Genomic DNA, 1137984 nt, shown 5'->3' with positions numbered 1-1137984 from the left:
AAACCACCTTGTAGACGCATCAGGAATGCCACCATTTTTAAGGCTCCAGTTACCTCCCAGCCATACTAAGAGAACCGGTTGGACCTTGCCAATATGGCCATGGGGCTGGAGCAAAAAGAATTAGAGTATGTTAGTGGCAGTACATAACACTCAACGGACATATTGTATAAATTTTAGCGTCAATAAGAGGCTATGCGAATATACCTGTCATTCTTTCCGCTAGAGCTAAGATGTGCGATTCCGATCGATTATGCAGCATTTTATTTTACTGTATTTTTTATTTTTAAAGTTATGTCTATACTCAACCCTTAATGAATAAGGTTTTCATATATTGTGATAGTCATTTTACAAAAATGTCTTAAATATAAATCATAAAGCATCATTTGACATAAAAGCCAAGAGCATTGCAGGAGAGAGAAAATGACATTCATCCTTTTCTCACTCCGTTTTTATACAATCTGTAGAGCAGAAAATCGCTTTAACAATGCGTAAATTACTACAGAGAAGTTTAGAAAAATATGCATGTACAACGATTATTGATTTCATAAAATGTTGTATAAAATGATTAAGTATATATTGTAGGTGTCGAGTAACTAAAACAAGCTTTACATTTAGATCGTGCTCGGGTAACTTGTAATATGTGACTAATGGCTGTCCGTATTTGATCAACCTATTACACTTATGCTGTGCTTACAAAATAAAAACCAGTCTTCCTTGCAAAATTCCCAGAAAGGAATATTTCCTCCGCATTGTAAAACAATAGCCTAGAATATAATTGAAAGAATTCAGCATTAAAGTTAATGGTAATATCTTGTCGTTCAAAAGAAAGGAAATTACAACTCATTCTACAATTATATTATGGCAACCACCTTAGTAATGGCCAGAACCTGCATGTGATTATTGCGTGGTGATGTCAGTGGGTGTTATATTTATATCCGTTAATTTATAAATATCTTCCCTCTCAAATCTCTTTCATATTACCTTCTCAACAACGGATGTCAACACAATAGCTATTCATATTTGTGCAAGCTGGAACAGGTGTTAACCAAATAACTCCTTTCCTAATTACCCAACCGGTGTCAACCAAATAAATCCCTTCATGATTATACAAACAGGAACAGGTGTCAACTCAATAGCTCCATATCTAATTATCTAACTGGTATTAGCACATAACTCCATTACCCTAAGGTATCAGCACATTAACTCCATTACCCTAAGGTGTCAACATAATAACTCCATTACCCGAAGGTGTCAACACAATAACTCCATTACCCTAAGGTGTCAACACAATAATGGCGTAAACACAATAACTTTATTCATAATTGTGCAAGCTGGGACAGGTGTTAACCCAATAACTCCTTTCCTAATTACCCAACTGGTGTCAACCAAATAAATCCCTTCATGATTATACAAACAGGAACAGGTGTCAACTCAATAGCTCCATATCTAATTATCAAACTGGTATCAGCACATTAACTCCATTACCCTAAGGTATCAGCACATTAACTCCATTACCCTAAGGTGTCAACACATTACTTACATTACCCTAAGGTGTCAACACAATAACTCCATTACCCTAAGGTATCAGCACATTAACTCCATTACCCTAAGGTGTCAACACATTACTTCCATTACCCTAAGGTGTCAACACAATAACTCCATTACCCTAAGGTGTCAACGCAATAACTCCATTACCCTAAGGTGTCAACACAATAACTCCATTACCCTAAGGTGTCAACACAATAATGGCGTCAACACAATAACTCTTATTCATAATTGTGCAAGCTGGAACAGGTGTTAACCCAGTAACTCCTTTCTTAATTACCCAACCGGTGTCAACCAAATAAATCCCTTCATGATTATACAAACAGGAACAGGTGTCAACTCAATAGCTCCATATCTAATTATCTTACTGGTATCAGCACATTCATCAGCACGTTAACTCCATTACCCTAAGGTATCAGCACATTAACTCCATTATCCTAAGGTGTCAACACATTACTTCCATTACCCTAAGATGTCAACACAGTCACTCCATTACCCTAAGGTGTCAAAACAATAACTCCATTCCTAATTATATGGAAATCAAAACAATATAGCCTCAAGAAAAAGATAAGACTTTACGTCAAGTCAGTACTGTTTTGCTTGGAGAGTAGTGAAGACAGGCATGAGCAAAGGAAAATCATTTCACAATAGTTATTTCCGTAAAATCTGGAAACGAGATCTCCAGTATGAAAAGACGGGATGTAACAACACTGCCATATAGATCAGAATGAGCAGGTTCAGATAGCTCAGACACGTAATGAAGATGCCCCAAGAATGCTTACTTGAGGCAGCCGTCAGATTGACGTTAATATGAACGTCCAAAGATAATCTGGCGAAGGACAGTGATGACCGAGCTGGAGGAGATAGGACTTTCCTGGGGCGAGACACACGTCAATGCTCAAGACCGACCTAGATAGCGAAAGATAGTTGCAGCCTTATGTCTTAGATGGGATGAAAAGGACTAATTTCTCTTCAGGTGTCACCACAATAACTTCCAACAGGTACCAACACGATAACTTCCTTCTGAATTACCCAACATATGTCAACTAAATAACTCCTTCATGATTATACAAACTGGAACATGTGTCAACATAATAATGCCATTTCTAATTACCCAACAAGTTTCAGCACAATCACTCCATTACATTATGTGTCAACACAATAACTCCATTCCAAATTACCCAATACGTGTCACCAAAATAACTTCCAACAGGTGTCAACACAATAACTCCATTCCGAATTATACAAATATGAACAGGTGTCAAGAGCATACACCAATTTGTGATTACCCAACAGTTGTCGACAGAAAAACTCTTCCTAATAAATCAACAGGTGTCAATACGATCATTTTTTTTCATAACTGTGTAACGCAATTTTTGTTTCTGGGTAGTGTCATTTCGTAATTGGTTATAACTAAAAAGTATAGAAACTGGCTATTATTCCCCACAAACTTTGCTTTTGTAACCAGGGCAGTGATATTCTGAAATTTACCTATTTCCAATGAGAAGACGGACGAATTTGTGTATTTTCGTTCACATAAAGTCAGAAAAAAAACCATGAATCAAAATTAACGTATATTTATACTAAAGTAATACACAAACGACCACAAAAGATTTAGTAGTTTTCCAAGATTACGGTTATGCTGTGAATCACTTTCACGAATCAGCCCCAAAATGTAGTCTCCCATCATGTTCTCGTTATGCTGTCCTTGGTAGCGGCATTCAAAGTCAAGTATATCCGTGTGGAATCGCTCGCCTTGCTCCTCCGAGTACGCTCCCATGCTCACCTTGAATTTATCGAGATGAGCATCAGGGATATGGACTTTGAGGGACATCCTGAAGCCCATTGTGCCGTAGTTCTTCACCAGAGTCTCAACCAGCTCCACATAGTTTTCGGCCTTGTGATTGCCCAGGAAGCCTCGAAACACTGCGACAAAGCCGTTACAAGCCGCTTTCTCCTTACTAATGAGCTTCTTGGGGAATTCATTGCACTCCAGGATCTTCTTTATCTGTGGTCCGACGAAGACACTGGCTTTGACCTTTGCCTCAGACAGCTTAGGGAAGAAGTATTGAAGGTACTTGAAGGCTGCCGACTCCTTATCTAGAGCTCTGACAAATTGTTTTATAAGGCCCAGCTTGATATGCAGTAGTGGCATCAGCACCTTCCGGGGTCCACCAGTGGCTCCGACTTGAAGCTGTTCCTCCCCACAGAGAACTCGTTCCGCAGTGTCCAGTCCCGCCTGTGGTAGTGGCCTTGGTGTCCCTGCTGTCCCAAAGGCAGGGAAACTTGATAAAACCGCCTTGGAGACCCATCAGGAATGCCACCATTTTAAAGTTTCCGATGACCTCCCAGCCGTACTCATCATACTTCAAGGCATCTAGCAAGGTCTTGATGCTGTTGTAATCCTCTTTGAGGTGCACCGAGTGAGCCAGGGGAAGAGACAGGTACTTGTTCCCATTATGGAGCAACACGGCTTTGAGGCTCCTGGATGAGCTGTCAGTGAAGAGGCGCCAATCATTCTGGTTACAGGCGAACCCATGTAAGAGATTCTCGCAACATTTTTCATATATGATATATTCTTTCAATAACATTGAATGCAGATATGTATCAACTTAGGGAGCTGGAACTTAAGTGAACTGGTGGGCTTAAGGCCCCTGTATTTATACTACTATGTATATTACTGGAAAGTTCTAGAAGTTGTTCCAAGTTTAGGGGCCATCCATTTAGTACGTACGCAGAAATCTGGCAAGGCTTGACCCCTTCCCCTCCAGGTACAAATGCGTGCTTTTTTTTACACCCCCCCACCTGTGTACGTACGTTTAACGTACCCCCCCCCCCCAAATTCTATAGAACGGCCTATATTGAATCCACGCAGAAACGATCAAGGATTAATAATATTAACGTGTTTGATAAAATAGATAGTCCACTGACGTTGAATGTCTGGCTGCATCAAAGAATAAGCTACGTATACGTAACTTTAAAACGTTTGTCTAGCGTCCGCTAAAACTCAAACGCTGACTGAACCCAGTCGAACAAGTTACGTATTAGACAAATTATTATCGAGGTTTCACACACACACACCCGTTTCCTATGCGTACGTACATTATCAGTAGACCACCCTCTACGCAAGCGCATGCATTTGGGTTAACCATGCGTACGTACTAAATGGATGGCCCCTTACTCAGCACTGAATCTATCTGCAATGTTCTGGAAAATAGGCAAATATCAAAATATCACTTTCCTGGTCACAAAAGCAAGGTTTGAGGGGAATAATAGTTACTTTCTATACTTTTGAGGCATAAGCAATTAGGGACTAACATTTTCTCACCAGTCAACCGAAACCCCTCTATTCTGACAATAGAAGAGAAAAAAATCCGTCCCAACTTCAGTTCTACACAAAAATGCCCCACCAAACCGAAAGCCATTTCAGATCTCGAGAATGTATTTTAGCTGCTAAATTCCATAAAACTTTGAGATCTTTGGTACAGAAATAATGTTTGGTCATGCGCAAAATAGTATATTTGACATGCACACCGACACAGATTTTGCCGACAAGAAGCTTTTCTTGTATTTGCATCTCAGCTTTTCATGTAAATTGTCACTTAATAGATGCTTACAGATAAACCAGTAAGATTATAATCATCTTATTATCCCATCGTAATTGATATTATTTTGTATAATTTATAAGGAACATACTATATTTTTAAGAACCAGGCAGGCAGAAATGGAAAACTATATATTTCATTACAGAGAATGGATTTTCTTGTTGGTTACTACACTGTTTTCCACGAATTTAAGAACAATGTTTACTACATCATTGACAACAATGGACCGAGGTCTGTTTTAATTATTAATTAGGTTCCCGAGTGGTCTAAAGCGATCACCGTTACGGATCACTGCAATTTCACCTCTGTCTGCTTGGGTTCGAGCCTTGGGCTCGGCCAGTGTAGGTATGTGAGAAAGCTTGCCAGTAGATTCTCGTGGGTTGGTGGTTCTTTACCTGGATTTCCATGCAATGCTCTGTTTAGAACAGGCACTGGGTTCCATTCTGATAGTAAATGTATCGCATATGTATAGGGATGAAGAGTTCTAAAATATAATTGGTTCATTCGACATCGAGGCTACCGTGCTGGTCTTAGTCCACCATATTCAAAGCAATACCAAAAATAATTCCAAATGTTTCTTGTACAGTTTCATTGTAACTCTATACTTGCTCCTTTTTTTTATAATTTTTTTTTGTTCTTTTTTTTCTCATTTGATAAATCTCAGTTTCTTACAGTTTGATATGAAAATAAACGGAGATTCTAAAATTTAAGTTGTAATCAATTTGAATAAAATCCTTGTAGAAAACAAAATCGTACAATTTCTTGTGTAGCCATTTAAGTTCGAAGATTATCGTGCCCGTATCTTTTAAGTCAGGAGATCGATAGATTAAATATTTTCTTGGGTGTGTGTGTGAAGGGGCTGAGATTTGTTCGTTGCGAATCAATTTAAAACTGCAATTGCGTTTCGAGAGAAGTCGGACAACCGAAGAATTATTTTGTATATATAAACAAGAAACCATGCGGAACGAGTTTTAATTTTACATAATTCGAAAACTTCCCAAATTATCCTGGGTTTGAAAATTGCCAAAGCTTACAAATTCGACGGATTTTCCTCTCGGTACTTCGGTGACATGCTCGATTGTGCCGACATACTTTGTGAATCGAACGTTTTGGAAGCGATTTAAGTATGGCAGACTTAGCAGGTCTGTTAGCAATGATTGACGAATGTAACGAAAATTATCTCACCGACGTTGTTATTAATGTTCATTTTCTGACGTCAGCTTGCTAAAAATGACCATATTAATATCCCATCGCGAATTTTATCGTACCTGTAATTCAATAAATCTTCAGGTCAGCGTCAATAAAGGTACCTAAAGGTGCATATTTCGTTTTAAATACTTCGTGTCAAAAGAATTAGGCAGTTTTAGCTGCTCTTAATGACGGTGACCTGAAAATTTACTGGCATACAGATAGGATAAAATTCGCTGTGGTGTGCAGAAGGAACCATAGCAACATTTTCATTTTCCTACAACACAGAATAAATGCTATTTAAACCAACATTTTATTCACAAAGAGAATTTTTATTATTCAAATCCAATGCGAGAGTTTTTAAACAGCTACATCATTTATTGGCACCTATTGTATCTTTAATACATACTATTATAGCTATAAAGGACAGACTTGATGTTGACTGAACGTATGGATGGAAGGTCGTACAGACAGACATGGCGAATCAAGTTTAATCAGATTGTCAATAATGGCAATATTATACACTTTTATTTTGCTTTATGGTATTGAACTATAGGACGAGTGTAGATTTTAACGCCAAAATATTGGACCTACTATCCTGTTCACTTAATTTGCAAAAAAAAACAAACACTGAAACCACTTTACAATTAAATATGTCGATGTACATTTATCACGCTCCTGCATGGTCAATCCATTTTAACCGAACTTATAAAGCATCAACATTACTTGTTTAGGGTGTTTAGGGTCAAAACGGACCTCTACGAAAAATGCCCATGGACAAAATGGACTAACGCTAAAGGTCCATTTCTGTATGCATCACTATTTACTACTAACATATATACTAATAAAATAAATAATATATAAATATCAAATCCTTAGATTTTAATGTGAAGTATCTATGAATACTGAACAAGAAACCAAACACTGAAACTGACTGAAACCATTATAGCCGGACTTGATGGATACGAGGGTTATTAAGCAGAAATAAATAATCTTGAAAGTCAAAGACGAAGACGCAATAACTCACCCCTACCACCCAACATTCATTTTTGAGTGATGGGTTGTAAGGCTAAACATACAGGATATTTTAAAACAAGAAAATTCGTGTCAAGAAGGCTAATTTAGCAAAATGCGAGAAGAAAGAACTAGAACAAGCAGAAGTTGAATAATGAAACCATGAAATTTTTAACCACGGAAATATGGAATGAAGAACGGACTAATGCAAAGACAATGCAGATATATACGAATTCCGATAGTTCAGTACAAACCACTTTTCAAAAGTAAGGAAAACATATGTCTACAATATTTCATTGATACTGATGGTATGGTAGTCAAGACAATGGATCTGAGTAGTGAATGGGGTCACTTTAGCGACAATGGGAATTAGCATTACAGAGACCCCTGGGTCACTTTAGCGACAATGGAAATTTAACATGGAGAAAAATCGTGGGTCACTTTAGCGACAAGGGAAATTAACATGGGAATAAATCGTGGGTCTGTCTAGCGACAAGGGAAATTAACATGGGAATAAATCGTGGGTCTGTCTAGCGACAAGGGAAATTAACATGGAGAAAAACCCTGGGTCACTCTAGCAACAAGGGAAATTGAATATGGGATTTTTTTTGAAAAAAAAAATAAAATTTAAATTTAAATTTAAATTTAAATTTAGGCAATTGAAAAGTCATTCTCTTTTCGAGAAATATGGCTGGCCCTGAAAAGGGCCTTTGGCTTTCTTCTGCTTCTTCTATTTCCTCCATTTCCTCATCCATCCCCTAATCTTTCCCCAAATTTTTTTGTTCTTCCTTTTTTCTTTTTCAGGTAACCAGTCTGGGTGACCCATAGCCCTGAACATCTCTTGTATCTTGATCCAATTGTTGTTGAGTTTGTCAAAGGCCTCTTTTTTCTTTAAGTTTTCTTTCTCCTTTCGTTCTTTATTCCACTTGTCTTTGATCTTTTTCACTTCTTCCTCCATTACTTTTCTCATAAGTTGTTCCGATTTCTTAAGCTGGTCTAGGCCTTTTTTGACAAAGGACCACACTGTCCATTCCATTACGTCTTCCAAAAAGCACCTGACTTCTATCACATTATCCATGGCTTCCTTTAAGTGACCAATCTTTACATACTCTGGATCTGTAAAGCCTCTTAGTCTTTTTACTTCTTCTTCTATCATCTCTTTCACCAGATCCATAGCTAATTTTAGGTTGGTCACTTGTCTTCTGACAAAATCTCGGGTAAGTTCATGCTTCCATTCTCGTTCAATCCTTTCCACTGCATAAGCTCCATCCACCATCCAATACCAAATGTCTTTCAACTGGTTAAACAATTCTGTTACAGCTACCATCTTCCTTGTCTTTATTCCGTAGAATGGTTCCAACGATGAACGTGGTGGGTTCTTATAGTGAAAGCGCGGACGTGATGGAAAACATCCCCTAAAAACATAAAATTGATCATACCTAGATCATGACCAAACATCGCGCGGACGTGAAGGAAAACATCCCCCTACTTTCTCATTTCATATAATAAAACCCAAACTATACTCTCCACATACGCTAAGAAACCAATAATCTACTATTCACACAAACATACCTGAGCTCTTACAAACACTAACACACAAACACATACCCTCACATTTTTTAAAAAAGAGTTAGTGTTTATATTCACACTACTCTACCTACACACATTGGCAAATTGATGGTTATTTCTTTTCTAGAGTATTGGGTAGCCCTGAAAAGGGCTGTTGGTTTTTTTTGAACTCCAGATGCACCTATCTAATGGTTGCACCTTCCTGGCCTGGCGCCACACACGCATCTTCTTCCCCAGTCTCCTTTCACCTTTCTTCTGGGGAGCGCAGAGGGAGGATGATTCGCTTCAGCACCCCAATCCTCTGTCTCGGGAATATTGTACGACATCCTCTCTCCTATTTTCTTTTCCTCCTCTTCCCTCTGTCTTCTCTCCTCCTCTTCGTTCTTCATTCTTTCCTCTTCTACTATAGCCTCCGCGGCCAGTTCATTTAACAGGCGTCTGACATATTCCAGATGTATCTGGAGTTCAAGAAGTTTGCTTATTCTGCTATTCATTCTTGTGTTGATCAATCAACAAGGGTAGCTAGACTGCCCAGCGAGTTTCAATTTATAGTGAAAGCGCGGACGTGATGGAAAACATCCCCCTAAAAACATAAAATTGATCTTACCTAGATCATGACCCAAAACAACAACGCGCGGACCTAAAAGAAACACTCACTCACTTTTTATGCTGCCCATCACTATTTTAAAATTTTTTATTAACCACTTCAATAGACTATCCACATACGCAAATCAATCCAATCTAACCCCAAATATACACCTCAAACACCAAAAAAACATTATTTTAATCTACTATCCACACCAACTTACGTAAGCACTTACAAACACAAACACACAAACACATACCCTCACATTTTTTAAAAAAGAGTTAGTGTTTATATTCACACTACTCTACCTACACACATTGGCAAATTGATGGTTATTTCTTTTCTAGAGTATTGGGTAGCCCTGAAAAGGGCTGTTTTTTGTTTGCTATGGCAATCTTTTTTAGTTTCTAAGAATGCGATGTCCTCTGAGGATAGACTTTCTGGCGATAGGTCTGCTTCTTCGGAAAGAGAAGAAGAACTCTTTGGTGTCGATACGACAATCGACAAAGCATCTGTCAGGTTCAGGTTGCTGCTGCTGTTGTTGTTGTTGTTGTTGCTGCTGCTGCTGTTGCTGCTGTCTCTGAAGTCTGTACTTCTCTGTCCATTCTTCTTTCTCCCTGCTCACTTCTTCTCTGAAGAGCTCTTCTATCAGGTCTTCAGTGACTTTTAACATTCTCACATTCTCTATTTCTTCTGGCTTCGGTATCAGACTGTGTCTGACCCTATGCAAATTCACGTAGGCTTCGTTGAGCTTAGCTAGTTTGGAGTACATCTTCGTAGGAGGATGAGTCGACAATGGATGGTTAGACTGGAAACAACCCCGATTCTTAAAGTCAAAGCGCGGACGTGAAGGAAAACATCCCCACGGTTTTCGAGTCGCAACGTTCAATGAGTGTCATGAGAGGGATAGTAAGAAATGAAAGAGCATCAATCCAACATTCTTATAGCTAAACAAAAGACAAAGGCATTTTTTTTCAAAACACAACATTTTTTTATTCAAAAATCACTTAACACTAAACAACAACTCTAACATTTTTAACAATAATCCAACAATATAACATCAAACAATTTTTTTCAAATCACCAACATATTTTTCTCAGTTGACAGTCTACTTTAAACAGGGCTGACAACGTTGTGAATGCAATTGTGATTTCCACTGTTGGAAATCATTAGGCCATTGATGGACACAGCGTTTCCTAGCTTGAGACAAAAGATAAGCATAATGGTCACAAAACCATCGATCTACTTTCACATCATTTCTCGAAGAAGAACGAGGATCAAAATGAGTCACTAAATGTTCTAATGAATAGCCCAGGCTGCGATGATGCAGAAAATACACACAGTACTGTCCACACACCAAGGAATCTGTGCCTTGTAATTTCACATTATTGAATCGGGTGGTTTGAGCATTTCTTCTCATAAAGTCAATGATATCGTCTTCCAAAGGGGGCAATCCATACGAATCGAAATATTCCACACATCCTTCTTGAGGAAAGTAGACGGCTACCCAGTGGGTTCCTGGGAGATGACTGTCGTCCGTGTTGATCACGTAAGCTTGATGGTCTTTAGGTTTGCGATGAGGGAGTTCATCTTTAGCACAGACGACAGGATTCCAAGAAGCCGTATACGAACTGTGGTTCAAAAGGTAATAAAGTTCCCAGGTATCCATTGATTTGTGTGTTTTTTTTCTTCTTCACAGGTAATAATAAGTCGTCAATTCGATTCTGACTTTTTGCTTGAAAATGTTTGACAAATAACCGTTTCTTCGTTTCGTCTCCTCACTCTGATTCAGGAGAGCTTCGATACGATGGATCTCTTGAGTGGTTAATGGTGGACAAGAATGTTCACGCAAGTCTTTATACCACTGGTGCAACACGTCTTTGTCCGAGATGAGACTCCAAGCCTCGTCCAGATACTCGTCCAATTTTTCTTCTTGACTCAGCATCAGGCATTTATCGTGTTGAATTTGACTGGGATGAGCGTTTTGACATCCATAACAATTTTTCTTGATCAATTCCGTCATTTTTTCCACCAAGTGTTTGGCAAAACAGGAGACTAAATGAGCTTCTTGTTCTGGCCATCTTGACTTCATCATGAACACTTCTTCTTTTTCCACGGTCTCCTCACATTTCATGTCCAAAGTTTCTCCACTAGGTAAAGAGGGATAACAGTCTTCCATGGCTTCTAGTAATCTAGAATAACTTCTCTCAAACTGTTGATTTCTATGGTATTATCGAATTCTGCATACAGGATGACGTTCACCGTTTCATCAGGGTCTCGGTCTTTAAACTGAATTTCCACACGAATCTGGCCGGATTTTATAGGGTGGAAATGTCCCTCGTCGCTGCCTTGGTCTGGAGTGAAATCAAAAGCCCACAAAGCGTAGCCTCCTGCATAATCCTCGTACGTAATACCGTGACTGGTATTGGTTCCTAACTGTCCGGTGGCTTCGTACAAAGACAAGTACGATCTCAAGTAATTCTTATTGGTAAAGTCAGGTTCGAAAGGTCGGGTACACAAGGTCTTGCCATCGCGACTGACTTCAATTTTGGACACGCCAAAGTGTTGAAAGTAGAAAGGATTTTTTTCGGCAGCTCCGTTGAAGGCTGTATTCTCGACGATACCAACGATCAAACGTTTGGGTAACTGTCCTTGGAACAGATGATCTTCGATCATGGATCGCTGTCCCTTGGGAATGGTGAAGGTTTTCACTTCCACGCGTCGTATGGGATACTTGGCGGTCGTTCTGCTCAACGTCTGACTGATGTCGTTTCCCACTTTAGGTAACACTTCCACACGGCGTACGTAGAGTCTGGCTTCTTGGATTTTGGTTTTGTAACCGTCACTATCAGCCAATAAATGGAAAGCGGTACTGCTACGATTCAGTCTCAGGCGGACATCCACCCCGTTCAGCAAATACTTTTCTTGCAACCACATGTCCAAATGCAAACGATCCATCAGTTCTAAACTTGTGTCGACTCCCGTGATTCTCTTTCTTCGTTCTACAAATCCATCATTGTTGTCTTTCTTTTCATCAGTTTCCAATATTTCAAACTTGGTAGGTTCGTCAGCTTCCCATACCACACAGGCATTGAGATGAGTGTTCTTGGCATCTATTCCGTACGTCAAGAGATTTTCCAGGTAGGCACGATAAGGGTAAGTATCCATGCTGCTACTGACCAGTTTGTTATTCAAGTACAAGTCCACTCCACTGAACAAGGAATGCATGAAATTGTTGACGGGAGCTACTGCTTTATCGTCTATAGGACCTCCAGTCTTATCTAGAATTTTGACTTTCAGGTACAAGTAACTGCTATTCAGATCGATGTAATCTTCGGGCTGTCCTTTGATTTCAAACTCGATGGGAGCGGAATCGGTCAGTGAGGAGACGGGGTGAAATTCCACCCATTGGGATTCTTGCATCGTCATCATGGTGGGGGGCATGGCAAACAGGTCCAGTTCCGTCTTGGAACAAGCGCAAGATTCTCGGTGCATCATTGTTTTGTCTCTTTTCTCAATAATCGAAAACGTCTAAGTCTCGAACGGTTCTTCTTTTCTTGGCCTTTCTCGCTTGAAGTCTGGTGAAAGGGTGTTTTCTTCGTCGTCTCTTTCTGCCTTGTCCTTGCTGAATGCCTGACTCGGTAGTGTGCAGGGCATTTATAGGTGTTTCTCGGCGACCCAAAATGTCTTTGCCCGTTTGCAGCAAGACATTTTTGCCTGCCCTCATGAAGGCTTCTTTAGGGTTTTGTTTGTCGATGATGACATTTTGGAGAAATTCTTTGCCTTGCGTCAGTGCCGCATCTTTCAAGGCGTGCAATCCGCGTGTCACCATCGGTTTCAACACCGGGGCCACCGAACGAAAGGCCGATTTTAACATATCTCCTAAACCGTGTCCTCGTTGTCGTGAAACCCCTCGGTACACTGGATACATGACTTAAGAGTCGTGAGAGAACCGTTTTCTAAAATGGAGTTTCACCGTGACTTTCCCTTTGGTGAATGGAATATTTTGTCCCAAATCTCCTTTTATAGTAATGTTGACCATGTCCAAATACGACTTGCTGACAGGCAAATAGTGAGGACGGACAAATTCGCGGTGGACGTGGTAAGTGTTTCCACCTTCCTCGTCAGCGTTCGTGGCAGAATCCACTTTGAAAGGAATGACACGTAGTAACGGTACGGAGGTGTGTCCCACCACGTTGTATTCCACCACATCGGAATACACGAACATCAAATTCAGTACCGGGGTACGAAATAACTTGCTAAACGACTCGTTGTCGTAAACGATGGGTAATTCGTTTTTCTTGAGCATGACCATTCTCATGTTCATGTCTCCGCCCAACATGTCATACAATTCAGGACAAAATAAAATGGACATGATTTTACTTCGTTCAAATTTCATCGAGAAGCGACGAGCTGCTTTGTGGTACTCCATGGTGACACTTTTGTTGACATGCTCCAAAGCTTTCAGAAACACGCCATTAAACCTGGTGGCTATGGTGCTGACCAAATGTTGACCACTAAAATAATAGCCTGGGGGAATGAACAAGTGATAGGTGGTGTACTTTTGATTTTGTGTACGGGTTTTCTTGTCATATTTGACATTGCTATCCATCCACTGTTGCATTTGCTCGTCATGAACTTCCACATCAAAAAAATTTTGATTGGGAAGGACATTGAGGACTTGGGTCGGGTGAATGATTTCTACTAAAGCCACTTCCCAATGGGCTTCGTGATCTAAGGGGATGGCCTGAGGTAATTTGGCCGTGTAACAGCACAACGTGTTGTGGGGAAACACCTCCATGGAACTGTCACTGGGTAAGGTTAAGTAAAATTGGTTTTGGTGACTCATAATTCCAGAGTTCTGTGGCTCTCCGAGGGGTTACTGGACGTCAGAGGTGTGTCTCCTTCTAAAATGGGGTTCTGATTGTGGTTGGAATGGTGACTGACACTGGCACTGGACACAAGGTTCCCGTTGGAAGAGAATTTCAGGGAGGGATTGGGAAGCAGGTAACCGATGCAACTGCTCAATAAAATGGTCCACAATTGTTTGTCTCCTTGTTGCAAACTCAAACTGGCAATGGCTGCACCGATGACACAATACACCACGAAGATTTGGCAGAAAAAGACGATTTGCGTTTTAGGCACACGTTCTCCACACCACACCCACAAGGGTTGTTTTTGTAAATCTTGCACAGAAGAACTGGGTGAAGAAGGAGTGGTCGACGTAGCTGCGTCTGCTGTGTGAAAGGGCATGATGGTCACTTCTTTTTATAGTCGATGACTTGCGAAGCGTCGATCCAAGAATCGAAACTGGGCGGATATCCGTTCCAACGTACTTGGACTTCTTTGACACATCGTTTGCCCACTTTACGGGTTCTGCGTTCGAGAATGCTTTCGATGTCGTACACGTCGTCTTCTTTTTTGGTGACACGTTGTAACTCGGGCAAATAAAACGTTCCTTTGAGTACTTCTCCGTTCATGTCTTCCAATTTATAGACGGCAGGATGACGGCCAAGCACTCGTCCAGTGACGCGAAACAATTCGGTCGTCCAGTTAGGTAAGTAACCTTTGTCGAAAGTGCGTTTGGTTTTGCCAATGCGCACCCAATCTCCTACGGTCAACTCTCCACTTTTCTTGGGGACAGCCCTCGTCGGGGACGTACCAAACAGGCGCTCAAACACCAACACTTCGTTGTCGGGAGTCACGTCTTGCGGGGCACGTCCGATGCTTCGATGGTAAGATTGGTTGTACGCTTGCACCAGGTGCGGTAAGATGTCGATGTACTTCAGAGTGTGGTGATGCGTAAAATATTTCCACATGCGTTCTTTCAAAGTGCGTTGAAAACGTTCCACGATGCTGGCTTTGGTTTCGGGATTCTCGGTGGTAAAAAAATGAATGTCACGTTTCTTTAATTCTTTTTGGAAAGCTTGGTTCAGAAATTCGGTGCCTTTGTCCGTTTGCTATCGAAGAGGGTGACGACCGCTTTGTTTCAACACCCGTTGCAGGGCTCGCACTAACTCGCTGCTCGATTTGGAAGTCAAGGGCACGACCCAGGCAAATTTGGAAAAGACGTCGATGACACAAAACAAATATTTGTAGCCACGATTGTAGCTGGCCAAATGAGAGACATCGGCTAAATCGGCTTGCCATTGATGATCGATGCCTTTCACTCGGGTGCGACTTCTAGCAAACTTGCGTCGAACGGGTTTGTGTAAAGTGTAGGTAGCTTGTTCTTGTAACCATCGTTGCACTTGAGGTAAACGGAGACTTTTCAGTCGCGTTTTGGCAGCACGATACAATTTTTGAACTCCTGCGTAACCTGCAGGATGCGAGGGATCGTAGTAAATGCTGGCTAAGAGTTTTTCCATTTTTTGTGTTGGTTGGTGTGTTAATAAGGCACCCACTCTTGGAGGATGCTACTCTTTTTCTCTTGGGGTATTTTCTTGGATTGCAATGCTTGGCGTGTGCGACCGGCAATAGGTGTTAAAGAGGAGGATGTCTGAGCAGGGGATATCGGTTCTTGTTTCACTTCTGTCTTCACTTTCTTTTTCTCTTGTGATGAAGAAGGGGTGGCCATCATCTTTTTAATCCATCCAATTCTGGAGGTAGGTGGTGTTGTTAACTTGCTTACTTTTTCTGGTGGAGTTTGAAACCCTTCTTCCTCTTCTTCTTCTTCTCCTTTTTCTGTCTTGGTCACTGGTAGTGGTGGTACTGGTACTGGTACTGGTACTGGTGATGGTGCTGGACTTTTCATCAAGGTCTTAAAATCTTTCAGAGTGGGTAGAGCTCTTTCGTCTAAAGCTTTCTGGTGAAAGAGTTGCAGTCGTTGCAAGAGTTGACCGTACTTTTGCGATTTTCCTGTTTCGGACAAATCTTGGCGATCCATCAAGGACTGAAATTCGTGTTGTAACCGGGACATCTCGCTCAAATTGGGATTGGGAGGTAAATGCGGGGTGCGTTGTTCTTGCCACCGATGGTATTCCATCCATCGTTTGTAAGGCACTAAAGCTAGTTTTCGTCCTTCCATGGGGTTGTCAGGGGTCGATTCTGAGATCTTGGGACTTCCGAAGGCCTTTTTATCTTGCTCCCACCAGTCCTCCCAACATGGTTCCCAAGACTCCTTTCAGTATGGGGCCTAACAAGAGAGGCAAAATATCTCCACGTTGCACTAACATCTTCTTTTTTTTGACGAATGGGAATTTTCTTTTGAACCATTTGGCGAAGAACGTGACGATGTTTGCCTAAGCATTGTTTCTGGTGTTTAAACAAAGGGATCGTGCCTTTCAAAACGTTCAAACAACATTCGCACACGGTATCGATGACCTCTTTGGAGGCCGTTTGAATGAGTTTTTTTCGTAGGGGTGGAGAAGCTTTGGACAGGACAGATAACATGTCCTCATGTTTGGCTAAACGTGGTGGCAGTCCTTTCCTTTTCTTTCCTTGGGGTTTTCTGGAGGGTGACATCTTTGAGTCTTCAGGAGCACCAAAAAAAACACTGATACCCTACTTGGTCAGAGGCCTTTTTTATACTGGAACGCGTCGCCACTGATTGTCTTTACGTCGTATCAGTTTGAGGACAGGCATGACACGTCGTGCAGGGGTACGTAACGGACTAAATCGAGCCAGTTCTTGCTTGGACAAATCCAGTAAACTTTGTAACATGCCCGATCTTTCTTGGACTTTGATTTTGGGAGAAGGTACTTTGTGAGCAGCAGCCACTGCCACTAAATTGGAGGGTCCTGCCACTGGGGAAGTTCTTTTGGGGGTCATCAACGGAGAAGTTCTTGGTGTGATCAACGTCTCCAAGTACTCTTCAGTTCTTGGTGTCATCAACGGAGAAGTGGATGAACGTGAGGATGCCGGAGACGCAGTCACTGCCGTGGCAGATCGTGGTTTGCGAGTGTAAGGTTGCGTCCTGGCCGAAGTGCCTCTCTTGCGACTAGTTTTCTTCTGTGGGCTTTTCTTTTTCTGGGGACTTTTTCTCTGTTTCTTTTTCTGGGGGCTTCTTTTCTTTTTCCGGGGTGGTGGTGTCTGATCAGAGGAGGGTCCCGCCACTGGAGAAGTTCTTCCTGGGGACTTGGTCTTTTCTTCTTGGGGCTTCGTTGGACTTTTTTCTTGGGTATAACTTTGGGGGCATTAGGATCCCATCTTAAGAGAGAGCGAATGATGACCCCTCCTAGAGTACCGCTCCCTCCAGGTTTCAAAATGATTTGTTTTTTGGTTTGAGTGTCGATGCGGGGATCGGCCAGTTGGACCAAAGCGACTTTGTTTCGATCGAAAAAGCGTTTGGTTTGATGAAGAATCTGAATGATTCCTTGGAGTATTTGACGTGCCGTCACCGTGAACCATCGTAAGACTTCTTTGAGACTAGCTTCTAAGACACGAGCTCGTGTTTGTGGATTTTTTTCTCGACTGATGCCATACAAGGCACGAATCAAATTGACGGGAAGATGCGACTGAAGGGACGTCATGTTGACGTTGTGTGAGATAGACGAAAAAGGGTCTGAGGTTTTTATAGATTTTTTTTATGTGGAGTGAAATGAAGTCGAGGACGGAGACGTGTACAGGACAGGCCCTCCGTCTTGGCACCAGTGGTGAAACAAGTGGGTACGAAATCGCAAATCCTCGGGAGTCGTAGGTTTCAAATCGACGAGTAAATAGGCGTGTGGAGTTTGAGTGGCATCGTCGTACGCCTGAGTCAGCCAAGGCGTTCCTAACTGTTTGGCTAAGACTTGCAGTTGCGATTTATCTCGAGGGCTATTAAACAAGACCACGTAATGCGCATTGAGACTGATGGTGCGATGGGCTTTACTTTGTTGAAACAAATTTTGGGTGATGTAAACGACACTGGCATTACGGTGATGCCCTTTGCGCGTGAACCACAGTTTAATTTCTTCTTCGTCTTCTCCTAACATGTCGTCGAAAATGACCAAATGGGTTTGACGGGAGTCAGAGACGATGCTGTCGTCTTCTTTAGGAATGCCTTCCACAAACACGATGGAATCGCCTTGACTTTCTCGCAAGAGGCTGTACGCCGATTGCCACTCTTTGTAACACCACACGATCCGCTGAGGTGGCCGATCGATCAAATGATGTTTATGTTCGATCAAACGTTTGACGAATTCGGTTTTGCCTGAACCGCTAGGTCCAGCAATGAGCATGTTAAAGGGATGGCGAAGATACAAAGCCTCCCAACTGGCACGATCTAAGTGTTCGTCGATGACTTTGACAGTAAAGGAAGAGGGAGCAGAGACAGCAGAGGTAGCCATAGTGTGAGAAATGTCACTTGTGACACGAAAACAAACAAGACAAGAGTTTATATACTTTTTCAGAACACGTTTATTGAATGTTTTTTCAAACATGAATACGAAAGACAAAAATACATAAAAGCCAAAGGCTTAAGTACAAGGATAAAAGGCACATGATAACCATTAACGTGGAATAAAAACAAGTGTCTGTACAACATGTTTTGGGTAATGTTCTAACCAGTTCTATAGTAGGGGGTAAGGTCACACAAGTGTCCTCCTGAAAGGGTCTTTCAGGCCTGTCCACGACAGTCCTGTCCTGGGTGACGGGTTCTTCTGGCACCGTTACTAACACGGGTTGAAAAGTAACTTTTTTCCTTGAACAACTCTCGTGCATACTGGGCCACTTCTTGGGTCCAAGCCTCAAAACCCCATTCTTTCCAGGCACGGACATCTGTCCAGTGGGGATGTAAGTCACAAGCTACACACACATCGTCATACACGTCTTGGGTAGCTAAAAGTTGACGAATCTTTTTTTCCTGTTGAGGTCGAGAAGTATCCAGATGAAAACGCAAGGCTTTGAGCAAAAGGAGCTTTTCGTGACCATTTAAGGCCATTGAGGTGGTAAGTACTGATCGTAAAGAGTCCACAAAGAATTGGCTGGTAAACGAAATCCCAGAAAACAAGTCACTAAGACACACACCACTTGTCGACCCAAATTGAATGGATACAGTTCTTGCAATAATCGATGGTAATGATCCACGGTTTGAATATGGTCATTGAGTTCCTTCCACGGAATCTGTTCAATGACATGTGACATAAGTCGTGGCATGGCAGCCTCTTTTTATATTCTCTTTTTTTCGGATGCAATACACGTACTTTCTAGCCAGAGATCTTCGTTCTCCAGTAGGGAATTTAAATGTTACATACTGTAACCGAAACGTCAGAGTTCGTTTAGAAGTTTCGTCTTCCGCTAAGCAGATTCCACGTAACAAATGTTGGTAATCCTTTAACTCGTCTTCCTCAATACGTTGCAGTAAGTGAATGTCGAAGTAACCAAAATTATGAACATGTACATCATTGGCGACCTCAAAGTTTTGAACAATGTCTGACCACTGAAACAATTTCTGACGAATCAGTTTTCTTATACCATTCAGGTACCAGTGGTTAAAGATCTGGTGACGTAACGGATGCAATTGTTCTTTACGTTTGACTTGTATTTTCACCAGCTCTCGGTAAATCCTTTCTCTCAACTCCTCAGGCAAGCCCAAAATGTTCTCTTGTAAAGTATCCATAAGTATATACACTGTTTTTGGAATCGTTGGGTGGTGGCCAATAGCCTCGTTTAACTTTGTGCCTAATGTAATATCCACTCATAATCAGTCTTCTTGTACTTTGGAAGAGAGCATAATTTAAAAACGGTTGAATCACTTTGCGTTTGCGTTTCACTTGTATTTTGATCAGTTCTCGGTAAATGCGTTCTCTCAACTCCACAGGTAAGGCACGAATGTTCTCTAGCAAAGTATCCATGAATAGGTCATACTAAATCCTCTTTGGTCTGACACAAGACATGTACTGTTTGCACAGACATAGTTTTAATTCATTGTCGAATCTAAATCGTTTAGTTACTAATTTACACGTTACAATTCGTTCAGAAGTTTCCTCTTTCACCAAGTTGACATTGCGTACAAGATGTTGGTAATTCGTTAACTCTTCCTCTGGAATTCGATGCAGTACGTTTACAATGTAGTAGATAGAATCGTCCATACCGAACCATTCCTTTTTAAAACCAGGGGGTCGTTGATCAATGTCTGCCCAATGGAACACTTTCAACTCAATCAGTCCTTGTATAGCCTGAAGGTACCAGTGGTTCAAACACCGGTGACGTAACGGATGCAATTGTTCTTTACGTTTCACTTGTATTTTGACCAGTTCTCGGTAAATGCGTTCTCTCAACTCCACAGGCAAAGCACGAATGTTCTCTTGTAAAGTATCCATGAACAGATTATGGTAAGAAGTTACTTCAATGTCTTGGTCCCACTAAGGGTAAGTAATGACAATTCGGTGACCATCGAGCATGTTCTACGTAGGCCGAATCTTGCGGTTCCCAGTGGTGAAGTGACACACCGCAACTAAAGCACTTGACTTTATCTCCTTCGCCCAAGTAGAAAAATCCGGCTCTGGCTAATTCTTCGGGGGTCGGTCCTCCCAGATACTTAGGCCATTTTCCTTTGAACGATTGAAGACGATTTTCAAAGTCGCAGTATTCCGACAAACGCACAGGAAACGAATATTCGTCTTTCACAGGTTCGTTTCGATGAGGGTTGAGTGACATGGGCAGGAGTTTGCTCAGGGCTGGATGACATCCGTAGGGAGGTAGACGTGAAGGTGAACATTCCCCTTTGAAACGAAACCCAGTAAAATGTCCAAGAGGACGAGCGGCATCACTTTCGCATCCCTCAGGTTTAACACGCACAGCATCCCTTTCCATGATAGGGGTAGTGACACTAAAGTTCCCATGATGCTTTACGGCATCGCTCAGGTCACAACGTACAGCATCGTACCCATCGCAAGGTTCACAATCGCATTCCACTTCCGAAGCCTCACACTTGAATTGTGCCTTTCTAAACAACTTGTTCTGTGTTTCTCTGAAAGTATTCATTTTGTTCGCTCGGTCTTGGTAGTCCCAATGAACTATCGATCTTGCCTAGAGTTCCTTTTTATATACAGACCAATACCGACGTGTCCATACGGCAACGTAAAGTGATTGGGAAGTCTCACTCGCTTCTGGTACACGATTTGATAGACTTTTTCCAAGGGCCGACTGACGATGTTGTGAGTGGGTAAACGTACAATCTTGTTCGGTTGATAGGTGGTCACTTTAAAGTTTCCATCCTCTCCCGATTGCAAGGCTTCTTTCAATACCCCAAAGTTCACCACCCGACTGGTACGATAATTCAGAGTCAGTCCTTTCACTTTGCACGTCGTGTGCACTTCTCCTTGTTTGTCACGGTATTCGTAGCCGTAATTTTTGGGACCGCCACTGACGAAACTTAGAATCTTGTCGTCGGGATGCTCGTCTGTCCGGGCTCCTAAACGGTCTCCTTCGATGTCAGGGTAATGTTGAATCGGGTGATGGATGTAAATGCAACTGTCCGTGTCAAAGTACAGGACGCGTTCCCCTAACAGTTCTAAAGCTTCGTACAATTTTAAGCGAGCATGGGCTGTCACGTAAGCCGCAATGATGACATTTCCAAAAGGGTCGTCTTGTACAAAGTCCAGATCTTCTTCGTAATTGACCAAGATCAAATCCTCTCGAACGACGTCCACGTGTTTCATGTATTTGGTTTTGTCGTGAATCATCTGGAAGTAGCGGGAAGGTTCTGTCAAATATTCCGTCTTGGGTAAACACGGTCGTTGTGCCATTTTACCCCACAAGCAATTTAACATCACTTTGGCAAACGATCGCCTGCCTTCGTTTTTCTCGATGTGGTCTAAAGTGATGCCTTCTTGTTCATAGTATTTCTCTTTGAATTGTATTTGGTCTTCGGGAGTGTGACACCAGGAAGGATAGCCGCTGGCTTCTTGTTTCAGTTTCAAAAAGGCATCCACGTAGTCGGCGAAAATGCCTTTCTGAGTAGGGTCACCCTTGTGGTACTGTTCTGTCTTGGGGAAAGTGGCAAATTTTGTACACTTCTAACAGTTGGTATCCCATGTCCAGAGCTTTGAACAATTCTACGCTGACCCAGGTTCCCGTCAAGGCACGTTCTTCCTGGCTGTGATGGCCAGGCTGGTCTTGATTGTACGTTTCGGCACAAGTACGACACAAGGGAAACATCAGTTTGCCTTGACAATGGTGAGATAAGACGGGATGGTATAGGTTCGTGGGAGGCAAAGCTTTGCACTTGATCAAGACTTCGTATTGTCGAATGTTTTTCAGGTCGATGTGTTCCGTCAGCAATTGCGGGTGCCCTACAGGAAAGCGACAATATTTGCACACGTAGGGATACAGCGAACACACGTCCAAGTATTTGATTTCTTCTCCTTTCTCTTCGTCGGCTTGGTACAGCAAACAGGTGGCATTGGTCCTTCCTCCGCACAAACTATCCCTTGGGTTCAGCGGGTCCATGAACTGGTAACTTTCCACGAGGCGTTTAAACTCGGGATCGGTTTTCATACGGTGATCGTACTCGTGTTCCCACATTTCCACCACTTGGTATCCTTCCTGTTCCAACTTTAGGCGCCGCTGACAAGTGTCCTGGTACAAGTCTTCCATGGTTCGTTGTAAAAACTGATTTTTAGTGCTACAATCAGGGTAACAGACGGGACATCCGTGAAATAAGCAACCGTTAAACTCGTACACGATCTTGGGGTTTTCTAAGTCTCAGCCATCGACCGAATACGTTCCGATGGTCTTTTCGCCTCCTCCGTTGCGGGCATGCTGAATCCATTTGTCTTCCTTATCGCACAAGTAATGTAACCAGCGTAGGGCTTTGACCGAGTATTGACGTTTGACAAAGTTGGTCGTTTGAGGACTGATGACAGCTACGGTGTTTTCAGGCATGAATCGTTGTCGATACACTAAGGAACACGCTTTGGCAATGGTGCAAGCTTCTTTCAAAGGATCGACCCCTCCGTGTTCCATGAACAGTTCTCGAAATTTTCCACAGCAACGCCGTAAAATGTCCACGTCGGAACGACAATACTTTAACATTTCTTCCTGAAAGTCGAAAGGGTCTGAGGCGTGAGCCTGGTACCAAGCGTAGAAATCTTCTCGTTGTTCGGTACGCATGTTGTCGGGGTCGTAATAGTGAGCCTCAGGCAAATGGGGTAGAACGGCGTGTTGATTGGCTTCCGTATTGAAAAAGTGTGGAAAGTACCCTTTAGCCATTTCTGTCATTCCAAACGTTTTAGGCATTCGACTCAAAGGCATGGCCAAGTAACTCATCGAATCTTTAAACTGCACTTGTCCCACTTGCATGAAAATAATTTTGGCTCCGTTCAAAGTGACTTTAGGACGCTCGGTGCCTTGTTCCGTATAGGATCTGAGAAGATACTGTCCATCGTATCCGGAGAAATTGTGAGCCATCACTGTGGCATGACGATGACAATCTCCGTAACGTTCGATGTCCTCTTGGCTCCACGTCTTGTCGATGGGGTCTAAGGCCCATTGGGCAAAATCGGCTAACGTGTTTGGTCCCCGAAAGATTTTTTCACGCCCTCCGGGAATCTTGCTGCAGTGAGGGCAATGACTGAAGATAGGTTCTTGAATGCACTTCTCGCACACTCGATGAGCCACGCAGAAATTAGGGATGTGAATGCCAGTCTCTTGCATGCATTCGAAATCAAAAAAGATGAAATTGCCTTTCTTCTTGTGACCGTCCTCTTTCTCTGGTGGAGGTTGGTATTTTTGCACGTAGCATTGGTGTTCCAAGTCCACGATGTGGTGACAAATGTGACATTTTTTCTTTCCTGAACATACGTGTGCCTTGGTACTATTGGCACGTAGGCCTTGTCCACACGTAGGGCACAATCTCAGCAGTTGACAAGCACATTTCTGCTGTGAACCTTGCGTCTTCAGATGTTGTTGGTAACAGGTAGGGCTGACAAACGTGCGCAGACAAGTTGAACAAGGCACTGGTTCTTCGCTCAGACAAGGTGGAGAGGCCAAACATCCTGGGCATTTCCATCCACAATACTTGTGTTGCTCTCGATTGTTACAACCATAATCACATTTCTCACAATAATAAACATATCCCAGGAATCCGGTGATAGTGGTAATGGTATCGAAATGGTCATCGTGATAATAAACATGAATGTATTTTCCGTCCTTAAAATCTTGACCTCGAAACAACAGAGGTCCACGCATTTCTTGAGGGTGCACTTTCAAGGTGTATCGTGGAGCTAGGACATCTTGCAATTTTTGCATTTCAGGAATGCTACAGGGTGTGTCTTTGGACAGGCCAGCTTGTTTCAACAGGAGTTCTGCTTCGTTTCGTTGTTTGGCTCGATCGGATCGTTGAATAGTTTTCCAGGTTCTTTTCCATTATACCGTGTCGTTCTTGTTGGCATAGGTTCGTCCCACCACGATGGCACGGGCTAAGCACATCTGGTCTTGAGGGTTGTTAATTTGGACGAGACTATTTTTGGTGCTGCGAAGGTCGTTCACCAATAAGACCTTTTTGCGTCCTGTCCCTTGAGGAAGAGAGACGTGAGCCATTTTCAGTGTGGCTTTACCATCGGTGATGTCAAACTGGTCATTGGATTGTTGTACGTGTTGTGTCTTGTCCATGACTTTGGAAGGGGTCAGTTCTGCGGGTCTGCTAAACTCGATCCAAACAGGGGATTTCAAGCTGTCGTGATCTATGGATAGTGTCAAGCGATCGTCTTCTTTGGGTTGACATTGTCGCTTGAGTGAGGTGAGCAAAGAATCCCACATCTCGGTGATGAACCCTTCTGCTTTCTCCAATGGTACGTCGGACTTGAAATCTTTAAACTTCACCGTGTAGGTGTAAGCCGTGGTTCTAAATTTTCTAGAGGAGCGCTTTTCCGTTTCTCGAATGGAATAGTACTTTTCAGGGTTGACTAAGAGTGGTGAACTTGGTTTAGAGGTTTCAAATTCTGGTTCACTCATGTCCTCTTTAAAATCACTGGCATGAATTTGTGCCAAGATTTCAGCCCTGGTACGAGGCGATAGATCACGTTTCTGCCTCTTACTTTCTTCTTCTTCTTTCTTCTCGAATGAATAGGATCGTTTCATCTTGAGTGAAAAACGTCAAATGACTCAAGTTTAAACACCATAGACTAATTTATAGTCATGGCAGACCAGCGTATATAAAAGGGTGTGTGTCTTGTCCTTTCACTATTCATTTCACTCTCAAGCCGAGCACAACGATGGAAGAGACTAACCAAATCGAACGTTTCGTCAGAGCTTTGCGAGGGGTCATTAGAAAATTCTCTTCAGACCAGCCGACGGACTACTCTCCTTCCTTTCGAGATAAAAGTCAAGATACTTGCTATATCTGTCAGAAGAAAGGGCATTGGTCTTCAGAGTGTCCAGACCGTCAAAAAAGAACAAAAACAGGGACTAAAAAAGACAAAAGTCAAGAAACCTGTTATTATTGTAAAGAAAAAGGACATTGGTCTCCAGATTGCCCAAAAAAGAAACAAGAGGAGTCAGAAGAAAAGAGGAATTCTTCAGAAGAAGAGAGGGATTCTTCGGAAGAAGAGAGGGATTTTTCAGAGGAAGAAATGCAGACAGGTAAAGAAAAAGAAACAGGAGAAGAAAAGAAGAAGGGAAGAAAGTGAGGAGGAAGAAGAGGAAAAGAGTGTAACGGTGAAGAAATTCAATAAACAGAGAGACTAAACAAGGAGAAAGAAGAAATCAATGAACTTTTAATTAAAGTGTTAGTTGTGAATTGTGAATTGTGAATTGGATTGTAACAATGGAGAAAAGAATAAATTAATGATACAAGGTAAGTGTCTTTGAGTTTTGATTTTAAAATAAGAAGCTACACTCAAGCACTCATACACAGACACGTACTATAAGGGTAAAATGGGTGGGGTTTCTTGAGTTATTGGCAAATTGAAAGGCTATCTCTTTTCGAGAAATGTGGCTGGCCCTGAAAAGGGCCTTTTTTCTTTATGGTGTAGGGGTGAGTTTAAGCAATCAACTTTAACTGCCTTAAGCCTTTGCCACGGCCAAGGCCTACTTCTGGACTGCGTAATGTTGATGATGATGATTGGGTTGAAATCACTAAGGGTGGTACGGTAGGCTTAGTCACAGGGTTGACGTGTTTAGCTCGGGAAGGTCGTATTCTCTTCGGTCGTAATAAAGAAGTCTGATACATTTGTTTCAGACTTCTTAACTCCGCTAAAATGTCCAACAGTACCGTGACCGTTTGATTTTCACCCTCTTGTTTCTTTGCTGCTACTTCTTCTTGCTGTTGTTGCTGTTGTTTTTTTTCTTACCTCTTCTTCTTGCTGCTGTTGCTGTAGGAGAAAAGCTTGTTCCGCTTCCTTTTGTCGTTGTATAAATTTCTCCAATTCTTCTTTCTGTCTCTGTCTAAAATTCTCCACTTGCGGTAATGAAGAAGGTAACGAAGGTTCCGGAACAAATTCTTGCGAGGAGAGAAAATCCACAAAATCCCAATTCACCTCTTCTGAAAGTAAGTCCGGGTTCCCTTGGGCAGTCTCCCCTGCTGGTTCACCCCAATGGATCGTTTTCTGAGTTTCCGTCATGTTGAATCACTGTCGCATAGATTGACTGCACACAAGCGCTAACGAATCTATATAGACCACGTGACGTCACAGACTGTTCTCTTCGGATTGGATGCGGGCTGACTGAATTTTGTAACGCGTGTTCGGATTGGTGAATGAACTCAATCCGTTTCAATCCTACCTCTACCTATAAATAAGCGCAGTTCACTGCATTGATTCACCTGTTCTCGTCGCTTCAAGATGTGGACCACAGTTGAGTCATCCACCCTTGTGTCTTCCATGATGTTTAGGACGGACATGCTCATGTATGTCCGATCCAAGTGGACCGTTGTCCACAGGACAAACACCAGTCTGTGGATACGTAGGATCTACGTAGAAAGACAAGAATGCCTCAAAAGAGTGATGATTTACGGGCCAACAGTGAGACGCAGCCTTAGGACAAGAAGAAGACCAATGCGGTGCCCTTTATGTTAATGAATACATTAACATAAACCCAAAGGCCCTTTTCAGGGCCAGCCATATTTCTCGGAAAGAGAATGACTTTTCAATTGCCTAAATTTAAATTTAAATTTAAATTTTATTTATTTTTAAAAAAAATCCCATATTCAATTTCCATTGTTGCTAGAGTGACCCAGGGTTTTTCTCCATGTTAATTTCCCTTGTCGCTAGACAGACCCACGATTTATTCCCATGTTAATTTCCCTTGTCGCTAGACAGACCCACGATTTATTCCCATGTTAATTCCCCTTGTCGCTAAAGTGACCCACGATTTTTCTCCATGTTAAATTTCCATTATCGCTAAAGTGACCCAGGGGTCTCTGTAATGCTAATTGCCATTGTCGCTAAAGTGACCCCATTCACTACTGATCTGGTAAGCGCTGATAAAATCTGAAACAGAACGACATCGACGTGAAGGACACCGGGAATTTTCAATATTTTCAATATAAAAAAAAAATGTTAAAGAACCGTCAACAGAAGATGACAAAGAGATTTATATTATTTTTTAAAAACTTGGTGGTTACGAGCAGAAAAAGAGGATGGAATCCTCATACAAACGATACAAACATAGTTTATCAATTGTGATCCATAGCTTATAAGTAGTTAATAGGGATACTTTAGCGACAATGGGAATTAGCATTACAAACCCGCCTTGGGAACATATAGCGACAAGGGAAATTTAACATGGAGAAAAATCGTGGGAACATATAGCGACAAGGGAAATTAACATGGGAATAAATCGTGGGACTGTTTAGCGACAAGGGTAATTGAACGTGGGATTTTTTTTTTTTAAAAAAATTTTTTAAATTTAAATTTAAATTTAGGCAATTGAAAAGTCATTCTCTTTCCGAGAAATATGGCTGGCCCTGAAAAGGGCCTTTGGGTTTATGTTAATATATCCATTAACATAAAGGGCACCGCATTGGACTTCTTCTTGTCCTTAGGCTGCGTCTCACTGTTGGCCCGTAAATCAGGACTCTTTTGAGGCATCCTTGCCTCTCCACGTAAATCCTACGTATCCACAGGCTGGTGTCCGTCCTGTGGACAACGGTCCACTTGGATCGGACATACATGGGTATGTCCGTCCGGAACATCATGGAAGACACAAGCGTAGAAGATTGCACATCGGTCCACATCTTGAAGCGACGAGAACAGGTGAATCAATGCAGTGAACTGCGCTTATTTATAGGTAGAGGAAGGATTGAAACGGATTGAGTTCATTCACCAATCCGAACACGCGTTACAAAATTCAGTCAGCCCGCATCCAATCCGAAGAGAGCAATCTGTGACCTCACGTGGTCTATATAGATTCGCTAGCGCTTGTGTGCAGTCAATCTATGCGACAGTGATTCAACATGACGGAAACTCAGAAAACGATCCATTGGGGTGCACCAGCAGGGGACTCTGCCCAAGGGAACCCGGACTTACTTTCAGAAGAGGTGAATTGGGATTTTGTGGATTTTCTCTCCTCGCAAGAATTTGTTCCGGAACCTTCGTTACCTTCTTCATTACCGCAAGTGGAGAATTTTAGACAGAGACAGAAAGAAGAATTGGAGAAATTTATACAACGACAAAAGGAAGCGGAACAAGCTTTTCTCCTACAGCAACAGCAGCAAGAAGAAGAGGTAAGAAAAAAACAACAGCAACAACAGCAAGAAGAAGTAGCAGCAAAGAAACAAGAGGGTGAAAATCAAACGGTCACGGTACTGTTGGACATTTTAGCGGAGTTAAGAAGTCTGAAACAAATGTATCAGACTTCTTTATTACGACCGAAGAGAATACGACCTTCCCGAGCTAAACACGTCAACCCTGTGACTAAGCCTACCGTACCACCCTTAGTGATTTCAACCCAATCATCATCATCAACATTACGCAGTCCAGAAGTAGGCCTTGGCCGTGGCAAAGGCTTAAGGCAGTTAAAGTTGATTGCTTAAACTCACCCCTACACCATAAAGAAAAAAGGCCCTTTTCAGGGCCAGCCACATTTCTCGAAAAGAGATAGCCTTTCAATTTGCCAATAACTCAAGAAACCCCACCCATTTTACCCTTATAGTACGTGTCTGTGTATGAGTGCGTGAGTGTAGCTTCTTATTTTAAAATCAAAACTCAAAGACACTTACCTTATATCATTAATTTATTCTTTTATCCATTGTTACAATCCAATTCACAATTCACAATACATAACTTTAAAAAAAGTTAATTGACTTCTTCTTTCTCCTTGTTTAGTCTCTCTGTTTTTTGAATTTCTTCACCGTCACACTCTTTTCCTCTTCTTCCTCCTCACTTTCTTCCCTTCTTCTTTTCTTCTCCTGTTTCTTTTTCTTCACCTGTCTGCTTTCTTCCTCTGAAAAATCCCTCTCTTCTTCCGAAGAATCCCTCTCTTCTTCTGAAGAATTCCTCTTTTCTTCTGACTCCTCTTGTTTCTTTTTTGGGCAATCTGGAGACCAATGTCCTTTTTCTTTACAATAATAACAGGTATCTTGACTTTTATCTTTTTTAGTCCCTGTTTTTGTTCTTTTTTGACGGTCTGGACACTCTGAAGACCAATGCCCTTTCTTCTGACAGATATAGCAAGTATCTTGACTTTTATCTCGAAAGGAAGGAGAGTAGTCCGTCGGCTGGTCTGAAGAGAATTTTCTAATGACCCCTCGCAAAGCTCTGACGAAACGTTCGATTTGGTTAGTCTCTTCCATCGTTGTGCTCGGCTTGAGAGTGAAATGAACAGTGAAAGGACAAGACACACACCCTTTTATATACGCTGGTCTGTCATGACTATAAATTAGTCTATGGTGTTTAAACTTGAGTCATTTGACGTTTTACACTCAAGATGAAACGATCCTATTCATTCGAGAAGAAAGAAGAAGAAGAAAGTAAGAGGCAGAAACGTGATCTATCGCCTCGTACCAGGGCTGAAATCTTGGCACAAATTCATGCCAGTGATTTTAAAGAGGACATGAGTGAACCAGAATTTGAACCCTCTAAACCAAGTTCACCACCCTTAGTCAACCCTGAAAAATACTATTCCATTCGAGAGACGGAAAAGCGCTCCTCTAGAAAATTTAGAACCACGGCTTACACCTACACGGTGAAGTTTAAAGATTTCAAGGCTGAAGTGCCGTTAGAGAAAGCAGAAGTGTTTATCACCGAGATGTGGGATTCTTTGCTCACCTCACTCAAGCGACAATGTCAACCCAAAGAAGACGATCGCTTGAAACTTTCCATACAACACGACGGTTTGAAATCCCGTTTGGATCGTGTTTAGCACCCCTGCAGAATTGACCGCTTCCAAAGTCATGGACAAGATTCAACACGTACAACAATCTAATGATCAGTTTGACATCACCGATGGTAAAGCCACACTGGACATGACCCACGTCTCTCCTCCTCAAGGGACTGGACGCAAAAAGATGTTATTGGTGGACGACCTTCGCAGCACCAAAAAGAGTCTCGTCCGAATTAACAACACTCATGACCAGATGTGTTTAGCCCGTGCCATCGTGGTGGGACGAACCTATGCCAACAAGAACGACACGGTAGAATGGAAAAGAACCTGGAAAACTATTCAACGATCCGATCGAGCCAAACAACGAAATGAAGCAGAACTCCTGTTACAACAAGCCGGACTGTCCAAAGACACACCCTGTGGCATTCCTGAAATGCAAAAATTGCAAGATGCCCTAGCTCCACGATACACCTTGAAAGTGCACCCTCAATAAGTGCGCGGACCTCTGTTGTTTCGAGGCCAAGATTTTAAGGACGGAAAATACATTCATGTTTATTATCACGATGACCATTTCGATACCATTACCACTATCACCGGATTCCTGGGATACGGTTATTATTGTGAGAAATGTGATTATGGTTATAACAATCGAGAGCAACACAAGTATTGTGGAATGAAATGCCCAGGATGTTTGGCCTCTCCACCCTGTCTGAGCGAAGAACCAGTGCCTTGTTCAACTTGTCTGCGCACGTTTGTCAGCCCTACCTGTTACCAACAACATTTGAAAAGACAAGGTTCACAGCAGAAATGTGCTTGTCAACTGCTGAGATTGTGCCTACCTGTGGACAAGGCATATGTACCAATACTGCCAAGGCACACGTATGTCGAGGAAAGAAAAAATGTCACATTTGTCACCACATCGTGGACTTGGAACACCAATGCTACGTGCAAAAATACCAACCTCCACCAGAGAAAGAGGACGGTCACAAGAAGAAAGGCAATTTCATCTTTTTTGATTTCGAATGCATGCAAGAGACTGGCATTCACATCCCTAATTTCTGCGTGGCTCATCGAGTGTGCGAGAAGTGCATTCAAGAACCTATCTTCAGTCATTCCCCTCATTGCAGCAAGATTCCTGGAGGGCGTGAAAAAATCTTTCGGGGACCGAACACGTTAGCCGATTTTGCCCAATGGGTCTTAGATCCCATCGACAAGACGTGGAGCCAAGAGGACATCGAACGTTACGGAGATTGTCATCGTCATGCCACAGTGATGGCTCACAATTTCTCCGGATACGATGGACAGTTTCTTCTCAGATACTTTACGGAACAAGGCACCGAGCGTCCTAAAGTCACTTTGAACGGAGCCAAAATTATTTTCATGCAAGTGGGACAAGTGCAGTTTAAAGATTCGATGAGTTACTTGGCCATGCCTTTGAGCCGAATGCCTAAAACGTTTGGAATGACAGAAATGGCTAAAGGTTATTTTCCTCACTTTTTGAATACGGAAGCCAATCAACATGCCGTTCTACCCCATTTACCTGAGGCTCACTATTACGACCCCGACAACATGCGTACCGAACAACGAGAAGATTTCTACGCTTGGTACCAGGCTCACGCCTCCGACCCTTTCGACTTTCAGGAAGAAATGTTAAAGTATTGTCGTTCCGACGTGGACATTTTACGGCGTTGCTGTGGAAAATTTCGAGAACTGTTCATGGAACACGGAGGGGTCGATCCTTTGAAAGAAGCTTGCACCATTGCCAAAGCGTGTTCCTTAGTGTATCGACAACGATTCATGCCTGAAAACACCGTGGCTGTCATCAGCCCTCAAACGACCAACTTTGTCAAACGTCAATACTCGGTCAAAGCCCTACGTTGGTTACATTACTTGTGCGACAAGGAAGACAAATGGATTCAGCATGCCCGCAACGGAGGGGGTGAAAAGACCATCGGAACGTATTCGGTACATGGCTGGGACTTAGAAAACCCCAAGATCGTGTACGAGTTTAACGGTTGCTTATTTCACGGATGTCCCGTCTGTTACCCTGATCGTAGCACTAAAAATCAGAAGACTTGTACCAGGACACTTGTCAGCGGCGCCTAAAGTTGGAACAGGAAGGATACCAAGTGGTGGAAATGTGGGAACACGAGTACGATCACCGTATGAAAACCGATCCCGAGTTTAAACGCCTCGTGGAAAGTTACAAGCTGATGGACCCGCTGAACCCGAGAGATAGTTTGTACGGAGGAAGGACCAATGCCACCTGTTTGCTGTACCAAGCCGACGAAGAGAAAGGAGAAGAAATCAAATACTTGGACGTGTGTTCGCTGTATCCCTACGTGTGCAAATATTGTCGCTTTCCTGTAGGGCACCCGCAATTGTTCACGGAACACATCGACCTGAAAAACATTCGACAATACGAAGGCTTGATCAAGTGTAAAGTTTTGCCTCCCACGAACCTATACCATCCCGTCTTACCTCACCATTGTCAAGGCAAACTGATGTTTCCCTTGTGCCGTACTTGTGCCGAAACGTGCAACCAAGATCAGCCTGGCCATCACAGCCAGGAAGAACGTGCCTTGACGGGAACCTGGGTCAGCGTAGAATTGTTCAAAGCTCTGGACATGGGATACCAACTGTTAGAAGTGTACGAAATTTGTCACTTTCCCAAGACACAACGATACCACAAGGGTGACCCTACTCAGAAAGGCATTTTCGCCGACTACGTGGATGCCTTTTTGAAACTGAAACAAGAAGCCAGCGGCTATCCTTCCTGGTGTCACACTCCCGAAGACCAAATACAATTCAAAGAGAAATACTATGAACAAGAAGGCATCACTTTAGACCACATCGAGAAAAACGAAGGCAGGCGATCGTTTGCCAAAGTGATGTTAAATTGCTTGTGGGGTAAAATGGCACAACGACCGTGTTTACCCAAGACGGAATATTTGACAGAACCTTCCCGCTACTTCCAGATGATTCACGACAAAACCAAATACATGAAACACGTGGACGTCGTTCGAGAGGATTTGATCTTGGTCAATTACGAAGAAGATCTGGACTTTGTACAAGACGACCTTTTTGGAAATGTCATCATTGCGGCTTACGTGACAGCCCATGCTCGCTTAAAATTGTACGAAGCTTTAGAACTGTTAGGGGAACGCGTCCTGTACTTTGACACGGACAGTTGCATTTACATCCATCACCCGATTCAACATCACCCTGACATCGAAGGAGACCGTTTAGGAGCCTGGACAGACGAGCATCCCGACGACAAGATTCTAAGTTTCGTCAGTGGCGGTCCCAAAAATTACGGCTACGAATACCGGGACGAACAAGGAGAAGTGCACACGACGTGCAAAGTGAAAGGACTGACTCTGAATCATCGTACCAGTCGGGTGGTGAACTTTGGGGTATTGAAAGAAGCCTTGCAATCGGGAGAGGATGGAAACTTTAAAGTGACCACCTATCAACCGAACAAGATTGTACGTTTACCCACTCACCACGTCGTCAGTCGGCCCTTGGAAAAAGTCTATCAAATCGTGTACCAGAAGCGAGTGCGACTTCCCAATCATTTCACCTTACCGTATGGACACGTCGGTATTGGTCTGTATATAAAAAGGAACTCTAGGCAAGATCGATAGTTCATTGGGACTACCAAGACCGAGCGAACAAGATGAATACTTTCAGAGAAACACAGAACAAGTTGTTTAGAAAGGCACAATTCAAGTGTGAGGCTTCGGAAGTGGAATGCGATTGTGAACCTTGCGATGGGTACGATGCTGTACGTTGTGACCTGAGCGATGCCGTAAAGCATCATGGGAACTTTAGTGTCACTACCCCTATCATGGAAAGGGATGCTGTGCGTGTCAAACCTGAGGGATGCGAAAGTGATGCCGCTCGTCCTCTTGGACATTTTACTGGGTTTCGTTTCAAAGGGGAATGTTCACCTTCACGTCTACCTCCCTACGGATGTCATCCAGCCCTGAGCAAACTCCTGCCCATGTCACTCAACCCTCATCGAAACGAACCTGTGAAAGACGAATATTCGTTTCCTGTGCGTTTGTCGGAATACTGCGACTTTGAAAATCGTCTTCAATCGTTCAAAGGAAAATGGCCTAAGTATCTGGGAGGACCGACCCCCGAAGAATTAGCCAGAGCCGGATTTTTCTACTTGGGCGAAGGAGATAAAGTCAAGTGCTTTAGTTGCGGTGTGTCACTTCACCACTGGGAACCGCAAGATTCGGCCTACGTAGAACATGCTCGATGGTCACCGAATTGTCATTACTTACCCTTAGTGGGACCAAGACATTGAAGTAACTTCTTACCATAATCTGTTCATGGATACTTTACAAGAGAATATTCGTGCTTTGCCTGTGGAGTTGAGAGAACGCATTTACCGAGAACTGGTCAAAATACAAGTGAAACGTAAAGAACAATTGCATCCGTTACGTCACCGGTGTTTGAACCACTGGTACCTTCAGGCTATACAAGGACTGATTGAGTTGAAAGTGTTCCATTGGACAGATATTGATCAACGACCCCCTGGTTTTAAAAAGGAATGGTTCGGTATGGACGATTCTATCTACTACATTGTAAACGTACTGCATCGAATTCCAGAGGAAGAGTTAACGAATTACCAACATCTTGTACGCAATGTCAACTTGGTGAAAGAGGAAACTTCTGAACGAATTGTAACGTGTAAATTAGTAACTAAACGATTTAGATTCGACAATGAATTAAAACTATGTCTGTGCAAACAGTACATGTCTTGTGTCAGACCAAAGAGGATTTAGTATGACCTATTCATGGATACTTTGCTAGAGAACATTCGTACCTTACCTGTGGAGTTGAGAGAACGCATTTACCGAGAACTGATCAAAATACAAGTGAAACGCAAACGCAAAGTGATTCAACCGTTTTTAAATTATGCTCTCTTCCAAAGTACAAGAAGACTGATTATGAGTGGATATTACATTAGGCACAAAGTTAAACGAAGCTATTGGCCACCACCCAACGATTCCAAAAACAGTGTATATACTTATGGATACTTTACAAGAGAACATTTTGGGCTTGCCTGAGTAGTTGAGAGAAAGGATTTACCGAGAGCTGGTGAAAATACAAGTCAAACGTAAAGAACAATTGCATCCGTTACGTCACCAGATCTTTAACCACTGGTACCTGAATGGTATAAGAGGACTGATTCGTCAGAAATTGTTTCAGTGGTCACACCTTGTTGAACACTTTCAGTTTGGGGATGATGATGATGATGGACTAGACGTTCGTAATTTTGGTTACTTCGAGATTCACTTACTGCAACGTATTGAGGAAGACGAGTTAAAGGATTACCAACATTTGTTACATGGAATCTGCTTAGAAAAAGACGAAACATCTAGACAAACTCTGACGTTTCAGTTACAGTATGTAACATTTAAATTCCAAACTGGAGAACAAACATGTTTGGTTTGAAATTACCTTTATTGCTTCCGAAACAAAGACACTGTAAAATCAAGTTGCCATGCCACGGATTATGTCACATATTATTGAACAGATTCCGTGGAAGGAACTCAATGACCATATTCAAACCGTGGATCATTACCATCTATTATTACAAGAACTGTATCCATTCAATTTGGGACGACAAGTGGTGTGTGTCTTAGTGACTTGTTTTCTGGGATTTCGTTTACCAGCCAATTCTTTGTGGACTCTTTACGATCAGTACTTACCACCTCAATGGCCTTAAATGGTCACGAAAAACTCCTTTTGCTCAAAGCCTTGCGTTTTCATCTGGATACTTCTCGACCTCAACAGGAAAAAAAGATTCGTCAACTTTTAGCTACCCAAGACGTGTATGACGATGTGTGTGTAGCTTGTGACTTACATCCCCACTGGACAGATGTCCGTGCCTGGAAAGAATGGGGTTTTGAGGCTTGGACCCAAGAAGTGGCCCAGTATGCACGAGAGTTGTTCAAGGAAAAAAGTTACTTTTCAACCCGTGTTAGTAACGGTGCCAGAAGAACCCGTCACCCAGGACAGGACTGTCGTGGACAGGCCTGAAAGACCCTTTCAGGAGGACACTTGTGTGACCTTACCCCCTACTATAGAACTGGTTAGAACATTACCCAAAACATGTTGTACAGACACTTGTTTTTATTCCACGTTAATGGTTATCATGTGCCTTTTATCCTTGTACTTAAGCCTTTGGCTTTTATGTATTTTTGTCTTTCGTATTCATGTTTGAAAAAACATTCAATAAACGTGTTCTGAAAAAGTATATAAACTCTTGTCTTGTTTGTTTTCGTGTCACAAGTGACATTTCTCACACTATGGCTACCTCTGCTGTCTCTGCTCCCTCTTCCTTTACTGTCAAAGTCATCGACGAACACTTAGATCGTGCCAGTTGGGAGGCTTTGTATCTTCGCCATCCCTTTAACATGCTCATTGCTGGACCTAGCGGTTCAGGCAAAACCGAATTCGTCAAACGTTTGATCGAACATAAACATCATTTGATCGATCGGCCACCTCAGCGGATCGTGTGGTGTTACAAAGAGTGGCAATCGGCGTACAGCCTCTTGCGAGAAAGTCAAGGCGATTCCATCGTGTTTGTGGAAGGCATTCCTAAAGAAGACGACAGCGTCGTCTCTGACTCCCGTCAAACCCATTTGGTCATTTTCGACGACATGTTAGGAGAAGACGAAGAAGAAATTAAACTGTGGTTCACGCGCAAAGGGCATCACCGTAATGCCAGTGTCGTTTACATCACCCAAAATTTGTTTCAACAAAGTAAAGCCCATCGCACCATCAGTCTCAATGCGCATTACGTGGTCTTGTTTAAAAACCCTCGAGATAAATCGCAAGTGCAAGTCTTAGCCAAACAGTTAGGAACGCCTTGGCTGACTCAGGCGTACGACGATGCCACTCAAACGCCACACGCCTATTTACTCGTCGATTTGAAACCTACGACTCCCGAGGATTTGCGATTTCGTACCCACTTGTTTCACCACTGGTGCCAAGACGGAGGGCCTGTCCTGTACACGTCTCCGTCCTCGACTTCATTTCACTCTACATAAAAAATCTATAAAAACCTCAGACCTTTTTCATCTGTCTCACACAGTGTGAACATGACATCCCTTCAGTCGCATCTTCCCGTCAAATTGATTCGTGCCTTGTATGGCATCAGTCGAGAAAAAAATCCACAAACACGAGCCCGTGTCTTAGAAGCTAGTCTCAAAGAAGTCTTACGATGGTTCACGGTGACGGCACATCAAATACTCCAAGGAATCATTCAGATTCTTCATCAAACCAAACGCTTTTTCGATCGAAACAAAGTCGCTTTGGTCCAACTGGCCGATCCCCGCATCGACACTCAAACCAAAAAACAAATCATTTTGAAACCTGGAGGGAGCGGTACTCTAGGAGGGGTCATCATTCGCTCTCTCTTAAGATGGGATCCTAATGCCCCCCAAAGTTATACCCAAGACAAAAGTCCAACGAAGCCCCAAGAAGAAAAAGACCAAGTCCCCAAGAAGAACTTCTCCAGTGGCGGGACCCTCCTCTGATCAGACACCACCATCCCGGAAAAAGAAAAGAAGCCCCCAGAAAAAGAAACAGAGAAAAAGTCCCCAGAAAAAGAAAAGTCCACAGAAGAAAACTAGTCGCAAGAGAGGCACTTCGGCCAGGACGCAACCTTACACTCGCAAACCACGACCTGCCACGGCGGTGACTGCGTCTCCGGCAGCCTCACGTTCATCCACTTCTCCGTTAATGACACCCAGAACTGAAGAGTACTTGGAGACGTTGATCACACCAAGAACTTCTCCGTTGATGACCCCCAAAAGAACTTCCCCAGTGGCAGGACCCTCCAATTTAGTGGCAGTGGCTGCTGCTCACAAAGTACCTTCTCCCAAAATCAAAGTCCAAGAAAGATCGGGCATGTTACAAAGTTTACTGGATTTGTCCAAGCAAGAACTGGCTCGATTTAGTCCGTTACGTACCCCTGCACGACGTGTCATGCCTGTCCTCAAACTGATACGACGTAAAGACAATCAGTGGCGACGCGTTCCAGTATAAAAAAGGCCTCTGACCAAGTAGGGTATCAGTGTTTTTTTTGGTGCTCCTGAAGACTCAAAGATGTCACCCTCCAGAAAACCCCAAGGAAAGAAAAGGAAAGGACTGCCACCACGTTTAGCCAAACATGGGGACATGTTATCTGTCCTGTCCAAAGCTTCTCCACCCCTACGAAAAAAACTCATTCAAACGGCCTCCAAAGAGGTCATCGATACCGTGTGCGAATGTTGTTTGAACGTTTTGAAAGGCACGATCCCTTTGTCCAAACACCAGAAACAATGCTTAGGCAAACATCGTCACGTTCTTTGCCAAATGGTTCAAAAGAAAATTCCCATTCGTCAAAAAAAGAAGATGTTAGTGCAACGTGGAGGTATTTTGCCTCTCTTGTTAGGCCCCGTACTGAAAGGAGTCTTGGGAACCATGTTGGGAGGACTGGTGGGAGCAAGATAAAAAGGCCTTCGGAAGTCCCAAGATCTCAGAATCGACCCCTGACAACCCCATGGAAGGACGAAAACTAGCTTTAGTGCCTTACAAACGATGGATGGAATACCATCGGTGGCAAGAACAACGCACCCCGCATTTACCTCCCAATCCCAATTTGAGCGAAATGTCCCAGTTACAACACGAATTGCAGTCCTTGATGGATCGCCAAGATTTGTCCGAAACAGAAAAATCGCAAAAGTACGGTCAACTCTTGCAACGACTGCAACTCTTTCGCCAGAAAGCTTTAGACGAAAGAGCTCTACCCACTCTGAAAGATTTTAAGACCTTGATGAAAAGCCCAGCACCATCATCATAACCACCACCACTGCTACCATCCCCTGGGGTCACCAGAGATGCTACCCAACGAAGGCCTGAGGAAGAAGAGATGCGGGAAGTGTTTCAAACACCGTCAGGAGCTCCCATTTGGAGTAAGATTGCAGCATCCTTGTTGACCCCGTCCCCCACACCCCAACGAGAAGAAATGAAAGCTTGGGTTAAAAAGATGATGTCCACTCCTCCTTCGACAGAAGTGAAAAAGAAAGAAGGGAAACCAGAAGTGAAAAAAGAAAAGAAAACCAAAGCCATTCCATTGCCACCTCCACCACCACCACCACTACCTTCGACTTCTACTCCCATAGCCCATCGGACACGTAAATCCGTTTCCAAACCACCCTTTCGACCCACCCAAAGTAGCATCACCGAAGAGTGGGTGACTTATTAACACACCAACCAACACAAAAAATAAAAAATGGAAAAAGTCTTAGCCAGCATTTACTACGATCCTTCGCATCCTGCAGGTTACGCAGGAGTTCAAAAATTGTATCGTGCTGCCAAAACGCGACTGAAAAGTCTCCGTTTACCTCAAGTGCAACGATGGTTACAAGAACAAGCTACCTACACTTTACACAAACCCGTTCGACGCAAGTTTGCTAGAAGTCGCACCCGAGTTGAAGGCATCGATCATCAATGGCAAGCCGATTTAGCCGATGTCTCTCATTTGGCCAGTTACAATCGTGGCTACAAATATTTGTTTTGTGTCATCGACGTCTTTTCCAAATTTGCCTGGGTCGTGCCCTTGACTTCCAAATCCAGCAACGAGTTAGTGCGAGCCCTGCAACGGGTGTTGAAACAAAGCGGTCGTCACCCTCTTCGATGGCAAACGGACAAAGGCACCGAATTTCTGAACCAAGCTTTCCAAAAAGAATTAAAGAAACGTGACATTCATTTTTTTACCACCGAGAATCCCGAAACCAAAGCCAGCATCGTGGAACGTTTTCAACGCACTTTGAAAGAACGCATGTGGAAATATTTTACGCATCACCACACTCTGAAGTACATCGACATCTTACCGCACCTGGTGCAAGCGTACAACCAATCTTACCATCGAAGCATCGGACGTGCCCCGCAAGACGTGACTCCCGACAACGAAGTGTTGGTGTTTGAGCGCCTGTTTGGTACGTCCCCGACGAGGGCTGTCCCCAAGAAAAGTGGAGAGTTGACCGTAGGAGATTGGGTGCGCATTGGCAAAACCAAACGCACTTTCGACAAAGGTTACTTACCTAACTGGACGACCGAATTGTTTCGCGTCACTGGACGAGTGCTTGGCCGTCATCCTGCCGTCTATAAATTGGAAGACATGAACGGAGAAGTACTCAAAGGAACGTTTTATTTGCCCGAGTTACAACGTGTCACCAAAAAAGAAGACGACGTGTACGACATCGAAAGCATTCTCGAACGCAGAACCCGTAAAGTGGGCAAACGACGTGTCAAAGAATTCAAAGTACGTTGGAAAGAATATCCACCCAGTTTTGATTCTTGGATCGACGCTTCGCAAGTCATCGACTATAAAAAGAAGTGACCATCATGCCCTTTCACACAGCAGACGCAGCTACGTCGACCACTCCTTCTTCACCCAGTTCTTCTGTGCAAGATTTACAAAAACAACCCTTGTGGGTGTGGTGTGGAGAACGTGTGCCTAAAACGCAAATCGTCTTTTTCTGCCAAATCTTCGTGGTGTATTGTGTCATCGGTGCAGCCATTGCCAGTTTGAGTTTGCAACAAGGAGACAAACAATTGTGGACCATTTTATTGAGCAGTTGCATCGGTTACCTGCTTCCCAATCCCTCCCTGAAATTCTCTTCCAACGGGAACCTTGTGTCCAGTGCCAGTGTCAGTCACCATTCCACCCACAATCAGAACCCCATTTTAGACGGAGACACGCCTCTGACGTCCAGTAACCCCTCGGAGAGCCACAGAACTCTGGAATTATGAGTCACCAAAACCAATTTTACTTAACCTTACCCAGTGACAGTTCCATGGAGGTGTTTCCCCACAACACGTTGTGCTGTTACACGGCCAAATTACCTCAGGCCATCCCCTTAGATCACGAAGCCCATTGGGAAGTGGCTTTAGTAGAAATCATTCACCCGACCCAAGTCCTCAATGTCCTTCCCAATCAAAATATTTTTGATGTGGAAGTTCATGACGAGCAAATGCAACAGTGGATGGATAGCAATGTCAAATATGACAAGAAAACCCGTACACAAAATCAAAAGTACACCACCTATCACTTGTTCATTCCCCCAGGCTATTATTTTAGTGGTCAACATTTGGTCAGCACCATAGCCACCAGGTTTAATGGCGTGTTTCTGAAAGCTTTGGAGCATGTCAACAAAAGTGTCACCATGGAGTACCACAAAGCAGCTCGTCGCTTCTCGATGAAATTTGAACGAAGTAAAATCATGTCCATTTTATTTTGTCCTGAATTGTATGACATGTTGGGCGGAGACATGAACATGAGAATGGTCATGCTCAAGAAAAACGAATTACCCATCGTTTACGACAACGAGTCGTTTAGCAAGTTATTTCGTACCCCGGTAGAACTGAACCAAGGACTGAATTTGATGTTCGTGTATTCCGATGTGGTGGAGTACAACGTGGTGGGACACACCTCCGTACCGTTACTACGTGTCATTCCTTTCAAAGTGGATTCTGCCACGAACGCTGACGAGGAAGGTGGAAACACTTACCACGTCCACCGCGAATTTGTACATCCTCACTATTTGCCTGTCAGCAAGTCGTATTTGGACACGGTCAACATTACTATAAAAGGAGATTTGGGACAAAATATTCCATTAACCAAAGGGAAAGTCACGGTGAAACTCCATTTTCGAAAACGGTTTTCTCACGACTCTTAAGTCATGTATCCAGTGTACCGAGGGGTTGCTCGACAGCGAGGACACGGTTTAGGAGATATGTTAAAATCGGCCTTTCGTTCGGTGGCCCCGGTGTTGAAACCGATGGTGACACGCGGATTGCACGCCTTGAAAGATGCGGCACTGACGCAAGGCAAAGAATTTCTCCAAAATGTCATCATCGACAAACAAAACCCTAAAGAAGCCTTCATGAGGGCTGGCAAAAATGTCTTGCTGCAAACGGGCAAAGGCATTTTGGGTCGCCAAGAAACACCTATAAATGCCCTGCACGCTACCGAGTCAGGCATTCAGCAAGGACAAGGCAGAAAGAGACGACGAAGAAAAAATCCCTTTCACCAGACTTCAAGCGAGAAAGGCCAAGAAAAGAAGAACCGTTCGAGACTTAGACGTTTTCGATTATTGAGACACAGAGAAAAATGATGCACCGAGAATCTTGCGTTTGTTCCAAGACGGAACTGGACCTGTTTGCCATGCCCCCCACCATGATGACGATGCAAGAATCCCAATGGGTGGAATTTCACCCCGTCTCCTCACTGACCGATTCCGCTCCCATCGAGTTTGAAATCAAAGGACAGCCCGAAGATTACATCGATCTGAATAGCAGTTACTTGTACCTGAAAGTCAAAATTCTAGATAAGACTGGAGGTCCTATAGACGATGAAGCAGTAGCTCCCGTCAACAATTTCATGCATTCCTTGTTCAGTGGAGTGGACTTGTACTTGAATAACAAACTGGTCAGTAGCAGCATGGATACTTACCCTTATCGTGCCTACCTGGAAAATCTCTTGACGTACGGAATAGATGCCAAGAACACTCATCTCAATGCCTGTGTGGTATGGGAAGCTGACGAACCTACCAAGTTTGAAATATTGGAAACTGATGAAAAGAAAGACAACAATGATGGATTTGTAGAACGAAGAAAGAGAATCACGGGAGTCGACACAAGTTTAGAACTGATGGATCGTTTGCATTTGGACATGTGGTTGCAAGAAAAGTATTTGCTGAACGGGGTGGATGTCCGCCTGAGACTGAATCGTAGCAGTACCGCTTTCCATTTATTGGCTGATAGTGACGGTTACAAAACCAAAATCCAAGAAGCCAGACTCTACGTACGCCGTGTGGAAGTGTTACCTAAAGTGGGAAACGACATCAGTCAGACGTTGAGCAGAACGACCGCCAAGTATCCCATACGACGCGTGGAAGTGAAAACCTTCACCATTCCCAAGGGACAGCGATCCATGATCGAAGATCATCTGTTCCAAGGACAGTTACCCAAACGTTTGATCGTTGGTATCGTCGAGAATACAGCCTTCAACGGAGCTGCCGAAAAAAATCCTTTCTACTTTCAACACTTTGGCGTGTCCAAAATTGAAGTCAGTCGCGATGGCAAGACCTTGTGTACCCGACCTTTCGAACCTGACTTTACCAATAAGAATTACTTGAGATCGTACTTGTCTTTGTACGAAGCCACCGGACAGTTAGGAACCAATACCAGTCACGGTATTACGTACGAGGATTATGCAGGAGGCTACGCTTTGTGGGCTTTTGATTTCACTCCAGACCAAGGCAGCGACGAGGGACATTTCCACCCTATAAAATCCGGCCAGATTCGTGTGGAAATTCAGTTTAAAGACCGAGACCCTGATGAAACGGTGAACGTCATCCTGTATGCAGAATTCGATAATACCATAGAAATCAACAGTTTGAGAGAAGTTATTCTAGATTACTAGAAGCCATGGAAGACTGTTATCCCTCTTTACCTAGTGGAGAAACTTTGGACATGAAATGTGAGGAGACCGTGGAAAAAGAAGAAGTGTTCATGATGAAGTCAAGATGGCCAGAACAAGAAGCTCATTTAGTCTCCTGTTTTGCCAAACACTTGGTGGAAAAAATGACGGAATTGATCAAGAAAAATTGTTATGGATGTCAAAACGTTCATCCCAGTCAAATTCAACACGATAAATGCCTGATGCTGAGTCAAGAAGAAAAATTGGACGAGTATCTGGACGAGGCTTGGAGTCTCATCTCGGACAAAGACGTGTTGCACCAGTGGTATAAAGACTTGCGTGAACATTCTTGTCCACCTTTAACCACTCAAGAGATCCATCGTATCGAAGCTCTCCTGAATCAGAGTGAGGAGACGAAACGAAGAAACGGTTATTTGTCAAACATTTTCAAGCAAAAAGTCAGAATCGAATTGACGACTTATTATTACCTGTGAAGAAGAAAAAAAAAACACACAAATCAATGGATACCTGGGAACTTTATTACCTTTTGAACCACAGTTCGTATACGGCTTCTTGGAATCCTGTCGTCTGTGCTAAAGATGAACTCCCTCATCGCAAACCTAAAGACCATCAAGCTTACGTGATCAACACGGACGACAGTCATCTCCCAGGAACCCACTGGGTAGCCGTCTACTTTCCTCAAGAAGGATGTGTGGAATATTTCGATTCGTATGGATTGCCCCCTTTGGAAGACGATATCATTGACTTTATGAGAAGAAATGCTCAAACCACCCGATTCAATAATGTGAAATTACAAGGCACAGATTCCTTGGTGTGTGGACAGTACTGTGTGTATTTTCTGCATCATCGCAGCCTGGGCTATTCATTAGAACATTTAGTGACTCATTTTGATCCTCGTTCTTCTTCGAGAAATGATGTGAAAGTAGATCGATGGTTCTGTGACCATTATGCTTATCTTTTGTCTTAAGCTAGGAAACGTAGTGTCCATCAATGGCCTAATGATTTCCAACAGTGGAAATCACAATTTCATTCACAACGTTGTCAGCCCTGTTTAAAGTAGATTGAGAAAGAAATATTTGCCATTAGAAAAAATGTTTGATGTTATAATGTTGGATTATTGTTAAAAATGTTAGAGTTGTTGTTTAGTGTTAAGTGATTATTGAATAAAAAATGTGTTTTGAAAAAAATGCCTTTGTGGTTTGTTTAGCTATAAGAATGTTGGATTGATGCTCTTTCATTTCTTACTATCCCTCTCATGACACTCACTGAACGTTGCGGCTCGAAAACCGTGTGGGGGATGTTTTCCTTCACGTCCGCGCTTTGACTTTAAGAACCGGGGTTATTTCCAGTCTAACCATCCATTGTCAACTCATCCTCCTACGAAGATGTGCTCCAAACTAGCTAAGCTCAACGAAGCCTACGTGAATTTGCATAGGGTCAGACACAGTCTGATACCGAAGCCAGAAGAGATAGAGAATGTGAGAATGCTAAAAGTCACTGAAGACCTGATAGAAGAGCTTTTCAGAGAAGAAGTGAACAGGGAAAAAGAAGAATGGACAGAGAAGTACAGACTTCAAAGACAGCAGCAGCAACAACAACAACAACAACAACAACAACAGCAGCAACAGCAACCTGAACCTGACAGAGGTTTTGTCGATTGTCGTATCGACACCAAAGAGTTCTTCTTCTCTTTCCGAAGAAGCAGACCTATCGCCAGAAAGTCTATCCTCAGAGGACATCGCATTCTTAGAAACTAAAAAAAGATTGCCATAGCAAACAAAAAACAAAAAAAAACAGCCCTTTTCAGGGCTACCCAATACTCTAGAAAAGAAATAACTATCCATTTGCCAATGTGTGTAGGTAGAGTAGTGTGAATATAAACACTGACTCTTTTTTAAAAAATGTGAGGGTATGTGTTTGTGTGTTTGTGTTTGTAAGTGCTCAAGTACGTTGGTGTGGATAGTAGATTAAAATGATGTCTTTTTTAGTGTTTGAGGTGTAGATTTGGGGTTAGATTGGATTGCTTTGAGTATGTGGATAGTCTATTGAAGTGGTTAATAACAAAAATTTTTACAATAGTAATGGGTAGCATAAAAAAGTGAGTGAGTGAGTGTTTCTTTTAGGTCCGCGCGTTGTTGTTTTTGGTCATGATCTAGGTAAGATCAATTTTATGTTTTTTAGGGGGATGTTTTCCTTCACGTCCGCGCTATCACTATAAATTGAAACTCGCTGGGCAGTCTAGCTACCCTTGTTGATTGATCAACACCAAAAATGAACACGAGACTGGCGAGACTGTTGGAACTTCATGTGCACCTGGAATATGCCAGGCGCCTGTTGAATGAACTGGCCGCGGAAGCCATTGTGGAAGACGGAAGGATGAGAGAGGAGGAGGAAAGAAGAAACAAAGAAGAGGAGGAGAGAAAATACAAAGAAGAGGAGGAGGAGAGAAGAAACAAAGAAGAGGAGGAGGAAAAGGAGAGAAGAAGAAGAAATTTCAGAATCCCAGAGAGCGAAAATTGGGATTCTGAAGCCACATATCCTGCCTCTGCTCTCTCCCCCCAAAAGGTAAAATGTAACTGGGGGACAAGATGTGTATGTGGCGCCAGGCCTGGAAGGTGCCACCATTAACCAGGTGTCCATAAAGTTCCAAAAAAAACCCAGCCCTTTTCAGGGCTACACAATACTCTAGAAAAGAAATAACGATCCATTTGCCAATGTGTGTAGGTAGAGTAGTGTGAATATAAACACTAACTCTTTATTGATAGTGAGAGTGCATGTGTTTGTGTGTTTGTGTTTGTGTTTGTAACAGTTCACGTACGTTGTGTGAATAGTAGATTATGGGTTGCTTTATTGTTTATTAGCGTATGTGGAGAGTATAGTTAGGGTTTTATTATATGAAATGAGAAAAGTAGGGGATGTTTTCCTTCACGTCCGCGCGTTCTTAGGTCATGATCTAGGTAAGATCAATTTTATGTTTTTTAGGGGGATGTTTTCCATCACATCCGCGCTTTCACTATAAGAACCCACAGTATGCGTCGTTCAAACTATTCTACAAAGAAGATGGCTTCGAACCAACTTGACAAGATGCAAAAATTACAAGACGTTTTAGACAATTTAGGAATGATGGAGCAGATGTTAGTAAGACTCAATGAAGACCACTATTCCTATAGTCCCCATCGTGTAAAGATGGAAATTAATAACTTGAGAAAAGTAAAGGACATAATAAGTGGTGTCATGAAAGAGATAAAGGAGGAGAAGAAAGATGAAGAGGAAAGGATAAGAATAAGACAATGGAATGAAAAAATTGAAAAAGAAGAAGAAAATGAGAAGAGGAAGAAAGAAGAGAAGAAAGAAGAGGAGGAAGAGAAGAAAGAAGAGGAGGAGGAAAAAAAAGAAGAGAAAGAGTGTAGGAGAGAAAATAAGAAGTTGGTTGAGAAAAAGAAGAAATTAGAAGCAGAAGAAGAAGAAGAAAAACCAAAGGCCCTTTTCAGGGCCAGCCATATTTCTCGAAAAGAGAATGACTTTTCAATTGCCTAAATTTAAATTTAAATTTAAATTTTTTTTTTTTAAAAAAAATCCCATGTTCAATTTCCCTTGTCGCTAAACAGTCCCACGATTTTTCTCCATATTCAATTCCCTTGTTGCTCAACAGTCCCACGATTTATTCCCATGTTAATTTCCCTTGTCGCTATATGTTCCCACGATTTTTCTCCATGTTAAATTTCCCTTGTCGCTATATGTTCCCAAGGGGGGTCTGTAATGCTAATTCCCATTGTCGCTAAAGTATCCCTATTAACTACTCTTATATGGTCTTTTGCAGTTAGATAATGAATAAGAAGTCATAAAGTAAGTTACGCGTACCAAATATTTCATACAATCTCTCTCTCTCTCTCTCTCTCTCTCTCTCTCCGGCGAGCACACACACACACACACACACACACACACACACACAAAAGAATCAGCTGTATTATTTAATCAAATTAAAGAGAACATTTTCAAATGGAGAAAATGTGTTAAGTTCTCGTTGATTATTAGAGTCTGATTTCCTGTTATTAGAATTAAAAAACGGTTGAGTACTATTTTTAAACAAAGAATGACACTGGAGATACTGGTTTCAAACCGATATCTGATAGGTGAAATTTACCGATAATTGCCTAGGGTAGTGTAGTCGGGAGTGTCTCGGCAATAGCTACAAAAACTGCTTACCGCTCAAGTGGCCTAGTGGTTAGAGCGTCCGCCTCGGATGCGGTCGGTCGTGGGTTCGATCCCTAGCCGAGTCATACCAAAGACTTACAATAATGTTAGGACTTGTCGGCCTGGTGTCAGGATAATGTGACCGGGTGGGACATCATACTACATGTCTGCGGCATGATGCTCCAGTGCTAGACATCACTATAAACTGCCACACTGCAGACATCGTAGCGTTATGACTGAAAAATTGTTAAAGCTACGTTAAAAACCTAAATCACACTCACACACAAAAACTGCTAAGGATTCTTATGACACATCAACCTCTGTTAAGACTGGATGCATAGAAAATAGCTGTGATTGCAGAGACTTGCGTTCCTGTCTTAACTGTGATTATCAAAATTTCATGATGTATTAAATATTTCTGAGACAGAACACAGGTAAAAGAAAATGTGAAAGGTAAAATGTGAACGCTGATTCATTCCTGATACCGGTACTGCAATCTGTAGAATCGGCACGGGTCTGCTGCTTGCTGCCAGTAGTTTACTTGAGTCTTGGTGTTAATCCTCACTGACCAGTGCATCATTTCCTGCTGCTTAATGATTTAGCCATAAATGTATATATATAAAAAAATATCAGTTACCAAGAAGTGAATACATACAGGTATTGCAGAAAAGTTCTCATTAATGCGAGAAAGAAAACAGGATAAGGAAGAGTTGGAAAAAGGTAGGGCAAATGACTGACTACCGATTGCTAATACTGCTTTGAAAACAATCTTAGCATAAACTGCATGTTACATTTTTTAAAAAAGAAAAGAAAAGTGATTAGAGGCTTATTTAAAAACAAGGACGCAACTTTTTGAAATTGTTAAAGTATTATTATTATTATTATTATTATTATTACATAATATTTTAAAGCGGTCCTTTATAATTAGGGCCTTTTCCGTCATGGTCCTTTCTGACCCGTCATCGGCCTTTCTGGACCGGGCCTATGCAACCACGTCCTTTTCCGTATCGGTCCGCTCCGACGTGACACCAATTTGAATCGTTTTCCGAACGTATTAGATGTTTGCATCGGTGGATTACGTTAATGTTCTGTGCGTTCCGTTCCGAGACCTTTTTTTAAATCCAGTAATATACGTTTTTATTGATTAGGGCACGCTCGGGTCTCTATCGACGATCACCGATGCAAATCTTGCTTTGTCTGTTTGTCATTGTTTTAAATAGGAGAGATACCCTTCATGTCTCAGCTCCAAGATTCGTATGTTATTCTGCTTAAAGCGGCATGGCCTCTTTGTTTTATTTAAAATTTCAGTGTACCGCGAAGAAGCTGGTGGGTTTAGTCATACAATGTAAGACATAGCATTAGCACATGTTGTTTTTGTTTTTGTGCTATGTCTTACTACCCAAATAACGGCCTTGTATAGCCTGTTCCGAGCTCCAGAATCAAAAGACCAGCACTCCAGACCCATATTTGATGCAAGTTTCCTAATATCGACAGCGCTCAGGGCCAGTGTGGGTACGTGAGAAAGTTTGCCAGTAGCTTCTTGTGGTCGGTAGTTCTTTCCAGACTTTTCCTGGGTTCTTCCATCATTTATACTGGCTGCCATGTATAGCCTATCTTGTGCTGAAAAATGGCGTTAAACACTACAACAACAATAGCACTGAGGATACTGGAGATTCACCAATTTTAGTGAACAACAAATGGGAATATTTGCTACAACTTAAACCTGTAGCCACCTAGTGTACAAATCCATCTTACAGGTCATGAGCACTGCATCATTTAAGTAAAAGACAAAAACAACAACATTTACATATTTAACAGTAAAAATGCAAAAACAATTTTAAGTTCTTCTACACAGATCCATTTATCACGCATTTGCTGATGGCAATAACAGTTTAGATATTAAAATTCCACACATCAAACAGCAGTCCATTGGTGATAACTGCAGACTTTATGCCATAGCCAATATGACAGAATTTTGTTATAATGGATATGTTGGCGATGTAAATTTACATTTTGCTATGAGATCTCACCTTCTCAGGTGTATTGTAAGAAATGTGAGTAACTCATTTGTTGAAATTGTTTTTGAAATTATTAAAATGAAAAAAAAATATGCTGTCTGATTGAATTTTCATAAGTTTCATATGCAGTAAATAAGCATATCCAGGAACAGTCCAAAAATATCATATGAAAAAATACAGAATTTCAGCCCAGTATATATTTCAATGAATCAAAACAATGGCATCTAAACTAACCACTAAACATGTACTATTTATACTTTCTTGTGTTTATAAACATAAAGTGAACTTGTATAATATCGTGATCCGGGACATTAGTACTAAATTTGTTTTGTTTGGGTTACACATTTTAGCCCCCAGAAAATACATTATTCCAGGTAAAATGTAGTATTTATAGTCTGAGATTCCACTGACCCTTTCTACCCCATTTTTTGATATTTGGATATTTAAGTTGCACCCAAACATGAATATCTAAATGTAAAAAACGAGGTGGGAAGGGTCAGAGGAAATCCCAGTGCTAGACATAACTATAAACTGCCACACTGCAGACACTGTAGCGATATGACTGAAAAATTGTTAAAGCTGCATTAAAAATCCAAATCACACTCACATGAATAACATAGATGCAATAGAAAACAATGTGTATAACATTGATGCAATAGAAAACAACTGGAATAACATGTATGGAATAGAAAATAACAGTAATAATATGTTTGCAATAGAAAACAACATGAATAACATGTATGCAATAGAAAACAATGTGTATAACATGGACACAATAGAAAACAACTTGAATAATAAGGATGCAGTAGAAAATGTGTATAACATGGATATAATAGAAATTGGTCTGCATAATATGGACACAATAGAAAACTACATGTATCTCTGGCAATAGTAATTCATATGCTTGTGAAATTGTTCAAATCAAAAGTTCATCCAGACAAGGCATATTTTAAAAAAATGCACAAAATTAGAAGATAGTAACAGAAAGGAATGAAAAAAGACATCTGTAATAATTTTTGAAGAATATACACAAGAAAGGATTGAAAAAGGACATTAGTAATAATTTTGAAGAATAGTAACAGAAAGGAATGAAAAGGACATCTATAATAATTTGGAAGAACATAATCAGTGCACTTGCTTTTTCCATGATTTTTAATAGTTGCACGTCACCAAGTTCAGCATTATTTCCTAAGCAGGCTTGAAAGTCTGTTATGATGCAAATAATTTATTATTTTGATTGACCAACAGTGCTAAAATAGTTCATTTCTACATATTTCAAAAAAGAAAATCAGTACATGTATTTGGTTCCAGGTAATAGTTATTCTTACCTGTATGCAGGTTGGTTCTTGTAGTGGTTAGCAAAGCAGTATTTTGGCATAATCCTCAAAACATGAGTCCTCAACCCAAAAGAGGAGAAATGAAAATTAAAATTCTGAAAATGTTGGCTAGGGTTATTATATTTGAACTTCCAAAAAGAGAACACTCCAGAGAGTGGGTGTATCTGTATAATACAAGTTTCCTAGCTCATGTTGCATGGTGTTTTCCCCTTGTCACAGCATAGACTGGTTTTAGAAAGGGGCTTAGGGGTGTAATTTATTCTCACATTGGCTTTGTTCCAAAATGCATCAATTTGGGACAAGGAAACATTGTTCCAATTCTGTTCTTAATGTCTTGCAGTGCAAACAACCCATGCTTTTAAATATTGGTTTTAATACCACACTTAGACATGATGTTTTTCAGTTGTATTTTGGAGAAAAAAGTGCATGTAGTTTTCCCTTATATGTATATTTGCATCAAAAACCTTTTAAAATGCAAGAGCCCCAAAAATCATATCACTGCTACAGGATTCAGTATAAATATTTATAATTTGTTTGATTAAGAATGAGCAGGGCAAAATACCAGAGATTTGTAGACCTTTAAAAAACCTGGATGTACAGAGATTTAAGGAATGAAAAGGAGGACTTGTCTGGGAAAAAGAGGACATATTGCATCCCTAGTGTTGGCACATTGAACACCCATAATACTCTCATGGGTCCAATACATTTTAAGTTTCTAGCTTTAATGCTGTAGAAATTCATTGACATTACATGTGTGCATGTACATGTACATACTGTATCACAATGTACCTTAACTTGGAAGACATTCATTAACATTACAGGCATAAATGTACATAATGTATCACAATACATGTATACATATAATTTGGAAGAATTATGGCATCGAGAAGTTTTGAAAATGATCATAGACTCTACTCTTAAAACAGCTCGGATTTCTCGCATGATTTGCGTATTTTATTCTACTTGAAGCAATATAGTGTACTTTTTATCATGTCTGTCTGTTATCCCAGTTGGATTTAATCAAATTTTATTTAAATTTCAGATCAATGACCATTCCTTAAACAGGGTATAGAGACTGTACAATGGCAGATGCACCAGTACCAGAAAGGGATTTTGATTCTGGTATGTTAGATCTATACACATATTCAGGGGCATCATGATCACTCTTGATGGTCAAGGCTAGAGCTTAATAACTTAATTTTACATAACATTTTCCCCATTTTATAACTATTATGCTGTTTTATATTACAGGATGAAACTTTGTGTTTCGTGTACATTATCACTAGAGTGTTTGCCATGTACTGCATCAGGGCATGTACATCATCACTAGAGGGTGTGTCATGTACTACATTGAATGCATTTACATTATCATAACTAAGATGTGTCATGTACTACATTGAATGTAATTTGCATTATCACTAGAGGATGTGTCTTGTACTACATTGGGGCATGTACATCATCACTACAGTGTACGCCGTATACTACATTGGTGTCAGGATAATGTGACTGGGTGGGACATCATGCTACATGTCTGTGGCATGATGCCCCAGTGCTAGACATCACTATAAACTGCCACACTGCAGACATTGTAGCGATATGACTGAAAAATGGTTAAAGCTATGTTAAAAATCCAAATCTAATACACAGACTAGAGTGTGGCATGTACATCATTACTAGAGTGTGTCATGTACATCATTACTAGAGTGTGTCATGTACATCATTACTAGAGTGTGTCATGGGGATCCAATCAATATGGTCAGAGGCCATAAGTTTCATTTATATTTGCCTTAATGCATATAACTTAACAGCTGTTTAAGGTAAATAGATGAAGCTCGGTATACTTTTATATTGCGACAAGATGACATGCTTCATTGCATGTTTGAGGTCTTGTCCTTGAAGTCAAGATCCCAGCCAATATATCAAGGTTTCTTTTGTCCTGCTTTATCATAAAAGCTGTTTGAGGTACAGGGATGAACCTTAGTACACTTAATGCTTCTTCGTTTTCTTATGTCTATCCAGTAACTGTACAGATCTTGTCTCAAAAAAGGTCTGTTAGATTTCATGTTCATAAACTGTTATGACCTAACTGTTTTAGGCAGGGATCAAAAATTCACTGAATTTGACTTTTTGTCTTCTTCCTTCTCCTTTTTTTAAATCTTTTCGCCTTCTTCCAGTTCAAGATGTGGCAGCCCAATAGTAGTAATCACCTCTTTGTCTGTTAACAGTCTGTTCAACTGTCTATTCAATGTTGTAATGAACAAAGCTCTTCATTATAATTGGATTTCATTTGATCTGTGAATTGCTTGTTAGATGTGGATTTGCCTTTTAAAGGTTTCATACCTGTAGGTCTGATTTGATGGAGTTATTACCTTCTTTCCTTTAAATTTTTATTCCCCATTACAGCAGTAACTTGTAACCAACTTAATTCAGGAACCATTGATTATATTCTGGTGCATTTGTGTGAGTGTGTGATTAGGATTTTTAATGTAGCTTTAACAATTTTTTTTCAGTCATATTGCAATGATATTGGCAGTGTGGCAGTTTGTAGTGATGTCTAGCACTGGGGCATCATGTTGCAGCTCTGTCTTGTCAACTCCAATGCCCCCGAGTGGCCGAGTGGTTTAAAGCATCTCTTTGTTATGGATCACTGCCATCTCACCTCAGTCTGCGTGGGTTCGAGTCTCAGATTCGGCTAATGTGGGTATGTGAGAAAGCTTGCCAGTAGCTTCTCATGGGTCGGTGGTTCTTTCCGAGGTTTTCTCCCTTTTCTTCCTCCATCATTAATACTGGCCACCATGTATAGCCTATTGTGTGCTGAAAAATGGCATTAAACTCTACAGCAACAATTTATCAACTCCACCTGACGTGAGCTATTCATAATTTGTAAAAATAAACAACTGTAATTCCTAAATTTCAAAGTAATCACAAATAATTGTAACCAGACATTTTTGGATTGCAAGTAACTGTAAAGTTGATTGTAAATTACTTCAGAATTAAATGGTAAATAGGTAATCTCGAGGGTTGTTGGCATTATATATGCAAATTGTATTACTTCAGTTTTAGTTGGCCTGAATTGTCTTGTTATTTTTCAGGATGTATTGTTGTTCTACAGGATATTGTATGTCATGAGGAACAGAAGCTACAGTCCAAATATTTACGCATAAAAAATAAATTGAAACTTCATTTACAGTTAAATAATACAATATCACATTTGCTTTGTTTGGAAGATATCCAAGATATAGTGTGATATCCGAGATATAGTCTGATAGCCAAAAATATAGCCTGATATCCAAGATACAGCCTTCTATATTAAGATTTAATTATACAGAAGTAAAAATAAGTGATATTCAGTGTCACTCAATAACTCTTGCTGTTACCGGTACATATCACATGACCATCAGTTCTGAGAATGAATAAAATAGCAAGCAGTTCATTTGGTTTAAGTATTGTTATGCTTTGTTTGTTTGTTAGTTTTATTTTATTTTATTTTTTACATGCTATTATAATGTAACATTGTATGTTGGACTTGACCTTATCCAAAATTGAATTCATTTTTGCTTGACTCAATCTGACTTTTTTCTTCAGTTTTCTTTGGTTTTCTTTGTAAACAACTAATACATAGCTAAATTATTCTCTGTATGTACGTGTTTAAAATCAGTATTATTAATAATAGAAGTAAATATGTTTATTTGGTTCAGAGTTTTGGAATTTCCTAAGTGAGTTATACATAATCCAGATTATTATTTTGTAAACGTGATCATTCTAGAAGGTTATGTTCCATTAGGTAATGTTTTTTATTTAGAAAATGCCAAATTGTGACCTGAGGTCAAGTAGAGAACTATATATTTTGTAACCATGACTATTTTATCATTCATGCTTTAACATCTAGCACTTTCAAGTTGTAATATTTTGTGTCCAATTGGGAAAAAAAAATCTTCAAATTATTGAAATTAAGTGATTATTTTCTCTGGAAATACAAAACTGCTCTGATAAAATTCTTGGATAGAGACATTCACTGGAATTTATTGTGTGTTAAAACCTAGAATTATATTTCTGTGATTCAACAAAAGACTGTTGTCACATCAACACACTAGGAGCTATAACAGACACAGCATCACCATCAATTTTTGGATTTATACTGGACTTTTACTGTGTTTTATTCAGGACTTTAAATTATTAGGACTTGTGTCTGTAATTCTTGGATTATTTTTGGATTTAATTTGCAATACCATAAGTCCTTTTTTCTCATTTTCATTTTTTGTTCTTGGGAAACATTATTTTTTAAATTTTACAAAGCTTGTTGTCTTTCACGCTTTTCTATTATTTTAAGAGTATAGACTTGTAACAGTTTGCTTAATTGGGAGTATTTGTATGTTTTTCTTCAGGTTAACAAAATGTCAGTTACCTTTTGGTTTCGATATAGATTTTACTCGGTCACTCTTGCAGAGCATAGTGCACAGAAAAATATGTAAGTTTATCAAATTATTAAAATTATGGTCAGAAGTAATCAAAAAGTAATTGATTGCATAAAAAAATATTCAGTTTTGTAATTTTGTTAACATTTTCAGAAATTAATTATAATTTAATGGATCACATTTGAAAATAATTTACAACAGGTCAAGATATTACTTTTGCAGAGTTTTGGCCCTTGAAAATAACTTTATACTTTTACTATTGATGCTACACGTAACTGGCAACATATTCTGATGCAGTTTGGTATAAACATTTTCTTGTCGACCCAGATGTACCTTTATGGGTTTTACCTTGTTAGTTCCATTTTTTATAGAGTTACGATCATTGATGCTTAATGTCTTCACTTTGGATGCTGCTTGTAACCAGCATAGTGCGAGAACCTTTAGCAGTTTCTAATGCCATTTGGTATTGTTGTAGTTGTTGTTGTAGGGTTTAACGCCATTTTTCAGCACAAAATAGGCTGTACATGGTGGCCAGTATAAATGGTTGAGGAAGAACTGGGGAAAACCCTGGAAAGAACCACTGATCCACGAGAAGCTGTTGGCAAGCTTTCTCACATGCCCACATTGGCTGAATCCGAGACTCGAACCCACGCAGCCAGAGCCATTTGGTATGAATATTATATCTCGACTTACGTGTGCCATTTTTTTTGGCATTCAGCATTGCTTAACAGCCATTTAATATGTTTTGATGGAATTTGGTTATTGCCCTTGGCTCTCAAATTCATATTTTTACATAGCTGGTACTCTGTAGTTTAGTATTTAGCATAGGGTTAGAATTTTAAAGAAAAAGAATTTGTCCAGGTTTCCTCACTTGTTGTACTGTCTATTTAGAAAAGTCCTTGTATATCTTAGGTATTGTACACAGAACCTTTAATTCACTTTATTTTTGTGTGTGATGGGTGTAATATGGGTTATAGAGTATACAGCTTGGCCTTACTCCAGATGTACATTTTCAAAAAAGTGCTATTTCCACATGGTCATTTTCATTTTGTGAGCAGTTTGTTTAGATCATGTACTATTTTGAAAAGTACAATATCCAGATACATGTCAGCCACATTACATCAAAGTAGCACAGAGGTATGACAACATTCTCTCCACTGTGCATGTTTTAAATGCAAACAACTTCACCTTAGATGCGTCACTCTCTCAAAAGTACATAATAACTGGTGAGCCCATAATGCTTGTTGTCACCATAGCTCAAGAATTATTTAACAAATTCCATTGCAATTAGATGTGAACATTTTTCTTAGACCTAGGTCTGCCTTTTTATTAATAAAAATACTCCTCAGTTTTGTCTGCATCATTATGGACAGAGTTATGTCCCTTGTTAGTGTCATATCTGTACAGAGGATGTTGTTTGTGTTGATGAGATGTTGGATGTTTCAGATTCCACATCATCAGTTTCGAAGAATCATTGCCACTGAATGTCCTTTTAACTTTGGTTTCCCAGCACATTATTTACATCAGGAGCGGCCATTTACATTGAATTGCCAATAAATCGACAGTGTTAGGGACCCCTTGGTGACAAACAGGTTAGAAATTATAATTTAAAGAATGAAATGGTGGTATAATATATTGATAATGGTAAATAAATATGTGCACATTGTGGTGTGTGTGTGTATATATATATATATATATATATATATATATGAAAGCAGTAAATAAATAAGTGCACATCATTGCATTATGTATATTAACAGTAGATAAATAAGTACTGTGTATGATGGGAGCTCTCTAGTGAGGAGGTTGATTCTCTCAAACCAATATGTAACATTGAATACAGCACAGGTAAGGTCCAATTTTTTTTCAGATGGATTCATCCACCATGGTTAAGTGGCAATTAAACACTTGGCACATCATAATGATGTGCTAGTCAGGTCTTAGCAACAACAATTTACCTGACATACTGCAAGCTTTGATTGAGACATCTGTGCACACAATTGGATACATTTTATGAGTTTTAACCAGAAATATTATTGTATGCTTACGTATCAGTAGATTTTGTGTTAAAGAGAGTCAGTGATTTGTTTAGATCAATAGGAAGTCTTGTGTTTTATTTGTATTGTTGATGTTTTCTTCTTTTTAGTTGCCCCGAAGGACAAAGGCAAGGTTAAAGCCAGTATTGAAGTGGCCTTGAAGTCTTTTAAGCCAGATCACAATGCTAAAGCTTTCTTCACAACAGATAAGTAAGTTGGATGTAGCTTTCATCAACCTCATCTTCAGGCGTTATCACCGATTTTATGACAATCATAAATAAACATGATGTAAACTCACTCATGAAAATATTGTTATATCTACTCCCAATTAAGAATCAAGTAAGTTGGTAAAACCTCGTGTTATAGTGGATAACACGAGGTTTACCAACTTACTTGATTTTAAATTGGTTCTGAAAGAAAATGGTGTCGGTGATAAATCCAGAATGGTGGCCACAACAGCCATCTGAAATAATCTTTTTGTCACTGCTCTTTATGAATGGATGGTCACATTGACATGGGGTTTTCACCCAAATACTTCTAATGTCTGTTACTTGGTCCTAAACGAAAATGGTGCCAATCTATAATCTAATCTTGCCACCACTGTAGCTAATGGATTCCTGGAAATCCTTTTCAGTAGATCATCAGTCCCTTCAAGCAACTCTTATTAAATATTTTCTCAAAATTGTCCGACCATAGCATAGAGGATCCTGACATAAGGTCTTTCAAATTTGTATTACTAATGCTGTTGCTTTCAGATATGGTCAATGTTTCTTTTAAATTCTCCAAAACTGCACAACAAGATTTTGATCAGATTGGACAGAAAACATTCAGGCATGAAGACCTTTCAAGTCTGTATAATATGTATCTACTATTAAATTAAATATGGGCACCATTAACAGAAATAGATAAGTATATTTGCAACTTCTGTTTGAAAACCTCTTGTACAATTTCATTTAGACTTGGCACAGAGGATCCTGACATTAAGTACAGCATAAAGACCATTCAAGTCTCCACAAATAGTTTGATTCAGTATCAAATATGGCCACTGTTACTAAAAAGAGGAAAACCTTTAACTCATTTGGCCCCAGAGTTTTTTGTTGTTTTTGCCTGAAATGTGCGTAGGAAAGACATTTGGCGGACTATTTCTGAATACATCATAATACATCGGCATTCAACAGATTTTCCATGAGACTAATGCCTAGTTGTATTAGAAACATCATTTTCCATTTTGGTTATTTTGCTTGTGCATGAGCAAAAGTTGGACTTCCTTTTTTTTTTTTTTTTTTTTGCTTAATGGATCTATCATTTTTGTATGGAGACCGCAATTTATTCCAAATGCCCACCTTATCCTAGTTTTTGCAAAAAATCACCTGGCTGTGTGCAGTTAAGACTGGTATGCCTTAGATCTGAGGCCAAAAGGTTTAAATCATGACACAAAATCACATTCTGACCTCGAGCAAATTTTGGGTTAAAAAAAACCGGGTCCAAAAAATGAGGTTTTCCCTCTGTATTTTGTAGTGCAACTAGAACTTCCAGATTATTTGGTATCATTTTAGAGCTATATCTGTCTGCTTTTTTCAATACCACCACGTTGGTGTATCTTAAATGACCTTGATGCTGCAGAGCTCAGAAGTAGGGTACAGCCTCATCACGCCTACAGACGGGATCTGGGCCGAATCGGTTAAACAACTCCCACCAAACCTCTAATAGAATTTGACCAAACTTGACAGAAGCCAATGTAGCATCAAGACCTTTCAAATTTATGTGACAGATGCCTTCACCATCAAAAATGGTTGCTGTTACTGAAGGTAGAGTATCATTGACACAGCTTTATGTAACAAAAAACGTTGCACAGAAATTGACCAATTTTGACACAATGCATTCTGGTATAAATACCTTTCACTAAATGATGTACAAAAAATATGTGAATCAAGATACATAAACAACAGAAACCTTATCACATTTGTTTCATAACGTATCAGATAAACAGCACTGGAGAAAGGTCATCACTTTTCTTATGAAATGAACACCCTGAATTATTTCTGAATGGTATTATTTTATAATTACAGAGTATTCAAAATTGAGGCAACTGTTGATACTAAGGTTTACTCAAAGCTTGTTCCAGCATTGAAAGAAGAAGATATTGAAATGCCCCCCAAGATTGAGGTAAGAAATGAAATATCAAATTCTACAATCACTTCATAGATTATACCTGTTCTTCCTTTGAGGCTAAATCCTGATCATTTTGAACAAAAGGTAAATATCATTTGAAAGGCTAAGATTATAAGAAGGGAAAATGTAATTCTGATAGTATGTTTGGAGTAGGAATTTTATTACCCTGAATAACAAGTTCTATAATGCCTAAAAAGTGTTATATACTATAGACATGCCTCTTGTCAGAAAATTGAGGTCATAACAGGGGAAAATATAAATCAATGATCTGTTATTTGGGAATAAGCTTTAAACCAATAAAGATATTTAATGAAACTTTAGCCTTTTATGTATCTTGAGTTGTATCTGGAGAATACTCCATCCCTCAAGGGCAAAATTACAACAAGGAATAATCATGGTGAGTGGCCTGTATCCTTGTCAAGGCTTCACTTTTTGACCAATACTGACATGATGAAACTTTACCAAGGTCCACACCTTATCATGCAATAGTAAATTGTCTGGCTCAGAGGTGAAGGTAATTAGTAAGGGAATGGTCATGAGATAGGCATATCATGTAATGTTTGTAGAACTCTTGTTCTATTATCATTTGGCAAGGGTTATGGCCCCTTGCTAGCCATAAATTATACAACAGGATTAACTTAAGCCCTCCTACCCATAAACATAGTGTGGAGTATGAGGGTGTCAGACCACTTACCCAAAGGCCAGTAGGGTTTAGTAGAATTAATGGACTGTTTTGGGCCTCTCTTGACAAAGTCGGGGTGCACCCAGAAGTAATCATGGCTGCCTGTCCAGTTGTCTGCTCATATTTTAGTTTTCACATTAAAGGTTTAATAGGGATTATCAGACTTATGTAAAATTTCAGATCAACGATTTAAAAGGGATTATCAGACCAGTTAAGTTTAACATCAGTAATTTAACAGACTGAAAACTGGATCCAACAAAAATCGGAAATGAGAGAGAGAGGTAAATATCAACCTATTGCTCGAGACACCTGCCATTCATGCATAACAATGTGTTAATTGCAAAATAACCAAGATTGCATTATATCCAGGTTAACTGGATGGACTGTCTCCTCTTCCTTATCTATATCAATTATCTACTGTTAGATAATGAATCCACAAATACAGATTTGTTTGCAGATGATGCAACCTTGTATACATCTATTTCTGATACTGAAGTTATCCAAATGAGATTAAGCTCAGACCTTATTAGAGTCCAAAACTGGGCACAACAAAATAGGATGGTAATTAATGAAGGTAAAACAAAATGTATGATTTTGGGGACATCACAAAAGCTGCACAAATCAGGGAACCCAGAACTATCTCTTGTTGTTGTTGTTGTTGTGGGGTTTAATGCCATTTTTCAGTACATGATAGGCTATGCATGGTGGCCAGTATTAATGGTGGAGGAAGAACCCGGGAAAACCCCGGGAAGAACCACCGACCCACGAAAAGCTACTGGCAAGCTTTCTCACATACCCACATTGGCCGAATCCTAGAGTCGAACCCACGCAGACAGAGGTGAAATGGCAGTAATCCGTAATGGAGAGCACTTTAGACTACTCGGGGCCCCGAACTATCCCTTGCAATAAATAATCATCCATTAGAAAATGTTAAACATGATAAGCTTGTAGGTGTGACCGTAGATAATAATTTATTATGGAATGACCATATTGATAAGCTTTGTAAAACACTGTCATCCAGAATTGCCCTACTCAGCAGAATCAAGAAATATTTACCTATGGAAATTGTAAATCTTAGCTACATGTCATATTCTTCCAACAATGGATTATTGCTCAAATGTATGGGGAAACTGCAAAATCTGAGCTTGACAGGTATTATGAAATTCAGAAACGAGCAGCATGCGTAATTTTAGATGCATCTATTGATCATCCCTTAAAAGCATTATTTACAGAACTCAAATGGTTCACAATGTATGACATGATAGATTTTCACAAGGCAGTTCTTTTATATAAATGTCTACATGGAACTGCACCAGAGTATCTTCAGGACTTATTCAGGCCATTTTCAACACAATACCAGTTGAGATCCTTATCACATGGAAACATTTTTCCACCAAAACCTTGAACAGAACAATTAAAAAGAGCTTCCAATACTCTGGTACAGTTATGTGGAACAAGCTTCCACTACATGTAAAATCTGCTGAAAATATCAGAGTATTTAAGAAGAGATATCATGAGCATGTATGTGTTTCTAATAGATAATGGAATTTAGTAATATAATACTAAACATGTTAAAGTAAACAGTAATTATTGCTATCTTCATATAATGTGCATTGTTATACTCTCCTTAGAGGGCCTCAAGGGAGAATAGTCCTTGACTAATGAGTCACCCTCTATAAATAAAGCATTATTATTATTATTGTTATTATTATTATTATTATTAACTTTACGATAGTATCTAGTTAATTAAAACCATTATTTGAAAATCGTTCACTGTGAGTGCAAATGAAAAGTCCCCAGGTTAGTGACAACATCTTAGACATTTTTTGAAGTTATGCCACAGAATATCGCCAAGATTTTGGACATTTTACAAATTTATGTCCATAATATATACAAGCTGTTGCTGATTTTCCAAGACATTTGATTCTGAGCTGTAATTGTTTGTTAGGGTACAACCAGTCAAGTATGATTTTTAGCGATGACATCCATTATACTGCCAATCAAGTTTGATCCTTATCGATGACATCCATTACTAACATGTCTGATTATATTTTGTATTCAGTAAATATTGGGAATATTACATTTATTTACCTTCACTGTTACGATAAGCTGAATATATTTTGTGACATTCAGTGCATGATATTGGTCACATTAGGCATTTAAAATAACAAACTATTGAATGGATATGAACGGTATAGTATCATTAATGCAACTAAAATTGTTCCCATGAAAAGTCACTTATAACTTGCAGTTATATCAGTCTGGTTTGACTTTAAATTTCAGATGATCTCTCTGGCTAAATGCCTTTATGACAGAACTTTACTCCAAATTTTGTTAAGAAATAATTTTACAAATAAAAAAGATCCATTTGTGCAGTTTTAGTAAAATTTTCCAATCTGGAGTAACATTATTTACTCAAAATGTTGAGTACATTTTTGTGATGCAGGGGTCAGATTAATATAAATGAGCTGTTGTTTTTTCATCCAATTTTATATGGCTTTGTGCATTATTTTATGATGTCTGTTCATCTACTACCAATTCCATTATTGCACAATTGCTTGAGTTGTCCACCATCAACAGTTGCAGACTTTGTGAAAGACTTGCACTTGGGGTAAGGAAGAAAAGAAACCCATCAATTTCGAGTTAAAAACACTCAAAGGTCAGCATCACTGTGACCAAAGGAAGAAAAATGGTTTCAGCACAATAACTTGAATTTTTTATCATTAGTGGTTACAAAACTTTGTAGATGGCTTACAGTTGTGGTAAAGAAGAACCCTATTGGTTTCAGGGTCAAAAGGTCAGTTGTTTCTAAAAGAACAAATTATTTTTTCTATGGAATAACATTAGTTCAATGTAACATACTGTGACCAAACTTTGTGGGTGGCTTACACTTGGCATAAAGAGTAATCCTACCATTTTGGGTATTGAAAGGTAAATGTTACAGTCACTGTGCTTGAAAGATTAAAAGTGGTTTAGCACAAAAAATTCAGTATCTGCATTAATGGACTACTGAATGTAAGGTAGGCATATAATGTGCCATTTATTGTTCTCTTGTAAGTGACTATATATATATATATATGTATATATATAATTATTTTAAATTTGAACTTTAGAAATATTGAAGATTTATATATTTGTTATGAATAAATGTCAAATGTTGAAAGTTTGATGTGTTTTATTTCTTTGCAGAAGTCTAAAGGTCATTTCACAGTGAAACTCAAGAAGAAACGGGATTTCAGTATTCAGAAAACTTTCTTTGCAACCTAAATAGCAGTATATTTTTTAGAAACTTCTCAGTTCGAATACCATTCTTGTCTTTCCTGCAAAGCCTAGATAAGACATAGGGTTGGACACAAGGATTACTTTTGACACAGTATCCTCTGTAATTGTTGTTTCCATAGGTGATTTTATCCTGTGCCTGCTGATTTCTCTTGAATATTGCTAGCAAAAGTAGGTCAAAGTAACATATTTGTTCAGTGATTTTGCTATGCTTTGGCAGTTAACTTCAGCCCCCCCCCCACAGTATTATCTTACAGTAATCAAATTTGAGGAATAATTAGTAATAGTCATACCCTCTAAATTGGATCACATTTACCTACTTTTTTTTAGCACAGTCAAATATTCTAGGGTTTTGAATCATGCAGGTGAAACAAAATTATGTGAAATTGTTTTGATATTCATTCAGGGATTGTTTTAAAAAGTTCATCCTTTACGTGGGGTTTTCTTTTGATGTCATGATTTCATTATATTTGCTATATTCATTTTTATTATTCTCAATATTATATTCATTATATTTCAGTGAAGTTGAATTTATTTCCTTTGCATTCAGTGAAGTTGAATTTATTTCCTTGCATTATAAGAATGTCCATGCGTGACTAAAATTCCCAATTTTTTTTCTCAGATTGGGATTAGAGATTATCTTACATGTGATGTTTTGGGAAAAATTGGGATTTTGTCTTAGATTGGGTTAATTAATTTCTGATCTAAAATTTTATTCTTTAATGCTTTATGTTCAGTGAGAAAAATTCTTTGTTGCCACCAAGCAGAAGGAAGCATATGAAACAAATCTTCGATTAAGGAAGAAGGTTTGAAACTTTTATTGAAACTTAATACTAGAAGTCACAGAGTAGTGAGTAGTGACTATATTTGCTTGTACGAGATATGCAAATGGCTGATGGTCGGTCTCCAATATAAACTTTAGCCGATACAAATATCGCTCGAACCATGATATACCGAACATGATTCCAAGGCATTCCCTCTCTGATACTTAGGAAGAAGTATCACCTTGCGTAGGTGCATAATACAAATTTTTTGGACAAAACTAGTGGATGGACAACAGCGTCGGATGTCTGTCTATCTTTCAAAGTTTGGAAGGCATGCTTACATGCATCCGTCCAAATAACCTTGTTCGGGACCCATTTCCTGGTAAGATCAGACAACAGTCCTGCAATCACACTGAAATTGGCCACATTACTCCTGTAGTAACTGGCCAATCCCAGGAATGACCTCACCTTGGTCTTTGTTGTGGTGCACACAGTGTTTTGCAGCTGCTCTGCCATAGACTTCTCTGGTGACAGTGTGCCCAGTGTCTGTCCTAAATAGTCAAAGATCTGTATCCGATATGGCACTTTGATGGATGAGCTGTCAATCCAGTTTGATGTAACCGTTCTAAAACATCTGCTAGTAGAGTTATGTGTTCAGTCCATGGCTCTGTGGCTAGCAGGAGATCGTCCATAAAGTTGTAAACATGTACCATGCAAGGGTTCTAATAACTTTCTCATCATCCTCGTTCAGGACTCCAAAAGGCTTAACCAACCATTGGCATGTTCCATTGGGGTAGCAAATGCAAGTTTGGACCTATCCTCTTCTCTTACAGGGATTGGCCAATAGCCCTTGGAAAAATCCATCTTTAAAAAATATTTCGTCCTTGACACTGACGCGAAAATATGTTCTGAGTCAGGCATCATTTCGACCTGAAATTCCATCACCTGATTCAGTTTCCTGTAGTCAACACAAAAGCGATGGGTGCCATCTTTCTTATGTACTAGGACAACTGGGTAACTGTGCGGGGAGCCAGCAAATTTGATTACTCCCAGAGCAATCATTTCCTCAATTTCTTCTCATACCACTTGTTGCTTCCCATAGGGCAAAGGGTTGTAGTATCTTGCCTGACGAGACTTCACTTGCTTAAGATTCTCCTTTCCTAACATTCAAACTTCTTCCAGTTTATTACATAAGTCAGTGACGTACTTATAGGTAGTACTTACCTCTTCAACAGCATGGTTGTCATTCCACCACTGCCTCACAGGAGAGACAAAACTGCTTAACATCACCCTGGACCCCTGGCCAGTAGAATCATTTGACAGTCATGCATCTTGGCAATCCCCATGTGCCCTCCCATGAGACTTTCATGCACAAGCTTCGATTCTTCACCTCGTGCATGACGACTTGCTTGAAGTGCTCGTGTCCCTTCCTGGCATGGCGGTACAAAATCCCCTTCTTGCACATAAACCTCATCTCGTCATTTGGAGTTCTCTTCTCCATTCCTTCTGCAGTGTGTTTATGCAGCTGCACCAGAGTTGCATCATCTTGCTGCAGTTTCTTCAACTCAGCTGGAAGCACATTATCAACTGACAAAACTTCTATCGATGTTGACTTCGCCTGATGACTCTTGGATCTGGTGTCCACAGTACTCACCGCTACAGGTTGCTGGTTTAGGTTAGGATTTACGTCATGTAACAATCCACACAGGCATGCTGCTTCGATTTTTCCTTTCACATGGCAAATCTAGGTCATTGAAACTGGTAATGAGTCGCACATGCTGTTGGCATACGGGACCTTATTACCTCCCCTGTATAGTCCTATGGCTTCATGTATTTCAGGTCAACAAATACAGGATAACTACACCCAGTGTCGTACAAGTTAGTGACATCTTTCTCATTGACGATGGTTTACAAATCGCCTTGGTCCCCCGTTTCTCCCTGGCAACAGCATTCAGCTGGGTCGGCCTTCCCTTGGGACAGTCCCTGCAAAATGCCCTGGGTGCTTGCAGTTGTAGCACATCAGCGTCTCCTGCTGTCCTGCAAAGCCCTTTTCCAGGGTTGCTGCCCATCGGGTCAGTGATTGGAATACTTAACCTGCAGATCCACTTCCGACCTTCCTGTCCCTAAAGATGGTTACGTATGACTGGCTATCCCTCAACCGCGGGGTCTGTCCATACCCCAGAGGCTCCAGTCTTGGAGTGTGCCTGTTTGTATCATTCTGCCATGCTGACAATCTCTTTGAGCATCTTATATTCTCTCTCCACTAGGAAAACTGTCAACTCTCACGTGTATGTACTCGGATCATGTTCCATGAGTATCGCTTCATGTAAACTTTCCTACGGCCAGTCAACCTGTGCCTTTTTCATTCATTTCTCAAATAACCCACTTAAGTGTGCAACTGAAAGTGTGTCTCCATTGGCTTTTTTGCTGAGTCGAAAAAAGTTTCTAGTATGTTTGCCAGTAATGGCAAAGAACGGCTTTCTTCAAGGTGTTGTAATTGTCCAGTTGGTCTACTGCTAAGTTTTGATAAACCTCTCTAGCTGTAACTTGCAGAAAGGCCGAAATGTTGATTGCCCAACGTTGTTCAGGAATCTTATGTACGCACGCCAGTTTCTCAAATTGAATGAGGAACTCACCAATCGATTCTTCTCTTTCCTTAAATTGCGGTATGTTTATCTTAACAATATGGTGGTCAGCAATCTGATGTCCATTCCCTCCAGGGTTTGAACTGGTGTCATCTCTATCTGTTGTTCTAGCCCCTACTCATAATCTTTCCATCTTGAGAGCATGAGCTCTCTCTCTCTCCTTGGCTGCTCATCATTCTGCTTCCATCTCTTTTGAGGCTGCTTCTATCCTGGCCAGCTTTTTCTGGGTTTCTCTTTCAGCTACTTTGTCTGCCCTCCATTCTTTTATTCTTCATTGAAAGCTGCGAGGCAGTCCCCCTTGTAACCTAAGTCTTCCATGCCAATGGCATGATACTTCTTTATCATCTGTCTTTCTGTCACCATCATAAAGTGATACCTTGCCTCAGCTTTCTACAGAGTTAACAGATGCCATAAATTCTTATCAACAAAATACTTACCCGTTTCCAATGACTGACTTGTCTCAAGTAAGATATCTGGCCTGATAATTTGTTTCACTACTACTGTAAGTAAATGAAAGCTAACAAGCATGCAAATGGGAAAATACAAAATACACAGAATGAAAACTCTCTTTTAAAATTTCAGTAATATTTCCTAATGATAATTCTTTGCTTGTAAAGAAGATATTTATGCCTATTTCAAATCCTGGACGATGCTGCCACTCTTGTCACCAATCCCCTTCGGAATTATTACTAACACCAGAGAAGGATGGACAATTAAAAGATTAAATAGCTCCGAGCCCAGTCAGCAAGGCTGACAGTCGTAGGTGTATAAAATATAAAAATAATAAAGTGAAAGGTATGACAGTTTGATAAACTATATCACAGTATTCAACAATTACAGGACAGTTTTCAATGCAGTTTATTTCAATCAATACAAAGATCTATTCAAATTGCCAGTTATTTCATCATGCAAAATTAAAGTTGAGAATCTTCCTTCCCATGTCCCTCCTATGTTACTCATCTGCAACTTCCGCCTTATATCCCGATTCGGTACTTCCAGTATCATTGTTTCCATTCTCTGGCTTGGCGCCTTCACACGCCTGCCTATTATCCTGGCTGTGCACCTTTGTACAATTGACTATTCTCCCAGCCCTGCGCCTTCACACAACTGTCTATTCTTCATGCTCTCCACATCTTCCTCTCTCTCTCTAATCTTTGGGTGGCACCCAATCCCACCCGGAAAGCTTCCTCAGAAGCCTTTGTTCCAAATCTCATCCGAATTTCCTAGAACTCGTTTTTCCCACTCCTTTTTTAATGAGTGCAGAATTTGCTCTCTGAGTACCATAATATTTCTTTAGTCATGTCAACACCTGTACTGATTCTTCCAAAATTAATGTAACAGAGTAATGTCTGGCTATGTGAGAAACCTGCTCAGAATTTGACTATCTTAGATCTGATTGGATACTAGTGGTCTCTTTGAAAATTGCCATTGGGTAGTAGTGCTGACATGCTATAATGTTGGGGTTTCCGGTCTCTAAGCCTAAGTCAACCATTGACATCACTGGCTGATTGCAAAACAAACAGAGTTTCTCACCACCGTGGCAAGGTTCTCTTTGAATTGACCACGAACTTGACTGTGACACAATGGTTAAGTTATGGACAGGTAGTTTCTTTGTTTCATAATCAGTCTAAAGTCGTAATATTATATAACATGTATTGACATTACCCAGAGTATGAATTCTGTCAGAGGACATTTGTAAACATGAAGCAGGAATTGTTAGCAAAGTTTCTCACACAGTGTGACATTAAGGAAAGTCATATGTTTGATTGATAAAGATTCTTTTTCGATTGATACTCCATATTTTGCATGCTAAATTTGACAGTTTTCAGTAATGTGTCTCTCACTATTAAAAATGTTTTTCACATGTTTTGAAGGATTAAGCACATTTTATTTAAAGGGGATGCATCTTAGTGAGTACTACACCTGTGTTGCAAAATTAGGTCATAATGGCCCATATTTTGTGCTTAATCTTGTATTGAATTTCTTGAGCAATGTTCAGGCTGGAACCAAGAAACTTGATGATACACATTTCTAATAGTATCACACCCATTCAATGCAAGAAGATCACTGTGACCTGTTGATTTTTGTCAAGTTTTTCTGTGTGATTCATGTCCATATAAGTGTGTTGACATGAAATACAGTACCTTGAATGGTAAAATTTGCTGACTGGATGCAGTAAGTACTACATACTTGTTGCAGAAATAGGTATCTGTGAACAATATTTTATGCTTAAGTGAATTGTTCGAAATTTGGTGATTAATGTTCATTTTTTGTGATTTTTGTTAACTAATAAAAACTAAGAATTGGATGCATATCAGTTAGCACTGCACCCATTCAACCAACGGAAGATCACTATTTGATGATCTACATAGATCAATTTTTAAAAATTCTCCTTGTGGGATTTTGCATGATCTCTACTCACAAACTCAACACATTGAAGTCCATTTGGACTAGTGCAATTGAAAGTGGGAATAAATAACATTATTAATTGCTACAGTTTTCATATTAATGGCTTTGCATTGTGTATTGTGGTAAGTTACTCCCATATTTCTGATCCATTTTTAATCAGACTTGGAATATTTATTTTATTCTCAAGATCTCGGAACATTTTGATATTGAGCAAGTGCCATGCATACTAATGAGGTGAACTTGCATTTGATTGGTCAAGCTTATTGCCAATCTGGAAGCCATATATTTAAAATCAGATATTGATTAAGCTTTGAATGTGGGTTTATCTGTTGATGATCTCACATGAGTTTGACTATGCACATGATCCACTTATATAAATAGGGTAATCTAACATGTTTGGCTGAACTTGCGAGCACTAGAGTCAGAATTTATGATTCAGTTTTGATTTAACTTGGAAGTTGGTTCAAGTCATCATGATCATAGGTAATAACAATTATGAGCCATATTCATCCATATTAGATAGTTGAACTTGCATCTGAGGTTGTCAGCAATTTTGCAGCTCTGTCATATACTTTTATCAGATGTGGTGAAATTTTTTGTCACAAAGATGTTTTATTATGGGCAAGATCCATGCATATTAATGAAGTGATCTTGGCTTATCATTGGCTGAGATTCTTACCACCAGAGAGACTATTTCTGACCTGATTTTATTGTGAACGAGACCTAAGATTATGAGTGAAATGCATGCATATTAAAGATGTGACCTTGTTGAGAGTTTTTTTTACACATTCACAGTAATACTACACAAGGTCAAGGTCACAAGTGATAAAGTAAGTGTCGCCTGTTTTCATGTACAGAGATGACACTTTTTAAACCTGGGAGATATTTTGATGAATCTGTAACCAGGTCCACACTGTATCATGCAAGAGTCAGGTCCCTGACTAATGTCAGGGTCATCAACAGTGTTAAGATAACAAGGCTGGCATATGTCATTTGTGGTACTCTTGTTCATAAAAACAACCATGCATTTAATCTGGTTGGTACTCTTGCTTATAAAAACAACCATGCATTTAATCTGGTTGGTACTCTTGTTTATAAAAACAACCATGCATTTAATCTGGTTGGTACTCTTGTTGGTGAAAACAACTCTGCATTTAATCTGATTGCTACTCAGTTGGTAAAAACAACTCCGTATTTAGAATTATAAAATGTCATGGACTATGCAGTTATCACTGGCTCAGTGTGCTGAGACATGAAACAGCAATGCAATCATACCAGTGTGCTTTTTGTTGATGCATGACTGTGCTACGTGTAGGAAAGTTTGTATGTAACTACATGAGTGGTGCTAAGATTATCACATACTTATTTAATGCTTCTGTATTTATTTTATGAAATGATATTATGATGTGATATACATATGTATGATTTATCAGGAATAGGTTGTGTTAAGAAATCTACAAAGTCTGGTAATCTTCTAGTATCATGAGATAGTCATTACTCTGCCAGTCACAAAATTGGCAGTTGTAGATAATTCATTGCATTTGTTTTCTTCCTAGTTTTTTTCTTTTGGCTAACCTGGCTATAAGGTCTAGAGTGTTCATGATGTCCATCATGCATCATTTCTTGAGGATTGCTATTTTCAGCTTCTCACAAACCAGAAGACAAATTTTGACCCAATTTTAAAAAAAAAGCCTTTCAGATTTGTATAAATTATACCAATTTGTTATCAAAATGTGGCTGCCATTAGTTCAGAAAGAAAAACCTTTAAAAAACTTATCAAAAACAACTTGACAGAATATGACCGAATTTCTAAGAAAGAATCCAGGTGTAAAAGCCTTTCAAATTTGGTACAGTATAGCCTATCTGACGTCAAATGTGCATGAAAGTACTAAGCACAGAAATGTGCCTGCCAGTACGAAACACAGAAATGTGCCTGCTGGTACTAAACACAGAAATGTGCCTGTAGGTACTAAACACAGAAATGTGCCTGCCAGTACTAAACATAGAAATGTCTCTGCCGGTACTAAACACAAAAAGCATTTAAATCACTTGACAAAGCATGGGTTAATTAGACCAAATTGTGCAGAAAGCATCCTGTTACGAAATCCTTTAAAGTTTGTACCAATGATTCTGATCACCATCAAATCTGACAACTGTTACTAAAAATTATGAAGGTTTGAAGTGATTTCTGTAAAGCTGCTATTTAAAACAGAATATGTACAAGAAAAACCAAACTGATGTTAATCTTGCATCAAATATGGCCCCTGCTGCTTTTCAGAATTTGGTCAGGTTTAACAGAAAGCATCCTGACTGGAGGGCTGTTAATTTTGTACTAATTGTGATGGTCTACCTTCAAATATGCCTGCCATTACTGTAACCATAAATCTCTTCATAAAAAGAATATTCATCAGAATCTGACCAAATTTGATAGAATATATCCTATGTGGTGGGCTGTCAGATTAGATAATAGATGCTTTTGTGACATCAACTACGGCCACTGTTACTAAAAATAGAAAAACACTGCATAACAGAATTTGAAAGTATTATGGCACGAAGGCATTCAGGTTAAAAGAAATGATGCCCATCTGCCATAAAATAGGGTACATTAAAATAGGGCGCATTACTAAAAATGTAAAACCATTTAAATAGTTTTAGCTCAAAAACCACTCAACCGAATTTGATCAACTTTAACAGAAAACATCCTGGCATGAAGGGCACAGAATTAATCAGTCCTGAGCTGCTATCAATCTGGCCACCATTGCTCAAAACAGAAAGCTGTTTAAATGATCTGCCATCAGACTTGACCAGCTACAAAATATTAAAAAAAAAAAATCTTTAAACAGCTTTTGAATAACCACTCGCCAGAATTTGATCAAATTTGACATCATGTTGGCACATAGAGCCCTTCAGAATTATACAGATGATGTAAATCCATCATCAGATTTTTTTACCATTACTAAAGAAAAAACAACCTTAAATGACTTGTCATCCAAAACCAATTAAAAGAATTCAACCAAATTTGACAGAACATGTCTTAGGATGAGGACATTCATGTATGTACAAATGATGTCAGTTTTCATTCAAATATGGACACCTTTGTTTGAAAATGCACAGAACAGAATTGTGACAATTTTGACAGCACATAGTGTCTCATCAAGAGTTTTAAAACTTTTAGAAATTAAATCCGTTTGCCAGTTAATATGGCCATGTTACTAAATTTGGAACACAAAAACAGAAATTGACCATCTTAGACAGTAAGCATTGTGCCACATTGGCCTTGCATTACTGGACAGCTGATGCTGATCAAATATGGATAAAATCAAAGACAAAATGACAAAGATTAAAATGTTTGTGTTATAATGTATGCTGTCAACAATAATGAAGAACAAAATTGCTTCAGATCTAGATTTCTTGGCCAGCTGCTCATATATTTTATTAGTAGGCAGAGTTCAGCCAGATGAGTGATCTCAGGCTCACTTTGGTCTCGTGTTTTTATTTATATCTGTATACGGTGCTTAACTTTCACTTGTGTCCTTTTCATTGATTAGTTTATTGTTTGGGAGGGAGCAGACAGGAGAAAAATGGAAAAGAACTAGCCATACACTTGTGGGAAGTTTGTTTTGATGTAAAGCTAGTCATATACATTCAGTGTTGTTCTATTTGAATTTGGGATTGTTCAGAGGAGACTGTGAATGGGATCTGGGCCTCTCTGTCTCTCCCCATATATATATATATATATATATATATATATATATATATATATATATATATATATATATATATATATATATATATATGTGCCATCAGGTTGTATGTCTATGTAGATTTGTATATTCATGTTTAATATTGCAGAAATAAATTTTTGGGGTCTTTCATAGTACTTTATATTGTTGCCGCCACTACTACATACACTACTAGTCTAAAAGGGCATTTTCATTTTTTTGTGTATTTATGTATTTCTTATTATATATGTAAAGTCAGAATGTTTACATTTTTGTGCACTTTTATAGATTGCCTTAAAGTAATAAACAGTCTAATGATGTATTAGTAAAGTCTAAAAATATCTTCCTGGTTTTCAGCAGATTCTCACCTATACATCATGTGACATTTTCTTATCTCTCCTATGTGTATTTCTATCCAGTCAACTTTGTTTCATTAGTCTGTCCCACCATCCATCCATCTGTCTGTATGTCTGTAGTTTTATCTATCTGTGTTTATTTAAATGAATTTATAAAATCTGCAGTGGGCTTTATAGAGAGACAAGGAATTCTCAGTCAGTTGGTTATATTATTCATCTCCCCATGAAGCTCTGCATAGTGGAAAGGTGAATAACATAACCCTGCAACTGGGATTTCTTTGTTTTGGTACAAACACCAATGTAGATCATTTTTCTCATGCAACTTTATAGTTAAAAGATTCAACACATTCAGTATTAACCAGATACCATTATTGTATCACTTTTTATACTGGTCATCAGGTCTTGTACTATTTTATGATGTTCGAAATAATTTTCACAGTAGATTCTAGCTATATATGCTGCTTTTAGAAAAGTAAGGAGAAAAGAGTAAACCCCCCCCCAACTTTTTAATTGTTACATGCTATCAGTATTGTATGATGAGCAAGATGCTATTGTTTGTAAACACCATGCATTAATACAAAAATGTTAATGAGGGCAGTGTGGTGACTAATCAACCCTAATTCCATTCGTTCGAGGAATGAGAAAATGGAAACGTAAAACATTTTATATTATTACTATATTATCACATTTGATCAGTGGACATTATGATAATAATTGAATAATTATTATATTTTGCAAGGATAACTTTATCTTTCATTGTTCTAATTGTTTTTTGTTATTTAATTGTCCTTGTAACAGGTTGACCATTGGGTTGGGAAACCTTCCCAAAATTATCTTACAATCTAACATAATCTAGGGACAATAAATGTAGTTAAAGATATAAACACACACACACACACACACATACACACACACACAGAATGCAAGCACAAATGCTCACATTCATTTAAGGGTTGAATTTGTTTTTAATTCAGTGAAGTTATGAACCAAAAATCCCAGTGTACAAAATTTATGATCTATGAAATGGATTGTACAGACATTTGTACAGCTTTTTATTTGGTTCATACTTACTTGAATTTTAAAAAATAAACCATCAATCTTTATAATTAAATTCAATAGCATAAATAGTTAAATAAACTCATAGTATTGATAACATTCTTTCATTGAATCATATTTTGAATTTCATTCAATAAGGCATAATAATACAGAACAGTTTGCATATATCATGTCACACTGTTACCATCATGTGTTCACATCAAGTTATGTAAGCATATGCGTTGTTTATTTATTTATTGAAAGTGTATTTTACTTGTAGTATTAGCAAAGATATCATTTATTTGGTTTGTCATTAAAATCTTACTTAAGAAGTCTGAGTGATCCTAGATTATAAATGTAGTCCTCATTGAGTAGATATAGAAAAGCAGTGCAGGAGGATGTGGCTTTACAAAAATTGGGTTCAAACAAATTTCAAAAGGGCTTAGCCAATCAGATTGCAGGAAATCGTAATGAAGAAAGAATAATTTAATTACATAGTACACAATTTCTTTTGATGCACAACTTAGACAAATACAAATATACAGTGTCTTCGTGACATAAACTTTGTGATATTATTTTTAGTCTTTTCTTCTTCTTTACCATTAAATCTGACCTAGTTAAATATTTTTTTTTGGTTAGCTTTTAGCTTATGTTACATACATATACACCATAACATGATACTGTTAAACATGCATTTGAAAAATGACATCATTCTTAGTTACTTCTATAATAATGGTTCCTACTGTACATGAATGCATCTTTTCATATTTGAATGCAAAATATTTCTTCCAGATTACAATGGTCTTCATGAAAAATTTCCAGCTCATCTAATCTAGGCATATCTTCTTTCATTTTACATAGATAGATGTAATATTTGGCTAGAAAAAAAAAATTTTGTTTCGTATATTCTATCTCTACTTGTATCTCCCAATATAAAAGTTTTTGCACTTGTCACAATATCTGTGTTCTGAATATAGTGGAACACATCATCCCACAGCCAGATTTTGACATTACCTTCCAAAAACAAATGCAATATTGATTCTGTGACATTGTTGCAAAAAGTACCTTTATCAATAGTGGACAATTTTATTTTATACAAAAATGTATTCATTGGTAAAATTCTATGAGCAACACGAAATTGAAACCATTATTTTGTTGTTAAGGTCATGCCAAAAGCATTTTTTGTTCTTTAGATAATGCCTTTGCATTTTCATCTCCTAATAAGAAGAGGCACTTAATCTTGCATATTTTATATTCAAATAAATTGACCAATTTTCTGTTGGATAGAAGAACTCTTCAGATCCATATTATTTTAAAAGATATCCTAAATTTATCAATATCTATCATCGCCAAGCCACCTTTAGAAATTTTTTAATTATAACCTCTCTTTTAACTTTGTCCACTTTTTACATCCTTATAAAGGTAAATAATAACTTATTTAATTATCTTATATAATTTTGTGGAGATGAATAAATGATTAAGTATTAGAATAATAAAGGTTTTCAAAGCTGTTATTTTACCCTTTGGTGTTAAAGCCAGCTTTTCCCAATGTTTTAAACAAGTTTTGATCATTTCTATTATTTTCAAAATTCATTTTTAACATTTTATTCGAATCCACTGGAAACTTCATGCCCAATGATGTAAATTCATACATCCACTGTGATTTTAACCTTTGGTGAAATGTTTTTGCACTACTTGCTTCCTATCCAAAACCATTCTTGTTTTGGCAATGTTAAATTTCAGTCCTGACATCCTTGCAAAGCAGTCTAATACTTCAATAAGTAATTTCACACAAATCAAAAGAGCTGCAAGCTGTTACGCTAACTGTTGTGGCTCCGAGTGATCTAAAGCGCTCTCCGTTATGGATCATTGCCATCTCACCTCTGTCTGCATGGGTTCGAGTCTCGGATTCAGCCAATATGGGTATGTGAGAAGCTTGCCAGTAGCTTCTCGTGGGTCGGTGGTTCTTTCCGGGGTTTTCCCAGGTTCTTCCTCCACCATTAATACTGGCCGCCATGTATAGCAGCATATCGTGTGCTGAAAAATGGTGTTAAACCCTATAACAACAACAATAACTATTCTGTTTCCTTTATCTTGATACCTTTTATATAATTTTTCTTTCTTTATTAGTATAGACAATATTTCAGCACAAAATCAATTAATAATATGCCAGGAATTTGTAAATGTTCTGTAATGTAAATAATATCAATTACGATGCTTGTATTTTTTACCAGTGCATTCTTTCATTAGATGTTATTTCATTCAGTACTGATATAATTCTTTTGGCAATACATCCTAATGCTAATTTGTTTATAACATTAAACAGAAACTGGACCCCAGTTTTTCAGGTAATAATTTCATCAGTTCTGATTTGGATAAGTTCTATTGATACAATACAGATATACAGCTGTAAAGAAGTGTGTAATGACTGTGAGGAGATTTCTGATTCATGATTTTCATGGAAATTTATATTTTCTGTCCTGGAAATATGGCAGTTGTTGCGATTACTAGTACAGTCATATGCTATATGGAAATCTTGTTTAATAGCAAGTAGACTGATGAATGAACCACTCAGATTGGTAAGTGCGGGAGTTTTCATTTGCAGTTGTATTGTTTGATTCAACTGGGGCAGATTGGGGGTGTTTGACAACGTTTTAGGCAATCAGGTTTGAAATAACACATTGCTGGTTGTTGCAGGCTTTGTGGTAGCTTTTGATAGAGTTTGGATTTTTGTAGCCAGTTATGTGTATATCCAATGTGTCTGGAAGAGTTTTTTTCTTTTGGTTTCTAGCATACGTTTTCTCACATTTGAGTTTATGTGGTATGCTTAGAAGTCAGCTTGTCAAGTTTGTTTTCAAAGCTTTATTGTTCTCATTAAGGTACTCAACCGTTTTGCCCCTACTGGTGTTCATTTGGCATCCACAGGGGTTACATAGACAAGGTAGTATGCATGGTCAGGTCACAAAAGTCATGGGGACGTTTGTTCTTATAACATTTGTACATCCAGGACACCTATCATGAATTGTGGGGTTAGTGTACAAGCTTGGTTTTTCATTCCTTGTGTTTGTACGTCCTCCCCTATCCTTTTCTTCGTCTGTCTCTCGTTAAACTTTAAATATTCTAATTATAGTTCATTATATTGATTTAAAGAGATACCACCCTACTTGATGTTTCTGCGTTCTTCACTGCTCCCCCCCCCCCCGAAAGTGCAAAATAGTTTGAAGCCATAAAGTACTTAATAAAGTTGATGGTGTTTTAGGGTCCAACAGCGAGGATTCCAACACATTATTCAAGTGACAAGTACTGATGGCTCTAGCAGTTTTTTGGTTATATGATATGCTTTCATTTATGAGTTCTATCAAATAGCTTGACTCTGTGTGTGTGTGTGTGTGTGTGTGTGTGTGTGTGTGTGTCAAAATGGTTTGTTATCAAAATTGGACTGACCTTGAGATGCTTTATGATTAAGTTCTTGTTGTTTGTTATGTATCTATTGTTGTTATTTGATTTTAAAACAACTCCCGTCGTCAGGCACAGGAGAAGACAAGAAGGGTTTCTCTTGAAAAGTAGTTCATCTGGTCTGAGACAACCAGACTGAGATAAGAAAAGTAAGGTTAGCAAATTAGCAAAATTTCTGTCACATAGGTGAAAAAAATTGATAACCATCCAACAACAACCATCCATTCGTCTATCTATCTGTCTGTGTTTGTCTGTCAGCATCGCACACTCGTTCAGTATTTTGAAAGTCTGTAGCTTTCAGAGTTAGTATTTTTCCAATAAGTCAAAGCGCATGGTAGCTGCTTTCAAAATTATCATTCATTAATCTCAAAGCACGCTCTTGTATTTTTTTTTTTTTACAAGTTAGCGGTGTTCATATAACTGCAGAAATGCCAGGATAAGGGACAGAAATTGAAATTGGAGAGCAGAAATGAATATAAGATAATGCTGGTATTTGTGATTAAAATAATCCACTTTGCCTGGTATTACACGTGACATTACATTCTGCTGAATCCTGAGATCTTATCAACACGTTAGGCCTTGGACACGTTTTGGTTTCATTTGTACTCGCTGACCAACACCGCACTTCATATCTTAATCCACATTCCAGATTCGCGGGTGGGTAGGTGGGAATCGTGAAGGTTTTGATGGTAGAATGGGATTTCCTTAGCAAATTGATAGTTACTTAACTTGCTGTATCCCTGTTATGGCTCATTTGCAAGAGAAAATCTTTTTCTGTGTTGCAAGTGATGATATTTATAAGACGTGTAATCGAAGCAATGATGTCTTCTAATTGGATCTAATTAACTATGGTGTCTGAGTTTCGAGCGACTGGGGTATGCGGCTACAAGCGAGCTCAAGCACTTTAGTCAGTCAAAAAAAAAAAAAATACGTCCCTGGTTAAGCTTAAAACTGGCTATTATCAGATATTTATTTATTCCTTAATCCTGAACAAATCCCAATTGCGTGGAATTATCCGATCCAATATGCGCGTATAACTTAAAGATCTGTTTCAGATTGCAAGAAGCCTGCCCTTGTCCTTGGCATACCAAAAAAAAAAAAAAAAAATGTCGGCCTCTTTATGTATATAGATGACGTGTAATTGAGATAAGTTAACATTATCGTCGTGATAGGTATATCTAGCGTCATTCACATAAATAAACCAATGACGCCGTCTTCAATGTTTTTAAATATCAGAGTGCACATATGCGCGATGCACCCAGTTAATTCTGAAAGGGTGTAATCAGGTGCAGTTATGTAAAACAAGATTTAAAAAAATCAAACATAGTCAATCATTTTCCATTATACAAAATAAACGAAGAAAGTTAATATCTGATGGCCAGTAACAATATCTGTGTGGGATGCTGATTGAAATAATGCGCACAATTTGGTGGCCTAGGTGGCTAATGCGTCTGCCACGGATCACTGCCATCTCACTTCTGTCTGCGGCGGTTCGAGTCTAAGATTCAGCCAATGTGGGCATGTGAGAAAGCTTGCCAGTAGCTTCTCGTGGGTCGGTGGTTCTTTCCGGGGTTTTCCGGGTTCTTCCTCCACCATTGATACTGGCCGCCATGTATAGCCTATCGTGCTGAAAAATGGCGTTAAACCCCACAACAACAACAACAACAAAAAAAGCGTCTGCCATGGATGTCAGAAGTCGCGGGTTCGAACCCCGGCCGAGTCATACCAAAGGCATGTAAAAATGGTACTAGCAGCTGCCTCGCTTGGAGCTTAGCATTAAGAGGTTAGTGTTAGAACTAGTCGGCCTGGTGTCGGGACAATGTGACTGAGTGGGACATGATACCACGTGTCTGCCCCATGATGCTCCAGTGCTAGACATCACTATAAACTGTCACGCTGCAGATATCGTAGCGATATCACTCATATTGCTAAAGCTACGTTAAAAACACACAATTTAGCAGTCATACATACACTACACACATACGCGCGCACAGTTACAAGTAGCATTCTAAAGAGTAGGGTTATCTATTCAATTGACTCGTCGTCACCATACAGTTGGGATACAGAATTTCAGCGGCAACCATTAGCAGCATTTGAACGTGTCTCTATGGAGTTAGTACGTATAATCGTGATGAAGAGTGCACCGAAATCATGAGAACTTATCCAATTCCAACATCACTGCTGCTTGAGTGCTTAGACCCAGTATTGCCTTCACTGACTGATGTTATTAATACCTCTCTCTCATCCGGGAAATTCCCATCATTTTTCAAAACTACTATTGTAAAGCCTGTGCTGAAGAAACCAACACTCGACCATAACGATTTAAAAAACTACCGCCCAGTTTCTAATCTCCCATTGATATAAAAAATCTTAGAAAAGGTTGTTCTATCCCAGCTTGTATCTCATCTAAATTCAAACAGTCTTTTTAGCAATGTACAATCTGCATATCGCCCTTGCCACAATACTAAAACTACTCTTCTAAAAGTAGTTAATGACATTCTCTCTGCTTTGGATAGCGGAAAGATTACAGTCCTCACCCTCCTTGATTTGTCTGCAGCATTTGACACAATATACCAATATATATTACTTCACCGTCTCCAGCATGTATTTGGAATTCATGATACAGCGTTACTGTGGGTTCAAGTCCTACTTGGTCAACAGGCATCACATTTTGTCTGCAAATGGAATACACTCCAGCTCAGTTAATCTATGTGTTGGTGTTCCATAGGGGTCTGTTCTTGGATCTGTTCTCTTCATTCTATGTACTCAGGAGCTCTCAAGTGTCATAGATCATCATCCAGTGTCTCACCAATTGTACGCTGACGACACTCAAATATACAAATCTAGCCACCCAACTGAAGTTGATGCTACCATCCAAGGTGTAGAGAGGTGCATTTCTGATGTGAAATCATGGATGACATGTAACTAGCTGCAGATGAATGGTGATAAAACTGAGGCCATTCTGATCACAACATAAAGACTTTCTCATTCACATCCTTTACCTCAAACAATAAATATCAGCAACACCAACATTAAATTCACTCAATCAGTACGAAGCCTAGGTGTTACTCTGGACAGTACTCTCACATTGGACCAACATGTCATGAACATATGCAAGGCTGCATATCTTGAGCTGAGACGCATCAGCTCCATTCGCAAATATCTTTCAGTTGATGCCATAAAACCGTTTTGTGTTTATTAGTACTTTCAAGAATGGACTATTGAAACTCAGTTCTGTCTGGTTCATCTCAATATCTACTCCAGAAACTTCAGAAAGTTAAAAACAGCGGCTCGGATCATACTTAGAGTACCACGATCAGAGCACACCTTCCCGCCGCTCTGTACCCTACACTGGCTACCCAATCAATCCAGAATCAAACACAAAATTTGTTCTCTGTGCTACATTTCACTGTCGGACTCCAGTCTAACATACCTATCCGACCTCACCCATGTGTACACACCAGCAAGATACTTACGATCCTTTTCTGACACTCGTATACTCATTATTCTCACTATATAAACGAAGTCGTATGGACAACGTTCTTTTGCATACCAGGGCCGCAACGTGGAATGATTTGCCCACTGAACTTAGACAGAAAGACAGTGATCTCATTCAAGAGTGCCCTTAAAACTCGCTTATTTCAATTGCAAGAACAAACTTAAAGACCTAATAATGTTTCCTACCTTAAATATTTTCAGCATGCTTTTGATGTTTTCTAATTTCATGGTGTTTGTTTTTTTGTAATCATATGATTATATATGTTGTTTATGTTATAGGTGTTGTCTATTGTTGTAAAGCGTGTAGAACTTCGAAAGATTAGGCGCTATAGAAAGTCCTCATTATTATTATTATTATTATTATTATTATATAGTGCGTATCTCGGCTGCTGACTTTGGTTGTAATAGTCATCGGCGCAAAAATCTGTTAAGCACAAAATTCGAACTCGAGCTACAACACGAAGTATATAACTCTAAAGATAAAGTATTGTCGGAAACGTCCCTGTTGTTTGGAGCCCATTTTTATAGGGGTGGAGGTGGGCCAGTGCCCGTTCCCCCTTTTTTTTAATTAGCGCTAGCTATTTATCAAAGAATATTATGTCAGAGACAGTTTGCATATCACGCGAATATCCTCGCATAATATATGTTGCTTAAAGATGCCTTCATGCTAGATTCCTTCACATCTTAAACTACTGTTTTATATTTGGATGCACATCACTCTTCGTTCATTGGATAAAACGTATTAAATCCACGTTAAATGCAATTAGCATTTCGTCTCGCTAAGTGTGATATCGTATTATTCTGTAATATTTTTTGGAAATTGTAGCATATTAGTTATACCAAGTTTGTTTTACTTGATGGGAGGGAGGCATGGCACTTGAGTGAGCTTGTCTATCCTTCCATCACACCTTTTTAACTTGTATTTCCGGAATCTCCCTTGAAATAAAGATTTTATGAAGCTTGGTATGCCTTTTAAAATCAGTTTTGGACAATCAGTTGTTTGGAAAAGAAACAAGCCCGTATAATAATCATTTTAAGAGTTATTCGTATTAGTAGACTGAAATAATTTTTTTGCCACACCTACCCCTGCGGGGGTCCAAAACTCGGGGAGCCTTAAAGTGTTGTTATTCGGCCTTGGCAACCCACAAGATGCTCATGAAAACTACTTGCACACAAATAAAAGATGTTTCTGATCAGCTCCAGTGAGAAATGAATGTTTTGCTCCAAGACACCCCCACCCCACCCCTCCATGGGGTCTTCAAGACTGTAGGGGAACCCTAGAAGTGTTGACGTACACCAGCCAGCCCCCTACAGACTAGCCCAACTCAATATTTTCTCAACCTATCGTTATTTGACCGACTTCTGTCCGCCCCCCCCCCCCCCATGTACAGACTTGTTCACTGGAGCATTTACACGAGCTTCTGGGAGCGATTCGAGGAAACAGCTTTTGCTGGTAGGAGGCACTCTGAAGCCAGCTCAGTCGCGTCGTCATAACTGGAAAGGAATATGAGAAAAGAACGCGTGGGAGATATTCGGCTGCCAGAACCTGGGAAACTATCATGACAACTGCCTCAAGACCAACGTTTTTCTGCTAGAGGGCGTGTTTCAGGCATTTCGTAACATATCGAACAAGGTCTGTGACCTTAAACTGGGTCATTTCTACAGTTATCCTAGAATAAGTTGGAGCGCCTCCCTGAACAAAACTGACGCAGAGTTTAGCAACATATCTTTGTAAGTGGGTCAACCAGCGCGTACTTGAATTGCTACTTTCTCGAAGTAGACCTCGAGTACCCCAAGGAGATTCATGACGCGCACAACGAATACCCATCATCGGCTCCAGAGACACTGTGCGGCCTAGAGAGCTGGCTGAGTGACTATCAACATTATTTAATGAATGAACTGATGGGTAAGTTCACTGGAAGCACTAAGATATTCATCAGCCTGCGAACAAAATAGCAACTTGTGGTCCTTTACCGAAACCTCCATCTCTACACCAGACTCGGGATGCGTGTATTCATGGTCCACATGACATTGGGGTTTGGCCAAAACTTGTCGATAGCTGAGGGATAACTCGTTTTTGGGAAAACCTGAAAAGCGGGATTTCAGTGGTCCTGGTTAGGCCAGAAGTCGAGTGAAACAAAAAGCCTCGCCTGATCGACCACGATGCGTCTTTGATATGGAAAATCTTAAGTAACAGCCTCTTGGTGGTTCTTTTAGCGAAAGCCAACCTTAAGTTCAACCGTCCGATTTATACGGGGATTTCGATCTTAGTTCTGAGCAAGCACCTGATGTATGACGTTTATTACAATCATATTAAAGCGTAATACTGTGGTAGGGCGAGCGCCCTATACACGGATATTAACAGTCTGCTGATGAACGTTGAAACAGGATATCTATACCAGGTCATTTGTGAATAAGTCTACCTATACGACACGGGCGACTACATAAAGTGCGCCCGTTGTTTAGCACAGCCAACCAGAATATCGTCTGCAAGGTCAGGGATGAGTGCGAAGTGGTCGCGATCTTGACGTTTGTGGGCCTCCATCCGAAGATGTAAGACACTAGCGTAGACAAATTTGACCACCCTAAGGTCAAAGGAGTCTCCAATGCGGTCTAGAAAAAGATATTAAATACGACCTGTACCTTGAATTTCTTGCCAAGTAGAGGTAGTTTCATCACCAGATGATAGTCCGACGCAGCGACCACCACAAAAGGTGAATGTACCACGTCAGCGAAACGAGCCTCTTGCCGCTGAACACGGAGAATTGGATCTCGCCGCACGGAGTCCACACGTGGGCATACGGCCACTATTGCACCGCTAGCAGTACATCTAGACGGAGAAGTGCCTCAGCGAGCTCTTCGCTCTTGGATAAATTGCACTTATACGAAAGCTTAAATGATATACTCCAGAAGGTCGCAGATCGTAGGCAACGTCGCGCGTTCGCAGCGGGAGCATACAGCACCGGTATTTATATAGACACTCAAGGGCGCTATTGGAAATTTATTGAGAAGCTTGGGGTTTTGCAGCCACTCTTAAGGACACCTGTTAGCAATGTCGCCAAGATTTTTCACCTTAGCAGTGGTGTGGGCAAAGGCAATTTCCCGCAGAACACTAGTCACTTAGAGTTACATCGCTAGCTAGCTGGCTATATAAAACCTACAGAATGTGTTGCAATTAATATTGTGCCTAATTCAAGGATGAGTTTGAGCGGTCTATTTTTCTCAGATACCAACCAGCTGAAGCCATCCTTTTTCTCACAAATTACGAGCCTATGCTCTTAAAATAAGTAACAGAAAAGAGCGAAAGACAACAAACTTCGTAAAATGTAAGAAATATAATTTATTTCCCTAGAATACAAAATGAAAATGAGAAGAAAAATCTTACGGTACTGCGAATTAAATCCCCAAATAATCCAAGAATTACTGACGCAAGTCCTAATAATTTAAAACCCTGAATAAAACTCAGTACAAGTCCCGAAGAAATCGAAGCCTGAAGGCGACGATGTGTCTGTTATAGCTTATAGAAGTTTGAACTCAGTATAAATTCCAGTGAATGTCTTTATCCAAGCATTTTATCAGAGCACTTTTGTATTTCCAGAGAAAATAATCACTTGAATTCAGTAATTTGAAGAAAATAAAATTCAGCCCAACTGGTCATAACATAATACAATTTAAAGTGCTAGATGTTAAAGCACGAATAACCAAGTCCCCACAATCAGAAGATTATATAGTTCTCTACTTGACCTCAGGTCACAGTTAGCATTTTCTAAAAGAAACCTATTACCTAATCGAAAATAACCTTCTAGAATGATCCTGATGTTTACAAAACAATAACCTGGATTATATATAATTCGCTTAGGAAACTCCAAAATTTTGACCCAAATAAGCATATTTACCTCTTCAATTAATAATGATCCTGGTATTAAGCCCATTTACAGAGAGAATACTTTAGCTATGTATTAATTGATTACAATGAATAAAATAAAAATGTCAACTTGGGTAAGCAGAAATGGACTCAATTTTGGACAAGGTCAAGTCTAACATATAATGTTACATTACCATAGCATGTCATACAAAATCAAAATATAACTAACTTACAAACAATTAAATTAAATATACATAGCACCCATGCCAAAGAAGATTAGTACATCATTTGTTTTTATCCAGACAGTATACTAATGATTGGCCTGGGATTTCAAGCCTAAAAGCCAGGATGTACACAAAAAGAGACCACAGAGTCGTTAGTACAGCATTGTCCACCTTCCAGCACTCCAGGCAGCATCGTGGAATTTGAGAACATACGTTGTTCTTTTCTCAGGCTAACCGGCGTTACAGACGTTGTATACATTTCTGCCCGCGTAGACATAGCATGGATGGCATCAATAGACTTTTTGAAACCTGTGAGCTGTGTTACCTCACTGTTGAGGGCCAAAACAACGGCAGGCTGTCTCCGAACCCATCATGTGTTCTGTTTGCAGTGTCGCTCCCAGAGCACAACATCTCGTTGTCGTATTTGTCCCCAAACAGTCGCTCGGCCAGATACGATTGAACATCTCAACGATGCACGATGCACGCTGGCCTTTAGTCTCACATGCACCCCCTGGTTGGTCAAGATCTGTGACACGGTACCCAAAATCTCCCGGCCGGTGTCATCCTACAGTAGTTTGGGCCACCGTAGCGGCTTCTGCTTGTTAATACATGCCTTCGCGTCGGCGACTCTTAAAACATCCTTTATGTTCAGTTGGGCGGACACATAGGTGTGTTAAGAGTCTTACAAAATAGTTCCGAACATTTTTACTTTTTGTTGTCATGACTTGCTAAGGTCAATCTAATGTAAGTCTTTATTTCAATTTGAACTAAATACAATTCGTCATAAAAGTGTCTTAGCATGTGTTTTTGAACAATGTGAAATTGCCTATGCTCATTGGAGCACATCCGTTGTCAATCATTTGACCGATAATATGTCTGTTCATTTTTTTGGTCATAATGTTGTTGAGTGAGTGAAAATATAAAATTGATAACTGGTTAGCTGACAGATAATAGTCTTGATTAGCCAGTTTGTGTTCACTGACCCAAAATGACTGATCTTAGCTATAACAGGGGACTTCTGAAGTCGTTAGGGCTACATTTGTGTATGACTCTCTTTTACGTCTAACGATTGACTATCTATTGCCGTATGACCAGCCTGCTCTTATCAAGTTTTGTGCCCATTTCAAGACTTAAGATATGTCACTAGTTTTTGACCCCGTGTCAATAGTTACTTCGAATCAATAAAGTTTCACGACTCCATCAAAATAATTATTATAATAGTTTTAATCATAGGACATACAAAAGAAATACATGGATATTTGCACCAGCTGCCATGCCGGCATCTAGAACAATTAGAAGGTACAAACGTTATCTTTTTGTATTAAAGATATGATTGCCATTGATTTGAAAATTTGTCGCTTCATCTGTATAAGAAATTATATACATGTTACAGCAGTGAAATTATATACATGTTACAGCAGTGCAAGCCAGTTCCAGTCTTTCGAATTCTATTGATATTCTAAGACTCTAAGACAAATGATAATGGATTTAAATCTGCTACTTCTTATACACTTCAAACGCTGCCAGTGTACACATATACCTCCTAATCAAAGTAGCCACCAGAACTTATACACTTCAAACGCTGAGAGTGTACACATATACCTCCTAATCAAAGTAGCCACCAGAACTTATACACTTCAAACGCTGCCAGTGTACACATAAACCTCCTAATCAAAGTAGCCACCAGAACTTATACACTTCAAACGCTGCCAGTGTACACATAAACCTCCTAATCAAAGTAGCCACCAGAACTTATACACTTCAAACGCTGAGAGTGTACACATATACCTCCTAATCAAAGTAGCCACCAGAACTTATACACTTCAAACGCTGCCAGTGTACACATAAACCTCCTAATCAAAGTAGCCACCAGAACTTATACACTTCAAACGCTGCCAGTGTACACATAAACCTCCTAATCAAAGTAGCCACCAGAACTTATACACTTCAAACGCTGCCAGTGTACACATATACCTCCTAATCAAAGTAGCCACCAGAACTTATACACTTCAAACGCTGCCAGTGTACACATATACCTCCTAATCAAAGTAGCCACCAGAACTTATACACTTCAAACGCTGCCAGTGTACACATATACCTCCTAATCAAAGTAGCCACCAGAACTTATACACTTCAAACGCTGCCAGTGTACACATATACCTCCTAATCCAAGTAGCCACCAGAACTTATACACTTCAAACGCTGCCAGTGTACACATATACCTCCTAATCCAAGTAGCCACCAGAACTTATACACTTCAAACGCTGCCAGTGTACACATATACCTCCTAATCCAAGTAGCCACCAGAACTTATACACTTCAAACGCTGAGAGTGTACACATATACCTCCTAATCAAAGTAGCCACCAGAACTTATACACTTCAAACGCTGAGAGTGTACACATATACCTCCTAATCAAAGTAGCCACCAGAACTTATACACTTCAAACGCTGAGAGTGTACACATATACCTCCTAATCAAAGTAGCCACCAGAACTTATACACTTCAAACGCTGAGAGTGTACACATATACCTCCTAATCCAAGTAGCCACCAGAACTTATACACTTCAAACGCTGCCAGTGTACACATATACCTCCTAATCCAAGTAGCCACCAGAACTTATACACTTCAAACGCTGCCAGTGTACACATATACCTCCTAATCCAAGTAGCCACCAGAACTTATACACTTCAAACGCTGAGAGTGTACACATATACCTCCTAATCAAAGTAGCCACCAGAACTTATACACTTCAAACGCTGAGAGTGTACACATATACCTCCTAATCAAAGTAGCCACCAGAACTTATACACTTCAAACGCTGAGAGTGTACACATATACCTCCTAATCAAAGTAGCCACCAGAACTTATACACTTCAAACGCTGCCAGTGTACACATATACCTCCTAATCAAAGTAGCCACCAGAACTTATACACTTCAAACGCTGCCAGTGTACACATATACCTCCTAATCAAAGTAGCCACCAGAACTTATACACTTCAAACGCTGCCAGTGTACACATATACCTCCTAACCAAAGTAGCCACCAGAACTTATACACTTCAAACGCTGCCAGTGTACACATATACCTCCTAATCAAAGTAGCCACCAGAACTTATACACTTCAAACGCTGAGAGTGTACACATATACCTCCTAATCAAAGTAGCCACCAGAACTTATACACTTCAAACGCTGCCAGTGTACACATATACCTCCTAATCAAAGTAGCCACCAGAACTTATACACTTCAAACGCTGAGAGTGTACACATATACCTCCTAATCAAAGTAGCCACCAGAACTTATACACTTCAAACGCTGCCAGTGTACACATATACCTCCTAATCAAAGTAGCCACCAGAACTTATACACTTCAAACGCTGCCAGTGTACACATATACCTCCTAATCAAAGTAGCCACCAGAACTTATACACTTCAAACGCTGCCAGTGTACACATATACCTCCTAATCAAAGTAGCCACCAGAACTTATACACTTCAAACGCTGAGAGTGTACACATATACCTCCTAATCAAAGTAGCCACCAGAACTTATACACTTCAAACGCTGAGAGTGTACACATATACCTCCTAATCAAAGTAGCCACCAGAACTTATACACTTCAAACGCTGAGAGTGTACACATATACCTCCTAATCCAAGTAGCCACCAGAACTTATACACTTCAAACGCTGAGAGTGTACACATATACCTCCTAATCCAAGTAGCCACCAGAACTTATACACTTCAAACGCTGAGAGTGTACACATATACCTCCTAATCAAAGTAGCCACCAGAACTTATACACTTCAAACGCTGCCAGTGTACACATATACCTCCTAATCAAAGTAGCCACCAGAACTTATACACTTCAAACGCTGAGAGTGTACACATATACCTCCTAATCAAAGTAGCCACCAGAACTTATACACTTCAAACGCTGAGAGTGTACACATAAACCTCCTAATCAAAGTAGCCACCAGAACTTATACACTTCAAACGCTGCCAGTGTACACATATACCTCCTAATCAAAGTAGCCACCAGAACTTATACACTTCAAACGCTGAGAGTGTACACATGTACCTCCTAATCAAAGTAGCCACCAGAACTTATACACTTCAAACGCTGCCAGTGTACACATATACCTCCTAATCAAAGTAGCCACCAGAACTTATACACTTCAAACGCTGCCAGTGTACACATATACCTCCTGATCAAAGTAGCCACCAGAAAGTCTAAGAACCTCATTATCCGTGACTTTGGTTTTACACTCAAATGCGAATCATTATATTCCTCGTCACAAGATGAAATATCACCTGTCCGTTTGCACAGTACTGGATAATTACATTATAATTATTAATTGTTAAACAGAATATCTCAGTAAAACGTCTCACTAATAATGTCATAAAGTACATTTTGAGCGATAATTGCGTGACTACTGTGAAAGATTTAAATCTTTTTCTACTGTGCACTTTTACGACTCACTAATGAATTTTTATGTGGATTCACCGTATTAAATTTCGTTATATCAATGTGTCTCTGTTTGCTCTATATCCTTACTATCTCGTGTCTAAAAAAAGCAAACCATGATATACACCAGTCATTACCTACCACACACTGGAGTCACTACAAACAACATTGGATGTGCACCTTCTGGATTTGTACTGATTGCCCCACTCACGCAAGATAGCTTTGGTCACAGCAATGTTCCAAGTCCTAAACTCGCTTTGGTAAATGAAGTGCACAAACGAGACAAAAATTCAGAGATTAGAGGCCTTGGTCGGAAGCTGGATAAAGCTATTTCCGTATACTCGTTATCATGGTCGCCATATACTTCAATATACTCGTTGTCATGGTTGCCATTTACTTCAATCACTTTTTGCGTAGATTCGTTTAGCTGAAGTAGCATTTACTTTAAGTATAAGTTCGCACGAAACGGAACGAATCCTAAAATATGGTATAAACTGGAATAATGTTGAACACTATGAGAACTTCAAATGTTAAATATTTTGTATCAAAATTTAAGACATTAACTCGTGCAAAACGACTAATGTTTCTCCCACCATTTCTCCTAACACAAATAATGTTATGATTTTTACATACTTAGAGTACATTCAACCAAATATTTTGAGGATCTCTCTGTGGTTCATGTTATTCACACGGAAGAGAAATTGCTACATTTTCAAGTATCAGAATGATAATGTATTTCTCGAGTCAATTTAAAAAAAATTGTGTGGCATCAATATTCCGTTTTCCACTTTCTTAAACAATTAGAGACAGAAACTAGGCAACAAAGGAGGTAAAGTTTGAGTAGAAGATTAAAACGATACATTTAAAATAGTTAAAAATAATCTTATGTTACGTGTTTAGGGTCAAATAAACAGTAACACAAGAAAGAGTGAAAACAACAAGCTTTGAAAAATTTAACAAATAATTTATTTTCCTGGAAAAATACTGTAAAAATGAAGAAAATAAACAAGAACTTACGGATTCAAGAATCAAATCCCAAAATAATCCAAGAATAATCTATGAATACAGTTTTAGAAGTCCTAATAATAAAATGTTCTAATGAATTCAAGTTCTAGTCCCGATGAAGAATCCAAGATGCAAGGTGATGACGTATGTTTCATCCTGTATTGTGTTGTAGTCTACAGTTCCTTGCAGAAACACAAAAATTAATCCGGTGTTTAAAATTGTTTAAGAAATGTCTTTGTTCACGAATTCTGTATGAGCACAAAAATATTTCCAGAGAAATGAATTTATCTTTTAGAATCAAAATAATCAGAAGAAAAATTAACATATAACTCGAAAACTGGTTAAAACAGGAAGGGAACGACTTGACATCAAGCGTTTTTAAGCCCAGGCTGACCAAATTCTCTCTAAGCATCACTTATTAAAACTAACTAATGCGCAATTTCGGAAATAGAGGATCACGTGATCATGTTTACATATTATAAAAATCACTTAGCCCCAGTATGACCTTGATAAAAACCAATCATTTTACTCCGAGAAAAAAACTTGTTTACTTCACTAAAACTATTTACAAGCCTAGGGTCACGTATTCAATACAGCCTCGATCTCACTCTTATTACTCCCACAATAAAAATAAATAAAAAAGAACTTGTTGACGTGACTGTTACTAAATTTGAATTGAAGTCGGGAACTAGGTCAGCCTTAAGTGTTTACAGAAATGAACAGTCAACGTCAAACTATTTTCTGGAAAAAGTACGAGTTTCTAGTAAACAGAACTACATTATTTTGACATATAATGAAATTAAAAAATAGAAAGATTTTAAAACATATAAACAATTAAATCAGATATAAATTAAATCAAATATACATAACAATAATTAAAGGCGAGAAAATTTTTTCTATCTCTGTAGCTATGAACGTGAGACGAATTAAAAAAGTCTAGTGATGTTTCAATGTCGTCACTGCGTAGGCGTCTGACGGCTCTCATTTTTTCAATGAAATTGAGTCATCCATTTCAGTATGTATTTTCCGAGGACGTAATGCCTTCAAATAATGAATCTTCAGGCATACTTCCTGAATTTAGTAGGCATGTTTCCATGTATCGCCCTAAAATACAGATTCTTCAATGATATTTACTATCTTTAGTACCTATATACTCGTCGGTGGAAGGATATAGAAGGCCATGGACACTGTTCTTGGAAAGAAAAAGGTCAGGGACTCTGTACGTGGAAGGATATAGAAGGTCAGGGACACTGGCCGTGGAAGGATGTGGAATATCAGAGACACTGCTATTGGAAGGAGGTAGAAGGACGAATAGTTTCTATAGCACAAAGAAGCTGATTAAATATGGACACCAAATTGTACACTTCCGGAAATCTAAATTTCTTATCATGTAGTCTACATTTGCATTAGTTTGAAACTTAAACTTCGAGCTGCCAGCTTATTATTATTATTATTATCCAGTCTTCAAACACCAATGTTAGAGAAGCCATGCAAAGTGGAAAAATAAATAGCTGAAAGCTAGTTGTATGAGCCTATTTCGGATCATCATACGGATAACATTACGCCCGTAGACTGACATGCGGGAGCAACTTGGGGGTAATAAAAAAAATCTTATGCTAATCTGACCAATTGGTTTCACATGGGAATGGGTCTGCGAGGTCAGAAGTGTTGATGGGGTCAAAAGTTCTTATAGGGTCAAAAGTATAAACGGAAATGGTAATGTTAATATAACAAACAAACACATACACACAACATAGACAAAAACAGATGGCAATCACTGAGAAGTATCTCTCATTTCTAGAGATGTGGGTAACCATGAAAGGGCCATTTGTGTTTTTCTGCTTCTTTTTTCTAGGCCCTCATTTTTTCCATTAAGATCTCTTGGAGACTATCTTTACTTCTGTCTCGTCAATAGGGATCCAAATCTGGAGGGATCAATTGTTTAAATTTGTCCTGTACCTTCATCCAGTTGGTACTGAGGCGTTGACAATCCCTTTCTTACTTTGGACTTTTCTTCTCTTTCCTCCTTCCAGGTGGCTTTTATCTTCTCTGCTTCCTCCGCTATCACTTCTTTGACAAGGCCCTTGGCTGTTCGAAAAGCAGTTACTTCCGGCAAATACGGAGTTGGGTGTACCATTGAGCCTCTACTTGATCTAGCAACTTGGCTAGCCAAGGTTCACTGTCCGTGGAAGGATGTGGAATGTCAGAGACATTGCTGTTGGAAGGAGGTAGAAGGACAAATAGTGTATTTTGCTCAAAGAAGACGATTAAATATGGACAACAAATTGTTAACTTCCGGAAATCTAAATCTCTTGTCATGTAGTCAACATTTTTAAACTTAACCTTCCAGCTGTACATTATTATTACTATGATGATGATGATGATGATGATGATGTCTTGAAACAGCACTGTCAGAGAGGCCATGTAGAGTGGAAAAATAAATAGCTGATAGCTAGTTGTTTGAGCCACTTGGGGATCACCATAGGGATAACATTACACCCGTATATTGACATGCGGGAGAAACTTTGGGGCCATATGAGAAATCTTATGTTAATTTGACCCATAGGTTTCACATGGGAATGGGTCTACGGGATCAAAAGTGATTATGGGATCAAAAGTTCTTATAGGGACAAACGTATGAACAGAAATGGTAATGTTAATATTACAAACAGACAAACACATACACACAACAGCAATCAGTGAGTAGTAATTCTCGTTTCTAGAGATGTGGGTCTCCCTGAAAATGGCCATTTGTATTTTTCTACTTATTTTTCCTTGACCACCATTTTTTTCTTTAAGACTTCTTGGAGACTCTCTTTACTTATGTTTCGTCAATATGGATCCAATCTGAATGGCCCAGTTGTTTAAATTTTTCATGTACCTTCATCCAGTTGACAATGAGGCATTGAAGATCCCTTTCTTTCTTCGGACTTTTCTTCTTTTTCCTCATTCCAGGTAGCTTTTATCTTCTCTGCTTCCTCCGCTATCACTTCTTTGACAAGGCTCTTGGCTGTCTGAAGAGCAGATACTTCCGGCAAACACGGCGTAGGGTGAACCATTGAGCCTCTACTTTGTTTCAGCAACTTCGCTAGCCAAGGTTACGATACGATAACCCATATCCACACCTTGGCGTATAGAGCAGATATATCTGTGTTTCGGGTCTGTGAATTTGATTGGATGCGGCATGCCACTGCATGCAATCAAAATTACGTTGTTCATATTTGAACACTGTTCCCATATGATCGAGACAAAGAGAGCACATAACTTGAATGGACTGATAAATAATTTTCCACTGCTGATCCGTCTTTGCACAACTACTTTTCACTCAATACATCTGTAATGGCTTCCATAGTCACATACATAGTCATACTTTCGATATCAAACTTCCAAAGTATCCTTTTTAGGTCAATTACCTCTACCATATTTGACCGATGTACAATGCACCACACGGTTGGTTAGTTGGCATTAAATACTAAGGAAGGCAACTCATGAAATCCATTAGCGGTCGCTTGAACAAAGCACCTATCCGCCAAGTGTAGATAGGGTTATCATATCGGAACCTTGGCTAGCGAAGATGTTCTAGTAGTACGCTTCAACCCTACCATTAAATCCACTGCTTCCTGCAACTTTCCTCCTTTACAGTATTCTTGAACCGTTGTCATTCTTCTTGGTCGGCGACAAAATGGTACAACTGGCGAACGCCTGAAGCACTGACGTGATGGAAAACAATCCCTTACACAAAATACAAGTCACGCAACATGGTATACCAAAGATCGTAAAGAAATAGCGTATTTCCATTTTTTAAATGGTTTTTAAAACCATTACTGACCAGCATAGCGTTGTAAAAAGTAAGATATGCTCATTTATTTCCACTGGTGTATGCATATGACTAGTTGCCATTAACGAAACGGGGGTGGAGGTGGGTGTTTGTTTTCTTTTGTGGGAGTGGGTGGGGTGGTTTCAAAGGATACTCATTAAAATACAAGGATATTGCAACATCTGGACACTACATATAAACCTGGAGAATACTAAAATAGTAGTTTGTCGAAAAGTTATATCTTTGGGAGGATATCAAAGTTAGCGTTTTGTGATATCCTGATAAAGATGGCATCTTATCATTAGCATCTTGCTTGTGTATTTTCTTCTAAAACCTCGATGCATAAGTGTCAAAAATGTTAGCAGCACAATCAGTTATTATTGTTATTTGTGTTGGTGTTGTTGTCTTTATTATGACTATTCATATTATTTTCCTGTTACAATATTAAAGTTTACCTTTTTCACATACTCAATAAAATCTAGACTTCAATAAGAACACAAAAAATTCAAATTTAATCAGCAAGTTATGTCAAAATGAATTATTTTATTTTACTTACTAAAAGAAATGGTCAGATAATTATTCTGCCTGCTCTCCCGCATTCTACATATACGCAATGATAGGAACGACTCTAAGGAAATGTCTCTAAAAAAAACCCGCAATATTTATATAAACAAAATCTCCTGCATGTGAGCATATAATTTATAATTTAATATTCAAATAAATTGACTTAATTTATTAGAAGTATACTCAGGGAACACAATTTGTTTCACCTCTCTAATAACTCGAAGAAGTTAGCATCTTGTTAGATTTATTCATCCCACTCAAGAAATGGAATCAGATGAAATGCACAAGACGGCCAAAAAATATAAATAACATGGATGTTTATATGTTGAAAACACTGGACCATTGAATTTTTCACGCTAGTCATTTAACCCAGGTGAAGTAGTGCCAACCACCATCATATAATACAGTATGGATGTACAGGGTGTTAAGCACACCAGCAACACACAGACTATGAAGAGCTTGAGTAAAAGTCAAGCAGTAGCACTAGCAAAGGTAAATGATTACTAAAATCTTTTGAAAAATTTAGAAGTCTTTATGTCCACAGAATTTTGTTGTGGTACTTCACGCTTTGTTTTAGTTTTATATATAATTAAACATTTAAATACTTGATACTACAACATTAGACTCCTTAAGAGGAAATAGGATCTGAATTTTTTTGGCAGACATTTCGACTTATTTTTCACCTCATCAGCATGGTTTCATTCGTATCTGTTTGACAAGCATAATTTAAAATATTTTTTGTACCTGAAGACTGCACGTGAAATTGAAATATTGTACCAATAAAGTTCCACTGGGAGCTTCATGCCTTTGATATTTTTTTTAGCAAAATGTCAACTCTTACCAAAGTTATACAAATCGTAATATCTATACATTCATTATTATAATGTCATTTGGTGTTTGAAGGATAGTCCATGTATAGGGTTGACATAGAAACATTCGTGAGGTCTGGTCTAATAATAGCTGTTCTTGCCTCGCCTTCCGTCTATCTATTTGGTTGAAGTCACGGACAAGTACAAATTTGTGGTAACCTCTTGGCATCATCGGTTGACTTTTGATAAGAAAACGACATCTGGTAAACATGAATTCGAGCCTTATATAATCCCCGATGATCGGCACTGCTGGCACCCTTGTGACAGTTCTTTGTGGAAAACAGGTAAGACAATCAGATTCTGCAACTTCGCCGAAAATGGACAATTTTTAAAGAAACACCACGGGTCTTTGTTTTCTCTAGATTCAGTACAATATTTTTACCATTCAGTTTTCAAGTCTTTCTCGTATACAACGTACAATAACATCTTTTCAGAAAACTTTGACCAGAATAGTATGATTTTCCAAACTTTACGAAAGAATTATCCTTTTTGAATTCTTTGGTAATGCAACCACTAATTATTTTTTCGTAACGTTCATCTACGATTTCTGAACCTTTACTGTTTAGACCTTTTTGTAACAGAAAATTAAAATTTTGTGCTGACTATTTTCGGATCGAAGTAGACTGTTACCGAATATATATTTGTCCTTCATTAAGCATCTCGCTCCCCTTTAAGGTGATGACTAGCACATGAAAGCAGCCGTGAGGGTACTATTCTCTTCAATGTATACAAGTGTAAATATCTGGACGAAATTCCTTGAATGAATGTGCCTTTTATTTTGAATCATTTACTTTTGTCGAAGAACTGAAGGAAAATTAGTTAATTACCCAAAGTAACACAGGACAAGAGAAATAGTAGTTGATGAAGAAATTAGTTTTAACTTTTCACACTTTTACGTACGAAATTCTTTATAACATAAATTCATGGATCAAGTCTACATCGTTATTTACCTTTTGATTCTAGGTCTGGTACATGAATGCATTTTCCATGAAATGAGAGTTCTTCTGTCTTCGTGATCTTTCATAAATAATAATGGCCTAAACTTGGTGAACTCTTGCAGAATATTTTAGGGATAAGCGAATTCCGAAAATGATACAGTATGATAGCAGTAAAAACTGAAAGGATGCATTCAGCGAATACTTTATTTCTTCTGTGATAAAAGTTTGACGTTAAAGATTTATTCACAACGTCACATATCAATTTACTTCAGAAAACATATATTTTATTTATGTTTTCACGGGATATAGCTGTCTCACTACATATATTACATACTTCCGGCAGAGTGACAGGTGAAAGTACATTCAGTGAATTAAAATTTAGGCAAACAGCATCTAAGGTTTCTACTTGTCTTCATTTCTTAAAATTTACCTTTGAGGTCCAGGAAATGAAATTGAACAAGCGGAGCTGGCAGTTTTCTTTGTATAAGTGCACATCTGAAGTAAGGCCAAGCTGTATTCTCTATAGCCCCAAATACACCAGTCAACCATACTGAACTTCACACGTCATACAAAATACGTTAAAAGTTTTTTCGAGATACTAGATATGTTTACATAAAAATGTTCCATCGTATGTGGAGTTCTACTAAAAATAAGCAACCTAGTTGTGATTATATTAGCAAGATGGCCCATAACAGACCAGCTTTTATTACCTGTTAAGGTACAAAGGGATACATTTGAACTTTGCTTGAGAATGCTGATTACTTCTCAAAAAGTTTTGGTCGTGTACAAATCAGGATAGAAGATGACCTTTGCAATTTACGGACACATTGTCCAATCACGTGATCTGTTTAGAATGATGATATAACTTAATTAAAGGACTTCATTTATTTTTCCCCATCTGCGACATATTATAAATTAAAACTGATTTTATACAAATGTTAAAAGATTGATCGGGACTAACTCATTTATTTCATCTTAATAATGTAAAGTCACAAAACATTGTATTTTTGTGGATCCAACACAAAACATGGTATTGATTTGGGTCCAACACCAAAGATTGTACTGGTGTGGGTCCAACACAATATATGGTATTGATTTGGGTCCAACACAAAACATGGTATTGGTTTGGGTCCAACACGAAACATGGTATTGTTTTGGGTCCAACACAAAACATGATATTGATTTAGGTCCAACACCATACATGGTATTGATTTGGGTCTAACACAAAACATGGTACTGGTTGGGTCCAACACAAAACATGGTATTGATTTGGGTCTAGCACAAAACATGGTATTGGTTTGGGTCCAACATAATACATGGTATAACTTATGGTCCAACACAAAACATGGTATTGATTTGTGTCTAACACAAAACATGGTATTAATTTGGGTCTAACACAAAACACGGTATTAGTTTGGGTCCAAAAAAGCAGATATTAGTTTGGGTCCAACACATTACATGGTATAGCTTATGGTCCAACACAAAACATGGTAATGGTTTGGTTCCAACACAAGACATGGTATTGATTTGGGTCCAACACAAAACATGGTATTGGTTCGGGTCCAGCACAAAGCACGGTATTGGTTTGGGTCCAACACAATACATGGCATCGCTTATGGTCAAACACAAAATTTAGTGTTGTTATGGTGAACGGTGTTACGTATCTTTACAACATCATCCATGCTATAAATACAAGTATTTACGTTAGGAGTATTGAACATATGACACAAACATGCGATCGTAAAGAATAAATATTTTTTGCTGATACCAGCCATTTATGGTAACAACTGTGCGGCCGTTGAAAATATTTTTGTGGCCTGATAGTGTAGAAAGACCTTCGTTTCTTTCACCTATAAACGCATGAAAGCAATACATTCGTGTTTTTAAGAGGTTTTGAAAAGTAATGTTCACTAACTCTAAAATTATGGCTCACAGACTAGCTTTTTTAGCAGTATAGACTAATGTTACCACATTTTTGTAATGGAAAGACTCGCGCAGGTTTAATGCTTTTAATCAATAAAATATATTTATCTCTTTTTCTTAATATATTATTACGACTCTATAATATGAATAAATTCCAGCCCAAATGAAATACTGGATACAACAATAATACAACTGATTCTGCTCAGATCTTATAGCACGAATGAATAATTTGTAGATAAACAAGGATATATAATCTTCTACTTGATCTCAGGTCACAATTAGCATTTTCTGGAAGGTTTAATATGTTTTCAAAATAAAGTCTTCGTTAGAAGGTTTATTACTAAAATTATAATATAAAATATGGTAAACAACAGATAGACTCTGTATTTCACGGGGAATTTCCATTGTTCTAGCTCAGATTGAGATAGACATATTGTTTACAAAACCAGAATGAATGATTCAGGTCAGGTAGAAAATGAACTTGAATTTGGAGAAGGGCAAGTTCAAAATTCAATTATCCATAGCATTTACTGAATAAAAATAACAAACAAAACAATGCAAATTAAATATACATAATATATTCTACAGTTTCTCTAGTACCAACATGAAGCTCCTGGTTGTGTTCACCGTCTGCATGCTCCTGAGCTGCTCCAACGCAGGTTTCTTCGACAGTTTGAAACAATCCTTTGTATCTTTGGGACAGCAGCTGTCCGCCGCTTTCCAACCTGTTCTCGAGTCGGGTAAAACTCTAGGAACCCAACTGCTCGCTCATGCCGCTAACACTAGCGCAACATTAGCAGGACAAGCTCTCTCAGGTAGGGGGCGATAGGAAATTTTATATTTAGGGCAAAACCCCATTAATTAGAGCCTTAAGTTTCTGTTTTAATTGTTTGTCCAAGTCAACTGCATTCACCAGAATAACAATTCGAGAGAACTGAATGAGGAATATTCATTAACTCTTATGAAAATATGGCCAAATAATCCGTCCCATATTCTTATTGACCATGTTGTGATCAGATTAAAGTTCATTTAAGCAACAATAATACAAAATGGGCTCCTGTCTTAATCTATTGTTTTAAAGACAGTATGGTTTTAGTGCATTCCTGTTATTAACAACTCGATCATTGATGTATACCATATTATTAAACCTTAAACTTGCAGTTTCTGCTACGAGAATTGATGTTTCATCTTGTGAATGGTTCGTATGATCAGTATGACGTATTTACACAACGCAACAACACTAAATGTATGAGGTGTTTTCAAGGTTATTAATACTGTTTTCTTTTAATCGGCAAAGAAAATTTTAGAAAAAGAAAAAAGTTGTGGATGAAATATAGCCATAAATACACGAAACTATTTGGAAATTTATGACAAAAATCCATAGGGCCGTCTGAATTTTAAAATATTTATGAACATAGTGAACAATTCCTAAAATCATGGAATATATGTAACATTATTCTATCTACAATGCTGCCGCAAAGACAATATGCTACTTGTAAGTGATTTTAGTTTCATGACAGGTAAATACTATTCTTCAATAGCATCAGAGAAAGATTAAGGTCTTGTTTGTTTTGTTTGTTTTTCTAAAGCATGGGTCAATGTTTTGCTTTGGCTTTGTCGTCATGTTGTTATTAGTTACGGAATTTTCCACCAAATTAAATGTGCTAATATTGGAACAAGGGAACCAATAATTTATTTTTAAAATCGGGCATGAAAGTACATAAAGAAGAACTAATTAAACTGATACGAAAATGCACCAATACAAAAAATGAAAACAAAACATTAAACAAACAAACGTCAATTTGGATAAAAACAAGAAAACGTGAAATGAGGCGAAACAACTTTTAAACATTGGCAAATAAAGAGGTTGAAATTTTTGAAGGAGCTAAAACATACAAATACAATTAGAGCATTTCCAGCCGAATATTTTCTCACAATTTACTTGAATGATCTCACCTAGAGGTCGGCAGAGAGAGAGAGAGAGAGAGAGAGAGTGGTGGTGGTGGTGGACAACGTTTGAAAGTTATGTTAGAAGTTTTTAAGAAGTTCGGTGAAAATGACTGATATGAAGTTATGCGTAGACTTTTAGTGCCATACTCTAGTAACTGAATTTATTATAATCGTCCGAATGTTTCTCGACTCACTACTGTAAATATTGTAAAAATACGATTACTTTATTTCAGCGCTGGCACAGACTCTCCTAGCTACAACTCAGGGACAACCAGCCACAAACCCAGCCCCAGGCACCGTCACCAAGAGAGACATACTGTGAGTGCACTGAGAGAGAGAGAGAGAGAGAGAGAGAGATGCTATTTTGACATGATTTTGACAGTGCCAACCACGACATTCTTAGAGAATGCTCTCAAGTTTTGGCAATCTCTCTCTCTCTCTCTCTCTCTCTCTCTCTCTCTCTCTATATATATATATATATATATATATATATATATATATATATATATATATATCGAAATTGCAAGATAAGAAGGCAACCCAAATAAATATTTCATGCCAAACCTGTAATTCGCTTGAAGTGGGGTGGGGGCAAGTAGTAGTAGGAAGGAGGATACCTCAGAAAGTCCCGACGAAAGATGTTTCTCGGTATAAACTGTTAAAACTGTTAACGTTACACATCAGATCTCCAGGCGTATACTTATAAATGGTACACTTTCAGTTTAATTCGTTTTGTTTTGCATAAAAAGCATAAAAAGTTACTGCATTTGTATGGGAAAATATGAACACGGTTTTTACGGAGTAATACTTCGCTCCCAAGGTCGTGCAGTATTACTTGGAAGAACTTGCCCATATTTTCCCATACAAATGCAGTAAACCTTTTATGATATACTCATTTTGTTTTTCTTCCTACGGCTTAATAGGAAAAAGAACACACTACAAGAAACAAAGTAATTGAATTTATGCTGTATTCTAAGTAAATGCATGATGCGTAGACTTACTAATACAGTGTAGTAACCTGTAATTTTTGCTGCTATTTCGTATAAACTTGTATGAATAAACTTAACCCGTCATATACTAGATTTTTTAACTTGGTATATGTACATTTACTCTCTGGCATAGACAAACCGTCACGACATAGTTGCTCACTCGCGACAGAGAAAACCATCAAGGCATAGCTACAGAATTACGCAAACAACCCATTAAAGCATAGCTGTAAATTCAAGGAAGCAAAATAAAACCTACCCAGCTCCTTCTTGTAGTCGTTCAGATCTTTAGTCCTGGAGGCAGGTATTGGGGCTTAAATAAAAATAATAACAATTTAAAAAAAACACAATAATAACATTAAAGCATGAGTGCTTGTGACACCATCGAGGGTTGACATGTTAAATTTTGTGAAGTTATTAACCAATATTTGATTATTTTCTCAATTTTAGGGAGCTTCTCCAGAATCTTCACCTCGCCAAGAACCAACTTGACCACGCTTTGTCTGACAAGTTTGGAAACCTCAACAATTTGTTTCATGCCGGAGTTGATAGCCTCCGTGGCGTTCTGGAACACGCTGCCCAACAAGCAAGTACCTTGGACCTTAACCCAGCGGAAGTGGTTCATCAGATAGAAAGTATCGTGGGTGAGTTGGAATGTTGAGAAGATAATGACTTTATTATAACTTTATACGAACAATAACTTTATTTCGTTTGCCTGTGTAATGATTTATGACAACTTACAGTAAAAAAATATTGAAAACATGAGTGACAGGGTAGTCCTAAATGGGTGGCAGAAATCCATATTATTTAACACCCCCTGAAGAAAATAAACATTTTATTTTTCAAACAGCTAGATAATAAAGAAGTGAATTCCTTCAATATTTGACGGAAATGGGCTTGATTTGTAATAATTTTGTAATTTTTTTTAAATATAGCAATTGCGGTTTTAAGCAAGGATCTCAATTAAATCACGTTGTTGACAGGTCATTTTTGTATTCATTTAATTTCTACCGTCTGTTTACACTGCCACATAGAAATAATGGATGTCGACCAATCATAATAATGATAACAATGGAACGGTTATTGCAATTAGCTGTGTCGCATTATTTAAAAGGAAACTTAATAAGTTTTATATATGTAATGTATGAGAGAAAGAGAGAGACTCGGTCAAATAGTTAAGTTATGGCCAAATTAAGTTTATAAATAAAGTTCTGTTGAAGATATACACTTGCGACGAGTGAGCCTGTTTGGATTTGAAGTGAAACATGATTTGGATGAGGTGAGGAGGAAATTAAATGGAGTAAAGCTATCACTGTTGTTGCAGCTACCCACAATGGTTTGGTGGATAACAGATATGTTGATGTTTTTTTATTTACAGCTACCCACAATGGTCTGGTTGATCATTTGTATGGTGATGTCGTTAAGACAATTGTGGAGCACCTGGAAAAATTCGCTCTTAAGCATGGCGGAAACAAACGAAGCGTCTCGGATGTTCTGAATAGCTTGGGATCGGCTCTAACACAATTCTTCCAACCACACCTTGATTCCCTGAAGCAGGTATCTATCTGTAAAGTAGTATAAGACGACCATATCATGTCATGGTACAAGAGAGAGAGAGAGAGAGAGAGAGAGAGAGAGAGAGAGAGAGAGAGAGAGAGAATAATTGCAGGCATCTTGGTTTGTTTGTTTGCCTTGGAAAATAGTATAGGTTCTATTACAGACGTTTTCTAAAGTAAAAATGTAAATAATAAAATAATATTAGATAAATAAATAAAGATCTCTAGAAACAAACTAATGATTGTACAATTTTGAGGGACAAATTTTCATGTCCTTAAAAAAAGAAGTAGGGGATATCTACGGGGTTTTGAGCAGATATAACAAAATATTTCATAAGTGATTGTCTTGTAACAGATGAAGCCATGAGTGACAATGCATAATTTCTCAACTTCACGAGTGAAATATTTCCTTATATCTACTTCCCCATAATATAGATTTATATTTGCATTATATATTTGTAAATGCAAAAACCACTGATTTATTTGGAATTTTTCTCCATTCTGTGCCAATGCGATTAAGGGTTACATTATTCCACTAATGAAAAGAAGTTCAGAGATTTCACAGTATTTTTAGTTCTTTTTACAAACTTAATGTCTACATATAATGCTTCAAATTATATATTTTGTCAAATTAGTGACTATTTTCATAAGAAAAATGAAGAGATTGTTTTTTTGCGATAACACATTAATTTACGCGGGTTGATACAGTGAACATTGTTGGGGTGGACTACTCTAGATACATTTCTATGCGGTCGTATCTGATGGATATCACAGCTGAACACCTTTAATCAAATTATTTTAATAATTCTGAGTTTTCTGAAAAGAATTTTGGTTCTTTATTTTGATCATGTCTGCATTCAAACGTGAACTGTTTGGCCTTGCAAGCTTGAAGTCTAGGTTCGTGACAGACTCTGCACCCAAATTTCAATTATCCTTTAATTTCCGACTGCAGCAAACTCTCATTGATCCCTGATATATCCATCCTTTTCAAATATAATTAAAACTTTGATGAGAGTTAGAACTTCTGCTTAAGCAACTCGATTGATACATTTAATCAACATTTTTTCGCTAAAATTTTTTACCGGTGTTCGTAACGTTTAACAGGTTTAGGATATATATATAATTTGCACCGAATATCGAATAGCAATAAGCCACTTAAGTTCAATCACGGATCGTTTGACACGATACATTTGAAAAACGTATTATACGTAGTGAATACATTAAATCTGTGTTTTGTTGTTTGATGTTCCTTATATTGGCATATTTGCAGACATTTATGTCCGTAAAATATCGGTATACATGCAGACACTTACCGATATTTCTCGCGTCTCTTGAGTTTGAATAGCATACACAAACGCTTATATATATATATATATATATATATATATATATATATATATATATATATATATATCCTAATGGGAAAAGTAAGTAGCTACAAAAGTGATATTGTGTCACAGTGGATATATCATTTTCCCAACAAAAATATTTCAATATCCTATTATTGAATATATAACAAGTATAAGTATTTCTATATTTAGTTCTATAAATCAGACCCCCAAATCTATGTTGATACTAATGGACTATTTGTGGGTCTTATATAATCTATTCACAAAATAGAGGAATAGATTGCATACAAATATGTCCGTAACATACGGGTATACATTTAGACACATACCGATATTTCTCGCGTCTTTTGAGCTATCGTCGGTTGAAGGGTCATTTTGGCAATATGTACAAAGTATTTCTCGACCAAAGTCATTATATGACGACTTCTGTATCCACGTGGAATAACACAACCCCATGTCCTGTGGCCATTTTGAATTTCGCGCTAGATATTGATTTTACCAAATACCTGTAAGTGTCTAAACTTTACGCGGCAGAGTTCCGGAAAGATTTACATGCAGCAAAATTGCACATTTAATAAATAGGTGACATCAGATCAACAAAATCAACCATCAGTATCAACACATTTTCTTAAGCATATCTGTTGTCAGGTCTCTTCTAATTTTCATGTGCTATAATTGATAATATTGGAATTTGTTTTGCAAAAGTTACTTTGATGTAGACAATGATCGTATAATTTATTTATTTATAATTTATTCTTCCCAACGATTCTCAATAGTAAAGTTATCCTAAGTACAATCACTATAGTCGAAACAAGGGAATTATAAAAGATTAATTCCAAGGACAAGCAATCTAATATATATTTCACAATCTTCAAAGTATATTCATTCTCTCAAGCCTTTTCAGACTTGGTATGTACATGCCAAGCAGCATGACAAGACAATAAATACGTAAATGTTTATATTGTGATAATTCTATATCATCTTAGATATCCATCTCTAGTATAGGATGTCATTTGAACAATCCATCTGTAGTATAGGATGGTCATTTGAACTCTCCATCTGTAGGATAGGATGGTCATTTGAACTATCTATCTCTAGTATAGGATGGCCATTTGAACTATCCATTTGTAGTATAGGATGGTCATTTGAACTATCCATCTGCAGTATAGGATGGTCATTTGAACCATCCATCTGTAGTATAGGATGGTCATTTGAACTCTCCATCTGTAGTATAGGATGGTCATTTGAACTGTCCATCTGTAGTATAGGATGGTCATTTGAACTATCTATCTGTAGTATAGGATGGTCATTTGAACTATCCATCTGTAGTATAGGATGGTCATTTGAACTCTCTATCCGTAGTATAGGATGGTCATTTGAACTATCCATCCATAGTATAGATGGTCATTTGAACTATCCATCTGTAGTATAGGATGGTCATTTGAACTATCCATCTGTAGTATAGGATGGTCATTTGAACTATCCATCTGTAGTATAGGATGGTCATTTGAACTCTCCATCTGTAGTATAGGATGGTCATTTGAACTCTCCATCTGTAGTATAGGATGGTCATTTGAACTCTCCATCTGTAGTATAGGATGGTCATTTGAACTCTCCATCTGTAGTATAGGATGGTCATTTGAACTATCCATCTGTAGGATAGAATGTCATTTGAACTCCCTATCCGTAGTATAGGATGGTCATTTGAACTATCCATCCATAGTATAGATGGTCATTTGAACTATCCATCTGTAGTATAGGATGGTCATTTGAACTATCCATCTGTAGTATAGGATGGTCATTTGAACTATCCATCTGTAGTATAGGATGGTCATTTGAACTATCCATCTGTAGGATAGGATGTCATTTGAACTCCCTATCCGTAGTATAGGATGGTCATTTGAACTATCCATCCATAGTATAGATGGTCATTTGAACTATCCATCTGTAGTATAGGATGGTCATTTGAACTATCCATCTGTAGTATAGGATGGTCATTTGAACTATCCATCTGTAGTATATGATGGTCATTTGAACTCTCCATCTGTAGTATAGGATGGTCATTTGAACTATCCATCTGTAGTATAGGATGGTCATTTGAACTATCCATCTGTAGTATAGGATGGTCATTTGAACTATCCATCTGTAGTATATGACGGTCATTTGAACTATCCATCTGTAGTATAGGATGGTCATTTGAACTCTCCATCTGTAGTATATGATGGTCATTTGAACTCTCCATCTGTAGTATAGGATGGTCATTTGAACTCTCCATCTGTAGTATAGGATGGTCATTTAACTATCCATCTGTAGGATAAGATGTCATTTGAACTATCCATCTGTAGTATAGGATGGTCATTTAAACTATCTATCTGTAGGATAGGATGGTCATTTGAACTCTCCATCTGTAGTATAGGATGGTCATTTGAACTCTCCATCTGTAGTATAGGATGGTCATTTGAACTATCCATCTGTAGTATATGATGGTCATTTGAACTCTCCATCTGTAGTATAGGATTGTCATTTGAACTATCCATCTGCAGTATAGGATGGTCATTTGAACTATCCATCTGTAGTATAAGATGGTCATTTGAACTATCCATCTGTAGTATAGGATGGTATTTGAACTATCCATCTGTAGTATAGGATGGTCATTTGAACTATCCATCTGTAGTATAGGATGGTCATTTGAACTATCCATCTGTAGTATATGACGGTCATTTGAACTATCCATCTGTAGTATAGGATGGTCATTTGAACTCTCCATCTGTAGTATATGATGGTCATTTGAACTCTCCATCTGTAGTATAGGATGGTCATTTGAACTCTCCATCTGTAGTATAGGATGGTCATTTAACTATCCATCTGTAGGATAAGATGTCATTTGAACTATCCATCTGTAGTATAGGATGGTCATTTAAACTATCTATCTGTAGGATAGGATGGTCATTTGAACTCTCCATCTGTAGTATAGGATGGTCATTTGAACTCTCCATCTGTAGTATAGGATGGTCATTTGAACTATCCATCTGTAGTATATGATGGTCATTTGAACTCTCCATCTGTAGTATAGGATTGTCATTTGAACTATCCATCTGCAGTATAGGATGGTCATTTGAACTATCCATCTGTAGTATAGGATGGTATTTGAACTATCCATCTGTAGTATAGGATGGTCATTTGAACTATCCATCTGTAGTGTAGGATGGTCATTTGAACTATCCATCTGTAGTATAGGATGGTATTTGAACTATCCATCTGTAGTATAGGATGGTCATTTGAACTATCCATCTGTAGTGTAGGATGGTCATTTGAACTATCCATTTGTAGTATAGGATGGTCATTTAAACTACTTTTTCGTTTTTTAAGTTTTTACTCTATTTTATCTGGATTAGAGGTCACTAGTCATTGGCTGGACAAGTAAAGTAATGTATGAATATCAAAATATTGGATTTTGAACGATAATATATAGTGTAGTATCGTTAGCGAATAGACTACGTGATGATTGTGTATCTAAGTGATGATTGCATATAATTTGCAGTATCAGGTATATGTACCATACACAGTAATATCGCATTATTAATGTCTAGTAACTGAGTTGTTGAGTCACGGGGTGTTAAATCGGATTGATTTGACACAATCGAATTATTTTGAACATCAAAATTCTGCACATATTTTATAGACACACTTTTGAAACAACTTAAAAAAATAAAGAAGTTATATTGGACGATAATTGGGGAAATATTTCTTTTACATTTTTTGGATACTATGCCTACATATGGAAGTTTCCAAGAATTTGGAAATCTTGAGATGTTAAGAGAAATATTAAACATGCGACTCAGTGAATACTTAATTGAACTCGAAATTCCTTTAAGTAGCGTGGGATGCAATAGGTTTAGGATTATTGAAACTGATTATGACGAAAACAAAAATCTAGCAATAATTCAACACATAAAAGAAAACAATATCAAAATTAACATTATTTGTTACCTCCTATTCCATACTCCCCAAAAGTATGAACTAACATAGCAGGAAATGTAGAGCACACCCTCAGCATCAGGATCCCCCAGCCCACACATCCTGTATGTATTCCGTATATCCTTCACTTGTTCCCTTATTATATTTGATATATCTCCTGGACAATACTTTTCTAATTAATGGAACGACATTAACTATTCATTGGCAGACGTTCTCAGGCCTTGGAAGTGCCGTTTCTTCTACCGTCAACCAGTTTCAAGAACCTGGCAACGATCTAGTCTCCCATGCTCACGCTTTGGTTGATGCCCTCCGTACGTCTCTCTCTGTCTTGTTTGTCTTTCTTTCTCTCATATACACACACTTTACAAAGGTCCTGCATTTGCAGAATTTTAAATTTACTTCTGATATTGTCGTCGTCTTTGATTTTTATTGTTGTTGTCAATAGCATTAGCAGTAGTAGTACTATTGCTAACCACTGTCACCATTGCAGTGGTAGGGACCTATAAATTACGAGATTATTTAGTCATTTTCTTAAGAAATAAACCAAGTACGGTAAACTTCTTGCCCATAAATCTCGGTTATCCGATTTAATGGGTGAGAGGAATTTCCTGGTCCGAAGTAGAATATCAAAACTTTTGTGCAAGGAGTGACTTACACTTGGATGATGTATGGAAATTTCTGAATATCTGGATCTATTCTCTACTGTATTTGGATACAAGGATAGCCAGTACTGTCACTTATAGCATCTAACATTATTTTCGTTTTCTTGTGCCCGATCTTATTATATACGGCATTTTCCCTTGTATACAGTACAGATCTGATCAAGACATACAGAAATCCCCATATGTCACTGACATTAAAACCTAAAGGCATTTATATGAACGGTGGGAGAACATTTTTTTTACGGCTCGGATGCCAGACGAAGGCAAAATCTCTTAATCTCTAACGAATCAAACCTTTGGTATGACTGTGGGTCTTTTGGGAAACATTCCCCAATTTTTTAAATGCCCATTTATGTTTACAAAATGTGTAATTTAAAAATACAACATACCTTTCCTGCATACAAATTTGACCCCACACTTTAGTATCGGATATTCTTGCCACTCATTTAACGGCATAACCGGATTGTATGTGTGGGAAGATTACTAGGCGTGTAAGTTGTGAAACTATTACAATATTTATTCTTCCTTGTGTACACCGTCTGTGTACTTCGATCATTGTTATGGACTATATAATTGCATTGCCATTGATATCAATTTGGCTTATAACAAAAAAGACCAGCGTTGAATAGGTTCAATCAGATTTTGTAAATTTAACCCAAATATATGACTCTTGCAGAAATAAGTATTCTTTAATATATAGCTCGTTGTGTGGTCTCTTTGCTCCATAACATCCCATTTTCAGTTGTATCGACATAACGTTGTACATTGCATAAGAGATACGTGGTGTTTATTAAGTGAGAAAATATGCTTATTTGAGAACTCGTAACAAACGTTCTTTGCGGCATGATAGATAATATAAGTCAGTAATAAACATATAATGTAAGAAGTAGGAAATTTAAACTTTCTTTTCTCCTATCCTTTTTACAGAGCAGACATTTGTGAACGCGCTTCCCCATGTTCTTGGAGCCCTTAATGCTGGTGGCCAAATATTGAGCGCGGCAGCTAGCAATCTGGCCAATACCCTAGGCCAGAAACCGGCCGGAAGTCAATAGGAAGCAGTCACAATACGAACTCAGTATTCTGTATAAAAATGTGATACAAAGATAACAAATAAACAGAACTTTCAAGTTATTACTTTAATAGAATCTGTGTGTTGATCTTACACCCCACCCGCTCTCGTATGTGATTCAGTTTTGCAAGGCCTCTTCATCACTACTAAGTGGTCAATGACAGTAACAGTCTTGCCCTGGAAATAATTTACAAATTATTGCTCCCAAAACTATTTATCTTTCTCTTCTTGCCCTATTACAAAATTTAAGTGCAGACTGTATATTGTATTTTTGGATTTCCCTAACATCACCACTCCTACCCACCCCCCACCAAAATTAATTAATCAGACTGAATCTAATCTTTTAGCATATAAATATTATACATTTATCATATTTACGTATTCAAGATCATAAAAAAGACAAAGTATATAGATATACATTAATCGCACAGTGTGATATAAGATCAGGAAAATCCTTTTAGATTGGCATTCTAGGCAGCAATAATTGGATGTGGGTTTTCCTACTAGCATTAAAAGTTAGTAAAATAAGTTTAGTTAGATTTACTTTAGAATTAGAACAGAACATAATGCCTCTTCCTGATGAACAAGCTTTTAATTCATCTAACAACACGATAGGTCAGAAACAGCTCAGCATTATATGTAACATTATTAAACTTGTACAAATCATGAATGTCGATACCTCATGGATAATGGCATAATTATAAATCATGGTTTTCATTATCGTACAATAGAATAATTATAACAGAAGTTTTATACCATGAAAATACGTCTGGCAACTTTCACACGTCTGTTTTCACTGTTCAGAAAGAAATAGCTATTAATTAGAGGACATCAAGATTACGACTCAGAGGAAGATAATATGATACAATTCAAGGGCTGTAAATAAGCATCCATTGTAAAATGAGACGTCGCTGTTGGGGGTATCTTTATATATCCGATTGAAATAGTAACGATAATGATGATATAGTTGATAACAAAATCAATTCAATGAAATCATTCAATTTTCTTCAAACTGGGCTCAACTCTACTATCAGTAATGATTTAGTAAAGAAAGATATTCCATACGCTGTTAAACAACGGAATGAAAAGAAATTTTCCATGTAAGATAAGAAGACAAACTGAGCAATAACTACGAATAGAATAAGGATTATCATAACAATAGTCCCACTGTCAGCTGTCCCACTGTCAGCTGTGTTAATGCGACCTGACACTCGGGCATTCACATGGCACATGGTCATTCAGATACTTAAAAAACAAAACAATATGTTTTATGACATGAACAAATGATATTTTATATTGATACTAATGATTGTATATTGATACTAATGATTGCATAAGTTGCCTTTGCTTTTTAAAACAAAATATGCCATGAATTTGCCTACGGGGATGTTCTTTCGTAGAAAGGCACCACCTTTTGAAGTAACGAGATTCGTTAATTTTTTTTATTCTGTTATGCATTGTGAACTTTTCTCAATCCTCTTTGATGCATTGTCTACACCTCTGAACAAAGACACAAAAGCACAATGTCAAATTATGTAAAATAATGTGTTCATCAAGGAAAGAAAAAAATGTGCTGTTGTTTTCACGGCCAGAAAGGCCCAGTAAATCTGCTGGTGTGTTGTGACTATCTCAAAGGCGTAATTACTCAAGGTTTTAAGCCCCTTATTATTAAGTTAATGAGCAAATGATCTTTTACTCCTTACTGAACACTGCCGCCACTTGTTCCTCCTTCTTTCTAGCACACCTTTTCTATACACTCCAACAACTGTGGCTTAACGGCTATTGTTATACTCCTTCCTTAAAATGTGTTATTAGTTTTCCTAATTGTAATTTTACCCTAAATTGTGAATGTATTCCATCAACAGTTTCTATAAATTATCTCCACATTCAAGCTGTGATTACTTCCGTCTGCATTCAGCACATGTTTGGCAACTCAAAACACTTTGATTTCTAAAGTTCCAAAGAAGAAATATTGAATAAAATGCTTGATAAATAATGACTCACCTTGAACATAACTAAACTTTTTGGACAATTTTAAGATCTTAGTATTCCCTTCTCTCTCTCTCTCTCTCTCTCTCTCTCTCTCTCTCTCTCTCTCTCTCTAACCAACACTCTTAAAGTATAAAGGGTAACTCAATAGCATAGGGCTAACAAAATACAAAATATAAATATTTTAAGTATTAGGAGGGAAACAGGGGACCTTCATGTGGATAAAGTACGATGCATAGACGTCGCAGGGCTATGTCACAAGTTGCTTCGCGAAGTGGACAGGCCTGCGAAAGAGTATCAGAAAAACCCACATGAAGTAAATAATACAATACAACAAAAAACAGGGGGACTAATAAGTTACCCTCTGTTAACCAACTAACAAGTCTATAAACCATGTTGAAACTTCTTTTAGATTATAAATTAAATAATAGAGGGTTGGCCTAATTAGAATTGGGAGAAACACAAATAAATAAAGTGAGGACCCCGACTCGAATACAGCCTGCCTCATTTTGGAAATAGACTTTAATGAGAGAAACGCCACACCATAGCCACTCACATAAAACATTAGGTTTTATTTTCATTTCAACTTGTAGTACACCGTTTATCTCGCCGAAATTCTAAATTGCAAATAATTTTAAAAAATATCAAAATTTATACAAGGACAAACAAATGAGTTTGAAAAGTCCATATAAAAATATATATTAAGACAACTGGGAAAAATTTGACAAATAGTTTTGCTGTCCCTACATACAGAATATATAGCATACACACACCATACCATTGATACACATAGCATACACGGGGCATAGGAGATCCTTGGCAAAGATCACTAAAAATCAAGGATAGGAAATCAGAGAATGGGGATGAGACACATTTTTTCAGACTACTTCCCTTTAAAAAACACTAGGACTGAATAAATACCCCGTCAAAATTTAGTTATAAAGTAAAATTTTGATCAAAATTCTTTTTTAAACATTTAAACAAGCACACACATCTTGGGGATACAAGAATACATGAAAACACTTAATTTGTTTTGGTTTAGTAAGGGGGGCATCTGTCTGGTGCACCCCACCCACCCCAAAAAAGAGATAAATAATGAGTACCGGTTGCAATGAGTACTGGTTGCAATGAGTACCGGTTGCATTGTTTTAGATGTGTGCCTTTAACGACACTTGTCGTAATAGTTCACAAATCAAATATTGGACACGGGATGAACCAATCCATATTAAGATTTTAAGATCATCTTAACTTATCTTCAATCTTTTTTAAATGTGGCCATTTGCAGTAGAAAATTAAACATGGTCGTTATTGACTGATGTTCGTGTTGATGCATGTAAACGTTTAGGTCATAATGGTCGTAAATCTCTCTCTGTGGAATTTTTGTATATGCTTTTCATTTTTCTCATTCTATTATTCTCTTTGAGGTATTTCATGTTTTCATATCTCAATTTTCGTACGTGGTTAAACTCACCGATTTATAAGTCTTGCAATCCATCTCTTTTAGTTAGGAAATTAGCTTCTAAATAATTTTTTATAACTTATAGTATGCATGTCAGTTATCTTGCAATAAACCTTTTCGAAACTTGAAATCATGTTGGAGACGATGTGTACACGCGGCACATACATAATGGACTAACTTTCAAAATTTCATTGGAAAGAGATTGAAAGTGAGTAAACTCGAATGACAAGGAAAACAAGGTCAAAAAAGAAAGGAATTTGAACAGGTTACTTTATAATAAAAAAGAGGCATGCAGGATCAAATTCCTCTGACAACATGGGAAACATCTGAAGGAATTCAGAAAAGCTAAAGCTGAATGGTTAGAGAATAAACACGATAAAACTGAATCGCTGAAGTCGGTGCAAGGAATTACATTTGGGACATCTCATTTTTTTTTAAATCAAAAAGTAAATATTTTCTGCTCTTGAAGCTGATGAAACTACAAAAACTGAAAAACAAGCTTTTAGAGAGCCAGAAAACCACCGCCACTAGAGAATAATAGCATGTGTAGAAAATGGACCTGACGAAGGTCAACAAGGCAAAACTTGCTTTTCATTCAACCCAATATCAGCAAATCTTTAAATTTTTGTCCAGATAATACATACAATAGCTATACATGAACATAAATACCAAATGAAAGACAAACGTGGTATTAACTACATGTACCAGCAAGTACCTAATTATTGTTTCACAATCATCAATTACATGCTGTTTGATAAGTTCTTCAAGAGGTCAATAAGTCCAGAAGAAAGCATGTTTATTGATGAATTTGCAAACCTAGTTAATCCATTATCACCTAGTTACAACTTACCCATGAGTTTTTACCTGTCAAAATTTAAAGACTGCAGTGACAGACATAAAACATATTTATATTGCTATGAAAGCTTGAATTTGTGGCTGGCAAACAACATATTTTATTCGCAGATAAATGTCGACTGAACAAAAATTGTACAAACGTAATTTATCATCCAACATTAAATTATGCATCAGTGTTGCCTACAACACATATTTTGTGAGGATGATGGTTTACCATCCTCAAACATGGATGCTGTAGAAGTTGTAAAGCTAATTAGTCCAGTTTCTGTCAGCAATTTCACAACCAATTCCTCGTGACAAACGTGTTTCTACTTGACACAGTTGTTACTTAATAAATTAATTGTAAAGGAAAACATATATCATTAGGAAATAGTGTAACATCTACAAAGCAGAATGATTTCCCATGGACCAAAGAATAACATTTCTGTTTCGAACACCAAACAAATAGAAACTGAGACCATTTCACAGTGCAATAAAACGGTGCTATAAATATTGTACAACATAAAAGCATAAGCTGTCTTTTTTCTTGATATAAATAAGTTAAAAGATACCGCTATAGCTGTATTTAGTAGTTATTCTCCACTCTGGCATCTGTTTTTAGGGGAAAGAAAAACTTACAGTGACATAAAGATAATGTTGTGGACTGCAAAAAATATAAAAGAAACTTAAAATAATTTGCTAAAATGGGCCAAGTTCTATAGAAGTGATATAAACTATTACAAAATAACAGAAAGAGATCAAAATTTGTACGAGTTAGCATAGTTACAACATCAGGTGGCATGGGTAAAACAGTAGTTCGACCGGTTGTTGCTACCGGTATAGTGGTTCCTCGACGTTTAGTGACTTTGGCACAATGCTTGCAAGATTTGTTGCAAAAGCTTTCAAGGGGAAATTCATATAAAACAAAGTTTTAAAACATAACCCCAGTCATTGGTAATATGGAATCTATCTATGGCATGTTAAGTAAGGCAATTGTTTACAACTGAATCAGATACGAGGTGTTTATTTTGATCATCAAAGAACGCAGTTGATGTAAAGACGTTAGAAATGCAAATAGGATAAAATAAACAATGCAGGAATTTATAAAATTGGGAAGAGATAAAATTAAAGTGATAAATATTTTAGAGAGGTTTAAAACGAAAGGGAAATATATAATTTGTATTAAAAAAGGATAAAAATTGAACAGAAAGTTGTTAACTTTTAGCTTTTTAAATGTTTCCGTTTCAAATGGATGCATTACAATAGACATGTTCCTTGAGAAAGAAATTTATCTCAACAAACTATTCGATAATAAAAATTGTAAATACTCCATTTCATTGCAAAAGAAAATATATTTTGTTGTTAAATAATATTTTCCGTTGAACTCCAAAATACTATTGTGTACGTCATAAACAATAAAAATGAGACAATAACCATTTTAATTTTTACAACCTCGAAATGTATATAGAGAATGATTATAATGGTAACAACAACGAAAGTATTGGGTTTGAATGTATGCAGCACAACACAACAATTCGAATCACTGAAACAATAATTACACATCAATACCAAATTGATAGAATGCTGGAATTAACAAGCCAGGGAGATTGACATGCATCTAATGGATCTGATATTGTTTTGGGATTTTTTAAGCCCTGAAATTTATTAAATCATAATATTTATGTTATTTATATTATAAATGAAAGTTGAAATATTCTACTTTCTTGAGTTTTTGCCGACTTTAAATATTTTTAGAGCGCCTATGTATTATACAGTATTACTGGTCATGACAGGCGCTTGCGAAGGGGTAATATAAACATAATTAATATTAGCATACATAAGAAGATATAGACGTTTGGAATATTGATGACATGCATGTAATATATGTGCGTCATGCCAGAGAAATATGTCTAAGACGACCCAGTGAAGGAGTACCTGTGTACTTTGATACAAAACGATACAAAAAGATACACACTTGGTCAAACAATTAAAACTGTCTTAACACTCAGTTATAACTGAATCATACATTTACGTGATCGCGTTAAAATATATAATGCTACTAATAGTGTTTTGGACAAAAACATTTTGATTCTCAAATGCACAAGTCATTGAGAAAATAATAATTTGAAAGATATAACTTTAAGGAGAGAATATGTCGACTATATACTACCTTTCCAACAGAGTGGTAATAAAATAGGTAACACGTATATCAGATCTAATAAACCTTATCAATAAAAACGAAGCAAACAAAACTTTAAAATATTCTAGACGTGTATGCAATTATTCAACACACTGGTTATTACTAAACAAGACTTCTAAACAGCACTATAAACAACTGGTGATATACCTAATATTCAACAATATTTAAATCCAGTTGAATAAAAGACAAAATGAGATATAGTTGCTTTGATGTGTGATATGAGAGCAACTACATAAATCTGTTGACGACTATGACACGAATTATTCACCAAAAAGTATCGAAATGTACATAGCACTTACATATAAAAAATCTCATCCCCCGAAAGTGCGGTCAAGTTTTGAAAGCGACCTAAAAGTTATCTAGTACAGATTTGAGTAGTTCGATGAAAACAATACGCCATAAAGACTGAATTTTATAATATGTTTAAATAAACAAGGACTTATAGGTAAAATAATGTGCTCATATCAGTGTGATACAGCATAATATTGAAGATAAAAACAAGAGTATTCCTCAAATAAAAAAGATTTCAATGACTTGGAACACAATTTTTAACCGACAAGCATGCATTCAAGCTGAAATAAATATCATTTAATAGTACAGTTGATACTGTTAAAATCGAAGCAATTGGAAACACAGAGCTATTAAAAAATGTACAAAGTAACTTGAACAAAACTTCCTGTAAATGCTAGATGGTTATGTACTGAACCTCCAGTAATTATTCCTGCCACTGCCATTTTTCTTTTTATGAATAACGGTTTGTAAAAATACTCCAAGTGTGAGGGAAAAAAAAACGTTTTGAGGGGTAACGTCATTATTAAAATCATTACGCAACACTCTTTGTTTGTCCTTAGAAAAACCTCTTCCAGTATAGAATATTCCATTTCTTATGGCACTAGTTAACAATTGAAAATACCATCTGGAAACTCCTGACTTTTAAAGTATTGCGAAAATTTTAATCAATATCCTGAAATTCTATCTTCCTATTACCGATTCAACACCTTTATGCTCATTTCCGTGTTCAGTCTGGGAGACGCAATAGAGAGGTTGATTGTTTTGCTCTAACATCGTTAACACTTCTGTCCCGCAATAGTCTTTGACGTATTCGTTGTATCATCTAGACTTTCTGAAATTAATTAATTGAATTGGTCAAAGTTGTTTTAAATGTACTTCCATATTTAACGACAAAAATATTTAAAACAGATGACACCGTTTCATGAGTTCTCGATTCACGCACTCATTGTGAAGTACTTCGTGTGTTTACTTTAGATACACGCCTCCATTGTGAAGTAGTATAATAATCGTTCTCGATTCATGCCCTCATTGTGAAGAACTAAAGTGCTTCCTTTAGATACACGTCCCCATTATGAAGTAGCGTAATAATTTCTCTAGGCTCACTCCCCCAGTGTAAAGTAGTATAATAATATAATAATTGCTTTAGATGCATGGCCCCCTTCTGCAGCAGTAAAAAGAGAAAATAGACAAGACAACAAAGTAACCTATCTCATGAATGGAACCGTAATGCATTAAATAAATACATTATTTGTTTTGATATAGGTGCGCGTTTGTGCGTGTTTCAAAATAAAGGTCGACATGGGCGCATGCACATAGGGGTTAAGAGAAGTCCTTCCCCACCAACGGATTTCCATCTAAATATGTCTTTGTCTACATTCGTAAAACTTAATAGCTTACCATTACATGTCCCTACCTCCCTGTAGGTCGTCCTTTTGAAGAAATACGCTAATATTTTATAAAACTAATGACAAATCAAGAAAGGCAATATCAAATTTTAACTATGCACTTTTGCCCATATAGGAATTATAATTTTTGCTTGTAAAAAACGAACCAAACAAACATACATGCAGAACACACTTCAAATCAACCGGTTTGCGTTTATTTGTGTTTGTTTTTGAAGCTCAAAAGTCATGACACATTACCGCTTACCAATGTAATGATTTTACATCAACACAATTGTATAGGCAATATTAAAATAAAAAAAATGAAAACTTTCAAACACAATAATGTGGCCTACTAATCCCTACAAAAAATGACAACACTAAAATAAGACATCAGCATTTACAAGCGCATCTTCTGAGCGCAACCGCAGCAAAATTGTGAAAGCGGTGTTGAGAAAACAAAATAATAACAACATTACACTTGTGTACATCGTAAATAATGGCAAAATCTACCTTTACATAACTTCAAGAGTTTTCCGAGAGTTGAAATATTTCAAGAGTTTAACATAAAATATACACTGTCATTATCAAGAGATAAGTCAAATTTGTTTACATGTTTGAATAGGATACAAGTTTGCGCATATATTGTTGTGTTAAAAAGTAGCAAACAAGAAGAAGAAAGTGTAAATTTGTTGGATTCTAACATTAATAATGATTTAATGCAATATTAAGAAAGGATGCAGATTGACGGATCACATGTGATATTGATGAAGAAGCAATACGTTTGAACGCAGGAGTGGCCAAATGTTATATAAAATTTCAAATCATTAATACAACTTTAAAAGATTGAAGAAATGGAAATTGTTGAAAGACATGTACCTGTTTAGACGGTCGTCCTCTAGGTTTGTTGATAAAACCTAAATCAACTAAATGTGCTTAAGTCATCTTTCATCTTTACCACGTTTCTGACAATCAAATTCCCAAGACAAAGATCAATCAATCGAAGTAACAGATAAAATTAAACGTAAGACAAAAAGAACATAGACTTGAAAATTGAAAGAAATCTTAACCGAACAATCATCTTTCGCGTTGCATGATGAAGCAAGAAAGAAACATGCCATACAATAGTATATTTAATAGTGAAGCAGATGGCCAGTGGAAGGCAGAGATGTCTGACACGCAAGCGTATGAAACATTAAATAATAGATATAAATACGTTTTGATAGTCCTTTACAATTTCTTAAAATACGCTTGAGATGAGACATTTAAAATTAGACATCAATTTTTAAAGAGCAAAAGTCGCAAAAATACAGTTCGAAGAAGGAATAGAATTCTACGCAAAAGACCTTAAGAAATGTCTGGAAAATGAAAACACATTTCTCAGCTTCATCAAACGAAATGAAATCTGTTGTGAACATATTTTTTTATATACAGAATTCTGATCATGAAAGACATTTACTCCAAATAAAAACAGGAAAATATGCTGACGTTCTTCTAAAGCTAATAGATGGCTACAAGAACAACAATAATTGTAGATTAATAGGCATGTCGCCAGTAGAAATAAGCAAAGGAAAAATAAATCAGAGTTTGAAACCGAACTTCGATATTCACAACACTTCGACATAGAAAACACTTTCGGAAAGTGTTAACATTACCGAGGAAATATTTAACACAATTTTAGGTGATCCTTTACAAACTGAGAGACTTGAATGGGGAGGATGAAGAGGACATATATTACTTACAAGAGTTATCTCTATACGACGCAGAAAAAGGCATATACAAAGTTTTGACCAAAATAATACAAACTTATAAGTGTTGACTAGTAAACTAGATACGCTTTGATGAATAGATTAGTAGTTCGAAACCAGCTGGAAATATTGTCATTGAAATAAGTGGCAAGTCTGGGAGCGGTAAGTATCAGTAAGTATTGAAATGGTATTCAAAGAAAAATGTAATTATGGACTGAAATCAGCACTGTGTCTTATCAAAGTAATAAATGAAATTATAGAAAAATTAAAAAAAAGGGAAATCATCGAAACATATGATGTCGCTTCCAAATACATGTACATATTGGTTGATATATCAACTTCAAAGATTACAAGGTGATCTATGAAACTTTCAGCAGAAACAACAAAGCAGGAAAAGGAAAAAAGAACAATGCATTCATGCTATTAGAATCATGGAGATATTTAACGTTCTTTCTGATTTTAATTAAAATAAATATAGCAAGTTTATCACAATGTTCACAATTTTCCTGGATAAGCCATCACTATATAGAAGGTTAATGCGTATATAAAATATTCATTCGGAAAGAAATATTTTAAAAAAATTCCTTAAAATGGGAACAAAGTTGAAACCTGAGTGAAGAATTCAAATCCCTTACACTACGCCTTTTATAGTGTATATTTGGAAGATATAAAGTTTGCAGAACTTTTAGTTGTCATCTTCGTGTGATTTAAATAAAACTACACAAATAATGGTACAGTCGATATTTGAGTAAAAGTCGTGTTGGAGACAACTAGTAAAGAGTATGCAATCATGCAGAATGCACGTGTGCGATGCATAAATCAAACTGCAGAAATAAATGGCACAGTCGATATCGGAGATAAAATCATGTTGGAGATGACTTGTAACCAGTATGCGATCACGCAGAATGCATGATACAAATGTTACAGATACAACAGAGAAAATATTATATAAAAATATTTTGAAAAAAACAAATATAAAATACCATATATTACAAGTGTGTCAAATAAAAGAAATAAAAATTATATTAAGGATGAAGAAATGAAACGATGTGAGAGAGATGGGGAGAGAGGGAGTCTAAAGAATTGCATGCAAATGTGGGAAGAGTACGATAAAGATAGAAAATATGTGTTGAGAAGAAAAAAAAATTCAGTTCACATTAATTTTTTAACTATACTAATAGACATTCTGATTTAAAGTAAATAATAAATTATCATTGCCCTGATTTCAGTTTAATTGTCTGTTTAATCCAAACATTGCATAAATGTTTAAGGAGATGAAGAATTGCTACTAAAACTGCATTTAACATACACAAATTATTCTATATATTTGATAATTACACTTTAAAATTTGACAGTGATGTCTTATTGTACAGACACATACCACACAGTATTTTGGTAAAATCAACTCAGCCGGACAGTGTGGATAGTAACCGCTGTTTGTAAGATTTAGCTTTTTGATTTGAGATTTCAGTCTTACAGATCTAGATAAGTCTGAATCTACTTGCGACGTTTATTTCCAGATGTGAAAACTGCTGTCTAAATGTGAAATAACTTTATTTGCCGGAACAAGCTTTCAAATGTAACCTTGACATTGACTTGACCAATTTAATTTGATTTGCAAAATGCTTTACTTTATCCTCTAAATGACCGGTGATGCACAATGGGCATGAAAGGGTCAGTATTTTACCTTGACAGTACTTACTGGGTTCCAATGCAGCTTAATTTTTTGGGGGGTGGTAGTGGGGGAAACTACGACTTGGTGAACATGGTTACCACTCAAACGAATACATTAAAGTCACTATTCAACAATGCATATCAGATTCAAGAGACCATTTGACTATGCTGTATGTGGTGATGTATCCTTTTAAGTTAGTGGTATACTTGCGAACATGGGTAGTATTTTGTGGATACAACACTAACTAAAAATCCCACTGGTATGTTTAAACTTGGATCAAACTCCATCATCATACTGATGAATTCAAACTTCATCATCATACTAATGTATTCAAACTCCATCATCAGACTAATGTATTCAAACTCCATCATCATACTAATGTATTCAAACTTCATCATCATACTAATGTATTCAAACTCCATCATCGTACAGATGTATTCAAACTCCATCATCATAATGATGTATTCAAAGTCCAGCATCATACTAATGTATTCAAACTCCATCATCGTACTGATGTATTCAAACTCCATCATCGTAATGATGTATTCAAACTCCATCATCGTACTGATGTATTCAAACTCCATCATCGGACTGATTTATACAAACTCCATTATCGTACTGATGTATTCAAACTCCATCATCGTACTGATGTATTCAAAGTCCATCATCATACTGATATATTCAAACTCCATCATCGTACTGATGTATTCAAACTCCATTATCGTACTGATGTATTCAAACTCCATTATCGTACAGATGCATTCAAACTCCATCATTGTACTGATGTATTCAAAGTCCATCATCATACTGATGTATTCAAACTCCATCATTGTACTGACGTATTCAAAGTACATCATTATACTAATGTATTCAAACTCCATTATCGTACTGATGTATTCAAACTCCATGATTGTACTGACGTATTCAAAGTCCATCATCATACTAATGTATTCAAACTCCATTATCGTACTGATGTATTCAAACTCCATCATCAGACTGATGTTTACAAACTCAAACATCGTTCTGATGTATTCAACCTCCATCATCAGACTGATGTATACAAACTCCATCATCGTCCTGATGTATTCACATTCCATCATCGCACTGATGTATACAAACTAAGTAACCGTACTGATGTATTCAAACTCCATCATCGTACTGATGTATTCAAACTCAGTCATCGTACTGATGTATTCAAACTCCATCATCGTACTGAAGTATACAAACTCCATTATCGTACTGATGTATTCAAACTCCATTATCGTAATGATGTATTAAAACTCCTTCATCGTACTGATGTATACAAACTCCATCATCGTAATAATGTATGCAAACCCCATCATCGTACTGATGTATTCAAACTCCATCATCAGACTGATTTATACAAACTCCATTAGCGTACTGATGTATTCAAACTCCATCATCATACTGATGTATTCAAAGTCCATCATCATATTGATGTATTCAAACTCCATCATCGTACTGATGTATTCAAACTCCATTATAGTACTGATGTATTCAAACTCCATTATCGTACAGATGTATTCAAACTCCATCATTGTACTGATGTATTCAAAGTCCATCATCATACTGATGTATTCAAACTCCATCATTGTACTGACGTATTCAAAGTACATCATTATGCTAATGTATTCAAACTCCATTATCGTACTGAAGTATTCAAACTCCATGATTGTACTGACGTATTCAAAGTCCATCATCATACTAATGTATTCAAACTCCATTATCGTACTGATGTATTCAAACTCCATCATCAGACTGATGTTTACAAACTCCATCATCGTTCTGATGTATTCAACCTCCATCATAAGACTGATGTATACAAACTCCATCATCGTCCTGATGTATTCACATTCCATCATCGCACTGATGTATACAAACTCAGTAACCGTACTGATGTATTCAAACTCCATCATCGTACTGATGTATTCAAACTCAGTCATCGTACTGATGTATTCAGACTCCATCATCGTACTGATGTATACAAACTCTATTATCGTACTGATGTATTCAAACTCCATTTTCGTAATGATGTATTAAAACTCCTTCATCGTACTGATGTATTCAAACTCCATCATCGTAATGATGTATTCAAACCCCATCATCGTACTGATGTATTCAAACTCCATCTTCGTTCTGATGTATACAAACTTCATTATCGTACTGATGTATTCAAACTCCATCATCGTACTGATGTATACAAACTCCATTATCGTACTGATGTATTCAAACTCCATCATCGTACTGATGTATTCAAAGTCCATCATCAGACTGATTTATACAAACTCCATCATCGTTCTCATGTATTCAACCTCCATCATCAGACTGATGTATACAAACTCCATCATCGTACTGATGTATACAAACTCCATTATCGTTTTGATGTATTCAAACTCCATTATCGCAATGATGTATTCAAACTCCATCATCATACTGTTGTATTCAAACTGCATCATTGGACTGATTTATACAAACTCCATCATCGTTCTGATGTATTCAAACTCCATCATCCTACTGATGTATTCAACCTACATTATCGTTTTGATGTATTCAAACTCCATTATCGTAATGATGTATTCAAACTCCATCATCATACTGTTGCATTCAAACTCCATTATCGTACTGATGTATTCAAACTCCATCATCGTACTGATGTATACAAACTCCATCATCGTTCTGATGTATTCAACCTCCATCATCAGACTGATCTATTCAAACTCCATTATCATACTGATGTATTCAAACTACATCATCGTACTGATGTATACAAACTCCATTATCGTATTGATGTATTTAAACTCCATCATCGTACTGATGTATTCAAACTCCATCATCTTACTGATGCATTCAAACTCCATCATCGTACTGATGAATACAAACTGCATCATCGTACTGATGTATTCAAACTCCGTCATTGTACTGATGTATTCAAACTCCATCTTCGTTCTGATGTATTCAAACTCCATCGTCGTACTGATGTATACAAACTCCATCAACGTACTGATGTATTCAAACTCCATCATCGTACTGATGTATACAAACTCCATCATCGTACTGATGTATTCAAACTCCATCATCGTACTGATGTATTCAAACTCCATTATTGTTTTGATGTATTCAAACTCCATTATCGTACAGATGTATACAAATTCCATCATCGCACTGATGTATTCAAACTCCATTATCGTTTTAATGTATTCAAACTACATTATTGTACTGATGTATTCAAACTCCATTATCGTACTGATGTATTCAAACTCCATTATTGTTTTGATGTATTCAAACTCCATTATCGTACAGATGTATACAAATTCCATCATCGCACTGATGTATTCAAACTCCATTATCGTTTTGATGTATTCAAACTACATTATTGTACTGATGTATTCAAACTCCATTATCGTACTGATGTATTCGAACTCCACCATCGTACTGATGTATACAAACTCCATCATCGTACTGATGTATTCAAACTACATCATCGTACTGATGTAGTCAGACTCCATCTTCGTACTGATGCATTCAAACTCCATTATTGTACTGATGTATTCAAACTCCATCATCGTACTGATTTATTCAAACTCCACCATCGTACTGATGTATACAAACTCCATCATCGTACTGATGTATTCAAACTACTTCCTCGTACTGATGTATTCAAACTCCATCATCGTACTGATGTATTCAAACTACATGATCGTACTGATGTATACAAACTCCATCATCGTACTGATGTATTCAAACTACATCATCATACTGATGTATTCAAACTCCATCATCGTACTGATGTATTAAGACCATACTGATGTATTAAGACCATACTGATGTATTAAGACCATTCCAAATATTGAAAGATAATCTGGGGCAGTAGGACAAAAAAATAGGGCTTTAAGGTTCCGGCGACAATGGTAAATTTTGTCAAATTTGTTGATAGGAGGGAATATGTCAATTTAGAAATATAAACAAAGAAGATAGATTTCAACTTAAACAACTATTCAAAATTCAACAACGAATCTTATGTGTTACATTTAGGGTATTTGGCCTCAGTTACTAACACTTGAAAAAAAAATTATGAAGTTTTACTTGTATATTAAGAAACGGCTTTTGATTACCTTTAAAACAAATAACACAATAGTCATTGTTCGCTTTAACAGGTTTTATGATTTATCATCTCTGTTATAGTAAGAATTGAACAGCTCGATAGTAGGGCCAGTGAATAACATTTTCTTTACCATTGTGCTGTCCTTAGACGGGTTTATTGATTTTGTTACACAAGTGCTGTCCTTAGACGGGTTTATTGATTTTGTTACACAAGAGTGCTATAAATTTGAAAGCTTTTGTGCCAGCTTTATTTTTTTCCCTATACTACGATTGGGTTGGTGTTAAAATATTATATCATGTTTCTATCTGCCAAAAACGATTGAAAAGATTAAAGAGAACACGGGAAATTTAGAGATAGCCTTGACCTTAGCATCTATAGGTTTAACCCGTCCATGTCCCACAATATGTCCTAGAAAAGATACACTAGCACGGCAGAACTCACTTTTAGATAAATTAATTGTCAAACATGCATCTGTGAGTCTGTCAAAAAATTTCCGAATTGTTGCTAAATGTTCTTTCCAAGTGTCGTTGTAGATGATGACATCATCAATATATGCATCACAATTGTCTAGACCAGAGGTAATCATATTCATGAGTCATTGAAATGGACTTATCGACCATTTCATCTCAAACGGCATTACTTTATATTGGTGAAGTCCATCTGGAGTCACGAATCCCGAAATTTCCTTTGCTCTTTCCGTTAGTGGAATCTGCCAAAATCCCTTCAGAAGGTCAAATTTGGTGACATATTTGGCATTTCCAATCTTATCAATGCAGTCATCGATTCTTGGTAATGGGATTGAATCTGTTTTTGCCACACTATTCACCTTCCTATAATCAGTACACATACGGAAAGTTTTATCTGGTTTTGGAACAAGTATGCATCGTCAACTGCTGTCACTTTTATTGGGCTCTATAAAATCATTATCCAGCAAATATTGAATTTCCTTTTTCAAGTAGTCATGTTTGAGAGGTTTCATCCTGTACGGGTGTTGCTTGACAGTTTTAGAATTTACAATTTCAACGTCACGTAAAATTATGTTTGTCCTTGTAGGAACATCTAGAAATAAGTGCTCATATTCAAATAATAACTGTTTTAGTTCATTTCTTTCTTGCTTTTCCAAGTGTGAAAGTTTCATAATTTCTGAATTCCGAAGATTTGTCACTCCAATGTCAGTAGAATCTGATGATATTCCTTCACCTAATTCTTCAATGAGTGGGACAGGTACAACTAAATTAATTGCAAGTTTAACTTGGCTATCTCTTTCAGTATACCCTTTTAGCATGTTAATGTGACATAATTGATTTTGTTTACGCTTCCCAGGAGTATTTATGATGTAATTTAAATCATTTATTTTCATGTCAACTGTGTAGGGGCCATAATTCTTGTCCCGAATAGGATTTCGTGGTATTGGCAAGAGAGCCCGGACTCTATCACGAGACTGAAAACTCCTTTCCTTCGAGTTTTTATCACATCTTAACTTCATTTTGGATTGAGCGAGTACATGCATATTTGCTCTTGCGACCACACAAACCTTCGACAACTTGTATTTAAAACTAGAAACATAATCAAGAAAATTAATTTCAGAATCTTCATTAGAAAGAAGTTTTTATTTCAATAACTTCAATGGTCCACGCACAGTGTGTCCAAAAACCAGTTTAAAGGAACTGAAACCCAAAGATTCTTGAGCTGATTCTCTAACATCAAACAATAGTAAATGAATGTTTTCATCCCAATCTTTACCCGTATCAAAACACTATGATCAAATCATATTTTTTAAAGTCTCATGGAATCGTCCTAATGCACATAGACTCTCAGGGTGATAGGCATAAGATTTAAATAGTTGAATGCCTAATTTGTACATAAATTGCTGGAAAATTCCAGACATGAATTTGAGCCTTGATCAGAGTGATGGACTTGGGAAGGCCAAATTGAGTAAAAAAAAACTTTATCAAAGCTTTTACTATTGTTTTAGATTTTATATTCCTCAAGGGAATTGCCTCCGGAAACCTTGTTGACGCACACATAATGGTCAACAGGTTTTGGTTACCTTACTTGGCCTTAGTTAAGGGAGCAACGCAGTCTACCATAATTATACTGAATGGTTCATCAAAGGCAGGAATAGGTTGCAGATGAGCCTTGCGAATTTTACGATTTGGTTTTTCTGCAATTTGACAGGTATGACAAGAGATACAGTATTTACCAACATCACTCTTGACTTTTGGCCAATAGAAGTGAGTTAAGATCTTGTGATAAGTTGTTTGATCCCTAAATGACCAGCCAATCGAGTTTCATGGGCCAAACTAAGTATTTCATGTCCGTAAGGTTTTGGAACTACAATTTGATAGTTCACTGACCATTCGTCATCAGCAGGTACCTCGGGATGTCTCCATTTTCTCATAAGAATTCCATTTTTAATGAAATAACAGACAGGAACTTCAGTAGCTTGTTTCACTAATGGCCTTCGGAAACAAACAGGAGAGCTCAGGATCTTTTTCCTGTTCGACGACAAGTAATCGTTGTTTATTACCCTGATTAGAATAAAGAGAATGAGTCGTTAAAAGAGGATCACTGTGATCAATACCTTCTGATTGATCCAAACAAGAAGTGAAAGTGACCTCATCAAAAGCCTGACCAATACATATGTTAGCTAAAGGAATACTTTCCTTATCAACGACATTCTCAAGAGCTTTCTTTGCCATAGCTCTGGTAACTGCACAAGCTGTAAATACATCAGATAATTCTTTTTCAATTGGATCGACTTTCTGATCCAAGCAAGGCTTGTCAGTTACAAGTGGATTAACCACAACCTTATCTCCAACTAGGTCGTTGCCTAGTAATAAATGAATGCCCTCAACGGGTAAAATATAGACCATTCCGACTGTCACGGGTCCTGAAACTAAGTCTAATGACAAATTTGCACAATGGAGAGGAACATTAACAAAGCCGCACTCTACTCCCTGAATAACGACACTTTCATAAGAAGAAGACTTTTCAGAAAAGACAAAATAACAGATAATAAAAGACTCCGAGAAGCTTCTGTGTCCCTTAAAATTTTAATTGGGATAGGATTGGCCGAATCACACAAGAGTAATATAACACTCTTCGATATGAATGGTTCATAATTCTCCATAATCAAATTAGACTAGGGTTTGTTAGACTCAACAAATGTATTGCTTTCAATACATGACCGTGACCTTGACTTCTTAGAAAAAAGAGCATTTGGAATAGGTCTGTCTTGATTCTGATGCCTATTTTTCAATTTGTAGCAATCAGAAATTACGTGTCCTTTTTTCTTGCAATAGGTAACGTAGGAAGAAACAAGGATCTTGAATCAAGCTTCTCCGACGTTTGATTTTTAGAAGTTGTGCCAGTTTGAGTTTTAGAAGGGCTTGTATTAGGTTGAAATACTTTTCTGCAAAAAGACTGTTCTGTAGAGGTCTTATTTACAAAAGAAATTTTATGAGTTAAAGAATACTCATCAGCAGCACGAGCAGCATTTTCCAAGGTTTCAGTCTGATGCTCATCAAGATAAGACTTAATGTCACTATTTTTGAACTCTTCAAGTAACATAAGTTGTTTATGATTTTCATAATCTTGTTCAACTTTCTTCGCTAAGCACCATCTATCAATCAACTTCTCTTTTTCCCTAGCAAATTCGACATGAGTTTGTCCAGCTTCTTTTCTATAATTTCTGAATTTTTCCGATAAGCGTCAGGGACTAACTCATAACACCTTAAGATGCATTCTTTGACCGTAAAATAGTCACCACTTTGTTGAACTGACAGTGAACGGTACATATCACTAGCTTTACGAGTGAGTACACATTGTAATAATTGAGTCCAATGCTCCACTGGCTATTTTAAATTGCAGCAACGTTTTCAAAAGAAGGAAAATATTTGTCTACTTCTTTTTCTCTGAAAGGCGGCACTAATCTAATATTCTTTGCAAGATCAAAGTTTAAGTTTGGATTTGAAGTTTGAATGTGCTTTTCACTTGCCAGTTCCATTTCTTTCATTCCACATTGATATTCCCTCTCTTCCCTCTCTCTTTTCATTTGTATTTCTTTCTCTCTTTCTTAATTATCTAACTGCTTTTGTTTTTCTTGCATTTGTCTTTCTTTTTCTTCTGCTTGTAATTGCTTTTGTTCTTTTTCTTTCTCCAATTTCATTTTTTTTCTCTTTCTCCAATTTCATTTGTTCTTTCTATTTGTTCTTTTTCTTTTTCCAATTGCAACTGTATTTGCATTTGTTCTTCTTCTTTATCTTTCTGAAGTTCTAGCTTCCTCAACTCCAATTCCATCTTGTATTTTAATTCTAATTCCTTCATTTTTGTGTCAGAGTCTGATACAGTCTTACTGACTGAAACCAAAGCACTTATATCCAAAGCATTCTTTTCTACCAAATACTGAACCAAACTATTTCTTATTTCCTGTTTCGTTAAGGAAGCCTTTACTTCAGAAAGATCGTATTTTCTGGCAAGTTGAATCGAATCATCTTTTTTGAAAAGATCTAATTGTTCCTGGGTAGGATTTGAAAGAAAGATTTCCAGTTCTGATGCCAATTTAGAAAAACTTGTCGATCTCACTAAAGATTTCAAAAACTTGGGAATTCAAATCTCAAAAAACAATATCTTCCGAAATATTTTAGCCGGAATATAAAAATCTCGGACGAGCTACACATTTCTATGTTACGTGTTTAGGCTCGAATAAACAGGAACACAGAAAGAGTGAAAACAACCAGCTTTTTAAAATTTAACAAATAATTTATTTTCCTGGAGCAATTCTGTAAAAATGAAAAAAGATAATAACTTACGGTTTCAAGAAATAGTCTAAGAATAATCCAGGAACTAAATTGCAAAAGTCATAGTAATAAATGTTCTGATAATTTCAAGTTTGAATCCTGATGGAAAATCCAAGATGGATGATGATGACGTATGTTGTAGTCAGTACTGTGTTTATCTACAGTTCCTTGTATAAATACAAATAATTGCACTCCAGTGTTGGAAATCCAAATTAAACTTCTATGCAATGTCTTTACAAAATGAGTGTGTTTGGTTGTGTAAATGGATAGATGGATAGATATTTAGATAGGTAGAGACATGCAAAATTATAAAGACGAGAACACAAACAAGCAATGCCATATGGAATCTACATGTTAAAGAAGGAAAGGTTATACAAAATAGAAAATAAGACTATAATAATAAGAATACGATTAAGGGATAATCCTATATGAAATATGCACAACGTTGTAAAAGGAGGTAGGATCAAGTATACACTATTCTGATAAAGAAATACATAACTTAAAACGATACCAGCTGTTCGAATTTCATAATTATCCACACGGAGTACAAACATAATCACCACCATTACCAAAATCATGAAAAAGATCATCTTTATTTTCAAACTGTAACACAATTTCACACTGACGTTTAGACCTATATATCAAATTTTCCATACTGCTATTATTATAATAAATGTTTGTCCAATATTTAAATACTTTTATATAATACATAGATTTCTAACCTAGGTTAAGAGACAATGTTAAAATCAGTGGATATCTAATAAGTTCTCGTTTTTATGTTTAGGTCAGTTTAAAAAATATTGGATTATTTCTTTGTTTTAATCTTACCTTGAAATAATGACACGATGTCTTTGTTGTTCAGTAGTCTTATATGATTCTTACTATTGAATTCCATTTTAAGAATTGACAATAATATAGTATTTACCTTACTTGCTGACTGAGGGCTTAATTTATCTTCGGAAATTTTAATTCTTTTTACTCATGCGGTAATAATTTAGTACCATGTCCAGAAGGGAAATATATGGCTACATACAATGAATTACAATTTATCGTTAAGCCCAAATGTATTTTTACAGACAGTTAATTCAATAATTCTGATGGACGCATATATTGCTACTAATTGTCCATGCTCGTACTCTCTTTTGTCATTACGATTGACATATTTTCCATTACCAATTGTTTGTCATCAGGTATTACCTTTGATTTCTATCTTAGCTTATTTTAGTATTGTTCTGTCTATTTAGATGCGGAAAGGAAGCCACAATTATTGTGCAAGTTGCAAACAACATTTGACAAGAAAACGTGATAAAGATATAAATAGCTGAGTTAGTTTTAGAATTAAAGTGTTGTAAGAAATAGTTGAACATAATCACACACAAGCATACATACGCAAGAAATGGAGAGCTGCGTAGTTTGTAAGACCACGCCAACATGCTCTACAATGTTATACTTACGAAATGTGGTAAGAACACCAGCACTACTATATTATTGATGTTGGTAGTAGTAGAAGCAGTAGCCGTAATAGTAGGAAAAGTAGTTAAGTTCGTTCTTGAAATAATATTATTATTACCACTCTAACTAATACTACAACTACTGATATTGTTGGTTTTTTTGCATGAATATCACAATGAATAGGCAATTATGTCGTGGTGTTAAGACTCTGAGCGGCTGGCGTTTCAAAGGATGCTCCCGACTTCCTCCACGACAGATTTGGACATAAGACAGTCGCGACAATGTGGTGGACATTTTACCAGTAGCAGAGAACACGCACCTAACTGCTGATGAAATATACGATATCCACCACCTTGCATACAGTGATCTTCTGGATGAGATATGAAAAGACATATGAATTTTTATTTCAGCTACATTTAATAGATCTTAACGTTATACACAAAGTTTTAATACATGTGCATCGTTTTCACATCAGGTAACCATGGACATATTACTTTTCCATATAGCCAGAAGATGTTAGCTTTCATAACTGGACAACGAACCAATATACAGAAGTGACACTTTACTTTAACACGACACAGATAATCGAAAAGAAGAGTAGAAAGAAGAGTAGGTTTATTCTTTTACGAATTTTGAGAATTTTATTAATTAGTAATGTAAATTTCCGTCACAGATTTATGTTAATTCGTTCAATAAATTCGATTAAAATGGTATGGAGTAGAGAGATTAATAAGATTACATTACAACCGGCTACCTAGTGTTCTGGAGAAACATATGTTTTATATGACCCATAATAGCATAGTATCCAAAACATATCCAATGCTCCATTGAAATATCCTTTATTCACGAAATCGAATCTATCTCTTTATATACAGGTCCATACAGGAATCGACGTTGCATCTCAGACTAAATCATGTGCGTTAACAGACTTTCAGGTCGTTCTTACTGGTTCAAAGATGTCTCTCCCAAAACTCTTACAGGCTGATGGATATTCATAAGTTAGTAACGATATTGGTTATAGCCATTGTGTCATCATCAATGCTGGTCATTGTAGTAGTAGTGGTGGTGGAAGCCGTGATACCACGTGATTTTTTAAAATATCTTTCTTGTAGTGTAAAAAGGGCACACGTAGCATGTTGGCAGTACTCTGCCCGCACTAAAAACTTGCAATGGCCACCTACCATAATACGACGTGGTGATTATTTCGAGAGAGGATACCATCGGCATGTATATAGCATCCAGAGATCATCTCGAAGGTCAAGGTGTCATCGGAGCTTAATTTAATTGCCACAAAACCATTGTAATTTCATTATACACAATCACTGACTATCCTGCCTCTTTCGATGAGCATTGTTTCTAAAAGGAAAAATCACGAAAAGTCGTTAGCAATCTACGATATACACTTCATTAAATGATACCGTTCGACTTTACGTTATTTGTTTTATTTATTTATTTATTTCTAACACACATATTCTTTCATATGTTTGATAGGTGAAGAGGGTAGCGAGACATCATAAGTATACTTCAGCAGCTACGATCGTTGACGAAGTATAGAAAGGAATTAGTTCCAAATTATAGCCACTATCTACCTGAGCCAGCGGCGTGAAATCGAGCTCCAAATAGGACCCGCCAGAAAATGCGTCCGCATGATTTCATGCGACAGGCCTTTCAATGTATATTGTTTCCTCTTTTTATTTTCTTTGGCTAGATGAATCACAGTTTCCAGATTTTTTCGAAAGGACCTTCATGTTGGAAGTAAACGTCACGTATTATTGGCCACTGATACACAAGTTAAAGTTTTGGGAAGAGTTTGCCTGTTAATGAAAGCTGCCGCTGATGCAAATGTACCCGTAATTCGAGTTACATCCCATTTCAATAGCAGGAGGCGTCAATCGGTATTTTTAACTTGTCTGTAAAGGCAGGGGAAATTTTGGTTTATCGTTTAAAAATGTAGCCATATAGTATTCTTTTGATCTCTTATTCATCACAGGCTTCTCACATAAGCCAGTTTTCTTTTATTCTCGACAAGTTGAGACAATGGGTAATCCAGATATGTGAACAGCTGTTTCCAAGCATAGTTTATACAAGCTGACTGACCAAAGAATCAGTACTCTGTTGTACAGTCATATGTAATCTCTTGATCAATGGTGAAATTAATGTTTTGTGCAAAAACAAATTAATATTAGTCATTAAAGTATATTATGATTTAATTTATAGGATGGATTAAAGTGTGCAGGATCTTGTGCTGCATATAAAAAAAAATTGAATAACTTTGATTAGAGCAAGGGGGGGGGGCAGCAGCTGTGTAACGGGATTTTCAAAGCTGTGTGTCCAAGGACAAGCATAAGTTTTCAAAATGTTTCTACTCCTGCATAAGAAAAGTATTGGTCCAATTTCAGTAAACCCATACAGTAAATGCATATTTGTAGCTGATATTGAGGAAAACACGTTTGATTGATAAAGATCCTCTTTTGATTGGTACTCCAGATTATGTATTCTAAATTTGCCAATTTTCAGTAATGTGTCTCTCACTGTTAAACATGCTTTTCAGAATATTTGGAGGATTAAGCACATTTTATTTAAAGCTGATGCATCTTAGTAAGTACCACACCTGTGTTGCATAATTAGGTCACCGTGGCCCATATTTTATGCCTAATCATGTATTAGAACTTAATTTCTCGAGCATCATTCAGTCTGATGATGTGCATTTCGAATAGCATCACAACCTTACAACAAAAGACGATCACTGTGACCTATTAAATTTTGTTAAGATTTTGTGCTTAATTTAAGTACACGTAAGTGTGTTGACATGCTATATACAGTACATTGAATAGTAAAATTTGCTGAGTGGATGCAGTAAGTAGCACACACTTATTGCATAAATAAGTGCTTAAGTGCATTGGTTGAAAATTGGTGATTAATGTTAATTTATTGTGAAGTGATTTTGTTAAATCATAAAAACTCAGAACTGGATGCATTTTTGTTAAGCACTGCACCCATTCAGCGAATGGATGATCACTATTTGATGATTTACTAACATTGGTTAAGTAAGTGTGATTCTCTGTGTGGGATTTAGCATGATTCCTACAACTTAACAGATTAATGTCTATTTGGACCAGTGCAATCGAAAGTTGGAATAAATAACACTATTAATTGGTACAATTTTCATATTAATGACTTTGTTATTGTATATTTTGGTAATTTACTCCCAGCTTACCGATCAAATTTTAAAAATAACTTGGAATATTTTTATGCTATTATCAAGATCTTGAACATTTTGATAATGATCAAGTTCCATGCCTACTAATGAGGTGAACCCACATCTGATTGGTCAAGCTTATTATCAACCTGGAAGCCACATATTTAAAATCAGATTTTCATTAAGCTTTGAATATAGGCTTATCTGTTGAACATCTTACATTAGTTTGACTATATACATAGTCCACATAGTATAAATAAGATGATCAAATACGATTGGCTGAACGTGCCACCACTCTTGAGTCTGAATTTAGGATCCAGTTTTGATCCAACTTTGGAAGTTGGATTACGTCATTGTGATCGTGGGTAATAACAATTATGAGCAATATGCATGCATATTAGGTAGTAAATCTTGCAGGGGGCCCCGAGTGGCCGAGTGGTCTAAAGAGCTCTCCGTTACGGATCACTGCCATCTCACCTCTGTCTGCGTGGGTTCGAGTCTCGGATTCGGCTAATGTGGGTACGTGAGAAAGCTTGCCAGTAGCTTCTCGTGGATCGGTGGTTCTTTCTGGGGATTTCCCGGGTTCTTCCTCCACCATTAATACTGGCCGCCATGTATAGCCTATCGTGTGCTGAAAAATGGCGTTAAACCCTACAACAACAACAACAAATCTTGCATCTGAGATTGTCAGCAATTTAGCAGCTCTGTTTCATATACTTTTATCAGATGTGGTGAACCAACTTTTGTCACGAAGATATTTTTTATTACGGGCAATATCCATGCATTTTAATGAAGTGATCTTGGATTATTATTGGCTGAGCTTCTTACTGCCAGAGAGACTATGTCTGACCTGATTTTAATCAAACTTTGTAGTAATTTTAATATCATCCAGTTGTTGGGTAAATTTTATTGTCAGCGAGATCTTGGAGTATGCGTGAAATGCATGCATATTAAAGATGTGACCTTGCATCTAACTGGCTGAGTTTTTCAAGACTATATTTCTGATCAGATTTTGATCGAGGTCCAGACCTTATTGTGCAACAGGTACCTAATTTGGAGAAGTTCTATGGTGGCCAATGATACAATACAAATACACGGCTCTAATGAAGTGCGTAATGACTGTGAGGAGATTTCTGATTCAAGATTTTCGTGGAAATTTATATTTTCAGTCCTGGAAATATGGCAAATGTTGCTATTATTGCTGCAATATACGCTATATGCAAATCTTGTGAAATTGTGTGAACACTGGTGAATGAACCACTCTAACTGGCAAGTGCAGGAGTTCCCATTTGCAATTGCATTATGTTGGATTCAACTGGGGCAGATTGGGGGTGTTTGACAAAATTTTAGGAAATCAGCTTTGATATAACACATTGCTGGTTGTTGCAGGCTTTGCGGTAGCTCTTGATAGAGTTTGGAATTTTTGTACATAGTTACGTGTATAACCTGTATCTGCAAGAGTTGTTTTATGTTGGTTTCTAGCGTAAATATTTTCTTACCCTTGAATTTATGTGGTATGCTTAAAAGTCAGTTTGGGCAAGTTTGTTTTTGTAGCCTCTTTGTTTTATTAAGGTACTCACCTTTCTTGCCCCAAATGGTGTTCTTACGAGTCCATTGCTCATTTGTCACAGGTGTATCCAAAGGTGTTAGATAGACATGGTATGTATGGGCAGGTCGCAAAAATCACGGGGACGTTTCTTGTGACATTTGTATATCCAAGACACCTATCATGAAATGTGGGGTTAGTGTACATTCTTGGTTTTTCATTTCTTGTGTTTGTACGTCTTCCCTTACCATTGTCTTCGTCTGTCTCTCGTTAAACCTGAAATATTCTAAATTTAATTCACAATCTTGCATTAAAGAGATACCACCCCACTCGATGTTTCTGTGTTCTTCACCTCTCCCGCTAACCCAAGTGCATAATATTTTAAGCCATAAAGTGCTTAATAAAGTTGATGGTGTGTTAAGGTCCAACAGCGAGGATTCCAACAGTATATTCATATGATCAGTACTGATGGTTTTAGCAGTTTTGAGTTATATGATGTGCTTTTATTTATTAACTCTACCAAACATATCGACTACTTTGTATGGTTTAAAACAACTTAGTCAGGCACATGAGAAGACAACAAGGATTTGTTTTGAAAAGTAGTTCAACTGGGTTGAGAGAAGAAGACTGAGATAATAAAAATAAGGTTAGCAAATCAGCAAGAATTCTCTGTCACATAGGTGAGAAAATTTCACATACTATCCGGTAACAACCATCTATCTATCTATCTATCTATCTATCTATCTCATCGCATCCCACACATGTTCAGTATTTAGAAAGCCTTTGAGCCTTAACCCGAAGTCTGGACCCCATTAGAATTAGCATTTTTGCCAAAACAAAAGCTTATGGTAGCCTTTTTCTAAAACACCATACATAAATCTCAAAGCAATCACTTGTATTTTTGTCACGTTTAGTAGTGTTCATGTCATTGAGGAAATGCCAGGCTAAGGGACATAAAATAAAACTGGAGAGGATAATTGTATATAAGGTAATGCTGTTATTTCTATTACAATTATCCACTTTGCCTGGCATTACAAGTGACATTACATTATGCTGAATCACGAGGTCTTATCAACACATTAGGCCTTGGACACATTTTGATTTCATTTGTACTCGATGACCAACACTGCACTTCATATTTTAATCCACATTCCAGACTGGCGAGTGTATAGCTGGGCATCATGAAGGTTTTGATGGTAGAATGAAATTCTCTTAGCAAATCGATATGTCTTTAACTTGCTTGTTCCCTGTTACAGATCATTTGCAAGAGAAATTCTTTCCTAATGTGTTACAGGTGATGATATTTTTAAGATTTACCACTTTTGATGAAAGAAATGATATCTTCGAATTGGATCAAATTAATAATAGTTCCTGAGTTTCAAGCGACTGTGGTATACAAGTACACGCGACTTCAAGCACTTGAAGGTATACGATGGCTAACTTTCTTCAGTCCTAACAAAATTCCCTGATTAAGCTTAAAACTTGTTTTTATCACATAGTTTTTTATTCCTTAAGAATGAACAAATCCTAATAAGCGTGAATCACTAGAAGATCTGTTTCAGACTGTAAGAAGCGTGCCCGGGCTCTTGGTATAACAAAAAAAAAAAAAAAAAAAAAAAAATAGAAAAAAAGATGACGTGTAAATAGAGATAAGTTTACATTCTGCTCGTGATAGCTATAGCAAGTTCCTTCACATGAATAAACCAATGCAACCACCTTACACGTTATTTTAAATACCAAAAGAGCACGCTTGCGCATTGCACACGGTGTTAAGCGCTGTGAATTTTCCTTAGGTGCATAATTCTAGTTATATGTATGCATCCAATAAATATTGAAAACGTGTAGCCATGTTCATTTATGCAACAACGGGATGTAAAAAGCAAAATCTTGCCAATCATTAGCATACCGCAAAATAAATGAGGAAAGTTAATATCTGACAGCCATTAACATTGTATGTGCGGGATGCTGAGTGAAAAAATACATAAAATTTGGTGGCCTAGGTGGTTAGAGAGTCCGCCTCAGATGTCGGAGGTCGCACGTTCGAACCTTGGCTGAGCCATACCAAAGACTGCTTCCCTTGGCGCTCAGCATTAAGAGGTTAGTGTTAGAAATGGTCTATCTGGTGTCAGGATAATGTGACCAGGTGGGACACTATGCCACATGTCAGCGGCAGAATGCCCCAGTGCTAAGCTATAGACATCACTATAAATTGCCACACTGAAACATCGTAGCGATATGACTCTTACTGTTAAAGCTACGTTAAAAATCACACACACACACACACACACACACACATTTTGATCTCTTGTAAGCAACGTTCTAAAGAGCAGTGTTATCCTTTAATTGACAAAGAAAAATTTATTCCGAGTTCCTACAGACTTTTCCCACGCATGTTAGAAAAAGCAGTTGAACATTAATTTGGCTGACCAACCCTATCAGTCAAAAATAAACGCACAATGGATGGAAAGGGTCAGCGACATTCGGACTAGGCTAACCTTACTTGAGTTCTCATAGGGTATGGCCTGACTGGAAACTGAAATAAAAAATCGAATCGATATATATATATATATATATATATATATATATATATATATATATATATATATATGCTGTGTACTTTTGGGAGGAAGGGGGAAAATGTAGGAGTGATAAGGGATAATGTGCTTGCTACAAGTACCTACAAGTACACTGTACAAAGACCAAACTCAAAATTAGATTTTTGTTATAAAGAGAGTCTCAACATTTATTTAAAATTTAATTTTTATACCATCTGATTTAGTTGATTAGAATCATTGGTTACACGTGAACTGCAGTTTTGTGCTGCCTGTACAGTTGTTATGTACGTGTTTCACTTTCTTGACGTTCTTTTGTAGGTCGTATACAAATTCGCTTAAAAGGTCCAAATATGTGCCGGTACAGGAGGGAAGAGTTTCAGGATGAAGACAAAACCTGAGGGTTCAGAAGTCTTTTCAGAGTGTTCTGGTAAACAGTTGACCTTAAAGATTCTGTATGTTCAATAACGCGATTAATAATTAAGTGAAAGTATTTTTTAAAATGTACAGAATCGACACGAGATTTCAATACAGTCAACGATAAAAAATCGTGCCGTAAAACAAGCTGGAACCGACGTGATCTCTTATTTTGTATTTCTGAATTGGTAATCAAGCACATATATTGAGTATCTAGGCTACTGACTTGGGTTGTAATGGTCATCTGCGCAAAAATCTTTGAAGCGCAAAATTCGAACTCGAGCTACAACACGAAGTATATAACTCTCAAAATGTTTGTCATCAGTTGCTATTATTTCGCTTGCCTAATTACAGTTATATGCAATCTGAGTAACCGATGGTTACAAGCAGGAACTGATCCTATACTTTAATATATTGTTCAAAATGTTTCAGAAATAAGTTACGCAAACTTAACAGTAAAACAGTGAAGTTGGTTTTTCTTGTTTTATCCGATAGGCATTGTTTTCGTTGACCAAAAGTGTTTCAAAGTTCTTCTTGTTTCATTTGCGTTTTCTTTAAATACATGAAAGCAATATTATAGTGGTGGATTCAGAAATGTCGTTCGGGTGGGATTGGCGCAAACAAAAAGGTGAGGGATATGGTGGAAGGAATCATCCGCGGAAGCCCAGGGTACGAAATCCCTACAAGCTCCTAAATTTCAGACGTGTTCGGTGCATACTTGTAACCATATAGCTATAAAGAAAAAGTATTGTTGGAAATGTCCCAGTTGTTTCTCACCCATGTTTACACAGATGGAGGTGGGCGAGTGCCCGTATCCTTCTCTTTACTAGCCCTAGCTATTTACCAAACAACTTGATGCCTGTATCAGTTTGCGGATCACGCGAATATCTTCACAGTAAATATTTAAGTTGCTTAAATACGCCTTCATGCTAGATTCCTTTGCATCTAAAACTATTTATTTTCATTTGGATGCACATCGCCCTTCGTTCAATGGATAAAACGTATTAAATGCAATTAACATTCCATCTCGTTAGGTGAGATAACGTATTTTAATGTAAGATCTTTGGGAACATGCAGTACACTAGTTATTATTTAGTTTTGTTTTACTTGACAGGAGGGAGGCGTGGTACTTGAATCAGCTTGTCCATCCTTCTATCATACCTTTATTTAACTTATATTTCTGGAACCCCCTTAGAGATATTGATTTAATGAAGCTTGGTATGTTTTTTCGTCATTTTTGGATTTTTGGATTCTTCTGTGAAAAGAAATAAGACTGTCTAATGAGCATTTTAGGAGTCATTTGTATTAGTAAATTCAAAGGACTTTTTGCCCCACCCACCCCTGAGGGGGCCTAAAACTCAGGGAACCTTAAAGTGTTGTTTTGGGGGCATTGACCGCTCACCAGGGGCTCATGAAAACTTTTTGCACATAAATAAAATGTGGTTGGGTTAGCTCCAATGAATAATTATGGTTTTGCTCCAATACCTCACCCGAAGGTAGTCAAGACTGTCAGGAAACCCTTGAAGTGTTGACTTGCACTAGCCAGCCCCTTAAAGACTAGCCTAACTCACTATTTTCCTAACCGATAGCTACTCTACCGTCTCCCCCACCCCCACCCCCAGAAGTACATGACTTTTTCACTGGATCAGTTGCATGAGCTTCTGGGCGCGATTCGAGGAAACACAGCTTTCGCTGGTACAGGCACTCTGAAGCCATCCCAGTCGTGGCGCCATAACCGGAAAGGACTATGAGAAGAGAGTGTGTGAAAGACATTCGGTTTCCATAACCTGGGAAACTGTCATGACCACTACCTCAGGACTGATTTGTTTCTGCTAGCAGACGTGTTTGAGGCATTTCGTAACATATTGAACAAGATCTGTGGCCTTAACCCGGGTAATTACTACATTTATCCTGGAATGAGCTAAACTAAACTGATGCAGCATTTATCAACCGGTCGTTGTACATGGGTCAACCCGCGCATATTTTAAGGGTTACTTTCTCGAAGTACACCTCGAGTGCCCCAAGGAGCTTCATGACGCGCACAACGAACACCAATTCTCCCTAGAGGGACTGTGCGTCCTAGAGAGCTGGCTAATGGACTATCAATACTCCTTAATGAATGAACTGATGGGTAAGTTCACTGCAAGCACTACGATCTTCCTCAGCCTGCAAATAAAAGAGCATGACGCCTTCTTTTAACGAAATCACTATCTCTACACTAGACTCGTGATGAGTGTCATCAAAATCCATTGCGCATTGGGGTTTGGCCAAAGCGAGTAGATTGCTGGGGAACAACCTAATAAAGCGGATCTTACCGTTCTTGGTTTGGCTACAAGTCGAGTGAAACGAGAAGAGTCGCCTGGCTGCTGACCATGTCTTTTAGATTTCGAAAATGTTAAGTAACAACCTCATGGCGGTTCATTTAGCGAAGGCTAACCTTAAGCTCAACCGTCCAATTTATACGGAGATGTCGATCTTAGACCTGAGCAAGCACCTGATGTATGCCTTTTATTGCAATCAGGTACAAACGCACTACTGCGGTAAGACGAGCGCCCTGTATACTGAGCACTGAAACCGCAGATCTATACCGTGAAATGAGCAAAGAAGCCTAGCTATACGACACGGACCACTACCATAAAGTGCGGCCGTTGTTTATCACAGACAACCAAAATATCGTCTGCAAGGTCAAGGATTAGTACCAATTGAACGCGTTCGTGGCGTTTGTTGGCCTTCATCCGAAGATGTAAGACATGAGGGTAGACAAGTTTGACCAGGTCAAAGGGATATCCAGTGCGGTCTTGAATAACGACATGAAATGCGACATGTACCTAGAATTTCTTGCCAAGCAGAAGGAGTCCCATAACTGACGTTAGTCTTACGCAGTGACCACCACAATAATTCCAGAAGGTCGAGAAGATCATGCAACGCCGCGTGTTTGTTGGGGAAGCATTTGGCACCAGTATGTGTACAGGCTGCCAAGAACGCTGTTGGAAATTGATTGAGAAGCTCGGAGTTTTTTCGTCACTCTTAAAGACACATGCTACCAATGTAGCGAAGGTTCCTCAGCGTCATTTTCACCTTATCAGTGGTGAGGGCAAACTCAACGTTTCGCACCACGCTATGCACTTAGAGGTACATCTCTAGATAGCTGGCTTTATCAAGCTTCCAGAAAGTTGTGTTATTAATATGGCGCATGATTCAAGGATGAGGTTGAGCGGTCTATTTTCCTCAAGTAACTACCAGCTGCAGACATCCTTTTTCATCTATGCCAAAAAGGAGGGATGCTGCAATTTGTTTTGGACTGAGCCAATAACGCCCTTAGGTGGTAGATGATGTAGAGGAATACCTGATGTCACAATCTGTAGTCCCACCCGAACGAAGCTTGTGCACATAGAAAGTATACAGATGGCTGTAAACCTAAAGTCAGGATGTACACCAATAGAGACCACAGAGTCGGTAGTGCGGCATTGCCGACCTTTAGGCACTCCAGGCGCATATAGGTATCCATCATGGAATTTGAGAATATTCGTTGTTCGTTCAAGGTAACCGGCCGTGTTACAAACGCTGCAGAATATCTGCTTGCGCAAAGTAGTAGGGATGGCATCAATATACGTTTTTAAAAATGTGAGCTGTGTTACCTCACCGTTTATGGCCAAAACAACGGCAGGAGGTCGCCGAACCGGCCAAGTGTCCTGCATTGCAGTGTTGCTCCCAGAGCGCAACATCTCGTGGACGTGCCTGGGAGACCCCAGGCAGTCGCTCATCTAGATATGATTGAACCTCTCAACAATGCACGTTTTACTCTGATCTTTAGTCTATCATGCACACCCTGGCTGGTGAAGAGCTGATACACCGTGTCCAAAAATTCCCTGCATGTGTCAAACTAAAGTAGTTCGGGCCACCGTAGCCGCTCCCTCTTCTTAATACATGCCTTCGCGTCGGAGATTCTGAAAACCTCCTTTGTGTTCATATTTAATCATCTTTTTTGTGCTATAGAAACTATTCGCCCTTCTACCTCCTTCCAATAGCTGAAGTGTGAGTTTTGCTAAATAGTTCTAAACATTTGGCCCCTTTCCTTTTTAATGTCATGAGTTGCAAAGGGTCAGTCTAATATATGTCTTGATTAAAATTTTAACTAAATACAATTCGTCTTAAAAGTGAGTAAACATGTGTTTTTTGCAAAATGTGAAATTGTCTATGCTCAGTGGAGCACATCTGTTGCCAATCCATTGATCGATAATATGTCGGATAATACTCTTAGGTCATAATGTTGTAAAGTGAAAACAATAAAACTGATAACTGGTTAGCTGACAGATAGTAGTATTTATTGGTCAATCTCCATCAAAATAATTATTATTTTTTTTAATCATAGGAATACAAAAGAAATACTTGGATATTTACACCAGCTCTGCCATGATTGCATCTAGAACATTGGAAGGTACACATGTTTTCTGTTTGTATTAAATATATGATTGGCAATGCTTTGGAAATTTGTCGTTACAAGTGTAAAATAAATTAAATACAATGATACAAGTTACGGCAGAACAAGCCATTTCGGATTCTACTGATATTCTTTGACTCTAAGACAAATGATAGTGGATTTAAATCTGCTAGTACTTGTACACTTCAAACGCTGTCAGTGTACACCTATACCTCCTAATCAAAGAAGCCACCAGAAAGTCCAAGAACCTCATTACCGGTGACTTTGGTGATACACTTACATAGGAATCATTATTCCTCGTCACAAGAGGAAATATCACCTGTCCGTTTGCACAGTAATGGATAATTACATTATACTAATTTATTGTTAAACCAAATATTTCAAAAAACATCCCACTAATAATGTCATAAGGTGACTACTGTCGAAGATTCACAATATTTCTTCTACTTACATTTTTACGACTCAGTAATGTGTTTAAATGTTGATTCACCGTATTAAATTTCGTTATATCATTTTGTCTTTGTTTGCTCTAAATCCTAATTATCCCGTGTCTAATAAGAGCAAATCACGATATACACCAGTCATTACCTATCACACACTGGAGTCACTACCAACGAGACTAGTAGTACACCTTCTGGGTTTGTACGGTTTGCCCCATTCAAGCAGGATAGCTTTAGACAATACCAATGTTCCAAGTCCTAAACTCGCTTTGATAAATCGAGTGCACAAACGAGACGAAAATTCAAAGATCTGAGGCCTTGGTGGGAAGCTGGATAAAGCTATTTCGGTATACTCGTTGTCATGGTTGTCATTGACTTAAATCAATTTTTGCGGAAATTCGTCTAGCTGAAGCAGCAGTTGTTTCCAGTATAAGTTTGCATGAAACGGAACGAAACCTAAATATGGCATAAAATGAAATAAGTTACACATTATAAGAATTTCAAATGTAAGATATTTTGAATCAAAATTTAAGACAGTAATTCGTGCAAAACCACTAATGTCTCTCCCACCATTTCCACGTTTTCTGATTGAGTCCTGCTCCGTGCGCCTGCCACAAATAACTTTATGATTTTTACATACATAGAGTACAATCAACCAAATATTTTGAGGACCTCTCTGTGGTTCATGTTATTTACACGGATAAGAAATTGCTACATCTTCAAGTATCAGAATGAGAATGTATTTTACGAGTCAATTTTGAAAAAGTTGTATGACTTCAATGTTCCGCTTTCCACTTTCATAGACACTTAGAAACAGAAACTAAACAACAAAGGAGGGAAGTTTTAGGAAAAAAAATTAAAGCGACACATTTAAAGAAATTGGTAAAATTAATTAAAGGCGAAATAATCTTGATATATCTGTAGCTATTAATGGAAGAGGAGTTGAATAAAGTCTAGTAATGATGCAATGTAGTCACTGTGCAGGCGTCTGTAAATCTCTCATTTTTATTTTTGGAATTAAATTGAGTCATCCATTTCAAGACGTATTTGTCCGAGGACGTATTGCCCTCAAATAATGAATCTTCCGGTATACTTCCTGAATTTAATATGCATCCTTCGATGTATCGCCCTAAAATACTGATTCATCAATGATATTTACTATATTTAGGAGCTATATACGCATTAGGGACACTGTCCGTAGTAGGATATAGAAGGTCAGTTACACTGTAGTGGAAGGATATGGAATGTCAGAGACACTGCTATATGAAGGTTGGTAGAAGGACGAATAGTTTCTGTAGCAAAATGAAGATGATAAAATATAGGCAAAACAATTTTCACATCCGGAAATCTAACTTTTTTAGTATGTAGTCTACTATTTGCATTAGTTATTATTATTATTATTATTATTATGATTATCCAGTCTTGATAAAAACACTGTTAGAGAGCCCACATAGATTGGAAAAATAAATAGCTCAGAGCTAGTTGTATGAGCCAGTTGGGTATTACCATATGAATAACATTACGCCGGGAGCGACTTGGAGGTCATATGAGAAATCCTGTTAAATTGACCCATAGGTTTCACGTGGGAATGGGTCCATGGAGTCAGAGGTGTTTATGCGTTGAAAAGTGTTTATGGGGTCAAAAGTTCTTATAGAGTCAAAAGTGTAAACGGGAATGGTAATGCTAATATTACAAACAACCAACAAAAAAACAAAAACAAACACATATACACAACATAGACAAACACACAAGACGCGAACGAGTCTAAGGTAATGTCTCTAAAACAAACGCGATATGTATTCAAACAAAATCTTCCCCTGCAGGGGCGCATATAATTTATATTTTAACATTTAAATAAATTTATGGAATTTATTATAACTATATTGAGCGGACACAATTTGTTCCAATTCCTTAATTACTCGAAGAAGTTATCATCTTGGTAAACTTATTCATCCTTCACAAGAAATTGAACTATATAAACTTGAAATGCACAAAACACTTGACCACTGAATCTTCACGCTAGTCACTTAACCCAGATGACTTAGTGCTAACGTCCATCACACAATGCACTATGTATATACAGGGTGCTATGGCACACCAGCAAAACACAGACTATGAAGAGCGTAGGTAAAAGTCAAGCAGGAACACTAGTAAAGGTAAATAATTACTAAAATCTTTAAAAAGATTTCGATGTCTTTATGTCCACATACAGTTTTGTGATACTTCAGACTTTATTTTAATTGCATATATAATTAAACATTTAAATGCTTGATACAACAACATTAGACTCCTTAAGGGGAAATAGGGTCTGAAATTATTATTGCAGACATTTCGACTTATTTTTCACATCTACAGCATGGTTTTACACATATATGTTTGTGAAGCATAATTTAAAATATTTTTGTACATGAAGACTGCATGTGAAATATTGTACCAGGAAAGTTCCACTGGAAGCTTCATGCCATTGATATTTTTCAGCAAAATGTCCACTCTTATCAACGTTATACAAATCGTAATAGCTATACATTCATTATTACAATGCAATTTGGTGTTTAAACGATAGTCTATGTATAGGGCTGATATAGAAACATTCATGAGGTCTTGTTTAATAATAACAAATCTTGCCCCGCCTTCCGTCTATCTATTTGGATGAAGTCACGGACAAGTACAAATCTGTGGTGACCTCTTGGAATCATCGGTTGAAATTGATGAGAAAAGGACGGCTGGTCACAACGAAGGCGAGTCATATATAACCACCGATGATCGGCACTACTGGCACCAGTTATTTTGTGGAAAATAGGTAAGACAGTCTGAGTTTGCAACCTCGCCGAAAATGTAAACTTCTTAAAGAAATACCACAGGGTATTTATTCTTTCTAACTTCTGTACAATGTTTACCACTCGATGCTCAAGTCTTTCTCGTAAACTACGTTACAATAACATTTTTTCAGAAAAATATGACCAGAAAAGTAAGATTTTCCAAACTTAACAAAAGAATTATCCTTTTTAATTCTTTGGTAATATAAGCGCTAATTATATTTCATCAAGTTAATTTACGATTTCTGAACCTTATATATAAAGATAGATATATAGATAGATAGATAGAGAGATAGATAGATAGAACAAAAAATTCACATTGCCAGTAAAAAGAACAAGAAAACTTTGGCCAGGTTTAAATAACTGAATAAGTCCTTTCTTTTTTTCAGTCGTTCAAATCAACAAACATTGCCATTCTTCTTGGTTTTATTCAGCAATGGCTATCATGGCTGAAATAATTTCAAACGTTTAGCCACTCAAAGCAACTAGAAATTCGGTGGTCTTTTAATAATGGCCTGAAAGCAGATAAAACAGTGTTGCTTGATTAAGTCTGTCCTTTGGAATGATAAATACTGGTGTTAATTTCAACTTTTGTCGGCTGTTTTAAAGGTGTAGACCACTCGTACTCAAACTGTAGACCGTGGAATACTATCCTGACCGCCAAGCCATTTTTTCTGAAGACTGACGGCCGCAAAAAACATACTTGTGCAAATGTTTTGGACAATTCAACCGATCACAAGAAGCTAACAAGTTAGTGACATAACTGAAATTTATTTTCATTCTCTCACATTGTTTTATTTTGTTATCCTCCTAAATATAATGCACATAAATACTCTTGCACAGAGAGAGAGAGAGAGAGAGAGAGAGAGAGAGTTAATTGGGCACTGAACTTTACCTATATTTACTTTTGTATTTTTAAGCTAAATTTCTAACGTTTTGATTAACTGAATAAACTTATATATGCTTGGATTCTGTCAGTAATAAAACGGATATAATGCGCCCAAGGTAATATGGCACACATCGTTTCCCCAGAATAGAATAGTGAAAGTACAATCCAATGAGTGGTTGAAGTTATAAGACAGTAAGACGAAAGAACATAGGTAACAATCTTGGAACTGTGTGCTGTTGGGTCTATTCCTATATATCAATGATGAATTTCCACTCATTAATCATTAATGAGGTATTAAAATAACGAAAAATGTAACAATAATCCCCGTTTTTTAAATGAATTTAACATGGTACACAATTTAATCTCAATCCATTCTTTTTTCGTGTTCCCCTCTCCTCTCATGCACAAGAGACATGTGCAGAAATCTGGAATGAGAGAGAAAAAGATATTGGGCTGGATAAAAAAAACGTGAAACTGAAATTGCACCAAGTAACCTACAATATCTTTCTTCATAACGGTATGTTTACACTTCCCTTGGAACCTTTATAAAGTGTTTATATAATCAATGATACAAAGTTGCAATTGCTGGTCGACACAGAAAAGTAAATGTTGGTTACTGGGCACACATATATAATGTATTTAGGCTTTGTTGATGTTGTTGTTGTGTCTTAAACCTATTATACGGTTCTAAAAGCGATTATTATTAATTAAATATGAATATATACAATGACCTCTCTCTCGCTCTCACTCTCTCTGTTGACCATCGTATCAAGATAAGGGCGAAAATCCATGAAAAGACGAGAATAGAGGATTTTCGCTTATGTAATACAACAACGTCTCTGGACCTATGAAGAATGAGGGTAAATGTTAAGTCAAACCGACCAAAGGAAGAGAGAGAGAGAGAGAGAGAGAGAGAGAGAGAGAGAGAGAGAGAGAGAAATTTATGGTCGGCAGTAATGTTAATTAAAGAAGAATAATGACTGAGATAAACTTTAAATATATTAAAATATTTTAATTACCTCTTGTTGGTTTCGCCATTTTGCTTAGATTATATTCCAAACTAATTTCCTCGCGCCTGTACGTCAATGCATTGATGAGCATTCAGTATTCATGAATCAATGTGTCTGTAGACCTAATGCTCTACTTTCTTCATTTATACCATCTTTCATGTATAAATCATAAGTGTAACTTATTGATTTAATCAATTTGAATAAAAGTAGAAACTCAAAAATGAAAACAATCAACTTATCAATATGAAAAGGTGATTGTGAATAGGTATAAAAAGACAGAACTACATTCTGCAGCGGACACACTCAGTCGTGATGTGCATTCATTCACCCAGTCAATACACAATTGCCTCTCGTCAATCTAACTCCGTTCAAATGGCAAATATGTGTATTTGTATGTGATATAAAGTCTCGTTTCCTTATATATATATATATATATATATATATATATATATATATATATATATATATATATATATATATATATATATATATGCGATTGAAGAAAGCAAATTTTGTTGTCTGTGGAATTGACTCAACAACTTTTGAAGGTGAACGACCCAGTCTAGGATGAGGGTCATTTATTCTTCTGCTTCTTACTATCTTCGTCGACACCAATATCATCATGACCGTCTATTATATCATTAAAGGGCAATGCATTGACTTGGATCGACTTTTCTCTTGTCGCTTACTATCGCCGTGTACCTTGCAGATTCCCATGAAATTAAAAGCTCACAATAACAATATCATCATCGTCATTTCATCATCATTTCGGAAATCATACAAATAACAATTAAAGAAACCTTAAAGTTAACTTTAATACATACAATCTGTTTATAAGTAGATCGTTATAACATGGAAAAAAAAGATTCACTATTTTTTCTTCTTATAATCCTCCTTTCTTCGGCCTGATATAAACGCGAACGCCAGTGCAACTGCTTTGTTTCATGCTCGTCAGTAGTTAAGGGGGACGATTCAGCGACAATGGGAATTAGCATTACAGACCCCCCCCCCCCCGGGACTGTTTAGCGACTATGTAAATTTAACATGGAGAAAAATCGTGGGACTGTTTAGCGACAAGGGAAATTAACATGGGAAATAGATTTTGGGACTGTTGAGCGACAAGGGGAATTGAACATGGGAATATGGGACTGTATAGCGTCAAGGGAATTTAAACAGGGTGCGACTGTATAGCGTCAAGGGAAATTTAACATGGGAATTTTGTTTAAAAAAATAAAAAAAATAAAAAAAGGGTAGGCAATTGAAAGTCAATCTCTTTTCGAGACCTATGAGTGGCCCTGAAAAGGGCCTTTGGGTTTATGTTAATGTATCCATTAACATAAAGGGCAGCGCATTGGTCTTCTTCTTGTCCTTAGGCTGCGTCTCACTGTAGGACCGTAAATCAGGACTCTTTTGAGGCATCCTTGTCTTTCTACGTAGATCCTACGTATCCACAGACTGGTGTCTGTCCTGTGGATAACTGTCCACTTGGATCGGACATACATGGGTATGTCCGTCCGGAACATCATTGAAGACACAAGCGTAGAAGATTGCACATCGGTCCACATCTTGAGGCGCCGAGAACAGGTGAATCAATGCAGTGAACTGCGCTTATTTATAGGTAGAGGTAGGATTGAAACGGATTGAGTTTGTTGACCAATCCAAACACGCGTTACAAAATTCAGTCAGCCCGCATCCAATCCGAAGAGAGCAGTCTGTGACGTCACGTGGTCTATATAGATTTGCTAGCGCCTGTGTGCAGTCAATCTATGCGACAGTGATTCAACATGACGGAAACTCAGAAAACGATCCATTGGGGTGCACCAGCAGTGGAGACCGCCCAAGGGAACCCGGACTTACTTTCAGTAGAGGTAAATTGGGATTTTGTGGATTTTCTTACCTCGCAAGAATTTGTTCCGGAACCTTCGTCACCTTCATTACCGCAAGTGGAGAATTTTAGACAGAGACAGAAAGAAGAATTGGAGAAATTTATACGAGGACAAAAGGAAGCGGAACAAGCTTTTCTCCCACAGCAACAGCAGCAAGAAGAAGAGGTAAGAACAAAACAACAAGAAGAAGTAGCAGCAAAGAAACAAGAGGGTGAAAATCAAACGGTCACGGTACTGTTGGACATTTTAGCGGAGTTAAGAAGTCTGAAACAAATGTATCAGACTTCTTTATTACGACCGAAGAGAATACGACCTTCCGGAGCTAAACACGTCAACCCTGTGACTAAGCCTGCCGTACCACCCTTATTGATTTCAACCAAATCATCATCATCAACAGTATGCAGTTCAGAAGTAGGCCTTGGCCGTGGCAAAGGCTTAAGGCAGTTAAAGTTGATTGCTTAAACTCACCCCTACACCAAAAAAAGGCCCTTTTCAGGGCCACCCACGTCTCTCGAAAAGAGATCGACTTTCAATTGCCAATAACTCAAAAAAAGAAAAAGAACCATTTTACCCCTATAGTACGTGTCTGTGTATGAGTGCGTGAGTGTACGTTCTTATTTTAAAATCAAAACCCAAAGACACTTACCTTATATAATTAATTTATTCTTTTATCAATAGTTACAATCCAATTCACAATTCACAACATAGCACTTCAAAAAGTTCATACACTTCTTCTGTCTCATTGTTTAGTCTCTCTGTTTTTTTATATTTCTTCACCGTCACATTCTTTTCCTCCTCTTCCTCTTCACTTTCTTCCCTTCTTCTTTTCTTCTCCTGTTTCTTTTTCTTTACCTGGCTGCTTTCTTCCTCTGAAGAATCCCTCTCTTCTGAAGAAGAATCCCTCTTTTCTTCTGACTCCTCTTGTTTCTTTTTTGGGCAATCTGGAGACCAATGTCCTTTTTCTTGACAATAATAACAGGTATCTTGACTTTTGTCTTTTCTAGCCCCTTTTTTTCTTTTTTGACGGTCTGGACACTCTGAAGACCAATGCCTTTTCTTCTGACAGATATAGCAAGTATCTTCACTTTTATCTCGAAAGGAAGGAGAGTAGTCCGTGGGCTGGTCTGAAGAGAATTTTCTAATGGCCCCTCGCAAAGCTTTGATGAAACGTTCGATTTGGCTAGTCTCTTCCATCGTTGTGCTCGGTTAGAGAGTGAAATGAATAGTGAAAGGACAAGACACACACCCTTTTATATACGCTGGTCTGCCATGACTATAAATTAGCCCATGGTGTTTAAACTTTAGTCATTTGACGTTTTTTCACTCAAGATGAAACGATCCTATTCATTCGAGAAGAAAGAAGAAGAAAGTAAGAGGCAGAAACGTGATCTATCGCCTCGTACCAGAGCTGAAGTCTTGGCACAAATTCATGCCAGTGATTTTGAAGAGGACATGAGTGAACCAGAATTCGAACCCTCTAAACAAAGTTCACCACCCTTAGTCAACCCTGAAAAGTACTATTCCATTCGAGAGACGGAAAAGCGCTCCTCTAGAAAATTTAGAACCACGGCTTACAAATACACAGTGAAGTTTAAAGATTTCAAGGCTGAAGTACCGTTAGAGAAAGCAGAAGGGTTCATCACTGGGGTGTGGGATTCTTTGCTCACCGCACTCAAGCGACAATGTCAACCCAAAGAAGACGATCGCTTGAGACTTTCCATACAACACGACGGTTTGAAATCCCCTGTTTGGATCGAGTTTAGTAGACCCGCAGAACTAATTGCTTCCAAAGTCATGGACAAGATTCAACACGTGCAACAATCTAATGACCAGTTTGACATCACCGATGGAAAAGCCACACTGTCCATGACCCATGTCTCTCCTCCTCAAGGGACCAGACAATGCAATAAGGTGTTACTGGTGAACTACCTTCGCAGCACCAAAAAGAGTCTCGTCCAAATTCACAATTCTCAAGACCAGATGTGTTTAGCCCGAGCCATCGTGGTGGGACGAACCTATGCCAACAACAACGACACGGTAGAATGGAAAAGAGCCTGGAAAACTATTCAACGATCGGACCGAGCCAAACAACGAAACGAAGCAGAACTCCTGTTGTAACAAGCTGACCTATCCAAAGACACACCCTGCGGCATTCCTGAAATGCAAAAATTGCAAGATGTCCTAGCTCCACGCTACACCTTGAAAGTGCACCCTCAAGAAGTGCGCGGACCTCTGTTGTTTCGAGGCCAAGACTTTAAGGACGGAAAATACATTCATGTCTATTATCACGATGAACATTTCGATACCATTACCAGTATCACTGCATTCCTGGGATACGGTTATTACTGTGAGAAATGTGACCATGGTTATAATAATCGAGAGCAACACAAACATCGCGGATCGAAATGCTCAGGATGTTTGGCCTCTCCACCCTGTCTGAGCGAAGGACAAGAAATAGTACATTGTCCTGCTTGTCTGCGCACGTTTGTCAGCCCTGCCTGTTACCAACAACATCTGAAGACGCAAGGTTCACAGCAGAAATGTGCTTGTCAACTCCTGAGATTGTGCCCTACCTGTGGACAAGGCCTACGTGCCAATAATGTCAAGGCACACGTATGTCAAGGAAAGAAAAAATGTCACATTTGTCATCACATCGTGGACTTGGAACACCAGTGCTACGTGCAAAAATACCAACCCCCACCAGAGAAAGAGGACGGTCACAAGAAGAAAGGCAATTTCATCTTTTTTGATTTCGAATGCATGCAAGAGACCGGCATTCACATTCCTAATTTCTGCGTGGCTCATCGAGCGTGCGAGAAGTGCATTCAGGAACCTATCTTCAGTCATTGCCCTCACTGCAGCAAGATTCTCGGAGGGCGTGAAAAAATCTTTCGAGGACCGAATACGTTAGCCGATTTTGCACAATGGGTCCTAGACCCCATCGACAAGACGTGGAGCCAAGAGGACATCGAACGTTACGGAGATTGTCATCGTCATGCCACGGTGATGGCTCACAATTTCTCCGGATACGATGGACAGTTTCTTCTCAGATACTATACGGAACAAGGCACCGAGCGTCCTAAAGTGACTTTGAACGGAGCCAAAATCATTTTCATGCAAGTGGGACAAGTACAGTTTAAAGATTCGATGAGTTACTTGGCCATGCCTTTGAGCCGAATGCCTAAAACGTTTGGAATGACAGAAATGGCTAAAGGGTACTTTCCTCACTTTTTGAATACGGAAGCCAATCAACACGCCGTTCTACCCCATTTACCTGAGGCTCACTATTACGACCCCGACAACATGGGTACCGAACAACGAGAAGCTTTCTACGCTTGGTACCAGGCTCACGCCTCCGACCCTTTCGACTTTCAGGAAGAAATGTTAAAGTATTGTCGTTCCGACGTGGGCATTTTACGTCGTTGCTGTGGAAAATTTCGAGAACTGTTCATGGAACACGGAGGGGTCGATCCTTTGAAAGAAGCTTGCACCATTGCCAAAGCGTGTTCCTTAGTGTACCGGCAACGATTCATGCCTGAAAACACCGTAGCTGTCATCAGTCCTCAAACGACCAACTATGTCAAACGTCAATACTCGGTCAAAGCCCTACGCTGGTTACATTACTTGTGCGACAAGGAAGACAAGTGGATTCAGCATGCCCGCAATGGAGGGGGCGAAAAGACCATCGGAACGTATTCGGTCGATGGCTGGGACTTAGAAAACCCCAAGATCGTGTACGAGTTTAACGGTTGCTTATTTCACGGATGTCCCGTCTGTTACCCTGACCGCGACATTAAAAATCAGTTTTTACAACGAACCATGGAAGACTTGTACCAGGCCACTGGTCAACGACGCTTGAAGTTAGAACAGGAAGGATAAGAGTGGTGGAAATGTGGGAACACGAGTACGATCACCGTTTGAAAACCGATCCTGAGTTTAAACGCCTCGTGGAAAGTTACCAGTTCATGGACCCCCTGAACCCGAGGGATAGTTTGTACGGAGGAAGGATCAATGCCACCTGTTTGCTGTACCAAGCCGACGAAGAGAAAGGAGAAGAAATCAAATACATGGACATGTGTTCGCTGTATCCCTACGTGTGCAAATATTGTCGCTTTCCTACAGGGCACCCACAATTGCTGACGGAACACATCGACCTGAAAAACATTCGACAATACGAAGGCTTGATCACGTGCAAAGTCTTGCCTCCCACTGACTTGTACCATCCCGTCTTACCTCACCATTGTCAAGGCAAACTGATGTTTCCTTTGTGCCGTACTTGTGCCGAAACGTGCAACCAAGATCAGCCTTGTCAGCACACCCAGGAAGAACGGGCTTTGACGGGAACCTGGGTCAGCGTAGAATTGTTCAAAGCTCTGGACATGGGATACCAACTGTTAGAAGTGTACGAAATTTGTCACTTTCCCAAGACACAACAATACCACAAGGGTGACTCCAGTCAGAAAGGCATTTTCGCCGACTACGTGGATGCTTTTCTGAAACTGAAGCAAGAAGCCAGCGGCTATCCGTCCTGGTGTCACACTCCCGAAGACCAAATAACATTCAAAGAGAAATACTATGAACAAGAAGGCATCTCTTTAGACCACATCGATAAAAACGAAGGCAGGCGATCGTTTGCCAAAGTGATGTTAAATTGCTTGTGGGGTAAAATGGCACAACGACCGTGTTTACCCAAGACGGAATATTTGACAGAACCTTCCAGCTACTTCCAGATGATTCACGACAAAACCAAATACATGAAACACGTGGACGTCGTTCGTGAGGATTTGATCTTGGTCAATTACGAAGAAGATCTGGACTTTGTACAAGACGACCCTTTTGGAAATGTCATCATTGCGGCTTACGTGACAGCCCATGCTCGCTTAAAATTGTACGAAGCTTTAGAACTGTTAGGGGAACGCGTCCTGTACTTTGACACGGACAGTTGCATTTACATCCATCACCCGAGTCAACAGCACCCTGACATCGAAGGAGACCGTTTAGGAGCCTGGAGAGACGAGCATTCTGACGACAAGATTCTAAGTTTCGTCAGTGGCGGTCCAAAAAATTACGGCTACGAATACCGGGACAAACAAGGAGAAGTGCACACGAAGTGCAAAGTGAAAGGACTGACTCTGAATTATCGTACCAGTCGAGTGGTCAACTTTGGGGTATTGAAAGAAGCCTTGCAATCTGGAGAGGATGAACTCTTTAAAGTGACCACCTATCAACCGAACAAGATTGTACGTTTACCCACTCACCACATCGTCAGTCGACCCTTGGAAAAAGTCTATCAAATCGTGTACCAGAAGCGAGTGCGACTGCCCAACCACTTTACTTTGCCGTATGGACATGTTGGTATAAAACATTGGTTGTAAGCGGATAGCCACCCACCAGAAGGATGACTTCGCCGCAGCAAGAATCGAGTGAGAAACCCGATGAGAACTCCAAGTTCAAAGCCTACCATTTTCCGGTTTTCTTGCCTGACTATTGTGATTGTGCCCGTCGATTGGACACGTTTCAAGCATGGCCTACGGATAGGAAAGGATTACCTTCTTCGCATATTTAGGTAGAACAGGATTTGTCTACTTGGGACCTGAGTCAGGATTGGGATACGAAGTACAGTGTTTCGCTTGCGGACTGAAGTTACGAATGGATCTATGTATCTACAAAGATTCAGCTATTCTGGAACATACTCGATGGTCTCCGCACTGTTCTTACCTTTCTATGGCCTTTCCACCCATGACACTACGGTACAATGATGACGGCACCTTAGAGACGCTACCTTCCAAAACTAAACATAAAAAACATAAAAAAGGAACGATGTACAAGCTTGAGACTGCATTGCGACTAGTATAAAAAGGGACTATGGTCAAGATCGATAGTTCATTGTGACTACAAAGACCAAGCGAACAAGATGAATACTTAAAGAGAAACACAAAACAAGTTTAGAAAGGCACAATTCAAGTGTGGGGCTTCTGAAGTGGAATGCGTTTGTGAGCCTTGCGATGGGTACGATGCTGTACGTTGTGACCTTAGCGATGCCGTAAAGCATCATGGGAACTTTGTTCTCACTACCCCTATCATGGAAAGTGATGCTGTGCGTGTCAAACCTGAGGGATGCGAAAGTGATGCCGCTCGTCCTCTTGGACATTTTACTGGGTTTCGTTTTAAAGGTGAATGTTCACGTTTACGTCTACCCCCTACGGATGTCATCCAGCTCTGAGCAAACTCCTGTCCATGTCACCCAACCCTCATCGAAACGAACCTGTGAAAGACGAATATTCGTTTCCTGTGCGTTTGTCGGAATACTGCGACTTTGAAAATCGTCTTCAATCGTTCAAAGGAAAATGGCCTAAGTATCTGGGAGGACCGACCCCCGAAGAATTAGCCAGAGCCGGATTTTTCTACTTGGGCGAAGGAGATAAATTCAAGTGCTTCAGTTGCGGTGTGTCACTTCACCACTGGGAACCGCAAGATTCGGCCTACGTAGAACATGCTCGATGGTCACCGAATTGTCATTACTTACCGTTAGTGGGACCGAGACATTGAAGTAACGTACCATAATCTGTTCATGGATAGTTTACACGAGAACATTCGTGCTTTGCCTGTGGAGTTGAGAGAACGCATTTACCGAGAGCTGGTCAAAATACAAGTCAAACGTAAAGAACAAATGCATCCGTTACGTCACCAGATGTTTAATCACTGGTACCTGAATGCTATAAAAGGACTGATTCAGTTGAAAGTGTTCCATTGGACAGACATTGATCAACAACCCCCTGGTTTTAAAAATGATTGGTTTGTTATTGACGATTCTATCTACTACAATGTAAACGTACTCCATCGAATTCCAGAGGAAGAGTTAACGAATTACCGACATCTTTTACACAATGTCAACTTAGTGAAAGAGGAAACTTCTGAACGAATTGTAATATGTAAATTAGTGACTAAACGATTTAAATTTGGCACTGAAGTAAAACATGTCTGTGCAAACGGTACATTTCTTCTGTCAGACAAAAGAGGATTTAGCATGACCTTTTTTTTTGGATACTTTACAAGAGAACATTCGTGCTTTGCCTATGGAGTTGAGAGAACGCATTTACCGAGAGTGGTCAAAATACAAGTCAAACGTAAAGAACAGTTGCATCCGTTACGTCACCAGATCTTTAACCACTGGTACCTGAATGGTATAAGAGAACTGATTCGTCAGAAATTGTTTTAGTGGTCAGACCTTGTTCATTACTTCCAAGACCCCGATGATCCACGTGTTGATTATTTTGGTTACTTCGAGATTCACCTACAGCAATACATTGAGGAAGACAAAGTAAAGGATTACCGACATATTTTACGTGGAATCTACTTAGCGGAAGAGGAAACTTCTAAACGATCTCTGTCGTTTCGGTTACAGTATGCAACATTTAAATTCCCCACTGGAAAACGAAGATCTCTGGCTAGAAAGTAGGTGTATTCTTTTCGAAACAAAGAGACTATAAAAACAGGCTGCCATGCCATGACTTTTATCACATGTAATCCAACAGATTATGTGCAAGGAACTCAATGACCATATTCAAACCGTGGATCATTACCATCGATTATTACAAGAACTGTATCCATTCAATTTCGGTCGACAAGTGGTGTGTGTCTTAGTGACTTGTTTTCTGGGATTTCGTTTACTAGCCGATTCCTTGTGGATTCTTTACGAACAGTATTTACCACCCCATTCAACATGAAAGTGGTGCCTTTAAATGTTCACGAGACTCCTTTTGCTCAAAGCCTTACGTTTTCATTTGGATACTTCTCGACCTCTACGGGAAAAAAAGATTCGTCAACTTTTAGCTACCCAAGACATGTATGACGATGTGTGTGTAGCTTGTGACTTACACCCTCATTGGACAGATGTCCGTGCCTGGAATAAATGGGATTTTGAGGCTTGCACCCAAGAAGTGGCCCAGTATGCTCGAGAGTTGTGATCCTTCCTTTCAACGTCCAAAGAAAAAAGTTACTTTTCAACCTGTGTTAGTGACGGTGCCAGAAGAACCCGTCACCCAGGACAGGACTGTCGTGGACATGCCTGAAATACCCTTTCGGGAGGACACTTGTGTGACCTTACCCCCTATAGAACTGGTCAGAACTTTACCCAAAACATGTTGTACAGACACTTGTTTTTATTCCACGTTGATGGTTATCATGTGCCTTTTATCGTTGTACTTAAGCCTTTGGCTTTTATGTACTTTTGTCTTTCGTATTCATGTTTAAAATATTCAATAAACGTGCTCTGAAAAAAAGTATATAAACTCTCGTCTTGTTTGTCTTCGTGTCACAAGTGACATTCCTGACACTATGGCTACTTCTGCTGTCTCTGCTCCCTCTTCCTCCACTGTCAAAGTCATCGACGAACACTTAGATCGTGCCACTTGGGAGGCTTTGTATCTTCGCCATCCCTTTAACATGCTCATTGCTGGACCTAGCGGTTCAGGCAAAACCGAATTCGTCAAACGTTTGATCGAACATAAACATCATTTGATTGATCGGCCACCTCAGCGGATCGTGTGGTGTTACAAAGAGTGGCAATCGGCGTACAGCCTCTTACGAGAAAGTCAAGGCGATTCCATCGTGTTTGTGGAAGGTATTCCTAAAGAAGACGACGGCATCGTCTCTGACTCCCGTCAAACCCATTTGGTCATTTTCGACGACATGTTTGGAGAAGACGAAGAAGAAATTAAACTGTGGTTCACGCGCAAAGGGCATCACCGTAATGCCAGTGTCGTTTACATCACCCAAAATTTGTTTCAACAAAGTAAAGCCCATCGCACCATCAGTCTCAATGCGCATTACGTGGTCTTGTTTAAAAGCCCTCGAGATAAATCGCAAGTGCAAGTCTTAGTCAAACAGTTAGGAACGCCTTGGCTGACTCAGGTGTACGACGATGCCACTCAAACGCCACACGCCTATTTACTCGTCGATTTGAAACCTACGACCCCCGATGATTTGCGATTTCGTACCCACTTGTTTCACCACTGGTGCCAACGCGGAGGGCCTGTCCTGTACACGTCTCCGTCCTCGACTTAATTTCACTCCACAAAAAAAATCTATAAAAACCTCAGACACTTTTCGTCTGTCTCACACACATTTTGAACATGACGTCTCTTCAGTCGCATCTTCCCGTCAAATTGATTCGTGCCTTGTATGGCATCAGTCGAGAAAAAAATCCACAAATACGAGCTCGTGTCTTAGAAGCTAGTCTCAAAGAAGTCTTACGATGGGTCACGGTGACGGCACGTCAATTACTCCAAGGAATCATTCAGATTCCTCATCAAACCAAACGCTTTTTTGATCGAAACAAAGTCGCTTTGACCCAACTGGCCGATCCAAACCAAAAAACAAATCATTTTGAAACCTGGAGGGAGCGGTACTCTAGGAGGGGTCATCATTCGCTCTCTCTTAAGATGGGATCCTAATGCCCCCAAACTTCTCCCCAAGTAAAAAGTCAAACGAAGCTCCAAGAAGAAGAAAAAGACCAGGTCCCCAAGGAGAACTTCTCCAGTGGTGGGACCCTCCTCTTACCAGACACCACCCCGGAAAAAGAAAAGAAGCCCCCAGAAAAAGAAACAGAGAAAAAGTCCCAAGAAAAAGAAAAGCCCACAGAAGAAAACTAGTCGCAAGAGAGGCACTTCGGCCAGGACGCAACCTTACACTCGCAAACCACGACCTGCCACGGCGGTGACCGCATCTCCGGCAGCCTCACGTTCACCCACTTCTCCGTTGATGACACCAAGAACTGAAGAGTACTTGGAGACGTTGATCACACCAAGAACTTCTCCGTTGATGACCCCAAGAACTTCCCCAATGGCAGGACCCTCCAATTTAGTGACAGTGACTGCTGCTCACAAAGTACCTTCTCCCAAAATCAAAGTTCAAGAAAGATCGGGCATGTTACAAAGTTTACTGGATTTGTCCAAGCAAGCACTGGGTCGATTTAGTCCGTTGCGTACCCCTGCAGGACGTGTCATGCCTGTCCTGAAGGTGATACGCCGTAAAGACAACAAGTCGCGACGCGTTCCAGTATAAAAATGGCCTGTGACCAAGTCGGGGTATCAGTGTTTTTGGTGCTGAAGACTCAAAGATGTCACCCTCCGGAAAACATCCCTCTTCTAAACAACCCCAAGGAAAGAAAAGAAAAGGTCTGTCTCCTCGTTTAGTCAAACATGGGGACATGTTATCTGTCCTGTCCAAAGCTTCTCCACCCCTACAAAAAAAACTCATTCAATCAGCCTCCAAAGAGGTCATCGATACCGTCTGCGAATGCTGTTTGAACGTCTTGAAAGGCACGATTCCTGTGACCAAACACCAGAATCAATGCTTAGGCAAACATCGTCACGTTCTTCCCCAAATGGTTCAAAAGAAAATTCCCCTTCGTCAAAAGAAGAAGATGTTGGTCCAACGTGGAGGAATTTTACCCCTCTTGTTAGGCCCCTTACTGAAAGGAGTCTTGGGAACCATGTTGGGAGGACTGGTGGGAGCAAGAGAAAAAGGCCCTCTGAAGTCCCAAGATCTCAGAATCGACCCTTGACAACCCCATGGAAGGACGAAAACTAGCTTTAGTGCCTTACAAACGATGGATGGAATACCATCGTTGGCAAGAACAACGCACCCCGCATTTACCTCCCAATCCCCATTTGAGCGAGATGTCCCAGTTACAACACGAATTGCGGTCCTTGATGGATCGCCAAGATTTGTCCGAAACAGAAAAATCGCAAAAGTACGGTCAACTCTTGCAACTACTGCAACTCTTTCACCAGAAAGCTTTAGACGAAACAGCTCTACCCACTCTGAAAGATTTTAAGACCTTGATGAAAAGTCCAGCACCATCACCAGTACCAGTACCAGTACCAGTGACCAAGACAGAAAAAGGAGAAGAAGAAGAAGAAGGGTTTCAAACTCCACCAGAAAAAGTACGCAAGTTAACAACACCACCTACCTCCAAAATTGGATGGATGAAAAAGATGATGGCCACCCCTTCTTCATCACAAGAGAAAAAGAAAGTGAAGACAGAAGTGAAGACAGAAGTGAAACAGGAACCGATATCCCCTGTTCACACATCCTCCTCTTCGACACCTATTGCCGGTCGCACACGCAAAGCATTGCAATCCAAGAAAATACCGCAAGAGAAAAAGAGTAGCATCCTCCAAGAGTGGGTATCTTATTAACACACCAACCAAGAATGGAAAAAGTGTTACCCACCATTTACTACGATCCCTCCCATTCTGCAGGTTACGATGGAGTTCAAAAATTGTATCGTGCTGCCAAAATGCACTGAAAAGTCTCCGTTTACCTCAAGTGCAACGATGGTTACAAGAACAAGCTACCTACACTTTACACAAACCCATTCGACGCAAGTTTGCCAGAAGTCGCACCCGAGTGGAAGGCATCGATCATCAATGGCAAGCCGATTTAGCCGATGTCTCTCATTTGGCCAGCTACAATCGCGGATACAAATATTTGTTTTGTGTCATCGACGTCTTTTCCAAATTTGCCTGGGTCGTACCCTTGACTTCCAAATCGAGCAGCGAGTTAGAGCGAGCCCTGCAACGGGTGTTGAAACAAAGCGGTCGTCACCCTCTTCGATGGACAAAGGTGCCGAATTTCTGAACCAAGCTTTCCAAAAAGAATTAAAGAAACGTGACATTCATTTTTTTACCACCGAGAATCCCGAAACCAAAGCCAGCATCGTGGAACGTTTTCAACGCACTTTGAAGGAACGCATGTGGAAATATTTTACGCATCACCACACTCTGAAGTACATCGACATCTTACCGCACCTGGTGCAAGCGTACAACCAATCTTACCATCGAAGCATCGGACGTGCCCCGCAAGACGTGACTCCCGACAACGAAGTGCTGGTGTTTGAGCGCCTGTTTGGTACGTCCCCGACAAGGGCTGTCCCCAAGAAAAGTGGAGAGTTGACCGTAGGAGATTGGGTGCGCATTGGCAAAACCAAACGCACTTTCGACTAAGTTTACTTACCTAACTGGACTACCGAATTGTTTCGTGTCACTGGACGAGTGCATGGCCGTCATTCTGCCGTCTATAAATTAGAAGACATGAACGGAGAAGTGCTCAAAGGAACGTTTTATTTGCCCGAGTTACAACGTGTCACCAAAAAAGAAGACGACGTGTACGACATTGAAAGCATTCTCGAACGCAGAACCCGTAAAGTGGGCAAACGACGTGTCAAAGAAGTGAAAGTACGTTGGAAAGGATATCCACCCACTTTTGATTCTTGGATCGACGCTTCGCAAGTCATCGACTATAAAAAGAAGTGACCATCATGCCCTTTCACACAGACGCAGCTACGTCGACCACTCCTTCACCTAGTTCTTCTCTGCAAGAATTACAAAAACAACCTTTTTGGGTGTGGTGTGGAGAACGTGTGCCTAAAACGCAAATCGTCTTTTTCTGCCAAATCTTCGTGGTGTATTGTGTCATCGGGGCAGCCATTGCCAATTTGAGTTTGCAACAAGGAGACAAACAACTGTGGACCATTTTATTGAGCAGCTGCATCGGTTACCTGCTTCCCAATCCCTCCCTGAAATTCTCCTCGAACGGGAACAACGGGAACCTTGTGTCCAGTGCCAGTGCCAGTCACCACTCCAATAACAACAACAACAACCCCATTTTAGACGGAGACACGCCTCTGACGTCCAGTAACCCCTCGGACAGCCACAGAACTCTGGAATTATGAGTCACCAAAACTAATTTTACTTAACCTTACCCAGTGACAGTTCCATGGAGGTGTTTCCCAACAACACGTTGTGCTGTTACACGGCCAAATTACCGCAGGCCATCCCATTAGATCACGAAGCCCATTGGGAAGTGGCTTTAGTAGAAATCATTCACCCAACCCAAGTCCTCAATGTCCTTCCCAATCAAAATTTTTTTGATGTGGAAGTTCATGACGAGCAAATGCAACAGTACTTGGATACCCATGTCAAATATAATAAGAAAACCCCTGGCACAAAATCTCAAAAGTCGACCATCTATCACTTGTTCATTCCCCCAGGATATTATTTTAGTGGTCAACATTTGGTCAGTACCATAGCCTCCAGGTTTAATGTCGTGTTTCTGAAAGCTTTGGAAAGTGTCAAAAAAAGTGTCACCATGGAATACCACAAAGCAGCTCGTCGCTTCTTCATGAAATTTGACGGGGGTAAAATCATGTCTTTCTTATTTTGTCCTGAATTGTTTGACATGTTGGGCGGAGACATGAACATGAGAATGACCATGATCAAGAAAAACGAATTACCAATCATTTACGACAACGAGTCTTTTACCAAGTTATTTCGTGCCCCGGTAGAACTGAACCAAGGACTGAATTTGATGTTTGTGTACTCCGATGTGGTGGAGTACAACGTGGTGGGACACACCTCTGTACCGTTACTGCGTGTCATTCCTTTCAAAGTGGATTCTGCCACGAACGCTGACGAGGAAGGTGGAAACACTTACCACGTTCACCGCGAATTTGTACATCCTCACTATTTGCCTGTCAGTAAGTCTTATTTGGACACGGTCAACTTTGCTATAAAAGGAGATCTGGGACAAAATATTTCATTCACCAAAGGAAACGTCACGGTCCATTTTCGAAAACGGTTCTCTCACGACTCATAAGTCATGTATCCAGTGTACCGAGAATCTTGCGCTTGTTTCAAGTCGAAACTGGATCTGTTTGCCATGCCCCCCCCCCCCACCATGATGACCATGCAAGAATTCCAGTGGGTGGATTTTCGACCCGTCTCCTCTTTGACAGCCTCAGCTCCCATCGAGTTTCAAATCAAAGGACAGCCCGAAGATTACATCGATCTGAATAGCAGTTACTTGTACCTGAAAGTCAAAGTTGTCGATGAGGACAATTCGTCCCTGGATGGTGATGAGGTAATAGCTCCCGTCAACAATTTGATGCGTTCCTTGTTCAGTGGAGTGGACTTGTACACTAGTCAGTAGCAGCATGGATACTTACCCTTATCGAGCGTACCTGGAAAATCTCTTGACGTACTGAATAGACGCCAAGAAACACTCATCTCAATGCCTGTGTGGTATGGGAAGCTGACGATGCAGGCCAGTTTGAAGAATTCGAAATTAATACAACCAAAGAACACAATGCGGGATTTGTAGAACGAAAAGACAGAATCAAAAGTGGAGATAGTTTAGAACTGATGGATCGTTTGCATTTGGACATGTGGTTACAAGAAAAGTATTTGCTGAACGGAGTGAATCTCCGCCTGAGACTGAATCATAGTAGTGACGCTTTCCATTTGATAGGTACTAGTGCTTGCAAAACTGTCATCGAGGAAGCCAGGCTCTACGTACGACGCGTGGAAGTGTTACCTAAAGTGGGTAACGACATCAGTCAGACGTTGAGCAGAACGACCGCCAAGTATCCCATACGACGCGTGGAGGTGAAAACCTTCACCATTCCTACGGGGCTGCGATCCATGATCGAAGATCATCTGTTCCAAGGACAGTTACCCAAACGTTTGATCATTGGTATCGTCGAGAATGCAGCCTTCAACGGAGCTTTGGCTAAAACTCCTTTCCACTTTAAACACTTTGACGTGTCTGTGACGTTCTGTCGTATTGGGGTGGGGTTCTCCCAATATAATTTAATTAAATTAAATTGAAAGTTCCACCCTGGCTCGTTAGGTTAGAAAGTTAAATTAGTGATGATGTAGATTTACAGCTCTGAGCCCCCAGTCAGCAATGCCGACGGTTAAATTATAGAGAACATGAAGATGAAATTCAATCAATAACAATTTAATAAATGTGATAATTTAAAAAAAACGATAACTTCCAATCACTCGTCTTTCCCTCGACCAAGTGACAGCCTAATTCATCCCGTGATTTACAGTGTGAGTTCGATTTTCCCCCTGTCCTTGCATCTACTCATCTATTCCCGCTGATTCTTCCTTCTTTCCGTTCCTCTAACTCCTCCTTTGTCTCTGTTTCCCTCTCTACTATCTCCTCCTCCAACTTGGCTCCCAGACTTCAACTTCTCCTGACTTCTCTCCTTTCTTCTCCTTTCCTCCGTCTCTACTATCTCCTCCTCCAATTCGCTCCTAGACTTCAACTTGTCCTGAGTTCTCTCCTTTCTTCTCTTTTCCTCCGTCTCTCTATCTGAGACTACGGGACCAAACTGAAACTGGTCTGTCCCTCAAAGCTTCCTGTGAAAAACCACAAGGCGTTAACAAATGTTTTATCGAACCTCACCTCACACTATAACGACAATTAACCATCAGATAGCTGTCACTGTTTCGGCCACGCATGCATACACATCCAAATTCCCACACACTTCTTGCAGGGTAAACAATGGCGTAATAACACAGTATCAACGAATTGTTATACAGACATCAATACATTGCGTCACGTCAGTATATACACATATATATTTAATCTCATCGTACTACAATCTGACAAAATCAGACGCATGTCTGTACATTACAAATATTCAACAATGGCAAAATCTATAATCATATGAACATATGTGTTAGTCTACTATAAAATACCCACATAGTAAATTACAATATTAACTCTTACGACGGCTGGCAAGCTATATAATTCTTTACAAATATCAACTCATTTCTTCAAAATATGCAAACATATTAACAAAACAAAGTAATTCTTCGTACTACGATTCTAGTAATAATAAAGTATACATACGACCTACAATTAAAATGCAGTCGCATTCCACAAAGACCGAACAAATATCTACTGACCTTTTGAAGCTTTCTGTACTTAGAATTTCCCGCTCTAAGATTTTCCCGCCAATAACGAATGGCTATTCTGAGTTACGCTAACCTCTTCTCTCGGTAATTTCTGTCAGCGAACTAACTTTTGCCGGAAAACGCAGGGATATCATTCTACCCAAATCAAGGTCTCCCCCCCCCCCATCTCGATTCTGATTGGGTGGCGCTGTGCCCCTGTCTAATCGTCTTAGCGGCCAGTTCAACCTGTCTGTCTGTTTGCAGGGGAAAGAAGCTAGGACACTCCCACTTCTTCAGGCAATTTCTTTTGATCTTGGAAACATTTCGACACCTAGGTGATAATTGGCTGTCTGTGACTTTGCAACTCCGATGTCCGGTTCTTCTATTCTAGCCACAACAGTCTTACGTAACGGATTAGTGCTAGCCTTCGGCAATGTTCGACATCAAACAATGACCCGTCAGAATTACGTTGATTATACATGTTTCAAACTGGGCTACTCTGGGTCGGGGTAAACATGACAGTGTCCAAGATCGAAGTCAGTCGCGATGGCAAGACCTTGTGTACCCGACCTTTCGAACCTAACTTTGACAAGAAGAATTACTTGAGATCGTACTTGTCCCTGTAGGAAGCCACCGGTCAGTTAGGAACCAACACCAGTCACGGCATTACGTACGAAGATTACGCAGGAGGCTATACTTTGTGGGCTTTCGATTTCACTCCAGACCAAGGCAGCGACGAGGGACATTTCCACCCTATAAAATCCGGCCAGATTCGTGTGGAAATTCAGTTTACTACAAATCTAACAGAGACGGTGAACGTCCTCCTGTATGCCGAATTCGATAATACCATAGAAATCAACAGTTTAAGAGAAGTCATTCTAGATTATTAGAAGCTATGGAAGACTGTTATCCCTCTTTACCTTGTGAAGAAACTTTGGACATGAAATGTGAGGAGACCATGGAAGAAGAAGAAGAAGAAGAATCCCAAGACGAAGAAGTGATTATGATGAAGTCAAGATGGCCAGAACAAGAAGCCCATTTAGTCTCCTGTTTTGCTACATTCCTGACAGATGTAATGAAAGAATTGATCAAGGAAGAGTGCTATGGATGTCACAACGATCATCCCAGTCAAATTCAACACGACAAATGTCTGATGTTGAGCCAAGAAGAAAAATTGGACGAATATTTGGACAAAGCTTGGGGTGTCATCGAGATAGAATTCGTGTTGAACGAGTAGTATAAAGGCTTGGATAAACATTCTTCTCCTCCATTAACGTCTCTGGAGCGCCGTCGCATCGAATCTCTCTTTGACCAGAATAAGAAGTCGGAGCCAAACGCCTTTTACTTGTTAGACATTTTCAAGCAAAACGTCAGGATCGAATTGATGACTTATCATTACCTGTGAAGAAAAAAACCACACAAATCAATGGATACCTGGGAACTTTATTATCTTTTGAACCACAGTTCGTACACGGCTTCTTGGAATCCTGTCGTATGTGCTAAAAATGAACTCCCTCATCGCAAACCTCAAGACCATCTAGCTTATGTCATCAATACGGACGACAGTCATCTCCCAGGAACCCACTGGGTAGCCGTCTACTTTCCTCAAGAAGGATGTGTGGAATATTTCGATTCGTATGGATTGCCTCCTTTGGAAGACGATATCATTGACTTTATGAGAAGAAATGCTCAGACCACCCGATTCAATAATGTGAAATTACAAGGCACAGATTCCTTGGTGTGTGGACAATATTGTGTGTATTTTCTGCATCATCCAGCCTGGGCTATTCCTTAGAACATTTAGTGACTCATTTTGATCCTCGTTCTTCTTCTAGAAACGATGTGAAAGTAGATCGATGGTTTTGTGACCATTATGCTTATCCTTTGTCTCAAGCTAGGAAACGTAGTGTCCATCAATGGCCTAATGACTTCCAACAGTGGAAATCACAATTTCATTCACAACGTTGTCAGCCCTGTTTAAAGTAGAGTGTTAACTGAAAAAATGTTTGAGATTTGAAAAAAAGTTTGATGTTATATTGTTGGATTATTGTTAAAAAATGTTATAGTTGTTTGTTAGTGTTAAGTGATTTTGAATAAAAAAATGTCGTGTTTTGAAAAAAAATGCCTTTGTCTTTTGTTTGGCTATAAGAATGTTGATTCATGCTCTTTGACTTCTTACTATCCCTCTCATGACACTCATTGAACGTTCCGGCTCGAAAACCGTAGAGGGATGTTTTTCTTCACGTCCGCGCTTTGACTTTAAGAACCGGGGAAGTTTCCAGTCTAACCATCCATTGTTGACTCATCCTCCTACGAAGATGTGCTCCAAACTAGCTAAGCTAAACGAAGCCTACGTGAATTTGCATAGGGTCAGACACAGTCTGATACCGAAGCCAGAAGAGATAGAGAATGTGAGAATGTTAAAAGTCACTGAAGACCTGATAGAAGAGCTCTTCAGAGAAGAAGTGAACAGGGAGAAAGAAGAATGGACAGAGAAGTACAGACTTCAGAGACAGCAGCAACAACAACAACAACAGCAGCAGCAGCAGCAGCAGCAGCAACCTGAAGCTGACAGAGGCTTTGTCGATTGTCGTATCGACACCAAAGAGTTCTTCTTCTCTTTCCGAAGAAGCAGACCTATCGTCAGAAAGTCTATCCTCAGAGGACGTCGCATTCTTAGAAACTAAAAGATTGCCGTAGCAAACAAAAAAAAACACAGCCCTTTTCAGGGCTACCCCAAACTCTAGAAAAGAAATAACAATCGATTTGCCAATGTGTGTAGGTAGAGTAGTGTGAATATAAACACTAACTCTGTTTTTTTATAGTGTGAGTGTATGTGTTTGTGTATAGGGTTGTGTGTTTGTAAGTGCTCACGTACGTTGGTGTGGATAGTAGATTAAGATGATGTTTTTTTGCTGTTTGACGTGTGGAGAGAGTAGATTTGGGGTTTGATTGGATTGCTTTGCGTATGTGGATAGTATATTGAAGTGATTAATGAAATTTTTTAAATTAGTAATGGGTAGTATAAAAAAGTGAGTGAGTGTTTCTTTTAGGTCCGCGCGTTGTTTGGTCCTGATCTAGGTAAGATCAATTTTGTTTTAAGGGATGTTTTCCTTCACGTCCGCGCTTTCACTATAAATTGAAACTCGCTGGGCAGTCTAGCTACCTTGTTCATTCGTTAATAAGACAATGAATACCAGAATTGTAAAGCTTCTAGAACTCCAGATGCACCTGGAATATGCCAGGCGCCTGTTAAATGAACTGGCCGCGGAGGTCATTGTCGAAGAGGGAAGGATGAAAGAGGAGGAGGAAAGTAGAAAAAAAAAAGAGGAGGAAAAGGAGAAAGGAATTTTCAGAATCCTAGAAACAGAAAATTGGGATTTTGAAGCCACTTATCCCGCCTCTGCACTCCCAAGAAAAAAGGTAAAAGGAGACTGGGAAAGAAGATGTGTGTGTGGTGCCAGGCCTGGAAAGTGCCATCATTAACCAGGTGTCACTGGAGTTAAAAAAAACAAACAGCCCTTTTAAGGGCTACCCAATACTCTAGAAAAGAAATAACAATCCATTTGCCAATGTGTGTATGTAGAGTAGTGTGAATATAAACACCGACTCTTTTTTTTTAATTGCGAGTATATGTATTAGTGTTTGTAAGTGATCAAGTAGGTTTGTGTGAATGGTAGATTATGGGGTTGTGTAAGCGCTCACGTACGTTTGTGTGGATAGGAGATTATGGATTTAGTTTTAATGATTTGCGTGTGTAAATAGTAGATTTGGGGTTGGTTTATTGCTGGTTCACGTATGTGGATAGTAGATCATATGAAATGAGAAAAAATAGGGATGTTTTCCTTCACATCCGCGCGTTGTTTGGTTATAATCTTGGTAAGATCAATTTTGTTTTAGGGGGATGTTTTCCATCACGTCCGCGCTTTCACTATAAGAACCCACAGTATTCGTCGTTCAAACCATTCTACAAAGAATAAAAAAGAAGATGGCTTCAAACCAACTTGATAAAATGAAAACATTGCAAGACGTCCTGGACAATTTGGGTATGATGGAGCAAATGTTGGTTAACATAAACGAGGATCACTATTCTTATAGTCCCCATCGTGTGAAGATGGAGATAAACAATTTAAGAAAAGTAAAGGAAATGATCAGTGCTCTGATGAAAGAAATAAAAGAGGAGTAGGAGGATGAAGAGGAAAGGATAAGGATGAGAGTATGGAACGAGAAAATTGAAAAGGAAGAAGAAAATGAGAAGAGGAGGAAAGAAGAGGAGGAGAAGCAGAAAGAAGAGAAAAAGAAGGAAGAAAAGAAAGAAAAGAAGAGAAAGAGTGTAGGACAGAAAATAAGAAGCTGGTGGAGAAATAGAAGAAATTAAAAAAAGAAGACGAAACCCAAAGGCCCTTGTCAGGGCCACTCATAGGTCTCGAAAAGAGATTGACTTTCAATTGCCTACCCTTTTTTTATTTTTTAAAAAAAAAATCCCATGTTAAATTTCCCTTGACGCTATACAGTCCCACCCTGTTTAAATTCCCTTGACGCTATACAGTCCCATATTCCCATGTTCAATTCCCCTTGTCGCTCAACAGTCTCAAAATCTATTTCCCACGTTAATTTCCTTTGTCGCTAAACAGTCCCACGATTTTTCTCCATGTTAAATTTACATAGTCGCTAAACAGTCCCGGGGGGGGGGTCTGTAATGCTAATTCCCATTGTCGCTGAATCTTAACTACTAATGAGTCTTCTTCAATCTTCATGATCTTTCATAAAGAGTAATGGTCTAAACATGGTGAACTCTTGCAGAATATTTTAGGGATAAGCAAATTCCGAAAATGGTCCAGTGTGATAGCAGCTGTTAATCAAAACTGAAAGGATACATTCAGGGAAAACGTTTTTCTTTTGAGATAAAAGTTTGACATTAAAGACTGATTAACAGCGTCACATATCAACTACGTGTTTACGTAAGAAAACAGATTTCTGTCTGGTATCTGTGATGTTTCGTTTCCGTTTTCGCGGGTTATAGGTGACGCTCTAAAGATATCACATACTTCTGACAGAGTGACCTGTGTAATACGAAGATGTTTGCTTCTGCAACATGCACAGGGGAGAGAATGCTGGCATATATCTATATATCTATGCTACTTTCAATGTACAATGCCTGAAATTTCTTTACATATTGTACATGTGGAAATTGAGCAGGATCTATACACACAGTTGACCAAAATTGATCATGCCATGTATTCGCAACTAGTCCAAAGTAAATTAAATTTAGGAATTGTTAAATTACGGACAACGAATTTTGTCAGAGTAGGCAAATACCTGTTACTGAAAGTACAATGAGTGAATTAAAATTTATATAAAAACATCTGAGATATCTACTCGTTTATATCTCTTAAATTTTACCTTTGAGGCGCAGGAAGTAAAAATGAAAAAGCGGATCAAGCAATTTTTTATGGGTGCACATCGGAAGCAAGGCCAAGCTGTAAACTCTATTACCCAAATTACACCTGTCAATCATACACCAAAATGACAAAAATTAAACGTTCTTTTAACAATATTTAAGATATACTAGGTCTTTTCTGAATGGCCGCAATACAGTTAGCGAAAATTCAGGGAAATTCGTTCCCTTAAAAAATAAAAATAATAAACCCTATACAAAAAAATACGAAACCCTGTTTATCTTGAAGAGTATATGTAAGAAATATTTATTTGAAAGTCAACTCCTCTTAAAATTTCCATAAATGTTTTTGAAAATGTCACCTAGTGCCAAGAATATTATTGACAACCCTATTATTATTTTACAAGGCTATTACGGAACAAGGCAGTGGTCTGAAATATTGCAGAGAAAACAAAATGTAGAACTGTAAATATTTTAAATTTTTAAAATGGAAAAGTTTTGAAATGTAAAGATCAATGTTTGATTCTGATCGAAATTCTCAGACCCCAAATATAAGTTTCTCAAACAAGATTTAGTTTGAATGCAAGGAAAGTAAATTTACTAAAAGAATTAAAAATGGAATACTGAACTTTACGAACACGGAACTTCACACGCCATATAAAATATATTATAAAGTTTCGTAAGGTATTATATACGTTTACATAAAAATGTTCCTTCGCATGTGGGGTTCTACTAAAGATAAGCCACCTAGTTTTGGATATATTAACATGTTGACCGATAACAGATCAGATTTTAGAACGTGTTAAGGTAAAAAAAAATACATTTGAACTAACTTGGCTTGAAAATGCTTATTACTTCTCAGAAGGCTTTGGTTGTATATAAATCTGGATAGAAGATGGGCCTTTACAACTTTCACATTGTCAAATCACGTGACCTGTTTAGAATGACAATATAACTTTATTAAAAGTCTTAATATATCTTTCGGCATCCGTAATTTACTATAAATTAGAACTGGTGTCATACAATGTTAAAAGCACGATCGGGTCTAATTCATCTATTTCATCTTTATAATATAAAGTTACAAAACATGGTAATGGTTTGGTTCCAACACAAAATATGGTAATGGTTTGGTTCCAACACAAAACATGCTAATGGTTTGATTCCAGCACAAAACATGGTATTGGTTTGGGTCCAATACAAAACAGTGTTGATCTGAGTCCAACACAAAATATGGTATTGGTTTGGGTCCAACACAAAACATGGTATTTGTTTGGGTCCAGCACAATGCATGATATTGGTTTAGATCCAGCACAATGCATGGTATTGGTTTAGATCCAACACAATGCATGGTATTAGTTTGGGTCCAACATAATGCATGTTATTGATTTGGGTCCAACACAATGCATGGTATTGATTTGGGTCCAACACAATCCATGGTATTGGTTTAGATCCAGCACAATGCATGGTATTGGTTTAGATCCAACATAATGCATGTTATTGGTTTGGGTCCAACACAATGCATGGTATTGATTTGGGTCCAACACAATGCATGGTATTGGTTTGGGTCCAACACAGTGCATGGTATTCGTTTAGGCCCAGCACAAAGCATGGTATAGCTTATGGTCCAACACAAAATTTAGTACTAGTTAGGGTGAACGATGTTGCATATCTTTACAATACCATCCATACTATGGATACAAGTGTTTTTAATACGTTATGCCATGCTCGTAAAGTTTGGAGTATTGAATATCCTGACACAAACATGAGATCATAAAGAATAAATATTTTCTACTGATACTAAAAGTTTATGGTAACAACTATGCGGCCATTGAACATTTTTGGCGCCTGACAGAGCAGAACGACCTTCGTTTCTTTCACCAAAAAAAAAACGCGTGAAGGCAATACGCTCATGTTTCTAAGAGGTTCTGAAAAGTAACATTTGCTGATTCTAAAATTAAGGCTTATACACTAGCTTCTTGGCAATATAGACTAATGTTGCCACGTTTTTGTGATAGAAAGACTCGTGCATTTATTATTTTAATCAATGAAATATGTTTATCTCTTTTTCGTTTCCTTAATATAGTATTATGACTCGATTGTTGAAAGAGCGAAAACCAACAAGTTTTGTAAATTATGTATTTCCTTTGAATACAAGGTGAAAAATTTAAAAATAAGCATTTTGCCAATTGAATTCCAAATAATCCTAGAATTTCTAACATATGTCCTGATGATTAAAGTTTTGAATAAGCATTGGTAGTAGTCCAAAATAAATCCAATGTTGGATGTGCTGATGTGCCTGTGATAGCATGTTTCGTAGTAATGTGACAACGGTCTTTTGTTGATTCACAATATTGCAATCAAAGAATATATCCTTATTTGAATTTAACCATAAATCCAAGTCTTTATTTCCAAGAATGTTACTTTTGAGCACTTTGTATTTCTAGGAAGAATAACTTTAATTAAATAATTTGAATACATAAATTCCAGCCCAAATGAAATACTTGATACAACAATAATACAATTGATTCTCCTCGGATCCTACAGCAATAATGACTAGAAAAAAAATGGTTATATAATCCTCTACTTGACCTCAGATCACAAATAGCATTTTCAAAAAAAACAAACTATTTAACTAATGAAAAATGTCATTCTGGAAGGTTTAATATGCTTTGAAGATAAAATCTTAGTTATAATTAGAAGGTCTGTTACTAAGAGTATCATTGAAAATATGGTAAACAACAGATAGACCCGGCATTTCATGGGGAATTTCCAATGTTCTAGCTCAGATTGAGATAAACATGTTGTTTACAAAACCAAAATCAATGATTCAGGTCAGGTAAAAATGAATTTGATTTTAGGCAATGTCAACTCCAAAATACAATTATTCCTAACATGTACTGTATGAAAATAACAAAACAATGCAAATTAAATATACATAACAATATATTCTATAGTTACGCTAGTACCAACATGAAACTCCTGGTTTTATTTACGCCGTCATACTCCTGAGCAGCTCCAACGCAGGCTTCTTCGACACTTTGAAGGAATCCTTTGCAGCTTTTGGACTACAGCTGTCATGCGCTTTAAAACCTGTCATCGAGTCGGGTAAAATTATACGAACACAACTGCTCGATCATGCCGCTCAGACTGGTTCAACATTAGCAGGACATGCTCTCTCAGATATGGGGCGACAGCAAATTTTATACTTAGAGCACAGCCCCAATAATTAGAGCCATAATTTTCCGTTTTAATGATGTGTCCGAGTCAACTGCATATTTAGAGCCCTGTCATTATTTTCTGATGGTCTCGTCCGGATTATACGAGATTCCTGCATTTACCAGAAAAACAATTCAAGAGAATTGAATGAGGGATATTCCTTAACTCATTTTATGAAAATATGGCCAAATAATCAGACCCATATTTTTATTGATAATGTTGTGATCAGAAGAAACTTTATTTAATCAATAATACAAAATGGGATCCAGTCTTAATCTTCTTTTAATGGACATTATGAATTTAGGGCGTTCATGTTATTAATTACTCGATCATTGATGTAAATCATATTATTAAACCTTAAACTTGAGTTTCTCCTTGGGTCGCATGATCAGCAAGGCGTTTTCACACAATGCCAAATGTATGAGGTGTTCTTTTAATCGACAAAGAAATTTTAGAAAAATATCTGCCGATGAAATATAGCCGTAAATGTACAGAAATAGTTTGACATTTATGACAAAAAATCAGTAGGGCTGACTGAATTTGAAAATATTTATGATGATTAAAGTTCACTTCCAAGAAATACACCATATATATATATATATATATATATATATATATATATATATATATATATATATATATATATATATATATATATATATATATATATATATATATATATATATATATACATATATAATCTTATTCAATCTACAATGCTGCCGTAAAGACAATACGTTTGTTGCATGGGATTTTAGTTTCATGGCAGGTAAATAATTTTATTCTTCAATAGCATCAGAGAAAGATTAAGATCTTGTTGTTTTATTTGTTTATTTGCTTTTCTAAAGCAAGGGTCAATGTTTTGCTTTGGCTTCGTCGTCATGTTATTATTTACGAATTTTCCACTAAATCAAATGTGCCGATATTGGAAAAAGGGAGCTAGCCATCTATTTTTTAAATCAGACATGAAAGTACATGAAGAGCAAATTAAACTGATATAAATATGCAACAAACAAAGTTAAAGCAAATAAATAAAACAAATTAACGTGAATTTGTGTAATAACAAGAAGAGAAATGAGGCGAAACAATTTTTAAACATATCGGCAAGTGCAGAGGTTGAAATTTTTGACGGAGCTAATACAATAAAAATGCAATTAGAGCATTTTCAGCCGAATGTTTTCCTACAATTTACTTGAATGATCTTCACATAAAGGTTGGCACAGAGAGAGAGAGAGAGAGAGAGAGAGAAAGAGGTGTGAACAACGTTTGAAAGTTATGCTAGAAGATGTTTTTAATAAGTTCAGTGAAAATGTCTGAGATGAAGCTATGTGTAGACTTTTAGTGCCATAGTCTTGTAACTGAATTTCTAATCATCTGAATGTTTTTCGACCACTACTGCAAATATTTATAAAAATTCGATTCCTCTATTTCAGCGCTGGCACAGACTCTCTTAGCTTCAACTCAGGGACAACTAGCCACAAACCCAGCTCCAGCCCCTGCTACTGTGGCCATGAGAGACATATTTTGAGTACACTGAGAGAGAGAGAGAGAGAGAGAGAGAGAGAGATATGCTATTTTGACATGATTTTGACAGTGCCACCCAAGACGTTTTTAGAAAATGCTCTTAATATTTGGCAATATATATATATATATATATATATATATATATATATATATATATATATATATATATATATATATATATATTAGGGTCGAAATTGCTAAATAAGAAGGCAACACACCTAAATATTTGATGCCAAAGCTATTATTTGCTTGAAGTGCGGTGGAGGCATGGGGTTGCGGGAAGGAAGATAACTAAGACAGTCCTAACGAATGATGTTTTTCAGCATAAACTGTTAACGTTACATATCAGATCTTCATGCATTTTATTACAAATGGTACATTTTCAGTGTAATTCGTTTTGTGTTGCTATACCGTATTGACCTAATTCTTTGTATGGTCTTAATAGTATCAAAACTGTCAATGTAATTCGTTTTGTTTTGCATAAAAGGCATACAATGGTTAATGCATTTGTATAGAAAAATATGAACTCGTTTTTACGGAGTAATACAGGTCTATATTTCCTCATATAAATGCAGCAACCATTTTATGATACACTCATTTTGTTTTCTCCCTACGACTTAATAATAAAAAGAACAGACTACAAGAAACAAAGTAATTTAATTTATGCTGTTTTCCAAATAAATGCACAACCATAGACTTACCAATACAATTTAGTAACTTAGACCGTAGACGTACCAATAAAATATAGTAATTTTTGCTGCTATTTCGTGCAAACTTGTATGAATAAACTTAACCCGTCATATGTTAGTTTTTAAGCGGGTATATATACTTTAACTCCCTGGGAGAAATAAACTTTCAAGGTAAATCTACCCAATTACGTCAAGAAGTAGCTACTCAATTACGTCAGACAAGACGTCAAGACATAGTTACTCAGTTACGTCGGACAAAATAAAACTTCAATACTTAGCTACAAAGGTACGTCAAAAAACAATTCAAGGCAGAGTTGCCCAACTATATCAGACAAATATTTGAGATGTAGTTACCCACTTCCGTCAGACAAATCTACTTATTCTTTCTACGTGCCTTTGTCTTTATGGAAGTGTGAATTCAAGGCAGCAAAATAAAGCCTACCGACTCCTTCTAATAGTTCAAACCTTTAGTTTTGGAGGCTGGGATTAGGGGTTAAATAAAAAATAATACAAATTTAGAAACATTGAAGCATGACTGCCTGTGATGTCATCGATGTTCGACAGGTTCAACTTTGTAAAACATCCCTTCCATATCTAACGGAAATGGGCTTGATTTTGCAATGAATTTGTATTCTTTTTTAAATACAGCAGTTGCTTTTTTTGGCAAAGATCTCAGTTGACTCTGGTTGTTGTTTGCCATTTTGCTATTAAATGAATTTCTACCATCTGCTTACATTGAACTTATTAAATAAGGATTTTTAAATAATGGGTGTCAACCAATCATAAAAATAATAATATCAATGGAACTTTTAGAACAAATAGCTGAGTCTCATTTAAAGGAAATTTAACAAGCTTAATATTTGCACTGTATGATCAGAGAGAGAGAGAGAGAGAGAATAACTCGGTTGATTGGTTAACTTATGAGCAAATTAAGTTCATAAATTAAGTTCTTTTGAAGATAAACACTTATGACGACCCAGCCCATGAATGGGATGAGTTGAGGAGGAGACTAATTTGATTAAAAGCTAACATCGTTATTACAGCTACCCACAATGGCTTGGTGGACCATAAATATTGTTGTTGTTACAGCTACCCACAATGGTTTAGTGGATCATATGTATTGTTGTTGTTACAGCTACCCACAATAGTTTAGTGGATCATATGTATTGTTGTTGTTACAGCTACCCACAATGGTTTGGTGGATCTTATATATTGCTGTTGTTATAGCTACCTACAATGGTTCGGTTCATAATGTATTTTACTATTGTTACATCTACCTACAATGGTTTGGTGGATCATATATATTGTTGTTGTTATAGCTACCCACAGTGGTTTGGTGGATCTTATGCATGGTGATGTCGTTAAAACTATTCTGGAGCACCTGGAAAAATTCGCTACTCAGCAGGGCGGAAGCAAACGAAGCGTCTCAGATATTCTGTCTAGCTTGTTATCCGCTTTAGCATAATTCTTCAAACCACACGTTGATTCTCTGAAACAGGTATCTATCTGTAAAGTAGTATAAGACGACCACATCATCATGTCATGGTACGAGAGAGAGAGAGAGAGAATAATAGCAAGCATTTTGGCTTGTTTGTTTCCCTTGGAAAATACTATAGGTTCTATTACAGTTTTCTAAAGTGAACATGAAAATAATATTAAAAGTAAAATAAAGATCTAAAGAAACAAATTAATAATTGTACAATTTTGAGGGACATATATTCATGTCTCTAATAAAAGAAGTAGAGAATAGGTACATGTTTTGAGTAGATATAATGAATTATCACATAGTCGATGCACTTTTTTCTATAGTGTGTGCAGTTTCATATTTTTGATATTATAACATGTGAGCATATCACTTTATGTGATTCTGATTGGTCCAAATAAGCCCATAAAATTATTGTGAGTATTCTCTTTGCTGATTGGCTGCGATGGTTTAAAACTTTTTAACTCCGCCTTCTGAAATGTTTTGATGTCAATGAACAATTTTCCGCCATATTCTTTTATTCGATTCACAAAAGGAATTGGGCGGGGGGGGGGTGGTGGAAATAGTGTCGTCTATCTGAACATGGCCAATTTACCATCGAAGGGGCTTGTTATGTTATGTATAACATATAACATGAAAATGGCTGAAACCCCAAGAGAGGCACAATAACAAGTAAAACTAAGAGTATTGCTCAGTTCATAGCGAATATGTAAGTTGGGGTTGGAGGGGGGCGGTAAACCTGAAGCATGGAATCCACCCTACATACAAGCGTGGTTCAAATGTTAACTTATAGAAGTAAATAAACTCACCTCTGTTCACAGAAGAGCGTGGACATAACCGGCCTCCAAACTGACATACGTTTATCCAGCATCCCTTCATATTTACGCGGTAAATATGTAATGCAATCTCTACTCAAAATGAAATTTATTGCATAATCTGTGGTCTGCTGTTCCAAGTCAAATAATGCAAATATCCGGTCACAAATACATTACAGTAAATATGGGAATTTCAACATCCAGGAAACCTTCTTTCAAACGAATGTTGCAACAATGTAATGTTTAGTTGAGAAAGTGTCATGTTAGGTTAAGTAAACATGGACTGTATACTGCATTCTAACCGGTAATGCACTAAACAATATGACATCACGAGCATTGGTCAGTTTGTTGAAAAATGATTTTGTTTGTGTAAAATGTTTGTTCATTCGGAAGGACGCTTGTTCTTCGATTTATAGTTTGTAAGAAAAGTATAATCTGCTTTTAAACGTTAAAACTAGTTCAACTTTGTTTCGAAGTATTTTTTACGCACAACAAATGAAAGGTGCAACATCTGTCAGAATGAACGAAATTAATCGTTCTTCTTTCTATCTAAATAATTTGAACTGAAATAAAACTATGTGGAAAGAATCTCTAATGGGTAATGATTTAATATTAAATGTATGAAACTCGTTGAACAATGTCCAGCTTTTGCTCGCCAAGGCTCGTAAAAGCTGGACATTATTCAACTTGTTTCATAAATTCAATATTAAATCATTGCCCGTTTGAAATCCTCTTTATATTTCATGAGTGTTGGGGAAACATTGTATTGTAACAGGTGAAACCACGAGTGACAATACAGAGTGTATCAACTTCACGAGTAAAATATATCCTTATATCTACTCTACTCCCCCATAATGTAGATTTTCTTTTTATTATATTTTTAAAATGCAAAACCGTCGATTTCCATGGATTATTTTTCTCCATTCTGTGCCAATGCGATTAACGGTTACATTATTACATTTATGAAAAGAAGCTCAGAAATTTGTAATGATTTTTATGACTTTTTACCAACTTAATGTCTACATTTTAATGCTTTAAATTGTTTATTTTGTCAAATTAGTGACTATTTTCATAATAAAATAATGAGATGTTTGTTTTTGATGATCTCTTAATTGCGAATTGCAATAAACGCTCATTAATGCCAGATTTCTTCATTGTTTTCAAACATGATTATAATTTTGATAAGAGTTAAAATTTCTGCTTAAACTAGTCGATTTAAGCAACAGTTTTTCGCTAAATCTTGTACCGTGTGTCGTAAAGTTTAACAGGTATACGATATCTGTATGGATGGTACCGAATATCGAATATAAATATATACAGGTCACGTAAGTTCAGTCACTGATCGTTTTGCACGATACATTTGGAGAACTCAGTGTAAGAAGTGAATATTTGAATTCTGTCTTTTGTTGTTTGCAGTTCGTTTTATTGTCATTTTTTGATGGCACATCATTGATTATACAAACGTACAGCACGCTCTTTACATTTTAATTTCCGTTCATCCTTATAGAGAAAAGGAAGTAGTAGAAAAAGAAGAAAAATGAAATACGAGTTTGATTAATATGCATACAGGCAGATATATTTTCTAAATTGGGAAAAAAGTAGTTACAAAGATGACATCGCCACTTTGACGATATAACTTTTCCCCACTGAGACATTTCAATATCTCATTGTAGGATGTATAATAAATATAAGTATTTCTGTATTTAGTCCGGTAAATCAGATTCCCCAAATATATGTTAATACTCATGGATTTTTTGCGGGTTTGATAGAACCTATTCATAAAATAGAGGAATAATTTGCAGATAAACCTGTCCGCAACATATCGGTGTACACTTTGGACACTTACCAATATTCCTCGCATTTCTTGTGCTATCGTCGGTTGAAGGGTCCTTTTGACGATATGTACAAAACATCTCCAATCCAAAGCCTATGTTTGGCAACTTGAAATCCACAAGGAATAAAACTACCCTATGCTCTGTTGTCATTTTGAAATTTGCGCTAGATATGGCTTTAAATACCAGTGTCTAAACAGGAAAGATTTGCATGCATCTAATAAATAGGTGGGATCAGATCAACAAATTAACTATCATTATCAACACAGATTTGGGTGTCTGATTTTTCGGACTATTCTGAATTGTACAATTGTATAATTGTTTCTCAGAAGTTAGGAAATGTTGAATTACAGCATATGCTCATGCACGCATTTGTATTTTGATTTTCAAGTTTAGTAGTGTTCATGCCACTGCAGAAATGCTAGGATAAGGGACAGAACTTGAACTTGGAGAGGATAAATGAAATTAGATAATGCTGGTATTTCTGATTAAAATAATCCACTTTGCCTGGTATTACATGTGACATTACATTCTGTTGAATCCTGAGGTCTTATCAACACATTAGGCCTTGGACACGTTTTGGTTTCATTTGTACTTGCTGACCAACACTGTACTTCATATCTTAATCCACATTCCAGATTCGCGGGTGGGTAGGTGGGAATCGTGAAGGTTTTGATGGTCGGATGAGATACCCTTAACATATTGATAGTTCCTTAACTTTCCCTATCCCTGTTATGGCTCATTTGCAAGAGAAAATCTTTTCTAATGTGTTACAAGTGATGATATTTTTAAGATTTAGCACTTGTAATCAAAGAAACAACATCTTCTAATTGGGTCAAATTAACAACAGTGCATGAGTTTCGAACGACCGTGGTATACGACTACAACCGAGCTCAAGCACTTTAGCTTAAAACTGGTTTTTATCAGATATTTTTTAAATTCCTTCAGCCTGAACAAATCCCAGTTGTATGGAATTGTCCGATCCAATATGCGTGTATAACGTGAAGATTTGTTTCAGACTGCAAGAAGTGTGCCCGTGTCCTTGGCATACCAACAAAAATATCAGCTTCTTTATATATGTAGAAGACGTGTAACCTGAGATAAGTTCACATTATCGTCATGATAGGTATATCAAGCGTCCTTCACATAAATAAACCAATGACGCCATCTTTCACGTTTTTAAATATGACAGTGCACATATGCGCAATGCACCCATTAAATTTTTAAAGCGTGTAATCATGTGCAATTATGCAAAACAGGACTTAAAAAATCAAACCTTGTCAATTATTTTGCATTATAAAAAATAAATGAGGAAACTTAATATCTGACGGCCTCGGATGTCAGAGGTCGCGGGTTCGAACCCCGACCGTGTCATAGCAAACAGATATAAAAATGGTACTAGCAGCTACCTCGCTTGGCGCTTAGCATTAAGATGTTAATGTTAGAACTGGTCGGCCTGGTGTCATGACAATCTTACTGGCTGGAACATGATACCACGTGATTGCTTCATGATGCCACAGTGCTAGTTATCACTACAAACGGACTCACTGCAGATATAGTAGCAATATCATTCATATTGTTAAGGCTACGTTAAAAATACACACACACACACACACACACACACACACTTTGATCTCTTGTAAGTAGTGTTCTAAAGAGCAGGGTTATACATTAATTGACAAAGATACATTTATTCCGAGTTTAAACCGATTTTTCCCACGCATGTTAGAAGCAGCAGTGGAACATTAATTTGTCTGACCAACCCTATAATTACAGTCTAAAATAAATGTACAATGGATGGGAAGGGTCATTCGGACTAGGCTAAATTTACCTTACTTCTCATAAGGTATGGCCTTAATTGAAACTGAAATATAAAAAAAAAATTGTGCGCAAAAGTATTGTGCATCGAATCGACATGTATATTTGCTACCACGCGTACTTTTGAGGGGCAATGTAGAGGGGATAAGGGATAAAGTGTTAATGTCAAGTACACTGTTCAAAGACCAAAATCAAAATTAGATTTTTTTGTACAAAGTAAGTCTCAAGGTTTATTTAAAATTTAATTTTTGTGCCATCTGATTTGAATTGAATAGAATCATTGTTTACACGCGAACGTGTCCTTGTTTACATGTTTCACTTCCTTGAGGTTTTTTTTTTGTAGGTCATATACAAATTCGCTCAAAAAGTCCAAATGTGTGTCTGTACACGAGGGAAGAGTTTCAGCATGCAGACGAAACCTAAGACTTCAAAAGACTTCTCAGATTGTTCTGACAAACAGTTGAAGAGTTTGTATATTCAATAGTCTAATGCGATTAATAATTAAGTTTAAGTACCTTTTCAAAAATGTACAGAATCGACAAGCGATTTCAGTTTCAATACAGTCAACATTACAAAATCGCACCGTAAAACAAGCTGTAACCAACCTGATCTCTTATTTTATATATTTCAAATGATAAGTACATTGCGTATCTCGGCTACTGACTTGGCTTGTAATGGTCATCTGCACAAAATCTTTTAAGCAGAAAATTCGAATTGGAGCTACAACACGAAATATATAACTCTCCGAATTTTTGTCATCAGTTGCTATTATTTCGCTTGCCTAATTAGTTATGTGCACTATGAATACCACACTGGTTAAAAGTAGGAATGTATACTATACTTTAATATTTTTTTGAAAATGTATCAGAAATAGGTTACACAAACTTAACATTAAGTTAAGTGGGTTTTACAATGACTTTTCTTCGTTTATTCGATAAGTATTGTTTTCGTTGACCAAAAGTGTTTGAAATTTTTTTCTGTTGAATACATAAAATTACTATTACAGTGGTGGGTTCAAAAATATCATTGGGGTGGGATTGGCGCAAACAAAACGGCGAGGGGTAGGGTGGATGGAACCATCCCAGGAAGGCCATGGTGCAAAATTCCTACAAGTTGATACATTTCAGACTTATTTGGTGTGTACTTGTAACCATAGAGCTATAAAGAAAACGAATCGTGAGAGAATGTGGAGGTGGGAGAATGTCCGTCCCCTTATTTTATCAGTCCTAGCTATTTACCAAACAGTTTTATGCCAGTGACAGTGTGCGTATCACGCAAATATCATCACATACTATATTTAAGTTGCTTAAATATGCCTTCATGCTAGATTTCTTCACATCGTAAACTATCTTTTTTCATATTTGGATGCACATCGCTCTTCGTTCATTGGATAAAACGTTTTAAATCAATGTTAAATGAAATTAACACTTCATCTCGTTACGTGTGATCTCTTTTTATACTGCAACACCTTTGGGAAATTGCAATGCGTTAGTTATACAAAGTTTGTTCTACTTGACGGGAGGGAGGCATGGTACTTGAGTTAGCTTGTCCGTTCTTCTATCACACCTTTATTTAACTTATATTTCCGTACCTCTTTGAAATATCGATTTCATGAAGCTTGGTATGCCTTATTAAATCATTTTTTGGGCAATCAGTTTTGTGAAAAAGAAACAAGTCTGTCTAATGAACATTTTAAGAGGTGTTCCAATGAGAAATTAATGTTTTGCTCCAAGCCCTCACCCAAGGGTCGTCAAGACTTCTAGGGGAACCTTGAAGTGTTGACTTGCACCAGCCAACTCCCTATAGACTAGCCCGACTCACTATTTTCCCAAACTATCGTCTCCGCCCCCCTCCCCCCGTACATGACTTTTTCACAGGAGCATTTGCATGAGCTTCTGGGAGCGAAACAGCTTTCACTAGTAGGAGGCACTCTGAAGCTAGCTCAGTCGCGCCGTCATAACTGGAAAGGACTATGAGAAAAGAACGTGTGGAAGACAATTGGCTACCAAAACCTGGGAAACTGTCATAACCACTACCTCAAGACCGACGTGTTTCTGCTAGAGGGCGTGTTTGAGGCATTTCTTAACATCGAACAAGGTCTGTGGCCTTAAACCAGGTCATTACTATAGTTATCCTGGAATGAGCTGGAATGCCTCCCTGAACAAAACTGAAGCAGAGTTTATCAGCATGTCACTGTAGGTGGGTCAACTTTAGTGTACTTGAAGGGCTAATTTCTCGAAGAAGACATCGAGTACCCCATGGAGATTCATGACGCGCACAACGAATACCCGTCGGCCCCAGAGGCACTGTGCGTCTAGAGAGCTGGCTGAGTGACTATCAATTTTCTTTAACGAATTAACTGATGGGTAAATTCACTGGAAGCACTTAGATATTCCTCATCCTGAGAAAAAAAAGAAGAACTCGTGATCCTTTACCGAAACCTCCATCTCTACACCAAACTCTGGATGCATGTATTCAAAGTCCACTGGACATTTGGGTTTGACCAAAGCGAGTAGATAGCTGAGGAATAACTCGTTTTCGGGTAAACCTGAGAAAGCGGATTTCAGGTGTCCTGGTTAGGGCAAGAAGTCGAGTGAAACAAGAAGCGTCGCCTGATCGCCCACGGTGCGTCTTAGATGTGGAAAATCTTAAGTAACGACCTCATGGTGATTCATTTCGCGAAGGCCAACCCTAAGCTCAACCGTCCGATTCATACGGGGATGTCGATCTTAGACATGAGCAGGCACCTGATGTATGACCTTTATTACGATCAGGTTAAATCGCATTACTGCCTGTACATGGATATTAGCAGTTTGCTGCTGTGCATTCAATACCGGGACATAGTTGAAGAAGTCTACCTATACGACACGGGCGACTACCATAAAGAGCGGCATTGTTTAGCACAACCAACCAAAATATCGTCTGTAATGTCAAGGATTAGTGCGAAGTGGTCGCGATCGCTTAGTCTGTCAGCCTCCATCCCAAGATGTAAGACATGAGAGTAGATACGTTTGACCACCGGTAGGTCAAAGGAGTCTCCAATGCGGTCTTGAAAAACGACATGAAATGCGACCTGTACATAGAATTTCTGGCCAAGCAGAAGGAGTCCCATCATCAGATGGTAGTCCTACTAAGCGACCACTTCAAAAGGTGAGTTTACTACATCAACAAAACGAGCCTCTCTTCGCTGGACACAAAAAATCGGATCGCGTCGCACGGAGTCCACACGTGGGCATACGGCCACTATTGAACCACTAGCATCACCACTAGACGGAGGAATGCCTCAACGAGCTCTTCGCTCTTGGATATAATTGCACTTTTGCGAAAGCTTAAATGATATACTCCAGAAGGTCGCGAAGATCGTAGGCAACGTCGCGTGTTCCTTGCGGAAGCATATGGCACCGGTATCTATAGAGGCGGTCAAGAACGCTGTTGGAAATTTATTGAGAAGCTTGTGGTTTTGCCGTCACTCTTAAAGACACCTGTTAGCAATGTCGTCAAGGTTTCCCAGCGTCTCTTTCACCTTATGGGGGGGGGGGGGGGAGAGCAAAGGCAACGTCCCGCAACACACTATGCACTTAGAGTTACATCGCTAGCTGGCTAGCTATATCAAGCCTGCAGAAAGATTTTTTATTAATATGGCACCTGATTCAGATATGAGGTTGAGCGGTCTATTTTCCTCAAGTACAAACCAGCTTCAGCCATCCTTTTCCGTCCATGTCAAAGAGGAGGGTTACCTCAATTGTATTGGTCTGAGCCAAGAATACCCTTAGGCGGTAGATGATATAGATGAGTACCTTATGTCACAATCTGTAGTTCCACCCGAAAAAAATTTCGGCACATGGACTCGCTCCCAGAAAGCATAAACATGATTGGCCTGGGATTTCAAACGTGAAAGCCATGATGTATACCAATAGAGACCATATAGTCTGTAGTACGGCATTGTCCACCTTCTAGCACTCCAGGCGCATATAGGTATGTGTCATGAAATTTGAGAACATACCTTGTTCTTTCAGGGTAACCGGCCGCGTTACCGACGCTGAAGACATTTCTGCCCGTGTAGACGTAGCATGGATGGCATCAACATATTTTTTAAAACCTGTGAACTGTGTTACCCCATCTTTTAGGGCCAAAACAAGGACAGGCGGTCTCCTAACCCACCCAGTGTTCTGCTTTGTATTGTATCTCCCAGAACGCAGCATCTCGTGGACGTATGTTTCCTCAAACAGTCGCTCAGCTAGATTCAATTGACCCTCTCAGCAATGCACGATGGACGCTGGCCTTCATTCTCACATGCGCGTCCTGGTTGGTCAAGACCTGTGACACGGTACTCATATATTTTAGGCCTGTGTTAAACTGCCGTAGTTTAGGCCACTGTAGCAGTTCCCGCTTGTTAATACGTGTCTTCTCGTCGGCGACTCTGAAAATATCCTTTGTGTTCAGCTGGGCTGATACATAGGTGTTTTAAGAGTCTTACAAAATAGTTCCAAACATTTCGTTGTCATGACTTGCTAAGGTCAATCTAATATATGTTTTGATTGTAATTTTAACTAAATATAATTCATCATAAAAGTGTGTTAACGTACGTATGTTTTAACAAAATGTAAAATTGCTTATGCTCATTGGAGCACATCCTTAGTCAACCCGTTGATCGATAATATGTCGGATGATATTTTTGGTCATAATGTTGTTGAGTGAAAAAATAAGATTGTAACTGGTTAGCTGATAGATAGTAGTATTGACTGACCAATCTAAATTCACTGACCCAAAATGACATGGATCTTGGCTTTAACAGGAGACTTCTGAAGTCGGTAGTGCTACATTTATGTATGACAATCTTTGATCTCTTATGATTGTGTATCCATTCCCGTATGGCCAGCCTGCCCTTATCAAGTTTTTTGCCCATTTCAAGGCTTAAGACATGTCACTAAATTTTAATACGTGTATATACTAATGGTTACTGTGAATCAATGTTTCACGACTCCATCAGAATAATTATTATAATTTTTTTAAATCATAGGACATACAAAAGAAATACTTGAATGTTTGCACCCACACTGCCATGCCGGTGTCTAGAATATTGGAAGGTAACGTTTTCTGTGTGTATTAAAGACATGCTTGCCAATGATTTGAAAATTTGCACAAGTACTGCCATGCCGGCATCTGGAACATTGGAAGGTACAAACGTTTTCTGCGTGTATTAAATACACGACAGGCAAAGATTTGAACATTTGTCGTTACAAGTGTAATTTTTTTTTATATACAATGATACAACTTATGGCAGAGCAAAACATTTCCAGGCGTTCGAATTCTACTGATATTTTTTGACTCTAAGACAAATGATAGTGGATTTAAATCTGCTAGTACTTGTACACTTCAAACGCTGCCAGTGTACACCTATACCTCCTAATCAAAGTAGCCACCAGAACTTGTACACTTCAAACACTGCCAGTGTACACCTACTCCCTAATCAAAGTAGCCACCAGAACTTGTACACTTCAAACACTGCCAGTGTACACCTATACCTCCTAATCAAAGTAGCCACCAGAACGTGTACACTTCAAACACTGTCAGTGTACACCTACTCCCTAATCAAAGTAGCCACCAGAACTTGTACACTTCAAACACTGTCAGTGTACACCTACTCCCTAATCAAAGTAGCCACCAGAACTTGTACACTTCAAACACTGCCAGTGTACACCTATACCTCCTAATCAAAGTAGCCACCAGAACTTGTACACTTCAAACGCTGCCAGTGTACACCTATACCTCCTAATCAAAGTAGCCACCAGAACTTGTACACTTCAAACACTGTCAGTGTACACCTATACCTCCTAATCAAAGTAGCCACCAGAACTTGTACACTTCAAACACTGTCAGTGTACACCTATACCTCCTAATCAAAGTAGCCACCAGAACTTGTACACTTCAAACACTGTCAGTGTACACCTATACCTCCTAATCAAAGAAGCCACCAGAACTTGTACACTTCAAACACTGTCAGTGTACACCTATACCTCCTAATCAAAGTAGCCACCAGAACTTGTACACTTCAAACACTGCCAGTGTACACCTATACCTCCTAATCAAAGTAGCCACCAGAACTTGTACACTTCAAACACTGCCAGTGTACACCTATACCTCCTAATCAAAGTAGCCACCAGAACTTGTACACTTCAAACACTGCCAGTGTACACCTACTCCCTAATCAAAGTAGCCACCAGAAAGTGTAAGAACATCATTACCAGTGACTTTGGTTATACACTTACATACGAATCATTATTCCTCGTCACAAGCTGAAATATCACATGTCCGTTTGGACAGTAATGGATAATTACATTATATCTATTAGTTGTTAAACCGAATATTCAGAAAAACATCTCGCTATTAATGTCATAAGGTAAATTTTCAGCGAAAATTGCGTGACTAATGTGAACTAATTAAATCTTTTTCTACTGTGCACTTTTACGACTCACTAATGAATTTTTATGTGGATTAACCGTATTAAATTTCGTTATATTAATGTGTCTCTGTTTGCTCTATATCCTTACTATCCCGTGTCTAAAAAGGCAAACCATGATATACACCAGTCATTACCTACCACACACTGGAGCAATTACCAACAAGACTAGTGGTACACATTCTGGATTTGTACTGATTGCCCCACCCAAGCAGGAGAGTTTTGGTCACAGCAATGTTTCAAGTCCTAAACTCACTTTGATAAATCAAGCGCACAAACGAGACAAACATTCAAAGATTAGAGGCCTTGGTCAGAAAGCTGCATAAAGCTATTTCAATTTATTCGTTGTCATGGCTGCAATTTACTTCAATCGCTTTTTGCAGAGATTCGTCTGGCTGAAGCAGCATTTGCTTTAAGTATAATTTCGCACAAAACGGAACGAAACCTAAAATATGTCATAAACTGAAATAATGTTGCACACTATGAGAACTTCAAATGTTAAATATTTTGTATCAAAATTTAAGACATTAACTCGTGCGAAACGAAAAGTATGTCTTCCAATATTTCAACGTTTTTTGATTGAGTCCTGCTCCATGAGCCTACCACAAATAATTTTATGATTTTTACATTCTTAGAGCACATCCAGCCAAATATTTTGAGGACCTCTCTGTGATCCATGCTATTTACACAAAAGAGAAATGGCTACATCTTCAAGTATCAGAATGATAATGTATTTCACGAGTCAATGTTAAAATATTTTTATGGAATCAATGTTTCGTTTCCCACTTTCTTGGAAAGTTGGAGACAGAAACGAGACAACAAAGGAGGGAAAGTTTGAGAAGAAGATTAAAGTGATACTTTTACATAAATAGTTAATAATAATTAAAGACGAAGCAGTCTTTATATCTCTGTTGCTATTAATGTGAAACAAATTAAAAAGTCAAGTGATAATACAATGTCATCACTGCGCAGGCGTATGCACATCTCTCATTTTTGGAATTAAATTGAGTCATCCATTTCAAGACGTATTTTCCGAGGATACATTTCCCTCAAATAATGAATCTTCAGGTATACTTCCTGAATTTATTAGGCATGTTTCCATGTATCGCCCTAAAATACTGATTCATCAATGATATTTACTGTATTTGTTACCTATATATGCGTCAGGGACTCTGTCTGTGGAAGGATATAGAAGGTCTGGAACATCTGGACATTAAATATAAACCTGGAGAATACTAAAATCGTAGTTTGTCGAAAAGTGGTATCTTTGGGAGGATATTAAAGTTGACGTTTTGGTGATATCCTGATAAAGATGTCATCTTATTATTATTAGTATCTTGCTTGTGTATTTTCTTCTAAAAACTCGATGCATACGTATCATCTTTATTGTTATTATTATTATTATTATTGGTGGTGGTGGTGGTGTTGGCTTGTTGTCTTTATTATGATTATGATTATTAATATTATTTTCCTTAGTGTTACAATATTAAAGTTTACCTTTTTGACATACTCAATAAAATCTTGACTTCAATAAGAACATAAAAATCTAATTCAATCAATACTGTAATAAGTTATGTTAAAATGAATTATTTTTTTTTACTTACTAAAAGAAATGGTGAACAAAATGCTCAGAGAATTATTCTGCCTGCTCTCCCGCATTCTACATAAACGCAAAGATAGGAACGAGTCTAAGGTAATGTCCCTATAAAAAAACCGCGATATTTATTCAAACAAAATATTCCCTTGCATGTGCGCATTTAATATATAATTTAGTATTTAAATAAATTGACGGAACTTATTAGAACTACACTAAGGTTACACAATTTGTTCCAACTCTTTAATAACTCGAAGAAGTTAGCATCCTGTTAGACTTTTTTATCCTACACCAGAAATCGAATTAGATGAAATGCACAAGACAACCAAGCGACATATATATAAATACATGGATGTTTATATCTTGAAAACACTTGACCACTGAATCTTCACGATAGTCACTTAACCCAGATGACGTATTGCTAGCGTCCATCACACAGTGCACTATGTATGTACAGGGTGCTATGGCACACCAGCAAAACACTGACTATGAAGAGCTTGAGTAAAATCAGGCAGTAGTACTAGTAAAGGTAAATAATTACTATAATCTTTCTAAAGATTTAGAAGTCTTTATGTCTACATATAGTTTTGTGATACTTCACGCTTTTATTTTAATTGTATATATAATTAAACATTTAAATGCTTGATACAACAACATTAGACTCCTTAAGGGGAAATAGGGTCTGAAATTATTATTGCAGACATTACGACTTATTTTTCACCTCATCAGCATGGTTTCATTCATATCTGTTTGACAAGCAGAGTTTAAATATTTTTTTTGTACCTGAAGATTGCACGTGAAATATTGTACAAATAAAGTTCCACTGGGAGCTTCATGCCTTTGATATTTTTTCAGCAAAATGTCAACTCTTATCAAAGTTATACAAATGGTAATAGCTACACATTCATTATTATAATTTGGTGTTTGAAGGATAGTCCCTATATAGGGTTGACAGAGAAACATTCGTGAGGTCTTGTCTAATAATAGCAACTCTTGCCTCGCCTTCCGTCTATCTATTTGGTGGAAGTCACGGACAAGTACAAATCTGTGGTGACCTCTTGGCATCATCGGTTGACGTTTGATGAGAGATCGACATCTGGTAAACACGAAGACGAACTTTATATAATCTCCGATGATCGGCACTACTGGCACTATTGTGACTGTTCGCTTGTGGAAAACAGGTAAGACAATCTGATTCTCCAACTTCACCGAAAATGGACAATTTTTAAAGAAATATCACGGGGTCTTTGTTTCTCTAGCTCCTGTACAATATTATTACCACTCAGTATTCAAGTCTTTCCCGTAGGCTACGTTACAATATCATTTCAGAAAACTTTGACCAGAAAAGTATGATTTTCCGAACTTCACGAAAGACTTATCTTTTTTTTATTCTTTGGTGATATAACCACTAATTACTTTTCGTAACGTTCATCTACGATTTCTGAAACTTTACTGTTTAGAATTTTTATTTTGTTACAGAAAATTAAAATTTTGTGCTGACTATTTTTGGATCAAAGGAGACTACTGCCGAATATAGATTTGTCTTTCATTTAGCTTACGCTTGCCGCCCGTCTCTTTCCCCTTTAAGGTGATCGCTAACACGTGAAAACAACAGTGAGAGAACTATCATCTTCCATGTATACAAGTGTAAATATCTAGACGAAATTCCTTGAATGAATGCGCATTTTATTTTGAATCATTTACTTCTGTCGAGTAACTGAAGGAAAATTAGATAATTATCCAAGGTAACACAGGACAAGGGAAATAGCGTTTGATGCAGAAATAAAACTTTGCTTGAGAATGCTGATACTTCTCAGAAGGTTTGGTTGAGTATAAATGAGGATAGAAGATGGCCTTTACAACTTAACGTACACATTGTCAAATCTCCCGATGTGTTTAGAATGATGATATAACTTGATTAAAGGACTTAATATATTTTTTGCTGTCTGTAATATATTCTAAATTAAAATTGATTTTATACAAGTATTTTATAATTTATGCCATGTCTGTAAAGTTAGGAGTATTGAACATGTTTGCACCAACATGCGATCATAAAGAATAAATAGTTTCTGCTGCTACCAAATGTGCATGGCAACAACTGCTCAGCCATTGAATATTTTTGTCGCCTGAGAGAGCAGAAAGATCTTTCTTTCTTTCATCTAAAAACTCATGAAAGCAATATAATCGTGTTTCTAAGAGGTTTTGAAAAGTAAAATTCGCTAATTCTAAAGTTGTGGCTTACACACTATCTTTTCGGCCATATAGACTAATGCTACCACGTTTTTATAATGGAAAGACTAGCGCAGTTTTAATGTTTTTAATCAATGACATATGTTTATCTCTTTTTCTTTTCCTTACTCAACTATTACGATATATGGTGGAAAGAGCGAAAACCAACAAGTTTTGTAGATAATTTATTTCTATAGAACATAAAGTGAAAAATGTAAAAAGAACTTACAGTATTGTGAATTAAATTCCAAATAATCCTAGAATTTCTAACACAAGCCTTAATGATTCAAGTTCTAAATAAGCTTTAGTGGTATTCCAAAATAAATCCAACGCTGGAAGTGTTGATGTGCATGTGATAGCTTGTGTCGTAGTGATGCGCCTAAAGTCTTTCGTTGAACCTCAATACTACAATTAAAGAATATATTCTTATTTGAATTTCACTATAAATCCAAGATTTTTTTTCTAAGATTGTTATTTTTTTTTAGCCCTTTGTCTTTCGGAGAGAAGATTAGTTTTAATTAAAAAAAAATAGAATAAATAAATTCCAACCCAAATGAAATGCTGGATGAAACAATAATACAAGTGATTTTGCTCATATCGTACAGCACGAAGGAATAATTTGTAGATAAACAAGCGTATATAATCCTCTACTTGACCTTAGGTCATAATTGCTATTAAAAAACTATTTACCTAATGGAAATATGTTTCCAAAATAAAATCTTAGTTATAATTGGAAGGTCTATTGCTAAAATTGTAATATAAAAGATGGTAAACAACAGGTAGACCCCTCATGTTATGGGGAGTTTCCAATGTTCTAGCTCAGATTCAGATAGACATGTTGTTTACAAAACCAAAATCAATGATTCAGGTCAGGTAGAAAATGAACTTCATATTGGAGAAGGGCCATTTACAAACACAATTATCCATAGCATTTACTAAATAAAAATAACTTACAAAACAATGCAAATTAAATATACATAACAGTATATTCCACAGTTTCTCTGCTACCGACATGAAGCTCCTGGTTGTGTTCACCGTCTGCATATTCCTGAGCAGCTCCAACGCAGGCTTCCTCGACTCTCTCAAGCAATCCTTTGCATCTTTCGGACAGACGCTAGTCTCCGCTTTCCAACCTGTTCTCGAGTCCGGTAAAACTCTAGGAACACAACTGCTCGCTCATGCCGCTCAGACTGGCTCAACATTAGCAGGACAAGCTCTCTCAGGTAGGGGGATAGAAAATTTTATATTTAGGGCACAGCCCGTATAATTAGAACCTTACTTTTCCGTTTTAATGGTTTGTCCGAGTCAACCACACATTTAGAGCAATGTAATTATTTCTCGAACAGATTTTCCGATATTCCAGCATTTACCAGAAAAACAATTCCTGAGAATTGAATGAAAGATATTCCTTTACTCCTTTTATATACATATGGCTAAATAATCAGACCAATATTCGTATTGATCAAGTTGTGATAAGAAGGAATTTCATTTAAGCAACAATAAAATAACAATGCATGATGGTCTCCAACCTTAATCTATTTTTGTTAAAGGTCTATATGGATGTAGCGCGTTCCTGTTATTAATTTCTCGATCACTGATGTAAACTTGCTGTTTATCTACGAGAATTGATGTTTCATCTTGTGAATGTGTCGCATAATCAGTAAGGCGTATTCACACAACGCTAAATGTATTAGGTGTTTTCAATGTTATTATTAATGTTCTTTTTTAGTTGACTAAGAAAAATTTACAAAAGAAAAGAGTTGCGGATGAAATATAGCCGAAAATGCAAGAAAATATTTTGAAATTTATGACAAAAAATCCATAAGGCCGACTAAATTTTGAAAATATTTATGAACATTAGTGAACGTTACCAAGAAACACTCCATTTATATCATATCTTATTCCATCTACAATGCTGCCGTAAAGACAATACGCTACTTGTAAGTGATTTTAGTTTCATGGCAGGTAAAATCTATTGTTCAATGACATCAGAGAAAGATTAAGGTCCTGTTGCTTTGTTTGTTTGTTTTTCTAAAGCAAAAGTAAATGTTTTGCTTTGGCTTTGTCGTCATGTTGTTATATATTTCCGAATTTCCCCCCAAATTAAACTGATATAAATATGCAACACAAAAAACATTAAAGCAAAATATTAAACAAACAAACGTCAATTTGGATCATAAGAAGAAAACGTGAAATGAGGCGAAACAAGTTTTAAACATATTGGCAAGCAAAGAAGTTGAAATGTTTTGAAAGAGCATTTACAGCCGAATATTTCTCACAATTTACTTGCATGATCTTCACACAGAGGTTGGCAAAGAGAGAGAGAGAGAGAGATGTGGACAACGTTTGAAAGTTATGTTAGAAGATATTTTAATACGTTTAATACGTTCAGTAAAAATGACTGATATGAAACTATGTGGAGTCTTTTAATGCCATACTCCAGTAATTGAATTTATAATCGTCCGAATGTCGAATCACTACTGTAAATATTTATAAAAATACGATTCCTTTATTTCAGCGCTGGCACAGAGTCTCCTAGCTACAACTCAGGGACAACCAGCCACAAACCCAGCCCCAGGCACCGTCACCAAGAGAGACATACTGTGAGTGCACTGAGAGAGAGAGAGAGAGAGAGAGAGATGCTATTTTGACATGATTTTGACAGTGCCAACCACGACATTCTTAGAGAATGCTCTCAAGTTTTGGCAATCTCTCTCTCTCTCTCTCTCTCTCGAAATTGCAAAATAAGAAGGCAACACAAATAAATATTTCATGCCAAACCTGTAATTCGCTTGAAGTGGGGTGGGGGCAATTAGTAGTTGGAAGGAGGATACCTCAGAAAGTCCCGACGAAAGATGTTTCTCGGTATAAACTGTTAAAACTGTTAACGTTACATATCAGGTCTCCAGGCGTATAATTATAAATGGTACACTTTCAGTTTAATTCGTTTTGTTTTGCATAAAAAGCATAAAAAGTTACTGCATTTGTATGGGAAAATATGAACTCGTTTTTACGGAGTAATACTTCGCTCCCAAGGTCGTGCAGTATTACTTGGAAAAACTTGTCCATATTTTCCCATACAAATGCAGTAAACCTTTTATGATATACTCATTTTGTTTTTCTTCCTCCGGCTTAATAGGAACAAGAACACACTACAAGAAACAAAGTAATTGAATTTATGCTGTATTCCAAGTAAATGCACGATGCGTAGATTTTTACTAATACAATTTAGTAACCTGTAATTTTTGCTGCTATTTTGTATAAACTTGTATGAATAAACTTAACCCGTCATATACTAGATTTTTTAACTTGGTAGATGTACATTTACTCTCTGGCATAGACAAACCGTCACGACATAGTTACTCACTCGCGACAGAGAAAACCATCAAGGCATAGCTGTAAATTCAAGGAAGCAAAATAAAACCTACCCAGCTCCTTCCTGTAGTCGTTCAGATCTTTAGTCCTGGAGACAGGTATTGGGGCTTAAATAAAAATAATAACAATTTTAAAAAAAACAAACACAATAATAACATTAAAGCATGAGTGCTTGTGACACCATCGAGGGTTGACATGTTAAATTTTGTAAAGTTATTAACCAATATTTAATTATTTTCTCAATTTTAGGGAGCTTCTCCAGAATCTTCACCTCGCCAAGAACCAACTTGACCACGCTTTGTCTGACAAGTTTGGAAACCTCAACAATTTGTTTCATGCCGGAGTTGATAGCCTCCGTGGTGTTCTGGAACACGCTGCCCAACAAGCAAGTACCTTGGATCTTAACCCAGCGGAAGTGGTTCACCAAATAGAAAGTATCGTGGGTGAGTTGGAATGTTGAGAAGATAATGACTTTATTATAACTTTATACGAACAATAACTTTATTCATTTGCCTGTGTAACGATTTATGACAGCTCACAGTAAAAAATATTGAAAACATGAGTGACAGGGTAGTCCTAAATGGGTGGCAGAAATCCATATTATTTAACACCCCCTGAAGAAAATAAACATTTTATTTTTCAAACAGCTAGATAATAAAGAAGTGAATTCCTTCCATATTTGACGGAAATGGGCTTGATTTGTAATAATTTTGTATTCTTTCTTTTTCTAAATATAGCAATTGCGGTTTTAATCAAAGATCTCAGTTAAATCATGTTGTTGATAGATCATTTTTGTATTCATTTACTTTCTACCATCTGTTTACACTTCCACATAAAAATAATGGGTGTCGATCAGTCATAATAATGATAACAATGGAACGGTTATTGCAATTAGATGAGTCGCATTTAAAAGGAAACTTAATAAGCTTTATATATGCACTGTATGTGAGAGAGAGAGACAGAGACAGAGACAGAGAAAGACAGAGAGAGACAGAGACAGAGAGAGACAGACAGAGACAGAGAGACAGAGACATAGACAGAGAGAGACAGAGAGAGAGAGGAGAGAGACAGAGACAGAGAGAGAGATACAGAGAGAGAGACAGAGACAGAGAGACAGAGACAGAGAGAGAGAGACAGACAGACAGAGAGAGAGACAGAGAGAGACTGAGACAGAGAGAGACAGAGAGAGAGACAGAGAGAGAGCCACAGAGAGACAGAGAGAGACAGACAGACAGACAGACAGAGACAGAGACGGAGAGAGAGAGAGAGAGAGACTCAGTCAAATGGTTAAGTTATGGCCAAATTAAGTTTATAAATAAAGTTCTATTGAAGATATACACTTGTGACGAGTGAGCTTGTTTGGCTTTGAAGTGAAACATGATTTGGATGAGGTGAGAAGGAAATTAATTGGAGTAAAGCTATCACTGTTGTTGCAGCTACCCACAATGGTTTGGTGGATGACATATATGTTGTTTGTTTTTGGTTTTTTTTGGGTTTTTTTTGCAGCTACCCACAATGGTCTGGTGGATCATATGTATGGTGATGTCGTTAAGACAATTGTGGAGCACCTGGAAAAATTCGCTCTTAAGCATGGCGGAAACAAACGAAGCGTCTCGGATGTTCTGAATAGCTTGGGGTCGGCTCTAACACAATTCTTTCAACCACACCTTGATTCCCTGAAGCAGGTATCTATCTGTAAAGTAGTATAAGACGACCACATCATGTCATGGTACAAGAGAGAGAGAGAGAGAGAGAGAGAGAGAGATATTTGGTTTGTTTGTTTCCCTTGGAAAATATTATAGGTTCTATTACAGAAATTTTCTAAAGTTAAAATGTAAATAATAAAATAATATTAAATAAATAAATAAAGATCTCTAGAAACAAACTAATAATTGTACAATTTTCAGGGACATGTTTTCATGTCCATAAAAAAGTAGAGGATATCTACGAAGTTTTGAGTAGATATAACGAAATATTTCATGAGTGATGGGGGAATGTTGTATTGTAACAGGTGAAGCCATGAATGATAATACAGAATTTCTCAACTTCACGAGTGAAATATTTCCTTATATCTACTCCACCATAATGTTGAATTTCTTTGCATTATAAATTCTAAAAGAAGTCAGAGATTCGACAGCATTTTTAGGACTTTTTACAAATTTTACATCTATATATAATGCTTCAAATTGTATATTTTGTCAATTTAATGACTATTTTCATAAGAAAAATGAACAAATTTTTGTTTTTGATAACACATTAATTTACATGGGTTGATACAGTGAACATTGTTGGGGTGGACTACTCTAGGTACATCTCGAAGCGGTCGTATCTGATGGATATCACAGCGGAACACCTTTAAACAAAATATTTTAATGATTGTGAGTTTTCCGAAAAGAAATTTGGTTCTTTATTTTGTTCATGCATTCAAACGTGAATTGTGTGGCCTTCGCAAGCTTGAAGTCTGGGTCCGTAACAGAATCTGCACCCAAATTTCAAATATCTCTTAATTTCCGACTGCAGTAAACGCTCATCCATCGTTTTCAAACATGATTAAAATTTTGATGAGAGTTAAAACTTCTGCTTAAGCAACTCGATTACTACATCTAAAGAACAGTTTTCGCTAAAAGCTTGTACCGGTTGTCGTAACGTTTAACAGGTTTAGGATATATGTATAGTTGGCACCGAATATCGAATAGAAGCAATTAGCCACTTAAGTTCAATCACGGATCATTTTGCACGATACATTTGAAAAACGTATTATACATAGTGAATACCTGAAATCTGCGTTTAATTGTTTGGAGTTCCTTTTATTGTCATGTTTGCAGACAATTATGTCCGTAAAATATCGGTATACATTTAGACCCTTACTGATATTTCTCGCGTCTCTTGAGTTTGAATAGCATACACAAAGGCATATATATATATATATATATATATATATATATATATATATATATATATATATATATATATATATATATATATATATATATATATATATATATATATAATGGGAAAAGAAAGTAGCTACAAAAATGATATCGCCAATGTGGATATATAATGTATCCCTACATATTCATTTCAATGTCCTATTATGGAATATATAATAGGTATGAGTATTTCTATATTTAGTCCGATAAATCAGACCCCCAAATCTGTGTTGATATTAATGGACTAATTGTGGGTCTCAAATAACCTAAATAGAGGAATAGTTTGCAGACAAATATGTCCGTAACATATGGTTGTGCATTTAGACACTCACCGATATTTCTCACGTCTTTTGAGCTATCGTCGGTTGAAGGGTCCTTTTGGCGATATGTACAAAGTATTTCTCCAACAAAATCTATGTTTGACGACATCTGAATCCGCGTGGAATAAACATATCCCTATGTCCTGTGGCCAATTTTGAATTTCGCGCTAGATATTGATTTTACCAAATGCCTGTAAGTGTCTAAACTTTACGCGGCAGTGTCCCGGAAAGATTTACATGCAGCAAAATTGCACATTTAATAAATAGGTGACATCAGATCAAAAAATCAACCATCAGTATCAATACATTTTCTTAAGCATATCTGTGGTCAGGTCTCTTCTATATTTCATGTGCTAAAATTGATAATATTGGAATTTGTTTTACAAAAGTTACTTTGATATAGACAATGATCCTATAATTTATTTATTTATAATTTATTCTTTCCAACGATTCTCAATAGTAAAGTTATCCTAAGTTCAATCACTTTAGTCGAAACATGGGAATTATAAAAGATTCATTTCGAGGACAATCAATCTAATATATATTTCACAATCTTCTAAGTATATTTATTCTATCAAGCCTTTTCAAACTTGGTATGTACATGCCTGGCTTAAGCATAACCATACAATAATTACGTAAATGTTTATATTGTGATAATTCTTTTTCATCTTAGATATCCATCTGTAGTATAGGAAGGCCATTTGAACTATTCATCTGTAGTATAGGATGGCCATTTGAACTACCCATCTGTAGTATAGGATGGTCATTTGAACTACTTTTTCGCTTTATAAGTCTTGACTCTATTTTATCTGTATTAAAAGTCGCTAGTCATTGGCTGGACCAGGCAAGTAATGTATGAATATCCAAATATTCGTGAAGTTTCATTTGGATTTTGAACGATAATATGCAGTCTAGTATCGTTAGCGAATAAACTACGTGATGAGTGTGTATCTAAGTGATGATTGCATATAATTTACAGTATCAGTTACATATACCATACATAGTACATTATTAATATCTAGTAACTGAGTTGTCGAGTCACGGGGTATTAAATCTGATTTAATTGACACAATCCAATTATTTTGAACATTAAAATTCTGCACATATTTTATACACACTCTTTTGAAACAACTTAAAAAAGATAGAAGTTATATTGGGCGATGTTTGGGGAATATTTGTTTTACAACATTTTTTTGGTATACTATGACTACATATGGAAGTTTAAAAGAATCTGAAAATCTTGAGATGTTAAGAGAAATATTAAATATGCGATTCTGTGAATACTTAATTGAACCTGAAATTCTGTTAAGTCGCGTGGGATGCAATAAGTCTAGGATTATTTAAGCCGATTATGACGAAAACAAAAAGCTAGCTAAAATTCTACACATACAAGAAAACATTATCAAAATTAATTGTTACCTCTTACTCCCTACCCCCACAAACGTATGAACTAACAGAGCCGGAAATGTAGAGCACACCTTCAGGTTCAGGGTCCCCACAGCCCACACATCCTTTATGTATTCCGTATATCCTCCGCTTGTTTCCTTATTATATTTGATATATCTCCTGGACATTACTTTTCTAATTACTGAAACGATATTAACTATTCACTGGCAGACGTTCTCAGGCCTTGGAGGGGCCGTTACTTCTACCGTCAACCAGTTTCAAGAACCTGGTAACGATCTAGTCTCCCATGCTCACGCTTTGGTTGATGCCCTCCGTAAGTCTCTCTCTCTCTCTGTCTGTTTGTCTTTCTTTCTCTCATATACACACACTTTACAAAGGTCCTGCATTTGCAGAATTACAAATTTACTTCTGATATTGTCGTCGTCTTTGTTATTATTGTTGTTGTCAGTAACATTAACTGTAATATTAGTATTGCTAGCCACTGTCACCATTGTAGTGGTAGGGACCTATATTTTATGAGATTATTTAGTCATTTTTCTTAAGAAATAAACCATGTATGGTAATCTTCTCGCACATAAATCACGGTTATCCGATGTAATGAGCAAGAGGAATTTCCTGGTACGAAGTGCAAGATCAAAATTTTTGTGAAAGGAATGACTTACACTTGGATGATATATGGAGATTATTGAATATCTGGATCTATTCTCTACTGTATCTGGATACAAGGATAGTCAGTACTGTCGCTCATAGCATCTAACATTATCTTCGTTTTCTTCTGTGTCCGATCTTATCTACGGCGTGTTTCCTTGTGTACAGTACAGATCTCAAGACATACAGAAATCCTCGTATGTCACTTACATTTAAACCTAAAGGCATTTATATGAACTGTCGGAGAACATTTATTTACGGCTCGGATGCCAGACGAAGGCAAAATCTCTTAATCTCTAACGAATCAAACCTTTGGTATGACTGTGGGTCTTTCGGGAAACATTCCCCAATTTTTTAAAATGCTCCTTTATGTTTACAAAATACGTAATTTAAAAACACAACATACCTTTCCTGCATACAAATTTGATCCCACACTTCAGTATCGGATATTCTTGCCACCCATTTAACGGCATAACCGGATCTTATGTGCGGGAAGATTACCAGGCGTGTAAGTTGTGAAACTATCACAATATTTCTTCTTCCTTGTGTACACTGTCTGTGTACTTCGATCATTATTATGGACTATATAATTGCATTGCCATTGATATCAATTTGGCTTATAACAAAAAAGACCAGCGTTGAATAGGTTCAATCACATTTTGTAAATTTAACCCAAATATATGATTCTTGCAGAAATAAGTATTCTTTAATGGATAGCTCGCTGTGTGGTCTCTTTGCTCCATAATATCCCATTTTTAGTTGTATCGACATAACGTTGTGCATTGTATAAGAGATACGTGGTGTTTATTAAGTGAGAAAATATGCTTATTTGAAAACTCTTAACAAACGTTCTTTGCGGCATGATAGATAACAGAAGTCAATAATAAACATATAATGTCAGAAGTAGGAGATTTATACTTTCTTTTCTCCTATCCTTTTTACAGAGCAGACATTTGTGAACGCACTTCCCCATGTTCTTGGAGCCCTTAATGCTGGTGGCCAATTGTTGAGCGCGGCAGCTAGCAATCTGGCCAATAGCCTAGGCCAGAAACCAGCCGGAAGTCAATAAGAAGCAGTCACAATACGAACTCAATATTCTGTATAAAAATGTGATAGATAGAAAGATAACGAATAAATAGAACTTTAAGGTTATTACTTTAATAGAATATGTGTGTTAATCTTACACCCTACCCGCTCTCGTCTGTGATTCAGTTTTGCAAGGCATGTTCATCACTACTAAGTGGTCAAAGACAGTAACAGTACTGTCCTGGAAATAATTTACAAATTATTGCTCCTAAAACTATTTCTCTTTCTCTTCTTGCCCTGTGACCAGATTTAAGTGCAGACTGTATCTTACTCCTCCTAAGTGCAGGCTGTATCTTACTCCTCCTACCCACCCTCACCAAAAATTAATTTATCAGACTGAATATAATTTTTTAGCATATAAATATTATACATTTATCATATTTACGTATTCAAGATCATAAATAAGACAAAGTATATAGATATATATTGATCGCACAGTGTGATATGAGATCAGGAAAATCCTTTCAGAGAGACATTCTAGGCGGCAACAATCGGATGTGGGTTTTCCTACTATCATTAAGAGTTAGTAAATTCAGTTTAGAAAAGTTAGATTTACTTTAAAATTAGAACAGAACGTAATGCCTCTTACTGATGAAAAAGCTTTTAATTCAGCTAACAATACGATAGGTCTGAAACAGCTTAGCATGGTCTGTAACAATATGAAACTTGTACAAATCATGAATGCAGATACCTCAAGCATAATAACATAATTATAAATGATGGTTTTCATTACCGTAAAATAGGATAATTATAACAGAAGTTATTATACCATGAAAAAACGTCTGGCAACTTTCGCACGTCTGTTTTCACTGTTCAGAAAGAAAGAGCTATTAATAGGAGGACATCAAGATTACGACTCAGAGGAAGATAATATGATACAATTTAAGGGCTGTAAATAAGCATCCATTGTAAAATGAGACGTCGCTGTTGGGGGTATCTTTATATATCTGATTGAAATACTAACGATAATGATGGTATAGTTGATAACAAAATCAATTTAATGAATTCATTCAATTTCTTCAAACTGGGTTCAACTTTACTATCAATAATGATTTAGTAAAGAAAGATATTACATACGCTGTTAAACAACGGAATGAAAAGAAATTTTCCATGTAAGACAAGAAGACAAACTGAGAAAAACTACGAATAGAATAAGGATTGTCATAACGATAGTCCCACTGTCAGCTGTGCTAATGCGACCCGATACTCGGGCATTTACATGGCACAGGGTCATTTAGATATTTATAACACAAAACAATATTTTTCATGACATGAAGAAAAGATATTTTATATCGATACTAATGATTGCATAAGTTGCCTTTGCTTTTTAAACCAAAATATGCCATGAATTTGTCTACGACGATGATCTTTCGTAGAAAGGCACCACCTTTGAAGTAACGAGATTCGTTAATTTGTTTTATTCTGCTATCCACTGTGAACTTTCCTCAATCCTGATGCAGCGTCTACACCTCTGATCAAAGACACAAAAAAAACACAATGCAAAATTATGTAAATTAGTGTGTTCATCAAGGAAAGAAAAAAATGTCCTGTTGTTTTCACTGCCAACACTGCCGAAACTTGTTCCTCCTTCCTTCTAGCACACCTTTTCTATACACTCCAACAACTGTGGCTTAACGGCTATTGTTATACTCTTTCCTTAAAATGTGTTATTATCTTTTGCTAATTGTAATTGTTTCCCTAAACTGTGAATGTATTCCATCAACATTTTCTATAAATTATCTCCACATTCAAGTTGTGATTACTTCCGTCTGCATTTAGCACATGTTTGGCAACTCAAAACACTTCGATTTCCAAAGAAAATAATGAATTTAAAAATATTGAAGAAAAAAAAGCTTGATAAATAATGACTTTCCTTGAACATAACTAAACTTCTTGACAATTTTAAGAATCTTAGTATTCTCTTTTTTCTCTCTCGCTCTCTAACCAACACTCTTAAAATATAAAGGGTAACTCAATAGCATATGAATAATAAAATACAAAACATAAATATTTTAAGTATTAGGAGGGTAACAGGGGACCTTCATGTGGATAAAATACGATGCATAGAAGTTGCAGGGCTATGTCACACTTCGCGAAGTGGACAGGCCTGCAAAAGAGAATCAGAAAAATCCACATGAAGTAAATAATACAATACAACAAAAACAGGGGGACTAATAAGTTACCCTCTGTTTACCAACTAACAAGTCTCTAAACCATTTTGGAACTTCTTTTAGATTATAATTAAATAATAGAGAGGAGGCCTAACTCGAATCGGGAGAAACACAAATAAATAAAGTGCGGACCCCGACTCGAATACAGCCTGCCTCATTTTGGAAATAGACTTTAATGCGAGAAACGTCACACCATAGCCACTCACATAAAACACTAGGTTTTATTTTAATTTCAGCATGTAGTACACCGTTCATCTCTCCGAAATTCCAAATTGCAAATAATTTAAAAAAATAAAAAAGATTTATACAAGGACAAACAAATGAGTTTGAAAAGTCCATATAAAAATATATATTACGACAATTGGGAAAAATTTGACAAATAGTTTTGCTGTCCCTACATACAGAATATATAGCACACACACACTATAGCATCAATACACATAGCATACACGGGGCATAGGAGATCCTTGGCAAAGATCACTAAAAATCAAGGATAGGAAATCTGAGAATGGGGATGAGACCCATGTTTTAGACTATAACCCTTTAGAAAACACTAGGACTCAATAAATACCCCGTCACAATTTAGTTATAAACTAACAGTGTGATCAAAATTCATTTTTATACATTTAAACAAGCACAGACATCTTGGGGATACAATAATACATGAAAACACTTAATTTGTTTTGGTTTAGTAAGGGGACATCTGTCTGGTGCAACCCTCCCCCCCCAAAAAAAAAAAAGATAAATAATGAGTACCTGTTGCATTGTTTTAGATGTGTGCCTTTAACGACACTTGTCGTAATAATTCATAAATCAAATATTGGACACGTGATGAACCAATCAATATTAAGATTTTAAGGTCATCTTAACTTACCTTAAATCTTTTTTAAATGTGGCCATTTGCAGCAGAAAATTAAACATGGTCGTTGTTGATTGATGTTCGTGTTTATGCATGTAAACGTTTAGGTCATAATGGTCGTAAATCTCTCTCTGGAAATTTTGTATATGCTTTTCATTTTTCTCATTCTATTATACTCTTTGAGGTATTTCATGTTTTCATATCTCAACTTTCGTACGTGGTTAAACTCACCGATTTATAAGTCTTGTATCCATCTTTTTTAGTTAGGAAATTGGATTCTAAATAATTTTGTATAACTTAGAGTACGCATGTCAGTTATCTTGCAATAAACCTTTTCGAAACTTGAAATCATGTTGGAGACGATGTGTACACGCGGCACATACATAATGGGCTAACTTTCAAAATTTCATTGGAAAGAGATTAAAAGTGAGTAAACTCGAATGACAAGGAAAACACGGTAAAAAAGAAAGGAATTTGAACAGGTTACTTTATAATAAAAGAGAGGCACGCTTGATCAAATTCCTCTGAGAACATGGAAAACATTTGAAGGAATTCAGAAAAGATAAAGCTGAATGGTTAGAGAATAAACACGATAAAACTCGTTGAAGTCGGTGCAATGAATTACATTTGGGACATCTCATTTTTTTAAAATAAAAAAGTAAATATTTTCTGCTCTTGAAGCTGATGAAATTACAAAAACTGTGAAAAACAAGCTTTCAGAGAACCAGAAAACCATCGCCACTAGAGAATAATAGCATGTGTAGAAAATGGACCTGACGAAGGTCAACAAGGCAAAACTTGCTTTTCATTCAACCCAATATCAGCAAATCTTTAAACGTTTGCCCAAATAATAAATACAACAGCTATACATGAATATAAATACCAAATGAAAGACAAACATAGTATTAACTCCATGTACCAGAAAGCACATAAATATTGTTCTACAATTATCAATTTCATGCTTTTTAATAAGTTCTTTAAGAGGTCAATAAGTCCAGAAGAAAGCATGTTTATTGATGAATTTGCAAACCTAGTTAATCCATTATCACCTAGTCACAACTTACCCATGAATTTTTACCAGTCAAAATTCATAAGACTGCAGCGACAGACATAAAAAATATTTATATTGCTATGAAAGCTTGAATTTGTGGCTGGCAAACAACAGGTTTTATCCGCAGATAAATGTCGACTGAACAAAAAATGTACAAACATAATTTACCATCTAATATTAAATTATGCATCAGTGTTGCCTACAACACATATTTTGTGAGGATGATATTGAGGTTTACCATCCTCAAACATGGATGCTGTAGAAGTTGTAAACCTAATTAGTCCAGTTTCTGTCAGCAATTTTACAACCAATTCCTTGTGACAAACGTGTTTCTACTTGACACAGTTGTTACTTAATAAATGAATCGTAAAGGAAAATCTATATCATTAGGACATAGTGTAACATCTACAAAGCAAAATGATTTCCCATGGACCAAAGGATAACATTTCTGTTTCGAACAGCAAACAAATAGAAATTGAGACCAATTCACAGTGCAATAAAACGGTGCTATAAATATTGTTCAACATAAAAGCATAAACTGTCTTTTTTCTTGATATAAATAAGTTAAAAGATATCGAATTCTCGTCCTTTATATCTGTATTTAGTAGTTATTCTCCACTCTGGCATCTGTTTTTAGGGAGAAAGAAAAAACTTACAATGACATAAAGATAATGTTGTAGACTGCAAAAAATATAAACGAAACTTAAAATAATTTGCTTAAATGGACCAAGCTCTATAGAAGTGATATAAACTATTGCAAAATAACACAAAGAGCTCAAAATTTGTACGAGTTAGCATAGTTACAACCTCAGGTGGCATGGGCAAAACAGTAGCTCGACCGTTTGTTGCTACCGGTATAGTGGTTCCTCGAAGTTTAGTGACTTTGGCACAATGCTTGTAAGATTTGTTGCAAAAACTTTCAAGGAGAAATTCATATAAAACAAAGCATTAAAACATGATTGAAGAGTAACCTCAGTCATCATTAATATGGACTCTTTCTATGACATATTAAGTAAGGCAATTGTTTACAACTGAATCAGATACGAGGCATTTATTTTGATCATTAAAGAAGGCTGCTGATGCAAAGACATTATAAATGCAAATAGGATACAATAAACAATGCAGAAATTTATAAAATTGGGAAGAGATAATATTAAAGTGAGAGAGATTTTGGAGACGTTTAAAACGAAAGGGAAATATGTAATTTGTACTATAAAATAGGATATAAATTGAACCGAAACATTTCAACTTTTAGCTTTTTAAATGTTTCCGTTTCAAATGGATGCATTACAATAGACATGTTCCTTGAGAAAGAAACTTATCTCAACAAACTATTCGATAACAAAAATTGTAAATACTCCATTTCATTGCAAAAGAAAATATATTTTGTTGTTAAATAATATTTTCCGATGAACCTCAAAATACTATTTTGTACGTCATAAACAATAAAAATTAGACAATAACCATTTTAATTTTTACAACCTCGAAATGTATATGAGAAAGTTATATAGAGAATGATTATAATGGTAACAACAACGAAAGTATTGGGTTTGAATATATGCAGCACAACACAACGGTTCGAATCACTGAAACAATAATTACGCATCAATACCAAATTGATAGAATGCTAGAATTAATGAGCCAGGGAGATTGACATGCATCTAATGGATCTGATATTGTTTTGGGATTTTTTAAGCCCTGAAATTTATTAAATCATACTGACAAAATAAAAAACAATGCGTGTTATTTATATTATAAATGAAGGTTGAAATATTCTACTTTCTTGAGTCTTTGCCTGCTTTAAATATTATTAGAACGCCTATGTATTATACTGGTCATGACAAGCGCTTGCAAAGGGGTAATATTAACCTAATTAATATTTGCATACATAAGAAGATATAGAAGTTTGGATTATTGATGACATGCTTGTAATATAGTTGCGTCATGCCAGATAAATAATAACATGATTATAGAAATATCTCAAAGACAAACCGGCGAACGTGTTCCTGTGTACTCTGATACAAAACAAAACAAAACGATACACATTTGGTCAAAACAATTAAAACTATCTTAACGCTCAGTTATAACCGAATCATACATTTACGTGATCGCGTTAACATATATAATGCTACTAATAGTCTTCTGGACAAAAACGTTCTGATTCTCAAATGCACAAGTCATTGAGAGAATAATAATTTGAAAGATATAACTTTAAGGAGAGAATGTATAGATTATATACTACCTTTCCAACAGAGTGGTAATAAAATAGGTAACACGTATATCAGATCTAAAAAACCTTATCAATAAAAACGAAGCAAACAAAACTTTAAAATATTGAAGACGTGTATGCAACTATTCAACACAATGGCTATTACTATACAAGACTTCTAAACAGCACTATAAACAGCTGGTGATATACCTAATGTTCAACAATATTTAAATCCAGTTGAATAGAAGACAAATTGAGATATAGTTGCTTTGATGTGTAATATGAGAGGAACTACACAAATCTTTTGACGACTATAACACGAATTATTTACCAAAAAGTATCAAAATGTACATAACACGTACATATAAAAAAAACATCCCCAAAAGTGCGGTCAAGTTTTGAAAGCGACCTACAAGTTATCTATTACAGATTTGAGTAGTTCGATGAAAACAATAAGTCATAAAGACTGAATTTTATAACATGTTTAAATAAACAAGGACAGATAGGTAAAAATAGTGTGCTCATATCAGTGTGATACAGCATAATATTGAAGATAAAAACAAGAGTATTCCTCAAATAAAAAAGATTTCAATGACTTGAAACTCAAATTTTAACCGACAAGCATTCATTCAAACTGAAATAAATAAAAATGTTTTCTCATTTAATAGTAAAGTTGATACTGTTAAAATCGAAGTAATTGGAAACACAGAGATATTCAAAAATGTACAAAGTAACTTGAACAAAAACTTCCTGTAAATGCTAGATGGTTATGTACTGAACCTCCAGTAATTATTCCTGCCGCTGCCAATTTTATTTTTATGAATAACGGTTTGTAAAAATACTCCAAGTGTGAAAAAAACCCAGCGTTTTGAGGGGTAACGTCGTTATTAAAAACAATACGCAACACTCTTTGTTTTTCCTTAGAAAAACCTCTTCCAGTATAGAATATTTAATTACTTATGGCACTAGTTGACAATTGAAAGTACCAACTGGAAACTCCTGACTTTTGACGTATTGCGAAAAGTTTAAGCAATAACCTGAAATTCTATCTTCCAGTTACCGATTCAACACCTTTATGCTCATTTCCGTGTTCAGTCTGGGAGACGCAATAGAGAGATTGATTGTTTTGCTCTAACATTGTTAACACTTCTGTCCCGCAGTAGTCTTTGACGTATCCGTTGTATCATCTAGACTTTCTGAAATTAAATAATTGAATGGGTCAAAGTTGCCTCAAGTGTACTTCCATATTTAACGACAAAGATATTTAAAACAGATGACACCGTTTCATGTCATGTATTTCTTTTTGGTTCATTTTCTAAACTAATTTGTCGATTGGAATAAATTTGGCAATCAATAATGTCACTATATAAATTATAACATCTGACAATAATTTTTAAATTTTGTCAGCTCTAGCACTGACGAACATTTCTTGTCTTCTAGATTTCTTTAATATTCAACTTTTAAATTTATTTGTAGCTTTCATAGTTTTGTACGTTCCATTACAAGAATTATGTTGAACTCTGTATGCACTATTCCGTATCTCTGAACATGTAATCAGTGATATTTTGTGCCTCAATAAATCGCATTTCCTTTTCCACTTGTGTTTGATTCATTCATCAGGGACAAAACCATCGCCGTTTACATAGTCAAAAAACTTGGCAGAAGATGATATAGCTGAGTTTGATCCTTGAAGTGAAACTTCTTTATATGGTGATTCGTGATAAGATGATGTATACAATGAAACTGAAAACATTAATGCTGTAAATATTGTTAGTGGTTTTGTAAAGAGAAGCATCGGATGTTTAGATGATGTAACATCTAGACTTTCACTTCAACTTTTCGCTTTGTACCAGGGGAACAAAAAGGAATGCCTTGGCTCGACTTATCACGAAAAACTGTAAGAAAAAAACTTATAATAATTTTTTTTAAAAACATAATCTCAGATGGTAACACGGCAAAAATCAAACAAAGGCGACATCAAAACCATACTCACAAATGTCATCATAGCATGCTAGACTAGGAGGGAGTTGATGGCTACAATAGCCTGGGAAAAATGAAAGGATTATATAAATACGATGTAAATTATCAGTCCAAAGTAGAATCTTTTAAATCTGATTGTTGTAATGGATTATGGCCTCTGCAATTCCCTTTTTTGCTATCACAAGTTGCTCATCAGTCTTTGGAATATCATTCTTTGCTATCTCTGTATTGATGGTTGGGTTAATCCAAATTTTGTGTGAATTAATTGTTGTGTTACCATGGACACAGTTCAGTTTTACAGCCTTCCACTTGTACCTGTGTACTTAATAGGCAGACTATTGCAAGGCCTATATAAAGACATTAATTTAATTTTTTAATAACATAATGTCTCAGACCGTTGCTGTTTTGTTCAAAGAAGTATACCCAATGTCCACCTTTTTGTATCATCCATGTCTGCCATATATCTGTTCTTAATTATCGTTTATCAAATTTGAAACTGGAGTTATTCAAATGTTTACTTGTTTGGATGACAAAAGCAGAGATTTTGAATAGTAAATTTGTATCTCACTATTTGCATCTGATACGTCAACTTCTTTGAAGGTGAGTTAACATAACTTTATTAAATTAAATTGAATTGCAGGACATGGGTAAGGTTCTGTGCTAAAATGTTGTTTAATCATAAGTCCCTTTGTGATTCCTATATTTCCTACAGTTTCTCTTTACAACTCTCATGAGTTGCAATCAGTTGTTTTAAATCGAAATTTGTCCTTTATAAATTCTCTTTTTGTTTTTGATGAATCCTTGTTGATTGATCATGTGAACTTTAATAGATCTGTACACTGTAGCTTAAATTTAGCGGAATACAAATGTGTATATTTACCTAAATTAGGCATATAATCTATTTCTTATTCACACTACATTGTTTTCACTATAACGCTATCAATGTTCGTACTGTTTATTTCATTTTAGCATTCGTAGACGTAATCTATAACTCTGTAGATGGAACAAATTAATCCTTAGATGAGCTACATAATTTCATTCTTAACAATGTCGAGCACAGTCCATTGTTGTAGATGTGTCTGTACATTTGTACATAAGATATCTATGATCGTTGTTATGTTTAAAATACTTTTATTTTATATCTGTATTTTAATTCAGATGCTTGGACCATGTAGTCTGAAGTAAAGAATTCTTACGTTATCTTACCTTATCTTATATTATCTTATCTTATCTTATCTTATCATCTTATCTTATCTTTATGCAAGATGTGTTTATCCATTTTAAATCAACTAACTATCTGCTTTGTTCTCTTGATTCTCATTCTTGCTTTGAACACACTTTTATCTAGTTCAAACTTGTAAACGAATAGGTATTAATCTAGATACCAAATTTGTTGCTTTCATGTAAACTTGTAAAATATTGCCATAACCTCTCTGAAAACGTTTGAATTCAACAGAATGTAGCCTTTTGATATTCTATATGAATCGTACAAAATCAAAGTATTTGTATTTGTTTCCTTAATTGTCTTCATATCTCACAGGTCTAATAACTTTTGTAAAGTCTGACTGGTCCAGGAATTGTTACAGTAATTGAAAGATTGAGAAAACTGGAATTCGAAGTAATTGAAATTTCTCACTGCTAACACCGCACTATTCCAAAGATTGGTATGGCCCGGTTCTCTTAATGTCATACAGTGTAATATGTACATTTAACAAAAGCATTATGTGATAGAGAAATCTGGAAACGTGATCCTTGCCAGACTAAATACACGTAACGGGAGATAAGGGCACTATCTGGAGTCTACAAGACCGAAGCTGTCTGAAATTGACAAACTCATACAATCCCCTGGTCTTCCGGAATCTAGGACAAGGTATAAATTTTATTTATTTATTTATTTATATTGTAATCTGTCTATGATATACTCATTCCCCTTTATGGAAATGCATGCACATGTACATGGTTCGAATCAAAGATATATTGAAAATATGCCATTTTATGAGAAAGTCAGTCACAACATAAATGTAGCTAACGAAATTGAATGAATTGAAAAGCTGAAAGATATATGTATGCGACGAATGATCTAATATATTAAAAAACTGATAGGATTGTATTGAATAATAACAAAAAGTGCTATGAAAAACGCGCATGGATACATAAATTGTCATAAAAAATTTCTGTTTCCAATTTTCCCTGCATTTTTCCTTGTGACAATTGCTCTAAATGATACATGTATTTGTTTTTTGTTTTTTGAAAAATTGCCAAAGGACTACTTTTACTAGAATGACTAATAAGCACGTGTCCAATATATCTAATTATACCATTCTATCATGGAAATATAGATACAAGTTTAATTTATAAAACGCACATCCATTTCAATTATCGTGCTTATATGTTTCAGCCTATGTAGGTTATGTTTTAATTTTTCAATTTGAAATAGCCTCTGATGCATCAATTTGCATAGATGGAAAGATGAAAATACGACAGATGGATTACTCTTTATGAGTGCAATTTAATCAACTGGAAATTACAAAATTGGTTTTTCTTTCTTCTTTTCACAGTTCCAGATCTTTCCACTGCAACATGAGACTTCTTTTACCCGTTCTATGTTTATTTCTGTTAACAAAGTGTTATGCTGATGTCTTTGATGACACAAGAAAGTCGGTGGAGACCCTTTTACTGCATTATGTGCAGATCCTAAAGGACCATCTAAATCAGGGGGTGAAACAAGGGTCACAGATACTACACCGATTCGGCTTGGGAACAGCACTGAATGTGGAGAAATGTATGTAAAACTTTCTACAATATTTTGTAAATGTGAGTCATACATTAGTACCTTCCACATGTGTTATCCTGCAATATTGAAAGAAACAATGAAGTAGCACTGTGATAGTAGCACTATCATCATCATCATCATCATCATCATCATCAACAACAACAACAACAACAACAACAACATCAATAATAATAATAATAATAATAATAATAAACAAATTTTCCAAATTCCAACGCTTTTTGTTACATGATGAAAAAATATCTAGAGCTCTACTAGTATGCATGGTTTATATGCCAATCTAACGTACGAATTATTTTTGCTAACACTAAAGCAAATGGGAACGAATTAAGAACTTGATCCCTAACGACGTCAAGGTCTATGTCAATGAATTAATGGACTGATCCATCATGACATAAAGGTATATGTCAATGAATTAATGGACTGATCCATCATGACATAAAGGTCTATGTCAGTGAATTGTATTCCTGATCACTCATATTATTAGTGTCTATAGGAATAAAGGTCCACGATGGGAATGAATTGATGGACTAATCCATCATGATATTAAGGTCGATGGAAATGAATAAATGGCCTGACACCTCTTGACATTAAGGTATAGTGGAATGAGTTAATCGCCACGTCCATCATGACATTATGGTCTATTGAAATGAATAAATGGCTTATCCATCATGACATTAAGGTCTATGGGAATGGATTAATGGCCTGATCCATCATGACATTAAGGTCTATGGGAATGAATAAATGGCCTGATCCATCATGATATTAAGGTCTATGGGAATGGATTAATGGCCTGATCCATCATGACATTAAGGTCTATGGGAATGGATTAATAGCTTTATCCCTCACGATATAAGATTAAACTGTTGCTGTTAATCAGACATGAGTTTTGAGTGGGTATCATAATGAGGGCACCTATGCCGGGGGTCGGGGAGGTAGAGGAAGGGGAAGGGAAAGGAAAGGAAGAGAAGGGAAAGGAAGTTAAAAAAATATAATGTACTTTTCAATTTGACCATTGGTTTCCAGATCCGAATATGAAAATTTGGAGGACAAAGAACCAGTTTGATCTCGAATTGTATTTTATTTATTACAGTTTTCCTCCAGAATGGCCCAAGCCGCAAAAGTACCAGGTAAAACTGTCATATCATATCTTTTTCTGTAATATGAAGCTCCAAAGATGATAATTGTTTAAGCGTTCTAGTTATAATGTAGTATAATAATAATTAATGTAGATAGCCCCACACACCCATGCCGTTTTACACTTTAAAGTAGCATAATGAAAATCTTAACTAGTATTATCCTAATTGCTCTAGATGCATACCTTTTTTGTGAAGTAGTATACTAAGTGTTCTCGATTCACGCCTCATTGTGAAGTACTATAGTGCTTACTTTAGATACACGCCCCCATTGTGAAGTAGTAAAATAATTTTATTCGATTCACGCCCTCTTTGTGAAGTACTATAGTGCTTACTTTAGATACACGCCCCCATTGTGAAGTAGAAAAAAATTATATTCTATTCACGCCGTCATTGTGAAGTACTAAAGTGCTTACTTTAGATACACGCCCCCCCCCCCCAATGAAGTAGCGTAATAATTTCTTAGGGCTCACTCCCCAAGTGTAAAGTAGTATAATAATATAATAATTGCTCTAGATGCACGCCCCCTTCTACAGCAGTAAAAAGAGAAAATAGACAAGACAACAAAGTAACCTATCTCATGAATGGAACCGTAATGTATTAAATAAATACATTATTTGTTTAAATATAGGTGCGTGTTTGTGCGTGTTTCAAAATGAAGGTCGACATGGGGGCCCGCACATAGGGATTAAGGGAGGCCCTTTCCCACCAACGGATTTCCCAGCTAAATATGTCTTTGTCTACATTCTTAAAACTTAATAGCTTACCATTGCATGTCCCCACCCACTGTAGGTCGCTGTTTTGAAGATTACGCTATTGTTTTATCAAACTAATGATAAATCAAGAAATTTAATATCAAATTGTAACTGTGCACTTTTGCCCATATCGGAATTATAATTTTTGGTTGTAAAAAACGAACCAAACAAACATACATGCAGATGACATGTATGTAAATTTATTTGGTTTATACGTTGAATAAACTAGGTTTCCACGTCGAATACACTTCAAATCAACCGGTTTGCGTTTATCTGTGGTTTTTTTTTTTTTTTTTATCTCAGAAGTCGTGACACATTATCGCTTACCATTATAATGATTTTACATCAACACAATTGTATAGGCAATGCTAAAATAAAAAATGAAAACTTTCAAACACGATAATGTGGCCTACTAATCCCTACAAATAATGACAACACTAAAATAAGACATCAGCATTTACAAGCGCATCTTCTGAGCGCAACCGCAGCAAAAATGTGAAAGCGGTGGTGAGAAAACAAAATAATAACAACATTACATTTGTGTACATCGTAAATAATGACAAAATCTACCTTTTCATAACTTCAAGAGTTTTCCGAGAGTTTAAATATTTCAGGAGTTTAACATAAAATATACACTGTCATTATCTAGAGATAAGCCAAATTTGTTTACATGTTTGAATAGGATACAAGTTTGCGCACATATTGTTCTGTTAAAAAGTAGCAAACGAGAAGATGAAAGTGCAAATTTGTTAGATTCTAACATTAATAATGATTTAATGCAATATTAAGACAGGATGCAGATTGACGGATCACATGTAATATTGATAAAGAAGCAATACGTTTGAACGCAGGATGGTTAAAACAAGGAAGCAAAAGATTGGTATAAGTTAAATTTTGGTATACGTAAATATACAGATTTGTATCGACTAAATTTACACTACAACCTGTGCAACACTAATAAATGTTATTTGGTCAATTTACAGTGATCCAACATAAGCAGAGATAGTATTTATGGGCAACACAGACTTAAAATATCACAAATTGATCCAGTCATTGAAGCAACAGAATCAACCATAGGAGTGGCTAAATGTTATATAAATTTCAAATCATTAATACAACTTTAAAAGATTGAAAAAATGGAAATTGTTGAAAGACATGTACCTGTTTAGACGGTCGTCCTCTAGGTTTGTTGATAAAACCTAAATCAACTAAATGTGATTAAGTCATCTTTACCAGGATTCTGACAATCAAATTCCCAAGACAAAGATCAATCAATCGAAGTAACAGATAAAATTAAACGTAAGACAAAAAGAACATAGACTTGAAAATTGAAAGAAATCTTAACCGAACAATCATCTTTCGCGTTGCATGATGAAGCAAGAGAGAAAAATGCCATACAAGAGTATATTTTATAGTGAAGTAGATGACCAGTGGAAGGCAGAAATGTCTGACACGCAAGCGTATGAAAGATTAAATAATAGATATAAATAAGTCTTGATAGTGCTGCTTTACAATTTCTTAAAATACGCTTGAGATGAGACATTTAAAATTAGATCTCAATTTTTAAAGAGCAAAAGTCGTAAAAATACAGTCGAAGAAGAAACAGAATTCTACACAAAAAAACTTAAGAAATGTCTGGAAAATGAAAACACATTTCTCAGCTTCATCAAACGAAATGAAATCTGTTGTGAACATATTTTTTATATACAGAACTCTGATCATGAAAGACGTTAACTCCAAATAAAAACAGAAAAATATGTTGAAGTTCTTCTAAAGCTAATAGATAGCTACAAGAACAAAAGTAATACTATATTAATAGGCATGTCGCCAGTTGAAACAAGCAAAGGACAAATAGATCAGAGTTTGCTTACTTGACAACTGATTCATTTAAAAAAGATAGATGAAACCGAACTTCGATATTCAAAACACTTCGACATAGAAAACACTTTCGGAAAGTGTTAACATTACCGAGGAAATATTAAACACAATTTTAGGTGATCCTTTACAAACTGAGAGACTTGAATGGGGAGGATGAAGAGGACATATATTACTTACAAGAGTTATCTCTATACAACGCACAAAATGGCATATACAAAGTTTTGACCAAAATAATACAAACTCGAAAGTATAGACTAGTAAATTAGATACGCTTTGATGAATATTGCCATTGAAATAAGTGGCAAGTCTGGAAGCGGTAAGTATCAGTAAGTATTGAAAAGGTCATCAGAGAAAAATGTAACAATGGGACTGAAATCAGCACTGTGTCCTATCAAAGTAATAAATGAAGTTATAGAAAAATTAAAAAAGGGAAATCATCGAAACATATGAAGTTGCTTCCAAATTCATGTACATATTGGTTGATATATCAATTTCAAAGATTACAAGGTACTCTGTGAAACTTTCAGCAACAACAACAAAGCAGAAAAAATAAACAAAAAACAATGCATTCATGCCATTAGAATCAAGGAGACATTTAAAGTTCTTTCTGATTTTAATTAAAATTAATATAGCAAGTTCATCACAATGTTTACAATTTTCCTGGATAAACCTACACTATATAGAAAGTCAATGCGTATATACAACATTCATTCGGAAAGAAATATTACAAAAAATCGCTTAAAATGGGAACAAAGTTGAAACCTGAGTGAGGAAGTCAAATCCATTACACTACTCCTTTTATAGTGTATATTTTGAAGATATGATGTTTGCAGAACTTTCATTTGTCATCTGCGTGTGATTTTAATAAAACTACACAAATAATGGTACAGTCGATATTCGAGAATAAGTCATGTTGGAGACAACTAGTAAAGAGTATGCAATCATGCAGAATGCACGTGTGCGATGCATAAATCAAACTGCACAAATAAATAGCACAGTCGATATCGGAGATAAAATCATGTTGGAGATGACTTGTAACCAGTATGCGATCACGCAGAATGCATGATACAAATGTTACAGATACAACAGAGAAAATATTATATAAAAATATTTTGAAAAAAAACAAATATAAAATACCATATATTACAAGTGTGTCAAATAAAAGAAATAAAAATTATGTTAAGGATGAAGAAATGAAACGATGTGAGAGAGATGGGGAGAGAGGGAGTCTAAAGAACTGCATGCAAATGTGGGAAGAGCACGATATAGAAAATATGTGTTTAGATAAACACATTCAGTGCACATTAATTTTGTAACTCTGATAATAGACTTTCTGATTTAAAGTAAATAATAAATTATCCTTGCCCTGATTTCAGTTTAATTGTCTGGCTAATCCAAACATTGCATAAATGTTTAAGGAGATGAAGAATTGCTACTAAATCTGCATTTAACATACACAAATTATTCTATATATTTGATAATTACACTTTAAAATTTGACAGTGATGTCTCATTGTACAGACAAATACCACACAGTATTTTGGTAAAATCAACTCAGCTTGACAGTGTGGATAGTGACCGTTGTTTGCAAAATTTAGCTTTTTGATTTGAGATTTCAGTCTTACAGATTTTGATGTCTGAGTATACTTTTGACGTTTATTTCCAGCTGCGCAAACTGCTGTCTAAATGTGAAATACCTTTATCTGCAGGAACAAGCTTTTAAATGTAACCTTGACATTGACGTAAACAATTTAATTTGATTTGCAAAATGCCTTAGTTTATCCTCTAAATGACTGGTGATGCATCATGGGCACGAAAGGGTTAGTATTTTACCTTGACAGTACTTGGTTCCGATGCAACTTAATTTTGTTGGGTGTGGCGTGGGGGAATATAAGACTTGTTGAACAAGGTTACCAGTCAAGCGAATACATTAAAGTTAATTTTCAACAAGACATATCAGATTCAAGAGACCATTTGACTATACTGTCTGTAGTGATGTATCGTTTTAATTTAGTGATATACTTGCGAACATGGGTAGTATTTTGTGGATACAACACTAACTCAAAATCCCACTGGTATGTTTAAACTTGGATCAAACTCCATCATCATACTGATGTATTAAGACCATTCCAAACCTTTATAGATAATCATGGGCAGTAAGACACAAAATTGTAGAGGACAAAAAAACCAAAAAAAAACAAACAAAAAAAACAAAAAAAACAATTGAGCAAAAGATATGTATACATTAAGGGCTTCAAGATTCCGGAGATAATGGTCCATTCGTCAAATTTGTTGATACGAGGGAATATGTCAATTTATAATTATAAACAACAAAGATATATTGTAAAATAAACAACTATTCACTTATGTTGGTACTAGTAGTATGCAGGATCTGTTGTAGCTTTCGTTTTCCAATAATTGATGAATTTTTAATCTTCATTCATAATGAGTTCACATCTTCGATAACAAAAAATACAAATAGGAAACCAATAGGATGCCAACACAAATAAAACTAACATGTTCAGCAAGGAAAAAAGGACCCTGTTATACCGTTGAAAAGGTTCAGCTTATCATATTACCTTCCAGATAATGTTGCTACTCTTTATTCGAATAATTCAAGCAAATATCATACTAATATTATTGCTCCTTTTTAACTTTGTCAAGGAACGAATCATCTTTGTTCATGATGAAACGTTAAGTCTTGCACCACCAGTTATAATACCTCTAATAGTACTAGCAGTAAACATTGCAATTGTTCATATTGCAATAACCAATTGCAGTCGATATAATAGCTATTGTAACACCTGTTACGAATCTATGATCTTAAACTAAGTATCAGAGAGACGCAAAATCAACTAGTTTTGTAAAACGTAAGAAATAGTTTAATTTTTTAAGTCATATAATGAAAATGTAATAGGAACTTACATCATCGTGAATTAAATCCGAGATAATCCTAAAGCGTTATATCACAAGTCCCAAAAAGAGTGTTCTGAATGAATTCCAGGTCTCGAATGTGCTCATCGATCAATATCCTTGAATATGTTGAAGTACCAGTAGTCATGATGTATCACAATGCCATTGTTCAAAACTCCTTTGAATCAATTTACAATAATCCCATAATAATATTATAGTCCAAAGCGAATGAGCACTTTGTAATTCTAATGAATACTCAGAACAATCGATTCCTCTCATATGTGATCTAAAGAAAAGAAAACAAGAACACTATTAGGAGATAGGAACTAGGAATCGAACAACTGTTCAACTTCGTCCTTATATACATCTCCACGAATCAAAGTCACAATTCAACAGTATATGACTTCTGTTGCAACACATAAAACCTGACTTATTTATCCCATGGGAAATTACCTCAGAGAGATTCATTATATATTACACAAATTAAAATAAAAAAGCTATAGATTATTGCAATCTACAGTCATGTACGAAATGTTAAAGACGCGATAAAGATATTTATAACATACCCTTTTATTTCAACAGCTTTTTCAGCAATCATAATTTGACTTTGAACTTTGAATTGATTTCTTTATCATTTAAATCCGTCTGTGCAAGATGTTTAGCTGATTGCAATTCATCGACAGAGTTTTTAAGTTACGAATAGTTTATTATGGCAACAGTTTCAGGTATTATGGGCGTAGCGGCAGCTGAACTGGGTGTTGCAGAAAGATCTACTGGCGTATTTGATCAATTGGCTTTCATTGGATTTGGTACATATCATTTAGATTTGTTGCAAACGTTTTCAGAGAAAAGTTGATATTCACTAAAGTATTAAAACACGAACTATATTTATATTTGCAATTAGAACACTGAACAACATCGACGACATGATAAGCAGTGTGTGTGTGTGTGTGTGTGTGTGTGTGTGTGTGTGTGTGATATTAGGATTTTGACGTAGCTTTAACAATCTTTGTAATATCCCTGCGATGTCACAAATGTGGCAGTCTATAGTGATGTCTTGCACTGGGGTACCATACCGCAGACACGAAGCATCATGTCCCACTTAGTCACATTATCGTGACACCAGGCTGACCAGTCCTAACACTAACCTCTTAATGTTGAGCGCCTGGCGAGGCAGCTGTTAGTTTCATTTTTATAAGTCTTTGTTATGACAACCGAGGTTGACACTCTAACTACTTAGGCCACCGGAGCGGTCGATAAGCAATGCAAAAAGAGACAATGAAATCAGTCACATTGGGTTCGTTTGGTTGAACGAGTACAACAGGTACACATAGATTTTAAAAATGCAATCAGAAAGGAAATGCTTGGATCAATGACAAAGAGCAATGATCGCAATCCTTTCGCAGGAAGGAAAGAAATTATAGAGAAAATCTTCTGACACATGGCTTGGTTACTCGGTACTTAAACCATCTAGAGGATGCTTTTGATCTTCGTTCAATAACGCAGCAAAATGCTAAACTAGCTTTCTAAATATTCCCTACCTAGGTGTTGACATATCTGAATAGCACGACTAACCACCCTCGGGTGGATGCCGCGTGTTTGCAACAGATCTTTACTGCACTTTGTGATCAGACTTGGGTTCCCTTAGTGACGAGCAACCGTACTCTATTTATGTGTGACGTTTCCATTCTTGTTGCTACAATGTGGTGCGGCTTCTTGTGCATACGTCCCACATAAGACTAGGGTAACCCTGGAGTGCTTCTAGCTTCCTAAGGTACTTTGTTGATAACTTTGGCTGACGTGTATCAGCCTATCGTTTTCATTGTTGTCATTGTGTCACGTGATTCTTGTGCATGAAATAAAAATAAAACCATCTCCTCCTGCAATCTTGCTGATTTGCTACAGAGCTGTTTCATGCGTTAACGTAGCAATCGTGTTACATGTCCTTATGTATTAGCTTTTGTGTTTTCTTGGTATGCTTGATATTGTTGCATAAAGTTTAAACCCATCTTAAAGTAACTCGCAAAGCTTTAATTTATTCTGACTACAGGGCGTATTTTAACACTGATCTGCTTGTAGTCTGTAGTGAGCTCTATAGACAGCTGGTGAGTCTGAGTTGTATGGACATCGAATATGTCGATCTGTAATCCTATATGTTACATTTAGGGCAATTGGTCTCAGTTATTAACACTTGAAAAAAAAATTATGAAGTTTTACTTGTATACTAAGAAATGACTTTTGATTACCTTTAAACAAATTACATAATAGTCATTGTTCGCTTTAAAAGGTTTTATGATTTATCACCTCCATTTAGTATAGTAAGAATTAAATAGCTCGATAGTAGGACTGTGCCAGTAAAAAACATTTTCTTTACCATTAGTGCGGTCCTTACGTGAGTGTGCTGATTTATTACAGATTTGGGAGCTTTTGTCACAGCTTTATTGTATTCCTATACTGCGAGTGGGTTGCTGTTCAAATATTATATCGTTTTGCTATCTGCCAAAAGTGATTAAAAAGATTAAATAGAACGTTATTTATCTATAAAATATTTGTAATAAACTGCAAAAATTTCCATTTTGTTTGGATACAGATATTTCAATTAATCGGCAGTTCAAGAAAGTCCTCAAATGGAGCGATTTAATATTGAAAATGTTTTTTAAATACAAAAGTTTGTAAAATTGTCATCCGAAGGTGCAGTCTTCTTTTTCTAAACCTAATATATCTAGGGGGACACTGGACCAGATCAAGGCGAGAATGAACGAGATTTTGGCTATAAATAAAGATTTAATAGCAGCGGTTCAGGAAGAGGCATACAAAAACCTACAAAACATCGCCAAGGACTCCAGTAGTGTAGTATCTGGGTCAAAGACCAAAGAAGAGCTACATCAAAGAATAGAAAACACCATAAGTAAGTTTTGGGAATGTCACGTTAATTCTCTCTCTCTCTCTCTCTCTCTCTCTCTCTCTCTCTCTCTCTCTCTTGTCAGGCTATAATTGCATTTAATTGTGTTGCAACTATCCTTAATAAATTATGTCATGTGATTAGGCTCAACATTGCCATGTGTTGTTACTATCACCTACAACATCACGATGTATTCTTTTAGTAGTAGTAGTAGTATTATCTCCAGTATCAGGACAATTCATGCTGGATTGATTTGTAACTTTAGTCATATTAATTGCACTTGCTACCCAAGTACATTTTATTCTGCGTTTAAAATCAACTTTTCTGATGGCGTTTTCTAAATAATGCATGTATTTAGTAATTGATCGTGTGAGAAAATTTATCACACATTGTGTGACAAACTTTAAGAAAGCCTTTGGGAATGATTTTCAACCCATTGACTTTAACTCCTCATTCGTGCTCGTCAAAAGTTAACAAACAACAATCCTAGATTGATCCCTATAATGTTATTATTATTATTATTATTATTATTATTATTATTTTACAAAACAGATGGTCACGCCATGCTGCAGGATGCTATTGGAAGAAAGCTGTCAACGGAGCTGTTAGATTTGTTGCTACCCGAGAGGGAACAAACGGGGCTGTCCCATTTAGGAGCTAGTTCTCTTAGGAATTATACTAAAAACCATATCCACACAATTGTACAGAAACTGAAACAGGTTATTACTGGTTATTACAGGTTATTACTAGTTATTGTATATTTGCATATAAGGTTATTACTTGTTATTGGATAATTGCATATAAGTTTTTTATTGTTTGTGCACATCATGTTATTACATTACAATGTTATACTTACAATTTAAGTCATAATTCCAACCGTTAAATTTACATCACGATTTTATATTTACAAACCATGTCATACTTCCAGGGGTTAAAGGTATCCATATCATTCTTGCGAAATTTGTTCTACGAATTCCTAGCCACTCTTTCACTTGGCATTTTCATATTTAGGTCAGGCGTCCTCTGGCAAATAATCATATTTTCAATTAATTTTAAAGATATATGCTATATCCTCTTATCTTACATCAGTTTATGGATTACTTTAGCCGGTACGTCCCACTCCGATTTACCAGATATAAAAACAGTCCAAATTCAGTTTTCTCAGTAAGAAATGATGACACACTTCCCCTTGTTCGCTGTCAGATCTTTACGTAGGACAGTGGAGATCTGTTTTTAATCAGATTGAGTCTTGGGCTCGGCCAACGTGGGTACGGGAGAAAGCCTGCCATACTTTTTTTCTTCAGACAATACAATGACTAGTTCATATTTTCTGTGGTCGCCTTATATATTTAATCCTGGGAGGGATTTTTGTTTCTTTCCTTGCGAAGTTCAGTAACCCCCACTGATTACCTGCCTTGGATGATTTTCTACTCCTTTTAAATCTATTTTCTCAGCATATCTTGTTTGATTTATTTTTCTTCCTCGTTTTTTCTATTTGTATTTTTGTTTCTGTTCTTTTCTTTTTAGCCGCTTGAAATGCTTGCTTAATTTGTATTGTTATATTTTTATGGGAAAAGACTTATCTAATGTTGTGAGAAATTGTAACCCGACTCCTTTAGCTTACTTTAGCAAATAAAACATGTCTAAACTGTATTTCCAACAGTTAAGAAAGTCAACTTTGTTTTAATTAACTTGCTGTACTAATAGCTATAACCTTAGATGGAACATACAGGGGAGGAGGGGGAGAGAGGGATGGGAGAGGAAGAAAATGCGGACACAATAAAATGGAGGAAATAATCGAACTTGGATGCGTTGCCACTGACCCTTGTAACTGATACATGGATAGGAACTAACAGTAGATGGCTGTGTGAGGAAAATGCTCTCATGTGTAATTCTTGTGACGACTGGAAGAAATGCTGCTCATTAGCTCGTTACACCTTTCAAACATGTACAGATCTTCTCTACCTAACTTTACGTTATGCAAATATTGCAAACGGCACAAGGCCAGAAATTGTAGCAAAACTCCAAGTATGGTGAAATCTATTTCACCAATAACCCTCAATAACTCACTTGCTACCTTGCAACGTTAGAGATTTCTTTATAATTTTATCACGACATGAAATTGCCATATATAATTTAATAAAATCGATAAAATTATAAAATATATAAAATTATATTTTGTAAAGTAAAGTACAAAAAAAATGTTAAACTGTTGAAAAGGGCCTGAATCAAACTTTGAAACTAAAATTAACTCCCTTTGTGCACAACAAGGTCAAAATCAAATATACATAACAGTGTTCTATATGCGACAGACACACATATTCCTTCTTAGATTTTTGCTGTACAACTTTGTTGGGCAAACGGCATCACAAAAACTTCCTCCTTCTCAGAATGGTTTTCAATTTTCTCTTCCTTCTTTCTTCTGTTTTGAATCCTTTGCTTATAGATTTCTTAGAATGGTTTTCAATTTTCTCTTCCTTCTTTCTTCTGTTTTGAATCCTTTGCTTAAAGATTTCTTCCCGTCATGCAAACATGTATGGGTCAATAATGTCTCTTGGCTTTTGTGCTTAGTTGTTTCTTCTAATTAAAAGCCCTTTTCAAATTAATTCTTCTTTTATGATTTTCAAGCATTTCTCAATTTATTTTGCGTGTTGTTGATATGTCCAAGAAGTTATCATATTGTAATAAATTTGGATTATGCGCCATTTAGTATAGAACTCTCAATTTTAAGAATTTGTTAGATTTTCTTGATTACTTGTTTGATTATGGGAAGTCTGTGTTGGGGAAATAGTCCTCAGTCCGAATAATTAGCCGATTGATATGGACAAAAGTAGCAGAATGCAGTGTTGGTGAGATTTCATGACATCTTGGTTTAGTTTCATAGTGAGTTCAGGTCAGAGCCGCATAAGTTGGCCTTTTAGCCGAGTAGTCCCTATTAAAATCTAATTGTGTGGATTGATTCTGTATCTCAATGTTAAGTGTTTATGACAGGGACTGATACATTGTACAGTGGAATAAATGAGAAGGGACTGTTCCGTTATCTGGAGACGTCTTTCTTATTGTTGCAATGATGGTAAATATGGTGCAGGGTTACAGGCGAAATGAGGCTTAAAATCATGATTTGACTGACGTAGCGTAGAGTAGGAAAGACAGTTCCCTGTATTTGGTGTCTGAGTTGTATAATTTCACAGCGTGAAATACATCACTACGTTACGGAAATGAAAAACGGAGAAACCATGCAGTTGTGAGGTTGGCATGCAATTATTAAGTTGGGATGTAAATGTGTATGTTTTATATCTGTGGTCATGTCTTTATTAGAGGATAATTATATATAGTCTTGACGCATTGTAATTTTCAGTAGACAACGATTGTTGTCGCGAAGTCCTTGGAAGTAAGAAGAAAACAAGTTACTCCTAATAGGATTCATCCCAGGGTTGAAATCGCTTGGTAAAGAGGACCGCTTGACTTATTACAATATAGTTTGGATCTCTACCTGATATAACCGAGAATTGTATAAATGTGCAATGAGTTTACCAATATTGCACTAATGTGGGCCAACATGATAATATATTAGACAGACTATTGTGATTTAGGGGTTGTCAGAATTCCACAAACTGTATAGAGGATCCAGAACTTCACGCTTGCTAAAATCTGTTATTGAACAATATATTTGTGGAAACCTATATACGTTGAATTGCGTGAAAATTCTAAATCTAAAACAACAGAAAGAAAGAGAAGAAAAAATATGTGTGTATGATATCTGAATCGAGAAAAGAAGCTGTTTTTACACATATCAGTCTCTAGTACCTGTACTAGTGTAAAATCTTTGATCTATTATATAGCAATTTAAGCCTATTTTCACCGTAATTTATTATTATAACCTTGCTCTATTTGTAATAACCGTCATAACCAATATTTGTAGAAACTAATTAGTGATGCTTCTCAGAAAAAAAGAAGAATTATTTGAGTTGATTCCCTCTCTTACTTGGATTTTACGTTCGAGATTACACCTTTCTTATTTAATGACGTTCACACTGATAAAGTGACAAGGAACAAAAGAAATTGCCATCGATGACACTTGACACGGTAACATACATGCAGAAAATAATGTCAGTAGGAAAGGTTCAAACAATTTATATGCAATGGATTTAAGTTTAAACTTTAGTTTCAATCACATTACAACAAAAAAGAATTTGGAACTGACTGATCCAATTATTAGGTGCTTTCGCCTTGACAGCTATGGGGGCCCCGAGTGGCCGAGTGGTCTAAAGCGCTGTCCGTTACGGATCACTGCCATCTCACCTTTGTCTGCGTGGGTTCGAGTCTAGGATTCGGCTAATGTGGGCATGTGAGAAAGCTTGCCAGGAGCTTCTCGAGGGTCGGTGGTTCTTTTCAAGGATTTCCCGGGTTCTTCCTCCACCATTAATACTGGCCGCCATGTATAGCCTATCGTGTGCTGAAAAATGGCGTTAAACCCGACAACAACAACAACTTGACAGCTATGTCATTTTAATGACACTATCTGATATGAACGTTTTGTAATAAGTTTATATATGTCACTACACTGACGTTTTCTTGCAGCTTGCTGGAATTCACGCTGAGACCCTGAAGTCGATCATCCCAGAAATAGAGAAGACATTTGCCGAAGCTACCCATGGTGCAGCCGATCCTAGCACTATTTCATCTGTCATCAACAAATTCTCACAAACATTCCGTATGTAGTGCGTTATCAAAATGTATTATATATTCAGGCTTTTACTTTTGTATGTCCGTCTTAAAAAGGAAATCATGTAATATCTTTCTTCGTCCGACTCCCTGTCATTTTTACACGTCCGGTTCATAACTTGGTAACAGTTTGGAAGATAAATCTAGACGGCGTGTCGCATAGCCGCACCTCCCGCCACCGCCTCAGCGTCTAGGTCACATCAAGAAAAATTGCAATTCAGCATTTTGTCACCTTGTGCAGAGCACCTGTGCAAAACTGATACTATTTTAATGAAGCTTTAGTGATTTATATATCAGATAGCGATCGTGTATCGCAAACAATACACACCCCTACTGCCTCAAGGTGAAGGTCACGCAAGATAAACTATGTCACTCTCACTTCTATCATTTTTAGGAGCATAACTTTAAATCTCTCAATGAATTTTAATGAAACAGTTATTCATCATAACTATAGAGTGTGTCGCATACCATAGTCACGCACCCCCCACCCCACACCCCACCCCGCCTTGAGATCAAGGTCACGGCAGGGGAAAATACAAATCTGTGACAAAGATCTGGATGTAATTTTGGAACCAATGAAGATTAAACTTTACACTTTTATATGTTGCCTCAACAGTGTCTCGAGTATTAAGAGGTATCCCTCATACCCTCAAGGACAAAGGGTAAACAAGAGATAACGTAAGTCGGTTGGACCTGTTTTGTTTTAGTCCAGGCTGTCACGTTTGACCCCCTACACAGTCCACACTTTATCATACAATAATCAAGTAACTAGCTCCACGGTCAAGGTCATTATTAGGAAAATTAAGATGAACGTATCATGTGTCGATTAACGTATTCTCTTAGTATACTTTAGAATTATATCTGTTAAACTTCGTATTATTATGCAACTTTGTTTGCTGGCGTCAGTCAAGCTGCATATTCCGATAAAGTCCATGATTATGACATAAAGAGTATGATTTCTAGAAAAAATGAATGAATCTTTACTTACCTAGACCTATAAACCTGTCTCGATCACGAAGTTTTTATTCTTGTGCTTATAACGGATCATCTGTAATTTCCTGTTTGCTTACTTTTCCAGAATCGATCCTAAGCAGAGCTGGTGACGACATTCTTCACATGAATTAGGAGAGGAAATACTGATATAGGCGAAAATGTCTTGCTTTCAGCGCGTAATGGCAGGTCCAGATTTTTTTGTCATATAGAGTTTGTTGCATAAAGTGCAAAATTTATCTTTTTTAGTATCAATTTTTAACTCTACTATTCGAAATTGAAATGTGCATATGGAATAAGGATGCCCCTCCACAATGTCTTAAAATCAACGAAACGAACGATATAACCAAAGTGTGACGAACCGACAAAAAGGTAACTGTTTATGCCATATGTGCTCTATTGGAATGATCGGGAATACATGCATACGAATCTTAGGCAGTCGCCTCATTGGTGATGTGGCTTCGACATCAGCAACTGACTTATTTTTTAAGGCAAGTTGTGCTGGCAAGCTGTATATCTTTTTTTTATCCAGGAGTATTCAGTTTGAAAGCACTTTTTTATCATCATTTTTATGAATGTAACAAAAAATCTCATCGGTTAAGTCATAAAATATGACAATTTTCTGACATCTGACTGTTACAGTTTTGCGGCAAGTACTGCAGATAGCATAGCGTGTCGGGCTTCGACCGTTTGTACGTCGTAGCTGTGATATATCTATAGGATAACAGGATGTTATACTTAAATACTTTATATTAACTTATTTTATATATATTTTTTGTTATGCAGTAGATATTAACCCTGTAGATTATTTACTAATTGCATGTTTATTTTTTGAATAAATTGTATTTAATTGCTGGGCCATAATGTACACGAACTGTTCGCTAATTAAGTCAACCTTAATTATTATTATTATTATTATTATTATTATTATTATTATTATTATTATAGTCATGAAATGTTGTGAAAACATGCACTTCTCTGAGCAAGATTCATTGAGTTAGACCAATTGGATCAGTGTAGGAACGTACATGAACAGAAATATTAACAAGAAAATGCACACTAGAAGTGTAGAGTATAACACTCAACACAACATAAAAATTGTACCATGGAATCTGGTATCTCGCTTGTATTTGTATATATAGATGACTTGTAAGACTTAAAGATAAAAGTATAATACAAAACATAAATGCAAAACTTTAACACCAAACCTTAATACAAAACTTGAACACAAAACTGTAGCACAAAGCTATAATAAAAAACTTTGACACAAAACTTTAATACAAAAAAAAACTAAGCACAAATTTTAATATAAAACATTAAGATAAAACTTCAATACAAAACTTTAAACTATTCTGATATATAACTTTAACGCTGGCGTTGCTGACGCTGTCGTATCCGGAAAAGTTGTCTCACTATGTTAACGCCAGTGAAATAAATATACCAGCATACTACTTTGCACTCAGGTGTGTTTATTTAAATATCTGCTCAGTAGATCAAAATATAACAAATTATACGGTAAATTTAAGTAAGACTCTTTATTGGTAAATTAAATTGGACTCTGTATACGGTAAATGTAAGCAGGGCAATTTATAGGGTAAATGTAAGTAGAACTGTTTATACGCGTAAATGTAAGTAGGACTATTTATAGGGTAACTGTAAGTAGGACCATGTATGGGGTAAATGTAAGTAGGACGAATTTATAGGGTAGATGTAAGTAGGACTATTTATAAGGGTAAATGTAAATAGGACTATTTATAAGGGTAAATGTAAGTAGGACAATTTATAAGGGTAAATCTAAGCATGACTATTTATAAGGGTAAATGTAAGTAGGACCATGTATGGGGTAAATGTAAGTAGGACTATTTATAACGGTAAATGTAAGTAGGACCATGTATGGGGTAAATGTAAGTAGGACTATTAATAAGGGTAAATGTAAGTAGGACCATGTATGGGGTAAATGTAAGTAGGACTATTTATAACGGTAAATGTAAGTAGGACCATGTATGGGGTAAATGTAAGTAGGACTATTTATAAGGGTAAATGTAAGTAGGACCATGTATGGGGTAAATGTAAGTAGGACTATTTATAAGGGTAAATGTAAGTAGGACAATTTATAAGGGTAAATCTAAGCATGACTATTTATAAGGGTAAATGTAAGTATGACTATTTATAAGGGTAAATGTAAGTATTACTATTTACAAGCGTAAATGTAAGTATTACTATTTATAAGGGTAAATGTAAGTAGGACAATTTATAAGGGTAAATCTAAGCATGACTATTTATAAGGGTAAATATAAGTATGGCTATTTATATGGGTAAATGTAAGTATTACTATATATAAGGGTAAATGTAAGTAGGAATATTTATAAGGGTAAATGTAAGTAGGAATATTTATAAGGGTAAATGTAAGTAGGGCAATTCGTAAGGGTAAATATGAGCAAGGCTCTTTATTAATTGTAAATGTAAGTTGGTCTATTTTTATGGAGTAAATGTTAGCACGACTCTTAACATGGTAAATGTAAGTATGACTCTTAACAGAGTAAATATAAGTTGGACTCATAGCAAGGTAAATGTAAGTAGGAAAATTGATACAATGGGGTAAATGTAAGTACGGCTCTTGACAGGGTAAAATAAGTTAGACTTTCTATATGCTAAATGTAAGTACGGCTCTATAGTGGTAAATAAAAGTAGGATTCTTTATAGGGTAAATGCAAGTAAAGAGCTAATGTTGACAACATGGATCGTGTTTTATTGTTTTCTAATATCAAATCATCCTACAGACGTCATAATCTTAGCCATTTGGGCAAAAATGGAGATTATGTTATTGACCTTCTTGATTATGTTCAGTTTTGAAATTTTAGGTTAAACACTTAGTCGAAATCAACATGTGCTGTTAACAGGGTTAGTTCAGACTGAACGTTCGTGGAATCCACTCGTAATACCTTTTATTGATCTTGGAAACAATTACTATTGGTTAAAGAGACTAAAGAAAATGCTTCAAACGCACTATTGACACTACACCTGTACACGTTATTGAGACGAAGGTTTTACTAGACACCATTTCTCCACATTCGATTTCTTTCGAGGTTGCCCAAACAGTTTACTATTGACTTGTTTCAAAACTTTAACATCGAATTGATGCCCAAGTCACCAGCACTGTTTCCAGTAAAGGTGAGAAAAACAATAAACATAAGGGAATTAATCCTTCTATAAGTTTTGGCCTGCACATTTGCAAGAACAGATATGAAAAGAATGAACTGTACCTTAGGCGTGACAGTGATCAATTTGTAGCGAGAATTCAAGTCATAAAAAACCTTCAGTGTATAATATCATCAAGTTAATTATATAATAAACTGTGATTCACTCTCATATGTATCATTTTAATACAACAGTTTAATTCTTTAGGGAGAAGAATTACTCTCTTACCAAATTTCACTTCCATAGATATTCTGAACAATTTTTTTATGCAGACTTAAAGTTAAGTCAATGGAAATGTTCACTCTTTATTATTTGAGACATACTAAGCTCATGAATAAGGAGAATGTAAATGAAGTTTCGAACAAAAGTAATGACCTCAGAATATATCGTTTCTTTTTAAAACCCTGAGTGCAATCCATCCATAAAGTTTGGTCACGGAACACATTATAGAAAAAAAAGTTATTCTGCATAACATATTTTTCTTTGAGCCATAAGACATTGACCCTTGACCTCAAATAAATAGGCGTCTTTCTGACCCGAAATGGAAGTCATCCACAAAAGTGAAGGTATGTAGTCAATATTTTTTGTGTAAAAACTATTTTATTCTTTAAGTCAGTGACCTTGACCTTTTGAACCCTAATCGACCAGCTTCTTCATTAATCCATGCACAAGCCATGCATAAAGTTGGAAAACTAACTATGGATGAAAACGTAACTTATTGTGCAGAAAACGTTCTTGTTCTTTCACTCAGTCAAATTGATCTTTGACCTTTGACCCCAAACTCGATAATGCCTTTCCTTCCCCTAAGAGTAAGCCATCCATAAAAGTTGTTAAATGTTGATGGTGGGCATGTTACTTTTGGGAAGCAAAATTGATAACAGCCATACGAATGAATGGGCAACATAATAATATAATACGCACTGCTTCATGGTGGCGTATAAAATCTAATGCTTATGGAAAGATGCTCCTTGAAATTTTGAAATCTGACTTTTATTTTTGATGCCAACATATTGCTCACGTAAAAGCTATAAATAATATGTAAGCATCAGAAAATCACTGAATGATATCCTGCATTACATGTACAAGATTGATTTCCATTCACTGCGGTGCAATCGGACTAAAGCTAAGAACGTTGTTACTTGAAATAATTTAATAATATTTGGAATTTAGCCACACTAACCCTGAGTTATGTTTATTTGAAATTCAGTTATTTGCCTATGAGAGCTTAAGTTTGTGACGATTTCTGACACGAGTGAATGCATACAGATGATGCAATGACTTCTAGAACTAATACACATACTTAGTATGTTAGTCCCAGCTTGAATTAGTACTTGAAAGACTATGCGTCATACCTTTCTGGACCAAAAAATGAAAAGCATTAATTCCTATTTTAGCTACAGTATGACTAGGCAGTAAATATTTTGCTAGGTTTTTAGTACTGTAATCACTAGTATCAATAATACACATCTCCATTTTAAACAGACTGTGATCTCACAGGCAGTCTCTAATGGCGTCTAAAAGTAACAGTAGAAACACAAAATAGAAGAACGGTGAGCAATGTACTCATGTAAATATATCCTTGCCTATCATTCATTGCAACCCCTTTCCTATGATTGACATAGGACCATAGTAAAAATTAAAACATAACTCTTCTGAAAATAATGGGAGTAATATGTTTGATAAATATGCATATCTACTTGTAATGATCATAACATGTACCAAGTTTGACAGCAATCCAATAAAAACTATAAGAGTTGCTGTTGCCACAATATTCTGCCATACACTGCCATACACTGCTTCCAGCAGTAAATCCAATGGACAACAACTCTTAAAAATGTACTATTATAGAAAGATTTCTCAATAATTGTATATTGGATGATGAGCACAGCCTATCTAGCAGTTTGTTATGGATTGTTAAGCATAATGTTAGGGTATGACCATGATATGTACAAAGTTAGAGTATGACCATAATTTGTACAAAGTTAGAGTATGACCATGATTTGTACAAAGTTAGAGTATGACCATGATTTGTACAAAGTTAGAGTATGACCATGATTTGTACAAAGTTAGAGTATGACCATGATTTGTACAAAGTAATATTATGGCCATGATTTGTAACGAGTTAGAGTATTGCCATAATTTGTACCATGTTAAGAGTATGACCATGATTTGTAGCAGGTTAAAGTATGACAATAATTTGTACAAAGCTAGAGTATGACCATGATTTCTACCAAGTTAGAGTATGACCATGATTTGTACAAAGTTAGAGAATGACCATAATTTGTACAAAGTAATATTATGGCCATGATTTGTAACGAGTTAGAGTATTGCCATAATTTGTACCATGTTAAGAGTATGACCATGAGTTGAACCAAGTTAGAGTATGACAACGATTTGTACCAAGATAGAGTATGACCATGATTTGTACCAAGATAGAGTATGACAATGATTTGTACCAAGTTAGAATATGACCATGATTTGTACCAAGTAATATTATGGCCATGATTTGATTATGTGTGAGCATAATTCAGAAAGGAATAAAGACATTAATGGACTAATGTGAGCTTACTAAATATATCGATCATCATAAAACAATAAACATTACTTTGATATCTCGACAAGATTGTTATCATTAAAGATTGATGACAGTAACCAAGCAGAAGGGAGGGTGAACAGACCAACTTTGGAGCAAGTCTTCTTTGAAAATAAAACTTCATACGAAAAAATGAAAATACAAGGTCAATAACGTCAAACCGATGTCTCTAATTAACCGAGAATTTCTCTAATTGGGTTAGCTAGTTTTGTTACTTTATCTTTGTCGCTTGTGTTTTCAAATTTGTATGTGTGTTCGTTTACCCGTGGGACACTCATTTTAGGTCGCACCCTCCGTACTGATGTTTATTTTTTTACCCAAAATTTTATCAAAACCTACACGATATCGCTACCGAGGATCATGCAAATATATAGTAATAAATCCGCGTGGGGCCGCTTGTGCTCTTGAAAAGAAGTTTTTGAACTTAATCATGTCCATATCTCCTGAACACCAATTCTGATGAATATTTCGCAGAGTATGTGTATCAACTCTAGTAAACACAACTAAAATATTACAGATATCTTTGATCACTTTAGGTATTTGTGTATATCGCTGAGTAACATAAATCACGTCTGTGTTTGTATGCCTGCCTCGAGAAACTATCCGAGCTGGATTTGATTGTTTGTCCAGCATCACATCATCATATACTACGAAAATATTAATAAATCCATCGAGGTCATCCACAGATGGAGCTTCATCAATATCGGTGATAAAATTAATAAAATCATTGCCGTCCTCGTCCAACAATTTTGCATTTTCATAAAAATCTTTAAGCACATCATAACATCTTCAATCATATACAGATGGTGCCACAAAATATAACTTATCCAACTTGATCCATCTCATTATCAAATTAAGCAACAATTGCGTCTTACCAGACGCAGATTGACCTATGATAATTGCTCTCATAGAATTTGGTAGCGCTGGATGATGTTTGACTGGCTCTTGCTTTCGTGTCGCTGGTAAATCAATAATATCCATTTGTAGAAATATAATAAATTAAAAGGATTTATATTGTGTTAGATGCAGAGTATCCACTCCCAACAATGGATTAACCACAATAATAATACACAATAAAAGGCGTGCACTTGCAGATAAGTGTGTAAAATGTGGTATAAGCAAATACAAATTTACCTATCTGACACAGTCAGGACACAAATTGGTGGTGATATCGCAGCTAACCCAATTAGAGAAAATCTTGGTCAGTTATAGGTTTTGGTTTGACGTTATTGACCTTGTATTTTCATTTCCTTTTTGTATGAAACTTCTTTTTCAAAAAAGACTTGGTACAAAATTGGTCTGTTCACCCTCCCGCCTTTTACTGATAATGAAAACAACATAGATGTATGCAAATAAGGCTTAAAGTCCCATTAGTATCGGTGATGGTGTGTCAGTAATGGTTTGTCAGTGATGGTGTGTCAGTGATGGTGTATGTGTGATGGTGTGTCTATGATGGTGTGTCTGTGATGGTGTGTCAGTGATGATGTGTCTGTGATGGTGTGTCAGTGATGGTGTGTCTGTGATGGTGTGTCAGTGATGGTGTATCAGTGATGGTGTGTCAATGATGGTGTGTCTATGATGGTGTGTCAGTGATGATGTGTCTGTAAAGGTGTGTCTGTGATCGTGTGTCAGTGATGGTGTGTCAGTGATGGTGTATTAGTGATGGTATATCAGTGATGGTATGTCTGTGATGGTGTGTCTGTGAAGAATATTGCTGACATTAAAACAATATTACATTCTGAGGAAAATTCAGACTTACTCTAGAGCAGTGGTTCTTAACCTGTGTCACAATCCCAAACTGGGTTGCCATGCCATTGTGAGTGGGTCACTGATATCAACCATAATAATTTGAAATTTCACTTCAAAATGGCTTTTTAGCTTTTGATGGGTCACAGATCTAACACCACAAACCTTATCTTTGTTACTTCCCAAAAAGGATAAGGAACACTGCTCTATATAAAACCTGGATCCAGTATCAGTATCTCATCTCCTAAGTGTAAAGACAAAAAATTATAAGGACTGCCACTTATACAATCCAGGAATGATCTAAGAAATGCTAAAAATGCTTGTGGTATATAAGAAGACCATGAATGCAACAAGTTACTGTGAAAGGATGGACGTTGTGAGATCATGTGCATATTTTAATACTTAAAAAATGCCAATTTGTTCAACAGTTGTTATATTTGTCCATTTGCATGGTAAAAAGCAGGTGGATGAAAATCCTAAACTCCGGATCAACATTTGGAAATCTCCTGATCTGTCCTGACCTGGCATGCTGTTTCAACCACACCAAGTTTCATTTCAGTCCATTAACAAAAGGCCCACATTAGCTTTAGATCACACATATGTTTGACATCTGGTTAGCGGTCAATACAAGAGCAGTTGGTCAAGAAATATGTTTCAGTAGGATGCTTTCTGTAAAAATGTCTCTAGTTCTACTGATTCCATACATTATGAAAATAAATGTTTGTAAGCTTTCACCACACTGAACTTTCATTCATATTTGATCCATGTCTGCAAACCTTTTAGACAGTGTATAAAGGTTTTAGAGAATCAAAAAGTATTTTGAGGTCACAAGTGCAAGAGTGGGAGGGTGGTGGTGGGTGTATATGACCCTGATAAACAAAGATGTACAGTTCAGGGTAAGTTATTTACTCTTACAAGCCTATAGAAAATGACCAAAACTTTAAATTTGAATAAACAATGTTTTTTTAAGGGCTTTAATGCTCCTAACAACCAAATATAGGTGGCAAACTCAGAATTGTCAAATATCATCATCACACACACACATATATGCATTCACTCACATTAACACAACCACACAGACATTAAATACAATATACTTCCTATCGTTAAGATCCATGGAATGTAGAAAAAAGTCATAACTAGATGCAGACTTAGTGGCTCTCGGTGGTATTTTTGTTTTTGCTAATCTTTGCACTTGTCAGAGTTTGGATCACATGGTTATTCCAACTTCACCAAAGAGCTTGTTGAATTTTTTCATTTTGCTGATATTTATTGCTGTAGGTCAAACATACATTGGCTACACTATATGATTGGAATGTCAGACCTTGGTGTTCCCGAAGATAGATGACCATTGCCCATTTCTGTGCAGAACTGGCACAAGTAAGTTGTTTAGTTGTCAAAGTGTGGTAGCTCCTAAAGTGGAGTGGAGCATGTAGTCTTCATTTTGTGCCAAAAGTGAAGTTTGTTTGTCGCCTGGAAATACCTAACAGCCAGATCTACAGCTATCTCGGAACATTTTCTCACACAGGTCTGAAAAATGATCTGCAACTGCAAACAGCATATTTGTCTTCTGCAACAAAATGGCAGAAGATTACATCAGATGTTGTGACATGATTCATTTATGATTATCTAAAAAATGTTTTAACTTTTGAGATTGAGCTCTGCATTCATGCATTCTCCAGAGGCTGGGTGGTGGTACTATGTTCATGGATGACATACCCTCCAGAATGACTATGTTGATGGATGACATACCCTCCAGAATGGCTAAGTTGATGGATGACATATCCTCCAGAATGGCTATGCTGATGGATTACATACCCTCCAGAATGACCATGCTGATAGATGACATACCCTCCAGAATGACTATGCTGATGGATCAGATACCCTCCAGAATGACTATGTTGATGGATGGAATACCCTCCAGAATGACTATGTTGATGGATGGCATACCCTCCAGAATTACCATGGTGATAAAAGATGTACCCTCCAGAATGACTATGTTGATGGATGACATACCCTCCAGAATGACCATGCTGATAGATGACATAACCTCCAGAATGACCATGCTGATAGATGACATACCCTCCAGAATGACTATGCTGATGGATCAGATACCCTCCAGAATGACTATGTTGATGGATGACATACCCTCCAGAATGGCTAAGTTGATGGATGACATATTTTCCAGAATGGCTATCCTGATGGATTACATACCCTCCAGAATGACCATGCTGATGGATGACATACCCTCCAGAATGACTATGCTGATGGATCAGATACCCTCCAGAATGACTATGTTGATGGATGGAATACCCTCCAGAATGACTATGCTGATGGATGACATACCCTCCATAATGACTATGCTGATGGATGACATACCCTCCAGAATGACCATGTTGATGGATGACACACCCTCCATACCCGCCAGAATGACCATGTTGATTGATGACATACCCTCCATAATGACTATGCTGATGGATGACATACCCTCCATAATGACTATGCTGATGGATGACATACCCTCCAGAATGACTATGTTGATGGATGACATACCCTCCAGAATGGCTATGCTGATGGATGACACACCCTCCAGAATGACTATGTTGATGGATGGAATACCCTCCAGAATGACTATGTTGATGGATGGCATACCCTCCAGAATGGTTATGCTGATGGATGACATACCCTCCAGAATGACTTTGTTGATGGATGACATACCCTCCAGAATGACTATGCTGATATTGTTTTTGCAGAATGTGCAAAGAATAAAATATTCAGTCTTGCTGCTGCACTTCCCTAAGTCAAACTCCATCAACCAGGAGTTCTAAAATTCAATATTTCTCGGTTTTGCTCCACTTAACCAATGAATCACATGTGTTTCCACAGATTAGCTTAAACATGAATCACACTCCCCATTCCAACTACTAAAATAATCATATCTGAATTTTAAATATGGAGTCAAAACTAAACTTCAAAGAAATGTTGCTGTGGATCATGAACTAGCCAATAATCTTTAGAAAAAAATGGAGTAAAATATTCTCATTGAAGGAACAAAATGCAATAACTTTGATCAGTTAAGTACCCATAATCTGTATAATAGATTATTCTCTCAAACCACTTTACCTCATTATCACTTCAGTCAACTGTATAATGACCTATTGTGGTTAGAGTTTTCTACTAATATCAAGCATGATTGTTTACTGTTTATAAAGGTTACAGGTTATGGGCATATATCATGGTGTCAAGAAAGGTCCCTGTCTCATTTTTCTCTTCAAAAGATTATTGAAAATAGTGGTTTTACAAATGTTGGGAGTCTAAAATCTTGTTTTTCACTGAACAATTCATGTTCTGGGTACTATATTCACTATACAGTAACATCATTTTCCCACTTTTGAAAGATTCCTCTGCCATGATGCTATTGCATCAAAGTTGGCATTATTATATTCAGAATTTGTTGTCCAAAAAGTTGTTAAAAATATGATCTACTTTTATTATCAGATGCCATATATAATGCCAGAATAGTGTCATCTGTATAAATCTGAAAGCCAATCAAGCTGGGACAATTTCTGTTACATTTGTTTGAATTCTCTGCTGCAGTTATTTAGAAAGCAGTTATCGAAGTCTTGTTTTCTATTTTTAGTAACAGCAGCCATTTTTGATGGCAGATTACCATGATTTGTTAAAGGTGAAAGGTCGCCATGGTACAAGGTTTGTGAAGTTTTGTCAAAATCTGTTCAGTGGTTTTGGAAGAAGTAATTTAACATTTTCTATTTTTAGTAACTGTAGCAATCTTTGATACTAGATCAGCTTCATTTGTACAAACTATAAAGGTCTTCATGCCAGTATGATACTTTGTCAATTTTAGTCAAATTCTATTCAGTGATTTTACACAGGTCATTTTTAGGCTTTTTCCATTGTTAATGATGGGCCATGCAACTCAACATAATCTGTAAAAATCTGAAAGGCCTCCATGTCAGGATGTTTTTGTCAGATTTGATAAATTTCTTTCATTGTCATTCAGGAAAAGTGGTTTAACATTTATGTATTTTTAGTAATGGTGGCCATAATTAATGGCAGATCAGCACTATTTGTGCAAACTTAAAGGGTTTTCATTCCAGGATCTTTTGGTCAAGTTTTTTAAAATTGCATCTTGCAGTCTTGAAGAAGTCATTTAAATGTTTATCTATTTTTAGTAATGGTTGCCTTAATTGATGGCTGATCAAGATCCTCAAATTGTAAATGCCTTTATGCCATGTCGCTGTGTGCCAAGTTTGGCTAAACTGAAAAGATGAAAATGTGTGCTGGAGGGAAAGATGGGCCAGTGGACACAAGGATTACCTCCCCTCCCCCATCCACTTCTGCAAAAAGTATGTTCCGTTTGGTGTGCAGAGCGCACACACACACACACACACTCTCTTTTAAACAAATGTAACATGAATTTTCTCTTTAATCCTGGAAAATGAAATTTGTTTTATCCGAAAAGAATGACTTAGAAAAAATTCATACTCTACTTGTGAGTTTTCAGATGCATTTTTTGAAAGGTGGGTACTACATTTTACAGTCATAAGAATCTGTGGATTGACAGAAATCAAACAAAAGGGATAATCAATGATATTTGTGAATGTCATCAGTTAATCAGCCTATCAGTTTAGTTACTACAGTCCTGGGAATTAAGAATGGAACAGACTGCATTTTAAATATGAAAAGGAACAAGGAAATAATCATGGAAAATATTTTTTTATTGTTAAATAGCAAAAATGAAACCATGCATGTATAGCAGGTAAATATATAATTTTGTCCAAATCAAAGATTTTGCAATGTGAGAGGATGTATTACCAACACTTCTAAAGTGAGAACATCAAAGTCGATATTATAAACAAACACTAAAGACTGCCAAATAGCAAGCAGTGCTGATAGAAATTTACATGTAAAGTGTTATAAAAAATGGCATGTAAATGTATCTTGTCTCCTTAAAATGCACCATGCTGATATGACAGTGCACTGATGCATTGAAGGTGCACTATATTGCACTGATAATGAAATGGCCCCTTCGCAAGTTGAACCACAAAAAAAGTTAAAGTTGATTTTCTTTGAGTATATCCATGCTTCACTTATATAAATTGCTTTCTTTCCACATCATGCATTTCTGCATTTTTGTAGGCATTTTGTAATTATTCTATAGCAAAAAAGAGTATGAAAGGAATACCATTATGTACAAATTACTTTTCTATCACTAACTCGTAATTGATATTATCTTGCCTCAAGTACGTTATTGAGAAACTGCACCCCATCTTATTAATGTTTAATGTACAACAGTCATGTATTGTCCAAAACAATAATAACAATTATATAACCCAAAATAAATACAACAATATTTAACAGAGTGGTCATATCTAAATAATATAATAACAATTAAAGAACAAAACCATATATAAAAACTTGGAGTTCAAACTGCAGCAAGCAGTTTACTAAAGATTCCTTTAACCTCATAATATGTGAGTACAAAATTCAGTGTGCAGTCTACCAAAGAGTCCTGTATTGCTATACCGTATAAGTACAGCAAACAGTCTAGTCAAAAGTCCTGCATTGTTACACTGTGTAAGTACATCAAGCTGTCTACTGAAGAGTGATGACTTGTGTGCATGTGTGTGTGATTTGGATTTATAATGTAACTTCAACAATTTTTCAGTCATATCGCTATGATGTCTGCAGTATGGCAGTTTATAGTGATGTCTAGCACTAGGGTATCATGCTGCAGACATGTAGCATGATGTCCCACCCAGTCACATTATCCTGACACCAGGCTGACCAGTCTTAACACTAATCTCTTAATGCTGAGCGCCTAGCAAGGCAGCTGTTAGTACCATTTGTGTAAGTCTTTGGTATGACTCGGCCAGGGTTGAAACCCACAACCTCCTGTTTCCGAGGCGGATGCTGTCCTTTGTGTTACACTATACATACAGCAAGCTGTCTACTGAAGAATCCTGTATTGTTACACTGTACAATACAGCAAGCAGTCTACTGAAGAGTCCTGTATTGTTACAATGTACAAGATAGCAAGCAGTCTATTGAAGAAGAGTCCTGTATTGCTACACTGTACAAGTACAGCAAGCAGTCTACTGAAGAGTGCTGTATTGCTACACTGTACAATATAGCAATCAGTTTACTGAAGAGTCCTGTATTGCTACACTGTACAAGTACAGCAAGCAGTTTACTTGAGAGTCCTGTACTGTTACATGGTACAAGTACAGTAAGCAATCTACTGAGCAGTCCTGTATTCTCAGACTGCAGGTGTACAAAAAACAGTGAGCAAGCTTACTAAAGAGTCCTGTTATCCTGTTATTGTCAGTTAATGAACATTTTTAAAACTCAATTTGCAATTATATAACATGTGAGGTGGCATAAATACATAAAACATACCCCCTATTTTTTATCATATCTACATAAAAAAGATGGTGTTTTCAAATAAGTTACTCGTACAACAACAGCAGCATTAAATAGTTGAAAATAGTGCACCAAAAAAGGAAATAGTAGCACAAAAGAAAAACAAAATAAATTCTTAATAACCAACTATTTTACTACAAAACAAAAAGCTAAACAATGATTTTTTTTACAAAATGTAACAAAATCCTGATAACAATGAAAAAAATGAAAACCTGATAAAACTTGATATGGTCATTTAAATGGCACAAAGGTATAATACGGTCATGTACATGTGCATTTGTACTGGTTGAAAGGTTTCTGTACAGGAATGCTAAGAAGGTTTCGCCAAAAGGTGTTTTGCATAATCAAAGAAGCAAGATCTGCACTGAAAATATTCAAGACCAAAAAGCAAGAGCTTATACAAAAAATTAAAAGCAAATAAATCAGCATGAAAAATACAGATAAACAGAAATACCTATCAAATTTCATTTGCCTGTGACTAGCCATTTTTAGCAAGCAGTCAGTCCAAGAAAGACATGAGGCCCAAGTATATCTGAGATTGTTCATCTGTTAACCTTTGCTTAAGGTTCTGCTCCCAAGTTCTGAAGCACAGTGAAAGTGTAGGAAGGTGCAGGGTTAAATTGTTTTCTCTACAACTCTCATAATATAATGAAGTTATCAACACACTTCTTACAGATTTTCCATCTACCTGAACTGACATTTATTTCTGACCACTATAAAGAAAACCCATGTGCTGTCAGAAGCTGACAGTTAATGAGAAAAACTGTTTTTGTGTGCTGGGTAAATGCACCTTAAATAGCACAAAGTACACTAATTTTGATTGTTCTTAAAATGAAGAAATAAATTTCGATCATGTAGGCAGACAACTTAAGAAAATTACTGTTTCTGCATGCTGGGGAAATGTACCTGAAATATCCAAAACACTTTAACTTTGCCCTTTGTAAGCATATGAATTGATATGAACTGTCCAATTCAAAATTTACCCCCGTCATTCAGATATCAAAATAAAGAAAACTGCAGGTTCCTTATACCTTCTGTAAAACATACATAGTTTTAGTACAAGGATTACCACTAGTAATCATCATGCAAATAGCTTTTCTTACATTTTGTAACCCTGCACAATCATGGCAGAATGTAAAAGCCAAATGCAAGAGCAGCTGGTCAAGAAATGTGGATAGTATCATGATAACTGCTGAAATTTTTTCAACTGTTTTTGATAACACATGTTATGAACACAACTGTTTTGAGGTTTCACAATTTTTAGCATCTTCATTTATATTTGAAGGCATATCAGAATTTGTCCAATATTGAAAGGTCTTTATGTCACATAACCTTCTGCCAAATTAGGTGAAATTTTGCTGAGGAGGTTTTGAGTACAAGTTGTTTAAATGTTTTCATAATTTTAGTAGCAATTGCCATATTTAATGGTGAATCATCATCATTTGTACAAAGTTGCAAAGCACATAAGCGAAGATGTTTTCTGTCACATTTCATGAAAATCTGTTGAGCTGTTTCTGAGAAGTCATTGTTTAAATCATTTCTTTTTTTTAGGAACTGGCCATATTTAATGTCAATTTATATCATACTGTAAATCTGCATGGTTTAAGTAAAATTCTGTTGTGCATTTTTTGTGAAGTTGTTTCTGTTTTTTGGTTTTTAGTGATGGTTGCCATGGCAGATTAGCATCATTTGTATCATGTTGAAAAGCCTTCATGCCAAGTTTCATTGAAACTGGTTGAGTGTTTGTTTGGAAGAAGTTAAAGATAGCAACTGTTGTTTCACAACACAGCCAGATCATAAGCTCTCAAGGATGAGCTAGAAATCTGTTTATGAAATTTAAAAAAAATAATTTAAATAGTGAAAATTGGAATCAGGTCATCTAGATATAGAAACTACCATACCTACTGAATTTAACTTGATTATTTTAGTGATTTTCTTTTAGTGATTTTTTGTAAACTTCTAAAAATACACACACACTTTACAAAATTAAAGTTGTTGCTGTCTCAGTAGAAAACAGGTCCTCCGATTTTAATTAAGTAATGTTCTTGAAAGTAAATCTAATATAAGTACATTTCATTCATAATCTGTGTTCATTTCTGTCTGCATTAGTAAGAGTTAGAGTGATGTATTCAGATGATATCAGTTATGTCTGCATTAGTAAGAGTGAGTTATTCAGATGATATCAGTTATGTCTGCATTAGTATGAATGATGTATTCAGATGATATCAGTTATGTCTGCATTAGTAAGAGTGAGGTATTCAGATGATATCAGTTATGTCTGCATTAGTATGAGTGATGTATTCAGATGATATCAGTTATGTCTGCATTAGTAAGAGTGAGGTATTCAGATATCAGTTATGTCTGCATTAGTATGAGTGATGTATTCAGATGATGTGAGTTATATCTACATTGGTAAGAGTGATGTATTCAGATAATATTAGTTAAATAATTTTTCCTCATCATAACATGTAAAGTTTGAAAACTCTTTCATGTTCATTATCATTACAAAAGCAGTTTTTCTGCAATCTTTTCTCCATCCAAAGCTGAGATTATTTTAAAAACTAAAAGTATGTTTGCATCGAAAGGTAAATCTATATGAACATGCCTTAATAACGCTTACATAACACAGCGGCTTAATTTAACTTTATTGTGACATAACAATCTGCCTCTTGGCAAAAAACTTGCTTATTTCACAGATTACAAAATTATAAACATTAAAAATGGCTGAATAAAAAAAATCAAATTAGTTTACACAATCATGACTTGACTGGCAAAGGAAGACAAATTAAAAGGAATGTCAGTTTCATTTTATTAATAAACTTAATTAACTGCACAACAATAAAAAGATAAACAATCAATACTACTACTACTACTAATAATAATAATAATAAAGTTTCAAATTATAAATGGTAAAATATATTAAAAATGATTAATTTTAAATTTGTGTTACACTGTTTCACCAAAAACAACCAGTAGTTCCAGTGGAACATAATTGCATTGCATGAGATTAACAGAAATAAAATCAATAGTAGAGAAACAAACAAAAAAGGTTTTATCAACTAGACATGACCATTAAGTTGAAATTTGATACAAAACATATCAAAGACAACTTGTACATATTCTCATCTATTTTACATTTTTAAAAATTTTATGAATAACTTTTCCAAAGAATGAGTATCACTGAAGTCAATTTTTAGCATAAAATATGTGTTTTATAATACTAACCTGATGATCTTGTGTGAAGAGCACATCAACTACCTCAGAAATTCAGTCATCCCAAGTTATGTGTGTGTGATTTGGATTTCAACGTAGCTTTAATTTTTTTTTAGTCATACTGCTATGATGTCTGCAGTGTGGCAGTTTATAGTGATGTCTAGCACTGGGGCATCATGTTGCAGACATGTAGCATGATGTCCCACCCAGTCACATTATCCTGACCCCAGGCCGACCAGTCCTAACACTAACTCTTAATGCAGTGCGCTGAGCGATGCAGCTGTTAGTACCATTTTTGTAAGTCTTTGGTATGACTTGACAAGGGATCAAACCCATGACCTCCTGCATCCAATGCGGATGCTCTAACCACTAGGCCACTGGAGTGGTCACTCCTCTCCAGTTAAATAAGAGTACATTGAATGACATTTTCTACATGTGCTCCATGTTTAATATTCCTCTATTATGGTAAATGACATTTCTGCTAAGAAACCATATTTCTTTGTTCAGAGTAACTCTGAACTTTGACCTTTGACCCCAAATCTATAACTTTCTTCCTTTCCCCAAATGTAAGCCATCCATCAAGTTTGTATGATTTTATCATTCTTTGTCACAATACAGTGAACAATCTTAACTCTGCATGGTGTTTTTAATGGTAATTAGAGTGGCTAAAGCTCTGATGTGTTAAAATTATGATGCACTGTATTGGCAAATTAAGTTTGGACACTGTGATATATTTCAGGGGTGTCATGATAATCAAAATAAGAATAAATACTGGACCTTAACATTTACACAGCATCTTCTGTTCAATCTTGAATCTTAACAAACATAGTCCAACAAAATGGGCTATGAATGAATCTACTGTGAAAGACAAGCTAACCATCACTGCCTGGTAACAGAGCTGGTGGGACGGAGTTCAATGTAAGAGTTCAATATCATCTTTCTTTCATTTTCCTCCACTACCTAACAGAATACTCTTCTGTTTAAGGAGTGGAGGATGAAAGAATGACAGGCAGACTGAGGACAAAGTATCTGGTCAAAGAGACTTTAATCATTGAATGGTTGTTATAGAGCAATGATATGTGAACACCACCTAGATAGCAAGGAGAATGAAAATGATGAGAACTATTATACAGCAATGCCTGGAATAATAGCAGATGAGGACCAGGGGCAGAAATATCCATTGTCTGGGAAAACTAATACTGGGCAACCATTTTTTTCCCAATGTGAAAACCCAGCCAGGCAACTAAAAATATACTAAAAACCAATGACGTTAAATATTATAATGACCATTACATCAATCCTTGAGGTGTTTTCTTACACAGAGAATGGAGCACCAATTATCTCTATATAACCTGTTCTTGTACAGGATGATTGTTATTGGTACAAAACCATACCAATCCATAGGTGTCAAATACTCATTATCTATTAATTATTAATAACCACAGTCAAGGTCACAAGTGTTTCCCTTTTTGTCAAAATCCCAACATAATAGTGGTTTCTTTAATCTTCAACTTTGGCACACTTTGATCTAATAGTACTTTCTTACTGGTCTACTGAAAAAATGGATGTTTCGATGTAGTGCATGTGACAGTAGTTTCTATTGGCTAACTTTACCTAAAGGTCAATGGCAAATTCAGGATTGTACCAATCACAATTGCTGACACATTCTCTATCAACATGTGGGGTTAGGGCTACCATATAAAATGTTCTGAATATGTTGACAGGTGCCCAACAGTTTGATCACAGACATTAGTACTGGATTAAAGATAATGTGAACCATAACTGTAAGCTCAGATAATCACCGAATACGGATAAGTTGCTGGTCTGCAGTGGCCCAACAACTGATTGCGGATGGACCACAAGACACAATTAAAAAAACAGGAAATTGTTCAATGACAAGGAACACGATAATAAGAAGTGGGTTTGTTGTTTTCAGAGTTCATGGACAGATCTGTTTTCATTGGGTGGAATATAGTTAAAAGGAAAATGGAGGACGGATGCATTGCATAGAATTTTCTGAGCATGGAGATGAAAATCTATCCTTATTTATTTCTGGCTCAAGGATGAAGGACTCACTTATCAAACATGCCTCAGACAAGTGAACAGATGTGTTGCCCACTGTCTCAAGTTACATAAATTGCTCAGGCAACAGCAGTAATATACCAGACAAATCTGCTTAGCAACGTGGTTTTCTGCAGGGCAACTAGATTTTCAAAGATGGTTGACCATGGACAACCATGGGTTTTTCAAATTTGTTTACCCCTGAGGTTATATGGCAACATTTCAAGAGTGACGATAATAAAGAGGAATTTCAGAGATCTGGTACAAAAGAATGATCGCCACCAGCATGCCAAACCTTTAAATGGCCCATAGAATCAGAATGATATACTTTCAATAATGCCACATTTTTAAAAAAATTTTTATATATGTTAAAAAAAGACTGACCATCACTGGGTGCCAAATACTAACAGAAAAGACCAGATTTAAACAGTAGTGTATTGTAAACTAATCAGATGTCATGTGACATATGATGATCAGTTTACTGTCAAAATTGGCCGGCTAATGTTGCACTACGAAATGAGCAAAATTGTAAAGATTTTTAAATCTATTATTTCACGTGCACATTATATGGTATAAATAATTTTTTAACCACATTCATGGTCAAAATTTGGAGTTCACATTATACATACTAAAATATGGTACATGGGTAAAATGAATCAAGTGTTGTACTGAACATCCTGTGATGGAGATGTTAAAAAAATAAAAATAGCAAGAAATTGCATTATTGACCTTAAAACATGTAATAACAAATCAATTACCTAATCAAGCACTGAGCTGAAAAGAAACTACTGTATATATAACAGGGTAGACAATTAAGATGGCGCTGATACAATTTTCATATGATGAAATTAGACCAAAGAAAATGCAGTATATTTCTCGACAATCAAGATGGAGTAAGAAATGGCACAATGACGAAGTTTATTTCCCTAAAGTGAGAAAATGCTACAGAATGACTCAACTTGTGAAAAGGCACAAATAAAAGTGCAAGAATAAGCATGCATCTCATGATGAGCAGAAGCAGTCACTGATGACTGATGGACTTTGGTGCCAATCCCTCTAACCAGGGAGACCACTCTGGTCTTACCTTGGCAAGCAGAGGACGTTTTTGTACAATGGTTGCTAAGAAAGCCATTTGTTTAACTGGAAGGATTGGATTTGTGAGGTAGGAGATGTACTCCAAATGATCATGTAACATATATGAAGAAGAAATTGATAAGCAAATACATGTTTTTTTATATACTTGTGTATACTTGAAAAAATAATAATTCTTTGTACCCTTAGAGAACTGAAAATTCTGATTTGGATGCTGGAAATTACAGCTGCTTTAGTATTTATTTTGCTTTACATGCAAGTACCTATTTTAATTCAAATGCAAACAATTAAATTTATTTTCAAAATTTCTAATAAAGTTCTTAAGATGTACATCTAAACTGCTACACAAAATTTATGTGAGATGCAAAAAGCATGGAACCCATTCAAGATTAAACCTGAGGGATCAAGACAATTTCTGAACAGCGACCAGAATTTTCTTTAAGAGGGGAAGAAATAAATTGGTTATAGAATCAGTTGGACTTAAAATTAGTACTATGATCAAATTAAAATATTCACTAATTAAAAGTTTCATACTCGTATGTTACACTCTTATTCTGCAAACTATGTTACCTATTTCACATATTACAGCAATAAATCTCGATTTTTTATCTCACCAATTCCTACAAAAGCATGAAGAGTGTTCATAATGATCATGAGGGCAATATTGGATGTTAAATGTTAGGAGTGATGAAGATGGAAATTTGCCGCATCCTTATCCACAACAATATTAACAATCTTGTTTGGCTTGCTCAGCTGTGCATGAAAATACTCATCTAGATCCACACCCAAACCATGGAGTTTCTGGTAGTGCTTCAGCTTTTGTTCATCCTCAGCAACTTTGCCCTGAAAAAATTACAACATTAAAATATATTTGCCACAAGTGGAAAAGCATGTTTCAACATTCCAAGTGATCTGACTTGGTGACTGGACTGAGAAATACTGTATAAGTTTCTAAGTGATTTCAGTAGCTTATAGGACTAAAATGTATTGTGCGAGTTTCTAAATAATTTCACTAGTTGACTGGACTAAAAAGTATTGTACAAGTTTCCAAGTGATTCCAGTAGTTGACTGGACTGATAAGTACTGTGCAAGTTTCCAAGTGATTTCAGAAGTTGATTGGACTGACAAGTACTGTGCAAGTTTCCAAGTGATTTCAGAAGTTGATTGGACTGACAAGTACTGTGCAAGTTTCCAAGTGATTTCAGTAGTTGATTGGACTGACAAGTACTGTGCAAGTTTCCAAGTGATTTCAGAGGTTGATTGGACTGACAAGTACTGTGCAAGTTTCCAAGTGATTTCAGAAGTTGATTGGACTGACAAGTACTGTGCAAGTTTCCAAATGGTTTGACTATTTGATTGGATTGACAAGTACTGTGCAAGTTTCCAAATGGTTTGACTATTTGATTGGATTGACAAGTACTGTGCAAGTTTCCAAATGGTTTGACTATTTGATTGGATTGACAAGTACTGTGCAAGTTTCCAAATGGTTTGACTATTTGATTGGATTGACAAGTACTGTGCAAGTTTCCAAATGGTTTGACTATTTGATTGGATTGACAAGTACTGTGCAAGTTTCCAAATGATTCGACTATTTGATTGAATTGAGAAGTACTGAACAAGTTCTTTAGTGATTCAGTACTTGATTGAATTGAGAAGTACTGAACAAGTTCTTTAGTGATTCAGTACTTGATTGAATTGAGAAGTACTGAACAAGTTCTTTAGTGATTCAGTACTTGATTGAATTGAGAAGTACTGAACAAGTTCTTTAGTGATTCAGTACTTGATTGAATTGAGAAGCATTGCTTAAGTTTCTAAATTCTAAAAGATTTCTGTAGTTGATTGTACTGAGGACTGTTACAGTACAAGTTTCTAAAAGATTTCTGTAGTTGATTGGACTGAGAAGAACTGTACAAGTTTCTAAAAGATTTCAGTAGTTGATTGGACTGAGAAGGACTGTTACAGTACAAGTTTCTAAAAGATTTCTGTAGTTGATTGGACTGAGAAGGACTGTTACAGTACAAGTTTCTAAAAGATTTCTGTAGTTGATTGGACTGAGAAGAACTGTTACAGTACAAGTTTCTAAAAGATTTCTGTAGTTGACTGGACTGAGAAGAACTGTACAAGTTTCTAAAAGATTTCAGTAGTTGATTGGACTGAGAAGGACTGTTACAGTACAAGTTTCTAAAAGATTTCTGTAGTTGACTGGACTGAGAAGGACTGTACATGTTTCTAAAAGATTTCAGTAGTTGATTGGGCTGAGAAGGACTGTTACAGTACAAGTTTCTAAAAGATTTCTGTAGTTGATTGGACTGAGAAGAACTGTACAAGTTTCTAAAAGATTTCTGTAGTTGATTGGACTGAGAAGGACTGTTACAGTACAAGTTTCTAAAAGATTTCTGTAGTTGACTGGACTGCGAAGGACTGTACATGTTTCTAAAAGATTTCAGTAGTTGATTGGGCTGAGAAGGACTGTTACAGTACAAGTTTCTAAAAGATTTCTGTAGTTGACTGGACTGAGAAGGACTGTACATGTTTCTAAAAGATTTCAGTAGTTGATTGAGCTGAGAAGGACTGTTACAGTACAAGTTTCTAAAAGATTTCAGTAGTTGATTGGACTGAGAAGGACTGTTACAGTACAAGTTTCTAAAAGATTTCAGTAGTTGACTGGACTGAGAAGGACTGTTACAGTACAAGTTTCTAAAAGATTTCTGTAGTTGACTGGACTGAGAAGGACTGTACATGTTTCTAAAAGATTTCAGTAGTTGATTGGACTGAGAAGGACTGTTACAGTACAAGTTTCTAAAAGATTTCTGTAGTTGATTGGACTGAGAAGAACTGTACAAGTTTCTAAAAGATTTCAGTAGTTGATTGGACTGAGAAGGACTGTTACAGTACAAGTTTCTAAAAGATTTCTGTAGTTGATTGGACTGAGAAGAACTGTACATGTTTCTAAAAAGATTTCAGTAGTTGATTGGGCTGAGAAGGACTGTTACAGTACAAGTTTCTAAAAGATTTCAGTAGTTGATTGGATTGAGAAGCATTGTACAAGTTTCTAAAAGATTTCAGTAGTTGATTTGACTGAGAAAGACTGTACATAGTTTAAGGATTATTTCAGCAAGACTTATGACTAAACTGTGTAAGGGCTGCAGGTCTGGAGTTGGAATAATTAAATTAAACAGTGATAAAGTAAGTACCTGTAGTTCCCCTTCTTTGTCTTTCTGCCACTGTATCTGGGCCTTCATTTCTGCCATTAGTTCTAGTTCCAAGCTATGCTGTACCTGGGCTCTGAAAGAAAAAACGAAGAATAATGCATCACCAAAAAAAATGAAATTTATCAAATCAGTTGAATGATTTCTGTCTTTTGCAAAACCTGGAAAAGAATTCAAATAATCAGATTCATAAATTATATGTTAAATTCTATTTGTAACATGGTAAAATACAAGAAACTTTTCAATAAATCAACTGGGCACATTTAACATACATTGCTTATCTACTGTGATACCATAATATGATTTACTTACCTAAGTCATTATGATGTCATACACAAGAGGTTTAAACATATTCCAAGATCTCAACTTTATACTGAAGATGTCATATGAACAAGGAATTAAACCTATGAACGTTCCATCACCTCTTTGCCAAGTGCAAGTGAATATTCATATAAACTATTAAAATTATCCTGATGTTGATTATCCATCGTGAAAGATCAAACTTGCTCCTACATATGTGATAATTTCCAAGCACTGTATGTCAAGGTTTGCATGTAAAATGCTGTGACTTCATGTGATTTATTTGAGATGAAGTCATTATTATAATGATGAAAAAATACTGCATATATCTGTTTGAGTCACATCCAACTCCAAACAACATAAACCCTAATCTGGCATAACATAATGTACCAGCAGATCAGGGTCTACTGAAAAATTCTAACAAATTGGTTTGATCCATATCTGCCGATACAATATATTATGTATGATTAGGGTCTATGCAGTTTGCAGTTGGATCTGTGTCAGAAGTGAATGCATATGGTATTGTTTGTTGTTTACTTTTAATGTATGCTATACACAGATGCTGGAAAAGTAAAATGTAGGGTGGATTAGCATCTTGACTGTGAAATTTATTTTCTAATGAACAAGTAAACTTGTAATCAAATTTCAAATGTCTGGGAGTGATATAAAGTTCATCAGGTTCAAATATTTGTCAGATTACAAAGGAAGTCATTGAACCTTAGGGGAAAGCCTGAATTGGTTCAAAATCTCTTCAAAATTTTCTGGTGGTACCATCTGAACTTAGCAAACCATATAATGTCCATCTTGTGTACGAAAGTCATTCAAAGAACCACAAATTGTGTCCACTATAAATGGGTGTTTTTGTACTACCCATTTATCTTGACATCCTTGGGCCCAAGATAATATTGTCAACAGCTGTCAAGATAAGTGTAGAAGTGGGGAGGGGAGGGACTTAAATAAAAATTAAATTTTGCATACAAGATACATTTGTCTGCAAGGGGTGACTGGTCATCGATTAGTAGAATTTACAATAAGAGAAAAAAAACCAATGGAACTTACTTAGTAAATGAATACAAATCTGGCTGAAATACACTTTTATACTGACAACTTACATCAGTATTACCTTTGCACAATACACAATTAGTTAAGTACTGTACATGTACATGAAAATCCATGAATACAAATATAGGTTGAATGTCAGCAAATTCATGCATTGGTCACATCTCATTAAAAACAAAATATACACATATTTTTAAAAAAAATCAGAAGTCCTCATCTAATCTACATCCGATTGTTGACTAACACATATCGCTAAACAATTAACTATGATATTCATTGTTGCCAGCTTTAAGTGGCTGTATAGTTGTTGCTTATATGCTTCATGTACATATAATTAAAATGGCCTAGATTTTGGTCTGCCGGAGACAACCAACATATTGGTCTTCCTGAAGCTACCAAGGGGATGAGGCTTACTCGTATGGAAATGTGTGTGCGTGTGTGATTTGTATTTTTTATGTAGCTTTAACAATTTTTCAATCATAACACTACGATGTCTGTAGTGTGGCAGTTTATAGTGATGTCTAGCACTGGAGCATCGTTCCACAGTCATGTAGCATGATGTGCCACCCAGTCACATTATCCTGACACCAGGCCGACCAGTCCTAACACTAACCCGTAATGCTGAACACCTAGCGAGGCAGCTGTTAGTACCAATTTTTTACAAGTCTTTGTCATGACTAGGCCGGGGTTTAAACCCGCGACTCCTGCATCCGATACAGACACTCTAACCACTAGGCCACTGGAGAGGTGGAGCGGTCATATGGAAATAAAAACATCTCAACAAGTGAACTTTTTTCACAGACACCTTTGTGAGATGATGTGGGTTCAACTTTCTTGACAGCCAGATATCTCTAGTTCATTTCACACAGCATCAAATGTAGGTAAAAAAACACCTAATTTGTTCCACACAAAGTATTTAAAACACACTTTTAGCTACATTTAATGATGCTGACCTAAAAATTTACCAATGCAGATAGGATAAAATTCACAATGCTGTGTGGAACAAACTATAATTTGAAGAGATTGTAAATTTGTTTTATGCTGCCCTTCACTGCTATTGTAAGTGAAAGTTACTTTTAACCTGCAAAACAGTCAACTTTCCTGGCAAAAACAAATGTGTTCCAATCATTTTGGAAAATGTTCAATCCACCAGATACCATTGCTTTTATTCAAGCTGGGTGCAGACTTCCTTTGGTGTATTGTTTTTACTGAATATTGCAGCCAGCTTGCTTTGTTTAAAGGTCCATGCATTATTGGCAGCAACATCAAATAATTGTAGAACAATGTATGGACTGAAGTTGGCATCTTGTCAGCAGTGTAGAACAATGTATGGATTAGAGCTGGCAGCTCATCAACAATGCAGAACGATGTATGGATTGGAGCTGGCAGCTTGTCAATAATGTATGGATTGGAGCTGGCAGCTTGTCAAGAATATAGAACAATGTATGGATTGGAGCTGGCAGCCTGTCAAGAATATAGAACGATGTATGGATTGGAGCTGGCAGCTTGTCAAGAATGTAGAACAATGTATGGATTGGAGCTGGCAACATGTCAACATAAACAATTAGAAAACAAAGGATTTGTTCAGTTTGGGACCCAGGGCTTCTGTTGACATTTATTTTTTTATCTCTACATCAACAAAAGCAATACAAATTTAGTAGTAACAATAGAACATGGGGACGGGACTTTGCATTTTTGCCAACATAGGCAGTTTGTCAACATAAGCAATGTTAATGTAAGTAGGCAGGACTGTTATGAAATAAAAATGTAAAGAAATCAGGGAAAAAGATTTCCAAAATTCTTTAATAAACAAGTGTTTTATATAGAAAGCAGTCTGATCATGTAAATTGCAGTCAAACAGTGAAATCTGTTCATAATGTCCACATCAACATGGTACCACATAATGGTTTTCATAAACAGTTTGATAATGCATTAAATATTCTCACAGGATATATCACAGAGATGATGATGATTTACAACTAGACAAATTCCTATAAATAAATCCTTCGGGAAATACCCTAGTGAGGACTGAACCTGTCATTAGGCAGTAACAACAACTTTACATTCAAGGGAAATTTGATAAGTAATGAATATTTTGTTATAACTTTTTTTGTTTCTTTGAACCTGTTGGTAAATTTAAGGCCTATTGATAAACAAATAATGTTCTTTAAAATGATCTGCAGCATGTAAGACAACTGCACATGCAGCATGTAAGACACCTGCACATGCAGCATGTAAGACAACTGCACATGCAGCATGTAAGACAACTGCACATGCAGCATGTAAGACACCTGCACATGCAGCATGTAAGACACCTGCACATGCAGCATGTAAGACACCTGCACATATATGAGTGAGGCATAGCAAAGATAAATGACAGTGATATAAAAATGTCAGAGAAGAAGAACAATTCTGTTACTGTACAATGGGCATGTTGTAAAACAGGGTACTCTCCAACTAATATCAAAGCTAACTTATATCAAGTTCATGGATGCAATTTTCTGTCATGTGCTACACTTTTGATGTAGATTCATCATTTTAAAGATGGTTGCCGATCTACTTAAGATGACCCATGTTTTGCAAGACCATTGTCTGCAACTGGTGTGTGAGAAGTGGCCACTGTGAAAACAGCAATTAATGATGATGCATGATTTATAGTGAAAGTTCACTTCTGTTAAATCTAAGCTTTTGATTACAGTGGATATTTTTATGGATCTTATGTTTTTTTATCCACTAAACAATTTTTACCCATTTTTTATTAGATTAGAAGTAATTATTTTAGTAAAGAGTCATCTTTAAACAGTACTATGGATGACTTTGTAAAGAACTGGAAAGTGGGTTGGGGCAGAAAGGACATAGAGTAATTCTGCTCATCTCCAATAGAGAACCCAAGTATAATCAAGGATTACATTGATCGCCTCAACCAAACTACCAGTAATCTCTGAAAGCCATTGTAAACAGTAATATAATTATTGTCACACAAAGTAAGTTGTCTAAAATGGTCTTAAAAGCTTTCTGTGTCAGAGTGTTTCCTTTCAGATTTGGTAAAATTTCAGCAGTTGAAAGGAGTTATTAAAAGTTCTTTAAACCCTTTTTTTAATAGTAATGGCAGCCATATTTGATGGCAAAATTGGTATGATTTGCAAAAATATGAAAGGTTTTATTCAAGAATGCTTTCCATGAAGTTTCATCAACTTCTGTCTGAAATAGCTGTTTAAAAGTTTTCTGTTTTTAGTGTAATGTGTGATTTAGATTTTCAACATAGCTTTTAACATTTTTCAGTAACATCCCTATGATGACAACAGTGTGGCGGTTTATAGTGATATCTAGCACTGGGCATCATGCTGCAGACATGTAGCATCACGTCCCACACAGTCACATTACCCTGACACCAGGTCAACTAGTCCTAACACCAACCTCTTAATGCTGAGCACCAAGCAAGGCAGTTGCTAGTATCATTTTCGTAAGTCTCTGGTATGACTTGGCCAGGCATCCAAGACGGACATTCTATTCACTTAGGCCCCCATATCAGTCTCTGATCTGATGGTTAATAAGCATCACTGATATAAAATGTAAAGGTTTTAAGACAGTTAGTGTCTGTCAAATTGGGTCAAATTCTGTTCAATGGTTGTATAAATTTAAATGTTTAAAGACAATTAGCTTTCTGTCAAATTGGGTCAGATTCCGTACAATGGCTGTATAAATTTAAACATTTTTAAGACAGTTAGCTTTCTGTCAAATTGGGTCAGATTCTGTACAATGGTATAAATTTAAACGTTTCAAGATAGCTTTCTGCCAAATTGGCTCAGATTCTGTACAATGGTTGTATAAATTTAAAGGTTTTAAGATGGCTTGGGTCAAATTCTATTCAATGGTTTTTCAGAAGTCTTCTCAATTATTTTACTATTTTTGTATTGGTGGACATATCTGATAATAAATTGGTCAAATTCTTTTTAGTGGTTTCTGAGAAAAAAAAAGTTGTTTAAAGGTTTTATACTTTTAGTAAAACACCTAAGATTTGTACAAATTTGAAAAGGTTTCATGCCAGGAGGCTTTCTGTCACATTTTTTCAAAAGCTGTAAAGCAGTTTTTGAGTCATAGCGTCTTAAGTTATAGATATATCTATTACATGTTGACCATTTTACTGACCAAAAAAAAAAAATAGAATGCAAACATGAAATGAATTGGATATTTCTGTAAGATATGACAGAAATTAGACATGTATGGATATATCTGAATGATGAAAGAAAGTACACAAGTATTGATATTTCTGTACGATGACAGGAAGCAAACAAGTAAGGATATTTCTGAAAGACATGACAGAAAGTAGACATGTATGGATATTATTGTACGATGATTCAAAGGAGACAAGAATGGATATTTTTGTAAGATATGACAGAAAGTAGAGGGGCCTTGAGTGGCTGAGTGGTCTAAAGCGCTCTCCATTATGGATCACTGCCATCTCACCTCTGTCTGCATGGGTTCGAGTCTCGGATTCGGCCAATGTGGGTATGTGAGAAAGCTTGCCAGTAGCTTCTCGAGGGTTGGTGGTTCTTTCAGGAGATTTCCCAGGTTCTTCCTCCACCATTAATACTGGCCGCCATATATTGCCTATCGTGTGCTGAAAAATGGCATTTAACCCTACAACAACAACAACAGAAAGTAGACAGCTAGGGATATTTCTGTACAATAACAGAAAGTACACATGTAAGGATATTTCTGAAAGATATGACAGAAAGCAGACATGTACGGATATTTCTGTAAGAAGACAGAAAGTAGACAAGTATGGATATTTCAGTGGGACATCACAGAAAGTAGACATGTATGGATATTTCTGCAAGATGACAGAAGGTAGACATATATTGATATTTCTGTATGATATGACAGAAAGTAGACATGACTATTGTATGGATATTTCTGTACAATGACAGAATGGAGACATGCATTGATATTTCTGTACAATGACAGAAAGGAGACATGTAAGGATATAAGACCAAGACTTACTTCTGCATCTTCATGCTGTGTTCCAGGTTTTCTAATTCTATTCTTTGTTCTGAAATATACAGCATCTGGGGTAAGATATAACTAAATGCAACATGAATGGGTAACAAATTATTGAGAGGGTAATAAATTAATTAATGAAGAAATAAATACATCAGAATGGCATACAATATCTGCTAGGTTCAAATTGGGGGGGGGGGACATGACAAAAATCACAATTTTTGCTGAAAAGTCACCTTTATAGTGTATGTGTGTGATTTTGACTGAGCCACCATAATTAGGGACAACCCCCAGTGAAATTAGGGTTTGAGTCATACCCCTTTCTATAATACTCCTTACCAGTTTCTCACTGATCCATGATCCCAGGTACCTGAAGTACCTTTTTAATGCATAAGTGAACAGTCTTTTGGACTTGACATGTAGCCCATTTATAGCTTGACCCATGCATCATACAAATACACTCTTATACGTTATCTGTGATTGGCCCAATATGAAGATGTTATTGTGTATATTTAATCTGCATTGTTCCTTGGCTTGTCATCATGATTATATGCTATGTATATATGAATTCTGTACCTGACCTTTGTCCAAAATCAAGTTAATGGTATACCTGACCAGTGACATTTATTTTGTAACCAACATAATACATAGAAAATATTTCTTAATGATTTTTGTGGATTAAATATTCAGATCAAATATTAACTGTAAACATTTTTACTTCAGTTTGAGTTAAAGATATTGTCTTGATTCTGACATTAGAAACTTCTAGAAAGGAAATTTCCCATTTAGTTGCCAGAGTATTTCCAGAAAATGGTAATTGCAATCTAAGTCAAGTAGAGGGGTATACAAACTTGTTTATATTAGGATTATTCAATCTTGCCTTAACATCAGAAGCAGAATCAGTCTTATTGTTGTATTCAGTTTTTCATATGGGTGGATTTATTAAATTATTCACTGGAAATACAAAGTGCTCAATAATATTCTTGAACTAAAACATTGATTTCAAATTATACTGAATTCAGTCAAGGACATTTTGGATTATATTATTGTGATACGTCATAACACTGTTAGCACATTGCCACAATCCAGGTCATTAGTACACTCTAGTAAACATCAAACATTCAATACTGGAATTTATTTGGCGCACCACTGGAATTCAATTGGAACTTCATACATTTGTACTTGTGATGGAACTATTAGGACTATTTGGGTTTTAATTCACAATAATGTAAGTTCTTTTAAAATTTTCATCTTGTATTCCAGGGTAATAGATCAGATGCTGAATTATACAAAACTTGTTGGTTTTTGCTATTTTCTGTTACTTAGTTTAACACCATTGAGTTGTAACACTGTGCTGAAGTACCAAATTACCACCTTCACATAGTCCCCCACTGCCATGCATGGCTTGCTTCATAAGGCAAAGTGCTCTGGTGAAACAAAATTATTTTGATTACATTACTACTGACCTTAATTGTTTTATTCCAAAAGACAAGGTATTGAAATGCCCGCAGGAATAGCCAGACATGTGTGAATTTATCAATGAAGTAACCCAAGGTATTCCAAATAAGGCATCCATATTTCTTAATTAGAATTAATGGCATACACAGGTTCTAGAATTATGTGAAATTGTAAAAGAGGTTGTCAGTCTTTTAACACATTTAATAATAAATTTTAATAAAATGTACATGGTTTTTTATTTCAAAATATGGGTAAAGCTATCTGTTGTAGATCATGCAAAACATTACTTTCTTTTGACCTCAGTTTAAACTCTATTTACTGATATTTCTAAATCAATCCATATATAAAATTTTTTTTTACTTTACATGTCCCTTTTTTAACTGGAACTTGGGGGAAAGTCAGTTCTACTATTTTTCTGCTCATTGTTTATATTCTGATCAAATATGTCTCATAAGCATATTTATAATGGATTGAACATTGAAGCAAAATGCATATACACGGGTATGTATGGGTACTTGATGGTCAGTCTAAGTCTTATGAATGATACAAACTAATCTATCAGTCAGATGTACTTAATATACATCTAGATGTGTTATGAATCGTACAAATTATCTATCAGTCAGATGTACTTAATATACATCTAGATGTGTTAAGACTGATACAAATTATCTATCAGTCAGATGTACTTGTAGGTTAATATACATCTAGATGTGTTAAGAATGATACAAACTAATCTATCAGTCAGATGTACTTACCATACATCTAGATGTGTTAAGAATGATACAAATTATCTATCAGTCAGATATACTTGTAGGTTAATATACATCTAGATGTGTTAAGAATGATACAAATTATCTATCAGTCAGATGTACTTAATATACATCTAGATGTGTTATGAATGGTACAAATTATCTATCAGTCAGATGTACTTAATATACATTTAGATGTGTTAAGAATGATACAATTATCTATCAGTCAGATGTACTTAATATACATCTAGATGTGTTATGAATGGTACAAATTATCTATCAGTCAGATGTACTTAATATACATCTAGATGTGTTAAGACATACAAATTATCTATCAGTCAGATATACTTGTAGGTTAATATACATCTAGATGTGTTAAGAATGATACAAATTATCTATCAGTCAGATGTATTTAATATACATCTAGATGTGTTAAGACTGATACAAATTATCTATCAGTCAGATATACTTGTAGGTTAATATACATCTAGATGTGTTAAGAATGATACAAATTATCTATCAGTCAGATGTACTTAATATACACCTAGATGTGTTAAGAGTGACACAAATTATCTATCAGTCAGATGTACTTGTAGCTTAATATACATATAGATGTGTTAAGAATGATACAAATTATCTATCAGTCAGATGTACTTGTAGGTTAATATACATCTAGATGTGTTAAGAATGATACAAACTAATCTATCAGTCAGATGTATTTAATATACATCTAGATGTGTTAAGAATGATACAAATTATCTATCAGTCAGATGTACTTAATATACATCTAGATGTGTTAAGACTGATACAAATTATCTATCAGTCAGATGTACTTGTAGGTTAATATACATCTAGATGTGTTAAGAATGATACAAATTATCTATCAGTCAGATGTACTTAATATACATCTAGATGTGTTAAGATTGATACAAATTATCTATCAGTCAGATATACTTGTAGGTTAATATACATCTAGATGTGTTAAGAATGACACAACTTATCTATCAGTCAGATGTACTTAATATACATCTAGATGTGTTAAGAATGATACAAATTATCTATCAGTCAGATGTACTTAATATACATATAGATGTGTTAAGACTGATACAAACTAATTGATGAATAAGGTATACTTGTAGGTGAACCTAAGTCTAGCTTCATCAAGAATGGTACAAACTAACTAATGAGTCTGGTGTACTTACAAGTCTAGATGTCTTAAGAATGGTGCAAATTAATGAGCCAGGTGTACTTACAAATCTAGATGTCTTAAGAATGGTGCAAACCAACCAATGAGTCTGGTGTACTTACAAGTCTAGATATCTTAAGAATGGTGCAAACCAACCAATGAGTCTGGTGTACTTACAAGTCTAGATGTCTTAAGAATGGTGCAAATTAATTAATGAGCCAGGTGTACTTACAAGTCTAGATGTCTTAAGAATGGTGCAAACCAACCAATGAGTCTGGTGTACTTACAAGTCTAGATGTCTTAAGAATGGTGCAAATTAATGAGCCAGGTGTACTTACAAGTCTAGATGTCTTAAGAATGGTGCAAACCAACCAATGAGTCTGGTGTACTTACAAGTCTAGATATCTTAAGAATGGTGCAAACCAACCAATGAGTCTGGTGTACTTACAAGTCTAGATGTCTTAAGAATGGTGCAAATTAATTAATGAGCCAGGTGTACTTACAAGTCTAGATGTCTTAAGAATGGTGCAAACCAACCAATGAGTCTGGTGTACTTACAAGTCTAGATGTCTTAAGAATGGTGCAAATTAATTAATGAGCCAGGTGTACTTACAAGTCTAGATGTCTTAAGAATGGTGCAAACCAACCAATGAGTCTGGTGTACTTACAAGTCTAGATATCTTAAGAATGGTGCAAACCAACCAATGAGTCTGGTGTACTTACAAGTCTAGATGTCTTAAGAATGGTGCAAATTAATGAGCCAGGTGTACTTACAAGTCTAGATGTCTTAAGAATGGTGCAAACCAACCAATGAGTCTGGTGTACTTACAAGTCTAGATATCTTAAGAATGGTGCAAACCAACCAATGAGTCTGGTGTACTTACAAGTCTAGATGTCTTAAGAATGGTGCAAATTAATGAGCCAGGTGTACTTACAAGTCTAGATGTCTTAAGAATGGTGCAAACCAACCAATGGGTCTGGTGTACTTACAAGTCTAGATGTCTTAAGAATGGTGCAAACCAACCAATGAGTCTGGTGTACTTACAAGTCTAGATGTCTTAAGAATGGTGCAAATTAATTAATGAGCCAGGTGTACTTACAAGTCTAGATGTCTTAAGAATGGTGCAAACCAACCAATGAGTCTGGTGTACTTACAAGTCTAGATGTCTTAAGAATGGTGCAAACCAACCAATGAGTCTGGTGTACTTACAAGTCTAGATGTCTTAAGAATGGTGCAAATTAATTAATGAGCCAGGTGTACTTACAAGTCTAGATGTCTTAAGAATGGTGCAAATTAATTAATGAGCCAGGTGTACTTACAAGTCTAGATGTCTTAAGAATGGTGCAAACCAACCAATGAGTCTGGTGTACTTACAAGTCTAGATGTCTTAAGAATGGTGCAAACCAACCAATGAGTCTGGTGTACTTACAAGTCTAGATGTCTTAAGAATGGTGCAAATTAATTAATGAGCCAGGTGTACTTACAAGTCTAGATGTCTTAAGAATGGTGCAAATTAATGAGCCAGGTGTACTTACAAGTCTAGATGTCTTAAGAATGGTGCAAATTAATTAATGAGCCAGGTGTACTTACAAGTCTAGATGTCTTAAGAATGGTGCAAATTAATTAATGAGCCAGGTGTACTTACAAGTCTAGATGTCTTAAGAATGGTGCAAACCAACCAATGAGTCTGGTGTACTTACAAGTCTAGATGTCTTAAGAATGGTGCAAATTAATGAGCCAGGTGTACTTACAAGTCTAGATGTCTTAAGAATGGTGCAAACCAACCAATGAGTCTGGTGTACTTACAAGTCTAGATGTCTTAAGAATGGTGCAAATTAATTAATGAGCCAGGTGTACTTACAAGTCTAGATGTCTTAAGAATGGTGCAAATTAATTAATGAGCCAGGTGTACTTACAAGTCTAGATGTCTTAAGAATGGTGCAAATTAATTAATGAGCCAGGTGTACTTACAAGTCTAGATGTCTTAAGAATGGTGCAAATTAATTAATGAGCCAGGTGTACTTACAAGTCTAGATGTCTTAAGAATGGTGCAAATTAATTAATGAGCCAGGTGTACTTACAAGTCTAGATGTCTTAAGAATGGTGCAAACCAACCAATGAGTCTGGTGTACTTACAAGTCTAGATGTCTTAAGAATGGTGCAAACCAACCAATGAGTCTGGTGTACTTACAAGTCTAGATGTCTTAAGAATGGTGCAAATTAATTAATGAGCCAGGTGTACTTACAAGTCTAGATGTCTTAAGAATGGTGCAAACCAACCAATGAGTCTGGTGTACTTACAAGTCTAGATGTCTTAAGAATGGTGCAAACCAACCAATGGGTCTGGTGTACTTACAAGTCTAGATGTCTTAAGAATGGTGCAAACCAACCAATGAGTCTGGTGTACTTACAAGTCTAGATGTCTTAAGAATGGTGCAAATTAATTAATGAGCCAGGTGTACTTACAAGTCTAGATGTCTTAAGAATGGTGCAAACCAACCAATGAGTCTGGTGTACTTACAAGTCTAGATGTCTTAAGAATGGTGCAAATTAATTAATGAGCCAGGTGTACTTACAAGTCTAGATGTCTTAAGAATGGTGCAAATTAATTAATGAGCCAGGTGTACTTACAAGTCTAGATGTCTTAAGAATGGTGCAAATTAATGAGCCAGGTGTACTTACAAGTCTAGATGTCTTAAGAATGGTGCAAACCAACCAATGAGTCTGGTGTACTTACAAGTCTAGATGTGTTAAGAATGGTGCAAATTAATTAATGAGCCAGGTGTACTTACAAGTCTAGATGTCTTAAGAATGGTGCAAACCAACCAATGAGTCTGGTGTACTTACAAGTCTAGATGTCTTAAGAATGGTGCAAATTAATTAATGAGCCAGGTGTACTTACAAGTCTAGATGTCTTAAGAATGGTGCAAACCAACCAATGGGTCTGGTGTACTTACAAGTCTAGATGTCTTAAGAATGGTGCAAACCAACCAATGAGTCTGGTGTACTTACAAGTCTAGATGTCTTAAGAATGGTGCAAATTAATTAATGAGCCAGGTGTACTTACAAGTCTAGATGTCTTAAGAATGGTGCAAACCAACCAATGAGTCTGGTGTACTTACAAGTCAAGATGTCTTAAGAATGGTGCAAATTAATTAATGAGCCAGGTGTACTTACAAGTCTAGATGTCTTAAGAATGGTGCAAATTAATGAGCCAGGTGTACTTACAAGTCTAGATGTCTTAAGAATGGTGCAAATTAATTAATGAGCCAGGTGTACTTACAAGTCTAGATGTCTTAAGAATGGTGCAAATTAATTAATGAGCCAGGTGTACTTACAAGTCTAGATGTCTTAAGAATGGTGCAAACCAACCAATGAGTCTGGTGTACTTACAAGTCTAGATGTCTTAAGAATGGTGCAAACCAACCAATGAGTCTGGTGTACTTACAAGTCTAGATGTGTTAAGAATGGTGCAAATTAATTAATGAGCCAGGTGTACTTACAAGTCTAGATGTCTTAAGAATGGTGCAAACCAACCAATGAGTCTGGTGTACTTACAAGTCTAGATGTCTTAAGAATGGTGCAAATTAATTAATGAGCCAGGTGTACTTACAAGTCTAGATGTCTTAAGAATGGTGCAAACCAACCAATGAGTCTGGTGTACTTACAAGTCTAGATGTCTTAAGAATGGTGCAAATTAATTAATGAGCCAGGTGTACTTACAAGTCTAGGTGCCTCAAAGGAGACCAGAAATAAAACTTTTCCTTTTATGTATGTAATTCTCTACAAATTTTAATTAGACTGTAATGTTTATAAATTAAATATTGTAGGTGAGTAGTGATTATATTGTGCGGAAGATATGATTCCATAAATAGCAGAGTTTTTCCGAGTTTTTATGAGATGACAGATCAAGTGGTGCCATGATGCAATACTAGCCAGTCCTTGAATACAGAGAGAAACATGGGGAGTGAGACAGACAGGAGGAGGAGACCAGATTTAGGTTGCACATATGAAAGTCGAACCAGCTTCCAAGATATGCTGATAAGCTATATCTACTGAATTGTGTGTTAACAATGTGTTTAAGACCTGACTGCAGAAAAGTACAACAGTAAGAAGGTGCAGTGCTCGTATTTCATATTTTGGAATTTAAAAAAAGCAATGTTATTTTAAAATAAACACTTATACATTGTGTGTTGTGCAAATATGCAATAAGGATTAAGTGATGGTGCCCAATGTAAAAATTACAAATTTACCACAATGCAATAAATTCATTTAAGGATGAGGTTCAATAGTATTATAGGTAAATGACCCATTAATTACCTACTCCCAACACACACATACACACACCACCTAAGGACTGATATCTTGAAAATATATATCCAACACCGAAATGCTGAGGGATAATACTGAATTCTGGGCAAAGAGACTAGAACGGGGACTGACTTGTGTGTGAAACAATATTCATTACTATGGAGGTATAAAAGGCATTGAGAACGGTTTTCATAGGTTGTAACTTAAGTATTAGTTTTTACACAAAAAAACTCACAAATAAATCTGTAAAGCATAAATCATAAGTAACTAATTTAAACATTAAGAAGCTTCCTTCTTGTGATTCAACTACAGTGTATTTTACAAACCAAACCATACATAAACAGATATAACGTATGCAATCAACAGATGCCATATTCTATTTTATCACTTGTGAATATTATAGTGATGAAATAACTAATAGTTTTTTTCTTCAGCAAACAGAATGTTAAGATTAAACATTATTCACGTAAATTTCAGATTTTTTTAACCACTACAACAGTACTGTAGTAAAAGAAAATAATTATAAATTAGTTTAAATCCCATGAATGATCACTGTGAATGCTGTACAATTTTCTCTGCAAACAAAATTGCATCTCCATTTCCACCAAAAAAATTAGGCCAGTTATCACACTGACATTCCTCTACCATATATGTAAAGTTTAATTACCATGATTAAATTAAAAGAAGGAATAAAACTAAATATACCATGCAGAATATGTGCCCCCAAAGAACTAATTCAGAAAAAATACTTTATTCAGTAAACAGTGTTACATGCCTTAAGACTTAAACCTAAGGAAATAAGGTGGGATATAAAATGTGGGAAAACAGTTGCCACATGTATGGTAACTTGTGACTGCAGATTTGAACTGTTAAAATGAAGTCCTAGGATCGTAAGTTACAACAAAATATTGCATCATTTATTTGCCAATCAATTGCTGGTGCTTACATACACACACTGTCGAACATGGTTTCTTTGAAGTATGTCCGAAGTGATAAGGATTAGCTGTTAATTAGTCACACTGGCCTTATGCTTGTGTACTTAAGTCTAACCTTTAGCTATTATTCAGTTTAGCCACAGCTGACCAGATAATGAAAAAAAGGGTCTTGTCCTGGTGGATAATAAGGTGTATCACAGGAAGAAATGACGTGTCCCATGGGTGCTCGCACATTGGGGCAAGTGGGTGGGTCAATGGGGTGGGGTCAATGGTTGCCTCTCTCCAATTTCTATTGTCAGCCAGTTAAACTTTGATTTTATACATGACCTCTTTTCTTTTTGTCACTGCTATTTAAACAGCCCAAGGGATAGTTATATATCAATTCCAATCATTCAGATTACCATTTATACAAACTACGTGTAGCAGGCATAGACTAAAAGGTTTTTTTTCAATAACTTTTTATTATTTAAGATTACTGAAAATTGTGTTTTCTCGAAACATGACTGTGTCAGGGGTTTAGAATCTTATTTTTAGCAAAGCTTCCTTTTGATTAAAATCCAATCTCAATTTCACCTAGGACAGTGGCGATTTGATTAGATTGTGCTGTGTTAAGTCATGTATGTCAACATCTTGAAAATACATTTACGCATTTCATCAGCATGATCAAAGTTGCCTCAGGCAGACAATTATTTTTTCGACAAGCCTGACAGGCACTTTACTTTGAATACAGGATGGGCCCAAACAAAAATTAGAATGGCCCAGGGTGTTGGGCTTTCAGATTTTTTTAGCACTGATGGTGTAGATAAAAGATCTGTGAATTGTTTGTTGCATTTTGTGGTCACTTACTCAGCCTACTGCCTATTTTCATAACTCACACATTTAACACTTTTCCCAGGATTTAAAATATCCAATGGTACGTCTGGAATAGCACCAGGTTTTAGTCTAGGCCTAGCATATGCATATCCTAGAGCTGTCATTTTTTCAGAATTCCTCTCGTAACATTCCTTTTAGAAATGTAATGAGCACAGAGTGCTGTATGGTGTTGCTTTGAAATCGACTCACGTGTAATAATGTATTCATACTTTCTTCATGCCTTTATCTTTTGGAAAAGAAAAAAAAAATGTTGTCCACAGCCTTTTCTTAATGTGCTATTACACCCGTTATGCAATGCAAAACGGCATTGTCTTTTACTCTAGCAACTGTCAGTCAGGATGCTGGAGTCGCTACTATGATGTCACGTCATGAAAGTAACCAAATAGGCATGGAAATTTTGCATACGAGGTCATGAAAATTCAGCTCCTAGAAGATATGTCTGTATTGAAATATTGTCATTATGGTCACAGATGATACTTCAGAATAAGGTTTTCCTCTATAGTGCTTTTATTATTATTCTATATTTCCATTGGTTTTTGGTCTCCTTTAAGAATGATACATGCTAACCAATGAGTCAGGTGAGCTTATAAGTCTAGGTGCCTTAAGAAAGTAGCCTGTGAGTAAGATGTACCTAGCTCTATTCTGTCCTTCTCATTCTGCAGCTTCAGGTCTGTCAACAGCTGCTCCTGCTCCTCTTTCTCATACTGAAAACAAAAATAAAACTAGTGATACCCCAAAACATATCTTACAAAAATCAGGATCTTACCCAAGTCCTCATTTTAAATTAAATTTATGAAATGAATCATTTTGATCATTTGCATGAAGAGGCAAGAAAAAGACTAAAACATATTTTAATCAAGCATTCATGTAAATTCTTTAATCACATGACAAACTGTGTCAATGTGGCAAGGATGCCCACTATGATGCAATAAAGGACAATGTTCTCAACCAGGGGCCATAACTCCATTCAACTTTATTGGAAAACATTGTTTTTTTTTCTCGTTTATCTATGTTGGTTGCAAACAGCCCTTTTAATACATTTATTGGGTACATCATTCCAAGGAAATGGAAAATTGTCAAAATCAATCTGGACACAAGCAGAAGCAAAACTGGTGATTTGATGGGAATGTAAAAGGACCAATTTTATTCCATAAAGCAAAAATGAGTGAAATGGTTTTGAGATGTATTCAGATGACTCAGGCATTATGCAATTACAATATAGCACATCATGATCAGAATATATGTATGATAAGATGCTATTTTCTAAATATACAACAAACTGGTTAAGGCTCTACAGAAATATAATGATGAAATAAAATAGTAATCAATATTGTACTACTTCTTGACTCTATAAGTCCCACTTCAGGTCATAAACCATGGGCAACAATGATTTGGGAACAAAGAAAGTCAAATCTCCCACTTACACAAAATATTGCATAAATTATGCAGATCTGACAAAGATGGTGTGTGATATGCTCTCACTGTATGCAATTTGATGCAGAAATAAATCCACGGCAAATATGTTTACCAGCAATAGTATGTCCCAGCTTTGTGGATTTCTGTTTACTTTCTGTGTTCATTTGCTGATATTGCTCAAGGTGAGGACTGAACCAATGTCACGCATTAGTTAAATTTGTAGCTACCATACTCTGCTGTGTTATTGTCAGTCATCCCTCCAGACATGTATTCAAGAAAACTGAGTTATATAAACATATTTTAGAAGGATAATCAGGTCAGGCTATTACAAATATTCTGGTGTATAATATAATTGTAAATATGCATTTGTATAATTTTTTATTCTAATAATTCCAGGTGAATTGCAGAGATCAGTGACAGTGCATTATGAGCCAATAGATCTGAGTCAACATTGTTGGCAGTCATGTGCGATTTAAAATCCTAGGAAATAAAGTGCTATATTACTCTGAAACAATTACAAACAACCATCAGCACTGATCCATAAAAATGTGAATGCGACTCCTTGATCTAAAATCTTACAGGTCAATTAACTCCTAAAAATGTGAATGTGATTCCTGGATCTAAAATCTTACAGGTCAATTAGCTCCTAAAAATGTGAATGTGATTCCTGGATCTAAAATCTTACAGGTCAATTAACTCCTAAAAATGTGAATGCGACTCCTTGATCAAAAATCTTACAGGTCAATTAACTCCTAAAAATGTGAATGTGATTCCTGGATCTAAAATCTTACAGGTCAATTAACTCCTAAAAATGTGAATGTCATTCCTGGATGTGAAAACTTACAGATCAATTAACTCCTAAAAATGTGAATGTGATTCCTGGATCTAAAATCTTACAGGTCAATTAACTCCTAAAAAAGTGAATGTGATTCCTGGATCTAAAATCTTACAGGTCAATTAACTCCTAAAAAAAGTGAATGTGATTCCTGGATCTAAAATCTTACAGGTCAATTAACTCCTAAAAATGTGAATGTGACTCCTTGATCTAAAATCTTACAGGTCAATTAACTCCTAAAAATGTGAATGTGATTCCTGGATCTAAAATCTTACACGTCAATTAACTCCTAAAAATGTGAATGTGATTCCTGGATGTGAAAACTTACAGATCAATTAACTCCTAAAAAAGTGAAGGCGACTCCTGCATCTAAAAAACATACTGGTCAATAAACTTGCAATGGAACTGCTAGTGGGAGCTCTGGATGTACTGAGTAAGACAAAATGAACCTAGTTGCTACTGAAGTATCAAGAAGAAAAACATTCACCAAAATGTGTCTTCTGCATGTATTTTTAAACCTGTGGTCCAACCCAGAAACATGGTAATAGGGGCAGGAGTGGTGAAATGCACAATTTTAGTGTGCGATTTGTTATATTCCAAACAAGTGAATTAAATAAGAGGCTATGAAAATAAAAATGATGAGAAAGCTTTACAAACATTACATCCATATCAACTCCACTGCCCCACCCTGAGGAAGAACCCATGAGCAGGAGTGGTTCTGAGAGATGGTGGAGTATGTGATAATATTATATTCCAAAATATAAAGTACAATGGAAAGGGGTTATGAACTGAAAGTGAATTGATAAGGGTTTACTAAGCTGAAAGTGAATTGGTAAGGGGTAACTGAGCTGAAAATGAACTGGTAAGTAACTGAGCTGAAAGTGAATTGGTAAGGGGTAACTGACCATAAAGTGAATTGGTAAGGGGTAACTGAACTGAATGTGAATTGGTAAGGGGTAACTGAGTTGAAAGTGAATTGGTATCAGGTAACTGAGTTGAAAGTGAATTGGTAAGGGGTAACTGAGCTTAACTCTTTACCTTCTGCTAACGCATATATGCGACCATAAAAATAGCCTTGTAACCCGAGAGACGCATATACAAGCTGCTAATAATACTCTCTCTGTCCCAGCTGGCTCATACATGCGTTTCCGGCCAAGGGTTGGGAAACCCCAGATACGCATATACAAGTTTCATATTAAAGCTTTGTATTGGATGAAATTACAAACATCCGTTCTCTTTTATAATACTTAGCCAATGAAAATAGTCCTTACATAAAATAATGAACATATTCTATTAGTAGTTTTACAGCATATAAGCGGGAAATTCTATTGAAAACGAGGTCAATGGTGACAGTAAAACAAAATGTCAACATTCATGTATTCCGATGACGATTCTGATGGAAGTTTTGAAGGATTTGAAAGTGATGATATTGATTTTAACCAGATTCAAGATGAAGAATTGGACATTAGTATAAGTCCTGTTTCGACACCTGACATTTCAGATTTATCTGAATCCAAGGATGAAACGCGAGACAATAAAATCTGGTCGGAACACGTGAGACTGGTAAATGTGGACGACTTTACAGCAGTTTCAGGGCCAGCATTTATTTTATAAGAAAATGCAAGGGAGATAGATTTCTTTTTATGTGCTTCAGGCAGTATCATAAAAAATTACCAAATCTGCAATAAAATAGTGGACATACTGTGTGCAAAATAGTGATGAGAAAAGTAATCTAATATACATTTTAAACACAGATATATTGAGATATATTTTTTATTATAAATATGTGAATATAAACATTGATTCCTGTGGATTATATGTACTTGTTGATGGAAATGAGTGGCACAAAACATTGGTAAGTGTTTAAAGTTTTATTTTACATTAAATTACATAGTTTGCATGGGACAAAATTGATACAGAAAATGTAGACAGCATGTAAATAACTCAAGAAGTTCTCACTCAGGCAGCTATTACGATGCTCTGGAGTTCAGCCTACAAACTGTTGCTAGAAGGCAGGCTGTTAATCAGGCTTAGTAGCCAGGGCAGCAAGTATTTGCAGAAGGTAAAGAATTAAAGTGAATTGGTAAGGGGTAACTGAGCTGAATGTGAATTGGTAAGGGGTAACAGCTAAATGTGAATTGGTAAGGGGTAAGTGAGCTGAAAGTGAACTGGTAAAGTAACGGAGTTGAAAATGAATTGGTAAAGTAACTGAGCTGAAAGTGAATTGGTATCGGGTAACTGAGCTGAAAGTGAATTGGTAAGGGGTAACTGAGTTGAAAGTGATTTGGTATGGGTAACTGAGCTGAAAGTGAATTGGTATGGGTAACTGAGCTGAAAATGAATTGGTTATGGGGTAACTGAGATAAATGTGAATTGGTAAGGGGTAACTGAGCTGAAAGTGAATTGGTAAGGGGTAACAGAGTTGAAAGTGAATTGGTATCAGGTATCTGAGTTGAAAGTGAATTGGTATGGGATAACTGAGCTGAAAGTGAACTGGTAAAGTAACTGAGTTGAAAGTGAATTGGTAAGGGTATTCTCAGCTAAAATGCTCAAGAAAAAAATGCACCCCACAGACATGCCTATACACTGACAACAATGGTCAACCTAAGTGCTAAATGCCTTGCAGTCACAACAGACTAAAACTATGATGAATACAAATAAAATATCACAGATCTGACTTAATAGTGAGAGTCCACCGGATGTAAGCTTGGCACCATCTTCATAGGACTAACCAGATATCATACATGTTTTGGTTAAAACCATTCAATATTACCTAAATTGGGATAAGTGGTGAAAACAAAGTTTTCACAAATGACATCATATTGGCCATACTGAATAAAAAATTGACACCATTTTAATTTCAGACCAAATAAAAACCATAAGAAGTTTTTTTCATGAAAGGAAAATGCCAATATGACTATTCAATCAGGAGCAATAACAAAATTCTTATGATGGTAGCCATGGTGAGCATACTGGACATAGGATCAGCACCATTTTTATTAATGACCAACTGGACATCATCACCTTGATGAGAAACCCATTTAAAAGAAAAGGAGTAGCATAATTAGATTTTCTCTACGTCTACTGTGATAGCCATATTGGATATTCAAGCAGTCCCATTTTCAAACAGATCAACTAAACCTTGGGATGAATTATATGAAACATTTCATGCAAATCTCAATTGTAGTTTACGAAGAGTAGTGATAACAAACTTGTAATAATGGATGGAATTACAAAGTGCTCATTAATACTTTTTGGACTAAATTACTAATTTGGGATTAATGTGAATTCATTCAAGAACTCTTTGGATTATATCATTGGATATATCAAGACTTCTACCACATCAACACTATTCCAGGCTATTGTCACATCAGCACATTCGAAGTTGGAATGCGTTCGGAATATCAATGGAATTCATTCAGAATACTTTTGTACTCATGGTACAATTTTTAGGACTATTTGGGATTTAATTCACAATAATGTAAATTCTTTTCAAATTTTCATATTGTATTTAACGGAAATAGATTATCTGTTGAATTTTACAAAACTTGTTGATTTTTGCTCTTTTCTGTTACTTAGTTTATGACCATAGAGTTGTAACACATGGTGACCATATTTGATATCAGATCAGCACCGTTTTCATTTCCAACCAACTAGACATCACGGGAAGTCCTTCAGTGAAAACCCCATGCTGACATGACCATACATTCAGTGAAAACCCCATGCTGATATGACCATTCATTCAGTGAAAACCCCATACTGACATGACCATTCATTCAGTAAATTGTTGTTGTTGTTGTGTTTAACGCCATTTTTCAACACATGATAGGCTATACATGGCAGCCAGTATTAATGGTGGAGGAAGAACCCGGGAAAACCCCGGAAAGAACCACCGACCCACGAGAAGCTACTGGCAAGCTTTCTCACATACCCACATTGGCTCATTCAGTAAAAACCCCATGGTGACATGACCAAACATTCAGTGAAAACCCCATGCTGACATAATCATACATTCAGTGAAAAACCCATGCTAACATGACCATACAATTCAGTGAAAACCCCATTCTGACATGACCATTGATTCAGTGAAAACCCCATGCTGACATGACCATACATTCAGCGAAAACCACATGCTGAAATGATCATACATTCAGTGAAAAACCCATGCTGACATGACCATACATTCAGTGAAAAACCCATGCTGACATGATCATACATTCAGTGAAAACCCTATGCTGACATGACCATTCATTCAGTGAAAACCCCATGCTGACATGACCATACATTCAGTGAAAACCCCATTCTGACATGACCATTCATTCAGTGAAAACCCCATGCTGACATAATCATACATTCAGTGAAAAACCCATGCTGACATGACCATACAATTCAGTGAAAACCCCATGCTGACATGACCATACATTCAGTGAAAACCACATGCTGAAATGATCATACATTCAGTGAAAAACCCATGCTAACATGACCATACATTCAGTGAAAAACCCATGCTGACATGATCATACATTCAGTGAAAACCCCATGCTGACATGACCATACATTCAGTGAAAACCCCATTCTGACATGACCATTCATTCAGTGAAAACCCCATTCTGACATGACCCTTGATTCAGTGAAAACCCCATGCTGACATGACCATACATTCAGTGAAAACCGCATGCTGAAATGATCATACATTCAGTGAAAACCCCATGCTGACATGATCATACATTCAGTGAAAACCCCATGCAGACATGACCATTCATTCAGTGAAAACCCCATGCTGACATGACCATACATTCAGTGAAAACCCCATGCTGACATGACCATACATTCAGTGAAAACCCCATTCTGACATGACCATACATTCAGTGAAAACCCCATGCTGACATGACCATTCATTCAGTGAAAACCCCATGCTGACATGACCATACATTCAGTGAAAACCCCATGCTGACATGATCATACATTCAGTGAAAACACCATTCTGACATGACCATTCATTCAGTAGGTACAGCAATAGCAAGATTTACAATACAGTCACTATAGTGACCATATTGGATGTCTGAGCCGCACATTTTCATTTAGTACCAACTAAACCTTGGGAAGAGTGTGTGTGTTAAGTTTCATGGCAATCCTCCACAAAGTTTAGAAGGAATAGCAACAACAAATTTATGCTAATGCATGGAGATACAACAGATGAGTGGACAACAGACAACAGGCCATGCCACAAGATCTTGTGGTCTATGACCAGTATAGCTAAAAAATGTTTTATAGTTACTCACTGCAATTTTGAGCTTTGTCCTTGTCTCAATGGCACCATCGTGTAACTTTTGTAGTTTCTCATGAGCGTAGTATCCACGGAAGACTACCTTTGAGACCTCATAGCCAATTTGTTTACTACGTTCCATCAGCTGTGGGTAACTTGACAGCAGATTCAGCTCCCCAGAATGCTCTATGAACTCAACATAACTGAAATTAAAGTCATCTCTATCACACTGAGCAATAATTGGAGAACTTGTATCAATCAATGAACTAAAAATATCAGCATCATATTAAAACAACTTCCACTACTGTCATAACTGTCCCAACCTGACAAGAAAGAACCCCTTTAGTACATTTAAGTGTAATAGTGTGAGAAATACTGACTTTGTCCTTTTTAATTATAACTGTTCTGTGAGACTTGTTTTTCTAATTCTCTGGATACATTAAAATTTGTTTAAAATTTCCAAAATAAAACTGTAATGTATAACATCAATGTTTTTCCACTACTAATCCTCAAGGTTTTTTTACTTAATTCATCATTCACAATTTAAAACTGTTTAATTCTAGACCCTCTATGTCCTTAAAACTTCCACCATGATGACATGTCCCACAAGTCATAAACTGAAATGGATTACATAAACTCCACTTCTTCCAATTTTCACTCCATGTACAAAATTGGTTATAATAATATTTGGAAATGTCACTGTAATTGATTTCCATTTACCTTTGACCTCGAATAACTTCCAAGGGACTCCAGCTAAAAAAAAACCAGATAATACCCATGTTATAAATGGTTACCACATGGACAGCTAATGCACCCATGTTATAATGGTCACCATATGGACAACTAATACACCCATCTTATACATGCCACCATATGGAGAACTAATGTATCAATCTTATACATGGTCACCATATGGACAACTAATGAACTCATCTTATACATGGCCACCATATGGACAACTAATGTACCCATTTTATATACAGCCACCATATGGAGAACTAATGTATCAATCTTATACATGGTCACCATATGGACAACTAATGAACCCATTTTGTACATGCTCACCATATGGACAACTAATGAATCCATTTTGTACATGCTCACCATATGGACAACTAATGAATCCATTTTGTACATGCTCACCATATGGACAACTAATGAACCCATTTTGTACATGCTCACCATATTGACAACTAATGTACAAATCTTATACATGGTCACCATATGGACAACTAATGAACCCATCTTATACATGGCCACCATATGGACAACTAATGTACCCATTTTATATACAGCCACCATACGGAGAACTAATGTATCAATCTTATACATGGTCACCATATGGACAACTAATGAACCCATCTTATACATGGCCACCATATGGACAACTAATGTACCCATGTTATAAATGGTCACCATATGGACAACTAATGAACCCATCTTATACATGGCCACCATATGGACAACTAATGTACCCATGTTATAAATGGTCACCATATGGACAACTAATGAACCCATCTTATACATGGCCACCATATGGGCAACTAACGAACCCATCTTATACATGGCCACCATATGGACAACTAATGTACCCATTTTATATACAGCCACCATATGGAGAACTAATATATCAATCTTATACATGGTCACCATATGGACAATTAATGAACCCATTTTGTACATGCTCACCATATGGACAATTAATGAACCCATTTTGTACATGCTCACCATATTGACAACTAATGTACCCATCTTATACATGGCCACCATATGGAAAACTAATGTACCCATTTTGTACATGCTCACCATACGGACAACTAATGAACCCATTTTGTACATGCTCACCATATGGACAACTAATGAACCCATTTTGTACATGCTCACCATATGGACAATTAATGAACCCATTTTGTACATGCTCACCATATTGACAACTAATGAACCCATTTTGTACATGCTCACCATATGGACAACTGATGAACCCATTTTGTACATGCTCACCATATGGACAATTAATGAACCCATTTTATACATGCTCACCATATTGACAACTAATATACCCAAGTAATACATGGCCACTATGGACAACTAATGTACCCATCTTCTACATCAGGGGTACCAAACATGCGGACCAGCAAGCTGTATCCTGTGACCCGGAAAAAGAATAGCTTCACAAAGTTGTCATGAGAGTTAACAAAGGTGGTGCGGTCCTTGTACCATAAAAATGCCCTCATGTGGCCCTCAGAGTGGTTTGAGTTTGAGACCCCTGTTCTAAATGGTCAGCATCTGAACAACTAAAATGTATGAATTTGGTTAATTTTCATCATATAGTTTAGAAGGTGATACAGTGACAGACAGATGAACAGACGGAGGGTACAACAACATAATATTCTCAATACCAAATTGTTGGGATAATAGTAACTGAGTGTATACAGAAGATTTTTGAAGATGCTTAATAACTTCTATCTGACTTCCAGAAGGGGGCCTGGAGTGGCCGAGTGGTCTAAAGCGCTCACTGTTCCGGATCACTGCCATCTCACCTCTTTCTGCATGGGTTCAAGTCCAAGGCTCAGCTAGTGTGGGTATGTGGAAAAGCCTGCCAGTAGCTTCTTGTGAGTCAGTCGTTCTTCCCTGGGTTTTCCAAGGTTCTTCCTCCACCAGTTATACTGGCCACCATGTATAGCCTATCTTGTGTGAAATATGGCGTTAAACCCTAGAACAACAATAACGACTTCCAGAAGATGTAATCTTGTATGTCGTAATTATTCAATAGGCAGACAAGAATGCCATGTCCCTTTTACTTTTTGATGAAATATTCATAAGTGACTAGTCCACTACAAAAGAAATAGGTCTTGCAATGTATGCCTCTTCAAAACATGAATGATATGAAGAATTCAGCTGTTCACATTCAGCATGATTACCATCATACTTGTGACTCAGGTGGACTAGGTTATGTGCTAATAAACAGGTCATCTTTATTGGCCTACATCTACTGTAGATATTATATATGCACCTAACATCAGTGCTCCAAATAATTTTTAGATCATGGGTGGCACTTCCAGTTACAAAATTGAGGAATACCACATGTACTACTCAATTTTAACTCAAAGAGTACCACCCACACTTTGAAGAGTTAAATATTTTTCCCATGAATTCACTGTTATGATTCATGGTTTTGATCATATTTTGCATCTGAAGAGAGAGAGAGAGGATGAATATGTAGAATGTTGTAGGGTGAAGTGGAATAATTGCATGTTGGGACATTGAGTAAGCACGCTGATCATGTATGTTAGGTGAGCCATTTGAATGAAGCAATTTTTTCAATAAAATGCTTTCATCATTTAGTTTTTCATATTTTTCATATTATATTGTACAATCTACAGTAAGATCATGCCCCCTGTCTTATCATTTTGTACAATCTACTGCAAGTTCAGGCCCATTCTCATATCATTTTGTACAATTTATTGTGAGTTCAGGCCCACTCTCATATCATTTTGTACAATTTATTGTGAGTTCAGGCCCACTCTCATATCATTCTGTACAATTTATTGTGAGTTCAGGCCCACTCTTATCATTTGTACAGTCTATTGCAAGTTCAGGCCCATTCTCATATCATTTTGTACAATTTATTGTGAGTTCAGGCCCACTCTCATATCATTTTGTACAATTTATTGTGAGTTCATGCCCACTCATATCATTTTGTACAATCTATTTCAAGTTCAGGCCCGGCCCACTCTCTTCATTTTGTACAATTTATTATGAGTTCAGGCCCACTCTTATATCATTTTGTACAATTTATTGTGAGTTCAGGCCCACTCATATCATTTTGTATGACCCACTTAGATCATGGCCACTCTCATACAACTTTGTACAATCTACGGTGCCCACTTCCACATGCCAACTTTCGCATACCATTTCTGTAAAATCTACTGTGAGATCATACCCACTGTCATGTAACTTTGTACAATCTACAGTGCCCACTTCCACAGACCCACTTCCGCATATCATTTTTGTAAAATTTACTCTGAGATCATACCAACTCTCATATAAGTTTAAAAAATGTATTGTGTGATCAGACCCAAAAAAATATAAGAGTGTTTCCAGTTGGCCAACCGTCCCCATTTTTCATTGCTGACCCCAGCACTTTTGTCCCCTGGGGTGAAAATTTTTTCTGAAACTGATTTTTGTACCTGTCTAAGCTAGTTTAGCCCAGTACTTGAAGTGCTTTATACATTATATATACTAATCATAATAATATATACAATGTTAAAAAAAAAATCCCAAAATTTATTTGAGCATCTAATTTAGATGGGTTATATAACGTTTAAAACAAATACCAACCTACCTAATTTTGAAAATAGTACAATAAGAAACATTTTTTTTGCCTCATGCTTACTCCCTCATATAACACTACAATTTATTGTGAGATCATGCATCTTCCCTCCCTTGTATCATTTTGTACACTCTGTTTGCAAGCTCATTCCTACTCCCTTATATGACTATGTACCATCTACTGTGAGATCATTCCTACTCCCTTATATGACTATGTACCATCTACTGTGAGATCATTACTACTCCCTTATATGACTATGTACCATCTACTGTGAGATCATTCCTACTCCCTTATATGACTATGTACCATCTGTGAGATCATACATACGTCCTCATATCATTTTGTATAATCCATTGTGAAATTATGCCCATTCCATCATACATCATATATCTTTGTATAATCTATTGTGAGATCATGCTAACTCCCTCATACAACTTCTTTGACCTCTGGCTGCGGCGGTTCGAGTCTAAGATTCAGCCAATGTGGGCATGTGAGAAAGCTTGCCAGTAGCTTCTCGTGGGTCGGTGGTTCTTTCCGGGGTTTTCCGGGTTCTTCCTCCACCATTAATACTGGCCGCCATGTATAGCCTATCGTGCTGAAAAATGGCGTTAAACCCCACAACAACAACAACAACAACAACTTCTTTGTACAATCTATTGTGAGATCATACCCACACCCTCATATCATTTTGTATAATCCATTGTGAAATTATGCTCACTCCATCATACCACTTTGTAGAATCCCTCATATGACTTTGTACAATCTATTGTGAGATGATGCCCACACGCTCATATCATTTTGTATAATCCATTGTGAGATCATGCTAAATGCCTCATACAACTCTGTACAATCTATTATGAGATCATGCTTACTCCCTCATACCATTTCTGTACAATCTATTGTGAGATCAAGCCCACTCTCAAATCATTTTTGTACAATCTACAGTGAGATTATGACATTTCCTCATATCATTTTGTACAATCTACAGTGAGATCATGCCCACGTACACTTATGTTTCTGGCATTGCTATTTCTGTGCTTTCATCTTTTGGACTCTCATTGAAATGCATCATGAATTATCTCATCTAAAGTCAGTCTGACAATAGTAGGATGTTAATTCAGAATCTCTGCAAGTTTGCACAAAAAAGAAGCTTCACATCAATATCTGTCGTGTAAAGACATCAACGCTTTAGCTATCATTGCTTTACAAATGGAAACTAATTTGCGATACATAAGATCGGAGCAAATCAAATATTTGATTGGCTAGCACTAACAGCAAACTTAACTGTACACAGTGCAGCATTAGGTTCAATAGGTATTCATGTACCGTTAGTACGAGACAAGGCATAACAAGATTTCTTGAAGTGTTTTTGGTATGTTTTTGGATGGAAAATTTTGGTGTATCTTTGTTTTTACTAGGTATAATTTATACCAATAATCCCCTTATCTGGAGCACTACAGAAGAATGGAAAATTACTTACCTGTACTTTGCTGCAAAAGCCACTACATCAGCACAGACACAGCTAAAATGAAAATAAATAACTTTTAAAGCACAGTAATTTTCATTACACTATTATTTCTGCTTCTATCACTCACACACACACATCTTAATCCTTTAATTTTTGGTCATCTTTATTTTCTTCAATGCAAATTCCTGCTTCTGCCTACTTTTATCTTGACCCTACACCCTGCTGAACTTTACTGTTCTAAATAAACAAAAGCCTGTAATTACAGTACTAACTGAACAATTAAAAGTCACTAAATCAAAATGCACAACATAGCTTCATGGGCACAAATTCTAATAAATTATTGGATATTCAAAAACATTTCATAACTCTATTATTTTTGCCTAAAGACTATCTACCTTCATCCCATTATCTGGTCATCACTAGATCTTTTTTTATCTCATCACTAGATCTTTTTTTTTTCTTGGATGTGTGTGGCATTTTGAACCAGAGTCATTAAATGCCACATCATTCTTGTATATTGTACAAAATTCTAATTCCTGCCATTATTAAATTTGTGAACACCCTTAATAAATAAATTAGATGCACATGGCTATCTTTAGGTGTATATGGCTATTCATTAGATGCATATGGCTATTCTGTAGATGTATATGGCTATTCTTTAGGTGTATATGGCTATTCATTAGCTGTATATGGCTATTCATTAGAGGCATGTCTATTCATTAGATGCATATGTCTATTCATTAGATGCATATGGCTATTCTTTAGATGTGTATTGCTGTTCTTTAGCTGTATATGCTACTCATTAGCTGTAAATGCTGTTCTTTATGACCCATGAACCAAAACTTTGCCAGACTTTACAAACAAGCTTGAAATATTGAATGACCGCTGACCATAATGAAAAGTTATGTAACCTGTGTATTGTCTTAAAGATGAACTTTCATATCAGAGATAGTTGTAATTTAAAGGCAAATAGATGAAGATGTCTAGCTATACCTAAGACACTCTGATGCGATAGGTTGACTACTTTTTCCACCATCCAGCAAATGAATTGCTTTGACTCTCAAACCTAATGATAAAAACTGCCTCCCTTTTGAATTTGACATAATGAAACCATTGAGTTACACTGTCAGCATGACTGGAGTTATGAGTATAAATGAGATAAGAAATGTTTGAACATCAATTTACATGATATTCCTTTATCTAAACAATGCCTTCCTTATGAAACAAACATTCAGTTTGCAAAGACTGAGCAGTCACTGTAGAAACACTTCACTGACTGCTTAAGGCAAGGAGAAACCATTGTGTGGTTAGGAAACACCTGGCCACCTCTAATCATATAAGGCAGGTGACCATGGCATACAGGACAGTTATAAAGAAAATTTGCCCTGGGAACTGGGCGATTAGAATGGCCATTGTGAACAGGTGATCACTGAGTAAATGTGACCATTTGCACAGTTCTGACTAGATATATTTCCATTCAGTTGAAATTAGAATATTTTCATAACTGTTTCAACTTCATTGTGAAATTGGAATATAATAATTACCTTGACCCAAAGAGCCCTGATGATCATTCCAATATAGCCAGTGACTGACATGGCTTGATCATGGATCCCTCCAAAAGGAGGATAAATATCCAAAGAGAGTGAGTCTCACACCCACATTAGGACATAACAGCATCCTTTGAGGGTTGGTGGCCCAGTAATGGCAATGGTCAGATCACACATCTCTGGCAAAGGACAGCAATAATGCCTTCTGGGGATAGCTCTACCATCAGATCATCATCACATGGCTGATCATCCAGCAACACTCACCAGTCAATGCAGTTTCATTGTTGGTCAAGGAAGAGGGATTATGTCAATACCACCCCTTACACCACCACCCCAAATTGCTATGCTAACAATGTATCCTGATAAGGATATGGAGTTGGCATGTACTGACATGACTAGGGAAGGGGTTCATGATGTCTTTTCTGTTTTGATAGATGTGAACATGTTTGCTGCGAAAATGGCCAATATGATAACCCCACTTCCAACCGGTCCCCTGTCTCCAACTAAAACAGTAATAAAGGTTTACTGCCTTCTCCCCCATAACATGTGTCCAAAACCTACAGGTTCAAAGGACACAACATTTCTCTGCAGCTTGGGGAGATTTCTGCGGCAGCATCAAACCCAGATCTTTTACTCCCATTATTAGATGATGATATGAGAACTTCTGCAGATATTTTCTAGGTACCAGTAGTTTGCGAGGCAACATAAGTTGTGGTCTGTTCTGCCCTCTACACTACAACTGCTGGTTTTGGCATCAAGCTATTGGGTTCAATCTATGCCTCTCAGCAGCTTCCATCAGTCTTCTGAAAGAACTTTGTCTTCATTTGTGTGCCAGTGCCTACTGGAGGCTGTAGGGAAGATATTGATGCATGCCTTGTCATGCCCATCTTGCTGTTGCTGGACTTGCTTCACTTTCACAAGGATGATGCTCTGGATACTTTGAAGATCTTGATGAACCACATTAAGAACCTTCTAAGGCCTGCTCTTCCAAAGATAGAGACACTCAACAGAGGTCACATTCCATCAGTGGTGACACCACTCCAGTGGTCTAGTGGTTAGAGCGTCCACCTCGGATGCAGGAGGTCATGGGTTTGATCCCCGGTCGAGTCATACCAAAGACTTACAAAAATGGTACTAACAGCTGCCTCGCTTGGAGCTCAGCATTAAGAATTTAGTGTTAGGTCTGGTTGGCCTGGTATCAGGATAATGTGACTGGGTGGGACATCATGCTACATGTCTGCAGCATGATGCCCCAGTGCTAGACATCACTATAAACTGCCACACTGCAGACATCGTAGCGATATGACTGAAAATTGTTAAAGCTACATAAAAAATCCAAATCACACATCAGACACACATAGACCAGACAACTGCAATACCAGCTATTTTCAAGTTTCATCCAAGTTTCAGTTTCATGGGGTATTTATAATAGTAAAATTGAAATCTGGGATCAAATGTTGTTTTGGTATTCAGAGTTGAGGGGTTTTGTTTTAATGGTGAAAAAATTTTGATATTAAAGAAGGAAAAATTTGGGACCAAAAAAAATTCTGTCTTGTGGGGATTCTGGTATAATGAGGTTTTGGTTTTGAGGGGTTTCACTGTAATAATAATAACTATGAAAAGACCAGTTTTGCTTTTTCCCATGGATGAACACTGCTGACAGGTTTGACTATATTCCACTTTCATACAAAATGGATCATCATAAAATGATTCCAAAATAACCTTTTGAAGGAAAAGGGAAATAAAACTTCTGATGCAAACAAGGGTAGTCAATACTTACCCTATCAGGGGCCCCGAGTGGCCGAGTGGTCTAAAGCGCTCTTCGTTACGGATCACTGCCATCTCACCTCTGTCTGTGGCGGTTCGAGTCTAAGATTCAGCCAATGTGGGCATGTGAGAAAGCTTGCAAGTAGCTTCTCATGGGTCGGTGGTTCTTTCCGGGTTCTTCCTCCATCATTAATACTGGCCACCATGTATAGCCTATCGTGCTGAAAAATGGCGTTAAACCCCACAACAACAACAACAACTTACCCTATCACCAGATCAGGGGAAAGGGATAATTTTAACTGTGCACTGCTTGCTAAGCACAGTACAAGTAAGTACAAATCTATCAAGAGTGCTACAATTTACAAGGACTGAGGGTATTTTCACTCAATCAATATGGAAAATGATATTAAAATTTCCAAATACATCCAGAACACTAAATGAAAGCAATTTTCTGCAAACAAAAAGCACACATTCTACCATATACTTATCCAAGGAAAAGAGGAAAATCAATTTAAATGGGCTTTTGACAGGGGAGTCAGACATGGTCTTTCTGTTTCAAAGTGTTCAAGAACTTTCCATACTAAGATGCAGCTGTAATTATGAGCTTTGGGACTTGCATGAAAGGTAATAGATTACTGCTGTTAATTTATTTAATTTAAAGCATTTTTACATATTTCTTATTTAAAGTACATTAGGTTTCAACACTGTGTTAGAATAATAGTGAAAAATATGTTACTGTTGGGCAAACAGATTTTGATTCAGCGCAAGACAATTTTTCCGGACACATCTAATACATAGGCTTGTTGGAAAATCCCTCAATAAGGGTCCCTCACTTTAATGGCCCTGATGAATGGCATTATAAAGGATATCACAGCAGTTTTGGAGTAGAGAGATCACAAATTACATGAATGCCTGACACCAAACTCCTGGAAATTGCATAACATCTTCTGGATTGACCAGTAAAGGTACAAATCCTACAAAGTACCCCCCTAAACATGGATGTGGAAATAGATTGCTCAGCACATTTTTCACTTTTTTATTTTTCTGGGCTCAAAATTTTTCAAAAACAGAAGCACCTAAAATAAACCAAAATCTGAAAATGTTTAAACTGCGAGTTGCCAATTCTGAAATGTTGCTTAAATTGGAATTATGGTATTATACCTTTGCATATGAATAAAACTGGACTTAGTTCATTCTACATCAACATACATTACTTACCTTTTAATTGACACCTTACAGACAGTATTATGATGATATGACATTTATGTAACCACGCCCACCATACCCCATGTAAATACCTAAAATCGCCAAAAGACGAGAATCAGTCTGAAGGATCCAACACCAGCTTGAGTAATCCAGGGTGTTTGAGATAATCTAGCCTGAACCAACAGGAATCTCATGTACAAAAAACCTGTTAATTTTCTCAACATAAAAATAAAAGTTTCTCCATACACTTACTTTACAAAGTCCGCATAAGGATCCTTTGTGCCATTCAGCTGAAAAGAAAACAATCCTTTATTGCAAAATTGCACACCTTCCACTACAAAAATTCATAAATTCTATATTCCACAGAATTGTAAAACTGAGGTGTGATACAAGTTATAGTACAAGTCACATGGATCATGTATGCGCATTTACTCAGTTTAGATTAAATATAAATTGTTCTTTTAAAATTTAACACTAATTTTCGTTAACCCAAGTCTATTCAATCCTGATTATTGAATACTCTGTTTCTTAACTGCCATCAAGAAACTTCCAGATGAAAATTATCTATTGCTATGAACTTTTATATTGGTCGCCATGTACTAAACTTGGGTCAAATTCAGAGCACATCGAGTGGAATCATCACAATTGAGGGTAGTATGAAATTTGTTTATCAATATGCATAGCTTTCATTGTGACATCACAGCATGTGACATTCAGTCCGGATTGTACAAGATATCACCTTTGGGTTCATTTCATCCAAAAATGTCTACATACTTTAACATTGATTTTGCTATATGTGCCTCTTGGGGGATTAAAATAATGACCTTCCAAAGAAATATGGATGAATACAAATCCAAATGAAGTGAATACTTGCCACTTAAAGGTATGTAGAATCAAATTCTAAAAAGTGACACCCATTACTGAAATAGTTGGTGTTGAATGCCTACATGACCTGTGTGACTTGTACTATATATGCAAGCATTGCATTGACATGTGTACTATATACAAGGTCATCATCAAATCTGTTTGAACAGTTGGCTTCCTTCATAATTTAAACAGAAACATTTTGCAAAATGTCAAATGGGTCTAGTCATGTTTGGAGAAGAAAAAAAAACAACAAAAAAACATTTTTTAAAAACTCCAAGAGATATTATACCAATCAAGATCTCATTCATATAAGCAATACATTGAGAATCTTGATCCATGAACATAAGATATTTTAGTTCCTTCAGTAAATACAATGAAATAAAAGTAACAAAATTCCCACATCATGTTTAAAAGATTAATGCAACAGATTACCACATGTGTAACATACTAAAGTTGTATGAAGAAAAAACTGCTCTTTGTATATCAATGTCAATTTAGAATTTGGGAGAACATGAAAGAGACAACTATTCCTGCTTTTATGATAAAAAAAGGCAGATACAGTATAGCTTACTGGCATGTGAGCAATGAAATAAACTGTGAGAATAGGTACAACAATTTTCAACTGGAGCATGTTTATAAAAAAGTTTTTTTTGTGTGTAATATCCTATGGCAAAATGTTGACAAAAGATTAAGAAAGACCCACAAAGTTTACATTTCAAGTCTGGATCCATGCAACATTAGCCCTTAATATATCTTCAAATTTGCATTGTTGATGCAAAAATTAGACTTTTCTCTCTTTTTTTATTTACTGACACCTTGTCTTTATATGCATAAATATGCTTGTTTTTGTCATTTCAAATATAGCTTTCTTACCATAGTTTCAATATCCTTAAGCTCAAAGAAAATCATCAACTTCACCCTTATCAAGGCATCATCACCTGTCCTCACTTCGTCAACCTGCATTATAAAATACATAGGATGTACATGTAGTTAAATCTACTACAGCACCCACCTGCATAAAAACAACATCTGTCTCTGAAGGCCAAGTACAACTGGTCCCACTTGTACATAATCAACTGTACAAAAGCACCATCTGTCTCTAAAGACCAGCTACAATTAGTCCCACTTATTTGTAAAACAACAGATACAAACACCAACTATTTCTGAAGGAAAAGTACATTTTGTGACACTTGTACATATATCAACTGCACCTAACACCACCAGCCTCTGAAGGCCAAGCACAACTGGTGCCACCTGTACATAAATCAACTGCACGGAATCACCACCTATCTCCCAAGGGCAAGGTCACACCTGTATATGAAATAATATATAAAAACACCACCTATCTCCCAAGAGCATTGTCCCAACTGTATATGAAACAATATGTAAAAACACCACCTATCTCTAGAGGCCAAGTACAAGTAAGTCCTACCTGCATATAAATTAACTGCATAAACATACAACATGACTCTAAAGACCAAATAAAATAGAACACCTGTAAATAAATCACCTGCATAAAAAAACATGTCTTTTAAGGTCAAATACAATAGGTCCCACCTGTATATATATGTCACCTACATACAAAACCATATGTCTATAATGGCTAAATACAATAGATCCCACCTGTAAATACATCACCTGCATAAAAAAAACCATGTCTATAATGGTCAAATACAATAGATCACACTTGTAAATATATCACCTGCATGACAAAAACCACATATTTCTAAAGGCTAACTAAAATATATCTCATTTGTACCTAAATCATCTGAATAAAGCACCAGATATATCTCAAGGCCAATTATAATTGATCTCACTTGTACATAAATAAATGCATATGTTTAACTACATACAGCCCACCTGTTGCTTATGACCATTTCCAAACAATCTAGAGTGGCTGCTTAGACATCTATATAAGTTTGACTTAAATTTGAAGACAGTAATGCACCATGACCAGCCATATACATTTAAGTCTTTTCAAAATTAAATCCATCTCTTACAGTAAATATTACTGCCTTGTACACAATATTAAGGTTTAAGTACACATACCTAATACATAATAAGAATACAGACAACATAAAAGATCTGATGTCAACAGAGTACAATCTAATGGACATACATATTAACACATGCACATTGTGCAGGACTCATTGATTTTACCCTACAATGGATGGACACAGATTAATACATGCACATTGTGCAAGGATCACTGATTTTACCCAACAGTGTATGGACATACAGATTAATACATGCACACTGTGCAAGGATCATTGATTTTACCCAACAGTGTATGGACACACAGATTAATACATGCACACTGTGCAAGGATCATTGATTTTTATCTTATGTTGGATGGACACAGGATCCAAGAAAACAGGAAACAGCACATACTAATTTTATTAATTTCACATGTAATGTTCAACGATAAACAGCAAAATAAAAGGACTAACTGCCATTCAAAGGTATGTGCAATCAATTCTCAAAACTGACAACTATAGCTGAAATACAGTAAAATATCCATTATCCAGAAACAGACTAATCTGGATTATTCACTCAGACAGATCACTGCCATGTCCACTTAATTTCTACTTACTACAGTGTAACTGTATCTAAATGAAACTAACTAGCTAATAATGATGACAATACAGAACAGGGGAAAAAATCAGAAATAAACATAACCAAGTATCACCTCATACCATTGTAATTACAATAATAGTATCAATAAATAAACAAAATATCTTGCTAAAGTAACAATAAATGCAATCTGAAGACAGAGGGCATGATCAAGTTAGAGGAAAACTTACTTTCACAGTTCATTGTGGCAATGACTGAGTGTTTCTTTGAAAATATGTAATTTGTTTTTGTTGACAATATCTACAAATATGAATTCCCTATCATCACAGGTTTGAATGGAATCCATATTGGCTAAGCTTATCCTGAATGAAGCCATATTATACTTGTTTTCACAAAATAACATATCCATTTTACATGTACATTTTTGTCATGAAATTTAATATTTAATTAAAAAATGGTACTAATGTTTTTAATGTGTCAACTTCTTCTGCTCTTAAATATGTCAACTGTCAACAAAACATTAATATTCACCTATTAATTACTTATACATATACAGTCAAACATCTTAATGTTAATATTTACCTATTAATTACTGATACATATACAATCAAACATCTGAATGTCAGACCCATTTAATACAGAAAATTCCATTCACAGTTCTATTGATCAGCTTGACAAACAAATTTCTGGATAATCGTTGTTTTACTGTAGTTGGTAATGCATGCCTATATGAAATGTACAACTTATATTGAAGAATTCCTATTGTCTACATGACCGATTGAAAATAGTTCTTTATATTGTCGTGTTTTGTTTTTTCCTCGATTAACACAAAATTTGAGAGCAAGTAAGGTAGGGTTATTTATATTCAAGATCACTTCTTCAACAGAATAAAACATAATTTGGAATGATAATATTTTTTTTATTAAACACAAGTATAAAGATAGATTTACCCCAAGCTTAAACACATCACTAATGACATATAACAATAACAGAGGTAGCCTTCAATAGAAAATACCATGCCAATACAACCATCAATTAGGAGTAGCAATAATAAGATTTTCAAGAGCTGCCATGGCAACAATATTGGATGCTAAATGGCAAAAAAAGTTTTTAATTTTTTTAGGAGCAAACAGACACCATACAAAGTATTTTTTTTGAAAACCATACTTCGATATAACCTTCCATCATGGAGAAGTTATTATTTGAAGCTGGCAGTCATGGTGGCCATATTTGATGCCAGACTGCCAACATTTTTATTTATGACAAGCATTAGAATATAAATGCCTCTGATATGACCTTCCATTTTAGAGGTATAGTGATAGGAGGATTTTCAAGATGGCCACTACTGTGGCCATATTAATATCCAAATGGCTCATTTTCATTCAGGACGTTCTAGACCCTGGTGTAAATTTGTGTGTAACATTTCATGGCAATCCTTTAAGCAGTATAGGTAATTAGTGATAACAAACTTGTGCTAATGGATGGATGAAAGATTGACAGATGGACATCCCATAAATTATTCTTGTCTATGACCAGTAGAGCTAAAAACAATGAGTGATGAAATGCTTATGAAAAAAAAATGCAAATGTTTTTTGTTTTTTTTTAAACAGGCACATTCAACACTTAATCAATGTCATTCCAAGGAAAGCCATGTGTCTTTCTCAAGGACACTCAGTGAAAGCATGTGCCTGTCCCAAGGATACTCAAAGGGGTGCTATGTGTCTTTCCCAAAGACACTCAATGGGACCCATGTGCTTTTCCCAAAAATACTCAATGGCAGCCATGTGCATTTCCCAAGGAAACTCAATGAGAACTATGTGTCTTTCCCAAAGACACTCAATGGGAGCCATGTGCCTTTCCCAAAGACGCTCAATGGGAGCCATGTACCTTTCCCAAGGACACTCAATGAGAACTATGTGCCTTTCTCAAGGACACTCAATGAGAACTATGTGCCTTTCCCAAGGACACTCAATGGGAGCATGTGCCTGTCCCAAGGATACTCAAAGGGGAGCTATGTGTCTTTCCCAAGGACACTGAATGGGACCCACGTGCCTTCTTTCCCAAGGACACTCAATGGGAGCTACTATATTTACCTTATATATTGGGACACCATATTTGTTGAAACACCATAAATTAATTTTTAAAGTAATTTTTCTGTGCACTGTATGTTCTGTGACATATCATTTTTTCAAGTCATGTTGTGGGACACCTTATAAATCATTCAAAAATTACATGTCAGAAAATGCACTCCAATTGAAATTTTATTTTAAAAAATGTAAAACTGTACTGGAGATAAAACTCTTTAATCACCTGTACATCATCTAAACTCACCCTTCTCATGCACACGTATGATCCATTCTTTTGGTGCATGAATATTTGTTCATGCTGTGAAAAATTATCGTTGGAGGCAACACATCTCCAAAAGTGGAAATTGCAATGACTAAAGTCAGATTTTTAAAATCTGCACCAGTCATGCTAATTCTCACACTTTTAACCCCCCCCCCATCTTATCGCCAGTCCACCCAACTAAGTAAACTAGAATTCCATCCATGTTAATGATCATATTGTGTTAACGATCATATTGTTGGCAAAATCATCTTCTTCTCTTCTGACTTTCATAAATTCATCAAATGGTTTTATTTTCTCCAAATCTTCTGGGTGACACTGGGTCATCGATGTCCATGCATGTTCCATTGTTTTCCTTTAATTTTCAAAATTCCTGTGAATACCAGTGAAAAGGAACTTCCATATCTCGACTTAATTTGTATATTCAAAACAAACAATTATTTCCTTCTCAACTGCAATTTTGCTGGATCCAATTTTCAGTTGGATAACATATTCAAACCTCTGAGTGCAACAAAACACAATTTGTTTCTCGATGTTCACATCCGTGAATAGTCAATGTGTCATGTTATCGGACATAAGCAAAACACACTACAGTATGGATACCTACGTTACCAATAAGAGTTCATGGAGATAATTTATTCTTAAATGCTCATGATGAAAAAAAAAAGAGGAATAAATAATAACAATACAAAGTGGTTTATTGCAACGTGTGTGTGTGTGGGGGGACATATGAAACACAATTTTGTTTTGTTTCTTAAGTCTTGGGACAAGAAAAAAAACTTATTTTATGGTGTCCCAACATATACAGTATATGCAAAAGACCCAGGCCAGCCTGGACATGTATTAAACCTACAGACACTGGATAAGGAATGCAAGTAGAAAGCAAATGCAATCCTTACAAAATGTGTAATCAGTAAAATTACCTGTATCTGGGTCTGTATATATGAATGGGATTCATTTATTCATTGATTATTTATGATAAGCAAGGACTTTATATTTATTTGCATGAGCATAGCGCATAACATTATAGTGCTTGTTATGTTTTCTTTGGTTCAAAGTATGTAATAAATAGGTTTTTGAATTTCTACACAAAAATTTACTCAATCCCATGTGGACTCATTGTTCTTGTGGACCTACCCCAAACATACTCATGTGGACTCATTGTTCTTGTGGACCTACCAAAAAAAATACTCATGTGGACTCATTGTTCTGGTGGACCTACCCAAAAAGCTCATGTGGACTCATTGTTCTGGTGGACCTACCCAAAATAATACTCGCGTGGGCTCATTGTTCTGGTGGACCTACCCAAAAAGCTCATGTGGACTCATTGTTCTGGTGGACCTACCCCAAAACTCATGTGGACTCATTGTTCTGGTGGACCTACCCAAAATAATACTTGTGTGGGCTCATTGTTCTGGTGGACCTACCCAAAATAATACTCATGTGGACTCACTGTTCTGGTAGGCCTACCCCAAAACATACTCATGTGGACTCATTGTTCTGGTGGACCTAAACAAAAAGCTCATGTGGATTCATTGTTCCGGTGGACCTACCCAAACAACTCATGTGGACTCATTGTCCTGGTGGACCTACCCCAAAATAATACTCATGTGGACTCACTGTTCTGGTAGACCTACCCCAAAAAATACTCATCAGCTAGGCCTAAAGAATTCATCCAAACATTTATTTTAAAGTAAAAATTCTACAACTTCTATTTCTCTTATACAACAGATTACTGTGGCTCTTGACCCACAATGACATATCTTACATTATAGTAGAACTGGTCAGGTATGATTTTCAGTCTCTCAAACTTATTTTTGTTGGGAACCATCCTCGTCTTATTGGTGGGGTCTGTACCATGCCAGCAAAACTCATGCAACCTGGCAAATAAAAAGAGCTGCTTGAGTCAAGGATTCGAGTTCACATGTGATATCTTCACAGCATAATAAATGAACCCCAAGGAAAATAAAATGCTCTGAATTACAACGGTTAAGAAAAGTATGATTGTTTCTATTATGAACTTTATCAATTCATCATGAAATTGAAATCAAAATTATTTAGGACAAGTTATGTCCTAAATGCTGACCAAGTAAATTAACGACTCACATTCATTTTTATGAAAAAGAATAAAATGTAATTTAATGAATATGAGTATATGAACATAAAGTTTGGTAGAAAAAAAATATAGTACATTACAAAACAAACACGTGAAACAAAATAAATAAAACAAGTTTACCTGAGTGAATAAAAAATATTTTAAAGTAATTGAAATCTAACCTGGAAGTAAAACAATACTTGTACAGCATAATTTACTAAATGTACAGAAGCAAATAAAGCATTTAAATTTATAACAAGATTGCTTGTGTGGCATTACTTTACAATAAATAACATTATTTGGGATGTAAATTTATTGTGCGGCCTTTAAAACTTTTATTAGAATTATAAAAGAATAAAAAGTTACATCCATAGGCAAGATCAAAAAAATGGTGATCCTGACAAAATAAAGCTCATTTCAAATCTGCAACAATCGAGAATTTTAAATTTTACATAACGAAAATAAATCTAATACTGAAGCAGAATGTTCCATTCTGCAATGAAAGTTTTTCAGACAATTCATGTCACTAAAGATGATGATTTCTCACCATTCATTTGACACTGGCATGAAGAGAGTAGGTCCATATTGCACATATCTTTTGACGTCCATTGTTTTTGCATCAGTCCGGTACACAACTAGCGCTTCATTTGCATCCAGAGATATCATCTCCTTCTTCTCAATTGACAAGTGAGCAATGGGATTTTTAAAAAGGACACATGGCCTGAAGGAAAGATAAACCAGTAAATAAAATTAAAAATCTAATCCCAATAAAGAGATTTCCCTGCACTTCTCTCATTTACTGATCTTCAATGATTCACAAATCCTGAACCATTACAATTTCAACCCTTCCCCTCCCCCTTATGCCAAATATGTATTTCAATTTTCAATGGCTTGGTCATTGAATGCAGTTTTACATGACTTGGTCACTGAATGCAGTTTTGACATGACTTGGTCATTGAATGCAGTTTTTACATGACTTGATGAATGAATGCAGTTTTACATGACTTTGTCTCTGAATGCAGTTTTACATGACTTTGTCGTTGAATGCAGTTTTACATGACTTTGTCTCTGAATGCAGTTTTACATGACTTTGTCGTTGAATGCAGTTTTAGATGACTTGGTCACTGAATGCAGTTTTACATAACTTTGTTTACATGACTTTATCGTTGAATGCCGTTTTACATGACTTTGTCTCTGAATGCAGCTTTACATGACTTTGACTGCAGATTATATGACTAGGTCAATGTGTTATTTATACTTGATTTAATTTATATCTGATTTAATTGTTTGTAAGTTTTAAAATCTTTCTATTTTTTAATTTTAGTATATGTCAAAATAATGTAGTTCTGTTTACTAGGAACTCATACTCTTCCAGAAAATAGTTTGACCTTGACTGTTCATTTCTGTAAACATAAGGCTGACCTGGTTCCTGACCTTAATTAAGATTTAGCAACAGTCACATCAACAAGTTTTTTTTATTTATTTTTACTGTGGGAGTAATAAGAGTGAGATCGAGGCTGTATTGGATACATGACCCTAGGCTTGTAAATAGTTTTTAGTGAAGTAAACAACTTTTTAAAATTTTATTCTTATAGTAAAATGATAGGTTTTTGTCAGGGCCATGCTGAGAGTATGTGATGTAAACATGATCATGTGATCCTCTATTTTATAATTCATGCATTTCTGAAACTGTGCTTTAGTTATTGTTAATATTAGTGGTGCTAAGATAGAATTTAGTCAATCTGAGCTTAAAAATGCTTGATGTCAAGTTGTTTCATTCTGCTAAAGCCAGTTTTTCGAGTTATATGTTAATTTTTCTTCCGATTATTTTGGATTCAAAAGAATTCTTTTTTTTCTGGAAATGTGTGTGCTCATACAGAATTCTTGAACAAAGACATTTCTTAAAAAATTTATTTGGATTTCCAAAACCAGAGGATTATTTATTGTGTTTTACAAGGAGCTGTAGACAATCACACTGTACCGGATACAGCATACGTCATTGCCTTCCATCTCGGAGCTTTCGTCGGGACTCGAACTTGAAATCCTTAAAACATTTCATTATTAGGACTTCTAAAATTTGTGGATTATTCTTGAATTGTTTTTGGATTTGATTCTTAAAATCTTAAGTTCTTATTTTTTTCAATTTTACAGTATTTTTCCAGGGAAATAAATTATTTAAATTTTTCAAAGCTTGTTGTTTTCACTATTTCTTGTGTTGCTGTTTATTTGAGCCTAAACACAACAAATGAGTGCAGTTTTACATGACTTGGTCATAGAATGCAGTTTTACACGACTTGGTCACTGAGTGCAGTTTTACATGACTTTGTCTTTGAATGCAGCTTTACATGACTTTGTCTTGATTCTCAATGCTTGACGAGAAAGAAGACATTCATCTTTCACGTGTCTAAAGGATAAATTATACCCCTTATGGCTTAGCCCTTCGCTTTTCTGTAACAAGTTGATTAAACTGTCAAAAGACTTTAAAAATTTGATATGTGATAAGTATAACAAACTATATATGTGTTTTGTTCTGAGTTGGAGGAAAGGACAAGTTTGATACATAGAGGCGATGACATACTTAAAAGCCTTATGAAATGAGTTTTTTCCCCTGACTTGGAACAAAACATGTGTGCAGTATATTTGCATAAATTATTAATCCCTTCTTTTATGGTTCCTAAATATTTTTAGTTTTACTGTACAAATGAAATTTAAAATGAAATGGGATATATAATAAGCTTGATTCAACATGCTGAACATCAGCAAAGACACCTGGTAAGTAGTTCCAATCCCTGCGTGTGATACAGAAGTATGAACTGAATCTCTGTATCAAACACCATGACAACCATGCAAGATAAAAATGCTATGTAATAATGGTCATAATAAATAATGCAATAATAATCGACTTTAATAAATACAAGTACAACCTGTACTGCATATACATGTATTATGTATGAAAGAAAATATAAAATGTTGGAACTAACTTATATTTATCAACAGTCAGGACTAACTGATATCTATCAACAGTCAGGACTAACTGATATTTATCAACAGTCAGGACTTACTGATATCTATCAACAGTCAGGACTAACTGATATTTATAAAAAGTCAGGACTAACTGATAATTCATACCTGTCAACTTGTACGGCTTACCCATAATTTGCACGTTTTTTTATTTATTTTCATCAGTGTACAGCTGTACAACCATTTTGTAAATTTTTTCTTATAAAAATTCATGTTTTTTTTAACTGTTAATATCTTTTTGGTTAATCCTGAGAGTCTGGATGTAATTTTGTTAAAAATCAAGCATGATCCAGAATCTTGTTAAGCTATACGCAATCAATGTGGGGATAATGTGGGGATAACTCTAATATGCTTTGGAAAGTGATGGAAACTAGGAATGCTGAAATTGGGTTAAGTGAAAGTATTTTTCTTTAATGAAATGAATAAAAAATATGTTAATACTGAAGAAAGTGTTTAGATAGTTTCGTTTTGTTCCAGTTTCTTATGATCCTTTAACTGATTTCGGTATTCCCAACTTCCATTGCAATCCAGCTAACTGAAATGTAGGCTAATGGAACAAGACAACATGTCCAATTGCTTGTGTGGGAATTTTAATTTATTAGGAAAAAGACAACAGTGTAAGTAAAGTCTGACTAAAACATTATAACTTTAGCTTGAAGAAAAGTGCCAATATGGGATGCCAAGTGTGAGATATTCCTGAAAATCTGACTTATCGTTCCGAAGTTAATCGTGCTTGAAAATTCGTTTTTCAAAATAACTTGCACATATTTATTTTTTTAAATAGTAGCAACACTTTCATTTTTGAGTTGCTCCACACTTGGATCATGAAGCACTTAAAGATGAGTTTGAGGATTATTGCAGGCTGCCTGATGAATGTGTGCCTATATTAACAGATGTTCACCAGAAAAGGAGCTTTTGTAGCTACTGGTTGGATATTATCAGCCAGACAATTAGTACTCATGGCATCCACTTCCCAAATCTGAAATTAGTTATTCAACAATTACTTACCTTGCCACACAACAATGCAGACTTTGAAAGACCTTTTTCTATGATGAAAAAAATACATACATATTTGATGAAAAAAATACATACATATTGTAGGAAGTCCCTGAATGCAGACACACTAACATAATTTTTACAGTGTAAAATAAACATCGACACCTGCTGTATAGACTTTAAACCTCTGATTACATTTTGAAAAGTGCAAAGGGTGTATGTGTTGGATATAATAATGTGTGTGTATTACAACACACTGAAAATCAAAAGAATAAAATGAAATAAAGTTTGAGAGATGTAAATAATTATATAAATGTGTGTAAAATTAGCTCATTTATGGCATTTGTTGTATTAAAACTGTTCATCTTATATAATGTATGAATACATTTTTTTCGTGTAAGATTTTTGGAGTCTTTGTGAGGTTTTTTATAGGTCTGGCGTACTGGTTTTCATCTCAACTGGTTGACAGGTATGTGATATGTATTAAATGTTGGGGCTAACTGATATGTATTAAATATGTTATCAAATGCTGAGACAATGTGATATTTATTAAATAAGCCATCTAATACTGTGACAAAATAGACACATACTCCAGAGATTAAATAATGAACTACAACCTTTAGGTTTATGGACCATGACAATTTATGTTATTCTTTATTAATTCCCAAAAGGGCAATTTTGCACCATTGTTTTATTTAAATTCATCTGACAATTAATTAAAGAATCTTTTATGAATAATTACCCTTTCACGTGTTCAACTCGACCATCTTTATGACGTACAACAAGGTACTCATTCTGATTTGCTGAATACCTGGCAAGCATAAGCAGCTTTTCCCGCCACAGGAACAACTGAAAAGGAGGGTCAAGTTGAATCAATAATATTACTGAAACAGTGAGCCCTCACTATAAAGTACCTCTATATAGTGTGGCCTCTCATACAACATGGGTGAGGTCATGGATCTCATTTTGGGGATGAATGTAGGCTTGATACTCAGCAAACCTTTAAATGAGGCAACATCACACATAGCATATTACACTTTCTGACCCTACATTAAAATAAGGCAACCTCACATATAGCACATTACACTTACTGACCCTACTTTAAAATGAGACAACCTCACATATAGCACATTACACTTACTGAACCTACATTAAAATAAGGCAACCTCACATATAGCATATTACACTTACTGACCCTACTTTAAAATGAGACAACCTCACATATAGCACATTACACTTACTGAACCTACATTAAAATAAGGCAACCTCACATATAGCATATTACACTTACTGACCCTACATTAAAATAAGACAACCTCACATACAGCATACACTTACTGAGCCTACATTAAAATAAGGCAACCTCACATATAGCACATTACACTTACTGAGCCTACTTTAAAATGATACAACCTCACATATAGCATATTACACTTACTGAGCCTACATTAAAATAAGGCAACCTCACATATAGCATATTATACTTACTGAGCCTACATTAAAATAAGGCAACCTCACATATAGCACATTACACTTACTGAGCCTACTTTAAAATGAGTCAGCTTTGCACATAACATTGCACATACCAAGTGCCCTCAACAGCACTCTATAGTGTTGGACCACTGTACATTTTTCAGAAAAAATAAGGCAGAATACATCTTTCAAAAGAGATCGGAGAAAATTTAGAAACTTCAGCGAACTATAAATGCATTCGCGTTATTATACAAGCAGTTAAATCAGATTATCAGGCCTTAAACTGAATATATATTTGTACTAGAAGCACAAGTTTTTATGAAGCGTTAAGGATTATGAACTGACTCGATACAAACAGACCATGTGGGTCTACAATCTGCAACATCACTATTGCTATAACAAAACCTGTGGAAGATGATACTCACCATACAATAAAGGAAACATCCAAAATACTATATATTAAAGATAGAATGGCAATAAAATATGGATGCCAGCTGAAATGGCTACTACAGTAAAAGTTGTTGTAAGAGACCTCTGCTATGAGTGACCACCCGTCATTTCCGACGACAATCGTAATGCACAGATCGATTTTATTATATACATGCTCTGTTATGTGTGACCACCTGCTGAACACAACCAGTGAACGTGATGTCTTGTGGCAAAATATGCATTTCGACACTGCTATGAATGACCATATTGCAAAAACGAGGATAAACTCCATTGATCTTTATTTAATCCCTGTAAAAATGACCACTCATACTGTTCCAAATATAACAAAGTTAAAAACAATAGGCTGGCTATGATGTCTGATTTTTTTTAGCTATGCTTATAGTGTTTTATAGTTTCTGTTGTGTACCAGACTAATGTATAGGTAGATTATTTCCTAGTCTGGTTCCCTACTTTGTATGCTCCCTGCATTGTTCTCTGCTATTCGTATAGGCGTGAGCAACACAGAGAGCATACAATGCAGAGAACCAAACTAATTATTCCCACACTAAGCCAGCTTCCCAACTGTATTGTAGGACCCGGCAACCTCATGAATGACTGTATCATGAGAACAGACAGACACCACTGACCTATATGTAATCAATTGTTACAATGACCGCTTGATTAGTAACAATTATTCTGATAAAAAACAAACATAAAAGGAATATCAAAAAAAGAGGATTGTTGCTACCAGTGAGATGCTACAGTCCATAAACCAGGCTAATGTACATGTCATGAATTGCAGATGTAGTGCCAAAGTTGACGTAGTGGTCTCGTATATTGTGTGTCTTTTGAGTTAATCCATATTGCCAGGGGTGAAAAAGGTCATTGTCTATTAAACCAGCAAGAGAGAATCATTTGCGGGATTTGACTGACAGTGTTCAAGACTTGTGATGTTTGTTGTTTTCCCTCGATCTTAATCACAAAGCTGTCATCTAGTCAAGTTGGTATGACCAGGTTACACACTTTGCTTACAGAGTTAATCCCAGTATGTCATCTTGAATGAAGCCGTTGACTTTTATCTCTTAGTAAATGGTTCTGTTTCTGGGTGAGATACTTGTTTCTTTTTATTTCATTAATTGTTAGATATGCAATGCGCATGTATAGATTTTTCATCTTTTCTCACAGCCCAGTCAAAACCATCATTACGTTCGATATTACAACTAAAAAGTTTACCACCTAGAACCTTAATAACAATGGATGAGCCTCCAACAAAAAAGAGACAATTTTAAGGTTGGAGAAAATAATTAATGTAATTGAAAGATGTGGAAAAAAAGCACACCACTCGCAAAAAGTCAGTTTAAACATCAGTAAAACAAATTTTGTTTGTTTTTTATAAAGGAAAAGGAGTAATTCAGAAATGATTTCATTTGTTAAAATATGTACCGGTAATCTTCAAATGTAAATGTGATTTCATGTTTAATGATAGAAGTATATCTTTACTGCTATATAATTTTGTTTTTAGATGAATGCATACAATATTTGAGCAAGAACTATTAATAAAGAATAGAATATACGTACAGTGATTGTAGTTATTTTTCCTTCAAATCTGCTATGAGAGACCACCCATCTCAAGAGACTGCTTTTTGTTGGCAGAAGAGCCCATCTCTCTCAGCAGGTTTTACTGTATCAACCTTACAACTAAAGGAGAAGGGTACAATAGATGTCACTGCTGAGAAACAGGACAAAATTGCCTTAAATCTTACAAAAAAATTTGTACAACTACAAAATATACCACAGACGAGGGAATTAACACTCTAATATGGAAAAACAGATCTGTATGCCAGAATACATCTTGAAACCAGAGAAAGCAATGTTTTGAAAGTGATTTGAACTTGACCAATTAACACAGCATCCCCACCAAAAAAACAAAGGATGGCCACTGTGCAATGACCTGGTAGTCAGAATGGGTTTGTATTCTTTTGTTTCTAGACTTCAAGAAATATTTTGTTTTAATTGGAGGATACAATTTTATAATGCAAATAAGGGTAAATATGTCCTGGAAAAGGTAAGCAAGGCAACAGTGACAGGTAATGTAATACAGCTATTAGACTGGTGTTATACACACCAAGATGTCTTCATTTACTGACATATGACTGTGCTGAACTGTGTATGTGTCTATACTTGAGAAATGACCACATAATAAAAGGGGAACACTGAGGTTAATCAAGGTAGTGAATGGACATATGGATGAATGTATGGAAATGCATAGAATTTATCACAATTTTGACTTTCTGGCAAGGCAGGCTTGATGAAAATAGGGAGTCATGTTCCAATTTTCACCTGTTACTGTAAGTGTGGGATTGGCTTAGATCAGATAACTGAGCTGTACTGTAGCCATAAATGTTATGAATAAATTACCCATAACAGGTTTGCAGTACACTATGCATTATGCAAAATACCTTGTGATGAATGTTATATAACTTTGTCATGCACTATTTATCATCTGCACACAGTCCTGTAATGTATTTTATATGACTTTGTAGTAAACTATGCATCATCTGCACACTGTTCTGTCAATGTATTTTATATGACTTTGTAGTAAACTATGCATCATCTGCACACAGTCCTGTAATGTATTTTATATGACTTTGTAGCAAACTATGCAACATCTGCACACTGTCCTGTAATGTATTTTATATGACTTTGTAGCAAACTATGCAACATCTGCACACTGTCCTGTAATGTATTTTATATGACTTTGTTGAAAACTATGCATCATCTGCACACTGTCCTGTAATGTATTTTATATGACTTTGTAGTAAACTATGCATCATCTGTACACTGTCCTGTGATGTATTTTACATGACTTTGTAGTAAACTATGCATCATCTGCACACTGTCCTGTAATGCATTTTATGACTTTGTAGAAAACTATGCATCATCTGCACACTGTCCAATGATGTATTTTATATGACTTTGTAGTAAACTATGCATCATCTGCACACTGTCCTATGATGTATTTTATATGACTTTGTAGTAAACTATGCATCATCTGCACACTGTTCTGTCAATGTATTTTATATGACTTTGTAGCAAACTATGCATCATCTGCACACTGTCCTGTGATGTATTTTATATGACTTTGTAGTAAACTATGCATCATCTGCACACTGTCCTGTGATGTATTTTATATGACTTTGTAGCAAACTATGCATCATCTGCACACTGTCCTGTGATGTATTTTATATGACTTTGTAGTAAACTATGCATCATCTGCACACTGTCCTGTAATGTATTTTATATGACTTTGTAGTAAACTATGCATCATCTGCACACTGTCCTGTGATGTATTTTATATGACTTTGTAGTAAACTATGCATCATCTGCACACTGTCCTGTGATGTATTTTATATGACTTTGTAGCAAACTATGCATCATCTGCACACTGTCCTGTGATGTATTTTATATGACTTTGTAGCAAACTATGCATCATCTGCACACTGTCCAATGATGTATTTCATACGACTTTGTAGCAAACTATGCATCATCTGCACATTGTCCTGTGATGTATTTTATAAGACTTTGTAGTAAACTATGCATCATCTGCACACTGTCCAATGATGTATTTTATACGACTTTGTAGCAAACTATGCATCATCTGCACACTGTCCTGTGATGTATTTTATATGACTTTGTAGTAAACTATGCATCATCTGCACTGTCCTGTGATGTATTTTATATGACTTTGTAGCAAACTATGCATCATCTGCACACTGTCCAATGATGTATTTCATACGACTTTGTAGCAAACTATGCATCATCTGCACATTGTCCTGTGATGTATTTTATAAGACTTTGTAGTAAACTATGCATCATCTGCACACTGTCCAATGATGTATTTTATACGACTTTGTAGCAAACTATGCATCATCTGCACACTGTCCTGTGATGTATTTTATATGACTTTGTAGTAAACTATGCATCATCTGCACTGTCCTGTGATGTATTTTATATGACTTTGTAGCAAACTATGCATCATCTGCACATTGTCCTGTGATGTATTTCATATGACTTTGTAGCAAACTATGCATCATCTGCACACTGTCCTGTGATGTATTTTATATGACTTTGTAGCAAACTATGCATCATCTGCACACTGTCCTGTGATGTATTTAATATGACTTTGTAGTAAATTATGCATCATCTGCACACTGTCCTGTGATGTATTTTATATGACTTTGTAGCAAACTATGCATCATCTGCACACTGTCCTGTGATGTATTGTATACGACTTTGTAGCAAACTATGTATCATCTGCACACTGTCCTGTGATGTATTGTATACGACTTTGTAGCAAACTATGTATCATCTGCACACTGTCCTGTGATGTATTGTATACGACTTTGTAGCAAACTATGCATCATCTGCACACTGTCCTGTGATGTATTGTATACGACTTTGTAGCAAACTATGCATCATCTGCACACTGTCCTGTGATGTATTTTATATGACTTTGTAGTAAACTATGCATCATCTGCACACTGTCCAGTGATGTATTTTACATGACTTTGTAGCAAACTATGCATCATCTGCACACTGTCCAGTGATGTATTTAATGACACTATAGAATAAGAGAATCTATGTTGGGGTTTGCATACGTACCCTAATTTTAAAACCAGTACAATAGGAAACAGGTTTTGTACTCTTGTGTGAAAATCTGAATAATTATCTAAGTCGAATCTAGCTAAATACATGTATGCTGTTCTTTGAAAAGAAACAACAAAAAAATCAAGAAAAAGTAACAACTGCTAGAGTCTCAAGCCACATACTTTTATTTGTACATGCACATTAATATGACTATGCTAATGAGGGCAATGGGGTGCCACATCCACAAGAGAAAATAGAACAAAATCATTAGATATTAATACTGTATTGTCACAATTAGTGTCATGAAAAACAATAAGTAACACATGTACTATCTTTCATACAGATAACTTTTAACTTTCATCAGTTCTAATCTGAACAAACTTCTATGGTAGGCAACAGTACGATACAGTACAATACTGGGTACGGTTTGAATGAAGTGTGTAGTGAAGGAGATTTCTAATTCATGATTTTCTTGGAAATTGATATTTTCCGTCCTGGAAATATGGCAAGTGTTGCTATTACTAGTGAAATGAAATGCTACATGGAAATCTTCTTGTGAAACACCGTGTGGACTGCTGAACGAACCGCTCTGATTGGTAAGTGCAGGAATCTTCATTTGTTTACAATGTTAGATTCAACTGGGGCTGGTTAGTACTATTTTACAAAGTTTGAAGAATGAAGGTCTGACGTACATTTCTGGTTGTTTATGTCGTTGTGGTAGCTCTTGTAAGAATTTGGATTTTTGTTGCTACTGACAACATGTGTTGTCTGTGTCTGGAATAGTGTTTTCGATTACAGTTTGTTCCACACAGATCAAGAATTTTATCCATATCAGATTCTGTAGCTCATTAAATGCTCAGGCCAGAGTCAATAAATGTAGTTAATTCATTTCACAAGAAGTATTTAAAACCAATTAGGTACTTATGTGTTTCACGAAAACTTAGGGAATCTTTTAATATTTTTTAAAATAGAAATAACAAATTCTGGCATTCAAAGAACTTGAAAAAAATACTCTAACTCTGATCTGTAAAAGAAAACTAATTCTATCCATCCTCTAAGTTAAAGAAAAAAATTCTGGAGATAAAAGAAAATAAAAATCCTGGTTGGAATGAACATTCAAGACTACCTGAAAAATTCAGTGCTCTTTTCCTTCACTATATATCGATACCACTAAAGACATTACTACAACTTGACAAGCTTAAGAGTTAACTTACCCAAAAGATAATATTACTTGTTGTTTAATTTTTTTACAAACATTAAAAAATAAGTATCAAATATCAAATATTTGAGCATAATCTGCACTTTGTCATAAGAACCCAGAACACAACTTTAGAGCCTGCAATTTCACAAGGATTAACACCTCTGGTACAACCGAACCATGTGAAAATATAAACTTTCCCAGTTGGAAAAGAATAAAAGATGCAAAGCACAACCATTTGATAACATGATTTTGACAAATTTTACAGGTGTCCAGACTCAAATCATTATGCTAGTCCTTTTAATCTAAAAAGGAGATAATGTAATGAACCAATATACACTATTCCAATTTTGATGTACAAAAAGTTGTCCAGTAACAATATGGCTGAATTTGAAATGATGAGAACTGATGCACATCTGACACATGTAATAAGTAAAAAGTACATGAAGGGATCTGTGTTTATATGACACAACTTAATGGGTATCACAAGTCTTTGCACTGGAACGACCTTTATGTTGTGCTTTCAACACATATATTTGACCTAGTTTATTTCTACTTCACTGGAAGCTGCTCTGGGTGCACTACACAAGGAGCCAGTAACCTCTTTTAGTGCATATTAAACACTAATGTTCTACATGAAAAGTAAAGAGTCTGACTTTGTATTACTGACTCATGCATTAACTGAATTCTCTCCCAACTTATTCCATCACTGTTTTTAACTAACATAAGTGATGTTGATGACAGGCATAAACATTACAACTACTTAAAAGTGTTACCGGGGAGTTTATTCACAGTATTTTCTCAATGGGTATTGACACAGCTTCAGTATCTTGGATTAGAAATAATCCAGATCTGTCATGTAATATCTTTGCTACTGAATGATTGCTATGATGTGTTTATTGTATTACATTGTCACCTACAAAGGTAAAGAATTTTACCGCAGTTTTGATCACATATACATCTCTTATGTTTATTACTGACAAATTATCATTTAATAAAATGTGGAAAGTAATCACTCCACTATGCATGCTGCAGATTGTCAACTTTCTCATTTTTAATAGTTAATCTTTATTTTTCTTAACAATCTGTCCACATTGCAAGCCTCTGTTTTTTACTTATAAATTCTACTTGATAACTACAATCTCAGAAGAAATAAAGCAAACCATTTTTGGAAATAATAAACATCAAAAGGATCTCATGACAAAAAATAAAGTAAACCAAAAACTTCCCTTACAGTAAAAGGTGCTAACCCTCTGTAATGTCCATATCCCCATCTGTAAGGCACTTCTGGCTGGAACACTATTACACGATTCTGCAGTGCACTACATCTGCAAATTACCGTATGCAGAGATGTACATTTTGACTCAAAAACTTTCTATGGAAAAATTCATAACATTATAATGCTGAAGTGAAAAAGATGAAACATACATCTTGCTACATGCAGACATACAAAAGACAACAATTACCCGTTTTGGCCCATCCTCTATTCTTGCTGAGCCATGGAGATCATACACCAGTGCCTAGAAATACAGAATAAAAAGAAATAAACAAGAGGCCAAACTGGACTGATATTGCTCACCAGGTAATTAACATAATAGTATGTGAACTTCTGAATGCACATTCACAAATATATTGAAACTACAGAGGGGAAACAAAAGCTTAATCACAGAGTTGCTTCACTATTACTGTTGGAGTCTTTTATTTGTTCCTATAACTGGGTTTCAAACCCAAGTCTGTGGCTTATTATGCAACAAATGCGTTGCCTGTATGTACCAACCACTATACCCACTCAACCAACATGCACATCCCCCCCAAAGGATGGTTGTTGCTGTTGTTGTTGTTCTGGGGTTTAACGCCACCCTTCAGCACAAGATAGGCTATACATGGCGGCCAGTATAACTGGTGGAGGAAGAACCCTGGAAAACCCAGGGAAGATCCACCGACCCACGAGAAGCTACTGGCAGGCTTTCCCACATACCCATGCTAGCCGAGCCTTGGACTCGAACCCACGCAGACAGAGGTGAGATGGCAGTGATCCGGAATGGTAAGCGCTTTAGACCACTCGGCCACTCAGGGCCCCCCCAAAGGATGGAACATAAATATAAACATTTCTGCACAGCAGACATACCCACAAGGTAACCCAGTAATCATATCTCATCTAACAAACAATCACTATGTATTCCTATGACAGAAATCAAGTCATGTTGAAATTAATATAGACAGGTGCAAATATATACCAGAACTGGCGAAGATTGTTACCCTATATGGTACATGAACACCTTTTATACCAGATTGGGCTATGAGGTACAAATATACACCAGACAGTGTGGAAAGTGCTTTCCTTGGATCCTACCATACAGTGAAATTATATACTAAGAATATTATCATATTTTAATTCAAACCTGAGATTCAATCCAGGTGGTCAGATTACGGCATTGGTCAGCCTGCATACAAGCACCAACTGCAATATAACCTCTATCATGTGCACATCCCCAAAAAAGATGGAACACAGTCACTGATATAAGCATTTGTGTGCAGTAGACACCTGGAGATCTATTAATACCATTAACATTACCCTTGTGCTTTCGTTTAATTGCTTTCAAACTGCTGTAACTAAAACCTTCACTTTTTCACATCTTGTACTAATAATTCCTATCTCAAAAGATTTTTGCTCCCCGCATCCAAATTATAATAAGGGCTTGGTGACCTAAAATTTGAAAGGTCATTAAAATTTTCAAATAGGTTGCTCTGTGGCTACCAAAGATTTGTATTAAAAATAACTTGAAAGTTATGGCATGGAATTTAAATGCCTTAACACAATGCACAATATACTTAATAGCATATACATAACAAATGTCTCATACAATATATTTAATAACATATAAATAGCAGCTGTCTCACACACCACATGTAATAACATAAAACTAACAAATGTCTCACACAATCCATGTAATAACATAAAAATAACAAATGTCACACACAATATATTTAATAACATAAATAACAACTGTCTCACACAATACATGATATAACAAATAAATAACAAATGTCTCATGTACTTTGATACGGCTCTACTAGCACCTGTCAAACTCTAATCAAACATATCAAACTTGCATCAAAATATTCAAGAATCATGAATGTGGTCACGATTTTGGCAATAATTTTCTGCAAAATAAATTTATAAACTCAGACAAGGTTTTTAAAAAAACAAGATCTTTTTCTTGATCATAATTAAATACACTTTATGTAGAAGGCCTTTAATATTCTGATACATTTAATGGTGTGCATCTGAGATACTTTTAGTTCTTCTGTCGAAAGGATATACTGCATTATTAGTAAATTCCTGCACAACATTTTTCCTTAATATAAAATAGCCTCTGTCTGCATTGGTTTGAGTCTTGGGCTCACCCATTATGGGTATGTGAGAAAGCTGCCAGCAGCTTCCTGTGGATCAGTGGTACATACTAGGGACTTCCCGGGTTCTTCCTCAACCAATTATACAATTATACTGGCTGCTGTGTATTGCCTATCTTGCACTGAGAAATGGCATTAAACCCAAAACAAACGCAACAATGATAAAAAATAAATATTGGTGCATTACCATATTCTGCCTGCTTATAAGTCAATGCTGAGTGTAAGTCAAACTGTCTCTTTTGTAAATTTCACATTCTTCATCCATATATAAGTCGATGCGGAGTATATGATGAGGCCAGATTAATACCTTGGCTTCATCTTTTTAGCTAATAACTTCTGATTTCACTATGCTATTATGCTATTCCAGATTACCCATAAATGGAAAATTGTATCAATGAAGCTACCATGCTTTTTTCACAGTTTGGTTTGGAGAAAGCACGAGAGACAGAGTAAGAGAAATAGGCATTCCATCCCACCTTCTTTTGCACCATGTGATTAAAATAAAATATGCCCCAGTATTGGAGATTTCAGACCTACTTCATGCTATTATGTACCTTACTGCCCCTGTTTAACTGAAGCTTTTGTGATAGAGAGAAAATAGTAATAAAACAGTAAATGGAAACCATAAAAATACATACCATAATCCTTCAGTTTCAGAGATAAATTATTTATATTTAAATAGTCACAATATTTATATCCATATAGACTCTATTTAGGTTAATTCCTGAGTATGACCATTTAGCATGCTGTGGAATTTGCTTTGCAAACACAACAAACTCTCCATTCCCAATAATTAAGATTACTCTTTATCAGCAAGTGCATGGAAACTTTCTCTACTTAGGCATCATTTGACTGGATCTCTGTTCATGCTAGGTGTTACTTAGTGTTGCAATGACATTTCTGTCACTGAGAACCACCTGGCATTTTCTCGCATTACATTACAATACCCTAAGAGCAGCCTCATTTCTCTATTGGTAGCCTCACTAATTTGATATAGTCTGATGAATCTTGTCCTCAAAAAGGTGTCAGCCAGAAAGACCTGGCCAAAGCTATAGCATATTTAATTAGCATGTAAATAACACTGCAAAGCCATACCATTTTTGGGACAATGGATATGGTGTTTAAAACCAGATGGAATTGTAAATTCAGAGGTATCAATTGATAATGGAATGTAGTATTGCCCTTGTACACTAGTAAGATCACAATCATCAGGTAACTGAACAATACAGATTATATTTGTCCTGAAACCTTCATTTTGGGGCATATTTTATTTTAATCATGAAGTGATAGAACAAAATCTTGCCAGGATGCTTTCAGTAAAATCTGGTTGCATTCTGTGAAATGCTTTTTAACAAAAAAATCATTTGAAGGTTCTTCTATTTTCTGTACTAGCAGACATATTTGATCATGAATCAGTGTCATTTAAACAAATTTTAAAGGCAATCATGTGAGGATGCTTAAATTCTGTGAAAATCTGTTAAGCAATTTCTTTTTAATAGAAGTTAAAAGGATGATTAAGTATCTTGAATAAAATGAAGCTAACTAAACACTTTCTTCAATAATAATATTCTTTTTATTCATTTCATCAAAGAAATATACTTCAACTTAATTCCATTTTGGCATTTCTAGCTCCCATTGCATTCCAGCCAAGTGAAATGTAGGCCAACAGAACATGAAAACATGTCCATTTGCTTGTATGAGAATTTGAATTTATTAGAAAAAAAACATCAAAGTATGTAAAGTATGACTAAAACAATATGGCTTTACTCTGTTGAAATGTTTTGATATGGGCTGCCAAGTGTGTGAGGTATTCCTGAAATGCTGACTTCTCATTCTGATGTTAGTCAACACTAGAACACGCTACAAAGCACAATTATTTTGGCAATAAAACATCAAAACCCCCCAAAACACAAATATCAGAGTTGATGTCTTACACTGTAGGACAATGCCAGAGATCAACTAAAGCGATGTCATCAAGAAAATATGGTCTGACCAGTTAGACATGGGGTTCTGCTGCCTCCCGAAAAGGTGGATGGGAGAAAAGTGCATCCTCCAACTCTTGGAATGGTTTGATGATTAAAAACTCTGTTCAGAAATAACAACTTAAATTCCCCATATTGGAAGACATCCTGAAAATGTGAGACTTTCCTGCAATGATCTTAGAAATAGATATATAAATCTAGTTTTTGGTAGTCAATACTAGAGATATTAGAGGAAAGTATATTTTATACACTGTTCATGTTAATACAAATAATTACTTTCAAAGAATCTAAGAGATTTTCTTATGTAACTGGCAATTGCAGAAACATTTTACTTGTTTTTGCTGAGGCTACCAATGAATTCCACTAGAAAATAATTTGCATTAGTTTACAATGATATGAAATGGCATACCACACCTGCTATGCACAGTGACTGATAGTGATGACAAGACCCTGATCTATCCGGACATAAATTAATACTATCAACTGGGGACAATGCTAGAGGGTGTTTGCAATCAACAATAAGATTTTCTCAAAATGGCAACCTCAGTATCCCTGGTACTTTCTCCACTTTCATATGTAAAAAGCTGACAATTATCACATCTGAATGTATTCTTTGGTTGAAAGGTAAACTGTCTATATTTTGCGTATATGACATTGGGCCTTTTGTACATGTTTGGCAGAAATAAACAACAGCATCATTTTCAGCAAAACTAAATAAATGAAGATATATGCTGACCTAGTCCACTTTTTAAATAATTTGGAGATCATTTTACTAAAATAATGCAACAAAGTGTGAGAATAATTGCAGAAACCCCGAATTACGTCTTTTATCAGGTCACCCATGCTAGCAAGAACAGTAACTTTCCAGCACATTAGTTCATAAAAATGTAAATAATGGCAACAATATGGCATAAATTGAGTTCAAAAACACATAAAACCTTAACTTTCATGACAAAGTGGACATTTCACTGAGGAATCAGTTTATACAAAAGTGTTGTCATTCATTACATTAAACATATTACAAAGCTTCAGTACAATATTTGGTGTGTTATGTATTTTCTCTTTAAAACTGACAGGTGATATCTTGAGGCATTGCTTGGTCTATTTAATTAAAATTTTCACATTTAGTATTGGCAAAAGGGATGGTAAAATTTTAATTATTTTGAAAAAAAGAAAACCAATTCAAGAAATTTGTTGCGAATGTCTAACTATTCTGAATATTGACATTATAAAGATTAAACAATCTATTTGTACCAAATCACTCTCTCTGATTTCACAATTTAATACTTGTTCACAAATTGTATAATTCTGCTCGAAATTGATCAGAATTATTACAAAATTATCATAATTTTTTACATCCAAACTTTAATGTTGCAACATACGCAAATTTAGTGCAATAATAAATTAGTGGAAAACCTGTACAATAAGAAAAAGTAAACGAGGAATTTGTCAACAATTTTGTTCATATAACAGACATCCTTTGTTCAATTGTGGAAGTATTCAAAGCAAGTTATTTCTGTTTTTTTATTTTTTTGTCATTAATTTTAAAGATATGAAAATTGACACAAACTAGTATACTCCAATGCTGTAAAATTGCAGGCTCTATATTATCATGGCAAATGGGATTTTCCGATTAACTTTGGAAACACACCATGTAGTGGTTGTTTACACATGTAAAGCTGTAGCCAGTAAGGAAGCAAATACCTTACAGCACAATTTCCTCTAAAATGTAAAAAAAATTATAAGTTTAAAATGAAAAAGAATGAACATTACTTTTTTGTAAAGTGCATGCAATTACGTTGATCATCATATAAAAACTTGCATCGAACTTGATATACCCTCATTGGCTTTGAATATGAAATATATTAAGTGTATCGTCTAATGTTTGATGATTATAGGTCATATACTGATGGTGACATACACGTCCTAACAAGTTTAAGCTTGCAATTTCATTTCATGGTAGCCAATATTGACCAAAATTAACAAAATGTTGATTATGATCATACTTCTAATATGTAAATTAGAATAAAATAACAGTTGAACATTCCTGAAAATTCATATAAAGTTAAATAATGATTGCTTTTAATTTGTAATGTTGTTATTCATGGATTTACACTTGATTTACACTTGTGTGTTCAATCTTATCATTGGATCCTTTTGTTTATTGTGGAAATATTATGCCAGTACAAGCGTGGACATTTCTTCTCATAGGTAATTTGTATTTTATGTTTATTATAATACCTGCGTGCTACCATATGTAAGTTAGGCAAATGCCACGATAATATAGAGTTGTTCCCCTATGGTATGTTAATCTGCTGTTTTATTTACATTTACATGCTTCAACTGACATAGTCCTAATTGTAAGACATAGCACATGTTGATTTTGTTTAGGTGCTATGTCTTACTATCCAAATAACAGCCTTGTATAGCGTGTTCCGATGTCAACAACATTGGAATAAGTAATCAAAGTTTCAGGAACATCTCACACACTTGGCAGCCTATATCGACACTCTTCCACTAATTTATATGTAATTAATATACTTACTGTGCTGTCTTTATCTTGGCAGAATGAAAATATGACACTAGCAAATGGACGCATTTTCACATTCCATTGACATACATTTGAATTTGTTGCAATGCGACTGTAGTCGAGGTATGCCGAAGTAAGTTCAAGTAGGTTCATGTTGGGTATCTGTTTCTTGAACGAAACAAACCATTGCTTACAGTTCCAATAGGCATAATATATTTTTTTTATTTGTTTCATTAAAGAATAATATTTCAACTTAACTCGATTTCGGCATTCTCGGCTTTCATCTCTTTCCAGCCAACTGAAATGTAGGCCAATGAAACTTGAAAACAGGTCCATTTCTTTTGTGAGAATTTGAATTTATTAGAGAAAGGCATCAGAGTAAGTAAAGTCTGACTAAAACATTATAACTTTACTTTGTAGAAAAGTGTCATTATTTTAGCTGTCAGTTGTGTGAAATATTCCTGAAAATTTTACTTTCGTAACAATGTTAGTCGACATCAAAACAAGCTACACAGCGCCGTTAGTTAGGCATTAAGATCCCGATGCCCAAAACATAAATATCAGCGTCATGTCTTACATGTAGGACTACAAATGACAAAGATTTTTTATAGGAATAGAAAGAGGGAAAGTCACTGAAACTTTACAAATTATAAGTAAGCAGTAATAGCAAAAGTCGTAATATATACCAATAAGAACCTTAAGTACCACGATAATATGGGCTATCATATTATACAATTTAGTGGCAATTGTTGTTTACTAAATTATGAATTTAGATCAACATATGTACAAGAAAAATATAATGATTACGCACTGTTAGCTTTAAAAGTAAGATATATAATTTCAACCTGTGTATGACTCATCTTTATGGTATTTCATGTAAAAATGCATAAATGAGAGGAGGGTAATTAAAAACTGGCACAAAAAGATTTAGGAAGTTCTCGAAACAATGAAAATGTGAATTTATTATTAATACTATAGTAAGTGTTCGCAAAACATTTCTATATTACCATATGGAAGAAAAGCAAATTTCAGATTGAAATAACAATGAAGTCAATATTTTGCAAAAAGTGACCAAAGATAATATTAAAATGGTTAATGGTGCATTGGACCAACAGGCAGGTCTCCGCCTTTTTTTTCTTTCTTTCTGACAGCGTTGGTCTCCGCTCTCAGAAAAAAATAGCGGAGACCTACTTGTTGGTCTAATGGTGCATGTTGTTGTTGTTGTTGTAGTAGGGTTTAACGCCATTTTTCAGCACACGATAGGCTATACATGGCGGCCAGTATTAATGGTGGAGGAAGAACCCGGGAAAACCCCAGAAAGAACCACCGACCCACGAGAAGCTACTGGCAAGCTATCTCACATACCCACATTGGCTGAATCCGGACTCGAACCCACGCAGACAAAGGTGAGATGGCAGCTAATGGTGCATGTGTTTGAAAGCATGCTGTGAATTATTTAAAAAGACACCATAAAGCTAAGTTCATTTTTTAATTCTGCACATTCAAATTAGGCAGAAAACGTTCAATTTTCATACGTTCTAAAATTCTGAAAAATCATCTCCTGTTGCTATTATAGGGATACACTGCATTATGATTCAGTGATAAATTTCAATGCAAACTCACCTGCTCTCCAACGTCTAATGTCACATGACCAATCATCCTCGACATATTTTCAAGTTAAGTATTAATTTCAATTTATGTCAAAATTATTGAATCTTGAACATTCAGAGATAAAATTATGATGACAGACTGTTTATCGTGTTGCTCATTTCGACTGTTGTTTATGTTCGCATTGCCGGTGTAGTGTTAAATTTAAAACTGGTGTTGCAACAAATTCACTCCCTAGTAAATGATACCACTTGGTTCCGTGATTTCCCACCCCCCACCCCACCCAACCCGCCTTCCCCGCAACAGCAAAAAAAAAAAAAAAAAAAAAAAAAAAAAAAACCGAATAAAAATACAAACCAAACAAAACAAAAACATGCCAGTAATAAGAAAGTAATAAATCACCAGTGTCTGATGCCCATCTCGTCTACAATCAGAATAATATTGGCCTTTCCCGGTCGCATGCTACAAAAAAAAAAAAAAAAAAAAAAACTCGGATGTAAACAATGGCCATGTTGAACCACCCTCACGCAGGTAGTTTTTATTACATCATACTAGTTCCATGCATGTCACATTGACTAAATGACGTGTCATCACGATAGCAAAGTAAACAAGTTTCAGGCTATTAAAGCAAAATAACTTATTCAATTTTTTATTTAAAGTTGCAGAAGAAAAGTGAAATTTTTAAACGAAAAGCATTAAGGACATTAAAACAATGCATAAAAAGTAATCATTCTTCCATCAATTATTAATTTAAAACCTGACTGTCGCCAGTTGACTCTTCGCGTTTCAAACCAAATGGAAGCTGTTGATGTTAACAACCAGACAGGATGCAAACTGTCCTGTTCCAGTTTCTATAAAATCCATTTTAATAAAAACATTGTCGTCTACATGCAATTTTTGTAGTGCATAGTTTCATTATTAAAAAAAAAATGAACAATTTTTTTATAACTCTTGCATATACATGTTGAAAGAGAGGTGACTCCCAAAGTTACGGAAATTTACGGAATTATTCACAGCTTCTCGAAGTCGGCCAGCTACATCACATATGTTATCTAAAAATAGACAAGTCCAACAAAATATGGCGACCGTGTTGTTAAGGTGGCACTCTACAGTTTCAAATTTTTGCATATGGATGAATGTACAGACCAATACCTGCACTTTCTAACCAAGAGGTCATTTGACTGACCAACACCCACTCAAATACTGACCATCACCTACACTTACTAACCAAGATGCCGTCTGAATGGCCATCGCACACTCGACCATTCACCAGTGCATACAACTAATGACAATCATCAACACCTACTGGCCAGCACGGTCTTACTGACCAGACCCATATCAACTAACCAATACCAACGACTACTAACCAATACGCAGTGTTACCGCGAGAAGAACCCATGCTTACTAGCTAATACAATGTTATTGTGCAGCACCCACATCTAATGAACAGCACATAAACAACAAACCATCACCCACACCTACTGACCAGCGTCCATGATTACTGATACACACACATAATGACAACTGCACAAACCTATTGACCAACACACGGTGCTACTGATAGCACCTACATATACTGACCATAACCCACGCACATATAACAAAACATATTTTACTAATGTTATAAATATCTATACTCAAGAAATGCATTTCATAATAGCACTAAATTGAAAATGACGTTAATTAATGCAAAAATTACGAAACTGTCACAGATTACAGCGGACACTTGAACCGTCCCCCTTCCCGCAAAGAATATTAGACTAAAATGTCAGAGATTAAAAGTAATAATAAAACTCCAAAACCAGAAAAATCTGCAAAACAATGTAAATTAAAATATTGCTTAGAATAAAAGTAGTACAAAAATTACAAAACTCTAAGTTAGAAGATATGAAGGAGTAGTCTTAAAAGAAACCGCTTCATTGCCAGAGTAAAAACAAATGAACGAAAAATATGACGACGTGTACGATGTTGAAATCATTTTCGATCACAGAATACATAAAGCGGGAAAACGTTGTTATAAAGAAGTTAATGTACATTGGAAAGGGAATTCACCCAGTTTCGATTCTTGGATTTCAGGACTAAACAGAACTGAATAGAAGAAGAAGTGTCCTCCATACAAAAGAAAAATGGAAAAATGAAGAAAAAGTGAAGAAGAAGATAATAATAATAATACTATTATTATTATTAGTACTATTATTATTATTATTTAGATATACTGACACATTTTTCATGCAGGCATGTTTTTATATTTGGCAATATGTGTTAATTGTCATGACATACACCCATTCTCTACCCTACTCTGTTTTGTTTGTAATAATAGGTATTTGTTTTGTAAGGACGACCGTTAGTGATCATACACATTATGTATCTAAGATCCACTTCACATAAGTTCGTATGCACGTGTATAGGTTTCTGATTGCAAATAACGTGTTTTGACTTGTAACTGTGTGTGGTAGTATTCAGTAACTATATAATCTATACCCCCGATCAGACGAGTTTGTATGCGTGTGTTGATGGATATTAACCTGTCTTTAATTGTAATTATGAATCATATTAATTACAAGCCCTTTGTCAGGTGATCTTGCATACTTATGTGCAGGTGACAGATAGTAATGATGTGTGACTGTCCATAAGTAGGTGTGAGTGAACCTCAAATATCCCCGTTCCATCATTTATTATGTTTCTAAGGGTGAATGTTGGATTCTAATTATGTGTATTAGTGACTATTATATTTTGGATGAAGTCCGTGACAGTTAAGTAAGTTTAGCTTTGCTTTTAGTCGAAGCCACATTTTTTAAATATTAATATTCAATACCTTTTCAGGCTCCGTTAAAGTCCTTAGTAATTTCTGAATTTTATTATTACTTTTAGTCCAGGCATTTTAATCCAATGTTCTGTTTATTTTCTAGTCTCCGCTATAAACCGAAACAGTTTCGTAATTTTCCATGATGGTTATGCACGTCTACATTAGTTGGTTCCCTTGATCATATCTATTTATAACACGAATACAATATGCGCAGTTTTAACTACACCGCCTACATAACATGAGATATGAGGTTTAGGTAATGACACTAGGAAGCATTTTGGCCAATGGACATGCCGCTCTCTGCTAAGCTTGTAAATGGGCGAGTGTTGGGTAGGTGATAGTGAGCGTTTGTCTATTTGAAATTAAGTGTTGAACCTCATTACTTTACTCTCTAACATATATTCTAATACGCATTTTGGTAGATGTGGGTGCTGGTCAGTAGTACTGCGTATTGGTTATTATGCGTGCTTGTTGGTCAGTGGATATGGAGTCTCCTCAGTAACACCCGAACCCTCCAGCAACAGAGTCTTGTCAGAAAATATCACAGCAAAACATCGATAACCACCATCAGCGTTACCTACCAAGAAAGGAAAACATATCAACAACCGATTGCCTGAACAACTCTAATTGTTTCAATGAAATTTAATAATTCGGATACAATGCCATGATCTCGTGTTGGGAAATATTCATTACAGATGATTCATGCCGGTCCATATACGACCACAGATTGTGAATGCACGTGCAGCTTGATTGGTTGTATATTTATGCTGAATTTCTTCAGTAGGTTTCTGACGGCCGTGTAACCGCAACGAAATTTAAGTCACTTCAAAGATGACAAATATCATTTTAGGCATTGCCTTTATTTATAAGCTGAAACGTCCAAAACATGTTTTGGTTCGATAAAGCCATGTTGGGTACTTATTTGCCGTGTAAACTGTCCCACAATAGCACCTGGTGGTATGTGAGCGAAAAGACAGCGTCGAGGCGGTTCAAGATCGGATAAACGATAACAAACGGAATTTTGTAGTCAGATTAGCAAAGACATCCACAATGTTAAAGTTTCTAACACAACTCTACAGTCATAGGCACCTGCACCACGCTAAACTGCATCGCTGAAGTTAATATGAATGTAAGTTTGGCCCCCAAAATAACCTTGCAAACATCTCTGCAAAACCGAAATATCAACTGAGGTAAATTGTACCCGAAAATTGTAATGAGTCTGCACGATATTTTCCTTGACACTGTGCGAATCCATTGTTAAAAGTGTTGTTAGGACTTACAACTGCGGATGCTACATCTACCTCATCGTTGCCTGCATGATTTCGAGGACGCCTAATTGAATACGGTTGAGAGTCTGCATTATCAGATGAGATGTCTCCTTGATAAACATCATAGTCAGGCAAGCTGTTTTCGCGTAATCATCGTTGCATATGGCAAGTCCAATAATCGTCAGGCAACACCCGTTGTCGAGAATTAATTCGATTTCCTTTCTATCGATGAAATAACGTGCGTTGTTGAACAACGACATGATTCCGTTGTTAACTGTTGTATAAGCAGAATAATCGGTACCGCCAGCGTCAATCTGTACAAGTTTTCCATCAATTTCTTAGAATGCCTCAAATGGAAATAAACAAAACCATGACGTGTCCTGCACATGCAATTCTACTTTTAATTCATTGAGATTCCTGGCCAGATATGAATAATACCGAAAATCTCTTTTGCTGCGATCCACCAACACAGACGCACCCATGTCATATGAGGATTCTTATATGTCTTTGAATTGATCCATGATTATTGATTTTGTCTAGTATCTAGTTATAAAGAGCCGCTTTTCAAATCCACTTCCTATTACCAGATTTGCAATCAATGAATATCGTTGTGGAGCGGCTTCATTAATGATTTACGAACATCAGCCTGCATAATTTCTGTTGATGGTAGCGTAACCGTATTTAGTTGTAGAGTCACGAATCGCCCCAGTAGATCTTATAGCGATTCAACCCCTTGCAATACCAGAATTTTTAACCGGTCAGCGGAAACGTTTTTTCTTTTATACTAACAACGACCTGCATTTCAAGTTGTCTAATGTTCACGTATAGAAATCGTAAAGTCTGTTCCAGTAAACACTTAAATTCTTTATTGGACCTCATCATTGACTGAGGTAATATCATACGTATCTGTATGAAGTTATGCTATATGCCAAGTTGTTCCACAATCTGGTGTTTGCGGGCAGAACATCAAATGGTTAAGATCGGATATTAAAGCCAACTGTAATAAACTAGCAGCGACGTTAGCGCAATCTCATGTGTGCTTGATTCCCCAGAGGTAAGAGGTGTTGAAAACGTCACACTGAATTCTGGTTTCGTTCATGAGATTTTAATAATCGAAGCAACGCTATGCCTTGTATTTAAAACAGCCTGTTGCGTTACAGCAAAGATTTTGACCAAAATTGCCACATAATTCATCATCGGTGACGTGATATACATAATTGGTCACTTCAACGCGCGATATATTTTTCCGTCTATGATGTCATTGGTAAGCAGTAACTAATGCGGCCTCTTTAATAACTTCTGATGCGTTGGTGCCCGCATGAATTGATGCCACGAGTGTTTCCAATTGATCTTTGAGGTCGTTAGGGTCACCCACTCCACCATGGTCTTCTCCTTACCCGTTCTCTTATTCCCTCAAATTGTTCGTCCTTTGTGCGAAATTGAGATTGCTGCTCTAACCTCTTTATTTATTTGTTTGTTTTGTTCCTGTGTGGGTGCAGTTGTACGTGTTGGTTGATGCTCTATTAATTGTTCTTGTTCTTCTGGTTTTACACATTTTTGTATGACATTTTTATGTTGGAGGCATAAGTGATGCATGTTTTGAGTGATGTATAGTTGCGTGTGGTTCTAGATGTGTCGATATTTGTTACTCTTTTGTCAATGGTTCTGTGGGGGCTTGATCTGAATATTCATCTGCTTTCGTCCCGTACAGGAGTTATATAAAATGATGCATCTCATACTTTGCTTTATCATCATTTCCAGTTCAGCCAAAACAAGTATTCTCTATAATGCACAAAATTCTCACCAGAGGCTTTTAAAAACCCAGTAGGTTCCCTGTATACCCGCTTGGTCCATACCTTCTTATGTTCTGTGATGGTTCTTTGAAAACTAAATTTTTCCAGTTGTACGGTACAAGTAAACCTGCAAGGATGGGATTTTCAAAGATTCACTAACAACCTTGACTGGTAACCGGGTGATAGAGATATTTCTTTAATGGCTCGTTCTTTTGTCATCTTTTCAATTTCACAGACGCCTTCTTTGGTTTCTTACATCACCTGTGGCAAGTACTCAGTTGCTCTTGTGGCTTTTTATATCCTTGGTGAGTTTATCTATTTTACGGATTGGATCCGAATCTTCATCTATTCCAGTTAGCGTACATGCTGTGCTAGAGGTATTTATGCACAGCCATGCTAGGGACAACTTTAGCTTTTTTAATGTTACTGGTTCTAACCACGATTGAATACATTTTAGGACCTAGTACCCCATATTATTCGGTTGGTTTACCCGAGCATTCGTCTTTGAACTTCACAACAAATGTTTTATTAGTGTTACTGAACAATGGATGTTCTTTTTGGATAATCGCTGGTATCAAATTCGTAAATGTTCCAGATAATTTACACCAACTTCAAAAAAGTATCCGCGGTCACTGTTAATGTAGCAATCATTTATGTGTTTTGTATCTCAGTGTGCCCAGGATCTATCCTCTGAAACAATTTCACCATTGCCCTGTCATACAGGTTATTGATATCTAGATACATGATGTATCTGTTCGGGGCAGCGAAGTCTTACCCGTCTATGTTTGAGTTTTTGTGCGCCTATCAGTGACTCGCCATAGAAATCCCGCCACGAAGTGAGCGCTCAACAAATTGATGTTGGTCAACATCTGTCAGCAATATCAACTTGATTTTGGTTTTTGTCAACAACACATCACAGGCCATACCAGGTGATGAGAAGTAATGAGCGGGCTCTAACTTGTACACGTGCATTATAGTGTCACTAAATTTCTCAAACACATCAGCAAGCAGTAACACATCAGTGCGCAGATATAAGTCGTGGTAGTCACCGATATTTTTGCACTGGAATGCTGACCAAACTTTGCGTTTTTATAATCTTTTTTGTGAAATAACTTCGCGTGACAACGACGAATAAAACGCTTCAATCGGTGGTAACTGACTTTCAGTAAACTTGTCACAGTCGTTCATGTACTCGTACGGTTGCACACCTTTTCTAGTTAACAAGTAAATGAGGTCTGGTACCCTGGGCTTTAGCACCCCAGGCACTGTATCGACGGATAATTTTAAAGTTTTCCACCGTGAGACTGCGTTGTCCATGAACGAATTAAGAAACTTTAACGAATCGACGAACTGTAACTGTCCAAGCCGAACCGTTATGTATTTTACCACGTTGCTTGGAATAACAATTATTGGTGAGTTTGATGCTGTGGCCACTGCTTGTATAATCAAGTGGTCATCATATCCACTGAGAATATGAAGCACAACATGATTGTTGTTTTGTTTGGGTAAATTCTTAATTGTAGATTACATGTGTTGTGCTGCTTCTCGAGAAGTTTTACTTACACTTTGAGTTCCATCATATGGAAAATAACAGATCCAGCAATGAGTGGCAGCGAAAAACGCACGAATGTTATCGCGAATCGTAATCATGCCATCACTAAATAGAACTGTTTCAAAGTTTCAAACTGATTTCGCTGTAAGCTCTAGCGATGTAAGAAACCCATCAACTAAATGTTTTCAGAGCCTTTGTCAATTTCATCATTGATTGTCTTGGTTTCTTTACGGTTCAGGGTGTTGCGGGCACCGCTGTGAATCCACAATGTAGTCGTTTTAAATCGATCCTTGTCACAACTAAGCGGTACAACCAAACGCGCATTAAGAATAGTGTCTGCTTTAACTCGAGAGTGGTCAGAGCGTTGTAACACCGATGAGATTGCTGGAATGATATTTGGTAACAGTTTTCAAGCGTTTTGGTCTGGTTTGTATGTGTGCGAGGGATAATTGCCACGTGATGAGCGAATTTTCTATTATGATTCTGAAATTTAAGTGTTAGTACTTGTGATTGCTGTGCATTTTCAGTGGCTTCAGTAGCAATACCAGATGCAAAACGCTTTCGTTCATCACGATAACGGTTTTGTTCATCCTCAATAGCAATTCAGCGACGGGTTTGTTCGTCCTCAAATATCGCAAGTATGTCAGCTTTTCTCGCACCTCTTGGTATTCGTATATTACGCTCACTTGCAAATTGTTTCAGTTGCCATACCGTTGCTTTTGTATTAGCAATGATTGATGTATTAACATTAGATGATGAATTATCTGAGAAGCACGTTGATCTAGTGCAACTACTGATCTCAATAATTTAAGGATGTCAGCGTTTCTCACACAGCTTGGGAGAGAGCCTTCTCTAATTAAAAAAGTCCATCGATAACTTCTTTTGATTTTTGTACTCTACCAGGATCAGAAACTAGCTATTGTTTAATTTATTTCTTGGTTTTGATTATTTCTGAATCTATATGTGAAGCCAAAGCTATCTGCACAGTCACAGGTGTACGTACAATCACAAGTTAAGCTAATACCTGCCGTCTCGCGCGATGATATATTCACGAACAGATCCACGTGGGCGACAAAGTTGATTATGTGACTTGACTCCGATGACACATTTAAAACATGGTCAAGCGCCGGAGCCAGCACCTAACACCAGCAAATATCATCAGCTAATATAGAAAAATACGCCATTTGTGAATTACTATTTTATCATATAATGCATATCTATACAAGGTCCCGTGCAACGGTAAGCATAGTTATAAAATAGCAGTTTTAGGTCTACCAAATATTTGCAAGCGTGATCATTAGAACTACGACAGGTATTTTTCGATGTTAGCAAAACAGATTTTCTTCTTACAGGTACAGATTGAAGCTTGTGTTAATTTCGCTTTGAGTTTAGGTGCGCCGATTATTTAATACATTGCTGAATTAAATTTTACAATAAAGATTAGGGGATGCAGGCCGTGCTCTATATCACAAATAATAAGACCAAACAAAGGCAAAAACGGCATAACTACTTCATGAATAGGAATGACATTGTTTGTTAAACTGGCTAAAACAGATTCATTTATCTTAAACATTTGCAGCGTTTCATATTGCTATATATATAGTTTACTTTACAACAGCAACGACATATAACAACTTACCTTCTGATATTACCTACTAGTATTAATTCCGAAATATCAGCACACAAACAAATATAATGGTATATTTTGGACGTAGCTCAAGTAACCCATTTGTGCAATACCGTAGATCCCAGGAGACGAACTGTAGTTTATTCTGGGACATTCTGCGGCTTGTACCACTATCTACATTCGACTAAAATAAAAACAAAAAAAATTGATAAAACTTGATGGAAATTATTTAATTCTTTCAAATAGTTCAGCCCAAACAAAACCAAATAAACGGATTTGTACGGTTACGTTACTGAACTCAGCAACCCGCATGTTTTCCTTTCAGAAGTAACAAGGAATGTAATGTCAGGAATTCTTGTGTACGTGATCTTCCAGATTGTAAGAGTTTCCTGTATATTTATACAAAACATTTGTCACAGGGTTTGGAATAAAGTCACAAGACTTCAACTGGCTGACTGTAACTTTATTGCATGACTTGATCTTCAATATAGATATGAATTGTTTTCATCACTGCATAAAATGGCATCTTCACAACAACATGGCTAAACGTCAAATGCCCGGATCATAACGTTAGACAGAAAACTATGTCATGAATAATTAAAGGAAGAAAATTCAATGAGAATTATGAGCTTGTATGTTAACAGGGAAATTATCTGTTGAGACAATGTTCCTTAAATACGTATGTGTTCTGTTTGATAAGCATTCTTACATGATCGATACGGCAATCATTAGAAATCGATGTCAAGAAAAATAAACATTCTTGGAATATTCTTTTGATCATATTTACAGAAATCAAAGTTAAGAATTAAGCGTTCTTTTATACTCAGGAACATTTAATAATAACATAATAGACAAAAACAAGACTAGTTTTCATCGCAGCTAAAAATTACATCTTCACTACAACATGGCTGAATGGCAAACGCATAAAAGGAATTTTTCCAATGCGTACGTGCTTCAAGAAGGGGTTCAACTTTAGAGACTAATTGGGTGGCTCATATTAACCACTGGAAGAAAATAAACTTACACAATATCGGTTCTCAAATCGGATTAATATTTGCATCTAATATTTGTGTGGTATACCGCCATGTCGGCCAATTCTGAGCGTCGGATAATTCTGCGCAACGATACGTCATTTCTGTAAACATTTGATCACGTGCTATTTTGGGTCAAAAATCCATTTTATATCCAGTAAGAACAATCGTACATTAATTAAGAAAAGTGGTATTCATAAATTGTACAAAAATATCCCACATTTAGATTCGAAATGCACATAAAAATATGATTTCTAAATGGCAACGTTAAGACCCCTCCATGACCTTCTTGAACCTGTAACCCAGAAAATTCAATTTACTATGCATCTTTTAGAACCATACAAATAAATACATTATATAAAAGATGGAAATGTGTACCTTAAAAAAACTGTATTTTAATCCAAGTTTTCAATTTTACAAGAAGTTGTTCCACAAGTACAAAATCGTCTGCTATCCAACTGCGTCTACTTGCCGCTAGAACATAAATTCTCAACAAATTCCCCGGTGTATAGTCTGTTTCTAAATTCTATAGTAATTTTTCCCCATCAACAAGACGTTGTAAACACATTACATCCTATTCATTGTTGTTTCTCTTCCACGTAACGCTTATTTTTCATAAAATGTTGAACTTTACTAACTTTTTTACAAGATCGGTTTAGTTTGCTTAAGATCTCTTGCCATTTATTGGCATTTTTAAGTTGAATTTTGTAAAACTAGCTATAAACCTGACCTAATTACTCGACTGAACTGCTGACAGAAACAGTCCAAAGTAATATATTTAATTTCTATAGCCCTTTGGATAAACATTACATCTTTTCAAAGCTATGCGCAGAATAGGCCGATAGATCGCGAGTCAGGAAAACAGGGTGGTGGTATCCCCTGTGTCCAAAATTAACATTATTTTGAACAGAATATTCCGGTGACAATTGCATCTTTTCAAATGGTAGGCATTGCTGTATTTTATTTTTGTCAATCGCTCGAATTTGGTATGTGTTTTGCTTCAGTATTGAAAACGAAAACCTTAGGTGCGCAGAAATGCTCCACAGCAGTGTGTGTGTGTGTGTGTGTGTGTGTGTTAATAACAGTTTCCAGTGTAAGCTTAATCATTCCATGATCAATTTAAAACCGTATGATATTACTAATTTGTTAAAGCTTTGTGTACATGGTCGTATGGGGTTCATTAAGGGAATAAGTAGAAAGTCCAAACGTTATTCTGTGTCACGTTTATTGTGACTATTCATGTATATTCTTGTAAGTACATCTCTCCCTATTGGGAGATGATATAGGAAAGTAACTCGGATATGGACACGACGAAGATATGGTGAAGTGGACCGTCCCCTTTCACTGACGTATAACTCGAAAACAATATCCGGACAGTTACATCCTGCGCTGTAAAGAGATATGAGCTACGGGACATTGGGTCATATTTGATAAATATAAAGTCTTTTGCGACAAAAATGAAGATTCAAATGTTTGGATACATTGTCTTACAGGTAAAGGAACATTTTTGGTTTATGTTAATTTTTCATTTTGTCAAAAGTTCGGGGAAAAAGCACTAATATGCTGTTATACTTTTTGGCTTCCACATGGGAGATACAGAAGGAAGAAATATGTTTGGAGAGAAAGGCTAACTACTGCGCACGCTATCACACACACACACACACACACACACCCGTCTGACTTTTTAAAAAAACTAATACGACTCGGAATGACTGGAAACAAAATCCATGTACGAAACATTATATGGTTTCTATAGTAGTCGTAGTAGCAGCAGAGGGGGCGAACAGACCAAAAGCTTTTTGCACAATAAGCCCTCCCCACGGAAACTATTCGATAGAAGCGTTATTTCGTCGAAATAACACTTTTATTCAGAATACAGGACAAAAAAAAATGTCCTTGAGAAATGCTTCGCATTTCCAGAAATGCTTTGTATTTCCGCTGATATAACGCGAGTTACTTCAATAAATCCGACTCGTATCCGACATAATTTCCACGGTGAGGTATCATTGAAAAATCAGGTGTAGTTTGCACCCCCTCTGCTGCTCTACGAAATGAGTTTCCAAGTTGAGCGCGTTAACGCGCCAGGAAAAACATTTTTATGTCGCAAATAGTGTATCAAGGCCGACGCGGTATCGTGTCCGCGGGTCGTGTAAATTTATTGTCACAAATCCGTGCTGGTTTCTTTGAGCGCGACTAAAGAAATTTTTGAATTTATTAATATCCATATCGCCGCTACACCAGGTTTGATGAATATTTCTCAGCGTGTAAACATCAACTCCATTAAACACCGCAAGAAGATTACAGTTATCCCTGATTACTTTTGGTATTTGTGTATAACGCTGAGTAACATAAATCACATCAGTGTTTTTATGACGACCCCGGGAAAATATTCTTGCAGGATTTTTTTGCTTGTCCAGCATCACATCATCATACACTACTAGGTTATTTATTTCCCCGTCGAGGTCTTCCACGGACGGAGCTTCTTCGATATCAGTTATAAATTCAACAACATCCTCGCCGTCTTCACTCAGCGCTTTTGCACTCTCATTAAAATCTTTTATAACATCATAACAACGTTGATCATCCACAGACGGAGCTATCAAGTATAGTTTGTCCCATTTCATCCACTTCATTATCATGTTCAGCAACAGCTGTGTTTTACCTGATCCTGACGGTCCTATGATGATCATTCTGATAGAATTTGGTAGCGCGGAATTATGCTTGACTGGTTCTTTCCTTCGCGTCGCAGAAAAATCAGTGATCTCCATTTGTATATAAGGAATAATAATTATGGATCTATATTGTGTGAAGTGTAAGGCACAAACCCCTACGAATGATCTAACAACCATTACAACAAAAAATAACAGACAAGCACTTTCTGGTAAGTGTGCGCGATGTGGCACAAAAAAATTTAGATTTCAAAAAAAAAGCCTGACAAAGTCAGCGGAGGTGACATCGCAGCAACCCTCGGACGACTTCCAGGTACCCCTTGGGCTAAATATCCCGGAGAAAAACATCTCCCAGGATACAATTACTGCGGTCCGGGAACACGACTAGATATCAGGCTTGACAGCAACGATCAGCCCAAACCCGGCGAGTATCCGATAAACGCTATCGACGCAGCGTGTCACATACATGATATTGCTTATCGAAGTAAAGATCTACAAGACAGGCATATCGCGGATGTGAAATTAATTCATGCACTAAGCGCCATAAAAAATAAATCATTTAGGGAGTCACTCGCTAATTGGTTAGTAAGATCAGCGATGAAATCTAAATTAGCATTAGGCGCTGGATAATTAATAACGATGCAGACAAGTCCAAGGACTTCCAACGCTAGTGTTTCCATGCAAGCGATTTATTATTCCCCAATCGGATATTGGAGAGGTAACTCAGCAATTAATAAACTCGCCAACGCGGCATCAGTAACACGCGAGGTTGCCAAAAAATGGCTGTCAAAACAAGCAATATGGCAAATCTACTTACCACCACCTCGACAAATCAACTTTGCACATTTTGATGTTAGTGTCCCCAATGAAGTTCATCAGGCTGACATACTATTCCTGCCTCATGATACTGTCCGTAGAAAAATATACAAATACGCGCTAACAGTAGTTGATGTTGCCAGTAGATACAAAGAAGCAGAACCGTTAGCGACTAAAACAGCGTCCGAAGTTGCCTCTGCGTTTAAACGAATTTATCAACGAGGACCTCTAAACTGGCCACGATTATTACAAGTTGATCCTGGCAAGGAATTTCAGGGCGCGGTGTCATCACTGACAAAGCAGCATAACGTTACCATACGACGAGGGCATACTGAAATTCATCGGGATCAGGCAATTGTTGAGCGATTTAATAGAACACTCGCTGAGAGATTATTCGGATACCAGTACGCGAGGGAATTCATTTACGATACGAGATCTCGTGAATGGGTTGCAAGACTGCCAAACGTGATAGCCGCACTGAATAATGAAATTACCAGAACAACAAACATGAGACCTGTAAATGCAATCACAAAAAAATATATACCCCGCGTCAGTGAACGTGTTTCAACGCAGCCAACGACGCTAGCGTCCCCACTACTGGGTAATGTCACCGTTAGGTATTTATACGAACCCGGCGAACTCGAAGGAGGAAAAAAAAGGGCAACTGATCCTATATGGAGCGTTACAACACATAAGATATCTAGCATAACCAGATCAACTGGGAGAAACGCAATCTACAGATTAGATTCAACTGCTCCTCAGCGTGGGTTCACACGCGAGCAACTTCAGGTACCTCGATCACTTAAATAACTGCAGCAGCACCTCTGCGTCGATTACACTCAAGACAGGTCAACATCACATTTTCACGCGTATGACCGCGATTACTATCTATTCTATCTACGGTAAATTGCCTTGGATTATTTTTCGAATACTGCCACAGCAATAAACAATTACAACTCGCGCAGTGATTATTCTGCTGTTGTTGTAATTGTATAATAAATGTTTCGTCGAGATCAAACTCGTTGCCATTTTTTTTGTCGCTCTGTTTGTAACCGGCTAATTTCTTTCTTATTGTATCATCAGCGATTGATCTGTTGATGCTGTCGTTGATAACATCATCTAATACAATTCTTCGTAACTGACCTATCCTTCTTACTCTTGACACGGCTAAATAAACTAAATTTGACCACTCGATGCGATCATCAACAATCCAAACTGTTGTATCTGAAATAGTTAGTCCCTGCGAACTGTGGATGGTCATAGCGTATCCTAGCGTCCACGGGGATTTGCTCATTTTCAGTGCCTGTTCAACAGCATCAATATCAACTGTGACAATATCATTTAATACTAAATTCTGTTTTTCCGATCTCCCAGGTATATCAACGTCGGTATTCTGCAATCGCGTATCAGCTGGTCTATAACACAACGGCACTGGCAACATGGGAAATTTCTTCTGATGTAACTGAAATAACCGCTGCTGAAGTGTGTCCCTGACTATCTTTCTACTTGCCACAATTAAATCACCTGGTTTCCACGTTTCCCAAAAGTCGCTCAGCGAAGTCTCTGGAATTATTTCACGCATTATCTCACACTGGACTTTATTGGTTTGTAGCCTGATCAACGCCTTAAACTCTTTCAGCGTTTCATCGAGTGCTCTAACATCGTTAGTTATTTCCTCATAATAATCTACAAAAGTTTTCAGCCACGTGTGTGGAGATTCACCTGTAAATGGCGGTGGTTGACCATGATCGCCGCACATAACAACTGCGGTATTTTTCTTTAGCAACCAATCCAGAAACTGTTTTAATGTATCCAACGGCACAGTGTCTATCTCATCCCAGATTATTATTCCAGGGATATATTTCGTTCCCATTCGCGTAGGAGTCCATGTGCCGCCGCTGTATTTAAAAAAACTGTGATACGTGCACGCGTTAACATCCCGTTGTCTCATCTCCCTGGCAAGTCTATGTGTGGGTGTTAGCACAATCATGTCAGAGTTTCTAAATAATTCTATCGCGCGAGTTGTCTTACCGGAACCACCAGCCCCGTTGAGATAAACTGTTCTATGTCTCACAACAGGATCGTGCACCGGCGGCAGCGAAGTTGTCGTAGAAATTGAAAATTTCCCAGATATTTCTGCGCCGCGATATTCATCCTCGATTTCAACATCAGCTGATTCACAATATCCATGCAACATTTCATTTTTTATTCTCCATGAACCCCACGATGGATCATTCGGTATAACCTTATTCAACGCCGCTAAGTGTTTTTTATCGATATAGAATGAATCCGTTGCAACTCTCACTGCGTCAACGGGAAACCTATTAATCATCGACAATAGGTTTATTGATACATAAGCTAGCATCGAAGATCTCAAATGTGTGTACTGAGATGATTCTCCGTCGATATAACTAAAAACAGTTCCTAATTTTTCCCCGTTTGACAGAAACACATCTTCGCGGGTACAAAACGTATTATTCGTGGCGGCATTAGCGACAATAAGATCCAATTCGGCCTCGTCCATGATTAATCGACTATGATGTAGTTTATGATCATACGCTCCACCTTGAGTAAATTTTCCTATTATTCTTCGTCCTAGATCTTTTGCTGTGCTTTCATCAGTTCGGGGAGCTCTTTCGATGATAGTGTCGATAAACGATTCTGGATATTCTCGGAAATTTTCAATTTCTACGGTGACTTGCGGAGTTGGCAACCAAACTTCGGTTTGACGACAGTAGCATATAATCGCTTCACTGACCGTCAGCGACAGCAGTATTCGACTGTCAAGCATGTATCGCAATAACACTATTGGTGCCCATCGCTTCTCAACGAAATGTTTACCAAACCAAGCATAACACACAGGATGTAAACCCGTAGCGAGTTTAAACGACGACACACAAGCAACCCCGGTCAGGTCAAAATCAGGCAATGGTCCGTTTATGGCAACTCTTGTCATCGAGCTTGTAATATGACCAAACCGTTTAAAATACTCACTACATTCTCCCCGCCCAAGAAAACTTCCTGGATAACACGCCGTCATATCCACGGATATCATATCGCGGTGATCATACTGGGTATTCCACAAACCACCGTGTCCGTATTCGATACAGCTCTGTTGAATATCCTCGAGAAAACTCTTCGGGGTTGGTCTCCATGAATTTCGTTCTCGGGCTATATGCGTGACAACACCCGGGACAGTAAAACACTGCGTCAGTAACGTATCAGTGTTCGTCGCATGATATTTTTCTGCGAGTTTTTTCATTTCGTGATGTAATGCCGCCGTTCTGTATACCTCCCCGTTGGGTTTCACAAACTGATCAAACTCTCCCTCGAGGTCACTTCGGAATAACCACACCGACACTGGATCGGTTTTACTTATCTGATAAATAAAATCAAACATAGAAATGCTGGCATTTCCGCTCGTGGAACCACTAGCATTTTCCAATTCCGGATAATACTTTACAACACGATCTCGAGGAAATATCCTAACCGAGTCAGTCCAGGCGTGACTGTTATGATCGATAATAGTTATTGGTGCTCCACGGGAATCATATTTACTCTTGTACAATACCTCACCGGTCAACGATGAAACCGTTATAGGAAATTTTAGTAATCGTTCGAGCTCGGCAACATCATTTATTGACGCTCCTTCATCCACTACTTTTGCCGCCCACGCTGCTATTTTAGTCTGTCTTAGCGGTGTTAGGCCGTTTCCTCGCATTGCATTTTTAAAATGTTCCATTACTCGCTCGGCTACACAATTCAACCCTGTGGATTTTATCAATGACTCTGACATCTTCATCGGGGCGAGTTTATCAACGCGTGGTTTCTTCATCGGATAAATTCCATAAATGACTGCGGTCACAGGATACGCTCTGGCATAATACGGTGTATCAATCCCAACAAGTACTCCCGGGTTTGAGTCTTTGGTTACGACGACGGTTTTCCCCCGCCGGGCATCAAGAATAGGGTCTAGTTTGTCTCTGATAATCCACGTTGTTTCACCTGTTTCCGTGTCGTCGACGCCAACGATAAATTTTATCTGAATGAAATATTTTTTATCATCGAGATACCCAATTATGTTCGACGCGATTGTATCGTTGATGGTACCATCAATGATGGCATTTTCAGAAATGATTTTATACGAAGACCACACATGTGCAGCACCATCACGACGAAACTCTTCTTTGGCGTTCTTGATAACACCAATTACGAGTGTGAGTTCTCGTCGTCGTCGATCAAAAGTTAACCGGTCAAGATCGAATCGACCTCGGGGAAATTGGAGATTTCCAGGTTTTATTCTGGATAGTCTTTCAAAACTCATTATTATAATTAAGACAAGTATTTAAATAGACAAATATATTATATGCACCAATGCAAGTGGATTAAACTAAATTCATCAGCGCCGTGTAGCAAACCATGCAGACACGAATACTGTGGACAACATGCTCAACAGGTCCGCGGTGGGAGTCTAGGACCGATACCGTGTATCAGATGCGGCATTGGAGTACGAGGAAAAACGCAATTATGTTCAGCGTGTGGGGGAAAACGCTATCGAGAACTAAAACGGTATTATGATAAAAAAAATCCAGCCTCGAACACGTTCTCGGAGCGTGATTACATAAATAAGTTTTCAGACAAATTATGAATTAGACAAATGATTTGCTTATAGTATAATGAATCAAGAATTCGTCCCCGAACAAGAATTTGTTCCCGAACAAGAATTTGTTGCACATCCAACTATTCCAAATTATGAGGCAAACCGAGATGGCATAGTACGACACTGCACGCGAAGACGACCAGTTGGTGGAGTTGATAATGGTGGTTATTCAAGATTTACTGTTGGGAAAGGGAGGTATTTATGTCATCGTTTTATTTACGAATGTTTCTTTGGAGTGATCCCTAAGGGTTTTGTCATTGATCACATTAACGGTAACATACTTGATAACTCTATAAACAATCTTCGCGTGGTCACTCAGAGCAAGAACTGCCTACTGGGTAACACAGGGCGTTGTAAAACAGTTGCAAGAAGAGCTATTAAATCTATAAACGCAATTACAGGTGAAGAAATTGTATTCCAGTCAATAAACGCCGCCGGTAGGTATTTCGGTATTTGTCCACCTTCTGTACAGCATGTCGCAGATGGGATCCACAAAACAGCATTTTCAAAGAAGCTCAAACAGAAGATTTCATTCTGCTATATAACTCTTATCGCTGACACAAACGACGATAACTCCTCCACGAGTGTGTAACGCTTTGCAGAGTTGTCGTCGTCAGAGGATTTGCTCCCCTGAGAAAGCCACCTTGATAAAATATTTTATCGAGTTCATAACATGTAATCATTTATTTACCGTAGAATATATATTTTTTTACAAACAATATCCTCGTTTTACTGAATATATCCGACTGTTTTGCTCTTCTGTGCTTGTTATATGACCGCGCTCGAGAAAACATACAATTAAAATATTTTAAACAAGTCCCGCCCACTGCTAGAGCGAATTTCCAACTCGCAAGTAACAGTTGGGTTATATACGAAATCGCTCCCTAAGACCTTTGGGTCGATCGAAAGTCAGCACGCGCAAGCAAAACCATAAATTTAATCCGCCAATGGCGGGTGTCTTTTGTGCACCATCCAATGGTCGATTCAATGGATGGTTTTGCTCTGCTGTTGATCGTAGAAAATGACCCACCTGCATGTTTGTGTCGTCATAGGATAAGGTCTTAGGATAAGATTACATGTTCATTGTGCCTTTGCCTGCTATGACACTCGAATCAGAGGTTAAAGGTTGTTCTGTGTTGTATCGTCCCTCCCGAGCTTCTAGACCGTTATTTGACGATCTAGAAGTTCCTCATGGGGTGAGTGACCCCCAAAAATAAACAGATAGATGGATGCATAAAGCTCTACGTCACCTGGGTGCCCACCAATAGAAACATTCAGAAAGAGTGTTGGCCAAAAATAAACGGTAACATGAGGTGCCTAAGGGAAAAATCACAACACGAAGGTCTAATATAAGACCAAGAAAAAAAAATCCTAACAAAGGACTCATGAAAGAACCGTAGGCCGGTGAAGAGTACCCAGTAAGTGATAACCGCTCATCATCTATCTGTTTATTTTTGTTTTTGGTGATGCTAGCATGAGAAGTCCCTTGGACGAGAAATGCAAAGCATTTTTCATGCATTTAAAAATATAAAAATATATAATAATATGAATCACGAAAATATAAATACCATACTTGTTGAAATTAAAGAATTACAACAGCGAGGTTTTAATATTTTACTAGACACTGAAACAATTATGTCAGATTTTGAATCCTTGAATGAGCTATCACAATCGGGGAAGAACAATCTCCCCGCGTGTTATAGGTTCATTAAGGGTTTGCAAGATCGCATTTACAGATCACTTGCCACGATAACTGAAAATCAGGTATCTGAATTTATTCCACTGTGCCGTGCAGTTGAGAAGATTCGTCTTGTATTGTCAAGCGAGTATGAGACTCGAAAATTAATTAGCACCAGGGTGAGACGGTTAAAAGGTTATATAAAGAATCTAAGCGTGGTGAACCACGTCGACGTGGAAATGCCTTGCATTTCTGACGAAAATACTAGTATTTGTGACTACGAGGTCGACAAGGAAGTATAAACCGCCGCGTGTGACTCACAGCACAAAGTGAAAGTAGAACCTGAGAAACGCTAGCCCCCCCCGGAAACTCAAAGAGTTTCTCGAGTGTAAAGCACATTTCCACGGTAAAAAAAAAGTGTATTATTTTTTTTGCCCGAGCGTGGAAACTCTTCGAGTTTTACATGAGAAGTCCTTAGACTTCCAGGATTTGCTTAAGCGTTTCAACATCAATACAACAATGAGAATAGTTCATAATCTGTTCTCGTTGACACCAAGCTGTGATCATATGATTTTGCTGTAGCTGTGTTAATTGTGACGACGTTAACAAGAAGTCTTCGTCGCCGTACACGTCAACGATTATTTTAACGGGGAAATACTGTTCGTGTGAGTTTCCAAATGCGGTTTTTATTGCCTCGTGAAGAATTTGCTTATCATGAATATGAACTCGTGCGTGAATGTATTCACACATTATATACAACTGTTTTTTTTTAAATGCGTGAGCGTGGAAACTCGAAGAGTTTCAGGACTTCACCAGTAAGTTCACGGAGACAGTCTCGCCACGCAGGTCCAACAACCCCCCCCCGTTGGTCGGTGAGTTTAAAATTTATCGTTGACAACCACGGATTATTACACCGCAGATAGACCACATTGATTGGTTCTTGCACAATCCGAAAACCAGGGGGGTCTCTTGGTGTGAACGTATACAGAATAAACCCCTGTTGAGCAGTGCTAGCGCTGCCGGCGGTGTAACTGCCATCGATGACATCACATACAAGATTGACCGCAATAACATCTGTGATATTTACGATCCCGGGTGAGATGTGTCTGCCATCGGATGCTGTACTGTTATCGTGTCTTAAAATAACAGGTTGTGGTTTTATTTTCGTGTACGCGGCAAGAATATCTTCGAAAGATTCCGCGATAAGATCAGAGACTGATTTTCTTAGTGTGTGTACGTTATATCCAGGAAGTTTAAAATCTGAAATATCCTTCACGGGAATACCAAATAGGGTTGCAAAATTCGATCTTTTTCGGTTTCCATAATCGCCCTTGAGATCCAGTAGATGTTGAATTACTTTTTGATTCATAAATTCCATCGTAGATACGAGTTTGTTTAGTTTTTCTATGGTGGTGATAATGTTCGTGCGAGAATGCAAAGCATTCCGAGAACTGCTTGCAGAAACGCTAGCGTTTCCAGTTCCAGGTTTTGTTATATCAGAGATATAATCTTGGAAATGTCCCCGCAACAGGTCTAGCTGTTGTTTATGTGCTTGTTTGATCGGATTAAAAAAATGAGCTTCTATATCTTCTGGCCGGTAATCCCGGCCTCCATACCCCTCAAAAAAAGCTGCCCCTATTATATCCAAGGGAACTTGATCTGATGTTGAAAACCGGGCTTGGCCTGATCGTAATTGATCTGAAAATAATAAATACTCGCCGCGCACGAGGTCGTGTAGTTCTTCCTTCGTGGTCTCGAAATCCGACTTCGATGGTGGCGGTGGACCCGGTCCGACCTCGGGTCGTTCTTGTGGCCATCCTAATACTGTTCGGATTGAGCTGCTATAAATATCCACGGCGTATCCCGGTGTTGAGATTTCAATGACCGCAGACAGCGTTGGTTCGTGCGCGGTCACAGATATTTTGGCTTCCTTGCCGGTGGTTCGTTTTATTTGGCGTTGTATCTCATTATTGATTTCTTCGATCTGATAACTTCCAGTGGGTAGCGTAATTGTATCCCAGTCGAATTCGTCAGAGTCGGCTTTGGTTTTCCACGAAAACACAAACGAATTATTTGGCTGCAAACCGGAAAATGATTCCGCTCTGACATTAGGCCAGCTGTGATACGCACTGAGCTTCGACAACGCGATTTCATTCACGGCAATTGGAGTTCGAAAATTAATGCTGAATTCTGGTGTCGTCGAGGACACTGAGATCATTGTGGTCCTTACCGGTGTTGTGTTTGTGACTATTTGTTGAAGCAGTTCTTGTGGCGTTGCCATCAGTGACATTATTTATTTGTTTAGTTTTCAAATAGTCATTGTACACATCTGACATTAGTTTGAATTCAGAATCTGATATCAACGCAGCGTCGCTGGATTGCGCGTCTAACGATGATGATATCAGCGATGATAATTTCTGGTATGCGGTCGTGGCTGTATTTAATTTTGTCGTGTAATCGTGTAATTTTGTGTTAGCACACGAGGATATTTTTTTTGCTATGATGCCGAAAACTCCTGCTGTTGCTGTAGCAGCGGAAACAGAGATCGTGGCAGCGACTACTGCAGTCACTGGAGTGACCGCTGATAGTATTACTCCCGCGGATGCAACAACGGCGGATACTGAATAAACCATAACGTCTAACACTGTTATGCGTCTGCGGTATTTTTTTACTTTTTGACTGGTTACTTCGATGACAGTTTTTAACTCAGATTGCCACTCACGGACTTGATTATATCGATATTGTTGAGCATCTGGAAATCCTTCGGATTTCAACGTTGACATTTATTTAAAAATCGCTGCCGATTTTCAATTACGCGGTAACCAATTGAGGCGTTGCAGCGACGAATTCCAAACAAAACCAGTAAGATGTTGCTGTTAAAGTATCGTCGGCGGCTTCAAGCATAAATGTTTCCTCGGTTCCGCTGTTTAGTATTACAGTGCAAACCCCGGAATACTTATCGGTGGAATGTCTCCAAGGATATGTTGTGAAGATTTCAAATTTAGCGGCTGAAAACACAGACAACCTGTAAACACCGGTGGCTGTTGCTGTATATTTGATAGTGTTGTTATTTTGTCGTGACCATGTTGCGAATCCCGATGATACCGTGAATACGATGTTGGTGATATGCCCGGGAGTAACTCCAGTGGGAACTTTAAACAAACTGGTTTTGTTAACGATCTCAGGAATACCCGATACTATATTCTGCTGTGTTTGTTTGATCGTGTTAATGTTATTTTCTATTATCTGAACTTGATCTGAAAAACTTTTTTCCGTTCTGACTACACCTAACCGGGTATTAATCTTATTGATATCGTTGGCGTTATTAGTAAGATTTGGTATGATTTCAGAAAGTTTCGTGTCGACGACTGGAGGATCCCCAAAGAACTTATCCACGGCCTCATCAGTTTTTGAGAAGTTTCTTCGAAGTCTTGTAAACGCGCCCACGTGAACATCATACTCTGCACGCAGCGTATTTAGTTTACCGTTGACGATGTCCACGTATTGTTTGTTTGACGCATCCTGGTCGGATTCGGGATTTGCTAACGCGGTTATTTTGTTGCCGCTCATGTAAAGTCCGCCGGTCATTACGTCGCCGGATTTTGTTACTTTGTCGCTGACTAGGTCAACAACGAGTTTGTACTGCGCGTCGACGTATTGTTTGTTTGCTGCATCGTCGTTCGAGGCTGGATCTCTGAGTACGGTTATTTTGTTTCCATTCATGCTGAATTCACCTGTCATCGTGTCACCGGCTTTTTTCACACATTTATCAACACCTTTATCAATACTGTCTTTGATGCTTGCGATTGATATGTTCGAGTCCTTGATCCGGCCGCCATCACTAAATGCAACGAAATTATCCTTGGTAGCTCCAAGAACTCTGCGAATTATATCATTCCACTTAATGTTGCTCGTTCTTAGTTTTCCCTGCTTGTCTTGGAAAATAGCAACTTCATCTGGGTCAACTCCAGCTATATTCAAAAGATTATCGACTTCATCTCGGGTCGCATATTTTGAGAGATCAACATCTGTGCTTGGTTTACCTCCTCGTGTGAAAGGTCTTCCGTAAATATCCACCATTATTCTTATTGCTGTTTTTCAAATGCGTGAGAAGTCCTTTGGACTTCCAGAAATGCTAAGCATTGGAAACGCTAGCGTTTCTCGATGCGGTATATTCATACACTACTCGATGCGGAGACGTTGCTGGATTTCTTGAGATTGCATCAAGAACATTTAAAACCTCGTTTCCACAAATGGGCGGATCAACTAATGTTTGTGTTGGTAGCGTCGACTGCCACACTGGAATATTAAAAAATCTGCTGTTGAGAGTGCGAGGCACTCCGCGGACATACTTGAGAAACTCAACTGGCGGTGCTAAACCGTACGAATCAAAATAGATAATTCCACGTGGATCGATCGCGTAAGCAACCCAGTGAGTTCCCGGACCATCTTTGTTGTCGAGATTGATAATGCCAGTTTCTGGATTATTCGGCCGCGTCGGTAATTGATCTCGCATAAATACGCCTCTGAAATGTTTTACACGCAATTTTTTAACAGCATCGAGTAAATCAAAATTGCTCAACGGCGTTAGAATTTTTTTGGATACCATGATGGTGGAGTTCCTGGTAGTCTTAGACCTGATCCGCGAGTGGATCTCCCCTTTTTTTTCTTGTATCCTTTTCCCGTTGCCTTTTTTAGTGCCATTCCAGCTGCAGTTCCAACTGCACCTAACGCTGCAGCTTTTGCCGCTGCGCCGAGTAATCCTGGAATTGCAGCAGCTAGTATTGGGATGAGGGGAAATATTCCACCGGTTTTAGTCATGTCCTTGATAGCTGCAGCAGAGAAATCAAGGCGGATACCGGTTTTTGCTGTTAGTGCCTTATTAAAATGTTTAATCTGAGTATTAGTCAACGACAGCTTGTTTGGACCACCAACAAGTTGATCTCGTTTTAACGTTATTGATGTCCCGCACGTGCTTGCGTGTTTCGATTGCAATTTCTTCGTTTGACCGGAAGTCAAGGTGACATTAACATGACTGTATGACATTATATCCTAAGTTTGATTTTAATTGCGTTACATATTCTCGATTGGAGCGTCAATAACTCTCATTCGTCCGCCAACACCTTCAAGCAGCATTGCTTTATCGGAGAGTATAACCGCGACAGCTCTGAAACCACCAGCGGGAAACTCGCCCACGTTAACCCTGAAGTGTATATCAACGACAGATTGTTTTGTTAGATCCAAATGTTCCAGCGAAAAGTAATAAATCGGATACAGCGTTGTAAAATCCAGTTGTGATATCTGCAACCCGGTATCAATATTTTGATCACGTCCCATAAATGTCATCAAACGATGATACGCACGCGCGACCTGATTGTTTGTATAATCTATCAGTATGTCCTCAGATGGTTCTTGATGCCCGTTTATTCGCAGCGAAACCTCAGAGACAGTAAGTTTGTCAAATATCATATTCGATCGTGTTTGACTATTTACTCTTGCGCCATCCTGAAGTGCTATGAAAATATGTCGCGGTGCTGACACACCCTGCTGTGATGCTATGTGCCACGTGAATTGCCCAGCACCGGCACCCTGAATGGAATCTGTTGTTGTTGTCAACCATGATATCAATGATTTACCGCCTGTGTCCATGAAAGAGAGTAGCCGTTGCTCTTCAGTGATTGATGGGGACATTACTGGCATCCACAACGCAAGCTTGAATAATATTACTTTACCGGCAGCAACACCAGCAGTATCCTCTCGCCAGATGGCGTCAACGTCATCACCTTTTCGGTTAAGTACAACTGTATGATTGACTCCAAAAATAACCTTTCTGACATTTCTGCAAAATCCAAAGATGTGAGATAGTGGAATTGCGCATGAAAATCTCCTACGGTCACCTGATAACATTAATTTACGCGTAGCAAAACCAAGATTGTAATTAGGGTTGGGAAATGGTAAATTCTCTATTGTATCAACAGCAACAGGAGGAGCAGCACGACTTACTGCTTGTCTAAAAATGCTAGATCTATGATCCGGATGATCAGAATTATCCTTAGCGAACATCATAGTCGGACCAGCTGATCTAGTGTAATCATCTGAGTATCTCGCTAATCCCAGGATTGTTGTAGCAACGTCAACATTATCCTGAATTATTTCAATTTCTCTTCCGTCAATGCTGTATGAAGCACTTTTGAACAGCGCCATGATACCGTTGTTAACAAAACCAACTCGAACATTAGCTCCGTATTCTGTATTAGCGACAACATCTGTTACAAGTTCACCCGTGACTTCAAGAAATGCTTCAGCGGGCAGGAAATATCTACTTGTATCCTGGACTCGTAATTCAATTCGTCCGCGTTGATTAGGTACTGTTGCCTCATAAGAATAATACTGATAATCACGCACAGACTCATCTTTGAGTGTTGGTGCATCCATGTCGAACGCTGGATCAGATATACGTTTAAACATTTTATATAAAATTATTGCCTTCTAAAACGAAATCCGCTTCCTGATATCAGACTTGTATTTATTTGTTCGGGTGTTTGGGTTACAAGCTCTGCAAGTTTTTGATTGGCAGCCTGATTTATTACTTTACTGACGTCCGCGGGCATAAGTTCAGTACTGGCCAGTTTCACCGGTGGTGGTTTTTTTAATCTACGAGTTAACCGTGACAGTCTGTCCTTGATTGACGCGAATGCTTTCCCGGCGAGATCACCAACAGATCCAAGGGCTTTATCCTTAATGACATCAATAGCTTTCATCGACAATTGTTTTGCAATCGGTAATGCCTTAGGGGCTATTCTTGAAAACAAACCAGTAATTGTATCACCGAGACCATCTCCGTAGGTTGCTCTGTAGACTGGTAATCGCGAGTTTACTACGCGGACTTGTAACACACGAGCGTGTCCGGGTTGAGAATTGTGCACGATCATTTTATTTAATTATTGTTTCTCTAACTAAATTTGCTAGTCGCTGTGGTAACCGTCTGCGAGTTCATCAATGAGTCCCCGGTAAACGCCGATATCCATAATGCCACGCTGAAATAGTCTCTGACAGATATCTGCGGCTTCATTTATAATTTCCGGAGAGTTGTTTCCGGCACGTCTTCCTCCGATGAGAACTTCCAACCGTGATACGTCATTGACGATATTATCAGGACAGATGTGGTTGTTATATCCGCGACCGGTGTATCCTTTTCCTGTTTTCTTTAGTTTTGCTGATATTTTAACAATTTCATCAAATACAGATCTTTCCCTTTTTTCTATCTTTTCTATCTTAGAGTAGGTACTCTTTTTCGGTATTCCTTTTTGTAATTTTTCTCTTTTCTCTTTTAAATCTTTTAATTCATTTTGTAATTCTTTTATTTTGCTTTTCAGTATTTCCTCTTCTGATATATCGGGGGGGGGATGGGCAACGAAACAGGAGTGGTAAAATCATCATCAGGAGCGCTAGCCCCCATTTGTTCAGGTGATGAAATTTCAGGCACTGGATCAGGCAGTGTTATTGCGGGGTCTATTTTTAGAGCTGGTGGTTTCTTCTCCTGTAGTCTCGACTGTTTTTTCATTTCCTTTTCCTGTATTTTTTTCTTCTTTTCTTCCTCCCTTTCCTGCCTTTTCATTTCCATTTCCTGTATTTTTGCCTGCCTTTCCCTTTCCTTTGCCTTCATTTGTTGGTCTCTTAGTTCCTTATTAACCCCAATTACGCCAGTTTTTATAAAATTATAGGTATCATCAGTGCTAGATATTCGAGAAATACCTCGGTTTACTTTGTAAACATAATCCCTCCAATCAGCCAGGGTTATACCCGAGGCAGCTCCTGGTTTTAGAAAATCTTGCCGGTTAGGATAATTTAAGACAATCCAAGCAGAAAACTCCCTAAGCTCATCCACGCTAGTAAGTGGAATATTTTTTATATCAGTAATACCATCTTCGGTAAATTTATTAATAAATGTTTCCTTAGCAACTGTCACTACTCCGGCGGCACCTGGATCAACTACAGCACCTTCATCTGCCTGTTGCTGTTTAAGTTCTTCTATTGCTTGAAGTAACCCTCGTTTTGTTTTGGTAGGGTCAGCAGGATCAGGTTTTCCTACAATTGCAGTTTTAACTTCACCACTAGCTGCTGTAATAGGCTTAAATAATTCCTCCGCGGATGTTGCAAACTCAACTTGCGCTTCTTGTCTTGCTTTTAATTTTTCTCTGACGGAATCACGGACAGGAATAAATTTTTTAATCGCGGCTAGTCGTTGTCGTGCCAATCTAGTTGTGAGTGCTTCTCCGATATTTGCCATTATTTATTTATCAATGATTTAATTCCGTTAACATAAAAATGTTTTCTTGGAAACTCATTTCGTAGAGCAGCAGAGGGGGCGCAAACTACACCTGATTTTTCAATGATACCTCACCGTGGAAATTATGTCGGATACGAGTCGGATTTATTGAAGTAACTCGCGTTATATCAGCGGAAATACAAAGCATTTCTGGAAATGCGAAGCATTTCTCAAGGACATTTTTTTTTGTCCTGTATTCTGAATAAAAGTGTTATTTCGACGAAATAACGCTTCTATCGAATAGTTTCCGTGGGGAGGGCTTATTGTGCAAAAAGCTTTTGGTCTGTTCGCCCCCTCTGCTGCTGTAGTAGTAGTAACAGTAGTAGTACAGTAGTAGTAACAGTAGTAGTCGTAGTAGTAGTAACAGTAGTAGTACAAGAAAGTGTTTTTATCAAGATAGCTTATTATTTCCTATAACATTGAGCACAATCACACTAATGCCCATGTGGTATACTGATCCACGTTGTGATATGGTACGATAGAAAAAAAAAGATTTGGCTCCACACCCTGGGCCTCCCAATAAATGAGTAAATAAATTCATGCTCCAAATTATTCATGGTAGAGAAGAGTGGCTGCTGAGTAACCTATACATTTTGTTCCCAAAAACTATGTAATTTGTTTCTCGAATGAGAAGATGCTATGAGCGATGTTGACAAAGTTTGCCTTATCATCCAACATATACATATTACGGATGGATGGGTATGGAAATTTTTCTGGATACTGGGTTCACGTGACCGGCAGGGAAATATCTAGCCGGGTCGGTTTTTACTTGGTTGGGTTTCTCCACTCCCATTTTGTCTGATTTTCCCCCCTCCCCCTCTCTCACATTCATTTCTAACAACCATACAAAATTCTTTTTTTTTAAGTATGTTTTCTTACTGCTGTGGGAAGGGGGATGGGGCTGGCCCGGCAAGATGAAATTTTTTTCTTAAAACCCGGCCGGGCAGGTTATTTTCAGGTAGTGCAAAACCCAGCTATATCTGGGTGGCCGGGCCGGGTATCTGTCCATCCCGGCTTATGAAATCCGACTAGACCGAGCAGTGTGTGCTCTGTAAAATTTGCAATTTTCCATTTTGGTGTCATCCCTCTGAGATGGTGTCACCAGGTGCGGTCCGCACCCCTCGCACCCCCCTAGCGACGCCACTGATTACCGAGTAATTTAATGCTATTAAAATACAATTTTATTTTCATGACAAAATAAATAAAAATGTTATTATTTATTATACAAAACAATTGTGTTTGTCAAAAATTAAATGGAGTTCCGAAACCAGAAAAGAAAAAAAAAGGAATATTACTGGATACGCCGTCTTAGAACATTGAAACCAAGCGGTTAAACCAAGAAGACTAGAAATAGACAGCCATGCAGAAATAAAATTACTTTTTGGCAGCCGACATATTTTCTTTTAAATAATTACCGCAATTTGCCTATTAGTCACCCAATAGCCTATAATTAATACTATGACAATGAAATATATCCGGGATATAATTTGCGCTTACATAAATTTACATAAAAACAAGTGTCGTTATGGACCATCTATATCTAGCTCAATATAGAATATTTTCCAGCGTCCGTAACAAGTTGAAATAAACTAGTTGAAAAATAATAAATGTAAAGGTTTCATTCCTGTATAAATAGTCATGTAAAGTTTTGCAAACATAACCGTTTTTCTGTTTTATTTGTTTGTCTTGTCTATGTTTTGTATTTGCCTTTGAAAAAGACTCATTAAGAGTCGAAAGCGCTCAGGCTAATTTGATACTAGTTTTGCAGTGTTCGTTGTCATTTTATTGTATTTATCTTAATCAATCCCTGACACACGCGATCCCTTGCTGGATCCAGTGCACTAGAAAGGACTGTTATTGCCACGGATTATGGCCCTAGTGTCATTGCCAACACGGATTATGGCCCTAGTGTCATTGCCAACACGGATTATGGCCATAGTGTCATTGCCAACACGGATTATGGTCATAGTGCCCTTTACAACACGGATTATGGCCCTAGTGTCATTGCCAACACGGATTATGGCCCTAGTGTCGTTGCCAACACGGATTATGGCCCTAGTGTCATTGCCAACACGGATTATGGCCCTAGTGTCATTGCCAACACGGATTATGGCCCTAGTGTCGTTGCCAACACGGATTATGGCCCTAGTGTCCTTTACAACACGGATTATGGCCCTAGTATCATTGCCAACACGGATTATGGCCCTAGTGTCGTTGCCAACACGGATTATGGCCATAGTGTCCTTTACAACACGGATTATGGCCCTAGTGTCGTTGCCAACACGGATTATGGCCCTAGTGTCATTGCCAACACGGATTATGGCCCTAGTGTCATTGCCAACACGGATTATGGTCATAGTGCCCTTTACAACACGGATTATGGCCTATTTTTAAACGAACAGCCCCTTTTATAGCTAAACGTTGACTTAATGCATGCTTAGCGAAATGCAGCAAAATATTAGCAGTTTAGCGCTTTGTTCTCTTATAATTAAAAAAACCCATAATTATTATGTTATATTAAAAGAAGAAATGGATACTCCATATCGAATGTAACAGGACATTTTTAAATATCGAATGTGTTGCGATGGTGTTATTAGTGATACCAAATTTGAAACTTTGTGTCAGTTTTTGTGCTTGCTAAATCACTCTGAACAACTAGACAATGAGAGAGAGAGAGAGATGTGCTAACCGGAAAAGACCATAAGTTATCATGCTGTATAATGTTTCAGCTAAAGGCAAAACGATAAAAATGTATCACTAGACATCAAGCATCAAGCAAGTTGAAGCAGATAACATCTAAGTATATGCATACACTATATTTCTCAATGGCTGCTAATAAACCGGAAAAGACCATTAGATTACATGCAATCTTCCATCCGGTTAACACGTATATGACGTTGATGGCACGAGGCGTGAAAGTAATGTGACTGGTATCTATGCGCGAAAAGCAGTAGCGCCAGATTAGCGATGAAGGAAATCGTCTTCCCCATTTAGTATTCTGCAACATTTTGTTTCAGTTTCCGTCGATGTAAATTTGGTGTGTTTCAGTTTGAAAAGAAATGTAGAAGAATTTTTAAAACTCAATTGCGTCATGTGTATTGTTTGGCTGATTAATGTATTGAGATGAGAAGCAAGAGGAGCGATACACAGGATTTGCATAACTGTAAACCCATTCGCTTGTTCGCATTATAGGGTATGGCTTTAAAAATGGCTTATCCCGGGTTGAGCTCTGGAAGAATGTGCACATGCCTGTTGCAATCTGTTCACCCCTATCGTCCAGATCGACTGCCCCAACGTTATTATTTACTGTGCAATATCAGCTCAATATAGCATATCTGACATCTGACAGCTTCAATATTCGTTCAAATATTTCTTCAAACATCACTACAACCGTTTCAAACACAAAAGTAGTGCAGAAGACTTAGGATTATACGTTGCATCGACTGGAAAGACACAAATAGCACAAATCCCTTTGTCTCTTTAATATTATTTGAGCGTAATGTTATTTTATTGCCTTGATCTTCCCATACAACGCTTCTTTTTCCCCGGTTGAAATGTTTGCTCATTCGTAAAAAGGTCAAAAGGAACTTTAATGCCGGTAGGTTTATGTACCGCCTAACTTAGGTTATGTTTTTGCGGGTCCTACTTGTTATCACCTATGGAGATTGTACACGCCACGGCTACGGAGATGTGAAAATCCAAAGAACTATAGTATCACAACTGTTCCTTGAGACTATACAGATAAATATCCCTGTAATGACCATCTCAATACCGGACATCAACAGGAGCATGAACGAAATTACCCTTAGACTAGAAAACAACCTGTGATAATATACATTAATTGCCCTGGGAGAGGGGAGGAGGTCTGAAGATTTCTTCACCAAACGCCAGTCATGCACATTCTTCTCTAGCCAAGGTTGTTAACATATCGGAACCTTGGCTAGCGAAGATGGTCATGCCCTCGTGGAACATGGTTTATTGCAGGTGAACAAATCTTCATGTCACCCCAAAACAAGTAGAACAATTTGATTTTTATACCTAAATCAAGCAATACACGGAAACACGATAACGTGAGGGTGACCACGATCACGTGATTGCATGAAGGAGACAAAATTACGGAGTGAGATACAAAATTTTGTTCTCTAACACTTGATATTATGTGTGCCAATCGTTGGCATTGTAACATTTATGAGGTATACTAATCTAGGCTGGTGCTGGATTGGTTTTGACATTTTTATGCTATATTTGTACGATGAATGTAAAACAAAATTGTTTGTGTCCACTCAGATACAAAGTGTGACTGTTGTTTCATTAGAAAATATAATTTCTCTATCCAAAAGTAATAACGGTGCTTTTTGAAAGTGTATACATTTTTATCCAATACTACACACACAATTTATCTGAGGTACACCTGCTTCGGTGAAACTTGGCGTGAAAATAACAGTACTGGTTATTCTTTCAAAGTTTAAATGCCCACAATTATCAAACCAGATATGATATTTGAAATGCTTTACATTCAAAACTATTTCAAACTTGATTGGACTATTTACTATTTTTAACTGGATTGGACTGTAAACTTTTATGACATATCTTTGCTTGTTGTGATTCAGATGATCTGTAAGATAATGAAGTCGTCTCTTCAACTCAGACTTTGACGGCTTTCATTTCTGAAGTCCCTCATTTCTGGTCAGTCGTGTGTACATTTACTTTTCTAAGCTAGGGTGCAAATTCTAGGCGTATGGTCAACACCAGTCACTGTGATGGTGCTCAAAGATTGTGTGGACCTCAAATAAACAGAGGAAAACTAGTTCAAGATGGCGATCAAACTATTGGTGATTAAGCATCGAAGCCCCCCTCAGGAATCCAGAGCTGTAGCATAACACTGTCACTGTTTCACAGACATAAGTTGTTCTTCTCCCCACCAAAATATTTGAAATGGTCTTTTTTTAAAATAATTTTAATTGCTGTTATTTCGATACCATAACGAGAAAAAGGCGTTCGATGAATCGTATTCCAGACTTTAAAAAATAGAAAACTACAAGAAGCTGAAGAATATGTGTGACTTGTGACTATGTAATAATAAATTATAACGAATTTCCAAATAACATGAAAGTTACTGAAGGTACTTGAACACTTGTTAACTTGCTTGAAGGTTGACTTAAATGCTGAAGTTTTGCAGTTGATTAAAGATGTTTCGATATGTGTAGAGAACTGACAAGTAGACATGTCAACTCAAATATGAAGAATAAGTTTCAGATTCAAAAATAGTGCGAACAAATCAAGCATTATTAATTGTTAAGTGTCTGAAACGCACTCACATCAATTATACATTATGCATTATTTCAGTTTTGGCTACTGGGATCCTGCCGGGGTCAAGTCCTAATGGCGGAGCTGAAGGACACGTACCACCTGAGTCCCATGGACATGACAGGGATGGAGGTACCTACCAATCTAACCATAGATCAAATCATCTTGAAGGCCATGGGAGGAATATGGGGTAACTCAGTCTGTCTGTTTGTCTGTCTCTTTCTCCAGTAGATATTGAGCCTTTTTAAGACAAATACCGTTGACTAGAGGTGTTTAGTTTAATATTGACGCTCCTCGTCCGTCCATCTAGAATCATCTGGTCGTTCGTTTATGAAAATGGTTTGGGGCTTTAGATGGTAGGTTATTTAGTGCTGAAGAAATTGGAGTAACGTGCCTTTGCTAAGACTTCAACCCGGTGGCCAGCCTGGCGTTATCTGATGGTGGGATTCAAACTGGCGCACTAACCACTGATCCACCGCGAATTATTCTAAGTAACGTAGTGTACATGCACACATACACACGCACGCACGCATACATAAATACACACATATATACATACATATATACATGCATACGTACGTACGTACAGACATACATGCGCATATATATATATATATATATATGTGTATATATATATATATATATATATATATATATATATATATATATATATATATATATATATATATATATATATATATATATATATATATAGAGAGAGAGAGAGAGAGAGAGAGAGAGAGAGAGAGAGAGAGAGAGATACATACATACATACATACATACGCTAAAAGCACAAGGAATTATTGACGAGCAAATTTGAGACGGTAATTTCCATTTTTTAGCTCGCCTGGACCAATTAAAATCCAATTTGACATTTGGCAGATATCATCCTGGCATGAAGGTCATTAAGGTTTTAACAAATGCTGTATATACTCATCTAATATGGCTACCATTACTAACAATGGGCCCTCTCCAACTTTAAAGTTCTACGTCTCAAAAAACACGAGACAGAATTTAACCAAATTTGAACGAAAACATTCTCTCATAAATGCCTGCAAATTTTCTACAAGTGATGTCAATTCGCCTTTAAACGTGGCTGATTTTACAAACCAAAGACTTTCAGACATACCAGATTGGAAAAGCGTCATCAAATGTACTTATAAACCTCTGCAGCTTATAACGGTATCTTCAGCAGTAAGAAGTAAGACTTCTCTCTTATGAAAAACAACTGAACGGACTTTGGACGGACAGAAAGCATATTGACATGAAGTCAGGTGTGCACAAATATCACGCCACTCCGTCATCAAATATGACTGCAGTTCTAAAACAATAATGCCAATATGTCAATAATTATGGCCTGTGTTCCTGTGTTATAAAAGCTAGAACAAGACTTCAAACGACTACTCATAAACCACTGAACATAATTTTTTAAATAAAACTTGTCAGCAATCTCGCGTAAGGTATCACTTCAGTAACTGAGCTAATAAGCTGGTATTACGTCCTATTGTACTTGTAATGAGTCGATTTTGTTTATTACAATTTTATATCCATGTAATTCAGGATGTCTTTTTGAAAAGTTAAAGTGATTCTGTATAGGCAGTCTTGCAACATTTAGTAATTTCTGGAGTTTTCTCCCTTGGAACATGACTTGGCTGATCTGGAAACTTACGGTATCACTTCACTAACTGAGCTAATCAGGTGGTATTGTATCATAGTATAGTCCCTACAAAAATCATTAATAATTTTCTTTGACTTTCCTGGCATTTAAAAAATTCTACTTGCATTCAATTCAAAAAAGCATTTTATTCTCAACAGAAAGTAATTTGTTTGCTGAGATCATCCCCTTGTTTTTTTTTGTTAGAATGTCTAGCAACCATGTATGTTGTGCATGTTGCCAACATGTAAATTGCACTTTCATTTACAGCAATTTCGTTGAAACGCAAGATGAAATGTATGCTGATTTTTTGATAGGATGTGTCCAAATAAGTACAAAACATAAGTAAAATAATCTAAGTGTATTGGAAATTATAACTAATGCACTGGATTTCATAACAAATTTAGAAATATGAAGGAAATATGAAATGAATTTAATTAGTGTAGTATTACTTTCAGAGTATCTAAATCATGCCAATCATTTATTAAACATTTCCACCGTTATTAAAAAATTCAAATTATTTAAGCCTACGTTTCTATTAAAAAAAAAAGTAACTAAACGTATGTCGACTAAATTTGAGAGAGCATTTTGTCATAGGTTTTTCAGTTTTGTACAAATGATGCCGACCGCTGTCAAATATAGCCTCCGTTGCCTAAAACAGATAAAAAAATTTCGCATGCATTTTGACAAATAATGCATAATGGAATTCGCCCAATTTTACATGAAGTACTCTAGTAGGAATGTCTTTTGAGTTTGTACGAATAATACCAAACTATATTTAAAACGGTCATAAACAATAAGAATCTACATAATCAATAAGAATCCATATAATCAATAAGAATCTATATAATCAATAAGAATCTATATAATCAATAAGAATCTACATAATCAATAAGAATCTATATAATTAATAAGAATTTACATAATCAATAAGAATCTATATAATCAATAAGAATCTATATAATTAATAAGAATCTATATAATCAATAAGAATCTACATAATCAATAAAAATCTATATAATCAATAATAATCTATATAATCAATAAGAATCTATATAATCAATAAGAAACTATATAATTAATAAGAATCTATATAATCAATAAGAATCTACATAATCAATAAAAATCTATATAATCAATAATAATCTATATAATCAATAAGAATCTATATAATCAATAATAATCTATATAATCAATAAGAATCTATATAATCAATAAGAATCTATATAATCAATAAGAATCTATATAATCAATAAGAATCTATATAATCAATAAGAATCTATATAATTAATAAGAATCTACATAATCAATAAGAATCCATATAATCAATAAGAATCTACATAATCAATAAAAATCTATATAATCAATAAGAATCTATATAATTAATAAGAATCTACATAATCAATAAGAATCTATATAATTAATAAGAATCCATATAATCAATAAGAATCCATATAATCAATAAGAATCTACATAATCAATAAAAATCTATATAATCAATAAGAATCTATATAATTAATAAGAATCTACATAATCAATAAGAATCTATATAATCAATAAGAATCTACATAATCAATACGAATCTACATAATCAATAAGAATCTATATAATCAATAAGAATCTATATAATTAATAAGAATCTATATAATCAATAAGAATCTACATAATCAACAAAAATCTATATAATCAATAATAATCTATATAATCAATAAGAATCTATATAATTAATAAGAATCTATATAATCAACAAAAATCTATATAATCAATAAAAATCTATATAATCAATAAAAATCTATATAATCAATAAGAATCTATATAATCAATAAGAATCTACATAATCAACAAAAATCTATATAATCAATAAGAATCTATATAATCAATAAGAATCTACATAATCAACAAAAATCTATATAATCAATAATAATCTATATAATCAATAAGAATCTATATAATCAATAAGAATCTACATAATCAATACGAATCTACATAATCAATAAGAATCTATATAATCAATAAGAATCTATATAATTAATAAGAATCTATATAATCAATAAGAATCTACATAATCAACAAAAATCTATATAATCAATAATAATCTATATAATCAATAAGAATCTATATAATTAATAAGAATCCATATAATCAATAAGAATCTACATAATCAATAAAAATCTATATAATCAATAAGAATCTATATAATTAATAAGAATCTACATAATCAATAAGAATCTATATAATCAATAAGAATCTACATAATCAATACGAATCTACATAATCAATAAGAATCTATATAATCAATAATAATCTATATAATCAATAAGAATCTATATAATTAATAAGAATCTACATAATCAATAAGAATTTATATAATCAATATCTACATAATCAATAAGAATCTATATAATCAATAAGAATCTACATAATCAACAAGAATCTATATAATCAATAAGAATCTATATAATCAATAAGAATCTATATAATTAATAAGAATCTACATAATCAATAAGAATTTATATAATCAATATCTACATAATCAATAAGAATCTACATAATCAATAAGAATCTATATAATCAATATCTATATAATCAAAAAGAGTATATATAATTAATAAGAATCTACATACTCAATAAGAATCTATATAATTAATAAGAATCTACATACTCAATAAGAATCTATATAATCAATAAGAATCTATATAATTAATAAGAATATATATGATCAATAAGAATCTATATAATCAATAAGAATCTACATAATCAATAAGAATCTGTATAATCAATAAGAATCCATATAATCAATAAGAATCTACATAATTAATAAGAATCTATATAATCAATAAGAATCTATATAATCAATAAGAATCTACATAATCAATAAGAATCTATATAATCAATAAGAATCTATATAATCAATAAGAATCTACATAATCAATAAGAATCTGTATAATCAATAAGAATCCATATAATCAATAAGAATCTATATAATCAATAAGAATCTATATAATCAATAAGAATCTACATAATCAATAAGAATCTATATAATTAATAAGAATTTACATAATCAATAAGAAGCTATATAATCAATAAGAATCTATATAATCAATAAGAATCTACATAATCAATAAGAATCTGTATAATCAATAAGAATCTATATAATTAATAAGAATCTACATAATCAATAAGAATCTACATAATCAAAAAGAATCTATATAATCAAAAAGAATCTATATAATCAATAAGAATCTACATAATCAAAAAGAATCTACATAATCAATAGGAATCTACATAATCAAAAAGAATCTATATAATCAAAAAGAATCTATATAATCAATAAGAATCTATATACTCAAAAAGAATCTACATAATCAATAAGAATCTACATAATCAATAGGAATCTACATAATCAATAAGAATCTGCATAATCAAAAAGAATCTATATAATCAAAAAGAATCTATATAATCAAAAAGAATCTATATAATCAATCAGAATCTCATTTCAATTTATATATAGGTGTATATAATGCCAATCTTCCCAAATATATTGCCAACTTATTTAAAAATAGAAACAAATGAGAGAACGACTTCGGAAAGAATTCAGCATAACTTGACCTTATTTGACAATAAACATCCTGTCACAAGACTTTTCAAACTTGTATAAACAATGTCGATCCGTTAACAAATATGGCTGCGGTTGCTAAAAATAGTAAATATCTTTTTATGACTTCATCATAAAAAAACCTTCAACAGAGTTTTACGAAATTTGACCCCAAAATTGCCGGTGAACAGCCTTTCAAAATTGCATTAATGATCCCGATGCACTATTAAATATGGACGCCGCTACAAAAAGAATAAAATCCATTAACGACCTTTGTCTCAATAATCGCCAAACAGCACCAAATTTTGACAGAAAGCAACGTAATATGAGGGCCTTTAAATTTTGGACGGAAAGCATCATGATATGAATGCTTTTCAATTTCGGACAGAAAGCATCACGATGTGAAGGCCTTTAAATTTTGGACGGAGAGCATCATGATACGAAGGCCTTTCAATTTTTAAAACAAGAAGTAATGCTTGCAATTTGACTGTAGCAATAAGTTTCAGCTTATCTCAGCCTGTTTATATGAAACGCTATATTATCTAATTTTATTATACTCCTTCAGCTGCCAGCAACTTAATGTCGAACGATGGGCATGTTCTGTGTGAATTGGATATGAATTTGACTGAAGCTCAATACCTGGAACTTTACAGAGTGCCCGGCGGCAAGTATGATAACGCATATTTGAACATAAGTATGCACAGACATACACCATAACAAAGAGAGAATGTAACACCAAACAATATTCAGCTCATACATATTTGGAAACCTATATTAAACTTTAATTTTTTATCCTTGCAAACTTATTATTCAAAAAATCACAAGAGTATTAAACTACTAATTGATTTTTGTATTTATGCTTAGCTACAATGTGTAAAAAACCGTACACTGTTATCCACAATATAGCATTTACATTTAAAGATTGTGTAGTATACATTAAAGTCTGCCATAGCAGACACATTCATATTAAAATAAAGCCTGACATAATGGACACCTCCATATAAAGCCAAAGCCTGTCATAGCAGACACCTCCATATAAAAGTAAAGCTTGCAATAGCTGACTCCTTCATACAAAGCTGAAGTCTGCCACAAGGGACACCTCGATATAAAGCTGAAGCCTGCCATAGCTGACACTTCATATAAAGGTAAAGCCTGCTATAACGGACACCTCCATATAACGCATATCGGCTCGTAAAGAACGAAACTACTGGACAAATTAAATAGTTTTACTTAAATATTTAACTTAATGCAAATGGGACAAATTTTAAAGCCTTCATATCATGATGCTCTCTGTCCAAAAACAAAATGATTATTTTGTTTCGTCGATGCATAATAATCAATCACTATCTGAACATATCGGAAATCTAAAACCATTTAGTTATAAAAATTTGGCGCTGTGTTGAAATCCCATTCTATATGAATGCTCTAGAACCAATTCCATGACTGCATATAGGAAGAAAACGTAACTGGATGTTTGGAAATATGACAAACAAATAAATTTATGATCTGTAATGGAAACAGTTTTGCATTCATTAATATAAATATTATACCTGTAAAATAATGAACAGGTCTGGTGACCATTGTATGAGAAAGATCATATCACACTCTATAATATAACTTAAATGCACTAACAATCTTTAAAATATATACCTTTGTTTCTGTTAATTGTGGTCTGTCTAGACAAACTTAGCGTTTGAAATTGGTCATCTGTCTTTACACACTGTATATTCCTTTTAATGGTGGGAAAGAGACAGTTCATTAGCAACCTAATTCCTTGTTTGTTTGCAATAATAATAATAATAATAATAATTGTTTTTATTATTATTATTATTATTATTATTATTATTATTATTATTATTATTATTATTGAAAATAAATATACTAACACAGCAAATGTACTTTAAAATTCTGAAATATGCAGATTTGAGCATTGGTTTCATCTCTATATTACAAGGCTACATTGTTTTTTTTGTTTTTTTAAGTACAAGACAGAAACGTAAAGCGACAAGGAATCCAGTCCTGCGATGGACTGATAATACTATACCCTACAAATTTGTCAGCAACCATTTCGGTAAGTATTTGGGGAAAGCATGATGAACTATTCGTCATTTTTATAGAAAATATGAATAGGACAATCGAAGGAAACAATCATTTTTATCTCGTGCATGGATGGGACAATCGTAACAAATAGCCGTAACTTGTTTATGAGATATGAAATGGACAAGGGTAACAAACAGTCGTCATTTTTTCAATCAAATACGGATGGGACAATGGTAACAAACAGCCGTCACTGGTATGTGAGATATGAATAGGACAATGGTAACAAACATTCGATATTTTATGCCAAATATTGATGTGACAATCGTAAGAAAAATTCATAATTTTTATATATAACATGCATGAGACAATGGTAACAAACAGTCGTCATTTTTATCTCAAATATGGATGGAACAATGATAACAAATAGCCGTCATTTATATATGAGACATGAATGGGACAATGGTAATAATCAGTCGTCAGTTCTATCTCAAACATGGATGGGACGATGGTAGCAAACAGTCGCCATTTTTATCTCAAACATGGATGGGACAATGGTAACAAACAGTCGCCATTTTATCTCAAACATGGATGGGACAATGGTAACAAACCGTCGATATTTTATGCCAAATATTGATGAGACAATCGTAAGAAATATTCATCATTTTTATATTAAACATGTATGAGACAACGGTAACAAACAGTCGTCATTTTATCTCAAACATGGATGGAATAATGATAACAGATAGCCGTCATTTGTATATGAGATATGAATGTGACAATAGTAACAAACAGTCGTCATTTTTATCTAAACCATTGGTGGGACGATGGTAGCAAACAGTCGTCATTTTTATCTCAAACATGGTAACAAACAGTCGCAATTGTTGAATCATATATTGATGAGACAATGGTAATAAACAGTTCGTTTATTCAAATCAGAAATGTAATCTTCGTGTCACAAATTCTAAGCTCCACATTTTGACAGCTTCAGTATTATGAACGCGAAGAGTGGGGTTTACATTATTCTAACTAAATAGATCAATTTAGTCTACGATCTTCCGTCGATACCTTCAACACATTTTTCTATCAGTTGTCAAAATAAGCCTTTTCTTATTTCACCACAGTGAAGCATTTTTCTCCCACTGTTTAAGGAGATGTTCGTGTCCACTCCAAACCCTAATTAGAGATAGTCATATCAGAGGGAATTGTTACACACGAGGGTATATAATTTAACGTAAGACTTATCTAAGCAGTCACGTAGAATGTTAAAAAACAAGTGCCTTTTTCCGTCACTTGCATTAACAGACCTGAAAGAACAATACATGATCCGACAGGCGATGACGGAGTGGGAACGTTACACGTGTCTGAAGTTTCGTCCTTCTACTTCCGATGACAAGAATCTAGTCCGGTTCCAGAACGGACAAGGGTATGCATATTTTCTTATTTTTAAAAAGTATATTTTCTCCATTACAGAAAATAAATTATGGCTCTAACTGGGCGAGGATAAGCATATCTTATTCGGTTTTAATTTCATTTTAACTGAATACTGTTCTTACACAAACCCATAAAAACCCTTCAGTGGTCCTGATAAAAGCCCTTCAGTGGTCCTAATAAAAGCCCTTCAGTGGTCCTGACAAAAGCCCTTCAGTGGTCCTAATAAAAGCCCTTCAGTGGTCATAATAAAAGCCCTTCAGTGGTCCTGACAAAAGCCCTTCATTGGTCCTAATAAAAGCCCTTCAGTGGTCACTCTAATTCGATCTGTCTTATGTTGTGGAGGTCTTTTACTTTGTAATTTATTTTGACTGATATAATTTGTAAACCACTTCACACCACGGATATCAGAATAACGTTATGTAAAGCTTCCGTGGTCGATCGGATGTTTGTATAAAACTCAAAGTCACACTGGCATACGCTTTGGAGTTTTTAAGCAGTTTCTGGCACACTCCGAGCATAACTAGATTTTAGCCCATTTCAATGGCTGATTGTCGACGAGGAGTGCCGAATAAATTGGAATATCCTTATGAGTTTTGTCAATTAGTACTCTCAGTATCTTTAGCAATAAGAGAAGGTTCATGATATAAAAAATTAAAATAGTCTGAACCAGGTCTTGGTGATTTTGTTTTACTTCTTAACACCAACTTCAAATTATTTTAATTTTAGTTTTATTTATTTCATTTTTAATTTATTTTATTACAAAACCAATGACAAGGTAAAGTGGAGAGGTTAATGAAAGCACTAGCTTATGATAAATAAAACAAAAGCAACATAATATATAATATAAACAAATAGCGGTTAGTACATTTTCAAAGCATCACCAATGAAAAAATACAGCCATTATTGTTTTTGTAAAAGGGCGAAGTTCAATAACTTTTCGAACAGCATTAAAAGTTACTTGTAATAAATCCTGGTATTAGATGTTCAAGCTTGTTTCATTAAATAAAAACTTAAGAAGTAAAGAGCAAGCCCAAGATGGTGGAGCGTGGTTTTCGAAATACATTTAACAGAGTTATTAAAATTCCTTGTTAATTACGAAATGTGGTATACCTTTGTGTAAATGCCTTTGAAAATATAATTTCTGATCATATCCGCCTTTCGGAATATGTTTTCACTCGTTCCAGTGTCGTATCTAGGATATTGGGGCCCATATTTGTAAATAAAATATCTTTGTAATATTTTAACAGAAATGTGAATAATAAAAGACCTAGGAAGAAAGATACCTGTATGTAGTTCTTGCTGTAACAATATACGTTGGCTATCAGGAGTTACTTCCCTTAAATTTGGCTTCCAGTAAGATATCTGGATTATACATGTAGGTTATCAGCAGTTACTTCACTTATACCCAGCGTCCCAGCATGTATTGCACACATATATGTTCAAGACCCATCATTTTCTTGGCTATCATTGTTTCTTCCAATTCATCCTTGTTACTTAATAAGCATAAAAACAGTTATGTGTTCACTAACATCTTGTGCTCATTTGTATTGTGTTTAAAAACATTTTTAAACATCAAAAATAAAAATCTGAAGTTGATAGCAAAACATCTGGTGAATATCAAACTTGTACCTCAGTGGACTAAGGCTACTTCATCTTATGGTATGGCACAGCATCTGTCATTCATCATGATTCTCTGAGCAATTGCCTTTGACCACTCTGAAGACCATATTTCTCATATGATTTGGAGCAAACTGCGAATGAAAACTTATTTCATGATCATCTTTGAGTTCAGATATGAGCAACAATTATATATATTATTGTTATGATCCTGAATTGGTTAACTTATTGCCATTCTGGAGGTCATATTTCTGATATAATTTTGATTGAACTTGGAATGTAACTTTATGTAAATAATATATTGGTTCTCTTTGAATAATAACATTGTCTATTCATTTTAAAGAGGTTTTGGATGCCATATTTTTCTGGTCCAATCAAGCTGGAAACAAACTTTGATCTAGTCTGTATCCTGGACAAGTTCAAAGTGCGTATTATGAGCTCATATCTAAGTGGCTGGAGGTTTCTGATTCAGCTTTGGAATACAAGTTTATATCAATATCTTGGATGATATCAGATATGGTTGGTATCCATATGTATTACTGAGGTAATCTTGCATCTGATTTGCTGGCTAGCTACCACTCTGGAGGCCATATATTTCAGATACAGTTTGTATTGGACATGAAATATCTGTTAAAAACAAAGTCATATGGACAGCGTTCGTTTGCATACCAGGGCCCAGCAGTGTGGAATGAACTGTCCACTGAACTTAGACACAAAGACACAGTGATCCCATTCAAGAGTGCTCTCAAAGCTCACTTATTTCGACTGCAAGAACAAACTTAAAGACCTAATAATGTTTCCTACCTTAAATATTCTCAGCATGTTTTTTTAATGTTTTCTAATTTCATGGTGTTTGATTTGTAATCATATCATTATATGTTTTTTTATCTTATAGGTGTTGTCTAATGTTGTAAAGCGCTTAGAGCTTCTAAAGATTAGGCGCTATACAAAGTCCTCATTATTATTATTATTATTATTATATGCGTGACCCTATGCAAAGCGTACCGATGGGACCTTGCTAAATCTATAGTGTAAGAAAATAATTAGTGGACCCCTGTACTTTGCATACTCTTGCTGTATGGTACTTATGACTCCGACTCGTCCTAAATCCATTATAAGTCCATTTGTATGTACTTCGTAGCATCATAGTTACCTTCCAAGTTTTGTTATAAACGGAATTTAAAAGAAAAGAAATTACCGTTGATTACAAGATCTGTATATTGCAAAGCATTATAGTCGAATGTTTAGTGAATTTGCTTTCATCTGCTTTGCGGATATTGACTTAGATATCTAAGGAAACTCATTCTTCATTTAAAATGGAAACAAGGCGCTTTCATGTACAAATCAAAAGTCCTGATATGTTCTTCGGAAACGAGTTTGTTATTTTATTATTTTTTTTGCCCAATCGTAATATAGCTGTCACAATCTTTACGACAACCATTTATATGATTTGGCAATCAGACAATACAAAACCTGTTTTTAAAAAGTACATGGAGAAATGATAAACAAATTATGTCGGTAGAATTTCTGTTCAAGATTCACGATGTTATTAATATAAGATGTAGTGTAGAACTTGACGGAGGTGTATCAACACAACTCATGACCATTTCAAGGGAGTCCAGATTGGCCGAGTGGTCTAAAGTGCTCACAGTAGCCGATCACTGCCATCTCACCTCTGTCTGCGTGGGTTCGAGTCTCGTATTTGGAAAACAAACGGACAATCTCCATAACGTGATAACATTTAACATATGTCCAGATGGAAATAGATTTCCTAATTTCATATTGTTTGTCGTGAGGAAATTAATTGATAGTGACCGCATCCGGTCAATATCCAAATGGAAAAGCATCAAACAAACCAAACCTGTCTATCATGCTTGAGCTATTTAAATGGCTGATGTACCAATTCAACAACACCAAAATGAAAAGCAAAAAGCATCAAACTAACCAAACGTGTTTATCGTAGTTTTACTGTGCTAGAGTTTCCTTCAAGCGAGCAAAATGTTCTTGAACTTTTCAAAGATGAGTTAAACAGCACATTTAGTCATTTATTTATCTTATTAGTATTGTAACACATTATTTTCATCTCGACATATATTTTACCGTTGTTCTTTTCTCAACTGATCCATTTGCTTCCTAAACAATGAATTGCTCATCTTTTGAAAAAGGTCTTGTCAGATATCATTTTCAATTGTCACGTTTTGTCCCAGAACAGTACTGAGTCCATAACACTTTTTTAATATTTCAATTTATTTCAATTTTGTGTCTGTAATACATTGAGATTTTTCAAAAACACAATAGAACACACAAAAACACACACATACACGCACATAGTAAAGTATATGGAAACTTAATTCATGCTGATAGTTTATCAGTTTTACAACTGAGCCCTCTTAAGACATTATAATTATCTACTGAGTCGTCTGTACATCCATTTATAGTCTGAAAATTTTTATGGAACAATCAGAACAAAAGAAACTTCATAATGTCTTTGCTAATGCAATTTTTTTTCTTCTTCTTTTTACACATTCTCGGAGACTTGTATGAGTTTCGTATGAGTGGATAACACCTATCTATGTCAGTATATGTTTAACTAATAACTATTTAGATCTGTGAAAAGATCTCATTTTAACCACTGTAACCCCTAACAATTCAAGCCTTGAGCTTCGGCGTAAGGTTTAATAAAATCCGCAAGCTAGTAACTGAGTGCTTGGCTCTGCTGATTATGGTGCTTCACCAGCAGTAAAGAACAAGAATCTTTCTCAACTGTGATGCCTTTTACTTACCTAACAATAAGGAACTTGCATAGTTTGTAGTTTCTAAGCCCAAGCAAACTTCACCAAGTCCCTGTGGTTTTTTTAAACCGATCACGTCTATTTAGGCATTATGGGATTGAGAACTACAAGCAAAATTTACATACCTCCAAAAGTGAAGAGCTTTACAACATGCGAACCTACGCACCTCCGAAATGAAGATTTGACAACGAACGTGTTCCAATAAACAATGACAATTTTACGTTTAAAAAAAGCACATATTAACAAACTTTAAAAAAAAAGAATTGTGTGCTTAGTTCAGATTACTTCCATTAGATGTATTAGACTGACTTCACTACGTCGTTAAACTTAACAAGGTTATGGGGCCATGTGTTTGGAACTAATTTGTTGCTGTTAACATACAAACGAGACATCAGAGTTGGTCGGTGTAGGGATAATAACCAAAATTGGATAGTATATCGCCAGACAGCAGAGTCACTTATTTAGCGACTATGGTGCAGAGTGCAGCCCAAGGGCACCGGACCTCATTACCCCCTGTGACCTTTCAGACCATAGTGAGGTCGGAGGTTAGGATTATCATCAAGCCATTAATTAGTAAGTACAGAAACTTCGCATGAGCTATATTAGCGGTTGTCCACGCCCATCATTGAGTCAATGCTGCCTAATGGCAACACGCATGCAAACCTCTTCGCATTTTATATCAATCATCATCTGCATCACAAATTATATCGATGGTGTAGATAAATTTGCATCACTACACAGGTATCTCTCTTTGAACACATGTTTGAAGTGAAATTCCATCTATTGCAGAAGTAGTATAGTGGGGCACATTACGGACAATCGAAAGCCAAGTCAAAAAAATTGTAGGAACGATTACGGACAAGGTTTTTCAGACTACTCCTGGGTACGGTTACGGACAATGGGAATTGAACATGGGGAATATTGGGGTTGTATACTGACAAGAGAAAGTGAAGTCGTTGTATAGGGACAATAGGAATTGAATAGGTAAGGTGACGTTACGGTACTGAAGATTGGTAACAATGTAGCACGGGGCTGACCTCAAACGGCCAAACAGCGGAGAAAAAACATAGAACGCTAGGCGGGAACGGGACTGGCGGGACATAGACATATATAACACATACAACATACAGACATAGATTGATGAACATCACTCTATCACACAAACAACAATACAACCGACTAAAAAATTGTTTTAGGCAAGAAAGCAAATCTTTTCGAGGCATATAAGTAGCCCTGAAAAGGGTCTTTGGTTTTTTGGTAACACCATTCCGTTAACATAGACGGCATCGCATAGGTCTTCTTCTCTTGCTCAAACGTCATCTGACTTCTGCACCGTAGATGAGGACTTTCTTCAGACAACCTTGTTTCTCCACATTTATTCGTCTTTTCCAAACGCTCATATCGGTGATCCGGATAACTGTTAATGATGATTTCACATACATGGGTAAGTCCGTGAGGAACAGCATCGACGATAAGAGAGTGTGTGTGTCATTTGGATTTTTAACGTAGCTTTAACAGTTGTATCAGTCATATCGCTACGATGTCTGCAGTGTGGCAGTTTATAGTGATGTCTAGCACTGGGGCATCATGCCGCAGACATGTAGCATGATGTCCCATCCAGTCACATTATCCTGACACCATGCCGACCAGTCCTACCACTAGCCTCTTAATGCTGAACGCCAAGCGAGGCAGCTGTTAGTACCATTTTTGTAAGTCTTTGGTGTGACTCAGCCGGGGATCGAACCCACGACCTCCCGCATCCGAGGCGGACGCTCTAACCACTAGGTCACCGGAGCGGTCACGATAAGAGGATAGATGATTCTACGTTTGTCCACATCGTGTGACGAGAACAGGTGAAGGGAATGAAGTGAACGGGGTCATTTTTAGTGGAAGAGCGGATCGAAACGGATTGAGTGTTTTCACCAATCCTAACACGCGTTACAAAATTCAGTCACAGAACGGAGTCGTTCTTCCAAACCGAAGAGATTTGCCTGTGACGTCACATTCCCTATATAGCTGCGCTAGCGTCTGTGCGCAGTGAATCAATGCGACCGAGTTTTCAAACATGACGGAAACTAAGAAGACAATGAATTGGGGTGCACCGGCCGTGGAGACGAAAAGCGATGACATAGCAGCGGCTACCAAAGTCAACACAGTCCAACTTCCAGAACAGGCCAATTTTAATTGGGATTTAGTGGATTTTCTCTTTTCTTCGCAAGAATTTGTTCCGGTACCAGCACCTTCGCCAACGTCTCCTTCCTTACCACACGTCGAGGATTTTAAACAGAGACAGAAATAAGAACTGGAGAAATTTTTACAACAGAAGAAAGAAGCAAAACAAGGTTTTCTCCTTCAACAGCTACAGCGAGAAGAAGAAGAGGAAAGAAGGAAACAACAGAGAAGAAACAGGTCTAGGGGAGAAGGAGGACAGTGAAAGTCTAACGGGGACGGTACTCGTAGACATTTTAGCAGAGTTAAGGAGTCTGAAACAAATGTATCAGACATCTTTTTAGCGATCCAAGAGGAAAGACCTTTCCGAGCCAAACAGCCCAACCCTGTTACTACACCTGAGATACCTGCAATAGTGATTTCTACCAAATCATCATCGACAGGAGCAAGTCCAGAAGTAGGCCTTGGCCGTGGCAAAGGCTTAAGGCAGTTAAAGCAGATTACGTACCGTTCCTGAGGTTATTTATTCTTAAAAACAAACACCCAACGGTACTTTTCAGGGCCACATACCTCTCTCGAAAAGAGATAGCATTCATTTTGCCAGAATCAATTAAAACTAAAAATCCTATTTTTGCCCATGATGTACGTGAGTGAATGCGTGAGTGAATGCGTGAGTTGAGGTCCATATTCTAAAAAAATCAAAACCAAGAGACACTTACTCTTTCTGTCTGGTGTATTTTGGTACAAATTTTACAATCCAATTCACAACATAACACTTTAAAAAGTTTACATACTTCTGGTTTTTCTTCCTCTTCTTCCTCACTTTCTCCTCGTCTTCTTTTCTTCTCTTTTTTCTCTTTCTGTACGTGTCTGAGTTCTTCCTTTCGGGAAGATACCTCTTCTTCCTGTTCGGAACCCGTCTCGTCCTCTTGCTCCTGTTATTTCTCAAGGCATTCTGAAGACCAATGTCCTTTCTCTTGACAATGATAACAGGTATCTTGACTTTCGTCTCTTCTGACACCTGTCTTGCTTTTTTGACGGCCTGAACACTCTGTAGCCCAATGTCCTTTCTTCTCACAGATATAACAAGTATCTTTACTTTTATCTCGAAAGGAGGGGGAGGCGTCCGTCGACTTTTCTGAAGAAAACTTTCGTATGACACCTCGCAGAGCTCTGATTAGAAGTTCGATCTGTGTGGACTCTTCCACCTTTCTCGTCGCTTTAAGAGTGAAATGAATACTGGAAGGGAAGACACTGACCTTTATATATACACGGGTCTGACTCATGGTGTTTAAAATGTAGTCATTTGACTTTTTGCAGTCAAGATGGAACGATCGCATCATTTCGGTGAGAAAGGGGAAGAAAGTAAGAGGCAGAAACATGACTTATTGCCTCGCACAGTAGCTTAAGTCTTGGCTCAAATTCATGCCAGTGATTTTTGAAGATGAGCTGAGTGAGCCAGATCCAGACTAAGATATTCTACACCCAGCCAAAGTCCACCACCATTAACCACTCAAAACTACTACTACATTCGAGAGACGGAAAAGCGCTCCTCTAGAAAACTTAGAACTATTGCTTACACGTATAAGGTGAAGTTTAAAGATTTCATGTCCGACGTACCGTTGGAAAAAGCAGAGGGGTTCATCACCGAGGTGTGGGATTCTTTGTTAACCACACTGAAACGGCAAAGTCAAGCCAAAGAAGACGATCGCTTGAGACTTTCCATTCATCACGATAGTTTGAAGTCCCCTGTTGGGATAGAGTTTAGCAGCCCATCAGAACTGACACCATAAAAAGTCATCGATAAGATTCAACACGTGCAACAATCCAACGACAAGTTTTGCATCACCGATGGAAAAACGACACTGTTCATGACCCAAGTATCTCTTCCCAAAGGGACAGGACTCAAAAAGGTGTTCTTGGTGGACGACGTTCGCAACACTAAAAATAGTCTGCTCCGAATTAACAACCCTCAAGACCAGATATGTTTAGTTCTATGCAGTCGTGGTGGGACGAACATATGCGGACACGAACGACACGGTAGAATGGAAAAGAGCTTGGCAAACTATTCCAAAATCGAACATAGCCAATCAACGAAGAGAAGCAGAACCCTTGTTACAGCAAATGGGGCTATCCAAAGACACACACTGTGGCATTCCTGAAATGCAAATATTGCAAGACATCTTAGCTCCATGCTACACCTTGAATGTACACCGTCAAGAAGTGCGTGTACCCTTGTTGTTTCGAGGCAAAGATTTCAAAGACGGAAAATACATTCACGTCTATTATCACAATGAACATTATGATACCATCACCAGTATCTCAGGATTCCTGAGATATATGTATTATTGTGACAAATGTGACTATGGCTATACCAATCGAGAGAAACACAAACATTGTTGATCGAAATCTGAGGGATGTTTGACTTCTCAACGATGTATTGACGAAGGACAAGAACGAGTGCATTGCGCTGTTTGTAAGCGAACTTTTGCCAGCCCTGCCTGTTACCAGTTCAGGCTTCACCGAATTTGTCAAACGTTTGATCGAACATAAACATCATTTGATCGATCGTCCACCTCAACGGATCGTAAGGTGTTACAAAGAGTGGCGTATAGCCTCTTGCGAGAAAGTCAAGGTGCGATTCCATCGTGTTTCTGGAAGGCATTCCTGGCGCAGGCTACGAAATCGTGTCTAACCACAGTCAAACCCATCTGGTCATTTTCGACGACATGTTAGGAGAAGACGAAGAAGAACTCAAACTTCGGATTACGTGCAAAGGGCATCATCGTAATGCTAGTGTCATTTACATAACCCAAAATTTGTTTCAACAAAGTAAAGCCCATCACACCATCACTTTCAATGCTCAATAAGTGGTTTTGTTTAAAAGCCCTAGAGATAAATCGCAAGTGTAAGTCTCACCCAAACAGTTAGGAATATCTTGGCTGACTCATGCGTACGACGATGCCACACAAACCCCACACGCCTATTTAAAACCTACTACCCCCGATTATTTGCGATTTCGTACCCATCTGTTTCACCACAGGTGGTAAGACGGAGGGCCTGTTGTGTACAGGTCCCGTCGTCGACTTAACAACAACAACAACGAATCTATAAAAACCTCGGACACTTTGGGTTTGTCTCATACAGCGTCAACGTGACGTCCCTTCAGTCTCATCTTCCCGTCAAATTGATCCGTGCCTTGTACGGTATCAGTCGCGAAAAAATCCACAAATACGTGCTCGTGTCTTAGAAGCCAGTCTCAAAGAAGTCTTACGGTGGTTTACGGTGACAGTACGTCAATTACTGCAAGGCATCATTCACATTCCTCATCAAACCAAACGCTTTTTTTGAGAGAAACAAAGTAGCTTTCACGCAACTGGCTGATCTCCGCATCGACACTCAAACCAAAAAGCAAATTATTTTGAAACCTGGAGGTAGCGGTTCTATAGGATGTGCCATGATTCGCTCCCTCTTAAAATTGGACCCCAAAGCCCTCAAAGTCCTCCTCAAGAGAAAAGCCACTCTCCAAAAAGCCAAGCGAACCCAAAAGAAGGAAAAGAGCGACTGTGTAAAGACCAGGTCACAGCCCCAGAAAATGAAAAGCCCACAGAAAAAGAAAAGAAAAGTCCACAGAAAAAGAAAAGCCTCCAGAAAACAGCTTTTACCCGCAAGAGAGACACTTCGGCCAGGACTCAACCTTACATATGCAAACCACGACCTGCAGCGACGGTGACCGCGTCTCCAGTAGCCTCAGGTTCTTACACTTCTTCGTTGCTAGTGACGCCTGCCAAACCCTATTTTACACCCGTTCTTCCTCAGTTGATTGAAATAATGGAAACCCACGTCTCCAAGAAATTCTCCTCCAGTGGTGACACTCTCCTCCTCTTTAGCTGCAGTGACAGCAGAAAAGGAAAGGTCTGCCTCTTCGTTTAGTCAAACATGGGGACATGTTGTCCGTCCTGTTGAAAGCTTCTCCACCCATGCAAAAAACACTCATCAAACCGCCTCCAAAGACGTCATCGGTACAGTGTGCGAATGTTGATTGAACGTCTTGAAAACCACGATACCTCTGTCTCCACATCAGAAAAAATGCCTAGCCAAGCATCGACATGTTCTTCGCCAAATGGTCCAAAAGAGAATACCCATTCGACAAAAGAAGATGTTGATACAACACGGAAGAATTTTGCCCATGCTCTTTGGACCGCTGCTGAAAGAAGTATTAGGAACAATGCCGGGAGGACTCATGGGAGGAAGATAAAAAAGGACCAGGAACATAAAAGTGACCTCTGGAGAAAAAAATCTCAGACGTGACCATTGAAATCATTGTGACCATTGAAATCAAACGGAAGGACGAAAACTGGCTTTAGTGCCTTACAAACGATGGATGGAATACCATCGTTGGTAAGAACAACGGAACATCATTTGTCTCCCAATTCTCATTTGACCGAGATGTCCCAATTACAACAAGAATTGCAATCGTTAATGGATCGCAACGATTTGTAGAAACAGAAAAATTGCACAAGTACGGTCTTAGTATTAGGAACAGTGCTGGGAGGACTCATGGGAGCAAGATAAAAATGGACCAATACGATAAAAGTGAACTATTGCAACGACTGCAACTTGTTCACCAGAAAGCTTTAGACGAAACAGCTCTGCGAACTTTAAAAGATTTTAAGACCCTGACGAAAAGTCCATCACCACCACCACCATCACCTCCAGAAGTCAAGACAGATGAAGCGCCACGAATACCTGAGGGAGAAGAGGTACGAGAGGTATTTTAAACACCATCAGCAGCTCCCATTCCTAGTAAGACTGAAGCGTCCTTTTTGACCCCTTACCCCACTCCCCAACGAGAAGAACTTAAATCTTGAGTTAAAAAGATGATGTTCACTCTTCCTTCGACAGAAATAAAAACGAAAGAAGGAAAACCAGAAGTGAAAAAAGAAAAGAAGACCAAAGCCATATCATTATCACCCCCAGCGCCACAACTAAACTCGACTTCTACTCCCGTGGCACGTCAGGCACATAAAGCTGTTTCCAAACCACCATTTCGCCCCATCTAAAGTATCATCAGCGAAGAGTGGGTACTTATTAGAAAATGGAGAGGTGCTGGCCAGCATTTACTACGATCCAGCATATCCGGCAGTTACGGAGGAGTTCAGAATTTGTCTCGTGCTGCCAAAACTCGACTGAAAAGTCTCACCCCTTCAGATGACCTCAGATTCATAAAGCTAGAAAGACTAAGAAAAGAAGAACCGTCCGAGATTTAGACGTTTTTGATTATTGAAAAATTAACAAACAGAAAGAGAGAAAAATGATGCACGGAGAGTCTTTCGTCTGTTCAAAGTCGGAACTGGATTTGTTTGTCATGCCACCCACCATGATGACAATGCAAGAATCCCAATGGGTAGAATAACACCCCGTCTCCTCTTTGACGGATTCAGATCCCATCGAGTTTGAAATCAAAGGACAGCTCAAAGATTACATCGATCTGATGAGCAGTTACTTGTACCTGAAAGCCAACGTTCTAAATAATAATGCAGACCCTCGATACAACACTGAGAAAGTAGTTCCCGTCAACAATTTCATGCATTCCTTCCTCAGCGGAGTGGACTTGTACTTGAATAACAAACTAGCCAGTGGTAGCATGGCTACTTACCCTTAACGTACCTACCTGGAAACTCTTTTGACGCGCGGAATAGAGGCCAAGAACACCCATCTAAATGTCTGCATGATATGGGAACCTAACTCAGCGGAAAAGTTCAACAGAATATCGGATGAGAATGATGGATTTGTAGAATGAAGAAGCAAAATCATAAACGCGAAGAGTTTAGAACTGATGGATTGTTTGCATCAGAACATGTGGTTACAAGAAAAGTATTTGCGGCACGGTGTGGATGTCCGTCTGAGACTGAATCTCTGCAGTACCACCTTCCATTTGATGGCTTAAACTACTGACAATCCCAAAACCAAAATGGAGGACGGCAAGCTCTACGTGTGTCGCGTGGAAGTGTTACCTAAAGTGGGAAACGACATCAGTCACACTTTGAGCAGAACGACCGCTAAGTATTCGATACGTCGCGTGGAAGTGAAAACGTTTACTATTCCCAGAGAACAGCATTCCATAATCGAAGATCATCTGTTCTAAGAACAGTTACCCAAACGTTTAATCCTTGGTATCGTCGAGAAAACAAAGCCCTGAACGGAGCCTTCAATAAAAATCCTTTCAATTTGAAGCACTACCACGTGAAGAAAATGGAAGTCAGTCACCGGACAGTTAGGAACCAACACCAGTCACGGTATTACGTACGACGATTTTGCCGGAGGCTATGGTTTATGGGCTTTTGATTTCACTCCAGACCAAGACAGCGACGAGGGACTTTTCCACCCTATAAAATCCGGCCAGATTTGTGTGGAACTTCAGTTTGATGAAGCTCTATGCGAGACGGTGAACGTCCTCTTGTATGCCGAATTCGACGATACCATAGAAATCAACACTTTGAGATAAGTCATTCTAGACTATTAGAAGCTGTGGAAGACTGTAATCCCTCTTTGAATAGTGGAGAATCTATGGAGATGGAATGGGAGGATACCGTGGAAGAAGAACCCCAAAACAAAGAAGAGAAGGACAGAGTGATGAAGTCCAGATGGCCAGAGCAAGAACAACATCTGGTCTCATGTTCTGCCAAACACCTGGCAGAAAATAGTACGGAATTGATCAAAGAAAGATTGCTATGGATGTCAAAACGATCATCCCAGTCAAATTCAACACGATAAATGTCTTATGTGTCAAGAAGAAAAATCGGACGAGTATCTGGACGAAGCTTGGAGTCTCATCTCGGAATAATCCATGTTACATCAGTGGTATAAAGACTTGCGTGATCAATCCTCCCCTCCATTGATGGCTCTAGAGATACATCACATCGAAGCTCTCTTGGCTCAGAGTGCGGAGACAAAGCGAAGAAACGGTTACTTGTCAGAAATTTTCAAGCAAAATGTTCAGATTGAATTGATGACTTATCATTACCTGTGGGGAAAAAAACCAGAAAAGAAACAACACAACACAAAAATGAATACCTGTGAACTTTATTTTTGAACCACAGTTCGTAAACTGTTTCTTGGAATCCTGTCATGTGTGCTAAAGATGAACTGCCTCATTGCAAACCTCAAAACCATCAAGTTTATGTCATCAACACGGACGGCAGTCATCACGCAGAAACCCACTGGGTAGACGTCTACTTTCCCCGTGATGGTTATGTGGAGTAGTTTGCTTCATATGGATTGCCACCTTTGGAAGACGACATCATCGACTTTATAAGAAGAAATGCGCCGACGACATGATTCAATAATGTGAAATTACAAGTCACAGATTCAATGGTGTGTGGACAATATTGCGTATTTTCTTGATCAACGCGGTCTTGGATATTCTTTAGAACATTTAGTGAATTATTTTGATCGTTACTCTTCTAGAAACGATGACAAAGTATAATCGATGGTTTTGTGACCATTATGGTTATATTTTGTCTTTAGCTAGGAAACGTAGTGTACATCAATGGCCCAATAACTTCAATCAGTGGAAGTCTAGCTTAACTTCACAACATTGTAAACCTTGTCAAAAATAGTTTTCGATTTAAAAAATATTTTGCTTGTTTGAAGAAAAAAAACCGTTTTATTGTTAATTGTTGGTTGTTAGTTATTTGAATGTTGTGTTTTGAAAAAATGTGTCTGTCGTTTGTTTTTTTATAAAAAAAACTATTACTATAAATGTTCTTTGACTTCTTTCATTCCCTCTTCCTCAAATCAACAATCATAGCGCTCCGACCCAACCAAAAACTCGTAGGGATGTTTTCTATCGCGTCTGCGCTTGAACCATATAAAGCGAGGCAGTCTCCAGTCTGACCATCTATTATTGACTCATCCTCCTATGAAGATGTGTTCAAGACTAGCCAAGCTGAACGAAGCTTACGTGAATTTACATCGTGTCAGACAAAGCCTGATATCCAAACCTGAAGAAATAGAGAATGTCAGAATGTTGAAAGTGACCGAAGACCTGATGGAAGAGCTCTTCAGAGAGGAAATCAAGAAGGAGGAAGAAGAATGGACTAAGAAGTAAAGACTTTAGAAGCAGAGAGATCAGCAGCAACAACAACAGGAACCAGACAGAAGATTTGTCGACTGCCATGTAGACACGAAAAAGTTCTTCTCTTTCGGAAGAAGTATGCCATATCCTGTGGGAAAGCCTGTCGCCAGACGGGGACGCAATCTTAGGCGATAAAAGATTGCTATAACTGCCCGACCAGAAAAAGCAGCCCTTTTCAGGGCTGCCCTAATACTTTTGAAAAGACAATCTAGTTCAATTGCCAATTGTATGTTAGTAAATTTAAAAAATAGAAGTGTGTCTATAAGCACTTCGTTTCCCTAGCTTGTCAGAATATAGTCTGTGTTTTATTTGTTTGTGGTTAGCGTTTGTAAGTAAAAAGTAATTGTTTCTTTTATATCTGCGGGGGGCGTAGCTTGAAGCTCTCTCTTTAAACCATCGCTGTTCCAAAGCTTTTGGCGAAATCCAGGTGTCCCAATGTGACTTCATAGTGGCAACCAATCGCAACTGGTGTCACATACTACTTTGGTAGACACCTGGACCAGTCGATAGCAGACTGAAATTCATTTATTTTAACATGAGTGTGTGTTGGGTCCATTCCCACTCATGAATGCCTTACATTCAGGTCGTTAGGGACATTTAGTCCCACGACCTGAAAGCTAAATTAATAGTTCTTTGTGAGCATATAAACGCGTGGGGAATGTAGCACTAATTCCTTTCCCCAGGATCAATTTAAAAGCCTGCTGTGCAGGCATTAACCAGTGGTACATGTACATATGTACGCACACCACTTTAATCCAACTAGTCAGTCAGTCCGGCTACTGTGAAAAGAAATGAGCAGAATTACAAAACTCTTGGAACTACAAATGCACCTGGAGTATACCAGGCGCCTCCTGAACAAACTGGATATGGAGGTCATATAATAAAGTGCGAGAATAGAACAGGAGGAGGAGAAAGAAAAGGAAGAAAGGCTCCTACCTCACCTCATGCTGATACCATTCTGTGAGGTGAAGCCTGCGGTGAGGACGCAACCACAGCCACCTCTACCACAGAAACCAAGAGCCGTGATCCCACATACGGAAAACTGGGAGGAGTTGCGAGAGCAACCACGACAACCCCAACAGCCACGGGTCTGGCACAGGAGAAGACAGAGAAAAGTCTGGTTTCACAAACTGAAGCTTGGGATGACGAGGCCACTCAAGCTACCTCCGCATTCTCATCTGCTAGTCTATTGGGACAATGACTGGAGCCGGTGTTGTTTCTGTGGTGTCCGGCCTGGAAGATGTCACCATTAACCAGGTACATCTGGAGTTTTAAAACATTCCAGTCTTTCTCAGGGTACCCAAATCTCTTTAAAAGAGACTATTCAAGTTGCCAATTGGTATGAGTGTGAGTAGTGTGATTATAAACACTCACTCCTTTACTGATGTGATAGTGTGTGTGTGTGTGTGTGCATTTGCGTACGTTGTGTGGATAGTATATTTTGGGTTTGTTTTTTTCTTCCCTCAGTGTGTGTTTGTGTGTGTGTGTGTGTGTGTGTGTGTTTTGTATGCGTTCGAGTACGTTGTGTGGATAGTATATTTGGGATTGTTTTTATTCTTCTTCCCGTGTGTGGATAGTAGATTTTGGGGTTGATGGATAGTATATAATATTTTTTTCTTCTTCGTGGATGGATAGTATATTTGTGTTTGTTTTTTCTTCTTCTTCCCGTGTGTGGATAGTAGATTTTGGGGTTGGTGGATAGTATATAATATGTGAAGTGAGTGTAAGGGATGTTTTCCGTCATGTCCGGGCTTGACAAATATAAAATCAAGCGCTCGTCATTCGCGCCATTCAACCTTGAATAAGCAAAGAAAATGGCCAGCAAACATATGGACAAGATGTTAAAGCTGCAGGAAGTCGTGGATACCATAGGCATGGTAGAAGTGTTGCTTGACAGAATAGAGAATGGTACCTATAGTCCGCACATTTAAAAAATGGAAATGAATAATTTAAAAAGGCGATTTAAAACTCAGAGAAAGGATTAAAGAAGAAAAAGAAGAAAAGGAAGATATAGAAGACAAAGACAGGATGAGATTATGGAATCGTAAGATTGAAAAAGAAGACAAGAATGAAAAGACAAAAAAGAGGAGATAGTGGAGATGGAAGAAGAGGAGGAGGATACAAAGGATAAGAGGAAGACAAGGAGTGTAGGGCAGAAAATAAGAAGATGGTGGAGGAATAGAAGAAATTAGAAGAAGAAATCCAAAGGCCCTTTTCAGGGCTACTTATATACCTCAAAAAGATTTGTTTTCTTGCCTAAACAAAATTTTATAGTCGCTTGTATTGTTGTTTGTGTGATAGAGTGATGTTCATCAATCTATGTTTGTATGTTGTATGTGATATATATGTCCCTGTCCCGCCAGTCCCGTTCCCGCCTAGCGTTCTAGTTTTTTCCCCACTGTTTGGCAAGATTGAGGTCAGCCCCGTGCTACATTGTTACCAATCTTCAGTACCGTAACGTCACCTTACCTGTTCCATTCCTATTGTCCCTATACAAAAACTTCACTTTCCCTTGTCCGTATACAACTGTAATATTCCCCATGTTCAATTTCCATTGTCCGTAAACGTGCCGGGTGGGGTAGGTGTGGGGTTTGAAAAACCTTGTCCGTAATCGTGTTCACGTCCTTTTTGCCTGGCTTTTCCATTGTCCGTCCAGTGCCCCACTATACTACTTGCAGATCTTGGGTCTGTCTGTTTACCCTTAATTACTCCAAATACATTTTTGGTATTAAATAGTCATGTTTGCTCGTACGTATGCTATCGCATATCCGAAAACATGTAATTGATCACTATTTTGATTAAATCACACCATTCATGTACTTGTATTCTCTCAAGGTGTAACTCCCAGCTGGGAATGACAACTGGTCAGCAGCCTCTGAACCTAGACCGGAACGGATGTAGATGGGTAAGTCCTTTATTTCTGCTCCGTTCGGTCTAGTTTTTCTTTAAATTCACTTTAGATTATTTCAGTGCAGTTTGGTTTAGTCTAATTCAATTTTGTTTAGTCGGTTTAGTTTTGTTCAGGTTGCTTCGGTTAAGCGTTTGGCTTAATTTGCATTTGTTAAGTTTGGTTTAGGTTGCTTCAGGTTTTTTCTTCTTCATAGTTTGTTTCAGTTTACTTCGTATTGTTCGTTTAGTATAGTGTTTATCATGCTAGATCATTTATCTCTATATTATTTATGATAAAAGTTCCACAAGAGTAGTGAATGTGGATACCCTAGCGACAATGGGGCTTTAATGTTAAAATAGGGGGGTTGTACCCTGGCGACAATGGGAATTTAACATGGGGAATAAATCGTGGGACTGTTGAGCGACAAGGGGAATTTAACATGGGGAATATATTTTGGGACTGTTGAGCGACAAGGGAAAATGGAACAGGGTCGGGACCCTATTTCAATAGGGTCCCGACCTGATGGGCCTCTATTTTTTTTTTTAAAATAAAAAAAATAAAAATAAAAAAAAATAAAAAATAAAAAATAAAAAATGGGGTAGGCAATTGAAAGTCTATCTCTTTTCGAGAGATTGGAGTGGCCCTGAAAAGGGCCTTTGGGTTTATGTTAATGTATCCACTAACATAAGGGGCACCGCATTGGTCTTCTTCTTGTCCTTAGACTGCGTCTCACTGTACTACCGTAAATCAGGACACTTTTGAGGCATCCTTGTCTTTCTACGTAGATCCTACGTATCCACAGACTGGTGTCTGTCCTATGGACAAATGTCCAGTTGGATCGGACATACATGGGTATGTCCGTCCGGAACATCATCGTTGACACAAGGGTGGAAGAGTGTACGTCGGTCCACATGTTGAGGCGCCGAGAACAGGTGAATCAATGCAGTGAACTGCTCTTATTTATTGGTAGAGGTAGGATTGAAACGGATTGAGTTTGTTGACCAATCCAAACACGCGTTGCAAAATTCAGTCAGCCCGCATCCAATCCGAAGAGAACAGTCTGTGACGTCACGTGGTCTATATAGATTCGCTAGCGCCTGTGTGCAATCATTCTATGCGACAGTTATTCAACATGACGGAAACTCAGAAAACGATCAATTGGGGTGCACCAGCAATGGAGACCACCCAAGGGAACCCGGACATACTTTCAAAAGAGGTAAATTGGGATTTTGTGGATTTTCTTACCCCGCAAGAATTTGTTCCGGAACCTTCGTCTCCTTCATTACCGCACGTGGAGAATTTTAGACAGAGACAGAAAGAAGAATTGGAGAAATTTATGCAACAGCAAAAGGAAGCGGAACAAGCTTTTCTCCTACAGCAACAACAGCAAGAAGAAGAGGTAAGAAAAAAACAACAACAAGAAGAAGCAGCAAAGAAACAAGGGTGTCAAAATCAAACGGTCACGGTATTGTTAGACATTTTAGCGGAGTTAAGAAGTCTGAAATAAATGTATCAGACTTCTTTATTACGACCGAAGAGAATACGACCTTCCCAAGCTAAACACTCCAACCCTGTGACTAAGCCTAACGTGCCACCCTTAGTGATTTCAACCAAATCATCATCATCATCATCAACAGTACGCAGTCCAGAAGTAGGCCTTGGCCGTGGCAAAGGCTTAAGGCAGTTAAAGTTGATTGCTTAAACTCACCTCTACACCAAAAAAAGGCCCTTTGCAGGGCCACCCACATTTCTCGAAAAGAGATAGACTTTCAATTGCCAATAACTCAAAAAAAACCCATTTTACCCCTATAGTACGTGTCTGTGTATGAGTGCGTGAAATAAAACCCAAAGACACTTACCTTTTTATACCTAATTTATTCTTTTATAAATATTTACAATCCAATTCACAATTCACAACAGAGCACTTTAAAAAGTTCATACACTTCTTCTGTCTCATTGTTTAGTCTCTGTTTTTTTCAATTTCCTCACCGTCACAGTCTTTTCCTCCTCTTCCTCCTCACTTTCTTCCCTTCTTCTTTTCTTCTCCTGTTTCGTTTTCTTTACCTGGCTGCTTTCTTCCTCTGAAGAACCCCTCTCTTCTTCTGAAGAATCCCTCTTTTCTTCTGACTCCTCTTGTTTCTTTTTTGGGCAATCTGGAGACCAATGTCTTTTTTCTTGACAATAATAACAGGTATCTTGACTTTTGTCTTTTCTAGCCCCTTTTTTTCTTTTTTGACGGTCTGGACACTCTGAAGACCAATGCCCTTTCTTCTGACAGATATAGCAAGTATCTTGACTTTTATCTCGCAAGGAAGGAGAGTAGTCCGTCGGCTGGTCTGAAGAGAATTTCTAATGACCCCACGCAAAGCTCTGATGAAATGTTCGATTTGTGTAGTCTCTTTCATCGTTGTGCTCGGTTTGAGAGTGAAATGAATAGTGAAAGGACAAGACACACACCCTTTTATATACGCTGGTCTGGACTATAAATTAGTCTATGGTGTTTAAACTTTAGTCATTTGACGTTTTGCACTCAAAATGAAATGATCCAATTCATTTGAGAAGAAAGAAGAAAGTAAGAGGCAGAAACGTGATCTATCGCCTCGTACCAGGGCTGAAGTCTTGGCACAAATTCATGCCAGTGATTTTGAAGAGAACATGAGTGAACCAGAATCCAAACCCTCTAAACAAAGTTCACCACCCTTAGTCAAACCTGAAAAGTACTATTCCATTCGAGAGACGGAAAAGCGCTCCTCTAGAAAATTTAGAACCACGGCTTACAAATACACGGTGAAGTTTAAAGATTTCAAGGCTGAAGTACCGTTAGAGAAAGCAGAAGGGTTCATCACCGGGGTGTGGGATTCTTTGCTCACCACACTCAAGCGACAATGTCAACCCAAAGAAGACGATCGCTTGAGACTTTCCATACAACACGACGGTTTGAAATCCCCTGTTTGGATCGAGTTTAGCACCACTGCAGAAATGACTGCTTCCAAAGTCATGGACAAGATTCAACACGTACAACAATCCATTGACCAGTTTGACATCACCGATGGAAAAGCAAAACTGGACATGACCCACGTCTCTCCTCCTGAAGGGACTGGACGCAAAAAGATGTTATTGGTGGACGAGCTTCGCAGCACCAAAACAAGTGTCGTCCGAATTCACAACCCTCAAGACCAGATGTGTTTAGCCCGTGCCATCGTGGTGGGACGAACCTATGCCAACAAAAATGACACGGTAGAATGGAAAAGAACCTGGAAAACTATTCAACGATCCGACCGAGCCAAACAACGAGGTGAAGCAGAACTCCTGTTACAACAAGCTGACCTGTCCACAGACACACCCTGTGGCATTCCTGAGATGCAAACATTGCAAGATATTTTAGCTCCACGCTACACCTTGAAAGTGCACCCTCAAGAAATGTGTGGGCCTCGGTTGTTTCGAGGGAAAGACTTTAAGGACGGAAAATACATTCATGTCTATCATCACGATGACCATTACGATACCATTACCGGTATTACCGGATTCCTGGGATACGGTTATTACTATGAGAAATGTGACTATGGCTATAACAATCGAGAGCAACACAAGCATTGTGGCTCGAAATGCTCAGGATGTTTGGCCTCTCCACCCTGTCTGAGCGAAGGGCAAGAACCAGTGCATTGTTCAACTTGTCAGCGCACGTTTGTCAGCCCTGCCTGTTACCAACAACATTTGAAGGCGCAAGGTTCACAGAAGAAAATGCGCTTGTCAACTGCTGAGATTGTGCCCTACGTGTGGACAAGGCATACGTGCCAATAGTGCCAAGGCACACGTGTGTTCAGGAAGGAAAAAATGTCACATTTGTCACCACATCGTGGACTTGGAACATCAATGCTACGTGCCAAAATACCAACCCCAACCAGAGAAAGAGGATGGACTCAAGAAGAAAGACAATTTCATCTTTTTCGATTTCGAATGCATGCAAGAGACCGGCATTCACATTCCTAATTTCTGCGTGGCTCATCGAGCGTGCGAAAAGTGCAATCAAGAACCTATCGTGAGTCATTGCCCTTACTGCAGCAAGATTCCTGGAGGGCGTGAAAAAATCTTTCGGGGACCGAACACGCTAGCCGATTTCGCCCGATGGGTCTTAGACCCCATCGACAAGACGTGGAGCCAAGAGGACATCGAACGTTACGGAGATTGTCATCGTCATGCCACAGTGATGGCTCACAATTTCTCCGGATACGATGGACAGTTTCTTTTGAGATACTATACGGAACATGGCACCGAACGTCCTAAAGTCACTTTGAACGGAGTCAAAATCATTTTCATGCAAGTGAGACAAGTACAGTTTAAAGATTCGATGAGTTACTTGGCCATGCCTTTGAGTCGAATGCCTAAAACGTTTGGAATGACAGAAATGGCTAAAGGGTACTTTCCACACTTTTTCAATACGGAAGCCAATCAACACGCCGTTCTACCCCATTTGCCTGAGGCTCACTATTACGACCCTGACAACATGCGTACCGAACAACGAGACGCTTTCTACGCTTGGTACTAGATCCATACCTCGAACCCTTTTGACTTTCAGGAAGAAATGCTAAAGTATTGTCGTTCCGACGTGGACAATTTACGGCGTTGCTGTGGAAAATTTCGAGAACTGTTCATGGAACACGGAGGGGTCGATCCTTTGAAAGAAGCTTGCACCATTGCCAAAGCGTGTTCCTTAATGTACCGACAACGATTCATGCCTGAAAACACCGTGGCTGTCATCAGTCCTCAAACGACCAACTATGTCAAACGTCAATACTCGGTCAAAGGCCTACGCTGGTTACATTACTTGTGCGACAAGGAAGACAAATGGATTCAGCATGCCCCCAACGGAGGGGGCGAAAAGACCATTGGAACGCATTCGGTCGATGGCTGGGACTTAGAAAACCCCAAGATCGTGTACGAGTTTAACGGTTGCTTATTTCACGGATGTCCCGTCTGTTACCCTGACCGTGGCACTAAAAATCAGTTTTTACAACGAACCATGGAAGACTTGTACCAGGCCACTTGTCAGCGACGCCTAAAGTTAGAACAGGAAGGATACCAAGTGGTGGAAATGTGGGAACACGAATACGATCACCGTTTGAAAACTGATACAGAATTTAAACGCCTCGTGGAAAGTTACCAGTTCATGGACCCCCTGAACCCGAGGGATAGTTTGTACGGAGGAAGGACCAATGCCACCTGTTTGTTATACCACGCCGACGAAGAGAAAGGAGAAGAAATCAAATACTTGGACGTGTGTTCGCTGTATCCCTACGTATGCAAATATTGTCGCTTTCCTGCAGGGCACCCACAATTGTTCACGGAACACATCGACCTGAAAAACATTCGACAATACGAAGGCTTGATCAAGTGCAAAGTTTTGCCTCCCACCGACTTGTATCATCCCGTGTTACCTCACCATTGTCAAGGCAAACTGATGTTTCCTTTGTGCCGTACTTGTGCCGAAACGTGCAACCATGACAAGCCTTGTCGTGCTGACCCAGGAAGAACGCACCTTGACAGGAACCTGGGTCAGCGTAGAATTGTTCAAAGCTCTGGACATGGGATACCAACTGTTAGAAGTGTACGAAATTTGTCACTTTCCCCAAGACACAACAATACCACAAGGGTGACCCCACGCAGAAAGGCATTTTCGCAGACTACGTGGATGCCTTTTTGAAACTGAAGCAAGAAGCCAGCGGCTATCCGTCCTGGTGTCACACTCCCGAAGACCAAAAGACATTCAAAGAGAAATACTATGAACAAGAAGGCATCCCTTTAGATCACATCGAGAAAAACGAAGGCAGGCGATCGTTTGCCAAAGTGATGTTAAATTGCTTGTGGGGTAAAATGGCACAACGACCGTGTTTACCCAAGACGGAATATTTGACCGAACCTTCCCTCTACTTCCAGATGATTCACGACAAAACCAAATACATGAAACACGTGGACGTCGTTCGCGAGGATTTGATCTTAGTGAATTACGAAGAAGATCTGGACTTTGTACAAGACGACCCCTTTGGAAATGTTATCATTGCGGCTTACATGACAGCTCATGCTCGCTTAAAATTGTACGAAGCTTTAGAACTGTTAGGGGAACGTGTCCTGTACTTTGACACGGACAGTTGCATTTACATCGATCACCCGAGTTAACAGCACCCTGACATCGAAGGAGACCGTTTAGGAGCCTGGACATACGAGCACCCCGACGACAAGATTCTAAGTTTCGCCAGTGGTGGTCCTAAAATTTACGGTTACGAATACCGGGACAAAGGAGACGTGCACACGACGTGTAAAATGAAAGGATTGACTCTGAATTATCGTACCAGTCGAGTGGTGAACTTTGGCGTATTGAAAGAAGCTTTGGAGTCTAGAGAAGATGAACACTTTAAAGTGAACACCTATCAACCCAGCAAGATTGTACGTTTACCCACTCACTACATTGTCAGTCGACCCTTGGAAAAAGTCTATCAAATCGTGTACCAGAAGCGAGTGCGACTGCCCAACCACTTTACTTTGCCGTATGGACATGTTGGTATAAAACATTGGTTGTAAGAGGATAGCCACCCACCAGAATGATGACTTCGCCACAGCAAGAATCGAGTGAGAAACCCGATGGGAACTCCAAGTTCAAACCCTACCATTTTCCGGTTTTCTTGCCTGACTATTGTGATTGTGCCTGTCGAGTGGACACGTTTCAAGCATGGCCTACGGATAGGAAAGGATTACCTTCTTCGCATGTTTTAGCTACAACAGGATTTGTCTACTTGGGACCTGAGTCAGGATTGGGATACGAAGTACAGTGTTTCGCTTGCGGACTGAAGTTACAAATGGATCTATGTATCTATAAAGATTCAGCTATTCTGGAACATACTCGATGGTCTCCGCACTGCCCTTACCTTTCTATGGCCTTTCCAGCCATTACACTACGGTACAATTATGACGGTACCTTAGAAACGGTACCTTCCAAAACTAGACATAAAAAGGAACGATGTACAAGGCTGAGACTGCATTGCGACTAGTATAAAAAGGGGCTATGGTTAAGATCGATAGTTCATTGTGACTACCAAGACCAAGCGAACAAGATGAATACTTTTAGAGAAACACAAAACAAGTTCAGACAGGTACACGTCAAGTGTGGGACTTCTGAAGTGGAATGCGATTGTGAGCCTTGCGATGGGAACGATGCTGTACGCTGTGACCTTAGCGATGCCGTAAAACATCATGGGAACTTTGTTCTCACTACCCCTATCATGGAAAGTGATGCTGTGCGTGCCAAACCTGAGGGATGCGACAGCGATGACGCTCGTCCTCTTGGACACTTTACTGCGTTTCATTTTAAAGGTGGATGTTCACCTTCATGTCTACCCCCCCCCTACGGATGTCATCCAGCCCTGAGCAAACTCCTGTCCATGTCACCCAACCCTCATCGAAACGAACCTGTGAAAGACGAATATTCGTTTCCTGTGCGTTTGTCGGAATACTGCGACTTTGAAAATCGTCTTCAGTCGTTCAAAGGAAAATGGCCTAAGTATCTGGGAGGACCGACCCACGGAGAATTAGCCAGAGCCGGATTGTTCTACTTGGGCGAAGGGGATAAAGTCAAGTGCTTCAGTTGCGGTGTGTCACTTCACCACTGGGAACCGCAAGATTCGGCCTACGTAGAACATGCTCGATGGTCACCGAATTTTCATTACTTACCCTTAGTGGGACCGAGACATTGAAGTAACTTACCATAACCTGTTTATGGATACTTTACAAGAGAATATTCGTGCTTTGCCTGTGGAGTTGAGAGAAAGGATTTACCGAGAGCTGGTCAAAATACAAGTCAAACGTAAAGAACAATTTCATCCGTTACGTCACCGGTGTTTGAACCACTGGTACCTGAATGCTATACAAGGACTGATTTAGTTGAAAGTGTTCCATTGGACAGACATTGATCAACGATCCCCTAGTTTTAAAAAGGATTGGTTTGCTATTGATGATTCTATCTACTACATTGTAAACTTACTGCATCGAATTCCAGAGGAAGAGTTAACGAATTACCAACATCTTGTACACAATGTCAACTTAGTGAAAGAGGAAACTTCTGAACGAATTGTAATGTGTAAATTAGTAACTAAACGATTTAAATTCGACACTGAAGTAAAACCATGTCTGTGCAAACGGTACATTTCTTCTGTCAGACAAAAAAGGATTTAGTATGACCTATTCATGGATACCTTACAAGAGAACATTCGTGCTTTGCCTGTGGAGTTGAGAGAACGCATTTACCGAGAGCTGGTCAAAATACAAGTCAAACGTAAAGAACAGCTGCATCCGTTACGTCACCAGATCTTTAACCACTGGTACCTGAATGGTATAAGAGAACTGATTCGTCAGAAATTGTTTCAGTGGTCAGACCTTGTTCAATACTTCCAGGCCCCCGATGATCCACGTGTTGATCATTTTGGTTACTTCGAGATTCACCTAGTGCAATGCACTGAGGAAGACAAGTTAAAGGATTACCAACATTTGTTACGTGGAATCTACTTAGCGGAAGAGGATACTTCTAAACAAACTCTGACGTTTAGGTTACAGTATGCAACATTTACATTCCCCACTAGAGAACGAAGATCTCTGGGTAGAAAGTACGTGTATTGTTTCCGAAACAAAGAGAGTATAAAAACAGGCTGCCATGCCACGACTTTTATCACATGTAATTGAACAGATTCCGTGGAAGGAACTCAATGACCATATTCAAACCGTGGATCATTACCATCAATTATTACAAGAACTGTATCCATTCAATTTGGGTCGACAAGTGGTGTGTGTCTTAGTGACGTGTTTTCTGGGATTTTGTTTACCAGCCGATTCCTTGTGAACTCTTTACGAACAGTACTTACCACCCCAATGCCCTTAAATGGTCACGAAAGACTCCTTTTGCTCAAAGCCTTGCGTTTTCATCTGGATACTTCTCGACCTCAACAGGAAAAAAGATTCGTCAACTTTTAGCTACCGAAGACGTGTATCACGATGTGTGTGTAGCTTGTGACTTACACCCCCATTGGACAGATGTCCGTGCCTGGAAAAAATGGGGTTTGAGGCTTGGACCCAAGAAGTGGCCCAGTATGCACGAGAGTTGTTCAAGGAAAAAAGTTACTTTTCAATCTGTGTTAGTGACAGTGCCAGAAGAACCCGTCACCCAGGACAGGACTGTCGTGGACAAGCCTGAAAGACCCTTTCGGGAGGACACTTGTGTGACCTTACCCCTATAGAACTGGTCAGAACATTACCCAAAACATGTTGTACAGACACTTGTGTTTATTCCACGTTAATGGTTTTTATGTGCCTTTTATCTTTGTACTTAAGCCTCTGGCTTTTATATATTTTTGTCTTTCGTGTTCATGTTTAAAACATTCAATAAACGTGTTCTGAAAAAGTATATAAACTCTCGTCTTGTTTGTTTTCGTGTCACAAGTGACATTCCTAACACTATGGCTACTTCTGCTGTCTCTGATCCCTCTTCCTCCACTGTCAAAGTCATCGACGAACACTTAGATCGTGCCACTTGGGAGGCTTTGTATCTTCGCCATCCCTTTAACATGCCCATTGCTGGACCTAGCGGTTCAGGCAAAACCGAATTCGTCAAACGTTGATCGAACACAAACATCATTTGATCGAACGTCCACCTCAACGCATCGAGTGGTGTTACAAAGAGTGGCAATCGGCATACTGCCTCTTGCGAGAAAGTCAAGGCGATTCCATCGTGTTTGTGGAAGGCATTCCTAAAGAAGACGACGGCATCGTCTCTGACTCCCGTCAAACCCATTTGGTCATTTTCGACGACATGTTAGGAGAAGACGAAGAAGAAATTAAACTGTGGTTCACGCGAAAAGGGCATCACCGTAATGCCAGTGTCGTTTACATCACCCAACATTTGTTTCAACAAAGTATAGCCCATCGCACCATCAGTCTCAATGCACATTACGTGGTCTTGTTTAAAAGCCCTCGAGATAAATCGCAAGTGCAAGTCTTAGCCAAACAGTTAGGAACGCCTTGGCTGACTCAGGCGTACGACGATGCCACTCAAACTCCACACGCCTATTTACTCGTCGATTTGAAACCTACGACTCCCGAGGATTTGCGATTTCGTACCCACTTGTTTCACCACTGGTGCCAAGACGGAGGGCCTGTCCTGTACACGTCTCCGTCCTCGACTTAATTTCACTCCACAAAAAAATCTATAAAAACCTCAGACACTTTTCGTCTGTCTCACACAGTTTGAACATGACGTCCCTTCAGTCGCATCTTCCCGTCAAATTGATTCGTGCCTTGTATGGCATCAGTCGAGAAAAAGATCCACAAACACGAGCCCGTGTCTTAGAAGCTAGTCTCAAAGAAGTCTTACGATGGTTCACGGTGACAGCACGTCAATTACTACAAGGGGTCATTCATATTCCTCATCAAACCAAACGCTTTTTTGATCGAAACAAAGTCGCTTTGACCCAACTGGCCGATCACCGCATCGACACTCAAACCAAAAAACAAATCATTTTGAAACCTGGAGGTAGCGGTACCCTAGGAGGGGTCATCATTCGCTCTCTCTTAAGATGGGATCCTAATGCCCCCAAAGTTCTCCCCAAGAAAAAAGTCAAACGAAGCTCCAAGAAGAAGAAAAAGACCAGGTCCCCAAGGAGAACTTCTCCAGGCGCGGGATCCTCCTCTTACCAGACACCACCCCGGAAAAAGAAAAGAAGCCCCCAGAAAAAGAAACAGAGAAAAAGTCCCCAGAAAAAGAAAAGTCCACAGAAGAAAACTAGTCGCAAGAGAGGCACTTCGGCCAGGACGCAACCTTACACTCGCAAACCACGACCTGCCACGGCGGTGACTGCGTCTCCAGCAGCCTCACGTTCATCCACTTCTCCGTTGATGACACCAAGAACTGAAGAGTACTTGGAGACGTTGATCACACCAAGAACTTCTCCGTTGATGACCCCAAGAACTTCCCCAGTGGCAGGACCCTCCAATTTAGTGGCAGTGGCTGCTGCTCACAAAGTACCTTCTCCCAAAATCAAAGTCCAAGAAAGATCGGGCATGTTACAAAGTTTACTGGATTTGTCCAAGCAAGAACTGGCTCGATTTAGTCCGTTGCGTACCCCTGCACGACGTGTCATGCCTGTCCTCAAGTTGATACGACGTAAAGACAATCAGTGGCGACGCGTTCCAGTATAAAAAAGGTGTGTGACCAAGGAGGGTATCAGTGTTTCTTGGTGCTGAAGACTCAAAGATGTCACCCTCCAGAAAACATCCCTCTTCTAAACAACCCCAAGGAAAGAAAAGGAAAGGACTGCCTCCTCGTTTAGTCAAACATGGGGACATGTTATCTGTCCTGTCCAAAGCTTCTCCACCTCTACGAAAAAAACTCATTCAATCAGCTTCCAAAGAGGTCATCGATACCGTGTGCGAATGTTGTTTGAACGTCTTGAAAGGTACGATTCCTTTGTCTAAACACCAGAAAGATTGCTTAGGAAAACATCGTGACGTTCTTCGTCAAATGGTTCAAAAGAAAATCCCCCTTCTTCAAAAGAAGAAGATGTTAGTCCAACGTGGAGGCATTTTACCCCTCTTGTTAGGTCCATTGTTGAAAGGAGTCTTGGGAACCATGTTGGGAGGACTGGTGGAAGCAAGATAAAAAGGCCCTCTGAAGTCCCAAGATCTCAGAATCGACCCTTGACAACCCCATGGAAGGACGAAAACTAGCTTTAGTGCCTTACAAACGATGGATGGAATACCATCGTTGGCAAGAACAACACATCCCGCTTTTACCTCCCAATCCCCATTTGAGCGAAATGTCCCAGTTACAACACGAATTGCAGTCCTTGATGGATCGCCAAGATTTGTCCGAAACAGAAAAATCGCAAAAGTACGGTCAACTCTTGCAACGACTGCAACTCTTTCACCAGAAAGCCTCAGACGAAAGAGCTCTTCCCACTCTGAAAGATTTTAAGACCTTGATGAAAAGTCCAGCACCATCACCAGCACCACCACCACCACTACCAGTGACCAAGACAGAAAAAGGAGAAGAAGAAGGAGGTTTCAAACTCCACCAGAAATAGTACGCAAGTTAACAACACCACCTACCTCCAGAATTGGAGGGATTAAAATGATGATGACCACCCCTTCTTCATCACAAGAGAAAAAGAAAGTGAAGACAGAAGTGAAGACAGAAGTGAAACAAGAACCGATATCCCCTGTTCCGACATCCTCCTCTGCGAGAGCTATTGCTGGTCGCACACGCAAAGCATTGCAATCCAAGAAAGTACCCAAGAGAAAAAAAGGTAGCATCTTCCAAGAGTGGGTGCCTTATTAACACACAAACAAAAATGGAAAAAGTGTTAGCCAGCATTTACTACGATCCCTCCCATCCTGCAGGTTACGCAGGAGTTCAAAAATTGTATCGTGCTGCCAAAACTCGACTGAAAAGTCTCCGTTTACCTCAAGTGCAACGATGGTTACAAGAACAAGCTACTTACACTTTACACAAACCCATTCGACGCAAGTTTTCCAGACGTCGCACCCGAGTGGAAGGCATCGATCATCAATGGCAAGCCGATTTAGACGATGTCTCTCATTTGGCCAGCTACAATCGCGGCTACAAATATTTGTTTTGTGTCATCGACGTCTTTTCCAAATTTGCCTGGGTCGTGCCCTTGACTTCCAAATCGAGCAGCGAGCTAGTGCAAGCCCTGCAACGAGTGTTGAAACAAAGCGGTCATCACCCTCTTCGATGGCAAACGGACAAAGGTACCGAATTTCTGAACCAAGCTTTCCAAAAAGAATTAAAGAAACGTGACATTCATTTTTTTACCACCAAGAATCCCGAAACCAAAGCCAGCATCGTGGAACGTTTTCAACGCACTTTGAAAGAACGCATGTGGAAATATTTTACGCATCACCACACTCTGAAGTATATCGACATCTTACCGCACCTGGTACAAGCGTACAACCAATCTTACCATCGAAGCATCGGACGTGCCCCGCAAGAAGTGACTCTCGACAACGAAGTGTTGGTGTTTGAGCGCCTGTTTGGTACGTCCCCGACGAGGGCTGTCCCCAAGAAAAGTGGGGTGTTGGCCGTAGGAGATTGGGTGCGCATTGGCAAAACCAAACGCACTTTCGACAAAGGTTACTTACCTAACTGGACGACCGAATTGTTTCGTGTCACTGGACGAGTGCATGGCCGTCATCCTGCCGTCTATAAACTGGAAGACATAAACGGAGAAGTGCTGAAAGGAACGTTTTACTTACCCAAGTTACAACGTGTCACCAAAAAAGAAGAGGTGTACGACATCGAAATCATTCTCGAACGCAGAACCCGTAAAGTGGGCAAACGACGTGTCAAAGAAGTCAAAGTACGTTGGAAAGGATATCCACCCAGTTTTGATTCTTGGATCGACGCTTCGCAAGTCATCGACTATAAAAAGAAGTGACCATCATGCCCTTTCACACAGACGCAGCTACGTCGACCACTCCTTCACCTAGTTCTTCTCTGCAAGATTTACAAAAACAACCTTTGTGGGTGTGGTGTGGAGAACGTGTGCCTAAAATGCAAATCGTCTTTTTCTGCCAAATCTTCGTGGTGTATTGTGTCATCGGGGCAGCCATTGCCAATTTGACTTTGCAACAAGGAGACAAACAACTTTGTATCATTTTATTGAGCAGTTGCATCGGTTACCTGCTTCCCAATCCCTCCCTGAAATTCTCCTCGAACGGGAACAACGGGAACCTTGTGTCCAGTGCCAGTGTCAGTGACCACTCCAACAACAACAATAACCCCATTTTGAGCGGAGACACGCCTCTGACGTCCAGTAACCCCTCGGACAGCCACAGAACTCTGGAATTATGAGTCACCAAAACCAATTTTACTTAGCCATACCCAGTGACAGTTCCATGGAGATGCTTTCCCACAACATGTTGTGCTGTTACACGGCCAAATTACCTCAGCCCATCCCATTAGATCACGAAGCCCATTGGGAAGTGGCTTTAGTAGAAATCATTCACCCGACCCAAGTCCGCAATGTCCTTCCCAATCAAAATAAATCTGATGTGGAAGTTCATGACGAGCAAATACAACAGTACTTGGATACCCATGGCAAATATAACATAAAAAATAGCCACTGTCACACAAAATCAAAAGTGGACTACCTATGAGTTGTTCATTCCCGCAGGCTATTACTTTAGTGGTCAACATTTGGTCAGCACCATAGCCTCCAGGTTTAATGTCGTGTTTCTGCAAGCTTTGCAGAGTGTCAATAAAAGTGTCACCCTGGAGTACCACAAAACAGCTCGTCGCTTCCTGATGAAATTTCCTGAGGGGCGTAAAATCATGTCTTTCTTATTTTGTCCTGAATTGTTTGCCATGTTGGGCGGGGACATGGAGATGAGGAAGAAAGTAGAAAAAGAAAAAGGCGAATTACTAGTCATTTCTGACAACGATACTTTTGCCAAGTATTTTCGTACCCCGGTAGAACTGAACCAAGGACTGAATTTGATGTTTGTGTACTCCGATGTGGTGGAGAACAACGTGGTGGGACACACCTCCGTACCGTTACTGCGTGTCATTCCTTTCAAAGTGGATTCTGTCACGAACGCTGACGAGGAAGGTGGAAACACTTATCACGTCCACCGCGAATTTGTACATCCTCACTATTTGCCTGTCAGCAAGTCTTATTTGGACACGGTCAACCTTGCTACAAAAGGAGATCTGGGACAAAATATTCCATTCACCAAAGGAAAAGTCACGGTGAAACTCCATTTTCGAAAACGGTTCTCTCACGTCTCGTAAGTCATGTATCCAGTGTACCGAGGGGTTGCTCGACAGCGAGGACACGGTTTAGGAGATATGCTAAAATCGGCCTTTCGTTCGGGGGCTCCGGTGTTGAAACCGATGGTGACACTCGGATTGCACGCCTTGAAAGATGCCGCACTGACGCAAGGCAAAGAATTTCTCCAAAATGTCATCATCGACAAACAAAATCCCAAAGAAGCCTTCATGAGGGCAGGCAAAAATGTCTTGCTGCAAACGGGTAAAGACCTTTTGAGCCGACGAGAAACTCCTATAAATGCCCTGCATGCTACCGAGTCAGGCATTCAGCAAGGACAAGGGAGAAAGAGACGACGAAGAAAACACCCTTTCACCAGACTTCACACGTCTAAACCTAGAAAGACTAAGAAAAGAAGAACCGTTCGAGACTTAGACGTTTTCGATTATTGACAAACAGAAAAAAATGATGCACCGAGAGTCTTGCGCCTGTTCCGAGTCGGAACTAGATCTCTTTGCCATGCCCCCCACCATGATGACCATGCAAGAATCCCAATGTGTGGAATTTCATCCCGTCTCCTCATTGACCGATTCCGCTCCCATCGAGTTTGAAATCAAAGGACAGCCCGAAGATTACATCGATCTGAATAGCAGTTACCTGTACTTGAAAGTGAAAGTGTTAGAACCACCCAACGCTAATCTAGACGCTGATGAAGCAGTAGCTTCCGTCAATAATTTTATGCATTTCTTGTTTAGCGAAGTGGACTTGTACTTGAATAACAAACTGGTCAGCAGCAGCATGGATACTTACCCTTACCGAGCGTACCTGGAAAATCTCTTGACGTACGGAAAAGAAGCCAAGAACACTCATCTGGATGCTTGCGTGTATGGAAACCTGACAATGCGACTAAGTTCGACAGCATTGCAATTGCTGGGAGTGATTCAAATTTAACGGGATTTGTAGAACGACGAACGAAAATTGCACTATGTCGCACTTTAGAACTGATGGATCGCTTGCATCTAGACATGTGGTTACAAGAAAAGTATTTGCTGAACGGTGTGGATATCCGTCTGAGACTGAATCTCAGCAGTGCCGCTTTCCATTTGATGGCTGCTGCTGATGCCACTTACAAAACCAAAATTGAAGAAGCCAGACTCTACCTGCGTCGTGTGGAAGTGTTGCCTAAAGTGGGAAACGACATCAGTCAGACGTTGAGCAGAACGACCGCCAAGTATCCGATCCGACGAGTGGAAGTGAAAACCTTCACCATTCCCAGGGGACAGCGATCCATGATCGAAGATCATCTCTTTCAAGGACAGTTACCCAAGCGTTTAATCGTTGGTATCGTAAGCAATTCAGCTTTCAACGGAGCCTACCATGAAAAGCCTTTCTACTTTCAACACTTTGGCGTGTCCAAGATTGAAGTCAGTCGCGATGCAAGACCTTGTGTACCCGACCCTTTGAACCTGACTTTGGTGCCGCGAAGAATTATTTGAGATCGTACTTGTCCTTGTACGAAGCCAAGGGACAGTTAGGAACCAACACCAGTCACGGCATTACGTACGACGATTACGCAGAAGGCTATGCTTTGTGGGCTTTTGATTTCACTCCAGACCAAGGCAGCGACGAGGGACATTTCCACCCTATAAAATCGGGTCAGATTCGTGTGGAAATTCAGTTTGCACACCGAGACCCTGATGTAACAGTGAACGTCATCCTGTATGCAGAATTCGATAATACCATAGAAATCAACAGTTTGAGAGAAGTCATTCTAGATTATTAGAAGCCATGGAAGACTGTTATCCCTCTTTACCTAGTGGAGAAACTTTGGACATGGAATGTGAGGAGACCGTGGAAGAAGAAGAATCCCAAGACAAAGACGAAGAAGCCTTCATGATGAAGTCAAGATGGCAAGAACAAGAAGCCCATTTAGTCTCCTGTTTTGCTACGGTCCTGGCAGATATAATGAAAGAACTGATCAAGGAAGAGTGCTATGGATGTCACAACGATCATCCCAGTCAAATTCAACACGACAAATGTCTGATGTTGAGTCAAGAAGAAAAGTTGGACGAATATCTGGACAAAGCTTGGGATCACATCGAGATAGAATTCGTGTTGAATGAGTGGTATAAAGGCTTGCGTGAACATTCTTCTCCTCCATTAACAACTCAAGAGATCCATCGCATCGAAGCTCTCTTGGACCAGAGTAAGAAGTCGGAGCTAAACGCTTTTTACTTGTCAGACATTTGCAAGCAAAAAGTCAGGATCGAATTGATCACTTATCATTACCTGTGAAGAAGAAGAAGAAGAAAAAACCACACAAATCAATGGATACCTGGGAACTTTATTACCTTTTGAACCACAGTTCGTACACGGCTTCTTGGAATCCTGTCGTCTGTGCTAAACATGAACTCCCTCATCGCAAACCTCAAGACCATCAAGCTTATGTGATCAACACGGACGACGGTCATCTCCCAGGAACCCACTGGGTAGCCGTTTACTTTCCTCAAGAAGGATGTGTGGAATATTTCGATTCGTATGGATTGCTCCCTTTGGAAGACGATATCATTGACTTTATGAGATGAAATGCTCAGACCACCCGTTTCAATAATGTGAAATTACAAAGCACAGATTCCTTGGTGTGTGGATAATATTGTGTGTATTTTCTGCATCATCGCAGCCTGGGCTATTCCTTAGAACATTTAGTGACTCATTTTGATCCTCGTTCTTCTTCTAGAAACGATGTGAAAGTAGATCAATGGTTTTGTGACCATTATGCTTATCTTTTGTCTCAAGCTAGGAAACGTTTTGTCCATCAATGGCATAATGACTTCCAACAGTGGAAATCACAATTTCATTCACAACGTTGTCAGCCCTGTCCAAAATAATGTGTTAGTTGAAAAAAAATGTTTGTGATTAGAAAAAAATGTTTGATGTTATATTGTTGGATTATTGTTAAAAAATCTTAGAGTTGTTTGTTAGTGTTAAGTAACTTTGAATAAAAAAATGTTGTGTTTTGAAGAAAAAATGCCTTTGTCCTTTGTTTGGTTATAAGAATTTTGATTCATGCTCTTTGACTTCTTACTATCCCTCTCATGACACTCATTGAACGTTCCGGCTCGAAAACCGTGGAGGAATGTTTTCCTTCAAGTCCGCGCTTTGACTTTAAAGCCGGGGGTAGCCTCCAGTCTAACCATCCATTGTCGACTCATCCTCCTACGAAGATGTGCTCCAAACTAGCTAAGCTAAACGAAGCCTACGTGAATTTGCATAGGGTCAGACACAGTCTGATACCGAAGCCAGAAGAGATAGAGAATGTGAGAATGTTAAAAGTCACTGAAGACCTGATAGAAGAGCTCTTCAGAGAAGAAGTGAACAGGGAGAAAGAAGAATGGACAGAGAAGTACAGACTTCAGAGACAGCAGCAGCAACAGCAACAACAACAACAGCAGCAGCAGCAGCAACCTGAACCTGACAGAGGCTTTGTCGATTGTCGTATCGACACCAAAGAGTTCTTCTTCTCTTTCCGAAGAAGCAGACCTATCGTCAGAAAGCCTATCGTCAGAGGACGTCGCATTCTTAGAAACTAAAAGATTGCCATAGCAAACAAAAAAACAGCCCTTTTCAGGGCTACCCAATACTCTAGAAAAGAAATAGTAATCCATTTGCCAATGTGTGTATGTAGAGTAGCGTGAATATAAACACTGACTCTTTTTTATAGTGTGAGTATATGTGTTTGTAAGTGCTCACGTACGTTTGTGTCAATAGTAGATTAAGATCATGTTTTTTTGATGTTTGACGTGTGGGGAGAGTAGATTTGGGGTTTGATTTGATTGCTTTGCGTATGTGGATAGTATGTTATTTGTTTAATAAAATTTTTTAGGATAGTAATGGGTAGTATAAAAAAGTGAGTGAGTGTTTCTTTTAGGTCCGCGCGTTGTTTGGTCATGATCTAGGTAAGATCAATTTTGTTTTAGGGGGATGTTTTCCTTCACGTCCGCACTTTTAGTATAAATTGTAACTCGCTTGGCAGTCTAGCTACCCTGTTCATTCGTTAACAAGACGATGAATACCAGAATAAGCAAACTTCTTGAACTCCAGTTACATCTGGAATATGTCAGGCGCCTGTTAAATGAACTGGCAGCGGAGGCCATGGTAGAAGAGGGAAGAATAAAGAAGGAAGAGGAGGAGAGAAGACAGAGGGAAGAGGAGGAAAAGAAAATAGGAGAGAGGATGGCTTACAAGATACCAGAGACAGAGGATTGGGGTGCTGAAGCCAATCATCCTCCCTCTGCGCTCTCAGGAAAAAAGTAAAAGGAGACTGGGGAAGAAGATGTGTGTGTGGTGCCAGGCCTGGAAGGTGCCATCATTAACCAGGTGTCACTGGAGTTCAAAAACAAACAGCCCTTTTCAGGGCTACCCCAATCTCTAGAAAAGAAATAGTAATCCATTTGCCAATATGTGTATGTAGAGTAGTGTGAATGTAAACACTGACTCTTATGTATGTGTTTGTAAGAGCTGACGTACGTTTGTGTGGATAGTAGATTATTGGGCTTTGTAAGTGATCACGTATGTTTGTGTGGATAGTAAATTTGGGGTTTGATTTTAATGCTTTGCGTGTGTGGATAGTAGATTTGGTATTTGTTTATTGCTGCTTCACGTATGTGAATAGTAGATCATATGAAATGAGAAAAGTAGGGGATGTTTTCCTTCACGTCCGCGCGTTTTAAGTGATGATCTAGGTAATTACAATTTTGTTTTGGGGGATGTTTTCCATCACGTCCGTGCTTTAACTATAAGAACCCACAAAGTTCGTCATTCGCACCATTCTAAGGAATAAAAAAGGAAGATGGAAGTGTCCCAACTGTTTAATGATTTAAGGCATGTTTATTTTTGGATGGTGGATGGTGAATATGGAGTGGAAAGGATTGAAAGAGATTGGAAGTTAAGAACAAGTCTGCACTACGTGAACGAACTAAAATTAGCCAGGGAGATGATAGAGGGATTAATTGAAAAAGAAGTAAAGAGATTGAGAGGACTGATAAATCCCCCTTATGTCAGAGTGGGGACAATAAAAGAGGCCATGGAGAAGGTAAAAGAAGTAAGAAGGTTCTTGGAAGAGATAGAAGAAAGGTCAGAGTGGCCCTTTGTCAAAAGGAGTGTTGAACAATTGAAAAAAGGGAAAGAAAAGATGAGAAAGGTGATAGATGAAGAAGTGGAGAAAATAAAGGACAGGTGGGCAAAAGATAGAAAAGAAAAAGAAAATAGAAAGAAAAAGGAAGAACTAGAGAAACTAAACGCTAACTGGATGAAAATCCAACAGAAGTTCCGAGCCATGGGTCACCCAGACTGGATACCGGAAACAGAAAAGAAGAAGAAGAAAGGAATGATGGAAAAAATAAGGGGATGGATAAAGAAGTTAAGGAGTTAGAAGAAGAAGAAACCCAAAGGCCCTTTTCAGGGCCACTCCAATCTCTCGAAATGAGATAGACTTTCAATTGCCTACCCCATTTTTTTATCTTTTTTATTTTTTTTTATCCTTTTCTTTTAAACAAATAGAGACCCATCAGGTCGGGACCCTATTAAAATAGGGTCCCAACCCTGTTCCATTTTCCCTTGTCGCTCAACAGTCCCAAAATATATTCCCCATGTTAAATTCCCCTTGTCGCTCAACAGTCCCACGATTTATTCCCCATGTTAAATTCCCATTGTCGCCAGGGTACAAACTTTTTTCTCTAATGTTAAATTTTCCATTGTCGCCAGGGTACAACCCCCCTATTTTAACATTAAAGTCCCATTGTCGCTAGGGTATCCCCATTCACTACTCACAAGTGTTAATGAGCCGATCCTTTTTGTGACAGACGTTTCAACATTAATATCTCTTGATATTTTCTTCAAACTTGTTCTGGTGTACATATCGACTGCCTGTCCATCTTCAGGGACCGCAAAATAACATATACTTCCACCAGAACATATAGATTGTATTTAGCATTATCAATTTTTTAAAAATTCTGATCCATACACCAAAGTGAAACTCTTAGTTCTATGAATGATGGCATTCCTAGCTATCAACAGATGCTACACGCTGATCGCCTTTCTTTAGACTAATAACAGCATCGGGCAAAAGCAACGAAAGGAATGACAACAATTTTCATTTTCATACACATAATTAATTGAAACCAAGTTCTTTTTTATTCCAGTAAGTACATAATGATTACATTATAATAAAGTAGATTGATGAAATCTATTTGACCGAGAAAACAAGGCTCATCTCGAGCTACAGGCAGTGTTGGGCGTGAAGTTAAGATTATGTAGCCATTACATTATTGCTGAAAATTACATGGTGCAGGTCGCATCTATGCCCGCAACTCCTATATTGTTTTCTTTTCTTTATTCACATTTCCGTAGCTCCTAGAATGTTTTTGTTTCTTTTCCACATTTAGCGAGGCCTATATCTGCACGAGATAGGTCATGCGATTGGTCTAGTGCACGAGCACCAGCTGCCAGTACGGGACAATTACATCACTATCCAGTGGCAAAACGTACAGCGTGGGCTGGAGTTCTGTTTCGACAAGTACTCTGCGGAAGCCGTTGATATGATGAATGTACCGTACGAATATTCATCCGTCATGCATTATGGAGTTACGGTACGTCACAGGATGGACTAAGATGGCGTTTGCGGTCTTATCAAACAAGACCCTTGTAACACATTAGGTGGCGCTCTGCAGTTTCGTATTTTGCATAGGTTAGAATTTCAAGAAAAAAGAATTTACCCCGGTTTCCTCACTGGTTATACTGGCTACGTAAAAAAAAAAGACCTTTATATCTTAGGTATTATTCAAGGAACCTTTAATTCCCTTTGTTCCATTTATTATGGTATTTGATTGATTGGTGTAATATTGGTTATAGAGTATACATCTTTGCAGTACTCTAGATGTGAATCTTTCAGAGGTAAATTGTAAAAAAATAGAGCCAATATTAATTTTACATTTTATATATTTGGTAATTCATCAAATGCACTTTCAGAAGCTGGTATTGTCTAGTTAGCAAAATTCATTTTCCCAGTTTTAATAGGTGCTAAAGATAATGTACTTTAGACTAATTCAGGGTGATTTTTTTAGCAAAAGGCAGCAGTCATTTTAGTTAACAGTGTACTTAGATACTTAGATCATGTACAGTTTCCATGAGTACAATATCCAAAGAAATATCATCCACATTACATTAATGTAGCATGGAGGTATGCCAACATTCTCTCCACTGTGCATGTTTCAAATGCAAACAACTTCACATTACACACGTCACTCTCTCAAACGTACATAATAACTGCCGAGCACCCCCTAACTTCTTACCAGCGAAAGCGATTTGAATGACTTTTTCACAACTAGTATGTATGTATGTATGTATGTAGATAGGTAGATCAATTTATGTGACAATACAAAAGCTGAGAGAAAACTTGCTCTATTGACATGTTTGAATGTAAACAGAAACCCGCATAAAATTGTTAAATACTGTATTTACAAAAAAGTTAAAAGTTTTAAGAAAGCAAACTTCATGTCCATTTGTAGAATAAGAAAGAGTAATGAAAAAGTAATCAAGTTGTCGTAATTCCCTTATATGCATTTGTCAGTAAAATTAGACCAAATTTTATATGTGTACATAGTGTAGTGTAGTGTAGTGTAGTGTAGTGTAATACATAGTGTTTGTAGTGTATGCTGTTAATAGTCTATAGTGTTTGCAGTGTATGGTGTTTATTGCGTATGATGTTAATAGTGTGTGGTGTTTGTAATGTATAGTGTTTTATTGAGTATGATGTTAATAGTGTGTGATGTTTGTAGTGTATGATGTTGTTAGTGTATGGTGTTTGTAGTGTATAGCGTTCGTAGTGTATGATGTTGCTAGTGTATGGTGTTTGTAGTGTTTGGTGTTTGTAGTGTATGATGTGAATAGTGTATGGTGTTTGCAGTGTATGATGTTGCTAGTGTATGGTGTTTATAGTGTCTGGTGTTTGTAGTGTATGACGTTGCCAGTGTATGGTGTTTGTAGAGTTTGGTGTTTAAAGTATTTTAGCGTGGACCGTATAAAGCCTCTTTCTTATGCTATGGCCCAAAAACTTATGCACACTTTATTGACAGGCATTTTCCAAAGACGGTAGATCCAAAACAATTCTAGTCAGAGATCCCAAGATAGAGGAGAAGATAGGCGCTGTTTACATGAAGGAACTGTCGTACACAGATGTTGAGATCGTCAACAAAATGTACCACTGTTCAGGTAGAGACAGTTTATATTGCAACATTTGGAATTAGAAAATAACGACGTGTTCACGGTCTGACCAAAGTAAAGAAAATTATACGGCCACCTTATTAAAAAGCGGAGGTTTGCACCTTTATTTCTACTAAATTTGACTTTCGTTGAGTTATTGGCTGCTTGACGAAAAAAGTTCCAGTCACAGCGATTTAAAGGGAATGAACAGCCAGATGTACTAAATTATCTCATATTACCCCCAGGACCCGTTCTGATAGAGGAATCTGTCTATTATACTATAAAAAGATGGTGTAAGTAACTTCATTCAACTTCGTTCCACACCTGACCCTCGATCTCCTTTTCCTAATTCCGTCTTACAAGGTACACGACAATAATCTATGGCTTGTTACCCTTGATATAGTTTTCTATTCATCAAGCCATCGTTGATTTTTCTGCGATGCACCAAACCGAAGTTACAGGCCCCAAAACGTACGAATTGCGCGAAATTTGCTAGCCTACGATCACATGCAGCGTGCTCCATTTACTGAGAAATACGGTATTTGCGACTCTAAGATACATTCCTTCATTAATCTGAGAACAGTGTTTGATGCATAAGCAAGTTCATACTTACCATTAACTAGATTCAGCTTTAGGAACCCTGTTCCATGAAATAATCATATATGAATTTGTCATATGAAGTTCACACGTCGTATACAAGATACACTCATTGTCAAAAACTACGTACTGTATGGCACACTGTCAACAGCGAAATATGATTGGCCCAAAAAATAATACACAAACCAGATGCAAGGATGTTATTTAAGTACATGTATTACCTTTTGAGCCTATGCTATTTCCTTTAAAATACAAAACCGGAAGTTCCCTGTGTTCCTCTCGCTGAGCCACCGCACCTCATATTCATGAAATATATCGTAGCTTCTCTTCTAGTTTTTATATTATTTTATAAAAAGCTCGATATATCATGCAAGTTTCGAGACTTGGGGAAATTTACATGATTTTACATGATTTTGAAACGAAGTTTCTCAGCTTTTTTTCTTTATTAGTTTGTCGTGTAAGACATGTCTTAAAACTAAATACTCTTACATTATATTTACTCAAGTGTATAATTACATGACTAATTTCGGTTTAGTCTTCAAATAGACCAACTATAAGTTGTATTATCGAGGTAAGCTGAAGATCTGGATAAGAAGAAAATGGTATAACACAAACTATAAACAATATGTCAACTTTCATTTTGAAAATTTGTGGAAAATATGGACCGGACGTCGTCTTTTCAATGGACTGAATTGATTGAAATTGATTGAAAATGTATTTAATATCCAAATGTCACCCATATCAACAATTCTTTATTGATTTTCACTCACAGATAAAGGAGTTTACGTGTGACCACCTATTAAAGTGTCTCTTTATTGATATAGTGTTAAACTTAATGACTTTTTGCGGTAATTAAAGGCACAGGGAAAAGTTAGATAGAAAATCACTTCTACCTGGCGAAGAAAGGTCCCTGTCAAGTTTTGATATGATTAAATTTAACTATACAGGGCTATTAATACCATATGTTTGTAACAGAAGACTACAATAATTAAAGTATCATTTTACGCATTAATAACCTCGAAATAGTATTCTATCTTTTAAAAATGTTTTTCCGTTAAAGCCCGCTGTCCTACCAAAATCCGCTGTTTCAACGGTTATCTGGACGAGAACTGCCGCTGTGTATGTAAGGATGGGTCTGAGGCATGCATGGAAGGCCAGCCTGGTTTGGACGGTAATTTTTCAGAATACAAAAATCATCGAAAAGTTTATTAAATGTACAAATGCTTCAAAGTTTCTGTCATTTTATGGGTATTTTGTCAACGCCTCTATTACGATCTCATACCATTATCATACTCATGGCTAAATATATTTCTCTTTCAAATGCGTTCTTCAATCACATTATATTAGGATATAAGCCTGCTCTATCCTGAATCCAACCCTTCTACATAGAAGGATCTCACCTCTGTCTGCGTGGGATCGAGTCTAGGATTCGGCCAATGTGGGTATGTGAGAAAGCTTGCCAGTAGTTTCTCGTGGGTCGGTGGTTCTTCCCGGGGTTTTCCCGGGTTCTTCCTCCACCATTAATACTGGCCGCCATGCATAGCCTATCGTGTGCTAAAAAATGGCGTTAAACCCCACAACAACAACAACAACACAAATCTAAATAGAAGAAAACTCTTTTCCCAGTATATTCCTATAGACCAAGGACAATAACTCTTCCTGGCCAAAATTTTACATTCCTGTCAGCAAAAACTACCGAATTTGGAAAAAATTGTTTGTTATTAATGTGTTAACAACATGTGATTTACTTAAAATTCATATTTTCGCCAATATTTTGGATGAATTAAACCTTTACAGACTTAGTCTGTTAGAATAACTTACCAAAATCGCGACTGCACTATAGTTAGACCTGTGCTGCTGACTTGGCGTCCAAACGTAATATCAGTATAACAAGTTTTCATCCGGTGTTAAGTTGCATTTTTCGTTCACTCTATAGTGTTATTAATTTGTTACAAGTTTTTATAATGCCGTTTCTGATTTAAGTCTTCAACTAATGTTTACCGAAATAGCAACCACGCTATCGTTATACATGTGTTATTGACTTGGCGTGTCAATGTATATTTACCATAACTTGTTGTGAGAAGTTAGTAAATAGTGCAGTTGTCTGATTCAATTCTTAGACTAATGCTTACCGAGTGGCACCCGCGTTATCGTCACACATATGTTATTGACTTAGCGTGTCTATATATATTTACTATAGCTCGTGGTGAGTACTTCAGTTTGAGGTTATTCATACTCAAGGACTAAGGGACACTCTTTATGGTTCTATCTGGTTTTGATTTAGCGATTCATCCGTCCAGACCATCCTTTGACGATAATGATATCGGTTAACACATTACAGGAATTTGTACCACCAGCGTCCCTGCCGAATTTTCGCCAGAAAAGCCAACCATTCGTCCATATCATGCACAGGCGACCGGCCGACGCGACCGTTCTACTGTTCACGGCGTTTCCTATAGGCAGAGTCCATGAACTGGATAAAGATGACGAGATTGCGTCATCATTACCTCAGGGTTTGGTATATCCCGAAATGCAAGCTGATACAGTTTAACAAATGTGTGATGACGGAGATCTAGTATCTAGGCTGTCACAGAAGAGGTCTATAGACGTTTAGATGTTTCGTAGTGTCCTCCACTTCCCTACAGCCGCGACGAATTATAAGGTTAAGACGTCATTAGATTTGGATGACGAGGTAGATGCACCGTCATTCCGGATACTTCCTCAATTAATCAAAATAAAAGAAATTAATTATCAGCTATCGGGTCCGATTAGTCACCCGGGTAATACCAAGGCTTTCTTTACTGAAAACCAAGTACCGGCATAGTTCCCTTACCGCTGATACAGAACACATTCAGACCACTTTTGTACAAATGTCCCTGCACTAGACAGAATATGTCAGCAGTTTACATGCCCCTGCCATCTTTCTAAAAAGTGGACAAGAATGTAGTGGCTACTTCCTCTATGCTAGACTTGGTATCATGAGCCATTTTTCGCCTGGTAGAAAAATCGGACAATGACCATGCTTGGGAGGCTATAGCCATAATTGCTCGGGTGATCAATAGAGCAGCACATCATTCTATTTCATATGCGCTGACCGCTTCTGCCAATCTAGACCTGGTCCGACGTGATGCATGCATCATGTCCCTTAAGGTACACCACAGTCTGGCTTTAGGAGCAATTACATTTGAGTCACCTTTACTCAACGGAGGAAAGACTGAGGAAGTTCGGTGGCAAGCATCCCAGGAACTGTCCCTCCAACTTGTTGCCCGACCCTCTCCAGATTGTCGAAAACAATCCGTCACAACCACTAATAAGGGATGATAGGCGGAATAGAGACAAGGGATCTGTAAGGTTTTGGACTCAATCGAGATCACAGAACAATACCAGGGGATAGTCTGATCAATCTAGAAGAAGAAAGTACCGTGGAGTCGAGAGAGCGAGTTTCTCCACTTTCAAACTTTCCAGTGACAAAAGTGACACGTTCACCCTCCTCCCCTAACCAGTCTACCGGTGGGCGTCCGTCTACAGTTATTTCAATCTCCCTGGATCACGCTTTTCCATCAGAACGATTGGGTGATCCAGATTGTTTCAGAAGGGCTTCGAATTTCATTTATTCAACCTCCCCCTTCCTTCTTGATCCCTTCTCTTGCACACACCGTCAGATCGGGTGAAGGATGACTTTTTAGAACAGGAGATGTGGTCACTTATTACCAGAAGGGCAGTGGAGATTGTCCACAAATCACAGTCTTTGGGGTTTCACTCAAGACTCTTTCTAATTCAGAAAGCCAACGGGAAGCTAAGACCGACAATTGACCTGAGTTGTCTCAATCAATATATCCTACCACCCAAGTTCAAGATGTAGATCGCGAAATTAATCCATCTCTCCATCATGAAGGACGAGTATACCATCAGTCTAGATCTGACCGACGCATATTTCCACGTCCCTATCCATCCAGAGTCATGGAAACTCCTTCAATTTTCTTATCGCGACAAGATTTCTCAACTCAAAGTGCTACCCTTTGGCCTAAATATCAGCCCTTGGGCTTTTACCAACATTATTATTTGCGTCTTCAGCCTGTTCCGGTCGACTTCATATACAGCGAAGGCAGCATATTTGGACGATATCTTCGAAAAAATGTTCTACTCAAAGGCAGGAACGAGCTCCCCTCATTGGTACATCACCTCTGTTTTCTTGTCAACTGGGACAAATCTGACCTTCTTCCATCTAATTGTTTTGTCTACCTTGGTATGGAATTTCTCAATCGGGTAAGACTACCACACGATCGCGAAACGCGAATCACAGAACACATATAGTCAGTTTCCAACTAGACTCAGGTTATAGCACGAGAATTCTTGCAACTCCTGGGATTATTCAGTGCGGTATCGGACTTGATTCCGATCGGCCTTCTCATTATGTGCCTTTTCAGATGAAAATGCTAGCTCAGTGGTGCCTATTCTCAGACACCATAGATCAACAAGTCATGATCACACCCACAATACGATCTTTCCTCAGTCAATGGCTCAGTCATGATTGACTGATGTCGGGGGTGTCTCTGGGGAAACCACAAACAGAAATGATAGCTTGTATCGACGCCAGTACAAACGGTTGGGGTGGCAATCTGATGCCGGACTTGGCGACGGTCAGCCGCACATGCAAACCAGGTAATCAGGAACTCCACACCAATCTTCTGGAAATGAAAGATATTTTTAACGCCGTTCATTTTTGGAATGAGCTTTCCTCGGGAAAGCCGGTCCACGTCATATCGGACAACTCGGTAGTGATGGCCTACTTCCTCAAACAAGGGTGAACCAAATCACCCGATTTGTGTGTTCTGTTTTGGCAGATTCTTGGTGCGAAGAAGTCAACATCAATGTACAAATCCGATATACTCCTGACAGACTTAGTATCCTGGCAGACGCTATCCAGGAAGGGTCAAGTTGTTCACATGGACTTGCCTCCATTAATTAGTCTTTATACAGATTTGCGCTCCTTGGGGATGTCCAACGATAAATCTGTTTGCGACAAGGTGGAAATACAAGTTGCCCACCTTTGTCTCTCCACTTCCAGACCCAGACGTATGGGCATTGGATGCATTGTCAGTAAGCTAGGAAGGGAGATATGCGTTTACCCACCCTTCCGCAGTTTTAGTATCGAAAATAATCCAGAACTTCCAGGGTCAAACTTGCAAATGTTATTCAGACAGCCCCCCCCCCCCCCGCGGAGAAGTTCTAGATAAAAGATCTATTAGACCTATCTATGGATCTACCCAGGAAGATTCTGGCCAGACCTAACCTTTTCAAGCAACTGCAGTCGCAAGTGTTCCACCCCTGTTCGAAACGTTGTGTTCTTCACGCATGGCTCTTATCAAAACAGCCTTGCTAAACAAACAGCTCAAACCTTCTGTTGTGGAGAGAATCTCCCGAGCAAGAATGCCATCCACTCTGAAAGCTTATGGTGGAAAATGGAGGGTGTTCAATGAATTTTGTAAAACTTTTAGCATTGCTCCTTTGAGTGCCTCAAATGCCCAACTCACCGACTTTTTTCTCTGCCTCTTCGAGGAGAAAACGTTGGCTCCAGTATCTATCCAAGGCTAACGCTCAATGATCACTGACACTTTCAGACAGGATGTCGGATCTGATAAGGACCTATCAGATTTGCTAGCTTTTTTTGATTTACAAAGCCCAAAATCACTCACCCGATTTCTCAAATGGAATCTGTCCTGGGTTCTAACATAGCCCAATTCCAATAAGTTCAAGCCTTTAGCTCATCCTTCACTGAAACTACTAGCATACAAAACATGTCTCCTGACAATCTTATCGTCAGCATGCAGGATAAGCGAATTGCATGCTCTTTCAGTGGATCCAAACTATCTTCAGTTCAGATCTGATGGTTCGGTTATCCTCTTGACAACCGGGATTTGTGGCCAAGAATAGATTACCGTCTTTAGGCAAGTGAAAATAGTCATAAGCTCGCATTCCTTAATAGATAAATCGAGAGCAACAGCCATGCAAGACCATGTTCAGGCCCTCAGGCTCTACTTGAAGCACATGGAGACAAATCGAAGCACACTCCAACGACTCTTTCTTCCAGTGAAAGCTGAATAACAGGATATCACCCCTAGTACCATGTCTTCGTAGCTGACGTGGGTTATACGCTCGGAGTATTCCAAAATATCACAAGATCAATCCTGTCTCAGGAAAATTTCAACTCAAGAGATGAGAGCGTGTTCCCCGAGCTTAGCGTTCGCATGCAATGTTTCGATCAGAGACATAGTATAGGTCGTAGGCTGGCATGCATAGTCTACCTTCAGGTTTCTATCTCTGAGATTTAACATCGTAGTTACAAACTGTAGATTGGGTGGGTCCTGTGTCAGGGGCCGAGATGACCACCAGATCTATATGATACTCAACATACCCTATTAACTTTGCTTGATTCGCCAGTGAATTTTTATTAAGGACTTTTCGATACTCATCTTAACTGCATAGAAGTAACAATCATGTAACCCTAGGCTGAGTTGCTTATCATTTGGAAAAAGGGTTATCATTTACTAAGGGAATCCAACATATTCCTTAGAGGTTAACAGAGGTAGAGGTTATATGCTCAGCATCTCCTCCTCCTATTACCTATTCTCTTAATGTGATGGGTTCGGGAAACATATTTGAAGGAGAAAGCAAGTTTTTAAGTAAATTGTTTTTCCGAGAATAGTTATCCAATCACATTACTTAAAACCCTCCCACCCACTACATCATGTGAGTATCCAACTTCTCTTATCGCTCAGCTTTTAAAACTGGCGACACCTGATGCAGCAAGGGGAGGAAATGAGCAAGAGTTATTCTATATGAATAGACTGGGAAAAGATGGTTTCCATCTATTTAGTAGCAATGGATTCAGGGAGTAGTAGACTTATGTCTTAATATAATGTGATTGAGTAAGTATTCTCGGAGAAACATAATTTTCTTTCTCAATAAAGGGATAAAGCATGATCTGAAGGGGGCAAACAGTTGCCTTAACACAAGGAAAGAGTTGTTGACAGATGTTCAACTCTTTCCAAAGCGTTCCAGGAAGTGCAAGCCTTGCATATTCATTATCCATTTGAAATGACCCAGGAAAATAATTTTTGAATTTGAGAAATTCTTTGCTGATATAGCAGGTGTGATTAATTCAAAAGGACATAACAAAATTAGTACATGTCAAACCAGGTAAACCAGTCCAAACATTGTATGTAATTTATTCATCATCAATGTCAACTGTTTTTTGTGTGTGGTCATTTGGCTGTACCAAACGTATTATAGTCGCCACGTCTTTATAGTAGTCACATGTGTATATATGCTTTGGTAATTATATCGATTGATTGATCAAGTAGTCCATAAATTAATAACCACTTGGGTATCCTTTACAAATAGATGTAAGCATTCATGTGTCGTCCCCTAGTAGCTTTTATGATATTCAGCAATTTGGATATGTTCACTCTGTTCGTCTTTTACTGTTATTTTTATACATTTATTCATTTTCTCTTTCTTTCTTTCTTTCTTTATTACATTTATGTATTTCAGCAACCTGTGTTGTAAACACCTACGGTGATGATTGGCAGTGTGCCGTTTGGGCGAAAAGTGGCCAATGCGAGACTAACCCAAATTTCATGAATAAAGCTTGTGCACGTGCTTGCGGGCGTTGCGGTGTAGCCAAAACTTATGGTAAGCACAGCCATTTTGGTGTACGGATGGGTGGGTGGGATAAAATGCATTACATAATAAATACTTGTAGATATCATAGTCTTTTGTTGCACATCAAGTTTATGTTGTGAAATTTGCTTCTGTGCTTCAACTTTTCTTATATCGTTGCCATATTACCGTATTTCATGTTATTTTTCGTACACAAAAAATAATTATTAATTTCAGTGTACGAAAAATTATATGTAAAATAAATAATTATCATTTGGTGGTACTGACCGTGTACGAAAAATAAAGGGATCGTACCTAAACAAGTTCTACCGAACACACGCTACTCGACAACCTAACGGTACACACATACAAAGTAAACATATATTTCTGTCTCATTCTGCTCTCAACTCAAGAATCTAATTACAATAAAAATAAAAGTACTCCAAGATTTTTTGTATTAGTGAACGAGAGAGAGAGAGAGAGAGGATTATGTCTCAGTGTGCAAGCTCGTCTGCATTTAGGGCATATGTAGCTGTCATGTTGTGTAATGTTGGCAAAATGATTAAGATGGTTTGTACATGTATAAGTTATGGGTATTATTTATTGGTAAATTGTACGCAACGATTTGAGACCACATTGTCAAGAAATTAAGTGCGTATTGTATTTTTACATTAACAATTAACTCATTATCAAATTGCAATGAAAAATAAAGAACTTGAAATCACGTTTTAGTTAAGGCGCACGACCGCGCACGTGTGTGTGTGTGTGTGTGTGAGAGAGAGAGAGAGATTAACAAAATTTTGTCAGTGTACAACACCATATTTATTCAGGTTGGTTTTTATTTGTAGCGTTTGCAAAGAGAAAAAAAAGACTTACCTGATGATTGTGATAATCCTCATGTATTATGACTCTACTATATTCCATTATTAGTAAACACCATTAAATCAACAATTTATTTTAATTACGATGTACATTGTCACAACAACCACATGGCTATGCAGTATTATTTACAGGGTAATTAAACATGCTTAGCATTTGGGTTATTCTAGTTGAAACCAGATAGAGTGCAAGAATCGACAGAAGAGGTCAAATCAGCAAGGCTGCCAGTAGGGAAATGAGGCTCTCTTAGGGAAATGAAAATCTGTCACTGTGCTATTGAAGCCATTGTCCATACAGCAGATGTTATAAGGACAAGCGATCATACGCATTACTTGTTAATCGAACTCGCCAATAAAGATAATACTGGGGTATATCATAGAATAGATTTATTAATTATATCCAAGTCAAAACAGAACAAGTCCTTAAAAGATAGTATAAGTATATATACGAATCAATTTAACGGAGTCAGTGACTTTCATATTTACGATAGAAAATGACTAGGTTTTAATATTTTATGTTTGTATGACTATAATGAAACAATAAGACTAGTTGACGAATAGCATGTGGTCTTCACTTAAGCGTGTACTGAGATGTAATTTTTGTAGGATAAGATAGCATCCAACGTATTCCGAACTAATTTTAAAATGTACGTGGTGTTTTGTTACGGTGACGGACTTAATAAGGAGAACTAATTAATGATAATATTTAAAGATATTATCTGTGAAGTCCTTTGTTCATTTGTTAATAAACACCAGTAGATATTGTAACGACAAAAAGAGAGCTTATGCACATGGGCGCCCGCAGGATTATTTTGCGCTGGGGGGGGGGGGGGGTCAGTCAGTGACGGCCAGGAGAGTTAGTATAGTAAGCAGTCTGAAACAAAAGCTAATATTTACTAAGCGTTTTGAACAGAATTTTGTGACATATTTTCAGCTTCATTTGCATGATTAAACTTGTCGGGGGTCATGTGACCCCCTTGACTTATGCTGCTGGCGCCCATGCTTATGCATCAATTATTGTATTTTCTCACCAACAATTAATTATTAATATTTGTAAAAGCAAAATGGCAATGAACTATTTTCGATCTTTTTTTGCAAACGTAAACCTTCTTAGTAGAAATTTTATGTCCGATAACTTAATGTATTTTTTTCGAAAAATACAAATAAATATGTACGAAAAATTATGATACATTTAAATAATTATTATTTTGATAACTGGATTCTGTACGAAAACTTAAAGGATACGAAAAAATACATGAATTACGGGTAATTACAGAAGTGTTTTATTTTTTTCTTGTTTCACATATGTGCATTCATCTGTCATACTGCTGATACTCCTATTAATAGTTCAGGAGATTTTATGTAACCTTGAGATGATGCTAAACATGTGTTTGTATTGTATTTCAGGACTTCAATGCATTGTTATCAGCTCAGAAAATGTGAAACATTTATTTAGTTCAAGAGATAAACTTTAACACTAGTAAACCTTAGTTTGATACGAAGAATAGTGGCATTTATGAAGAACGGTGGCATTGGGGCTTTACCACAAGTAAATGTATTCTTTTGCTGGATGATATGGATGGATATTGCCTATTTTAACAGGAGAAATTGTAGTGTCTAGTATTACGTATGTATGCATATCTACAATGACATCAAACTGAGGAATTCGAATCCTGTACATTCAAGTATTTAATATTACATGCATCCTGGATATGTCTATTTGTTATTTAGATATTAAATGTTGAAATATTAAATGAAGAAGCTCCATGTCGATACCAAATGGAACAGTGATTTTGTACGTGGTTCTAACTGTGGTTGGCATACATAAATTTTCTCATTTAGAAACCAATTATCTGTGCAATTATGCAAAGCATTTTTATACAGAGTACTATTGTATGCTCATTTTTTCCCCCGTTAACTTTACATTGTCAGAATCGAGCAATATTACCCGATACTGATCCCGCGCGGCAATACACATAGAGCATTTACGTGCATAAAGGAACTACTTTTTGTTGTAAACAAACAATGGACGCGGACGCCAGCAAGTTTGATTTGTAAACAAATCATGTACACTCGCGTAAGAGGCGCTTTATGTTGTGGTTGTTTAAATTTCTTTCTGAATGAACAAAAACAGATTTTTCGGGACTGCCACATACCAGCTGCTTTGGCACATTCCGCGTTGTTACAATGTTTCGTATTTAGGCTAGATACAGTATACAACAGATGCAAGAAAGGGTCCTTACAAATAACATACAAGTGACAAGTCATATACTGTCAGCTTTAGTTGGTGATAAGAATGGCAACCAAAAAAAATACTTACAGTTTTACATCCTTAATTTCCTCAAACTGTATTTTCTTAGTTCTGCAAATCCGAAATACATGAACCATGTCATAGGTTCTCAATCTTGATTATACATTTCGAAATTATGCTATAATTTCGATGATAAGTGCAATTCCATCCTCCTTACTGCACTCAAAATGAAATAAGAATTAAATTCCATAGCGTCTTTTTGATAATTGCAATTGAAAGACTTCATATTTTTCCCACATTATGATTTCAAACATTCAATGACAGAAACAGAAACACATTTGCAGATGTCAACGCGCTTCTCCCTAGCTTTTTCTATCCCATGTATCTCATGTGGAATTGTCACATACAAATCCAGTCCATAATCACGAAATTTCGTAGAATCGAAAAAAAAAACAACAAATCTATTCATTCCAGATCAAATGGAAACGTTATTACAATGCACATTCATGACACAATATGACTCCAAATTTCAATTTTAACTAGACACGCCATTTTCTTTCGAAAGTTATGTCGAGCGCGCGAATAAGTTAAAATTTATATGGGCGGAGTTATGTGCGCAGTAATAACGTTGTTGTGTAATGATGAATATGCGCTTATGTATTTAGTTTGGAATGCGGCATACATTCGGTTATTTTGTTTCGTGTAGTGTATTTTGTTAATATAATTATGCATTAGGTAGAATTTAAAAAATTAGCATATAATAAAAAGGTTACTGTATTTGTATGGCAAAATATGAACTCGTTTTGTTGGATGGATATACTGCACTCCCAAGGTCGTGCAGTATTTCCATTCGAAAAACTCGTTCATATTTTCCCATACAATTGCAGTAACCTATAATTACAAGTAATCCCAGACAATTTTGTTTAGCAATGTTAGGAGTACCAGAATACAGAATACTATTAGAACTATATATATATATATATATATATATATATATATATATATATATATATATATATATATATATATATATATATATATATATATATATATAGTGAAGTTCTATGTGACCCACTGTTATGCGTTGGGGTGGAATGCTCCCAATATTAATTTGAATTACTATGGAATTCCCACCCTGGCTCGTTTTTGTAGGAAGTGAAATTAGTGAAAGAGAGAGGTAAAGCTCCGAGCCCCCAGTCAGCAATACCGACAATTAAATTATTAAGAACACAAAGGTGAAATTCAAAAGAATAACAATTTAATACAAATTAAACGATATTAATTTCTCAACCAATCTTCTTCCTCTCGACCATGTAACAACCTATTTCATCACGTGATTATAGTGTGAGATGGCTTTCCCCTGTACTTGGTTTCTACTCATCTGTGTTACTCCGCCAATTCCTTTCCTCCTTCCGGCGTTTTCCGTACTCCGATTCTTCCTATCCTCTTCCCCTTTTGTCTCCTTTTCTCCTCCTCCTTCTCTCTCTCTCTCTCTCTTTCTCCAGCAACTAGTCTTGTTCTCGGCCTACTGCATTGTTCTATCCTGTCTCTCTGAGACTCGGGACTTGACTACCCGGTAGTTCTGTCCCCAGAAGCTTCCTTTACGAAGCTTTTGTAGCATGCAACCCGGTCTAGATCTTACAATGGACTCTCTTATACTAACTTAACTTCTAGATTTTCTCAGATTTTTCTATCCTCCCTATAACTGTTCCTGACAGTGACATATTACAATCTTTTCCAAGATCACAAGGTCATTAACCTTACATCTGAAGCCTATAACAATATCACTGCCTAGAGAACACGCACCAGCCAGCCTCTGTCCTTATCAGATCGTCTCTCCATTTTACGGCACCATTAGACAAACACACTGACCTAGTGTGATCTCTGTCACTTAACAGGCTAGCTTTGGGAACTATTTACAAAGTCAGCAAATATACCTTGCTACAAATTACCCATGCCTCCGATTAAGTGTGTCCTCACACTAAAACCGCAATATGTTTATATATATATATATATATTATTTTTTTTAAAGCTTCAAAAAATATTCAATAAGACTAGATATTATAAAAGAAAAATCGTTGCAATTAAAGTTCTTTTTGTTTAGCATAAGCAAGCTCTATTGTATAATTCAAGAGTTCTAAATGTATAGTCACACACCGTATATCCAGCCGAATATTTCAGACAAGTCCTATTTTAACCTAATGGTATTCACTTTCAGCACTTCTTTTTTACTTTTTAAATTTTCACAACTGAAGTTCATAGAAACTCATACGAATTTTGGAATTGAAGTTTTTATCTAAAACGTGTATTCTTTCCACCAGCTCGGGCGTCGCCTTTGGCGTCCACTCTGGGTCGTTGGTAACGGGTGTTCCGAGGCGGTACTTTCCACAGGGTACGGCCAAGATAGATCCTTATTTCTGGATGTATCATCGAGATTATTGTAGCTAGCATTGTCATGCTCATCGATATCATCATCACTTTGACGCATATCCTCATTATCGTTGCTATCTCGGACTTTACAGGATTTAATCCTGTCCACGTGAATCACTTGCGATTTGCCCTTATATCCACACTTTACGCGGTATGTCACATGACTGAGTTTTTTAACAATTTGAAATGGTCCCTTCCACCTAGACTGCAATTTACTTGAAAGTCTTGTTTTCCTTTGTGGAGTGTAAACCCAAACCAAATCACCTGGTTTGAACTGTTCCCATTTCAATCGACTGTCGTAGAATCTCTTCTGGCGTAACATACTTTGGTTAAGGTGGTTCCTTGCAAATTGATGAGCTAAACGCATCGTTTCCGAAAGGTTTTCAACCCAGGTATTTCTAGAATATGTATCTGGTGGCCGTCCAGATTGAATATCGAGTGGAACGGTCACTTCCCTACCAAGCATCAAGAAATTTGGAGTGAAATTTGTAGACTGGCAAGTGTTCATCCCAGTTATCCTGATGTTCATTTACATGTGCAGAAAGCATAACAGCGAGCGTTCTGTTGAACCTTTCAACCATTTAATCGCTTTGTGGGTGGTAAGCAGCTGTCCTTGTCTTTTCGATACTCTGTAATCTGCACATTTTCTGGAAAATTTCAGATTCAAATTGTGTTCCTTTATCCGAATGAATTTGACGGGGCACGCCAAATCTGCAGATTATCTCTTCAACAAGTACACTAGCTATGGCTATGGCATCCTGATTATGCATTGCAAATGCCTCTGTCCATTTAGTAAAATAGTCTCCAATCACCAGAATATATTTATTCCCAAGTGAAGTTTCTGGCAACGGTCCCATAATATCCAATGCTATTCTATCCATCGGACTTCCTGACTTGCAGAGTTGCATCGGGGCTCTTCTCTTCTTGCCTGGGGACTTTTTTCTTGCACATATTTCACATGTACTACACCAGTCCCTAACATCATGTTGTAGTCCAACCCAATAATATCCTTGCCTGATTTTATTAAGGGTTTTTGAAATCCCTAGATGGCCTCCAGTTTTACTATCATGAGAAAATTTTAATACACTTTTCCTGAGTTTCTAGGGGACAATAGCTTGATGACGTCCCGCTTTACCATCACACGTTTGGTATCTCCGGCACAATAATCCATTGTGAAACTCAAGCTGATCCCATTGAGCCCATAAACTTTTAACTTCATTGCTTTGGCCTGATACTTCATTCCAGCATGGCCTTACGCCACAAGTCACCCACTGTCTAAGCAGCAGAGGGGCTGTACAGACCGAAACTTTTTGCACAATAAACCCCTCCAGGAAACTATTCCTCGATAGAGGGCTTATTTCGACGAAATAAACCCTTCTATTCAGAATACAGGACAAAAAAAAATGTCCCCCGAAAACTCGAAGAGTTTCCAGGGACAAACTCGTTGAGTTTGCACTGACAACTTGGGTTACTTCAATAAATCTGAAACAGTTTCCGTGGCGGGGTCGTTATTGAAAAATCCATGGGTCGGGTCCATCCCCTCTGCTGCTCTGGGAAATGAGTTTCCAAGGAAAAACATTTTTATGTTAGCGGAATTAAATCATTGACAAATAAATAATGGCAAATATTGGAGAAGCACATACGACTAGATTAGCTCGAGAACGTCTCGAAGCAATTCAGAAATTTCTTCCTGTCCGTGATAGTGTCAGACAAAAATTACAACTAAGACAGCAAGCACGGGAAGGCTTTGCAGAGACTACGGAGGAATTATTTAAACCCGTGACCAAAGCTACTGAAAAATCCGCAGCTGTTACCAAAGAGGCTTTAATAGAGCAAAGGAAAATTTTACAGGATATTTCAGCTGGACTTAAACCCCCGCCTCCACCCGATGAAGTTGTTGTGTCAGTACCTGCTGGTAAGCGAGTAACAGGGAGAATTACTGACCCCGCCAAAAGATTTACGCCGGATTATATTGAACTTCTTAAAAATGTACCAGAAGAGAAATTACCTGAGACAATACTGTTAGGATTGATTAGAAGAGATGTGTCTTTAAACCCAGAACACGGTTCTATGACAGATGATAATTTTATCAAATATTCGTATCGTATACGTGAAAATAAAAAACAAATCAGCAGGGACGATACAAAATACGATAGACTTGTAGATGCTATACGTAAACTTGAAATTCCACCATCGCAACCTCAAGAAGAAAAATCACCGTTGCAACACACAGAACGACAACAATATCCTTCACGGCGAAGAGCAATAGATCCTGACCTAACTCCGTTAAGTGAATACGAGGCTGCATCTGAAGGAAGTCCGCGGGGCCAAAAATTCAAACAAACTAGGTCGCCGATAATTAGCTTAACAACATCTTCTGAAAGTTTGCCTCAAGACATTTTATCCCCAAGAATTGTACCATCAACAGGGGAGGGTTTAGGATCCGGTTTTATTGCCTGCCCTAATAATATCATCGATGATGTATCACGGTTGGAAGTTCTCATCGGAGGAAGACGTGCCGGAAACAATTCTCCGGAAATTATAAATGAAGCCGCAGATATCTGTCAGAGACTATTTCAGCGTGGCATCATGGATATCAGCATCTACCGGGGGCTCATTGATGAACTCGCAGACGGTTACCACAGCGACTAATAATTAAATTTGCTAGCAAATTCAGTTAGATAAACAATAATTAAATAAAATGATACTACACGATTCTTTTCGCAGACCAAGAAGTGTCAGAGTAGTAAACTCACGATTACCAGTATACGAGGTTGTTTACGGAGATGGAGTCGGTGATGTTGTTAGGGATTTAGTCACAAGAATCGCTCCGAAAGCTGGACCGTTAGCAAAACAATTCGCGATGAAAGCCGCTGATGTTGTCAAGGATAAAGCCATTGGCACTGTTGGTAGTCTTGCCGGGAAAGCATTTCAATCAATCAAGGATCGACTAGCACAGCTGATACGAAAAAAAAACCCAGTCGAGAGGTTGGTGCCAGTAAAACTACCATCCACTGAAGCTATGCCGGCAAATGTTAGTAGCGTAGTAAATAAGGCCGTAAATCAGAAATTAGCTGAGATCGCAACAGCAGGAATTACCTCCAAAGCGTTGCAAGATAGTGTAACTGCTAATTTGATAGCTGGTAGTGGTTTCCGGTGACGATAACATTTTAATTAGATCATCACAAATAATAATAATGTTTGCACGAAAATCCAATGACGCGTTTGATATGTCCAAACCAGTACTTAAAGATGATTCTGTACGTGATTTTCAATATTATTCTTATGAAGCACGTGATCCTAACCAACGCGGAAGAATTGAACTACAGGTCCAGGATACAAGTAGATACTTCTTGCCCGCTGAGGCCTTCATCGAAGTTGAAGGTAGGCTTTTAAAGAATGATAACACTAACTACGGAATCGGCGACCGAGTTGGATTTGTTAACAACGGCATCATGGCGTTATTTAAATCCGCTATTTACATGATAGATGGAAAAGAAATTGAAACAATTCATGATAACGTCGACGTTGCCACAACAATTCTCGGGTTGGCGAGATACTCGGATGATTACACCAGATCAGCCGGACCATCAATGATGTTTGCAAAGGATATAACCGACAGCCCCGAGAACAGGAATGTAACAATGAATAATGCCGGTGACGCAGTTGCATCGATGAACGAAAATTTTAATTTGGGTTTTGCAACACGTAGATCGATGTTAAGTGGAGATGAAGAGTTCTCAGGTGTGATTCCATTGTCTCACATCTTTGGATTCTGCAGAGATGTCCACAAGGTCATATTCGGTGCCAAACACACAGTTGTACTTGTGCGAAAACCTGATGATAATGACGCTATCTGGCGAGATGCTGCTGTTGCCCCTGGTCAGGTAATACTAACTAAACTGTGGTTGTGGATGCCAGTGTTGTCTCCGTCAATCACCGAAGAACAACGACTGTTGTCTTTCATGGACACGGGCGGTAAATCACTGCTATCCTGGAAAACAACAACCACAGACGTTATTCAGGGTGATAATGGTGGGTTGTTTACATGGCATATATCATCGCAACAAGGAGTATCAGCACCACGACATATTTTCATTGCATTTCAATACCGTGCTAGAACAGATAGCCAGGAAAGAAATCCAATGGTATTTGATACACTTGGAGTTTCTGAAGTTTCGTTGAGAATAAATGGGCATCAGGAGCCATCTGAGGATATATTAATAGATTTCGAACATCATCGTGTCGCACGCGCGTATCATCGTCTGATGTCATTTATGGGGCGCGACCTTAATGTAGACACTGGCCTGCAAATATCACAGCGAGACTTTATGAGTTTATATCCGATTTATTACTTTTCGCTGGAACATCTTGATCTGGTTAAACAATCTGTTGTCGACCTACATTTCCGAGCTCGTGTAGGTGTTCCTGCTGGTGGTTACAGAGCGATTGCTGTCATACTCTCCGATAAAGCAATGCTGCTTGAAGGTGTTGGCGGACGAATGAGGGTCATCGACGCTCCAATCGAGAATATGTAACGCAATTAAAATCAAACTTAGGATATAATGTCATACAGTCATGTTAATGTCACCTTGACTTCCGGTCAAACGAAGAAATTGCAATCAAAGAACGCAAGCACGTGCGGGACATCAATAACACTAAAACGAGATCAGATTACTGGTGGTCCAAACAAATTGTCGTTGACTAATACTCAGCTTAAACATTTTAATAAGGCACTAACAGCAAAAACCGGTGTCCGACTTGATTTCTCTGCTGCAGCTATCAAGGACATGACTAAAACCGGTGGAATATTTCCTCTTCTCGCAGCAATACCGGCGTTGATTGCCGCGGCAGCACCAGCCGTAGCAAAAGCCGCAGCACTCGGTGCAGTTGGAACTGCAGCTGGAATGGCACTAAAAAAGGCAACGGGAAAAGGATACAAGAAAAAAAAGGGACGCGGTCTAAGACTACCAGGAACTCCACCATCATGGTATCCAAAAAAATTCTAACGCCGTTGAGCAATTTTGATTTACTCGATGCTGTTAAAAAATTGCGTGTAAAACATTTCAGAGGCGTATTTATGCGAGATCAATTACCGCAACGACCGAATAATCCAGAAACTGGCATTATCAATCTCGACAACAAAGATGGTCCGGGAACTCACTGGGTTGCTTACGCGATCGATCCACGTGGAATTATCTATTTTGATTCGTACGGTTTAGCACCGCCAGTTGAGTTTCTCAAGTATGTCAGCAGATTTTCTAATGTTCCAGTGTGGCAGTCGACGTTACCAACACAAACATTAATTGATCCGCCCATTTGTGGGAGGGAGGTTTTAAATGTTCTTGATGCAATCTCAAGAAATCCAGCAACTCCTCCTCATAAAGTAGTGTATGAATATACCGCATCGAGAAATGCTAGCATTTGAAAAACAGCAATAAGAATAATGGTGGATATTTACGGAAGACCTTTCACACGAGGAGGTAAACCAAGCACAGATGCTGATCTCTCAAAATATGCGACCAAAGATGAAGTCGATAATCTTTTGAATATAGCTGGAGTTGACCCAGATGAAGTTGCTATTTTCCAAGACAGGCAAGGAAAACTAAGAACGAGCAACATTAAGTGGAATGATATAATTCGCAGAGTTCTTGGAGCTACCAAGGATAACTTCGTTGCATTTAGTGATGGCGGCCGGATCAAGGACTCGAATATATCAATCGCAAGCATCAAAGACAGTATTGATAAAGGTGTTGATAAATGTGTGAAAAAAGCCGGTGACACGATGACAGGCGAACTCAGCATGAGCGGCAACAAAATAACCGCGTTAGCGAATCCCGAATCCGACCAGGATGCGTCAAACAAACAATACGTGGACATCGTCAACGGTAAACTAAATACGCTGCGTGCAGAGCATGATGTTCACGTGGGCGCGTTTACAAGATTTCGAAGAAACTTCGTAAAAACTGATGAGGTCGTGGATAAGTTCTTTGGGACTCCTCCAGTCGTCGATGTAAAACTCGCTGATGTAAAGACCGACATTAACACGATCAAACAAACACAGCAGGATATCGTATCGGGTATTCCTGATATCGTTAACAAAACCAGTTTGATTAAAGTTCCCACTGGAGTTACTCCGGGGCATATCACCAACATCGTATTCACGGTATCATCGGGATTCGCAACATGGTCACGACAAAATAACACTATCAAATATACAGCAACAGCCACCGGTGTTTACAGGTTGTCTGTGTTTTCAGCCGCTAAATTTGAAATCTTCACAACATATCCTTGGAGACATTCCACCGATAAGTATTCCGGGGTTTGCACTGTAATACTAAACAGCGGAACCGAGGAAACATTTATGCTTGAAGCCGAGGACGATAGTTTAACAGCAACATCTTACTGGTTTTGTTTGGAATTCGTCGCTGCAACGCCTCAATTGGTTACCGCGTAATTGAATAATGTCAACGACGCCAGATGCTCAACAATATCGATACAATCAAGTCCGTGAGTGGCAATCTGAGTTAAAAACTGTCATCGAAGTAACTAGTCAAAAAGTAAAAAAATACAAGCGCCGCATAACAGTGCTGGATATTATGGTTTATTCAGTATCTGCCGTTGTTGCATCTGCCGGAGCAATACTATCAGCGGTCACTCCGGTAACTGCAGCAGTCGCCGCCACGATCTGTGTTTCCGCGGCCACAACAACAGCTGAAGTTTTCGGCATCATAGCAAAAAAAATATCATCATGTGCTAACACAAAATTACACGATTACACGACAAAATTAAATACAGCCACGACCGCATATCAGAAATTATCATCGCTGATATCATCATTATTAGACGTGCAAAGTAGCGACGCTACGATATCAGATTCTGAATTCAAACTAATGTCAGATGCGTACAATGACTATTTGAAAACTAAACAAATAAATAATGTCAATAGAACTGCTTCAACAAATAGTCACAAACACAACACCGGTAAGGACCACAATGATCTCAGTGTCCTCGACGACACCAGAATTCGGTATTAATTTTCGAACTCCAATTCCAGTGAGTGAAATCGCGTTAGCAAAGCTCAGTGTGTATCACAGCTGGCCCAATGTTAGGTCGGCATCATTTGGTGGTCTGCAGCCAAATAATTCATTCGTGTTCGGGAAAAGCAAAGCCGACTCCGGCGAACAGGGTGAACTTGACTGGAATACAATTACACTTCCCACTGGGAGTTATCAGATCGAAGAAATCAATAATGAGATACAACGCCAAATAAAACGAATCACCGGCAAGGAAGCCAAAATATCTATAACAGCTCATGAACCAACGCTGTCTGCGGTCATTGAAATCTCAACGCCAGGATACGCCGTGGATATTTATAACAGCTCAATCCGAACATTATTAGGATGGCCAAAGGCCCCCGAGGTTAAACCTCGTCCACCAAAACCTGAAAAATCGGATTTTATGACCTATAAAGAAGCACTACACGACCTCGAGTACAATTATTATTTACTCCTTGCAGATCAATTACTAGCAAGAAAAAGTACTTTAATGCCCGATACTTGGAGTATAGAAGCTCCACGTGTTAAGGGGGGGCAGGAGCTCCGTGTTTACCGTCTAGATGATATAGAATCTGAATTATTTATTCCGATCAATCTAGTACATAAACAACAGCTACAACTCCTGCGAGTATATTTCCAAGATTATATTTCTGATTTAACAAGTCCGCGTGATAATATTATCACAACCATAGAAAAACTAAACAAACTCGCATCGGCCATGGAAACTATAAATCTAAGAATAATTCAGGCTTTACTGGATCTTAAAGACTATATCGATGATAATTATAGACAGATAGCCAGAGCAGATTTTGCAATTAAATATGGTATTCAAGTGAATGATATTTCAGATTTTAAATTTCCTGGATATAACGTGCCCGAGCTGAGAAAATCAGTCTCTGATCTCATCGATCAATCTTTCGAAGATATTCTTGCCGCGTACGAACGAATAAAACCACAACCTGTTATTCTCAAGCACGACAACAGTACAGCATCCGATGGCAGACACATCTCACCCGGGATCGTAAATATCACAGATGTTATTGCGGTCAATCTTGTATGTGACGTCATCGATGGCAGTTACAGCGCATCAGATACTACGACGGCACAACAGGGGTTTATCCTGTATACGTTCACACCAAGAGACCCCCCTGGTTTTCTGATTGTGCAAGAACCAATCAATCCGGTCTATCTACGGTGTCATAACCCGTGGTTGTCAACGATAAATTTCAAACTCACCGACCAGAGGGGGAATTTGTTGGACCTGCGTGACGAGACTGTTAGTATAAACTTACTGGTGAAGTCCTAAGTCAAGGGATCCATAATATTTATAATAGTTTTTTTTTCTGCACTGATCCATTTTCGTCATTTTATCGTGCAAATACCCTATCAAAACCAGCATAAGTTATCGTTGAAAGTGCTAGCACGCATTTAAAAAAAAACGGTTGTGTATAATGTATCAACCCGAGTACATTCATGCACGAGTTCATATTCATGATAAGCAAATTCTTTACGAGGCAATAAAAACCGCATTTCAAATACAGACATTCCCAGAACAGTATTTCCCCGTTAAAATAGTTATTGACGTGTATGGTGACGAAGACTTCTTGTTAACTCCGTCACAATTAACAGAGCTACAGCAAAATCATATGATCATAGTTTGGTGTCAACGAGAACAGATTATGAACTATTCTCGTTCCTGTATTGATGTTGAAACGCTTAAGCAAATCCTGAAAATCTGAAAGCGCCCTTCACTTGAGAAACTCTTTGAGTTTCCAAGGGCAAAAAAAATAATACACTTTTTTTTTTACCCGTGGAAATGTGCTTTACACTCCAAGCGGGGGGGGGGGGGGGCGCTAGCGTTCTCAGGTTCTACTTTCACTTTGTGCTGTGAGTCACACGCTATGCGGTTTATACTTCCTTGTCGGCCTCGTAGTCAGAAACACTAGTATTTTTGTCAGAAATGCAAGGCATTTCCGTGTCTAGATTCTTTATATAACCTTTTAACCGTCTCACCCTGGTGCTAATTAATTTTCGAGTCTCATACTCTTGTGACAATCCAAGACGAATCTTCTCAACTGCACGGCACAGTGGAATAAATTCAGATACCTGATTTTCAGTTATCCCGGCAAGTGATCTGTAAACACGATCTTGCAAACCCTTAATGAACCTATAACGAGCAGGGAGATTGTTCTTCCCCAAGCGTGATAGCTCATTCAAGGATTCAAAATCTGACATAATTGTTTCAGTGTCTAGTAAAATATTAAAACCTCGCTGTTGTAATTCTTTAATTTCAACAAGTATGGTATTTATATTTTCGTGATTCATATTATTATATATTTTTATATTTTTAATAGAAACACTTTGCATGAGAAACGCTAGCTTTCCAAAACAAAACGAGACAGTCGGAAACATTTATCCCCTGCAAGGGCCTAGATCGTCAAATAACGTTCTAGAACCCCACGAGGACTGCTTCCGACATGACAATACAACATGTAACACGAAACACTTTATCCCCTGCAAGAGCCTCTAGATCGTCAAATAACGTTCTATAGGCTCAAGAGGACGTGTTTAGTGAATTGACAAGGACAAACATATAACACGTAACTTATCCTAAGGACGGACCCCTCTGACTGCCAAGTGACTCAGAGGCACATTTATTTACAAGACGAGACAGCCCTGGCTTCTAGGATCGAGTTCTCTAGCAGGCCCGGCAAACATTTATTTGACAACACAAACAACCTTTACCTCTGATTCGAGTATCACAGCAAGCAAAGGTACAATGAACATGTAATCTTATCCTAAGAGACGGTACAGAACAGACAACCTTTACCTCTGATTCGAGTATCACAGCAAGCAAAGGTACAATGAACATGTAATCTTATCCTAAGAGACGGTACAGAACAGACAACCTTTAACCTCTGATTCGAGTATGACAGCAAGTAAAGGCACAATGAACATGTAATCTTATCCTAACTTATCCTAAGACCTTATCCTATGACGACACAAACATACACAGGTGGGTCATTTTCTACGGTCAGCAGCAGAGCAAAACCATCCATTGAATCGACCATTGGATGGTGCACAAAAGACACCCGCCATTGGCGGATTAAATTTATGGTTTTGCTTGCGCGTGCTGACTTTCGATCGACCCAAAGGTCTTAGGGAGCGATTTCGTATATAACCCAACTGTTACTTGCGAGTTGGAAATTCGCTCTAGCAGTGGGCGGGACTTGTTTAAAATATTTTAATTGTATGTTTTCTTAAGCGCGGTCATATAACAAGCACAGAAGAGCAAAACAGTCGGATATATTCAGTAAAACGAGGATATTGTTTGTAAAAAAATATATATTCTACGGTAAATAAATGATTACATGTTATGAACTCGATAAAATATTTTATCAAGGTGGCTTTCTTAGGGGGAGCAAATCCTCTGACCAGCAACGACAACTCTGCAAAGCGTTACACACTCTCGGAGGAGTTATCGTCGTTTGTGTCAACGATAAGAGTTATATAACAGAATGAAATCTTCTGTTTGAGCTTCTTTGAAAATGCTGTTTTGTAGATCCCATCTGCGACATGCTGTACAGAAGGTGGACAAATACCGAAATACCTACCGGCTGCGCTCATTGATTGAAATATTATTTCTTCACGAGTCTCAACATTCACAGATTTCACTGCTCTTCTTATAGCTGTTTTACATTTAACTCTTCCTCGTATGGTATTCTTGCTCTGAGTGATCGCTTGAAGGTTTTCAATACTGTTATCAAGTCTGTTCCCGTTAATATGATCAATGACAAGGCCTTTAGGGATCTCTCCGTTAAAAACCTCATAGACGAAACGATGACATAAATACCTCCCTTTCCTAACAGTAAATCTTAAATAACCAGCATTATCAACTGTACCAACTTGTTTCCTCAGCCTGTAGTTTCTCACTATGCCATCTCGGTTTGCCTCATAATTTGGAATAGTTGGATGTCGGACGAATTCTTGATTCATTATACTATAAGCAAATCATTGTCTAATTCATAATTTGTCTGAAAACTTATTTATGTAATCACGCTCGCATTTGAGAGCGTTATCACAGTCTGGATTTTTTTTATCATAATACCGTTTTAGTTCTCGATAGCGTTTTCCACCACACGCTGAACATAATTGCGTTTTTCCTCGTACTCCAATGCCGCATCTGATACACGGTATCGGTCCTAGACTCCCACCGCGGACCTGTTGAGCATGTTGTCCACAGTATTCGCCTCTGCAGGGTTTGCTACACGGCGCTGATGAATTTAGTTTGATCCACTTGCATTGGTTCATCATATAATATATTTGTCTATTTAAATATTTGTCTTAATTATAATAATGGGTTTTGAAAGACTATCCAGAATAAAACCCATATCAGGTTCTAGATTCGATCTTGACCGGTTAACCGCTGATCCACGACGAAGAGAGTTAGCAGAGGTAATTGGTGTTATCAAGAATGCCAAAGAAGAGTTTCGTCGTGATGGTGCCGCACACACGTGGTCTTCGTATAAAATTATCCTCGGAAACGCGAGCATTTCTCGTGACCGTATCATTGATGCTACCATGAACGATACAATCGCGCGTAACATAATTGGGTATCTCGACGATAGAAGATATTTCGTACAGATAAAATTTATTGTTGGAGTCGGCGAGGGAACGTGGATTATCAGAGACAAACTAGACCCTGTTCTTGATGCCAGAGGCGTTCGTGGAAAAACCGTTCTGTTAAGTAAAGACTCAAAACCGGGAGTACTTGTTGGGATTGATATACCATATTATGCCAGAGCGTATCCTGTGACCGCAGTTGTTTATGGAATTTATCCGATGAAGAAACCACGCGTTGATAAACTCAAACCGATGAAGGTGTCGGTGTTGAATTGTGTAGCTGAGCGAGTAATGGAACATTTTAAAAATGCAATGCGAGGAAACGGCCTAACACCGCTAAGACAAACTAAAATAACAGCGTGGGCGACACGAGTAGCGGATAAAGGAGCGTCAATAAATGATGTTGCTGAGCTAGAGCGATTACTAAAATTTCCTGTAACGGTTTCATCGTTAACCGGTGAGGTATTGTATGAGTGTAAATACAATTCCCGTGGAACACCAATAACTATTATCGATCATAACAGTCACGCCTGGACTGACTCGGTTAGGATATTTCCGCAAGACCGTGTTGTGAAGTATTATCCGGAATTGCAAAGCAATTCTGGGAGCATGTTTGATTTTATTTATCAGATAAGTAAAACCGATCCAGTGTCTGTGTGGTTATTCAGAAGTAGCGAAGATGGAGAATATGATCAGTTTGTGAGACCCAACGGGGAAATATACAGAACAATGGCGTTACAGCAGGAAATGAAAAAACTCGCAGAAAAATATCATGCTGGCAACACTGATACGTTACTGACACACTGTTTTACTGTCCCGGGTGTTGTCGCGCATGTAGCCCGGGAACGAAATTCATGGAGACCAACTCCGAAAAGTTTTCTTGCTGATATCCAGCAGAGCTGTGTCGAATACGGACACGGCGGTTTGTGGAATACTCAGTATGATCACCGCGGTATGATATCCGTGGACATGACGGCGTGTTATCCAGGAAGTTTCCTTGGGCGTGGAGAATGCAGCGAATATTTTAAACGGTTTGGCCACGCTGGCAATACCATGACAAGAGTAGCTGTCAACGGTGTTTTACCCGATTTTGACTTGACCGGATTTGCTTGTGTGTCGTCGTTTAAATTCGCTAAGGATTTACATCCTGTGTGTTATGTTTGGTTTGGCAGACATTTCGTTGAGAAGCGATGGGCACCGATAGTGTTATTGCGATACATGCTTGACAGTCGAATACTGTTGTCGCTGACGGTCAGCGAAGCGATTATATGTTATTGTCGTCAAACCGAAGTTTGGTTGCCAACTCCAACGCCGGTTACGTTAGAAGAAGTCATCGAAGATTGGTCACGAGAATATCCAGAAACTTCTATCGACGCTATCATCAAGAAAGCTCCTGAAGTACTTAAAAGCAAACTCAGAAATGATGAAAGCACAGCAAAAGATCTAGGACGAAGAATAATAGGGAAATTCACTCAAGGTGGAGCGTATGATCATAAACAACATCACAGTCGATTAATCATGGACAAGACTGAATTGGATCTTATTGTCGCTGATGCAGCCACGAACAACATGTTCTGTAACCGCAAAGATGTGTTTCTGTCAAACGGGGAAAAACTAGGGACTGTTTTTAGTTATACTGACGGAGAATCATCTCAGTACATACATTTGAGATCTTCGATGCTGGCTTATGTATCCATAAATTTGTTGTCGATGATCAATAGATTCCCTGTTGCCGCAGTGAGAGTTGCAACGGATTCATTTTATATTGATAAAAAACACTCAGCGCTGTTGGATAATGTTATATCGGATGATCCATCGTGGGGCTCGTGGAGAATAAAGAATGAAATGTTACACGGATATTGTAAATCGGCTGATGTTGAAATCGAGGATGAGTATCGCAGCGCAGAAATATCTTCGATGGTTTCGTCGGGGGCAACTTCGTTGTTGCCGCCGGTGCACGATCCTGTTACAAGACACAAAACAGTTTATCTGAACGGTCCTGGTGGTTCTGGTAAAACAACTCGAGCGATTGAATTATTTAGAAACTCTGACATGATTGTGCTAACACCCACACACAGACTTGCCAGGGAGATGAGACAACGGGATGTTAACGCGTGCACGTATCACAGTTTTTTCAAATACAGCGGCGGCACGTGGACACCTGAACGAATGGGAACGAAATATATTCCCGAGAAAATCATCTGGGATGAGATAGACACTGTGCCGTTGGATACATTAAAACAGTTTCTGGATTGGCTGCTAAAGAAAAATACCGCAGTGGTGATGTGCGGCGATCATGGTCAACCACCCCCATTTACAGGTGAATCTCCACACGAGTGGCTGAAAACTTTTGTAGATTATTATGAGGAAATAACTAACGATGTTAGAGCACTCGATGAAACGCTGAAAGAGTTTAAGGCACTGATCAGGCTACAAACCAATAAAGTCCAGTGTGAGATAATGCGTGAAATAATTCCAGAGACTTCGCTGAGCGACTTTTGGAAAATGTGGAAACCAGGTGATTTAATTGTGGCAAGTAGAAAGATAGTCAGGGACACACTTCAGCAGCGGTTATTTCAGTTACATCAGAAGAAATTTCCCATGTTGCCAGTGCCGTTGTGTTATAGACCAGCTGATACGCGATTGCAGAATATTGATGTTGATATTCCAGGGCGCCTGACTGCGTCGGGTCCGGAGAAACAAAATTTAGTATTAAATGATATTGTTATCGTTGATGTTGATGCTGTCGAACAGGCACTGAAAATGAGCAAATCCCCGTGGACGCTAGGATACGCTATGACCATCCACAGTTCGCAGGGACTAACTATTTCAGATACAACAGTTTGGATTGTTGATGATCGCATCGAGTGGTCAAATTTAGTTTATTTAGCCGTGTCAAGAGTAAGAAGGATAGCTCAGTTACAAAGAATTGTATTAGATGATGTTATCAACGACAGCTCAATCGCTGATGATACAATAAGAAAGAAATTAGCCGGTTACAAACAGAGCGACAAAAAAAATGGTAGAGAGTTTGATCCCAAACAAAGTTTGGATGTTGAATTTGTAATACAATTACAACAACAGCAGAATAATCACTGTGCGAGTTGTAATTGTTTATTGCTGTGGCAGTATTCGAAAAACGACCCAAGGCAATTCACCGTAGATAGAATAGATAGCAGTCGCGGTCATACACGTGAAAATGTGATGTTGACCTGTCTTGAGTGTAACCGACGCAGAGGTGTTGCTGCAGTTATTTAAATGATTGAATCACTTCAGTGCGGATCACTTTAGTGATCGGGGTGGTAATTGTGTATCCTCGGGAATCACCTGAAGTTGCTCGCGTTTAAATCCGCGTTGAGGAGCAGTCGAATCTAATCTGTAGATTGCGTTTCTCCCAGTTGATCTGGTTATGCTGGATATCTTATGTGTAGTAACACTCCATGTGGGATCGGTTGCTCTTTTTTTTCCTCCTTCTAGTTCGCCTGGTTCGTATAAATACCTAACGGTGACATTACCCAGCAGTGGGGACGCTAGCGTCCCTGGCTGCGTTGAAACATTTTGTTGCTGTTGTCCGCGTTCACTGACGCGGGGTATATATTTTTTTGTGATTGCATTTACAGGTCTCATGTTTGTTGTTCTGGTAATTTCATTATTCAGTGCGGCTATCACGTTTGGCAGTCTTGCAACCCATTCACGAGATCTCGTATCGTAAATGAATTCCCTCGCGTACTGGTATCCGAATAATCTCTCAGCGAGTGTTCTATTAAATCGCTCAACAATTGCCTGATCCCGATGAATTTCAGTATGTCCTCGTCGTATGGTAACGTTATGCTGCTTTGTCAGTGATGACACCGCGCCCTGAAATTCCTTGCCAGGATCAACTTGTAATAATCGTGGCCAGTTTAGAGGTCCTCGTTGATAAATTCGTTTAAACGCAGAGGCGACTTCGGACGCTGTTTTAGTCGCTAACGGTTCTGCTTCTTTGTATCTACTGGCAACATCAACTACTGTTAGCGCGTATTTGTATATTTTTCTACGGACAGTATCATGAGGCAGGAATAGTATGTCAGCCTGATGAACTTCATTGGGCACACTAACATCAAAATGTGCAAAGTTGATTTGTCGAGGTGGTGGTAAGTAGATTTGCCATATTGCTTGTTTTGATAGCCAATTTTTGGCAACCTCGCGTGTTACTGATGCCGCGTTGGCGAGTTTATTAATTGCTGAGTTACCTCTCCAGTATCCGATTGGGGAATAATAAATCGCTTGCATTTTTATTTAATTATCGAGCGCCTAATACTAATTTAGATTTCATCGCTGATCTTACTAACCAATTAGCGAGTGACTCCTTAAATGATTTATTTTTTATGGCGCTTAGTGCATGAATTAATTTCACATCCGCGATATGCCTGTCTTGTAGATCTTTACTTCGATAAGCAACATCATGTATGTGACACGCTGCGTCGATAGCGTTTATCGGATACTCTCCCGGTTTTGGTTTAGATTGTTCATCAAGTCTGATATCTAGTCGGGTCCCTGGACCGCAGTAATTGTATCCTGGGAGATGTTTTTCTCCGGGATACTTTGCCCAGGGAGTTCCGGGGAGCTTTCCAAGTTTGGCTGCAATGTCACCTCCGCTAAATTCTCGCTTTTTTTTTGAAATCTAAATTTTTTTGTGCCACATCGCGTACACTTACCAGAAAGTGCTTGTCTGTTATTTTTTGTTGTAATGGTTGTTAGATCATTCGTAGGGGTTCGTGCCTTACACTTCACACAATATAGATCCATAATTATTATTCTTTATATACAAATGGAAATTACAGATTTTTCTGCGACAAAAAAGAAAGAGCCAGTTAAGCATAATTCAGTGCTACCAAACTCTATCCGCGCGATTATAATTGGGCCATCCGGTTCAGGTAAAACACAGCTGTTGCTGAACTTGATAATGAAGTGGATGAAATGGGATAAACTGTATTTGATAGCTCCATCTGTAGATGATCAACGATGCTATAACGTTATAAAAGATTTTAATGAGAGTGCAAGCGCGCTGAGTAAAGACGGTGAGGATGTTGTTGAATTTATCACTGATATCGAAGAAGCCCCCAGCGTCGAGGATCTTGATGAATCAATTAACAACCTAGTAGTGTATGATGATGTTATGTTGGACAAGCAAAAAAATCCCGCAAGAATATTTTCCCGGGGACGTCACAAAAACACTGATGTGATTTATGTTACTCAGCGTTATACACAAATTCCTAAAGTAATCAGGGATAATTGTAATCTTCTTGCGATATTCAATGGAGTTGATACACATACACTGAGAAATATTCATCAAACCTGGTGTGGTGGCGATATGGATTTAAATAAATTTAAAAATTTCTTCAGTCATGCTCAAAGAAAACCTCACGGATTTGTGACAATAAATTTACACGATCCCAGAACAAGATACCGTATTGGACTTGATACACTATTTGCAACATAAAAATGTTTTTCCTTGGAAACTCATTTCCCAGAGCAGCAGAGGGGATGGACCCGACCCATGGATTTTTCAATAACGACCCCGCCACGGAAACTGTTTCAGATTTATTGAAGTAACCCAAGTTGTCAGTGCAAACTCAACGAGTTTGTCCCTGGAAACTCTTCGAGTTTTCGGGGGACATTTTTTTTTGTCCTGTATTCTGAATAGAAGGGTTTATTTCGTCGAAATAAGCCCTCTATCGAGGAATAGTTTCCTGGAGGGGTTTATTGTGCAAAAAGTTTCGGTCTGTACAGCCCCTCTGCTGCTGTCTAACTATGGATAGGTCATTATCGGTGTGCTGAGATTACAGCAGCTTTGATACCATATCTGCCGATGCATACGTGCCGTTATTATGAGTTCTGGAACATAACGTACTTACAGCAACTGTTTGTAGTGCGTTTTCCTCGTCGTCGTTTCCAATGTTTGCAACATGCGTTTGTCTCCCGCATTGTCGGCATGGCTTCCTTGATAATGCATCCGCATTTCCATGACGCAGTCCTGGTCGGTGTAGGATTTCAAAGTCATACTGAGCCAGCATCTCAAGCCATCTAGCCAGTTGACCTTCTGGGTCCTTTAACGTTATAAGCCAACGCAATGCATTGTGATCAGTCCGAATGAGAAATCGTTTCCCATACAAGTATGGCTTGAAATGTTTCACAAAGTACACTATAGCAAGTAATTCTTTCCGTGTCACGCAATAGGATCGCTCTGATTTTGACAGTGTCCTACTTCCATTCGCTACGACTTTTTCGCGACCTTCGTGAACCTGGGAAATTACTGCACCGATTCCATTTTCACTAGCATCAGTATCCAAAATTGTTTTGAAATGTCAGGGTATGTGAGTATTGGTGCTGTTGTTAACTTAGCTTTTAGCATTTCAAAGGCTTCTCCGCATTCCTTAGTCCATTTAAACTCCCTTCCTGACTCTGTCAGTTTATGTAAACAACTAGCGATTGACGAAAAGTCTTTTATGAATCTCCTATAGTAGAAACAAAGCCCCAGGAAGCTGCGAAGCTCCTTCACATTCGTTGGCGTAGTCCAAGATTTCACCGCCTCGATTTTTTCAGGGTCGGTTTTAATTCCCTCTTCAGACACGATATGCCCTAAGAATGCCACTTCGTGTGCAAACAAGTGACACTTGGAGGGTTTAAGTTTAAGGCCCGCCTGTTGCAATCGAGTGAAAACTTCCTGTAGACGGCTTAGCTCGTCGTCGAAAGTTTTGCCGAAAATAATTATGTCGTCCAGATATATCAGACACGTTTTCCATTGTAAACCTGAAAAAATAGTCTCCATCAGCCTTTCGAAGGTGGAACCTGAACTGCATAATCCAAAAGGCATTACACGAAATTGATATAAGCCATTTGGTGTTATAAAAGCTGTTTTGGGTTTTTCTTGCTCTTCCATTTCTACGTGCCAATATCCACTCATTAAATCAAGGGCAGAAAACCACGATACACCTGAAAGTCGGTCCAATGAGTCGTCTATACGTGGTAGAGGATACGCGTCCTTCACAGTCAGTTGATTGACTGCTCTATAGTCGACACAAAAACGAATCGTTCCATCCTTCTTACGCACCAGCACTATAGGCGAAGCCCAGGGGCTTAATGATGGCTCTATAATGCCTTGAGTTAACATACTCTCAACATGGTCCTCAATTTCATCTCTTGAGTGAATCGGAATTCTACGTAGCGGTTGTTTTACTGGTCTTGCGTCCCCTGTATTTATCTTGTGACGTATTTGATTGGTTCTGCCAAGATCATCTTTTGATTTAGCAAATAAACCTGAGAACGTACATAGAAGTTGGTCAACTTTCTTGCATTGGGCCAATGTGAGACCCTTTTTCGTTTCTTGAGATAACTTTTTCAGGTGTTCAGGCATCTGGAAGGTTTCCACTTGAGCCAATAATTCTCCAGAAACATCACCAACATCATCGTCATCCACCAGTACATAAAGACCCATAATAGTTCCAGCATGGACAACTTTTGTTTCGTCGATAACGTTCATGACCCTTAGAGGAATGACATCGTCGGATGTAGCCCTAATAAGTAGTTTTCCTACTAGAAGTTGCTTATTTTCAACAAATCGTCCCTCTGGTTCCACAACCCCGATCGAACCGAACGCGTGGTTATCCCCTTCTGTTTGTAATTTGCAAGAAATGTTCATTTCGTACCTTGCAGGGATCGATATTGTCTCTGACAACACAACTCTAGCGCACTCCATCGAAATTGATTTGATCACATCATATGATAAAATGGCGTCCCCAATAGTTAAACTGTGATTCACAAAATCAATTTTGCTTCCTACTTTTTCTAGGAAATCCAATCCTAACTCTCCTTCTGCTGTCAAGCCCATCGTTGCAACGATAACGCAATGCTCGTGATGTTTCCCTCCGAACGACAAAGTAAACTTTCCTTTCCCGACTACTTCTAGCGGTTTCCCATCTGCACACAGAACGTTCCCAGTAACCTCATGTAACCGAGGTCGATATTCCAGAGCCATCCTCTCATAAACACCCTTTGCTATCATGGTGACCGTAACACCTGTGTCTATTAAGAAGTTGACACCCATTCCGTGTACAGATCCCGGAAGATACATCCCAGTATCTTTCATCGTTGCCTGTCTAGTTATATTCCTAGGCCTGGAATCACGGTCCCACCCCTGGCCCTTGGGGTGGGCCCACCCTAGTTTTCCGACAGTTCGGGCTTGCTTTTTGGACAGTCTCTTTTGAAATGTCCTATTTCTCCACACTTGTAACAAGATCTTGCCTTCGTTACGTTTTTCCCTGCAGATTTTGCCTTCAAATCCTTTAGTAATGTCTTGAGTTCCGCAACTTCTTTCTTAAGTTCCTGGATATCACTTAACCCTTCATCAGACATTGTCACGGTTCGTGCATATTTTCCCAAATCCTTTCGCTGAAGTCCGGCTCTATTAAAGGCTTCGAGTTCTACTCCAATCTGAATGGCTTCATCAAGGGTTTTAGGGCGTGCCTGCTGTATTCTTAACCTAAGTTCGCTGTCAGTTAAAGAATCGATAAATTGCTCCTTCGACAGTGTTTCGAGTAATTGTTCTGGCGCCTTTGGATATGCTTGGGAAGCGAGGCGGCGTATCGCTTGTCCCAATTCTGGAAGTGTTTGATGTTCCCTTCTAAGGCGGCTTTTTAGTTGTACTCTGTAAATTTCCGTTTGTTTTTTTGGCGCGAACCTTCTTTCTAGTGAATCCATGAGCCTGTCATAATCTGGAGTTCCAGATCCCAGTAGCTGTTGGGCCTGACCCCAGAGACTCACTGCTAGATAATGCCCTTTCTCTTCTTGAGTCTATTTGTTGATCTCGGCACACGTACTAAAATGTGCTTGAAAGTCCATCAGTGGTGTGGACCCGTCGAACGTTTGTGGCGTTACAAGTGGTCGTTTCAGTTTATTTTGTTCCGAAAATTCTAATCTTCTTTGGGGTGCTTGATTTCTTTCCCGGGGTCTCGATGGAGTTATTTGATGCTCAATTCCGATAGTCGTACGTGTACTTTCTTCTATTTCACGTTCCAGTTGCCGAATTTCATGATTAATTCTTTCTTGTGCATCCATCATTGACGAGACTGTCTGTGATTGCGTCATTTTCATTTATTCTTAAGATTTTCCAGGGTTTGCAGCTACTTTACGAAAAAATAATCCCACCGCTGCCACCAAATTGTGTAGCATGCAACCCGGTCTAGATCTTACAATGGACTCTCTTATACTAACTTAACTTCTAGATTTTCTCAGATTTTTCTATCCTCCCTATAACTGTTCCTGACAGTGACATATTACAATCTTTTCCAAGATCACAAGGTCATTAACCTTACATCTGAAGCCTATAACAATATCACTGCCTAGAGAACACGCACCAGCCAGCCTCTGTCCTTACCAGAATGTACCAAGGTTTTTTCCGCCAAATCACGAGTGGCTCCCGGCGTTATTGCTACAACTTGTAAGCACGATGCTTCACAATGACTAATTCGTTCCCAGCCCAAATGACTGTTAAATTCTGGTTCGAATTGATGGCCCCACCCTTCCTCAGTTCCGATTGGATATCAATTCATCCCAGTCGGTCCAGCTTAACAGACGAGCCTCAGGCCATCTGTCAACATGGAGAGATTTACAACAGCATCGAGGGTCCTTTGTTCGAGCGCAAAGCTTCTAACATCTACATGTTAGTTTTGACACCTAACGAAGAGAACTCTTGTACAAACACAAATCGCCACGGCAGTGCAGGGTCGACATACTCATGGCGCTAACCCATCCCTTTGTTCCTGCCTTACGTAATCGCGGGCAGGCAAATGTGACACACCCCCCATGCTTGAGAATAAAATCGGGATTTTTTTCAACAAATTACTTCAAATGCAAATGCACGTTACTACGTGTAATAAAATAACAAAATTATAGCGACACTACACGCTGACTACGGACATGAATATACACACAACATACGGTTATCTACAGAGTGACCTATGACATTTCAGCGCTCCTACTCATGAAATCAGCGCCTACATTCTCGGTTCCCTTCACGTATCTAATCTGCATCTGGTACATCTGTAAGAACAACGGCCATCGCATCAAGCGTCCATTCAACAATTTTGCCTGCGCGAGATAGGCGAGAGGTTGGTGGTCAGTTTCCAATATGAACTTGCGCCCGTACAAGTACCGCTTGAACCGTGACATTCCGAACATGATTTCGAGTCATTCCCTCTCCAATACGGAGTAGTTTTTCTCAGCAGCAGACAATTTCTGACTGCCGTACGTGACATATACTGATTGCCGTGCGATGACGCGGGTTTTATCGGTCTGATTAAGTCCATCGCAACGCATCACAATGGTTCATCGATAAGGGGTTTTACTCCCCAAGGGGACAGGTCGATGATCCGTTTTCGGTGCCATTCTCTGACACTTGTCACAGGAGAGACAGAACCGCTTGACATCTCCCTGGACCCCTAGCCAGCAGAATTCTTTGATAAGACGGTCACGCATCTTAGTAATTCCCATGTGTCCTCCCATGAGACTTTTGTGTGTGAGTTTTAACACTTCACCTCGCTTCTCTTTCGGCACGACGACTTGCTTAAAGTGTTCGCTGCCTTTCCTGGCGTGGTGATACAAGATCCCCTTCTTGTACTCAAACTTCACCGCGCCATTCGGAGTTTCTTTCTCCGTTCCTTCTGCAGCGTATTTGTGCAACTGCGCCAGAGTTGCGACCTCCTGCACAAATCGCCACGGCAGTGCAGGGTCGACATACTCATGGCGCTAACCCATCCCTTTGTTCCTGACTTACATAATCACGGGCAGGCAAACGTGACATATATATATATATATATATATATACACACACAGTCCTAATATATATTCCTTTACCAATAAATATTTTATCTGACTGCTAAAGCTACTTATTTCTTGAATACATGATGAGTAATATTGCTGGTATAATGAATTTACGTGGTAAATGATTAAATTCTTGATTAATGCACACATAAGGATGACACTGAAACAAATATATTCTTTCATGAAGTGTATCTGTGTTACCTGACTGACACAAAATGCTCAGGCATTAACAGCATTGTGTATCTTTCCATCCTTTTGTTTTATTGATCCATTCTATTCTGGCATCAGTCTTTGTCTAAACATTTTGTGAAAATTCTGTACACTTGTTTGGTATGCAACATTTGATTGTAATTACATGCTGCACTTAGACTCGCCAAGGCCACAAAAGTTTGCAAGGGATTGCTGGGACGAAAGGTAAGAGATCAAGGTCATGACTAGAAAACAGAGTAATAGCAACGGTTCTTAGATGTGCAACTTAACAGTGACATTTTGAACTGGGATCATTTATAAATATTGTATTAACCCTAAAGATCTGCACATGTAACCATACCGATTACGACCCACCAGAGGTGACACAAGAATAGTCTCCCAGAATGGTCAGCTTTCCTTATACCCATATTAATAAAGGTATCCAGAAGATTCCATTAGCAAGACCGTCACCTTCATTGTCAATGAATGCATTTGCTATGCCACAGAGTGCAGTGGAAAATTGTTTGCATGCATTTTAAATGCTGAAAGCTTTGATAACGTACATATAAATTATCTCATTTATAAGCTTAGTTAGCTAGGCATTATGGTAGAAGTTTTCAACATATTCTATAAACTGAACAGGAATGCTCAAAATAAAGTTACAACAAAATGATACCCATCAGACTGGATAATCCTTGCCCCAGGGAACTCTCAATGATACATTAGATGCACCTTTCTTTCTTGCTCTCTTTTATATAAAAGCAATTGTTTGTTATATCAAGTCCTTCTCTTAAAACGCTGATTCAGTTTTCTATTTTATAAAAGAGATTTGTTTCCTTCTGTACTTATAACTTGATCATTTAATTAACTGTGAATGGATCTTCCTTTTCTGGATATTAGTCATAAAACTTATCTCCCCTGAAAGACATAACTTTTATCATTGTTTAAAAGTGTTTAGTTTGTAATAAGTCACATTTCATAAGAATAATGAAAGTTTTTTTCCATTCTTGTGTTTGCATTTGTTTGTTTGTAAAATATGTGTTTGAACTGATTGAATGAGTGTGTGATTACAAAGTGTCAGTGTCGGGGATCGTCCTGGGCTTCGCCAATGTCGCAAATTGCGATTTTTTTTCCTTATTAGCGACAAAAATATCCCATCTGGCGATTTTTTTGGCGACAGACTTTTTGGTTATTTAATTTGTACATACAATCATGGATTTGGACTGGATAAATTAAAAGGGAGAATGAAAGGAAGCCACAAACTTGACTAAGCAATGCACTGGAATCGATCTGTTACACAAACGATATTTTGTTCGTATTGACAACCCCATCTTTACAGTGCATTGTTACATCATAATCTGCTTATGCTGACATCTGAGCGGAGTACTGTATGCTGTGTTACAGTCAATCATGTTACCGAACTATACCTACAACTGACCGACTTCTGAAGACGTCAATAGAACAGATACAATTAATTGAATGGCTAATCCTTCTGTTGTTTTTTTTTTTTTTTTACATAACCTTTGAAGTACCGACTACTGAGTATGAATACAAAGCAAATGGAAAAAATCTCAATCACAATCATATCTGTCGCCAGTACAGCATTTTACTCATTGATCTTTTCCTATTGCCACCCGTCCGTGTTACGGCTGCAGAGACTTAAACTCCGCCAATAGAACAGATACAATTAATTGAATGGCTTAATCCTTCTGTTGTTTTTTTTTTGTTTTTTTTTACATATATCTATACAGTAGTTTTGTTGAACCTTCATAGAAAACTGATAACCTTTGAAGTACCAACTACTGAGTATAAATACAAAGCAAATGGAAAAAATCTCAATCACAATTATATCTGTCGCCAGTACAGCATTTTACTCATTGATCTTTTCCTATTGCCACCAATCCGTGTTACGGCTGCAGAGACTTAAACTCCGCAACAAGAAATAGCTAAAAAAACCAAACAGTTTTGCATAATTAATAATAATTATTTATTTCTCAAAATACAGGAGTGAAAGAATCCCTAAATTAGGTGTGAATTTATGCTTATATATACGGTCCAATATTGCCAGGTGTTGACTCATGTAAGTTTCATTCGTGGGAATGGAGATCCTATTTTGCTTGTCGAGAAAATGTATACAGCATTCAGTGATCAGTCTTGGGATTTAGGAAGCAATTCACTACAAGCTTTGTGGAGCTAGCCATAAGGTGGGGGGGGGGCTGCTAAGAGACTACTGGTGTCACCTGTCAGCACTGTAGACTGTGAACATGGATTCAGTAAGATGAACCTCATAAAAACTGACATCAGAAATAAACTCTGCATCTCATCTCTCGAGAATTTAATAAGAATCAGCATGTACAGATGTGAAAAATTAGACTTTGAAACTGCATTCAACAAGTGGGCAGCCCTAAAATCGCGACGTATCTTCATGTAACACTTGGTAACATTTTGTTAATGCTTGTTGTAATTAGAGTATTAACTAACCCATCTTTTGTAATTTTCATTGCCTGTTACATTAATAGACTAAATTAACACTTGAAAAAATGTACACTACTTGTTCCGGCGACACTTTTTGAAAATTGGCGACAGAATATTGAGGTTGGCGATTTTTTTGGCGACAGCTTTTTAAAAGCCAGGACCATCCCTGAGTGTATATTATATTTATGTTTTCTACTGTTGTGCCCTTTTTATTTGCATTTCATTATTTAAATCTTTATTACTGGAGGAAATAGAAACTACCGCTGCTACTACTACATAAACAATAATTTGATAGAAAGCAACCATCAAATTCATTTTAGATTGAAAGTCAACAACATAATGGCTTTTATTTTGGCACTTTTAAAAAATTAAGGATTTTGTGAACTAGTTCCCTTTAGGCTGCTTCCATTTCCAATAACAACGACAGGATTACTACTCACGTAACAAACTGCCAAAATGGACAGTTCCTAGATGCAAAGGATGTCATTAGTTAAATTGTCTGTTAATGATCAGATACTGAAATATCTGGGATCATTATGGTTTGATTTTGGCATGGTGTCATGGAAATATCTGGAGTCGGTTTGACATATATTCCGCAAGGTGACAACTGTGCCATCTTTGGAAAAAGCATTTCATATTATTCCGATGTAATTTATGGATAAATACTGATGCATCTATTGCTCGATTGACACCTCACCGAATATGTCAAAATGACGACCGATATTGCATTATCTGTTCATTGCCATTCTAGATGACTAGTAACACCTAGTGAAGTGTAAACAAAGCTAACAGCATCATGTATGACATGTTCATTCACTTCTAACTAACCAAATTATTTATCGAAAACAATTCCATGGGCTTATTACTAGGTGGCTGTTCGAACCGATACTTGACTGAGAAATGCAGTAAGTGGGCTGAGGAAGGTGATTGTGTTTCTAACAAAATGTGGATGGAAAATAACTGCTGCGAGGCTTGTCGCAGCAGTATAGGATCTGGCAGCAGTAAGTAAAATACACTGATGTACAGACCATGGTACGCACACACATAAAGAACAATCCAGTAGTCCATGTATACTACAGATTAAACCAATCTCCACGAGAAATCAAAATTTAAGTTGTTTCATTTTAAAAAGAGCAATTGTTGCTTCACTTTAGCATGATAACAATAATAATAATAATAATAATAATAATATCAATAATAATAATAATAACAAAAATTACTGTATCTACATATTCATTTACAGACGTGATAGCTTTTAGTGATTATTGGTTTGATTGCACGGAACTGGTGCTGAAAAGATATTTCTACATCATACTGAACATTATTCGCTGAACTTTATGGTAGCATGGATTATTTTTTTAAAATGGGTCATGTTAAACGTTCCTAATACCAGAATTGGAGGGGGGGGGGGGGAATATTTTCACCTATACATGTTCACTACTTACAGATATGAACAATTCTGTTTGCTGGATGTTTGGGGCTTGTTTGTGGTATGTGACATGAAATACTGATTTAAGGCTTGAAATTGTGAATTGATAAATTATACTGTTACAGGATCATGTCCAATACACTCAATTGGTGTTTTAGATGCTTTAGGTCATGGTCTTTGATCCATGGATTGTAACACAGATTTAGATTTGTAACTCTATTGGAGGAAAGATGAGGAAGACATAATATTTAGTGTAGAAATGCACAGGTTGTCACGTGAGTCTACAAGTTGTGCAGTCTATATACAACTAGAAGTAAAACTGAATGCATTCAATCTACAAGTTGTGCAGTCTATATACAGCTAGAAGAAAAGCTGAATGCATTCATGCATACAAGTTGTGCAGTCTGTATACAACTAGAAGTAAAATTGAATGCATTCATGCGTACTCACCAAATTAATAAATGCACAGGTTATAACAGGGACGTTCACTAATTCAGAACCATGACTGTCTCTTGGCCTTAATTAGAACCATGACTGTATCTAGGTTGAAATTAGAACCTTAATCAGAATCACGAGTGTCTCTAGACCTTAATCGGGACCATGACTGTCTCTAGGCTTTAATCAGAACCATGATTGTCTCTGGGCCTTAATTAGTACCATGGCTGTCTCTAGACCTTAATTAGAACCATAATCAAGACCATGACTGTCTCTAGGCCTTAATCAGAACCATGACTGTCTCTAGGTCTTGATAATCAGAACTATGACTGTCTCTAGACCGATCAGAACCATGACTGTCTCTAGGCTTTAATAAAAACTATGACTGTCTCTAGACGTTAATTAGAACCATGGCGGTCTCTAGGTCATTATTAGAACCATGACTGTTTCTTGACCTTAATTATAAATCTGACTGTCTCCAGGCCTTAATTAGAACCATGGCCTTCTCTAGGCCTTAATTGGAACCATGACTATCTTTAGGCCTTAATTAGAACCATGACTGTCTCTAGGCCTTAATCAGAACAATGACTGTCTCTAGGCCTTAATTAGAACCATGGCTGCCTCTAGACCTTATTCAGAACTTCACCTTGTATAAGTCAAATCATTCTTCTTCAGAACTCAGGTGAGCTGCATTCATATAGGAAACTTATTCACCTTAAAGCATGCAGTTATATTAAATGATTATGTGAAAAAACTGGGACAATTTAAATTAAGAATATTATCGAAGAAAACACAACTACTCTGGCTGTCAAAAAGCTTGAAAAAATGTAACCTTGCTCAGATGCATAGGGAAAAAAAGCTATTTGAATCCATTACATTAGTTGAAGAATAACATTATCTTGAGATAAAAGAATTAAAACTGTCCTGTTTGGAAAGAAAATTAAAATTTCCCCAACGCAACCTAAACTTAAATGGTCGGCCCCTAAAGAGACCATGCATTGATTATTATGTCACTGAATTGGTCTTTATGAATAATAATGATGATGATGATGATGATGATAGTACATGCCATTAATAACAATTTTAAGATCAAACGTTCCATATGTTGTATTTTTAGATGTAGTAATTTTTAACAACGAAGCATTGAAGCCTTTAACTTATGCTGAATGGGAATCATTTTTAATTCTTTTCTGATCACTGAATATATTAACTGCTTGTTGGTTTCAAAATATTTAACACTGTTGCATTTTCTAATCCCACTAACTGACAGTTGGTAACCTGTAAGGTAGAAAAGTATCATTCAACTTGCTATGCATAGTTGTGATTCTACTGGCTAGTTATAGCCCATCTAATGGAAACCTATCCTTTTCAAAAGTGAATTTGAATAAGGTATATGTGTCAGAACTTATTGTTTAATCTATATAAATGTATTTAGCTGTAGCTAACTGTGCAAACATCCATCCAAAAAGTGCCGACTGTGACCAGTGGGCAAAAGAGGGGGAGTGTGGTGCCAATCCCCTCTGGATGATTCCAAATTGCAGAAAGTCTTGTGGAGCTTGTGGTAAGCCACTCCCAACAACTCCTCCTCCACCATCACCAACACCTGAATATAAAGGTGAGTAAAGATCAATTAACTCCTTTTACTGATTAGCTCTGCTTACTAGCTACATAACCTAATTTATTGAAGATAGAACAAGCATATTTGAGTTGGGAACACAATCCTCGGGTTTACATCTTATTTTTTATTTTACAGAAAATTTGCTTTAATCAAGAAATGACTGTATCATATAACAGGTCATCTAGTGCACAAAATAGCTGGGTTTTTTGTCATGCAGCAACATTGAGGTCTATGGAAATTGAATTGATGGTTTGATCCCTATAAACCAACTGTCTTTTTTAATAACATAATTTTAAAATTGTACATGAATCTATTTATGGGGTTGATTTCAAGTAGAACTCTATCCAAGTTTTCTGCTTTTATGTACACTGCATCTTCAGTTGCCATCATATCAATACCATCTGAAAAATCATTAATTTCATGAACATTTAAATCTATAAGCAATATAAATCCAGGAATTAGTTTTCATTTTTCGTCTAACTCCTGATTGCTTATATCAATTTTCTGTTTCAATTCACCCACTCTAATACTTAGTGAAAATCTCTGTAGGTCTGTGTTCAGTTCAGTGTAAATGTTAATATATGCATAGGTTATAAATGTATCAGTTCTACCACTTAATGCCATCATATCTAAATATATGAGTTTTCAGTGCATCTGTTTCCATTAACTTTTCTTTCAAATCATTCAGATCTTTTTCATTCATTTTATCCAAGTTTCTGCCATGTCATATGCTGATGTTATTTTCTAGTTCTTCAATTATAGCCTTTCTTTGTATCTAAGCATGCAAGTTATTGTTAAAGGTCTGAAATGTGACAGTCTTTTATTTTCACACTCAAATCTGTAATAGATAAATTGTCTTTTGTTTTCATAGATCTAATCGTGCTGCCCTTCATAATCATTTTGTTTTTTATGCTCTCTGCCTTTTGGTGGTCTGTTTTAAATGTAATTAGCAACTCTGACATGGTATCAGTGCTGAGAAATTGTTGTTTATATTTTCTATTAAACTAATTCATTAGCTTTTAAGTTTTTGTTAGATTTAATTATTTAAGTCTTTCTTTGACTGTCATTTATGTTAGCATTATGTTTTAAGTGGTCACTGATTGCACTGACTATGTACTTTTCTGGGTGCAATGTTGCACATTCAGTTTTAACTTGTTTTGATTTGGTTTGATTCTCAAACATAGATTTACTTCAAGAAATCAGAATTATGATTTATTGGGTAACCATATTGTCTGCTAGCATCAATGTGTCACAAGATCCTGAAATAATTAACTTGGAGAAGTTTTCAATATTCATGTTTGATCATTATCCTATTGTAAGCTTCTGTAGCTATTTCAGGGAGACTTTGTATTAAATGGCAAGATTGCAGTGTATAGCAATGTAGCGCAAATTGTGTATTCATTGACACTTGTCTGTATGTAAAGCTTTTCAGTGACATGTGTCTGCATGTAAAGCTATTTGTTGACATTTTTCTGCTATAAAGCTATTCATTGACATTTGTCTGCATGTAAAGCTATTCATTGACATTTTTCTGGCTGTAAAGCTATTCATTGACATTTGTCTGCCTGTAAAGCTATTCATTGACATTTGTCTGCATGTAAAGCTATCCACTGACATATGTCTGCATGTAAAGCTGTTCATTGACATTTGTCTGCATGTAAAGCTGTTCATTGACATTTGTCTGCCTGTAAAGCTGTTCATTGACATTTGTCTGCCTGTAAAGCTATTCATTGACATTTGTCTGCATGTAAAACCTATTCATTGACATTTGTCTGTATGTAAACCTATTCATTGACATTTGCCTGCATGTAAAGCTATTCATTGACATTTTTCTGCCTGTAAAGCTATTCATTGACATTTGTCTGTATGTAAAGCTATTCATTGACCTTTGTCTGTATGTAAAGCTATTCATTGACATTTGTCTGCCTGTAAAGCTATTCATTGACATTTGTCTGTATGTAAAGCTATTCATTGACATTTGTCTGCATGTAAAGCTATTCATTGACATTTGTCTGTATGTAAAGCTATTCATTGACATTTGTCTGCCTGTAAAGCTATTCATTGACATTTGTCTGTATGTAAAGCTATTCATTGACATTTGTCTGCATGTAAAGCTATTCATTGACATTTGTCTGTATGTAAAGCTATTCATTGACATTTGTCTGCCTGTAAAGCTATTCATTGACATTTGTCTGTATGTAAAGCTATTCATTGACATTTGTCTACATGTAAAAACTATTCATTGATATTTGTCTGCTTGTAAAGCTATTCATTGACATTTGTCTGCAGGTAAAAGCTATCCATTGACATATGTCTGCATGTAAAGCTGTTCATTGACATTTGTCTGCATGTAAAGCTATTCATTTACCTTTGTCTGTATGTAAAGCTATTCATTGACATTTGTCTGCCTGTAAAGCTATTCATTGACATTTGTCTGTATGTAAAGCTATTCATTGACATTTGTCTGCATGTAAAAACTATTCATTGACATTTGTCTGCATGTAAAGCTATTCATTGACATTTGTCTGCATGTAAAGCTATCCATTGACATATGTCTGTATGTAAAGCTATTCATTGACATTTGTCTGCATGTAAAGCTATTCATTGACATTTGTCTGTATGTAAAGCTATTCATTGACATTTGTCTGCATGTAAAAACTATTCATTGATATTTGTCTGCCTGTAAAGCTATTCATTGACATTTGTCTGCAGGTAAAGCTATTCATTGACATTTTTCTGCCTGTAAAGCTATTCATTGACATTTGTCTGCAGGTAAAAGCTATACCAAATATTATTTAGCAAACATAAACATGTATCACTGACACTTTTTAGATTACCTTTATTTGTACACTAATAACAATTAATTTAAGTAAAAAGTTCTTCCTCTTCCAGATTGTCAGTTGATTAACTTTCGTGTTTAAAGTTTATTTCTCAACTTAGAATAATATTTTTGTGATGGAATAATCAAACTAAATGATATGGTGCATCTCGATTATTCCCGCACGTACACACTCTTATAACAGAAGAAGGTTACTGAAATTTACATTTGACAAATTACTGACAAAGGTTATGTCTGTTGTGTTTAGCACATGATCAAATGGAATTTTGTGTACAATGTATTTGTGTGTGTGTGGTTGTGTGTGTGTGTGTGTGTGTGTGTGGTTGCATGTGTGTTTGTGTGTGTTTATACTGTGGTGGTCTAAACATATCACAATCCATACAACAGAATACTACAAAAAAATTTTTGGAACCAGCAATTTATTGTTATAAAATGGGGGCCTGACATATTTTTTTAAAAACTTTCTGTCAGTCAATAGCTTGGGGGTCGAAAGCAAAGTTATGAATGCATGAAACCTGGCAATGGCTCAGCATGGCAAGGGAATACCTCAGGAAGAGAGACTCAGAGGAGTTTGTAGGGTTCTGAAGAGTGTCCGACACCTGTATGTGGAGCTGCAATAGGCTGATATGAGGTATTTAGAGACACTGATAACTAAAACTCATTAAATCTGATCCTGAGGATTACTGTGATAACGAACATCAACTGACTTAGCATTGGCCCCCAGAACAGAGCTGGAATGGGCTGATATGCAAGAAATGTCCCAAATAAACAACATGGTGGAAGGATGGGAGGCAGATGGTTCTTTCTGCAAATAGTCATAATGTTAAGTTAAATGCATCATCTGCACTGAAAAGAACACATTTCTGCAGACTTCCCAGTTGCTATATAACTGAGGCCCTAACTAATAAATGTTTGATCACATGTTCCAACTCAGTCATCTGATTGGTTCACAATGACAACATATCTAAATTTAGTTACTAGCTTATTAGTAAATATTGACTGCAATGACATCATATCTGGGCAGAGAAACCATAGTAGACAAAGAGGCGCCAGGGAAGGATGCATTGTGTATTACTTAAACTGCACTTAATCCATTGAACTATCATTTCTGTCAGTCAGTAGGTGAAAAAATATTTCTTCTTCTGATTTATATAAAAGACACCATATGATATATTTTATATTATTGAAATAAAATGAATATCTTGAGTTAAAAGAAATAAAACACCTCAGCTTAAAAGGAAATCTCTGCCTCCCAGAATATTGAAATGGTTAATGTTAATTTAACTAAAGTTGGATAATTAAGCCTACACTATAGCTTACTCCCAAGCAAAAGACTTATATTATAGCTTACAAAGACAGTGTGCTGACATTAGAGTTGTTGTTGTTGTTGTTGTTGTGGGGTTTAACACCATTTTTCAGCACGATAGGTTATACATGGCAGCCAGTATTAATGGTGGAGGAAGAACCCGGAAAACCCCGGAAAGAACCACCGACCCATGAGAAGCTACTGGCAGGCTTTCTCACATGCCCACATTGGCTGAATCTTAGACTCGAACCGCCGCAGACAGAGGTGAGATGGCAGTGATCCGTAACGAAGAGCGCTTTAGACCACTCGGCCACTCAGGGCCCGCTGACATTAGAGAGATTGTTGATTAAAACAGTGTTGACAATGCAGCCTACATTTAACTGGCTACACTATTCATACAATTGGCAGAGAAACTTTGAATGGAACTTCAACACCTGAGCAAGATATGTATCAATGGCGGCCAGTAAACATAAAACACACTCAACAAACTAGAAAATATTTAGCGGACTTAAGAAATTTCACATTTAACACAGTAACATATTCTAGTAAATTGCTAAAGAAAAAGCAGATTTTCATTATTCTGAACATTTTCCAAAAGTTGGCTTTTCTCCAAATACCTTTCACAACTTCTCATTTGCCCATCCTACTGGCATACATTGTCATAAATATAATTATATTTGTAATATTCAATTTGTGACAAATACAACTGTTTGTATATATATATAAATAATAGTTTATTGAATTACTTTGATCATGAAAAATGAAAACATTCACTAAATTCATAATAATATTACCTGTGATTTCCATACATTTCAAACTGATGGAAATTACTCATGTACTGGTACAGTGAAAGAGTGTTGTGACAGGTATGTTTCACTGGAAACAATACTGCGTTATTCCAGTATATTGTTAATACCATGCACCTTTATATATATACATGTGTGTGTGTGTGTATATATATATATATATCAATGTCATAAACCTTATCAAAAGTCTGCTTGTCAGAAGTTCTACATCCTCAATTTTAACATAGGTCACTGCAATTCATTGTTCCCACTTCACTGACTGTTATTAAATTCTGTTTTCTTTCTGGTCATAATTTAAGCATTAAATTTCATGATTGTTTACAGCTGTCTTAATAACTTGCCCAGAGAAAGTGGGCCACTGTGACCGACATTTCATAATGTACTGGTTTAAGTTAAATTTTTGTGCTTATCACATGACTGTGTGTTTTTCTTAGTCCTTTTATAATGCTGTTCTACCTGGGATCATGAATCTTGGTGAGGGGGTTCATCATCATGAGTTTTAAACCCTCATCTGAAAAATAGGCCACTGTCACCAATATTTCTTGTTTAGACTTCAATTACTTTTTTTAAATTTTGTGTTTGTTGTTCATCTCTCATTCACCATTGAAGCTAGAACTGTAAAATTAATGATGGAATGCATTTCTGTTACTATCCCACCCTTACAATGAGAGAACTTAAAATAACCTACATAATTCATCTTTTTCTGACTTGGGTTTATGTTTTGCATTTATCTCGTTAATGACTTTTTGGCATGCTATATGCATGCTATCCTATATTCAGTTGCTCAGTTTGGCAAATGGTGATAAATCTTGATTAGTTGTACATTCCTTTTGCTATTCATTTTATCTGAGCAAGTTAATAAGTAGTTTTGATTTTTTTTTGTAAAACAATATTCTTTCATCAAGCTTTATTTTTAGGTTTTTGCTCTTTGAAGACTTTATAGTTCATATTGTATATCTTCCATCTTTGTTTCCACTTTTTGAAATACCATGGATTTCTTAAGAAGACAGAAATCACTGTCAAAATGTATGTTTCCATTGTTTTGGGTTATTTCCAAATGCCTACATGTCATTATTATCTGTCTGCCACTTGTTATCCATATGGCTAACATAGAAATGTAAGTATGGAAATTTGTGTAATATAATCATTGAGTGTTTCTATAAATTCTGTCTGTTTTCTTTAAATCGTTATATATAAGTTTGGCATGATGTTTAAGCTGTAATAAAATGTTTCCCGAGTAAATATTAGTGTACTTACCAACATAAGAAATTAATTTATTCCTTCTTCATACTGCATGATTTGGCAATCCTCTATCATGCAGATGTTGTTTATTTGAATGGTATGATCACCAAATGGAATCTTCAAATCTGTATCTTCTCTGAAATATTTTAATAAATCTTTTAATGTTTTTGATTAAGCTTCTTAAACACAACTAACTTTTACCGCACTTTTAGCCCATTCAAAGTGAAATGATAAAAATTATCTTGCCATACCAACATTGTTGTAGCATTCACCTCTTCAAAAACTGTTGAACTTAATTCAATGTAGATTTGAGCCATTCATTTCGATGTGCAACAATGCTTCTAATTATTTCATTTTAGCTCCATGCACCTCTTTCAAGGTTTCTGTACTGTACTGCGCTCAAGGCAAACTAGCTTCGAAATTTACTCCATAGTCGTCATCTAGTAAATTTTAAAAAAAAAGTAAAATAGTACACTTCCCAGTCACACTTGTGAAGTATATTTTAGAGTAAAGTACATCTTAAGGACTGTTGTAGGTCTGGTAACGAATCATCCATATGTATTGACAACAGAATAGGGTGAAACCCCTATTATGACTATAATTTACAGTGTTTATTCAGTATTTGACTAATAGATCAACACAAACTACTTACTTGAAAATACTTATGAAACATACATGTGACAAATATAGCAATCAAATACAAATATGGATTGCATATGCGACAAAGCAAAAGTTTGGAATTAAAATAATAATAATAAAAATAAAAATAAATGAATAAAAAACAAAATTACATTTAATTATTAATTTATGTGTTGACTCATGTTTATTTGTCATGAATGGGCATGGAAAAACCCTTTTATCTTTACCTCATTGGATGGTTTTTTATTTTAATTTCTTTAGACAGTCAGATTCATTTTTTCAGAAGATGAACTGTGTCAAACTGTAACAGAATTCTTGACTGCTATAAATATTTCAATAGTGTATGACCCTGTGATTTATATTACAATTATTTTACGTCTGTAGCCAGCAACTCATGCATTTTGTTTTGTTTGTTGAAAAGTTTTTTAAGTTCACGTTCCTTCTACCTCGTTGAACAAGTTTACGTCAGATAAAAAGGTATGATCATTGACTTGAGTTTGTTAATGTCAACACTTACATTCATGTCAGGTGATTGCCGTGACATCCACAATAGCATCGAGTGTGAAGGTTGGGCCGAGACTGGAGAATGTGAGGTTAATCCGGACTGGATGATTCCTAATTGCAGAAGGTCCTGTAAAAAATGTCCTTCAAGTATGTTTCATTTTGAAAATCTTCTCAACCAAAATATAATAGTAGAACAAATAATTTTAAATTCTCCATCATTATGAAGCAAGGTAATATTTCACGATGCACACATAAAGTTAAAACAATATGTATATAAATTTTTCCTTATATTTAAGTGCTTGTCTAAGGGGGTTTGTGTGTCAGTATGTGTGATTTGGATTTTTAACATAGCTTTAACAATTTTTCAGTCATATCGCTACGATGTCTGCAATGTGGCAGTTTACAGTGATGTCTAGCACTGAGGCATCATGCCACAGATATGTAGCATGATGTCCCGCCTAGTCACATTATCCTGACACCAGGCCAACCAGTCCTAACACTAACCTCTTAATGCTGAGCGCCTAGAAGGCAGCTGTTAGTACCATTTTTATAAGTGTTTGGTATGACTAGGCCGGGGTTCAAACCCATGACCTATGGCATCTGAGGAAATGCTCTAGCTTGTGTAGGCAAAGGCTTCTTTCTTTACAGATATTGAAGTGCATGTTTTAAAATTCAAACCATCAGACCCTTTTGTCAGTTTAAGATGGTTTTGTTGCAAAAACGAGACAAAAATTATATTGTAATATTTTTATGTGGTGTTTCACAAATTCATGATCCATATTTTAGCCAGTTGCAAATTATCTTTTTGTCCTTCTTTAAGTGACATGTGGTTTTGCTTCAATTTCTCACTGTTTGAGTAAGCAATGAATATTTGAGTTACCTTCGAGTTTGTTGTATCAATGAAAATATTGTGATGTGAAATACGGGGATTGTCTTTTTGTTAAACAGAGGAGTGTGTAAACATATTTGATGACAGTCAGTGTGATTATAAAGCACAGAGAGGAGAATGTTTGAATAACCTAGATTGGATGGAGGCCAATTGTAGAAGGAGCTGTAAAAATTGTACCACCCCATCAACCTCTGTCCCGCCCACTACAAAAGCAGCCATTCCCACCCCCAGTACTGCCAAACCTGACACCGGTAAGTATATATTTTATGATGAAAGAGTTGGAGTCCATAAAATTAGTCAAATAAGGAGACAGTATGATATTATCAGCTCTTATTCCACAGTTTTTTTTCTAAACATCTCAGTAATAGCTTAACCTTGTATCATTGCACTGTTCAGTTTTCAATAAGTGTTGTAAATTCCTCAGCCTATTTTGATTCCTTTATAAATTCCTGTATGCAAAAACATTAGATATACATTCTGACCATCTTGGCTATGATTTGATTGAACATAGGATTGACGAAGAAGATGCAAATGAAAAAAAATACTTCAATACATTCCTTGATTCTCCGTCAATTCTTGTTCCATAAATAACCAAGATGTTCTGAATGGCAGCTAATGGTAGATATTGGCATAAATTCAAAGTATGATTGTTAGGATTAATGTCGAAATTAAGACTGATTAGACATCAAGAACTCACTTCTAGGTAAGAATGGTAATCAAGAACCCACTTCTAGGTAACAACAGTAGGCAAGAACCCACTTCTAGATAACAATGGTAAGCAAAAACCCACTTCTAGGTAACAACAGTGAACAAGAATCCACTTCTAGGTAACAATATTAATCAAGAACCCACTTCTAGGTAACAACAGTAAGTATGAACCCACTTCTAGGTAACAACAATAAGCATGAACCCACTTCTAGGTAACAACTGTAAGCAAGACTCCACTTATAGGTAACAACAGTAAGCAAGATCCCACTTATAGGTTACAACAGTAAGCAATAATTCACTTCTAGGTAACAACAGTAAGCAAGAAGAATCCACTTCTAGGTAGCAACAGTAAGCAAGAACCCAATATTAGGTAACAATAGTAAGCAAGAACCCACTTCTAGGTAACAACAGTAAGCAAGAACCCACTTCTAGGTAACAATAGTAAGCAAGAATCCACTTCTAGGTAACAACAGCAAGCAAAAACCCACTACTAGGTAACAATGGTAAGCAAGAACCTACTTCTAGGCAACAACAGTAAGCATGAACCCACTTCTAGGCAACATCAGTAAGCAGGAATCTACTTCTAGGTATCAACAGTAAGCAAGAATCCACTACTAGGTAACAATGGTAAGCAAGAACCCACTTCTAGGCATTAAGTACAATACTCATATTATTAACACTATATTTACTCAGTTATTTAATACATTTTTTGAGCAGCAGTGGGGGGGGGGGGGGCGAATCCTACAACTTTCATAGGGCTCCAAACGCCGAACTAAGCCCTTTATGGAGGGCGAATCCTACAACTTTTAGAAGCCTCCAAACGCCGAAATGACGCTTCGTTGTAAAGGCAGTTGTCGCCGTCGTTGCTGCGTTTTGTTGTCGGCGCCCTCCCTGCTGCTTGTGTGTGTCCTTTTTTGAAAACCAATTTATCCAAAAATCGTATCTAACCCGACTCGATACCGTGTCCGAGGATCATGTAAATTTATTGTTATAAATCCGTGTGGTGTTGACTGAGCCTTACTAAATAAATTTCTAAACTTAATTATGTCCATATCACCGCTGCACCAAGTCTGATGTATATTTCGTAACGTGTGTGTATCAACTCCATTAAACACAGCAAGAATATTACAGTTATCCCTGATCACTTTAGGAATTTGAGTATATCGTTGGGTTACATAAATCACATCAGTGTTTTTGTGTCTGCCTCTGGAAAATATCCTGGCAGGATTTGATTGTTTATCCAACATCAAATCATCGTACACAACTAAATTATTAATAAATCCATCAATATCTTCTACAGATGGTGCTTCATTAATGTCAGTTATAAATTCAGCAACATCATCACCGTTTTCATTTAATGATTTTGCACTTTCATTAAAATCTTTTAACACTTTGTAGCATCGTTGATCGTCCACAGATGGAGCTACCAAATACAACTTGTCCCACTTCATCCACTTTATTATTAAATTAAGTAACAACTGCGTCTTACCACTCCCAGATGGGCCAATTATAATTATACGAACAGAATTTGGTAGTGCTGCGTGATGCTTAACTGATTCTCGTTTCCTTGTAGCAGAAAAGTCAGTGATCTCCATTAGAATAATATAATATAAATATGGATTTATATTGTGTGAAATGTAGAGCACGTACCCCAACAAGTGATCTGACAACTGTTACAACAAAAAATAACAGATCTGCGGTTTCAGGCAAGTGTGAGCGATGCGGTACAAAAAAGTTTAAATTTATTCCCAGTGGCAAGTCAGCGCCAAAACCAAAGTCAGTGCCAAAACCAAAGCCGAAACCAAAGCCAGCTAAAAATAAAAAGGAGGTGATATTGCCGCCAAGTTAGCAAAATTACCAGGAGCTCCGTGGGCTAAATACCCAGGAGAAAAACATCTACCCGGATATAATTACTGTGGTCCTGGAACCCGACTTGATATCAGACTTGATGACCAAGATCGACCAAAACCCGGAGAAGAACCAATAAATGCTATCGATAAAGCATGCCATGTCCATGATGTAGCTTATAAAAGTAAAAATCTACAAGATAGACATCTCGCGGATGTGAAATTAATTCACGTGTTAAATTCCATCACTGATAAATCTTTCAAAGAAAAGTTAGCTAGTTGGCTAATAAAATCCGCAATGAAATCTAAGCTTGTATTAGGCGCTGGTAATTAATTATAATGGAGTCGATTTATTATTCCCCAAGAGGATACTGGAGAGGTAGCACAGCAATTAGCAAACTTGCCAGTGCAGCAAAAGTCACACGTGATACTGCAGCAGATTGGTTATCCAAACAGACAATATGGCAAATTTATCTACCGCGTCCTAGAAAAATTAATTTTGCACATTTTAATGTTAGTGTTCCTAATGAAGTTCATCAGGCTGATATATTATTTCTGCCACATGATACCGTTCGTCGTCGAACATACAAGTACGCGTTAACTGTAGTTGATGCTGCAAGTAAATACAAAGAAGCAGAACCGTTAACGACTAAAACAGCGTCTGAGGTTGCTTCTGCTTTTGAACGAATTTATCAACGAGGTGGTCTGCGATGGCCAAATCTATTATAGGTTGATCCTGGCAAAGAATTTCAGGGTGCAGTATCATCAACGATGAAGCAACATAATGTCACCATCAGACGAGGGCATACTGCAATTCACCGTGATCAGGCAATTGTTGAGCGATTTAATCGAACACTTGCTGAGCGGTTATTTGGATATCAGTACGCGAAAGAATTTATCCAAGACAAGAGATCTCGTGAATGGGTTGCAAGATTACCAAGCGTGATAACTGCATTAAATAATGGAATAACTCAAACAACCAACATGAAACCTATTAATGCAATTACCAAAAAAAATATACCCGTACAACGACGTGATTTTTCAGCACAACCAATACTGGGTGGGTGATGTCACTGTAAGATATTTATATGAACCAGGTGAACTTGAAGGTGGTAAAAAAAGAGCGACTGATCCTATCTGGAGCATCAAGACACACAAGATATCTAACATAACTAGATCTACTGGTAGGCCAGCAATCTACAGGCTGGATTCAACTGCCCCTCAACGTGGATTCACACGTGAACAATTACAAGTAATTCCCGGGGACACACAATTACCGCCCAGATCACTTAACTAGCACATGATAAATTCAACATCGAGGTTGAAATCGCGATTATTTTTTTTGTCACTCTGTTTGTAACCGGCTAATTTTTTTCTTATTATATCACTGTTGTTTTCATTATCATCAGCCATTGATTCATCCAAAACAATTTTTCGCAATTGAGATATTCTTCTGACTCTGGACACAGCCAAGTAAACTAAGTTTGACCACTCGATTCGATCATCAACAATCCAAACAACTGTATCAGAAATAGTTAGTCCTTGAGATGAATGTATCGTCATTGCGTATCCTAGCGTCCACGGGGATTTGTTCATTTTTAGTGCATCTTCAACAACATTGACATCAACTGTGATAATATCATTTAATACTAAATTCTGTTTCCTTGACTCTGTCAAGTTCCCAGGAATATCAACATATATATTCTGTAACCGCGTATCAGCTGGTCTATAACACAACGGCACTGGCAACATTGGAAACTTTTCTCGTTGCAGTAAAAATAATTTCATCTGAAGTGTGTCTCTGACTATCTTTCTACTTGCCACTATCAAATCGTTTGGTCTCAACGTTTTCCAAAAGTCGCTCATTGAAGTCTCTGAAATTATTTCGCGCATGATTTCACATTGAATTTTATTCGGTTGTAATCTGATTAATGTTTTAAATTCCTTCAACGTTGCATCAAGAGATCTATAATCATCAGACACTTCTTCATAATAATCTACAAAATCTTTTAACCACAAATGCGGAGATGGACCAACAAAGGGTGGTGGCCGACCGTGATCACCACACATAACGACTGCAGTATTTTTTGTTAGCAGCCAATCGAGAAATGTTTTTAATATATCTAACGACACTGTGCCTATTTCATCCCAAATTATAATTCTCGGAATATATTTTGTTCCCATTCGATCTGGAGTCCATACACCACTGCTGTATTTGAAAAAGCTGTGATAAGTACAAGAATTAACTCCTCGTTGTTTCATCTCCCTGGCAAGTCTGTGTGTAGGTGTTAGCACAATCATATCTGAATTTCGAAATAATTAAATCGCTCGAGTTGTCTTACCAGCCCTACCCGGTCCGTTCAAATAAACGGTTTTGTGTCTAGTGATTGGATCATTCACAGATGGTGCAGAAGACATTTCTGATAATTCTGATTTGCAATAATTATCTTTCATAGCAACATCAGCGGATTCACAATAACAATGTAGCATTTCCTTTTTTATTCTCCACGAACTCCATGATTCATCATTGCTTACAGCCAGTGATTCTGAATATCTTTTATTCAAGTAAAATGAATCCGTTGCAACTCTAACTGCAGTGTCGGGAAATCGATTTATCATTGATAGCAAGTTTATAGAAACATAAGGCAGCATCGAAGACCTTAAATGTGTGTATTGAGGTGATTCTCCATTAATATAACTCACAATTGTGCCCAACCGTGTTCCGTCGGTCAAGAAAGCGTCCTCCCGATTACAAAATATATTTCTCGCAGCGGCATCAGCAATTATAAAATTTAATTCAGCATCATCCATAATCAATCGTGAGTGATGTCGTTTATGATCATATGCACCACCTTGAGTAAATTTACCAATTATTCTTTTATCGAGATTTTTTGCTGTTTTTTCACTATTACTGAGGTTAATCTTAAGAATATTAGGAGCGTTATTGTTAATGACATCCATGATCTGATGGGGACACTCTCGTGCATATTCTTGAATGACTTCATCGAGACTGATAGGCTCCGGTGTTGCTAACCAAACCGAAGTCTGCGGTCGATATGATATAATTGCTTCACTGACCGTCAACGATACCAGTATTCGGCTGTCAAGCATATATCACAACAACAATATTGGTGTCCAACGCTTTTCACTAAAGTGTCTGCCAAACCAACATAACAAATCGGATGAAGCTTTTCAGCTAGCGCAAACGATGTCACACGAGCAAATCCTGTCAGGGAAAAATCGGGTAAAGGACCGTTTATAGCAACTCGCGTCATCGAGTTCGTGGGATGTCCAAATCTTTTAAAATATCCATTACACTCGCCCATCCCAAGAAAGCTTCCCGGATAACACGCAATCATGTCTACGGATATCATCTCGCTGTGGTCATACTTGGTATTCCACAAACCGCCGTGACCATACTCGACACAACTCAATTGTATATCCTCAAGAAACTCACTTCGGGTTGGCCTCCATAAATTTCTTTCTCTGGCGGCGTGAGCGGCAACACTCGGAACTGTAAAACAATTAGTTAATAACTGTTCAGTGTTTTCTGAATATCTCTCTGCGAGTTTTTTCATTTCCTGTTGCAGAGATTTCGTCCGGTATAATTCACCGTTAGATCTTACAAATTGATCATACTCGCCATCTTCGGAACTTTTAAACAACCACACCGACACAGGGTCGTTTTGCTTATCTGTTTAATAAAATCAAATATATTTTTACCAGAGTTCTCTGGCAGGTAATATTTCACAACTCGATCCCGCGAAAATATCGTAACTGCGTTAGTCCAAGCGTGGGCATTATGTTCAATGATATTTATTGGAGCTCCGTTCCGATTATATTTCGATTTGTATAAATACTTCCTCTGTTATCGTTGTTACGGTTATGGGAAATCTTAATGCTTTTTCTAGCTCGGCAACATCCTTCATTGACGCTCCTGTGTCCTTGACTTTTTCGGCCCTCGCTGTTATCTTGGAACGTCTTAGATCAGTTAGACCGTTTCCGCGCATCGCATTTTTGAAATGTTCCATTACTCGCTCGGCTACACAATTTAGCTTTGAGAATCTCATTGGGGTGAGTTTATTGATTTTTGGTGTTTTTATCGGATAGATTCCATAAATGACCGCGGTCACAGGATACGCTCGAGCGTAATATGCTTTATCAATCCCAGTCAACATTCCTGGTTTGGAATCTTTACTTAACAGAACGGTTTTTCCATTAGCAAGGACAGGGTCATTTTTGTCACGGATAATCCATGTATCGGAATCATCTTGCACAATAAATTTTATTCTGAAAAAATATTTCTGACTTTGATGATTATCAAAGAGATAATCGATAATTGTTTTCGCTTGTGCATCATTCATTGTAGCATCAATGACAGAGTCAACATTGACAGAGTCAGCGACATTGACTTCGTCAATGTTGCGTATAATTTTAAATGTAGACCATACGTGAGATGCACCGTCGTTACGAAATTCTTTTTTAGCATTCCTGATAATATCAAACAGATCAGTCAGAGCTCGCCTTCGCGAATCAGGGGTTAGTCTGTCAAGATCGAATCTAGAAGCTTTCCCGGTGCCGATGGCAGATAATCTTTCAAACTCCTCCATATTATATTTAAGACAAACATTTAAATAAGAAATATATATAATGAAATATATATAATATAATGAAATATATATAATGAATCAGTGCAAGTGGCTTCAAGTTGGATCTGTAACTGTTTGTAATAAATCCTGCAGAAAAGAATTCTGCGGGAAACATTCCCAAAGTGTCCGATACCTTGCCTGCGATGTGGTGTTGGGGTCTGGGGTAAAACACAGTTATGTGCAAGTGGCGGGGGAAAGAGATACCGTGAACTTAAAAGATATTATAACAAAAAAAATAACGAAGTTGCGCTAAAATGTGAGCGCGATTATTTAACTAAGTTTTCAGACAAATTATAAATTAGACAAATACATTATATATATAAATGAGCCAAGAATTTGTCCCACATCCTATCACTAAGAATTACGAAGCGAATCGTGAGGGAATAGTCAGAAATTGTAAACTGAAAAAGCCAGTTGGTTTTGTTAGTAATACTGGTTATCTTAGCTTTACTGCTGGAAAGAAACATTATCTCTGTCATCGTTTCGTGTTCGAGGTATTTAACGGAGAGATAAAAGATGGTCTTGTGATCGATCACATTGATGGACGAAAACTTAATAATAATTTATCCAATCTGAGGGTTGTCACACAAAGCCAAAATTGTAAATCTGGTAATACTGGCTGTAGCAATAAAAGAGCCAAGGGAGTTGTATCCAGAAATTTAGATACAAATGAAGAAATAATATTTCATTCAATGTGCGAGGCTGGCAAGTATTTTGATATTCACAGATTCTCCATACACTCCGTGGCAAACAATATATACAAATCTGCCCTCTCAAAAAAATATAGTCAAGAAATTGTTTTTCATTACTTACTTCATTAAAATCCTGAAGTTTTTTAATGTAAAATGGGAGATAACTCTGTTAAGCATATCTCATACAATTAGTTCCCTCCCTTGCGCAATACTCTTTAAGATGTCAATTCATCCAGCGCGGCAGAGCGGTATACACACTGTGTCACAGTCTATAACACTTCCGCGTTTGTCAGTACAGGTAAGTGTTATTTTTCATAAGCTGTGTTAAAATTCACAACTTGTTAACAATATACACTACAACGGTAAACAATTTTCCGTGTACAGGTAACACGGTCTCCAATTACTTCCCCTTTGACTTCGTCAAGGTGACTTTATCAAAAACTGTCAACACGGGCGGGTGTACAATAAATAATATTTTTTTTCACAGATAAAATCCTTGTTTTACTGAATTCGTTTGGTTTTCTGGTTCATCTGTATTTTTTCTGCGATTATATTTAAGAAAACAAGTTCGAAAACCCGAGTGAGCTATTTCTGAGCTTCCAAGTATTAGTCAGTTTATATACTATAGCGCCCGAATTATGTACGGGGTTTCGAAACCCAACAAAGTTGCACAACTTTCCGCGTTATCACCCTGACGGGGTGACATTTTACACCTCGCGGGATTGATTTTGGGGGAGGGTGTGCAACTTTGTTGAGCGTAGAATATAACTCCGTATCTGTCTGTGCTGTCCTTAGTTAAAAAATACACGTTGTGCCGTCCTTAGTTAAAAAATACATGTTGTATTGTCCTACTGTAAACTTGCTAAGATGCGATGGCACCTTAGAAGCTTACAAATGTAAATACATGTAAATACTATATGTTGTACTGTCCTACTGTAAACTTGCTAAGATGCGATGGCACCTTAGAAGCTTACAGATGTAAATACATGTAAATACTATATGTTGTGCTGTCCTACTGTAAACTTGCTAAGATGCGATGGCACCTTAGAAGCTTACAAATGTATGTATATATCTGTCCCTATATGAACCCGCTAGCATATCATTTGGGTAAGCTAGAGGTTCAACATGGGGAATGTTTCGTCTTTCGCAAACACGCCCTCTGGGCCTTCTAGACTGTTATTTGACAGGTTAGGGACTCATGGGGTTTGTGTTTGCGCTCCTGAGTTTGGTAGGATGTCATAAGACACCCTAGAGACTCAAGGAGATGTGGTGTGCATTTTTTTCTTTTAAATATATATATATATGAATTACGAAAATATCAATGATGTGATTGTTGCTGTTAAAAATTAGAAGAGCGCGGATTTAATATATCACTAAATCCTGAAACAATCATGTCTGATTTTGAATCACTACATGAAGCTAAATGCGCAGGGCGTTATATTCTGCCTGCTCAGCACCGATTTATAAAAAGGATCCAGACGAGTTTATATAAATCGCTGGCTACAGTAGAAGAAGCACAAATAAATGAATTTGTTTCATTGTCTCGTACAATTGAAAAGATTAGGTTGGAATTAGCTCAAGAATATGAAACAAGGAATGTAATAAATACTCGTGTAAGAAAGCTAAAAAATTGTATGTCCCTTGATGAAATCAAGGACGAGGAAGTAAATATCTCACCCTGATTTCATCAAGGTGATAATATTTGCCTTAGTCGGCTGGATTTAATGCAAGAGTGAGCATAATTGAGAATTTGATCTCGGTCGCATACAATTGAAATACTATGCTCGCGTCTGAGACTATCTAACTGTTGCTGTGTTAATGAGAAATCTTCGTCTCCGTATTCGTCAATAATGAATTTAACGTTAATTTCTTCTTGGGCAAATGCAGCCTTAACTGCTTGCTCGAGCGCTGCTTTGTCATACACGAAAACATTTATATGGTGGTACATATAGATTTATGAATCTGAGATCTAAATACGCGTATATACTCTAAAATTTGAGGTATGCTGCAATGCGCGATCACAATATGATCTTTTTTTAGTCCTTGTAGTTGCGTATCAGTCAGTATAAAATCGTCAGTGCCGTGTTCGTCAACAATTATTTTTTCCGGGGTAACTTTTCCGGTACTGACAGCTTCATCAAGACGTTCTTTGTTATGTATGAAACATTTTACGCGGTGGTACATTATACAATACTCGCTTGATTAATTGTGAAATCGTAAATGATTTTTCAGTAAAAAAAATATATATATATATTTTTTCTGCAGATTTTAATATTTTTTTACTTTTTACTGAAAAACGTTGAATTCGTATGATTTTTACTAGTAAACACCCTATCAAAATTAGCAAATCGGACGCTTTCTGTGATTTTTACTAGTAAATTACCTTTCCAAATTAGCAAATCGGACAGTGTGCACAAAATATATATAAAATAAAATATTTTTACGATTTCACTAGCAGATTAATATGTAGTGTTTCACCTCGAAAATCAAGAAGGTGACCGCTCTGGTCTGTCAGCGCAAAATTTATTCTGGTCAGCCACGGATTGTGACTTCGCAGATAGACTGGATTGATCGGCTCTTGCACAATCAGAAATCCAGGTGGTATATCTTTCGGGGTGAATGAATAAAGAACAAATCCTTGCTGGGCTTGATTTGATATTGTTGTGTCCGTGCTGTAACTGCCATCAATGACATCACACACAAGATTGAACGCGACCACTTCGGTTATATTTACGATACCCGGAGATACATGCCTGCCATCGCTGACTTGACTGTTATTGTGTCTGAGGATAGTTGGCGTTGGCAGTGTTCGCTTGTATTGTGCAAGAATGTCGTCGAAGGACTCATTGATGAGGTCAGTGACGGATTTCTTCAACCCGAGTGCGTTATATCCGGGAAATTTAAAATTCGGCAGATTCGCTTCCGTTATTTTGTAATAATCGAGAAATTTTTGTTTATAGGGCTCTATGTCATCAACGTGATCAATTGTTGCCTGAACGATTCGCTGGTTAATGTATTCCATATCGGCCGCAAGGTGATTTAATGTTTCTACGGTTTTGATGATTTCGCTGCGTATCAATGAACTTGTTATATCGGAAATATCTTCCTGAAAAAGTTGTCACAGCAGCTGTAATTGTTTTCCGTGTTCTCGATTAATGATTTCAAAGTGTTCAGCGATCATATCTGGGCGCACAGTCATGTACGTGCCGGGGTCCTCATCCTTGACTGGAAACATCCACATCATTTCATTCGTGCGGTGAAATTTAAATATTACCCAGCCCGTTGATTTTTCTAGTTCATCCAAAATATATCTGTATAACAGTATAAGTCCGTGATATGACTTATTATCAGTGACATAATCAGACTTCTTTGGCGTTGGTGGTGTTGGTCGTGTCGGCGGAGCATCTTTAGGCCATCCTAACACTGTTCTGATTGAACTATTGTATATATCCACGGCGTAGTCTGGGGTGCTTATTTCGATGGCAGAAGACAGCGTTGGCCCATGAACAGTGATTGTTATCTTAGATTCCTTTGTTGTGATATTTTTTATTCGACGTTGTAATTCCTCATTGATTTCTTCGATATGATAAGACCCGGTTGGTAACCCAATGACGTTCCAGTCTGGTGTGCCATCGGGTTTATTTTTATATGCAAACACAAACGAATTATTTGCAGGTAATCCACCAAACGATTTTGATCTGATATTGGGCCAGCTGTGATATACTCGTAATTGTGCTAACGCGATCTCGTTTACTGGAATCGCAGTTGGAAAATTAATACTGAATTCTGGTTTAGTCGAGATTACTGTTATTGAAGAAGTTCGCGCTGGGCTTGTATTTGTGGCTATCTGTTGAAGTAATTCCGACATTGTCGTTATTTATCTTTTGTTGCTTCAAATGACCGGTGTAGTCTTCATACATCTTTGCCATTTGCGCGAATTCGGAATCTGATATTGTTGTATCGTCGAGACTTGATGATATCAACGACGACAATTTCGAGTAGGCGCTCGTGGCGGCATTGTTCAACTTTTCATTCTCGTGCAATTTTCTTAGCGCGCATGAGGATATTTTTTTCGCGATAATATTAGCAACTCCTGCAATTGTCGTTGATGTTGAAACTGTAATTGTGACCGCGATTGTAGTTGTCACTGGTGTTAGCACTGATAATAATACTCCCGTAGATGCAACTATCGCGGATACCGAATACGCTATTGTGTCTAGGATGATTACACGCCGCTTGTATTTTTTTACTTTTATTGTGCATTCGTTAATAGTATTTTTTAACTCTGACTGCCATTCCCGTACTTGATCATATCTGTATTGTTGCGCATCCAATGTTGTCATTGATGCTGACTTATTTTTTACGCCATTTTATTATTTAACGCAGTAACCAATTGAGGCGTTTCAGCTACAAATTCCAAACACCACCAGTAAGATGTTGCGGTTAATTTCTTGTCGGCGGATTCCAGTATAAATGTTTCTTCGGTTCCGCTATTTAATATGATAGTTACAACCCCGGAAAACGTATCGGTGGAATGTCTCCAGGGATACGTTGTGAAGATTTCAAATTTAGCGGCACTGAACACAGACAGCCTGTACACTCCAGTGACTGTTGCTGTATACTTAATAGTATTATTTTGTTTAGACCATGTTGCAAATCCAGATGATACCGTGTATACTATGTTGGTAATATGCCCGGCAGTTACTCCAGATGGGATTTTAATCAAACTGGTTTTGTTAACGATCTCAGGAATCCCACTTACGATATGTTGCTGTGTTTGTTTGATCGTGTCAATGTTGGTCTTGATATCAGAAAGTTTTTTGTCAACGGTGTGCGGAGTACCAAAGAATTCCTCTGCTGTTTCATTAGTTTTTCTAAAATTTCTGCGCAGATTTGCAAACGCATTTACGTGAACGTCATACTCGACCCGCAACGTGGACAATTTACCGTCAACGGTGTCAACATATTGTTTGTTTGCAGCATCTTCTGGGGATGTTGGATCCGCTAACACGGTTGTTTTATTTTTGTTCATGTTGAGTTCACCTATCATTGTATCACCGGTATTTTTTAAACGAGTAGCAAAATTGGTTCCAACGGTTGTAAATAACGCGTCAACATATTGTTTGTTTGCGGCATCTTCCGGGGATGTTGAATCTCTTAACATGGTTATTTTGTTACCGTTCATGCTGAGTTCACCTGTCCTTGTATCACCGGTCGTTTTTACTGCAACCTTCTGCATATCATCTCGCAGCGCCGCAACTGATATCAGTGAATCTCTGATTTTTCCGCTATCAGTGAACACAGGGATGTTACCCGGAGTAGCTCCAATAACCCTACGAATTATTTCATGCCATTTGATATCGCTGGTTTTTAGTTTTCCGTGTCGGTCCTGAAAAATAACAACCTCATCTGGATCTATCCCAGTCAGACTTAAAAGATTATCGATTTCATCTTTGGTTGCATATTTTGATAAATCCACGTCGGTGCGCTTCACTATTCTGTTGAGAAGAGATCTTCCGTAAATATCAACCATTATTTGATAGGAAACTGTTTATATCGACCCGTGGTATAGTCGTGCACAACTTTGTGAGGTGGTTTGGTTGACGCTGATATCGCATCGAGAAAATTTAATACTTCACGACCACATATCGGAGGATCAGTCAGTGTTTGTGTTGGTAGCGTTGAGTACCAAACTTTTGTCCCAGTCTTTGACGCGGGGATGTCTTTTGTATATTTTAGAAATTCAACTGGCGGTGCTAACCCATACGAATCAAAATAAATAATTCCACGTGGATCGATCGCGTAAGCAACTCAGTGAGTTCCTGGACCGTTACTGTTATCAAGATTAATAATTCCGGTTTCTGGATTATTCGGTTGTTGTGGTAACTGATCTCTCATAAAGACGCCTCTGAAATTTTTTATATTTAATTGTTTAACAGCATCGAGTAAATCAAAATTTGACATCGGTGTTAAAACCGTTTTGGGTACCATGAAGGTGGAGTTCCTGGAAGTCTTAGCCCGCGTCCCATTTTTTGGTATCCAGATCCTTTGGATCCACCAGTTGCTTTCTTCAGTGCCATTCCAGCAGCGGTTCCAACAGCTCCTAACGCGGCTGCTTTTGCAACAGCTGGGGCAGCAGCGGCAATCAGTGCTGTTATTGCGGCGAGAAGAGGAAATATACCGCCGGTTTTTAACCACATTCTTGACCCCGGCTGGAGAAAAATCAAGTTGAACTCCAGTTTTTGCTTGTTTTGCTTTATTGAAATGGTTAAGTTGTGTTTTAGTCAGCGATAGCTTGTTTGGACCGCCAGTAATCTGATCATTGTTTTAGTATTATCGTTGATTCACATGTGCTCGCGTTTTTCGATTGTAATTTCTTAGCCTGACCAGGAGTCAGAGTGACATTAACGTGACTGTATGACATTTTATAATTAACGCGATTGATCTAATTGTCCTACATGTTTTCTATTGGTGCATCAACGATTCTCATTCGACCACTAATACCTTCAAGCAACATTGCTTTATCGCTGAGAATGACCGCGATTGCTCTGTAGGGACCATAAACAATTGGCGGGCCATCCGCGAGTTTTGGTGGGAAGCCGACACGAGCTCGAAAGTGAATATCAACGACAGATTGTTTGGATAAATCAAGATGCTCCAGCGAAAAGTAATAAATCGGGTACAAATTTGTGAAATCAAACTGCTATATTTGCGTCCCAGTTCTATATTTGTGTTACGCGACAAGAATGGCAGCCAGCGATGATATGCGCGGGCCACATGATTATTTGCAAAACTTAATGATATATCTTCGGATGGTTCTTGTTGGCCGTTTATTCTCAACGAAACCTCAGTAACGTCAAGTTTGTCAAATATCATATGAGACCATTCCTGATTACCCGTCCGACGAATATCTTGTAACGCAATAAAAATATGTCGCGGCGCAGAAACTCGTTGTTGTGATGCTATATGCCAAGTAATCACATCCCTGACTTGATTTTGGATGGCGTCTGTAGTTACTGTAAGCCACGATAGCAATGATTTACCGCCTTGGTTCATAAAAGAGAGCAGTCGCGGTTCTTCTGTGACCGATGGAGTTAATACCGGCATCCACAGCGAAAGTTTGTTTATTCTTACCATACCAGCATCACCAGCTCCTCGCCAGATCGCATCATTGTCATCGGCTTTTCTATGAAGCACAACTGTGTGTTTAGCTCCAAAGATAACCTTTCTAACGTCTCTGCAAAATCCGAAGATGTGAGAGAATGGAATTGCACACGAAAAATTTCTGGTATTTCCTGACAACATTGCTCGGCGTGTTGCAAATCCCAGGTTATGAGTCGCGCTAGCACTCATAACTACCGGACCCATATCTGCGTTAGCGTTAGCGTCAGAGGTTTTTTTTTTTTTTGGTGTTCCTATAGTATACTGAATATGATCGGCGTCGTTGGTAATATCCTTGGCAAACATCACTTATGGACCAGATGATCTTGTAAAGTCGTCAGAATATCTCGCTAGACCAATTATTGTTGTGGCAACATCGACATCATTCTGAATAGATTCGATATTTTTTCCATCAATCATGCAGGTGGCGCTGCTAAACAATGACATAATCCCGTTGTTGACAAAACCAACTCGGTCATTGGGATCGTAGTTATTACCATTTGCCTTTATAAGGTCATCTTCTACTTCAATAAACGCCTCAGATGGCAAGAAATATCTTCTTGTATCGTGAACTTGAAGTTCAATACGCCCTCGCTTATTTCGCTCCCGTGCATCGTAGGAATAAAATTGATAATCACGCACTGATTTATCTCTAGGGACCGGCGCATCTATATAAAATGCCGAGTCGGATATGAGTTTGAACATTTTATACTATTGCATGTAATTTCAAATGGATGACAGTCCACTTCCTGCTATTAAATTTGCTGTGATATTTCTTTGCGCGTCAGATTCCAGTGCCGCTAGTTTTTGATTTGCAGCCTGATTTATTATTTTACTGACATCCGCCGGCATGGCTTCGGTGCTTGGCAATTTTACCGGTTTGCGTCTCATTAGTCGCGCTAATCTTTCTTTGATTGCTGAGAGTGCTTTACCAGCATCGCTAACAATTGCACCAGGAGCTTTTTCACCAACAACATTAATGGCTTTCATTGATAATTGTTTTGCAAGAGGGCCCAATTTTGGTGCTAATCCCGCAAATAATTTTTGAGTCACATCGCCAAGTCCGTCTCCGTAAGTTGCGTTATAAATTGGTAATCGTGAGTTTACTGCTCTGACCTGTACGGGTGTATAGTGACTGTTGTACATAACCATATTATGTTATTTGTTGTCATGTATCTAATCGCTTTAGTCACTATCAGCAAGTTCATCGACGAGTTCTTGATATATGTTAGCATCCATAACACCACCTTGAAATAATCGCCGACAAATATAAGCGGCTTCATTAATTATTTCCGGTGAGTTGTTTCCAGCACGTCTTCCTCCTATGAGAACTTCTAACCGCGACACATCATTGAAAATATTATCAGGGCAAGTAAAACCACTACCTGACATAGTTTTTCACATCCTCTACAAATTTTAAATAAGTGGGGGACGTTCACATGGGTACTATTGCTGGAAAATCCTTGTGAGCAAGATATAATATATCAATCCGAGAATCAGGAGGTATCGTATCAGCATACTCAGAGGCTAGATAATTTTTGTCATAACCACGTGCAGCTAATTCGACTGATTTGTCACGGTTATTAATAAGTTTAAGAGCGTCCTTAGTGAAAAACTGGCGACCAGAAATGTTTCTGAGTGGACCTAACAGAGTTGGAGCAAAGGGGGGGGGGGGAACGCGGAGGCGGAACCAATGGGGGCGAGGCCAAAAGAGATGGTTGCGGGCCCGTATCAGGAAATGAGAAATCCGAAGGTGAAGTCGATGACAGAAGTGGATCATCTACGTCTACGTGCGGTACTGTTATTCCTTCTGGTGCTTTTTTGGGTCTTCCTCGTCGTTTTTTCTCTGTCGGTAACGGCTCAGGAAGTGAAAGGTCCCCCTGCAACGGCGAAGGATCTTTCTTTATTTGTTGTTTTTTTTCTTCCTTTTCTTGTTGTATCCGTTCTCGCATTTTTTTATTTTTATTTTTTGCTGTTCCCGTTTTTCCTTCCGTTGCTGTTGTAGTTGTGTATCATAATACGTTTTTACCACCAGTTTGTACATCGGATAATTAAAAGCTGTTTTATCTACAGAATCAACATTTCTATTTTATACAACCAATCACTCCAAACATCTCTAGTTACTTGTCTAGAATATCCGGGTTTTAAAAATTGATCTTTGAAACGACGATGACTATCGGTGGCCAAATTACCAAGGGCAGTTGCACCGTCGACAGTTTCCACATCATGTTTTTCAATTTCTGCTAAAGCCTCGTCAGTAAATCTTTCTCTGAGTTTTATAGGAGTTTTTTTTAACAGATCGTGCGGGTTGTTCTCTTAATACTTGAATAAGACTTTTTCCTTCTTCCTCTGGTCCCCTAATAGCAGTTAAAACTTTTTCAGTAACTGCAGTTACAGGTTTAAATAACTCTTTTGCCTCAGCTGTGTACTCAGCTTGTGCTTGTTGTTGTAATTGAACATCTTTTTTAAACTTTTCCTTCACAGGGACATATTTTTAAGTGCTTCTTCTCGCTGCCTAGCTAGTCTAGCTGTGTAAGATTCTGAGTGCACCATTATTTGGTATAAGTAATTTTTAATTTATTTCCTCGTGTCGGGTTAGATACGATTTTTGGATAAATTGGTTTTCAAAAAAGGACACACGCAACACCCCCCCCCCCCGCTGCTTTTTGATAGCAGTTATTTAATGCATTATTTGATAGCAGTTATTTAATGCATTATTTGATAGCAGTTATTAAATACATTATTTGATATCAGTTATTTAATACATTATTTGATAGCAGTTATTTAATACATTATTTGATAGCAGCTATTTAATACATTATTTGATAGCAGTTATTGAATACATCATTTGATAGCAGTTATTTAATGCATTATTTGATAGCAGTTATTTGATACATTATTTGATAGCAGTTATTTAATACATTATTTGATAGCAGTTATTTACTACATTATTTGATAGCAGTTATTTAATGTATTATTTTATAGCAGTTATTTAATACATTATTTGATAGCAGTTGTTTAATACATTATTTGATAGCAGTTATTTAATACATTATTTGATAGCAGTTATTTACTACATTATTTGATAGCAGTTATTTAATGCATTATTTGATAGCAGTTATTTGATACATTATTTGATAGCAGTTATTTAATACATTATTTGATAGCAGTTATTTACTACATTATTTGATAGCAGTTATTTAATGCATTATTTGATAGCAGTTATTTAATACATTATTTGATAGCAGTTATTTAATACATTATTTGATAGCAGTTATTTACTACATTATTTGATAGCAGTTATTTAATACATTATTTGATAGCAGTTGTTTAATACATTATTTGATAGCAGTTATTTAATACATTATTTGATAGCAGTTATTTAATACATTATTTGATAGCAGTTGTTTAATACATTATTTGATAGCAGTTATTTGATACATTATTTGATAGCAGTTATTTAATACATTATTTGATAGAAGTTATTGAATACATTATTTAATAACAGTTATTTTTCCAGATAAACACTTTTTAAAAAAGTCATACACATAATCCATCCAACTACAGAGAAATAAGTTTGTTGCCAGTTTTTAGCAAGGTGTTTACGAGTGTTTTTAATAACTAATTGCATGACTGTGGTGCACAAAATGATTTTCTGAGAGAGGAATGGGTTGGATTCAGGTCTGGATACTCTAAAGTTGACAATATACTCTTTCTGAAGAATGGGCGAGGGAAATTTTATGCCCATGTTTTATTTTTAGATTTGAAAAAGGCTTTTGAATGAGTAGAGAGAGAGAGATATAGTTTTATACTGTAAACTTTTAAATTATAATATAAGTACTAAAATGTTTCAAATGATCAAAGCAATCTTGAAAGATGTGAATGCTTGTTGTTTTATCTCCATTATGTTTTGCCTTGTTTCTAAATGATCCTTAGAGTACTATAATAGATTAGGGGATATCATTTGACACAAAAGAAGTGTTTATGTTGTTGTATGCTGATGATTTAATAATATCATCAGACACACTGTTTCAGAAAATGTTAAATATATTAAGGAAGTACTAATCTCAGTGGAGATGATCGGTCAACTTTAGAAAAACTTTACAAATTTTTTAGAAAAAACACGATTTGTGTTTTCGACAGGGGAGGCTATCTATGTAGCTACGAGGTACTGCGCTCAAACAGAAATTGCAAGTGAAACATACTCTAAATATTTCAGCTGCATATTCACCTAAAAATTCTTGATATATATATATATATATATATATATATATATATATATATATATATATATATATATATATATATATATATCGGAGAACTCTGGCCTGAAAAGAGCAAGAGTTAAGCTCACAATGAAAGGTAGTTTATCTAAATTTGGCAAATTACCTGTGCATTCCGTGTTCCACATATTAGGCACAAATTGCCTATTTTCAAGTATGGACCTGACATATGAGACTTCCATCAAGCACCCAACAGAAAAGGTGCACATCGAGTTTTGTAAATTTATTCTGGGTCTGCCACTGAAGAGACCACATGCTTTTGTTTATCATGAATTAGGAAGAATGTGCTTGATAAACATTTAATTCAAATTCTTAAGTACTGCTTTTCGATTTTAAATGTGTCAAATAGCAGAGTTTTAAGACAATGTTACAACTTCCAATTGGAATGGGGTTGAAACTGTAATTGTTGAGTAAGTGATTAAGACAGAGTGTGACTGATGAACAATTGTTTATAGAAATGTTTAGACAGCTTTGTAAACATATTTTCTTGTAAGAACGGACTGACGAGATTAATAGAATGTATAGATTACACTTCCATAAGTATATTAAAAGTACCATATCATGGCAGAAATATTTAGGTGACCTACATGAGTCATATTTAGGTTATCTAGTTTGTTCGTTAAGAGCAGGAAATTTATCAATTAGTGCCAAAAATACTGGAGGGTTTATTCACATTAAAGATAGAATATGTCTGATATGTTACACAGAAATAGAAAACATGTGTCACTTTATTGTGGCATGTCCTATGTGTGATGTACTAAGGAGAAAGTATATACATTTTAATATTTTCAGCAACCTGAACATCCAGAAATTCTACTCTTACAAACATATGGGTAACAAGAATCTGTTAATGACATAATTTTAAACCATCGACAAATCAGAAAAAGTATTATGACACCATGTCTTGCTAGGTATGTATCAGACTATAGACCAACTCCATGCTAAGACTCTATCTAGAAATACCAGCATACAGAAAAGGTCATCAGTTACGAAGTCGAAAGAGTATATAATTATTTAATGTTATGCCATACACATGACGTACTACCACATACTAAACTGTATGCATGGTCGGGACAGTGGCATACAATATGAATAATACAAAATTATTATTATCATTATTATTGATGTTGTTTTCATATAATTATTTATATATTTGATTAGATTACCTTGTAAGCAAAGATTTATTAATTAGCTAATTATGTAGTAAAATAAAGAGTGAGTTAAAAAATAAAAACTATTTCATAATTTAGCTTAAAATTAATGGTGTACAAGTGAATGACTGAATGAAGAGTGACTTTATCCAAACTTTTCTTAAACTCAAATCTCTTTAAGCAGCGGTGATACGTTAATGTTGAATACATACAAAATATGAAATTTAATATTCGCTCATGATCTTAATTTTCAAAGAAAAATATATAGATACATAATCAGAAACTGTATGAGATGCAACAGTTGTAAGTATGATGATTATATAAATGACCTTGTCGATATTTATATCTTTGATGATTGCATATACTAGCATTCATTTGTATAGTAAGTTAATGCACGCATGACAGAATCTGTGTTTGTTATCTGAAACCGGAAATGATGTGAAATGTGCAATGTGAGTATGATTAAGACGAGTAATCCTTAAAAGAGGAAACAGCTCTTACTGAGGAGGTCGTCTATGTTTTTGTACTTTGCATAGGGTTTAATTTTTAAAGAAAAAAGAATATTTCAAGACCTTGTATGTCGTGAGTATTCATAAGAGAAATTTAATTTCCTTTATTCTGGTATCGGATTTATGTGTGCAGTTTGGGTTATGACTTATTCAGCTTGGTCTTAATTCAGATGTAGACACATAACAAACAGACTCTGCTCCGTTTGGTCATTTTCACCTCCTTGATGTTAAAGGTAAACTGTAAACAGATGACCCAACAACTTTTTTTGCTTGCTTTTTGTATATTTTGTAATTCATTCATTACACTTTCCAAAACAGGTAATGCCTACTCTAGCAAAACTCATATTAAAGCCTTCTGATCTTACTTTGGAGGAGTTCAGATCGATTGTTTGAGGATATGGAAGCACTCATTTTGATCAGATGTATGCTTAGAACATATATGATTTCCACAACTTCAACATGTAAAGAAATTTCACAGTAAATGAAAGATGTGTAGCAGTATGCCAACATCCTCTCCACTGTGGCCCCTACAACAACAACAACAACAATCTCCACTGTGCATGACATGGAGCAAATGAAAACAAAGTCACCCTATACGTCACTACGGTGTAAGAAGTTGCTAACAACTGTGGAGCTCCCCCTGCATGGGGCTATAGATCCATTCAAATTTTTTTATCCTGCAGTGAAAATCATGTCTATCCAAATTTCTATTCTGATTAACAGCCCTATTAACTTGTAGATAACCAAATATATCAAAATAAGTTAACATATTGCGTTGATTGTGATCTATGTTGGGTCCTTGCACATTACTATTGAACATATCTTAGAAACTTTTATCAAATACAAATGATCACATCCACTCAAGTTATTTTGCTGCTATGTATTACAACATGAATACTAACTTAAAATATTTACATTCAGCTTTACATGGCAACATAATCTGGCATTTGACCGAGGATGGTAAGCACTGAGTCGTTGTTGACAGATGACAGTATTTTATCTGCCACATTTGACCAAGTCATCTGTGAAAATAGGCAGAATGTCATTTTCTTCCTACTGTTTGGGTCTTGCCAAAATGTGAAAACTTATTTTTACACCATGAAAGTCTGCAATATTTCATTCTTCAACCTAGGTGAGTGTAAGAATGAATACAAGGATGACAAAATGTGCAATCTATGGGCTAAAGCAGGCAACTGTCCGATAAACCCGTGGATGACCAAGTTCTGTGCCAAGGAGTGTAAAACGTGTCGGTCACCAGATGATACCACTGTCATACCAACTACCATTAAACCCTCTCTGGAAAGTAAGTAAGAAATAAACATGCAGGTTGAAAGGAAAAAAACTTAGCATTGGATATACTGTTGCAATAACTGAAGACAATTTTAGATCGAAAATGAATGTTTAAAATGGTTGTTATCCAGTAATTCCATTTGAGAATGACATCATAAAATGAAAGAAAAAAAATTCCAAATGTTTTGGAGAGAAAAAGACCCCAAAAATAAGTAAATAGAGAATGAGAAAGTGATACATAAACACAGAATTATTTCCCCATTACAACTTCTATTTAAACTTGCATCATAATTTACACTCATTTAATCCAGAGATAAATAAATCTATGTAGTTAGGAAGGAAACGAAAATGAACCATGATGGGATATGGGGAATATGTTTACAATGTCCACTGAGTTTACAATGTCCACTGACTTATCCATAAAAAGGAAGCTTTCTTTTGGCTCAGATGTAAACTAAAATATAAATCTATCAATTTTTATTGATTTTTTGTTTGTTCCTAAGTTGTAAGAGATTTTTGGCCAACAGTTTTGGACATATTTCACTATCAGCTTATGTGAAGTATGCTGCAATTACATCGTTATATATGCTGTAATTTTTGGTACATATAATTTATAGTTATTACAACAGTATATATGCTGCAATTATATCATTGTCTATGCTGTAATTTTTAGCACGTATAATGTTTTTAGTTATCGCAACAATATATATGCTGCAATTATATCATTGTATATGCTGTAAGTTTTAGTACATATGTTGATTCATTGTAGTTTTTGGAACTGTTAAATGGAATACATTAACTGATTTACCACGATGAGAAATCACTAACAATACTATGAAGAGTCGTAAGCAAAGTTAAAATACTGCATCCGACATGATCAAATCAGCCACTGAGTTGTGCGTGTTTGTGTTGAAAATAGCACATAAAGGATTCCATCTAATGCTCAATGCTCAGTTTTCATATCATATGATCATAAAATGTACTCTGTCAGAACTGCTATTCTCTTTGGTCGTTTGTAATATTGGCAGATGATGATCAGTTTAAGAAAGAAGTAAAGAATGTGTCTGATTTAGTTTGTTTTATATTAATCTGTAGTTGGCTGCAAGGACACTAACAGCAAGTGCAACATTTTGAAGAAGCATGGCTACTGTGAGATCAATCCAGCTTATGCTATCCCAGTCTGTAAAAAGACATGTGGGGCTTGCAAAGAGAGTACAGGTAAGTCCCATCTTGAATTCATCCTTTTCTTCGATTTTTTTTATTGTTGGTGATTAGTCTATATTCAAATGTTACTTCTCATCTTATGGCTGCTGACCACAGTTCTTTAGACCTGAAGTAAATGGCTCTTTTTTCTATTTCACTCTTGTGTTTCATCTTCATTAATGGAAGCAATGAGGTTTTCTGATAGAATTTGCCTGGAGCACAAAGATATTTTATGGAAGAGGCCCCCGGACAGGGTGCCAGAGTGCTCTAAAGTGCTTGACCTTACTGATAACTGCCATCTCACTCTTGTCCACGTGGGTTTGAGTCTCCGGTTCAACTAGTGTTGGAATGTGAGAAAGGTTGTCTGTAGCAGCCCATGAGTGGGTGGCTCTTACCAGATTTTTCCCTTTTCCCAGATATTCCTCCACCAGTTATACTGACCATCATGTTTAGCCTATCTTTCTCTGAGAAATGGCGTTAAACCCAAAACAACAACAAAATATTTGGTGGAGGAAGAAAAAACCTGAGACAATACCTGGAAGAAACACCAACAATTGGGAAGCTGCTGGAAAGTGTTCTCACATACCATGTTAGTGTAGCCAAGAATCCAATTTGCAACAGCAAGGCTGAGATAGGTGAGTGATATGTAGGCAAGCATCGTAGACCACTAGGCCACTGGGTGCCCACTCTATCAGTTAAGTCTATATGTCTGTCATAATGACTTTGAAAACACATCTTTAGGAACTGTGATTAAAAGTCACCATTTTGTTCCTTAAGCATGTTCAGGTGATAGGTTCAAGTAATTTGACTTAGATCTCTTGTTCTTGTTCTCTTTTTCAATACCTGAATGTCTGACTATATTGCTTGATACATTAATGTTACATCTAGGTCAATGTGTGCCATTTTAATCAACATTTTATGATGTTGATGATGATGATGTCATATTCTTTTTCTTTCTTTTATTTTATTGTTTTAGCTGTTGTTGTTGTTGGTATCATTGTCATTGTTGTTATCACTGCTTCACATAATTAAAACAAAAATATAATACAGAAATTTAACTTTATATGGTCTCTAAGTTGGGTTCCCACTTATTTTTCAGTGTGCCAGGACAACAATGCCCTGTGTCCCCTGTGGAAGAAGGGTGAATCTTGCACAAAGAATGCCAACTATATGTTGAGAAACTGTCAGAATGCCTGTGAAATATGCTGAGGTCTTGAATGAAAAATCTATAATATCACAACGAGGCATAAATGACATGATCATAGATTGTACATGTCACATTTAATTTTACTTTTGTTTGTCCTTTTCCATAAACAGCTATCCAGTGAAACATACAAAGTAATTTTATATGCTGTATGAAGCAAATGATTATTCATTTAAATCTTACTACACTGTATCACTTTGATTACATTTTATACTAATAATGTCTTGTTTTGTATATAAAAATTTAAACACCTCCCTCCCTCATTTCCATCAAGCTGAATTGGATAAGTGTGACTTCCTTTCTTTTTTCCCCTCAAATGGATGTAATGATGTGCACTTATCGTTATGTCTGTGTCTTTTGTCAACTGTTTCAATAGCACACAGTAGACTAAAATTCCCCAGAAAGAAGTACTTTCAGTTTAAATTTTATCTGACGAAAATTTTTATATTAAAGATCAAACTTACATTTCACAACTCATCGCTAAGCAGAATTTTATAGGAAGTCACGTGAAGAGCCATATTCAATGTCAGACCTAAGTCTTCAATTTCAGATGTGGAAATGTTACCTATATATGCATGAAATATCAACAGATTTAACATTTAAACATGCAAAATATTATGAAATGCAGCAGTAGCAAGAAGTAAACTACCCCCACCCCCAAAAGGAAAGAAGCATGTAGATATTCTGACCAAAAAAATTGCTTTGAAAACTCGATTAAAGAATTGTTCATATTCACCATCCTATTTAGCATTATAGTTTTTAAGGATAGTCAGCTAGCGCATTACTGAAGTTCCAATGATCCTCTGACCAATCTAATCACACAGCATATTGTTTACCAAACAATATTGCTCCAACTGTGAATTGGACAAGCAGTCTATCAGAGACCCAGTGGGTTACCTATGCTGGTTGTACATGGTCGGTCATGCGGTGTGTCAAAAACCCAGTGGGTTACCTGTGCTGGTTGTACATGGTCGGTCATGCGGTGTGTCAAAAACCCAGTGCGTGACATATGCAGTTGTGTATACTGTTGCAATTTAAAATCATTACAATTTCAACATTTTCCACCAAGTTTCCTGAATGTTTCACCATATACATAAAATTCCAGTCTCCTTTATAATTTTAAAGACAAAAGGTCTAATTCTAATGAAATCGTATGTCACTTTGTGTTTCGTGTTATCTCCTCAGATCAAACAGTTAATTTACCTCCAGGAGCTGCAGGTAGCTTCAAAGATTATCACCTTGTAAAATTTTCCAGTAATGGTATCAGTTTAGCTAGATTTCCTGTTATTCTTCCCAATACCACTTCTCATATCTTAAAAACTATTTTTCCTATCGATATCAAGGTCATGGAACCATTTCTATTGATATTAAATTCATAGAACTATTCTTATTGATAGCAAGGTCATTGAACTATTCCTATTGATATCAAGGTCATGTAACTATTCGTATTGATATCAAGGTCATAGAGCTATTGCCATTGATATCAAGGTCATGAACTATTTGTATTTATATCAAGATCATGGAACTATTCCTATTGATATTAAGGTCATGGAACTATTCCTATTGATATCAAGGTCATTAAACTATTCCTATTGATATCAAGGTATTGGAAACATCCTACTAGAACAAAAGAGAAAGTTCTGTGTTTAGAATTGTTTACGGTGTATACCAAGGGACAAATATGTATAGGTTATTGGCAGAGTACTGAAAAATGTTTGTCCTGAGGGCACATGGCAAAGGATGTCCAAGCTCGCTATTGGGAACATGATAGACGGTGTTTGTTGGGACAAACATCAGCTGCAAATCAAAGGTGGTGCTGTATTTATAAAGATGGTAAGCAGTCTTGTTTTGAAGGATTCATTATGGATAAACCCTGGTACGGCAGACCCATTTTGAAGACATCAATATCGATATAAGATTATATGGCAGATTCTTTTCAAAGACTTCAATATGTATAAACCCTTATATGGCAAAGAAGTAAAATATACACTGGATGAGATGTATTGTGAAATTCTAGTCAGATGTTTCAACTAGTTAAACCATACCACTTTGGAGACTGAAGCCTTGCAGTATCTGAATCTGTCTTACTGTCACACACACACACACACACACACACACACACACACACGTACATTTCCAATAATACTGATGACAAAAACTACGTTGGTCTAAATTGTATGCAGCCACTTCATTATACTGCTAATATTTTGTTGTAATTACATCAACAACAGCTGCTTGGAATCTCTTTAAGACATGAGTCTTGACAGTAATCACTAGCAGTCTCACTCCCTCCCACCAGGTCTAAGCTTTAAAAAAATATTTGCTTAAGCAGATGAATTTGTTTATTCCAAAAGGTAAGGAATATAACCTCTTTTCATTAATAGAGAATGTTCCACACTAGCCAGGAGAAGTATGTGTTATTCATCAATTTCAACTTTGGGAAATAATAGCATAAGTAATAAAACAAAATCAAAATTAATTTTGCAATTCTCCATTATGTATTTCACTTTGGATACTTTGATGATAAAGTCGAGACTGCTCATATAATAATTTGATGACCATGGGTCAGTTTGTACCATATTGATGGATTGACCAGATGCAAATTACGTATACTGATCATAATGTTGCAAGTTTTCATGCACAGTGTGTTTAACAATGTTAGAGGGGTCTATTTAAGGGAGTTTTTAAAGGATTTTCATTCTGCTGTCTTTATTACATGTAAAATTTAGTTTAAGAATTGATCAGTTTATTTTCTAAGGTGTACTAACATATGAGCTGAAAAAAATGCAGAACAAACGTAAATGTGACCCTGCTTTGCTGATTATACATTGTGTCCATTATATCCAAATCAATCTTTATGACTTGATCCACCTGTTACCACATAACATAAATATACAGTTTTGCCATATACTCTGAAATAAAATAAGTTTAATTTTGCACAAATTATATCAGCAGAATAACGAGAAACAAATGTCAAAATCATCTTTAATCTTGTTGTCCATAGCATATGACTAAGCACACATGTCCCTTTTATTTGTATAAATGTGCGGCGAGTTTCTTTCTTCTTCAAACTTTGTAATATTTGCATGTGATAATTTAGAAATACATCTCTTCCTCTAGCTCATCACAATGCTCACCTTTTATGTGCATGGTTAAATTCCAAATCTTTCTAGTTGTGTAAGGACAATATGTACATTGTTCAGGCATTTATTGTTTAGGATGGTTAGTAATTTATTGTTTATTTATAATGCTTAGGCATTTAATATTGATTCTGAATGCCTTAGGCATTCACTAGAATGCTTAGGTATTTTCTATTTATTTAAGATTCCTAGGCATTTCGTAGAATGCTTAGGCATTTACTATTTATTTAGGATGCCTTGGCATTTTCTACATATATAGAATGCTTAGGTATTTACTATTTATTTAGAATGTTTAGGCATTTACTATTGATTTTGAATGCCTAGGCATTCACTAGAATGCTTAGGTATTTATTGTTTATTTATAATGCTTAAACATTTAGCATTTATTTTAGGATGAAGTAGTAAGTGCTAAATGTTATAATAGTAGTTATAATACACATTCTATATTCCTACTATCCAGCTTTTTTAATAGATCATAATCCTACTTCTGCCCTGAAAAATAACTTTCAAACACGTCTTACCTCTGCAAAAAATAGAATTTTGTACAAAATGTTCATGAACACAGAACTTTACCCTAGACTATTCTCATAAAAGATTTTTAAATGAAAATTTCAGGCCAACAAACTTATGTTATTGTTCACTCATAAATATATTTTGTAAACTATTCGGCTGAAATAAATATAAACACACTCTACAAACACAATAAATATCTACAAAATTTACCTACCACAGAAACCAACCCTTTAAATCATTAATTTAAAGTGTTGTAGCTCAATCTCAGCTTTGTATCATGGTACATTTACAATACTAAGTCAAAAAATTACAACCTTCGGAGAGATGACTGTTGTACATCAAATATTTTATAATTTATTCTAATATGACAACAAAGTACATACAGTATTTCCATTGCTCACTCACTAACCTGACTTGCTAATGCACTCTTGAAAGATAAACTTGTTGAAAACAACTTTTTGCAATAAAACTCGAAAATAAATATTTGGGAATCAACATTTTTTGGTATTGCACACATATTTATAAATAAAAAGTGGCCATTACAACCTTATGCCACCACACCCTCCAAATTTATTTTACTAATAACACTCTACTAATACTATGTGTTTATGATCATCAACAAACATTTGTGATAAATAAATAACAGACTGCCGATTTAACAAACTGACAAGCAGGGTACCTTATCCTGGCCCTGTGACTCAGTTTAATGCTCCAATTAAACAAAATGTATAGAAAATAACTTTGTTCTATGAAGATTTTTAGTAAATGCACTATAAAATTTGACTGATAATTTGATGAACAGATACAAATCACAGTGAGATATAATATTCTAGCAGAATTAATTAGACCTGGCAGTATCAATTGCAACAGCCAGATGTGGATTATCTTATTGGAATTTATCGAATTAAAGTATATCTAAGTTAGCAAAACCATTATATAGGTTTCACATTTACTTTCAGATAAGAAAATTGTTGCCTTGCCTAAATGCTCCATACCATTAATTGATGATCAAGCTTGTGCTGTAATAAATAATAACATGGACATAAAAATTCGACCTTTTATTGTAATAATCAATATACGGATATAAAAACAATTTGACACTATCTGTAATAACACTTTAACACTCCTTCACATTATGATTGGAGATATATCGATTGATGACAATATATAACTTAATGACAATAGCCTTAAAGAAACATAAAACTATTCATCCGGGTTTTGGAGAACCTTTCACAAGCTGATTTTAAAGATGGTTAAAAAGTATTTTAATCATGGATGAATACTCGACAAAAAATCATGAAGAAAGTCATCTTTCGATGACAAGCAAGGAAAAATGGATGAGCATATATTGTTTTCTGTGGGATAGCAATGGCTTAACAGAAGAAAGAATATGAAGATTAAATCAAAGCATCAGGTCTACGTGCTATGTACTTTAGGTGATCAAGGACAAAGTAGAAAATCTATTACTCAGTCTTTTTAAACATTTTGTTACCTGGCGATTAAAATTAATACCATTACCAGATACATCAACACTTCTTAAAGGTATTCAGAAACATCCAGTCCATCAGAAATAAATACATTCCGTAATAGCTCATACAAATTAACAAGGAAATAGGAGAAGAGAACATAAGATTTATGCAGACAAGAAGGTCACAAATTGCGATACTCTTGCAATCACAACAGCATTTGATTAGATGGGCATTAATGTAATAAGACAGAAATAAAGAAATTCTTGTACTTAGGTATATGGTCTCAGAAGCGTACCTAATCTAGGTTTTGAAGAGGCTAATTTATTGAGATTCTTACAAGTTTTCTTTTTATTCCATTTATAATGACCAAGAACAAGTTCATTAATTTCTAAAATATGTATAATGACATTATCAGGCAATCCAAATAACTTGTGTATTCAATTTTAAAAGCCATCTATCTTTATCATCATAATAATGATAACAATTTATTCTCGAAATTATTTGTTCAATCTTTTAAACACTCATCTACTTGGCTCCTTTCTCTTTCGCATGTTTGCAATATTCCTTGCATTTTAACTTTGTGTGTTTTCATTTTCTGCTTTGCAAATGTAATTGGTAAGTCTCTATGCATCCTGAGTTCTAGGTTAATTGGTTTAGTTTAAAATCTACCTCCGTCAACAGTATTTACCTAACCTACTGATTCTCTTTCCTCTTCTGGAGAAAATAACATTTAACGTTCTTTTTTGTTTATACCCCTATCTAAAGTTTTTCTGGATTAACAAATTTCATTAATAAAATAAGCATGTCGTTTTTTTTTTAATTATTGCGTATTTCGTTTGCATGCATTATAACTTTTTCCAAGTCTGTATCATAATACATTCATATAGACTATTTGCTTGCAATAGTTGTTTTAAATGGTTCCTTTGTTTTAAATGCTTGCATCTCTATTTCCTGAGAACTGGTTTGGCTGACTAATGGTAATGTGGACTGCAAATGTTGCTGTAAACCTGTAGGTTTAGCATTTGGTGAATTCCATATTTCCTTCTTATGTCCAACCAAAACATCTGAGTAAGCACTTCAAGCAATTTCAAAAGCTATAATTTTAAGTTCAAACATTTTATTCTTGCTGCCTTTTCAAGAATTTTTTTAAAAAATTCTTCTCAAACTTCTTGTTAATGCAACGTTTTCACCGTAATTTTTAAATTAGGCTTACATTATGATCATCTTTGCATAATACATCAAATAACGTAGCTGAGGCGTTTAAAATCTGTCATTACAAATATTATCATTTTAAGGCTCAACTGTTATTGCATTTTTTGTTTGTCTCTCATCTTCATCTTCATCGTAAACAGGATTATCAAAAGTGTGATTAAAATCAGTTTCACCCACTTTGCCATTGCTATACTAATTGTATAGATATTTTATTTTTAAAAGTGATGATAAAGAAGAGAACAATACATATAAAATTACTGGTCAAACTTTAGCTGCATGAAACTAAAATGCATCCAACAGCACACCTCCTACCAACTGCGTTAATGTCATGTTGATGAAAATCGACGAAATTAAGAATCATTTTGATTAAAGTATTATAGTGGTCCAAGAAATAAGTACAAAAAGGCATACAATTTGCTTATCTTCTTCAAGTGTAATGACGCTCAAGCGGCATTTATTGGAGTTGCAGGAATTCATCATATCTTTTACATTAACGGGTTTGGCGCAAGTTTGTTTGAGTTAGAGGCTATAGCTGTCAATGAAAATTTGTTACACAGGAAATTGTTGAAAATCATAATCTCGGATTTAACCAGATTAAACAGTATTAATGATATAGTTAGTACGGTAATAAGCTATGCTGAAATTTAAATTGATACAAGCCGAGTATAGGAGATCATATGAGATCCCAATGCAGTTAAGAAAAGGGTTGCGAACAAAATACCTACAATATAGTCAGGAGCTTAAAAGAAAGTCTCTTAGAGTAGCTTCTAGTTAAAACAAATTAAGAGGATGCAACGTAAATGGAAGTTCTATATCTGCCAGCTGTGTTTGAATGTTGACCATTTCAATTTTCTGTGTTGAATGGTGACCACTTCAATTTACTAAATATAAAGGGAACATTATATTACTACAGAAGGTGAATCTGAATCTATTTGACAACTGATAATGGAGATGGTAAATTATGAATTTCATGCATGAAATAGGTTTTGTTGTTGGCCATTACAATATTTCAAATGATAAAAATTCCAACATATTTTATTACATCAAAGATAAGAAGTAAAAATTGTTTGATTTCCAGAATATTTTCATAGCCTTGAACTGTAAATAAACAAAGTCAAAGAGAGAATATCCAAGTTTGCTAGAGTCTCAACCTGATGAAAATGTTTTTGTCGTGACTTTGTTTCATGCAAGAGTATGATGTTGTACTATAAATATAAAAATGTCATAGCATGTAGACAATAAAGTATTTAAAACATTAAAATTGAAAGAGCTACTAAAATTCTAAAACAACTTGACATAAACAAATCAAACGATATCTTGGATATGGAGGATTTGTTTTTACATGGATTTAACATTGGTTACAGCTACAAAAGTGTTGCAAAATATAAGAAAGGATACATTTGAAAGGACATACGATGATGTAGTTTTGGAGTTTAACGCCATTAACGCCATTTATCAGCGCAAGATAGACTATACATGCCGGCTAGTGTAACTGGTGGAGGAAGAACCCGGGAAAACCTGGGGAAGAACCCCTGACCCATGGAAAGCTACAAGCAGCTCTCTCACATATCCTCATTGGCCGAGCCCGAGACTAGAACCCAAGCCGACACAAGTGAGATGACAGTGATCTGTAAAGGCGAACACTTTAGACCATTAGGCCACCCAGGGAACCAAAATACAGATAAAAGTAACCGCATTTGTAACTAACTTAACAACAGATAAATTCACAGAGAAATGCATTGGAGAGTAACAGAGAAAATAAAGAAATCTCCTGAAGACTATATTATTTTACAGTCACAACTTGAACAGCAAAAGAATGCTTTAAATAATTAAACGCAGTTAAAAGAACAAAGAATTAAAAACTTAATTTATTGTTTGAAAGATGTGGTAAAACAACCGTTATTTAAGGCAACAACTAAATATAACACTATCACAGTTGTAAAAATAATGATTTAACAGAAATAAAACCAAACATGAGGGGACACCTCTGACACCTATAGATGTACACAATCATTATATATATATATATATATATATATATATATATATATATATATATATATATATATATATATATATATATATATATATATATATATATATGAATGTAGGATGTAGAAGGTGTATGCTTCGATGTGGTCTACATCTATAGGTGTCAAAGGATTCCATGAACTCATCGAGATCATTTATGCCTAAGAGCCTAAAATGTTCTTGGTGACAGTCAGTGGAAAATAATTGCATGGGCGATTATCTATCATTTTTTAATCGAGATGCTCTGATAGCTCTCCGAAGGGTTCAGCATCTCACTTCCTATTACAAGTGAGCGGATGAGTGGATCAGGTCTGAGAATTTTTTTTTTGCATATCAATCCCAGAAGTGTTGTGGCCGTTCTGATGAAACCATTTTGAGTATGACATCAATATTGGAATATATATTAAACACAAAATGAAATCCATTCGACATCAGACAATACTTGTAAGTAGATTTAATCATGGCAGCTGAGATCTATGACCAATTTATGAGCAGTGAAATGTCACAGCGTTTGTCTGTATAAGTGGGTCTACCACAATATAAAGCGTAACATGGAAGCAGACAAGCATTCCATGGAATACCTTCGAAAGGTTTACTTTGAAAGAATTATATGGAAATCGTTGATATGATCGTTAGATTCATAAAAGCAGTGCGCACAGGCGAATGACTTTATCATCTGCAGTACGTACAAAACATATTACAGTCATTTCCCGCTGCTGAACATATATCTGAAAATGTTGCTAAAGCTTGGAAAATGTGTTCCAGAGCCTTGTAGGGTGACTATACGCCCGGATTTAGCTGGACCTGTCCTCATTTTTGTGCCTAGATTTAGTATCTATGCCGACTTTTTAAAGTGTCAAATTGTCCGGCTTTTACGCGATTGGCTGAGTATGTCGACATTACGATTGTTTCTCTTTCTTACGATTATAATTTCTTCCGGGGCGTTTCCTGGAGTTGAATATATAACGAACAAGGACGAGATTATCATGAATGCTGTAAGTTTGTCATGTTGTATTTAATATATGCTGCAACTTGTTCCTGACTGGCGACAAAACACTGAGGTTGGCGATTTACTTTGCGACAACATTTTCGGAATTCCGGCAGTTAAAACTTTGCAGTCTTAGTATTGCATATTCTTATGTCACGTGTTTAGGATCGAATAAACAGTAACACAAGAAAGAGTGAAAACAAAAAGCTTTGAAAAAATACAATAATTAATTTCCCTGGAAAAATTCTGTAAAAGTAAAAAAATATAAACTTACGGTTTTATAGAATCAAATCCAAAAATAATCCAAGAATAATCCAAGAATAAAATTTTTGAAGTCCTAATAATAAAATGTTCTAATGATTTCAAGTTCGAGTCCCGACGAAGAATCCAAGATGGAAGACGATGACGTATGTTGTAATCTGTAGTGTTGAAGTCTACAGTTCCTTGTAGAAACAAGAATTATCACTCCCGTTTCGGAAATTTGAATACATTTTTAGAAAAGCTGTCCTTATTCAACAATTTTACATGAGCACAGATATTTTCCAGGAAAAAAGAATTAATCCTTTTAATTAACTCCAAGCAGCACAACATACAACTTCTAGTGTAAGAAAACCCCCAGCTTCTACTGAGAAAATCTCTCTAAAACAAAGGTTATATCGTCTTCTAAAACGTAGAATGGGGGTCACGTCATCATGTTCTAGAAGCTCGTAGAAATTAGGTACTTGTTAAAGATCTTATACACCCAGTGTGGCCCTGACGAAAACCAATCATTTTGCTCTAAGAAATAAAAAATAAACAAGTGTTTACATCTTAACACGTAGTCCCATCATGACCTCGACAGCAACAATTCACTTTAAAATAAAAATAGAACTTATTTACGTGGTTGCTACTAATTTTGAGTCAAGGACATAATCTATATCAACACCTGGTTGATTACAAAACGAACAGTCAAGAATATACTATTTTCTGACAAAAATACCATCTCTAGTGAATAAATTTACATTTCCATTACATGTAATAAAAATTAATAAAAAATTTAAACTGACAAACAATTAAATTGAAATAAATTTATATTAAATCAGATATAATTAAATCAAATATACATAACACTTCTCCCTATAAAGACAAAGAAAGATTTATACATAAAGTTTTCTTTTGCCACAGACTAATTATACATGAGGTCAAAAAGAACTCATATAAATTATACACAGTGTACATGAAATAATACATTGTTATACACGAGAAAGTGCGTCTGCTATTAAGTTATCTTTTCCTTGATGTGCCTGATGTCAAGATTATATTTCTGTAACAACAAACTCCACCTTAGGATTCGATTTTTTATTTTTCATCTTGCCAATGAAAGTAAGGGGGTTGTGGTCAATAAATACAGTGATCGAAGAAGGAGCAGAACTAGGGTAAACTTCAAAATGTTGTGATGCCAATATCAAAGCCAAACATTCCTTCTCGATTGTTCAATACTTGTTTTGGTGCTTATTTAATTTCTTAGAAAAATAGCACACTGGAGGATCAATACCATTTTCATCTTCTTCAATCAAAACTGCTCTATCCCCAGCATCATTTGCATCAACAGACAGTTTAAAAGATTGTCCGAAATTTGGAGCTGTAAGACTGGCGCGCTTTTAAGTATGGCTTTCAACTTTTCAAAAGCCTCCTGACATTTTTCAGTCCAAAGGAACTTGTGTTTCTTACTCAATAAATTTGTCAGGGGTTCAGCGATTATAGAAAAATTGGAACAAAATTTTCGATAGTATCTGGCCATACCTAAAACTCGCATCAGTTGCTTTTAATTAACAGGCACTGGAAATTCAGAGATAGCCTTGACCTCAGCATCTATAGGTTTAGCTTGTCCATGTCCCACGATGTGTCCTAGAAAAGTTACACTAGCACAGCAGAACTCACTTTTAGATAAATTAATTGTCAAACATGCATCTGTGAGTCTGCCAAAGAATCTCGGAATTGTTGCTAAATGTTCTTTCTAGGTGTTGTTGTAGATGATGACATCATCGGTGTAAGCATCATAATTGTCTAGACCAGAGGTAATCATATTCATGAGTCGTGGAAATGTACTTGGCGACCCCATCATCCCAAATTGCATTATTTTATATTGATAAAGTCCATCTGGAGTCACGAATGTCGAAATTTCCTTTGCTCTTTCCGTTAGTGGAATTTGCAAAAATCCTTTCAGAAGGTCAAATTTGGTGACATACATGGCATTCCCGATCTTATCAATACAGTCATCGATTCTTGGTAATGGGAATGAATCTGTTTTTGTCACACTATTTACCTTCCTATAATCAGTGCACACACGGAAAGTTTTATCTGGTTTTGGAACAAGTATGCATGGTGAACTCCATTCACTTTTACTGGGCTCTATAAAATCATTCTCCAGCAAATATTGAATTTTCAAGTATTCCTGTTTGAGATGGTTACGGGTGTAGTTTCACAGGTTTAGAATTTACAATTTCAAGGTTATGGAAAATTTTGTTTGTTCTTGTAGGAACATCTGGAAATAAGTGCTCATATTCAAATAATAACTTTTTACATTCATTTCTTTCTTGCTCTTGCAAATGGGAAAGTTTCTAGTCTAGATCTTTCATAATTTCTGAATTCCGAAGATTTGTCATTCCAATATCAGTAGAATCCGATGATATTCCTCCACTTAAATCTTCACTGAGTGGGACAGGTACAACTAAATTACTTGCATGTTTAACTTGGCTATCTCTTTCAATATACTATTTTAGCTTCAGCATGTTTATGTGACAGAGTTGTTTTTGTTTACGCCTCCCAGGAGTATTTTTGATGTAATTTAAATCAGTTGTTTTCCTGTCAACTGTGTAGGGACCATAATACGTGGCCTGATGAAGATTTTGTGGTATTGGCAAGAGAGCCAGGACTCTATCACTAGGCTGAATGCTTTTTTCCTTCGAGTTGTTATCATATCTTGACTTCATTTTGGATTGAGTAGAGTGCAGATTTGCTCTTGCGACCTCGCACGCCTTTGGCAACTTATACTTAAAATTAGAAACATCATCAAGAAGATTAATTTCGGAATCTTCATTAGAAAGACGTTTCTCTTTCAATAACTTCAATGGTCCACGCACAGTGTGTCCAAAAACCAGTTCAAAGGGACTGAAACCTAAAGATTCTTGAACTGATTTCCTAGTAGCAAACAATAGTAAATAAATGCCTTCATCCCAATCTTTACCCGTATCAAAACAATATGATCGAATCGCATGTTTCAAAGTCTGATGGAATCTTTCTAACGCCCCTTGGCTCTCAGGGTGATAGGCAGAAGATTTGAATTGATGATTGCCTAATTCGTACATAACTTGCTGAAAAATTCCAGACATGAAATTTGAGCCTTGATCAGACTGTACAGACTTGGGAAGGCCAAATTGAGTTTAAAAAAAGTTTTATCAAAGCTTTTATTATTGTTTTAGATTTAATATTCCTCAAGGGAATTGCCTCTGGCAACCTTGTTGACGCACACATGTATTGGTTGCCTAACTTGGTCTTAGGTAAGGGACCAACACAGTCTATCATAATTCTACTAAATGGTTCGTGAAATGCAGGAATAGGCTGTAAATGAGCCTTGGGAATTTTCTGATTTGGTTTTAATACCATTTGACAGGTATGACAAGATCTACAGTATTTACCAACATCACTTTTGATTTTTGGCCAATAGAAGTGAGTTAAGATCTTGTGATAAATTTTATTGATCCCTAAATGACCAGTCAATGGAGTTTCATGGTCCAGTCTAAGTATTTCCTGTCTGTAAGGTTTTGGAACCACAATTTGATAGTTCACTGACCATTCGTCATCAGTAGGTACCTCGGGAGGTCTCTATTTTCTCATAAGAATTCCATTTTTTATAAAATAACAGACATGAACTTCAGTATGCTTCAGTTTCACTAATGACCCTTTGAAACAAACAGGAGATCTCATGATCTGTTTCCTGTTCAACGACAAGTGATTGTCGTTTATCACCCTGATTAAAATAAAGAGAATGGGTCGTTAAAAGAGGATCACTGTGATCAATACCGGCTGATTGATCCAAACAAGGAGTGAAAGTAACCTCATCAAAAGCCTGACTAATACATGTGTCAGCTAAAGGATTATTTTCCTTATCTACATCATTCTCAAGAGCTTTCTTTGCCATAGCTCTAGTACAAGCTGGAAATAAATCAGGAAATTGTTTTCAATTGGATCAACTTTCTGATCCAAGCAAGGCTTGTCAGTTACAAGTGGATTAACCACAACCTTGTCTCCAGCTAGGTCGTTGCCTAGTAATAAATGAATGCCTTCAACGGGTAAAACATATACTGTTCCGACTGTCACCGGTCCTGAGACTATGTCTGATGACAAATTTACACAAGGAGAGGAACATTAACAAAGCCGCACTCTACTCCCTGAATACGAACACTCATTAGAAGAAGACTTCTCAGAAAAAGGCAAAGTACCTGACAATAAACGACTCTGAGAAGCTCCTGTGTCGCATAAAATTGTAATAGGGATAGGATTGGCCGAATCACCCAAGAGTGATATAGAACCCTTCGATATGAACGATTCATAATTCTCCACAATAAAATCAGACTGGGGGTTGTTAGACCAAACAAATGTATTGCTTTCAATACATGACCGTGGCCTTGACCTCTTAGAAATAAGAGTATTTGGAATAGGTCTGTCTTGATTCTGATGCCTATTTTTCAATTTGTAGCAATCAGAAATAACGTGTCCTTTTTTCTTGTCACCCTACTCAGAGGTGCACCCCGCTTTAACTAAAAGACATCGTGTACCAAGTAGTAGCGATCGCCACAGAGCAGATTATCGCCAACTCTGTCAATTGATCAGATGTTAATAAGATATATAAAAGCATCTTACTTGAGGGCGTGGAACGACCTAGTCTCAATGAGGGCAGGTGCAGTCCTTGTCAATCGGTGCAGACGGCAACTATGCCTTGCAGGAGTTATTACTGAACACCAAACGAGCGAACAGCATAAGAAATCATAACGTACACTCAGAGTTTTGTATCTCCTTCGAGACAGGAATTCTTTGGGGAACACCTTTCATTACACAATATTGAGACAAGCGTGAAAGCTAATGCCACTGTAAACATTGACAGGGTACAAATAGTGGGAATAAACGTTTCTGGAGTCCATGGCATATCATTAAAAAGAAATCAACACGTTGTTAATTCCTAAGAAACGAAGGATACACATATTTGTTTTAAAAGATGCCTTTGTCATGATTGATTTTGTCAGCAAATTGTATTAAAAGCAACTTTTTTTCTTGTAATGCAAATATATATTATTTCAATACAGATTGAGCTTTTTATCTAGGTATTGTATTGTACAATTCTCGCATTGCATAACGTATTTCTTGTTATATTCTAAGTCAGCAAATTTAGACCCAGTAACATTAATACAAGATGTGCTTGAGCAAGCAAATTTCCTCTCTGCTGACGGTATCAGTTACAGCAGATATGTTTCATGGAAGAAAAAAAATTGTTGCGAAAAATTTTTATGTAGTAACGTATGCAAAACCAGAGAACATAAAGTGGAATGGTCGTGAATCCTGGAGTCAGACGGAAACTGAAAAAAAAATAGTACAGTCAACATTTATAAGATGAGCAGCGCCAAGAGAAATATCCTTTTTCAGTCTTGAGGATGCTCTCCCCTGTCAGGATATAAGCGGGATGCAGCTCAACCTAACTAGTTCATTCAGTCAGACTCATGGGGTTCATCTTTCTTACAGGTAAGAAACTATCTGTATTTGTAATATTTTCTTGGGTTTAGGGATTTTAATGTTTTAAGACGTTAGGGTGATGTGTTTTGGTAGCAAATACAATCCTACTCTTGTGGAACATTATTATGTTATTTTAATATTCTTTTATTATTCTTTTTCATGTGTTGGAAAGTTATCTGTATTAAGAATTTATATGTATCTGTAATCATATAATTGATTATTGTAAAGACGAGTTCACTACCAGCTTCATGCTCAGTAATAATTAATTTAGAAACAACATATTCTTTAAGTTATAGAGCATGCTAATTTTGCATTTTAGGTCAAATTCATGAAATACTTTCTACAAAATGATTATTGTATTAGTTTGAAATATTGAATTTTAAAATACTTTGACTATCGTTAATTTATTCGGTACTTAATAGCATTTACATTATATTCTAAAATACAGAAATTCTAGAATTGTATGAAGCTGTTAAGCTTGAAGGAATATTGTAATTTTATATGTATCTTTATATATCTAAAATGTAATGTTGTTGTTGATGTTGTTGTGGGGTTTAACGCCATTTTTCAGCACACGATAGGCTATGCATGGCGGCCAGTATTAATGGTGGAGGAAGAACCCGGGAAACCCCCAGGAAGAACCACCGACCCACGAGAAGCTACTGACAAGCTTTCTCACTCTAAAATGTAATGTTCATGTAGATGTGTTTCTATATCTAGTATGTAGTCATGTCAATAATGTTCGTTCCGTCAGACTCATGATGCTCACGTCTGCCCTCCCCAATGATGCTCACGTCTGCCCTCCCCAATGATGCTCACGTCTGCCCTCCCCAATGATGCTCACGTCTGCCCTCCCCAATGATGTAGAAAAGATTTACACTATCAACACCGTTGGGGAAGACACTCTTTTAAGAAAGCGTAAACTCTCTCACTCTCGCTAACCAAGTGTGAAAGAAACAAATGAGTCAAAACAGTTTTAAACCAGAATTGACGGAGGTGAAAGACATTAGACCTATTTAGGTGAGCTACGATTGTTGGTAGATCAAAAAATGGTTTTAGGAACCAAGAAGCAGCGAATTATTCCTTTTAAAGACTGTTTCCTTCTAATTCAGTCCATTTTGTAAATGTTACAGTTTTTGTGTTTGAATTTGTCCTTATCTACTAATAATATCTCATATTTGTAATATATAAAATAACTTTTAAATTAAGTGGCAAAAGTTTATATTTCTCTCTATTTTTAATTGGAACATGTACTACTGTCTGACACGTGTCACCCTAAAGATAACAAAAAATGGCAATTCCATGGAATCATCTTAAAGGAACATATTTTGGCTCACTTGTTAATATCGTGCTTTTTTCTAGAATGGTAATTACAATGACATAAACATTTAAGACCTACAAACACGTGACTACTTAATTCCATACGAAAATGAGACGGGTGAGTAATAATATTCATATGAAAATGGGATGGGTGGGTACCATACTGCATGTATTTTAAATCAATATGAAAAAGAGATATGTGGATACGATATTGCATATATTAAAAATCCATATGAAAATGAGATGAGTGGGTATCGTACTGCATATATTTCAAATCCATACAAAAATTAGATGGGTCGGTACCGTACGGCATATATTTAAAATCCATACTAAAATTAGATGGGTGGGTACCGTACTGCATATATTTAAAATCTATATGAAAATTAGAGGTGTGGGTACTGTAATGCATATATTTAGCTATGTTCCTTCAATATTTTTGTTAGATGTTTTATTTATCATTCATAAAGCCTATATCTGTATGAAACTGACAAATGACTGATTTTGCAAATAGTTTCTGTTAGTTAACAGTTGTTACATTAATGTTCTATCAAAATAAACTTATGTTGATGTCGTTGTTTTTTTGTTGTTGCTTTTAATTCTTACTTTTCAAGTTGCTCTACCTGAAAACTCCATTTTTTCTCAGCTTCTATTTTTATTACCCAATTCCTTTAATTTCTGTTACTAATTAAATTTGCGACCAGCTGAATAGACTTTGGTGACCTAATTATTTGACCTAACCTATACTTATGAGATTTCAAAAGACATCCGGAACTTCAATGTAGCCTATACTTATGATACTTCAAGCTTCAGTAAACAAATTTTAACAGCATTGTACATTCTAACAACTATTACACTTTTCAAGATCTTATTCTCGGCATTCGGAAAAAAAGTCATTTGACCCGCGATGACACATCGCCAACATCCGGAGCACTACGCATGTGCGGGATTAAGGTCGATGGAGGAGGAGGGAATCAAAGCAGTATCTTGATCACAGTGCAAATGTCTGCTGCCACAATGGTAATAAGGGCTGTTGGATTCCTTCTACTTCAGGTAATTAAATTCTTTCCTTATTAATAGAAAGTATCCAGCTATTTGTCGTATTCAACTTGTTACTTCCATTTGCTTAAATCTGATTCATCATGACAACATTATTTAACGTTTGTCTAAAAAATAACCAAACATATATGTAATGTTCACTTTACTAATTTTTTACTGCATACGAAAACATATACATTCTATATACGTAATCAACTTTGCAGTAAAAATTGCTGTGAAAAGCATCATATTTTCCCTGCTGTTTCCGTTTTTTTATCATGAAATAACACGAAGAGAGTTTTGTAAATAATATATAAAGACAGATACATCTGATATTCCAAATTGATTTGCATCAATATATACGTATGAATATCATTATTTTCTATTATGAACTATATCAATTTTTAACAAAAATACATCATATTCAATAATACTATATAACAATTTATAAAGATAAATACAAATAATATTCTATAAAGAAGTGTAGTAATTTTTTTACAAGTATTCTGATTTTATTATTACGTGAAAATCTAGGACTTTATTGAAAAGAAAATCTACATCATTATAAAACCATTTATCAGAAATAAATATTGTTCTCTGCTAATATCTCACATATACCCAACTGTAGATCATCAGGTAAGAACTGACAGAACCTAATTAATTACACAAGCATTTTCTACTTTGACAACTGACTGCGGTTTAGCTGAATTGTGTTGTAATTTTGAGCATCAAAATCTAAACAACATTATGTGCCACATTGCATGAAATTATCAGGTTAAACAAAATGCCATAAACAATATCGTACATGAAAATTTCAGCAAGAATTTGTAACAAATAAAAAAGTGAAAATGGTGATGAAAAAGGAGAGCTTAAGGCCTTATGTGTCAGTGTCAGTTAGATATACATACGAAATAATGCAATAACCAAGAATTGGGGTGTGGGTGTAATCACTAATAGACTGCCTTGCAATAAATGTGATCCATGTCAAAAACACTATTCTTTAATTTTGTATTATGCTGGCATCCCTCCACACCATCCTTCAGAATCGTTGACCCAAAATCACTGAGAGAGAGAGAGAGAGAGAGAGAGAGAGAGAGAGAGTCATCTCAATAAAACAATCCACTTGATCTACTTAAGGAGTAACTATACTGAGGGTCAAAAGTTGATGAAAACTATTACATTCTTATGTGAGATCAAACGCTGTATCTAGAGGTTGATACATATTTCGTAGGTTTTGCTGTATCAAGAGGTATGTACATATTTTGCAGGCTTTGCTGTATCTAGAGGTACATACATATTTCGTGGGTTTTGCTGTATCAAGAGGTACATACATATTTTGTAAGATTTGATGTATCTAGAGGTACATATATATTTCGTAGCTTTGCTGTATCTAGAGGTAGATACATATTTCGTAGGCTTTGCTGTTTCTAGAGATGGATACATAATTTTTAGCCTTTACTGAAAGGTTTCTGATTGTTCAGAAAAATACAAAATTATAATGGATAGCGATATATAGTAATGTAAAAAAATGAACAAAAATTATTTTACACACGAACAAAAACAGTTTTACAATAGTACAATATTTATTGACGATGGAATGTGTGACTTACTGACAAGGGAAAGTGGGACATATTGACGATGGAAAGTGGGACTTAATTGCCAGTTCCGAAAGAAAAGAAAATGCTGATCATTCTAAAGCAAATCCACGCCACTACATTCACATGTTATTAACTACATTCATATATTATCAAGTACATCAGTATTATCAACTACATTCACATATTATCAACTACATTTAAATATTATCAACTACATTCACATATTATCAACTATATTCACATATTATCAACTACATTTATATATTATCAACTACATTCACATATTATCAACTACATTTAAATATTATCAACTACATTCACATATTATCAACTACATTTAAATATTATCAACTACATTCACATATTATCAACTACATTTAAATATTATCAACTACATTCATATATTATCAAGTACATCAGTATTATCAACTACATTCACATATTATCAACTACATTTAAATATTATCAACTACATTTAAATATTATCAACTACATTCACATATTATCAACTACATTTAAATATTATCAACTACATTCACATATTATCAACTATATTCACATATTATCAACTACATTCACATATTATCAACTACATTCACATATTATCAACTACATTTAAATATTATCAACTACATTCACATATTATCAACTACATTTAAATATTATCAACTACATTCACATATTATCAACTACATTTAAATATTATCAACTACATTCACATATTATCAACTATATTCACATATTATCAACTACATTTAAATATTATCAACTACATTCACATATTATCAACTATATTCACATATTATCAACCATATTCACATATTATCAACTACATTCACATATTATCAACTACATTTATATATTATCAACTACATTCACATATTATCAACTACATTCATATATTATCAACTACATTCACATATTATCAACTACATTCACATATTATCAACTACATTTAAATATTATCAACTACATTCACATATTATCAACTATATTCACATATTATCAACCATATTCACATATTATCAACTACATTCACATATTATCAACTACATTTATATATTATCAACTACATTCACATATTATCAACTACATTTATATATTATCAACTACATTCACATATTATCAACTACATGTTGATGTCAAAACAAGTTAAGCGTTTGGTATGGTAAAACAAAAAAAAAGGCGATTCTTTTCAGGACAGGTTTAATATGAAAGTGAATTTATACACTGCATAATAAATTAAGTGATTCTTACGTCAATACTTGTTTCATTCTACACTGCTGTTCCATAAAATTATTTATTTTTTATTGATTGAATTATATTTTTAGTTTTACTATATTTATTTGATCATATTACATTATGATACAAACATTATTTTCATCGTATTTATCAAGGAACTCAGCTTCATTAATGCCTTGGTAAATACGACATGTTTAATATCGGCTTTCGTCTAAAACCTTATCCTGAATATTGTTAAGAACACGTTCTATGAGACGTATAAGCTACTTGATACCATTGATAAAGACAAAGAGCCAACACTCCAGTCTATCTCAAGTCTCTTTTTTTATTTCGTTTGCTTTGTGTTTTCTGTTGACTTTTTTCTTTTTTCTTCCCTTCTTTCTTTTATTTATTTATTTATTATTATTATTAGTAGTAGTAGTAGTAGTAGTTGTTGTAGTAGTAGTAAGTGCTGTGACAACTGTGTATGCATCACTACATCACTACGATGCCACATTTACTCGATCGCCTACATTTTTTGCAACGTTGTTTTAATGACTTCAGCCTCCATAATGTGCATAGGTGGAAGGTTGGTTAGGTTGTTTTATACATTGCTCAGAAGGAGAGATATTTATATTTTTAAAAATCCTCAAAGTTTCAGTGATTTACTGCAATAAATGAACACAGCCAGTTTCTGCGAGCTATGATTAGAGATTCGAATATACATTTGTTTTTTGTTTTCCTGTATGATGACTGTCTACATTACACATTTTTATGGGCTCTAAACGACGTGTTCTAGTTTAAGCTTCCGATTCCGGAAACCAGGTCATGTTAAATAATGGCACACATCCTGCCAGCGCGTAAGGTATATGCTCTACCAAGGTCTTAATTAAGTGTCATTCGGCTCTGTATCGATAGAAGAAAAAAAAAATAAGAAAAAAAAAGAACCCACAGCCCCCCCCCTAAAAACACCCAACAATTATAAGTGAATATCATAATTATTTGTTTGGTCAACAGACGAAAATCATTAAATGGAAATACTTCAAATTAATTTTCTGCTATTTAGCAATTTTGATAATAGGCTTATCTATTATGAAAATCGATTCCGTCCTCTGCATTATAGTATCACTTGTCAGACATAAACATAATAACATGTGTATGTATGGAGCCATCTATCTAAGATGAAATTTAAAACCGTGCACAAAATCCATTGTAAATATTCATTGCAATTCATGTCAAAGTCTTGATATATTGTGCTGTCACTACAGGCCTTTCTGACGTTCTGCCCGTGCGAGTCGCAGTTGACTATGGGAGAGCTACGTCAGTTTGGCATTGACCCCCTGGACATGAACAACTTGGAACCATTCACCAACCTCACCATAGACCAGATCATTACGCAGGCCATGGGAGGGATTGGAGGTCAGTAGCAACCAAGCATTTGTAGTATATATGTTCATAGGTCAAGACCTCGAAATTCTCGTCTACTCATTATGTTTGTATTACCATCTAATATAAAGGATAGAACAACATGTTAAGTTCGACAGGTAAATCGTAGAAAATAAGAAGGAAATCCTAAATATTGAAAACCTGGATAACAATGTTTCTTTTGTAATTTATAAACCCATGTATATGTCAGGTTTGTTTCTACTTTATATGTGGACCCCTATCAGTCTCCTAGCTATATTAGCTAGTAACCGTTTAGGTGTAGCCCATTAAGCCGAAAATTTATAACGGATTTTATGTGTATGTATCCCCCTAATGTCTGCACTTGTGGGTATTTCAGAAGAACTCAGAAAATTTTCTTTTCAAAAAAATTATTTAAATACATTTGTGTTCGGGTTGCGTGCGTCTTTGGGGTTATTTTATGGGGGAACCGTACCTTTGTTATTATTGTATTAGTGTTTCCCTTAGATCTGTGTGTTTGTTTGTCCATGCACCGTTTGCTTGGTTTTCTCGGGCTCCTTCGCAGGCCTGTCCACTTCGCGGTTTCTACGCTTGATACTTCCCTAGATACACAGTTCCTGTTCTATGTTTAAGACTTGTCGTACTTACGTACAAGTGTTACTTCTGTTTTTGGTGACTGTGGGGTTTCCCCTTTATGTATTGTGATGGTTAATTATTATTGTTATAAAGGGGAATACAGTGATCTCTCTCTCTCACACACACATTTTTTATATATTGACGATAGCACACTTAAAGTAAAAAAAATGAGTCCCTCCCCTGCTGATCAGGACATAAAAGAAAGGGGCGAGGCAATATCATCCTCTTGTAGAGTGGTGTCCTGTACCCCATTACCTACAGTGGTCTTACGTCAGTACAATATATATTACTTGCGACTTCCTTTTCTCGGCCTAAACATGCGGTGGGGTGTGGGTCTAGCTCGCCTAGGCAATGCCATCCCCAAGTGGGATGACTTTCTGGATCCCTTCCCCCACTGTGGATGTATTTATGTAAATCATTTATGTACTAGGTAATATGATAAGCGTCCTGTTAAATATAGGAGGTTGTTATCATGGTAACCCTCTTTTTGTAGCAGTTGATTTTTGAAATTGCGAAGAAAAGTTTGTTTTGTTTTGTTTTTGTTTTTGTTTTTATTGTAAAATCCTCTGTTTGGAGTCATTTTCATTTGGATATCATTCTTTCTGATTCTATGTCTTCTTATTGCCGCTTCCCCTGCCAGCCACACATCTCCTAGATATTGTATAAGCATAAGTTTTTGCGCGCTTGAACAGTATTGGTTTTATCTAATTGTATAATAATTTACAAAACTCCTGGGTAAGGCCATCTGACCCTGACAACTTTTCTTTTGCCAGAGATTTTATTGTTTCTTCTATATCTGTATTTTGGGTGCAATCATCACACGTCTTTTTTTCTGTTGTTATTTGTTCAATAGTGTTGTTTTGTATATATGCGTTTATTTCATCTGTATTTATATTTTATGTGATGTATAATTCCCTATAATAATAATCTGTTTTTTTCAATCACTTCGTTTTTGTCCGTGTTTATAATACTTCCTTCTTTAAATCGTTTCATGCGTTTTATTTTCCTCTTTCTATTTCTTCCTTCATATAAACCATTTGCCTTTCATAAAGATCTCCAAATTTCCCTGCACTTATTTTCCTTCCTTTGTTTTCATCCTTTCTTTTTTCTTAATTTCTTTTTGTTTTTACAGTTTGTCTTATTTCTACATTTGCCATGTTCCCGTTAAGTATTTTAGTTGTTTCATCCTTTGTTGTTAATTTTCGTTCCTTAATCTACAGTATATCTTAGTTTTCCTCTTTATTTCTGATTTTAGCTTCTTCCGCCCTTATCTGATATTAGTTTGTTCTCTTTCCATAAAACTATTTCAAATCTCCTTTATGATATCTATGTATTACTTATCTTTTAATATGGTTTTGTTTAATTTCCAAGTACCACACACACACACACACACACACACACACACATCATTTTCTCTCATTTTCTTGATCAGATCTAAGGCTATAATGTTGTGGTCTGATATTTTCCTTTAACTGATTATACAGTTTTGGACAACTTTCATTCCCTCATTCGATATGTAAAATTTATCTAGCCTACTAGCCTGATTGTCTCCATACTCATAAGTGTATTCTCTCCTAAGTAGATTTAGTTTTCTATCGCATTTTGTCAAGTAATTTGTATTCATAGGTTTCAGCATCGTTTCCGTTAGCAAAATATCTTTTTGTTGTTAGACCAGTTTTTACATTAATCTCTTCTTCTACCCAGTTAAAGTCACCACATATTGCAACATTTTCCAAGTAATTTTGAATGTATATTGTTAGCTTCTCAACAAATTCCTTTTTATTTTTGGTTGTATTGTGTAGGGATGTATACATTGTTAATATGCCAGCCATGGATTTTCACATGTAGTAGTCTGCCCTTGAAAAGGACGCATACATGAACATTTACCGATTCCAGTTGTATTTGTGTGTTCTATATTTGGCTTATCGCAACCCCTGTCTTTCTATCTCCTATATTATTGTCAATTAAGACTATCGCGTAGAATTTTCCTTCCAGTGGTGCTTTCATTTCTTTATTGATGTTATGTTGTGATCATTTGTTTCTTTTATGATTATATTTTCCCTTCATTTACAACATTTGTATTTATACTCGCTAGTTGAAAGTTTAATCCTTGAATTTGTGCGGTTTAACCGCATATATAAGGCTTCCCTGTTTATTGCAGGGCTTTTTGTTTTGTTTCGTATTGTTTATTCTAAATTTATGACCCGGTCGTATCAGTCGGTGATAATTCTTTCGTCGTCATCGTTTTGTTCCCCTTACTCTGTCATCATGTTTGTCAGAGCTGAGCGCCGTTGGTCGTTCTATTATTTCCTTATCTGTTTCCATCTTGACCTAAATGTACAATTCGTCCATATCCGTTCATGCTCTTTTAATTCGATGTCTCCCATTTTTTCCTCGTTGTTGTCTGTTTCTGTCTTTGTATTATCACGTTCTGTTTGTTCACGTCCATCAGAACTGTTCTGTTCTTGTTCATATCCTTTTCAATTTTCTTGTAGCTCAGGATTGTTATCCGCGGATGCTAAATTTGTTTTTTGTTTGTTGTTCTGAGGGATTGTCTTCTTCCGGAGTTTGATCCCCCTCCTGTGCCAATTCCCCAGAACTGGGTTTTTTCCTTTTACATTCGATATGTACTGGGGTCAAAGTCAAGGGTTTAGGCCTATCAGGCCTTTCTGTTCCCCCCTTTGACTGAATGTCACGTTTGCTAAGCCCAGGTATAACGACATGCATAATTGCTGCGGCCATGTGTTTCATGTCTAAACATTGCCGCTTGATAGTCAATCTCTTATGCAAGGTTACCGTGACCTGCCAGAGAGCAGAATCTTTAATCGATACAGGCGATAGATCGTGCCAACTGGACAAATGCTTGCCGTATCATACATACATGTTAAAGGTTTTTTCAGAGATCAGAGTAAACCCGCGGGGTGAACGGGGCGCGTTCTTATTTGTCCTCCCGTGGACAGACAGCGAGCAGGACATTGTCCGCTAAGTTTTATTGGATCACTTCACAACAATATCCAATCGGAATTGAGATAGAGGGTGTAATTACAGATTAGATCCGAATTATAACTTCCTAACTTGCAAGCAGAAGGTCAGTAGTTCTCCTGGGAAAATTCCTGAGCAAATAGGAATTACTCCGAGAAAGCCACTCGTAATTTGGCGGTAAAACATAGAAACAAATTCTCAGGGAAGACAAAGCTTTGGAAAGGAAGCTTTTTAGGGGACAGAACTTCCGGTTCAGTTGAGTCCAGAGTCTCCAAGAGGCGGAGACAGAAGTGAGACTAACAGAGCAGTTGGAGTTGACCAAAGTCTAATCGGTGGATAAAAGGTGTAAAGAAGGTGGAGGAGGAGGAAAAGTAGTCTGGAGGAGAAAGTGGAGGAGGAGGAAAAGGAGTATAGAGAAGTCGAGGAGGAGGAGAAGGAATTTGAAGAAAGTCGGGAGGAAGAGAAGGAATTGGAGGAATTGGGGAGAAGAATGTCCAGATGAGTAGAATACAAGGACAGGTGGAAATCTATCTCACACTGCTAATCAAATGAAGCAATAGACTATTAAGGGTCGAGCGTAAGGAGTGTGCTTGGGAAATTCGAACTATTTGACTATTGCATTGCTGTTAAATTGTTATTAATTGAATATCACCTTTTTTGTATATTTAACTATTTAACCGTCGGCATTGCTGGCTAGGGGCTCGGAGCTTTACATATATATTTCACTATTTTAACTTCCAACTAAAATCGAGCCTGGGTGGGACTTCCAATATAGTTTAGATAAAATCTTGGGAGCACCCCACCCCACCCATAACAACCCTCACACTTAATATCTCTTTCTTTAGATGTTCCTCACCTCTCTTTGTCCCCCTCATCTGAGAAGGAGTTCCCTATATCGATTGACATATCTTGTAAGGTGTAGTATTTATTTTGCAGTAGGAGTCTCTGATCCATCACAGCTGGATTTCGCTGTTTTGTTTCTGTTTGTAGGCTATTTCTCTTGTCTTCATTTACCGCACTTACTGAGATTATCGCGCTCTGTTCGTTTATTTCATGTATCTTCCCCGCTTGCGGGGTATCTATCGATATTTGTCCCTCGCTCTGATCGTTTGTTTTATATGTTTTCTCCACGTGCAAGGTATCTCTCACTATTTGCTCTTCGTCTATGTTTACATTCACAAAATCACTCGTTCTCTTTGTCGCATATGTCTCTTTAGATGTCAGATATTTACAGTCTCTTGGCGTACGTCCAGTTTCCTGGCACTTTGAGAACCCCTTATCTTGCTCATACCACCTGTTTCATGTTTTGAGCATAAAGCCCATCATTCAAAACAAGATGGGGAGTTTTGGAGCGTCCTCCTGAAGGACAGAGATTATCCTTACTACTGATTGAATACTCTAGAAACCCTATATAGCGACAGATGTTGCTACCTTATTCGTATCTTGAATTTCTTATCTATACTTCTATAGGAAGTCCTGATAATGTATTTTAGTTGTCTTGCCTCCGCTTCCCTTATAATGGGGGGGGGGGGGATCACCGACTTTGGCAAAATGTCCTTTAATGTCTATGTTCCTATTTGGTAGTAGAAGTTGCTCCCCGTTGGATATAGAAAGATGCGCCCCATCCCTCCATTTTTTAGTGCATCAGTTTCCTTCTAGTTGTGTGCTGTATGCTTATAATTTTGTGAGGATATCAGCTTGCCTGGGGCAGTTTGGATTTCTCCAAAATCTATCATTTGGCATCCAGTGGGATGGTATGACACTAATCTTTGTTCCACCCTACACACTTTATTCTTGTTTCAAAATATGCTCTAAGGTTGGTACCCATGTTCCAAACTATCAAATTTGAAACTTAAGGTTGAAAACTCAAGGTGTATGCTGACTGAGTATTATTCACTACTTGAATTCTAAAATGTTGAAGTAAATGTTACTTTCAATTTAAAAATGTCATCTTGCACCTTTTTAATGAGTGAGACCCACATCGGTTTCACCATATATATATAAATATAGGCGAAACAGGCATGAAAAAATATTTAGAATAAATTACGACGGCACCAGTAATTTATGCAAAATCCAAACTTTGTGCACAGTCGAAAGAGGAGCTAGAGGTGTGATTCCAAATTGCTTCAAACACGAAAGGAATTTCAATTGCAGTAACAATGTAACACAATACGCAAAATACAAATAGGCGCATACAAAATATGTATAGAAATTACAAATTTAGGTAAGTTGAACTCGACCAAAAGTAAGCAGAAACAAGGTAAATGACAAAATTTCCTTCTATTGTAAGTCTCACGGCAGCAATTGTCACAAGACAATAGCAAGATCAGAAAAGTATAAACACGTATGTGCGTTCAACGTGATATAGCTTTACTCACTATGACGGTGGGTCGTATAGTGAGTGGAGCTCAGAGTGAAATGGTGCAAAACAAAATAAGAAATAGAAAGAAACAAATGTTTGCAAGCGTCGAGATGTGTGACAAAGTGTGTAACTGCCAAAGTTTGGTAACCATCTGCTTTCTGGAAGCCTTCCTGGATATTTACATAGTGCGAGCTAAATCTGATAAATAATGCGAGACTTTCCTTCTGAAGAATGAGTGTCAGGAATGTCAGCATTGAATCGCGTATTCTGAGTTGTTTGTGTTTTGTTACGCGCATGGACCTAACGATTTTGTAGAGCTGATTTTATACCCATTTATCAACTAGCTTCTTTGGCAATGGAGACTGGCTTGAACCAAAATAAAGATATTGTATTTGTAAATGCATAATAATCTCTTTAATTACAGTTAATGGTTCAGATCATAGTTTATAACAGAGTAGGGTTTGTGAAATAATCCTTTGATGCCGTCTGAATCAATTAACTGTCATCCATGTCACTTATTAATGGAATTTACCGCCGACTAGTAGGAGCTAAAACCAAATAGTGGAAAATAGGATATTGTATTTATTTACACTTTAAGTTGAGTATTCAGATTTGCAGTGATTTTCAAAACAAATGAGTGGTCCAGATATTTTGTCGTATTGTTGCACAAGATAATAATAAAACAAACAATATGCGTATTGTAGTGTTTATATTTATATCTCATCTTTACCTTTTAATTGTTTTTCTTATCGTTACACACTAGCATAAGAGATAAAATATTATTTAAAATATATTTTGTATAAGTCTATATGGCACTGGGAGGACGTTAGGAAATTAACATGGGCGAAAATGGTATTGGGGAGAATGGGAATTTATTATAGAGATATCACTTAGGGGTCAATGCGAAATTTACTGTTAAATTAACATGATATTTCCAACTGTGTCTAGAAATGTGGGCTAAGGTCGGTTAAATATGACAAGTATGGAACAATGTGAATTTTATATGGACAAAAATGGCACTTTGGGGACAATGGTAATTTAAAATGAAGACGGCACTTAGGGTACAATGGAAATGTAACGTTAAAATGAAGCATGATATTCACCATGAAATGGAACATGGGAGATAAATGGGAATTTAAATTATTCAAAAATGTCATTTGCGGGACAATGATAAATGTAATGTTAATTTTTAACAAGATATTTTCAGTTTTCTCTAGAAATGTTTTATAAAATGGCAATTGGGAAACAGTGGGAAATGCAGTCATACAATTATAGCTACAGACCGTCTTATGGAGTGACCAAAACATAATTTTTTACTATCCAATACCGCACACTTTCTTTCCAACAGCACTACACTATTATCCAAAACGCAGTTAGGAATGATCAAGACCCGACCGCTCCGGTGGCCTAGTGGTTAGAGCGTCCGCATCGGATGCTGGAGGTCACGGGTTCGAACAACGACCGAGTCATACCAAAGACTTATAAAAACGGTACAAACAGCTGCCTCGCTAGGCGCTTAGCATTAAGAGGTTAGTGCTAGGACTGGTCGGCCTAGTGTTAGAATAATGTGACAGGGTGAGACATGATGCCACATGACTGAGTCATGATGCTCCAGTGCTAGACATCACTATAAACTGTCACACTGCAGACATCGTTGCGATATGACTGAAAAATTGTTAAAGCTACGTTAAAAATCATATTCACACACACACACACACACACACACACACACACACACACACACACCAAGACCCAGTTATCTACTAACCAACATCCCACACTCACCATTCAACACACCACTTGGAGCGACAAATACCTCACACTTACTTAACCAAGGGTAGGATGTAAAAGAAAGATCCATTAAATTGCATCGACAGCTGTTTAGAAGAGACGAATATATGTAGTGAGACAAGGCTGCTTCACGCAATTATTAGTCTACGGCCTGGCAGTGTGGAGAAGTTTGAGATAGACCACGTTGCCTTGACATACACTGGTTAGTCTGGATTAAACAGCATGGTATAAATAATGGTAAAGTTCACGCTTCATGCATCTTTCATTTATGTCTTTAGAACGGATAACACAGTTAGCCAGCGCGCCTCTGCAATATTGTTTATGACAGTATCGAAACTGACTGGTAGGTTCCACCAACCAAACCGCGAGTAACATGACTTAAGGCGTCTTTTCTATCTGTCAATCAGAATGCAACGGACGCGTGACAGGACATTTAATATTATGCCCATGAGTTTATGACTTAACAGTGCAGGTGCGTAATGCCTGAATTTAAACTAATATGTAGGGGGTGCTCATGCAGTAGCCACTCGAGTGACATCATGACTGCTGCTGATGACCCGCTATTATTCCAGACGAGAAAGACCTTCATTTATCTTTGTGCCCTTTATGGTCTTTTTCGCAAGAATTGTTGCCTTCACGACCATCACATCCGTCTCCATCATTACCAGCCAATCACGACTTTAATAAGGAACAGAAAGAAGAGTTAGAGACTTTTACCACCTAAGAAAGAAGAACAAACATTCGGCAAGGTTAAGAAAAAGTGAAAACAAAATGGTACAAGACATTTTATAGGCGTTAAAGCACTTGAGAGAAACTTGTCGAATTCTTTGTTGAAGCGTATGTGAAAGAGAACTCCACAACTTGTTATTTCTAAATCTTTTCTCACTACATCGAAGAGCACTAGTGAGACTCCAGTATCGGCAGCAGTAATTATTGCCATATCAGCAGCAAGAGTAAAGACTTGGAGTATGAGTAAGCAGAAAAAAAGAGACGGGGGTTGAAGCATTTAATGTCATCCAGATAAAAATAATAACAGCAAGGCCAGGGAAAAGAATTTCGCCCTCCACAACAATAGGGGGAAGAGTCTCGCCCACAAGAGCAGCAACAATAACAACAGTAAAAATGACCTTCATAGCTATATCACCGAGCTACCTACTGGAGACAAAATAGAAACAACATTCAACTACCATAGTAACAACATCGACAGCAACAACAACAGTGACGTAATTTATATACCACCAAGACAAAGACACACATACAGCCACCATAATCTAAGCAAAGAAAGAGAGAAGGTCTTAGTACCCATCGTCGACTTTTCAACTCAGAAGAAAATGATCCACAATAAGAGCAATAGGTCATGTGAGATTTTAGGTCACGTGGAGTACGTGCAACACCTGTTAGACTAGGTGAAAGAACTGGAGTTGCACAATCAAGAGGAAAATTCATTTTAAAATGTCGAAACCATTGGCACTATCAATGATCTAAAACAGCAAAGAAGCTGTGAAAGGTGGAAAAGAAGAAACAACAGAGACGACCATTTGTAGTCCAAATCACATATAATTAGGACCTGGATGCAAATGAGCCTCATTATTCTACTCTCTTATAAACAGAGGCGTCCTTGCTGCGTAGCGAGACCAGTAGTCGCTATAGATATAAGTACGATCTTTGATCAAGGACAAAGACACCTAAATCTTTCAGAAAAAAAGATACTATTCACAAATGCAATAGATCTGCGTGTATGTGTGTATGTCCTTGTATATTCACAATAAAACCGTAAACCCCTCCTTCTAGTCTTCAATACTTGTGTGACTGTGTATAATTGAGAATGATAATAGGGTTGGGTAAGAACATCCTTGACTTTGCCGTCACATATCATATCCTCCAGTGAACTGATCTGATAATGACGTCATTATAGGTTACTGCATTTGTATGGGAAAATATGAATGAGTTTTTCGAATGGAAATACTGCACGACCTTGGGAGTGCACCATATCAATCCGACAAAACGAGTTCATATTTTCCCATACAAATGCAGTAACCTTTTTATTATATGCTAATTTTTTAAAATTCTACCTAATGCTTAATTATATTAACAAAATACACTACACGAAACAAAGTAACTGAAAGTGTGCCGCATTCATACTAAATACACAAGCCCAGATTCATCATTACACAACAACAACATTATTACTGCGCACATAACTCCGCCCAGATAAATTTGAACTTAGCCGCGCTCTCGACATAACTTTCGAAAGAAAACGGCGTGTCTAGTTAAAAGTGAAATTCGGAGTCATATTGTGAATCAATGCGCATTGCAACAACTTTTCCATTTGATCTGGAATGAATAGGTTTTGGTATTTTTTTCGATTCTACGAAATTTCGTGATTATGGACTGGATTTATATGTGACAATTCCACATGAAATACATGGGATTGAAGAAGCGAGGGAGAAGCGTGTTGACATCTGCAAATGTGTTTCTGTTTCTGTCATTGAATATTTGAAATCATAATGTGGGGAAAATATGAAATCTTTCAATTGCAATTATCAAAAAGACGCTATGAAAGTTAATGCATTTTTCATTTTGAGTGAAGTAAGGAGGATGTAATTGCACTTATCATCGAAATTACAGTACAATTTCGAAATGTGTAATCAAGATTGAGAACCTATGACATGGCTCATGTAATTCGGATTTGCAAAACTAAGAAAGTTCATTTTGAGGAAATTAAGGATGTAAAACTGTAAGTATTTTTTCTTTGGCATTCTTATCACCAGCTAAAGAAGACAGTATATGACTAGTCATTTGTATGTTATTTGTAATGACCCTTTCTTACGTCTGTTGTATACTGTAGCTAGCCTAAATCCGAAACATTGTATCAACGCGGAATGTGCCAAAGCAGCTGGTATGTAGCAGTCCACGAAACATCTGTTTTTGTTCATTCAGAAACAAATTTAAACAACCACAACGTAAAGCGCCTCTTACGCGAGTGTACATGATTTGTTTACAAATCAAAAGTGATGGCTTCTGCGTCCATTGTTTGTTTACAATAGACAGTAGTTCCTTTATGCACGTGAATGCTATATGTGTATTGGCGCGCGAGTTCCGTATCGAGTAATATTGCACGATTCTGACAATGTAAAGTTAACGGGGAAAAATGAGTATATAATAATACCACCTCCTGTATTCTGACTGAACGATATAAAACATACCAAGACTGAACTATATGACAAGCGCTTTTATTGCCAGAACCATCCTGTTAGTTTGGACCCATCTTTAGAGCATATATATGGTGCGTTTGCCTCTTGTGACGAAACCACAATGGACAATACAAAATGTTTCCATTTTACGAATAAATTAGTTCCTTATATCTTCTAAAAATGCTGACATGCGAAAGCAGAAAACGTCAACTTGCATAGATCCCCCCCCCCGTTCTGTGCTAATGAGGAATAAGCTGCAATGCAATGCTAATAAAAAGAAGTTCTGAAATTTACAATAATTTAGGAGGTGAAGTTATACAAACATATCTCTTACATGATGCTTCAGACTGCGTTTATATTTGGTCTAATTAATTATAGTTTCCATACTAAAAATGAAACGAATATTATTGTAACTTTTTTCTCGCGGATTGATACAGTGAATGTTGTTGGGTTGGAAATAACATCATCACAGAGCGGTCATACATAAAAGCCTACGGAATGCAACATATTTAAACTAAATATTTTAATGGTTGTGAGTATATCTACAATGATTTTGATTAGTTATGTTGTTTTTCTCGACATTTAAACGTGAATTATTGACTTGTGCAAGCTTGCAGTCTAGTTCTGCAACAGCCACACTACGCCCAATTTTTAAGATATGTGGATACCACACTTACAATGTGGACACAACTAGGGATCGGAATGTATTAAACATCAAAACTGGGTTGCTGTTAGCTATTTTGACTCTCTATATTCAAAGCCTTCTCACATATTCATACCGAAGCTGCAATGTGGGCGTATCTTGCGATGAACTTATATATTACACCAAGACTGGGTCACTTTCCAAGGTAGCTTGAAAAATATGTGTTGAGAGTTATATCCGAAAATTTAATATATTTTTTAGTGTCAAGTTCTTGCCACCCAAAGACCCAAACTGTTAGAGCCACAGTGTCTTAAACCTAAAGAGAACTCCACTTTACCAACATGAAGTAATTTTAATGTTGTACCACATAACTCAAAAATATCCTTTAGAGGTCAAATGTGAAGGATTATGTTCAAATCATTTTTGAATATTTCATACATGAAAACCCCTTTTTCATTGTTTTATAAAACTATAATGCATAGTTTACAAATTATTACGTTTGAAAATGAGTGCACAACATGCCATGATATGTCTGTAGAAATATTAATAGATCACTAGAATTTGCCTAATGTATGAATGATAGTGTGTGAAATTTGTAATAAACTAAGAAATGACACGTGATCTGATTGAAATTTTGACTAATGGTCTTTAAAACATACAGATAAACAGAAAGCTTGAACGCTAAAAATTATTGGGAAAATTAAAAGATATTGTGCAGTTCAATGCTGTAGAGTGATCTTGACATTACACAAGTCACAAAGACAATAAGGATAATGAAATATCTAGTTTTATTGAAAGTTATAGACAATAATTTTTCGAAACCAATCCTCAGTTTTTCATACATAGGAAATGTCCATCCCAGCCCACGACTCCAAACACAATTTGTTAAGGGTCATTCTCATTATCAACTCTTAAGATGATCTTTCGACATGTTCTGCTTGGTATTTGCAGTTATTATTTTTTTTTTAATCAATAAAAAAGGTTAAAATGAAAGCTATGTTTTGAAATTCAATGAAAAGGGATAACTTATTTATCAATATTTGTCTTCTCTCTCTCTCTCTCATTTTCTTCCTCCCACGATAATTACATAAATTTCTATATCTTTTTTACATTTAGAAGGGTTTGCGAAGGGTTTATAGTCTGTAATACGCTCAGAGCAAAGTTTAGAATTAACAAAACTCGCATGTTTCGTGAAAAAATAATACCTATGGACACATTATAATTGATAGATACATATTCCCTTGCCTTTTTCAATTTATAAATGCCGTTCTATAAAATAAAATAAAAAAAAATTGCCCTTTTTTATTTTACTCGATCACAATCTGTGACCGTATGCTGCACCCAAAAAACAAATTATTATTATTTAAATTTAGCTGGTAATTTTACATGATCTAACTGTTCATTGATTTTACTGTACTTGTCCACCAAGACATTCGTATAAAGATTTCTGAAATTAAGAATGCTTAGCGAACGTAGGATTCGGCCAATGTAGGTATGTGAGAAAGCTTGCCAGTAGCTTCTCGTGGGTCGGTGGTTCGTCCCGGGTTCTTCCTCCACCATTAATACTAGCCGCCATGCATAGCCTATCGAGTGCTGAAAAATGGCGTTAAACCCCACAACAACAACAACAAGCTTAGCGAACGAAAATTAAATTGAGAAAAAAGTTTCATTTATTAAACAATATTGGTTGTTGTAGCTTCAAGTATGTCAGTTGCTACAGAGGCAAGACTTTAACATATGTGTAAACAATGTGTGTTCACCATTGCTTAATTTAGAGGTAAGGCTTGACCCATAGGTGTAAACAATGCGTGTTCACCATTGCTTAAATTAGAGGTAAGTCTTGAATCGTATACAAAGACAACGTGTTCACCGTTGCTTGAATTAGAGGTAAGACCTGAAATGTGTATGAAAACAATATGTATTCACCATTGCTTGAATTAGAGGTAAGAATTGAAATGTGTATGAAAACAATGTATATTCACCATTGCTTGAATTAGAGGTGAGACTTGAAATGTGTATGAAAACAATATGTATTCACAATTGCTTAACTTATAGTTAAGACTTGAACTGTGTATGGAAACTATGTATTCACCATTGCTTGAATTAGAAGTAAGACTTGATCCGTGTATAGAAACAATATATATTCACCATCGCTTGAATTAGAGAAAAGACTTGAAATGTTTATGAAAACAATATGTATTCACCATTGCTTGAATTAGAACTCTTGCTGCTTTAGATACGTCTAGATTGGGTAACAACTAAAATACATTTATAGACATCTATGGCAGAGGATGCAACATAGATCTAGTGCACCAAACAAACCAATTTAAAAAGAAAAATATAAAAATAATAACTCTATTGTATTAATTAAGTAAAAAATAATAATTAATATCACTGATCAATTCACCGTCATGTTGTATAGGTGGGATACAACTACAATTTATTCTGACTCAAAGTGCCACCTCTGTGAGATACGTTTGAAACCCTAACAATAAATCAATTTAAAAATAGCATCCGTTTTAAAATTAAAGCACTTGAAATGACAGTGGCATTATTACCGAATTCACGCCGTTTCTATTCCAGTCGCATCCAACAACTTTCTGTTTAGTGACGGAAAGATTCTGGCGGAACTGGATATGTTGTTGACAGAGGAACAGTACCACAGTCTTTACGAGACACCGAGCGAGTAAGCCCATTTAGTCTAAGTACAGACTGATCTAGCGAGTGAACCTATTTAATCTCAGTCCAGACTGATAAAACGAATAACCCAATTTCGTCTTAGTACAGACTGGTCTAATATGTACATGGTGTATAAGTCAATGAAGCATAGAACAGAAAGAAAATTTAAAGATGTTCAAGTTTTTCATTATAAATCTATCTGATTCTTTGATTCGGTTAGTCACTAACTCGGTCCTGATATATTCTACTTTATGCACTAACTGTGTTTAGATACTACAACTTTAATTCCGAGTCAGTGCCTGTGGACCTATCAGAAATTGTGTCGAATGTTAACAGGTCACGTAACAAGCTCTCTCACCGGCTTACTGATTTCACGTGCTCTTTTATCACTTAAAACTGTTTCAGCTAGCTCAATATGCCAAGGGTTGACGTCGATGGGACTAACTCTGTCCTAATGTGTTGTACGTTGTAGACTAACTCTGTCCTAATGTGTTGTACGTTGTAGACTAACTCTGTCCTAATGTGTTATACGTTATAGACTAATGAAAAATTACACGCAGCTAAATCAGGACCGTATGGACATGTGGCAAAGTTTAGATTCTGCGCTTGTTCAAGTAGCTTGTCTCGACGACCGTTTCATTCGCCGATGCGTTTCCAAGACGTCGTTGAATATCGCGGTTAGCGTTCAACAACTTTTGGCACCCTTTTGGAGGCACAGAAACATCCAATGACATTAGCAGAGTCGGGCACTGATACTTGGACGACCGAACCTTATGCAGTGAAAAATAATGCACAAAAAAATATCTTGACAAGTCCGACTACGTCATGCCATTTGTGGTCTCAGATCGTTTATATTATCCAAATTTTATCGTTTTCTTTTGTATCGGGTTCAAGAAAGTAAGTCCACGTTTCATTACCTGTAACAATCTCATTCAAATGTCTCTAGTCACTCCTTTCATATTTGGCAAATAGTGATTTCATCCTGAATATGATTTTGATCAGCAGTAAACAAATGCGGAGCCCTTCTTGAACGAACCTTTCTGAATTTCAAATTATTCTTCCGTATACTAGAACAGCTGACGAATTAATGCCAGTGATAATATAAATACCTTGTCCCCTTCACAGCAGCCAATTCCCACTCAACTCTCGAAGACAACGTCTTCCAGAACGTGTGTTATCTTCGATGTAGTCATGACGATCTTTGAAACAATAAAACCACCTCAGAAGTGTAGGATATAACAGAGAATTACATTCATAAAATTTCATCCGAAATGGCCTACCGAGGAGCGCCCGAATTTTACAGTATGAATTTAGCTCAGTAGCAGACTTGTTCTCCTACTCAAACATAATTTTGCATCAATGTTATATACCTAAATTACGTCACAAGTATATATATGCATGTGTCCGGCATGCTGTACGTGTAGTTGGAGATCATTCAATAGAACCTTATTTTGCCTCCAGATTTATTGAAAGGTTCAAAGAAGCAACAAAGTTAAAACAAGATATTCAAATACCCTTGTACATTGTACATTATAGGTCAGCTCTGTCATTGTACACTATACGTTATAGACTAATTCTGTCTTTATGCACTGTAGCATATAGACTATCTCTGTCCTTGTGTAATTGTACACTGTAGACTAATTCGGTCGTTAAACAAATAAAATAATATCGCAACTAAATTTAAAAGTTATCTTAACATTACGTATAAACAATTTGCAATTTACAACGTATCTTGTGTACTTTATATCAAAATATATTCGACATGTATAATCATGAAAGCACTAGAAGCAAAAGTCTGTGGATCACTAATCTTTTCGAGCTAAACCATTTTTCATCAGCCACTTCAAGCCGCCATTTTATATAGAATATTCGCGTATTCGTAGTAACGTGATCAGACTGTGATATGATTAGTCTTCCTAGACGCAGCATAATTCGCGGATGACGTTTATTCTCGATGACAATATCTTAACACATTATTCATTTTAAAGAAATACGTTTTATGTCATTACTCTGAGTCCATTCTAATTTCCAATTGTGACATTCCAGTCACACCCCAATACGAGGAAGAAAGAAGAGGAAAGCCGTAAGGGATACGGTGTTACGGTGGACTAACAACGAAATCCCCTACAGATTCGTCCCAGGAGATTTCAGTAAGCTGCAAAAAATCATAATGAATTTAGTTTTTTTCGGTATCTGTTTTTAGCTTTTCTGGAGAATGTTTTTATCTTACTTAAACTGCAAATATTCTTAACTTTGTTCTACGGTAAATCATTTGAAAACAGTTGTTCAACTCGAGTCATTTTAAATGAATGTATTGAATTGTTATGAAATTAAATAATGTTCAGTTGGTGATTCGAGTTTTGGAGGTAAATTATTTTCAGTGGGTCGTTCTTCTCGAGTTTTCAAAATAAAACATTTCAAACGGGTCGTTAAACTCTTGTGTTGAAGGTAAATCATTTTCAATGGATGGTGCAACTCCAGTTTTTAAGGTAAATCTATTTTAATGGATCATTTAGCTTGAGTTTTGAAGGTAAATCGTTTTCAAGGGTCATTCAGCTCGAGTTTTAAAGGTAAATCATTTTCAATGAGTCCTTCAACTCAAAAATTATGGTGCCAGCTAAAAAGGAAATTTGTTGTAATTAAAGATTCGTATTAATTCGTGGATTCTGTTTTCTTTGAACAGTTATTTATGTATGAAATCTAGTATACCATTCTGTGAGTCCTATTTTTTTATTTATGTGCAAGTACTTCTAGTATGTAGTCCATTTTACGAAGAATGTTGTCCAAATTATTGCGAATACATTTTTTCTTCTTCTGGTTAATATGAAAATAATTCATGATTTGTTTCATAAATATAAATATATCATTCCGACATAGACAGTTTTTCGTTTTACAGACTAAAGTAGTCAGTTTTACGCTTTACAGAATAAAGAACTACATATTCATTGGGCAGTGTAAAAAGGATGTGTGTGTATGTATATATATATATGTCATCGTCATCATCATGCAGGTCTATTCTGATCATATGCACAAGAAGTCCTACGAGTGTTTGTAATAGAAAAGTAGCAGCCTGAATATTATTAATGTCATACTAGATGTTAGGTATCTTTTTGTAAACGTCTGCTTTCTGTGACATTGTGAGGTCTTCTGACATCATAACAAATAGATTATATTTAATTACACAAAAAGTTTACCAACGTTCATGTCACACTGTGCAAATACTCTTTGCAGCGGAGAAGGAAGAGTACATTATACGGAACGCAATGACGGAATGGGAAAAGTATACGTGTGTCCGCTTCCGGGAGTCCAAATCTTCCGACTACAATGTCCTTCGATTTCAAAATGGACGAGGGTAGGTTTGGACTCCTATAAATTGAAGACTGTATGTTTCAGCAAATTTGTGTACTGTTTACACTATACTAATCCAGAAAGTGAAGAAGCATGTCAATTTTAGAATATACTATAAAAACAATCGTGAGCTTCAATGCATTTGTCTAGCTTAATAACCGGTAATTGTGACCAATTGTCGTAGAGAAGAGATGAAAGGTGATATAATTTTTTGTTTCTCCTTCACAAGGTGACGTAACTTTGTGATTCAGAGCAACAGAACGAATTTATTCTCATTATGACAATAACACGGTGAAATTCATGCTTTACGACAATCTCTTTGTTTCTTTTGCATATTAACTAGAAACCGAAGACATGAAAATTATAATACCAGACAATTAGCAAAGACGATTAAAATAACGCCTGGTTATAAACACTAACATTTGCACATCTTTGAAGACATCATCTCTTTGCAAATATTGCTGTTTCGCTAATAATAGAAAGAAGATAATAAAAAGTCGACCAGTTTTATTTGAATAAATTTAATCACAGAACGATTAGTAGTATGAAAAATTATCTAATTTTGTGCACAGGGAAAACAAACGTAATCATAAAATGACATTCGTTATGCACTCTTAGAGTGATTTGTCTAATATATGTTATATATATATACTCTTTGTAGGTGTAATTCCCAGTTGGGGATGGTAGGTGGTGAACAGGCCTTGAATTTAGATGCCAATGGTTGCAGATGGGTATGTTATTTAATTTTGATTCCATATATGGACATACATTTCATACTTCATAAGGAAATTTCAGTTTAAATCATTTTACTTTATGCTTTGTATCCTGCAATCAAATCTGATGAAAATTATGTCTATAATAAAATGTTCAAAAAAAATAAAGTCCGAAGACTACAGTTTCTTTTCTAATCGTTCTATTGCCAATGGTTCGTAAACGATGACATTTAATTCACAATTGGCGCAAGAGTTCATTGCTTCCCCTCCTTCATGGAGCCTAAATAAATTGTACCATGAAGCCAAACAATACTGCTGTCAATTCACACCTCTGGTGAGCCAAATTCCATCCTTGTCCAACACATGTAAAAGCAAGCGTCGCCCATTAAATGTCGGTGGTTTGCTCCAGGTTTCCTATGTGCTCCTCCTCAAAGAGCACGCAAAATCAACATATGAGTTGCCTGGAGTACTTTAGACAAAGTTATCTTTTTTCAGAAAGGACTATACCTGCATGAAATAGGTCATGCTTTGGGACTTGTCCACGAACACCAGCTTCCAGATCGCGATAAGTTCATAGAGATCCTGTACAATAACGTGCAGCCTAACATGAGGATTTGGTTCAATAAGTATTCCACACAGGAAGTCAACCAGCTGACTGTTCCCTACGAGTACTCATCAGTTATGCATTACGGCGTCACAGTAATATCTCTCTCTCTCTCTCTCTCTCTCTCTCTCTCTCTCTCTCTCTCTCTCTCTCTCTATGTCTGTTCTCTGCCCTCCCACCAACAAAAGAAAAGAAAAGAAAAAGCTTTGATTTGTTTCGTGTCAATAAAACATTACATGAGGAATTCAAAGGGCGCGAGTGTGTAGTATACATTATTTAAGCATCGGTTCGGAGTGGAAATTATAAAGAGATATCAATTAAGAATAGTCAGTTTAGTTACGGGCATGTATATTAATGTCTTGAATAGTTAACGAGGTGGGATCTCTTGATCACTGCGGTATTTTGAGATTTTCACAAATAACTCATGGTAGCACATGTGCCAAGTGCTGGTTTGTTCTCACCTTTAACAACTGCGTTTTCAGACTCTTCTGTGCAAGAAACTCTAACCATCTTAAGTACATACATGACAAGTTGTTTAGAATTCGATGATCACGGCATATATAAACTTCTGATAATTGTTGATTTAAGGAGAAAATGATAAACAGATACAACATTTGTATCTGACACGGATCTATTGTCATATGTAAATTGTTTCATGAATCCAGTTAATGCTTTATGTCAGTGCTGTCCAACCTTTTGGACACCATGGGCCACTGAAAAATGTTTTTCTTGAGGCCGAGGGCCGCGGCAGAAAACTGAAAAGCAACGACTATATAGCTGTTCGAGCTCTGGCTAGCCATTTAAAATCAGCCCGCGGGCCGCGGGTTGGACAGCACTGCTTTATGTCGTCACTTGTTGACTGGATCGATAGACTTTGCTATAACGTTAAATGATTCTTTGGCTCTTCAACAATATAGTGATCGAATAATTTGGTCCTGAAAAATAATACATACAACAGTGTAATAAAATATTTCGAATGTGTGCAAAAATATATTTAGATTGTGCTACAATACATAAATCATAAATTTCAGTAGCATGTATCCTTTATAAAGCGACATTTTTCATCTACAGTAATATGGACAAAAATTGTAATTGTTTCTGGTGGAATTATTAGCACATCATGTGGCATTATAGCACAACAAACACAATCAGATTGCATTATATTACATCATACACTATCAGATAGCAGTATAGCACATCATAAATTATCATATGACATTATATCACATCATGCACTATCAGATGGCATTATATCACACCATACACTATCAGATGGTATTATATTACAACATACACTATCAGATAACATTATATCACATCATACACTATCAAGTGGCATTACATCACATCATACACTATCAAATGGCATTATAGCACATCATAAAGTATCAGATGACATTATATCACATCATGCACTATCATATTGCATTATATCACATCATACACTGTCATATGGTATTATATAACACCATACACTATCAGATGGTATTATAATACGTCAGACACTATCAGATGACATTATATCACATCATACACTATGAGATGGCACTATATCACATCAAACACTATCAAATGGCATTATACTACATCATACACTGTCAAGTGGCATTATATCACATCATATACCATCAGATGGCATTATATCACATCCTGTCAAGTGGCAATATATCACATCATTCACTGTCCCTTTGCATTATACCACATCGTACACTATCAAGTGGTATTATATAACAGCATCCACTATCAAGTGGCATAATATAACATCATATACTATTAGATGGCATTATGTCACATCATACACTGTCAGATGGCATTATATCACATCATACACTATTAGATGGCATTATATCACATCATACACTATTAGATGGCATTAGAGCACAATATATACAATCAGAACTGTTAGAGAGTTAAATTTATGTATAGACCATTGCAACACAAAGGCAATATATCAGGGGCTTTTTTTTCCAAATGACAATAAACATTGCAGATATAGCAACAATGCTTACAGGAATAAAATCATTATAAAATCACGAGGATATTTCCACAGGGGTATATTCAAAAAAGGTATAAAATCCTGTCAAACAGTGTATTGTTATATCTGATAGAAATACTGGAACAAGCAAGTGTATAATCTCCTCCAAAGACATTTTAGATTGCTGCCCTAATTGAACAGTTTTCAAAAATTATGCTCTAGCTAACAACTAAGCCTGTCTTTAATGTCGCTCTGTCATCCACGTTATGATGCTCTCTCTCTCTCTCTCTCTCTCTCTCTCTCTCTCTCTCTCTCTCTCTCTACCATTTCACGGTCAAATTATATTGGCCAAAGGTTTGATAGTATTCTCCAGGTTTAAAGTGCTTATGTATACCTGCAGTATCTCAGGGGTGTAAATATTTCATCGCGTAGGCTCCACTGTTGTGCTTGACACAGACTTAGCCATTATGCTGTGCATGGGCTCCGTCTTTGTGCAACAAACTACATGTGTTGAAAGCATACGCTTACACTCCGACTTTGTACACGTGTTCAAGGTTTACACGCTATTCCGTATACACGATTCGCCGTTCTGCTCTGCAAAGACTCTGCCGTTGTACTTGCTTCATTTTGTTTATGCCAGTTTATGTCTCAGGTTAGTATGTGACATAGCCGATGCTGATCAGCAAGAAAAAATATTGAAATATTAAGTGTTTCAAACAAAGCATTTTCTTTTGTCTTCTCTAACTCTTGTCCTTACAATCCAATAACTTCATTTTCTATTTGTTTGTTAATTTGTTCCGTGTCTTCGTTAATTTATTCCATGTCTTCCTTTATTTGTTCCATGTCTTACTTAATTTGTTTCATGTCTTACTTAATTTGTTTCATGTCTTACTTAATTTGTTTCATGTCTTCCTTTACTTGTTCCATGTCTTCCTTAATTTATTCCATGTCTTCCTTTATTTGTTCCATGTCTTCCTTAATTTATTCCATGTCTTCCTTAATTTGTTCCATGTCTTCCTTAATTTGTTCCATGTCTTCCTTAATTTGTTCCATGTCTTCCCTAATTTGTTCCATGTCTCCTTTAATTTGTTTCATGTCTTCCTTAATTTGTTCCATGTCTTCCTTTATTTGTTCCATGTCTTACTTAATTTGTTCCATGTCTTACTTAACTTGTCTTGTTCCATGTCTTACTTAATTTGTTTCATGTCTTACTTAATTTGTTTCATGTCTTCCTTAATTTATTCCATGTCTTCCTTTATTTGTTCCATGTCTTACTTAATTTGTTCCATGTCTTACTTAATTTGTTTCATGTCTTCTTTAATTTGTTCCATGTCTCCCTTAATTTGTTTCATGTCTTCCTTAATTTGTTCCATGTCTTCCTTTATTTGTTCCATGTCTTACTTAATTTGTTCCATGTCTTCCTTAATTTGTTCCATGTCTTCCCTAATTTGTTCCATGTCTCCCTTAATTTGTTTCATGTCTTCCTTAATTTGTTCCATGTCTTCCCTAATTTGTTCCATGTCTTCCTTAATTTGTTCCATGTCTTCCTTAATTTGTTCCATGTCTTCCTTTATTTGTTCCATGTCTTACTTAATTTGTTCCATGTCTTCCTTAATTTGTTCCATGTCTTCCCTAATTTGTTCCATGTCTCCCTTAATTTGTTTCATGTCTTCTTTAATTTGTTCCATGTCTCCCTTAATTTGTTTCATGTCTTCCTTAATTTGTTCCATGTCTTCCTTTATTTGTTCCATGTCTTACTTAATTTGTTCCATGTCTTCCTTAATTTGTTCCATGTCTTCCCTAATTTGTTCCATGTCTCCCTTAATTTGTTTCATGTCTTCCTTAATTTGTTCCATGTCTTCCCTAATTTGTTCCATGTCTTACTTAATTTGTTCCATGTCTTCCTTAATTTGTTCTATGTCTTCCTTTATTTGTTCCATGTCTTCCTTAATTTGTTCCATGTCTTCTTTAATTTGATCCATGTCTCCCTTAATTTGTTTCATGTCTTCCTTAATTTGTTCCAAGTCTTCCTTTATTTGTTCCATGTCTTACTTAATTTGTTCCATGTCTTCCTTAATTTGTTCCATGTCTTCCCTAATTTGTTCCATGTCTCCCTTAATTTGTTTCATGTCTTCCTTAATTTATTCCATGTCTTCCTTTATTTGTTCCATGTCTTACTTAATTTGTTCCATGTCTTCCTTAATTTGTTTCATGTCTTACTTAATTTGTTTCATGTCTTACTTAATTTGTTCCATGTCTTCCTTAATTTGTTCCATGTCTTCCCTAATTTGTTCCATGTCTCCCTTAATTTGTTTCATGTCTTCCTTAATTTGTTCCATGTCTTCCCTAATTTGTTCCATGTCTTACTTAATTTGTTCCATGTCTTCCTTAATTTGTTCCATGTCTTCCTTTATTTGTTCCATGTCTTCCTTAATTTGTTCCATGTCTTCTTTAATTTGTTCCATGTCTCCCTTAATTTGTTTCATGTCTTCCTTAATTTGTTCCATGTCTTCCTTTATTTGTTCCATGTCTTCCTTAATTTGTTCCATGTCTTCCTTAATTTGTTCCATGTCTTCCCTAATTTGTTCCATGTCTCCCTTAATTTGTTTCATGTCTTCCTTAATTTATTCCATGTCTTCCTTTATTTGTTCCATGTCTTACTTAATTTGTTCCATGTCTTCCTTAATTTGTTTCATGTCTTACTTAATTTGTTTCATGTCTTATTTAATTTGTTCCATGTCTTCCTTAATTTGTTCCATGTCTTCCCTAATTTGTTCCATGTCTCTCTTAATTTGTTTCATGTCTTCCTTAATTTGTTCCATGTCTTCCCTAATTTGTTCCATGTCTTTCTTAATTTGTTCCATGTCTTCCTTAATTTGTTCCATGTCTTCCTTTATTTGTTCCATGTCTTCCTTAATTTGTTCCATGTCTTCTTTAATTTGTTCCATGTCTCCCTTAATTTGTTTCATGTCTTCCTTAATTTGTTCCATGTCTTCCTTTATTTGTTCCATGTCTTACTTAATTTGTTCCATGTCTTCCTTAATTTGTTCCATGTCTTCCCTAATTTATTCCATGTCTTCCTTTATTTGTTCCATGTCTTCCTTAATTTATTCCATGTCTTCCTTAATTTGTTCCATGTCTTACTTAATTTGTTCCATGTCTTCCTTAATATGTTCCATGTCTTCCTTAATTTGTTCCATGTCTTCCCTAATTTGTTCCATGTCTCCTTTAATTTGTTTCATGTCTTCCTTAATTTGTTCCATGTCTTCCTTTATTTGTTCCATGTCTTACTTAATTTGTTCCATGTCTTACTTAACTTGTCTTGTTCCATGTCTTACTTAATTTGTTTCATGTCTTACTTAATTTGTTTCATGTCTTCCTTAATTTATTCCATGTCTTCCTTTATTTGTTCCATGTCTTACTTAATTTGTTCCATGTCTTACTTAATTTGTTTCATGTCTTCTTTAATTTGTTCCATGTCTCCCTTAATTTGTTTCATGTCTTCCTTAATTTGTTCCATGTCTTCCTTTATTTGTTCCATGTCTTACTTAATTTGTTCCATGTCTTCCTTAATTTGTTCCATGTCTTCCCTAATTTGTTCCATGTCTCCCTTAATTTGTTTCATGTCTTCCTTAATTTGTTCCATGTCTTCCCTAATTTGTTCCATGTCTTACTTAATTTGTTCCATGTCTTCCTTAATTTGTTCCATGTCTTCCTTTATTTGTTCCATGTCTTCCTTAATTTGTTCCATGTCTTCTTTAATTTGTTCCATGTCTCCCTTAATTTGTTTCATGTCTTCCTTAATTTGTTCCATGTCTTCCTTTATTTGTTCCATGTCTTCCTTAATTTGTTCCATGTCTTCCTTAATTTGTTCCATGTCTTCCCTAATTTGTTCCATGTCTCCCTTAATTTGTTTCATGTCTTCCTTAATTTATTCCATGTCTTCCTTTATTTGTTCCATGTCTTACTTAATTTGTTCCATGTCTTCCTTAATTTGTTTCATGTCTTACTTAATTTGTTTCATGTCTTATTTAATTTGTTCCATGTCTTCCTTAATTTGTTCCATGTCTTCCCTAATTTGTTCCATGTCTCTCTTAATTTGTTTCATGTCTTCCTTAATTTGTTCCATGTCTTCCCTAATTTGTTCCATGTCTTTCTTAATTTGTTCCATGTCTTCCTTAATTTGTTCCATGTCTTCCTTTATTTGTTCCATGTCTTCCTTAATTTGTTCCATGTCTTCTTTAATTTGTTCCATGTCTCCCTTAATTTGTTTCATGTCTTCCTTAATTTGTTCCATGTCTTCCTTTATTTGTTCCATGTCTTACTTAATTTGTTCCATGTCTCCCTTAATTTGTTTCATGTCTTCCTTAATTTATTCCATGTCTTCCTTTATTTGTTCCATGTCTTACTTAATTTGTTCCATGTCTTCCTTAATTTGTTTCATGTCTTACTTAATTTGTTTCATGTCTTACTTAATTTGTTCCATGTCTTCCTTAATTTGTTCCATGTCTTCCCTAATTTGTTCCATGTCTCCCTTAATTTGTTTCATGTCTTCCTTAATTTGTTCCATGTCTTCCCTAATTTGTTCCATGTCTTACTTAATTTGTTCCATGTCTTCCTTAATTTGTTCCATGTCTTCCTTTATTTGTTCCATGTCTTCCTTAATTTGTTCCAAGTCTTCTTTAATTTGTTCCATGTCTCCCTTAATTTGTTTCATGTCTTCCTTAATTTGTTCCATGTCTTCCTTTATTTGTTCCATGTCTTCCTTAATTTGTTCCATGTCTTCCTTAATTTGTTCCATGTCTTCCCTAATTTGTTCCATGTCTCCCTTAATTTGTTTCATGTCTTCCTTAATTTATTCCATGTCTTCCTTTATTTGTTCCATGTCTTACTTAATTTGTTCCATGTCTTCCTTAATTTGTTTCATGTCTTACTTAATTTGTTTCATGTCTTATTTAATTTGTTCCATGTCTTCCTTAATTTGTTCCATGTCTTCCCTAATTTGTTCCATGTCTCTCTTAATTTGTTTCATGTCTTCCTTAATTTGTTCCATGTCTTCCCTAATTTGTTCCATGTCTTTCTTAATTTGTTCCATGTCTTCCTTAATTTGTTCCATGTCTTCCTTTATTTGTTCCATGTCTTCCTTAATTTGTTCCATGTCTTCTTTAATTTGTTCCATGTCTCCCTTAATTTGTTTCATGTCTTCCTTAATTTGTTCCATGTCTTCCTTTATTTGTTCCATGTCTTACTTAATTTGTTCCATGTCTTCCTTAATTTGTTCCATGTCTTCCCTAATTTATTCCATGTCTTCCTTTATTTGTTCCATGTCTTCCTTAATTTATTCCATGTCTTCCTTAATTTGTTCCATGTCTTACTTAATTTGTTCCATGTCTTCCTTAATTTGTTCCATGTCTTCCTTAATTTGTTCCATGTCTTCCCTAATTTGTTCCATGTCTCCTTTAATTTGTTTCATGTCTTCCTTAATTTGTTCCATGTCTTCCTTTATTTGTTCCATGTCTTACTTAATTTGTTCCATGTCTTACTTAACTTGTCTTGTTCCATGTCTTACTTAATTTGTTTCATGTCTTACTTAATTTGTTTCATGTCTCCCTTAATTTATTCCATGTCTTCCTTTATTTGTTCCATGTCTTACTTAATTTGTTCCATGTCTTACTTAATTTGTTTCATGTCTTCTTTAATTTGTTCCATGTCTCCCTTAATTTGTTTCATGTCTTCCTTAATTTGTTCCATGTCTTCCTTTATTTGTTCCATGTCTTACTTAATTTGTTCCATGTCTTCCTTAATTTGTTCCATGTCTTCCCTAATTTGTTCCATGTCTCCCTTAATTTGTTTCATGTCTTCCTTAATTTGTTCCATGTCTTCCCTAATTTGTTCCATGTCTTACTTAATTTGTTCCATGTCTTCCTTAATTTGTTCCATGTCTTCCCTAATTTGTTCCATGTCTTCCTTAATTTGTTCCATGTCTTCCTTTATTTGTTCCATGTCTTACTTAATTTGTTCCATGTCTTCCTTAATTTGTTCCATGTCTTCCCTAATTTGTTCCATGTCTCCCTTAATTTGTTTCATGTCTTCTTTAATTTGTTCCATGTCTCCCTTAATTTGTTTCATGTCTTCCTTAATTTGTTCCATGTCTTCCTTTATTTGTTCCATGTCTTACTTAATTTGTTCCATGTCTTCCTTAATTTGTTCCATGTCTTCCCTAATTTGTTCCATGTCTCCCTTAATTTGTTTCATGTCTTCCTTAATTTGTTCCATGTCTTCCCTAATTTGTTCCATGTCTTACTTAATTTGTTCCATGTCTTCCTTAATTTGTTCTATGTCTTCCTTTATTTGTTCCATGTCTTCCTTAATTTGTTCCATGTCTTCTTTAATTTGATCCATGTCTCCCTTAATTTGTTTCATGTCTTCCTTAATTTGTTCCAAGTCTTCCTTTATTTGTTCCATGTCTTACTTAATTTGTTCCATGTCTTCCTTAATTTGTTCCATGTCTTCCCTAATTTGTTCCATGTCTCCCTTAATTTGTTTCATGTCTTCATTAATTTATTCCATGTCTTCCTTTATTTGTTCCATGTCTTACTTAATTTGTTCCATGTCTTCCTTAATTTGTTTCATGTCTTACTTAATTTGTTTCATGTCTTACTTAATTTGTTCCATGTCTTCCTTAATTTGTTCCATGTCTTCCCTAATTTGTTCCATGTCTCCCTTAATTTGTTTCATGTCTTCCTTAATTTGTTCCATGTCTTCCCTAATTTGTTCCATGTCTTACTTAATTTGTTCCATGTCTTCCTTAATTTGTTCCATGTCTTCCTTTATTTGTTCCATGTCTTCCTTAATTTGTTCCATGTCTTCTTTAATTTGTTCCATGTCTCCCTTAATTTGTTTCATGTCTTCCTTAATTTGTTCCATGTCTTCCTTTATTTGTTCCATGTCTTCCTTAATTTGTTCCATGTCTTCCTTAATTTGTTCCATGTCTTCCCTAATTTGTTCCATGTCTCCCTTAATTTGTTTCATGTCTTCCTTAATTTATTCCATGTCTTCCTTTATTTGTTCCATGTCTTACTTAATTTGTTCCATGTCTTCCTTAATTTGTTTCATGTCTTACTTAATTTGTTTCATGTCTTATTTAATTTGTTCCATGTCTTCCTTAATTTGTTCCATGTCTTCCCTAATTTGTTCCATGTCTCCCTTAATTTGTTTCATGTCTTCCTTAATTTGTTCCATGTCTTCCATAATTTGTTCCATGTCTTACTTAATTTGTTCCATGTCTTCCTTAATTTGTTCCATGTCTTCCTTTATTTGTTCCATGTCTTCCTTAATTTGTTCCATGTCTTCTTTAATTTGTTCCATGTCTCCCTTAATTTGTTTCATGTCTTCCTTAATTTGTTCCATGTCTTCCTTTATTTGTTCCATGTCTTACTTAATTTGTTCCATGTCTTCCTTAATTTGTTCCATGTCTTCCCTAATTTGTTCCATGTCTCCCTTAATTTGTTTCATGTCTTCCTTAATTTATTCCATGTCTTCCTTTATTTGTTCCATGTCTTACTTAATTTGTTCCATGTCTTCCTTAATTTGTTTCATGTCTTCCTTAATTTGTTTCATGTCTTCCTTAATTTGTTCCATGTCTTCCTTAATTTGTTCCATGTCTTCCTTAATTTGTTCCATGTCTCCCTTAATTTGTTTCATGTCTTCCTTAATTTATTCCATGTCTTCCTTTATTTGTTCCATGTCTTACTTAATTTGTTCCATGTCTTCCTTAATTTGTTCCATGTCTTCCTTTATTTGTTCCATGTCTTACTTAATTTGTTCCATGTCTTCCTTAATTTGTTTCATGTCTTGCTTAATTTGTTTCATGTCTTACTTAATTTGTTCCATGTTTTCCTTAATTTGTTTCATGTCTTCCTTTACTTGTTCCATGTCTTACTTGATTTGTTCCATGTCTTCCTTAATTTGTTCCATGTCTTTCTTACTTTGTTCCATGTCTTCCTTATTTTGTTCCATGTCTTCATGTCTTCCTTAATTTGTTTCACGTCTTACTTAATTTACTTAATCTATTCCTTTTCTTCCTTTTATTTGTTGCATTACCTTTTCTATTTCTTCCAACACTTTGTCATGTAAAACACTCAACGTTTCCAAACTTTCTTCTATCGTATCTAGCTTGTCGACAAAATGTTCTTGTTGTTGTGTTTTCCTTCAAATGTTTCAATTCAACAGAACCAGTTTCTCTTTATTTATAATTTTTGTGTTATGGGTTTTGATAATGCTTTTCTCAATAACAGTTTTCAATTCTTGTTATTGAAAAATGTTATGTCTTCCTCTGTTGCACTTTTAGACTTTGATGGTTTATAAGACTTAAATTTATTTATTCAGTTTGCTTCTGACATATTAAGAAAGCTTCACACGTCTCTTGATGATTGAGCTGGTAATTTCAGTAGTGAAAGGTACGTTGCTTAGGTACATACTAAAAGTAACTTAAGCAGGGACTTGAAGTCACTAATAGGTACTAAAAGTCACTAATATGTACTTTAGGTAGACAGTTTCAGTCTCTCGTTTATTGACTATTGCAGAAATAAATCAGTCAAAATAATACTGATAAAAATATAATGGTTGTTGATGATTATTACGACCCCTTACTTAAAAAAGATCAAATTAGCTTGTAGATAATGCCATGAACTGATGCTTCAATACGAATTTGCTTTTCCATACGAATTTGCGTAAAGAAAGATAAAAGATAAGATGTACAAAATGTCCAAAGAAACAAATAATGAATGATGTGGAAAAAATAGAGTGGAAATGAGAATAGTTACAATAAATATGGAAATAGTACAATTCGTTCAACACGAAAATAAAAGATGTACAATAAATTGATGGCATAGAAAATTAACGGCCCCAATGAAAACATGTATATATTTTGAGTTGAAACACTTGAAGATTATATTTGTTTTGTTTTGTTTTGTTCATTCATTAATTCCAGCATGTCAGTATCGAATAAATTTACAATGCATAAATCAATGGATATTTCACAGATGAATTAAAAAAAGACGGTCGGTTGAAAGTTTGTCAAATTTGTATGCTCCTATGTTGAAGAAATTTTATTAATCAATAGATTTTTCACAGATACTGTTAAAACGTTTGACAATTTCAAACGCATCTACATTGAGTTAACTTCAACTATATAAAGCATGACACTCGGCAGGCACTGGGAATATAAATATGTAAAACTCATGTGTACATATGAATTTCAAGACAAACCACAACATAGGATTATATTTAACATTATATAAACATTAGCATATGCAATAGGCATCTAAGAAATACCAAACCATAAATCTGACATAATGACAATTTATGGAAAAATAAAATTGAAACAATAATAGCACTGATCAGAGGCAGTACAAGAATAAGCTACTTTATTTAAGATGTAGAGTGGTATTACATACATAAATATATAAATTAAGATAAAATTCAGCAGCCAGGTTATGGAACATATGTGTCAGTGACAACGAGAATGATATCACCAGTACATGAACTTATCACTGTAATTTTAAGAAAAGTGTATTTTTACCTCTTGTCTTACCTTTCTGACATTAGTTATAAACTTTAGATTAGTAGGTAAATTATTTGAAAGTTTACTTGTAGTATAGGTGAAAGACTTTGAAGCAGAACCTTTAACAAAATTAAAATGTAAAGACATCCAAAAGAGATTTATCACTGACAATTGGATAAAAGTGGTTTAGACTTTTACGTACTCAGTATTCAACTGGCTGTATATACAAAGGAAGATTATTCCATTTTTAAATCAACCAACCTGCTGCATATCTGCTGGAATAAGAGACTGAATAATAGATTGCGTAGCAACGATCACATGACAGGTAGGTGTAGAGGAGCAGTCCATAATAGTTGAAGCTTAAATTTCAAATATTCATGATTCATACCACTTTTCATCGGTGACATGTCAGGTTATGAAAATCACTTTTTCATCCAGAAATTAGATAAGATCCTGTTCAAGAGGTAACAATCACACATTTAAAAAAAAAAACATTTCAGTCAGCAAGAATTTCATTGTAATAGGTTTGTCAAACAATGGAGAAAATATATCTGGTAAAAGAAGGATCGAGTTTGTTGATAGCTTTCTGTTCATAGAACAATTATTAGAGCATCTTGCATATAATTTAAGGAATAAGCCCACAGAAAGATAAAGCAGTTTACCGATATCACACTTAAAATGCTTCAGTAAAGACCTTTACCATTGTAATAAATGGGTAGCTTTCAAAGATTTAACGAAACATCTATCCCACCAATAGAAGCATTGTACTCATCACTATTCAACTCGATCGTATCAAATGAAGATTATCGGCATATACGGGATATCACACAACACTCCAGTGTAGACAAACTTGATGACCTTCATGACTATTACGTATGTAAATGATGCGTTGATGATGTGCGATATATCTGAAGAGTTTTAAAATATTTTTATGAAACAATACAAACCTGACTGTGCTCATTACTTTTGTGCGCGAGTAATAACTCGAGAAGCAAGTTTGAAGTTCGCCGGCACTGAATTCAAATTTTGAATAAAATTTGGCCTGTGGCTCGAAATTTCAGGTGGAATACGAAGAGGAATTGGCGTAATACCGCATAAATGCGCTGAAGTCAATCAAGAATATTATGCTGATAATTTTATTATCAAAATGTGTGGCCAGTGTGATAAATACTAACCCAAAGCCCTTCATCATGGACATTTTTACAATAATTTATGTAATAAAATCTGTGTCAATAGGGGTCTGTAATAACTTTAGGAGGGAAAAATTAAAGGTATTAAATGTAAAGAAGAAAGTTTTACAGAATGGCAATGCAATTGAGAAAAATTTAGAAGTCGGTCTAAAAGTATCAAAATCACCTTCATTTTTATTTTAAGGACTCTCCTCTCGCACTGCGATGGAAAGTAGTACCAATCGAAGAAATGTGAGAGCTACAAAATCAGAACGTTTTATCTAGCAAAGGAAATGTAACGAAACCAACTGTATAAAAAATGTTGTGTATGTTGAAAAAAACAACAAGAAATGCGATTCACTACATAAATATTAGTTATAAATGCAGTTACAACAAAACCTGAACAAAAATAGAAAATTGCCATTTTTAAACAATAACCGTGGCTGAAATTCTATAATGAACTGAATATAACTTGAAGACAAATATCTGCAAACGTTTTCGAAACAACACATTTGCAAATTGATGAACAACTTTACATGAGGCAAGAGAAACAAAACGGAAAATTTAGGAAAGGGACGACTAAAAATATTTTGGAACTGAATGAAATTTTCGAAATGTCAAATAGAACTATCATTTTCAAGGATAATAAATATTCACAATTTTGTTTTGGTTAAAAGATTATTTTAGGTACATATCGAATCCGCCACCCTTAGATTACGAGTCCGAGGGGCCAATAACTGAGCTATAAATTCCCATTTGCAATATGTTAAATACATCAAGTATTCGTGTAGTTTGTCCTTAAACTACAGTTTGGATACATTTTGGATATATATAGTCTTTGGGTTAATATATGTACGGTGAAATGTAAATGTGTATGAAATATTGAAAAGAAGAAACGTTGCCGCAGCGCTGTAAGACTTGTCTCAAATGGATTTTGTTGCTGAAGAGCAGTTATTGACAACGACAGCGCAGCAGATAGACACTACATTAAACTGTTGATTATAAATAGCATAGAGAAAGCCAGACAAGTTGACATGTTCATCATGTTCGCTCCAATGGTAACCTTAATAGACACAGTGATGTACTTATCTCAGGTAGACTTCACTTACAATGACTGAAGTCTCATTGCGTTAAAATAAACGATCTGTCCAGATGGTGCCATAAAAATAAGCAAAATTGAGAAGAACAAATATATGTGTTTAAAGCAAATGCTTGAATAGCACATGAAAGACTTTGTTAAAGTGTAGACAACACAAGAGAAGATCTATCAGTATCACCTAATATTTATGTATGTTGCTCATTGCACATTTGAAAGTGTCATCGTGGCACAAATTATAATAGAGCTATGAAGCAGTCGTATACATCCAAGACAATGCAAGCATCTAAATACATTCCATCAGTTTTGTTATTTGTACCAAAATTAAATTCATACGTTTACAGATTTACAGATTGCTTCAGGCGTTTTAAAAGTGGTTAAGTAGAATCGAATAAATAATGTGAGACGAATAATGGACAAAAACTGCAAATTGTGTTAGTATTCACCGTACTAATAATTTTTATTACCATGTCACTCGTTACTTTTGAATCTGCTACATATTGTTGACATTTTATAATAACGTTTAATCTGTCGTAATCTTTCCCTCCTAGTAGGACTTTCACGTGAGTAACCGAGATTCAGTAGATTGACTTCTTGTTGAATATATTTACAATTGTATATGCTTATATTGTTTCCTTTAACATTACATCGTCAGAATCGTGCAATATTTTACGATATTGCACACCTTCATATTGCACTCACGTGCAGGACACGTGTGCCCAATAGTGTATTATGAACTACTTTGTAAACAACTCAAGTACACTCATGTAGTAGACGCTTTACGGTTTGGATGATTAAGTTTGTTTCTGAATGAACAAAAACATATGCTTCGTGGACTGCCACATACCAGCTGATTTGCAATATTCCGCGTTAACTTGTTTGATACAATGTTTCGGATTTAGGCTAGCGATAGAAGCCAGACAGGTCATAAAATTGCTGGGTCCATACAAATAGCATGCAAGTGACAAGGCTTAAACGTGTCTTCTTTAGCTGGTAATAAGAATGGCAAAAAAATATACTTACAGTTTTACATCCTGAATTTCCTCAAAATGTACTTTCTTAGTTCTGCAAATCCGAATAGATGAGCAATGTTGTCGGTTCTAAAGCTTGATTACATATTTCGAAATTGTACTGTAATTTCAACTATATTCCAAGTGCAATTATATCCTCCTTACTACACTCAAATAAATACACATTATATTCCATAGCGTCGTTTTGATGATTACAATTGAAAGACTTCCTATTTTTCCCCACATTATGATTCCAAACATTCAATGACAGAACAGAAACACACTTGCAGATGTCAACAAGCTGCTCCCTCGCTGCTAAAATCAGATGTACTTCATGCAGAATTGACACAGATAAGTCCAGTCATTTTCACGAAATTTAGCAGAATCGACAAAAATACCAAAATCTATTCATTCCAGACTAAATGGAAAAGTTGTTGCAATGCGCATTCATTCACAATATGACTCTAAATTTCAGTTTTAAGCAGATCAAAACGCCATTATCTTTCAAAGGTAATGTCTCGTGCGAAGTTCAAATTTATCTGGGCGGATTAACAATGTTGTTGTGTACTGATGAATCTGCGCTTGTGAATTTAGTTTGGAATACAGGATAAATTCGGTTACTTTGTTTCTTGTGGTGTATTTTTGTTTGGATAATTAAGCTTTTTGTAGAATAAGAAAATGAGTATATAAATAAAAGGTTACTGCATTTGTATGGGAAAATATGAACTCGTTTTGTCGCATGGATATACGTCACTCCCAAGGTTGTGCAGTATATCTATCCGAAAAACCTCGTTCATATGTTCCCATACAAATGCAGTAACCTATAAATATCAGAGTCCTCTGTAGTGTCAAACGGAGTAGCTGGACTTGGGTAAGGTACAGCTGTGCTGTTCAATTTATTTTTATATTGCCTTTTTTAAATTCAAAGTCCATTCATCTACGAAAAATAATTTAAAATTGTTCATTTAAACTTTTTCGTTTATGGAATGTACGTTTCTTCTGCAAGTGCACAGAACCCTTGTTTACTGGGTTTTCACCCTTCGATTGCAATTCTATGTTGATTTTTTTTTCTCTGTGTATGTTTCTTCCTTTGCAATACCAGTTTAATCTTATTTCCTTTACAGTTTTCATCTCCGGAGTCACTTATTTCGTTTCTCCCTTTCATATTAAGCTTTACTCTGTTGTATTTGCAACATTTTTAAACTGTTCGTATTCCGTCAGATAAAAATGCCTCTAAATATAACTGTCCCATATGTTTTGATAGCTTTATTGCTATCAAATACATATTACATATTTTAATACAGTTTTCACAGAAATTTCATTTAATAATTTGATGTGTGTGCATATGTTTTGTGAAAAGTGTACTGTTTTATATATCATCTGTGTGATATACACATTTTTCTCCTATCAACTGACCTTTTTTAATCCTACAGTGATTCCTTGTGATTGAAGGCTTTATCGACGTCTTAAAATTGTTGATATATTAACAACATAGTTTACTGAATATTTGTGTAAATCGATGCAATATCTTTTTTCAATGAATTTCGAAAAATGTATACACATTCTCTAGATTGCAGCTGTGCTTTTGATTACCTTTAATCTCTCTCAGACTTTCGTTGACCAGTTTGTAGTCTTATATATTGTATTTCAGCATTTTCGAGATATTACTGGAACCATCGAGTCATTTATTACCATCGTGTGACTTTAGCTAAATTCTAATCGCTGTATCATGTATAAATGTCCACCATTGTCTGTTTAACTGTTACGTTTTGGATTATGCCTTCGTTTTCCATCAAGTTTCATAATCAATACAAAATTTAATCACGCGCATGTTTTTACTAATTTTCTAGTCAGCTGCTTTTTACATATCTAAACATTCTAAATATTTACTATCTTTAAAAAAAACAATTGCAATGTTCCTTAATGATAAAAATCAATTATTTGAAAAAAAATAACGTCTTCTGCTGGTCCCCATCAGTTCTGTAATACATAATTTCCAGTCTATTTTACAAGTAAACACTTTGAAACTTTAATTGCCATAGTTGTTAGATCTGTTCAGCTGTGTATATATAATTTTGTGTGTCGTACTAAGAAAGTTTTTGTTTGTGAAACATGCCCTGAGCCTTTGTCTTCCACTTTGTAAACTTCCTGATCACCTAATATGACTTGCCCGATTTTTAATAATTCCTTCATATATTTAGGACGGTATGCCTTCTCTATTTGAATATTTATCTGAAAAGATCGTATATGTCGTCTCACTTTTTCCATTTTATACTTTGTCCAGTCCAAGCTTTTATCAGATGGCATCTATTACTGTCATGAAGTATTTGCATTTGTGTTTGTCTGTACGCTTGCATGCCAATAATGTCCGCCTGCCACTGTCATCCACTTTATTAGCATAGACCTTTCTGTGGTGAAATCATCGTATAGCTTCTTGTGTAATGTGTAGGTAGATTGCTTTGTTAACAAAAATTTTTTAAATCAACGTAATTCATTGCATTTTTCCCGTTTAATTTGTTTCCTCGATTAGATTATATTTGTGTAAGCAAATGTACTTTCATACTGGAAGTACATATACCCTCAATACTAAAATTATTCTTTATTTATCCACATCAAATACATTACTTACGCCTTTCTCATACCGTACCATTGTAACAATCTTGTTATCAGGATTGATAATGACTATCGAAATATTATCATCACTGAATGAAATCTGTAACTCTTCCTCTTTCTAATACATTGCACAATATATTTTAATTCTATTTAATGTGTTTCATTTGTTTGTTAAACATCTTGCATTGAACACACTTTGATACGTCCAAACTTGTAAACAAATGCACACTATTTTTTAATTTTGAGACAGTTTTTTTATGTTAAACTGAAGAAATCTTTGAAATCTGATGAAGATATAACTTTGTGCTATCATGCTTTACTCAATACACAATCATGCTTTACTCAATACACAATCATGCTTTACTCAATACACAATCATGCTTTACTCAAGAACTTATAACGCAGTATTGTAATGCATCTGAAGTAGTTATGAAAATATGAGTTGTCCAGTGTTGAAATAATACTATAGTTTTGGACAGCGAGGATATTTTATTTTTCAAATGCTAGTATTAAAGCTAAAATACATCGCTACGATCGAGAGTCCATTATTTTAATATATATTCCCTTCGTTCATCTATTTATTCCGCCTTCTATCCGTTATCTCCTTCGTACAATACTCACCAAATGTGTTCTTCATTTATATCAGGCGTTTTCCTCTGACGGCAAGTTGCCGACGATTCGTGCAAAGTTGCCAGAACAGGAAGAAAGAATAGGACAAGTTTGGCGGAAAGAGTTGTCCTTTAGCGACGTCAAGGTCGCCAACCTCATGTATAATTGTGCAGGTAATATAAAATTGGGCATATTTGTACGGAATTTTATTTTACGAAGTCTGTAATTTAAGAATTATTACCCAGAATTGTTATTGTTGTATTTGATGATAAGTACACCATCAGTGTTGCAAAACGTCAAGTGCCAAATTAGTTTTCTCTCAAAAACCTCTGACTGTGGACCGGTATGTACAATTGTTACAGAACTTTATTTGTTCTTAAAAGAAATACCCATCATGGCTTGAGACTGAACAGATAACGAAGTTTCTGTCACGATTGTTTTTCGATGAGTAATGTCGTTGGGTATGATTTAGTTCCATTTCTTTGAGCAATTGTATCTTTTAAATGAAGTTTCAATTGACCATATATAAACGGGATTGCGCTTACGTGCTGATAAACCTTGTGCATATATACACGTATATCATTTTAGTCAAGTTTCATCATCTATATTTGTAGCACAATACTATGCTAATATATCTAGAAGCTTCCCGTTTGCACCGTGCTGAGAACGTAATCGGAAACATGATATAAGTGTAGACATCATGGCTTTTCCTGATTCAGGAGAGAATTTTAAGCCTTTTGTATATATCACCATAATGTAAGAGTAATCCCAATTGGGTACAAACGTCTTGAAATATTTTAGTGGATTCTTAATTATTGTAATGATGCCTAGTCCAGCAAAGGGAATGAACTCCACATCGGGAATATATTAAAACCAGAGTGCAATTAACAATTAAACAGCTCACCTCTACAAATCATGTAAAAGCATCCAAAGAGGATCGTGTAGAAAAGAAGTTCAGTCTGAAATGATCTTCACAAAGAAATGTTGGCTGCTTTTGTCGGTAACGTTTTTGGCAATCTTTAATCTTTACATTTTGAATTAAAATCTTGGTTTCGAATTTTACCTTGCCATCGGCACTATATAACCTGTACAGTGTTGACATAGCGCTGAACCACTAACCAACCAACCTACCTACCAACTCGGGTTATAACAGGAAAAGAACATTATTTTGTGTGATATTAACGGAGAAGTATTGTCATGAAATGATATAAATCAAGTATTAATTGTATTGTTTCTATAGTGAAAAATCAATATTCTTAAAATCAGCCTAAGATTGTAGGATAATTGCCCACTCCAAGAATTACAATTTTACTGTTAAAAGTCACGTGCTTTATGCACACTTTGAGTGACAACCAGTAGTAATATCATAGTTCATGCATCAGTAATATAATTGCACTGATTAGCCACTGCAGATAGTGTTTCACATGAACATGCAGCACGCAATCCACTCATCTAATTCTTATATTCATTCACATGCATAAGCAGAGTAACCTATCACAATATACAATGTCTAGTCATTATTATATACTCACTTTTTTAATTTTACATTGTTAGAATCGTGTAGTATTGCTACATATTGCACCATTTTATACTGCACGACATGGGTCTCAGGATGGTATCGTGCTTGGAACTACTTGTTATTGTAAACAAACAAACAAAAAAGGGTAGCAGACGCAGGAGGTTTTGATTTATTAGATTGTCTGTGGATGAACTAATTAAGCTGTATGTGCCATCCGAAAGTAGAGATGATAATGTTGACGATGTGAATGAGTTCATTGAATCACTAAAATAACTTTCAATCAAGAAAACGACTGAACGTTATATCCGCAATGTCCAGCGTCGGTTTTATGCACAGTACCTCGTTTAAAAGGAAATTAAGAATATCGGTACATGAATAAAGGGGCGACAACTTGTAACAATATAGCCTGTTACTGTGTTACAGCTGAATTGCGATTCTCCGTTTCCCTGTTTTAATTGTTGGAGAAAATATTTGGATTTATGAAACAAGTCATACAAGTCATGTAGCTGGAGTCTCTCCAATAAACAGCATGCATGTGACGGAGCATAAAATATATCATCAATAACTGGTAATAATAACGGCAACAGATGTACGTAACGTTCTGGATCTTGAATTTCCACAAATGTACATTCTTAGTTATTTCTGTCAAGTTGAATTACGTTGGTTCCTAACGTTGATCCACATCGTGAAATTGTAAGCAATGGATACTCTATTTCCAACAGAAATCACATTCCAAAGGATATTTTACTGCACCCCAAACCGTAATGAATTTGATATTCCCTAAAAATGAAATGAAATCCTGTGTCTTCTTCGGAATTTCAATTACAAATCTCTAATATTTTTCCACCTTATGATTCTAAACTAGCAAATACAAATCACAAGCAAACCGCTCCGGTGGCCTAGTGGTTAGAGCGTCCGCCTCGGAAACGGAAGGTCGTGGGTTCTAACCCAAGCCGAGTCATACCAAAGACTTACAAAAATGTTACTAACAGCTGCCTCGCTAGGCGCTCAGCATTAAGAGGTTAGTGAGGTTAGTGTTAGGACTGGTCGGCCTAGTGTCAGGATAATGTGACTGGGTGGGACATGATGCTACATGTCCGTGGCAAGATGCCCCAGTGCTAGACATCACTCTAAACTGACACACTGCAGACATCGTAGCGATATGACTGAAAAAGTGTTAAAGCTACGTTAAAAATCCTAATGACACACACACACACACAGATCGAGAGATCATAAGCACGTGTGTAGCTTGCTTTAAGGCTAATCCCTCCAGCCATGTGTACATAGTAATGGAATCGCCCCAGCTAATAATTCCCGTCCATCACGACTAGATAAAAAGAATTCAGATTACATAAACAGACAAAAATATTCCATCCCATACCTAATTGAAAAGTTGCTCCAAGCCCCAGTCATTCACGAAATAGCTCTAAATTTTAGTATGAAGCATACCAAAGACATTTTTTAACCGAATGACTGAGCGCGCGACTACCAAGTTCAATGGTCGCCGATTCGTACTATTGCTCACGAATACTATTATTGTGTATTTTTATTTTTACTACGCTTGTGTATTTAATTTGGAATCTTGTATTAATTACTTTGTTTCTTGTAGTGTGTTCATTTTATTAGGCAGCCCTAGGTAGAATAGCAAAATGAGTATGTAATAGAAATGATACTGCATTTATATCGGACACTTTTTGTGAGCAACACTATACTCCTAACTTCGTACAGTATATCACAGAAAAGCTCTTTCATACTTTCTCATATAAATGCAGTAACCAATAAATATGGAAAGTTTACCACACACACACACACACACACACACACACACACACACACACACATATATATATATATATATATATATATATATATAGAGAGAGAGAGAGAGAGAGAGAGAGAGAGAGAGAGAGACAGAGAGAGACAGAGAGAGACTCTCTGTTCTGTGGTATTAAACTAAGTATTAGAAAAAATGAAATCCAACAAGTTTTGCAAAATTCAAGAAATAATGTTTCTTTGGAAAACAAAGTGACAATTTTAAAAAGAGCTTACAGTATTGTGAATTGAATCTCAAATGGTCCTAAAAGTTCAATCACAATTCCGAAGTATAGAGTATTCCAAATGAATTCCATTGAATGTATTGATGTACCAATCGCCTGGAACAGTTTGATGTGCTAACAGTCTTGATGTATCACAATGATAAAATCAAATATATCTATAAATGAGTTCACAATTATTCCAGATTTAATGGCAGTTTACGGGTTCCGGAAGAATATAAAAGATGTATGCTATGTCAACAATACATGGACTAGCACATAAATCGAGTGGCCAGCAAGCGTACATTTTGCCCTTGCACTCTATTTAAAAACGCATGTGTATAGATCACTTACACCGGTTAAGCTGTTGCAGAATGCACGAATACTTCGTAGTGCAACCGTGATGTTGCATCTGACATGCTCAGTTTACATATTGTTTAACTTGCAATTGCTAGTGTACTATTAGATCCGTATGACTCTAAGAATATTTTATGCATATTTAACAACGCCATAACAAAGGTTTTTACCTACAGACAGCAGGTTGATGTCAAACTGAGTATCAAGGAGCATACAAGTTTCACGCATGCGTAAGTAAACTCGGAAGTATATTAGGGAGCGTGAGAGCTACATTATCACTTTCGTTAAGAACGTGTCTCTCATGCATGCCTATTAATTCAATATTTTGAATATGTTCAAAGTATGTCGGCAAGTAATCATTACGATTGTCTCCGATTGTGTTTCCAACCAATTTCTTCGTCTTTGGCAGATTTCGAAAATTAAAATTTTCTTAATAGATATTTAAATATTCCGCACAATGACCATTGAAAATTTTTCCTCATTCAGCACACTGTAGTCCTACAGTTCAGTGTAAAGATGACGGGTTCCTGGACCAGAATTGCCAGTGTGTATGCCTAGACGGATCCAACGACTGTGAAGTACAAGGCAAAACTTCGTCAGAGGAAGAGGGTATGTCATTCTAATCTTTCCCATCTGTCGTTAAAAATTGAATTTTATTAAATGACGACAACTTTCTCCTCTGATTGTTCCAGTATTATAAATTCTTGTTACCCAAGGCCAGTCCGTTGTCAAATTGTAAATGGTATTTCACAGAGTAGGGATGGGCCTTACCAAATTATTGTTGTTGTCTTGACGTCGCTTGCGAAGATTACGAAGGGGTATGTCCATGTCTATTGCACGTGCGCTGGTGGCTGACGAGCCCCATACATGACATTCACGAACGTCCACAGAGGCTGCAGGGGAATATCTGGGTTGTGGTGGGTGCTGCTGATGGTTTTTCCTCCAAGATGGCCCGTCTGTTTTGTTCAAAAGTGTCAGCGGCCTGGTGAACTGTACGTCGTCAGATTTCACGGTCAGCAACTTGTGATGCCCATTGGCGGTGATCGATGCCACAGGTGGTGAGGGTCTTTTCAAGGAGTCTTTATATCTCTTTCGAGGTGCCCCTCTATCACGGCGGCGAGTTGACAGCTCACCATACAGTGCGATCTTTGGCAGGCGATGGTCCTCCATCCTGGACACGTGTCCTGCCCAGCGAAGCTGTATCTACATGAGCGTGGCCTCAACGCTGGTGATCCCTGCTTGTTTGAGGACTTCAGTTTTGGTGACGAAGTCACTACAGTGGATGTTGATGATGGTGCGGATGCAGCGCTGATGCAAGAGTTCAAGGAGGCGGAGGTGGCGGCTGTAGGTGACCCAGGATTCGGCGCCATATAGGAGGGTGGTCAGTACGACAGCTCTGTAGACGCTGATCTTTGTATCTCTCTTGAGACTGGCGTTGTGCCAGACTCGTTTATAGAGTCTGCCGAAGGCGCTGTTTGCTTTGGCCAGTCTGTTGTCTATTTTTTGTCGATCTTGGCATCAGAGGATATCACACAGCTTAGATATGTGAACTCGTGGACTACGTTCAGCTCTGTCTGGTCAGTGAAGATGCTTGGTGGTCGGTACTCTTTCTTGGGAGCAGGCTGGTGAAGTACCTCAGGTTTTTTTAGGTTGACCTCAAGACCAAAGAGCTGCCAAGTTTCTGCAAAGCAGGATGTTACGCGCTGTAAGGCAGCTTCCGTGTGGGCAGCAAGGGCGGAGTCGTCTGCAAAGAGAAGTTATCTAATCAGTTTTTCCAAGGTCTTGCTGTGGGCATGAAGTCGCCTTAAGTTGAAGAGGTTGCCATCAGTCCGAAATCGGATATAGATGCCATCTTCATCATGAAGGTCTTCTGTTGCTTTTTGGAGCATCATGCTGAAGAAGATTAAGAACAGTGTGGGGGCTAAAACGCAGCCCTGTTTCATGCCATTTGCAATGGAGAAAGTCTGTGACAGGTCGTTATTTTTTCTGACCTGACCAAGCTGGTCTTCATGTAGTTGGATGACCATGGTAAGGAATTTAGGAGGACAGGTAATATAAAATTGGGCATATTGCAAGGATTTTCTTACCAAATACAAAAGTGATGAATGATGTCAGATGCTGTCTCCGGTCTCAGGTTGCTGTCTCAGGTCTCAGTATTGCATGAGAGAGAGAGAGAGAGAGAGAGAGAGAGAGAGAGAGAGAGAGATTAATGTGACGCCGTAAGCATAACTGATGTGTATTCATGGGGCACACTCAGTTGGTGGTTGATTTCCTGTGTGGAGTACTTACTGAACCAAATCCTCATGTGTAGGTCATTGCGGTAAGATCCTAAATTAACAGTGGAAATTGATTATGTATTAGCTTCCGGTAGAATTGAGTAGTATTTAAAACACCGTCGTTATGAGGTGGGGCTAGGATGTTGAAAGAAGTATTTAAAACACCGTCGTTATGAGGTGGGGCTAGAATGTTGAAAGAACAGTAAGGTGTGTACCATAATGAAATGAAACACTCTCAGCCGCTGGTTGGATCAATTTCCCACCGCAACTGTTAACTAAATTATGACTGACATAGTCATCATGTATATAGCTATTTCAGACTATGTAAAGGCGTCTTTCCCGTAGGGCATACAAAAAACAATGCTGACTACATGTTTCTTTTTCTGTGTTAAAAATAGACTTCAGAAGTGGGCAGGGTGCTCGAAGACCAATCATTCCGAATGACACCAGTTTGTAAGTCAACGTGATGTATATAGTTCCTATGTTATGAACATATTCAAAGATTCTTTTAGTCTCGACTTAAGCTTTGTTCAAATATTTGGACAAGTAAAAAGTATTTTCTCAAGGGAACAATTGTTATTTTTCGGCCTTTGATTTGACAATACAGTAAAGCTATTGCCATACACATTTTGATTGCCCTGTACATTTGTACAGAAAGGATCTAATTACCATAAATATACACAAGAAAGAGCTCGATGGTCGAACCCACGATTGTAATTACCATAAATATACACAAGAAAGAGCTCGATGGTCGAACCCACGATTGTAATTACCATAAATATACACAAGAAAGAGCTCGATGGTCCAACCCACGATTGTAATTACCATAAATATACACAAGAAAGAGCTCGATGGTCCAACCCACGATTGTGATTCAAGCACGAGACAATATTGTTCATTCAGTTCTAATTTTCTCATTAGCAAAATCGAAGCAGGAATGGTTACCAGTTTAGTCCAATAAGAAAATTTCCATTCATTTAGAATTAAAAGCATTATTACAACAGATTTTAAAGTTGCGAAGGTCATCCAATGTTCATAGAATAGAAACATAAAAATAAGCTGTTACATTTATCATATGCAATAAAATGATTTAAATAGATCTGCATGGGTTCTAATATAGAAATCTTTACTTTTAGCTGCATTATGAGGGACAAGTGAGTTGGCATTGATCCCGTACACTTTCAAAATCAGGCTCTGATCTAACTATGAAGTTTGACTTCATCAGAAACAATATTGCCACAGAAATATACCATGAAATAAAAGATCTGAGATGGGCCATTCTGGACCGTATTATGTGTCAACCACTAAGACCCAAGGGATGTAGCAAGTAGCTTATTAAAACAACATCTATCCAATGTTAACCGCTTACTGTTGAAAACGTGAGCACGATGGCGACAATAACAACTGTTTAAGTCATTGTCCTTTGGACATGCTTGATAATGAACCATTAATACTATGTTTTGAATAATAGTAACCAAACAAAACTCACCAGTTCATCTGTTGATAACACACACGAAAATAAGATGACACTCAATTTACAATGCCATCTGCCAGGACACAATATGGCACGAACTCAAGCTTTGCCCTACGATGTTCGACGTCAGCACTGGCAGTTCTGACAGCATCTGGGGCCGTTACACACACGATGTCCTTAGCTCCGTTTTGATGATATCTCCGGGTATTGAAACCAATTTCAGTACATCTCGTACGGCTGCCCATATTAACACTGTTGTATTGTTGTAACACTAATTGATTTCGTGATATCATACTTACTTTGATGTTGTTAGAGGTGGGAGAAGTGCTATCTCCAATCCTTATGGTGTTTTAGTTATCGTTGTCTAGCAGATGGTCGACAACGGTGTTATTGCCCGGATCGAGTAAACAATAAAATAAAATATGAATTAATAGATGGAATAACAGAGAACAACACGAACCCCGAATGCAAAATACAACAATTCAATCAATTACATAAACTGAATTGAACATGAAATTTAAACTATTCACTTTCTCTTAGAAATAGAGTTACAAGGATTATGCGAAATTCAATTAGCCGTTCTATTACACTGATAAAACAAATTTAATTATATAATCGAGTGACTGATCGAACTCAAATTGCCGGCATGTTAGCACAACTTGGTTGCTTCCTGTATTTCCCAGATCACTGCTGATGATAGGTCGGTGTTGCCTTTCCACAGTGCGGTACAGGTATGGAGCAATTTGTTTCTCGCACATGCTATGCAGCTGAATCTCTCTCTTTTCGAGTTACTAACTTTCCGACACATATCGCTTGGACAGTTCAACGATATATACTTTTTATTTCCCGGAGCTAAATTTTGGCTCCAATTACAAACTTAGACTGATTAATTGCTTCTAGGAACACACACACCCTCGTTTAGCTTGGACAATCAGAATTACTTTCTCTAACCGCCAACATTTTTTAACGCACCCATCGAATTCAGGATAACTCTTTCTATACCACCTTTATTATAACTATTCTGGAAAATATCATTTCATGATAATGCTTCAAATGGCCAAGATTTCCAAAATTTTGACTCTGGTTTTTCTTAGCTTTGTCATTTTCCTTTACACGAACTTACGTTAACATCTCTGTCTCACCATTATCGAACGGACTTTAAATAAAATTACTAAAGTTCATTTATGCCTCTAAACAAGAGAGGTTAACCATTATAAGCTGCCAAGTTATTGCGATTGTAGCACATGCGTCAATCTTAATGGTTACGTGTCACACTGACCACGACATAATGTACTGCGAAAAATATATATAAAATTTTGCACCATTGCAGATGTCTTTTCTGACCGAAGTTAAAATACCCCGTACCAATCGGAACATCCCTTGCCTTTTTCTCACGTAGAGAAATAAACTTCAGATGTAATTCGTCGCCATTGGGAACTTTATTTTGAACTATTTTGTTCCAATAGAACAATATCGCGGCGGAAAGAAATAAAGTCATAATCGGAACATTCTCTGCTTTAGCTGTTGTAACATATGTGGTAAACTCCGCTAAAAGCGAATCACCAAACACATGAAACTGATCTGTATTTCTACAACCACTTCTGAGGTTATGGCTAAACATGACGGAAATGGACGAACGATGTTCCTATAGACCCCGTACAAGCCAAGAGGTAGGTTTTCCAAGTTTGGTGTCAGTTTAAATAGGATGAAGAGCAATTTTAGCCGAGGAATATCGAAGTCGGTTAGAACTATTGTATAATTTTCTTTAACAATGTGGACATGTGTTTTTCATGAAGGAGATATGCCGACGCCGGCGCGAAAATGTTCCTTTGGTGTGAACTTAGCTCTAGTGATTTAGTATCCCTCATGAAGAAGAGATCGTCGATGTTATGCTGTGAGGCTGAAATGGAAGCCATTACATGTTCAAAAGGCAATAGCTTAATTGTACTGGGAAAAGGGTATCAAATAAGTGTAGTATAATGAAAAAAGAAACTCTGTGCTATGCAAAAGATTCATTATGGCTGCTAACTATATGAAACATTCTTGAAAATTATCATCCAGTTATACAAGTGAAGCTAAAATTTGTTATCGTTTTACGAAGTGTGCTTCGTTTAAATTACATTCAAGATATATATTAGATTGACCTTAGCAAGTAGTGAAAATGAAGCGTGTAATGAGGCCACGTGTTTAGAACTAATTTGTTGCTCTTAATATCCATACGTGACCTCTGAGTTGGTCGGCGTAGGGATAATATCCAAAATCGGATAGTAAATTGGATTTCAAGTTTTTTTTCGAGTGAACGGTGAGTGAATACTTACCTTTGTATCTACGTTTGTTCTCACGTTGACGAAGGAACGTTTTGCAGTGTTACTATGCTTAGTCTTAAACTGTGTAATAGAAATTAGCAAAACCAATACGTTTAGTAAAATCAACAAATTATTTTTCTACAATACAAAGTAAAAAGAGACACAGTATTGTGAATTAAATCCAACATAATCATAAATGTCCAATGTTCAAAGGTATTGAATGTTCCCGACGAATTTCTCCAGTCTTGAATGTCCTGATATACGACAATGATACAATCCAGACATGTCTCTTAATGAGTTCTCAATAATTCCAAAATAATATGTTAATCCAAATCCAATATGTTAATCCAATGAATAATTTAAATAATTCCTCTCGATTGACAACACGATTGTCAATAATTCTAGCACTGATCTTAAAGCAAGAATTAATTATTTGTTTATCAAGTCCCTATATATGGATATTTTCACTTGACCTACAACGTAAAACAATGTAAAGATTTCTAATGGAAAACATAGCCTAACTGTAAACAAGAATGACCTTGAACTCGTGCCACGTATCAAGTCTGTTTCTATAATGTCCTGAACTAAACAAAGTTATGTCAGTGTGTTATTTACAGCTTACAATAATGTGCAAAAGTTAATCATGTAACATCCTGTTTACAAATTACCATTATCTTACAGTACATTCTACAATCATTGATAAACATGACAGTAGAGTCGTCACAGTTACGTAAGTAACGGCAAGCGTAGGTGAGTGTAATGATGTCTGACCAGCAAACCTTTACGCTATTAATGAGTTTTGGGGCCCGCAACGTCAGTTTGGCCCAAGACAGAAAATTAAACAATAGCTTATTGAATAGAAAATTATCTCAGGAGTAAAATGAGCGGTAGATTACGGCTGATTGTCTTCCTGGATGAGAATAGCAGCCAGAGATGAAGAGTAAAACATAGACGAAGTGTTTCGAAATTACACACCACATCTCTTATATTGGTTCTATATAGGGTCCAGAGCGGGTCATAGTCATAATCTGATAAACTTTTATCGCTTGATTTATTTCTTAAATCAAAATAATAGGTTGTCTTCAACGTTAAACATGCACATGTGGTCGGATCCTTGTCTATCAACCTAACCAAAACTTGGTTTCAGTATGACGATACGTAATCCATTTTTAAAACATGTTCATGAATTGGTAGGAGTTAGAATTTTGCATTATATTGAAATTTCTCTGACTTTTCAGATAAATTTTAAATGCATTTCAGGTTTTATTTATTTATTGGAAACTGGATCTGAATGAACTGAAATTTAGATGTAAACAAACCAAAAGTTATGAGGCACGTGATACATTGGGTTATTTCCCTTATACCATTCATTCAACAAGACAGTTGTACCTGTAAGGCTTGTAAGCAAATAAGTGTTCTCCGGTAAAACGTACATTATTCATCTTGAATATTCTGCTCTCAATCATATTATCATTCATCTGATAATTGGAATCAGATTTATTTCGTGTTATTGATTATCATAGGCCATTTTCACCTACATGTTCTCGACCTTTTGGAGGAAAATGTAATTATTATTATATAATTCCGATTTATGAGACGCGGATAAAAACGTTCAGGAATGCATAATCAGTATGTGTGTGTGTGTGTGTGTGTGTGTGTGTGTGTGTGTGTGAGAGAGAGAGAGAGAGAGAGAGAGAGATCAACTTGGAGGCTTGAACTCTTGGAATATAAAAAGAACATTGCTTACAGAAGTACACAGCAGTCTTAAAATTTGAATAAATTCTCTTGGGGTGGAACTAGAGGGTAACGATGGTGATACACAGTTGCTTGAGACAGTGGACAACTGGACAACTCAACGTTGCTTAAAGTTTCTAGTATTACCGGCATTTCCTGACAATGCAGTCTATGTTAAGTATAAATGGTTGAGGAAGAACCTGAGAAAACCCTTGAACCACCGACCCACGAGAAGCTACTGGCAAGCTTTCTCACATAACTACATTGGCCGAATCCGAGACTCGAACCCATGCAGGAAGAGGTGAGATAGCAGTGATCCGTAACGGTGAGCGCTTTAGACCACTCGGCCACTCAGGGCCCCCATTATAAACAGAGTCACACTTGTTTGGAAGAAAGAAAAAAAACAACATATGTATGGTTTGGATGAATGATGAGCTAAAAAGGTAACCAATCTACATTTTGAAAATAATTAACTAAATTAAAACGTAGAGATTTGGAGAAACTGTAATTATATCATTTAGAGAATTTTTATGGCGGAGGAATGAACTTTGTCAGTATGCTATGAATGAAGTAATCATAACTGTATTACCTTCAAATATTAAAAAAAAAAATGAAAATTCGACAACAATGGCATTTCAATCTCCCCCAATCAAAAACCATCAAAAGCAAACAGTGAAATATCCGACAATGTGATAGTCGGCTAAGAATATTCTTATATATTTTCTCATATTGCTATATCGATATTTTGAATCAGTTTTCGATTTTATTATTATTATTATTATTATTATTATTATAGCACTTTGCTTAAATATACATGAAAGCTGGCAGTGCTACGTATGGGCCTTCCAAGGCGAGTGTGAGAAGAATCCCCGCTTCATGCACGAGGGCTGCAAGAAAGCATGTGGGGTGTGTGGCACGAAAGAGAGTACCAAAAGTACGTACACTCTCTCCCTCTCACACATACATATGTATCTATCTATCTATCTATCTATCTATCTATCTATCTATCTATCTATCTATCTATATATATGAAAATAAATTAAAAGTTGTTATGTATGAAATCACGGTCTTAAGTATTTCTCGTTTAGTATGCATCAGTTTACGGTGTACGTATACACAAAACATAGATCTAAAATTACCAGTGAAACATACATACATACATACCTGCCTGCATGCATGCATATATACATACATACATACATACAGGCCTGCCTGCCTGCCTGCATGCATGGCGTTTGGTACTAGGGTTGGGGAGGGATGCTCCCAATATATTATTTAAATTACCATGGAAGTCCCACTCTGGGCTCGATTTTGTAGGGAGTGAAATTAGTGATAGAGAGAGGTAAGGCTCCGAGCTCTCAGTCAGCATTGCTGACAGTTAAATTATTGAGAACACAAAAGGTGAAATTCAAAGGAATAACAATTTAATACAATTCAGTATTCAAATGAAAATAATTTCCCAATCACTCTTCTTCCTCTCGACCAAGTGATAGCATATTGCATCCTTTGATTTATAGTGTGAGATCGCTTTTCCACCTCTTCTTGTTTTCTACTCATCTGTATCTCTCCTGTCCTGCCAATTTCTTCTCTCCTTCCGACTTCCCTCCTAACTCTTTCTCCTAGACTGCTCCTTCTCCAAATCCTCCTTCTCGACTCCTTTTCCTCCTCCTCCTTGACTCTGCTCTCTGACTAGCCTTCGATCCTCAATCGACTTCTCCACTAGTCTCTATTCCGTCTCTCTCTCTTAGAGACTTGGGACTAAACCACACCGGAAGTCTGTCCCCTAAAAGCTTCCTTTACGAAGCTTTGTCTTTCCTTAGAATTTCCTAAGTTTTCCCGCTAATTTATGAGTGGCTTTTCCGGAGTTATTGCTTTAACTTTCCAGCACGATGTTTCACAATTACTGAAGTTTCTAGTCTAAATTACTCTATTAAATTCGAATTGAAATGGTGACCACACCCTCTCTCAATTCCGATTGGATATCGATTCTACCCTGTCCTGTTTAACTTAGCAGACAATGATCCGGCCGTCTGTCAACGTGGTGAGATTTACGACGCCAAATAGGGTCATTTGTTCTTGAACAAAGCTTTCAACGTCCACATGTGATTTTTGACACCCAATAAAGCTGGCTCTCGTAACAATTACGAACAGGACCACTATAGCCGAGGGGTCTAACATATATACATGGCTTCTAACCAATTCGTTTGTTCTTGACTTACGTAATCGCGGGCAGGCAACGTGACACATACATACATACATACATACATACATACATTACGCAGACAGAATAGCCAAGTATTGTATGCAGGTTATGAGGCAAGACTAAAGAACTTTTTACCATCTTTTTTTTTATATCTTGATCACGAAATCACAGCCTCGGAGCAGAAATAAGTCCATGTCACCTTTCTAAGTTCCGAAATACCGAGACGCAAAAATGTATTTACTTTTTCCATCATCAGACCTTTATGATGCTTATTACATATGAAACATTTTCTTTTGTGACGTCAATGGGTCTGGAAATAAATTTCAAATGTCCGTAACATTAATTGGTATCGTGTTTCCTGTTTAGACAACAACCATATCACCACATGGTCGTGGCAGTGGATTTGTATATTCTCCGGTCTTTGTCCGAAGGAATGGACCATAGGTAAGGGTTACTTTTTTAATAGTTGATAGTGTTTCATATCTTACGGATAACTAGCGCTTAAATAATTAGTGGAACCTTAGAAGATTTCGAAGTAAGAATTCTGATTGTGGTTCTTAATGTACTTCTTACCTGACAAATTGGAAATGTCATGAATTGAAGATACACTAACGATCTTTAAAACACAAGAAATGAACGTATCTAATTTTTCTTCTGTATTTTAATGAACATCAAACAATGGACAATTTTTTAAATTTCAGACATTATATTCGAAATGGAGTTTTACCACTGGAGAGTCATATTGTAATATATTACATGTTCTAGAAATCCTTTCAGTTTTATTGTTGACGCATAGGAAACATTACCAACTAATAGCCTTGGTCCTTGTTAACATGCCCTTTGCTAATGTATCTTTTTTCTTTCTTTTTTTCTTTCTTTCTTTTCTTTTTTCCCCTGCAGTATAATTAAAACAAAGTTAAAGACAGAGGAGCAAATTTAGATTTAGATGATATATGTGAGAATAGATGTTTATTGTATAACCACGGTTCTCTTGTCTGGTCTTTCCCATGTTCTAAATTCTGGAAACCCACGCATAGGCCACGTTGTGACTTTACCAAGTGAGATAATGATTAATGACTTCAAAGGTCGTCAAAGGTATATGGTGAGAGAGAGAGAGAGAGAGAGAGAGAGAGAGAGGGGGGGGAGGGGAGGGGGTAATTTAGCGATTGACACTGAAAATGTGTATATATCGTGCCATCTGCATGTGAACAATGAAATAAAACATGAACTTGCCACAAGATAAAAATCAATCAGAAGGGGGGGGGGTATTTTCGGAATAGAACCAGCGGACAAAATGAAGTTTCTTGTATTTATCTCGTAAAATAAGAAAGGAAGAAAACAATCAGTTGCGAAAAGACAATTGAAAAGAAATGAATGGGGTAGATAGAGAGAAAAAAGAAATACTAACCTTCTTAAGATTGCTTCATGAATGCAATACAAAAATATTTGTGTCCGTAATTTCAGTTTAACATGTTTTGTATAGATTCAGCAAAACTTATTCATACATAATAATAACGTGTCTCAGAACAACAACAAAAATCAAGGTAACGTTTTCATGTAAACGTATGTCGGACTGTTAGAAGGTGTATTTTCATGTCAGTTTTCCTTCAGCAGATGATATATGGCAGGGCAGTCCAATTTACATGTCATCGTTTCAAAATTATTCCTTAAATACGGCGTGCATTTACATTTAAGCCAGCCATTTATTATAGATAATTTCTTCACTCCCCATGCTGCCTTCAAGATCGTCAAAAACGCGTGACCAAACGACATAGAACGGTATGGTTTAAATTGTTAAATAACACCACTGCATTGTCCCACGTACGGTTAAAAAATCACGACGTTAACGATTTTGAAGAGAGATGAGTATGATCTATCAAAAATAAATGGCTACATTTACTGTGATAGAAGATGCAACATTAACAAGAAAGAGATGACTCGATGAGAAATAGACCCATAATGGAAACATTTGGTCCACATGAAAAAAGAAAGCTGATCATATAACATAGGGAATGAAAGCCGCGTTTACAAAACAAATCTGTCCGACAAGATTCTCTAGTGTAATACGATTTATTATGTAGGGTGGGGGACTCGAAAGGTATTGACAGAAAAATCTCGAGCGCTAAAGTGCCATCGATTATTCTACTAATGTCCATTTCTTCGTTCCACCGTACGATACATCTGATGTTACACTCGGACATACAGTCTTACTAACACGTAATGTACCGATACATTTATGTAATATACCGATACATTACTTGCGTCTTAGTCAATAAAATAAATCTATATTTGTTTATTTATGGAAGCAGAGCGAAACCTACCTTCAAATTGAAGATCTTCCATTTTATTAACATGGTTTTGATGATCTCATCTCACATTTTGTTCACGTATACCTCATACTTCGTTTCATCGTGACTTTAATGCTTGTAAATTCTCTCTGAAGTAACTTGCTGTACGCTGACACTTCGTAGTATATAAATTCAAACAAGTTCTATTGAGGATTCGAATAAGTACACATGGTAAAGGATGGTTTATAAAGTATGTTTTTTATAAGTATAATAAGGTTTTTTTTACTTTGTAAGATAAACATTATGGGAGTTATATGTAATCGTTTCTAGAAGCGAACACATTCCATTTGGCAAAGCAATGTCGATAAATCTTGGCTGTTCGACCAATAACAAAGTGTGTCATAAAGGACACCTGTTCCATACTCACCAAAAGGTCATGCAGTACTTATAATGCAGCCTAAAAAAATGAAAGCTCAAACATACAACTTGCTTCACCGTGTAAAAATGTAACTAACATGAACCAAACTTCTCTTACATCGAGGTTTATAAAGCACGTTTGCATGTGTGCGGGTAATCTATCGAACGCTAAAGCTTCTTTGACTAAAAGTCCAGCCATTCATCTCGCCAGGAATCTGTCAGGACGTATATCCGCAAGACAAATGCCAGCGATGGGAAGAGAACGGGGACTGCATCACGAATGATAAGTGGATGAAGGAGTATTGTCGGGCCACATGTAAAGCTTGTGACAACTCCACTACCGACATGGCAGACGAGACAAGTAAGTACTAGCCACGACAGGAAAACTGTCATGACCTGCCTCATCTCGATGCAGCTTGTGACCTTAAGTACTCACTGTGATGTATGAGACCTCACCTTTGTGCTGTATGTTGCATCGCGATTGATTTTTGAACTTCTTAATATATGCATGCTAAGTAAAGAAATTTGGAAGAAGGAAATACAAAGCATCTACCTTAATATCAGTGGACTGGTGTCTCCATTTCAACTTCTGTCATTTAAGTTTCGAATTCCCTGTTCTTAATACTTAATACAATAATATAGACGGCACTAATGAATCACGTTTGGGAACTCTGATTACTTTCACAATCAACATGGTTCAGGTACAACACTCGTTTTATTCTCTGTAGAATTTCATGCTTTTATTATATTTGAAAAATACACAAAAAATGTTATTCTATTTGAAAAATACACAAAAAATTTGATTATGTGACGCTTTGACCGATATGCTTCATTTTCTTTCCTGCTCATCCGCAGCAAACTGCAATAATGTTCACAAGAATGAAACGGAATGCGACAAATGGGCTAAGAAAGGAGAGTGTCAGATCAACCCAAAATGGATGCTGAGCAATTGCAAGAAATCATGTCACGCATGCGCGCAAAAGGATACGAATGAAAAGGAAAAAGAGGAAGATATTGATGATAAAGGAAAAGAAGGTGTGTGTGATAAGTTTTTTTCAAGCATTATTGAACCACACACTTCAACATAACATTAGCCAGTTTGAATTTTCCTGATACGGAGATTTCTTAGAAATCCACATTTCAGTACTTATTATCACTTTGCAAGTGAACTTGAATGGTTGTGATCTGTTATCAAAATGGTTGTCACCACTACCGTAACCAGATTCTCTACCTTATTATGTAAGGATTATTGCATAAGGAATTATTTAGGTCAGTTCGGAATTATTTAGTTACGTTCTTTTCATCATGTCACAATTTATGGGAGGGACAGGTCTCAGATCGATCGATTGATTGATATATCGATCGAGAGAGAGAGAGAGAGACAGAGAGAGAGTTATCATTCAGTCCTCCTTCTGCGGAGGTGATGGTATTATTTCACATCGCTTGTATGCGTAGATGTACGGGGTTCGAACCGCAAGAGGAAGTCAGAATTTAGCAGCTCTGTGGTGTAGCACCTTTGCCTGTCAAATGTGGCTCACGCCACGATATTTTCATAGTTCCTGACCTTCCTATCACTAGTATATGTCTCCAACCTACGTAAGGTGTGGAGGATTTTGCTAATATAAGCTTATTTTCTTGAATTCTCATGTTTCCTTAGCGTAGGCTATATTATGAATAATTATGATTTTCCTAAATTGTGACGTACTGTAGTATTCAGGTACTACAAATTCTGATTTTCTTGAAAATAATAAAATTTCATTTATTACAGTAAATTTAGTCATAACAGATCTGTTGCAAAAAAGACAATGAGAATGGAAATACTGTAGTCATGATTTTTGCTGATTCCAATAAGACCATGGCAACGGAAATTCGTGTAGTCATGGTGTTTGCCGATTGCATTAAGACCATGGGAACGGAAATACTGGTAGTCATGGTGTTTGCTGATTGCAGTAAGACCATGGCAACGGAATTACTTGAAGTCATGGTCTTTGCTTATTGATTTAAGACCATGACAATGTAAATAATGTAGAAGTAATTTTTACAGAATGTTTTGCATCTTTCAAAACTGTCATATAGTTTCTGAAAATAAACCGTGATCTCAAACGTACGCAACAGTTATGAAAGTATAGAGAATATTGGGTGGCTGTGAGGAGTTATAAAAAATAATCGAGAAAACGAGGTCATAAGATATGTTTTGTAAAAAAAAAATGATTTATAAATTGGCTCCTTCCCGTAGATGAGTATAAAAGAGTTGTTTCAAATGTTTACTCATACAGATACTGGCGGAGTTTGCCTAGACAAACATAACACTGTAGAATGTGACCGTTGGGCTCAGACAGGGGAATGTACCAAGAACCCCAACTGGATGCTTCCCAACTGCAGAAAGTCCTGCAAGAAATGTGGAGGATCGGGTATGTTTAGAAGACACCCTCTTCTTAATAATCAGACACATTTATGTATGCCATCAGTCTGTAGCTAGTCTCGTGCAATTATATTTTTAACCCAATACGATGAATTTTGTGAGGTTTAATTGCAATATTTTCCTCATTGTGGGTACATTAGATGGTCATCCTGGCCATTTTTTCATATTTTTTTAAATACATATTAAGCCGTTCTATTTTGATAAAGATCGAAATGGCTCTTGCTTTCATTTAAGATACTTAAAACGATAAGAGGAAACTATTTTTGTTTACTGCATGCATATTGAAAATAGCCAGTCGCATATTACGGAGACTAACTTAGAGACGTATGACCTACCTTTCATTGACAGACTCAATGCACCATACTTTTAAGAGTTGTATGACAGTATATTAATCATTCTTTAAAGGTTGAATGGGTTGTCTGTGCAATTAATGCAATACCTACATAAGTGACACATCAAAATAATATGCATTAAAAAGGTAATGCTGAATATTTATTAAAAAAGAGATTTTGATCTCATTAGAAAGAGACTATCAAACATAACTAAGGTACCCTGGTTCTAGCATGTAGTCGCCCTTCACAGGTCAGTTATATTCTCCGGTCTCTAGGTTCTTCCAACTCGATTGTCATCAAACGCCTCCTAGAGTGCAGTTAGAAAAAAAAACTTGTACATCTGAGTAAGTATTAAAGTTTTGCCTTTAAATAACCCTTGTTTCTCTTGTCGCTGTTGTGCAGGTGTGTGCAAAAACGTATGGGATGACCAGCAGTGCGAGGGTTGGGCCAGGGATCGAGAGTGCATCAAGAACCCGCGCTGGATGAAACTTAACTGTATGAAAAGCTGCGGTGAATGCAAAGAAACCAAAGACGACAGCGGGCATGACGAAGGAACTGAGTTTGACAAAACCGGCAATACCAATACAGGAACCACCAACACGAGTGGAGGAGGTACCATTCATGTGCATATAGCCACAAGCTGATCTAAGATCAGAGACTGTTTCCTACTTTCCAATTTGGATATTTTATTCCCCACATATATTCTGATCAATGAGTAATCAATCAATCATTAACATTGATAAATAGTAATACTACGCATATTTACAACGTGAGTGTTATTACATTTTAAACTAAATTAGATGGAAATGTGTTTAGAAAAGGATATTAATAGAACACTGGATGGTCTAACTCTATTAACAAAAGACTTGCTTGGGCTGGAAAAATATTAGAACTTGAGTTAAAGAAGTAGTTTTATTCTATCTTTAATCAATGTCTTTTTTAAAAAAAATTAAGTTCCGATCTGCTTGAGCGCAATATTGACATTCGACATCAAATTGAACACAACGAGTATTACAGTTGTTTTGTAATAGTTTCGATATCATTATGTGTTTCTTGTCTTTACATCATTTTGTACATGAACATTTTTGTGCTCGACTCTAATCAAATGTTTTGCTCCTATTCGTCTTCTAAAGGTTCTTGTGTGAACAACCACAAGAGTGAAAAGGACTGCAACACTTGGGCCAAGTACGGGCACTGCGATATCAACCCCTGGATGAAGAAACATTGCGCCAAGTCGTGTGGAGAGTGTTCCGGCGAAGAGGACACGACTGACACCGAAACAACCAACACGGGATCCACCAATACCGGAAATAAAGACAAATCAAGTGAGTTCCTAACTGTAGTATGGCACTAAATGTCGACTCCTATGTAGGATTTTGAAAATGTCCCAGGTCATATTTCTGCAAAGATGGGATTCCAGTATAGCATAAATTGTAAAGAGTCATAGACCAGAATCTGAAATGTCCAGGAGTGAGAAATTTGCATTACCGACAGCTCGGAAAATAAAACCAAACCGAACCCATGTGATGCTTAATCTGAACTCGCAGAGTATTTAAATTTGTTCTGTCCTCATTAGCAAACACGACCGTACTTGTCTGGTACCGACCATGACAGGACAGCCCTGTCATCATCTTGAAATTGTCAAAGTTATAGTTAACAATAGCAACCAGAACAAAACTATGTGCTTTTATTTTATAGCCATAAACAGAGTACTTATTTATCCTTTTTTCAGCTGGATGTGCAGACTCGGACAATAATTGCATCGAGTGGGCCAAACATGGTTACTGTAAAAACCATTCCTATCTAGCTCTCAGCACCTGTCGGAAATCTTGTGGGACATGTGATCCTAACACCGGTACTTATTGTGATATATACTTTCAATATTATCTAGTCTTTTTTAATTCTCCAAGAACAATTTTGTCAAAGTTTAGAACATAAGTTTTGGATAAAATACCATCTAGCTTTTTTACTGAACGCATCCAATTGGTAATTTGTACTATTGCTTGTAAAATATCAGTTTAATTACGTTTTAAATAGCCATAGCCTACGTCTCGACGAAACGCACGTGAATTCGGCATCTACCACCACTTAACTCAACTGGTAATAATGTATATTAATGTCAGCGTTCTGTCTTGACATCAGTTGCTAACAGAAGACCGTAACTCTACATACTTTTAAATACAGGATGTCATTTTGCCCCTCTGTATTAAGCCATGTTGTCTATTTGAAAGTGTTTTAAATATAATTTTAAAAAACTATTTCGAAATACTTGCTCATTAACATAATATATGGAACACGTTCGTGCAACACGGGCAAGCATCCACACTCTGCTAATGAAATCACAGACGAGATTGGAAGGCCACGTCACCAATACATCAGAAGAGCGACTAACAAAGAAGATCTTCAATGGTGAACTGAATGGCAAGCTTAATGAAGTGATTTCAGAATGGTCAAAAGAAACGCTTCAAAGATTCCGTCAAGTCATCCTTGAAGCACTTCAACATTGACCATGGGTCTTTAAAAGATCTTGCTTGTTCATAATTAAACAAGTCTATGATATATGTTTTTAATTTAATTATTTTAAGAAAGAGTTATAGTGTATGCAGATAATTTATCTCTTTCTAAGGCATATGTTTAGTACTGTACCTTTGACTGCTTAATATTTTAACTTATATATCAGATTGTTGTATACTCCTTTTTTTCTCCATATACTTTACATTGTCAGAATCGTTCACTATTTTACCATTCTGAACAACCTGATATTGCACGTATGTGCACGGCGCGTGTGCCTAAAATAGTATAGTGTATTAGGAACTACTTTGTGAACAAACCATGCACACTGAAGTAGTAGATAATTTAGGCTTTAGTTTATTACATTTGTTTGCGGATGAATAAAGCAGCTGTTTTGTCTATTTGAAAGTATAGATGATAAAGTGAACAATTTGGTCGAGTTTACGGAGTCACAAATGAAACTTTCAAACAAGCAAATGAATGAAAATGATATTCGCAATGTCCAAAACAATATGAGAGACGCAGTTTTAAAAATAACATTCTGATCACACGGCTCCGGTGGCCTAGAGGTTAGAGAGTCCGCCTTGGATGCGGGAAGTCGTGGGTTTGAACCCCGGCCGAATCATACCAAAGACTTATAACAATGGTACTAACAGCTGCCTCGCTACGCACTCAGCATTAAGAGGTTAGTGTTAGGACTGGTCGGCCTTTTGTCAGAATAATGTGACTGGGTGGACATCATGCTACATATCTGCGGCATGATGCCCCAATCGTAGACATCACTATAAACTGCCACACTGCAGACATCGTAGTGATATGACTGAATTTTGTTTTAAAGCTACGATAAAAATACAAATTCTCTCTCTCTCTCTCTCTCTCTCTCTCTCTCTCTCTCTCTCTCTCTCACACACACACACACACACACACACAAACACACACACACACACACACACACACACACACACACACACACACACACACACCATTCTGATCAATTTAAGTCTTTTAAGAGAAATGTTCGTAACTGTTCTGTTAATGGAATGGTTCAGACTATGACCAGTGCTCTCTGGATTATATAAAAATAGCATAGAAAAGCATACTGAAGGCAAGGGCTGTCGCATAGCTATCAGAGACGTACCATTTTAAAAGTGAAATTACTAAATTCGTGGGGGAAATGCAACTGAAGGTTTTGGTAGAAAAGTAAGGGTTTCAGAGCCGATAAAAACCAAGACCATAAAGGATTCTTATTTCCGCTGGCTGAAAGAACAGTCACACACCAGCTGCTTTGCAATTTTCCGCGTTAACTTTGTTGATATAATGTTTCGGATTTAAGCTAGTAATAGCAATCATAACATAGACGTGGTCCCCGCAAAAAGCAAGCAACTGACCAGGCATAAACATGTCTTCATTAGCTGGTAATAAGAATGGCAAAAACTATAGTTACGTTTTTGTATCTTGAATGTCTTCAAATTGTACTTTCTTAGTAATGTAAATCCGAATTACATGTGCTATGTCAAGGATTCTAAAGCTTCATTACACATTTCGAAATTGTATTGACTTTATTTACAACTGCAATAACATTCTTCTTACTGCACTCAAAATGAAATTAACGTTCCATAGCGTCTTTTTGATAATTAAAATTGAAAGAGGTCATATTTTTCACACATTATGATTCCAAACATTGAATGACAGATTAGAAATACAGAAACAGCTGAGTCAAGACACATCCCTCCCTGCTCAAATCACAGACACGTGTACTTCGTGTAGAACTGACACAGCTAATAAATCCAGTCCATACTCAGCGGTACTGAGTAGAATCAACAACAACATAAAAAACAACCCAAAATCCATTCATTCCAGGCCAACTGGAAAAACTGTTGCCATGTGCATCCATTCACACTATGATTCTAAATTTCAATTTTAAGTAGACCAAAAAATTATTGTTTAAATTTATGTTGAGCGCTCGACTAAATTCAAAGGTCGCTGGGCAGTGCTATGTGCATATTAATATTATTGTGAATTATGAATCGACCTTTTCAGTTGATTGTGTATTTATTTTGGAATACATCATAAATTCAAGTGATTTGTCTCTTGTAGTGTATTTTTTATAATTAAGCCTTAGGTAGAAAAGGAAAATGGAAAATGAGTATATAAAAAAAAGGTTACAGCATTTGTATGGAAAAACATGAACTCGCTTTCTCCGACGATTACATCACTCCCACAGGTCGTGTTTTATTAATCCGAAGAAGAAAAAAACACGTTCATACTTTCACGTACAAATGCAGTAACCTATACAAATAAAAGGATACGCTGATAACGTAGGTGGCAACATACATTAGTACATAGTTCCACTACAGTTTTTCCAAATCTCGTTTAACTTGCGCAGTCTTTCTCAGCCTTAATCTTTGTCATTCTCAAGAAAGCGGAAAGAAAAATAAAACAAAATAAAAGCATTCCATTAACGAATCGATTGGAATAATTATAATACTAAACATTGAATCATGCTGCCATCTGTTATAGCGATAACGGATCATGAGAAAAGAATGTGTCTTGTGGCAACAATAACGTGACACATGTTTTGGAGCGCAGCAATTAAACAAAACCCCATTAACTCTGTAAAACAAAAACACACAAAAAACCCAAAACACATTCTACAGGTTCTATTGTTCCATGAACCCTGCCATGTCATGAAAAAGTTAAAAAACTGTTTAAAATATAGGTTTGTATACGCTGACTGTTAAAGCTTGCAATTTAGCTGTCACTATTAACCTCTTTAGACGTAATTTGTATATCAGTAGAAAGTTTAGTGGTTATTAAGGTAAAAAAAATGCACAAATTCCTAAAACTTTGGCAAATATTGACAGTAATTTTGCAAATATACGTAGTGATATTACAATTATTTGCAATACATTTGTGAATATGTGCGATTCATGTGTAAATATTTATAAATATACCCATACCTTTCCGAATATTCACAAACATTTCAGCGAATGTTCGCAGTATGTTTCTAAGACTCTGTGTGTGTGTGTGTGTGTGTGCGTGCGTGTGTACACCCGTGCGTACATTTATAGTTTGACTGAACCGATTTAACACGAATAATAGAGTACGAGTACAAAAGGTTGCTCAAACAGGATAAGACAAAACAACATCTTGGAAAAAGGCAGAAAGAACTGGAGTAAAAGACCAAACCAAAACAAGGCACTTAAAAAAAAAGACCTTTAGAGGAAGAAAAAAAAAACTATTGCGGAAAATGCTAAAGACTAGAAGACAACAACTGATTGGAGAACGAGTTATGAAGAAAAGGAGTATGATTCTAAACAAACCGAGGTCAGGATGAAAAGAAAACGTCATAAAAGAAAGTAAAAAGCTACAAGTTTGTTTGTGGCGATGATCATTGCATGATTCGTTTTCTTCTTAAAAAAATACCCTCGGCCTTATGTTTGAAGGTAGACTCAAATAACCGCATACCTTTCTTGTGTATATTGTTATATTTATTGTCTATTTTTTTTTTAAAGTTAAACGTCTTTAAGTTTCCCTTGAAAAGCAGTTATATATAATTCCGTTAAATTGTCCAATCAGAATTTCCGTCGGAAATAATTATGGTATACGCATAGGAGGATATAATCCCCAATGAGTCCTTCAGTGCATTCATATGAGTATAGTTTTTCATACATTTTCAGACATACGATATCCACTGACAAATAATAGTTTGCTTTCTTTTCTTGAAATGACAACACATTGTCCAGTTCGTGAGAGCATCTGAATCTGCTTCTTTATGATGAAATCTATCTGTAAGAATAATTTGTCACTGACTTGTTTTCAATATCTGATTTGCTTGGGTGAAAGGGTATTTACCTGCTGCAATCTATACATAAATATTTCAGAGTGCTCGGACAAACATTCCCTGTGTTCTGTCTGGCAGCGTGGTGAGCAGTGTCGGCGGAATCCCGGATACATGCTACGTTTCTGCAGCAAGTCTTGTGGCGCTTGTTGATCGTATTGCCAAGTGGTAAAACATTAAATATACCCACCATATCCATATCAAAATGTGTTTGTTTTCTTAATTTAGATCTATAATTGTAGATATAAACTTTTTTTATATATAAAAACACATGTAATTGAAGCCTACTTTTCTGGAGTACTCGCATGTGCTGAAGTTTGTAACTCTCGAAGAAATTCTAATGCTGTGAGAAAATATTAGGACTTGCATTGCATGGTACTTGTGGTATCTTCATTAATACTCCCTTTTCTTTTTATTGAACCATATTTTACCTTATTATAACATTTAACGCCAAAATAAGTGACAATGCATAAAGCGTGTGCAGTTTTTATATTTCAATAGTACTGTTTGATTAGGACTGATGTATACAATTTGTAATGTAATTTACGACATCCCTTTAGCTGAGAATTGCACAAAATGGAATAGATGAAATATGCAATCTGTTCATGAATTTTAAAAATTAAAGTAGGTTTATGACGATAACAAAAATTAATCAATCGTTATTGATGATATTTGAGCATCTTTGTGTAAATTCGCCATAGATTGTGTTTCGTTTCATATATTTTAGCGACATTTCAATATGTATAGATATCTTCATTTCGTGAAATAAACGGCTATAACCATGAAACTCTTTGTTACTCTACTTGTCCTAACTGTGTACATGCTGCTGTGTTTCGTATCTGATGTGCCTGCTTTCTCATGTTTTGTGTGAATTCTTTAATGTGTTTTGTCGGTGATGTTTCTGTTTTCTCGTTTTTTGAGTGAATTCTTCTGTGTTTTGTACGTGATGTGCCTGTTTTTTCGTATTGTGTGTGAATTCTTCTATGTGTTTTGTACGTGATAAGTCTTCTTTTTCATGAAAAACGTTTTTTCTATCAGAATGCTCCTAATATAAGTGATAAAAAAGCAAAAACAAGTTTCACGAAGCACTCAATCCAAAATATCAAGAATCACCGTAAAACAATTAGACATATGTGCATTCATTGAGTAGCTTGCTAAGTTTAGCAATTATTATTTTTAATGTTTTATAGATTACGTTATGCACTAGTCTACCATCAAGTTAAGACATATTAACATTTATAAACAAATGAATAGTGAGATAGATATTTATTGTCTCGCTAATAAAAAGATGTCTTAGAATATTATTAATACACCTTTTTTCGTTCATGCGCCAGAAGGCATGCTGGATATATATATATATATATATATATATATATATATATATATATATATATATATATATATATATATATATATATATATAACTATTTTTAATTGACCTTAGGTCAGAATCAAGGTTAATAGTCTAACTGACCAGTGACATTTATTTTGTAAACAAAATAATACATGAATGATATTTGTCTATGTTTATAAATGTAATATTCAGCTCGTTATTAATTGTAAAATGTTTACTTTAGTTTGAGTTAAACATACAGTCTTGATTCTGGCCTTAGAAAGCTCCAGAAAAGAAATATTCCATTAAGCTGACGGAATGTTTCCAGAGAAAGGTAATTACAACCTAGGTCAAGTGGACGGGTATATAAAGTTATTTAATCTTTTCTACCTTAACATCCGGAATGGAATCAGTCTTACATATAGTTGTGTTTGAGTGAATTTATTTATTTCAATTATTTACTGGAAATACAGAATGTTCATTAACACTTCTTAGACCTACTCATTAATTTTGAGTTATAGTGACTTTAGTCAAAGATTTTTAGCTTATATTATTCTGATACATCAAAAGAATATTAACACATCTCCACATTCCAGACCATTGGCGCATTAGCACATTCGAAACGAGAGGCAGTTCAGCACATTAAATATTGGAATTTATTTGGAACACCACTGGAATTAAATTGGAACTCTTTATATCTGGACTTGTGATAGAACTTTTAGGACTTTTTGGCATTTATTTCACATTACTGCAAGTTCTTGTTAAATTGTCACTTTGTATTCTAGGGAAATATATTATTTGTTGAATTTTACAAACGTGTTGGCTTTCGCTTTATTCTGTTACTTAATTTAAGAGCATAAAGTCTTAACAGAAAATTTGGGGTTCTCGACTGGGATACGATTTTCCCTAAAATATATCAGAGACCTTAATTTATTTTTGAAATATCCATTCACTTTATTTTGCAATTTTCTAAGTCCCCGTTATTACAGAATATAACGAAACCAATAAACTTTCACAATGTCATCTAAAGCTGAGAACTTTAATTTTAATCCTGTCCAGGAAGGGTTGGAGTCCTTGAAAAAAGGATGAATTGCTCCAAGTGCCAGACAGTATGAGCTTTCTGAAGCTAAGAGTTCTTTAACGAAGCAAGAAATATAACAAAATTGTACAATATTTTGTGGAACAGAATTTTTTGGATAAAAGTGCTTTAGGTTTGAAAGTAATAGAATTGAAACCAAAACACCATTAAATTAAAATGGAGTTGCAGTTGCAGAAGTAGGGGAGACAGAGAAGATAGGCGATGCAAATGAAAATTATTAAAGAAGAGATGGAAATTCAAAGAGAAAGAGAAAAAGAAAAAAAGGGAAATGAAAAATTTAGATTAAAAGAATTAGAACGGGTAAGTGCAAAGCACTATTCCACTTTGTACACAAGTTCAGGTTTTCATGTTACCGGAAATATTATATTAGTACCCCTCCCCTATATTACACAAAATTTAACATCGAAGCCGTAAATGAATATGTATTTTGCTTAAGTCTATATTTCTTTGAAACATGTGTGAGTATATAAAAACTTAATATGGTTCAGAATTGTCAGAGATAAGAGGATATATTTGATTTCTGTTTCTCCTTGTTGCCGGTGTGTTTATAGCCTGTTGTTTAATAATCTTATTAATTTATATTTCTTCTTGTTGTATATGTTATTAAATATTTGCATAAATATTTTTAACGACTACAAAAACCGAACGAAAACAAAAATGACGAAAATACATATTAATTCTATATGTATTGTAATTGTAACATAAAGTGCGTAGAATAATTCTATATTTATCAACAAGAAGAACACATCATATAATGATAATACGAATCAAAAGAAAACAGAGAGACATTGAAGATAGAGGAAACAAATAAGACGAAAAAGTGAAAACAATGGGGCATAGTTCCTTTTGCTTTTACTTCTGAATCGTAGGAAAATGATATTTATCACTCGGTTGTGATTGAAAACACTATTTGCTGAACACTTGTAAAATAATCATTTTGATTGGTGAAGCTTTAATATTAGTGATGCAGTGATTCCTTTAGGCACATTGCCATTTCAGTCCCTTTACGAATTATATGGCTGAGGTCGAGTAACTATGTTTTCACTATATGTCGCAAAGTGCCACTAGTGCCGAATCGCAGTTTTTATCAAAATCGCTCACCTACTCGGTATTCCTATTGTTGTATTACTTTCTGTTCTTCACAAGTTTTTTTTTAAATATGTAAAAAAACGTAATTTTAGTATTGAATTTGTTTTACTAATTCTAAGCGCTGCTCATATTTTAATTACAGGTATATATATTTATCGTGCTGTGATGAAATTTTAACTTTATATTAGAACTAGCATACATACGTACAAACGAACATACCGTCAGAGACACAAAAACAGAAACATGTGCATGATTAAACCAAATAAAAATTGATATTATTAAACTTAGATTCTTTTTTAGACATCAGCGTGATTCGAGGTCGTTCACAAAGATCTCTTACACGAAAAGGACCAGAATGAAATTGTGAGAAACATATAAATCCAGCCTAGATTCATCCTAGGGTTTTAATTCCAAAATAATGTCAGCAGACTTTGCCACCTTCTGGTACCGAGAGTTCCGATATTAAACATGTATTTGAAAGGGTTCTTGTCAAGATAAGCATTAATATCGACAAGACGAAGACGTACTTTGTTTTCATGATTCACAGACATACGCAGTACCACCACTATCCCTAGCATAGCTACCACGGGAACATTATCATTACAATACCATTATATGGTGAATTTTTCTGAGTTTCAGTAAATACCAAAAACTGGCTCTAATTCAACATAGGTATGTATCGACTGTTAGCGATTTTTTTCTGTCACAATTCCCCAATTAGTCTGATTTTGTTATTTCTTTTCAACATAAGGACAGTTTTAACTTTTGCTAAATGATGCATTTCTGCATGATTATTTGTCAGCAAATTTCGACCTTCACATGATGTATACAACCTCGAAATTAGGTTATAATAGCAACTTTGAAACACGCTAGAAATTACTTCGAAAAGTGCAGACACATGACTCAACGATCGTCAGTTGCCTTATATTCTGTTTTAGTGAAGTAAATAATCAACATATATTTTTAAGTCGAATTTGGCGATTAAAGCGTACTTAATTCAAAATAGAAATTATTACTTTAAATCAAAGTTGTCTTACCAGAATTCAAAATACACTGACTGTGCAATGAGTTTAGTAACATATTGTGAAATAAATAATACCCACCGCACATGAACCAGAAAGAAGACATAGACGCGTGAAAGAAAATGATAACTTGCAGACGTTCAAAAAGATGAAAACGTGCAGAAGCAGGGAAAAAAGATGATAACGTGCAGACGTAGGGAAAGTAAGCAAACACATGCAGATGCAGAGATACAAGACAACGACGCAGTGCAAGAATATGAAGAAAAAATAGCCTTCTAAGGGCAACAAAAACAATGAAAAAAGATCTTGCAAAAAATCAGAGGCCTGCAAAACTCATACACAAACACACACAGACACAACCCCCTTACATGCCACCCCCATTAATGGTGTAATAGCATAGTGTTATTTTGTTCAGGGTTTTTAGGTGGGAAGTGTTGTAATTTATTTTGATGGTTGGTAGGATTCTTTGGTCGGAAAATTTTGAGTAGGGTATAGAGTGGTGTTTCTATAATATCTATTTTTTCAGTGTGGTCGTTTAGTTTTTTAGTGACCACGAACATATTTTCACTGCCATTAATGCGTGTGTCCCGTCCTCGCCGAAAACGGGCAATGCTAACACTTCCTGTTAGACAATTTAGTACCTGTGATAGTGCTACCGTCTCCATAACGACTGATAAACAAACCGGCCATAATGGGCACTCCTGGGGAAATCCTAACTTAATTAAAAACGACTGTATATAAAATTAGTATTATCTAAAATAAGAATTGAGTGCATAGATACACTTGTCATACCAAAAAGGACCAAATTAATTGTGACCGCACTACAATACACCAAGAACGAAATCAGTCATGCCCTTACCTTGTATTGAGTTTGATTTCTTATAACCATTCACGTGTTTTTATCGATCGATTACACAACCACTCGAACCTCCAGATATAGTGGTATTATTTGCTGTATATATATAAACAATAAATCAGTTTGACTTGAGCTAAGAACGAGGAGGTAATTCAAAGTCCAAACTGAATGACACCGCACCTCGCCAAGACATTAGTGTTTGAATCTGCGAAATGGAAACAATTTAACAGCCGCAATTTGTGTCACATCGCAACAAAAGAAATCCTTACCACAATGTAATTTGGAACCTTATCCATGTAGTTTTAAAAGTTTGACAGAAGTGGTGTCGATACAAGTATTTTGAAGTACAACGTTCAACAACAATGACCGATACACTTTGTATTGGAGATATTGTTTGTCTGTATTCTGCCGAGTCCTACGGATACGTGTTTGCATCCGAATCCAGGTAGGTTGACATCATCATGATGATGACGACTGCTACAAGTATATATATATATATATATATATATATATATATATATATATATATATATATATATATATATATATATATATATATATATATATATATATATATATATATATATATATACATACGTACACACACACACACATACGAATATACTATCAGAGGTATGGTGCGCTCGTGAAAGGGAATTCCCTGAGAGGATCTCTTTCTTCAACAATGTACCAAAAATAAAATCTTGTATGGCGTTTAGTAAACACCTAAGTTTTCATCAAACCTTAAAAATGTTAATAGATAAAATTATTATAATTAGTTTTTACTCGCTTTAGCATTGGTATATTACGAGAGTGATTTGTCGTATTTTGTGCTGTATCTTTTACATATTGGATTACGTGCACATATATCAAGTAGATTTATCTTTGTATCATTGGTTTTGAACCAGCAAATTGCATTTGACTGACTTCAAAGGAGCACTGTCACTGGATCAATTGGTTTTGTCCAGCAATCATCATCTCAAAGTGCCACTAAACTTCTGGTCAGTAAACATTAGGTCTAGGTGCCATATAACTTCTGGGCCAATAAACATCAACTCGTTGTACCTCTAAATTCGGGGCCATCAAACATCTTATTCAGTGTGCCTCTAAAGAGTCTAAACTATGGACAACGTATATTGGCTCGAGCTGCAGATAATGTCCTGGAGATTTTACTCATGGAACGTTGAAAAGCATGTAAATGATTTGTGCAGTTTTTAATCATTGAGAATGGAAAAGGTTGCAAATGATTTGTGCAGTTTTTAATCATGGAAAATGGGAAAGTGTAAAAAGTTTGTAGTTTTTAATAATAAAAAATGGAAAGGCATGTAAATTATTTGTACAGTTTTTAATCATGTAAAATGGAAAGGCGTGTAAATTATTTGTACAGTTTTTAATAATGTAAAGGCATGTAAATGGCTTGTACAGATTTAAAAGTTGAAGGATTAGTATATAAGTGCCCAATGTTTACCGATTATGAAATCTAGAGGAAAAGGTGATCACGTAACATACAATTATAAAAGAAAAGAGATCTCTTTGCAAATGCTTATTAACTTTAAGCAGTCAGTTTCTGTCTTTATACTTCCTAAATTGCAGGACAAAAAAAAAAAAAGAAAAAAAAGAGATTCTGCTTCCGCTAGATTTAGTTGGGGGAGGGTAACGACTTTGTTTCTGGCGAAATTTCAAGAGGTAAAGATTCCTAGCGTTAGTCGGAGCAAATCTAGATTAATCAAGGGGCAATTGCATGTGGCCAAGCGGTTGTTTAAAACTAAATTGGCAATAATATATTATTTATATCAATACCATTACTCTATAATGTACAGCAATTTCTGAGTCAAAGTTAAGTTTTGTTGAATTGTTAAATATTCCTACAAAAGTCTGACCATACAGGAGCATGGAAACATACGCACTCGCAAAAATCTACGGCTGTTTAGGAGTGTGCATCCTTTAATTGCTGATAAAATGGGAATTATCCGGATAAATTTACAAGATATAGTTTCACAATGAATAAAGTAGTCGTACAATGGCCGGAAACCTGTTGAATTAAGCTCTTGTAGCGCTCAAGAGAAATGTCGTGGAGGAAATTCGCTTAGATAACTACTTTTAATATTAGCAAAACAGTTTATGTAAAGCGGATTAAAAAATAAAATTGTATCATTATATTGGAGGTATACATGTATACTAAGTTTATAATTAATTTTTCATACAAGTTGGATGAAAAAAATAACTAAGTTACTGTAACACTGACATTATAAGTGAACTATGTTGGAAGCTGTTTATTTTTCTTCTAAGAACACCTTGGCATGATACGTGTCATTGCGTGATGTCTACTGTCTGCCAGGGACAAAACTGGTTCGTGGCCTGTTGGAATTTCGAATAAACTCAAGGCCGGGGTTTCCGCCCCTGCCCCCCGCAAAAGAAATGCACACACGAACGCACTGTCAGTTGTTACTTGAAATTTTACTTCAAGCTAGTAGTAGAGAGATGGAATTGGTGAATTGGTCAGTTGTTTATTTAATACTAATCAGGTTATACATAGTTTTAGAGTCAATTTAAGTATTTTGTCTCATGAGGCCAAGTTTCATTATCCTCCAACGTGTTGAAAGTATAAAAAAATAAAACAACGTTACAAGAACAATAAGAAAGAGAAGCTGGATATCCTATTTTTATTGAATGTGCAGAAATTAATCAGGTTACATCATATATCTTTATCATCTAAAAGGTCAGAAAGTTCAAATTCGAGTCACACTCGGGAACGGAACTAATGATCGGACGTAGTACACATGTCGTTATAAATGTCACCAAAAAGTGTTATATTTAGTGTGAAAAACTGGGGTACGTGTGGATGCTTTTGCAAGCCTGGAGCCAAACCATTAATTTTTTTTCAAGCATTAAAAGCCATATAGAATATTATTTATACTGCGTAATAGTTAATACAGTGAAATTATTCACTATCCCGTGTCCTTCTTTTAGTGACTGTACCATTGTAATTTAATAGCGAATGTAATGGGTATGTTGAATATAATGTTTAATCGTAATTTTACAAAAATGCAAAATGTATGTAATTTTCAATAACACTCGCAGCAAGGAAAAATGGGTAAGCTCTTGTCGGCAGAAAATCACGAATCGGGGCACATTTTTATGGTAGCAGTAGTTGCTAACAGATAGCATTACGACAACAAAAAAAAAAACGAAACAAACATTCGATAACACATTCTAATATATTACACCAGAGACGTACTCAATACACATGGGAAACGAAACGTTTGCTTTAAGGAATTACCCATGAAGCTTCTTACTAAGTCTTCAAGACTGTAAGGGGCTTATTAAAAGTAGGGTCAACGCTTTTCTGGTGCTTTTTAAAGTAGGGCTCTAATTTTACCGATCAGGTTTTTCATGAGGCTTATTTAAAGGAGGGTCCTTAGATTACCCATCAAGATAGCATTTATTTAAAATAGGATCCTAAGATTACACATCATGCTTTTATTGTGCTTTTTTAAAGTAGGGTCCTATGATTACCCATCATGCTTTTATGAGGCTTATTTAAAGTAGGGTCCAATGATTACCCAGCATGCTTTTATGAGGCTTATTTACAAAAGGGTCATAAGGTTACTCATCAAAATAGTATGGAGCTTATTTATAGTAGGTCCTAGGACTACCCATCATACCTTTATGAGGCTTATTTAAAGTAGGGGTTAAAGTAGGGTCCTAGGATTACCCATCTGGCTTTTGTGAGGCTTATATACAGTAGGGTCCTAGGATTACTCATCAAGATAGTACGGGGCTTGTTTAAAGTAGGGTCCTAGGATTACCCATCATGCTTTTATGGGGGCTTGTTAATGTAGGTCCTAGGATTACCCATCATGCCTTTATGAGGCTTTTTAAAGTAGGGTCCTAGGAAAACCCATCAGGCCTTCAAATACTAACAAACTGTACAAAGATACGAATTCAACGGCATTCAGCAAAAGAGTTTTAAACAGGATACCAAACACAACCAGGTGGAAAGATCAATATGGTGGAGGGTAATGGACTGAAATGGGGGTCACAAAATTTATTGGGTAAGAATAGGTGTCAAGAATTAATTATTTACTTAAAGGAGTTTGGCAGTATTATTATTACTTTTTTTTATAGAAAAAAGGACTTTTCGATAACCTGATACAAAATATCTATCCTTATATATTAGTGCTGGGTACCACGACATTTTTTTTTACCGTGGTATACTGCGGTATATCTGAACGTACCACGATACGTATCAGGGCATACCGCAATTATGTTAAAGCACAAAAATTCAGTCTTCTGGGAAAGGAGCCTGACACATTTATTTTATTTCTGTCTGTCAATAACTGGAAAAATATCTTGCTCTGATTTATAGCAAAATATCACCATATTATAGCCATGATATCATCTGGAAAAATAATAAGTATCCGGAGAAACAAGAGAAGAAAGTATTTTAGCTCAAAAGAAAAACAGAGTCCACGCCCTCGTTTCCAAAAGTAAATGACCAGAGCTTATATTAGATGAATTTGCTATGTGTATGTTAAAATCTGTACCTAACGTGGGATGATTCAGCTCAGGATATAGCTGATAGTGTGAAAGGCATTTATGAGACTATTGATAAAAATAGGAAGTGTTGATATTGAAGCTTACAGTTTTCTTGTTACACTATTCATATAATAGGTAGGGAAACATTGAGTGGGATGCCAACACCAGGGCAAGATATTTATCAGAGAGGTCTAATAAATATAAAACACATTTATTCAACAAACGTGTGTATATATATATATATATATATATATATATATATATATATATATATATATATATATATATATATGTGTGTGTGTGTGTGTGTGTGTGTGTGTGTGTGTGATTAAAGGATCATAAATATAGCTATATTTGTAGCATTCTCCATTAATTTGTGTCAGATACAACTGTTTTGTAAAACAAAAGATACTATTTTGTCATGAGAAATGAAAACGCTGTTAATATCATCAATGTCGTTACAAGATTACCTCTAATATATATATATATATATATATATATATATATATATATATATATATATATATATATATATATATATATATATATATATAGAGAGAGAGAGAGAGAGAGAGAGAGAGAGAGAGAGAGAGAGATTATATCCACCAAACTAATTGCTTCACCATGTATAAATAAAGCCGTTTATATTATTATTATTATTATTATTATTATTATAGTTTTGCACCTGTTTATATTCATTTAATTTTGAACCAAAATAAGCCCTCAATATTTTACTGACTTGAAGACGACCGTGGCCATTACATCTAAAAATTAAATTTGTTTATTTTTATGGGGTTTTGGCGCCCCAAGACTTCTAACGCACGGGGATTTGGCGCCACAAGATATCTGGTGACCGTCCGCCCCCTCCTCCGTACGCTATTGTATATAACAGTGTTGACTAGATGACAACCTATTTGACCCGCTACTTTTTTTTGAATTTTTTTTTGTGGGAAAAGGCGTAAACCTCGTTTTGAGAGCCGCAACCGATTGTATTGACCTTCACCAGATCCTCGTACGGCTACCAAGCCACGTGAGAGGTCTGCTTGGATGAGGCTTTGTACTAGACTCTCTTTCGGAGAAGATAATATGGAGCCATGTAAGAATGTGTGATTGAACGAGATTAAAATATTACAATTTATAAGCCGCAGTTGCATATACATGTATTTTGATTATCAAAAGACGTTGTGTTCAGTCATACATCACCACAGCCCTAAGGGGCCATCCATAAATGACGTTACGCGATTTTGTACGATTTTTGACCCCCCCCCCCTCATCGTCACACATTTTTAAAACAAATTCCTTCCCCTGGTCACACATCGTCACAAATGTGTGACCCCCTCCCCCCCAGGTGCTTGACGTCATTTATGGACGGTTCCTAACTAGGACTTGTATTGAGATCCATTTTCTAAATGAAACAAAAAAAAAAAAAAAAAAATACGTTTATCACGTAGGAGCCAATACTGAGCTTAGTATAAAATATTATCGGTTTAAAATTTAACTATTGAACTAGCGAAAGTCTTTTCATTCATTACTGCTCAGTAAATTGCTCCTTAATGGTCATTACAAAACTTCCAGACGATAATTTATGAGCACTGTGGACTTGAACAATGGTAGACTACTTCCATTCTGCTCCATCTGTTCCATTGATTACTTCTGCTCCATACCAGGCCCAGCCCTAGGGCAGTGTGAACGAGGCAATTGCCTTGGGCCCCACACTTTCAGGGGCCCCGTGCTGCTGGCTATACATTTTTTTTTACTGTGGTTAGGGGCCCCGCTCGTCACTTGCTGCCTTGGGACCCATATATCCTATGGCCGGTCCTGCTCCTTACTTTACTGTATCATCTGGTGTGTGTTACCTCACTGACAGCTCAAACAAAGTGCTACCTTTTGCTTCTGTTTGTCTTATTATGAACTTATAAAGCAAGCAAATTTCACTTATGGTTATGTCTTGACATTGAAACAAGTTCAGTGAATCTCAATAAATGAAATCAGATTCAAGATCAACGGTCATGATATGAATGTTATTGCATGCTGTCAGAACACATGAATGCAAACACAAGAAAATAGTTATATTACCAATTTGGTAAGTTAGAGTTTGTCAAGAATTTTGGAGTTCATTGTGCAGCTGTTAAAATGAATCAATGGTCTCATCTTAAATTCCTGGGATTCCTTTACGGCCAGTTAAGTATTGTCTATTTAACATTTTTCAGCATATGATAAGCTAGCTATACATGTCAGCCAGTATATGTACGTGTGTATGTGTTCGATTTGGATTTTTAATGTAGCTTTAACAAATTTTTAGTCCTATTGCTATGATGTCTACAGTGCAAGTGTTTAGTCCTATTGCTATGATGTCTACAGTGTGGTAGCATAGTCATGCTGCAAACATGTAGATTGTTGTCCCCCACAGTCACATTATCCTAACACCACCCGTACCACTAAGCGACAGGTGAGGCAGCTGTTGGCACCATTTTTATAAGTCTTTGATATGACTAAATTGGGGTTCAAACCCGTGACCTCCCACATCCTAGGTAGACGCTCTAACCTGACTTAGGCCACTGGAGCAGTCACAGCCAATATATTCGGTGGTGGAAGCACCTGAGGAAAACCCCAGGAAGGACTACTTACCCATGGAAAGCTACTGGCAAGCTTTCTCACATAACCACATTGGCTGTGCTGAGACTTGAACCCACACAGACAGAGGTGAGATATGTCAGTGATCTGTAAAAGCAAGTGCATTAGACCACTCTGCCACCTGGGGCCCCAGGACAGCTGAGCATCTGTCATTTTGAGGGATAGATCTGTGCTGTGGGCCCCAAGCCAACTGAGCATCAGTCAGTTTCAGGGATAGATCTGTAATGTGGGCCCTGGGCCAGTTGAGCATCTGTCAGTTTGAGGGATACATGTGTACTGTTGGCCCCAGGCCAGTTGAGCATCAGTCAGTTTGAAGGATAGATCTGTACTGTGGGCCCCAGAACAGTTGAGCATCTGTCATTTTGAGGGATAGATCTGTGCTGTGGGCCCCAAGCCAATTGAACATCAGTCAGTTTCAGGAATAGATCTGTAATGTGGGCCCCAGAACAGTTGAGCATCTGTCAGTTTGAGGGATACATGTGTACTGTGGGCCCCAGGCCAGTTGAGCATCAGTCAATTTGAAGGATAGATCTGTACTGTGGGCCTCAGAACAGTTGAGCATCAGTCAGTTTAAGGGATCAATCTGTACTGTGGGCTCCAAGCCAGTTGAGCATCAGTCAGTTTGAAGGAGAGCTCTGTACTGTGGGCCCCAGAACAGTTGACCATCAGTTTGAGGGATATATCTGTACTGTGGCCTCCAGAACAGTTGAGCATCAGTCAGTTTGAGAGATAGATTTGTACTGTGAACCCCAAGCCAGCTGAGCATCAGTCAGTTCAAGGGATTGATCCGTTGGCTCCAGAACAGTTGAGCATCAGTCAGTTTGAGGGATAGATCTGTACTGTGGGCCCCAGGCCAGCTGAGAGCCAGTTTGAGGGATAGATCTGTACTGTGGGCCCCAGAGCAGTTGAGCGTAAGTCATTTTGAGGGATAGATCTGTACTGTGGGCCCCAGGCCAGTTTAGCATCAGTCAGTTTGAGGGATAGATCTGTACTGTGGGCCCCAGGCCAGTTGAATGTCAGTTTGAGGGATACATGTGTACTGTGGGCCCCAGGCCAGTTGAGCATCAGTCAGTTTGAGGGATAGATCTGTACTGTTTTTAGTCAGAAGATACATATCTAAGAATAAGTCCATAGTAAAAATAAATAAGTATGTGAAAGGGAACTAAAACTAATAATTTCTGAGCATTTTCCAGAAATGTTCTGGTGAATGGGCTTGAAATTATGTTTGATGTGAATAATTTACATTCTTTGATCAACAATGACAGTTCAGTTCTACATTTTTAATTCTACCAAGTAACTGTTATGAAATTAATGGTTATTTATAGTGGTCATTAGGTCAGCAGGTTTTAGTGGTCATCAAAGTGCTGACATTTGATTACTGAGTGTTTTAGTTTGATCACTTGTTCAGTTGAGGTGAAAATTTAGTTTTTATCTTTTATGAAGTCATAAAGTGTATTAATTTTTTTTTTCGAAGTATTTATTGTATATTTTCTCAAAGATTTTATCGAAGGGTTCCTCATTAATAATTTAACATACATAAATTATGAGGTGAATTTGTCTTCAAAATTGGGGTGCATTTAGTTGAAAAGACCTTGCGTTTTTCACTGCATTAGAAGAGGCAGTCCATGTAAAAAGCAACCAGTGACTGATTACATTATGAAATATCCATATGTACTATTGGGGTGGAAGTGTTGGGGTTTGCTTCATTGTTGTTTGGGTATGGATGTGAAGCCCATGGCCCCAAAAAAGAACCCAGTCATGTATCACAATACATTTCAATTGTATGCAAGTACATCTGATATGTAAAGAATGTCTTGTGATCTTCCCAGTATTGTAATTTAGTATTGTTTTCCAAACAAAGCCATGTCGGAGCAGATGTGCAAAGTCAGTAATTTTGACTTCAGTGTTTAATTGGGGTCAGAGACCCACTTTAAAGTAATAAACTGTAACATTGTAATTAAGGACCTGCCATTATTCATCTACTAATAATTAGTGACAAGAAACCACTCCTATATACCTTGTATTTATGTGAGAAAAAAAACTTACTGATGTACCACCAGGTGTGGGAAATTTATCAAACTGGGCATGATGCCTCCTAATAACAGTGTAGAGGAAGTTACCCCTCCTCTGGCATATTACTTGATTTTATGGTTAGGTGTTTCTTTATAGTATTAGGGACAGCATGACTGAGGAGAGAGATAATTCAGTTAAGAATGAAACTTATTCTGTAACAAGTTGAGATCAATCCATAGAATTGAAAATTAGGGAAGAAAAATTAACATACTCCATGATTGTTCACTCTTAGTGACTTCAGTAAAGACTGCATATATACTTCATGATTGTTCACTCTTAGTGACTTCAGTAAAGACTGCATATATAAAGAAAACACATTATTCAAGTCAAAAGATATAAAATGCATATAAAAGTTAGTGCTATAGTGGCATAGCTTCTCTATGCACACTTCATATGTACATTCTTTAATTAAACCTTACTTTACAAATGTTGAAGCTAAAAGGCTTGAAATTTTGGGCTCCATTCACCCAAGACGTAATGAAACCATTCATGACAACACTATGAAAACAACTAAGAAAGATAAATAATGACATACACAGTGAAGAGAGAATGAATGACTAGTCAGCCAGGAGACTGAATCATTATTGACTGGAACAAAATTCAGCTTTGTTCATGAAAATGAATGCATTACAATATCGCCCTTTTTATCTCTCTTCCATTTTATATATATATGTATAAACACATCATGAAAATGAATGCATTAGTGAATGTCCCCTACTTATATACATATATGTTATTCATATCCATATGCACATATACATTAAATTATATATATAAAAATGGAGGCCGTGTAGGAGCAGAGGTGGGACTTAATTTCACAAATTATTTTTCTAGAATAAGACTTACTCTGTATTTGAAAGTGGAAAGTGATGCTAATTACAATTCAGTTAACTGTGCACAGTTCCATTAGCCCTAACAAATGATTGGCCAATGAAACCCATGTGACCACTAATGGGCAGTTCATTTGGCCCTTTTGGGTTCAGCTCATTATCATAACAGAGTAAAGTAGACCCAACCTCATTTCGTCACCCATAAATGTACTTACCCAAATGTAAGTCTAAGTTTTATGTACTAGTTACATGTATAATAATTGCTTGTTGATGGTCTTTAACATTAAATAATATGTGTGTGGGAAAATGCGTATAAATCATCAAAGATAAAGAAATGATCCTTTCCAAAATTGCGTTTTGTAGAAATATTTCTTGAAATGCTTTCAATGATGTATTTTTAACCCCAAAATTAACTTATTTTACAGCTCTGTTCACAATGAAGTGGCTGTTGGTGCTCGTCAGGACAGAGTCAGACCTGACTTTAAGGATCAGCATGGTAAGAAACAGACTACAAAACTGCATATACATTTTATTAAGATTTCACAACTGCACATACACTGTATTAATACCTCAAAACTGCATATACACTGTATTAAGACCTCAAAACTGCATATACACTGTATTAAGACCTCAAAACTGCATATACACTGTATTAAGACCTCAAAACTGCATATACACTGTATTAAGACCTCAAAACTGCACATACACTGTATTAAGACCTCAAAACTGCACATACACTGTATTAAGACCTCAAAACTGCACATACACTGTATTAAGACCTCAAAACTGCATATACACTGTATTAAGACCTCAAAACTGCACATACACTGTATTAAGACCTCAAAACTGCACATACACTGTATTAAGACCTCAAAACTGCATATACACTATTAATACCTAAAAACTGCATATACACTATTAAGACCTCAAAACTGCATATATGCTGTATTAAGACCTCAAAACTGCACATTGTTATAAGACCTAAAAACTGCACATATACTGTATTAAGACCTAAAAACTGCACATACACTGTATTAAGACCTCAAAACTGCATATACACTGTATTAAGACCTAAAAACTGCACATACACTGTATTAAGACCTCAAAACTGCACATACACTGTATTAATACCTCAAAACTGCATATACATTGTAATAAGTCATTAACCCCTGGTGCCAGGTTTGTGCATCGTGAGTTAGTACCCTACTTCTGCTCAGCTCTGTAGTGTCAAGGTCATTTAAGATACAAAAAAGTGGGTGGTATTACAGACAAATAAGTGTAGCTCTACAATGATACCAAATAGTCTGAAGTTTTTACTCGCATTACAAAATACTGAGGAAAAACATACTTTTTGAGACTAGATTTTTTTACACCGAAAATTCACATGTTGTTGGAATCGGATTTTGTGTCTGGATTTTTTACTTTTTGGCCTCAGATCTAAGGCGGACCAATCTGAACTGCACAGAGACAGGCGAACCTTTGCAAAAAGTAGGATAAATTGGAGATTTGGAGTAAAAAGTGGTCAGACATTAAAATGATGGGTCTAATAAGCAGAAGAAAAAAGAAAAGAGCTCCAACTTTTACCCTTCTGCACATGCGAGAGTGAAATAGCCAATGAAAAACAACGTTTCTAACACAACTAGGTATTAGGCTAACTGAAAATCTTTTGCAAGCAGATTTATTTGGATGTATTAAGTAGTAGCCCCCCAAATTTGTTTCCTACTTGCATTTCAGGTGAAAATGAAAAAAATCTCCAGGGGTTAATGAGTTAAAGATCTGACATAGTTCAAAATTATATTGCATCTAACAGGCTACTACAGAAAGAATGTAATGTCATAGACAGCCTAAATTTATTAGCTCAAAGAAGACAGCAGAACACATGAAATTAAAAATTCTAGCCTTAAGACTTATTTTTCCTTATTGTTATATTATTCTCATTGTGAAATATTTGTAAAGTTAACTTTTAAAAACGTCAAAGAAATCATGATCACATTTAAGAGTACACTAGTTGGTCTACCAAATTCATCACATTTAAGAGTACACTAGTTGGTCGGTCTACCAAATTCATCACATTTAAGAGTATACTAGTTGGTCTACCAAATTCATCACATTTAAGAGTACACTAGTTGGTCTACCAAATTCATCACACTTAAGAGTACACTAGTTGGTCGGTCTACCAAATTCATCACATTTAAGAGTACACTGGTTTGTCTACCAAATTCATCACATTTAAGAGTACACTAGTTGGTCGGTCTACCAAATTCATCACACTTAAGAGTACACTAGTTGGTCGGTCTACCAAATTCATCACATTTAAGAGTACACTAGTTGGTCGGTCTACCAAATTCATCACATTTAAGAGTACACTAGTTGGTCGGTCTACCAAATTCATCACATTTAAGAGTACACTGGTTTGTCTACCAAATTCATCACATTTAAGAGTATACTAGTTGGTCGGTCTACCAAATTCATCACATTTAAGAGTACACTAGTTGGTCGGTCTACCAAATTCATCACATTTAAGAGTACACTGGTTTGTCTACCAAATTCATCACATTTAAGAGTACACTAGTTGGTCGGTCTACCAAATTCATCACATTTAAGAGTACACTAGTTGGTCGGTCTACCAAATTCATCACATTTAAGAGTACACTAGTTGGTCTACCAAATTCATCACATTTAAGAGTACACTAGTTGGTTGGTCTACCAAATTCATCACATTTAAGAGTACACTGGTTGGTCTACCAAATTCATCACATTTAAGAGTACACTAGTTGGTCGGTCTACCAAATTCATCACATTTAAGAGTACACTGGTTGGTCTACCAAATTCATCACACTTAAGAGTACACTAGTTGGTCGGTGTACCAAATTCATCACATTTAAGAGTACACTAGTTGGTCTACCAAATTCATCACATCTGACAAGGATTTGGTGGATCTGATACCTAATTATGTTGAAAAAGTAAAGAGAAAAAAATGGAAAAAAAAACATCACAAATGTCATCATTCTCACTCCAGTTACATGCCTGTGTATTAAAGGAACTTTGAATTAATGATCTCTTTACAAAAATGCATTAAAATTTTGATGATCTCTGATACAGCAATTTAAATTTAGTTGAATTTGTTTTTCATGTTTTCTGAGAAAACATTAATGTTGGTGTTTGTAGTATTCCTTTTGATCTTTGCATTGAAAACACATAATAAATGGTGGCTACTTTTTGGGCTCACAACAGGTACTGAAATAGTGTACATTGTCAATATAATTCATGATTCAAAATAAAGAATCTTACTGAATCAGAAAAAACTTTGTATAGTTAAAAAAATTATTTTACTGATAATAGTTCTTTAATACAGTTTATTTTAAATAGTTTTTTCTTTTGTCTTATACTTACTGGTGATTAGGACAGGTTCATTTTTCATAACATTTTTTTTCCACCCCCACCCCCCCCACACACATGTGAGCAGAAAATAAGCAGTATTGTTTTTGTTTCAAGGAGTTAGTTTTTAAAGCATACAAGTGGGTTTGATTTGGCCTGTCAATTTGGACATAACTCCCCCACCTCCACCCACACTCCAATGAAATATGGAGTTGAGTTGTATCCACATTCTCCGAGATTTCTTTCTTACTCTGATTAATTTGCAGATGAGTTTGTTATCGTAATCTACACCTACTTGGTGTAATGAATAACGTCTCCAGAAGCACATTCATTAGAGGAGTGTCATGGATTGAAATCAAAGGATGCCATTGTGATTGAAGTGTCAGATTTAATGGAAGTTAAAATTGGTCTGTGATCTGAGCAAACCTTATTAGATATGGTTGCATTGAATAGGGATAGGAGGGTATATAAAAATTGCACAGTAGTTTGATCAAAAAGAGATGATTGCTAGTAAACTTGACATTCTTCTTTTGGTTAAAGGGTAATATTTGCAGAAATAACAAAACTTTTTTCATTAGTATATTAATATGTTAAAGGTATGGCAAATTTCAAAAGCAAATGGTAACCCAGCAGTTGTTTCCAAGAAAAGGAGACATTGGCTACTAGGGAAAGAACCAGGTAGCCAAGCTGTGGGTAAGTGGAAATGAACCTGCAGTTGGCTGCCAGAAAGTAGCCTTTCAGTGGCTAGCATAAAAAGAACATGGGTTGTAGTCAAGCTTAAGGTTAATAGTGCAATCAAGACACTGAAATGTGAAATTATCTGTCTGTCTGTCTATCCTTCCATCTGTCTGACAATTTTGTGAATGCAACTGGTCTCGCAGTTTTCTTATTCACTGGCATTATGCTGATTAATTTCATCTGTCTTGGCTACAGACCTAAGAATTCAAATCCAGATGGAAAATTCATGACCTTTACCAAATGGTACAAAAACTGTGAAGGTGACTGGAGAAAGTTGGTATTCTTTGGCCAATAGTTTTCATCAACTTTGATAAATATGCAAAGATTAAATGCCTTATGATGTGTGATTAATGGTGTTTTTTGGTGTATTGACTGGAAAAAATACTGTCCTGTGTAAGTGTATTGACATGCTGATTTCCAGTATTTGAAACTTGAAGACTTAAGAATGTTTATTTCCTTAATTATTGTCAGTGTGGTGTTTTTCTTTATTTTAATTTCATGTTGCTTGTTTTTGCACTTGGGGAAAGGAAGAATCTTAATGAGTTTTGGGCTTCAAAGGTAATGGTCACTGCATCAAAAAGAATTAAAATGGTTTTCACACAATACTATTAGTTTTACTTTAATTACATACTGAAGCCAAACTTGTTTATGGCTTACATTTCAGCTGAGGAAGAAGCATGTCGATTTTGGGATACAAATTTCAAAGGTCAGGGTCACTTTATCTCAGTGAATGCAGCTTGTTTCTGCACAATAACATTAGTTCTATATAACATACCTCTGCCATAACTTTAATGTCTTGCATTTAAGGTAAGGAAGTAACCTGTTGTATTTGAGGTGAAAAAAGATTGAAGATCAAGGTCACTTTGACTTAAAGAAGACAAATGGTTTATGGAAATAGTTTTCAGTTATCAACACAGATTCCCATTGAATGCAGGGCAGGTGTATGATGTATCATTCATGGTACTCTTGTTCAAATGCTAATGTAGTCCTATTTATAAATTCATCGAATAAAGAAAGTTTGAAAAGTGGTAATAAGGGCCGTGGACAGGATTTGTGGGCCTTAGGAAAAATTCTCCTGTAGGCCCCTATGAATTAAAAATTGTGATGGCTTTGGGCCCACTGACCGTTGTTGGTTCCCAGAATTTTATCCAAGATGTCTCATTCTGGCAGTGGCACTTGTAGCAATAATACAGTCAAAGAAGCTGAAGTAGTTGGTGTCTTATCCAAGTACCCCAGATAATTGTTACATTACTTGCAGGCTATTTGTCAAATCAAGAAAAAAATCTGAAAGATTTGTTGATAGTGTTTAGATATTTCTATTCTGTGAACATGAAAAAGGTTTCTTGTAGCTTTTCTGGTTAGATATGACATTAAAGTTTCTAATTTTTTGTATACAAACCCAAGACATTAAACATATACATAATGCCAAAGACAATTTTGACTCTGATTGTATTATAGTATAATCCTTTCTGGTGGGAAATTTTCAATATTCACATTTCCTTGCCATTATATACCTACACATATCTTTAATGTTAACCTCAGGTACTAATTATATATGCCTGACAACAGAAAGATTGAGTAAAGAAAGAACACTGCCAACACATACATATTTCATTATTACAACCAATAAACTTTTAATTATGTACTCATAAGCTTTAGAGTAAACAGTAACACCAGGGAATGATTGTATGAGCAAATGTGCAGGTACAAAAATTGTGACCTACACTAGGTGGCATGATTCATGAGGTGAAAATCTTAGTGAACAAAAGATTATTTTGATAAAAATAGTTAAATAATTTAAAATTTAGACATACTCAGTTAAGTAACTAAAGAAATGAATTGCTGTTTTGGAGTCAAAAAGGAACTATTGAAGCAAATTATATAGGAAGAGGCATTAATTAAGATAGCAATCAAACTTTAGGGTAACTTATTCACCAAATATTGTTTTGTAGTGATGTGTTGTTAATTATTACACATATGCAGATGAATGACTTTTGCAGTAAGTGATATCAGTAATTGTAGAATCTCCTGTAATGAAGGTGGCCCTTACACATTATTATATACAAGTACAGGTAAGTGGCCATCCTATGGAAACTGTAATGGAAGATCTATACAAATTATTATGTACAAGTACAGGCAAGTGGCCTTCCCTTGGAAACTGTTATGGAAGATCTATACAAAGTATTATGTACAAGTACAGGCAAGTGGCCTTCCTATGGAAGCTTATGGAAGATCTATACACATTATTATCTTAAAGTACAGGTAGGTGGCCCTAAGTCTATGGAAACTGTAATTGAAGATCTATACACATTATCATGTACAAGTACAGGCAAGTGCCTTCTTAAGGAAACTGTTTTGGAAGATCTTTACACACTATTATGTTAAAGTACAGGAAAGTGGCCTTCCTATGGAAACTGTAATGGAAGATATATATACACATTATTATGTAAATGTACAGGCAAGTGGCCCTTCCCATGGAAATTGTAGTGGAAAGGTTTATTATACACAGTATTACATAAAAGTAGAGGCAAGTGGCCCTTTCTGTGGAAACTGTAATGGAAAAGTCTGTGCATACTTTTGAACCAAAGGACCCTACCTTGCTAGTGTTTTTATAAAAGTTTGAATGTCTGTGTAAAAATGAGATGGATTTTAACAAGTATCATATCAGCCATGAATTTATTTCAAACCTTGTCCTATTTAATTATTGGTTGAAAAAAGACAAACCCAGAGGACAGTTGATTTGCAATTTGAATCTGTAGAAATAGAGGACCTTGAAAAAAAATATGATCTAAACAAAATTTAATAAAATAATCTCAATTTTAAAAGAAAAAACTAAGTGTGGCACACTGTAAGTGGATTGCAGTGTATGACAGAACTAGCAGCGACACTATTCCTGCAGATTTTGATGGATTACTGCAAAACTGTATATCTCATACCTGCCATAACATGACTTGTTGTGCAGAAAACAGGATTTTTTAAACTCCCAAACCCCCTGACATGGTAATTTTCAGAATTATATGATTTTCAGTAATCTATGGGGGAAAAAATACCACTTTAGTATATGCCTGTAACATGTAACATATATAAATGGTAAATGGTCCTTCTTGGAGCTTATATATTCCTTAGGGCTTATGTATTCCTTAGGGCGGCTTACAACTTAATTAAAAGGCAAAGAGTATGGTATAAACAGACACATTTCTAATTAACTGACTGACAATAGCTAGGGTAATTTGTTAAGTCATTTGAAGACTACAGTGGGGGAGCCCATTGTTTTGGATTATGGTAAAGTTCACAAAGTGGAACAACACTAATGACACTTGCATTACCGAATCATACCACCTATTGAGAACAGCAAAGAATGCTTTTAATGAAGCATAAACATGTATTTTGCCCTCTAATAGATTTTAAAGACAAAAACTTGATGTATGATTTTATTTAATGTTAGTGTGATTGTGGTTTTATGAGTGTTAATGCACATATGTGTATGGTGTTGATATTTGACAATTCAAAAGATGCTAACTATTTCTTCTTTGTAAGTGTATGAAATGCTTTGAAGAAAACAGACAGATTATTTTCTTTTATTCTGATTTGAATTTCCAATAATTTTCTCTAGGCTTATATGAAAAGTTAGCTTATTCTCTATTGTGTATGACATAGCTTTATTTGATCATGTGTACACCCCTCCACAATTTGGGACATCAAAACATACTTTTTTAGTCACAGTAGTCCCCACCCCCACTGTCTGGGAATTGGCAGCTATGTCATCTGAGTATGTGCATGACATGATCTTGTGATTTTGGTTTGACTTGGAACTGGATGACAAAATATTGACATGATCTTGTGATTTCAGTTTGACTTGGAACTGGATGACCAAATATTGACATGAGCTTGTGATTTTGGTTTGACTGGGAACTGGATGACAAAATATTGACATGATCTTATGATTTCGGTTTGACTTGGAACTGGATGACCAAATATTGACATGAGCTTGTGATTTTGGTTTGACTGGTAACTGGATGACAAAATATTGACATGATCTTGTGATTTTGGTTTGACTGAAAATTGGATGACAAAATATTAACATGATCTTGTGATTTCTGTTCGACTTGGAACTGGATGACAAAATATTGACATGATCTTGTGATTTCGGTTTGACTTGGAACTGGATGACAAAATATTGACATGATCTTGTGATTTCGATTTGACTTGGAACTGGATGACAGAATATTGACATGATCTTGTGATTTTGGTTTGACTTGGAATGGGATGACAAAATATTGTGAATGTTGTTAGTCTGATAATTTTCTGTGGATTGCCAGGAACTTTATTCTTGTCCTCAGAAGATGAGCATACAACATATTGTGTTCTTGAAATTTTCGTTTGAGTTAATATTTCACTCTGTTGAAATGAATATTTCCCTTTTTGTTCAACGTTGTAATTCCCTTTTTGTTTGAGCTAATATTTCCCCTTTTGTTCTGAAGCTGAATACAGTGTTAGACTCTATTATCTTGTTAAAGCAAACTGTTTTATCTTTTTGGAGATGGCGTTGAAACTTGGTATGTACTATGGTCATGTACTAAAGATGCTTTTATTGACAAATCTTTGAGCTCCAGCAATTTTTGCCTTTTTTGACATAGCTGGATTCAATAAACTTGTATGACAGAATGTTGCATGTGCAGTTACTGACAGGTTTTAGTTGACGACTGTAAACTTAGAACATATTATGGTCAACATCAGTAGATATTGAATGTTGACTAATCATTATGCTTACATTATTTTCAGAAGAGTTCGGCATTTTATATCTTTGCAGCTTTTAATCCTTGTGTTGTGATGTGATTTTGGGAGGGGTGGGGTTTTCTTTATATGAGAATTTTACCCAGCATTACTCAGGTTATAGTAAGTGCTTTAAATCATTGTAGAGTAAATTATGATGTAATGTTATAATCCGCTATTGGAAGTTAATATATAGCACTGACCCATCATTCTGATAGCCTCAAATTTGTGAGAGCCTTATTGAAGTAGTGCACAGTTTAGTTAAGAAATGAATATTGAAAGTTCTTGGTCCGTAGAACTTACCAGCACAGTAATTTTGATTTTTCATTTTCAGTATTTGCCTTTGAAATTTGTGTGACAAATCGGTACAAGCTGAACAAGCAGTATCGCAAGCTGAAAGATAAACTTGAGGAAGATCAGGATAACATGACACTTCGCAGTCAGGTTCACCACGCTCAGGTTTGTGGGCAATATTATTAGTAATTAAATCTTTTTATCGATGTAGAAGGGTTATATGGTGACCCCTTCTTTGTCCATCCTTTTGTCTGTCTGTCCATTATAATCTTTTTTTGGTCTGATAGGGAAGTTGTATGTTGGTTCATGTCCTTTGTACACATTTTTTCATCATGTATATTACCTGATTATAATAAGTTAGTATTGTATCCATTTCCATGCACATTTATCTCTTCCAGACTCAAAAAGACATTCACTAAGTTTCTGAGCCTATTTTAGCAACAAAATTGCCAAAATTTGTCTTCTTGCCAAGATGAAAGTCAGATGAGAGTGATTCACCCATGATTAGGGGAATAGCACCAAATCCAAAGAATCACCATTTACTTCTGCCTGTGCCTTTTCAGCATGCTCTTTCTTGAGACCTCGCATTTACTAAATTCATGTGTGCCTTGTCAACATGCTCTTTCTTGAGGCCTTGCATATACTAAATTCATATGTGCCATGTCAACATGCTCTTTCTTGAGGCCTTGCAGTTGCTAAATTCATGTGTGCCTTGTCAACATGCTCTTTCTTAAGGCCTTACATTTACTAAATTCATGTGTGCCTTGTTAATATGCTTTTTCTTGAGGCCTTGCATTTGCTAAATTCATGTTTGCCTTGTTAATATGCTCTTTCTTGAGGCCTTGCATTTACTAAATTCATGTGTGCCTTGTCAACATGCTCCTTCTTAAGGCCTTGCATTTACTAAATTCATGTGTGCCTTGTTAATATGCTCTTTCTTGAGGCCTTGCATTTACTAAATTCATGCGTGCCTTGTCAACATGCTCTTTCTTGAGGCCTTGCATTTACTAAATTCATGTGTGCCTTGTCAACATGCTCTTTCTTGAGGCCTTGCATATGCTAAATTCATGTGTGCCTTGTCAATATGCTCTTTCTTGAGACCTTGCATATGCTAAATTCATGTGTGCCTTGTCAGTATGCTCTTTCTTGAGGCCTTGCATTTACTAAATTCATGTGTGCCTTGTCAACATGCACTTTCTTGAGGCCTTGCAGTTGCTAAATTCATGTGTGCCTTGTTGGCCTTCTCTTGAGCTCTTGCGTATAATAAATTCGTTTATCACATAGTTGGTACAGTTTTCCTATAGTATGTGCAGTTTCATATTTTTGATATTACCACATGTTAAAATATCACTTTATGTGATTCTGATTGGTCCAAAAAAGGCCATGACATTATTATGCAGTATCCTCTTTACTGATTGGCTGTGATTGTGGTAAAACTTTTTAACCCTGCCTTCTGGAATTTTTTGTTTTGAATGAACATTTTTGGCCACCATTTTTGGGTTCAACTCGCGAAAAAAAATTGGGAAAAATTGTCTCATCTGTTTCAATATTGCCAGTTTACCCCTATGTTATGTCAAGTATAACATATCATAACATGAAAAGTGGCTAAAACCCTCAAGACAAGAACAATAACAACAAGTAAAATTAACAGTATTGCTCAGTTGATAGTGGGGATGGGGGTGGGGGGCAGTATATATACAAGTGTGGTTTAAATGTGAACATACTGAAGGAAATTTGTTGTTGTTGTTGTTGTGGGGTTTAACGCCATTTTTCAGCACACGATAGGCTATACATGGCGGCCAGTATTAATGGTGGAGGAAGAACCCGGGAAACCCCCCAAAAGAACCACCGACCCTCGAGAAGCTACTGGCAAGCTTTCTCACATACCCACACTGGCTGAATCTTATACTGAAGGAAATAAACTCACCTTTGTTCACAGAAAAATGTAGACATAAACCGGTCTTCCCAACTGACAGAACTTTATCCAGCCACAGCATATTTACATGGTAAATATGTGATGCAACTCCAACTCAGAAAGAGAATTGTTTACGTCTTCTGTATAGTCTAATGTACCAAATCAAATGCTGCAAATATCCAGTCACAAATACATTACAGTAAATGTGTGTGTTTCTGCATCCAGTAATCTTCTTTTCACATAAATATTGCAACAATGTAATGTTTAGTTATGATGTGGAATTTCAGGGTAAATACTGGCACTGTGTTGTGTATGCCAACGCAAACCGGTACTGTGCACCATATCAAACAATATGACATCACACACATCAGACATTTTGTGTTGACAAATGATTTTGTCTTTGTAAAATGTTATGTTTATTTGGATGGACACTTATTCTTTGATTTATAGTTAGCAAAAATGTATAATCTACTTTTACTATTTCAACTTTGTTTGAGACTTTTTTACGCACAACAAATGAAAAGTACAGCGTCTGTCAGAATGAACAAAATTGTTCATTTTTCTTTCTATCTAAATAATTTCTACTGAAATAAAACTATGTGATAAAAAGAATCTCAAATGGGTAATGATTTCATATTTATGAAACTCGTTCAATAATGTCCAGCTTTTGCAAGCAAGCCAAGGCTCGCAAAAGCTGGACATTATTCAACTTGTTTCATAAATTCAGTATTAAATCATTACCCATCTGAGATCCTCTTTATATGCTATTTCATCAGTTTAGCAATTCTTGGTCCTTTGTAGCCAAGTCAGAAGAGATTTATTACTCAGTGGATGTGTCCAGTTCCAGAAATAGGAAAATTTAAGTTTGATTTTTTTCTTAAAGTTTTAATAGTATTTCATCAGTATTTCAGTCATTGGACATCAAAGTGTGCACATAACCCAGAGGTTTAAAATGACCATACATTTTTAACTTTAACCACTCTTTTCACCATTTCCATCCTATTCTGACTGGATAGAAAAGTCATTTCTCCCAAATAAGAGTCCAGCATGGACCCAGTTAAATTTGAGTTTTATACTCAGTAGTTATTTCTGTCCCAAAATCAGTATAATAGAGGAAATGGATTTTTTTTAAAGTTTTGATTGGGAATCATTTGCACGTAAATTGGGTGAAATAGACAATTTTTGAAAGAATTTCAGAGCAGTATTCAAGTCTACACCTTACAAAAGATAGATACAAAGTACACATGAGTGAGATGTTTACAAAGATTTTAAAATTGCATTTTAAAAGCTCAACATTTGCATTACTTTTGATATTGTGGCCTTAATATGGACACTGAAAATGAGAGTGCTTGTCAGCCATACACATAAATCTTTCACGCTATTCTTATCTTTTAGTTTGATTCCCACTGCATACATAACCAAAACAAACAGATTTTTTTTTTCTTGTTTGTAAAATTGATATAACACTTTTTCACATTTACCTTTGACTTCCAGTTCACATCAATCATGTGCTCTTTGTACATTTGTTTGAAGGAGGTTAGAAAGGGTTTATCTGTCTGATGTATATATTAAACATTTTATCAGTCATCTAATAAAAGGCACTGAATGCTGTAAAAACTAAAAGAAGGTTACTAAAATAGACCATTTACACCAACTCAACTTGTTCATATTTGTCACACAGATATGAGGAAAACCATTTAAGAACATTACCAGTCACATTTGGTAGAGGATATTTGTTTATCAAAAAGCATTTTGTAAGGTGCATAATTGAATGCTTTGGAAAAATCACTCTGAAGTAGGAGTTAAAAATTTTGAAAGATGTTAATCCACAATTTTCTTCTGACATTTTCAAAAGGGTTGGTATAAGTGACACAGGTGAGTAATTTGAGGCTAACATTCTATCAACTAATATTATGTCACCTAATTTAAACATTGTAAAGGTATTGAACACTACAGGCATATTAAAATGTTTTGTATACAGGTACACACAATTCATTGGCACATGTTCTTAATAAGAGATTATCAAGACCACAGGTTTTTTTTCACTCTGAACTTTTTATACTTCATTACATTTAATGGCAGGGTATGTGAGAAAGCTTGCCAGTAGCTTCTTGTGGGTCTGTGGTTCTTTCTGGGTTTTTCCAGGGTTCTTCCTCCACCATTTATGCTGGCCACCATGTATAGCCTGTCTTTTGCTAAGAAATAGCATTAAACCCTACACCACCACCACACCACATTTAATGGCAGTTTAGTTTAAAGGGTCAGTGGATGGAATGCAACTGTATACCTGTGGCAAATAATATATAGGATGTGAGCTAGGGTCACTTTTAAATAAATTGTTGTACTTGATTGCAGTTTGTAAACAGTCTGTTATGTTTTCACTTATGCATTCGAAAAATCTTGATGGATTTTCTTGTCACTCAGGATGAATCATTTTGAAATTACTTACCCCTTTGACCTTGAACTCAAGATACAGTCATAGAAAACTTTCATTAGGGTTTAGATTCATTTTTAAATTGATAATAGTTCCCAACCCCTGATGGACTTTCTTCTTATTTTTAATGAATCGTCATGGAACTAAAATATTGTTCATTCTTTGACATGGTCAGTTAACCTCAAGGTCTCATGTTTACAGCACTACTTTGATTGTTAGCTGATCAACGTGCAGGTCCTGGTCTTCTTTGTTTGGATGTTTTTGTTTTCCCCTTTTTCTAAGATATATTGCAGTTAGTGCAAAATTGAGTCAATAGATACACATGAAAAATATGCATGTCAAAAATGCATTTATTTAACATAATCCTTCCTATTTCCTTTTGATAAATGTAAGCACAAATGTAGGAGTTCTGCATCAGGTTTTATGGCTGAAGAAGTAAATTTTTAATAATAATGCATTTATTTTTGGGTGGGTAATTATATATGGGTAATTATATGTCAATGCAGATCTTTGTTACATGCATTTCTATTTAAATCTTTTAGTACATTTTTATTAATGCATCAGGAATGTTAAAAACTCCATTTGTGGCAGCATTCTGCAGAGTACTTGAAAATAGATTTCCTTTTGATTAATGCTTATTGGAAATAAGCGCCCAAATTTGCAAAAAATTAAGCATATACATGAAATGCTTATAATTCATGTTTTACAATATGTCAGTATGGAACTTTGGTCAATTATTATGTAAACTAAAAAAAATTATATGCTTGAAACACATCTCTAACCCACTTGTAAAAAAGCAGAGACCATGATATAATGAAAAAATTATCACCAAACTCCTAGCATTTCCGCTCTCCTCTCTTCCATATGCACACCTAGCTTGTTGTATAAAGTTCTGAATTTCTTTGCTTTTATTTTGACATTAGAGAGTCATATAGTGGTGAGACTAGCAGATGATATATTTCTAGACCAGTAATTTGTTATTTTGACATCTACATTTTTATCACAAACTTTTTTGTAGCACTCTGTTGCCTTACAGTGCTGGTGCACCATAAAATCCACACAAAAAATCAACCATTCAAAAGTGTTATAGCAGTGTCACTAGCAGAAGATATGTTTCTACACCAGTAACATGTCAGAGTGTTATAACAGTGTGACCAGTAGAGTAAAATGGCTTGTCTGATGAGTTTTCCTGTCACAAGTTATCTACTAATGCATGCATATATTTTCCACTGATGACTATTTGCAAATAGAGTCAGCCTTGTGTAATTCTTTATGTAGTCATATCAGATTTGCCCTGTAAGATGTTTCTGGTAATGTTACAGGTGGCAGTCATATCAGAATTGCCCTGTAAGATGTTTCTGGTAATGTTACAGGTGGCAGTCATATCAGAATTGCCCTGTAAGATGTTTCTGGTAATGTTACAGGTGGCAGTCATATCAGAATTGCCCTGTAAGATGTTTCTGTTAATGTTACAGGTGGCAGTCATATCAGATTTGCCCTGTAAGATGTTTCTGTTAATGTTACAGGTGGCAGTCATATCAGATTTGCCCTGTAAGACATTTCTGTTAATGTTACTGGTGACAGTCATATCAGATTTGCCCTGTAAGATGTTTCTGTTAATGTTACAGGTGGCAGTCATATCAGATTTGCCCTGTAAGATGTTTCTGTTAATGTTACAGGTGGCAGCTAAAGCTGAGAATGAGGATAATGAACTGGAGCAGAAAAGACAGCAAGGGAAGAAGGTGGTCTATGGTCAAGTCATTCAGGTAGAACATTTTCTCTTGCTTCCATCCCTCCTCTCTATTGTCACGTTTAAAGAGTGACTCTTGCTTCCATCCCTTCTCTCTATTGTCTCATTTAAAGAGTGACTTTTGCTTCTATCCCTCCTCTCTATTGCGATGTTTAAAGAGTGACTCTGTTCAGTATGGTAGGCTCCCAATCTTTTGCGGGGCTCAGGAAAACCACTTGTCCACTCATCCTGACTGGGTGAAATTGGCTGGACTGAGTAAAATTTTAACTTGTACTTGTCCCTTGGCCTTCAGAAAAATATAAGTGCATTTTATAGCCATAACAATCACCAAAGTTCAGCATCACTTAACAGTTGGCATATGTCACTTATAAATAAAGTAATTACCTGCTTATAGAAATATATACTGGTATCTTCCCATTGACATAACAATAGATCCTATAAGGTTTATTTATGAAAATACAGGTTATGTTCTGGAATTGTAATGTGCCTGACCAGATGAAAAGTCACATCAAGTTTAGATTATCTTTTTCTTAATCTCAGAAGTCTGACTCGTAAAGATGTGTAATAGCTCATTGAAAGGGAATCTTTCTTCACATCAAAATCATGCTTAAATTATTGAAAATGCAAGTGTCATTAAGAAATGGTGAGTTAATCTGCAACATGTTGATAATATTTGCCTATATTAGTATCAAGCTTGCATCAGGTACCGTTGTTTCTTTAGAACGAGTGTAAGAAGTGTAGTGTTGAATATAACGATCGTGACCTGGGGTGAATAACTTTTGTACCTCACTTATCCCAGGAGTTTTTTTTTACTGAGCCCAGTTTGGGTTAGAAGTTTGAATCCTACCAGTGTCATGGCTTGTCCTGTAAAAAGGTACTTTATTACTCCCTTTACTTCAGCTCTAAAGAGTCTTTTAAGTGCTTATGTGCTCTCAGAAACCAATAAATCCATCACGTGTGAAGGACTTCATAGATATCATGCTCCAACAAAACATTTGCACACAGCAAACTGTTTTTCATTATATGTGTATATTGCTTCCTTATTTCATTTCAATGCAGCTTGAAACACAGTTCATGCACAGTGTTTTTTTGGTAGATGCTGCTTCCAGCAACACATTGAGCAGTATTGAGTGATCTTGCATGTAAAAAGGATTAACAGTCAAATGAAATATAAATGATCTAATTCCAAGCAGCAAAGACAAGTACATAAAAGAAAATATAAAGAATTCTTATTTTTTGTACATTGCGTTTCCAAATATGTGCTAGTCCTTAAAGTCCTGCTGTCAGTATACTATCTCATCAATGGCATTTGTTTGCCCCAGTTGTGTAATACCAGTGCAATATGCCCTACTGTGGACTTTATCAGGGACCTAGCATAGGACTTCTCCATATCAAGGTTGTTTATTTCAGGGTTGAGCCTGCGATATTGTTTATTTAAGGACTGAACCTGGAATAAGCCTGTTGTTAATGTTATTGTTACACGGGGGGAGTGATTGTCCCTCCGTATTTGGTTTTCGTTATCTAGGGGTTGACTGCCCTCGATGTTATTGCCCGGTTCGAGTAAATATAAATATAAGTGGTGAAACTTACAGGTGGAATAGGTAGAGATCTGAGCAGGTATATAGAACAAACCAACACAAGCCCCCGTACATGTAAACAAACAATTTAATCAATTACATACAAACACTGTGAAAATTCATTACATCAGGAAAGTACTCTGCTTTTAGAAATTTAACTTTCACCGAAATACAAAGAAAACGCAAATAGATCTAAATAAGATAGCCGATCTGTTACTGATAGATTTAGTTCATCATAGGATCGAGTGAACAATCAAAGTCAACGTCTTGTACGATTTCATAACCTGCTCGTCCTCAGTCTGTTTTTGCTTCCTCTGTCGCTGTTCAGACCCTTGGATCTCAGGATGATACTTTCTACCATCCGTCTCAGGATATTCTCAGAATACTTCTTCAGAAATTAACACGTCACAGGATTGCGTCACTGGATTATACGTCTCACTGCACTCTTCTCTATGCTTCTCCATATAGGTCTCAGAATAACATCCCTCATTCATCCCATACGTCTCTGGAGCTATTTTCTCCCTTTGCTTTCAACGTTCCTCCCTCCAATCGGTAAATTAGTTCATCAGTTCCTTTCGACAATCGTCCCCTTTTTGGACAACAGTTCCCTTTTTACGAGAATTTCTTGCAAATCCTCGGAGTCCTACTTTGGTTTTCACGTAGAAAAGCTTAGACTGATTAAAATTCAATGTGGGCGATATTAAAACCTATGAAATTTTGTGTTGGAACACGCCCTCTCATTTAACGTAACCAATCAGAATCAAATATCTCTGCCGCCCTTTTTCTAGAGGCGCCAAAGTCAGGGTCAACTTGACCCTGGTAGTTTGAGTAACAGAGTTTCTGCGTTCTCTCAATTTGTGACAACTTTACCATGAAAATGAAGTATTCCTTGTCCTAAATTGTCCGCCTGGCTGCTGTATAAACAAATGTTTAATTAGGAACAGAATTCTCCCTCTAAAGGACATTACCGTACACGGTAGTATGGCGATATGATACGCGCCTGTCTCCATAAATCTAATTAATGGTTGTCTGGTCTCAACTAATGTATTCTTGTTAGATCGACATAAAATTTGCCACTTCACAGTTATGTGTAGTCCTTGTTGCTGCCTTCCCTTCAATTGACCCTACAGTTTAGAAAGCAACAACAATTCTTTTTAGTATTCGATGTGATGGTACTCCAATTTCATGTAATGTGTCATTACCATTTCTTGAAAAATCCTGTACCCAGTACTTTCTGTTTTCTGTAGTTTCCTTTGTTGCTGAACATGAAGATTGTTTACTGATAAATAATAAAGAAACAACCAGAAATGAGATTCTTCAACTGTTTATTTTGTTTCTGCTTATTTACTTGTTCATTTACCTTAAATGCAGAGTGTCTTCCATGATTGTTGACTGTAATGGTGAGGATTTCTTGTTCACATTGTATTCCCTTAGTGTTGTGCATGAGTGCATCCATACACACTCACAAGCAGCCATTTAGTCAGTCGGTCATGGAGTCACATGCGTCCATACCCATACATACTGACAGATTGCTTTTGTTGGATACTTCTTCCAGAAAATGAAAATAATAACCAGATATTTGTAAAACAAAAAAATTATAAAAATGTTCAGAGTAGGTATAAAATGTTCTAAGAAAAAATAATAAAATATGCAGATTATCTCATCATTTACAGTAACTAGGTTTCATTCCTGCTCTTATTATATGTACCACAAGAAGTTTTAGTATTTCTTAGGAGATCATTGACTGGATTATTTTGGTGGAAGTGCACATCGTTGTTGATATTTTAGAAGATGATCTACTATCTTCTGGAGTGAGCTGAATTTTTCTTAAAATGGAAAATGTCCTTTCAGTGTCTGCATTGGAATGTGGCAGTATTAGTACATATTAACTAAGTCCAAAAGAAATTTGAATTGTCTCCTGCCAGTGGGTAGATTCATATCATTGATGGCCTGACAGAACTGCTCAGGAATGGAATTTCCTGCTTTTGATGTTGTTTTAATGTCAGATTCTCCACCTGAAGCACATACACATACATTATACTGTCACACTCTTTATAACTTTAAGCTTAATTTGCAGATGCCTTTGTTGTCAACATTGTCATCATCATCATCATCACCACTCTTTAATAATGACAATCAGAAAATGATTATCATTTGCTAGTATTATAGATGAAGACAAAGATTTTATTAATTGTTCTAGGTATTGCAATGAAAGTTATTGACATTTACTTTAGTCTGGTTTACACTCATATTTACCAAGGATCAAATCAAGGTCACTGGTGTTTATACAGGTTTTGCAGTGCAGTCATTCATAGCGATGTTGAATGCAAAAATGGGACTTAAAAATTGTTTTTTGCCTGTCATGTTCTGTTGGTGGCTGCTCATGACAGTGAGTTTATAAAAATATTATTATTATTATTGTTATTATTGTACAGTTAAGATTATGAATTTTTATGAGCCATAATACAGAATAGATTTTGTCCATTTGCATGGAAATTTTTGTTTAATATCTGAGTCAGTGAACATTATTTATACTAGATCTGAAAAATGATCTACTACCAGAAAATGGTGATTATGTTCAGCTATAAAGTTGGCAATTAGTGTCTTGGCATGTTAATTTTATCCACATTTGATGCACTGGTTCTGCAAACACAGATTTTGGTGATGTCATATTTGATGCTAGTGTATGCTTTTATGTGATTGGGTTTCTTCATGACATGTCATTCTGCCACTTTAGCAGATATTCAGCTTTACAGGAAGAGCGCAATACATGCTCATGTTCCTTTGAACTTGATTCCAACTATCAAAATTCCCATTTCAGTCCATCTTTTGTGTGATATTCCTATCGCTTAGATTTTGGCTTTTTTGCAGGTAGATAATGCACACTTAGACATATCTGCGACAAAGAAACATTTAAGTCATGCCAGCCTTTTTGCCACTTGAGTAATCAAATGATAATCTTTTAGCATATTAAATTCTGTCCAGATTACTTAACATAGTACAGACTCTAACCCAGCTTTAACAACTTTTAAGCACCAAAAGAGGTTCATACCCTCGGGAGAGAAAGTAGTGTTAATTATTTTATTCTGCTTGAGCTCTTTCAGTAACCTAACTATAATCAATTGCCATCTTTAACCCTTTTTGTAATCTAGCAGCTCACACATTGTAATATCCATCTCAACAAGCTTCGAAGATGAACAACCCTAACAATAGAATCAAATGGATGTTAATTGTTTTATGTTGCTTGATATTTGCAGCTAAATTATCTTGCCCTGCTGAAGTCAGATCAGTCATGTGACCAATATCATCACATGGGATCATGAGGCACTTACGGGGGAAGTGAAATTGCTTTATGCTGCTTAATATTTGCAACTAAATTATCTTGCCCTGCTGAAGTCAGATCACAGTCATGTGACCAGTATCATCCCATGGGATCATGAGGCACTTATGGGGGAAGTGAAATTGCTTTATGCTGCTTAATATTTGCAACTAAATTATCTTGCCCTGCTGAAGTCAGATCACAGTCATGTGACCAATATCATCCCATGGGATCATGAGGCACTTATGGGGGAAGTGAAATTGCTTTATGCTGCTTAATATTTGCAACTAAATTATCTTGCCCTGTTGAAGTCAGATCACAGTCACATGAACACAGGCAGTATTACTGTAAATATACTACACTAGAACCAAAGTGGGTGAAAAAATGGAACATTAATTTAATTTTACGATAACAATTTTGCATAATCAAGAGAATTCACTGAGATTGGCTGCAACACCCCTCAATTTGGGAGAAATACCCTCCTATCCATTTGGTTCACATACATGCTTCATGTAGTTTGAAACTGCAATTTCTAAACCAGTACTTGAGTTAATTAAGATCTAAGTGTAATTAAATAATAACTTTTTAGTTTGCTATCACTGCAGTTTGTTTCTGTGAATCTTTTTTTTAACTTGTAAAATTGTTGGTTTCATTCACAGACTGATTAAATGACAATAATGATTCTTAACTTTTTTTCATTGATTATTCAGCATGAAACAGTTACACTAATAAAGGAGCTGTATATATATATATATATATATATATATATATATATATATATATATATATATATATATATATATATATGTTATAATGACTTTCAAAAAAACGTTGTCAAATCAGGAGATTTTTTCTGTTTAGATGAAACAAGTTTATAAATTATTTTTACAAGAAAAGTGATCCTGAAGATTCAGAGAAGGAAAATTCATGTAAAAGTTAAGGTATAAAAGCTAAGCCTGCCATTGAATCTGATATTCTTTCCTCCAAAAATGCATAAGCCAATGTCTGTGGCAGGTACATATAAGCAATGTCAGATATAACACAACTAAGCGAGGGAAATTTTTACCCACCTAGGGTCCAGTTATTGAAATTAATATCCCATACTGTCATGGGTTGGGAATTCATCTAGTGTATATTGTCAGTGGATTTGACAAATCAGGATTTTATCAAGCATGTCTGCTGACAGTTTTGGACTTCATAAAGTATATGCAGCACAGTATATGCATGACAACAGCCAGCATCTGTATATGCATGACAACAGCCAGCATCTGTATAAGCATGACAACAGCCAGCATCTGTATATACATGACAACAGCCAGGATCTGTATTTGCATGACAACAGCCAGCATCTGTATATACATGACAACAGCCAGCATCTGTATATGTATGACCACAGCCAGCATCTGTATTTGCATGACAACAGCCAGCATCTGTATATGCATGACAACAGCCAGCATCTGTATATGCATGACAACAGCCAGCATCTGTATATGCATGACAACAGCCAGCATCTGTATTTGCATGACAACAGCCAGCATCTGTATATGCATGACCACAGCCAGCATCTGTATATGCATGACAACAGCCAGCATCTGTATTTGCATGACAACAGCCAGCATCTGAAGAAAATCACAGAAGTTCGAGTTGCTGACACTCCAGTGGGAAAGGCCAGTTAAAAACTGAATGAGAACAAAATGAAAAATAATGATATCTGCAAACTTTAGCATTAAATTTTCAATAGTGTTTTTTGTTACCACAAATTCTTTCTAAAGAAAGCAAGGTTGAATTGAGTAATAGCCTTTGGTAAAGTTTTTAGAAGATTTCAATATGTGGCAATGATATTACCCTAACTGCTCAGGTAGATAACCCAATATGGAGCACATGAGTGTCCATATTATGGAGGTACTCACTAAAACAGGATTTGTTATATTGCAAAAGATATGTAACCAGTTTATTAGTGTTAATACTCTCCATTATATAAGATGAAATGGTCCATCCATCATCATGTTGTCGTTGTTGTGGGGTTTAACGCCATTTTTCAGCACATGATAGGCTATGCATGGTGGCCAGTATTAATGGTGGAGGAAGAACCCGGGAAGAACCACCGACCCATGAGAAACTACTGGCAAGATTTCTCACATAACCCACATTGGCTGAATCCGAGATTCAAACCCTTGACATAGGTGAGATGGCAGTGGTCTGTAATGAAGAGCACTTTAGACCACTCGGCCACTCAGGGCCCCCCCATCCAGCATCAGATAAAGTAGCAAATAAATGAAATTATCTAGATGTTTGTACTCCGTTTCTTGTTTGCGTATAAAAATGTATTAACTGTTTTGCACTTAATGAATTTGTTCAAAGTTCTGATTGGAAACATAAATGTTTTGTCATTGTTCCAGACTTTGTGACGTACTTAATAATATGAACAATAAAGTTTACTTAGATGTTGTATGAACATCTTTATTTTAAGTTTTGATTGTGACTTCCATTTAATTGCTGATTAATTGCTGATTATGACTGTACCAGATAAGATCTGATGTTTAAACTACTGTATATTCATGCCTTACTTTAAGTTTACTCCATGACATTACATCAGAGGAATATATTCAATTTAGTGGAAGAAGATCTTGCAGGGGGGCTATCATTGGGTCATTAATTTGACAAACAAAGAAGACTATGATGTTTATCAAAAATTTAACATAACTCGTATTAAAGACTTTTGTTTTAATTAGCGCACACAGTGTGTACCTAGAGGAGGTCATATGGAAGTAGGAGTATATCACATGATATCTGAATGTCTCTAAATTGGCAGTGGACTGAAAAACCTCCCAAAACAAATGAGGTTTTGTTCTGAGTTTTACAAATGTTATCTCTTATCTTTTTAAATGCATGAATTATTATTGTTATTTGAATTTAATCTGAAAGATATTCTAACATGATCAGTCAAATATCTACTACTTTAATGTAGCAACACCTGAGAAAGAATTTGATCCACAGGTAATATCCATGTGGTGAGACCAAAATCTTCCCTTGTTTTCTGGCAGACTTATAACTGTTATGTGATAGCAATAATTTGATGTCTTTTCAACAGAGATGTCCCCTTTGTTTCAAGTTTAAAAATTGTAATGCTGCTACTGCCTTATATATATGCATGATAATCCACAAATTAAATCATGCTAATGAACACATCATGTTAGTTTTTATTCACACTGTGAATGATAAAGCAGACAATTCACCATTGTTTATCCATGTAACGATCTGTCCATTAAACATGAGCTTTGGTTGTGCTTTTTGCTTTGGTCAGCTTTCAGGCACTCTGGAATAAGTTCTATGCTTTAGTCAGTAAATATATTACCTGGCCATAAGGCCCATTGAGCTAATGGTGTTTCCTTGCATCCTTCATTTTTTCATCAGTTGTCAGTAATTTATATTTTCAATTTCTTATATAAAATAAAATGTTCCAGTTTCAACTAAATTTGGCAGGCAAGCATTATGGCATGAATTTATTTCAAATTTATACAGAAAATGCTGTTTTGATCTCAAAAATGGCAATAGTTACTACAAATAGAAAATATTCAGGCAGCTTTTTAAAGTAACATTGAACAGAATTTGACCAGATTTTGTATAAGTCATCTTGGCATCAAGCCTTTCATTAGTAGTCTTATTTTTCGTTGAATTCTGTGTTTTTGTTCTTCAGTTGCGGCATTTGTTCACCAACAAGTATATCCACATCAGCACAACAGCTATGTCCAGTACAGAGAGTAACAACATGGCGGTGAGTCGATCCAAGATGTTCATACTGTGTATCGTGTAGCAGATTGATCCAGGCTTGGATTAGATTATAGAAAATAAATAGAAATATAGAATTAGAAATATAGAAATAGAAATATAGAAATAGAAATATAGGAATAGAAATATAGAAATAGAAATATAGGAATAGAAATATAGAAATAGAAATATAGAAAGCAATTTCTTGAGTGAGATGTTTATTTAAAATGTGATTGAATGAAATTGACACCAAACTCTTGTGCATGATCCAGTAATGGATATAACAAAATGATGCATCAAATTAAGGAAATGATATCATTCCTAACTGGAATTAATCAGAATATGTAACTTAAATCAAACAAGAATCAAGCATGGAACTTACAAAGAAATATGATTGATATATGGATCTCTCACCATGGATGATGTTTGGAGTTTAAACACAAAATTGTCACCAAGTGTGGACTTTGTACAACAATATGAATGTATGTTGCACAAGTAGGATATATATATATATATATATATATATATATATATATATATATATATATATATATATATATATATATATATATATATATATATATATATATATATATTCACTCATAAACTGATATGGAATATATTGATTTGATTTTAACTCAAATAGTGATACTGAATAGATTAATAAACAGAATATATAACTTTTGGTATCCAGTTGATGATTACAAGGAGCCACCACATATGGCCCACCCCATCCAGTCTGCTGAAAAAACCCTCAGATGCCCCCTATTCATTGCAGACCCATTGGTCCTGAAGCTTTGGTCTCTCACCACAAAGTAACCACTATCTTCCTGCGAGCCCATATCACCACCGACATCAGGTTATACGAAACTGAGCTGAGTCCTGTGACTCCTTCTCCAAGATATCAGCTCTGAATCAGCTCTACATCCAAAATCAGCTGATAATATAATGCCTAGAGCCGTGTAGTATATGAGATACGGTCGTGTACAGATGCAATGATATACATGCGCTCATGTATGTTACTAACATGTTGAATTAAATGCAGTTTGCAAATATTTAATTATGCTATTGTGGTTTACAGTTTCCGTTGTATAGAGTTGACAGCTAACATGTCTATTGTGTATAGTTAAACACTAAAACACCCACTGTATGGAGTTGACCACTAATATATCCATTGTATGCATTTGACCACTAATTCATCTATTGTATGGAGTTGACCACTAATATATCCATTGTATGCATTTGACCACTAATTCATCTATTGTATGGAGTTGACCACTAATACATCCATTGTACAGAGTTTATCACTAATAGATCTATTGTATGGAGTTGTCTACTAAAACACCCATTGTATGGAGTTGACTACTAAAACACCCATTGTATGGAGTTGACTACTAAAACACCCATTGTATGGAGTTGACTACTAAAACACCCATTGTATGGAGTTGTCTACTAAAACACCCATTGTATGGAGTTGTCTACTAAAACACCCATTGTATGGAGTTGACTACTAAAACATCCATTGTATGGAGTTGACTACTAAAACACCCATTGTATGGAGTTGACTATGATTGCATCCATAGTATCTAGTTGTCTACTAACACATCCATTGTATGGAGTTGACCACAAACACATCTGTTGTATGGAGTTGACCACTAACAAATCCATTTGATGTAGTTGACCATTGAAACACCCATTGTATGGAGTTGACTGTGATTGTATCCATAGTATCTAGTTGACTACTAACACATCCATTGTATGGAGTTGACTGATTGTATCCATAGCATCTAGTTGACTACTAACACAACCATTGTATGGAGTTGACCACAAACACATCCATTGTATGGAGTTGCCCACTAACAAATTGTAGTTGACCACTGAAACATCCATCATATGGAGTGGACCACTAATACACCCATTTTATGTAGTTGACCACAAACACATCTGTTGTATGGAGATGACAGCTAACAAATCCATTTGATGTAGTTGACCACTGAAACATCCATTGTTTGGAGTTGACCTCTAAAACACCCATTGTATCAAGTTGACTTTGATTGTATCCATAGTAAAACATCCATTATATGGAATTGACAACTAACACATCCATTATATGTAGTTGACCACTGAAACATCCATTATGCTGCAGAAATGACATATTACCTGGACTGATTTGGTAAGGTGATCATTTCTCAGTAGATCTTTTGTTACAACTCTGTGGTCTTAAACTAAGTAACATAAAAGAGTAAAAACCAACACAATTTGTAACATTCAACAAATAATTTATTTTTCTAAAATACAAAGTGAAAGTTTAAAAGGAACTTACAGCTTTATGGGATTTACCCAGTCCTAAAAGTTCTATCACAAGTCTTAATGTACAAAGTTCAAACTGAATTCCATTGGTATTCCATTTAAATTCCAATATTGAATGTGTTGATGTGCTTGTAGTCTCCATTGGGATAATGTGCCAGTGGCCTGTATTGTGATGATGTACTAACAGTCTTTTTTTGTGTATCCAGGCCAAGAATATTATTGATGAGCACTTTGTATTTCCAGTGAATAATAATTTGAATAAATAAATAAACCCAAATGAAAAATTTAACAATAACACTGATTGTTCTTGAAAGATTTTAAGGCAAGAATGATTATCTTTTCCAGTAAACAATATGATATAAAAAACCAAGACACAATAACAGAGTCCAGATGTAGGTCAGCCTCTTCTTTAAAATATTCAAAGTTGTCAACACTTAGGAATTTCCAAGTGGAAATCTGCTGTCCTAGACTCAGGCCCAAATAAACATGTTTACCTCCATTTAATCCACACTGATAGAGAAATATTAGCTCAGGATTATGTTGTTCACAAAATAAATGTTACTGGTCATTTACACAGTGAACTTGATCTTAGACAGGGCAAGTACAAAGTACAGATGTATATAACATATAATCATGACGAAAGGCCAACAAATAATACAGATTAATTATACATAACATTTTGAAGCTGGCATTCTTGTGCATCACTCGTATACATTAACAGTTTGATATCAGCTGATCAAAAGCTTTCACTACACTAGAAGAGGAACAAGTTGGTGCCTTCACAAGAGAAGCTTGAATAGCATTTGAAGCTGTTAAAGGCATTTTTTTTCTCATTTTTGTAAAAGAATATCAATCATATCTTTTTTTCTTTCAATTATCAGCATTTGTCATTTAAATGTGTACCACTTTGGTGGTAGAATCTTCAAGCACAAAATCATGGGTTAATATTTTAAGTTTCCTTTGTTACATCAGTGTCATTTCAGATTATGAGATGAAACTTGCTGTGTTGGTCATGTACCACATTGGGGGTCCTATCTTTTAGGGTTAAGGCTACAAACCCATGTTTTATATTCCAGTAGCAATTTCTCCTTCACTTAATAACTTTTTTGACTTTTATGATAACTGACTGAAACTTAGTATACTTGTATGTCAGTAGAGAATATTTTGCATGCCACATTTGGGGTCCTGCATACCATCAAGGTCAGGGTCATAGGTATATATTTCATGGCAGCTTTTGTTGAAGCTTCAGATCTTTAAAGCTGTTAGAGTTTTAAGGATACATCATAGCACACATAATTTCTCTGTGTGATGGCATCCTGTGTATCACAGTCAAGATTTATCTTCAGGGTTAGGGTTCGTCCATTAATTATGTCAACAAAATAGGGGGGAGGGGGTTTGAAGAAGTTTGACTATTGTTGACATGGGGGAGGGGGGAGTTCAAGATAAATTGAAGTCAACAATGTTATTTTTTACAATAAATTTAATAAATCAAAAAATAGGAAATTAGTCTGTGTGTTGGTATGGCACACACTCGCCCGTCAACAGCCCACCAGTTTAATCCTAAACCGGTTGAGCTCTTGCCAAGGAAGTCATAGTCTTGCATCATCATATTTTGTTTTTATTCAATGTAGATTGTAGACTGTAGACAGATTTTTAAGGGAAGCTGTTACTAAATTCAAAGACTGCACTGAGCCATAGACATCTAAATAGTATAGCTATCCATGGACTTCTATTAAATAGCATCTATGTTATATGTATAGATGCTATATATATTGAAGTCCATGAGCTATCCCTCCAAGGATGGATAACTGAGCCTAGGAAACTTGAGAGCTTGACTATTATACAGTCATCTTTAACATAATACATAAAATAAATTATGTAGCCTACACAAGCATACAACTTCTTCAACGAGATCCAGTAACCTTAATGCCTTACAAATATTGTACACTTTGATAACAGACTCTTGTTCATTTCAGGCAAATGCCCCCCTCCCCAATTTGCATGTGCTGTAATATTGCGGTAGCCTATATACGAAAATGAACATTGCCCCCCCCCCCCCCCCCCCGAAAAAAAAGTTGAAATGACGTCCCTGCCGTGTACTCACCCGCGAATCTCATCACATACAATGAATCCACAATACAAGTAATTCCATCGGAAAAATGCACACACATTTAAAATATTCAATAATTTTGACACTGTCTGAATTCAGTGGATAAACATAACACAATCACGTAGTGGATGATGAAGCACATTTACTTTTCAGTACGTCCAAAGTCGGTAAAAGTTGGTTGCATTCTTAAGCGTTTTAAGCTGCCGTAGCGTTTGTAAGCACACACGTTGCTTGAATGGATCTGCAAAATCTGTCACCTCTATGTTGCTTCACAATTCATGTTGAAGAAGCATGTTCAACAGCACCGATAACGCGATCTTGGGCCTAGGCAATTACCACATGCTCCTCAACCGCAAAGAATTTGGCCAATATGAGTGGCTGCCAAAAGACAGAGAGAGCTGATGGCAATTATTGCTCATGGAGAGATGTTAAGCGCAGAATGGTTAGATGAAGATGATGTTGATTTGTCGGGTGTATCAGTTCCACCAGAAATTAATGAATCAGCCACTATGCCTATTATAACAATTGAGGAACATTTAGCTTCCCCATGGGAAGATGATGGAAGCTAGAATATAAACTCTCGATTTTTTCATGAATTCAAAGTGTTATAGTCAATTTGAAATCTGTTAAACAAGTAAAAAAATGTATTAAAATTTATTTGTAGACCTTTTAATTTCCATAATTCTATTTTTATCATAAAAGCCAGCTGTATAAAATATTGTTAGTTTGGGGGGGGGGTAAAATTTTATTAGGGGGGTCACTGAAAGTTTGACAGTTGTTGACAAGGGTGGGGAGGGGGTTTAAAAAATTGCCTAAAAATTGTTGACATAATTAATGGATGTCCCCTTACCGGTAAAATCTTTCCCTTTTCTTTACTTTACTGCAATATTCTCCTAGTAGCTACATCCCTTTTTCAAAGGGTCACAACCAGATATGATCATTGTACACTTTTAGGAGACAAAAATCACTGAATTTACTTGTGTTTCAGTTGGGAAATGCTGCTAAAACAGAGCTTGTCATAGACAACACTAAATCGGAATTAATATTGTCATAGACTACACTACATAGGAATATATCTTGTCATAGACAACAGTAAATAGGATTATATATTGTTAGAGACAACACTACAGGGTTTGAGCTTTTATTCCCTGCCATATTTGCAGTAGAATTTCATAATTTCATTTTATTTACCTACAGGTGAAGTTGCTGCCATACCATGCAAAACATGCCCAACTCAGAATAATGCCAAGATACAAGGTCAAAGCTGAGGGTGATGTGGTAAGTAGGTCTTATATCTTCAGTTCTGTCAGTTATTGTCCAGCTTGTATTGATGAATCTTAGGTATCTCATTTCTGGTGGCAGTCATTATTGTTGGTGTCTGCAGTGTCAAGATGTCAAATTTACATTTTCTGCCTGCAGGTGTTATTGTTGGTGTCATTAATGTCAAGGCATAACATTAAAGTTTTTGTAGTAGCAGCATTGTTGGCATCAAGAATGCCATTTTGCATGGTGCATTGTTAACTTCTGGTGGCAACATTGGTGATATCAACAATGTAAAGATGTAATGTTATGATTTTATGGTGGCAGGCATTGTTGTTGGTGTCTACAGTGTCAAAGTGTGATGTTAAAGTTTTCTAGTGGCAGCATCGTTGGCATCAAGAGTGCCATAATGTAATGTGCAGTGTTATATTTTTCTGGTGGCAGCATTGTGGTATCAGCAGTGTCAAGGTTTAATGTTTAAATTTTTAAGTGGCAGTAATGCCATTTTTTAATGTGCAATGTTAACCTTTTCTGGTGACAGCATTGTGGTATCAGTAATGTAAAGGTGTAATCTGAAAGTTTCTTTTAGCATTGTTGATGGCATCAACAGTATTAAATGTATAATACTGGTACATATTAAGGTTTTGTGTGGTGGCAGTATTGGTGGCATCAGTAGTATTAAATGTATAATATTGGTACATATTAAGGTTTTGTGTGGTGGCATCAACAGTATTAAATGTATAATATTAAGGTTTTATATGGTGGCAGTATTGGTGGCATCAACAGTATTAAATGTATAATACTGGTACATATTAAGGTTTTATATGGTGGCAGTATTGGTGGCATCAGTAGTATTAAATGTATAATATTGGTACATATTAAGGTTTTATGTGGTGGCAGTATTGGTGGCATCAACAGTATTAAATGTATAATATTAAGGTTTTATGTGGTGGCAGTATTGGTGGCATCAAAATTATTAAATGTATAATACTGGTATTTAGGCTTTGTGTGGTGGCAGCATTTGTGGCATCAATCAGTATCATGATGTTAAGTTAAAACTTGTGGTGGCAACACTAATGAGGCCAGAAACAGAGTTGGCTTGAGTATCATTGCATTGATGAATTGCAGTATATATTTTGGTGATTGTACATCACATTTAATTTACACAGACTTGAACTGATGTTCCATGATCCTATTAGAATCCGACAGAAACTAAATATCATGAACCATCTAAAACTAGACATTGTTATGTCTTTCTGTCCCTTTGAATGAAGTACACCATACAAAATAATCCCATTAGGGTTGTCTGATCAGTTATTTTTTACTGGATCTTCTCTCTCATCAAAATCCCATTGTATGTTCTGACACTATTTATAAGCGAGTTCATTGATATAAACAACTGTCAGTTACTGTACACTGTGTATATGTTTAGAAATTTTGGTAATATTTGCTTCCTTAGTGAATTCATTTATTTTGTGTAGGTTATGCATAAATAGGACATTAATATGTTGGTACCATATTTACTCGCTTATAAGTCAAGTCCTACTACAAACTGCACAGATGAAGATCTGCTGTCACATAATGCAATGGCAGATCAGGTTCTGTGTACTTTGTTAGGAGTAATCAGTAGACCAAACAACATAGACCCTGACTTGCCAGCACATTATGTGTTGTTTGAAGTTGGACTTAAATGAATATATATGGTACTTAAATTTGTTGGACTTAAATGAATATATCTGGTACTTAAATATGTTGGACTTAAATGAATATATCTGGTACTTAAATTTGTTGGACTTAAATGAATATATATGGTACTTAAATTTGTTGGACTTAAATGAATATATATGGTACTTAAATTTGTTGGACTTAAATGAATATATATGGTACTTAAATTTGTTGGACTAAAATGAATATATATGGTACTTAAATTTGTTGGACTTAAATGAATATATATGGTACTTAAATTTGTTGGACTAAAATGAATATATATGGTACTTAAATTTGTTGGACTTAAATGAATATATATGGTACTTAAATTTGTTGGACTTAAATGAATATATATGGTACTTAAATTTGTTGGACTTAAATGAATATATGTGGTACTTAAATATGTTGACTATGGAAAGAATTTCTGTTATTTAAACTATTTTTTTACAGTAGTGGCTGTATATTACTGTATATGTAAGGCTTGTCGAGTGAATTGATGGTATTTTTTTATATTAGTGGCTGTATATTACCATATATGTAAGGCTTGTCGAGTGAATTGATGGTATTTTTTATATTAGTGGCTGTATATTACTATATATGTAAGGCTTGTCAATTGAATTGATGGTATTTTTTTTGTTAGTGGCTGCATATTACCATATATGTAAGGCTTGTCGAGTGAATTGATGGTATGTTTTATATCAGTGGTTGTATATTACCGTATATGTAAGGTTTAATAAGTGAGTGCATGATATGTTTTACATTAGTTGCTGTATGATACCATATTTGTAAGGTTTGTAGAGTAAATTGAAGGCATGTTTTACATTAGTGGCTGTGTGTTACCATATATGTAAGGTTTGTAGAGTGAGTTTATGGTATGTTTTACATTAGTGGCTGTGTATTACCGTATATGTAAGGTTTGTAGAGTGAGTTTATGGTATGTTTTACATTAGTGGCTGTGTATTACCGTATATGTAAGGTTTGGTGAGTGAATTGATGATATGTTTTACACTAGTGGCTGTGTATTACCGCATATGTAAGATTTATTGAGTAAATTGATGGTATGTTTTACATTTGTGGCTGTACATTTCCATGTATGTAAATTTTATTGAATGAATTGACAGCAACAGTAGTGGCTGTACATTACCATCTGTGTAAGGTTTGTAGTTGAGTTGGTGGTATGTTTTACATTAGTGGCTGTATATTATGTCTATGTAAGGTTTATTGAGTGAATTGACAGTAACAGTAGCGGCTGTATGTTATCTTCTTTGTAAGTTTTATTGAGTGACTTGTCATTAATATGTTTTATATTACTGTATATGTAAAGTTTATTTAGTGAATTGACAGTATGTTTTACATTAGGGACTGTATATTGTCATATATTTAAGTTTGTACCCTGATGTGCTTGGGGTTCTGCAGAACACTTGTTTAGATACTCACACAGATCCCTCATCAGCACTGCCTAGCATTTGCTTTCAGTTAAATAAATTCTGATGTATTTTACAAAATCCTGATGCATATTTTCAAGTTTGTTAGCATACTGTAAATATTATTCATAATGAATTCAAACAAATTTCCCTAGCTGTTGAAATGAAAATCATTTATTTCATGCTGAAAGTGACATGGTATATTAAAAGATTTGAAAGTAAACACTTTTGTGACACTCACCATTCACCATCAAGAATCATGATTCATACCGTCAGAGATATTATTTTCTTCTTAGAGCAAAAAAGAAGTCTGTTTTCTCTAACAGTTGATACAAATTAACCAAAATTTTGACATGTTATTTAAATGACCTATGATGCATAGAAAATATATGAATTGTTGACTTTATTCTGGTATGGGCTAAAATATACAAAACCAGATGAAATGTTACTAATTTGAATCCAATTCGACTCCAGATACACAAACTGCTGACCACAAGTTGACTTGACCTAATATATGAAATGACCTGAAAACACAGGGAGACATGTTTTTCTCATTGAATTCTGATATGTCTCTTCAGGTTCAGGTGGATGATCAGATTGTGTTTGAGAGCATCAAGTCTACAGGCCAGTATCTACATGTCAGCAAACTGCATCTGGGAGACAATTCTCACTACAGCAAGAGGTAAGATGGAACACAGGTGCCGTAACTTCTCATTTCCTATATTCATTGAAACTGTGACGTCCTGTCGTATTGGGGTGGGGTTCTCCCAATATAATTTAATTAAATTAAATTGAAAGTTCCACCCTGGCTCGTTAGGTTAGAAAGTTAAATTAGTGATGATGTAGATTTACAGCTCTGAGCTCCCAGTCAGCAATGCCGACGGTTAAATTATAGAGAACACGAAGATGAAATTCAATCAATAACAATTTAATAAATGTGATAATTTAAAAACGATAACTTCCAATCACTCGTCTTTCCCTCGACCAAGTGACAGCCTAATTCATCCCGTGATTTACAGTGTGAGTTCGATTTTCCCCCTGTCCTTGTATCTACTCATCTATTTCTTCCCGCTGATTCTTCCTTCTTTCCGTTCCTCTAACTCCTCCTTTGTCTGTTTCCCTCTCTACTATCTCCTCCTCCTTCGCTCCAGACTTCAACTTCTCCTTCCCCTCTCTATTATCTCCTCCTCCAATTCCGCTCCCAGACTTCAACTTCACCTCTTATCTTTCCTTCCTTTCCTCCGTCTCTCTATCCGAGACAACGGGACCAAACTTTAACTGGTCTGTTCCTCAAAGCTTCCTGTGAAAAACCACAAGGCGTTAACAAATGTTTAATCGAACCTCACCTCACACTATATCGACAATTAACCATCAGATAGCTGTCACTGTTTCGGCCACGCATGCATACACATCGAAATTCCCACACACTTCTTGTTGGGTAAACAATGGCGTAATAACACAGTATCAGCGAATTGTTATACAGACATCAATACATTGCGTCACGTCAGTATATACACATATATATTTAATCTCATCGTACTACAATCTGACAAAATCAGACGCATGTCTGTACATTACAAATATTCAACAATGGCAAAATCTATAATCATATGAACATATGTGTTAGTCTACTATAAAATACCCACATAGTAAATTACAATATTAACTCTTACGACGGCTAGCAAGCTATATAATTCTTTACAAATATCAACTCATTTCTTCAAAATATGCAAACATATTAACAAAACAAAGTAATTCTTCGTACTACGATTCTAGTACTAATAAAGTATACATACGACCTACAATTAAAATGCAGTCGCATTCCACAAAGACCGAACAAATATCTACTGACCTTTTGAAGCTTTCTGTACTACTTAGACCTTCCCGCTCTAAGATTTTCCCGCCAATAACGAATGGCTATTCGGAGTTACGCTAACCTCTTCTCTGGGTGATTTCTCTCAGCGAACTAACTTTTGCCGGAAAACTCAGGGATATCATTCTACCCAAATCAAGGTCTCCCCCCATCTCGATTCTGATTGGGTGGCGCTGTGCCCCTGTCCAATCGTCTTAGCGGCCAGTTCAACCTGTCTGTCTGTTTGCAGGGGAAAGAAGTTAGGACACTCCCACTTCTTCAGGCAATTTCTTTTGATCTTGGAACATTTCGACACCTAGGTGATAATTGGCTGTGTGCAACTCCAATGTCTGGTCCTTCGATTCAAGCCACAACAATCTTACGTAACGGATTAGTGCTAGCCTTCGGCAATGTTCGACATCAAACAATGACCCGTCAGAATTACCTTGATTATACATGTTTCAAACTGGGCTACTCTGGGTCGGGGTAAACATGACAGAAACCTTGTGAAGCAGCCAACATTTTATAGAAACTGTGGGCCTTTTTGTGACAAATTGCTGTTGAAATCGGGTGCAATTTAGATAAAACTTACGGACATCAACATTTTGTGATTGTAAAATGAGAGGACAGATATTGAAGGTTAGACTGTACAAGATAATGCTCCCTAAAGGATTTCAGTCATACAGAACAGTGGAGAGTGTCCTGGATACACAATTCTATATAAATTTATCAGTTATCCATACAACCAGTTATCAAGACCAGATGTAATATATTGTTTCCTGATTGTTATGTGTAACTGGTATTTTACTTTGTTTAAGACGATGTCCTCTAATGTAAGAACACTTGCTCAATCAGCATACAGGAACTAAAACTTGTACTTTTTGTCTTTATGCTAATAATAATTTCTTAGTCATCTGTTTCTATTTATACCCACCTACAGTAGGTATTATAGTAATCCTTTTTCTGCCTGTCCACCTGTCACTCGACAGTGTAATTAGTCCTTGCAGGTTTTGATGGATTGCCATCAAGCCCAGTAAATGTTATATTCATTACCTGACGATGTGCATATCAACAAATCGTTTTGTCCTTGAAACTTTCATTAGATTTAATGCCATTATTTTGCCTTGTAAATTAATACGGTGTATAACAGAGTGTGACTAGAGCAGTCTGTCCTGCATTGTTTATGAACATTCTGAAACTTGGTAAATTTTATTATGTCCATCACCTGATTATATGGATAAAATTTACTAGGTTTCAGGGCATTCCATTAACACATTAACCTCTAGCAACAACTTAATGGGGCAGGAGGTAGTAGCCTACTGTCAAGCTCTGTAGCATCATGGTCATGCATGATACACTAAAGTGGGTGGTATTATAGAAAGGTAGATAGATGTAGCTCTATAATGATACCAAATAATCTGGAATATCTAGTTGCACTACAAAATACAGATTAAAAAAAACCTCATTTTTTGGACCCGACTTTTTTTTACCCAAAATTTGCCCGTGGTCGGAATCCGATTTTGTGTCCAGATTTTAGACTTTTTGGTCTCAGATCTAAGGCAAACTGGTATGAACTGCAAACAGACAGATGAGCCTTTGCAAAAAGTAGGATAAGATGGGCATTTAATATAAAGAGTGGTCTCCATACAAAAATAATGGCTCTGTTTAGCAGAAAAAAAAAAAAAGAACTCCAACTTTTACCCTTCTGCTCATGCGCGAGTCAAATAGCCAATGAAAACTGATGTTTCTAACACAACTAGGCAGTATGTTATTGAAAGATGACTGGGGATTTGGTGTTTTCGAGTCTATTCAGAAATAGCTTTCAAAATGTGTTTCCTACTCGATTTTCAGGCGAAAATGACAAAAACCTCCAGGGGTTAATGTGTTAAAGAGCAAAATGATTTTATTTATTGTTGGAGTTATTTCCCATTTTGTTTTGCAGCTTAATTGATATTTATGTCTTTGGCATATTATATGGAGGGAGAATATGGTGTTACTCATGTCCTGTATTTGACATGTTTGATTTTGATTGACCATTTCATATTCTCAGGTTTACTGTTATGATGCTAAGTTTTTAAAGCAATGTTTTTTTTTCTATTTAGTCTTCTTGTGATGCAACTTACCATTGTGATGCAAACTGTTAATACCATGAAAACTTCAGAATTGTGTAATATTTCAGTTATTTTCAATTGATGTCAGTTTCACTTTGATAATTACCTTTAATTAATATGTCACTTTTTAATGTGAGGTGCATTGCATGGAGATTTATTAAGCTGGACTACTGGAGTTGTCCTATTAAATATTAACTCATTAACCCCTGCCACTGCTATAACTCATCATACTTTACTGTCCTCATCTTCCAAATGCCACAATAACATGGCGCAGTTTACCTAGCTTGTATCCTGGGTGCCAAATCAAGAGTGGCAGTATTAGTCTAGGCCTGTTTCCCGCATGATGAATCAATACGGCACACACATTGGTTAATTTCAAGCCATTTCCTAATTATGCAGCAGTTTAACCAATACAGTTTTAGCTTACATAGAGTGAACATTGCTGAACAAAGGAAAAATTGACTTCAATAGCGGCAAAAATAATGGAAATATTTAGATTAGAAAATGATGAAAATTATGAGACTCATCCTCTGGGAGTAGACTTTTACTTGACAGACTCTAACGGAGTATTCACTCAAGGTTAAGTTTGCAAGAGAGATGACAAGTGGAATTTCTGTTTACATAAAATAGAATTATTTCATGTGTTGATAGTGTTAATTATTCAGTGTAAATTCATGATGGAATTTATGGATTATTCATGGCAAGAGAATCAAATTGATAAGTAAAAAATTAATTTTTATCTTTATGCGTGAGTTTTATTTCTGCATGTAGCATGAAATTTATACCATTAATTAAGGAAGTAATTGTACTGTAAACTACTGTGCTCTGTAAAAATCGGCAATCCTGGAGTGCTGTCAGCAGGTTTTAGGGATACAGGCACTGGTAAGGCTACCACTAGTCTAGGTGATCTCTCTGCAAGTATGCTATAGGGAAATGCATATCTGTTTGGTTCTGAGGTTAATGAGTTAAGTAGTAGTACTTTCCAAATATATTGTTGACTGCTCCGGTGGCCCTGTGGTTAGAGTGTCTGCCTCAGATGCAGGTGGTAGCTGGTTCGAACCCCAGCCAAGTCATACCAAAGACTTTCAAAATGGGACTAGCAGCTGCCTCGCTTGGTGCTCAGCATTAAGAGTTTTGTATTGGGACTGGTCGGCCTGGTGTCAGGATATTGTGGCTGGGTGGTCACATCATGCCACATGTCTGCGACATGATGCCCCAGTGCTAGACATCACTATAAACTGGCACACTGCAGACATTGTAGCGATACAACTGAAAGTTTTTAAAGCTTCATTAAAAATCCAAAAACACACACACACACACACAGTCACAAATATACTGGCTATGGGGGTTTATTCGTTGATATTACTGAGTGTCTATTGGGACATGTCTATTGTACTATCAATTCCCATTTAGTTGTGGGTTACAGATTGTCAGGGATTTTATCGTGAAGTCCACTCAAAGAATTATATCTATAATATGGTCTCATCAGGAGCAGATCCACAGATTTAAATCCCACCAAAAACTGATATCTACATATCTAAGCCAATCTTGAAATAACACCAGAAACTGATATCTACGTATCTGAGCCAATCTTGAAATACCATCAAAAATTGATATCTACAGATATAAGCAATGATAAAACATGACTGTAAAATTTTAATTCATTCTCCATACAGTTCCTAAAATGAATTCACATGCTAGGTTGAAATTCAAACCTAATTGATTTGCTCTTTCTACAACAAAACCTTTCGGTTAAGCATACCAACTGAATAAAAATTGCCTTGTGGTTGTAATTATACATTAGTATTATTTCAGAGGTGGGGCCAAGGGACTCGATGTGGTTGTAATATTTTTTAGACATTGGTATTATTTCAGAGGTGGGGCCAAGGGATTGGATGTGGTTGTAATTGACATTGGTATTATTTCAGGCGTTTGATTGAGTGACTGAATATGCATGGTTGTAATTAGAAAAAAGGTATTAGTTCAGGGCTGGGACTGATTGATTGGATATGGTTGTAATTAGGAAGAGGTGTTATTGAAGGGGTGAGACTAAGTGACTGAACATGGTTGTTGTTGTTGTGGGGTTTAACGCCATTTTCCAGCACAAGATAGGCTATACATGGCGGCCAGTATTAATGGTGGAGGAAGAACCTGGGAAAACCCCGGAAAGAACCACCGACCCACGAGAAGCTACTGGCAAGCTTTCTCATATACCCACATTGGCCGAACCCAAGACTCGAATGAATGTAGACAGAGGTGAGATGGCAGTGATCCATAACGGTGAGCGCTTTAGACCACTCAGCCACTCAGGGCCCCCGGTTGTAATGAGACTTTGGTATTATTTCAGGGATGGGACTGAATGTGGTTGTAATTAGACAATTATATTATTTTAAGGGTGGGATTAAGTGATTATGGTTGTAGTTAGGCACTGGTATTATTTTAGAAGTGGGGCTGAGTGACTCACAGGTTGTATTCAGGCAATACTATTATTTTCTCTGTTAGACTCAACTATTCACTGTAGCTGTAATTAGGCACTGGAATTATTTTAGGGTTGGGACTGTGTGACTCACTGGTTGTAATTAGGCAAAGGTATTATTGTAGGGGTGGGGATAAGTGACTGGTTGTAATTAGGCAGTGGCATTATTTTAGGTGGTTGGGAGAAGAGGTACTACTTCACTAATAGTAATTTTTTTATTAGTGCCCTTTGATGACATTTTTAACGTTCTATATTTATCAATCTGTCCTTCTTGCCATTGCCTTGGTTTATCTATCTGTCCTTTGGGCCATCATACAGGTTTATCCATCTGTCCTTCTGGCCATCACTCATAGGTTTATCCATCATTCCTTTGGGTCATCACACAGGTTAATGCATCTGTCTTTCTGGCCATCACACAGGTTTATTCATATTTCCTTCTGGCCATCACACCTTGGATTATCCATCTGTTGTTTCAGGCCATCACACATGTTTATCTGTCTGTCCTTCTGGCCATCACTTTGGTTTATCCACCTATCCTTCTGGCCATCACACATATGTTTAACCATCTGCCCTTCTGACCATCACACAGGTTTATCCATCTGTTGTTCTGGCAACTGTTCTGGTGATCTAGTGGTTAGAGCATCCGCCTTGGATGTGGGAGGTCGTGGGTTTGATCCCCGGCTGAGTCATACCAAAGACTTACAAAAATGGTACTAACAGCTGCCTTGCTTGGTGCTCAGCATTAAGAGGTTAGTGTTAGGACTGGTCAGCCTGGTGTCAGGATAATGTGACTGGGTGGGACATCATGCTACATGTCTGCGGCATGATGCCCCCAGTGTTTGACGTCACTATAAACTGCCACACTGCATAGATCATAGCAGTATGACTGAAAAATTGTTAAAGCTACATTATAAATCCAAATCACACACACACACACACTGTTGTTCTGGCCATCACACATATGTTTAACCATCTGTCCTTCTGGCCTTCACACATATGTTTAACCATCTGTCCTTTTGGCCATTACAGCTTGGTTAATCCATCTGTCTTTATGGACATCACACAGGTTTATCCATCTGCCTTTCTGGCCATCACACATAGGTCTATCCATCTGTCCTTCTGGCCATCACACAGGCTTATCCATCTTTCCTTCTGGCCATCTCACACAGGTTTATCCATCTGCCTTTCTGGCCATCACACATAGGTCTATCCATCTGTCCTTCTGGCCATCACACATAGGTCTATCCATCTGTCCTTCTGGCCATCACACAGGCTTATCCATCTTTCCTTCTGGCCATCTCATATAGGTTTATCCATCTGCCTTTCTGGCCATCACACATAGGTCTATCCATCTTTCCTTCTGGCCATCTCACACAGGATTTATCCATCTGTCCTTCTGGCCACCACACTTTAGTTTTTACATCTTTCCATTTGGCCATGACACCTTGGTTTCGTTTTGAGTTTCAGTCATTTCCAGGCACAGTAGTGGGTCATCAGTGTTCTGCAAAGACATTTTTAGTTGGATCTAAATATATAACTCTTCCTCTTTGTTTATTAGCACATCGGGACATATGGCTAAGTGGGTTTTTGGTGTTAGTCCTTCATCTGTTGTGTGAATCAGCATTGGCAACTTTTGTGAAGGTCTTACTTTTTATATATACAGTAAAAATGTATCAAAGAATATTGAATTTTCAGGTATGGAAGGTTAAAAAACAAATTTAAAAGTAAACCTCCATATTTGACCGTTAAATGAGGTTGATCCACCATCAAATATGGCCACCATATGTAAAGGAGAAAGCCTTAAAACCACTTTCTTTCAAAATCTGTTTTGTAGAACTTGACCAGATTTGATAGAAATCATTCTAGTGTAGATGCCTTTAGTTAAACACACTGTCAAATCATTCTAGTGTGAATGTCTTTAGTTAATGCCTTTAGTTAAACACACTGTCAAATCATTCTAGCGTGAATGCCTTTTGTTAAACACAATGTCAAATCATTCTAGTGTGAATGCCATTAGTTAAACACACACATATACATGTATGTATGCATATATGTGTGTGTGTATATATATATATATATATATATATATATATATATATATATATATATATATATATATATATATATATATATGCAATAAACTGACAATGAACTGTGTAAAACTAGTATCAAATTAGCCTGAGCACTTTTGACTCTTAACGCGTCTTTTTCAGAGGCAAATACAAAACAGAGACAAGACAAACCAATAAAATAGAAAAACTGTTGTGTTTGCAAAACTTTGCATGACTATTTCTACAGGAACGAAACCTTTACATTTATTGTTTCAATTAGTTTACTTCAGCTTGATGCAGGTGCTGACAAATATTTTATATTGGCCTCGAAATCAATGAGCCAGTAAGACATCTGTTATAAATTTATGTAAGCGCAAATTATATCCCGGATATTTCATTGTTGTATTAGTAATTATATGCTATTGGATCTCTAATAAGCAGATTTAGAGAATTATTTAAAAGAAAAATGTGTTGGCTGCAAAAATGTATTTTATTTGGGCATGGCTGTCTTTTTCTAGTCTTCTTGGTTGAAACCTCTTGGTTTCAAAGTTCTAAGGCAGTGTATGCAGTAAGGTTCCTTTTCTTTCCTGGTTTCAGAACTCCAGTTGGGGTTGTGATCAACTTTGGCTTCTTTTATCATTATCTTTCTTCACTAAATTTTGCAAAACTTGTGTAAATTAGGCAAATAAAATTTGATAATCATGTTTCAGTGAAATAGGTTACATTTTTGGGACTTGGAACCATTTGCTTTGCGATGCCTCTCATTTAGCTTTTTTTTTTTTTAAATCATACAGAGTGAGAAAAAAAATTCAAATCATGCTATGATCCACTCTGACACTCAACCTATACTACTATAAAAGAGTTGATGACTTGTGGTGAAAGAAGATGTGGCAAGGTATTCTGGCACATTGAAGAAGCTTATGAAAGAAAACAACAAGCTGTTACCTAAGTTAAAAAATCCTTCCGACTTTATTTGCTTTGTGAGTAATTAGGTAAAATTTACACATCGATAAATAGCATGCCATGATAATTTAAACCTTGAATAGTTTTTTTAAAATATCTTTTTACAGAGATATTATTAGTTATAACTCATGTACAGATTTAATAAATAGGACCTAAATGTAAAATATTGGGAAACAAAATTTAATATAATATTAAGAATTTTTTGGGGGGAGAATGGGATATATATATATATATATATATATATATATATATATATATATATATATATATATATATATATAGTAAAATTATGTTAGTTGAGAATCTTTTTTCAAATGGCAATGTTATGAAAGAGACAAGCATACTAAATGGCAATGTTATGAAATAGACAAGCATACTAAATGGCAATGCTATGAAAGGGACAAGCATACTAAATGGCAATGTTATGAAAGAGACAAGCATACTAAATGGCAATGCTATGAAAGAGACAAGCATACTAAATGGCACATAATGACTTTACAGATTTTGTTTAAGACTCTATGTTTTGTAATATTTAAGGATTGGGTCATAAATCAAAGACAAAAGATATCATTCATATATATATATATATATATATATATATATATATATATATATATATATATATATATATATATATATATAATTGCATGGGATAGTCTTAGATGAGTTTATTATGTGGAAGGAACTCAAATAGAAAAGAGGTATTATATGCTAGATAAAATGTGATAAACTGTAATATATACTTTATGTGCTCACTTATAAGTCAAGTCAGATTTCAAACAACTCAGACCGTGATCTGCCATTGCATAATTCTTTGACAGATCTGGGTCTGTATTGTTTGTTCTACTGATTACTCCTAACAGATGGCATAGACCCAGATGTGCAATCGCGTCATGTTACAGCACATCTGAATCTGTGAAGTTCATAGTTGGACTCAAACTATAAGTGAGGATATATGGTATGTTTATTATTTGTAAAAATTCTTTATATACTGAATGACAATATGCATTATAATAACTTTGAATCAGAGGAAGATTGAGTACATTTGGCAGCAGTATAATTTAGAATGATGTAAACACAAACATGTCATACAAGTATAATGCTTACAATTTTGTGAGATCGACTAGGTCATTGACCCTTATCAGTCTAATGTGGGGGATAATTGTCTAAAAACTGTAAATACTGCATACATTTGTGTGAGGTTAACTGAGTTCCCTGACCCTTGTCAGTCAGATATGGGAATAATTAAGTGTCAAAAAATATACAACTATTGCTTACAATTTGTGAGATTGACTGAGTTCCCTGACCCTTGTCATTCAAATATGGGTGATAATTAAGTGCCTGCAAGACTATGAATATTGCTTTATGTATTTTCCATCTTCTGAAATAAATACCTCTGACAGGTGATTAAACCTTTACAATAATGATTGATTGATTGATTGATTAACTGATTGATTGATTGACCAATAGATTAATTATATTATGCAGTGAAATCTGAGTGGAAGAGAGGACAAGGAATAACAGATTTGTCCCTGGTTGACAGCTTACCTTGTGAAACAAAAGCGAAATTAACTTGAGAGAATTATATTGATGTGGTTTCTTATAAACATGTGTCTTTATATGGAAGTGTCTACTATGGCAGTTTGCTCTATATGTTAGCTTGACAAATGTCCACAACATCATCTCAATCACAGAGTATCAAGATAGAGTTACAAATTCACCAGTTTTAATTTATTTTCTGAAAACTAATCCTTTGTATTTTGTTATAAAAGAAATCTCCCCAAATTATTTTTTTAACAAAATAAACTTTGTAATAATCAGGCATGTAATAATGAGGTAGCACTAATTTGTATAACTATGGAACTGTTGATAAGTAAATTGTAATGTAGGATTACATTGTAAATGAGCCATCATTATTCAGCATGGATGAAATGCAGTTTTTAATTTGTTCTTTAAAAATGACTTTGTGTTTATAATTTGACTTAATGAAATTCATGTTGCAGTTTGAACTGTTTTGCTAGCAATACCATGACGATGATGAAATTGAACCTTTTCACAGGTGTGCCGAAACAGCATGTCCATGTGTAATGACCAATAGCTTTGTAATTTTACAAAGCAAATGAATTGTTACAAAAAAGCCTGAAACATTTTTTGTGTTTGTTGTTATTGGTTTATTGCTCCAATGATTATGTTAAATTTTTGCATTTAACTAAATTTAACTCCAAGTCACTATTTTATGTACAGTCATCAAACCTGATAATTTTGGTCATTGTCAGGGATAATACTTACAACAGTCAAAGATGGTCAAGTTTTTGCAATTAAATCAGTTTCTCTGACACAGTTATGATCTGTACGTGTGCATACATTGTGGTGGGTACTGCATACCACAGGCAGAGTGTCACCTTGTTATGTACTTTTGATTTGTCATTGACGTTTTTTTTGGATCTAGCTGAATTTTTCTGACATTATATATACAGTCAAGAAACTTGATGGATATATTGATCTTCAATATTCTTCACTATCAAAGGAAGTAGGTGTTATTAGTCATGCTTTTGCGTTTTATTGCTTTAGTGTTTTATTTTAGTGTGCTATTGCTGTAGTGTTTTATTTTTGCATTTAGTTCCTTTTTGTTGATATGCATTAGAAGTATACAGTGAATCACTTTTCTTGCTGCTGTTATTTATTATATTCAGTTTTCCATTTATTTCCATTTTTCTGACACTATTGTATATACATGTACAGTCATGAAAATTAATGAGTGCATTCATCATAAGGGTATAGTATGTTTGTATGTTTTGGTATTTGTATGTTTAAGTGAATACATCTGTTTAGTAACTTTTACTTTTCACTTATTATATTATTATTTTGGACTCCATTTGTCTGATATCATTGCTTGGACAGTGCACATCATGTAACTTGAAAGGGTATTCACTTCTTTCACTAATATTCACACTTTTAAAAAGTAGGTTACAGTGACCTAGTTTGCTTGCTTTGGTGACTTATTTGGAAGATGCCCTGGCATAACGATTAAAACATTGTATTTTGCACAATTCATGTTTAAAAGAGGTTAAACTTTAGGATATATTTGATAGTAAAGTAATATTGATCTGTTTATTGCAGCTATGAATTAAATTTGTCAGTCCAGCAGTCTGGTTTCACAGTCTACAGGAGATACAAACCTGCCCCAGATGATGACAAGAAAGTTAAGGTCAGAAGATGAGATTAATCTTATTTTTCAAATATTTAGACATTTTGGTTTACATATCCAGTAACAATTGTTTTATTATTGACCTCCCTCATATAATGTATGGACACACAGTTGTGAAGACCATTATAATCAGATCTGTCTTGGCTAGATGTGACCGCAGATCTGTCTTGGCTTGATGTGACTGCATATCTGTCTGGGCAAGAGGTGACTGCAGATCTGTCTGGGCAAGATGTGACTGCAGATCTGTCTGGGCAAGATGTGACTGCAGATCTGTCTGGGCAAGATGTGACTGCAGATCTGTCTGGGCTTGATGTGACTGCAGATCTGTCTGGGCTAGATGTGACTGCAGATCTGTCTGAGCTAGATGTGACTGCAGATCTGTCTGGGCTTGATGTGACTGCAGATCTGTCTGGGCTAGATGTGACTGCATATCTTTCTGGGCTAGACGTGACTGCAGGTCTGTCTGGGCTTGATGTGACTGCAGATCTGTTTGGGTTTGGTGTGACTGCAGATCTGTCTGGGCTTGATGTGACTGCAGATCTGTATAGATGCTGTTATAGATGCATAATATGTATAGGTTATTATTATTGAACAATATTGGACATATGGGTCATATGGAGCAGCTAGGATGCCCGAGTTTGAAAGGACATTTTATGCCACCTGAATGAGGGCCCAGTATTTTTTAATTCTCGGTCAATAACATTTTTATTATATACTTAAAAACAATGATATTAATCATTCAGTTCTGTTAAAGGAATAATACAATTTAAACAAAAGAGTATTTCAACATTTATTAAACATTTTTGCATTTAATGAATTAGTGAATGAACACTGCACAGTAATTCATGCTACTGTATTGCTATGGAGGCATGTGTGTACATTGGGCTATTCTCATTCAACACTGAATGAAAGTTAGTTTGTTATAGAGGATGGAATGTCATGTAACTAAAGGAACACAAGAAAATATTGATAGTAGAAAAAAATTATTGAAGCTGTACATCAATGAAATTTGAAGATACCATTATGAAAAGATGGGACAGAAATATTTAATCTTAGTATTCTTGTAATTGTCATGGTGGTGGGTAAAATGGAAAGTGCAGTGTGTGTCATGATTGTTGGGAGGTTATTGTGATCCATTGGTTGTGGATAATACCTATAAAAAAAAAGATTTTGGTTAATTTTGGAATCTTGTGTTTCTTTAAAATCCAAGTAAAGGATAAAACATTGGGATTTAGAGTGGATACAAGTTTACTGTTTACATGAACTGGAAGTCGTTGACAAATACATTCTGTTTATCAAAAAGTCAGTCAAACACCCTCTCTCTCTTGTACTAACAACAGCGACCTTGCAACCGCTAGCTGTCCATTTACAGCATTTTTATAAATCATTTTTGATTTTGTTCCTTGCAATTTAAATCCTTTGATGTGATCAGGGTTTCTTTAATTTGGATGCAAGATATTTTTATTTTGATGAGATATCTACTGATTCTTCAGCACTGGTGTCAGGTAGAAGGAGTTACTGGTCATAGGTCTTTTGGCATGGTCAGTATTCCATGTTTCTGTCACCTGTTTTGATTTAGCCTTATGGCATGGTCAATATTCCATGTTTCTGTCACCTGTTTTGATTTAGCCTTATGGCATGGTCAGTATTCCATGTTTCTGTCACCTGTTTTGATTTAGCCTTATGGCATAGTCAGTATTCCATGTTTCTGTCACCTGTTTTGATTTAGCCTTTTGGCATGGTCAGTATTCCATGTTTCTGTCACCTGTTTTGATTTAGCCTTATGGCATGGTCAGTATTCCATGTTTCTGTCACCTGTTTTGATTTAGCCTTATGGCATGGTCAGAATTCCATGTTTCTGTCACCTGTTTTGATTTAGCCTTATGACATGGTCAGTATTCCATGTTTCTGTCACCTGTTTTGATTTAGCCTTATGGCATGGTCAGTATTCCATGTTTCTGTCACCTGTTTTGATTTAGCCTTATGGCATGGTCAGTATTCCATGTTTCTGTCACCTGTTTTGATTTAGCCTTATGGCATAGTCAGAATTCCATGTTTCTGTCACCTGTTTTGATTTAGCCTTATGACATGGTCAGTATTCCATGTTTCTGTCACCTGTTTTGATTTAGCCTTATGGCATGGTCAGAATTCCATGTTTCTGTCACCTGTTTTGATTTAGCCTTTTGGCATGGTCAGTATTCCATGTTTCTGTCACCTGTTTTGATTTAGCCTTATGACATGGTCAGTATTCCATGTTTCTGTCACCTGTTTTGATTTAGCCTTATGGCATAGTCAGTATTCTATGTTTCTGTCACCTGTTTTGATTTAGCCTTATGGCATAGTCAGTATTCCATGTTTCTGTCACCTGTTTTGATTTAGCCTTATGACATGGTCAGTATTCCATGTTTCTGTCACCTGTTTTGATTTAGCCTTATGACATGGTCAGAATTCCATGTTTTTGTCACCTGTTTTGATTTAGCCTTATGGCATAGTCAGAATTCCCTGTTTTGATTTAGCCTTATGGCATGGTCAGTATTCCATGTTTCTGTCACCTGTTTTGATTTAGCCTTATGGCATGGTCAGTATTCCATGTTTCTGTCACCTGTTTTGATTTAGCCTTATGGCATGGTCAGTATTCCATGTTTCTGTCACCTGTTTTGATTTAGCCTTTTGGCATGGTCAGTATTCCATGTTTCTGTCACCTGTTTTGATTTAGCCTTATGGCATGGTCAGTATTCCATGTTTCTGTCACCTGTTTTGATTTAGCCTGATGGCATGGTCAGAATTCCATGTTTCTGTCACCTGTTTTGATTTAGCCTTATGGCATGGTCAGTATTCCATGTTTCTGTCACCTGTTTTGATTTAGCCTTATGGCATGGTCAGTATTCCATGTTTCTGTCACCTGTTTTGATTTAGCCTTTTGGCATGGTCAGTATTCCATGTTTCTGTCACCTGTTTTGATTTAGCCTTATGGCATGGTCAGTATTCCATGTTTCTGTCACCTGTTTTGATTTAGCCTTATGGCATGGTCAGAATTCCATGTTTCTGTCACCTGTTTTGATTTAGCCTTATGGCATGGTCAGAATTCCATGTTTCTGTCACCTGTTTTGATTTAGCCTTATGGCATTGTCAGTATTCTATGTTTCTGTCACCTGTTTTGATTTAGCCTTATGGCATGGTCAGAATTCCATGTTTCTGTCACCTGTTTTGATTTAGCCTTATGGCATGGTCAGTATTCCATGTTTCTGTCACCTGTTTTGATTTAGCCTTATGGCATGGTCAGTATTCCATGTTTCTGTCACCTGTTTTGATTTAGCCTTATGGCATAGTCAGTATTCTATGTTTCTGTCACCTGTTTTGATTTAGCCTTATGGCATGGTCAGTATTCCATGTTTCTGTCACCTGTTTTGATTTAGCCTTATGGCATAGTCAGTATTCCATGTTTCTGTCACCTGTTTTGATTTAGCCTTATGGCATGGTCAGTATTCCATGTTTCTGTCACCTGTTTTGATTTAGCCTTATGACATGGTCAGTATTCCATGTTTCTGTCACCCGTTTTGATTTAGCCTTATGACATGGTCAGTATTCCATGTTTCTGTCACCTGTTTTGATTTAGCCAGAGCTAGATGTAGCTCATTCAAGCTGCAAATGATTTTACTTACCTACAGTCAGTATGCTGGATTTTGACATGTAGCAAGAACATTAAACTAATGGGACATTTATGAAGTATATAGTAAGGTCAATTGTGCACTCGACAAAATCACAGTAATAACTCTCAAAACTATTTTGTCCATTTGTTCATCTAAAGAAGTAACTAATGATTTTAAATTCTTGCTGTCAGTCATAATAGTAATATCTTTTTCTATGTAGGGTAACTTAGTAAGCCAGGTACAACTAATTTCCACTGAGCTCTCTCTTATACTTAAAATTTAAAAGTCAACAGAGGATACAAAGGCCAAGTATACTAAAATGTATGCAACCTCTCCCCCCCTCCTCTGTTTGGTAAAGTAAATATTTACAAGTCAACACAATTGTATAGACATTATTAAAATATATTAACTACATCTATCAAAATTTATTTAATCTATTTAATAACTTCTTTTGAAATGTAACAGTGGAGGGGACTGTTTTAATATTCTTTGAAATATAGCAATGGAGGGGGTCTGTTTGATTTCATTGGGAATACAGTGTATTCCAAAGTAATGAACCTTAGGATTAAGAACTGTTGTTGAATACTTCTGTGTTTGATAAGGATTTTTGACATTTCTGGCAATAATTAAGTTGATTTTATATTGTTATTAATCAATATTCTTGATAAACTGAAATTTATGGAATCAGAAATGTCATTTCTGTCTTGGTAGTAAAGCATAGGTGCCACACTTTTCCAACATTGTTATTGTAGAAGGCATCATTGTTAAGGTCTTAGATTTAGCTCAGTATTTCTGATACTATCCTTTGTACATTCAAGGTATGTTTATTCTGTAAGGTACTCATAATGGGCAAATGTAGGTCACAATAACACAGAGATTTACCTTCAAGTTCACTTCACAAAGTAGAGGACCGTAATACTATCCTCTCTGTGGGTGTTGTTGTCTACACATATAAAATCAAATACACTCACTGAATGTCAACACTTTTCTCACTAGGTCCAAGTCAGAAGTTTAGAGTGAGTTTCTTTAGCACCTACCCCTTGGGGAGGGGATGTGGAGACTTTGCATATGCAAATACATTAGTTATACAGTGATGAAACTTTTTTGTTAGCTCAGGTTTTTTAACACTGTATAAATACTGTTATACTTGAAATCATAAAACTTAATGAGGGGATGCATCTTGATTAGTCCTAAAACCTCATTAAGAATGTAGGTCACTGTGATTTAACTTTCACACTTCATTGAATTTTGTAAAATTTTGTGGTTTACATGTATTTTTTAAGTACTGCTCATGATATAGTCATCAAATTATATGATTGTATGTATCTCTGTTAGTTCCACACCTTTGCCACAAAGGAAGGTCATTGTAGCCTGTTTCACATTTTACTGATGTGGGTTGTTTTTGTGTTTAGTTCATGCCCAGCTAGGTATACTATAACTAACCCAAATAGTGGCCAAGTGGTCTAAAGTGCTCTCCATTACAGATCACTGCCATCTCACCTCTGTCTGCGTGGGTTCGAGTCTCGGATTCGGCCAATGTGGGTATGTGAGAAAGCTTGCCAGTAGCTTCTCGTGGGTTGGTGGTTCTTTCTGGGGTTTTCCGGGGTTCTTCCTCCACCATTAATACTGGCCGCCATGTATAGCCTATTGTGTGCTGAAAAATGATGTTAAACCCTACAACAACAACAACTAACCCAAATAGTTAGACCCTCCAATTTTCCAGACATCAGATTTTCACATTTTTTAAATAATTTTCAATAGCACAAAAATTATCTGGATGTGAAGAAAGTTTTTTTTAAAGCTGACAAAAAAATAAAACTAAGTAGGTATGTAAACTAAGGAATGTTTTACATATAGTAAAAAAGCAGGTAATTGAATGGTCAACCCTCAGGCTGTGAAACTGCTTTGATTACCCTAATCATCAGGTGGATTAACTGCAGTGGTAATGTAACATTGGGAGAAGGTCAACCATCAGAATGTGAAACAACTTGATTGCCCAAATCATCAGGTGGATTAACTGCTTTGATAATTTAACATTGGGAGAAGGTCAACCATCAGAATGTGAAACCACTTGATTACCCTAATCATCAGGTGGATTAACTGCATTGATAATTTAACATTGGGAGAAGGTCAACCATCAGAATGTGAAACCACTTGATTACCCTAATCATCAGGTGGATTAACTGCAGTGGTAATGTAACATTGGGAGAAGGTCAACCATCAGAATGTGAAACAACTTGATTACCCAAATCATCAGGTGGATTAACTGCTTGATAATTTAACATTGGGAGAAGGGCAACCATCAGAATGTGAAACCACTTGATTACCCTAATCATCAGGTGGATTAACTGCATGGATAATTTAACATTGGGAGAAGGTCAACCATCAGAATGTGAAACCACTTGATTACCCTAATCATCAGGTGGATTAACTGCATTGATAATTTAACATTGGGAGAAGGTCAACCATCAGAATGTGAAACCACTTGATTACCCTAATCATCAGGTGGATTAACTGCATTGATAAACAATGTAACATAGGGAGAAGGTCAACCATCAGAATGTGAAACCACTTGATTACCCTAATTATCAGGTAGATTAACTGCATTGATAATGTAACATTGGGAGAAGGTCAACCATCAGAATGTGAAACCACTTGATTACCGTAATCATCAGGGGGATTTACTGCATTGATAAACAGTGTAACATTGGAGAAAGTCAGCCATCAGAATGTGAAACCACTTGATTACCCTAATCATCAGGGGGATTTACTGCATTGATAAACAATGTAACATTGGGAGAAAGTCAACCATCAGAGTTGAAAACTTTGATTACCCTAATCATCAGGTGGATTAACTGCATTGATAAACAATGTAACATTGGGAGAAGGTCAACCATCAGAATGTGAAAATTTTGATCACCCCAATTATCAGGGGGATTACCAGGATGTGTAATCAATAGGCAGCAATTAAAACTTAAAACAACAGACACATTCCATATCTTGTAATCAAACATCTCCCAACCAGTCATGAGTATGTTAATAGTAATGATAAAGGTAAAACAGTTTTTGAGACATTTAATTGGTAGAATTAATTACACTATATATTAATTACACTATACTTTAAAAGAGACTGATAAACAGGGTTAGGTGTCAGATCATGTCATAGGAGTAATCTAAGGTAATTTTGTCACCCAGTCATATTTTCTTTCCTTCAGACTTGCTTTTTTTAATATTAAGCTTGCGTCAACCACCTGTGAGTTCATTGCAAGAAGAAAATTTCAGAGTTGGACATGAGATGTATTCCTGAGTTTCATTTTTGTTAACCAGTGTTTGGTTTTTTTAAGCATTGGAAGGAAGTTTATGTTTCTGCATTTGGACACGACTTGAACTGAAACAGATTCCCCATAATATTCCTCTTAAACATACTGAGTATGGCAAAAACAATTGAACAATGCAAGAAGATCAAATGTCAGCTGATTTTTTTAAAAAGTTTTAAAAAGTTTTGAAAGCCATCACAGACCACCTTTGACCTCTTTATTACTTATGACACCTCATAAAACATCCAACATTTGGCCTTAAACTGTCCAGATTACATCATTAAGGAAATCAGTGAACAGCTTGACTTGCATACTCATGTCATAACCAGATTATTACACATTATTGCACTGGTAAAACATTTCCAGTCTCCAGACTGAAGGCTGCTTCTCACTGGTTTCTGTAATCTGGGGAGAATATGCACAAATATGCTGATCTTTTTGTCTTAAAAAAATACCTAATAATAATAATAATAATAATTTTTTTATTTTTCAAAAGCAGTAGATTGTAACAATAAAATGATATTTCTGGTTGACAGCCTTTCAAACGGCATTTTTGTCTTATGACAGGTAGAATCATATGTGTGTATTTGATGAGCAATGATTGCCAGTATTTGATTACAAATTTTATCAAGTCAAATCATAATTAATTATCTCTTCCTCTCTCATAAATGCCAAATATAATCTCGAAACAATCTAACCTTGATTCAGTTATGCCCACCTATGCCTGACATCAGAAACCTGTTGGTGAGACTGCTCAGTTAATTTTGATTTTGCATAGCAGTCAGAAATGTGGAAATAGTAGTCTAGCAAATGTTGATGACTTGTGCATACAGTCAGTTGGTTATAGACAGCGTACGCTCAGTAGGAAATTATGCCAGTAGTGTATCAAGGGAAATTAAGACTGTTGCTCTGGTCCAAATCAGTTGGCATCTTAAAAACACACAGGTTGAAATTTCCGTGTGTCGGAAATGGGTAATATTGAAATTCCACCTGTCAAAACTCAACGCTATATATAGATTGATAAGATAATTTGAATAGATATATTATTTTGGTGTCGAAGACAATCTTTAAGTTATGAAACAATATTGATGTTAGAACTGCTTCACATTTGTAGGCATTTTCCACCCAGGCTTATCACCAATGGCAGTACATGTAAAAAAGTAATAATAATAATAATAACAATAATAATAATAATAATAATGGTAATAATAATACTTTATTTGTAGAGGGTGACTTGACAGTTTTCAGGAAATTTTTGTTTGTACATGAATTTTCTGGACAGAGAGAAGAATAATTATTTTTATTTTACAGATATTTTGGTCAGTGACGGTTTTTACATAGATTCATAAAACTTGGTGAAAGGATGCATCTTAAATAGTACTACACAAAAGTAGATCACTGTGACCTATATTTCATTCTGCATTAACTTGATTCAAATTTATTTCTCAAGCTCTGTTCGTGCTAGAATCTCAAAGCTGGATGATTGTATGTGTCTCTGTTGGCACCAAACCCTTACTACAAAAGAATGTCACCGACTTTTCTTCACACTTTATAGGCTTAGGTTAAAATTTAGTGTTTGGCTGATGACACACACACAGATATATATATATATATATATATATATATATATATGTATGTATGTATGTATGTATGTATGTATGTATGTATGTATGTATGTATGTATGTATGTATGTATGTATGTATGTATGTATGTATGTATGTATGTATGTATGTATGTATGTATGTATGTATGTATGTATGTATGTATGTATGTATGTATGTATGTATGTATGTATGTATGTATGTATGTATGTATGTATGTATGTATGTATGTATGTATGTATGTATGTATGTATGTATGTATGTATGTATGTATGTATGTATGTATGTATGTATGTATGTATGTATGTATGTATGTATGTATGTATGTATGTATGTATGTATGTATGTATGTATGTATGTATGTATGTATGTATGTATGTATGTATGTATGTATGTATGTATGTATGTATGTATGTATGTATGTATGTATGTATGTATGTATGTATGTATGTATGTATGTATGTATGTATGTATGTATGTATGTATGTATGTATGTATGTATGTATGTATGTATGTATGTATGTATGTATGTATGTATGTATGTATGTATGTATGTATGTATGTATGTATGTATGTATGTATGTATGTATGTATGTATGTATGTATGTATGTATGTATGTATGTATGTATGTATGTATGTATGTATGTATGTATGTATGTATGTATGTATGTATGTATGTATGTATGTATGTATGTATGTATGTATGTATGTATGTATGTATGTATGTATGTATGTATGTATGTATGTATGTATGTATGTATGTATGTATGTATGTATGTATGTATGTATGTATGTATGTATGTATGTATGTATGTATGTATGTATGTATGTATGTATGTATGTATGTATGTATGTATGTATGTATGTATGTATGTATGTATGTATGTATGTATGTATGTATGTATGTATGTATGTATGTATGTATGTATGTATGTATGTATGTATGTATGTATGTATGTATGTATGTATGTATGTATGTATGTATGTATGTATGTATGTATGTATGTATGTATGTATGTATGTATGTATGTATGTATGTATGTATGTATGTATGTATGTATGTATGTATGTATGTATGTATGTATGTATGTATGTATGTATGTATGTATGTATGTATGTATGTATGTATGTATGTATGTATGTATGTATGTATGTATGTATGTATGTATGTATGTATGTATGTATGTATGTATGTATGTATGTATGTATGTATGTATGTATGTATGTATGTTGGTGGGGCCCCAAGTGGCCAAGTGGTCTAAAGCACTCACTGTTACGGATCACTGCCATCTCACCTCTCTCTGCATGAGTTCAAGTCTCAGGCTCGGCTAGTGTGGATACAACAGAAAGCTTGCCAGTAGCTTCTCGTGGGTCAGTGGTTCTTCCCAGGGTTTTCCAGGGTTCTTCCTCCACCAGTTATACTGGCTGCCATGTATAGCCTATCTTGTGCTTAAAATGGCGTTAAACCCTACAACAACAACAACATGAGTTGGTGAATCTTGATGTGTACTGTACATCATCAAAACAATATTAGGTCACTGTGACTTTGACCTACACTTCATTATTTTGTTATTCACTAACTGGTAAATAAAATTTAGGCTTATTTCTCAACCTCTGTGTATGATATAATCATAAAACTAGATTATGCATCTCTCTTAGTACCTCAAAAGAATGTTACTGTGACCTAAATTTATCATTTTACATACTTAGTTTTTTGTGTTTACCTTATGAGCAAATAGGTTTTCACATCTTGTATACATCTTGTCATACTGAGATTCATGAAGTTTGTTGAGATGATGTATCAAGATGATTACTACACTACTGTTGCGAAGTCACTGACCTGTATTTCATGTTTCACAGACTAGGCTTGGATCTCAGGCATTTTTCATGTCAGAATCATCAAACTAAGTGATTGCATGTGTCTCCACTAGCATCTCACCCTTACAACAAAACTTAATGATTGTATATATCTCTCTAAATCCTGCACTATACCAAAAAGGTCATAGTTACTTATATTTCATGTTTTATTATCTAAAGTGAAGTTTTCACATTTAGCTTGTGACCACAATGTTTCAGCATGCTGTGTGCTTATTGTTGTGTGTAGTCGTGAAACTGGGTAACGCAGTTTGATGAGCGGAGTCCATCCTTTCAGTAATAGGTCATTATGGCCCATAGTTTATGCTTCACTGAATTGGTTTAAGTTTTACTGCACTTTTATATTTTGTGTTTGGTGGTCATTTCTCAGGCACTGTTCATGCTAGAGTGGTGAAATTGATGACAAAATGTGTCTCTGTTACTACCAGTCCTTAAAACAAAAGTGGCTGATCATGACCTATATTTATTATTTTACCGGGTTTGGTTAGGATTCTACATTTAGCTCATGACTAAGTAGTTTCTGGTATTTGACCTGCATCCGGTTCTACCATGAATCATGAAGTTTGGTGTGTGAATTTGTACAACTTGAGTTCTAAGCTATGTAACATTAAGAAGTGAAAACAACAAGTTTGAGAAAAATTCAAGAAATAATTTATGTCTCAAAGTTACAAAGTGAAAACCTAATCTTAACAGATAAATCACATGTCCAAAAATATAGAATGTTCTGAAATAATTCTGAAAGTCTTGAATGTCTTTATGTACCATAATGATATTAAATCCAGAATAATTCAAAATAATTTGCTAATTCAGTCAATGAGCACTTTAGTTTCAAGTGAATGATTTAAATAATTCCTCTTGAATTATATCTGAACATAACTACAAGCTACTCTGATCCAAGATTTCCAAAGACTGATATGAGACTAAGGAATGAAGACTGTTTACTTACATAACCTTTATTTTTTATACAGACTTTCACTTTATGATGCAACAGAATGTTAAGGAAAACTGATAATTTCTAATTGGAAAATTCCATCAAATTGTAAACACGTTTCCTTCTACAATATTCTGAACTCAAAAAGCTGTGTTAGCATGTTTAGAAATGACCATTATCTTAAAGTACAGTCTACAATCATGAACAAAAGTTAAGCATACAGTATAGCTATACATAACAGATTGTGTACTCATAAATTCTATATCCTTTTGTCAGGAAGGTGTCTGACCATGTTTGATTAAACTTGATAGTTCAATATTGCATCGTTAAATCCATATAATTGACTATATATAAATCAATCAAGCACTAAATGCTTAAATGTTTATCTTGTATCTTGCAATGCAAGCAGTCTAGATGTATGATTTATATTGTGTTATAAAATGCTTACAGTCTAGATGTATGAATTATATTGTGTTATAAAATGCATACAGTCTAGGTGTATTACGTTATAAAATGCATACTGTCTAGATGTATGGCTTATGTGTTATAAAATGCATACAGTCTAGGTGTATGAGTTATATTGTGTTATAAAATGTTATAGTTTGGGTGTATGATTTATATTGTATTTTAAAATGCATACAGTCTTGGTGTACAATTTATCTTGTGTTATAAACTGCATACTTTCTTGGTGTATGATTTATATTGCATTATAAAATGCATACATTCTAGGTGTATAATTTATATTGTATTATAAAATGCATACTTTCTAGGTGTATGATTTATATTGCATTATAAAATGCATACATTCTAGGTGTATAATTTATATTGTATTATAAAATGCATACATTCTAGGTGTATAATTTATAATGTATTATAAAATGCATACATTCTAGGTGTATAATTTATATTGTATTATAAAATGCATGTTGTTTACATGTATGGTTAATTTTGCCCTTCAGATTGTTGTTAATACTTGTTTGCTTTTGTTTTAAAAATCAGCAAACACCTGACAGTTATAAATATGACTGAAGGACTGGAATTTCCATTAGATGTATAGAAATATGAACATAATGTACTCTTTTCACCCAAACTATAACAAAACTGTTTTCAGTGACACCTACCTTTAATTTTAGTCTTTCATCAAGTAAAAATTGTAAATCTGCTTTACAAGTTTACAATACGTACTGTAAACATTTGTCATTAATGTTGGCCCTTTAAAGCACAATAGGTAGGCAAAACTAGACTCACATCATGCGATAGGACTTCCTTGCCTTATTGGATTTTAGTCCTGCAGTTAAGTAGATAACAGTGACAGGTTTCATGTAATGTTTTATTTATGAGGAGGTAATCACTGTCCTCAAAGTATTTTGTTTTCCTTCATGACAGATAAATTATATATCCCTAACAGCAGATGATAAACTCTTATTTACCTTGAATATTCTCAAGATACCAACTTGCTGGCAATAAAATTGGAGATTTATTATAAACTTTTCAGTTTGCTTGATTGAAAGTTTATATAGTTGATACTTTTGTGTGCAGTTGTTTATATTAAGAAAGTTACCTAGTTAGATCTTTACTTTTAATTGGCACCATTCAGCATTTATTGTGCTGATGTGCTTTTGAACCTTAATACATATATACTGATATAATTGAGTACAATATTTTGAGAAGTAATAAACAGAAAGTAAAAGAATGTTTGGAATGAAATACTATTTACAAAACTTGCTTTGTAACTGAAATCACCTGATTTTGATAAGAATTTGTTGTGAGTATTCCTGGAAGTAAAAATTTTTTATCATAGGTTTCAAGTAGTTTCATAATTAACTTCCATGTAAGATTTTCCAGATGTGTAATCTACACCATGAATTAATAAATCTACAACAAAAGACATTAAGAATTCAGGTTGCAAAGAATTTTAGATCACAAGATGACTACATTATTCATTATTTCCGTTATCATGAATATATTTTTATATTTTTATATTCACATAATAGTTAATGTCTGCTTTCAAAAAATATTATTCATACATTACTACATATATGTGAATAAGCAGATGGATTAATGTTAAACATTCTCATTCTGTACATTCTGTATCATCCATGTATTTATTCACCGTTTCTGGGGAGTAACTCCTATATCAGTCTATACATTCTGTATCATCCATGCATTTATTCACCATTTCTGGGGAGTAATTCCTATATCAGTATATACATTCTGTATCATCCATGTATTTATTCACCATGTCTGGGGAGTAACTCCTATATCAGTCTATACATTCTGTATCATCCATGCGTTTATTCACCATGCCTGGGGAGTAACTGATCAGTCTGTACATTCTGTATCATCCATGCATTTATTCACCATATCTGGGGAGTAACTCCTATATCAGTCTATACATTCTGTATCATCCATGCATTTATTCACCATATCTGGGGAGTAACTCCTATATCAGTCTATACATTCTGTATCATCCATGTATTTATTCACCATTTCTGGGGAGTAACTCCTGTATTAGTCTGTACATTCTGTATTATCCATTTGTTTATTCACCATTTCTGGGGAGTAACTCCTATATCAGTCTATACATTCTGGATTATCCATGTGTTTATTCACCATGCATGGGGAGTAACTCCTATATCAGTCTATACATTCTGTATCATCCATGTGTTTATTCACCATTTCTGGGGAGTAACTCCTATATCAGTCTGTACATTCTCTATTATCCATGTATTTATTCACCATTTCTGCAGAGTAACTCCTATATCAGTCTATACATTCTGTATCATCCATGTATTTATTCGCCATTTCTGGGGAGTAACTCCTATATCAGTCTATACATTCTCTATTATCCATGTATTTATTCACCATTTCTGCAGAGTAACTCCTATATCAGTCTGTACATTTCTGTATTATCCATTTGTTTATTCATCATGCATGGTGAGTAACTCCTATATCAGTCTATACATTCTGTATTATCCATGTGTTTATTCACCATTTCTGGGGAGTAACTCCTATATCAGTCTATACATTCTGTATCATCCATGTGTTTATTCACCATTTCTGGGGAGTAACTCCTATATCAGTCTATACATTTTGTATCATCCATGTATTTATTCACCATTTCTGGGGAGTAACTCCTATATCAGTCTGTACATTCTGTATTATCCATGTGTTTATTCACCATGTCTGCAGAGTAACTCCTATATCAGTCTGTACATTCTGTATTATCCATTTGTTTATTCACCATGCATGGGGAGTAACTCCTATATCAGTCTGTACATTCTGTATTATCCATGTGTTTATTCACCACGTCTGTGGAGTAGTTGATCATTCTGTAGTCTGTATCATCCATGTATTTACTCACCATGTCTGCAGAGTAACTCTTATATCAGTCTGTACATGCTGTATCATCCATGTATTTATTCACCATGTCTGCCGAGTAACTCTTATATCAGTCTGTACATTCTGTATCATTCATGTATTTATTCACCATGTCTGCTGAGTAACTCCTATATCGAGTCTGTACATTCTGTATCATCCAAGTTTTCTCCATGTCTGGGCAGTAACTTTTACTCTTAGTCTATGTATTCTGTATCCATGTGATCATTCTCTTTGTCCAGACTGTAACTCCTTTTAATTATTAGTCTATTTTATATCCATTTTTATTGTGCTAGCTTGTCCAGTCTGTAACTCCTAGATCAGTCTATCCATTCATTATCTTTGTGTTTATTCTTCTTGTCCAGATTTAACTACTATATCAGTCTTCTGTGTATTCTGTATCCATGTAAATCGGATGAAAAAGTTATATAGATATGAATGCACGCCATTTTTTTAGATTCAGGATTATTCATTATTTACAAAACTTGTCAGTTTTTAGACAGTCAAAGGTTTGGTTTATTGTTATAAACAATAGTCACATAAGGGACAAACCATTTAATTTTAGGGGTGTATGTTGGTCCTGGAATTTGTTTGAAAAAAAATGTGCTGTCAGATAGTTGGAAAAAAATATTCTTGATGTGTGTTATAGACCAATGAAACTATATTAGTTGAAAGAAAGAAATTATACTGAGGTTAACAAACTGTACATACATATATATTTATATATATGTGCGCACACACCAACTTGAAAGAAAATCCCCCAGCCCCCGCCAAATTTTTTTATTGATTGGTTCTTTAAGCTTGTTTTCATTTCTTATTCATTGATGGCCTTACATATTGCAGACCAGAGCAACTTGATCCAGTAGATATTGATTTGAAGTTCATAAGCCATATTATGCAAGCAGAAAGTTTATCCTCCATTTAATTATGTAAGCTGTCAGTCAGGGATTATTTAAATTACCGGAAACATTGGATTAATGTGAGCTCCCCTGATAAGTAATCTTGTGTGGAATGTAACTTTTGGAGAAAACACATAAATGTATTTCTTGATTTTGTTGTGTACAAAATTAAGTCTGTTGGTATTATTAATAATAATAACAACAACAATGAAACTTAGAATAGATACATTTTTGTTGAATGATACCTTGTGACTAAACCGTTTTTGACTTTATCTTTTATAAGTCTTCGTATGAGGAATGATTTTTGCCATGCGATCAACTAAATGTTGATCATGTAACAAGATCCTTCTGTTCAAATGTGGAAGTTCCAATTTGGAATCATAGTTCAACACTGGCTTCCCAGGAGCCTCCATGATTTAAATCGTTAATTCGCATTTTTTCCTCTTAAGGGTATTATTCTCTCTACCTAGTACTGGTATGTTATTCTAAGAAGTAGTATGCCATGATTGTTTGCAATGTTTCACTAACTGCTGTCAAGGATTCTCTGTTGGTGTATAAGTGTTCTTAACTCTTGCCTCCAGGCTTTTAGCAGTTTACCCAATGTAGTCTTTCCAGAATTATCACACTCAACTTTATACATGACTGGATATTTCATATTCAGAGGTAACAATATTCATTCTAGAATACAATGTCAACATGGGCGAGATGCACTTTCTTGCTGTAGAAAATTGGAGGAATCTTGGATGAATAGCTGTTTCATAGAATCATCGTACAGTGTGACCCTGCTATAACACGGTAGTTGGGGTCCATAGAACCCGACTGCGTTATAGACCGAACCGTGTTATAAGCAACCAGGTCAGTTAGCTGAAGAAAATTATGCATGTACCCAAACAAAATTGTGGTTAGGGGGTGTACGTAATAAATGCGGGCGGTAAAATACATGCTTCATCGGCACAGTTACAATCTTAAATCAATGCATATTAAATAAGAAATACACCTGTAGTGAAAACAGAGAAGGCATATATAATAGTTTACTTTATTTAGAGAACTACGAATTGGTACATATATGTGAATACTGTTTATAGATACATGTCTAATGTATAGCATGAATAGTATCAACACTGTGTACTCACCCGCGAACCTCATCATATGCATTGAATCCACAATACAAGTGATTCCATCGAAAATATCCACACACACAGCTTTAAAATATTCAATAATTTTGTCACAGGTCATATTGGTCTGAATTAAGTGGAAAAATAAAGCACAATCACGTAACGAATGACGAAGCACATTTACTTTTCAGTACGTCACAAGTCGGTAAAAGTTAGGCCTAGTTTGTGTTGGTAGCGTTCGTAAGCATAAACTTTTTCCTTACAAAAAGAAAGTTTTCACGGCACAGTTAACGTGTTCCAGTCATGCTGGAAAATGCAAAAATCCATCAGATTCCATCACTTTCATTTAAGTTTGGTACTGTCTTCCTTTGATGAAAAGTTCTTTGTTTTTATTGAAAGATTGTAGTCGGCTTTCTTTGATGAAGGGTGCATGCATTATTGAAGTCACCACTAAAGACAGTTTTGGAGAACCAAACAAATGCCTATTTCTTATTGTGGCGGCAACATCAAATAATTATATTGCATGATTTAGACCAATTTTTTTCTTTCCATTTGCTGAGTAGGTTTTCATAACAATCGGTGCTTCAAAGGTAATATGTTTCCTTTGAAATTTCAGCACACCTTTTTTATCTGGGTACATTTTTAAAAAGGAATTGGCTGTTGTTTGGACTATTCTAGTTACTGTCCCTCCATACCTATTGAAAAATGCAATAAGTAAGATGTAATTTGTATTTTTTATTGTTTAATTTTTTTTTATACATGTGTGGTAGCAGCATGATGCTGCCTTCCACGCATGCGTCTGAAAATTAACAAAGGGTCAACGGACAATAGAGACGCGTGTGTTCTGGTTTGATGGCAGGGATTATTACAGAAAATGTGAGTGTTCTGAAGGATTTAATTCTGAGTGAAAAGAAGAGGAATTTTACTTACCATCCGCATACAGATGTCAGTCTCTGTAAATATATTAATTACTAGCAAGCGGCCAAAAATCTGATGAAAGATATATTACGAGATAATACCTCGTCTGGTTGGTCTCCGTTACCAGAAATGTCAACAACAAAAAAAGTGGATATTTTACAATATACAGTACTCCTGCTAGATGTCGTGATAAGCAGATAGTAATATAACAATTCACTGTTAAGATGGTTTGTCAATATGGACAAAGAATTTGTTTATGTAACAATAGATACATTTCATTGCATTTTATATCCAGTTTGCAGCTTCCTTTCATGGGGCCTCTGAATTTCTGCACTCCAAACCAATGGTTGTATATAAAAGTTTAAACAGCCAACATTGCCAATAAAAGAAATTGCCACATGGTACGTTTTGCTGCCAATAAGGAAGACCTATGCAATCCCAGAATAAACTTTTTATGCATCATTTTTCGTACTTTTAAGAAGAAGAAAAATACTTTTTCGTGTGCAAAAAAAATACATACAAAATTTCAGGAGCCATGCCACGATCGTCTTGTATTATTCTTACGCAATCTCTTCCCAACATGATAATACATTTTTTGTTTTTTTCGTATTTTTAAGAAAGAATTTTTTTGTGTCAAGAAAAAATACATGTATATCAAATTTCGGGAGCCACACCACAACCGCATTATATCCGAATTCGTGTTATAATGGAGCTCGCTATAGCGGAGTCACAGTGTATTTTCAATATTTGTTACAGGTTTAACACTATACCTACTAGTATTCAGTTGTATTGTCCAGAACAAGGTACCATAGTGAGAAGGATAGTCAATTCCACTGTAGAGAAGGATTTTGTCACATGGTCAACATTGATCATGCAACTCCAATCCAGAAGTAATGTCTCTGATGATTTATGAAGTCCTTGTGAGAAGGTCGCATGTTAAGGAGATATATTCTATTATGCAACAAAATGGTATATATTCTTAGTTTCATTGGCTGCAAATGTCTGTTGCAGGTAACAATATTTATTGTAGAACAACAACAACAAAAGCAGAAGCAATAATAATAATAATATTAATAATAATAATAATGTTTATGGTATTTGGTGCATGATATTTGTTCCAAAACCAAGTTTGAAAGGTGAACCTGCATATGGAGGTCTCCTATGTATAATGGCCACTTTTTCTTTTTCTCATGGGTGGCCACTGTTGACAGGTTTGACTACACATCTAATATTTAATCCATAAAAATTCCCAGATTGTCATCACATGACCATACAAGAAAAAATGGTATTATGCAGAGAGCACTTGTTCTAATTAAAACATGTACTGGAGTTGAAAAATTTGATATTAAAACTTGTCCTGGTCTCAAGCAAATTTAACATGGCAGCCAAATATTTCTTGCTTGATTCATTATTTTATATGAAAGGGATTCAACTATTCAGACAGGTCATGCTTGTAATCACTATTTCAAAAATCTCTTAGAAACCCCACAACGTCAGAGCCAATCAAATAGTGTGTGGTTTGCATTTATTGGCCTCTTAAATCTTTTAAAGAGCAAGCCTCAGTTTCACAAGACTGAACTAATTATCCTTGCTTTTTTTTAATTAATACTTATAATATTGATTTATATACCGTATTTACCGCATATGTTGGAACACCGTATTTGTTGGGACACCATAAATTAATTTTAAAAGTAATTTTTTTGTGCACTGTATGTTCTGGGACACATCGTTTTTTTGAGTCGTAAGTTGTGGGACACCTTTTAAATCATTCAAAAATTACATGTCGGAAATTGCAATCCAACTGAAATTTTATTTTTTAAATATAAAACTGTACTTGAGATAAAACTCTTTAATCCACTGCAGCAGCATCTCATCAACACAACCCTTCTCCTGCACACGTACGGTCTATTATTTTGGTACATGAATACTTTGTTAACTTTCTCATACCGTGAAAAATTGTTGGAGGCAACACACCACCTGAAGTGGAAACTGCAAGAACAAAAGGAAGATTTTTTTCAAATCTGCACTAGTCTTGCTAATTCTCACACTTTTGATGCCCATCTTATCGTCAGTCCATCCAGGAATGCGATCAAAGTACACTAGAGTTTCATCCATGTTAATGATCATATTGTCGGCAAAATGATCTGTTTCTCTTCTGGCCATCACGAATTCATCACGTAATTTTATTTTCTCCAAATCTTCTGGATGATGCTGGGTCATTGATGTTCGCGCATGAAGCACTATATTGTGCAACTTTAAAAACTGTTCCATTGTTTTACTTTATTGTCAAACTTTTTGTGAATACTGTTGAAAAGGAACCAAAGTTAGCTTCCATATCTTGGTCGTCTTTGTATATTCAAAGCTAAAAAATAAATCGGCACACTTAAAAGAATCCAGTAGTCGGCATCTGAGGTCAGCTTGCTTTGCAATAAAATAACCATTGTATTGATATCCTTTAAAAAAAAATCGGCTTCCGAGTCCAAAGGTGGCTTCCAACGTCTGCTTGCTTTGTAATAAAAATAACCTTTGTCTTTGATGTCCTGTCGGCAGGTTCAAAGAAGTTTACTGCTGGCTGCCTGTTGTGTTTATTTACCACCAGGGCTTATATGTGCTTGGCATCTTTAGTAATAACTAATACAAAGGTGCACTGATGTCTGCGGGTAAATGTTAATGATACTTATGTAACCCACGCTGGCGAAAAGATTGTCATTTGCACTCAAGTGAATGTGTTTTAAAATAATGATTTTTATTTACAAGATACTGGCTTACAGTATAGTTCTCTTCTGGCCTTAACGAATTCATTACATGATTTTACTTTCTCCAAATATTCTGGGTGACGCTGGGTCATCAACATCTGTGCACAAAGCACTATATTGTGTCACTTTGAAATTTGTTCCATTGTTTCAATTTATGCTTCCATATCTCGGCTGTCTTTGTATATTAAAAAAAAAAAAATCGGCTAGCTTCACAGAATCCATAGTCAACTTCCGATGTCGGCTTGCTTTGCAATAAAATAACCTTTGTATTGATGTCCTTTACAAAATAAAGTAACCGGGGTCGGCTTCTGAGATCACCGCTTTGTAATAAAAATAACCTTTTGTTTTTGATGTCCTGTCGGTAGGTTCAAAGGAGTTAACTGCTTGCTGCCAGTCGTGTTTTTTGTGAGATATTGTCATACAGTAGACCTGGATATAATTCAATCTTGATTATTTTGCAACCAACACCGTGTCATGCGTGAATGGCATCTTCAAGATATCAGTTGACTATTTCCCTCTTGTATGCGATTTTGTTGGCTCCAGTTTTCAGTCGGATAACATGTTCAAACCTTTGAGCACAACCACACACAATTGTTGCTCATTGTTCATGTCAGTGAACAACATGGTGTGTGGTGTCGGACATAATTGATACACACTACAGTATGGATGCCTACGCTACTTATACGGATTTCGTGGAAATGTTTTATTCTTTAATGCTCATGTTGAAAAAAAGGAATAAATGATAACAACACAAGGTTAGTTTCTTTCTTTTTAAAATCAATTAAGCATTTTATTTATCAATTTTATTGCGATGTGCAGTTGGGCGGGGAGCACAAATGCAGTATCAATTTATTTCGTTCTTAAGTCTTGGGACATGTGACCAAAGTGAAAAAATGTTTCACCATAAGTTCTGGGACAGGAAAAAAAATAATTATTTTATCGTGTCCCAACATATGCGGTAAATATGGTACTCATATGTTTTTATCAGTAATCACTTGATTACAGTATTGCTTGAATCGATGCAGCTATTAATGAATAGTACGTATGTATGTGCATGTATATGCATGCATGTGATTTCAAGTTAACAGTGCAGACCTACATCTGTTGCTACATGATCTTTGCTCTTCCTATTTAGGTCAGTTCATTCATCTTTGTTAACTGTCTTAAATGTTACATGACAGCAGAGAGAGGTCTATTTTTATGTGTGTCTTATCCAGCCGCAGAAAGAGATTCCACCTATGTTGATCTGTTTCTTTTACTATTTTTATTTACAGGTGGGAGGCCTGATTCGATTATTCCATAGAGAGATGGAGGCATACCTGGTGGCTGAGGGACTCTTCAATGATGAGTTGACAGAAGATGGTAGCGTAGTTATTAAGTTGATGTATTAAATCTGTGTATAATAGAGACTTTTGAGAACACAGAAATTTGTTCTTAATTTCACTTGTCCTATATATTGAGCAAGCTTGTGCAAACTATGGCTTATGGGCTGGTTGTGGCCTGCCTCAGGGTTTTATCCACTAATTTACATTATAGGGCATGGCTTTTTAAAAAAGCATGTATCAGGCCTGCCCCAGGGTTTTATCCACTTCTTTACATCATAGGACATGGCTTTTTAAAAAAGCTCTTATCAGGCCTACCCAAGGGTTTTATCCACATCTTTACATCATAGGGCATTGCTTTTAAAAAAACTGCTTATCAGGCCTGCCCTCGGGTTTTATCCACTAATTTACATCATAGGGCATGGCTTTTAAAAAAAGCGCTTATCAGGCCTACCCCAGAGTTTTATCCACTACTTTACATCACAGTGCATGGCCTTTAAAAAAAGTGCTTATCAAGCCTGCCCCAGGGTTTTATCCACATCTTTACCTCATAGGGCATGGCTTTTAAAAGAAACGAGTATCTGGCCTGCTCACTGGAGGAAGTTGCACATGCCTGATATAGAGGTTAGATATAATGCATAATTAAAAATTCCTACATGTTGTTCATTATGAACTTTATGACTTTTCCATATATTGGACTATCTCTTGTATTCAATAAAATGGATAGGACAGTTTGTTGATTCTGTGTATTGGATTATCTCTTGTATACAACAAAATGGATAGGACAGTTCATTGATTGTGTGTATTGGACTATCTCTTGTATTCAACAAAATGGATAGGACAGTTCATTGATTGTGTGTATTGGACTATCTCTTGTATACAACAAAATGGATAGGACAGTTCATTGATTGTGTGTATTGGACTATCTTTCTTGTATACAACACAATGGATAGGAGAGTTTGTTGATTCTGTGTATTGGATTAGCTCTTGTATACAACAAAATGGATAGGACAGTTCATTGATTGTGTGTATTGGACTATCTCTTGTATTCAACACAATGGATAGGACAGTTTGTTGATTCTGTGTATTGGATTATCTCTTGTATACAACAAAATGGATAGGACAGTTCATTGATTGTGTGTATTGGACTATCTTTCTTGTATACAACACAATGGATAGGAGAGTTTGTTGATTCTGTGTATTGGATTAGCTCTTGTATACAACAAAATGGATAGGACAGTTCATTGATTGTGTGTATTGGACTATCTCTTGTATTCAACACAATGGATAGGACAGTTTGTTGATTCTGTGTATTGGATTATCTCTTGTATACAACAAAATGGATAGGACAGTTGGTTGATTGTGTGTATTGGACTATCTCTTGTATTCAACACAATGGATAGGACAGTTTGTTGATTCTATGTTATTGGATTATCTCTTGTATACAACACAATGGATAGGACAGTTTGTTGATTCTGTGTATTGGATTATCTTTTGTATTGAACACAATGGATAGGACAGTTCATTGATTGTGTGTATTGGACTATGTCTTGTATACAACACAGTGGATAGGACAGTTCATTGATTCTTTCAATTCATTTTGCAAACCAAGCCTCAGACCATTTTCATTTTTTCCTCAACCTGCAGATATTGCCTTTTCCAAAATTAGCATTTATGACAGCTAAATCTTGTTTGGGCGATAAAATTTGTGGCTTGTTAGTAGGCAAAGGATTTTGAATGTTTTTATTTTTTTCCTCTTATGAAAATAATGCAGGTGCTAAAAAAATGTTAAATTTTAGTAGTATGAGATTTGTGAGACTGAATTGTACTCTATTGCAACTGAAACCCATGTACACCAGTCTCCTGGTATCATGTGTTCATTATAGGTCAAGTGATCAACAGTAATTGCTGATGAAGGCAGTGTGAAAATGCTGAAAAGTTTCAACTCTAAGATATTTATGCTGTATGTAAAAGAAAATTCTAATAATCATGTACTCTATTGAGTCATGGTATATCAGTTTGTAATTAACACTTATAGACAGGCTATGAGGTTCATGAGACTTGACTGGACTCTTGAGACTTGACTGGACTCTATTTGAGTCATGGTATATCAGTTTGTAATTAACACTTCTAGACAGGCTGTGAGGTTCATGAGACTTGACTGGACTTTATTGAGTCATGCTATGTCAGTTTGTAATTAACACTTATAGACAGGCTATGAGGTTCATGAGACTTGACTGGACTCTGTTGAGTCATGCTATGTCAGTTTGTATTTAACACTTATAGACAGGCTATAAGGTTCATGAGACTTGACTGTACTCTGTTGAGTCATGGAACATCAATTTGTAATTGGTGTAGTTAACCTAAATAAGAGGAATCTCCAGTTTTTGAGATTACATATATTTTAAAAATGTGTAATTTTTAAATAGTGCATTGTTAGATGACCTGATTAGATTTTCATTGCAGCAATTTTGCAGATTTTTCTAAATGTTTACTTATTCTGGCTGCAGCAGGGGCATAGATGTTTTTTGGACATAAGTTCTCATTTTTAGGCTCAATTGGAAAAGGTATGAATTTGCATCTGATTCAATCTGCTACTGTTGCATCATTTTTTTAAACAATCTTATTATCACTATTAATAGTATTATTAAAATTCATTTAATCCAGAACTCCAATAGTATCAAAAATATTTCCAGAAATTTGAGTTTGCAAATGTCTTAAGTACATTACGTTTGAAACAGTCATTGCTAATAAAGCCAGTAAGTCATACATTACAGTGATTGTTGACTCTTTATATCTAACTTCCACAAGATATTGTCAGTACTGAGTTTATTGGTACAGGCAAACTGGCCCTTGATGCTACTATTACTTCTCTGACTTTTCTTTATCATTTGGCATTAATATTTTTAATTTGTTTTACAACAAAGCCTCCAAAAGTGCAAAGTTTATGACATAAAATCACACCTTGCCATTTATTCACATTTCTGTCAAAGTTGAATGAATGCCATATCTACTTGATTGTAAGCTGCTAGCAACATAAACCCTGATCTGTATAATGTGCTGGCACATTAGGATCTGTGTTGTTTTTTCTACTCATTACTCCCAACTTTTGCACAGAGCCATTTGCCAGCACATTATGCCATGGCAGATCTGGGTCTGATCAGTCTGCAATTGGACCTGACTTACAAGTGAGTACATATGGTCAGTGATAATTTTAACTTAAAATCAACCTGGTGATTACAAAATCTATTCTGATGTTATTTTTTTAAAAACAAATGGGGATCACTGATTTGGCATAGGAGATCTATGTTTCGAGTTTTTATATTTTAATATTAGTATAATTAAAAAATAATTTCTACAAATTTTAGCAAGTGTATTATTGTCTTTGTTAAGTTCACCTGCGAATGCGTCCTGTTGACCAGTCCAACCCCAAGACAATGTTTCCAAGCAGTTCAGCCATCACATATTGGCAGATTGAGCTTCAAGAAGGACCTGTCAGTGGTATGATACCAGTTATTGCTTGTGTGATAGATAATAGATGTTTGTGGTAGAACTTTGCTTGACTTAACATCATTCTTTCCAGTTTATGCCAAAAATATACATACATGTCTCCAGAACATGCAAATTTGGTATAAGCCAAAGTCAGCTAAACCCCCATTCAGTCTAAGGTATATGGATAAACAAAGCTTCTTCTGTACTCTGATCAGCTAGATCTTTCGTTGTCACACAAACATTGTCATTTTGAGATAGTCCCAGCAGGTTTTTGACGTTGTAGGGTTTAATGCCATTTTTCAGCACACGATAGGCTATACATGGCGGCCAGTATTAATGGTGGAGGAAGAACCCGGGAAAAACCCCGGAAAGAACCACCAACCCACGAGAAGCTACTGGCAACCTTTCTCACGTACCCACATTAGCTGAATCTGAGACTCAAACCAACGCAGACAGATGTGAGCTGGCAGTGAACTGTAACGCATCCCCCAGTCTCAGCATGACTTTTGCAGGTGCCTTGCATCATCAATATTGCCAGTTTTTGGGTTAAAGCTTTTGGGTTTAAGATTAGTGTTCAGAATTTAGTGTTCAAAAATTTTTGTGTTAATGTGTTATGTTAAAGGTTTTGTGTTTAAAGTTTTTGTAATTCATGGACATTGGTGACACATCATCTTATGGATGCAAGTTAGATAGGTTCCACAGAATAATTGCATTAATACTGGCTGCCATGTATAGCCTGTTGTATGCTGAAAAATGGCCTTAAACCCTACAACAACAACAACAACAACAACAGAATAATTGTTTTTTTTTAAAACTATTAATATTTTATTCCATTGTATTCATTGATTTATAAGTTCATAGATAATTACATAGGAGAAAGTGTATTTTATTTGGAAGTAATGTTCATGCCTTAAGTTCATAGTTTGTAATGGATTGTGATATTTGAATGAGTCTGCATTCAAATTTCTGTATAAAGTCTGTACATTTTTTAATAGGAAAGTTGTGAAAAATTAAATTCACATGGCTTATGATCATTGTCCTTCCCAATGACTGAATTACTAACATCTATGCATGTGGCAAGGAAGAAATTTTATAAAATTGCTGAAATTAAAATGCATCTCTGTGATTTAGTGTTTGCCTGATTAAATTTAAAGGCACTTTAAAACATCATTGACCATATCATGACAAAAAAATGGGAGCTAAATGTCTTTCCCAGAGAGACTCGGAGGCAGTGAACATGGGCCAGACAGGATGGGTATCAAACCTGTAACCTTTGGATTCTAAATCTAAGGCTCTACCAACTAAGCTCACTATGGCATCTCATTAAATCTGTCAGTATCATTTAATGACAGAAGGTAATCTTAATTATTTCAAATTTAATTGTACTTGGATTTGTGAGCACTTGCCAATCTTTCTTGTCACATAGTCAATTACCACCTTTGTATAAATAGTTCATTCTTGTTTTAATTTCAATAGCAATTGTCACATTGTGCCAAGAATCACCTGATCATGCAATGTTATTACAGTAAAACCTGTCTTGAAAGACCACTCTTATGTGAGACCACCTGTCTTGAGAGACCACATTATCAATGCACAAATTTATTAACTATATAGCATTGTTACCTGTTATGAGAGACCACCAGTCTTGAGAGACCATAATTGTTTTGCAAAAGAGGTGGTCTTTCAAGACAGGTTCTGCTATACTTGCTAGTTAAATATGCCCAGAGCTTTGTCTGGGTAATTCTAGTCAGTGCTGGAATGAGGTCGAGATTCTCAGAGACAAGATCAAATTAGTGAGACTGTCAGCAGAATGTAGATTTACCCATGGGTTAGGGCAGCCATTACTGCCAAAATTACTTTAATCAAATATCATGAAATGATTTAACCCAGCAAATGAAATGATAAATCCAGATTCCAGATAATGTGTTGTCATATGAAATAATTTAAAGAACAAAACAGATTGATGAATTTATATTCAATATGACATGGTATTACATGAAATGACTTAGTATGAAATGAAATAATTTAACCCAGCAATGAAATGATGAATTCAGTTCTCAAATGGGTTAAATCATCTGATTTCATGCTTTGTAAATTCATTTTAAAACACATCATTTGGAATCAGAATTCATCATTTCATTTGTTGGGTTAAATGATTTTGTTTCATACTACATCATTTTATTTAATACCACATCGTTTTGGATCAGATGATATCATTTGTTTTGTTCTTTAAATCATTTCATATGACACCACATCATTTGGAATCATGATTCATCATTGCTGGTTAAATCATTTTGTTTCATACCTACATCATTTGATTAATGTAATTTTGGTGGTGACAGCTGTCCATACATAGGGAAATGAAAATATGGCTATGACCTTATCCGAAAGAGCAGCCGATATTGTGACAGCAAGTCGTCACATGCAGCACATGTCTGTAACTTCAGTCTTGTTGAAATTATGGTAGCCATTGTCACGTTTTGCACAGGATCATATAGCTATGCACATAACTTGGTTGGGGTAATTCTGGTCATATAGCTCTATGTATAGAACTTAGTTGGGGTAATTATGGTCATATAGCTATGAATAGAACTAAGTTGGGGTAATTATGGTTATATAGCTATGTATAGAACTTAGTTGGGGTAATTCTGGTCATATTGCTATGCATAGAACTAAGTTGGGGTAATTCTGGTCATATAGCTATGCATAGAACTAAGTTGGGGTAATTCTGGTCAATGCTTGATTGAGGACAAGATTTTCACAGACAGATTCAAATTAGTGAGTCTGTTTGGCAGGTTGTCCATAATGAATGAAAATCTGTCTATGGGCTATAAAGGCCATTGTCCAAATATTTGTACATATTGTAATGACAAGACATTGCAAATATCACATGTCCTTCATAACCTTCCTAATAAATAACAGTAGATGGGACTCAAAGAGTGATTCTCACTAAAATGTTGAGTTGATAAGAAAATATCACTAAAAGAAATTGTTTTAAAATATGCAGGCTATATACTGGTGACTTATGACAGTGAGTGACTTAGTAAAAGGGCATTCATTAAAGACTGAAACCAAGAATTTATAATGAAAACATTTTCCAGAAAAAACAGTACATCAAGCACTTAAATAATACTAGGTAAAATTCAAATTCAATGACTTTACTGTTTATGGCAGGAAATTATAAGGTTTTTGTATTTTATTTTTGTGAAACAAGAAGATTACTTGACCTATAGTCTTCACTTTGGCAGGTACTTAGATATAATTTTTACTGGATAAGAAAACATTAAATAGCTTAGAAACTCATTTTAAAATGTGCATGATACTTTGCTACTGTAAATAAAGGGTACTCATTAATGATGTGGTTTCAAGATTTCATGCTGTGATGGCCGTTGTCCAGCTGTTAACGAATGGTAGCAGATAATAACAGTAGATTGTGCATCAGTTGCTACATTTTCTTGCAGATAAAGATAACAAATAAAAGGGCAGATAAAGATAAATAGAAGGGCAGATGAAGATAACAAATAGGACAGATCGAATAATAATAAGACTAGATTGATAATTGACAAAACAAATACCCTTTCAGAATGAGATGAACAAAGTCCTTTCTGCGTGGTTATTAATTTTGATTTTTGTTTCTTTTATTTCTGGATCTCTTGTTAATTATTTGATGCCTAAGCTAAAAACTTATTTCTCTTTCTCCTACAAGATTATATCAAACATATATCCAGTAAACAATGTATTAGTTGTTTGATGTTTCGTAATTGTATATTTATATTTTTTCAAAACCGTTTGAAATTTGAACTTCCCTGCTTCATTTAAATTGTGATTCTTTTATTTCTTAATCTTAAGTTTTATTATTGGATTCCTCAGTTAAACTTTTACTCAAACACCATCTATAACATATACCAAGCAATCACCATTTATAACATATACCAAGCAAACACCATTTATAACATATACCAAGCAAACACCATTTGTAAAATATACTAAGCAAACACCATTTATAATATACACCAACTCAGTGTTAAACACCATTTATAATACACCAGCCCAAAGTTAAGCTCCATTTATAACATACATCAATCCAAATTTAAACACCAATTTACAATGTACACTAAGCAAACACCATTTATAAAGTATACCAAAAAAAGTAATTTATAACATACAAACCATCACCATTTATAACAATCACCAAGCAAACACCATTTATAACATACACCAACCAAACAAAAAACACTGTTTGTGACATTCACCAGTTCAAAGTTAAATACCATTTATAACAATCACCAAGCAAACACCATTAATAACATTCACCAATTAAACATGGTTTAGAACAATTGCCAAGCAAACACCATTTATAACAATCACCAAGCAAACACCATTTATAACAATTGCCAAGTAAACACCATTTATAACAATCACCAAGCAAACATCATTTATTACAGTTACCAAGCAAATACCATTTATAACAATTGCCAAGCAAATACCATTTATAACAATTGCCAAGCAAACACCATTTATAACAATTGCCAAGTAAACACCATTTATAACAATCACCAAGCAAACATCATTTATTACAGTTACCAAGCAAATACCATTTATAACAATTGCCAAGCAAACACCATTTATAACAATTGCCAAGCAAACCATACATCATTATATTTTCTAGGCCATTTTTGAAACATGATCATCTTGATTCATTTCTGACACATGAAAAACTAAGACATTATAAAATCATTAAGGTGAACAAAGAAAACATGTATATAACTTTAATTTCTTCTTTGTTGTAAAAACATTCTGCAATATTTTATCACTTTTGCAATTGTGTATCTTAATAGAATTTTTGCATGAAATTTGAAGAATCTGACCAAAAAAATGAAGTACTATCTATGATAAAATAGGCTGGATTTAATTGTGATTTTTATGAATAGTTGTGTAAAAAATTAAAGGGTCCAAAATATGACAGGAATTATTGTAAAGGCACTTAGAACACTTTCATATAGATTATTTGGCAATTTTTTACAGGTGGTATTTTAAAATGGGAACAGCAGTGCAAATTCGTGCATGTGTGTAGCAGAAAGTATTTGGCTGTGGACCAGTCAGGAAAAGTGACCATGACCTCAGATCATCTTGACCCCAGAACTGTTTTCCGTTTGCACCCTGTGATACGCGTGAGTTTGATACATTATCAGATTCTTCATGTGCAATTACACATAGAAATCATTAACTATTCTGTAAAAAATGAATGGTAGTTTCTCATGTGTGCATTGATGATTTCTTTAATAAGGACACACACACATACACAGACAAAGATAAATATATATAGATAGATAAATACAGTATTTACCATATATATTGGGACACATTAAAATAAAATAAAAATTCATGTCCCAGAACTTACGGTGAAACTTTTTTTCACCTAGGTCACATGTCCCAAGACTTAAGAAACAAAATACATTTGAATTGCATTTGTGCTCCCCCCAATGCACATTGCAATAAAATAGATAAACAAAACGCTTATTTGATAATAAAAAGAAAGAAACTAACTTTGTATTGTTATCATTAATTCCTTTTTTTCAACATGAGCATTAATGATAAAATATATTCACAAAATCTGTATATGTAGAGAAGGCTTCCATACTGTAGCCTGTATCACTTATGTCCGATAAAACACGCCACATTGTTCATTGACATGAACATTGAGAAACAAATTGTGTTTGGTTGTGCTCAGAGGTTTGAATACGTGAAAACTTGATCCAACAAAATTGCAAATGAGGAAAATAATCAACCGATATCTTGAAGACAACTGACATTCACACATGGCACGGTGTTCGGTGCAAAATAACCAAGAGTGAATTATATCCACGTCTACTATATGACATTATCTCACAAATAAAAATGATTATTTGAAAACACATTAACTTGAGTGTAAGTGACAATCTTTTTGCCAGCATGGGTTACAAAAGTATCATTACTATTTACCTGCAAACATCAATGCTCCTTTGGTTTTAATTAGAACTAAAGAAACCAAGCATATAGAAGCCTGGGTGGTGAATAAAGACAACTGGCAGAGAGCAGTAAACTCCTTCTTTGAACTTGCTGACAGGACATTAAAGACAAAGGTTATTTTTATTACAAAGCTAGCCAACCTCAGAAGCCAACTTTGGTTGTTGTTTTTTAAAGGATATCAATACAAAGGTTATTTTATTGCAAAGCAAGCCAGCATTGGAATCTGACTATGAATTCTTTTAAGTGTGCTGGTTATTTTTTTCAATATACAAAGGCAGCCGAGATATGAAAACAAACTTTGGTTCCTTTTCACTGGTATTCATGGGAATTTTGAAAATAAATTAAAACAATTGAACATATTTTAAAGTGACACAATATAATGCTTCATGCACAGACGTCCATGCCCCAGCATTGCCCAGAATATTTGGAGAAAATAAAATCATGTGATGATTTCGTGAAGGTCAGAAGAGAAGCAGATCATTTTGCAAATAAGAGGAAAATAATCAAGCAATATATTGAAGACTGTCATGCATGACATGGTGTTAGGTGCAAAATAACTAAGATTTAATTATATCTAGGTCTACTGTATGACAGTATCTCACAAAGAAAAATGATTATTTGAAAACATGTTCACTTGAGTGCAAGTGATATTCTTTTTGCCAGCACGGGTTACAAAAGTATCATTACTATTTACCTGCAGACATCAATGCTCCTTTGGTTTTAATTATAACTAAAGAAACCAAGCATATAGAAGCCCGGGTGGTGGATAAAGACAACTGGCAGAGAGCAGTAAACTCTGTCTTCGAACTTACTGACAGGACATTAAAGACAAAGGTTATTTTCATTACAAAGCATGCCGACCTCAGAAGCCAACTTTGGTTGTTGTTTTTTAAAGGATATCAATACAAAGGTTATTTTATTGCAAAGCAAGCTGATCTCGGAAGTCAACTATGGATTCTTTTGAGTGTGCATTTTGTTATATTTTGTTTTTAATATACAAAGATATGGAAGCTAACTTTGGCTCCTTTTCACCAGTATTCATGGTAATTTTGGAAAAAATTGAAACAATGGAACAGTTTTTAAAGTGACACAATACAGTGCTTCATGCATAGACATCGATGACCCAGCGTTGCCCAGAAGATTTGGAGAAAATAAAATCATGTGATGAATTTGTGAAGGCCAGAAGAGAAGCAGATGATTTTGCCAACAATATGATCATTAACATGGTTTAAATTCTAGTGTACTTTGATCACACTCCTGGATGGATTGACGATAAGATGGGGGTCAAAAGTGTGAGAATTAGACTAGTGCATATTTGAAAAAATCTGACTTTTGTCGTTGCAGTTTTCTCTGTGTTGCCTCTAACAATTTTTCACGGTATGAGAAAGCTAAAAAAATATTTTTTCACCAAAAGAATGGATTGTATGTGTGCAGGAGAAGGGTTGTATTGTTAAGATGCTGCTGCAGTGGATTAAAGAGTTTTATCTCAAGTACACAGTTTTATATTTTTTAAAATAAAATTTCAGTTGGAGTGTGTTTTCTGACATGTAATTTTTGAGTAACTTAAAAGGTGTCCCACAACTTACAACTTGAAGAAAATGATGTGTCCCAGAATATACAGTGTACAAAAAAATTTAAAATTAATTTATGGTATCCCAACAAATACGATTTGACTCCATACACGTATGCGTGCCTGTTAACTGTTAAGCAGTGTAGTATATGTTATGTTCAACATCAATTTTAACTATTTTACATTTTTGGTATGTATATATTATCTGTAGAAAGATTTAAGAGCAAAATCTAATTATTTTTCACAGAAGAATTTATGTGCTTTAAAATCTTGACAACTTGTTCACCATCAATTCAGTAAAGTTGTGTGACCGTAGCTGCCGGTTCTCATACTCAAAATTTACCAGTTCTTTGTCTACATGTACATCACTAAATCATCTGTATTTTTGATAAATTATAACATGTCAGTGTTCCCTGCACCAGTATCAGAGCTTTTACCAAAGTTACTGATGCTTTCTCAGTAGTAATTCTAATTGTGCAAACTCAGAACGTACTAAATGAAATCCACGACCTCAATTTTAGAGGGTGGAGAATCTGACCCATTGACTTAAGCTAAAACAGCTACCACCTGATTTGATGTAATGGTCATTCACATTAATGAATGTAGTATCTAATAAAGGGTTTTCACCAAAGGTGACACTATGAAAACCAGCTCAAAATGGCTGATGTTTACAGCAGGCGTACAAATGCGCTTACATGAGAATGGTGTCGAGGTATCCAAAGGTGCTAACATGAGGCAAAGGGATACCTGACTCCATAAGTACTGTTTGTATACTTCACTCTGAAAAGTTGTTACATAAAAAGGTCTTTTATCTATCTAAAAATGTATTTGATTCCAGTTGTCATCTGTGTATCATTTGTGATATATATATATATATATATATATATATATATATATATATATATATATATATATATATATATATATATATATATATATATATATATATATATATATATATATATATACATACATACATACACCCTTTGTATTGCAAGAGTTCTTTTCATTGTCATTGTAATAGACAGAAAAAATTGTAATAGAAGAGATGGAAGAATTTTGTTTTGCATATTTGTTCACAAACATTGCATAATTATAATAATACATCAGCTGCCCACCTCATGCTGTCAAACAACAAAGTTAACTCAAAATATAGTTTTGTTTTGTCTATACAGAGTTCCATAGAATTTCACCATATCTTTTGTCAAATTTTTTAGCATATTTTCTCACAGAGTTCATAAAACTCTGATTTTGTTTTTTCTTATTCTATACAAAAACCGTTGGCAGGTGACACAGTGTCTTACCAGTCCAGTCAGTGGTCAACTTGCTCCAGCAGAATGGGTTAGGGATTGTTGGAAATCACATGCTACATGAATTGAACAAAGTCATGTTGAAAAAATAGTTGTAATTAGTTTTTGCAGATGAACAAAAGTTAGCAGTTAATGTATTCATTTTCTTATCACACATTTAGTCTTAATCACTAAGACATATTTTATTCCCTAGAAAACATAAAATGCATGTGTTTACTAAATGACATGTACCTACTATGAGCTGTACAACATGACATGTACATTGTATGGGCTGCAATACTTGGCCTGCACCTTGTATGAGCTGCACTACATCACATGTATGTGTGAGTTGCACTACTTAACCTGTACATTGTATGAGCTGCACTACTTAACCTGTTCCTTGTATGAGCTGCACTACTTGACCTGCACCTAGTATGAGCTGCACTACATGACCTGTACCTTGTATGAGCTGCACTACTTGATCTTTACACATGTACCTTGTATGCGCTGCACTACTTGACATATACCTAATTTGAACTGCTTGGAATTGTTCATCACAAATTTATTGAAAGGCCATTGCTTTATGATACATTCAAATGAGGAATAACTGTTTGTGTTTCTCAGCCAATTTAATTGATACATTATAATACATATTCAGTTTTCTTGCTTTGCAGACAGTAAGTATACAGTAAAGGTAATTTATTAAGATCATTTTTTTCCTGCACAAGCCAGCAATAAGACATAAGTATTTATGGCAGAAGTAGTGGTGTTGTCATGGCTGCAACATGGGAAGGTGTCATAGCAGAGGTGGTGGTGTCATTGCTGCTTAGACTTTGAGATGAAACATCAGAAGTCCTTCCTGTACAGGAAGGGATATATCATTATGCAATTCATTGGCAAGATAAAGTGTTCTGCTCAAGACTTGTTTTTTTTTTTGTAGTAAAGTTAAGTAAAAACACATAGCCCAGTAAGACATTATAACTACTTGTTTTCATTTCAATCAGGATCTGTTTTGATAAATATGATAAATTATATATTCCAAATGTATCATTTTAGGTTAAAGTTTTGGTAGATTTGGAAACAAATGACATTTGATGATATGAACAAGTTGTGTCTGTGAAGAAGGATTATTGTTAGTTGGGTCTTGAAATGTTAGTTTATAGCAGTGATCAATTCAGTGAAAATTGGTAACACCTGGAGAATAGTGATTTCACAGTATGTGGTATGCTGCCTTGTAGAATTTGATTGATGTTGACAGTAGATTTTGATTAATATGACCAGCAGATTTTGAGTTATGTGACCAGTAGATTTTTATTGATGTGGCCAGTAGATTCTGATTAATGTGACCAGTAGATTCTGATTAATATGACCATAGATTTTTATTAATGTGAGCAATATATTTTGATTAATGTGACCAGAAGCTTTTGATTATTATGGCCAGTAGATTTTGATTTATTTTGACCAGTAGATTCTGATTAATATAACCAATAGACTTTGATTAATGTGACCAGTAGTTTTCAATTAATGTGACCAATAGATTTTGATTAATGTGACCAGTAGATTCTGATTATTGTGACCAGTAGATTCTGATTATTGTGACCAATAGATTCTGATTAATAGATTCTGATCATGATCACTAGATTCTGATTAATGAGACGTGCTTTCTGATTAATGTGACCAGTAGATTCTGATCATTGTGACCAATAGATTCTGATTAATGTGACCAGTAGATTCTGATCATTGTGACCAATAGATTCTGATTAATGTGACCAGTAGATTCTGATTAATAGATTCTGATCATGATCACTAGATTCTGATTAATGAGACGTGCTTTCTGATTAATGTGACCAGTTGATTCTGATTAATGTGACCAGGAGATTTTGATTCATGTGACCAGTTGATTTTAATCTATATGATTTGTAGTTTTTGATTGATGTTGCCAGGCCTGTAGAGTTTTTGATTGATGTAGCCAGGCCTGTAGAGTTTTTGATTGATGTAGCCAGGTCTTTAGAGTTTCTTGCTTTACTCTCCTCCTCTCTGATAAAAAAATACTTGTAGGATTTACATGCCTAGAAGACTACAATGGTCTCCTTCTTTTATGACTTCCCTTACCAGAAGTCACTGACTTTATACAGCCAGAATCCCATGGCACTAATAAATTTGTGTTCAAAAGTACCACACAAAGACGGCCACATTTCCAACACAGCCAGTGGTTGGCATTTTACCACAAAACCTGTCAAAGGCAGTAAAGACAGCAAAGTAATGGTTGTTTACAGATAGAGCTACTGCTAATATGATTTCTAACTTCAAAATATTGACATTTGTTCCAATTTGCCAATAAAGTAGCTTAAATCCATACAAAGAGGCAATTAATTTGATTATCCTTACTGCTATGTGTTCTTTAGATGTCAGATTTTGTCATGGCTATTATTACCACTGATAATTATCAACATGACAAAACTGACCATTGAGCTTTGTTGAATTCAGTTCAGCTTGACACTGACTTGACATCTTATTGCCAGATAGAGAAATGAGATGTTGCCTATTGTGTGCAAAAAGTGACAAATGTCAGATATTATGAGTTAAGAATTAAAAGTAGTTATTTTGCATCAGTGAAAAGAGGGCAAGCACTTTGATCACTACTGAAAAATGTTATGTCAGAAAGATTCAGATAAATGTCACCAGTAAGTTGGACAATCATCGACAGTCAAGGATAATTACAGCCAGATGTCAAGCTCTTTCCATGTCAGAAAGATTCAGATAAATGTCAAGTTGCACAATCATATTGACATACAGGGATAATTACAGCCAGATGTTTATGCCTAGATTTTACTGACAATGTGGTTTTGCACCACAATAGTTGATTAGTCTTAATTATTTTGAACTAATTTATGTAAGCTTTATTACATTAAATCAATAGCTTGATAATATTTCCGTGAAATTTAAATGAAAATATTAAATTGTTTATAAATTATTTGGCACTTTTCATACTTTATATATGAAGTTGTTATTCACCTCAGTGTGATCCACCATTAGAAAGGTCACCTCTTATAAGGGCACTTTCCTAAGGGGTGACTTTATAAATGGAGGACCACTATAGGCTTGTAAATCCTACATATTTTCTAAGCATGAATCGTAACTTAGAACTCCAAATTAGCTTCAATAGTTGTGTCAATCTACATAAAATAAACCTTTCATGCTATTGGATGTGCCATATTTAAGAAACTGAAACTTTTATGATTATGCTTTTAATATAATTAAAGTTGCAAAATGCCAAAGTTTTTGAGCATCTCCTTGGAAGTTTTGAGGAGCTATTATGCCTCTCCTGGAGTCCGCATAAGCACAAATACAAACATGTACAGGTACACTGAATCTCAACCATTCTTTCTACATAGGTCCTTGAAAACAGTTTTCAGTGGGTTTCATAGCATTTTCACTAATGGGATGTGGCTGAGCAGGGTGACTTTGTCCATGCAAATTAGTTGTACATACATGTAAATTAGTACATTTTCTTAAGTTTTTTTCTTCTTTTCTTTGTTTGTTTGAACACATTATTATTAATATAATGCCAGTAATATTTGGAACTAAGAGCCTTTCCCATGGACATATCAAGGCAACCAACCCATGCTGGACTTAAAGATTACTTGTCTGATGCCCTATCAATTAACTTGTTGTGGCTCCCTAATTTTGTACATAAACATTAATTAGTTGTGCATTCTTGGTTTAAGTTTTATGTTTAGCTAAGGTTTTTTGGCACATTGTATAAAATATTGATGTACCTGGAATCCTGAAACTTGGTGAATACATGCATTTTGATGACCAGTATGGACTGATAGCAAAAATTTGTCACTGTGACCTATATTTTGTGCTTCACTAAAGTTGGTTAAATTTTGTATTTCAAGTTTATTTCTAAATCTCATTTCTTGCTAGAATCACCATTTTTGATGATTGTATGCATCTTTATTAGTATCACACTTTGCAGCAAAAGGAGGTCATACTGATCTAGATTTCAGATATTGTTTGTGTTTGTGTATTTTTTATTAAATTTTCAATGTAGCTTTACAATTTCAGTCATGTTGCTATGATGTCTGCAGCGTGGCAGTTTATAGGGATGTCAGGCACTGGGGCATCATGCCACAGACATAGAGCATCATGTACCACCCAGTCACATTACAAGGCTTACCATCCTCTTAATGCTGATACCAAGTGAGGTAGCTGCTAGTACCATTTTTAAATCAGCCAGGGTTTGAACCTGTGACCTCCCTAACCACTTAGGCCACCTGAGTTGTTTCAGATTTTGTTGGTTTATGTATGTTTTTAACTTGTGATTGCATAGGTTTTTGCACTCAGTTGTTGATGGGATGCATCTTTATGAGTACTACAACCTCATCACAAGAGTAGGTCACTGTGGCCCATATTTTACACTTAAATGATGTTCAGGAAAATTTTGTTTTGTCAAGCTCTTTCCATGTTAGAATTGTCAAACTTGGTGATTGTATGCATCTCTGCTACTACTACATCCTCAGAATAAAAATGTCACTGTGATCTACATTTCACAATTTATATATTGCCCAGTATGTCCAGTATAATTATTATCTCAGATGCCTTTGTAGTTCCATAGGACATCATTTGCAGGAGTTATGGCCCCTTGATTGCCCTAATGTATTTGGTTTTCATTTTTATGCTTGCAAGATTTGTGAATGTCAACCAAATTTGGCAGGGAGTTTATTATTGATTTGACACTGAATGAGTCTTATTTCCAGCTTTCCACATTATTATTTTAAAATGTTATGGCCCTTCATTTTCTGTCGGACTTGTGTTTCTGCACAATTTTTGTACCACAGATTGTTGGATTTCAACCAAATATGGTATGGAGCTTTAATATATAGTGATGATATGAGTTCAGTTTTTAGTATTCCATGCCATCATCTAGAGAAGTTCCCTCTGAATGTACATTCTCCTCAGGTTGTTTCCCAACAAAAGTTCTTCTTTTTAAGGTTATGCTAAGTAAATTGCAGTGAGGAGGTGTTTTGCATTGCACCCATCACCAGTAATGTCTTGCAGTGCTTTGATCTAAACTAGATGGTATATGGAAAAGATTTGTCACTATAGGTATCTGTTTGAAAAATCTGCACAACCTGTATTTATCATATTTATACATTATATTTTGAAATATTGGATAATAAATAGATCTTGCTGTACCAGGTTAAAATGTTTGATATATATGTGTTGTAAAAGTTTTTTTTCCCGATGAATATTATTCCAAGTATAGAAACATGTAGTTATCAGGTTTTTCAGGAATTGTAGATATGGTTGAAGTGAATATAATGGAATAACTTAGATGCAGATGCAAGATCTGGGTTTATTATACTTGTATTACATTGGAAGTTTGTATACAACAATATGTAATATAATTATTTACATATATAGCATTCAACAAATGATAATTTTATCAGTCATGTCAGCTTTAAGCAAATATATTATGCTTCATGTCATAATTATTATCATTTACTAATTTCTATCACTGTCTTGCAAGCATTTTATTGCACATTTGTTCACAATACTAATTTGTTAGTAAACGTTAATTTCTTTTTTATCCTTGTATTCTCAATTGTTAGTTGCAGGTGGACTGATCAATTTGAAAGCAGTGATAAACCTACAAAAATGGCAGCAAGTTCAATGTAGACTGGTTCCATATCCTTTAAAAATATTTCCCTGCAGTCATTTAAATAAATCCGTAACCTTTAAGGACCTGCCTGCCAAAGTAGTATTATTCATATTTTTGCATCTGTTAATTATTTTCTTATTGGGTATATATTTTTGTCTAGAAACAGTGTGAAGACATTTACAAATCATAATGTTGTTTTTCAAAAATACTCTGCATGCATTTTAAATTGTAGTTTAATGTACAGTAATATAATGTTATGTGGGGATTTAAAACTACTTATATAGTGTAATACTATGAACCTCTATATTGTGGTTTGTGGTTTTCATTTCAGGAGAGTGATGATATTTTATTGGGGAGTTACTGTCGTATAGAACATGTTGTAACCAAACAGTGGCTTCATGCATGTACAGGTAATGTAATAACTTAGTGTGTGGCCAATTATCAGTTAGCAGCACACATCATTTTTATTGAAAATTATTTTTCAAATCATAAATAGAACTCTTTCATCTGTATTTGTTATATTCCTTTTTCAAAAAGATGATATTTTATTAGATTCACTTTGATCATTTTCCTACCTGTTGATAAGAGCATCAATACGTGCATTAGTTTGTCCTCCCTGTCTTGATTATAACACACACACACACACACACACACACACACACACACACTGTTAGTATAAAACGTACAAACGTAATGGAGTAAGTACATCTTGGGGTGAATGTGTTTTAGGTACTAAAACACAGTCACTGGGACTTCTTTCTTTGTTTTATTTAGCAGTGCATAAAAATCTGTTCTTTACAATATCTTGAACATATTCACTTATTGCCATTAAAATTATGCCATCTTACTATATAGGGTTTACCAAAACCTCTTTCACTTTGACCTGCTCTACAGAAATTTTTTGAACTTTGCTAGCATTCAGAAGCCTTTCCACAATATTGGCATTTTAGTTCTCTTGTCAGTTTCCTTAATCAATTTCAGAGGAGCACAAACGCAAACAAGAAGTCAAGTCAGATGACAGCAGGTCCATGAGTTCATTAAAGTGGAGCACAGCCCAATTGAAAAAGGTAAGGTACACTATTTATCTGTCCATGCAGTGAGAAAGAGGGTGGGATGTGTGATGTGACGTGATTTGAACTTTTAATGTAGCTTTAACAATTTTTCAGTCATATCGCTATGATGTCTGCATTGTGGCTGTTTATAGTTTAAAAGGAGTAGGATACAACCCTAATGTGTATGCATAATGATGAAGGGGCAAGGTACATTATTGATAGGACTGTATAATGATAATAGGGATAAGATACAACCCTAACATGTATGCATAATGATAAAAGGGTTAAGATACAACCGTAATATGTATGCATACTGATAATAGGGTTAAGATACAACCGTAATATGTATGCATACTGATAATAGGGTTAAGATACAACCATAATATGTATGCATAATGATAATAGGGATAAGATACAACCCTAACATGTATGCATAATGATAAAAGGGTTAAGATACAACCCTAATATGTATGCATACTGATAATAGGGTTAAGATACAACCGTAATATGTATGCATACTGATAATAGGGTTAAGATACAACCGTAATATGTATGCATACTGATAATAGGGTTAAGATACAACCGTAATATGTATGCATACTGATAATAGGGTTAAGATACAACCATAATATGTATGCATAATGATAATAGGGTTAAGATACAATCCTAACATGTATGCATAATGATAATAGGGTTAAGATACAATCCTAATGTGTATGCATAATGATCATGGGGTTAAGATACAACCCTAATGTGTATGCATTGTGATAATGGGGTAAGGTACTCAATTGATATGTCTACATGATGATGATGATGCAGTTTAACAAAAACTCCTCTGTATAAGTGCTTCAAGGTGGGTTAGTTCTTCAGCTAACTGTGTTACCCTTTTTAACTAAAGTCGTTATTATTATTATTGAGATAAGGTACAGCTCTAGGGTTATTGTCTTGTTAAACTATCATGCATTATTGACTCCAGGGTTATTGTCTTGTTAAATTAGAGTGTTTTATGAATTCCAGTGTTATTGTCTTGTTAAACTAGAGTGCATTATTTATTTCATTGTTATTGTCTTATTAAACTATAATAAATTATTGACTCCAGGGTTATTGTCTTGTTAAACTAGAGTGTATTGTTGATTCCAGGGTTATTGTCTTGTTAAATTAGAGTGTTTTGTGGATTCCAGGGTTATTGTCTTGTTAAACTAGAGTGCATTATTTATTCCAGGGTTATTGTCTTGTTAAACTATAATGCATTATTGACTCCAGGGTTATTGTCGTGTGAAACTATAGAGCATTGTTGTCTCCAGAGTTATTGTCTTGTTAAACTGTTGTGCACTGTTGACTGCAGGGTAACAGTTGTCTTGTTAAACTAGAGTGTATTGTTGACTCCAGGGTTATTGTCTTGTTAAACTATAATGCATTATTGACTCCAGGGTTATTGTCTTGTTAAACTATAGTGCATTGTTGATTCATCATTATTGTACTGTTAAACTAGAGTGCATTATTGACTCCAGTGTTATTGCCATGTAACTTGAGCATATTCTCAGCTCAAGTATTATTGTCTTGTTAAATTAGAGTGCATTATTGACTCATGGGTTAATGTCTTGTTAAACTAGAATGCACCATTGACTCCATGGTTATTTTCTTGTTAAACTCTAATGCATTATTTACTCAAGGGTAATTGTCTTGTTAAACTAGAGTGCATTATTGACCCCAGTGTTACTGTCATGTAACTCGAGCACATTCTCAGCTCAAGTATTATTGTCTCGTTAAGCTAGAGTGCATTATTGTGCATTATTGTATACAGTGTAATATTGTTAACTCAGTAATTTTCAAGATAAAGCACTGATATTGGATTGGGTTCACAATATTTGTATTTTCATTTTTTATTAAGAACATTTTCTACTGTATAATAGAATATGCACAGAGTAATGATATATTTTCTACAGTGTAATAGAAAATACTGTGATTAATAATTATACATTTTCTACAGTGTAATAGAGTATGCCTAGGTTTAGAACAATATATTTTCTACATTCTAGTAGAGTATACCTAGGTTTATAATAATACATTTTCTACAGTGTAATGGAGTATGCCTAGGTTTTAACAACACATTTTCCACAGTGTAATAGAGTATGCCTTTGAACAATGATAATACATTTTCCACAGTGTAATAGTATATGCTGTTAGTAACAATAATACATTTTCTGCAGCATAATTAAATATGCTTAGGATAATAATAATTCATTTTCTTCAGCATAATAGAATATATCCAGAGTAGTAGTAAAAACAGAACATTCATAGAGAATATGCCTAGAGTAATTATAATACATTTTTACAGTGTAATGAAATATGCATATAATAACAATAATACTACATTTTCTACATATTAGTAGAATATGATGCTAATAATAATAATAATATACATTCTACAGTGTAATAAAATATGCATGGAGTGATATAATGCAGTTTCCAAATGTAGTAGAATATTCCTAAAACAGTAGTAATAACACACTTTCTAGTGTTATAAAAATATGCCTAAAGTAATTGTAATACATTTTCTACACTGTAATACAGTATGCCTATAGTAATAATAATAAATTTCTGAAGTGTAATAAAATATGCTTACATTAATAATAATACATTTTCTGCAGTATAATAGAATATGCTGGGGATAATAATACATTTTCTTTTGATGAAGATTCTCTCCAGGTTATGTAACAATGGGTTGTATTCTGTGACTGTGATTGGAGTGGCTTGTGTTAGCCTGATAGAACCAGATGTTATAGTTTAATGTTGATTACTGGCATTGTTGGAGGATGTCAATGTTTAATTCATGTTAGTGACAAAGTATGGCATGACACTAATTTTTAATCCATGTTAGCGACAAAGTATGGCATGACACTAATTTTTAATCCATGTTAGTGATAAAGTAAGACATGACACTAATTTTTCATCCATGTTAGTGACAAAGCATGACATGACACCAATTGTTCATCCATGTTAGTGACAAAGCATGACATGACACTGATTTTTCATCCATGTTAGTGACAAAGCATGACATGACACCAATTGTTCATCCATGTTAGTGACAAAGCATGACATGACACTGATTTTTCATCCATGTTAGTGACAAAGCACGACATGACACTGATTTTTAATCCATGTTAGTGACAAAGCACGACATGACACTAATTTTTCATCCATGTTAGTGACAAAGTATGACATGGGCTAATTTTTCTGATTACTGCAATCCAGTATTGTCATTGTCAGCAGTTGTTTTTATTAAATTTCGGTTCAAGTTATTTTTTGAAGCTTATACATAGCCTTCATTCCCTGTCTTTCTTGGAGCATATGCTTAGTATATACATTGCCTGCCTTCCTTGGAGCATATGCTTGGCAAAGAGCCCATGGCTTTCCTGGACCATATGATTGGCATATATAGTGCCTGATTTCCTTGAAACATATGCTTGGCATACAGTCCCTGACTTTCTTGGAGCACATGCTTTGCATACAGTCCCTGGCTTTCTTGGAGCACATGCTTTGCATACAGTCCCTGATTTTCTTGTAATTAGATAAATGATCAATCAAGAACACTGATCTTAGTTTCAAGATCAGATATTTTTAAATTCAAAATGTACAGCTGATTCACATATCAGACATCTTAGTGTCAAGATCAGATATTTTTACATTCAAAAAGTACAGCTGATTCACATATCAGACATCTTAATGTCAAGATCAGATATTTTTACATTCAAAAAGTACAGCTGATTCACACATCAGACATCTTAATGTCAAGATCAGATATTTTTACATTCAAAATGTACAGCTGATTCACATATCAGACATCTTAATGTCAAGATCAGATATTTTTACATTCAAAATGTACAGCTGATTCACATATCAGACATCTTAATGTCAAGATCAGATATTTTACATTCAAAATGTACAGCTGATTCACATATCAGACATCTTAATGTCAAGATCAGATATTTTTACATTAAAAAAGTGCAGCTGATTCACATATCAGACATCTTAATGTCAAGATCAGATATTTTTACATTCAAAATGTACAGCTGATTCACATATCAGACATCTTAATGTCAAGATCAGATATTTTTACATTCAAAATGTACAGCTGATTCACATATCAGACATCTTAATGTCAAGATCAGATATTTTTACATTCAAGAAGTACAGGTGATTCACATATCAGACATTCAGGATGTTTCATTTACTCGCATGGTAGATTGTTAGACAAAGTAACATATTTAAGTTCTTCTAAATTTACCATGATATTATATACAGCCATATTTGTATTACTGGTGTGTACATTTGTGAATGAATGGTCTCACTTCAGATTGATGTAATTGAGGAGAAGCAGTATGATGATGCCTTCACAATGCAGGAAGTGGACCAGGAACTTGTTGACATCTTCCACTTTATGGCAGGAATGGTGCCCTTTATACAGAAGCTTGTGGCAGATGTATGTAGTTGAAGAAGCCATTTCCTTCTAATTATATATCAGTTACATTCCATCAGCACTCAAAATCAGTGTCAGAAAGATTGATTCAGAGTCAAAATAGTAATATTAACTACATGTAACATGAAGAGAATTTGCTAACACCCCAGGTACAAAAGTCACTCCGATACTATTTCATTATACTTGGCTGTGATGAAGAAAAAAATATAATTTGATATATACATTCTTTATTGTTTTTGTTTCAGCATGAGGAGAGATAGAATAAAGGGCACCTGCAAGACTGACATATTTATAATTTACAGATATACACACATCAAATGCTGAATCAGCATAAATTCTCATTTACCATTGCATTTCTTTACAACATCATAATATAATTTGTGTATTGTTTTGTGTATGTTTCATTGTGTCAGTCTTTGAATCACTGTTTTTTTAATTTATTGGTTACAAGTATTTTTGTATGTTTCTTATATATGAAAGATATTATATGAAACATGTAGAGGACAGCTTATTAAATAATGTTAATTAAGTATGTTTGTAGTTACATTACCTTTTTTATATGTATTGTTAAATTTGACTGAATTCTAGGTGTGCTGCTTACCTGGCTATGAGGCTAAGTGAGTTTATAGCCCAATATGTGTGATGCATCATGTTAGATTCTTTGCTAAAAATTTCTTGTTGCCAGTCTAGAGTCCATATTTCTAATCTGATTTAGATCAAACTTAGAATGTGGGCTTAATTTATATGTGATCAGATATTAAGCAGGATCCATGTATATTAATGCATTTAATTTGCTGAGTCTGGAAGCCACATTTCAGGAAAAATAAACCCAATGATTTATAATTTTAATCTATGTAAATGTCATTTGACTACTGTAGACCACAAATTAAAACTTTGTCCTTAAACTGAGTTTTAATGATCGTTTGACTTAACTATGAGCATGCAGCTGTGCATATTATCATTTTTCTCCCTTGTTTGGAAACCATTTTTGTCAGACTAAAGTGGGTTAAATCAACATAAGTTTGGGAATAGTTTATGTTCTGATTACGTTACATAAGCCTGCTTAATGAGGTGTTAGTAAGCCAGGTGAATAGTTTCAATCCCAGTTAGGCCTCTTGTTGTCCTTTTGTAAGTTCCAATGACTGAGTTCACATTGAAGTATGTAATTTTTCCCTAGTAATTATAGCTGTTTCTTTTGGCAGAAAAAGGAGAACAAACTACTGAATGCTCTCAACGCCCACAAGGTCTCCACAGTAAGTTCAGTTAATCATTTTCTTTGATCAGTCTAACAGCCAGAAAATGTGTTATGTCACACATGCTTTATTCTAATTTTGTTAAGTATCTCCATTGTGCCCCAGTTGAATCAAAAATATACCTATAATATTTAATGACAAATAATGCACTTAACAGCCAGAAGGAATCATTTATCCGACAACACATTAATCCATGAGAAAATTTCACGGTAGCTCTTGCCATATTTCTAAGACAGAAAAATAAATTTTCAAAGAATCCATGAACTTGAATGTTTAGCACATGGTTATCCACCAGGGTCCATATTTGGAGTCTTTTATACACAGGGGTAATTTAACAATCAATATTAAGGACAACACAAGTATGTCACAACAGTTTCACATCCCTCCATAGTACCCAAATAAAGGCACATGCCTAATGACCTTGTATTATTTGCAGTTGGAGATATTTTGACCTCCCTTCCATCATGTAAACAAAACAGATGTCTCATTCAGAAATTGAGACTGAAAATATACATCTGACAGATACGGTGCAAATTGATGGAAATAAAAACACGCCATTGATCCTCATATGCAATTCTGTCACTGTAAAGCAACAAAGAAACCTGTTAACAAACTATGCCAACCAGTACTCGCTCATCCATTCATACATTACAATTCAAAATTCAAGTCACATTTTCCAAGTTCAACAATAAATCAAAGTTTTTTTCTTGCAAACCCCACATTAACAGCTACATTCCTTGCTTTTCTGTGCAACACTAGTGTACAAAATATAATTAAACAATAACTAATTTATATAGAGACAAATACTCCAGCTTGAGTGTCAATCCAACTGAATCAAAGTTTTGCTTTACAATAGATTGTCTACATAGGGGGCTATTAAACAAAAGGGTGGCCATATTAATTGCCATTCACAAGGTCATGTTCTGCAGATTGTTAAAATTATTTGCTGTATACCTATATCTTTCATATCTGTGATACTTTGTTTTGTTATTGTAGGCACTGAAAGAGATGAAGAACTTCATGTTAAAAGATGGAGAACCAATCAAGCCACGACAGAAATTGATGAGGAATTTGAGGGTAAAGACCAGATTTCTTTCTTAAATATCATGGAGTCATCTTGAACATTTAGGTGCCATTACAAAGATATTGTCTTTGCAAACAATTTCTTTATTACTCATTATATTACAGATGTAACAGACTTTTTTTTTTTTATCATCCATGTGTTTTCAGAGAAATGCAGGGATTTAGATCAGTCAGTCTGTGTATATCAACAGTCATCTATGAATTTTCTTTGAACTCCTCTAACACTGCTAAAGTTAGACTAATGAAACTTAACTCAGTGATAGTCACTATTGATGTCGATTGTGCAAACACTTTGGAATTTTAATAATACCCTGTGGAATGGGATGTGGAGGTCATGTTAGAAAATTAACATCTGTGATAATTGACTCTTGTGTCAAGATGTCTGACTGAGACCCATTGGTGACATCTAAGTAGTATTTCCCAACCTCCAAGAACTTATTTGTATGGGTCACAGTTTAAAAACTACTGACTTAGGGTATACATTCACTGGGTATGAATACACAAATTTATGCATGCAGCTGACACTGATACTGGTGTTCTTCACTAACAGACATAGACTTAACCCCTTGGTAATTATTTGAAAACTATTGAGATCCACACCTAATAACCATATATACATTTACTGGGCATACAGCCATTCATACACTTACTGGGCATAAAGCCATACATACACTTACTGGGCATATAACCATACATACACTTACTGGGCATAAAAATATACACTTAGTGGGCATAAAACCATACATGCACTTACTGGGCAAAAAAAACATACTTACACTTAACTGGGCATAAAACCATACATACACTTTCTGGGCATGCAAACATACATACACTTACTGGGCATAAAAACATACACTTACTGGACATAAAACCATATACACTTACTGGACATAAAAACATACATACACTTACTGGGCATAAAAACATACATACACTTACTGGGCATAAAAAATACACTTAGTGGGCATAAAACCATACTTACACTTACTGGGCATAAAATCATAAATACACTTACTGAGCAGAAAAACACACTGGGCATGCAAACATACATACACTTACTGGGCATAAAACCATACATACACTTACTGGGCAAAAAAACATACTTACACTTAACTGGGCATATAACCATACATACACTTACTGGGCATAAAAATATACACTTAGTGGGCATAAAACCATACATGCACTTACTGGGCAAAAAAACATACTTACACTTAACTGGGCATAAAACCATACATACACTTTCTGGGCATGCAAACATACATACACTTACTGGGCATAAAAACATACACTTACTGGACATAAAACCATATACACTTACTGGACATAAAAACATACATACACTTACTGGGCATAAAAACATACATACACTTACTGGGCATAAAAACATACACTTAGTGGGCATAAAACCATACTTACACTTACTGGGCATAAAATCATAAATACACTTACTGAGCAGAAAAACACACTTACTGGGCATGCAAACATACATACACTTACTGGGCATAAAACCATACATACACTTACTGGGCAAAAAAACATACTTACACTTAACTGGGCATATAACCATACATACACTTACTGGGCATAAAAATATACACTTAGTGGGCATAAAACCATACATGCACTTACTGGGCAAAAAAACATACTTACACTTAACTGGGCATAAAACCATACATACGCTTTCTGGGCATGCAAACATACATACACTTACTGGGCATAAAAACATACACTTACTGGACATAAAACCATATACACTTACTGGACATAAAAACATACATACACTTACTGGGCATAAAAACATACACTTAGTGGGCATAAAACCATACTTACACTTACTGGGCATAAAATCATAAATACACTTACTGAGCAGAAAAACACACTTATTGGGCATGCAAACATACATACACTTACTGCACATAAAACCATACATACACTTACTGGGCATAAAAACATATACACTTACTGGGCATAAAAACATGCATACATTTAATGGGCATATAGCCATACATACACTTACTGGGCATAAAACCATACATACACTTACTGGGCATATAACCACACATACACTTACTGGGCATAAAACCATAGATACACTTACTGGGCATGAAACCATATATACACTTACTGGGCATATAACCATACATACACTTACTGGGCATAAAACCATAGATACACTTACTAGGAATAAAACCATACATACACTTACTGGGCATAAAAACATACACACACTTACTGGGCATAAAAACATACACTTACTGGGCATAAAAACATACATACACTTAGTGGCCATAAAACCATACATACACTTAGAGGGCATGAAAATATACACTTACTGGGCATAAATCCAAACATAAACTTACTGGGCATAAAACCATATATACACTTACTGGACATAAAACCATACATTTACTGGGCATAAAAACATACATACACTTAATGGGCATAAAACCATACATACACTTAGTGGGCATGAAAATATACACTTAAATCTGCTATGGTGACTATCCTGAATATCTTGTTGTTGCTACTTGGTCCTGAATGTGAATGGTGCTGATCTGTCATCCAATATGGCCACTATGGCAGCCATCTTGAAAATCTTATTGCTGCTCCTCCTGACTGGAATGGTTGTAATTGGGTTTCCACTTAAGAGTTTATTATAATGTTTAGTTAGTTCCAAATCAAAAAAGCATCCTTCTGACATCCAGTATGGCCACTATGGCAGCCATCTTGAAAATATTGGTATTGTTACTCCTATTGAATGGATGGTCATATCAACATTTAGTTTTAAATGATGCTTAATTCCAAAATATATATGTTTGAAACTGAAGGAATATGGTATTTCTTTAGAATTTTCTTTCACAGTTTTCTGTTTTCTCTTTGTGACTGGGTGGGACATCATGCTACGTGTCTGCAGCATGATGCCCCAGTGCTTGTTAAAGCTACGTATAAAATCCTAATCACATACACACACATTCTTGGAATGTAACTAAGCTGAGTATATTAGAATACAAATATTGTGAATGCTTAATTCCAAAATATATATCTTTGAAACTGAAGGAATATGGTATTTCTTTAGAATTTTCTTTCACAGTTTTCTGTTTTCTCTTTGACAGAGGTTTTATTAAATACTGCTCTCCCTCTCTCTGTCTCTCTCTCTCTCTTTCTCTCTCTCTCTCTCTCTCTCTCTCTCTCATTCAAGAGCAATTGAGAGTCGTTTCATTTGGATTTAAGTCATTTCTGGGCATTAGAGTATAATTTGTTCAGATCATGTGGTATAATAATAAAATCATGATATCTGTTATAATAAAGTGTACTAATAAAGGTGTGATATATGATCATTAGCATATAATTTATTTGGATCATTGAGTGTATTAATAAAGGTGTGATATCTGGGCATTAGGGTATAATTTATTTGGATCATGGGGTGTAATAATAAAGGTGAGATATCTGGGCATTCTGGTATCATTTATTTGCATCATGAGATGTAAGAATAAAGGTGTAATGATGAAATTACAATGTTCAAGTATCATAGTTATCTATGTTGGTATCATAGTTATCTATTTGTTATTCATGTTTTAACATAACTACATAAGTACATACATATCTAAGCAAATTCCAACAACATATAGTGCTGTAGTCTGACTGTACCTCCCCATTTGTTGTACCCCCTATCAATTTCAACAAAATGGAAAGTTTTAATTGGATAAAGAGTGCACAGAACTTTATCCATTCATTCATTGTTTTTTAACTTCTAACCTGAATTTGACAGGAGTGGCCCTAACACTAGCAAACTTTGCACCTTTCCTGCTTGACAGATTTCCCATACTAACATGGCATCATGCTGCATACACTATGGGCAAGTTGATTTCCTCAGACAACATTGTGATGTAGTTCATCCTATTTGGTCATTGCTGGATAATTTCATAAATTACCATAATGTTGAGAGTTTATTGTTATATCCTTTGCACACATTTGCATTGAAATTACTCTGCTTGTTAAATCCATGCGAAAAGCAAATTTGTAATTGCCATTCTTTTCCTTTGCTTGATTCGACATTGTAAATATTGGAAGCAGATGACTTAGTATTTTCCTTCTAATGTACATACATTTGCAGTTGTGCATACACCCCTTCACTGAAAATGGACTTGTCCAAGAACTTGAAATGACTGGCGAATAGGGTTATCTTTTGCACTGAAAACTTCCATTTGGAATGAAATGCGCAGATGATAATGTGTTAGGGTCCCACCTGGGAATAATCAGGTTTGAAATTATAAGTCATTAAATGAACTGGTTAAGTACTGTGCATCTGTTATCTCATTTGTGCTTTTCATCTTTTAAATCAGTAGGGAGGTACAAACAAATGGGAAGGTATATTCAGACTATAGTGCATGATGCTTTTAATGAAGTTCTATTAAATGCATGTGAATTGAATACTGGTATGGTCATTGTAAAATGTTGATCATTCTTGCTCATTGATGAATCTTTTATTGTTTTTGTGCACCATCATGTCCCAAAATTGATTTCTTTCATGTTCAGAAAATTTTGTGAAATATGATAGTTGGTCCTGAATAATGCTGCTGTCCTCAAGTCTGATGGCCAAACATGATGACTGTCCTGATGGTCTTGTCAGAACTGCTTTTCCTGAATGGATAGTTATAGAGACATCCATATTGAAAATCAGGATGTGGCTACTTCTTCTGGATGGATACTTGTAGCAACATGCAAGATTTTCAGGATTTATGTTTCTAGGACTCTCTTTTCAAGAGAATTAGCCTCACAGAGATTTTCAACATGCACGTTGCTATGACCATCGATTCAGAAGAAGTAACTACATGAAGATGAATGCCACTGTGATGGTGCCAATGAAATTTGACAAGTCCTTGTATTTAAGTTAGATTCCAATGAGATAGTAATAAGTCAGGACTCGGAAATTGATTTGAAGGTCAAAAGTTGGGACTGAAGTTGTTAGCTGTACTGGCTTGTGATCATGAAAAAACAAAACAAATAGGAATATATTTTTATGAAACCCACTTTATGGATACACCTGATGAATCCCTTGATTGATGGGACATAAATAAAATAATTAGTTCCTTTTTTAAAAACATATAACTTATGGATTTAATCAAACTTAGCATATGGTTATAACTAGACATTGAAACAAATTATTGATCTTCTGTCCATCATATCAGGTTCAAGGTAAGAGGCCATGGCAAAGAATTATGTACCACAATTATTTACCAAATTTGGTATCTTGAAGTTTTTCAAGAATGTGAGAGATAGTTTCTATAGGCATGAGTATTTAGAAAGAAGAAACAGTCTTTTTTTGAAATAGTGGAAATTATTTTCTGCCAGTGGAACATCAGTCTTGTTCAGGGACTTTGGTATTACAGATATTATTGATATAAATATGTCATGGACAATACAGTAAATTTCTGTTCTATTACAGGTTGATATAGATATGTCATGGACAATACAGTAAATTTCTGTTCTATTACAGGTTGATATAAATATGTCATGGACAATACAGTAAATTTCTGTTCTATTACAGGTTGTGGAGCTGCTGGTAAACCTTCTGAAAATTCCCATCAAGGGACCAGATCAATAGTGAGCAAATTCCACCTGGTTCTGTGTTTTTTTAAATTTAAATTCCACTTCAGTTTTATTGTTTCAGTTTTATTATATATATATCAGAGTGTGTCAAGAGTGCAACATAAACAATTAAAAGTACATTATTATTGGATGAATGTGTCATTTGTCAACAGTTGCTTGTTACCGCTGTGAGTCTACAGTTTTGATGGAAATTTGATCAGACTTGGAACACAAGTTACATGGTAATTCAAGGTATCTAATTAGGTTTGGCATGAAAGGTGTCATTGCAGAGTACTCAATCAGGCGTTGAATGGTGTAATTGTACAGTAATCAGTCAGGCATTGAATGGTGTCATTGCAAAGTAATCAGCCAGGCATTGAATGGTGTCATTGCAAAGTAATCAGCCAGGCATTGAATGGTGTCATTGCAAAGTAATCAGCCAGGCATTGAATGGTGTCATTGTGCAGTAATCAGCCAGGCATTGAATGGTGTCATTGCAAAGTAATCAGCCAGGCATTGAATGGTGTCATTGCAAAGTAATCAGCCAGGCATTGAATGGTGTCATTGCAAAGTAATCAGCCAGGCATTGAATGGTGTCATTGCAAAGTAATCAGCCAGGCATTGAATGGTGTCATTGCAAAGTAATCAGCCAGGCATTGAATGGTGTCATTGCAAAGTAATCAGCCAGGCATTGAATGGTGTCATTGTGCAAATTAATCAGCCAGTCATTGAATGGTGTCATTTTGCAGAATCAACCAGTCATTGAATGGTGACATTGTGCAGTTATCTGTCAAGTGTTGAATGGTATCATTGTGCAGCAATAAAAAAGTTATAAGGTGTTCTTGCTTCTGATTACTTGAACTTGTTACCACTCTGAGACTATATTTCTAATCTGATTACTTGAACTTGTTACCACTCTGAGACTATATTTCTAATCTGATTACATGAACTTGTTACCACTTTGAGACTATGTTTCTAATCTGATTACATGAACTTGTTACCACTCTGAGACTATGTTTCTGATCTAATTACCTGAACTTGTTACAGGCCTTATTTCTAGCCTGATTACATGAACTTGTTTCAGGCCAGTTATTTCTGATCTTATTACCTTAACTTGTTGGGGCTTCGAGTGGCTGAGTGGTCTAAAGCGCTCTCCATTACAGATTACTGACATCTCACCTCTGTCTGCATGGGCTCGAGTCTAGGATTCGGCCAATGTGGGTATGTGAGAAAGCTTGCCAGTAGCTTCTCGTGGGTCGGTGGTTCTTCCTGGGGTTTTACCGGGTTCTTCCTCCACCATTAATACTGGCTGCCATGCATAGCCTATTGTGTGCTGAAAAATGGTGTTAAACCCAACAACAACAACAACAACCTTAACTTGTTAATCCTTTACCTGATCACAGAGTGTATGGTTTTTTAGCCCTTTGATATACATGTAGCAAAGTTACCCAGTGCATTGTGCTAAAAATAGAACACCTGTTACCTGTTCGACTCCATGCACATAGGCCTGCCTGTTAACCCTTTACCTCATAGAGCAAAGCTGCCCAGTGCAGTGTGCTATAAATAGAACACCTGTTACCTATTCGACTCCATACACATTTTCCTGCCTGTTAACTGTTAAGCAGTGTAGTGTATGTTACGTTTAACAGCAATTTTAACCATTTTACATTTTTGGTACTCATCTATTATGTATTGAAAAATTTAAGAGTAAAGTCAGATGGTTGTAGCTGTGTAGTTATTTTTCACAAGAATTTTTTATGTGCTTTAAAATCTTGAGAGAACTCGTTCACTGTCAAGTCAGTGAAGCTGCATCACCAGCCGTAACTGCCATTTCTCATATTCAAAATGTACAAGTTCTTTGTCTGCATCCTCATCAATAAATCATCTGAATTTGATAATTTTTAAAAACTAATTGCTGCCTACATCAATATCAGAGCCTTTACCTTATTGAAGCTTTCATGGTTGTGATTCTAATTGTGAAAACTCGAGTAAGTACTGAACAAAATCAGCAACCTCCATTTCAGAGAGTGGAGAATACGACCCAGTTACTTTAAATAGCAGATTTCAACCAGAGCATAAACATTGACCACATGATTTGACTTAATGGTCATTCACACCAATGAATGTAGTATCCAATGGGGGGTTTTCCTCAAAGGTTGCATGATACAACCTGCTCAAAATGGCTGATGTTTACAGCATGCATCAAAAGGTGCTTCCATGAGAATGGTGTAGAGGCGTGCAAAGGCGCTTGCATGATAAAAAGGGTTAAAGGCCATATTTCTGAGTGAGATCCATGCAGTTTAACAAGGTTTTAATGAATAAAATATTTCTGATCTGATTTTGATCAAACTTTAAATATGGGCTTATAGAGTAAAACCTGATTTATTTAACCTCTGCTGTAAGCAACCACATCATGGCCAAAATGTTGATATGGATGGGTCAGTTTTGTTATTTAAATGTGCTATGCATTGTCATGAGCAACCACCTGCTGAATATGACCAGTGCCCACTTTTAGGCAAAGGATGAATTTCATGCACTGCTTTGAATGACTGCATCACAAAACTGGGTATAAACACTAAAGAAAATATGTAAGCAGATTGTTCTTATCCCAGATGAAAAAAAGAATTGTGTCTTGCTACTGGTATCTTATCTCACTAAGGCCACATTATACATTACCGTAATCAGTTGGTTGTTGCTGTTGTTGTTGTAAGGTTTAATGCCATTTTTCAGCACACAATAGGCTATACATGGCGGCCAGTATTAATGGTGGAGGAAGAAACCGGGAAATCCCTGGAAAGAACCACTGACCCTCGAGAAGCTACTGTCAAGCTTTCTCACATACCCACAGTGGCCAAATCTGAGACTCAAACCCACACAGACATAGGTGAGATGGCAGTGATCCGTAATGGAGAGCGCTTTAGACCACTCGACCACTCGGAACCATAATCTGTTGGTAAAAGGTAGGTAAAAAAACCCGAGTGATTCTGTAATGCAACATTTAGAAGATGCATGAGTGACTCCAAAATCTGTTGACACAAATGAACCTACTATTGAACGAAACCAAAATGTCAGTAAAAGGACCTGTTATTGGTTAGAATTTGCAAACATCTTGGTTCTTCATTGATAATCAGCTTATCAGATTTCACTTCTTAAAAGGTTGATAAAGGTTTTGCAACAGAGCAAACTTGCAGTACCTCTTTAATTATGACATTGTCTGTACATTAGGTAAACCTTTTGTAAGAGCCAATGTGGATTCCAGTGGAGGTAAGTTCATTTTGACCTTGATCAGAATCCAAACATTTGTTACCACAGCAATGATGGATATCTTAACATCTTTATTATAAATGTGAATGTTTTATGATAGGTGTATATCTTTATTGGTATATAATTTTATAAGATGATTGCATTTAACACTTTAACTATGAAGAAAAAATAAAATACATGTACAGTCATCATTATAAATTTTATTTAACCCATTTGAATTTTGACCTTGACATACCATATGGTATACCGACTGTCTTGAGAAACTGCTTTGGGGCAGGGGTGGCAGCAGAAGACCAATGATCCATCAGGATAGGATATACTGTATTATCAACATTTCAGATGAGACCGATATTGAACGAGATTTACCCTAATATGAGTGACCTTGGCATCAGTGTTTGGCTGAACTTTTTAACTGTTTGGAACTATATTTCTGATTTGATTTTGATAAAACCTTGAATATGGGTTTATATCATCAAAATTGGAAGAATTTGATCATGAGTAAGATCCATACATATTAATTAGATGATCTTGTTGAGCTTGTTACAACTCTGGAAGCCATATTTATGATCTTTTTTGAACAAATGTGAATATTCACTTGTACAATCATGGTCTCACACAAGTTCATTGATGAACAAGATTCATACCTATTATGGAGTTCATCTGATTTGCTATAAGACCAGAATCTCACATGAGTTCATTGATGAGCAAGATCCAAGCATATTATTGAGGTCATCTTGCAGCTGATTGGCTGATCTTGTAACCAATCATGAGCATGTATTTCTGATCCAATTTTGATTAAATCTGATACTACGCCTGCTTATTGAATGCTTAACCTTTAAGTTAAGTGAGCAGTATTGGATCCCCTTGGACCTCTTGTTTCATGTCAAATTTTGAAGAATTAAAAATAGATATGATCATTGTTGTGTTGTAAAAAATGTATAGACATTAGTACAACTTTACTTGATTCAAGCAATATTGGATATAACATTGAAGAAATTATCTTTAGAAGTAGAATACTGTAAACCATTTTCTTTCATCATTTTCTTGCAGTCATCTGACAAGGATATTTATGGATGCATATGATGTGTTAGCAACCTACCTGTTTGGAGACAGTCGGAAAAATGAGCTGTACATTGCCAAATACATAGACTTTTTCCTCACTCAGTTTGATATCAAGGAGGTATGTCAACACAGTTTGGACACACACACACACACAGAGTCAAATTTCTAATAATAAAGATGAGAGTCATAAAAAAATTCTTACTTTGGTAGACCAATTCTACTTGTAGTTGTTATGTGGGTACTTTCAAATTTGGCATCCTTATAATTATTTACCTAATGAAAGACAAATACTGCTTTTGTAAATCTAATTTGCTAAGTTTTTAATATGTCTGTCTTGGTCTGAATTACAGAATTATTTCCATGACATTGCCTTTTTCTTGCAATATCAGATACTTTTATTGGCTTTTTTCCTTGTTTCTGAGGCACTATAACATGATGATCAGGGTCCACAAGGTTCCATTGTATTATGTAATGTATCCTGCAGTATCAAGATAAATCGAATAAAATGTTGCATGTATATTGTTGTTGCTACACAAGATGGGGGTTATGTGGAACACAAAAGGCTTAAGTCACACAGTTACCAACTCTAATTTCATGCATTTTAAACAAGAAATACTTAAAACAGAGATTGTCACAATATTATTTTTTTAGGCAGAGAACTGTATATTGATACATGCATCAATAAGAGAATAGGCAGATGAATAGTGTGAAGACGTACATTGACCAGTTGATCCCATTTAATCCATCATAGTAATTCCAGTGCCAGAAGTGTGCACAAAGAAGTATTATTTATATCCATAACATTTCCATATCATACAATCAGAAATCCATTACTGTGGTTCAACTATAGAACAAAAATGTCCATATGGATATTTCTGTAAAAGTACGTACGGACTCCATATCCAGTCCATATGGAAAATTTTGTATGGGATCTCTTTGTTCAGTGATGTCATTCAGATCTTATTTTGCCAAAATATTTGCACTAAGTTATGAAACACTGTATAGTATATTGTTTGAAATTTTAATGCTGGATATATCTGAAGAGAGATTTTTGGCAGTAAAATGTTCAAATCAGACATTGGAAATTTATAATAAGAAACATGTATCTGGGCTAATAAAAGTAAATTAACCTAAATTCATACATGATGTCTGACTCCATAATGCACTTGAGATGAACAGAAAAATGGTACACTAGTATGAAACTGCATTAAAGATTTCCAGTATAAACATGTAACCTCTAAACCAGCCTCAGACAAGTTTGGAAGTAATCATTTGATATCATAGATAAAGACAGCAAACAGTCTTAAAGACAGAAGTAAGTACAAGTGAAATAACCCCCATATGGTTTGAAACAGATGTTGACACCATGACTTTGTACTACTGCAAAGCAGAATGGGGAGTAGCATGTTTAATTATAACAGCAAATCCATCTCCCCTACAACTTAATGGATCTGTTCCAGTCAACATCCAACAATATTTACACTGCCAATACAACTAATTGTACTAAGTACTTGATTGCAAAATCAGTTTGGAGAAATTAGTAAATAGGAACTGTAAGAAGTCCAAATGAATTTGTGTAAGCATACTATAGCTCTTGTTTGCTGAAATAATTATATTTTAACTATGTTTTTCAGTAACTAATTATATTTTACTCTCTCTCTCTCTCTCTCTCTCTCTCTATATATATATATATATATATATATATATATATATAATATAATGTTCAATTAAACTATTTGTTAATTCTTTGAACTAATAATTTTGTTAAGATCAGAACTCTTTCCCAAAAATGTTAGAAAAAAAATGGAAATGGATTAATCATCAGAATGTAACTTTGCTATTATTTGTTAATGAAGATGGCTACTAAGATTACAAATCATTGTTGATTTGGATAAATTGCCAGCCAATTTGCAAGTCTTCTCAAAGCAGTATTAGTAGTATAGCAGTCTACATAGACAGTTGATTATGTCCATTTAATTTCTTTATTAGGGTAAGATTGGGCTGCATGCAGCACGCTTGGTGATGGAATTGATAAGGGACAATCGTAGAATTGTGGACAGAATTACACATGATCACATTGACAACTTTGTGGATTTGTTACGCAAAGAAAAAAATTATCGGTACCTGGACTTGTTATCTGTACTGTGTGTATGTGATGGAGTTTCTATCGCTGACAACCAGAAGTACATCACAGAAGTCTGGCTCATGAGAGGAAGCAGGGTAAGTTTTCATTTTTTGGCAGCTTAAAATGTATGTTTGATTCAGTAATATAATTTAACTGCAGTGGGGGGAGGCATTTTGATATGGTCATGTTAGTACAGACATTCGTGTCTGCATTGCTATCTTGTCAGCAGAATTACTCAGAAACCACTTGACTTAGTAATAAATATTGTTGGCAAGTTATTGTGCATATGAAGGTGACCTCATTAGATTTTCATAAAACGTTTACATCTGCATTTTTGTGACAACCTAATAGGCATGACTAAGCAGAAACTATAACTAATATATTTAGACAAGCAACATTTTATTCTTGGCATTTTTTTTCTTCTGGAAAAACAGTGGTTTGCTATAATTAATGCAAGACAAACAAATATACCTAAAAACATTGATGTTATGATATAATCATAGTGTAATACTGACTTAATGATATCCAAGTGTAATACTGACTTTATGATATCCTAGTGTGATACTGGCTTTATGATATCCTAGTGTAATACTGGCTTTATGATATCCTAGTGTAATACTGGCTTTATGATATCCTAGTGTGATACTGGCTTTATGATATCCTAGTGTGATACTGGCTTTATGATATCCTAGTGTAATTCTGGCTTTATGATATCCTAGTATAATACTGACTTTATGATATCCTAGTGTAATACTGCCTTTATGATATCCTAGTGTAATACCGGCTTTATGATATCCTAGTGTAATACTAGCTTTATGATATCCTAGTATAATAGTGACTTTATGATATCCTAGTGTAATACCGGCTTTATGATATCCTAGTGTAATACTAGCTTTATGATATCCTAGTGTAATATTGCCTTTATAATATCCTAGTGTAATACCGGCTTTATGATATCCTAGTGTGATACTGGCTTTATGATATCCTAGTGTAATACTGGCTTATCTTCAAGGTCTTTATGTTGGAGTTGAGTGATATTTCAGGTGGGCAAGGCTGAAATTAAACAAGCCAGATGAAAAGTTATATGACCACATATTTTTGAATGTGAAAGAACAAGGGCAGCATTCATTAAGAACAATATTAATGGTATGTACGTTAATCGAAGAAGAAATTTTGTCTGTTAAGCTCAACTGTTCGTTGTTTCAAAGAAATTTTCCACCTAGTGGGAAAATGCCCTTGTCCAGTCACCACAGCGCTGAACTTTTATAATTTTTAAGCTGTGCTTCCCTTAGCCATTCCTTAACAACACAAAAAAACAACATAGATGTGTTTAAAAAAGCAAAATATTTTCATTAATCATGGGGGGAAACAAAGATAAATCTTTAAACTTCCATAATTCATGTCTGAAGCATTTAGTTGGTATAGACAATAAACAGTCCTACATAGAGCTCATTTAAAACTATCCTTGGGGCAGTTTATACAGTTGATTATCATTAAATGGTAAAGCAGATAGAGATAAGCAACTACCATTTCACAGATTATTTAATTGACTCAGAATACCTAGGATGATGCTGTGTCAAGCTCTTTTTGAACACTGTTATGGAGAGTCCATTAGGTTAATTTGCATAGGCAAAGCACACCTAATGGAACAACCCAATTTGGAGTATAGCTACAATCACAGAGAAGCATGCTGAAGAACAAAAGTTGTTATACATTATTGCCCTGAATGAGAATGTTTCAGCCATCATTGTTAAAGATCATTGGCAAGTTTGTGATCAGCGGCATTGTTCTTTGAATTTGGATTTTACTCCATATTTAAAATGCAAAACGTGATTATTTCAGTAGTTTTAATAGTGTACAGCTGTGATTCATTTTTTTAAAAGGCAAAATGTTTAAATTGGAGCTCTGATTTAAGATGAGTCATCTGCAAAACATGCAGAGTCCAGCAAAACTGAATTTCAGAACTTGACACAGTTTGAAATGGTGAAATGCAGTAGCAAGAAGGGGAGCATTTTATATTTTGCATACACTGCAAATACCATATTTGACATTAGTCAATCTGGAGTATGAGGCATCTGTCAGTGTTGCAACATGACCCATCATGTTTGCCACTTTCTCACAGTAGTGCAGATGCAGCAAGATCTTTGTGTAATCTGAGACAAATTCAGGATCTTCTGGGAAGTTTGAACAGCCATATTTTCCAATCTTGAATGAGTGCCAAAATGAATGTGAATGAGACATGTATCACCCCCACCCTCAACCGCATCCAACAGCAAACTACTGAGCAAAGGCTGCATGTAATTAAGAAAATGAAAATATTTAACCATCTAATGGATTTTAAAGATTTGACAGTGTTGGAGGGTTTTGGGGACTCAAAGTGTTTTGAGGTTCCAAGGGGAGTCTGTTTATGTGACCTAAAAAAGGTGACATTGTCCAGCTGAAAATAAGTTATCTTTTCATATAAGCCTACATAAAATTACAGGAAAATCAAATCTTATAAAAAAAGAAAATATGTTTATTCTCTGATGCATTTAAGATAGTTACAAATCAAAAATATTTAGGTATTATCAATAAGTTAATGGTTCAGTTGAACAATACTATAGTAAAATTTATTTCTTGTTTATTGTCTTTTTGCCATTGTTTTAAAAGTCATTGTTGGAAAACTCTTCTGTGAGTGAAACAATATTTGTATGCATTACTTGAGGCAAGATCACTCTCTTGACATTTGTCATCTGATACCACTAGCAAATAGTAGGACTGTTAGCAAAGCACTACCTAATAATAGCATTACAGAATGCAGTCTGTGATGAATCTAGAGATGAAATGCCCTGGTAATGTGGTACCCCTTTGCAATGCAGCTGACCCCTAAAGTGATGACTGTAAATGCTTGATGGGTGGTACCTCTGTGCGATCCAGATCCCTAACCAATTAATGTAAATTCCTTGCTTATGTGGTACCCTTTTACTATCCAAACTCCTAAATAGATAACAATCAATGCCTTGGTGGTGTGGTACCTCTCTGCTATTCAGACCCCTAAGCAGTAATTGTAATTCCCTTGGTGATATTGTACCCCTTTGCTATCCAGACCCCTAAATAGATAACTTTAAATACCTTATTGATATGGTACCCCTTTGCTATCCAGACCCCTAAATAGATAACTTTAAATGCCTTGGTGATATGGTACCCCTTTGCTATCCAGACCCCTAAATAGATAACTTTAAATACCTTGGTGATATGGTACCCCTTTGCTATCCAGACCCCTAAATAGATAACTTTAAATACCTTGGTGATATGGTACCCCTTTGCTATCCAGACCCCTAAATAGATAACTTCAAATACCTTGGTGGTGGGGTACCCTTGTGCACTCCAGACCCCCTAAATAGATAAATATAAATATCTTGGTCGTGTAGTACTCCTGTGCTATCCAGACCCCAAAATAGATAACTATCAAATGCCTTGGTGATATGGTACCATTGTGCTATCCAGACTTCTAAATAGATGACTTTGAATACCTTGGTGATATGGTACCCCAGTGCTATTCAGACACCTAAATAGATAAATATAAATGCCTTGATACTGTGGTACCCCTGTTCTATCCAGACCCCTATGCAGAAAATTGTAAATAACTATGTGTTCTTAAGATCCTTCAACTGATGACTGTCAAGGATTAAGCTTGTCAAACAATTTCTATATGACTCTTAAAGAGGAAGATATTTATGTGCTATGTTTGCAGGATTGTGTGTATTTCACTTTTAGTAATCATGATTCCTGTGTGCTTTTTTGCAGGATTGTGTGTATTAACTTCTAGTAATCATTACTTCTGTGTGCTTTTTTGCAGGATTGTGTGTATTTTACTACTAGTAATCATTACTTCTGTGTGCTTTTTTGCAGGATTGTGTGTATTTTAGTACTAGTAATCATGACTTCTGTGTGCTTTTTTTGGCAGGATTGTGTGTATTTTACTACTAGTAATCATGACTTCTGTGTGCTTTTTTTGCAGGATTGTGTGTATTTTACTACTAGTAATCATGACTTCTGTGTGCTTTTTTTGGCAGGATTGTGTGTATTTTACTACTAGTAATCATGACTTCTGTGTGCTTTTTTTGCAGGATTGTGTGTATTTTACTACTAGTAATCATGACTTCTGTGTGCTTTTTTTGCAGGATTGTGTGTATTTTAGTACTAGTAATCATGACTTCTGTGTGCTTTTTTTGGCAGGATTGTGTGTATTTTACTACTAGTAATCATTACTTCTGTGTGCTTTTTTGCAGGATTGTGTGTATTTTACTACTAGTAATCATGACTTCTGTGTGCTTTTTTGCAGGATTGTGTGTATTTTACTACTAGTAATCATGACTTCTGTGTGCTTTTTTGCAGGATTGTGTGTATTTTACTACTAGTAATCATGACTTCTGTGTGCTTTTTTTGCAGGATTGTGTGTATTTTACTACTAGTAATCATGACTTCTGTGTGCTTTTTTGCAGGATTGTGTGTATTTTACTACTAGTAATCATGACTTCTGTGTGCTTTTTTGCAGGATTGTGTGTATTTTACTACTAGTAATCATGACTCCTGTGTGCTTTTTTGCAGGATTGTGTGTATTTCACAGAGCTTGGGGAGAAGATTGGACAGGCTCAAGGTGTGGTATATGTATCAACAGATGGAACGAACTGGGATGAGCTAAATGATTTTGCCCATGTACGTATTTTGACATTTTGACTTCTACAGCACTCTTATCTTTTAGTATAGAAAATATGTTACTTCTGGTTCTTATTAGTATGCAGTGTTTGGATTTGTGTTTAAGTTGTTTATGATGCTGAGCTCATTATATATAATACAGGACACTTATATATGTGCTTATTATAAAAAAGTTTGTAATTTCAGTGGATAGGTTTATAATGATAGGTATGGTGATTTTATCAGGGTACCTTTTATATTGAATTTTCATATTATAAATGAGAATATCTGAAGGAGAAAAAGATCAGAGTTGATGAAATTTGGACTACTGTGAATTTACCCTTGTTTTTCAAGGGACACCAATTTTTCAAGACCCAGCAAACTATGATTTTTTCCAGTCCATGGATTTAAGTAATAACAAAAAATGTAATTTTCCACAAAACAATACAAAAACAAAATGAAACTGCATGAAGATAAATGAATAATCAGTAATTTACATTTTAAAAGTTCTTTTTTCACCTTGCCATCAAAGTTGCTAAGGTTTATAGCATTTAATCCATTCATTCAGGTTTTTTTCTTCTTTTATCATTTTTTATCATATTATTAGTAGAATATGTTAAGGTAAGTATTACCTGCAATATTTTTGTTCAGGTTCATTGTTTGTTTCTCATATTTCCTTTCTGCATTTTGGTATGCTGCAAGGTGAGTGCAGTCATAATAAGGCTGCTTGAGACACACACAGACACACACACACACACACACCGCTAAGAGAATATTGCATATGGATATGTATAGTTTCCTATTTATTGCCATTGGCCCGATGAGGAATAGAACTCGGTAGAAAGTTGCCGTGCCTATTGGGTAGGGAAAAAAGGGGTATGTTTCTTCTTCTTTATCACTGGAATACCCATCAATGGCTCCTTCTGATGCAGAAATTACCTGCTTTTGCAAGTGACACGGATTCACTGACACTTAGAAGTCAACAGCTCCCATTAGGGATGAATCTTTGGCACTATCTGATTGAGGGAAGCCACTAGCATCCAGTAGTGACTGCTAACTGGAACAGACTTTTTTTTAAATTAAGGGAAGGAGATTTTGTTTATTGGAGTCAAGTTCCCTGAACAGAGACTAGGCAATAAGGTCTACGTTATCTGTCTAGTCTAGTTTTTGCCTGGGTAACTGGTTGTGTTTCAAGTGACAGTCACTGAGGATGATAGGATGATAAACCCCTTCTCCAGCAAATCAGGTGGAAAGGATTAGTTCTGCCATGCCCTGAAAACTTAGATATGATCTTCTCCAGGAAATCAGATGGAAAGGATTAGTCCTGCCATGCCCTGAGAACGTAGATATAATCTTCTCCAGTTCAGAGACACTCTCTGTAACACAGGCCATATAAGACCTTCTGTTGCTACTCTACTCCGTCATGATGAGTGAGCTACCTTACAAGCAATGTCATGGCCAAGAGGAGGCCAGATAGTAGAAGGTGTTGTCTGTCCTGTCTTTTATGCTTTGGCCCAGGTTTTAAGCTCCATTTACAGATTTTATTTACCTGCTTGGTCCTTTATGTCCCCATGCCCTTTGGACTTGGGTACTTCCCAGGTGGCAACTACAGCTTGGACCTGGTCCTATCTCCACTTAAAATCACTGGAGGTTTTGGAACTGTATGCTTATGCACTAGTTATCATGGCGTCACATGATGAATTAGTGAATTTATTGAAAGAGGAATTATCTCCAGCTTCATTGTCAAGGGGATTGTTGGAAACTGTTGCCAAGATAATCAGATATGCAAAGTCAATATCCATGGTGCTTTCTGCTGAGCTCCACATCCATTGTGATGTTGCCTTAGATACATCTAGGGCTCTGTGGGCTGTTTTTCCTGCACTTCAAGTGTGAATCACCTGCATAAGACATCGCTGGTTTTGACCACTACAGACAAAATGTTGTCTATAGTTCACCTTGCTCAAGCATCCTGGCATGAAGGGCTTGCAGTACTGTTAAAATCTGCTGATTTGGTATCATATATGGCCTTCATTACTAAAATAATTTTTTTTAAACCTGCATCTTAAACACCACTTAACAGGTTGGACAAAAACATAAAGCATTATGGTATGAATGGCTAAAAAATTATTTGAATGATGCCAAACTGGCGTCTAATATGACCTCTGTTTGTTAAAATAGAAAACCTTTAAAGACATTTTACACAAATAGGGCTCACAATATTTGATGAAATTGGACGGAAGGTATCCTGAGATGAAGGTCTTTTAAACAGATTTATAAAAATATGACTGCCTTTATTCAAAATAGAAAAACCTTTAAATGACTTCAACTCAGAATTCACTTGAGAAAATTTGACCAGATTTGACAGAAAGTATCCTAACATTAGGAGTTTTCAAGTTTGTGTATATGATACTAATTGGCAGTCATATATGGGACCCCAGTGAAATTGAGGATGTAGAATATGCCCAGTGCATCCTCCTCCATGTTGTAAGGAGCAACTAAGGGAGACAATCTTTTGTTGCCCTGGAATGTATCCTATGAAAATGTTCCATTCGAGAAGATGAATGAACTTTTAGAAGAGTGCAGTTTGTAATACAAATGTGACCATGTATTTTAAGGATTTAATCTTTGTTTTGTGTTCCTTGCTTTTTAAACTTCACACTATATCGACAGGATCGTGCTAATGTGCAGTTAACCCTTTACTTCATAATGTTTTTGGCTGTGTAGGTTGTTTATATACATGTGCCCAAGCCAAACAGGGCAGGTGCTATAAATAGAACACCTGTTATCCATATGACTCAATGCACATAGTCCTGCCAACATATTTATAGCAATATAGTGTTTGTTCAAAAGTACATGTTCAACATAAATTTTAACAACAGATAACATCTGTTATCTATAGATATGGTTTAAGAGTAAACTCTTGTCTTTATAGTTCTATAATTATTTTTCATGGAAGAAATTTTATATGCTTTAAAATCTTGAGAGAAATTAAACACCATCAAGTCAGTGAAGATGTGTGACCAACCATAGCTGATGTTTCTCAGCCTCAAAATCTGCTGGTTTGTTGCATATGTCTATATTGCTAAATCATCCAAATTTGATAAATCATTGTTGCCTACATCAATATTGGAGCCTATATTTGACTTGGTCTTCATAGTAACAATTCTGATCATCCACATTCAAGAAAGTGCTGAACAAAACCTGCAGCCTCCATTTTGGAGAGTGAAAAATATATACCAGTTAATTTAAATAGCAGATTATAACTAGATCTTAGCAACCACATGATCTGATCTAATGGTCATTCATTTACATCAATGCCTGCAGTTTTCGATAGGGTGTTTACTGTAGGCATCCAAACATGCTTTTCTACAGATGGTTCAGAGGCATCCAAACACGCTTTAATGCAGATGGTAACAGAGGCATCCAAACATGCTTTTTGTGTATCGTACAGAGGCATCCAAACGTGCTTTTATGTGGATGGTACAGAGGTATCCAAACATGCTTTTATGCAGATGGTACAGAGGCATCCAAACAAGCTATTATGTAGATGGTACAAAGGTATCCAAACATGCTTTTATGCAGATGGTACAGAGGCATCCAAACATGCTTTTTGTGGATGGTAACAGAGGCATCCAAACATGCTTTTATGCAGATGGTACAGAGGCATCCAAACATGCTTTTATGCGGATGGTACAGAGGCATCCAAACATGCTTTTATATGGATGGTACAGAGGCATCCAAACATGCTTTTATGCAGATGGTAACAGAGTTATCCAAACATGCTTTTATGTGGCTGGTACAGAGGCATCCAAACATGCTTCCATGTGAATCAGATGAAGGCGTTCATTATTTTTTCCAAGAGACTCCGGGATCCAAATGTGCTTTTACAGGAGGTAAACGGCTAAGTCCTGTGCATAAAAAAACATTAAATATGGCCACCATTACTAACAAAGAAATATCCAATAAACAGCTTCTTTAAAAATAAAACAAAATAGAATTTTTCCAAATTTGTCAGAAAGCATTCTGACATGATAGGTTTTTAATTTAATTTATTAAAATTACTGTTCAGCCATCAAATATGACTTTTGTTACTCTAAAATGGGAAAAACGTTTGATGAAATTTTACAAAAAGTGAGGATTTTGGGGATTTAAAGAAACAACGTTGATCTGCTATCAAGCAATGCTAGAAATAGAAAAGCATTTAAACAAGTTTATCTATAAAACAAATACTAACTATGACAGGAAGCAGTGTAAAGGATTTTTGTAGTGCTGATGTGCTTTTTAATATGATTTAGGATAAAAGTAATAGAGAAACATTGTTTTCACAACATATGCAGTCAACAGCAACAGCAGGGAGGAAATATTTCCTCCATTGTCATCCTACTGATCAGATTTCTCAGTGAACTGCTATGAGGAAAATGTCAGTCTGATGGATGTGAGCAGACTAAGCCCTTTTGGGCCACTTGTGTTTTTATTGCCTCTCTTGTTTGTAATGTGAGGTAACTGATGGCAATGTTCCATTGTGATCTCCTTTCAAATATGCCAAAATCATTGCCAACCATAACACCATTTTTGATACGATTCATTTCTGAAAGGTTTTAAAGGAGCATCCTGCTTTAATTTAGGCCTGGTGAGCAGTTCCAGGTCCATTGGTTTTTTTTATGTATTAAGTATGTTTTCTACAGCAGAAATATTTTTGAACTTTTTTTCAGAGTGAAAATGGGGTAAGATATATGAAATGATTTGCTGATTATCACATTTGAAACAAAGAGCTTTTTGAGGGCATTTGGAATCTGTTATTTTTTTATTTTCTGTATCATGCTTTGTAAGAGACCATTATATTCATCTTAAGTTTTTGCTTTTATTTTATTAATATAAAGTTTGGTAGATGGGTAAGCAAACGATAATGCAGGTGAATGGGAATGAATATATATATATATATATATATATATATATATATATATATACGCTTCAGATGTTTATGCACTTTTGCTCGCTTTGATCTACTAACCGTCGGTGCAGAGTGTTACATGGTGGTGGTTATTATTATCTAGAGGACGATTGGTAATAGTGTTGTTGCCCGGATGAAGTAAAAAATAAAATAGAATATGAAATTAGTGGATGGAATAAATGGAGGACTGTGCAGGGATATAGAATAGAACAACACAATCCCCATATGCCAAATTTAACAATCAGTTTTATAAACAAAACGAAATAGAGCATGACATTTGAAGGAAACACTTCTCTTTGGAATAATTACATAGTTGATAAAAAAAATGCAGTGAGCCGTTATGTTTAAACAAATATGACAAATTTAATCATGAAATTGAGTGAGTGATCAAGCTCAATTGCCCAGTATGCCTGCATAATCTGGTTGCTTGTCGGTCACTGTGAATTCAACATTGTTGACAGCTTAGAGTTGACATATTCCTTTTGCTCCTCTCTTTCTTTCAACAGCCTCTTTCAGATCATCAACCCTAATTTGGTTGTCTGCTCTCTGCCTTCTCTATATCAAATTATATATAGAGCTATTTCCCTTTTAAAAATAAATAGAGAACCTAAAAGTTTGTCAGGATTTTACTTCTGTGACTGAACACTATCCCATCTCTCATTACGTCAGATATTGTCATATTGTAATTCAACAGAAACTTATGCTAATATGGGTCAGATTGCAGCCTGACAGCTGATACAAAATCCTAGTTTAGAAGATTAATCCATCTCCCTAACTAAACTATAACATAAACTAGACACTATAAACCACATGCCCTGCTGTGGACTATAAATCCATAACTGGATTAAATGTCGTCTGTTAGGAGCTCTTAATGCTAATGCCATCAATTATGGGTTTAAAAATTTCATATCTTAATTGTACAAATGAATTGATGAAATCCACTTCGTGACTTAACTACAATGTATGCTAACTAACAGTTCATTGGTATAACTTTACCAGACATAGTAATATCAATTTCTAGACTACATGATTTGCATTACATATCATTGAATAAATTAAACAAATATCTCAAAAGATTATTTTCAGGAAAATAATGTATAATAAATGAGTCATATAACAGTCAAGACAAATGACTGCAAACAATTATCTTCCAAACACATATTCAAGAGTAACTGATGTATGAATTAAAACAAATAAACTCAAATGAATAATTACCAACTCGTATGATGAGATTGAGAAATATACCTTCTGCTTTCAAGGCTTGCTTGCTTCTATCATAGCAGATTCTCTCTGTACCTTTAAGATTCTGTGTCCTCAAATTCCATACGGCCATCCCATGGACAGCTTATAATGAGAGAATACTTGCTACTCTTCCAGAGCTAAGAACATTTTATTTTCCTGCAGAAACTTAGACTATTTTTTTTAGAGAGAATACTTAAAACATTGAATTTCATCTGGGAAACACACTCACCTTATGTACTTAGCTCATCAGAGTTAAATTTATCTAAGGACTGAAAATTAACATATGCCTATCCAGGTTTGAGTAATTCCTCATGTTTCTATGTTTTCCTAATAAACCAGTTTCTGGAAAGTCTTGTGACACTTACTTCAACAGGTAAAAATATTTGGATCTGCAACATTTCAGCTTTGACATTTTTCAATACTTAAAACCTCAAATTCACCGTTACTTATCCATCCATCTGACTGTTATCAAAGGACTCTAATTAAAAAGCAATCATGCCCCAAACCAAGGACATTAAACACCGTAGCCTGATGACTTTATATGATACCTAGACCCATTGTCAATTTAATTTGTTGTGTCATGCTGGCTGTGGCAAGATGCACTCAGTTATATGTTGCCATAACATCTTGCAAAATTCACACTGTTACTCAGTGCAAACTATCTTTTCTATAATAATGCTGCATGGATTTCTATCAGTATCACAATATAGAACTTTTACTTCTGAACCTTCTTTAGGCATTATATCATTATACTAGTATTGAATTTTCTTTACTAGGCATTATGTCAGATGAATTTTCTTTACTAGGCATTATGTCAGATGAATTTTCTTTACTAGTTATTATGTCAGATGAATTTTCTTTACTAGGCATTATGTCAGCTGAATTTTCTTTACTAGGCATTATGTCAGATGAATTGTCTTTACTAGGCATTATGTCATTTGAATTTTCTTTACTAGGCACTGTGTCAGATGAATTTTCTTTACTAGTCATTATGTCAGATGAATTTTCTTTACTAGGCATTATGTCAGCTGAATTTTCTTTACTAGGCATTATGTCAGATGAATTGTCTTTACTAGGCATTATGTCAGATGAATTTTCTTTACTAGGCATTATGTCAGATGAATTTTCTTTACTAGGCATTATATCATTTGAATTTTCTTTACTAGGTATTATGTCAGATGAATTTTCTTTACTAGGAATTATGTCAGATGAATTTTCTTTACTAGGCATTATATCATTTGAATTTTCTTTACTAGGTATTATGTCAGATGAATTTTCTTTACTAGGCATTATGTCAGATGAATTTTCTTTACTAGGTATTATGTCAGATGAATTTTCTTTACTAGGCATTATGTCAGATGAATTTTCTTTACTAGGCATTATGTCAGATGAATTTTCTTTACTAGTCATTATGTCAGATGAATTTTCTTTACTAGGCATTATGTCAGCTGAATTTTCTTTACTAGGCATTATATCATTTGAATTTTCTTTACTAGGCACTATGTCAGATGAATTTTCTTTACTAGTCATTATGTCAGATGAATTTTCTTTACTAGGCATTATGTCAGCTGAATTTTCTTTACTAGGCATTATATCATTTGAATTTTCTTTACTAGGCATTATGTCAGATGAATTTTCTTTACTAGGCATTATATCATTTGAATTTTCTTTACTAGGCATTATGTCAGATGAATTTTCTTTACTAGGCATTATATCATTTGAATTTTCTTTACTAGGCATTATGTGAGCTGAATTTTCTTTACTAGGCATTATGTGAGCTGAATTTTCTTTACTAGGCATTATGTCAGCTTAATTTTCTTTTCTAGGCATTATGTCAGCTGAATAATTTTCTTTAGGCATTATGTCCGGTAATTTTTTTTATAGACATTATGTTATTTGAATTTTCTTCAGCACTATTAGAGGTCAGTTGGTGTTCATGCAGTTTAGTTGTGGTACAAAAAAATGAGTCAGAACTTCTTGCATTTATGCTTATTTATTTTCCATGGTACCAGTCATGACAAGTGCTTTATCTTGATAAATTCAGCAATGCCTTTCTCCTGATGAAATGACTAACATATCAACATGTTTAATTATAATTTTATAATCCTATATGGAATGATCTCATTGTCTTTGGTGGTATAAGGATTTACAGATATCTCAAATTCATCTTGAAAATCATCTGTATTATTGACTCTAATGGGACACTTTTAAACCAATATTTAGATGCATAAGGCAGTATTTACAAATTCTTACAACATGCATTTGTAGTAAGAGTAAGTAATGCTTTCATTTGCATAGAAGATACAATGGTCATCCATGCTACAGGCATTGTTACATAGAAGATACAATAGTCATCCATGTTACAAACATTGTTGCATAGAAATTACAATGGTCATCCATGTTACAGACATTGTTACATAGAAGATACAATAGTCATCCATGTTACAAACATTGTTGCATAGAAGATACAACAGCCATCCATGTTACAGACATTATTGCATAGAAGATACAATGGTCATCCATGTTACAAACACTATTGCATAGAAGATACAACAGTCATCCATGTTACAGACATTGTTGCAAAGAAGATACAACAGTCATCCATGTTAAAGACATTGTTACATAGAAGATACAACAGTCATCCATGTTACATTGTTACATAGAAGATACAACAGTCATCCATGTTAAAGACATTGTTACATAGAAGCTACAACAGTCATCCATGTTACAGACATTGTTGCATAGAAGATACAACAGTCATCCATGTTACAGACATTGTTGCAAAGAAGATACAACAGTCATCCATGTTACAAACACTATTGCATAGAAAATACAACAGTCATCCATGTTACAGACATTGTTGCAAAGAAGATACAACAGTCATCCATGTTACAAACACTATTGCATAGAAGATACAACAGTCATCCATGTTACAGACATTGTTGCAAAGAAGATACAACAGTCATCCATGTTAAAGACATTGTTACATAGAAGATACAACAGTCATCCATGTTACAGACATTGTTGCAAAGAAGATACAACAGTCATCCATGTTACGTACATTGTTACATAGAAGATACAACAGTCATCCATGTTACAGACATTGTTACATAGAAAATACAACAGTCATCCATGTTACAAACATTGTTGCATAGAAGATACAACAATCATCCATGTTATAGACATTGTTACATAGAAGATACAACAGTCATCCATGTTACAAACATTGTTGCATAGAAGATACAAGTCATCCATGTTACAGACATTGTTGCATAGAAGATACAATAGTCATCCATGTTACAGACATTGTTACATGCTTTCATCTTAAGCCATTCAGGTAGATCAATGTATGACCTGTCCATATGAGGTCAAAGTCTATCGGTGTACAGGCTTGGGATGGGGGTAAATTTATCAAAATGATATCTAAAAATGTCCTACCCATATAAGTCCTTTATCTATTAATGTATTGGCTAGGGGCAGGGGTCAATTTAGCTTGAAGCATCATTATGCATTCCTGTGTCCTTCAACAGAATACAATTTTGAAATTTATGACTCTTCCCACTTGAAGTAAAAAAAAAAAAACATTTTATAGCTCAGATTGTCATATACCTTTTGTCTATAATATCACTGTTAGCAGAGGTTTATTTACAGTACTCATAAGCTGCTGAAGGGATTATCTTGAAACTTTGCACAAACATTCATCTCAAATCTGATGGTGATAAATCAATAATACACCCAGACTATGGAATATGGCACCCTCAGACATCCATTACAGGAAGTAGATAGGAATATGGCACCCTCAGACATCCATTACAGGAAGTAGATTGGAATATGGCACCCTCAGACATCCAATATAGGCAGTAGATTGGCCATCTTTAATACCTTGATATCACTACTCCGCTTGAATGAATGTTTGGTCTTATCAAGATTGAGTTTTCACTAAATGACTTCTTTTATTATCTAGTTTGTCCTGAATAAAAATGGTGATGATCTGACATTTTGAAAACCTTGAAGATACCTATTGAGTTCGTATTATAGAGGCCATAGGTTAAGATCGCACAGACTGAAATAAGAAAACAAGAATTTCAATTATATACTTAGAGGACTATTAAACAGGGGTGGGTGCATAAAGTGCCATTTATATCTTTCCTGATTCTATGCAAAACAACAATTTCTCTTTCAATGTATAGTTGATCTGATATCAATATTAAATGAACCAAGCAACAAAACAGATGCCATGGTGGCCATTTACAATTTGGCTACTTCAGAACACAATTTTGTCATCACTGGGATTTCCCTGAAACAGTTGATGTTCATGAATAAAACTGGCGCTCATCAGACTTCAACATGGCATCATTATGTCCACGTTAAAAACCTGACAACTACTTCTCATGAATGAATGCTGACAGTTGACATGGGGTTTGCACTAAAATACTTCTTGTAATGCATAATTGGTTCTGAAAGAATCTGGTGCAGATCTAATTACCAACATGTCCATACTTTTGTGAAGGAGTTTGAAAACCAGAGATAACTGACCTTTTTGTTATTGCTTGCCTGAGGGGCTAATTTGTATACATTCCACCTAAAGCCAAGATTTTTGGCACACTTTGTAAAGTACTGTTCTATCTGGAATCATGGAGCTTGGTGAGGGAGTGTATTTTTTGAATGTTACATATATGTCAACAGCACTGAGAGAGCCCTTTATTTAAAGCTTGCTACTGACCTAGATTTGTTAGTTCACATTTGTCAGGTGCCAGCCAGGTGTACAGTCTGCAGGCTCACTTGTACCGTTTATTATCATGGAATAATGTTTTTTTTCTCCAGAATTATGCTTTTGATGAATTGACCAAATTTTGCAGACATTATTAATTTGAAGTGAATATATGCATATTGCTTTGGTAATTATTTGACCTGGATGCATTTTTCCAAGAGCTATTTTACCCTTTTGGTGTGAAATGTTTACACTATGATGATTTTTGTCTGCGTGTTACTAGTCCCACAGCTTGACTGTGTGTAACCAGCCCTACAGCTGTGTGAGAAGTCCTACAGCTCATCTACATGTAACTTGTCCCACAGCTTGAATATGTGTAACCAGCCCTACAGCTGTGTGAGAAGTCCTACAGTTCATCTGCGTGTAACTTGTAACCTAGCTATTAATTACTTACCCAGAAACTTTGAAGGCATCATTGACATCACAAGCACATGTCATTTAGTCTTTGCACTCTGATGCATTTTTCTATTGTAAATGTTGGTATCAAATGTACAGATATGTGTGATCATTACTGTTTGTACAGTTACAGATATGTTTGATCATTACAGTTTGTACAATTACAGATATGTGTGATCATAACTGTGTGTACATTTACAGATATGTGTGATCATTACTGTGTATACAATTACAGATATGTGTGATCATTACTCTGTGTACAATTAGTTCCACAATTTTTGATGACTGATAAATGTTCTTTTGCGTCATGTGTTACACACACACACACACACACACTGCTCTTTCTTGTTGAACCACTCATTTAAATATTGCCATCCTTGACCTATCTACACATTTCTTTCTCATTCTTTTAGATTTAAATCTCTTTTACAAAAATAATTTTAAAAAAACAACAAAACCCAACAGAATGAGGGTGAGGAAGCATATCTCAGTAAGGACATTTCCCTCATTGATTGGTTAAATGTGTAACATTTATTTCATGCATGAGTAACATATGTTTGGCGTTGGAGCTACACATACCTTTGGGTTACATTTACATAACATGGACTACATCATTGTTTATAAAATATATATGATATTTATTGTTGTCTTGCATGCCTCTCTTTTTTTATAATGAGTAAATGAGGGTTTATGCACATCAGTATTCTGTATAGGCGACAATAGTAATGTATATTGTTTATAGTATTGATAGTAAACAAATCAACAAAGCATTCTCCATATACATGTACACCGTTAGGATATATATATATATATATATATATATATATATATATATATATATATATATAGTTACTTATATGGCATTTAGATGACTTGGACATATTATGGATTTTTTTTACAGAAAGCAAGGGAAGATGATGAGTACTTGTTCCTGGAGAAACAGTTAGAGCTCTTTGGATTCTTGTGTCATGTGAGTACATCACTTATAGCAACTTGGATTTCTATGTCATGTGAGCACACTGTTAGAGCTATTTGGATTCCTGTGTCATGTAAGTACATCAGCTAGAGGTCTTTAGATTCCTGTGCCATGTAAGTACATAAGTTAGAACTCTTTGGATTCCTGTAACATGTGAGGACATCAGTTAGTGCTCTTTGGATTCCTTGGTGATGTAAGTAACAAAATGTAAGTTGGAACATAAACTAAAATACATTTTATCCATACTTAAACGTTTTGATTGAATAGATGACTGTCAAACCTTGAAACTGCTTTGTTTACCTTAATCATAGCCATGGTTGCGAAAACTAGATTTTGCAAATGCATTTAATTTGTGGATCATAGCTTAAGATCTACATAATAGAATTCAACCAAATTTAATACATTTATTCCACTTAGACTGAGAATGAACTCTTGATTTTAATATCAATAGCTCCAGAGTCAAAGTGATTGTTGCTAAAAGTAGATTTTATCTATACCTTTATATTGCAGGATGATAATTTAAGTTCTATGTAGTGACACCATTTGATAAAGCCTGTTGGTGGTTGTGTGGGGTCAGGATTGCCAAGGTCACTGTTGTTAAAATCTTAATTTTTTTATTTTTATTTTCCACTATAATTGTGCTCAGAATGCTGTATAATGCCACAACATAATATAATGTTGCCAAAATAGATTTTTTGAATGCATTTCATTTTCAGAATTTCAACAAGGTATCATGTATTGGTCTTTTGTCTCACATATCTGATTTTTAAGCTAGTTTGAGCTTCAGAGACTTTCCCTAATGCCTAGATGGAATATATGTTCTTTTGGCATTTTCAAAACCCTTTAATGAAACCTTCAGGGAAGCTACCTTTGAGAATTGTACCATAAAGACTGTTTTCCTGCTCTCATTTGGACATGTGATAAAACTGAGCAAGCTTCATGCCTTTAATGGGAAAAGGTTGTTTGTAGTTCAAAACTAATTATGATTCACCAAAATACCAAAATGTGTCTGCCAAAATCAAGTGGTCAGTCTTTCCATTTTATCTCCCTTCTGTCAAATGTGAGCCAGTTTTCATTAAGGACTAAGAAGACAGCATAACCATCTTTTAAACCTTTATTACATATAACATGTCAAAGAAACATTCCCACATATTTAGTAAACAACTTGTTGTGCACACACGTCAGGTTTTACTGAGCAGTTATAACCAACTGCTACACATCAGTGATTTGCACTGGTTATTATACTGGTGGATCATTTCCAGTCCCAAATAGACTGGTTCTGTCTGGTTTCTACTGGTGGATCATTTCCAGTCCCAAATAGGCTGGTTCTGTCTGGTTTCTTTAACAACAGTGTAAAAGTGCAGTGTTTGTTTTTTTGATCAATTATCTTTTTTTTATTTTTTCAATAGTCATAGATTTCAACTACAAATCGCTGTGTGTGGTAGATGTCCTTTAAGATGGTATTTTTAGTCTACTGTAAATGGAATCAGGTGTGATCATGTGATCACACAATGTACCTTTGAGTCTCCCTCACCCCAGCCAGCACTGTATTGAAGGCTGGCAACAGGACTGAGTTAGTCAAAAGAGAAATTGTAGGTATTTGAGTGGTTGATGATTGAGCTACTAAAGTTTTATTCTATGTTTGATGTTTACTTTTGTATTACCAGAGTTCTAAATATTTAATGTCAGATGACCAGTAGGTCTCATATATCTTGAAAGACCAACTTATCAGTAATTCAACTTCTGATAACATAGTTGAGAAAAATCTTTTTCCAGGGTCAGCATGAGTTTTCTATCAAGGTTATCACACAAGAGTTGAACTACCTAACGTGGGAAGAGTCATTCATATGTCTGAGTGATGAGCGACTCCCTGCCCAGCTGCGTGCCAGATATTGTGATCTCATCACCAGTAAGTCAGAAGTTTACAGTTATAGTATTTTGTCTTGCCTGCATTAGCAGATAGGAAATTTATTTTTATCATAAAGTTAAGTAAATAATGAAATGAGACCCTTTAATAAATATAAATTGTTACCTTTGCTCAATTAAAGTTTAAGCTGAGTGGGTCATTTTGCAACCTGCTGTAAGCTGGTTTTAAGGCAAGAAAGATTCTAAGATTTGCATTTAGTTTTGACACAAACTGTAAAAAGGACATGTTAACCCTGATGAATCTTACATAAAACACTTAAATCTAACGAGGGGAGCCATGTTATAATAAAGCCTATAATGACACTAGTTGTCTCCCTTGATCCATTTTACATACTCACTATGTCACTTTGCTCCTGAAATCTTTTATAGTTATTGCACTTATTGTCATGTTTTATGCAATCTCGTTAGTGTATTCAGCCCAGCAGTTTTTCATGGATTGCCATGAAACTTGGTAAATATTATGATCATCACCTGAAGATGTACATATGAACAAATAACTAGCTCCAGTAATTTATGTTAGAGTTGTTACCCTATTTACCTTTTAGCAGTATTTGACAAAATCTCATTAGAGCAACTGGACTTGTCCAGCAGGTTTTGATGGATTGTGATAAAAAATGGTAAATATTATGGTCATCACCTGAAGTTGTACATGTTTACAAATCACTTTTCTCCTGCAATTTTTGTTAGAGTTATTATCCTTTTTGTGCTGTCACTTAATGCAAAGTACAACACAATCTCATTTGTGTGACATTTTCTGTAGACTTTTATTGCAGTTGCTTTTGTTATTGATCAGTTTGAAACTTGTCGTACATTATACTCATCCAAAAATGCACATTTAGACAAATCTTTGTGTTTCTGTGATATTTGTTATTGCCATTGTTCACTCACAGCTGGATGAAGTGTGAGTTCATTGAATACATCTACTCCACTTACATCTGGATGCAGTGTGTGACATTTTATGAATACATCTACTCCACTCAAATCTGGATGCAGTGTGTGACATTTTATGAATACTCATGCTCACTCACATCTGGATGCAGTGTGTGACATTTTATGAATACATCTACTCCACTTACATCTGGATGCAGTGTGTGACATTTTATGAATACATCTACATAACTTACATCTGGATGCAGTGTGTGACATTTTATGAATACATCTACTCATTGTTCACTGACATCTGGATGCAGTGTGTGACATTTTATGAATACATCTACTCATCGTTCACTGACATCTGGATGCAGTGTGTGACATTTTATGAATACATCTACTCTTTGTTCACTGACATCTGGATGCAGTGTGTGACATTTTATGAATACATCTACTCATTGTTCACTGACATCTGGATGCAGTGTGTGACATTTTATGAATACATCTACTCATTGTTCGCTGACATCTGGATGCAGTGTGTGACATTTTATGAATACATCTACTCATTGTTCGCTGACATCTGGATGCAGTGTGTGACATTTTATGAATACATCTACTCATTGTTCACTGACATCTGGATGCAGTGTGTGACATTTTATGAATACATCTACTCATTGTTCACACACATCTGGATGCAGTGTGTGACATTTTATGAATACATCTACTCATTGTTCACTCACATCTGGATGCAGTGTGTGACATTTTATGAATACATCTACTCATTGTTCACTCACATCTGGATGCAGTGTGTGACATTTTATGAATACATCTACTCATTGTTCACACACATCTGGATGCAGTGTGTGACATTTTATGAATACATCTACTCATTGTTCACACACATCTGGATGCAGTGTGTGACATTTTATGAATACATCTACTCATTGTTCACTCACATCTGGATGCAGTGTGTGACATTTTATGAATACATCTACTCATTGTTCACACACATCTGGATGCAGTGTGTGACATTTTATGAATACATCTACTCATTGTTCACACACATCTGGATGCAGTGTGTGACATTTTATGAATACATCTACTCATTGTTCACACACATCTGGATGCAGTGTGTGACATTTTATGAATACATCTACTCATTGTTCACACACATCTGGATGCAGTGTGTGACATTTTATGAATACATCTACTCATTGTTCACTCACATCTGGATGCAGTGTGTGACATTTTATGAATACATCTACTCATTGTTCACACACATCTGGATGCAGTGTGTGACATTTTATGAATACATCTACTCATTGTTCACACACATCTGGATGCAGTGTGTGACATTTTATGAATACATCTACTCATTGTTCACACACATCTGGATGCAGTGTGTGACATTTTATGAATACATCTACTCATTGTTCACACACATCTGGATGCAGTGTGTGACATTTTATGAATACATCTACTCATTGTTCACACACATCTGGATGCAGTGTGTGACATTTTATGAATACATCTACTCATTGTTCACACACATCTGGATGCAGTGTGTGACATTTTATGAATACATCTACTCATTGTTCACACACATCTGGATGCAGTGTGTGACATTTTATGAATACATCTACTCATTGTTCACGCAGAAGAATTATCTTTATAGCTTAGATTCAGCTCCATCATAGGGTAGTGGTGGGATATGGGGGTAAGGTGGGGGTGGAATTGTTTAAGTGAGTAAATTGCTCACAATTCTACAAGGAATTACTATTCTTACTATTATTTGCATATTTATATAAAACCACGACACTTGCATTTCCCATGAGCAGGTGGGACATATTTTGTGAAGGTTCTTTGATGTCCAAGTGGTCTAAATTGCCCGCCATATATGTCATGTATACATCCATACTGCTGTGTGTATCACGTGTCAGATAACACACGACATGTTGTTCATTGTCATGGACATAGAGAAATGAATCATGTTTGATTTTACTTCATTATGTTTGAATATGCTCTCAGACTGAAAACTGGATTCAACAAAATCACAAACAAGAGAGAGAGAGAGATATCAACCAACTGCTTGAGGCACCTGCCATTCACTCATGACATGGTGTAAGGTGAAAAAAAAACAAGATTATATAATATCCAGGTTAACTATATGGCAGTATTTTATAAATAAAAATCTTATTTGAAAATATATTCACTGCGAGTGCTAGTATGGGTTACAGAAAGTATTACTAAAGCTGGTTATTGCTGTGTGTACTACTATTTCCTGCAGACATCAATACCGATTTGTATCAGTTATGATTAAAGATAGACTGTCAATAAGAAGGGGTTAAAAGTGTGAGAATTCGCACAATTAATGCAGATAAAAAAAATAGATCTTATACTTTTGTCCTTTCAGTTTCTGCTTCAGGAGTAGTGTTGTCTTGAATGATAATTTTTAGAATGGCATGAGGATACTAAAAATATTCATGCACTGACAGGATGGATCATAAACGTGCAGGAGAAGGGTTGGGTTCAGGAGACGATGCTTCAGTAGATTAAAGTGTTTTATCTAAAGTACACACTTTAATATCTTTTGTTGAAATTTTTTAGGTTTGGGTGTATATTTTGACATAATTTTCTAATGGTTTAAAATGTGGCTTACAACTTATGACTTGAAAAAATGAAGTGTCCCAGAACATACAGTGCACCAAAAAATTACTTTAAAAATTAATTTAAGGTGTCCCAACAAATATGCTGTCCCAGTATATGGTAAATCTGGTACATAGTGATGCCAAACAAATCTTAATCTTTAGAATCTGTCATATTTCAGCAATGTTTGTGGATATCTCAGATAATCACTCAGTGGTGGGCCAAGTGCGACTCTCCTTCATCTACGAAGATGTGGGCATTGAAGAGGTAAAAAATTTAACTCCAGTTTTACTATCATTCAAATATACTGTCTATCACTCAGATTTACTGTCTATCACTCAGTTTTACTGTCTATCACTCAGGTTCTCAAATTGTAATGTGACATATTTTTCTTAATTTGTCATCTGTTTCTGACTTTATTAGTGGTTTGTATGACAGTAAGTCCATGAAATTGATGCTGTTGAAAAGACTTTCTTGTTGCAGTCCATAACAAGAAAAACATGGTCTGGAATCAGCTGCCTGTCTACTTTTCAACTCAGGTTTCCCAAATTGACATGATCTATCTGTTATTCAGTGCATTAAATGAAAAACTTGTTTTCTCATAACTTTAGTCTCAGTTTAACTGTCAAAGAAAATATTGACCTGATTTCATCTCAGTTGACTGTGGTAGACAGAAATGACCTGATTTCACCTCGATTCACTTTGATAGATGGAATTGACCTGATTTCATCTCAGTTCACTGTAATGGACAAAACTGACCGGATTTCATCTCGGATAGTATTAAAGAAGACTTTCTTCATTTAACTTAGCTGCAAATCTTGTTACAGAAGAAGAAAAAAATTAATCCAGAAATAATTTGTATTTACCAAAATAAAAATAGTATTAAAAAGCTCAAAAGTCGATAATAAAACAGTTTATTTTGAAAAATGCTTCTTTTAATACGTGTTTTTGCTATGAATTACAGAACCAAGTGGACATAACCAATTCAAGTACATCCCGCTACTTTCCCCAGTTAAGTACATGGATCTCAGAGTTCCTTGGAAAAAATGGTGACATGGTGGCCTCAGATATTGGAAACAACATGCTGTCTCAGCAAGTATGTAGGATAGAAGGTCCCCAGCCATTTGGAGAATTGATCATTTGGCTCCTTCACTGGTTCTTAGTATATACTTTTCAGTTTAAATAACACACAATAAGTAGGTTCAATATAAACATTTTTGTAAATATAAATAATCTTTGGCATAATGGGGCAAATCCTGTCACAGCACACTGCACCAGCCGAGCTCTGAATTGTTTCTGTAGGAATACCTCAGGAAGAGAGACTCTGTGGAGTTTGTAGGGTTGTGAAGACTGTCCGACACCTGTATGTGGAGCCGCAAGGGGCTGATATGAGGTATATAGGGACACTGATAACCAAAACTCGACAAGTCTGATCCTGAGGATTGCTATAATAACAAACATCTGCCATTACTCCAGACATGCACCATAGGAAGTGGGTATAGGTATATGTTCATAATAGTTGAGTACATTTGACAAAAATAGGGGGTCAAAAGCAGAGCTATAAATGCATGAAACTTGGCAATGGCAATAGCATTAGCCGATTTGATAAAGGGCCCCTAGAACAGAGCTGGAATGGTACGCTATGCAAGAAATGTCCCAAATAAACAACATGGTGGAAGGAGGGGAGGCAGGTGTTTCTTTCCACAAATAATGTTAAAATCAAAATGAAGCATCTACACTGAAAGGAATGCATCTCTACAGGTGTATAAGTTATATGAATGATGCCTAACTGACAATGTTTGATCACATGCTTCAACTCAGTCATCTGATTGGTTCAACATGACAAAGTTTTTAAATTTAGTTACTAGCTTATTAACATATATTGGCTGCAATGACACCGTGTTTGGGCAGAGAACCATAGTAGACAAAGAGGGGCCCAGCAAGGAGCCAGAGAAGGATGCACTGTGTATTACTTAAACTACATTTTACCAATTAAATTATAATAAATTCAGACTCCTTTTAAAGGTTCTTGTAGATTAAATATACTTTTCTTTAGTTAATGTGTTGTGCTGTAATCTTATGTCTTTGGACTTCATAGGATCTCCATACATTTTTTATATAAACGTAACTACTTTCATAATCTTGACTATTTTGGAGAGTTTATTGCATTCTCTTCATATAAACTGGCTAGTTCTTTTTTAAAATTTAATTTGTGTTGACTTACTGTTTTGTAGAATTTCATGTTCTATTGTACATTGCCTTTGCACAATAAAAGCCTCCACACCAAAGGACACAGTATTTGCATAGCCTTCTTTCCATCCATTTAGGACTCTCCTCTTTGTAGAACAGGGAAAAACATCATGTATCACTATTGCCACCAAGGAATAAGTTGCAGAAATTGCAAATTTTGTGAGACTTGCTCAGTTTGGAAGGAAAAGTAAAAGAAGTTTGACAAAACAGAAATAGAGATAGGTTTCTAATCACTACTGAGAAATTTGATATCGGAAAGATTCAGATAAAAATCATCAGGTATACACATTCTACAGCAGTGGTAAAAAAATGGAATGGATGGCCAATGATAATTACAACTAGATGTTTGTAACCTGATTTTATTGACAAGGTGGTCTTGCACCACAAATGATGAATTCTTTTAATTATTTTAAATAATAATGATATAAGTTTTGGTACATTAATTTCATAACATGCCTGTGAATTTTCAATGCAAATATTAAATGAATAAAAATAATTATGTGTTTTGTATGTTTTATGTAATTTTTACTCGCATAATATGTTATCCACCTTTGGAAAGGCCACCTCTCACATAAGACCACCTTTTTGCTGCAGAATGGGTAGCCATATAATGTTAGGACCACTGTATATCCTTCCAGAATGAATTGCAGCTATTCAAGATACAAGTAGTTTGAGCTACAATGTGTGCTTTGCAAAAGAATTATTGTGTCTGTAATCTTCCACAACCAAACTGTATTGGGTTGATAATTAGTGGTTGTAAAAATCTACACTCACTGAAATATCATTACATTGTATATAAAAAAAAACAGAAATAAAAACATCAGAAGATTTCTGAATATTATATTTATTACGATTTTAATGGTATTTCAGACAGAAAAGTGCATATATTTTCAGCATTGAGAGTTGAAATACATGTATTACATTGAGTCACAAGGAGAAATAGGCATTGGCTCCTGGGTGAGTGTCTTTTATGCAGTAATTGGCTCCTGGGGGATTGTCTTGTGTGGGGAAAACCACAAGCAGCTAATAATAATTTGTAGTCTGATTAATATGTCATTATTCAAAAATAAAGTAAGACCTTTAATGGGTCCATGGTAGGGGGAGCTTTAGGGAAAACAGTCACCTTCCTGTCTGTCAGTATGCCTAAACACACTCAAAAAAATTCATTGCTTGATTTCATGCCATTCCCCACCCACTTTTGTTTCAATACAATTCATTAATAACCAAAGTAAAACACTGAATTTCTTTGCTTTTCCTTTTAAAGGCAAAGGTAGATGATTAGAACAATATTTCTTTTAGTTCTGTAATAAATTTTGATGCTAATTTGATGATTATAACAAATAATAGAAATTACATTGTTATTTACAGAATTCCTGCTAAAATAATTAACATATGATCCTTGAAAGAATGATTGAAATATCCTATTTGTGTATTCCAATCAGAAGCCAATTTTGACATTGAATAGATATGTGATGTTACTAAACAATTGAATAATTTTACTAAACTTTTCATCCTTGTTGAAACATGATTTTTTTGTTAAATCTAAATGTTTGACTTTACAGGTTTAATTTTGAATAACTTTCACTGCATGAAAGAGATGTTTTTATGAACAGAGGTATGATGAGAACAACTAAACTGTATTTCTATTTTGTGTACTACTAGGTGCTGAGACTGGTTCACTACCTGGTGTCATTTGGTTTTTACTCCAAATTGAGTGACATTCGTATGCTGCTGGAACCTCTGTCGAGCATGGTGGATGGTAGAGATGACATGCCTTTCCGTAACTTAGAAGGTCAGGATTTTGTTGTTAGTAGGATTCCTGCAGTGTCTCCTACATTGTTACCTCCCATTAACAGCAGCATTTAACATAATATTTGTGTCAGGTGTTCCCAAGTCATTGTCGATTTACTATTGCCTCTCTTGTCCCTAAAACAAGCAAAGCTTTTCCATCTGCTAAACATGTAGGTGACTTTTAATGAGTGATCATGCTGTGCACATCAGAAACTCCTCTTGCAACATACCAATAATTTTCTGCAAAAATTTCTTTGCACAAAATATATATGATAATCCAGTAATGCCATGAATGACTTAAAACTTATTTGTGTACATATTTATTCTTTGGTTAGAAAGACAGTTCTGAAGTAGAAGAGAGAACTTAGTTTAATTTACCATAACAAAAAGTCTTGCCAATTTCATGATGGTGGCATTCTGCACCTACTGTATTTCCCATGCCTCATTTTTCTCTTGTTGACAACTTCTGACCTGTTTGGTGATAAATGTCCCTTATTGATGGCGCTCTCAGTTTCTTATTTTACTTAGGGTTAGAATTTTAAAGAAAAAGAATTTCCCCGGCTTTCATCACTGGTTGTACTGGCTATTTAAAAAAGACCTTGAATATCTTTGGTATAGTTAAAAGAACCTTTAATTCCCTTTATTTTGGTGTATGATTGATGGATGTAATATGGGTTATAGAGTATATAGCTTAGCCTTACTCCAGATGTGCACCTTTCGAAAAAGTGCTAGCTCGACTTGGTCATTTTCACCTCCTGAACTTCAGAGGTAAATTGTATAAAAAAGAGCTGATAACTTTTTTTATATTTTATATATTTGGTAATTCATTCATTGCACTTTCAGAAGCTAGTATTGTCTAGTCTGGCAAGATTCATTGGGAAAATATTTTAATAGCTGCGATGGATAGTGTATTTTAGACTAATTTAGGCAGATTTTTTGAGCACAAGGGAGCAGTTATTTTAGTTAGCAGTGTGCTTAGATCATGTACAATTTCCAAAAGTACAATACCCAAAGAAATGTCAGTCACATTACATTAAAGTAGCACAGAGGTATGCCAACATTCTCTCCACTGTGCATGTTTTAAATGCAAACAACTTCACCTTACATACATAACTGGTGAGTGCCCCCATTAGGTCTGACAACTTCAGAGCTATGTGGAGGTGAATGTTCCATAGTATGTCTGACAACCTCATACCTCTTTGGAGGTGAATATCCCATAGTATGTCTGACAACCTCATACCTCTTTGGTGGTGAATGTCCCATAGTATGTCTGACAACCTCATACCTCTTTGGTGGTGAATGTCCCATAGTATGTCTATCTTTTATTCAGTGCAAGACTAAAATAGAAATCCTCTCTGCACTCTAGAAACATTGTTTTTACTCCTGGATTCAGCATCTGAACTGTTGCGGTTATCTTGAGTTCAGATGCCCCATAGAATTTTTGAGGTGCTTTAGAAGATTTGACTTTGAGCCATGCCAGAACTGCCCACATCTGAAAATTAAGCAGGAGGCCATGAATGCTTTTCATAAGAAAAGAAGTTGTCTTTTTAAGTTTTGATAGCTTGGGTACTGTTGAGAAAGCAACAAACAATCCACTGACTTTAACTTGAGGTGTGTATTTGCAAAGATGGAACGGTGCCAGCTAATTTTCAAATAAGTGTCGTGGAATGGTTGGTTTGATCAACAAACCTCTCCATCTCTAATTGATTTATAGAGAGTCCTAACAATGATTTATAGAGAGTCCTAACAATTAAATCATCATTAATTTCCCTGGTACTTACTATAGGAAAGTCCAAATTATGTTATTTGATAGAGTCCTAACCATCCAATTGTCAGCAAAACCCTGGTACTTAGGAAAGTTCAAATTTTGTTATTAGCTAGAGAATTCTAACCATCCAATCATCAGTAATATTCCTGGTACTTGGGGAAAGTCAAAAAAAATTTTTAATGAATGAGTCCTAGCCATCCAGCCATCAGTAATACTGTTTTTTCTGTATATCATGGGACATAAATGACTTTTTTTTCCCACTCCCAGATCTTAAGGTGAAACTCTTTTCACCTAGGTCCTAATCCCAAGGCTTATGAAACTAAATAAATTTGTTTCGAATTTGCAACTCTGCCCACCCCTACTGCATGTTACTATAAAATGTATAAATATAATGCTTATTTGATAATCAAATGAAAGAAACTAACCTTGTATTGGTATCATTTATTCCTCTTTTTTGTCATCATTAGCAAGTTATTGAAGACAAAAATATATCCATAAAATATATCCATGTAGCATATGAATCCATACTGGAGTGTGTATCACTTATGTCAGATAATACATGGTACATTGTTCATTGACGTGATTATAGAGAAATGAATTGTGTTTTGTGGTACTCAAAGGTTTGAATATGTTATCAGACTGAAAACTGGATCCAACAAACAAGAGAGAGAGGGAGAGAACAATAATAACTGATTGCTTGAAGGCACCTGCCATTAACACATGACACTGTGTTAGGTGCAAAATAACCAAGATTGTATTATATCCAGGTTAACTATGTGACAGTATCTCGCTAAAAAAATCATTATTTGAAAATGCATTCACAGTGAGTACAAATGAGTTACACAAAGTATTACTAAAGCAAGTTAATGCTGTATATACTATCTACCCTGCAGTCATTAATGCCTGTTTGTATCAATTTTGAATACAGATGGCAAAACACAAATTAAAGTTTTGGTGTGAATAAACAAAACTGGTAGTGACCAGTAAACTCGTTGTTTAAAATTAATGGCGAATATCAAAATAAAGGTTATTTTAGTACAAAGCAAGCCAATCTATAAAGCCAACTTTTGATTCTTTTAAGTGTGTTGACTGACATAGGGAAGACAACTGTGGTTCCTTTTTATCAGCATTCACTATAATTTTGAAAATAAATTGAAACAATGGAACAGTTTTAAAGCAACACAATCCAGTGTTTTGTGCATGGACATCAATGACCCAGCATCTTCCAGAAAATTTGGAAGAGAAAATAAAATCATTTGATGAATTCCTTAAGGCCAGAAGAGAAGAAAACAATTTTGCAGAAAATATGATCATTAACTTGGACGAAACTTCAGTGTACTTTTATTTCATTCCTGGACAGACTGTCCAAAAAAGGGGGTTAAAAGTGTGAGAATTGTTGTCTGGTGAAGATACAAAAAAAAACCTTTAGTACTTGCAGTTTCCACAGCTGGAGATGTGATGCACTGAAAGATAATTTTCAGGTTTGAGAGAGCTATACAATATTGATGACTGAAAGGATGGATTGTAGATGTGCTGGAGAATGGTTGGCATGATGAGGTGATACTGTAGTGGATTAAAGAATATTATCTTAAGTAGACGGTTTAATATTTTTTAAAATAAAATTTGAGTGCATTTTCTGACATAATTTTCAAATGATTTGAAAGGTGTTCCACAACTTATGACTTAAGAAAAACAATGTATCCCAGAATATACAGTGCACAAAAAATTACTTTACAAATTTATTTATGGTGCCCCCAGAAATATGGTGTCTCAAAATATATGACAAACGTGGTATCCCTGGTACTTAAAATCCTGGTTTTGTTATTTGATCTAGAGTCCTAACCATCCAATCATCAGTAATATCCCTGGTACTTAGGAAAGTCCAAATTTTGTTTTTTGATATAGAGTCCTAACCATCCATTCCTCATCCATGGTACTTAGGAAAGTCCAGATTTTGTTATTTCATAGAGTCCTAACCATCCAATCATCAGTAACATCCCTGGTACTTAGGAAAGTCCAAATTGTGTTATTTGATATAGAGTCCTAACCATCCAGTCAGCAGTAACATCCCTGGTACTTGGGAAAGTCCAAAATTTGTTATTTGATAGAGAGTCCTAACCATCCAGTCATCAGTAATATCGATTGTACTTAGGAAAGTCCAAATTTTGTTTTTTGATAGAGAGTCCTAACCATCCGATCATCAATAACATCCCTGGTACTTGGGAAAGTCCAATTGTTTTTATTTGATAGGGAGTCCTAACCATCCAGTCATCAGTAATATCCCTGGTACTTAGGAAAGTACAAAAAGTTTGTTATTTGATGGAGAGTCCTAACCATCCAGTCATCAGTAACATCCCTGGTACTTAGGAAACTCCAATTTTTTTTATTTGATAGAGAGTCCTAACCATCCAGTCATCAGTAATATTGATTGTACTTAGGAAAGGCAGCTTGTTAATCTTGCGATACTTTTTATTATTATCATTACCTGGAAAAAAAGTCTTATAAAAGAAGCCAATATGGACTGAATGAACAGAAATGTTGCCTTGATAGGTAAATGGAGCATGCCATTGTCTGTTCAACACAACTACAGACTGCATTGCATTTTTACAACTTTATAACATTTTTGGAACCTTCATCAGAAAATAAGTAAGAATATTTATATGGATAATGGATAGTTGTGCATAGGCAGATCCATTACGTATAACTGGGTATAGACAATCCATGATTTGTAAAAGTCATATTGGATCTTGTCTCCTTTGTAATAGAGTTGAAGCTGCTCAAGTGCTTTGTGGTGCTGTATGCCACCTTATGGTGCTGATCAGTTTGCACTTACTGACAATATGCTCACCTACTCATATGTTTTAAATGCACAGAGTGTCAACATTGATTGAAATGGCACAACTCTTGTACTTATCTACTGTAATAACATAAGTAAATACAGTTAAAAACATGTGCTGTTATTTGTAGGTAAAGAGAATGACGAGATAGTACAGAGCTTCAAAATAAAAGAGAGGTTTGAGCAAAGTCCAGAGACAAAGGCTGTTGTAGATGCCAAGCTCCAGTAAGTGTTTCTTTTATTCATTCATTTGCCTTCTGTCTTGCTTGTGTGAGATGTTAATAATAGTAGTATACTGCAGTCAAATGGCCATCAAATTGTGCTGAAACCTCATTAAAACCTGTCAAAAATTAACCTTCAGCCCTCTTTTGCATTACTGAATTTGATGTCCACTAAAAATGTTTCCCAGATGCACTAGAGAACATGCTTGATTGCAGATGCTGCATGGTCAAAAGGTCAAACAATAGGGTCACAGAAGTAACATAAATGCAAGCAAAATTATCCTTTTCAATTATCTTTACTTCCTCATGCTATAATGGTAAAATTCTATAAAATTTATCAAGATATAAAAATCACAGAAAAAAACTTAGGCCAAAAAAAAATCTGTTTTTCCAGTTGGCCAACTCAGTTTTGTATTACCAACCTTAGCACTCTTTCCCCCGTGTTAAAACAAAATTTAAAAAACTTCTTCCTGGAATTGATTTATGCATTTAATTCAGTCAGTTTTATACGTACTAATCATTCAATTATATTTCATGTCACAAAAAAAGATAAAACCTACTTACCTACCTTAATTTTAAATCCAATGGAATAGGAAACATATTTTTGAGCTTAATAGCTGTTAGAATTATTAATCCTTAAATGAAATGCCTTGAATGGCATGATGTTAAAAGGACTGATGAAACTTTGTATTTAGGTAGAAGTACCATATATGTCTATTGATAAGTCCATGCACGATAACAAGCTCAGCCCTCTTATTCTATATAAATATGACAATAAGCCCACTCTAGTTTTTTTAAAAATTTATTTGACTGGTCTTGGTCTTATCATAGAAGAGACATTGCATGCCAAAAAAAGCATGATAGGTTCATCACAGGTTTTATGACTTTAATGAGAAGGACAGAAATATTTTTAAAACTCAAAGTACTTGAAAAATATTGATAACTTGATAACTTTCCTCCGTTAAAGTTGATTATAAAGTTCGTCATGTCATTTTACTACATGCTGAATAATGGTCTAAAATTAGAATTGCTTTCAGACTAACATGATAATCTGACACAAAAATTTGTCACTACACAGTGAATTAGATGCAGGCAATTTACAAATTCACAATTAAAAATTGTTCTTTTTTCAGAATTTTATAACTCAGCTCAGTGCATCTTGTATATGTAGTAAAATTAAGAAAATATTCTTATCTTGATCATGTTTCTTTCATTATGTTCACATTATTATCATTTATAGTTCTTAATTACCATATGTACTTGCTTATAAGTTGAGTTCAATTGCAAACAACATAGATTGCTGCTGCATAATGTGCTGGTAGGTCATAGTCACTGTTGTTATGTTCTACTAGTTACTCCATAAAATAATAAAATAAAATAGAGACAAACAGTCATACATATAATTATATTGTTATAAAGGTTATACAATATACAATATATCAATAAAAAAAAAAGTAATACAATTTTATATAGTGAATTGGCATTAAGTCCATTAGGATATAGAGTATCTAACTTAAGAATCCAGTAAGTTTCTTTATGAGTCTATTCATGTCACCATGCACAATATCTGTTGGCTTGAAAGAAAAATCGAGTACAGAGTGATTATTGGTGTTAAAGCGTGTTGAAATATTAGAGGAAAACTGAGGATCTCTATAACTTTTTATGTGAAAGCGATAATTATTCATTCTCTTAGAAACTTCTTGAAGTGTTTGTCCAACATATTGATATTTTGTATATCCTTTAATAGAACTAATTATATGTATGACTGTTTGTCTCTATTTTATTATACTATTTTACTGATTCAGGTTTCATTAGAGACTAATGTATCTTTTCTATATATATATATATAAAATAATTTGGACGATGCATATCATTCATGATGTTACATAATGACGTAATTGTCATTTTGAAATAAAAGACATCATCCGTTTTTGTCAAAACATTTCAAGCCTGAAGAAGCATAAATGCGAAACTAGTTGCACAGAACTTTCGGCGTTTGTGTTGTTTTTATCCCAGCTACTAATTACTCCTAACAAACTGCATAGACCCAGATCTGCATGCACATTATGCAGTGGCAGGGCTTGGTCTGTGTAGTTTGCAGTTTTTCACAACTTATAAGTGAGTATATGGGATAAGAAGTTGGTTTAGTTTTAAGTATGGTGATTTGCACAGATCAGTCATTTTTCAAAAGACAATCTCATTATATCTCTGAAAAATATTTATTTCTGTATGTGACTTGTATATCAAATTGTGTAAAAATGTCTTGTACAATCCAGATTTCCACTGAATCAAAATCAAAATCAGAAGCCTGTAGTGACAAAAATAGCTTTGTTTCCAATCCCAGACCCATTTTTCACTTTGCCTATAGTCATGTCTTCAATTTATTTCAATACGAATGATTTCCAGATGAAAATGTTTTGAATAAACCATTTCTGTAAGTTTGAAAATGTTGCACTTAATATTGCTATGTGATTTTATGGATTCTCATTTCAGGTCAATGGAGGTCCTTGATCTCTTCTTCAATTATATCTTCAACATGCGGCTTGCGGTAAGATACAATAATTTAATCAGTACAGGTTTTTCAATTTTGTAGTAAAATTCAGTGATTTAATTTGTACAGTTTTTTCTGTTTTCTGGTAAGAGTCAATGATTTAATTAGTACAGGTTTTTCAATTTTGTGGTAAGATTCAGTTATTTAATATGTACAGGTTTTCTGTTTTCTGGTAAGATTCAGTGATTTAATCAGTACAGTTTTTCCATTTTGTAAGATTCGGTGATTTAATCATTACAGGTGTTTCTATTTTGTGGTTTGATTCAATGATTTAATAATTACAGATCTTTCTACATGAATTTATGGTTTGATTCAGTGATTTAATAATTACATATCTTTCTACATGAATTTGTGGTTAGATTCAATGATTTAATAATTACAAATTTATCTACATGAATTTGTGGTTAGATTCAATAATTTAATAATTACAAATTTTTCTACATGAATTTGTGGTTAGATTCAATAATTTAATCAGGACAGATCTTTCTACATGAATTTGTGGTTAGATTCAATGATTTGATAATTACAGATCTTTCTACGTGAATTAGGTGGTTAGATTCAATGATTTAATAATTACAAATCTTTCTACATGAATTTGTGGTTAGATTCAATGATTTAATTAGTACAGACCTTTCTGCATGTATTTGTGAAGTAATCAACTGCAAAATAAATCCTTATATCCATACAAGCTTAAAATAAATGATAGAAAAATATCAGTATGAAAACAATCATTCTGGCTGAATACTCTAGTCTTGTGGTACCAAAATGCGAGATCATTCTTCACTGTTTTTGTAAATTGAAATATGTTTGTATTGCATATATGTGTTGAAAAAACTCAGAATTGGATCATTTGGAAAGCCTTGCCATCACTGGGCTTCATTTTATTGGAGCTTTGGTAACATGGAAAATAAATAGCCTTGGGTAAGATGCTTGCTGTTCACTTTGCAGCCTCCCAGGTTTAATCCTATGAACCAGCCTGTGTAAGGGTTTGCAGTTGTTAATCCGTGGTTCTGATGGTTAGCCATCAAGTATGGTTCCTGCTGTAGTAAAGCAGCCTTGTAATATTAAATGTTTTACGACTCCATGGTCTTAAAATAAGTAATATGAAAGAGTGAGAAGCAACAAGCTCTGTAAAATTCAACAAATAATTTATTTTCCTATAATACAAAGTGAAAAATGTAATTGCAAATTAAATTCCAAATATTCCTAGAATTTCTAACACAAATCCTAATGATTAAAGCTCTGAATAAACTTTAGTGGCATTCCAAAATAAATCTAATGCTGTAATGGTTGATATGCCTGAGGTGACTTGTGTTGTGGTGATGTGACAACAGTGTTTTGTTGAATCACAATCATACAATCCAAGAATATATCCTTATTTGAAATTTCACTATAAATCCAAATCTCTATTTCTAAGAACATTGGTTTTGAGCAGTTTGTATTTCCAGAGAAGAATAACTTTAATTAAATATTTTGAATAAATAAATTCATGCCTAATTACAGTATGAGTTATTCCTAGATTACCCAGATTAGATAGTCCTCTATTTGAACTCAAGTCACACTGAGCATTTTCTAAACAAAACTATTACCTAATGGGAAATTTCCTTCTGGAAGGCTACAAATGTTTACAAGGTAAAATCTTAGTTATAATGTGTTAAACAACAATTAGACCTGACATTTCATGGGGAATTTCCAGTGTTCTGAACTCATATTGAGATAAACAAGTTTATAAACCAAAATCACTGAATCAGGTCAGGTAGAAAGCAAACTTGTTTTTGGACCAAGTCAGGTTCAAAATACAATTATTGATTGCATATAATGAATAAAAAAACTAACAAACAATGCAAATTCAATATACATAACAGATGCTTTACATAAACTAATAGAACTTTCTGAACAATCATGGTACAATAAATGGTAGAAGTAAACGTCAATCTTCCATCTGTATAGACAATTTACAGGAACAAAACAAGTGTACCATTTAGCAAGGCTAATTAATTATTCCAAGTTGTATGTTGCAGCCAAAACCACATTATAATAGATCAGAGATGCTGCCGAGGTACACAATTGTGTGGTCAGCTTTTGCCAAATTTGAGAAAGTGAAGTTTGCGATGAAATGTTAAAATATAAGATTTTTCATTTACAATTATTATATGTAAAATAGTTGTTAAGTAAAAATTTTAAATAGTGACCACCTGCCTCATGAAAGGAACACAAATACAGAGTCAAGTAGAGTTACTGTTTTTATCATGAAATCATTGATACCACTTTGTATTCAGTGATTAACACTGCTTGTCTTGGCATGTAATAATTTACTTTTAAGACATAAGTTGCCAGTAGAAGACAACAGTTTTTTATGCTTTAAAATCTTGCTATTCAGTTTGCCATGTAATTTTTCTCCATGAAATTGTAAAGAAACAAAATTCATTTTAAACACATTTTTGAAAATACCCATTTAAACTACATTATCACAAATCATGTTTGTGAATCAAATGACAAATATATATACATATACATACATACATATATATATATATATATATAGAGATAGAGAGAGAGAGAGAGAGAGACTACACACACAATGCACATCCAAGTAGCTCATTCTTGCCAAATTAGTATTAGTAATGTTGTTGTGTTTAGATCATATCAACACTCATTAGGACATTTTGCTCTTTTAAATTGAAGTGTAAAAAATGCACAAAGATTAAAAATAAATGCCAGATATGGCTGATTACAAAAAGAATGAAGACTTGTTTCATCATTGCAGATCCTCTGATGTTTTGAAAGTTTATTGTGTGCACTTACTGGATATGTTAAAATGATAATTGCTTTATTCCTCCATCTAATGAAATGTTAGACCCTTATTTAAAAGTAACATCAATCTTAGTTATAATTTGAAGTTTACAATGTATTTCACTGACCGGTTTTTATGTGTGGCTGAATCTGTAGCCTTTTTAGAGTGAGTGTGTGTGTGTGTGTGTGTGTGTTTTGGAATTTTAACATAACTTTAATAATTTTGCAGTCATATCGCTATGATGTCTACAGTGTGGCTGTTTTTAGCAATGTCTAGCACTGGGGCATCATGCTGCAAACATATAGCATGATGTCCCATCCAGTCACATTATCTTGACACCAGGCTGACAAGTCCTAACACTAACCTCTTAGTGCTAAGCACCTAGCAAGGCAGCTGTTAGTACCATTTTTATAAGTCTTTGCTATGACTAGTTCTGGTTTGAACCCACGACCTCCCACATCCGAGGCAGATGCTCAAACCACTAGGCCATCCGAGCAGTTCCTTTTTTAGAGAATGTCTCTTTAATCTGATTTTAAGCACAGTATGCAATGCTGTTAGAAGGGATACTGACGGTTTTGTAATGAGTAAACACTGCAAAATACACCATTCTGTAAGAGGGGCTACAGTATACTGAGGGATTTATGGTGAGTGAATACTGCACAGTACACCATGCTGTAAGAGGGCTACCGTATACTGAGGGGTGTTGTAGTGAGTGAATATTGCACAGTATACCATGCTGTAAGAGGTGCTGCAGTATACTGAGGTGTTTTATAGTGACTGAACACTGCAAAGTACACCATGCTGTAAGAGGGGCTACTGTATACTGAGGGATTTGTAGTGAGTGAACACTGCACAGTATGCCATGCTGTAAGAAGGGCTATAGTATACTGACGGGTTTAGTAGTGAGTGAACACTGCATAGTATTTCATGCTTTAAGTGGGGCTACAGTATACTGAGGAATTTTGTAGTGAGTGAACACTGCACAGTATAATAGGTTATAAGAGGTGTTACAGTATACCTTGGGGTTTTGTAGTGAGTGAACACTTCACAGTACACCATGCTGTAAGAGATGCTACAGCATACTGACAGGTTTTGTAGTGAATGAACACTTCACAGTACACCCTGCTGTAAGAGGGGCTACATTATACTTAAGGGTTTTGCAGTGAGTGAACAATGCACAGTATGCCATTTTGTAAAGAGGTGCTACAGTATACTGATGAGTTTTGTAGTGAGTGAACACTTAACAGTACACCATGCTGTAAGAAGTGCTGCTGAAGAATTTTGTAGCAAACGAACACTGCACAGTACACCATGCTGTAAGAGGACTACAATATACTAAGGAGTTTTATGGTGAGTGAACACTGTACAGTACACCATGCTGTAAGAGTGGCTACATTATACTGAGGGGTTTTGTAGTGAGTGAACATTGCACAGTATGCCATGCTGTAAGAGGGGCTACAGCATACTGATGGGTTTTGTAGTGAGTGAACACTGCACATTATGCCATGCTGTAAGATGAGCTACAGTATACTGAGGGGTTTTGTAGTGAGTGAACACTGCACAGTATGCCATACTTAAAGAAGATCTACAGTATTCTGATGTGTTTTGAAGTGAAGGAACACTGTACAGTATTTAAATTATTTAAAGCATTCATATGTCCTTGTGAGACTTTTTATTTTTTTTCTGTACAGAAATTCATCAGCTTGTTTAAAGAGACGTATGTGAAGGCCAACACTCCCAACCAAGGAAATCCAGAACTAGGACATATGCTGAGTGAAGCCTTTGATATCATCACCAACCAGAGGTATGATTTGTATTTGGTATAATCATGTTGGGTTTAGATAACATGATCTTATCTTTGAGCTGAGTAGACCCAGATATCCATGACTTCAGGCGAGCAGCATAGACGCTAATTCTCCCAAACAGTATGCAATGGCAGATCATGCCTGGAAATCTTTACTTTTGAGCTTGAGTTTGAATTCGAGATTTGTGTCAGGGATCATACCTGAAAAAGTTCATCAGAACAAACGCTACTCAACAACCTAACGGTACAAACGTACAGAAAGTAAACGTATATTTTCTGTCTCATTCTGCTCTCAACTCAAGAATCTAATTACAATAAAAATAAAAACACTCCAAGATTTTTGCTGTTATTAGAGAATGAGAGAGAGAGAGGATTATGTCTCAGTGTGCAAGCTTGTCTGCATTTAGAGCATATATAGCTGTTATGTTGTGTAATGTTGGCAAGATGATTAAGATGGTTTGAACATGTATTAGTTATGGGTATTATTTATTGGCAAATTATATGCAACGATATGAGACCACATTGTGAAGAAATTAAGTGCAGCTTGTGTTTTTACAATAACAATAAACTCAATTATCAAATTGCAATAAAAAATAAAGAACTTGAAATCATGTTTTAGTTAATGCATGCAACCATGCATGTGTATGTGTGTGTGTCTTACTGGAATAAGTTTTAGTCGTGTGCAGTAATAATTTGAGAGGATTTATTTATTAATTGAATCAGTCATTGGAATTGCAAAGTGCTCATCAACTTTATTACTAAATTACTATTGTGGAATTATTGTGAATTTATTCACGGACATTTTGGATTACATCATTGCGATACATCATGACTGTTGATGCATCACCATATTCTACTGGCACATCAGCACATTTAAAACTGGAATTAATTCAGATCACCACTGGAATTTGTTTAGAATACTCTATACTTTTGGACTTGTGCTAGAACTTTTGGGACTATTTGGGATTTAATTCACAATACTGTAAGTTCCCTTTTAAATTTTCACTTGTGTTCTTGGGAAAGAAATTATTTGTTGAATTTTACAAAACTTGTTGGTTTTCAATCTCTCCTTTTACTTAGTTTAAGACAATATGGTTGTAATGCCATCACTGTGTTTTGCTTTTTTTAAGTAAGGACGACAAATTTGATTGTCAAACTTAAGGTGAAAGTTAAGTTTGGTTTGTAAGTGTACTAGTTTTGGTATTTGGACCTCAAGATTACACCATCTGTGGGATTAGATGGATTTAATGATAGTTTGGTAATATACTAAAAAGCTAATTTTATTTGTCTGAGATAAAGAGATGGTTCATTTGCTTCATAAAGGCTTTCTGAAGGGGAAATACTACATGCATCCAGAGTTTTAGTTAGTGATTGTTTATTGGGTGGAGGTAAGATTTACAGGCTGATCCATACACATTTGAGCCATGGGGTAAGATTTACAGGCTGATCCATACACATTTGAGCCATGGGGTAAGATTTACAGGCTGATCCATACACATTTGAGCCATGGGGTAAGATTTACAGGCCGATCCATACACATTTGAGCCATGGTTAAGTTTAGATCTTAATAATGACCTGTATAATCAAAGCATGACCTTCCAATATGCTCTTTAATCTGTGTTTGCCATGAGTCTTATTAAATCCAGGGCCTTTTACATTTGCGAATGACATATCTAATTAAGGTCACAGTGACAGCATTGCATGTCAGATGATAACTGTACCTATTTTTATATTTTTAGCTGTATACTGACATCCATTTCTATTTTACAGCTTGTAAACAGCTTGATGTTGTTTGACATTTGTTGCCAAACAGTAGCCTGAAAAGTTATAACTAACCTAATTGTAGATCTCTTCCATGATCTTGTGTAAGCATTATACCTTTGTTGGGCACAAACTGAGAATGATACTAAAGGTGTAAAGGACTCACGGTACTAATTCAACTCCCATATTAAACATATGGAAACACCATCATATTCAAAGTTCAATAACTTAAAATTTCTGGCAGTTGATGATCAGACCTATATTTCTCCATGCAGAACTATTCATGATGCAAGATTCTGTGTGGAGAACACCATATGAGCCACAGCATTTTTGTTTATCTACATGTGCATCAAACACATGTTATCGATTTTGCACCAAATGAATCAGGTGCTACTTTCATTACTGAGTGCTCCTAAGTCAAGTCTGTAAAAATACTAAAATTGCATCAATTGAATTTTGTCTATATTGTTTTTAAATTACAGACAGGATAAGCTCTCAAAAGATGTTTTTACTAAAATTTTACTTTTCATTATTAACCAAATATGAACCTCCAAACCCATATATACTCTATTATTTGTTCACTCATTTCTAGACTGGTTCATAGTTCTTCCATATAATTAGTACCATGTGTTCTAAAGCTAATGCCTGACAGCAATGCAGCACAAAGAACACGGTGACACTTTGCATCCTGCTGTCATATACTTGAATATGTTAACAAAATGATCATCAGTATTTTGATTGAGATGGGAGAGTGCATAGATAATTACATCTACTAAATGCCCCACATTGAGCTGGGAGAATGTTAGATAATTACATCTACTGAGGACCCCATTGAGATGGGAGAGTGTATAGATAATTACATCTACTAAAGGCCCCTCATTGAGCTGGGAGAATGCATAGATAATTACATCTACTAAGGACCCCATTGAGATAGGAGAGTGCATATATAATTACATCTACTAAGGACCCCATTGAGATAGGAGAGTGCATAGATAATTACATCAGCTAAGGGCCCCACATTGAAATGGGAGAGTACATAGATAATTACATCTACTAAGGACCCCATTGAGATAGGAGAGTGCATAGATAATTACATCTACTAAGGGCCCCACATTGAGCTGGGAGAATGCATAGATAATTACATCTACTAAGGACCCCATTGAGATAGGAGAGTGCATAGATAATTACATCAGCTAAGGGCCCCACATTGAAATGGGAGAGTACATAGATAATTACATCTACTAAGGACCCCATTGAGATAGGAGAGTGCATAGATAATTACATCAGCTAAGGGCCCCACATTGAAATGGGAGAGTACATAGATAATTATATCTACTAAGGACCCCATTGAGATAGGAGAGTGTATATATAATTACATTTACTAAGGGCCCCCACATTAAAATGGGAGAATGCATAGATAATTACATTTTCTATAAGGGCCCCACATTGAGCTGGGAATATGCATAGATAATTACATCTACTAAGGGCCCCACATTGAGTTGGGAGAATGCATAGATAATTACATCTACTAAGGACCCCATTGAGATAGGAGAGTGCATATATAATTACATATACTAAGGGCCCCACATTGAGTTGGGAGAGTGCATAGATAATTATATCTACTAAGGACCCCATTGAGGTAGGAGAGTGCATGGATGATTACATCTACTAAGGGCCCCACATTGAAATGGTAGTGTGCATAATTACATTTTCTATAAGGGCTGCACGTTGAGCTGGGAGAATGCATAGATAATTACATCTACTAAGGACTCCACTGAGATAGGAGAATGCATATATAATTACATCTACTAAGGGCCCCACATTGAGCTGGGAGAGTGCATAGATAATTATATCTACTAAGGGCCCCACATTGAGCTGGTAGAGTGCATATATAATTACATCTACTAAGGGACCCACATTGAGATGGGAGAGTGCATAGATAATTACATCTACTAAGGGACCCACATTGAGATGGGAGAGTGCATAGATAATTACATCTACTAAGGGACCCACATTGAGATGTAAGAATACATGGGTGTAATTAATTAAGGGTCTCGTATTAAGATGGAGGAATCCTGTAGTAAACACCGTTCTGTCCATCAGTCTGTTTGTCTGTCCATCATTCCATCCTATCATATTTCTTCTAACTACCAAAGTTTTGTAACCCTTACATAATTAGATGCCATCTTGGTATTTGAAACAAATATCACAGTACTAATAGATGTTCCTTGGTGTGTTGTCAGGTCTGGTTATTGTCCTTTTCCATCTTTTTCAAGTCTCTACTGTAGCAGATCCTCATAACCATTAATAGCTTAGGAAGCAGTCAGCATATTCTGATGCAGTTTGGTGTGTGCATCATCTCATAGATCTACAAAAGCCTTTTACTGGTTTTGTCTGAACTCCATTTTGGATACAGTTTGACCTTGACCTTTAATTGCTGTATCTTTGCATGGGATGTTGCATGTTATCTGCATAACTCACAAACCATGCAACATATTTTAATGTGATTTGGTCTTATAGACCTAGATATGGGTTTTTCTCTTGTGAATATCATTTTTCTAGATTTTTGGAACCTGACAATTTAACTTTCCATCATTTTGGTAGAGTTATGGACCCTGAACATTAACTTGCCATCATTCTGGTAGAGTTATAAAACTCTGACAATTAACTTTCCATCATTTTGGTAGAGTTACAGACCCTGAAAATTAACTTTACATTTTTGTGTTGAACTGGCACAACTCTAGAACCATTCAGCATGTGATGAACATTGTCTTATAGAGCATGGTGTTATTGCCCAGACTGAGTAAACAACATAATGATAATAGATGTGAACATTGTCTTATAGAGCATGGTGTTATTGCCCAGATTGAGTAAACAACATAATGATAATAGATATGAACATTGTCTTATAGAGCATGGTGTTATTGCCCAGATTGAGTAAACAACATAATGATAATAGATGGAATGACAGAGATTGGGGCAAAGATATAGAATAAAACAACATGAGCCCCTATATGTAATTAATTACAAAAAATGAAATTTAATATGACATTTGACAGATTCACTTTCTCATAGAAATTGATTTGCTGAATGTATGCAGAATTCAATTATCCATTCTATTATACTGATAAAACAAATTTCATCACATAATCACATGACTGAATAAACTCAAATTGCTGGCATGTCAGCATCACCTGTTTGCTTCCAGTCTTTTTCAAATCAGTCTTGGTGATAGGTTGGCATTGCCAAAATTCTTTTCCTTCATTTCATTTCTCTCTCTCTCTCCAGCCTCTTTGAGTCATCAACTATCTTGGTTGTAGACTGTGCTCTTTCCAGTGACTTTGCAGTTCAGGTATGGAGCTATTTCCTTCAAATAAATATAATAGTCAACCTAAATACATATCCGGTCTTTTCCTTCTGACATCAAACAATACTCCCACTCTAGTTATGTCAGATATTTTCTTATCTTAATTCAACAAAACTATGCTATGGTCAGTTTGCAACCTAATACACATTAACAACCCTAGTAAAGTGAATTTCTGTCTTTTCTAGTTGCTACTTACATTTCTAACTGGAACTATGACATAGTTAGACCTCTTTGATAACTATTACTGTGACCCTGTGAGCTGTAAATCACAAGCTGATGATGTTGGTTGACATACATTCCTAATGCTAACACCACTGAGTCTTGGTTTTAAAAAAGAATTCACAATTACACAGATGGACTCCTTGTTCTAACTGAAATACTTTGCTAATTTGCAATTCATTGCCATATATTTCCAGACATAGACAAAATCAATTCTCAGCATACATGATACAAATCATTTAAGGCAGATAATTTACTTGTCACAATTTGTATCAGAAGAAATGCATGAAATCTTTACGATACACAATTCCAATAATATTTGAGACAATTAATTCTCACAGTGCATGTCAGAGTAATTCATGAAATTCCTACACTACACAATTTCTATTACATTCAAGGCAGATGAATGTACAATTATTTTTTTAACTCAAGTAAAATTAAAGTATGAATCTAAAACGATTAAATTCAACATATGACTACAAACTTACATAAATACATATTGTATGCAACTGAGATTAACCCTGTGCTTTATTGAGAATAGTCCATACTATACAGCTGAATCTCTTTCCATGTCCTCAACTTTCTGACACACATCCCTCAGATAAAATCGAACAAGAAATAATTATTATTCTAAGAGATAAAATTCTGGCTCTCCACAGAACTTAGTCTGACTAATTTCACAAGGGAGATTACTTTAAAACCTTGAATTTCTTCTGGGGAACATGCACACTCTTATTTAGCTTAGACAATCAGGATTACTTTCTCTAACCATCAATAGATTTTAATAATAGTCTCATTGAAGTCAGAATAACCATCTCTAGTCTGCCTTTATTAATACCTATTCTGGAAAGTATCATTTTATGAAACCTGTTTCATATGGCCCAAGTTTTCCAAAAATTGTGCTTTGGTTTGTCTCAACTCTGCTTTATGACTTTACACTGACATGTCTGTTGGACTTTTATCAAATGGACTCAAATTAAAATTCAATTCATGCCCCAAACAGAGGAGATCCCTCAAAGTCAACAATTTATTGCAAGTCTTACCCATACATCAAACTCAATGTTTACATGTCATGCTGACCATGACAAAATGTACTGTGAAATTATCCACAAAATTTTGTATCATTACATATGCCCATAACTAGTTGCTCTCTGTTAGATAATCTTACTAGAAATTGTTGGATTTTACATTGGTATGCTTCTTTACATTCATGAAAGACATGGTTCTCAGCCACTTTTTGTAATTTCTTTTAGGAGTTGTGGTTTGTGACTGCCTTTATTCCTAAATTTCATTTCAGAATCCATAGTTAAACTTACCCAGTTACTTTTGGACTTGTCCAAATTTCACATGCAGCTCTGTATTGATGAGACATTGTATGATGTATTTTTGCTTATATGCAGTAGTTCCATTTATCACCTAATATCAAAAGGAATAATTCAGACAAATTCATCACATGGTGGCTAGCATGTTTACAATTCCCAAAAGACATTTTCACTTCCTGAAGGCAATATAAATGTGGGTGGAGGTGGGGATTTTAGCTATGTCCATCATTCTGTCTGTCTGTCTAGATAATTTTGTGTCTGTAGTATAAATCTTATTTAGAGTAAACTTATTTCAAGCAATTTTTTGGGAGGTGCCTTTTGATACATATATAAGTTAACACATTCAGTATTTCTTTGTTACCATGGAAATGAAGTGCAGCATAAGTAGTATAGAAATTTTTAGTGATATACCACAAGTCTCTTGCATAAATAGTTCTAAAATTGAGAGGTATGGACCAGGGTGGGGGGACTGCTTGTGATTTGTCATCCTAGTTGGCTCTTGTTATGACATCATGACTCTAATAAATGGAGTTGTTTTGTGATGAAATGTTTTCATATTATTGTCTAATGTCTTTTTTTCAGTGTGGTGAGGGCAGGTTTGCGACAGTTGAATCAGATTTTTGAAAGCACAGCCTTCCTAAAGCCCTATCCTATAGTGGAAATCCTTATGGTCAGTCAACACACATTTTGCTGATACAGTGCTTACATATTTCGTTTTTAATCACTGTTCAGGATGCAATGACAGTCAATAGCAGAGGTTTTACCATTGTGAAGATTTATTTGAAAATTTATTGCCGTGAAGTTTTATTTGAAAATTTATTGCCGTGAAGATTTATTTGAAAATGTATTGCCAGTGATTTATAAAGGTATATGCAGAGAAAGTATCTCACACAAGATGTAGTGTTCCTAGTGCTCATGTCTTGGACATTTTAGAATAAAAGGCAATACAGTGTCTGTGTGTGTGTGTGTGTGTGTGTGTGTGATTTGGATTTTTAATGTAGCTTTAACAATTTCTTTCAGTCATATCACTACGATATCTGCAGTGTGACTGTTTATAGTGATGTCTAGCACTGGGGCATCATGCCACAGACATGTAGCATGATGTCCCACCCTGTCACATTATCCTGACACCAGGCCAACCAGTCCTAACACTAACCTCTTAATGCTGAGCACCAAGCGAGGCAGCTGATAGCACCATTTTTATAAGTCTTTGATGTGACTTGGCTGGGGATCAAACCCACAACCTCCTGCATCCAAGGTGAACGCTCTAATCACGAGGGCAAGACAGTGTCTGGTTTATAGTTAATGAATTCAAGTCTTTTTTTTCTTCCTATGGTGTATGATCTAATCTCATTAGGTCCGTGAAAGTCCTTGGAGTGGGATGATCAGTGACAAAAAATGAACTCCCTATGTGTTGACAAATGACAGACAACATCACACTGTCATATATATACTTATTTCCAGTCAAGACCATTTTCCAAAATTAAGAGAGGTGAAAGCTTAGATTTCAACACACATATTAGTGATGATTTTTTAAATTTTAAGGTTGGGTAAAATTTTAAGATTGCTTACAAAGGTGTTTCCTTTAAAATTGTCATTTTTGTATTTTGGTGGCTATTCATTTTCAGAATTTCGAGCAATCAGAGAAAGTAATAGTCACAAATTTACAACCAAAACATAAAATTTATTTGTTTGGCACCTTTGTAAAGTGTATTATGTGCATTTTTAAATAGACATCACAGTCTTGTTACAGTAGACTTCTATGACCATGTTTGCTTGAGCATAATGCACACACCAACTGGAATCAGCATACACCCATATCTGCCAATACGTTATGTGGTGCTGGATCAGATTCATTGGAAATATTTTGTAGAATCAGCAGCATCCACTAAACTCAATATATTACATGGTAGGTGATTATGTTCACATAAAATCATTACAGGAATGAAAAACTTAGATCTGTCATTACAACCAGTTGTGATGCAGTGGTAGCCTATCGAACCATAGCTTAGGTTTGCTTAATATGTCCTGAAACCATAATGCGAATATCTATACCATGAATGGTTGGTCCTGAAACCAGAATCTTAATATCATACCCTAAATGATCGGTCCTGAAACCATAATCTTAATATCCGTACCCTGAATGATTGGTCCTGAAACCATAATCTTAATATCCATACCCTGAATGATCGGTCCTGAAACCATATTCGTAATATCTATACCCTGAATGATCGGTCCTGATACCATAATCTTAATATCTGTACCCTGAATGATCAGTCCTGAAACCATAATCTTAATATCTGTGCCCTGAATAATCGGTCCTGAAACCATAATCTTAATATCCGTACCCTGAACGATTGGTCCTGAAACCATAATCTTAATATCTAAACCCTGAACGAGCGGTCTTGAAACCATAATCTTATTATATATACCCTGAGAGGTTCTGAAACCATAATCTTAATATATATTCCCTGAATGTTTGGTCCTGAAACCATAATCTTAATATATATAACCTGAATGAGCGGTCCTGAAACCATAATCTTAATATCTGTGCCCTGAATGATCAATCTGAAACCATAATCTTGATATCCATACCCTGAATGATCGGTCCTGAAACTATAATCTTAATATCATACCCTGAATGATTGGTCCTGAAACCATAATCTTGATATCCATACCCTGAATGATCAGTCCTGAAATCATAATCTTGATATCCGTACCCTGAATGGTCAGTCCTGAAACCAGAATCTTAATATCCATACCCTAAATCATCAGTCCTGAAACGATAATCTTGATATCCGTACCCTGAATGATCGGTCCTGAAACCAGAATCTTAATATCCGTACCCTGAATGATTGGTCCTGAAACCATAATCCTAATATCTATACCCTGAATGAGAGGTCCTGAAACCAGAATCTTTATATATATACCCTGAATGATCGGTCCTGAGACCATAATCTTAATATCATACTCTGAATGATCGGTCCTGAAACCATAATCTTTATATCCGTACCCAGAACGATTGGTCCTGAAACCAGAATCTTAATATCCATACCCTGAATGATCGGTCCTGAAACCATAATCTTAATATCTATACCCTGAATGATCAGTACTGAAATCATAATCTTTATATCCGTACCCTGAACAATTGGTCCTGAAACCATAATCTTAATATCCGTACCCTGAATGATCGGTCCTGAAACCATGATCTTAATATCTATACCCTGAATGATCAGTCCTGAAATCATAATCTTAATATCCATACCCAAATGATCGGTCCTGAAACCAGAATCTTAATATCCGTACCCTGAATGATCGGTCCTGAAACCATAATCTTTATATCTGTACCCTGAACGATTGGTCCTGAAACCATAACCTTAGTATATATCCCCTGAATGATCTGTCCTGAAACCATAATCTTACTATCCGTACCCTGAATGATTGGTCCTGAAACCATAATCTTGATATCTGTACCTTGAATGATCGGTTCTGAAACCATAATCTTAATATATATACCCTGAATGAGTGGTCCTGAAATCATAATCTTAATATATATACCCTGAATGAGCAGTCAAATGCAAATGAGCCAGATCTTGGACAATGATCGGACATGCATTAACCCTGTACATATTTATTACAGGACCTTTCCAAATATGAGTATGATGACATGGTACGAAAGTCGATGCATCTTCTGAATCGCTACTACTCAACCCACAGTGGTCTCTTTATGAAAGCATTACAGGCACAGGTATGTAGTTACATAGAGCTAGACCATGAACTCAGACAAAGTTCATTTTATAGACAGAAAATAAAACAACAGCTCTTCAATCAGACATCTCAGAAGATATCTAAACTATACGGTTTTTTAATGAAACTTTGGTTAACTAATAGGGTTTTCCATAGAAAGATGCCATTAGTTTATTATTATTATTATTATCATCATTATTATTATTAGTAGTGGTATCATTATTAATATTATTATATTTGTTGTTGTTGTTGCTGTTTTTCTTCTTCTTCTTATTATAATTATTGTTATTCTTATTATTCACTGGCTAAGTCTGTGCTGGGTGGAATGGACCCCATGGTCTATTTCAAATGCATTGATAAATTTGTCTTGTCGAGTTCAGTAGATGTATGTACATGGTGGGGATCTCTATAGTTTTTATTCTGTGACCCAGGGGGTTAGTCCCTGGGGTTAGTGAGAAACCTATGCTGCTTGTTCTACTCCTAACAAACTGCAGTGACCCAAATCTGCTGGTGCATTATATGACAGTGGATCTAGATTTGTGCAGTTTGCAGTTGGACTTAAAGCAATTGTTTTCACACTTATACATGTTTATTACTTGTATAATGTTGCTTTCTGCATTCCTTGTTTGGTTAGACTCTTATTATAAAATTGCTTAATTTTGTAAGCTAAAACACTGGAATTTATTCCAAAAATATAATGATGCCAGGAATTAAACTTAGGGGCCTGGAAATTGGGAATTATTACATTTATGCATCATTAAATATGGCTTCTGTAACTTATATAGAAATAACCTTTGACAATCTGCATCATACTAACCCAGATATTTTGGCAGGTGCTTCTGAAATTAAGCTTTAGTTTGAAGTCAGCCAAGTGACCCAATTGAGTCTTTTTTTAATGTATCAGTATTTGCAGACTTTAGAAGAGAAATGTCACAAGAATCAATGAATTGCAGTGAGTGGACATTTCATCAAACACTAATACCAGTTTTAGTTACAATAAATGGATATTTCATCAAAGAACAATACAAGTTTTAGATTGCAATGAATGGATATTTCATCAAACACCAATACAAGTTTTAGATTGCAATGAAAGGATATTTCATTGAAGAACAATAAAAGTTTTAGATTGCAACGAGTGGGTATTTCATCAAAAAACAATACAAGTTTTAGATTGCAGTGAATGGATATTTCATCAAACACCAATACAAGTTTTAGATTGCAGTGAATGGATATTTCATCAAAGAACAATACTAGTTTTAGATTGCAATTAATGGATATTTCATCAAAGAACAATACAAGTTTTAGATTGCAATGAATGGATATTTCATCAGACACTATTACAAGTTTTAGATTGCAATGAAGGGATATTTCATCAAAGAACAATACTAGTTTTAGATTGCAATTAATGGATATTTCATCAAAGAACAATACAAGTTTTAGATTGCAATGAATGGATATTTTATCAGACACTAATACAAGTTTTAGATTGCAATGAAGGGATATTTCATCAAACACTAATACAAGTTTTAATTTATAATGAATGGATAATTCATCAGCGAACAATACAAGTTTTAGATTGCATTGAGTGGATATTTCATCAAAGAACAATAAAAGTTTTAGATTGCAGTGAATGGATATTTCATTGAAGAACAATACAAGTTTTAGATTGCAATGAATGGATATTTCATCAAACACCAACACAAGTTTTAGATTGCAATGAAAAGAAATTTCATCAAACACTAATACAAGTTTTAGACTGCAATGAAGGGATATTTCATCAAACACCAATACAAGTTTTAGATTGCAGTGAATGGATATTTCATCAAACACTGATACAAGTTTTAGATTGCAGTGAATGGATATTTCATCAAGCACTAATACAAGTTTTAGATTGCAATGAATGGATATTTCATCAAACACCAATGCAAGTTTTAGATTTTGTTACACATTATTGTGACCCATATGGGTTAAAGAGAGTGGTGTGAACACTGTGATAAATAGTGACACTAAAGAAATTGACCATAATATAGCAAATATAGCATCAGTGTGTGTGTGTGATCAGGATTTTGTACGTAGCATTAACAATTTTCATTCATATCACTACGATGTCTGCAGTGTGGCAGTTTATAGTGATGTCTAGCACTGGGGCATCATACTGCAGACATGTAGCATGATGTCCCATCTAGTCACATTATCCTGACACCAGGCCAACCAGTCCTAACACTAACCTCTTACTGTTGAGTGCCTAGCAAGGCAACTGTTAGTACCATTTTTGTAAGTCTCTTATATGACTCGGCCGGGGATCAAACCCATGACCTCCCACTTCCGAGGTGGACGCTCTAACTACTAAGCCACCGGAGCAGTCATAGAGCATTAATAGGAGCTGAAATAAGATGGATTATCAGATATTTGTTAATGGTAATTCGTTTTTAATTCTGCAAGGATATAATATTTGTATACACCTTTAAAAAAGCAGTGGATATATTATAATCTCTATCCTTCTTTTTGTCTATGCATATAAACACTACTTTTTTCATTTCTACACAATAACTTCAATTTACACCATCTACATTTGCAAAACTCTTTGGCTTGCTTGCAGCTTGCATAAGGAAGAAACCTGTTGGTACTGGGGTTTAAAGTTAAGAGGCAAGGTCAGAGACTCGAAGAAGAAAAAGTGTGTTTTGTAGTGCTTCAAACCAATGGTGTGCGCATGCCATTCCACCATTATTGTTTTTTTGTTTCAGTGCATTTGTTTGATGGTTAGAGGCCCTCCTACAATGTCATCTATTTTGAACAATTTACCGTTATAGTTCTGCTTTTTTGTGTGCTTTGTAACGTAGTAAAATGACAGCATGGAAGTATTCTCTCATCAGTCCTTGAATAATATTAATAACCTTAAGTGATGAAAAATTCTGATTGTGAAAAGTAAAATGTGGTGATGATCACTCAGAGGCATAATGAGGAACATGTTTTTGGATTGAGTGTCAGTCAGGTACGTATTTACTACACTTTAAACTTTATAGCATTAGTAGTCATAAGGTAGACAACTCTGAACAATTTCTTTCATCAAAAAGTATGAAATGATGTTTGTAGTTCAGTCTTATGTCAGTTTACTTTCCAGCCCATGCTTCTGCAAGTCAGCCCATAATTTGTTCAGCTGTTGAGCCTTCCAAAAATGTCAGTTCTCAATAACGAACCTTTGCCAAAATTTGTAGGTGACATGCACATTAGAAGCCTATTGATTTAGGGGTCAAATGCTCACTGGTTAAGGTTGCTGTGATCAAAAGAAAAACAATTCTTTTTGCATAACAACTTTAGGTATAAAGTTTCCCTTCACCCTCATTTGCGCTTCAGAGACCACCAAATTTTTAATTTGACTCCCAGTTTTGATACCAAAGTTTGTTTTTCACTCAATCTGACCCGCAGTTTTGACACCATGAGATTTTTGACTCTCAGTCTCGCACCCCTAAGGAATACACTGGGTCTAGACCATGAACAATGAACAATGTGTAAAGAAGGGCTTGCACTAAAGGTGTGGAAGAGGCCTTATGATTCTGGGGTCATAAGGTTAAAAGTCAAGATCATTGAGACTCGGAGAAAATGGGTTTGCAAAATAACATTTGTTCTACAGTAGGTTCTGTGATCAGAGTTTTAGGATGACTTGCTCTTTGGGTATAAATAAATCTTTAGATTCTTGTGTATAAAGGTCAGAGGTCATGGTAATGTTAAGTCAGATTAGAAAATAATGGTTTCTGCACAGCATACATTGACCAAAGGTCTAGATCATTGTGACCTGTTTGTCAGTAATCACCTGAGTCAGCCATACCCTACTAGCACCTACATGGAGGACTGTTAAACACAGATGGTTATATAATGTACTGTTTCCATGGTATTCTTCTTTACATTCAAGATTTTTAGTCATATATGAGAATGATATATCATAGTATGGTTTATGTATGAAACAGTATTTAAAACCCTCATTCATATTAGGATTGTGACGTCACCCTAGTTTGACTAAAAAATGTTTTGAACACATGATCATAATAACTGAATTTTTCTGCATGGTTGATTTTCCAGGTTCTGATCACAGATGGCTCGGTCAATGTGCTCAAAAGGTTGGATGAGCGGTTGCCTGTCCTGCGGCGACTGGCTACATCTAAACTGGGGGATCCAGAGTCACGAGAATTGTGTGACATCTTGGATGAATTCATATAGTAAGTAATTACAGTAGGGATAATGTGGATTTGTTATGACCGTTACTTCATCCTCTCATCCAAAACTTGGTCTGATGATTTAAGTTTGTACTACATCGGGTCATGGTGGCTTCAGGCTTGAATAAGTAATAGCAGTCTTGCATCTTAATATGAGTGTCAACAGCACATCTGTTGTTGACCTGAGGGGTGTTCATACATGCCAACCATTACACTTTTAGCATAATCATTAAACTTTCTTCCACCTAATTATGTCTTACACTCGCCTGGATTATGCTTTTCCGATAGATTAAAAATAAACTTAAAATAGAACAATAAAATGCTCTGTTTGTCATTTTTATTATCAACTCCTTAATCCAACTCGTCGTATCAATTTGAGAATATTCTGAAGAGAAAGAATGCTGCATAAGAGTTAATTTGTCCATTCTACTTTCCTTATTTTCTGTTTATAGCAACTGTATATGACCCTTTTCCAAGAAACAGATGGGTTTCTTTAGTATAAAATATTGTCTCACAGATTCATTATATTGATATTCAAGTTATTTAGCTTACCAGTCTGTAAATGGTGCCAGATGTCTAGTGGAACGGTATTTTATGATGTGCCTTATATATGAAAACTGTTACACAGTTGGAGCAGATGGATATTTTTAAACTTAAAAAGATGTCCTATTAGAAAAAAGATAAATTAATACTGCTTTACAAATTTGAAAAAGTAATACGTGAGATTGATCCAGTATTTGGATTGAGCTCAAAGAATTTATGGACTTCATGATCATTCAGCAGAAGTAGAATAGTTGAGTGTTGAATATAAATAATTTATCAGTATGTTTTGTTATTTGTATTCTGGTTCTAATCCACATGGATTTTGCCCATTTTTGCCAAGAATTTTGACTTGCTGCATTTACAGGTTAGTAGCAAAAATAAGTATACATTTTTGATAGTCTACTGCAATTATGGCATGTAATATATGGATTACCCTTGTGATGGTCAGAATACACCTTTTGCCACTTATATTAGCAAAAATTACATCTATACCTCACTTGGGGTTGGGGTTGGCATGTATGGATGCCTGAGGAAATTATGTTCTTAATGATCTTTTAGTTTTAACTTGTGTTACAGTAGGACAGTTGTTTTTTTAATTTTTTTTTTAGCAAGGCCACGAGCCTTTTCTGATAGGGGCATAATAGAGTTGGTCCAAGACCCAAATAAAACATAAAATTGAATTATAGAGATTTACTAGGATAAATTTAGTGTTTCATTTTGATGGGAAAATTTATATTAGAATGGTAAAACTTAATTTATTTATTTTAAAACCTTATATTTGAAATTTTTATGGATTTATATTTAATTTCTCATTGAAGTCACAGACATTTTATGTTCCATGCCTTGGTGTCAATTAAAAATTTGTGTTCATTGTGAATTTGACTGCCAAGGTTAAAAATTCGTATTTATTGTGAATTTTACTGCTAAGGTTAAAAAATTAGAATTTTTTGTTAATTTTACTGCCAAGGTTAAGTTTTTTTTATTAATTGTGAATTTTACTGCCAAAGATTATTATGTTTTACCAGTTAGATAGCTTGTTATATATTCAGATCAATGAATTGTGCAATATTCTACAGATGTTTCAGTTTTCGTCAGAGGAATGTCATGAAGCTTTTGCATTTTGACAATGAGGCATGGAAACAGCTGAAGGGATTTTTAGGTCAGAAGACAAAGTATAAACTCGTAAAAGAAAAATTTCCATATTTCTGATAAACTTGGAATGTATTAGGTTTGCACTTGCTGACTCTGTAAGCAATACACAAAATTTGAGCATTGTAAAATAATTTTGGGTGCTTTGGGTGCTTAATCTTATGCACACATCAACACAGATTATCCAGTCATTGTTCTTCTTCTTATATGTTTTCAGCATGTGTCATCTTGATGGGGATGATGAAGAACCACATGGAATGAACCAGAATATCCTCTACAACAATGGTACATTCTCATCATAATTAGTCACATTAACAAAATATATTAAGCTTCCAGATTTGGGCTTTTATAAAAGGATTTTTTAAAAATCATAACCCAGAGCCAAAATGAGCTTAAAATAATTGAAATAAATTTTCTTAAATTTTAATTTTTACATAATTTATTTCCAAAACAGAATTTCGCTTTGTAAGTTAGCAGAAAATTAATATAGCAACATAAATTTCTTGACACGTTATGCAGAGGTAGAAAAAAAGGTTATTCATCGCAGCTAGAGACACATCTTACACTGGCTGTGCTATGTAATGATCTACTGTATACAGCAAAGAAAATTCAATTATGTATTTTATGAATTACTTCTTATAATTGTTTTAGTTCCATAAATTAGATTATAAAATCTTCACAGTGTGTATTTGGACTGTGCAGGAAAATCCATAATCAAGGAGACTAGATCTGTACTGGAGTGAGTCTTTCCAAATGTTTGGTGTTGTCAGCTGGAAATTTCTGTCTTTTCTGTGAAGATTGTCTTCTCAACCACCACAAAATATATTTTCAAACAAGTCAAATATAGTATATTAAGAAAATAGAAGCATTGGATGAGACATCTATTTGACTCAAGGGTGTTGGCAAAAATGTGTAACAGTTCAGTAATTTACATCAGTTCATAGGCATTTTTTCTGTGCCAAAAGTATGTGACAATAATCATAATAGTAATGTGTGGCTCTGTGGAATGCTGAAATAAGTATCAGTTCAAATTTGCCCTTGTATAACCTCATTATTGCAAGCCGTGGTCAAAAATAGGCTAAACATTTCTCACCTATGGCTGCCTGTGACAAGAATTCCTCATTTCTCATCAAAATGCATAGTTAAAGATATGACATCAATATTATATTTGTACTTGCTATTTTACAGGTGTACTAGAGGACACCCTGACCATCCTGTCTCAGGAGATTGATGTCAAGTTGCTGGTATGTCTCTCCTTCCTTAAAATACATTACCCAGTCATAATACTTTAGGAGAACTACTACTACTACTACTACTTGCAAATCCAGCCCTCCCAGGTAGTTTTTTTTAGCTTAAAGGCCAAAAGTTATCTGTACACTAGGTGGCAATTAGAGTGATCTCCCCTTGATAACGTGGTTGGCACCAAATCCCATAAATTTGTCAGTGCCAAGCAGCATGCTCTCTTCAAGCGAAATCCTTTGCCAAGTTTCTGAAAGTTTTAAACTTACAAGTTGTAGGAATCTTCACTTCAGAAGGGAAGTATACTTCATCTGTATTTCCAGCTTTTATTTCTTCCTTTGATGACAATGTTCTGATTTTACAGTTATATCTTTGTCATCTTTTAATAGTTTTTAAGTACTCTCATGGGTAGAATATGTAACTTCATAATAGTTAAGGCTGTATTTATAATATATATGCGCATGCAAGACTGTAGTGAGCTATAAAAAAACTCAACATATGTATAGTTCCTGCTACAACCCTGTACAAGCGGGTAAGTTTTCTATACCAATGCAATTTTAGCATTCATGCACCCAGCTTCACTGAATTTACCTGTACAGGCCATCGTTGAGCCTTCCTACAGGTAGTATCATGACTTTTGTTATATCTGAATGCTTCATTGCCTTCATGCAAACACTAATTAATAGTTGTATACACGAGTCTATACTGATTTTATCAGTAAAATAACATCATTTGTCCCTGCAGCTACAATTGTTTAATAGACTAAGTGGAGGTTGTTGCATCTACTTGGTAAGTGTCAATAATGATGCTTCACTTCCTTTCTATGTGCAGATTTTTGTGGGTACTATTGAAAACTCATATTACTGTATAGCTTTCTGTGTCAGCCACCAGAAAATGAACTTGTCCAGTTCCACGACTTGCATTGGGCTGCTGAGCACTACCTGCATATGATACTTAGTTTAGTGTTGTAATACCCAAGAGTCCACTTCACGAATCCAGTCATACAGCAGACTAATCTGCATAGTGCTGCTAAGCAGTTCCTGAACAAGATGCCCAGTATATACAGGCACTGTCATGGATCAGACTAATCTGCATAGTGCTGCTTGGCACTTCCTGTGGAAGATGTTCAGTTTTTATAGGCACCCTCATGGATCAATCTTGACAGCATAGTACCTTAAGGCACTTCTGGTGTCCATCTTGGAACCTAAGTTTTCAAGTGATGTCTCATCACTCGCCTTCAGGCCTCTACCACGCAAGAGACTGTACTCATTGTCACCTTAGAAATAACATTATCTGACTAATAAGTGCTGTAAGTATAATGGGTTGCCATGGATATTATTCTCCAACTACTTTACAGTTCACTCCAATTACTTCACAGTTCACTCCAGTTACTTCACAGTTCACTCCAATTACTTCACAGTTCACTCCGTAAATTATAATGAAATGATAAAGAGTAGCACTCATCTTTCCACATCATTATTAGATCATACTTGATGAGAGAAACTCCACCTTGCAGGAGGCTTGGACTTAAGTTGCCCACCCAATTTCATCAGATTTCTGTCCTCCTTGTTTTCCTATATCACCTGCCAGGTCTACAGTTCTGATATCAGAATGATCATTGTGTACATAAGAATCTACTTTCAACTGCTTCCACAATCTGAGAAGTTACTGACACTTTGAGACTGCTTCCTCAATCTGACATGTTACTGACACTTTGAGACTGCTTCCACAATATGACAAGTTACTGACAGTTTGAGACTGCTTCCACAATATGGCAAGTTACTGACAGTTTGAGACTGGTTCCACAATATGACAAGTTACTGACACTTTGAGACTGCTTCCACAATCTGACAAGTTTCTGACACTTTGAGACTGCTTACATCATCGATTACAAGTTCCAAGCATTTACAGATGACAATCCAGGTTTTAGTTTGACATATCTTCACCTGGCTAATGTATTGACATTCATTGTTCTGCAAGAAGAGACTAATACATATGGAATGGTCTCTTCTTCCCTTAGTTTTCACTCAGTAGATGCTTGATCTGATTGGCCTATGATGAACCTATTGGTGACAGGAAGGAATGACAAAATGTCCAAGCTTTGATTCACCAGTCCTGGACCCAAGGGCCTGTATAATTGATGCTCTTTCTATAGAGTGGAATGACCAAGTGTACTCCAACACCTCAGATTTCTGAATATGATACAGGAATCAGTTGAAACTGAGTGTCTCTTCATCCTCATTACTCCACTCAAATGGGAAATGTCGGACCAACCTCATCATTCTTGCAACAGAATTAACAGGAATCAAAATATCCCATCACCTGCCACTGTGCTATCATGGAGGAGAGGATTAGGACAAACCAAAAGATCTATATGATCTTCTATTCAGTTGGATTTCACCTGGACAGTTTATTATGGATGTTAACATGGCTGAACAAGACACAAATTAAACTGCTCTCAAGAATTTAATCATTTCAAATATCATATAAGTCCTGCCTCCTCACTACTTTGGCAATCAGCAATACATTTCCTAATGGTGGACCCAGCTACATGCACTTCCAACAAGATGTATCAATATTGCTCCTGAAGCCACCTGCTTTCATTGCCAATAGTTTCAGTTCGTGGGTAATCATATATTGGTAATAATTCTTGTTTATTTTGTACGCTTCACTGCAAGGTCATCTGAAGTTGTATTTCAAGAATATTGAGCTGTTGCATTGAGTGAGATCACCTCATTTTGCTATCAGAGGGGGGAAGGACAATATATCAACATGGACACTTTCATTCTGAATAAAGTTGGCTATAACTAAACCCACACCAATTTAGGGCAGTTACCACAAACATTACGTGTGAGCAAAACTGTTCTCTAACCATGACCTGGGATGGAGATGGTAGTATACTTCTCCAGTGTTTATCTCAGAGATCTTTCATCGTATAAGGCTCATCTCGATCAGGAATAAATTTACCTATGGTGCAAAAGGTTACCATTCATTGTTATTCAACAGCTTCATAATGATGTAGATTTGCGATTTGTGCTGGATTTGCAAGATGGAAATTGTTCCCTTTTGAAGCTGTTCCCTGACTGATGGAGTCTGTTTTCCAGTCTGGTTACCTAGAAGCTGTCTCACATATCTTAGGGGATAAGAGATGGTCTCTTCAGGGTAGGGGGATGTATCTCTCTACACATCTTACCTATTCTCCTAACTAAAGGTATTATGATTGGGTAACATATTTTAAAGAATAAACCAATTTTTTCTAGTAAAATTTCTTTCTTCAGTAATAATTACCAAAATATAATACATACCCCTGCAATTACATCCATATAGAGAGCATGACTTCCACTTCATTAGTATGTGACAAATTTACAGAATTTGGCACCAATCCCAGTATCAAGGGTAGATCACTCTATCTAGTGGGCAGATAACTTAGCTACAGGTTTTTCAGCCTAGGAGAGCTGGATTTGTGAGGTAGTAGAGGTTCTCCTAAGGTATTGTGATTGGTTAAGTATTGTCAAAGAAAATTTTACTAGGAAAAGATTGTGTCTATGTCTGTCTCTCTTCTGTTCTATTTCATGTTTCATTTGTGAAATAAACTATTCACCAGATGTTGAAGAGGAACAGCACCAGTATCCAGCAGTTTTTCAGATGGCACATTTTAAATGAACAGTTTATGCTGTTGTAAGAATGTATATCAGAATGTTTCCTTCAATATTGAAAGGTAATCTTTGATTTTATAAAATGACTGTCTATACCAGTCAGTGATGCAATTTCCTGATTGCTGGTAATATGGAATATCATACAGAGATACCATTAATATTCATGAAACTGCAGGTTACTAGTGTAAAATACGAAGCCAAGTTATTGATCTGGCCTTGTGTTATACTCCGAATCGACCTATAATATGGACGAAGGATGGAAAATTTGCAAAATTAGTGAATTCGACTTATACTCCACACCGACTTAAGGGCCGGAAAATACGTTAAATGACAATACATTGTTTTGAAATTTTTGCACTTGAGTTGTCTCACAAACATGAGGTCCATGTACAAAATTATTCATGGTTCTGAATGGTCAGTTTAGAGTTCTTAAAAGTTTCTGTGTGATCAGTTTGTAATATTGCATGGACCCAGCAATGGGAGTGCCCTGATTGATAAGCATTTATTTCTTTATGACCAGGATCAATACACAGGGTTACGCCGTGTGTTCCAGAGGACATTCACACTCCTGAAAATGATGGCCCATAAAAATGCCACAGTTCAAGGTCGTTTGTTTGACCGACTTGACTTATTATTGTCCAAGGAAGGAGCAGCATCAGAACTGGCAGAAGCACTTACCGAGGTACAGACTTAAAACATATGATATTGATGTGTCCTGGAAAGTTTGTGATAACATTTGTATATTTTAAAAAAGACCACTTTCTTTATAGTTCTGCAATTTTTTAATGAAATACCCCTTCTCATATCAACAGTAATTTCAAGTTAATTCAGTGTTGGATTGATTTAATCCATATAAGGTTTTTGTGATTTAACAATTTTTCAGCTTGCCATCTGTTATCACATATTAAGACTGAGGTATGACTGTTGCATGGACAGTGTCAGCATCAATAGATGTAAAAATTTGTGATAAAGTGTCTGAAAGCTATCATAGTACTTTTCACAGATTAGACCTTGTTTGCCATTGTTTGCCATGGAAACATTGCCTTTATTTATTGATTTCTGGATCAAGCACATGCCCCAAAATTAAATCTACTTAGATTTTATTTTACTTTTTACTCTGGATTCTGGGTATTTAAATTGTAGCAAAAATATGATTTTTTTAGTCCTTATTTAAATTCACATATCTGCATTAGGAATATTCTCTTTGGAGATGGATCATTAAACATTTCTTTATGTTGTAGCAGAGAAACAATATTTTTATCCATATGTAAATGCACAAATCTGTATCAGATTTTTTTAAAAGATGGATCATTTAACATTATGTCTTTAATTTCATAGCATGTAGCATCTATGCCTAATGAATAACAGCTTTCACAGTATTTAGCAGAATCATAAATTATCCACTGCCTTAAAGATACATTACCAACAATTTCATAAATTTAGATGTAGGCATAACTTGATTTTGTAGCCCATCTGCATAAAAAATAATGAAAAATATCTTTCAAAATTGTATACAAGAGTCAAACGAAAAGAGCCTGGGGACCCAAGAGGTAAGCATTCCTATCAACATTTCCAGTATTGTTCATCATATTCACATAAACTGGTCAAACAGTCCGATTGGAACACAGACCCATGCATCGTCCACTCATACTAAATTTTATTGTTGGAAAATCCAAGTGTTGTGGACATGCCATCATTGTCAGACAATTTGTACACAACATAAATCCAATTTTTCCTAAAAGAAATATGTGCATTAGACCCAACTGAAAACTGAAACAATTATCAACACACCATATGTGTACAACCTTGGCAAAGTCTGTAAAATATTGTACATGTTGACAAACCAGATAGAAGATTCCACAGATATTAACTCTAATGATTTATACATGTTGCAAAGGGGTGAGTTAAATGATAATATTGATGCAGATAAGGGTAACTGTCACACATTTGTGAATATGACCACAGTACTTTTGACATATATTGCAATGTGTAAACTTACAAGTATGAAAAGAATGATATTAATAGTCTGAATGCAGCTAATTTAATGCACTTTCTTTTTAATTGTATTTCCTTGAGTACCCACTTTCTTTTTAATTATTTTTCCTTCAGTACCCTCATTCTGTTAATCATATTTCCTTGAGTACCTACTTTCTTTAAATCATATTTCCTTGAGTACCTACTTTCTTTAAATCATATTTCCTTGAGTACCTACTTTCTTTAAATCATATTTCTTTGAGTACCTACTTTCTTTTAATCATATTTCCTTGAGTACCTACTTTCTTTTAATCATATTTCCTTGAGTACCTACTTTCTTTTAATCATATTTCCTTGAGTACCTACTTTCTTTTAATCATATTTCCTTGAGTACCTACTTTCTTTTAATCATATTTCCTTGAGTACCTACTTTCTTTAAATCATATTTCCTTGAGTACCTACTTTCTTTTAACCCTTTACCTCATGGAGCAAAGTTACCCAGTGCAGTGCGCTATAAATAGAACACCTGTTACCTATTAGACTCCATACACATAGGCTTGTCTTTTAACTGTTAAGCAATGTAGTGTATGTTATGTTTAACAGCAATTTTAACCATTTTACATTTTTGGTACACATCTATTATGTATGGAAAAATTTAAGAGTAAAGTCCGATCGTTATAGCTGTGTAATTATATTTCATGCTTTTAAATATCGAGAGAACTCATTCACTGTCAAGTCAGTGAAGCTGCATGACCAACTGTAGCTGCCATTTCTCATACTCGAAATTTACAAGTTTTTTTGTCCGTGTCTACATCACTAAATCATCTGAATTTGATAATTTATAAAAACTAATTGCTGCTTACATCAATATCAGAGCCTTTACCTAAGTTATTGAAGTTTTCATAGTTGTGATTCTAATCATGAAAACTTTGTAAATACAGAATGAAATTTGCAACCTCCATTTTGGAGAGTGGAGAATACAACCCAGTTACTTTAAATAGCAGATTTCGACCAGAGCATAAACAATGACCACGTGATCTGATGTAATGATCATTCGCAGAAATGAATGTAGTATCTAATAGGGGTTTTTCCCAGAAGGTGGCACTACGAAAACCCACTTAAAATGGCTGATGTTTACAGTGGGCATCAAAAGGAGCTTCCATGCGAATGGAGTAGAGGCGTCAAAAGGCGCTTCCATGCGAATGGAGTAGAGGCGTGCAAAGGCGCTTGCATGAGGTAAAGGGTTAATCATATTTTCTTGAGTACCTACTTTCTTTTATTCATATTTCCTTGAGTGTCCACTTTTTAAAAATCATTTCCTTGAGTGTCCACTTTTTAAAAATCATATTTCCTTAAGTATCCACTTTCTATTAAGCATATTTCCTTGAGTATCCACTTTAATGATATTTCCTTGAGTACCCACATTCAGATATCTTAAGCTTAGGATCAATAAAAAAAGGTTTTAAAAGGGTCATATTAATAGACTTTGAATTAGTGGCAAATTAAACAGGTAAAGTTAGATATTTGCATACATCAAGAGAAAATTATTGTTCAGGTGTTAAGAATTTCTGAAGAATAATTTATATAAAATTGTCACGGTAAATAATTATGATATACCTTTCCATAAAGACAGGAGGGAGTAGGCTGTTAATGTATACAAAAAATGGTTATGTAGCCAAGATCCTGTGAAGATCCTGAATTGAATGAAACAGTTTGTTTGAATATAGATTTTCCAACAAAATTCGTGGCCATTTTTTATTGGTTTCTTATACAGGCAGCTCCATCTCGCATAAATGGAACGCATTTCAAATTAGAAATTGAAACAGTCCTAAATGATGATAAGCAATTATATTACATTTATGGTGATACTAAGAAAGATTTATTTAATATATTCATTAAATGTGTTAAAACTGGAGTGACTTTACTGAACCTTTGGGATAATCAATTTATTTTAGGAATCCACTAGGATGGCGAAGTTGAAAATTTATTGACCATATCTATTCTTGGATTAATAATTTAACATGGCATTCTCCAAGGATGAAAATGAACAGAGTCATACGCAGCATGTCTGCAGATACATTTATTACAGGTCATTAACTAATTTTAACAAAACCAACTTACTGACCAATCTGTATAAGAAGCTAATGTGATTTTTACAGACTTATTTTCTGGGTTGCAAGAAGAAATATCTGATGGAATACCTATGCTTCTCTCTCTTTCTCTCTCTCTCTGTCTCTCTCTCATACAAAACTAGAAAAAGCATGTTAGCATTGGTGATGCAATTTCCCAATTGCTGGTAATATGGAATACAGTGATATCATTAATATTCATGAAACCCAAAGTTACTGGTGAAAAAGACAAAACTAAGGTGTTGATCTGGCCTTGTCTTATACTCAGCATCAACTTGTACATGGATGAAGGATAGAAAATTTACTAAATCAGCATATATGATATTTTAGGTACATGGATAGACTTATTTATGAATATAGTCAATTACAGGTAACATCCACCCTGGAAAATGCATAAAATAAAACAGGATCATCAACCATGCTGGATTACTTAGTAAATATTGGATGCTATTAATAGTTCAGATTACTTGATAGCTTGAGGTAGTGAAGTGTATAAAGCTTGAAAATAAAGTGACGATATTTGTTGGAAAGGCTAAGAAGACACATTATTCAAAAATTGATGAAAATGAGAATAATCTTGAACTATTTTTGGAGACCATTTAATGAATTAGGAGCAGAAAGATCCAATGATAGGACCACTATTCTCTATCAATGAATATTGATGGTTTTATGTTGACCTTGTAAAAGTGTCAAATTTATGTGTGAGTGTGGTCTCTAAGCTAAAAGAACGGGTTATCTATGGAATAATGTGCTGAAAAATTGTCAGAAAATGAATTTACATAGCTGAAATAAATTCACCATTTAAAAAGTTTGCAAAACATTCACATTACTAAATCTGCAGGACTTGATATGATTGACCCATGCTTTTGGCACGTAAAATATGTAATCATAATCTAAAGACTGGAAAACTCCACTTTCATATGTGTTAGGAATAGAACCATTTATCTTGTGATTGAATCCATCTATCCCAAGCCAAAAAGTATGTTCACTGTGTCTTTGACTTGTTTAAGCAAGAGAAATGTTGAAAAGCCATCTCCTTGTCAAGATGTAAATCAGACAGAAGTGATCTCCCCTTTTGGATTCAGCTGGTGCCAGTCCCATCAAATGTTAATTACTACATCCACTCAAACCTGGCCAGCACACTCTTACAACAGGCTTTACAGAATATTATACTCTGGGTTTTGTCACCAGTTTGACTGATCCCTTTCTGGGGAAGGGGACTCCCAGCTGTTTTCTTAACAAATCATATTATGAATATTTTTGGCATGTGATTTGTCTTTGTTGTACTAATTATACTTAGAAATGATCTTAATATTTGCCCCTTGTGTAAGTTATGGATATTTTAATGACAATATATTCCATTTAATGAGAGATGTTCTAAACTTTTCGTATATCTTAGTAGGCCTTTTTTCTGCAATCTCACTGTACAGTGCTTGACTGATTTTACATGTATTTGCCATTGTTTTGCTCACTATAATTACATGTGTTGCTGACAATGGGCAGGATTAAAAGTGGTGTGTGAAAGAAACTTAGGCTGGCTGAAAACATTGCTCTTTCCATATAAGCAGCATATGATGTTATTCAACATGTACAAGTGTTCTGTTGGGTCTGATGAGAAATGGTTGACTGTTACAACCAAAGAGTTTGCTCAAGCTAACAAGAATGCCAAGAACACTCCTACAAAAATGTGCATACCATCAGTCAGCCATTGACACTGCCTCAGTCACACAGTTTCTTCCTGACTCAGTGAAAGATTGCCAGTCCAGAAAAAGGTCAGACAAGTCTCTGTCACCAGAGGCCTCCCACACAGTCACAACCATCACAGCCCACAGTGCTACAATCCAAAAGCAAACTAGCACTGAACAGACTACTGGACCAATACTGTTTTGATACAGTGTCCTACATGGACTTTTCCTAGACAATCCATTGCCACATGCTCACCGAAGAACTAGCTACATTGATCATTACCTTGATAACCATTACCAGATTTCAGCACCAGATGTTAAATGGTCATGAACCACATCCATCTGCCTCCTTAGTATATCCAGGCTTGGATGCAAGACACACACCAGGTCATGCCAATTCCAACCCTGGTTCTGTGTGGATGCCCAGTGTAACCAGAGTGAATTTGGTGTACCAGTTTCCTGAAATATCCAGTGCTGGCTCCATGATGTCATTTTGAACTGCACTGGCCTGTCTATCTCTGATCCTGACTTCAATGTGACCTGGTAAAGTTACTGTGATTTTCCATTCCCAGACACATGTTACCAATTTCTGACCTTTGAGAACATCCATAGTGGAAGCCTCAAGATCACAATGTCCCATCTTTTTTCATTATCCTTTATATACCTTTGCCAGCTCAGTAATTGCTAGCTTTTCAGGAAGCTCATTGTAACTCTATTCTTCAGACTTTGAAAACAACATCTTCACAAGTGCCATCTTAATTGAAAAGGTCCAGGGAAAACTCAGCCTTTGTCCATCTGTTGAAGAAGTTTTTTAGTTTCTGCCTCTGGACATCTGTGCATTTTCTCCTGCTCAGTCAGATGCATATTACAGAATTCCTGCATGTGTCAGTCTTTCAAACAAGAAGACCAGTATTTCTTAAAGCAGATACTGCAATCTAATTGATTCGCTGAAACTTTGCCCTCTAGACCAAGTGATCAAAGTTTTGGACTACATGAGGGCTAATCTCTTCAGATGGGAGGACCTGTCTTGGCTTTTGGCAAGTATCTCTGCTAGATCAATGGCTGGAATACATTATCTAAATGTATACAAGCAAGACTGGCTGGTGCCCCCCTTCTGCCATCCACAATAGTTTGGTTTTTCTCCTGACAGCCTGAGCTTTCATTGCTAGGATCAGGCTCCTGCTCGTGGGAAATCTTTCCTATCTCTTAAAACTGCTTCAAGTTTGGACTCTTCTTCCCATGAGTATCTACATGAATCAGTGATGACCTTAAAGAGGCACCTGAAGCAGCTTGCCTGAGGTCATCTGCATGATCCTGTCAGGACCTTGAAGTGGTACTTGAAGAAGAATCCCCAAGGGCATCTTCATGACCCTGTCAGGACATTGAAGTGATACATGAAGCAGACTGAGCTAATTAGAAGAGGGAGCTGTTGTATTTTTATGACATTCAGTAAGGACTTAGAAACAATTTCAGCAGATCTGAAGTTGTTTTTATCCTGGATCTGTTGGGTCCTCAAGGAACTAACCCCAAACCAGATGAATCATTTTATGCATAAATTTGCAGCTGTTCCGTATCACCAAGACATCTTTCAAGCCATAGATTTAAGGTCAGCAACAACAGCTTTTCTATCAATAAATCATTCAAGCCATGGAATGGAGGTCAGCAACAACATTTTCCATAGCAAATAAGACATCATTCAGGCTGTGGAATGGAGGTCAGCAACAACATTTTCCATATCAAATAAGACATCATTCAGGCCATGGAATGGAGATCAGCAACAAGTTTCCATTGCAATAGGACATCATTCAAGCTGTAGAATGGAGGTCAGCAACATTTTCCAGCTTTTACCTCACAGACCTTTAATCTGGAAGTGCTCAATTAAACTTGGTGGGATGAATATAAAGAATACAAAAGACTGCTTTCCGAGGTTGTTCATCAGCTTTGTTTGTGACATGGGTTACTCAACTTTCTCTGGATTTGTAGGAGCTAAACATTTTTGGAGACAACATTTGACCTGTACTAACCTTAGCAGGTAGCTCACATGAGTCTCAAATCTGTCACACACATTAGAAGAATAGAACAACCAGGGCCAGTTTTGTTGTAAAAGGCTGTGACTTCCTCTGACTTTTACCTGCTCTCCTAACATTTTGATAAGGTAATGTATTTAAAGAAGAAACAATTTTTGTGAAGTGAAATAAGTTTCTTGGTAAATATTTACTTGAGCATGAAATGGGCACACCCTTCCAAGCCCTCCCTGCTGTCATCACAAAGAATCGAGCAACATCCCAAACCTTAAATCATTGTTGTCCATGAACTGGAAAAAGAACTGCTTATAAACCTACAGTTTTCATTACTATGGGAGCAGTCTGTATATCCTAAAAAAAAAATCAGAAAATCGTCAGACTGGAAATATTAGCTATCCATAATAGGTATATTTTAATACTGTAAGGTGGTGGTTCCCAAAGTGGGTGGTAGCGCCCCATTGGGGGGGTGGGCTGGGATTACCGAGGGGTGTGCCAATGCTGAATAATGCTTGTTATGGGGTAAGATAGGGGGCACTGAGGATAACAACGGGGACAGTGGCCAGAAAAAGTTTGGGAACCACTGCTATAAGGTAACTTAACCTGCTACAATGCAGTATATATGCTGGTATGTTGTATCATACACAGTTTTTACTACTAGTTAATAAGTGTGTATATAAAAGTATATGAGTAGTTGTTACTGTGTGTGTGTGTGTGTGATGGTTATTTATTTATGGCATTCTATGTACTTGTATATATCTTAAATATGGCCTTAAGGTAGATTAGTTCAGTTGTATACAGTGACCCTGCTATAGCATGCTCCGTTATAGCACGAATTCAGATATAACGTGGTCGTGGCATGGCTCCCGAAATTTCATATACATGTATTTTTCTTGTGCACAAAAAAATCTTAAAAAGTACGAAAAAAACGTAAAAAGTTGCTTATCATTTAGGGGAAGAGATCGCGTATGAATAATACAAGACAATCATGGCTTGGCTTCTGAAATTTTATATGTATTTTTCTTGTGAACAAAAAAGTATTTTTTTTTCTTTCTTAAAAGTAGGAAGAAGAAAAAACCACATAAAAAGTTTATTCTGGGATCGCGTAGGTCTTCGCCAATGTCGCAAACTTTGATTGTTTTTCCTTATTGGCTGCAAAACATACCATATGGCTTTTTTTATTTGTTGGCGACATTGTTGGCTGTTTAAAATTTCATATACAACCATTGGTTTGGAGTGCAGAAATTTAGAGGCCCCATGAAAGGAAGCCGCAAACTGGATATAAAATGCACTGAAATTTATCTATTGTTACATAAACAAATTCTTTGTCCATACTGACAAACCATCTAAGCAGTGCATTGTTATATCATAATCCACTTATCCTGACATCTAGCATAAGTTCTGTATGTTGTGAAATATCCGATTTTTTGTTGTTGACATTTCTAGTAACGGAGATCAACCGGACGAGGCATTGTCTCGTAGTCTGTCTTTCGTTGGATTTTCGGCCGCTCGCTAGTAATTAATATATTTACAAAGACTGACATTTGTATATGGATGGTAAATAAAATTCCTCTTCATTTCACTCAGAATTAAATTCTTCAGAACACTCACGTTTTCTGTAATAATCCCTGTCATCAGAACACCTGCGTCTCTATCGTCTGTTGACCCTTTGTTAATTTTCAGACGCATGTGTGGAAGGCAGCATCATAGTGCTACCACAAATGTAAAAAAAAAAAGAAAAAAAAATGAAAATACATGTTACTTATTAGTTTATTCAGTAGGCATGGGGGGAATAGTAACTAGAAAAGTCTAAACAACGGCCAATTCCTTTTTAAAAATGTACCTAGATAAAATAGTTTGCTGAAATTTCAAAGGAAACAGATTACCTTTGAAGCACCGACTGTTATGAAAACGTGCTCAGCTAATGGAAAACATACCAGTCTCAATCATGCAATACAATTATTTGATGTTGCCACCACAATAAGAAATGGGCATTCGTTTGGTTCTCCAAAGCTGTCCTTTAGCGGTGACTTCAATAGCGCATGCTCCCTTCATCAAAGAAAGCCGACTACAATATCTCAGTAACAGCAAGGAAGTCAGTACCAAACTTAAATGAAAGTGATGGAATCTGATAGATTTTTGCATTTTCCAGTGTGACTGGAACACGTTAACTGTGCTGTGAAAGTTTCCTTTATGTAGGGAAAAAGTTTATCTTAAAATGCAAACTAACTTTTACCGACTTGGAACGTACTTTAAAGTAAATGTGCTTCATCATTCGTTACGTGATTGTGCTATATTTTTCCACTGAATTCAGACCAGTATGACCTGTTACAAAATTAATGAATATTTTAAAGTTGTGTGTGCATATTTTCGATGGAATCACTTGTATTGTGTATTCAATGTATATGATGAGGTTCGCAGGTGAGTACACGGTGTTGATACTCTATTCATGCTAGGCATTAGACATTTATATATAAACAGGATTCACGTATATGTACCAATTCATGGTTCTCTAAATAAAGTAAACTAATATATTATGTCTTCTCTGTTTTCACTACAGGTGTATTTCTCATTTAATATGCATCAGTTCAAGATGGTAACTGTGCCGACAAAGCATGTATTTTACCTTCCGCATTTATTACATCACCCCCACACACAATTTTTTTTTGGGGGGGGTACATTTTTTCAGGTAACTGACTTGGTTGCATATAACACGGTTCGGTATATAATGCGGTCGGGTTTTATGGCTCCCAACTACCGTGTTTCAGCGGGGTCACATTGTATAAACAAACGGAGTTACCCAAAATATATGAAGTCTTTATTATTATTATTATTATTATTAAATGTCCACATCACTGTGTGTAATGGCTGTTTTTGCGTGCACAACATGATTTTGTCTACAACTTAAAGAGCTGAAGAAGTTGAATAGTTTGGACTTGAAAGACAGCAGTCTTTCATTATTGTGATGAATTGTTTTGACTAGAAAGACAGTGGTTTTACATTGTCGTGATGAATTGTTTTGAGTAGAAAGATGGGTTTTACATTGTTGTGACAATTTGTTTGCACTATAAAGACAGCAGTCTTTCATTATTATGATGAATTGTTTGCAGTAGAAAGACTGGTTTTACATTGTTGTGATGAATTGTTTGCACTAGAAAGACAGCAGTTTTACATTGTTGTGATGAATTGTTTGTACTAGAAAGACAGCAGTTTTACATTGTTGTGATGAATTGTTTGTACTAGAAAGATGGCGGTTTTACATTGTTGTGATGAATTGTTTGCACTAGAAAGACAGTGGTTTTACATTGTTGCGATGAATTGTCTGGTGTGGACAAAGGTTTTTCATTGTTGTGATGAATTGTTTTGACTAGAAAGACTGGTTTTACACTGTTGTGATGAATTTTTTGGAGTAGAAAGACTGGTTTTACATTGTTGTGTTGAATTGTTTGGTGTAGAAGGACAGCGGTTTTACATTTTTGTGAGGAAACGTTTGGACTAGAAAGACTGGTTTTACATTGTGGTGATGAATTGTTTGGACTAGAATGACTGGTTTTACATTGTTGCGATGAAATGTCTGGTTTAGAAAGACTGGTTTTACATTGTTGTGATGAATTCTCTGGTGTAGAAAGGCAATGCTTTTACATTGTTGCGATGAATTGTCTGGTGTAGAAAGGCAGTGGTTTTATGTTGTTGTGATTGAATTGTTTGGTGTAGAAATACTGTGGTTTTACATTGTTGTGATGAATTCTCTGGTGTAGAAAGACTGGTTTTACATTGCTGTGATGAATTGTCTGGTGTAAAAAGGCAGCAGATTTACATTGTTGTGATGAATTGTCTGGTGTGGACTAGACAGACTGGTTTTACATTTTTGTGATGAATTGTCTGGTGTGGACTAGACAGCCTGGTTTTGCGTTGTTGTGGTGAATTGTCTGGTGTGGACTAGACAGACTAGTTTTATATTGTTGTGGGCTACCAGATATCATCATTTTACTTTAACATTGGTTTTGCAATAAAAATATTATGCACAACCTCAGTGTCTATTTTTCTTTGGGTTGTGGAAGGAATGTCATTTTTTTAATTGTTTGATAATGATATCATGCACAGCCTCAGAGTCTGATTCTCTTGATCTAAGTTTTTAATGCCAAGTGTAGCATAGCTTATTTATGCTACAACTTGACATTTTTCCCTAGACAGTTGTCACAAACAAGCACATGCATTATATTTATAGGTTACTGCATTTGTATGGGAAAATATGATGAGTTTTTCAGATGTAAATACTGCACGACCTGAGGAGTGCAGTATATCCATCTGACAAAACAAGTTCATATTTTCCCATACAAATGCAGTAACCTTTTTATTTTATGCTCATTTTCTTATTCTACCTAATGCTTTAATACACTACAAGAAACCCAGTAACTGAATGTATGCCGTATTCCAAACTAAATACACAAGCGCAGATTCATCATTACACAACAGCAACATTATCACTGCCCATATAACACCGCCCAGATAAATTTGAACTTGGTCATGCACTCGACATTATCTTCAAAAGAAAATGGCGTGTCTAGTTAAAATTGAAATTTGGAGTCATATTGTGAATGAATGCACATTGCAACAACTATTCCATTTGATCTGGAATGAATTGATTTTGGTAAAAAATTTTGATTCTATGAAATTTCATGATTATGGACTGGATTTATATGTGACAATTCCACATGAATACATCAGATTGTAGAAGCGAGTGAGAAGCATGTTGACATCTGCAAATGTGTTTCTGTTTCTATCATTGAATGTTTGAAATCAATATATGAAAAATATGAAGTCTTTCAATTGCAATTATCAAAAAGATGCTATGGAATTTAATGCTTATTTCATTTTGAGTGCAGTATGGAGGATGTAACTTCACTTACATTCAAAATTACAGCACAGTTTCGAAATGTGTAATCAAGATAGAGAACCTATGACATGGCTCATGTAATTTGGATTTGCAGAACTAAGAAAGCACATTTTGAGAAAATTCAGGATGTAAAACTGTAAGAATATTTTTTTGCCATTTTTATTACCAGCTAAAGAAGACAGTTTATGCCTTGTTACTTGTATGTTATTTGTAAGGACCCTTTCTGCTGTATAGCTAGCCTAAATCTGAAACATTGCATCAAAAACGTTAACGCGGAATGTGCTTAAGCAGCTGCTATGTGGCAGTCCACGAAACATCTGCTTTACTCCATTCAGAAACAAATTTAATAAAACAAAACATAAAGCGCCTACTACACGAGTGTACATGATTTGTTTACAAATCAAAAGTTTTGGCATCTGTGTCCATTGTTTGTTTACAATAGAAAGTAGTTCCTTTATGCACGTGAATGCAATATGAAGGTATGCAGTATTTTAAAATACTGAATGATTCTGACAATGTAAAGTTAACGGAGAAATAAATGAGCATATAATAAATCATAATATACATGTACTTTGAATTTCTTTTTATCTCTGAACCCAAATTTCATTAATCCTCAAATGCCTACCTCAAAGTCGTGTTAGAAAAAATAAATTTGTCCTCATATTTGAAAGGTAATACATGTATCACATCGGCATATTTGTACTACAGGTCTTTAAAGGTAATCGAAACACCTGCATGAGGATTATGCAGCACCAGGTACACAGGATCATGGTTCTGGTAGCAGAGCACAAATCAGATGTCCCCCAATTTCTGGATCTCCTTAATGCTATTGTGAAGGGTGAAGAACTTGGCCTACCACTGAAGCGAAACCAGGGCTTTGTCATGACCTACTTCATGCAGTACCGTGCAGATGTAGCCTCTGTGATAGACCAGGATGAGAAGGCCAGGTATTATTAACATTTTAGTTCACCTTGATTTAAGGTCATTTGAGTTTATGGTGTGGTCCTTCATCTGTCATGTATCTCCCATTGTGCATCATCTGTTGTTTCATATATTCACAATTGCTATATACTTCATTCCTAAAAAATATCTTGAACAGTTTGCACACGATTTTACAGTGAGCATTCTGACAGTAAGACCATTCAGATTTTTTCCAAGGATGCCAGCCTGTCATCCATTATGACCACAATTACTGAAATTATTTTTAAAAAATCACTTTATAGTATCTTATTCTCAAAGACCTGACATAATGATCTGTGAAATTTGGACACATGAAGAGAATTTTAATAAATTTGACAGATCTTGTCATAAAAGTCATCAGTTTTGTACATATCATGCCAGTCTTCCAGCAGATATTGTCACTGTTATGTAAAATAGAACAAATTTAAATGACTTCTCAGCTTTATATAAATGATGCTGAGTCACCAACAAATACGTATACTATTTTAACATTAGAATATCCTTGAAATGACTACTACTGTATTTTCATGTTATTTTTCGTACACGAAAAAATAATTATTAATTTCAGTGTATGAAAAATTATATGTAAAATAAATGATTATCATTTAGTGGTACTACTGACCATGTATGAAAAATAAAGGGATCATACTTGAACAAGTTCTACCAAATACACACTACTCGACAACCTAACGGTACAAACGTACATAGTAAACATATATTTCTGTCTCATTCTGCTCTTAATTCAAGAATCTAATTACAATAAAATAAAAGTACTCCAAGATTTTTGTTGTTATTAGTGAAGGGGGGGGAGAGGATTACGTCTCAGTGTGCAAGCTCATCTGCATTTAGAGCATATGTAGCTGTTATGTTGTGTAATGTTGACAAGATGGTTTGAACATGTATTAATTATGGGTATTATTTATTGGTAAATTGTACGCAACAATATGAGACCACATTGTCAAGAAATTAAGTGCAACTTGTATTTTTACATTAACAATAAACTCATTATCAAATTGCAATAACTTGAAATTGCATTTTAGTTAATGAGCATGCTTGTGTGTATGAGTGTGTGTGAGAGAGAGAGAGAGATGAAACAAAATTTTGCCAGTGTACAAGACCGTATTTATTCATGGTGGTTTATATTTTTTAGCTTTTGCAAAGATAAAAAAATACTGTTACCTGATGATTGTGATAATCCTCATGTATTATGACCCTACTATATTCCATTATCAATAAACACCTCTAAATCAACAATTCATTCTGGTTTTAATTACGATGTACATTGTCACAACAACCACATGGCTATGCAGTGTTATTTACATGGTAATTAAACATGCTTAGCCTTCAGATTATTCCAGTTGAAACCAGACTGAGTGCAAAATCGACAGACTGCCAATAGGGAAATGAGGCTGTCTTTAGGGAAATGAAAAACTGTCACTGTGTTATTGAAGCCGTTGTTCACACAGCAGATGTTATAAGGACAAGCGATCATATATGCATTACTTGTTATTCGAACTCACCAATAAAGATAATAGTGGGGTATATCATAGAATAGATTTGTAAAAAAAATGTTAATTATATCCAAGTCAAAACAGAACAAGTACTTAAAAGATAGTATATGTATATATACAAATCGATTTAACGGAGTCAGTGACTTTCAAATTTACGCTAGAAATGGACAAGGTTTTTATATTTTATGTTTGTTTGACTATAATGAAACAATAAGACTAGTTGACCAATGGTCTGTGGTCTTCACTTTAGCATTTACTGAGATGTCATTTTTGGTGTATAAGAAAACATCAAAGTTTTTCCAAACTAATTTTAAAATGCACGTGGTGTTTTGCTACTTTGATGAACTGGATAAGGAGAACTAATCATCAATAATATTTAAAGGTATGGTCTGTGAAGTCCTTTGTCCATTTGTTAATAAATACCAGTAGATATTGTAATGACAATAAGAGAGCTTACACATATTTGCCCGCAGGTTTTATTTGCGGGGGTGGGTGGGGTCAATTAGTCACGGTCTTGAGAGCTAGTATAGTAAGTGGTCTTTAACTAAAGCTAATATTTACTAAACGTTTTGAACAGAATCTTGTAACATATTTTCAGCTTCATTTGCATCATTAAACTTGTTGGGGAGGGTCACATGACCCCCTTGACTTATGCTATGGACTAACGCATCAATCATTGTATTTTCTCACGAACAATTAATTATTAATTTTTGTAAAAACAAAATGGCAATACGCTATTTTCTATCTTTTTTTACAAACATAAACCTTCTTAGTAGAAATTTTATGCCTGATAATTATGATACATTTAAATAATTATTATTTTGATAACTGGATTGTGTATGAAATATTAAAGAGTATGAAAAAATACTAGAAATACAGAATACTCAAGAACCACTGAAGAGAATTGGACCAAATTTGAAAGAAGAATCTGAGCAGGAATGGCTTTTAAGGTGTACCATCAATTATGGATAAATGTAAAAAAAACTACAGAAACCTGGGAAAAAAATTAAACGAATGTCTTCCTTTGATACATATTTTTTGGCCAGGTGCTCTTGCATTTTGCTGTTAGGCAGATGCCAGCAAGGTGAGCAATTACAGATCCATTTAGTCCTCTTCGTATTTGTAGTTACATTTTAATAAAATACTTCAGACACTTTATCACAGAGTTATGCCCACTGTTCATCCATCCTTCTGATTGGTTTCTGCAGCATTACTTTATCAAGTACTGTTTGGTTTTAGTCAAACTTGACATGCAGCATTACTTTATCAAGTATTGTTTGGTTTTAGTCAGACTTGACATGCAGCATTACTTTATCAAGTACTGTTTGGTTTTAGTCAGACTTGATATGCAGCATTACTTTATCAAGTACTGTTTGGTTTTAGTCAGACTTGACATGCAGCATTACTTTATCAAGTACTGTTTGGTTTTAGTCAGACTTGACATGCAGCATTACTTTATCAAGTACTGTTTGGTTTTAGTCAGACTTGACATGCAGCATTACTTTATCAAGTATTGTTTGGTTTTAGTCAGACTTGACATGCAGCATTACTTTATCAAGTATTGTTTGGTTTTAGTCAGACTTGACATGCAGCATTACTTTATCAAGTACTGTTTGGTTTTAGTCAGACTTGACATGCAGCATTACTTTATCAAGTATTGTTTGGTTTTAGTCAGACTTGACATGCAGCATTACACTGAGGTCTTGAATAAGATTGATTTTCAGTGTTTGACAAAACCAGTTAAATTAGTTTTTCTCAATGATCACATGTCCATTTGAAATTCTGCAGCATTGCTTTAGCAAGGAATGATTGATTTCAATCAGATTTATCCTTGCATAAATTCAATTTCCAGTGTTACATGAAATGGCAATCAGAATACCCCATGGCTTTTCTATCATAATCAACCTTGGGAATAGTTCAATGGAGTATAAGCCCTTAAAAGTGGGAAATCAGTGAAAGAGAATTGCTGTAGTATGATTACTAGGAAAAGTGGCAGCGAACTGCTGTAATATGCTTACTGGGGTAAGTGGTAAAGAACTACTGTAGTACAATTACTGGGAAAGTGGCAGAGGACTGCTGTAGTATGATTACTAGGAAAAGTGGCAGCGAACTGCTGTAATATGCTTACTGGGGTAAGTGGTAAAGAACTACTGTAGTACGATTACTGGGAAAGTGGCAGAGGACTGCTGTAATATTCTTACCGGAGAAAGTGGCAGATTACTGCTGTAGTATGCTTACTGGGAAAAGTGGCAGAGGACTGCTGTAGTATGCTTACTGGAAAAAGTGGCAGAGGACTGCTGTAGTATGTTTACTGGGAAAAGTGGCAGAGGACTGCTGTAGTATGTTTACTGGGAAAAGTGGCAGAGGACTGCTGTAGTATGCTTACTGGGAAAAGTGGCAGAGGACTGCTGTAGTATGCTTACTGGGAAAAGTGGCAGAGGACTGCTGTAGTATGCTTACTGGGAAAAGTGGCAGAGGACTGCTGTAGTATGCTTACTGGGAAAAGTGGCAGAGGACTGTTGTAGTATGCTTACTGGGAAAAGTGGCAGAGGACTGCTGTAATATGCTTACTGGGAAAAGTGGCAGAGGACTGCTGTAGTATGCTTACTGGGAAAAGTGGCAGAGGACTGCTGTAGTATCCTTACTGGGAAAGTGGCAAAGGACTGCTGTAGTATGCTTACTGAGGACGTGGTGCAAAACGCCTTACTGAAGAAAATGGCAGAGAACTACTGTAGTATGCTTTCTAAGGAAAGTGATAGAGAACTGCTGTAATATATGTACTGGGGAAAGTGGCAAAGAACTGCTGTAGTATGCTTACTGGGGAAAGTGCCAGAGAATTGCTGTATTTTGCTTACTGGAGGTAGTGGCAGAGAACTGCTGTAGTATGCTTACTGGGGAAAATTAGGATCATCCTAAAAGCATGATGATATCTTTATGGAATTATTTGCCCAAGTTAAGTAAAAGAAAGTTTTCTGAAAAAGAGCATTCTTAGAAAAAAGATAGTTTTGAATGAAATCTTTCAACCAAGAAAAAACACCTAAATATTAAGTTGCCAGAATGAACTTTCAGGTGGCGATTAGTTAAACAATGTACATGTGTTTGCATTGGCATCTAAAGTACAGTGTACTGTGCTGTTTTAAAGCAGTTTTTCCAATCATTGGTGTAAAGGTTTGAGTCTTTTGCAATCAATGACACTATTTACAGGAGTTATATTTTCTGACTGCCCATCCTCCTGATTTTGATTTCAGCAGCATAACTTTACCACGGTTTGTTTGATTTCAAGCAATTTTGAGTACTGTATATACTCTTGTTTAAGCCCTTGTCCTGTGGATAAGCTTACCTCCCTTCTCCCAGACTTTCATTTTTTCATAAATTGTTTCTCATATTTGCAGGTATGTACAGTACATTTAATTTCCAGCATTCCACAAGGTCATGTACAAGAGTTACACCTCTGATTGCATGTCCTCCTGATTTTCCCTTCATATGCATTATATTACCAGTTATTGTTGGGTTTCAATGAAATTTTGGCATGCAGATTTATGTTGATGAAACATTCAGTGAACTATTCAAGCACACAGGTCATGTCAGACTTTTGACATAATGGCCTGCTTGTCAAGCATGGCACCAACATTTTCTTTTTTTTAATGTAAACCTGTGTAGTGAAAATTAGTCACACCAGAGACTTATTAAAAACAAAAACTGTCAGCAAATCATAGATTCAGCAATAACATTGTAAGTAAAACTGTAAAATATTCTAATTCAAAAAGGCCCTTTTTGCTTGGGATGGTAAATTCTAATTCAAAAAGGCCCTTTTTGCTTGGGATGGGTCAATTCTAATTCAGAAAGACCCTTTTTGCTTTAGATGGGTCAATTCTAATTCAAAAAGGCCCGTTTTGCTTGGGATGGTCAATTCTAATTCAAAAAGGCCCTTTATGCTTGGGATGGTCAATTCTAATTCAGAAAGGTCCTTTATGCTTGGGATGGTCAATTCTAATTTAGAAAGGCCCTTTATGCTTTAGATGGGTCAGTTCTAATTCAGAAAGGCATCTTTATGCTTTAGATGGGTCAATTCTAATTCAAAAAGGCCCTTTATGCTTTAGATGGGTCAATTATAATTCAAAAAAGCCCTTTTTGCTTGGGATGGATGAAACATGTTTGATTGTAATCATTTTACAAATTCATATTGAATAGTAATATAACTGTTTTGCCTGTCATTTTAATTCTGATTTCCACAGCATAACTTTGCTTAGTAATGTTGGATTTCAACCAGTTTTGTTATATTCCTTTATATTTATCAGACCGTTCCATGTTATCATTTGTAGGAGTTGTAGCCCTTGAATATGTCTTCACCAAACTTTGGTGTCCCAATGCAGTGTTCCTCTGTTTAAAGCCCACACCCTTTTGTTATGTACCTACCAGCAATACCTCTAATTTGTTTGCAGAAAATCAACATGTGTTTATTAACCTTGCTTACATAAGGTTATTTCAACATACTGGTACATTATAAAGATGGTTTTTGATAGAATGTTACAAAGATAGAAGTGTAGTACCACATCAACTCACTTTAACAAGTTGAGTCCAAATGCAAACGACATACTTCCTTGGTCTGATGTTGCGTACTGCACCTGCAGATTGGGGTCAGTGTTGTTTCTTCTACTGATTACTCCTTTCAGACTGTGGATTGGAGTCTGTGTGGTTTGTTCTACTGATTGCTCCTTTCAGACTGCAGATCAGGGTCTATGTTGTTTGTTCTACTGATTACTCCTTTCAGACTGCAGATTGGAGTCTGTGTTGTTTGTTCTACTGATCACTCCTTTAATTCAGACTGCATATTGGGATCTGTGTTGTTTGTTTTGCTGATTACTGCTTTCAGACTGCAGATGGGGTCTGTGGGGTTCGTTCTACTGATTACTCTTTTTAGACTGCAGACTGGTGTCCGTGTAGTTTGTTTTACTGATTACTGCTTTAATTCAGACTGCAGATTGGGGTCTGTTTTCTTTGTTCTACTCCTTTACTCCTTTCAGACTGCAGATCGGGGTCTGTGTTGTTTGTTTTACTGATCACTGCTTTCAGACTACAGATTGGGGTCTGTGGGGTTTGTTCTACTGATTACTCCTTTTAGACTGCAGACTGAGGTCTGTGTAGTTTGTTTTACTGATTACTCCTTTAATTCAGACTGCAGATTGGGGTCTGTGTTGTTTGTTCTACTGATTGCTCCCTTTTAGACTGCAGATCAGGGTATGTGTTGTTTGTTTTACTGATTACTCCCTTCAGACTGCAGGTTGGGGTCTGTGGGGGTTTGTTCTACTGATTACTCCTTTTACACTGCAGACTGGGGTCTGTGTAGTTTGTTTTACTGTTTACTCCTTTAAGACTGCAGATCAGGGTCTGTGTTGTTTGTTCTACTGATTACTCCTTTAATTCAGAGCACAGATCCGGGTCTTTGTTGTTTGTTTTACTGATTACTGCTTTCAGACTGCAGATCAGGGTCTGTGTTGTTTGTTCTACTGATTACTCCTTTAATTCAGAGCACAGATCCGGGTCTTTGTTGTTTGTTTTACTGATTACTGCTTTCAGACTGCAGATCTGGGTCTGTGTTGTTTGTTTTACTGATTACTGCTTTCAGACTGCACATTGGGGTCTGTGTTGTTTGTTCTACTGAATACTCCTTTCAGACTGCATATCAGGGTCTGTGTTGTTTGTTCTACTGATTACTCCTTTCATACTGCAGATTGGGGTCTGTGTTGTTTGTTCTAGGGATTACTCCTTTCAGATCACACAGACTCAGATTTTCCAGCACATTAAGCAATGCAATCGGGATCTTGACAGTTTGCAGTTGGACTCTACTGGTAGGCAGGTAATTACAGTACTTTGCAAAGAAAGCACACCTTTGATTTTGATTTACAACCCTGACATATACTGACAATGCTCAGGTATTGATATAGCATTCACTTTTAAAATGGTATCCATATTTCCATTTCTGTCTTGTTTTATTCCAGGGAAGCCATTTTGACATCCTCAAACCATCCAGATTTGAACTACCTCATTTCCATTGTAGATCTTCTGGCTGCATGTGCAGAGGTATGTATCATGTGATCCCCAGACTCTGCATTTCTGGTTTTAAGGATTGAAAAAGGACCCCAATATCATGTGATCCCCTGTCTTGGAAGTTTTGGTTTTAAAGATTGAAAAAAAAGATCCCAGTATCATGCTTAGAATTTATACAGAATGATTGGTGCTTTGGTTGTAATCAGTTTTTTCTTTAAAGTTTCAGCAAAACTATATTTTTTTCTGTGTACAATTTTTAAAAAATTAGCCATTGTTTGGTTAATTATAGCTGTTCCTGTTCCTGCCTTGAAAGTTTGGTCAATTATAGCTAGTCTAGTAGCATCATACATTACTCAGGCCAGATGTCAGCATAAGTCAGTGCTGTCCAACCTTTTTGGCACCATGGACCAATGAAAAATGTTTTTCTTGAAGCCGAGGGCCACAGCAGAAAACTGAAAAGCAGTGACTATATAGCTGCTCCAGCTCTGACGGGCCATTTACAATCAGCCCGCAGGCCGCAGGTTGGATAGCACTGGCATAAATGGATTATGATACAACAATGCACTGTTAAGATGGTCTGTCACTAGAAACAATGTTTATTTTTGTGACAATAGATAGAATAAATTGCATTTTATATCCAAGTTTGCGCATCTTCCTTACATGGTGCATTTGAATTTCTCCACTCCAAACCCAAGATTGTATATACAAGTTTAAACAGCCAACAATATTATCCCAAACAAATCACCAGACAGATGCTATATTTTGTTGCCAATAATGAAAAAAAATAGCAATAGCATTCTGACTCGTTTTGGATTGCAACAACCTCAGGATGTTCATGGATGCTATGTTTACAGTTGTATTAAGGCTGATAAAAGATCAGTGAAGCACTTTTTGATGGGAAGCATATTGTCAAACAAGAAGCAGCATAATTATATTGTTAAGAGGAAGAGGGACAAGTGATACACAAACCGTATTGTGTTTGTTGAAAAGAATTTGATGTTGGAAAAGCAAGAGAAAGTGCTCTGAAGTCCCATGCAATTGGTCATGGCACCAGTCAGAAGCATGCAAAGAATGAAATATCAACAATACTAATAAATTTAGAATATATTTGTCTTAAACATGGATATCATATGTGGGTCAGAAACTTTCCCAAACTGATGTAGCTGGGAAATTGCATTTCAATCACCCATACACAAAATCAACTCTGTTGGTGTCTGTCACCCATACCCCAAGTCACCTCAGTTGGTGCCTATCACCCATACCCCAAGTCACCTCAGTTGGTGCCTATCACCCATATCCCAAGTCACCTCTGTTGATGTATATCACCCATATCCCAATTCACCTCTGTTGGTGCCTATCACCTACACCCCAAGTCACCTCAGTTGGTGCCTATCACCCATATCCCAAGTCAGTTCTGTTGGTGCCTATCACCCATATCCCAAGTCACCTCTGTTGATGTCTATCACCCATATACCAAGTCACCTCAGTTGGTGCCTATCACCCATATCTCAAGTCACCTCAGTTGGTGCCTATCACCCATATCCCAAGTCACCTCTGTTGATGTCTATCACCCATACCCCAAGTCACCTCTGTTGATGTATATCACCCATACCCCAAGTCACCTCAGTTGGTGCCTATCACCCATATCCCAAGTCACCTCTGTTGATGTCTATCACTCATATCACCAAGTCACCTCTGTTGATGTCTATCACCCATATCCCAAGTCACCTCTGTTGATTCTATCACCCATATCCCAAGTCACCTCTGTTGATGTCTATCACCCATATCCCAAGTCACCTCTGTTGATGTCTGTCACCCATATCCCAATTCAACTCTTGGAGTCTGTCACCCATACCCCAAGCCACTTCTGTTGGTGTCTCAATTATGTGTTAAGCCACCATTGTTGGTGTCTGTCACCCATATCCTAAGCCAACTCTGTTGGTGTCTTCACTTCAGACTTTGATAGTTCTTGTCTAATACTTAAATCTGACATTTAGTGGAGTCATATTACCATAATCTAACTTCTTTAAAAGTGTGCTAACTGAAGTGTTTGAAAATGAAATTTTTTCTTTTAAAATCCTTAAAAGATGCTTGAATTTCCTGTGTATTGGTTAGTGCCTGCTGTACATTGTATTAATATGATAATCGTGTTTCTGTTGATATTTATACTATAAGTGTTTATGCCAACTTTGTTTGAATACATGATTTGTACTTTTGGGTAAAATTTGCATTATTTGATATAAAAAAATGTATAGCTAGTAAATATTATTTAAAAATGTTGTAAAATTGTATTTTGTTGGTTTTTTGGCTGAAATGTCAATATTGTAAAATTGTTTTTGTTGGTCTTGGTTGGCTGAAATGTCAATGTTGTAAAATTGTTTTGTGTTGGTCTTGGTTGGCTGAAATGTCAGTGTTGTAAAATTGTTTTGTGTTGATCTTGGTTGGCTGAAATGTCAATGTAAAATTGTTTTGTGTTGGTCTTGCTTGGCTGAAATGTCAATGTTGTAAAATTGTTTTGTGTTGGTCTTGGTAGGCTGAAATGTCAATCTTGTAAAATTGTTTTTTGTTGGTCTTGGTTGGCTGAAATGTCAAATGTAAAATTGTTTTGTGTTGGTCTTGGTTGGCTGAAATGTCAAATGTGAGAGCATGAGCTATTTCTTAACTTCAAAAGCCAGGTGTTTGAGAATTACTTAGGTGTATAGTATTGGACATACTATTATGATTGGCAAAAATAAATAAAATCAAGGGAAATAATCTCCCTGGATTTTGCACAACCACTGGCACTATGTTTCATATAGATAACTTTGAAAACTGTTACTTCAGCCAGGTGTAAAGAATACTGTTTAACTGATTGTTTACAAGGGAGTCAGGGATGATATACTCTCTTGAACAAAATAAAATAGTATGCATGCTTGTAACTAGAATCTGGCAGTACCTTTCCATGTTTTTAATGAACTGCAATTTTATGGGGTTCCTTTCAGTATAAAAATATCCTTTGAGATCCAAAATTTGTTTCAGTTTTCAAAGTAGAAGGGTTTTGGTTTGCTAAAAAATTTTGAACTTAAAGAATTAAAATTTCTATACATTTTTTATATATTTGTTTAAAAGTTGATTTTTGGTTGTGAGGTTTTGGTCCTGAAAAGTTTCATTTTTAAACTTAATACAGAAAATATGTATGTATGTACGTATGTATGTATGTGTGGGTGTGTGTGTGTGTGTGCATGCATGCATGTGTATGTATGCATGCATGTGTATGTATGTATGTATGATTATGTATGTATGTATGCATGTATGTGTATGTATGCATACATGTATGTATGCATGCATGCATGCATTTATATGTCTATGTATATATGTATGTGTGCATGTGTGTGTGTGTATGTATGTAAATATGTATGTATGTATGTAGGGAGGGTATTAATAGCACATCAGCACAATACTGACTATATTGTAGTAATTAAACTGTAAGATTCTGAAATGGAAATAATTTTAGTCATCTTCTGCTTTAAAGAATGTCAAAGTGTAAATGAACTACTGAGTTTATTGTTTCTCAGCCAATAGAGCCATTCATTGTGAGATGTATTACATGCATGAAAGAGTAGAGATCTTGTACATTCAGTTATGCATAGTATATTTTACAGTTTCTGTCTTTTTATATTTTAGGGTGAGAACAGATTTATTGAGTCTATCTGCCAGACAATCTTCAAAATTCCAGAACTACTGAAGATTTTGAACAATCCAAACATCAGTGACAACCTGAAGCGACCCTTCTTACGCTTCTTCCTCTGGGTCTACCTTAACACTGCCAGTGGAATGATTGAAAGTGGTGCTGGAGATATTCCACATGACAAGTAATTTACCACAACTCACTGTTACTCTGTTATTTACAGATATCAAGAGTCTTAACCTTTAGGTGACGCATCAATTTATTTCAGTTCAACTCGACACAGAAATGTGTATTGTCATTTTATTACTTTTATTAGAAGAAAAAGGTTTTTCCAATTGATTCTGGAGACATGTGTATTTGGCAAATAATAATATTAATAATAATAATGTGAAAATGGATGCAGTCATATCTAGTATAGGTTTTGTATCACTAAGCACTATGTATAAGTATAGATATTACTAAACACTAGTATAAGTATAGATATCCCTAAACACTTGGTACAGATATAAGTAGAGATATCACTAAACACTAAGGAGAAGTGTAGATATCACTAAACACAAGGTATAAGTATAGATATCACTAAACACTAAGGAGAAGTGTAGATATCACTAAACACTAAGGATAAGTGTAGATGTACTAAACACTGAAGACAAGTATAGATATCACTAACCTCTAAATATAAGTGTAAATGTCACTAAACAGTAAATATAAGTATAGGTATCACTAAATTAAATCATACAAATTATCACCAGAATATGAAATTTTCAAATAAGACTCCTTATTCTTGGTTTCAGTAATAATTTATTTATGGACTATTCAGCAGACAGTAAGTTTCCAAATACAGACCTATTATTTCAAATCTCTTTGTTTTATTTCTGAAACTGAATGATTTTCTTAAAGTTAAGGAATTCTTCAACACTTATTTAAAAAATGAAAACATTTTTGAGTAAACTGTTTTAGTATATACTTGAGTGTGAAATATAGAGACTTATTGGCAAAATAATTTTCATATTTTTTCCATCCTATATTTTCACATGTGAAAATATATTATATTTTTACGTGTGAAAATAATAAGATTTCCCATCATGCCATGCAACACTTGATTCAGTGTGCCTAGAAAAATTGTACTTGCAACAACATAAAAAAGAGAACCCTGTGAGCTGTAACAAATAAATAGAAACTGCCCTGTATTTCATACATGGAAATTAGTCTCTTATAATGAAATTGTACCAGATGCCATGAGTATCTCACTGAAGTTATTTCCCCTGACTTCCTTGGCAATAACAACAAAAACCTGTTGTGATGCATTACTGAATCAGACTTGCATTGTTTTTCAGATAATGTCAAATAGTTGACAAAATGACAAAAATGTAATTTACTGTGGCAGATTATATTAACCCAATCCTGCCGCTTTCTCAAGTCATGTATATTCATATGACTAGGCAATGAAAGTGAGGTGAATTTATGCAAAGGTGGTGGAAGTGCATGTTCTGCTGAAGAGTGAATGTAAATCTTCTAAACTTCCATTCTGGAGCAGGATTGGTATAAAAGAAAATGTTCTTTTCCTATGTTAATACCAGATTTATTTCATCCTATGATACGAAAAACAATATATTTTGACTCGAGGCTTTGCCACTCAATAAATTTTCACATTTTTGGTACCACATGATGAAATATATCCAGTAATAGCATAGGAAAAGGAAATATCCTCTATATATATATTATTTTTTTTCTTCTGATATGTCTACCCTCTGACGGAAATTATATGTAATAAATGTAAATCTCATTTGGAGCAAAACTTTGAAAAATATTTTGAAATAAGGGTTGAGTGTAGGATGATACCATAGCTGCTCAAATTGTATTATTGGCTTAAAGAATAACATTTGTTTATTCAATTCAGAAGACTATGTGGAATGTGGATAATAGCTTTTTGTAATTAAAACTAGTAAAATATGTTAAGTTAGAATATATTATTAAAAATAAGTATGGTATTTATCATCACTAATTTTTGTCAAACAGACCATGTCAGAAGTTCAGCATAGTGATTACTTCAATATCCATGTGCCAACCTTTATGTCAATCCACACCCAAGATTAAGGTCATTGTTAACAATGTTTGGATTAAGCTCTTTGTTCAAGTCAATCTTCTCTCTGGCTAAATAAAGCATGAGCTCGATAAGGAAGGTGTCTTGTATATTAGTTGTAAAAATGCCCAGCTAGGATTACGAATTTTTATCTGTTTTTACTTTCAAATAAAGAACAGAGATAAATTCAGTAACTTAATGGAGGCTTTCTTCTCCATAACGGCTCATCTAGTAAAGAGAATTCACAAGGTGTTTCGTTACCTGCTATTAAGATAAGAGGACAGTAACGGTCTTTCGCTGTCCATCCATGTATGCATCCATTTGCCTTGTGAACACTCTGATAACCAAATTTGTTATTAGGTTTAAACCAAATGTGTTTTGTCTCAAAAAATAGCTTCGGTGAATTGAATGACGAGCACAGTTTTGTGTATATATCTAAGAGTTATTCCAACTTGAACAACATAGCATAGATATTGCTGACATAAAACATTGTCAGCACTCTGGCATCCACATTTATTATCGGCTTTGAACTAAATTTGCCTTGAAGATTCATATCAATTATGAACACATTCTGTTTAATATATTTTGTTTAGTTATGGCACTTGCACATCTTAGAATTGGCGTTGCTCAAGTACAGCTTTGTGAACACTTGAGCTTCACATTTTTCATTTCGTAAATGTTGCTATAAAGCTTCATTTCAACTATAGCTATGAAGAGTTTGATGATTGGTTGTCTTGGTTTGTATCTATAACAGTTATTAGGTTACTGCATTGAGATGTAATGGCCCTACAGTAGTTATCTGTCCACACTTATTAAACCAGCTTTGGCTTATGTCTATAACAGTTATTAGGTCACTGTGTTGAGTTGTAATGGCTCTGCAGTAGTCATCTGACCACGCTTATTGATACCAGCAATTAGCTTTGCAACTCTTGCAAAGAACTGGATTTCATTTGGTAGGTGAATTGTGTATTACATAGAGATTTGCCTTGTAAAGTTTGTCTTTTATTGTATTTGGTTAGGCTTTGATGGAATAATTGTCATATTTGGAGATTTACTGCCTGCGTGAACAGAAAGGGGCATATAGCTTTGCTCTTATCCAGCTATTTATATATCTGTAAGTCTATATATCACATGTGTATCTCAAAACAATTTTAGTGTGACAACACAAAATCTTTGTATTCGGAGCCATGGAATTTTACTCAATTTACCATGGTCACAAATAGATTGCTTGAAGCCATTACAGCAAGTTTTAAGTTTAATAATTTTTTAAACTTTTTGGTCAAAGGCAACTTGGGTTAGACCAAATTAAATTTGAATGGCATATTTGTATTAACTCATTCAGCCCCGATCCCGCCTGTAGATGTGATGAGGCTGTACCCTACTTCAGAGCTCTGCAGCATTAAGGTCATGTAAGATACACCAAAGTGGGTGGTATACAAAAAAGCAGACATATAAAGCTCTATAATGATACTCAAAAATCAGGATGTTCAAGTTGCACTACAAAATACAGAGGAAAAAACCAAAATTTTTGGACATGTTTTTTTTCACCCAAAATTTGCCAGTATTCAGAATCAGATTTTGTGTCAGGATATTAGACCCTTTGGTCTCGGATCTAAGGCAGACTGGCCTGGACTGCACACAGACAGGTGAACCTTTGCAAAAACTAGGATAAGGTAGGCATTTGGAATAAAGAATGGTCTCTATATGAAAATGATGAGTCCATTAAGCAAAAAAAAAAAAGAACTCCAACTTTTAACCTTCTCCTCATGTGTGAGCAAAATAACCAATGGAAAATGATGTTTCTAATATATCTAGACATTAGGCTAATGGAAAATCTGTTGAAAGTTGATGTATTAGGATGCATTCAGAAATAGCCCCAAAATGTGTTTCCTACTTGCATTTCAGGCAAAAACGACAAAAACCTCCAGGGCTGAATGAGTTCATGCATAGATGACATAATTAGAGTTTCAGACTTTTACATCATTGTATAATTATTTGTTTTTATATATATTTAAATGACTTCTGAACATTTTTTAAAACGTTTTTTAGCATAAATCACACAAGGTAAGAAAGTGATATTTGCTATACATGTTTGTATATATAAATAGATATCCTAATTAGAGTATCATGCCATTATAGCAAGTGTGGCAGTTTTTTTACAGTTATAATTTTTTTTTTGCTTGCACTGTTTTGGTCAACATTTGTTAACAAACACAAATCTAGTTCCTTCAGTTTTAAATTACCACTGTATTAATTTTGGTTTCATTAAAATTAGAAAGCATACCCAGAAGAAAGTTAAGTTACAAAAACAGATAAATATGTGACCAAGGTCATATGAAAAATACATAAATTGCTGTTAAGAGATTAAGATCAAGGCCTGATTGTTACTGATGAACCTATAATTGATCTTCAAACTTCATATGATTTCCAATACAAATCAATACTATGCTGATTTCCCACTCCCCCATATTTTCATGTGAGACTTAGGGAGATGATCACCATTACAACTTTTTGTTTCTACAGGTAATAGGAGTTGCAGTAGTTCAGTGGTTAGCATGCTAGATTCACAATCATTGGTTTGTAGGTTTGAATCCTGTGTGGACACATCCAAGTCAGCTTCTATGATGTTTCTCTAGGCAAGGCATTTTACTTCCTTTGCCCTGAAACTAAATATTCTGATGTGAATATATGTGTTATTAAACACCAACAAACCAAGTGATCTCTTGTGCTTATATGTTATTAAAAACCAACCAACCAGCCAAATGGTCTCATGTGCTTATGTGTTATTAAACACCAACCAACCAAATGGTCTCATGTGCTTATGTGTTATTATGCACCAACTAACCATATGTTTGTTGTTGTTGTTGTGGGGTTTAACGCCATTTTTCAGCACACAATAGGCTATGTATGGCGGCCAGAATTAATGGTACAGGAAGAACCCGGGAAGAACCACCAACCCACGAGGAGCTAATGGCAAGCTTTCTCACACACCAACATTGGCTGAATCCTAGACTCAAACCCACGCAGACATAGGTGAGATGTCAGTGATCCATAATGGAGTGCGCTTTAGACCACTCGGCCACTCAGGGCCCCCTAACCAATATGTCTCATGTTCTTATGTGTTATTAAACACCAACCAACTAAATGGTCTCGTGAATTTATTTGCTATTAAGCACCAAATAACTAAATGGTTTCATATACTTATATGCTATTAAACACTAATCATTAAATCAATGAACCAATTAAACAATCTCTTTGTATCAAATAAGTTATATTTCCACATTTCAGTGCCATGTGGGGATACCTCAGCAGTCTTAGTGGTACACTGCAGACAGTAACAGAATTTGCTCGTAATAACAAGGACACTGTCAAGCAGCTGTTAAAGAGTTCCCCTGGCAAAAGGTCAGTACTCGTAAAAGTTTGTTTTAGCCTTATGTAAAAGAACATAATCCGGAATACACTGGTTGATACAAATATGCTAAAAGAAGATTGTGAGAAAAATCTGTGTGAAACTTCCTCCTTAAACAAAAATATAAGATCATCCTTAAAAAATCATTGTTTTTTGTCCTCGAAGTGAACCATTAGAATTTGCTCTGAGTGTCATCATTCCAAGGAATTTTATGTCATGGGCATCAGCTTCAACTCTTATTTAAAATCATGCACTGACATGAGTTTTGTTTGAATGATTTTTACTACATTATTTAAATACCATTTTTTTACCGTTTCTTTTGCCAATGAGCTTATAGTATCAGCTGTCTTCTTACAGGCTTAAAATAAGGAATGTAAAAACATAAATTTATTTTGAGGAGTTTTATGCAAAATGTTTTTTTTTTCTTCTCAGATTTAATTGCATTTGCAGATTTATTCTATGTATAAATTATAGAATTTCTTAGTGACTTGACATTATATGGAGGGGAAAAAAGTATTTTCTCAGGATTGCACCATTGTGTTTTTTAAGAATGATCATAGTAAAATTAGAAAGGGTGCATGTAAACATAGCAACACATCATAAAGGACAAGAACTAAAAATAATCATTATCTTTCCAAGCTTGTGATCTGTGTCCCAGCTATTAGGCAGTTCCAATAAATTATCAAGACTCTTGATTTTTCACTCAGATTGTGCATCAAGCATTGCAATGATAAAGATTACCTTCTGCTTTCAGAACGTTACAAGAGAACAGATTGTAAAGAATTAAAGAAATCTGACTTTTTCAGACTAAATACTTAATCAGTGAAAATGATAGTCTTATGCAAATGCAAATTATTTGTATTTAGATATTATGGGACATGATTACATTCAACTAAATGATGATTAGTATGGGAGTATTGTCTGATATGATTACCAGGAGGAATAGTTCATCTGGTTAGGTGTAAGGAATGCAAAGGAAATGGAATAATCACACTATTAGTAAGGGCTGTTCCAGTAAAATATACTTGGGATCCAGGGAAGGTACTTTTAATGGGGACAAGTCACCCATAAATACAGTTTAGAACTTTTTATCATTTTCATATGAACTCTTTGAGTAACCTGAGTGAATTGGCATGTATTTTTGAAAATGTGCCTTCCCTGGGTACCACATATGTTTCAATGGTTGGATTTTCATACATTGTTTTTGTTTTACAGCGGTGCAGAAATTTGAAAGAAAATGCATAGGGGTGGAGTTGAGCATATTAGGCACTTAGTTATATCAGTTCTTATCTGTAGAAATTCTTATATCAGAACAAACTTAATTATAACAATATTTTAGTATCAAAAAGAAATACTATGATGAAATCATTTTAGCAGTTTAAAAGAATTGAATATAAATATTAATTATTATGGCTACGTAAATTAAGTAATGAGTTCAAATAAATGATGTAATAGCAAACATAATTATTACCTTCTTGGAAAGCTGGAGAAAACACTCGAAATTTTATTTATAGTTTTACTGGTTAAGACAAGAAAAGCAAACTTACTTGGAGGAAGTCATTATTGCTACTACTTCAAAATTACTTAGAGGGAAGTCATTATTGCTACTACTCCAACATTACTTGGAGGGAAGTCATTATTGCTACTACTCCAACATTACTTGGAGGGAGGTCATTATTACTACTACTCCAACATTACTTGGAGGGAAGTCATTATTGCTACTACTCCAACATTACTTGGAGGGAAGTCATTATTGCTACTACTCCAACATTACATGGAAGGATGTCATTATTGCTACTACTCCAACATTACTTGGAGGGAGGTCATTATTGCTACTACTCCAACATTACTTGGAGGGAAGTCATTATTGCTGCTACTCCAACATTACTTGGAGGGAAGTCATTATTGCTACTACTCCAACATTACTTGGAGATAAGTCATTATTGCTACTACTCCAACATTACTTGGATGGAGGTCATTATTGCTACTACTCCAACATTACTTGGAGGGAAGTCATTTTTGCTACTACTCCAACATTACTTGGAGAAAGGTCATTATATGCTACTACTCTAACATTACTTGGAGGGAGGTCATTATTGCTACTACTCCAACATTACTTGGAGGGAAGTCATTATTGCTACTACTCCAACATTACTTGGAGGGAAGTCATTATTGCTACTACTACAACATTACTTGGAGGGAGGTCATTATTGCTACTACTCCAACATTACTTGGAGGAAAGTCATTATTGCTACTACTCCAACATTACTTGGAGGGAAGTCATTATTGCTACTACTCCAACATTACTTGGAGGGACGTGATTATTCCTACTACTCCAACATTACTTGGAGGGAGGTCATTATTGCTACTACTCCAACATTACTTGGAGGAAAGTCATTATTGCTACTACTCCAACATTACTTGGAGGGAAGTCATTATTGCTACTACTCCAACATTACTTGGAGGGATGTCATTATTGCTACTACTCCTGCACTTAAAGACTTCTTGTGACTTATAGATGGTCTTAAGTAAAAATGGTGCCAATTGGACATTCAACATGGCCTCCATGACTGCCATCTTGAAAATCATGTTATTGTTGCTCCTTCTGAAGGAGTGTTGTATTGACTTGGTTATCAGCTAAATGACTTTTTAAGATGTTCCTAAATGAAAATGATGCTAAGGTGTCATTCAACATGCCTTCAATGGTGGCTAGCTTATAAATATTGTTATTGCTACTTCTTCTGGGCATGTGACCATAATGATGTGGGGTTTTCACTAAAAGACTTAGGACTTGGTATAAAATGTAATTTCTGATGTCCAGTATGGTGATCATCTTTAAAATTTGTAAAAATTTCATTTCCTTGAAATTAACTACCATCTTTAAGACTTCATCTCCTTGAATGCCAAAAATGTTGGAAATTAACTACCATCTTCAAGTCATCTCCTTGAATGCCAAAAATGTTGGAAATTTACTACCATCTTCAAGACTTCATAACCTTTAGCAGTATGTTGGCCATTGCACACAGGGGTAAAGGTTTGGAGGATAAGGGAAAAAATAAATTATATGAAACCTGCAATCCTGCACTTAAGGTGCAGCACTGTTTTTATGGCTGCTTCTCCTGAAGTCATCATTTGGAATACATCTCCAGAACTGTGCATGATTTTAATAAGCACATCTGTAGAGTACTTGGACCAAGTCAATTGCTACAGAGTGCACAAGTAACTTGTAATACAATACAATTCCCCTGTTGATAAAACCATATACTTGCCCATTTAATTAGATGGTGTTCCATAACTATAAACTTATTCCCCTGTTGATAAAACCATAGAATTGCTCATTTTATTAGACAGTGTTCCTTGACTATAAACTAATTCCCCTGTTGATGTAACCATAGACTTGCTCATTTTATCAGACAGTGTTTCATCAGATATTTGTAGGACTATGACACTAACAAATATTAGTAGATTTGTATTAAACCAAATCAATCATGTTGATATATTGGGAGAATTCTTTAAATGATTCCAGTTAAACTTTTAAAGAAAATAAACAAAACCTTAATTATGGATTAAACCAAACATAGCCTTTGAGTATTTCTTGACAGTGACAGTTAAATGATATCAGGTTCAGGGTCAATGGTCATGACAAATGCTGAAGTGCACTTATATTGTGATAATGTTAATCAAACATATAATAAGTTATTTTAATTACTAAATTTGGTATGGTGGAGTTATTATTAAAATTACGATATGATTTCAATACTTACAATTAAAACTTATAAAAATAGTTTTAAAAAATTAACATCTTTTAAATTCCTTCAGATTATTTTTTTCTCCAATAGACCAGTTTCTTTGAGGGACTCATCTCTAATTATGAAATGATAGAAGTGCTATTTATTTCATATGTCCATCAGATAGTTTAAGAAAATATTATGTATATTAATTAAAAATCATTATTTACATGTTTTTTTTGTGTAGATTTTATATTTTATTATTAAGTTTGTGCTTGTTTGAAAATTTGCTTTGTTTATTGCCTTTGTTTGGTTTGTTAGTGCTATACATAGTTGTGTTAATATTTTGTATTTTTTTCTGTTCTTTTTAGTTCTGCAAGGTCAGTATTTTTTTTTTCCTCCTTGTTTACTAACATTGCTTTCTCTCTGAATAACTTTTGTACTCTTATTTCATTAGGATTCCAGATGGTGGTAGAATTGAATATCTTGGTTTGTTTTAAGCTGTATATATCAAGAGACTTGTTTTTATTGTGCCTCATAACAAAATGTGTAAAGGGCTTACAAGTTTTAACCTTGTCACTAGATCCACATGCCCCTCTGTTCTTCATACCTTGTTTAATTTTTCATTTTGGTCAGTTTCTCAGACATTAATAGTTTTAGAATCATGCAGCTGATGTTCTTTTAGCATGTGCCATGGCAAAATGTAGATTGCTGTGACCTAAAATTCATGCTTCAGTAATGTCAGCTAAGTTTTGTGTTAAAGTTGGTTAGAAGGCTATGGATGTATTTAGATGCATGTAAAGGGGTGCATGAAAAATGGCAGATGTTCCATGACTTGCTGGTTCAGCAGCAGGTCAGACCCTGGTGTGTTGACACATTATGACGGATCTAAGTCAGTGCTGTTCATTGTTGGGTACACATTATACTCAGTATCAGAGACCAACATTTGTTCATAGGAACTCTGTGCATGTGTTTGTGTGTGTGATTTAGATTTTTACAGTAGCTTTTATAATTTTTCAGTCATATTGCTATGATAGCTGTAGTGTGCAGTTTATAGTGATGTCTTGCACTGAGCATCATGCCACAGACATGTGGCATCATGTCCCACCCAGTTACATTATCCTGACACCAGGCTGACCAGTCCTAATACTAACCTCTTAATGCTGAGCACCAAGCAAGGCATCTGCTAGTACCATTTTTTATAAGTTTTTGGTATGAGTAGCCAGGGTTCGAACCCACGACCTCCCACATCCAAAGCAGATGCTGTAACCACATAGGCCATCAGAGCAGTCCATTGGAACTGTAATGTATTATTTCCAGTGATAACTATCTTACTGAGTATGTAAAAACATGCAAGTAGAATACGGGCTTGTTGAAATACAGCCTGGCAGCAAGTAGCAGCAAAATTTTAGTTGTTCTTATTAGTTCAATTTTGTACTCATCTTGCCTCTATAGAAATCCTCATGTCCATCTAGCCAGCGATAAGTCCAACACTAATCCAGCAGCTTTCAGTTTATTGCCATGAAACTTAGTAAATATTATGATCATGAACTGAAGGTGTCCATATGAACAAAAATGACTGTACTCCTACAATTTTTATAAGAGTTGTCTCCCATTTTGACTTGGTGCTGATTGCAGTATACGGTATAATCATTGTGCAGGTGACTAGTTTCACATTTATTAGTGAATCTCCATAAATGTTTGTTAAATGTTAATTTCATTGTCTGAATATGTGCACATTGACAAATCATTCTTCTCCTGCAAAATTTGTTAGTTTTTGCCCTTTTTGTCTTGTACCCATGTTCAGTGTATGTGAATCTTGTGATCACTGTTTATCATAGTGGTTTTGTCTTGCAGTTTGATGTATTATATGACAGAATATTGTGATCACTGTTGTCACAGAGATTTTGACTTGTGACCTGATGTAATGTATGGCAGAATCTTTTGATTGCTGTTGTCACAGAGATTTTGACTTGTGACTTGATGTAATGTATGACAGAATCTTGTGATCACTGTTGTCACAGAGATTTCGACTTGTGACCTGATGTAATATATGGCAGAATCTTTTGATCGCTGTTGTCACAGAGATTTTGACTTATGGCCTGATGTAGTATATGACAGAATCTTGTGATCACTGTTGTCACAGAGATTTTGACTTATGGCCTGATGTAGTATATGACAGAATCTTGTGATCACTGTTGTCACAGAGATTTTGACTCATCAGAGATTTTGACTCGTGACCTGATGTATTATATGACAGGATCTTGTGATCACTGTTGTCACAGAGATTTTGACTTGTGACCTGATGTAATGTATGACAGAATCTTGTGATCACTGTTGTCACAGAGATTTTGACTTATGGCCTGATGTAGTATATGACAGAATCTTGTGATCACTGTTGTCACAGAGATTTTGACTTGTGACCTGATGTAATGTATAACAGAATCTTGTGATCACTGTTGTCACAGAGATTTTGACTCATCAGAGATTTTGACTCGTGACCTGATGTATTATATGACAGGATCTTGTGATCACTGTTGTCACAGAGATTTTGACTTGTGACCTAATGTAATGTATGACAGAATCTTGTGATCACTGTTGTCAGAGATTTTGACTTGTGACCTGATGTAATGTATGACAGAATCTTTTGATCACTGTTGTCACAAAGATTTTGACTTGCAGCTTGATGTATTATATTACAGGATTTTGTTAACACAACCATTTTCACAGATTTCGTTGTATTGCCATTAAACTTGGGATATGTTCTAAACATCATCTGAGATTGTCATGTCCATAAATGAGAGCACCTTTGAATTTTGTTAGAGTTATTGCCCTCTTTTATTATGGACTTGGATGTAGAGTATGAGAAAATTTTGTAAAAGCTAGTGGTCTCAGTTTTCAATTGAATCACAGTCAAGCTTTGTACATGCTGTGGTTATCATTTGAAGATGTGCACATCTACAAATTACATGTACTGTCCTTCTACAATTTGTATTATTGTTATTGCTCTTGCAGCTGCATGACAGAATCATGTGAATACGATTAGTCCAGTTGTTATTGATGGATCTGTGTGATCCTGGGTACACATCTTGCGATGTGGAAAATCAACTGTTCTTTGATTTTCATTCAAGTTATTACTCTTGTTTTTACTTTGGTCTTGATGTTGTGTGAAGAATCTTTTGAATGTGGTTAGTCTGTTTTAAGTGGATCAGCTCGAATCTTTGTACAGTTTATTACAGGTATCATCTGAAGACACACATGCTGACATGTCACAGTACATTTACATATTTTGTCAGAGCTATTGCAATTTTTGTAGTGCAGCTACATGCAGTATAAGATGGAATCATATGAATGCAACTTGAATTGCAGATTTATTTTATGGATAGCTGTAAAACTTTGTGCATATAATGATGTTCATGGAACATTGTGCATACTGTATTGACAAATCTTTGGATTCCTTTGGTTTTGAAAAGAAATAATTTCCATATGTACTTACAGCTTGATTCAGTACATGACAGAATTATGTGAATGTAGCTATTGTTGGGTTGCTATGAAACATGGTACATATAATGCTTATCATCAGATAATATGCATGTCGGTCAGTCGTTTTACTGGCATTGTTATCAAAAGAGTAATTTATCACAGGATTCATTGCTATGATCCACATAGACTTTATTTTTATTTGAGACTACTGGTAGATTTATTTTTTAACTGCATTAGAATACAGTTAAAGAAAACAACAGTTTTGCTGCACAAACCAAGAACAAAATGTATTTACATTTAGTATGTACTTGTATGAGTTGTAATGCATTCAGATATCTATCTTGAGTCGAAGTTAGCATTGATAAGTTGCCTTTTATTTTACAAGCACTATATACAACATTTGTTCTCTATGAAAATAAGATTATTTACTTAAACAGGTCTAATATTGTGCAGTCAGAAAAATAGACTAATAATATTTTATTTATGTAAAAACAATCTTAGCATTTCTTTGAGGAATTAAGAAAGAAATATGTTGTACTGGGTATTTGCTTGAACAGGAATTACAGGATTGCTCATTATGCATGTAATATTTAAATCTTTATATTTTATAGCCGAATCAAAACTGCTCGTGCACGAACAGCAAAAGGCAGAGGGTATATTTAAGTGTTATTTTTATACCTGTCTCTCTATGGATGATTCTTTATAACTTGCATGCTGTTGCATTAGAATAATTTGAGATTGCACGGTTATAAGAGTAATCTGTATCCAGTAGCTTTCCAAACCTAAAATAGAATAGCACTAACAATTCTAGCTTTCTGAGTGTAAGGCTCATTAATGGAGTTGATATATTAAAGTTTATTACTAACAACAGTAATTATTTTAGCTTTCTAAGTGTGATCCTTATTAATGGAGCAAGTTGGTACATTGAAGTTTTTTTTACTAAGAACAGTAATTATTCTAGCTTTCTAAGTGTGATCCTTATTAATGGAGACAGTTGGTCAGTTGGTATGTTGAAGGTTTTTTTTACTAAAAACAGTAATTATTTTAGCTTTCTAAGTGTGATTTTTATGAATGGAGCACCAGTCAGCATGTTAAAGTCAGGAATTCCCACTTGTGTGAGTCTTTAGTTTTGGTTTTCTATAGAATCATAGGAGATGCATGGTTTGCGATATGTTTTTCCATAAAAATTTGGGACTAAATTTGTACCAAAGAAAATTCTTAGAAAGACCCTAATAAAGATTCTCCACATTTATGTGTCAGTCATACACAATTTACTAGCAGCGCTACCAGTGATGGCATACATCAGCTGTCTTGCTTCTGATAGACCTTTTCATTAACAATTACTGGCAGTTTCTTGATTGGGTGTAATGATATCATCTTACTAATGGTGTAACAATATACTGATGTACTGATAAATTGCAATATAAATACCCAATACAGTATTTCATGATATGAGCAGAATACCTTTAGACTGGTTATCACCTACACTAGACCGTCTGGAACTACCTTTGAGCAGGCCACTGTCTTCCATTAGTCTTAGCATCATTACCAACATGGCAGCTTCTAAATATGAGTTCTTGAAGAACACAAGAACTCAAGAACAAATAGTTATATTTGGAATAATTGTCCATTAAAGAGGGAGTTTGGCAGCAATACGTCTGACAAAATGGTCACTGTGTGTAACGTGCACAACTGAGAGCAAACACGCAGGTGGAACAACAAACTCATTTATAGTCCATCAGTAATGTGCAAAAACTTAAGACCTTTTCTAGCACAACATGGTTTGTGATTATTGCTAATCTTTTTACTTGAAAGGTTCCCTTAATCTTGGCCGAGTTAAACTAATTTGATGTGTCAAAACTTCAATCTAGTTTTCTTGTATCCTTTGAAAACGTAAATTCATTGTAGTTTTCTTGTATATTTTGAATGCATAACCTCAGTATAGTTTTATTGTGCCCACCTTGGTAGAAACTCAACATAGCAATAACTTTAGCTTAATATTGAGATTTTCTTCTCCATTGTTATCACCTGCTAAATTTCATCTCATCCATCAGAGATGGGATAGTATAGAAATGATCTGCCTGAGTGATTAGTGAATTTAATTTCAAGACTGATTTTTGCTGCAGTACCAGGCACTGGGTTGATAAAGGAGGTACTGTGAAAGTACAATATTTTGCCAGTTCCTTATTAAGGATAGACAATTTTTCACCTAGCACATTTTGATTGACAGATGGAGTAGATCATAGCCAGAATATCTTCAATGACATAGAAATAGTAGAAAAATTATTTTCTGTCAAGGGATTCAATTATTAGTCAATGACTTTGCAGTTATATGTGCTGTACCTTTTGAAAAGGATCTTCGTTTGTTATCATATAATTCCCCAGCAGATCAGGGTCTGTACTGATTTTATGTAGATTTTACCTGCTAATACTTTCATAATGTCCCTGAAGATCAGATCTATACTCTTCATACATAGACTCTGATATGCTGATTCATACATAATGCCCTCAAGTATCAGGGTGTGTATTCTGTTGACATAATAATAATAATAATAATAATAATAATAATAATAATAATAATAATGACTATTAAAAGAAGAGGCTCATTTGGTCATATGTTGGCTCTGATCTGCTGATATATGCATAATATTCTGTCAGATCAGGGTCTATACTTTTCATAGATAGACTCATCCACTTAGACATAATATGCATATGGATCAAGGTCTGTACTTTTCATAGACTATGATCCACTTAGACATAATGTCAGTACAGATCAGGTTATATACTTTTCATAGATAGACTATGACCACTCAGACATAATATCCATACGGATCAAGGTCTATATTTGTCATAGATGGACTATGATCCACCTAGACATAATATCCCTACAGACCAGGATATATACTTTTCATAGATAGACTATGATCCACCTAGACTTAATATTCCGACAGATCAGGGTATATACTTTTCATAGATAGACTATGATCCACTCAGACATAATATTCCTACAGATCAGGGTATATACTTTTCATAGATAGACTATGATTCACTTAGACAGAATATTCCTAAAGATCAGGGTCTATACTTATCATATGTAGACCCTGATCTGATCATGCATAATGCCCTGACAGATCATGACCTATACCTTTTATTTGTTTATTTGATCTGTTGATACATAAACATAGCTACAAATAATGAATTTGGTATGATGTGTGTATACCATGCGGCAGTTTGACCAAGACATATTCATGCACCATATAAAACAAGTTCTTAACACTAACTTGGAACTGGAATCATGAATGATTCAAGCTACACAATTTTTGGGCCTCCATCCCTAGAATTACAATTTTTCTTAGCAAAGTAAGTGTTTGGGGAATTTTTAACCCATATGCTTATTCTTTGTGTTCTCCTTCACCTTCTCACTCATAATTTTGTTGCAGTCTATTTTCACATATTGCTTTGTAGCAGATTTTAAAAACATTGATAGTGTAAACCACTTGTTTTGCTTTATAGGGAAGTTGCCTTTTTAAGTAGTAGTGGTAGAAGTTGTTGTGTTCTGGACTTTAAACAGAAAACTTTTTTATAACTAGTTCTTAATCTGAACTTGTTTTATCTGTTTATTCAACTAACCTAATATAAATTAAGACTGTGTTGTAATAATTTTGTTTGTTCCATACAGGTGTTTACAGGTGTTGTTGGAATAAAGATGCCCTATGATCATATGTCACTATTAGTTTCACATTGAATAACAGTTCTGCGTTTTAAAGGATATGAATCATTGAAGCATATGTTTACGAAGGAGACACAAGTCAACAAACTAGTCAAAGAGTCATTTATTATTTCATGCTATATTTCGTTTTTAATAACAATGTATGAAATAGAATGTTGAAGAGTCATGTAGCATTTTATAGTATATTTCATTTTCAATAACAATGTATGAAATAGAATGTTGAAGAGTCATGTAGCATTTCATGTTATATTTCATTTTCAGTAACAATGAATGAAATAGAATGTTGAAGAGTCATGTAGCATTTTATAGTACATTTCATTTTCAATAGCAGTCAATGAAATAGAATGTTGAAAGTCGTATAGCACTTCATGCTATATTTTGTTTTCTAAAACAATGCATGAAATAGAATGTTGAAGAGTCATGAAGCCTTTCATAATTTATTTCATCTTCAATAACGATATATGAAATAGAATGTTGAAGAGTCATGTAGCATTTTATAGTACATTTCATTTTCAATAGCAGTGAATGAAATAGAATGTTGAAGAGTCATGTAGCATTTTATAGTACATTTCATTTTCAATAGCAGTCAATGAAATAGAATGTTGAAAAGTCATGTAGCATTTTATAGTACATTTCATTTTCAATAGCAGTCAATGAAATAGAATGTTGAAAAGTCGTATAGCACTTCATGCTATATTTTGTTTTCTAAAACAATGCATGAAATAGAATGTTGAAGAGTCATGAAGCCTTTCATAATTTATTTCATCTTCAATAACGATATATGAAATAGAATGTTGAAGAGTCATGTAGCATTTTATAGTACATTTCATTTTCAATAGCAGTGAATGAAATAGAATGTTGAAGAGTCATGTAGCATTTTATAGTACATTTCATTTTCAATAGCAGTCAATGAAATAGAATGTTGAAAAGTCGTATAGCACTTCATGCTATATTTTGTTTTCTAAAACAATGCATGAAATAGAATGTTGAAGAGTCATGAAGCCTTTCATAATTTATTTCATCTTCAATAACGATATATGAAATAGAATGTTGAAGAGTCATGTAGCATTTTATAGTACATTTCATTTTCAATAGCAGTGAATGAAATAGAATGTTGAAGAGTCATGTAGCATTTTATAGTACATTTCATTTTCAATAGCAGTCAATGAAATAGAATGTTGAAAAGTCATGTAGCATTTTATAGTACATTTCATTTTCAATAGCAGTCAATGAAATAGAATGTTGAAAAGTCGTATAGCACTTCATGCTATATTTTGTTTTCTAAAACAATGCATGAAATAGAATGTTGAAGAGTCATGAAGCCTTTCATAATTTATTTCATCTTCAATAACGATATATGAAATAGAATGTTGAAGAGTCATGTAGCATTTTATAGTACATTTCATTTTCAATAGCAGTGAATGAAATAGAATGTTGAAGAGTCATGTAGCATTTTATAGTACATTTCATTTTCAATAGCAGTCAATGAAATAGAATGTTGAAAAGTCGTATAGCACTTCATGCTATATTTTGTTTTCTAAAACAATGCATGAAATAGAATGTTGAAGAGTCATGAAGCCTTTCATAATTTATTTCATCTTCAATAACGATATATGAAACAGAATGTTGAAGAGTCATGTAGCATTTTATAGTACATTTCATTTTCAATAACAATGATGAAATAGAATGTCTTAAGAAACATGATTTGGTTCGTTAGAAGTAAACTAGTCAAAAAGTTGAAAAGTCATTTAGCATTTCATGCTGAAATTAAGCAAACCTGAGCAGATTACTCACAGGTCATGTGCTGAATAAATATAAGCAGTTTGAGGCACAAAATTTTTTCATATCAACCTTACCAATATGTACTGGCAATTAATTAAACAGCAGCTGTTAACAAAAAATTTCTAATTATGGAAGGAATACACATGTTATTATGAAAATGAGGAGCTGTATGGTCTGTTTGTTAGTTTTTTTGCAAATTCATGTATGTCAGAGAATTTCAGTGCTTACAGGTTCCATGTTAGTGTGTCATTCAACCAAAATAGTCACTTTAGAGTCTGTCTTGACATCAAAACAGGCCCAAGAGATGGTTTTAACTTTACTTTGCAGTGATTTCATATTTAATCCCACACAGTTATTTTTATAATAGTGCAGAGTAAAACACTGACTTTTATGTCATTTTTCCCTTCAAAGAGGAAGGCAGAAGATAGAAGAAAAAGTCTTATGTTTTGTAGTCAGTTTAGTACTGATTTGACATAAAATTACATTGCTATCTCAGAATTCCCACTGAAAATTTATGCAGGAACCTTGAAAAACAAGTGAAATATTGAATTTTTTTTGCTCCATTTAAAACAAATTATGACTTGCACATATCCATGTCCTTTACTAATAAAAGTAATCATTTTATCAAGTAAGTCATCATATAAACAGATGAAAAGAGGGCTTCTGCAATGGAAGATGTTGCCAATTTTTGAATTAACATATTTTTAAGGTTGATATTCTATATCATGACAACTGTGGCGATGCAAAAAAAGTAAAGTTTTAAATGCATTTAACAAGAATTTGTACGAGTAAGATGAGTTCTTGTAAGAAAATGGTAAAAATATGGTTCTGATCTTGTAAAATATGTAATGGATATAAATGGAATGAGAGGAATGTAACATGGAATCAATATAAATGGAATGAGAGGAATGTAACATAGAATGGATATAAATGGAATGAGGGGAATATAACATGTAATGGATATAAATGGAATGAGGGAATTGTAACATGTAATGGATATGAATGGAATGAGGGAAATGTAACATGTAATGGATATAAATGGAATGATGGAAATGTAACATATAATGGATATGAATGGAATGCAGGAAATGTAACATGTAATGGATATGAATGGAGTGAGGGAAATTTAACATGTAATGGATATGAATGGAATGAGGGAAATGTAACATGTAATGGCTATGAATGGAATGAGGGAAATGTAACATACAATGGATATAAATGGAACAAGGGAAATGTAACATAATGGATATTAATGGAATGAGGGAAATGTAACATATAATGAATATGAATGGAATGAGGGAAATGTAACATGGAATGGATATGAATGGAATGAGAGAAATGTAACATGGAATGAGGGGAATGTAACATGGATGGATATAAATGGAATGAGGGAAATGTAACATGTAATGGATATGAATGGAATGAGGAAAATGTAACATGTAATGGATATGAATGGAATGAGGGGAATGTAACATGGAATGGATATAAATGGAATGAGGGGACTGTAACATGAATGGAGTGAGGGAAATGTGTGTGCCTCTGTGTGTGTGATTTGGATTTTTAACGTAGCTTCAACAATTTTTCAGTCATATCGCTACGATGTCTGCAGTGTGACAATTTATAGTGATGTCTAGCACTGGGGCATCATGCCGCAGACATGTATCATGATGTCGTACCGAGTCACATTATCCTTACATCAGGCCAACCAGTCCTAACACTAACCACTTGATGCTGAGTGCCAAGCGAGGCAGCTGTTAGTACCATTTTTTTTAAGTCTTTGATATGACTTGGCCGGGAATCAAACCAATGACCTCCCACATCCGAGGCAGATGCTCTAACCACTAGGCCATCAGAGTGGTGGAATGAGGGAAAAGTAACATGTAATGGATATGAATGGAATGAAGGAAATGTAACATGTAATGCATATGAATGGAATGAGGAAATGTAACATGGAATGGATATGAATGGAACACATGTTGTTCTTGTTGTAGGGTTTAATGCCATTTTCCAGAACATGACAGGCTATACATGGCAGCCAGTATTAATGGTGGAGGAAGAACCCTGCCAACCCAGGAAAGAACCATTGACCCGCAAGAAGCTACTGGCAAGCTTTCTCACATACCCACATTGGCTGAATCTGAGACTCGAACCCACGCAGACAGAGGTGAGATGGCAGTGATTCATAATGGAGAGCGCTTTAGACGACTCGGCCACTCGGGGCCCCTGGAACACATGTAATAAATGTGAATGGAATGAGGGAAATGTTCTGGCAAGCAAGAATTGCAGACTTTGAATAGGAATATTTCACAAAAAAGGTTACGGGACTGCCAGCAGAAATTGGTGTCACTTTTATACTGAGTCTATGTAATGCTCTTTTATGCTTTCCAAACATTTCTAGTTTTGGTCGAGTAAATGAAATTCAAAACAAATGGGTATTAATATAATAAAAGTTGAAATTGGCACATCCAGGAATATTAACATACAGATGTAAAAATCCTAAACAGTTCTAGTCTGGATGTATGATACAGAGACACGAATTGAACATCATATCAAACACCAATTTGATCACGTTAAATTGAATGGGTATTGGACGTTACGTTAAAAACAAAATTGATCATGTTAAATTGAATGGTTATTGGACATCATATCAAACACCATATTGATCATGCTAAATTGAATGGGTATTGGACATTATATCAAACACCAAATGATCATGTTAAATTGAATGGATTACTTGAACATAATATCAAACACCAGATTGATCATGTTAAATTGAATGAGTATTGGACACCATATTAAAACAAAATTGATCATGTTAAAGTGAATAGGCATTGAATGTCATATCAGACACCAAAAATTGACCATGTTAAATTGAATATGCATGCAATAAATTCTGTGACTGCAAGTTAGATCTACATTAATTGTAGTTATAGTCCCAATATACACTGAAATAAATGCAGTGCAAATGTTGCATATTTAAAGTTTAATCATGATGTATTTACCAACAGTGATGCACCAACAAATAAAGGCAGAGGGTATGTCGGCCTGATGAGGTATGTTAAACTTCTAATATCCAAACATCTTAAATTTAGATAGTGAACACTTCTGCATTAACTTGTATCCATTGCTATTGTTCATCCTGGAAATTGTATTATTTCTGTATACTCCATCAAAATTATATTATTTGTAACTATATCCATAGAAGTAGTGTTCTTTCTAACTGTATCCATAGAAATTGTATTCCAACTATATCCATAGCACGGAAATTAATGCATATTGAGTTTCAAGATGTTAATAGACCTCCTTTCAAACTCAGCAACCATTGTTTTGGGGAGTCAGGTTGAGTTAATTAAAGACCAAACACAGCTAGAATGGTTATACCATGCTTTTCACACACTTAGTGTACTAGGATTAAATTATGTCTTTTTCCCATAAATATTAAAAGATACTTTTCAGATTTCATTAATTTAAATTGATAAAGTTTTTCATTCATCAGATATAGCTACAAAATCTAAAAATGGTTTAAGTTGAAAATTTATTATTGGGTCAGTTTGATATTGACTTTGATATTACAAATTGTGCATGGTTGTTCTTGCTTTTTTCATCATTTTTTTCTCTCATCAAAACCAGATGACATTCATTCTGTAAATCATTCCAAATAAAGTTACAGATATTGTTTCAAGTGGAATTTGTTTTCCCAGTTAAAATATGGTATTCATTACAGTTTATTTCAAAACCTATAAACTGTCAGACATTTCTTGAATGTGAATAAAATATTCATTGATGACACTGTTTTAGGGAGAACAGAATATATCAGAGTGATCCTGTATAGCCTCATACCTTTTGCTTGCTGGCAAAATTAAAAATAATTTCTAATTAAAAAGGTATAAAATTACTTGTTTATCAATTCTATCACATCATCTAGATTTTATTTTCTCACCTGACCATAAAGTCCAGTGAGTTTATAATGATACAGCCATGTACCTGTCATGTGTCTGTCAACAGTTCAAAGTCCTTTTCAACAACCACTCAACAGTTTTGACCAAATTTTGGCACAGAGTATCCTGGCATGAAGGGCTGTCAAAAAGGAGTTAAATTCCTTTAAACAACTTCTTGTGAACAAAAAAATCACTAACTAGAATTTGATAAATTTGGCAGAAAGTATCCAGGCTTGAAGACCATTCAAATGTGTACAAATAACATTTATCTGACTTGGCTATTGCTATACTAGAAGAACTATTAAAAGACTTCTTCAAAACTGTTGACTAAAAATTGACCAAACTTGACAAAAAGCATCTTAACATGAAGACCTTTTATATATACCAATGTATTTGATCTCTCATCCAGTATGGCCACCATTACATAAGAATAGAAAACCTTTAAGTGACCTCTTCTCCAAGATTTAAGTTGGACCAGACTTGAAAGCTTTGTAAAATTTAACAAATAATTTATTTCCCTAGACTACAAAGTAAAAAACAATTAGAAAAAAGAACTTACTGTATTGCGAATTAAATCCAAATTGTAATTCAAGATTTAAAACACAAGCCCTTACAATGAAAAGTTCAAAGTGAATCACATTTCAAATCCTGATGAAAATCCAAGATGGAAGGCAATAACATATGCAGTAGTCAGTGTTGTACTGATGTGTCAACAATCTCTTGTTGAATCACAGAAAATATTATTCCAGGTTTTGAATTCTGTATAAATTCTGGTAAATATCTTTGTCCAAGAATTAATTTAGAGCACATTTGCATTTCCAGGGAAAACAATCACTTGAATTCAATAATTTGAAGAAAATAAAAATGCAGCCTCAAACTGGACATAACATAAAACAACTTGACTTCTCAAGTGTTAAGGCATGACTGATTGAATTCTTATCATAACACCAGTTATACGACTAACTAAAACGCAAAACAGATTCCGTGATGGGGTTCAAGAGTTCATCCTTTTAAAAAAAATAGAAGTTTGTTTACGAATTAACACGTGCCTCACATCACATAGTTCAGGTATGACCTTGACTCAACTAAATGATTCTTACTCTGAGAAAGAATAAAATAAAAGTAAAAAAAGTTGTTTACCAAAACTGTCACTGATTTTAAGGTTAGCAGTTAGATACAATGTGTCAATTATTAGGTATTTACATCAATGAAATAAATTTTAAAAAATTAATTAAGTCAAAAAGAACTAACTTAATTCTGAAGCAAAATCAAGTCCAGTAAACAATATTATATTACAATAATGTAATGGAATAAAAAATATTTTAAAACTAACAGACAAAAATTAATTTAAATATACATAACAACATTTACATGATTTCTTCTAAGGGATAAACAAAACTTATTTTGACCAAATTAGGCTTAAAGCATCCTGGCATACAGGAATTAAAAAAGTATACAGATGACGCTGATCTGCCATTAAATATGGCCATCATTACCCAAAGAAAAGACAACAAAATTGTATACAATTTCTTGCCCCAAACCACTGAATTGATAGAACTGATACACTACTTACTAGCATTGGAGTAACCTATAAATGACATGTTTGGGGTTATGCAGAGCTCTCCCTCTTATAAAAGGGATTTTACTAAATAATTTTAGTGTACAGGATGTATAAATTTCAATTAAGCATGTTATATAAATTAACAAAAAGATTAAATGATCAGTCTGATTTAAAACTGAAAAAAAGAAGAAATATGACAAGTAACACAGTAAGCAGATGAAGTAAGTTATGGATAAGATCAGCATGGAAAACAGTGTGTGCAGTTTTAAGGATGAATTTTGTGTCCTTTGGCTACACATTTTGCTTTCATTGCCCAACAAGAGTAGATGGTAAGAGTTCACAAATGCCGTTTAGGTAAAAAGTCTTGCCGAGTGCATATCAGCTATCAAATTACATCACGTAGTTGACTAATACTGACAAGTATTCATTCAAAAGAATACAAGCTGAGGCAACTACGGTTAACTTTCAGGAAATGGAAGGTTGGAGGGGGAGGGTGGATCTTGTAGGGTCCATGCTTGGGGCGATTCAGGCAAAATAGTTGCACGGTAATCAAACCTAACTTTTAGCTTACCATGCTGTATATCCTAAATCTATCTACTCTCACATTACTGAAAAATAATGTTATTTTACTAATGTGTAAATAAATACATATGCACAAGTACAGTGCTTTGTACATGGATTTTAGTGTTGTTAGCCTTGGGTAACAGCTGTGTTTGGTCTTCCCTGTAGCTTTACACTACTGTGGCTGCTGAATTTGGCATACAGTTCATAGAGAATTGCAGAAAATGTTACATGGTACTAACCTTGCATGCATGGGTCATGGTTATATATGCACATTGATACTGATGCCAATTAAACTGTATGTAGATCTCTCATTCTACACTGTATTACTGCACTGTAAATATGGCCACTCAATGCTGATGAAAGATACTAACCTCAAACATACAATGCACAAAAATAGGGTATATTTGAAACCATATTATAATTGGCTTTTATTAGCCAAAAACTTTTATAAAGTGACAAAGAGTATTGTGAAAGAACTAAATTTAACCAGTTTAATAGGATGAATGTCATATCATTGTTGTGTGAGGGGTTCATGGCATATTGAGGGCATATTTAATACGATGGATGTAATGCCATTTTTGTGTGAGGGATTAATGGTGTACTGAATGCTAATTTAATAAGGTGGATGTAACGCGCTTGTTGTGTGAGGGGTTAATGGCATACTGAATGCTAATTTAATAAGGTGGATGTAATGCCATTGTTGTGTGAGGGGTTAATGGCATACTGAATGCTAATTTAATAAGGTGGATGTAATGCCATTGTTGTGTGAGGGGTTAATGGTGTACTGAATGCTAATTTAATAAGGTGGATGTAACGCGCTTGTTGTGTGAGGGGTTAATGGCATACTGAATGCTAATTTAATAAGGTGGATGTAATGCCATTGTTGTGTGAGGGGTTAATGGCATACTGAATGCTAATTTAATAAGGTGGATGTAATGCCATTTTTGTGTGAGGGATTAATGGTATACTGAATGCTAATTTAATAAGGTGGATGTAATGCCATTGTTGTGTGAGGGGTTAATGGCATACTGAATGCTAATTTAATAAGGTGGATGTAATGCCATTGTTGTGTGAGGGGTTAATGGCATACTGAATGCTAATTTAATAAGGTGGCTGTAATGCCATTGTTGTGTGAGGGGTTAATGGCATATTGAGGGCTAATTTAAAAGGATGGATGTAATACCCTTGTTGTGTGAGGATCCATTGCATATTGAGGAGGGGCTAAGTGTACAGACCCTCCAATATTCCCAACACTATATCTTAAAAGACAGTTCTAAGTTTATTAGTAAATAAAACTTTAAGAAACAAAATATGGTTTTTAAGCTGATTAAAAGAACTGAAAGTTCAAATGTTATCCAAAGAATGTTTTACCTGCAAAATGATTTGTTTGAATAGACGACTGTTAGACCTTCAAAATGTTTTGATTAATCTTAATATGGACCAGGTTTCCTGGGTCCTCCCAGCTTTCTACTAGCTGGGAGGGTCAAAGACTTGCAGAAACTAAATTTTCATGCTCCGCTTTATTATTAATATTATTATTATTATTATTATTATTATTATTATTATTATTATTATTATTATTGAGTTTTATTTTATTTGGCATGACTATTAGACCTTCAAAATGTTTATTAATTAATCTTAATATGGATCAAGTTTCCTGGGTCCTCCCAGCTGTACTTGGAATCACACAGATCAGTCTATCCTTGTCAGCAAAATACTTGGTATCACACACATCAGTTTATCCTTGTCAGCTAAATACTTGGAATCACACACATCAGTTTATCCTTGTCAGCTAAATACTTAGAATCACACACATCAGTTTATCCTTGTCAGCTAAATACTTGCTATCACACACACCAGTCTATCCTTGTCAGCAAAATACTTGGTATCACACACATCAGTCTATGCTTGTCAGCAAAATAGTTGGTATCACACACACCAGAGTCTATCCTTGTCAGTTAAATACTTAGAATCACACACATCAGTCTAATTCCTTGTCAGCAAAATACTTGGTATCATATACACCAGAGTCTATCCTTGTCAGCTAAATATTTGGAATCACACACACCAGAGTCTATCCTTGCCAGGCAAATACTTGGAATCACACATACCAGAGTCTATCCTTGTCAGCTAAATACTTGGAATCACACTCATCAGAGTATATCCTTGTCAGCTAAATACTTGGTATCACACACACCAGTATCTATCCTTGTCAGCTAAATACTTGGAATCACACACACCAGAGTCTATTCTTGTCAGCCAAATACTTGGAATCACACACACCAGAGTCTATCCTTGTCAGTTAAATACTTGGAATCACACACATAAAAGTCTATCCTTGTTAGCTAAATGCTTGGAATCACACACATTAATCTATCCTTGTTAGCTAAATACTTGGAATCACAAACATGTCTATCTTTGTCTGCTAAATACTTGGAATCACACACATCAGTCTATCCTTGTTAGCTAAATACTGGGAATCACATACATCAGAGTCTATCCTTGTCAGGTAAATACTGTTTTGCAGTTTCATAATCAAACTTCAGTTCAAATTATAAATGGAGTTATCAATTGTATATATCATGCTTACAGTATTTCAGATGATACAGTACCTCCCTCATCATAAAGCTGTCAGTAAGAGCAAAAGTATCGTGCCTTATAGTTAGACCACCTTATGATGAAGTACTCTGCACATTATTCCCTTGTTATAATGCAGACAGTAGGGTCCATAGTATACTTATAGTGAGAGGACCTTATAATGAAGTACTCTGCACAGTATTCCCTTGATGTAATGCAGACAGTAGGGGCCATAGTATACTTATAGTGAGACCACCTTATAATGAAGTACTCTGCACAGTATTCCCTCATTATTATGATGCCCATGGAAGCCATTCAATACATTGCCATATTGTGAGACTGTCATATAACAAAGTACATTATACATTATATCATTATAATTATGTTCATGGAAGCCATTCAGTACATTGCCATATTGTGAGACTGTCATATAACAAAGTACATTATACATTATATCATTATAATCTTGTTCATGGAAGCCATGAAATATACTGCCTTATACTGAGACCACCCTATAATGAAGTACATTGTACAGTATGCCTTTAATTGACAGTGAATATCTAGAAATTTGATTTTTTTTTCTCGCAACCATTCCAGACTGCAATCATTCCATCTTTTTAAGGTACTTGATATGTATTTCTGGCTGTATACATACCCATGTACATGGTAGGTTGTATTATGATCCAAAATTCACAAATTAAAGTTTTCTGATAAATGATTATTTACATATTTAACAGAAGTGTTGTTTACACAGTCCTCAGTACAAATTTATACCTGAATTGCTTTATCTTTAGTAATTCCATGAAAATTTCATTAAATAAAGGGCAATGTATATAATGAAATCATCCTTGCCAAATAAAATTGTAATGGAAGATATAATTTTAGTGTGACACTTTGTGATCTTTATAGTCCTTGAACTTTTCTTCTACAGAAAGTCTCTTATTAGTTAACCAAAGCTCATTTCTTTAACCATTTAACCAAAATTCCTTTTAACCAATTAACCAATTTACCAGTTAAACTGAAATTCCCTTTCCTTGCAGTATCAGCACTTTTGTTTCATATTGTTTCATTGCATAACAACTAGATTTTCTTGACAATATACATGTAATGCTTGTCATCATTATTGACTTTAAATAATCCAGTGTTAAAATGCATACACAAGCAGATCTGGGTCTATGCAGTTTGTTTGGAGTAATCAGTAGAACAAACAACATATACCATGATCTGCCAGTGCATTATGCAGTGACAGATCAGTGTCTCTGTTGCTTGCAGTTGGACTTATAATCAAATACTTATTGGAGATTGTGAATATGTGTTATTTGCCTTATTTGACCTCATTGCAGCGGGGTCATTTAAGATTGTGGGGGTTTTGAAGAAATGTCTGTGCTGTCTTTACAGTTGTATCTAAAGAGTGAGGTGATTTTGAAAGTGAACTAACTTTATCAAAAGAATGAATAAATGAATAAATCAGATTTGAAAAGAGAGAAATTCTGTTGAGATCTGGATACAGAATTTGATGCAGGCAATGGTGACTTTTATTCACTCTGTGCTTCCTCTAGATTACATGTATTAATTCATGAAGTATATCCTGCAAGATATCTGTCATGAAAGTTACATTTTTGTTGTCAGCTGCATCAAGTATATGCTTGTTACTAAATCTTTACTGATAGAGCAAATAAATAAAACATCTAAAACACAAAACTTTTTTTCAAACTGTAAAGATATTGTTTATGAATATGATAATTCCTAAAATATGTTGCACCAAATTTTTAAAGTTCCAAATGTGTTTGCATACTGTACTAAAAATATATTGCACTAGATTTAAAGTTGCAAATTTGTTTGCATACTGTACTGAAAATATATTGCACTAGATTTAAACTTGCAAATTTGTTTGTATAATGTACTGAAAATATATTGCTGTAGATTTGAACTTGCAAATGTGTTTGCATAATGTACTGAAAATATATTGCACTAGATTTAAACTTGCAAACATGTTTGCATACTGTACTGAAAATATATTGCACTAGATTTAAAGTTGCAAATGTGTTTGCATACTGTACTGAAAATATATTGCAATAGATTTAAAGTTGCAAACATGTTTGCATACTGTACGGAAAATATATTGCACTAGATTTAAAGTTGCAAATGTGTTTGCATATTGTACTGAAAATATATTGCAATAGATTTAAAGTTGCAATCCTGTTTGCATACTGTACTGAAAATATATTCCACTAGATTTAAAGTTGCAGATGTGCTTGCATACCATATATACGTGCTTATAAACCAAGTTCAACTGTAAATAGCACAGGCCAGAACTGCTGTTGCATAATGTGTGAGTAGATCTGATTCTCTGAAGTTTGTTAGTAGTAATCAGCACAGCATAGACCCTGATCTGCCATAATTGCATCATGTGACACTAGATCAGGATGTATGTTGTTTGCAGGAAGATCTAGTGGTCAAAAGCATTTGAATTTACAGATCACTTACACATCTCACTTCTCTCCTCGTGAGTTCAAGTCTGGCCTCAGCCAAAGTGAGATCAAGTCTGGCCTCAGCCAAAGTGAGGTCAAGTCTGGCCTCAGCCAAAGTGAGGTCAAGTCTGGCCTCAGCCAAAGTGAGATCAAGTCTGGCCTCAGCCAAAGTGAGGTCAAGTCTGGCCTCAGCCAAAGTGAGATCAAGTCTGGCCTCAGCCAAAGTGAGGTCAAGTCTGGTCTCAGCCAAAGTGAGGTCAAGTCTGGCCTCAGCCAAAGTGAGGTCAAGTCTGGCCTCAGCCAAAGTGAGATCAAGTCTGGCCTCAGCCAAAGTGAGGTCAAGTCTGGCCTCAGCCAAAGTGAGATCAAGTCTGGCCTCAGCCAAAGTGAGGTCAAGTCTGGTCTCAGCCAAAGTGAGGTCAAGTCTGGCCTCAGCCAAAGTGAGGTCAAGTCTGGCCTCAGCCAAAGTGAGATCAAGTCTGGCCTCAGCCAAAGTGAGGTCAAGTCTGGCCTCAGCCAAAGTGAGGTCAAGTCTGGCCTCAGCCAAAGTGAGGTCAAGTCTGGCCTCAGCCAAAGTGAGATCAAGTCTGGCCTCAGCCAAAGTGAGGTCAAGTCTGGTCTCAGCCAAAGTGAGGTCAAGTCTGGCCTCAGCCAAAGTGAGGTCAAGTCTGGCCTCAGCCAAAGTGAGATCAAGTCTGGCCTCAGCCAAAGTGAGGTCAAGTCTGGCCTCAGCCAAAGTGAGATCAAGTCTGGCCTCAGCCAAAGTGAGGTCAAGTCTGGCCTCAGCCAAAGTGAGGTCAAGTCTGGCCTCAGCCAAAGTGAGATCAAGTCTGGCCTCAGCCAAATTGGGTATATGTGAAAGCTTTCCATCAGTATCTTCCCATGGGTTGATGGTTTTTATCTTTCCAGGTTCTTCCTCCACCAAATATATACCACTCTGCATAGTCTGTCATGTGTTGAAAAATTGTATTAAACCCCACAAAACCAAACCTATGTTGTTTGTACTTGGACTTGACATTTAAACTAGTATATATGGTTACAGACAATTTTTTCAAAATTATTATGTAGCACAAGTTTATACTAGAAATTCTGTTAAATAAACTGCAAGTTTCCAATATATGAAATTTTAATCAGAAAAACTTTTTAAATGTATTTATCGATGCTATGGTCATAAACTGAGTAAGAGAAAAAAGCAAAACTAACAAGTTTTGTAAAACTTTAAAAAAAATTTTTTTATCAAAGTGATCAAATGAAAATTTAAGAGGAACCTACCATATTATGAATTTAATCCAAAATAATCCTAAATATTCTCTGTTCAAGACCAAAAGAATTGAATGTTCTGAATGAATTCAAGATTATAAAGGGTGAAAATACATTTTGCTAATACTGTACTAGCTACCTGGCTTATTGCAAGTATCCCACATCGTAACAGAATCCACATGACCTAACCCATCCAATGGCAAATTTCTCTAAGAACCCACCTTAGCAGCCTGTCCATTGGGAAGCAACCTGAAACTCATAAATGGGTTTTATTATTATTTATTGATCCTCGCAATTGACACGCTAAATATTTTTTAAATAGAACCTATACCCTTATACAAAATTTAGAAATAGAAAATCACTACAATTTACAGTCATGAATAGAATTTACAAAAATAACAGATATACATAAAACTTAGGAAGGAAAAATAATATTAATAAATGCAATCAGATAAACCACTAAATACTAAATGATCTTCTTACATGCACTTAAACTTTATCAGTTATTATTTGTTACAAGATTCTAACCAGATTTACTTTGAAGCAGCATCAATCTCATACAGAGCTAGGATGAGTTTCACACATATTGTTAGAGTTATGGCCCTTGACCAGGTGTAACATAGGCATTGTAAATGTGCAACGATTTGAACACTTTAATTTGCACACTTATTATTAGATTTCAGTCATATTGGCAGTCGAGCTTCATTTAATGAGAGCTCACATAGATCAGAAAAGTCTGACGATGAACATGTTCTGCACATATTTGTTGCCCCTTGCTAAAATATTGGGACTTGGAAATTGTCATCCTTCATCTGTTTGTCTGTCTGATAGCTTATGAGCACTCAAGAAATCAGATTTTTCATTTGATTAGATAAATAAGCTTAGAAACATTGTTGTAAGAATAGATCAATTAGAAATGAACAGAATTATGTGGTAGTTGTTAAAATTATTGCATTTGATTAACTTGTTGTTAACCCTGCAGCATTTAACCTTTTTCTTTTATTTCAAGCTTCATCTTAAGAGCTCAAAATAGTTAAATGGTAAACAAATTTTTAGTGCATTTTTTCAGAATTATGACCCCTTGTTATCTTAGAAGAGGTATTTCAAGGGCTTGTGAACACACTTGCTTTTACATTTTTTTAAATTCCATTTCAGAAAAGTTTGTACTAAAACTTCAAACATAATCTTAAATGATTTTGATAATGACTAAAATTTTCAGAGTGATGGCCTATAATTGACTTAGACATCCCATGGAAATGAAGACACTTCAGCATTCGGTTTTCATTTTATTTTGAACCAGATTTTGCAGTGTATTTCGTCTTAAGAAACTCTCACATACTCTAAGTGATGATCGGTTTTTGCAATATTTACAGTTATTCATCAGCACATGAACACAAGCATTTATTGATCGACTTAGCATAGGCATCCAACTGGAATGTGAATATAAGTATTCACTGATTGACCTAGCATAGGCATCCAACTGGAATGTGAACATAAGTATTCATTGATTGACTTAGCATAGGCATCCAACTGGAATGTGAACATAAGTATTCACTGATTGACCTAGCATAGGCATCCAACTGGAATGTGAACATAAGTATTCATTGATTGACTTAGCATAGGCATCCAACTGGAATGTGAACATAAGTATTCATTAATTGACCTAGCATAGGCATCCAACTGGAATGTGAACATAAGTATTCATTAATTGACCAAGCATAGGCATCCAACTGGAATGTGAACATAAGTATTCATTGATTGACCTAGCATAGGCATCCAACTGGAATGTGAACATAAGTATTCATTAATTGACCTAGCATAGGCATCCAACTGGAATGTGAATATAAGTATTCACTGATTGACCTAGCATAGGCATCCAACTGGAATGTGAATATAAGTATTCACTGATTGACCTAGCATAGGCATCCAACTGGAATGTGAACATAAGTATTCATTGATTGACCTAGCATAGGCATCCAACTGGAATGTGAACATAAGTATTCACTGATTGACCTAGCATAGGCATCCAACTGGAATGTGAACATAAGTATTCACTGATTGACCTAGCATAGGCATCCAACTGGAATGTGAACATAAGTATTCATTGATTGACTTAGCATAGGCATCCAACTGGAATGTGAACATAAGTATTCATTAATTGACCTAGCATAGGCATCCAACTGGAATGTGAACATAAGTATTTATTAATTGACCTAGCATAGGCATCCAACTGGAATGTGAACATAAGTATTCATTAATTGACCTAGCATAGGCATCCAACTGGAATGTGAACATAAGTATTCATTAATTGACCAAGCATAGGCATCCAACTGGAATGTGAACATAAGTATTCATTGATTGACCTAGCATAGGCATCCAACTGGAATGTGAACATAAGTATTCATTAATTGACCTAGCATAGGCATCCAACTGGAATGTGAATATAAGTATTCACTGATTGACCTAGCATAGGCATCCAACTGGAATGTGAATATAAGTATTCACTGATTGACCTAGCATAGGCATCCAACTGGAATGTGAACATAAGTATTCATTGATTGACCTAGCATAGGCATCCAACTGGAATGTGAACATAAGTATTCACTGATTGACCTAGCATAGGCATCCAACTGGAATGTGAACATAAGTATTCACTGATTGACCTAGCATAGGCATCCAACTGGAATGTGAACATAAGTATTCATTGATTGACTTAGCATAGGCATCCAACTGGAATGTGAACATAAGTATTCATTAATTGACCTAGCATAGGCATCCAACTGGAATGTGAACATAAGTATTTATTAATTGACCTAGCATAGGCATCCAACTGGAATGTGAACATAAGTATTCATTGATTGACCTAGCATAAGCATCCAACTGGAATGTGAACATAAGTATTCATTGATTGACCTAGCATAGGCATCCAACTGGAATGTGAACATAAGTATTCATTGATTGACCTAGCATAGGCATCCAACTGGAATGTGAACATAAGTATTCATTAATTGACCTAGCATAGGCATCCAACTGGAATGTGAATATAAGTATTCACTGATTGACCTAGCATAGGCATCCAACTGGAATGTGAATATAAGTATTCACTGATTGACCTAGCATAGGCATCCAACTGGAATGTGAACATAAGTATTCATTAATTGACCTAGCATAGGCATCCAACTGGAATGTGAATATAAGTATTCATTGATTGACTTAGCATAGGCATCCAACTGGAATGTGAACATAAGTATTCACTGATTGACCTAGCATAGGCATCCAACTGGAATGTGAAAGTATTCATTAACTGATTTAGCATAGACATCCAACTGGAATGTGAACAACTATTCATTGACTGACCTAGCATAGGCATCCAACTGGAATGTGAACATAAGTATTCACTGACTTACTTAGCATAGGCATTCTACTGGAATGTGAATGTAAGTATTCATTGATTGACTTAGCATAGGCATCCAACTGGAATGTGAATATAAGTATTCATTGATTGACCTAGCATAGGCATCCAACTGGAATGTGAAAATAAGTATTCACTGACTTACTTAGCATAGGCATTCTACTGGAATGTGAATGTAAGTATTCATTGATTGACTTAGCATAGGCATCCAACTGGAATGTGAATATAAGTATTCATTGATTCACCTAGCATAGGCATCCAACTGGAATGTGAACATAAGTATTCACTAACTTAGCATAGCATCCAACTGGAATATGAACATAAGTATTCATTGATTGACTTAGCATAGGCATCCAACTGGAATGTGAACATAACCGTTGACATTTTAATTGATTTGAATCAAAGTTGCTTGGTAACTTCATAACAAGGTTTTGCATGACTTTAATGATGACAAGATTTATGTTATACTTCAAAGAGTTAGGGCCCATGAATGATTTTGAATAGGCACCACTTTGTCTTGCGAACACTATTATTGACATATTTGTTTTTGTTTCATTTCAAACCAGATTTGTTGATACAGTTCTCCGATGAGAAGACCAGAGTTTGACTATTTTACAAAGTTACAGCTCTTGATGATATCGAAATAGCCATGTGTTCCAGTCTGTTTTTAAAGCTGAACTATGTTGGATTTGGTTCCATTTCAACCAAATATCATGAAGAATCTTCTCAAACTGTCCACTGATCAACAAATTTTGATAATATTTTATGTTCTGGCTCATAATGGACTCACTTTTTCTATTGCAGTGTTACTGGTAATGGACTCGTTCACATTTTCTATTACAGTGTTACTGGTAATGGATTCATTCACATTTTCTATTGCAGTGTTACTGGTAATGGACTCTTTCAAATTTTCTGTTGTAATGTTAATGGTAATGGACTCGTTCACATTTTCTAACTTCCTATTGCATTGTTACTGGTAATGGACTCATTCACATTTTCTATTACAATGTTACTGATAATGGACTCATTCACATTTTAAATGACAGTGTTACTGGTAATGGACTTGTTCACAGTTTCTATTACAATGTTACTGGTAATGGACTCGTTCACATTTTCTATTGCAATGTTAGTGGTAATGGACTCATTCACATTTTTCTATTACAAAGTTACTGGTAATGGACACATTCAAATTTTCTGTTGCGATGTTACTGGTAATGGACTCGCTCACAGTTTCTATTACAAAGTTACTGGTAATGGACTCATTCAAATTTTCTGTTGCGATGTTACTGGTAATGGACTCATTCACATTTTATATTGCAATGTTACTGATAATGGACTCGTTCACATTTTATATTATAGTGTTACTGGTAATGGACTCATTCACATTTTATATTATAGTGTTACTGGTAATGGACACATTCACATTTTCTATTACAGTGTTACTGGTAATGGACTCATTCACAGTTTCTATTACAGTGTTGCTGGTTATGAAGCTTCATATTAGTCAATCACAGATGATGTAAATTTCAAGAAAGCTATTGACCATAATTTCTTGAGGTTTTTATTTGCATTTAATTGTCTCAGTATTACGCCCTGTTTGCAATGCTTTAACCCTTTGTTATAGACAGTTGGGGGCAATGGCCATGTTAGTGCCAAAATTTACTTTTCTGAGTAAGTGATATGTGGATGTATTCAATTTTTTTATGTTTAGCATGTTACTCATCAATGCATTTTTGGTGTTTTACCAGAATACTTGTATAATGTAAACCTGATAAGTTTAATTCTAGCTTGCAGTTCTGTAGAAGCTGATTCTCTTCTAAAACCATTGCATTGTTTGTGTTGTTTGCACGTGTTGCTATCATGCTTGTTATGGATAAAGTGTTCCAATATTATGAATGGACTTGATATGTAAGGCATGTCATGAGTTACAATCAGGTTTCATATGCTATCTTTTAATGATGAATGGAACAACTGTTAAATTGTCCCTTTGCCCAAATTGTTTTATTTTGAACCAGTTTGATTCCTTCCTTACAGTGACCAGCCAGTCGATCGTCCAGAGACTGTTAGAGGATCCCTGCATTATCTGTTTGATGCCGTGATGCCATTCCTTCAGGTATCATGCTCTGGAAATTCTACTTCATATACCTGTATACAATATGTTATCTTTTGTATAAAACATTCACCTGCAAAAAGCATCAGCCCACATGTGCTGTTGCATATGGTACTATCAAACATCAGCCCACATATGCTCTTATGTATGGTATTTTCAAAATCAAGATATGAACTGTTTGTCAGTATGAACTCTGATTTTCAGGCACATTACATAGTGGTTCATCAGGGTCTTTACTGTTCACCACTGAAGACCATGTTTACATGGAAAAATACAGTAATGCATTTTTAAAGTGTTGGTAAAGAGGCCATCTAGAGATAATGATGAGAGTGTACAGTATAGACCTGTATCGAGTATTTTTAAAGTATTGAAAGCACAGAACCATTTTCAACCAAATTTGGTACAGATTATCTTAAAATTAAGATTTTTCATTGTTGTAAAACTAACTTCGATCAAATATGGTCAGGGCCAGCAATTTGATGTATACTGTCCTAAAATTAAGGCTTTTCAGTTTTGTAGAATTGACATTAATCAGAAGGTTAACCTGATAATTTTGGTCAGAGGTCATGGTCGTCTTGACTGGAAGAAAAAAATCATGTTTTCATTATAACTTTAGTTCCAGACTAGACACATTGACCAATGTTTATAGTGGGCTCGCACTTATTGTATGGCAAAGATGTATATACTGATTTAGGGGTAAAAATTTGATGGTCAAACTCCTTGTTTGAGGAATGAAGAAGAATGGTTTCTGCACATAAATTTAAGTTATGAACCACATAATATAATAACATTTAGTGGATGACTTGCATATGGGGTAAGAAAGAAGTCTATTCACTTTGTATCCAAGGATCAAAGGTCAGTGTTACTGGTTAAAAAAAGAAAAAGTTTGTGCATAACTTTAGTTCTAAGACAGTGTATTATGATCAGAGTTTGAAGAAAATCTGCACTTGTGCAGTGGAAGATGCCTATTGATTTTGTCATCAAAAGGTCAAAGGTTAAGGTCATTGTGACTCAGATAAAAATTCGTTTTTTTTTTCTGAATAACTTTTGTTTTAGAATAAGTTCTGTGACCAAGTGTTGTGGATGGGTTGCACTTAGGGTGATACAGCAACCTATTGATTTTGTTGTCTAAAGGTCAGAGATCACTGTCATCATATGTAAAAATAGAAAATAATGATTTTTGCACATTAAGTTTAGTGGTCTAAATGTGTGCAGAGAAGTTTATTAAACAACAGGCAGATTGATTATGTGCCATCTATAACATTTATGTTATGTAGTGCTGAAGAAAGGCTCTTAAGATTTTGTTAAGCTGATATGTATCTCACCTCCGCCACCCCTTTCTTTTCCTCTGGACAATTGTGTCATTTTGTCTCCCACTTACTTCATGATGAGCCCACCCATCATGTTGTTATGGGGTTACCTGTATTATGGAGCATGTTAAAAGAAGTCACATCATAGATCTTTGCATTTTGATTTTTAAATCTGCGATTATTTAAGAACACCATACCTTTCATATAGAAACAGATTCACTTCATGTTTCCTATACACCTACATACATAGTTAAACGGGTGTAAAGATTATCAAAGTGACTAAGTAAAAGGGGTTATATTGAACAGATAGTCTGTTTCTGAAAGCATATAATAAACTGATTTATTTTATCAGTGACACCTAATGTACTTGACCTTCATGAATGGTTGGTCATGAAAAGCAGGTTTTCACATTAACAGATTCGAGTGTACATGTTATATTTCTCTCTGTTGAAATTTTGAATGTTGTTTGTTTCAGGTTTTCTGTAGGACTTATTACCAACCTGATCCTGCCATGTTTCCAAAGGAACCCGGATATATGGATGCTCTAGCACATGACTTTAGAGTAAGTCCACCAGTCATCATCATTCATTGTTGTATCAAATTCAGTTTGCTGTATGTCTTATGTCACTTGTTTAGGCTCAAATAAACAGTAACACAAGAAAGAGTGAAAACAACAAGCTTTAAAAATTATACAATAATTTATTTCCCTGGAAAAATTCTGTAAAATGAAAAAATATGAACTTGTGGTTGTATTAAATCAAATCCAAAAATAATCCAAGAATAATCCAAGAATAAAATTTTAGTAGTCCTAATAACAAAATGTTCTAATGATTTCGTGTTTGAATCCCAATGAAGAATCCAAGATGGAAGATGATGAGGTATGCTGCAATCTGTAGTGTTGAAGTTTACAGTTCCTTGTAGAAACAAGTATTATCACTATGGTTTTGGATAGCTGAATAAATTTTTATACAAAACTGTCCTTGTTCCACAATATTACATGAGCACATGTATTTACCAGAAAAATAACAGGGTTAATATTTTTGAATCCCAGTAATTTGAAATAACTCCAAACCAAGTAATCTGAAATAACTCCAAACAGCACAACATACAACTAACAGTTTAACAGCCCAGCTTCTACTGAGATTAATTCTCCAAAACATGGGTTATATGGTCTTTCTAAAATGTAAACAAGGGTCATGTGATTATCTTCTGGAAGGTTATAGAAGCAGGTACTTGTTACAGATCATGTTTAACCAGTGTGACCCTGATGAAAACCAATCATTTTTACCCTAAGAAATAAAAAATTTAAAAAATTGTTTACATCTTAAAGACAAAGTCCCATCATGACCTTGGAAACAACCAATCATTTTAAAATAAAATAGAACTTGTTTACAAAGGTTGCTACAAATTCTGAAACATGGTCAGGATTTAGGTCAACACCTGGTGTTTATAAACTAACAGTCAAGGTCAAACTATTTTCTAAAATAAGTATCATCTCTGCTGAATAAATTTACATTACAATATCATGTAATGAAAAATATATAAAAAAATTAAAACTGACAATTAAATTGAAATAGATATAATTAAATCAAATATACACAACAGTATGTACTTGCTTATAAGTTGTATACAACTGCAAACTACATAGATTCAGATCCTAACATGTTGGTACATTATACATTGGCAGATCAGGGTCTATATTGTTTTCATTTGGACTCGACTGATAAGCAGTTATATATGGGAACTGGTAATAAATTACAGAAGATGAGTGTTGAAATATTTTGTCCAAGTATGAGCCAATGAAATAAAAGAGAGCCTGGCCTCTAATCATGGCACAGGAAAATAAAGCTTGTCTATAAAATTATGGTTTATCTTACAACAAACATCGCTTACATTCGGTGTATTCATCTTGTCACTGAAATTCATGGAAGCCTTATGGATTGGAGCATGCAGGCAAGACAATGGTTGTCATAGCTCAGGGACCCAGGTTTGATTCTCAATTGGGGGGCAAATTATAAATCTTTTATAATATATATCTTTTGGAAATGTTTATTTGTCCCATGCATGATATTTTTCCCTAAAATAATTAACATAACCAAAAACTGTTGTTGAAATTTCTTATAATAAGCAATTAACATCTTGTTATTAATTGTAAATAAAATAATAAGAAAATATTTATGTATTTAATAAATTGATCTGTGAGATAATGGGCACATGTTTGTTCTGGATTTGCTGCTGCTTCAGTTTTAGTATTATACATTCATTGTTCACCTTTCCCTCACTGGAATTATTACAAACTCGAGGAAGAAATTTTGTAAAGATGTACCACCTTAAAAAATCTTGGACCGTAGAAGGGAATGTGGTTTATATTATACATTTTGATGATATGGTTTAAGGATTTTTTATGTGTTACTTGTATCTTTAATATTGTATACATCTTACAGGATTTTAGAATTTATACATTTTATGTTTTATATTGTTGTACTTCATGCTTATATTTATTTTCCAAGGGTTATTTTACTAAAGTTTTCGTTTTCATTTTTACATTTTGCTAGACTTTACCTTTAGTTGACACCATATAGCTACCATTCTGCAGAGGTGCCATAAAACTCCACTATATTCATACCCTTCTCCAATTTTTGTTAAAAAAAGTTTTTTTTTTCCTTACAAATTTAGTGTTAAATCTTATCCTTCAACATTATTCTGTACTTTTCAAAGCCTCCCAAAAAAGTGTTTTATAGGTTATAATTGAGGTTGGTTTTCTTGCTTCCATCATTTTCATTAAGTCTAATGAAACCTAGACTGTATTTTGTTTTGTTTTTCCTACATAAACTGCCACATATTAGGTATATTCAGATCAAATTTCCATCTTGGACTTCACCGCAAGTGTCAGTTGGGCATTATTTATACTTGGGGTTGTAAATCTGATTGCTAATAAAGAATAATTTTCAGAGGCTGAAGGATAAATCAAGTTTATGATGTCAGGCTCCTTCTTTTTTTGGAAGTACTTACATACTTTTCAGGGCTGAAAACTGTTCTGGTCGCAGACATTTTTGGAGAAATTTTCCACAAAGTAACTGGGTCTGGATAAGTGGTATTGAAGTTGCACAAACTAGCATGTAATTGTTTTTGTTGTAGCATGTTCTTAAATCTGTGTATTTTTTATTTAGTTTGTGGGCAAAAATATTGTACTTGAACATGACCAGAAAATTAATTCAGTTTTACTATTTGTTCTGTAGTTCATAAACCAGCAGAGCTTATGTCTTGGTCTGTTTTCCATCATCCATCCATCTGTTAGCACGAGTTTGTTATAACTGCTCCTCCTAAACTACTTGGAGGATTGCCATGAAACTTTACACAGACATTCATCCCTTGGTCCAAAATGGTACTGCACAGACACTCATCCCATGGTCCAAAGGGGTGCTGCACAGACATTCATCCCTTGGTCCAAAGAGGTGCTGCGCAGTCATTCATCCCTTGGTCCAAAGGGGTGCTGCACAGACATTCATCCCTTGGTCCAAAGGGGTGCCACACAGACATTCATCCCTTGGTCCAAATGGGTGCTGCACAGACATTCATCCCTTGGTCTAAAGGGGTGCTTCACAGACTTTCATCCCTTGGTCCAAAGGGGTGCTGCACAGACATTCATCCCTTGGTCCAAAGTGGTGCTGCACAGACATCCAATATGGTGACCACAGTGGTCCTCTTGAAAATCTTGTTATTGCTACTCCTCCTAATTGGATAGTAACATCAACATAAGAATTTCACTGAATGACATCTTATGATATCTAGTTGGTCCTAAATGATAATGGGACTGAGCTGATGTCCAATATAGCTGCTACTATGAGTCACTGTCTTAAAATCTTGTTATAGCTGAATGGAAAGTGATATTTACATGGGGTTTTCACCAGAAGACTTCTTTTAATGTCTAGTTTCTAAATATATGTCAGAGGACATAGTTCTGGGTGTTGGGTTTACAGATCATAATTTGCTGCTAAAAAAATGTTAACTTTGTATTTTGAAAATACATGGAAGAATGTGTTGTTTTAAGGCTTATCACATCAGCTGGAATGACTTGTAAAAGTTTGTCATGAAAATAGTTCTCCAATAATCAAAATTTTACTGAAATATTAGCATGTGTATATGTTTCACTGCTAAATTTACAATACTTCCATCATTGTTGCTCTTTATCTTGTTACTTTAATCAATTTTCTGTGTGGGTATTAATTAATTATATGGTTAGTGATACTACATAATCATCATTTTGGTTTCAGAATTTTCTATTTCTATAAACTATCATTTGTATTTCAGAGTTTCCTGGAGGTCATAGCACCCCTAATTGGCATCGAGTCTCAGATGAAAAAACTAATCAAATGTATGCGCACACTCTTCTCCTCCACCACCCTCCCAACTGAGGTTAGTTGTTTAGAAAAAAAACTTGCAGAACTGAGCAAAAGAGAACATTTATTCAGTACTTTAGGCCTTCAGCCCATAAAACATAACATAATAAACAGAGTATAATTCACAGTGCACCATAAACAGTATAGTAAAATATGCTTGCTTACATGTTGATATTGATTCTTTTTAACAGCTCATCTCTTAGTTTAATATCAAAATACATAAGTTTTGAAACATTTGTAAATAGATCATATTTTCTTTTCCTACATTAATACTGGATATTTCATTATGTGGTACCAAAAACATGATATTTTAACAACTGGTGAAGCCATGAGTTAAAATATATAAGTTTGGTTCCACAAGATGAAATATATCCGGTATTAATGTAGGAAAAGAAAAGTTTCTTTTTATTGCATACCAAATTTGCTCCAGAATCAAAGTTTAGAAGATTAAACACACTCTTCTGCACAACACACTCACCCCCACCTCTGTTCTGTAAATTACCTCACTTTCCTAGCCCAATCATATAAATATACGTGACTTTAGAAAATGGTAGGATTGGGTTGACATAATCAGTCCCAGTAAATTATATTTTGTGATTTTGTAAACTAATTGACCCTATCTGAAAACAATGCAAGTCCAATTCAGCAATGCATCACAATGGGTTTTTGTCCTTGCCAAGGAAGGAAGGGGAAATAACTTCAGGGAGTGCAAATGGCGTCTGGTCAAATTTCATTATCCAAGATTGTAGGCACACACAATCAAATGTCACGTGGCATAATGGGAATCTTATATTTTTCAGATGAGAAAATATAGGAGTTGAAACAAATATGAAAATTATTGCACCAATAGGTCTCTATATTTCACACATAAATATTTAATAGTAAGGCTTATTTACTGAGAGGACATTAAATTTGTAAATTTAACTGATCGGTTGATATTATGCATCTCCTTCAGATATTTCCATCTGAAAATAGTATAAGATGTACATCTACATACAAAATGATACTCGTCTTCTATGCATTTGAAGTTTTCTTTAAGACAGTTTGCAAACTTGTTGATCTCTTTCAATTTTAGTGTGTCTTCAGTTGTTAAATCATGTTTAGAACATCAAAGAAACAAATGCTTTTCTGAAAATGAAAGGTAGATCTAATGTTTAATGTTTATCAGTATCCAATAACAACTTGTACTGACTATAATAAACAAATTTTGTAGAATAACCTTTTTTATTTGAGCAGATCTGTAAAAGGGAATCAAATAGACATTTGAACATATTTAGAACACTCATTTCTTGTGCTAGCCATGCTGAACAAAAACCATGAGAGAATACAACTCTACTGGCCCATGTGCTTTTGCCTGACATCATCCAGTTTTATTAACATAATATAACATCGGAAAGGATATGTGCTTGTCGGTATATACTCAAATCACATTCACCAAGACTAACATAATTATTCACAGTATTTGGTACATAAAGATATCTTTTACAAAACCTGTAATGAATTACTTCTCTTTTGGGTGAATATCTGCAATGAATTACTTCTATTTCAGGTGAATATCCGTAATGAATTCTATTTCGGGTGAATATCTGTAATGAATTACTTCTATATTGGGTGAATATCTGTAATGAACTACTTCTATTTCGGGGTGGGTCGGTGGTTCTTTCCGGGGTTTTCCCGGTTCTTCCTCCACCATTAATACTGGCCGCCATGTATAGCCTATCTTGTGCTGGAGAATGGCGTTAAACCCTATAACAACAACAACAACAACTTCTATTTCGGGTGAATATTCATTCCACCATATATCTGATCTGTAACATAATATTGGTTTCAACTGTTACAGTAATGATTTGAAGTCTCATACATACATATCTGTGTACATGTGATATCATCTAGTACATTTTGGAATATCCAGATTCAGAGTTCAAATCAAAGTGGAAAATATCATTAGGCCATTTTCATTGACATTATGGGTTTCTTAAATATATTTTATAGCAAAGATTCTGCTTTAGTGACTTTAGTCCCTTTCAGAGTTGAAATATTTTGCTATCAGATCTTCATCATGGTTGTCCAAAACATGTATTAACTGTTTAAACTATGCAATCATTACGTACACAACATGAAATGAGATAAAAGTCCAGTCTGAAATAGTTTTGATTTGTTGGTCAGATTCATGTGTTAATGTATTACTAAACAGAATGTTCCATCATAGTTATGCACAATTATAAAAATTATATTCAGAATATTATATATATATATATATATATATATATATATATATATATTATGCAGCTTCTGAAAGTACTAAAATCAGATATTTTTGTATTAATATGTCCGTTGCTATTCATAGTTCTTAGTTATCCATTCATTGTCTACACTTTTTTGGGAGCAAAACTCCAAAACTGTTCATGTTACCCCTTAAATTTGGTGTGTTTGTCAGACTTAGTGGTGTGGATATACCTTTTAATATTCACAGTTCTTCAGTTTCATTATTTTAATGCTTTTGTCTGTCTGTCTGTTTATCCATCCATCCATCATTAACATTTTTGTTTTAGACCAAAGCTCCAAAATCTTTCAATTAATTAAACTTTATACTAGTATAATTGTAGATAATAGTCTGGCCGATAAAAATTATTTAGTTTCAGTCCTTATAGATTTCCATCAGTCCATCCACCCATCCAGCTCTCATTGGCAAAAGTCCAGAACCACTCGATATATCCCTCAAGACACTTGATATGTGTGTGTTATATGTACTGGTAATTAATCATAAAACAATATTATATTTATTAGGATTACTGTTAAATATGTAATATTTAAGAAAAAATATATATTTTTACGAATATTTTCTTTTTTGTATTTTGCCTGGAAAATATGTTTTCTTGGGACTAAAATGTGTGATGTTAAAGATAAGAATATCATGTTTCATTTCATGAAAACTAACAGGTGGGATAAAGTTGGAATTTTTTAAATTTGATGAAAATTTCAGTCTTTGGGGTTATTTTTTTTTAAATTAATAAATATTTAGGGAATTAAACATAAAGGTGATAATGCATTTATTTATATATGGTTCTACACACCCAAGGTTGTGTTGCAACTACTGAAATGCCAAGATCAAACAGCCATTATAATTACCCACTGAATAATTAAGAATGCTTTTAAGCTTGGGCTTATTGCCATTTTTTGGCAAAAAATAAAATGCTATTGTCCACAGTTTTGAAGCCATAGTTTTCATCAGATGTTTCCAGTTATTCCTTTTGTTATTGTTCTAAATGACTTCAGTTTAACTTTTTCAGTTGGTTGAAATCTATAGTACAAGTCACGTTGGTCATGTATGCGCATTTACACATTTTAAATGAAAAATAAATTATTCTTTTAAAATTTAACACTAATTGTCTTTAACCAAAGTCTATTCAATCATGAATAAATACACTAGACATGTTGTTGGTGGTGGTGCTATTCGCAACTTTATTGTTTATATGACATCTGCCAAAATATTACTGGTCAATTCAATATTAAATGATTGATACCAAGATAAGATCTTAACCATTCAATCACATAGACCCAAAGGTGGAAAAGTGTACCTTCTACACTCTGGAGATGATAAATTAAAAATGCAAGACTGGGCTTGCGATGATTATATATATGTGGGTCAATAAAAGGTGACAATTATATTCCTCTTAAGAATCCATCATTATTTGCTTGATACTGCAATCTAAGGTGACTCTAAAGGTACCGACCAGTTTCAACAAAGAGCTACATGATCAAAGACATTGATTTAACATTAGTTCATTACATTAGAGATCAGTCGTTACATTTTCAAAGACCACATGGCAACAATGGAAAAGATAACCTGACTGAATACAGAATAACACTGCCTTCATTTCTACAAACAAGGAAACAAAAGACTTCTACACAACACCCGAGTAACATTTTACAAGCAGATGGCAAACAAAGTATACCAAGGTGTGATGAACCCAAGAAATGCCAAACAAGTAAAAAAACATATGACATCTTTATAACAAAAATCAACAACTCTCACATGATGAAATTTATAGTACCTTACAATTGGCACGTCACTCTGAAGGTGTGTTTCATGACATAACTATTTACCCACATTTTGTCAAAACTAAACAAAGTTTTAATCGTGAAATCCAATGAATCTGTGCTCTTGTTGTATGATATAATGTTTAACATAGGTGAGTTTTATGTTTCTGTACATGTTTTCAAGCACGTGCTTTCCAATGTAGCATAACAATAATAATCCCAGCAGGCAACAGTAACAATCCCAGCAGGCATTAGTAACAATCCCAGAAGATTTCCTGATTCATGACCGCAAGAGCAACATAGTTCACAACAAGTTTTGGAAAACAGTGGCATGATTAGTTACAAACTTAAAGAAAACCAATCCTGTTATTGTCACAAACTGCAAACAAGCTATCAATAATGCCATTCTAGGTAACCTATGTCAAGCCAAATTTATGCACTGTTGGAACCATATAAAAAAGACATTAAATACTGGCTTAAAGACCAATGTGCTAAAATGGAAGACAACACTGAATATTCAAGTCAGGTAAAGGACTTTAAAGATCTGTACAACAGATTTTCTGTTCATCGCACTTTTTCTTGATTATTTTTAAATCTATTTAAAAGATAATACCCAATACAACATGCATGCTGTTGGGTACTAAAAGATACTGAAGTCTACAACCCATACGCTGGTGTTACAAATAACATTTGGAAGGTATGAACACAGTGACCTTATTGACTGGAAGAAGTACCCCATGACAGTGTTGTTCTGACTTGCATCTAAATGCAAAACTACTGTGTTCACAAACTTCCACATGGATTTTGTGTTGTTATAAATTACAGGCTAAAATTACTTCACTCGATAAAGAGAAGTATGTGTGTGTGATTTGGATTTTTAACATAGTTTTTAAAAAATTTCAGTCATATTGCTACGATGTTTTCAGTGTGGCAGGTTATAGAGATATCTAGCACTGGGGCATCATGCTGCAGACATGTAGCATGATGTCCCACCCAGTCACATTATCCTGACACCAGGTCAACCAGTCCTAACACTAACCTCTTAATGCTGAGTGCCAAGCGAGGCAGCTGCTTGTTCCATTGTCTTTGGTATGACTCACCTGCAGTTTGAACCCCCTGACTTCCCACATTGAAGGCAGACACTCTAACTACTTAGCCCACCACAGCGGTCTGATAGAGAAGAAGTGCACATACCCAGAATGTATGTGAGCCAAAGACATCAAATTAAAATGGAAATGTTAAATGGGGACAAACACAACAACAAAGAAGTAACCCTGACACTGAGACTAATACAAATGCAACCATGATAAAGCCAGAATCAACACACTTCTCCACATAACTTGCTCTCACAGTGGTATATGAGAAAAAAAATGACCATGTTCCTGAAGCTGGGTCCTTCATAGTGGAAGGTTCTAGGGTAACTAGTATGCTATTCAGTGACATCAAAAGAAAACCTGCTTCTATCTATCTCTTGGCACATGTTGCCACATCGTGGCTGCTAGGCTGAGCATTGGCATCAACAATATAACAGAGACATGGTTTTTAAACTTAACTTTGCAAGAACACTAGGGAACGTCTTGAGAAGAAAGCTAGCAAAACAACCACGACCATGTGACAGAAATGACATTTCCCTAATACAAGTACCGGATTCTGCAGCAAAACAAGCCTCTTTCATATCTTCAGCAAACAACGACATGTTGAAAACACCTAGCTCCATTATCAAGAGGCAGTGCAAATAACTGTTTCGATATTCAAAGAAGAAAATCAAGTTCAAGAGCCCTCTTCAAAACAGCTTTGCTGGAAATGTACCACAAACACCAGTGTCACCAATTAAGCAGTCCAGCTGCATTTCTACACCTCATTGCAATGTTCCAAAATCACTGGAAAGTTCTCTCATGGCTGCTTCCAGAATTGCCACTCTCTGTACAGAAATATACCATTGCAGCAAAACCACTCAAATACTTCAGTTACAAAATCTTCAAAAAGTTATCCTTTACCATGTTTTCTGAATTCTCCCAATTTGAAAGCCAAGAAAAGAATCTGGGCCAGTTTCCAAAATTCTACATTGTTTTTCAAACACAAAAGTGACAATTTAAACGTTGCTGCGAAACAATCAGTTTTGCTCAACCTCTGTTAAAGCTCAAGTTTCCTCATATCGATGTCTTTCAGGATACTGGATATGCACCAATTTTAATGAACAACAAATGGGAATATTCACTTTAATTTAAACCTGTAGCCACCTAGTGTACAAATCCATCTTACCCCGAGTGGCCGAGTGGTCTAAAGCGCTCTCCGTTACGGATCACTGCCATCTCACCTCTGTCTGCGTGGGTTCGAGTCTCAGATTCAGCCAATTTGGGTATGTGAGAAAGCTTGCCAGTAGCTTCTCGTGGGTCGGTGGTTCTTTCCGGGCTTTTCCCGGGTTCTTCCTCCACCATTAATACTGGCCGCCATATATAGCCTATCTTGTGCTGAAAAATGGCGTTAAACCCTACAACAACAACAACAAATCCATCTTACAGGTCATGACCACTGGGTCTTTTAAATAAAAGACAAAACAACAACATTTACATATTTAACAGTAAAAATACAAGAACAATTTTGAGTTCTTCTACACAGATCCAGTTATCATGCATAACAGTTTAGATATTAAAATTCCACACCTCAAACAGCAGTCCATTGGTGTTGACTGCGGACTTTATACCACAGCCAGCATCACAGAATTTTGTTATAATGGATATGTTGGCGATGTAAATTTACAATGTGCCATGAGACCTCACCTTCTCAAGTATATTGAAAAATATCAGATGACTCCATTTCCAAAGCTTAAGAGTACATCAGAATGCCAAAAGCTTGGCCTGAATAAGAAATACACAATATTTGTCATTGAAACAGATTGTCAAGGAATGTGTTGACTGCCAAATTTGTATGACAATATGGTTTGCTGCAACAAATATAACACCTGGATGCACTACTTTTATTTAGACACTGCAGGAAATGTTACAAAAGACAGTTTTCCAGTGACTGTTCATTTGTTTGTAAAAGATGTGACTCATTTGTTGAAATTGTTTGTTTTTGAAAATATCTAAATGACGAAAAAAAAATGCTATCTTTGTGAATTTTCACAAGGTGACATATACAATAAATTAGCATATACAGAACATATCCAAAAACTATCATAAGAAAATAAACAGAATTTCAGCTCATTAGAAATTTTGAGTCAGCACACAAAAGAAGCAGCACATTTCTTATTGGTGGACCCATCTACTTGCAGTTCCAACATGATGGATCAGTATTGCTCATGATGCCCCTGCCTTATGTTGCCATGAACTGGATTCCATTCGTGAGGAATCAGATATTGGTCATAATTCCCATCTATTCTAGACACTTCATCTCAAGTACTGTGCAAACTCTGAAGTGGTATTTCAAGAATATCCAGCCATTACATCTAGGAAGATCATGCCTCGTTTTATTTTCAAGAGGGGAAGGATGTTATATTAGTACACATGTACAGACATTTTCATCCTGAATGAAAGGGGCTCTCTGTCCTGCCTAAACCACACCAATGAATTTGCTTTGCACATTGGCTCATGGAGTTAGGACACTGATTGGATGTGAGTGAAACTGTTCCCTAGGTTGGAAATCAGAGATCTTCATGGTAAAAGGTTAATGTCAATCGGGAAGAACCTTTATTCATGGTACAAAGGTTACCTTTCCAGATTGTTTGACAGCTTCATACAGATGTGTCTTCACAAGTTTCACTGGATTTGTGGGAGGGGAATTTTTGTTGTTTTGAAGTCACTTCCAACAGATGGAGTCTTTTCCAGTGTGGTAATCAATAAGCTGTCTCACATACCTTGGGGGACCAGAGATGGTCTCTCCAGGGTAAAGGGATGTATCTACTTCCACCTCATACCTAATATCATAAGGCATTATGATTGGGTAATGTATTTGAAGAAGAAACCAATTTTTGATAGTAAAATGTTTCTTCAATAATATTTACCCAATCACATACTTCCTCCCATCCTCCCCAGCATTACATCCATTTAGAGAGCATGGATTTGGTGCCAATGCCCTGTGCAAATTGAGAGATCATTCTGCCCACCCAGGTGGGCAGATAACTTTCAGCATTTGAGCTAAAAGTTCTTAGCCTGGGAGAGCTGGATTTGCGAGGTGGTAGTAGTTCTCCTAAGGTATTATGATTAAATCAATATTGAAGAAACATGTTTTACAAAAAAATTCAGTTTCTTACCACTCAAAAGACAATATAATGCCATCAGTAAAGACTTCATTAGCATTAAGCTTTTCTAACTTGTTGAATAATTAGCTTAAAATAAAGTTCAACTTAAAATTTAAACTTGTATGCAATGGCTAAGAGATGTTCTGAAACTCTTGAAAGTTATCGGATCTTCATGACTATATAAGAAAAGCATTTTTTGTACAGCCAAGATTTTCAAAATTAATTGACTTTCTTAGCTTTGACACAAATCTGTAGGAAATATATTACTGATTGGTGATGAATGACCAGTTTTGATGTATATGGGAGAGACAACTGATTGTAAGATGGTTTTGGTGTGTTGCAGGAAATGGAGGCATTCCAGGATCAGTATGGACACGGAGTTACCAGTTATGATGTCCGCAGTGATGCCAGAAAGGTAATATATAGTCAGATCTGTTGAATGGTTACAATACGGTATTAAATACAACTATTTGAGTGAGTTTGCATGATATCTGCACTTGACTGGCTTTTTGTACATTACAATTATTTGAGTGAGTTTGCATGATATCTGCACTTGACTGGCTTTTTGTACATTACAATTATTTGAGTGAGTTTGCATGATATCTGCACTTGACTGGCTTTTTGTACATTACAATTCCCATAATTTTAAGATAATCCCATTCATTTGGAATAAACTGACATTTTATTTGAATAAAAGAAAACAGTGAAACATAAAAATATTTTTAAAAATTCTCAGCATTAGTTAAAATCTTGCATGGCAGAGCATGTTATTCTATGAGAAAAAAAATTAGTTTTTTTAGCAGTGTAATGACATTTCAAATAATTCAAGGTATTATTCAAATAGTTTGCCAGGAACAAATGAAAATGCTGAATTATTTTATAATTACATTTATCACTTAGTTGTTACACTTTACATATAGTGTGTGAATGAAAATCTTGTTTACTGTTCTACTAATTTCAAATAAAAGTTGCTTTTTCAATTATTGTTTGTAAAAAAATATACTTTTAAATGTTACCAGTTACAGAACTGTGCATTATTATTTTAACTAGCATGTAGGACTATTTTTACATGCAACAAATGAAATGTGCAGCACTTCAGTCAGCATGAAAGAAAATATTTCTTCTTCCTCACAAAACTATTTCCATTAAAATAAAAACTGTGTAATAAACAGAATTTCAAATGGGTAATGATGTAATATTACATTTATTAAACTCTCTGAAGACTGTCCAGTTTTTGCTTGGCAAGGCTCGTAAAAGCAATACGTTATTGAACTAATATCATAAAGTCAATATTTAATCATTATCCGCTGGAAATCCTCTATTCATTATCTGTATGCAACAAATTATGTTCTTCAGATGGTATTATCATGGATTAACATTGCAATTTTTGAATTTTGTATGTGTGTCTATATATATATATATATATATATATATATATATATATATATATATATATATATATATATTAGTTACAGCAATCAAATGCTTTGCCATACAAAAATAATATTAAACTCTTTTTGTAAGAAATTGACCATTAGGTATAGCAATTATGTCTACTTGCTTGGGAATTAATTACATACATCAGTGTTCGTGCATAAATAAATGATTCTAGGAAATCATTATGTAAGAAAATGACCAGTAAGTATAGGAATTACATCTACCTGCTTGGGAACCCATTACATTCATCAGTGTTAGTACATAATTAACTCATTCAAATTCATTCTCCATTGTTGAAACAGAGCGGTTACTCAGATGTGTCGATAATAAATTTAGAACTTCTGTGACTGATTGTAATAAATAATTTAGAAGAGGTGGTTATTATTCATGAAATAGGTTCATTTAGCAGTAAATTCATAATTGAGATGGCTGTAATAACTGTATAGTTATTATGAATTCACTGAAAATCAACCCATGTCATGAATAATTGATTTCTCTGCTAAATTATGGATTCACTGAAAAATCAAACTATTTCATGAATAATAGCTGTCTGGATTGATTGATTGCATTTATGTCGCATGTGCCCAGAAGGGCATGTACTGTAGACTGGTTTTCTAATTTTTAATCTTTGCTCACAGATTCTTTGTTTCAATTCATATTTGGCACATAACTAGTTTAGGTATTTGGCACTAAAAGTCGTCAGATTTATTCTAGTTGATGCATGTGTTAAAACAAAAGTGATTTCAGATAATTTCACAGATGGATTAGAAAAAGATGAAAACCATTTCAAAGATTAATACATAAATCACATAATACAATGTTCCATTCTAGGGCAGCTTCACACCCATGGCTTTGTGTAAAGAGTTTTAATATTATTCATGGTGGTAAATTTTATGTGGAACAACACTTGAAATCAAAGAAACCTTGAATTTTATTTGCCGAGTTCTTAATAGAATACGTACTATCCTTAGTGGTAGAAGACAATGTTGGTCCTTTTCCTTTGTTCAGATGGATGTTTCCTGGTTCCTATATTGCAGAAAATATGTATGTGCATGAGCAAAATCATCTAATGTTGTTCGGTTTTTAGCTGAAGACACTTCGCTTAAAATTGTGGAATTCATGCAAATTGGGCTGTTTAGAATTGCAGCAGATGGTAATAGTGATTATGACAAAAAGTTGTACTCCGTCTGTGTAAGAGACTTTGACAGTGAAAAGGGCAAAGTCAGCTTGTTCATCTTTCATTACCAGAAATAACAGTAGATTCCCACTGGAGAAAACATTTTTGATTTGCTTGATAATGCTTTGAATAAACATGATATAAGTTGGCAGAACTGTATGGAGTTTTAAGCTAATAATGCAGCAGTGATGACTGGAATTCATAAAGGAGTTGCATTCTATATTTTGAAAATTGTCTTAATCAGTGTACACAACAGGTTGTCCCTGTCATTTGACACACCTTGCTGCTTGAAAGGATACCAATAAATTAGAAGGAGAACATCTGAAGTATCAAGCTGGCATTCTACCTAACAATATACTTCATGCGGACAGGGTTGATGTGCAATGGCACCTTATTTCCTAGCTAAAAGACACAGTAACTGGAAGATATAAATTTCCTCATCTTTGTCTGTTTATGAAAGGAATATTGGTTCTTTACCATTCTAATGCTGACTGTGAGAGATTGTTCAGTATTGTTAACAAAAATAAAACTGAGTTCAGATCTAGGCTCAGTAACCCAGCTTTTAGACTTCTACTGGTGTGCAAAACATTCATAGTCTCAGCTTGTACAAAGTGTTTTGAAATGCAACACATGAGGGCATTGCATTTTAAAGCTAAAAGTGCTGCGTATGAAAACTTGAAGCAGTAATTGATGTTAAAAGACAAGGTGCCCATTTCACTAGAGTGCGTAACATACATCTGGCATAAGTTATGCAAACGACCTTGCTTAAGCAGAATCTACCAGTTTCACTAACGTTCCATAAACTATGCATTAACATAAATACTCTTGTAAACTTAAGGCAGGCACCTAGCTGGCATTCCTTTTGTGCAAGGAATAAAATGCCCACTTTTATCATCTTTGGACTGAATCAAAATAAAAATATTGAACAAAGTTTATGATGCCAATGTGTGTTCTGGGACAGAACAAAGGTCCTGAATACTTTGCATGATTGCAGCTTTAATGTCACGATATCACTTTCCAAGAGACATTTTTCTACAACTGACACATTTGGTGTGAGATGATATACAGAGACCAACACTGAGATCTCATCTCACATATATTCAGGTTTGTATTTTTCTAGGATAAAGCTTCTGATAGTTTGTAATAATTTTGTCTCTTAGGCACTAAATTTTCCCCTAAAACCATTTACTGGACCGTGAATCAACCTTGGAATCCACTATTGTGGTTGTCAGATAAGATGGTTTTGTCATCTGAGAAGCAGTCATTCGTGTCGGAAGTTTACATTACAAAGGACACCTTTCTAAATGTCTCCTATTCCTAAAGAGTCACAGGATTAAACATTGCAGCAGGTGCGCAAGTTGCAACGATGTATCAGATTTCAAGAAATTCTCACTTTGTACAAGTTCCTAACTTGTGTGTAAGTTATGCCAGTGTTAGTGAAATGACCCCCAGAGGAGTAAATAAATCATTTTGTACATATGCTTGTTGAATTTGTATCATGTTATATGTTGATTACTCTTTTTCTACTTGGATTACCCTTTTTGTCCACTTGGATTACACTTTTTCCTCACCAGGGGTTGGCATGTATGGATTTCACATTTAATTTTTTGGATTGATTGCAAACAATTGCTTGCAGAAACTTGTGTGAGACATCACAACCTTAATTGCAGAGCAGTTAAGGAAATATTTTTGGTACAAATATGAAAAATGCTAGTTTAGCTTCTAATCACAAAAAAGTAAAAAGATTTAAGTTTTGTAATTCATCAAATAATTCACAGGTTTTAAAGGTTATGAACCTGGACTTATTTCAGATTTCTTTAATTTGGAAATTGCACATTTAATTTCAAACTACAAATTTCACAAATCATGGATCAACAATATTTTGCAATTAGTAAAAGTGAGAGAATTAGGTTGTAGTGATTTATTACTAAAATTTAACTAAATTTACTGACATTAAACCAGTTCAGAAAAGTTTATATCAATGGAGTTTTAAACAACTTTGCTCATTCAATTATATAAACAACAGTTGCATGAATAAAATATCGGTTTGTTTTGAGTTTCTTTTTTATTTTAACATTACATTGATAATGTAGAATATGAAATCATGGTCATTTCAAGCAGAAAGTATTGTCTGTTAAGGGTAATTTTTACCATGTGTTTTTTTTTTCCTTCCATACATTTACTGTATATACATGTTAATATGTGCAACCCATTTGTTCAATTTACAAATTTAAAATGTGCAGTTAAATAGATTTATTACAGTATATTGTAGATCTAATGATTAGTCTGATTTCTGCTGCCAATTATTACAGGAATATGAGGATTCACACAGTACAGAGGAAGAAATCAACAGAATGCTCCACATCTTTACCAAAAACATGCAGGCTGCATATGGTGGAGTCAATGATGTACAGACACAAATCGGATTCCCAAGCAGAGAGCGTAGGCTTATTAATTTTAATTCATTATGAATTCTTTTACAGCAAACCTCTCTCAAGACAGTGTCCCTATCTGCTGACTCTCAATTTTTCCTTACTTTTTCCAAAATGGTCCTACCTACTATCTCGACCTTTTTCAGTTTTTGTTGAAAATTGATTATACATTGCATGAAGGACCATAACCAAATGAGTTAATATATTGTCTCAGTTCAGTTCTTCTTGTACAAATGCTTGTGTTGGTGCTTAATTAATGTTATTTACCTGTAGCTCCTTGAAAGGGATTTCCTCATCTCAGTGCCATTTCCATCTTGCATTCTATTTGTCCACATACATTTGTGAAAATTAAGACTAAACTGCTCAACATTTCCATTTCAGCATACTCTGAAATTGATGGAGATGAAGAACTTCCACTGGGTGCAGAGTTTCAAGAACACATCAGATGTTTTATTGACCCAGTTGCAGAAGACTTCAAACAAAAGTATAAAATGGCAGAGAAGCTTGTGCTTCAGCTAAAGTAAGAAGTGTTCTACCAGCTTGATTTCTGAAATTATTTTATTTCATTGGTACAACAAATTTATTTGTATTTTTGTTGATAGTATTTGGTCTCAGTCACGGTTCTTGGTGTTGCAACTCTGTGGTCTTAAACTAAGTAGCAGAAAAGAGCAGCAATAAAATTCAACAAATAATTTATTACCCTGGAATAAAAAGTGAAAATTTAAAAAGAACTTTCAGTATTGTGAATTGAATCCCAAATAGTCCTATAAGTTCAGTCACAGGGCCAAAAGCATAGAGTTTTCTAACTGAATTCCAGTAGTGTTCCAAATGAATTCCAATCTTGAATGTGCTGATGTACCTAAATACCTTAACCCTTTACCTCATGCAAGCGTCTTTGGACGCCTCTACTCCATTCGCATGGAAGCACCTTTTTACGCCTCTACTCCATTCGCATGGAAGCGCCTTTTGACGCCTGCTGTAAACATCAGCCATTTTTAGCTGGTTTCCGTAGCGCCACCTTCGGGGAAAACCCCCCTATTAGATACTACATTCAATTCTGTGAATGACAATTACGTCAGATCACGTGGTCACTGTTTATGCGCTGGTCCATATCTGCTATTTAAAGTAACTGGGTCATAATCTCCACTCTCCAAAATGGCGGATCGCGGATTTCATTCAGTACTTACGAAGTTTTCACGATTAGAATCACAACTATGAAAGATTCAATAACTTAGGTAAAGGCTCTGATATTAATGTAGGCAGCAATTAGTTTTTATAAATTATCAAATTCAGATGACTTAGTGATGTAGACACAGACAAAAAACATGTAAATTTCGAGTATGGGAAATGCCAGCTACAGTTGGTCATGCGGCCTTACTGACATGACGGTGAACAAGTTCTCTCAAGATTTAAAGCACATAAAAAACTCTTCCATGAAAAATAATTACACAGCTATAACAATCGGACTTTACTCTTAAATTTTTCCACATAGAATAGATGTGTACCAAAAATGTAAAATGGTTAAAATTGCTATTAAATGAAACATACACTACATTGCTTAACATTTCACAGGCATGCCTATGCGTATGCGGTTGGCTAGGTAACAGGTGTTCTATTTATAGCGCGCTGCACTTTGTCACTATGCTCTATGAGGTAATGGGTTAAACATAGTAATGTGCCAACAATTTTGATATAACACAATGATATAATCCAGAAAGTCCTTGAATGAATTTGCAACAATTCCAAAATAATGATTTAGTCCTAAAGTCAATGAGCACTTTGTAATTCTAGTGTATGATTTAAATAAACAAGTCCTGTCAAAACTGAACACAGCTAAAATACTGATTTCACTTCAGCTGTTATGATAAGAATGAGTAATTCTGATGTAAATAATTTTATATACTTCCCATCTTGACCTATGTCACAACTACCATTTTCTGAAAATACTCTGTCGTCTTAATGGAAAATGACTCCAAAATGTAAATAAGGTCAGGTCTGTTTTCTTAAACTTTAGTGACTCGTCCTGACTATTATCAGGTAGACCATGAATGCCTGAGGGGAAAACTAATGTCCTGAATTCAATCCAGGTAAACATGTTTACCTACAATTATCTAAAAAGATAATCTTCAGTCACAGACAAAATTAGCTAATCTGTTATTTACAAAATGACACTTACAATATGCAATCAAGTATAAAAGAAATTAAACATACAGTATAGATATACAACATACAGTATAGATATACATGATATTGGTTCAGTGCATTTAGTTTAAAATCTTCATTATTATTATTCATTAGTCTGAACAAATGTTTAATAATCCAGAATATTTTTTATCATAATTCATCAATAGTGGATGCATAGTTTAAAGATTTGGACATGGTAAATAAAAGGTTATTATAGTACTATCCATTTATTGAACATCCTTGGGCCTCAAGGTAATACTGTCAATATAAGAGGCTGTCAAAATAAGGGATGGGGGACTGAAAGATTTTTTTTGCGCATACAAGTTCAATTCATCAGAAAGAGTTAACTTATCTTCAGTGGGATTTACATTGTGAAAAAATGGAAATTTTTATTAAGAGAAGACAAAAGTCAAAAACAGTTTGAAATACACTTGTATATTGGCAGCTCCCTCTTTTCTTTCTTTGTGTTATACATTCCATTATATGTGGAGAAAAGTAAATGTACATCAAAAATCCATGAATTTAGGTAAAGGTCACATGTTAGAAAATTCCGGTATCAATTACATCCCAATATAAAATATATACAGTGTATGAAACATGTCAATAAAAATGGTTGTCTTATTTTATGTACTGTATAATCCACTGTCAGCCAGCGTCTGTCACTAAACAATTAACTATGATATGCATTGTTGCCAGCAGCACATGGATGTTTTGTTGCTACAGTATTTACCTGCTACATTTACTTTATAAATTGGTCTTTTTCTTTGATCTGCCTCATTGCCTGAGACAACAATTGTAAACTTTTTAATGAGCTACCAAGGAAAAGACGCTACTCATAGGGAAATGAAAACCTGTTGCCAAGTTTTCTATTAATTAGGCATACATAAAACACTCACAAATTCCAGAATTGAGTAATACATGTAATTAAGATTATCCTACAGAAAGCAAAATGTGCACACCACAATCAATTTGTTCCAAGCACCAATAACCTTGGAAAATGTAAGTCAGATTTTATTGCTTTTATGCAAGTTTGGTGCTGACTTTTTATGAATGGTGCATTGTTTTTATACAAAAATTGTAGCAGGCTTGTTTTTGTGAAGGGTGCATGTACACCACTCTCTCGATAACTCGCACCCTGATCACTTGTGAACCTGTTTATAATGCAAGGTCAGGTGTGGATCGCCCTATTTTAAACCAGAAAATACAAAAAAATTCATCCCAATTTCTTGAACTTGAAGAAAATCACAGTCAAAATTGGTAACTGAAACGTTGATATATCGTTCGTTTTATGGTTGAAAACTGTAGATAGACTTGGAAATTTTAATCAACATTTTGAAATTATCAACTCTTAATAAGAAGTCATAACTGGTTAAATTTTGATTCCAAATGACAGTATTCTGTAATTAAAAATGTTCAAGGAAATTTTGATTCCAAATGACAGTATTCCTTAATTAAAGATATTCAAGGAAATTTTGATCAATATAAATGTCTCTTGTGCCTAATGTAGGCAGTACATTAATACTTAAATGCCAATTAAATAATTTTTATTAAGTGAAATTTGTGTTTTTATTCTATTTTTTAGTTCCTCTTAAATGTAATCATCATAACTGCAGTGTGTATTTAAACATAAAATGTGTCAATCTACCATAACAGCTATGTCCGCAAGCGTTTCTCTGAGAACCAAATTAAGTGCCGACCTTGTTTTGATAACTGACTTGCATAAGTGTTTGTTGTATTGTCGCACTGAATTAAAAGCTGGCCTCCTTTGTATTATCACATTAATTATGTCTTTTAAATCTAATAAAGTAGGTTGAATAAATGAAAAGTTATAAGGCACACAAATTCTGCAAACTTAAAATCTAGCAGCTCCAGTCATATGTTGGGTGAACTCACTTCATTTGATCAATCGAACACTGTTATAAATGTTATTGTGTATGTAACATAAACCACTTTAACTGACTCATTCATAATTGTGATCAAACATAACAAGGCAGCCAAGTGAAATGAATTCTTTGTAAAATAAAGAGCTTGATTTCACAGATACGGACCATTGTGGGCAAGCGAGTTTCAGAGAATTCTTGAACTTGCACTTAGAGATATCCTTAAGGATGATAAGAAGTTTCACTGTTACTTCCAATGAAATCACGACATCAATATTATACTAATTGAACAATACAAAAATTGAGTTTTGATATAGATGATTGTCTCATGAAATAAATGTCGCTTGTTTTAAAAAAAAGGAATCTTATTTGGTGGTGTGTCAACAGTGTTGTTGCCTGCTATTTTGACTCCTGATTTGGCAGGATACTATTAAATACCACTCCAGGAGCCATACTAATCAGCAAAACAAAAAGCAGTTAAGTAATACACAGATGTTTTTGCATACACATGGTGGTTGTTGAAACCAGTTGGAACGATCTTTCACTTGTTGGACATTTTGAAAATAAATGTTATTTATATAGATTAATGAACAATTTCATTAGAAAAAGTTTGTTAATAACATATATTATCGACATGATTGTAAAACAAGGATTCAGTCATTAAACGCCCCAGTTCCCTAACTCCCACCCACCCCCTGTAGTTTTGTCAATGTCTAAGTGGATTTTTTCAATTTTTAGAGATTCCTCGGTAACTCGTGCCCCTCAATTATAGTGCGGTCTATATTTGTGGACCTCGTGCAGGAGTTATCGAGGGAGAGGTGTACTATTGAAGTTGCTGTGAACTTTGGAGAACCAAACATGTGCTCATTTGTTAATGCGACGACAGTATTAAAGCCCAACAGCAACATCAAATAATTGTTTAGCAAAGTCAAAATAAACAATATGAAAACAAAGAATTTGTTCAAGTTTGGACCGAGATGTTCTTTTGACATGTACAGTTATTTTTTATCTCATCATTGACATAAGCATGACAGATTTGGTAGTGGTAGTAGACTACAGGACCTGGACTTTGTATTTTTGTTGACATAGGCGCCTTGACATAAATTATGTCGATTTAAGTGGGTAGGAGTGTATTATATATTTCAAAGAGAAATTTGTGTATATATATTTTACAAAGATCAAAATATGGCACATATGCTTCATGAGATAATAGTGGGGCATGGTTTGCTGCAGTTATGTATATACTCCCTGACAAGTCAAGACCAACAGCATAATGTACCGGTAGATCTGGATCTGTGCAGTTTGTTAAGAGTAATCAGTAGTAAAAAAACATAGACTCAGATCTGCCGTGATACTGGATCCAACTTATAAATTGCACTCATAAATATAGAATTTTGTGTCAATTTTTGGAATTCATGTCCATGCACTGCTGTTCCTTGGATACCAGGAGATGTGGATTTCATGGTTAGTGCAAATCCGACACACAATGTTCATGCTATAACCACATAATTATATGCAAGAAAATAAATGAACTCACTGTGTTTCTAATCATTTTTGATAGTTTTAAGGCAGGCATTGGCTATTTCTTGTTTGATACAAATATTTTCAGGAAATCCAGAAGATATAAATTCTTAACCATGTAAAAGCAAACAGTAATTTTTTTGCCAGGCTGTCCAAGACTTTGACACAGCTGAATGAAAACCAACGACTGGAGCAGATTGAGCTTAATATAAAATGTTTCCAGTTGTTACGTGGCCTTTTACACAATGAAATTGTCAAGCTTCCACCTGATTTTGAAAATGACATCAAAGCCAGTTCAGAGTAAGTAGCAGTTATTTTTTTTAATGCTGATGATATGATTTTTATAGAGCATATTTTAATAGGAAGCCAAAAAAAGTACTTTCAAGAATAAACATCAGATCAAGCCCAAAATCCACCTTGCACCAAACTTTCTAAGTCCAAAGATTCATCTATGCTTGTACTACCAGATATTAATTTTCTGATCATGTTTACATTTTCTCTACTTTTTTGGTCATGTCTTTGTCTGTTTTTAAACAGCCGTGGAAATAAATTAAAGAAAACTGACATACATGTGTTTCTTCAAATTTATATGAGCATATCTGCATCCTTCCACATCAGCTACACTGACATATACATGTACTCTAACTCCCACCAATATTTCTATTTTAATCAGATAGTTTAGGTTATTAATTCTTCAGAGAGTATTTTCCATGATGCTATAATACATAAGCCTGCTTTCCATATGGAAAAAAAGTGCTTATGGATTAAAGTTGCAACTTTATTCCATATGGAATTTTCACTTGCTGTGAAGTACTTGTGGAATTGATATGGAATAAATTGTCTGATTCCATAAGTTTTTCAGTCCATATCTCTTCCATATGGATTCCTGAAGTATTCCATACGGAATCCATGAGAAATTTCTGTACGGGTTGTGTTCTTGAAAGTCACACATCTTCTGTATTATTGGCTGTGTAAAAGTCTGAGCATAAATTTATATTTTCTTTCTTTCTTTGAACTTTTCAGAGGATAGAAAAGCATAAGATTTATGTTTTTATAAAAGAAATAAAACCAATAAATCCATTGTAATGAGTTGCTATGAGTTAAGTATGGGATTTTCATTTATCCGTTGGCTTGCTTCTCGTGTGTTTTCAGGCATATTTGTATCAAGTTTTGGTGAGCAAAAGATTATAATTGTTGTAAAAATTTCATAAATGTCATTTAAAATGAGACAAATGTAAGATTCTTTTATGGCCTGATGATAAATAGTTTATTTATATAGTGACATGACTTTAAAATGCATTTGGAATACCTTGGTCATTACACCCTTCCTTTGTATGATGTTATGATGCCATGTGGTGTTATATATAAAAAAATTATGAGATGGTAATATTTAAAAAAACCCACAGTAGTCAAGTAATAAATTATTTAGGTCATGACACTCCAGTTTCCAGTAATATGTCTTTCTAAATTTGAATCCCACTTTGTAAAGTTTTATCAACAATTTGCTGTTTTACCAGGCATCTTAAGGTGATAGAAGGAGTTCAGAATGCCCTGAACAGCTTTGGCACCATTGAGAGTGTACTGGATCACCTGTCCAGTCCACATGACAAGATCTACCAGGAACTACTTGCCTTTTTGGCTGCCCTTCTCTTTAATGGAAATGAAGAAGTACAGGTCAGTTTTTAACATTATCTAGCTAGTATGGTTTTATTGATATAAAGTTTATTATAGGTTTGGGGAAAAAATTACACACAGAGTGCACTTGTCAAGAAATAAATTAAAAATATATGCCAACCTTTGTGAACATATGAATCTGCAGGATTATTATTATGCTATTTTATGAGCAAAAAATTGCAAAGATGTATGTGTGTTTGATGCTAATTATACTATAAAACAAGTGCTCTTTTCTTTTAAAATTTAATGTTTTCACAATACTTTATTTTAAAAGTGGAAGAATCAGTCAAACACCATGAATTCTTAACTTTTTTTGGCCTGTATGTTGTTGTTTTGTTCTATACATACCTACCTCAATCAGAGGTATGATTTGGCACCTATGACCAGAAATTTGGTATGGCAAAAATAGCATCAGATGCTGGATCAGCTAAAATCTCAAATGAAATCTAAATATGAGTACATTTGTTTTCATGAAAACCAGGATACCAGCATAAACAACTATATGGAGGTAAACCAATTTTTCGGTCAAAAGCCCCCAAAACACTCCAGTCTATGCAGCTGTGTATCACATTCCTGTTTTATCATGAGTAAAGATCTCCTGAATAAAAGATATAGGACGCCATATCCGAACCTATGACATTAAACTTTGATATCTAACCCAACCAATGACATCAAGTTTTGAGTATATATCCCAACCTCTGACATTAAGCTTTGAGTATGTAACCCAGTCTATCACATTAAGTTTTGAGTATGTAACCCAACCTATGGCATTCAGCTTTGAGTGTCTAACCCAATCTATGACATTAAGCTCTGAGTATGTAAACCCAGTCTATGACATTTAGCTTTGAGTATGTAACAAACCTATGACATTAAGTCTTGAGGATGTAAACCTGACCTATGACATTAAGCTTGGAGTATGTAACCCAGCCTATGACATCAAGCTCTGAGATCTAACCCAGTCTATGACATTAAGCTTTGAGTATGTAACCCAACCTATGACATTAAGCTTGGAGTATGTAACCCAGCCTATGACATCAAGCTTGGAGTATGTAACCCAACCTTTGACATTAAGCTTTGAGATCTAACCCAGTCTATGACATTAAGCTTTGAGTATGTAACCCAGCCTATGACATCAAGCTTGGAGATCTAACCCAGTCTATGACATTAAGCTTTGAGTATGTAACCCAGCCTATGACATCACACTTTGAGATCTAACCCAAACTATGACATTAAACTTTGAGTAGATAACCCAACCTCTGACATTAAGCTTTGAGTATGTAACCCAGCCTATGACATCACGCTTTGAGATCTAACCCAAACTATGACATTAAACTTTGAGTATGTAACCCAACCTCTGACATTAAGCTTTGAGTATGTAACCCAACCTATGACATCACGCTTTGAGATCTAACCCAAACTATGACATTAAACTTTGAGTAGATAACCCAACCTCTGACATCAAGCACTGAGTATACCCATCCTATGACATAAAGATTTGAGTATATAACCCAATTTATGACATTAGGCTTGAGTATGTTCACTGTCAGCACTTAGTTAACAATTATTTAGTCAATACTAGGCAGTAGTGCTTGGTCTGACCTATTCATGAGGTTTACACTAGCATTAACAATAGCTGGTGTAACAGTGTGTGAATAAGTTTTATGGTAATGCTAAGTGGCACAACAAGCCATCCTTTTGAACAGTGTGTGAATAAGTTTTATGGTAATGCTAAGTGGCACAACAAACCATTCTTTTGAACAGTGTACAAATAAGTTTTATGGTAATGCTAAGTGGCACAACAAACCATCCTTTTGAACAGTGTACAAATAAGTTTTATGGTAATGCTAAGTGGCACAACAAACCATCCTTTTGAACAGTGTGCAAATAAGTTTTATGGTAATGCTAAGTGGCACAACAAACCATCCTTTTGAACAGTGTGCAAATAAGTTTTATGGTAATGCTAAGTGGCACAACAAACCATCCTTTTGAACAGTGTACAAATAAGTTTTATGGTAATGCTAAGTGGCACAACAAACCATTCTTTTGAACAGTGTGCAAATAAGTTTTATGGTAATGCTAAGTGGCACAACAAACCATCCTTTTGAACAGTGTGCAAATAAGTTTTATGGTAATGCTAAGTGGCACAACAAACCATCCTTTTGAACAGTGTACAAATAAGTTTTATGGTAATGCTAAGTGGCACAACAAACCATTCTTTTGAACAGTGTGCAAATAAGTTTTATGGTAATGCTAAGTGGCACAACAAACCATCCTTTTGAAACTTTTGCTTGGACAGCAGAATGTTTATACAGAATATAAAACTGAAATGACATTTATATAGCATGCATCAATTTTGATGATCAGCATCTTACAAACTTTGGTTTCAGCAGCATAATTTTACCATAGAGTTTTGAATTATTAACATATTTATAATACAACTTTAGTTTTCCAAGACCTCCATTAAAGTAATTGTCACCATTCAGTATCAACAGAATGTGGAGTTGTGCACCCTCTTTGCTTGCTACTTTTCACATTTTGTTCCTAAAGCATTACCATAACAGCAATTAGTTTTCATTTCAAGCAAATTTGATATGGGGATTGGGACCCTTAACAGTTCAGTCATTATGAATGGCTCTAATTTTTTAAAATTATTTCTTAACTTCCAATTTAGGCTGTAACCTTTATTGTTGTTATTGTAAATGGGCCTTCATCATTTGTCTTGCCTGCAATGTACAGGTGAGACGTAAAGATATAGATATTGTTTTTCCAGCAGTGTCCTAAAATAAATAGCACCAACAATAAATGCTAAGTTCAGCATTTCTCTCATTTCTTCAACAATATTGCTCGCACATTAATGAAACTTGATGGGTACATTCCTCACTCAGTCTAAGGCTTTGGTCATTGACTGAGGCATGTCTCTGCAAATTGTCCCTGAAAATGAATGCTGTTGAGTAATCCACCTAAAGGTGGATAAAGATAGAAAATTGGTATGGTAATGTAAACAGGTATATGGAGAGCTTAAAACTCCAGTTGTCAGTATAACACAGGGTTTCAATTAAATCTGTGACTTTGAGTAGGCATGACTTTATTAACTGCAACTGATAAAAAACTCCTGTTCTTGCAGTAAAATAATGCTGTTTGTTTTATTTCATTATCTTGTATGCATTTAACAGGAAAAAGTCATTAAAAGTGGGAATTAACTTTTTGCTTCCCTTATGTTGATGTCAAAACAATACCAATAAATATGGATAGAATTTGAAACTGTTGCTGCTGAGTTTATGTAGAGTCGGTATCTTTGTCGTATTTATGTTGCAGACCTCAATGCTTGAGTTTTTCACTGGTACCAGGGAGGAGACATTCTTCTTCGCTATCAAGAACAGGATGAAATTGTCAGCCATTGCCACCAGGGAGAGGTAATGATATGCAGAATGAATGCAAAGAAATGATGAATGCATTTGTATTGCAGTAGAACCTGTCTTGAAAGACCACCTCTTGTGTCAAAAAATTATTGTCTCTGAATACAGGTGGTCTTTCATAACAGGTCACAATTTTATATAATCAATAAATTTGTGCTTTGAGAATACGTTCTCTCAAGACAGGCAGTCTCACATAACAGTGGTCTTTCAAGACAGGTTTTACTGTAACATATAGAAGACAAAATGAGTGATAAATGTAATTAAACAAAAATGTGATTAATGAGTGCATTTGAAACTGATTATTTTACTAAATTTCAATGCTTGAAAGTAAAGATGCCAATGGGTACATGGGTAACTGCAATTTGATATAACCCAGGTAATAGAATGAACCATAGGGTACCTGTTTGCCATATACAGGTTTTCTACCTAGTGCTTGAAAAGACAGGACTTGCTTTGTTTTCAGGTTGACAATCCTTTTGAGCGAGCTGCGAATATATATACTTTTCAGAGCCAAGCAGAGATCTGCCTCATCCTGTAAATAACTGACCTAAATCCCATAACTTGTTTTCCCACATGACAACTCTTTGGCTGAGCCATGAGTATGGTATAGTGGCAAGTAATAGAAGGTGGTTATTTGATCTTGCTGCACAGTTGACATTTGTTCAGTTGCAGGCTTGAATAGATTTCACAAATTGTATGATCAGAGTGTTATTTACAATGCTCAAGCACAATCTCTAAATAAGCATCCACATATGACAGTTTGGCCAATGAAAGGGAGTCAGGCAATATTTTTGATAATTAGACCATGATAATTTACTAGACGACAATAGAGGATTTCAGAGCTTGAGGACGACTTTGTGGCTTTTGTGCCAGATGACATTAAGTAGTGATATTTATAGGATACTGTGAAATTAAAAAAATGTGGACTTAAATTCAGGATTATACTTATTTAATGCATTTTCCCTTTGACTGGATACCCGGGTAACCGATCATTAGGATCGATGGGTATCCCGTAGAAGTTTTCTAAAATTTGGACAGCTTTAGTTGAAAGCCATTTAAGATGATAATCCAGGAGAAGACTCTTTACACTGACAACTATTCACCTCTTACAAGCCATGACGGACCGGTCTGGTGGCCTAGTGGTTAGTACATCCACCTCGTATGTGGGAGGATGCTGGTTCGTACCCTGGCCGAGTCATACCAAAGACTACAAAAATGGTACTAACAGCTGCCTCGCTAGGCACTCAGTATTAAGAGGTTAGTGTTAGGACTGGTCAGCCTGGTGTCAGAATAATGTGACTGGGTAGGACATGATGCTACATGTCTGCCACATGCTGCCCCAGTGCTAGACATCACTAAAAACTGCCACACTGCAGACATCGAAGAGACAGGACTAAAAATATTGTAAAGCTACATTAAAAATCCAAATCAGACACACACACATATGAATCCATGTTTGGTGATTTTCTTAGGATCTTGGTTTTTTCAACTTCAATGATTATATTGGAGTAACCTGTTACCCTTAAGATCTATGACAAGCATATTGCTTAAGTTGCGAGAATTTGTGCTGTTAATGTATAATGTGTGTGTGTGTGTCTGTGAACACACTTTGTCATAAGCTCTCTGTTTTTACTGTTTAGGCGTGTCATGCATGCCATGCATCAAGCCAAGATGGAGGAAGAGTTGGCCCAGATGAAAGCTATGCGGAATGCCATGGCAACTGGAAAACTGGCTGAAGAAGTGAGTCTAATGTCTCTCTTACTCATAGTCTCTTGTTAAGTCTCCAATTTTCTACATGCTGATATACATTTATTGATTCTGATCATTTACAGGAATTGTCAGGTTCTGTTTGTAATGACTATGACTTGGGGAGAGTTGGGTATCCAGTCCTTAGTAACAATAACTTGTGGACATTTGGACTGTATTTCTGACTTCACTGTGGGACAATCATGCTGTGCCATACTGTTGTGTGATTTCAAGTTTATATCTCCTCACTTGTTTGAGATATCTCCCATTTAACATGGCATCATGACTGAAATTATATCTAAATTGTGTCTTTAACTTTTGGTCCATGACTGTAGATTACAATGAGCTATAAATAAGTTGCCGATAAGTTTTGAAATCAATCTTAATAATTAACCTGTTTACAATATGGAGTAATTTGCCACTGGATGATTAAGTAATTTGGGTTCTTTTCAGTGTGGGGATGTATTGTAAATTGCATCATGTGGGAGGTATTACAACAAAAACTGAGTAGGAAAATGTAGGAACATTTAAACCGTAGACACCATACACCAAAAGCAGTTGGCAGATATATTGAATGTTGTGTTTAGATATAATTTGAGAGCACTCATTTGTTTGGAATTACAAAGTGCTCATTGACTTTAGACTAAAATATTCTGGGATTATTGTGAATTTATTCAAAAAAATTTTGGACAGTGCCATTGTGATACATCAAGACTGTTGGCACTTAATCATTTTCAAGGGCTAACTGCATATAGTACTTGTAAGTCACCATCAGTCCTGCTAACAGTGTCACACAGGTTTATAGATTCACCCAGAGAGATTAATTAGATAATGAGTAGATGTGGATTAATGAGTAGCCATCAAATGAGGATTAATTTTACCTCTTGATGAAAGCAATCACCATACAGTCATCTGTGGAATTTTATGGAGATAATTCAGGCAAACCCCAGAGGTACATTTTAATGCTTAAATGCTTGTTGCTGGGGAAAATATAAAATTCCATTTAATTTTTAACATGATCATTTTTTACTCTACTGGTTATAAACCAGAAGAGTTTATGAGATGGTCCGTTGTCTGTCATCCGTCTGTCTGTCCACTTCACCTCCTAAACTGCCATGAAACTTTACACATTCATCCCATGGTCTAGTTGGTCCTAGATGAAAATGCTGCTGCTCACAAACCTAATATGGCCACCATAAAGGCCATCTTTAAAATCTTGTTATCAGTACTCCTCTTGAATGGATGGTGATATCAACATGGAGTTTTCACTAAGGCATCATATGCTATCTGTTTGGTTCAAAATGAAACTGATGTTGATTTGACATCTGGTATGGCAGCCATCTTGAATATCCTGTTATCACTACTCCACATGAATAGATAGCTGTATCAACATTGTGTTTTCACTAAAAGACTTTGTATGATGTCTAGTTAGTGCTAAATGAAAATATTGCTGGTCTGAGGTCAAGGAAGGCCAGTCCTTAGCAGCCATCTTGAAAATTTTATCACTACTTCTCCTACATTGATGGTGATATCATTGTGGTGTGTTCACCTCGTATGATGTCAAGTTTGTCCTAAATAACAATGGTGTCAATACTAAATCCATTATGGCCACTACATCAGCCATCTTGAAAATTCTCCTGTTGCAACTCTTCCTGAACAGAAAGTTATTTTGACATGGGATTTTGAAAAGACTTATATGTCCAGTCGGTCTTATAGGAACATGGTGCCAATCTGACATCCAGTATTTCCAGCACACAGTGACCATCTAAAAAATCTTGTTATTGCTACTCCTCCTTAATGAATGGTTGTATCAAAATGAGATTTTCACTAAAAGACTTCCTATGATGTCTGCTTGGTCCTAAATGTTGTTGTTGTTGTTGTTGTTGTTTTGTGTTTAATGCCATTTTTTTTCAGCACACGATAGGGTATTTTTGATGGCCAGTATAAGTGGCAGAGGATGAATTCAATTTACATTAGAAATAAAACGATGCAGATCATTATTAAGCCATGTTTTATTGTCTTGATCCAGAAAGAGTGTGTGTGTGTGTGTGTGTCTGTGTGTGTGATTTGGATTTTTAACTTAGCTTTAACAGTTTTAAGTCATATTGCTATGATATCTGCAGTGTGGCAGATTATAGTGATGTCTAGCACTGAGGCATCGTACCACAGACATGTAGCATGATGTCCCACCCATTCACATTATCCTGACACCCGGCCGACCAGTCCTAAGACTAACCTCATAATGCTGAGTGCCAACCATAGCAGCTGTTGGTGCCATTTTTATAAGTCTCTGGTATGACTTGGCAGGGGTTCAAACTTGCAACCTCCCACAACCAAGGCAGATGCTCTAACCACCAGACCACTGGAGCAGTGATCTAGAAAAGAATAAGTTGCTGAATATGTTTATAGCAGATAAAATGTCCAAAAAAAATTTGGGGTTTCAGTTAGAAAAAAAATGAAATGTTATATGTTTTTATTTTTTATTTTTTTTTTAAATTTTCTTATGCACAAAAATTGAAGTTCTAATTATCAAAGTGAAATCAAATATATTAGTCCCACATAATTTCCTGTCTTCAGATTTGTAAAGGGTTTACAATAATGCATAAAACAAAAGCTTAAGAGTTGTGAAATGTCTTTGATCTGTATTAATAATATCTTGGAGTAGTTCAGAATTTTGCCCCTCAGGCAAAACTTCACGAGTCCTAGCAGTATTCATTCTCACTTAAAGGACTCAACGCATGCACACTGATAGCGTAAACGTCCTCTAACAAATCATGGACTGCATGTGTTTCATGTGAACTCACCACTATACTGGCTAATCAAGGTAATTAGTGACGAATGAACCATGCTTCTAAAAGTGATCGCACTGGCCATCACTCAAATCACCCAGTAAAATTTAGTTTCTTGGATGGGACAGTGATAATATCTGAAGCAGATTTTAAAAACAACTGTAAAAAAGGAAGAAAAAATAATTTACAGAATTTATCAGCTCATTTTACCTCATCTTTGATATTATGAAAAAGATTGTTCTTTTTATTGTTTTATAACTTTAATCACCTGTGACAGGGTCAACATTTCATTATAAAGATCATTTTTTTTCTGAATTTATGTTCTGTATGATTATGCTTACAATGGACTGCTCTTAGATTTATAGTTACTCTCCACTTCATGCTCCAGTGGTCTAGTGGTTAGAGCATCCCCCTCAGGTGCAGTTTATTTACGATAATGCCAGATTATATTTTTGTGTAATTACTTGCCTTTGTTCTCTTGGTTTAATCTCCAGGACGAGCACTTTGTGTACACATATAAACTGCATAATTTATACATCCACCATCCTGTTGATCTATCATCAGTCCTGTATGAGCTGTGAGCTTATTTCAATAGATGTATATGGTACACATACATGTCAGTGCCATATTTACAGGATTTTGAATAAAGGGTATAATCTTCTTAGCATTTCTTCAAACATGCATATGAGCAATTATTTCAAGAAAGATGTACGGTGTGTATATACATGTATAAACTTGTGCCAAGTAATTAAACCTCGACCTTTTTTATTTTAATGTTTATCTAAAATTACTTTCCTGTCTGCCACAGCAATATGGATACCTTATTAACTCCAGCTCACCAACAATTATAATCTATATTTTCCAACTGCTTTTGTATGATTATGCAAAATGAATATTAGCAAGTCAGATCCATGACTTTATAATGTGGCCTTCATTTGCCTCCAGACAGTCTGGTAAAAAGAAATTTTCTTCACAGCAAATCCGGGCAGCCAACAAATTAACTTCCCAACTGACCTTGGCAGTACAACGCAGCCATGCTAGTTTCCGCAGCAGCATCAGTAGAGGAGGGGTGGTAAGTTGACAGTCACAATGAAACACCGTTGTTACTAGTCTAAGATGAGGAATAATGTGAACTAATTTACCTACCTATAAAATATTTTTCTGGTATTTGGGATGTCCATTTGTGGGTTTGTGAAGAACTTTGGTTAAAGTTTTTTTTTCTTCCATCAGTTCTTTCTCAGTAACTACATTCCTGATTCACTTCGTATATGGAATATAATACCATCCCATACTTTTATGTCAGTACTACTTCTGCACCTTGGTGGGGGCATAGCATTAGGAATGGTGACACATGCCCCACGTTGTGTCCATAGGTTCAGGAAATGTAGTGATAACACATTCCCTGGTTGGACCATAGTGTCAGGAATTGTAACAGTAACACATTTAGGGTTAAATGTTTGGTTAGAGTTTTTTGCATCACCTATATTTCAGTCACACCTTCAACAGTTAAACCTCATGTCTCGATTATAACATCATGACATAATCCCCTTCTCTCAGGACCCCATCTTCCTGGAATATGACCATAGGGTCAACTGTTATATTGGGGGCACATTTTCTTTATATTTCTGTAATCCCTTACCCAATTTGTTCATATTTGTAATATGCTTCTCTTCTCTCAGTACCACACATGCCCTGGAGTTATTCCCCTGGAATGGGGCCATGGGGTCAAGAATTATGTTAGGCACATATTTTGTTAAAGTCTTTGGATACAGTTTTATTTCCTTCACTTATATTTCTATAACCCATTATCTGATTTTCTTCATATGTGGAATATAATATAGTTACATACTCTTCTTCATGTCCATGAGTGGGGTCATGGGATCTGGAGTTATAATGATACATTTCTGGTCAGTTTTTTTCTTTCTCCCTTTTATTTCTGTAACCAGTTCACTTCCTGTTTAGAGTATAATATCATGAGACACTTCTTGTGAAGTTTACTATTTCTACCCCTGGATTAAGTCCCTGGGTGGAGTGATAAGGTCAGAATGTAGGACATCTTTTAGTTACAGCTTTAATTTCATCTCTTGTATTTTAATGAACTTTTTATCCAATTTTTAAACAGAGCATTGTATCATCCAAGAATAACCCATTGGCTTATCCCTATTGTTTTCTGGATTATGTCACCTGAAGGGTCAGGAAGTTGGACACATTTTGTTTTATTTTTTAAATTATTTAAGTAATATCTCACTCAATTCACTTATCAGTAGGGCACATTATTATTATTATTATTATTATTATTATTATTATAGAGCCTTTTCCAATTTGATGTATATTGGAATATACGATGATCACATTCTTACATTTTAAGAATTTTATATTTTATATTTTGTTTACTTTATCTTTTATTTTATATACCTTTTGAAAAATTGTATCATCTATAGTTTTCATCGTGTAGAATTTCACATTTATGTTGGGGTAGGGAGCATTTTCTATCTTTACATTTGTAGAACTTGGTGTTTAATTGACTTTGTATAGCCAGTATTGTATTGATATGCCATTAAATCTGTTAACATACATGCCTTACAGCTTATAAATAGCAATACATTGAGTTGACCATTGGGGGTTATTGATTTTTGTATCCAAGGTCCTATTTGGAAAATGTAATACCTAGCTCAAAATTGACACGAGACTTTAGTTGGGTACATATCTGATATATCCAAAAAATACTATAACTGAAAAAAAATTGGTTTCATCCTTGTAATATTTTGCCTTTAGGATATGAAATCTGCTAGTAGACATTAAAAAAATAGCCCAGTTTTTACTAGTTGAAATTATTGCAACTATTAAAATGATGCTAGTACTGAAAAAGCCCATTGTTAACCTTGATAATAACATTGTATACTTCAGTTACCTCATGTAACATTCCTGTCTTTATATCTTAAGGCAGTGGGATGATAGGGTCAAGCCCTTTGATACATCAAAAGTTTATCTCATTTGCATATTGTTTGGGTTTTTATATCACTGCTTAGAGGCAGTTATTTACAGCAGTCTTTGTTTTCATTCTTCTGTCCTTCTTTCCAGATCACAATCCTTTTGGTACAACTTGTCCTGGAGTTTTTGATGAAATGCCATGAAACTATGTAAATATTATAGTCATCACCTGTGGATGTGCATATTGACAAATTACTTTGCTCCCACAATTTTCTTTGTGTGCGTTACTGTCCAGTTTGATATTTCCATCCAATAAAGACCTTGAAACTTTTGATGGCTGTACCATCTTTAAAAGAAAACACAGGTCTGATATTTCCATCCATAAAGACTTTTACGCTTTGGTTGGCTTTTATAAGTTAAGTCATTCAAGTTTTCCTCAAGTGTCTTAATATATAAATGTGTATTAGTTATTTAAACCTTTGGGGAGGGTCTATACATTTGGGGAGGGTCTATATAAACTTGTTCATCAGTCGAGCCCAACTGCAAACTGATAAGACTTTGATGTGCCATCAAACAATGTACCAGCAGATCTGGATCTATGTATTTTGTTAGAAGTAATTGGAAGAACACAAAACATGTAGCCTGATCTGGTGCATTATGCAAAGGCAGATCAGAGCCTGCATTGTTTGCAGTTGGATTTGTATGTGAGTATATACAGTCTGTGGCTGCTACATTAAGGTACTTGACTGATGAGGTTTAATTGGTGTATTAACAGCGAACTCCACAGAGACGACTGAAGTCCAGCAAGTCTCCGGTACCTAATGTTTCCAGTGGCATGGAATTGAAGCCCGTAAAAGCAAGCAGAATAGGCTTAGGCACTAACACCACAAATAAAGTGGCTCCAATGGCAGCAGTGGAAATTAATATACAGGTTTGAATGGGATATTAAATGTACTGGCATTTATATTTAATGATGGATTTATTGTGCTGTTACATATTCACTACAGTTAAAACAGTCATTGTACTGTGAGATGGACATTTATTTAAAGTGTTTTAATTACATGATATCAAGGCAGAAAAAATTACCCAAATTCAGAGATAAAATCCAAGAAATAGAAGCAAATTATAAATAATTAACAGTTGATTTGATCAAAAATATAAGGGAGAGTCGGAAAGTAACCTTCAGAACCCATCAAATTTTATTTATCCCTGAACATTGAAAGAAGCAGAGATAGTATGATACAGTCTGTCCATTTGTCGGACATACATAGGTGCGTAATGCTCTGAAACTCCCCCACCACAATGAAAGCTGAACACATGAATCTTGGGCCAGTTATAGTTATTTGTGCATGAAACTAAAACCTAAAGCCAAACAAAAACACAAACTTTAATAAAAAGAAATAAGTTGTATGTTGTACATTTGTATGTATGATCAGTGACCCAAGTGACTTGATATTGTTCTAGACTGGTACCTTTGTGATGCCCCAATCTCTTTCACATTACCCCTCAGGGACTTTGCCCCAGGGTCCTAACATAGCAACAATTGAGATCCCCAGCCTCTAAACCCATGCACCCACCCACACATACTTACTAGTGTTGTAAGGAAAATTTCTTTTTGTAGCACTGTAGCAGTCACTGGCACTGGGGTACATTATTTTCCCTTAGAGAATTAGCCCCTCTGTCATAACTTGGAAACTATTGAGATCTCCATCCTATAACAATATATACACTTACTACACTTACTTTGGGTTGAGGTCAAACCAGGACAATTTTATAATTTGTGTTTTTCAGCTACATAATTCTACTTGGACCAGGTAACATACCACACAAAATAGTCTGGATTAAAACCACCATCCATATTATATTAACTTAAATGTTTTTTAATTCCACCATTTGTATACCTGTAATTCTGGCACAGCTCTTACCAACACGTGTTGTTCAGTGGACAAATCCAGTGTACACCAAATGTATATACATCAAAACAATGATTTTATGAAGCTGCCAAATTTGGACAACAGCAGATATTACACATGCTAAAGTATTTTGTTCTGTTTTCAGATTGGATGTATCAATTAAGTTAATAAACATTATTCTGGAGCACACTCATTCAAGGCCAAACATAGTAAACCAGTCTGTGACAGTATGCCTGTGATGAAACATAATAAACCCGTCTGTGACAGTATGCCTGTGACCAAAACATTATAAACCATGTGATAGTTCTCCACACTTTATCCATCCTTCTGTAACTGTATTTCCTCCACTGGCCAGAAAGTCACCATGCTTGATACATAAGTTGCCCAAAGATGTGCCTAAGGGCTCTCATGAAGAAGTAGGATTGTTCTAATTTTATGGGCGAATATATGCATCGTGATGGCCACAAACATGGTATTTATGGGCTAGCACCAAAGTTTAATTCTGATTAGTTGATTATGCAAATTAGCTTTTATTGAAAATACAAGACAGTTTAAAAATTTAGGTCTAGTTGTTTTATGGCTACACATGCACTGAATAGTATTTCAGTCATGATGGCAAAATTCATTTTATAGATACACTTTATCCAAAATATGAAAATTGCCTTGAACAGACATTAAACTATGGCTATTCGGCATGATCTGAAAAGTATGGCTGTTAGGCATAATCAGAAAACTATGGCTATTTGACATGATCTGAAAACTGTGGCTATTAGGCATGATCTAAAAACTATAGCTATTAGGTATGATCTGAAAACTACAGCTATTAGGCATGATCTGAAAACTATAGCTATTAGGCATGATCTGAAAACTGGCTATTAGGAATGATCTAAAAAATATAGCTATTAGGCATGATCTGAAAACTATGCCTATTAGACATGATTTGAAAACTAAAACTATTAGGCATGATCTGAAAACTGGCTATTAGGCATGATCTAAAAAATATAGCTCTTAGGCATGATCTGAAAACTATGCCTATTAGACATGATTTGAAAACTAAAACTATTAGAAATGATCTGAAAACTATAGCTATTAGGCATGATCTGAAAACTATAGCTATTAGGCATGATCTGAAAACTACAGCTATTAGGCATGATATGAAAACTATGCCTATTAGGCATGATCTGAAAACTGTGGCTACTAAGCATGATCTGAAAACTATAGCTGTTAGGCATGATCTGAAAACTGTGGCTATTAGGCATGATACGAAAACTATGCCTATTAGGCATGATCTGAAAACTGTGGCTATTAGACATAATCTGAAAACTATGGCTATTAGGCATGATCAGGCCCAGTAAAACTGTTTTTGCATACATGTCCTTAAAAAATCAGTAGGATCATGGTACAAAGTAGTCATAATATGGAATCTACTTCTCCCTGTCATTACAGTTGTAATGGAATCATAAGCCCATATCTACTTATTCAGTCAAACCAGCTTTAACATCCATCTCTGTATGACAAATGATATTGTTAGGCCTGCACATTTTCAAAGGACCAGCTTAAAACAGTTCATATTAAATCTCCATATAAAGATAAGTCACCTGCATCAAATTTTCATCCACTTGGTCATTGATGTTTTCACTTTTTCAAACTTAGTGTCAGGCATATTTGATTTAAAATGTTTCACTAAATAGAGTAAAAAAACAGACTAACAGGTAGCTTATGTGCTTGGTCTGCAGGATATGGGGGATGATGAGTTACAAAAGCTGATGATGCAGACCATGGGTGCTGAACTTGAGTTCAAGGATGAAGGCTACATAGAACTGGTCCTGAGAATTCTGGGATTGATGTGTGACAACCAATACAGAGGCCTGCAGGCAAGTAACGTTATTTGGAATCATTGTAACTCCTCAGTAGCATCAAGGTACAGTTTGGACTCAAATGTTTCAAAAAGTTTGCATTCATTAATACATAAGCCATTAAGGTCCAAGATTGTTTTCAGGATATAAACTGTGTGTGTACTCTCAAGCCATTGACTCTTGTGAGAGTTGTAGGATAAAAGTTGAAAATTTCTTTATTTTTTTCAGTAATCTGCACATGCTTGATGATAAGATTACCACCACCACAATTTTAGCAAACTATGTGAGGAAGCAATGGCCTGTGATAAGTCCATCTCCAATTTTCAGTGAATTTATGCCACTTATTGGGGAAGAAATACTATAAGCATACCAGTCTTTGCAATTATGGTTTTGTTGAAGAATTATGTAAATTAACTTTTTAATGCAAAAACTATCATGAAAGTATTGGAACATCTGTGTCTGAATTTTTGTTTCCAGGTGTACATTATTTTTTCAGAGGTTAATTGCAGTCTGTTAGAAAAAGAGAAAAATAAAAATAACAGTTGCACAAAAGTAGTGGAAATAAGACAAATTAGGCCCACAGTGTACTGAAACGGTACAAAGTCAGGTGCACAATGTACTGAAATGGGTCAAATCAGGTACACACTGTACTGAAATTGGACAAAATCAGGCACACTTGGTACCGAATGGAACAAAATCAGGCACAGTGTACTGAAATGGGGAGATCAGGCACACAGTGTACTGAAATAGGTTAAATCAGGCACATGTGCAGTGAAATGGCACAAAATCAGGCACAGTTTTCTGAAATGGACAAATCAAATGCACAGTGTACTGAAATGGCTCAAAATAAGGCACACAGTGCACTGAAATGGACAAATCAGGCATACAGTGTACTGAAATGGGACAAATCAGGCACAAAGTATACTGAAATGGGACAAATCAGGCACAGAGTGTACTGAAATGGGACAAATCAGGCATAAAGTGTTCTGAAATGGGACAAATTAGGCACAGAGTACTGAAATGGGACAAATCAGGCACACAGTGTACTGAAATGGGATAAATCAGGCAGACAGTGTAATGAAATGGCACAAAATCAGGCACACGGTGTAATGAAATAGGACAAATCAGGCACACAGTGTACTGAAATGGCACAAAATCAGGCATACTTGGTACTGAAATGGGACAAATCTGTAACTGTGTACTGAAATGGGACAAATCAGACACACAGTGTACTAAAATAAGATTTATCACAGGTTCCTAATTAGGAGACATAAAAAAGTTCTTGTAAAACAGCATTGCAGGGCTTCTTTAAACACAAACAGTAAATACAAAGACTTAGAACTACATAAATCATTTTAGTTGCAAAAAATGTTAAAATTAAAGATAAATGCCACCACTCCAGTGGCCTAGTGGTTATAGTGTCCGCCTCAGATGCAGGAGGTTGTGGGTTCGATCCCCAGCCAAGTCATACCAGAGACTTATAAAAATAGTACTAACAGCTGCCTCACTTGGCATTCAGCATTAAGATAGACCTGCCAACCCTGATGAGTCTGTCTCAGTGAGGCAGTTGATTTTTTTTCCATAAGATTGGCCAGTTTTCAGTAAGGTGTAACAAAATATTAATAACTGCTATTGTAAAGCTGGAAAACATAATTAAAAATTTGATGCAGCGATGATAAACATTATGTTCAACTGAAAAGTTTGTCAAGTACGCATAGATTTTATTTACCACAAGTACAGTTGCACAAACTTTTCTTCCAAACCCTATGCAACTCAATGGCTTGTTGCTGTCTCTCAACTTGACGTTATTCTTGGAAATTCTTTTTCCATTTCACATGACAGAATTCATGTCTCCTGCCATTAGACATACTCAAATTGCACATGATGTCCAATAAACATAATTGTGTCCTTTCCAGCTTTTATTCACAAGAATCTGAATACTCCTTTTTATTCTTCTGTGTTGATTATTAACACTTTTTTAGAAGCTTATTTTCCCTTTCGTCTTAAACATACATTGCTTTCTGGATGCCATTAAAAAGAAATTCTATAATCAGCAGCTTGATCATGCAAACACTTAGCATGAACAGATATATGCAGTTTAAAGTATCTGGGGTGCTGCTGTAAAGTTAGTCTGGTTCCCTGACTTATTTCACTAATCCTAATATGAAACCTGGATCCATATCAAACACGGATGAATCGATTATCTGGATTTTTCTGCAACTATCATTTTTTCTGTAGTTTTTGCTTGCATGCTGTAAGTCTGTATTTTATGGGTAATTTTCATAAGACTTATGGCAAAATCATAAGAGTTGGCAGGTCTGTTAAGAGGTTAGTGTTAGGACTGGTCGGCCTGGTGTCAGGATGATGTGACCGGGTGGGACATCATGCTACATGTCTGTGGCATGATGCCCCAGTGCTAGACATCACTGTAAACTGCCACATTGGACCTCATAGTGATATGACTGAAAAATTGTTAAAGATATCTTAAAAATTCAAATCACACCACATCAAAGATAAATTTCATGTCAAGCTGATTTGGAGCAGTGAGACATAAATTACAGCGGTTTTAAAGCCAGGGGTCACATTTTTTCAACATATTTCACACATTAGATACCTGTCAGTATTGATGCTTCTTTTATTTTATAAGTGACAATTTTCTTTCTTTAACATGAAATATTGGAACAAAAAAAGTTTCATTTGTGTCCGTGACATAACATTAGTGATTCAGAAACTGTTTCGAATTTTGCACCTATATTCATGGCATTTTAGAAAGTGATCTTGATTTGGTCTTTAACAGCTTGTAACTTGTGTTGTCCATGCCCATGGTGCATCTGTGGTTGTGTAGTCATTATTTTGTCCTGACTTTTTTTTAGAGAAAAATGCAAGATATTGTGTGCATAATGTATTCGTTTAGTAATAGTGGCATCTACTTGGTATTGAAATTTTCATGCAAGCCAATGTGCTAATAAGTTCAAAACATCACAACATTGCAGAATCCTTATTTATTTTTATCATTGTGTTTTTCATTAACAATTTAAAGTGTTTATGATAAGGTCCACATTTTGCATTAGACCCATAAAGTTTTTATAAGGTGCACATTTTGCACAAGGCCCATACAGTTTTTATGATAAGGTCCACATTTTGCATTAGACCCATAAAGATTTTATGATAAAGTCTATATTTTACATGAGGCCTGTAAAGTTTTTATGATAGTTCCATCTTTTTCATGTGGCCCATACAGTTCTTATAAGGTCTACTTTTTGCAAGAGGCCTATTGGCTGTGTATTATTACACTAGCTATATACCGTATATACTTGCTTATAAGTTCAGCTCAGTTAAAAATTACACAGACCTACAACATAGACTGATCTTCCATCACGTTATGCAGTGTCAGATCAGGGTCTAATCAGTATTACAAACCACATAGATCCTCACCTGCCACCACATTATGCAATGACATATCATGGTCTGTATTGTTTGCTGTTGAACTCAACTATAAGTGAGTATATTTGGTATGCACCATGAGTGACACCACAGCACTGTTATAAAAGTGGGTTACTGTTACAAAATTTTTACAAACAGTATGGCTTTCTTTTAGGTCTCCACTTTGTATCAAGGTGATTTGAACCATCTTCTGACAGTCCAATTTCTTCTTGTGCTTGCGTTAGCAGATTGTGAGCCTTTGTGACAATAGCAGCATCATCAATGCAGCCACTTGGACTTCGTTATATTTCCTAAAGTACAAAGACTTTAACATTGATAGTTTATGTTCGGTTCTTTATGCTGCAGATAATAACGTCATTTTGGATATAGTGTTCCATTGAACATTAGTTAATTTTAGCAATTATTGATTATTTTAAGAAATGCCTTTTTTTATTTAAAGTCTAGGTTTTAAAAATATTGAAACCGAATTCTTCATAAATATTCCCTAAATGATAAATAAATATTTCCTTAGGACTATCTGAGGGAACAGCCAGACAACATAAAGTCAGTGAACCTGGTGTCAGAGACAACTCGATTCCTCAGCATCCTGTACTCCAATGTGAATGACAAGTCTGTTGACCTCATCATACAGCTGTTTGACACACTGGTTGAGTTCACCTCGGTTAGTATATATTAGTATTTTTTATGTTTTACTAGTCGGCAAGATATAGGCACCATCTTCTAGTGGTGACATTTGTATCCCACAAGATCAGTATATCTAGCATTGGAACTTTCCATGATATGGATAAAAGTGCATCTGTCGTCCCCATAGTCACAGTCCTAATCTGGAAAATATAGTTAGATTTACTGAGATGAATCTTCACTGTCCTCCAACCATCCACAGAAGGTGGCTGGACACAAAGATGCTGAAGCAGCTATGTAACCTGTAAAATGAAAATTGAATGCTTAATGAATGCAGAAAAAATGCATAATGAAAACTTATGAATGCATTTTTAAGAAAATGGAGAGTGGAGAGCGCAAGTGCAAAATACAGAGTAATGAATGATAAATGGAACAAAACATGAACGCATTTTTCAGTGGATTTAAAAATAGATTATTTTTAGTCTGGCTTTATTTCCATGGTCAAAAGCCAATCTGTACAGTGATCTGTAATTAGATTCTTTAAAATGAGAGACAGTTTTCCATTTTATACAAGCTCTTCTTGTTAAGAGGGACATTACAACCACCATTGATTTGATGGCATTATCCCTAGTCCAGAGTGGTCCAACAGAGAGCCCCCAGGTCATTCTTTTTGTGGCCATGCTCAGATAAAAGTCAGTTCTAAAGTTATAGTATAATTACTTACTGTATATACTTGAGTATAAGCCAAATAATTTAGGAAAAATAAAAGCCTGGAAGATGGGGGGAGAGGGGTCAGCTTATCTGCAGGCCAAGGTTAATACTTTAAAATGTTTTAGTTCTTTCTTTTTTGACAATTGTAATGGCTCAAGATGTTGGGACAAGAAAAAATAATTATATTTTTGGTGTCCCAACACTTACAAAATTGTTATAAACTACTATGATTGCTTTTGTTATTATTTTGTACGTGCATATTTTCAGATTTCTCCAACATGTAATTTAATAAAGGTAAATAGTGACTTCATAATTCACAGGCCAGTTCGAGTTTCCCTGGGAGACCAGGCTGTACTGTAATGTATACTACTTACACCGTGCAAATCGTGCTTAGCATCACTTTAATCCTGTTTATTCCCCAAAATATAAGATGTAGATTTTGCTTTATTCATTGCTTTTCCCAAATTGTACTCTTCCAGATTAGATTCCAGCTAGACATACATAACTGTTTCATTTATGTTGATCCACACATTCACAAGGTACTCTTTTTCATTCATATAAACAGTACTACAGATTGAGGTAATCTTTATGGTGAGGCACATATGTTTAATTGTACAAGGCACATAACCAGTGTATATTCACATAACTGCTACATGTTCATGAAAGAATGGCAATAATAAAGGCTAAAAAAAATTAATATAGATCGATTAAGACCATCATCGATCTGTTTTTAGTTTATTGTTTTTGCTGAACAAATTCATAATTTTCCACAAACTGGAAAATTGGTTGTTTTGGTATCTTCTTTGTTTATAATTGGCAGATTTGTCTTTTGTTTTCCGACAGAAATCCTGGCTAGTTAATCATTAAAACCCTGAAACTGGCTTGGGTCAAGAGAGAATTTTGACCAGTGGTTATAACAGCACTTTGATGTGCAATTGCCTTTAACTCCATAGATTAAAAAATGTAAAGCATTATGGATTTCTTTGGATTTTATTACACAGAGATGGACAAAATGTAAGTTGTCAATTTATTTGTGACATATTACACTCAGTAATGTAACTGTATTTTTACATCAGTTATATCATTGTTTTCTCCACCTGTCTGTCCTGTTTGGCTTGTTTATTTCACAAAAGTGCAACTTGGACTCACTGATGACAAGTCAACCCTTACAGATGGTTTTGACTTACAAAGTACATCTTCATTTATAGGAACCTCAAAGAGAAATTAGCTTTTGACCACTTGTAATCATGTATATGCAGTACATGATTTTATTCTGGTCTTATTTCTCAATCAGATATGCAAAAATTCAGTATTCTGCAGAATGGTGGGTTATTTAGAGCTTTTATTAAAGCCTTAGTTTAAAAAATAGCAATGTTTTGTCAACCTAAAAATGAATGAAACATGTATTTTTTTATTTCCAGGGCAACTCAGCAAACCAGTCGACAGTGTTTGAGAATAAGATCTGTGACTACATAAACCACATACTGCGAGTAGCTGTCTACAAGGACTGCTCCACTGAAGACGTATGTACAATGTCAGGATTTTTGTGTTTGTTATTTGAACAAAATTCATAGAAGATATAAAATCATTTCCGTTGAATATAATTCATTTATATGCATCCACTGAGACAGCAAAACAAGGCATCTTGTTTTGCTGCTATTCATCCACTCATTTGTATGGCTGTCCTGAATCCATTTTATTGCCACGGTGTAAATTTAAAACCATTAAAACTGAAATTTCAAAACTGATTATAAATAGATAACTTGGCTAGATTTTCAAACCTGATTAGTAACAGTAAATTTTCAATTTACTTTACACATATGTACTTGTAGATAATTGGACTTGATTCTCATAACATTTTAACAATTTTGAATTTTTTTCACCCATTTTTCAACTTTTTTGAACTAAAGGAATTAAACTGACAAAATCAAAAGCAGAATTAAGCATAATAGACCATTATGGTAAACTAAATAAATATAATGCATGCCTATGTGGAAGATCTGGTAACATTTTCAGGTCAGTATAACAATTTTCAACTTTTTTTAACCTTTTATAACTTTAGACAATTTATTTTACAAATACCTTATTCACACAAATTAAGCGAAAGCTGTAGAACACATGTTTTACCCCCAAAAAGTTAATTTAAGACAATGCAAAGACTTTAAGTTAGTAATTATGAAATGCAAGGAAAATACAAACATATGTACTTAATATTTGGTTGGGAAAATCAATATGAATATGTTGTATCAAATGCATGAACACATATTGTATGTGTAACACTACCAGTGTTGTGTTATCAAGTGCATGAACACATCTTGTTTGTGTAACACTACCAGTGTTGTGTTATCAAATGCATGAACATGTATGTGTAACACTACCAGTGTTGTTTATCAAATGCATGAACATATCTTGTATGTGTAACACTACCAGTGTTGTGTTATCAAATGCATGAACACCTTATATGTTTAACACTACCAGTGTTATCAAATGCATGAACACATCTTGTATGTATAACACTACCAGTGTTGTGTTATCAAATGCATGAACATATCTTGTATGTGTAACACTACCAGTGTTGTGTTATCAAATGCATGAACACATCTTGTATGTGTAACACTACCATTGTTGTGTTATTAAACGCATGAACACATTTTGTATGTATAACACTACCAGTGTTGTGTCATCAAGTGCATAAACGTATCTTGTGTGTGTAACACTACCAGTGGTGTGTTATCAAATGCATGAACGTATCTTGTGCATGTAACACTACCAGTGTTGTGTCATCAAGTGCATGAACACATTTTGTGTGTGTAACACTACCAGTGTTGTGTCATCAAATGCATGAACGTATCTTGTATGTTTAACACTACCAGTGTTGTGTTATCAAATGCATGAACACATCTTGTATGTGTAACACTACCAGTGTTGTGTTATCAAATGCATGAACACATCTTTTATGTATAACACTACCAGTGTTGTGTCATCAAGTGCATAAATGTATCTTGTGTGTGTAACACTACCAGTGTTGTGTTATCAAATGCATGAATGTATCTTGTATGTGTAACACTACCAGTGTTGTGTCATCAAGTGCATGAACACATCTTGTGTGTGTAACACTACCAGTGGTGTGTTATCAAATGCATGAACACATCTTGTATGTGTAACACTACCAGTGTTGTGTTATCAAATGCATGAACACATCTTGTATGTATAACACTGCCAGTGTTGTGTTATCAAATGCATGAACACATCTTGTATGCATAACACTGCCAGTGTTGTGTCATCAAGTGCATGAACACATCTTGTGTGTGTAACATTACCAGTGTTGTGTTATCAAATGCATGAACATATCTTGTATGTGTAACACTACCAGTGCTGTGTTATCAAATGTATGAACACATCTTGTATGTGTAACACTACCATTGTTGTGCACATTACTCACTTTTTAGTTTAAAGTCAAATTAAAACGTGGAAAAATGATGTTATAGATGTATGAACTTCAGAAACACAATCATCATTTGTTTCATGTAATTTCACGTTCTGCTACTCTCTTGTTTTAACATGCCATGATAAATCGTGAACCCACTTACAATGCAGGGGCAAGTATCCCTTTGTTCAGTTGAAAATAGCAACCAAAATAGGCCTATATTGTTGGGCATGAATAAATATCAGCCAAAATAGGCCTATATTTTTTGGCATGAATAAAATATCAACCAAAATTGACTTACATTGCTGGGCATGAATAAAATATCAACCAAAATAGGCCTGTATTGCTGGGAATGAGGTATCAACCAAAATAGGACTGTATTGCTGGGAATGAAATATCAACCAAAGTAGGCCCATATTGCTGGGCATGAATAAAATATCAACCAAAAGAGGCCTATATTGCTGGGAATGAAATATCAACCAAAATAGGCCTATATTGCTGGGCATGATTAAAATATTAACCAACATAGGCCTATATTGCTGGGCATGACTAAAATATCAATCAAAATAGGACTATATTGCTGGGTATGAATAAAATATCAACCAACATAGGCCTGTATTGCTGGGAATAAAATATCAACCAAAATAGGCCAGTATTGCTGGGAATGAAATATCAACCAAAATAGGCCTATATTGCTGGGCATGAATAAAATATCAACCAACATAGACCTGTATTGCTGGGCATGAATAAAATATCAATCAAAATAGGACCATATTGCTGGGCATGAATAAAATATCAGCCAAATGAGGCTGTATTGCTGGGAATAAAATATCAACCAAATTAGGCATGTATTCCTGGGCATGAATAAAATATCAACCAAAATAGGCCTATATTGCTGGGCATGAATAAAATATCAACCAGTATAGGCCTGTATTGCTGGGCATGAATAAAATATCAACCAAAATAGGCCTGTATTGCTGGGCATGAATAAAATATCAACCAAAATAGGCCTGTATTGCTGGGCATGAATAAAATATCAACCAAAATAGGCCTGTATTGCTGGGCATGAATAAAATATCAACCAAAATAGGCCTGTATTGCTGGGCATGAATAAAATATCAACCAACATAGGCGTGTATTGCTGGGCATAAATAAAATATCAACCAAAATAGGCCTGTATTGCTGGGCATGAATAAAATATCAACCAACATAGGCCTGTATTGCTGGGAATGAAATATCAATCAGAATATGCTTATAAAATGAGGACAAAAATATTGCTTAGCATGAATGGAACAAATATAGACATATATTGCAAAGCAAGAAAAATTCAGGATCAAAAATGGTCAATGAAACCTCTATGTATCAGATAATTTATCCTTGTAAATGGTGGCTAGTATGTGGAAATTCTGATCAGCATCGTGAGAATTGCAACATTTAATAAAAAACATTTTTAAAGTCTTTTTTTTTCTCAGTACACTTTAAGAAAATAATATAAATTATTTGTCAATAAAAATGTTGTTTATGCATACTAGTGGTAACATTTTATGCCAGCAAACATTTTGTTAAGAACCTTTTTATGTGCCAACTGTGTTTTGATTTGCAACTGTTAGTTGTGTTGTTAAAATCAATAAAAATTAGATACGTTTTATATTATCATGTTAATTAGATCTTTTATATCAAATCAGTTAAAGGGGATAGAATAAAAAGAGTTATAAGGCATGTAGGTCCTACCTACATAAGAGCTAGTGATCAAGTTTATAGCATTGATAGGGTTCATCATGGAGATGCAATATCCCAAGTTTGTAGCATTGATAGGGTTTCATCATGGAGATGCAATATCCCAAGTTTATAGCGAACTTAATATTTAGGAGTTGGCACTCTGAGATTTACCCAAGGGTAAGCATAAATTGTCTGATTATTTACAGTGATGTAACAGCATCAATATTTTACTGATAGAAAATAAAAAAATAACATTTTAATGTTGTTTGTTTCTCAAAATGGCCATCTTCCACATATTAATAATTATTTATTTTACATATAATTTTTCATACTCAGAAATTAATATAAAAAATTCATTTTAGAAAAATTACAGGAAATACAGTACTGTGTTAACCTGTTGATCACTATAGTACAGATCAAGTCACATTGAAAATTCTTTTTCACCAGATCTACAACCTAAAGCGGTCCATCGGGATTCTTATTAAATCGTTAACAGAGGAGAATCCAAAAGTTAAGATGGATGATGCTAGTGCTGAAGAATTTCCCAAGGTAACAGGAGTAGGATAGCTTTTTTTCTGACTTTTTCTACCGTGTTTGAGGTTTGGATATTTATTTTGAGGTGGGAGTTCAAAGCTTGTCCATGTAAATATACATGAAGTTTAACAATACTACATTGTAGTAACTGAGATTAGTCACTTAATCCCAAGGGCAAACAAAATTATGCATCCATGTATCATGCCCTAATTGCCTGAAGTCAGTTTTGATTAGTCACACTTAACCTTTTTTCTTCATAGTAAATGAATCGCAAGGTACTGTCATTCATTACTTAAAGTTGACTAAGGCCACATTATAGACCTGCTTTTTTCATAGTAAATGAATTGAAGGTACTGTCATTCATTACTTAAAGTTGACTAAGGCCACATTATAGACCTGCTTTCTTCATAGTAAATGAATTGAAGGTACTGTCATTCATTACTTAAAGTTGACTAAGGCCACATTATAGACCTGCTTTCTTCATAGTAAATGAATCCAAGGTACTGTCATTCATTACTTAGAGTTGACTAAGGCCACATTATAGACCTGCTTTCTTCATAGTAAATGAATCCAAGGTACTGTCATTCATTACTTAAAGTTGACTAAGGCCACATTATAGACCTGCTTTCTTCATAGTAAATGAATCCAAGGTACTGTCATTCATTACTTAAAGTTGACTAAGGCCACATTATAGACCTGCTTTCTTCATAGTAAATGAATCCAATTTACTGTCATTCATTACATAAAGTTGACTAAGGCCACATTATAGACCTGCTTTCTTCATAGTAAATGAATTGAAGGTACTGTCATTCATTACTTAAAGTTGACTAAGGCCACATTATAGACCTGCTTTCTTCATAGTAAATGAATTGAAGGTACTGTCATTCATTACTTAAAGTTGACTAAGGCCACATTATAGACCTGCTTTTTTCATAGTAAATGAATTGAAGGTACTGTCATTCATTACTTAAAGTTGACTAAGGCCACATTATAGACCTGCTTTCTTCATAGTAAATGAATTGAAGGTACTGTCATTCAGTACTTGAATTTGAGTAAGGCTGTATTTAGCCTGCTTTTTAAGTCAATGAATCAAAGTAAAATAATAAACAGCCCTATGAAACAACAACTGCCCCCCCCCAAAATTTTGGTGGTAGCAAGACCATTAGTGTATAACAGACAGTGAGATACATACATAATATTCATCAACAGAAATGTCATATTGAAAAATAACTTTAGAACTGAATTTTCTGCAGCTTTTTAAATGGACACTTTATGTATTTATTTATTTTTTTAATTATTTTGTAGGAATTGTGACTGTTCTTAACAGTTTATGTACACTCTAAAATACTAAAGTAACACCGCAAACTCTGTGACACCAATACGCTCACCATGCAGTATTTACAGTCTGTTTGTATTCAGTCTTCCATGTATTCATCATTTTCTTCATTCAGTTCAGATTCCAAGCTCAGTGTGTCATTACCTGCAAGTGCTACATATTCAAATTTATACATTTGGATGTCTAACATATCAAAATAAATAGCCAGTAATCACAAATGTTTGAAAACAACCAATTGAGGAAACACAAAACTAAAGGACAGAAGGTATCAGAATCCACTGCCTGTCTCATCTCAGCCATCAGCATATCATTTGGCCTATTGCCTCATTGGAAATGGCTGTTGCAGGGAGAGAGCAGCTATAGTTCACCACTAATTTCAGGCAAATGATTCAGCACTAGCACAGTGGGTTTTAGCTTCTCACATATGGCATTAATACCTTGTGTATGGAGAAAAACAACAATGAAATAGAAACTGTAAGATGTCCTTTAATGTAATGGCAAGAGATATACCAGTATAAATAGATGAGTACTAGTCCCATAGTAAGATATCTACCAGTATAGATGAGTAACTGTCTCATAGTAAATGATATATGAGTATAAAAGATCAGTACCTGTCCCATAGTAAGAGATATACCAGTATAGATAGATGAGTACTTGTCCCATAGTAAAAGATATATGAGTATAAATAGATGTGTACTTGTCCCATAGTAAAAGATATACCAGTGTAGATAGAGGAGTACTAGTCCCATAGTAAGAGATATACCAGAATAGATCTGTTTTTCCCATCCAGTTTTGGCCATGACCATAAAAGATATTTTTCCTGAGCCTTAAGATGGCCAAATCTACATTATGATAAGTTTTGTCACCCTAAAAAAATTATCGGTGACCCTCAGAAGTGACCCTTGTGACCCTGATTTGGGTCATGACCTAGGGAATTGGAACCACTAGAATAAATAGAAGAGTATTAGCCCTATGATACCAGTATAGATAGATGAGTACTAGTCATATAGTTATATACCAGTATAGATAGATGAGCACTAGTCATATAGTTATATATCAGTCTAGATAGATGAGTACTAGTCATATATTTATATATCAGTATAGATAGATGAGTACTAGTCATATAGTTATAATAAAATATATACCAGTATAGGTAGATGAGTACTACTCCTATATAAGGAGATATACCAATATAGGTAGATGAATACTAGTCTCATAGTATGAGATATACTGGTGTAGATAGATGAATACTAGTCACATAGTATGATATATACTGGTATAGATAGATGAGTACTAGTCACATAATAAAAGATTTGCCAGTATAGGTAGATGAGTACTACTCCCATAGTAAGATATGTAGCAATATAGGTAGATGAGTGCATGCACTATTCCCATAGTATGAGATATGCCAATATAGGTAGATGAGTACTAGTCCCGTAGTATGAGATATACCAATATAGGTAGATGAGTACTAGTCCCATAGTATGAGATACACTGGTGTAGATAGATGAGTACTAGCCACATAATAAAATATATACCAGTATAGGTAGATGAGTACTACTCACATAGTAAGATATATACCAATATAGGTAGATGAGTACTAGTCCCATAGTATGAGATATGCCAATATAGGTAGATTAGTACTAGTCCCGTAGTATGAGATACACTGATGTAAATAGATGAATAGTCATTACATATCAACTTGAAACTCAAGTTTAATTTCAAAACATAGTTATGTCATTCTAATTAAGCATCACCGTAGAGGAACTAAAGTTAAGAAAATCCTAAAAGTTCCATGATTTTAAGTTTGTTTCTAATTATTATTTGCAAAATTTACAAACATGAGCTTGAGCTGGCATTACTTAAAGGTTTCAAAAATACTGATCCTGGTTGCTGTATGCTGTACATGATAATCTCTATAGGACCAAAAAACAATCATTGGTTGTATTAGGTAGGTGGTTACTATACACACATGAATGGTATAATTAATTAAGAAATGAACAAATGATGATTGAAGCAGACAGGTTACTTTACACAGGTTCTTGCAAGACCTGTCTCTGAGATAATGTAAACATCCTCACTTTCAACTCCATGACTTCATATTACTTTTTAATGCTTGAGTCACATTATTGAAATATTGACAAAATGAACATCAAAATGTTTAGTTGTGTCTGAGTTGCCAATGCAATTAGAATATTTACTTTTATATACAATCATTTTATTATATTAAAAAATCATTTTATTTAGTGAACAATTGATATTTTATAACAAGATAAAGTTATAATGTAATAAATATGCTAACTTTAAATAAAATTGAAGCAGAAATATCTTCTGCTTGTTGCTTGAATGTTCTAGCCATTGCTGTTTGTTAATCATGAGTAATCTCCCTTGCAGGAAGTGATGGAGAACATTAATACGGAAACCTTGATTACAGTGATGATGGAGGCACACAGTGACTGTCAGGTAGTGCTAATAGTCACAAAAATATGTATTCAATTGATGTCATTATTTCCAAAAAGAAAAGAAATGATTACCAGACATCATAATCATAAATCACTTATGTGCCTATGGTTGAGCCACTGTAGACAGTATGACACTTTCAAAATTCTCATCAAGAATGCAAACATTTTTTCACTGTTCAAATAACATTTCAGAACAGTGTCATTACTTAGAGGCAACAATTTGTACATCATTCTTTATTTTAACCAAACTACTGCATAAATTGTTCTGTTGTAAATATTTTGTCATTTAGGCCTTTCCAAAAGAACATTAAAATATTGCAGTAGAGGTCCTGAGCTGCTGAAATAGTTTTTGTCATCCACTTTCATTACATACTTCAGATGATCTATCATTTGGTACAATCTATATTTCTGTATCCTACACCCAGACTAGAACTTGCATGTTTTAACTGCATCCATCTATCATTTGATACAAAAGTTCAATCCATATTTTTGTATCCTACACCCAGATTGGAACTAGTGTATTAACTGCCATCCATCTATGATTTGATACAAATGTTCAATCAATATTTCTGTATCCATCCACCCATATTGGAACTAGTAAATACTGTAAATGACATTGATATATATTTCTCTTCATATACATTACCAAATCATAATACTTTAGGAGAACTACTATTATCTTGCAAATCCAACCCTTGCTGAAAAGAGCTAAAAGTTATATGGCCATCTAGTTGGCAGTCAATAAGAGTTATCACCCCTTTGCTCAGGAGGATTGGCACCAAATCCTGTGAATATCTCAGTTACGACTTCCACTCATGCTTAGCTGCATGCTTTTAACAGAGAGGCCTCACAAATTCCAAGTTTCTGGAAGTTCTAAAATTTCAAGTTGAAGGATTCTTCACTTCAAAAGGGATATATACTGCATCTAATATTTCCAACTTCTCTTTCTTCTTATAAGAACAAATTTCTGCTTTAAAAATTTTATTTTATCACATTGCCATCATCATGCATTTAATAGTATTTACGTACTTGAATGTATAGACTATGCATCGACAGCATAGTTATGGCTATAGTTGAACAATAAATTTGTTGTGGGCTATTAAAAACTTAATATATGTATAATTCTGCCATGACCAGTTACATACGGGTAAGTTTTCTACACCAATGAAATCTTAATATCCATGTGCCAAGTTTCACTGAATTTACCCATACAGGTAACTGTAATTGTATTTTGTATATATATATTGAAGCTTCATTAAATTGTTGCTATGATTGCTACTGCATGCACCATATGCCAGTTAAACATATTTATATGGTATAGCTCTGCACCAGCATTGAGTTCAAAAATAGGTGCAGGGCTTCATATGTTTTTAGGTTTTGCTGTCTTTGTCTTACAGATTAGACGATGGATGGGCTAAACCTAATGTAAAGCTTGCAAGTGTTGGAAGAACACTACCGATAATCACTCCACTTGTGTTGTGTATTCCAGCTGTAAAACTATTAACACATGCAAACACAGCATTGACTGAAGACAAGTGGAATACTGTGCTTGGGACACCAAAGGGGATGGCGCAGAAATGCACATTAAAGGATAAAGATGCCATAAGTATACATACTGACATGTTGTCAGTGGGGGAATTTCATTCAGAGAGAAATAAATCTACCCATGATGCATGAGCCATATACATTGAAAAGCAACAAATTCAGAGACAATTCCAGCCACCCATTCACCACCACAACAGGATAAATCCTTTTTGGTGATACTGTGGCCATTCCACTTCAGATTTCAGCTCCATATCTATTGCTGAGGAGCAAATTAAAGAGCAAACAAACAGCCTAAATAACAGTATCACACAGCAGCTGCACAGATAGACTGTGTGAATCACACATCCCATATCCCGTCCCAATGGGGCATGAACTTGATGTCATTCCTATAAAGATGGCCCACTTTTGTTACAACCAGGCTAGGCCATTTAAATAGGATTATAATGGAACACGATCACAACAGATAATACATTATTAGCCACCAAAAGAACACCTGTTGGCCAGCATGTTGAACCCAATCTATACTGGCAGTCATCCTAACCCACATATTGCTCTAGACACTCACTACCTATGATGCCCAGCTTAGTCCTCAATATCCAGCAGACATCACTGTACAATATTCTCAGACCTTTGTCACTCAAAGGTAACCTTTGATCAGCAACTGTTTGGAAGTCACAATATCAGATTCAGGGTGCTCCATGAGCCTTGTGAGCAGTAGACCTTTTGACTCTTCTACAGGTAATTCACAGGTACAAGAGACCTAATACTCACCACCTGCAAACAAAATGACCATGCTTGGTCTCAAGTTCCATCATCATTTCTAGACTATACCATGATGTGTGATGACTTTGTATTCCTAACTTCCAGCTTTTACCTTTGGAATTCTGTTCTCCTCCTCCTCCTACTGTATCAACTACCTGGGTCAGAGCCCTAGCATCAGTTGATATTTTGACTAAAAAGGAAGAATCTAACTTTACATTACTTGTGCAGTCTGAAGGAGTTACTGACATTTTAGACTGTCTACAACTTCATTTACAAGACTCAAGCATCAACTGACTTTTTCTCACAAAAATACCTTCCATCAAATTTTTGTTGTCAGTTATACAAGTTCCATACCCCAGTGATTCAAATGGACACCCCAGCAGTCAAATGAGATATCATTGGGTATGACAAAAACATTCTATTCATATGCATTGGACACTTTTTAATGACACTCAGCAGTTGGTATGCAATATCATGTCCATGGGCTCTGTGTATCTTTGGGTATCTTCCAACAGGCAGAACACAGCCGATCTTCTCCAGCTCCAAATCCAGACTTGTCTGACCTTCTCTCCAACTTTGATTATACATGACCAAAAATGTTTACTCTGTGCCCAGAGTGGAACCTATCGTGGGTACTAACCTAGCTGAACAAGACACCATCTGAACCACTTTCAAGGGAATCATTGGTTCACCTTTCATATAAGACCTGCTTCTTCACTGCATTGAAGCAATGGCTGGCAGAGTCAACAAGATATATGCCCTATCAGTGGACTACATGCAGTTCCGACATGACAGATCAGCTTCACTCATGACATTACCAGCTTTCATAGCAAGAAGAGACCCCTGTTCATGACAGTACCAGCTTTCATAGCAAGAAGAGACTCCTGTTTATGACAGGACCAGCTTTCATAGCAAGAAGAGACTCATGTTCATGACAGTACCAGCTTTCATAGCAAGAAGAGACCCCTGTTCATGACAGTACCAGCTTTCATAGCAAGAAGAGACCCCTGTTCATGACAGTACCAGCTTTCATAGCAAGAAGAGACTCCTGTTCATGACAGTACCAGCTTTCATAGCAAGAAGAGACTCCTGTTCATGACAGTACGAGCTTTCATAGCAAGAAGAGACTCCTGTTCATGGGTAACCAGACTTTTATAATGAAATCACTGTCTACTCTGGACACTTCAGCTCAAGGCTACCTACAGGACCCAGTGGTAGTTCTGAAAGTGGTATCTATAGAGGACAAACACATTGCATTTAGGGAGATCATGTCTATTCTTACTTATCAAAAAAGAACAGGATGATATAACAGCTGAGACACTTTTGTTCTTTAAAAAGTGGGTTATTCACTCTGCATATCAGGAAACAACCCCAGATCAAATGAATGTGTTACACATTTCAGCTCATGAGTTTAAAGCAGTTGCTACAAGCATAGCATTTGAGCAAAACTGTTCTTTAACTCACATTAGCCATGTCATGGCAAGGAGATCAGAGTCAGCTCACATTAGCCATGCCATGGCATGGAGATCTGAGTCAACTCACATTAGCCATGCCATGGCATGGAGTTCAGAGTCAACTCACATTAGTCATGCCATGGCGTGGAGATCAGAGTTGTCATTCTCCAGCTTTTATTTAAGAGATTTTTCATCCCAACCTTGATCTGGTGGGATGTATAGTCATGGCACAACAGATCACCTTACCAGGTCATTCAACAGCATCATGAGAATGTGACAATGACTTCTGCTGCATTTGCAAGAGGGAAAATTTTCCCTTTTTCAAAGCCAGTCCTGACATATGAGTCCATATTCCAGACATTTTATCTAGAAGCTGTCTGACATGCCATAGGTGACCAGAGATGATCTCTCCAGGTTAAGGTGATGTATCCATCTCTTATCTATTCTCCTAAGGTATCATGACTGTGTGTGTGATTTGGATTTTTACTGCAGCTTTAACAATTTTTCAGTCATATTACTGCGATGTCCACAGTGTGGCAGTTTATAGTGATGTCTAGCACTGGGGCATCATGTCGCAGACATTTAGCATGATGTCCCACCCAGTCATATTATCCTGACACCAGGCCGACCAGTCGTAACACTAAGCACTTAGTGCTGAACACCAAGCGATATTATGACTGTAATGTATTTGATGAAGAAACTAATTTTTTTAGTAAAATATATTTCTTTGATAATACTTACACAATCATAATACACATGCACCTTCCCAGTCTCCTTGCAGCATATCTGCCATTTTTCTAGACAGTGTTGGGGAGTTTTTCAGACTCAAAAAGTGTTTTGAGGTCCCAAGGTGGGTAAGTGTACATGACCAAAAAACAAAACAAGAGTTATGTCATCCAATTAAGAGTAAGCTATAGAAAATGATTGGAAATTCTAATCTGAATTTAAAAAAATAACTGTCTAGTTCAAAGCATTTAATACACTTAAAAAGAAAGTTATAATTAATAGACTTAGCAGTGTCAAATAACAATGTCATACACATATACATGTGCAAACACTCACATCATCGCAACCACACTGATATCAAATAAAAACATTCATCAAGTTTCTGTCTTTAAGTTCATTGGATGGCATAATATGGGCTCAGTTAGATACAATCTCTTTGCTGCTCTCAATGGATTGATTTGGGTGTGTGAAGGTAAAGCAAGTGTCATTAGTGTTCATCTCCACATTTGCTAGAGACTGGATTGTACTGTTGTCCAAACTTCCCTGCTGGATTCTTTCAGTGGATCTTGGTCATAATGGAGTTATTCATAATGACCAAAGCCATATTGGAACTGTATCTGAGGCAGCTTGACCACAAGATATGCTTGCCTTTATAGTAAAATGAATATGTAGCAAATTTAGGACTGACCATTTCATTGAGAGAAGTGACGAAAATAATATTTTCAAGTTTAATGGGGGACATACTGGTAATAAAGTACTAATAAATGCCTCTGTCCAGTATGGGTGTTAATGCTTTATCATCAAACATGAGCAAGTGCTTAATATTGTCTTTTAGTTAATCTTTTTCATGGCTAAAATCATCCTGAAAAGTTAATTAATAGTTCATTATTTCATAAAATGAAAAATAATAAAGAGAATTTTCAATTCAGCTTGTCAAATATGCTACATGTAGGTGGTGCTCCTGTTTCGACAGACATTGTATACTTCATGTTCATAGGATGTTTGCAGTATGTGCAAAGATTTTAATGCTCCCCTTTTTCTTGTGCTTGACAAAGTAAGACCTTTAGTTTTGAAAAAAAAAATTTGCTGGGCTTTTGCTGATGACATATTGTTTACAGAATCACAATCTACAAAATGAATCACTTTGAATGCTATTTTGACATGAAATAATCATGTTTTGTATTTCATTGTGGAGTAAAATCAGATGTCCGAGAAACATTGCCGCTGATAACAAACTTGATTAAAGTTGACTTCAGCATTCTCATTCAGTGCAGTGATATGTAATAAAATCTATTCTTCAGTACATCTCTAATTTGATGTACTTTACTTCTGACAAATTTGGTTGTTGTACCTTATTTACTTTACATCTGCAAATTAGCACTGTTTATGCACAGATTACATGCATATATCATGGTAGTCAAGAAATATATAGTTTCTGTTGTTGTTGTTTCAAAAAACTTTGCTGATAAGAATTTCCTGAAAATTGTTTTTCGAAACATGACTGTGTCAGGGAATTGGGTGTCCAAAATCGTGTTTTTCATGTCACACTAAGACAATCATTTCTGACTCATTTGCCTCCAGAAATCTCTGGTATACAGATGCTGAAAAAAATTTAATCCTTGATTTCCAATTTGTAATTGTTAGCTCTTACATATCACATGTATATTCCTCAGCACAACAGTGTCTATATAGTGCCAGTTAAAAGTAATGTTGTCATGTTGTTTAAGGTGCACAAGTTTCGTTGACTTTGATCTGATCTATTTTATGCCATGTTGTTTAATGCATACAAGTTTTGTTGATTTTGATCTGATCCATTTTATGCCATGTTGTTTAAGGCATACAGGTTGTGTTGACTTTGATCTGATCCATTTTTTGCCATGTTGTGTAATGTGTACAAGTTTTCTTGACTTTGATCTGATCCATTTTATGCCATGTTGTTTAAGGTATACAAGTTTTGTTGACTTTGATCTGATCCATTTTATACCATGTTGCGTAATGTGTACAAGTTTTCTTGACTTTGATCTGATCCATTTTATGCCATGTTGTTTAAGGTATACAAGTTCTGTTGATTTTGATCTGATCCATTTTATGCCATGTTGTTTAATGCACACAAGTTGTGTTGACTTTGATCTGATCCATTTTAATGCCATGTTGTGTAATGTGTACAAGTTTCCTTGACTTTGATCTGATACATTTTATGCCATGTTGTTTAAGGTATACAAGTTTTGTTGACTTTGATCTGATCCATTTTATACCATGTTGTTTAATGAGTACAAGTTTTGTTGACTTTGATCTGATCCATTTTATGCCATGTTGCTTAACGCATACAAGTTTTGTTGACTTTGATCTGATCCATTTTTATGCCATGTTGTTGGAGGCATACAAGTTTTGCTGACTTTGATCTGATTCATTTTATGCCATATTGTTTAAGACATACAGATTTTTTTACTTTCATCTGATCAATTTTATGCCATGTTGTTTACATATACAAGTTTTGTTGACTTTGATCTGATTGATCTGATCCATTTTATGCCATGTTGTCTGAGGTCTCCTCATTTTGTTGACTTTGATCTGATCCATTATATGCCATATTGTCTAAGGTCTGCTCGTTTTGTTGACTTTGATCTGATCCATTATATGCCGTATTGTCTGAGGTCTACTCATTTTGTTGACTTTGATCTAATCCATTATATACCATATCGTCTAAGGTCTACTCGTTTTGTTGACTTTGATCTGATCCGTTATATGCCGTATTGTCTAAGGTCTACTCATTTTGTTGACTTTGATCTGATCCATTATATGCCATATTGTCTAAGGTCTACTCATTTTGTTGACTTTGATCTAATCCATTATATGCCATATTGTCTAAGGTCTACTCCTTTTGTTGACTTTCTTCTGATCCAATTTATGACTTGTTGTTGAAGTTGTACAAGTGTTTTTGACTTATCTGATCCATTTTATGTCATGCTGTTTAAGACATACAAGTTTTGTTGACTTTGATCTGATCCATTTTATGCCATGCTGTGTAATGTGTACAAGTTTTCTTGACTTTGATCTGACCCATTTTATGCCATGTTGTTTAAGGTATACAAGTTTTCTTGACTTTGATTAATTTTATGCCATGTTGATTAAAACCTACAAGTTTTGTTGACTTTGATCTGATCCATTTTATGCCATGTTGTTTAATGTGTACAAGTTTTTGTTAACATTGATCAGATCCATTCTATGCAATGTTGTTTAAGGCATACAAGTTCTGTTGATTTTGATCTGATCCATTTTATGTCATGTTTATTGTGTGCTGGTCTTTTTGACTTTAATCTGATCCATTTTATGCCATGTTGATTAATACGTATAAGTTTTGTTGACATTGATCAATTTTATGCCATGTTGATTAATGCATACAAGTTTTGTTGACTTTGATCCATTTTATGCCATATCAACTCGACCTTACTGCACATTATTTATACAAGAGTACCAGAATGACACAAATGAATAGATTAATGTTGATGTGTGTAATGGAACTACTAAAAATAGTTACATTATCTTTACTCCTTTGAGTAGGTGTTTGAATTTTAGGTCATTTAGTTAAGTGATGATGTGACTGGTAAAGTTACTAACTGTTGCAATACAGTATACATTTTGCCTCAGTGTTTCTTTAACAAATTGCTACCATTAAAGCACAACAGGGGTGTTCTGTTGGTGGCAGTTGATTGGTGCTGGTAAGTTTGGTTTTAGATGTCAGTACTATCTTGGTAAACAAATATTTAAATTTATTAATTCAGATATTTCTGAAAATGTATTCTCATCTTAATGTTTGGTTATTCATTTCAGCTTCAGTATGTAATCTTAAAATGTGTATATAATGTAACATTAGGATATCACTGCTATCCTGGTAAACAAATATTTAAATTGCTATTATCAATTCAGATATTCGTGAAAAAATGTCCTCATTTAAATGTTTGGTTATTCATTTCAGGCTCAGGAAGTAATCTTAAAAAATGTATGTAATCAGTGTGTGTGATTTGGATTTTTAACATAGCTTTAACAATTTTTTAGTCATATCGCTAAGATGTTTCAGTTTGGCAGATTATATTAATTTCTAGCATTCATATAAAGGTAAGTATCACGCAAATCTGTCAGTTGAAGAATGTCCACTTGTGGTCTGGGGTGATGGGTCACTGGAATAGTGAGATGATCTGGTTGCTGCAAGTTTGGGTGATTGACTGCTGTGACAAACAGTGAGGGAGGCTGGCTCACTCTGATATTGACATGATTCGATTCCTTCAGTTTTTTTGTTGATTGAAAGCTCCTGGGGGAGGTTATTCATTACAGTCATTTTTCTCCATCTTGGAGTTTGAATATCTTTATGCCAGGAAGCCTCTGAGTCATTAGTACTAGCATGCCTTCAATCTGTTCTCTTTGTGAGTTGGTAATTATATGTGATGCCTTAGTCTATTCTAACTCTACAATTTTCTCATCCTTTTCCTTTAGTTTCTCCTTTAAAATCCTATCTCATCATGCAGTTGTTTATTTCGTACATACATTTTTCATAGTTTTCCTACAGTTTTAATATAACATTAGTGTCTACAATGAATACTGTTTGCTATTCAGTCTTATCCATGTTAACATGGGAACTTGTACCCAAGTCTTTCAGAATATCAGGTTCATCTGATGCTGTGATTAGCCGTTCCACCAGTTTTTCCTTTGCAGCAGCTATGGCCATTTTTTTCTTTCAATTTGGCTTCTGTCATCTGTGTTTTGGTGGCTATTTGGGTTTCTTCTTTCCAGTCCTGTCTAATACACATTTCTTTTCACCTTGTTAGTCTTCTTTCTGTTTTGTCTTTTTTCCAGCTACTTGTAGCTGAGGATTTTCAGCTGGAGAAAAAGAAAAAGACATTGTAAACATACATATATGCTGTATTCATTTTAATTTTGTGAACTGACCTCCCCCATGCACCAAACATTTGTAAGGAAGGCTAAATTTACAGACCAGTATCAAGTTGCACTCGATTTTCAGATAGTATCAGATAGTATCTATGGAATATACATTTTTTGTAATTCAAAACAAGATTTGCTTAATGAAAGTTCTTATTTCTTCCAAAAAGTGTGTGTGTGTGTATATGTGTATATATATATATATATATATATATATATATATATATATATATATATATATATATATATATATATATATATATATATATATATATATATTTATTTATTTGATTACACAATCATTAAAACCTGAATGCATGCCATCAGCAGATCATAACACCAAACTTTAATTGTGTAAGGAAGTTAAATTTACTGACCAATAATAGTATAGAGCATGCACTTGATTTTCAGATGCATGCTATGTGTGGAGCATGCATTTTTTGTAATAATTCCAAAAAGTATGTATATATTTGAGTCCACAATTATTAAGACCTGAATGCATGCCATCATCAAATCACAATGCTTATATACTCATTTGTAATCATTTTATACCCATGCAACTGAAATGGTTTTGTTCTAGCATCATTATCCATGTATGTAGGCTATAATGGTTTTTTTAATAAGACCTAACTTAAAATGGTGTCAGTCAGACATCCAATATGGCTGCTTGATGTCTGTCTTAAAAATCTTGTTATCACTACTGCCCTGATTGGGATGATCATTATGAGATGGGGTTTCACCAAATAACTTCGAATGATGTCTACTTTGTCCTAAATGAATATGGTGCCATGATAATATTCAGGATGTGCACTGCAGCAGACTTTGATCTGATCCATTTTATTAAAATATTAATATACAAGAGTATGAGGTGATTTCATAACTTGATAGTTTAAAGGTAGAAATGGTCTTTTCTTGAACTCATGGAAATTCATTTTGCCCTGTAGATTGTCAGTCCCTTTGAGGGCTTTTGTTTTACTGCTTTTCTATACTTTTCCTCAAATTCTTTTTAAGATACAGCAATGAAACTTTGTTATTCTCCTTGTCTTCCCATTAACTTGACAGTTGTGTCTTAAAGGTAATAGAATTCATTATTGTGAACTTTTATGACTGCACCATGGTAGATGGGGATAAAAAATCTTTAATTATCTTGAAGGTCAAGGTCACATGTAAATATTTAGTTTTATATCACATTTTCCTTCCTTTTAAGAGTTATTTGAGATTAAGATTAAAACTTTGTATACTTAATTGTATATTGTTATTGGCAGATGTGTCACATTCCATATTGGGAGTCTTGTTATGACATTACAGGTCACATTCTGAATTGAGAGTCTTATCTTTACATTACAGGTTACATTCCATATTGGGAGTTTTATCCTTACATTACAGGTTACATTCCATATAGGGTGTCTTATCTTTACATTAAAGGTTACATTCCATATTGGGAGTTTTATCTTTACATTACAGGTCACATTCCATATTGGGAGTTTTATCTTTACATTACAGGTCACATTCCATATTAGGAGTTTTATCTTTGCATCAAAGGTTACATTCCATATAAGGTGTCTTATCTTTACACTACAGGTCACATTCCATATTTGGAGTTTTATCTTTGCATTAAAGGTTACATTCCATATAGGGTGTCTTATCTTTACACTACAGGTCACATTCCATATTGGGAGTTTTATCTTTGCATTAAAGGTTACATTCCATATAGGGAGTCTTATCTTTACATTACAGGTCAAATTCCATATTGGGAGTTTTATCTTTACATTACAGGTCACATTCCATATTGGGAGTTTTATCTTTACAGGTCACATTCCATATTAGGAGTTTTATCTTTGCATTAAAGGGTATGTTCCATGTTGGGTGTCTTATCTTTACATTACAGGTCACATTCCATATTAGGAGTTTTATCTTTGCATTACACGTCACATTCCATATTGGGAGTTTTATCTTTACACTACAAGTCACATTCCATATTAGGAGTTTTATAATTACATTACAGGTTACATTCCATATTGGGAGTTTTATCTTTACATTACACATCACATTCCATATTAGGAGTTTTATAATTACATTACTGGTTACATTCCATATTGGGAGTTTTATCTTTACATTACACGTCACATTCCATATTGGGAGTTTTATCTTTACACTGCAAGTCACATTCCATATTGGGTGTCTTATCTACACTCCATATTGGGTGTCTTATCTTTACACTACAGGTCACATTCCATATTGGTACTTTTTTCCTTACATTGCAGGTTACATTCCATATTGGGAGTTTTATCCTTACATTACAGGTCACATTCCATATTGGGAGTTTTACCTTTACATTACAGGTCACATTCCATATTGGGAGTTTTATCTTTACATTACAGGTCACATTCCGTATTGGGAGTTTTACCTTTACATTACAGGTCACATTCCAAATTGGGAGTTTTACCTTTACATTACAGGTCAATATTTTAGGTTTTAATAGCATTTTCCTTTTTATAAGAATAATGAACTGTTTAAGATACATTGTAAATGACTAAAATTATGAACTAATTAGGTTACAGTGTGATATTTTATGTGGGCTTTTTTTAGTGGACCACATCAACAATGTGATATTTCATTGGGCTGTTTTTTGAGTAGGACACATCAACAGTGGAGGGCTGTAATGTGCATTAAAGCTCACTTACAGCCATCAAGATGCTTTAATTCACTGTTCAGTTTTCAGATAGATAAATCTCCCTAAATTGTTTTCATTTGTCAGGTGCTTGTGTTAGAATAAAATAATTAAATATCATCCATAAATAGGTTATCATCCCCCATAAATTGTAATTGCTTGGCTTGTTTTTCTTATATATAAAATTTTAAGGATACATATATCAGAGTACTTAGGAACTCCTTATTGTATATGCAGCATATAACTTTATGGACTGTGAAAATAGTTTTCATGCATAGCCTTTATGGACTGTTAAAATAGTTCTCATGCATAGCCCTTATGGAATGTGAAAATAGTTCTCAGGTATAGCCTTTATGGACTGTGACAATAGTTCTCATGCATAGCCTTTATGGACTGTGAAAATAGTTCTCATGCATAGTCTTTATGGAATGTGAAAATAGTTCTCATGCATAGCCTTTATGGAATGTGAAAATAGTTCTCATGCATAGACTTTTATTGTCTTTGAAAATAGTTCTCATGCATAGCCTTTATGGACTGTGAAAATAGTTCTTGTGCATAGACTTTATGGACTGTGAAAATAGTTCTCATGCATAGTCTTTATGGAATGTGAAAATAGTTCTCATGCATAGCCTTTATGGAATGTGAAAATAGTTCTCATGCATAGCCTTTATGGACTGTGAAAATAGTTCTTGTTCATAGCCTTTATGGACTGTGAAAATAGTTCTCATGCATAGTCTTTATGGAATGTGAAAATAGTTCTCATGCATAGCCTTTATGGAATGTGAAAATAGTTCTCATGCATAGCCTTTATGGACTGTGAAAATAGTTCTCATGCATAGAGTTTATGGAATGTGAAAATAGTTCTCATGCATAGCCTTTATGGAATGTGAAAATAGTTCTCATGCATAGCCTTTATGGAATGTGAAAATAGTTCTCATGCATAGCCTTTATGGAATGTGAAAATAGTTCTCATGCATAGCTTTTATGGAATGTGAAAATGGTTCTCATCCATAGCCATTCTGGAATGTGAAACTAGTTTTCATACTTTTTTCTGCTTATATGGGATGTGAAAATAGTTCTCTAATGCTTTATTCTACTGTAGGATGCGAGGATTGTTATGTTGCAGATATCACTTTAGATTGTGAGTAGTAGAGTCTTTCAGCTTTTGAAATGTTTACTGAGGTTTAACAGCCTTAATATGTATTGATATGTCAGATGCAATGTCCAAAATAAACAATAAATTTGATATATCCCACATTTTTTGGCAGAGCAAGGGGAAGGACTTCGAGGAAAACCATAACCTGATGTCAGAAGTGGGTTTCTTGTATTTCCACATTATTAAGCGGAAGATGGACCTTAAAAAAGACCTCACGCTTGAGGGTAATACAGTTTGCATGTGCATCATATTTTTACATACTTTGCTACCAGCAAGATGATAAGTTTTATGAAAATTTCACCCATATCGTAATATCAATCTAGTCTTTAAAATGTGTATAGCCAATAAACAGATCCCGACTATTGTCTTATGAAATCAGTTCAAGAAATTAAGGGTTCTGTAGTAAAGTGAACTTTTGGTTGTGTTTTAAAAAGCATTTTGAGCAATCTAGGTTTTTCAAGCAAACTGTGTTCAACTCAACAAGATTCTCCTGTATTTAATACTTAATTTAATATACCATGTACCTGAATAAATTTTAAAATCCTGTACTCAAACAGCTAGTGCATTTCTAATCTTTATGTATGGCCTACAGCAGTAGGCACATTGACAGAAAATACAGAAGTATCACACAGACAGAAAATACAGCAGTATTACAATGACAAAAAATAAAGCAGTATCACACTGACAGAAAATACAGAAGTATCAAACTGACAGAAACTACTGCAATATCACACCAACATAAAATACAGAAGTATCACTTTGAGAGAAAATAAAGCAGTATCACACAGACAAAAAATACAGCAGTATCACACTGACAGAAAATACAGCAGTATCACACTGACAGAAAATAGGGGCCTCATGTGGTCGAGTGGTCTAAAGTGCTCACCATTATGAATCACTGCCATCTCACCTCAGTATGCATGGGAACTGAGTCTCAGGCTCAACCATTGTGGGTACACGAGAAAGGTTGCCAGTAGATTCTCATGGGTTGGTGATTCTTTCTGGAGTTTTCCTAGGTTCTTCCTCCACCATTTGTACTGGCTGCCATGTATGGCCTATATTGTGCTGAAAAATGGCGTTAAACCCTACAACAACAACAACTGACAGAAAATACAGAAGTAACTCATCACATTACCATATATACTCGTGTATAAAGGTCTGGAAGATGGGGGGGGGGGGTCAGCTTATCCATGGACCAGTGTCTAAGCTTGACACTTTTTAGATCTTTTTATTGACTACTGTAATGGCTGTAAATCTTGGGACATGAAACAATAATTTTTTCCGTATCCTAAGACATAGGCATGTAAAAAAAAGTAACTTTTGGAGACCCGACAATTATTAAACTGTTATAAAGTACTATGATTGATTTTGGTATTATTTTGCATGTGCATATTTTCTGATTTCTCCAACACAAAGTTAAATAAAGGTAAATACAGACTTCATAATTTGCGGCCCAGTTGAGTTTACCAGGGAGACTATGCTGAACTATAATCTACAGTTCTTACACAGTACAAAGCATGCATAGCGTCACTTAAATCCTTACTTATTCCCAATCATATTATATGCAGACTTTGCTTTATTCATTGTTTTGACCAAATTACATTCTTCCAGATAACATTTCAGCTAGTCTTTAATAGCTGTTTCATTTACGTTGAATCGCATGCTCACGAGTTACTCATTTTCAATGATATAAGCAATCCTACAAATTGAGGTATTATTTTTAAAAAGGTATGCACATTTAATTGTACAAAGCACATAACCATCATAATTTACATGTTCACGAAGAGTGGTAATAATAAGGCTTAAATTCTCATATAGATCAACATCAATCAATTTTAGTTCTGTGTTTTAGCTGAACAAGCATCATAACTTTCCACACGATGGAAAGCTTGATGTTTCGGTGTCTCCTATGTTGATAGAGATTGGGACCTAAAATCAGGAGGTTTTTTGTGGCATTTTAAAGCCTTGTTTTCACTAAATATTGATCGATCTTCCTGGTCCAATATGCGTGAAATTTGCAAAAAGACTCGCCGTTTCTCCCTGTAACATGCCCTATTTTCCCCCAAAATGTGCCCTATTTTCATATTCTGGTCAGCTGTGGTCAAACTGCACAATAGCTAAAGATTAGTCTTAAATAAACAAGCAAGAAAGCCAGTGTGGCTAATTAAAAGTTAATCCTTATCCATGCAACTATTTTGTGAAAATGACTGGCCCTCCGTCATAATTCAAAGAAACCACATTCTACACTATTCTGTGTTACACAAGCACCAGCAATTGATTGGCAAATAAATGATTCCTAATTTTGTTGAACTAAAGATACCAAAATAGCCAGCCTCATGGTACCATACATGTGGCAACTATTTTCCCCTCTTTGTATATCCTACCTTACTCCCTTATTATCAACTTGTAAAGCATTTAATATTGTTTATTATAAAACATGTATTCTAAATTAGTTTTTTGAGGACACATTTGCTGCATGGTATGTATTTTCATTCCTTCTTTTAATTTAATGATGGTAATTAACATTGATACATACTGTATAAAAATGCCAGGTGTTCACTTGTGTAAGTTTCTTTTGTGGGAATGACGCTATAGCATATGTTATTACAGCATTCATGGTGATCATTCTTGGGATTGAAATTAATTGTGGATGATTTTATTGTTGTTGTTTGCTTTTTTGTTCTGTTTTTTTTATATTTTATTTTTGTATTATTGTAAAGGTAAAAAAATCATTAATTTACATGAATAATGTTTAAACTTAATATTCTATTTAGTGAAGAAGTGAATTCTTTCTAGTAAAGTAATTATTTCGTCACAACAATAATTCACAGGTGATACAACATAACATGTAGGACTTTTCTTGTTTAGAAGAAATGAAAATCGAAGACATAATGTAATAATCAGGAGTTCTCTGCAAAAATCAGAAGATATTATGAAATCGGGAGATAGGCATGAAGCGACCCCAAAAATTCGGGTGTTTTTTTCCTCCTGGCATGAAAGTTGACAAGGTATGGTGTAAGGTCACTTCCATCAAAGCAAACTGCAACTCAGCTTTTATGGTATTAGAATCAATCCGTATTGTTTGTTCATTGTCTTGTCATATTGGGATTACATTTTATTGAGTTAGGTATTTATAATTTACAAATGCACTTTTTAGTGTTTATACCCGTTCAGTTTGGGGATCGGCTTATACGCGAACTGACTTATATGCAAGTATATACGGTAGATATAAAGTGGCTGGACTGAGCTATATTTGCAACAAACACATATAACAAACATCGACAGTTTGGTCACAAAAGAAAAATTTCATAAACTTCTGCTTTACCTATCTTTTGTAAGACAAAATCTTAAGACAGAAGTGGTTGAACATAAAACAGGATTGTGTGAACAACACAAAGTTTCTCTTTCAAATACATTCCCAGATCACATTAATGTTAGGATATAAGCCCTTCTGCTTCCCAGATCCAGCCCTCCCAAAGAAGACAATGCATCTTTCTGTCAATAATATATAGACAAAGGGCAATAACAATAACAAAGGGACCATTACCTTCCCTTGCCTCCTACAGGTGACACCAGATGAAAGCTTTTGCTATGAACTGGACAGACTTAGTTGGATTTTGGGTTATAATCATACATCCTTTGAGGATTACATTATTTTCAGACTTGTTACATCTTATTTTAGAGGTGGTATACAGTACGTTATTTTATCAATTTCAACCATATTTATGTAAATTTTCTTCTCTGACCTCATCGTTCTCATGGCTACATTGTAAAACATAGTGGGTGTCTCTGACATGGTTAACATTGTTAACCAGTAGTATTTTTTTCTTTCTTTGTTCCTTTGTCATTTCAGAACATAAGAATGATAACAAAGCATATGACATGCAAGGAATTGAAGGCATGAACTCAACATGATCATTGCATCACATATACTAAGTGTACATTATCAGATATTTGCAGCACATACACCACATGGTTGATAGTTCTAAGGAAAAGACACAGGGGTCAGAAGCCGTTTGATAAGATTATGCATGGCCACGATCTTCCTGGGTATATAGATCAAATAGATCAAGAAGATCACTTATTCCGGATTTGTTCCAACAGAGAGGAGGGGAAATCATTCCACTTCTTGCCTCTCAGTTTCTATAATCTTTGGAACTAATATTGCTGGGGAGCAGGCAGAGGCCCACATATAATCCCAACTGAGAGAAAGAGCATCAATGGACCAAGCCTCAAGATCTGGTACTGGGGAAACGAAGGTGGGCGGTTTGTGATTCCACCTGGGTGCAAAAGGATCTATCATCAGATGTTCCCATAACTGGCAAATCTAATGAAAGACCAACAGACAGAGGGACCAGTTTGCATAGATAATCTGTCCTCTCCTTGACAGAGAATTGGCCCAGACATTGAGATTGCAGAGTATATGTCATCTGGATGTTTTTATTGTGTTTTGTGATCTATATACCCAGGAAGATCCTGGCCAAGCAGAATCTTATCAAACAGCTTCAGGCCCCTGTGTTCCTGGAACACATTCTCCTTCACACTTGGCTCTTGTCACAACATCTTTGCAGCAAAAAGAATTACAAGAACTAGAAGGCCCTCCACTTTAAAGACCTACAAAGCAAAGTGGCACATTTTCAGGGACTGGTGCAAAATGAAAAACATTGTCCCTTTGAGTGCTTTGGTCCCACAAGAAGCTGACTTTTTTCTGTGGCTGTGTGAGGGGTAAAAGTTGGATCCAATTACTGTTCAGGGATACCATTCATGATATCAAACACATTTCATCATCATGGCATGGAGGATCTTGGCCATAATAAAAACCTCTCTCATTTGTTATGCAACTTTGACTTACATAGGCCTAAATCACCCATTTTGTTTCTTAAGTGGAATCTTTCCTGGGTTCTGACTTGGCTGAATTCAAACAAGTACAAGCCTTTAGCCAGGACCTTGTTGAAGCTCCACAAAACCTGTTTCCTGACAGCATTAGCTCTGGCATGCAGAGTCAAAGAACTATGTGTCCTTTCTGTTGACCCCACCTTCCTTCAGTTTCAATCAAGCAGAATGGTGGTCCTTATGATGCGACCTGGTTTTGTCACCAAGAACAGGTTGCCATCAGTGGTAATCACAAATTCACCATATGTCCTCTCTCCAGTATTGATATATCCCAAGAGGCTTTCAGACAGGACTTGGTACATGCACTCAGACTTTTAACTGAAGTGAACTGAGACAATTTGTGGGGCTCGAAGATGCCTCTTTCTCCAAGTTGAACCTCAGAAAGGGGACATAACACCTCAATTCCTCTCACTGTGGTTGAGGTGGGTAATACGTACAGCATACTCTGACTTTTCTCCAGAACAGAATCACCTGATGAAGCTCTCTGCTTATGAAATAAGAGCAATCTCTGTAAGCCTTTCCTTTGGCTATTATGTTTCTATCAGATATTTTTGGCAGTTGGTTTGCATGTACAGTCAGCCTTCTCATGTTTTTATCTTTGAGACTTGGCTCCACAGTGGCACACTCTGGCTCTGGTAGGCCCAGTCTCAGTCCAACAATTGGCTACCAGACCCACTTGACATCAACACAACCTCCATATGAACACCTTGAGCAGCTTTCAATGGATTTGCCTGAAAATTGTATGTGGCAAGACGATCTCATTATTTCTTCTTTCCAGATGTAATCCACATCGCCTCCAGTTGTGATGCTCAGAATGAGAAGAGTAAATTAATCTCCATATGGGGAATCCAATATTATTCTCTCAGAGTTTACCTGCAGTGTAGGGTTGAAATCTCAACATTCCCTCTGCCTATTACCGGCCATTCTCCTAATGTAATGTGATCCGGGAATGTATAAGGAGAAAGCAAATATTTGAGTGAATTATGTTTCTCCTAGAATACTTACCAGATCACATCACTTGAACACCCTCTCATCCTTCCATCAATGACACTATCCCATTATAACTCAACTTTAAACTGGCACTGCCTGTAGGTGGCAAAGGGAGGTAATGGACAAACATTGTCCTTTTCCTATATATTTTAGACAGAAAATTGAATTTTTGTCTTTGAGAGGGCTGGATTAAGGAGGTAGTAGGGCTCATATCCTAACATTAATGTGATTGGGTAAGTATTCTAGCAGCATCTTAATTTACTAAAATATTTGCTATTTCTTGAACAAAGTTTCTTTGCCATGGTGAGTGGAGATTTCAGTTAACATTATTTATCATGTTATGTTTATAAAACTTAGAACCCTGCAGGTAGTTTCTTTGCACATACATATAGTTTTGCCTTTGCAGACTTGTGGGCAGTTCAAAAAATGTATGTGCTTATTATAATGAGGTTGTATATCTGCCAAGGTCCTTTTTTCATTCTGATTTTGCATAGAAATTCTTAGTTTTAGCTCACTTGATATCCGTTGTGTGACCTGCATTAATTGCTTGTGCAGGGCTTTACACATTTTATAAGCAATCTTGCAGAAATTAAAAAAATAGATAAAATAAAAGTGAAATATTTTAAGGAAATAATTTTATATCGAATTTCCAAATAAGGATATATGTATTCCTGGTATCTTTGATTGCACATGATTGCACATTATTACATAAAGTAAGGTTTTGAATGCAGACATAGAAAAACAAATGCAGACATATACATGTATATATGTAGATAAATGGATAGGTAGATTAGAGTTTCTGAAATAATTAGATTTGTAAGTTACAGAGTGGACCTGTTTAGGTACAAGACCTTGAACTGAAAAATTAAACAACTGTTTGCAGAACATTGTATCATTTTCTAAGTCTCATAAATCCTTGAAGACTGGAACTGTCTTGCATGTTTTCCTGCATTATTCTGGCTACAGTGTGGCATCTTGGTTGAGTTGTCAAGAGGACATTTTATGTACCTCTCTCCTTATAATGATAAAGATTACAAGATCTGATAAATTTAGGGGAACACTGGCAGTTTGGGTTGGGAGAATGTCCCCTGTGCTCACTCAAAAAGCAACACTCTGTTTTCTTTGAAACTGGTTTTGTAGGTTTGTTTGTGGAAACTTCAAGTTTCCCTTTTTTGTGCTTAGATACATTGGCAAACTGAGCTAATCAACAATAAAGAAAGCAAGACTTTTTGTAATGATTTATTTATGCTCAAAACATAATGATTTGGGGACACTTATTTTTATCCATTTAATTATTTGCTAAACAGTATGCATTGTTACAACTCCATGGTCTTGAACTAAGTAACAGATAGGAGCAACAAATAATTTATTTACAAAATTAAAATTTAAAAAGAACTTAGTGTTGTGAAATCCCAAATAGTCCTAGAAGTTCTGTCACAATTCCAAATGTATGAAGTTCCAACTGAATTCCAGTGGTATTCCAAATAAGTTTTGATATTGAATGTGTTATTGTGCTTGTAGTCAAGAATATGGCAAAATAATGTGCCAGTGGCCTGGATTGTGGTGATGTGCTAACAGTCTTTTGATGTATCACAATAATGTAATCCAAAATGTCTTTGTTGGAATTCACCCTAAATTAATGTTTCCGCCCAAGAATATTATTGAGTACTTTGTAATTCCAGTGAATAATAATTTGAATAAATTAATCAACCTAAATAAAAAACTGAACACAACAATAAGAATGATTCTGCTTCAGATGTTAAGGCAAGAATGAGTAATTCTAACGTAAACAAGATTATATATCCATCTACTTGACTTAGGTCACAATAACCATTTTCTGAAAACATTCAGTCATTTAATGGAAATTTCCATTATAGAAGTTTCTAAGACCAGAATTAAGACTATACACATTGTTACCATTAATAATGATTGGAATGTTTAATCCACAATCATAGAGAAAATATTAGCTATAGATTCTGTTGTTTACAAAATAAATGTCACTGGTCAGGTGCACTCTGAACTTGATTTTGGACAAGGTCATGTACAAAATACAGATATACATGACGTACAGTCATTAAGAAAAGCCAACAAATAATTAAAATTAATTATACATTGCATCATGTAACAGTAGCTTGTAATTATTACTTATATGGTTGATGAGAACATTGCTTGCTAGTTTAAAATTTTGGTACATCAATCGCGCTTTTAATGTTACTATGTGGCTGATCAATAGAAAGGAGTGCCTATTATTTCCAAAAAAACCTGTTAAAGAAATCTCATGTGCTATATTTTTAAGACAAAATACAAATGTTTTTTGTTTGTCAAAACTTGCTTTACAGTATTATATATGCACAAGAATGTATAATACTGACCTTGACATTGACTATAAGAAGGAAATGACTCTTTTTGACAGTATATCATTTGAAATAAAGGATTCATTGATGAATGAACTGTGGTCAGTTATGTAATAAAAAATACAGTACATATAAATACAAAATAAAGGTGCTGATATACATACTGTGGTGAGACCACTGAGTATAAAGCTTACGGAACTAAAAGCTTTTTAAACTGAACACAACCCCTCTCTTTATCTCTATCTCTCTCTCAACTTTTTTTTACTTTCCTGCAGGCAAGTACCTTGCTAGCTTGAGCTCACCTGAGCCAAATTTGAGTTTGGCCCAGGTGTTAAGCAAGTAGATTTGTAAAGCCCTGTTGTGGATATTCTTTAGATTTTAGTTACGATATGAACAGATTTCATGAAATTTAACATTATAGCCACAAATTCACAAGATCTCTGGTGAGTTTAATAACCAGAAATATCTGCACATATCAGTTAAAAAATTTGGATGCAGTTGGCACTTTAGCTTTATATAATCACATCTCAGATGGATTTGATAACCTTTATAATCCATACTTGTTTAATGGGGCAATCTGGGCTCTGACAGGCTTACCATGGGGGCAAACAAGTGGGTATGTTGTTTATGCACAGATCTTGATGAAACTTGCTATGTAGGCTTAAATCAGATGAGTTTGGTAACATGCAAAATTGTGTATAACCAGGATGTTCTCTGGGCATTAATAAGGCTATACTTGGCTTACTTTAGATGTGCATGTGTCTTTCTTTTGTATCAGATTTATATAAAATTGGCTACAGCACAGACATTGTGGATTTTAGCTTGACCTCTTAGTAGCATGTACATGGACACCCGGTCTAGGGATTAAGTAGAGTTGCATGTTCAATACATCTGGCCAGTTTCCTCTCAATAACTTTGGACTCCATCACAGATTTTAATGCATTCTTTGTGGGTTTTGTTGCACCACTCATTGATTTTATTGTTTAGCCATGCCCCTTCTTATCAACTATATTGACCTGCTGGTATGGACACATGTAGAAACTCTTTGTTGCATTCTTCATCAAGGGCCACATTATTTCAGCATTCTCAATAAGATATTTCTTAACACATTAACCGCTGGTGACAAGTTAATGTGGCAGGAGGTAGTAGCCTACTGACGAGCTCTGTAGCATCAAGGTTGTGCATGATGCACTAAAGTGGGTGGTATTATAGAAAGGTAGACAGATGTAGCTCTACAATGATACCAAATAATCTGGAAGTTCTAGTTGCACTACCAAATACAGAGGGAAAAACCTCAATTTTTTGCACAATTTTTTTCCACCCAAAATTTGCCTGTGGTCGGAATCCGATTTTGTGTCTGGATTTTAGACTTTTTGGTTACAGATCTAAGGCAGACTGGCATGAACTGCAAACAGACAGATGAACCTTGGCAAAAAGTAGGATAAGATGGGCTTTTGGAATAAAGAGTGGTCTTGATACAAAAATAACAGGTCCATTAAGCAAAAAAACAAAAAAAAACCTCCAACTTTTACTCTTCTGCTCATGCACGAACCAAATAGCCAATGAAAAACAATATTTCTAACACAACTAGGCATTAGGTTATTGGAAAATCACCTGGAAGTTGATGTCTTAGGGTGTATTCAGAAATAGCTTTCAAAATGTGTTTCCTACTCAAAATTCAGGCGAAAACAACAAAAACTTCCATTTTGTAATATTTCCAAGATCGGCTGTTAATAACTTAGAGAAAAAAGAAATCCAGAGATCAATATTATCACAAGCACTTGAGACATTTATGTAAGATAGTTTCTATTTGTTGCAAGTACAAAGTGTAATTAAATCATGCTATGAAACTAAAATGTTGGAGCCATTTCAAAGACACATTCAATGTTACAAAGTTTTGATAATGAGGGTGATTTTAAAGCTAATGATTATTTCTAAAAGAGATGACAAACCAACATGTAATTGACCTGTATATAATTTGTGGACTATTGTGTGTGTAATTGGCCTGTATATGATACGTTAACTGTTGCATATATAATTGACCTGTACATGATATATGGCATAGTGTATATGTAATAGACCTATATATGATTTTTGGCATATTGCATACATAATTAATCAGTATGTGATATTTGACATACTGCATTTGTAATTGACCTGTATATAATATGTGGTATTTTTCATATATAAATAACCTATAAATGGCATATTGCATATGTAAATGAAGTGTAAATGGCATATTGCATATGTAAATTACTGTCAAAGAGTTTTGTTTTGTTAAAGGCTGAAAACATTTGAATCAAGCTGTAAGCTACATAAGAGTTTATTATTTAGAATTGAAAAAGAGAACAACATTTGCACTCATTACAATGCCAGCATAGGTCTGCAGATAAAATTGGTATTATAACAAGGTTGGCAATGCATGGAATTCTTAACTTGCTGATAATTAAGAGCAAGGATAGAGAGAGGAAGGTAATTTGATAGATAAATTAGAATGTAAATGTAATGAATGGGAAATGTATAATCAAGGTTGTGTGACAAAATTAAAATCAAAATTGCATTTAATTTATGATAATTGCAGAATTAAAACACTTAAATTCAAGAACATTTTTATCAAAATCAGTTTCTATTAATGTCAGAAAAAAGCACTGTATCTCAGATTGTAATTTACTGTTTGTATTCGATTACAAAAATAAATTGTTAATAACATGCTTAAAGAATTTTTTGTGTATGGTAAATGCAAGTTAAACACCACAACCCAATCTGATTGTAAATAAAGAAGTTAAAATATTATGGCCCAGTCTGATTGTAAATAAAGAAGTTAAAATATCATGGCCCAGTCTGATTGTAAATAAAGAAGTTAAAACACCATGACCCAGTCTGAGTGTAAATAAAGTTAAAATATCATGGCCCAGTCTGATAGTAAGTAAACAAGTTAATCAGTATTGGAACCAGTCACTATTTATGATGGTGTTTTGGAGATATCATTCAAAGACTGATGGTAAACATTTATCGACGTTATAAAAAGGCAATTACTATAGAAATGGCATTGTTGTCCAGGTTGGCAGAAGGTGGGTGACAGTATGTTGTGGAAATTATAAGTCTCTGGAAACCTGTTATAAGTAATTTATTGACAAAAAGTGAGGGTGGTGGTATAGTGGATGGAGTTTTGAGCAGATGGGTGTTGACTGTTGTTATAGATCTGCAAACATTTCTTGGTTCAAGGTCATATTTTTGATGAATGGAATTTTTCTTATAATTCAGCAATAATAAAGAAGGATGAAGACAAAGTGGTATGGGACTTCTTTGAAGAGAACACTCTGTCCATAGAGATCCTGAAGGATGATGTCCTGCAGAAGCTTTACTTCAGAGTCAGAGACAAGGTGAGGACCAACATGCAATGGAGACATCATGTTTCTAGTTTTTGTTGCATCCTAGAAAATGACCTTTGATGGCCAACTTTTAACATGATATGTTAACTAAATGACAGTGTCATTATATGACATGGCCACTCATCAAAATCTAAACTATAATTCTACCATTATTTTGAATGTAAATGTACTGTCTTACTGGCTGAATGTCAATGTGCTGTCTTACTGGCTAAATGTCAGTGTGCTGTCTTACTGGCTGAATGCCAGTGTGCTGTCTTATTGGCTGAATGTCAATGCACTGTCTTACTGGCTGAATGCCAGTGTGCTGTCTTGCTGGCTGAATTCCAGTGTGCTGTCTTACTGGCTGAATGCCAGTGTGCTGTCTTACTGGCTAAATATCAATGGGCTGTCTTACTGGCTAAATGTCGGTGTGCTGTCTTACTGGCTAAATGTCAATGTGCTGTCTTACTGGCTGAATGTCAGTGTGTCGTCTTATGGCTGAATGACAGTGGGCTGTCTTACTGGCTGAATGTTAATAATCTGTCTTACTGGCTAACTGTTAATGTGTTGTCTTACTGGCTAAATGTCAGTGTGTTGTCTTACTGGCTGAATGTCAGTGGGCTGTCTTACTGGCTGAATGTTAATGTGCTGTCTCACTGGCTAAAGGTATATGTGCTGTCTTACTGTCTGAATACTAGTGTGCTGTCTTACTGGCTGAATGTCAGTGTGTTGTTTTACTAACTGAGTGTCAATGTGCTGCCTTACTGGATAAATATCAGTGTGCTGTCTTACTGGCTGAATGTCCTTAGGCTGTCTTTCTGGCTGACTGTCATTGGGCTGTCTTACTGGCTGAATGTCAGTGGACTGTCTTTCCAGCTGAATGTCAGTCTGTAGTCTTACAGGCTGAATGTCAGTATGCTGTCTTTTTGGCTGAATGTCAGTGTACTGTCTTACTAACATGACCAGGGATAATTGGTATGACACAGCACATACTTCAGTTTACAACAGGCATGTGCAGCTTCCTATAGGGTGTGTTCTAGACAGCAATTTATAAATGCTACCATGAGCCATATTCTATGGTGGATACAGCAGGGTTGCAGGCAGGATTTTCACGTGCACTATTCATGCCAAAATGATCAAACTTGATTGCATGCATCTTAATTAGTACCACATCCTTGAAATGAAATAAGGACACTGTGACTTGCATTTTGCATTTTTTGGCTAAGATTAATTTTTTTCCTTTACTTCGTTGCTACTTTTAGGGTTATTGCATGCTATCTAGGTCTAGTTGGGCCTACATGAAAATTGTGCCAATCTGCCTTCCATTTTGCCTTCTATAGTGCCCATCATGCAGATCTTGTTATTGCTGTTTCTCCAGCATGGGGATTTCACTCAAAGGCTTTTAGTTAAGCCTAGTTGATTTTTAATGAAAATGTTGTTATTCTTATATATATTATAGCCACCACACCATCTTGCTTTAAAACTTAATCCATTTCTCCTCTTAAATGGCCATATCAACATTCACCAAAAGGTCTCTTGTGATACCAGTTGCAGTCTTGGACATAAGTCAGCATGTAAACATTGATTTTAAGTTCAGAAGTCTTTAACTGCACTGGTCTGTGTGCATATCTGTACAGACAAATCCTGAGTTTTTTGTCATACTGGTCTGTGTGCATGACAATACAAACAATTTGTAACTTGAGATTTTATCAATACTGGTCTGTGTGCATGACAATACCAAATGGTATGAATATAGTTTTAACAAACCTGGTTTGTAGATATATCTGAAGAATATCTTTAATAATGCCACCTAGAACACTTTGTAAAAAAAAAATCAGTTTCTATACCCAATAGTTCGAAGGAATAAAATGACAGAAGAAATCAACTTATCTTGGATTCCTTGAAGTTTTGTTCAGCCTGCAGAGTTTTGGTTCAATCTATGTTATCAACTTGCAATAGTGTTTCTCATCTAGAGAAGAATGTTCCCTAGTTTCTGTTTTGTCTTTTATGCCATTATATATATATTCAAAAATCTTCATAAAAGTGACTTATGTAAGCATTGTTTATGTTCAAGTTTGTACAATATGGGTTTTCAAACATTGATGAATGGGAGAGGTGTTTGGGAGAGGACTGCCATCACATTCAGGATGATCACAGATATATTCTTTCTCTTTTTCTAAAAATTAAGAGTATTTACTAATTATGACAATTTTACCAATTTTTCAAATTGTTCTCATGAATGAGAAAGCTATTTTAAGAAATCTTTTGATTTTTTGTTAATTAAGTTACAACTCTAATCCTACATGTATGTTGTTTTCCACAGAATGTGCTCCGTGAAGAGATCAAGGAGAAATTTAAGTATGAAGTGGACCGCTCCTCACCCAGCAACAAATTAAGAGATTTTATGGACTGGTCTAGCGACATCATAAAAGACATCAAGTATCAGAGGAATGTCCATGCCAACCCAATTGGCAGGCTGCTAGTCAAGTTATGGTGGGTTGAGCTATTGGCTTCTGGTTATACTATTAACAAATCCAATTTCTAAATATTGCAAATCTTGTCCAATTTGTTGGAAGTGAGCACTAAACACTTCCAGTAGGAGTACAAGTAAAGTCAAAATTTTACTTAAGATTACAAATCAGATTAGTATTCTTTATTACAAAACTATTCATCCATTTCATGCTATAGTAATTACATTTCATGCTTTAGTGATTACATTGAATTTCTTCGGTGGTTTTTTTTTTTTTTTTTTTTTTTTTCACATATAACAAATAGACTGCTCTGGTGGCCTTGTGGTTAGAGTTTCCACCTCGGACATGGGAGGTCGCAGGTTCAAACCCCAGCCGAGTTATACCAGAGACTTTGAAAAATGTTCCTAGCAGTTACCTCACTTGACACTCAGCTTGGTTAGTGTTTGGACTGGTTGTCCTGGTGTCAGGATAACATGACTGGGTGGGACATCATGCTACATGTCTAGGACATGATGCCCCAGTGCTAGACATCACAGTAAACTGCCACACTGCAGACAACGTAGCGATATGACTGAAAAATTGTTAAAGCTACGTTAAAAATCCAAAGCACAACAACAACAACAACATCTAACAAATAATCTCAGACAACTGACAATGATAAAGCTGCAGGCTTATATCAAATTATGTGACTTTACTCGAAGGTCAGCAGATAACTGTACAACTCTCAAGTAATTGCTTAGTTATCACCTCACCAACAAAGTGGGAAAGGGAGATAACATTTTGTTTGTTCTTTTTGTCTTTTTCATTTTGTCCATTTGTGTTCATTCATTATGTATTAATTATACCAGCAATATCATGGCCCTATTTCATGGAAATCACTATGCGGATGTCTCTCAAGGAAAGTAACTCAACCATGCCAATGTTGGTCACCGGGTAACCTAATTTTCACAATGAGTAATGTTGTACCTTTAGTCTTTGGTTAACCTTCAGTATCGTTATTCCAATTACATTTATACTAATCAAGCTGTTTCAGCTATGCACTGTTGAAACTTGGAATGTTAATGCATATTAGTGAGTAGTAAATATGCAGCAATATTTACTTTCTCTACATGGTCACTTGGTCTGTTGTTGTTTTGGCATACCTATTTGTGAAGCAATTAACTCCCATAGCCTCAACATCTGTCCATACCAGGCTGTATAATTCATTAATTTAACTCATTAACCCTTGGAATTTTTTTTCATTGTTGTCTCAAATATGAATAGGAAACACATTCTGGGGGTTGCTTCTGAATACATCCAAAAAAATTGCAAGTGCTTTCCATTTGGCCTGATGCCTAGTTGTGTTTTTAACTGGCTATTTTGCTCGCGCGTGTGCAGAAGGGTAAAAGTTTGAGCTCTTTTTTTTTATTTTTTCTTTGTTTTGCTTATTGGACCCCTCATCTTTGTGTCCTAGCCACTTTTACTTGAAATCCCCAACTTATCCTCCTTTTTGCAAAGGTTTTCCTGTCAGTTTAAGCTGGTCTGCCTTAGAACTGAGGCCAAAAAGTCCAAAATCAGGACACAAAACCTGATTTTGATGGGCAAACCTTTGGTGCAAAAAATCAGGTCTCAAAAAATGTTTTACCCTCTGTATTTTTTAATGTGAGTAGAAAGTCCAGATTATTTGGTATCCTTGTAGAGATACATCTGTCTACTGTTCTGTAATACAACCCATTTGGGTGTATCTTAAATGACCTTGATGCTTCAGAGCTCAGAAGTAGAGTACTACCTCCTGACGTACAGATGTGGCACCAGCGGTAATAATGAGTTAAATGTTGGTTACTCCTGTGGGCAAAAAATTAATTAAGTAACCTTTTTGTGAAATTATGTTAAGGAATAATCTTATTGCTTATAAAATAAGGTTACAGTGACCTACTGTTTATACTTAGTTGCTACATACAATTTTGGAACCAAGCACCGTTTCAGTTGGTGTGGTGTACTATTCTCTGGGATAAGAGTTTTTGAAGCAAGTTGCAGTAATTATTCTAGTGATTCAATTTTTGCATACAAGTCAGACCTAGGTGCAAGCTGCATAGATACTGATCTGCCATCACATAATGCACCTACAGATCTGGGTCTATGCATTTTGTTAAGATTAATAGGTAGAATAAATAGTTTTGATCCTACTCTAGCAGCAAATTATATTGCAGCAGATCAGTATCTGTGTTCTTGGCAGTTGACCCTGACTTACAAGCAAGATCAGGGTCTGTGTTCCTGGCATTTGACTCTGACTTACAAGCAAGATCAGGGTCTGTGTTCCTGGCATTTGACCCTGACGTACAAGCAAGATCAGGGTCTGTGTTCTTGGCAGTTGACCCTGACTTACAAGCAAGGTCAGGGTCTGTGTTCCTGGCATTTGACCCTGACTTACAAGCAAGATCAGGGTCTGTGTTCTTGGCAGTTGACCCTGACTTACAAGCAAGATCAGGGTCTGTGTTCTTGGCATTTGACCCTAACTTACAAGCAAGATCAGGGTCTGTGTTCCTGGCATTTGACCCTGACTTACAAGCAAGATCAGGGTCTGTGTTCTTGGCATTTAACACTGACTTATAAGCAAGATCAGGGTCTTTGTTCTTGGCATTTGACCCTGACTTACAAGCAAGATCAGGGTCTGTGTTCCTGGCATTTGATCCTGACTTATAAGCAAGATCAGGGTCTTTGTTCTTGGCATTTGACCCTGACTTACAAGCAAGATCAGTATCTGTGTTCCTGGCATTTGATCCTGACTTATAAGCAAGATCAGGGTCTTTGTTCTTGGCATTTGAAACTGACTTACAAGCAAGATCAGGGTCTGTGTTCCTGGCATTTGACTCTGACTTACAAGCAAGATTAGGGTCTGTGTTCCTGGCATTTGAAACTGACTTACAAGCAAGATCAGGGTCTATGTTCCTGGCATTTGACTCTGACTTACAAGCAAGCTCAGGGTCTGTGTTCCTGGCATTTGACTCTGACTTACAAGCAAGTTTTTACAGTATTTGAATTATTATAACTAAGTGCTTGAGGCTTAAATATTCAGTATTTTGCAGGCTACCAATGAATATTGTAGTGATGTTAGTGACGCTGGCCATAACCCTTTTGGTCCTTGTCTCTTGGAAGGCTGGTACTGATGGAACAGAACTGTAAGTCCCATCTACCTTATCAGGCCAAATAAAAAAGTATGTGTAGATCTGGTTACCTGACCAACCCAGTTTTTTCCCTACCAACCCTACATTTAATTTTTAGAGAAAGAAAATTTGGAGAACAAAAATGAACAAAGGGGTGTAAATTGAGTCTAATGTAAATTCAGGATTTGAAAGATATTATTTTCCAGTTTATGCTTCATTTAACCCCCCCACCACCATATAAGTGTAACCAGAGCCATACATATTTTATCTATTTGGCCTTACATATCAGATCCAGACAGATCACAACACTATTTAGGATAAAATAGTAATCTGTTAATTACAGATAATTACAGTTAGAAATTTCCAAATGCAAACTGGAGGCCACAAATTTTGTTCATCACTTTCATATATAATGTGAATTATGACTTTAAAGCCTCATGTTTTGAAGCATATCAAAAATTCTGCAGTGAAAAATATTTATACAGCCATAAGGTCCAGCTTTGCTCTGAAACCTATTTTTAGATAACATATATGTACAAAACAGGTAAAATGGTCAAAATTTTGGTTGAACTAAACCTATTCTGTCCTGTTATAAATTTTGCAGGCATGCATATTGGTATGGAATCATCTAAGTAACAGGTTTTCTGTTTTAATTTTATAGAACCCTAACACTCAGTGGTAATGGAATTATGAGTTTAACATATAGAGGACTGTCTCAAATGATTTGATAATGAATTTATTCAATGAGTTAAATAAATTCCAGCTTTTGCAAGCCATTGAATGAAACTGAGGATTTCATTTGCAGTGATTCCCTGTGGCCATATTCTGACAGACATAACCTTTTTTGCCCAATTTCCCTTGAGCAATCCATGGGAAAGTTGGCCACCAAATTGTTGATGGTAATACTACAAAAAACAAAAAAGGTGAAGCAAGTCAAATTCCCATGGCCACAGCCAATGAGTAATTAGGATAGTGTACAAGAATTTCATGGCCTTATTTTGACCAGACTGATTCACATATAGTTGACAAAAATATGAAACTGCAAACATTGTATATTAAGTGTGCCAGCTATGTGATAAAGTATGTTATTACCCTGTGTTATATATTTCATACTCCACTAGTGAGATATTTCACACACTACAGAGATGTAATTGAAGAGGTGTCCATTTTTAAAGTGGACTCCTTAAAAGGCCACTCCTTCTGCAGCATGATAGTGGCCTTATAAGAGAGGTGGCCTTTCTAGAAAGGGATCACACAGATATAAGTAATATTTACATATAAAATATGTATGCCATAACTGAGTTTGGGATGTTTAATATTTTAATTTAAAAAATCACAGACATGTTATGGAATTGATGTGGTAAATCTTGTATCAGTGTTATTTCAGAATAAATATGAATAATCACCTTGTCATTAAAATCAGGGTACAAACATCTGGATATAACTTTAATTGCCTGTCCTTTCTTTCACTGTTGTAGAATGTGTATGACTGACAATGTTTATTTGAATCTTTCTGACACCAGATTCCTTAGTAGTGATGAAATAAATGTTTTCTTTTCATTAAAACTTCTTTAACATTTCCTTCTAACTGAACGTGTATAAACAACACTGTCCTGAATGAAAATGGTGCCAATATTGCATCCAATATAGCTGCCACAATGATGAATTTGAAAATCATGATGCTCACATATATCAGAGATGGTTCAGAACTCAGCAGTTGAAAATAAAACGATGGCAATATCTTGAATTCCTGGAAATAATTGTTTAGACAGTAGAGCATCAGTCATTCAATGGACTCTTGTTCCACATATGATGCTGATAAAAGTTCGGCATCCTTTTCACGTGTGTAGTGAAAGTACTTAAATTTTAATTCATTATAATGTAGACATTTTGTTTGTTCATGTAATTGCATTGAGGTTCTTTTTTTTTCCTATCCCAGGTACTTACCATCCTATGCATATTCTGATGGCCAGACCGTGATGTATGCACTAGGAGGAGTTCACAACTTCCTGTCACTGTGCATATTCATTTCCTATGTCATATCAAATCGTCCCACCTTCCCCTCATTTGGAGATGTCACGCAACTCTTCAAGTAAGTGGGTAGATAACAATACTAGGATCATTTTTGTTTGAGTTACTTCCCCTTACATTTTGAGCTCTCATAATTAAAAAAACCATATTTTTCCACCTTTTTATTGTTCTTTTGTTTAGTGGATAGATTTAATTTATAAAGTAATGTTGTATTACAAAGTAGTTCTAATGAGGCATGCAAATGAATTGCACAGAATATGATATTCTGCACAGACATAACTTGTTAATTGAAATTTACACATATTATAAAGTATAAAAATGATAATTTTTAAAAACAAATTAGTTTCACTGCTTTCAAAATATTTATATTATGTGTTATTTATTGTCAGCTTTAAGCATAGTACACTTGTTAATGTCTTTAATCATATCCTGGTATTTTTTTCAACATTCTCCATAAGATCTAGTATGGTAGTTAGTAAAAAGTTAGCTCAAAGCAAGGTTACTATGAGATACAATGTTTCAGTATTTATCATAAGTTGTATGACATTTTAGTTTATGTGGCATTTTTGAACATTGTATTAATATTTAGGATGGTTTATGTGGCATTATTTTAAAATGTATTCATATTTAGCATAGATTATGTGGCACTTTTCTAGAAATGACTGCTTTTGAATGAATTGACTGGAATTTTCTAGAACAGTCCAGATCACCATGGTCTTCTTCGTCCTCTGCGCAAAAAAAAACATACTGTTAATCCAGTAACGATGTGTCTTTTCTGTTTAAGTAAAAATATTCTGCTTTACTTTGTTAGCAGGCCTCCAGGAAAAGTCATGGAAAATAAATCATCTTATTGATTTTTTTTAAATTACCTGTACAGTGTGATGTAATAACAGCTGATTAGCTCCAGTAGAGGAGTCATACATATTTTGCTTGCCTTCCAGAAAAAGGGATGAGGTGGTGGAAGAAGAACAGGACATGTCGTGGAATAAGAAGAAAGGAGAATCTCATCTGGAAGTTAAAGCATATGGCATGAGGACCATATACTACCTGGTCAGTACCGTATACAATCACTATAAACTAGTTGAGGAATGTTAGATACAGTACAACCTTGGATGATAAACAGTCGGTACAAAAGATTTGTTAGTCATTTCAAGCCTTACTGCAGAGTCTTTAACCAGAAAGATGTTAGTCATTTCAGGCCTCATGGCAGAGTCTGTTACCAACAGGGTGTTAGTTATTTCAAGCTTCATGGCAGAGTTGGCAACCAACAGTGTTTTCTCATCTGAGATGTGAATACCAAGCTGTGATTTACAAAATAAAAGTTGTTATACAAGGAACTGTGTGGATGGATCTAAATCATGATAGGGCCCCACCCATATTCTAAGTAAATTGCCTTATGGGCTTGTGCATAATAGGTGGCATCTGATTCTCCTGAATGAAACCTTGAACCAGCTAATGAAATGTAGCATTACTGGTTAAATATATTAAGAGGTACCTATGCAATTGTTTGAAAGTTAAGCTAAGTTAGGTGATGCAGAAAATTATCACATGAACTAAGTTTGAACTTGAAGCTAATGTTTGACTGATTTATATTAAAAACGACTAATGCCTCTCCAACTTAATTTGTTTTCATCTTTAATCAAGAAACATGGAGACTATTCCACCTGTATGAAAACTTCTGCCCTGACTTTAACCAGATTCCAAGTGGAATTTTAAAGCGGATTTCACCTAAAGCCTAATTTCCACTTATTATAAATTTTAGGTGGATTCAGGGTGGAATATGGCCCGAAATATGCAAATTACTCCGTCTATTACTAGGAGGAATATGTTTATTCCACTTATTTAGCCTAGATTCCCCGTATTATCATGTTTTAGGCAGATTCAGGGTGGATGCAAGGTGGAATATAGCTTGAAATATGCAAATTATTCTGTCTGTTACTAGGTGGAATCTTTACTTCTGCCTAATTAGATGAAAATACCTGCAGAAACCCCATCCAATAATGACAATGTCAAGGTGGATTTCAGACTGGTTTTTTAAGCGCTTTCTGCCTAAACCATAACAAATATACTTCAGATTTCTGTTAAACTTCCTAATGATCCTTATACATTATTGAGAATCAATGATAAATATTCACAATAATTTTTAAAATGGATCATACATTTTATTTTGACAGACATTATCGAATAAGATTTAGGTTTTTCTTGTCCTCAATTTCTTTCTTGCATACAAAACCTAATCCATGATGGCATCACTTAAGTCTTTTTCATTTCACTTTAAAGTTTAGTGAGATTTCTCAAATATTTCAACCAAAACTTTCATTGAAATTATGGTGAGATCTCACTAAAATTTCACTGAAATATTTGTGAGGTTTCACAAAAAATTTGACTAAAACTTTCGTGAGATTTCACAAAAATTTTGATCATTATATAGTATTTTACTGAAGTTTCTGTAGTTTTTCAGACATTTCAGAAGGTTTCAAAGAAATAATGGATATGAATTAAACAGGACTTTATTAACCAAAGTGATATTTAAGTCTGCATGAAAAATAATATACAGATGTTGTAATTATATGACATTTAAGGCAATAGATATGGGAGTTAATAATAATAATAATAATGATAATGATAATAATATAGACTTTATTTATAGAAGGTAACTCAGCTAAAGAACTAATCTACTTGAGGCCTTCTGTCTGTGATGTACAACATATACAGTATATACAACATGATGTGAAGAATCTGGCTTGACACTAAATAATTAAGTTAATTTAAAAATCAAAGTATCAAGCCCGGAACATATGCACAGGCATCTGTGAACACATAAACATATATAAAATATAAAATATTAATCTGCATCGAAAAATTCAACTGTGAAAATAATACAAAATCACAGAAAAGCATCCATTTGAGACATGAATTATGAAAAGAAGAAAAGCTAGGAGCCTGCCTTATGTCACTTGTACTGTAGACTTGATCTTTGACTGTACAAACTATGATGCTGTTGTGGTCTCTTGAGTTAGTCCTTGTTCCATAATTACTTTTATTTTACACTGACTTCTAACACACCTAGAATATTTTGATAATATACACAATAATGCCTCATGATACTGAAAGAGGATTCTACTGTTCAGCCAAGAAAATTCCATAAAGATATGAATATCTTTGATAGACATGGGTATCTGGCAACAATTCCCATCAGTGATCTATACATTGTCCCTCCTTAAATTCTGAAGTTAATCAGTTTGAAGTTATATAACTTTAAAATCATCTTGGTACAATTCCTTGTCCAATTTAGCACATTAGCCGCTTCTGTAAAGCTCTTTATGGCACAAAAAGCAAAATGCTAGTCCTAGCGTTCATTTTTCTTACAGATCTACCAATTACGTTCCCACTGACTTTGCAATCAAGCTATTCTCATTGCTGCACATTTTTCAAATAGTTATTCAATCTCGTATCCCGCTCAAAAATTTGAATCGCCATGTTAAGCAAGCATGCTCATTCCCATCAGTTTCCGTTAAAGCAGCGATTCATTGGGCAAGTACAAAATTTTGACCAATCAGAAAGCTATTTACAGCAATCATCTGTTAAACAATAAATGGAACAAATACTTATTAGAAAGCTCGTTGTGGAATGGGACCAGATAGAGCATTATTATTTAAAAAACGTTTCAGAGACAATATTAAAAAAGGGACCATATCATGGAAAATCATATTCAGGTCAGGAGAAAAGTGAAATTCTGTTTTAAAATGAAAATAAGATGAAAACTTGTTTGAGGGCAGTTAAATCCAATTGAAGTTAAACAAAAATACAACAAACAACAGCAACAAAATTTGAAAAATATAACAAGGAAAGATGTGGAAATAAAATGTGTGCCCAAAATAAACAATAAAATTACAGCTGTGAGAAACAGGAAATATAAATGCTGCTGAAGATCATTCAGATTGTACAAGAAACAATAAATTATATTATATCTTATTGATCTTTTCATTGAAATGTCAGTGATATTACAATCACAAAATATCACTATATTTTCAGTCATTTAACTTTACAGACACAAGTCCTAATTCTGCCTTATTTAACTGATGTAAATGACTAAGTTCTTCATTCTGACTTAGATGTTGGTTAGAAAATAAACTAAGTCCAGATTCCTCCTTTCATATTATAGATGCCAGTGACTAAGTTCCTAATTCCACCTAGATGGTGGGTGGAAAATCAACCAAGTCCAAAATTATGTCCAAAGATGTATTATATAGCAGTAATTTTGACAAAAGTCCATCTTAGAGTTAGACGGACTCTAGATGGATTCATCTTTGACTTCTCCAGTTTTCCATGTCTGCCTGTGTATTAACCAGATTTGTAACATTTTAGGCAGATTCTGCCTGGAGTCTGCTTAAGTTCCAGGTAGAATCAGCCTAATTATTTTGTACTGGCAGTGATTGAATGAATAATAAGTCGTAGAAATTTCAAGTAAGTTCTTATTTTATGTTAAAATTAAAGAAAATTAACCCTTTACCTCATGTAAGTGCCTTTGGATACCTCTATCTACCTGATTCTCGTGTAAGCGCCTTTGGATACCTCTACCTGATTCTCATGGAAGCGCCTTTGAATGCCTCTACTCAATTTTGCATGGAAGCGCCTTTGGACACCCGCTGTAAACATCAGCCATTTTCAGCTGGTTTTCATAGTGCCACTTTCAGGGAAAATCCCCTATTAGGTACTACATTCATTGATTTGAATGACCATTACATCAGATCACGTGGTTGCTATTTAAATTCTAGTCATAATCTGCTATTTAAAGTAACTGGGTCAGATTCTCCACTCTCTAACTTGGAGGCTGCAGATTTCATTCGGTACTTTTCTGGAGTTTGCATGATTAGAATCACTACAATGAAAGCTTCGATAACTTAGGTAAGATTCTGATATTGATGAAGGCAACAATGAGTTTTTATAAGTTATCAAATGCAGATGATTTAGTGATGTAGACGTAGAGAAATAACTGGTAAATTTTGAGTATGAGAAATGGCAGCAATAGTTCAGGTCACATGGCTTCATTGGCTTGACAGTGAACGAGTTCTCTAAAGATTTTAAGGCACCTACGAAATTCTTCAGTGAAAAATAATTATACAGCTATAATGATTAGATTGTATTCTTAAAATATTTCTGTACATAATAAATGTGTACAAAAAATGTAAAGTTGTTAAAATTGATGTTGAATGTAACATATACTACACTGCTATGACAGTCAACAGGCAGGCCTCTGTGTATGGAGTCAAATAAGTAACAGATGTTCTATTTATAGCTCACTGCACTGTTTTACTTTAGCACATAGATAACAGGGCCCTGAGTGGCCGAGTGGTCTAAAGCACTCACCATTACGGATCACTGCTGTCTCACCTTTGTCTGCATGGGTTTGAGTCTTGGATTCGGCCATTGTTGGTATGTGAGAAATCTTGCCAGTAGCTTCTCGTGGGTCGGTGGTTCTTTCTGGGGTTTCCCTGTGTTTTTCCTCCACCATTAATACTGGCCGCCATGTATAGCCTATTATGTGCTGAAAAATGGCATTAAACCCCACAACAACAACAAAAGCACATGTATATCAACTGCCTACAAATTTATCCATACACTCTTTGAGGTAAAGGGTTAATGAACCAAATATCTCATTGTATGAAAATCATTGATACATACATGAAATACTGAAATTTAAATTTTGTAAAAGAATGGGGGGGGGGTATAAAAACATTCAGTAACATATTCCACCTAAACTAAAAGTGCACCTCCTCCTTCCCACCACCAAGAAAAGAAAGAAATAGAAAATAAGTATTTAATGTAACACAAATTTTATACATTGTGAGATAGTTGTTTTATCTAGAGTGAGATCATTGCTTTGTCAAGAGTAAGATAATTCTTTATATACAATGAGATCATTGCTTTATCTAGAGTGAGATAATTGCTTTGCATACAGATCATTGCTTTATCTAGAGTGAGATAATTGCTTTATGTATGGTGAGATCATTGATTTATCTAGAGATAATTGCTTTATTTACAGTGAGATTATTGCTTTATCAGGAGTGAGATAATTGCTTTATACACAGTGAGATCATTGCTTTATCTAGAGTGAGATAATTGCTTTGCATATGATGAGATCATTGCTTTAACTAGAGTGAGATGATTGCTCTGTGTATGGTGAGATCAATGATTTATCAAGAGTGAGATATTTGCTTTATGTAGTTTCTTTCATACACAATTGAATACAATACTTGTTATGCAGATCTTGCATACAATGGATACCTTTGTCAGCCTCCTTTGTGTGTGTGTGTGTGTGTGTGTGTGTGTGTATGTATATATATATATATATATATATATATATATATATATATATATATATATATATATATTTGTGCAGATATTTCTGGCCTGTTCAGCAGCAGGGACAGCTGTACATGGATATTTCTTTGCCTTTCACCTCTTACATTTGCCTGAACTGAACCAGCTGCTGAAGCGAGTCATACAGGCTGTCACAACCAATGGTATGTATACTTGTCTTTGGTTCCAAATGTAAATGTCTGAAATTTTTTTAAAAACAAGGCAATATTAACTTGGAAGTAAACAAAAGATAATTTTTATGGTCGTCAACCGAGATGGTCATCATCATGGAAGCCACTCATTGATGCTGAATATTGTTCTGAGTCTGTTGAGTTGCTGTGATGTAATGGAGACTTTCACCGCTATCGATGCACTAAACTACAGAAATAGTTTGTTATGAGCTGGAGGTTGCATGTAGACAAGAAACAGGATTTTGTATAGTTCCTAGGTCCTGTTACTAATATTCAAAGTTTAAAAATGACAGTTCTGTATTCTGTCTAATAGATCCACTCATCCACGTAAATACCCCACCATCACCTTTTCTTTTCCAAGGGAAGAAAGTGCCTACTTTATGCTTCCAATTGTATCCAATATATATTTATTCCAGAAAATTAAATTTTCACAGGAGAGTTGATCACTAAGTCCAGCACTCTAAATTGTGTTATTTGCATGGTACATGTATCTACAAATGGATAACTTAAAATAAAACTCAACCCTACAAGTTGCTCCATGGCTTTTGAGATTTGATATACAAATTTATCACAAAGTCGGTACACTTTGCATATAGTGTGTGCAGTTTCATATGTTTGATATTATAACATGTGAACATATCACTATAGGACACATGGTACTAATTATACGGAAGAACTGTGAACCAGTCTAGAAATGGGTGAAGAAATAATAGAGTATTTACAGGTTTGGTGGTCCATAATTGGTTAATAATGAAAATTAAAATTTTAGGAAAAATATCTTTTGAGAGCTTATCCTATATGTAATGTAACAAAAATATTGACAAATTTCTACTGATGCAATTTTAGCATTTTTACAGGCTTGACTCGGGAGTACTCAATACTGAAAGTAGCACCTGATTCATTTGGTGCAGAATCAATAACACGTGTTTCATGCACATGTATGTAAACAAATTGCCGCGGGTCATATGGTGTTCTCCACACATAAGCTTGCACCAAGGTTAGATGTGCACGAAAAATTATAGGTGTCATTATCAGCACCCATAAATTTTAAGTTATTGAATTTTGAATATGATAGTGTTTCCATATGTTTACCATTGGAGTGGAATTAGTACCGTGAGTCCTATATGCGACCTATACCATAATAGGAGTTTGTTGTTTCCATGGTTACCACGTGCATACAGGGTATCAATTTGGTGGTTTTTACATATGACAATCATAATGGAGTCTTTTTATCATGGTTTGCATGTGATTTTGGAGAAAAATTCTATACAAAAGACAGATGGGGATGGTTTTATACACTGGAGAGTGGAAGCAGATAGCTCAGGCCATAGGGAAAAGAGCATAGTATGGCCTGATGGCAGAATTTCATATGATGGTACCCATAGATTGGCCTATATGGTTAAATACCATTTAACACATGCAACAATTCCCCAAAAGGGGGTGGGGGTGGGGGAGATTTTATATGTAAGCCACTTATTTCACAATCACTTATGTATCAGTACTGATCATTTAACTTTAGAGACACACTCAGCAGATCAAAGCAGAGAACATTGTAAAAATAAGGACTGTGCACAAAACTGCACATGCTGCATTGCCTCAACCTGTAAATTGAATTATTATATGTCAACTCACATTGAATATCAATTATACCTGATTCAATTACAATTTCTTATCCTAGAATTAAACTCCTTGACACCTATTCTATGTTCAGCATGTTTCTCATATTGGTACATTACATTTTTGGGCAAACAGTATTGGAACTTTTCTGCATTCCTTTTGTTGAGGGAGCAGGGAGGGATATTTTCACTTAAAATAATAGTTTTCAACCCTTCATTCCCAATATAAGTCTGCAAAAGTCCTATCTGTATTGCATTCTTTACACAGGCAGATTTTCTTCCCCAACCTCTCTTCATACAGTTGAAACATTCTTGATGTATAACTGCATGGTGAACATACTGCTCTCTCCCACCAAACCAGATCTCTTTTTTCTTCATGTACCAAGTCCCATGATAGAAAACCTTCATACTCAGGGTGTTGCAACTTGTGGTCTAAGAACACATTATTCCAAATCTCAGCATTTGATTACTGCGTGCACTAAGCGATATGTGTTTTGTTCACCATATATGTTGTTGTGAATAAATGAAAACAAGCTTCATGTCAGAAATATGGTTTTATATTTGAAACAAAAGCTATTTATAAAACCTACATTGCTCTGTTCTTACCATCAAGTAATAGTAAGGAATCATTTAGCTGTAAATTAGAGCTTGCAATTTGGTTTGCCAAATCAAGGTGTATTACCTCCCCTTTGACTGTAATTGAGTGATTGCAATGTTTGCTTTGTTTCTCTTTTGTTCAATAATGTATGCATTTTTTCAGCTTTATATTAAAAAGAAAGTAATTTAACACTGCTTATAGTGGAAAGTAGCCACAGTAATGATTTTGAGACTTTTTCTTAACTTTTTATGAGCTTTGGGTAAATGTAGGTATATATTTATGTATTAGACAACTTCAATATGCAATTCAATTCTATTACTTAAATTTAACAAGTAGTGTATTCAGTGACAATTTTTATCAGTGTCTGCATATTGCATAGAGACATGAACTTGTCTTGGCATAGCAAAGTTTTTCACACATTTCTCCACCTCCAGCATACTTAATAGCTTGAGTCATAACAGTTTGTGCATACACTTTCTGTCTCCAACATCAATGTCAGCATTATAGGAACTTTGGATAGCTTTTTCAAATTTGTCTCTTGATGTCCTTATGTAACATACCTCATGCTGATGTGTTATTTGGGTTGATACACATTCCTCCCCCCCCTTGTTGTGGGGAACATTACCAGGCTTGAAGAAGTTACTCTGTCTATTCTTTGCTTATTCACCCTTCCCCATAGTTTTATACTAAAAAGTAGCACTATGTTATTTAATTATTCAGTTTAATAAAGCTTATGGAACTCTTCGTTGGCTTTCATACCTTTTTATTAACATTTGGGGGTCATGAATCACATGTGATGATAGTTTAAATAAGTTTGGAATATCAGCATCTCTTGATGCTTCATGGGTGTGTGTATTTGTTTTAGTCACAAAAGGGCAATGGCCTCTTATCATTTTGACCTCTCATGTAGCACACTTAGTTGTTTTGTTTGATTGATGTGAATAGGGATGCACTGTATCTTATTTCTGTGAGAGTCAGCAAGAAAAGAAATGCAATTTTGAAATTTAAAACATTTAAAACTTGTCTTATAGCCAGTGAGAGATGAAAATACAATGCGTCATGTAATTTGATACCCTGTGATGTCATACTTGCTGATGTCAGCATGCTTGTGTTTCTTTTGTGTAGCATGCATGCCATAGAAAGATAACATGAAGATACAAAGGCAGAAAACAATTATTTTAATAACAAGAATAAGCCATTAATAAGTACAATACAACACAGCAACATGTAATGCGGATGCAATTTAACTGTAGATATTGGTATCACATATAATGCTATTGCACTATTATCCATGCACAAGCATGGCCAATTCTTTCTTACAATTATGCTCTAATATCAAGGAGTAAAATACAACTTTTTCAAAAAAAATTAAATCTGGTTATAGGACACATGGTACTAATTATACGGAAGAACTGTGAACCAGTCTAGAAATGGGTGAAGAAATAATAGAGTATTTACAGGTTTGGTGGTCCATAATTGGTTAATAATGAAAATTAAAATTTTAGGAAAAATATCTTTTGAGAGCTTATCCTATATGTAATGTAACAAAAATATTGACAAATTTCTACTGATGCAATTTTAGCATTTTTACAGGCTTGACTCAGGAGTACTCAATACTGAAAGTAGCACCTGATTCATTTGGTGCAGAATCAATAACACGTGTTTCATGCACATGTATGTAAACAAATTGCCGCGGGTCATATGGTGTTCTCCACACATAAGCTTGCACCAAGGTTAGATGTGCACGAAAAATTATAGGTGTCATTATCAGCACCCATAAATTTTAAGTTATTGAATTTTGAATATGATAGTGTTTCCATATGTTTACCATTGGAGTGGAATTAGTGCCGTGAGTCCTTTAAGTAATTCTGATTGGTCCAGATAAGCCCATGAAATTACTGTGCAGTATTCTCTTTACTGATTGGCTGTGATTGTTGGAAAACTTTTTTAACCCTGCCTTCTTGAATTTTTTGTTTTCATTAAACATTTTTGGCTGCCGTTTTTTTTATTTGACGCACAAGAGGGAATTGGGGATAAATGGTCTCATCTGTTTCAATATTGCCAATTTACCTCCACAGGGGTTTGTTATGTCATGTATAACATATAAAATGAAAAATGGCAAAAACCCCAAAACAAGAACAATAACAAGTAAATCTATCGGTATTGCTCTGATGATAGCAAGGGTGGGGTGGGGATGGATGAGCGGTATATCTGTAGCAAGAATCCACCCTTTATACAAGCTTGGTTTAAATGTGAACTTACTGAAGTAAATAAACTCACCTTTGTTCACAGAAGAATGTAGATTTAAGCTGGTCTCCCTAACTGACAGTACTTTATCCAGCCACAGCATATTTACACGGTAAATATAATATGCAAGTCTGACTTCATTGTCCGCAAGCCTTTGCCACCCAAAGGGAGCTTATACTTAGCGACAGCTGAAGTAATGCGATCTAGCTTACGAGGTGCTGTGAGTGTAGTGAGCCACCATCCACAACGTTTCTTTCCAGCAACCTCAGTTATCAAAAGAGATCTTGGCTTCACTACCTTTATCCAAAGTGGACAAAAACTTCCTCTCAAGTTCCTCATCTTTATTAGATCTTACTGTGATGCACGAAGGCTCAACATTACAGGCCTCGACTGAAGAATATTCCTCCTAATCCCATCAGAGTTCTGTCCTCATTCCTCTACAACAACTGCCTGGTCTAAAGTTCTGACATCAAGTGATTATTGACTAACAAAGAATCTACTTTCAATTGCTTCCACAGTCTGGCAGAGTTAATGACATTTTGGGCTGCTGACATGGTCAATTACAAGTCCCATGTTTTTTGTTGCATCATACACCTTCCCTTGACTTGTAGTCAGTGGTTCTGCAAGTCCCACACACCAGAATTCCATTTGCTTCACCAGCAGTTGATGTATAGTGCTTTGGCCATGGGCTCAATATTGGATATAGTATCTAATAGGGTGATCTTTCAACAGGTAGAATACAGCTTATTTTCTCCCATCAGGAATCTCACTGGACTTGTGTGGAAGTCTGTTTATGGAATGGTTCGCATGTTAAAGATAGCAGCCAAACATACTCTGGTCAAGGCCATAACAGCAGCTACAGACTTACAACGAAATAGAGTCTTCTTTACCTCCAACTTGTTTAAAGGCTGTCATAGGGCCAAGCTACACTTGCAAAATGGACAGACATAATGTTCTCTGCAAAAATCTGGTGATATTATGAGATTGGGAGCTATGCATGGAACAACCCCAAAAATCAGCAGTTATTTTCTCCCAGTGTGAGAGTTGAAAAGTATGCAAGATTGGTCAGTATTACTCATGATGTCCCCTGTTTTCATTGCCAAGAACAGGCTCCAGTTAGTAGGGAATCAGACTTTCATTTACGAATTCCTGTCTACTCTGGACACTTCATCTCAAGGTCTTCCAAAGGACTCATTGTAATTAGCCCTGAAGTGGTACTGAGAAAGACTGAGCCATTACATCGAGTAAGACCATGCCTCTTACAGAAGGAAAGGATGATATATCAGCACAGACACTTTCATCATGGTTAAAGTGGGCTATTCATTCTTCTTATGGAGGGAAAGGCTTGTATATCACTACAGACATTTTCATCATGGTTAAAATGGGCTATTCATTCTTCTAGGATGATATATCAGCACAGACACTTTCATCATGGTTAAAGAGGGTTATTCATAGAACATATTTGGAAAATAACTCCACACCAAAATGAATTTGCTTTGCATCTTAGCACATAAAGTTAGGACAATATCCTCAGAAATTGTATTTGAGTGGATCTGTTCTCAGTTATTATCCATGCATTGGGATGGAAATACAAGTCACTTCAACTGCTTTTATCTTGGGGATCTTAATCTTAAAAGGCTTAGTTCAGTCAGGTGGGACCTATAAGCCATGGCAAAACAAATTACCTTCTTGGGGAAGTTGACAGCTTCTGCTGGATATACAGGAGTCATACGTTTCAAAGACTCTCCCCAACGTATGGAGTCTATTATCCAGTCAGGTTATCTAGAAACTATCGCACTTACAAGCACGTACCTTAGTGCACCAGAGACTGTCTCTCTGGAGTAAGAAGGTGTATCAATCTCCACCTCTTACCTATTCTCCTAAGTTATTATGATGTGGTAACATATTTGAAGAAGAAAACCATATTTTCTAGTAAAACATGTTTCTTCAATAATTCTTACCTACTCATAACAGACACACATCCTCCCAGTCTCCCTCCATTTACATACATATAGAGAGTGTGCCTTCCACTCCAGTAGTAACTGAAGAATTCACTGGATTTGGTACCAATCCTGGTATCGAGGGGAAATCACTAACTGCCACAAAGGTGGGCAGATAACTTTTAGCTTTTTAGCTAAAAAATAAATTTTAGTTTTTTTTAGCTAAAACGTTTTAATCTGGAAGGGCTGGATTTGCAAGGTAATAGTAGTTCTCCTAAGGTATTATGATCGGGTAAGTATTATCAAAGAAACATACTCTGCTATATCACTTATCATTCTTACTCTAATTTGTGGACTGGAAATTTAGCCAGGGTCCCACTGTTTCCACTTAACTGAGATAATTGCTTGTTGGGTTTTTAAATTCATGGCTTGAATCAATCATGAAATAAACAATAAATATTACCCTATGAACCAATACTGGTGTATGAAGTCATGCAGGACATCATGGATGCAGTATCATGACACCTGCAGGCATAAACAGATGGTTGGTTAAGTTCACTATCATTTTCTATTTTATAACGGGAGGGGGGATCACTTGCAACTTTAGATCAACATAATGTCATAAAGATGACCCTGGTTGTCTCTCCTACATTTCTAGTCAGTGTCATCTGACAGATGCATATTTCTTTTTCTCAAATGATATTTATGGTTCAGATTTATTTGCATTGTAATTTAGATTTTAAAACATACTTGCATTTTCCAATATTTTTTCTGTTGAACAAGTCCAACAATGTAGAATTTATTCTTATAAATGCATCAGGCTCATGAAATTTGCAGGTGGGGGGATGGGGGCATGGGCATGTATTGGATTTGTTTTGATCACTACTTTAACTTTTGCAATTATAGGGCCACTTTTGTTTCTCATTGTTAATGATTCGGTTTCATTTTTCAGTGCAGACAAAAAGAACATCATTTTCAGATTAGATTTAGAATTTAGTCTGTTTAGAATCTTGTGAATTTTTACTGGACAACACATTTGAACCTTGAATTTTACTTAATTTTTTAGTGTTATTCTTTGTTGCAAGGGAAGGTAAAGTTGATATAGTTGTTTAAATTATTGTTTATCTGGGGTTAGAGAGCTGCGGTGACTCAGTGGTTACCTTGCCGGACTACCAACTGAAAGGGCCTGGGTCAGCTACCATGGTGTGTCCTTGGGCAAGGTACTTTACTCCAAATGTCTCAGCACTAAATAATCTACTTTGACTTGAATGTATTGCTGTGCCGTAAAGTACCAAACCAATTATAAGGGTTATATTTATTGGAGGGTGTGTTTATTATAATAAATATAGTATTACCAATTTTTTTCAGGTCGTTCTCTGCTGATGGTCGCCCTCCTAGGTCTTGGCTTCTTCTACATCTATGCCCTGTTCTTGTTTGCATTCTACCGTGGATGGCAGTTTAAAAACGAAATGGGTCGACACTGCAATACAATGTACCAGTGCTTTGTTAGTGTTATACATCACTGCCTTGTCGGCGGACCATACACGGTTAGTGCCATGCCACCACCTATCTCAGAATATAAATGAGTATTGTTTTGGTTTATAATTCTGTTCACAGTTAGATTAGAAAATCAACTGGAATTCAATGGTTTCCATGCTATCAGAAAAGTTTATACTCTGATTAAAGGCCACTTTATTGGGCATTTAAGTATAGGTCTTGTTTATTATAGTACCTTTTCTTTATGACACAGTTCAGAATATGATAACAAAAAAATCATACCGTAGACTCGCCTCATAATATACTGCAATCAAGCCTTGGACCAGCTCTATGAGAAAAATTATTGGTCATGCCATGAAAATTATTCAGTTAAAAAAATCTGTCATTCCTTGGACCTCACCAGATGATAAAAAAAATCTATCATTCCATGGACCCATTTAAGATAAAGAAAAGCTGTCATTCCATGAACCCATTTAAGATAAAGAAAAGCTGTCATTCCATGGACCCATTTAAGATAAAGAAAAGTTGTCATTCCATGAACCCATTTAAGATAAAGAAAAGCTGTCATTCCACGGACCCATTTAAGATAAAGAAAAGCTGTCATTCCATGAACCCATTTGAGATCAAGAAAAGCTGTCATTCCACAGACCCATTTAAGATAAAGAAAAGCTGTCATTCCATGGACCCATTTAAGATAAAGAAAAGCTGTCATTCCATGAACCCATTTAAGATAAAGAAAAGCTGTCATTCCATGAACCCATTTAAGATAAAGAAAAGCTGTCATTCCATGAACCCCTTCAGATAAAAAAATCTGTCATTCTCTGGACCCATTTAAGATAAAAAAAGCAGTCATTCCATGGAAACCAATAGATAAACAAATCTGTAATTTCATGGACCCACTTCAGATAAATTATTAGTCACACCATGGACCATCTTTAGACAAAATATGTCATCCCAAGGCACCCTTTGAATCAGATAAAAAATTTAGTCATTCCATGGACCCTATTCAGATAAAAAATTCTGTTATTCTATGGACCCCTTCAGATAAAAGATCTGTCATCCCAAGGCTCCCTTCAGATAAAAAGCCTGTCATTCCATGGACCACCTTCAGATACAAAATCTGTTGTTACAATATGGACCATCTTCAGATAAAATATCTGTAATCCCAAGGCCCCCATCAGATAAAAAGCCTGTTATTCCATGGACCCCCTTCAGATACAAAATCTGTCATTCCATGGACCACCTTCAGATACAAAATCTGTCATTCCATGGACCACCTTCAGATACAAAATCTGTTGTTACAATATGGACCATCTTCAGATAAAATATCTGTAATCCCAAGGCCCCCTTCAGATAAAAAGCCTGTTATTCCATGGACCCCCTTCAGATACAAAATCTGTCATTCCATGGACCACCTTCAGATACAAAATCTGTCATTCCATGGACCACCTTCAGATACAAAATCTGTCATTCCATGGACCCCATTCAGATAAAAAGATTAGTCATTCTATGGATCCCCTTCAGATAAAAAACATGTCAGTCCATGGACCCCCTTCCGATAAAAAGATCAGTCATTCTATGGACCCTCATCAGAATATAAGGCCATATTTATATTGAACCTCTTGAAAAAATATAAAAATGTTCAGTCTGATTTCCAATTTTCATCAACTTAAAGATTTATATAACCATTTGATTAAAGTTGTGAATAAGAGAAACTTTCTATTACAGTCTGCATTTGTATCTAATAGGCCACTACCTTTTTCTGCAGTTGTCATCTGGTGTTATTTACTAAGATGCTGTAAGTCACCTGAAATTGCCATCAGTAACAAAAGCAATGTACGAAGTCTCCCATTTAAACTGTACATATGTACAGTACCATTTACACAAGTCTGCCATTTGAACTGTATATATGTACAGTACCATTTACAGCAATATTTCATAGCCTGTCTTAGGTCATGTTCCCTGTGGTTTGCCCTTTAGGATCCAGCTACATGCATGAAGTATTTAGACTGAGTACATATAAAGCCCACATCAGGACAACATTCCCAGACAAATTTTAAGTGGCTCGTACTAATACCATTCATAATATTCTCATTTATGTCCAGACATTTGTCTGTCACATTGTGGTTTCCACTATAACTTCCATTAGCTGTTTTGAGGTTTCTCTCACAGATTTTATAACTGTATTTTTGGTGTCCTTGCCAGGCAATGTTGATTCTCATTCAAATATTCCTGCTGTTACTAAAATAGAAAAAACCTCTATATACCAGGTTTTAAAAAACCACTCAACAAAATTTGAATAAATTTGGCAGAATGCATCTGAGTTTGAAAGTAATTTAAATTAATACAAATCATATGTCAGTGTTCCATCAAATATGGCGACTAGTATTTTTTTCAAATGAAAAAATATATGAAGAACTTTTACCTCTAATAACTGCTTAACAGAATTTGATCAGTTCTGACTGAAACAATGCTAACACAGGCCTTACAGTATTGGGCAAAGATGGTGATGTGCCATAAAATATAGATGAAGATACCAAATATAGAGAAACTATGAAACATTTGTGTTCATACATATGCAGTCAAGAGCATTAGAAGAAATTTCTACACAAAGCCTCCTTCCAGTCCAGATTTCCTGGCCATTTTTCTTCCATTTGGCTGTTAGGCAGATGTCATTCAGGTGAGCAGTCTCAAACCCACTTGGGCCTCTGGTTCATGATTATCATGTTCTCTACGCAAAACTACCAATAAATGTTGCTTTTCTTTTTTCAGTGTAAGCCTGAAATGCATTGGAAAAATATCGACTCATTTTTACCTCAGAAAATTGATGATTAGCTTTCTGCCACTGACTAAAAACATCAAATTCAGATTTTAAATAAGTCTTCCTTACTGCTTCTTATACTGTAAGCAGTGACTTTTGATTTTGATAAGGACAAGTGTATTTTGAAGTCATGGTATTACTGCACACTGTAATTGTCATATTTTGCCAATTAATCAAAGAAATATTGATTTATGTCTCTTTAATGTATGTTCATATGAAGTCCATAAACTGATTCAATAGTGCCATTATACATCTCAGATTTCCATTTTTTTAAATTTTTTATTTAAGTGTCTTTTCAATGACTATGTGCCTAAGAACACCTTCCAGTAAACTAGGACTTTGCTTGTACCCATAATTGCTTCTAGATTCCATTGAGAGTCCACTTATTTTCAAGGACTGAGCTAATGAAATAATATACCTTACATACTCACTTATGAGTAAAGTCCAACTGCAAACAACATAGACCCTGATCTGCTATATTATAATGCACCAGTAGAACAGGGTTTGTGTTGTTCTACTGAATGCTCTTTGCAAACCATTAATCCAGATCTGCTGGTATATAGCAGATATGGGTTTGTGCCGTTTGCACCTGGTCTCAACTTATAAGTGAGTACACATGGTTTGCCTCCACTAAAAATCAACTGATACTCTTTGCAGAGCTTTTACTGACAATCTGTTTGCATATTTATAAAATCATATGCTCGCACTACAGACTGCCAAATTCTGTTGAGACTTTCCTTTCAGATTCTATTTAACTATTTTATGTATTTGATATGCTGTAAACATACTCACTCACTGCGAAATTTCCTCAGATGTACCTTTTGTGTAGTTTGCAATTGAACTTAAGGAAACTTTGTGTCAGTGGAACCAGTGTTGTAATAAGATTTGGACTCAGTGTCGCTGATCCTCAGTGTATATCATTTCACTAAATCGAATGATGGGAATTGAGTGATTGCAGTTGAATATTTGGAACTAAGAGACTGCAATTGAATGCTTGGAATATTTGGAATTACAAAATTGCAGTTGAATGTTTGGAATTATGAGATTGCACTTTAATGTTCTGAATTAAGAGAATGCATTAGAATTATTGGAATTTCAAGATTGCAGGTGAATGTTTGGAATTACAAGATTGCAGTTGATAGTTTGGAATGAAGAGATTGCATTTGAATGTTTGTGATTACAAAAATGCAGTTGAATGTATGGAAGTAAGATATTGCAACTGAATGTTTCAAATTCCAATATTCAGTAAAATAATAAAATAAAATAGAGACAGACAGTCATACATACAATTATAGTGTTATAAAGGATATACAATTTATCAGTGTAAAAAAAATTTTTATACAATTTTATAAAGTGCATTGGTATTAAGGTCATTAAGATACAAAGTATCTAACTTAATGAATCCAATAAGTTTATTTTATGAGTCTATTCATGTCACCATGCACAATATCTATTGGCATGAAAGAAAAATCGAGTAGAGAGTGATCACTGGTATTAAAGTGTGTTGAAATATTAGAGGAAAATTGAGGCTGTCTATAATTTTTAATATGCAAGCGATGATTATTCATTCTCTTAGAAACTTGTTGAAGTGTTTGTCCGACATATTGCATATTATATTTTTTACAGGTTCATGTGTATCTTTTACATCTTGTCATATATATATATAATTTTTATGATGATGCATACCATTTATGACATTACGTAATGACGTAATTGTTATTTTAAAATATAAAAGAATCATCCGTTTCTTTCCAAAAAAAATTGTGCCTGAAGAAGCAGATATTAAATGTGAAACTAATTGTACAGAATTATTGGCATTTGTGTTGTTTTTATCCCAAATTCCAATATTGTAGTTGAATGTTTGGAGTTATGAAAATGCAGTTGAATATTTAGAGTTACAAAAATGCAGTTTGATGGTTTTAATTAAAGATTGCATTTGACTGTTTGGAAATTTCAGTTGAATGTTTGAAATTACGAGATTGGAATTAAATGTTTGGAATTATGAGATTGGAATTAAATGTTTGGAATTAGGAGATTGCAATTTAATGTTTGGAAAATTAAGAGACTAGAGTTCAGTTTTTGTGATTGCGAGAATACAGTTGAATATTTGGAATTAAGAGATTGCAACAAATGTTTTAAATTACAATATAGCATTTGAATGTTGGTAATTGGTGAGAATTCAGATGAATATTTTGAAATACGAGAATGCACTTGATTATTATTAGTTACAAAATTGCATTTAAATATTTGGAAAATTATGAGATAGCAATTGAATGTTTTGATTTATGAACATGCAAATGAATGTTTGGAATTATGAGATTACAAGTTATATAACCTTGCTCATTTTGCATTGGCACTGTATTGTAGTATCCACATTTTTATTTGATTAAAGCCAAATTTGATGTAAAGCTTCATCTCAACATGAGTTTGATTGTATTGACAAGAGTTACTGTCCTTGATCACCTTATAATCAACTTTCCAAAGGCTTGTGAACAGTCTAGCAGTTTGATTCCAACCCCTGCATGCTCAGGCTTGTAGAATAGGCTTGATGCTACCTTCAGTATGCCTGGAGAGCTGACTAATTGACACAAATGGTGACTTGGTGGTTAGCCCTTAAGAGCTGACTTACTTGTGACCAAAAAGGTACAGGTCCAAATCTTGCTTGAGTTATCAGTTTTTGCCTTTTTCTCTCTCAGCTGGGGACCTTGAATGCTGCAGTGGCTATGGTTCCCTATGGCCGGCTTCACGCACATCCACTTCAGTTTCTACTTTTAGTGGTGGGCAAAGCAGGACCTGCCTATAAACAGAGTCCTCATGCACCTACCACCCCAACATCACTGTTACTTATTCGCAGATGTGTAAGAGCTGTAGGGTCTGATTCTTCAGGGTTTGTTGTCTCAGGATTTATCTACTCACCACATCAACAATTTGGAAATGACGGTATGTTTTTAGGCACTCGGGGTTGCATCCAGCAAATAAGAGGTCACTGCATGATGGTCCTCTCCAACACATGTTGGTGGTAGCATATCTCAGATGCCAACTTGGCACACATGTTGGTGGTAGCATATCTCAGATGCCAACTTGGCACACATGTTGGTGGTAGCATATCTCAGATGCCAACTAGGCACACATGTTGGTGGTAGCATATCTCAGATGCCAACTAGGCACACATGCAACTTCTGTCTGCATGGACACTATCAGAAGGAATATTCCTTCTTGTGTGCCACATTCTCAGCAGGAAGTACATTTTGGTAGTCTGTCAAGCAAAGGGAAGATGGAATGGTCTCTCCACCAATCTCTAGTGGACACCCTGTTCCATCTTTGTGGAACTCCATTGGTGGATTTGTTTGCCACCAAACTGAACAACTTGCTCCCCTTTTACCTTTCCCCAGACCCCAACCAGAGGGCCTGAAAAGTGGAATCCTTCAGCCTGAAGTTAGTTCATCAGTTTGCTAATTGTGTTCCTATCTCTTCAGGATGATCCTACAGGTGCTAAACAAAGTTGGGCACTCTGCAGCTAAGCTCATTTTGATTGCCCTTCTGTTGCCCCAACAATCATGGTTCAGTGATCTCGATCTGCTGGTGGAACATGCCAACTTATCTAAGAGGAGGGACCTTCTGTTGTGGCACAGGGCTCTGTCCTGCACAACATTCCACAGATTCTCCACATTCATGCTGGAATCATCTCAAACAATCACTCAGCAAAGAAAAGTTTTCAAGCCAAGTATATACTTCAGACCAGGAGAAGATCAGTATCTAAGGTGTATGATGCCAAACAGAGAATATTTTGTGATTGGTGTAGTAGAAAACATATCAATCCTAGCTATCCCTTTGTGACCACAGGGGCCAATTTTCTTCCTTTTCGAAGAGAATCAATGCTCAGTTTCTACTAATAAGGTATTAAGGGTTATCAAGCAGCCCTTTCTAACAACTCAAATTTTTAAAAGTCCCTGCCATCAGGACAGAGTTTTACTTAGCAGACCTAATCAGGTATTCAAATTGCAGAGACCAGTGTCTTGCTTTCTAATGCCTAAATGGAATATCTCTGTGTCTCGTTGTCTTTAAATACCCTCCCAGTGAACCTTTGGGTGAAGCTTCCTTTGAGAACCGTACCCTCAAGATGGTTATCTTGCTTGCCTTAGCATCTGTGAGATGAAGGAGTGATCAACATGCCCTGCCCATAGAGAAGGGCTGTATCAAGTTCATTGGGAATTTTGAGGCAGTTTCTCTCCTTTGCAACCAGGTTATTTTTGCAAAAAACATCTTTCTTCAATCGCTTCACAGCCAGCTGAGATCCCCAGTCTCAGCCATATCTGTGCTGGAGATGACCAAGATAAATTTTTATGTCAAGTTAGGGCTCTATGTTTTTATTTGGCAGCCTTAAAATGGAAAAGGAAGGGTAGGAAATGTCTTTTCCTACACATTAATGGTTCATCTGATATTTCAGCCGCCACAATTTCTAGGTTAATTTTAATCAGTATCAAGAGAGCTTACCAATGCCTTACCAATATGACCTGTCTTTCATCAAAATTAAAGCCCATGAGGTTTGGGCCATTGCTTCCTCATTGTCCTATCTAGTTCATTCATTTCTGGAAGGTGTGATGAAAGCCATGTTTTAGCACTCTCACAATACATTCTCCTCCTTTTAGGTTTCACTCATTAGCTCATCAAAGCAAATGCATTTTCTCACTGGGTTGAGTTGTTGTCACTCTAATAATGGCCATTGTGGATTTCATCTTACAGTAGTCTCCTGCATTTCTGTAAGGGTAAGTATCCCTTGGGTGGCATTTTTATTCCCCTTTCATGGGATCATCAGACCTCCCATCAAACTGACACATTCAGCTGTGCAATAGCAACTGGTACAGTATTACTGATATTAAAATGTAGTTTTATGGGGAGGTGTTAAAACTAATTTAATACTTACCTGTTCTATTGCCAAATTCTGTCCTCCCTCCCTGCTCTCTCAAAATAATGAAAAGGACCTTGTATGCCTGCCCGAGATGTTTGGGGTTCTCATGTTCTCCAGAATTCTGGTTCATCCTAATGGGAGGGCAGAATTTTCATCATTAGGTCAGATATTTTCCTCCTGGAAAAGTACTAGCTATGCAATAACAACAGGTAAAATTAATTTTATCCCCATCCCCACCCAAAAAATACCTACATTTTGTATTCTGTTTTTATTATGATTGATATTGCTAAATCACTGATCAGGTTAATAATTTTTAGTAGACACAATTTAATATTTACAGAAGGCAATTATAGCACCATATTCCAATAAGAACAGAATTAAATTTTCAGGGAATTATTAAGAAGACCACTAAAAACCCTAAGTAGTTATTTTTACTCACAGTGACTGTCTTAAACAAAATATCCACTTTTTGAATCCTTTGGATTATTTGTATCGGTATTTCCAGAAACAATCATTAAGGACAAAAAGTCACACAGTTTGTTAATAAGTATAGCCTTGCAACTTGAAGCTGATTTTTATTTTATTTGTACAAATATTTTTTTGTTTCCAACAGACATTTGAACAAGTAATGCCTGACAACTTTGATGCTACGCTAGGCATTGCAGCTTTTGATGTGACCTTCTTCATAATCATCCAGACCATTGGATTGAACATCGTCTTCGGCATTATTGTTGATACCTTCTCCCAGCTCCGAGATTCCAAGGTAGGTATATCACATACTTTTACCTTTAGAGGCTGTTCCCAGGTTCGCTTCCCTCCGCTGTTATTTCCTACTATAAGAATACTTTGTGAAAGTATTGAAGTCAAGAAAATAAGATCCTGATAATGTAAATAGGATGGTCAAAAGAAAATAAGATATTGATAGTGTGAAGTGTATAGTGCAAATGAAAATGAGATATTGATAGTGTGAAGTGTATAGTGCAAATGCAATGAAATACTGATAGTGTGAAATTCATGGTGCAAATACAATGAGATATTGATAGTGTGAAATTCATGGTGCAAATACAATGAGATATTGATAGTGTGAAGTGTATAGTGCAAATGAAAATGAGATATTGATAGTGTGAAGAGTATAGTGCAAAGGCAATGAGATATTGATAGTGTGAAGTGTATATTACAAACAAAAATGAGATAATGATAGTGTGAAGTGTATATTACAAACAAAAATGAGATATTGATAGTGTGATTTGTATAGTGCAAATGAAAATGAGATATTGATAGTGTGAAGTGTATAGTGCAAAGGCAATGAGATACTGATAGTGTGAAGTGTATAGTGCAGATTTAAGGCAATGAGATATTGATAGTGTGAAGTGTATAGTGCAAAAGAAAATGAGATATTGATAGTGTTGCAAAGGAAAATGATATATTGATAGTGTGAAGTGAATAATACAAAGGAAAATGAGATGTTGATAGTGTATAGTGTGTGTGTGTGTGTGTGTGTGATTTAGAATTTTAATCTAGCTTTAACAGTTTTTCAGTCCTATTGCTATGATGTCTGCATTGTGGCAGTTTATATTGATATCTAGCACTGGGGCTTCATGCTGCAGACATGTAACATGATGTCCCACCCAGTCACATTATCCTGACACAAGGCCAACCAGTCCTAACACTAACCTCTTAATGCTGAGCATCTAGCGAGGCAGCTGTCAGTACCATTTTTGTCTTTGGTATGACTAGGGTAGGGGGGTTGACCCGCAGCCTCCTGCATCCAAGGTGATTGCTCTAACCACTAGGGTGGAGGACTGACCTGCATCCGAGGTGGATGCTCTAACCAGTAGGCCACCAGAGCGGTTATGGATGTTAGGACTCTACATATTTGGTCTGATATGGTCAGGCAGTTTTGGAGAGTAAGTTGTGTTATAAATTAGTAACAACAACTGTTCTTGATGGAGATGAGCATCATTTGCAGGTTTTCCACTTCTTTCTATGCAGGCCACAGTAATGATGCAGGTCTACCCCAAACACAATTCTGGTACAGCATAATCTTTCTTGAAAACCACTAGACCAAGTTCAGCCAAGCTTGGCTGAGTGTATTCTGTCTTGAAGAACGTTCAGTTTTGTATAGATGCTGTTCCACCATCAAATCTGGTCACCATTTTAAACAAATTAAGTAACTTTTTGTCACAATTTGCTTTCAGAGTTTTACCGGATATGACAAAGCATGCATGCTTATCTACTTAAATTAGAATAAAGCAGCACAGTGTCACATAGGAGCAGACTTTACTTTTGTTTAGAGAACATAAAAGCATTACTACAAAAATGAATATACGTACTAAAATTTTAAGTTTGTATAATGCGGGAATTGAATATTTACTCAATTGATGCTAAAATAATATGATTTACAGTACAGATTTTCTTTCGCTGAGAACTTCTTGTCTTTCATGAAGCTTATTACCCTTAGTCTCCAGCATACAAAATTCATCCTATCACTCCTTATTGTCCCACACAAAACCTATCACCCTTATTATCCTACACAAAACCTATCACCCTAAATTGTCCTACACAAAACCTATCACCCTTATTATCCTACACAAAACCTATCACCCTAAATTGTCCTACACAAAACCTATCACTCTTATTCTACACAAAACCTATCACCCTTATTATCCTACACAAAACCTGTCACTCTTATTGTCCTTCACAAAATGTATCACTCTTTTTCTCCTAAAGACAAATTGCCACTCTTTTTCTAAACAAAACCTATCATCCTTATTCTTCTACACACATATAAACCTATCACCCATATTGCCCTTCACAAAGCCTTTCACCCCAATTTTCCTGCACAACAACTGTCACCCTTATTGTCCTACACCGAAGGTATCACCCTTACTGTCACTCTTATTATAAAAAAAAGCTGTGGCCCATATTGTCTCACACAAAAAACTATCACCCTTATTATCCTACACAAAAGCATCATTTTTTTAACCTATTCATAAACTGTCATCTATAGTCCACACAAACTCTACCACGCTTATTACCCTTCATAAAAGTTATCCCAATAAACTATCACCCTTACTGCCCTACATAAAAGTTATCCCAATAACCTATCACCCTTATTGCCCTTCATAAAGGTTATCTCAATAAACTATCACCCTTATTGCCCTACATAAAAGTTATCCCAATAAACTACACCCATATTGCCCTTCACAAAGGTTATCCCAATAAACTATCACCCTTATTGCCCTACATAAAAGTTATCCCAATAAACTATCACATTTTCCATTATTTTCAGTGGGAGATTGACAAGGATATGAAGACTAACTGTTTTATCTGCAGTCGAGAGAGTTATGACTTTGAAAGACAGGGGTCGGTAAGGAGCAGGATTTTCCACTATTTCATACTTAATTTTCAACTCATATGAGACTAAATCCAAACTGATACTCTTTGCACAAAATATCATCTCTTGTGCAACAAAATAATTTATTTTTTTAAAATTGTGTTGACTTGTGTCTTGGATGGAGATGTTACTTGCATGATGTTGTGGACTTGAAACATCGCCAGGGATCAATGACTGCATTCAGGAACCAGTAGATATTCATTACCTTGTTTTTATTTAGTGTGATCTATGAATATTATATTGTGTCAGAGAACTGATGAATCATGTTTGTTTAATTTTATATGACACTATATGAATCTTAAAGTTTGGCCATAGAAATGCCAGACCACAAAAGTGGCAACATTACATTGCACTGCATCACAGGAAAGTTAATATAATGTGCACATGCATTAGTGACATCATTTTCTTCTTAAAGTGATGAGGGATAGTGACTTTTGATAACTTGTTTGCCCATGTAAATGAGTTGACATACAAATATAATAAGTCAGAATTTCATCACAAAGCTGTACAGTGAAAACTGTTATAAAAATGTAGTTTTATTTTCATTAGCATTGTTTCATTATCACCTGGTCCATTGTTGCATATTATCTGTCAACTCAAAAATGTAATTTTACTTTTGATTAATTTAGACTTTAAGATTTCTGCAGCAATTTCAAACTTGTTCAATGAAGTCTTGTTGATTCTAAAGTTCTGCAGTTATAAAACAAATGTACTTAACAGTTCAGGAAAGACATAATGTTATCTTGTGGATTTTACTTGACTCTTAAAGTGGGAAAATGAATTCCAATTTTACAGAGAAGTTTGCCTTTGATTTGCCAATTCTAATGTGAAAAAACCACGTCCAGCATACCACTAGTTCTATCCTCAGAAATGTCAAGTTCTGAACAGGAGGAAGATCACTGATATGCCATATACATATAACATCAATGGCCAGACACTAGATACTGTAGACACCATAAAAGACCTCAGAATCAACATTCATAAAGCCATAAGCTGGAATATTCACATCAATGCCCCTGTTAAGGTCAGTTCCACCCATGCTTTCATACAGAGAAACCTATACCAATATCCAGCCAAGACTAAAGAGCTATGCTTCAAGACACTAGTCTGTCCCATCATGGAATATGGAGGAGTAATCTGGGACCTGCATGCCAAAGAATACATCAACAAACTGGACATGGTACAGTGCAGAGTGGCATGGTTCATCACTGGAGATCAACACAGAACTAGCTGTGTTTCAGCTATGCTGTAACAGCTACATTTGCATACCATCCATGAGAGAAGGGCTCAAGTTAGATTTGTAATGATGTTCCAGATAGTCAACAAACTTGTACCATTGGGATACATAATACCAACACAGTCGATGCACGGCCACAGCTAGAAGTACTTGGTGCCATTTGCAAGGACAAACATATGCATATACAATTATCATTCCTTCTTCCCAAATGGTGTTCAACTCTTGAACGCTCTGCAAAAGACAGCAGTTAATTGTGCCTCCCTTGATAACTTCAAATCGCAGCTGCAGGCCATCCAGCTATGCTATGCATTGAAGTACTATTTAAACTGCACAGTACATAGATTCTTTTAACAGGTACATGATGTTCTTGTTTTTCTCATGCAATTTGACATGGTATGGAAATACACCAGAGTGTGTCCATGTATTGTACTTTATTGGAAAAAGAATGTGGTCAAATGATTAAAACTAAAGACTTCCTGATTAAGTACCAGAGTATCATGTAAATAACATGATAATGATTTCAAGGTTACCAATCATATTAGATAGCTATGTTTTAATATCGTATTACATGGTCATCTTGTATTGCTGTACAAGTAAGTACCTATCTGATTGTAAGTATTTTCAAGAAACTGAGCATTTTACATTTATGTTTTGCAGGGTTTTGAGAAGCATGTAAAGATGGAGCACAATCAGTGGGCGTACCTTTTCTTTTTTATCCACCTGGATGAGACCCGACCCAATGATTACTCGGCATTAGAACTCTTCGTCTACAAATTGGTGGGTAGCAGCTTTTTGTCAGATTTAAAGTTTTAAAAATTTAATTGCATAATAATAGGAAATCTAGAATATCATATTAACTCCAGTTACAGACATGTTATGTTCCTAATCAACATTGGTTACACACCATCTATCCTGAAATTTCTTGCTTAACACCTTTTGAAGAATACATGGCTGGATCTATGCTATTTATTCTACCTGAAATGTCGAATGAACAAAATAGACCCTGACCCTGACTTAACCCTTTACCTCATGCAAGCATCTTGGGACGCCTCTACTCCATTCGCATTGAAGCGCCTTTCACCATCTGCTGTAAACATCAGCCATTTTAAGCCGGTTTTCATAACACCACCTTCAGGAAAAAACCCCATTAAATATTACATTCATTTCTGCGAATGACAATTACGTCAGATCACGTGGTCACTGTTTATGCTCTGGTCGATATCTGCTATTTAAAGTAACTGGTTCATAATCTACACTCTCCAAAATGGAGGTCTCGGATTTCTTTCACAGTTAGAATCACAACTATGAAAGCTTCAATAACTTAGGTAAAGGCTCTGATATTGATGTGGGCAGCAATTAGTTTTTATAAATTATCAAATTCAGATGACTTAGTGATGTAGACGCAGACAAAAAACTTGTAAATTTCGAGTATGAGAAATGGCAACTACGGTTGGTCACGCGGTCTCACTGACTTGACGGTGAACTAATTCTCTCAAGATTTTAAAGCACATAAAAAATTCTTCTGTGAAAAAAAATTGCACAGTTATAACAATCAGACTTTACTCTTAAATTTTTCCACACTTAATAGATGTGTACCAGAAATGTAAAATGGTTAAATTGCTGTTAAACGTAACATATACTACATTGCTTAACAGTTAACAAGCAGGTATATGTGTATGGAGTCAAAAAGGTAACAGGTGTTATATTTATAGCGCGCTGCACTTTGTTACTATGCTTTATTAGGTAGAGGGTTAAAAAAAATATAGAATGTTCCAAGTTAATTCCTATAGTCTTGAATGTCATGATTTACCACAGTAATGTAATCCAGACTGTCTTGGAATGAGCTCACAATAATTCCAAATTAATGTGCTAATCCAAAGTCAATGATCACTTACTAATTTCAATGAATAATTTAAATAATTTCTTTTGAATGATATCTGAACACAACTGTAAACTCTGATAACAAATGGATTTTCAAGACTGATCCAAGATATGAATAAATTATTTAAATTATTTGTTTATCAAGTCCCTAATTATTCACAGTGTTACTTGACCTAGACATGAGATATTCCAATGGAAAAATCCAATCAAAGTTGTAAACAAGTCTGTGCCTAAAATGTTCAGAACTCATTAGCTTATTTATAACCTACAGACATGGACAAAAGATAAACACTCGTTTTAAATATACATGCCAGTAGCTTTTAGAAAACTTAAATGAAAGGTTAGATGATGAACGTTTTCCTTGTTCTTTATAGAGCACAGACTCCCATCTGCCATTATACAGCTTACAGTAGGCTGGTTTGTTATTGGTTTACTTATGATATGGTATAAATGGCTGCCAGTATATTTGGTGGAGGAAGACTCCTGGAAGAACCAGCAACCCAAGGGAAGCTACTGGCAAGTTTTTCACATACCCTTGTTGGCCGAGCCCAAGACTTGAATCCACATGGACAGAGGTATGAAGTCAGTGATCTGTAAAGGAAGTCACCTTAGAATACTCAGCCACCGGGGACCCCCACTTTGCAGTTTGGTGTGAATCTGTGTTATATCAGGGTTAATATGCTCACTGTTATTATTTCAGTTGCTGGTAGGCAATTTTGACTTTTTCCCAATGAATCGGTCACTAAGCTTGGAGAATGAGATGGACAAGGAGGAACGAAAGTTGGAACTGATGCAGCAGCAGGTTGACTACCTTGTCAACAAGATGAAGGAACAGGTCAGCAATGTATAGGCTGTAAACACAAATATTTATACACACTGTGTATAGACTGTAAACACATATATACACAGTGTGTATGGACTGTAAACACAAGTATTTATACACACTGTGTATTGACTGTAAACACAAGTATATATACACAAAGTGTATGGACTGTAAACACAAGTATATATAAACAAAGTGTATGGACTGTAAACACAAAGTATATATACACAATGTGTATAGACTGTAAACACAAGTATTTATACACACTGTATAGACTGTAAACACAAATATATATACACAATGTGTATTGACTGTAAACACAAGTATATATATATATACACATTGTGTATTGACTGTAAACACAAATATATATATATATATATATATATATATATATATATATATATATATATATATATATATATATATATATATATATATATATACACACACACACATTGTGTATTGACTGTAAACACAAGTATATATACACAAAGTATATATACACAATGTGTATGGACTAAACAAGTGTATAAATTATACACAATGTATGGACTGTAAACACAAGTATATACACAATGTGTATGGACTGTAAACACAAAGTATATATACACAATGTGTATAGACTGTAAACACAAGTATGCATACACAATGTGTATAGACTGTAAACACAAGCATACATACAGAATTATGAACAGATATAGAATGGACTTAATTTAACGTTAAAACTTAAAACCTGTTGCATATTAGATAGCTGAACAACATGAGGTAGAAAATCTTGCAAGGCTGTAGATCAATATGTGCATGAAATCCATGTCAGTATTGTGGGATTAAAATAAGCACATGTTCGATGTCTTCTAGATAAAATAGAGCAGCCAGCAATCAATAAATCAGCCTGTTGTGTTTGTAAATACTCTTTACTATATATCCAGTGCATGATTGCTTATGCAAAAGCTATGTAACAAAATATCATATCAGGTCTGTTGTGACATATTATTATGTAAAATTCACCTCAGGCCATACTGCATATTTCTGCAGAATTTACTAATATAAAGAATAATTACAAGAAGATCAGTCTTCAAACATTTATATTCACTTTAATTTTGAAAAAAAGGAATTTTAAACATTTTTTTTTCAATAAATGGGCATGTTTAATAAATAAATTTTACCATAATGTTTGTGCTGTTTTATCACCTAAACTATTTGGAGCACACAAACTCAGCCTGATATATTTTGCTCTTGCCAGCCTTTCCAACAGTACAAACACTGTAATATATCATTCTTTCCCTAAGTTGATTACAAATCCAAAATTCTATTTCATGTCTTGCAAGAAACATTTCATTTCTTTTTCAAATACATTACCCAAACAAAATACTGCTACCTAATAAATCCAGCCCACCCAGATTAAAACTTTTTATTGCTAAAAAGCAAAAATTTATCTACCTACCTAGATGGCAGTTAGATTTATCTCCCCTTGATACCAGGATTGGCACCAAATCCTGTGAAATCATCAGTAACCACTTCCATTCATGCTGAGTAGCACACTTTCTACAGACAGGCCTCACAAAATTCATACAAGCAGTTGGGAAGTTTTCTACCTTAAAGCAAGTTGGAGTTTCGTTTTCAAAGGGTGCATACTCCATCAATAAATTTCAAACTTTTCTGTTCTCTTTATTGTTGACAACAAAGTTTCTAACTTCATCAGTGTTATCAGTATGCACTTTAGACACATAAGGTACATACCTGCACAGTTTGCGGTGGCATACCCTCACATTACTGTAACCATATTAATAAATACAAGTCTGATACATAATATAAGAAAACTCATTTAATATTGCTGTATAATTTTCACTATGTTCAGATACATACAGGTAATTTTTCTATATTATCCTGACTGAGTGTCCACGTCATAGTTACATATGTGATGCTTTACTGGTATTTACCTGTACTTTAATTTTGCAAAAAGCAATTTTAAACAAATGTATTATTCATCATTGGGCCATTCCTACAAGTAACATTGTCTCACAATAGATATTGTAGCATCTGCTTCATAAGTATTAATAATGATGCTTTGGTACTTTTTTTGCGCAAATTTTGTGTGTACTTCAGAAAACTTATTTATATTACTGTATAGCTTCTGTTGTGATTGGATATGTACAGGTAAGTTTTTTGTTTACTCATATTATCTGCTTCAACAACAAGTGATGTTTCATTGATTTTACTTGTATAGGCAGTCAAAACAATTGGCCTTCCTATAGGTAACTTGTTGCTAGAATTGATTATTTAGCATCCATTTCAGAAGTAATAATAGCAGTACTCTAATTCTCTACCTGTATAGGTCACATTTGCCCATTTTCAGTTATGTATCCTGTGTAACTCTGCACAGGTACTCCTAAGTTCATAAAGCTGGACACATTCTACACTATGTGTATATATTGTCAGCTCAATTTTTCTTGCAGATTTAAACCATGGGTGATATCAGTCTGATGACCACTCTACATATAATTTTAGCTTTATATGTTTGTCATTCTTTCAATACAGTCTTGCATGTCAAATTATGGAATGGCTATATGGATCAATATTCCATATCCCTTCCCAACATCAAGACCTGGACAATGTCATGCCAGTCAAGACTTGGTCATATAACTCTGATTGCAACACAATTGATCATACATCATCAGCCACCAGAAAATGAACTTGTCCAGTTCCTTGACTCACATAGTGCTGCTAAGCACTTCTTGCATACAAAGTCCAGCTTAGTGACTCAGTACCCAAGAAACCAGTTCATAAACCCAGTCTAATCCACATGGTACTGCTAGGCACTTCCAGCAGAAGACACCCAGCTGGATATGCGGGACAGTAAATGTTTCCTTTTTAAAACTGCCCCCCAGCATTTAGAGTCTGTTTTCTAACTGGGTTATCAAGAAGCTGTCTCTTACACCTGAGGGGTATGGAGATGGTCTCTCCAAGGTAAGGGGATGTAACAACCCTCATCTCTTACCTATTCTCCAAAAGTATTTTAATTAGGTAATTGAAGAAGAAACCAATTTTTTTCTTGTAAAATGTATTTCTTTGATAATACTTACCAAGTCTTCATACACATACAAACTCCCAGCCTGACCCTAAATTTACATCCATACAGAGAGCATGCCTTCCACTCCAGAAGTAACTGATGATTGTGGTGGAAGGGGTGCTCATGGAAGGGTGGTACCTCTGGTGGGGGTAGCAGTCGTACTCCCTTGGGGGTAGCTAGTCCACCTTTTGTCCCAACTTGGTGCTTAGTTCTGTTCTGTGTCTCCAAGAAGCTATTGCATGCACAGCAGCCACACCACGGGCAATGGCTTCGACTGGCCAGCTTAACCAGGTTGAGGGTAACTGATGGGTTTCAAACCCTCAGTGAGTTAGGGATTGTCACCCATTGGATGTGAAGACTGGACCCAGCAGACTGCATGGAGGAATCAGCAGCTGGTCAGTGGGCAGGAAGGCAGACCCAGCAAAGCAATGTGGAGTGCTAAACGCATGGCAAGACACGTAGGACACCTTGGACATCCACTGCATCCAGTCTCCATTCTAGTCGTCTTGACTATGTCTTGCAGCTGGGCAAAGTGGGGCCTGGACAAGAAGGTGAGGCTGACGCAGTACAACTCTCCCTCAATTTAATCCAACTCATGCGCAATTCATTTATGTCATCACCCATGCCCAAGTCCTGTGGCAATGTGCGAGTTGCAACGTGGCAGGTGTGGATGCACTGGCAGCCATAGTGACGGACCTGCATGCAGGTGGCTTAGGCCATAGGGTCATCTTCCATTGACCTGAAGCAGAAAATGGATGTCGGCAGCCATCTGAGTGACTAAGAAGACCTCTTCAGGATAGTGCTGCTTACCTCCGTAGCCTGAGGAAGGGGTTAGAAAAGGTGCCCTAAAAAAAGCCAGCTTCAACTATCCCAACCAGCTTACTGCAGCTGGAGGTAATCCCATTCTTGCAATCAAAACACAAAGAAAACATGAAAGGTTCCACTTACTCTTGGTGCTTGGAACATACACACTATTGGGTTGTGCATAGGCTGACAGACCTGAAAGAACTGCCCTGATTGCAAGAGAACTTGCTTGCTACAATATAGAGATAGCAACCCTGAGTGAAACTTGCTTGACCGACGAAGGGCCAGTTGACTGAAGTTGGAGCTGACTATACCTTTTTCTGGAGTGGGCATGGTACCGATGAACATTGTGAGTCTGGGGTTGGTTTCACTGTCAAGTTGAGTTTGGTGAATAAGCTCTCCATCTTATCAAAGGGAATTAATGACCGGCTAATAGTGCTGAAGCTACCCATACATGCAAAAAAGCAACCCATGCTCATTAGTGCTTATGCACCAGCCATGACCAACTCAGAGGAAGCCAAAGACAAGTTCTACCAGGATCTGGAAGTTCTGATTGCTTCAGTACCAAAGTCATACAAGCTGATCATTCTTGGTGATTTTAATGCCTGCCAGAGCTGGCACAGACCATATCTCATGAGAGGGAGGTATTGGTAGATATGACATTGGCAAATGCAACAGCAATGGACATCTGTTCTTAAGGATGTGCACATCATATCATCTCCTGATCACAGACACCATCTTCCATCTGCCTAACCATAATAAAACAACTTCGATGCACCCACGGTCTAAGCATTGGCATCTGATTGACTACATCATAGTCCATAGAAATGACAGGCAGGATGTACATATGAATAAGGCCATGTGTGATGCTGACTGCTGCACAGACCACAGGTTACTGATTTCCAAGATGAATCATAGAATTCAACCTCCCAGACATTACAGGGAATCAAAGTCCCAAAGCGACTCAACATCTCCAGGCCGAAAGTCTGCAACACTGAGCAAGCTCTGTCCGAAGCTCTGACAAGCCAGCTTGAAACCACAGACTCTGATACCAATGATGTAAAGAAATGCTGGGCAGTCTTCTAACATCTGGTGTACTCTAATGTATCTGAAACCCTTGGCATCACTGCGCAAAAGCACCAAGACTGGTTTGACAAGAACTGTGAAGAAAAACCATCCCTGCTAGAGGAGAAGCATTGTCCCCATCGTGCATACAACATCAATTCCAAGTCCGCTGCAAAGAAAGATGTCTTGAGCAGAGTCCAAGAAACTGTGAGATGCAGGACACATGGCTGAGCCCAAAGGCTGATGATATTCAGTCCTTTGCCAACAGGCACAACATGAAGAATTTCTATAATGCTCTTTGTTAAGTTTATGGCCCAATAAGATCAGGCACAGCCCCACTCTTGAACTCTGATGGCAGCACTCTCGTAACTGAGAAAGAGAATATACTGGATTGCTGGGCGAAACACTTTGATGGTGTCCTCAACAGACTCTCTTTCATCAACAATGAAGCGATCAACTGTCTACCCCCAGGTGGAGATCAACAAGAAATTGGCTGGCCCTCCAACAGTGCTGGAAACTCATCAGGCCATTGAGCTCCTGTCTAGTGGGAAAGCTCTAGAAGCAGACTCCATCCCAGCTGAGATCTACAAGTCTGGTGGGCCTTAGCTAGGAAATCACCAATCCTGTGGCAACCATAGAGGAATCTCTACTCTGCATTGCAGGCAAGTTCCTCACCAGGCTACTGCTGAACGGACTCACAGAGCACATTGATCATGCCCTACTGCCAGAAAGTCAGTGTGGCATCAGAAAGGAGAGGCACCATAGACATGATCTTTGCTGCCAGGCAGATGCAAGAAAAGTATCTTGAACAAAATGTCCAGCTATGTACCACTTTTGTGGACCAGACTAAAGCATTTGACACTGCCAGCCAGGAAGGATTTTGGAAGATCATGGCCAAATTTGGATGTCCAGAAGTCTTAATTGAAATGGTGAGGCATTTTCATGATGGCATGCTTGCCAGAGTCCAGGACCAGGGTAACTATTCCAAACCCTTTGCAGTTACAAATGGTGTGAAACAAGGATGCATCTTAGCCCCCCCCCAGTCTCATCAGCCTCATGTTCTCCACAATGTTGATGGATGCTTTCAAGGACAGTAATGTGGGAGTAGGTCTCCAATACCGTCTGAATGGAAAGTTGTTCAACATGAGGAGGCTTCAAACCAAAACCAAAGTCGAAGTTGAGACCATTTGCAACCTTCTGTTTGCAGATGACTGTGCCCTCAACTCCAGTATGGAAGTAAACATGCAACAGAGCATGGACCTTTTCTCCACAGCATGCTCCAACTTCGGACTCACCCCTCTACCAGCAAGACCGAGGTTCTGCATCAGCCAGTTCCTGGAGAAGATTATCTAGAACCATCCATCACTGTCAATGGCCAAAACCTCAAAAATGTAGACAGGTTCACATACCTTGGCAGCACCCTCTCACAAGCAGTCCACATAGAAGATGAAGTCAACACCAGGATTGCCAAAGCCAGCATAGCATTTGGCAGACTCCACTCAAATGTCTGGGATAGGAGAGGCATCTACCTTGCCACCAAACTCAAAGTCTACACAGCGGTTGTTCTCCCCACCCTCCTCTTTGCTTGCGAGACATAGACTGTGTATAGCCACCATGTTAAAAAAACTGAACCACTTCCATATGAGCTCCCTGAGAAAACTACTGAAATGCAGATGGCAGGACAAGGTACCAAACACAGAGTACAAGCATCTACACCAGGGGTGGGCAAAGTACGGCCCACGGGCTGCATGCAGCCTGCCAAGGGCTTTCACGCATCCCGCCAAGGGTTTTCATGCGGCCTAGGAACAAGTCATCATTCGCACTGGCTTTGTTTATGTTACTCTGTTTATCAAATAAATGTGCTTCTTTTGAAGTTTAAGTTTAAGTTTTCAAATATTAACAACATATTAACAACTGAAAATTAATCAGATGTTATTTAGAAAAACCTTTTTTTGTGGCTACTTCAAATATTAATTATTTTACTTAATGAACTATGCGGCCCGCTATAAGGTGTAAATTTGTGTATGCGGCACTTGCACTGGAAAGTTTGCCCACCTCTGATCTACACCATGCTGTGCAAGGCACAAGTCAGATGGGCTGGCCATGTTGTCCGCATGCCAGTAGAAAGCCTACCTAAGAAGGTCCTCTATGGAGAGCTACAGCAAGGCAAGAGATCTCACAGTGGTCAAAAAAATAGGTACAAGGACACCCTCAAGACCTTGCTGAAAATCTTAGGCATTGACCCTGACAGCTGGGAGAGTGTCGCTGCTGATTGATCTGCTTGGCACAGTCAAGTCAATGCAAGTGTGGTAGCCTTTGAGCAGAAAAGACTGGTGGATGCAGCTGAGAAATGTGATCTATGCAAATCCAGGAAAAACAGTTCCACAACTCCCAGTCAGCAACTTGTACATCCATGTCCCTACTGCAACAGACTCTTCCCAGCCCAGATTGGACTGACCCACCCCCAGTGAATCAATTACATTGAATGGTCCTCATTGACACTGATGGACAAATATCATCAACTGACAGTTTAACAGGATTTTGTGCCACTCCCAGTATAAAAGGGGATCATTCTAACTGACACCTGGGTAGGCAGATCACTTTTAGCTTTTTAGCTAAAAAAATTTATTTTGGGAGGGCTGGATTTGGGAGGTAGTAGTTGTTTTCCTAAGGTATTTTGATAGGGTAAGTATTATCAAAGAAACTTATTTTACTAGAAAAAATTGGTATTTGATTGAAACCAAACCAGCTCCTCCTTATATTACAAGAAACATTTCATTTTACAGTGCAATTTGCCCAAACCAGCTCCTTGTATTACATAAAACAGTTCATATTACAGTAAGATTTACCCAGACCAGTTATTTGTCTTACAAGAAACATTTCATCTTCCAGTGAAATTTGCCCAAACAAGTTCCTCATTGTCTTAGATGAAATACTTCATATTACAGTGAAATTTGCCCAAACCATCTCCTAATTTACCTGGCTTCTTCTGCATTTTAGCCATATATATCATATATATTGGTCCTGCTGGTAATTGGATTGTTATTATGCTGTTCAACCTGCCTTGAAAGGTGACCCCATCTGCCAAAAAACCATGGTCACTCAAGACTGGTGAACTCATAGCAGGTCATGATGGTATATCAGCATTAAATATGTGTATTGAGAATCAAGTTTGCCATGAGAGGTGTTCACTCATAGAAGTGGTATTTAATGTCTTTATCCACATATTCTTCCATGACGGAAGGTATCTGTGAAGAAAATAATGGTGCTATAATCCAGTGTTTTATATGGAAAGTAAAGTCATATCAAAATCCTTTTTTCTTGAATTTCAGGAGACTGAAAAGGAGAGAGAAAAGGAAAGAAAGAGACAACTGGAGTGGGAAGAGAAACACAAGAATGTCAAAAAATAATCTTTTTCATTTTCCTACCATCTTTATACAGTCTCCTTTATATTTCATGATGTTCTTAATAGTTAACTGATGCAAAGAACTTAAAATGAGCAAGGCTAAAATTGAAAATTATGTTTAAGTGGACAATGCTTATTAAAAACAGAAATATATCAGTCTTTTAAATAAGGACCTGACAGGTGATATTGTATTGTATAAAGTCTCTTTCTTGCCATATATATATTCTTTAAAGATATTTTTGATCTTACAATTTTTAAAGTATTTATTTGTCAGTTAATACTATGAATACACATAGCCAACTCAATTTGGTGTTTTAAAAATATCTTAAGGTACTTGAAATATTGGATGTACCAAGATCAATTAAATGAACACCAGAAATGTAAAACAGTACCCCACGAAAACTCTTGTTTGATACAAAGATAAAACTCAACTTTTGGCATTTTGTGATATAAATGATAAAGTGCTTCATAACTGTTTGCTAAGAAGCTTTAAGAATCTTTAACTGTATATAGAAAGATATTTCTAACATGCATCATATCAACATATAGTATATGAGAATAACCACTTTTTTTAATTCAAGGTCATGTTGTTTTTGTATTCTATTGTCTTTCTTCTACACTCTAATTTATAGAACAATATTATTCCAAAAAAATAATTATTTTATAAAAAATATAAACTTATTTCTCATTAAAATTCTATAAATTTTAGTGTATGAAATAATTTGTACAAACTGCAACTGTTTCTAATGGAAAGAAATTTTAATCTACCTTATAAAATTATAATTAATATTTTTATCTCATATTATTTATACACCTTAAATATTAGTGAATAGGTAGTGCCAATACATTTACAGACAATTGAGTAAATCGATATATTCAGTGTACACAAAGTTTGTCAGTTAAGTAAATCCATATATTCATGTACATTGTTAGTGTACATAGTTACAACAATTGAGTAAATTCATATGTTCATGTGCATTGTTAGTGTACACAGTTACAGACAAATGAGTAAATCCATATATTCATGTACATTGTTAGTGTACATAGTTATGGACAATTGAGTAAATTCATATGTTCATGTGCATTGTTAGTGTACACAGTTACAGACAAATGAGTAAATCCATATATTCATGTACATTGTTAGTGTACATAGTTATGGACAATTGAGTAAATTCATATGTTCATGTACATTGTTAGTGTACATAGTTATGGACAATTGAGTAAATTCATATGTTCATGTGCATTGTTAGTGTACATAGTTACGGACAATTGAGTAAATTCATATGTTCATGTGCATTGTTAGTGTACACAGTTACAGACAACTGAGTAAATCCATATATTCATGTACATTGTTAGTGTACACAGTTACGGACAATTGAGTAAATTCATATGTTCATGTGCATTGTTAGTGTACACAGTTACAGACAACTGAGTAAATCCATATATTCATGTACATTGTTAGTGTACACAGTTACAGACAACTGAGTAAATCCATATATTCATGTACATTGTTAGTGTACACAGTTACAGACAACTGAGTAAATCCATATATTCATGTACATTGTTAGTGTACACAGTTACAGACAACTGAGTAAATCCATATATTCATGTACATTGTTAGTGTACACAGTTACAGACAACTGAGTAAATCCATATATTCATGTACATTGTTAGTGTACACAGTTACAGACAATTGAGTAAATTCATATATTCATGTACATTGTTAGTGTATACAAAGTTACAGAAAATTCAGTAAATCCATATATACACTGTACGCAAAGTTACAGACAATTCAGTAAATCTGTATATTCATGTACATTGTTAGTGTATACAAAGTTACAGAAAATTCAGTAAATTCATATATACACTGTACACAAACTTACAGACAATTCAGTAAATCCAAATATACACTGTACACAAAGTTACAGACAATTCAGTAAATCCATATATACACTGTACACAAAGTTACAGACAATTCAGTAAATCTATATATTCATGTACATTGTTAGTGTATACAAAGTTACAGACAGTTTAGTAAATCCATATATTCAGTGTACACAAAGTTCAGTGTTCTGTACACAAAGTTACAGACAATTCAGTAAATCCATATATTTATGTACATTCTTAGAATACACAAAGTTACAGACAATTCAGTAAATCCATATATTCAGTGTACACAGTTACAGACAATTCAGTAAATCCATATATTTATGTACATTCTTAGAATACACAAAGTTACAGACAATTCAGTAAATCCATATATACACTGTACATTGTTAGTGTACAAAGTTACAGACAATTCAGTAAATCCATATATTCAGTGTACACAAAGTTACAGACAATTCAGTAAATCCATATAGACACTGTACACAAAGTTACAGACAATTCAGTAAATCCATATATACACTGTACATTGTAAGTGTACAAAGTTACAGACAATTCAGTAAATCCATATATTCAGTGTACACAAAGTTACAGACAATTCAGTAAATCCATATTGACACTACACAAAGTTACAGACAATTCAGTAAATCCATATATACACTGTACATTGTTAGTGTACAAAGTTACAGACAATTCAGTAAATCCATACATTCATGTACATTGTTGGTGCTGCTTACAATTCATAAAAAATGAAGTCAATGTTTTTCAAAACTTCCCTTTGTATGTCGAAGGACACAAAATATTATAGTAAATTCATGTTTACATCAGCAATGTGCATTTTTTTTAAACTAGATGCTGGAAATGGTTCAGTGGATTGAAAACTTGTAGTTTATGATAGCAAGCTGTGTGAGGAATGAGTTTGTCTTCCTAGGTGATATAAACATCATTAAATCTTTTTCTGTTTTATTTGAAAGTTTAAATAGTAATGTTTTGGTTTTTCCAGTCTTGTTAGTTTTATCTGCTGATGCATTTCCTTTTTGAGATGAATGTGTAAGATGTTCATATTGGTGTCAGAATGTATCATGAAAAATGATTGCTGGTGAAACATCGAGTGGCCGAGTGGTCTAAAGCGCTGTCCATTACGGATCACTGCCATCTCACCTCTATCAGCGTCAGTTCGAGTCTCAAATTCAGCCAACGTGGGTACGTGAGAAAGCTTGCCAGTAGCTTCTCGTGGGTCAGTGGTTTTTTCTGGGGTTTTCCCGGGTTCTTCCTCCACCATTAATACTGGCCGCCATGTATAGCCTATCGTGTGCTGAAAAATGGTGTTAAACCCCACAACAACAACAACCTTTTTTCATTTATTTTTTGCAAGGAGGATGTTTTTGACATTTCTGTGAGTCACAACAATCCCATAAAGAAATTCATATATTGCTGTCCATTGTGTTGCTTTAGGTTCTGCAAAATGTAGAGGTTATTGTATGAGTTATTACATGGAAAAGTATAAGATACAAACATACAGTTTACACTCGTTAGAATGCCGTGTATAAGATACAAACACACAGTTTACACTCGTTAGAATGCCGTGTATTTTGCTGCCATACTCACCAACTGATTTCCTAGAACTGATTTCCAGACTTTTTCCCACATCATACCACCACTTACCACAACAGATTTTCCATAATGGATTTCCAGACTCTTTAATTCCCACATTGTACCACCACCCTCACTTACCACCATCTGTTATAAAAAAATTTGGCAAAAATATTTTGTCTTTGTCATGACACGAGTATTTTCATTTTTATTTGCTTGTGTCATTCAGTAACTTTCACACAAGAATTACATTATACTCAATGCTGTTGTCCACCACCATGATGTTGGAAGTGTCGCAAATACTCTTTGAAACACTTTAGATTCTATGGTAAGAGGACCTACATCAAAACGAATTTTATGTATTCATTTCCCACCTTAAAGATTATTTGTGGCTTTTATTTAAGATTTGGGTTTTCTACATTTTACCACAGATAGTTCCTTCCATTTATGAAGAAATCTAGAATGACAAAAGAAAAATGACACATTTTAAGTTTGAATAAGTATGGGTTCTGCAATTGGATTACATTTACTGAAACTTGTCAGATGACTCGAGATTTTGGTTCTAAAATTGTGTAATTACTCTTGTCAATGATTAAAATGAACTGAATTTTTTATAACTTTAAATCAATATATATGTATATATGTGTGTATATATATATATATATATATATATATATATATATATATATATATATATATATATATATACACTTTAAACATGATTTTGTACCCATTGAATGTCCTAAATGGGGTGCTATATCAACCATATAATTAATCCTGTTATATTTAATCCTGAACCCACAGTTGGTGCACCGTCATTATCTTGTATTGACCAGATTATTGACAAAGCAATTTTGGGGGGAAATATTGTCACTTTTGTATAAATTACTGTATTTTTAAGTTTTGATGTGTTTTATATTACTTTTATTGGAAATAATAAGTTTTATTTATTTGTTTTGTAATTTTCACTTGTATTTGTTGATTGTATCTTTGTAATGTTTCTTTCAAGAAAACCAAAGATGGACACTTTTTATAGTAACACAAAATTACTGAAGATTTATGAATGAATCTGTTGAATGTTAATATTTTGGGATTAATGTAACTAGGTCCGTGAACAAAAATGTACATGATCCTATTATGTTCGCTTGTATTTGGCAGGAACCATGCCAGCCGAGTTGGTAGAGCATCAGACTTGTCATTCAGAGTATGGAGTTTGATACCAACTAAGGCAAGCACATATAGTCTGCTTTAGTTTGTCCTTAGGAACGGCACTAAAATATAAAAAATTCAAATTATCAGAATTGAAGTGGTGATATTGCTTCCAAATATTTCTGTGATTTAATATTTTTAACTGGTACATTACAGTTATTTACTATAATGCCACCTGTTTTAACTTGCACCGTGTAGTTTATTTATTTTAATACCCTCAATGTTTTAACTTGTAACTTGTAGCTATTTTTTTTTAATACCATGTTAATTTTCTACTAATCTTTTTACAGGTGTTATTTATGTACATGAACTGACTTTGAAAAAATGTAAAAACTTGTATCTTCATTCCGTTAAAAATATTATGCACACTATTGCATAAATTGACAAGTATTGTATACAGTACTGCATGCAGATGATTTGTGATATTTTATATACACCAGTGATATATGAACATTGTATGTTATCTGCAGTATTTCTGCAGGCTTGTATTTAGCAGACAATTATTTTAATGGACATATACAATATGCATTTGTTTTCATCAGCCTTTTACATGCCATCTATGTGTGTGTGTGTGTGTTTGTGTGTGTGTGTGTGATATTTGTGGCTTCAACTGTTTATTGTTTTTATTCATATGGATCTAGCTTGTGGTTAATTTTGTTTGCACATGTTAATTGGCAACCACCTTGAAGAAAGTACCTACCAAGTTCAGGTTGTAGTCCTTCAGATGTGCATACTTATAATTGTCACATATCTGAATGGTTAACAGCCAACTGTTATGACACATATCAGAATGGTTATGAGCACACTGCTATGACAGATTTCAGAATGGTTATCAGCCAACTGTTGTGACAGATTTCAGAATGGTTATCAGCACACTGTTATGACACAGATTTTAGAATGGTTATCAGCCAACTGTTATGACAGATTTCAGAATGGTTATCAGCACACTGTTATGAGACAGATTTCAACTTTAAGAGGACAGTCAAACTAGAGACGATTAACCATATGTACTCTCATACAAGTTAGACAACACAGATCCAGATTATGCTGTTGCATAATGTGCTATCAGATCAGGGTCTGTGTTGTTTGTTCTACTGATTACTTCTTACAAGCTGCATAGACCCAGACCTGCTGGGCATATATGACAACAGGTCTTGATCTCTGTAACTGCAGTCGGATTCAACTTGTACATGAGTACAGATGGTAGATGTAGCAGTTAAGTGTCACATGCAGCGCTGTGATTCATATTTGAGCTTAATTCTGTACAAAAATTCTTAAATCATCAACATATTCTTATGTAGGTTCATTTTTTTAATTAAATTTCCAATGACTTGGTTGTATAGTTTAAGTATCATCAATGGTTCTGATGCTGTAAGTTCCACCAAACTTTGGAAAACATTTTTCTTTACTAGCATTTGTTTGTACAAGATGTAATTCTTTCAGGATTTTCAAAATTTCATGAGTTGATTTTGGTTTTACAGTATATCAAGAGCTAATTTTCTGAAATGTATACAGGTAAAGTTTGACTCTATTACAGAAAATATCATAGCTTTTATTTATGGAGCTATGTGGTGAAAAGGAAATGTTTTTAGTAATCTGGCTTTACATTATAGACAATCATTACATATATTCACATAAAGCATAGTACAGGATTTGTATGTGACATTTTACAACTTGTGCTTAGATCTTCTTAAATGTTGAGGTGTTGGTTCTGTTGTAATGATATTTTTCCAATAAAATTGAAACTGAAGTTTTCCTTTTTGTCAATATTTAAGTATCCTTATCAGTTAAATTTTCTGGTTTTAAATGTACAAATATAGTATCCCTATGTTGATGTCAAATGTACAAATGCAGTATCCCTATGTTGATGTCAAATGTACAAATGCAGTATCCCTATGTTGATGTCAAATGTACAAATACAGTATCCCTATGTTGATGACAAATGTACAGATACAGTATCCCTATGTTGATGTCAAACATACAGCTGCATTATCCCTGTACTGATGGCAAATGTACAAATACAGTATCCCTATGTTGATGGCAAATGTACAAATACAGTATCCCTATGTTGATGTCAAACATACGAATGTAGTATCACTGTGCTGATGGCAAATGTACAAATACAGTATCCCTATGTTGATGTCAAAGGTACAAATGCAGTATCCCTGTGCTGATGTCAAATGTACAAATACAGTATCCCTATGTTGATGTCAAACGTACAAATGCAGTATCCCTATGTTGATGTCAAACATACAAATACAGTATTCCTATGTTGATGTCAAACATACAACTGCAGTATTCCTGTGCTGATGGCAAATGTACAAATACAGTATCTCTGTGTTGATCAAATGGCATACATTTATTGTAAACTGGTATCATCAGTCCTGCAGAAGAGTTGGCTGGTGTCAAATGTACAAATACAGTAGCCCCATGATTACCACTTGGCATACACTTGTTATCTACCAGTATCATCAGTCTAGCAGAACAGTTGGCTGGTGATCAATATAACTAAAGTGTATTTGTTAAACAAGTGACCCCATATGCCAATGTTTTGTCCCACCCCCTAAACCAGTGCCCCTAGGGCCAAGACCCTGAGGCATAAGTAAAGACCCAAGTGCCAATATTGGTATATCTGAATTTATCATTTCATGACCAACAAATATCTGTGTGGTTATCTGATATCAACAGTTTACAAGTTACAGCCCAGGGGTCTCATTCTAAACAACAACTGATGTGTGCTGACACTTCATTCAGTTATCATACATTCCAATTCTCAGATGTGTTTCAGATCAAAAGCATTTATTGCATTTAACAAATTATAATATTATTGGCAGCTACAGGTAACTATATTTCTCTTCATAAACATATATAATGGCAGGTTTTTTTTTAATTTATCCCCATGACAATGAGCTTGGGATGGGATATATCATTTTGCCCATTCATTTGTTCATTCACTATGCCCTCAATATATTGGACCTTATTTCACCTGTATTCATTGAATGTAAGTCACCAGCTGTTTAGACCATCCTTCACATAATACAGAGCATATTGGGATGTGTTAGTCTTATCTCTTCTATCCAGAGTGGGAGATGTTATGCATAGCCCAAATGTAGCAAGGTTTCTTCTTCAAATACATTACCTGATCATAATACCTTGGGGAAAATTGCTACTACAAATCCAGCCTTACCAGGATAAAGTGATCTCCCCATGATAAAGGGATTGGCACCAAATCCCATGAATACATCAGTTACTATTTCCACTCATGCCAAGTCATATGCTTTCTACAGACAGAGAGGACTCGCAATCCAATGCCAGTACTCTAGAAGTTTCTATCATAAAGCAAGTTGGAGGAGTCCTTGTTTCAAAGGGAAGTATACACCGTCTAATATTTCCAACTTTCTGTCTCTCTTCAAGGACAAAGTTCTATCTTTTTAGTATCATCACTCTGCTCTCATCACACACTTGGGCACCCTTTGTACGTGCCTGCATGGGCTGCTATTGTGTCCCTCACATTGCCATAACTATATATAAATATGTGCAAGTTTGGTGTGTGATACAGATTATATAATTTCCTCTATGGTCAGATACACTTAAAACCATGTTACATGTCTTGCTCCATTCGTCAATCAAACAACACCTGTAAAATCTGTTCAGTTTAGACTGAATGTCAGTGGGCTGCTGTTCATGAGGAACCAAAGGGGAAGTGCACACTGAGGGACAACGGTGTCATGCAGATTGGCTCCAGTGCAGGTTTTGCTTTCCAAGGAATATAACACTCCACATGGTTCATCAGTCATGAAGCGTTATAAGAAAGTATGTTCTGAGACTGCTCCAGCTCCTCCTTTACCATGCTGACCACAACAGGATAAACCTTTATTGGCAGTACCAATGGGCAGCTCATCACACAGGTTTGACAATATACTACCAGCTGGGAAGTGAGATATAGAGCAAATGAAACAACCTCAGTTACCATCTCACACATCAGATTTACGGACCAGCCATATGGATCAAATATCCTACACACAATCCCAATCTCAGATATGGACGGCTTGCCAACTAAGATAGCCCTGTTCCATCATGACCAGAATTTGCCATATTGTTCTGATCTGAATGGGTCATGGCCATTATTGATCATCCAGTATCAGAAAAATTATTTCTGACTAGTTTGCCCAACACAGTTTATACAGGGACTCTCGCAGTTCAGTCTAACCAGCATTGTGCTACATGCCACTCCTTGCAAATGATGCCCAGCTATGTGCCTCAGGATGTATGGCAACCCAATTTTTATGTGCACATTACAAATGATTCTGCTGCCCAAATGGAGGCTGACACTTTGCTCCTTGGATCAACCTCTCAGAATTGGCACAAATATGAGGTCCCATCGTAGAGGATGGGGCAACCTCATTTTGGGTATACCTTTGCCAGTACAGTCCCTGGAAATCACAGTATGGATGCAAACAAAGAGGGCTGGGAGAACGCCTTCCAGGAAGACAGTAGAGTGATGCTCCATTAGGATTGTCATTTACACATCAAGATGAAAGCATTTCAAAAGTGTTTCGGGGGATCTGTATCGGAAAGAGTGTTCTCATTACTGTCCGACAACTTTACTGTGGTGACTTAGATCAAACAGCAAAGGTGGAAGCAATGCCTTAGAACCTTTTATTCTTCTTTGGAATGTTCTAAAGTTGTGTCTTCAATAACAAATCCATGTCCAGTTCATCATATTCAAGGCTGACTACATGTCTTAGTGGACTTGATGTCCTGAAAGAATCAACCAATACAAACGGAATGGTCTCTTCATCCCTCGGTTTTCACTCAAATATGTGCCCGATGGGAGCGACCAGTGGTGAACCTATTTGCAACATGGTGGAATACCAAACTCCCAACCTTTTTCTCACTAGTACCACATGCTATGGCCTGCTCAGTCGATGCTCTTTCCATAGATTGGAATGGCCTGGACGTATACGCTTACCCTCCAATACCTCTAATTCTGAAGATGATACAGAAAGCAAGATAATTAGAGTGTCTCCTTGTCCTGATTGCTCCAGTCAAACTGGACAAATCGTGAATCAACAATCCTATCAGATCTTGCAAAGGAAATCCCCAGGAAAATCAAAATATTCCCTCATCTGTTCAAGCAGTCACAATAGCAGGCGTTTCATCACAACCCAAAGTTGCTGGACCTCCACATCTGGATCATATTGGACAAGCTTCAAAGAACTAAAAAGTTTCACAACCAGTAGTGGCCTTGTGGTTAGAGTGTCCGCCTTGGATGCGGGAGGTCATGGGTTTGATTCCCGGTCAAGTCATGCCAAAAATGAAAGTGTTTTATATACCACAATTGGATTACTATTTTCATAAAGTAAGGTGTTTTATGTTCCACATTGGGATTACTATCTTTATATTGGATATGTAAAATATGTGTTTAGAGAAGACCATGGTCTGGAAGTCAACACCTCAGGCATTACAAATCTACCTTATTTCAACCTCTATCATTTTGGTCTGCGATTTTGGCTCCAAAGATAAAAAAATATCAGCGAGCACATCACAGACTGATTTGTCTCTACCCCATTATGGAACATCCTATGTATCAACACAATCTTCTTCTGTGACCTACATTCCAAGGTCAAAGAGGTGAACTAATTTTGCTAAATGAGTTGTCAGTGCCCTGTGATTAGATATCTCAAGTATTAAAAACCTATTAGAGGGTTAAGGAAAGCACTGTGCGAAATACCAGGCAATTTACATCTATACACATGAAATCACCTGTTATAAACAAACTGATACTGGCTTAACACTTTGTAAACACATGTGCGTAGATGTCTATTGGCCTTGATATTTCATTACACTAATCGTTCATGCCACTAATTGCTGCCGGTGCTGCCATTGCTGTCAAAATAGTGACTGCCATATTATTATAACATTGGCTTGAAAAAGGGGGTTGGGGATGGATGGCACACTAGTAAAGCACATCATTAGCATCTTTAAGTCCCAGTTCAATCCCAGGTGGGAAAAGCATATACAACATTAAGTAATTGCTCATCAGTATCTTCTTTCTGAATTCACCAATTTTCTCCATCTTAACAACTACATCACACTTTGATCTCTGCCACTGAGAAAACTGAACTTGTATAATAAAATTGTCTTGGAATTGGCAATACAAATGGTACACTAACTCAATGACAAGGCTGTATTGGAATGGGCAACACTAATGATACACTGACTTAATGACAAAGCTGTCTTGGAATTGGCAACATAAATTGTACACTAACTTAATGACAAGGCTGTCATGCAATTGGCAACAAAAATGGTACACTAACTTAATGACAAGGCTGTCATGCAATTGGCAAAACAAATGGCACACTGACTTGATGACAAAGCTGTCTTGGAATTGGCAATACAAATGGTACACTAACTTAATGACAAAGCTGTCATACGTTTGGCAATACAAACGGTACACTGACTTGGTGACAAAGCTATCTTGGAATTGGCAATAAAAGTGGTACACTGACTTAATGATAAAGCTGACTTGGAATTGGGCAACACAAATTGTACACTGACTTGACAAAGCTGACTTGGAATTGGGCAACACATATTGTACACTGACTTGATGACTTGAAAGTGGGGAATACAAATGGTTCATGTTTATGATGAAAGTGTCTACACTATCCATGAAATCAACACAAAACAACATACATATGCTGTTAATGTGTGCATGTTTTTGCAAAGAAACTGAAAAAATCTACACTAAGTTTAAAATAAGAATAAAAGAATTCACATAGTCCATTGAGAGAAAAAGCATTTATTTTAGTACCATAGAATAGCACTTGAAAATTTTCATGAAGGGTACCTCTCCAAAGAAAGGTTTTGTGCATCACTCCAAAGAACGGTTTTGTGTATCACAGTGAAAAACAATATACATAAAACAAACAAATCATAATTTATTTGTATGACTATTTTCAAGAGGACTGTCCATATATTTCTATCAAATCATCATTAGAAAATAACTGCACAATATCACAACTGTTTACTTGTAAAATGAAATATAACTTCACAATATAAAAATATATACATAAATATAAATATATATACCCAATATTACAAAAGTATAGTAACGTTTAAATGGTAAAGTGATAATAATGGTTCATGGAGAAAACAATTACTGCAGACAAGAGAACTGAATTAACTGACATTGTCACATCACACAAGTAATTTAACTAGCACTAAATTTAGTGCATATTTACACTGTTTTATAAAGAAAGGAACCATTTCAATCACTTTTTAATGCATTTAAAAAAAAAAAAAAACGTAAAATCACCAAATCTTACTTTAGATACTGTATAAAAATGCCCCTTAAAAATGTAATAAATCAGTTTTATATTATTTTTAACAAAAGAACATTTTGTTGAAATTAGCCATGTACTTTAAAGAATTCTCTTTCAACATTACAATTCAAAATCCATAATGATTTCATGAACACATGAATAGTATTTTTTCCAGATCAAGACAATTTCATCAATTATAGTCAACCTGATGTATAGTCCAATTGATCCAGAAGAGACCTGATATTTTCAACTTTTAAAAAAGTCTGTTCATGTAATCCAAAGATGCATTGATGTCAATTTTGCACATAACTCTAATACAAATTTATGAATTTGTAAGACTTTAATAGAAAAAGATTCCTTCTTGATCTCCTATATTTGTGTTGGCTATCTTTGACACCTGTTTCCATGGATTTAACTTAATTGTTTCAAAGTTGCATTTAACCTACACAGCCTATCAAATCTATAGTTCTTGTAAACATTACCTGCATGCCCTAGTGCACATGTAGTTTTTGTAAACCTTGGTGGAAACAAACTGTCTCCAGATGACCATGCCTGGAATGGAGTTTATGCATAAAGAAAAAGAACAAATAACTTTATGTTATTTCAACTTTTCTCTTTAACCATTAGTTTTCATGTTTGGACAAAAAAAAGTTATGTTTTCGACAACAGATCTTTTAGAACAAGCTTTGTGGTAGACATAAAAAACTGAAATAAGACATCCTAGAGCTTGGAGAAATGCAGAACAAATGGGTCAGAGAGCAAGATAAATTGAGAGAGAGAAAGAGAAAAGGAAATAATGTGAGTGAAATGAAGATGTGAAAGAAAGAATTCTCCATAATTCAGTCATGAGCAACTGATGTGGGGAGCAGGTAGGAAAGACAATGAAGAGAAGTAAAAAAATGGGATAGATGAGGAATGAATAACTGAAGGTAAGAGATGGGGAAAGAAGAGAAAAAGAAGTAACATGGGATAGGGTTGGTAGAAATGAACAAGAAATGGGTAAGAGAAAGAGAAATTCAAGGAGACAAAGAGAAATAGGCAGAAGATGGAAATAAGAATGCATGGAAGAGAAGGGAAAGAGAAAAGAACAAGGGAGGAAACAACTATAAATGTGTTCATATGACACAGATGTCCCAACCAATATAATGCAATATTGGGGTGTAGTTTTGAATCAAACAAGGCCATATTTCCATATAATTTTGGCAGAAAATGGATAAAATCAAATATGACCTTGAACTTTGTAATGCAATGCCTTGTACCAAATTATGTCTCATTTGACCCTATAAAGAATTACAAATTACACATTTGCCTGAATGATCCAGTGAGAAGGTGACTGACCTAATTTCAAATATACCTGTGTAAACCTTAGTTATCTACATATGACAGTGTAGGTCAAACACGTCTTGAAAAAGCAATGCTCACCCAATGGAACTAGTGTCATGATAGATCAATGAAAAAATACAGGTGATATGAAGCAAACTTTTAATAAAAGGTTTTAAAGTTTTGGAAATTTGAAATGGAGTTATGTATATCAATAAGAACTTTAACGATATTATTCATCGATGGACTAAAATGGAGTCTGGCATGACAGCATTCATTGATGGACTGAAATGGAGTTATATATACCAATAAAAACTTTAATGACAATATTCATCGATGGACTAAAATGGAGTCATATATATATATCAATAAGAACTTTAATGAAAGTATTCATCGATGGACTGAAATTGAGTTATGTATACCAATAAGAACTCAAACTAAAGTATTCATATATGGACCAAGCAAATATATTCTTTAAAAAATGCTGCTATGCTTATTTAACCTTTATTTCTCTCTCTTTATTAGCCTGCATTTGAACTGGGAGAGTGCACTTTTATTCTCATTGCCTTTTGAAATTACAAAATATACCCTATATACTTGCTTATAAGTCAAGTCCAACTGCTAACTGCACAGACTCAGATCTGCCAATACATAATGAACCAGCATATCTAACTCCATGCAGTTTATTAGAAGCAATCAGCAAAACAAAGAAAACAGACCCCGATTTGATGGCACATTATGCAAAGAAGATCATGATCTATGTTGCTTGCTATTTGACTTGATTTATGGGCAACTATGAAGGGTAGTGAAGTGAAGATGAAATTCTAATGTCAGCAGTAATTGTTTGGTGTCGATGATGTATTTCCAATATTTTTCTCACGAATGTCCACATTTGGTTCTGAACTGATAATATATGTACAACATTTACTGGCATGTCATCCTGACCTAAATGAAACTGAAAAACCACTCATGACTACCACGTGTTTACAAATGAAGTATAGACTTTTAAATAAACAGAATTATTGAAAATAGAGATTTTTAAATACACATAAACATTGAAAGCCTAGATTTTTAAATACATCTAATTATTGAAAGCATAGAGTTTTAAATACATAGAATTACTGAAAGCATAGACTTTTATATACATAGAATTATTGAAAGTATAGAATTTTAAATACATTGAATTATATTATTGAAAGCATAGACTTTTAAATACATAGAATTATTGAAAGCATAGACTTTTAAATACATAGAATTTTTGAAAGCATAGAATTTTAAATACATAGAATTATTGAAAGCATAGACTTTTAAATGCATAGAATTATTGAAAGCATAGACTTTTAAATACATAGAATTATTGAAAGCATATACTTTTAAATGCATAGAATTATTGAAAGCATAGACTTTTAAATGCATAGAATTACTGAAAGCATAGACTTTTAAATACACTGAATTATATTATTGAAAGCATAGACTTTTAAATACATAAATCATGAAAAGTTATATGTACTTATTTTTAAAATCTGTGATGACTGTATGCTTATTTTTAAAATCTGTGAAAGTTATATGTTTATTTCAATTAGGCATTTATTGTCAGGGAAAGATTTGGAGATAAAATTATTCCTATAGTTTTGATATTTACACTTAGCAATTAATTTTGACATATTATTATTTGTGTTTGTTGGTTTTAACTGCATTTTTAACACATTACTGCAACATAAATGAATCCATCTTAATGAAGCTTAAGTCTATTTTTAATGCAAAATGCATCAACCTGACAATCTCAACTTAATCTGGATTTTAAACTCTGTATATAAGTACATGTACTGATTGAGTAACTGATGTTGTTGATCAAATCCTAAATCAACTGGTTGTTTGAGTAATTATATATATATATATGTGTGTGTGTGTGTATCGAATCCTAAATTGACTGGTTGTTTGAGTAATTATATATATATATATATATATATATATATATATATATATATATATATATATATATATATATATATATATATATATATATATATGTATATGTTGATCAAATCCTAAATTGACTGGTTCTTTGAGTAATTATATATATATATATATATAGTAAGACCCAATATAAAGATGTGCTATAAAGAATTGTCCTTCCTTTAAAGTAAATAAATCAAATACTGTAAAATACAATAAAGGTACATGTAAATACTTGTCATTTATATTAATGAAAGCCAATACACTTATCAGGACAAATCTCCAAAATATAAAGAAGAGAGAGCTGATGCTTTTAACATATAAAATGAAACTTCAGGTCTTTTCATGAAATATTTCAATAAACAACAATATCCAGTTGTAAAAAAAAACCAAATATTGACACTTTTTCTCTATTAAACAAGAAGGAATTTCAAACAAATGAGATTTTCTTATTTTCATATATTGCATATATACTTATATTTGTTACAGATATAGAAAGGCATATATGTACATATATTTTTCTAGGCTTATTTTTACATAGGTACCTGTTATCCTGATTTTACTGTAATTTCTTTGTTCCTGAGATAAAATGTGATGTTTATACACAATACAGCATATGCAAAAAAAATTCTTTTTAACAACTATAATTTTCTTTATTCCATAAAATCACATGAATAAAATAAGCAAAATTATAATACTTCATTATTAAACTAAACTAAAAAATTATATTATCAACAATCAACTAAATTTAATTGAATCACTAATATATTCTTTCATAAAATAACATATATGCCTGTGCATGTTTGACAGTGGCTTCTGTTACTTTGCTAACATCGCTATCACTGATGTGGAACCACTGGCCTGCTGGTACCATGATCTCACTAACATTATCTTCTTCCATCTCTTTTACCATCTTATCACCCATTTGGAGGACATTCTCTGTGTACTGGTCGAGGTATTCCTTAACAGAAACCTGATTAGTATTGAGGAAGTTGGTCAGGGAGTTGATACTGGGCCGGACTTTAACATATGCTGTGTAGTGGCCACCCTTCAAACCTCCTTCGTGTTCAACCACACCGTAAAGAGAATACAAGATTTTCTTCTGGCCTGGTTTTACATTCTGCAAGAAGACACAGCCAGAGATGAAATCCTACTTTTAAAATTGAAGGTTACAAGAATTTATGAAGCTATAAATGAACAAATCAAGGAAAGAGAAAAGATTTTTTTCTATGTTTATATGTATTTCATATGAGCCAAATAATATACAAACCCTTAGCTGTGATTTCCCTGTCTCCTTGTCATCTATAAAAGAGATTCCAATAATCTCACCATACTTATACATGTGAAATAAAAATGTACAGCATTTGCCTAGGTCAAGTCAATTTGGTAAACCCAGGCAAAGGTTCTGACCAGAATGTCTATGTACCAATTTCAAATAATTGATTAAAAAAATGCAACAATTATTTAAGTGGCTCAAATATTTAAATATCTCACATAAATATGCACACAAATCCACATCAACTAGTTTTTACTTCAACATGTTAACAGGTTACTAGCATAAAAAGAATGTGTGGGAATGTGTATAAATGAACATTTTAAAATGCCTCTGCCATACTTGCAGTGAGGACATAAAATGCCACAACCCCCTACTTACCTGACAAAGAGCACTACAATATGGAGCCAGATCCAGGACAAAAGGAAAATCCACATGGCAGTCCAGCTTGTTGAAGTTCTTGATTTCAAGCTACAATCACAAAATGATACAGGTATTGCTTAGAAACTGCCAAATAAACAAGACCTCTGCTGAGCACAATGTCTTGCCTTTATTTTTGTTTAACTAATAACTCTAAGTTGATGCTGCCAGATCCACGAGCCCAGCACTAATGTATATATTTTGATAAACACAATATTTTAGCACCAATAAATTCATGGCAAATCAGTAAACTGCAGAGTATTTAAATTAGTCATTTTTGTCATTTTCTCACTGGCAATATACTGAATCTCAAGTGTGATACATTATTGTCTAAGTCCCATGTGTGTTACACTATTATCATAATCTCAAGTGTGATACGCTATTATCCAAGTCTCAAGTGTGATAAACTACTGTCTGAATCTCAAGTGTGACACACTATTATCTGAGTCTCAAGTGTGATAAACTACTGTCTGAATCTCAAGTGTGACACACTATTATCTGAGTCTCAAGTGTGATACACTATTATCTGAGTCTCAAATGTGATACACAGCTGAGTCTCACATGTGATACACCATCCATTATCTGAGTCTTAAGTGTGATACACTATTGTCTGAGTCTAAAATGTGATCCACTATTGTCTGAGTCTCAAGGGTGATAAACTATGTGAGTCTCAAATGTGATACACTATTGTCCAAGTCTCAAGTGTGATACACAATTGTCTGAGTCTCACATGTGATACACCATTGTCTGAGTCATAAGTGTGATTCACTATTGTCTTAATCTCACATGTGAAACACTACTTTCTGAGTCTCAAGTGTGAAACACTAATGTCTCAGTCTCACATGTGATAAACCATTGCCCATATCTCACATATGATACACTATTGTCTTGGTCTCAGATGTGAAACACTACTGAGTGTCCAGTGTGATAAACCTGTATATGTCTCAAGTGTGATACAATATTATCTGAATCTTACATATAATACACTATTGTCTGTGTCTCACATGTGGTACATAACTGTCTGAGTCTCAAGTGTGATACACTATTGTCTGAGTCTCAAGTGTGATATGCTATTGTCCGAGTCTGACATGTGATACACTATTGTCTGAGTCTCAAGTGTAATACACGTTTGTCTTAGTCTCACATATGATACACAACTGTTTGAGTCTCACATGTGATACACTTTTGTCTGAGTCTGAAGTGTGATACACTACTGAGTCTTAAGTAAAATTCACACAACACAATTCATATATAATTGATTTATACATACCGGGCCTCTCACCACACAACAGGAATGTCACAAACTACCTCGAAATTAGAACAAGGTTTACCAACTTTAATCACCTCATATGCAGAAAATACATGAAAACACATGTGCTAATTTCTTCTAATCTGACATGGCCAATCAGTGACTGGAAGATGGAGTATGGTATGTTTGATTTACTAATGGCACAAAATAAAATATTTGTTTGTTTCATGTGATATTAACAGGTCACTTTTAACATTGGATGTCCCTCTGAATAATTCACTCAAATAATTTGCTTACTTCTGATTAACTGTGTATGCTGAACAAAACATAAGTGACCTCTTTTCATCATACTTGACAATGATCAAGTGTTTCCCAGATATTCTTTTGATATTCTTTTGACCCCAAAGCCAACAGGTTATTTCTTAACCATCCTGTAAGTTACTGACAATCTTTGATGCAGGTGCACAGTCAGGAACTAGTCTATTTTTACAGATATTCCTTCAGTATTAGTGACCATGCACTTTGACATTTTGACCCCCAAATCAATAAGCTTCTCCCTTAACCCAAGTGCAAACCATCCACAAACTTTAGTAGAAGTCTGCAATATAGAACTGACATTTTTGTACATAAGCCATTTTTCTTCTTTTGTAACTTTTTGCTGTTAAGATGAAAAGTCTTTTTCCAAACCCCAAATGGAAGCCATTCACAATGTCTGCACCAGGTCTGTGATATAAAACTGTTATTAATGAAGAAACAACTTCTTTTCTTTTATTCTGTGACCTGGATTTGTTGACATTTTACCCCAAAACCAATATTATTCTTTCTTCATCAAGAAAAACTTTTCTGTTAACTTACACAGGTTGGTGTTGCATAACTTAAGCTATCATGACAAAAGAGAAAAGTTAATGGACAGATGCATAGACATTCAAGGTCTGCCAAAAGCACATATAGAATCCTGGACTTTTTGAGCCACTCCAAGAAACTTAAGAAATGGATACCAAGTCAGGTGAATTTCCATTTAGGAGTTTAAGTGGAGATAAGGTGATAGAATGATGAATGGACAGACAAAGGATTTTAAACTATCTCCACTGCCTTTTAGAGTCAGCAACCTACCTGTTCAAAGCGTTTCAAATGCAGGGTCAGTACAGCTGGTGGCTGGATTATTTGGTACTTTTTGCTGGCATCAGAGTAGACTGTTTTTATCTCTGTATGAAAATAATTAAGAACATCTGTGATCAAGTTTTGAATAGCCTGATTATATTAATTCTTGTTAGAAAATGGCATATAGTTTTGGGAAAATAAAACCATTTTGAAAAGTTAGCATGTATTAAGTAGCAAGAGCAGCATGTCTGCATGGAATGGTAATCCTCATGATATTCAAATTATTTACAACACTTTCCTGACAACACAAGCATGGAATATGTATTCATTTCAACCCCCCCTACATATGCCCTTTCATCATGGTGGAGAGTTTAAAACTACTGGAATATGGTGCACATCTACAAACATTTCCAAATATACCCCATGGGTACAACACACAATGCTGCTGCCTGCCCGCTGGTCCAATGCCAGCCAATTTCACAGCATATTGGTGCAAAAAATGAGCAACCAGTCTGTCTGTTGAAACTTTTAGGCATACCAAGTAAATTTATCTTTCCACGATATTAAAAGACATATTTTTTTATTTAAAAAGCAAGTGAAAAATAAATTGTTTTTGAGGAACACTCATGAATCTTGGTGATATGAGAAAATAAATAACTCATGTTTAATCTATGTTCACTAGATGCTTATAACTCCAAATAAAGTCTCTTCTGCATCTATAGCTGTCAACCATCCAGGCTCACAATTAGTGAAAATTGGGATACAAATTAGTGAAATTTGACATGAATTTGTGAAGCGATCTTCTAGTCCGGGAATATTTGTAGGAACAAATGTTTAGCAAGTCTCCAACTGATAAAGGTAGATTGTGTTCAACAAGGAAACTCACAAACAATGCTTCAGCATTGGTAGCTTGCAGGTCTTCTGTCGAGAGCTGAAATCTGCTGCGAGTTCTTAATTTTCCCTACCTCACTACCAATATGCTTCCTCACATCCTCTCTGCCACCATGCCCAATGATAAAATCTGTGCCACACTGCGTGCAAAAAGCATGATGTATATCAGTGTTTGATGGCTGAATGCATGGCCAAATTTTGGTATATTCCAAACTAAACTTCACTTTTTGTGCAATACATTTCTTCTATCCAGTATGTATGCATGTGTATAAAGTCTACACATCCCATGGGTATCAAGTCTCCATATCTCATGGGTATCAGGTCTCTATATCCCATGGTTATCAAGTCTTCATATCCCATAAGTATCAGTTTCCTATCTCTGACAAATATCATGTCTCTAAGTTACTAAGTTAAAATAAAATGAAGTGACTTTATGTATGTATATGGACACCACAGACAGGTCATGATCACAAAGTCCCATGTTCTTTTTCAAAACTTAAAATAAAGATGAAAGCTATCAAATATGTCAAAATTTCTTAACTTTTTTACACACCCTTCCAACTACCACCCACTCCCACCCCACCTACCTGGGCAACATTCAAGGTTTTAATCCTTCAGTGTCATTTAATGATCCCCTGAAACTTCATACCAACATCATACCAAAATACATCACCCTCACTGAATTGGTGTATATGAAGTTTAAGTTACAAGACAAAGTGAATACTGCCTCTGAAAATGTAACCTATGACACCATCCCCACCTATTTTAAAACGTTGCATCCAGGATCTCATACCATCACTGTCACCTACTCACTCAGCCTTCCAAAGCTTTCAACCAATCCATCTTCAACTGGTGTGAAAGAGTTCAGTTAGAAGGAGAAATGGGTAATGGACATTCCTATGGATCTCTAATACAATAAATGTTTGTAAACAACTCTGAATATGAAAAACTGGGGATGGGGTATGGATAAAACAAGTACATTTATAAAAAAAGTGGAGATGGGAAATAAAAGAAGACAAAAACCTGATGGTAGGTGGGAGAAGAACACTTACCTGTATTAGGATTTAACTTCTTCTTAAGCTTTGTGCAATTCTTGCAGCCAAACTTATTGGTTCCAGTCAAAACTTCTGAAGAAGTGAACAGATTGAGACAAGACTCAAGTGAACATTCACTGGAAGTTGAGTGATATCTTGGTGCTAGAGACGAGACAGATTTTCTCTGTCCCTCTCTCCAGATCTCTTTACGTGACCTCACTGGCTGTGGATCCTCAAACTCTGAAGGTTTCATGTACTGCACATTGAATGAAGTAGATATATCTTCATCATTTTCAGTTTGAAGTGGAATTTCATGGTTTCCTACAGTGGCTGAGTCCATACTTCCAGTTCCTTGTGTAGATATTCCTGTATCATCTGAAACATTGGACTGACTAGAGTTGACTGGTACATCTAAATCTTTAACTTTCTCAGTATCTTCACTGGATTGGTACAGCATATTCTGAGACAAGTCTTGTGAAAAACCTGAAGAACCAGTCTCACTGACACTTGAGGTGTTGGTTCCAGATGTAACATCTGAAATGACCTGTTCCCCAGTACCTAAATGTTTGTAACTAGAAGAAGACAACAGAATGCTGCTGGTAGCTGCCTCCAGTTCCATTGGCTCCTTGGAGCTTGTATCACCACTTCCAAGATAACCATTGGCAATTGGTCCATTCATATATTCTACATGTACAGTAACTTTTGATTTATGCATGTCTCCATTAGCAATATGACTCTCCTTGCTGGACCCATCAGTATCCTCTGTCTCCCATACTGCAACACCACTGGGAATCAAGCTGTAGATTACACTTGCATCTTTTGTTAGTGTATTTTCAGCTAGCGAAGATAAGCTGATGTGCGGGGAAATGTGGACAGGACTTTGGGATGGTTCCACACCATTTTCTGCACTGCTAACCAATCCAGAATCACTGGTCATGGAAGCCTCAAGAAAATGGCTATACTTGTTTATGTCCCTCTCCAAGTTATCTTCTATATCAGCATCTGTTCAGATATAGAATAATGAAAACATTATACAAATATTGCCTACAGACCATGAAGTGATGCATCATACAACAGTAAAACAAATATTTAGCATGAAAATTACACATTTTTATGATGACAAAACATGATAACATTGGTGAAAAGAATGGGAGAATGTACTAAAGTTAGGTAAAAATAAAACATTTCCAAGTTACTTGGCACTCTATCACATCCTTTACTTTGAGATAAAAACATTTCCAAATTATCTGGCATTCTATAACATTCTCTACCCACATATAACAGTATTTCCAAGTTATCTGGCACTCTATGGAATTCTCTACTCACCAGATGTTGATTTTTCTTCCTTCATATCTTTGGTATCGTCCATATCTTCCTCCATGTTTCCTTCCTCCTCCTTGCCTAATTTATCCCATTCCCGAGGGACCATATCCTCCTTCACATCCTCATCCATGTCTCCTTGCTCCTCCTTGCCTTCATACTCCCCTTCCACATGGACAATATCCTCCCTCATATATTCCTCCCAGTCTACTTCCTTCTCCTTACCTTCCCTTTCAACTTCCAAAGGGACAATATCCTCTTTCACATCCTCATCCATGTCTCCTTCCTTTTTGCCTTCCTTCTCCCCTTCTACAGGGACCATTTGCTTGTTCACATCCTTCTCTATGTCTCTTTCCTCCTCCTCAACTTCCCTCTCATCTTCCACAGGAACCAGATCCTCCCTCATATCTTCCTCCATATCTTCTTTCTCTTCCTCACCTACATACTCCAGTAAAACTGGGACAATATCCTTCCTCATATCTTCTTCCTTGTCTACTTTCTCCTCCTCACCTTCCTTCTCCCATTCCACATGGACCATATCCTCCATCACATCTTCCTCACTGTCTCCTTGCTCCTTGCCTTCCTTCTCCCCTTCCACAGGGACTATAGCTTCATTCAGACAATCCACCTTGTCTCCTTTCTCCTTATCAACTACATACTCCCCTTCCACAGAGACAATATCCTCCCTCATAACTTCCTCCCTGTTGCCATTCTTCACCTCTTCCAAAGGGACAATGTCGTTTTTCACATTCTCCTCCCTGTCTCCTTCCCCTATGCCTTCTGTCTCCTCTTCTTTAGGGACCATATCTTTATTTTGATCCTCCAGCTTGTCTCCTTCCTCATTCTCATCTTCCTTCTCCCATTCAACTGGGAGAATATCTTTCTTCACATCTTCCTCCCTGTCTCCTTCCTCTTCCGTGATTTCCATTTCCCATTCCACAGGAACCACATATTCCTTCATATCCTCTTCCCTGTCTCCTTCCTCCATGCCTTCCTTCTCTCCTTCCACAGGGGCCACATCCTGATTTAAATCCTCCACTTTGTCTCCTTCCTCCTCCTTGCTTTTATACTCCCCTTCCAAAGGGACAATATCCACTTTCATATTCTCCTCCCTCCTGTCTCCTTCATCCATGCCTTCCTTGGGGACCATATCCTCATTCAGATCATCTACCTTGTCTCCTTCTTCCTCCTCATCTTCCTTCTCCCATTCCACAGGGACCATATCCTCCATCACATCCTCCTCCCTGTCTCCTTCTTCCTTCTTGCCTTCCTTCTCCCTTTCCACAGGGACTATATTTTCATTCACACCATACACCTTGTCTCCTTCCTCATTCTCATCTTCCTTCTCCCATTCCAAAGGGAGAATATCTTCCTTCATATCTTCCTCCCTGTCTCCTTCCTCTTCCTTGCGTTCCATTTCCCATTCAACAGGGACCACATATTCCTTCACATCCTCTTCCCTGTCTACTTCCTTCTCCCCTTCCACGGGGGCCACATCCTCATTTAAATTTTCCACTTTGTCTCTTTTCTCCTCCATGGCTATCTTCTCCACTTCCATAGGGACCATATTCTCATTGAGATAATCTACTTTGTCTTCTTCCTCCTCATCTTCCTTCTCCCATTCCACAGAGACCATCTCCTCCATCACATCTGCCTTACTTTCTCCTTCCTCCCCCTTGTCTTCCTTCTCCCCTTCCACAGGGACTATATCCTCATTCAGACCATCCACCTTGTCTCCTTCCTCCTCCCATTCCACAGGGACCAAAACCTCCATCACATCTGCCTCTATCTCTATTTCCTTCTCCCCATCCACAGGGACCATATCCTGCTTCACATCCTCATCACTGTATCCTTCCTCCTCCTTCACTTCTTTCTGTCCTTCAACATGGGCCATATTCTCCTTCACATCCTCCTCTCTATCTCCTTCATCCTCCTTTCTTTCTTTCTCCACTTCCACAGGGACCATATCCTCCTCCATATCTGATGCCTTTTTTACCTTCTCTCTGGCTCCCTTCTCCCCTTCCATAGGGAACATATCCTCCTTCACATCCTGCTCCATGTCTCCTGCTTCCTCCTCACCTTCCTTCTCCACTTCCATTGGGTGAATATCCTCCTTCACATCTGCCTCCCTGTCTGCTTTCTCCTCCTCACCATCCATCTCCCCTTCCACAGGAACAATATTCTCCTTCACATCTGCCTCCCTGTCTCCTTTCTCCTCATCACATTCCTTCTTCCTTTCCACAAGGCCAATATTATAAAGAGATGCTATACTAGATCTCTGAAATGAAAAAGCAAAGCTTAATACTAATGTACTCTCAGTGGGACTAATAAAACTGCAGAGCATAACTTCAGTATTTTCTCTGCTTTACACAGAAATTAGCAAGAGAACATTCAAATGAATATAATCAATACTAGTGTAGTCATATTACATGGCTTCCAGAACCAACATACATGTATTGCATTCCAAATGAAAGATCATTTTATTTTAGTTAACTATGTTTCTCCATGAATACATACAGATCACACTAATGTGGTCTCTGCATGATAGATCTAAAGGTGGACTATACTTATCCATATTTCATGAAATCTGGGGGGCCACGAGTGGCCGAGTGGTCTAAAGCGCTCTCTGTCACGGATCACTGCCATCTCACCTCTGTCTGCGTGGGTTCAAGTTTCGGGCTCAGCCAATGTGGATATGTGAGAAAGCTTGCCAGTAGCTTCTCGTGGGTCGGTGGTTCTTTCCAGGGTTTTCCCGGGTTCTTCCTCCACCATTAATACTGGCCGCCATGTATAGCCTATCTTGTGCTGGAAAATGGCATTAAACCCTATAACAATAACAATAACAATCATGAAATCTGGCTGAATTATAAACAGCGTTTATTGTATTAAGGCAAAACAGCAGAGTCAAAAACAGCTTACAATGCAGTGAGTGTAGCTTTCACATTTAAATATATAATGGTTATACTTGAATGATACAACATAAAGATGCTGCATTATGCAAAATGAATATAACAGGTATAAACAAGAAAGAAAGATAGAAAGAAGATGAGTAAGTCATATAACGTTGTTAAATTTTTCAAAATCATTATGTTAAAGAAGGAGCAGAGCAAGAAAAAGTTCAAACTGTGTAGAGTGACTATTTTAAGTAAATAGATAGTACCAAGGTAAGAGAAGGACGAAAGATAGGTGAAGCTAAGCAAGCACTGCACAAGAGAGCCATATCTGATACCTTCACCATCTTTTTGCTTGCCCCCTCTTTCTCCTGTCCAATTACATCCACTGGCAAATGATTTTCAAATTCTATCCAAGCTAACTGAAGCTGACTGGACAGCATGTTCTTGCTAGCTGTATAATTATACATGCAACTGTATAATTACACTTGCAACAGCTCAGCTGTTGGCCCAATTTGGTCTATGGATACAGAAAGTAAAATGAGGGATATTGGATTTCGAAGCCAAGTGGCTACCATCTAGATTCTACATAATTCATTTAATTGTAAAGGATCTTTTTAACATATTAAATACACTGGACCTTTAACCAAATAAATGTCAATCAGCAAAGCTAATGAGACTCTGGTATCTCACACACATTTACCCTGTGCATGACTTACAAATACTTGAACACCAAATATTAACATTGTTGACACCATCCCCATTATGGCCATGAAAGAAGAGATACTTGTGTCTCATTATGCTTGCACAGGTGGGACAAATATGAGGATGTCAATAATAAAATTACTCTCGAGTTTAATTAAAAAAATCTTTTTTTAATAATTTGAAGTTTTTGAAAAGGAATTTAAAAAATTCATTATCCATGTCAAATTCTACACTGTACATTCATTTAATATTTTTTTGTATCAATCTTCTTCACATTTATCCCAAATGTCAATTTTTAGTAGTTCATAAATTTGTGGATTTAGTGTAGATTCATATTGTTTTGAAAGACGGATCACTGTTTGCCGAGTCCTCAAATTCATATTTTCTAGTAACTATAAATTACAAATAAAAATTGGTTCTCCATGAAAAACAGCAAATTACAGAAAAATGGTACTGCATGAAAAATAGTGAATTACAAGAAAAATTGTTCTCCATTAAAAATAGTGAATTAAAAGCAGTTTTTACTGTAACAAATCTCACCTTTTCTTCCTGAACAGGTAAAGACAAATCCAGAAATGGTTCTAAAGTCTGGGAGATCTAGAAAACAAAACAAAGTTACAAAGATTTTAAAAAGTTCAACTTCAGAAGAAATAAAACTACATTTATATGCAGCTGCCTGAAGAATTGGGACTCCACTGGTAAACATGATACAATTAATTAAAGAGAAAATCCAGGGTAAGAATGTATTTAAAAAAATCAATGGATATTACATATAAACAATCTGAGCACAGTTGGTCCACCAGTTTAAGAGAAATCAACTTTTAATATCTCAGTTTTCCAGACAAAGCAGACAGTTTTGCCATTCTCTTGCATTGGGCGCTGTATTATGACATTAAACAATCACATTCAGCAATTTCTCAGTTATCATCCTCTGTAATGAACTCAAACTAAGATTGATATTGCTGTCATAGTGTCATCCTCTGTGCTGAACTCAACCTGCCTTCGAGAGATATTGCTGTGTTCACATCCTCCTCTCTGACTCCTTCTTTCTCCTTTACTTGTATACTTTTATTAAGGTTTGTAAAGTGATGTCAATATATCGTTATTTTCTAATCTGACCTGTTTTTAAGTTTTATAAGGTTCATCTGCTCAAACATTTCCTGACAAATAATATCCACAACTCACATCGCAAACATTTCACTTAACATCTGGTGCCATTTTCTTTAAAAGTACCAGACTGGTTCACAATGTTCCTAGCTTATCAATAAAATGAATCTGTGAAGGAAAGTTCACATTTGAAGAAACCCATCTGTTTTCATGGAAATGGTCATATACAGTTGCTATAAATAGCAAATAAGGAAAGTACTTTTATGCTTTTCTCAAACAGCAGTCGCCTTTTGAAGAATATTCTCAAATTTCTATCAGTAGAATTAAAGAGATGATAATAAAAATGACAAAGACAACTTTTTATTGCCAAAAACGTAATGGTAGGCATGTAAGCTTGAGTGAGAAATATGTAAATACCATAAATCAATTTAGTTTACTTTAAAGCTGATGCAATGCATGTCATGAGCTTCCAATAAAAAGACATTCTTTTTTCAATGATCACAACCAGCAGTACTTTCTACTCCTAAAAAGCTGTTATATTAGCCAAGAGTCCCATGAAGGGACTAATGCTCTACTATCTGAAATGAATGTCCATGTATCCTAGATAAAACTGTTTCTTCTGTTTAACTGTAAAGTGCTGAAATGATCTCTGATATTCTTCTGTGAAAACAAGATTTGCAAGATGGCCACTGTGGTGGCCACATGAGATGTAAAATCGGCCCGATTTTCATTTAGGGCCAACTGTTCATCATAAGAGGTTTTTGGTGTAACCCCATGTCAGTATGACCATTCATTTATGAGGAATAGCAATACCAAGATTTTCATTGTGGCAGCCATTTTGGAATGTAAGATTGGAACCATGTTGATTGAGGAAAATCTAGACATCTTAAGAGTTAATTGTCAATACGATCATCCAGTCTGGGAAAGTAACGATAACAAGATTTTCAACATGGTCACTGTGGTCATATTGGATGTCATGTCAGCATAATTTTCATTAATGATCAACTAGTGAAAACACCATGTTCAGATAACTTTCTTTTTAGTAGGTGTAGCACTATTAAGATTATCGGCATGACTGAACTGTGGCTGTATTAAAAGTCAGATCATTTAGGACTAACCAGACATCATATGAAGTGAAAAACCCTTGTCAATATGACCTGCATCAAGACACTTGAAGTTGCACTAACAACATTTTCATGATGGCCATTATTGTGGCCATATTGGAAGTCAAATCAAGATATTTTTATTTAGGAGCTCAAGACCTCAAAAAAGCATTTTGATGAAAACCTAAAGTTGATGTAACCATAAATGCAGGTGTAGCAATAACAAGATTTTCAAGATGGCCACAAATGCAGCTATGGTGGAGATCAGATCAACATTTTTAATTTACAAACAACTTGATAGATTCTTAAATCTTCGGGTGAAAACTTCATACTGAAAGTTTAGTGATAACAAGAGTTTTTGATAGACTGTTGCAATGTTAGCCATTTTAGATCTCAGATCAGCCCCATCTTCATTTGGAAACAACTAGACATTATACAAAGTATTTTGGTCAATGAAAACCATGTCAAGGAGAAGTAACAGTAACAAAATATTCAAGATGGTCACTATCATGGTGACTGTAGTGTGGTACCATTTTACTTTAGGACCAACTTATACCTTGGGATGAATGTGTGTGTAATGTTTCCATGGCAACCCTCCATGTGGTTCAGGAGTTGCTATAACAAACCTGTGCTAACAGAAGGTCAGACAAATGACCATGGATAACCATCTCATATGTTTTTCTAGTCTATGACCAGTAAAGCTAAATATATACTTACATACTGGCATTCTTCACACATTACAGTGCTAACAAGACAGCCTCCAAACAAAGCATCCACAAATGTGTAATTAACCTGATGACCATATTCTGCAATAGAAAACAGATTAGGTACATTTATATACTGTATTGAATCAATTTTGTCCGGAATATACAGGTGTGCAACTCAGACCAGTAATGTAGCTTTTAAATGTTGGCTAAAATTATTTTAGCAGTTAAAAAACCAGAGTAAATTATGTAAGGTCACAAATTTTTATGGAATTTATTTTTACATTCTCATTCATCACAAACATCTCTCTACCACTAAAAGCCCCCCTATAGAGTATATGATTTTATATACCACTAAAAATGCCCCCTGTACAGTATATGATTTTATGTCCACTAAAAATGCTCCCTTCACAGTATATAATTTTATATCCACTAAAAATGACCCCTATAGAGTATATGATTTTATATACCACTAAAAATGCCCCCTATAGAGTATATGATTTTATATACCACTAAAAATGCTCCCTTCACAGTATATAATTTTATATCCACTAAAAATGCCCCCATAGAGTATATGATTTTATATCCACTAAAAATGCTCCCTTCACAGTATATGATTTTATGTCCACTAAAAATGACCCCTATAGAGTATATGATTTTATATACCACTAAAAATGCCCCCTATAGAGTATATGATTTTATAAACCACTAAAAATGCTCCCTTCACAGTATATAATTTTATATCCACTAAAAATGCCCCCATAGAGTATATGATTTTATATACCACTAAAAATGTCCCCTATACAGTATATGATTTTATATCCACTAAAATGCACACTACACTACACAGTATATGATTTTATATATCACTAAAAATGCTCCCTTCACAGTATATAATTTTATATATCACTAAAAATGCTCCCTTTACAGTATATAATTTTATATATCACTAAAAATGCTTTCTACACAGTATATGATGTTATATATCACTAAAAATGCCCCCTACACAGTATATGATTTTATATACCACTAACAATTACCCCTATACAGCATGCGATTTTATATACCACTAAAAATGCTCCTTACATAGTATATAATTTTATATCTACTAAAAATGCCCCCTATACAGTGTATGATTTTATATCTACTAAAAATGCTGCCTACACGGTGTATGATTTTATATGCACTAAAAATGCTCGTTTAGTGTATAATTTTATATCCACTAAAAATGCCCCCTATACAGTATGTGATTTTATAACCATTAAAAATGCCCCTATACAGCATGTGATTTTAAACCACTAAAAATTACCCCTATGCAGTAAATTATAACCATTAAAAATTACCCCTATACAATATGTGATTTTAAACCATTAAAAATGCCTCCTATACAGTATATGATTTTATATTCACTAAAAATGCCCCCTATATAGTATGTGATTTTAAACCATTAAAAATGCCCCTATACAGTATGTGATTTTAAACCACTAAAAATGACCCCTATACAGTATATGATCTTATATTCACTAAAAATGACCCCTATACAGTATGTGATTATATAACCACTAAAAATGACCCATATGCAGTAAATTATAACCATTAAAAATTCCCCCCATATACTGCTTGTGATTTATCACAACTAAAAATGCTTCCCTATACAGTATGATTTAATATCATTGGCATTATTTACAACAAGCAATTAACTGTGAACAGTTCCAGCCTCGACAAATGAAAAATTGTCGATGGGGCCAAGGTAGCTCAGTTGAAAGAGTGTTGTCGATGAACTTTGGGAAAGGCACAAAGATCACATTTCCTTGGCATTTAACAGCCAATAATGTGTTTAAAAGTACCATAGAAAACAACTGGCCAATATATGTCAAACATTCTATAACTGAAACCATACAAACATTTTTCCCTATAATCTTCTATATATATTTTCTACTAATTCAAGTCAAAATTCGGTTACCAATTTCTAAGGATATCATGAAATGAAAGATCACTTTGGAAACAGATGCTGATGCATAAGGCATTTCTCAAAAACAAAAACAAAAATGTCCATGTTTATACAAAATATGACGTCATCTCATCATCACAGTATTGTATCACATTATCTCATTTCATCACTGAATTAAATCACTTTTTGATCAACCAATCAAATTACTTTTCCAAATTTCGGTAAAACATTGTTTTGGTATTACAAGGAAAGATCACCTTTTTTAACAAGACCTTTGATTGGCAAATATCTCAAGGAGCAAACATTAGATCTGGTTGAAAGAGACCAATGAATTTCAAAGAGCATCATGAGATCTGTTTAAATGAGACTACTGAAGCTCAAAGGGCAACACATGAGATCTTGTTGAACAGGACTATTGAATCTCAAGGAGTGACACGTAACAGAGCCTCATCTGCTGGTGGGGGCCCTGAGTGGCCGAGTGGTCTAAAGCACTCTCCGTTATGAATCACTGCCATCTCACCTCTGTCTGCGTGGGTTCGAGTCTCGGATTCGGCTAATGTGGGTACATGAGAAAGCTTTCCAGTAGCTTCTCGTGGGTCAGTGGTTCTTTCCGGGTTCTTCCTCCACCATTAATACTGGCCGCCATGTATAGCCTATCGTGTGCTGAAAAATGGCGTCAAACCCTACAAAAACAACAACAACAACAATCATCTGCTGGTGCATTATGCAATGGCAGATCTGGATCTATGCTGTTTGTTACAACCAGTTGCAAGTATAGTATGGTCAACATGGATCATTGATGGAGCATACCTGCTCTTTCATTCTTAATTTAAGACACATGAATTCGATACAAGGTATCATAGGAGATAATCCATTTCACAAATATCCTTGATAAATGGAGTACTGCACCCTATCCAATTTTAACAATGATGATATTGTAATACACAATTAAAAAAAATTAAAAATGGGCTAGAATTAATTATATAAATGGGCATCAACTGTAAATTTACATGAAGTAGAAATTCATCAGAATGTAATAATACCTGATTAAAATACTGTTTATAAAATATATATCAAGCAGGTTTTAGTAACTATAACCAAATAGATATCATACAAATTCTATTGATTAAAATCCATGTTGATAAGACTAACAATATAGAAGCAGTATTGATAAAATGATTTTCAGATGGCTGCCACTGTGCCATATAAGAAGTCAGATCAGCACAATTTGCATTTAGCACCAACTGGACACCATAATAAGTCTTCTGGTGAAATGTTCATTTGACAGGATTTTCCATTTAGAAGGACTATCATCAAGATTTTCAAGATGGCTGCCATAACCTCCATAATATCTGAGGTCAGATTGGAACTATTTTCATTTATAACCAAATATATATCATAAAAAGTTTCTTGTTGGGTGTGTGTGAATTGAACTTTTAATGTAACTTTAAAAATGGTTTAGTCATATTGCTATCATGTCTGCAGTGTGGCAGTTTATAGTAATGTCTAGCACTGGGGCTTCATGCCGCAGACATGAAGCATCATGTCTCACCCAGTCATATTATCCTGACACCAAGCTGACCAGTCCTAACACAGACCTCTTAATGTTGAGAGCAAAGTGAGGCAGCTGCTAGTACCATTTTTATAAGTCTTTGGTATGATTCAGCTGGGGTTTAAACCTCTAAACACCCACATCTAAGGCAGATGTTCTAACCACTTAGGCCACTGGAGTTGTCTCAGTCTTTTGGTAAAAAGCCATGTTGATATGACTATCAGTTTAGAAGGAGTATTGATAAAAAGATTTCCAGATGCCTGCCACTGTTGCCATCCTATCAGCTTAGAAGGAGTATTGATAAAAAGATTTTCAGATGGCTGCCACTGTTGCCATCCTATCAGTTTAAAAGGAGTATTGATAAAAAGATTTTCAGATGCCTGCCACTGTTGCCATCTTATCAGTTTAGAAGGAGTATTGATAAAAAGATTTTCAGATGCCCGCCACTGTTGCCATACTATCAGTTTAGGAGTACTGATAAAAAGATCTTCAGATGCCTGCCACTGTTCCCATCCTATCAGTTTAGAAGGAGTATTGATAAAAAGATTTTCAGATGCCTGCCACTGCTGCCATACTATCAGTTTAGAAGGAGTATTGATAAAAAGATTTCCAGATGCCTGTCACTGTTGCCATCCTATCAGTTTAAAAGGAGTATTGATAAAAAGATTTTCAGATGCCTGCCACTGTTGCCATACTGTCAGTTTAGGAGTACTGATAAAAAGATTTTCAGATGCCTGACACTGTTGCCATCCTATCAGTTTAGAAGGAGTATTGATAAAAAGATTTTCAGATGCCTGCCACTGTTGCCATACTAGAAGTTTAGAAGTACTGATAACAAGATTTTCAGATGCCTGCCACTGTTGCCATACTATCAGTTTACAAGGAGTACTGATAAAAAGATTTCCAGATGCCTGCTACTGTTGCCATACTAGAAGTTTAGAAGGAGTATTGATAAAAAGATTTCCAGATGCCTGCTACTGTTGCCATACTAGAAGTCAGATCAGCACCATATACATGATAAGAAGTCTTTTTGTGAAAACCGAATGTCAATATGACTTTCCATCAAGAGGAAGTAGTGATAACAAGGTATTTAAGATGGCCATTGTCAGATTTGTACAATTTTCATTTAAAATTAACCAGCAGAACTAGAACAATTAAGTGTTATGACACTCTCTCAAATCAAATGCATACAGTTTACAGCCTTGTAACCTTATTCTTTGTCACTTAAATAAATCACTTCTTTTACAACACTACAACAGCAACCCACATGAAAATAATGCAACTTCAAAATACAAATATTTGGAGCAAAGTGTTTCTTGAATAATACTTGCCTGATCATAATACATTAGGAGTATAGTCGCTATCTTGCAATCCAGCCCTCCAAGGTCCGGTTTAGCAAATGAAGTGCTCAAATGTAATCTGACTGCAAAGGTGTAAGTCAGACAAGAGTGGTCTCCCCTGACATATGGGACTAGATTATATACATTTCTCACTGTTTATTAATAATGGCAGCAATGGTCTGCTGCTGCTGAGATATAGAGGGTATTTAAAAAGTTCTGAAAATTTCATTAAAACCTTTTTAGTTTCCAAAACCCATCAATAAATTTGATGCAGATCAATAGACAAAATAATGGTCTTTAAAATCATCTGCTGTTGCATGCATGTTATGCAACATATTTAACAGTAACATTAAAATGTCAGATATGGAAAACAATTTTTCTACTGAACAAAGTGCATACTATAAAATATGGGTGTTCTTAGACTACTCATCTCTGAAAACAAGGCCAACTTGGATAAAGTTTATGAATGCAGTTCTCTATATTATATTCTACAATTCTGAGATAGAAGAAGATGACCCACATTCTGGAAGGTCAGTGACTGGTGAGACAGAAATGGCAGTTGTCAAAGGGGCAACTGACGAAGAGCCTGAATACAAGGTGGAAGATATTACTATTTTCAAAAGTTATCTTTAATATACTGAAGCTCCATGAAGTTTGCACAAGATGGGTCCAGTATTTGCTGATGGCTCATCGAAATAGGCTCAGGCTGAAACTGCCAAACAGCCACTCATCAAACACAAGAGAGTGACAAGAGACATTTGAATGAGATTGTCACAAGTTATGTAACTTGGGATTACATTTCTGTACCTGACTCAAGAGAAAATAAATAAAGTCTGGATGGAAGAAAATCAACAGTGACCACAAACTGCATCACATACTCAGACTGTCAAGAAAGTCACATAAACAATATTTTTATGCAAAAGGCCTGGTCATACAAGTATCAGTGCCAGACTTTGTTAGTATCACAGGACAATTTTGTGTCTCCAAAGTGATGCCAAAAGTTGTTGAACACTAATGAACAACCTGCCCATGCAACAGTACACAACGTATCCATCTACTCCATGGCAACATAAGCAAGCCAACACATAACAGGCTTCCTAAAGGAGTACAGCATCCAAATTTTGGCACATCTGTTATACAGCCCTAATTTAGCTTCATACATAGCCCAAACCCTTGTCTCCAGAATCCCATGGACACTCACAACTGGAAGTAAGTCACTCATGTGAACACAGCCCAAACTCTTATGTCCAGAACCCCACTGAGTCTCTCATGTGGCTAATAGGCTGAGAGAACAGCTCAACACTTACTTACCCTGTGTCATCCATTAATCTTCACATGAAAGAAAAAGATGCAATTCTCTCCCCATCCTGGGAAAAGACAACAAAACCCACCAAAAAAGTCAACCTCAAGGGCCCAACCCAGAAATGGCCTCTCATTTCCTTGGGCAGGTAATTGAAATGGTCCTGGCAGGCTTATCTTATGATGAAGCTAGTCAAATGAAGTACAAAATATTCATCAATGATGAAGATAGAATGAGAAACGCAGCCAACAACATTAGGCCAATTGGTTATTAAAGAAGAATTAAAATCACACTTCCATGAGTGGTATGCTAAACAGGTCATTGACGCCATTATGGAAAAAATGTTACTGGTGATGATCAGTGCACAGTACAGTAATAGTAAACCTTGCAACCTCATTAATCAAACCAATTCATGCTGAATTGATAATTGCAGCTCATGCGACAATGAGTGCCAGATTGGACCTAATTATCAATGGTCTTGAGAAAGCTGGACTTGTTTAATTCAGCAATTTGGGGATTATTTACCTGAGAAGCATTTATGAGTACCATGACACTTGATTGACAAGATGTTGATAAAGTGGCTTTGTCCAAAAATCTGTGATGTATGAGCTTTAATACTCTGTTGAAATTAGTGTATATATATAGTATTTCATTAATAATAGTGTTTCAAGAAATAGTTAATAGTATTTTACAGTTATGTTGTTCTTTTGTTGGATTAAAAATGCAAAGATAAAATGAAATGTGCTTTCAGAAGGATTTATATGTTTCAACAACAGCTGTACTCAAATGAAGGCTCAATTTGAATAAGTATTAAATTTAATTTTCATATACTGTTATTTTTTATTATTTTTTCTTTCATTTTCAGTATTACTTATTGTTTGAATACCTTATGCTTTTTCTCTATTTTCTCTCTATCCTTACTTACCTCACATATCAATTTAAGGCAGTGAGTGTAAAATTACAGCTATCAGATACCTTACTGAACGTGTGCGTTGAAACAATATAAAATAATTTATAATTCTTGTTTCATAAAGTTAAAATAAAAACTAAAACAAACACATGTAAAAGCTAATATTTAATTACGAGGTTACAGTATTGAACTTGATTTATCAAATACTAGTAGCTGTGTTAATCTCTAGGAATGAAACACTCATTGAAAACTGGGGGGGGGGGCATAATCCTATGTGGTTCAATTTTCATTGGGGATTTAAATTTGTGGTTTGGGGCAACATCGAAAAGCATGACAATTGGTACCCCAGAAAAACTGATGATACTACAGTATATAGAAATATAGCTAGAATATAATTCTTTGGCATGAAATTAACTCCACAGAATTTATGAATTAATATATATATAAAAGTTTATGTATTTGTGATAGGCCTCAAGAGAGAGTGTGCTGTCTACACAAATGGAAGTATTCATGATCATTCTCATCTGACATGAACTTGGACAAGTCAAGTTGTTATCACTTCTCCTGCTAAATCAAGCCTGTGAGGGTTGGATGTACAAGTTGTTATTACTTCTCCTGCTAAATCAAGCCTGTGAGGGTTAGATGTACAAGTTGTTATCACTTCTCCTGCTAAATCAAGTCTGTGAGGGTTAGATGTACAAGTTGTTATCACTTCTCCTGCTAAATCAAGCCTGTGAGGGTTAGATGTACAAGTTGTTATCACTTCTCCTGCTGAATCAAGCCTGTGAGGGTTAGATGTACAAGTTGTTATCACTTCTCCTGCTAAATCAAGCCTGAGAGGGTTGGATGTACAAGTTGTTATCACTTCTCCTGCTAAATCAAGCCTGAGAGGGTTAGATGTACAAGTTGTTATCACTTCTCCTGCTAAATCAAGCCTGTGAGGGTTAGATGTACAAGTTGTTATCACTTCTCCTGCTAAATCAAGCCTGTGAGGGTTAGATGTACAAGTTGTTATCACTTCTCCTGCTGAATCAAGCCTGTGAGGGTTTGATGTACAAGTTGTTATCACTTCTGCTAAATCAAGCCTGTGAGGGTTGGATGTACAAATTATTATCACTTCTCCTGCTAAATCAAGCCTGAGAGGGTTAGATGTACAAATTATTATCACTTTTCCTGCTAAATCAAGCCTGAGAGGGTTAGATGTACAAATTATTATCACTTCTCCTGCTAAATCAAGCCTGAGAGGGTTGGATGTACAAGATGTTATCACCTCTCCTGCTAAATCAAACCTGAGAGGGTTAGATGTACAAGTTGTTATCACTTTTCCTGCTAAATCAAGCCTGAAAGGGTTAGATGTACAAATTGTTATCACTTTTGTTGTTAAATCAAGTCAGAGAGGGCTGGATGCACAAGATGATATCACATCTGTTGCTAAAAGAAGCCTGGGAGGGAGGGATGTACAGGTTTGTTATCACTTTTGTTTGTGAAACAAGCCTGGGAGGGCTGAATGTACAACACATTATCACTTCTGTTGCTAAAACAAATCTGGGAGGATGCGATGCGCAAGATAGTGCTCCTAATGTATTATGATTAGCAAATAAATATGATAAAGAAACAGACATGCATGAAATATCTGAGTAAACTAGAAAACCATGATAATCAACCACAAAAAAGATTCACACATATAAGTACACTACATATATATATATATATATATATATATATATATATATATATATATATATATATATATATATATATGACAGAGAGAGAGACTTACTCCTGACTTTCATCCTGATATCATGATCAACTGTTTGGGGATTGGAGTTTACTACCAGCTCGAAATATTTCAACACTGCAACCTGACCTCTCTGGAAGACATAATTTGCATTTCAAAATCAAATTTGACTGGAATAAGCAGTAGCATTCATCTAATTTTGATGGTCATCAAGAGATACTATTTTAAATAAGACCACAACAAAGAACATAACTCTAGAGAAAATGCTATTAATGGTCTTTTGCACCATCAAAAACCTAATACATGAAAAAAATCTTTATATTATCTTAATTTTCTTTTCTTTGTGTCACTAGAGAATTTATATTAATATGTACAACATTTGTTGCTAAATTAATGTTATTTTCCTTTAATACCATTTTCTATTATTAAGACAATGGAACAATAAAGAAGGGAGATAACTATTGCTGGGTATCATCATTTGAGTTGTCTCCCTTGCCACATAATTAACATGACAGTTCTGAGGATCAATAATTTCTTACCAAGTTTAATACATCCATAAAGTTTGTAACTGTTATTATAATGGAATATTTTCAAGCTTAAATTCTTCATGAATCAATTGTTTCATGTCCATGACATTAAAGTTTAACAAAAAACCAAAACAAATGAAAGGCAGATTTTGGCATAAAGGGTGCAATGAATCTGTTTGATGAAACAAAGGTTGTTTCAACGAATGTTGATCTGCACTGTAACATTATATATCTGCCTCATGTTTAATAGTCCTCTGTGTATGCATTCTTAGGGCATGGTTGACTCTCTACATTACTGACCAAAGAGTCGTAATTATCTCAGCCTTTGGTCAAAGTATGCTGGCTTGAATTAAACTTAATGTGCAGAAGCCATTATTTTCATATCAGCCGTATCATAATCATGACCTTTGATCTTTAAACCCCATAATCTAAAGGGTTTATTTTACTGCCCTAAGCGCAAATCATATAACACCACCAGCATTTCAACAAGGGAACAGAGGCAAGCTGTGACAATATTTCAGTATGCACCAACTAGGAAAAATGGGCAAGCAGTGAAAATATTTTGATTTGCACCAAAGGAAACTGACAATATTTCGGTTTGTAACAACAAGGGAAAATGGGCAAACTGCAACAATATTTCAGTTTGCATAAACTCAGCTGTATGGAACAAAAAGTACTGCACTTGTTCAACCTAATCCTAACTGTATGGCACAACAGGTACTGCACTTGCTCAACCTAATCCTAGCTGTATGGCACAACAGGTACTGCACTTGCTCAACCTAATCCTAGCTATATGGCACAACAGGTACTGCACTTGCTCAACCTAATCCTAGCTGTATGGCACAACAGGTACTGCACTTGCTCAACCTAATCCTAGCTGTATGGCACAACAGGTACTGCACTTGCTCAACCTAATCCTATCTGTATGGCACAAAAAGTGCTGCACTTGTTCAACCTAATCCTAACTGTATGGCACAACAGGTACTGCATTTGCTCAACTTAATCCAAGTTTTATTTGTTGCAATGACCAATGCTGCCAAAGACTGCAAAGGAATCATTCCAAAAAATCTTTCCTAGATTTCTTCAGAATGTTTTTCCTTTTCCACTGACACATGTTGTAAATAACCAGCAAAAGTCACTGAAACACAAAAAGTAGGTCACCATGACCTTTTGCTTTAAATGAACATTACCCTCCATGATTAATACAACCATCAAATGTAATGACTGTACACACAATAGTATCAGACACAAAACAACATGTAAAAGCTTAATGTGGGTGACTACGCAAACAATGACATTGATGGTGGAAAATTATACACGTGTCTTACCTAATCAAACCACAATATTGCTGTTGGAAAAATATAACTATGCCTTACCTATTCAAACAACAACAAAATAATACCTATCTCTTGTCTATTCAAACAAAAACAAAGATGTTGGAGAAATATAGCAATGTGTTGCCAATGCAAACAACAACATTGCTGTTGGAAAAGTATACCTGTCTAGTGTGTGCTTTATAGGCTGGAAAAAAATAATTCTCGTCTAAAACCAATTATTAAAGAAAGGTGTATTTACCTTGATTTCTTCCGATCGCAGGATGTCCAGCATGTGAGTTAGAAGCTCATGGCTATCATGTTGCTGGTTGCCTCTGAACATCGGGGCCCTGAGGAAAAATGAAAGCACATTAAAGTAACCAACTCAAGATTTGCAAGTAGTAGTCTTCCCTCCTGCAATAAAAGCAAGTGTTACATGCTCTAGGGCAAGACAAAAGAAAGTCAAATTAACTGAACCTAACCATAACCCATTTTTTCTGTATATTCACTGCACAAGCAAATCTTTAAGAAAATAATGTATCCATCATTTCCCTTTAAGACAAGAGACAAGAAACACAAGGCACATTACTTTCAGAAAGATGTAAGAAAAAACAGGCAATAATCCATGCCTTCAAGCCAGGCTCTTAAACTGTGAACATTACAGACAGCATATTTAAACATTATGGAATATCATGCATAATTGTAATGGACGTGAAGTAAAGGTAATGGACTTGTAGTACAGGTAATGGACTTGTAGTAAAGGTAACATACTTGAAGTAAAGGTAACTTACTTGCAGTAAAGGTAACAGACTTGTAGTAAAGGTAATGGACTTGCAGTACAGGTAATGGACTTGTAGTACAGGTAACGGACTTGTAGTACAGGTAATGGACTTGCAGTACATGTAAAATGTATCTAATTCCTCAGACGTTTCTTTTGATGGGGTCAGTGTTTTTATGTGGAGCATTTGTATTTATTGATGTGACTGATAGGACCTGTTCAGCTAATTCCTCATTTTATACATTTTAAAACAATAAAAAGTAACGCTACACACATAGATGCCGAATCAATCATAATTATAGAGTCTCTCATCACATAAACACTTTGAAGAAACTTTTATAGATATCTTAGACTTCATTATTGCAAGGTAACATTGATATGAAACTTGGATTACTCTTTGCAGACTTGTCCAAAGAGGGCACTAGGGTTGACAACATTGGTTTGAGTCACAGAGTTGATCTCTTGAAGGAAGTTTGCTAGTGTCATGGTAAAGGGTCTGGCTTTACTAAGGCTGATCCTAATGCTAGGCTGCAACAACAAAAAAGGCATAATGAGTAAATCATACATTACACAACCTTCAATAGCTAATTTCTACAAAATATACATGCATAAAGTCATGATTTTCAGCAGACCAGAAGCAAAACATCATTAAATGATGGAATATGCAAGAATAATGTACTTTAAGAAAAACAATGGTAATAATATCCACTTGTACAGATAACGGAATAACTAGCACCCCACATCAGAAATACCCCATGAGGTCAAGCTGATTATATATTTAAATAGTAAAAAGTGTTCTGTCCAACCCAGTGTCTCACCTTCATCCCTATGAAGGGAGGAAAATAGTTGCCACATCTATGGTACCATCAGGCTGGCTATTTTGGTATGCCTTTGCCCCCGTTTTACAAAACTACAGTAATCGTGCTAATATTAAGGAAAAAAAAGGCAACTACACATCAATGTACTTGTATAGTTACTGGTCAAAATTCCCTGTTATCACAAGCCAGTTTCAGGGCTTTAATGATTAACTGGCCTGAATTTCTGTCGCAAAACTTAAGAAATTCACCGACTATCAACATAGGCGACAACGAAACATCAAGCTTTCCATTGTGTGGAAAGTTATGATGTTTGTTCAGCTAAAACACAAAACTAAAATTGATTGATAATGATCTTAGTTGAACTATATGAGAATTTTAGCTTTTATTATTACCTATCTTCGTGAACATGTAAATTATGATGGTTATGTGCCTTGTACAATTAAACGTGCGTACCTTTTAAAAAATATTACCTCAATTTGTAGGATCACTTATATCATTGAAAATCAGTAACTTGTGAGCATGTGATTCAATGTAAATGAAACAGCTATTAAGGACTAATTGAAATGTTAGCTGGAAGAATGCAATTTGGTCGAAACAATGAATAAAGCAAAATCTGCATTTAATATGTTTGGGAATAAGTAAGGATTTAAGTGATGCTATGCACGCTTTGCACTGAGTAAGTACTGTTCATTATAGTTCAGCATGGTCTCCCTGGTAATCTCAACCGGCCCACGAAATTATGAAGTCTGTATTTACCTTTAATTAACTTCGTGTTGGAGAAAATATGCACATGCAAAATAATAACAAAATCAATCATAGTACTGTGTAACAGTTTAATAATTGTCGGGTTATCGAAAGTTAATCTTTTTTTACATGCCCATGTCTTAGGAAACGGACAAAATTATTGCTTCGTGTCCCAAGATTTACAGTCATTACAGTAGTCAACCAAAAACCTAAAAATTGTCAAGTTTAGACATTAGCCCATGAATAATCTGACCCACCTTCTTCCAGGCCTTTATTTTCTTCCTAAATTATTTGGCTTATATGCGAGTATATATGGTAAGTTGATGATGAGACCATGACAGTATGACACCCATGTCGTATCATACTTTCACGTGAGACAATACAAAACTGTCAGCTTAGTAGAAATCCTTCAGAGAAGACAAAATGAGAATATGTAGAATAATTCATGCATTTAAAAGACAACCTTTAAGAACCATACCAAATCCATAATATAATCCTCCTCCTCTCTACTGCTGGAGTTGTCACTGATGTATTTCTTGCCAGGCAGAATGATTGGTCCCCCTTCTATGCTCCTTTCCATCAAGAGGTTCTCCAGACTGTATGTCTGAATCAAATTCTGAAAACAAAATGTCAGCAACAAATAACTGAATGGATTTCATGATTCTCTCTTTAGAATAGATTAGAGATATGCAAATGAGTCGGTATGAACAAAAAGTAAAAATCATCTCTTTAGATAAGTCATTTGCATGCCACTGCAGCCTACTTTGCTGTTGAATACTTACAAATTGTACCAGAGGAAATTTAATTAATGAATTCTGATAAAGACGCCATACCTAAAAGATGATGGTACATAATCAACTCAGACAACATTTATAGCATAAACTTTGAGTCTAAGATTTTGTTACTGCTCAAACTGAATTTATAAAGATTATGTCAAACAGAATAATTCTTCTGAATAAGGACAGACTTCAACACAGATTAATATGGACAGAATTTATAACAGTGGGGGGGGTGAGAGAAGAAAAGGAGAGATAATGATCTAATGAAACAAACCAAATTAAGTTTTACTAAAAAAATGCATTAATCAACAGCAGTAAAGTAAAGGAAAATATATTAGTTTGTTGTTTCTTTTTGTTCTTGTATATATTACTCACCTGCATGGCTGCATTGAAGAAACATGTGTTCCCCACATTATCCAAACCCTGCAAGTATTCAAGTTAATAGATTTCAGTAAACGGTTTGTAGTGTTTCATCAGACAATTTCAAAGTTTGTCTTAACAAATAATTTTTAGTATTGAGCTCTAAAATAAAATATCCAATAATTACTACCCATCACTTCTTATTTTTAGGAGTGTATAAAAACATTTTTAATTAGCTTTGCAATTTCACAAATATTTTTACATCTGCTCTTCACACTCATTGATTTGGGGCAAACATTTTTATTATAAAAAAATTGCACATTAGCAGAAGACATGTTGACAAACAATGTTCTTGTTAAAAAAGGTTCTTTACTGAAAGAAATTATGTTCCATACCATTACTTTCTGGCCTGATGGGCCCTTGTTCTCCTGTGAGGAATCAACATGGAAGGATGCAGCAGGAACCACTGCAGAATGGGCTGCAAATGGGAAAACAGAAAAAGCAATATAAAAGGCTGGTTACTTATCAACTGTACAACTAATATACATCTCTCTCTCTCCATTTCTCTCTCTCTCTCTCTGTATATATATATATATATATATATATATATATATATATATATATATATATATATATATATATATATATATAAACCCACTTATCTCAACCTTGGTTATCTCTAGAACCTGCATTTCAGTCCGATCTCAAACAAATCCTTTTATGTTATGCATATTTTCTCTGCTTATCTCGATCCCTGTTCAGTTGTTAACTTCACTATATCAGACATAATGTTTCAGTCCGAAAGTAACATGTAGACCCACTTAATTTTATGAAATGCAACTTTTAATATCAAGCTCAAAGCAATTTTACAAGAAATGATCCGGACTTTCCGCTACATCTGGTACCTTGTTGGAAAAAGTCGGTACAAGATTAAATTTTACTGGTACAAATGGTAACCAAACAATGTCATCAATGCATGGTTTATCACTTGCATAGAGTGGAGAAAATTATTTTGTAAACAATACTTCAGAGTAAGGAAACTGAATGAATGAGTTTCTAACCTTTACAGAAGCTGCATTCATAATGGACGTTATCATATGTCAACACCACGACAATATACTAGTTCATTCCAGACAGCATTGCAAATTTGATCTTATACATAATTCAGAAAATGTTCTGGTTAACATCATTAAATGTAGCTAAAAATAGCTAATTTGTTTTACATAATATATTTGAAACAAATTGGTAATAGTTAAAGTGTCTCCATGTTTTGTGTAATCATTCAACATCAGCACGGCCAGATCATGTGATTCACATTAACCGATTCGTCCCTGATCCCGTCTGTAAGCGTGATGAGGCTGTACTCTGCTTCCGAGCTCTGCAGCATCAAGGTCATTTAAGATACACCAACGTGGTTGGTATTAAAAAAAAGCAAATAGATATGGCTCTAAAAGGATACCAAATAATCTGGAAGTTCTAGTTGCACTACAAAATACAGAGGGAAAAACCTCATTTTTTGGACCCGTTTTTTTTCCACCCAAACTTAGCTTGAGGTCAGAATGCGATTTTGGGTCTGGATTTTAGACCTTTTGGCCTCAGATCTAAGGCATACCAGTCTTAACTGCACACAGATGGGTGATTCTTTGCAAAAACTAGGATAAGGTGGGCATTTGGAAAAATTGCAGTCTCCATACGAAAATGATGAGTCCATTAAGCAAAAAAAAAAAAAAAACTTTTACCCTTCTGCTCATGTGCAAGCAAAATAACCAATGGAAAAAGATGTTTATAATACAACTAGGCATTAGTCTCATGGAAAATCTGTTGAAAGGCGATGTATTAAGATGTATTCAGAAATATCCCCCTAAATGTCTTTCCTACACACATTTTAGGCAAAAACGACAAAAACCTCTGGGGCAGAATGAGTTAATCTACAAATAGAAACCTGCAAACTTCCAAATCAAGCTTCCACCCCCAACTCACTTGGTTATTAATTTGTTTTGAACAAGAGTAAATAAAAGCACCAATAAAAATTCCATAGCACCCAATATCTCTTTTTAATGAAGTTGTTGATGTTGTGCCATGACTATATTTTTCAACATAAATGGAAAGCGAGTAATAGGAGTTAATGTCTATTAAACAGAAAGAGGAGTGTTTTCATATGTATTGTTTTTATCTTGAATATCAAAGTCTTGCAATCCACCAAAGAGATCAGCTGACTCTCCTTCTGGTACTGTGTTCTTGCCGATGATCACTGATCAAAGTTGGGAGGGATAGGGGACTACAACTGTATGAATAGAATAAACTGGCTTCTTACTGAATCTGATGTTGAGACAGTTAACTTTAAAGACTTAAAACACATTTTTAGAGTTTGTCGGTATATGAATATTGACCTCATCTTTTTTCGGTACAGAGGCAAATGTTATCTGTAAAAACTGGCATATACAAGCATCTTATAACACTGACCATGTAACCAAAGAAAAGGTCACAACAGGATCCAATGAGTGATCAGATCCTATGAAGACCTCTTGACCACTATAAAAAAGCATGAACTGAAGTGGTACGGTCATGTCTCAAGATGATATGGACTGACAAAAACAATTTTCCAAGGCAATATGCGAGGATGCAGAAGAAGAAGCAGACAGAAAAAGAGGTGGGAGGACAACATTAAGGAGTGGACAGGCATGGGATTTAGAAATTCCCAAAGGGCAGTCGAGAAATGGGAAAGATGGAGAGAATTGGTTGTGAAGTCAACTGTGGTGTCCCAACAACCTCTTGGGTTAAGGGTTTGATGATGATAATGATGATGATGATGATGATACTGTTGTCAAGGAACCTCTGATGATCAACAAAAATGACCAATTTTCATGCACAATATTAGTCAGTCACATCTGGCTGCTAGTCACAAGTCAACATAAAAAAAAAAGAAAATGCTTTTTAAACAAAATATAGGCCTACATGTACATGTACTGGACAGCGTGAGAAACTAAATGTCTTCTTGAGGCTACCAAAGAGATGAGGCTACTCACAGAGAAATTTTAAAAAAACTTCAAACCACTGACATTGTTGCAGTAAATTAAGTTTTTAAAAGCTGTGTGACTTATTACTAAATCTCATTTAAAAGACCTCCAATTTTTTTTCTGCAAAGAGGCATGACTGACGTATTATTTTTATTGTGCATTAGAAATGCCATTTGTTTTTAGAAACAAAACTCCTCATTTTTGGTACTTCCAAAACTCCTCATGTTTGGTACTTCAGATGCATAATCATTGTTCTGCAGTAGATTTGTCAACTAAAACCTGATATCTCAGAACCTGGTTATGTCGACATTTTTTGACATCCCCGACATAAACAAGATAACTAGGTTTGGCTCTGTGTGTGTGTATACCACCTCTATGATTCTCTTAAACTTAGGGGTCCAATTGTGCTCAAATTTTACAGATGTAACAAATAAAGTGACAGTTAAATACATGAAGACATGTTTTGGGAAGACATTCTTGTGGAAATTGAACAATTCATCAAAAGAAAGAAGTCAGGAAAACTGACTGCATTCGAATATAACGACCTTTTGCAGTTTTATTTGTAATAATAATAATAATAATGGGGACTTTGTAAAGTGCCTAATCTTTAGAAGCTCGAAGCGCTTTACAATATTAGATAACAGCTAAAAACATATATAATGATATGATTACAAAAAACAAATACCATGAAATTAGAAAACAAAAATCATGCTGAAAATAGTTATGGTGCTAACTTCCATTGATGAAGGATGTAGCCAGCTTGCTTTGATGAAGAGTGCATGTGTTATTAAAGTTGCCGCAAAGGCCATCTTTGGATGGCCAAACAAATGCTCGTTTGTTTTTTGTGGTGGCAATGAAACTGAACGGGTCATCAAATGACAGAAACCAGGTAAACTAGGCTACAGTATGACTATATATTCCCTTTTGTTAGTAACCCCCCCCCATTTATTTCAATAATGAAAACGTTTAATGTGATAAAAAGTACCCAGACCTAAGTGAATTGAATCACTGATTTGATTTCTAATTTATGACCTGACTGTGACCAGAATGGCACTAATACTGGCATCCCCTGCACCTTTCATTCTTAATGGTCTTTACATACTAACATGGTGCCATACTGCGTACACTATGCACTACTTTATTTCCACTAGACAACATAATGACGTAGTTCATCCTATTTGGTAACTGCCAGATAATTCCATAAATTACCATAACGCTGAGAGTTTGGAATTATATCCCTTTGCACATTATGAGCATAGAAATTAAACTGCTTGTTAAATCCATGTGAAAGACAAATTTGTTTCTGTCATTCTTTTTCTTTGCTTGATTCAACATTGTAAAGATCAGAAGCAGACGACATATGTATGTACAACTGTAGTTGTGCACACACCCCTTTGCTGATAGCGGACTTGTCTAGGAACTGGAAATGGATTTTGAGCGTGTCCGTCTATTATACTGGAAACTTCCGTTAAGCATGAAACGTGCAGATGATGATGGTGTTAGGGCCACTCTACTCACTGTCAAGTTAGAAATTATAAATCAATGAATGAATTGACTAAGTTCCTTGCACTTTTTATCACATTAAAGGTTTCTATTATTGAAGTTTCAATTTTCAAAGACCTTTTTAAAGACTTCAGGGTAATCTGCTCAATCTTCCCAAACTTTCAAGACCTTGAAAATGCTACCTCGTTTTTCCCAAACACTCAAAGACCTTCAATGACCATACGCACCCTGCTATATAACCTGTAATGTGATGATTCACCATAAAATACCAACATATCTAACTCCCCTACCTCCCTACTCTAACAGGCCATTTAAGACATAAGAAAGCAAAAATAAAAAAGAAATTCTTTTTTAAAAAAAGTGGAGGTGCTAAATGGACTTAACAAACCCCGAAATTAATGTTGTTTTTGTAATATTTTATTTTAAAAAATCATTTCTTTTTATAATCTGTTTGACAAGCTACTACCACCCCTAGAAGCCATATTTTATTGGATGAAGTGCATAAGATTTGAGTACCCTTCAAACAATAACCAGCAGGACAAAGTTCATGCATCAATATTTACCTTGATTTGCCACTACAACTGAGGCCTTGCAGGAGCATGCAGTATAGACATCACCAATCCATGCCATAACTTTCCGAGTTAACGAGCCATTTCTGCTTTTTGAGGAATCAACACAGGGGACTGCAAATGGAAAGAGAGTACAAAAGTAAAAGACTGCTTACTGATTGAACCTTTAAAGATTTTTCTTCTATTTATTCTTCAATTTGCATAGTAAGCTTAATGGCTGAATGTGTGGAATAAAATTAATCAGAGTAAAAATCCCGCCTTCACTCTTATCATCATTATATTAATCCGCATTAAATTCTGCACTTCTGTATGAATACCCAATTTTGTGGCTAACTGCATCATGATGATATCAGCTGAAAATTTAACTTTCACTGGACTGTATCATGTTGGTTTCTCCCTCCATGAGCTCGAAGATGAATCAAATGAAGTCCCTTCCTCTTCTGCTGAACTCATACTGACACATCTTGCTGGAGATAATTGTTGGGATGTCAACTTTTCATTCAAATCACACTCCTCAAACTTCAAGACCATTAGCAATCAAGTTTTACGTTAAAAGGCAAGCTCAAATTTGCAGTTACAATTACTTACCTTTTACATCATGTTTGGTATTTTATAAAACCACATCAGTTCGTTTCCAAGTGAAAATCCATCATGCTCTATTATATTCACCAGTGGTACATATATACATACAAGCTTTCTTTTTTTCTCTTGCGCACACACAACAGATGGGTCAAATTCAATTGACCTAGCAGTATTACTGCAATGTCAGCAAGTCTTAGGACACTATATGTCTTGGGACACCCTCAATTATTTTCAAAAGTAATTTTTAATGACCTATATAAATTTGGACAATACATAGCAGTATATGGTATTCTGCTCTTATGTAAGCAGCCCTTAATAAGGATATGTTTACTGGCCTGGATTTCTATCAGAAAACATGAGGCAAATAAACCAATTATAATCAAAATCAGATGAAGCAATGAGCTCACCCAAGTCAAAAGTGAAATTAATAATATGTGGAAAATTACAATTAATGTTAAGCCAAAACACAAAACAAAAATGGATTAATGTGGAAAGGTAATTTATGTGGTCCCCAATCACTAATGACCCTGTCAATGGTGTGACTATATGTAGACACCCCAACATTACAAGCTAGTGCGAACTAATGGTAATTTCCAGTTGGGACTCATCAATACATAGTGCAAACATTTACATGTAATAGTAACAAAAAATAGTGCAGACCTTTCCCCAGTAATATCAATGCACAGTACAGACCTTTCCTCAGTAATATCAATGCACAGTGCAGACCTTTCCTCAGTAATATCAATGCACAGTACAGACCTTTCCTCAGTAATATCAATGCACAGTACAGACCTTTCCTCAGTAATATCAATGCACAGTACAGACCTTTCCTCAGTAATATCAATGCACAGTACAGACCTTTCCTCAGTAATATCAATACACAGTACAGACCTTTCCTCAGTAATATCAATACACAGTACAGACCTTTCCTCAGTAATATCAATACACAGTACAGACCTTTCCCCAGTACATGTAATATCAATAAACAGTACAGACCTTTCCTCAGTAATATCAATACACAGTACAGACCTTTCCTCAGCAATATCAATCCACAGTATAGACCTTTCCTCAGTAATATCAATACACAGTACATGTAATATCAATAAACAGTGCAGACCTTTCCTCAGTAATATCAATACACAGTACAGACCTTTCCTCAGTAATATCAATATACAGTACAGACTTTTCCTCAGTAATGGCAATACACAGTACAGACCTTTACATACAACAGTATCAATACACAGTACAGACCTTTACATACAACAGTACAAATACACAGTACAGACCTTTACATACAACAGTATCAATACACAGTACAGACCTTTACATACAACAGCATAAATACACAGTACAGACCTTTACATACAACAGGATCAATACACAGTACAGACCTTTACACACAACAGTATCAATACACAGTATAGACCTTTACATACAATAGTAAAAATGCATAGTACAGACCTTTACATTTAGTTTACCAGATATGCTGATGGATGATGTAATAATCCACAAGACTGAATTAAAATCCCTAAGACATATTAGATAGGATGGATCTTGTATCAGCAAAAGCAAAAAACTGGTAAACAATGATAGCCACCTAGCACTGTTCAAGGGAGGTAAAAGCAAGGGTTGGGAAGAATTTCTTCCCTTTGTTTTCTACAATTTTCTTTTATGTTCCTCTTCTTGTGATTGCTGGATTGGATAGCTAACAGAGCATCTTGCTAATGTTAATGCGATCAGGTAATGTATTCAAAAGAGAAATTGAGATCTTAGTGGATGATTTACCCTAAACTGGCAGGCCAATAGTGCTCAAATTTACAGATCAATAAAGTGAACACTACTGACTGAGTTCCTGCTATACTTTGGACAAGATTATCTCCATAAGGGATTGCATGAAGGCATGTGTTGGGAAGAAGTAATTTATAGCAATGAATCCTCTTTACCTCTTGCTAACTTCTGAAGATGTTTCATGCATTTTTCCAGCCGCTTGCTTTGGACAACTTGGATGTCTTTTTTGCATTCAAGGCACCTGAAAGTTTATGCTTCAAGTTTTAAATTCTGACAGAAGTAAAGTCAATATATGTTTTCATAATAAAGATAAATCCTAACATTTGCTCACCCAAACGGTTTTTTAAGTGGGTTAATAGGTATTTGTATGCTTAGAGTTTACGATCTTCAGAAATAAACATCATTCTATGGATTTTATTAGTCCAGGTTTAAATTATTAAAAATTCCAATACCAAGTTTGACTGACATAGAATCAAATTTTATAGTCAGGCCCCACAATACAATCCAAATATGTGAATCCAACTTTCTTGTATTCTTGACACATTTCTGTAAAATTAGTTTCAAAAACTCATAGTTAAAAACATTTTATTGCCAAAGTAAAGAATCCACAATTTCGTTTATTTTAAATCTCAGCAATTATTAATAATATGCTGGCGAGGTAAGTAAATTTAAGCATTTAATGCAACTTCTGGCATACTAAAAATGTTTCTGAGACACAAAAAAATTTCTTACAAAACCACCCATGTAGACGTATTGATGACCAGAGCATGAGAGGTGGAGCCTGCAGTAACAACATGTCTCAATGCATGATTTCTTGGGGAGTTAATGCCACAACCCTGTTAGAGATAACAGAAAATGGTGATTAGAGTGAAATATATTTTTCAATAATAATTACCGATTCACATAACAATCTCACAAATCCCTCCCTCCCAAGTTAAAACAAAATGTCAGTCATGTCTTTGGCTCATTTTACCATCACAAGTGATAAAAAGTAACCTATTTCTAAGGTAAGTTCAAACTAGAGTTTGGATAGAGGGACTAGTGCCCAAATAAAATAAACTGTCAATTACTACTGAAGCACTGTTTACTCTAAGTTGCAATTCAAAGCCAAGATTCGATTCTCATGATGCCTAAGGACAAATGTCCAAAGAAGAAAGTTGAAGGACTAAATCCCAATGAATGGGAACCTGTTCTTGAAAATCAAAGCAAGATTAATCACAAGTGAAACCAAACCACTCTGGTCAAAATGCCCATAGTATGGAACAACCAAGGAGTTTATTATCTCAATGTATCAGACAGCGAAAATAGCTAGGAACCAATTGTTGTACCAGAGAGGGGTCACTGCAGCTACAGGCAGTGGAATGAAGGGTGTCTTGCAGCCACATCAGAACCCATGTGAAAGTTCACATGATGTCTATATCTGAAATCATAGAACAGTACCTCTGAACTGCAATGGGAGCTAACTAGAGCCATATCAAGAAGCTAGTAATCTCTGGTACTGAGGCTTTTAACTACAGATTAGAAAACTCTCCATTTCTCTTCACAGGTTTTCAGTGTGCTAGGCCTTTTTGCCTGACTAAGTCTGTTCACCTCTAGTTCTAAGAAGAATTTCTTTCTGAGAGTTTGCTTGATGTGAGCCATACAGGTTCAGCATGTCTTGGACTGGATACAAAAAAAACTGTATTCACAACTGTCTGACCCGGTGGGGCGATAACTGGATCTTCTGTGAATCTCTGAATGCTAACTTCAATAGTCAAGTTATCAATGACTTTCCTCACTTCAGGAGAGCTATTAGCATTAGATGGCATTCAAATTCAACAAATAATTTATTTCCCAAGAATACAAATGAAATTATTACAGACACAAGTCCTAATAATTAAAAGTTCTAAATAAACTTTTGTAGATATCCAAACCGAGTCCAATGCTGAAGTGTTGATGTGTCTTTGGTACCCTGTATAATGATGATGTGCCAATAGTCTTTTGCTGAAACACTGTAATATCATTCCAGTTTGAATTCACTATAAATGCCGGTGAATGTTTACATCCAAGAATAATATTGTTTATATTTCCTGAGAAACAAATCACTGAAATAAATAATTTGTAGAAAAAATTTCCAGCCCAAATGAACACTGAGCACAATAGTAATACAAAATGATTCTGCTAAAACCTTAAGCACGATTGAATATTCTTTCCAGCAACAAGATTATATAGTCTTCTACTTGACCTCAGGTCACAATTAGCATTTTTTAAATTAATTGAAAAACAAAAACCAGTACCTAACTGAAAATAACCTTCTAGAAAGTTTTTAATGTTTACAAAATAAAATGTTAGTTACTATTAGAAAGTCTGCAAAATTATAATATATAATTTGGACAATCTCAGGTACACCTGGTAAATTGTTGGAGAATCCCAATAAGCTAGAGCCAGATCCAAATACACATATTTACTTCTATTAATAATGATCCTGATATTAATGACATACACACAGAGAATATGCTAGCTATGTGTTAGTTGTTTACAGAATAAAATATAAAAATGGTAAAAAAAAAAACTTTAAAAAAATCCTTCAGGTCAAGTAGAAAAGAAACTTGATTTTGGACAAGGTTAAGTCCAACATGCAATGTTACATTACAATAGCATATAATGAAATTTAAACAAATAATAATAATAAAAGCAACAAACAAAACATGCTGATGTTATCATTTATTTTGGAGAATTATTGCCACTATAATTGACATAAATGAAAGGGGACATAGGGGGAAAATGGACAATCTAAAGTCTCAATGAATTCTGCCCGTGGAAACAACAGATTCATATACTGTAATTATTTCACTAGGTTATAATAATTTAGCATCATTTTGTAGTAATTACTTCACTAGGTTATAATAATTTAGCATCATTTTGTAGTAATTACTTCACTAGGTTATGCTAATTTGGTATCATTTTTATAGCAATTACCTGTTATCCACTCCACTAAGTCATAATAATTTAGTATCATTCTATAGTAATTATGGATATCCACTCCACTAGGTCATAATAACTTAGCATCAAGTTATAGCAATTACCTGATATCCGCTCCATTAGGTCACAATAATTTAGCATCATTTTGTAGTAATTACTGATATCCACTCCACTAGGTTATAATAATTTAGTATCATTTTTATAGCAATTACCTGATATCCAGACAACTAGGTCATAATAATGTAGTATCATTCTGTAGCAATTATGGATATCCACTCCACTAGGTCAAAATATTTTAGTGTCAATTTATAGTAATTAACTGATATCCACTCCATTAGGTCATAATAATTTAGCATCATTTTGTAGTAATTACTGATATCCACTCCACTAGGTCATAATAACATAGTATCAATTTATAATGATTACCTTATATCCACTCCATTAGGTCATAGTAGTTTAGCATCATTTTGTAGTAATTACCTGACATCCACACTGCAGACAGACATTTATGGTGGTGGTCTCTGACATATAAAGCAAATTGTAAGACCCAGTGTCCTCATTTGTGATGTCATTACAGACCAGGCCAGTCTTCAAGGAGCTTAATACTTCATTGGCACATCCCTGTAATAGCAAAAGAAAGTGTATCTGATTTGTACACTGCAAAAGCATTTACACAACTATGCAACTGGGAGTAACCATTCCAATTTGATCAATTAGCACTGTAAGGATGATGTAAAGTAAACTGTCAACAATGCTACCAAAAACTTTGTCTAAAAGCATGAAATTTCACTTGCTCAGTGTAAAGGTCCCCTAGACTATATTAGGTTGGGGTGGGGTGCTATCATTGTTATCATTAATTATTACTGAAGACCCATTCTGGCTTGTTCTTGTTAGAAATTGCAGTAGTGATAGAGATGCAAAGCTCCGAGCCCCCAGTCAGCAATGCCGACAGTTAAATTACCGAATACACAAAAGGTGGAATTTAAAAAAAAACAAATTTAATGCCATTCACTTGCAACATTTATAAAGCGAATAATTAGCCTAAGGGTCTGGCGTATACATGTTGCATCTGACTATTGTTCCTTACTTATAACGTGACACTCAGCATATGAATTATAACTGCCCACGCTAGCATATTGTATTCCCCAGAAGGATGGAACTTTATGTATACTGTACAATTTGCCTTATCAAAGATTTGAGACACATGACTTCAGATATTGGCTTGATAATTAAACCCTTCAGAGCAGAGCTGATGCCTTCTACATGCAGCCACCAATCAACATAAACATTCTTAAAGCCTTCTACATGACCCACCAATCAATATAAGCAGAGTTGATGCCATCTACATGCAGCCACCAATCAACATAAGCATTGTTAATGCCTTCTACATGGAGCCAACAATCAACGTAAGCAGAGTTGATGCCTTCTACATGGAGCCACTAGTCAACATAAGCATTGTTAATGCCTTCTACATGGAGCCACCAACTGATGTAAGCTGAGCTGATGCCTTCTACATGCAGCCACCAGTCAACATAAGCATTCTTAATGCCTTCTACATGGAGCCACCAATCAACGTATGTAGAGTTGATGACTTCTACTTGCAGCCACCAACCAATGTAAGCAGAGTTTATGCCATCTACATGCAGCCACCAATCAACATAATCATAGTTAATGCCTTCTACATGGAACCACCAATCAACGTAAGCAGAGTTGATGCCTTCTACATGCAGCCACCAATCAACATAAGCAGAGTTGATACCTTCTTAAGTCTTCTACATGGAGCCACCAATCAACATAAGCAGAGTTGATAACTTCTACATGGAGCCACCGATCAACATAAGCAGTGTTGATGCCTTCTACATGCAGCCACCAATCAACATAAGCAGAGTTGATGCCTTCTACATGCAACCACCAATCAACATAAGCAGAGTTGATGCCTTCTACATGCAGCCACCAATCAACATAAGCAGAGTTAATGCCTTCTACATCGAGCCACCAATCAACATAAGCAGAGTTCATACCTTCTACATAGTCACCAATCAACATAGGCAGAGCTGATGCCATCTACATGGAGTCACCAATCAACATAAGCAGAGTTAATGCCTTCTACATCAAGCCACCAATCAACATAAGCAGAGTTGATGCCATCTACATAGAGTCACCAATCAACATAAGCAGAGTTGATGCCTTCTGCATGGAGTCACCAACCAACATAAGCAGAGTTGATACCTTCTACATAGTCACCAATCAACATAAGCAGAGATGATGCCATCTTTATGGAGTCACCAATCAACATAAGTAGAGTTGATGCCTTCTACATGGAGCCACCAATGAACGTAAGCAGTGTTGATGACTTCTACATGGAGTCACCAATCAACATAAGCAGAGTTGATACCTTCTACATAGTCACCAATCAACATAAGCAGAGTTCATGCCATCTACATGAAGTCACCAATCAACGTAAGTAGAGTTGATGCCTTCTACATGCAGCCACCAATCAACATAAGTAGAGTTGATGCATTCTACATGGAGCCACCAATCAACATAAGCTGAGTTGATGACTTCTACATGGAGCCACCAATCAGTGTAAGTAGAGTTGATGCCATCTACATGGAGCCACCAATCAATGTAAGTAGAGTTGATGCCATCTACATGCAGCCACCAATCAATGTAAGTAGAGTTGATGACTTCTACATGGAGCCACCAATCAATGTAAGTAGAGTTGATGCCATCTACATGCAGCCACCAATCAATGTAAGTAGAATTGATGCCTTCTACATGGAGCCACCAATCAATGTAAGCAGAGTTGATGCCATCTACATGCAGCCACCAATCAATGTAAGTAGAGTTGATGCCTTCTACATGGAGTCACCAATCAACATAAGCAGGGTTGGAATGCTTCAACACCTGAACATAGTTTCTGGAGGTGTACAACTAATTTTAATTATGTAATACTTAACTGTTGCTATTGCAAAACTAGTACTTTTCCAGGAGACAAATACGCTACCCAAATGATGAAAATTTTGTCCTTAAATTACAGTGAAGCAGAAGCTTCCAGAACACTGGACCACCCCTGCCTGAGAACCCCACACATACTTAGCATGCATTATGGTGTATTATGGTTATTTTGAGGGAGCATCCTAACTTAGTGGGACATTAGTGCAGGATGAAAAGAGGAAATCTGGCAATAGCAGCAGGTAAATGTTATAGCATTAAAGTCAGTTTTATCCCCAAAAACTACATTTTAATATCAGTAATAACATAACTGTTGTTATTGCATAGCTGAATTTGTCACTTTTGAAGGAGACTGATGATCCCACAACTAATGAATACGAAAAAAGACACAAGGAATACACACCCTCAAAGAGCAGGAAACTACTTCATGATGGAATCCACATGAGCCACTTTTTGAGTAATGGCATCTGAGCCCAGATGAAAATGCCTGAACTTTGGTGAGTTGACAAGCAAAGGTAAAAGAAGGGGAAAGTAAGGTGACAGTGCCAAAATGTACCCTTCATCAATTCCTCCAAAGATGAATGAATTAGACTGCCTTATGAGGCAGCAATGCAACCTCTTGAGTTTTACTGGTAATTTAAAAATGAAAGAGAGATCCCTATTAGTAAGGGACTTTTTTTAAGCTCAAATGATAGTTAATGCAATCTAGTACCGAGAAAGGATTTAAGTTGAAACATCAGCTGAACCTTTAATAGAGGAGGAAAATATGTTTCCTAGCCTTCCTTCTCCCTTTAGAGGCTGCCAAATAAAACCATGAAGCCCTAACTAGATATAAGAGTCTATACTGGCCATCCACCATGCAGATGTGGTACAGACTGTGGATCTCAATCAGGAGTGAAGCAACTGAAGGAAGCTGGGTTTCTCCTAAATAACCTAGTTGGCAAAGAAGAGCAAATGACAAAATACCCACTGAACCTGACAGGATAGGGCATGAAACTTGCTCCTTTATACCTGACAGGATAGGGTATGAAACTTGCTCCTTTATACCTGACAGGATAGGGCATGAAACTTGCTCCTTTATACCTGACAGGATAGGGCATGAAACTTGCTCATTTGTCTTGCAAACGCTAAGGCTCCAAGCATGATAAGGACAAGGTTCTCAAAGTTAGCTTCACTCAAATGTACATATGGGATAGGTGGTATTTAAAAACCACAAGACATAAGATAGATTCCTTTTAGGCAAGACAGTGGTCTTTGCAATTCAAAGTACCTGATAAGGTCTTTACTATTAGGAGAGAATCTGTCCTGCTGGAAGGGCATTTGAAAACTAAAGAAAGTTGAAAAGGTATGCTCGATAGCCCATAAAAGTAGAAGCTGAGCATTGTTTTCTACTAACCCAATCACAAAAAATTCACCATATGGCATCTCACACCTTAGACGCTGACGTTCTCCTGCACTGAATGATGCACTTGGCAACTCTGATTGACAACTTTTCATTGCAGAGATTGCCTGAGATGAGCCAAGCATGAAGGTGGAGAACCTGTGGACTGTTGTGTAGTAGAGACCCCATGTTAAGACAAAAGGTCATTCCTCTGAAGTAAGGTCTCTGGATGGTCAACCAATAGATCAAGAAGATCACTGAACCATAATTGCTGTTGCCACAGAGGGGCTATCACAGGGGTGGGCAAACTACAGTCTGCAGGCCACATGCAGCCTGCCAAGGGCTTTCATGCGGCCTGCCAAGGGTTTTCATACGGCCTAGGAACAAGTCATCATTCGCACTAACTCTGTTTATGTTACTCTGTTTATCAAATAAATGTGCTTCTTTTGAAGTTTAAGTTTTCAAATATTAACAACATATTAACAACTGAAAATTAATTATGATGTTATTTAGAAAAACCTTTTGTTTTTGCTATTTCAAATATTAATTATTTTACTTAATGAACTATGCAGCCTGTAACAAGGTGTAAATTTGTGTATGCAGCACATGCACTGGAAAGCATGTGGGATCATTCTGAAGGGTTGGGAGGAGTAAGTGAACAGACAATCACACTTCAGGCAGAGAGCATCTAATGCCTGGACCCTCTGGTCAGGGAGTGGTGAAATGTGGAAAGATAGCTTGTTGTTCAGCTATGTGGGGAACAAGTCCACCATAAGAAGTTCATTAAAGTAGCAATAAGGAGTCTCCTACAGTTTTGTGGAGTGACCATTCTGTAAAAACTATCTTCCCTTTCATTAACAGACTGTCTCCCAAACTGTTCTTCTTGCCAAAAATATGGCAATCTCAGAGGAATATTTCCTCTGAAGTTGCCAAGTGATGGAGGTTCCAAACCTTCATGCAGTGAGAAGGTGCATACATGCCTCATCATCTCCTGTAGTATGCTACCACTGACAAAATATTTGAGGACTGAGATACCTAATGATCTAAAATTGGCTGATGCTACTCCCATGACACTCAAGAGGGATTGACTCACCCTCCACCTGTTTATAACCTCCCTTGGGAGCTGGACCACTTATCCTCATGTTTTGCACAGCCCTGGGTATGTTTTCTTCTCCCCAAGGACTTTAAAACAGTATTTAAGGAGTTCTTTTCCTTTTAGGTACTGACAATAATATAATAACCTCTAGTTTTGCAGTTTTGCATTTGCAGCATACATACTTGAACAGATGCTTGTTTATCTTCTTATAACATACATACATACATACATACATACATATATATATAATATATATATATATATATATATATATATATATATATATATATATATATATATATATATATATATATATATATATATATATACACATATATATTTATAAGGAAGAGCACAGTCATCTTTTCCTGTGACTCAATTATAAATCAGCACATATTTCAAACTACACTTAACATTACATAATATATGGTATGCATATTATTTTCAGGTAAATTGTAAGCACAGATTTAAATGCATGTACACAAGCCATTAATACTACTCATACTTTCTTTTCCCAATTATTAAAATAACAAATTCTTACACTGGTCACACCAGACTGGTTCAGCTAACATGATGTAACTTTGGGCAAGGCACTTTACTCACTTTACTCCAATTGACCCAGCCTTAAATAATAACTTGCGTGCCATAAAGCACCAAAACCAGACCAAAAAACAACCATTATTCAGTGTTAGTACCCACCCTACTTCTATGTTGGCAATATTGATAAATTTGCCCCATGGGAAAAATTTAATCCAGTCCTGATCTCTACGACATAAACACTTGGCAAATAACATGTCCTGAAAGCCATACTGGAAACAAGAGAAAAATTAAAAAGTATTTATGCCTAATAAAATAAGGATAGCACCAATGTATGTAATGAATAAAAGAAGTTTTTCTTTAACATAATAAACTTCATGATTGTCAATCCATTACTCTGGAGCAACTAATCACCCCAAAATTGTGCCAAAATAATGTCACCAACCCAAGATATATTTATAGAATTAAATAAATTAAAATATAAAATGTGATTGATAAAATTATGAAATGTATGCTTACTGAATAACATCAATAGAGGTTTTTTCCCTTGTTGATAATCGTTAAAAGAAAGACCCCAAGACTACCTCAAGCAGTGCTACAAAAAAACTAATAGCCTGATGCCAGGGGCCCCTATAATTTCAATTAGGGACCATCCTGTATTCTGCAAGAGGTGCCTGTTGGACTTGTTGAGAAAAAAAAATTGCCAGAGAAAACTTTGACCACACTGATGAAATGCAGCAATGTATTTTCAAGATGTTGACGTACCTGTCATAACACAGCAGAATCTAATTAAGATAAGATCACCACTGTCCTATGTGAAGTGGGTGGAGACCTGATTTTAATCAGATTGTAACATGACATAAGATAAGATCACCACTGTCCTATGTGAAGTGGAGACCTGTTTTTAATCAGATTGTAACAAGATGTATCCTAAAGATATGATTTTGTACTCCCAAACCCCAATACTGGGTCATGTTTTGAGATACTGCAAAAAATTACAATTCCCATCAATTATTTTCTACATAAAGAACAAAAGAAAGGAAAAGAAAAACATCTTGACAAACACAAAGAATCAATCAGTTGGTATTGACAGAACATTCAGCCTTGGAAACTTTTATGTGACATTAATAAGTGTACAATTATCAGATAGTTGAGGAAAACACAAATGACCTGATCCTATCTTTCTTGGTCCTCTACTTCTGCACAAAGATGCATTGTATAAAATGTACGAGCATTCCTTGAACATGTGGCAATAGAACTTGATAGTGATGCGGAAACTATTGAAATGAGAATATCAGAGAATATGGTATTTGGCACAGATGACAAGAAAGTTGTGACCAAGTCTATAGAACAAGACAATATTTGTGCACAAAACATCTAAAAGACAATATTAAGTTTTAACCACAAAACAATGTAGGAACTAAAAAGGTCAAGCATAACACATGAGGTGTATGTTTTGAAAGCCATTCTGAAAAACTTAATACACAATATCTGAGCAATTAATAAAAAGTACAACAGCTTTGAACAATACTATGCAAATAATCTACAACCAAGACTTAGCAAATTCTTATCTGAACTGAATCGGCAGAACAATGAGAAAAACACTGGACCAATAAAAATAAATTGGTTGCCTGCCTAAACATCCTGGAGATTTTAAAAAACAAACTTTACAACATTATAGACTTCCATTTTATGGTTTATAAAAACTCTGCAGATGACAGAGGAAATTATCAATTGACTAATGAGGAACGAATTTACCATGTTCATGATCGCAGTCTGGCATTGGAAGTCTGAAGAAGAAAAACTAAATTATTCAAAAAATTTCTTGTGGACTCAAAACATAGGCAAAATTCAAGTTTTAAATCAAATTGTGGGAGATGTTCAGTCATTAATAAAACAAAAGGAGCTGCAAGCAAACCAGGACAGTGACAGCATCTCATGAATGAAAGGAGAAAAAACACTGTTTTTTAAACTTCATCTTAAATGATATCAAAAAGGAAAAGAAATAATGACAAAAATGGGCCCAGAAATGTGTGCTTCCTCATGGGTGTGGCCTGGATACATATAGATAAGTAAAAATAAAATGAGTAGACATTACTTTGCAGTACATTTGTTATTCATGTATCCATATGTAATATGTAACTGAATGCTTTTATTCAGCACTTTGGCCGAGTGGTCTAAAGCGCTCTATGTTACGGATCACTGCCATCTCACCTCTGTCTGTGTGGGTTCAAGTCTCAGTTCTGACAAATGTGGGTATGTAAGAAACCTTGCCTGTAGCTTCTCGTGGGTCGGTGTTCTTTCCAGGGTTTTCCCTGGTTCTTCCTCCACCATTAATACTGACCACCATGTATAGCCTATCGTGTGCTGAAAAATGGCCTTAAGCCCCACTACAACAACAATCAGTATTTTGAATCAGATACATGATAACTCTTCGCCACTGTGGTAGAATAGGTAACTGACTTAAAACACTTCTTGGATTGCTAATTTTAAATTCTGTGTATTTAAGATTAAATTAGAAGATTTACTAGTAAGTGATAAAAGAATATCAACTGTAAAAAATAAATTTAGGTGACTTTTGGTGTTTTCAAGAGTCTTGGATTACTTTGGATCTTTGTTTTGGTGATGATCAAGATGGGGAAAAACTCGACTGATGTTAACTTGATAAATATATAATGCATATTTATACTGATCACTATTATTATTATATATATATATATATATATATATATATATATATATATATATATATATATATATATATATATATATATATATATATATAATGGGTAGTTGAGAGTGTTTGGGACAGTTTTGTGCGTTTTAGGGTAGTCTCAGGGTCTTTAGACCGACCGCACATTACTCCATAATAATGGGGGGGGGGGTCTATTACATACTGTTAGTGGGGAAAATTTAAACACATCAAAATAGTTTTTCTTACATCAAATACAATTTGTTCCAATCGTCTAAATGATCCTGAAAATGATGAACTAAAAAACTGAAGACAAAAACGAGTTGAAGATAGGGAGAAACGTAGTCCTACAATGTAAGACGTCGAACCTAATATTTATATTTTGGGGTCGACCAAGAAACATAAATATTATGGTACTCGTCTATACTGTAGGAGTAGGGGGAAATGTTGCGATATTGCCTCTGTGTTTTTGGGTCTTCTATTCTCATCTGAAAAGGTATATAGAGAATATTTTGACAGTTGTCGAAATTACGGAATATGCTTGCTCGTTTTTTTCTTTATCTGTATTTATATTCCATTAACTATTCAATCTGCATATACGTAGTCAATGTTTTATATCATATTTTGTTCATTTCTTTTTTCATCTTTGCGCTCAATTTCGTTTACTTTACTTGTTGACTTTGCAGCAAGTTCGCGTGCATTTGTTAATCGTGTAGTCCATTTCAGTGAAGTTGAAAGGGGTGCATAGCTGAAATCAATCGGAATGTTCTGGAATTTTTCGATCATACGCGAGCATATATTCCGAACTCTCATTCGTGTTAGTCTGATTCCGTTATATTTTATGTTCCCTGCTATACGAAGCGTATAGCGGATGGCAACGTAGAGAATAAGGAGCAGGGAACCAGACTACACTCGCGGTAAACATTTGGAACTACTACTCTTGGAGAAAAGCATTCAATGATACCGTAGTGATACGTCCCAAAGAGTTATATTTTTGGTAGATGAACATCCGGCGAGATGTGAGAAGAAAATACATCTAAAAACATTAAGTGTTGAAAATAACACTTAACGGACACGATCAATGAAATTACATACCTTTTATTTTTACTATTTTTCCTTTAACTTTGAAAAGACAAAACTTAAGAAATCATTCGGTTTCAATAACCTGAAATTGCTGCTTACAATGTTAGTGATGAAATGACATCATGAAGTTATTGTGATGCAGTATGAACAATGAGCAGTTAAAAATGTTAATCGCAAGTTGTGAAACAACTTTGTGGTTTATGGGCATAGTTTTGTGGTATGCTCCTCACAATTCGTTTAAATATTTTGTAATCTGTGCAAAGGGAGTTACCCCTTTGAACAACAGGAAAAAAATTCGAGTATCGTCGGCTTTTTCCATCGCACGCTAAAAGCCACATAAAAAGTAAATAACGTCCAAAAGTTTTACAATTTCGGAAGTATCAATCCAATTACCCCTGAGTCTCTGTCAGAGATTCGAAGTTAATCGGATCGCATCGAAAAGACACGATGATGCTCTGAATGGAAGGAGTGGAGGAAGGGATTCGCTGTGTTGGAAATTCGGCTCACCTTTTACAAACACTTCACATCACAGTTAAACTGAGCTATATTAATTTTCTATTCGTTTAGGTTATTACTTTTATGTGTATAGTTTCGAAATTATATGAACTCTATTCATTTTTTTTAAATTGAAAGGAAACTGTAGAATGTAAAATTATATGTTACAAGAACTCATTTTTATGATCAGTGTGAGTGATGACTGATCAGTGATTAGTCTAATGATATATCAATTTGGAACGTCGAAGACAATCCTGTTATTCATACCTCGAATATACGTCTACAGCTGCTTTCATATTAATCTGATTTAACCAGGTCTCCACTGTCCTACATGGAGATAGGGAAGATCTGATTTACTCAGATTGCTTTGATATCACTTGGGATGCTTACGAAACTTAGGCCTACCAAGAAGTTGAGAATGCATCAAAAATATTTGTTTTTATTGGTATTTTATCGGTCAATCATATCATTTATTTAACAATAGAAATAGCAGATGTAGTCCGAATATATTTCAGTTTTTTTTGGGGGGGGGGGGAGAGAAAAATTTCTGGCGAACAGTATCTTTGATTTTTCTGAAAATTACTTCGATGATATACATCCGAGGTTTACATCTGTCTCGCATAAATGACCGTGTCGCTTGCAAAACGCCATGAGTTGATCGTCAGGTATTTTTTTAATATTGTTTTTGTTGTTACAAGATCAACTCCAAACTTAATAAGTTCCTATGTTCTTTAAAAGGGGTTACTTCAATTTAGCAATTATGGAAAACGGCTTAGTGCAAGATTTATTGAAACAAAATACTAAAGATTTTAACAACGTGCAAAAACTACGTACCTCCAATATTGATGATTTTTCAAATGAAATATTTCAACGAGTATGGTCAGTTTTACATTCTGCAAAACCTATGTTAAAACATCTGTTTGATTTACCTAAGCAAGACATTACAACATTACAACAATGTAATGAGACCAAGTTTTGGAATTATTTTGCTGGACTCTAAACATGCACGCGTTTCCGTCCAGGTGGTTGGCGTATGGAATATATCCAAAATTACGAAGTAATTCGCAAGATAGCAGAGATGCTTACAAAGTGGCGATGCTGGTGACTGAGATCAACTACATTCGCAATTTCGATTTCAATCCTACCTTAAATGTATGCTGAGAGATACCATTCGACATACCTCTGCTATACTATGAAACAAGATTTGACCGAGAAGTTACAAATGTATGGAGAGAAAAAAATCCTTTGAAATTTCTTGGTCTGTTCTACAGGGAACAAAATGTATGATTTCTCTGTCAGTTAATATGCTGAGATACATCCGAAATATACTGAAATTAAAGATGTGGTCCGAGTGGTAAGATGGCGAGCACGCTCAAAAACACGCGAGAACATATTAAAACGCGGTCTTAGTGGCTAAGCCCAATCGCAGAACAAGGGTTGGATGCGGGGATGGGGGGGGGGGGGGAACAACTGCAATATTTCCTAGAGAATGTTTTCTTAACAGTTAGAGGATATAACGATGTCTTGAACTTTGGAGAGCTCTATCCCCTGGGCTCCTAACAAGGGTTCCACTCCACGTACTCCTTGCCTACTTGTTTACGTTCCTCTAAACCATATTCTTGGATCCGACCGCGAGAAAAGGTCACCCATAGACGGCCTGCATACGTCGACTTGACAAAGTCAGTTTAGTTTAACATTATATTGATTCAATTTAATGTATTTAAAATCATTCATGTGTTTAGGGGGCGCTCACCAGTTATTATGTACCTTTGAGAGAGTGACGAATGTACATACCTCTATGCTACTTTAATGTAATGTGGCTGACATTTCTTTGGATATTGTACTTTTGGAAATTGTGCATGATCTAAGCACACTTCTAACTAAAATGACTGCTCCCTTGTGGTAAAAAAAAATCAGCCTGAATTAGTCTAAACGAACTATCCGTAGCAGTTATTAAAATAGGGAAAATGAAGTTTGCCAGACAAGACAATACCAGCTTCTGGAAGTGCAGTGAATGAATTACCAGATATATAAAATGTAAAAAAAAGTTAGCGATTCTTTATTTTATACAATTTACCTCTGAATTTCAGGAACTGAAAATGACCAATGGATCTATCACTTTTTTGAAAGATGTACATCTGGAGTAAGGCCAAGCTGTATACTCTATAACCCATATTACACCCATCAACCATAAGCCAAAATAAAGGGAATTAAAGGTTCTTTGAGCTATGCCTGAGATATACGATGTCTTGTTTTAAAAAGCTAGTATAACCAGTGATGAAAGCCAGAGAAATTATTTTTCTTTAAAATGCGAACCTATGCAAAATACGAAACAGTAGAGTGCCACATTATAAATTCATTTGAAACCAAGTGATATGTTGTAATTGAACTGTAAACTCAAGTAATTGTTCTCCATGCAGAATTGTTATTTATGAACTTATAAAATATCCACACAACACAGCGAAAACTTAGCAGACAAGCTTAGCGATGAGATTCTGTTGTTATTTATTTTCTGATGGGCGACATTAATTTTATTCACTATTTCTGGAAAATAGATAAACAAAAAGGTCTTGAATTTAAAACTACTTTATTTTAATCAGTTTTGATAAGTTGTATTCCCTCAGAAAAAGACACAATTTGTTAAACAAAATTCAAGTTTTACAAAAACTTTGCTGTAAATGCAAACCCCACATAATCAAGAATGTGTTCGAAGTGGTAAGAAACAGCCATGTCATTTGTGACAAAGGATAAAAGCGTAAATAAGCTACATTAAACAATTCAAATAAAAATTGTAAGAAATAGAAAATGTACAGCTGAAAATAAAGCTAATAAACAATAAGCATACGTATGGCAAGGAATAAATTAGATGGAAATAAATTAAACTACAAATCCTAGTTTTAGGTCTACAGCACTTACACCAGCGGTTCCCAACCTTTCTTGGTCGCGCTTCTAAAAAACATTTTTGCTTTATTACCTTACGATCCAGTTTCCACATTTTGATAATTTTTGCCACCCTAAAAAAAAAATCATGGCGAGCCTGCAGAACATCTTCGCGACACTGATTTGGGTCCCGACGGGGAGGGGGGGGGTTGAAAACCACTGATTTACTGTTTAGAACCTACTTACTGCGCATTGTCCAAACACCTGTTGCTGCAAGCCTTTCTTCATGGCAGTGAAATTGATGGCTTTTTTCACATGTGCACATCCAGAAACTAAAACAGAACATGGGTAAATATTGCTAGACAGAATGGCTTAAAGGTGATGCAATGAACCTGTATATTGGATACATATCTTTAACGACTAAATTATGGCGAATGAATTTACTAAATTATTGTGCATCCCTCATGCACACCAATATTTTGTTTTGGAAGAGACCATTTGTCATCTATGATCAGATATTTCGTTCCCACTCCATAATGCTAGGCCACCAATCTTGAAAGACATTGTTTCTTTCTGTTTTAACTTACTTTGGCACATACATGAATTTTAGCTATGACAGGACAGAAATACAATGTTCCCTGCTCTAAGAAATGTGACAGATTCTGATTAATGACTTATACACTTAGTGCTTTTTATGAAGATTAATCAAATGCACAGTGACGCTGATTGTGAATAAATCTAGTACCTGCAGTTACGTCATTCTTCTTACTCGTGCTCACATGGGTACTTGCAAATTCTCTGTCATCAAACACTCTCAATGAGAATGTGGCAACGGGTTCAAACAACTGCAACAGAAAAATAAATAGAAACAACATCAGAATTACTTCAGATGATAAAATAAAGTTCTTCGTCAACGTCAAGATCCTGTGTGTGCCGCAGTTCCACATCGATGATGCCATTTAACAATAAAAAAAGGGCAGTGTGTAGTGTCTAGATGTGTGCACTTTAAGCGGCATAAAAGCACTTTTTCAGGGAACAGTAGTTGTATCGTAACACAGTGTTATTGGTATTTCTTTATTTTTCGTAGAACAACTATAAATGCGTGACTTCCAGTTTAATTTATATGAATTAAATGTTAATTTGGTTCAAGCAAATCAACATAAAGTTTATTGGTTGAACTTGCAAAAATGGATTCATTACCAGGGTGCACAGTAAGCAAAGGCAGGGTGGATGTCCAAGCTATTTCATACAAGAGGAGTGTGTGTGTGAACGTAGCTTTAACAATTTATTAGTCATATCGCTACGATGTCTGCAGTCTGATAGTTTATAGTGATGTCTAGCACTGTGGCATAATGCCACAGGCATGTAGCATGATGTCCCACCCAGTCATATTATCCTGACACCAGGCCGACCAGTCCTAACACTAACCTCTTAATGCTGAGCGCCAAGCGATTCAGCTGTTAGTACCATTTTTGTAAGTCTTTGGTATGGCTCGGCCGGGGTTCAAACCCCCGACCTCCCGCATCCGAGGCGGACGCTCTAACCACTAGGCCACCGGGGCGGTGTCGCACAAGAGGAGACACTGATTATATAATGCTAGGATGTAAAGTCGGGACTGTAACATGAGTCAGAGATGATGATAAATATGGATACTATCCGCAAATGTCAGGGATCATCCATACGAATAAAAAAGAAACTCTCAGTTTCACGGGGGATCATATTATAACTCAAGCACAGGCAATACAAACATTGCACAAGACAGCAAAGAATATAAACAGATAGGCTTTGTATAGTTTTAGAACGCACAAAAACATGTACTGAACCATAATTCCATGAGCATCAGACCAAAATATATTTTTACCAGTGAAATCTCTACATAAGCTCCAAGTGGACTTTATAAAATGATTGCACAGCCATCGGTTTTAAAATTTATAATTTGTATGTTGACGCCCTTGACTCTTAACGGTTAAAGAAAGAGGCACACAAGCGTTATTATATTGAACAGAAACGTAGAAGGGGCCCTTAAGTTCATCTCCACGTCACTGAAAGATATAGAGACTGCAAAACAATGATGTTTTGAAGTGACGAACACCAGGCACAATGCATTTAAGGTTGGATCAAATGTTGAATGTTAAAACAAGTGAAATCCAACATAAAACAAAGTTTCATGCTGGGTTAGTGTTTTAACAGAAGCCATAACCATTTACTTTATTGAGAAAGTTAAAACTCTTCTTTTTTTCGATATGAAAATCTTCCAATTTGACTACACCACGTTAAGCCACAGTTTATTGTTTAAAACTGCAAAGTAAAAGAAGATAGAGGATATATTAACGTTGTTCGTGTTCGCTCGTACAAAGACAAAGAAGGGAAGCAAGAACTCACGACCTTCATCGAACATCGATATTTGCCAGATTGCTCCGACCAAACAATCAAACCACCCCGTCAAGTACATATAACAATATAATAATACTTGAGTTGGCACGAACCTGGAATATATCTGGTTCTGGTGTTCCATACCATTCCATATCATCATCATAAGTATCTTCATCATCAACATAATCATCAACATTATCATCATCGAAAGTCTCCTCGAAACAGCAGTGGGAGACAGAGGCCACTGTATCTCTGAGCCTTCCAAGAAAGGCCATCTTGTTAAAACTTTATAAAAACCATTTCCGATGAAATGAAATGTAAATGCATCTTCTGCATGAATGTTCTTGATGGTAGCTATGACGTGACGTCATGGAGACAATTACATCAAAGCAATCACGTCACGCCGAAAATAACGTGACCTCTACACATGTATTGTCAATGTCACATGATTCTTAAAGTTTGGTCACTCTGTGTGTGTGTGTGTGTGTTCGCGCGCGTGACATTATTCTTCACGGTTCTCAAAAGTTTCACTTTCTCATACGTATGTCAACTGCATGTTGTTCGAGCTTTGCGAAGCAAACATTACTGGAATATTTTTCATGTTTTAGTATCCAAAATACATTTCTATAGCCAAGAGTGTGATAAAACTGCCCTTAAGACCAACAACTATTCTGAATGCATAAAGTAAATAAAATGACACACGCCAACTTAAGCATTCATGCCTTGTACTTTAAATAACTCAGCATTCTATTGCTTAAATGTAGGAATTCGTATTTTATTTACAAACTGGCTCCTGTGCGTAATAGAAAACGAGAGAGAGAGAGAGAGAGAGTATTAAATATATTGCTCCATTGTCTACATCCAAATATGTCGTTTATGTCACCCGGAGTTCATATCATTTATTCCCGTCAACAGCTTTGACCTCATACGTTCGTACAAGTGTGTAACTTGGCATTTCGGCATACACGTTCAAGTGTGTAACTTGGCATTTCGGCATACACGTTCAAGTGTGTAACTTGGCATTCCGGCATACACGTTCAAGTGTGTAACTTGGCATTTCGGCATTCACGTTCAAGTGTGTAACTTGGCATTTCGGCATACACGTTCAAGTGTGTAACTTGGCATTCCGGCATACACGTTCAAGTGTGTAACTTGGCATTTCGGCATACACGTTCAAGTGTGTAACTTGGCATTCCGGCATACACGTTCAAGTGTGTAACTTGGCATTTCGGCATACACGTTCAAGTGCAGTAAAAAATATTTTCGTAACAAACCAAGGGTATGTGCTATTTTTATTTACATCTCCGTTTATAGCTTTATTAGATCACTGCAATTAATTGTTTGATTGTCGGGAATTGTGTTGGGAAGATGTTTATTAAACTGAGCAATTAGCTTCATATGACGTCATAATCTATTGAATTCACAAAACTATAGTGTAAAAGGGATTCGTTTCGTAACCTGGGCCATCATTAATTTTTTTTTTAAATAAAGAAAATCTCGGAAAATGGTCACACATGAATGGTTAATAATTTGAGATGGTAATAATTATGTGTGTTAGGCGTTTCACTCGTGCTTTTTCGTAAGTGGAATGAAATAACCATTTTCAAATGCGTATTGATAAGTCATGGGATGTGATGAAATGCATGCAAGCGTGTGTCTCTAAGCTGATTGGTGACTAAAGAAGTTCTGCCCAGCAATATCTATCCCCAGGGTTTTCATTTTATAAAATATTTTACAGAAGGCGGTAAGTAATATCTGGCTTGATTTGAGAGCACGATACCAGACTGCGTGTTAGCCGTGTTAAATTAGTCAGTGTGTGACAAGGTATCCGTTTCCTAATCGACAGAAGATAAAATGCCGTTGCCGACAGAATGTATCATTCGTTTAAAGAAACCCATTACCTGTTACTTTGTGGAGTAACAAATTATAGCAAATCAATACTTTAACTAAATCCGAATGAAACCGAATACAACAAATTTTCAGTAGATCGTTAACATCTTTCCTTTGGTCTGTTTAACAAAACATACAAAATAAATTGGTTATTCAAAAGTGAAAATTGGATTATAATAGATTCAGAATAACCAGAACAATTAGATAAGTGAGTAGAGATTCACACACAGACACACACACAGACACACACACACTCATATATGTATGTATGTATGTATTTTTGCATGGATATGTATGTATGTATGTAATGATATATGTTTCGCATTAATACGCTAGTGACATCCAAGAATTTCGTGATCACAACGCTGACATTTGCATTTTTCAGTGTAATCAATGACACGTTGTCTTACTTTAAACACAAAGTCACAGAAAGTGCATGAACCTCGACAGCGGCGTCGCTAAGGTTGGTGTCACCCAGTGCGGTAAACTCATGGTGTCACCCCTCCAGACTTCCACCATGGATTTCTTCTTAAAATAAGTCCACAGTATAAAAATGACAAAAATAAGCACCAGACGCTCTGCAGACTGCATGGTGGCACCCTGTGCCTGCTAGTCATGTATTTAACTATGATCGGTTATCCGCTTATGAAATCCGACTAGACCGAGCAGTGTGTGCTCTGTAAAATTTGCAATTTTTCATTTTGTTGTCACCCCTCTGAGATGGTGTCACCCGGTGCGGTCCGCACCCCCCTAGCGACGCCACTGAACCTCGAGTCTAACTCGCTTACAACAAATTCCAATTTAGAGCAAATAAGATTGTCACCTTGTCGAACATCATTAACATACCAACGTGTAATATACTTATTTACTCAGTGCTGCTCTATATAAATCATATAGATTCATATATTTTTTCATCAAATTTATTTATCTGCGACATGTACAGTCAATGGTCTCTGTTAACAAAAATAAAGGTCCTCCATATCAGAACAAATGTGATGTTCCATTCAGTATAATTAAATCCAAACAGGAGCTACATTTTAAGAATCATTTGTGTTTATCTGTATACCGTTCTTGATTTCAAAATGACACACTGTCTAGCTACTCTGCTCCGCAGGCCTAGTGGTTAGAGCATGAGCCTCGGATGCGAGGGGTTGCGGGTTCGAAGACCGGACGAGTAAAACCAAAGACTTATAAGAAAAAAACGATACAAGCAACTGCCTCGCTAGGCGCACAGCATTAAAAGGTTAATGTTAGGACTGGTCGGCCTGGTGTCAGGATTATGTGACTGGGTGGTACATCATGCTATATGTCTGCGACATGATGCCTTAGTGCTAGACATCATTCTAAACTGCCACACTGCAGACATTGTAGAGATATGACTGAATAATTGTTAAAGCTATGTTAAACATCCAAATCACACACACACACACACAGAGCTGCTATCGTTGCTAGAAATGATAATGATAATTCCTCTGCAGTTCAGCGGAATGTAAGGGTCAGCAGTATTCTTATATATATATATATATATATATATATATATATATATATATATATATATATATATATATATATGGAACTAACTGACAGGTACTTTTCAAAATTAAAGCAATTTTGCAACAGTCAAAATCGAGGTGGAATAGTTCACACAGTGCCTGTAATATGTATGTAAACTTTAATATTTCGTAACAGAAATTTTGTCAACACAACTTTGAAATCTTTGAAAATCACTGTAAGTTTATCTGTCTCTGCGTATTATATGTTCTTAATTAGTTGAAGATTTGAGACGTACAGAGGATCACTGAAGTATTATTCTAAATAGTATTTATGAATTATGTACAAATACATCGTTAAATTTATAATTTTCATTAGCGTCATACAATCTACAGAATTTAACATTGAGCGTTTCAAGAACATCTCGTACAGTTTTGTTTATGGATCCGATCGCATTAATAACACTCTTCTTGGAATGTCATGCCTGTTTGTCAAAAAACCCTTTTTTATTTCCCTTCGATCTCAAACATGTTTTATGCTGCGTTTTGTTTGTTAGTGTTGTGTTGATATACTTTACAAAGACTGTCATATATAAAGTCAGATTTCAGCTTCAGTATATCTACCTTCTTCATTTTTCTGTATTACATCCAAAATTGCCCGAATTTACATAAATAATAAGATAAAGTTATTATATCGTTGCACTTAAAACCAAGACCATTTATTCTTGTTAAACATGAAATTATTTTAACCATAACTGCTGGGAGAAATTTCAGGCAGTTAAATTTCCAGCACGTACCAGGACAAAGTGTTTAGTTTTCTAGCAATATTTGAAACAGAAATTACCCTAAAGTTCTTACATATCTTTTAGCAACGGTTTTTCTATGAATAAATATAGTTATGTATATTTAATTCATATCAACCACCTGAACATTTTCCATGATTGAGGGTAGAGATTTAGCATGCCTGACCATTGTCATGTTTTGCTTTCCTGATTTGTATTACGATTATAAATGGTAAACGGTCTAAACTTGTACACGAATTTGATGTCAGCTTCCGTTTGAAATGATATACATCCTGGCCATTCCGTTGTGAAATTATATAATAATAATAATAATAATAATAATAGTTAGGACTTTGTATAGCGCCTAATCTTTATAAGCTCTAAGCGGTTTACAACATTAGACAACACCTATAACATAAAAAAGCATATAATGATATTATTGCAAAAAGTAAACACCATGAAATTAAAAAACATAAACAACATGCTGAAAACATTTAAGGTAGGGAATATTATTAGGTCTTTAGGTTTCTTCTTGCAGTCGAAATAACTGAGATTTAAGAACACTCTTGAATGGGATCACTGTGTCTTTGTGCCTAAGTTCAGTGGGCAATTCATTCCACGTTGCTGGGCCCTGGTATGCAAAAGAACGTTGTCCATGTGGCTTCGTTTTCGTAGTAGGAATAATGAGTATATGATTGTCAGAAGAGGAGCGTAAGTATCTTGCTGGTGTGTACACATGGGTGAGGTCGGATAGGTATAATGAACTGGAGTCCGTCAGTAAAATGTAGCACAGAGAACAAATTTTGTGTTTGATTCTGGATCGAATGAATAGCCCGTATAGGGTACAGAGCAGCGGGGAAGTGTGCTCTGATCGTGGTACTCTAAGTATGATCCGAGCAGCTGTGTTTTGAACTTTTTGAAGTTTCTGAAGTAGATATTGAGATGAACCAGACAGAATTGAGTTACAATAGTCCAGTCTTGAAAGTACTAATGAACATACAATGTTTTAGTGGCATCAAATGAAAGATATTTGCGAATGGAACTGATGCGTCTCAGCTCAAGATATGCAGCCTTGCATATGTTCATAACATGTTGGTGCAATGTGAGAGTACTGTCCAGAGTGACACCTAGGTTTTGTACCGACTGTGTGAATTTAATGTTGGTATTACTGATATTGTTTATTGTAACTGACGTGACAGAAAGTCTTTGTGTTGTGATCAGAATGGCCTCAGTTTTATCATCATTCATCTGCAGTTTGTTACATGTCATCCTTGATTTCACATCAGAAATGCACCTCTCTACACCTTGGATGGTAGCATCAACTTCAGTTGGGTTTGCTATATTTGTGTATTTGGGGGTCCTCCGCGTACAATTGGTGAGTCACTGGATAATGATCTATGACACTTGAGAGCGACTGAGTGTATAGAATGAAGAGAACAGGTCCAAGAATAGACCACTGTGGAACACCACAACATAGATTAACTGGGCTGGAGTGTATTCCATTGTAGACACAATTTGTATCCTGTTGACCAAGTAGGATTTGAACCACAGTAAAGCTGTTATGGTCGAGTGTTGGTTTCTTCAGCACAGGCTTTACAATGGCAGTTTTGAAAAATGATGGGAATTCCCCGGATGAGAGAGAGGTATTAATAACTAAGTTAGTGAAGGCAATACTGGATCTAAGCACTCAAGCAGCAGTGATGTTGGAATTGGATCGTATATATGTATATATAACACTCGGTTTCCTATCAGTTTTATATATAATTCTGAGATAAATTGTTTATTGAAATTATTCATTGGAGTTAAAGTTATGATGTACTTCTGGGACTAAACACTACTTTAGGATTATTGTGAATTCATTCAAAGACTTTCAGGATTATATCATTGTGATAAATCAAGACTGTTGATACATCCGACACATTCAAGACTATTGGTGCTTCAAGACATTTAAGACTCTTGGTACATCATGACATTCAAGATTATCGGAATTCATTCGAATATTCTATGATTTTGGACTTGTGATAGAACATATTGGATTATTTGGGATTTAATTCATAATACTAAAAGTGTCTTACAGTTTCACTTTGCATTCTAAGGAAATAAATATTTTTTTTGGTTGATTTTACTAAACTTGCTGGTTTTACTTCTTTCTCTTACTTAGTTTAAGACCACTGACATTATTATTATTATTATTATTATTATTACCATAGTAATTCGAATCTGAATTAATTCATGCAGATTGATCATAACACGATGCTAAGATCGAACTGTACTCATAATGATATGTTTGTTATATAGATATAAATTTTCAGATAATTTAATAAATACTTTATATGTAATTGAAAAAGAAAAGAAATTTCTTAAAAGTTCGTCATTTTAAAACGAAATTCGTAGGAGATCACAAACTGTCTTACTTGTCGATGGGCGCGTGATCGTTTGCGACCGGGCAATCGAAGACCTCAAGAACAATGAATGCTATACTCATTCATTAATTTATTTATACTCACAAAGGAAGGATCTGTGAACACTTATTTTATCCGTTTCACCTTAAAACCGGTCACATGCATCAAAACTGTTGACAAGCTGACTTTTCAGAACACTTATTTTTATACATTGAATTGTTTGCCAAGAAGCATGTATGTATCGATCGTTTTAATTATTACGCAGAAATAGATCATAAATGACGTTTGTGAGTGCTACATTTTCGGTACAACGATCGCGCTGTGAATGAAATCCTCCAGCTCGGTTAATCGTTAAAAACGAGTACCTTTTATTACATTCAAACATCCCTGTTGAAGAAATCTCACTAATTACGTTACTGACAAGTAACACCCAGTCACCTTAAAATCGGCGAACGCATCCAAAGAATCTTTGAGCGCCAAGTCGATAAGTACGAGGCTCCGTAACGGACAGAAATGGTTCCAACGAGAACGTTGCAGTTTAAATTTGAATGTCATATGAAGAGAAATCCAATTTCACGTGTTGAATCAAATTACTGTCCTTAGAGTTCTATTTCATTTTCCAGGTCGAGATTTTAGATTGTGTTGTTTGAATTACACAGCCGAGTTTGAAATTTCAGTGTCATAGGTCGAGAATTCTTAACTCAAGTGTTGAATCAAACTGTGTTGAAACTTCCATTTTACATGTCGAGTTTTAAGATTTCATTTGCATTATATCCATCCGGTCCCATAAATATTTTTGCCGAGACTAATTCGAAACCTTTTATCAGATGCGTATCTGGTAAAGCTTGAGATTTATCAATGTTAACGACGACGTCGCCTAATAGCGCAATACATGTGTAAATACATACATTTAACAGTGCTACGCAATATGCCAACATACGATATGAACAATGTGAGTAAAGGAGTTGAATCAAAATCAAAAGAACTTCAACATAAAACCGTTTATTTTTATTATTAAATAATTGTTTGGGGCATATAACAAGTACATTGTTAGTACAGTAACCTGATCCATGTGTAGGTTTAATGAAATGTAACTGACCAGCCCACGCATCCAGTAGTTAACGGATTTTTTGTAAACAAAAATGAGAACTGATGGTGTCTCCAAGTTATTCCTTTTCCCAATGAAACACATACACTTCCGGTACACATGTACATGTCTCAAAATCATGTATTGTACTTGTCACGGTTCAAATTTTGTTCGACAAAGCAATTTGAAACAAAGGTTGTGATTAACTCTAAGTTGCCGGTCCATTATGAATCTTACCCCACCTCAAGTGTTCGAAAGAATTTATATGGCATAGTTTCAATCTCGCTGAGCATTATTTAGTTCTTTTAAAGCTTAAAAATGTCAAACCAAACCACGTTCCTTCAGCGAATACTTTGTAATTTGGTAAAGCAATGTCAATGTTTGGCAACTTTTAATGGATGGTCAGTCTTATGCACATATATCGGCGTTCCGTAATCTGGCGGTACTAGCGAATTGAATTGCTATAAATGACAAAAAGACTCAACTGACTATAATTACATGATTTTATTCTTTATCGTCTTTTTCCAGTTACCCACCCACACGTATTCTTGGCGACGTTAAAGATCTGATAATAATAATAATAATAATAATGTCTAAATTACTTATTTTAAATGTAATCAAAGCACTGGAATTTTAATAAAACTTCATTAAAATTTTTACAAAATTATTGTAAAACCATTTTTTTCATACTGCATTATTTTAGAATGTGTGGCATGTAATGAAAAATAATGGCAATTTAAAAAAAATAAACTAAGATAAACAAGGTACCTAACAAGCAGGACCACCAGTGAGGAAAACCTGGGAAATTCTTTTTCCTTCAAAATCAAAGCATTGTGGAAAGTACGAAACTGTAGAGCGGAACCTCAGCGAAGGTAAGTTCTAGTACTCATATAACGTCACAGATCTCATATTTTCATGGGTCAGATTGGGTATTCCTCGACCGTCTCAGCCTGCGTAAATTCTTAGCCGATAAATCAACCCCACACTCGTGATGATATTGACTGACTGTTTAGGGGAATGACATAGCCTATTCATTAAAACCCGCACAAATCAAAAGAAAACCCTGTCTGCACACATTGGTGTACATTTCATACACTTACCGGTATTTCTCACGGCTGTGGAACTAACGTCAGTTTAAGGGTTCTTTTGGTGACATGTACATTATATTACAGCAGAAAATCCTGAGTTTCGCGACTTGTAAATCTGTAGGAATTGCACAACCGTCTGTCCAGTGGCCATTTTGAATGTAGCAAGTATAATTTTAATGTGCCGTTAAAACAAACTTTTCTGTCCACTGAAATGTGTTAATTAGCAACACTGACAACTTTGGTAATGCGATTAGAAGTTATTGAACCGCTTGAAGGATTTTATTTGTAATTTTTTATCTTTTGTTTTATGTACACTTGGCATAATTTTAACAATGCTTGCAATTTATATTTTGACTGTTTCTATTTCAAGTTTACATTTATATGGAACGTTTTGTCTTCCTGCCTTTTGTTGGGGGGTTTATGCAGTTTATTGTTATATTTTTCGAGCATCTACTAATTTTTGGCTCCCTATAACCACTTTTATGATGATGTGCTGTAATGCCACTGCAATGTCTGAGATTTATAACTGATCAAAAACGAGGAAGACAGTTTAATTACATATATAATTTGTCAGTTCAAAATTCGTTAGTTTGATTCTTTTCTTCTGAATTTTTTATTTGCACGCAAGGATTTGTTTAACAGACTACCGACGATGACATCCCACTCGGACCTTTTTGTTACTGTATGCTGTCTTTTTCTCGGAAAGAGGAGTCATACATTATGATTAAAGATTTTATATTGTACTTTTCTCGTTGTATTGAATGTATTGTATCTTCATGTCATCTGCTTTACATTTTAAATACAAAGTTCTTTTTACACGTTGTGTTGGAAAATGCCTTTGTGGTGTATGAGATCCTTGTAAATGCCCCCCCCCCCACCATTGTTTCAGTGATGTTGGAAGTCCACTAGTAATATGTTTCTTTTCTGGTTATTCCTTCTTCTCTCTGTCATACTCCTTATTCTCTTTTCTCAACCTTCATGCCGTGTTTTTCCACGTTTAAGGCTTGAGCATTAAGTAGAGTTGGTGAGTAAGAGAACAGAGCTCATCCTTATCGCCTCTAATCTTCTTCATTAATCTCCCTGTAATTCATCTTTAATCTCCCCCTCGTTGCTTCTTGATTTTCATTATCCTTCTGTGTTCATGGGGAGCGCACTTGATCCGGAGCTAGCAGATAGTATGCAGTAGTTTCAACAGCTGGGTATCTGTAGAGCTCTGCCTACGTCATTCGTTCTTCTATTACACCAGGATTCAATTCCACTAAACACTTATAGCTATTACGCCCCCCCCCCCAGTCCAACCCCACGTCCTTCTCTCTCTCTCTCTCTCTCTCTCTCTCTCTCTCTCTCTCTGTGGGTGTTATTCAGCAGTTCATGAGTAGAAAAGTCTAGTTCTTGTGGAAATAATCCATTAATCCATTAATCTCGTGCTCAATATCCTATTTACTGTTTAGTTGCCTCCCCTTCTTCTACCCCTACTCCTACGGTGGTGGTAGTCTATGTTGTTGTTGTTTTTGTTGTACGGTTTAAGGCCATTTTTAGCACACGATAGGCTATACATGGCGGCCAGTAATAATGGTGGAGGAAGAACCCGGGAAAACCCCGGAAAGAACCACCGACCCACGAGAAGCTACTGGCAAGCTTTCTCACATACCCACATTGGCTGAATAAGAGACTCGAACCCACACAGACAGAGGTGAGATGGCAGTGATCCGTAACGGAGAGCGCTTTAGACCACTCGGCCACTCAGGGCCCCGGCAGCATATGACTAGGTTCACTGGTGATCACATCTATAACATCAGATTCATGCCGCATAGGTTCCAAAAGGGTTCTTGAGGAGCAAAGACCTTGACACGTTACGAGACCTTGAGCTGTATGGCATTGGCATTTTCAGTATAAAGTTTCAGTATTCAGTACTAAATTATGGAAGCTATGGACGATTTTACTCCAAGGTCCACACAAAGGAGAATGCCACACAACTAAACAAAAATGTGCTAACTGTAAACAAAAACCATTATTCTAGATCGGCAGAATGTAGATTTGCAATAAAAGAGAAACAAATAGTGGACTTAATGAACGAAAAACACCTCATCTACCATTCTGCCAAAAACATTATCTGTAAAAACAACCCCAACACACCAAAATCTACCTCTGAAACAGTCAATGAGCACCAAAACTCTCCACGCAGAATCAGAAGGGAAAACATTGCACCACAAAAGATACCCTCGAATCAGGAAACAAAAGAACCAAAAACTACAACACACATTGTAACAAACCAAGACCACCCTGATAACACTCCAGATACAAACAAAACTGTCACCCCAAACATACCCAAACCTAACACACACCCCAACATAGAATTAATACAGGAAGTAATGAACCTAACAACAGGAACCCTAATACAAGATCTCAGTAGCATAATGAGAACCCTCAAAACCATTTTCACCATACTAGCTGATTGGACCACAAGACTAACAGATAAAGACAACGTCAAAAATGAATAGTACAAAAAATAATAAAATCACCATCTGGCAGTGGAACTGCAGAGGAATCTCTAAAACCTATCAGAACTGTAGAACAAACTGAATAATACGGCCGTAAAACCAGACGTAATCTGCCTTCAGGAAACCCTCATAACACAAGAACACAAACGCCTGCCCAAACTACAAGGCTATACCAAGGGAATCTTTAAAAACAGACCCATGGGGCAGAAAGGGGATGGACTAGCAATTTTTTTGATAGATACACTAATCTACTATGAAATAATAGAAGTACCCCCAAACCTAAACATCAATAATAGCATCGAAATAATGTCAGTAATGATAAATATAGGAACCACAAACATTCAAATAATAAATGCATACGACCCGGGGGTACCTTCTGCCCTACCAACCTAACCTCACTAAAGGCAATCACTAATAACAACAACAACAATCTAATGATCTGTGGCGACTTCAACGCACACAGTGAATTATGGGGAGATAAAAAGAAAGATCAAAGAGGGAAAATGGTTGAAAAATTGATAACTGAGAACAATCTGGTCATCTTAAATGACGGGTCGAACACTAGATTAAACCCTGAGGATGGCACTCTCTCAGCCATAGACCTAACCATCACTACCCCAAAATTGGCTCAAATCACAAATTGGTGGGTGAATCAAGAAGATTCGTTAGGAAGTGACCATTTTCCCATCACAATCAATATTCAAACAAAAACTCAACACACTCCAAACGAAACCCCACCTAAATGGAGGTACCAACAGGCAGACTGGGACCAATTCCAATTATTACTAGCTAGAGTAAATCCAGATAACTTAGAAAGCCCAAGTATTGACATGTATTATGATAACATAACAGACACAGTTATAGAGGCAACTAACGATGCATCCCAAAGACAACTAATATCCAAAATAAAAACCCTGTACTATGGTGGACTAAACAGTGCACTATAGCACATACAGACAAAAAAGGGCCTTAAATAAATATAAACGCACCAAAAATTCTATCTACTTCCAGCAATATAAAGATAAAGAAAAAGCACTAAAACAAACTATAACAACTGCTAAAATTAATCTATGGCAAACGTTTTGCTCTAAACTGAGTCTAAAATCAAACTCAAAACAAATATGGGACAAGATAAAAGCCATAAAAGGGAAAGCAACTACCTCAGCCCCAAAAATTAAAAATGCCATAACAAATAAAGATAAGGCAGACCTCCTAGCGAAGCATTTTTCGAACATGAATAGCAACAGTAATCACACCAGAAACTTTCAAGAACACAAAAAACTAATGGAGGAAATCAAACCTCAAATGTTTCAAGACCAAGTAACAAAAGAATCTCACCTAAATAGCGACATCACAGTACAGGAATGGGAGACAGCCCTACGATCCATAAACGAAACATCCCCTGGTAAGGATCAGTTAGGTTACATTATCTACAAAAAAACTACCTATCAATATAACAATAGCCATAATCAGACTCTTTAATAGGATATATGATAAAGGCCAACTTCCCACCAAATGGAAACCATCTCCCTTACAAACACTATTTGCAAAATAATGGAGACAATAATCGTAAATAGGTTAAAACACCACCTAGAAACCAATAACCTACTCTCCATAAATCAATGTGGCTTTCGGAACAAACGGTCCACCACTGACCAACTTCTCAGACTGGAAACAGACATCAAACTCGCTTTTAACGCACATAGGAAAACCGATCGCAACCTCATAGTGGTTTTTCTAGACCTAGAAAAAGCATTCGACCTAGTATGGACCAATGGACTAATGGCCAAATTAAACCAATTTGGAATAACTGGACGCTTGTTCAACTGGATTAGCGATTTCCTCACAGACCGGAAAATTACCACAAGAATAGGCAACACCTATTCGGAAGAATTTTCACTTGAAAATGGAACACCGCAAGGCAGTGTAATAAGTCCCCTACTATTTAACCTAATGGTAAACGACCTTGACCTCAATGCAGCCTCCGCAAAAATAAACTTGTCACAATTTGCAGATGATAGTGGTATATGGAGGAATGGAAATCCTGCCAATAACACAATAGTTAAAGAAATCCAGCAGAGCCTAGACAACATAGGGAGATGGGCGGACAAATGTGGTTTCAAAATATCTCATGAAAAATCATATTCACCAACAAACGAAATACCAACCTAGTCTATCCAAACTTCTATATACAAACTCAATTAATCAAATACGTAACAGTAGTAAAATTCCTAGGAATGTTCTTTGACAACCACCTCACATGGAAACAGCACATTGAACAACTCACCCAGAATTGTAACAAAGATCTCAATTTACTCAGGAACATCACAGGGACTGACGGGGGATCCAACCAGGAAACCCTCCTCACGATATATAAAACCCTAATTAGATCAAAACTGGATTACGGTTGCCAAGCATATAACTCGGCTAAGCAACCTGTACTAAAAAAGCTTGACACTATCCAGAGAAAAGCCTTATTATTATGCACAGGAACACTCCCCTCAACATCATTAGAAGAACTACAAACACTAACAGGAGAACTACCCTTAATATTACGTAGGCAAGAACTGATCCTCCGATACTCCATTCGATTAGATACCCACCCAGATAACCATCCCACCAAAATAGCTATAAATAAGTGTAAAGTTGTCTTCAAACCCAAAATCATACCCACCACACCAAGTGGCAAAGTAATCCTTGAACTAAGAGAAAAGATACCTCTACTACAAAAACAGGTAACAAACAATACAGACCAGAACAAATCACCATGGTTACAAAAACCACCAAGGATTAACATTGAAGCTACCAAATTAGGCAATAAAGAAGGACAAGAAAACTTGCTAAAACCTGTACTGGTAAACGAAATCAATCATAAATACACGGACTATGTTAAAATATATACCGATGGATCAAAAACAAACAACCCACCAAGAACAGCAGCAGCAACAGTCATCCCTGAATTCAATATACAAACGGGATCCAGATTACCTGACTATTGCTCCATTTACACCACTGAATTCTGGGCTATACTTGAATCACTACAAGGATCAAAGACAACCAAATACCTAAAGCAGTCATTATAAGCGATTCCCTGAGCGTTATCAAATCGATCCAAAATCGCAATACACACTCTAGGGAACAATTCCTCGACAGAGCATGCCAATTAATCGACGATATCACCACAGCACATCAATTAGTCGAGCTCATGTGGATACCGTCTCACATTGGAATCTCTAGCAACGAAACAGCAGACAAAGTTGCACAAATCAAACTAGGAGATCAAAACTCTATCAAGCTTAACCATAGCTCTACAGAAGAACTAAGCTTCGCACAAACATATATAGACCAAACATAGCAAGAGTTTTGGAACTCCTCCACAAAAGGTAAAAAGCACCATAAAACCCAAAAAACCGTAGATAGGAACATACAGCTACCTAAGGGTACCTATTTAGAACAGAAAACCATAAACAGGATAATAACTGGAAAAACTAAACTAGCAAGCAGTTTTGGAAGGTTTATAGGACCCAAACTAGCAACCATTAACTGCTTTAACTGCCACACCACCGAAGAGCTACACCATGTATTCAATATATGCCCAAAATATCAACCCGCTCGGAAAATATTTATCAAAAACCTAAAAGAGATTGGATCACCACACACACACCCAGAGTTACTTATGGACTCTAATAAAAAAAAAAAAACAATCAGCATATAAAAATATAAATAAATTCATAGACTCAGCAGGACTTAGGAACAAAATATAATTACTATCCCCACAAAACCAAAAGACCCAGTAACTAGCTAAATAAATTTAGAAGCCGCCACATAAAAACCCATAACATATCATTCAATTTTATAAAAGTATTAATAAATAATTCACTTACGAAGCACCTATAAAAAAAACCTAAGGAAACCTAGATGTCCTTAACGAACCGAGTAATCAGCTAGGACTCCGGTCATAGATGTCCTTAACGAACCGTGTAATCGGCTAGGACTCCAGTCTCTTGCTAAATAAAGTATAAATAACATTCAGTCTCTAAAAACAATAATAAATAAATAACTTAAAGAGGCAATATCTAAAAACTTATAAATAACATAACGTAGGAAGCACACCCTAAACACCTCGACTAGTAACAAATTAATAACCTTGAAAATCTCTCTTCATACATGATTTCTGCTAAGAACCTCTATATACAGCATAGAACATTCCCCCCCCCCTTTTTAGAACATTTTGAAGAAGAAAAAAAAACGTAAAGCAAGCAGGACCGTTCCCGAGCTCTCCTTCCCACTAATGACAGCCAACCATTTAACTGTAAGGGACCTTTATGGACCCACAGATTGAGGCCAAACTATCAGGGTTCCTTGAATCCATAAAAGCCTGGGGGAGGTGGCACCATTCCCCTCCCCAGGAACAACTAGCAGGCTGCGGTGCAGTCTGAAAAATGTGGCACATGCACAATTGTGCGCACGCCACTATAATTAAACTCAAGAACAACAAAATCCAAGTAAATGTGGATGTCAAGTATTTGAAGTTAGATCAACGAAGCCAGGGAAAGCGCTCACAAACACAAACACAGAGAGAGAAAAATAAAGTGCAAAATATATGATGTTGCATACAGGAGAAAAGACATTATGTGACATATAACACCTTTATTGAAACGCTGTACCCATTTACACAAACAGACCTCTTTCGGGTTCAAGACTGTAGAAAAGGCCTGATGCGCCGTCGTAAATATCGCAAGGGGAGACTAACAGAAAAGCCGCGGTGTCTCTGGTTAGCGTGCCGAACTCGCGATAGAAAGGGTGCACATTCCAATACTAGTATCACATCAGCCCGGGGCGGCTACCGTGGTATTTCCTTGGGTAAGCTACACTACTACAATTGCATCTACACAAAAATAACCTACGTGTGTTATTGTGCCGTCAAGCAACACACCAAAACTGACACAGTCAAACGATCTTTTTTAAAATGACGGTTCTGTCACGGAGGAATATTTGTGGCCATCAGCATTTACGGCTAGATGACGAAACCTTTGTAACACAAACAGGCAAGCTTTTCAAGTGTTCTTCCGTTCATTTTTTTTGTTGCTTCTGGATCAGTATTTATATAAATGCGGTAGTACTTTAATGGAGGTGGGTAATGGGAGACCCACGTGACAATGAAACCATGATTCTTTTTTGAATTAACTGTTTTACAATTTAACAGGGTAAAAAGAAACTACAAAACCACGAAATAGAACACATATAGATAAAAAGGAGACAAGAAGAACATTGCGGTCAATAAATAAGTATTGGTAGACACATAAAGTAATGAAGAAAAAGTATCCATAGAGAAATTGATCAAACAAATGAGCAAGTGAAATCATGTACTGTCTCATATCGCTTGTGCATAGACAGAAGTAGGGTTGTATTGTATATGCGTTATCTCTCTTTCTTGTCTGCCTGTATCTGTTTCAATTAAACAGATGGAGGTAGTTGAAAAAGTGAAATGTGACATAAAATGTTATTGTTTAGATGCTAGTGGATAGTTTGCAGTCGTTGTAGCTAATGAGCATAATCGTGGTACAGATATGAAGATGTAGTATCTGCAACCATTGGTCTGATGGCGAAGATAAATTTGGTGATGTTTAGTGTGGAGCGCCGCGAGTCTTAAGAGACTTTGGTTGTTGTACAAATGCTTTGTCCTGACCGCTCTGGTTGCTTAGTGGTTAGAGCGTCCGCAGGTCAAAAGGGCAGGCTCGCCCTACTCAATTACGACGAAAACTCAGCTGCAGAGAAAACGTTTTCTACAGGACAAAGTGTGTGTGTGTGTGTGTGTGTGTGTGTGTGTGTGTGTGTGTAATTTAGATTTTTAAAATAGCTTTAACAATTTTGCAGTCATATCGCTACAATGTCTGCAGTGTGGCAGTTTAAAGTGATGTCTAGCACTGGGGCATCATGTCACAGACATGTAGCATGATGTCCCAACCAGTCACATTATCCTGACACCAGGCCGACCAGTCCTAACACTAACCTCTTAATGCTGAGCGCCAAGCGAGGCAGCTGTTAGTGCCATTTTTAGAAGTCTTTGGTATGACTCGGCTGGGGTTCGAACTTACGACTTCCCGCATCCTGGGCGGACGCTCTAAACACTATGCCACCGGAGCGATTGATTGTAAGGATTAATTATTTGTTCAATTAGCATGAATCGCTGCTGAAAAATATTTTTCAAACTGAATAATTAACCGATTACTAGGAGCAGACGTCGCAATGTACACGAGGCTTAATGGAAGCATGATTTATTTTTGTAAAATACCCCCACCCTCGGCGTCACATCCTTTTAACAGAAGGATTTCTTGATATATTCTCACTTACAATCATTTGATATGGGACTAATTATGTGTGTACGTTGTTTTGGTCATGTTTTGCACCGAGTTGGATGAAAGAATACTGATATAATAATATGATTGTTCAGCAACACAAAACAAACACCCACCCACCCGAAAAAAAACCCCAAAACATAACAATACAACAACAACATGCACATGTTTAATTAATGCATGGTCGTTAGTTAATTAGAGGAAAATTGTTTGTATTATTAGCGCGTTAAAGAGTTTAAGACCTCTTCAGCTGACCTTAACTCAGCCTCAAGAATATGTTCTGTATTGCTTCTTCCTTTTGGTGGTTTATTAATGTACAATGGTGGTTATCGATGTCCAGAGCGTGATTGGCCACAGTCTTATAGTCCGGATCGAGCGAATATTAAAATATGAAATTAATGGATGGAATAAAAGGAGATCTGAGCAACACAGACGAACCCCCGTATACAGAATATAACAATTTAATTAATTATATAAACAAAATGAAATTGTACATGACAAACTGTAGGATGTACCTCTACTAGAAACTTCAATAAACATAAAGTTCTAAAATGTAATTACCAGTCCCATTTACACAGATATTGCAAATTTCATCATGATTTATTTATATCATATTCGCTCGATCCGAGCCTTAAAACCGAGGTCGATCATCTTCTAGACCTAGATAACCATCATTTTAAAGTACTAAGCCACCACACATCGGTACTCATTTTAAAGTACTAAGCCACCACACATCGGTACTCGTCCGACGGATTATGAAAAACAATTTTTGTTAGAATGAAAGAATCTGAGCAACGATGTAGTAGGAAGTAAATTATCCAAACAATTTGATAAATTATATTGTGATGGTTAATAATATCGATTAGATAAACCTGAATTATAATTGAATAAACTAATGTTTGGGGCGTGATTCCCATGCTGAAGTCTCGTGTTTTATTAATGTCTTAGACCACAGAACTAGTCACTCGAAGTTTTATCGTTAAGCGAAAAGGTCTTGTCTCCGGGGGCAGAGCTTATTCACTTATTGTCCAAGGGACGTGTAATTTATAATCTTTGAGAGACACGTAACCAGGGGTGTAAAGAGACGATTCTGCTAAATTGAAATAGAGAAACGAACCTCCCCTAAAATTGCTAGATTATTCCTTCATTCATGTTTAAAATATTTCTCTAACAATAAGCGTCTAATTTATAATTGAATGTATTACATCAAAAATGAAGTGACGATACTTTTTATCAGCATATTGCTGCAGTCATCTTGTTATTTATCAGAATTGACCACTTTTAATAAAAGACATCAATCAATGAGTTATTTTTCTTTCAAGCTTCACATTTGCCACGGTTGAAGTTACAACCACATTATGTCTTTGACATTTGGAATACACATTAATTGGATAGATTGACCCATATGTTAACTCATTATTTAGATGAGTCTAATTACTTAATTAAGATTCAGGTGGGTTTTATATATTGTACATGCATTAATAAATGTTATGTTCCATTTGTTCAGAACGTATGAAACGATTCTCTACGACAAACAGAATCAAAAGTGTGTTTAAAAACAGGCTGACACAAATGTTGCTGATTTACTTAACAATTAGTGTAGAAGAAGTAAATGTATTTCTTTAATTTAGCAGTCAAAAAATATTTGTGGAATTCAAGAAACGAAGGATTTGACTTATTTAGATTCAGTTATAAATGAGTTTGACATTAAATAATGTTATATCTTGGGGAAATAAATAATTGCATGAAAATATATGTACATTTATATTTTACTGATATTATTTTATTCTTACTTTTATGATGATAGCATATTTTCAAAAACATTTATTACGCGCGCTCATCCTGATGCTATCAACACTTTCTGGGGAGGTCACTGAGAGTGGAAATATTTTATTGTCTGCAGTTATAGATAATTTTTTGCGTCTCTCAGCGCAGAGTTGATACAAACGCTGTAATTCGATCATGAGAAGAGTATCTCCCATTTAACTTCAAATAATAACTTCAGATATTCCTACTGGAACCTTCAGTCCCTTCCTTTTAGATTATATCAAGCAAATTTAGAATGCTTCAGATTATTTCCTTACATATCTATAGGTAGATTACAATCAAAATATAAAATCTTGTTAGAGTTGAAGTTTTCATTAAACGCAAGATACCATTTGTGTTAAATGATTTCTAAAGACATTGATTTAATAAAAGTTTGTTTTATTCATGCTCGCAGTTCCAGTTTTGGAAACATTTGTTCTTGAAGACACGATTTTATTGAGAGTTTTTTTTTTGTGCAGTGAATAACAAAATGAATATAAATCTATTACCCCCTTCTTAGAGGAAGGATATTTTGATACCCTCTGTCCGTTTGTCGACAACTCTATCTCCTACTAAGTGGGTGGAAATTCGACAGAATTGGTGCATCAGTTGCCCATGAAGCAACAGCGTTCGAGACGGATAAAGTTGTGGGACCCCTACCCCAGGGTCCTTGTGAAGGGAACAACTATCAAAAAGACCAAAATTTCAAGTGCAGTGCTATGTTATCAAATTTTGTATATGCAGTGAAATAATATATGTAAAGGACTTAAATATACGATTCCTGGGTCACGGTTGGGGTGGAGGTGAAGAAAATATTTAAAGTAAAGCATGCGAACCTGGTATGGTTAATCATAGAAATAGCCGTAGTTTGTATTTATTTTATTTTTTAAATTAACTGAATATCTGCACTTAAATTCTATATACATATTGAAGACGCTCATTTTTGTATCCATTTATGATACAGGATCAATGCCATCTCGGTGATGAATACAATAATGGTTAATCAGATATCAGATTAAGAGCAAAACCGCGCTTCAAGAATTATTCCTTGCATGATTGGATTCGATGAACTTGTATTAGTTTATAGTCATATTTTGATATTTCACGAGTGAAATACAAAATCATCACAATGACGTGAGTGAGATATTTCATTTTATCTACTCCAGAAAGCGTAAATTTTATTGGTAATATATTTTGATTGAAAAACTGTCGATTTACATGTATCTTTTCCATATTCTGTGACAATGCGATTAATGACTGCGTTACTACATTGATAACATTTTTTAAAACAAAAATTACGATAATTTTAGGACAATGCCTGTTTACAGATTTAATGCTCAAATTATGTATTTTTTAAAATTAGCAACTGTTTCTACATAGAAACTAAGATATTCGTTTACGTTTTTTAAAATCATTTCTTGCGTGGATTAATGCAGTGAATATGAGTGGGGGGTGTTACTGTAGATGCATGACGTATATCGTGTCCAACAGATTTCAGACTGGAACGAAAAGATTCTACTGATATTGAGCTTACATGTAAGGATTTTGATTTTTTTATTGTGTTTATTTGCAGTATAGATCGGTAATAGACGCTGCACAAAATTATAGATTGTCCCTTAATTTCGGTTTCCAATTAACACTCATCAAAGCCAGATTTCTCCATCATTTTAAACTATTGTTGTGACTGTAATGAGCCTTAAATAATAGCTGATTAAACCATCGTATTACCCTATTTAAGCTATTAAACCATCGTATTACCATATTTAAGCTATTAAACCATCGTATTACCATATTTAAGCTATTAAACCATCTTATTACCATATTTAAGCTATTAAACCATCGTATTACCATATTTAATCAGGAGTTTTACTTTAAAATGTGAAGCGTTTATCGTAGAGTGTAAAACGTGTAGAACACTTTATGGGTAATACAGAATAACAATTAACAACACGTTATGTAAATTCAGACACTGACAATTTGTCGTAGAGTGTAAAACGTGTAGAACACTTTATGGGTGATACAGAATAACAATTATCAACACGTCATGTAAATTCAGACACTGACAATTTGACGTAGAGTGTAAAACGTGTAGAACACTTTATGGGTGATACAGAATAACAATTATCAACACGTCATGTAAATTCAGACACTGACAATTTGACGTAGAGTGTAAAACGTCTAGAACACTTTATGGGTAATACAGAATAACAATTAACAACACGTTATGTAAATTCAGACACTGACAATTTGTCGTAGAGTGTAAAACGTCTAGAACACTTTATGAGTGATACAGAATAACAATCAACAACACGTTATGTAAATTCAGACACTGACAATTTGACGTAGAGTGTAAAACGTGTAGAACACTTTATGGGTGATACAGAATAACAATTAACAACACGTTATGTAAATTCAGACACTGACAATTTGTCGTAGAGTGTAAAACGTGTAGAACACTTTATGGGTGATACACAATAACAATCAACAACACGTTATGTAAATTCAGACACTGACAATTTGACGTAGAGTGTAAAACGTGTAGAACACTTTATGGGTGATACAGAATAACAATTAACAACACGTTATGTAAATTCAGACACTGACAATTTGACGTAGAGTGTAAAACGTCTAGAACACTTTATGGGTGATACATAATAACAATTATCAACACGTCATGTAAATTCAGACACTGACAATTTGTCGTAGAGTGTAAAATGTGTAGAACACTTTATGGGTGATACAGAATAACAATTAACAACACGTTATGTAAATTCAGACACTGACAATTTGTCGTAGAGTGTAAAACGTCTAGAACACTTTATGGGTGGTACAGAATAACACTTTATGGGTGATAATACAGAATAACAATTAATAACACGTCATGTAAATTCAGACACTGACAATTTACAAGTTGAAATAATATATATAATGGCAAATATATTTCCTAAATGAGAAAAGAAAGTAGTTCCAAAAGTGATTTCGCCACTGGGGCTATAAAAGTCATATCTCCTTTATGGTGATATGATATTTTTGCCACTGATTTATTTCAATATATCATTATGAAATATTTAATAAAACCTTCTCTCTTTAAAGTGGGGCCATACCGTTTGTATTTACAATAAAACTTACATGAACTCGTTGCCGAATTATCTCAGTTGACCTGGTGTTAACATGGTCTAATTGTGTTTCCGCCAGTTTAGGCATGATTGCAGGAAGATACTCCGTGCTGTCAGGAAAGTAGCGCATTAGATTTTTGACAGATCTTGAAAATAGTGTTTTAAGTGTGTAATACACTTTGCTTCAGTGATGTTCGGTCAAATGCGTGCCATAGGAACTGACATCAAATCCTTATATATTGTGTGCATTTACTACCATATCATTCATAGTACATGACAGTTAACAACTTGTATAAATATTTACATAGCATAGTCAACATGGTTTATTTCTGCGCGTAATTGCTGAAATCACTTTTACATGTTTACCGAACCATTTTACCTGAAATAATCTTTGACCTTTGAAGATCTTTAATGTATACAGGGCAAGCTCCTTTTGTAGTTTTGTTGGTCGAAGTGTTGGTGCATATATTAGCAGCTTTCATGCAGATATCTCGTGCGACAGACCCTAGTCACTAACAGTGTCCATTAACCCTGTTTACTCAATTTCAGTTAGGAAGAGGATTATATCCTTATGAAAATGCAGACAAATAAAAGAACAAACATTTACAGGGAAAGACTGCAAATGTTTTAAATACACTCTCACACCAGTTAACTACCGTCCTAAAACGTAACCAATAATCATGAACACTGTTTGAAGTGTCGGATATCTTTAGTTGCCTATCTGGCCAGCTTATCGACTTAACACCATGATGCGAACAAGTATGGGTTGTACATCACGTAAGAAGCCTGTTGACATTTCTGAATGCTGAGACAGAACACTACAGCAATCACCAAAGTAGTATACTGACATTTGGAATGATCCGACAGATTGGTACAGTAATTCTAAGAAACCTACGCTACAATTTTTCCTGGTCCTTTGGTGCAATTGTTCTCTTGTGTTTTTTATTTTTCGACTGGAGAGTCACTTCTATATTATTTATGCAATTCTCTCAATTTGCAGCCATTAATTTAGATAAAATATCTCACCAGACTACATCGAAAAAATACCCGTGATACCAGAAAGCCAAGCTACAAACAGCCTAACTTCCATTTTGCTGGAAGCACAGTACACATAAAGAATATCATTTTGTAAGGAGAGCTTGATCAAGAGAATCGACCTAATAACCAGCAGGATCTATATTTCTCAAAGACACTTGACCGTGTACTTCAAGATGGCGTCGATTAAATATGCACCGATGCTAGATCATAGCTCATTCTAGAGAAGGACCTATGACTTGATCCAAGTACTTATATCTTACGTAAGATAGGGTCACTTCTCATAGTGTGGCTGTCGTTAACCTTTGTTATTATTGTCCTAGTATGACCTCCGAAATTGTGTGAAGCACTAGAGTATTCGCTGATGACTGTGCAATTTTTAGGCATATAATATCCAGACAGGACTCGGATATCGTGGCAAGTGTTAGAGTATCCGTTGATTACCACTTAATTTTGAGGTTTATGCTATTCAAACAGGACTCCCAGACGTCAAGCATTAAAGTATTCACTGATGACTGCTTAGTCTTCAGTCCTATAATATTTCATGAAGCACTTGCTGAGAAGTGTGTGTGTGTGTGTGTGTGTGTGTGTGTGATTTGGATTTTTAACGTAGCTTTAACAATGTTTCAGTCATATCTCCACGATGTCTGCAGTGCGGCAGTTTATAGTAATGTCTAGCACTGAGGCATCATGCCACAGACATGTGGCATGATGTCCTACCCAGTCACATTATCCTGACACCAGGCCGACCAGTCCTAAAACTGACCTCTTAATGCTGAGCGCCAAGCGAGGCAGCTGTTAGTACCATTTTTGTAAGTCTTTGGTATGACTCGGCCGGAGATGGAACCCACTACCTCACGCATCCGAGGCGGACGCTCTAACCACTAGACCACCGGAGAGGTATCGGCCAAAGAAGAGACGTGTGTACAGCGTATGATCTTTTAATCGCACATATGTGATTCTTGAAGAGAAACTATTTGACGGTCACCTCGAATTCTACAGGCTGAAAAATCAAACGCAAGAGATTGTGGATTCCACAAAGTACCTGAGTTTATTATATAATACCAGTCGCATTAGAAATGGATCAGGCATACTATCGAAGAAAGCAAACCGTCTGCTTTGCTACCTTGAGAGTATCTCGAATATTAAGAGTTACTGATAGGTATGGTTAGTCAAATATCATGTTTAGTACGCAATGAGTTTTTAAAGTTATAAATTATTAACTTTAAAAAGTGTCATGTCAATGTCCAGGAGCAGTCTATTTTACGGAAAAAGTATTTATAGGTGGGGTGGGGTGGGGTGGTAAAACGCCCCATTTAACAACTTTTGGTAATTTATGTCATAATTTACATGATTGTGTTTGCAATTGGACAATTTATTTGAAGTATGCGTTACGTCTAACATAATGGAATGAATTTTGGCTACAATGAAGAAACTATTTACGAAAAAAATGAAAAATAGTAAAACTTTATAAAGGGACATTTTGCCCCTATGGTGGGGCAACATGCCCCCTCCTGGGCATTTTGCCCCACAATGCATTCGATATCCGTAAAAGTCTGTAAAACTACAGGGATACTATTGAACTGTAAAATCAAGTATTATTCCAATATGGACAAAGATGCTAAAACTACATGCTGTTGCATCATTCAAATTAGCACAGCAATGCGGATAAGACAGCAGCTACAACAATGCTCAAATATAAATAGACTCTAATTTCCACCGTTAATGAAGAAAAAGACAAATACTCACACTTAGCACAGCAAAATTGCATATTGAGGGTAGTGCGACATGATTCATGGCACCACCTGGAACATCCCTTGCAATGCAACCAGGAATCTTTTATTAAGGGATCATCACTTCTTCCATATTCAAATTCGAAGTTTCCACAAATGTTGTCTTTATTATGTTTTGTGTCTGCTGACAGGGCAAGATCATATTAAGCAACTGACTTTGGACCCGAAGCCTTTTCTCCCTTTTCATGGTCCTCTATACAAGTTGTCTTCATAATTTTCGATGGTTTTCTACCTATCTTTTTGTCCTCTCTACATGTCTGCTTCTTTTTTCTTCTGCATTTCTATCTGTTTTTAAAACTTTGGGTTCATTCCGTTTACTTCCACTTGCTTGTACAGTCCTATCACATTTGCCTATTGTATTTGTTATCGACTTTCTTTGCTTTTTCAATAATCATCTTTTTATACGGTGTTGATGATAAGTTCATGGCTGATTCTGCCTTTCGCTTTCTTGTGCGCTGACTGGATATTCTAGGCTTTGCCGAAAGTTTAAGCACTATGTTCATAAATGCTGAATCGTCTGCATTTTTGCATTCGTTATGGGATAGCCCCAAGGTATCACTTTCCGTTCCTCAGCAATAATAGCTTCGTCAAACAATTTCCGATTGCCTGTCTCCTCGACGGTGATGGTAGATTTGTGTGTTTGTTGATTATCAGGTAACTGAGTATAAATTGTTTTGTCTGTCTCTGGATTACCCGACCCATCCACAGTGACTGTAGAACTACCAGTTAGCAGAAATTCAACGGTTTTGCTTGGCTCTGTCAATGTTTCTGCATTGTCAGAAGTGATCATAACGTTACTAAGCGATTGATCATCAACTGACCTATTTCTCTCATTGGATGTTTCTGCATCGCCTGCCCCACCTGCAATAACTATAGGAATATAAACTGATTGTTTGTCAGCTGTCATGTCCTCTTGAACAGATGTTTCTGCATCACCCGACCCCTCCGACATGACTATGCAGCCAGTAACCGACAGGTGATCAGCTGTCTTATTTGATTCAATCAGCTGTGATGACATAGGTAGTTCTTGTTGACGCTCATTAGGCCTATATGATACTGGCTAATGTTCATCAATTACCATAGAAGGAGCGACATTGTCATCTGTGAACTTATTTGGAATAAAAGGCCAAATTCCACATTTTACCCCATGGAGGTGCTTTGCCTCCCTCTACCCTATGAGCTAAAATAGGCAACTTAATATTGTATTTTATTCGCATTGAATTACGGTATTGAGAGTATTGAACTATTGCATTGTAATTATCTTGTTGCATGAAGACTAATAAAGTTGCAACGAGCGCTGCATTTTTCATATACATTAGGTCTTAAACACAATGCACGTGGCAAACATCAAACATCACGAGGTCACTTAATGAGGGCCGCCATATTGGTTTTCTTCTTTTCAACCCGGTCCCTTCACTGGCACTTATATTATACGCATACCTGTATCCCGATGGCTATCACACTTTCCATATTGAAAGTACAGTTGTGGTAGGTACTGATAATAACAATGATAATTAAAAAACATTCCAAAATACATACTATAAAATGACTAATTTCCTTTTTTACATTTTACTTCCTTTAAATTTCATCTTTTACCATTGGTACTTCTCTAAGTATTAATCCGCCTAAGTTTATATCTTTGTTTATATCTTTGGGTATTATTAGTCTCTCGTTCTTAAAACCGTCAACAGAAAATAATAAATACTTACTTTTAGTTAATTATACTAACTAAACCTTAAATGTATGCATACATGGGATATATATTGAATTTAATTGCAAGTATGTGAACTATTCTGTTTGTGGTATGTGCTTCCGCTAGTGCGTGAGAAAGCACTTCCCGCAAAACAACTTCCCGCGATTCAATTATAAAAAAAGACAAATTTTAATAATAATGCAAACTGATCAGGTAACATATACGAGTTACATACTTTACAAGATGGTAACTCGTTCAGTTCTGGTGAATGTCACGACTGTCACTAATCGTGAATGTTACAGTATAGCGCAACATTCTTCATGACGGTGAATATGACATATGACATCCATTTGCTTTTCTACACTGAATTGGACGGTGTGTCAAATAAGCCACGGAAAGTGTTGACACTTATTTTGTAAAATTAGTTATGTGCATGTTAGTGGTGATTAAGTGACATTTTCTGTATTTGTGATTACTACTTATTTATATTCTTCTGTGTGTGATATTTGAACACAGGATAAGTTAGTTCCTATCGTTGTACAATGCCGTTATTGGCAATAATGATTTAGAAACCAGGATAAAAGGAGGCAGTTTAATATGGCTCGTGGCTTAAATAAAGGCGAAATATCAGACCAAAGTCTTTCATTTAGTACATTTTGCTTTGGACTCATTATTCGGATAATAAGAAAGAGGTTCGAGATTTTAACCCAAGATTAAAAAATTAGCCTGTAATAAAGTTTGGAAAATTTAATTACCAATTATGGCACAATAAGATCGTTCAGCATTTGCAGTAAGACATGTGAGCAGAAAAGAGGAATATTCCAGACTCTTCATTTTGGTGAACATCATCCTGTTTGTGATTAAAACTATATGTCATTATTATTATTACCTAAATACCCGAAGAATTATTTTTTTTGTCTTCATCATAAAATTCTACACATAACCGATACAGGCTTTCGTGCCTTGCTGTAGGAACTACTGTCAAGTTGTTCAGAACTCACTAGAATTCATTTTACTTGCAAAAAGCATGTGTTGCAAAAACGTTTATATTCAATTGTTCCAAGTTTTATTAAAAATCCACTCCTCATTGCCTCTAAATGGACTATCACTAACTGTCGATGACGTTTAATTTCCACAATATACAGTCTCCATATTGCTGTACATGACATAAAAATCAATGGACACAAATTTATGGAATTGTTTTTATTACAAGGTACTATTTCACACACTCACTGCTTAATGGTTCAGTATACTTGTCTGAAAGAAATGTGACATCACTATTACCATAATTTTTTACCATTTCCTCACAATCCGAGTACCATCCCCCATTCACCTGGACTGAATTGTGCTTTATCAATAGCCCTAAGGAGCACATCAAATTTTCTGTACAACAGCAGCTGACAATCAGTACTAGAGTACTTTTAGACTGTTCACTCGAAAACACCAGTACAATTGAAAAGAAGCTGCAGAGAGCAGCCTATCTTATTCCTGGCATAGGCTGATAAATCAGCCCTTCACCCGTGATGATATGGATTTTCGGGTGAGGGGCTGATATCACATATTCATTAAAAGCTGCAATTATCTGCAATCCAAATTTGTCTGCACACATTGGTGTACATGTTATACACTTAATGGTATTTCTCGTGGCTGTGCAGCTATCGTCGGCTGAATAGTTCTTTTGGTGACATGTAGATTATATTTCCTGAGCAAATCATATGTTTGGTGACTTTTAAATCCACCTGGAATAGCACAACCATTTGTCCTGTGGCCATTTTGAATTTTGTGTTTGATATAGCTGTTACCAATTAACGGTATGTGTCTAAAGTGTACGCGGGTTTGTTCCGGAATGATCTGCATGCAGCAGAATTGCACATTTTAATGAACAGGTGACATCTGATCCACAACATCATACATCAGTATCAACACAGATTTGTGGGGTTGAATTATCGGACTATTCCTGGCCCACCCATCTCTCTCTCTCTCTCTCTCTCTCTCTCTCTCTCTCTCTCTCTCTCTCTCTCTCTCACCAAATGACATACCTCCCCCAAATATAAATACATAAATAAATAAATTCTTCCACGACCATAACTTATTAAGCATTTGTTGCGAAACCCATTACTACACTCGTCAGATGCGATGGATCGTGCACATAAAATAGAAGCAAAATTATTTATAAATAGATGCATGAATACTTTGTTATTATTTGTTTAATTTCTCTAAGTTGATCAATATCACCATGATTTTGGACTTACCATCGCCTAAATCTAATTTTTGACTATTGACTTGTGATGGGTTCTTCACTAACAATTGAACCCAAAGCAGTCATTCTGAGGCAGACATGTTTTCTAATTGGTTATTAAAATTCTGAACGTGCTTGTCAGGACAAGAGTTTTGGCAAGACATGTCTGTCTGGGGTTGGAGTATGCTAAGCCGGCTCGGGCCTCCTCCCTTCTTCTTATCTACATTTAGAGATAATTGTGCCTGCATCTCAGTGCAAAGTTGTTAGAGACGCTTTTTGTCAATCAAGAGAAGATTGTCTGTCTCATTAAATTTCAGATCATAATATCAGATATTTCTACTGGAAGAACTTCCTTCCCTTTTATCAAATAATCTTTTAATGATTCAGATAACTTCCTAACATATCTAAAAACTAGATTTAAATTTAAATGCAAAATCTAGTTAAAGCAATATTTTGAATTAATACAAGATTCCGATTTAGTTATTAATCGTGATAAAAACTTGCTTTTCCGATAACATTGACTTAACGTAATGTTTTTCACACATAAAAAATGTTTATTCGATTGTAATTTCAGTTCTGGAAACTTTTGTTCTCGACCACATGGTTTTATTTCATTGAATAACCATTGAACATAAACCTATTACCCTCCGCTTGTAGCAGTAAGATATTCTGATACCATCTGTCCGTCTATCCGTCGGCATTTCTACCTCCTCCGGTGGGCGAAAAATCACCATAATTGGTACATAAGTTTTCCATTAAACAAAAATCTTCAAGGTCGGTAAAATTTGGGAACCCTATACTGGGGTCCCTGAGAGGGAATAAAAAGTAAAATATACCAAAATTACAATTGCAATGCTTTGTATATGCAGTCAAATTGCAAATGTAAAGGACTTTGACGTACGATTCCTCGGTCGTGATTGTCATGAAAAAAATATATAATGTTAAGCATATTAGCCTGGTATGGCTAGCCATATAAATAGCTATATTTTGTATTTATATTGTTTCTAATGTATTATAGAGGACGTATCTGCACTTAAATTATAAATACATATTGAAGACGCTGGTTTTTATGTCCTCGAATTCAGTGTTTTACATTTATTTTACAGTATCAATGTCGTCGCTATGGCTAATATCATAACTGTTTATCAAATATCAGATTACGCGCAAAAACGCACCTCAAGAATTATTCCTTACCTTTTTGAATTTGATGAACTTGTACCTTTTTATAGCCTTTTGTGCTTTTAATGTTCATGATATAACAAATTAGCAAATGTTCGCAATTATCAGAATACATACAACGAATTGTATGCTAAAAAAAAAACACACGTATCTCAGGAAAGGTGTCTTAATTTTACATATGCTGGCCTATTTTATATGGTTTGATGTGCTGTAATATTGTGAACGTTAAACTCAACCATTAACGAAAATATAGCAAATGACAACTAATTTGTTAGCGGTATATTAAATAGATGATAGAGAGGTAGAAGGAAAGAAAGAATTATAGAGAGAAAGTAATATATGATCACAATTAATTAGATGAAAAACAAGACTATTTTTCATTGGTTATACCTATCCTGTGAAAGCATAAAAATTCAATTGTGCAAAAACAGCACAATGAAAATTACTAACGAAGACTCTGAATCATAAAATGCACGAACACGTCGTAAAATAGGTCAAATACCTTAAAGTTCAAAAGTCAGAGCCACCCATGAAATGAATAATAAGCTGAACTCCTATATATACACATAATTCCTATCTCTGTAAGAGTCTCGTGCTCGGACAGAGAGTGACTATGCGAGAAAGCTGCCAGTAGCTTCCCGTGATCGGTGGTTTTTACCGAGGTTTTCCAGGGTTCTTCTTTCACTAGTTATATTAGCTGCACGCCATGGAAAGCCTATATTGCCTAGAGAATGGCGTTCAACTCAAACATAATTCTCTCCATATGCCAATTTTGGTCGAAAGGATTTACACCAAGCTTGTAATTAAACAACTGCTGACATTTTTCAACGGTATGGTTAAGTATGACCTTTTACACGTACTACGTAATATGGTCAGTTAGCTAGTCAATTAGATCATTACATAAGTGTCAAAACAAAAACAAAAACTTCAGTGAACAGGAATATATTTGTTTATTTATATCGAAATAAATTTGATATATAAATTGTGTAATAAATATATATGATGCTTAAACTTTGCTATTTGACATTATTCTAGTACTTATGGGAAACAGTATGCATGTTTGTAATTGTTTTGATTTATTTCCAAATGCCCTTTTCATATCGCATATATTTTGCTATCCACGTGCTATGACATCATCATTGTCAAACGTGAAAGGTCTAGGTATGTAATGACAGTGCCGATCAAATGTAATTATTGTCTCATATGGCAGTGCCGATCACACATAATCATTGTCTCCTATCACAGTTCTTAAGTCACTTGTTTAGGCTAGAATAAACAGTAACACAAGAAAGAGTGAAAACGACAAGTTTTTAAAAATACAATAATTTATTTCCTTGGAAAAATTCTGTAAATATGAAAAAATATGAACTTAGAGTTTTATAGAACCAAATCCAAAAATAATCCAAAAATAATCCGAGAATAAAATTTTAGTAGTCCTAATAACAAAATGTTCTACTGATTTCATGTTCGAATCCCGACGAAGAATCCAAGATGGAAGACGATGGCGTATGCTGCAATCTGTAGTGTTAAAGTCTTCAGTTCCTTGTAGAAATAAAAATTATCACTCCGTTTCTGATAGCTGAATAAAAAAATTTTTTTATAAACTGTCCTTGTTCCACAATATTACATGAGCACACGTATTTTCCAGAAAAAATAACAGAATTAATCCTTTTTGATTCCAAGTAATTTGAAAAAACTCCAAACCAAGTAATTTGAAATAACTCCAAACAGCACAACATACAACAGTTTAACAGCCCAACTTCTACTGATTAATTGTCCAAAACATGGGTTATATGGGCTTTCTAAAACATAAACAAGGGTCACGTGATCATCTTCTAGAAGTTTATAGAAGTAAGTACTTGTTACAGCTCACATTTACCCAGTGTGACCCTGACGAAAACCAATCATTTTTACTCTAAGAAATAAAAACTAAAATAAAATTGTTTATATCTTAAAGACATGGTCCCATCATGACCTCGGAAACAACCAATCATTCTAACATAAAATAGAACCTGTTTACGAAAGTTGTTACAAATTCTGAAACAAGGTCAGGACATAGATCAATACCTGGTGTTTATAAACTAACAGTCAAGGTCAAACTATTTTCTAAAAAAAATGTCATCTCTAGTGAATAAATGTACATTACAATATCATGTAATGAAAAAAAAATTAAAACTGCCAAACAATTAAATTGAAATAAACATACATTAAATCAGATATAATTAAATCAAATATACATAACACAGTGTCGATCAAACATAATCATTGTCTCCTATGACAGTGCCAGTCAAACATAATCATTTTCGCCTATGACAGTGCCGATCAAACATAATCATTTTCGCTCATGACAGTGCCGATCAAACAAAATCATTGTCTCATATGACAAGTTGAAGTGCCGATCAAACACAATCATCGTCTCTTATGACAGTGCCAATCAAACATAATCATTGTCTCCTATGACAGTGCCAATGAAACAAAACCATTGTCTCATATGACAAGTTGAAGTGCCGATCAAACATAACCATTGTCTCCTATGACAGTGCCAGTCAAACAATCATTTTCGCCTACGACAGTGCCGATAAAACATAATCATGTTCGCCAATGACAAGCTGAAGTGCAGATTAGACATAATCATTGTCTCCTATAACAGTGCCAATCAAACATAAGCATTGTCTCCTCATCATTCGTTTAAGGACTATTGTCTATTCAGCACGGGTGGGTGGGGGATGGTACTTTGATGGCGAACAAATTGCCAAACATTATAGTAATAGTGATGTCCCATTTCCTTCAGTTAGGTATCATGCTACATGTAGCAGTGAGTATATTAAAGAATTCATTATAATAATACTAAATTAATATATTTTAGTCCACAGACTTTGATGCAGTGTACATCGATATGGAGTCTGTATGTGGTGGATATGAAATGTCAGGACACGTAAGAACCATCCATTTAGTGGCAAGGAGAAGTAGATTTTGTGAAAAACTTGGAGAAATTGAACATGAGCTGTTTTTCTGCACATACTGTTTGCAAATAAAAAAAGAATTCAGTCAGTCCTGAACAACCATGACAGGAGTTCCTTAAATGAGGTAACAAGCAGCGTTGAATGATGAAAATAAAAACACAATTCTCTATGTATTATTTTAATCATAATAATAACACAGTTTTTAGTTCCAGATATTATGATGATCCCCAAAACGAACAATCTGGAATATTCATAGTCTCTGCTCACGTGCCTTTCTCTATTTACTGGACCTTCTACTCTCTACCAGAATAAGTAATTAAGTTTTCGATTAACTTTATTAATTAATCAATCTTGAGTTAAAATCTGTAACCACTTTCTTTTTTGTGTCATAATAATTGGTTCAAGGCAATGTGTACAAAAAATACAAGAATTTGGTTGAATATTTCTCTTGTATGCAGACCACCCGTCACACTAAAATGCCTCCTTGTATCTTGCTTTCTAAAGAACCCCATGTATTTGCAAATGAATACACTGTACAATAATAACGACAAAAAATGTTCCAGTGTTCAAATGTCATACACAAGACATAAATAACTATTTATCACTAAACCAGAAATATGCCACTAAATCACCACTAGCATGTACATAGCTAATTGTACAAATAAAGAATCATCTCTTTCCCTACACATGGTCTATTCGACACACCACATAATCCATTGTACAAAAGCGCATGGATATTCATGGCATTATCATCGTCACTAACCATGTTGCGCTATACTTAGTTAAATATTCACTATTAGTAACAATCTCAACATCCAAAAGAAGTGAACAATTTACCATTTTCTAAAGTATGCGACTTGTTAATATATCTTGATCATTTCGTAATTTAAACAAAAATGTCTTTATCTAAATTTGAATCAAACTTGTTTTGAGGAAAGTGCCTTCTCACATACGAGCAGAAACACATACAACTATAATAGTTCTCATGCTTATAAGCAATTTCAACATGTATCCCATTTATACATACATATCTGGTTTATTTAGGATACATAGTTAATGGCAAGTACTTTTCATTATCTTTAGACTGGCATAATGAACGAAGTATTGATGATACCATAAGATAAAAACTGTGGCAAATTAATATTTACAGAACTTCATACGGTGAAAGAAGACAGGAAACGAAGTAAAATGTAAACAGGCAAATGGGTCATTTTATACACATTTGAGGAACGTTCCAGAATTCTCGTCACTATCATCAGTACTGACCACAAATCTACTTTCAATATGGAAAGTATGATAGCCATCGGATTACAAATAAGCGTGCAAAATGATTGTCAGTCATGGGGCCTTGTTGACTGGAGGAAGATCAACATGGCAGCCCCCTTTACCTGGAATCGTGATATTTGCAACGTGCATTGTGCGCAAGGCCCAATGTATATGAAAATTATCACGCTCGTTGCATCTTGCTCAGTATTCATGCAACAAGATAATTACAATGCAATAGCTCAATACTATCTCAATAATGTATTTTATTGCGCGTAAAATACAATACCAACTTCTTTATTTTAGCTCATATAAATACATTTTCAGCAAAACAGATTGTCCCAGAACATTTAAATGACAGTTTTAATTTGGATCTATTCACTTATTACGCACAATACGTAATATTTGCCCATACCACACCCAACCACCTATTCGTATTGCCAATAGTATTTAAGCATCGCTCGTCTACATCCTGTGGACATAGAATAATATCACTCTAGTTACGGTTAAAGTTTTTGTAACAACTATGGTGGGTCAGAGGAGATCAGACATTCTTTTGACGGCTCATTTTAATTGGATCTTTGTTCTGTTAGAGGTGCATGCATCTGAACCCTTAGAAATCGTCGCAGAATTTCTACTACACCAAACTAAGCAGACATGGCGGAACCAACGCAACACCTGTTCGATTGGGACATTTCTGTGACAGCTTCCACCAAATAGTTCGAAATTTAACATCGTCTTAAAAACAAAATGGTGCAATGAATTGAGCGAAGAAAAAGTGCAGAGGCACGGAATTGGTTACTGAGATAACAGGTGAGTAATTATAAGTTATTCACCCTGGAAAAAGGCATTAAGAGAGACATTTTGGAGGTTTGTATTTTCTCTGTCAAACAAAGGACAAATTGATGAAGGTACTGTGTTAATCACAGTGAACGCAGAGATAACTGTGTGATGACACGAACGATTAATGCAATATTCATTCAACTCAGTTAAGTCTTCAAGGAAATTGCCCAAGTTGTGGTGGACGTCGCGGCATCCCGTTACGGGCGTTATATTATCGTAATTAAATAGACGTCATGAGAAAAGATGGTGCTAAAAAACAGTGAATCCATGTACTTAAAGAAATCGAATTATATTGTGTCATAATTTCCATACATTTCCAGAAATAAAAATTATATTAAAAAATCAACAAAGAAGCAAATATACCACCAAAGTTTGGTTTCTGCGTTTCCTTCCGTCCGTCAGTTCGTCACACTTTCATTTCCGCTTTATAAATTAAAGATTTATCACTGCAGTAATCACCCTGACTCCTGATGTTTGTTATCGCTTCCAATTTCGTAAAGTCATTATTTATAACTGTAGTCCGGTGTACGGTTTCGTAAATTAAAAGCAAGAATATAGTTGCTAGTGTACCAAACTGTGCAGCAAAGCTACAAACGCAAAAAGTGAAACCCGAAGCGATATTCAACATCCGGAGTTGGAGTAGATACAATACAGTTCTTCTGTGATTTACGAATGAAACTTTGTACACTTTTGGAAGGTGTGTCGCTGGGGGATTATGGAGAGGAGCTATCTTTAATATCAAGGTCAAAATACCACGGTTCAATGTCTTCAGTTTTCCATCACCCATTCCGCTACATAACTTTCAAGCCTTTTACGATTATTGAATGACACTTGACTCACTCATCATCACTACGAAGGATATCGCCTGCATGAAGATGAAGGTTACGGCTCCACATTGTATGATTTGCATCACCTTTACCCATCCGCTGAGTAACTCTAAAGCCATTTGAGATTTAAGGAATTAGTCTTGGTACACTCCTACATAAGTAGGTATGATGCCTTAACCACAGTGGGAATGCTATCTTCAAGGTCATTCGGCATAAACAGGTATCGTCATTGGCAGGTGAATTGTGATCTACAACAGGGCTTTTATGTTCAAGGTCAATGTCACGGTGCTGTATTTAGATTTTTTCCAGCACTCTTTTATTTTCACTAATCAGTTTTCGAGCCGTTTGAGATCAGATATGTATGCTTATTCTTTGGGCAGTACTTCTACATTGTAACATCAGACCACTGTGGATATTGTGTTAGTAAGTAGGCTTGTTGAACTTAGAACTAACTCCATGAGGTTTCTTAGATTTCTTGGTTTAATTGGTTTTCTTGAAGCTAGTAATTCTAGCTTTGTTGTTATGGGATGGGATATAAATGTAAGTCGTATTAACTTTATGAACAGTTTTAAAAATTATTTTATTTTATTTAATATTTCGGTTTCCAATTTCGGTTTGAATAGTCTGTAAGTAGAAATACTAATTAATTTACTTTCGTAGTGCAGATGTGCATTTTAGCAGAATATTTAATTTTTGATCAGGCTGTGCAAGAAAAGAATGAATTTAAATGTGGGAGGTGAAGATAGGTTTATTGTTTGATTTAACAAAATAAGCTTTATATGTATTTTATTCAGTGCAAGATTAACCGTTAAGCACACTAAGCACGTGCTTAGGGTACCGGTCCAACAGTGGCACCAGAAACGTTTTTAAATTAATTGTTGATGATAAAACTGAATGAATTATATATGACCATTTCGATCTACATGTACGAGTATTTTGATTTGGAATGATGGCAATACTGGTATTTTCCCACCTTTTTCGCTTTCAATATTGTTTTAGTTTCGCAATGGGGGGGGGGGCACCATAATATGTTCAGTGCTTAGGGCTCTGGAAGGACTTAGTCCGGCATCGATTTTATTCCTGTGGATTTAGTGTGAAATACAGACACGAGAAACACTTAGTTGCTATTAAGAGTATTAACATTGTGAAATACTCAGCCTGTTTTACAATATTAGGAATTATCAAGAGGCTTGAGATTATGGAGAGGAAATTAACGCCATAATTATATGCATGTATTTTATATTAGTATGTACTGTATAGTCTAATCTGCATTATTCTATTTTGCATTTTCTGTGTGTACATTCTAGACTTCATCTTTACATCTGCCATTATTTATTTCTAAATTTTGATATGCGTGATACCGGTTATCATATCTTTGAATTCCACGCGCATATTTTTAATAGAGGACAACGTCAACATTCTGTATTGCATCATTCCATGTCTTGATTTGATTGGATGATAATCACCAGAACGGTATAAATATAGGACATAGTAGAAAGCTACAGTGAGGCACTGTGAAAGTTAAAAGATGTTAGTATGATGCCTGTTGAAATATTGTAATCAACGGCATCTGTTGCCATAATTGGACATTACTGCAATGATCCATTATGACAACAGACGATATCAGAATAATTACTGAAGATGAACAGCTGTCAGAAGTCCATATATTGCAAATTATAAGCATGGTTATTATAGGCTTATTTTTTTCTCCGTTAACTTTACATTATCAGAATCATTCAATAATTTACGATATTGCACACCTTCATATTGAATGAACTAAAGCAGATGTTTCGTGGACTGCAACATACCAACTGTTTTGCTACATTCCACGTTAACTTTTTGATACATTGTTTTAGATTTTGCGATAGACACCAGATTTCATAAAATTGCTTGGTACCTACAAATAACATGCAATCTATAAAGGCATAAACTGTCTCCTTTAGCTGGTAATTAGAATGGCAAAAAATAAACTTACAGTTTTGCATCCAGAATTTCCTCAAAATGTACTTTCTTAGTTCTGCAAATCCGAATTACATGAGCCATGTCATGAGTTCTCAAGCTTGATTACACATTTCGAAATTGTACTGTAATTTAGACTATATTCCAAGTGCAATTACGTCTTCCTTACTGTACTCAAAATGAAATAAACATTAAATTCAATAGCGTCTTTTTGATAATTGCAATTGAAACACTTCATATTTTTCCCACATAATGATTTCAAATAGTCAATGACAGAACAAACACACTTGCAGATGTAAACACGCTTCTCCCGCGCCGCTTCAATCCGATGTATTTCATGTATAATTTGCACAGATGAATCCAGTCCAAAATCACAAACTTTCGTCGAATCGGAACAAAATACCAAAATATATTCATTCCAGATCAAATCGAAAAGTTGTTGCAGTGCGCATTCATTCACAATATGACTGCAAATTTCAATTTTAACTAGACACGCCATTTTCTTTCAAAAGTTATGTCGAGCGCGCAACTAAGTTCAAATTTATTTGGGCGGAGTTATGTGCGCATTAATAATGATTTTGTGGTATAATGATAAATCTGCGCTTGTGTATTTAGTTGTTTCATTTACGTTGTTTCTTGTAGTGTATTTTGTTTATACAATTAAGCCTTAGGTAGAATAAGAAAATGAGCATATAATAAAAAGGTTACTGCATTTGTATGGGAAAATATGAGCTCGTTTTGTCGGATGGATATATTGCACTCCCAAGGTCGTGCAGTATTCCAGCCAAAAAACTCGTTCATATTTTCCCATACAAATGCAGTAACCTATAAATACACAGCCACGGATTCCCTAGTTAAAACACGCGCTTTGGTTAACTTGCCATATCTCGCAGGAGACACTAAAACCACAAAAGCCGATAAAGCCACCGTTCTTATTCATTGTTCCAGCGATTTTTATCCAGCTATATTGGCAATTGGCAACACCTTCTTTATTTATTTATTTATTTATTTATTCCTCTCTCTTAACAAACATTACAATCTCACCAAAATTGGATAATCATGAGATGTTGATACTCACGTAAATATAGCATCATTTTGAAAGCGCTTCAGTGTCAGGGGATTTAATTATCCCACTTCTGTCCGTCCGAGTATTCTGTCTGTAAATACAGTTAAATTACTGACTGGAAGTTCATCAGACTTATTTTATGAGTTGTTCGTATTGCAAATATATGTATAAAAAGGGTTTAAGAGTTAGTTTCTTTCTATCCGTACATAGGATCTCTCAAATAAAGATTTGGGATTTGGACCCATGAGTCATTGTCCCAGGGAGAGCATACTATTGTTTCAAAAAGGGGAATAATTAACAAAATCCGGAGAGATTTGCGATAAAGAGCTAATAAACTGCACAGAGAGCCTACGCTAATATACAAAATCCTTGAGACTAATTATATCATTAGAGTATCGAATTTGATTTAATTTTGTTTTATTGTTTCAGTAAATTTCATGTAAACCGCAATTATAACAGAAACATGGTGATTTGCTTAGATGATATTTTAATGCAGGTCGTTATACCTATCTGCAACATCGTAACCGCCTTTTTACCTCACACCACCTTCTTTTCAAGCACTTAGTGCAAAATATTGTTGTTTTTTTTTTTCTTTTATAAAAATTGTTAAATAATTAGGACCGAAAAATTCCTTGCTTATGTAAACTATTTTGTCATGTGCTGAATTTTATCACATCGTCGTTGAAGCTACGAGATTAGCTCTCTTTCCACTTTTGCAGGGCCGTCTCCTTTACACCATTGGTAACTTCCAACTACTCGTCCCTTGGACAACTGCTACGAGGGCTACTTCTTACTACCATCGGAGTCAATAACTTTGTCTCGCGCAAAAACTTAGACTGACTAGTTTTGAGATGTAATACATTTATAAAACACTAGACTTCGTCTGGGACCCGCCCCCTCACCCCCACCCCCCGGACGATTAACTTGTCCGATCAGAATTTAGGTTTATCTAACTGCCATTAATAACACACGCTTCTCCATGGCTGTACAATTTTACTTCCCACTTTCCTTAATATCCCGATCTCTGCAATGTTTCAACTTATGACAAATATTTCAGCGAGTACAAACTCTGTTTCTGGCATTTTGATAAACAAAAGCAAAAAAGCTTTACACCTCGACCAGTTTTGCCTGACACAGTTATCAAACGGAGCCTCATTAAGAAGCGCGCGCGCGCGCGCGTGTGTGTGTGTGTGTGTGTGTGTGTGTGTGTGTGTGAGTGTGTGATTTAAATTTTCAACGTAGCTTTAACAATTGTTCAGTCATATCGCTACGATGTCTGCATTGTGGCACTTTGTACCACTGGAATATGATGTCCCACCCAGTCACATTACCCTGACACCCGGCCAACCAGTCCTAACACAATCCTCCTAATGCTGAGCACCACCGATCCGGTGGCCTAGTGGTTAGAGCGTTTGCCTCGGATGCAGGAGGTCGTGGTTTCGATTCCCCGCCGAGTCATACCAAAGACTTACAAAAATGGTACTAACTGCCGGCTCGCTTGGCTTGGCGCTCAGCATCAAGAAGTTAGTGTTAGGATTGGTTGGCCTGGTGTCACTAGAATGTGACTAGGTGGGACATCATGCTACATGTCTGCGGCATGAAGCCCCAGTGCAAGACTTCACTATAAACTGCCACACTGCAGACATCGTAGCGATATGACTGAATTCTTTTTAAAGCTACGTTAAAAATCCAAATCACTCTCTCTCTCTCTCTCTCATACACACACACACACACACACACACACACACACACACACACACACACACACACCGAGTTCCCAGCAAGACAGCTTTTAGTACCATCTTAAGTAGTACTTTTACGACTTTAGAATGACTCAGCCGGTGTTCGAACCCGCGACCTCCCGCATCCGAGGCTTACGCTCGAACAACTATACCACTGGAGCGGTCATTTAGAATCAATTAAGTTCCTACCAGATGTTTTAAAGTTCGGATATCCTCAAACATGTCATGGAATTAATTCCGTGCTAAATCCCATACATGAATTTACAATCTTACTAAATATAAAACGTTTATAAATGCTGTATGATATCGCATGACCGGGTAAGATGTAAGATAACATCATGCTGCCATGTCAAGCTTGTGAAGCTTTCCACGTAATCAGACCCACGCGAATTTGACGAATTGTTTGGATTAAAACGGATTATTTAGAGTATGTATTGGTAAAGGAAGTTAAAGTGTTGTTTTCAAGGCAGGTATAAGCTTACAGAAATAAAATCGTACATTTTTGACAAAATAATACATAGAATGCGTTTGAATAGTACTGTTGTCATGGTGACCATTCGTTTCAGCAAGGGTCTGTCTTGCTAATGTGTCCATGATTTTATATGCACGTATATCGAAAAACCGCAGTGTAAACATGAGAGACAAAGACAGACAGACAATCAGACAGATAGAGTGACAGATACACAGACTGACATGGGGCGGGGAACTAACAGCTATAAGTATTTATTGGTGTGATAGAAAGAACGAATGACGTAGGCGGAGCACTACAGATAATCGGCTGCTACAACTATTGCTTACTATCTGCGTAAGAAGCCAGATAGATTTATTACTCGGATGATACAACTATTGCTTACTATCTGCGTAAGAAGCCACATAGATTTATTACTCGGATGATACAACTGCCCGGCTCCTTTACGCAAACTTCGAATGTTCCAATGTTTTTAAAAAACGATCACTTTCATTTATATTCGAAACTCTGAGGTCATTCCTATCTAGAACGTGTATCAATAGCTGCCATTAGCTGCTGCTTTGTATCACCTCAGTTATCTACGATAATAGGATTGACTAAGAAGATGTGAATGCATTGAACTATTTTTCATTTACAACTTCTCAGTCAAACCTAGGTCAATATAATCGTGGAAATTGCCGAAGCTGTATGAATAGATCGAGGTTTCAATTTGCGAAACAAAAATCCTGTTCACGAAATCTAAATTACTGCTCCGTCATTGGTCCGGGATTGTAGGATTGCGCACTATTTGCAAGAACTCTTACTTTCGAATCTTCAGTTTTACAACTTGCGATAACTACTTACCTACGAAGCTGCAGTCTGACAACGAAAGTGTTCCGATGAGTATGTGCATTGTCATGTTTTACAAGCGCACATGTGAACTTTTACTTAGTTTTTTTTTTTATATATAGATATTACTTTCTCCTGAAACATGTATCATATTATTATTATTATTATTATTATTATTGGTTCATGCAATGGCTCTTTAAGATTAATCCAGAAGAAGAAAAGAAAAAACTGTGGCTGTGCTTTTCACGAACAAAAACTTTAATATTCTTGAATTAGTTTTGAAACTATTGATCCTAACGATGTGGATCCTCATCGCCATCTAGGATGACTACTTTTACCAAATATCAAATTAACTTGTCACACTGACAGCATTTTAAAAACAGCATTATCTAGAATAGCCAGTCTTAGAAAACTCAAATACAAACTTAGAAGGCAAATTGTATCAACACTATATACAACTTCTATCAGGTCCATCTTGGAATATGTCAGTGTAGTCTGGGATGAAATGTACATTGATCGATTCAGAATAATTGGAGGGGGAAAAATATAACATCTTGAAGCGGCAAGAATAGTTACAGAACATCCAAAATACACTTGAAGGCAATCTCTTTATCTTGAAACAGGGTGGGAAATGTGCAGTAAAGGCAAAATTTATTTGCACTCTACAACACTAAAACGAACCAAACTCATGGCTAATCTCTTTGAAGTACTTCCTTTCCATGTGTTACAACAAACAAATTATAATCAGTGAGATTCAGATAATATGGTCATTTGCAATTTCAGACTAAAATCTACCAATTTATCTTTTATACCCTATACGGTAGCCTTGTGGTTATGTTAGATATGGTTATTAACTATGTGCAACAGTTTAGAAATTATCTGTTACACTGAATCTAACATTCCTATAATACAATTATTTAGTTTGAACAGTTATGCAAAAAGACACAAAAATAGCAATTAAGTAAATAAGCTAACTGATTCCCTGCAAAAGCAAACAAAAATTAGTAAGAACAAGTTTAGAAGTGGTTGAAATCTACACATTTTATCTGAATTGTAGGAATTAGTCTTTCACGAATTTTCATTAATAAATGCCTTTCTAGTCGATTTATTTTCAGGGAAAATAAGATTTCTCAGTTACTTCTTCTCTTTGGCGATGACCACTCCGGTGGCCTAGTGGTTAGAGCGTTCGCCTAGGATGCGGGGTCGTGGGTTCGAACTTCGGCCGAGTCATATCAAAGACTTATAAAAATGGTACTAGCAGCTATCTGGTGATTTCTTAATATGCAGGTAGTTGAACATAATGGTAAAAAACATAAATACATTTCAACTTAGAACGATCATTCTAGGATGATAGTTTTTTTTCTTTTTGTAATCCACATATATGTAATAACTTGTACGTGTGAAAACAGACAGCAACTTCACTAACTGGGTGGTCCGTGCCACGTTAGCACTAGTCTACCTCGTTATCATACCGTGTGCATGGTTAATACTTAATATTTGATAAAGGCCCATGTATGAATCTCAAAGAATATTGTATGAATTTAGTAAGAAATAAACAATACAGACATTGCAGTTTTAACATTTTTGAGCATGGTATGACATATCTTAAATATATAAATATTTCATTAGCAAGGAACAATTTTATTCAATTTTGTAGACCTTTTATATATTTAGAACTCCACCCAGGTTGTTGCTTTGGCAGCAAGATTCCAACTCCATCCCCACCCAAGTCTAAAATGCTATTTGTTATCTCTCAATAAATGGATCTGAAGAGAGCATAAAAGCATATCACTTGTGAGCACCTGAAGTCAAACATGAGAAGTTTTGAGATTCCCTGTCCATATCTGTAAATATCAAATTACAGATAAATATTACTGACCTTAAAACTGCTTTACACACTTTGGAATAAAAAAGTATTGTAGACTCAACTGTATGTTTTCAATGTTCATGACATATTAACACTATGAAGGTGGTGAATTTAAGAATTTAGTAAATTCCTCACAATGGCCTAGACCAAGAGCCTCGACATATCCCTTATTATACATCTCTGTGTCATCATTAATGGAAAAATCAATTTTATTTTACATCGTTACGTCTAGGGCTTAAACGTAAGTAACAATAAACATTTAAATTTCGCAAACTATACATTTATTTAAATAAAATATAAAATCAAACAAAGTGAAAGAATTAAAATAACTTACAGTGTATGAATTCCTAAACTATTATCGTAATTGTTCTATCATTTTCTCACTAATCCAGAAACTGTCCAAAGATATTCCGAACGAAGGTTCTGATATTTTTACGTGCTACCGTGCTAACACCACTGAAGAATTGCAGTTCTAAATCCATTTTTTTCTCAATGTATTTCGTGAACATAGAATATCACCGAAGTCCTTCAAAGTTTCACATAATCCAATAAAATTATTTAAATATTAAAGTCATTGAATAATATTACATAATTCAGTAGGTACCGACTATTTAAATTAATGATTTTCCACTGCTAAATCAAATGAATAAATATTATAAATAAATCATGATTTCTTCCCAACGACTCGTACAAAGCTGGCGTGGATTGAAGAACAGAATACGTGGTGGGTATATAGTCCACATGATTGAGGCTACGATCTGTCCTTTATGTTACAATGGAGCAAATTAAAGTATTGTCAAAGAGAAAACGATGACTGTAGTTAAAATCTACTACCTAAGTAGAGTTAAGTTTTAAAAGAAAGTTTGGCCAATGACAAAGTTCTTGAACCAATATTAGGTCAATTATATTTGAATGTTTACGCTAACCGTACTTTCTCCACCATGACAGATAAAACGAGATTAGTTTAATGTACCTTTAACAGATGACTGGCCTAATTAGTGTAATGTACGTTTAACAGATGACTGGCCTAATTAGTGTAATGTACGTTTAACAGACGACTGGCCTAATTAGTGTAATGTACTTTTAACAGATGACTGCCCTAATTAGTGTAATGTGCCTTTAACAGATGACTGGCCTAATTAGTGTAATGTACCTTTAACAGATGACTGGCCTAATTTGTGTAATGTATCTTATAAGCTATTAAAATAAGCGGTAAAAACAAATAAAGAAGCCTAATTCAACTGTAATAGTATCAGCCATGTAGCTACGGAATAAGAAAGCAATTCTCAAACATATTAACATAATGATGTACATGAACATATTTGCTGCTCTTTATGGCGGAAATCTCAAACAATCTATACACATTTTTTTATCTCCTCGTTGAAGAATCGCTATTAAATTTGATTAAAATAATGCCTCATTCACGATTAGATTCTCAAGACACTGTACAAGAGAAATTAGCAAAGCTACGAACTCTTCCAAAAGAAAATGTACTGGACAGTGTCCATTGAAGATTTGTCATCTTTCAGTTTCTTTTTGGGATAGCAAAATCTCATTGCTTTTTTTCCGATGGAGAGGCTACAGACTGACTAGCATCTGGCTCTCTCCTAGAGATTTTCGTAACAAAGCAATAAATTGTGACCATTCTTTTACTTTGAACAGTGGCGTAACTAGGGTTGGTGTCACCCAGTGCGGTAACTCATGGTGTCACCCCCATGGACCCCGTTCCTGCACAAAAATTAAAAAATTGTATAGACAGTCATTTTGGTGTCACCTCCTCTGATGGTGTTACCCAGTGCGGTCGGCACCCTATAGTGACGCCACTGACTTTGAATACATGTTTCCTACACATGTAGACAATCATATATGTTATTTTCTGTACATTTGGATATATATATATAGATATATATATATATATATATATATATATATATATATATATATATATATATATATATATATATATATATATATATATATATATATTACCTTTTGATGATAAAATATATTCCGACTAAACTGAAGAAAACTGATATTTAGTAAATAACGTTAAAATGTGAAAATAAAACCTTTTTGTTAGCACGTTCACTGAGAAACCCATCCACCCACTCTACCCATCCTCTCCCTCCTCCCCCTCCCTCTTCCCAGAGCCACTGTAATATAGCGTATCACCGGTACATGTGTATAGATAATGTGCATATATATCGTTAAGACTGTAATATGTACCTGATCGTGTGTCTGTACTTTGTTGAAAATGGTTTTAGAAACGTACAACTGGAATACCTAAATGAAGGCAGAGATACACGACATTTAAAAAAGTATGGTTTGTTTTTCTGAGTGACAAACCTCTTTCGAAAATTGTTAACAGTAAATATATAGATGAATTTTCTCTGCCACACACATCATCCTGATTGTGTTGGCAATATGAACCTTCCATTTCATCTTGGGGGTGCTGACAACAGCAACCATTCATATACTCTTGGTGGTGGTGGTGATAATAGCAACCATCCATAACCTTCTGACGGTGTTGCCAATAGCAACCATCCTTATAATCTTGACCGTGTCGACAAACTAAATTACTATATTTTTGCACTTTAAAGGTTCGCATATAATCCCAGAATCATTGTTATGATACATTACTTATTAATGTACGAATATTTCTGTATCTGTCCTGGCTTTAATGAGCGATTCCCTTAGTAAACCTATCCTATCACCGATTCGTTCAAATCGATGCACTTTTCTTATGACGGTTTTCAATGACTCTCGAGGTATGTATGTATGTATGTAAACAGATCATTCCAAAATATTTGAGCAAGTATTTTCTAGTGAAATGAATACCTTATCGGATTCTAAAATATATCCAATCTTTAATTAGTCGAAAAATTGCTGTTATTGATTAGCTTGATAAATAAAATGTGTAATTTTCATATAAGCGACAATATTTTGAAACCAGATTTAGCAAGAATTTTACATAACTCTGCTTGATCACAATTAACGATGAAGTGATGTTGTTAAATCACGACTAGGAACCAATACGGATTTATATGTGTCCGCTAGATACCGAATGCAGATTTACAGATATGTGCCATATGTATAATGAAAATATGATCAATGCTTTACCTGTGTCACGTGAATTGTCAAAGGGGAAAACTCCATTAACCCAAGTTCGTCTATTGTCATGAACTCACAAAAGTTTGTATGTTAGAGTAGCAATGTGAAGAAACTGAGTATCCGGACCCAATGACATTCATTATACAGGTGAGACTAAAGCCTTGGCATGGATTCCCTGAGTAACAAGCCCAAAGTCTTATTTGCGCGAAGACAGTGCTTTACCATTGTTTTAATCTGGCCGTCGAAACAAAATCTTGGAAATTCTCGTAATATCTTAAGACAAACAAATCTTTCATGAATACGAGCAACATCTTTGAGATTTGCATGTTACTGACATAAGAGTAGGAAAATTACTCGTTCACAGGTGACCTTTTCAGTAAACACTTAACGCTTTGTTCTCTTATACAGATTATTAATCTTCAAATTCTTCAGATGTTGTGAATATAACATCCAACGCAAATATAAGGCATCGGCTAATCAGGTGACACAGCTACGTTAAGTAGATACACAGAATAAATTTATGTGGGAGATATAATATATTCATATCTAAAACATAACAAAAAGACTTACAGACGTATTAGAGTCAAATTAGGCGCATTTCGTCAGAGAGAGCTCAGCGGTTCTCTTGACACAAGCTGACACCAGCTGCATTTATCAATGTACCTAGTGTCAGTTTCAAACAGGGATGTAAGATAAGTTAATCTCTCTTATTCCTTTAAAGAAAATCTACATAAAGAACTCGAAGAGACAGAATATACCCAAAAGTATGCAGTGCTAAAGTGGCATTGTGTCTGGTAGACAGGAAGCAATTAAAAGTTGCTTTATTTGGGGTGGGGTGAAAAATTATCTTTGCCTCTTTTGAATTTTTTTTTTGTGGCCTTTATTCTTTACCGAAGAAGTTGTAACTAAATCCCAAAGGTATAGCATCGATGTTTGTGAAAATCATAGTGAGAATAATTCATCGTTTTCGTTTCTTTGCTTCCACAAACTGGTGTTTTGGGGACTTACTCGCTGTCTATGACTGATGCGTCGTACGTAGGGTTAGATTTTGTGACGTAACAATTCGCCTGTATATTTGTTTAACAATGTAACGCATTTAGTTGCCAGCGAATCCTGCATACTGCAGATTGCATGAAATAAGGAGCGTGCACCCGTCGATAGATAAAGGTCACTGGAAGTTATAACCATTACACGGTGCCTCTGGTTTTATCGTATTTACCTACGTGAAAACATCTGTTTTTCCTGTACAGCTGCAGCGTTCATTTGAAGCTTTCCTAATAAGGTTATTTACCGTAATTCATTAAACAAGAACAGTGCTAAAATAAGTAAAAGAGACAAACATGTCTAGAACTATGTTAACTACTAATGTGATAACTTTGTTGACCTGTACGGTATATGACATCGCGACCCTAGTTAACCGTCTTCGTATGTAAAAACATTCTCGATGTCGTTTTCTATATCCCTGGTCATGAATTTGACAAGGCGTCTCTGATTGTCATTTCTTTGTCATTTTAGCCGCAACCTGGAGCGCTTACATGTCCCAGGTGATAGGGAAGAATCGAGTCTTGAAAAAATCAATCCCTGTTTGGACGTTAACAAGGCCAAATTTGACAAGCGCTGACAGTTCATAGTGTAAGGGTATTATTTTCCAATAAATTCCCGCACTGGACTCTGGTCAACTGAGAGGGCCAAAATGTTTAAATGTTTAGACAAACGCGCACGTTTGCTGCATAGACAGCTTTGATGATACGTAGACTATTCAAATGCCCATTGCTGTCTTGTGACGTTTGGTGGAAAAAAACTTTACCATGCGTGATCATCTGCAAGATCGATTTTAACAGGTAAGTGTTTGTAAATTATTCAATATAAAGTTCATTATTTCAGTGTTTATTTCATTAGGCAAAATAGTTAGTATAGTCCAGGATAATTATTGCAAGTCCCCCAATCTTTAGAAGCTCTAAGCGGTTTACAACATTAGACAACACTTATAAGATAAAAACATACATAATGATATGATTACAAAAACAAACACCATGAAATTAGAAAAACATAAAAAACATGCTGAGAATATTTAAGGTAGGAAACATTATTAGGTCTTTAAGTTTTTTCTTGCAGTCGAAAAAAGTGAGTTTTGAGAGCACACTTGAATGGGATCACCGTGTCTTTGTGTCTAAGTTCAATGGGCAGCGGGTATATGTGTGTGTGTGTGTGTGTGTGTGTGTGTGTGTGTGTGTGTGTATATATATATATATATATATATATATATATATATATATATATATATATATATATATATATATATATATATATATCTGTGTGCGTGTAGAGAGAGAGAGAGAGAGGGTGTTACATCTATCCTACTCATGAATCAATGATGAAGTTAGGTATCAGGTTACATATTAAAAGTTTACCTGTGGTTTCGTCGAGAGATAATACAATATAGTCCATACTATGCAAATAAATTCTTTTTATATTTAGGATTTTAAATTTGGTATAGTATGAAATGAAATATTTCAAACCATTTCATTCTACCTTATGGATGCAGTACGATAGCGTCATGCATTTACAAAGACGCGACTAGATTATGAAACTATAAAACTGGGCACTGTCATTCAGTAGTGAAAGAACTAGTACTGTTCGGTGTTCAAATTATGCAAGTATGCTTCGATCAGTACCATAAGCAAATAAAGACTACAATGTTTGGAACTGATTCCAATAGCGCAAGGCTTAAATGATTTTGGATTAAATGGTCTGGGTCTCTGAACATCGAATAGTCTTCGTTGTCAGGATCTCGAAAGTCAAGGCTTATGTTTTCGAAACTCGTTTCCATAGCTACTTTTCCCATATATGTATTTCTATACGTCCTCACATTTGTGACTTGAATTTAAAAAAAGCCAGAAATAACTATTAGAAGTAGTATTCTATTACTATTTTCGTCTGTTGATTTCTTGAAGATTATGTTTTTAAATACAAAGATTTAAAATGCAACGCAATGTAAATTTAAGTTCACATTAATTCTAAAAAGTATAACGAATTCTTGTGTGTTAAAATAAACCCTCACTCTTTTCGCTATGGTGGCCTAGTGGTTAGAGCGTCCGTCTCAAAGGCGGGAAGTCTCGGTTCGATCCCCGCTCGAGTCATACCAAAGACTTTTTAAAAAATGGTACTATCAGCTGCCTCGCTAGGCGCTCAGCATTAAGAGGATAGTGTTAGGACTGGTCGGTCTGGTGTCAGGATAATGTGACTGGGTGGGACATGATGCTACATATCTGCGGCATGATTCCCCAGTGCAAGACATCACTATACACTGCCATACTGCAGACGTCGTATCGATATGACTGAAAAGTTTTTAAAGTACGTTAAAAATCCAATACACACACACACATCTCGAATTACCTCTGCACTTTCTGGCAGGCACAACAATGCCTGGGATTGCAGCGAATAACATTTGAGTTTTCTTTCTCGAATAAATGAAAATACCGAAGATGTTCCAATTGATCATGGGAACTCAAACTTTGATCAGTCCGTTCACCTGAACCAACTTGAGCAAACTATACTTGCTCACACCAACTCGTTGTTTTTATATAAATGGAACATGATATCGTTCTCAACATGTAGTAACGATATTATTCAAATTAAAATAAAAAAATGAAACCAAAATATAAACACGAGTTATAGCCTCTCCCTTATTTACACATTAACTTATATCTAGTGCAGGTAAGTAATCGATAAATGATGTACGATATGAAATTTAAAAAGTTTATGTTAAGATTTTATGAATTGCTGAGATGAAATTTGCATTGCTAAAGGTTAAAAAAATTACACTGCACTCTCGCAAACGTTATAAAAGAATCACATGTCGCTTCCATGCCTTTTGTACACTGTTTTATATTGTTAATCATATTTTTTTAACAATTTAATCTGGAAGATTTCTATCCACGTCCTTCCTCTTGCAAGATTTCTACCCACGTCCTTCCTCTTGCAAATTCTTGTTTTGGCCAAATGATCGTATGCCCACCTTGAAATCAGTCCAATGCTTTTCGAAATGTAATGAGACGAAACGACTTAACAATATATTACAACGCTGCAGCAGGTTATTGCACAATCATTTCATTGGGTAAATACTTCAAGCTCGGACTGGAAGTGGATTTTCCCCTCCATAGCTGAGAGCCCATACAATGATGTTACCATCTAATGAAATATGGAATTATTTTTAATGAATTTCATCCATCATGGAATTGTATTGAAACCCAGTTTTTATAAAAGATGGTAGATATCTTACGAATCTTTCGCCTTAGAAATATTGCTTCTTTTGAGATCGCTATGTGACTGTACCACTTGTAAGAATTAAGATTGACAAGTTTTGTTTACATATTGTTACAAGGCAGCGGTATTTACTTGACCGAACGGCGTCAAACCCTGGCGCGCTTTCGCTAGAAGTCGTAAGTTTACCCCAAATTTCCAAAGTCTTCCATGCAACTATAGTTGTAAATTAGAAAGCCCGATGTGTCCATTCTATACATAAATTTTACTCTAATCAATGCAAGAACACAGATCTCAAAACTTTCCAAATATATATCAACCGCACATCTGTATGGTTTCTCTTCATCAACTTTCCGTACCATCAGCAGTTCACGCCGTAGAAACTATACAGCTATCCCCGAACACAGGGAACTATTTTTACTAGGCCACCTTAGGCCAGTCAATTTATGGTTTCGAGCCACATTCCTCCAGTAAAGCCGCATTACATTTGCCACCATGTTGATATAAACGCTCTTTGCCGAGTCCCTTCTTGTTGATTCCATTGTGTAATCTACCGGTCTCCTGCCGTAAATACTGCTACTGCAGTCACATCACCAATATACACCACTAAGATGTTAATAAGTACTATGGTACTCCAGGAACACTCATGTGACTCTGATCTGAATTCACTAAAAGTAAACCATGGCATAATGAAAACTCACTAACACTTCACTCCGTGACGTTTGCTCCTAGTAACTGGCTAATTTTTTTCGGGCTGAGGAATAATTCCATTGCACCGAATTCCAATAATCAAACAAGAAATTACAAAATCTAAGAATTCCTTAAAACGAGGCGCTATAACAAAATGCGCATGCTCCAAATTTATTACAATCTCTTGTATGATGGAAATGTGTCCATTAAACCACATGTAGCCAATATCTGCGTTACCTTTTTAGAATTGTAGAACCTTCTGAAAATGATAAAAATAAAATGATTGATACTGTTTAGTCATCTACCATGATTGTCAAGTCATTTTATGAGATAGATCGGTCCAAATTAGTAATCCCACTACAAGGCGTCTGGGAGATATATTTGCGATTCTGCCAAGGAGCGAAGGTACAATGGTGGCGAAGTTCGTATCATACCGACTTGATGTTAAGTCAACTACGTCCAGTATCTCTTTGATTACTGTTGATCTCCATTCTCTAGCAACTAATTTTCGTTTACAAATAGGTTCACTGCACGATATAAACTACTTATTTTCACGAGTTAAAATATTTCCAGCAATGCCTCCATATGTACGTAGCCGTACTTGCTAAATTATTTTTACATCATTTGGGCGGTTTTATTAGGCTTCAAGCGAGTGATTTATGTTTTACTTCGATAGGTTTCAGTTGTGTAGACGTGAAACACTAGACCAACACTTTTTTGTTCCCGTTTGAAAATTCTCTGTAGGGGACACGAGAGTATTACAATTTAATAGATGAAACTCATGCCTGGGATAATTTTGAAGATGATTAAAATTAAAATTACTGCACAACTCCCATCGAAGCACAAATAAATTCAGTGTCCGTCAACCCAACTTTTTTTCACGTAAATACACCTCATACACTCAGGGCAGGAATACGGTACTTGTAGACAATTCTTGAATAAAACGAATGACATTGACATGACTGCCTCTTTGTATATGCACTTTTCAGCAGCATGGTGTTCGACGACCCTAGGCACAGTGTCTATTGTGCTCATTGGATAATACGGCCCTGCATTCATTCCCTTAAATGATTGGTTCCTCGCCACACTAGTCGGCGAGAAATTTCATTCATGCTACTTATATTGCATATTAATTGCCTGGTTTGAACCTATTGTATTGCAATATATACGAGTTTTAACAATTTAGCAGCAGCTCTTCTCGAAGTACTCCTCATGGGGTAGAACTGCGTCCAACTCCTTGGTAGGAACTGTGTATAATTCGTTGGGTGGAACTGTGTCTAATTCGTTGGGCTGGACTGTTTCCAACTTATTTGGAGAAAACATAAGTTTGATCTTTAAACTTATTAGCCATTGTTTGGACAGATCGGTATAGTTTTAAGTCCCGAGTTAAGTACTTACGTGATGTCATTGTTATTAGATGTTGAGTAAACTAGCCAATTATCATCAGCAAAAAGTCTTATCCTATCAGGTTATCAGAAATGCCATTCATATATTAGAATGAACAATAATGAAGCTAGATCAGATACTTGGGGACTCGTTTCGTACATGTTTGCTTGTTGATTCAGTTGTACTTTTTAAAGAAAGATAATTGCTTAGCCAAATAATGAAATGAGTCTAGTCCGCCAGTTTTATATTTAAGGAGCAAACCTTTTATACCAGACGCACTCACTAGTATTTGAAACGTCAGAGACTCCTATACTCACATTCTAGCGTTTGTCTCAAGTAATGTTTATCCTGTGGTATGTATCTATTCACTGAAATATGGTGGAGTTTTGAGGGAGAAAGCCAAACTGATATTTATAAAGGAGATTATTTTGAATTTAAATGGTTTATAAGTAAACTTAAATACAACTCTTTCCATTCTTTTTTTTTTTCTCAGCTTATAAAGTTAGACGAATCGTTGAGACCCCAATTAAATAAAAAGTTGAACGTTTCGTTGTGACTCTCTTTAAATTAAAAAAATGTGGCATTGCAATAGGTTCTTTCCAAATATTTAATGATTTGTTACATAAGACGCAGAGATGCTTGGCAATGCTGGGGATGCACCTTTTAATATTCTATGACTGATCTTATCAAGTCCACAAGCCTTTTGAATGAGTATAGTTTTAATTATATCTAAAATATCTTGCATACTCGTTATTTCTGATAATATATCATTCTCCTTGAAGTAGATTTCATGTAACATTAGCTATCGATATTGTAGTTTAAACAGTGCTTCAACATTTTCCTTTTAGTAATCAGCTCATAGTTCCATCATCTTTTGTGTATTCTGGTGCCGGTATTATAGTGTGTGTGTGTGTGTGTGTGTGTGTGTGTGTGTGTGTGTGTGTGTGTGTGTGTGTGTTTAATTGAATTATATGTCTAATTGGATGTCAATATTCCTTGGGGGTGTATCCCATGTTTTTAATGTTATCGTAGTTTGAGACAAAGCATTTTTGAAATTTTTGGGGGTTGGCGTGGGGAATGGGTGTTTACCTTATTTGTAAGTTATCTGAAATGTGTCTGTAGACTGGGATTATTAGTCTGTGCTGCTTTTTCATTACACGATCTGACTTTATTAGGGTTCTGCACAATTTACTGCCATACTTAACTGTATTAATCCGACGTATTGTTATGAATTTTATACGCTACATATTTTAACATCTTTAAACAAGGAGGTAACTCTAATTGCAGCTTCATTAATATTATAACAACTTTGAAATACGCATTCCCAGTTTGTATTAAAGATAATACAATTTAATTTGTTAAAATCAGGTTTATTAGGAACGAAACTTATATTTTGTAGTTTAAACAAAACTAAAATACACTTTTAATAATCATAAATGTGGCTCAGCGGTCAGCGTTATATGTATTTAATTTGTAATGTTTGTTAGGCTATTTTCTCCATAATTATATGTTATGTAGAAGTGTATTTTGGATTTGACCATATCCAAAAGTCAAGTTAATTATGTACCTGACTAGTAACATATTTTTTTTTTTTGTAAGCAAAAATTACATAGTTAATATTTCTCTATGGGTGTGGGTTAAATATTAGGATCAAGATCACTGGAGTTAAATATGTTTATTTGGATCTGGGTCTAGGACATTGGAATTACCCCATGAAGAACCTGTTGTACTTGATGTTTCCCATGTTCTTTATTCTAATTTTAGTAATAGACCTTGTCTTGTTCACAAATTTGGAATTATAGTGATTTAAGACAAGAACATGTTTGGGTTATATTATTGCGATATATCAAAAATACACTATTAGCACATCATCACAATTCAGGCCATTTGTACATTAGCACGTTCGAGACTATAGGCACGCGAGCACGTTCAATATTGGAACGTATCTGTAATTCAATTGGAACTTCATACATTTGGTCATGTGATAAAAGTTGTATGACTATTTGGGATTTAATTCGCAATACTGTTAGTTCTTTTAAAATTTTCTTTTGGTATAATGGGCAATTCATTATTTGTTGAATTTTACAAAACTTGATGGTTTTCGCTCCTTGTTGTTACTTAGTTTAAGACTATAAGTCGTAATACCACTTATAGCTGGTTCAATAGGAATCACACCCGAGCCCCCCACGTCAGCTATGCTAGATACTATGGTCGACTCAAGTAAAGTAGATGGGATATCAGTGGTTCTCGTATGGTCCTTTACTACATATTTTAACTGTTAACTGTCATTATATCCCTGAGATTTTTCAAATCAGCGTTGAGTAAATCCTCATTTAGATCCTCGAGTAATGTTTCCAGAGAAACCGAATACACACACAGTGGTAATATTTTAAGGTATCCCAGAAAATGAATGCACACACATTGGTAATATTTAATGTATCCCAGAAACCGAATGCATACACAATGGTAATATTTAATGTATCCCAGAAACTGAATGCACGCACAGTAGTAATATTTAAGGTATCCCATAAATTGAAAGCACGCACAGTGGTAATATTTAAGGTACCCCAGGAAAAAAAATGAATGCACGCACAGTGGTAATATTTAAGGTATCCCAGAAACTGAATGCACGCAGTGGTAATATTTACGGTATCCCAGAAAAAAAAACTGAATGCACGCACTGTGGTAATATTTAAGTTATCCCAGAAACTGAATGCACGCACGGTGGTAATATTTATTTACGGTATCCCAGAAAATAATTGAATGCACGCACAGTGGTAATATTTAAGGTATCCCAGAAACTGAATGCACGCACAATGGTAATATTTAAGGTATCCCAGAAACTGAATGCACGCACAGTGGTAATATTTAAGGTATCCCAGAAAATAACTGAATGCACGCACAGTGGTAATATTTAAGGTATCCCAGAAACTGAATGCACGCACAGTGGTAATATTTAAGGTATCCCAGAAACTGAATGCACGCACAGTGGTGATATTTACGGTATCCCAGAAAAAAACTGAATGCACGCACAGTGGTAATATTTAAGGTATCACATAAACCGAATGTACGCACAGTGGTAATATTTAACGTATCCCAAAAACTGAATTCAAGTACAGTGGTAATATTTAACGTATCCCAAAAACTGAATTCAAGTACAGTGGTAATATTTACTGTATCCCAGAAACTAAATGCACGTACAGTCATAATATTTAAGGTATCCCAGAAATTCACCGCTGCTAATGGTGGTCTATAAACTACACACATCCAACAAATTACAGGTGGTATGTCTGTATAATCAGGTATTATGTCTATATAATTCGCATTGTTTGTTAGAGTTTTTTTTTTTTTTTTAAAATCATTATATGTTATAGATAGTTAAATTTTGGACTTGACCTTGTCGAAAACCAAGTTCAGTTTCTACCTGACTTGAATCGTTGATTTTGGTTTTGTAGACAACATGTTTATCTGAACCTGAGTCCAGAAAATTGGATATTCCCCATGAAATTCCCGGTCTACCTGTTGTTCACCATATTTTATATTATACTTTAAGCAACAAACCTTCTAATTATAACCTAGATTTTATCTTGTAAAAATTTTAAATCTTCCAGAATGACATTTTCCAATAGGTAATCTTTTTTAAAAAAAAATTAGAAAATGTTAATTGTGACCTGTGGCCAGGTAGAGGACTGTATAATCTTAGTTATCTAAAAATTATTCATTCGTGCTACAACATCTAAAAATTAGTAGTTTATTATTGTTGTGGCCAGTTTTTCATTTAGGTTGGAATTTATTTATTCAAATTATTAAATTCAAGTGATTTTTCTCTGAAAATACAAAGTGCTTGAAAATTAGATTCATGGAAATAGAGACTTGAATTGATAGTGAAGTTGAAATAAGCATATATTCCTGAATTGAGACCGCTCCGGTGGACTGAGTGGTTAGAGCGTCCGCCTCGGATACGTGAGGTCGTGGATTCGAATCCCAGCCGAGCAGCAGGGAAGTTGTACAGACCAGACGTTCCAGACCAAATAAAGCCTCCTACGAGAACTTTCTCCGTAGAAGCCTCAGATTTCAAAAATAAGCCTTCCCACGAAAATTAATTTGCGTAAATTCAACCCCGATTGCAATTTTTGTGTGCAAAATCGATGATTCTGGACAAAGAAAAAACGAAGATTTTAGGGGGGGGGGAAATTTATTCTGGTGTCGACGAAGTTTGCAAAATTTGGCTGCGAGTCTCATGAATAAATTTGATCAAGACCGATTCGATATCTACTACGCGGATCGTGAAGATTAATCGTGATAAAACCATGCGGTGTTGCCTGGGCGCGGCTGAAGAAATTTTTGAATTTGTTTATGTCCATATCGCCGTTGCACCAGGTCTGATGAATATTTCTCAGCGTGTGAGTATCGACGCCATTGAAAACCGACAAAATGTTACAATTGTCCCTAATTACCTTTGGAATTTGCGTATATCGCTGCGTCACGTAAATAACATCGGTGTTCTTGTGTCGGCCACGCGAGAATATCCTAGCCGGATTAGTTTGCTTATCCAGCATAACATCATCGAAAACGACAAGATTATTAACATCACCATCTAAATTTTCCACGGATGGGGTTTCATTGATGTCTGTGATGAATTCGATCGTGCCTTCGTCGGTATTGTCGCTGAATTCCTTTAGCACTTGATAACAACGCTGATCATCAACGGACGGTGCAACCAAATACAACTTATCCCATTTTAGCCATCGCATTATCAAATTTAACAACAACTGCGTCTTTCCAGAACCAGACGGACCAATAATTATCATCCTAATCGAATTTGGTAACACCGCGTTGTGTTTCACCTGCTCGCGTCGCTTCGTGGCTGAAAAATCAATTACATTCATGTTACTAGAATACATGGATCTATATTGTGTTAAGTGTCGCACGCGCACAGCTACGATAAATCCAACCGAAATCGTCACACGCAATAACAGGAACGCAATTGCAGGAGAATGCGAAGTTTGTATGACGCGCAAATTCAGATTTGTAAAAAAAAAAATAGAAGAACCGGAGGAGACATTACCGCCTCCATGAAAAATCTACCCGGGTTGCCCTGGGCGAAATATCCCGGAGAGAAGCATCTACCAGGATACAATTACTGCGGACCTGGTACGAGGCTCGATATAAGACTCAACGATAATAATCAACCAAATCCCGGTGAAGATCCAGTAAACGCCATCGATAACGCGTGCTACTATCACGATCTTGCGTATCGCAGCGGAGATTTACAACAAAGGCATCTCGCTGATATTAGGCTAATTCATGCAATAGACGCGATTCCTGACAAAAGTTTCAAAGAAAAATTGGCAACTTGGTTGATAAAAGGCGCGATGAAAGGTAAATTAGTATTCGGCGCTGGTAAATAATAATGGAGCAAATATATTATTCTCCGCGAGGTTTTTGGCGAGGAAAATCAGCAATAGCCAAACTCGCCAAGGCAGCAAAAGTAAAACAGTCCGTTGCTGAATCGTGGCTATCGAAACAGGCAGTCTGGCAAATTTATCTTCCCCCACCTAAGAAAATACCGTACGCGAGTTTCACCGTCAGTGTCCCTAATGAAGTCCATCAGGCTGATTTAATGTTTCTTCCTTACGATACCGTCGACGGAGTCACATATAAATACGTGTTAACGGTTGTTGATATCGCAAGCAGATACAAGGAAGCCGAGCCGTTATCGAATAAAACAGCAACGGAGATCGCTAAGGCGTTTAGCGAAATTTATTCACGATCTCCATTAACATGGCCGAAGCTTCTCCAGGTTGATCCAGGTCGAGAATTTCTTGGCGCGGTTACTTCACTGATGAAAAAGAATAATGTTAAAATCCGTCGCGGTATTGTAGGTGTTCATCACAATCAGGCTATCGTCGAAAGATTCAATAAAACTCTTGCAGAACGATTATTCGGATATCAGTACGCGCGCGAATTTATTCAAGATAATCGATCTCATGATTGGGTAACAAGATTACCTCACGTGATTAACGCGCTAAATAACGAAGTAACTCGAACAATAGCAATGAAACCCGCAATTGCAATTACAAAATCGAATATACCACTAAAGCGAGATTCCACAATTCCGCCTGTGCTAGGTAGCGTCACGGTCAGGTATTTATATAAAGAAGGCGAGGCCGAGGGAGGCAGAAAAAGAGCAACCGATCCAAATTGGAGCGTTACGACACATAAAATATCAGCCGTAACAAGATCATCGGGAAGACCAGCAATTTATTTCCTAGATTCGCTAGCGCCACAACGCGGATTTACCAAGGAGGAATTACAAATAATACCGAAAGATACTCAACTACCGCCAGCGTCATTAATGTGATTTACTCGAATTCTACCTAACTGAGATAATTTTCTTACTCTCGACACGGCTAAATATACCAAATTTGACCAGGAAATTCTATCATCGACAATCCAAACTTGGCCATCCACGGTTAATCCCTGCGATGAATGTATCGTTGTTGCATATCCTAGTTTCCATGGCGATCTTTCTGCATTTATCGCGTCATTGACAAGATTAATATCAACAAGAATAATATCGTTCAGTACCAAGATCTTTTCCTCTCCGCATGGTAAAGTAACACTGATATTTTGTTTCCTGGTATCAGCGGGCCTGTAACACAACGGCACCTGTAATGTTGGAAATTTCTCGCAATGAAGTTTGAATAATATATCCTGAATAACATCACGAACAATTTTCCTACTAGCAACAATCAAATGATCGGGACGCCACAAATTTAGAAAAATATCCATCGGAGTCTCGTCGATTATTCTTCTCATCACATCGCATTGAAACTTATTCGGTTGTAATCGAATTATTTTTTTGAATTCAGTCAGTAAAATATCATCGGATCTATAATCAGCGTCGATTTCCTCATAATAGTCAACGAAATTTCTGAGCCATTCGTGAGGAGATTCACCATCAATCGGATCAGGCTGGCCATGATCTCCGCACATTACCACGGCTGTATTTTTCTCCTCCAGCCAGATCAGAAAAGATTTTAATACAACTAAATTTACTGTGCAAATTTCATCAAATATTATAATTTTGTTGATATATTTATTTCCCATACGAGCCGAATCCCACAATCCACCGCTGTATTTGAAATAACTGTGATACGTACAAGAATCAACGCCGCGTTGCTTTATTTCTCGCGCTAATCTGTGAGTTGGAGTCAACACTATCATATCAGATTTCGCAAATAAATTTATCGCTCGCGTTGTTTTACCGCTACCACCAGGTCCATTTAGGTAAACGAATTTACTACGTGAAATCGGGTCAAATGCAGATGCAGCCGTTGATATTTTCTCACATTTATCCCGATGAAATTTATCGCAATCTTCGACATCGGCGTCTTCGCAATAATCTAGGATATCCTCGTTTTTTATCCTCCAAGTGCCCCAAGAACCATCGGCGATTAAATTTTCTAGCCTATACTGATATTTCTTATCGATATAAAACGAGTCCGTTGCGACCCTTACCGCTATATCAGAAAATTTATTTATCATCGACAGTAAATTTATACTCACATAAGCGAGCATCGATGATCTCAAATGCGTATACTGCGCTGATTCTCCGTCAAGGTAACTAATTACGGTACCTAACTTTACTCCGTCAATGATAATATTTTCTCTGTTGCAGAATATTCCTCGCGATACCGTATCGGCAATAATAAAATCCATTTCGGCATCGTTGATAAATAACCTAGCGTGTCGGTGTTTATGATCAACGGATCCTCCTTGAGTAAATTTGCCAATTATTTTTCTTCCGATATCTTTCGCGTTTTCACAATCCGTCGGCAACCACACTTCAGTTTGTTTTCTATACGATATAATCGCCTCGCTCACTGTCAACGATACTAACATTGACGAATCCAGCATATATCTCAACAACACCGTGGGAACCCATCTGCGTTGAGATAAATGCCGACCGAACCAAATATAACAAATTTTATGTAAATTTTCAGCAAACTCGAATGAAGTAACATAAGCGAATCCGGTCATAACAAAATCTGGCAACGGTCCGTTAATTGCTACCCTTGTCATTTCGTTGGTGGGATGGCCAAATTTAGCAAAATAATCCGCACAATCGCCGTATCCGAGGAAACTTCCAGGATAGCACGCGCTCATATCAACGGATATCATTTCTTCGAAATAATACTTGGTATTCCACAATCCGCCATGGCCGTATTCGATACAACTAAGTTGAATATCAGCGAGAAATTCGTTTCTCGTAGGTTTCCATGAATTTCTTTCTCTGGCAGCGTGAGCAGCAACAGACGGAACAGTAAAGCAGTTCGTTAATAACTGATCAGGATTTGACGAATATTTCACCGCGATATTTTTCATAGATTCATGTAATTTTTCATCTCGATAAATATCCCCTCGAGGCAAGATAAACTGATCATACCTTTCTTCGCTCGAGAATAACCAAACCGATATCGGATCAGATGCGGCTAATATTTTGATATATCGGAACATAGCATCAGAATTATCCTTTGCGCCTTCCACGGGATAAAATTTAACAGCGCGATTTCGCGGAAATATCATTACCGACTGCGACCACGCATGTGAATTATGATCAATAATTTCGATTGGAACTCCTCGAGATCTATACGGCGACGAATATAATATTTCTCCCGATAACATTTTCACCGTAATAGGAAATTTAAGTTTCTTGCTCAACACAGCAACATCGTCAATCGATGCGCCATCAACAACTGTCTTCGCCCATGAGTTAATTTTATCCAACCTCAACTGAGTCAATCCGGATCCACGACGAGCGTTTTTCATGTGCTCGATAACGCGCTCGGCAACGCAATTTATCATCGGAGATTCTTTCATCGCAGGTAGATTTTTCATGTCAGGATTATTATTTAGCCGATAAATTCCATAAACAACTGCACTAGATGGATATGCCCTAGCATAATAAGGACCGTCAATTCCCAATAATAATCCTGGCTTCGAATTTTTATCAAGAACAACATTTTTCTTACCGCCACGCACGGGATCTCGTTTATCGCGAATAATCCAAGTGTCGTCAGGCATTTGTGCAATAAATTTTATTCCAAAGATAAATCGCTCCTCGGAATGCGAGTTTTTTTATATGCTCGATTATCTTCTTGGCCCGTTCCAGATTCATCGTAGCATCAACAGCGTTAGTTTTCCATGTCGACCAAGTGTGAACCGCTCCATCATCGAAGAATTCCTTCTTGGCGCGATCAACCTCAGGAATGATATATTCTGCCTCATCAAGATCAAATGTATCCATTATTATATTTTAGACAAATATCTAAATTATAATGAATAAATGTTCGTGGATACCAATCGGATCAACAAAATTATGCGACAAATCCTGCAGAGGTGATTATTGTGGTGCTCACATATATGCAATTCGACGTGGCAGTAAAGGACCACAGAGGTGTTTAGTTTGTCAAGTTGGCACTCGAGGAAAGACACGATTGTGTTTATCCTGCGGAGGAAAGAATTATCGAGAATTGCTCAGATATTACAAAAAGAGATCCTCGTCGGTGATAACCTGCGAAGAAGATTATATTAATCGATTCAAGGCAAATTACGATTTAAACAAACAGAATATTGTATATGAATCCAAAATCAACGATTCCTCTAGCAACAATCACATACGAGTATAAATCACACCCAACCATCGAAGGTTACGAGGCGTCATCGGATGGTGTTGTCAGAAATATCAAAACAAAGAAAAATGTTGGTTTCGTTTGTAATTCGGGCTATCTCATGTTCACAGTTTGTAAGAATAAAAAACAAAGAAAAACGAATTATTATATTCATAGATTTGTATTCGAAGTTTTCAACGGACTCATCAAGGATAATTTGGTCATTGACCATATCGACGGAAACAAACTCAACAATAAATTATCCAATCTACGCGCAGTAACGCAGAGTGAAAATTCCAAATTTGGTAATACCGGTAAATATCCGAAGTATGCCAGGGCCGTCAAATCGGTAAATCAAGCAACAGGCGAGGAGATGATATTCACGTCGATGTATGCAGCTGCGAAATATTATGAAATTAATTCAACATCGGTGCAATTTGCAGCAGAAAGAATAAGAGCAACTTTTTCCTACAATCTTGGCACTTGGCTCAAATTTTCCTATATTCCGATAATATTTGATTCGGAAAGCAACGAAGAATAATTAAATATTACAAAATTAATATAACATGAACGAACAAACCATAAACAATATTATCGAAGCCATCGATGATCTGAGAAAGAAAAAAATAAATCTTCCCTCGGAGTTGGACACGAATAAAATTCGATCCGAATTCGAGACGATTGTTCAGGGGAAACTCGAATACAAATACACGCTACCATCCGAATACAAATTAATAAAGAAAATCCAAATCGCGATGTACCAATCACTTGCAACAGTCAGCGATGATCGCATCGAGGATTTTGTTAAATTATCGACGCTGGTAGAAAAAGCTAGGTTGATTTTATCAGACGCATACGAATCAAGAAAAATTACAAGTTCACGCGTCAGGCAGTTGAAAAAACTGGTCGAAGAGAGCAAGGCCAAGGAAATTTCTGATCCTTGAATCTTCCTGAAGAAATTCCACAAAAAAACAAAAATTAAAAAAATATATTAATTTTGAAAATTTCCCTGGATTTTATTTATTTTTTTGGCCCATTTTTCCCTGGCAGACAGAATCGAAGATTTTTACGATCTTACCAGCAGATTGATACTTAATGTTTCTCCGCGGATATCAAGCAAATTTCCGTCTTGATTCGTTAGTTTGAAATTTATCCTTGATAATAATCGATTGTGGCATCGCAGGTAAAACGGATTTACTGGCTCTTTTATTATCAAATATCCGGGAGAGACGTTAGGGGAAAACGAATACAAGATAAATCCCTGCTGCGCCTGATTTGACTCTGACGAATCAACATTATAGCTACCCTCGACAACATCCGCGTGAAGATAAATCGCGATAACTTCTGTTATATTAACGATACCAGGTGAAATATGCCGTCCTTGCCCCACTCCATCGTTGTTATGCTGCAAAACCGATTCTGCTTGTAATTTTTTCTTAGTCCACGCATCGTGTAATTTAGGAAATAACTTATCAGTGGTATCAGTGACAAATTTTCTCATTTCATTAACGTTATAACCAGGAAATTTGTAACTTAGCAGTGTCCTCTCGGTTAAGTTATGTCTTTGCATGAATGCCGTGATAATATAACCAATACCAAAAATCGCGCTGTTTTGTATATTTTCCATCGCTAGATTGTTAATGAGTTCCATATCAGCGGCTAATTTATTTATTCGCTCTACTGTTATGGTAATTTCGGTACATGAAGTTTGCACGTTAAATATACACTCCTGGAAAAAATGATCTAATAATTTTTTTTGTTTCTCGTATTCGTTAATAATTTCACCAAATAATAATTTGATACCATCCTCGAACAAATCCAGCATATACACAGAACCTGAAAGAAAATCGAGGCTTTCTTTCATTTTTTCATATTTATCGATGTAGTCCAAGTTGATTCCGTGATAGTTTTTTTCATCGCTGATAAAATCTTCCCTTTTTGGTTCTGGCGTTATTATCTCCCCTGGTGGAATTTCAGGCCAACCCAATACGGTCCTAATCGACGAATGATAAATATCTACCATATACGGCGATGATACCTCGATGATCGACGATAGTGTTGGTTCATGTGAGGATATCTTTATTCCTGGAGTAGCATCGCCGGTTATATTTGATATCCTGCTGGTAAATTCCTTATCCAGCTGCTCAATTTCGTAACTGCCTGTTGGTATACTAACAGTAAACCAATCAGGGGTTCCATCGGCGCGTTTTTTATTAGCGATAACAAGTGAATTGTTTGACAATAATTTACCAAATGATTTTGATCTGATATTAGGCCAACTGTTGTAGACGCGCAATTGTGTTAACGCAATTTCCTTGACGTTAATTGGTATTGGAAAATTAATGCTAAATTCTGGCTTAGTTGAGCTTAACGATATTAACGTTGTTGTCGGCGGTGTCGTGTTTGTCACGATCTGGGCTAGCTCGGACATTATTGATATTCATTTGTTCAATCTCGGAGTAAATACTGATCATCGAAGAAAATTCTAGATCGGAGATAACGCCATCGTTAAGACTCTCGGAAAGTAACGATGATAATTTCGAATACGCGTCGTTGACCTGGGATAGTTTATTTTTGTATAGAGACAATTTCTCACTCGTGCACGAGGATATCTTTTTCGCTACGATATTGAGAACACCAGCGATTGTTGTTGTCGACGAGATTATTATCGTTGCAACGATTGGCGCTATTGTTGTTACCGCGGATAAAATTATTCCCTCACCAGCGACTACCGCGGATACTGCGTACACAGCGACGTCAATGATAACTAATCTACGCTGGTATTTCCTTATTTTTGTTTGATATTCGTCGAGGAGCTTTTTTAGCGAATCCTGCCATGATCGCGCCTGATTGTAACGGTAATCCGATGCGGTCATTTATTAGTATCTTACGATAACAATTGCGGATAATATGGCGTATGTTCGTATAAAAATTCGAAAATTATAGAATAATTCACCCCCCCCCCCCATGCTGGTTCTGGGCGTGAATATTGCTCTGTCTGGCGGTTCTAGCGTGAATGTTGTTTTGCTATATTCACTTAACGAAACAATAATAAAAAATCCAGGGCAGAATTCATAAATTTTATAATTCTGATCCGGTTGTATCTTAAATTTTATATCGGAGATAATATATGCTCGATACACGCCAGCAATTGGCGCGGTAAAGCTAAATGTGTCATTATCGAGTGTCCAGGTTAAATCATTCATGAATAACACAAATGTTAGATTGCATCGTATAATTCTGTCTATCAATTTATTTGTCACATATAATTTCCCCAATATTGGGATATCCAACGATGATATTTTTGTGTTAATATCGTTAATTTTTGTAGTTGCGTCGAGAAGTTTCGCGTTATAATCTTTAATTTCTCCGTCGTACACTGATGTATCAACTTTTTTATTCGCTAGGTTGTATGTCAGGGTGTTTCTATCGTCGATACTGTTAACAAGCTCGACGACTCTTTTTATTTCATTGATGATGTCGCTAGATTTTTTATCGGCATTTTGACGTGCTAGTTCGAGTTCAACGTTAATTTTAGCAATATCCTCATTGATGGATTTTGTTTTCTCGGTAAGATCGTCGTGTAATGTTTTATCAACTTTTTCATTTGCGATTTGGCGCACCGCGGAGGTTTCCTCGGATATTTTAGTAACATCTTCGCTGATTTTTTTTGTTTTCTCGCTGAGGTCGTTATGTGATGTTTTATCGACTTTTTCGTTTACGATTTGGCGTACCGCGTTAATATCATCGTTGATGGATTTTGCTTTCTCGTCGTGTGATGTTTTATCGACTTTTCGATTTACTAATTCACGCATCACATCAATATCTATGCTGATTTTAGTAATATCCTCGTTGATTTTTCTTGTTTTCTCGCTGAGGTCGTTATGTGATGTTTTATCGGTTTTTTGAAATATTAGTGCACGTGTCGCTTCAATATCTTTGTTGATTTGGGCGATATCCTCGTTGATGAATTTTGTTTTCTCGGTAAGATCGTCGTAGGCATCTTGACGCGACAATCCACGTGCCGCTTCAATATCTTTGTTGATTTTGGCAATATCTTCATTTATTTTCTTTGTTTTCTCGCTGAGATCACTGTATAATACTTTATCGCCTTTCTTATTCATTGTGGTTTTTATTTCGCCAATATCGGCAATAATTTTAGTGATATCATCGTTAATTTTTCCTACCTTATCGCTGAGGTCATCGTGTAATTCTTGATCAACTTTTTTCTTTTCTAGCTGATCTGCGACGAATGAAGTGTCAGTGGATTTTTTTATATTCTCGTCAACTTTTTTACTAAGTTTACCCAAGGCATCGTCGAGTTTTTTAAGATCGTTAGTTAATTTGGTTAGTCGTTTTGCAAATTTTTCTTGAGCATCATCGTAGGTTGCCTTATCGACTTTTAGCAGCAACGCCGCTGATAACTCCTTGTCGGATTTTTCTACATCAGCGATATTGGCCTTCGATGGCAACTTCGCGATAAGATCAGTGACGTCAGCGATGGATTTTGTTACCGAATCTGACAGGCGAGTAAACTGCTCGATGCGTTCGTTATATTCGTCTCGCTTGATTATATCAGCTATTTTGACATTGCTAGTTTGTAACCGCCCTTCGGTATTTTGAAAAATAGCAATTTCGCCAGGATCTATCTCTGACAACGATAGGAGATTGTTAATATCACTCTTGGTTGCGAATTTTGATACATCGACGCCTTCTATTTCCTTTTCCTTTTCCTTCCTGAAGAGGGATCTACCGTAAATGTCAACCATGATATTTATCTACGGTATATTCAAATAAAATTTTGTTATAAGGGCCGGATGATTTTGAAATTGCGTCAAGAACATTAATTGACTCTGGGCCGCATATTGGTGGATCTGCTAATGTTTGTGTTGGAAGAGTCGAATACCAAACCGGAAGTTTCAGTTTTGACACGTAGTTGATAAATTCTTTCGGTGGTGCTAATCCGTACGAGTCAAAATAAACGACTTCGCGAGGATTAATCGCGTAGGCAACCCAGTGCGTACCAGGGCCGGTATTTTCATCGAGATTTATTATTCCTGTCTCGGTAGGGTTCAATTTGTCTGGTAGTTGATCTCGCATAAATACGCCTCTGAAAAAATTTTTTTTTTTTTCTTTACTTCGTTGATTAGATCTAAATTTGATAGGGGCGTGTTAATCTTAGGCCGGATCCGTACAAAGGGGGTCGTCCTAGTCTTAGGCCGGATCCGCGATGATATTTTTTTTTACCGTATCGTCCTCCTGTAACTTTTTCTATTATTTTTTTAGCCCCGAATCCACCTAAGGCCGATACTGCGCCTGTTATTAACGGAGCCAGTAAAGGAAGAAGAAAAGGAAGAAATCCGCCTATTTTGACCATGTCTTTGATTGCGCCTATTGAGAGATTCACATGAACGCCGGAATTCGCTGATTTGGCCTTGGTAAATCGTTCACGTTGACCTCTAGTTAGTGATAGTTTGTTAGGACCACCGTGAATCTGATTGTTTTTCAAGGTTAATTTCAAACCGCTTCGCTTTGCTGTTGCTGATTGGAGCTTTTTTATCTGACCCGGGGTCAGAGTTACACTGACGTGCTCGTATGGCATATTAATAACCGCTTAATCTAAATTTAGAATTTATCACATGTTCTCGACAGGAGCATAGATGACTCTCATTCTGCCGCTGATGCCTTCCAGGATCATTGTTCTATCGCTGAGGATTACCGCAACTGCTCTATATAAATTATTTCCTGTGTGAATTCTAGCTTTGAAATGAATATCAACAACGGATTGCTTTATCAGGTCGAGATGCTCCAGGGAAAAGTAGTATATAGGATAGCGAGTATTAAAATCTAGCTGTGATATTTGCAATCCGGTATCGATATTTTGATCGCGACCCATAAAACTTAGCAATCGATAATACGCGCGAGCTGTCGAATAATTGGCAAAATCGATGGCTATTTCCTCTGATGGTTCTTGTTGACCATTTACTCTCAGTGACACGTTTGTTGCGTTGATACTATCGAATATCATATGGCTGTATAATTGATGATATCTTCGCGTGTGCAAAAAAGCGATAAAGATATGCCTAGGTGCAGAGGTACCTTGCTGCGATGCAATACGCCAAGTAAAATCACCATCAATATCGGTAGTTATGGAATCTGTTGTTGTTGTTAGCCATGACATGATAGATTTACCGCCTTGGTTCATAAATGACAAAAATTTTTCTTCTTCGATTATTGATGGAGTTATCGCTGGCATCCACAAGGTAAATTTGAGTAATTTTACCTGGCCGGCATTTCCCGCATCAAGAGCATTTATCACGTTAGTAGCGTAATCGATATTACCTTCTCGCCAGATAGCATCATCGCTATTTCCTTTTCTGATAAGTGTTATGGTATGTTTCGCTCCGTAGATAATTTTTCTGAAATGCCTGCAAAATCCGAATATATGAGATAACGGAATAGCACAAGAGAATCTTCTGCGAGCTCCTTGCAGCATAGATTTTCGCGTGGCAAATCCGAGATTATAATCATTATTAGTGCCAACAGGGAGATATTGGATAGTATTTAAAAGGACGGCTGGATTAGCGCGATCGGTGGGCGTTCTGATGTCAAGCGGCCTACTATCGGGACGGTCAGAATTATCTTTGGCAAACATCATACTAGGACCAGCTGATCTAGTAAAATCATCCGAGTATCTAACTAGGCCTATTATCGTCGTTGCTAAGTCAACATCATTGGTAATTGACTCAATCTCTCTTCCATCAATCATGTAAGTTGCGCTCTTGAATAACGCCATAATACCGTTGTTAACAAATCCGACTCTAAAATCTGCTGCATAGGCGGTATTATCCGCTTTAACAACTTCCCCGATAACTTCGATATATGCCTCAGATGGAAGAAAATATCTTGTTGTATCGTGAACTTGAATTTCCAAGCGATTAGATGTATTTGGTTCAACTGCATCGTACGAGAAATACTGGAAATCTCGCACGGATGTGTCTCTTCCTACGGGCTCGTCCATGTCGAACACTTCATTTGACACTTGTGCGAACATTTATTATTAAGAATATCATCTAAAACGAAGACCGCTGCCTGAAATAAAACTTGTATTAGCAACTTCATTTGCGAGATTTGTCTTAGCAACTTCCTGCGCTATATTTGTCTTAGCAACTTCCTTTGCGAGATCGTTTATTTTTTTATTTGCTGCGTCGTTTATGGCTTTGCTGATTTCGGGTGGCATTTCTCTGGTGCTAGGTAATTTGACGGGTTGTTTTTTGCGTATTAAATTTAATATTTTACTTTTGACAGCATTGTAGCCTTTACTGGCCAAATTACCGATACCAGAAATGGCAGTCTCGCCGATCTTTCCTATTGCTTTTAACCCGAACTGTTTGATCGTGGGTCCGATTTTAGGTATTACTCGCGTAACGAGACTTCCAATGATATCGCCGAATCCATTACCGTGAATATATTTGTACACGGGCAATCTAGAGTTTACTATGCGGACCTGTTTGGGTCTGCGCTGATGTTTGTGAACAATCATGTTATTTCAATTGTGTTGTTTTAATCGAGGAGCTCATCGACGAGTTCCTTGTAAATGTGAGAATTAATGATGCCACCGCGGAATAATCGCTGACAAATATCTGAAGCCTCGTTAATTACTTCACGGGAGTTATTTCGGGCTCGTTTTCCTCCGATTAATACCTCGAGGCGAGATACATCGTTGACAACACTGTCAGGGCAAATTGTATATCCGCTTCCTGTTTTTGGTTTTGGAAATTGCGATGGCGATAACGCTTCCTCGAATACTTCTCCTGACGATGTCCCTGATGACAACGTTAATGGTGATTCTAAGGGGAGTTGAAAGGAAGGGGGGGGGGGGGAAAACCCGGGATTAATATATCACTCTTCCTTGTAGATGATAGACTTTCCCTTAGCTTCATTAATTTGTAATCACCAACATCCGATATAAATTTTTCAAAATTTTTATCAGAATAGTCTATTGGTTTTCCTAAAGTGCCAAAATAAATTATCGCCAGCCAATCAACTTCTTCGACTTTATCAGCAATAAATCTTCTCAAAATAAATCTTCTATTTTCAATAGAATCATCCGCAGCCATCTGAATTTTTGAATCATAGTTTCTAAGTAAATGCAATATGTTCGTGTTCAAATAATTATCAGCGGTTACACTAGTATCAAGTTTTATTGGATGAAGTTCATATTCTTCCTTCATTCTTACATATTCGGAAGCTGGTTCCTTAGGTTGTGCTGGTTTAACTATCGGTGCCTGTGGTTGAATATCTTCTTTTTTCCTTCTTGATTTTCTCTCTTTTTTCTGAGGTGGAATTTTTTCTTTTGGTCTAGCTCCTAATTCCTCTGGTTGAACTATCGGTTCCTGTGGTTGAACTATCGGTTCCTGTGGTTGAACTATCGGTTCCTGTGGTTGAATATCCTCTTCCTGTGGTATTACTTTTCTCTTCCGTGTTTTAGTTTTTTCTTCCTTCTCCTGTTGTTTTCTTTCCTTCGCTTGCTGTTTTATATCTTCCGCTAGTTGCTTATTATAATTATATCTATCGTCTGCTGCTTCTAAAAATCTTCTAAAAAATGGATCCCTTTCACTCGCCTGTGTTTTTTCCGCATAAACTTTATATAACATACCATACCAACTATTACGGGTTTTATATTTTCCCTTTCCTATTTCAGTCAAATATTCATTTCGAACACTAAACATATCTTCCGCAAATTGACCAATTCGATCTATGGTATACAGTGTCGAGAGCGGTCGTGATATTATTTCCCATCCCTCATCGGTGAAATTTTCTCTTAAATTCTCGATATTAAACTTCCCTTTTTTTACTCCCGGTTTTCCTACTACGGTTTTTCCCTTACTACCTGTTTTATAAGCAATTGCAGGTTGTCGCCCTTGTGCTGCTGCTGCTATTGCTAATCGATCGGGTAATGTTCGTGATTGTTCCTCAATACCTTTCAACATAGGAAAAATTCCCTTTTTCTTCGTATCTGGATCTTTTTCGTCGCTAAATACAACTTGCTCGATTGTTCCGGTAACTGGCTTCAACCATTTCGATGATACCTCGGCAATTCCATGTTGTACATCTTCGTAACCACGAACATTTCTCTTGAATAATTGTTTTGTCGGGATAAGCTTCTTTAATGCCGCTAATTGCTCTCGCGCTAATCTGGCAGAATGAGGCTCTCCAACTGTGCTAGCTTTCGGACTCATATTATTTTTAACTATATTGTTTTAATGCGACGTAAAATTAGGATCAGCAGCCAAATCCTTTGTGCAAAAAAGACACCAGAATAAATTCCCCCCCCCCCTTTTTTTCCTTGTCTAGAATCATTGATTTTGTTCACAAAAAATTGCAATCGGTGACGAATTTACGCAAATTATTTTTCGTGGGAAGGCTTATTTTTGAAATCTGAGGCTTCTACGGAGAAAGTTCTCGTAGGAAGCTTTATTTTGGTCTGACAGTCTGGTCTGTACAACTTCCCTGCTGCTCCAGCCGAGTCATACAAAAGACTTACAAAAATGGTAATAGCAACTGCCTCGCTTTGCGCTCAGCATTAAGAGGCTGGTGTTAGGACTGGTCGGCCTGGTGTCAGGATAATGTGACAGCATGGGACATCATGATACATGTCTGTGGCACGATGCCCCAGAGCTCGACATCACTGTCAACTGTCGCACTGCAGACATCGTAGGGATATGACTGGAAAATTGTTAAAGCTGCGTTAAAAAATCCAAATCACAGTCATGTCAACACTTCCAGCGTTGGATTTATTTTGGAATATCACTAGGGTTTATTCAGAACTTTAATTATCAGGCCTTATTTTAGAGACTCTAGGATTATTCGGAATTTAGTACTCAACACCGCAAGTTCTTTTTATATTATTAGGAAAAATAAATATTTTTTTTGAATTTTTGCAAACCTTGATGGTTTTTGCTCTTTTCTATTACTTAGTTTAAGACCATAGAGTCGTAATACAACGCTGTGCAAAATATTCTATCAATAAACCTTCTATAGTTTTATTTAAGATTTCCAGCCTGCTCCAAACATTTACTTGTCGGTTACAGAGATATGACCTATCTTTTCTAACTGGTTGATTAAATCATTCAATGATTAGATCATCTAGTATAATGCCATCAAAATGGATTTCACTTATTACAATGATAATAAAATTATTAACATATCTTCATATGAGTCTAATTTATGACGAACAGACTGCATGTTTAAATGTACGAATAATATTGAATCGTCTGCTAAAGAGTTGCTAGATTACTGAAAGGAGGCTACTGTTGAAGATGATGATGCAACCACCTGTCACAGCTCCTGGATTTAGTTCTATCTCCAATGAAAGAATACCGTCATATACATGCTTATACGTCAATTCAAACTGCAAACAGAAAAGATCCAGATCTGCCGCAACATAATGCGCATGTAGAACAGGGTCCATGTTGTTTGCTCTACTGATTACTCCTAACAAATTGCACAGACCAAGATCTGCCGGCTCATTATGAGACGGCAGATCTGGGTCTTTGCATTTTGCAGTTGAATTCGTCCTATGGTCGATTTCAGATGGTAATTAAGAGTAAACTCTCTATTACAACAAACACGATTACTTACAACACCAACGGATGAACAAAATGCATATAAACATAATTTATAAACTGAATTTTAGCAGCGTGATTCGAGGACTTGAGATTGTCAGTCTGATATGAATATTTATAATCAACCAGTGCATACTAGAGTATAATCGTCATTATCTACATTTGACTTTAGACATTAGCTAAAATGAATTGCTTTAGGTTGTAGAAATAAAATAATTATATTTTGTGAAATAAAATATTTCTTGCTATAGGGTCTGGCATGAACAATTAGCACGGCTGTAAAGATTATAATGAAGTTGAAGACCGAACAACTTTTGCATTACGTGCTAATGTTTCTTTCTACTAATTAAAAATATACTGTAATATAATATGCCAGCAATGCAGGGTAAGTTGTAAGTGTTGGGAAGTAAGATCGATAGTGTAGCATGCCAGCAGTACAGTGTAATTTTAACAGCGTTGGTATGTAAGATCCATGATGTAGTATGCCAGCAGTACAAGGTAATTTGTTATAGTGTTGGTATGAAACATCCATGATGTAGTATGCCAGCAATACAAGGTAATTTTACAGTGTGGTATGTAAGATCCATGATGAAGTATGCCAGCAATAAAAGGTAATTTTACAGTGTTGGTATGTAAGATCCATGATGTAGTATGCCAGCAATGCAAGGTAATTTTACAGTGTTGGTATGTAAGATCCATGATACCAGCAATACATAGTAATTTTACAGTGTTGGTATGTAAGATCCGTGATGTAGTATGCCAGCAATACATAGTAATTTTACAGTGTTGGTATGTAAGATCCATGATGTAGTATGCCAGCAATACATAGCAATTTTACAGTGTTGGTATGTAAGATCCATGATGTAGTATGCCAGCAATACACAGTAATTTTACAGTGTTGGTATGTAAGATCCATGATGTAGTATGCCAGCAATACAAGGTAATTTTACAGTGTTGGTATGTAAGATCCATGATGTAGTATGCTAGCAATGTAAGGTAATTTTACAGTGTTGGTATGTAAGATCCATGATGTAGTATGCCAGCAATACAAGGTAATTTTACAGTGTTGGTATGTAAGATCCATGGCGTAGTATGCCGTCAATACAAGGTAATTTGTTACAGTGTTGGTATGTAAGATCCATGGCTTAGTATGCCAGCAATACAAGTTAATTTGTTACAGTGTTGGTATGTAAGATCCACGGCGTGGTATGCCAGCAATACAAGTTAATTTGTTACAGTGTTGGTATGTAAGATCCGTGGCGTAGTATGCCAGCAATACAAGGTAATTTGTTACAATGTTGCTATGAAACATTCATGATGTAATATGCCAGAAATACAACGTATTTTGTTGCAGTGTTGGTATGTAAGATCCATGATGTAGATGTATAGTGCAGAGTTATCATAAGTAAATTTTGCGGTTCTATTATAGCCCTGGGAGAAAAGTTTTCTTTTTAAATTGAGAACCACGTTATTGTTGACAAACCGTTACTGCATACAAATCAGATTAAACATATTCCCCCATTGAATTAACTTCCGTGATTATGAAAGGGTTTAAATCAACGCATGCAAGCAAATAAAAATAATTGATAATTTTGCAATGTGGGCTGGAACACAAGAGCTGTATGACAGCTTCTATGCGTAATATTTACATAAAAATCACCCCACACGCAGTGTTGCTCTGAATGGTGCAATTCTGATATAACTACTCCCAGTGGAAGACATCTATTGACAGTGAAGTAGACAATTTGCAGCGATGTATGACAAAGGTCATAGTTTAAATGCACATGCGAAATAATAAAATATTTTTTTAAATAGTTTGTTGAACTAAAACAATATTATATATTTATAGGTTACCGCAATTTGTATGGGAAAATATGAACGAGTTTTTCTGATAGATATACTGCACGACCTTGGGAGTGACGTATATCCATGCGACAAAACGAGTTCATATTTTCCCATAAAATGCAGTACACTTTTTATTATTTACTCATTTACTTATTCTACCTAAGGCTTAATTATATAAACAAAAATACAATACAAGAAACAAAGTAATTGAATGTATGCTGTATTCCAAACTAAAGACACAAGCGCAGATTCATCAGTACACAAAAACATCTTTCAGGTTTAAATCATAAGTGTGTATTATATTGATTTAATCAATGTGAAGAAGAATATAAACTAAAAAATAAAACAATCAACTTATCAATATGCAACGGTGATTGTGAATAGAAACAAAAGGCATAGAACTACATTTTGTACCAGACTCACTTGGGGATGTGAGGAGCTTATTCGCTCAGTCAATACACTTCTACCTGTGGTAAATCTTCACTACGATCAAAGGGCAAATATTATGTATTTGTACGTGATATAAATAAAATATATGTACAGTATGCATGCTGTATCAATGATATACCACTAGTTGTATAAATTTTTCATTAAAAGGAACGAGGCAAACATATATATATATATATATATATATATATATATATATATATATATATATATATATATATATATATATATATATATATATATATATATATATTCAGTGACATAAACATGATCCACAAGTGCATTACAAATCTAGAGAATACTTACAGAAAAAATCTTGTGCAGCTATGAACAGCATTTCTACAAACACATGGTGAAGCCCACACTAGTAAGACAATTTGAGGATATAAGAAGATATTGAGACGACGCTAATGATAAATTGACAGCTTTGAATCATGACAATTTGCTGAATACAGGTTATACGTTATAGAGAGCGTGTCACCAGCTATGTTTTCCCTAAAACTGGATCATGTTATTAGAACAATAAATCTGGTATATATTCAATGTTTTTAACCATTAACAGTCATACTCTCAGTCATCGTTCCCTCTAACGTACAAACTGCAACAAATGATGCGCGGAGAACAATTCAGCTGCACGGGGATGTCTGAGCAGCTGCGCGGACGCGCGCGTGAGCAACTTAGAGGGAACGTTGCTCTCAGTGGATTAATATTTAATATTGAAATATTATAAAATGAAAAGGTCGTTACTACTCACTAAATAGTCATAAAGAAACTGCTGTAAACATGGGGCTTCAAGAAAAAGTATATCATAAAATAAAAAATTAAGAATATATTATTTAGAACAAAACAATATTTTATTTCATCAATTGAAGCACGTTCATTAGAACCTGGAAATAAAGTCGACTTTTTAACATAATTTTTGATGATGAGGTAATAAGAAATACGTGCATTAGAACCTGGAAATAAAGTCGACTTTCTAACATAATTTTTGATGATGAGGTAATAAGAAATAGTACTATGACAAAATGACAATATATTTGAACCAATCTCAAATGCTTTAGCATTCATTGAAGTAAATGATAAAATGGCAATATATAGAGAACCAATCGCAATTGCTTTAACATTCATTGAAGTAAATGGTAAAATGGCAATATATAGAGAACCAATCGCAATTGCTTTAGCATTCATGTAACTAAATGGCAATATATATCAATAGCAAATGCTTTAGCAATCGTAGGAAGTAATTATATGTTTGTATTCTTCCACTCTAATGGAGGCGAAGAATTTTTTTTTAAGCACGATAAATCAAGAAATAGCCCATTTCATGCAGACTTCGGTGAACTTCGTAATATGCTCGGAATTTTGATCACGTGGCGGGTGGTCAGCTGACCGTAATAGGATTCGATAGGTGGTGGGCAAAATATGGCGGACGCTTCAGCATCAGCATCAACTTCTGTAACTACTTCAACATCGTTTATTGAGTTGAAAAATGCATATTCAACAGCGATGCTGCCGCAGATATTGACGAAATTTAATATTGGAACCATCCTGTCTTATTTTCTGGAAACCAGGGCGGATTTCAAACCCATACGAGAGAGTAGCTTTGAGCTGTTTACATCTGGACATGTACATGTAAGTAAGGAAACGGTGTCGGAGTAAGCAAATTTAATCCTGACAGGCAAAGAGCAAGCTGTTCAAACTATTTCTGAGCATACGAAACGTCACTATAATAAAATGCGTTTCATATGAGTTTATCAGATTTGTTTTTGAAAGTCTGTGGAGAATTTACATATAAATTTAAATCATTTAATCAGTTTCATTTCTGAAATATTTCTAAACAACAATGGATGCCATTTTGTTATGTACATGTGCCCACCAGCGTTTGATTGGCTGGAGTAAAAGTAACTCGGGAGGTTATTCGGATAATTACGGAGCAGCTCGGTTAAATTCGGTATGAAATGGGCTATGCAGATTAAAACCAGTGAGTTTATCCACAACAGAGCATAAAAACTAGATTACTTAAATGAAAAATTACGAGAGCAAACTTTGGTTACCCAGGATTTCAACCATTTGGATGAAACCTTCTACCAATATTATTCTATTAATCTGGACGCAACTGTACACAGACCTAATCAAACTAAAAGTAACTGTACATAGACCTAATCAAACTAAAAGTTGATGATTCTATTAATCTGGACGCAACTGTACACAGACCTAATCAAACTAAAAGTTACTGTACATAGACCTAATCAAACTAAAAGTTGATGATTCTATTAATCTGGACACAGCTGTACACAGACCTAATCAAACTAAAAGTTACTGTACATAGACCTAATCAAACTAAATGTTACTGTACACAGACCTAATCAAACTAAAACTTAATGATTTTTACCATAGACCTAATCAAACTAAAACTTGATGATTTTTACCACAGACCTAACGAACTAAAACTTGATGATTTTTACCACAGACCTAACAAACTAAAACTTGATGATTTTTACCACAGACTTAACAAACTAAAACTTGATGATTTTTACCATAGACCTAATCAAACTAAAACTTGATGATTTTTACCATAGACCTAACAAACTAAAACTTGATGATTTTTACCACAGACCTAATCAAACTAAAACTTGATGATTTTTACCACAGACCTAATCAAACTAAAAAGTTGATGATTTTTACCACATACCTAATCAAACTAAAAGTTACTGTACATAGACCTAATCAAACTAAAAGTTACTGTACACAGACCTAATCAAACTAAAAAGTTGATGATTTTTAACATAGGCCTAGCAAACTAAAACTGTATAATTGTTACTATAGACCTAAATAAACATAACATGATCATTTTTACCAGACACCGAGAAAAGCAAAACTTGATGATTTTTTCCACAGGACTAAGAAACCGAAACGTGATGATTTTTACCATAAAACCCCCAAAAACCAAAACTTCATGATTTTTACTACAGATCTAACGAAACAAAACTTGATAATTCTTACCAAAAACATGATGATTTTTACCATAGATCTAACGACCCCAAACTTGATGATTCTTACCATAGACCTAACAAACCAAAAACATGATAATTTTTACCATAGATCTAACGACCCCAAACTTGACGATTTATACCAGTCTTCTGATAAGCAGGTAAATTATGAACATTTGTATGTAGCATTTGTAATCAGAGCTAATTTTTCATGCTGATTATAAATTTCTTTATTGCTGAAACAAGTATAATCTAAATTTAACGAAACAGCTAGAAGCTATAGCAATATATGGACAATATATACCTCCTCATTTGTATTGCACACGCTCTTAATTCAACACACACTGTATTCCACACGCTCCATGTAGTATAACATACTCTATGTCGTATAACATATCATTGTATTTCACACACTCAGTGGAGTATAGCATGATTGTATGCACACGTTCCATGTAGAATAACATTGTATTACACGCACTCCAAGTTGTATAACATCATTGTATTTGACGCACTCCAAGTAGTATAACATATTATTGTTTTACACACACTCTAACTAGTATAACATTGTTACACGCACTCCAAGTTGTATAATATATCACTGTATTACACACGTTCCATGTAATATAACATTGTATTACACGCACTCCAAGTTGTATAACATATCATTGTATTACACACGTTCCATGTAGTATAATATATCATTATATTACACACGTTCCATGTAGTATGACACTGTATTAAACACGCTCCATGTTTTATGACACTGTATCACACGTACTCCAAGTAGTATAACTTATCATTGTGTTACATACGCTCCAGTTGGTATAACATTGTATTATACGCACTACAAATAGTATAACATAGTATTGTATTTCACTCACTTCAAGTAGTATAAAATAATAATAATAATAATACTAATAATAATAATAAAGCTTTACGCGCTTTACAACATTAGACAACACCTATAACATAAAAAAACATAAATAATGATATGATTACAAAAAACAAATACCATGAAATTAGAAAAACAAAAAAACATGCTGAAAATATTTAAGGTAGGAAACATTATTAGGTCTTTAAGTTTGTTCTTGCAGTCGAATAAGTGAGTTTTAAGAGCACACTTGAATGGGATCACTGTGTCTTTGTATCTGAGTTCAGTGGGCAATTCATTCCACGTTGCTGGGCCCTGGTATGCAAAAGAACGTTATCCAAATGACTTTGTTTTCATAGTGGGAATAATGAGTATACGATTGTCAGAAGAGAAGCGTAAGTATCTTGCTGGTGTGTACACATGGGTGAGGTCAGATAGGTGTAATGAACTGGAGTCCGTCATTGAAAGGTAGCATAGAGGACAACTTTTGTGTTTACAGAGCAGAGTGGATGTGTGCTCTGATCGTGGTACTCTAAGTATGATCCGAGCAGCTGTGTTTTGAACTTTTTGAAGTTTCTGGAGTAGATATTGAGATGAACCAGACAGAATTGAGTTACAATAGTCCAGTCTTGAAAGTACTAATGAACACATAAGTGTTTTAGTGGAATCAACTGAAATATAATTGCGAATGGAGCTGATGCGTGTCAGCATAAAATATGCAGCCTTGCATGTGTTCATGACGTGTTGGTGCAATGTGAAGGTACTGTCCAGTGTAATACCTAGGTTTCGTACTGACTGTGTGAATTTAATGTTGGTGTTGCTGATATTTATTGTTTGAGGTAAAGGATGTGAATGAGAAAGTCTTTGTGTTGTGATTAGATTGGCCTCAGTTTTATCGTCATTCATCTGCAGCTTGTTATATGTCATCCATGATTTCACATCACAAATGCACCTCTCTACACCTTCAATGGTAGCATCAACTTCAGTTAAGTGGCTAGATTTGTATATTTGAGTGTCGTCTGCGTACAATTGGTGAGACACTGGATGATGATCTATGACACTTGAGAGCGGCTGAGTGTATAGAATGAAGAGAACAGGTCCAAGAATAGACCACTGTGCAACACCACAACAAAGATTAACTGGGCTGGAGTGTATTCCATTTGCAGACACCTTTTGTGTCCTGTCCTGTTGACCAAGTAGGACATGAACCACAGTAAGGCTGTATCATGAATGTCAAATACATGCTGGAGACGGTGAAGTAATATATAATGGTCTATTGTGTCAAATGCTGCAGACAAATCAAGGAGGGTGAGGACTGTAATCTTTCCGCTATCCAAAGCAGACAGAATGTCATTAACTACTTTTAGAAGAGTAGTTTCAGTACTGTGGCAAGGGTGATATGCAGATTGTACATGGCTAAAAAGACTGTTTGAATTCAGATGAGATAAAGTTGGGTTAGAACAACCTTTTCTAAGATTTTTTTTATAGGAATGGGAGATTAGAAAGTAGACGGTAGTTCTTTAAATCGAGTGTTGGTTTCTTCTAGCAGTTTTGAAAAATGATGGGAATTCCCCGGATGAGAGAGAGGTATTAATAACATCAGTTAGTGAAGGCAATGCTTGATCTAAGCACTCAAGCAGCAGTGATGTTGAAATTGGATCAAGTTCACATGACTTTGGTGCACCCTTCATCACGATTATACGTACTAAATCCATAGAGACAGGTTCAAATGCTGCTAATGGTTGCCGCTGAAATTCTATATCCCAACTGTATGGTGACGATGAGTCAATTGAAATTATGTTGTCAAGCATATCTCTAATGTTCTGTATTTTGTCACGGAAGAAATTTGCAAACAGGTCCGGAAGGTTGACTGAAGAGAAGGTAGTTGGAAGTGGTGTACATTTGTTCCTTGACATTAGCTTGTTAGTAATCTCGAAGAGCTCTTTCCCGCTGAAACATTCCATGATCTTAGTACTGTAGTGGGCTGATTTCTCTGCATGGACTATGTTTGTGACGTTCTTCTTACGCGGCTTCATAGATTTGCTTATGAATGGTGAGTCTGGTGGAAAGCCAAAGCCTCTCAGCGTTACGGCGGTCTCTTTTAGAAATGCGAAGCTGATCCCTAACACTGCTATACCATGGAGAACACTTTTGAATTGATACTCTGCACTTGGTGGCTGGGGCATGTTTGTCGAACAGTGAACGCAGACAGTTATCGAGTTGTTCTGCTGTAGGAGGTAAGCAAGTTGTTAGGTTTGCTTGGATGTCATGCATTAGTTTGGTTCTATTTATCATACGGAGGTTTCTCTTAGTAGCAAATAAAGGTGGAGGGTTAGGGACTGATATGTCAAGTTGGCATATAATGCAGAGGTGATCTGATGCAAGGTCATGGGATACCAGGGAGGACCGTATAATATTATCATCAGGTCTATGAAGAATCCAGTCTAAAATGTGACCATGTTTATGGGTTGGTTGGTTAACTGACTGTTTGAGGTTGAAAACGTTATTGGAATCTACGAGTTTTGATGTGTTTGGATTTCCGGGACAGTAAAAGTGAAAGTTGAAATCTCCAAGAAAAATCAGGTTGCCACCTATCGAATTTCCATACTCCAGGAGATTCGGAAACTGCTCCAAAAAGAGAGATTCAGTCAGCTTGTTTTTCTGCTAGGAGGCGGATTGACCTTTGTTCCAGTGTGAGTGTGGTTTGGACTAGTTCAAACGATGTTTGGCAGAAATTGAAAGTTGTGGTGTGGTTAAGACGTTTGATCATGGAGTTCTTTGTGATGACAGCAATTCCACCTCCGCGAGAGTGGCGGGGGAACGACTTGATGGAGTAACCGGTGGGTGTTAGATCAGCGCACTTGGGCTCGTCGCCTGATGTTTTTAGCCATGTTTCTGTCAGGAAAAAGACGTCGATATTGATCGTTGATAAAATTAACTATTTCTGTGCGCTTTTCCGGTGGTTCTACTGATTGGGTATTGAATAATTCATTACGCAGAGGTATCTCTTGGATAGTTGACACAAAGTTTGACGATTTAATAGGGATTTGAATTAGGTTATCTAAATTAACGGTCGAATTTTTAAATTGTTGAGCCAGAAAGGGCATAAGGGAGATAACTGGAATTCTTCCTGTTCTACGCCGGCCAGCTTTGAAACAACGTTTTTTTCCCCGCTTGTGTTTACATTTAATTAATGATGAATGTAGTGCCAGTTCGTTTAGTCTAGAGCACAATGTAGTGAGAGCCAAGGAGTCGTCCTTTAAAGCAATTAATGAGGGTCCATCATAGCATAAACGGGTTGACTGGCGAGTATCACGTGATGGCGGTTTGTGCAACAGCAAAGGAAGTTGTAGCATTGGAGCAAGACAGCGAAGAAAAAGTCTAAATGTTCTCGTTTCCAAAACAAGGAGATGAAGAAACACATACGAACTGAACAGCCAATGCACGATGAACACAATAACGTAGACGAAGACAGACCACAAGCACATATATCAGGAAAAACGACACAAAAAACGGAACAGCTACTTCAAGCCGGTTAAGCGATAGCGGCCATCTTGACAAAAAATAATATATCATTGTTTTACATATACTCCAATTAGTATAACATTGTTTCACACACTCGAAGTAGTATAACATATTGTATTATATGCACTCCAAATAGTATAACATATCACCGTATTACAAGCACTCCAAGTTGTATACCATATCACTGTACCACACACACTCCAAATTGTATAACACATCACCATAATACACACACTACAAGTAGTCTAAAACCAGAAGAACATTTGCAAGTTGTAATACCTTGCTGGCTATGGCCGATTTTATTGATTGCATCTGATAGATGGTTTGATTTAAGGGTTAAACAAGAAGCATCCCGATGGAAACTGTATAGGAAAATGTTGATTGATGAAATTAGCATAGTTTACGGTGCTGACGATATTTTAAAATAAATGATTATAAACTTTGTACGAACTTGACATATTTATGGCTACAAACCCGTGTGAAGACAAATAAAACAGAACAGGGTAAATCTCCAACGTTAAGACCTGGATCAGCTAACGCTCGAAACACGGATTCAGTTTTTTGGCATACGAAAAGAATTTTTTTTATAGAATTTCACTCGATTTTCAAATAATGACAGCTGATTGCCCACTGCATCATTTTTCCTCCGAAGTGATAGAATGCACAAATCAGGATAATGATCTAGATAATATTTGTCTCCAGTACGATATCATTACATGAGAACTAATGGCTAATCCTACAGAAATATAAGCAAAGAAATGATTTTTTGTTGTGTTTTATGATGAGAAAGAGAGAGCGCGTTATTGATATAGCCGCGATTACTTCCATGAGAAATGTATTGATTTACTTGAACTGAATGAATTTCAAAAGGCTAGTGATACTGCGCAACAAGTTTGGAGAAAAAAATCCGAGACTTAATGAAAACAAAACATGGATGCGCACAAAATGTATATTTGATTTGTTTCTGATGTAAATATTTAGAACAACCAGCTAATTATTATTTTCTCATCAATTAGTAAATATTAAACATACCTAACAGAACTACTAAAGTTATTTATTATGGTTTACCGGGGAACTACAACATTGTTTTTGATGGACGATTATGAGAACATAATGAAAAGAAAGCAACCAATCTAGTTAAGTTAGTATTCGTAGCAAGCATTATGAAATGTCTGTAGAGATGACAGTGCAAAAACATACAGCAGTTACATGTGACTACCACGAAAATAACAGATATGTTTTGCAGTCGAGATTAACAGGTGTTGAATGCATTTGCGATGCAAATCACACAATGACCGATGGAATAAAAGGAAAAATTAAAATAAAGTTAAAGCAGTAAAGATGCAAAGTGTCTGTAACATCCTTTTGATTCCAAAATTATTACTGATTAAAGACAAAAGTTGATTTAGCTAAATACGGCAAGCCTGTAACTGGAAGAAATACCACTCACAAAATATATTCAAGTATTATTGCTATATCTATGCTTGACTAGTTTCAAGACAGACATATCGGGTACTTTGCATGTAAACCGTCATTTTTCACTAAGCAACATGTACCTAAGCATTATCACCGAAACAAGGTTGCGCTTGAGTTTCGCTGAAGTTCGATACAAAAAGGGATTGGCAGCGCTCGGTGTTTAAGCGAGTCTTCACCGATTTACATAATTTGTCCCAAATAGAACTTAACCTTGAGTTTTTGTTTTTCAAATTAGTGAGCTAGATGTATATAAAGTTGAAAGTCCTGTCTAGTCATGGAGTATGATTCGTGATACATATTTCCAGTTGTGGGGGCATTTTAATTTAATAAGAAGAAATAAAGAAAAATATATATAAAATATTATTAGCTTGAAGACTGGTTGACGAGACAGTCTATTTTTACATTACATATGCAGCAGGGTAAAATTTTCTGCTGTGAAGGGTTTATACACCCCATGCAGATTTAATAGATTTACAGACATTTAGAACTATCAGAACGATACAAACATATTTTGACATTGAGGGATGTCTCCTCAAAATAAGACTGTACAAAGAAATTAAACGAGAAGTGGGAATATGGGAGATTCTTTCATAAAGATATTTAAAGAGCGAAAACCAGGGTAAAAAAATACAGTTAGATGAAGGAAAAAATGTATAACCCAAGTGTCATGGAATTTTCAGATACAGAAAATATTAAATACTTTTCCGCTTGGACGAAACAGCGTCGGTAGTAGGGACGTTTAATCAAACATTTAAGAAGAGTATCTTGAAATATCTTACAAAAAAATGAAACCAAAAAATCGGTAGACATGTTAGAAAACATTTTTGATGTATGTGATAACTCGTTTCATACATCTGTTGATATGTCGCCGATTAAAGAGAGGAATGAAGAAAATAGATCTAAATTACGGACAAACTGTTCTAATCTACAGTCGATGGAACGGCAAAGTATAAAATAGCTGAGGAAGTTCCAGTATTAGCCAACAACTAAGACATATGGGATGTCTAAGTATAGAATAAGTGAAAAGGTTAGGATCACCAAACGTCAATCTAGTTTTGATAAATCTATCTTTCTAACTTCACTGAAGAGGTTTTAAAATCAGACAATTGGTTTTAGGTTTGGTGCATTAAGGCACGGCAATCCAAGGTTATTTAGTGCCAAGGAAATTTGAGTCAAGTGCCTCGCAAAAGTATACACCACGGTAGCCGATCTCGGTTGGTCCGAGAGTTGGATTCGAATATTCGTGAATCCGGTACACTAACCTCTGTGCGATTTATTAATTAGAAGATGTTCAAAATACACATGGAACTTAGAAAGAAATATAAGCCATCAAATAAACAGCCAATCGTTTATTTTGATACTCATTGTTATGGAGCTGGGTATTTTAACTGTATGAAATAGATTGCAAATGTTTAATTCGTCTACAGTGACGGGCTTTGCGAATTCATCAAGTCGTGAGTTGACACAAAAGACCGTAATTTATAGTAACAAAGCTACTGATGCCAGGACAAGAAACAGAACGTGTTCAGCGAGGAAAGAATCAAATTTAATAACCAGTCCATCACACTACCAGTAATTCAAGGCAACGCCAATACTTTTATTTTTTGCTAAACCGACAAATAATTGGTTATTTGTTTTGATCAAGTCTTTCTTGTATCATTTCACAAATTCTTGCCATTCATTGGTGCTTTGTGGGAAGGAGGAGTATCTAAAGTCGACAAACGAGTAATTCCTTACAGATTGACAAGTGATAGTGCCAGCGTTGATATTGGCATTGCAATCGCTGTCACAATTGTTGCCATCGTTGCACCACTTTCCTTTAACAGTTGCTAAATCCTTTCACCTAATGGTAATATCTTCCTCAAAGACTGTAAGGAGGATCTTCGGGTGGCAGCTGTCAGATGCAGATAATGATACGAGTCCGATGGATTGCAGTGCAGGCCAGTTTCTATGCTCCCTTCCCTGAGGGAGAAGGGAAAAGCACGAAGACAGTGCACCTGTTTGATAATCTGACGCTAATTTTATTGTATGCTGGAAATTATTGGCGAATTTAAAGAAAGTTTAGAAATTGTCGCCCGTTTCGATTCATTAGGATTCTTTGTTGTCAACGAATCTGCACCAGCCTAAAGGTGGATGGCGTATCTCACTGAAGAGCCTTGGTTCCCATGGAAACAGCATATCAAAAACAGTCAACTATATGTCAAAGCATCAGACCGTAATACTAAGACAATCGTATCATGCAGCCACTGCTGTATAATAATTCACACCCAGACAGCATTCGTATTAAATAACAGTCTTTCAGAATTAATTTGGTTGACATATGGGCGGAGTCAAGTTCTTCACATAGGTATGCTGGGATAATCAGCAGTCGTGGTCATCTCTACTTTGACGATTCATCATTTAGATCCCCTTTGGTTGTCATTAGGAAGAAAATCTTACTCCGTGTCCCAGCAAAGCAAGAACATAGCAGATGTTGTCAGAAGTATAAAATCACGTGGAGACGTCACCAGAACTATAACGACATGTGTTGATGTTTTCAGAACTATAACATCGTGTATTGACGTTGTCAGAACTATATCACTGTGTGTTGACGTTGTCAGAACTATAACATTATATGTTGACATTTTAACTATAACGCCATGTGTTGATGTTGTCAGAACTATAACATTATGTGTTGACGTTGTCAGAACTATAACGCCATGTGTTGATGTTGTCAGAACTATAGCATCATGTGTTGACGTTGTCAGAACTATAACGCCATGTGTTGATGTTGTCAGAACTATAGCATCATGTGTTGACGTTGTTAGAATTATAACATTATGTGTTGACGTTGTCAAGACTATAACAGCATGTGTTGACGTTGTCAGAACTATAACATTATGTATTGACGTTGTTAGAACTATAACAGTATGTGTTGACGTTAGGTGGATTAGGAACAGTATTGTCCTGTAGACACTCTAGGGTAGATCCGTTTTCACAAACCTGTCCAAATAAACTTAATCTAAACACTTTAGAGTAGACCCGTTTTCACAAACCTGTCCAAATAGACTTAATCTATACACTCTGCGGGTAGATCAATTTTCACAAACCCGTCCAAATAGACTTAATCTTGACACTCTAGGGTACATCCATTTTGACAAACCTGTCCAAATAGACTTAATCTAGACACTCTAGGGTACATCCAATTTCACAAACCTGTCCAAATATAATTAATCTAGACACTCTAGGGTACATCCGTTTTGACAAACATGTCCAAATAGACTTAATCTAGACACTCTAGGGTACATTCATTTTGACAAACATGTCCAAATAGACTTAATCTAGACACTCTAGGAAACATCCATTTTGACAAACATTTCCGAATTATCTTGCTGTGGATATTCTAGTTTAGATCCGCTTTCGCAAACCTGTCCACATTGTCTTGATATAGACACTTTAGGGTCTATCTGTTTTAACAATCTGTCCTATTTGTCTTTATGAAGATATTCTAGGGTATATCGGATTTTTTAAATAAAAAACCTGTCCAAATTGGAGTATTGTTGATATGCTAGGTCAGATCCATTTTCACAGATCTATCCAAATTGTCTTGCTGTAGACACTCTTGGGTATATCGGATTTTACAAACCTGTCCAATCCAAATAGCCTTGATGTAGACATCTAAGGTAGATCAGTTTTCACAAATCTCTTGATATAGAAATTCTCTGGTAGATCCGTTTTCATAAACCTATCCAAATTGTCTTGATGTAGATACTCTAGGGTAGATCCGTTTTGACAAACCTGTCCAAATAGCCTTGATCTAGACACTCTAGAGTACATCCATTTTCAAAAACCTGTCCATATAGCCTTGATCTAGACACTCTAGGGTACATCAGTTTTCACACACCTGTCCAACTACCCTTGATGTAGACACTCTAGAGTACATCCGTTTTGACAAACCTGTCCAAATAGCTTTGAACTAGACACTCTAGGGTAGATCCGTTTTCACAAACCTTTCGAAACAGCCTTGATATAGACACTCTAAGGTAGATCAGTTTTCACAAATCTCTTGATATAGACACTCTCTGGTAGATCCGTTTTCATGAACCTATCCAATTGTCTTGATGTAGACACTCTATGGTACATCCGTTTTTACAAACCTGTCCAAAAAGCCTTGATGTAGACACTCTAAGATAGATCAGTTTTCACAAATCTCTTAAAGTATACACTCTCTGGTAGATCCGTTTTCATGAACCTATCCAAATTGTCTTGCACAATATTTTGAATATATCTTATTTATTTACAATTGTTTTTGTCTGATTTAGTTTGACCAATTTAGAATATGCTTTAACAAACTGGGAACCCATCTCCAAAGTATTACGATATGAAAATGGAAAAAATGTCTAAATGCGAACAACCGATTTGCCTCATCCAAACTATGTCTATACATCAGGAAATGGGACCTCAATAATGAATAAGTTGTCTTGGAAGCCCTTAAGCCAACTTAGATTGGAAACATACTTTATATATCAAATATATTCTATTACAGTTTTATAAAATCCAATCGAACTAGCATAAATCAACCGATATATACCTACCTGATATCTTGTGATCGAACTTACAAATTTATTTTTCCACGAGGAACCATCAACGATTTGTTTTTTACCACAAATGATGATCCCCGTTGATCAACAACTGTAAAACCAAATTGATAACTTTTCAAAAACAGTATTTTTCTCTGAATAAAATTCCATTAGTCATTGTTGTCTCTGAATGGTGCTATTTTGCATCAAATTAATCTAGATCGAGAATATGATTTGAAAGTGGCGTCAAAGAGAACTGACTATTACCGTTGTGGGTACTTTACATCGTGAAGTGGAGGAGATAGTTCCCCTAATTCCGTGTTGTAATGAGTCTTATTCCCCTTGTGAGATAATGCAGAAATAACCTGAATTTGAAGAATACAAGATGAAAAATAGATAAAAGATACTAATCTTCGCAAGACAAACTAGTATATGGCTTTCGACCAACCAAGTTTAATTGCCAATTGAATCGCCGGGAGATTGTAAAAGATTTGAACAAATGGGATGGCTAGCGATTAAATCTCGATGAAATGCGACTAAAACACTTTGTAAGTCAAATATTAGAGGCTATTTAGATACGGATTCATCATGAGCATATCTGTACATGAACATTAAAATAACATTTCTACAGCAACATATGTTCTGCTAAGTACATAGCCATTGAGGGTAATGTGCAAATCAGAGTGCGCACCGGTTTATTTACAAGACCCTAGTATAATATTTCATTTGACTGTAAATGACGAACTTAACCAACATGGTAACGTATTTCTTATTATTTCTTACCAATTATATATATATATATATATATATATATATATATATATATATATATATATATATATATATATATATATATATATATATATATATATATATATATATATATATATATATATATATTCTATGGCATTCGAGTGCAATCAAACCGAAAATGATGACAACCGATGTTTTGAATGGTCACTATTGTATCCGTTGCATCCCGCAATTGACAATCATGACCAGCCTTTAAATTACCGACATCTTGGTGAACATGGTCACATAAATTTCCTACACAAATTATTGACAAAAGTAAGCCTGAACGACATAATCCTGGCATCTCTATTAACTTACTTGTTTGGAATAAAGCTCTGCAGCACATTTAACAATCGATATTCACTCGCGAGCAGTTTAATGTTGATTTTCTTAGTACTGCACATTGTAAAATCGCGGTACCATTATATATGTATTTCTCACGAACAACTGACCACCATAGGTAAGTTCGAGGGTAGAGTATTTCCATGCAGACGTTGCATGCATGTATGTACTACCCAATGGCCGCTTGACAAGAAGAACCTTTACTGCGGAGGAATCCGTGAAAAGAAGCAACGTACGATTATGCTAGAACTTGGTTAAAACATTCTGAAATTTACAGTGGCGTAACGAAATATGAAGGTAATGTATATCATCTACGCGGAATTTAAATGTCTTCCCATTCCGGTGGACGCTCCTGAGGTTCAACAAACACCCATGCATTTACTCGCGTATTAGCTGAACAAGACCCGTATGGGTTTTGTTACCCTGTACTCAGATGTGACGAGTAGACTGAACCACCAATGTTCTACCGCAACTATGATGCTAGTGCCATTCGCATGGTAGAGTTTGATCTTTTGAAGTCACTCGATGTTGAAGTGAAATGGATCTGACAACAGCTCTTCTTCTCCCGTTGACATAATTATAACTAATGATGACACGCGATTTTTCCGCGGCACGTCATTGCTGGATCTGTGATGGTCCCTTTGGTAATGATGCCAAAAGATAGATGTCATATTACTGGTATTTATATAGGAGCCGTACACATCTCATACAATCAACAGTTGTTATTCAAGAAGTCCATACTTCATAGCCTGCGTGGGTATGTTGCCCACCTGTTGGTACAATGAGCCGCCGCCGCATCAAAAGAGTCAATAAGTGTAATCCTGAACAACGTGGAAAAATACAATGACATATAGGCTGGGCCAGCTAAAGTTCATTGACCCGCGTGTTTGAATTTCAGCATGGACAAACCAGTCCGTAAGCCTGTAGCAGGATCCAGCGATCGATTCAAAATTACCAGTCGATATGGTACTGCTAACCATGACAAGTTAGAGTTGATAACTAGAAAACGAGCGTATCCCTAATAGTACATGGGCGAGTGGGATATGTTTGCAGAAACTAAGTTGTCACCGATTGAGGTATTTCATTTGTCGTAATTCCGTAATTCCAAGCAAAGTGTGATAAGCACTCTTATGGAAAAACATGGGTGATAACCATGATCTGTACCTCCGTACGGATTCCTGATGTCTTTGAGACGTTTCGTTATACAGTCATTCATGTATATATGCTCGACTCCACGCACTACTTCTCGTCACTGGAAATAGTTTATGAAGCATTTGCTGTATAAAACTATGGTGAAGATGCAATTACTCACAGGCTTTGATCAACATCTGTTTATTGAAAGAGGATTTGTCGTTGGGATTTCAATGGCAAGCCACCGATTTACGCGCACCAACAACCCAAACGTGGCCACATAGGACCTCGCTGTTCCGAATAGTTACAGCATGTACCTTGTCACCAATGACTTGCATGGATAGGCAGTAATGCACCCAATGCCTGTTGCCGAAATTCAGACGATCAATCAAGCGGAGGTAGACACTTTAAAGTACGACAGTGACAGCGACAATAAGTAATTTTATGAAGTCAACTTAGAGTATCCAGATGAGCGTAACAAAGCTCATGAGTATTATTCGCTAGCACAGGAAGCTCTGTCTGTACTTTACAATTGGAATGATTCAGATAATGGCAGTTGGTAGAGGCATAGCATCTCATAAACAAATAAAAGAAGCCAAATGCCTTCGATTATGCACTTGGCCTCAAGGGCAGATTTTTGGGGTCAAGGTCTTCGGTTGTGACCTCATCGTTCACTAATTTTGATTTACTCATGATGGTAAAACCAGTCAAACATTTCCGACGTGTCTTTATGCGATGTGAACTTGCATTGATGATTCTGCGCACAAAAATACAATCATCATCCTCGATTCATCAACAGGGACTCATTATGTCGCATACGTGGTAACGCCTCGACATCTTTTAGATTTTAACTCGTACGGACTTGTACCCCAACATGAAGTTGTTGATAATTTGCATTGTGGATTTGCCACTAGACCATCTACCACTGTTAATTCAACGCTGCCGTTGCATACCCGGTTGGAGGGCAACACATGGGGATGTTAAGGCCTTGCGTGCACTTGATTATTCACCAACCCGCAAACGCTTATGGATTTTGCATGGTCACTTAAAGTACGCTTAATTGTATAAGACGCTAAACCAGAGAATTTGACTGAGTATACCAACTGAGTTGTTGACGTCGGTCCTGGCCAGCTTGTGATTTTCGAAAATCAAACTGGAAAACGCAGACGTTCAACGTGTACATTCAAGATATTGTTTTAAGTCGCGTTCGCCAAAACCTTGCCGAAATCAACAGAATTGGGGGAATCATAGACTCTAATTAGTTGTTTTTATCAAAGACTAAGTAAATGCAAAGGACGCACATGTCCTATCACAACTTCCTTCTCTAGTAATTTACTAAATACATTCGACTGCTAACCAGCAATGGAGAGGAAGATCTGAACATTTAATAAGAAACGGTCGAATTATTTGTGCTGACGAGGATGGTTTTGATAAACATAATCCTCACAACTTAACACCGTGTGAGTCGGGATCTTATTTATGTATTTATTGATTTTTGTTATTATATGGGATGGAGTTAATTGCCAGTACTGATTAAGAATCAGCCTGATACACGAGTACTATTTCCTAGCAAATCCGACATCGGTCTTCCAAAATCTTTCATATATATATGGTATCGATAGTGTTGTTCGCCAGAGATGAATTTCTATTTGAAGCGGTCCATATCTTCCGGGTGCGTAGTTAACCATCATTTGTGTTGATGCCGAAGATTTATTATTGCATTTAAGTGATGGACTCTGACCGCGGTGATGAGGTTGCGGAATTTGCTGACTGGTATTGGATGGCCTGTCAGCGGATTCTAACATTGATGGTGATTTTATTCCACATGTTGACGAATATCTGCATCAGAGTTGTGTTAAAAAGAAACTCGTATACGTTGAAATATAACTTTGTTAATAGCCAATCTGAAAACGACTGATGGAACCAACATGATCTACCATACCAACTGGGGACCAGCTTGGCGTTATATCATTAACAGGCGAAAATGCCCGGTCGCTGACTGCAGAGCCAGGTATGAAAACACTCGAGGATTATTTCTGCAGTGGAGTTCACCGAAAAATTCACTTTGGCTGCATTTCCCGTTGATTGTGTTACACCAACATCGATTCAACCAAGAAAAGGAAAATCTCGACTGCTACACAAAACGGATGATGCACTTGTCTGTTTAACATTTATTTGACGAAGACGATCACGATCGGTACAGAAACAAATTCACCCACATCGCCTTTCCCGTTGATTATGTTACACCAACATTGATTCAGCTAAGAAGAGAAAAGTATCGACAATGACGCACTTAACAAACGTAACAGATGAAAACGATCGTTTCAGAAACTATTCAGTCGATTAATCAGTATATGAAAGTAGTGTCAGGTCAAAAGAACATATGATCGCCAGAAATGTAAATGTTACACTGAAAGATATTGTACGACAGTTGTACCAGTTCAAGAGTAATTTGTTAGAAGTGCGTCTGCATATAAAAAAAGGCCAGACTGTCGAGCAGTTATACTTCGAAATCACACTATGAATAGAAGTATGAAATACTTAATGTTATCATCGCCAGAAAATAATCGAAGCGGAACAGTATCTACGAATTTTGAAATCACCAAGAGAACCGCCATTCTTGTAAAAATACAAACGCATATGTGTGGTTGTAGATTGTACTTGCGGAATCGTATCGATACAACAATGGTCGACGTCACGACCGCTGTTAGTCCGAGTGTGGCTGGAATCACAACCGTGGCAGCTATTCGATGTACACCCAATAATAACTGGTGTTGGGACCATAGAGACAGTAAGTGGTGTAACTGGCGTCGCTGATAAAATAATCCCGTTACACTTCCATTCGCCAATACGTGTCTATTCAAAACTTCTCACAGCGACACAAAATGGTTTCAATACAATTACCAATCTGTACTCGATGAAAGTTATGAATAAAACGATTAACATGGTTAGGTTCGATATAGTAATTGTGGAAATGGAAAACCACCGGCGACAAACACGTAACCGGGGCGAGCTAACAAAGGCAGTGGATTTCCAGGCACTGGAAATCGAATAAATGCTTGCATGTTTTCCAGTGCCTTTATGGTTTCATGGTTTGGAGCCATAATTATCATTGACCAGTGCCGGACTAAGGCCTTCCACGGGGTCATAAGCACTGAAAATAGTATGGCGTACCCTCCCCACAAAATGTTAAACTCAACAAAAAAAAAATATTAAAAGCTGAAAAGGTGGGAAAATGTCATCGTTGCCATCATTCCAAATCAAAATATTCGTACATACAGATCGAAATGGTTATATATAATTCATTCAATTTTATCATCACAGTTAATTTTAATGTTTCTTGTGCCCTTTTTGAGCTGGTACCCTAAGCACGTGCTTAATGTGCTTAATGGGTAATCTGGCACTGCATCATTCGTATGATTTTGCAATCGAATGACCTACGATATTAGTATGATGATATCGGTTTTATTGGCTATTGGTCTGGGTCAAAGCCTTCTACCCTACACGACATTACTACTTCATGTGCGCGGATTGCACTCGCGGGATTTATTGCATGTGATCGGATGTGATGTGAGGACAATGTCAATGGTGGGTGGGTGGGGTGGGGTGGGCTTTGGCCTAGAACAGAAACAAAAACGCAAAATTGCTTTTATCATAGTACTCCGCCAAAAAGTCCTTCGCTTTTATTTTGCTTTCATTTTTATGTGATGCCAGCAATGAAAAATGTTCGTTGCGGTGTAAAATGTAAAGATGTAATTTCCATCGATATCCAGACAGGTAACTTGATACGTTATACACAATCAGCATTCATATTATTATAAATAGTGTTAAACTGTGAGTGCATGTTAAATGTTAGAGAGGAAATACTTGCCATTCAGAATACAGACAAGAATTAAGAATTTCTTTTTTTTTTAAATGAAAGCTCTGGTAATTAGCTTTATTAAAGCAAGTAAAGATAAAAGTTCTACGTTATCCTAATAAATTAGCCAGATCGATTTTTATCTTTCCTTTCTTCGTCGATAATAATCATCACGCATGGATACACCCACCCCACCCCCCTCTATCATCGCACAAAATGCTTGCCCCCGGAATTTATTTATAGGGAGATGATGTATGTATTCCCTTGGGCGATCAAAGCCATGGGGAGAGAAACCGCAAGATGACTATCACTAGAACTATATACACTTTAAAATGCTTACGGGTTCACATAAGGACCTTATCGTTTTGTGCGTTAGACTGTGTATTATTTATCGTTGTTGAATTGTATTTATTGCTCTGTAAAACGGAGATCTGTATGTCCTAAATGTTTAGGAATGTACCGTGATAAACGTTCATGTGAGTAGGAAATCCAAGCTGAGGGATCAGTTCAAGTTTTCTTCCTGTCTTTTCTGTTTCCTTAATTTATTTCCCCTCTTTTTAATGGACATAGACACAGAAACACGCACGCACACGCGCGCGCGCACACACACACACACACACACACACGTGCTCTTAGGTGTGTATCAACTATTTCGGCAGATCTTTCACAGAAAAGATTACCTTCGTCAGATACTCCCAAAAATTGCCCTGTAATTCGTTTTAATACAGAATCTACAGAAAAGTATCGTGCTTTTTAATATTCACGGTAAAATACATCGTGATAACAAGATTCTCATTAGATTCTCATTATTAGACCAGTTGTTCACAAATATTTGACACAGTAAATATGATTCAATCAGCTATCTGGACATTCGTAGAGAGGCAAATAGACTTTTTCCAAAAATATTTTTTAAATCTAAATTCAATTATGTTGATAGGTTCCATGGTAAAATAGGAATAAAGGTTTTATGTAAAATATTTTCTTCAGAAAATGTTTCATTCCTCTTGCCCCATAACATCAATACACATTTCGTAGTCATAGCACCTGCATAACACATGAGAAAGCACGATACGTACAGGTGTCATGTTTATTGAACGTTACAGTCTAAAGGAGTTTACCGTGATAAAATATGTTGTGGATTCGAATATATAGGATTTCGTTATTTTATTATTTTATTCTCAAAAGCACTGCATCAATACGGAACATATATCGTACTAGGCATAGTACATGTGAGGTGTTGGTGTTTCAAACCGATGACGGATTCATGGGATGTAGGGGTGTGCTGGGGGAGATTAAGTTATTTACCTTTTTCGATATTTCCCACCCGTTTTTTTATTATTGGGTTTCTATGAATGGTTTGGTTCCTCCCCATATTTTGAACAGTAACTTCTTTGTTTCTTCTCGGTGTCCATTTTTTTTTCTTCTCCTGAATCTCCAGGCATCTCATCGTTTTGACTTCATACAACAATGAACGACAGTATGCTTTTGTTTAAACCAACGAATACCTGTCGATGCTAAACAAATTTGTCCAATCAAAGAGCGATACAACTCGGGTTCTTAATACAGTGTTGGTTTAAATAATTTAAAATCTAATTTTCAGAAAATTACTTGAACACATAAAAGACATAACCAATACAAAAAGGATTTATTCTGGTTCAAAAACATTCATGAACACTCACAAAAAAAGATCGATGTCTTTACACACACACACACACGTTTATACACAAACACACACTTACACACACAGACACAGATACCCCCCCACATACATACATACATACATACATACATACATACATACATATATCCCTTCGGTTTCAGTGTTCAATGAAAGGTGATTTCCAAATTGGTAATCTTAATCTCATATATCAAATCTTTTTAATATTATTATATTTCTCCCAGTTGCTTTTGCAAAGAGTCGCTCTATCAGTTCGGCTGCTCAAAGCCATGATAGATTTAATAACGGGGTCTGTCCGGCGAAAGATTTCGGATGAGTTGAGCGGGTGTGATCTTGAAAAAAAGGCAAAACTATATTTGTATGTTCGCTAAGGTTATTTGTTTTGAAAAACACTCCATTTAAATGATGATGCTATTTTACATATGCTTATAATCACTTTCAAATGTACAAATTACGTACGCTTTACGCCTTTACTAATCATTGTAGAAAATACGTTTGTTGAGAAATTTGTGTAACAAGCTCTAGGACCTTTCACCGTAATAACTCCTAGCACTGCTTGCTCAGAAACGCACAATTTTTCTTAATATAAAATTGCGCAAGCGCTGTCAAACAGCCATCCGAATTAAAGTATCACACATATTCGTGATGAAATAAAGCTTACTAATCACCTTTAAATAATTGTAGCGAGTGAAAGCGTGACTGGAATACAAAAGGTTAGCCTTATCCGAAAGAAGACTCAATTAGCGTTCTATTGGTCCCTATTTTATTTCTCATTTAAAAAAAAAAAAAAAAACAGTTTTGCTTCCATATGTCCGATGAATTAGCATATCGGCCCTATCATTTTTAGTCAAACACTGAACGTTAAACGAAACAAGTAAGATGCATATGACTAAAGAAAATGAAAATGAAAGGCGTGTTCACTCAGAGTGATTAAAAATATAGAAACGTAGGTAAGTTTCAATTATTAACTATCCTATATGACAGATACACAGAGAGAGAAGGTTGCAGCTTCATTTGTTTAGAGAAGAATATTTCATAAAACAGTTCTGACTTGATATACTTCAAATACGAACGCTCCTAATTGTCGCATTATTTTGTACTGTAATTTTTAGCATTATTTTGTGTTGTAATTTTTAGCATTATTTTGTTTTTGTAATTTTTAGCATTATTTTGTGTTGTAATTTTTAGCATTATTTTGTGTTGTAATTTTTAGCATTATTTTGTGTTGTAATTTTTAGCATTATTTTGTGTTGTAATTTTTAGCATTATTTTGTGTTGTAATTTTTAGCATTATTTTGTTTTTGTAATTTTTAGCATTATTTTGTGTTGTAATTTTTAGCATTTTTTTTTTGTTTTTGCTATATTGATAAACCTATTGCATACATATGTAATTGGGAGCTAATCTGAATCCCACGTGGTCTGCATGGTGCAAAAATCGCGAGAGTGTTCGAGCTCAGCTCTTTATCTATCCGTTTTAATTTACAGCGAGCGCATCTCGAACGGCGCCGTTGGCGATGTGGGTTTTCATGATAACAAGTATCAACATCCAGATAACCATTATTGGAAGATTTTACAAATTTTCATTAACCGAATCTTTTGTTGCGGATGAAATGGGAACATGGTTGGACTGTTGGAGAATACCGAATAACATCGATAATAAAGACTATGGAAGAAATCCAATTGTAATCGAAAAAATAGGCCTACTTTACATCTCTACTACTAAACTAAGCAGTCTAACAGCTACGAACAAGAGATTAATTACTTCGCACGTGCAAAAAGGAATGGTTTTTTTTGTCTAAAAATGAAACGTAGTCTTGCCTGAAAGTATTACACGTATATATTGAATGATAAATTATTAATAATAAAAAACTAACGTTGACGTTTCAGTCTGAATTACACCAGGTCCAAATTTTAGGCTTCAAAAATAGCACTCGCTAGCTCGTATTTTCAAGTGTCAGGAAAGGCAAGTGATTTCTTCAAGGTGATCATTCGAGCAGAAGAGTACAATCTGAAGCCGAATCCCAAAATAAAAATTAAAGACAGATGTATTCTATCTTGAATCAATGGCAAAGTATCCAATAATCTGCGGTTGTCTTAACAGACAAAACATGCTGGATGAAATTGGCGCTGTTCATTAACAACATCACGCACACTATTTACAGTTGTGGGATGGGGTACTGAGTTTCTTCCATTTTACTCTAAATCACAGGGTTTAGGTTTCGTCGGTATTAGGTCAAAGTGTAGGAAAAGAAAACTTTCTGCAGGACGGAGAAAATTGTGAAGTCCCTTGTTCTGCAGGAAAGCGTAAATTGTGAAGTCCATTGTTCAGCAGAACTGTGTGAATCGTGAAGTCCCTTTTTCTGCAAGACGGCGTAAATTGTGAAGTTCTGTGTTCTGCAGGAGTAATTGCTAATTTAACATTTCTCAAGGCCTGAAGTGAAACAGTATAGTCAAACAAGACCAAGGCAGGGTAACTTGACTTGAATGACATACGCTATACATGACAAAACGCTTATTTCACATATAGTGTAAGCAATTGAGAGAGAGAGAGAGATCACCACCTCCGCATCGCGATACTCACGAAACAGCATGATAACCTACCATAATTTATCTAATTTAGAAGTCAGGTACAATTTAAATTGCTCAGAATTGTAAGATTTATTGATTTATCTCGTTTCTGACACACATAATTACTTTGCGTTCAAATGTTAGCACATTACGACTGGTTTTAATAACGAAATGCACTTTGCGCTTATTCGGATGTTTAGAAAGCAAGTTTTGCATGGGCTAGTAAATGAATGATACTGTCACGGTATGTATCGTGATATATATCTTATGGGGACATATGTAGCATGATATGTACCGTATCGCAGCATATGTAGCAATAAGCACCCTTTAATAACTATCCCAGTATGAAAACACTTGAGTATTAACATAATTTTATTAGAAACCAATTTAATATTACATAATATATGCGGCGTTCGATACAGCTGTTCAATCCGTATTTCCGTATCACACACGCAGATTCAAAGTCCATGTGCATTTTTTGACGTTGGCGCCTATGTAGTTTTAGACGGAGTGACTCGAACTTTTTATAAACCCTAGTCGTTTTGAATTTCATTCATAAAGAAAAGCTAAAACTATTTAGAAGCCGTAAAGAAGGGGGTATGTAATAAATACAAACCGCATTCGTTTTTTTTTTTGCAATGAGTCAGTGCAAAGAATTCGTTTGATATGGCTTATCAATACATCTCGACGTATCCCTACGCCGTAGCAAACTCGTTCTTTCCGCCGACTCACAACACACTATATATGTTGTTTTGTGTATGTATTGCTTTTACCGCGTCAAGCAAAAATATTTTAAAGACTTTTTTCTTCTGTGTATTTTATTCGATATATTTCTGCAAAATAGTACCAAAGTTTTGATATCATTAGTTGATATTGGTTGCTTTGTTGAACAGAGAATTGATGTTCGACACAGACTGGCATGCTGAGTCGCATACCACGCAAAAGGTTTTATCTCCTTCCACCTAGTCTTTAATAACACTCATTCATATCCATTCATTCTTTGTTGCAAGAGGGTAGACGACACTCTTCTATTGGTGCTGCATCTGATATTTTACGTGCCGTGCAAAAACTCAACGGAAGGAATGTTTTGCAATTATCTTGAGGGAAAAGATTTTATGTGAGTTAGTTAGGCGAGCATTGCAAACAAACGGTATGCAGCTGGAATTTTTCTGAAAGATTTATTGATGAATGGAATAAAAAGCGGTAGGTAGACACGTGAATATTCAGTTGCAGGTGCAAGAAGTCACAATTATTTAACATAAAAAGCAAAATATTGATATATACTTTTTCTTAATGATATTGTGTTCGATATATTTCTGCAAAATAGTACTTATTTTTTCATATCATTAATTGATACCAATTTCTGTTGTTTGAACTCAGCATTGATGCTCGAAACAGACTCACATGTTTGAGTCGCACACCACGCAAACGGTTCCTTCTCCTTCCACCTAGTCTCCTCCGAAATTCAGTCATATCCATTCATTCTTTTTTGCACGATAGCAGACGACACTCTTTTACTGGTGCTGCATCTGACTTATTAAGTACTGTGAGAAAATAAAAACGGAATTTTGTGTTGCAATTATGTCGAAGGATAACATTTAACCCAGGTTAGTTTAACAAGCATTGCACACAAATGGTATGCAAGAGCTGACATTCGTCTGCAACATATATATATATATATATATATATATATATATATATATATATATATATATATATATATATATATATATATATATATATATATTCCAGCACTTTACTGTCTATCTGCAGGTGCAAGAGGCCACAATTATTTTACATAAAAAAATAAATACTCTGACCAAGTGAAGGCTTTGAAACATCACTCATAGATCAATTAGATTATCGTACCTGATACATTCCCGGCATAGGTGTACACAGATTGGAGTAATTGGCGGCATTCCGAGAGTAACGTATTGTTTCCATAAGCAACATTGATCTAAGAATGTAACAAAATTGCAAGTTCACTTTTTTACACAAACAATAAAAGTGCCTAGTACATCTTTCAGGAAATAAACAACTTTTGGCAGATATGTATTAGTGTAGAAAAAAATATAGAAATAACGTTTTTGGAATGTTTTCCTTTTTAAATTAAGAGCAATACTGGTGATGAAATATCTCGCTTTTACCCTTCACCTGTTGCATTTGTCTGTCATTATGACAGTTTGTGCTGATTATTGATATGTAAAACAAACTATGAAGTTTGTTGTTTACCTATCATTGTGACGCAGTTTCTTCTGATAATTTGCTATTCATTGTGACATAGTTTGTGCTAGTTGTTGATATGTAACAAGTACGAATATCGTCTTCATCTATGTATATATAACTAGATTGGGCCTCACCCCACCCCACCCCACAAATATCGTCTTCATCTGTGTATATATAACTAGATTGGGCCCCACCCCACCCCACGAATATCGTCTTCATCTATGTATATATAACTAGATTGGGCCTCACCCCACCCCACGAATATCGTCTTCATCTATGTATATATAACTAGATTGGGCCTCACCCCACCCTACGAATATCGTGTTCATCTATGTATATATAACTAGATTGGGCCCCACCCCACCCCACAAATGTCGCCTTCATCTATGTAGAGATACTAGCTTTGGACTCCCCTATGACGAGAGTCGCAATACGCAAGGCAAGGTCACGGTATTTGTCAATCCATCCGTCATGCAACAACATTTTTACATTTTTTCAAAGGTCCTTCTCGCTAGTTTTTATCAGTAGATTGCCGTCAGACTTTTGTCATTGTTTCAATTTTAAGTATTATTTGTTCGAGAGACTGAAAGTCAAGAAGATCAAATGTTAAAGTCACAAGGGCAATTGTTTCAAGTTTAGGTAATAATCAGTGGTGAAGGGTTTTAGAGCTGGCAGTACGAACTCTTATTTTCTTGGATTAATTGGCATCAAAGTAATTATTTTTATGTTGGGATGTAAATATCGAGATCGGTGTGAAGATGAATAGGCGAAAAGTCAAGGTCAAGGTGGCCAAGTATTTATTGTTTCGATGTGGCTTGCCATGGGTTGGTTAGGTTGTCATCGGACTCTCATGTTGATACATAGAGCATCAACGGGGGGAGGAATGGCAGGGGCAGTCGCAGGCAACAATTGTATTGCCTTGAACTTATTAACTTCTTGAGCGACTTGTTTAAAACGTTTGAAATACATAGGACAGTATCTCATTCCTTACTCACGTTTCAAACAATATATGTAGAACCACATGTTGGCAGGTAAAATGTGTTGATTTTGAAAAAAATAATATTTCTATGCTAAAGATAGCTTTAAATTTTCAAAATAATTAAAAAGTACATTTTAACAGCTCATATACCACTATTATACCTATTCTATTATTTTTCTGCATGTTCACTCAGAATTTAAGCGCAGCATCAATGGATGACCAAATAAGGCATTTAGTTCTATTGTTAATTTAACACAGACCTACATGGCAACAGTCTAAGGATAATGAAATAGAAAAAGAGAGCAAATGTAACGACTTATGCAAAAGAGTAAGAAAGGAATATATTTATAGCAATAGAAAAAGCAGATCTGGCGACTCGTTTAAAGAACGTGAAAATTAAACATGCTAGCGACAACAAAAAGGGCAAGTAAAGTAAATGGCTAAAGTGAATGTGCCAGAGAGACTTTCAGAAACAGCAAATGTTACCGACTTATTTATCTTATTTTGAATTTAAAATAATTTTTATGTAAGTTGTTTGAGGCTATAAAGTTATGTTGTATATTGTTTAATTCAAAGGTTAGTGCTATCGTATAAGTACATTTATACTCCGTAGAAGAATTCATTCACAAGGTTGATCTAAGGTGAAATAAACAACTGAAGCAGTCCAGAATAAATAGACGCAAGAATTGATTGTAGGTCGCGTGAACAAAAGTTGATAAAGTACAATTGTTCTGACAAGTTCTAGCATTTGATTTTTTTCAGTAAGATTTGAAGGTCAGAACAGTACTGTTTCTGTTTATGATAAGTTTGAGTTCTGTTGAAACAAAAAGAGTTGATTGTTGAGAAATTCTTGAATTAATTCTGAGTCGAAGATTGTTTATCTGAAGCACATTAGGACACTATATAATCATATACACGCTCCATGTTTATTCTTATGCAGTTGTGCTAGCTGCGTAAGAGTCGTTGACAGAACACTTGTGATTTATGGATATAGCAGAGTGAATAATCATTGCTTTAATAGTCATTACATTGGGATTATAATCAAGGATTGAAATATAGGATTGTAGAACTTTCCAGGACTCCAGTGATAGTCTACATTTATGAGATTACATGGAAGGAAAGACAGTCTGAACTAATAATTTTGTTGAATTCAGTTGTATTGTCACGGTAACACACAATCATCATACATGCTACGTTCTGATTACCTTTGAACAGTTTTCGGATTTGTGTGAAATTGATAGAACATTACAGGATTAGTAAGAAATTGATAGTACATTTCAGGATTAGTGAGAAATTGACAGAACGTTTCAGGATTAGTGAGAAATTGATAGAACATTTCGGATTAGTGAGAAATTGATAGAACATTTCAGGATTAGTGAGAAATTGATAGAACATTTTAGGATTAGTGAGAAATTGATATAAAATTCCAGGATTAGTGAGACATTGATAGAACATTTCAGGATTATCAGAATCATGATTATCTACTAGGAATTCATACAATGTAAGTTTTTTTTAAATTCTTTGACTTTTTTTAGCATTAAATCTTTTTTTAAATTATATTTAGGAAACTTGAATGAGTGTTGGGTTGCTTTGTTTTGTTACTTAATGTTAAACCCCTGGACGTAAAACAAAGAAGAACAGATGTAGTGACTTGTGAAAGGGAACATGTGTGAAAGACTATTCAGAAATAACCAAGAAGAGGAAGTACAGTGACTCGTGCAAGAAGACGTGTTAGATGTATGTTTCAAAAACAATAGAGAAGACCAGATGTGGTAACTCCCGAAAGAGAACTTTAAAGAAAGATATTCTGAAAGCAAAACAAAGAGGATACCATTATGTGACTCGTAGAAGAGAACGTGAAAGCAATAGGCTTCGTACTTGAAAAGCAGGATACGAATTTATGATATGGTATCCTGCATCTTAGAATATTTCTTTAAAGGGTGGATGAATGTCGGAATAAGCATCATGTCAATAAATCAAGTCCAGAGATTCACAGGTCTCTCCGGTTAATCCACATAATTACCGGGGTATTAGATATATTGTACATCTCTTAATGTTGTTGAGTAAGGGAAATAGTAACTTGCAACAAAGCACCTGGTGGGATTTCTAAAACAACCACTTCAAACGTGATGTTAATCAGTTGGAAGAACGCTTGATTGCACGATTTGGTGTGTGAATGCAGTCACGTGAGATACCAAAAGAAAGGCATTGTGCAGTCCAGAGAATAATGTTCCTTGTGACAATGTAAATGTTGTCAAAATACTTCTAAGGAGATCACGAAGAATATGCATGCTATAACAGTCACAAGATTTATGAAATGTACGACCGGCAAAGTGTTTGCAGCTGTCAAAGTGCTGTCGAAAAAAGTTTAAAAGTGCTCTAACTGACTGATTCATCCATACTTGGCAATATCAATCAAATACCATAGAAGTTACCGACAAAGAGGGAGCACAATATTGATTTTATTGCAGTACTGAAGACCTGGTATAAACATATGCTAAAGAGTCTAACAAAGAAATGAGAATGAAGACACTGACAAGAATGACAGAGAACACTGAGACTGTAACGAAGATGAGGACGTGATAAGTAACGAAGATGAGGACGTGATAAATGTTAAATGGAACGAAGATGATGTTAAATGGAACGAAGATGATGAGAACATGATACCCGATGTTAAACAATTTTCGAGAACATGATACGAAGTGTTTAATGTTTGTTGAGGACACGATACGCAGCGTTTAATGTTTGTTGAGAACACGATACGCAGCGTTTAATGTTTGTTGAGGACATGATACGCAGTGTTTAATGTTTGTTCAGGACATGATACGCAGTGTCTAATGTTTATTGAGGACACGATACGCAATGTTTAATGTTTATTGAGGACACGATACTCAGTGTCTAATGTTTGTTGAGGACACGATACGTTGTGTTTAATGGTTGTTGAGGACACGATACGCAGTGTTTAATGTTTGTTGAGGACACGATACTCAGTGTTTAATGTTTGTTGAGGACACGATACGTTGTGTTTAATGGTTGTTGAGGACACGATACGCAGTGTTTAATGTTTGTTGAGGACACGATACTCAGTGTTTAATGTTTGTTGAGGACACGATACGCAGTGTTGATTGTTTATTGAGGACGCGATACGCAGTGTTTAACGTTTATTGAGGACACGATACGCAGTATTTAATGTTTGTTGAGGACACGATACCCAGTGTTTAATGTTTGTTGAGGACACGATACGCAGTGTTGATTGTTTATTGAGGACGCGATACGCAGTGTTTAATGTTTATTGAGGACACGATACGCAGTGTTTAATGGTTGTTGAGGACACGATACGCAGTGTTTAATGTTTATTCAAGACTAGCATACTGATGATGGTCAGCGTGTATTCTCATGTACGTTTAAAGTGAATAAAATCAGCCAATTGGTATGCTTTCCGAGAACGTAGAAAAACTGTCATTTGTAGTCATATAGTTTGGCTTTTCTATAGCTAGGCTAGAATATGCAACAGAGATCAACACATTCATGTCCACTATAGTGATAATGGGAATTTTGAATCAAGACACAACACAAAACGAGTGGCAAATAATATTCCAGAATTGCTTTTTAAAACTAAAAACACAGAGGTTAATAAAATACAAGACAAACCGTGTTTACTAATTAGAATGTCAATTAGAAGACTGAAAACAAAGTGCAAAACATTTATTTCAGTCGATTTTCGGAATGAAAAAAAAACAAACAAACAAAACAAATAGAGTAGTGAAACTTGACGAAAACTAACTAATCTTTATAACAAACTAGGGATCACATCCGTATTGGGATGTAGGGATGAAAATTGTGTTCACGATGGTGAGGCAACTCGATGTCCCATCATGGTTTGTTAGTTTGTCAATCGGGGAGACAAAGTGGAAAGAAATGTTAAGATCCCCAACAAGATAGTAGATGGAAAAGACATATCAGGCGATGACCTGTAACAAAATGACATATACAACCAAAAATGCAGACAAGTTGTTGAAGCATACACTTCACAGTTACCCGATTGTTTGTCTGAAGACTTATATTCCTTAAAGCTCTTAAAACCACGATAAATAATCCAAGATTTGTTTAAATCTTGTGGAATTCATGTATCCACTATCTACTGTGGATGGAGAATGCACCAAAAAACGGGGTTGACTCAACTGAGGATGTGGAGAACGTGTCAGTAAATACGTCGCCTGTTCCACCACCGCAGTAGAATATTTGCTTACACTGCAGACTCTCCAGGTGGACTCTCACACTTCCCTGTAGAAAAACAGCAAAGACTTTGCGATTTAATAATCCGATACCTCCATGACTAGAACAATAATAGTGGGCCCATCTGATGGACATGATAAATTAAAACTGAAAGAAAGCTCGAAAATCAAAACATACCTTCAGCTGACTTCAAAAAGGCACCGAGCTGAATTTAAGTGAATTTATGATAGAACTGGGGATGCCAGAGGAAACAGGCGAAGGTTATAAAGCAGTCTAAGACATAACAAACGTCTTTTTCTGAAAAGAAACCCTTGTGATATCCGCATCAATGGGTTTAATGCTGATGTCCTTAAAGATTGAAATGCAGACGTCTAAGACCAGAGAGGTATGAGTTATCCACGTTAATGAGCAAGAGAGGATGTGAAGAAAGAAAATGTTAACATTAGGCAACATGTGAAAGTAATTAAAAACAAATATTTTCATCTCGTGGAAATTAATGCTCAGGAAGCCATCTACATGGACCTACAGATGCCTCTAAGAAGGTGTTCAGCTACGTTTGGTTTTATCCGTACATCACCTTCAGGGGAACGTTCCTTCAATTTAAGTGCTATGAAATCCTAAAACCTAGTGTAGCAACAACATCATCCGGTATGATGAAGGACCTGCAATTAACCGTGGTATTTATCTGACAGACTAGGATGCATCATACGAGGTAATACAAATGCCAAGAAACACAAATACATCTGTTGAAGACGGCTAATAACTGCCACAAAATGAGATGAAAGAAAACCGGGACGGTGATCAATTTGACACAGATGATGATGATGATGATGATGATGATGATGATGATGATGATGATGATGATGATGACGACGACGACGACGACGACGATGATGATGATCGGTCTGTCATTAAATTGTAAAATAGAGAAAAATGCATAGAGATCGGGAAGAAGGATTTTATGATCTGTTCGTTACAACAAACAGAAATATTCTATAACCTATTACTAAGAGAGCCTAATGTTTTACACATGGTGAAGTTGCAACCATAAAAATATGTAACACTTATCAGGAGATGTATAAGCAGGTCATGCTATCGATAGTAAAAGAAACCGGACTGAGTATGATAAGCAAGCCAGACTTTCGGTAGATAGAAAACGGATTGAGTATGAATACAATTCTGAGGGAACGTCAATTTTGATCATGAAATGTTCGACATTTGTCACATCTTGTAGACAGAACCTTGACCAAACCGATAGACAGACTGTACAGAAGAAACAGTGAAACTCATTATTCAAACTATACGCCGACAGAAGAATTTACTAGTTTTCTGTGAAGAACGTTGCATTTTTTGCTGCAAGTGTGAAGCTCTGCCAAATTACTAAGGAGGAACAATGAACTTTTTATACATTAGTGGCAGATGAATTGATTACTGACTACATAAACATCAGTCTGTATTGAGAAACACAGCAACACCAGAGTGGAATAACATGGTAATATATACGTTTATTTTGCTAATTGATTGGAAATTAGAAACGCTTTCATTCAAAATGCAGAAATATCGGTGTTTCTTAATGGTGCGACAAGTATAAATAAGTAGCATCAAATTAGAAATTTAATTATGCAATTTAACAACCGTAAGTCATTCAAGCCCGTAAAGCCTTTATCCCATAATGTTATAAGAACGAAGAATATTATTTGTTTGATATGATTCATTCATTTTTCAGTATTTATTAATATTTAGTTATTAAAATTAAGCATTGTCCTGAGAAAGACAAATCATGCACTGTTCTAATCAATCATATTTTTCCGCACGTTATCCAAGATTGTGAGAAAATAAATAATGGGATATTATATATTTCTTAACTGCCAGGTTTACTATCTCATATGCGTATTAAAGTCACAAAGTGACTCAACGGAAAATCACCAATCTTTGCTTATTTATTTTATTCCAAACTTAGTTATTGTCCTGAGGGTTGTCATTGAAGTATGCATCAGCAGTGTGATAACGGAAAATCTTCGGACGCAGACGTAGAACAGGCCCGATGTACCCTCCCGCATGTGCTACTAGCGACTAATTGAGGCAGAAGAAACAGTGGCGCGTTGGTTAGCGTTCTGGACTCGCAAACAAAAGAATGTGGGTTCTAACCCTACAGTTGCATCACCCCCGTCGGCTATAGTGGTTTTCCCTTAGGCAAAAGACTTTACTTCATGCTTATTATCAACTTAGCAGCTAAGGTCAAGTCTGCACACTCGTGATTTTATTGTAAAATCATGTGAACTTAGCCAGAGTACAGCAAAGAACACAGAAGCTCCATGAGCAGCTGAGAAAGTTAAGTATTACGAGTAAAATGAAGTCCAACAGTACGTCCGAAGGAGTGAAGGCCTTGCAAAAGTCAACGAGTCCAACAATGCGTCCGAGCAAGTGAAGACCTCGCAGAAAGTCTATCAGTCCAGAAAAATGTCCGAATGCGTGATGGACTTGCAGAATCAATCAGTTCAACAATACGTCCGAACGAGTGAAGGACCTGCAGAAGTAAATGAGTCCAGCCAACGTCCGAACGCGTGAAGGACTTGCAGAGGTCTATCAGACTCTGCAAGAATTCAGTAATGACATGATCTTAATGTCTAAAACACGTTGCAAACTTATTTGACGATGAATTGGACGACTATGGCATAATTAATTACAATTTTGTTTTGACAAAAATACTGAAATCTTGATGCAGTTCAGAGAAATGGAGCAGATTTGACTTTGCTGAACCAATAATTACATTATGATGATGTGTATCTGTTTTGAAAAAAAATAATACTTGTTTTGTCTATTTTGTGTGCTCATGCATTTTTATCAGACAATTAGTAGTGTTTCATAACTTTCTATCCGAAGTTTATTTGCTATTGCAAAATTTGTTGGCCACTGTAAATCATTCATTTTTCGTTTTTTGTACTATACTATCAAAATATGATCCGCTCAGCGCAGTGAAAGATTTATGCTCATATTTGTTATTATTATTATTATTATTATTATTATTATTATTATTATTATTATCATTATTATTATTATTATTATTATTATTATTATTATCACCATCATCATTATTATTATTATCACCATTATTATTATTATTATTATCATTATTATTATTATTATTATTATTATTATTATCATTATTATTATTATTATTATTATTATTATTATTATTATTATTATTATTATTATTATCACCATCATCATTATTATTATTATCACCATTATTATTATTATTATTATTATTATTATTATTATCATTATTATTATTATTATTATTATCATTATTATTATTATTATTATTATTATTATTATTATTATTATCACCATCATCATTATTATTATTATCACCATTATTATTATTATTATTAGCAATATTTTAGGGTTCCATTGGAAACTATGAAGGTCCTTTTCAAAAAGTTTATATATAAATCTCATGACGCCTATAGTGTATGTCACTATTTATCAAGTCATTAAGCAAATAATTATGCGTTCATTAGTTAAGACCGTACTATGGATGTTTAAAGTTATTTTTCATACTTAACTTTTGGAGTCAATAATTGTCCCGTGAAGAAAGACAAAATCAGTTGACTGACGTAAGGCATATGACCATAGTTTGTAATTTTCATCACAGCCCCTTCAAATTGTATTTCTTTTGTAGCTTCATAATCATGTTTGATTTCCCTATCCACCCATACTTACAACTACCTGGTACTTTAAAATGCGTGTAATTTTATTCAAAGAAACTGTCAAATTTTTCCTGTTGGAATGCAGTAAATACAAATTACATTTATTTGTATTTTTTGCAGTTCTTAGAGTTCTCAGCAATGATGATTCCAGACAGGTTTTATTAAATTGATATACATGGGGAGACATTAAATCTATAGACAAAGAATAAAATTTTAAATTCTTTTTGTGAACAAACTCTTCGTATCTGCATGATTATTCTGAAACTTTGGAAATAAATAAATCTATTCCCCCTCTAAAAAAAATCATGTTTGCATATTCTGCTACTATAGACAAAGCATATATGTAAGCAAAATTAGTGTCCATTTTAATTTTTTAACTTTCAGTCTTAATTGCATGGTTCTAGCACCTTTTTTTACTCCATGTGGAAGGGATGAACTGCAGATCGACATAATCTTCAAAATACATCATTAACTATTATTACTAATGTCACTCCAATTTTCATTGCAACCAACAACTTTTTCTTAAGAAAAGCCGTATAACATAAGCATGATAAACTACCACCAGTATAATGTCATAGTTTCCTTTTCTTCCTCACTGCACTAATTTTTTCTTACAACTTGACACATCTAAAACTAAAATTAAAGCAAACAAATAACTTCTACTTTATATCTATTTTTTGGAATCGTTATTTTGAAGACTTCTTCGCACACGAGACAATAAATTTACAGATGTGTAAGAATATAAATAAACATAAATATATTTTTTGCATGTAATGGACAGAAATGCTTTGTAAAACTCGGTCACCGGTATAATATTTTTTTTTTAAATTTGTCAAATGCTAAATTCTTAGTTATATCCATGTTCTAGGCGTCCAAGCCATTGCAGAATCACTCCCGTCTAAGTGGAATAAAGATTTACTTGTCTGAGGTGAGAGTTCTGGTTGGCGTTGTACAGGTACCGCAGTGATGATAACCTGGTCGTGAAATGTCAATACTTCAAAATATATACCAGTATTTACAGCTGCCAGTATTAATTGTTTTCCCCATCATGTATCGGGATATAGAAATATCCCAGGTTACTTATGTAATGGAAGCTATGAATTAATATCAGCTGTATGCATTAATCTGCCGTTTCATGCCAATAAGTGTATATATGGTTATTAATTGGAGATCTCTAAATTTTATTTTCTACTTCCCGGGGGCTAAGTAGGGATGCCGAGGCCAGTGTCAGTTATATGCATAAATGTGTCTTTTCTTGCCCATGAATGTATATATGGTTATAGGATGGTGATCATAATAGCTTATAGGCTGTGACCCAGGGGTAACTTCTTTGCTGTAGGGAAAGGCCATGAGGCATCACCAATTGTCCATGACACCTATACTGACACTTCAGTCATTAATCACATTTGCCAGTTCTCACTTATGTGAGACAGAACTAATGCATTAGTCTAAACTTTATTCAAAATATAACCCTTATCCTCATTGGCCCACCCTCATGGGCCCGATAAAGAACCCTGAAAGGTTGGCACATTCTACCACCGTAAGTGTATCATTGATTTACGTTTCAAGCGTCTAGCATGAAGACTGTAGGAGGAGTTGGAAGACAAACAAACGATAGCAATTACGGATGGATTGCAACACAATATCACCGCACTTCTTTGAAAACATTGTATCATTAAGAAAACAGAAAATACGTGTCTTTGGTTTAAATTATTGTGGCCAATTTTTAAAATGACGACTGGTAATATTTCCAGAGAACGTTATTTTGGGCCCTGAAATTAGGCTAGAAAATACTATCCTTTTCCCTGTCGTTAACCCTTCCTAAAAGTATGGTTTTACTTACAGTTTCCAATGAGATATGGGGCAAATTAGTTGTTTTTAACGTTTAAATTAGTTAATTAATTTATTAACTTACCCTGGTTCTTATATTACATATTAAACCTTTAAGTTAAGAGTACATTACATTTGGTGTTTTTGCGGTGTCTAATTTTCACTTTTTTTCTATTTTAGTTCGCAACAGTTTTGTCATGCTTGTAGACATTAACTATACGTACAAATTCTATTTCCTCAGTCCGCATAGCTTTGGACGCGAGAGTCAACAAAAATGTTCAAAAGTTAAGTCTCAGGCAGTGTGAAAAAACGTCTTATAGTTGCTGAATTTTGTTTATTCTAAAGTATTTTCTTGACATGGTTATAGGGTGAAACATCATACACCCTAAACTGCCGACAAAGTATTCATTTATAAAAATGCAAATGCTAAGCGTCAGAACCTAAGCGTAATCACTGCTACATTGTGAGAAATGACTCTCGTGCAAACTACCTTTTAATTTCTGACTGATTACCAGAATATGGTCTATCTGACTGATTACCTTCATGTATTCCATCTGACTGATTGCCTTTATGTATTCCATCTGACGGATTACCAGAATATGGTCCATCTGACTGCTTACCTTTATGTGTTCCATCTGACTAATTACAAGAATATGGTCGATTACCATTATGTGTTCCATCTGACGGATTACCACAATATGGTCTATCTGACTGATTACCTTTATGTATTCTGTCTGACTGATTACCAGAATATGGTCCATCTGACTGATTACCTTTATGTGTTCCATCTGACTGATTACCAGAATATGGTCTATCTGACTGATTACCTTTATGTGTTCCATCTGACTGATTACCAGACTATGGTCTATCTGACTAATTACCTTTATGTATTACATCTGACGGATTACCAGAATATGGTCTATCTGACTGATTACCTTTATGTGGGAGTCCCGAATGGCAGAGTGGTCTAAAGCGCTTTCCGTTACGGATTACTGCCATCTCACCTCTGTCTGCGTCGGTTCGAGTCTCAAATTCAGCCAATGTGGGTATGCAAGAAAGCTTACCAGTAGCTTCTCGTGGGTTGGTGGTTCTTTCTGGGGTTTTCCCGGGTTCTTCCTCCACCATTAATACTGGCCGCCATGTATAGCCTATTGTGTGCTGAAAAATGGTGTTAAACCCAACAGCGACAACATCCTTTATATGTTCCATGTGACTGATTACCAGAATATAGTCTATCTGACTGATAGTCATTATGTGTTCCATATGACTGATTGCCTTTATGTGTTCCATCTGACTAATTACAAGAATATGGTCGATTACCATTATGTGTTCCATCTGACTGATTACCAGAATATAGTCTATCTGACTGATTATCTTTATGTGTTCCATGTGGCTAATTACCAGCATGTGTGCCATCTGACTGATTACCATTATGTGTTCTATTTGACTGCTTGCCATTATGTGTTCCATCTTACTGATCAGCAGTATGTATTCTATCTGATTGATTCGCGTATATGTTCCATCCAAATTTTATAGATTAGGCATTTTTTTTTTACTTATATAGTATCTATTATTCAAATTACTGTTTTACAACTCTATGTATTAAACTATGTAATAGGAAAGGCAAAACCTTAAAGTTTAGTAAAATCAACAAATGATATATTTCTCTAAGTTACAAAGTGAAAATTTCAGAGACATTTACGGTAATGTGAATTGAATTTCTAATAATCTTAACTGTCCTATCACAGGTCCAAAACTATAGAAAGTTTATAATGAATTTCTTTGGTCCGTAATGTCCCGATGTACCAATAGTCTGGAATGTCCTGATGTACTACAGTGACATAAACCAGAATGTCTTTGACTGAGTTCTCTATAATCTCAAAATAGTGTTTAAGTCCAAAGAGTTAATGAGCAGTTTGCAATTAGCGTCAGTAATTAAAATAAATAACTCCTGTCAAGCTATATCTGAACACAACCGTAAATGATTCCATAGACTGTTCTTTAAACAGGAATGAATAATTGTTTACCAGATCCTTCTATATACAAAACAAAGATCTACGACGCAATAGATTGTTCTCTAAAACCAAAATATCCGATGGAAAATTCCACTAACCGTTGAACTCACATTCTAGTAAACATCGTATTTACTATTTAAATCACGACATAAGTCAAGTAGGCAAAACTCCATTCACAACGCTCAATCACAATCATGACAAAACTCTTAAAGCACAGAAAACTCTATCCACAACCCTCAATCACGGAAACAAATGAAGCACACGATATAAAGTAAATATACATCGTGACTGAACTATTTTGATAACGAACCATATTGTTCTTGATTTATTCTCAGACTTGCCATTTTTTGGCCTACGAATTACCACTAACTGATTCTTTTCGTTCTCTAAAATTTGAAATTAATTAGTTTCATTTGTTTGTTCCAAATAATTAATTTTATTAATAAGCTGTGTTTCTGGTTGATTTTGTTGTCTTATTTTAAAGAACGTGTAAGAGATGTTGTTATTGTTGTTGTTGTGGGGCTTAACATCATTTTTCAGCACACTATAGGCTATACATATACATGGCGGCCAGTATAACTGGTGGAGGAAGAACTCGGGAAGACCCAGGGAAGAACCACTGACCCACGAGAAGCTAATGGCAAGCTTTCTCACATACCCAAACTGGCCGAATCATAGACTCGAACCCACGCAGACAGCGGTGAGATGGCAGTGATCCGTAACGGAGAGCGCTTTAGACCACTCGGCCACTCTGGGCCCCCGAGGAAGAGATAGTTTTCTCACTAATTTCTAACAGTCTCGTTTCAACATTTATAGTAAAATCTCTCTCGCAAGCTGGAATTAACTCAAAGTTCGATGCTTGATTATAGTAATCATAGTGATTAGGGAAATGATGACTCGTATCTTTAAGAAGTGAAATGTAATCTGAATCGCTGAACTGATTTTAATTTCGATTTATATTACGAGTCTATGCTCTTAAAAGAAAACGCATAAGAGTGAAAGCAACAAGCTTTGTAAAAATTCAACAAATAATTTATTCCACAAAGTGAAAGTGAAAAAAAGAGCTTACGGTATTGCGCATTAAATATTAAATAAAAAATAATCCTAGAATTACAGACACAAGTTCTACAAATAAATGTTCAGAATAAACTTTAGTGGAAATCCAAATTAAATCCAACACTGCAAGTGTTGATATGTATGTGGTGGCCTCTAGTCTTGTACCAACAGTCTTTTGTTGAAACGCATTAATATAATTTCAGGTTTGAATTCACTATAAATCTCAGAGATAGTCTCTGTCCTAGAATTTTAATTCTTATGGGCATTCTGTATATCCAGAGAAAAAAGATCACTTCAATTAAATAATTTGAAAAAATAAATTCCAACCCAAATGAATTACTAGACACAACAATAACACAAGATTCTGTTAGATCTTAAAGAACGAATGAATAATATTTTCAGTGACAAGATTATATCGTCCTCTACTTTAGCTCAGGTCACAATTAGCATTTTCTAATTTTAAAAAAAATGTTACCTAGTGGAAAATTTTAATCTGGAAGGTTATAAATGTTTACGAGATAAAATGTTAGTTATAATTAGATGGTCTGTTACTAAAATTATAATGTAGAACCTGGATTATGTCAGGTACGCCAAGGGAATCCATATAACCTTAACCCAGACCTAAATAAATAAGTTTACTTCTAATAATAATGACCCTAATGTTAAACCCATGCACAAAGTGAATATTTTAGCTATGCATTAGTTGTTTACAGAATTCTTTTTAAACCAATAATTCAGGTTAAGTAGAAAATAAACTTGATTTTAAACAAGTTTACGTCTAACATACAATGTTACATTACAATAGCATGTAATGAAATAATAAAATATAAAAAACTAACAAACAACGCAAATTAAATAATTTATATTTAACATTTCGATAAATCTAGTCTTCATGCACAAACATTTTTGTGCATGTGTTAAATGGCTAATATAACCTATACTGATGACTCTCTCAACGTTAATTAAATACGTTTGGTTGCAACTATGTAAATATTTATAGGTCTTCCAGTTCACATGCTCAGTATCGCATTTAATTTGTTTACACCATTACAAGACTAATATGTTCCGTATTCTTCGTTATAAGTTGAGTCCAACTGCAAACTGTACAGACCCAGATCTGCCGTCACATTTAGCGCCGACAGATCTGGGCATATGCATTTTGATAGAAGTGATCAGTAGAACAAACAATATAGGCCCTGATTTGCCGACACATTTGTCTTAGGCAGATCAGGGTCTATGTTATTTGTGGTTGGACTCGACCTTTATGGGAATACATCCTACACTCTTTGGATCCAGTCATTCGAGATATTGCCCGAATTCCATATTTTTCTCTGTTCATGTGCAAAACCATCAGCTACCCTGGTTATTTATTGCATGTCATGTTGCCACCGAAAGCAATATACTGACGGGGAATATAGAATTCGTACGAGTCCGGCAGAACAGTGAATTATCATTCGTAATTGTGGCCATAAATTTGGCTTCTGAACAAATCGGTGATATTACGTTTTCTAGTAAAATGGAAAGCAAACAGTTCGCTGTGAAACCAAATAAAAATATGTTATCCTAAAATGACAATATAAAAGTGAAATTCATCGTTATCAAATGCTGTCTTTGGATACTGTGGGCACTGACACTCTGAAGTACATAATTGCCAATACCGTGTTACCTATGGTAATACCACATCACTTCGTTTATCACCGAAAGTTTCAGGTACAAGGCTCAAGTCCGCACGTTTCGACATCATATGTAGATTGTTCCACTGCATTGCCTTCTTTTCGCTTCAAGTAAAAACCTATTGCACAACGTAGCTTACAAAGTGAGTTAAATGTATTTTCATGTAGGGTCTACAAAAATACGCATTTGGGCCCATGAATCCCCATGATGTGTGTGTAGCCCGCCTGTTACTTGTGCTTTTGTCAACATATGTATTGGTAAGAAGTTGGCTGAACGTTGAAATATGGCTAATCCCGAGACAGAAAAAAAAAATCTTACCATCGTTGGGACTTCACATCGTTAATCACGTACTTTTTGTAAGTCTGTTCTCCATCACTAATAAGAAAAAGTTAAAGACAGTGAAAATATTTGAACTCTTTGTCAAAGAAATTTCTTTCTGCATTTCATTTTAAGGGATAAATTTTATATAACTATTAAGACTTCATTGCGTTATATCTTAAATAATTATCATATAACACAAGCAATCCATTTTGAATATGGTGTGAGCTGGAGTAAGACTGCATTTATTCCAATATCTTTCATAAAAAAAAGTGTTGCGGATATATTGATGTCCTCGTTTGTTCGTCTGCCCATTATTACATCTTTTGAACGGTTGTGTGTAAACATACTAATAACTGTTGTGAAGATTCTTGTGTAATAACCATATGTTAGAGGAGTGTTATCTTTGGTTCCCTACCCAGGGAGTTGTTCAACTGTTAAATTTGCAAACGAAACGAAAATGTCAATTAACAATGACATTTTAAAATAATTCCTTACCAGACTTTTAATATCCAGGATGACGCATCATTTATTTAACAGATTTTGTATTATGACCCATTGGTCACTTGCTTGGAGTGGACTTGAATACCTGGGGGTAGAGGCTGAAACATGTAGCAAAAGGCGATGGGATATGCGATGACGAGCTATTGTTGTTGCACTCAGTATTGAATATGTTTGAACAACACGTATACTGTTCGTTCTCTTTCTTAAATATTGTATCTCTACGCAATTTGCCGTTGCCAGGGGGATGGGATTATTGATTGTCGTTTTGATACTGAAACTACAGTCACCCGGAATGACTCTGCAAATAAGTACTGTTCAGTTTTCATTAGAGAAGTGGCAAACGTAACGCGTTAGAAACGATCTTCCAATATATTCTATAATAGCTTTTTGGCTATTATTGTAAAATTCATACATTTTATATAAACTATTCTAACCAGAATGGGCAATAAATCTTAATCCAATTTGTAAAAGTGGGTCAGTTGTGTGACCAATACAAAAACTAGTGTTTACTTTGAGAGAACACGTCACTGTAACCAAGTTAATATAACGTAATGAGATAAAGTTTGCTGCAAGATGAAACGATTTTTTTTTTCCACATACAAACCGTTAAGCAATTTTGATAACTGTGCTTTAATATTTCACAATGATCACTTCATGGACCGATACAGAGACAATGTGACGTCATTTTGAAAGACTCGGCTAGTCTGGCATCTCGTAGGGGGATTTCCTAAAGACATTTTTTAGATTATATACAATCCCAAATTAGTAAAATCAGAATAATCGTTGTGGGACTTCCTAGAAACGTTTTATAGACAATCCAAAATTAGTCAAATCATAATAATGGTTGTGGGACTTCTTATAGACATTTTATCGACAATCCAAATTTAGTCAAATCAGTGTAATGGATGTGGGACTTCTTATAGACGTTTTATAGACAATCCAAATTTAGTCAAATCAATGTAATGGATGTGGGACTTCTTATAGACGTTTTATAGACAATCCAAATTTAGTCAAATCAGTGTAATGGATGTGGGACTTCTTATAGACGTTTTATAAACAATCCAAATTTTGTCAAATCATAATAATGGTTGTGGGACTTCTTATAGACATTTTATCGACAATCCAAATTTAGTCAAATCAGTGTAATGGATGTGGGAATCCCTACAGATATTTTAATAGATTATAGACAATCTAAAATTAGACAAATTAATATAATGATTGTGGGACTTAGACAATACAAAATCAGTCAAGTAATTGTAATGGTTGTGGGAATTCCTACATACATTTTTAATGATTGTAGACAATCCAACATTATTCAAATCAGTGTAATGATTGTGGGACTTCCAACAAGCATTTTTATACATTATAGACAATCCAAAATTAGTCAAATCAGTGTGATGATTGTGGGACTTCCTACAGATATTTTTATGGGATATAGACAATCCAAAATTAGTCAAATCAGTGTAATGTTTGTGTGACTTCCTGCAGGTAGTTTTATAGATTATAGACAATCTAAAATGAGATAAATTAGTCTAATGGTTGTGCGACTTCCTACAGACATCTTTATAGATCGTAGACAATCCAAAATTAGTCAAGTCATTGTAATGGTTGTGGGAATTCCTACAGGCATTTTTTTTTTTTATAGTTTATAGACAATCCAAAATTAGTCAAATCAGTGTAATGTTTGTGGGACTTCCTACAGACATTTTATAAACAATCCAAAATGAGCTAATTTAGTGTAATAATTGTGGGACTTCCTACAGACATTTTTTTATGGATTATAGACAATCCAAAATTAGCCAAATCAATGTAATGATTGTGGGACTCAGACAATACAAAATTAGTCAAATCAGTGTAATAGTTGTGGGACTTCCTATAGACATTTTTAAAGATTATAGACAATCCAAAATTATTAAAATCAGTGTAATGGTTTCGGGACTTCCTACAGACATTTTTTTTTATAGATTATAGACAATCCAAAATTAGTCAAATCAGTATTATTGATTGTGGGACTTCCTATATACATTTTATAGACAATCCAAAATAAGTAAAATCAATGTAATGGTTTTGGGACTTCCTACATACATTTTATAGATTATAGACAATCCAAAATTAGTCCAATCAGTGTAATGGTTGTGGGACTTCCTACAGACATTCTTATAAACAATCCAAAATTAGTCAAATCAGTTAAAACATTTCACGGTTCTTTCCAGGTAAGAAAACGTATACCTGAATGCAAAATTCCTGTTCCCGATGACGATACGTTCAAATCAAATAACAATCACATTGATCTGCAACAATTTTGAAATTCTCCCGTGTTATGGCCAGAAAAACTTCGTTTGCCTCCTTTATGGAACTGCACAATTGTTGCAGAATGAAATGTATTTCTCGTTATTGTTCTGTATAAGTATTAACTATTCATCTGGATAAGATTTCCAGTAGTGTCTTGATGAACAGATGGTTCCCATGTAAATCGTGTCTTGTTGAGCAGATGACTCCCATGTAAATAGTGTCTTGTTGAGCAGATGACTCCCAAGTAAATAGTGTCTTGATCAGTTGATGACCCCACTGTAAATAGTGTCTTGATGAGCAGATGACTCCCATGTAAATCGTGTCTTGTTGAACAGATGACTCCCATGTCAATAGTGTCTTGTTGAGCAGATGACTCCCATGTCAATAGTGTCTGGATGAGCAGATGACTCCCAAGTAAATAGTGTCTTGTTGAGCAGATGACTCCCAAGTAAATAGTGTACTGATCAGTTGATGACCCCACTGTAAATAGTGTCTTGATGAGCAGATGACTCCCATGTAAATAGTGTCTTGTTGAGCAGATGGCTCCCATGTCAATAGTGTCTGGATGAGCAGATGACTCCCATGTAAATCGTGTCTTGATGAACAGATGGCTCCCATGTCAATAGTGTCTTGTTGAGCAGATGACTCCCAAGTAAATAGTGTATTGATCAGTTGATGGCCCCACTGTAAATAGTGTCTTGATGAACAGATGACTCCCATGTAAATAGTGTCTGGATGAGCAGATGGCTCCCATGTAAATAGTGTCTTCTTGAGCAGATGACTCCCATGTCAATAGTGTCTGGATGAGCAGATGACTCCCCTCTCAATAGTGTCTGGATGAGCAGATGACTCCCAAGTAAATAGTGTCTTGTTGAGCAGACGACTCCCAAGTAAAGAGTGTCTTGTTGAACAGATGACTCCCATCTCAATAGTATCTTGTTGAGCAGATGGCTCCCATGTAAATAGTGTCTGGTTGAACAGATGACTCCCATGTCAATAGTGTCTTAATCAGTTGATGACCCCACTGTAAATAGTGTCTTGATGAGAAGTTTTGAGCAGATGACTCCCATGTAAATAGTGTCTTGTTGAGCAGATGATTCCCATGTAAATAGTGTCTTATCGAGCAGATGACTCCCATGTAAATAGTGTCTTGTTGAGCAGATGACTCCCATGTAAATAGTGTCTTGTTGAACAGATAATTCCCATGTAAATAGTGAGCAGATGACTCCCAGGTCAATAGTGTCTGGATGAGCAGATGACTCCCAAGTAAATAGTGTCTTCTTGAGCAGATGACTCCCAAGTAAATAGTGTCTTGTTGAGCAGATGACTCGCATATAAATAGTGTCTTGTTGAGCAGATGGCTTCCATGTAAACAGTGTCTTGTTGAGCAGATGGCTCCATTGTAAACAGTGTCTTGATGAATGTATGACTCCCATGTAATAGTCTTGAGGAGCAGATGACTCCCATGTAAATAGTGTCTTGTTGAGCAGATGAATCCCATGTAAATAGTGTCTTGTTGAGCAGATGACTCCCAAGTAAATAGTGTACTGATCAGTTCATGACCCCACTGTAAATAGTGTCTTGATGAGCAGATGACTCCCATGTAAATAGTGTCTTGTTGAGCAGATGACTCACATGTCAATAGTGTCTGGATGAGCAGATGACTCCCGTGTAAACAGTGTCTTATTGCGCAGATGGCTTCCATGTAAATATTGTCTTGTTGAGCAGATGACTCCCATATAAATAGGGTCTTGATGAAATGATGACTCCCATTTAAATAGTTTTGATGAGCAAATGGCTCTAATGTAAATAGTGTCATGATGAAATGATGACCTACATGTAAATAGTGTCTTGTTGAATTGATGACCGCATGTAAATAATGTCTTGATGAATTGATGACCCCCATGTAAATAGTGCCTTGGTGAGCAGATGACCTCCATGTAAATAGTGTCTCGCTGAATTGATGACCCCCATGTAAATAGTGTCTCGATGAGCAGATGACCTCCATGTAAATAATGTCTTGATGAATTGATGACCCCCATGTAAATAATGTCCTGGTGAATTGATGACCCACGTGTAAATAGTGTCTTGATGAATTGGTGCCCCCATGTAAATAGTGTCTGGATGAGCAGATGGCTCCCATGTAAATAGTGTCTGGATGAGCAGATGGCTCCCATGTAAATAGTGTCTGGATGAGCAGATGACTCCCATGTAAATAGTGTCTTGATGAATTGATGACAACCCATGTAAATAGTGAGCAGCGAACAGAGCAGCGAACAACCACGCATTAGAAATGGAGCTAGCGACGGAAATGATTCCTGCTCCAGCAATGAGTGCACTAAGGGGTCTCGGCCTCATAGTAGCCTCAGGCTGGAGCCTTAGAGCGCAGGAAAAACGTACAACCCTGCTCCTAATTTGGGATAATAACGACAAAGAAGAAGAAATAGACGACAACATACGACCCAGAAGACGTAGAGGAGGAAGAAGGCGGCAACAGAGGGAGCGTACTCCGCAGACCCAGACTAGCAGTCCACCCACTACGAACCACCAAAACAACCCACAGCAGTCGACAGGACCAACAATAAATACAGGGAGCAGTCCTATTAATCCGGCTGCCCAGGATAAATCGATCAATGACTCGATCGCACAAATAATGAAGACACTGGAGACGTATGCGAGCAAAGTTACTCACACCCCAGTTAAATCACAAAGGCAGGAAATTCCACATGACACACTGGTAGCTGACTTGGAAATATCTTCCTCTAGTGAAGAAGAAACAGAAGAAGAAATAGAGGAAGAAACAGAGGTAAAAGAAGAGGAAACTGGCCCTGAACTAAAACGGTGTAAAGAGATGGGACTAGAACCAGCACTAGACGATGTGAGAAAGGCAGGGCACTTTGTCAATGCCGTAAAATACATAGCCTGGAGAACACTAGACACCAACAGACCCCGACCGGCACAATGGTTCTACGGTGTAAGAATTCTCTTTCAATACTATGAGAGTGCTTATATGCAATATCCAATCTACCAGCTTGTGGAAGCGGCAAACTACGTGTTAATGATACAATGCTACCACTTCCCAGATACCATCAAACATGACAAGAGAAGTGCGGCGAAAATTAAAGAAACAGAAGACCGCAGGGGAACTTTCAGCCTGCCAAAATAACCCTTCTGAGGATTCTAAGTTGCCTATTAACAAAGTGATTCCACTTTGGCTTGAAATTACCACTCGATAATACCAATACACTGATCTGATCCTCTATCCACCACCTCAAAATTAACAACTTATTAAACCTAATAGTGACTACAAAATGTGTTAAGTCGCTTAGACATATCAATAAATACAATACATAGGGTATTTTCAACGTACACTATGTACTAGAATTTTTTCGAATTCTGAAACTCAAACAATTTGACAGAATTGCACAGGTGGCTTACACATTATTGGGATTATTTATTGTCCACTAGTACAACTGGACTTTATTTGAAATAAAGTAGTGCGTGCTCGGTGTATTAGTTGATTGGAATAACTACGTCAAACTAAATCTGATTGGCAGTTGAAAATTTCGGTTCGTACTCTTACTTGGAGGAAGCAGGTTTGTAAACCGAATCTGATTGGCAGTTGAATCTTTTGGTTGGTTTTCTGGCTTGGTGGTATCAGGAAGGTAAACTCGAATTTGATTGGAAGTTGAAACCTTTGGCCAGTTCTTCTACTTGGGCTAACTCAAACATACTAACTATGTAAGGCTGCATCTGATTGGAGGTTGAATTCTTTGGCTGGTTTTGCAACTTGCAAGGTTCGATATATTAACTCAAATTTGATTGGTAGTTTAATACTCTTGTAGAAATTTAACTTGTAATATGCAACCAAAACTGAATAAATCTAACTGAGGGCTGAATTCACAATTAATAACTTAATTCTTTTGCTGGGAAACTATGATTGGAAATGCTAATTGAATTTAATAAAATGCTCTTATTAGTTGGCGGATTGGAAATTATTTGTTTGGGTTTGAGAACCGATCCTAAATTTCTTTCCACTTTTGCCTCGTCCAGACATACTAATTAAGAAGTGTGACACACACATATACACGGAACTGTAGCGGCACCATTCCTACAGTTCCGACTAATTAAGAATCTCGACATTCGAGACTTAACCAGTCGCAAAAGCAGCCGGTGCATAGGCGACATTAATTTTTTTTATCATTCATTCATATCATGTAAATAGTGTCTTGATGAATTAGTGCCCCCCCCCCCATGAAAATAATGTCTGGATGAGCAGATGGCTCCCATATGAATAGTGTCTTGATGAATTGATGACTCCAATGTAACAGTGTTTTGATGAATTGATGACCCACATGTAAATAGTATCTTCATGAGCAGATGACCTCCATGTGAATAGTGTTTTGACGAATTGATGACAACCCATGTGAATAGTGTCTTGACGAATTGATGACAACCCATGTGGATAGTGTTTTGATGAATTGATGACCCCCATAACCGAATAAGTTAAAAATGAAACCTGTTGTAGTTTTTGGATATTAAAGTAAAACTTTTATTTTTTGCGGTCTGTCTGGGTCTCTTGTTAAATGGTCATGAGCTCTTACTCTGTTTTCAGTTATTTCTTTTCAAAGATGTAACATGCGTTTGCTGCTTGAATATATCTTTCCACTACCTCTGGGAATACCATAAGTTTTGCATTTTGTTCGTATTCCCCAGACACTAGTTTTGAAGTCTTTCCTTTGTAAATGCTTGAATACAATCTGTACATCTGTATACTTTTGTTTATATTTCTTCTGGATTGATGTCAATGTGTTTAGCTGTTTTCATAGTCCTGGATGTGTCGTTACTACCGGTGTTACGATCTTGGCATACCTCTTTGAGGTGTCTATGTGTTCTGAGAAGAAGAAAAAATCATATTATTGAGTACAAAGTTTAGATGTGTGGGCGTTTATACGCCATTTTAGCACATAAACATGGCCGGTATATTTGATAGAAGATTACCCCTGGAAGACCCCGGGAAGTTCCACCAACTCACGATAAGCTACTGTCACGCTTTCTTACATAAGCATTTTGGTTGACCGAGACTCGATCTCATGCAGACAGATGTGAGATGTATGAGTGATCCATAAAACTGAGCGCATTAGACCTCTCGGTCATCCGGGGTCTAAGTTGAGTATAATTTTCTGTGAAATTACCGGGCTTCCCTGTGCCATATTTTGCACATGTGATCTGCTCGTGTTCTGCACACTTCGCATCTGTGGTACGATAATATTTACGATATAGCAATAAATGGCATCGTAAACTTTTAACTGATGCTGAACGTTTTTAGATGTAAAATGTTACAAATGATTACATGCTAGTCATTATCTACAGAGATATCCACATTGTCTTTTGATTTTCTGATAAATTGCCTGGAGAAGAGAAGAAAAAAAAAAAGAAAAGACCAAATTGAATTACGCATGTGTTTCAGTTCGTTACACCTATTTATCTGCGATGACAACCAGTTTTGAACACAAAAATATTCCCACGTAATGGCACCTTCCATCTTTATTTATGTAGGAGCGTAGTAGACGGATCCGTCCACGAGGTACACGGAATATGCAGCATTAGGACCAGCGCATTAGTTATCATCTAAACATATCTTAGTCTATTTCAGTTACTCTATTCGATTATGACGTAATTTCTCTAAGTTCCGCCTATGTTTGTGTCTCATTCATATTTCATATACCTTTATGTGTATATAAAATTCTTTTTTCAAAATTGTTCCATGTTCTCTGTTTTTAGCGGACATTATATAAAGTAAAGACAATAGTTATCTAAATTGTATTTTCATCGTCTACGTGTATGATCACAAAGTGTGTTTAGCAACGTAAAATGAAAAAGGATAAATTTTGGTATCCGTAATTTTACGGTAATACCAGCTTGTTTTTTTTTTTCTCTTAACCGATTCAATCAATGTAAGAGCTGGTTCTAAGCTAGTCATGTCTATGTACGAGTTTGTTCTAAGCTATTCATGTCTATGAACGAGCTTGTTCTAAGCTAGTCATGTCTATGTACGAGTTTGTTCTAAGCTATTCATGTCTATGAACGACCTTGTTCTAAGCTAGTCATGTCTATGTATGAGCTTGTTCTAAGCTAGTCATGTCTACGTACGAGCTTGTTCTAAGCTATTTGTGTTTATGTACGAGTTTGCTATGATCGTTTGAGGACAATGTGCATTGTTGCTTTTATTCAATCCTGTGAAACATCCGTCTTGTACTTTACCTCTTTTCCTCTTATGATATATATTTAAAATCACGGTTTTCGCTTGACCTTTGTGAATGAAGGTCGAGCTTTGGCCTGCCGGAATATTTGTCTTTGCTGAGGGTTGTGTGTACATGTACCTAAAGTTTGTCATTCTTTTTATCTGAACTTTTATTCAAGGCCTGACCTTGTTTATGAATTAGTGAAAAATGACATCCTGGTTACTCTGTTGTATTTTATGACAAGTGAAATTAGTACATATAGGTTTTGTAAACAAAGTCTTCTTCCAGTTTCATATCTGTCTTTGGGAATCAATGATCGAAGTTTTTAGTCGTGTTCTGATATAATTTGAGAGGAATAGTTTATTTAAACTCATTGCAATTACAGCGTGTTCGTACAGTCTTTGGACTTAAGAACTACTTTGGAATTATTGTGACTTCATTCAAAGACATTCAGGATTATATCATCGTGATACATCAAGATTATTGGTACATTAACACATTTAAGACTACTGGCACATCAGCACATTCAGTATTGGAATTCATTCGGAACAATCTAAACTATTGGACTTGTGATGGAAGTTTTGGGATTTAATTCACAATGCTTTTAAGTTCCTCTTAAAGTTTTAATTTGTATTCAGCGAAGTAGATTGATGTGAACAAGAAAAAAGTCAACAAGTAACTGTAATAGCCTTTATGCTGGTGGTCGTTTTAGTGCTACTACTGGATATGACAAGGACGAAGAGTATAATAATAATAATAATAAGTGCGCACGAAATGTCTAAAACATTCAGTCTAATGTTTCTTTCTTTTTTTTCATTTTCATTTATTTATTTATCAGCTGGATACTTTTTGTCAAGATCTTTTTGTTAATGTGTTTGCAATTTGAAGTGATACCCTTTCAGCACAGTGCATAGACTCAAGTAGCATTTCCATAGACCTCATATTATCATGAAGGACTGAGTTGAAATGAGTGTACTGACGGAGTTTAACATCAGATTATTTCCGTTAATAATTCTGCACCCACCCACCACACACACACACACACACACACACACGCTCAAGCGCACAGCCTGTTTTTGAAGTCAACTATTCTAACAGTTATTGACTGAATCATAGTTTGTGCGATTTATATTAGATGACACCGTTGCTACTGCAGAGAATTCGAGATTATTCAGACGTTAAGACTGAGATACATTTTTCGACCTCTAAATGTGTCTATAATTACTGATTCCTTCGACCGCTCCGGTTACCTAGTGATGAGAGCGTCCGCCTCGGATGCGGGAGGTCGCGGGTTAGAACCTTGGCCGAGTCATACCAAAGACTTATAACATTGGTACTAACAGCGCTCAGCATTAAGAGGTAAGTGTTAGGGCTGGTTGGTCTGGTGTCAGGATAATGTGGTTTGGGTCGGACATCATACTACATGTCTGCGACATGATACCCCAGTGCTAGACATCACTATAAACTGCCACCCTGCAGACATAGCGATATGACTGAAAAATTGTTAAAGCTATGTTAAAAATCCAAATCACACACACACACACACACACACACACACACACACACACACATAAACACACTTATTCCTTCATCAGAACCTCTGTATGAAATATGCAACGACTAGAACGTTAATAGTTAATAGAAAAAACAAAATGATTTTTTTTTCTTCTCTGAATTTAATTAAATATGGGAAATGAAACTGAATGCGATTTTTCGTTAATCATATACTTTGATATCTCAAGCAGTTCAGCTGCTAATACGAAAGGGCTGTGGAAGTGCCAAGAAAAACATTGTAAGTTTTGGGAAGAAAGTTTTATGTGACTTTTGTGAATAATTCATGACAGATAAGTAGACTTATATTTCATCACTCATTTTAATTGGTTCGAATATTTGATTTAATTGCTCCATTCGATCCTCAGCAGAAACACAAGAATGCAGTCTGCCGAAAACGTGCAGCAAAACATTGAAGAACTTAAAGTGCAGTGCGAGGAATCTTTTCCTCTACCTAAAAGAAACGTTCCGTGGGCCAGTGCATAAGGTAAACTTTATAAATATTACTGTTTGTATACTATGTTAATGCTTCATTAACAAACTTTTTTCATATTTTAAGATAGAATGATTTATTACGTAGAGTTAGGTTAACCCTAATGATGTAGCCAACAAAACACCGGGTCGCTTAGGTCACATGCTCAGTCACACTCTTACTCAAGAAAAATTGTCCAAGTTGTTTTCCTTTTTTTGTTTTTGTTTCTTGGTGGGGGTGTTCCCAGCAAAGCTTATAACAGTTTCTTTACCGTGTGTATGGGTCCTTGTGTATATGAACCATCATCTATATAGGATCGTCCTTGTGTATATGAACTATCATCTATATACGAGCAGGAATTGTACCTTAATAAGTATGTTCATGTTCAAAAATAAATATTTCGCTAGAAAGGCAACAAATTAAGAAAAGAATATCATCCAAAAAGTAACTCGTCGAGTAGAAGATCTGAAAAAACGAAATCGGATGGTTGCAAAGATGGGAATTGGAACCAGTCTGATAAATGGGTCGTGTGGATGCAAATATGGGAATTGAAACCAGTCTGCTGCGTGCTATTTCCGAATTGTTTTTGAAATAATTATTTTTCTATTGGTTTATGAAATGCGACAATTTGTACACGTCTCATATGGATCTTTGTCAGTTAAAATAAACATGCATTGCAATGATACATTGTGAGTAAAATGGTTGTCAAACATTTTGCTATCATGGATTGAGGATGGTTAGGTGTTTTACCGCACAGCAACGCGGATAGGTTATTTAATGTCCAGACAGTTGGAGTAAAGTGCTTTGCTTAAGGACACAATCCGGTAGCTTTTTTGGACTGATGCGATGGTAGTATTCGAACCCGCACCTTTTCAGCTGCAAGTGCCTCATGTTGACTGCCTACTACCGCAACTTCTATTTTAAAACCCTTGATCCAATAGGGGATAATATGAAGAAATTTCGACAAAAGGACTGGTTTTAGCTTAACAAATTTTGTTTTGCTGTTTGGTGGGGGTAATATATAGTTGTCTAGTTCTATTAACGATAATGCTGCATTGCTTCATGGATGATATCAGTTTTACCTGCTTCTCAAAGGCACCACACAAGTGACACTTCTCTTCTCATTAAATATTTATGTGCAGCGTTTGTAAAATTTAAAAAATACATATACTGCAGACGATATTTTTGGTCGTTTAACATATTTACAGACTCCCTTATAGTTTGACCTGCCTTTCCAATCGGACGGAGTAATATGGTAATAGCTGTTTTGGATCTTTGTTAGGTCAAGGTCTGATACACGCCATCACATTGAACTCACATCACACGTGCACGCATGCGAACCCACGCGTGAATGTTACCATGAGGCGTTCATGCCAGAGGAAAGTCATTTGGGGTAGAAGACTTCAACCTAGATCAGTAATCAAACAAGCCGCTATTATGATACTACTGTTGTCAATTTCTCAGCCGCCAAAAATAAGTGATGATTATGGCTCCAAATCCTAAAACCATAAGTGCACTGACACACATGGAAACATTTACTCGATTTTTTTCACTGCCTGTAAGTCAGCGTTTTTAATTTTCCGGTTTTGTATCTGTGTTAGGACTCGCATGTAGTTTTCCATTTCCGCCATTATAGTTTCGAATTCAGCCATACTAATAATTTTATCATCAATAGCGATGGAATCCAGCTTGGTAATTGTATTGAGACTGCTTTGTGCCGCCGCTAAACGCGTATTCGCGAATGAACCGTAACGACAATATTTTGCCAGTAACACCGGTTACTATTGATATAGCTGCCACAACAAATGCGATCGGTGTGCCTATCATAGTTATTTGGTCTTGATTCCTGCCACACCAAGACCAACGGTGGTTGCCGCTGCAATTCTGCAAATAGCGTTTACGACCGCACACGCGCGTTTGTATTACACGATATCGCGGTTCTCTTGGTTATGTTTACCCCGTTTAAGTGTAGGTGTTCGGGCCAGTGGATGTGATACACATCTTGGTTGATGTATAATTGCACGTTGTTTAAGTGGGGATGATACATATTTGTGTTTATTTTGGGTTTTTGATGGTACATGCCTTTTTTGTTGTTCCGATGTGGGTGCAAAAGGTTTTTATTGCTACTCATATGCATAATTCTCTGTTACTATTAGCCTGTTCGCTTCTTCTTCTTGATATCTTAGAATTTCAGCATATAGTTGGGCCCGTGAGTGTGTTATTCGTTTTTGTTTCCTTTTATTTTTTATATTAAAGCCATTTTTGTTTTTCTTACAGTGCTGGTGCAGATATTTGCGGTGATACTTGTTTTATTTCCGATTCTTATTTTCTCTTCGAATATCGACGACACGTCTTTGTTCCATTTCTTCCCTTGTGTTTTGCAGGTGGTTATGCCCGTGGAGGTACAATTAAATCTTTGCATGTGGGTGATTCAGACTTTTTTTTTTGTTTCCTTCTCGACAGGTGTGAAAACATCGTACGAGGGGCCAAGTTCGGGTAAAGGTGGACGTACGCTAGGTCGTTTCTGGGTCTTTCTTTATCTGCTTTTTGCAGACATTCTACAAATATTGCGTTGCCTTCGCCAAGGACAATATTTTTATTTTTAACTATTACAGTGAATAATGACTTCAATAAACCCAGCAATTTCCCTGTATACCCACTTGGTCCATACATCTTGTATATTCGATGTTTTGGTTTCTGCATGTAATGTTCCCATTCTGGAGGTACCTTCATAGCTGCATTTACACGATTTTCAAACATCTATTGACGGCTTTGTTCAGTATAATGTTGTTGTGGTGTTGCCAGCATTGACTCGTTGACGGGTAATGGTGGTGGTGGTGGTGGAAGATTCTCAAGTGCCGCTTTGACGTTTTCGAAAGTTCCTGAGTACCTTTTAGGGGATCTCTGCATCTGCATTCTTCTCCTGTTTCCATCATCGCTACCGTGCTTTTCGCAACTTTCTTTGCCTCTTCCCCGGTTTCCACGGTCATAAGTACAATCTCTTTTGTTGGTTTGATCAGCGGGTGCAAACGTTGGTTAGAGCGTCCGCCTCGAATGCGCGAGGTCGCGGATTAGAACCCCGGCCGAGTCATACCAAACACTTATAAAAATAGTACTAACAGTTGCATCGCTAGGAACTCAGCAGTAAGAGGTTAGTGTTAGGACTGGTCGGCCTGGTGTCAGGGGAATGTGACTAGGTGGGACATCATGGTACCTGTCTGCGGCATGATGCCCCAGTGCTAGATATCACTATAAACTGCCACACTGCAGACATCGTAGCGATATGACTGAAAACGTGTTAAAGCTACTTTAAAAATCCAAATCTCTCTCTCTCTCTCTCTCTCTCTCTCTCTCACACACACACACACACACACACACACACGTGCGCGCTCACGCGTTTGTCTGAAGCCTTTTCTGTTAGGTCTTCCCTTGCGTCTGTCGCGACTAGTATATATTTGATACGTTCGTCCACATCTATGTAACCACGAAGAAGCTCCAGGTGTTCGTAAGTAATGTTGTCGCGTCGGTTATGATACACTACCATGACGTCGCTGGCGGTTTTCTCTTTTAATATGCACCTGAACGAGAGTAAGTCAGCCCTATCCAAAGTAGGTCATTGTGACCTCTTCATGCTTGAGTAACTTTTTTCATCACTCATAATATCATTGACCATAGTTTAGCTACACTCATGAAAGCTGACATGTGCAAGCATCTCAAGCTAAGTAACCCAGTCATACCAAATGCAGAACACTACAACCGAATTTTCGTATTTGAATGACTTTTTCATTTTGCCATTTTGCCATTCATTCGTTACCCCCTCATTATGTTGGACCTTATTTTAACTACAGTGTTGAAAATCATTATACGGATACATCTATAAAAAAAAGAGCAACCAAATAATAGCAAACCAGGTTAATGGGACCTTAAATTTCACACTTTAGCGATTTTGATAGTTTCCACTACACATTCCGTACACATGCCTGCACGTTATTTTACATCCATTCATGAAAATATAGTTTCATCTGAAATAGAGCATACGCATGCCAAAAATGGTCATTGTGACATAATTTATACGTTTGAGTGATCTTTTTATTTCAGTCATTTACTGGTTACATACTATGTATCGTTAACCCAATTAATCTGAACATATCAAACGTTGTAGCGACCTTGCAATAACAAAACTGTGCATCTTGATAAATCTTAATGGTATAACGGTACAAAGTGCACAAGCCGGTGTTGGTGCAGTATTTAATGTCTAGGGTACATTGCATTCAGAAACAAACAAAAACAAAACCAGCTGTAATTGGTGCATTTTGTAAGAGTTGTAGTTTGTGTAAGGCTTAAAGAAAAGCCGAGTCTCTTTGCAACATATGAGAATTTGTTAATTCATATCTAGAACATTTTAAAAACTTTTTTTATGATTTGAAAACTATGTGATACACATCAATGAAAAAGGTATATGTAGTGAATGGAATTACCCCTGTCTAATTCCAGCAGATTTATTTATCTTAAATGCAGAGGAGTACCTGGATTTGTCCATGTCTAATTGCCATTTAGGACAGCGTGTGACATGCATGCTGAAGTAGGATAGAAAGCATATTTATTTCATCGAACATTAACATAATGATCTGTGGAAAAATACTTGTTATATTTAGTTAATCGAACATTAACATAATGATCTATGGAAAAATAATTGGCACCGTGATAAATAATGACTAGTAGGAAACAATAATAGTTTAATCCTCAACATGATGGTTCATTCTTTAGCTTATAATCAAAAGCAGTGAGTAACGGATTCGAATGGTGTTCGAATCATGGCGTATTACATTGAAAGGCACTAAACTCCCATTGCCTTATCACCAGTATTCCATACCATTCTGTATATTATTTGGTTACTGAAAACGTCCTTCCGTTGACGAGGGGATTCGTATTTACAAGTAGACACCTTGTTCAAAGTGTTCGCTTGCTTGTTTGTTTGTTTGTTCTGTGCTGCACGTTTACTTAGGAAAAGCAAAGTGCAATATTACTATGATCGTTTTGAGAGAAAAAACATTTTCAGAAAGAAATGCGGCTAAGTGAAGGCTAAATGTTGCCATGCGGAATTATACTCATCGTATTTGATGCATTTTCTTCCTCCATTTTAGCAATACATAATTCATCGTGTGTGTTTAATTCATGTCTACCTTCCTCCATGTTGGCATTACATACATCGTATGTGTTTAATTCTTGCCGTGCTTTATCCATGTCAGCAATACATACATCGATTGTGTTTAATTCTTGCCGTGCTTTCTCCATATTAGCAATACATACATCGTGTGTGTTTAATTCATGTCTACCTTTCTCTATGTTAGCATTACATACATCGTGTGTGTTTAATTCTTGCCGTGCTTTATCCATGTTAGCAATACATACATCGTGTGTGTTTAATTCTTGCCGTGCTTTATCCATGTTAGCAATACATACATCGTATGTGTTTAATTCTTGCCGTGCTTTATCCATGTTAGCATTACATAAATCGTGTGTGTTTAATTCTTGTTGTGTTTTATCCATGATAGCAATACATACATCGTATGTGTTTAATTCTTGCCGTGCTTTATCCATCTTAGCAATATTTACATCGTGTGTGTTTAATTCATGTCAACCTTCCTCCATGTTAGCAATACATATATTGTATGTGTTTAACTCTTGCTTAGCTTGCTCCATGTTAGCAATACATACATCGTGTGTGTTTAATTCGTGTCTACCTTCTTCCATGTTAGCATTACATACATCGTGTGTGTTTAATTCTTGCCGTGCTTTATCCATGTTAGCAATACCTACATCGTGTGTGTTTAACTCTTGCTCACCTTCCTCCTTGTTAGCAATACATAATTCATCGTGTGTGTTTAATTCATATCTACCTTCCTCCATGTTGGCATTACATACAGCGTGTGTGTTTAATTCTTGCCGTGCTTTATCGATGTTAGCAATATTTACATCGTGTGTCTTTAATTCATGTCTACCTTCCAACATGTTAGCAATACATACATAGTGTGTGTTTAACTCTTGCTTAGCTTGCTCCATGTTAGCAATACATAATTCATCGTGTGTGTTTAATTCATGTCTACCTTTCTCCATGTTAGCATTACATACATCGTGTGTGTTTAATTCTTGCCGTGTTTTATCCATGTTACCAATACATACATCGTATGTGTTTCATTCATGTCTACCTTCCTCCATGTTATCATTACATACATCGTCTGTGTTTAATTCTTCTCGTGCTTTATCCATGTTAGCATTACATAAATCGTCTGTGTTTAATTCTTGCCGTGTTTTATCCATGATAGCAATACATACATCGTATGTGTTTAATTCTTGCTGTGCTTTATCCATATTAGAAATCTTTACATCGTGTGTGTTTAATTCATGTCTACCTTCCTCCATGTTAGCAATGCTTATATCGTGTGTGTTGTTTAACTCTTGCTTAGCTTGCTCCATGTTAGCAATAGACCTTGTGTGTTTAATTCATGTCTACCTGCCTCCATGTTAGCATTACATACATCGTGTGTGTTCAAATTCTTGCCGTGCTTTATCCATGTTAGCATTACATCCTTCGTGTGTGTTTAACTCTTGCTTAGTTTACTCCATGTTAGCAATACATAATTCATCGTGTGTGTTTAATTCATGTCTACCTTCATCCATGTTAACATTACGTACATCGTGTGTGTTTAATTCTTGCCATGCTTTATCCATGTTAGCAATACATACATCGTATGTGTTTAATATATGTCTACCTTCCTCCATGTTAGCATTACATACATCGTCTGTGTTTAATTCTTGCCGTGCTTTATCCATGCTAGCAATACATACATCGTGTGTGTTTAATTCTTGCCGTGCTTTCTCCATGTTAGCAATACATACATCGTGTCTGTTTAATTCACATATACCTTCCACCATGTTACCATTACATACAGCGTGTGTGTTTAATTCTTGCCATGCTTTATCCATGTTAGCAATATTTACATCGTGTGTGTTTAATTCATGTCTACCTTCCACCATGTTAGCAATACATACATCGTGTGTGTTTAATTCATCTCTACCTTCCTCCATCTTAGCATTATATACATCGTGTGTGTTTCATTCTTGCCGTGCTTTATCCATGTTAGCATTACATACATCGTGTATGTTTAACTCTTGCTTAGCTTGCTCCATGTTAGCAACACATAATTGATCGTGTGTATTTAATTCATGTCTACCTTCCTCCATGTTAGCATTACATACATCGTGTGTGTTTAATTCTTGCCGTGTTTTATCCATGTTACCAATACATAATTCATCGTGTGTGTTTAATTCATGTCTACCTTCCTCCACGTTATCATTACATACATCGTCTGTGTTTAATTCTTGTCGTGCTTTATCCATGTTAGCATTACATAAATCGTCTGTGTTTAATTCTTGCCGTGTTTTATCCATGATAGCAATACATGCATCGTATGTGTTTAATTCTTGCCGTGCTTTATCCATGTTAGAAATCTTTACATCGTGTATGTTCAATTCATGTCTACCTTCCTCCATGTTAGCATTGCCTATATCGTGTGTGTTGTTTAACTCTTGCTTAGCTTGTTCCATGTTAGCAATACATCGTGTGTGTTTAATTCGTGTCTACCTTCCTCCATGTTAGCATTACATACATCGTGTGTGTTTAAATTCTTGCCGTGCTTTATCCATGTTAGCATTACATACACTGTGTGTGTTTAACTCTTGCTTAGTTTACTCCATGTTAGCAATACATAATTCATCGTGTGTGTTTAATTCATGTCTACCTTCATCCATGTTAACATTACGTACATCGTGTGTGTTTAATTCTTGCCATGCTTTATCCATGTTAGCAATACATACATCGTATGTGTTTAATATATGTCTACCTTCCTCCATGTTAGCATTACATACATCGTCTGTGTGTAATTCTTGCCGTGCTTTATCCATGCTAGCAATACATACATCGTGTGTGTTTAATTCTTGCCGTGCTTTCTCCATGTTAGCAATACATACATCGTGTCTGTTTAATTCACATATACCTTCCACCATGTTACCATTACATACAGCGTGTGTGTTTAATTCTTGCCATGCTTTATCCATGTTAGCAATATTTACATCGTGTGTGTTTAATTCATGTCTACCTTCCACCATGTTAGCAATACATACATCGTGTGTGTTTAATTCATCTCTACCTTCCTCCATCTTAGCATTATATACATCGTGTGTGTTTCATTCTTGCCGTGCTTTATCCATGTTAGCATTACATACATCGTGTATGTTTAACTCTTGCTTAGCTTGCTCCATGTTAGCAACACATAATTGATCGTGTGTATTTAATTCATGTCTACCTTCCTCCATGTTAGCATTACATACATCGTGTGTGTTTAATTCTTGCCGTGTTTTATCCATGTTACCAATACATAATTCATCGTGTGTGTTTAATTCATGTCTACCTTCCTCCACGTTATCATTACATACATCGTCTGTGTTTAATTCTTGTCGTGCTTTATCCATGTTAGCATTACATAAATCGTCTGTGTTTAATTCTTGCCGTGTTTTATCCATGATAGCAATACATGCATCGTATGTGTTTAATTCTTGCCGTGCTTTATCCATGTTAGAAATCTTTACATCGTGTATGTTCAATTCATGTCTACCTTCCTCCATGTTAGCATTGCCTATATCGTGTGTGTTGTTTAACTCTTGCTTAGCTTGTTCCATGTTAGCAATACATCGTGTGTGTTTAATTCGTGTCTACCTTCCTCCATGTTAGCATTACATACATCGTGTGTGTTTAAATTCTTGCCGTGCTTTATCCATGTTAGCATTACATACACTGTGTGTGTTTAACTCTTGCTTAGCTTACTCCATGTTAGCAATATATAATTCATCGTGTGTGTTTAATTCACGTCTACCTTCATCCATGTTAGCATTACATACATCGTGTGTGTTTAATTCTTGCCGTGTTTTATCCATGTTAGCAATACATACATCGTATGTGTTTAATATATGTCTACCTTCCTCCATGTTAGCATTACATACATCGTGTGTGTTTAATTCTTGCCGTGCTTTATCCATGTTAACAATACATACATAGTGTGTGTTTAATTCTTGCCGTGTTTTATCCATGTTAGCAATACATACATCGTATGTGTTTAATTCATGAAGTGCTTTCTCCATGTTAGCAATACATACATCGTGTGTGTTTAATTCTTGCCGTGCTTTATCCATCTTAGCAATACATACATAGTGTGTGTTTAATTTATGTCTACCTTCCTCCATGTTAGCATTACATACATCGTATGTGTTTAATTCATGAAGTGCTTTCTCCATGTTAGCAATACATACATCGTGTGTGTTTAATTCACATATAGCTTCCTCCATGTTAGCATTACATACATCGTATGTGTTTAATTCTTGCCGTGCTTTATCCATGTTGGCAATACATACATAGTGTGTGTTTAATTCTTGCCGTGTTTTATCCATGTTAGCAATACATACATCGTATGTGTTTAATTCATGTCTACCTTCCTCCATGTTAGCATTACATACATCGTATGTGTTTAATTCATGAAGTGCTTTCTCCATGTTAGCAATACATACATCGTGTGTGTTTAATTCACATATCCCTTCCTCCATGTTACCATTACATACAGCGTCTGTGTTTAATTTTTGCCATGCTTTATCCATGTTAGCAAGATTTACATCGTGTGTGTTTAATTTATGTCTACCTTCCACCATGTTAGCAATACATACATCGTGTGTGTTTAATTCATCTCTACCTTCCTCCATGTTAGCATTATATACATCGTGTGTGTTTCATTCTTGCCGTGCTTTATCCATGTTAGCAATACATACATAGTGTGTGTTTAATTCTTGCCGTGTTTTATCCATGTTAGCAATACATACATCGTATGTGTTTAATTCATGTCTACCTTCCTCCATGTTGGCATTACATACATCGTATGTGTTTAATTCATGAAGTGCTTTCTCCATGTTAGCAATACACACATCGTGTGTGTTTAATTCACATATACCTTCCTCCATGTTACCATTACATACAGCGTGTGTGTTTAATTTTTGCCATCCTTTATCCATGTTAGCAATATTTACATCGTGTGTGTTTAATTTATGTCTACCTTCCACCATGTTAGCAATACATACATCGTGTGTGTTTAATTCATCTCTACCTTCCTCCATGTTAGCATTATATACATCGTGTGTGTTTCATTCTTGCCGTGCTTTATCCATGTTAGCATTAAATACATCGTGTATGTTTAACTCTTGCTTAGCGTGCTCCATGTTAGCAACACATAATTCATCGTGTGTGTTTAATTCATGTCTACCTTCCTCCATGTTAGCATTACATACATCGTGTGTGTTTAATTCTTGCCGTGTTTAATCCATGTTACCAATACATACATCGTATGTGTTTCATTCATGTCTACCTTCCTCCATGTTATCATTACATACATCGTCTGTGTTTAATTCTTGTCGTGCTTTATCCATGTTAGAAATCTTTACATCGTGTGTGCTCAATTCATGTCTACCTTCCTCCATGTTAGCAATGCCTATATCGTGTGTGTTGTTTAACTCTTGCTTAGCTTGTTCCATGTTAGCAATACATCGTGTGTGTTTAATTCATGTCCACCTTCCTCCATGTTAGCATTACATACATCGTGTGTGTTCAAATTCTTGCCGTGCTTTATCTATGTTAGCATTACATACATCGTGTGTGTTTAACTCTTGCTTAGCTTACTCCATGTTAGCAATACATAATTCATCGTGTGTGTTTAATTTATGTCTACCTTCCTCCATGTTAGCATTACATACATCGTATGCGTTTAATTCTTGCCGTGCTTTATCCATGTTAGCAATACATACATCGTTTGTGTTTAATTCATGTCTACCTTCCTCCATGTTAACATTACATACATCGTATGTGTTTAATTCTTGCCGTGCTTTATCCATGTTAGCAATACATACATAGTGTGTGTTTAATTCTTGCCGTGTTTTATCCATGTTAGCAATACATACATCGTATGTGTTTAATTCATGTCTACCTTCCTCCATGTTAGCATTACATATATCGTATGTGTTTAATTCATGAAGTGCTTTCTCCATGTTAGCAATACATACATCGTGTGTGTTTAATTCCCATATACCTTCCTCCATGTTACCATTACATACAGCGTCTGTGTTTAATTTTTGCCATGCTTTATCCATGTTAGCAAGATTTACATCGTGTGTGTTTAATTTATGTCTACCTTCCACCATGTTAGCAATACATACATCGTGTGTGTTTAATTCATCTCTACCTTCTTCCATGTTAGCATTATATACATCGTGTGTGTTTCATTCTTGCCGTGCTTTATCCATGTTAGCATTACATACATCGTGTATGTTTAACTCTTGCTTAGCGTGCTCCTTGTTAGCAACACATAATTCATCGTGTGTGTTTAATTCATGTCTACCTTCCTCCATGTTAGCATTACATACATCGTGTGTGTTTAATTCTTGCCGTGTTTTATCCATGTTACCAATACATACATCGTATGTGTTTCATTTATGTCTACCTTCCTCCATGTTATCATTACATACATCGTCTGTGTTTAATTCTTGTCGTGCTTTATCCATGTTAGAAATCTTTACATCGTGTGTGCTCAATTCATGTCTACCTTCCTCCATGTTAGCAATGCCTATATCGTGTGTGTTGTTTAACTCTTGCTTAGCTTGTTCCATGTTAGCAATACATCGTGTGTGTTTAATTCATGTCCACCTTCCTCCATGTTAGCATTACATACATCGTGTGTGTTCAAATTCTTGCCTTGCTTTATCTATGTTAGCATTACATACATCGTGTGTGTTTAACTCTTGCTTAGCTTACTCCATGTTAGCAATACATAATTCATCGTGTGTGTTTGATTCATGTCTACCTTCCTCCATGTTAGCATTACATACATCGTATGTGTTTAATTCTTGCCGTGCTTTATCTATGTTAGCAATACATACAT

The 1137984-nt window shown here is 36.1% G+C and overlaps 9 protein-coding genes across 12 annotated transcripts; 7 read left to right on the top strand and 2 right to left on the bottom strand.

Annotated features, from left to right (window-relative positions):
- Window positions 1–48985: 48985 nt before the first annotated feature.
- Window positions 48986–74281, top strand: LOC149798880 (uncharacterized). 4 transcript variants are annotated; one of them, XM_089957797.1, is made up of 5 exons: window positions 48986–49123; window positions 52801–52880; window positions 58320–58419; window positions 60279–60375; window positions 64253–74281. In XM_089957797.1, exons 2-5 carry the CDS (start codon window positions 52841–52843, stop codon window positions 64328–64330), a joined length of 315 nt encoding a protein of 104 aa, XP_089813923.1. In that variant the 5' UTR covers window positions 48986–49123; window positions 52801–52840; the 3' UTR covers window positions 64331–74281. The 4 variants fall into 4 exon arrangements, with proteins under 4 accessions (XP_089813923.1, XP_089813920.1, XP_089813922.1 ...); XM_089957794.1 differs by lacking the exon at window positions 48986–49123 and adding an exon at window positions 49441–49527; XM_089957796.1 differs by lacking the exon at window positions 48986–49123 and adding an exon at window positions 49444–49493.
- A 22905-nt stretch (window positions 74282–97186) lies between these two features.
- LOC149798879 (uncharacterized) lies at window positions 97187–111527 on the top strand. The gene is made up of 7 exons (XM_089956986.1): window positions 97187–97324; window positions 100490–100716; window positions 102085–102169; window positions 103288–103481; window positions 104216–104394; window positions 109929–110031; window positions 111310–111527. The coding sequence occupies exons 2-7, from the start codon at window positions 100506–100508 to the stop codon at window positions 111432–111434; spliced, it is 897 nt and encodes a 298-aa protein (XP_089813112.1). The 5' UTR covers window positions 97187–97324; window positions 100490–100505; the 3' UTR covers window positions 111435–111527.
- Window positions 111528–194213: 82686 nt separating this feature from the next.
- On the top strand, window positions 194214–205244 carry LOC149798878 (uncharacterized). Its single transcript, XM_089957793.1, has 7 exons — window positions 194214–194364; window positions 196409–196635; window positions 197931–198015; window positions 199037–199230; window positions 200294–200472; window positions 203655–203757; window positions 205037–205244. Exons 2-7 carry the CDS (start codon window positions 196425–196427, stop codon window positions 205159–205161), a joined length of 897 nt encoding a protein of 298 aa, XP_089813919.1. The 5' UTR covers window positions 194214–194364; window positions 196409–196424; the 3' UTR covers window positions 205162–205244.
- Window positions 205245–215180: 9936 nt separating this feature from the next.
- Window positions 215181–231776, top strand: LOC149798877 (uncharacterized). Its single transcript, XM_089956985.1, has 7 exons — window positions 215181–215318; window positions 216007–216230; window positions 217333–217369; window positions 225647–225828; window positions 226375–226541; window positions 230404–230536; window positions 231626–231776. Exons 2-7 carry the CDS (start codon window positions 216029–216031, stop codon window positions 231670–231672), a joined length of 768 nt encoding a protein of 255 aa, XP_089813111.1. The 5' UTR covers window positions 215181–215318; window positions 216007–216028; the 3' UTR covers window positions 231673–231776.
- A 12016-nt stretch (window positions 231777–243792) lies between these two features.
- LOC149798876 (uncharacterized) lies at window positions 243793–318169 on the bottom strand. The gene is made up of 13 exons (XM_089957791.1): window positions 318000–318169; window positions 309917–309970; window positions 301446–301552; window positions 297234–297407; window positions 296360–296471; window positions 290545–290628; window positions 289057–289094; window positions 284297–284338; window positions 278500–278686; window positions 271598–271670; window positions 261457–261505; window positions 255079–255169; window positions 243793–252727 (listed from the first exon to the last, which is right to left on the bottom strand). Exons 1-13 carry the CDS (start codon window positions 318042–318044, stop codon window positions 252563–252565), a joined length of 1221 nt encoding a protein of 406 aa, XP_089813917.1. The 5' UTR covers window positions 318045–318169; the 3' UTR covers window positions 243793–252562.
- An 11228-nt stretch (window positions 318170–329397) lies between these two features.
- Window positions 329398–476579, top strand: LOC149798875 (uncharacterized). The gene is made up of 17 exons (XM_089957790.1): window positions 329398–329554; window positions 351560–351710; window positions 357335–357437; window positions 358752–358840; window positions 360112–360232; window positions 377794–377863; window positions 399117–399320; window positions 400806–400941; window positions 402590–402700; window positions 409084–409224; window positions 440825–440956; window positions 443255–443434; window positions 450798–450920; window positions 451722–451913; window positions 473795–473965; window positions 475048–475170; window positions 476255–476579. Exons 1-17 carry the CDS (start codon window positions 329519–329521, stop codon window positions 476362–476364), a joined length of 2193 nt encoding a protein of 730 aa, XP_089813916.1. The 5' UTR covers window positions 329398–329518; the 3' UTR covers window positions 476365–476579.
- A 17114-nt stretch (window positions 476580–493693) lies between these two features.
- On the top strand, window positions 493694–561545 carry LOC149798874 (uncharacterized). Its single transcript, XM_089957789.1, has 18 exons — window positions 493694–493848; window positions 497921–498071; window positions 512248–512350; window positions 514390–514493; window positions 515575–515695; window positions 516353–516422; window positions 516900–517103; window positions 535083–535218; window positions 539441–539563; window positions 547541–547678; window positions 549314–549391; window positions 551864–552013; window positions 552508–552687; window positions 553929–554063; window positions 554809–555018; window positions 555540–555731; window positions 556139–556261; window positions 560802–561545. Exons 1-18 carry the CDS (start codon window positions 493735–493737, stop codon window positions 560909–560911), a joined length of 2442 nt encoding a protein of 813 aa, XP_089813915.1. The 5' UTR covers window positions 493694–493734; the 3' UTR covers window positions 560912–561545.
- A 4786-nt stretch (window positions 561546–566331) lies between these two features.
- On the top strand, window positions 566332–934045 carry LOC149798873 (inositol 1,4,5-trisphosphate-gated calcium channel ITPR2-like). The gene is made up of 68 exons (XM_089957788.1): window positions 566332–566602; window positions 576659–576729; window positions 585457–585581; window positions 591445–591531; window positions 600109–600186; window positions 605797–605877; window positions 609569–609672; window positions 621564–621651; window positions 643368–643455; window positions 646809–646916; window positions 651933–652078; window positions 661775–661853; window positions 662425–662510; window positions 666853–666978; window positions 668178–668228; window positions 669225–669305; window positions 674863–674918; window positions 679218–679347; window positions 681219–681449; window positions 685945–686052; window positions 698293–698361; window positions 700144–700276; window positions 703991–704076; window positions 704774–704905; window positions 707722–707851; window positions 712586–712679; window positions 715169–715223; window positions 719712–719824; window positions 727076–727163; window positions 730134–730241; window positions 734318–734454; window positions 736361–736428; window positions 737332–737387; window positions 741559–741720; window positions 754453–754691; window positions 762215–762296; window positions 765927–766114; window positions 771302–771415; window positions 801963–802041; window positions 803824–803910; window positions 807660–807764; window positions 816373–816444; window positions 820956–821085; window positions 821457–821595; window positions 826808–826960; window positions 828178–828334; window positions 831650–831747; window positions 833391–833490; window positions 837262–837357; window positions 839992–840147; window positions 842866–843003; window positions 846941–847090; window positions 849183–849284; window positions 853355–853456; window positions 857172–857240; window positions 870601–870712; window positions 881990–882108; window positions 884420–884589; window positions 887633–887725; window positions 889650–889802; window positions 890683–890791; window positions 896145–896268; window positions 904065–904243; window positions 912537–912686; window positions 915216–915293; window positions 917215–917334; window positions 919139–919273; window positions 927536–934045. Exons 1-68 carry the CDS (start codon window positions 566520–566522, stop codon window positions 927611–927613), a joined length of 7614 nt encoding a protein of 2537 aa, XP_089813914.1. The 5' UTR covers window positions 566332–566519; the 3' UTR covers window positions 927614–934045.
- An 8976-nt stretch (window positions 934046–943021) lies between these two features.
- LOC149798872 (uncharacterized) lies at window positions 943022–990623 on the bottom strand. The gene is made up of 18 exons (XM_089957787.1): window positions 990557–990623; window positions 981705–981845; window positions 978996–979099; window positions 978419–978504; window positions 975888–976007; window positions 971200–971282; window positions 970820–970867; window positions 970144–970281; window positions 968498–968631; window positions 967588–967675; window positions 965528–965618; window positions 956708–956796; window positions 954321–954377; window positions 950191–952462; window positions 948883–949866; window positions 946952–947043; window positions 944551–944640; window positions 943022–944016 (listed from the first exon to the last, which is right to left on the bottom strand). Exons 1-18 carry the CDS (start codon window positions 990584–990586, stop codon window positions 943657–943659), a joined length of 5007 nt encoding a protein of 1668 aa, XP_089813913.1. The 5' UTR covers window positions 990587–990623; the 3' UTR covers window positions 943022–943656.
- Between the last annotated feature and the right edge of the window lie 147361 nt (window positions 990624–1137984).

Source organism: Sinohyriopsis cumingii, chromosome 5 (genome assembly GCF_028554795.1).
Source record: "Sinohyriopsis cumingii isolate HCF-2022 chromosome 5, ASM2855479v2, whole genome shotgun sequence".
In the NCBI taxonomy this organism is placed as follows: domain Eukaryota; kingdom Metazoa; phylum Mollusca; class Bivalvia; order Unionida; family Unionidae; genus Sinohyriopsis; species Sinohyriopsis cumingii.
The sequence above is the reverse complement of the archived record's forward strand: the minus strand, read 5'-3'. Positions and strand labels throughout refer to the sequence as shown.

Excerpts from the sequence above, each read along its gene's own strand:
- LOC149798880 (XM_089957797.1), top strand. The coding sequence starts at position 52,841 with ATGGCAGATGCACCAGTACCAGAAAGGGATTTTGATTCTG. Across the intron at positions 52,881-58,319 it reads AGAAAGGGATTTTGATTCTG|TTGCCCCGAAGGACAAAGGC; the intron begins GTATGTTAGATC and ends TCTTCTTTTTAG. Across the intron at positions 60,376-64,252 it reads AAATGCCCCCCAAGATTGAG|AAGTCTAAAGGTCATTTCAC; the intron begins GTAAGAAATGAA and ends ATTTCTTTGCAG.
- LOC149798879 (XM_089956986.1), top strand. The coding sequence starts at position 100,506 with ATGAAGCTCCTGGTTGTGTTCACCGTCTGCATGCTCCTGAGCTGCTCC. Across the intron at positions 100,717-102,084 it reads AGCAGGACAAGCTCTCTCAG|CGCTGGCACAGACTCTCCTA; the intron begins GTAGGGGGCGAT and ends ACTTTATTTCAG. Across the intron at positions 110,032-111,309 it reads CGCTTTGGTTGATGCCCTCC|AGCAGACATTTGTGAACGCG; the intron begins GTACGTCTCTCT and ends TCCTTTTTACAG.
- LOC149798878 (XM_089957793.1), top strand. The coding sequence starts at position 196,425 with ATGAAGCTCCTGGTTGTGTTCACCGTCTGCATATTCCTGAGCAGCTCC. Across the intron at positions 199,231-200,293 it reads CCAAATAGAAAGTATCGTGG|CTACCCACAATGGTCTGGTG; the intron begins GTGAGTTGGAAT and ends TTTTTTTTGCAG. Across the intron at positions 200,473-203,654 it reads ACCTTGATTCCCTGAAGCAG|ACGTTCTCAGGCCTTGGAGG; the intron begins GTATCTATCTGT and ends ATTCACTGGCAG.
- LOC149798877 (XM_089956985.1), top strand. The coding sequence starts at position 216,029 with ATGAGACTTCTTTTACCCGTTCTATGTTTATTTCTGTTAACAAAGTGT. Across the intron at positions 216,231-217,332 it reads AGCACTGAATGTGGAGAAAT|TTTTCCTCCAGAATGGCCCA; the intron begins GTATGTAAAACT and ends TATTTATTACAG. Across the intron at positions 230,537-231,625 it reads CAAATTCTCACAAACATTCC|AATCGATCCTAAGCAGAGCT; the intron begins GTATGTAGTGCG and ends TTACTTTTCCAG.
- LOC149798876 (XM_089957791.1), bottom strand. The coding sequence starts at position 318,044 with ATGTCGAGGATGATTGGTCATGTGACATTAGACGTTGGAGAGCAG. Across the intron at positions 284,339-289,056 it reads CCTTATGCGGACTTTGTAAA|CTGTGTCTGTGCTGATGTAG; the intron begins GTAAGTGTATGG and ends TTTTCATTTTAG. Across the intron at positions 252,728-255,078 it reads ACAAAGAAGGGGAACTACAG|GGCAAAGTTGCTGAGGATGA; the intron begins GTACTTACTTTA and ends TAATTTTTTCAG.
- LOC149798875 (XM_089957790.1), top strand. The coding sequence starts at position 329,519 with ATGAAGATTCAAATGTTTGGATACATTGTCTTACAG. Across the intron at positions 357,438-358,751 it reads TACAGAGTGCCCGGCGGCAA|TACAAGACAGAAACGTAAAG; the intron begins GTATGATAACGC and ends TGTTTTTTTAAG. Across the intron at positions 409,225-440,824 it reads CGGTGTAGCCAAAACTTATG|GTGGCTGTTCGAACCGATAC; the intron begins GTAAGCACAGCC and ends GCTTATTACTAG.
- LOC149798874 (XM_089957789.1), top strand. The coding sequence starts at position 493,735 with ATGTGCGGGATTAAGGTCGATGGAGGAGGAGGGAATCAAAGCAGTATC. Across the intron at positions 493,849-497,920 it reads TTGGATTCCTTCTACTTCAG|GCCTTTCTGACGTTCTGCCC; the intron begins GTAATTAAATTC and ends CTGTCACTACAG. Across the intron at positions 555,732-556,138 it reads CGGAAATAAAGACAAATCAA|CTGGATGTGCAGACTCGGAC; the intron begins GTGAGTTCCTAA and ends TCCTTTTTTCAG.
- LOC149798873 (XM_089957788.1), top strand. The coding sequence starts at position 566,520 with ATGACCGATACACTTTGTATTGGAGATATTGTTTGTCTGTATTCTGCC. Across the intron at positions 821,086-821,456 it reads CGGATTCCCAAGCAGAGAGC|CATACTCTGAAATTGATGGA; the intron begins GTAGGCTTATTA and ends TTTCCATTTCAG. Across the intron at positions 847,091-849,182 it reads CACTGGTTGAGTTCACCTCG|GGCAACTCAGCAAACCAGTC; the intron begins GTTAGTATATAT and ends TTTTATTTCCAG.
- LOC149798872 (XM_089957787.1), bottom strand. The coding sequence starts at position 990,586 with ATGCACGCGAACTTGCTGCAAAGTCAACAA. Across the intron at positions 970,282-970,819 it reads TCTTCAATGCAGCCATGCAG|AATTTGATTCAGACATACAG; the intron begins GTGAGTAATATA and ends TTTTGTTTTCAG. Across the intron at positions 949,867-950,190 it reads GGAAGAAAAATCAACATCTG|ATGCTGATATAGAAGATAAC; the intron begins GTGAGTAGAGAA and ends ATATCTGAACAG.